The following is a 1,153,433-nucleotide window of genomic DNA, read 5'->3' as shown; positions in this document are numbered from 1 at the left end:
GCAAAACCGGAAAATTTCAGAATAAAATAGACGAGAGTCTAACGAGATTATCAAGGCTAAAAACGACTCAAATCATTAAATGAAACTATCTAGTAATCTCGTCATTTACAGCAACTTAATGCAACGCAAAATACAAAAAAATTAAATTTACTAATTAGTGTCAGTGGTCAACCACATGGCTACAAGGAACGAGCCAAATTTTAGGGATACAGTCTTCAAGAAACTCCGGCACATGAGCACTTTTACCGGTGTATGAGGACTGCCTTTACCACCAGGTGGAATTCTTCTTGGAAAACGTACAAGGTGAGGCAAAAGATGCATTCATCAATATTCCGGATCCAAATGATTGGACCATGTTGAAAAACAAGTTAAAGCTACGGTATAAACCTGATGTTGAACATACGGAAATATATCGACGCATCACGTCATCAAAAGTGCATACGGAAAGCGAATTGGCTATTGAACTTAAAAAACTAAAATATAAAACGGACGAGCTTCTAGAATTATATAGATTTAAATAACGTTGATTCCCTTCTCAAGAACACAGCGAAAGAAATGACACGAAGCTTCATATTAGACAAAAACTATCACGTAAATACTATTGGTAGAATATTCAACGTTATGCAAGAGATACGTTTTGAAGATTCGTACATTAGAAAACAAAGTGAATCCCTAGCAAATACAGTGAAAATTCCAAAAAAAATTTTTTTTTTTTGGTAATTTTGATGATGGCGAACATTTTTTGAGGTTTTGTGTAAAACAAACCCTTAATAAAATCGATCACTGAATGTCTGTCGGTATGTCACATGTACTTTTCTCGAAAACGGCTAAACCGATCTGAACGAAATTTGACGGACAGATGGGAACTATGAAATCCTCGCATATAGCGAGTAACATAAACTTAGGTGGAGTTTAAAGAAGAGGTTCCATTGCATGGAAAGGGTGGATTTGAACTATTTTTTCACCGGAAGCCGGTCTTAGTTTTGACATTTGTTGCAAAGGTGGGGAGTGCGGGGGGTTGAAAGTGATAATTCCTTTAAAGGGGGCATTCTCAGAAACTACTCAACCGAAAAATCAGAAAAAAATCAGGAGGCTGCCACTACATGGTGCCTGGGCTCCGAAATACCTTCCATACTGATATCTGTACAAATAAAGTTAATAATAGTATATTACTATAATTTTTAGTAATTCGCTGCAAACAATCGCAACAATATAGGGTATAACATAGAGCATGATCTTACCAAGTTTGGCGGAAATCGCACTATTACTAACAAAGTTATTATACGTCAAAGTTGACGCTTCTTTGCAAATTCAAGACTATTAATGTCAATATCATCCGAAAGTGGATATTTTCACATAATATATGCATATATTACATGCTGCGTACTAAGAAATACACAAAACCTTTCGTACCTGAAGTGTGCAGCTTCCGGTTTCCTGACTTGTTTATATCTGATGTTGGTTAAATTTTTCGCATTTGCTAATAATATTAAACTCAGAGTGTAAAGCGTATGAGGTCGACTACTATCATTATTATTATTCTGTTAAGGGAAAATCGCACCGCGTCCTTGAAGAACTATTGTGCCCCTTTTACTGGTTATAGTGTACCTATTGATCATAGTATCTCAAGCAGGCCTGTAAACGTTAGGAACTTTAGTATGTTCTCCACTTCCAGATGTTTCAGCTTTGCATCTGGTATTAAGTGTTCTCAACCAAATTCAAGCACACTGGAAAGCCCGCGCTATGTTGTGCGATGTCCCAACATAAGCCAAGGAACTTCAATAGCCCGGCAACAATTTTCGAAAAACAACAATTTTTATTAAACCTATAAGATTACATGTCTAAATTAACCTAACTTATGTACTACCTTAACAGCCTAGCTTAATCTAAGGTACAATCTATGGCTTAAACTAACTTATCACTAAAGAATAAATGGAAAAATACATAAAATGATATCTGGGGGAAAAGTGGAAAAAAAACCTCCACTCGTTGATGTTTTTATAAAAGCGGGCGGGCGGGGAAGGAACTAGGATGTGGGTTGGGATGCGGAAGGGGTTTGGGAAAGGAAGCTAGGAGTGGTGCTAAGGATGGGTAGGTTTTGAAAACTGGGATGAGGAGTAGATGATGCCGTTGTAGAAGATTACTCTACCGCTGGGGTCGAAAAGGAGGTTACGGGACTGGAGAGATAAGACGATTTGAGGGAACAGATGAGTTCGTAGAAGATTCTCTTCGACGATCTCGATCTGCATGGCCTGGGAGATAAGTGGATTTAGGTGGGATATGGATTTTTCTAGGAATTTGGGGGTATGACGGGCTAGGACGGCGTCAATGCGGGCAGTTTGAGACGATTCGTAGAGGATCTGGTTGGATATGTATTTGGAGCCGTCTTCGTTCTTGTAGACATTCGTACAGTGGCGGAGGATTCTGCGCTCTTTGCAGCGGAGTCGTTCGATTTGGTGGGGGGAAGCGTCGGACCAGAAGATGAAGCTGAAAACGAGGAGGGGAAAAGCTGTTTGTAGCAAAACAGCTTGACTTTCTGAGGTGTTGGGCTAGTGTATTTTAGGATTGGATAGAGGGATTTGAAGGTACCTGTTGCACGGTTCAGTGCCTTCGTGATATGTGGGACGTGGGATAGGCGGGAATTGATTGTCACCCCAAGGTAGATGACTCCTTTGACGGTTGGGATGGTGTCGTTGCGGATCTTCAAGGATACGGTTGAAATGTCGTTTCTCATTTTCGGCGTCATCTTAGGGGTACCACGGAATACGATGGTTTCGCATTTTTGTGGATTTAGGGACAGTTTCCAGCGGGTGAAATGCCGTTAGAACTCGTCCAAATAGGAATTCAGGCGGGCTTCACCGGCGGGGATGTTTCTGGTGGAGGTGCAGAGGATGAGATTATCTGCGTATTGAAGGATTCGGATTGGATTTGGGTGTGGAGTTGGTTTAGGAAGGTCTGCGGTGAACAGGGAAAAGAGGGTAGCGGAGAGGACTGACCCCTGAGTGATGCCAGCCGGGCTAGAATATGGGGAGGAGAGGTGTTCACGGAGTTGGACTTGGGATTTCCGCCCATCAAGAAAGCTAAGGATTAGCTTGCAGAGGTGCGGATGGAACTGGAGGACTTCAGAAAGCTTGTATGCGAGTCCGTATTGCCATACGGAGTCGAAAGCTTCCTTTATGTCGAGGAAACAGGCTATGGTCGGTGCGTTCCGGTTGAGGCCAAGGAGGACGTCCGATTTGAGCACGAGTAGTGCATGCTCGACTGAGTGTTTGGGGCGGTTGGCGAATTGGAATTGTGGGATTGAATGGTTGGAGTCATCGACGAGATAATGAATTTGATGATCCGCTCGAAAATCTTGGCGGAGCATGAGAGGATTGAGATAGGCCTGTAGCTATCGGGATTTACTGGGTTTTGTTTTTTTTTTGGGGGGATAGGAGCAATTCGAGCACTCTTTCAATCTGTTGGGAAGTGGGCGTTGATAAGGCAGTGGTTGATGATGGAGAACATAATGGGGGCAATACTTGGGGCGCATTTCTTAAGGACGATGGAGGGGATTTTGTCAAGGCCAACCGATTTCTTGTTTTTGGAGGCGGCGATGGCGGCCCTAACGAAGTCTGGACTGACAAAGTGGATGGGGAGGATACTCTCTCGCTGACTTGGGTCGGCGAGGGCATGGGTGAAGGGATTTTGTGCGGGTTGGGGAATGAGGTAGGAAGGGTGGGTTAGAAGTTGGGAGATCTTTCCGTTTACCTCGTTATCGAAACTTGGTTCACGGAAGTGGAGGGTGCAGTGATGAGCTTGCAGGAAGTGGTCTGCGAGGACTTTCACTTTTTCTGTGGGTGGGATATTTTGGGGAAGGATCGCGTTTTGTTGGACTGATTTGCCCAAACGCTGGCAGGTCTTTCTGAGTTCCCTGTATGTACCAGGGTTCAGTTCGGTGTTGGAGAGGCGGTTGTGGAGATATTGGGAATATAGGGTGAGGATTCTTTCGCGGATGGACTTGTCAAGCTCGCGGATTTCGGTGAGGAGGTGAGAGGATTGAGGAGAGTATCTATTCCTAAATAATCTCCGCCTGAGGGTCATTTTGTATTGGATGTCGGATAGGATATCGTCGGGAAGGGTGATTAGGTTGCGGTAATTTAAGGGACGGGAAGAGATCAATTCGTCGCATACTTGCCGAACTGCTTCGGTGTATTGACGAACTGTCAGGTCGATGGACTCACTAGGAACTGTACGGTTGGATGGGAGTAGGAGAGGTTGAAGTTTGGTTTTGAGGGCGCGGTTGATATGTTTCCAGTTTGCACGCTGGAAGTCAGGAACTGAGGGTGGGGTGGGCCGAACGACTCTGTCCGGGAGTTTTTGTGCATCGTGATCGCTGATGCCGGAGACCGTTTCGAGGAAGGGGAAGGTGTTAGGGTTGGGAATGACAGTCAGGTTGCTGCTAATCAGGAAGTGGTCCAGATAGGAACGGTAGTGTGGTTTGTTGAAGGTCGGGAGTGCCGGACTGAAATGGGCTAGTTGATGTTGGTATTTGAGGTTATGAGGACCAGGTGGAGCTGATCTCCGTTGTGGTTCGACCGTGCATCGAACCAGAACGGGTGTTTGGCGTTGAGATCTCCGCCTATAATTAGGGACAATTGTTCGCCGGGAGAGCAGTGTAGGGACGCGCAAAGGAACTTGACACGGAGAAAGTCGTGAGTGTCGAGGGATTGGTTGGGACAGTATACAGGGGCGACGAAGACCGAGGTTGATTGGGATTCGAAGGAGATTAGTGAGATTTCGATGGATTTGAAGGTGTTGGGAGGTGGGTGTATTTGGGTGACTAGGAATTTGTCAGAGATGAGGACGGCCGTTCCGCCACAGTTGTCCCGGCTTTGAGGATTGGACTGAGGTCGGTCAGTCCGGAAGAGGTTGAAGTTGGGAAAGGAAGGATTATATATTCAGGATTGTACAGTTCAACCTAGATTCACATAGGAGAACTATATCGGGTTTGTGCTCGCCAAGGAACAGCTCAAACTCATGTCTGCGGGCACGGCCGATAATTGAGTTGATGTTCAACTCAATTATCTTAACGTCCATTAATGGATGCCAAGATACCGACCATTGAGTTGAACATCTGCAAGAATTCTTGGGATTTTCTGGCGAGCTCAAGGAAGTCTGGATTCGAAATGGTGGTGGGTTGGATTACGTTGTTGGGTGTCCGGGGAGAGGTTCCGTTTCGCGCGGCGTCGGCAAAGGACACGGACTTACGGGTGAAGGCTGGGTTCGTGATAGGACGACCAGCGGGGCGGGAGGTAGTTGAGGGGAGAGGGCGGGACGGAGAGGCACGTTTTTGTGCGTTCCTCCTTGTCACCACCTGGATGAACCGTGGGGACTTCCGGTAGTTGGCGGGATGGTCGTTGCCCCCACAGTTGACGCACTTCGGTGACTCCTCGACTGTTTTGGCGCATTCGCCAGGGCCGTGGAGCTGGTCACATTTGACACACCTGTAGGTGAGGTGGCAGGTGGTTGCCGCGGGGTCTGATGCGCTGGCAGTTCTTGCACTGTAGCACTTGTTTATTATGGGTTTGTTCCAAGCGAACAACCATGTGCTGAACGGCTTTCACCTCGCGCAGCTGCTCCTCGTTAAAGGTTGCATCAAAGGTGACCAACCACAAGTCGAGGTTAACATTGTTGTTCTTTGTCCAAGTCGTGGCAAAGGATTTCGCGCTCGGGGTACTTGAGACTCCCTGAGCTTTCAATTCATCGACGATCTCTTGAGGGGATATATTATCTTTCATATTTTTAAAGGTAGCCGAGTTTTCGACTACCACAAGTGGAGGAATTTTTTGACTTACCTCCTTCTTTCCTGGGGCTGCAGCAGCTGGCCTCGATTGCTGTTGATGTTGTTGCTTAGGTGGTGGCTGTTTGATTGCGATGGCTGGCTGCCGCTTCTTCGCCTCGCCGAGGGTCGGGAAAGTTGCCGGGTGTGATCCGGATGGTAGGGCGAGTGGTGCTGGTGATGTTTCCTCGGTGTGGACGGTGGTGTCCATCACCTCGGTAGGCGCTGTTGGTGCAGTAAGTGCCGGAGGGGGGCTGGGTGTCCCGAAGGTTCGGGCGATGGTCGCTTCGAGCGACTTGATGACGGTCAAGAGATGCCGGTTGTCTTCGCACTTTAATTGTTTTTTTTTCCGCACTTGAATTGTCCGCAAAAAATGTTCGCACTTGAATTCTGTTTTTGTTCTCATTCAAAATGTCACATACACTTGTCGCGGGTTTAGGTTCACTGACGATTTTAACTTCACACACTGAAGACACGACCGTCTCGGCCGAGCGATGGAAGTGAGTCTTAATGAGTGACTGCAATAGCCCGGCAACCGGCAGTTACTCATAAAAATATAAAACTGTCAAAATTATTTCTGCGCGAAATGCCAAGGAGGACGGTGAAATATTGTTTCGTGCCTTGCTCCACAAAAACTCTGCAGAAAGCTTTTTTAGCTCAAGCGATGACGGCTTTACGGTTTCTTACCAGGGCAGAAGCAAATCGTCAGATGCTGCCTCACCTCTGCCCTAGGAGCGTGACCAGCGTGACCGTACCGACTCGCAGATGTTGAGTGCTCCTTTATATAATTCGTAGAACACGACATAACTACGAATTATATTGAGCGCAAATCCACCTTATTGACCAGAGCTTGGCCAGAGCTGAAATGTTCGTTTTGAGAATGATGGGATCCTAAGTCCGTATCAACTTAATGCTGGACCGGACCAAATGGGGAGCAACTTAATCCCTCTTTCCTGGTCCAAGGACCCCTCGCTTAGGGCTTGCACCCAAACTTTTCAAAAAAGTCAAGCGATGATGGCTTTACGGTTTCTTACCAGGGCAGAGGCAAATCGTAAAGCCGTCATCGCTTAGCTGTTCCGAAAGGAGATATTCGGAAGAAGTGAATCACCATCGTCCGAGAGAATTCAGTTTCTGTAGAATCGGGTTTAAATTATGAGGATCATTTCAATGTGAGCTAACATTTTTTAAACTTTAATTCCAATCATAACTCATATTATACGACTCCGTTATAATTTTATGTCACTATTATTCAAATTCAAATCAAGTCACAAGAGATACCGTAGAATATTCAACCATTCCAAGGCTAGAATCCCGCCCAGTGCAAATATATTTTTTTGCGGCATGTGGACCTTTCAGAAACGTACGTTTTATCGCCGCCCAGGTAAAAATACAAGAGAAGTTTCTTGTGCACCTGCGTTCCGGCACGCCAAAGCCGTGCAAACATCGTTTTTATACATTAACTGCACCGATGGGGAACTTCTCGACCATATTCCTATTAAGGAAGATATCATTAACAATTATAAAATGCAAATCATCCTCACTAATAATAAAGACCATGAATTAAAAATTATACACGGTAGAAGGAAAATTTTCATAGCAGAATATGATTTTAATAACTTAACGGATTTACTGAAAAGGTATATCAAGAAAGGGAAAATAGGCGCCTTTACGGAATTGGAAGATCATCATCAACGGCGCAACAACCGGTATCCGATCCAGGCCTGCCTCAATAAGGAACTCCAGACATCCCAGTTTTGCGCCGAGGTCCACCATTTCGATATCCCTAAAAGCTGTCTGGCGTCCTGACTAACGCCATCGCTCCATCTTAGACAGGGTCTTCTTTTCTACCATAGATATTACGCTTATAGACTTTCCGGGTGGGATCATCTTCATCCATACGGATTAAGTGACCCGCCCACCGTAACCTATTGTGCCGGATTTTATCCACAACTTGACGGTTATGATGTCGCTCATAGATTTCGTCGTTATGTAGGCTAAGGAATCGTCGATCCTCATGTAGGGGGCCAAAAATTCTTCAGAGAATTCTCCTCTCGAACGCGGCCAAAAGTTCGCCATTCTTCTTGCTAAGAACCCAAGTCTCCGAGAAATACATAAGAACTGGCAAGATTATTGTCTTGTACAGTAACAGCTTTGTTCCTACAGAGACCCCTTTCGACATTAATTAAATCCTGTGTATATATTAAATATATATAAAATAATATTCAAATATAAGTTTTCCACAGTCGTCCATAAATTTTCAAAGTTTTCAAAGGGTATGACTTAAGGGGGGGTGGGGGTACCTAGGCCGTTTTTTAAAAAAAATTTTTTGTGAACTGGATAAAGGTATAAATACGAATTTTTTTTTCAAGGCTTCTTTAATGAATAAAAAAATAACTACCAAAAGAATCGTAATTATTCTAGTTTGCGAACCCTAGAAATATGTTGTGAATAAGTCGCGAAAATTTCAAATAATTTCGTCGGGTAGATTTTGGGCTATGGTGGCAGCTAATTTTCAACATGCAGTTTCCAGAAAAACACATTTAAAAAGTATACTTCGATTTTTAACCATAAAATCTTAACTGGTCATTAATCTACTATACCTAGTCCATAAACCTTAAGTTTCTCGAAGAAACACCTGCAAAGCTTTGCCAGGTGTTTTATGATTTTACCAAAGCCATTCGAACGTCATTCGGACCGATAAATACGCGCTTTATTACGGTGATCCACTTAAGCCTGGCATGTGACATTTTACCTGTTTAATACTGTAATTCTCGAACGACTCCGAATATAAAAAAATTACCATGCCCATATATTCTACACTATATTTAGTTATAATTGGTGCCAAAAAATCGATTCCTCGGATGCGACACAAGGGATGACCCCCTTAACAGACAGAAATCTTGTTACTATAGTTGAACGATTCGAGCAACATTGCAAAATTTAGAAAGCCAAGTAAAACCGTTGCAGGAAGTGAATTCGGTGGTATATGAGTGAAGGAGTTTTTGTAAGAAAAAGGTATCAGCCTACATCTTACAAAAGCTCACAGTTATACAGAACTGGCCGATATAGAACAAAGTTTATTGCTATAAAGTAAACAATATTCTCTGCTGGACGAATCCTTCAATTAGTTGGGAATTATAATCAACGCTTTCACTCCACTATAAAATGCCCCGCTGCTGGCGTACAATTTCATATAGTACATTTTGACCGTGTTGGAAGGAACATCGAAAAGTCTGCAGGAAAATGTTCAGAAAATCGGGTCGGAGATGGACACAGGAAATAAATATGATATATTTGAGTAAGATATTATTATGGCTTCTGTACATATCAATGGTGTACCCCGGCCTGTAGCAGTTATTAATTTCGGAGATAATGAAGTTCCAAACGCTCGGGAAAGTTACTCAAAGGATGAACAGAAAGCCAAACAAAATAAGGAATTAGACATATGTTCACTAAAGAAAATATAGCTGAGGTTCCACAATAAACCGGCGAAAACGATTCTGGTGTTTCCTGACGCGCAAGACCCTATTATATTTCACCCAAAACGATTTCAGAGAAAATATGATAATAGAAATTATAAAGGCTAAACTATAATTTCTTTTTTCATTTTATTCAGTAATACTATAATATATCTAACAACCCTCCTTACAAAGCCCGATGAAAGATGGTTAAATACTCGCTAATGGAAATAGTATTGAAATTAAGTATCATTGTTCATTTGATATGGATCTTCGTATGGACGAATGAAATTTGAAACATTATTGAGGATTTTAATATCAATACAGACAAATTATACAGCCAACATAATGCCGCGTGCAGACACTTTATTACCTGCAAAATTTATATTTACCTTGATTTTGGGTATCAACATCGTCATCGTGTGCAAGCGCATTACACTTGCCACAGACGTGCGACCAAGTTGTCAAGCGGTTTTGCGCAGGGCTTTGTTAAGATTCATTAGGATTAATGGCATCTTAATGGAATCTGTGGGCGAATGATGTTTCAAAATTTCTCTGTAGGAAGGTTGATGGAAGTACACGCCCATGTAGATTTTTGTTCTTTTATTTCTGTTTTCACGCGTCAACTTTTTGGAAAATTATTTATTGATCCATAAGCCACTTGCTCAATGGCAGTGAAACGAATAAAATTTTAAGAACAACAGTGCCGTGTTACAAATATAAACTTGTTGAGTAAGTGGAAATATTATATTTTTTGCAAATATATTACAGAAAAAAATAAGTTCCACATTTAAAGCAAGTAACCCTGCCCAGTAAAAATATTTTTTGGTGCATCGGTTCCTGCAATATTCAATGAACATTCGATGTTGGCGAAGTTCGCTCCAAGTCGGAAAGGTTCGTTTACACTGCATTTTGCACCGTGCATTCATCTCGCACATACCCTTTGATTTTCGCCAAAAAACCGACACTCCATCGGATCAGCAGCAAACGCTGGCGCTGGCTACACTTTAAACAATCTCTCCCCACATTTGCGTTATGACTGTTTGTTGAGGCTTGGCAAGTGAGTGGACGCGCCTGGTTGCCAACAAGCGCTAGCAACCAAGCGGAACACTTTATCAACACGCTTGTTTTTGAACCTTTTTGTTAAGGCTTTGCAAATATGTAGACGCCGTTTTAGAAAACAAGGTAAGTAGATATCTCATAGCGAAAAACATATATATAAATAAGTGCCCAGAACCACTCAAAAGTGTTCTCTTAGCAAGAAATCCTGCTACTTTGGAAGATATTAGAGTAATCCTGCCTGTTTCAGGCTATCTCCATTTTGGACAGAATAAATTTAGAGGGAAGACTTCAATAGAAATTTAAATCACAATTCAGGTATGCCTGTTAATTATACTATGAATCCCCAGTGGTTAAACCAACAGCCACAGCACCAAATGGGAAACAATAATTCGCGTTTTAGTAACAATTCGCAAATTAATAATAATCCTTCAAGAAATAGAGGTTCAAGTTCGAGAAACTATCATAACCAACCTGTAAACCATTCATTACCAACTGATAGGTCTATGAATACGGTTAACTCAAATAATACATCACAACATATACATGATGATAATCAGGATTTTCATTTACCTGCCTCAGATTGTCAAAAACAATTTTACCTATTCTTAAATTAACTATCAATGGTCATTTATTTCGTTGCTTGATTGATACTGGATCATCAACAAATATTATGTCAGCCGCAAAAGTACAATAGTCTAGTAGGGAAAAATTGAGAGAACCAGCTTACCTCCATACACTTTATGGAAAAATCGAATGCACTGAGTTAATCAGGACATTTGCACCAGAAGAGTTTGGTGTTAAAGCTATTATGAATTGGAAAATGGCCAATATTTCTTTTCAAAATTTTAATGCTATAATCGGAATGGATATTTTAGTAGCATTAGGAGCCAGTATTGATATATCTCGTTCCGAACTTAAGATCAATGGTAATGTAATACCATTTGGGACTGATATTCCAACTCAAATCATTCAGGAATTCTCAACCGCTATTGATAACATTCAGACCCAAATAGATCAACAACCAGATCCTAATACTCACTCTATTGAAGAGGTAGAATTAATAGAGAGAATTAAAAATGAATTTCATGATTTGGAATACGATTCAAATAAGAAGTTAACATTCACGCTTGAAATAAAACATACTTTGAAATTGAAAACTGGTGAGCCAATTTACCAGAGAAACTATAGATTGCCTTTTCATATCAAAGACTTTATTAAAAAACAAATTAAAGAAGATTTGGCTTCAAGTCCATATAATTCACTCGTATTAGTGGTACCCAAAAAGGGAGATACATATCGATTAGTTATCGATTTTTGAAAAATCAATTTGGTGACTGTCGAAGACAGATACCCAATTCCACAAATTGATGAGATTCTAGGAAAATTGGGTAATGCTAACTATTTTACAACAATTGATCTGATTTCATCAGATCGAAATAGACCCCAAGGATCGACATAAGACGGCCTTTTCGACTGATGAAGGGCATTTCGAATTCCCCCGAATGTCATTTGGATTAAAAAATTCGCCAGCAACTTTCCAAAGATTGATGAACACAATCTTACAGGAATACGTTAATTCAACATGTATTGTGTATATGGACGATATTTTAGTGTTTAACACTTCACTGCAAGAACACGAAGTCGCTCTGCGTAACGTACTATCTACTCTGCGTTCTGCTAATTTAAAGATTCAAATGTCCAAAACTCAATTTTTAAAAAAATCTGCCGAATTTTTAGGGAATATTATTACTAAAGATGGTATCAAACCAAACCCGAAGAAAGTTGAAGCGGTTCGCAATTTTCCGATACCAAGCACCACGAAAGAAGTAAAGTCATTTCTAGGACTAACTGGTTTTTATCGAAAATTTGTAAAAGACTACGCATTAATAGCTAAACCTTTGACGTTCACTTTGAAGAAAAGCAAACTCAGTGAATCCGACAAACCCGGAATATATGAAATCATTCGAGAAATTAAAGAACTACATTCTGAATGAACCCATTTTAACACATTTTAATAAAATGTTCACTGTGACAACAGATGCTTCAAATTTTGCATTAGGAGCCGTTTTATCACAAGGAGATGAAGCCATCTGCTATGCATCACGAACACTTAACGATACTGAGACGCGACTTGCAACTATCGAGAAAGAACTTTTAGCCAAATATTTCCGACCTTATTTATATGGACGAAGATTCGTACTCGAAACAGATCATAAACCACTTACATTTCAACAAAGTATAAAGGAAGATACCCCTAAACTTTTCAGGTGGAAATTGAAATTGGCTGAGTACGATTATGAAATCAGATACGTAAAAGGAAAATATAATTTCGTAGCTGATGCTCTGTCAAGAATCCAAATAAATACAATAGACGTTGAACATAAAAAATCAGATTCCATGGCTACACAACATACAGCTCAGGAAGATACTACAAATTTCATAAGCATTTCAGAAAAACCGTTAAACTGTTTTAAATTACAGATTATTATAAAAAGTGGAAAACGTATCCATAGCAGTACCAAAACCTTGTTAAGTGGCAAAAGGATAGTATTTTACAACAAACGTTTCACTGCGAAAGAAGCTCAGCACATACTAGAAAACCACATTCCAGATGTAGGAAGAGTAGGACTTAAAGTTCCCAGTAAAACTATATTATCGACTTTTCAGAATGAATATAAGAAATGGAAACTAAATCATCCTCAACTCACTATTGAGAATTGTAGTTGTGTTTTGAAAGATTGTCCACATTCAGATATGTTAGAGATCATTGCTAACGAACATCAAGAAACAAACCATTTAGGGATTAACAAACTATATGATAAACTACGCAAAATGTATTTTCATCCCAAAATGAAACAAAGAATTTCCAATTATATTAACAAGTGAACTATCTGTGCGACTGCTAAATACGACAGACATCTTCCAAAGGAACCATTTAAGATGATTTTAACTCCATCAGATATTAGAGAAATCTATCACCCAAACATTTGGTTTCGGGACAATAAACACCCATATCTCACGTGTATAGATAAATTTAGTAGGTTTCTTACAGTACAACAGCTAGAAAACAAACAATGGGACACTATTATCAACGCGTTACAGTCAATATTTAACAGAATAGGCTCTCCTAAACACTTAGTTTTTGACAACGAGGGTGCTATCACTAGTATAAAAACTAAAGAATGGTTAGAAAAACAAGGAATTTCTTATCATTTATCTTCCCCGTACCATAAAACAGGAAACTCCGACATAGAAGTAGCTCATAGAACACTTAACGAACAACTGCGTGTATTCTTGCAAAGGCAAAAGCACGATGATTCTGACTTAAAACTTTTGGATCCAATAGAGCAATGCTTGTATTACTATAATAATAATAAGCACTCTGTAACTAACGAAACACCTTTCAAAGAATTCTTTGGAAAAACTGAGCTAAGCAAAACTGAGATACTAAAAAACCTCCAAAACAAGAAGGAAAAATGGATTGCTAGGTCCAATCAGAACAGGAAACACGTTCCTCTTGACATCAAATACCAAAAGAATACTCCAAAGAATAAGTTAGATTTGAGATATGTAGTTGATAAACATAATTCCAAGACACACCCTCAACGACAGAAAAAGCTAAGAAAACATCACAATATTTAGAGGGATACTGGAGGTGATGCTAACAATATTCCCAGTTCTGGTTAAATGTATTCTTAGCATAATCACTGGAAAACCAAACAATTGTACTTTGGTTAAAAACACCCAAGAATCAATCACCCAAATTTCAAATACGATGTTTTTGTTAATAAATATTAATAATATTAATAATAATAACTCCGCCGAAGCCGGTCCCAAGCCCGGTTGTGAAAGAAGGAGGGATGGATAGTTTCAGTCTGAATGGCTGTACGCCACCGCAGCGTCTCAGGGGGTAGGTGAGGAAAGTGCAGGAACTTTGCAGTCTTGCAGATTACTCACTAAGGAAGCTAACCCAACACCTGGCAGCTAGGGATAAAATGCACCACCCACAATGAGAAGAAGGAGAAATTTGAGGACCGGTACGGATAACCGGCGGGAGTCGTCTGACTTGGTGACTGGGTCGGGCTCTCGTAATGGACAGCACGGCGTCGAAACCGCTAGTCGTGGGGCGGTTCGACGTCTAGGCGCCACGACGACCAGGAGCACAGCTCCGCCTGCTGCAGCTGTTTCGCCACAATCTGTGGCGACCACTTCAGCAGGTTCGCGTAGGAAGCGGATGAAATGGACTGAAGAAATGAATCTCTTCATCATCCGCTCCTACTACGTAATAACGGCGGGGGCGGGTACAACATCTTACCGCCCCTTGTTGCAGCAGAGATTCGTCGAGCGTTTCCCGCAATTCGCGCACGTGACTGTGCAGCGAGTCGCAGACCAGTACCGCTTCATCACTCGCAGTGACACAATCCCGGCCACCATCAGGGAACGTGTTCGACTTGAAGTCATCGGGGAAACTGGTGACCGAGAGTCGATGGGGGCAGAGGCGGCGGCATCAACAACACCACGCCGCACTGCAGGCAACAGGTTCAGTACTCGCCGAAGCACTCTTCTCCACCGTCCAGCTGAGGTTTCCTCTGAGGTTCGGGACGAATTCCAAAGAGCGTGTATAGAATTCTCGGATATGGATCCTTTGAATAGACCAGGTATTCCCAGGCCCTATGCATCTCCAGCAACTCCGGAAATTCTATCTCAAATCAATGATGAGATTGCGTCTCGACTGTGTGCTGATATGTTGCTGCTGCAACTACAATCACTTGTGTATTGTGGTGCAGTTGCGGCTATCAGGTTGCACGTCAGAAGATTCGCTTTCGTGTTATTGGTTTGAGTGACAAAAGAGATCCACCATGAAAAATTCGTCTGGAACGTCGGCGGGACTCACTAAGGCAGGACATTGCTAGACTGATTCAGATCAGCACTGGCAATGCCAGCCGACGGGTGAGAAATAAAGTGCAGAGGGTTTACCGGAACTATGCCATCCCCTGTGAGACACCCGTAGTTGAAATTCTGGACACACTAAAACAGAAACTTTCTGTCATATGCAGTCGGTTACGACGGTATGGCGAAAGTTATTCCAGACGTGTCCAGAATGCAACATACGCGAGGAACCAGCGGAGCTTTTTCAGATCTCTCAACGAATCCCAACAGAGCGCCCAGACAATACAGTTCTCGGTGACGGAAGCGAAAGAGTATTAGGGTGGACTTTGGGGGTTACCTGCCCAGCATGCTGAGCATGCTGAGTGGATCATCGCCGAAGGCACCGGCCATGCCAATACACCTGGCATGAATTTCGCGGATGTTACCGAAGAGGAAGTTCGACGAGCCATAAACAGCTCGAAGAACTGGAGGGACGCAGGTCTGGATCGGGTGCAGAATTTCTGGTATAAGAAATTTACCAGCGTACACAGTCGGTTGGCACGCAGTATAAATGAGGTCATGAGTCGGCCGGAGGAATTTCCACCTTTCCTCACTGCGGGGATTACCTACCTTATCCCTAAGAAGGACACGGCGCAGGACCCCGCAAACACAAGACCGATCTCTTGCTTACCAACCCTCTACAAATTCATCACGTCCATTATTAGTGGAAGGATCAATGCGCACCTCGAGACCAACAACATTCTGTCCGAGGAGCAGAAGGGCTTCCGAGTTGGGTCAAGGGGTTGCAAAGAGCAACTCATTATCGACTCGGTAGTTGTAGGACAAGCAACTAGAGGTAAAAAAAACCTCTTCAGTTGCTATATCGATTATGCCAAGGCTTTTGATAGCGTTCCGCATACCTGGCTAATTGATATTCTAGATCTGTATCGCATTGATCCGAAACTAATAAAGTTTTTGGCGACAGTCATGGAAGGGTGGCATACCACCTTATCAGTCCGTACATCTGAGGGTGCTAATACCTCAGAGCCCATCAGGGGCATCTTCCAGGGGGATTCGTTGAGTCCCCTCTGGTTTTGTATGGCACTGAACCCCCTTTCATGGCTACTGAGTGATGCTAGAGGGCATGGTTTTGCAATAAAATATGGCCTACGTGCTAAGTGCGAACTGACACACTTGATGTACTTAGATGACATCAAGCTGTATGCTGGTACTGACAACCATCTTAGAAGTCTGTTGCGAATAATAGACATGTTCAGCCGTGATATTCGGATGGAGTTTGGATTAGACAAGTGTCGAATCCAAGCCATCCGCAAAGGTCATCACGAGCCGCATGCCGGACATAGCATTGGTGACCTTCACATCGAAGCTATGACCGAGACAGACTTCTACAAGTACCTAGGAATTCTGCAAGGAACCCATGCTCGAGTTGGTGATCTGAAGGAAGCTCTGCTGTCCGAATTCCTGCGACGTGTAAAGCTGGTGCTGAAATCGCATCTCTCGGGGAAGAATAAAATAAGCGCGTTGAATGTATTCGCTATCCCTTCACTGGCTTATGCATTCGGAATATTGCCGTTTACGAAGACCGATCTGGAAAACGTCCAGCGGTGGATACGGACAACTATGTCCAAATTCCGAGTGCACAACATCATCGCCAAGTCGACTCGCTGCGCGCTTATTTTTACAGCAAAGAACAGGCGAGTCCCTTGCATGCGGCTGTCTGTAAGGCAGACAGTGGGCTGACTCCACTTAACTTGAAGGATCGATCTTTCAATCCTCTGAGTGGGGTGAAGTCGGATCAAGAGCGGATCGAGGAATGGAAGTCGAAGGCAATGCACGGTAAACATGTGAATTGTCTTTGGCAGCCATTTGTCGATTTGCATCTGTCGAACAGATGACTGTGTGCTGGGGAGCTCTTTACTGAGACGGAGGGGTTCATGTGTGCCATTCAGGATGGCGTGGTCGCCACCCGAGCTTGTGTTATGTATTAGATAGTTTCATAGAAGATAAGGAACATATGTATATTATGTAAATAATTTTAAGGAAATATAAATACGAGGTGACCGAGAAGGAACCTCAGTCTTGTTTCGATATTACAATAGTCTTGTTTCTATATCGCAGTACGGAAGTACTAAAAGAAACAAATGTGTAACAAATACACACTAAGTGTTGTTGTTTAACTATTTGAACCTACTCATTATGTAAATATCAAGGGTTTTTTAGAATTGGGACTATTTTTATGTTTTTGAAGATAATTCGTAAATATTATTTTGAACTAACCGGAGTGTGGTATCATCTAACTAGAACTAATTACATTGCAGTTCAGGGGTCATCTTGCTTCTGTAATTAGTGCGGCCAGCCATTAATTGATGGTGGGCTCAAGCAATTGGAATACAATGAATTCCTGCGGAATACGGCTTTGATCTTCTATAATTTTATCAGTTGAAATTTGCTTCAAACTTTCCAGAATTGTGTCCTATATTACTTATACTGATTCTACATTGATTTTATACTTCTAGCGTAAACGGAAGGGGGACGTATTTGTGCGTATATCGTAACGGAATGTATTTTGAGACCTCGATTTTGTAGAGATGCATTGCCGTGATTTTTTCCAGATTCTTTGGATGGATAGGTTCTGAGTACACGACCTGTTTCACTTCTTGGGGCACACATTTTGATCCCTCATCCCCCTGTTTTTTATCCAATACAAAAAAGAAGAACATTGTCGAAAAGTACTAGCTAAATCCATTCGTTTGAAATCCTACATGACCATATTCTGTGAAAAAATTACATATGCTCCCCTCTTTCGCACATATTGGAAGCCTCCTTAAACTCAACACAAGAGCTACTCGTTGCAGTCGTGTAGCTAGGATGAACCTAAGCGGGTTTTGCAGTCAATTACTAAAAATTATAGTAATATACAATTATTAACTTTATTTGAAAGGATATCGGTATGGAGGGTATTTCGGAGCCTAGGCAACATATAGTGTCCGCCTCTTGATTTTTTTCAGGTTTTTCGGTTGAGTAGTTTCTGAGAATCGGTCCGTCAAAGAGATTATCATTTTCAACCCCCCGTACTCCCCACCTTTCAACATATATCAAAACTAAGACCGGCATCGGAAAGCACTAATTGAGGTCTTTTATTTGATACCCAACCTGATTATATTTGGTGAACAAATGTACACCCCCCTATTGCATGTATGTGGCCGCCCCTCAAATTCGACATAAAAGGATATAACTCACTGTATGCGTGAGCGTTCATAGTTTCCACCAAATTTGGTGTGAATTGTTACAACCGTTTCCGCGAAAAACGCGAGTGACAGACAGATAGACAGACAGTGGGTGAACCCCGCAGGTTGTTGTATAATCGTAATAAAGCTAAAGCTAAAGCCGCAATTATATTGCTCCATGTTCACGTGGAGATTAACTACAGCGCAAGATTTATTGGCCTCCATTGCTTTTTCCGCAATTTATGTCACCGTGCTGATCGCATAGAAAGACCACTCTCCTTTTCTGGGATTGGTGCAAGTCTTTGAAGATGACCCGTTCGAAGAGTTTGCCGATGCCGTTTAGCAGGCATGTAGGTCTATAAGACGAAGTATCATCCAAAGGGTTATTTGGCTTCGGGATTAGCACAAGCTTCTGTTTCCTCCACTCTTCCGGGAGAAGCCCGTCTATCAAGCATGTCGTAAATGGTTCAGCGAACCACCTTGGAACTGTTTTGACGGCCACTGTCAGTGTTTTATTCGGAATGCCGTCTAAGCCTGGGGGTTTATTTTCGGCAATCTTCTTCGCGGCTTCAAGGACTTCTTCAGTGGTTACCACGGGAATTTCATCGGGAACTATCTGGACAGTGGGTAAGTTTGATTCACTCGAAACTAGAAAGGAAGAGAGTGCTAATGATATCTCGCAGCAAATCAGGGCCCTTGTGACCGTCTGAGTACCACCATATGCATTACGAAACCTTATCGCATTGGGCTCATGGATCGAATCTAGCCCGAGTTGAGTCTTCGCAGATCTCCACTTTTGTAGTGATCCTCTGAAACATTTTGGGGGGCGGTGGAAAAACTAATGAGGATGGTCCACAATCTGCTGAGAAAAGATTAGTTTCGGAGGAAAGTTACAAATAATGACAGGAGCTGCAGTTCGTAACTGATCCTGCCCGGAGGGTACCGTGCATTCTTTTATCGCTTGAGGAGTAACGACTCCCCGTATTGCCCGACATGCGTGATGATTCCGGAGGATGCGGAGCATGTTGTTTTTAAGTGCCCGCGGTTCGCCGCACACAAAGCGGAGGCGGAAATTGACGCCAGGTTGCGGTTGACACCCAACAATATCGTGGACCACATGCTAGCCTATGAAACATTTTGGAGGGCGGTGGAAAAATTAATGAAGGCGATCCACAATCTGCTGAAGAAGGAGGAGTTTCGGAGGAAAGTTACAAATAATGACAGGAGCTGCAGTTCGTAACTGATCCTGCCCGGTGACGTAATACTGAAATGGCAGTCGCGCTGGGTAAGCGAAGGAGAAGAAGAAGGTTTTAGTGAGTAAAACCTTTCCGCCTTCCAACGTATAAAAAAAAGACAGAGGGAGAGATCCATAAGTACATAGCAAGAGCGGTGGGGACGCTCGGGAAAGGGTTGGTGGAGTCATAGGCTCATTCCTGCCATCAAAGAGTGGTTGCAGAGACCACATGGTGAGATTAATTATAATCTCACCCGATTAATTATAAACTTACCCGATTAATTATAATCTCACCCAGTTTCTCACGGGGCACGGAGGATATCGCCAATACCTGCATAGATTAAAATTGGAGACCTCACCCGACTGTCCAAATTGCGATGGAGGCCCAGAGTACCCAAACCATGTATTCTTCCACTGTCCAAGATTTGTGGAAGAAAGGAGGAATCTAGAAGAGAAAGTGCGGTGCCGGAAATGGTAATGGCACATCAAGAGAGTTAGGATGCTGTCAACTCCATGATCGCAGCTATGTAAAACAAACTGCGGAAAGCAAAGGAGAGAAGAAAAGCGCGGTCAGATGCGAAGTGCATAGAAGAAGAGTGACTAAGCTAGAGTGAGCTGACTCCGCTCCATGATGTAATACCTTATGGTAGTTCCGCGGGTCAGGGAGGGAATCGGGGTGATTTTAGTGAGTAAAAATCTCACACGCTAGTGTGTCCAAACCAGTGTCTTTTGAAGATTTCCACCTCCTCAAAAAAGAATAAGCGCTTCAGGTATAAAAGGTTTTGTGTTTCCCTATGTGAGGAGCACAACGTAGTTCTCCATTGGCTTATAGCATTGACCCGAGATATTGAAATCGATCAGTTCTGGGCAGGTTACTGCCATTGCCAGAACTCAGCGAGTTAAATATCTCGAGTCAATGCTATCAGCCAATGGAGCTGGGTAATGAAATTGTTTCACGCATTAATGCAACCTGTTTGAAGTGGCATTCCGCAACTGATGTTCTTTGTGATCGACGTATCAGCGCACGTTCCAAATCTAAAATTTACTGCAATGTCGTCCGTCTGCCGCTCTCTATAGTTTGATAATTCACGCTAACGAGAATTCAACAACCGGTATTGGTCAGAACATCGAAGTAAATAGTAAGCAACCAAAAAGCCGGCCAAAACAATGGTCGCATGATACACAGGATGGGGATTTAAATGACGAAACCGATCACCACAAAACGACCCCGCTTGTGAACTGAAGGCTGAAGAAAAAGAAAACGATGTGAGGAGCAACGAGTGCACGACAGCTCCGTGTAATATAGCCAAAAATTCCATTGCCCTCCATTTTCTAGAAAGCGATTTAAATAAATCATTTGATGGAAAGCCCTGTGTTGATAATGGTCAAACGCTTCACACTCTGAGTTTAACATTATTAGCAAATGCCAACAATTTAAGCAACATCAAATATAAAAAAGGGCTAGGAAGAATTAGATTCTTCTTGAATGGAATTTTAATATTTCACTGGAATTTCAATTATTCTCGTTAATTATGACGTCAGCATCTTATTTGTATGGCTTAGAATGCTGTTAATTAGCACGAAATTGATAAGTTTGAACTGCTATAACTTTCCCATTAATAGTTGGATTTTCATGAAACTTGGCATGTGTATACACGAGGCTGTCCTTTATGTCGGTGCACACACTTAGGATGAACTTAAGGGGAGTTTTTTAGTCAATTTTTAAAAGTTGATAATATACTATTAGTAAATTTTTTGAGCAGATACCGGAATGGGACATCTCAAGAAGATTAGATAAGTGTTTTATACAAAATCTTGAAAAGGGCTGCAGATAAGTAGATTCTTCATAAATGCGACTTTAACATTTCACGCCAATGTCAATTATTCCGGGTAATTATGACGTCAGCATCTGATTTGCATGGCTTTGGAAGCAGTAAATTCGCGCGAAATTGCTAAATTTTAACTGCTATAACTTTGGCGTTAATTGCCAGATTTTCACAAAATTTAGCATGTATGTACGAAATATTGTCCTTTATTCTGGTACAAAATTCGGAAGTCCTCAGATGAACTTAAAGTGGGTTTTTCAGTAAATTTCTAAAAAGTAGTAATATACTATTAGTAAGTTTATTTGAGCAGACATCGGAATGGGACATATTTTGAGGCCTAGATTTCATCTAGGCGCACCACCTTGATTTTTTTCGGATTTTTAGGTTGGGTTGTTTCCGAAAATGAGTCCTGTCTCACTTCAAATGCGTACATTTTGACTCCTTACTCACGCAATTTGCAATCTATGCCAAAACTAATGTCAGTTTCGAAAAGTACCAATCGAGACCTTTCATTTGATACCCTACACAACTATATCCGGTGAAAAAAAAATTTTGAATCCCCCCTTTGCATGTATGGGGAGCCCACCTTTAAACTCCACCTAAATTTTTGTTTTACACAAAACCTTAAAAAAGAAAGACAGACAGGCACAGTAAACCAATTGTTTTGCACAAAACCTTAAAAAAAGATAGAGTAACAATTTTAAGTGTCCGGATAGCTGAGTGGTTAGAGCACTAGGCTGTCGTACGGAAGGTCGCGGTTCAAATCTCATTGATAGCAGTGGGATTCGTGATTTGACGTCGGATACCAGTCGACTCAGCTGTGAATGAGTACCTGAGTCAAATCGGGGTAATAATCTCGGGCGAGCGCAATGCTGACCACATTGTCTCCTACAGTCTACTGTAGTGTACCGTTACGGCCTTGAATGAAGTGCTCTAACACACTTCAGGGCCCTGATCCAATATGGATTGTTGTGCCAACGATTATTATTAACAATTTTAAGTCAAGTAAACAGCCTTTCTAGCAAAACGTTTATGGGAAATACCGATAAAATTTATAATTTTCAAATATTGATGGACAAACTCGAGTCTATTCAAGACAATATTGTATCTGATATATACAGAATTTTGTATCCAAGTTTTTTAAATGATTAAGGAATGATAAAGTATGATATTAGTCTAGAAAAACAAAAGTGTATGAAAATCTGTCTAGCAAAGTCGACAATGATCTGCTAATATTTGTGCTAGCAATTCCTAAGAATACATAAATGAACAATTAAAGTCAATTTTACCAACACCTAATTCTCAACAAAAAGGAATAGATTACCCCGAACAAACTGCATTTGAAATAAATGGAACAATGCACAAATTTGAAAAATATACGCGGAGCGACCTATCTTGACAACTAATAGCACGTCAGGCTTGTTATATGGTATATGACGATCAGTTAGAACTTGCCGTTCCCAATACATGCTGTAAGCAGAACTATGAAGTACTGCTTGCGGCTCATATCGGTAAACTGGACATGTTCCCATGATCATCCCATGCTTGTATGCAGGGGTTTAGTGAATCACTTTACATATAGTATTATGCCTGTTTGTGTATCACGCCGGTGCCATTAAAGTGTACCCGGAAATGAGATGGTCCAACGTCTCTAACGCCGAACCACACATTCTGCACTGGTCGTTCTTTACCCGCTCTTTCATGATGAGCTTTTTATAAACTCGGGTAGCAGCCACACGGTCCTTAATAGCACACATAAATCCGTCCGTCTTAGCAAAGAACTGCCCAACAAACAGACACCTGTTCGACAAACGCAAATTGATAAATGGCTGCCAAAGACAAACGTGTTTACCGTACATTACCTTCGATTTATATTCATCGATCCGCTTTTGCTCTGACTTCACCCCACTCAGAAGATTGAAAGATCGATCTTTCAAGTTAAGTGGAGTCAGCCCACAGTGCGCCTTGCAAACAACCGGATGCAAGGGGCTCGCCTGTTCTTTCCTTTGAAAGTAAGCGCGTAGCGAGTTGACTTGGCGGTGATGGTGGGCCGCCACGTCAACACACCCCTACTTCCGATAACACGAGGCAGGGTTTGGATGAAGCATTCGAAATTTAGACATAGTAGCGCCTATCCGCCGATGGGCGTTTTCCAAACCGTCTACGGCAATATTCCAAATGCATAAGGCAGTGAAGGCAGGTCCGGCATGCGGCTCGTGATGACCTTTGCTGAATGGCTTGTATTCGGCACTTGTCCAATCCAAATTCCATCCGAATATCACAGATAAATATGTCCACTATTCGCAGCCGGCTTCTAAGGTCTTCTGTACTAGTGTGCTAGCTCACACTCAGTACGTAGGCCATACTTGATTGCGAAACCATGCTCTCTAGCATCATTCAGTAGCCAGTGCGATGCAAAACAAAGGGGACTCAACGAATCCCTCCGGTATATGGATAGACTCCGGGGAAATGGCACCATCTGATCGAAACACTGATAAGATGGTATGCCGCCCTTCTATGACTGTCGCCAAAAACTTTATTAGTTTCGGAACAATGCGATACAGATGTAGGATATCGACTAGCAAGGTATGGGGTACGCTACCGAAAATCTTGACATAATGAATATAGCAAATAAATAGATTTCTTTGGCCTCTAATTACTTGTCCCACAACTGTGGAGTCGATAATGAATTACTCTTTGCAACCCCTTGAACCAATTCGGCAGCCCTTCTGTTCCTCGGAAAGAATGTTGTAGCCTCGACGTGCACATTAACCCTTTCATTAATAATGGCTGATGAATTTTTAAAAGGTTGGTAAGCAGATAATCGGTCTTGTGTGTGCGGGGTCAAACACTGTGTCCTTTTCAGAGGTAAGGTAGATAAAATAGTAGTAGTAGATAAAATAGGAAATCAACATGAGATCTTCTCAGGCAAGTTCACCGACCAAAAGGATACCACATAGATGCAGAAGAATTGACTGGGGAAACTGACTGAATTTTGCAAAGAAGAAGAGCGTCTAAGAAAAGAATAGCAGACTCCACACCAGAAATCATTGGACAAAGTCCGGCGAACAGCGCTAAAGCAAACTTCTTCCGCCCATTAATATTAGTGACATCGATAAGAACCACAGAATTACAAGCCTACCAATGGAAGCGAGAGTAAAGGAGCATTCAATAATTGCTCTGAAGAACTATGTTGGGAAAGTACACACTATAAACGCACATAACTACATGGCCCTCTCGAAAAAGCTAAACATTGAAAAAAATCCAACGGCACATGAACGAAGACAAAAACAACAGACCTCTCAAGGGAGGAGACTCCACCCAACGTTAAAAAAAATGACATTGTAGAAGGCCTAAAGGAAAATGGTTTTAAAATCCTAGACGCCCTCAATATATTGAAACAAGTCGGGATACCGAAAGTTAGTCACTTCCGGTAGAAAGGTTTTGTATTCATCTTATGAAATGCTAAACTATGACCTTCTATAACTTTGTTACTAAGGGTTGGATATGATTCCAGAATTGCATCCTATATTATCACCCATGCTCATGTCAAATTTTGTACTTCTGAGATGAACTTAAGGGGTGTTTTCTGGTAAATTTCTAAATCATGGTAATAAACTATTATTAACTTTATGTATGGAGATATGGGAATTGGATATATGTTGGGGCCTAGATTTCATATAGATGCATGATTGTGATTGTTTTCAGATTTGTCGGTTGAATAAGTTCTGAGAACGAGACGTGTTTCACTTTCTGGGCACATATTTTGAGCCCTATCTCCTCTATTTTAGACCCAATTTCAGAAATAAGATCAGTTTCGAAAAGTACTAATCAAGCCTTTTCTTTTTATACTCCACATGACCATATTCTGTGGAGAAAAATGTACATCCCCTTTCGCACGTATGGGGAGTCCCCCTCATTCTGTGGAGAAAAATGTACATCCCCTTTCGCACGTATGGGGAGCCCCCCTCAAACGCAACACCATATCGCAACATGTAAAGCGACAAACAGACCACATGTTCTCAAAAAAATTCCTTACAACCGGTTCAATCGTTCCCGAGTAAATCGGGTGTGACAGACAGACAAACAAACATTGAATGGATTTTAATAAGGTTTTTTTTCCATTTTTCTATTCCTATATAGTTACAAATCCAACATATTCCATCATCATTCATTCATTCATTCATTCTCTTCCAAACTACAAGATATACGCACATATTACAGCCATAGATATTATCCTCACCATAAACAAACTGCCTATTTCCGAATACTGTACATATATATGTGTACAAAAGCATACATATGTACACATATAGTACGTATCTTAGATACGGCTGGTTTAATGTACAAATATATCTATCTGAATTAGACACTACCCGCAACCTTCATTAGCACGCATATATAATACTATATACGAGTACTTACATACTGTTACATACTGTGTGGAGTTGCCAAATCTCCCATCAGGCGCGTCCCTTCGTGCGGATAAGGGAATGCTCGGCGAATGTGTCATGGCCATGCACATGCACGCATCCGGAGATGTGCGTGTATGGGCATGTTTATGCGCAGGCCGGGTAGGTGGGAAGTAAACGCCCACCCGTGGATAAAAATTGGCTATGGGAAGGATACCCAGAAATAAAACCAAACATGGAGGAGCAGAAGAAGAATGAAGTTACGGTGCAGGGCTTCGGAAACCCAGTGCCGGCGGTTTTTGGGAGTGAGCAAGCGGGCTCCCGGCCGTCGATATCCAACGACCGCAGTGCCTCAGTAGTGGGAACCTTGGCTACTCTGCCATCTAATGTTATCATACAAGCGTACGGGAGGAACTTGAACTGGCTCCAGTGATGGATCCGTTCAGAAGGAGCTCGATTTTTCGCAGATCCCCTCCCACACGGGCACAAGCCCCCACGATCGCTACCCCCAGTGGGAAGCGTATAGCGGGAGTCTTCGATGAGGAAGAATCGCTGACGCTGATTCACCCGAGCGATGTTTTGGGCAATGATCAGTCTGGAGCTGCCTTTACTGCCCTCGGTAAAAAGATCATGGAGCTGTGTGAGTTCATAAAGGAGCGCAGGAACATTCACCAAAATATAAGGGCCATGATAAGAGGCATCCGTTTGACGTACGGCAAGGCCCAGGATGAACGAGTAGGGAAGTCGCCGATTGGAAAAGTGAACCAGGCAACTCAAGTAACGCCGGTTCAAAACACAAAAGGGGAGAAACCGGGGAAGAGGCTGCGCGAGAAGCTGAATGACTCAACAGGCCAGCAAACCCCGAAAAGAAGAAAGGACTCAACTCCCAAAAAGGCGGAGTTAATGAAAATTATGTCTGAAGCTACCAAGGAAAATACTGCAGTGGCTACCTCGAGAAAAGGGATCGAACCTCCAAAGGCGGATGCGGAAGCTTGGAGGAAGGTAGAACCGCGGAAAAGAAACTATCGGAGGAAGATTAGACCGGAGGTGATTTTCATTTCCAAACGGGGCGAAGGGTCATACGCCGACATACTCAGGAAAGTGAAGGCAGACCCCGAACTCACCAATTTGGGAGACAACGTCAGCCGTATTAGACGGTCGCAGAAGGGAGATCTTATGTTGGAACTTAAGAAATCCAAGGATGTAACCGCGGACAAATTCTTAAGCCAAATCGGGAAGACTTTAGGGCAGGAAGCCGACATAAGAGCTAGCAGGCCGGAGATCACTATAATCTGCAAAGATATAGATGAAATCACGACGAAGGAGGAGGTTCGCGAAGCGTTGGAGAAACAGTTCGATCTTGCCGGACTACAAGAGTCAGCGGTAAAAACTCTAAGGAAAGCCTATGAGGAACACAAACCGCCATCATCAGCCTACCAGTGGAGAACGCACTCAAACTGTTAGCAGCAGGGAGAGTGAGAATAGGCTGGGTTATGTGTCGCCTTAGGGAACAGGTGGCGTTAAAACGGTGCTTTAGATGCCTTGGCTTTGGTCACATTGCGAAGTCATGCACTAACCCAAATGACAGGTCAAAGCAATGCAGGAGATGCGGAGTGGAGGGCCACATCAGCAAGGACTGCGGAGCTGACCCAAATTGTCTACTGTGCAAAGGAAAGGAGGGTGTGGACCATCGGCACATTGCAGGCAGCAGCAGGTGCCCGGAATACAGGAGAGCCCTTAGCACAAATCGCAGATGAGGTTGATACAAATCAACCTCAACCACTGCGAGGCGGCGCAGGATCTACTCGCGCAAACCATCCGCGAGAAAAACGTCGATATGGCCATACTAAGTGAACCATACCGAAACCGCGGTGGTAGCGTTTGGGTCAAAGACCAAACGGGCCAAGCAGCGCTGTGGACTTGTGGAGAACAAGCCTTCCAGGAAATAATGGAGCACCCGGAGGAGGGCTTCATCAGAGCGAAGGTGAAGGGCATCCACATCTACAGCTGCTATGCTCCACCCAGCGCTACACTCTTCGAGTATGAGCGGATGCTTGCTGCTCTTGTTTTGGATGCAAGAGGACGTTGGCCGATCATAATAGGAGGCGATTTCAATGCGTGGGCTCTTGAATGGGGCAGCCGGATAACTAATGTGAGGGGACGTGTTCTCCTCGAAGCATTCGCGGAGCTGGACGTGGTACTGGCGAATGTTGGGTCTTCGTACACTTTCCGGGGAAGGGGCCTGGGGTCTATAGTGGACCTGACATACGTGAGTGCCACTTTAGCCAGTAGAATCGCTTGGCATGTCAGTGAGGACTATACTCACAGCGACCACGAGGCAATCTGCATAGAGATCAAGGGCGGATCGAGCTCGAAAAAGAGTTTTCGCAAAATGCCGGGTGGTATGCTTGGCTGGACAGGGAAAGCTTTCGAGGGGGCACGTTTTCCGCGGTGCTCAAATCCGACATATCCCTGAATGGTACGGCTGGAGAGAAAGCCACCCAGATCACTCGATGGGTGACGGAAGCATGCGATGCTACTATGCCCAGAAGGCGATTGCTCCCCAGTAGGCACCCCAACTACTGGTGGAACAATGAAATCGCAAGTTTGCGAGCCGCATGTTTTCGGGCAAAGAGGCTTTGCCAGAGGCTCAGGGGAAAACCCGGTGGCGACGGTCGAGAGGAGGCACACAAGCAATTGCGTGGCCACCTAAAGGAAGCCATTCGGAGGAGCAAAAAGAACTGCTTCAAACAGCTGTGCGACCATGCCGACATAAACCCTTGGGGCGAGGCTTACAGAGTGGTGATGAAAAGGCTGCGGAAATCACCCCAGGTGACCTGTCCGCGCCTCCTGAAACAGATTGTTACCACTCTGTTCCCTCACCACGAAAATAGGGGAAGGCAAGTTTTTGTCCAGCCAAATGATGGCATAATACCGCCTGTAACTGTGGAGGAGCTGCGGGAAATATGTGGTAGGTTCGGTGACAACAAGGCCCCAGGTTTGGATGGCATCCCCAACCGAGCTTTGAAACTGGCAGTGAAGACTAGGCCCGAACTTTTCGCCAACACCTTCGAGGCGTGCCTAAAAGAAGGAATATTCCCTGCCCAGTGGAAAAAGCAAAAGTTGGTGTTGCTTCCGAAGCCTGGCAAGCAACCTGGAAACCCAGCGTCGTATCGTCCTATCTGCCTGTTGGATACAATGAGGAAGATGATGGAGAGAGTCATCTACAACAGACTCCTGCCCATCGTCGAAGCCAACAAGGGTTTGTCGGAACGCCAGTTTCCGACGCGCCCACTCTACGGTGGACGCAATTGGCATGGTGGTAAACCTGGCAAAAGGTGCACTGATTTCTGGCGGCTGCTGTGCCGTGGTGGCGTTGGATGTCAAAAACGCATTCAACTCGGCCAACTGGAATAGAATTAAAGGGGCGTTGGCTGACATAGGTGTCCCCGGATACTTAGCGAATTTGGTGGAAAACTACCTCTCAGAGAGGACTCTCTGGTACGGGACGGATGAGGGCCCCAAAGAATACATTGTCACAGCCGGGGTACCACAGGGATCGGTACTTGGTCCCCTGTTGTGGAATATCATGTATAATGGGGTGCTTGCTCTTCCCGTCCCAGAGGGGACTACGATTGTCGGCTTTGCTGATGACCTAGCTGTGGTTGTTGCAGCAAAACACCCAGAAGATGTGGAGGTTTACGCAACGGAAACAGTGAGAGCGGTAAAGTCCTGGCTAGAAAAGGTCGGGCTGACCTTGGCGGACGCGAAAACGGAAGCGGTCTTGATAACGAAACGCAGGAAAAATAATACTGTAAAAGTGGAGGTCGGTGGACATACGGTCGTATCAAAGCCGGCTATCAAATACCTGGGGGTAATAATTGACACCAAATTGAGTTTTAGGGAGCACCTAGAGTATGCATGCCAAAAGGCAGCCAGTGCCACCACGGCACTTGCAAAAATGTTGCCAAATATTGGTGGGCCGAAACATTGCCGGAGGTTGGTGCTAGCCGGAGTGGTGCGCTCCATCCTGCTCTACTCGTCGCCTGTGTGGGCGGAGGCGCTTGCAAACTCTCAGAGACGGAAGCAGGTGAACTCGGTTTACCGGCGGATGGCTTTGAGGGTTTGCAGTGCTTTTAGAACCACATCAGATGAGGCAGTATTGGTGGTGGCAGGCATGATCCCGGTTGACATTCTGGCCAAAGAAATGAGTGTCCTGTACAATGCAAGACATATGGAGGGGCATGCACAGCGTAGAAATGCGGCAAGGTCAGAGTCGCTTGATCTCTGGCAACGCAGATGGGACGAGTCTGCGAAAGGTCGGTGGACGCACAGGCTCATTCCCAACATTAGGGTGTGGCTTGAGCGAAAACATGGGGATACCAACTACCACATTACCCAGTTCCTCACGGGACACGGTGGTTGCTACAGGCAGTATCTGCACCGCTTTGGGTTGGATGATTCTCCGAACTGTCCCAGATGCGATGGCATACCGGAGGATCCAGAGCATGTGATGTTTCACTGCCCACGATTTGCGATGGAGAGAAGGAGCTTAAACCAGGTGCTGGGCAGGAGCGGGACCCCGGAGAGCTTAGTTACTGAGATGCTGGAGTCTGAGGAGAAGTAGCTTGCGGTTAGCTCCGCAATCATCCAAATGCAGGAGGAGGTGCTGAAAGAACAAAGAAGGAGGAAAGCTGCAAATAGGAGAAGGATGAGTGCCTAAGAGCAAACCTACCCCGCGAAGTAATACCTCAATGGTGGTCCCGCGGGGCTGGGGCTGGAGAGACCGGGGGTGGTTTTTAGTGGGTGTGAATCCCACACGCGCCCGCTGTTGTTCCGCCGTTCGGGCGGCGGAGCTGCGGCGGACGTGTCTTTCTAAGATTTTCCACCTCCGTGTACGCACAAAAAAAAAAAAAAAATACTTACATACATGCACGTCTGTTTGGGGTAATTGATATTCATATACAAATGACTAAAAAACAGAAACAAAATTATTCTTTGCGACCCCATTCATAAGAACTCATTTCGTTATGCTATTGATGAATTGAAATGTGATGATGACGTCATACAGGTTTTAAAATGTAGGAAATGCACAAAAAATGGTAAAGTTTTACCCCTTGTAACTTTGGCAATAATAGTTGGATTTTCTTCAAACTTGACCAACTTGTGCATTATATTCTTCCTTACATCTTTGCCAAATTTTATACTTCTGGGATGAAAATAAGGGGGGTTGTCGGGTAAATTTCTAAAATGTGAAAATATACTATTATTAACTTTAACTTTATTTGTGTAGATATTGGAACCGGATGTATTTTGAGGCCTAGATTTAGATGCACCACTGTGATTTTTTTCAGATTTTTCGGTTGGACATGCTCTGAGAACGAGACCTGTTACACTTTTTGGGGGTCATGTTTTGAACACTGACTCCCCTACGTTTCACCCAATATCAAATATTGAACCAGTTTCAAAAAGTACTAATTGAGCCCTTTCGTTTGATATCGCATATGGCCATATTCTGTGAAAAAAAAATTTGCAGCCTCCTTTCACATATATGGGGAGCCCCCCTGAAACTTAACACACTTTTAATGTTTTGTTTCACACAAAACATTAAAAGTTTCAATCACACAAAGGGATTGCCATCGAAATCCAAGTTTCCTCGCAAAAGATTAACTATGCTTAGAGGTTTAGCGCCGCTGCAGCCAAAGCTAGCGGCTCTCTAGAAACGACAATCTGAGCCTTGCAAAAATAATCCAACCATAACCTGTTGTTAGATTCGAGAAAATGGAGTACTCGCAGGTGGCAAGGCCAAAAATAATGACGATGGTAATCAGATATAGATAGATGGACTTGTCATTTTATATTTGACGAACAACAGATAGTAAACAAACAAAATCATAAAGTGGAATGCAAATGGACTGCAATAAAATATGCCTTTTAATAAAGCACTTGGCTATAAACTTATTACAGGCAGAATACTGAAAGAATTGCCAGAAAAGGGTTTAATCACATTATTGTAATTAATGCAGCTTTTAAATCAAAGCACGTCCATCGATAATGCAAAGTGGCCAACGTTATACTAATCCCCAAACCAGGGAAGAAGCCAAGTAGAATCAAATCGCATCGACCAACATCGCTACTCCCTACTACAGCTAAGCTATTTAAAAGCCTTCTCCTTTAGAGAGTGAAACAAATAATTATAAATCGCAACCTAATGTCATCTCACCAACTCAGTTTCCATGAAAAACATTCCACAACCCAACAGCTGCACAGGATCACGAATCCGATAGAAAATCATCAAGATCATCATCAACGGCGCAACAGCCGGTATGCGGTCTAGGCCCGCCTTAATAAGGAACTCCAGACATCCCGGTTTCGCGCCGAGGTCCACCAATTCGATATCCCTAAAAGCTGTCTGGCGTCCTGACCTACGCCATCGCTCCATCTTAGGCAGGGTCTGCCTTCTTTTTTTACCATAGATATTGTCCTTATAGACTTTACGGGTGAGATGGGGGGGGGGGGATGAGGATGATCATCCATACGGATTAAGTGACCCGCCCACCATAACCTATTAAGCCAGATTTCATCCAGAAATGGACGGTCGTGGTATCGCTCATAGATTTCGTCATTGTGTAGGCTACGGAATCGTCCATCCTCATATAGGGGGCAAAAAATTCTTCGGAGGATTCTTCTCTCCAACGCGGGAAAGAGTTTCGCAAATCTTCTTGCTAAGAACCCAAATCTCCGAGGAATAGATGAGGACTGGCAAGATCATAGTCTTGTACTGTAAGAGCTTTTACCCTATGGTGAGATGTTTAGAGTGGAACAGTTTTTATAAGCTGAAATAGGCTCTGTTGGCTGACACCAACCGTGCGCGGATTTCATCATCGTAGCTGTTATCGGTTGTGATTTTCGACCCTAGATAGGAGAAATTATTAACGGTCTGAAAGTTGCATTTTCCTATCTTTATTCTTCCCGTTTGACCAGGGCGGTTTGATGTTATTGGTTGGTTCGTTTTCGGTGTTGACGTTGCCACCATATATTTTGTCTTGCCTTCATTGATGTCCAGCCCAAGATCTCCCGCAAGTTACCGCCTGCTCGATCTGGATGAAGGCAGTTTGTATGTCTCGGGTGGTTCTTCCCATGATGTCGATATAGTCAGCATAGGCCAGTAGTTACGTGGACTTAAAGAGAATCGTACCTCTTACATTTACATCAGCATCACGAATCACTTTCTCGAGGGTCAGGTTAAAGAGGACGAATCATAAGACATCCCCTTGTCGTAGACCGCTGTTGATGTCGAATGGTCTTGAGAGTGATCCCGCTGCTTTTATCTGGCCTCGCACATTGGTCAGGGTCAGCCTAGTCAGTCAAGCTTATTAATTTCGTCGGGATACCGAATTCTCTCATGGCCGTGTACAGTTTTACCCTGTCTATGCTATCACAGGCGGCTTTAAAGTCGATGAATAGATGGTGCAACTGTTATCCATATTCCAATAGTTTTTCCATCGTTTGCCGCAGGGAGAAAATCTGATCTGTTGCTGATTTGCCTGGAGTGAAGCCTCTTTGGTATGGGCCAATGATGTTCTGGGCGTATGGGGCTATCCGGCCCAGCAAGATAGTGGAGAATATCTTATAGATGATACTCAGCAACGTGATACTTCTATAATTGCTGCACTGTGTTATACCTCCCTTTTTATGTATGAGACAGATAATGCCTCATTGCCAATCGTCAGGCATTGATTCGCTGTCCCATACCTTGAGCACAAGTTGATGAACCACTTGATGTGGCTGGTCGCCTCCATATTTAACCAATTCGGCCGTAATTCCATGGGCTCCTAGCGACTTATGATTTTTTAGCCGCTGAATTGCTCGGACTGTTTCTACTAAACTTAGTGGTGGCAGTATTTGCCCGTCGTATTCAGTTGGCGGAATCTCCAACTCGCCGATGTTCTGGTTGTTCAGTAGCTCATCAAAGTATTCAGCCCATCGCTCCAATATGCCCATTCTGACGGAAATCAGATTTCCCTCTTTATCTCGGCAGGATGAGCATCGAGGTGTATAAGGCTTCATCCTGCTGACTTGTTGGTAAAACTTCCACGCCTGGTCCAGTTGCTCCCTACACTTTTCTAGTTCACAGACTTGTTGGTTCTCCCAGGCTTCCTTTTTCTGTCTGTGAAGTCGCTTCTCCGCTCAACGGAGTTCGTGATAAGTCTCTGCGCGTGCCCGCGTTCTTTGAGAATGCAACATTACTCGGTATGCGGCATTCTTCCGTTCCGTTGCTAGCTTGCATTCATCGTCAAAGCAGCCGTTCCAACTCCTTTTGCGGCTGGGGCCAAATATCTTTGTGGCCGTATCAATGATAACGTTCTTCAGGTGGTTGTGAACATCATTTTTTGATGCTTCATCTCCAGGTCCTCTGTTGACTGCGGTTATTGCGGCATCCATTTCCCTCTTACAGGTGTCGCGGAGGGTTGTGTTGTGGATGGCTTCAGTGCTAGCTCCCACCTGGTTGTCAGAGTGGGTTCTAGGTGGTGTTGTTATTCGAGCTCAGAGCACCATGCCAACGACATAGTGCTCCGAGTCTACATTGGCCCCCCTATATATTTTGACATTGAGTAAGGCTGAGAGGTGGCGGCGTTCGATCAACACGTGGTCAATTTAGTTGAAAGTGGTCCCGTCTGGAGAGGCCCATGTATGTTTGTGGACCGCTTTCCGCGCAAATCAGGTACTTCCAACAACCATTTCGTGTGACCCTGCTAAGTGAATAATCCGCAGTCCGTTATCATTTGTATTTTCGTGTAAGCTATGGGAGCCAATGTATCGCCTGAATACGGGCTCCTTCCCTACTTGGCTGTTAAAATCCCCAAGTATGATTTTGATATCATATCTGGGACAGGCTTCGAGGGTTCGTTCTACTGCCTCGTAGAAGGTATCCTTCTCCGGCTCTGCAGTCTTCTCTGTAGGGGCGTGAACGTTAATGAGGCTTATATTTCTAAACTTGCTTTCCAAGCGCAGAGTGCACAGCCGTTCGCTTCTGCTTTCAAAGCCGATAACAGCAAGTTTCATTTTTTGGTTGACTTCGAAACCTACTCCGAGCACATGGTTTACTGGATGGCCATTATAATATATGGTGTAGCGGCTCTTCTCCAGGAAACCGGTTTCTGTCCAACGCATTTCCTGTAACGCTGTTACATCAGCACTATATTGGGACAGGGTATCGGCTAGCTGCTCATCAGCTTCATCTCTGTGCAGGGAGCGCACGTTCCATGAGAAAATGCGCAAATCGTTATTCCGTGTTCGTTGTCGGGTTCGTCGTTGTATAATCCGTCCAGTCCGAGGCTGCTGTTGTGGCTTCGTAACAAGTTGTTTTCCGTGTAGAGTTGTCAGCCCTACCCAACCCCCAACCTGGAGGACCAGTTGGTACAATTTGTCTCGTTTTTAGGCGTGACAGAAAATGCAATGGAAAAACGCAAATGTCATTTTTCCGGATGTAGCCTCCGCGTTTGATTAGTTATGGCACCAAGACCTGTTGTATAAATTGGATTCAGAGCTCCCAGGACAAATTTCCAAGATTTTGAAATCATAAGTATCCGAGCGGCTATTCACAGTGATATCTGAAGGAACGTACTCCGAATGGAAAAAATTGCAGCTGGTATACCGCGGGGCAGTGTCTTGTCAAACACTGATTCTTTTATATACCAATGATTCACCCTGCTATGCATCAGCTACACAAATAACAAGTTCCCGGAAGCTGGACGTTTCGGGCATACATGTTTTGTACATAGCTAGGAATACAAAATATTTCGTCATGTTTTGCCAAACTCCAAGAACATATGTTTATACATATCAACGACATAAATACTGAGTTCATCCTAAATAAACAATATTAGCGCACGTATATTCGTACACATGTCTACCGCGAATAATTGACCCCGATATGCAAATAATTAAAAAAAACCAACAAGGGGAAACTAAAACGTCCCCCATGGACCCCGCCGTTCATATAAGCTCGCTTTTGATGACTTCACACGTCCTAGGGTGCCAAGAATTTACTTGAAATTTTGACCTTCTATAACTTTGTTAATAATAGTGGGATTGCTCTCAAACTTTTCAGAATTATGTCTAGGATGAACCGGTAAATTTGTAAAACATGGGTAATATACTATTATTTACTTTGTTTGTACAGATGTCGGATGTATTTTGCGGCCTAGATTTCGTATAGTTGAGTCACTGCGTTTTTTCAGATTTTTCGGTTGGATAGGTTCTGAGAATGAGACCTGTTTGACTTTCTGAGGCATATATTTTGAGCCCTATCTCGCCTATGTTCAACCCAATATCAGAAATATGATCAATTTCGAAAAGTACTAATCGAGCCCTTTCATTTGATGTTCTACATGACCATATTCGGTGAAAAAAAATATACACCCCCCTTTCGCAAGTATGTGGAGCCTCCTTCAAACTCAATTCTGCTACTTGCTTCATGAAAGGGGACACACAGACCAAATTTCTTGGAAATCAGTTCAGCCGTTTCCGAGTAAATCAGGTGTGACGGACAGATAAACACACAGACATTGAACCGATTTTAAAACGTTTTGTTTCATACGAAACCTTAGAAAAGAGAATCCAGCTAAAGTTATCATAAACGAAGCCGTGCCATTGGTGAGTGAGGTGAAATATAATATTTCGGTATAACACGTGATGCTATGTTCAGTTGGAAAAGAAACATCATAAGAAAGCAGGACGAGTTAAATACCAGATACGGGCAAATGTACTGGCTGTAGAGAAATTCCCAGCTGACCGTTAACAATTAGTTGCTAATTTACTCGCAGATCCTAAGTTTCATATGGGCGTGCGGCATTCAGCTTTGGAGCTGTGCCAAAGTATCAAACCTGAAGGTGATTCAAACGTTCCAAAATAAAGTGCTTAGAAGCATAGTAGACGCTGCCTGATTTACTCCTAATGAGGATCTGCATGGGGACCTGAAAATATAATTGCTTAGTGAAGTCGTCAGGGACCAAGCAATTAAGCACAGCCACCGACAACGCTCACATGAAACTAAGGAACTTCGAAAATTGACTGATATCTCTTATATAGTGAGACAACCGAAAACAGTGAAGGCAAATGACTTGCCAACATAAAGGATGCCTAATTATTTATGCTATTGAGGAACAGCTAGTTCCTTAGAGAAGCCAACGAAAGTGTTGGGGTTGACTACAGAGTCTTCTCTTAATAAAAGCAATAAAAGCGAAACTTAAATATGCAAAGAAAGCGGCTGGTTAGGGAAACCTCAGTAACAGCTTGGCGAGCGGCGGTTTTAGTGGTTAAAAGTCTCACAATTTCAGGGATCGTTAATCCAGGGGTTAGTTTTTTGAAGATCCGCGATCTTTATAAAAGCATAAAAAAAAATTAACTATTACAGGAATTTTGAAAGGGTGAGAAGGCACTGTGACGAAAGAAGTCGGGCAGCTGGCCGCTTCAAGTATGAACGGTTTTGTGTATGTCTTTTATAAAAATATTTGAGGGACATTTTTCCCGTTAGCACCTAGCACGGAACATATACATATATCATGTGGGAATATGTACTTTCGACTTTGCAAGAATATCAACTTTTGTTAGCAAAAGCGCTTGCGTGTATGGGAGCCCCCCTTAAATTCGACGTAGAATAATATAACTTACTATATCCGGGAGAGTCCACAGTTCTCACCAAATTTGGTGTCAATTCCTATAATCGTTTCCGAGAAAAATGCGTGTGATAGACAGACAGACGGGCAGACAGACAGTAAACCGATTTTAGTAAGGTTCTGTTTTAGACAAAACCTTAAAAGCGAGTGGATTTAGGTAAAGATATTGGGACAAGCAGGTATTGAAAGCTGCCGGACAATGAGTTAATATAATTAATTTTCATTGTTAATAATGAACAAGTTAGGGAAGAGAGAAATTGTTCAAGGTCTCAGAGAAGATATGGGCTTCGTACACTTAAACAATATATAAAAACTAAAATACAAACTTACCTTTAGTGACACGGGCTATCTAGTAATTCCCATGACCTGTTTGGTGTTGCTGATGATACCTCTACAAAGGAAATAATTCTTATTTCCAACATAATCCTATCGAAAACAGGGAGCCTTAATAGAAAATTTAAACAGCTACTTCAATAATAGATTCAGGTCCACACATGTATTATAATAATGGCAATGGCAACATTGACATTACTTCCTTTCTCGGACGTGGTCTTCGGGAATTTTTGAAGGAAATGGGCAAGTCATAGTCGTTTATCGACCCCGAATATGTACATTCCCATGATATGAGCTCAATTAAACTCATTTCAATTATCCTTAATGAGCGCGAAGTCAAAGAGAGTCGCGCTGTCATACTTCATCGAATTTAATTATGCTGTCAGTTTAATGTTTTTAGCATTTAGATTTCATGGTTACTTTGATAACCTGTTTAGCGTAAACATTGTGGGCGCTTTGGAATCGAGGAAAACAAAGTAATTTAGATACTGTAGTGGAGAGGCTGTCACCAGAAATGGATTATAACTTCAAAATTTAGATGGAATTTTATATAGTATCAATATATCATGCAACTGACAACAAAGTTCACCGTAAAATTTTCATTTGACACATTAGGGGGTGATATTTCATTCAAGGTCGTTCAGCAAAGCAGACATTGATAGAGACTTTGCTCTGTTAAGGCTCATTTGAACAAAAGTTAGTATGCCCTTTTCGGAGGAATGAATCCATTACATGAGGTTAATGCGATTATGTGTTCTGAGAACACATTTACATTTCGGTAAAAGTAGATTGTTAAAGTGATACACTGCCAGCTGAACAATAAGTTTATGAATCGAAGGAACGATTGAAAATGACCTGGAAGACATAGATAGCCGCATGCTTGATATAATATCCTGGTCGCCAGCTGTCTTTCTCCAAAAGGGGTTGGCAAATCCTCGCTAGAGTCAGGTGGTTTAATGGCTTTCTGAGATTACCTGTCATAACTTTGGCACACATCTTTTGGTCTTTTTGCCCCAAAACGCTATACTACCTGAATTCACCATTAATATTTAACGTACATTGTTTTCAATGTTAGATTTCGAAAATATTTCTAAAATTTTCTGATTTTCTGTGGCAATTTCCGTCCGAAAGTAAAGTATTTTGTAATGTATTCTAAATGAGAAGTTCGACTTTTGTGTAGAAAATATTGTCTAATTCTGACTCCTTCTTCAATTAATTGATTGAATGTTGAAGTTGATTGAATTTCAACATCAGCCGAAAAGCTAAAGAAGGAAAAGCTAAAGTTTGGAAGAGAGTTGGCAACCACAGATAACATGTGACCTAGAAATATTCCAAGTAAGGGCGATGGTTCGGACAGTAAGCGGTGCGTAAAGAAAATTGTTTCGAAATAAAAAGAAAAGCACGTAAGTTGTTAATACTGCTGCTCCCCTAAATTAACTATAGGAGGCAAAATATTTCTAATCGACAACTGGACGTAACCCCCGTCTAGCCAGGTGAACCTTAGACAAGTATGTTTTTTTTTAAAAGGTGGAAACCCTCAAAAGACTAGTCCCTCTCGCCGCCTGTTGTAGTCAACCCCAACACTTTAGGTGGAGTCTGTGAGGAACTGGCTGTTCCTCAGTAGCATATATTATAAGGCATCCTTTATGTTAGCGAGTCATTTAGCTTCTCTGTTTTCATTCGTCTCATATCAGTCAATTTTCGGATTTCCTTATTTTCATCTGAGCGTAGTCGGTGGCTATACTTAATTGCTTGGCCTTTGATGACTTCGCCAACTAATCTTACTTTCAAGTCCCTATGCAGATCTTCATTATGGTCAGCTGCGAATACCTCCCCAGGTAGTACACCTTTTTGTGTCTGGCATTTAATTTGTCCTTCTTTCTGAGTATGCGTGTTTTCCAGCTGAATATAGTATCAAATGTCCCACCGAAATATTATAATTAACCCCACTCGCCTGTGGCACTTCTCCTTCTCTGTATGATGACTTTAGCTGAATTCTCTTTTTTGGTTGTGAAGTTGATGCACATCAGGGTACAAAAGAAACAACGTTGGGCAAGACATTCCCCCGCGGTACACCAGCTCCAATTGTGTTCAGTTCAAAGTACGTTCCGTCATATTTCACTCTGAATAGACCTCGGATACGTATTCTTTTAAGATATAGGAATATTGTCCTGCGCGGTCCCCAATTTATATAACGGGTCTTCGTGCCAGACATTATCAACCGCCTGGGCAACATCGAGAAAAATGACTTATTACATTTGCTTTTTTTCCATTGCATTTTCCATCGGATCCATGATCCAGTACAGTTGTTGTGTTGTGGAATGTTTTTCACAGAAACCGAATTGGTGAGGTGGCATTAGGTTCCGATCTAAAATTATTTGTTTCACTCTCTAAAGGACAAAAATAGCTTGGCTGTAGTAGGGAGTAGCGATATTGGTCGATGGGATTGGACTCAACGTGGCTCCTTCTGTGGTTTGGGGATCATTATAACTTCTGCCACTTTCTATTGTCGAGGGACGTGTGATCTGAAAGCTGACTATACTCTTTTCTGGCAATTCTTTCAGTATTAGGAGGCAGATTTGTTTAAATTTCTGTTCTCAGCGCATTTAGTTTTATACATCTTATTCGGTAATGGTCTATATTTTAGACTGGGGTTAACATGTAGACGCTTGTGTATTTCAGATAGGCATGTCTGTCGCATTCTATTTACTCGGAAATGGCAAAACATATTGTCACGAAGTTGGGAGAGAAAATGTGGTCTATGTATACCTTTCTGTTTCTGTTTTCTGTTTGTCACACCCGATTTATTCGGAAACGGCTAGACCGATTATCACGAAAATTGATAAGAGCATGTGATCTATTGTTCCCTTCACATGTAGCAAGTGACGCCATTTTGTATTAAGTTTAAGGAGGGCTCCCCATACATGTGGATGGATGGTGCAAAATTGTCTTTCATAAAATGTGGCCATATGGAGTACCAAATGAAAGGGCTCATATTTGATATCGGGTGAAGCATGGGGGAGTTAGGGCTCGAAATATGACCATCAAAAAGTGTAACAGGTCTCGTTCTCAGAATCTAACCAACTGAAAAAGCCTAAAAAAAATTACAGTAGTGCATCTATACGAAATCTAGGCCTCAAAATACATCCGGTTCCGATATCTGCACAAATTAAGTTAATAACAGTATATTTCTACAGTTCCCCAGTCCAATAGACAGATCAATTCAGAGGGCAACGTTTGTTTATTTAGAATTAGCAAAATATCTTGGATATGTATGTACATATGTATATCTGTAGTTTAACAATTATTGAAGGAATATTTGGAATTTTTAGCTATGTACGAATGGAAAACTGTGCATAGAGAGTTCCTCACATAAGATGAACACAAAACCTTTATACAAGAAACGCCCTGCTTCCCCTATCCCGACTTGTTATATTTGTTAAGGCCTTTAGCTTGCTTGTCAAAGAGTTTATGGTTTTTCCTTTCCATTGTGCGATTTCTTTGCGAACGTCAGTTTACGAACGCTACGTTTCCCTGCAATTAGTTTGTTAAGCTCAGCTGGGTGGTCAGTATATTTTTTTTCATCCAGTCCATGATGGACAGGAGTTCTTTTCCAAGGCGCATTTTGTATCATCATCGTTAGCAGATTGATATCCTCCTCAAATTGATAAGTAGTATTGATTTGGTTATTTATCCAAACGTTTACTTGAATGTACTTTTGAATACTGCCCACTTTGCTTGACTGTTAGTCAGCCTGGAAGGAAAGTCTTTTCTCCTCAATTCTTCGCTGAACAGCAACATAACAGGGGAGTGATCGGACGTTATGTTTTCATGATTGAGAACATGGACGTATTCGTCTAAGATCCCTTTAGTTACGGAGAAATCAATGACAACGGGTGTTTTTGTTACGTCAGTCTTGGAAAGTGGTCATTTCTTGTATATACCTATTCTCAGAATCTACCCAACCGAAAAATCTAGGCTCCAAAATGCCCTCTATACCAAAATCCATTCAAATAAAGTTAATAATATTTTATCATAATAATTTTTAGTAATTAAATGTAAAACCCCCTTAAATTCAATCTAGAATAAGGAAATTTTGTGGTAATATAATCTGTGATATACGGCATGCTCCTACCAAGTTTTTTGGAAATCGCGCAATCAATAACAGTTGCAGTAGGTCAAATTTGTCGGTTCAGTGCAAATTCTAAGACTGATGCTAAAATATTTTCGTATGAGGAGTATACAAAAATTTTCATACCTGAAGCTTCCGTTTATTATTCTATAATGGAGTCCTAGCTGCGATTTGTTACTAATTCCAATGCTCTAGTTATCATAGTTTTAAAGTTATTATGATTTCAGTGGTGCAAAGGCGACGATTTTTTATTATAAATTAAAATGCCTGTGGAAGTTAAAGGGATATGGAAAAAAATTTGCTGAATATTTTTTTCTTAAAATTGCATAAGGCATACAGTTTGGCATACAGTTTGTCCGGTAATTTTTAAAAACCCTTTATAAATGACGGATATTCAAATCTCACGCAACTTGCACGTTTAAGCCTTCTGACAGTCCATTATCTTCCACCTAGCCTTCCGACAATATTTGTCCTGTATTTGTGAGATATTACTGGATATCTATGCAAAGTCAATCGTGCATTAGTTACTTGGAAAAAGATGTAGTTATCCATGTGGATAGTTTTTACAGTACAATTAGTTCTGGTGAAAAGGGAAATAACACGTGCAGTTGGTGTAGGACTTTTTGAGTCCAGAATCGATGCAAATGGTTACTTTTGTAAAAAGCTTCTAATTTAGAAAAGTTTATGAAATGGAATCAATATATCAATATTGATATATACATAGATTTATTGACACCATTTATTCACGACAAACACCAAATGCTCAGTAATGTTTCACTGATTTCAAAAAGCGAATAGAAAGCTTTTTAGAGCACACGAAACATGTCGAAATCTCTACAGCAGTGAAAATTGACGTGTTTGCGTCATGGAAAAATCTGAGCGCAAAAGAGGGCATTACTATCTATATAACCGAAAAACAGACCGAAAACAATCACAACAATGTTCAAAATGTTGCAAATATATTTGTAAAATAATTTACTAAAGACGCTACGTCAGATATAAGCAGTTTTGAAAATATTCTAAGGAACTCGCTTTGTTTTCGCTAATGTTTTCAATTCACGTCTAGTTTGTCATTTTTAAGGTTTTGTGTGAAACAAAACCTTATTAGAATCGATTCGATGTCTGTCTGTCCGTCTGTCTGTCTGTCTGCCTGTCTGCCTTTTTTTTTTTTTGAGGAGATGGAAATCTTCAAAAAGACACTGGTCTGGACACACCAACGTGTGGGATTTTTACCCACTAAAACCACCCCCGACTCCCTCCCTGCCCCGCGGAACCACCATAAGGTATTACATCACGGGGCGGAGTCAGCTCACTCTAGCTTTGTCACCTTTCTTCTATACGCGGCGCACGTGACAGCGTTTTTCTCCTCTCCTCTGCTTTTCGCAGTTTATTTTGGATGGATGCGATCATGCAGTTGACCGCATCCCAATTCTCTTGATGTGCTAGCATTTTCGGCACCAGATTTTCTGGTACCAGCACCTCCCCTAGAGTCTCCTCTAGATTCCTCCTTTCTTCCACAAATCTCGGACTGTGGAAGAATACATGCTCTGAGTCCTCTGGGACTCCATTGCAATTTGGACAATCGGGTGAAGTCTCCAATTTAAACCTGTGAAGGTATTGGAGATATCCTCCGTGCCCCGTGAGAAACTGGGTGAGATTATAATTAATCTCACCGTGTCGTCTCTCCAACCACTCCTTGATGGCAGGAATGAGCCTGTGCGTCCACCGGCCCTTTCCCGAGCGTTCCCACCGCTCTTGCCATCTATTTATGGATCTCTCCCTTTCGGTTTTCCTCGTCCGCGATGAGGAAGAGGTTGGCTTTGCATTGTATATATTCGCCATCTCATCTGCCAAGATGTCAATCGGCATCATTCCAGAGATGACGAATGCTGCATCATCTGAGACAGTCCTGAAGGCAGACCATACCCTCAAGGCTGTCCTCCTGTAGACTGAACTCAGTTTGGTAGCGTTCCCTGAAATCCACAACGCCTCCCTCCAAACTGGGGTTGCATAGAGCATGATCGAGGTCACCACTCTGGCTATAAGCAACCTAGAGGTATGCCGTGGTCCTCCAATGTTCGGCATCATCCTCGCCAGGGCCATACTTGCAGTGGATGATTTGTCGCAAACATACCGCACATGTTGCTTATAGCTGAGCTTCCTGTCTATCACCACTCCCAAGTATTTGATGGTCGGCTTGGAAGTGATGATATGATTCCCGATTCTAATACAGGCGTAATTTCTCTTCCGGCGCTTAGTGATGAGGACCGCTTCCGTTTTTTCCTCCGCAAGTGTCAGACCAGAGCTCTTTAGCCAACTTTTAACAGCATCGTTTGCCTCACTTGAGTATAACTCAGAATCTTCGAGATGCTTTGCGACAACAACCAGCGCTATGTCGTCAGCGTAACCCACCACTGTGGCTTCCCCCGGAAGGGGAAGATTAAATACATCGTTGTACATGATGTTCCACAGTAGTGGGTCCAATACGGAGCCCTGCGGAACACCCGCGGAAACAACGTACTCCTGGGGTCCGTCATCGGTGTCATACCAGAGCCTCCTTTCAGTTAAATAACTATCGACGATAGCAGCGAGATAGGCGGGAATACCAACCTTCGCTAAAGATTTCCTTATTAGATTCCAATTGGCCGAATTGAATGCATTTTTCACGTCCAGGGTTACTACCACGCAATATTTGCTGGTACTACCCTTTCCGTGAATTGCATCTTCGGCGAAGCCAGTAACCAATTTGATGGCATCAATGGTTGATCTGGCTTTACGGAACCCATACTGCCGATCCGAAAGGCCGCCTTGGCTTTCAACAATCGGGAGTAATCTATTATAGATTACCCGCTCTAGCAGTTTCCCCACCGTGTCCAGGAGACATATGGGTCGATATGAGGATGGTTCACCTGGAGGTTTACCTGGTTTAGGCAGAAGTACCAACTTCTGCCGCTTCCATGCCACTGGAAATATCCCCTCGGACATGCACGCTTCGAACAACTCAGCGAACATGTCCGGTCTGGATTTCACAGCAAGCTTAAGGGCCTTATTCGGTACTCCGTCCAGGCCCGGCGCTTTGTTGTCTCCTATTCTACCGCAGATATCCAACAGCTCGTCTCTGGTGACTGGCGGAATTGCCGCCACATTCAGAGGTGGTTGGAATGTGTCGGTGCTCTCCTCTTGCTGGGGGAATAACCCCTGGATGATTTTCAGCAAGGGGGTGGGACACGTGATCTGCGGAGATGAACGGCCTCTGAATCGTCCCATCACGATTCTGTAGGCATTCCCCCACGGGTTTATGTTCGCTTCTGAGCAGAGCTCCTTAAAGCACTCCCGCTGGAGGTTTTTCCGGGCTGCCTTATAGGCGCGCTCTTTTTGTCCCTGTTCGGCTCTACCTACCGCCCTCTGAGCCACTCTTCTGGCTCAGTGGCAGGCTGATCGAAGGTCAGTCAGTTCATCATTCCACCAGTAGTTTGGTCTTCTGCTGGGGAATGAACACCTTCTAGGCATGGACGCGTAACACGCTTTGGCAATGCATTGAGCCAGATGGACGGCTCTTTCCGTAGAGGTGCCTGCTTTATCAGGTTGATCTAACCACACCTCTATGAAGGTCTCCTCATCCAAAGATTTTGCACACCAGCCTGAAATCTTTCTCGGTTTCGGGCATGATAGCTCTTTCGCCTGTGGCTCGACACATGTCTCAAAGAATATTGCCTGGTGATCGCTGTGGGTGTAGCGTTCACTGACGTACCAGGACATACCACGCGCCAGCGAAGGGCTGACAAAGGTCAGGTCTACAACCGAGCCTGACCCCCCTTTCTGGAAGGTGTTTACAGCCCCTTCGTTGGCCAAAACTATGTCCATCTGCGCAAAAGCTTCTAATAAACTGCGCCCCCTAGCATTTGATTCCCTACTACCCCACTCTAGGGCCCTAGCATTGAAATCACCAGCAATCACCTTTGGACTACGTCCCCTCGCGTCGAGAACAAGATTATCAAGCATTTGCTCGAATTCAGACAGTGTCATACTTGGCGGGGCGTAGCAGCTGTATACATATACACCACTTATTTTCACCCACACGAAGCCACTGGCTGCTTGACTTGCAGTACATTGTATGGCCTGTCGACCGCAAGCCCATATCGCCGCTCCACCAGTCGAATCTTTGACCCATATGCCACCGTGACGGTGTCTATACGGTTCGCTTATGATGGCGATTTCCATCCTGAGCGACCCTGCAATGATTGAGGTTTATTTGGATAAACCTCATTTTCTCATTGCAGTGAGCGCCTTCCTAAATTCAGGACATTTACCACTTCCGGCAATATGCCGGTTATCCTGTCCCTCTTTTACTTCGCACAATAGGCATTTGGGGTCCCTATTGCACTCTCTGGCAATATGACCTTTCTCCCCACACATTCTGCATCGATCGGATCGATCAATGCTGCTGGTGCATGCCTTCGCTAAGTGCCCAAACATAAGGCATTTAAAGCACCTCTTCAGTGAAATTTGTTCCCTTAAACGGCAGACAACCCATCCAATCCGAACCCTTCCAGCAGCCAACAACATCTGTGCTGCCTCCGCTGGTACTCGTATTGTGGCCGTTTGAGTACCACCATAGGCTTTTCGCAAGCCCACAACTGACTCCTCGGTGAGTTCTTTCAACTTGAATTGCTCCTTCAGAGCAATACAAATTTCTTCTTTCGATGTTACTTCATCGAGATCCTTACATTGTATATAGATCTCATGTTTTTGGGCACGCACTGCGGCATTCTCCCCAAGTGAGTTTTTCACTTGAGTGCGGAAGTCATCAGTTTTGCCACCGCTGGATCTTTTCAGCTCGAACATGAGATCCCCTTTCTGGGTTCTTCGGATTCGGTTTACATTTCCGCTCAGATCTTTTAGGTCGGGATCCGCTTTGACCTTTTTGAGTATCTCCGCGTAGGACAGATTGCCCTTACTGGAGATAACAATTACATCTGGACGAGTTCGCACTTTTGCTTTTCGTTTCGCTTTTTTGTTGGTAACTTTAGTCCATCCATCGTTTTCGCTGATCTTGGGCTTCGCAACGCTGGTCGAGTTTCCTAGATTCGCTGTGCGGTTTCCTCCTTCTGGCCTGTTGGTGTTGGTTTTCAGGATGTCCTGTCCGCCTTTTTTTCTCTTAGGTGCCTGCTGATTATTTACAGGGTCCGCCTCTTCTTCACGTACTCGCTTATTTCGCTGGAATTCGATGGTAGTACGGTTTGGCGTCACTTGGGTCGCTTGTGATACTGTTGGCACAGCGGGGTTCGACGTGTCCTTATTATTCTTTTCCTCCGTCTGTGATCTATTGTAGAGCACTCTAATAGCCCTCACCATGTTCTTTATGGCTTGGTGCACGTTGTGCTTGTCCTTGATAAACTCGGACAGCTCAACTATTTTTGCCTCAAGCTGGGTGAAGGGTAATTCCTCCAGATCGGGACTCTGTTGCCTATAAGTCCCGGCAAGGTTACTCCTTTTACATGGTCCTTCACTTTTGGCCTGTATTTTATCTTTCATCGTCTTTGGCATTGGTGGAGATCTCAAAGTTGATGAGCTTCTTTTGAACGGATCTCTTCCTTTTTCCTGGAGCACCTCCTGCTGTCGAGCATCTTGAACATGTGCGGTGGGTGTTGTCACGGGTTTTGTTGTCCAAAAAGTTGCTTTTAGTTCATCTTTGTTTGCTCTTGTTATTGGTGTTCTCGGTAAGGTTGTACTTCGCTTGAAAACCTCCTTCTCCAGATCCAAATCACTTGTAACATTATATGCCAAGGTGGCCAAGTTGTCCACCACCGAGGCACTGCGGTCGAGGGATATCGACGGCCGGGAGCCCGCTTGCTCACTCCCAAAAGCCGCCGGTACTGGGGTTCCGAGCCCCTGCACCGTAAGTTTCCTCCTTCTCTCGTCTTCCATGCTGGTTTTATGTTCTGGGTATCCTTCCCATAGCCATTTTGGTCCGCGCACCAAAGATGAGCAAACACTAGCCCATGCACAGTCAGAAAAGAAAAGTGCATGAACACATATTTACACATCAATAGGTATGCCCCTATCTGCCAACTATTATTAACAAAGTTATAGGGGGTAAAACTTTACAATTTTTTGTGAATTTCGTGCACTCTACAACCTGTATGACGTCATCATCACATATCAATTCGTCAATACCACAACGAAGTAAGTTCATATGAATGGGGTGGAAAAGAATTATTTTGTTTTAGTTCTTTAATCGTTTGTATATGAATATCAATTACTCCAACGAGACATGTGTGTATGTAGGTATATATGATAGTATATGCGTGCTAATGAACTTTGCGGGTAGTGCCTAATTCAGATAGATAAAAGAAGTAAATCGGAAATATGGGTACGATCAATTTATAAACGTGCCTATATGTGTACAGTATTCGAAAATAGGCAGTTTATTTGTTTAGGGTGAGCGTAACATCTACGGCTGTAATATGTACGTATGTCTCGTAGTTTTGTAGCTGTATACGGGTAGAAAAATGTGTGTTGAAATTTCTTAGATAAGATGAACACAAAACCTTTATACCCGAAGCACGAGCTTCCGGTATTCCGACTTGTTTGTATATTCCAGTGACCTCAGAAATAGATTCGGTTTTGTTTAAGTTCAGACTAATTAAACCTGAAAGTCCCACTTAAAAAAATCGAAGACTGTAAGTAATAGGTAAAAATGTGATGAACGATATACGATAAAGTTAACAAAAAAAGAAAGGTTTACTTAAAATATGCAGCTTTCAACACATTTTTTATATATATTTTTATTTATTTGCTTTTTTCAGTTGTTTTCAGTCCCCGACACCAATTACGGTGCTAAAGATATCGATATCAGTTAAGGGCTAAGTTTATCCTAAAGGTACAAACATTCCTGTGCGGAGTTGCCAAATCTCCCATCAGGCGCATCCCTTCGTGCGGATAAGGGAATGCTCGGCGAATGTGTCATGGGCATGCACATGCACGCATCCGGAGATGTGCGTGTATGGGCATGCTTATGCGCAGGCCGGGTAGGTGGGAAGTAAACGCCCACCCGTGGATAAAAATTGGCTATGGGAAGGACACCCAGAAATTAAACCAAATATGGAAGAGGAGAAAAGTAGTTTTTTTTACGATGCAGGGCTTCGGAAACCCAGTGCCGGCGGTTTTTGGGAGTGAGCAAGCGGGCTCCCGGCCGTCGATATCCAACGACCGCAGTGCCTCAGTAGTGGGAAACTTGGCTACTGTGGCATCGAATGCTACAAGAGGTGGAGGTGGAGTGGAAATTAGGTCCACACCGGATCCCTTTAGGAGGAGTTCGAAGCTTGGGTGATCACCACCGAGAACAATGGTTCTTTTTGGTGGTCGAGATTCGTCGCGGGACTCTGAAAGAAATACGAATAGTCCCTTAATCGAGATCATTCCTTGTGGCGCAAGGCGCGAAAGCAAACGGGAACATACCGGAATGGCGTTCGTTACACTCGGGGAATGAATAAATGAACTGTGCGAGTTCATCAAGGAGAGGCGGAATATCCACCAAAATATTCGAGCCTTGATAAGAGGCATTAAATTGTCTTATATCAGGGCACTCGAAGAAAAGAATTCCCAAGTCCTATGCCGACATCCTCCGAAAGGTGAAGTCAGACCCGGAATTGAAGGATTTGGGGGATAGTGTGAGCCGTATCAGGCGAACACAGAGAGGGGATCTGATGCTGGAGTTAAGTAAATCCGCCGACAAGTCGGTCGATAACTTCCGCGGGAAGGTGGAAAGTGTACTTGGAGAGGAAGCTGAGGTAAGAGCTCGGAAACAGGAGATAGTGGTTGAATGTAAGGACCTAGATGAAGTCACCTCACGGGAGGACATCTGTGCTGCGCTAAAGCAGCAGTTCAACCTTGGCGATATAGACCAGAGTGCCATAAAAAGGATGAAGAAGGCATATGGTGGCACACAGACCGCTATTATTAGTTTGCCGGCGGTTGGGTCGTGTGCAGGCTCAGGGAGCAAATATCTCTGAAGAGATGCTTCAGATGCCTCGATTTCGGCCATTTTGCGGCGGCATGCACTAGCCAGCATGATAGGTCGAGGAGTTGCAGGAAGTGTGGGGAAGAGGGCCACCTCATCAAAGATTGCACCGGAGATCCACAGTGTATGTTATGTAGTGGGAAAGAGGGCGTGGACGGCCGGCATATTGCGGGAAGCAGCAGATGTCCGGTATCTAGGAGGGAGCTGAACCGCACAGGCAAACGAGATTGATACAAATCAATCTCAATCACTGTGAGGCAGCTCAGGACCTGCTCTCGCAAACCATTCGAGAGTCGAATGTCGATGTCGCGGTTATTTGCGAGCCGTACAGAAACTACGGCGGTGCGACTTGGGCGGTGGATGCATCTGGCAACGCAGCAATCTGGGCGTGCGGAAGACAGGCCATTCAGGAAGTCATGGCCCCCCCGGCAGCTGGTTTTATAAGGACGAAGGTCAACGGTGTCCATATTTACAGCTGCTACGCTCCTCCTAGTGCAACCTTGGCACAATATGAGGAGATGTTAGACAGTCTGGTGTTGAATGCTAGAGACCGCAGCCCTAAAATCATTGCGGGCGATTTCAACGCGTGGGCCCTGGAGTGGGGAAGCCGATCGACGAACACCAGAGGTCAAATTCTGTTGGAGTCATTTGCGGAGCTGGACATCGTGCTGGCCAACGTTGGATGCGTGCCCACCTTTCGAGGAAGAGGGTCGGGTTCGATCGTTGACCTGACATTTGTTAGCACTTCACTGGTGAGGGGGATGGATTGGCAAGTAAGTGAGCACTACACCCACAATGACCACCAGGCCATCTTCCTCCGCATTGGGAACCGGGGAAGCAGTCACCGACGCTCTGGAGGTGGAAAGGCTAAGGCGGTTGGCTGGTCTATCGGAGCTTTCGACGAGGAGACATTCCTGGCCGCATTGGAGGGAGCCCATGATCCGGATGGAACAGCGGTGGAAAGGGTCACACAGCTGTCTCAGCGTGTAACCGAAGCATGCGACGCTACGATGCCACGACGACGTTTGCACCACGGCAAGAGGCCAAACTACTGGTGGAACACGGAGATCGCTGCCTTGAGATCCTCTTGTCTCCGAGCGAGGAGACTTTCCCACAGGACAAGGGGAAGGCCGGAGCACCAGGAGTGTGAGGAGGAATACAGGGATCTGCGAAGCAACCTTAAGAAGGCCATTCGGAGAAGCAAGCGGAAATGCTACCAGATGCTCTGCATGGAGGCGAATCCGTGGGGTACAGCCTACCAAGTTTTAATGAAGAAGATCCGCGGGCGGAAATCACCTCAGGTGACATGCCCACGGCTGTTGTTGCAAATAATTGCAACTCTTTTCCCGCACCAGGAGCAGGACGAAAGAGAACCCCAACAGGCAGCTCAGCAGGACGTCTTCTCGATCCCTGATGTTACCGAAGAGGAACTTTGTGAAATCTGCAGGCGTATTGGGGACAGCAAGGCTCCGGGATTGGACGGAATTCCGAACAGGGCTCTGAAGGTGGCGGTCAAGGCCAAACCAAGGTGGTTCGCAAGCACATTCGAATCGTGCATGGCGGAAGGAGTGTTTTCCGCCCAGTGGAAGAGGCAGAAGCTGGTCTTGCTACCGAAGCCTCGAAAACCACCCGGCGTGCCCTCTTCATATCGCCCTATTTGTCTCTTAGACACCATGGGGAAGATGTTGGAGAGGGTGATATACAACAGGTTGCTCCCGTTCATCGAGCTTGCGGGTGGTCTTTCAGAGCGGCAATATGGGTTTCGACGAGCCCGTTCTACGGTCGATGCAGTAGCAAAGGTCGTGGAATTGGCTCGAAATGCAATGGCCATGGGCAAACGCTGTGCTCTGGTGACGCTGGACGTCAAAAATGCTTTTAACTCAGCCAACTGGGGCTGGATTAAGGGCGCTTTGGCCAAACTGGGTGTTCCTAGCTACTTGGCTCGGCTCATTGAGAGTTACCTTTCGGACAGGCTTCTCTGGTACGAGACGGACGACGGGCCGAAGGAGTACATTGTGACAGCAGGTATGCCTCAAGGTTTTGTATTGGGACCGCTGCTGTGGAACATAATGTACGACGGAGTGCTTGGCCTTCGTGTGCCGGAGGAGACAACGCTGATTGGTTTTGCGGACGACTTGGCGGTAGTTGAAATAGTTGAAATGAAGCCATTCATACCATCAAGTCATGGTTACGAATGGCCAAGCTGGACCTGGCGGACGAAAAGACGGAGGCGGTCCTCATTACCAACCGTAGGAAGAACAACACGGTTACCATCCGGGTTGGTAATCGTGAGGTCGTCTCAAAATCGGTTGTCAAATTCCTGGGGGTGATGATCGATACCAAGCTGAGTTTCAAGGGACACTTGGATTATGCGCGAGAGAAGGCAGCAAATGCCAGCTCATCCCTTGCAAGGATGATGCCTAACGTGGGAGGGCCGAAGTATAGTCGCAGGCTACTCATCGCGAGAGTGGTGAGGTCGATCCTGCTATACGCGGCCCCTGTCTGGGCGGGAGCGTTGAACCACGCTGTCAGCCGGAGGAAGATATGTTCGGCATACCGGCCAATTGCGCTAAGGGTGTTCAGCGCATTTAGGACGGCGTCGACGGCAGTGTGTGTTATCGCAGGAATGATCCCTATAGATCTTCTAGCGAGCGAGGTACACTGGCTCTACGAAAAACAGAAGGCAAATCCAGCCGAGGTGAATGCGGATTTCCGAAAAGCCATCAGGAGAGAGTTGTGTGGCAAGTGGCAACAACGATGGGATAACTCCGACAAGGGCAGGTGGACCCATACATTGATCCCGTGAATCGAGAAATGGGTCAACCGAAAGCACGGAGAATTGAATTACCACCTGACACAGTTCCTTACGGGACATGGTGGCTATAGGAAGTACTTGCATCGCATCGAGTTGGACGAGTCTCCCAACTGTCCTGAATGCGGTGCTACACTCGAGGACCCGGAGCACGTTATGCTCCATTGTCCCAGATTTCTGCAGCAGAAAAGGAGGTTGAACAGCATCTTAGGGGCGGACATCGAGCCCTCCAACCTGGTGGAAGAGATGCTGAAGTCGGAGGAAAACTGGATGGCGGTAAATGAGGCAGTAGCCGTGGTGCAGACAAAACTCCTGGAGTTGGATCGAGCTCGGAAGGCGGCGCGACGGAGACGTGATATGGACGAGCTGGTTTAGCGAGCCTCCCCCGCGAAGTAATACTTCACGGTGTTCCCGCGGGGAGGGGCGGGAGAGTGGGGGTGGTTTTAGTGGGTGTGAATCCCACACACTGCTGCACCCTGGCGCAGCAGCGTCTTTCTAAGATTTCCACCTCCATCCATAAAAAAGTATACATAGTATACATAGACTATAGTATGAAGCATAACATCTCGAAATCGTACTAATATTAATCAAGTTACAGTACCCAAAAAGTTGCTTTCCCGTGTAAATTTACTCTACCTCAAAATACTAAACATCAATATTACACTAAAGTAAGTAGTTTGACATACTGAATATACATATACATTCTGGGGTACCTACATATGGGATATTTCTGCACTCAAATACACTTATAGAAAAAACAAACGAAACCTTTCATTCCTGAAGCGTCTAGCTTCCGGTTTCCCGACTTGTTTGTTATTTGGGTTACGTTTTGGTAGTGATCTTGTACCCCTCGAATTCCTACTAAAAGGTTCGATCAAATGCAATCAACAGTCCTCTCCCAGAGTTCGTACCACTGACCTCCTGAGAAGGGAGACTTTCCTGTACAACTGATCTGCCACCTGCGGTATATATTCCATTGTATTGTTCCATTGCAGTTAAGTTTTATAAGTTTTTTATTTTAGATAGTGTCTTACTTCTAATACATGATTAATTGCATTCTAGCTTAAATATTTAGCTTAACTAACTTAACTTTATTCAATGGGTGGCTATTACAATTGTTTGGCCTACCCGACCTTCTGTGTAATTCTTACGTTAATTGTATTGATTTAATACATGAATCTTCACATTTATTTTCAACTGATCTGAATTATTTCAAAACTGCGCTTGTACTAAAAGCGCCAGAAGGCATTACTTACTTACTTAAACTAACTAAGCCTAAACTTAATCTTACTTAATCTAACTTACTCTAACAAAAAATACTTAACCTACTATATACAATAGCACATTACATGTCTTGTGCTTAGCCTCGATGTACCCCTACCAGGCAGGGAGAATCATATAGGGAAAGGATGGCGGGTTTAAGAGCTTCGCTCACTATTTGGCAGGGCCTTAGGAAGTTGGCCAATGGGAAGGTGCTACCCTGTTGGTAGAGTTGCCCGATTAGTGGATTTGGATGATTCTCCGTTCTTTCGAAGAACCGTTCCACCAAGTTGAGAACGAATTCTCGAAGAGGTTGTACCTTGGCGCGCCGATATACTTCGGCGTTTCTTCCAACCTTCTTGGTTTTCCAATTATAGGAAAGACCAGTGCAGTACCTTAATATCCGGCGTTCGAATGCCTCACATTTGGACATGGTTCGGGTGGAGCAAGTGATCCACGTGGGCGCTCCATAGCAGATAATTGGTCTGATCAGGGTCTTGTAGAGAGTCAGTTTCGCCTTGGTGCTGAGTCCTACCTTCTTTCGAAGAGGAAAGTAGATCCCACTGAGTGCACCGCGTGCCTTACCGATAGCGAGCTCAAGATGTGGCTTGAACTTAAGGAGTTCGTGAAGTTTAACTCCTAAGTACTTAATGGTCTGGGAATTGCTCACTATAGTGTTTCCGATCTTCATTTTCAAGCGTTTAGCTTTTCTATGGATTCCTCTAGAACCTAGGTATTTAGCTTTCCTCCGGAAGGTGCAGAATTGCGTTTTGGCCTCATTAATCTGTGACTAACTCTATTGAATGTCTAGAAACAAAGTCGGCGATAGTTGTTTCAACCAACGACACTATTGCCGGGTTACTTTGAGGCGGAGGGGTATTGAGCTGAGACTCAAATGATTCCGCAAGGACTTGCGCCTTTCTGGCGTCTCCGCAGATTGGTTCCTTCTCCCTGGTAAGAGAAATCACGGGACTTATTCTTCCCCGCTAGCCTATTTATATGTTGAAACATATCTGGCCCGGGCTTAATATCTGCGAGATTACGGGTTAATTCTTTATTGCGGAATTGCGCCACCATTTCCCGGATAATTGTACTCAGGCAATTAATCCGGGAGATCAATGCTTTGTATTCAGCATTAACTTTATTTCCATGGAAGTTGCGCTTGAAAACTTTGCTTGGTTTCATCAGACAGCAGGAAAAAGTCAATGATGGATTGACTAACGGGTCTTGTCGGCGAATCTGGCGAGAACACCTCAAGGTTGGCTGGCGTGAAAGGGTCGTGGATCCAGTTATACAGGGTTTTCCCATTTAAATGTTCTGCCTTATCGCCCCAGGATTTGTGCCGTGAGTTAAAGTCGCCACCGAAGATAAGATATTTTGATTTTAACTGGAGATCGCCCAAGACTTTTAAATCATGGCCCAGTTGCTCACTTGAGGAATTGTATTTGAAATAAACGGAAACTACCAAAATCCGTTTATTATCGATAGTTTTAACTATTGCCGCTGCAGCGGAACAGACTAGTAAACCCTCGATGACGACTTCCTCAAAATGGTAGTCTTTTTTGACTAGAAGGGCAGCGTCCGTGTTGCTATTATGTCGAATAGTAGTATATCCGGTGAAATTGACATTATGTCTGTGGTTTAGGTGGGTCTCCGAAACGCAAAATATGTCTGTTTTCAGAGTATCAACCAACGCTTGGGCAGTGGCACGTTAGGCGTGTGAGACCAGGGACGCGAAGTTAAATGTGACTATATTTAACTCCATAAATCAGTAATTGGATTGCAGCAATCTACCGCTGCTCATTCGTTTGGGCGGAAGCGAGGCTTTCGACCAAGTTCTTGAAGGCCAGTTTGTTGCCTTGTGGAGCTTGAGGTGCAGCTCTAAGAAGAGTACGATACACCTGGCCGGGACAAGCTTTGTGACATCTGTGTCACCGTTTGCTTGATCCTCGCTGTTTCCGCATTTTTGCTCGCCCAGCCAGCTTCGCTTCTGTCAACGATATCTTTGTATGCCGGGCATCCGCGGTAGTTGGTCCGTTCCGGCCGCAATTGCAGCAATGCGGCGCCTCCGCCGATGGTGTGGGGCATTCCCCGCGGACGTGTTTTTTGCGCACTTCACGCACCTGTGTACAATCGAACAGTTAGGGGCGATGTGGCCGAAATTCTGGCAGTTGTAGCACTGCACTTCTTGAACTGGCTTGACTTTCTCAAGCGAAATCTTCTGTTGAAGTATATATTTAATTTTCACTACTTCACTGAGCTCTTGAGAGGGCTCGAAGGTGGCTATGAATAGTCCCGATTGTGATCTCATCGGGAGCGCCGGGTTCTGGCTGTGCGGAAGCTTGTCTGCTCGCGTGACTAAGTTGGCCACGGTTTTCAATTTTAATTGCGAGTAATCCTCGTTGAGCTCTTAGAGTCGGTGGGGTGCTGGTGGTGGCGTGAAGCCCTTTCTCTCTTATGAGAGCGAAAATCGCGGCATGGTTTTCAACCGTCTCGGCGAAGATGAGGGTCTTGTCAGCCCCCGTGTTCTTCAGGGTTGCTTTCAACCCTTTCTCGTAAAAACTGCGGTACATTTAGTCTGTACCCAGTTATCGGGAGAATTCTAGGTTTCTTAGGGGTGGCTGCTTGGGGAGAGGATTTTGGGGTGGTTGGTGGGGCACTTATAGTGATAGCACTAACCTTAGTCCTATTCGATGCCTTTTTTTTTCGGACGATGAAGTTGAAGGGGTCTCCTTCCTCCTCCTCGATGATGACCTCCGGGCACATGCCGTCATCTTCTTCGCTTTGCTGCTGCTGCTGTTGCTCTTGTTGCTGATAGATCGGCTACCTGCCCGCCATGTTGGCTGCTTTCATCTCAGCCATCTGCTGCTGTAGCTCCTTGATGAGCGCCAACTGGCACTCCAACTGCTGAGCCATGTCGGCCTTCTCTTGTTCGAGCTCCGCAATCCTGATGAGCAGGCTCGAAACTGCGTCCATCTTGATTGTAGGGCCCGTTTCTCCCTCTTCCTCCGACGAAATCTCTTCTGGGAGAATCAATTGTGTTCTCTTGGCGGACATCCTGTCCCCAAGCCCGTCCTTGGTTCACTGTGAAAATAAAAGAATTTTTTCCTTTATTTGCTTCTTTATTTTTGTTGACAGTGTCCAATTAATATTGGTGCCACTGTTAGAGGAACAATACTTCCTTTGGGTTTGTTTCCACTGCACTGTTTTCCCTTCTTCTTTCCACTGTGTTTTTTTTTTTTAACTTCCGAACTCAACTTTTCGATTTAATATGCCCGAAGGCGTTTTTTTACCACGCACTGTAATTTTTCACTTTCCGCACAACGTCTGTTCGCCACGAAGTCTCGGAGCGAACTTTCCATTGCAAAAAACAACAATTTCCGCAAAACAACAATTTTTATTAACCCTATAAAATTACAATACTAAATTAACCTAACTTATGTACTACCTTAACAGCTGAGCTTAATCTAAGGTACAAACTATGGCTTAAACTAACTTAGCACTAAAGAATACATTGAGAATCCTATAACAAGGTATTTGGAGGAAAATCGGAAAAAACCTCCACTCATTGAGCATATGTAAAAACGGGATGGGACTAGGAGGGAACAGGACTGGGGTAGGATGGGATGCGTGCGGGAGAGGGATGGGAATTAAAAGCTAGGAGGGGTGCTAATGATGGGAAGGTTTAAAAAATTGGGAGTCGGAGAAATTGCCTGTGTAGAAGACTACTCTACCTAGGGAATCGAACAGACGGTTCTGGGACTGGAGAGATAGAAGGATCTGAGGGAACAGATGAGTTCGGAGAAGGTTATCTTCAACGATCTCGATCTGCATGGCATTGGCTACAAAAGGATTGGGATGGGCTTGGCACTTGGCAAGGAAATTGAGGGCAAGACGAGCAAGGAAGGCGTCGATGCGTGGGGTTTGGCAGGATTCATAGAGGATCTGATTGGAAATGTACTTGGAGCGGTCCTCGTTCTTGAAGATGTTGGCGCAGTGGTGAAAGATCCTGCGCTCTCTGAGGCGGAGTCGCTCCATTTGGGATGGGGAGCAATCGGACCAGAAAATGAAGCCGAAGATGAGGAGTGGGCGGATAGGCTGTTTATAGCAAAACAGCTTAACCTTTCTTGGAGTCGGGATGTTGTATTTGAGGATAGGGACCGAAAGGCACCAGTTGCACGGCCTAGTGCCTTCGTTATGTGAGGTACGTGGGAGAGGCGGGAGTTCATTGTCACCCCGAGGTAGGTGACTTCTTTAACAGTGGGAATGGGCTGGTCATGGATTGTGAGTGATAGTGATCTTGTGTCACTCCACATCTTCGGAGTCATCCTCATGTCTCCATGGAAGACGATGGTCTCACATTTGTCGGGATTTAGGGAAAGTTTCCAACGGGTGAAATAGTGGTAAAGTTCGTCTAAATAAGCATTCAGACGCGCTTCACCACGGGAGATGTCTTTGGTGGCTGTGTAGATGATTAGGTCATCCGCGTATTGGAGGATCTGGATGGGACATGGGTGTGGAGGTGGTTTGGGGATGTCTGCGGTGAACAGCGAGAAAAGGGTTGCAGACAAGACTGAACCCTGGGGAATGCCGGCTGGGCAAGTATGTGACGAGGAAAGGTGCTGTTGGATGCTCACTAAGGCTTTCCGCCCATCTAGAAAGCTAAGTATTAGCTTACAGAGGTGCGGATGGAAGTTGAGGATTTCGGAAAGTTTGTACGTGAGTCCGTATTGCCATACGGAGTCGAAAGCTTTCCTTAGGTCAAGGAGACAGGCTATGGTGGGTGTCCTCCGATTGATACTCAGGAGGATATCAGTCTTGAGGACAAGTAGCGCGTGCTCAACCGAGAGTTTAGTTCGGTTGGCGAATTGGAACTCCGGTAGAGTGTTGTTGAAGGTGCAATGCTCGTCTATGAGGGATTTGATAATCCGCTCGAAGATTTTGGTGGAAGAAGAAAGGATAGAGATAGGCCTGTAGCTATCGGGATTGAGTGGATTGAGGTTCTTTTTTGGGACGGGAACTATGCGAGCATTTTTCCATTCGGTGGGGAAGTGAGCGTTGAGGATACAGTGGTTGATGATCGAGGAGAGGGTGGTGGAAATATTGGGGGCGCACTTTTTTAGGACTATGGAGGGGATTTTGTCGAGACCCACTGATTTTTTGTTCTTGGAGGCTGCAATTGCAGCTTCCACTGAACTTGGGCTGACAAAGTGGATGGGAGAAACATTATCATGTTCATCGGGATGGATAAGGGGTTGAGTGAATAGGGTTAGGTTGGGACTGGGTTGGTAGAAAGTTGGAGTGGATTCTAGTTTTCCTATGGATTCGCTCACAACACTTTCGAAGTGTTGATCGCGAATGTGGAGGGTGCAATGGTGCGCTTGAAGGAAGTGATCGGCTAGGATGTTCACCTTTTCAGGGGTTGAAATGTTCTGTGGGAGGATGGTGGTTTGCTGGGAGGGCTTGCCTAGATGGGGGCAAGTTTTTCTGATTTCCCTGAAGGTCTCAGGGTTCAGTTCGATATTGGAGAGGCGTTTGTGTAGGTGGTTGGTGTAGAGGGTTAAAATTCTGTTGCGGATTGACCTGTCAAGGGAAAGGATTTCGTTACGGAGAGGAGAGGATTGCGGAGAGTATCTATTCCTAAATAGCCTCCGCCTTAGGGTACGCTTATATTTGATATCCGCGAGGATATCGTCTGGGAGAGAAATGAGGTTACGGTAGTTGAGGGACCTAGAAGGTATCAGTTCGTCGCATACTTGCTGAATTGCTTCAGTGTACTGACGAACTGTCCAATCTATGGTGTCGTTGGAAACTGTTTCGTTGGTAGGGAGGAGGAGGGGTTTCCAGTTCGCCTTCTGGAAGTCAGGGACTAAAGTGGGTGAGGGCCTGGTGGCTCTGTCGGGGAGTGAAACTTCTAAGACCACGGCATCATGGTCACTGATACCGGGGGCTGTTTCTAGGAAGGGATAGGTATTGGGATTGGGTTTGATGGTGAGGTTGCTGCTGATTAGGAAGTGGTCAAGGTAGGAATGGTAGTACCCTTTATTAAATGAAGGGAGGGCAGGGCTGAAGTGGGAGAGGTTAATATTGGGATTAGAGGTGGTTAGGAAACGGTGGAGCTTTTCCCCGTTCTGGTTCGACCGTACATCGAACCAAGACGGGTGCCTGGCGTTGAGGTCTCCCCCTATAATTATGTACCAGGACTTGTTTGCTCTCGGTTGAGCGGCACAGTAGGCTAGGATCGAACGGATGTCTTGGATATCAAAGGATTGATCGGGACAGTAGACAGCAGCTACGAAGACCAGGGATGATTGTGTTTCGTAGGAAATAAGGGTAACCTCAATAGATTTGAAGCTATTGGGCGGTGGGAACAGTTGTTTGGAAAGGAACTTATCGGAAATAAGGATGGCCGTTCCACCACAGGTGTCTCGGCCTAGTGGATTGAACTGTGGACGGTCGGTTCTGTACAGGTTGAAATTTGGGAAAATGGGTCTATGTCTATAGTTCAGCCTGGTTTCACACAGGAGAACTATGTTGGGCTTATGCTCGCCAAGAAATAGCTCGAGTTCGTGCCTGCGGGCACGGCCGATGATCGAGTTAATGTTCAACTCGATGATCTTAACATCCATTATTGGACGTTAAAATACCGACCATCGCGTTGAACATTTGCAGGAATTCCTGCGATTTCCTGGCGAACTCTAGGAAATCGGGGTTGGAAATGTTTGCGGGCTTTGGGTGTTGGGATGGTGGGGCGGACGGGTGTCTGCTCCGTACGGTGTCTGCGAAGGACACAGATGGCCGTGTGAAGGCAGGGTTTTCAATTTTCCTAGGAGTAGGAATAGGACGGGTGGGTGGTGCTCGTTTTTGAGCATTCCTCCTCGCCACAACTCGGACGAACATTGGGCAGTTTCTGTAGTTGGCGGGGTGGTCATTGTCCCCGCAGTTCACACATTTTGGTGCCTGCTCAGGTGTTTTTGAGCACTCGCCCGGACCATGAACTACGTCACATTTCACGCAGCGGTACGTGAGGTGGCAGTTTGTTGCTGCGTGACCCACTCGTTGGCAGTTCTTGCGTTGCAAGACCTGCCTGTTATTAATTTGCTCGAAGCGCACCAGGGTATGTTGTATCGCCCTGATGCTGGAGATCTGTTGCTCCGAGAACGAGGAGTTGAATGTGACCAGCCACAGATCTAGCTGCACATTCATGGTTTTCGCCCAAGTTGTGACGAAAGGCTTGACACTCATGGCACTGGAGGCGTTTTCTTGCTTCATTGAGTGAAGGGAAGGCCTCAGGTTGCGTCCCGGATGGTAGGGCGAGTGGCGCCGGCGATGCTTGCTCGGTGTGGACAGTGGTGTCCATCACCTCAGCTGTTGTTGTTGGTGTCGTTGGCGTGGTTGTTGGCTGCGTAGCGGCTGACGGCCCGAAAGTCCGGGTGATGGTGGCTTCCAGCGACTTGATGACGGCCGCCAGATGCCGGTTCTCCGCGCGGGCTTCCTTGAGCTCCTTTAGTAGCAGCTTGTTCTGCTTGCGCAGAGCAACAGACTCTCGGATCTCGCCGACGGATACGGAACTTCGTATCATCCCGCTTGAGCTCGACTGCGAGTCGGACTCGCAGTCACTGGAGAGCGTGACTTCCGACGCGGTCTCCATTCCGTCGTCGGAGTTGGTATTTTTTGGCGCGCCCGTCGGGCTGTCCGTCGCCTTGCGCCGCTTTTTGCGGGTCACCTTAGTGAACCCATCGGTTTCCGGCGCGCTCATTTTTCACTATTTGTCTCTTTGGGTTTTTTTAAAATTCCTCGCACTGTATTGTCTAATTATTTTTCGCACTTATTGTCTCATTTGGTATTCTCTTTGTAATTATCTTTGTCCGAATCTAGCTTTCCCAGTTCACTTTGATCACTCCGTTTACTTGGTGATTTAAAAAGATCACCTCGCACTGTACACTTTTTCCACAATGTCCGTGACGCGTCCGTTCGCTTCGACGTCTCGGAGCGAACTTGAACTTTCCATTGCATATGGGTGGTTGCAATTTATACCTCTTGCCAGATTCACCGGCCTCTGCATTAGAGTGTATTAATAATCGTTGGCGCAATAATCCAATCAGGGCGTTAAAGTGTGTTAGAGCACTTCATTCAAGACCATAACGGTACACTACAGGGTTACAGTATGTGGTCAGCATTGCGCTCGCCCGAGATTATTACCCTGATTTAACTCAGGTACTTATTCACAGCTGAGTCGACTGGTATCCGACGTCAAATCATGATAAAAGTCCGATTGCCACCAGTGAGATTTGAACCGCGACCTTCCGTATGACAGCCTAACCACTCGGCTATTCGGACAGTGTAAGACAAAATTAATGAATGCGGGGTCGCCCCAGGATCGCTTGCTGTAGTACAGTATCGGCGGGGTCTAGGGTTCCCGGAAAGTTTTGTTGGGAACTGTACCGAATGCTGCCGCAATGTATACCAGATGGGTTTTTGCGGCTCGCGGCCAAAAGCATTCTCAATATGCGGCAAGCCAATGAAATGCTATACTCCTCTCTGTGGCCCCATAAAAAGCACGCATAACGTATATCGTGTCGTAAGCTCCGAAGTTCTTTACAAACCCAGCTTGGTGCTAAGAGGTGCTAAGGTTAAGAATACGTTACAAAGTCTGCATGAAATGTAATAGCAAACAAATCAGACTGTGATTTCAACATTTTCCGGACGTTCTATATTAGAACGCTTGTCTTGCATGGTGTTCTACCTTTCTCAACGTGATTGAAGACCTCATTGACCGAGAGCGCTAGCTACCAGCTCTTTGCTTGCCAGAGATTAGCCGTGATGCGGTCAGGTGCTGTTGATGTTCTTGTTTATTTATTTGATCCATTTTCTAACCTCTTTGGTGCCACTAGGTTGAATTTTTCTAAATATCGGCATCACATGCGGAAGTGGTGGATAAGTAAGTTCTTCCGTTAAAATTTGCCTGCCATCTATCAATAGCTGCTTATCGACCAATAACATTTAATGTCTTGTTACTTACCATCACTCTTATGCCACTCGATACAAATCCTTTTCTCCGTTCCGATGATCAAGTTTATCGTAAAAATCGTCGTAATGGGATGCAAAGGTAAAGGCAATCACTTTCTTTGATTCCCGCTACCCATTCCTGTGAATTTTTGAATTAGTGAACATTTTATCGACGAGAAGAGGGGTTTCTTCTCACGAATCTTCACATATTTTTAGTTTGATTCAAGAAGATTACATACAGAAGGATCAAATCAAGTGTCTTGGATGCACGAAATATCATTGCATATTGCGGAGGTTGCTAACTGGCTCGTAGCCTTAGTGATTAACGTATTGGGGTATCGATGGCGCCTAGATGGTTTTCTTGCATGCCTTTAGCGTATGCACCGAAGGCAGTCGAAGATGCATAATGATTTCTTTTCTCCATACAATTTCTGCCAATATGTTGGGAGAAGGGCCTCTTGCGTTTAGGCATCATGGTTATATTCCACGTCCTTCTTCATTTAGATGTAGATTCTCCCTATTTCGCTGCTCTCAACGTTACATCATAGAATTTCTACAGAGTGCAAATATTGATTCAACTCCTCCGAAGGGCTTTTACAAACTCCTGCGCTTTAAACAACAACAGTGAGGGTCAGTATTTACCATGCAGGCGTGGAATTGTGGTGCTCGGGCTAGTTTGCTTATGTCCTAGCCTCGCCCGTCCTGACAGTGACGTGGGTGCTTCAACAAATATAGTTTTGTGGGGTATCAAATGAAAGAGTTTGATTAGTACTTTTCGAAACTGTTTTTTAAGAGGTGGAAATCTTCGAAATACTAACCGCGGGGTTTATGGGATTTTTACCCACTAAAACCACTTCTCGCCAGACTACGACTGAGTTTTCTCCATCCTGCATATTCCCTATGCATCCTCATTGCGAAAGAACTAGGAAGCGTCTACTATGCTTCTAAGTACTTAATTTTGGAACGTTTGTATGAGCTTTAAGTGATTCTTTAACATAGCCTCAAAGCTGGATGCCGTACGTCCACATGGGCCTTAAGATCTGCTTATAAATTAGCAGCATCTGCTTGTATCAGGCATTTAACTCGTTCTTCTTTCTTAGGATGGGCCTTTTCCAGCTGAGTTTAGCATTTGTCCTCACTCGCCTGTTGCACATCTTATCCGTTTATAACGGCTTTAGCTGGATTGTCTTTTTTGTTACGAGGCTCAGTTTGTCGTTTTTCGGGAGCAGCCAATTTTGGCGTCAGTTGCCTATTATGTCTTAGCTTCTGTAATTCTTTCGGTACTTCGCAGCCTCTGTAATTATCCTTTACAGTTTAAACATTTTGGACAATTTGAAGATTCATGGTCACCAGCACATTTCACATAGCTCGGATTTGGATTACAATTCCTTTGTGTGCGATTGAAACCTTGGCATCTCTTGCACTGGGGTATTAGGTCGCTGAATTTTCTCAGCGCTTCTATTGTGACATTCATATTAAGGATAGGTCTTAAGTTGTTAACTTTGCTTTGGCCTTCCCTATTGTCGAACGTAAGCATGAAGAGTACGAATCCTCGCTTATTAATTATTGTTTCTCCCCTTTGTTGTTTTTTTTCTTTTTTCAATATATTCACAACGTGTTTTTACACACTTATTAGCAATTATGGAGGGAACAAGTGCAAGCTCTATAAATATTGCTAGCGGATAGAAAAGACATTATTTCATTTGTAAGTAGTTTGTAATATACGAGTACATGTACTTAATATGACTGACTGTTTATTATATTGTGATATTAAGGGGGTCATCATCGATGACATTACTCTTTAGCATTATTCAGTAGTTATGAAAGTTCAGTGGCATAAAAAGCCAAATGGTACTCAAAATACGGAAGAGCCCTCGGTTGCATATGTTTTTATCGTAGAGACGTCGAACTTCGTTTGCTAGGATGTCTATGAGGAGGATTCCTGCTAATACGCAAGCTGCTTCTTCTGATGTTGTTCAGTAAGCACTGTATATCCGAAGTGCACTTAACCGATACGCCATTTCTAGTTAACCACAGTTAAACGTATTTTCCAGCGTAGTTACCCATAAGAGAACCAGAGAATTAACTACCTCTGAAAGAAAAAGACGTCGATTTCATTTTGTCAAACTAATGTTCGGTATTATTCTCGAGATCGTTGCAGCGATGGGGACGCCTTAGTTACTGCACACTCAATATGTTCCTTGATACTAAGTCAAACTAAGCCAATCATCACTCTCAAGTATTTGAACCATTGTTTCATTCCTTCTCTTGCTGATTAGAATCAGTTCTGTTCTATTTTTAGAAAGTAGGAGGCCGGGATTTGTTAATCGGGCATTTATCTCCCATATCGTTTCTTTTGCATGAATCGCGATTTCGTTTAGAAAAAGCCAGCGGTTGTCACGCTGCAAAAGACAACAACATTGCATCACCCATGCAGAATCCCGTAGCCCACTTCTAATTGCCGGGAATGCATTTTTTTACCCCCATATCTACGAGCAATTCGAGCAAATTCAACAGATGTTCATCCAGGTTAAGATATACCCATTGGGAAGGCATATGGAGTCGGCGTAGAACATTATACAATAACCACTCTCTTGCTGAGGGGGAAGTGTATTTGGTGTTGCTATTCCGCTGGAAGTGAAACGGTTGTTCTCTGTCTGTCTCTCTGTCTGTCTGTCTGTCTCACGCATTTTTCACCAAGACGGTTTGACCAAGCGATTGACACCAAATTTGAAAGGTGGAAACGCTCACGGATACAGTGAGTTATATCCTTTTACGTTGAATTTAAGAGGGGTTCCCTATACATGCAAAAGGGGGTGTACATCTTTTTTTCACCAAATATAGTCATATGGGGTATCAACTGGAAGGTCTCGGTTAGTACTTTCCGAAGTCGGTCTAAGTTTTTACATTTATTGACATTCTCAGAAACTACTCAACCCCCTCAAGAGGCTGCCGCTAAATGGTACCTAAGCTCCGAAATACCCGACATGACGATATCCTTTCAAATAAAGTTAATAATAGTATGTTACTATAATTTTTAGTAATTCAATGCAGAACCCCCTTAAGCTCTTCCTAGCACCAGTACACAGTGACATAGACTATGACATAGAGCATGATCCTACGAAGTTTTGTGGAAATCGCACTATCACTAACAAAGTTGCAATAGGACAAATTTGTCGCTTGTTTGCAAATTCAAGACTATGAATGTTAATATCACCCGAAAGTGGATACTCCCACATAATATCTGCTTATATTACGTACTATGTACTAATGAGGCAAATACACACTCCAATGTTTTTATGTAAGAAATACACAAAACCTTTCATACGTGAAGCGTCCAGCTTCCGGTTTCCCGACTTGTTCATGTTCTAATCAATAAATACCACTGTTTACTCTAGTCGCTTTGAAGCCTCAACAGATTCCCATACCTGTGGATTGCATGAATGTCGTAGCTCTAAACACCGTATTGGCTTACCAACAAACTCTTGATTTTACTTTTGCCAGGCCACCGAAATGAATACCAAAAGTCAAAGTTTTTAATAGCACCCTCTTTTAAAAGGCTGGCTGGCTTCTTGGTTATGTTCAGTTTTCTTTTACTGGCAACTACGAAGCTTCGCTACACACAATATTGTTCGTATGCTCCAATAGCTAGTTTCTCCTTGCAATTGTACGGAAATTTTGACCTTCTTACAGCTATGCCTTTGAGGACAAAACCTCAATCTGGTAGCAAGAAGAGCAGTAACTGGCAGAAAGCAGTGAGGCAAAATGAATAGAAACGCTGTTTTATCTAACTGGCGCGCAAAGTTTGTATTGAACTCTTCATTGCAATATGATTTCGGGAAAATGGGTACCGCTTGCTGTGATGACGGTAGTTACCTCACCTTTAATGAAAAACATCCCCCTTTATCTTCACTCTCACCCATTATGTAACTTGCAGTCTTAATATGATTTTTCTTCAGAAAAGAGCGTTCATAATGCGTGGGTATGTTGTTGTACAAATATGTCATCAACAAAAGCTTTTGCTATATTTTGTATAAACTCCCTCAGCATTTATTTTGCAACCACACTCCCCACATTTTCTGCCCTAATGCGTGTTCTAAAAATTGTGTACATCTATGCAGTAAAAGAGTCGTCTAATCTAGGATCTTTTTGAAGAAAATACTTAACTTTTATCGTTAAAAAACTTCTGGTGTGTATTTCAATACTGGCACACAAATGCCTGTCCTTCAAATGCCATCTATTGATCGAGAAGCAATGTCGAAGCAACATTAATCATAGCTCCAGGAGAGCTCGTAATATACCGCAGCGCCAGTAGAACACAAAAAGACCGAAAAGTAGAACAAGTGAGACGAGAAAGTCGAAAACAAAGTTCTTGAAAAGTTTGGGGAAAGAAATTTAAGGGAAGAATAAAGTTAAATGCTTGTTGGCAGAAGAAAACATCGTAAATCATGAGCCTCTCAAAATGCCACTGTTTCAGTTAAGTGAATATGGAAAGTCTATGCAGGAAAGAAACCATTTTCCGGGCCAGCCGTCTCATCAATGATGCACGTTAATAACACGAGGCTCCAGAGTTCTGAAGGAAGGGGACGACTTTCAATGGGACTAGTATTCCGGCCATTGAAAATTACCATAAATTGAGCAGCCATTACATCACAATCCAATAAAAATGTCAACATTGGATCTAGTTACCATTATTAGATATTACCTTCAACCAATCATTCATCCATTCTGGAAAAAGGTGCCCCCCCTCTTCAAGTTTCTTTTAGCTTTCATCTCCCACAGCAGATCCTTACTGAGTTCTTTGAAGGGATTTTCGTTTTCGTTTGATTTTTTGTTTGCTTCGCGGTTACCACTCATTATGCGCTTTGTATTTAGATGTTGGTTTGAGTGATGACAGATGATCGAAAAAACAAAACAGGTCACAGGAATATTCGCAAATGAAAACAAATAAATATACATATGTATCTATTATAGAAGATGCTGACAAATGTTATGTCTAGATAGATAAAGGAAAGGTTGGATCAAGGAACTTTTTAAAGTGTTGACATTTGAACAGATTTTGTGAAAACTCCTTACTGAACCTAGTTGACATTTAAAAGATAGAAAGAGGGTCTACTTATCAAATAGCTGAAAGTTCTCAAAATCATTTCACACATACTTTTCCTGACAAGAGTAACCACATACTAATCATTTGTTTCACTAACACGATGTGGCAACTGATTCCTGTTTTGTCAATTAACAATTTGCTTAGACTGAAACACGGAGGATTCAGAATAGGGCATCGGTAGGTTTAATATATATGCATACATATTAAATCCATTTAAATTCAAGCTCGCGGAACATCCGGTATTTTCAGAATTTGAATTTTGACGAATGCCCTACATTCTTGTTAAAGAATAAACGTTTATGTGGTACCTTCGAAACTGGAAGACGTCACGAGCGAGTTGAATAAATCTGGACTTACTTTAAATAAATTGACGCTTACACTCTCAACTTCGAACTTATTCTACATTTATAATTAGTTTTTGTATTGTAAGCAAAGCACTTTTGGGGATTATGTGTTGCAGATTATCCAGTTATGGAAGGGACTTTTTATTTGAAAATTGTAATATTCGTTGTTGTGCAGAATGTAAAACATTTCGCTTAGTTTTGGTCCTGTACCGAGAAGATTAGAAAGAAGGTACCCAAAAAAGTTAACGTATTTTGAATAATAACTTACACAAATTTTCAAACATCAAAATGATGATGAACTTCTTTAGCTTCCTCAGGCGCGACAATTTCCGTCTTCGTGCTGCATTCTCGGCATAGTGTGTCGGTTCAAATATTCATAGATTTATGCATCCTTGCAAAACCGTTAATGGTAGTCTTCTGCCCTTAATGCACTTCCGTCGTGTAAAAGTTACGTGCTGAATGTGTGAATAGAACAAGGGACCTTGGATATTTCTTGAAATTCAAGTGACGGCCTTCGAATTTAAGGAAGTGATTAAACCACCCAAAAAGCAGAGTTAGAAAACATTGAAATTGTTCATTACACGTGGAACGAATTGCATCATTTCGTGTTGCCATCCCATTTGGTGTCATTTGTCAGTTTTCACCAACTTGCTTCTAGATTCTGTCTACACCCCAGCCGCGAAACGTTTGATATCAATGCAATTTAGTTGTCAGTAATGGTTATCAACTTTTCTATTTCGAAGGGAGGATTTTAGATTAATTTTTCCAGATAACAAAAACCTATACAGTAAAAAATTTACATATAACAGTGTCATTCATAAATTAGTTCAAAAAAGTAACTAAGTAATGAATAAATAGATAATTATCACGGCGTAAAAATCACAACACTTGATTAAAATCAATCCAAATAATCTCACAATCAGTGTAGAACACGTGCATGTCCAAACGACTATTATATCACAAAATAGCAGTGCTCACCACACAGAGCATTGAAAAAATATATAACAATGTGTAACAAGAACACATATCTTTCAAAAACAATAATAATAGCAACTAAATACAAGTCGGGAAACCAGTAGTTTGACGCATCAGGTATGAAAGGTTTTGTGTTTCCCTATGTGAGAAGCATAATCCAGTTCTCCATTGGCTGACAGCATTAACTCGAAATATTTAGATTACTCAGTGCTGTCAGCTTCAATAACCTGCTCAGAACTGAGCGAATTAAATATCTCGGGTCAATGTTATCAGTGGTTTTGAAATTGCTTCATGCATTAATGCGACCTGGATGAAGTCGCGTTCCACAACTGGTGTTTTCGTGATCGAAGTATCAGCGCACGTCCGCCCGTCTGCCGCTCTCTATAGGTTTGAGTATTGGCCGACTATAAGAGACTATGAAAGGCATCTTGCGGTAATGGAGAAGATGTTGCATTGCACTGGTGGCTTGACATGTTTGGATCACGTCCGAAATGAGGATATTCTCGATCGATATGGGGTTGCATCGATCGTGGAAAAAACTACAAGTGAGGCGGTTTCGATGGCAAGGTCACGTAATTCGCGCTCGAAAATTAACGAAACGAAAATTAAATTGCCAATATTGGTCTGTACATCGAAGTCAACGGTAAGTGACCAAAAGGCCAGCCGAAATGATGGTGACTCGATATGCTGGATGGGCATTTAAAAGCCTCGCGATTACACCCAGATCAGGCGTTTGATAAAATAAAATGGCGAAACCGATCAGGAGCTGAAATAAAAGAAGAAGATGTGAGGAGCGACGTGTGCATTACAGCTCTGTGTCACATAGTTAAAAATGCCATTGCCCTCTAGTTTTTAGAAAACCCGAATGTCAATTATTCTTGTTAATTATGATGTCAGCATTTCATTTGTATGGCTTAGGATGGTGTTACTTCGCACGAAGTTGATAAACTTGAACTGGTATAACTTTGACACTAATAGTTGGATTTTAATGAAACTTGGCATGTGTACGAGGCTTTCCTCTATGTCTGGTGAAAATTTAGTACACCTAGGATGAACTTAAGGGGAGTTTTCCAGTCAATTTCTAAAATTTGGTAATATATTACTAGTAAATTTATTTGAGCTTGGAAATGGGACATCTCTCGAGGATTAGATTTCACATAACCTCAAAAAGGGCTGCAGAGAAGTAGATTCTTCATAAATGCAACTTTAATATTTCACGCAAATATCAATTATTCCCGTTAATTATGATGTCAGGATCCTATTTGCGTGACTTTGGAAACAGTTAATTCGCGCGAAATTGAACTGCTATAACTTTGGCGCTAATGGCCAGATTTCCATGAAATTTAGCACATATATACGAAATATTGTCCTCTATGCGAGTATGAAATTCGGAAATCCTGAGATGAATTTGAGGGTAGTTTTTCAGTAAATTTCTAAAAGTTGGTAATATACTATTGGTAAGTTTATTTGAGTAGATATCGGAATCGGACATATTTTGAGGCCTAGATTTCATCTAGGTGCACCACCCTGATTTTTTTTGGATTTTTAGGTTGGGCACATTCCGAAAATGAGTCCTGTCTCACTTTAAGTGCGTACATTTTGACTCCTTACTCACGTACTTTGCAATTCAAGCCAAAACTAATGTCAGCTTCGGAAAGCACAAATCGAGACCTATATTGTGAATATCGTCCTCTATCATCATCATCATCGCCAACGGCGCAACAACCGGTATCCGGTCTAGGCCAGCCTTGATAACGAACTCCAGACATACTGGTTTTGCGCCGCGGTCCACCAATTCGATATCCCTAAAAGCTGCAGGGTCTGCACGTCTTCTCTTTCTACCATAGATATTGCCCTTATAGACTTTCCGGATGGGATCATCCTTATCCATACGGATTAAGTGACCCGCCGGATTTTATCCACAAACGGACGGTCATGGTATCGCTCATAAATTTCGTCGTTATATAGGTTACGGAATCCTCCATCCTCATGTAAGGGGCCAAAAATTCTTCGGAGGATTCTTCTCTCGAACGCGGTCAAGAGTTCGCCATTCTTCTTGCTAAGAACCCATGTCTCCGAGGAATACATGAGGACTGGCAAGGTTATTGTCTTGTACAGTAAGAGCTTTGGCCCTATGGTGAGACGTTTCGAGCGGAACCGTTTTTGTAAGGTGAAATAGGCTCTGTTGGCTGACAACAACCGTGCGCGGATTTCATCACCGTAGCTGTTATCGGTTGTGATTTTCGACCCTAGATAGGACGGATATCAACGGTCTCAAAGTTTTATTCGCCTATCTTTATTCCTCCTATGTGACCAGTTCGGTTTGATGTTGTTGGTTGGTTGGTTTTCGGTGCTGACGTTACCACCATATATTTTGTCTTGCCTTCATTGATGTGCAGACCAAGATCTCACGTCAAGCACTGTCTGCTCGATCTGGATGAAGGCAGTTTGTACGTCTCGGGTGGTTCTTCCCATGGTGTAGTCATCGTCAGCATAGGCCAGTAGTTGGGTGGACTTGAAGAGGATCGTACCTCTTGAATTTACATCAGCATTACGGATCACTTTCTCGAGGGCCAGGTTAAAGAGGACGCATGATAGGGCATCCCCTTGTCGTAGACCGTTGCCGATCTCGAATGATCTTGAGAATGATCCTGCTGCTTTTATCTGGCCTCGCACATTGGTCAGCGTGAGCCTAGTCAGTGTTATCAATTTCGTCGGGATACCGAATTCTCTCATGGCCGTGCACAGTTTTATCCTGGCTATGCTATCATAGATGGCTTTAAAGTCGATGAATAAATGGGGCAACTGTTGTCAATATTCCAATAGTTTTTCCATCGCTTGCTGCAGAGAGAAAATCTGATCTGTTGCTGATTTGCCTGGAGTGAAGCCTCTTTGGTGTATGGGGCTATTCGGCCTAGCAAGATAGTGGAAAATATCTTATAGATGGTACTCAGCAACATGATACCTCTATAATTGCTGCACTGTGTGATATCTCCCTTTTTATGTATGAGACAGATAATGAATCGTTACCTCTATAATTGCTGCACTTTGTGATATCTCCCGTTTTATGAATGAAACAGATAGTGAATCGTTGCCAATCGTCAGGCATTGATTCGCTGTCCCATGCCTTGAGCACAAGTTGGTGAACCACTTGGTGTAACTGGTCGCCTCCATATTTAACCAATTCAACTGTCCTCTTTGCTGATACAAAATTGGCAAGTCCTAGGATGAATCTAAGGGGGGCTGGATTTCAGTAAAAGAAACAGCTCGATTGCGCGCGTGGAGCCGTAAAACTTTGGACCCGAGTGCCGTGATCAAAAGAACGGATCAACGATGGATTGCATCCTCGATCGATGTTTCCCCGTGTTCATAGGTTTTGTGAAGTTCCCGCCCTTCTTGAATACCCTCAAGCCATGATTTTGGAGGATGTGCATTGCATTTATGAGTCTTGCGGTGCTAGCAAGGAGTAGTGAAAAAAGAAATCCTCTGATCAGAAGTATCTAGTGGTACTTCATTTCAAAGTAAATTTACATGATAATGAGGTGAAAATTACTCCATTCAACAAAGGAAAGAAATAAACAAAGAAAAAGAAAAAATAATAAACAAACAAGAAACCAAAATTCAATGATCTAGAATTTGATCCAGAATGTTTATTAAAATCCGGCGCCCTCCACTCTTTCACAAAGGAATACGTTCAAAGGCGAGGAGAGAGAAATGATTGCAGTTGAATCTTTTTTCAATAACCGCGTTTGAGTAGTCAACGAAATCCAACAGCTGACCAGTTACCAGAGATATAATACAAATACTATTCACTGCAGATTCCAATCCTTGTATATGTTGCGACAGTTATCATTCTTACCTATTTGTTTATTTTCTTTCCTCTTTCTTCACAAAGTATCTTTTAATTATCTTTTTGTCTAAATAAAGTTTTTTACTGTTCTTCCCTAAAACTTATTATGACCTACGCACCTAAATGCCGACATCAATATGTATCCATCATTGTCTCAATAATTCAATGAGGAAATCTTGATCACCCAATAAGATTCTCCGTTAATAAATTCATACCCAGCAGCGACGACAAGAGGGTCTAAATCACTAATTCATAGTAACGTTTTAATTGGAAAAACTGAACGTATTCTGAGATGTGTCTATTGCAGCCGCATTAATCAATAAACCACTTTAACACAGCACAATAAAGCGTGTACGGAACCAGCGTTGAGTTACAAGTTTTTCAGAAATTAACGATGCCGGTCATCCTCCAAAATTCCAACCTTTGAAAAATCTGACTGTAATTGCTTGCACTGCACTCTCCTTTCAGCACGTTCTTTTGGACCCTCTTTATCCGAGGCCACTCCGAACGCTCAAGTTCCTGTCCCGTCTATCACTTCCGGTACAGCGCTCCCAATGTCGCGGATATCGGAGGAATCACACTATCTATGATGAAAAGGAGAGGAGAGATGACCAGCTTCCCGTCTTCCCAATTTTCCTAATTCCCCCTTCCCCCGCACTTTTCAAATGGGGCGCTTTTCTTTTTATTAATTCCATTTTCTTTTCTTCTACTATACTGAAAATTTCACAATCCACACTCCAACATCAAAATCTCGACTTACTCAACTCTCCAGTTTGCTCCACTATCAAACAATCAGCCGCATTTTCGTTCGCCTTAACCAGATCAACCGTTAGGCTTGCATTTCCAAATATAGAAACCGGTCACCTTAGATGCAAAGTCAACGTTCCCTTTTGATCGATCTTAATATTTGAACGTCCTTATTGTGTACAAATTGGCCATTTGTATAGAAATATATAAAAGAGTTGTAGAAATTTTTGGAAAAGGATAAAGGTGGTAGGTTTTGGAAAAATGAAATGAATGATTGTTTTCTTTTTTTTAAGTTTAAATGGTTGCTGTAAATGAATGTTGAGGAAGGGAAAAAGGAAATGAGGAGAAGTATGTTGAGAAAGGTAAGGGGTGTTAAAACAAAAGTTTCCGGAAAAGGCATCTGCCGCAAAGGCGCGTACACTACCGCATTTATATGTTTCCCCGCTGTTCAAATTGCATTATCTACTATTTTTTCTAAATAAGTTTAGGGAGGTTCGCGTGTGTGTAATTACGATATTTCTATTAAATTTTTGGTTTTGATAGCGACCTCTCAATTATGATATTGCTTCTATTTGAACGCATTAAAAGGTAAAGCTTGTATACACATCAATACATGGCAGCCGTCACGCCATTATTACTTGATGGATCTCCTCATCTCCGCTCTATGTTTACACTCAATTTAACATTTCTTTCAATCGAGCAGCAATACATGCCGCCGAACGTCGATATTTCTGTCAATTGGTACAACAAATTCATAACACATGTTGAACCGAATACTCTTTCTCGGTATGTCGACCGTGCAGGCTACATGTTGTTGACGTCGTTATGAAAAAGCTAAACAGCCGCAACATTCGGGAGCAGCTCAAACTAATTCCATATATCGCCTTTTAATGGTTGTTATTTTAGGTCATGCGGAAAGGCTTCTATAGAGATCACAAAGCGTTCACTTCGGCTGAATAAAATCGAGAAATTTATTTCTCGGACATGTTTCCCTCAGTTTGAAATTGATATACTGAATCCTAGTGAATCAACTGACTATATACTATCCATTTGATTTAGGTCTACACCCCTTAGGCATTTTCGTCCCTACACTTGGCTTTTATTGTTCCACAAAGGAAGAAGAAGCCGCGTTACAATGGCCTAACTAGGGTGTTAGCCTGAATCAACCCAAAGTGCTCACTTCCATTCACCACTCGCCTTCCTGCTGAGCATCTTTTGCAACGGTTCACTTGCCAACACCTTTCAAACTACTACACGCACTATAGAATACATTATGCTCGTATCCGGACGGGTCCTTTTAGAAGAGTGAATCTCTTAGAGATTCAGGCGAGATGTGGGTCTTGACAAGGATACTGTACCTTTGCAGAGTTTCTGTGGATTAGTTTAAACAATTTGGATCAGTTCTGTAATACTTGGCGCAAGTCGTCGGAGGATCTCTGAAAATGAAATATTATGTGATTGATATGCACAACAATGGAGTTAATGTCCTATTTCTTCACCGGAACATTGTTAAAATCTTCCTCATTTTCAAGTGGAACAATTCAGTTGTGAATGCGAAGAGCAATCTGACAGGAATTAATTAGAATCAATGTTTATTATTCAACAAATCCTGTTCCTATATTTACGTACACACATTCATTTGCATGAGTCGAAGCAGTTTCAAAATTATTATAAATTGCTGGAAAAAGCGTGGAATAAGGTAATAATTGACTTTTTGAGTTTAAGACAGTAAGATATTTGTCATTTCAAGCCTGATCTTCTGAGAGAAAACATGCCAAAGCATAAATAATAGTAAACATACTTCCGTGAAGCAATAAAACAGAAATAGTTTCGTGAGTTACTTCTATTTCGACCCCACTTTTTGATTTGTCCACTGCATTCGTATAATTACTTGTGCAGACGCTGGCAGGTAAAGTGGATACCTGGTGATTGTCATTATATGAAGTCTTTCTATCATGAACTTAAGAGGGGTTTCCGGTAAATTTTTGAAACTTTATTTGAGCAGATATCGGTGGGGAGGATATTTTAAAGTTTAGATGGCACATAGTCTTGTTTGCGGAGTACTTCGCAAACAAGATATGGAATCATTCAGGAGGGTTCGATAGATAATGACATTGTTCTCGATAGATAATGAACTAGTTGCTCACCATTAAAGGTCAGGGGATTTGAGAGAAAATGAGCTAGCGGAGTACAGAAAATAAAAGGGTATCTTCTAGTGATAAAGTTACTTCCAGAAGAGAAATTTGCATTGCTTCGGTGGAACAATTCGAGTTGCATGAATTTCTTCCGATTCACTGAAAGAGATTTTGTCCTTCCTTTTTAATAATTTTCGTACCACCTATCCCCAGTCGTGCTTGCAAGAAATCATAGCGAAACATTTTACGTTTAAAATCCAAGAAATAGGCATATCGCTATCGTTGGCAAATGGTATGTTCAGAATTGAAGCATTTAAAAATCTTGGATCAATGTTATCAGTTAGCGGTGAACTGAGCCTTGCGATCTAAAATCTAACACAACATTGTTCGGTATGTGGCCCTCTAAGTGCTAGTCAACTGCTAAAGACAATAAACGGTGCCTCGCGGTAATGAATAGGAAGATGCTGTGTTGAATCATTTGTATAAAGCGCAACGGTCGCGTCCAAAATTGAGACGCGATTTATATGGGGTTGCACCCATTGTGTCTGAATTGCAAGAAAGGTGTCTCGAATGGTATGATCATGTAATTCCCTGTGCCGAAAAGTCATTAAGTAAGATTGTTTGTTGATTTAACAGAATTCCTAACCACAGGTAGATACAATACGTCGGAAACTAGACACTTAGGCCTTTAGGTAAAACAGGTTTTGCGGATTTTTGTTATTTGGATGGTTTCATTTGCAATTAGCTCGTAGTGTATATACCTTATATCCGGCTATTCAGAAGGCGCCGAGATTATATTAACGTCATTGAATACAAAGCCGTTGTCATCTCACTTCAGCATTGGCAATTTATTGTTGCCTTGCGAATCAAGCCGCCGATAAAAAAGTATGAGGAACGCAGAGAAGAAATGATCTCAGTTACGGAATTGCCAATCACTACAAATGTCGGTGAATCGTAAAATCAAGCCAAAAACATGATCCAGAAATCGCTATATGCAATCCTCGATGTCACCAAGCTTGATAAACGGCTCATCAACCGAGATATTTGGTTTTGGAATGACCACGTTCGAATGAATATCCATTCGGGCAATCGTTGCAATAACATTGAACCAAGCCGGATTTGATGGCGCTATGGATAAGGAGTTAGAATGATAGCCTGGTTTCAAATCCCAGTCATCATGGGTGTCAGTGTTCGTTTAGTTTTTGTCTCGCTATTGTGAGCTTATCTCTTACACCGTGTTAATTGTGATGATAGTGAAGCTGGAACACAGTTATTGGTTACTCATGGACAAACACCGTGCGAAGCACGGAGAATTCTACATTGCTGCCCCAAACTCGTCTGTTATGCTCAATGGTAACAAATTGCTCCACCACGATCCAAAAAGTAAAGTTCTAATTGTGACGGGTATAGCAACATTACTTCGTGTTACTTTTAGTGTTCATCCAGGAAGCAAAATTGTCTTACCCTTTTTTTCTTGATATTAGCACTGGAACACCGAACGTCAAATGCCTAACGTTCTTAAGACTGCTTTACGCGGGTGATGTTTTTATAGAGCCTCATAATAAAGCTGATCTTGAGCAGCTTGTTTAAAAATGGAATGATTGCCCCATGAGACACAGTCTCAGATTGAATCTGAATAAAACAGATATTTTTAATACCAATCCCAATGAAACAGGCACTGGCTGCGACCTGGTCAAACTTGAGCGATTTATCTCGTGTCACTGGTATCAGCCAATGGTGATCAGCGCTATGAAATTGCTTCACGATCCTGTATGCCTGCATGTAGGGTTCAACAACTGGTGTTCTTTGCGACCGAAGCTTCAATGGGCATCTCCAATTCAAAATTTGCAGCAGTGTTATTCGCCTTGTTACCTTCTATGGATCTTACTGTTGGCCGACTATCAAAGACAAGGAACGGTGTCACGCGGTAATGGAGATGTAGCGTTGGACCAGCGGTAACACGCCTTGATCACATCCAAAATGAGGATCGGCATCGATACAAGTCTGCACCGATCGTGGAAAAATTTCGACGGAGTTGTATTTGATGGTATGAATATTTAATTCATGATGACGAGAGCGAAGCCATATTTATAGATCTAATGTTGAATTCTGAAGAAAGGTAATGTTAGTTTTGTGTCCGTTACGTTAGGTGCTTCGGGCGACATCCCTATGTGTACTTCGGGGTTTGGTGCGGTTTCAATATACAGGATCCAGGACACGCAATTTGTTTTTAAAACGTGAGAGTGTCCAATAGGATCTTTCATATTCCCAAATCAGGCTAATACAGAGGCGTGTAAGCGAGTGTTGACAGGGCACTCCAGTAAAGTTACGTTATTTGCAGGCGGATCTTTACCATCAACTACGGATTTATTAAGATTTTGGGATAGCTCCGCTCCCTTTTTCGATTGCAGCTTACTTGAATGGTCTTAGACCATCTCGAAATCTCATAAGCCATTATGATTCCTCATGTAAAAGTATTTGAGTACAGAGTTGCCTCATTTAGTTCATAAAGCTCGCTTAGGTCTAACATTGATATTCTGTGATATCTTAGTTTGCGATATGTTTACATGCAAGATGCAACTAAGATCTATTCTAATTTTGACAATAGTCTTTAGAAATAAAAATTGAAAATAATATAGAAATCACGAATATGATGTCTGGAAGCAGGTCCAAACAAAAAAGCTGCATTATGAGTCTGTAACACTTGAGATGTCAAGGAAGTACTGCTACACCGCAAACTAAATTCCGTGAAGATTAGGATTTAGGGACTCTGAAATGAGGAAGGCAGACAAAGGAGAAAAGGTCTTTCTCTACGTTTTTCCTGATTTCAATATGATCGAGGCATAGAGGCAGGCAAAAGTGGTGCATACATTTTTGTAAAAGTATAGGCGTAAGCTGGTCTTAAAATATAATTGATGTTTGATATTTGAGATCATCTTATGTCCACAACATAACCTTCACTCAGAAAAAGTTGCATGTAAGGTACTATACCTAATCGCGTAATCCAAACACGCAGGAATGCGTATTAAACAAAGTACTGAACCCATAGTAACCAAGACAAAAGTGTACGATCATTTTATACTTACTTTTTAAGGTTTCATGTAAAACAAAACCTTATTAAAATGGGTTTACTGTCTGTCTGCCTGTCTATCCTATTTTTTTTTTAAGGAGGTGGAAATCCTTCAAAGACACTGGTCTAGATACTGGATTTTTACCCACTAAAACTACCACCGACTCTCTCCCTGCCCCGCGGAACCACCAAAAGGTATTACATCACGAGGCAGAGTCAGCCCGCTCTAGCTTGGTCACCTTTCCTCCCGGCGTACGTGACCGCGCTTTTCTCCTCTCCTCTGCCTTTTGCAGTTTGTTCTGGTAGATGCAATCATAGAGTTGACCACATCCCAATTCTCGTGACGTGCTACCATTTTCGGCACCAGATTTTATGGTACCTGCACCTTACCTAGAGTCTCATCTAGGTTACTCCTTTCTTCCGAAAATCTCGGACAGTGGAAGAATACTTGCTCTGGGTCCTCTGGGACGCCATGAGGTCTCCAGTTGAAACCTGTGCAGGTATTGGCGGAATCCTCTGTACCCTGTGAGAAACTAGGTGAGATTATAATTAATTTTACCGTGTCGCCTCTCCAACCGCTCGTTGGTAGGGATGGTAGGGATGAGCCTGTGAGTCTACCGGCCCTTTACCGAACCTTCCCACCGATAAGATGTTAATCGGTATCATTCCAGAGATGATGAATGTTGAAACATCTAAGACAATCTTGAAGGCAGAGCATACCAGGCAGGGCAGCGCTGAACCCTCCTGTAGACTGCATTCAGTTTGTTAACGTTAACTGACATCCGCAAAGCCTTCCTCCAAATTAGGGTCGCATAGAGCATGATTGAGGTCACCGCCTTGGCAATAACGTATTAAGGTATAACGTGGCTCCCATGTTCGGCATCATTCTTGCCAGGGCCATACTTGCGGTGAATGGTTTTTCGCAAACATGCTACACATGTTGCCTATAACTCAGTTTCTTGTCTTTCACCATGCCCAAGTATTTGATGGTCGGCTTGGAAGTGATGATATAGTTTGCTATTCTAATACAGACGTAATTTCTCTTCCTGGGTTTAGTGATGAGGACCACTTCCATTTTTTCCTCCCCAAGTGTCAGACCAGCGCTCTCTAGCCAACTTTTAACAACACCAATTGCATCGCTTGAGTATAACCCAGCATCTTCGAGATGTTCTGCGACAATAACCAGCGCTATATCATCAGGGTAACCCACCATCCTGTCTTCTTCCGGAAGGAGAAGATTAAGTACATCGTTGTACATGATGTTCCACAAGACCCAGCCCAATACGGAACCCTGCATGACACCCGCGAAAACAACGTACTCCTGGGTCCGTTACGGGTTTCATACCAGAGACTCCTTTCAGCTAAATAACTAGCGACGATAGCAGCGAGATAGGCAGCAATACTAACTATAGCTAGGGATTTCCGTATTCGATTCTATTTGGACGAATTGAATGCATTTCTCACGTCCAGAGTTACAACCACGCAGTATTTGGTGGTACTTTCCTTTCCGTGAATTGCATCTTCGTTCAAGCCAGTAACCAATATGATGATCAATGGTTGACCTGACTTTACGAAACCCATACTGCCGATCTGAAAAGCCGCCTTAGCTCTCAAAAATCTGTCTATTAAAGATTACCCGCTCTAATATTTTCCCCACAGGTCTGTATGAGGATGGTTCACCTGGAGGTTTACCAGGCTTAGGTAGAAGTACCAATTTCTGCCACTTCCATGCCAATGGAAATATCCCCACGGACCTGCATACTTCGAACAACTCAGGGAACATGTCCGCCTAAATTACACGGCAAGCTTAAGGGTACTCCGACCAGGCCCGGCGCTTTATTTTCTTCTATTCTATCGCAGATCTCCAGCAGTTCGTCACTGGTGACTGACAAAATTACCGTCACATTCAAAGGTAGCTGGAATGTTGTCGGTGCCCTCCTCTTGCTGAGGGAAACCTCTGGACGGTTTTCAGCAAGAGCTTAGGATACGTAGTCTGCAGAGATGAACGGGTTCAGAATCGTCCGATCACGATTCTATAAGCATTCCCCCAAGGGTTCACGTGCGCTTCTGATTAGAGCTTCTTAAAGCATCTCCTCTGGCTTCGCTTTATGAGAAGCTTGGGGTTTTTGCAGGCTGCCTTATAGGGGCACCCTTTCTACCCATGATCGAGTCTACCTACCGCCCATTCCACCAGTAGTTTGATCTTCTACTGGGGAATCAGTCTGGTCATCCAAAGCTTTTGTAGACCAGCCTGAAATCTTTCTTGGTCTTGCGGATGATGGGTCTTTGCCCTGGGGGTCGATCGATCGATCGGATCGATCAATGCCGCAAATGCTTGCCCAAACATGACGCATTTAAAGCACATCTTTAGTGAAGTTTGTTCTTTTAGATGGCAGACAACACATCCAATCCGAACTTTTCCGGCCGCCAACAACTTCTGCGCTGTCTCCGCTGGTACTCGTATTGTGACCGTTTGAGTATGGTCATAGGCTTTTCATAAGCCCACAAAAGACTCATTTTCCTATCGATGTCACTTCATCGAGATCTCCCCAAGTGAATTTTTTACTTGTGGGCGAAAGTCATCAGTTTTGCCAGCTGGATCTTTTCAGCTCGAAAATGAGATCCCCTTTCTGGGGTTTTCTAATTCTGATCACATTTCCGCTCCGATCGTTTTGCTTTGACCCTTTTGAGTATCTCCGCTTAGGACAGATTAACCTTACTGGAGATAACAACCAGCTCAAGATGAATTCGCAATTTTGTTTTGCCTTTCGCTTTTTTGCTGGGCTTTCGTTCGTCTTGGACTTCGCAACGCTGGTCGACTTTTTGACATTCGCTGTACGCTTTCCTCCATCCGAACTATTGGTGTTAGTTTTAAGAATGTCCTGTCCGTCTTTTTTCTCTTTTACGCGTACTCGTTTATTTCATCGTGATTCGATGGCAGTACGGCTAAGCGGCACTTGGGGCGCTTCTGACATTGTTCGCAAAGGAGGGTTGGGCGTATCTTTAGTATTCTTTTCTTCCATCTGTGATTTATTATGACTCTAATAACCTTCACCATATTCTCTGCGGTTTGGTGCATGTTGTGCCTGTCCCTTATAAGCTCGCACAGCCCAACTATTTTCGCCGCAAGCTGGGTGAAGGGTAATTCCCACGGATCGGGACTCCGCTCTCTATGAGCCCTGGCATAGTTACTCCTTTCATACGCTCCTTCATTTTTGACGTTTATTTTTACCTTGCCTGTACCTTATCCTTTAACGCATTTGACATTGGTGGAGATCTCGTAGTTTGAATGGTTCTCCTTTTTGGTCCTCGTGTTGCCCTTGCTGTCGCTCATCTGGAACATATGCGGTGGGTGTTATCACGGCTTTCGTTGTCCAACGCTCTGCTTTAAGTTCATCTGTGGCCACTGTGGTCGGGATATCGATGACCAGGGGCGCGCTTGCTCGCTCCCTAAAGTGGTACCGGGGTACTGAGCCCCTGCACCGTAAGATTCCTCCTTTTCTGGTCTTCCATTGGGGTTTTATGTTCCAGGTATCCTTCCCAAAGCCATTTGAGTTCGCCCACCAGAGATGAGCAAACAGTTAGAAAAGAATGTGCATGAACACATATTTGCACATCAATAAGTATGCCCATATCCGTCAGCTAGGACCACATCTAATGGGAGATCTAGAAATCCTATGTCTGTTTGTCTTTCCATCTATCCGTTTGTCTGTCATACGCATTTTTCTTGGAAACGATTGTGGCAATTGAAACCAAATTTGGTGGAAAGGTGGAACTGCGAGCGCTCACAGTGAATTATATCATACACTGAATTTAAGGGGGTCCGCATACATTCAAAAGGGGGTGTATTTTTTTTTTCACCAAATATGGTGATGTAGAGTTTCAAATGAAAGCTCTCAGTTAGTACTTTCCGAAATCGGTCTGAGTGTTGACATTTTTGGAAGGGCGAAAGCTATCATTTCTTTAACGAACCCATTTTCAGATTAACCGAAAAATCTGAAAAAAAATCAGCAGGATGTCACTATGTTGTGCCTAGGCACCGAAATAACCTCCATACCGATATCTGTTCAAATAAAGTTAATAATAGTAAATAGCTATAATTATTAGCAATTGACTGCAAAACCCTAAGTTAAGGGGGTCATTCCGTGTACCGGATCCGCGAAATCGATTCTTTTTTTTGGCATCAATTGTATCTAGATATAGTGTCGAATAAACAGGCATAGTGATTGTTTTGATATTCGAAGTCAATCGGAAATTATAGTGTCAAACACCGTAATAAAGCGCGTATTTATCGGTCGGAATGACTTCACTAAGAATTGAAGCCAAGGCTATACATGTGTATGTATGTGTATGAGAAATGAAGGTTTATAGACTACGTATAGCAGATTAATGATCAGTTAAGATTTTATGGCTAAAAATCGCATTCTACTTTTTAAATGCGGTTTTCTCGAAACTGCATATTGAAAATCGGCTGCCACCATAGCCCAAAATCTATCCAACGAAATTCTTCGAAATTTTCACGACTTATCCAGAATATTCATTCATTCAGTAGTTTCTTTTTATTCATTAAAGAAGCCTTAAAAAAACACCAAAATTCCCAAAAAAAAGTTTAACACGGTGCCAAAAATTTAGCTTTTAATATTTTTTAATAATCCTAGTTTGCGGACCGGATTCAAAGAACCGCGTGTGCAGGTGCTATGGGGGCTCTGCAGTCCTGCCCGCCAGATGCTCTCAATGTACTCCTGCATCTCCTCCCCCTAGACCTCCACATCAAATATGTTGCAGCGTGCAGTGCCGTCAGACTACATGAGTCCGGATGCTGGACAGCGAAGTCCTACGGCCACAGCAACACCCTAGATGAAATATCATACCTCGAGAAATCTGGGCATCCCCCACGGACTATGTCACACTCAAGCTGAACTTCACGAGAAATTTTGCTGTGGACCTTCCAACCAGGGCAAAGTGGAAGACCGGCGCCGTGTTGCAAGACTATGACAAGGTATTCTTTACGGATGTATCAAAGATGGCCTATGGAGTCGGCACGGGGGTTTTCTCGAATACACACGTTGTATCCAAGTAGTATGGTCTCCCAGGTTTCGCCAGTATATTCCAGGCGGAAGTACTGGCGATATTAGAAATCTGTCGATGGCTGCAGCGTGATTCGAGCCGTTGTTGTTGTACTTTGCGGCATGATGACGCAAACAGTAGTTGCGCTTTGAGCAAATTCCTTCACGTGAAACCTTTCCCATATCGCTGAATGAGAGACACTCTTTCAAGAATGAATAGTCTGGATCTATCTTGTGATATAGAATCGTATGGACTAGAAACTCGGCTGTTGCATCCATGACCAGTTTGATCCTGTATCAGCTTTGCAATGGGCACAGTTTGGAATTTCCGAAAGAAATTCCAAGTGATAGTTCTCTTATTCTCAAAGCGTTCCCTTGATGATTGCCACACTGCTAGATAGTTATCATTGCTGACCTCCAGATATTGTATTATTCAACTTGGAACTATTGCTAACAAATTTTTATTGTTCAGAAAAAAGTTGAACAGTAAACACTATTACGGACCAATAGTTCTATACCATTCATGTTCACAATTCCAAGCATATGTTACATATTTTGTAATTGGATACAATAGACATTGGAGTGGAAATTTATTCCATGTCAGAATATTCACTTCGATACTGACATCCATTTACACTGAAGCGACAAATTTGACTTACTACGCCTTTAGTGCGATTTTAGTGCGATTTCCACCAAACTTGCTAGAACTATGCTTTACATCATATAAGGGGGTCATCCCGTGTGAAGGCCGTTTTTTTTGACTTTCTTTATAAATTTTTTGTAAAGAACTGGATAAAGATACAAATACGAATTTTTCACCATAGATTTACTAATATCTTGAGCGTGCATGGTAATTTTCCCAGCCCGACCACATAGTTCGTTATTGAAATACAGAGCAATTTATACACCCATCTCCTAAAGAAGGTGTTTTGCTGCTGTCACGCTAAAGAGCGCTGTGATCATCCTAAAGAAAAGAAGTGAAGGGCATTTTAATGTCCAGACTTAACTACAAACTAGGATTATTAAAAAATATTAAAAGCTAAATTTCTAGTGCCGTGTTAAACTCTTTTTCGTGAATTGATCGGTGTTTGTTCACGGCTTTTTCAATGAATAAAAAAACCACTGAATGAATCGCAATTATTCTAGTTTGCGGACCGTAGAAATATGTTCTAAATAAGTCGTGAAAATTTCGGAGAATTTTGTTCGATAGATTTTGAGCTCTTTTAGCGGCCGATCTTCAACGTGCAGTTTCGAGAAAAAGATATTTAAAAAGTGGAATGCGATTTTTAACCTTAAAACCTAAAATGACCGTTAATCCGCTATACCTAATCAATAAATTTTTGGCCTTTTCAAGAAACACATGTACAGCCTTAGCTTCAATTCTTGTCCTTTTAGCGAAGTCATTCGAACGTCATTTGGACTGATAAATACGTGCTTTATTACGGCGATCGACATAAATCTGGCATGTGACTTATCACGTGCTTAACACTATAATTTCTGAACGACTCCGAATATCAAAAAATCACTTTACCCGTATATTCTACACTATATCTAGATATAACTGATTCCGCGGATCCGACACACGGGATGAACCCCATAATTAATATTATTCTTCCGATTCTTTCCTTTTTTTAAACAAATATCAGCATGCAAGGTATATACACCTTCGTCCTCGGTCCTATTGCATTTAATTCAAAAATTGAGGCCAACATTGCGGAATACTGATCGAGAAATTTCATTTAATACCTCTGCAGGGCCATATTTAGCGTACAAAGAAATCGACATCCCGCTTTTGCATGTATGAGCGTTCGCAGTTTCCACCGTCCCACCAAATTTCATCTAAATCAGTACTGTCCTTTCTGAGCACTGTGTGTGACAAACAGACAGATAGTAAATCCACTCTAATAAGGTTTTATTTTGTACAATAATAGTAAGATTGCAACCAAACTTTTCAGAATGCTCCTCCACATCACAACTTATTTTACTACAAAACCTACAATATATGTAAGGTTTTGAACTTGAGGGAGTATGCAGCAAATTTTCAAAATTTAATAACATACTACAGGGTGCGGCAGCATAACTTCCTTTTTTAAAATGCGCGCCACTGAGTTAGTTGATGTCATAGCGGAGCGCTAGTGGTCTCGTTCAAGAGGGGATACTGTGAAGTTTTGTCCCGACACGGTTCAGTCGCCATCATGCGTTGGAATAGTGAGGAGCGTGCCTTTGCCGTTGAGGTTTACTTTTCAAGCGGATGTTTGGTTATTGCAACACAGCGTGCATTTCGGAATCGCTTTAATTTAGCCCCGTTGGCTCCCGCCCCAGACCGCAAATCAATTGTCACATGGGTCACTACATTCAGACAAACTGCAAGTGCGACAAAAGGAAGAACTGGAATCCCTCGGCCCGTTAGATCACCTGAGAACATTGAAGCAGTGAGAGCGTCAATGTTGCGATCGCCACGGCGTTCTGCGCGAAAAACACGCATCTGCCCTTGGACTATCCAATCGTTCTGTGAGAAGAATTCTTCGTGATGATCTTCATTTTCATCCCTATAAGATGGCGATAGTGCAGGAACTTTCAGAACGTGACTTCAATTCTCGGATGAACGCGTGTGAGCTTCTTCTTGATGTCGTTCCCGAGGGTGCTATTGTTTTTTTTAGCGATGAAGCCCATTTTCATTTGTGTGGGTCGGTTAACAAACAAAACATGCGCTACTGGGCTAACACCAACCCTCGAGAATTGCATCAAAAGCCTTTGCATTCACCCAAAGTCACAGTGTGGTGTGCAATTTCCTCAGCTGGAATTATTGGTCCCTGGTTTTTTGAGGAAAATGAGGTTACAATTACAGTGAATTCGGACCGGTATGTAAACATGCTACAGAATTTTTTTTCCCCGCGGCTAGAAAATTTGGATTTGGGGGACACTTGGTTCCAACAAGACGGTGCAACAGCACACACTTTAAGAGCATCGATGGCTGTTTTGAGGGAACACTTTCCAGAGCGCCTTATCTCAATTAGAGGCGATTTGGAATGGCCGGCACGCTCTCCCGATCTGTCCTCTTGTTATTTTTTTCTATGGAGTTTTTTGAAATCCCGTGTTTATGTGAACCGTCCAAGAACCCTACAAGATTTGAAGACCAACATCCAAGAAGAAATTGGCAACATAGCACCTGCTATGCTAACAAGAGTCATGACAAACGCCAGCAATCGGTTTACGCAATGTATGGAGAATGGGGGACGTCACCTAACAGATTTGATCTTCAAAACAATGTAAATAAAACCTTTAGACATGTACCTACATTATAAAAAATAAATAAATATTTTCTGATGCATACAATAGTTTTTATTGAGTTTTGAAAAAAGGAAGTTATGCTGCCGCACCCTGTATTTATGACTTTATTTGAGGAGATATTATAACACTATTTCGAAGTTTAAATACCATGGACCGCCATGTTTTTTCCAATTTTTTGGTTGCATAGTTTCTGAGAATATATCTTTCAAGTAACTGACTTATCTCGGATCGCCGCGTTCCTTCCGTTTGCAACGAATGTCAAAAATAATAACTGCCCCGAAAAGAAACCTTCAACAGGTGTAACCGTTTTTTCGAAAAGTGTGTGTGACAGTGGGGCAGACAGACAGTAAACTGATTTTAATAAGGTAAACAACAATAGTAGACCTAATTGACATATATACTTAATGATACAATACTGTCGCTACTGGCCTACATGATTCTCCCTTATGGATAAAAAGTCAAAGGAAGGGAGACAAACAGAATGAAGAGAGGGGTCGGATGGTCCGCACAATTTGAGAAAGCGAGCAGATTACTTGCATTCATTGATATGCACCTATTTGCACCTCTCTTCTTGCCCTTATATTTATAATAATAGATGTCGCAATATAGGAACAGAGCTCATCAAGACTGTTACCACTTTTGCACATGAATTATTCGGACAACCGGAGCGTTATTTGAATATTTCCATATTCAGAAGCACTCGAAAAGGGAAGCCCAGCAAACTGCTGGTTGGTAAGTGCATACTGCAATTTAATACGGTCAACCAACACTGGAAAGTATGTCTTTGCAAGGTGCATTGTGTTTAGGTGCGTGTGTAGTTTGCATCCAAAAAATGATCCTGCTTTGAATGATTTTAAGAACATTAGTTGGATCGTATTAGTGCATAGACAGTTTGTTTCATATGTAAAGTGAAAGTTAGATTTTTACCTCCCTCCAATATTATAAACAATATTATATCAAACAATATACACGAATGGTTTCACTCTTACTTAGCTTGGCTTCCTTGTTGCGTGCTCTGTTCCATGACTAGTAAACCCATGAGAAGCAGTTTCCTGCAGAACAAACTGTGAAGCCCATCAGGATCTGATGTTTATTGTTAAGCTGTTCTGTTGGGGGCATAAAATCAAAATATTTGTCGATGTAAGGTGCATTTTGGGTCCGCAGGAAAACCTTTGGCGATAATTAGAAATTTACATATCAAATTGCAACGGTACTTCTGCTCCAAACAACAAGCATATGTCCTCATACGGCAGAAGTCCTTCCATTCGCATAACATTTCACTTTACGCTGCACGTGGGGAGTTGTCTAGGAAACATGCGGCTTGTCCCAGTAAGTGCCAAAGACTAAATTTGCATTTGAATTGAAGCACGAAACGGAACGACATCGAGTCCTTTTAAACAAATAAATTTCGTCAAGTACTAGATTGAAAATTACAGTCAGGTTTGCTTAAGTTTTGTAACACGCCCTGGTATCGGAGCCCCTTTCGCCATAGAGGTGGGGGTTGGTGGGCATTGTAGTCGCACGATCACATAAAGTCTAGATTATAGAGTTAAACTACATGAGAAAGGTCTGCTATGACGACCACTCTATAATCGTGAGCTCCGGGCGGACAAAACTTTGATTGCGGTTTACAATTGGTAAAGTTGTCCAGTTGGGTTGTGTGTGCACAAGGAATATTTTACTATTTTACTATTCTAAAGAAAATATAATCTTTGGTTGACAAAAACTTTCACTACTTTATGAAAAGCGGTTGATAGACCTATGCTGAGCCCAAATGCACACATATCAATTTACAAAATTTGTGACCTTATTATGATTTTTTTCAGAAGCTGTACCAAGCTATGTAATTTAATTTCAGATATATGTAGTTATTTAAATCAACATATTTCATAATCGAACTCCTAAATGCAGGTTGAGGTATCAATTGCTACATTCCACCTTTCTTATCTTTCTTAAGTATCCATAATTTACCAAATAGGCATCTCCACGTTTATAAATCCTTAATCGAGCATGAGAGAGTACGATATGACGAGCCTGACCCTCGTCGGTCTAGAACAACAGCGAATGAATATGGTAGGTTAATGAGGGTCTCCAGTTTACGGAACATTTGAATTACCGAGATTACCTTTTGCATTTGAGAGATTCCTTTGCAGGACCCATCCGAGTCTGGCGGCATATACCATAAGGATTGGCGGCTTGGTCTGATTATTCTTCAGGTTAAGGTTGTATAATTGGAGAAGTCCTCACAACCTCCCCACGATTGCCACTGGAAACGACCTTCAGGTGAACCAAAATTGTTCAGGCCGGGCAGTAGGTTTATCTTACCTCTCGACGGGGACTGACGATCCCCTTACTTAAGCAGATAATGCTGAGGGTAGTATAGATAATTCTAACACAAGGGCACTGATCGGGACAGACATAGATCATGCATTCCCGCTAGGAGGAGCATGCATACCCTTTCTCTATTCGGATTTGAGTTCCTGCGACTTCCTGTGGCAGAAATAAAGCAGGCCGAGAACGATCACGAGATGAGCTATGTCACAACGGTAGTACACCGCCCTACTCTTCTCCAGTTAGAAAAGCTATGATGAGGATGTCTTTATTGTCACTCATTAACCGATAATGGGAAACTCTAAGAGGAGCACTGAAGAGAGTGTGATCAGAGGTGCTTCTCAGAGAGAAATTCTTTTAGAAACCTCATGAGGATTAAACTCTGTCTTTCATATGGTAACGTTTGCATTACGGTTCGCGCGACTAAATGTTTGGCACTTTCCTCCAATGTAAAGTATTCATAAAGCTGAGGGTTAAGAAGACGTATATAATCTTCTATGCTTGCAAAAGGATCTTTGTATAGAAATGAGATAGTTGGCCGAGGATGGTCCTCTGTGTCCGGATAGCTAAGTCGTTAGAACTCAAGGCTGTCGGAAGGTCACGGTTCAAATCTCATTGGTGATAGTGGAATTTGTATCGTGATTTGACGTCGGATACAAGTCGACCCAGCAGTGAATAAGGATAACCAGGATAATAAGCTCGGGCGAGCGCAATCCTGACCACATTGCCTCCTATGTAAGCTCATATATAAGCAGTACATGGAAAGTGACCACCATTGTTACTTACCAGCTTTCGTTAGCACCTGTTTCCGCCATATCATCTGGGTCGTCTGGCCAGAGACAATGTCAATAGAAGAACTCCGTCTGTATTCGGGCCACATATCCCTCATTGACATTTTCCATATTACAAAACGATGACGGGGGCTGCTCCATGCGATATAGTCACCTTAGAATTACCAGGCAACGTGCTATGGCCCACATAGGAGTTTATGGCAACTATTTATATTTTCCGAAGAGAATAATCCGTTCAGTTACACTGAACGTAGGGCGAAGGTGAAAAATAAAGGAACTCACCTCTCGTGGGATAACGCCGAAGCGTAAAAGAATCTCTGCAATTCATACACTAGTATTATACTGCCTTAAGTTTCAAATTAAATCGGGATCAGCTTTTGATCTCCCTCCCTACTTTTGCTATCTCATATGGAATATAAAATTGTAGTCTGAAAAATTCCGCTCGGAGCTAAAAGAAGATGGAAGGAAGGGTAAAATCTTTAATGAATCAATACTGAAAAACATCAAATTAAGTGCATTTTTTTCAAGTGCATATTACATACATATATTGAAGAAAATCAAATACTGGAAAAAATTAAGGTGTTACCAACCTAAGGTTGAAGTGAAGGATACTCATAGCGATGATTCGCTTCATCAGAAAGTGCGGGGGTTGTCCGGAAAGTACCCTACCGGACATAGCGATGGCGGTGGTTGTTTGAAAAATAACACTGTATTAGAAAGTGCATAATCTCCCACGCATTTGTTTCAATATTGGAAATGCCACATTGTTTAGTATTTGTTTGGTAGCCATCAATTTTTAGTAAATTTGTGGAAATGGTGAAATTGTGTGAAATGGTCAAAATACAACAATACTTTTATTTAAAAGACCTCAGCACAACCAATATAAAAGCTAAACTAGATTCTACTCTGGGTGAGTCTTCTCCTTCATTTACAACAATAAAACATCGGGTAGCAGAGTTAAAACGAGGCCGTACGAGCTGCCGAGGTGGGCCTCACAGTAGTTGGGCAAATGAGGTGACGCCTCCAGAAATGGTGAAGAAAATCCACAAAGCGGTACTAAATGAGAGTCGGTTGAAAGTGCGCGAGTTAGCAGACATAGTAGGGATTTTAAAAAGTGCGGTACATTGCATATTAACTGAAAATTTTAACATGAGAAAGCTGTGCGCAAGATGTTTGCGGTGTTTGTTCTCACTCGAGGCAATACAGAGAGGCGCCGCCGTTTCGTAACTATCGATGAAACACGGCCGCACTTTTTCACACCCGAGACAAAAAGCAAACAAAACTTTGGGCTCAAAAAGGAGAACCGGCTCCAAGAAGGCGAAGATCGCTCCATCTGCATGCAAGGTGGCGTCGGTTTTTTGGGATGCGCCTAGGATAATTTTCATTGAATATCATGAGGAAGTAAAAATAAACAAAGGCGAGTATTATAGCCGCATTTAGCTAACAAGAAAGTGTTTTTTTTTTTAAATTGTGGGGTCCTAAGTCCACATCAACTTAATGCTGGACCGGACCAAATGGGGAGCAACTTTTTTTGGTCCACGGACCCCTCATTTAGGCCTCCGCTTCTTACCAGAGCAGAGGCAAGTCGTCAGACGCTACCTCACCTCTGTCCTGGCAGGCAGCGTCTGACGATTTGCTTCTGCTCTGGTAAGAAACCGTAAAGCCGTCATCGCCTGACATTTTTTTAAAGTTTGGGTGCTAAGCCCTAAACGAGGGGTCCGTGGACCAAAAAAATTTGGTCCGGTCCAGCATTATTTTGATGCGGACTTAGGAGCCCGCATTTCTCAAAAAAGAAATATTTTCAGCTCTAGGTTGCGGACTATGGTTAAGCCCGCACGTTTAAATGCCGTTTACTTTTTTTTCTTTAAAATGATCGCAGCGCCATCTAGCGTAGCAGCAGAAAAACACCTTTTTTGGAGATTGGTGTATAAGTTGCTCTGTATTTCAATAATGAACCGACAGTTGGACACAGCTGGAAAAATTACTACTGATGCTCAAGATATTAATAAACATATGGCGAAAAATTCGTATTTGGTTTTTTAGATTTTTTTGCTGAGCAGTTTCTGAGGACGAGTCCATGAAAGAGATTATCAATTTCCAGTTGCCGCCTTCGTTCCTCTTGCAACATATGTCAGAATTTAGCAGCTTTAAAAGTATGACCCTTTCATTTGATACTACAACTGACTAAATTCGGTGGAAAAAAAATATATCCCTAGCCGCTAACTCGACACCTTCAACAAATGTTAACCTTGATTTTGCTTATCAACGTTGTCCTCGTGTCCGAGTCCGTTACGCTAGCCACAAACGATCAACTCCAATTTGCCACCTAACGCGCAATCTCCTTGCACCCAACAACCTACCTGACAACTTGTTTGCACATATGTGGCTAATGTTAAGCCGACGCAGCACGTTTTCCCCTTGGCGCAATCCAGTGGGTACCAATGGCAGAGTTTCCTTAATTAGGATTAATGGCAAATTATCTTTACAAAATCTGTGAGCGAATTATCCTTCGAAATTCATCTACAAGTAGCTTGGAGGAAGGACACGCGCATATACATTTTTAAGGTTTTGTGTGAAACTAAACCTTATTAGAATCGAGTCAGTGTCTGTCTGTCACACCCGATTTATTCGGAAACGGCTAGACCGATTGTCATGAAAATCGGTGAGAGTATGTAATCTGGTGTTCCCTTTACATGCAGTAAGTGGCGCCATTTTGAATTAAGTTTAAAGGGGGCTCCCCATACATGTCAACGGAGGGAGCAAATTTTTTTTCGCAGAATGTAGCCATGTGGGGTATCAAATGAAAGGTCTCAATTAGTACTTTTTGAAATTGGGTGAAACATAGGGGAGTGAGGGCTCAAATTGTGACCCCGAAAAAGTGTAACATTTGGCATGCGTATAATAAAGAACATAATGCACAATTTGGCCACGTTTGAAGAAAACCTAACTATTATGAACAAAGTTATAGGAGTAAAACTTTACTAGTTTTTGTGAATTTCGTGCACTCTACAACCTGCATGACGTCATTATCACATATCAATTCGTCAATGCCACAACGAAATGAGTTCTTATGAATGGGGTGCCAAAGAATTATTTTGTTTTAGTTTTTTAGTCATTTGTATGTGAATAGCAATTATTCCAACCAGACATGTGTGCACGTAGGTATATAGTATATGCGTGCTAATGAACTTTGCGGGTAGTGTCTAATTCAGATAGATATATTTTTACACTAAACCAACCATGTTTAATATACGTACTATATATGTACATACTGTCTTGTATATACAGGGTGCGGCAGCATAACTTCCTTTTTTAAAATGCGCGCCACTCAGTTAGTTGATATCATAGCGGAGCGTTAGTGGTCTCGTTCAAGAGGGGATACTGTAAAATTTTGTCCCGACACGGTTCAGTCGCCATCATGCGTTGGAATAGTGCGGAGCGTGCCTTTGCCGTTGAGGTTTACTTTTCAAGCGGATGTTCGGTTATTGCAACACAGCGTGCATTTCGGAATCGCTTTAATTTAGCCCCGTTGGCTCCCGTCCCAGACCGCAAATCCATTGTTACATGGGTCACTACATTCAGACTAACTGCAAGTGCGACAAAAGGAAGAACTGGAGTCCCTCGGCCCGTTAGATCACCTGAGAACATTGAAGCAGTGAGAGCGTCAATGTTGCGATCGCCACGGCGTTCTGCGCGCAAACACGCATCTACCCTTGGTCTATCCGATCGTTCTGTGAGAAGAATTCTTCGTGATGATCTTCATTTTCATCCCTATAAGATGGCGATAGTGCAGGAACTTTCAGAACGTGACTTCAATTCTCGGATGAACGCGTGTGAGCTTCTTCTTGATGTCGTTCCCGAGGGCGCTATTGTTTTTTTAGCTATGAAGCCCATTTTCATTTGTGTGGGTCGGTTAACAAACAAAACATGCCCTACTGGGCTGACACTAACCCTCGAGAATTGCATCAAAAGCCTTTGCATTCACCCAAAGTCACAGTGTGGTGTGCAATTTCCTCAGCTGGAATTATTGGTCCCTGGTTTTTTGAGGAAAATGAGGTTACAGTGACAGTGAATTCGGACCGGTATGTAAACATGCTACAGAATTTTTTTTTCCCACGGCTAGAAAATTTGGATTTGGGGGACACTTGGTTCCAACAAGACGGTGCAACAGCACACACTTCAAGAGCATGGCTGTTTTGAGGGAACACTTTCCAGAGCGCCTTATCTCAATTAGAGGCGATTTGGAATGGCCGGCACGATCTTCCGATCTGTCCCCTTGTGATTTTTTTCTATGGGTTTTTTTGAAATCCCGTGTTTATGTGAACCGTCCAAGAACCCTACAAGATTTGAAGACCAACATCCAAGAAGAAATTGCCAACATAACACCTGCTATGCTAACAAGGGTCATGACAAACGCCAGAAATCGGTTTACGCAATGTATGGAGAATGGGGGACGTCACCTAACAGATTTGATCTTCAAAATAATGTAAATAAAACCTTTAGGCATGTACCTACATTATAATAAATAAATAAATATTTTCCGGTGCATACAATAGTTTTTATTGAGTTTTGAAAAAAGGAAGTTATGCTGCCGCACCCTGTACGATACGATCAATTTATATACGCGCATGTGAATGTACAGTATTTGGAGATAGGCAGTTTGTTTGTTTAAGGTGAGCGTCATATCTATGGCTGTAATATATACGTATCTCTCGTTATTTTGAAAAATATGAAGGAATATGTTGGATTTGTAGCTATATACGGATGGAAAAATGCTTGTTGTAATTTCTTACATAAGATGAACACAAACCTTTATACCCGAAGCGCGAGCTTTCGGTATTCCGACATGTTTCATGTTTCATTCAGTGCTATAAATATCGACTTCATTTGGTAAGTGGAAATATTATATTTTACAAGTATATTATAGAAAAAACATAAGTTTCATTTTTAAAGTAAGTACCTCCGCGCAGTGAAAATACTTTTGATTCGTTTTCTGCTGGCAGACCCCAAACTCCCAGAAACATACAATGCGGGTTGCAACTCGCTTGCAATTGCAATGTACAATAAACAGCCGACGTCGCCGAAGTTCGTTCCAAGCCGGCAAGGTTCATTCACAAACTACATTTCACATCGCTCCTTCATCTCGCACACACCCTTTGATTTTCGCGAAAAACGATAGTTTGTTGAGGCTTAGCAAGTGTGTGGTCGCGCCATATCGCCAACAAGCGCTAGGAACCAAGCCAAACACCCTATCCGTACGCTTGCGCTTGCACTTTTTGTTAAGGCTTGGCAAATATGTGTACGCGACATTACACTCCTTTGCGTGCAAAGGGATTCACAGTTCCTCCTTTCTACAAAATTTCGTATCAACAGTTTCTAAGAAACCGGGTATGGTAGACAGACAGACAAACAGGAGGCGATCGCATACTGGCGTTTAACACCGGAGAGTTTGAGATCAAGTTGTAAATGAGCTCAAAAAGATTCATCAACAGCTAAGGCGAGAAGAAGGCAAAAAGTAGTAGGTTTTGAACTTTTCCACCTTCTAACGAAAGACAGAAAAGCAGTAAACCGATGTTCATAAGGTTTGCTTGATGCAAAACCTTAACAAGATTGGGAGGTAGTCGTTAGTGCATCAATGGGTTTTAGCACCATATATTATATATATATGTATGCTACGATTCGAAAATCATATTATCACGTCGAAAAAAACGTGACTTGATCACACGCGCTTTAAAATTTTTTGTCTACGTTCAATTTTTCGCAGACTTTGGAATTCATTACTTTCCCAAATTCCATAATGCTGAGTAATCGGTTTTTTCTTTTAAATGCAACTTGCGGGCTAGACATGTTCCCAGTTTTGTTAACTAGAAGTGTGGAAGCTCTGTCGGCCGTAGTAAGAAACTTTAAATAAACTTCTTAAACAATTTAGATCTGCGTCTATTTTACTATTTACTAGAAAGTTCACTGCATCATCGCGAACAGCGAACAGATCGAATAGATCATTTTCTGGAAGCAACCATTGTTGGGAAGCCCTGACCTTGGATTCCCTTCATAATAAATTTATGGTGGCAGCGGTGGGAACCGCACAGTATCGAATTGGACCTGATTCAACTTCTACGGAAAGCTGATGGATTCCGGCAAAATAATCATCTGACTTCAACGCAGAGCTCTCCAGCATCACTCCAGCAGGACTCTATCGAGCTACATTCAATTACGTACACAACTGGGACAGCGATAGGAGAATCCAGCTACACAGGATCATCTACGGATTAAAAATGTGAGTACAACATTCTTCATCATCCCCAAATCAGTAGTACTAGATATTATAAAAAGTGTTAGTTAATTAAGTACTAGCTAAATCAGTGTGAAGTGAAATAGTCCATAATATTGTGTGCAGAAGATAATCGCAACTTTCTCCTGTTTGTTTGTTCTCTTCTTTCCAAAGTGCACTCGAGAAGAAATTAAATCCCTTTTTTTCGTATCGAAGGTTTCTTGTGGTTGAAATTTTAGCTTTTTCTTTCATTCAAAGAACATATCATTAGAGATTTTAATGAGTGATCTTTTCACTGTAAATTCTTAGCATTGAGTCGAAAAGTGACGTAAAAGTTCAAATTATTATTGGAAATTCTGAACACCTTTTGAATTATAGGGAATTTCTCGGATTTTACGGGTAGATCCACATTTAGTGAAATCGGGAACCGTTGTGTTAATAGTCTGAGTTCCGATTCGGATACACGAGGTGAAACAACGATTACTGAAAACAGTATGTGCTCTTTATGGGATTTGTTCAAGTTTGTTCAGCCCTTCTCAGGGAAATCTGACGATGTGTTCAACTTTTTAAACAGTTGTACGCAGGCCATGGAATTGGCCACAGAGGAGCAAAAGTCTGTGTTGTTTCGGCACATCCAAACACAAATCAAAGGCGATGCTCAACTTATTCTGATGAATAAGGAATTGTGTGGGTGGGAAGATTTAAAATCTGAGTTAAAAGCAGTGTATCAGGAACCGCACAGTGCACTCCAATTACATCGAGAACTCGTTAGTATCAAACAAGGACACGACGAGACTGTTGTTTCATACACCCAGCGTGTGCAAACCTTACAACGCCGCATCTTATAGCTAAGAAGTGGCAGAGTTACAAAAGAATTTCAGCCTGGTGAAATTAATTATTTGACAGAGGAAACCCTTACAGTCTTTATTAATGGACTGCGGCAAACCTTTTCTACCTACGTCATAACGTAGCGACCGAAAACCGTAGAAGAGGCGAGTAGGCTTGCTGAGGAAGAAGAGCAACGGCTTACATTTTTAAAACTAATACCAGTAGGGATTTTTCTAAGAAAAATCGGTTACCTAATGTTAGTCATGTAAAATGGTCTGTAAAATGTTACAGCTGTTGCAAACTTGGCCACATAGCGCGGAATTGTAAATCAAGTAGAGACCTTAATAAAAATAAGTCAAATTCCAACAAACAATCAAAGTAGAACAGGGTGGGCACAGGGTCAAAGGGTAGTATAGGTCCCAGGGCGTAACGTGGATTGGTACCCACGATGGAGCATAAAACCTGGGAAATGCCTGCTGAACCAACACCAATAGCTCTACTACCAAACCCTACCTTCATCTCCACGTTGTGACCGCTGGTAGCTCTTTCTTAACGAAAAGCTGCAGACGGAGAAGGATGAAGGCGAGTCTCCCGCGCCTAAAAACGGGACAAACTGTACCAACTGGTACTCCAGGTTGGGGGTTGGGTAGGGCTGACGACCCTACATGAAAACCGATGTTACAAAGCCACGAAAGGAGCCTCGCACAGGATGGACTTTAAAACAACGAACCCGGCAACGACAACGGATCAACGATTTGCGCATTTTCTCATGAAACGTGCGCTCCCTGTACAGAGATCAAGCTGATGACCAGCTAGCCGATACTCTGTCCCAATATAGGGCTGATATAACAGCGTTACAAGAGATGCGATGGACAATGACCGGTTTCCTGGAGAAGAGCCACTACACCATATATTATAGTGGTCACCCAGTAAACCATATGCCCGGAGTAGGTTTATTAGTCAGCTAAAAAATGAAACCTGCCGTTATCGGCTTTCAAAACATAAGCGAACGACTATGCACTCTGCGCTTCCGAGGCAAGTTTAGAAATATAAGCCTCATTAACGTTCACGCCCCTACAGAGGAGACTGCCGAGTCGAAGAAGAATACCTTCTACGAGGCAGTGGTAAACTCATACTTGGCTATTTCAACAGCCAAGTAGGGAAGAAGCCGGTATTCAGGCGATACGTTGGCTCCCATAGCTTACACGAAAATACAAATGATAGCGGACTGCGGATTATTCAACTAGCAGGGTTACACGGAATGGTTGTTGCAGTCAACAGAGGACCTGGAGATGAAGCATCAATAAATGCTCTTCACAATCATCTGAAGAACGTTATCATGGACACGGCCAGAAACATACTTGGCCCCAGTCGCAAAAGGAGTCGGAACGGCTGGTTTGACGATAAATGTAAGCTATCATCGGAGCGGCAAAATGCCGCATACCGAGTAATGTTGCATTCTCAAAGAACGCGGGCACGCGCAGAGACTTATCACGAACTCCGTCGAGCGTAGAAGCGACTTTACAGACGGAAAAAGGAAGCCTGGGAGAACCAACAAGTCTGTGAACTAGAAAAGTACAGGGAGCAACCGCACCAGGCGCAGGATTCGGAAGTTTTACCAACAAGTCAGCAGGATGAAGCTGAAGAGGGAAATCTGATTTCCGACAGAATGGGCATATTGGAGCGATGGGTTGAGTATTTTGATGAGCTACTGAACAACCAGAACCTCGGCGAGTTGAAGGTCCCACCAACTGAATACGCCGGACAAATACTGCCACCACCAAGTTTAGGAGAAAGAGTCCGTGCAATTCATTGGCTAAAAAATTATAAGTCGCCAGGAGCCGATGGAATTACGGCCCAATTAGTTAAATAAGGAGGCGACCAGCTACACCACGTGGTTCATCAACTTGTGCTCAAGGTATAGGGCAGCGAATCAATGCCTGACGATTGGCAACGAGGCATTATCTGTCTCATACATAAAAAGGGAGATATCACACAGTGCAGCAATTATAGAGGTATCACGTTGCTGAGTACCATCTATAAGATAGATCTTGCTAGGCCGGATAGCCTCATACGCCCAGAACATCATTGGCTCATACCAAAGAGGCTTCACTCCAGGCAAATCAGCAACAGATCAGATTTTCTCTGTGCGGCAAGCGATGGAAGAACTGTTGGAATATGGACAACATGGACATCATCTGTTCATCGACTTTAAAGCCGCCTGAGCCAGGGTAAAACTGTACATGGCCATGAGAGTATCTCGCAAAATTAATAAGACTGACTAGGCTGACCCTGACCAATGTACGAGGCCAGTTAAAAGCAGCAGGATCACTCTCAAGACAATTCTACATCAACAACGGTCTACGACAAGGGGATACCCTATCTTGCGTCCTCTTTAATCTGGCCCTAGAGAAAGTGATCCATGATGCTGATATAAATGTCAGAAGTACGATCCTCTTTAAGTCCACTCAACTACTGCCCTATGCTGACGATATCGACATAATGGGAAGAACCACCCGAGACGTACAAACTGCCTGCATCCAGATCGAGCAGGCGGCGCGCGATCTTGGGCTGCACATCAATGAAGGCAAGACAAAATATATGGTGGCAACATCAGCACCGAAAATCAACCAACCAACAACATCAAACCACACTGGTCAAACGGGAGGAATAAGGATAGGAGAATACAACTTGAAGACCGTTGACAATTTCTCCTATCTAGGATCGAAAATCACAACCGATAATCGCTGCGATGATGAAATCCGCGCACGGTTGTTGTCAGCCAACAGAGCCTATTTCAGCTTACAGAGACTCTTGCACTCGAAACGTCTCACCATAGGGTCAAAGCTCTTACTGTACAAGACTATGATCTTGCCAGTCCGCATGTATTCCTCGGAAACTTGGGTTCTTAGCAAGAAAAATTGCAAACTCTTGGCCGCGTTGGAGAGAGGAATCCTCCGAAGAACTTTTGGCCCCCTAAATGAAGATCGACGATTCCATAGCCTACACAATAACGAAATCTATGAGCGATGCCATGACCGTCCGGTTGTGAATAAAATCCGGCTCAATAGGTTACGGTGGGTGGGTCACTTAATCCGTATGGATGAGGATGATCCCACCCTGAAAGTCTATAAGGGCAATATCTATGGTAGAAAAAGAAGACGAGGCAGACCCTGCCTAAGGTGGAGCGAAGGCGTAGGTCAGGACGCCAGACAGCTTTTAGGGATATCGAATTGGTGGACCTCGGCGCAAAACCGGGATGTCTGGATTTCCTTATTAAGGCAGGCCTAGACCGTATACCGGTTGTTGCGCCGTTGATGATGATGATAAAATTATTGTTGTAGACAAAACAGATAGACTGCAACTTATAAAGAAGCATCATAATGGATACGTTGGCGGGCACCGAGGCATAAAGGCGCTGGAAACAGCCATAAAGGAAAATTATTATTGGTCAGGCATGCATAAAGGTATTTCAGAATATATAAGAAATTGTGAACATGGCCAGAAATTTAAAATCATACGTCAAAATAAGAGCTTATCAATAGTAATTGGTGAACTGAAATGTCAACCTTACGAGCGTATATCAATCGATACCGCGGGACCGTGCTGCTACTCGGGAGCAAATAGTAGCGCTATCAATGGCCTTACCATACAGAATAATATTTTTAAGTATATTCGCTTCGCACCACTGCAGGATAAAACTGGTGAGACATTAATGGAAACAATCTTGAAATATTGGATCTTAAACTTTGGAGCTCCAGTTGAAATACTGTCAGATAATGCACCAAACCTGACACCTGGTTGCTTGAAAACATTTTATAGGAAGTTGGGAATAAATATGATATCGACTAGCTCCTATCATCCACAAACAAATGGAGCAGTAGAACGCTCACACGCCAGATTAGCCGAATATTTAGGAACAACAATGGATGAATTAAAAGAGGACATGGATTGGGAGACTAGGTTGAGTCTTGTTTGTCTTTGTTACAACCAGACAATACACAGCACGACCTGCTGCTCTCCTCATGAATTACTATTTGGTATTAAGCCTAACGTATTTAAAGTTCCACATACCAGCGACATAGCAGAGGACAGAATCGATGTCATATCAAACCACTTACGAAACATAAGAAAAAATGCTTCCAAAAATGACTTAAATAAGGAAAATGAATCCAAGGAAAGATATGACAAGAAAACAACTAGTAAAACCATTAACTATTAACTAGGTCAATTAGTGTTAGCAAAAAACTTTCATTTCAAATGATAAACTTAAACAGAAATGGGTCGGACCTTATAGGATAGTTAAGTAAGCCCCACATAGTGTAGTTATAAAAGATTCAAGAGATACTCGCAATAAAAAATATTAAACCATATATGAAACGTGACGATGAACATATTACAGAATCGCCGCAAACTGGACCATCGAGGCCTTGAATATTAGAAAGTTGGACTTTCCTGGCGCTAATTTTAAACATATGGGGGAAACTCATTTCTTAAATAGTGAAGTAAGTTTAATCAGAACATTAGACATAACGGAAATAGAAATAGAAATAGCGAATATAAGACAATTAGCTGAGTATTAATAATCTATGTATCGAGGAGCTTAAACAATGAAAAACACTCCAATTAAAAAATGCACTTCATATTCGAAGAATAAATAATAACTTAAATAGCATCTATGGTGTTTTGGGAAACAACCCAAACATTCGACTCAAACGTGGACTCGTTAATTTGGTGGGCTCAGGCTTGAAATTTTTATTTGGTTCTATGGATGTAACTGATTCTGAAAAAATTAAAGCAGTTTTAGACACAGTTGAAAAGAATGAGCTCAATGTTAAAATCGGCATGGAGAAAAATTTACTTTTGATAAGAGAAATCAATAAACAGTCTAAAATGATGAATATGGAACAGGACACAATTAAATCACGTATAAATGAAATCATCAATGAAATAGAGGAAGCTAATAATCATACAAATGAACATGAAAAACTGATCAGATTGGAATTATACAACGAAGAACTTTTCTCATAAATAAATCATAAAATCGAGGTTACTGATATGAAAATTGAAACTTTTCGAGACTCTCTATTATTTTTACAAATGGGAATTCTACACCCGTTTATTTTAGAATCGGAGCAACTTTTGGAACAATTGAACAAATTGCGGGAGAAAGATAATTTAGCCATTGATCCTTTAATAAATAACTACCAACAGTTAATGGAAGATCTAAAATTGAAAGCTTTTATAAAAGAAAAGAAAGTATATGTTTTGATAAGCATTGATACAGTCACGAAAGAAAATTTTTGATTTATACTAAGTTCTTATCTTCCCGTATATAAAGGAAAATAATGTAATAACTGTAGAAAATCTTCGAAGATATTTAATAATCAGCAAAGATCATGAACATTATGCAACGTCAAATGATATTGATTGTAAAGTTTTCGTAAATAAAAATATTTGTAGATCAATATCTGTAAAATCTATTTATTCAAAAACTTGTATGACAGAACTGTATTTCAGGCATCATGATACATTTTGTCAATTTCGAACACTAAACCTTAAATTAGATATGATGCACAAAATAAACAATTTACAATTCATTATCTCTAACTCAGTTGAAACTATCATAATTACGAACATCGATGTCATAAAACTGAGAATTCAAAACTGACTAGTAGAACTAGAAGATTGTTGTTTCAGTTTGAATCTTGATGATATAAAGCAAAGTAACGTTACAATGAATAAAGTAGCATCTAATAATATTCCGGAGTTGAAATACTTAACGGCTGAAGTAGCATAACAATCCAATTTTTGGGAAAATAATATCAAACCTTTGCCTAAATTGATGTGTGAAAATAAATGGTATAGTACAACCTTTGGAACTATAATTGCAATTGGAATCATCTATTTTATAGAAAAGTGCTGTTTTCGCGAAAATGCTAAATTCACCTTGTTCAAGAAGTGCTTTTGTATAAACAGAAAGAGAAAACTTACCATTCATCCAACGGTAGAATATTTGAAAGAAAACACATCTAGAGAAACAACTATTGAGAATCTACCACGTCTAAGGATCTGTAAAAATTTATGTGAACTAAAAAATGATTAACTATAATAAAATACTGTAAAATCCTAGAAAATAAGAAAGTAAATATTTTTTGTAAAGAATAATGTAAAACGAAAAAGGAAAAAGCGATTACAAAAGGATACAAAATTTCATTAAGTTGAGGGACCAACTTCCGTGTAACAAAGGGGAGTTGTAACGATTCGAAAATCATATTATCACGCTGAAGAAAAACGTGACTTGATTACACGCGCTTTAAAATTTTTCGTCTACGTACAATTTTCGCAGACTTTGGAATTCATTACTTTCCCAAATTCCATAATGCTGAGTAATCGGTTTTTTCTTTTAAATGTAGCTTGCGGGCTAAACATGTCGCCCAGTTTTATTAAGGGGGTCATCCCGTGAAAAAGGCCGTTTTTTTAGCTTTGTTTAGAAATTTTTTGTGAAGAACTGGATAAAGATACAAATACGAATTTTTCATCATAGATTTACTAATATCTTGAGCATGCATAGCAATTTCCATCCCGATCGCATGGTTCGTTATCGAAATACAGGGCAGTTTATGTATCCATCTCCAAAAAAAAGTGTTTTTCTGCTGCCACGCTAGAGGGGGCTGTAATAATCTTAAAGAAAAAAAGGTAACGGTATTTGAACACACAGACTTAACTACATTCTGTAAACTAGGATTATTAAAAATATTAAAAGCTAAATTTTTGGTGCCGTGTTAAACTTTTTTTGCGAATTTTGGTATTTTTTCACGGTTTTTCAATGAATAAAAAAAAAACTACTGAATGAATCGCAATTATTCCAGTTTGCCGATCATATAAATATGTTCTGAATAAGTCGTGAAAATTTCAAAGAATTTGGTTGGATAGATTTTGGGCTACGGTGGCAGCCGATTTTCAATATGCAGTTTCGAGAAAAACGCATTTAAAAAGTAGAATGCGATTTTTAGCCATAAAACTTTAACTGATCATTAATCTGCTATAGCTAATCCATAAACGTTAGGTTTCTTGAAGAAACACATGTATAGCCTTGGCTTCAATTTTTGTCCTTTTAGCGAAGTCATTCAAAGGTCATTCGGATCGATAAATACGAGCTTTCTTACAGCGAACGTGTTTAACACTATAATTTCCGAACAACTCCGAATATGAAAAAATCACTTTGCCCATATATTCTACACTATATCTACATACAATTGATGCCGAAAAAAGAATTCGATTCCGCAAATCCAATACACGGGATGACCCCCTTAACAAGAAACGAGCGGAAGGTCTGTCGATCGGAGTAAGAAACTTTAAATAAACTTCTTAAACAATTTAGATCTGAGTCTGTTTTACTATTTACTAAAAAGTTCACTTCATCATCGCGAACAGCGAAGAGATCGGGTACCTTTCATAACATATATATCATATAATCTCACCAACTCAAGTCGGGAAAGTAACCTAGATCTGGATCAGGTAGAAGACTTCTAGAGAAGTATTTGAAGCTAACCTAGCCATTGCAATTGAGAAGCAGCGTGGCTCCCACACCTTATGCGTTCATGCGAGGCCCTCCCCGAAATGACCATGCCTGACATTACTGAAGCTGACGTAGGAGCAGCCCTTGAAAAGATAGGTAATTGGAAAGCGCCAGGAGTTGATAAGATTCACAACTTCTGGCTGAAGCGATTCAAGAGCATTCAAAGGGTATTGGCAAATAATTTTAATCAGATGATTGTCGATCCGAAATTAGTTCCGCAATTTTTCACAAAGGGGATAACTTTTCTCATCCCCAAGGAACAGGATGCCTCTTGCCCTTCAAAATGTTGACCAATTATTTGTCTTCCTACCATCTACAAGGTCTTCACTTCAGTTTTGTGCGCGAACACCTCAAAACATCTTGATGTTCATAAATTGATAGCTAGGAGCAAAAAGGATGCGCAAAAGGCTCCCGAGGCTGTCCACCAAAAACGAAATATCTCGACAGCCTACATCGATTATAAATCAGCCTTTGACTCCATATCACACTCGTGGCGACTTTAAGTGTTACGCTTGTATAAAATCAACCCGAATGTCGTTCTTCTTCCGAGAACAATAATGAAGAATTGGAGCACGAAGCTATCGGTATCCTCACAAACATCAGCAGAGATACCAATCAGGCGTGGCATTTTCCAAGGCGACTCTCTAAGCCCACTGTGGTTTTGTTTGGCTTTGAATCCGCTATCCCATCTGTTGAATGAAAGCAAATACGGGTTCCAAGTCAAGCATGGCATATTGTCGACATGTACATTAAGCCATTTAATGTACATTGACGACATCAAATTGTATGCCAAAGACGAGAACCAACTTCCCTCCTTGCTGGACATCACCATCCAGTTTAGCAGGGATTTAGTTTTTGTTTTTAAAATCGTTTTTATTTTTAAGAAATAGGTAACAATAGTATATAGATTGGAAAAATGAACAGTAAAGAAAAACGTCTTTTAAAATAACAAAAATAAGTTAAATCTAATGGCCACTGTGGGTTCTCAAAGTTTTCGAATAACAATTTACAGGCAGAGAAGAGGAACAGTAACAAATAAAAATCTAATTTTACAGTAAGTTGTCGGGAAATGGTCAAAAACCCGACAGAATTCACTTGGCCTTAGTGGCAAATAAAGAAATATAAAAGTAATAATAGTAATAAATGTTTTATCGCTTCAAAAGATACTTTTAACTTAAACTATTGCGCTTAAAAAAACCACAATTTTATATTTTATTTTATATGTTTTTTTTTTATGTTTTTACAATAACATTCATAGTTAGAAAAGGTAATAATAAGAGTTGTAATATTTACAAAGAAACAAAGAATAATAACATATGTATGTACAGGGTGCGGCAGCATAACTTCCTTTTTTAAAATGCGCGTCACTCAGTTAGTTGATGTTTTAGCGGAGCGCTAGTGGTCTCGTTCAAGAGGAGATACTGTAAAGTTTTGTCCCGACACGGTTCAGTCGCCATCATGCGTTGGAATAGTGAAGAGCGTGTCTTTGCCGTTGAGGTTTACTTTTCAAGCGGATGTTCGGTTATTGCAACACAGCGTGCATTTCGGAATCGCTTTAATTTAGCCCCGTTGGCTCCCGTTCCATACCGCAAATCAATTGTTACATGGGTCACTACATTCAGACTAACTGCAAGTGCGACAAAAGGAAGTACTGGAGTCCCTCGGCCCTTTAGATCACCTGGGAACATTGAAGCAGTGAGAGCGTCAATGTTGCGATCGCCACGGCGTTCTGCGCGCAAACACGCATCTGGCCTTGGACTATCCAATCGTTCTGTGCGAAGAATTCTTCGTCATGATCTTCACTTTCATCCCTATAAGATGGCGATAATGCAGGAACTTTCAGAACGTGACTTCAATTCTCGGATGAACGCCTGAAAGCTTCTTCTTGATGTCGTTCCCGAGGGTGCTGTTGTTTTTTTAGCGATGAAACCCATTTTCATTTGTGTGGGTCGGTTAACAAACAAAACATGCGTTACTGGGCTGACACCAACCCTCGAGAATTGCATCAAAAGCCTTTGCATTCACCCAAAGTCACAGTGTGGTGTGCAATTTCCTCAGCTGGAATTATTGGTCCCTGGGTTTTTGAGAAAAATGAGGTTACAGTGACAGTGAATTCCGACCGGTATGTAAACATGCTACAGAATTTTTTTTCCCCACGGCTAGAAAATTTGGATTTGGGGGACACTTGGTTTCAACAAGACGGTGCAACAGCACACACTTCAAGAGCATCGATGGCTGTTTTGAGGGAACACTTTCCAGAGCGCCTTATCTCAATTAGAGGCGATTTGGAATGGCCGGCACGCTCTCCCGATCTGTCCCCTTGTGATTTTTGTCTATGGAGTTTTTTGAAATCCCGTGTTTATGTGAACCGTCCAAGAAGCCTACAAGATTTGAAGACCAACATCCAAGAAGAAATTGCCAACATAACACCTGCTATGCTAACAAGAGTCATGACAAACGCCAGAAATCGGTTTACGCAATGTATGGAGAATGGGGGACGTCACCTAACAGATTTGATCTTCAAAACAATGTAAATAAAACCTTTAGACATGTACCTACACTATAAAAAATAAATAAATATTTTCCGATGCATACAATAGTTTCTATTGAGATTTGAAAAAAGGAAGTTATGCTGCGCACCCTGTATAAGTTACAACTGGAGGCAAAATCAGCACCGGCAGAATCAAGAATTAGACCATTCCTGTCAAGATACACGAACGGTTCGGGAGGAATGAAGCCTGTCGTGAGAGTTTTCTCGAAATGGGTAGAACGGCTGGGAAACCCAAGGGTTCTCACCATGCGAACCAGATCGCAATATATGATTCCGAATAAATCTGACGATAACTGTGTCGATTCTTGGCACAGCAGCATACATCACTTCATTAGTTACATAGTGCTCATAGTTTGACGAAGCAGTCCTATTAAGCCCCGTGCAAGCACGCAGACATTTCCTTTCAAAGATCCTTATTTTCTCCATTTGGCTAGCACTCAAATTAAACCAGATGGCACACCCATAGGTGAGCACCGGTCTAACCAAAGTAAGATAGCAAATAATCTTAACCTTCCGGCTAAGATGTGGATCATAAAAGAGTCTTTGAAGAGACATGAATGCCTTGCGAGCCCTCTCTAGCGCGACTTTAACGTGCTCGTTAAATTGGAGACGCTCGTCAAGACGCACACCCAGGTATCTAACGCACTTCTTATGAGGAATGCGCTCAGAAGTATCCTCGTTCCCGACAATGTGGAAATCTCTCCAATTCCTTTTCAAGTTCCTACTGGCATACGCCAAGGAATTTCGAAACAGAATCGTTTCACACTTTTGCGCATTGATTTTCATCCGCCAACTATTCGTGAAGAACTTAATATTATTGAACATCTTCTGAAGTTCAACTTACACCTCAGTTACCTTCTTGTGTGCCGTGTAAGCTATCAGAACCAACGACCTTTTAGGAGATTTATTAAAATCGTGTGGCAGGATTCGTTTTTCCAAAACGGATCTCCTCGTACTAAACCGTGACACTGAGAGGAATTTGACCTCAGTTCCCGTCTCCGGGAGCATTTTGAGCACCTCATCGGGCTCTTCCTCCGCATCCAAGCCTTTCAGGAGGAAGGTTTGCACTTTCTCTTCCTTTGGAGTGTAGGTGAAGTGAGGAGCCTTCACTCGCTCGAGAACCTCCCGTGCTTTTTTGTAATCTGCAATTTTGTCGCATTTGACTTGGACTCTCTCGGCCTCCGTCTTTTTAATAGCAAAATTCGAGAACCCCGCGCTCCCATTAAATAGAGTGGCAAAATCTCTACCACCTAATTTATGAACATTAATGGGGGGTACCCTTTCCCCCTTTTCTTTATTTCGGGTGCTAATTGTATCCCCAGTCGGGCCATTTTTTAAATTTTCACTAGTACTTGCATTATTTTTTACATTATTTAACGTTTTTTCTTGAATTTCGTTTTTTTTCTTGAATTTTTTGGAAACATAGAGCAAAAACTCACCCAATTTTCCATCTTCAGTACTACAACTTGCCTGGTTAGCACCTTCTTCTGGGACATTTCCATCGCCACCGTTGTCACTGACTCTCGTATCGTCAGCTTTACTGTTCTCTATGTCCTCCATACGGACCGATTCGCCGCTGAAAACTTGTTCGCCCTCAAGGCAGCCCGGTTCCTCCATGACTGCAAAAGTAGTCGAAGAAAGCTTCACTTATTTTCTAGCTACCTTTGGACACGGCGAGCCCGCCTCCCCAGCCATTAGCTGCTCCGTAAGCTTTCCATTTTTTTTTATCAATATTGTCATTTGATTTTTCGAATCTTCGAGTGTCTTCGCTAGCTCGCCATTTCTTCTTTCCAGATTGACTATCCTCACTTTGGCTATTTTCAAGTCTGGATTCTCCTCGTTGCGGACTCCACGACCGATCCAAGTGCCCCTAGGCCTTATGGTGGGGGGCCGGTCTGGTCCGCCACCCGCCGGCGGCTCGCCGCTCATTCCCGCCAAGCCAGAAAAACGAATTTTTTCTCAAAACTTTTTAAGGAAAAGGTAACTTAGATAACAAATCAAAAGTATATTAGTTTCAATTAAGTTTTAAATTATATATTATTAATTAAGTAATATAAATATCCTTTTATATTCTCGATAAAAGTTAATTTAATTTCAATTTTAAATTATTTTTATTAATAATGTTCAGCAGGGATATCGGCATGCAGTTGGGTTTGGAAAAATGTATAAATACAATTGTTCGGAGAAAACACACCGACAACGAAGGATACAGCCAAAATAACATCCGAATTGGGGGTATGGATTCGGACGACGTCTACAAATACCTCGGCATATTGCAAGCAACAACACCTGCTGTGGCAATAATCAAATCTAAGTTGCTGGGGGAATTTGAACGGCCTCTGGATCTTGTCCTTAAAACTGAGCTGTACGGGAAAAATAAAATCATGGCTATCATCACCTTCGCCATTCCCGTCCTTCTATACACTTTCGGTGTGATACAGTGGAGTAATACTGATTTAGAATCTGTCGCGGGTAAGGGTAGTTCTTGCAAACAACAACATGCACAATAGAGCTGCCGAAAAATTGAGGATCACTATCCCACGTCATCAGGGAGGAAGGGGGGTACTTGATTTAAAAACGTTGCACTACAATCAAGTGCATTCTCTTCGTGAGTTTTTCTATGAGAAACAATCCTCTAGCCAAATACATCAGGCTACCGTCATGGCAGATAATAAATTATCTCCTTTAAACTTGAGAAGCAGAGAATGGGATCCCATGTCGAATGTTACTTCAGTCCAACAGAAGATCGACATGTGGAAAGAGGAACCCATTCACGGAGGTCATATGAAAAATTTGTTGTTGCCAGGCATTGACATCGAAGCCTCCAACAAATGGTTGACAAATGGTGTACTTTTCTATGAGACCGAAGCATTCCTAACTTCAATTCAGGATGCTTCGCTCCCAACAAAAAAATATAAACGGTGCATTCTTAACGACTCCTCAATCACCAACTCCAGTTGTAGGTTATGCAGCTGTGAAGAGGAGACCATCCAGCACATAACATCTGCGTGCGGGATGTTGAGTAGTACCGAGTACACCAATCGTCATAACTCCCTCTGTAAGATTCTCCATCAAAACCTTGCGTTGAAGTGTAACTTAGTGGCAACCTACCATCCTTACTATAAGTATACTCCGTAGAGAATCTTGGAAAATGATCGGGTCAAACTACTGTGGGATCACACTATTGCCACTGACCACAGTGTTAATCATAACAGACCCGATCTAGTTCTGCTTCTGAAGGAAGAACGAGCATGCTTTATAATCGATGTAGCCGTACCGTTGGCCCGGAACACTGTTGAAAAGCAGCACGAAAAAATCCGGAACTACGGCCCCTTGGCAGACGATATGAAGCAGACTTGGAGACTACAAGATCGAAGTAGTCCCAGTAGTAATTTCAGCGACGGGATTAGTCCCGCAGAACTTACATAAGGCGCTGAAAACGCTCGATCTTAGGACTGGACTATACATGGAGATGCAAAAAGCGCTATAGTCTGAAGAGTCCTGTTCGGTAACAATCTGACCTAATGGGTTTCAGTCTTGATCCGCACTGTCTTCGAGATAAGATCCATGTCTCTGTAGTGTAGAATCTTCGCGTCATTGGCTGAAGTGTTTGCGACAATCGGGATGTGGTAATACATTTTCGCATGGTCGCACACACTTTGTGTTAAAGCGCATTATCGCTGTGATGCAGGCCTTTGGATGTTGCCTTCTGCCCATCCTTAGGTTGGTCGCCCCTCGGTCTGGTTGGATGGGAAGAGGGTCCGCGGGCTTTTTTAACTATATATATATATTAACTAGCTTAGAATGTAGTAAATTTACACGAAATTGGCAGTTTTGACCTATTATAACTTTGTGAATAAAAGTAGGATATCCACAAAACTTCTGTGTCATGTGCTATCCGATTTGTTAGATGGAGTTTTTGGAAAGTTTCAACAATTTGATATATTAATTGAATCAAGTAAATACTGAAGGCCATTTCAGGAAATGAGTCCTATTTCAATTTAAGTTTGTACTTTTTCAACCCTTATCTTCTATTTGACAATCAGGATCAAAATCACCAATGATTTGGAACAGTATTAATTAATTTGACAATCTACATGGATAAATTTGGCGAAAATGATTTACACTCTCTCTTGCCATGTATGGAAATTTCGTCATAAAATCCGCAAAATTAGATAGTTAGATTCCCGCCTGCGTATCCTAACCTTATTTTGATTTAATCGACGCATCCAAGCAAACTGTATGTGACAGATAGGCAGACAAATAAACAAAATTTGGACGAATCAATGGATACAATGTGTTTCCAAAATATTAAGAAAAAGTCAAGTGCCCCATTGGAATATACAATATTCGTCGATTACCTCGATAGAATAAGATGGTTCAGGAAAACCGGGTTGTAGCCTAAAGCTGCAATCAGGTTACGACATCCTTGATGATAATTGCTGTCCTTCTAATTCTACAGCATAGCAGTATTAAAGTCCTGCTTTTTCAAAAAATGAACTGATTACTTTTCGATGTAACTTGCCTTCTTATTTTGTTTGACCAGAATTTTGGTGATAATTGATCAAAGGTTTACTCCACCCAGAATCTTAATCTGATGTGTCGAATAACAGAGAAAAAATCCTCCGCAAATGTTAATTATTTATGACAGCTTTGCTTCGTTTCTGTCAATGTGACTAAAAAAAGTTTCGGAAGTTCTGAAAAGAAGTATTAACAGTGTCATAGCAAATAAGACAAAGTTCGATCCTGACTGCTATTTGATATGCCTCAAATTTACCACGAACTGCCACAAAGTCCGTCCGCAAGTTTAAGTCCTGTCTACTCCCATACAGCCGTCCTAATCAGAATTCGCAGAGTTTATCACTTTTGTCACTTGTGGTAATTCACCGGACCATCTGTCTGGCACTCGAGCGATTGTTGGCAGGAAATATGATTAATGTGAATAGATAGAAGTTGGCTTGGCCTTGTTTCCGCTTTATTAAATTTGCAAACTGCAAAATTGCATGGCACTCCAAGTTAAACTCACTTATTCTTTGCAGGATATCGCCTTCTCGATTTATGTGGTGAGTATCTGAGTAGTGCACGGCAAGGAATGTCCTTTGTGAGACGGAGAATGAATCGAATTTATGCAGCGTAATTGTCTGTGAACCTCAAGCACTCGAAAAGTTTGTGGCCGTTTCCTGGGCTCTTGGAAACTTTCCGGCTGGGATTGTTCTCTAATTGATTTCTCTGAATTATGGAATTGATATAGATATAGCTACGTTTGTTTGAATATAAAATACACCAGCACGCATTCGTATATATCAAGGCAAGTATCATTTTACAAGTCAACTGAGCTCTTCAGCAAGAGGACGGCTGGGCTGGATTTTGCAGTCTAAATAATTGGTTATCTAAGGTGAATTATCTCCTTTGTAGCTCAAACCAAAGTTGGAAGAACAGTTTTTATTGCATAAAATCTTCTGATTTCTGAAAATATTCTGTTGTTTGGGGAAAGGTGCTTCGAGACTTAACGGTTGATAAACATTTCAATTCCACTTCACATGGCTAGCAGAGGTACTTTGTCATGGCAAATAAATTATATATACAATAATAAAACAAATACATAATGGATATATATATACAACAGAGATTACTCAAAGAGAGGAGTTGTCAACTACAACCGCCATACAAGGTGTTTATACACATACATCATTAGATGGGAAAATAATTAAAATATTAAATGAGGTAAACTCCCTATAAAATAATGAAATGAAATAGTCTGTTAAAGTTCTACAAATGAAAGGGATTGACGTGTAAATTCTCTATTTAATGATCGAAATCCGATACGTCTTCAAAGTCGAGGCAAAGTGTGAAATCTTCTTTCCACGAGGACCAGGAATAAAATTACACCTCTGTATTTTGTCCCCACAAAACATATGAATCCAGTAAATATAACATTCGACCAAAGGAGTTCGCTTAAGTTAGAACCTTTGCCCGATTGGGAAGATTAAATTGTTAATGAATTAGTTTTATCGTAATAATTGTCACGTAGAATTCTGTAATTTATTCCTAATTTCCCATTTCCTAAAAGTATGACCTATCCACTACCACTTCCGCCTCCTCATCAATACGACAATGTGTAACTTGCTTCGAACGTCGAAGTATCAGGTCAGGGTAACCCGATAGAACAACTAAGACAAGTGTTGACGAAATTGGGGCTCTTGAGTAACAGTGCTGGGTCACTTTCACACAACAACTCAACTCGACCTTGCTGTTGAGATAACGTGGTTTCTAGATTTTAGATTTTACGGCAAAGGCGAATCTAGAGCTACTAATTCGTCGGATGATGCCTATTAATTCAGATAGGAAAAGTCTGAAGAATGTCCTATCAAATTGAAAACCCCCACGTAGAATCTCCATTTATCCTACTCGTTTACGCTGTGGAAAGCTTTCTCGAAATCAATCAAGGTAAAATGCTGATATCAACTACCCAAACTGCTGCACAGTGGTCGAATGTTTGCTAATGTGGTTGCGACAGGATGATTCAGAGCAAAATCTAGACTGTTTTATGTCGTTGAAGCTTTTGAGATATTTCCTGGTCGGTTCCTGAATGACAAGAGGCATGAAAATAGTAGGTTTCTTAGTCAGCCAAAAAATGAAACCTGCTGTTATCGGCTTTGAAAATATAAGCGAAATAATGCACTCCGCGTTTGCGAGGCAAGTATAGAAATACAAGCCTCATAAACGTTCACGCCCCTATAGAGGAGACTGCAGAGTCGGAGAAGGATACTTTCTACGAGGCAGTTGAGGGGACCCTCGAAGCCTGTCCCAAGTATGATATCAAAATCATACTTGAAGATTTCAACAGTCAAGTAGGGACGAAGCTCGTATTCAGGCGATATGTCGGCTCCCGTACCTTACATAGGGATACCAATGATAACGGATTGCGCATTATCCAGTAAGCAGTATCACACGAAGTGGTGGTTGGAAGTACCTGGTTTGCGCGGAAAGCGGTTCACAAAATAACGTGGCCCAATCCAGACGGGACCACTTTCATCCAAATTGACCACGTGCTGATTGAACGCCGCCACCTCTCAGCCTTGATGAGTGTCAGGCCAATATAGGCTCGGACCACTATCTCGTTGGCATGGTGCTCCGAGCTCGAATTACGACATCACCTAGAATCCCCTTTGACAATCGGGTGAGAGTGAATACTGAAGGCATCTACAACACAGCCCTCCGCGACACCTATAAGTGGGACATGGATGCCGCAATAACCGCAGTCAACAGAGGTCCTGGAGATGAAGCATCAACCAATGATCTTCACAACCACCTGAAGAACGTTATCATTGATACGGCCACAAGCATACTTGGCCCCAGCCGCAAAAAAGTAGGAACGGCTGGTTTGACGATGAATGTAAGCTAGCTATGGAACGGAAGAATTCTACATATCGAGTAATGTTGCATTCTCAAAGAACGCGGGCACGCCCAGAGACTTATCACGAACCCCGTCGAGCGGAGAAGCGACTTTACAGACGGAAAAAGGAAGCCTGGAAGAATCAACAAGTCTGTGAACTAGAAAAGTACAGGGAGCAACCGCACCAGGCATAGAAGGCGGAAGTTTTACCAACAAATCAGCAGGATGAAGCCTTATACATCTCGGTGATCATCCTGCAGAGACAAAGAGGGAAATCTGATTTCCGCCAGAATAGGCATATTAGAGTGATTGGTTGAGTACTTTGATGAACTACTGTCGCCAGGAGCCGATGGAATTACAGCCGAACTAGTTAAATATGGAGGTGACCAGTTACACCAAGTGGTTCATCAACTTGTTCTCAAGATATGGGACACCGAATCAATGTCTGACGATTGGCAACGAGGCATCATCTGTCCAATACATAAATAAATTCACAAATAAATACATAAAAACGGAGATATCACACAGTGCAGCATTTATAGAGGTATCACGTTGCTGAGTACCATCTATAAGATATTCGCCGCTATCTTGCTAGGCCGCATAGCCCCATACGCCATTGGCATACCAAAGGGCCTTCACTCCAGGCAAATCAGCATTATCCCTGCGGCAAGCAATGGTAAAACTGTTGGAATATGGACAACAGTTGCACCATCTATTCATCGACTTTAAAGCCGCCTATGATAGCATAGCCAGGGTAGAACTGTACACGGCCATGAGAGAATTCGGTAATCCGACGAAATTGATAAGACTGACTAGACTGTCCCTGACCAATGTGCGAGGCCAGATAAAAGCAGCAGGATCACTCCCAAGACGATTCGACATCAACAACGGTCTACGACAAAGGGATACCGTATAATGCGTCCTCTCTAACCTGGCCCTCGAGAAGGTGATCCTTGATGCTGATGTAAATGCAAGAGGTACGATCCTCTTTAAGTCCACCCAACTACTGGCCTGTGCTGACGATATCGACATCATGGGAAGAACGACCCGGGACGTACAAACTCTTTTCATCCAGATCGAGCAGGCGGCGTGAGATGCACATCAATGAAGGCAAAACAAAATATATGATGGCAACGTCAGCACAGAAAACCAACCAACCAACTACATCAAATCGCACTGGTCAAACGGGAATAATAAGGATAAGAGCATACGACTTTGAGACCGTTGATAATTTCTCCAATCTAGGGTCGAAAATCAAAACCGATAACAATTACGATGATGAAATCTGCGCAAGGTTGTTGTCAGCCAACAGAGCCTATTTCAGCTTACAAAAACTGTTCCGCTCGAAACGTCTCACCATAGTATTAAAGCTCTTACTGTACAAGACAATGATCTTGCCAGTCCTCATGTATTCCTCGGAGGCTTGGGTTCTTAGCAAAAAGAATTGCGAACTGTTGACTGCGTTCGAGAGAAGAATGCTCCGAAGAATTTTGGCCCCCTACATGAGGATGGACGATTCCGTAGACTACATAACGACGAAATCTATGAGGGATACCATGACCGTCCGGTGTGGATAAAATCCGGTTCAATAAGTTACGGTGGGTGGGTCATTTAATCCGTATGGATGAGGATGATCCCACCCGAAAAGTCTATAAGGGCAATATCTATGGTTGAAAAAAGTGCGAGGCAGACCCTGCCTAAGATGAAGCGATGGCGTAGGTCAAGACGTCAGACAGCTTTTAGGGATATCGAATTGGTGGACCTCGGCGCAAAACCGGGGTGTCTGGAGTTCCTTATTCTGGCAGGCCTAGACCAGATACCGGTTGTTGCGCCGTTGATGATGATGCCCCTTAACTTCGAAGGGAATATTCCAACAAACCGGTCTGAATACTCCAGGTTTAATGCTTCCTTATGTAAGGAACTTCACGTGTAGCTACCCCCTTGTAAAATAATTTAATAATATTTCGAAATTCCTAAACAAACGAAGATTGGACATTGCCTCTAACTGAATTGAAAAACATCACAGCGATCTCAGAGGGCTCAAATATATGCATCAGAACATTGCCGCTTTACTTTTCAAGCAAAAACATATATACAGGGTGCGGCAGCATAACTTCCTTTTTGAAAACTCAATAAAAACTATTCTATGTATCGGAAAATATTTATTTATTATTATTATTTTTATAATGTAGGTACATGTCTAAAGTTTTTATTTACATTGTTTTGAAGATCAAATCGTTTAGGTGACGTCGACGTTCGACTTCTGTAATGGCATCACTGAAACCCTCTGGGATGGCAATGCCAACACTATATTGAATGTGTGGGCTATCAAATTAGAGAAGTTTATAACCAGGCACCATACCATTGGATTTCGTGTAGAGCGCAGATATCAATGCGCCTTTTCCGAAGGGCTCTTGCAAGTTCCTCGGTTTTCACTGTTAGGGTTCCAACATTTAGGGTACAGACTCGTGTTTGTTTTGTTCGGACGAATTTACCTACGTCCTGACGGCATCCATGCGTCAAGAACCCTTGCCCACTTCTCGACAAGACCGGCCCCATCCTGCTGCGTCGACTGAGGTGGACCCACTAGCATTTTTCCGAGGCTTCTTACATTGGATGCATTTTCTTGGTCGGCCTGCCACGGGACCTGTCACCAAGAGAGATCATGTAAGATTTAGCATAGTGGAATAACTCCAACTATACTTTATTTACCTCTTTCCGTGATCTCAGCATTTTATTTTTGTTTTACTGAGGATAGTACAATGTACGTTGCCTCACACCCTCCTCCTTTACTTGGGCTTCGGACCAGCATACTACGTTAATAGGATGGCGGAGTTACGGACAGATGGAGATTGATTATTTATTTTTTGCTGCGTGTTCATCAGAAACCTGTCTTGCTTGGTTTGCATGTTGTCTCGGGGATGATTGACAGCAGAAACCTGCACTGCAATTGGTTTGTCCACCTATCATTCTATCGTTAGGATTGTTGGTTGATTTTGCATAAGCTACTGCGTGATCTTCAATCATCAGTATCGCTGGCTCACTCCGCGAGCTGGATGTAATTACAAAGTTCTAACTTGGCACATTAAATAGTAACGTCATATATGGGGACAAGACGAAGTTTCAGATTGATCAGTCCACGCCCACCACAACAGCCCATATAACCCACTATTGAGAATGGCTACATATTGTGAAAAAACGTTGACTTACAGTTGCGTATAAGTAGAGCCATGCACGAATATACGGTGTTTGATAATAACAGCATAAACATTAACAAATAGATCAATTTGGGAAATGACCATTCGTTAAAAATTAATATAATTTTACTTTTTTTATGCATCAAGCGAAAATTCGAAAAGTTCGCGGCAGTTGTCCATACTGGCTGTGGAAGTGGACTCTTCTGAAAGCGCAAAACCTCTATCGGTAATTTCAATTTACTTTGCTTCGACAGTTGTTTTAGAAAAACTAGTTTAAATCTTGTAACCCATCTATTACATTTTGGTAAGTACGTGTAATACCACTTAGGTCAACTTAGAAACTTTTTTCTTTACCTGTTGTTTTCAAGGTTGTGTATAAAAGAAAACCTTATTAAAATTGATTCACCGTCTGTCTGTGTATCACACGCATGCTCCAAAACGGCTAAATTGATCCGAACGAAATTTGGTGATGGTGGAAAATAGGATATCCCACGCATACGGTGAGTGACATAAATTTACGAGGAGTTTAAAGGTTGTCCCCATACATGCAAAAGCGGAATCTAAATTTTTTTTTCATCGAATATAGTCATGTGGGATATAAAATGAAAGGTATTTTGCGAATTTCATATTAGGTTTGACATAGATTGTAAAGTACGTGAATATGGAAGCTAAATGTGCACACTTAAAGTGAAACAGGACTCATTTCCGGAAACTACCCAACCCAAAAATCTGAAAAAAAACCACAGTGGTGCGCTTATATGAAATCTAGGCTTCAAAACTTGGCCCATTCCGATATCTGCTCAAATAAACTTACTAATAGAATATTACCAACTTTTTCAATTTGACTGAAAAACCCCCTTGGGTTCATCTTAGGAGCACGGAACGAAAGTGCGTGGACATAGAAGTCAGTATCGCGCATATGCGTGTGAAGTTTAATGGAAATTCGGCCATTAGCTTCAAGGTAATTGCAGTCCAAACTTCAATTCATCGATTTTGTGCGATTTTGCTGTATCCTAAGCCATGCAAATAATATAATAATAATTATAACTCCGCCGAAGCCGGTCCCAAGACCGACTGTGAAAGGAGGAGGGATGGATAGCTTCAGTCTGAATGGCTGTATGCAGGAACTTTGCAGTCTTGCAGATTACTCACTAAGGAAGCTAACCGAACACCTGGCAGCTAGGGATCGCACCGCAACCGCTAGTCGTGGGGCGGTTCGACGTCTAGGCGCCACGACGACCAGGAGCGCAGCTCCGCCTGCTGCAGCTGTTTTGCCACAATCTGTGGCGACCACTTCAGCAGGTTCGCGTAGGAAGCGGATGAAATGGATTGAAGAAATGAACCTCTTCATCATCCGCTCCTGCTACGAAATAACGGCTGGGGCGGGTACAACATCTTACCGCCCCTTATTGCACCTGAGATTCGTCGAGTGTTTCCCACAATTTGCGCACGTGACTCTGCAACGAGTCGCAGACCAGCACCGCTTTATTACTCTCAGCGACACAATCCCGGCCACCATCAGGGAGTGTGTTCGACTTGAAGTCATCGGGGAAACTAGTGACCGAGAGTCGATGCGGGCAGAGGCGTCGGCATCAACAACACCATGCCGCACTGCAGGTAACAGTTTCAGTACTCGCCGAAGCACTCTTCTCCACCGTGCAGCTGAGGTTTCCGCTGAGGTTCGGGACGAATTACAAAGAGCGTGTATTGAATTCTCGGATATGGATCCTTTGCATAGACCAGGTATTCCCAGGCTCTATGCATCTCCAGCAACTCCGGGAATTCTATCTCAAATCAATGATGAGATTGCATCTCGACTGTGTGCTGATATGTCGCTGCTGCAACTACAATCGCTTGTGTATTGTGGTGCAGTTGCGGCTATCAGATTGCACGGTCAGAAGATTCGCTTTCACGTTATTGGTTTGAGTGACAAAAGAGATCCACCATGGAAAATTCGTCTGGAACGTCGGCGGGACTCACTAAGGCAGGACATTGCTAGACTGATTCAGATCAGCACTGGCAGTGCCAGCCGACGGGTGAGAAATAAAGTGCAGAGGGTTTACCGGAACTATGCCATCCCCTGTGAGACACCCGTAGTTGAAATTCTGGACACACTAAAACAGAAACTTTCTGTCATATGCAGTCGGTTACGACGGTATGGCGAAAGTGATTCCAGACGTGTCCAGAATGCAACATACGCGAGGAACCAGCGGAGCTTTTCCAGATCTCTCAACGAATCCCAACAGAGCGCCCAGACAATACAGTTCTCGGTGACGGAAGCGAAAGAGTATTGGGGTGGACTTTGGGGGTTACCTGCCTAGCATGCTGAGTGGATCACCGCCGAAGGCACCGGCCATGCCAATACACCTGGCATGAATTTCGCGGATATTACCGAAGAGGAAGTTCGACGAGCCATAAACAGCTCGAAGAACTGGAGGGGCCCAGGTCTGGATCGGGTGAAGAATTTCTGGTATAAGAAATTTACCAGCGTACACAGTCGGTTGGCATGCAGTATAAATGAGGTCATGAGTCGGCCGGAGGAATTTCCACCTTTCCTCACTGCGGGGATTACCTACCTTATCTCTAAGGAGGACACGGTGCAGGACCCTGCAGACACATGACCGATCACTTCCTTACCAACCCTCTACAAATTCATCACGTCCATTATTAGTGCAAGAATCAATGCGCACCTCGAGACCAACAACATTCTGTCCGAGGAGCAGAAGGGCTGCCGAGTTGGGTCAAGGGGTTGCAAAGAGCAACTCATTATCGACTCGGTAGTTGTAGGACAAGCAACTCGAGGCCAAAGAAACCTCTTCAGTTGCTATATCGATTATGCCAAGACTTTTGATAGCGTTTCGCATACCTGGCTAATCGACATCCTACATCTGTATCGCATTGATCTGAAACTAATAAAGTTTTTGGCGACAGTCATGGAAGGGTGGTATACCACCTTATCGGTGTGTACATCTGGGGGTGCTAATACCTCAGAGCCCATCTGTATACGGAGGGGCATCTTCCAGGGGGGTTCGTTGAGTCCCCTTTGGTTTTGTATGGCACTGAACCCCCTTTCATGGCTACTGAATGATGCTAGAGGGCATCGTTTTGCAATAAAGTATGACATACGTGCTAAGTGCGAACTGATACACTTAATGTACCTAGATGACATCAAGCTGTATGCTGGTACTGACGACCATCTTAGAAGTCTCTTGCGAATAATAGACATGTTCAGCCGTGATATTCGGATAGAGTTTGGATTAGACAAGTGTCGAATCTAAGCCATCCGCAAAGGTCATCACGAGCCACATGCCGGACATTGGTGACCTCCACATCGAAGCTATGACCGAGACAGATTTCTACAAGTACCTAGGAATTCTGCAAGGAACCCATGCTCGAGTTGGTGACTTGAAGGATGCTCTGCTGTCCGAATTCCTGCGACGTGTAAAGCTGGGAAATCGTATCTCTCGGGGAAGAATAAAATAAGCGCGTTGAATGTATTCGCTATCCCTTCGATGGCTTATGCATTGGGAATATTGCCGTGGACGTAGGCCGATCTGGAAAAGTCCAGCGGCGGATACGGACAACTATGTGCAAATTCCGAATGCATCACCCAAAGTCTGCCGTGGAGCGGATGAACCTGCCTCGTGACATCGGAGGTAGAGGCGTGGTTGACGTGGCGGCACAACATCATCGCCAAGTTGACTCGCTGCGCGCTTATTTTTACAGCAAAGAACAGGCGAGTCCCTTGCATGCGGCTGTCTGTAAGGCAGACAGTGGGCTGACTCCACTTAACTTAAAGGATCGATCTTTCAATCCTCTGAGTGGGGTGAAGTCGGACCAAGAGCGGATCGATGAATGGAAGTCGAAGGCAATGCACGGTAAACACGTATATTGTCTTTGGCAGCCATTTGTCGTGTGCTGTGGTGTTGTGCTGGGGAGCTCTTTGCTGAGACGGAGGGATTTATGTGTGCCATTCAAGATGGCGTGGTCGCCACCAGAGCTTATAAAAAGCTCATCATGAAAGAATGACCAGTTCAGAATGTGTGGTTCAGCGTTAGAGACGTTGGACCATCTCATTTCTGGCTGTACTGTTATGGCACCGGTGCAATACATCACCAGGCATAATGTTTTATGTAAGGTTATCCATCAAAACCTTGCATACAAGCATGGGCTGATCAAGGGAACATACCCGGTTTACCGATATGAGTCGCAACCAGTACTTGATAGTTCTGCTTACAGCATGTATTGGGACCGACAAGTTCTGACTGATCGCCACACTCTACATAACAAGCTTGATGTACTGTTAGTTGACAAGACAGGTAGCTCCGCGTATATTAATTATGTTGCGATCCCCCATAATAGCAACATTGAACGGAAATACGTGGAGAAGAAGGTGCTCGGGAAATCAAAGAAATTTGGCGTCTCGAGCGGGTGGTTGTAGTTCCCATAATATTTTCACCTACAGGTATTGTACCCAAATTCCTGACGGCTTCCCTTGATGTCCTGGGACTTTCGCACAGTCTGGTTCAAACCATGCAGAAGTACACCATTCTGCATACGTGCTCGATGTTGCGGGGCCACCACCACCAGTGCCCCTTTAGTTTTTAAGTAGGTAGGATCGTCCGAGCCTAAATGCTTGGCACTTAGTGCTAGTATTAGGTAAAATCCGGTATCTGCCGAGAGTGTAATAACTCGGAAATAATAATAGTCGTTGGCGCAATAATCCAATTGGATCAGGGCCTTGAAGTGTGTTAGGGCAATTCATTCAAGATCGTAACGCTACCATCCAGGATTAGAGTACCCTATAGGAGGCAATGTAGTCTGAATTGCGCTCGACCGATCAGCGCTTTTTGAAATTGATGCTGATTGATATTTCTGATACTGGGTTAAACATAGAGATGTATGGGCTCCAAATGTGTGACCCAAAAAGTGTAGCAGATCTCGTTTTCAAGACCCAACCGAAAAATCTGAAAAAAATCACAATGGTGCATGCATACGAAATCTAAGCCTCAAAATACGCTCCGAAATCTCTAATTAATGATAGCAAATAACCATATTTTGAAATTTATCCGGAAAACCCGCTTCAGTTCATCCCAGAATTACAAAATTTATTATCTTTCAAGTAATAACATAAAGCATAATTCTGGAAAGGTTAGCAAAAATCGAACTATTATTAACAAAGTTGTAGAAGGTCAAAATTCTGTATCTGCCGTAAATTCGCACTCTACCTCCTTCGGACTCTAAGACGTGACAACATGAATAGGAAATTTCTCACTCAAGAGGATCCCTTTATACTCGAAGTGTCCAGTTTCCGGTATTCCGACTTATTTAATTGGATTCGGGAAGCAATTATCGAGAACTTTCATTTGATACCCCACATGACTATATTTGATGAAAAAAAATATACACCCCCCTGTATGGGACCTTCCCTCAGATTCGACGTAAAATGATGTAACCCATTGTATGCGTGATTGTTCACAGTTCCCACCTTTCCACCAAATTTGTGACAGGTAGAAAGACAGAGTGTGAACCGATTTTAATATGGTTTTGTTTTACACAAAACCTTAATAAGGGTTTGTTTTAACACAAAGCTTTAGTGAAAATGAAGTTAAATAATATTCACAATACATGAATGTATAATAATACCGATCAATACATGAAAATATCCAAGCAAAACTAGTGGTAACTGCGGGGCTTTTATATCTTTCTTCTTCGAGTAAACGATACGTACTAAACTAAAAGGCCTGTTCCAGAATGTTTCTCAGATATCAAAGAATATAGAAACCCTTCCCTCGTCCTTTAAATTCAAGAAACCTGGTCTTTCCTGGACAAAGAAGGTACACCTGTGTGTTAAACCTGGTTTAGGGGTACAAGTATCACCATATATAATCAATAATATATTATAGTGCAAAAGTCACTATATATTGTTTTATTCAGCTTTCACCTTGCACCTTCTTGAACCATAACTTCCACCTTAGTGAACTATTAATTTAGCTAATATCCGTCTAATACATTAACTTATTACTGTAACTCAGTACAGTATCACTCCCGCGAGAAAAACGTCGATGTGGCCATAGTAAGTGAACCATACCGAAACCGCGGTGGTAGCGTTTGGGTCAAAGACCAAACGGGCCAAGCAGCGCTGTGGACTTGTGGAGAACAAACCTTCCAGGAAAGAATGGAGCACCCGGAGGAGGGCTTCATCAGAGGGAAGGTGAAGGGCATCCACATCTACAGCTGCTATGCTCCACCCAGCGCTACACTCTTCGAGTATGAGCGGATGCTTGCTGCTCTTGTTTTGGATGCAAGAGGACGTTGGCCGATCATAATAGGAGGCGATTTCAATGCGTGGGCTCTTGAATGGGGCAGCCGGATAACTAATGTTAGGGGACGTGTTCTCCTCGAAGCATTCGCGGAGCTGGACGTGGTACTGGCGAATGTTGGGTCTTCGTACACTTTCCGGGGAAGGGGCCTGGGGTCTATAGTGGACCTGACATACGTGAGTGCCACTTTAGCCAGTAGAATCGCTTGGCATGTCAGTGAGGACTATACTCACAGCCACCACCAGGCAATCTGCATAGAGATCAAGGGCGGATCGAGCTCGAAAAAGAGTTTTCGCAAAATGCCGGGTGGTATGCTTGGCTGGACAGTGAAAGCGTTTGAGGGGGACACGTTTTCCGCGGTGCTCAAATCCGACATATCCCTAAATGGTACGGCTGGAGAGAAAGCCACCCAGATCACTCGATGGGTGACGGAAGCATGCGATGCTACTATGCCCAGAAGGCGATTGCTCCCCAGTAGGCAACCCAACTACTGGTGTAACAACGAAATCGCAAGTTTGCGAGCCGCATGTTTTCGGGCAAGGAGGCTTTGCCAGAGGCTCAGGGGAAAACCCGGTGGCGATGGACGAGAGGAGGCACACAAGCAATTGCGTGGCCGCCTAAAGGAAGCAAGCAACCTGGAAACCCAGCGTTGTATTGTCCTATCTGCCTGTTGGATACAATGGGGAAGATGATGGAGAGAGTCATCTACAACAGACTCCTGCCCATCGTCGAAGCCAGCAATGGTTTGTCGGAACGCCAGTTTGGTTTCCGACATGCCCACTCTACGGTGGACGTAATTGGCATGGTGGTAAACCTGGCAAAAGATGCACTGATTTCTGGCGGCTGCTGTGCCGTGGTGGCGTTGGATGTCAAAAACGCATTCAACTCGGCCAACTGGAATAGAATTAAAGGGGCGTTGGCTGACATAGGTGTCCCCGGATACTTAGCGAATTTGGTGGAAAACTACCTCTCAGAGAGGACTCTCTGGTACGGGACGGATGAGGGCCCCAAAGAGTACATTGTCACAACCGGGGTACCACAGGGATCGGCACTTGGTCCCCTGTTGTGGAATATCATGTATAATGGGGTGCTTGCTCTTCCCGTCCCAGAGGGGACTACGATTGTCGGCTTTGCTGATGACCTAGCTGTGGTTGTTGCAGCAAAACACCCAGAAGATGTGGAGGTTTACGCAACGGAAACAGTGAGAGCGGTAAAGTCCTGGCTAGAAAAGGCCGGGCTGACCTTGGCGGACGCGAAAACGGAAGCGGTCCTGATAACGAAACGCAGAAAAAATAATACTGTAAAAGTGGAGGTCGGTGGACATACGGTCGTATCAAAGCCGGCTATCAAATACCTGGGGGTAATAATTGATACCAAATTGAGTTTTAGGGAGCACCTAGAGTATGCATGCCAAAAGGCAGCCAGTGCCACCACGCCACTTGCAAAAATGTTGCCAAATATTGGTGGGCCGAAACATTGCCGGAGGTTGGTGCTAGCCGGAGTGGTGCGCTCCATCCTGCTCTACTCGTCGCCTGTGTGGGCGGAGGCGCTTGCAAACTCTCAGAGACGGAAGCAGGTGAACTCGGTTTACCGGCGGATGACTTTGAGGGTTTGCAGTGCTTTTAGAACCACATCAGATGAGGCAGTATTGGTGGTGGCAGGCATGATCCCGGTTGACATTCTGGCCAAAGAAATGAGTGTCCTGTACAATGCAAGACATATGGAAGGGCATGCACAGCGTAGAAATGCGGCAAGGTCAGAGTCGCTTGATCTCTGGCAACGCAGATGGGACGAGTCTGCGAAAGGTCGGTGGACGCACAGGCTCATTCCCAACATTAGGGTGTGGCTTGAGCGAAAACATGGGGATACCAACTACCACATTACCCAGTTCCTCACGGGACACGGTGGTTGCTACAGGCAGTATCTGCACCGCTTTGGGTTGAATGATTTTCCGAACTGTCCCAGATGCGATGGCATACCGGAGGATCCAGAGCATGTGATGTTTCACTGCCCACGATTTGCGATGGAGAGAAGGAGCTTAAACCAGGTGCTGGGCAGGAGCGGGACCCCGGAGAGCTTGGTTACTGAGATGCTGGAGTCCGAGGAGAAGTGGCTTGCGGTTAGCTCCGCAATCATCCAAATGCAGGAGGAGTTGCTGAAAGAACAAAGAAGGAGGAAAGCTGCAAATAGGAGAAGGATGAGTGCGGGGCTGGGGCTGGAGAGACGGGGGGTGGTTTTTAGTGGGTGTGAATCCCACACGCGCCCGCTGTTGTTCCACCGTTCGGGCGGCGGACGTGTCTTTCTAAGATTTTCCACCTCCGTGTACGCACAAAAAAAAAAAAAAAAAAGTACAGTATCACTCATAAATATGCGCAAGGGTATCCTTGAGTTCACCAAAGTAGATTTTAGAGTGGTAATACAATGATTGAAGCAAGTATTCTGGAGGGCCCCTATTTTGTTGACGTTCTGGTATCAAGATATTCTCTAAACACGCAGGTTGTTAGCCTGCGAACTTTAATCCTTCTTAATCAATTATTGAGTGTCCGGATAGCTGAGTGGTTAGAGCACAAGGCTGTCGTACGGAAGGTCGCGGTTCAATTCTCACTGGTTGCAGTGGGATTTGTATCGTGATTTGACGTCGGATACCAGTCGACTCAGCTGTGAATGAGTACCTGAGTCAAATCAGGGTAATAATCTCGGACGAGTGTAATGCTGACCACATTGCCTCCTACAGGATACTGTAGTGTACCGTTACGATCTTGAATGAAGTGCTCTAACACACTTAAGGCCCTGATCCAATATGGATTGTTGCGCCAACGATTATTATTATTATTAATCAACTATTAAGTAGCAAGCAAGCAAGGAGAAGGCCTGCTAAAAGCGTAAAGCTAATGGAATGTTTGAAATTCTTACTGACAACCGTATCAATCGGGAAGTGATCCCCGCTGTCCCGACAAACCAGCCTAGCTAAAAGTAAATCGAACCGTAGGGTCACTTCTATAATGGCCTCTGGTGATGAAAGTAGACGAATCCCCGTGAAGTTTGCACGGAACTCCACAAGCAGCATGTTTAAAGTTTTAATAAATGTGTTAATTCTGAAGATGATCGTGTAGCAAGCTATAGACGCTCAAGTGTTGTGAAGTATCTCAGATCTGAAAATAGTCAACGTGATGCACACCGAACAAAGTAAAGTTATCACACTAACTTAAAACAATTGGTCAATCCTAACCCAGCCAAATCCACAACAATGACTAGTGCTAAGCCAAGAAAACTCGGAAAAATGGAACTCATCTTATGTATGTAGATCGAATTCTCGAGAAACAATGGTGAAAGAATTGGGACACCGGGTTACGTAGCTAAGGAAAAAAAAGGAGAATGTAAAAGAGTATTCACATCAGAAGAAAAAAACATTACCTGGTATTTAGTTTATGAAACGTACATGACCAAACTATCGCACATAAATTTTCCCAATTCCGTGTACTATCGCATCCCAACACCCGACACACGACCTATAAAAATAGTAAAATAGTTTGTAGCAAAATCTTCAAACTGTGGAGGCTGACAACGACGAAAGGCAAAGATTTGCACCACGATGGACGCCGCTACAAATGGCAATTCTTCTCTCCTGCTTCACTTACTATTAACTCATTCAAAACGCCAGACCTAATTGACCTTTTTATAGCAATCGGAGTGAATAATTGCCTTGCGATCGGGAGACAGAGTTGGCAGAAGATAGATCGCCCATTAATAAGGGGCGACAATTGCCTTGCGGGCACGCCGTGTAGTGTAATCCACTGTTCCAAAATGCCGACGAGGGGATCGCCCCAAGGACACTTGGCGCAGACTAATAAAGGACCAATGCGAACGTTTCGAAAAGAAGTGTGGTTCAGGTAACCAGAACGATGGCGCGTAAGTGTGGCTCACGCGCTGTAGCCTACCAAGGTGTGAATGGCAACTATAGGTATACTTCTCCGGAGATCATATCCTAGTAATAATTATCCTTCATTAAAAAGTAATTTTGACGATTGGCAGGCCTAAATTCAGCAATATTAGCACTGACAGGGATAAATTAACAGTAAGAGTGATTAAGTTCATTAATAATGGAATCCGACGTCCAAAGAAAATCAATTGCGAGCGTAATTTTATTCTCAATTGTCAAGAGAAAGATTTTTGAACGCATTCGGGGTACCCGTCCGTCCGTCTACCCGTCTGTCGGGCCGTTGGTCTGCCCGTCTTTAGCTTGGTCTCCTTTCGTCTCAACGCGGCGTAAGTAACTGCTCTGCTCTGGATAGATACGACCATGGAGTTGATCGCATCCCAGCCTTCCTGACATGCTAACATTCTTCGCACCAGATTCTCTGGTACGAGCACCTCTCCTAGAGCCCCTTCTAGGTTTTTCCTTTCCTCCACAAACCTTGGGCAGTGAGAGAATACATGCTTTGGGTCCTCTGGGACTCTATCGCAGTTTGGACAATTGGGTGGGGTATCTAATTTAAACCAGAAGAGATACTGTCGATATCCTCCATGCCCCGTGAGAAACTGAGTAAGATTATAATTAATCTCATCGTGTCATCTCTCTAACCACTCCTTGATGGCAGGGATGAGCCTGTGTATCCACCTTCCCTTTCCCAAGCGTTCTCGATGGTTTTGCCATCTATTTAAAGATCTCTCCCTTTCGGCGTTCTCCGTTTGTGATAAAGGAGAGATAAACTTCGTATTATATATATTCGTCATGTCATCTGCCAAGATGTCAATGGGCATCATTCCAGGGATGACGAAAGCTGCAGCATCTGAGACCGTCCTGAATGCTGAGCGCACCCTTAGATTTGTTCTTCTGTAGACTGAACTCATTTTGTTACCGTTAAATGTAACCTGCAATGCCTTTCAACAAACTGGAGTTGGAGCAGGATCGAACTCACTACCCTAGCTATAAGCAACCTGGAAGCATGCCGTGGCCGCCCCCACGGTCGACATCATCCTTGCCAGGGCTATACTTGCATTGGATGCTTTTTCATAAACATACTGCACGTGTTGCTTATAGCTAAGCCTCCCGTCTATCATCACTCCCAAGTATTTGATGGCATGCTTAGAAGTGATGATATGATTCCCGATTTTAATACAGGCAAAAATTCTTTCAAGGCGTTTGGTGACAAGGACCGCTTCCGTTTTTTCCTCCGCAAGTGTCAGACCAGAACTCTTTAGCCAATCCTTAACAGCACTGATCGCTTCGCATGAGTATAACTCGGAATGTTCGAGGTGCTTTGCGACCACAACCAGCGCTATATCGTCGGCGTAGCCCACCCCCGTGACTTTCGTGGGGAAGATTAAGCACATCGTTGTATATGATGTTCCACAGCAGTAGGCCCAGAGATAACCTACTCCTGGGGTCCGTCATTAGTATCTCACCGTTCTTGTAAATAGCTGTTGACAATAGCTGCAAGATAAGCGGGAATACCAATCTTCGCCAGAGATTCCCGTATTAGGTTCAAATTGGTCGAATTGAATGCATTTTTCACATCCAGGATCACTACCTCCCAATATTTGCTAGGGCTACTCTTTCGATGGATTGCATCTTCGGCCAAGCCAGTAACCATTTTGATGGGCATCAATGGCTGATCTGGCTTTACGGAACTCATACTGTCGATCTGAGAGACCTCCCTGGCTCTCAACAACCGGGAGTAATTTATTATAGATTACTCGATCTAGCATTTTGCCGATAGTGTCCAAAAGGCAAATAGATCTGTAGAAGATTGGCTCATCTGGAGGTTTGCGAGCTTTAGGCAGTAGCACTAATTTCTGCCGTTTCCATAATGCAGGAATTATTCCCTCGGACATGCACACTTCGAACAACTGAGCGAACATGTACGGTCTCGATTTCACGGCAAGCTGAAGAGCCCTATTCAGCACGGCATCCAGAGCCGGAGTTTTGTTTGTCCAGCAGCTCATCACTGGTGACTTGTGGTATTGCCGTCACGTTCTGAGGTCGCTGGAAGTTGTATGATATATGTCCTCCTCTTGCTGAGGGAATAATCCCTAGATAATTTTGAACAAGAGTGAATCGGCACATGATCTGCGGAGATGATCGGCCTCTGAATCGCCCCATCACGATTCTATAAGCACTCCCCCACGTGTTTACGTCCGCTTCCGAACAGAGCTCCTTAAAACTATCCCTCTTGCTCCCTTGAATGGTGAGCTTGCAGGTTTTGCGGGTTTCCTTATATGGCTGACCCCCAATGCTCCACCAGTCGAATCTGCAACCCATACGCCACCGTGACGGTTTCTATAGGGTTCGCTAATGATGGCAATTACCACCTCGGATTCGAAGATAGTCTGCTCGAGTAAATCTTGAGCAACCCTACAATGATTGAGGTTTATTTGAATGAAATTCATTTTTTCATTGAGGTCAGCGCCTTCCTAAATTCCGCGCATTTAGCACTTCCAGCAATATGCCGGTAATCTCGTAACTCACTTTCATCCCACCATAAGCATTTGGGATCCCTATTGCCTGCTTTGGCAATATGACCTTTCTCCCCACACCTTCTGCATCGACCGGATCGGTCAATGCGTCTGGTGCATGCCTTTGCGAAATTACCAAATGTGAGGCACTTCAAGCACCTCTTTAGAGACATCGGCTCTCTCAGACGGCAAACAACCCATCCTATTCAAACCTTCCGGGCGGCCAATAAGTTCTGCGCTGCATGCACTGGCAATCGCAATGTGGCCGTTTGAGCATTGCCATAGGCTTTCCGCAAACTCACAATGGACTCTTCGGCAAGTTCCTCCAACTTGAACTGTTCCATCAGGGCAGTGCAAATTTCTTCTGTGGATCACTTCATCGAGATCCTTGTACTGTATATAGACCTCATGTTTTTGGGTCCGTACTGTGACATTCTCACCCAAGTGAGTTCTTAACCTGAGTTCGGTAGCCATCAGTTTTCCCCAAGCTGTTTTTTTTCAGCTCAAAGATGAGGTCACCCATTTGGGTCCTTGGAATTTTGCTGACATTTCCGCCTAGATCTTTTAGATCGGGGTCAGCTTTGACCTTTTTCAGTATCTCCGTGTAGGACAATCGCCTCTGGGCAAATTCACACTTTTGTCTTTTTCTTAACTATCTTGTTCCATACACCGTTTTCATTTCCCTTGGATTTCGTCGATTCGATTGCGGGGCTCGCACTTGGGAGATCTGCTTTCTCTCTTCGGTGCCTTTAGTTCGGTTTCTTGGAACCATTTGTATGACGTTTTTCCTCTTAGGTGCCAGCTGATTTGCCAGAGGATCCGCATCTTTTTCCCGCACTCTCTTGTTTGGTGGCAGGTTGATTGCAATGCGATTAGGTGCCACTTGGGTCGCCTGTGACACCGTTGGGGCAACAGATTTCGCTTGGCCCTTGGAACTTCGTTCCTCCTGATGCGACTTGTTGCAGAGCAGTCTAATAGCTCTCACCATATTTTTTATGGTTTGGTGCACATTGTCCTTGATAAACTCACATAGTTCCACTATTTCTGCACCAAGCTTTAGGGGCTGAAGCTGAAGGGTAATTCCTCTGATTATTACTTTTAAATAGTCCTTCACATTTGGCATTCATTGATTTTGCCTCCGTTTTATCTTTTTTGATGTTAGGCATTGACGGAGATCTCAAAGTTGATGAACTTCTTCTGAATGAGTCCTTTTCCTGGTCCTTCCTGCGAATATTTCCTGCGGCTGCTCCTCTTGAATATGTGCGGTCGGTGTTGTTGCAATTTTTGTCGTCCAGCAATCTGCTTTCAATTCGTCCTTCTTCAATTTTGTTACTGGTGTTCTTGGTAGAGTGGTACTTCATTTTCAGCTAAGCCAGTGACCAGTTTGATGGCGTCAACGTTTGACCTGGCAGTAGGGAAGCCGAATTGTTGGTCTGATTATCATCCCGGGCTCTCTGAATTCAGAAGCAATCTCCTATGGACTCCGTTCAGACTCGCTTCAGCATTTTCCCGGCGGAACTGCCTGACTTCTCCATTACAACCCTGTAAGCACTTCCCCATGGGTGCATATTCATGTTCATGTTCAGAACGAAAAGCACAAATGCCTGGAAATTTCAGCCAGTCTTAGAGCCAACAATTTTCTCTTGATGAATTATCGTAAATACGTTACGTGTAAATACGTAGAGCGGAAGCAGATTCATCATGTTCACTTTTGAATAAACGCTAGCTATGAGAAGTCAGTACACTAGCTCTTTCATCAAAGTATGCTTACAAGTTGAAAAAATTGTTCAACTTTCTTTCCACTTAACAATTTTTCTGGGACCAAAATTGGTTAAGCTCCCTTTCGTCAGTGAAAACTCATTCAGGCCTCCATTTTCCCCATTTGCATTCGGAAATGCAAGTTATTTTCTTTCTGAAAAGTAGGAAAACTTTATGAAACCTTTTCATCAATCCAATATCAGATCACACAAAGAGAAGGAATTGCTGAAAATTGCGACAGAAAGGAGCAATGAAATGCAAATAGGACAAAGATTTTAATTAACCCTTACCCTCAAGCTTTTCATGCTTTCCACTCAGGGAAACAAAGTGCAATTTAAATTGGAAATACACTGGGCCGGAGAACAAAAGCATAACGACTGCAATCAAACTTACCCTCATTCATAATTCGTTCGTTTCGGTTAGCACAAAGCTGATGTTCCGCCTCCACAAAGCACCGAAAGGCAAACTGCCTCACAATTTCCTCATATTATCCTTGTAATAGGAGAAATTATTGAATCGAAAGTAATAATTCTCCTTCGACAGTGGTTTCATGTCAACATTGATTAGGTTTAGTCGTTCGCGAGCGACATGCCAATGTTCGTTGCAAAGACTTGCCAAATGGTTTTATTAAAAGATAAGGTTTATCCATTAATGGAAGTCCTGGTTTTGGGGGGTGGGTAATATGCGATGGAAACAAAAGGGCGCATTATAACAGCTTCGAACAGTAGTACTCAACATTTCGAGAAAATTTACAGGGACTAGATGCGTAAATGTATTGAGTTTTCTTTTGGGATAGTGGAGTTTTGAATACAATAATGGATTGAAATCGAAGCTAGTTAGGTTAGGTTAAGAGACTAGAAGGAAGCAGCTCCAATTATTCAAGACTTTTATTAGGTTCTTTATACTATCCCATGAAATAACCAAATCAGCACTCTCTTGCCTGCAACTTTCGCAGGGTCTAGCTGCGGCTGCCCCCGTAATGTTCCAAGTGAACATATGTGATGACCTTGAGATTGTTCGATGGCGAAAAATCATCCTGTGTGGACGGAGTTGATCGAGAGGGGAGCTATCCCAAAAACCTAACAAGTTGACGAAGTTGACAGTGAAGGTCCGGCCGCAAATGTTAAAGTTCCACCGAAGTGCCTTTTGCTAGGCAGGCTCGATAATGGGGAGTTCCCAGCCAGTCTTGGCATCCGGAAGGCATAAGATAAGGGGATGGAAAGAGATCTCAAATAAGAAAGAATTAGCTCTGATTCATTCCAATAGAATTCAACATAAATCATGCAAGCACAACCAACGCAAAACAGTAAATATGTCGAAAACCGACGCTTCAGGTATGAAAGGTTTTTTTATTTCTTATGTAAGTGTATTTGAGATCACAACCATACCATTTGTACGTAGCCCGTTAGACTGCCAATTTTAGTGTCATATTAATATTTAGTAGTTTGAGTTGCGGTAGAGTTACACGGAGAAGACAAATTTGAGAGTTGTGGGGTCCTAAGTCTGCATCAACTTAATGCTGGCTCGGACCAAATGGGGAGCAACTTGGTCCCACTTTTTTGGTCCACGCACCCCTCGCTGGTTCCAAAGCAGAGGTGAGGCAGCGTCTGACGATTTATCTCTGCTCTGGTAAGAAACTGTAAAGCCGTCATCGCCTAATATTTAGAAACTTTGGGTGCTAAACCGATCGCCTAATATTTACAAATTTGAGGTAAGGTAACTTTATCGGTAGTAGTAAAATTTTGTTCAAACCTTCAAACCTTCAATTATTATAATTCATATTACTGAAAACTTTCATGATTCCACAATAAACTTAAGGTAGTTTCTAGTCAATTTCCTAAGAACATAACAAGATACTATTATTGATTTGAGTATATATCGATATGGAGAGTATTTTCAGGGCTCGATACCGTACAGAAGCAGCTCTTCACAAATTTTGGTTTCAGATTTTTCGGTTGAGAGAAATGGTGTTAGAGAAATGTTTGCTTTGCAGCCCACATTTTTCGTTTTTCCAGCAAATGTAAAAACTTAGCTGGAAAGTACTAATAAAGATCTGCTGGAAAGTGGTCATGGATCCAATCCCAGAACCAACCAACCGAAAATCTGAAAAAAATACAATCACCGCGCCTGGGTTTAGAAATACCCTGCATACCGATACCTGTTCATATAAAGAAAATAATAGTATATTACTATGACTTTTAATATTAGTTAGCTAGTTTAGTTTAGTGGGGGGAGCCGCAGCTCCAAGCACTCTGACCTTTGCTAGGCTCTTTGTAGTATCAACGGGGATCATCGGCCTCCCGCCGATGACGGTCGCAGGTTTTCGCTAATCTGAGAACAATCTCCAAAGACAGAGAATGCGCAGACTCTTCATTGAAGAAAACTTTACCAATCTATATTCGTTTGAGGTCTCAGGAGGTCGGGACAAGTGTGGTCATATGCATTGATGACTTCTGTCCGACTAACATGTGGATCTTTCTTCACTCCAGGATTAACCGCCATTACAGATCGCCGCGAATGAGGCATAATTTAAGGCACCTTCGATGTACATGAATGCCCCTAAGGCGTATTCTATATCAGACATTGCCTTCTCAATTTTTGCCATTAGCTCATGGAGTGCTGTCTCCATGAATTTGCCTTTCTGGTAGGCATATTGCCTACAGTGAAGTGGCTACCTAGGGATATATGTACGTAATATCTACTAGTCTTTTTAGTCCGTTTTACAGAAAGGAAGTTAGACTGATCGGTCGGAAGCTTTTTGCGTCTGTGCGGTTGGGTTTCCCTGATTTAGGAATTAATATTATATTACCTTGACATCACGCTAGCTGGTTGGAGTATAAGTATTTGCTAGGCAAGCGCGATATATATTCTGAATACGTAGACCAAGGGCATCCATTCTCTCTATTACTAGAGAGCAGAAATAATGCCATCCGGACCTGCAAACTTGTATCTATGAAAAGCGATATTGTGGCACTAGGCTGAACTTAAGGGGGGTTTTCCGGCCAATTACTGAAAATTATAGTAATATGCTATTATTAACTTTATTTGAACGGATATCTGTCGGTTGGGTAGTTTCTAAGAATGGGTCCGTTAAAGAGATGATCAATTTCAACCCACCGCACCCCCCATATTTCCACCAAATGCTAAAACTAAGAACGAATTCGAAAAGTACTACCCAAAACCTTTCATTTAATATCCCACATGACTATATTTGATGAAGAAAAGTTTACACCCTCCTGCTGCATGTATGGGGACCCCCCATTAAACTCGACGTCGCTACGACCGTCTCCGGTAAAAATGCGTGTGACAGATAGACAGACAGATAAACAGTAAACCGATTTTAAAGGGGCCATCCCGTATGCCATCAATCAATCACATTACATCAATTGTATCTAGATATAGTGTAAAATATATGAACAAAGTGATTTTTTAATATTCGGAGTCGTTTGGAAATTACAGTGTTAAACACGTAAAACGTCATATGCTAGGTTTATGTCGACCGTCGTAATAAAGCGCGTATTTACCGGTCCGAATGACGTCCGCATGACTTCGCTAAAATGATAAGAATTGAAGCTAAGGCTTTACATGTGTTACTTCAAGAAACCTAAGGTTTATTGATTAGGTATAGCAGATAAATGGTCAGATTTTATGGTTAAAAATTGCACTTACTTTTTAAATGCGTTTTTCTCGAAACTGCATGTTGAAAATCTGCTGCCACCATTCTATGAAATTTTCACTACTTATTCGGAACATATTTCTACGGTTCGCAAACTTGAATAATTGCAATTTATTAGGTAGTTTTTTTCTTTCTATTCATTAAAGAAGCCTTGAAAAAACGCCAAAATTGACAAAAAAAAGTTTAGCAAGACACCAAAAATTTACCTTTCAATATTTTTTAATAATCCTGTTTTGCGAACTGTGGTTAAGTCCGCACGTTAAAATGCCGTTTACATTTTTCTTTAAGATTATCACAGCGCCCTCTAGCGTGGCAGTGGAAAAACACTTTTTTTGGAGATGGGTGTATACGTTGCTCTGTAATTCAATAGTGACCTTTGCTATTGGGCTGAATTACTACGCAAGCTCAAGATATTAATAAATATATAGTGAAAAATTGGAATTTGCACCTTTATCCAGTTCGTCATAAAAATTTCTAAAAAAAAGCGAAAAAGTCGCCTTCACGCCCCCTTAATAAGGTTTTGTTTAATACAAAACCTTTAAAAGCACACGAAAGAACGTGAAGAAGGAATAGTGTCGATCAGCCAACGAAAAGCGATGCTTGCACTAGCAACGCAAACTATACTGACGTCTCTTGCCAAAAAGCTCTTTAGTAAAGAAGACTTTCAAAATGGTAAGGATACTTCGGGAATTCGAAATAAACGAAAATAAGATCCATATGAACAGCAAGGAGGAAAAAGGAGAAATCGAAGCCACTTCAATCTAGGGGGCGGAATTACTGGCCATGCGAAAGAGGCCACTAACGGTATCGACGAGTCCACTTGGGCGATGGCCGAACCTAAGGAAAGGTTGCTGATCATAGTGAAAACTAGAGAGCTTATGTACGCGAAAATCTTACGAAAGGTCAAAGCAAATGCTTCCGAGAAAGAGACGTACACAGAAAGGTGACCTTCTGCTAGAACTTAAAGCTAAGGAAGATAGAAGTGAAGATCCACGAAAAAAATTGAAGTGACACTAGGATGCTGCTGCGACCAAAACGAGTAAGGATTCGGTAGTGATCGTGTGCAAGGACCTGGATGAAGTCACCACAAAGTCCTAAATCTGTGAAGCCTTGAAGACTCCATTAAGACTATAACCAGTGAGTGAGGATAATGCGCTACGACTTAGGAAGACATATGGTGATATACAGAGAGTTTCGATAAGTCTTCCAATTGAAGCAGCAGAAAAGGCTATCGCAATAAGCAAAGTACGAATTAGGGGTATGATCAGCCGGATACGTGAATAGAGTCCAGTGCATAAATGCCTTAAGTGCTGGCAGTTTTGCCCATTGTGAAAGCTTGCATTAGCTCGCAAGACAAATCCAATCTACGCTGCAAATGTAGAGAACAAGGCCATTTCACAAAAGATTATAACGAAATGCGTGTTCGGCGTGGAAAAGAAAAATAGCGACAGCATCCTCATTATGGGAAGCAGTAAATGCCCAGTGTTCAGAAAGGGGTACATAAATAAGTTCAAATGGAGCTTATGGAACTAAATCCGAATCACTGTCGAGCGGCTCGAGACCTATTTTCCCAAAGCATGTTCGAAAGCATTGCCAATGTAGCTGTCGAATAATACGATAGTCGGTAGAACGCAGTATGTAAGCACACAAAAATAGTAAGGCCGCGATATAAAGCCAATGAAGTCGAACTACAGAAGGGTTAAAAAAGCATCCAAAGGACGAGTTCTCACGTGCCAGTGTAAGAGCGATATATATCCACCTTATTACGTGATACGGTTGATGCCGTCGCCTTTAAATCCCGCGATGGCCTCTAGTCGAACAGTCCCTGATGATGGCCGGGATTGTGTCAGTGCGAATAATAAAGCGTTACTGGTCTTCAACCCGCTATACAGTCACACGTGCCTATTCCGGGAAACGCTCGACGAACCTCCAAGCGGATTGAGAAATGCTGTACCTAATCCCACCACGTTGATGCCTAGTAAGAACGGATGATAAAGAGGCTCATTTCCTCAATATACTTCATCCACTGCCTACGCAAACTTGGTCAAGTGGTCGCCACACGCTCCTAGCATCATAGCGCCTAGATATCGCACTGCCCCAACACTCGGTTTCGACGAACCAGTCACCAAGTCAGACGATTCCCGTCAGTGATCTGCATTGGACTTCAAATTTTAACTTCTCCTTCTTTTTTAACGTATTTTACTAAAATCTGTTTACTGTTTGTCTATCTATCTACCCTACCCATTTTCTCTGAAGCGCGGGAGCTGTAAATCTCCTCGAATGTAATGAGTGGCATTGTTCGTATTGAGTTTAAGGGAAGCCCTCATAGTGCATAGTGTATACAAGCTATGTATGTATAAATAAAACAAGCTATGTATGTATAAATGAAATATTAACAAAACCTTTCATACCTGAAATGCCGAGCTTTCGACTTGTTTGAATTTGTTTGAGGTGAACTTCTTCTTTTATACCTGAAGCATCTAGCTTCCAGTTTCCCGACTTGTTAAATTCTAACGTCGATTTCAGCCGAATATGCTATGCACCTAATTCAGAAATTTCAAATTATATATACATGTATATATGTGTATGTAGCATATTTTTCTTTTCTCCTTTCACCTAAAAAGCTCTCCTTATTGTATTTTTTACAATAATAATTCAAAATACTATAACAAATCATAATTTTAGCACTGCACAGTTCACAATCATAACTTATGCCATATTACCCCTTTCCAACAGATAATGGAAATTAATTTTCGTTCTGAACCCAACTTAATGAATTTATTTTACGCCAGTTACCAGTCACAAGTCACTGGCTTGCACAGAGGAAGCTTAAACTGAGCTGAACACCAATTTCGGGCGTACCCTAACAAATTGAACAACAAATTTTCTCGTTATGGACTTTTCTCTGCCAAATAATGCAAATAGTAGTTTCAAATCCATCTGCGTGTTCGTTGAATAGCTTAGTATCCACAGCCTGTATCTGTGCAACAGCAAACTAATTTGAATTTACATGAAAGAGCGCAATTGAGGTAATTTGTTATTTGTTTTGCAGTTGTTTCGATTCCCAGAGCAGCTACATATTATTTCAATGCAACACTTTATTACGCCATGAACATGTGTATAGAAACGGATATTTTGTCCTTTTACTGATTTGTTGTTAACAATTATTTAGTATTGCATCATTTATGAAAATAAACTGGCGTAATTCAAGGCCGGTCCTACAAATAGATGGATATTGAAGAAAGTATAAAATTATTGCACTTATGTAACGGGCTATTGAGCCCTTCATTTCTTCATCATTCTGTGTAGTTCTTCTGTCTTGGGAGTTAAGGCTTCGGTAATCTACCAGAAATTAAATCCATCTGAATGTAATTATGCGGTGTTTCCAACGATTAATTATCTGAAATAATAAAAAACTTGTTGTTTCCTTTTCGTTGGTGTGGATATTTATTCCTGCAAATACCGATATTTCGGGAACCACTTGTTCAAGTGTTGCAAGAATAAATATCCACACCAATGAAAAAGAAACAAGTTTTTTATTATTTCAACTAAATCCAGTTTTACACACTGCATCCCGTCCGTCTGCACGAATACGTGGGTCATTTTAGAGACTTCGGGCGGTATACATAGTTGATAATTCAATTAGGCACTATTTTTCAGAACGCTTTTACCCAAATAATTCGTTCTGAAAAGTATTTCATTATTAATCTATTTGCGGTAATATCTGCTTCAGAGTAAGACTTAAGGGAGGTACGTCCGTACGATGGAAAAAAGAAACTAGGCAGATATGACCAATGCATATTAAATGATAATATTACAATATTATAGAATAACATGTTAAGAATATTTGGTGAAAATTTCAGCGGAAATATTAAAACTAAACCGTTGCGGCAAATCTCCCGGGACGTATCCAAAAAAGTAATTCACGACTCGCTCATCTGAAACAAAAAGATCAATTTTTGGAAAAATAAAACATATTTGCTTTTGTAAAAAAAAGTAACAAACTTAGAAACTACCTCCTGAATTATACATGGAGAGTGTGTACCAAATTTCAAAACGATCAGTGCAATAAATTTCAGACTATAGCCGTCACCGACTTTGAAAACGTGAAGTGTGAGAAAATCACTTTAAAGCTTTTCACATCAAAAAAGTTTCATAGAATCATCGACACCAGACCTGTTCGAAGACCAGCCAGTTCACAATTCCACCAGTAGTTTGGTCTCCTACTGGCGAATGAGCACCTCCTAGGCATAGACACATTATATGCTTTGGCGATGCATTGGGCTCTTTCCGTAAAGGCGCCTGCTTTAGCAGGTTGATCTAACCACACCTCTATGAAGGTCTTTTCATCCAAAGTTTTTGCAGACCAGCCTGAAATCTTTCTCGGTTTCGGGCATGATAGGTGTTTGCACTGTGGCTGGATACATGTCTCAAAGAAAATCGCCTGGTGACCGCTGTAAGTTAAGCGTTCGCTGATGCACCAAGACGTACCACGCGCCAGTACAGGCCTGAGAAAGGTCAGGTCTACAACTGAACCTGACCCCCCTTTCTGAAATATGTTCACAGCACCTTCGTTGGCCAAAACCATGTCCATCTGCGCTAAAGCTTCTAATAAACTGCGCCCTCTGGTATTTGATTCTCTCCTACCCCACTCAAGGGCAAGCGTCGAAATCACCAGAAATCACCTTTGGACTTCGCCTCCTTGCGTCGAGAACAAGATTATCAAGCAATTCCTCGAATTCAGACAGTGTCAGACTTGCTGGGGCGTAGCAGCTGTATATATATACACCACTTATTTTTGCCCACACAAGACCACTGACTGCCTGACTTGCAGTACATTGTATGGCCTGTCGACCGCAAGCCCATATCGCCACCCCGCCAGTCGAATCTATGACCCATATGCCACCGTGACTGTCTATCTGTCTGTCTGTCTGTCACACGCACTTTTCTCAGCAACGGCTATACCGATTAACACAATTTGGTGAGATACTGGGAACTGTGAACGTCTAGACATGCAGTGGGTGATATTCTTCTACGTTGAGATTTAGGAGGGGGGTCCCCATACATGTAAAAGGGGAGTGTAAATCTTTTTCACCAAATATAGTCATGTGGGGTATCAAATGAAAGGCCTCGACTAGTACTTTTCGATCTCGGTCTTAGTTTTGAGATTTGTTGAAAAGGTGGGAGTGGGAGGGGTGGAAAGTGATGATTTCTTTAACGGACCCATTCTCAGAAACTATCATACTTAACCGCAAAATCTCAAAAGAATTTATGGAGCTGCCTCTATATGATGCCCGGGCCTCAAAATACTCTCCATATCGATATCTGTTCAAATTAAGTTAATAATAGTATATTACCATATTTTTGGGGAAATTGAGTAAAACCCCCTTAAGTTTATCCCAGAGTTATAAAAGTTGGTAGTGGTATAAAATATAATATGAAGAATATTATTATCCCAAGTTTGATCAAAATCATACTATTAGTAACAAAGTTACAGTTGCTCAAAATTGAGAATACCGTGTAAATTTACTGCAACTATGTAAATATCAATATCACACTAAAGTGAGTAGTCATACATGCTAAATGCATTTACATAACGGGCTACGTACAAATAGGATAGTTCTACACTCAAATATACTCAAAGAAGAAGCAAACAAAACCCTTCATACCTGAAGCGCCGAACTTCCGGTTTCTCGACTTGTTTGTATTCGCTTAAGTAAAACCATTTCTTCTGTTTTATCATGAAATCGCTATTATGCATGCGCCGCGGGGCAGTGCGTTTCTTAAACTATTTTATCAGTGGGTTGATTTGCAAGACGGCGATCAACCGCCCATGTTGAGGTGTTTGTTTATAGAAGTTGCCAGAAGGCATCTTTCTGGGCATGGGATCGACTTACGCATGCTGTGAAAAAGCGAATCGTGTGATTGGCTGATATAATAGTGAGCTTCATCATCCGATCGTCAAATCATTCGCCTTCGTGAATGGTATCACGGAAATCTTCAGAGATGGCAATGCCGAAACCATATTGAGTCTGTAGGCCACCAAAATAGAAAAATTTATAGACATTTTTACCATGTTCGTGTACTATGTCGCAGCTCGCGACACCACATCTTATGGTTTCTTATAAAACGCAGATACAAATGCACCTTTTTTCGCGTAACTCTTGCGAGTTCCTCGGTCTTTCTAGTGAGGGTAAGAATTTAGCATGTAGGCATGTATTTGGTTTGCTTGGACCAATTTACTTGCGTACTGACGTGTCCATGTTTTTTTGACAGGACGAGGGCCCAGCCTGCCCCGTTGACTGGGGTGTACCGCCTATCTCCGAGGCTTCAGATATATCAACACGATCATCATTGCTTTTAACGACATTTAGTAGTTTCTTGGTTGGCCTGTCAGGGGACCTGTCACTAAGAGAGATCATGTAGGATTTAGCATAGTGGAGCGACTTCGACTAAGAATTTTGTTTTTGTTTTACTGAGTATAGTGCAAATGTATTTTGCTTGAAACCCTCCTTTACCCGGGTTTGTGACCGGTGTGCTATGTGGATAACATAGCTGAGTTTCAGTAATAATATGATTAGCTGCGTCAGATTTGTCTATATGTTGCTTTATACGTAAAACGGTTTCCGGCAATTTTACAAAATATTGTAATGTACTATCATTAACTTATTTCAGCAGAAATCTGTGTGGGGAATTTTGAGGCATAGCGTCATATTGGTGCATCATAATTATTTTTTTTTCAAAATTTTCGGATGGGCCGATTTTGTAAATGGCTTCTTAATGTGATGATTTACTGCGGTCTGTTTTCAGATTTAGTGTGTGAGAATTTCCGAAAATGAGCCCCGCCCAAGTTTAACTTTGCATTTTCTGGCGAACGAATGTCACCACTAAGACCAGCTCTATTAATTGAAATGTTTCATTTAGTACTGTACGGATGCATTTGGAGAAAAATAATTTTGCATTTCTCATTTGTATGTTCATGCGGCTCCTCTTAAACACAAAATCCTGCCAGCTACTGTATGCGTAAGATTCCACTGTTTCTATATGTCCACAAAATTGCATTTCAATCGCTCTCGATGATTTTCCAAGAGGCTTGTACTCTTCTTCCACTATTCTACGCTACGTAGGGAGACACTCGTTGGCCAAGGTTTCCAAGTATTCCTTGATTGTCGTGCTGAAGACGGTTGTTCTGCTGCGAAACCTAATCGATCATCACCCATTGGAATAGATTTAAGATTTTCTGCATTTACAACATCTTTCTTTTCTTCAGCCTTTGTCCCGTTCACAAGCGGGGCCGGCTCGTCGTGATCGGCTTCGCCATTTGGCTCTATCGAATGCCTGATCTGGGTGCAATCTCGAGGCTTTCAAATCCAAATCCAGCGTATGAAGCCACCGTTGTTTAGGTCTGCCTTTTGGTCGTTTAGCATCGACTTCGATGCTCAGACCAATCTTGGCAAGTGAATTCTCGTTGGCGCGAACTGCGTGACCATACCATCGAAGACGCCTCTCTCGCAACTTTTCCACGATAGGTGCAGCCCCATAACGATCGCGGATATCCTCATTTCGGATGTGATCTAAACGTGTGACGCCACTAGTCCAACGTAGTATTTCGTTTCCATTACCGCAAGACGCCGTTCATTGTCTTTTATAGTCGGCCAACACTCAGCGACGAAGAGAGCGACTGGACGGACGACATTGCGGTAAATTTTAGATTTGAGATGTTCGTCAATACGTCGATCACAAAGAACACCAGTTGTGGAGCGCCACTTAATCCAGGTTGCGTTAATATGTGAAGCAATTTCATAACGCAGTTTTCCATTGGCTGACAGCGTTGATGCGAGGTATTTAAATCGCTCAGTTCTGGGCAGATCACTGCCACTGACAGTGATTGTGTCTGTTCCATGGGGATCGGTCGTCAAAAATTCAGTTTTGTTTCAATCTGAGACCGTGTTGCATGCGAGGATGCTAGATGCTAGATGCTAGGAAAACATCATTTGCATAAAGCAGTGCATAAGGCGCTGGACGTTGGATGTCCCGTCTGACGGTGTCCATAACTAGCACAAAGAAGAGTGGCGAGAAGGCGCTTCCTTGATGAACACCATCAGAGACACGAAGCGGCTTTGATACACCCGCCATACTTCGAACTTTACTTTTCGGATCGTGGTAGAGCAATTTAACCCATCGAACGAGTTCTTCTGGCACGAAGTGTTGTCGTAAAGCATACTAGATGAGTTCGTGTGGCACATGGTCAAATGCTTTCTCTAGATCCAAAAAGGCAATGTAAAGAGGGCGGTGCTACTCACGGTGTTTCTCCATGAGTAACCGCGCAGCGTGTATTGCGTCAGTAGTTCCGCAGTTTTTGACAAACCCGGCTTAATACATGGTTGTTTCAATGATTTCGCGAATACGGTTATCAAGAATGCGTTCAAAAGTCTTCATGGTATGGGAAAATAACCGGATCGGACGGTAATTTGAACATTCTGCTGGACTACCTTTCTTTTTCCATATTGGAACAGTGGTACTTTCTTGCCAGTCAAATGGTGTTCTTCCATCCTGAATAACCCGGTAAAAAAATTCACTGAGCCACAGTGCTGGGTCTCAGCTCTTCGCTTTCTAGAGCTCAGATGCGATGTCGTCAGGTCCTGTGGCTTTCCCCGATTTTATTTGTTTTATTGCCTCCTCGACTTCAGGTGCGCTGACTGGTGGAACTGCTCCAAATGTCGGCAATGGTTGTGGAAGTGGAGGATGAGCAAATTCTTCAGTTGAAATCTGCTCGAAGTATTTTCGCCATATATCCGTTGCGGCTCGACGGTTGGTAAGCAAAATACCGTTTTTACAGATACAGATCTCTCTCACCATCCCGAGAGTCCAGTTTATCGTAAAAATTTTTGAAATGGTTCGCTTGGATGACAGCGACCTCTTTTTTTGCTTCAGGGTTGTCATTCTTATAAATTTGGCGTTTTATCGTCGAGAAATTTGTGGTAGAAGCGTTTCTTTTCACAAACCTTCATTTCAACAACATCATTCCAAAGCCAAGTATCTCGGTTGATGTATCGCTTACCCGGCTTGGTAACCACGGGGGTTGCAGAGGCCACTTTGTGGATCGTGTCTTTCATTTGGACCACATTCGTAATGGTCGGCAATCGTATGAGTGAGATCGTTTCTTCTTTCTTCTCACCAAATCGCCACCATTTAATGCGTCGCGGGCCAGTGCGCTCCTCACGCTGTTTTATCGGTGACTTTATTCGCAGGACGGCAATCAACGGCCGATGTTGAGGTGCGATGGTCTCATAGGGAACGACTTTGCAATCAGTGACAGTGGTAAAATGTTGGCGTCTTATGAGAATATAGTCGATTTGCGTTTTACTGCTCGCACTATAAAATGTGGGAAGATGAGCCAATCGTTTGATGAACCATGTATTCACAAGTACAAGGCCATGGTTGTCCGCAAAATCAATTTTACGCTCGCCACCCTCATTGCGCGCTCCGAACCCCTTTCCCCCATGGCACCTATTACCGTCCACCTTTTCACCCACATGACCATTAAGGTCGTCGGCAATGATTATATAATCGTCAGCAGGTACGTGACAAGTCTTTTCATCGAGAAGTTGCCAAAAGGCATCTTTCTCCGCATCAGGTCGACCTGTCTGTGGTGCGTACGCGGTGAAGAAGTGAATAGTGCGATCAGCTGGTATAATGGTGAGCTTCATCAGCCGATCATCAAATCGTTCGACTTCTTTAATGGCATCACGGAAACTCTCCGAGATGGCGATGCCAGCACCATATTGAATGTGTGGGTTACCCAAATAGAGAAGTTTGTAGCCGTTTTTACCGCGTTCGCGTTGAATGTCGCAACTTTTGGCACCAGACCATCGGGTTTCTTGCAGAGCGCAGATATCAATGCGCCTTTTCCGAAGGGCTCTTGCGAGTTCCTCGGTCTTTCCAGTTAGGGTACCAACATTTAGCGTGCAGACACGTATTTGTTTTATTCGTTGTGTTCGGACTAACTTGCTTACGTCCTGACACCGTCCATGCGATGAGGACCCTTGCCCATTTCTCAACAGGAGCGGGGCCCGTCCTGCCGCGTCGACTGAGGTGGACGCCCTAGCATTTCTCCTAGGCTTGTGACTCAATCCGATCATTATGTTTGTAACGACATTGTATGCATTTTCTTGGTCGACGTGTCGCGGGGCCTGTCACCAACCTAGTTAAAGCAAATATGAAGAGGGTTGAAGGAGTAGAGAATCACCCTCTCCTGAGCCGAATTTAGCTTTGTGGGATATCAAATTAATAATAATAATAATAATAAGAAGGTGAACTATGAGCCATTGGCTCGTGAAATCAAAGAAATTTGGCGTCTCGAGCGGGTGGTTGTAGTTCCCATAATATTGTCAGCTACAGGTATTGTACCTAAATCCCTGACGGCTTCCCTTGATGTCCTGGGACTTTCGCACAGTCTGGTTCAAACCATGCAGAAGTACACCATTCTGCATACGTGCTCGATGTTGCGGGGAGTACTCGACGGATTCTCCCACTGACCTACCACCGGCCACCACCACCAGTGCCCCTTTAGTTTTTAAATAGGTAGGATCGTCCGAGCCTAAATGCTTGGCACTTAGTGCTAGTATTAGGTAAAATCCGGCATCTGCCGAGATTGTGATAACTCGGAAATAATAATCGTTGGCGCAACAATCCATATTGGATCAGGGCCTTGAAGTGTGTTAGAGCACTTCATTCAAGACCGTAACGGTACACTAGGAGGCAATGTGGTCAGCATTGCGCTCGTCCGAGATTATTACCCTGATTTGACTCAGGTACTCATTCACAGCTGAGTCGACTGGTATCCGACGTCAAATCACGATACAAATTCCACTGCCACCAGTGAGATTTGAACCGCGACCTTCCGTATGACAGCCTTGCGCTCTAACCACTCAGCTATCCGGACACATCAAATTAATGATATCGACTAGTGCTCCTGCTCCTACGCAGTTTTTTTAGTTTTGACCTCAAAAGAAAAGTAAAACTGTTCAACGTGTACAGTTGAATCAAGGATCTGGTCTCAGCAGCCGAAAAAATTAAACAGGTTATTATGATACCTTTATTCGACATGAAGGGCTGAAAATACTGGTTGCCCTGATATGTGGTCTAATGAAGATATATTATAGGGCCTACAAATAAGTTCTGTCGGTTTTTTTGTTAAATTTGAAGCTTTGTTGTGAAAAATTGGTTATACATTCATTGTTCAAAGTATTGCCCATCGCTAGCCACAACTTTCTTCCATCTTTCAGGCAATTCATAGATACCATCGCACCACAAATTGGCCGGCTTGGCCGCTATCCACTCATCGAGCCATTTTTTGAGTTCCTCGTAATTGGAGAAGTGCTGGTCAGCCAGACCATGCTGCAGCGACCGGAACAAATATGATAGTAATCAGAAGGAGCAATGTCTGGGGAGTACGGCGGGTGGGGTAGGGTTTCCCATTTCAACGTTTCTAGATATGTTTTAACGGGCTGTGCAACATGTGGACGAGCATTGTCATGTTGCAAAATAACTTTATCATGCCTTTGCTGGTATTGCGGCCATTTTTTCTTGAGTTTGCGGCTCAAACGCATCATTTGACGTCGATAGAGGTTGCCCGTGACCGTTTCGTTCGGTTTTAGCAGCTCATAGTCTACCACACCCAGCTGGTCCCACCATATACACAGCATGATCTTCTCACCATGAATATTCGCTTTGACCGTCGATGATGAGGCATGGCCGGGGTATCCCCACGTTGCCCGACGCTTGGGATTATCGTAATGGATCCACTTTTCATCGCCAGTAACTATTCGATGCAGAAAACCCTTCCTTTCTTGTCGCTAGAGCAGTTGTTCGCACGTGAAAAAACGGCGTTCGACGTCTCTTGGCTTCAGTTCATACGGAACCCAATTTCTGACCTTTCGGATCATTCCCATTGCTTTTAAACGGTGGGAAATGGCTTGTTGAGTGACTCCAAGTGATTTTCCAAGTTCTTCTTGCATTTGCGATGGATCTTGGTCGAACAATGCCTCTAATTCTTCATCTTCAAAAATTGTTGGCCGTCCGGCGCGCTCTTCGTCTTCCAAGTCAAAATTGCCACTTTTAAACCGTCCAAACCACTTCTGACACGTTCACTCAGATAGAGCATGGTCTCCATAAACTTCCACCAAAATGCGATGACTTTCGGTTGCTTTTTTCTTCAGAATGAAATAATGAAGTAGAAATCCCCGCAAAACCACACTATTTGGTACAAAATTGGCCATTTTCGTTGATGAAAAAAGTATTGTTGTTTACACTTCAATTAAATAATTTATACTGACGTTTGTGCCTATTGACAGTAGCTTTCCGATGAATGTTTGGAAATGTGGTTCAATGGAATAAAAAACAAGCTACGCCACCTATTGTGAAAACCGACAGAACTTATTTGTAGACCCTATAGTATATTCTGAATATTACTGGAAACCCCTCAGACATTTCGGTGGGAAAGGAACAGTACTTAATATGCTATACAATTTGAATTACATACAAATGGAACGATGTGCACTGGTGTATTTTATTTTATAAGTCAGAGGTTATAAAATTTCCAACTTGCTTTTCTTGAAGCAAAAACTTTATTTAACTATTTCATTCAATGTTTTGGCAGTTTACCGAAAATAGTAAAGAACAATTTTTAATTTAAGAACTAACTTAACGAATTTTTGCAATTTTCCAATCTGTCACTGTAACAGAAACCCATCTTTCTTTTTATATTTTGGCTACAAAATGCTATTGTTGATCAAAAAGCAACTGTAACAAGTTGGGAAACCGGAAGCTTGACGCTTCAGGTATAAAAGGTTTTGTGCTTCCCTATGTGAGGAGCATAACGTAGTTCTCCATTGGCTTATAGCATTGACCCGAGATATTGAAATCGTTCAGTTCTGGGCAGGATACTGCCATTGCCAGAATTGAGCGATTTAAGTATCTCGAAGGGCAGGTTATTGCCATTGCCAGAACTCTCGATTTAAATATCTCGAGTCAACGCTATCATCCAATGGAAAACTGCGTAATGAAATTGTTTCACGCATTAATGCAACCTGGATGAAGTGTCATTCCCCAGCTGGTGTTCTTTGTGATCGACGTATCAGCGCACGTCCCCAATCTAAAATCTACTGTAATGTCGTCCGTCTGCCACTCTCTATAGTTCTGAGTATTGGCCGACTATAAAGGACAATGAACGGCGTCTTGCGGTAATGGGGACGAAGATGTTGCATTGCACTGGTGGCGGAACACGTTTTGATTACGTCTGAAATGAGAATATTCGCGATCGATATGGGTTTGCATCGATCGTGGAAAAACTTCAAGAGAGGCGTTTTCGATGGTGTGGTCACGTAATTCACACTAACGAGAATTCAACAACCAGTATTGATCAGAGCATCGAAAGCAATGGTAAGCAACCAAAAAGCCGGGCAAAGCAATGGTGGCTTGATACGCTGGATGGGGATTTAAAGGTCTCGAGATTACATCCTGATCAGGCATTTGATAAAATAAAATGACGAAAACGATCACGACGAGGTGACCCCACTTGTGAACTGAAGGCTGAAGAGAAAGAAAAAGATGTGAGGAGCGACGAGTGCACGACAGCTCCGTGTAATATAGCTAAAAATTCCATTGCCCTCTGTTTTCTAGAAAGCGACTTAAACAAATCATTTGATGGAAAGCCCTGTGTTGATAATGGTCAACCTCATACGCTTCACGCTCTCAGTTTAATATTATTAGCGAATGAAAACAATTTAACCAACATCAAATATAAACTATGATATATAGCTATAGCATGGACCCGAGATATTGAAATCGATCAGTTCTGGGCAGGTTGCTGCCATTGCCAGAACTGAGCGATTTAAATATCTCGAAGGGCAGGTTACTGCCATTGCCAGAACTCAGCGAGTTAAATATCTCGAGTCAATGCTATCAGCCAATGGAGCTGGGTAATGAAATTGTTTCAAGCATTAATGCAACCTGGATGACGTCAGCATCTTATTTGTATGGCTTAGAATGCTGTTAATTAGCACGAAATTGATAAGTTTGAACTGCTATAACTTTCCCATTAATAGTTGGATTTTCATGAAACTTGTGCATGTGTATGCACGAGGCTGTCCTCTATGTCGGCGCAAAATTTAGTACACTTAGCATGAACTTAAGGGGAGTTTTTTAGTCAATTTTTAAAAGTTGATAATATACTATTAGTAAATTTTTTGAGCAGATACCGGAATGGGACATCTCAAGAAGATTAGATTTCACATAAGTGTTTTACACAAAATCTTGAAAAGGGCTGCAGATAGGTAGATTCTTCATAAATGCGACTTTAATATTTCAGGCGAATGTCAATTATTCAGGGTAATTATAACGTCTGCATCAGATTTGCATGGCTTTGGAAGCAGTAAATTCGCGCGAAATTGCTAAGTTTTAACTGCTATAACTTTGGCGTTAATTGTCAGATTTCCACGAAATTTACAACGTGTGTACAAAATATTGTCCTCTATGCTGGTACGTGCTGGTAATTCGGAAGTCCTATGATGAACTTAAGGGGGGGTTTTCAGTAAATTTCTAAAAAGTAGTAATATACTATTAGCAAGTTTATCTGAGCAGATATCGGAATGGGACATATTTTGAGGCCTAGATTTCATCTAGGCGCACCACCCTGATTTTTCTCGGATTTTTAGGTTGGGTAGTTTCCGAAAATGAGTCCTGTCTCACTTCAAGTGCGTACATTTTGATTCCTTACTCACGCACTTTGCAATTTATGCCGAAACTAATGTCAGTTTCGGAAAGTACAAATCGGGACCTTTCATTTGATACCTTTTTTTTTTGGGGTAGGGTAGGTGAATGCATTTACGCACACAGTGTTGGACTCCCGATTCGGTACGTCGTCGGACTACCAACTAAACACCTCCCCATCGTCAGAGAGCTAGCCTGGAACCGTTTGTCACATTACTTCGGGCCAGCCCCCGAACTCTCCCGCCTTGCGGAGCCTTCAAATCAGGGAATTCCTTTCACCAACGGGAGGGGAGAGGAGGAAGGGAACTGTCAGTTCAAGAAGCCCCCTGCCATCCGGCTCCTCCACCGGTCGAGTTCTATCTTCTTAGCAACGAAAAGGGCCCGAACGTAATGGGCAACACAGTTCCAGCTGTCAGCAGTCCTCAGCATCTCTTCCACAATGTTGTCTGGAGAGAGATCCCCTTTGTTTAAATAGAGCTGCTGGCGAACCCCATCCCACCTTCCACAAGAAAACAAAGTGTGGGGGGCATCGTCGACAACTCCATTGCAAAACATACAATGCGGAGAACGCGCCTTTCCAATCTTGTGCAAGTAAGACTGAAAATTTCATGCCCACTTAAAAATTGGGTAAAGAAATAGTCAGTCTCGCCATGCTTCCGATTCAGCCACGCACCTAAGTTGCCGATGAGCCGCGCAGTCCATCTGCCTCTAGTTTAATTTTGCCAAGAGAGCTGCCACTGGTCTAGAGTGTGTTGCCGTTCTTCGCGAGCAACCACCTCCCTTGGCGCATCTCCCTTGCGCTTGTATATGGCCTGACGCTCCCTAGCAAGAAGGGCAACGGGGATAACTTCCGCGATTACCATCACGGCCGGTTCAGAGACTGTGCGGTACGCAGACGAAACCCGTAAAGCTCCCCGTCTCTACACTTGCGCGAGGCGTCTACGAGATACCTCCTTGTTAAGAGCGCCAGCCCATACCTCTGCACCGTAGAGCAGGGCAGACTGCGTTGAGCTCATCAGGAGACGTCGCCTACTAGACGTAGGACCCCCAATGTTTGCCATTAGCCTACTTAACGCCGAAACGCCAGCCGCAGTCTTGTTTGCTGCTGCTTGGATTTGCTCAGAAAAGCTCATCTTTGAGTCAAGCGTCAACCCGAGGTACTTTACCGCTGATTTTGACTCGATTATCGACTCGCCGAACGATATGGGACGCAGGGTCGGAATTCTCTTCTTAGTCAGGATGACTACTCCGGTTTTTTCCAGTGCAAGGTTGAAACCATGAGTAGTCATCCATCCGCTTACCCGTCGCAATTTGATACCTTACACAATTATATCCGGTGAAAAATTTTTTTTTTGAATCCCCCCTTTGCATGTATGGGGAGCCCCCCTTTAAACTCCACCTAAATTTATGCCACTCGCTGTATGCGTGAGATTTCATAGCTCCCATCTGTCCACCAAATTTCGTTCGGATCGGTTTAGCCGTTTTGGAGAAAAGTGCGTGTGACAGACAGGCAGACAGACATTGAATCGATTTTAATAAGGTTTTGTTTTACACAAAACCTTAAAAACGGATATGTTCAGGGTTAGTTACAAACACGAAAATCATCATCATAAATGTAACTCATACACATTCATGTAAGAAGAAATGCTCAAAATGGGAACTGAAATGTATAAGATCTAATAATATCTAATAAAGAAATACACGTCGACCTTGTAGAAGAACACCAAAACAATTGGTTAAGTTGGGTAGAATACCGACGTAAGTGTATACTGACGGTTTCGTCGTGAGAGTAGAGGCAAACTTGTCAGATACTGCTCACATATCCACCATTGTAATGAGAAAAATACGATCGTCGCGCTTGCTTGTCTCTTTCCCAACCAGGCTCAGGACTTTAGAGGTTCTTTGAGCATTTCCATCCTTCACGTGCGATTTTACAAAACTTCGGGTGCTTTGACCGATGCATGGGTCCGCAACGAACTGAAAAACCACAAACCTATATCGGATGTCTCGTGCACCTATCGAATAATCAATACGCAAATTAAATTTAAATTGAAACAACAAAATAGAAGCTCGACCGCCTGCGTGGATCTGTAATACTCAGGAACCGAGTGTCGCGATCGAGGGAAATGATCCAGGACTGATCACATTCTCAATCGATGTTTCTCCTACTTGAGATATGCTTTGAGGTTCTCGCCCTTACCTTGGCATCCTGATGCCATCATATCGAAGGATGTCTTGATTTAGTGTGAGAATTGCGGGGTTAAAGAGAAGGAGGAGTAAAGGAAGTCCACTACACAAAAAGATTTAACTGGAATCCAGATTAACTATAATTTCCAAAAAGGAATCGAAATAAAAAAAACTAAATATTTAAAAAGTATTACCATAGCATAAATTAGGAAAACAAAAGAACAAAAGAATAAACTTAAAGCAACTAAAAAACAAGTGGGGAAACCGGAAGTTGGACGCTTCAGTTAAGTTTTATGTTTCCCTATGCGAAGAACTTTGCGTCCGTCGCAGTTGGACTTAAATAATGATTTAAAATTTAATTGATTACCATTTTCCAGCAGCCATTTACATCAATAATTTTCTTTGCAAAGTACGGTACCGATTATAGCTAATTATATATACACTTCACACCAGGAATTCAACATTATCATTTGCTAATGAAGTTCACCTAAAACAGAAACAAACAAGTCGGAATAGCGGAAGCTGAACACCTGAATTTGATCTTCCATCACTTTGTTAATAATAGTTGTATTTTTTTTAAACTTTCCAGAATTGTGCATTACATTATTACTTATGATGGTGATTTGGTATTTTGGATGAATTTAGGCTGAATTTGCGGGTACATTTCGAAAATATGGTAACATGCTATTATTTACTTTATTTGAGCAGGTATCGGAATGGATACTAAAGTACTAATCATTTCATATGATACACATGACCATGTATGGGGAGCCCCCTTAAACTCAACATCAAATGGTACCACTTGCTGTATGTAAAGGGATTGACGGGCCATATATTCTTACCAAATTTCGCAACAGTAGTCTCGGCCATTTACGAACAAATCAGATGTGACAGATAGACGGACAGATGGACAGGTACAATATGTAAGGTCCTCGAGCAGAAATCTATAACCGGTTATTTATCAAATAGGCAGTTTAGCTTACGGAACGTCGGTTAGTGCTTGATGCCACCAAACTGGTTTTTGAGCTAGCCAGAAGAACAGACGAAGGGGAATACTCTGCACTGGTTTTACTCAGCATAAAGAACCGGTTCAATTCTGCGAGATGGAACCATATCATCGAAGCGCTCATGACGGCACAAACGGCAAAATATATATTTATTATAATCTTCGACTACTTCTGACAGCGGAAGCTACTTTATCATTCGGACGCGGGGTGGAAAATGCATATAGTAACGGCAGGAGTTTCGCAGGGCCTGCTCTGGGTTCTCTGCTATGAAATTTAATGTATAATGGAGTTTTTCGGATCCCAGTAGCTAAGCAAGTCGTTGTCGTCGGATTCGCGGATAACGTTGGAGTGGTCATAACATCGAATCACCCCGACGAAGTAGAGATATATGGGAACGAGACTATACGGACGATCAAACAGCTTAAAGACCAAGGGCTGGAGCTTGCCGAACACAAGACGGAGTTCGTGCTCTTTACAAAGCAGTGGAAACCGAAAACTATTGAAATTTGCATCAGAGCACATGTTGTTAGCTCTCAACTACCGCTGAAATACCTGGGAGTAACATTTGACTCCAAGCTGAGCTTTAAACCCCACTTAAAAATTATTGGGCAGAAAACGGGCAGCATGCGTGATTGCGGGGATGACCCCAGTGGATATTCTATCCAATGAGGCAAGTGAAGTGAGCGTACGACTTCTTCGTCTGCATGGCACTAAGCGGAAAATGGTCGGTGGACACATAGGCTTATCCCAGACATAGGTGCGTGGACTGTGCAGAACCATGGTGGGACGAGCTACTATCTGACTCAGTTCTTAATGGACATGGGGGGTACAGGAAGTATTTCTCTGGGTTTGGGTTCGGGTGCAACCGAAGATGCAGAACTCGTTTTCTTCATCCACCTTAGATTTAAAAACTCAAGGCGGCAGACAAATATTGAACCGTTTCTAATAAAGTTTTGTTTTACACAAAAGGCTGGCTTAATAATGGTAAAGAGCTCAGGGGCTGGAGAGGGGTAGTTTCTTCATATATGGGGCTTTAATATTTTATAATAATATACTATTATTAAGTTTCTTGGAACAGATATAGCGGTCTTCAGTTAATGAGAGGAAGATGTTGCGTTTGAAAGCCTCGCGATTGCATCCAAATCTGGCATTTGATACAATCAAATGGCGAAACCGAATACGACGAGCCCACCCCAGTTGTGACCGGGACAAAGACTAAAGAAAAAGGAGGAGAAAGAAAAGGGAAATATAGGAATACGACATATTTTGAGGGTTGGAGTTCATATAAGCGCACGGTCCTAAATTTTGTCAGATTTTTGCGTTGGGTAGTTTCCAAAAATTACTCCTGTCTTAGTTTCAGTTTGCACAGTTTGCAGAAAAATATAAAAATAGGAAAATAAAAATGAAAAACATATAACAAAATGAAAATACGAAAAGAAATAGTAAAAAACTATGAAAAATGGTGATATGTATTCGCATTCGTAAAGTTTCATGTAAACGTAATTTCCAAACATGCGTCTAATTTCCAGTTGTCTTTCCATTACAGAAACCTATTCGCAGCTGAACTGAATACTGAGAATAATCGAGAATGAATTGATATACAATTGTGGATGCCGCATCTGGTGACAGTTTCATATCAGCACTTTATAACAGGACAATCCTTTCCATTATTTGAAATTGGTTGGCCAAATGTTAGAACGACCTGAGATTCTTATATTTAATTCATGTCCTCTCCACTCTCACACACAATTTCCCTTTCATCGGAGTCACGTTGAGCGAATGTTATCCGTAGAATTATCATCTAAATCCTCAAATTAACTTGAAAATTTACATTAATTGCACTAAAAAGATAGAAGCGCAGCAAGTACACACTCAGCAAAATGAAGAACTCCTAACCGATAGCTTCTTCGATTTTACTCAACGGTCAATACTAAATTATCGCAATTATCTATACTCAAGAAGAAGCAATATTTAAAGTTTTTATAAGGAAAATTGACGAAGTTGGCTGAAGTGTTTCATTGATATTTACTTTAGTTCCAAGAACTCTCCCAGAACTCCCAAAGACAAAAACGATCTTCTCTGCCAGTCCGGCTAATTAACATCCAAGTTCATCAGTCTGTCCGGATCCCATTAATTCTTGATTTTGCTAACCCCGACCTTCAGCTTCAAATTCCAAATGGCCGCATTGCATTGCTAAATGCATGTGCAGTCACCCCAGCTAGAGGCACACCGTTACACTTGCATTCAATAATAGCAACAATATTTCCTTTGTCTGTGATGCAGAGGTAAATGCAAGAGGTACAATCCTCTTTAAGTCCACCCAACTACTGACCTATGCTGACGATATCGACATCATGGGAAGAGCCACCCGAGACGTACAAACAACATCAAACCGCACTGGTCAAATAGGAAGAATAAGGGTAGGAGAATATTGGCCCGTTACATGAGGATGGACGATTCGGTAGCCTACATAACGACGAAATCTATGAGCGATACCATAACCGTCCGGTTGTGGATAATATCCGGTTCAATAGGTTACGGTGAGCGGGTCACTTAATCCGTATGGATGAGGATGATCCAGCCCGGAAAGTCTATAAGGGCAATATCTATGGTAGAAAAAGAAGACCAAGCAGACCCTGCCTAAGATGGAGCGATGGCATAGGCCAGGACGCCAGACAGGATATCGAATTGGTGGACCTCGGCGCAAAACGGGGATGTCTGGAGTTTCTTATTAAGGCAGGCCTAGACCGTTGATGATGATGATCGCATTCAGCCTGCAATATACATTAGGGCATTATTATTATGTAAAAATTGGATTTTTTTGAATGGAAATTGATTTTAGGATTAATGAGATAGGTACCAGGTTCTTTTAAATCAAATAAAGTATAAAAATAAGTAAATGTTGCTCTTAGGAGCGCTAAAACGTGAGAATGTGAAGAAATGTTGCGTATTATTAAATGCATTCTCTCTTCAAATTGCCCCCTGGACAAAGCGGCTCATTGCCACGGAGGCTACACCTTTCAGAAGAGGCTACATACGCAATTGGCTGCGTATATATTAATTTATGAAACGATCTGCCATCAAGGACCGCGATAGTTTTGAAGAGCAACATATTCTTCCCTACTAGTGAACAAACCTCTCATTTCGGGTTGTGTAAATGTTCAAAATGTCCCCTTCCAACTCCTCGACTCCCCCGTTTGTAAATGATGTCAAAATTAAAAACCTAGAACCATACTAATAGCTATATAAGTCGATAAAAATATATTGATACCCCCTATCACTGTATGGGAACTTGCCATAAGCTTAACACGACCACTGTCCTTTACTGCACGCATGTGTTTTCACAATTTCAGCCTCTCCATTAAATTTCTTATTAGCATGTAATATCGTTTCTGAGAAAAGTGCATGTAAACAACAAACAAACAGATAGTGAACCAATTTTCATAAAATTTTATGAAAAACTAAGTTTCACTATTTGTATTTTCCAGGAGCATGTATAGCAACAAATAATTTTAGGCAAAGCCAAACAGAGCAATGTTGTCTCGAAGGAAAAAGAAGAACGAGTTCATATACGTTGACAAAGGGCAAATCCGAGAAAGGGTAAGGATCTTCTATAAACTGGCAGACGCTACAATGGATCACTAGTAGATATCATTCTACTTCCAATTGGACGATGCAAATTCCGTTTTCTCATTCAGGAGGCATTAATTTGCCATTTGCCAGTGACGCACTACATACATGTGGTGGGCTAATCTTGAAATCCTTCGCGAGAGCATTTGTAGTTCACGAACAGGTTGTTAAACAAATGACTTTGGGGGTAGGGTATTCGATCAATCTAGCCGATAAAAAATCAAGTACATAGCGTAAGTGAAATCTGGTTATTAATACCTCGTTTGGCTGCAGTCGGGCTCTAGTGCCAGAGCGAATAAATCCTTATTCGAATCGGCTCAATGTCCTGAAATGGCTGGAACCGCTTCACAGATAAGGGAAGGCTCTCCGTATAAGTGAAATGAGGGTGTTTGAGAAGTCTCCTGATAGAGCGCACATCGCACCCAAGTCCAGCCAAGTATTTTACTTGGCGCGCTTATCCCTTGAGAGCGATGGAGTCCTGGCCCTTTTATATAGTTATTGCTCCGGCGAATACTGCTGTGGAGATAATTAATTGTAGAGACAAAGTTAAAATAGACTTCTCCGTTAAAAATACAACACACCTGGCTTATCCGATAAAAAACACGACTCCAATACGTTTCCGCATTGCTGCAGTTTAAATACGGAAAGTCCATTAGCAGCAACCCGGAACTTAAGTTTGTTTGAAAAAGTCCAATCAAACAAAAACTGCACACACAACAGTCAACCGTTGGCCGAGGTCGTCAGAATATTCCCATATGTTATCGTGCTGGTGACGACATCACCCAGTAGCAAGCCGGAACACGGAATCGCTTGCATTTTGCACATTAGCACATGTGCATGTTGTACGTTAGCAAATGGGCAAGGTTGCTGTTGTTCATTATGATATGGGATCAGTCAGCAACGTACGCTGACCTTGCAGCAATCACTACCGATGATTGCTGACGCTGTTGATGTGAACTTACGCGATCGATTGCTTGTGGGAAATCGCTTAAACATTCTCCCACCCGAGAAAGCTTCCTGCTGAGGCGGAGCATTTTGATGACGGTCATAATAACTTCGGTTGGTCCTGATGATCTGCTTGTGCCAGATGAGTAATCTGTGGTCGTTGAACTTATTACCTATTATTGCAAAAGATTTTCTTCTTACGAATTACATAACGAATTACAAGACGTGTACACTTTGCACTTATTTTCTAATGTTACAAAGTTATTTCTTACGGAATATAGTTTTATCTAGTTTACAAAAAATCTTTACATGATGCTTATTAGTTACGGTAATGATTGCTTTAAAAATTTTTTGTTCATTAATAGCTTCCTTACAATTTTTTTTTTTTTAATGGAAGCTACTTTACAGCGTAACAACAGTTTCTATTTAACTTTCTGTTGATTAGTAACTTCCTTACAAGATTTAGATGGAAGTAACTTTACAAAATATAATTGAACTTACTAGTAACTTCCTTACAATTTTTTTTTTAAATGGAAGTTACTTTACATTTTTTTCGTAATTTTTCTTGATGTAAACATCTATGATACATATAGAAAGAAGTTATACGTTTGTATTGAAAAGAGACTTTCATACTTGACAATGTTAGTTTAGTAATCTATTACTACTGTATTTTTTGTTAATCACCCAACAACAATACTAAAATCATGCATGCATTAAATTAAACACAGTAAGGATCATGAATCTTAGGACGCGGCATGGGTTTTATTTACATTGCCGTGAAAGCTAATTCATGAACCTTAATTCGTAACATGGAATATATTTACATTGCCGTGAAAAAAACTAGATACTCACTTCAACTACTATATTTACAAATCCAATACATATATACAGTGCACCTTCTTGATAAATTTTCTTATACAGTTGAAATGGTGATTCCTTTACCCCTGGTTTGTTCCCCTGACTCTCGCCAACTCCCTGGCCTAAAGGAAGCCCGACTTCCTGTCTCTCCACCTCAAGCTCCACGCAACGGTGTTGATCAGTCTAGTCAACGACGAGAACCGGGTACTAAAATCGGTAAAGCCCTTCGACTCCCCATAATCTAAAGAGACGCAACTTATTATTGAATTTTTTATCACAAAGGGAGTGACAGGTAGATCCCCTTGCAAAAAAGGAGGACCCTCAAACCATAGCTTATGGTTTACAAATTTCCGGGGGAGCATTCCTCTTGATGCACAATCAGCCGGGTTTAACTTTGACTGTACATAATGAATTTCGGAAGGAGCGAGAACCTTTCTAATTGATGCGACCCTACGCTTTACAGCCTTATTTTCAATTTCCTTCTGACTTCGGATCCAAGCGAGGGCTACCTCAGAATCAGTGTAGGCTGAGCACTTTAGTGGAATTGCCCCTAAGCTTTTTTTGACATCCCTTAGTAATTCGACTAATAATACCACGCTTTCCAGCTTGGGAATGGTACAAAGCCCTTCGGCTTGACCAACCCGGGCCTTCAGAGGGGTAACTCGCCCTCTTGATGCAATAAGACGGACAACGTACCCCCGATGTGTATTGACTTTGCTATAAATAACGGCAGCGTATCCATCCGCCGAAGCATCACTGAAACCAACTAACTCAGTTACGTGGCTCTCATTACCGTACCCAATCCATCTAGGGATTTGGACCTGATTCAAATCTCCTAATGAAGCAAACACTTTTTCTATTTGTTCTTGGGCAACTCCTGAAATCTCTTCATCCCAGCCATAACCTTCTTGCCACAACTTCTGAATTTCGATTCGTAGCTTCATAATAACGGGCAATAGCCAGCCAATGGGATCAAACAGAGATGTACTCACACTCAGGATGTTTCTTTTAGTGAACATAGTAATTTTTCTTATCTTGATACTATACTGAAAGCAATCCTTTTGAGGATTGTAGTGCAACCCCAGGATCTTTAAGTCACTCTCGGCCTTTTGCAATTCTACAAAGGAATCAATTTGCCGCGATCTATCTATGTTTTCCAAAACTTCGCTATGGTTACTGGCCCACTTCGTTAGAGACATCTTCCCCTTCTCCAATGTTACCGAAATTTTTTTAATAATTTCCTTGGCAGCACCAATGCTTCTTGCCCCATACAACAAGTCATCCATGTAGCAGGCGTTTTTTACTACCCATTTTGTCTCCTCATCGGGTGCGTTGTCCTCGGCTACCTGATGAAGTGTCCTAATCGCCTGCCAAGGAGCGCAATCAATCCCATAGGTCACTGTTTTCAGAAAATACTCCTGAATAGGTTCCTTCGGGTTAGATCTCCATAAGATTCTCAGTCTTAACTGGTCCTCTGGTTTCAGCAAAATCTGGCGATACATTTTAGTAATATCACTGGAGAAAACAAACTCAAATTTCCGACTACGGGTAACAATATCAAAGATGTGGGTTTGTAACTTTGGCCCAGGAAGCATTGCTTGATTAAGACTAACGCCATTCGACGTCGGACTGGAGGCGTTAAAAACATTCCTGAGCTTCGATGTGGTAGCATCCTTGCGAATCACACTCAGGTATGGTATGTAATAAACGTCTCCACTAGTATCACCTCGGAGTTCAGTAGGGACCTCTTCCATATGACCCAAGTCCCGATATTTTGACATGAACTCGTCCGATTTCGTTTTGAGTTCGGCGTTCTTTAACCACCGTTTCTCCTGGCCGAGAAAATACTGAACTGCCTTGTTAAATGAGTTTCCCAACTGAATATCCTCCTGACGCCACGGGGTTGGTACAACATACCGACCGTCTTCAGTTCGATAGTGCTGTGATTGGAATAGATGTTCACATCGCTCTTCATCCAATTCAACCCTCTCATTTTTGTCAATGGGCATGTCCCAAAAAGACCTTAGGTTTTGCTCAAGTTCCTCCAAGGAAACATATGAGGCCGTAACTTTAGAAGCAGGCAATGCTGCAGAACCAGATACTACCCACCCAAATCGAGTATTTTGAGCTAAAAATCCTTCCACAACTTCCACTCCTTCCAAAAATAATTGAGGAAGGACATTGGAACCTAGAAGAACCGGAACATGCAAAGCGTGATCTGCAACCGGATCTGCCAGCCTCTTGCCTGGGAACAATGAATTTATTCCCCTAGGTGGACGAGGAAGACCCCCTTTGGTAACTCGCTTGACTACTAGCGCCTTCGTTTCCACGTTTTAGCCATCCTCTAAACTAAGAGTCAACCCGACAATTGAAGACACTCTTCCTGCGGATACTCCTTCCACTCCGGATACTTCCACATTGGTTCTCTTCTTAGTTAGTCGCAGCCTTTGAACTAACTCCTCAGTGATATAACTGCGCTGGCTACCCTGGTCGACCAAGCACCGAACTGAAATTACACTTCCATCCTTTGCCTTTATTTTTATTACAGCTGTGGGCAATATAGTTTCGGAATGGGCAAGTTTTGTAGAGTTTTCTGCGTGATGAGAAATACTCCCTTGCATGTATGACCCGCTCGATCGATCTTTGCCGGGATGCAATACTGTTTCATGCTGCCCATGACAAAGCTCGCATTTCAAAAACTTACGCCTTTGACATTCCGTACCATTTTTGTACTTATGGGAGGCACAGAAGACACATATACCATAATGCCGGAGCAGATCCCCTTTGTCCTTGCTGTTTATTAACCGTGGACATTTTAATACCAGATGATCTTCCATACAAATGTAGCATGGAAACCGCTTTATTTTTCCCCCTTGTGCTTTTGCGGCAAGGGAAATTTCCCTATGCGGTTTTTTTCGACCACCTAAGGTCTCTGCCTTCTTAGCAATGGAATGTTCTTCTGCTTGAACCTTCGCGAGTCCGCCCAACCCCTCCCAATTGGGAGACATAACTATGTATCTATTTTCCAGGAATAGATCAATATCATCAATTGTTACGGGAAGTTTTGGCTGTTTAAGCAATGAGTCCAATTCCGGTCGGGTGGAGACATCCATTTTACGGGTAAGGATAAAAGGTATGAAAGGTACACCTTGATCACAATTGAACCCAGCCTTCCTCAGGTTTTGAACCACTGAGCGCATTGTATCAAGTGCCCTTCCAATGGTACTGGGGTCTTGTAATACTATCTGGGGAAGATCTATGAGGGCCTGGATCTCCTTTTCAACCAGCGCCCGAGGATTACTGTAGCGTCGTTCCAGAAGTTTCCAGGCCTTATCGTAGTTTTCCCCATGCACTCCTAAGTGCTCTACGACTCTCCTCGCATCACCTTTTAATTTGCTCTGCAGCATCATTAGCCTTTCAGCTCGCCCAATATCAGATCCTTTATAAACTGATTGAAAAATACTACGGAAAGACTCAAAGTGACGAAGATCCCCATCAAACGAAGGAATATCAGGGACTGGTGGACAAGGACGAGGTCTATGACCGCGATTCCAATAAGGAATGCCTTCGGTCTCGGAGCTTCTTAGCCCGAAGCCTCTTGACGGCAACGGTATGTCACCAAAAGGTGGTCCGGTCCTGCATTAAGTTGATGCGGACTTAGGACCCCCCTTCATTCTCAAAACGAACCAAAAGGTATGTTCAAGTCATCGCGAACCCTGGGAAACCATTCTCTAGAGAACAAGTTTTCCGGCTGTTTTGTCGCGTCCTCCGACTCCCCTTGAGCTTCATTAAGCTCGACTGAAGGTCCGGGGCGTGGACTTGATGTTACCCTTCCACCTGTGATTTCTATATCGACGGGAGAGCTTTCGGGAATGAGATCGCGATGAACACGCCCAATCAGCTCCTTAGTAGCATTGTAAATACCGATCATAACGGATAGTTTATTTTCTCGGAAATAGACTATGTCCTTAGAAGCGTTTTGGCGAAGAAGTTGGCTGTGGCCGGCGAGGAAATCCCAGTAAAGCTGTTGCACTTCTTCCCATGTCGCAGCAAAACGCTCTCGCGTCCTTTTTTCTTGCCGGAGTTTGACTAGGGACTCCCGCACACTTTCAAGTTTTGCGACCCTTTCTTGCTGGGCATCAATAATTGCCTGAATCTCCATTCTGGCTAAATTTAAATATCGCGATAATACCGAGCTCCGCGGCGATAGTATAACTTTGCGCCTTTAATTTGGGCGCCGCAACGACAATAATTTTGCGCTCTTGATTTGAGCGCCGTTACAACAAGAATTTTGCGCTCCTAATTTGAGCGCCGCAGCAACAATAATTCTGCGCTCTTAATTTGAGCGCCGCAACAACAATAATTTTGCGCTCTTGATTTGAGCGCCGCAACGATAATAATTTTGCGCTCTTAATTTGAGCGCTGCAACAACAATAATTTTGCGCCCTTAATTTAGGCGCCGCAACGACAATAATTTTTGCGCCCTTAGTTTAGGCGCCGCAACAACAATAATTTTGCGCCCTTAATTTAGGCACCGAATCAATAATTTTGCGCTCTTAAATTTGAGCGCTGCAACGATAATAATTTTGGGCCCTAAGATTTAGGCGCCGCAACAACAATAATTTTGCGCTCTAAATTTGAGCGCCGCAACAACAACAACTTTGCGCCCTAAATTTGAGCGCCGCTACAACAATAATTTTGCGCGGTAAATTTGAGCGCCGCAACAACAATAATTAGTGATTTCCACTCCGCAATGGCAACACTCTGAACGGGGCACTGAATACGTGGGAAGCGCAACACTGTAAGGATCTATCCTTTGGTCTGAACGCGCCCACGTAACAACAAAATAGTGCACTGAAAACGTAGGAGACGCAACACTACAAGGATCTTTCCTTTGGTCTGAACGTTCCTATGTTGTTCCAGCACAAACAAAGCACCGATAACTTGGAACTGTGATGAATCTGGAGCTGGTGTTCGACACCTTTGCTCCCCTTTTCGCTGTGGACATTGTTGTCCATCTTTTCTCATGTTAGGATATCGTTCCTCTTTTTTTTTTTTTTTTTTTTTTTTTTTTTTTCAACAACGTTATAAAACTTATATCTTATACTAGTTATAAATTACTTACAATACTAACAATGATTTTATCTTAACTAACTTTTACTTAACTAATTTTATCTTAACTAGAAAAAATTAACAATATCATTTTATAATACTACTAATACTATGCATTCTTATAATACTAATGCCCTTAGGCTAGGATAAGTTTCTTTTTTCAGTTCTTTTGTTTTTAAGTTATTTAAAGTTTTATTTTTGTGTGAATCAATTTTTTGGAATAGTTTCAGGGCTTTATCTTTAATGTACTTATCTATGGTTTCTAATCTTAAATCGCTATGTATATCTAGGTTTCTTATATAATGCGGGACATTGAAAATTTTTCTTATAGCTATATTCTGACATATTTGCAGTTGCTTTTTATATGTCTTACAAGTTTGGTAGAAAATACTGCTCCCGTATAGCAGAGATGGGCGAATTAATTGTTTATAAATTAAAAGACGATTCTTAATGTTTAGTTTCTTAGATCTAATTAAAGGGTAAAGGGATTTCAGGGTACCTGTGCATGCGTCTCTTTTCAACTTTATGTGTTTTCTCCAATTTAGTCTGCTGTCGAAAGTCAGTCCTAAATATTTCGCGGTTGGTTTCCAATCGATGGGCTGATTTTCGATTTGGATTTTTCCCGGTTTCTGTTCTCTCTTTCTTGTGATGAAGATTGCCTGGGTCTTCTCCGGGTTTATTTTTATCTTCCACTTTTTGAAGTATTCCAACATTGTGTTGGTTGCCTTCTGGAGATTGCTAGTGATGAGGCGTGCCTGTTTCGATGTGTGGAAGAGGCATGTGTCGTCCGCGAATAAGGAGATCCCTGTGAAGCGGTTAAATTTTCTTGGAATGTCCGCCGTGTATACTGTGTATAACAGCGGGGAAAGCGGCGATCCTTGGGGTACTCCTGCCTCAATTCTTTTTTCCGTTGATTGGTGCCCCTCCAGTGCCACCCTAAAACTTCGATCTGCAATAAAGGATTGGATCAGTCTTATCATAGAATCAGAAATTTTAAATTTCTTTAGTTTGGCTACGAGCCCTGCGTGCCAGACTTTATCGAAAGCTTTCGATGTATCGAACATCAATAGTCCGGTCGATTTCCGCTTATTCAAACCATTGCGAATGTGCTGGACTACTCTGGCCAGTTGAAGTTCGCATGAATGATCTCGTTGGAATCCGTATTGTTCCTCTGGGATGATGTTGAGCTCGTTGAGTTGATCCTGCAGTCTGCTCCGTATTACCCTTTCTGCAATTTTTCCAATTGTTGGAAGCAGGCTGATGGGTCTCCAGTTCTGTGGGAAGGTTGGGTTCTTTCCCGGTTTCGGCAGAAGGATGATGATGGATTTTTTCCATGCTTTTGGATATGTTCTGAGACGGAGTACTGCATTTATTACTGCAGTGATTGATTCGGCGATGTTATTCGGTGCATTCTTGATGCATTCGTTTGTAAGCATATCCCATCCTGGGGCTTTTTTGCTGCTTAGTCCATGAATGATGGTTTGGACTTCCACCTGATCTGTTTGCAGTTCCCAGTCTTCTCTTTGTGTTGAGTCATCTTCTGTCTCTGTTTCTGACTCGTACTCTTCTTCAGATTCGTCGTCCGATGCGGTGTTCTCCCTGAACTGTAGTTCGAGTGAGTCCGCGAACGCTTCGGCCTTTCCCTCTTTATAAAATTCAAGGCCATTGGGGCCATGAATTGTAGGCATTTGCCTTCTCGAGCCTCTTTTAAAATATTTGCTGAGCCGCCAGAAGTTGTTGCTTCCCGGCTCAAGATTTTGGATAAAGTATTCCCACTGTTCGTTTCTGAATCGGTCAATGTCATCTCTGATAACATTAGTGAGCCGATTCGCTTCTCTTTTCAGGTTGGGATCTCCTGTCATTCTTCCTCTTTTTCTGATGCGGTTTCTCTCCCTTATTCTATCTTTAATATTTCTTGGGAGCCGGAAGTATTGTTGGTCGTTTACTTCTCTCTCCGTTGAGCTCTCCTGCTTGGCTGAAGTTATTTGGGCGGTTAGGTTTTCAATCTCTATCTCTACCTGCTCCGAAGTTTCTAGTTTTGAGGTTGTGGTGTATTGTCTTAGAATATGGCGGTAGGTGTCCCAGTTGGTGGTTTTTATCATTTTCGGTGGATTTTCAATATATAAGTTGTATATTGAAAATAACACCGGTTTGTGGTCCGACGAGAGGTCGTCCAACACGTTGATTGTGATGTGGTTGCTGTAATTCTTTGTAATAGCCACATCGATTATGGTGCCGGTTGTGCTGCGTCCATAATGTGTTGGTTCCTCTGGTGCGTGAATAGTTGCTTCGTTTCCGTTTAGGAAAGCGAGCAGTTCTCTCCCCGCTTTGTTGTTTCGGGTTGCTCCCCAGTCTCGATGACGCGCATTCAGATCCCCGGCGAGAAAAGTCGGTCTGTCCCCGTTGAGTAGCAGTTGAAGGTCCTCTGAAAAATTATCTGCTGATGGAGGACGGTAGGCTGATATGATTTTTATATCAGCTGGTCCTGTCCTTGCCTCGATGACTGTAGCTTCCATTCCAGTGATGAGTGGTGTTTCCAGGCGGTGATGCTCGATGCTTCTCTTAATGAGGATTGCGGTTCCTCCTCCACGGCCAGTAAGTCGGTCGTTTCTATATATGTTGTAGTTGGGTACTTTAAGTGGGTCTGTTGGTTTGAGGAACGTTTCCTGTATGAGTAGTATATCTACTTCTGCCTCGTAAAGGAATTCTTTCAATTCTCCCATTTTTCCTTTTACGGAATTTGCGTTCCATGTGATAATGTTAAGCTTAATGCTTACCATGGTGGATCTTAGTTGGGTTGCCTAAAGGGATCTGAGAGCTAAACAGGTTTTGGATCATTTTAGTCATCATTGACTCCATCATGTTTTGTATCTGTGCTTGCATGCTGCTCAGCACTTGATCCATTTGCACAGGCTTCGGGTTCGCTGAGGAAGAGGGAGTTTTCGGTGCTGTTGGAGTTTTTCCTGCCGGCTTATTGATTGGTTGTGATACCTGTGGAGAAGAATTCGATTTCGCCATCTGGGCGAAGGTTTTTTTAATGTTTTTAGGGTTTTTGGGACATCCGCCGTAGCTGGCTGGATGATCTCCTTTGCAGTTGGTGCAGGTTGCCTTCTGCTCCTGCTTCCTCTCGCATTTGGAAAAGTGGTGCGATCCCTCGCATTTAACGCAACGTGCGCCAGCGAAACAGTTATTCGCAGAGTGTCCAAACTGCTGACAGTTATGGCACTGCGATTGGGAAGTCCTCGGCTTTTGGGACTCGATTTTCACGATCAGGTGGCAGATCGATTTTACATTGTATATGCCGGTTTCGTTTTTCGGCATTAACACCTTCAGTAGTCTGGAGGGCCCGTTCTTCATTTTTATGAAGAAGCACTCTATGGGATGGAAGCCCTGATCCTCAAGGTCTTCCTTTACATCTTCGGGCGCTATACCCTCGAGCCCCCGGATTATAATATTTATGTTCTTCTCTTCTGGGAGAAGATATGTGTGGAATTGAATTCCACTTTCCCTAAAGAATTTAGTAATCTTCCGATGGTCGCTCGGCTGCTCTGGAGTTATTCTCACTCCCAAGTGAATCCTCCTCGCGTGAAGGATATTAATTTTCCTTTTCCGCAATTCCTTCTCGATGGCTGGCCATTTTGATGGCTGCCTTAGGATCACGGGTACCGTGCCCTTTTCGGCTTCTTTAGCCTTAGGACTTTCTTGTCCTGAAGGCTTTGCCTTTTCCGGCGACTTCTCTACGGTTTTTTTTTTAAAAAAAATGGGCGGAAGAGTTGGCACTGGTTTCGGTGGCGGCAGAGGTGGAAAGTCTACATCTTCCTCCTCCTCGGTGGCGGTGTTGTCCGTGTTGTCGGTGGACATTTCCTCTTCCGATGACGAGTTGCTTTCCGAGTCCGACACTTGTGGACTCTCAATGCGTAAACGCTTGCCGTTTTCTTTTTTTTCCCTGTTTTGCAGGTCTATCGACTCCTGCAAGCTTTTAATGAGGGCTGTCAGACCCTCGTTCTGCTTCCGCTGCTCCTCTATCTCTATTTTCGCCGCGGCTAGCTGTTTATTGATTTCGTCCAGACTGCGTTGCAGACTGGCGATTAGTTTCTCTTGCGATTGGTCCGATATTAATCGGACCTCTGGGGCTTTCTGGGCCCTCGTCTCCATGGTTTTTCTGCTGAAAATTTTTTCAAAAAAAAACTAAAACTGTTTTCTACCCACTAAAAACTTAACACTATCCACGCTTATCACTAAAGGGTACCTAAAAGATAATCACTGCTGAAAAAAGAAAAAATCTTGTAATTTACAAATTCTCAAAAAACTTTTACCTCTGCTGCTGTCCAAGGACGTCTGCTGCGTTCGGCTGAACTCTCAAGAATGCACCGATAACTTTACCGATGTACTATATGAACCGTTCAGTATTGTCGCGGCGGAACACTAACACGTTTGTAAACTACGCACTCATTAACAACAATTTGCACAAGAAACTTTATTAAAATTCACTATTTTATAAATTTTAATTTACAGATACTTACTTGAAGGATCCTAATTTGGTATCCTATCCGGCTCGACGGACCAATTGTTAGAGAAATCTCCTGATAGAGCGCAGATCGCTCTCAAGGAATAAGCGCGCCAAGTTAAATACTTGGCTGGACTTGGGTGCGATCTGCGCTCTATCAGAAGATTTCTCTAACAGAGGGTGTCCTTTTTTCACAAAATATGGTTGTGTGGGGTACTAAAGGGATCAGTTAGCACTTTAGAAAATGATCCTATTTTCAAAATTTAGTGAAATTCAGGGGCTGAGGAGTCAAAATGTGATCCCCAAATCTACATGGAATCGAAGCCTCAAAATACACTTCATTCCCATATCTGTTCGAACAAAATTAATAATAGCTTATCAACATATTTTAGAAATTTACACAAAAACCTCCCTTCAATCTAGAAGTAAAAACTTGGCACTAGTATAACTGATAACTTAAGGCGTAATTTTGATTGAAGGCATTCCAGCTTATGATAACAAAGGTATAGAGGACAAAGTTTTGTATTTCTAATTGACTACACTCTAAGGCGTGCATAAAGGCATCCTAATATAAGGTAAATACATATAAACGGCGGAGACAATGAACAAAATTTTTAATTACCTTTTTTAGCTTTTTTTAGTTGTCTATGTATCAGTATCAATCATTCCAAATTTACATACATATGTTTAAGGTATACATGATTGCCGAAAGCGGATCTAGCGCTGTCGGTATCACGGTCGGCAGAAAACACGTTTCCCAGATATATCATACAAATTGATTGACGCCTTCGATAGTCTACTTTTTAATACAGATAGGGAGAGTAGAGATTGCGGAGTTATTTGGCTAAGGTCCACGAGCCGGTGAGAGAGCGAACAAATGGCGTAGCCGAGGTATTTAAAGCCGAATTATCCAGATGCGTTGCATTTATTTAGATGTGTACATGTTTATTTGTTTAGGATGAACACAATATTTTATCTTTATATTGTGATATTGATATTAAGCTACCATAACTTTTTTAGTAACGGTATCATTTGGATCAAAATTGAAGATAAGATACTTCATACTATTATAGAATCTACATTACTAAAAATTTGTATAACTCTAGAATGAACTAAGGGGAGGTGGTTTACTCAATTTCCCCAAAAATATAGTAATGCACTATTATTAACTTAATTTGAGCAACTATCGGGGAAGAGAGTATTTTGAGGTCTGTGTACCATACAGAGGCAGCTTCATGATTTTTTCCACGTTTTTGTTGGGTAATTTCCGAGAATGGGTCCGTGAAAGAAATCATCACTTTCGACCAAAAAACCAAACAAAATTTTAAAAAGAAACTATCAAAGCGATTGACTCATGATTTTACATTTTCGTTACGACCTCGACCGTTAACCAATTCAACAAAAATAAAAAAAAAAATACTTACTAACGGTTTCGTCGAAAAAAAATCACTTCGGCCTGGTAGGTGAACTTGGGACGGATTTCACTTCAATATAATTCGCACTCATGTATTGTTTGCCATTATATATAAATGGAGCGATTACGAGCTGTCGCCACTTTCGGTCACGCTGCTCCGAAGGCAGAGGTAAGGCAGCGTCTGATGAGTTGCCTCTGCCCTGAACGCAATGGTCAGTCAAGATTTTCTCTTCTTTTTGAACTTTTGTGAAACCCAAAATGAGGAGTCCGTGGACAACAAGAGAGGAAGTAAGTTGCTTGCCAAGTGGTCCGGTTCCCCCCATCAACCAAAATGTTTCTTTAGTTTTGATAGAAATTTACTGCACCCATCTAAATTTGACCATAAATTTTCAAATTTCGGCAATCTTTTGGATATAACATGCTTACTTTTTGCTGTTTTCATATTGGAACATTCTGGCTAATTTTAGTGGGTGTAGTTCGTTAATCATGCCAAAATTTTGTAAAAAGAAAATTCAATTCATTCAATTTTTCTCTGTGCTACATCTTGCACCATAAAACCGTGTTTTCATGGAAAAACTCTTATTACTGATTTCCATACTATCGGAACCATTCGACGACGTGATTTGCATGTTGCTTACAGATTTAAAACGAAAATATATAATATTTTACGCATTTATTCTTGAACGTATTATCAATTACAATATGTAACACGGAGAAGATCGAAAAAAAATGTTAGCTATTGAATAATCTTTTTAGTGTGCTGCTGATCACATTGCCTTCTGCAGGCTATTCTGTAGTGTACAGGCCCTGATCTAATATGGATTGTTGTGCCAACGATTATTATTATTATTATGACTCTTTAGGAGTTATTTGTCAATGAAATATTGTTTCATATGATTTTCTGTAAAACAAACCGGTTTTCTATCTGCCTATACATAGATATATCCTTTCTTTCCATGGTAGGTGGAAAGGTTCTGAAGCAACCACTGGCTTCTGTCTGACAGCTATGTAGGACTCTTAAGCCCGACATCCACGTAAAGTTCGGTCTGCCGGTTACGCCGGAAGAGCCCGCAACGCACCCTCTCACTAGTTGAACGGAATGTACCATCCATACGCCGCAAGCCGCAACATCATTAGTTCAATTCTAGAAGTGGAAGGACTTGAGACGAGAATTTGAGGTATTTCTGTGTGTGAGCATTTATCAAAATTGTTCATTAGCGATAAACATACACATCAAATTCTTGCTCACAGCCTAGACAAATATATCTCGCCAGTTGGGCCAATCATTTTTCATCTGATCAACAGCGGCGAGAACAGTCAAAATTGACAGACAATTGCATCCCATACACGTTACGGCTGCCGGCCAAATACGGACTATTGAGACATAACTGAGAGGCAAAACTGTAAGTGGATGGCGGGCTTAAGGCACTAAATCCACCTCCTCCTCTTCCATTCTCCCCGCGGGACTCCCATATGGTATTATGTCGTGGGATTGGAGCAGAATTTATCCCGCATATAAGTTCATGTTTATGTTCCTCTCTTTTTCCTTTTCCGGCTGACTTCAACCTGCCTAAGTTTTTGAGGTTTTGTCTAAAACAAAACCTTATTAAAATCGGTTTACTGTCTGTCTGTCTGTCCGTCACACTCATTTTTCTCAGAGACGGTTGTATCGATTTAGTGTCAAATTTGGTGGAAAGGATGGAACTGTGAACGCTCACGCATACCGTCAGTTACATCATTCCAGGTTAAATTTAGGGGGGGGGGGGGTCCCCATACAAGCAAAAGGGGAATGTAAATTTTTTTTCACCAAATATTATCATGTGGGGTATCAAATGGAAGGTCTCTTTTTTCGAATTCGGTCCAACCCCCTTCGATTTTACATAATATATTCGTATCCACCCAGAACTCGTTTTGGGTCGCTCGATTTATCTCTGAGTATCCCATGGACCCACAGATGTATAGGGTACATCGGCCTTTTTCTGCTTCGTTTGTCCTCTTCTGCCACTCGGCAATAGTTTCATTTGCGCGAACTGTTGCCAATCGACAGAAGATATTCCGTTCAGATACGCTCGATCTCAAAGGCGTTGTCCTTCTTTGGGAATATTAGTTGGGATCATCCCTGCTATCTCGAAATTTTGAAATAAGTTCAACATGTTATTTGAAATTTAGCCTCTGGTCGATCATTAAATCGAAATACTTGGGCGCAGGCTAAGAAAGTATTGTTTGTGCTCCAACTTTGAACTTTACTACGGGCACTTCCGCTGCTTAAGTACTACTTCCGTGTTATGCTGGTAGGCCGGCAGTTTATGTGTGATTCATGTAAATCTCATCCTCATCAAGGAAACGTACAGCAACCGTCCGCACAGTGTCTTCAGCGAAGCCGATGGTGGCCACACTCGTAGAGAAACCCAAAGTCAATACTTTGTTATACATGTCACCCGTACTTTCTTTAGAAACCGCGGCATCTATTGCCACGAAATTTGGTAGGATGGTGGGAACTGTGCATCCCTGTCCTCTCGTTGAGTTCCTATTGTTCTCCTCGGGATCCTCCTCTCGCAGGTATTGACCGGTTTTTCAAAACTTTGTGAAGCACTGTATGATTTTATTATCCTTTTTTGTAATTGGAGTTTTATTTTCCCGAGTATGCAGCTGGCTTTCAAAATCCCCAAGACCGATTAGAAGGCTCTGTTTGCGAGCTGAGTTGGGCGTTTTAGTTCGCTGGTTTAATTTATTTTCATTTTGAAAGTTCTCCTCGTCTACCGTTAAATTTTGTCTGGTAGGCGTCATTTTTAAGGTTTTATTGAAAACAAAGCCTTTTAGAATCGGTTCACTATTTGTCTGGCTGTTAGTCTACCACAATTACTTTTCTCAGAAGCAGCAACACCTATTGACACAAAATTTGGTAGAAGTTTGAGAACTGTTAACCTCCCGCCTTTTATATTATTCCACGTGGAACTTACATGCTAAAGAGGGGTGAGGAGCCGAATATAGCCATAAGGGATATTAAATGGTATTTTAGTAGTAAAGAGGAGGATTGGCCGGGTTAGAAAGGGGTCACTTATTTCAAAAAATCATTCTCAGAAGCTACCCTGCCGAAAAATCTGGAAAAATTTCTGGTGATCCACGTTAATGACACCTAAGCCTAAAAGTACTTTTCCATACGTTGTATACTCAAATAATGTTAATAATAGTATATTATTCGATTTTTTAAATTTACTTCGAACCCCTTGTGTTCACCTTAGATTCGCCGCGAAATTTTGCTGTAATATATCTTTAGTATTAGGATTAGCGCACTCGAAATTTTGGTTAACATTTTACCATTAGTAACAAATTTATAGTAGTTCGAATTTCCCCCTTTTGCATCACATATGAAATGGCAGTATTATATCGAATTGAGTGTCGAGCACATTCAACACATACAAATTACAAGCTATACCTATAAATTGAACCCCAATTTTCGCTTGTTTTCCTTAATTAATATGCTAACTTCATGTGCTGTTTTGTCGCGGTTAATAAAAATCTCATTTGCTAATGTCAAAAATCATGAGATTTATATCGTCCGTATACGCGACAATTTGCACGACTGATTGAGCAGCGCGCCTTTTGTAACAACAAGCAACTTTAGTATAACTAGCCCCAGTGCTTGATTGAACAGTTAGTCTTCTAGTCCGAAGACCTCCTTGGTATTAACTAATCGTCTTATCGGCGTACAGTCTAATTTTTTTCTCTAGTATTTTAGTGTAGATTTTTTAGGACGTACAAAGTAGTGAGATGTCTCTGTACTTTCCGCCTGTCAATTTGGTACCGTTTTTGTGGATAGGAATTTGTTCTTTAAAATAGTCATATTGTAGTAGCAGCAAGCTACCTAGTTTTATTATTATTAATATGTTCTTTGTTTCAGATAGATTGCCCCAAATTATGGCATAGTCCATGATTTGTCAAGTTCTGTGGGGATGCCCGACATCTTTAGACATTTGATGGCACTATTTATTCCAACTTTTGGGTTCAATGTTTCCATTATGCTCGACAATACTTCTCGTATAAATGTGCCTCTTAGTTTCCAACCTTTGTGTTCAAATCACCATGCAATATCTTGACGTCATTCGGAGGCAATAAATCGTATACTCTTTTCAAGCTATCGCCGTCTTTAGTTGGGGCGTACATGTTGACAAGCCATATATTAAAATGCTTCGTGTGTATAGGTTTGAAGTCGCTATCAACGATAAAAACAACTCCAAATTCACGTTCCCCCGATAGCTTGACACTTTTGAAGATTGTGTGCTACCTCATGTCGGTTGTTACTTAACCAGACAAGTTGGTTTTCTGGATTGCTAGAGCTCTGAGTTTGTACCTGGTGGTCTGTTGGACTAGTTATTTGTCACCACTAGAATTGTTTGGTGATCTAACATTCCAGGGATCTACATAAGAATGTAGCTATTTATTCCTTTGCGTGGTTGTTTCTGTGGTATCAATCCTACCCGAGGCTCTTCATCCTGTCTCTGTACATGATTTTGATTTGAACTTGGAGGCTCAGGTCAATTAGTGCAGATCCCCTTGACGAATGGTGCGATAAGGTAGGATGCAGTATGGTGGAGTTATTCCAAGTAAGCTGGAGGTCCACTTCGATTTTTGCTCACTTTGCCGATCACAGGTTTTTTTTTACTGTGGATAGTACTAAGTATGTTGCCTCGAACATTCGTCATTCCCATCCGTTTCCATGGATATCTGGATCGAAAGTCAAAAATGTAAAACTTACATGATACAATAGGTGATTATTTACAATACTATTCTCAGGAACCATTTCCATATATGATTCCGAACTAGTAAATAAATAGTATGGTCTGCAGCAAACGTTTACGTCAGATATTACTTGCCAGGATATTCATACAACAGGAATGAGAATTCGTATTCTGTTCAGTTGGAACGGTTGAATGACATACGCAGAAACAAGCACTGATTAATACATTTTTGACCTTACTGAAATTGTAGTAGATGACATATAATCTTATTAAGAATATTTATCCTTTTTACATACATTACGAATAGGCAAATCCTATGTGCGCTCTTTCTGTGACTTTCATGTGAACCTATCTAAGTATGTATAATGTAATGGCATTACATTCCGGTAATAGTAAATTACTCATTGCGATAATTCCCTCATAAATAATGCTCAAACAGGACCTAAACACTCGAACCTAAAGCGGATCTACGCAAAATGATTCCTGAATTTCCGGCGAGATGCAATAAATCAACGTTTTAATGTCCGCTGGAAAATGCATGCTACAGTCATCGTTCAAAGCAGATAATTCTGGAGACACTTCAGAAACGTTGTTAATCCACAGGGACGATTGGAAATGTGGTAGGCATACGTTTTTTGGTAGCCCAGAATCGTGTTCATCCCATGCAACCCCTCGTTTATACCTATGTGTGTTGGCTTTAGGTTGAATAATTGACCTATTTCCGCTAACTGCTATCTGATTCAATGATTCTCGCGAACACATCCCTGGAGAAGCAACTCAGCCGCAACATTCAGCGTTAGATTTGCTCCCATGTATTTGAGACTGCGAAGAAGGATAAAAGGATCAAATAAAATCACTACATCTATGAAGCGTGATGAACCTGTACGAACTTTACGGTTCGATGGAAACTGTAGGCATGTGTTTCATATGTTACTATGCACTTCGGCTCATAGAATGATAGTTTTTAGAGAGATAAAAACATGGAATATGTTGCCTATTGCCAATTTCAACCAACATGAAGTGATGATATTAAATAATTTTGAAAGTTTGAACCAAAGCCTTACTAAAAACGATTTACCGGATATTTTTCGCTCTGACTGTAATGGACATTTTATTTTGAATCGGTTGTACCTGTAGGAATAAAATTTGGTAGAAATTTGCAAACTAAGAAATCCTATAATTTGGCAGAATGTCATGATATTGAATCTAAGGGATTACGAAAGAAGGTATGATTTTTTCTTCTCCGATTATAACCGGGTAGCTAATGAAACGTGGTTTGACGTCGGATACCAGTCGATTTAGCTGTGAATGAGCACCCGAGTCAAATCAAGGTAATAATCTCCGCGAGCGCAATACTGACCACATTCCCTCCTGTACTGTACTATAATCCTATATCCTAAGACTGTATACTCTTCAATGAAGTGCTCTAACACACTTCAAGGCTCTGATCCAATTGGATTGTTGCACCAACGATTATTATTATTATCTAATTTTTATTATCTAGACCCCTTATTTCATTTTCTTTTTCATATCGCGTGACTCCCCAAAGTATGTATTCCGTATCTACCCCAACTCTGATGATCTCTTTCAGTCGTAGTAGTTCGCAGTTGTGGGTGGGTTACACCTCATTTCTTAATAAGGCTTACTTTTACTCACAATTCAGTTTATATCAGTTTATTTAAAATTTAATTTGAATTCGTGCATGGAAAATCACTTCTTAGAGGAAAAAGTGGCACATATATACACTAAAACGTAATTCTACCTTGTTAAGGTTTTGCGAAAAATAAAACCTTATTAAAATCGATTCAACGTCTGCCTCTATACCCCCGTCTGTCTTCCCGGCACAGTCAACTTGAGTTGATGTGTCGTCTGCTAAGCCTCATTTATGCAATGAGTAAGACGGCTCTATGTTGAGTTTAAGGGGAGCTACCCACACAGGCAAATGAATAGCGAATGTTTTCATTCTTATGATCATGTGGGGGAAATGGCTCGTTTTTTAAGGTTTTGTGTGAAACAAAACCTTATTAGAATCGAGACGGTGTCTGTCTGTCCGTCTGTCCGTCTGTCTGTCTGTCTGTCTGTCTGTCTGTCACACCCGATTTATTCGGAAACGACTAGACCGATTATCACGAAAATTGGTGAGAGTATGTAATCTGGTGTTCCCTTTACATGCAGTAAGTGGCACCATCTTGTGTTAAGTTTAAGGGGGGCTCCCCATACATGTGAATGGAGGGTGCAAATTTTTTTTTCACAGAATGTAGCCATGTAGGGTATCAAATGAAAGGTCTCAATTAGTACTTTTCGAATCTGGTTCAATATTGGATATTAGATGAAACATAGGGGAGTGAGGGTTCAAAATATGACCCCCAAAAAGTGTAACAGGTCTCGTTCTCAGAACCTATCCAACCGAAAAATCTGAAAAAAATCACAGTGGTGCATCTCTACGAAATCTAGGTCTCAAAATATATCCGGTTCCGATAACTGCACAAATAAAGTTAATAATAGTATATTTCCACATTTTAGAAATTTACCCGGCACCCCCCTTATGTTCATCCCTGAACTACAAAATTTGGCATGCGTGTAATGAAGAACATAATGCACAGTTTGGTCAAGTTTGAAGAAAATCCAACTATTATTAACAAAGTTATAGGGGGTGAAACTTTACAATTTTTTGTGAATTTCGTGCACTCTACAACCTGCATGACGTCATCATCACATATGAATTCGTCAATACCACAACGAAATGAGTTCTTATGAATTGGGTCGCAGAGAATTATTTTGTTTTAGTTTTTTAGTTATTTGCTAACCAGACATGTGTGTATATAGGTATATAATATATGCGTGCTAATGAACTTTGCGGGTAGTACCTAATTCAGATAGATTAAGAAGTAAATCGGAAATATGGGTACGATCAATTTATATACGTGCATATGTCTACAGTATTCGGTAATAGGCAGTTTGTTTGTTTAGGGTGAGCGTGATATCCATGTCTGTAATTTGTATGTCTGTCTCGTAGTTTGGAAAAATATGAAAGATTATGTTGGATTTGTAGCTATATACGGAAAGAAAAATGTGCGTTGAAGTTTCTCACATAAGATGAACACAAAACCTTTATACCCGAAGCGCGAGCTTCCGGTATTCCGACTTGTTTTAATGTTGGTTGAAGAATGGGGAAGTTGAACTCAAAATGTGAAACAAGTCTCTTTTCAAAGTCTATCGCACCAAACAATTTAAAAAACATTTTTTGAGAATCGCGGGGTCCTAAGTCTGCATCAGCGTCTGACGATTTGCCTCTGTCCTCGTAAGAAACCGTAAAGCCGTCATCGCCTAATCTCAAAAATTGTTGTTTTGATAATGATGCACATAAATAGGATTTAGATTTTAAAGTATATTCCAATTATAATAGATATCTGCTCAAATAAAACTGGAAATTGTATATCACTCCATTTCAAAAGTTTATTGGAAAAGCTCCCTTAAGCACAATTCAAAAATAGCATAAGTATAAACAATTTCGCTTCGTCATGAATGTTGGTGTTTGCCTTGCCTTGACTTGGTGCTGGAGAATTATCGCTTGTAGTGTGACGATAACGAAATTTAAACATAATTTCCTTAAAATCACCCAGGAAAGAAAAAATGATACAGAAAAAAACAAGTCGGGAAACCGGAAGCTGGGCGGTTTTGTTTGTTTCTTGTGTAGAACTATGCGATTTGTAGGTAACCCTTTAAGAATACGCATTTATCATGTCAGATTGAGTACATCGGGTTGTAAATTTACACGGCAAAGACAACTTCGAGCTACTGTAATTTTGTTACTAATAGTATGATTTTGATCAAACTGAGATAGATAGATAGATAGAGATAATATGCCTCATATTATATTTTATACTACTACCGACTTTTATAACTCTGAGATAAACTTAAGGCGGGTTTTACTCAGTTTTCCCAAAAATATGGTATCATACTATTTATTAACTTAATTTGAACAGGTATAGATATGGAGAGTCTTTTGAGGCCTGGGCACCGTATAGAGGCAGCTTCAAGATTTTTTTCAGCTTTTTCGGTTTGGTAGTTTCTGAAAATGGGTCCGTTAAAGAAATCACCTCTTTGCACCCCTCCCACTCCCCGCCATCTTAACAAATCCCGAAACTAAGACCGGCTTCGAAAAGTACTAATCGAGACCTTTCACTGCATGTCTGGGGGTCCACAGGTCCCACCTTCTCATCAAATTGCATGTCCAGAAACGTAGCCGTTTCTGAGAAAAGTGCCTGTGACAGACAGACAGAAAGACTCGCATTCTACAAGAAACAGGAGATATATACATATAAGTAATAATGTAATGCACAATACAGGGAAGTTTGTATAAAATGCTACTTTTACTAATAAAATTATAGCAGATTTTTCATTTTCATGTAAATTTGCTGCACATAGAGATATTATGTGACATCAGAATCCAATTAAGGTGGAAGTGGAAAATATTAAAGACCCACATATTTATACACATATATACATGGTAAAAGTATTCTAACTAGCGGGGAATTACTGGTACATTCTTCACAACCGTATGCGTGAAATCGTTTAGATGACCGTGAACCAAGCCAGATTTGTCAAAAACTGCGGATCTGCCAACGCAATACAGGATGCGTAGTTACTCATTGAAAACGCCATGAGAAGCATCACCCTCATTACATGGCATTTCTGATGAACTCGTCTAGTGTGCTCTACGACAAGACCTACCGCCAGAGGAACTGATTCGCTGAGTTAAATTGCACTACCATGATCCGAAAAGTGAAGTTGAAAGTATGGCGGGTGTATGAAAACTACTTCGTGTCTCTGTTGGTATTCATCAAAGAAGCGTCCTTTCAACACTTCTCTATGTTCCGATTATGGACACTGCCACACCAGGCATCCACCGTCCAACGCCCGATACACTGATTTCTGCAGATATTAGCAAAAATGATCTCATGCAACACCGTCTCAGATTGAATCTGAATAAAATTAAATTTTTTTGGATTGATTCCCATGAAACATGCACTATCATTGTTAATGGCAGTGGCCTATCAGAACTGAGAGATGTAAATATCTCGTATTAATGTTATCCGCCAATGGAAAACTACAAACGTTTCAAAGAATGTCTCAAATCTAAAATTTACCGCAATGCCGTTGTATGGTTCTGAGTGTTGACCGACTATCAAAGACAAAGAACGGCGTCCTGCGGTAATGGAAGCGGAGATGTTGCGTTGGACTAATGGCGTGACACATTTTGATCACATCCGAAATAAGGATATCCGCGATCGTTATGAGGTCTTTGATGTTATGGTTACGTAATTCGCGCTAACGAGAATTTGCCAACCAAGATTGGTCTGAACATCAAAGTTGATGGTAAGCGTCCAAGAGGCCAGCCGAAGCAACATTGGCTTAATACACTGGATGGGGATTTAAAAACCTCGCGATTGCATTCAAATCAGGCAGTTGTTAGAACCAAATGGCGAAACCGATCACAACGAACCGACCCTGCTTGCGAAAGATGCGGTATGCACTTTTGAAATTACTGTATTCTGCGGTGTCCTCCTATTTCCAAACCAGCGCAATAGCAATTTCACTTTTTTCATGGGCAAAATACGCTGAAGTTCCCGAGATCGAGATTCCGAACGCGTCACGTTAACAATCACTCGCAGCAGAGCTTTCAATCCCTTCCATTTTTCGATCCATTTGCATGATCCTGTAGTCCGCCAGATTTTATGACGCTCTTTTCAAAAGTGACCGATCACCCTGCGCAGCACCCGTGAAAAGAGGATTCTTGATGGCAACACACATCGATACTGTCAGGTGGGTTATTCAGTATATCTGCCGTCCGATCAGCAAGACAGCTCCCTACTGTCGAGCGATAGCTGGATCGTGCAAGCGGTCGATACTGGATTCGGCCGATGGCAATTCTTCAGCCCTGCGAGAAGTGGCAGAAACAATACGCAAACAAATATAAGGGGCCATTAACTGTTGATACCTTTTGTGAAAAAGTCTATTATATAATTCTTTGCAACTTTATTATTTTTTATGACTACAAAATAACTTTTTGGGGATCTGTTCATATAATACTGGTATTATTTTACTCAAGTACGTATCTTGGCAATGTGCTACTGGTGTTGAATGTTTTCTTTCAAGAACGCAATATCGATTAAAGCTTTACATCTACTATCACTCCTGCATATTTGATCGTTTCTCTCGAAGTGTTTTGCAAAAACAGCTGCTTCTGTTTTCCCCACGTGAAAGTCCAGGTCTCACAAGTTTATTCTCCTCCATGTAATCAGATCTAGAGCATCAATATGTGTGGCTATGGCCGCCAGGGACACATCAGCGCAAATTCTTACCGAAATTGCACATAAAGCGCTTAATCGGAGCTAACAGCTCGTAGTTTCTACTGCTAAAAAATTGAGTGTGCTAAGAATAGGGGGGAAAGTTGACTGGCGGTTTCGTCCAGGGCAGAGGCAACTCATCAAACGCTCCCTCACCTCTGCCCAGCAGCGTGACCGAAAATGCCAACAAGTGGTAATCACCCAGTTATAAATAATTGGAAACACTATATGAGTGCAAATTATATTGAAGTGAAATCCGTCGTATGTTCAGACCTAATCAAGACCGAAGTGAATTTTTTGTTGAGAATACAGGCATTACTGAGTCCGCATCCACTTGATGTAGTTCTGGACCACTGAGGAAGCAACTTACCTCCTCTCTTGTTGTCCACGGACCCTTCTTTTTTGTGGTAAATACCTTTATCAGAAAAATTGACAGGCAGTTTTGTCAGTGATTAGATGTTTCGATCGAAACAGCTTTTGCAAGCTAAAACAGCTTCTCAGGTTACGGTACGATCCCACGTATCGATTGAAAGGAAAAGTGTGCTTTTTGTAAAATCGCACGAGAGGGACTCAAGTATCCAAAAGGGACCCCGCACTTTCTCGAGTCTGGCTAGCACAAAGTGTGTAAGCGCGTCGCTGGGACACACAGGGGGCTTTCCCCAACTCTTCAGGTTTTTGGGATACGTATCCCTTCTAGGTTGTCTCTGGGTCAACTAGGATGGTATTTTGACCATCCGGAATCCATTAGGGGGGAAGACCACTTTTGGAGGTTTTCAGAATCGTTTTTTTTTTCATTGGATAAATCGTTAGCTCAGCTATCCCGAAATACGATTGCAAAATTTTCAAAGCAGAACTCACGTTCCATTAACTTTAGTGAGGGTAGAACCGAACGCTTGACGGGTTCAGGCTCAGGCTCGAACGCTCAGGAGGTAATCACTTTAAGCTCTTAGTAAATAACTTTCCAACGAATACATTTGTATTTTTCGTAACCGTATTTTGTTTTTAATTAGGAACGGTTCGTCGCATTTGCGGGAATCTACTAACTTAAAACGGAAACAAACCGATCATTCCGAAATTTGGAGTAGGTAGGTAGGTAGGTTAAGAACATACATAAATATACGATAGTTCCTTCTATATGTAATTCCTTGTTGAATATACCCAATATTCAATTCAATTCCGTATTGACATTTCATCTCTTAGAGAGTGGTAATTTAAAGTGAAAGAGGCTAGTTTGACCTAGTACAACTTTGTAAATAATAGCAAAATTTCCACCAAACTTTTCCAAATGAGGCTTCCTATCGAAACCTATAAACTTCAGGAGGTGTCCAGTATATTTTCGAAATATAATAATACCCTATTTATTTAAGCAGGAATCGTGATGGGAAGCATTTCATAGCCAATATACCGTGTGCATGGACCACCATATTTTTTTTCAGATTTTTCGGTTGGACAGTTTGAATAAGAGCGTACCTGAAGTAATTGATATTTTCAGACCCCGCACTCCTCCCCTTTATCAACATAACAAAACTAATACCTTTTTCGGGAACTACTAGTATGGATAAAGATGATCCAGCCCGGAAAGTCTATAAGGGCAATATTTATGGTAGAAAAAGAAAACGAGGCAGACCCTGCCTAAAATAGAGCGAGCGTCAGGACGCCAGACAGCTTTTAAGGATATCGAAATGGTGGACTTCGGCGGAAAACCGCGATGTCAGGAGTTTCTTATTAAGGCAGGCCTAGACCGGATACTGGTTGTTGCGCCGTTGATGATGATGACTTATTGAGATCTTTAATTTAGTATGCCATATAACTATAATCGGCGGAAAAAATGTGCACCCTTCTTTTAGGTGTATGAGGCCCCTCTTAAATTTAACTTATAGCAATGCGTCACATGTGTGGAGGTTCACAGTTCGAAACTTTCTATCAAATTTTGTGTTAATTTGTATAACCGTTTCTGAGAAAAGTGCGTATAGCCGACAACAGGTAGACAGTAAACCAGTTTTGTTGAAAACAGAACTTTAAAAAGTCGGGAAAGCAAAAGGTGAATGCTTCAAGTATGAAAGGTTTTGTGTATTTGTTCCACGCAATATATATGCATATATTATGTCAGAATATTCCCTTTAGTGATATTCAAAGACTTAGAATTTGCACTGAAGCGGCAATCTCGACCTATTATAACTTTTTAAGCAATACTGCGATTTCCACCAAACTAAATATTATAGCCTATATTACCGCATTCATGATTAGGATGAACCCGCTCATATACCGTTATTAACTTTATTTGAACAGATCCAGGTATGAACGGACTTTCGTAGCCTAAGCACCGTATAGTGGCAGCTTCAGTTGGTCCGTTTAAAAAATAACCACTTTGTAAACCGCAACTTATTGAGCCAGATTTTATCCGCAAGCTGACGGTCACGATATGGCTAATAGATTTCGTCGTAATTTAGCCTATGGAATCGTCCATTATCATGCAGGGGGCCAAAAACTCTTCGGAGGATTCTTCTCTCAAACGCGACCAAGAGTTCGCAGTTATTTTTGCTAAGAACCCAATTATTTGACGAATAAGTGAGGACTGGCAAGACCATCATTGTTTTGTATAGTAAGAGCTTTAAAAGCTATGGTGAGACTGTTCGAGTGGAACAGTTTTTGTAAGCTGAAATAGAGCCTGTTGATTGCCAACATCCGTGCGCAGACTTCATCGTCGTAGCTGTTGTGAGTTGTGATTTTTGACCCTAGATAGGAGAAATTATCAACGGTCTCAAAGTTGTAGTCTCCTATCTTTATTGTTTTCGTTTGACTAATGCGATTTGATGTTATTGGCTAGGTGACCTTTTGTGCTGATTTCTTCTTTTGTGCGTGCCGTTTTTCCGGCTTATTTTATAATGAAAAAAAGAGAAAAATGTTATCTTTTAATGCCGAATAGTGAGTTTTTTAAACCTCATATACCGGTATTTCGAGAACCTGTCGTCCTCTTCCTCAGTGCGTTTTTGTCTGAACTGCTTATAGTCCAGCTTGTCCTTAAATATCTAAACCAGACCTTAACTGCTAGTTAATTTTTTACCAAATTAAACCAAAAAGCCAACTGTTGATGTTGCCTAAATCACTGTTATTTCTTTTTTCTTCCGTATCTTGTGGATGATGAAACGCGTTCAATTCGCGGAAGTCTTTAACCTCCTTAATTACCCTTAGATTATCCCCCATTTTTGCATGTTTCTCCTCGATGTTGTGTCTAGCTACCAATGATTTGAGGGTATGTGTTAATAGATTTGCTTCCCTTATATGTTCGTTGAACCTCGTTATTAATCTTCTAGTTTGCGTTCTGGATGATTTTTCACAATCACTATCTTCCTTGGGATCCTTGACGCTTCCTAATCGTGTCTTCAGTTGATGTGGTCTGCTGGTAAATATCACCTCGATGCCAGGTTTTCTTAGGATTTTTTCACCTAGTAGCTAACTTGGGAATGGATGGTAGGAAGTCAACGTTTTTTATTATAGATTGTGGTGCTGCCAACATATATTTCGTCTCGCCTTCACTGATGTCCAGCCCAAGATATTGCGCCGACTGCTCGATCTAAATGAAGGCAGTTTGTACGTCCTAGGCCGTTCTTCCATGATATCGATATCGGCAGGATAGGCCGATAGTTAGGTGGACTTCAAGAAGATCGTGCCCCTTTCATTCGTTTCTGTTGGTTCTTCCAGGCTTCCTTTCTCCGTCTATGAATTCGCTTCTCCGCTCGCCGGAGTGCGTGATAAGTCTCTGCGCTTGCCCGGTTCCTTTGAGAATGCAACATTACTCGGCATGCAGCATGCTTCCGTTGCTAGCGGACATTCATCGTTGAACCAGCCGTTCCGACTCTTGTTGCGGCCATATTTATGATAACGTTCTGCAGGTGATTCTGAAGATCATTTTTTGACGCTTAATCTTTAGGATTGCGGCATCCATTTCCCCCTTGTAGTTGTTACGGAGGGTTATATTGTGGATGGCTTCAGTGTTAGCTCTCATCTAATTGTCAGAGAGGATTTTCAATGGTGTTGTTATTCGAGCCCCGAACATCATGCCAACGAGATAATGATCCGAGCCTATATTGGTCCCTTGACATTCATCACGGCGGGGAGGTGGTGGCGTTCCAACAGCACGTGGTATATGGTTTAAAGTGGTCACGTCTGGAGGGATCCATGTTTGTTTGTGGACCGTTTTCCGCGCAAAATGGGTATTTCCAACAACCATTTCGTACGATACTACTAGTTGAATAATCCGTCCCTGCCTAAAGAATCTCCTACCACGCTATTACATCAGTTATATATTGGGGCAAAGTGTCGGCTAGTTGCTTGGCAGCTCCATCTCTGTACTGGGAGGGCACGTTCCATGAAAAATGCGCAAATTGTTATTCCGTTCACGTTGCCGGGTTCGTCGTTGTGTTATCCGTCCAGTCCAAGGCTCCTGTTTTTGCTTCATATCAAGTTATTTTCCTTGTAGGGTTGGCAGCCCTACCAAATCCCCAACCTGGAGGGCCAGTTGGTACAATTTGTCCCCTTTTTAGACGCGGGAATATCGCGTTGAGTTGCGATGGGACTCCCCATACATACCAAAAGTGGGTGTACATGTTTTGTCCACGAAATATAGTAGTCATATGGGGCGATTACTTTTCGAAATTCTCTTTCCGATAGTGAGTCAAACATAGCGTAGGGAGGGCTGAAAATCTGTTCCCAAAAAGCGAAATAGATATCGTTCTCGGAACTTATCCATCGGAAAAATCTAAAAATTGTTGCCTTAAAATACACCCCATTCCGATATCTGCTCAAATAAAGTTAATATTACCATGTTGCTATATTTCAGAAATTCACCCAAAAACCCCCTTAAGTTGATGTTACAAATACAAAATTTGCATTGGTATAAAGGATAATATCAGGCATAACCTTACTTTGAGTGAAATCCGGCTGTTATTAAGGTGATCAAAGTTTCGCATTTCACGTGAATTTATTTCACTCTAAGACGTCATCATCTCATGAACGGGGGGCCCATGGGGACATTTTAGTTTTCGTTTTGTTTTTTTAGTTATTTGTATATCAGTATGAATTTCTCGAGACGGATATGCGTGTATATGGATGCGCTAATAAAGTTTACGGGTAGCGTCCAATAGAATAGATATCTGTGTTCGTTAGAACTAGTAGAATTTTCTTTATGTTTTTGTGCACGGACTAAAGTGGAAATCCGTGAAGAAGCGATAGATTAATTTGAAGGGGCAACGTTTGTTTATTTAGGATTAAAGCAATATTTTCCATTTTTGACTATGTACGAATGGAAAACCGTGTACAGAGAGTTTCTCACATAGGATCAACACAAAATTTTTTATGCAAAGCGCCCAGCATCCGGTATCCCGTCTTAAGTTCCGATGAATTACCAAACCCATCAAAAGCTTTTGTTTGGTTTTTTTCTAGAAATTTGTGTTTTTTTTTTGTTGGCGTTGTAACATGGAGCAGGGCCGTGCACATATACTTTGAGTAACATTCTGGTTTCCAGGAGCTTTATGTATTGGTCCTGCCTCATTGTGTTTTGAACAATTAACAGGCCCCTGTGCTGCTGCTAACTATTGACCCAACAATAATGCTGAATGGCTATTTCACCATTTTTACCTTGCAATCTTCTTTAAAATTCACCAAATCGGGTTTGTCAGCCCATGCACGCCCCGACGATTTGTCAGCAAAATAAACTTCGAAAATATTATTAAGTTTGGTTTTTGCCAAACTGAGACTATATGGAAGCGAAATGGCGACCTATTTTTATTACAAAGAAATCTATTTACGTTTTTCCAATCATCAACCAAATGTTATTTACATCAATTGAATCACTTTTCCATCAAGTAAGAAGAAGTGGTTCCCTAGTTGAGAGTCATGATGGAAAATCTAATTCTTTTATGCGGCATTGAGCTGACTTTGTGGAATGATTGCATCTTAGATCTGACCATTAAAGATCTGATCTGATCTGATCATTAAAGAAGCCTTGCTATTTTGAACACATCCCTGGTTTTTGGTCATCTTTAGACGAAGTTAACCATTTACGCTTACTCCGTGTTATTGCGATTAGCAACTTTTTGTTTGAGTCTGTCTATACCAAGGTTGATATAAATGCAATCTATCTATTTAAATTGTTACTATCTGTTATCAATGTTTTTATTTCAGAAATTTTCCCCGAGATATGTCTTAATTCTTCTTGATAATAAAAACCTATAAAAAAATATATATTATATATAAGTGTATTATATACAAGTCATTTCACAGAAATAACTATTTATTCAAATAGGTGCTTATCACGTGATGTGATTTTCAAAGACAGTAAGAATGGCAAGTAAATAATAATTACCTTCTACGAAAAAATGTCATACTCATAAAATTTTGATAAAAAATGTGAGTGGTTTTAATAATTCAGCCACCATCAGTAAGGTCAAATGGAAATTTTGCTCCCTGATTTTAAGGTCCCAAAGCAAACCTTTCTTCAAAAGAAAGAATGTCGACTCCTTCCTTTCCGACGTACAATTAATATACAATTCAAACAAGTCAGATGGAAACCACATAAGAAGGTCTACTTTCAAATCAACCAAATTTGGATATTATCTTAGTCATATTCCGAAAAAAAAATTGAGGCCTTCCAGCGAAGTTCGTAATAACTAAGTGTAGCCCCTCCAATTTTTATCTCAAATTCTAATTTAACACTATTAACTTATTTTACAAGAATGCAGTCCAGAATAATGAAAATCAAAAATTCTGCAGTTGTCGAAAAAATAAAATTTTCTATTTTCACCACTTTTTCTTAAAAATAATGCAAGAAAGCACCCTTAAAAATATGACATTGCGCCGGCTTTCGGTATTCCGACTTATCGATCGCGGATATCCTCATTTCTGATGCAATCAAAACCTGTTGCGCCACTAGTCCAACGCAACATCTTCGTTTCCATTATCGCAAGACGTCGTTCATTGTCTTTTATAGTCGGCCAACACTCACTTGTTCGGTACTCATTCATCAAAAATAGCCAGATTTGCTACGTACCAGGACAGAACATTACAATCCCACCAAAAGCGAGATGCAAATTCACTCAATACATGCCAAACAAAACCGATAAGTTTGGAATATAATTTTGGTTGGCTTTTGATCTCAACCGTAAATATGTTGCTAATGGATTCCCTTATTTGAAAAAGAACGAAACAAAACCATTGTCAATTTCTTTAAGTAAAATTGCCGTCCTCAAATTGAAACGAAAGGGAATTTCCGAAATTTGTTAAACAAAAAAGGATACATTAGCTCTATATTCATCTGTAATTTATATAACAAATAATGCTACATTATCAGCATATAAAAGTAAGCCAACGAAAAGGTCCTGGTGTTGAGTCACAATTGAAGGAGACAAAAATAACCTTCGCACTTATATTTTATAACAAAAATTAAATTCGATCAGATGGCCTGGTACACTGTGAAGTCTGGTTCTAGATGGCCTATCCCAATATATATAATCAAGAAAAAATTTCCTGTTTCAATTGGCAGAAGAACTTCCAACAAAATATGATGATTCATCTGAACCAGAAAACTCTATCGATCTCTTGAGAAGCCCTGAAAGTTATAATATACGAAAAACTAGTCAGTCAATACCGTAAAAACCTAAGTAAACTAAGTAACCTAAAAAATATATATTTCTTCTGTTTTTATAAATATATATACCATGCAAGTTTTAAATGAAATGTATTTTAATTTTCATAAAAAGAAACGAATCTTACAAATTTTTTTTTTCAAAATTTGAAGATTTTTCTGACTAAACTTCAAAGCGGTTGACCGGTTGGTAGTAATAGGTATAGAACAAATCCTGATAGTTCTAGTGTTAAATAGCATATTTATAACCTTAAACGAGTTAACCATAAGCAGACACTGCGTATTACGGCACAATTGTAAACTTATTAAAAACTAAAATACTGAAATTATGCGAATTGGCGAAGAAGCGATTGTTGTGAAAAACTCTAAGGGATTTACAATCAAACCAAAGTTGTGACAATAGAAATTTAACAATTGACAAAAATATACTCATTTTCAAATACCGAAAAGAAAATGGAAAACGTTTTTTTTTATCTTGTGAATCAAAACTTTCAAAAGTTGACTGACAAATTTTCATTAGAAGAATTTATCCTCCAAAATGGTATCAGTGCTATTTTATTAATATTAATATTGATTGATTGGTTGATTTTCTATAAAGAAATTAAAACTGGAAATAAGCTGAAAGTCGATGCAATTAATAGAATTCAGGAGAATTCTAAACGTAGGGGACGAAGATGTATGTACGAGCCAAATAAAATATTTCCAAAACATGAAGACGTGACACTGTCTGCGTTCCAAGAACATTTTCCGGGAAAAAGTGACTTAGATATCAAAAGTAAGCTTGTTTAAATAAAGTTTTTAATTATATTGTATTAATTAAGTATCTGAAGTATCTTTTTTAAGGTTTTGTGTAAACACAAAACCTTATTACCGTCGTTTACCGTCTGTCTGTCTGTCTGTCTGTCCGTCACACGCATTTTTCTCCGAGACGGTTACAGCGATTGACACCAAATTTGGTAGAAAGATGGAAACTGTGAACGCTCACATATACAGTGAGTTACATCCTTTTACGTTGAATTTAAGGGGGGGTCCCCATACATGCAAAAGGGGGGTGTAGATTTTTTTTTCATCAAATATAGTCATGTGGGGTATCAAATTAAAGGTCTCGATTAGTACTTTTCGAAGCCGGTCTTAGTTTTGACATTTGTTGGAAACGTGGGGAGTGCGGGGGGTTGAAAGTGATCATTTTTTAAGGGGGCCATTCTCAGAAACTACCAAACCGAAAAATCTGAAAAAAATCAGGAGACTGCCACTATATGGTGCCTTGGCTCCGAAATACCTTTCATACCGATATCTGTTCAAATAAAGTTAATAATAGTATATTACTATAATTTTTCGTAATTGGCTGGAAACCCCCCTTAAATTCATCCTAGCGGCACGAAATTCTGCAGTGATGTAGGCTATAATGTAGAGCATGATCGTGCCAAGTTTGATGGAAATCCCACTATTACTAACAAATTTATAATACGTTGAAGTTGTTGCTTCGTTGAAAATTGAAGACTATGTACGCCAATATCACCCGAAAGTGGATACTCTCACATAATATATGGATATATTACGTGCTACGTACTAAGAAATACACAAAACCTTTCGTACCTGAGCGTCCAGCTTCCGGTTTCCCGACTTGTTATATTATTCATTTAATTTAAATTTCAAATTCTTTTTGTCAATAATATTAATTGTAGACACGTCCGTTCTGTACAAATGTCAGCCTACTTATCCTTACGATCCATCATTATCCTAAACAATAATTTAGCTTTGGCCTAGCTTAGGTTCAAATTATAGCGTTTTCCATCTGTTGCCACTTACGGTCACGCTGCTCCCACGGCGTCTTCCCTGGACGAAAACGTTAGCCGCTATTTTCAAATGCTTGGGTGCCATGCCCCAAACGAGGGATCCGTGGAGCAGAAAACGTGAGAGTAAGTTGCTCTGCATTTGGTCCGGTCCAACATCAAGTAGATGTGGACTTAGGATCCCTCACAATCCCAAGCAATGACTACTTATCCTGCTTCATTAGATAAACATGATCCTTTGATCAACATAAGAAAATATGTTTGTTGTCAGCAAATTAACTTTAATAAATATACCTGTACATAACTTTTTAACCGGAGTTGTACTTAGATCGCCGTATTATTCATATTGTGACACGATTCACAATAATAAATTGTTTGTTAATCTGAAAGCCCGGTGTTTTTATTTAAAATATCCAGAACGCGGAAGTTCTGTCTTTGTTTGTTCCTCCCATTCTGCCCTGTACATATTTCGCTCTGCTCATAGCAAATTAAGTGGTAAAATGTTTCGAAATGGAGCGGCCTAAGAGCGAATGTCAAACTTAGATCATATGCAATTACAGTTCAGAAACCCAGCTTCAGCAAGTTCAAAGATTTGGCCGCAGGAAAATCCTATTTATCGCCGCTATACATCCTATTTACCACTGCAAGCCAAACATGTGACGCATATTATACGTCATTCGTAATGACGTCAACTGTGTAAACAGGAGTCAAGTGGTGTTTTTGATCATGAAATGAACCATATATTTCAGCAGTTATAAGATACGTGCCATTGGCATCTATAATTAAGGGTGACTACTAATTAATCTGATTGTGTACTCCAACAACCCAGCACCATTAACTACTCTTCCATATGAAAACATCCAAATCCTATGCATACCGGATTGCTTATAGGATTTCGAGGTAATTCAAGCGAATACCAAAAGTTATATACGTGCTTGTGTCCAGTGTGAGGTTGTTGACAATCCCAATGAGCCTAGACCGGACAGAGATTTTGCTTGATATACTACAGCGCCGTGGGCGAAATATCTTCATTAAACGCACGAAATCGTCACGTACTATTCGCATGAAATGAACATGCACAGGAGGCGTTAATTCCATTGTTCTGGGAACTGCAAAGCTATGTCGACTAAATAGACCCGCAGGCGACTAGGTTGTTACAAATTGTAAACTGAAAGCAGGAGGAAAGAGCGATGTTACTACATCGAGGTGCACAAACATAACTAATTAGGGAAAATGAAACTTCATTAGATAAGGGAGCAAGAAATGCGGCATGTGCTATCTTCCGTTTATTATATGCAATAGTCCTTCAAGCGATGTTTTCTTAAAAATCTACGCCACATATAAAAATTAATCCTTTCTCGGTCGATATGTTTCATCACTTTCCACTTTTGGACTACGTGGCAGCAAACCTCCGATATGATAAGCATTTGTGTGAAAAGTGTGCACAACATAACAATAGAACATTTTTTGAAGTTCTCGCACTGGTACGTCTCTAGGATGAGTTCGATAAAATTTATGACGGCTACAAACCAGTAACGGATCGCGTGGACAATCCACGGAATCAGCGTCATCCAGCAACACTTCTGGCGGCTCAAATATCCAAACATTCCGATAAGGCTGAAAAAAGCTGCTTCCCAGAAAATAAAACTGTTCGCTGCAAAGTTCACAAGCGCCCTCACTTGTTTTTGGAAGCTAAAAATCGAAACTGGTACCCAATTGTCATCTAAGCTGACACCCAGCTTTATAAGTAGTGAAAATAGCGTGATGTCAAGCACTAGAAACTGGACCGCCGATTTCCATATTCGGAGCACGCTAAACGACTTTACATTAACTCGCTGTGGCATATTAATAAAAATATATATAAAGGAGTGTTCGAAAGTGAAGTTTACGGGCGCACTGACAATTACGTCTACGGAAGTTGACCAAGTCACTACGATCTATTGCTACACACAAAAAAGGCAAAGTACTGACATGGGACTTCGGTTCGCAGTTTTAAAAATCAGTTTTAATGAACAGAACAAATAATGAACAGTAAGTAGATTGAACACATCAATAAAAAACAATTTTTTAATCTGAAAACAGGACTAAACATTTAGCTCACTGTTAGCACTCAAAGTTTTTTGTTAACAAATACACTAGCCAACGCTATAACAAATGTACTATCCTCACAAAATGCTGAGATCAGGGAAAGATATAAATAGAGTATATAGTTGGAATTATTCCACTATCTAAATCCTACCTGACCTCTCTTAGTGACACGTTCCGTGACAGGCCGACCAAGAAAATGCATACAAAGTCATTAGAAATAAGATGATCGGATTGAGTCACAAGCCTCGGAAAAATGCTAGGACGTCCACCTCAGTCGATGCGGCAGGACAGGCCCCGGTCCTGTCGAGAAATGGGCAAGTGCTCTTGACGCATGGAGGGCGTGAGGACGTAAGCAAGTTAGTCCGAACAAAACCAGTACGTGTCTGCACACTAAATGTTGGCACCCTAACTGGAAAGATCGAGGAATTTGCAAGAGCCCCTCGAAAAAGGCGCATTGATATCTGCGCTCTGGAAGAAACCCGTACCAAAAGCCGCGACATTGAACGCGAATGCGGTAAAAATGGCTATAAAGTTCTCTATTTTGGTAGCTCACACACTCAATATGGTGTTGGCATTGCCATCTCGGAGGTTTTCCGTGATGCTATTAAAGAAGTCGAACAATTTGATGATCGGCTGATAAATTTCACCATTATATCAGCTGATCGTACTATTTACTTCGTTACCATGTACGCACCACAAACAGGTCGACCTGATGCCGAGAACGATTCTGGCAACTTCTATATGAAAAGACTTGTCACGTCCCTGCTGACGACTATATCATCATTGCCGGCGACCTTAATGGTCATGTGGGTGAAAAGGCGGACATTAACAGCCGCCATGGGGAAAGGGGTTCGGAGCGAACAATGAGGGTAGCGAGCGTATAATCGATTTTGCGAACACCCATGACCTTCTACTTATGAATTCATGGTTCATCAAACAATTGTCTCTTCCTACATTTTATAGTGGGTACAGTAAAACGCAAATCGATTATATTTACATAAGACGCGACATTTTACCAATGTCACTGATTGCAAAGCCGTTACGAGACCATCGCACCTCAACATTGGCCGTTGATTGCCGTCCTGCGAATTAAGCCACCGATAAAACAGCGTGGGGAATGCATTGGCCCGCGGCACATTAAATGGTGGCAATTTTGTGAGAAGAAAGAAGAAATTACCTCATTTACGCGATTACCAACAATCACGAATGAAGAATCGTGAACCAATTGAAAGACACGATCCACATAGCGGCCTCTGCAACCCTCGGGGTCACCAAGCCAGGTAAGCGGTATGTCAACCGAGATCATCATCATCATCAACGGCGCAACAACCGGTATCCGGTCTAGGCCTGCCTTAATAAGGAACTCCAGACATCCCGGTTTTGCGCCGAGGTCCACCAATTCGATATCCCTAAAAGCTGTCTGGCGTCCTGGCCCACGCCATCGCTCCACCTTAGGCAGGGTCTGCCTCGTCTTCTTTTCCTACCATAGATATTGCCCTTATAGACTTTCCGGGTGGGATCATCCGCATCCATACGGATTAAGTGACCCGCCCACCGTAACCTATTGAGCCGGATTTTATCCACAACCGGACGGTCATGGTATCGCTCATAGATTTCGTCATTGTGTAGGCTACGGAATCGTCCATCCTCATGTAGGGGGCCAAAAATTCTTCGGAGGATTCTTCTCTCGAAAGCGGCCAAGAGTTCGCAAATTTTTCTTGCTAAGAACCCAAGTTTCCGAGGAATACATGAGGACTGGCAAGATCATAGTCTTGTACAGTAAGAGCTTTGACCCTATGGTGAGACGTTTCGAGCGGAACAGTCTTTGTAAGCTGAAGTAGGCTCTGTTGGCTGACAACAACCGTGCGCGGATTTCATCATCGTAGTTGTTATCGGTTGTGATTTTCGACCCTAGATTGGAGAAATTTTCAACGGTCTCAAAGTTGTATTCCCCTATCCTTATTCTTGTTCGTGCTTGTGTTTGACCAGTGCGGTTTGATGATGTTGGTTGATTCGTCTTCGGTGCTGACGTTGCCACCATGTATTTTGTCTTGCCTTCATTGATGTGCAGCCCAAGATCTCGCGCCAAGCATCGCCTGCTCGATCTGGATGAAGGCAGTTTGCACGTCTCGGGTGGTTCCTCCCATGATGTCGATATCGTCAGCATAGGCCAGTAGTTGGGTGGACTTGAAGAGGATCGTACCTCTTGTATTCACCTCAGCATCACGGATCACCTCCTCGAGGGCCAGGTTAAAGAGGACGCATGATAGCGCATCCCCTTGTCGTAGACCGTTGTTGATGTCGAATGGTCTTGAGAGTGATCCTGCTGCTTTTATCTGGCCTCGCACATTGGTCAGGGTCAGCCTAGTCAGTCTTATTAATTTCGTCGGGATACCGAATTCTCTCATGGCCGTGTACAGTTTTACCCTGGCTATGCTATCATAGGCGGCTTTAAAGTCGATGAACAAATGGTGCAACTGTTGTCCATATTCCAACAGTTTTTCCATCGCCTGCCGCAGAGAGAAAATCTGATCTGTTGCTGATTTGCCTGGAGTGAAGCCTCTTTGGTATGGGCCAATGATGTTCTGGGCGTATGGGGCTATCCGGCCTAGCAAGATAGTGGAGAATATCTTATAGATGGTACTCAGCAACGTGATACCTCTATAATTGCTGCACTGTGTGATATCTCACTTTTTATGTATGAGACAGATTACGCCTCGCTGCCAATCGTCAGGCATTGATTCGCTGTCCCATACCTTGAGCACAAGTTGATGAACCACTTGGTGTAACTGGTCGCCTCCATATTTAACCAATTCGGCTGTAATTCCATCGGCTCCTGGCGACTTATGATTTTTTAGCCGATGAATTGCACGGACTGTTTCTCCTAAACTTGGTGGTGGCAGTATTTGTCCGTCGTCTTCAGTTGGCGGGACCTCCAACTCGCCGATGTTCTGGTCGTTCAGTAGCTCATCAAAGTACTCAACCCATCGCTCTAATATGCCCATTCTGTCGGAAATCAGATTTCCCTCTTTGTCTCGGCAGGATGAGCATCGAGGTGTATAAGGCTTCATCCTGCTGACTTGTTGGTAAAACTTGCGCGCCTGGTGCGGTTGCTCCCTGTACTTTTCTAGTTCACAGACTTGTTGGTTCTCCCAGGCTTCCTTTTTCCGTCTGTGAAGTCGCTTCTCCGCTCGACGGAGTTCGTGATAAGTCTCTGCGCGTGCCCGCGTTCTTTGAGAATGCAACATTACTCGGTATGCGGCATTCTTCCGTTGTTGCTTGTCTCAGCGGGGCTCTGATTGTGGTCACAAAATTAATCCGTGTCTTATGAAGACCATTGGATTAAGTCTCCACGACAGGTACCTACGTTAAGCACTCGAGGGCTCGAGGTCAGCGCAACTGAAATCGAAGAGGCAATAAAACGAACGACACCGGGGAAAGCCACAGACACAGACCTGACGACATCGCATCTGAGCTCTGGAAAGCGAGGAGCTGGAACCCAACACTGTGGCTCAGTGAATTCTTTAACCGGGTTCGTAGAACACAATCTTCATGAACACAATCTGACTGGCAAGAAAGTACCACTGTTCCAATATAGAAAAGGAAAGGTGGTTCAACAGAATGTTCAAATGACCGTCCGATCCGGTTATTTCCCCATACCATGAAGATTTTTGAACGCATTCTTGATAACCATATTCGCAAAATCGTTGATACAACCGTGAGTTAAGCCGGATTTGTCAAAAACTGCGGAACTGCTAACACACGCTGCGCGGTTACTCATGAAGAAACACTGAGAGAAGCACCGCCCTCTTTACATTGACTTTCTGGATCTAGAGAAAGCATTTGACCATGTGCCACACGAACTCATCTAGTATGCTTTACGACAACACTTAGTGCCAGAAGAACTCGTGTGGTGGGTTCAATGGCTCTACCAAGATCCGAAAAGTAAAGTTCGAAGTATGGCGGGGGCATCAAAGCCGCTTCGTGTCTCTGTTGGTGTCCATCAAGGAAGCGCCTTCTCGCCACTCCTCTTTGTGCTAGTTATGAACACCGTCAGACGGGACATCCAACGTCCAGCGCCTTATACAGTGCTCTATGCAGTTGATGTTTTCTTAGCATCTAATAACAAAAATTGTCTCGAGCAACTTGTCCAAAAGTGGAATAATCGCCTGATGCAACACGGTCTCAGATTGAATCGAAAGCACTCAAGTTGGTATTCAGGTTCCGACAAATACTAAGAGTCGTCTTGCACCTATTGAGATCTCAGAAAGCCCGGTATTATTAGCTAAAGCGCAGATTCAAATCATTAAACCAGATAGTTGTGCCATAACATTACGAGCACTGTTATAACAACAAATCAACCTACTACGAGAAAAATAATGACAATGACGGCAATTCTAAAAAATCAAAGTGGATCCTATAATATGTTCTCTGTCTGTTACAACAACATTTCCGTCGGTCTACACTCCGATGAAAATACCAAATGGACTTACTAAAGCAGATCTACCAGGTCCTACATATGATATACCGTCTGAAGTAGACATTTTAATCAGAGCAGATGTATAGTGGGAAATACTACAACCTGGACTTCTACCTGGAAACCCATAGGCACGAGTTTCCAAACTTGACTGGTCGCTATTCGGGCCAACTCAATAATCAACTCATGGGCAGGCCATACAGGCAGTAGTGTCATACCTAGAGTTAGAAGAGACGGAAATTCTGGGGGAATGAAGAATCACCGTCAACTTGCCCATGGACAGTTCAGGAGGAGGAAGCTGAAACTTCTTATATTTAGACAAAAAATTGATTTCCAACAGACAAACACTCGGTGAAACTGCCATTTTCAGTTTTCAGCGCATCGAAAAGGGGTTGTAATGGAAAATCATTGAATTATCTACTCCTCATTGGGCCAACCATTTAACAAAACATGCTACGTTGACTTATTCACAGCAGTATCACTATGTTGTACAGAGTGCGGCAGCATAACTTCCTTTTTTAAAATGCACGCCACTCAGTTAGTTGATGTCATAGCGGAGCGCTAGTAGTCTCGTTCAAGAGGGGATACTGTAAAGTTTTGTCCCGACACGGTTCAGTCGTCATCATGGACTGGAATAGTGAGGAGCGTGCCTTTGCCGTTGAGGTTTACTTTTCAAGCGGATGTTCGGCTATTGGAACACAGCGTGCATTTCGGAATCGCTTCAATTTAGCCCCGTCGGCTCCCGTCCCAGACCGCAAATCAACTGTTACATGGGCCACTACATTCAGATAAACTGCAAGTGCGACAAAAGGAAGAACTGGAGTCCCTCGGCCCGTTAGATCACCTGAGAACATTGAAGCAATGAAAGCGTCAATGTTGCGATCGCCACGGCGTTCTGCGCGCAAACACGCATCTGCCCTTGGACTATCCGATCGTTCTGCGAGAAGAATTCTTCGTGATGATCTTCATTTTCATCCCTATAAGATGGCGATAGTGCAGGAACTTTCAGAACGTGACTTCAATTCTCGGATGAACGCGTGTGAGCTTCTTCTTGATGTCGTTCCCGAGGGTGCTATTGTTTTTTTTAGCGATGAAGCCCATTTTCATTTGTGTGGGTCGGTTAACAAACAAAACATGCGCTACTGGGCTGACACCAACCCTCGAGAATTGCATGAAAAGCCTTTGCATTCACCCAAAGTCACAGTGTGGTGTGCAATTCCCTCAGCTGGAATTATTGGTCCCTGGTTTTTTGAGGAAAATGAGGTTACAGTGACAGTGAATTCGGACCGGTATGTAAACATACTACAGAATTTTTTTTTCCCACGGCTAGAAAATTTGGATTTGGGGGACACTTGGTTCCAACAAGACGGTGCAATAGCAAACACTTCAAGAGCATCGATGGTTGTTTTGAGGGAACACTTTCCAGAGCGCCTTATCTCAATTAGAGGCGATTTGGAATGGCCGGCACGGTCTCCCGATCTGTCCCCTTGTGATTTTTTTATATGGGATTTTTTGAAATCCCGTGTTTATGTGAACCGTCCAAGAAGCCTACAAGATTTGAAGACCAACATCCAAGAAGAAATTGCCAACATAACACCTGCTATGCTAACAAGAGTCATGACAAACGCCAGAAATCGGTTTACGCAATGTATGAAGAATGGGGGACGTCACCTAACAGATTTGATCTTCAAAACACTGTAAATAAAAACTTTAGACATGCTCCAGGTAAAAAACGTTCGGGCAAAGCAATGACTCTGGGCAAACCGCCTCCGGGCAGACCACCTTCGGGCAAAACACAACCCCCGGGTTCTGCCAATGTTGAAAGGAGGAGAGGAGAATCGGTTGGGGCCTCTGTGGTTAAAGGCAAACTAAAGCGGCAGCGGTTATCTGACGATCCCAACTCTTCAGCTCGCCAACGATCCAGACGAATTTTCCATGGTGGATCTCATAGGTCACCTGCAATCTGATGGATGGAGCCGTAACTGCACCACAATACACAAGTGATTGTAGTTACAGGAGCGACATATCATCACACAGTCGGGATGCAATCTCATCATTGATTTGAGATGGAATTCTCGGAGTTGCTGGAGATGTATGTGGTGTTGTTGATGCCACGCCTCTGCCCCATCGACTCTCCGTCACTAGTCTCTCACTAGTCTGCGAGGCAATAGCTGCAAATGGTGCGAGCCTTGAAAAGAGCCAATGATGTCGAGATGGATTGCGTGGAAACCTTTGATAGGCCAAGAGAACACTCCTACCTCGTTCATCACATGCTTTGTACTTTTGCACTTCTGCCATGCGATGTACTGTGCGGCTAAAAATTAATATCCTTGTTCATGAACGGCCAGAAATACTTTCCGGTGACTAACCGATTCGTTGTTCAGATGCCTGGGTGTGCCAGATTGTGAACGTTGCGGAATACTTCCTTTCGGAAGTCGACCGGAATATATGGACTTGGACCCTTATCTGAGATCTCGCAGTATATATTGGATATTGAACCAAGGATAGGAAACTCCCTAAATGTGTGGGGTTGGAGCTCTGAATAACTGTGGGCGGGGGGGGGGGGGATCTTGACACAGCACGTGACAAAACGTCAAAAGTTGGCGAAGGGCGCTTTATCGGGCTTTTATTTCAAAACAAAACTGAGTAGCTTATGGTCTGTGAACAATGTGAACGGCTTGCTTTGAAGAGAATGCCAGAAATATTTATTTGCCTGGTACGTGGCGAGTAATTCATAATTATAGGTGCTGTAGTTCTGTCGGCCGGCATTGATCTGATTGCAGAAGAAGCTCAACGGCTGCGAGATTTCAATCACACGTTGTTGAAGAGCAGCAGTTACGGCAATGTCTGAGGCATCGACGAATACGACTAAGGGTGCATCTTGCTGAAGGCCAGAAGTGTAGCATCCATCAGCAATTGTTTGGAGGTCCCAAAGGTATGGACAGCCTATAGGAACCACACAATCCGACGGGAGTCTTTGGTTTTCAGCCCAGACAAGAGACGACGGTAGAGGTTTAACATGCCCAAGAACCTTTTGAGATTCTTAACAGATTTTAGAAATCGCTTACACTTTGACTGGGTCCATTTGGATTTCTCCCAGGGTAATCAAGTGGCAGAGGAATCTCACCTGCAATTACAATAATTTGCATTTCTCTAAAAACTAAGTCGCCTCAAAGAGTCACTGAAAAATGCACTTGAGGTGTTCGGACTCAGAGGAAGTTGCAACCAGAACATCATCCAAATATACGAAACAGAAGTTGGGGTTTCGTAGCATAGAAAACCCGCTCCTAAGATGGGTATACTGATGTCGGCTATTATGAAGACTCAAGCCTACCTGCATATAATCATACGTGTGGATCAACGAAGAATTTTCTGCCATGAGTTTTAACAATTGGGGTGTTAAATTATGATGCTGGGATACGGCAAAAACCGAAACTATAGCGCCTGTATCGACCAGATAATTGGGCCGGTTCAAGGGGTCCTAGATTATGAGGCGACGCGGAGCTGAATTTCGGGTTGCAGTCGCCGGCAAGTCTGATTTGTTTTGTGAAAAATTGCAGGGGCTGCTACATTTTCTAGTCTTTTCGTCAAACCTACGAGGCTAGTAGCGAAAATTGTTTTTCGACGCCATTGCTAACGCGATTCGCACTTGCGTGCATGTGACACGCAAGTTGCTCACTCCGCCACAATACAATGTGACACTGTCAACTTTGGTGGAAATTGAGGCCAATTGTTGCTTTTGTGCCAATTTTTTTGCAGTCAATAACTTTGAATATCAATGTCACATGTAAATAGTCTGACATAAAATATTCGACATTCGTTTAGTATGTGTTGTTACCTCCTTTGGGTCTTCTTCCTTGCGATTAATACAGAAGCAAATGAACATGAGGCAGAAATTGATCATTAATTTCTAATTCTTGTATTTAAGCAATTACTTTTCTTTTTTTATTTTCCTTTTTTTTATTTTTCTTTTTTTTATTATTTTCCTTCTTTGAATTTTACATATTGTTTATTTTTATTTTCATATTTTTTGTTATAATTAATGATATGAAGTTTGCTGGAACAATGAAGAATGATGCGTGAATAGTCTAATCGTATTTTGAGGACTTCCTCCCTTTCGTATCCTCCTTCCTCCCGCGGAATTTCTGTAAAGGGACATCCTCAAAATGAATAACTGACCTGAGGATGTCGAGGAAGGGTGGGAACCTCAGAGGCCGCGCCTCATACAAGATCTGATGCGGAAGAGACAATAATTGAGACGGTGATCCGTCGTGGATCTTCCCCTCCTTGATCGCGGCACTCGGGTCCGGAGACTTACGGCTCCACGCGCGCGGTCGAGCCGTTTTTTTTTCCTTTTCTAATTTCCAATTTTAGTTCGCGTTCTGTTTATCATTCGATAGGCCGTCGCGAAATCCTAATTAACGTCTATTTTAGAATCCGGTGCGGACCCACGCATCGGAATAGACACGTTGTTTTGTAGTAATGAAGTGTGAGGAATCAACGCGCTCAAAGAACCCCCCCCCCCACATTCCCGAGCCTGGCTAGCACAGAGGCGTGCAAGAACGTGTCGACCGATGGAGCTTTGATGGAGCTTCAATCTTTGTGGGCGGACCTTCACGGTCAATTTAGCCAATTTGTTTAGATTTTTGGGATAGCTCTGCCCTCTAGGTCGTTATCGGCCACTCAAGATGATCGATCTGATCTCCTATTTCCACACCAATCATTACACTTAACTTTTATTTTTTTTAATCTTCAAGCACTGTCAAAACCCGACTTACCTAGTAATTCCTGGTGACCCCCGATTTTATTGTTGAACATTATTCCAGTGGGAATATTAAAGGGGGGATAGTATGTTCACGAGACCTTGTGAAAGAACTGTTTTGAATAATCTATTCAGGAAATCGAGGTTATCGACAAAAACTAACAACTTGGCAAAAGGTTAAAAAAGCCAATTCAGCATGCAAGAACTGAATGGGAGAAACTTGACACCAAGTCCAGAATTACTTGGGAGATTTGCTCGAAAGTACAAATTTGCGCAATTTACACTTTTTTCATGAAATTCGTTGGATTGAATTAATGCAAAGAATATGAAAGTTTTTTTGTTGGGAAATGAGATATGAATATTTGTTCAAATAAGCAATTTAGGTTAAACAAACATTGTATATAAAGACTATCTGAACCCTGAACTCATATCATTATTCCTAGTTACATTGCTGGTATCAGGTATCCCAATTGAATAAAACAAATAAATAGTCTTTGATGCAAAAATTGTGGATGAAAACTGTATGTGTTAAAATAGTAAAAATCAAGTTTCTGTTAACTTTTATCATAAACCATATATCCACGCACTTCCGTGAGGTCCATTTGGGTTATGTCGAGTTTGCGATTATATACAAATGGAGCGGTTAGCACCTGTCGCGACTTTCGGTTACGCTGCGGTTTGCTAGAAAAACAGGAGGAAAAGAGATTACGTAGATGCCTGGTACTCAGTCGATTAGAGATCAAATATATTCGAGTATAATAAGAAAACTTATTGCAAATTTCTATACAGTTTGATACCTTCTCTTGCATTTAGTGTTTTCTATCCCCAAAGGTCCTTCAAGTCAACACCAAAGGTGATACATACTCGTTGAAATTAGTTCATCAAGTTAAGCGGAAGAAACATGGATTCTTCTGAGCTCAATTCGCTGTGTAAAAGCATATGAGAGGATTATTAGCCTCATAAATAATCTTGATCCACAAGAAGGCGCATCGCCGACAACAACAATGCTTCCAAGCAATTAATAAATTGGGAGAGTTTCATCCTTAGTGGCCACATTCGATCAATTCTTGGCTTTAGAATACAAGTTCGTACGCTAGCGTACACGTTCGTTCTATGGTAGAAATTAAATGTAAGCGCACATATAATTACGACTGCACATCTGTTAGTCCCGTTCTAAGCAGACGATTGCCAAATTGCCTTATTCTACCAGAGGAGTTTTCCTCCTCCGCACTTTGTAATTTTTGTGGTTTTACAATACGAAGAATTGCCAGCACTCTTTTAACTTTGCATATCAAGGAAACAACTCAAAACAAAGTTTCATCCACATATCCAACGGTAAAAAGGACAAGATCCCTCCAAATATATTTTGAGGCAATTTCCAACTCTTCTTGCAGGAATTCTGTTTTTTCGCAATATAAGTATATTCTTTCTGTCACTGTGTGTGTAAGAATAGAATACGCGCAGGTTATTCTTCGCCAAGTCGGGAAACCGCAAGCTAGACGCTTCAGGTATGAAAGGTTTTGTGTATTTCTTTTATAAAGAGATTTGAGTGTGCATTTGTCCCATTAGCATCTAGCTAGTAATATATGCACATATTATATGAAAATATCTACTTTCAGGTGATATTGACATTCATAACCTTGAATTTGCACAGAAGCGACAGCTTTGACTTAGTACAACTTTGTTATTGATAGTACGATTTTCACCACATTTGGCAAGATCATGCTCTATGCTGTAGTCTATATTGCTGCAATTTGGTGATTCTAGGGTGAACTTAAGGAGGGTTTTCCTGTCAATTATTTAAAATTATAGTAATGTACTATTACTAACCTTATTTTTTACAGGTAGCGGTATGGAGGGTATTCCGGAGCCTAGGCACCATATAGTGGCAGCCCCTGCCATATTTTTTCGGTTAAGTAGTTTCTGAGAATGGGTCCTTTAAAAAATGATCACTTTCAACCCCCCGCACTCCCCACCTTTCCAACAAATGTCAAAACTAAGGCCGGCCTCGGAAACTACTAACCGATACCTTTAATTTGATACCCCACATGACTATATTTGATGAAAAAAAATTTGCACCTCACTTTTGCATGTATGGGGACCCCTCTTAAATTCGACGTAAAAGGATGTAACTCACTATATGCGTACTGTTCACAGTTCCCACCTATCTACCAAATTCGGTGCCAATCGCTATAACCATCTCCGAAAAAATGCGTGTGACGGACAGACAGACAGACAGACAAACAGACAGACACATACATGTTGGCTTACAGAACAATTTCCAATAAAGCGGCTTGCGTGATAGCAGGAATGGTCCCAATTGAGATTCTGGCGAAAGAAATACAACGACTTTACGATCGAACGTATCTCACCGGAGAATCTCCTGCCCGTCGGCGACAATTCGCACGAGCTGAAACTGTCGCGGAATGGCAAGAGAAGCGGGACGAGTCAGAAAAAGGCCGTTGGACTCACAAAATCATATGGGATATCCGGAAATGGATCGAGCGACCTCACGGCGAAGTAGGTTTCGACCTAACTCAATTCTTGAGCGGACACGGAGGCTATCGAGCATATCTGTATCGATTTGGGCGTGATGATTCGCCATATTGCCCACAGTGTGCAAACATTCCGGAGGACGCAGTACACGTCTTTTTTCACTGCCCCAGATTCGAAACCCAAAGGGCTGCATTAGAAGCCACAACCGGGGAGCACTTTACACCCGAAAATATCATGGAGCTTATGGTGAAAGCCAAGGGGATATGGACCGAAGTTGAAAAAGTGAGTACAGCTATCGGAAAGAAGCTTAGACAGGAGGAAGTTATCCGAAAGAATGAACGCGAGAGGAACACGAATGTTGACATTAGCGCAGAATAAATTCTGATCCAGCCCCGTGACGCAATACCAAATGGGGGTCCCGCGGGGAGAGTGGAAGGAGAAAGAGATGGTTTTAGTTGGTAAGAGTCCCACATAAATATGTGGCAGGAGCCTGCGGTAGCTTTTGAAGATTTCCACGTTCCATCGGGGGAGAAAAAAGACCGGCAGACAGACCGATTTTAATAAGGTTTTGTGTTTACACAAAACCTTAAAAAAGTGAAATACACGGACATTTGCAAGCGTATTTTTGTTACATGAGGGCACCAAGATGCAATGAATGAAATGTCCATAATTGGCATCAGTTAAGTAACTATATCAGATTATATATGGAAATACTAAGCCTTCCTTATCAATGACCACTCAAGCCAAGTTAGCTCTATGGTGCACCGTTTCCATGTCATCAACTTTCAAGACTATGACTGCTGTGGAAAGGGCAGGGCAAGCAGAATCAAGCCGGCTCAGATTTTCAGAAGTGTTTACGAAGGACCTCATCGTACAACCAGAAATCTCTTTGAACCTAAGCCTATCTAGAGCGGAGCAATCGTAAAGAAGAAATAATCTGAGGGATTCTCTCCCCTCTCTGCAATTTTGGTAATGCGATTTGCAGGGTATGTATGGTCCCCCGTAGATCAGTACCTCGTACAAATTGCTGCCATCCTATAGGCGTTTGCGCGCATCTGACCCAAAAACTGATGCGATCGAATGTTGTTAGTGGACGACCAGGCCTTGACTTTGACCACCATGGTGAACCTTCGCCACCTGAAGCAGTGCGAGTAGATTTGACCCTGACAATAACTAACGGAACGCCGAGTGCACGCGCTTGGAGAATATCAAGAACGGATTTCAGGCAGGTCAATTCGTCGGAGGCGATGAGCGTCTAGACTATTCAGCGCGTTTCTGCACTCCTTCAATGACCTAGAGGATGTCACTATGCCGCCATGCGCACAAGGCCTTAATAGCAGCTTCACTGTCGTCTATCGGCTAATGTCAAATAATGACTAGGTTACGTTTGGGCTCGAATCATCTTTCAGCCATCGCCTGGCCTTTACCTTAGTTTAGATTATACTGGCGAATCCCGGGAGAGAATACTCTCCTGGTAAAGAATACTGTAGCCCAACCTCGTAAAACATTGCCCGTTTTCCATTCCCTCTGCATTCGCTTCCCGAAATCTGGACTCACAGAGCCTAATAGTACTGCATGTTACGGCACATTTAATATGGATTTTGAAGGGAATGAGGTATAGGATTATATTAACTGATCTCTCATCTATGTTCAAATACCGATGTTTTGCGTATGCATCTAGATATTTCGACTTTACTTCATACCCCAAAATGAAGTCCTGTAAAGTGAATAGCGGCGACACTAAAAACGAACGTATGTAACAATCTGGATTGGACACTGCTTGAAAATTTTGTAGGGATATAGAAATACAATATATATGTGTCTTGAGTAACTGAGGCTAATATACAAGCAGCTACATGAAGCTAAAAACATAGAAATGAATGTGTCGTTTCTTAATGGAAGTGCTATTAGTAGTAATCACATAGATGTCATGTTATATCAACAATCGGTATCTGGTATAGGGCAGCTTAATGAGGAACTACAGACATCCCGGTTTTGCGCCAAGGTCCACCAACTCGATATCCCTAAAAGCCGTCTAGCATCCTGGCCTATGCCATCGTGCAGACTGAGGCAGAGTTTGCCTCGTCTTCCTTTCCTACCAAAGATATTCCTCTTATGGACTTCTCGGGCTGGACCATCCTCATCCATACAGATTAAGTGACCATACTTCCATCGCAAACCACTGAGCTGGATTTTATTCACAACCTTACGGTCATGGTATCGTCCATAGATTTAGTTGTTATGTACACTACGGAATCGTCCATTCCCAGGTAGGGGGCCAAAAATTCTTCGGAGGATTCTTCTCTCGAACGCGGCCAAGAGCTCGCAACTTTTCTTGCTAAGAACCCAAGTCTCCGAGGCATACATAAGGACTGGCAAGATCATAGTCTTGTAGAGTAAGAGCTTTGACTCTATGGTGAGACGTTTCGAGCGGAAAAGTATTTGTAAGCTGAAATAGGCTCTGTTGGCAGTCTTAGCCATCTTAGATTTTGTCTTGCCTTCATTGATGGCAGCTTAAGATCTCGCGTCAGTCACCGCCTGCACAATCTGGATGAAGGTAGTTTGTACGTCTCGGATCGTTCTTCCCATGATGCCGATAGCGTCAGCATAGGTCAGTAGTTGGGTGGACTTAAAGAGGATCATGCCTCCCGCATTTACATCTGTATCATGGATCACTTTTTCCAGGGCCAGGTTAAAAGGGACACATAACACGGCATAACCTTATCTGAGACCGCTGTGGAATGCTCTAAAGTGATTTGATTGCTTCTATCTAGCCTCGTACATTGGTCAGTGTCAGCCCAGTCAGTCCCATCAATTTCGTCGGGATACCGAATTTTTTCATCGCCGTGTACAGTTTTACCCTGGTTATGCTATCATAGAGTCGATAAAAAGATGGCATAACTGATGTCCATGTTCCAACTGGTGATCTGTTGCTGACTTGTTTGGGGTGAAGCCTCTTTGGTATGGACCAATGATGTCCTAGGCGTGTTAGGCTATCCGACCTATTAATATAGCGGATTATATCTTTGAGGCGGTACCCAGCAACGTGACACCTTTATAATTTCAGCACTGTGTGATACTCCCTTTTGATGTATGAGACACATAATGCCTCTTTGCTAGTTTTCAGGCATCGATTCGCTGTCCCACACCTTGAGCACAAGCTGATGAACCACATGATGTATTTGCTTGCCTCCATATTTAACCAATGGGGTATGGTGTAATTCCATCGGCTCCTGGCGACTTATGGTTTTTAGGCCGATGAATTGCACGGACTGTTTCTTCTATGCTTGATGTTGGCAGCATTTGCCCGTCGTCTTCAGTTGGCGGGATAGACAACTCGCCGATGTTTAGCTTGTTGACCAGTTCATTAAACTGATCAACCCACCGCTCCAATATGCTCATTCCGTCGGAAATCAGATTTGCTTCTTTGTCTCGGCGGGAGCAACATCGAGGTGTACATGGCTTCATCCTGGCGACTTGTTGGTAAAACTTCCGGCTTCTGTGCCTGGTGCGGTTGCTCCCTGTACTTTTCTAGTTCATAGACTTGTTGGTTCTCCCAGACTTTCTTTTTCCGTCTGTGAATTCACTTCTCCGGTCGCCGGAGTTCGTGATAATTCTCCGCGCGTATCCGCGTACCTTGAGAAGATTACTCTGTGTGTGTAGCTGTTCCGTTCTGTTGCTAGCTTATATTCATCGTCAAACCAGCCGCTCCAGTTTCTGACCATATCAATGATAACGTTCTTCAGGTGGTTGCAAAGATCATTTATTATTAATCTCCAGGATCTCTGTTGACTGCGGTTATTGTGGCATCCATATCCCCCTGTAGGTGTTGCGGAGGGTCGTGTTGTGGATGGCTTCAGTGTTAACTTTTAACTGATTGGTAGAGGGGATTCTGGGTGGTAATGTTATTCGAGCTCGGTGCACCATGTGAACGAGATAGTGATCTGAGTCTATATTGACCTCCCTATATGTTCTGACATTCATGAAGCCTGAGAGGGGGCGGCGTTCGATCGACACATGGTCAATTTGTTTGAAACTGGTCCCGTCTGGAGAGGCCTACGTTTGTTTGTGGACGGGTTTCCGCGCAAACCAGGTACTTCCCACAACTATTTCTTGTGACACTGCTAATTGAGTTATCGGCAGTGCAGTATCATTTGTATTTTGATGTAAGCTATGGGAGTCAACGTATCACCTGAATAGAGGCTCCGTCCCTACTTGGCTGTTAAAATCCCCATGATGATGATTTTGATATTATACCTGGAACAGGCTTCGGAGGTTTGTTCTACTGCCCCATAGGATGTATTATTCCCCGACTCTGCACTCTCCTCTGTAGGGGCGTGAATGTTAATGAGGTTTATATTTCTAAATTTACTTCTAAATTTAAGTCCAGAGTTCATAGTCGTTCTCTGTTTTCAATGCGGATAAGAGCAGGTTTCATTTTTTGGCTCCGAACACATAGTTTACTGGATAGCCACTATAATATCATATATGATGTAGTTACTTTTCTCCAGGAAACCGTTGGACAGAACTTATCTCCTACAACGCTGTTACATCATCCTACGCACGTTCCATGAGAAAATGCGCAATTCGTTATTCCGTTGTCGTAAGTGGGTTCGTCGTTGTAAAATCCATCCTGTCCGAGGCTCCTTTCGGGGCTTCGTAAATATACTATCGATATGTTGATGATATATTATGTATGTGAGGTATTAAATGTATGCAGTAAATTGATACGAAATACTTTGACCTTTTATTATTTTGTTAATGATGCTGAGATTTCCTTCAAACTTTTCCGTATTATCCCCCATGTTACCACTTATATTCATTGTATACTTCCGAAATTAATTTAAGTTCTCGCTTAAATTTATAAAATATGAGGTGAATTTCCAGACCTAGGTTTCATATATATAGGTGAGTCTTTGTGTTTTTTTTTAAGATTTTTTAGTTGGATAGTTTCATGTTAAAGTTGCCCTGTGACCGCACCATGATGGCAGCAGATTTGTTGCTGTAGAGAACAATGGAAAATTGTGTGTACAGTCATAAACTAAAGACCTTGAGTGGAAAAGTGATGATACCTGCAAGCTCATAGCCGCTTTGATAAGCTTCCATCCAAAATGTCAGTGCTCGTTTAGAAGAATGATAAATATGTGATCACCATTTAGGTGGTATCACCGCCAATTACCTATGTATGTGTGTGTATGAGTTGGAGGAGGGGGATTTTGACCCTAGTGGTCAATTACATTCGATTCCCCGTCTAACGCAATATCCGTTAGTCTATGTGGATGCTGCCCGCTGCAACTGAAGAACAGTCCCAACGAATCTGATGCCTGATGCGCCCATAGGCGGGGCACTCACATAGAAAATGTTTCATATTGGAAAATCCTTATTTTTAACATATATCCAGCTAGTGAATTATGGCCAAACGGAAGGCCCACAGTATTTCGGCAAGTCTGCTTGATTTTCAACAAAATAAATTTTGCTCTATACTTGCCTGGTTCTGACAGCAAGAATTTGGTGTGTCCAGCAGCATTAGCGTTATGCCACCTATCAAATTGGAAAATTTGTTCTCCATTTTTTGATAGGAGCATTAACCAATTCTACTGATACCCCAATTGCTGTATTTCGCCTCGGCATGGAGAAAATTGAACCCTCTTTGGTTAAGTCATCCGTGGGGGACTTAGAACTCCCCAATCCTTAAAAAACTGTACAGTATGTTTGTTTCTTTGCTTTATCACAGCATCACTTAATTAAAGTTTCATCAACACCATGCTCTCTGGCGATATCATAGAGCCTTTGGAAGGGCACACTGTCACAGGCCAATTCAATGTCGATGAACACCTCCATCGCGTCCTTGCCTTTCAGAGCCCTGTATCTTTGAAATCAAAGAGACAGACTCACAGGACTTTTCACGTTGGTAAGTATGTTGGTTTTCATGTAGCCTGTAAGACTCTAGCACTTCTCGCGAATGTGACGCTCAACTAGCCTCTAGAAGTATTTTAACGAAAATTATGTTAAGCTGATTTGCTTGAAGCTGATGTTATAGTTCTTTCAATACAATACCAGAAATAAGGACAATCCTGCAACTGTGCCTGAAGACAAATGTGAACTGGTTTTGACAAACTGATGATTTTACTAACCCTTATGTTTGAAGACGTTTTGCCCAATGTGAAACTCGCCGCTAAGTGAAGAAGGTCTCACCGCGGTTACCAACTTTTTCCCATGTTCCGCCGAAAGTTCTGTTCCATTGCAGCTGAAGTTCCTTTCTGCGAGCCTTCCTCTCCCGCGTTCTGGAAGAATTAGCCAACAGTGCCACTGACAGACAGACCGTAGTCAGGTTTCCAGTTTTTCTTATTAAGTAATTAAGTTTCAGAAGCGAAATCACGAAGAATTTGAACTAACATTTGGTATGATATCTCATTTTTGAGAGTACTTTTTGCATAATTACTGGGAAGAATGGTAAAAACTGAATACTTTTTTAACACCTGCGAAACTTTTAATTTTTACCATTTTCACCCACTTTGAAGTTCATACTAACAAATTAAAACGATTTTGCTTTCAGATAAAAAAAGAAGTTACTACACCTCCCTCAATTGTGACTTTCAGCGGACTAATGCCACGTAACTTTGCTTTTCTGTAAAAAAAATAAGCCTTTTGCTGTGATTAACATCGTCAAGGGGGTGCGATACTTCCATCTCTGGCTGACTGCGCCGCAGACACTGCGCAAGCTCTCCATTGAATTGACGAGCACGTCTTGCACAAACTTCTCCATGGAGGAACAGGAATCTGGTGACGCCTGCAAAATCCGTGCCTCCGTCACGCCTTGATTTCTGAAGTCTGGAATTCCTTGACTATGTAATAAATAAGTAATCATATGGTTCGTTTATAACTTGTTTAAATGTTGACATATACAGACATCAAAATGGTTAACTTCAGAATAATAGAAAGGAAACGGATCAAAATGAGAGATCAGTATAAAACCACATCATCAATAATAAGGCATTCCTAAAAAATCCGCCTATGAGAGAAACTTTATAATAACATTTTTCCATTATTGTATGGCTGGGTTTCTATAATATTCCTTTCCCCTTTTCAGGAAATAAGCAAACGAAATGTGCGAACCCCTGTTCATATGAGTTTACTTTATTGACGACTTGATATGGTATGGTGACATCATACACGTTTTAGAATCCACGAAGTTGACACAAAATGTAAAAGTTTCTCCTTATATAACTTTGTTAATGATAGTTTGATTTCATTCACACTTCCCAGAGTTATGCCTTATATTATTCCTAACATCACTGCCAAATTTTGTGTTCTGGCATGAACTTTAGGAAGAGATGATTTCCGATATCGGAACGGGATGTATTTTGGAGTCTAGATTTCGTTTAGATCCACCACTGTGATTTTTTTCAGATTTTTCGGATGGACAGGTTCTGAGAACGAGACCTGTTACACATTTTTGGCGAGTAATATTTTGGGCCCTCACTACTTTACGTTTCACTCGATTTAAAATATCAGTTTCGAAACGTAATAATTGAAACCACACATGCCCATATTCTGTATGAGGTAGAGCCCTGCTGTATTTAAAGGTATTCACAGACCACATGTTCTCACCAAATTTTGTGACAATCGGTTTAGTCGTTTTCGTATAAATCGGGTGCGACACACAGTAGACAGACAGACAACTCGATTCCAATAAGGTTTCGTTTCACACAAAACCTTAAAAATGCAAATAAACTTGAAAATTCATCAAAAATAGTTTTCGTTGGATACAGACAAATTCAGCTGATACGATACGCAGAATAGGGAATATCTTTGATTCGACCATCCATTCATCCAAGCTCCTATTTTTCAGTGGACGCTGTTAAACACTCATATTTGCGCCATTTTGCTGAGGTTAATCTATTGAGTTGGGACTGAGTGTTTAAAGTGTTACCCGATTGCTGGAATAAAAGGGCGAAAAATTTGCACAGCAACCTGTAAATTTCAAAACTGTATTATTACGAGAACATCAACAGTACGACGGATAAGCACTTGCTTTATGGCTATGACCTCTCGTTTTTAAAAGCGGGTTATGTTTAGTGCCCGAACTGTGCGATCGTAATTCAACAACGGTATTGAGATCCACCCCCGCAATATAAGCTCGATATTATGAAGATAATCAACTGCATTCTGGGGCGTATTCTGCGAATTATGTCTCAAGGTAGCAAACGCGAATCCGGCTTGGGGAGCATTACAGTTGCAACATTTGCGCACTTTAACAGATCATCATCATCTTCAACGATGCAACAACTGATTTATCCGGTCTAGGCCTGCCTTAATATGGAATTCCAGACATCCCGGTTTTGCGCCGAGCTCCACCAATTCGATATCCCTAAAAGCTGTCCGGCGTTCTGACCTACGCCATTGCTCCATCCCAGGCAGAGTCTGCCTCGTCTTCTTTTCCTACTATAGATATTGCTCTTATAGACTTTCCGGGCTGGATCATCCTCAACCACACGGATTAAGTGATCCGCCCACCGCAATCCGTTGAACCGAAGCTTCGGAATCGTCCATCCTCATGTAGGGGACCAAAAATTCTTCGGAGGATTCTTCTCTCGAACGCGGCCAAGAGTTTGCAATTTTTCTTGCTAAGAACCCAAGTCTCTGAGGAATACATAAGGACTAGCAAGATCATAATCTAGCTTTGATCCTATGGTGAGACGTTTCCAGCGAAACAGTTTTTGTAAGCTGAAATAGGCTCTGTTGGCCGACAACAACCGTGCGCGGATTTCATCATCATAGCTGTTATTGGTTGTGATTTTGAATGATGAGAAATTATCAATGTTCTCAAAGTTGTATTCTCTTATTTTTATTCTTCCCGTTTGATCAGTGCGGTTTGATGTTGTTGCTTGGTTGGTTTTTGGTGCTGACGTTGCCACCTTATATTTTGTCTTGCCTTCATTATGTGCAGCACAAGATCTTGCGTCAGTCACGCCCTGCTCGATCTGCATGAAGGCAGTTTGTACGTCTCGGGTCTTTCTTCTATGATGTCAATATCGTCAGCATAGGCCAGCAGTTGGGTGGATTTAAAGAGGATCGTACCCCTCGCATTTATCTCAGCATCACGGATCACTTTCTCCAGGGCGAGGTTAAAGAGGTCGCTTGATAGGGCATCCCCTTGTTAATGTCGAATGGTCTTGAACACCCAGCTACTTCTCTGGCCTCGCACATTGGACGTGTACAGTTGTACAGGCTATGCTATCATATGCAGCTTTAAAGTCGATAAAAAGATGGTGCAACTGATGTGCATATTCCAACAGTTTTTCCATCGCTTGCCGCAGGGAGTAATTCTGATCTGTTGCTGATTTGCCTGGAGTGAAGCCTCTTTGGTATGGGCCAATGATGTTCTGAGTGTATGAGCCTATGCGGCCTAGTAAGATAGCGGAAAATATCTTATAGATGGTACTCAGCAATTTGATACCTCTATAATTGCTGCACTGTGTGATATCTTCCTTTTTATGTATAAGACACATAATGCCTCTTTGCCAGTCATCAGGCATTGATTCGCTGTCCCACACCTTGAGCACAAGTTGATGAACCACTTGGTGTAATTGATTAGCTCCATATTTAACCAATTCGGCTTTAATTCCATCGGCTCCTGGCGACTTATGATTCTTAAGCCGATGAAATCCTTGGACTTTTTCTTCCATACTTGGTGGCAGTATTTGTCCGTCGTCTTCAGTTGGCGGGACCTCCAACTCGCCGATGTTCTGGTTGTTCAGTAATTCATCATAGTACTCAACCCATCGCTCCAACATGCTCATTCTGTCGGAAATCAGATTTCCCTCTTTGTCTCGCCAGGATGAACATCGAGGTTGGTAAGGCTACATCCCGCTGACTTGTTGGTAAAACTTCCACCTTTTGTGACTGGTGCGGTTGCTACCTGTATTTTTCGAGTTGACGGCCCTGTTCTCCCAAGCTGAAGTCGCTTCTCCGCTCGCCGGAGTTCGTGATAACTCTCCACGCGTACCCGCGTTCTTTGAGAATGCAACATTACTAGGAATGCAGCATTTTTCTGTTCCATTGCTAGCTTACATTCATCGTCAAACCAGCCGTTCTGACTCTTTCTGCGGCTGGGGCCAAGTATGTTTGTTTGTGGCCGTATTTATGATAACGTTCTTCAGGTGATTGTGAAGATCATTTGTTGGTGCTTGATCTTTACTTTAACGGATATTTCCTGCAAATATAGTGATAAGAAACTATTATAAAATAATACTTAAATGCAACGCGAATTGACTCCCGCACAAGAACCCCTGTACCAACCACACTATTACCTTCGTCGACGAGTCTAAAAAGGGGTCAGCTAAGGTTGCATATTGTCATCGTTTCTTTCGGTAATATCCTTCGTGCAGTCTTGGCTTTAGGTGTGTAGAGGTTCCACGGTCACTGTCGTCTTTCCTTGTTCTCCTTAGCTATGGTGATATAATATGCTTGCTTTCACAGAGAATGCATTGACCTTGGCCAAATGAGAAAGGGGCAATCAGGGTCGAATCGAAGATAAACACCAGCAAGACAAAAGTTCTAAATCTGATGAATTATTGCTCTCCCTCTGTTAGCATTAATGGGCAATATCGAGGGTATCGATTAATTATTTTGTGCCCGGGTAACTCAGGCTACCGTAACAAAAGTTCGCAGTTAAAATCTCACTGGTGGCAGAGTGATTTGTGTTGTAACTGAATGTCGGATACCAGTCGATTCGGCTGTGAATGGGTCAAATCAGGGTAATAATCACGGGTGACGGCAATGCTGACCTTATAGCCTCGTGCAATCCACCTTAATTTCGTACCGGTGCGGACTTGAATGAAGTGCTCTTACACGACTTAAAGCCCAGATCCAATCGGATTATCACGCAAGCTATTTTTATTATTGATTAATTTGTATGTATTTATATATATACAATATATACATTCTTGCCATTTGCTCGTTGGTAGTTGGTAGTACCAACGACTTCCCGGGGCACTCGCACTCCTCCTTTACTGCTCCACACCAAGTTACCTTCGGGCGACCTACACTTCAGCCATCTTGTGCCGACCAAGTTCATCGTCACAAACAGTGTCAGACTAGCGCACTCCGATGAGACTACCTAGACAGGTATTGATAAAAGCTTGGAGCTTTCCAAGTTGTACTTCCATATATCAATACAGAAAGAACACTAGCACAGAACAATCTCAACTTGGTGGCTGAGATACCTGCATTTCTAGATTTTAGATTGGGTACTAAAAATGAATCTAGCGCTCTTAATGCATCGGGCAACATCCAGTTCGGTGATTTGGAGACCACGCTTCCTAGATATACAAATTGATTGACGCCTTCTATGTTCTGCAGGTAGAGAAAGTATGATGACCCGTCAAACTGAGAACCTTGACTTTGTTGATTTTTATCTCCAGTTCAACTCTACTTGCCACTCTTTGCAAACCCAGAGCCATTTGGCCAAGGTCCATGATCCGATGGGAATGGTGCAATCGGATGTCATCATCGTAGCCGAAGTGTTTGAGGAAAGATGTCATTTTCCATTGAACTTCTCCACATCCTCCGGACAAAGTAGCATGAAGAACGTCAATATCGGTGACAAAATGCAACCCTAGCGGATTCCACCCACGACCTCAAAGGTTCCTCTGAGGTTTGACCTCGGTATAGCACGTGACATTTTACGGCATCATATGTCGTTCTAATAGTAGCTGTTAGTTTCTCTGGAATGCCTTTCTGCGTAGAGTATCCCAGATACACTCCCTGAAGGGATGAAAAGCAGGTGCTGCTAAGATCTATATTTTACACACTGATGATCTGCAGGATCAGCGGAAACCAGCTCTTTGTCAATCAAGTTTTCGAGATGTTCTTTGATGCGTTCCAAAATTATTTTAACTATTACCTTTGTAACGATAGGGAGCGCGCAGATACCTTTCCAATTGTCATACTCAAAATGTGTCCCCTTCTTCCCACTCTCTGGGAAAGGTTTCGGATTCCCAGACTTTTCTTGTGAGTGGAAGCAGCAGGTGCGGCGACAATTAACTCCACGGGGAGAAAGGCAGACCCAGCGGCTTTTCTCCGCTTGGATGCATTGATGACGGAAATTTGTCTTCTGCTTGAAGGAACTGTCCGTATCGGCATGTTACCGTGGCTGGCCACTTCATCAGGTGTGATGCTGTTAGGAACGGTGGTGAAGTGAGTCGTTCGTCATCGTGGATGAGAAGCTGATCATCCTTCACAGGACCGTGGACAAATTTGCGACCAGCTGCAAGCGCCCTCATGATGCAACATACATTCCTGAAATCATTGTGATTTCCAGCATTTTCCGCTGCACTGATCAGCGCAATAGCAAATTCCCTCCTGTCATGGCATACACTATGTTTAGCGTCTGAGGATTTTTCTCGATATCAGAGTCCGAGCGTGTCACGTCCATCACTCCCAACAGTCAGTAGAGCCTTCAATCCCCTCCGTTCATTGATGCTCTTCCACGATTCCGCAATCAGCCAGATCTTTTGCTGCCCTTTCAGGACTTGGCCGACGACCTATGTAGCACCCAAGACATGCTTATCGATATCCTCAGACGCGTTACTCAGCATATCTGCCGTTCGATCAACAAGATAGCTCTCCGATGAGCGTCAGCTGAATCACACAAGCGGTCGATGTCGAACTTAGGATGTCGTAACTATCCAGCTCAGCGAGAAGTGGCGAACGCAATACCCAAGCGAACGTAAGAGATCTTTCCTTTCCAGGCCAATGCCGGCACCTCTCTTGTTACGCACATCCAACAGATAACTCCTAAATCTACTACTAATCGCGAAGTTGTCGATCTGATTGCTCGTACGGTGTCGTTCAGTCGAAAACCAGCTGACATTATAGCAGGCTCTGCGCTCGAACAATGTGCCACCAATGACAAGGTGTGCAAGGTGCAGAAATCAAGGAACCTCATATCATTACAGTGGCCATCACCGTGCTTCTCTACCACATGGCCGAGCACGGTGTTGTCAGGGTCTACCTTAGTATTCAAATCATCTATCACGATCACAATGTTAACTTTACGAAGCCTTCCCTAAACTGCGTTTATTTGCTCGTAAAAGGGATCCTTCTCTACTATATCGGAAGTTTCTTTGGTACATAGAATTGCACAATGGTGATGCTCCTTAACTTGGACCCGAATCTTGTAGTCAGAAGTCTATCAGAAACCGGCTCCGAGGTCAAAACAGGGCGCCTTCTGATAGAAATCAGAAGTAACCTGACAGCAGATTCACCTCTGTCAACTCTGGACTGTCCAGAGTAGAAAGATACATTGTCACAAGAGAGAGAGTGAAGTACTTTCCGAGTTCCACCATCTTACCTCCCTTAGGCGCCGAATATCAAGCTCATATCTTTGGAATTTCGGCTTAAGTTGGAAAAAGTTAACATTCTGACGGCTCCCGTTATTATTACGAAGAAGCGGGTTGTAGGGAGGTGAAATTGACATCGTGAAAATTATCCAGATAATGAAATAAGAAGAGCTATATAAGTTACTTTTGAAATATAAATTTGATTATAAATTTAAAACCTTTTTCGAGGATTCCTAACTCCGCAACAATCTGCGGAAGCTACAATCAGCAGCAGTCTGCCGTTGGTCTAATCGACACAGGAAGAGCTTAGGATAGATATCACTGTATAGCAATTATCCATCCTTATTGAAAGCAACTAATCAAGTGTCCTCCAGCCTTGGGGCTCTAGTTCTTTAAATACAATTCTTACTTACATTCTAACATATGTAAATTCCTTATTTTCTATGCGCTTACATTTTCTAACCAATCAAATTCCTTTAATTTCTTACTTGCAATTTTCTTGACCAAAAATTGTTCTGTACATAACAATATTTCTCTACTATGATTGTGACGTCATAACTTTCTCTTTCTTTCAATCTACAAATCTAGAAGCATACGGGTCGTGCTGGTGATATGCCTGTATGCATTTCTTATGCATAGTCATGTAGCTATGTAGATGGGTGATGTATGCACGGCATGTTGTGACTCAAGTGGGTCTTATTTCATGTGTTTTGTTCGGCGGTAGATACAAAGTGAACTCTAGTGACTTATGAGGAAATATGGGTCGGCTAATGACTGATTGCTATTGTTTGCGTAACTTTAATTGAAAATTTGTGTGAGGTCGGCTAAGTAGTCTTTTGGGTTTCGTATTATTAATGAATTAAAGTTATCGTTTGGAATGATATCACTACAGGGTGCACCTTTTAGAAACCAATCAAAGTCGGTTTTCGATCGCCAAAGGTCGTAGCCGTGAGGTCAGTCCCTCCGTCCCGAGGCGTTGTTAACGTTTCGGTAGCACTAAAGTTTCAAAATTTGCACCCCTCAAATTTCAATGCCTCTTACAGAAAGCAGGGAAGACTCTGATTGTATTCTTAAGCTGCCAAGCTACGAGGCACCAATTTGTGTATCTAGGTGCCAAATATTCACTGTTTTATTCAAAATCTAGAAAAGTAACTACGTGACCACAACTCTCACTCAAAATTTCCAACAACTCATTTCTACGTCATGTCAACAGAATACTTTTACCGCTCGCCAGATGTTGTTCTTCTTTTCCAGCCTTTGTCCCTTCCACAAGCGGGGTCGGGTCGTCGTGATCAGTTTCGCCATTTGGCTCTATCAAATTCCTGATCTGGATGGAATCTTGAGGCTTTTAAATCCCCATCCAGCGTATCAAGCCACCGTTGTTTTTGGTCGTTTACCATCGACTTCGATGTTAAGACCACCACTATATCGATCGCGGATATCCTCATTTCGGATCTGATCAAAACGTGTCACGCCACTAGTCCAATGCAACATCTTCATTACCGCAAGACGCCGGTCATTGTCTTTTATATTCCAACCATGTATACCAGTGCTGATTACTGTCAACTGTGGTTAAGTCTTGCTTATCTCTTAGTCTTAAGTGTGCAACATCAATGACACATGACGATACTACAATTCCGTTTACCTTCATAATGATGATAGCCAGAACGCTAATGGGAAAGTTCGAAGAAACTTCTAACAATAAAGGGCCTTTTCCATATGTAGATATGTTATGTGACTCTGTTCGGAAGTACTTCGTCCAAATTCCATGTAAATCAGACTTCATCACTCATAATTTGAATTATTCTGCGCTTACAGCACACAATACTTTAATTTAAGTCGATGAGTGGAGTGTTATACCGTATTGCCATGGCGCACTGCCTTCATAATGGCAGTTATCCTCATAATGATGGTATGGACGTCTAACGCCTAAAACTGTATTTGCAAGATTTGTCCACAATTGGCATTGAGTATTCATGAATATCCTATCATACATTGGATTCGAGTCTTTTGCTAACATTTCTACGTTAAACTTTACAGATTCCAACCCAATAATTGACACCTACAGGACATACCACAATAACCTGAATGAATTATGAAATTTATGGCAATGCCAAAAGGCATTGTCGTCATTTCATATGCATATGTAAATTATAATGCATTCAAATTAACATCGATAACCCACTCCCACCCACCCAAATCCTGGCAAGCATAAACAAATACCTAATATTTGATCTCTCAGGAGCCGCAAGCTCTAGTGGCTACGCAGTCATACTACCCTGTTACAGCCTGCAAAGTGGTATGTCCATTGTATGTACGTCGTGGCACCTTTGTTGACATGTTTCGTCCAGGTTAGACATCTTGTTACATTGTTTTCCGTACTTCCACATTTTGATTTGGTTGTCTTTCGAGTGTGAATCTATCTCCGAATTGCAGTCCATTTAAAGAGATTGAGAGCCTTGATGCAGAATATAGTATTCCGTTCCGACCATCGAATGACAACTTACTCTTCTCGTCCTCACTTTATGGCAAATCGGTCAGTTGGTAGTACGCGATGAGAAACTCGATATAGGAATTACTTCCTCTGATGCATTCAGGAATTACTTTCCCAGTCGCAGGATGCTCTGTTGCAAGCAGTTCAGCAGTCGTTTAGGTTGCTTCAAACCGCTCGAGGCAAACGCATAATGAAATCAGAAATCGGAAGAACAAACTTTTTGTTACTACCGCTTCTGTGTTGCTATATATTCATATTTTGAATAGGATAATGGTCTTGCTCACTGTATTTACTGTATGGACTTGACGGAAAGGATGTGGATGGTGGTGAGACCAGAGTGCTGGGGCAATTCTGTGACAGAAACGAACTAATGGCCTCTTCAGAAAGATACATACATAAATCCCTGAGTAGCAGCTGGAACTTTTCACATCATTCACTGCGCCAGCAATGTCAACTGTATAAGCTTCAATGGAATTTAGCAGAATTTGAACCCATTATTCATCGTTTGTATTCCATATTTTTGCATTTTCCATTGTGAAGCAGAATAGCCACTTTGAGATGCAGAGATTTGTGTACTTAAGTTTTCTTGTTTAACTTGTAGAGAGCGATTTGCGCCTCCGCAATAGTCGGTCTGGTGTCAAAGTCCGTAAGCCTCTTATGATTTGGCAAATCTGAAAATTGTGTCCTTAAAGCGAAATTTCCAAATTATTTGAAATCATGTAATATACTTTCTTCACCCATGTTGTGTAATCCCGTGATTACCTAAATTTGAAATTGGTAAAGAGAGAGAGGTATGACAACGAACAATTTAAAGAGACTCAATGAAAGCATCCTTTTCAAGAATGAGTTTACTCTGAATCCCATTGTTCAAGGCTAGTGAGGCAATACTCAATCAGCTATGTTACAAGCAGAATATGAAATAATAATAGGTGTATGGTTACCGCAACAAAAATCGCTAATTTCTCAAACATTTCTCTTATTTAAGGGTTAGTTTACTGTCAGAGAATTTTTTCGATGCTTTTAAGGTTGAAATCGGTTCAATGTTTGTCTGTCCGTCTGTCCTTTTTTTGAGGAGGTGGAAATCTGGCCTGGACTCGCCAGAGTGTAGGATTTTCGTCCACTAAAACCACCCCGACTCCCCGCTACCCTGTGGAACCACCTTTAGGTATTACATCGTGAAGCGAAGTTACTTTACTTTAGCTAGATCTCCTTCCATCTACCAATGCGGTTCGCAGCCGCGCCTTCCTCATTTCTTCTACTTTTCTTAGTTTATCCTGGAGTCCTGCGATCATGGAGCTGATCGCATCTCAATCCTCCTGGCAAGCCCTCTCTCTTCTCCGGGCAAAATTTTCTGGTGATAGCAGTTCACCTAGAGTTTCCTCCAGATCCTAGGTGAACCTAGGACATAGGAAGAATACGTACGCTGGGTATTCTCTGACCTCATCGCAGCTTGGACAACCAGGTGTGGTGTCCAAATTGAACCTATATTGACGATATCCTCCATGGTCGGTGAGAAACTGAGTGAGATTATGATTGATCTCCACAGTCACTCCCCAATGCAAGGGACTCCAACAACCGTTTTGTGACTGTTCCCAGTGCTGTTGCCATCTGCTTATAGATCTCTCCCATTCGTTTTTTTTCACCTGCGATAAAGGAGGTATGCGCCTGATGTTATATTTGTTCATCATCTCGACTGTCAGGACGTCAATTGGCATCATTCCCGAGATGACGAACGCTGCATCATCTGAGATGGTGCTAACGGCTGTTCCTCTGTAGGACGCACTCAGTTTATGTGCATCACCTAAACATGCAGCGCCTTCCCCCAAACTGGGACTGTATATAGGAAGAAAAAACTTATCACTACCTTGGTTGTGAGCAGCCTGCAAGTATGCCGCGGTCCTCCTACATTCGGCATCATCCTTACCTGATCCACACTCATGTTGGATGCTTTTTTGCAAGTATGCTCTATACACTGTTTGAAATCGAGTTTTCAGTCTATCATCACTCCCAAGTATTCAATGGCCGTCTTGGAAGTGATGATATGATTCCCAATTCTAATACAGGCGTAATTTCTCTTGGGGCGCTTAATGGTGAGGGCCGCTTTCGTCTTTCGCTCCGCGAATGTCAGTCCAGCAGCCTCTAACCAAGCCACCACAGCACTGATTGCTCCGCCTGAACGCAATTCAGCAACTTCAAGATGTTTCCCTAGCGCATCTAGTCCTATGTCGTCGGCGTAGCCCACCATCTTGTCCTCCTCCTGAAGCGGCAGATTAAGTACATCATTTTACATTGTACATGGTGTTCAAAGGGTAGTATAGATCCCAGGGCGAAACGTGGATTGGTACCCACGATGGAGCCTAAAACCTGGGAAACGCCTGCTGAACCAACACCAACAGCTCTACTAACAAACCCTATCTCCACCTCCACGTGGTGACCGCTGGGAGCTCTTTCTTAACGAAAAGCTGCAGACGGAGAAGGATGAAGGCGAGTCTCCCGCGCCTAAAAAAGCGACAACTTGTACCAACTGGTACTCCAGCTTGGGGGTTGGGTAGGGCTGACAACCCTACACTGAAAACAACTTGTTACGAAGTCACAACAGCAGTCTCGGACTGGAGGGATTATACAATGACGAACCCGGAAACGATGACAGAATAACGATTTGCCCATTTTCTCATGGAACGTGCGCTCCCTGTACAGAAATCAAGCTGATAAGCAGCTAGCCGATACCCTGTCCCAATATAAAGCTGATGTAACAGCGTTACAGGGGATGCGTTGGACAGGGACTGATTTCCTGGAGAAGAGTCGCTATACCGTATATTATGGTGGCCATCCAGTAAACCATGTGCTCGGAGTAGGTTTCTTAGTTAGCCAAAAAATCAAACCTGCTGTTATCGACTTTGAAAATATGAGCGAAGAACTATGCACTCTGTGCTTGAGAGGCAAATTTAGAAATATAAGCCTCATTAACGTTCACGCCCCTACAGAGGAGACTGCAGAGTCGGAGAAGGATAACTTCTACGAGGCAGTAGAATGAACCCTTGATGCCTGTCCCAGATATGAGCAGCAGCAGCAGGATCACTTCCAAGACCTGGCCCTCGAGAAAGTGATCCGTGATGCTGAAATAAATGCAGGGGTACGACCCTCTTTAAGTCCACCCAACTACTGGCCTATGCTGACAATGTTGACATCATGAGATGGCCTTCATCCAGATCGAGCGGGCGGTACGAGATCCTGGGCTGCACATCAATGAATGCAAGACAAAATATAAGGTGGCAACGTCAGCATGAAAAGCCAACCAACCAACAATATCAAACCGCACTGGTCAAACGGGAAGAATAAAGATAGGAGACTACAACCATTGATAATTTCTCCTATCTAGGGTCGAAAATCACCACCGATAACAGCTATGACGATGAAATCCGCGCACGGCTGGTGGTTGCGAACAGAGTCTATTTCAGCTCGAAAAGTCTCACCATAGGATCAAAGCTCTTACTGCAGAAGACAATGATCTTGCCAGCCCTCATGTATTCCTCGGAAATTTGGGTTCTTAGCAAGAAGAATTGCGAGCTCTTGCCCGCGTTTGAGAGAAGAATCCTCAGAAGGATTTTTGGCCACCTGCCTGGGATGGACGATTTGGTATCCTATATAACAACGAAATCTATGAGCGATACCATGACCGTCAAGTTGTGGATAAAATCTGGCTCAATACGTTACGGGGGGCGGGTCACTTAATCCGGATGGATGAGGATGATCCCACCCGGAAAGTCTATAAGGGTGAAATTTATGGTAGAAAAACGAGGCGGGGCAGACCCTGTCCGAGGTGAAGCGATGGCGTAGGTCGGCGCAAAACCGGAATGTCTGGACTTCATTAAGGCAGGCCGGTTGTTGAGCCGTTGTTGATGATGATGACGATTGTACATAATGTTTCACAGTGGTGGACCGAGTAGAGCCCTGTGCTACACCCGCGAAGACAGCGTACTCCTTGGGACCATTGTCGGTATTATACTGGAGCGTTCGTTTTCGGAAGAAACTATTGACAATAGCAGCGAGATAGTAATGATATCTATGGTTGATCTCGCTTTACGGAAATCATACGGCCGGTCGGTAAGGTCTCCTCGGCTTTCAACCCCCGCGAGTAATCTATTTAAATTATCCGATGGGAGGACAGCAGGTTTAGCAGCCTTACGCAGCATCACCTGCTTCTGCCGCAGGAAAGATCGGACATGGACGCTTCGAACAACTCCACGACCGTATCCGGCCTTCCTTCCATGGCAAGCTTGAAGACCTTATTCGGTATGCCGTTCAAACCTTGGGCTTCGCTGCCGCCAATTCGACCACAAATGGTGACTGGCGGAATCGCGTCACATTCAGGAGCCCTGGAAGGTATCAGTATCCCCATCTTACTGGGGAAGTAACCCCTGAATGAAGTCTAACTAGAAGGCCGGCGTGATCTGCGGAAATGAACGGCTTAGAAATGATCCCGTCACGATTTTATAGACGTTACTCCTCGGGTTTATGTCCGGCTGCGAACAGAGCTACTGAAAAGATTGCCCTTTGCTCCACAGGACGGCGAGTTTGAAGTCCCTATGGGCAGCTCATTTTGCTCTTTATTTATCCTACCTGTTGCCCTCTGAGCCGTTCATCTAGCCCGATGGCAAATCGGTCGGAGACTGGTCAGTTCACTATTCCACCAATAATTGGGGTTTCGAGTGAGAAATGAGCATCTCCTAGGCGCCAATGCATCACATGCTTTACGATGGATTGTGTGGCTTACAAAGCCTACTTGACTAGGCTGGTCTAGGTGAACATTTGGTTGTCCGTTGCTTCTGCAGGCCACCCTGCCATTCTTTTAAATTTTGGTTCCGCGGTGCGTGTCTCCTACCCTGTGACACGCCCTTAGTTCAAAGATGATTAACTGGTGGTGGCTATACGTGAAATCGTCGCTAACTTGTCTGGACACATTATTATTGTCAATGCAGGCTTGACAAAAGTCAGATCTACAATTGAACCGGATCCCCTTTCCGGTAGATGTTTACATCTCCTTCGTTGGCTTGAACTGTGTCAATGCTTCCAATAAGCAGCGTGCCCTTGCGTTAGTCTCTTTGCTGCGCCACTCGATGGCCCACACATTAAAGTCACCGACTCTCACATTTTGATCTCGTCGTCTTGCGTCACAGAAAAAATGATCTAACAGGTCTTCAAATACAGACAATGTGATGCTTGGCGGGGCGTAGCAGCTATACATAAATATCCCGCATATTTTTGCTCACATTAAGCCACTAGCTACTTGATCAATGCTATGTTGTATGGTTTGATGACCGCATGCCCATATCGCCGATTTACCAGACGAATCCGTGATCCATACACCGCCGTTAAGGTCCACGAAAGATTCTTCCCCGAATTCCTCCTTAACTTTAATTGATATTTTAAGGCAGTGTTGATCTCTTCCTTAGATGTTGCCTTCTCAAAATATAAATCTGGAAATCATATGTAGGTGCTGGGTGTTTAACGTGAGTATTTGCCGTGTAGGAATAACCTCGCGGATTGATTTGGAGACCATAATTAGAGCTCCGCTATGAGTAGCAAAGCGATACTGGTTTATATTGACCAAGGCCTGCCTAACATCTCAGCTGCAATTAAAGAGTACGGCGCTTGTTGTAAAGCGGGTAGAGAACACATTCTCCTAGAGCATATGTTCTCAAAGGACCATTCCGGTTTCCACAATACGAAACGGGTAGATTGCGTGTGGTTAGTCACTACAAATGATTAACCGGCGGCCCCCAACCAACTCAACTATCGCGCCATCAACCAGATCCTCCCACTGTAGAGCTCATGTATTTGGGAACGTACCGCGACATTGCCCCCAAGCGAGTTTATAACTTGGTTACAAAAGCCGTCAGTTTTCCGCATGATGGATTTCTTCAGCTCAAGCATGAGATCACTTTTCTGAGTCGGATTTTGCTGATATTTACGCCTAGATCTCAAAGGTCGGGGTCAGCTTACATCTTTCTTAGTACCTCCGCATATGATAGATCCTTTGTTGCAAATTGCAAATTCGCCTGCACCTGTAGTTTTTTGTTCTTTGTTTTTGTTTACGGTCTTGGTAGATCCACCGTTTCTTTGAGTTTTCCTTCACTAGCAGAACTTTTACATCCGTTTGTTGGACTGGTCAAGATGCCATTTTTTCCTTTTCGGCGTCTGTTGATTCCCCAAAGCTCTCCTGTCTTTGTCTCGCGTTCTCTTACTTGGTCGGAGGTTAATAATCTTGGGCATTGGTGTCACTTGCTGCTGTATGCAGTCCTAGTTTGGGGATCTGCGCTGCACATCTTATCTAGGCGACATAAACTCATAAACTCTGGAATGATGCCGCCTGACATCTTGGCGGACGAGATGATGAACGGTATGTAAGTAAAAACCCCGCACACTGGCTTATCCAGGTCAATATCTTTTGAAGATTCGCAATTCCTGAAAAAAGTCTAAATAATAGTCTAAATAAAAATAAAATATATACGTTTAAAAAAAAATAAAAAAGATAGATAGACAGAGGGACAGAGAGGCAAACGGACATTGAGCCGGTTTTAATAAGGTTTTGTTTTACACAGAATCATGAATAAGGGCCAAAATAGACCGTGATTATGAGAAAAGCCGGAAATGCTGCATAGCGATTTCAAAACGTATACAGCTTGGATGACTTCCATCATTGGTTGAAACTTCAATAATGATTTTTTTATGTCGATTTTTTAATCCCCATCTCCAGTCTTCAGCTGAAATGAAGTTATATTCGACCTTGGATCCCAGCAAAGTACTTCAACTTTGCCGATCTGTTGAAATGTATTCCACAAACAAAGATGATTGTACTTTTCGGTTTCGAGGTCACTTCCAGTCTTGCTGTGTACACCCAGAGGATAGCTCTCACAACTACTGCCGAAAGCACTGTGCTCGGACTGATTTCCCGTTCTTTGCCGGTCAGTTGATATCCAGTTCATCGTATGACAATCTCTATGAACAATGTGCCATCAATAACGAGGCGATGAAAATTGCAGAAATTCACGAATTTCCCATATTTAGCTCGAAGAGCACTTTCCTTAACACATGTCCGAGCAAAGTGTTGCCAGAGGCCAACGTAGCATGCAGATCATCCATCATGAAAAGGTACCATTGGGAAGCCCTTACTGGATCGCGGGACGCCTTCTTCTTCTCTGTACCAGAAGTCTTCATTAGTTCGCGCGTTTCTAATTCTGGATTGGAGTTTTCCTGTCAACACCCTGTCCAAAACTCGTCGTTTCGCAGCACCCTAGCGCCTTCCAAGGAATGTGATACTCAACCACCTTTCCAGACATTTTAGCAAGAATGATGTTAAGTTGAACTGTCTGAAGTTCTTTGGGTTTCCAGAGTGACTTTTTGCCAAGAGGTGGTCGCGCAGACCAGAGCAAAGCATGCTAGAAAAACATTTCGTAGGGGTCGCTCTAGGTGCTCCTTTTTAGGCATCACTGGGTTTATCCTGGCCAGGTTCTTTGAAGGGTTCTCAGGATAGTAGTTCCGCGTTTACTTTTTCATTGGTGAATACTGCTCTTACAGTGTTTCAATTCCTCCTCAAATATTTTCGTGTCTTCCTCCCATTTCTGTCTTCTGATTCTCCGGATGGCGCGGTCCGTAGAAAGTCTACAAGATTGCATTTGCTATAACAAATATGTTGGGCGTTCGCATCATATAACATGTTAAGAGTTCAAGGCAACTTAATCCTGCATACGCTGCCAGATTCATTAGTTCTTACGTAGGCGGAGAACACCAAGAATCATATGGTAGGTAAGGATTTTTCCTCTCAACAGTAATTTGGTCTTGAGAACAGTATTGTCTCGGCGTAGTTTCCTCTAACAATTTAACAACAGGACACAGACTTTCCGCCTTGTGGATTTTTCATCGTAGAAAATCTTTGCTTTCTTAACTGATCCAACACCATAGATTTTGTTAAATCGAATCAATGGCTCTTGCACCAAAGGGACGTCCTGCAACTTTGCAAACCTGCTTAACAGCAGAAAGGAAGAGGCTTTGGCATGCTATAGGTTAACTTAACCAACCTTTAGGTTTTCGACATAAGCGTAGTCTTATATGTCACGGTCGGTCCTGGCACTACGCCAAGAAAGACTCCATTCCCTCATGATCAATCGCTCTAATAATAACCGCATTTAATGGTGCAGCAATGTCCACACCCTCTTCTGTACAGGGTCTCAGGATTAGTTATCGGATGGAGTGGTTAATAAGACTCAATTACTAACCCAGTTCGTAAGCCGGGAAAGAAAAATAGACATAATTCGAATTCGAGCGCAAGTTGAACTATGGATATTGGCCAAGAATTGAATATTTGTAGTAAAGCAAAACGGAAGAGATTCAAATTTTAAATTTTAATCTCTAGCTTCATTCCACAAGCCTGACTTCCGATTGGTTGCAACATCACTTATGCAATAACAGTTTGTTCGGAACATATTCTATAATCATTAGCAAATTAGCAAAAGATTGAAGTCATATCTTTAACTTGGAATTGATTAATGACCTACCGTTATTTAATTCTTATTGTCCAAATGACGCAATTGAACGACACGGTAACAAGGCCACTGGAATTGCTCGAAGTCGACTAAGACAGTAAAGCTTCCCAAAAACCTAAAACAAGTGGGGAAAATTTTGTGTATTTCTTATATAAGCGAATTGAAGTGGGCTTTTGTCCCACTTTTATCTAGCTCGTAATGTTCATGTATTTAGTTTATGAAACCATTCACTTTAGTATGATACTGACATTCAAAGTCTTAGAATGCAAGAAATTTTTACAAAAGTGACGAATTTGACTTATTACGATTTCTACCAAACTTGGCAATATCACGTTCTATAGTATAGCCTATATTACAGCAATTCGATGACTCTAGGATAAATGTTAGGAGGTTCCCAATCAATTTCTTGAAAAATGTTTGTAATAAATATGGTAATACACTATTGATATAGTATACTATTATGATTAACTTTATTTAAACAGGTAACGGTATAGACTCTTTTAAGGGCTAGATACCATGCGCATGGACCACCATATTTCTCTTTAGATTTTTGGGTTGAGAAGTTTCTGAGAAGGTGTCCGTGAAAAAACTGGCGTTTTTCGAGGGTTTTTGAAAGTACTAATCAAGACTATTCTTGGTGAAAAAACTTTACACCCACCTTTTACACCTCTTGCACGCAACGTGGAACTATACTACTCACTGCATGCACGGGCTTCACAGGCCCCACCTTTCTACCAGACTTCGTATTAATAGCAGTAACCACTTCTGAGATAACAGATAGACAGACAGACTGAGAGGCTGAGGTTTTACACAAAACCTTTTAAATGGTGAGACTGTCCGAGCAAGTCCACCTGTTGTACTGCAGCTCCACTAAACTGCCCAGCCGACCCGCGTTTGTATGCTCCGGCACTAGCCAGGCTTGGAAAAATGGGGTCAGGGTTTCTTTCGAAAACTCCTCTGTCCCTTATGTCATTAATAAAATTTCGCGCTCCTTAGCCGATGCTTAAAACTCCGCTGGAAGTTGAAATACAAAACTTTTTACGATCCTCTGGTTGTATCAAAGATTCTTCGAGCGTTTTCTGTAATACGCGCACGTGAATATTTACACGTTGCAGACGAAAACCGTTCTATTATCCTCAGCGACACGAACCTACCCTTCTTAGAAAGCGTGTTCACTATGAGATAACTGCTGAAACCGGTGACCAAGAGTCAATGAGGTCAGAGGTGGCGGCAGGCAACATTTTCAGCACTCCCCAAAGCTTACTTTTTTGTCCGCTTGAATTCTCCGTTGAGATTCAGACCGAATTGCAAAGAGCGTGTATTGAATTGGACCCTTTGTATAGACCAGTTTTGCCCCGATTACTTGCAGCAAGTTTTATCTCCAATTGATTAGTTGTTGGATCGATTACACCAAGGCTTTCGACAGCATCCCGCAAAAATGGTTATTCAATTTCTTATATCTATATCGCATTGAACCGAAACTAATGACCTTGTCACTATGTTCATATCAGGCCCATCCACATACTGAGAGGCATTTTTCAAACGGATTCATTGAGTTCTTTTTGGTTTTGTATGGCACTGAACTCCTTTAAACCGCTACTGAATAATGCTAGATGGTATCTTCTTTTAATTATAAACGAGCCACTTACTGGGTCCAAGATGATACACTTGATGCGTTTAAATGATATCGAATTATATGCTTCTACTGTTCTCCGAATACCGTTGGTCCAAATTGCACCGTGTGGTGTTGAAATCAATACTTTCGTGGAATATTAAAATAAGCGCCCTGAATGTATTCACTGACATATGTATTGGCGTAGACGGCGGCTCGAAAACGTCTAACGGCGGATACCAACTGATATGCCCAAATTCCAAATGCATCGCCTAAATATTCTCGTGGAGTAGATGAAGCTGCCTCGTGACAAGGGAAGAAGGGCCCTAGTAGACATTATAGCACAACATTGCCGCTAAGTTGGCTGACCATGCGTTTATTTTTTTCAGTAGAGAGCATGCGAACCCTGACATACGGCCGTACGGTAGATAGCGGACTGACTGTATTTAATTTGAAGGATCAATCTTTAATCCTCTGATTAGTGTGAAGCGTAAACATGTGAATTATCTCTCGTAATGATTGTTGATCTCCCTCTACCGAAGAGATGGCTATATGCTAGGGAATCTTTGTTAAGACATAGGTATTCTTGTGCACCATTCAAGGCGACGTGATCAAATAAAAGAGCGGGTGAAGAGTAACCAATGCTGAATGCGTCGTTCGGCGTTGAAAATGTGGAACCATCTCATTTCTAGCTGCACTCCTAAAGTATCGATGCGATACATGGACAGGCTTAATACTGTTTCTAAGGTGATTCATCAAAACCTTGCATACAAACATGGGCTGATCACGGGAACATGTCCGGTTTACCAATATCGGTGGCAAACAATACTCGATAGTTCCGCTTATGACATGTATAGCGAGCAGCAAGTTTCAACTGATCGCCAGATTCCACACAACAAGCCTGGCATGACAAGAAGGTGAACTATGACTCGGAAAATAAAAAAAAAATTATGTCTCAAGAGGATGGTGATCATCTCCAATCTGTTTCAAATAATGCAGAAATATAGCATTCTGCTAATATACGCATGTTGCGGGTGATTCTTGACGTAATTTTACAATCAGCTTTCACACCAGCCACACCGAGAAATTCGTCCAAGCCCCCGTCGTCTACGCGCTTCTGATGACAATTAAAAGAAATAATTATAATTTGAATTGAAATGAAAAATGGATTGGTTTTTGGATACCAGACAGATAGTCCTGAAACTTATTTTTTTCAAAAGTCACTTAAAATTGTTGTCATACATACAAGCATATTTTGTATATTTCAAGTCAATCTTGACGATATCAAAGCAATTTTTGATATATATATATATTAATGTGTTGATCCAAAGTCCTCAAAATTTGCACTCGATTTTTATCGCAAAGTATTCGACAAGCAATCTCAATTAATGCAATGTAGTGTAGTGAATCATGCACTGCATATTATGAACATACATAACAACATAATATGTCATATAAAACAAGACCACATTATAGAAACATTAATTGTATAAAGAAGAGAATCTATCTGTCGGTCCGTCTGTGTGTCACACCCGATTTATTTGGACACGGCTACTGTCACGACATTTAGTGAGAACCTGTCCGCTATGAATTTCTTTACATATAGTTAGCGGCGCCACTTTGTATTGAGTTTAGGGGCGCTTCCCATACATGTGAAAGTAGGGTATACAATTGTTTTTTCTCAGAATATGCATGTCCCATGCATCTATGAAAAATTTCCTCCTCAAAATACATCCCATTTCAAAACCTGCTCAGATAAAGTAAATGATAGCACATAACCATATTCTAAAAATTTACCGGGTAAATTGTTAGAATCCTAGTTCATCCTAGAAGTACGATAATATAGGCCTTAATTCTGGAAAGTTTGAAAATAATGCAACTCAGCAAGGAATATTTTGAATTTTTAACTATGTCTGGTACGAATTCGAAAAAAGTGCATAAAAAATAGGAAAGCCTTTATACCCGAAACGTCGAGCTTCCGGCATTTCAATTTCTTTTAATTGCAAATGATTATGTTTTAGAAATTTACTCAAAAACCCCACAGTTGTAACGACTGCCGAAATGGAAAATTTGTTGTACCGTCGAATTTCATTTCGGCTGAACACTTACCGAGTTATCGTGTCCACCGCAACCCAAAACAAGTCGGGAAAGCGGAAGCTAGACGCTTCAGGTACGAAAGGTTCTGTGTATTTCTTAGTACGTAGCACGTAATACATATATGTGAGAATATATCTTTTCGGATGATATTGACATTCATAGTCTTGAATTTGCAAAGAAGCGACAACTTTGAAGTATTATAACTTTATTAGTAATAATGCGATTTCCACCAAACTTGGTAAGGTTATGCTGTATGTTGTACCCTATATTGTTGCAAAATTGCTAGCATGAACTTAACGGAGGTTTTGCAGCTAATTACTAAAAATTATAGTAATATATTATTATTAACTTTATTTGTACAGATATCAGTATGGAAGGTGTTTCGAAGCCTAGTAGCAGCCTGCTGATTTTTTTCAGATTTTTTGGTTAGGTAGTTTCTGAGAATGGCCCCCTTAAAGAAATGATCACTATCAACCCCTCCTTTCCCCCTCCCTACCTTTCTAACAAATGTTAAAACTAAGACCAACTTTGAAAAGTACTAACCGAGGCCTTTAATTTGATCACATTACTATATTTGCTGCAAAAAAAAATTTACACCCCCTTTTGCATGTATGGGGACCACCTCTTAATTCGTTGTAAAAGAATGAAACTCACTATATGCGTGAGCATTCACAGTTCCCAGCTTTCTACAAAATTTGGTAACAATCGTCATAACCATCTTCGAGAAAAATGCGTGTGACAGACAGTCAGCTAGAGAGGCAGACGTCCGTTTGTCTGCCAGACAGACAGACAGACAGACAGTAAACCGATTTTGATAAGATTTCGTGTTTACACAAAACCTTAAAAAACACTCTTGAAAAACAACTGTAGACCAGCCATTTTTAATTTTTTCTACCTTTTACGAAAAAAAATTCACAGGTACCTGATAAAATGTATTAATTGATGCTGCTAACCCCTTTTTAAGGTTTCGTGTAAAACAAAACCTTTTTAAAATCAGTTTATTGTCTGTCTGTATGTCTGTCTGTCTTTCCGTCACACGCATTTTTCTCGGAGACGGTTATAGCGATTGACACCAAATTTGGTCGAAAGGTGGGGACTGTGAACACTCACGCATACAGTGAATTACATCCTTTACGTAGCATTTAAGGGGTCCCCATACATACAAAACGGGGTTATAATTTTTTTTTCATCACATATAGTCATGTGAGATATCAAATGAAAGATCTCGGTTAGTACTTTTCAACGTCGATCTTAATTTTGCCATTTATTGCAAATGTGGGGAGTGCGGGGGGTTGAAAGTGCTCATTTCTTTAACTGCTCTTTCTTCTTCTCAAAAACTACCCAACCAAGAAATCTGAAAAAAAAATCAGGAGTGCGCCATTATATGGTGCCTAGGCTCCGAAATACCCTCCATACCGACATCTGTTCAAAGAAAGTTAATAATAGTGTATTACTGTAATTTTTAGTAATTGGCAGGAAAACCCTCCTTAAGTTCATCCTGGAATTACGAAACGCAGTAATGCAGGCTACGCCATAGAGCATAATCCTACAAAATTTGGTGAAAATCGTACTATTACTAACAAAGTTATAAAAGGTCAGAGCTGTCGCTTCTGTGCAAATTCAAGACTTTGAATGTCAATATCACTTGAAAGTGGATATTTACACATAATATTATATATGCATATATTTCGTGCTACATACTAATGGAACAAATGCACATTCAAATCTCCTTATAAAATAAATACACACAACCTTTCCATTTCATACCTCAAAAATTGAATAAATTGTCAAAAAAAATCGAGAAAATGTCACAAGTCACATCACTCACAGGAACTGTATATGATACCTGAAGTTCATAGTACAGAATTAGTATAAAGCACAATATAAGGCATAGTTTTGAGAAGTTAGAAGGAAATCTGGTTACAAAATTGAACAGGGCCAAAGTTTTGCATTTCATGTGAATTTATTGCACTTTAAGACGTCTGTGGCGTCATCACATACATGAACGGCGTAGTTAGAGTTTAGAGGCCTATAAACGAATATTTTGAATGTTTAGCTGTGTGTCAGTGGGAAAATCTGCATATAAAGTTTGTCACCCAAGGTGAACACAAAACAAAAGGGACTTGCTGTGAATGTAATACGTAAGCTAATTTTACGTATAATAGAAAATAAGAATAACAAAGCGGTTTGCTTCTCAAAACTAAGGTATCCAGACACTTTACTATAATTGCTGTCGATGAGTCTGCCACAGCGCTTTGGTTTAAAGATTATAGTAATTTGGCACTTCGCCAGTTTTGTGGCTAAGTTAACGCTCTACTGGGAGCCGACGTATATGGCTTGTTTGTGTGCCCTGAGGTGGGTACTACTTGGACCCACTTATAGATAATCTACAGTCCGCAAACTAGGATAATTGCGATTCATGCAGTAGTTTTTTTTATTCATTGAAGAAGCCCTGAAAAAAACACCAAAATTCACAAAAAAAAATTATTTTTTAATAATCCTATTTTGCGGACTGTAGTTAAGCCCACACGTTAAAACGCTGTTTACATTTTTTCTTTAAAATGATCACAGCGCCATCTAGCGTGGCAGCAGAAAAATACTTTTTTTGGAGATGGGTGTACTATGCTATCGGGCTGGAAAAATTACTATGCATGCTTACGATATTAATAAATATATGGCGAAAAATTCATATTTGTAGCTTTATCCAGTTTTTCACAAAAAAATCCTAAAAAATGTGCAAAAAAAGGGCCTTCACACGGGATGACTCCTTAAACCCAAAGAAACCCCATTCAGCTTACAATTACTACATGTACCATGCCGTATGTGAAAAAGATTGCTCAGTAGTGAAACTCACAGTTGTATTTAAAGCATCGCAAGCCATTCCAAGCAGGACATCTTTCAAGGATGTCTTGCTAATAGGTCGAAAAAATGTATGTTACATGCAAATCTTGACCCACTAGTATGGTCGAAACTATCAGCGAATGCTCTGCAGAAACCATCTTATCCCATAAAGCACTATAAACTAAATATCGTCAATTACAGGACAGCCAGTGGTACATTTTTGCCTAAACCTTTCATTCGCCTTTTTCGGGATTAATTTGATCAAAGAATGCATTTTATAGTATGTAATTACTTTAAATTTCGCCGCATATTCCACATTATTGAAAGCATTCGGGCGAATTGATCCTGATAAAAGGGAATAATCTCCGGCATCTGTCAACGCTACTGCGCATGTTGCTGGCAACATGAACTTTAGAAGTTGAAGGCCCAGTTTAGCGGGATCGGCTGATCGAGAGATAGCTGATGGGGAGAAGAGATTATTATTGGCTGTTGATGAAGAAGGTTCAGATTTTGAACTTGCTAGATGTGAATGTGATTTGACAGTTGTGTTGTTCTTTGTACCGAAAAAACGAGGAGCAGGGTTTTGACCGCGAGAAATCACATTTGGAAGAAAAAGAGTTGGAACGAAACAGTGAGATTTGATTGAGAGGTTGTTATTTCTGGGCACATTTTCTTTTTGTAGTCATCTCGTATTTTTTTTAGATAATTTCTCGAAAAGGTGAAACATTGGTGGGGTTCGATGAACATTTTCTGGACGAATCGCAACCGCTAAATTTCTGTAAAAGCTGTATGTGCTTTCATCCCTCACGTGTTATTTGTACACAATTAAAGTGTCTATACTGATGCGTAGGTCCGCACCGGATTAGACAACGAACAAAGGAATTCGGGCCTAACGAAATAAATCAGAACGAGAGCTAAACCTGGAAAATAAGTCGGACCCCAGTGCCGCGATCGAGAGGGAAAATCCACGACGGATCACAGTCCCAATCATTATTTATTCTGCCTCAGATAGTTATTGAGGCGCGGTCCCTGAGGTTTCCTCCCATCCTTGACATCATCAGGCCATTATATGGACGATGTCTCTATTACGGTTTTGCGGAGTCAAGAAGCAGGAAAAAGGGAGGAACTTCTGAAATTAAAAAAAACAAAGATTAACTGGAATATTATCAAAAAAATCTGGAGAAAAGTAGTTGGGAACTAGAAGCTAAACTCCAAATATCAAAAATAAATCAGAAAATAAAATACTTAAGAATAAGAATAAATATAAACAAAAAAAAATAAAAAAATGAATGGAAAAAACAACTTACACCTTCTACACTCCCAGCTCGTCGCGGCGTGTATCTGTTGTTTTTTATGAAGGAAATTACTTGTCTTAAAAAATTAAGAAAACATATGTATATCGAAATATAATAAAGTACTGGACTTAGGTGAAAATATATAGGAATATTTTTTTTCGCTTCCTTGCTCCCGAGTCTTCCCGGCCACGCGCACGGGAACAGGAAAATGTCTCGCATACATTCCGACCAAAAATTCTTGAAATTCTGCATGTCGCATACTCCATGGGGAAGCTGTCCCCGCGGCTCCATGAAACTAAAACTTCACCACAAAATCACTACCAGATTTTTCCAGCGAAAAACTGAGGAAATTAATATCAGTCGCAGCCAAGCACGCTCCTCTTTGGCAAACGTTTTGCCATTTGTCACGTCTTCATATCAAAAAATTTCACTGGGAACACCCTAGTAACAAACAAATGCACAAAGCGGAAATTTGGGAGACAAAGAAACTACTTTAAACGTAAGCGATTAGACGAATTCTACGGTAAACGACTCTAGTAAAAACGACGAAATTTTGAATTGCCGGTATTCACCTTTTTCTATCCAAAATTCATTCGGGTTGAAATATTTATGTATTATGATATCTTTGGGACAAAACTTAAATTTATTTGAAAAAAAATATGCTTAAACCACTACAATTCACTGTGCTCACTGTATTTTTGAGCCACTAGTTCTTGGAAGACTCCTGTCATCAACCGCCTCGCTCGCGAAGTTCCTTGCAGAGTTATTAACCTGTCGATAACTCTTCAAATGGATGCCTTAAGAAGCACTTTGAGCACGCAAACAATACTTCGGTACTCATACTTTATTAATATTTGTTATTAAACTAAATACACGGAAAATAAATTGAAAATTTTGGTCGGGAAAGAAAGTTTTCTGAGACGTGCAATCTCTTGACAATCTAGCGTACCCCTCTCTCCATTTCGAAATGAAATCAAATTCTCTCCCAGAATCCGCACGTTTTTCAACTGTCATCCATCACCCATCCCGCTATAGTCGCCTTGAACTCTGATTGAACTCCCCCTGATTGAACTGCGCCCTGTGTCAAGATCAATTCGCCCGAATGCCTTCAATAATGTGCAATCTGCGGCGATAGTTAAGGTAATTGCACCCTATAGACTGTATTATTTGAGCAAATTAATTCAGAAAAAGACGCATCTGGGATGTCCAAAGCTGAGGTCGGTTCAAAAGCTTTCAAATAAATTTTTGGGTTTATTTCGTGTATCTGATTATAAACACAAATGGAACACCGAGTGTATCTCAGGACCTGAAAAGACATAAACTTAAGATATTGAGCCTCGCCTCCATTTATTGAATTAATCGTGCAGACCCAGCGTGTCGGCTGATTGTAGTATTTATTATAACAACAATGAATTTTAAACATTCATTTCTAGGAACACAAAAACGGTAACACGCGCTTGAATTCCTCTTGGACACTTTGCTGAATTATTTTATTTTGTTACTTTCCAATTAGCGTTTTTGAATAGGAAATATACTTGTGTGACATGAAGTATATTAGTATTATTTTTTTTATGATTTGAGGACTCCTTCATTCCTCCTCTTCCTTAATCCCGCAAAACTCCCACATTTTAGGGACATCCTCCAGAATAACGGCTGGGGGGTGTCAAGGAAAGGAGGGAACCTCATAGGCGCGCCTCAGTAAATATTTAAGGCAGAAGAAAAAGGGATCGAGACTGTGATCCGTCGTGATCTTCCCCCTCAGTTATCAGAAACCTCGCAACTGTTTGATCTAATCAGTTGAGTCCAACCCCGCATGATAATAAGGAAATTCATCATATATTAACCATGGTTAAGGCAAATCAACTCAATTTATTGCAACAACTTTCGATTTTACGTTGGTTACATTACAGTTAGGATAACCTTATTGAAGTGCACGGCTTTTGCGATGCACCAGAATCTATATATGCCGTTCTCATATATATACACTGGCATACAACATTCGAATGTTAACATAACTGTACGACTATGACAATAAAAAAGTAAAAGTGACTCCTTTAATGATATTGTCCACTCCGCATCTGGAAGTCTATGGAGCAGTCTTATTAACAAAGTAAATGAAAGCAACTTTTCAAAATTTCGGCCTGCGGGCGCTCCTAAGTTTGACGACTATCGCTGAGAAATGTTCCTTAATGGCATAAGAACACAAAAACTGCTTCCTTACGAAAAATAATTGCACACTCGCAGGTGGAAACAGAGAAATGCCAATCGATATTTACAGTCTTTTCCTCACAATGCTGATCCGTATCATCAGCTATTTTCGGAGCAATCTTGACTTACATAATTTTTTCGCAACTGCCGGAGAAATACCAATAAAAAACTTATTTCCTAGCACACCATCATCATTTTTCAAATTCGATTAGAATTGCATAACACACTTATGGGCACAATTAACTGCCTGGTTTGTTTACGTTTATTATAGTCTATCAACTGTTTTGGTTTTTGTCATCAATCATTAGTTCGTTTCTTAAATCCGAGTTATCGATCGATTTTTGGAGTATAGTGGTTGTTTGACATTGTTTTAGTTGTGTTACTTTATTACCCTTTCCTGTTCTTTCCTAGTATAGTACGCAAATATCGTTTAATTTGAGTTTGTAGTATTCGCTATTTGTTTATGACTGTGAAAAAATGTCACTCGATGCAAGTGGTACAGCTAGGGCGTTGGCTTTAGCTGACGCTGAGTATAGGCAACGTCGTATCGCTCATACGCTCGGTGCACCTCGTACTAAGGCACGGAATGTCATCAGACGATTTTTGAAGACAGTCTCATACACCCACAGGTCAAATCAACGCTGACAACGTACCTGCCTTTTTGAGGTGAGAAATGTCAGCGTCAGTGAACGTACCATTAAAAAAAGAATAGTGCAAAGAAATCAAAGGGCTTTTGCCCAGTTAGCGCCCTACAACACCGTAGAATTGCTTTTGCGCAAGAATATGCTGACTGGACTGGTGGGGGAATGAAAAGACGTCCAGCCCTCGGATGAAAGCAGAATAGGCTTGAGATGTCCATGGCGCGAAAATGACAAGTCTGGTTTATGCGCTATATCCGAAACAATAGGTTATCCCTCAAAGATATGTAGAAGATGTTCTTGAAGACCATGTCATACCTTTCGCACAATTCATTGGTGACAACTTTAGATTCATGCATGACAACGCAAGCTGTCATACCGCAAGATCCATTACGTCAGTACCTTAATGACGTCCGCACGCGGTCCTAACCTTAACCCAATTGAACACATTTGGGGCAACCTCAAAAGACGTGTACGTGCAAGAGTGCCAATTTCTACTACCCTAGCAGAGATCAAAACTGCTATGATAGAGTAGTGGCATAATATCCCTCAATTGGATATCCAAGATATAATGGAAGGTTTGCCAAACTGGCGTAGCAATACCCGTTATTAATTTTAATTTTTTTTTAACTGGAGCACTTTTGCAATTTTTTTTTTTTAATTTTTATCAAAGATATCCACAAAACTGATTTTTGATAAGCATCATTGAATAAATGACTTTTTTTGTGATTTTATTTTTTACCTCAAAGGTAGTTCTCAACTAATCTCTCATATTTTATCCTCTATATTTGACTATTTCCGCAAATGAAAAAGATTGTGCCTATGAGTGTATTTATACATATTTCTATACAATTTATATTCAAAATTCGTTCGGTGTGATACAGTGGACTAACACTGATTTAGAATTTGTCAATTGACAGACTGTCGAACAAAAACGTGCACAATAGAGCCGCTGAAAAATTGAGGGTCACTATCCCTATCAGGGCGGAATTATAAACTTTGTAGTTTGCATGGATTTAAAAACGTTTCACTGCAGTCAAGTATGTTCTCTTCTCTTCACGAGTTTTTCTTTGAGAAACAACCTTTTAGCCAATAACATCAGGCTATCGTCATGGCAGATAATGGATTGTCTCTTCTGAACTTTGAAAGCCGAGAATTGGATTCCATGTCAAATGTTACTTCAGTCCAACGAAAGATCGACATGTGGAAAGAGGAACCCATTCACGGAGGTCATATAAAGAATTTGTTGTTGCCAGGCATTGGCCATTTCGAACGAATGGTTGACTAACGGTGTAATATTTTACGAGACTGAAGCGTTCCTCCCTTCAAAACATCCTTCATAACTCCTCAATCTCCAATTCCAGTTGTAAGTTATGCAATTGTGAGGAGGAGACCTTTCAGCATATAATATCTGCGTTAAGGATGTTGAATGACCATCAAACCCCTGCGTTGAAATATATGTAACTCAGTGGCTAATCGGGTAAAACTACTGTGAGATCACACTATTTCCACCGACCACATTGTTTATCACAATAGGCACGATCTAGTTCTGCTTCTCAAGGATAGACCAGTGTGCGTCATAATCGATGTAGAGGTACAATTGGACCAGAACACGGTTGAAAACATCAAGAAAAAATCCGGGACTAGGACCCCTTGGCGGACAATATTAACAGACTTGGAGACTACAAAAGATCGAAGTAGTCCCTGGCGTACATTCAGCGACGGGATTAGTCCCGAAAAATTTACATAAAGCATTGTAAACGCTGGATCTCAGGGCCAAACTATACAAGGAGATGCAAAAAGCGGGCATTCTTGCAACATGTGTTATAGTCCAAAGAGTCCTCTCCGGTGACAGTCTAGCTTAATGAGTTCTACTCCAGATTCGCACTGCTTTCGATTTAATAACTGTATATATTTCTGTAGCGAGAAACCATCGCGTTACTATTTGAAGTGTTTGTGATAATCAGGGGTATGACGATACATTTTCGCATGGTCGCACACACTTTCCGTTGAAATGCATTATCGGGCCTTTAGATGTTACTTTGAGCCCATTCTTAGGTTGGTCGTTCCTCTTTCTGGTCAGGCGAGAGGAGGGTTCATGGTCTGTTTTAGACTATATATACATACATAATGCTAGGGTTTCGGGAAATTTGAAAATGAGAGGGATATTTCGAAAGGGAATTGAAATCGAGATTTAAAATATTTTAATTCTTTGTGTAATATGAATGGAGGATGAGGATTAAATATTTGAGAGGAGGCTAATGGAGATGCGAAAGGGTGGTTAATAGTAGGAAAAAGAAAAATACAGATACAAGCAAATGAATCTTCCAGAACGAAATGATCTGTATTCATATTACACTTCAACCCAGAATAAACCACTGACCTTAGTTAACTCTAAATTCATAAAGTGTTTCTGTGTAAGGAAGGGGAATGTCTAGACAATTTAAATTACCAATAAAACAAAGCTGATTTTTATTCACTGTAAAGTAATATCAATATATATTTTATTATAGTTATTTACATTCAACAATATATCGTCCTTTGTTCTCCCGTGCTCTTACATTTCCATATTTTCTGCCATTTATTAATTTATTTTATTTTACACTTAGCTTACACCTAGAGCTAGTTTTAATGCAAATTCTACGAACTAATTGTTGCATTTCACTTCGCCATCTTATCTCGTCGGATTGGTAGTGATGACAAAAAATAGAAAAGTCTTTCCCTTATTCATTTGCCTTTCAATATGTTACTCTGTGGTATTCCTCTACAGCGGGCTGCACTAGTGCAAGCGCACAGCATACGTTTCTGGAACAAAATGCTCTTTCACGAGAAGAAATAAAGGTATTGCATCAAAATAATAAAAATGCAAATTGAACAATTCATGCTTAAATCCAGGGATGCAGCAAGCGGACTGAGATCGCAGGCTGCCGCTTCACAATGTTAGGGATGGGGTAAATGAGATGAGCCCGGCTATCTGACAGCTGCAGCCATCTAGTCCACGTTCCTGCTGCATTAGTCCCCCGAGTAATTCCTCTCATTTTTCATTAACTTTTCATATTTTCAGCGTTCCATTTTTATAGCGCAATTTGTTGTGGAAATTTGCAAGGACTGCACTAGCGTCTGCATTGGCAAGCATCATTCATTCTTTATTGAGCTGTAATAAAAATAGGCAAGCACAGCGAGCAAGTCTGGCTTTTGTAAATGGCCTCCGGGCGGGTATCTCACACAAGTGTGGGTGTTGGGGTAAGGTAGAATGTGATTTTACATTGGGTGTGACTTTTACTGAGAGTTCTTCGCGTTGTTGTGCGATATAATTAGTTTGCTATTGAAGTGCAGAAAAGCTGTCAGAGAATTAATATAATACAAATTTCACACTTAAAGATGAACTTATGTTCGCATCCTGCGGCTAAGAATCCACCAAAATTGAACGGACAACCAACCTACCCAAAATTAATTAGGATAATATTTTTTTATGGCGCTAATTCAAGTGCTAAAAGTCGCGAATACCCCAAATATGTTAATCCTGAACCCCACGGCTCCAGTCAGCCCTGCTCCAGTCAGCCCTGCTCCATTCATTTCTGGCAAATACAGAAGTCAAGTTCCATAGGAAATTGCACCCTTCGCAAACTTGTATCGTTCTGGTACTTTATTCGTCGACGCCGGTCTATGATTATGCGAGTGGCATAAATTTCGCATGTCGAAGACCATTTGTGCTACTTCTGTTTATGGATTTTAAATTAATGGGTTTCTTCGTGCTGTAACTTAAAGAAATGAAATAGGCTCCTACCAAACGTCGGCTTCCACCTTGTGCTCAACCTAACGAGGCAGGAAACATTGCATGTTCCCGAAATTGAGGAAAAATGTCCATTGTGTAACCGTACTTGAGGCGAGGGACAAGCTTGACAAATGTCGAAGCTGAAAGTTTCGTAATAACGTGATATTTTTACTTTCTCGTGCTGTCGCTGCTGAAAGTAGGGAGTTGACAAACTGGTGATATTATAACAACAATGCGGAAAAGATGGATCCTTTCGAGTGATTAGTGGCCGCAAATATAACAAGTTGCCAAACGTGAATCATTACCATCAACGACGTTTCTAAGCCATCCTACAATGGCTTCCTATCGACGGGCATCAATCTACGTCTTACCGGAAATTTTCGTCATTATCAAAGTGGCAGCCAAACATTTATTTTTAGTGTTGTAATTGGCTTTTCGATTTGGTGGTGATTTGGGTGGAATCAAGCCTGCAAAATGTATTGGTCATTGTAGACTATTAAGTTGCCAGGTTGACGTCGTATTACACAACTTGTTCCATTTTCAATGATATTTTCATTGCCTTGAAATTGGCAACGACAGTGGTTAGTAGCTTATTCAAGGCGTGAATGTAATTTTATTTCCCCGAAATTGACATGCCAGTTCCAAATCGAACTTTGTTAAATATTCACACATCCGATAAATATTGAGAAAAAATGGGAATTAACCGGAGGGACGAAAGATTATAGTGGAAATCGTGCTTCAGACAAGAGGAACTGCTTGGACATATTTCCAAAAGGCCATGCAAATTATCAACTAGCAAATATTATCTGCACAAAAAAAAACAACGGCGGTACCTGTACTAATCAGTCATCGAACAATACCTGGAAGAAACTTAAATACTTCATGCAAAAACCATGGCTTGTTGGAGAGAAAATCAGAGCCTTAAACTTCCGATATGCTGACCGCCGCGTTGATACATGGTTATTCCAAGGATCAGCCTGACTTAACTAACGGCTTGTATGATGGCGATACTACAACAGTTAACTATAAACAGTTAACATGGAGGTAAGAAGATTCATTCAGTTATCTAATATGCCAAGAATAGAGGCAGGCGGAGAAAAGCAGGATGTAATGTTAAAGCCCACCATATTTATCCAGGAAGTTCTTAATTCAACATGAGAAGATTGAGACAATTAGAATATCTGGTAGCTACCAAACTGTAGAACCTCAGCTAAGGTACTGAATCTACTTTCTTCAAGGTGATCAGGGGAGACGCCATTGACATTACGATGGTATCCACAAATATGGTAACTCTTGCCGGAAAGTAGTACTATCGACCGATATCACGCCCTCAGAGCACAGCCGCATTGATTTCAATATGGATCCACGTCTAAACGCTTCTTTCCGAAATTCGCAAAAAACATATAGGACGTACAAAATTGAACTGAGCTCCCGAGTTTCGATCCCTAGGAGGCATCAATTGCATTTCTGAAATTCAGAAAACAACCCAGATGATTACAACTTATATGGGAGAAATGTTTGAATGGAGTTGTCCACGGAACAGTGCTCCTTCCTTCAGCTGTTGATTGGAATCAATGCAAAGAGGTTGGGAAAGGTGTAACGAAAAGCTTATGGTCAGCTAAAATATCGCCATGAGACGCTTTTGGGAAGAAAGTAATTACCTTGTAGCGACCTTAAAGTTGAAGCAGGTACACAGAAAGCGATGAAGAAACCATAGTTGAAGTGCACTTCCCAAGCAGTATAAAGAATCTCAGCTCAGGGGCGACAGCCGCGTATAACCCCCAACCGACCCCAATTAGCGTGTAAAATTGGCATAACTCGTTGCATAGATGTGAATATGCAGGCCCGGATGCCATCACTCCCGCTCTAGTGATATAGTGAATGGATACTTTATGTCCACATATTCGGAATATAGCGCATGCCCAACACGCGCTTATATTCCAAATAGATGGCATGATGTGAAGATGATATTTATTCTTCAACTAGGAAAGCCCAACTATACGGACGTAAAATCTTCGGACCTTATCAGTGTAATTTCTTTATTACTAAAATGATTGAAACGACTAGTAGATCGGTTTATAAAGGATACATACGTTTCTAGGTAATTGCTTAACTGTAAGCAACATCCACCGAGAGTGGACTCCACGGACTCACTCACGGGGCAACCACGGGGCAATATGGATTCAGTTCACAATCAATGTCTTCACTTGCTGGTGTGGAGAAAAATCGGATACTTTGCCCACAGGAAGTGGTGCTCAATTCTTTGGTAACGCGTCTGGTAATGAACACCTTTCTTGGCCTCTGAGGAACATAATTGCCTTTCCGGAAATATTTGCAGACGATCTGCTGCAACAATTACGGGCAAGTTTGCGCACACAATGTTTGGTCGCTTCAATGCAACTCTGCAGATAATCAATAATTGGTGGCTCCGAAAAAAATCATAGAGAGTGCTAGGAAGACAGGAATAGTTACGTTCACTAAAAATGTTAGCTGCCTTTCAAGGGAGGAAACACAGTCAAGTATTTAGGAACATATCTCGACTCCAAGTTAACGTGTAAGCATCATATTCTTCAATTGCTCCAATGTTGTATCATTGCGATAGGTAACGCGTGAGGACTTTCACCGTAATTGATTCATTGGTTGCACACTCCTTTTGGGGCATATTCAAAGGTTCGGTTGCCTAAATATTACTGGAGCAGTGAATAACTAAACTCACCATGACATTTGAAACTAGTAAAGCATCTTCAATCCAGTTAGAGGTGAAACGGAGAAGATCTGACGATGCATATAGGCTTATTTCCATTGGCGCGTGGAAATGCTAACATATGAAACCATCGTGTGTGGAAGAATTTTCGACATATGGCTACGAGTCTTTTCTTTCATCGTGGCCTCGGCAATACGCAACTCATATGAGGAAGAGTACAGACTTGAGACGAAGATAGCTAGGGGAGGGTTTCATTAATGAAAAATATGTGCACTCTTTGCCTCTACAAGATTCTCCCAGGTTCGCAATGGATTAACGATAGGATAGCCCAATGGGTCTGTCGAACCTTGAACGATTACCCCATCGGTACAGCCCTGTATAAATGCCAGATGTCCTCGTTTCAGATGTCATCATGGCGTGTGACGCCACTCGTTTCCATTACCACGCGCCACCGTTCCCCAGGACGAACACTACAGCGGAACATTGTGGATTTGAATCGTTCGCTGAAACTTCGATCAAAGAGAACACTAGTTATGGAGCGCCACTTCATCCAAGTTGATCTGTGAAAAAACTTCATATCGCATTTCAGCGTTGATCGATTGCATTGATCTGAGAAATTTGAATAGCTCAACTCTCGGCAGGTTACTTCCACTGACAGTGATAGTGTCTGTTTCATTGGGGTCGGTCGTCAGAAATTCTGTTTTATTCAGCTTCGATCTTTGAGATTGTGTTGCTTGAGGCTTTCACTTTTGGACAAGTCGCTTGAGACAAACTTTATTATAAACTAGGAAGACATCACATGCATAGAGCAGTCTATAGGGCGCATAACGCTGGATAACCTGCGCGCCAGTGTCCATAATAAGAACAAAGAGGAATCGCGAGAGGCAGTTTGGATATATATGTCACACTTCCACTTAGTCTTCGGATCCCGTTAGAGTGACTTAAAGTAGCGCTCGAATTCCTCTGGAACTATGTTTTGCCCCAAAGAATATCGGATGGAGACAATTTCATCTATCCAAACGCCTTTTTGATATCTGGGAATGCAGTGTAGCGGATGCTTCTCACGGTGTTCCTCCATGAGCTCCGCAGTTCTTGATAAACCCTCCAACTAAATCAGGCGGTAATTTGAACAACAGTGGACTGCAGGAGCATGGTTCATTAGATGCTATAAATTTAAAGCATAATAGCACAAAAATATGTGGGAGAATCAGGAAGACTTCTAACTAGCAACCTAGCATTACAATCGTATAATGCTATGCACTAACGGAGACTTCCGAAATAGGAAAGGAGAATGATTCTTTCTACAAGCAATTATACGGGGTTCAGGGGAGGCATCCTAAAGGTGACATTGAGATTGATGGGTGATTTGAATGCTAACGTAAGCTCTGGCAGCACCTTGCGTGGACATGTGATAGGAAAACACGGTCTTGACGACCGTAACGATAATGATGGCAAGTTTCATGATTTCCGAAAGTTTCACCGCCTCGTCATTGGTGGCACATTGTTCAAACACAAAACCTTCTTTAAGATCAGTTGGGTTTAAACTGACCGACTTCGTACGATCAATCAAATTTACCACTTCTCGGCTAACAGTAGATTTGGGAGTTGTCTTCTGGATGTGCGTAAAAAGAGAGGTGCTGACATCGGCCTCGAAAGGAATCACCATCTGATAGTTGCTTACGTTAGTTTGTGTGTTGCGTTCATCAATTCTCGCAGGTTTGGAGAACTGTGGCCCGCCATGATCAACATCGACCGCTTGTATAACCAAGCTGATATTCATAAAAGAGTTATTTTGCTGATTAGAAAGTAAATATACTGAGTTACCCGCCAAAAGAATATCGATGAGCATTGGGATGCCACCAAAAATACTATTCTTTCAGGTGCTCCACAAGTCGTCGAACACGTTCCGAAGGTCATAATATTAGCCTGACAGCGGAATCGTGAAAGCGAATAGATGAACAAAAGTGGGTTGAAGTTTTTATTGATCGCTTCAAGTGATGGCGGGCGTAACGCACTCGAACTAACTCCGATACGCGAAATGCAGCGTAGTGTACGCTGTGACAAGAGAGGATTTGTTATCGCGCTGATCAGGGAGGATAAAGACGCCGCAGAATGCAATGATTTCTGAAGTCACAGACAGTTGAAGACACGGTCGAGTCACGGTCAGACGTGATTCCCGGACAAAGAAGCTACAAGTCAATCTTGGTTTTCGACACAGCTACGCCGGCCGGTCATTTCGGTCGGCGTCCAAACTGCCAAAATTTGTGTCTCCGCGGCCTGGAGACATTCCACCTTGCGAGCCATTTAGGTATCTACCGTTTCAATATTACTAATTTTTCTTACAATTCCACAGGTTAACTTTCACCATGGCCGAATGGGTGAAAGTCAAACGCCAGAAGCGCGGCGCAGCACCCGCCCCAGTCCCGGACGAGGAGCTGTCCGAAGCGTCACTGGACTCTGCGGCAGAAGAAGAGGGAGCCGCCTCAGAACCCCGCCGGATCACGCCGGCCGAGAAGATTGCTGGACTGAATAAAATCATCTTCCAGCAAAACCGAACAATCGCCGAGCTAAGAAGCCAGATCGCAGCTGGCGAGCAACCAAGCCGGAGCCCATCAACCGTCCGTCGCCCCAGCACCAGCGACGCACCCTACAACCACCCAAGGAGCGTCAATCGACGCAAAGAAACGAGTAAGTGAAAAGGTCCCTCCAATAATTATTATGGAGGAGGATTCGGCAATCCCACATATAATCTCGGCACACCTCGACAAACTGCCGAACAAATTCACGTTAAAGAAGGGTGCAAAATGCACCAAAGTACTCGTCAACTCTATCAAAGAGTTCGACGACACTAAACGCTTCTTGTCGACGAACGACAAGAAGTTTTTCTCCTATACACCCAAGTGCGAGAAGCCTGTGAACATGATCCTTCGTGGTCTGCACAGCTTCCATCCGAGGACGGATGTGATGACCGCACTAGCTCAAGCTGGCCTCTCAGAAGCCACCGATGTCCGCCAGTACGAGACCCAACGCTCCATACAGGAGAAGAGGGATCTCAACCTCTGGCTAGTGTCTTTCAAACCCGGGTTCAATACCGCGAAACTCGCGAGAACCAAAACGCTACTACACACAGTAGTACGCTTCGAAGCGGTACGCAACAAGCGTACAATGCAATGCAAGAACTGCCAGCGCCTCGGCCACGCTGCAGCCAACTGCTTTATGCCTTACCGGTGTGTAAAATGTGTTGACTCACATGCACCCGGCAAATGCACGAAAAGCTCAGAAGAGAAGCCGAGCTGCATTAACTGCGGATCTAAGGAACATCCTGCAAACTATCGGAATTGCAGGTCTTTTCATAATTTCAGGAAACCTGCGCAGGACCAGTCTCGTCCTAGCCTAAATTCAGCAAGGGTCAACGCGGGCGTATCGTACGCCCAAGCCGCACGTGGAATGCACACCAAACCGTCGGTAACCACCGCCGCCTCATCGACGACATCTCCAACCTTAGACAGCAAAGCCCAGGAGCTTTTTAACTGCAGCCTTCCAGACCTCGGGCGCCAGCTCAACTCGTTCATGCCAGCACTGTCTGCCTCCAAAGACATTTGGGAGCAACGGATGCAGCTCTTATCATTCATTATGTCATTTGGCAAATAACTTTTTCTTTCAGATCTCTCCCCGCGTCTAGACGCACGGATCATTAGTTTTAAGCCCTAGTTTTAAGTCTACTTTAGGTCATTAGGGGTTTTTATGTCTTTCCCCTATTTGTCTTTTAAGCTTTTAAATTGTTTCTATTTTCAGCCTAATTTAATTTATACATCATATAATCCATGACTTAGATTAAGAAATAACTGTTAAGTCTTAAGCTACTTTTAGTTAGTAAGCACCCTCAGTGTATTTTCCATGTTTAGGTTAAGTTTGAGTTCAATAAAAAATTGTGTTTTCAAATTGTGTTTTCATGATTTCTGAAGTGTTTACCGCATCATGAAAGAGGTTGCATGTGTTCTGTGAAGGACGTCAACGGTCGACTTCGATGGTGAACAACTGAATAGGTGGAAAGAACGCTTCACTACGCTTCTTAACTATATCACATCCGGTGAGGTTCCACCTCTTGTAGACGAAATGCCTAGTCATTGTAGCATGCGGATACGGAATGTTCTTCCAGGCAGAAAACAAATCATTTTGGCTATCAGTGCACTAAAGCGGAGTAAGGCCGCTGGGCACTGTCTCCCGGCAGAGTTGTCCGCACCTGCAGTTACTGCAGATCGTCCACTTGCATGGAAATCTTGGGAATTCGAAACCTTTTCCAGAGTGTGCCACAGACCTTGAAACATCCCGAAGTTCTGACGTCGTAAGGTTTATGTAGGAATGGACGGGCTCAAAGGCTAACCACTTCAGTTATACTTATAGCATCCGGGGTGTCACATGACGTCAAAAAATGTATGTGTTCTGAATAGTTTTGTTTCTGACCACCAATGACCGCAATTATTATTTTTGACATTTGGCTACCGAAAAGATTTCTGTTCCTCGGTATAGAGGGCCCCCATAATGCTCGCGCGTTCTGAGCTTAAGCGAAATGAAATGAATTTGGTGTGTATTCGTCCATACGGTACGGCGCTTTTGAGCTTGGAAACCCTGCTGGCAGCAGACACTAATCCGGTGTTCGGAGATACTTTCATTCAAGATAATGAATAGCTGAAGTGAGGAAGAAACATTTTACCGCATTTCTCCGTTTTATAAAAGCCGGTAAAAGCATGGATGATGTGGCAAACGACTAACATGCGCATTAAAATTATGTTGGTCATCAAGTGGCGTAAAGGCGCCCCTACAGTTTCTACAGAATTGATAATTCCATTTATTCTTGAATCCGAGATCCGAGCAGAAAAAATAGGTTTCGAAGAAAGGTGCTCAGCTTGACTGCGACAGTTGGAGAGGTACTTCTGCGTTCCTTGTTATTGCAAAGTCTGTAACTAAGAGAATTATTAAAAGCATCCGAGAGCACCATGAAAATCTAATAGCCGGATAGTAATCTAGTCTCCCCTCAGGATTCACCTGTATAAGCACTTGTACACTTCCCACCAATAGTTTTCCCTTCTCGTTACTTGGTAGTGACTTCCTTCATGCTGCCTTGTTCTCGTTACTTCGTAGTGACTTCCTTCATGCTGCCTTGTTTAGGCGGATGAGGAGAAGGTCAATGGGCATCTGCTTCTTCTTTCGCCGTGTCAGCCTGGATTAACTCTGAATTTCAAGAAAGACTCATGCAGTGGCAGACATAATGAATACCAACAACACGGAGGGTTTCACTCTTGCCGATTATTGCACTCTTATTATTCTTTATTTGCATTAATTGGAATAACCTCGAAGGCTTCGAAAAATTAGTTTATCTAGGAAGAAAATCTCCGAACCTAATGCCGTTTGACTTCTTAACAGTGTTAAACCCCCCCCGTCTTTCTCTGTTCTAACCAAAATCTGGAAATGCTGTCTCCACTTCAACATACGAGTATATGTAGTTGAATCTGTTTTACGGCAAAGTTCTCTTTATGCTGCTGTTTCGGAGCAGCACATGACTTTTGAGCTTCCAGCTTACATCTCATGTTATCAGAACACTCTGGCAGGAGATAATATAAAACGAATAATTTTATCGGCGTTTAAGCCAGCTTCCCGTAGACGTGTTAATCAGAGAAATGCAATGGATACGAGCCGAAAAAGAGCAAAAATTCCATCAAGGCGTTTGCCATGAAGTAATGTAAGCTCCCACTGCAGAATGGCCTGCGGTTGCATAATCCGATACTGTATATTCTTAGAGGAAGAGCGCAGGCTTTTTACATAAGGGTTTAAGGTTGCTTCTTGCCAGCTATTCTTTATTACATTTCGATAATTTACAATATTTGTCTTAATTTAAGGTGACCATCATCTATTCGATATTTTTAGTTTATATTTTTCCGGGTCAGGTTTACAACCAATGGTCATGATAACCCTGCCCCGATCATTTCTAGGCATAAAGAATTAATATTTGATAGCAGGAAAAAAATTTTAATAAGTGTTCTGAAGTGATACTCACCATTTTTGAAAAGTAGTCTTCATTATAAACTATTAAAACAAAATATGAGTACATTTGTTGGCAGCAAAAGAGCCTTTTCTGTCAAACCTCCTCTTGTACAAAACAGTAATCTTGCCAGTGTTTATGTTTTCCCCGGAGACTTGGGTTCGTAGCGAGAAAAACTGCGAAGTTTTAGGCTCCGAAGGATATTTGGTACCCACCAGGAGGCTGAAAGATGAAATTTATGAGCGAAACTACAACCAGCTGGCTGCGGTTAAAATCCAGATCAATTACAGTGGGGCACGTAATCCGTAGGGATGTAATCATCTAGCTCGGAAAGTCCATAAGGGCAATATTTATCGCAGAAAAAAATATGTGGCATACCCTACCTCACACGAGTGAGGTCCCCATGTTCGCGAGGAAGACGAATAGAATTTAGTTTGCAACGGAGCTCATCTGAACAGGCTTTTACCAGAAATACTGCAGGTTATCTGGTACCATGGGCGCGATGATTGCCCTCTGAGAGCATATACTCCAGGAGAATTCCTGGTCAATATATTCTCGGCTCAGTTATTTTCAGTTGAACCCCTTATGGGAATTTCATCGAGGTTGTGTTTGTGCCCATATCTCGTGCAAGGCTCTTTATGGGTTTAAGCGTGGTGTTGCATTGATCAACCTAGGTCCCACACACCTTAGTTGCGACTGAGGTGTTTGGTAGCCCTCGCATGCACTGATATGAACTTTGTGTCTGCACTTAATATAAAGCAGTACCACTCTGCCAGTCGCGGCGGGACCCTGATTGTGGTCTCCAAATTAATCGTGTCCCAATAGGACCGTAGGATTATGCCTATACGGCAGGTACTTACGTTGAACTCCAGGACCTTCAGACCCTACCTTAAATGGAGCGTTGGAATATGCTAAAAAGCCAGAGGGCTGCCAATGATGTCGATTTAGCGGTCCCCGGCATAAAAACAGGATATCTTGAACTCCTTACTAAGACAGGGCTAGACTGAACCACGGTTATTGCGCTGTTCTTCATAAGTTTTTTTATTTTGGAATGTTGTGTGGTCTTGGAAGTCCAAATACTGCTTTTTGTTTGGTTTAGCCATTTTGATTAGCATATCCGTCTAGTTTTCTTTTATACTCAACCCTAAGAGTCACAACTGAGATGTTGATATTGTGCCATCTTACTGTAATTTTTTAAAGATTTAATATATACGGGCTTATCACATTTATTCGTCGACTTATTCCAGCATATATGGTTTTCAGTATTGCAATCTAGATAAGAACTTCGTAAATGAAGAGAGGGGAGGGGGAAAAGTATAAAGTAGAAAATGTGTAAAATATAAAAAATGTGTTAAAACTTAGTGGAATCACCCTGAAGCTGATCGTATGAGTAAAACTTGTTAATTTCACTATCAAGTTACCGCACATCCACATTTTCTAGTAACGAAATACATAAAAGTGACTAAGATTCCCTTAGGGTAACTTTTATGATAAACGTACATATCAACTTCTGACAGCTATCTACGCCTTTACATACTTTAAGTTGGGTCGAAGATTATTTTTCACGCCCATTGATCATATAAATTACGCTGGTTTAGATCCGAATGAAAATGGCCTTTAACCACTTTGGAACGAACGATTTGGTGGATTTGCAAGGAGCTTTGAAGTCTCAATGATAAACACGATAATATACTCAATCCGCCAGGCTCTTGCGAAACAAGATGTTAGCTACCTAGGAATCAAATGCTTGCCATGCCGTATCACTCTCCTTGCGCAACAAATAGCACTTGAATCCAAATATCCTTCATCCTACAATTATTTTAAATTTTCTATTGAATAACGCATGTGAGGCCCCTTTATATGTTTCCAGTCTGACTGAAGCGAAGCTAATTATTTTACAAATCATTCTAGCTGTACACAATCTTTTATAAAATCTATAAACGCTAAAGGAGAGAGCCAGATATTTGCTAAACAATCATAAATTGTCCAAAATCTTACCAACAGCTTACTTCAGGCGCACACCGCAATGCTCCTACAATCGGGTTTATAGTACATGTTACAATTACAATGACTGATATAAATATTATGCTAAGGAGAATGCTGTTGCTAACTTCACTAGAAATAAAATTAAAACTAACTAAATTCACAGTTTGGCATATCAAGTTTCTTATCGTATATACAGTTGTATTGTGCTCGGCTTTTGTCCTGGGTTGCATCAATTTGTCTATATTTGTGTGCGACGATAGTAGCGATGCCGTTTGCATCTCCTCCCGGAAGGTTGCTTGCGTCCTTGATGCTTCAAACACCGGTGCGATGGCTCCCAGCTCGAAGCTACTTTCTGAGCGATTTGCTCTGTTGCATACGGGACTAGAGCTGCTCACTAATTTAATCGGTGTGTTTACACGATTTGGCGACGTTTTTGTTGCTAGCGAGAACACCAGCCGATCCTGCAGATGCGGTAGCGAGGTCCTTCGCAGCAGATCGAATATCTGACGAGAGATGGTCCGCGAAGCCAGTCGGAGCGAAACAGCTATGCCTGCAATGGGGACTATAAGCGCGTTACTTTTGAATGCACTGAGTGCCAGGAATAATGGAACGAAAAGCAGGATTATCGACGGTGAGTATGTGAGCAGAGTAGGGGAGCGAGAAGCGAGGGCACTTGCTGCGGATTCCAGACACTGTCGAAATTCCACGTAATCCACCCGGGTTATAGCACAGTAGTGATTCAACGCACAAACACCTTCGCATGGCTGAGTGGGATAGCGTACGGAGTTTGCACGATAGTATCTGAAAAGAAAAGAATAGATGTTAAGCGACTCACAATAGAATTACGTATGTAAGTAGTTGAAAGGCGACTCGAGGAAGGATTCTGTGGAGAATGGATTATTCACAACTAGTCGTTCCATGTTTTATTGACGAAAGTCGCGTATATTTCTGTGGGTGAGCTATATAATTAAAACATCTTCTTTAGCCATTGTCCCGTTCGCAAGTGTGTTAATAAATTTGTTACTCAAGATTTATTTGAACGAACAATCGCTTTGGATGTTAGTTGTTGCAAAAATTCTCAAACTTGATTAATTGGGCTCTACTGAAATGGTATATAGTAGGCAGCAACAATCAACCAGTGTAGTCTCAGTCTTTTCAAGTTGAACAATCAAGAATTCACAATAACAAAAAACAAGTCGGGGAAATCGGAAGCTGGGCGCTTGAGGTATGAAAGGTTTTGTTTACTTCTTCTGTGAGTATATTTGAGTGTAGAATTATCCCATTGGTACGTAGCCCGTTATGTATATGCATTTAGCATATCAGAATTAAAACTTCGGGTTGTAAATTTACACGGTAAAGTCAACTTTCAGCTACTGTAACTTTGCTACTAATAGTGTGATTTTGATCAAACTTGGGGATAATATGCTTCATATTATATTTTATACTACTACCAGTTTCTATAATTCTGGGATAAACTTAGGGGGGCGGGGGTTTTACTCAATTTCCCCAAAAATATGATAATATACTATTATTAACTTAATTTGAACAGATATCGATATGGAGAGTATTTTGAGGCCTGGGCACCATATAGAGGCAGCTTCATGAATGTTTTCAGATTTTTCGGTTGGGTAGTTTCTGAGAATGGCTCCGTTAATGAAATCATCAATTTCCACCCCTCCCACTCCCCGCCTTTTTAACAAATCTAAAAACTAAGACCGACTTCGGAAAGTATTAATCGAGACCTTTCATTTGATACCCACATGACTATGTTCGGTGAAAAAACATTTTACACCCCCCTTTTACATGTATGGGACCCCCCCCCCTAAATATCAACGTAGAAGGATATCACTCACTGCATATCTGGAGGTCCACAGTTCCCACCTTCTTACCAAATTTCGTGCTAATCGTTATAGCCGTTTCTGAGAAAGGTGCTTGTGACAGACAGACAGACGGCGAAAGAAATACAACGATTTTACGATCGAACGTACCTCACCGGAGAATCTCCCGCCCGTCGGCGACAGTTCGCACGAGCTGAAACTGTCGCGGAATGGCAAGAGAAGTGGGACGAGTCAGAAAAAGGCCGTTGGACTCACAAAATCATATGGGATATCCGGAAATGGATCGAGCCACCTCACGGCGAAGTAGGTTTCGACCTAACTCAATTCTTGAGCGGACACGGAGGCTATCGAGCATATCTGTATCGATTTGGGCGTGATGATTCGCCATATTGCCCACAGTGTGCAAACATTCCAGAGGACGCAGAATACGTCTTTTTTCACTGCCCCCGATTCGAAACCCAAAGGGCTACATTAGAAACTACAACCGGGGAGCACTTTACACCCGAAGATATCATGGAACTTATGGTGAAAGCCAAGGAGATATGGACCGAAGTTGAAAAAAGTGATTACAGCCATCGGAAAGAAGCTTAGGCAGGAGGAAGTCATCCGAAAGAATGAACGCGAGAGGAACACAATGTTGACATGAGCGCAGAATAAATTCTGATCCAGCCCCGCGACGTAATACCAAATTGGGGTCCCGCGGGGAGAGTGGAAGGAGAAGGAGGTGGTTTTAGTAGGTAAGAGTCCCACATAACCGTGTGGCAGGAGCTTGCGGTAGCTTTTGAAGCTTTCCACCTTCCATCGGGAAAAAAAAAGACAGACGGACAGACAGACAGACATTGAACCGATTTTAATAAAGGTTTGTTTTACAAACAAAACCTTAAAAAACAATTCGCAATATCGGGGGTTGGCGTTTCGGGTATAAAGGTTTTGTGTTCATCTTGTGTGAAATACTTTCTACGCATATTTCTAGATTCGTATATGGTTAAAAACCCAAAATATTCCTTCATATTTTTTTCAAAAATCAATCAAATATTACTCTTACGTTAAACAAACAAATGTTACCTATTACTAAATATTATATTTATAAATGCATGCATGTAAAGTGTTCGTACATATAATTCCGGTTTACTTCGTACTAAAAAGTACTAATAATGAAAACCGCTGGTTCAATGTACAAATAGTTGAAAGGTTGATTAGCGTATACATACGTACATTTATCTCGAGTGATTGATATTGATACATACATGATTAAAAAATAAAACGAAATGTTTCGCTCCGAACCCCGATTCATATGAGCTCATTTTATTCTGGTATTGACGAATTGGTCAGTGTCCGGATAGCTGAGTGGTTAGAGCACAAGGCTGTCGTACGAAAGGTCGCGGTTCAAATCTCGCTGGCGACAGTGGGATTTGTAACGTGATTTGACGTCGGATACCAGTCGACTCAGCTGTGAATGAGTACCTGAGTCAAATCAGGGTAATAATCTCGGGCGAGCGTAATGCTGACCACATTGCCTCCTACAGTGTTCTGTAGTGTACCGTTACGGTCTTGAATGAAGTGCTCTAACACACTTCAAGGCCCTGATACAATATGGATTGTTGTGCCAAAGATTATTATTATTATTATTGACGAATTGGTATGTCATGATGACGTCCTGCACGTTTAAAATGCACGAATTTCACATAAAATGTAAAAGTCTGGCCTTCTATAGCAGCTGCTAAATTTTGTAGTTCTGATTTCCGGCTAAATTTCTAGAGTATGCTAACATACTATTATAAACTTTATTTGTGCAGATGCCGGAACGGGAAGTATTTTGAGGCCTAGATTTCGCTTCTACTTCTACTTCTTCTTGAGGACCATATTTTGAGCCCCCACTCCCCTACGTTTCACCCGAGATCAAATATAAAATTTCGGAAAGTACTAATTGAGCCCTTTTATTTGATACCCCACATGGTCAGATTCTGTGAAAAAACTAGCGCCATATGTAAAAGGATCCACAGGCCATGCGTTGTCACTACATTTTGTGACAATTGGTCCAGTCGTTTCCGAATAAATCGGGTGTGAGAGACAGGCAGACGGACAGACAGATATCGACTCGATCCTAATAGGATTTTGTTTCCAGATGGCGGTGACAGTATCCAGATGAGCGTGAACATGCACAGAGGGCGAATCACGCAGGGTAGTACGCAAGTTTCTCAATGTTGCGGGTAACCTGTCACTGTTTCTGTTCTCAGACAGTGATCAACACCCACCTCAGCACACATCAATCTCTGGCTAATATAGCATAGATCAACTTAATTTAAGTTTCATGAACTTCAATATAATATGTACATAGTATGCTGGTCCCCAGCCAAGGTGAAGGAGGAGCGTTTGAGGTAACGCACCTTGTACTATCCTCAGTAAAACAAAAATAAAAGGCTGATATCAGAGAATGAGATAAATAGAGTATAGTCGAAGTTGCTCCACTGTGGCAAATCCTACCTGATCTCTCTTGGTCACACGTCCCGCGGCAGGCCGACCAAGAAAATGCATCCAATATCGTTAGAAACAAGAAAATCGAATAGAGATGCCTTCTGGCAACTTCTCGACCAAAAGACTCGTTACGTGCTTGTTGATGACCATATCATAATTACCGGCGTTCTTAATGATCATGTGGGTGAAAAGGTAGACGGTAACAGGTGCTTTGGAGGAAAGGGGCGCGTATTAAATAGTGGCAATTTCGTATGAAAAGAGATGATTTCACTTACGCGATTACCAACCATTACGAATGTGGAAGAATCGTGGAACCAAATGACAGACATGACCCACAAAGCGGCCTCTGCAACCCTCGGGGTCACCAAGCCAGGTACCATTGCAAAAATCTTTATGATAAATTGGGAACTCGGGATGGCGAGGGAGATCTGTATCGAGCTCCCCGGCAACACTTAGTGGCAGAAGAACTCGTGGGCTGGGTCTAACTGTTCTACCACGATCCGAAAAGTAAAGTTCGAAGTGTGGCGGGTATATCAAAACCGTTTCGTACCTCTGTTGGTGTTCATCGAGGAAGCCCCTCTCACCACTCCTCAACGGCCTATACACATAGCAAAATGATGTCGAGCAACTTATTCATAAATGGAATGATCGCCTCATGAAGCAGGTCTGAGATTGAACGTGAATAAAACTGAATTTTTGACTGCCGATCCCATGAAACAGGAACAATCACTGTCAGAGGCAGTGTCCTGTCCAGAACTGAGCGATTTAAATACCTCGGGTCAACGCTATCAGTCAACGGAGAACTACATTATGAAATTGCTTCACGCATTAACGCAACCTGGATGAAATGGCGTTCCACAACTGGTGTTCTTTGTGATCGACGTATCAACGAACGTCTCAAATTTAAAATTTACCTCAATGATGTCCATCCTGTCGCTCTCTACGGTTCTGAGTGTTGGTCGAAGACAATGAACGGTAATGGAGACGAAGATGGAGGATACAAGATATGAGGAAAAGGAGGGTAATGAGGATATCTGCGATCGATATGGGATTGGAATGGCCGTGAAAAAATTGCGAAAGGGGCGCCTTCGATACCATCGGTCACGTAATTCGCGCTAGCGAAAATTCATTTGACAAGATTTGTTTGAACCAAAGGCCGGCGAGAACAATGGTGGCTTGATACGCTGGACAGGGATTTAAAAGCCTCGAGATTGCATCCAGATCAGGCATTTCATAGAGTCGACCACGACGAGCTGACCCCGCTTGAGAACGGGACAAAGGCTGAAGAAAAAGAAGAAGAACTTAATTTAAATTTCACTGATACCATGGGCGCTGGCAGTATGGCAGATTTTTTGGAAACGCACACAATCAAAAGCCACTTTAATTTACATGAACATCTCCCATTTTCGTCTTTCATGGTTGCGTCCTATATTCTTGAAACTAAAAAGCAGGAAATTTTAAGCTGGTAAGAATCTTGATTTTTGTTTAGTGGAGTCACCATCTCAAGACATTTCAACAAGACTGATGATAAGCTGATCCTCCTAGAGTTCTTTGGATAGGAATAGTCACTTTTCCCAGGCTTAGGTATTAGAATTATCTTAATCGTTTTGGACGTGGATCGTGCATCGCAGGATAGACGCCAGATGCTTTGATGTGTTCAAAGGGCAGTATAGCAGCTCTCGCAATTGCATTGACAATCACCTCTCTTGCAGTGTTCCAATTCCTATTGAGACACTTCATGTTGGAAGATTTGTAGAGACCATCGATTCTCTCCATCCTACTTCCGTCATCCGTTCTCCAGAATGGTGTACTCAATTCTCGCAGTCGTGAAAGTTGCACCCGTTTTTCCTAGAGATTCCAATTCAACCGACTCATTCCTTTTAAAGTCCCAGTTGGCTGCATTTGCTACTCCCCTGACAAATATATTGACCATTCGTATCGGAACCTACTAGGAGTTAAACACCACTTGACTCTGCATACCCTACCACATCCCTCACTTCTTGAGTAAGCAGAATAAGTAAACAAAGGCAAATATGTTTTAATCCCTTCTCTACAATACCTACTATAATACAATTGAACTTTCCTTTTGCCGAGCCCTCCACTCTCGTTTCCTGGAAGAATGAGCCAACAGTGCCACTGACAGACCGGTCATAGTCGCGCCTTCAGTTCCTGTAAAGCAACTACTGTATTCTCCTTTCTAGTTGACCGCGCCGTGAACATTCAGTACACGCTTTCCAATCAAGGGAAGAACATGTCTTGCACAGATTTCTACAAAATCAGCGCTTTAGCCGCGACTTGTTCAAAGTCGTTGTGGGTTCAGAGTCTGTGACTCTTCACTATTACGAAAGTTAAAATCCGTTGCTTTTATTTTCAAGTGTTTTCAACACTCTGGGTGTAGTAACGAACTATAGGTTATCCAACCACGACAAAGTGGTCCGAGGGAGCCACCATATATATCATATATTTTATGTTAGGGATTGACGAATATATAATAATAATAATGGTTGGCGCAACAATCCAATTGGATCAGGACCTTGAAGGGTGTTAGAGCACTTCATTCAAGACCGCAACAGTACACTATAGGATTACAGTACCCTATAGGAAGCAATGTGGTTTGGATTGCAGTTGCCCGAGATGATTACCCTGATTTAGCTCAGGGGCTCATTCACGGCTGAGTCGACTGGTATCTGACGTCAAATCACTATACAAATTCCACTGCCACCAGTAAGATTTGAATCGCGACCTTCCGTACGACAGCCTTGTGTCAGCTATCCGGACACTACGGATGGAGGAAGCATCCCCTTTATCGGTAATCCGATACCACATTACATTTCGGAAAGTGGCGTTACAAAGTAATATCCCTAAGCCTACATGTGATGTTATACAACAATATATATTATACCCGGTAGTCAATATTTTCAAATAATGATTCTCACTGGAATGTGTTGGCCCAGCAATTATCACCGCTATAATGTGAAATATACGGCAGTGTCAAGTAAGCATGAATGAAGAATGAATCATTCATGCAAGAGAAGAAAAAGAGTAAAAGATCTCGAACTCTATAGTGTAGTGTTTTTGCATAAAAAGTACAGAGAAATATGATTTTCTTGAGGGAGCATTACTTATCACTTAGATGTATGTGTATTTCTTATCATATCCTATTGCTCTCCTCGTGATAACATTACAAATCAATAAAGTAAAGAATCAGCATCTCCATGTTCGCATGTACCCGAAATAATTTTTTTGAACCAAAACCAGCCAAATGATTAGGGACTCAGAATACTAAAATTGATAGACCAGTAGTTTACTCCAAACTACAATTTTTATTTTACAGTGTAATATATATATGATATTTCGCGAGCAAATTACCTCCTCCAGCAGTAGAAAGCTACTGAAAACAATTGCGAAAATACGGTTCTCTTTATATTTAAACACTAATTACTTAAATTACTTTAAAAACAAGTCGGGAAACCGGAAGCTTGACGCTTCAGGTATAAAAGGTTTTGTGTTTCCCTATGTGAGCAGCATAACGTAGTTCTCCCTGGGCTTATAGCATTGACCCGAGATATTTAAATCGCTCAGTTCTGGGCAGGTTACCACCATTGCCAGAACTCAGCGATTTCTGGAGGGGCAGATTACTGCCATTGAAAGAACTGAGCGATTTAAATATCCCGAGTCAATGATACCAGCCAATGGAGAACGGCGTAATGAAATGTTTCAAGCATTAACGCCACCTGGATGAAGTGAGATTACGCAATTGGTGTTCTTTGTGATCGACATATCAGCGCACGTCCCAAATCTAAAATTTACTGCAATGTCGTCCGTCTGTCGCTCTCTATAGTTTGAGTGTTGACTATAAAGGACAATGAACGGCGTCTTGCGGTAATGGGGACGAAAATGTTGCATTGCACTGGTGGCGTGACACGTTTTGATCACGTCTGAAATGAGAATATCCGCGATCGGTATGGGTTTGCACCGATCGTGGAAAGACTGCAAGAGAGGCGTTTTCGACGGTGTGGTTACGTAATTCACGCTAACGAGAATTCAACAACCAGTATTGGTCAGAACATCGAAGTCAATGGTAAGCAACCAAAAAGCCGGCCAAAACAATGGTCGCATGATACACTGGATGGGGATTTGAAGGTCTCGCGATTACATCCTGATCAGGCATTTGATAAAATAAAATGACGACCGCTTGTGAACTGAAGGCTGAAGAAAAAGAAGAACATGTGAGGAGCGATGAGCCTGACAGTTCCGTGTCAGATAGTTAAAAATTCTATTGGTATCTATTTTTTAGAAAGTAATTTAAATAAATCATTTGATGGAAAGCCCTGTATTGAAATAGTCAACCTAATACGCTTCACACTCTGAGTTTAATATTATTAGCGAATGCCAACAATTTAACCAACATCAAATATAAACAAGTCGGAATACCGGAAGCTCGCGCTTCGGATATAAAGATTTTGTGTTCATCTTATGTAAGAAATTTCAACGCACATTTTTCTATCCGTATATAGCTACACATCCAACAAAATCCTTCATATTTTTCCAAACCTACGAGACATACGGACATATTACAGCCATAGATATTACGCTCACCCTAAACAAACAAACTGCCTATTTCCGAATACTGTACACATACTCGTACATGCACGTATATAAATTGATCGTACCCATATTTCCGATTTACTTCTTATATCTATTTGAATTAGGCACTACCCGCAATGTTCATTAGCACGCATACATTATATACCTACATGCACACATGTCTGGCTGGCAAATAACTAAAAAAACTAAAACAAAATAATTCTCTGCGACCCAATTCGTAAGAACTCATTTTGTTGTGGTATTGACGAATTGATATGTGATGATGACGTCATCCAGGTTGTAGAGTGCACGAAATTCACAAAAAATTGTAAAGTTTCACCTCCTATAACTTTGTTAATAATTGTTGGATTTTCTTCAAACTTGACCAAATTGTGCATTATGTTCTTCATTACGCGCATGCCAAATTTTGTACTTCTCGGATGAACATAAGGAGGGTGCCGGGTAAATTTCTAAAATGTGGAAATATACTATTATTAACTTTATTTGTGCAGATGTCGGAACGGGATATATTTTGAGGCCTAGATTTCGTAGATTTCCCCCACGTTTCACTCAATATCAAATATTGCACGAGTTTCGAAAAGTACTAATTGAGACCTTTCATTTGATACCACACATGGCTATATTCCGTGAAAAAAAAAATTTGCACCCTCCATTCACATGTATGGGGAGCCCCCCCTTAAACTTAACAGAAGATGGCGCCACTCACTGCATGTAAAGGGAACACCAGATTACATACTCTCACCAATTGTCGTGACAATCGGTCTAGCCGTTTCCGAATAAATCGGGTGTGACAGGCAGACAGACAGACGGACAGACAGACACCGTCTCGATTCTAATAAGGTTTTGTTTCACACAAAACCTTAAAAAGGGCTAGGGAGAATTAGATTCTTCTGGAATGGAATTTTAATATTTCACTCGAATTTCAATTATTCTCGTTAATTATGACGTCAGCATCTTATTTGTATGGCTTAGAATGCTGCTAATTAGCACGAAATTGATAGGTTTGAACTGCTATAACTTTCCCACTAATAGTTGGATTTTCATGAAACCTGGCATGTGTATCCATGAGGCTGTCCTCTCTGTCGGTGCAAAATTTAGTACACTTAGGATGAACTTAAGGGGAGTTTTTTAGTCAATTTCTAAAAGTTGATAATATACTATTAGTAAATTTATTTGAGCAGATACCGGAATGGGACATCTCTCGAAGATTAGATTTCACATAAGTGTTTTACACAAAATCTTAAAAAGTGCTGCAGATAAGTAGATTCTTCATAAATGCGACTTTAATATTTCACGCGAATATCAATTATTCCGGGTAATTAGCAGCGTCAGCATCTGATTTGCATGGCTTTGGAAGCGGTAAATTCGCGCGAAATTGCTAAGTTTGAACTGCTATAACTTTGGCGTTAATTGCCAGATTTCTACGAAACTTTGCATGTATATATGAAATATTGTCCTCTATGCTGATATAAAATTCAGAAGTCCTAGGATGAATTTCAGGGGGGTTTTTCAGTAAATTTCTAAAAAGTAGTAATATACTATTAGTAAGTTTATTTGAGCAGATATCGAAATGGAACATATTTTGAGGCCTAGATTTTTTCCGGATTTTTAGGTTGGGTAGTTTCCGAAAATGAGTCCTGTCTCAGGTGCGTACATTTTGACTCATTACTCACGCACTTTGCAATTTATGCCAAAACTAATATCAGTTTCGGAAAGTACAAATCGAGACCTTTCATTTGATACCCCACACAACTATATCCGGTGTGCAAAATTTTTGAATCCCCCTTTTGCATGTATGGGGAGCCCTCCTTTAAATTCCACCTAAATTTATGCCACTCACTGTATACGTGGGATTTCATAGTTCCCATCTGTCCACCGAATTTCGTTCGGATCGGTTTAGCCGTTTTGGAGAAAAATGCGTGTGACAGACAGACAGGCAGACATTGAATCGATTTTAATAAGGTTTTGTTTTACACAAAACCTTAAAAACATTAAATTATTAACCTAATTACCTGTTAATTACCGCAGAGAGTCTTATTAATTTTGAGGGGTGATTACCGGAACCTGTGTCCCAAGGGTCCAACGACAACCTTGGACACAGATCAGATCAGTTATATTGCCGTCATCAGGAGTTGCCCTTTGAATGGTGGTCACTTACTTTAACATGTTATTTCTACGCTTGCTCACAGATGAACAGAACTTCGGGCCCAAATTTGATACGGTGCGTGCCCACGCTTGTCGTCAAGCCGTCAGAAAATTCTTTTATTCACTATTAGCTTTTAACATATCAAGAGGCTCTCCGGACACCCCAGAGAATGTGTTGTGATATGTGCTAAGGATGCAGGTGCAACAATTTTTATTATTTTTGTTGAATTTATATTTAGTTTGACATTATAGTTTAATGTTATAGTAGTAATTAAGGAAATATAGCCTTACTCCGTACAGTAGAACTTGTACTAAATTAGAAATGTTTATCAGGCTATTAAATAGGTAATTAAAGAGGTAAGTTCTACCCATTATAACTTTGTTAATATTAATAGGACTTTCCAACATGCTGCTTCAGACGGATCTAGGATGAACCTAAAAGGGATTCGTAGTAAATTCTCAAAATCTAATAATATATCATTATTTACTTTACTTAAGCAGACATTGGTACGAAGAGTATTTCGCGCGTTGATACCTGTTCTGGACCGCCGCTCTCCTCCCCTTTCCAACCAATGGTAAAACCAATACCTACTTTGGAAAGTCATGTGAAGTACCAAATGAAAGCTCTCCTTTGAACTTTTTATTTGAAACTCCACATGACTACATATAGTGAAAAAAAATTGCACCCCTCTTTTAGGTACTTATATTTAGCGTGTATCAATGTAATTCATTCCATGCGAGGGGGTCCCAACTTTTCTAACGAATTTGGTGTTAGTGAGTGTCCATGTGACAGATAGACAGACAGATAGATGAAACCTAAGCACTTTTCAGATAGATCCCGACGAAATTCCCGAGGTAACCACAGAAGAAGTTCAAGGAGCCACCAAGAAATCCCCAGGCTTATAGGACATTCCAAATAAAACCCTGGTAGTGGACGTCAAGACAGCTCCAAAATGGTTCGCTAAAACATTTACAACTTACTTACAAATAATAATCCTCCTCTTATAGGCCTATATGCCTATTAACCGGCATCGGAGAACTTTTCATACGGGTCGTCTACAACAGGCTTGTATTGAAGGACGGTGGAAAATATAATGAAGGTAATCCACAATCTGCTGAGGAAGGAGGAGCTTCGGTATGGTAGGAGCTTCAGTATGGTAGGAGCTTTGATATGGTAGGAGCTTTGATATGGTAGGAGCTAAAGGTAGGTTTTCAAATGTTTACCCTCTAACAACGAAAAAAGATAGACTGACAGACAGGAAGATAGTGAACCGACTTGGAGGTTATGTTGAAAATAATTATTGTCAGATTTGAATAATCCTCCCAGGCAACAACTGAGAAAAATTAGGAAAAGCATACGTTCTTCATAGGACCGCCGTCATAATCCCTTATTCGAGTTAGATTTCCAGTTAAATTTTCAAAGGAAATTGCAAGGCCAGAAACGTGATGGCGGCTCTATAAGCGTAATGAGCGTAACGTACGCCAAAATAAAATGAATTTCATGATTAGTGAAACGGAAACTGCCCCAGATAATACAACTTGTCTTCGGTATGTAACATCACGCAAAAGTCTGTAAATGTTCACAAGACCTCGACGGTACGTTTATCACTCACTATGATGAGCAGGTGAAGAGATCGAGACGTTGAGACCACTGCTTCACCTGCTCTTTATCGATTTCGCGAGTGCTTTCGATATCGTCAACAGGATACCCTCCCTATCCAGAAAGAATATTAGAGAGAAACTAAGAGCTGTTTTTAGAGCGACACAACACTGCGCAGAAGATTACGTTTTGAGGTAAAATATAAGAATTTCAGAATTCAAGGTCAAAGCATAGTAAACCGGGGCTGCATTCTGTTTTCTTACTATCGGCGACGTCCCTTGCGATCATCCTCGTCAGACACATCTCCAACGCTGACGTCATCAGCTTATTCCTGCAGAAGCAGGAGGGATCGGACTGAATATAACTGTCAACAGAACCAAAGCTCCCAATCTGGCTGGTCGTTGAGCTCTTCCTACTGGTTGAAGTTATCTTGAATATCTAAGCGGTGTTACTGACGACACGGTGGTACTTAACTTGTTGTTGCCCGCCGCACTAACAGCGCTAAATTAGCTTTCGCTATTGCCTTTAAAATCTGAAAATGAAGTTATCTCAACACTAAAATCCAGTTGAGACTTTATGTGGTGGCATTCTTTCTGGGTTGCTATATGGGAGTAGCATCTGGAAATTGACCAGCACTGATACTCGAAAGCTCCCCACAAAGAACATACATGCTTATATCTATGTATATTTACCTATGCCTCAAGAAATTGAGGTTGATAAACAAATAAAGGAACAAGTTCTTATAACCTCAAACTGTTCACTGGCACTGATATACATTCATACAGTGGAATTCCGATAATTCGTACGTCGATTTTTCATATTTCCGGCTAATTTGTGCAAATTTGGGGGTCCCTAAATTACATTTTTTTTATTTTGCATTCCCGATAATTGGTAATACCAATATTTCGCACCAAATCGTCACTGCTTTAATCATGCGAACTATTCTATGGACTCTGCTGTATAATATATTCTATGTGGGGGGGGGGGGGGGGGGGGGGGGGGGGGAGCCAGTAGGGACAGTAAATAGAAAACTTCGGCCTACTGTGACTTCCAACTTAGTAAAAGTAGTACCTTCTTTAAACTTTCCAGTATTATGCCTGATGATGAATGGAGGAGCATCTTAAAAAGAAGATGATGTTGCGCCAGACTACAGCAATCTGTGGATCCCCACCAAGTAAGCCCAGCCCCCACTTATCCACCCATTCCTCCGCGTCTATTGCGTTTTTCGGATTCAACCCAGTTCCTGGAGCTTTTCTTGTATCGCCGCTATTCTTTCATCTTCTTCGCTCACATATGCCTCCAACCTCAGCGTTTCTTTCATAACATTCAAGGTAGGGAAAATACTTTGAGGCGGATCTCGGAGAATGGAACCTTGGCTTTTTTCAGAAGTATCCCCCAATGCAGTCATCTCCCCTCTGTTTTCTTCCTAGTAGCTTCTCGAAAGTTCATAGTCACATCGGACAGATTCGCCCTCCTTCTCTGACACCCCTCTTTCATATACATATATATGGGGAACCACCCCTAACCCTTAACACAAAATAATGCCACTCATTCAGCCGATTTCCAGTAAAACTTTAAAAACAGATTGGAATGATTTTCTGGAAATATTATATAGTTTTATTAGAAACAAAACAACTGACAGCCACCGATAACACATTCCGCTTTTGCTTATAAAGCTTTGAAATGAAATAAGTCCCCAGAAATTCATTTCATTCATTTGCGATGGCAGTTAGATTTCTTCTAAGGAAATCTTCGTGTAGTATCTCTGTTGAACGTGGTAAAAGTTTCAACAGGTGCGGCTTTCGATGGTCGATTCACCGTAAACTTCCTGAGAAAATATGTAAGAGTGGCCATCAAACTGTAAAATAAATTGTTGTTTGATTTGCTTTGACGGTTTTAATGTTTTGGAATAGAATGAGTATATACATGTTTGTATACACATATATGTTTTTGAGCAAGAAATTTTTCTCAGCCCAATATAGGTGACGAGATTATATCATACTTTAAACGTCAGCCACAAAGTAAAAAAATATGTCTGGGGTAAAGTTTCGCGAATAGCATCTCACGGGTGGAGATAAGAACCAAAGAAGTTCCATTAAACTTTTCCAAAATAACTTTCTTATACCAGCACAGGTAGTCCGTGCTTCTTCTTTCTCAACAAGCCAAATTATAGTTACCTTGCTATCTAAATACATAGTACATGACTTTATATGTACTCCGTTTCCTTCCGCTTTTCACCACACGCACCATATTCTATAGTTGGTGCATACTCAGAGACTTAGTACAAGTCTCAGGCCATGCGAAGTTTAAGATACTTTGCAAGTAATGTGGTAGTCAAAACGGCTTCAGTGTAACGACGAACAAAGCACCCACCCAGAGGATTAAACATTCCGCGTTACTTGTTATTTATGATATGTTAAATTGTTTACTCGAGCGGACATGCAAGCAATTACGGCAAACTTCCCCGTGAGTAGTTCCCAACTCAAGGAACCCCGAGATTTGAAGATGTGACTGAACAATATAATTTGTCTATGTGGTTATAAATGGTTCTAAACTTTTTCCATTCAATGAAATTAATGGATCCAACTAACTAGAATGAAAAGCTTTGGAACGTTGTCCGGAACTTGCAATCTACATATGTACTCAATGAATTTTTCAAGAACCCGAAAAACAATTTACTCCCCGACAGAAGGAAACGTTCGAAGGTAAAACAACCATTTCACCCATAATGTCATATCTACCTTTAGAACTGCTCAGATTAGATAAGTTCCACTATGAGTGGAAAGTAAATATATTACAGATCCAATCCCATAGATCAGCAGGGATCAATATCAGCTTCCTACTTTGAATTGGAGGTGTCGTCAGAGAAGAAAATACATCTTTCGCGATTTCAACCAGATAAAATAAACAATTATGTTAACTCTATATTTTATGAAGAAGCTCAAATATTATGAATTTCGCCTCAACATAAGGTATTGATACAACCAATCACTTTCACGTTCCGTACTTCATTCACATTTATAACTGGGTTGAGATTATAAGATGACGGGGCAGCCGGCCTGTTCACCGTCAGCAAAATGCAAAGTTTTATATACTTGTAATGAATAAATCAGGGAGATCTAAAATTCCTTTCCAGGCAGACAACTGGAAACTTTAATTCACTGCTCTTTCCAGTCAAATGCGAGGCAGGATTTAGTTAAGGACTAGAACAAGCGTGGAGAGTAAAGTTATAAATTTTGAATGAAGATTACGGAATGAAACATGCCATGTGTAAGAAGGATCGATAACGGGTTGATTTAAGTCGAAGGTCACAACTCACCAGGAAAAGACCGAGCGGAAACTATTAAAAATTTGAATGCGTACTAAATATAAACATATTGAATATAGAGATGTACATAAATACGTTGCAAAGAAAAGATTCCAAGCATTACAAATAATTTGAATGAACTTTTTTATGTTTTTTATAATTGATTTGACAACGAAATAACAGGGTTATTTCATAAATAGTTAACTTTTTTAGTAATGAAGTGCTATACTGGACGTCATTGGTTTGAATTTCCTCTAGTGCAATTATTGGCATTTCTAAAAATTTCCTGTAATTTCTATTTTGTAAAATAACAAAAAGTCGCACGGTAATCTAATCGGATTTCTGCAAACCATTTACTCATTCTATTTCTATAAAAATATATAAGTGTGGAAAATTAAAATTTTTTGTTTCTTACTGAAATTTCTATTATGGAGCTAAAATTACTTCCATTGAGTTGCCCTACACATTAAAAATTCATTAACCAACATGAATTGGTTTTACCCAGTAATCAAGTCATTATACATAATAAGTACATTTTCTTTTTAAGGTTTTGTTTGCAAAACAAGCAAGGTAGACTGATTAGAATATAGTTTTCTGGGCTTCTTCTTTTTTTCAGCTTTTGCCCCGTTGAGAGGCGTTAACCAATTTCTCTCTGGAGATGATATGCGGCTCTCCATGAGCCAACTCTCTTGTCTATCAAGACGCGCCCATTGGATAGAGGTAACTGACTGTATTCGAACGGAACATAAGGTTCCGTAGATAACTGCCTCCCAAATGAGTAAACTTGATCTTACGGCACGGCGGACCTCCTAACTCTTATACTCGTTAGATCCCAATTGGGAACTAACTAACCAAAAAAATGAACAAATCGGGAAAGCGTTTCAGATATGAAATGTTTGGTGTATTTCTTATATAAAGGTATTTTAGTTGACCTTTGTCCGATTAGTACCTTGCGCGTAATGTATATGCATAAATTATGTCAGCATATCCACTTTCGTGTGCAACTGACATTCAAAGTCTCTCTCTGAACTGAACAGGAAAATTAGATCTATTATAACTTTATTAATAATAGTGCGATTTCCACCAAACTCAGTAAGTAATATAATAACCCATATTATTACTTTCATGATTCTAGGATAAAGTTGGTCTTGTAATCAATTATTAAAAATTATAGTATTATGCTATTATTAACTTTATTTGAAAAGAGGGGGAAGGGAAAAGGGGCCTTTCATTTCATACTTCACATAACTATATTTAGTGAAAAAGAACATTTACATCCCCTTTCACATGCATGGAGCCCAGTATATCATAGGTCAGGAAAAAGAAAGGCCACTAAATGCTAAATGGTATCCACACTATCCGAAGGAATGGGTGGAACTTAAGGACACCCTTAAGAAGGCATAGGTTATACCTAATCCAACAACAGCGGAGCCAAGGAGGAGGAGTGCAACATAGATCTACCCGCAAGAGGGAGAAATCCAGGGTAAGGGGCATTTGATTGCCAAAGTTTTTTGTGGAGTAAATGGAATCATCGCCGAGCTCGTTATGACGCAGATATGACCAGGGATTTATCGATGGACTGGACGGCAAAGAATACCGGCTTACCACCGTAGTTGGTAATTTGGTAAATGGAGTAGAACGGTTGGCATATACTGCTAGGGATGCTATACTAGGGGCAAACATATATACTATATCAAAGCCGCAGTGATGGGGCCGGAGGAGTTTCTGAACCTATAGATCGCACGGTTGTGTAGAGTATTCAGAAGTAAAGCAGCCAATAACGGGAAACTCTCACGATCGGTGTAAATGACCGACCCCTGGAGGTAATTGAAAGGATTAAGCAGTCTTCCCGCTCTATCACTTTTTAAGAATCGTTTATTTTCCATTTTGCATATTTCGAAAATGTTCAGAACAACAAGTACTGTGTTGAAATTTCATAACGATCCGTAACTAATTTTTAAACTTGTTTTTCCAAAATAATATTTTTGAACGTTATATTCAAAATTTTTCTGAAACTAACCTATCGATTCACTTCAAATGTTATCTACATATTCTAAACATGTGTGGCGACGATGCTAAAATATAAATCATAAAAAATGTCATAAAATGCGTAAAAAAACCAGCCGAATCATTTTGTTTTTTCTTCCTGCATAACAAAAAAAAATTTATTAAGATAGGGGCGATATCCAGTTGTTTACTGATCATAAATCTTTTTGATTTGGTTTTAAAGCATTTTCTTTATAACATTGTCATTAATTATTGACATTGTAAAATTAACATAAAGAAAAGAAAAATGTTGTATTCCGAGAGTGTATCAATGTAACTAAAAATGATTGTGTATTCAGGGAGAAACCGAGAAGTGCTATTCCGGAAAACACATCGAGTGGGAATTTTACCGAGATACCCGAAGTAATTGCGAAGGGAAAGGAGACCCAAGGGGCCGAACCGAACAGTGTTCCTAAGGAAGAGAAGCTAGATGAGCTTTGCCTGAATTTTATAGCGCTCAAGGCAGACAGCAATACGCAGCCAAACGCAATATCGACGGGGCAAAATGATACCTTGCCTTTGGAGAGCCAGCACCAAGATCATAATCATCAACGGCGCAACAACCAGCATCCAGTCTCGGCCTGTCTTAATAAAGAACTCCAAACACCCCGGTTTTTCGCCGAAGTCTACCAATTCGATAACCCTAAAAACTGTCCGTTCTGATCTACGCTATCGCTCCATCTCAGGCAGGGTCTGCCTAGTCTTCTTTTCCTACCTTAAATATTGCCCTTATAGACTTTCCGGGCTGAATCATCCCTATCCATACGGATTAGCTGATCCGTCCACCGAAACTGGTTGAGTCGGATTTTATCCACAACCAGACGGTCTTTGTATCGCTTATAGATTTCGTCGTTATGTAAGCTAAGGAATCGTCCGTCCTCATGTAAGGGGCCAAAAATTCCTCAGATATCCGAAGAACATACAAATGGCAAGATAATTCTCCTGTACAGTAAGAGCTGTGACCCTATGGTGAGAGGTTTCGAGCGAAACCGTTTTTGTAAGCTGCTCTTTGGCTGCCAACAACCTTGCGCCGCTTTCGTCGTCGTAGCTGTTATCGGTTGTGATCTTCGATCTTAAATGGGAGACATTTTCAACAGTCTTAAAATTTTTGGTCTCCTATCTTTATTCTTCCCGTTTGACCACAGTGATTTGATATTGTTGGTTCTTCGTCTTGCCTTCATTAATGTGCAGCCCGAGATCTCGCGTCGCCTAATCGATCTAGATGAAGGTAGATTGTAAACCTCGGGTTTTTCTTGCCATAATGTCAATGTCGTCAGCGCACGTCGGTAGTTGGGTAGACTTGAAGAACATCATACCGCTCGCATTTACATCGGCATTGCGAATCACTTTCTCCAGGGTCAGGGTAGATCGTTGTTGATGTTGAGTGGTCTCGACAGTGATCTTGCTGCTGTTATCTGGTCTTGCAAGTTGGCCAGGGTCAGTCAGCCTAGTAAGATTTATCAATTTCGGCGGGATATCGAATTCTCTCATGGCCGTGTACAGTTTTACTCTGCCTACGCTATCATAGGCGGCCTTCAAGTCATTTTCCAAAGGTTTTTCCATCGGTTGCCGCAAAGAGAAAATCTGATCTGTTGCTGATTTTCTTGGAGTGAAGCCTCTTTGGCATGAACCAATGATGTTCTAGGCATATGGGAATATCTGGTCGAATGCGACAGCGCCGGCCTAATGCACCACGCGCAAGCTTTACCAACAAGTCAGCAGGATAAGGCCAGCAGCACACCACGATGTTCACCCTGGATTTGATTTCCGACAGAATGAGCATATTGGAGCGATGGGCGGAGTACTTTCATAGTATGACCAGAGCATCGGCGAGTTGGAGGTTCCGCCAACTTAAGATGATGGCAAATACTGCCACCACCAAGTATAGAAGAAACAGTCTGTGCAATTCATCGGCTTAAAAATCATAAGCCGCCAGGAGCAGATGGAATTACAGCCGAATTGGTAAAATATGGAGGCGACCAATTTTACCAAGTGGTTCATCAACTTATGCTCAAGCTGTGCGACAGCCAATAATACCTGACGACTAGCAAGGAGGCATTATCTGTCTCATATATAATAAGGGAGATATCACACAGTGCACAATTATAGAGGTATCATATTGTTGAGTACCATCTATAAGATATTATCCGCTATCTTGCTAAGCAGGATAGCCCCATACGCCCAGAACATCATTGGCCCATACCAAAGTGGCTCCGCTCCAGACAAATCAGCAACAGATCAGATTTTCTCTCTGCAGCAAGCGATGGGAAAACTGTTAGAATATGGACATCAGTTGCACCATCCCTTCATCGACTTGAAAGCCGCCTATGATAGCATAGCCAGGGTAAAACTGTACACGGCCATGAGAGAATTCGGTATTCCGACGACAATTGATAAAACTGACTAGGCTGACCCTGACCAATGTGCGAGGTCAGATAAAAGCAGCAGGATCACTCTCAAGACCATTCGACATCAACAGCGGTCTACGACAAGGGGATGCCCAATCATGTGTCCTCTTTGGCCTGGCCCTCGACAAGGTAATCCGTGATGCTGAGGTAAATGCAAGAGGTACGATCCTCTTCAAGTCTACCCAACTACTGGCCTATGTTGACGATATCGACAACATGGGAGAATGACCCGAGGCGTACAAACGATCGAGCAGGCGGCGCAAGATCTTGGGCTGCACATTAGTGAAGGCAAAGCATATGGCGGCAATGTCATCACCACAAACCAGCCAACCAACAACATCAAATCACACTGGGCAAATGGGAAGGATAAAGATGGGAGACTACAACTTTGAGACCGTTATAATTTCTCCTATCTAGGGTCGAAAATCACAATCGGTAACACCAACGATGGTGATTGTTGGCAGCCAACAGGGCCTATTTCAGCTTACAAAAACTATTCCGCTCGAAACGTCTCACCATAGGGTCAAAGCTCTTACTGTACAAGACAATTATCTTGCCAGTCCTCATGTATTCCTCAGAAACTTGGGTGTTTTAGCAAGAAAAATTGCGAACGTTCGATAGAAGAATCCTCCGAAGAATGTTTGACCCCCTACATGAGGATGGTAGAAAAAGAAGACGAGGCAGACCCTGCCTGAGATGGAGCAATGGCGTAGGTCAGGACGCTAGACAGCTTTCAGAAATATCTAATTGGAGGACCTCGGGCCAAAACCAGGATGTCTGGGGTTCCTTATTAAAGCACGCCTTGACCGGATACCGGTTGTTGACCCGTTAATGATGATGATGACATATTATACATTATGGTACCTGCATTTTGGGTTCAAGCTCCTTTATCTTGCCTCTGATGCAAAAACTTTAACAAGTCCCCGAAAGTACTAATTGAGCCCTTCCATTTGATAGCGCAATAATCGAATTGGATCAGAGCCTTGAAGAGTGATAGAACACTTCATTCAAGACCGTAACGGTACGCTAGACGATGAGAGAACCCTGGCAACGTAGTCAGCATTGCGCTCGCCTGAGATTATTGCCGCGATCTGACTCAGGTACTCATTCACATGAATCGGTTGGTATCCGACGTCAAACCACGACAGAAATTCCACTGCAACTAGTGCTCTAACCCCCCGCCCCCATTTAAACCCAATACAAAATCTCATAGAGTCACAGACCGGATACTTTCACTAGATTTCCTGACAACCTTCAGAGCAAATTCCGACAGACAGACAGACGAAACCTTAGACAAGATTCATATATGTAATCCTATATAAACATTCAGGGTGGTTACTTTCACAGTATAAATAAGTCTTTAAAGTCTGAATAATTACCGCAGGTTTTATTTTCAACGCTGAAAATAGAAACTCTTTTACCTTCATATCGCCTCCATCTGAATAAAGTTCCAGTTACTATCCCCACCATCGACTACTCCCGCAAGCTCACTTCCCAATATCTGAGCACATATAGTATGTATTTATGTCTGTGCATAAATACTTGTGTGTTTGCCAGTATCAAACAGTTTTATTAATGCCTCCTTAAACTTGATGGCAATGCGCTTTTTCGTTGTATCTCCTCAAACAGGATCCAGTGGAGTCGAAGCCTCCAGGGCATATCCTAAAGAAAACAAAATGAACGAACAATCTTAATCTGACTGGTATCTTCAACAAAGGAGCGAAATATCCTTTCATTTTCATCATCTTCATATACGGTGACGCGTAGAGATACAGATACGGCGAGCCGGATGTCTGAATCCTCTTCAATCCCTCGTCGTTTTAATTAAAAATGTGATTACGTGTTCGTGGTGGGGGTTATTCTCGTATTGTCTTGCGCGTGTATGTAAGCGAAAGTAGTATTTCAGCTTGGTTCCTGCTGTCAAAGCGCCACGTGGAAGGGAACGGAAGAACGTAGGAGATCATAATTAAATTGTATTTACTGTTTAATACAAAGCCTAATTCAATAAGGCGCCTCACGCAGTCAATATCAAAGCTGAACTAATGCAGCTTCTCGGAATGTTATACTCCCGGCTTCCAGTGGAAGAGTTTGTTGGCAAATGGGATTTCCATAGATTTTTACTGCACAAGAGAGTTACGCTGTTGTAGGTTATTCACCTTGAAGGTAAACTAATAATAAGGTTGAGTCTAGATCCCAAATTAGAAACTTTTCCTACTTTTCAAACGCGTCTTATATTTCATCATCCGATGAAGTAACATAACAAAATATGAAAACTGTCACCTCCCTTATGTAATTCAAGTTGGGTTGCTCTGAACGTGGCTGAACAATTTATCCAAACAGTAAAAAAGAATTTGCCGAAATAACAACGAAGAACTCAAACTTTTCCAGAAAAGTTCTATCCTCGGATGAACTATAACAAAAGATTGGAAAGAAAACGCGGGTCACACCATAATAGTGGGATCTCCTCATACAACACTCGCCGAATTGAGGCCATGCAAGGCCATAGTCAGACTGGCCTAAAAGATAAGCTCCTTTCAAACGAAAAAACACCTAACAGTCATGAGTCGACAACTTTCGCAATTTCCGTAAAAGGTTCTTTCCTTCACTTGATCCTTTGCCGGGTCCCCATTCAGCCCCCACGCCAGCTCTCCCCGGGGATGTTTTAATAGTACCAAAGGCGATTATTTTTCTTGTTGCTGTGCTGAAAATTAGATACAAAACACAACACAAAACGACACCGGTGCTGATAGCGATAACAGCCAGCGTCGTCGGATATTTTTGTGTCCAAACAACATTTCCCGTCGGCTCGCTCGTCGTCAACATCTTCATAAAGACATAATCCCTGAAGGACTCGTCCAAGAAGCAGCATATTCAAGTAGTGGGAACTTTGCATGCAGCTTGGTTGCTTGTTTTCTTTTCCTTTATTTCCAGACTAAAAATGGACGAGATATCTTGTGGAAAATTAAGGCCATTTGAATCTTCTTAGAAATGAATATTTTAAGAAAACTAACGGCCGGCCGTGTATTTTCTTGTCGTAATTCATAAGATTAGGGCAGAATCTAATTTGATGAGGGCGGACGTGAGGTTTGAGTAAGGTAATTTTCTCGTGACTTTGCTCCTGTTGTTGTGACGGTGATCCAAATAAGTTGCTCATGCATTCGTAATGTCTACGTGTAAACTATATCAAAATTTTGAATGATACAACATTTCGCCATTACGAATGCCAAGCATGAGATTCCTTTATAAACATTCATCACGGTTTCAAATCCAAACAGAAACTGGAAAATGATGCGAGTTCAGGATCTGAACCTCTGATGGTGGAATTCAAAAGATTGACACCATAACACCATTTTATGGCAAATTCAAACTAATTTATTTTCGTTGTTTAAGGCTACCCAGAGCGGTCTAAATTATATAAATGGTAGCCTGACTAGATCGAGCCTATTGTTGCAAAACATTTTATACGCTGTATTTCACCTCTTTGAATTATGATTAAATTTTTCAACATTGTGAATCGAGAAATTAGAGGAAACGTGGGTGCCAATCAGCAAACAGGGTTACAATACAAGGGCATCTTCCGCTTACAGTATGGGGCCGTATTAGCTAGTGAAAAAGTTCAATTAGTACTTTCTAAAACTGATCCCATATTTGGTCTCCAGTAAAACATCGGGGAGTGAGGGGTCAAAATGTGACCCTCAAAAAGTGGAAAAGTGGGGTGTAACAGGTCTCGTTCTCAGAACCTATCCAACCGAAAAATCTGAAAAAAATCACACTGGTGTATCCAAAGCAAATCTACGTCTCAAAATACATCCCGTACCGATATCTACACAAATAAAGTTAATGATAGTATGATAGTATATTTTAGAAATTTTGCTGGAAACTTCCTTTAGGTTCATGCTAGAACGACAAAGAGGCACAGTCATAAGAGATAACATAAAGCATAACTTTGGGAAGTTTGAAGGAAATCCAACAACTATTAACAAGTTATAGAAGGTGAAATTTCTACATTTTGTGTGAATTTCGTGCGTTCTTTAACGTCATCATAACACATCAACTGGTCAATACCACAACAAAGAGAGCTCACCTGAATGGGGGTCACAGGGAAACATTTCGTTTTAGTTTGTTAATCATTTATATATCAATATCAGTTATTCCAGACAGACATATGTATGTATTTATATGTATATATATGCAAATAAAACCTTGGGGAAGTTCCTAATTCAGATAGATACGTACTTTAGATGTACATATGTATACTTTTATGCACGAAGTAAATCGGAAAAACGTGTACTATCAATTTATATACTTGCATATATAAGTATAATATTCGGTAATAAGCAATGCTTCTTTTTTTTGGATGTGCATTATATCTACGTCTGTAATATGTATAAATAGAATACGAATAGGAAGTATGAAGGAATTTTGGGTTTTTAGCCATATATGAATGGATGTGTGCGTGATGAACACAAAACATTTATATCCGAAGCGCCAGCTTGCGGCATTCCAACTTTTTTTCTTGGGTAACTTGATATGCCCAGCAAAGGTAGAAAATTGTCCTGGGCAAATTAGCAAAATTGCCCTATGGTAAATGACGGCAGAAAGAATCTGTAGGCTGTTTCGCACAAACTCTGAAATTTTGTTGCCTAGGCTACACGTCAAGAAAAAACGATTTTCAACTTTTAACCCCAATAAGGATTCTTTTATTGTCTGTGTACCTTGACCGGTAAAAATCGAATATGTCAATATAAATTAGTAAGTTTTGTGTAATCCACCGCCAAGTGATAAATTCCGATAATTGGAAGTTTTAAATACATCAAATTACTTTACTCTTTTAGAAATTCATTATTAGAGTACAGTAGTGGGGTACATGTGTATATACAATTGCAGTTTTATATAAACATAAGTGATAACACCTTTGGATATAGGGACGCTATGTTGTTGTATTTTTCGTAGACCTACGGAGATCTCTCTACAATTTTGTGATTTACCAGAGATTAATCTAAGGTGCAAGCGACGTAGTATATGTATAAATAAATTACGTATGTTGAATACCGCTTGTTCAATGTACAAATATATCTATCTGAATTAGCCACTACCCCAAAGATTCATTAGGATAAATACATACATATGTCTGTCTGGAGTAATTGATATTGATATATAAATGATTAAAAACACTAAAAGGAAATGTTTCCCTGTGACGTCCTATTCAAGTGAGCTGATGACGTCATACACGTTTTAGAACGCACGAACTTCACACAAAATAGTTGGAATTCCTTCAAACTTCCCGAAGTTATGCTTTATGTTATCCCTTATGTAAGTATCTCTTATACCACTGCTGAATTTTGTACTTCTAACATCAACTTTAGGGGGTTCCCGGCTAAATTTCTGACTTTATTTGGGCAGATATCGGTACAGGATATTTTTTGAGGCCTAGGTTTCGTTTAGATACACCACCGTTGTTTTTCTCAGATTTTTCGGTCAGACAGGTTCTGAGAAAGAGACCTGTTATACTTTTTGGGGTCATGTTTTGAGCCCTCACTCCCCTACGTTTCACCCGATATCAAATAAAGGACCAGTTTCGAAAAGTACTAATTGAGCTTTTTCATTATCCAATATGGCCGCATTCGGTGAAAAAAAAATGCACTCTTCATTCACATGTATGGCGAGCCGTTTTGTTTCGCACAAAACCTTATTAGAATCTAAAATGTATTTGGAGTTCTAGAGTTCAGTTCAGTCTTAGTTTCCGATTTATAACGTAGTAACGTAATCAATTAATTTCCAAAGAATTTAATTTAATTAAAACGAATTTTTTACTCAAACAAGTTTTGTGTTTCACTTTTTGGAGGAAGAATGCAGTCGCAATGAATAAGATTTTGAAAAGGTTTTGCGTTAAGGTCCTGGTATCGCAGACTAAACTTGAGTAACTACTGCTGTCCGGATAGCTGGGTGGTTAGAGCACAAAACTGTCGTACGGAAGGTCGCGGTTTAAATGGCAGTGGGATTTGTATTAGGATTTAACGTCGAATGCCAATCAACTCAGCTGTGAATAGTAATAGGTCCTGAGGCAAATCAGGGTAATAATCTCGGAAGAGCGCGATGCTGGCCACATTCCTACAGGGTACTGTAATCCTGTAGTGTGCCGTTACGGTCTTGAATAAAGTGCTCTAATACACTTCAAGGCCCTGATCCAATATGGATTGTTGTGTCAACGATTATTATTATTATTAACTATAAATTGCGTTAACTCTACTTTACAAAAACGAAGACTTTACTTAAGCTATCACCTTATATTTTGAACAGATATACGTTATAGTACAGACTTTTGCATGTAGCTAAAAGTTTGTTTTAATTGTTCCTAAACATATTATTTTTGGTAATTTTTTAAAATTTTATTTGCAACACAAAACCTTAATAAAATCGGTTCAATGTCTCTCTGTTGTGCCGTTGTGCCGATTCGTAAGAAATTTGGTGAAAAGGTGGGAACTATGTGGTAAGTAACATCTCGAAAATGATGAACCCATTCTCAGAAAATACCCAGCCGAAAGATCTGAAAAAAAGATCAATAAGCCGCCTCTCTACGGTGTCCAGGCCTCAAAATACTCCCATATCTCTCATGCTAAAATTAAGTTAATAATAGTATATTACCATGTTTTTGGAAAATTTACTAGAAATCCACCTTAAGTTAATACTAGGGTTATAAAAGCTTACAGTCATATAGACTATAGTATAAAGTTTGATATCCTCAAGTTTGATTAAAATGTCAACGTTACTGATAAAGTTGGAGTAGCAAAAAATTGTCTTTTCCGTCTGAATTTATTTCAATCCAAAATACGAAATATAAATATCACACTAAAGCGAATAGTTTGGCATGATAAATATATATATACATTTCGGGCTACATACAAATTGGATAGTTCGTACTCAAATATACTAACATAAAAATAAAACCCGTTTATAAAAGCAAGTCCGAAACCAGAAACTCGGCGCTTCAGATATAAAAGGGTTTCATTAATCTTTTATGTAAGAATATTTGAGTATGCCATGGTTCTATTTGTATATGCATAATTCGTAGTGTATATATGCTGAATATACTCGATATTCAATTCAATGTGATATTGACATTTTGTCTCGCGGAAGTTGTAATTTGAAACGAAAGAGGCAACTTAGATCTAACGTAACTTTGTTAATAATAGCAGGATTGACGAGAAATTTTCCAGAATGTCGTTTAATACAATATTAAAGCCTATATAACGAATCTAGAATAAACTTAGGGGGATTTCTAGTAAATTTTTGAAACATAATAATTAATATCTCCTGCGAAAAGTACTCGAGACCTTTCATTTGATACCCCATTCAGGTATACTCGGTAAAAACAAATTTTCCACTGCTCGCTTAAGTTCAACATGTAGCACCGTATGTGTGGGGGTCATAGTTCGATCCTTTCTACGGAATTTCGTGTCAACAGAAGTAACCGTTTCTATGAAAAGTGCGTGTCACGGACAGACAGACCGACATTTCATTTCATTCATTCGAAAATAGGTACATACAAAGCGAAATAATTTATTTTTATGAAAACTGTTGATGGGTTGGTTTCAGTTTCAGCATTCAACAGGGCGAACTAAAAAAAGCAAGTTTGAGTAGCTGTAATGCAACCGTGTTTTTAAAAAAAAAAAAAAATTTCAAAAATTTCATTTTTTCAATGTATGCAATAAATACCTGTTACCTGGAGGGGTTTTTCCTTTAACATATTGACGATATGGATTTTCAAAGTTACTTTATTCAGGCGATCAAATAAAATGAACCTAGGGTGGACGATTTGACTGAAGTTGCGATTCTCCGAGAAAACTACAATCACAAAAGTAAGATACCAATCAACAAAGGATAAGGAGCCTACTTACTTACTAACGGCCTGCGGTAAAGCACATTCACATTTTTGCATTCTCATTTTCTCGTTTTTTGAAAGTGAAATGGTATACGGAAAGTGTTGTGCTTTTATTACAAAACATTTACCACAAAGGCGGACTGCTACCGGCCAAAACCTCTCTCTCTCCCCAAAAAACCAAAAGACGAACAGCCGACAAGGGTTTTTTTTACACGAAACCTGACAAAGCTCCATTAAATCCGCTATTCACTTTCAGTTCGACCTGAAGAGTTCGCATTTAACTGGTAACCGTAACATGGATGGGATGCAGTTAGTTTGTCAGGTTTGATTGTTCAGGCGACCGGTGATCGAATCAAAAATGAATCGGCCAACGGGTCAGACATGTTTGTTTAGGTTGTAAGGGAAGACTTCATGTTTCTTTAAGTTGTGAGCGAGAATTTTATGGGTATCTTTATCATTGCTGAATATTTTTTATAAATGCCCACAAACGAAAATATCTCAAATTCTCGTCTCAGGAACTTCGACATCTAGAGTTGAACTAATCATATTGCGGCTTTCTGGTACGCTTTCAGTTGAAGTGTGGGCCATTGCGGAGTCTTCCGGCGTAATCGGCAGACCTAACCGAACCTAGATCGTGGGCTTTACACACCAGGTTTATTGCTCATTACCACTTTTTCAAGCAACACGTGAAATTTGAAACTACGTCGATGCACTAGGAAATGCGCTCAACGACATTTTAGGTAACTAGAACGTGCAAAATTGATAATGATTTTTACTTTGACTAATAAATTTTTATTTGAGTTAAAACATGTACATATGTATGTTCCTGTGAAATCAACCATCTTTTCAAGGCGAAGGGTGTTGTAACATTTTCAAAAAATCCGCAATATTTATTAGTTTAAAGAGCACTTTAAGCCACCTAGAATAAAGGGAAAAGTTTCGATATATCTTTGAAATTTGAATTTCCGAGCTGCGCCTAAACACACTTGCTCGAAAAGTACCACCTAAAAAGCATTTTTGGATATTTGAATTAATAAACTTCCAGTTTAATATTTTTGTGCATTTTCAGTGTGGGTATTTGCACTCAGAGAAAGTTTGAGCAGTGTGTAACAACAAACAGTTTCGATAACTAGTTTAAGAAAAGCTCTCTATGAGGGAGTTCATATTGATAGACGCACACTTCATTTGTGCCCTACGGGTGTACTCTCAGAGACGCTAATAATAGACCAATAAAATTAACAAGTCGGGAGCTGAAAGTTTGTCGCTTCAGGTATGAAAGGTTCTGTGTACATACTCCCTATGTAAAGATATTTAGTTACACGGCGATTCAATCGACACGTAGTTGGTAAGTCATAGTGTATGAGTTTGTTAGGATACCGCCATTCTAATCAGCTTTGGATCACAGTAAATTCCCACAAAGTAGACAACTATGATCAACTATAACATTGTTCATAATAATATGATTCCCTTCCAACTCCTTCAAGCATTAAAATTGTATGCCTTGTAATATTCTTTACGTTTCTGCGAGTACTCTGAGGACCAAATTCAATATTGGCACAGATTCATTGGCTGGATATTTTCTGAAAATTACCCTTCGCCTCACTTTAAGGTCGTACTTTCTAACTTATCGCCGCCCACCTCCCTACTTTGTAACCGATGTCAAATTTGAGGCATATTTCGTAAAGTACTAATGGGGACCTTTCATACCCCAACTTTGTTAAATTCAGCAGAATATGCACACCAAATTTCGACCCAATAGTACAAATGAAAGCCAAACCGACTGATAGTGAACCGATTGTATTAAGGTTCTGTGTCTACATAAAACCTTAAAAAAACATTGGATTAGCGTTCTTCAGAAAGAGGTGAATTATACTACTAGGAATTATTTACTTATACAAAGGGGAAGAATACTGACCTCTCAGACGAAGTCCCAAAAGGATGAGTTAAACCAAATCAATACAATCGGGTTATATCCGCTGAAATTATACTCGCATCGCAACGCGTAGATATTGCCTTCGTGCCAAAAAAGAGACGGGTTGCTGGACGGATTTGTAGTGACCGCGGCTGCGCGATGGGAGCGGAATCTCATTCGGCTCTTTCTTAATTAATTTGCTTAAATAATGCATTTAATAATGTGCAATTACCCTAATGTTCGCCGCAGATTGCACATTATTGAGTGCATTTGGGCGAATTAATCTTGACAGAGGCGAATGATTTGCCGCATCCGCAGGAGCATGTGCATGTTGCCGCAACATTGACTAGACAGAGTTCAAGGCAATGTAGCGGCAAGTGAAGCGGTGCTGGGCTGAAAGAAGAGTGAAAAAGGAGAAGCTGAACTAGAGGATTGAATTGAAAGGCGATCCTCATCCTGGTTATCAAATATAGCAGCCCATTAATCGAAAAGTCCTCGTTTTTTTTCGACTAATATAGTGTTGGTTTTAGTTTTGACGTTTATTTTGGATGAAGAGAATTTGTCACTTTTAAATGAGGGGAATTTGTCACTTTTAAATCAATGACTTATTCTCATAACAACTGAATTGAAAAGGTGAAAAGTGAATGGAACGGTTGAAGTGAACGGCGCGAACCCTTTGTCTTTTGGGGTTCGAGACGAAAGAACTTTCAGGACTACCTCGAAATAGTGAGGTTTTCATTTTTATTATAGAAAAGAAAAAGAGAACTATATCAAACATTGTAATTTTGTTTCGAAATTCCAAATGTGCCTAATTTCTTTCCACACAGAAGCAGCTACTACGCCGAGCTCGGAGTGTTTACTTGCAACAGTAAGTTTAGAGTTTTGTTTTCTTCAAATTTCTTCTTTTTTCTTTAATGATTTTTAATTTTGATTTAATTTTTGTTTTAATTTTTTTTTCTCTCTCTCTGATTTTTGATTATTTTTTTATATTGGAATTGTTGTTTTTTTTTTGGAATAATTACATTATGATTTCGAATTAAGTTTTGCGTAATTTGAGGACTTCCTCCCTATGCTTTCCTCTTTGATCCTGCAGAACCTGTGAAGGGACATCCTCAAAAGACAAACTGGCCTGAGGATATCAAGGAAGGGTGGGGGCCTCAGGGGACGCGCCTCATTCAAGATCTGAGGCGGAAGAGGCAATAAACGGGACTGTGATCCGTCGTGTATCTTCCCGTCCTTGATCGCGGCACTCGGGTCCGGAGACTTACGGCTCCACGCGCGCGATCGAGCCGTTTTTTTTTATTTTTCAATTTTAGTTCCGTTCTGGTTGTTATTCGATAGGTCGAATTCCCTAATATTGTCTATTTTGGTATCCGGTGCGGACCCACACATCGGAATAGACACGATGATTTTGTAGTAATGAAGCGTGAGGGATCAAAGCGCCCAAAGGACCCCCCCCCCCCCAACTTTCCCGAGCCTGGCTAGCACAGAGGCGTGCAAGAACGTGTCGACCGAGCATTTTGATGGAGCTTCAATCTTTGCGGGCGGACCTTCACGGTCAACTTCGCCAATTTTTTTAGGTGTTTTCATCCTAACCATATCCACTTTAAATTCATTACAGATTGCGGCTCCCATACCAAAGCTACAAATTTCCATTGATTCCTGTCTATGAGGTATGTTGGATTTTGACCGGACAGGATTTCAAATCACAAAGGACGGAAGTGGCGAGTTTTATATCACTGACTGTGCTGGGCTTTGGAATACACATCGTCAACTACATTAATGGATTACCAACATTCAGAGAACTGAGTATATGGCGCAAAAGAGTAAAAATGGAACTTAAGAATCAAGGCATGTATCACCGACACGCTATATGCAATGAAATAACTAATAGTAACGATGAGGATAAGGAAGCGGCGTCGGTTTAATTTAGCAATATGAGTACATAGGAAAGCGAACACAAATAAGTGTGCCACTTATAAATTGGATGCTGAAAATGACAAGCAGAATTTGAATAAATGTACATATACGACAATATTGGCTACGGTCAAAAATGACTTCGACAACATTTAGTTCAAGAAAATTTATACGATTCGAAAAGCTCGAATATGCTGCCAAATTCACTGTAAATAATAAGTGTGTCGTGCCTCTAGATATTCAATATTTACGGAAGTAATAACTCCAAGAATGTTATCTATCCATTCGGGGACGCGAACAAGTGTGTTGCCTTCCACAAAAAGAAGCAACATGTCATAACTTACATCATGTCAACGATTAACACGTCATGTTTCGCACCTTGTTCATACCATGCAGGCTCTGAGACCGTGGGCATTCAGACAAAGTTTTGAACACCAATTCCCAGCCCCAGGTCTGAAAAACCAATCGACAGTCTTTTGATAGCGCAACGCCGTGTAAATTTATTTCACGACTTGGTCGAAACAAAAAGCACACAACATGTTTGCATTTACTTAATGTCCTGTTTTTCGTGGGACTTCCTTCCTTCGTTGCAATCCGGAACACTGAATTTATTGCCGCGTAGCTAGCCGCTTCCATTGCATGGACACAATCCCAAATGTAGCCTCATTTCGCGAAAGCAACAGCAGCAGAAAAGTAAATGCCGCAATGTCCCTTTCCGCACAGGGACAAAATGTCGACGGGATTAACGTCTCTACTCGTATTCAGGTACCTGCGACTATGTAGTTCCGTCCGCTGACACTTTTTGCTCAGCTTCACCTCAAAACCCAGCAAATTGCGAAAAGTTTTCGTCGCCGTTCTATTTACCGAATTGGATAGTTATGAATGTTAATACAAGTTAATACAAGCTTCCCTAGTAGGACTCAGTCAGGACTTCTAGCCGAAGTCAGAGTTTGCACCGAACGATTTCACTATAGATGCCAGGGACATGTAACATCGTAACACGGAAGATTGATTTGTCGATTATTTGTATGCAAATTTACGAGAAATTTATGTAGATTTCAATCCCAACGATCCGGAGCCCCAGAAAGAGGAGATGATAAATGACGGTCTGGTAATCAAGATTCGAAATGGAACCCTGCGCCATTTTCAGTACAATAAGAACAGCGACAAACACACAGGGAAACAGATTTAAAGACAGCCTGGGATTTCCACCTAAGTTTTATCGCGAGTATTGCCAAATTTGACTTATTCAATGGAAATACTGTTGATGATTCTATGACATTTGAAAAGTAATAATCATACGTATTGAACTCCTTAGGGCAGGATAACCTTTCCCACATATTTTTGCTCGTGGCAGCTCTGCAAATCTTAACGGGTGACAATTCTGGGTAAATTTTGTAGCAAGGGAGCTACAGCCAGGCATGCGAGAATATTCCTAGCTCTAACTGATTTTATGCAGGATCAGTGGAATGTATACGCGTCTTTTTCAATGAGACAAACCAAATTTCGTTACGGCATTAAATCACTAGTGATATATGTTTGGGATATACCCCAAACTATCAGAAGTACCTGTCGCTAATAGTCTCGACGATATTACTCACTTTGCTATCGATTTCTAGGTCGATTAGGATCTGAAGCGATAACAACATTTCCCTATTAGTCGTCGATTTTCTACGGTGAAGCTGTCACATACTCATTGATAAAATATACTACTTCGGTCAAGAAGTGTGGCCCAATGTTTTCTTCAAAAGTAACGTCAATTTTTCAAATTGTTTAAGGAAATGAGTTTGAAAGTTTTTATCCTATATTGGAAATTATCTTTAAACGAGGGAGTAATTGAAAATGACAATTGTAAATTGTATTGTAAGAAATCCTTGAAAGAAAAACTTAAATGCCAGCATGCAGGGAATGTACCATTGATATAATTAGCTATGTAATAATCCACTTATTTTTATGTTATTTGTCGGGATCACACCAAACCATTCCTATTGCATTATTATTATTTTATATTCCTTGAAGAATTTCATTCATGCCGAGGTGAATTAAACGAAAAAATACAAAAGTTCGGCAACGCAGCTTTCTGCAATCCGCATAATAAACAGTAAGGAGTCAGGTGCATTGAAGTCGTTAAGAAGCACTCCGAGTTTGTTGTCAACAACCACCTCAAATATTGGCGAAGTAGGAATTGGACGCATTTTCTGCAATATGATTGTTTTTTCCACTTTCTATCATTTAGATTTGGATATGTCTGATGCAAGGACCAAAATGACCATTGGTCCCACCATATAAAACTAAGGTAAGAAACAACGGGAAGTGGAAAACTCACTGTGCTTGGAATCGCGCGCCGCACCCATGTTTCTTATTTACATTTTCCACCACACTCCCTCGACGATGTATAACTTGGTTACGACTGCATTCTATGACGCCAGTAGTTTTGGAAATGAGGTATTTAAATTGAGTATGACCTAACTGAAAACATTCGGACAGAAAAAAAGACGCTGAAAGAGAGTCAAGAAGGCAGAGGTCGACCAAAACTGAACTTTTTTAGCTCCCTGTTTACATAAAGAGGGACTAGTAAAAAGAAGCAACCTAACCAACTGCAGTAAATTGAAGGAAACTCTTTAGAGAAGTGACTAGCATCTAAAAGACAAAAGGGGTATTTTATAAACAATGAGAATAGCTCAAAAGGGTTTACACAGTGTAAAACGGCTGCTCGAAGTGCGAAGATCGGTAAAACTATGAAGGAGGAAAACATTTAAAATTTCGGATTCACTCGGAGGCAACTAGATAAGTGGCATAATACTGACATTGTCAAACGCTTTCAGTTTTGAAAAGCCTTAACTGCGATGAGCAAATGAAATAAATTAACTAAGTTTCCTTAAGCTAGAATTGAGGATATGCTTAGTAACTTCGTTTTCGCCGCAAAAGGACGACGCGCGTGAACCTTCGTGTGAAGAAATACAGAGAGGCAGTATCTCGCATACGATACTGGGTAAAGAAGGTGCTTAACATGAAAACCCCACTTGTTCCCTTCATCAGCGCTAACAAGTCTATTTGCAAGCTTAATAAATATTACTAGCGAATAGAAAAGTCAAATCTTAATTATTTTAGATAATTTAATTGCTAGAAACACCCCGAGATTACATTTTGATTTATGGAGATGTAGCTAGAACACATCTAGGAAGAGAACAGAACACAATATATAATAAAAACATCCCATGTGTCTATGTCAAAGAACAAATCTACACAGAAGCTTCAAGATAGACATCAAGTCATCGTAAGTAAGTAGAGAATATACAAAGTTGTGATAGGATGACCCGGAGGGCGGTCATTTCCGTATTTCCGCTATAATTTTAGTCTAAAAATTATTCAGCCTGACAGAGGAGAGAGAGTTTTGGGCTATTCACTGTTACTATTGCCTGCTTCTAACGATAGCAGGCAATAGTAATTCCGCAGTAATCTTCTACAGAATTGGGAGAAATAAAACTCCGGGCTTAATACTCCCCATTGTGATGCCCGATGTCGGGGTAGAGGAGCCAGTGGTAATTTACTACTGCACTAAAGTTGTCCGACAACACATAAAGATGGAAACAATGGATTGTAACTCTCCAGGTGATAAGAATTCACAAACTTTCAATCCGCCCGCGACTTTGAGAAATCAAGAAGTGGCCGAGGGATTTTGGAGGCCTCATCAGGTTCATGTTCTCCCACACAGAAATTTGCGGTTGGCTGGCTACCACTTGAATGGAAAACCCGCACCCAATGTCCATTGCGCGATCAGTCAGAATGGATAGTACAGCAATTCCCTTAACGAGAGGATCTCGATACCTGACTGCAGGCGGCTTGTCGGTGACACTGTTGCCTAACTCTTCCAAAAAACGGGAGAGGAAGGCTCGGCAGAAGGAAACTTCAGCCACATAGGGAAAGAGACAACAGGCTTGCCTGTCAGAACTTTCTCCTTCGCTTCTACCAGGAGAAACGGAAGAAAAGGAAGCTGGTAATATGAAAGTAACAGGCCTAATTCCGGTATGTGGAAACCGATTCATGCAGCCCGGATATCGTGGACCTGGGGGGATCCCAACCAACGACAACAGAACGTACGTGAGAATAAGTACATGGGCCTTGCTAATTGACCTAACGATCTGCACTTTCAAGTTCCTACAGTTGATAAAATACTGGCGAGTACTGAGTCTAACTATTCCAGAGGAACAGCCTGTAATACAAACACAGAATCATAGGAAAACGGTTTAGATAAAGTTCAATGAATTTTTTGGAAATGGAGCACTTTGAAGAAGCTTATCCTATTTCTCGAGGTCAACGCAGTAAAACAGTTCCATGGTGGAACCAAGAACAGGACAGACTCCAGAACTCACAGCATGAATAACGAGACTCCGAGCATACTGTGAGAAACCGTAAGATGAAGGAGAGACTTACAGACGATGCAGAGTCCTAAATAAGGATGCGTCGGCCAAGTTGGACTCTCTTAGAAAACCGGTAGGTACTTTCACGAACTCCAGAGTTGTGTCTATATAGACTTTCTTGGAAGTACACCACCCAAGAGAACGGATCTCAAAAGTGGAAAGAAAAGAATTGGTGGTTTCTGCCAAGCTTTCAACATGAAGGTGTTGCAACAGGAATCGGGCGAAACCTGCTATACTATCCTTTGAACACTTCAAAATACCTGGCATTGATGGCATCTATGCAGCGTTCCTAAAGGGGGGTATAGAGCACTTATAACAACTTCTGAAAAATATTTTTCAAAGATGTCAGGTCTGGGCTACGTGCTCTCCTCTTGGCAGGAGGTTAATGTAGTCTTCACACCTAACCCTGGGAAAGATGACTATTCAAATCCTATGCACTTCAAACTGAGCTTAACATCACGTTCTTTGAAATATCTGGAGAGACTGATTGAGCCTCACATTCGTGAGAAGGTGCTAAGGTCGCACCCACGAAATAAAAACCACTATGTTTACCAACTTGGAACGTCCTCAGAATCTTTGGTTGCAAAAGGAGTGAACGAAACTCTGAAAGGCGAGTACGCGAGGGGGGTGTTTGTGGACATTGACATTGGCGTTTAACTGTGCGCCCTTCCAAAGGTTCTGTCATGCCGCTAGAAAGCACGGTGTTCATAAAACTTTGTCTAAGCGGATCGAAGCTATGCTAACGCAGAGATTGCTGTGGGATGAAGCGTTGATCGCAACCTAGCAACAGAAGCGACCTGTGCCACAACATGGACTTAAGCCTTAGATAGTAATATAGATATACGTTACTATCATTAAGCCGATGTTCACTTATGCATCGCAGTGTGATGGGTTAAGTTAAAACAAAAGAGTTTTCACTGTAAACTAGCCACACCACAAGGAACTGGATTTGTTTATTCAGAGCACCACAGTGAAAGCAGCTACTAGACTAATTCGATTAGATTTTTGGGGAAACAATGGACGTGGGGGTACAGAGAATTGGACGATGAAGAGAAAACTGGGACGAACCAGATGGATGCGTGTCAAGATATATTGACTTCTTCTACACGAATCTCTACACGGCTCTAAAACAGAACAGGGTTCTGGTGCAGCAGTCTAACGATCGAATAAAAATGAGAAGTGGACTTTTTCCTTGGAACAATATGCAACGGTTTTTCAGGCTGCAATGTGTGCGATCCTAAGGGTGGCGACTTGGATGATTGACTAACGTTTAATGGGCGGGCGCATCGTAATCTGTAGCGGTAGCGAAACTGTATTGCGGACGTTGTGCAGTTCTTCAATCACTTCAAAAACCGTCTAGGAATGTAGAAACCGTTTGAATGGTATTTCTTAAGGTTTTGTGTGAAACAAAACCTTATTAGAATCGAGACGGTGTCTGTCTGTCCGTCTGTCCGTCTGTCCGTCTGTCCGTCTGTCCGTCTGTCCGTCTGTCCGTCTGTCTGTCTGTCTGTCTGTCACAACCGATTTATTCGGAAACGGCTACACCGATTGTCACGAAAATTGGTGAGAGTATGTAATCTGGTGATCTTTTTACATGTAGTAAGTGGCGCCATCTTGCGTTAAGTTTAAGGGGGAGCTCCCTGTACATGTGAATGGAGGGTGCACATTTTTTTTTCACAGAATGTAGCCATGTGGGGTATCAAATGAAAGGTCTCAATTAGTACTTTTCGAATCTGGTTCAATATTTGATATTGGGTGAAACATAGGGGAGTGAGGGTTCAAAATATGACCCACAAAAAGTGTAACAGGTCTCGTTCTCAGAACCTATCCAACCGAAAAATCTAAAAATCACAATGGTGCATCTCTACGAAATCTAGACCTCAAAATATATCCGGTTCCGATATCTGCACAAATAAAGTTAATAATAGTATATTTCCACATTTTAGAAATTTACCCGGTACCCACCCTTATGTTCATCCCAGAAGTACAAAATTTGGCATGCCTGTAACGAAGAATATAATGCACAGTTTGGTCAAGTTTGAAGAAAATCCAATTATTATTAACAAAGTTATAGGGGGTGAAACTTTACAATCTTTTGTGAATTTCGTGGACTCTACAACCTGCATGACGTCATCATCACATGTCAATTCGTCAATACCACAACGAAATCAGTTCTTATGAATTGGGTCGCAGAGAATTATTTTGTTTTATTTTTTTAGTTATTTGTCAGCCAGACATGTGTGTATGTAGGTATATAATATATGCGTGCTAATGAACTTTGCGGGTAGTGCCTAATTCAAATAGATATAAGAAGTAAATCGGAAATATGGGTGCGATCAATTTATATACGTGCATATATGTGTACAGTATTCGGAAATAGGCAGTTTGTTTGTTTAGGGTGAGCGTAATATCTATGGCTGTAATATGTACGTATGTCTCGTAGTTTGGAAAAATATGAAGGATTATGTTGGATTTGTAGCTATATATGTACGTGCGTTGTGCGTTGAAGTTTCTTCCATAAGATGAACACAAAACCTTTATACCCGAAGCACGAGCTTCCGGTATTGCGACTTGTTTAACAATTGCTTTAACAATTTCCCGGGCCAGAACTGGAACCCGCAATTGGAGTGTCGTTAGCATTGGTTAATGGTGCTATCGAAAACTGGGAATAAGTTTCTCATAATGACAAGTGGCAGATCCTTAATGCTTCTAAACACACCAAACTTACCTTTCCAGAAACAAACACACATAGTTCAAAGTTTATCTTGTCGAAAAGCAGGAAGACTTCCAGGAGTATTGTAGATGTTCTAACTGGCCACAATTCATTAGCTGAGCCTTGATTTGGAAGGATAGCCTGCTGTAGTGAACTAGAGTCTCCAAAATAAAGCCAATTATGTGTAGTCTGTAAGTTCTTAAGAAGATGCAGACTTCAGATTGACCCGTAAATTTGAATCATCAAGTTGCAGAAAAAGCGCATATTTTCGAGGTCACTCCTAATTTATTATATAGCGGAACAAATAAACAAGAAGGAATCAAAAAATTGTTAGAATGCTAGGCTTTCGCAGCAGAAAGTCACGGTCCAAATCTCACTGATGGATTCAGGTAGCAATTCACTCAGTTGTGAGTAAGCACCTGAGTCAAATCACATTACCTAGAGCGTAATGTACCATTACGGTTTTGAATGACGTGCACAATTCAAGGAGCAAATTGTTATTATAGGGGGCTAGGATCTTCTTTCAGGAAAAATCCACAAGGCGAATTGCCTGTGTCCTGATTTAAAATTTGCTGGAAGCAACCATGCTCAGGTACTTCATTGCAACCGGGTTACAATTGCGGGTTACCAGGTTAATGATAGGAGGGGGAAAGTTATAATCGTCTCTCTATCCCTACCCTGTGGTTCACTGTGTCTTCTGATGACGCAAGAACTAAAAGATCAGGTGTGCTGCTGAGTACATATTCAAGCATAACCGAATGATATGATTGTACTAGCTGTTGATCGAAACTTCGAAACGATTATCAGAAAAACGCCACTTTCTGATTGACAGTTGGCGCCTGACGCATGGGCTTTCGCAGCACAATTGTATTGTTTACAAAACTGATTAAACTGGAAGATCTCTGCTTGTTAAGGAGAACAATCCTGCAATTTTGCAAAAAAAAATAAAATATCTGGGAGCCATTTTAGATAAGAAACTTTTTTAGAACCAACATAACAAAAATGGAAGGAGCCCTCACGGCCTACAGGCTATGCAGGCGGACCTTTGAATCGACATGGTGACTTAGGCCTTACGTGGTAATACCGATAAATGTTCCAAGCATTAGACGAATGTTTGCATAAGCATGTTTAGTACAACAGGTGTAGGTCGGACACACTGCAAGCTTGCATCACTTCAAAAACTGCATGTATAACATGAGCACGACATCCGACGTAGCTCATATATAGGTATATTCAGATCACTGCAATAAAAGCAGCTCACAGACCATTGCAAGAGATATTAGAAGAACTAAATCTTGTTCTTGTAATGCCTTCAGATTATCGAATTCCCATACAACTGTTTGGTAGAAAATATAAAATTAGACTCAAGCGCAAAGAAATTGGAATAGACCAAAAGGATATGTGCCTACATTTTCATCCGAAATTTTTAGTGCCCCGTTGAACTCACTAAATTTCTTTAGCTTGAATCTATTGTGGACAGTCAGACGTTTTGACAAGTACTTACTATTTGTTGGTATGAGTGTGTCTACTTACCGTAAGGATGAATGACTCTGCGAGTCTCTGATACAAAATACGAGCATATGCCACTTTAGGAACAATTTGATAACTTTCAAAAATTTCACTGTAAATGTTCCATTGGCTATGCAATCGCAGGCTTTTTATGGTAGGTGGTATTACTTAAGCGTAGTTGTTTCGAAATAAATTCGAAATCAGATACAAGAGGTTTCGATTAATTTAAAATATGTTTGCGATGTTTCAACGACATCAATCTATTTTGATTACCTATAAGTGGTTCCGGTCACTTTTGTAGTTCGGTAGTTTTGAAAGGATTAGATACCGAAATAGAATCAAACGTAGGTGGTAATTACAACTGGTAACTGCAATATGAGCAGTGAAAACTACTTTTCGCCTAGAAAGTATAGATCATCCAAATCATACAATATTTCTTTCAAATCCGGGTATCGACCTGCAAACGGCTTTATTTTTATATCAGGCCAAGAGCAATTTTAATGGATTTGGCTTTAATTCCGTTGCCTTAATCTCCCCCTAGTGAACTTTCTATAAATGCATGAGTTCCCGAATGGCCTCTATTGTACCGGAAAAGCCACTTACTTTCCAAATGGAACGTTTTCCGTATTCGTAAATCGATCTGCGAGATTATGTAGCGATACAGACGACACTTCGGCTAATCCATAGTAATGCGTTAAATTGTACTCGGGCTGCCAGTTGGCTTCCCCCGCGTTCGCCAAGCCCAAATCCAAATAGTACTGAGTGTAATCCAACACCTGTAGGAGAAATTAAAACGAAAATTGCCTTTTAAAACTTTCCATTTTATGTGCAATCAAAACAAATGACACTGCAGAAAAGCGGAAAAGCTACAATATTAAATGAAAATCGGGCAAAAATGCAATGTAACGAAAAGAAGAAATGGAATCTCAACCAACCTGTCCTGTGTCCGTGTCGAACTTATACAATCGCATCGCCGGATTATTGGATCCCACGCTCAGCTTCCGAGGAGTAACAGATGGCGAAATCATAATCCACGAAACGGGTTTTCCTGCTTTTCACAATATCCCCCAACAAGCACGGCATCCACAGTCCCGGCGATAAGATGGGACGCCACGAACAATTTCCCAATGAAATTCATATCGATCGTGATGAACAGCCAGGATGACGAGTCCGTCGATGGCAGCCAAGCAAATACGAAAAGGAAAGCGAAAAATAAGTTTAGAGATGTAATTGGAATTTTTTCTTTTTATATTGCAATAAAATGTTTAATGTCCTGTGAAAGATCTAAAAGTCATTACTAGACAATAAAATCAGATTTCCAAGGCATTCGCAACACTTTTCCGGGCGAAGCATTGTTGCAGACAGACAGATACCTCCTTCGCCCGGTTGGCGTCTAATGGCCCCTTCCAGTAAACCGCATGAAAAGTTGTTAATCTATCGTTTTCGCCATTAGGGTTGGTGGGGGTGCGTTTCTGCCATGTAACCATCTTTCAGAGAAAGCAGAGCTCATTCTTAACAAAAAAGTGATTTATGTTCCCAATGATGTAAATGAACGGTATTCGTCTTATCAGCCAACATCGATACTGGTAGGAAACACTTGATGTACAGCATACTCCTTGCTATGACACTTTCACTGTCAATATGAGAACGTTCAAACTCCCTTAGAGTATGTTTTATAAGTTATTTAGAAGAAGCAAACAAAATTACATGAGTTATGGAATTCGATTTTTCCACATCAGAAGAATTTTTGAACTTATTAAAAAATATATGCCGTCCAATCAAGGTCTCAGATGCGTTCTAAGCATCTTTACGAACAAGTATTCGTTTCCATTTGCGTGATAGATAGATGGTGCGAGTGCCCATGGTTGGATCTGTCATAACAAATCTCTTTTAAAGCAGGGTGTTAAGGGTTTACTGCAGAGGGGGGGGGGGGCAGGCAATTTTCACCCTAAATTCTTCAGACCAATCTTCCTGACATCGTTTGTACTTAAAACGGCGGAGAAGCTAAAAGACCACTATTTTAGAACTTACGTTCTAATGCATAATCCCCAACATCTATGTAAACACGCTTACCGGGCAGGACATTCAATTGAAACTACCCTGTATCATTTGGCGGATGTAGTCCGACATGCCATAAAAGCAAAACAATTAGCACTGTGTGCGTGTTTGGACTTCGAAGGAGCGTTCAATAACACATTGCACACAAAGATACAAAAGATGGTCCACAAAAGGTGACCAACACCTTAGCAATAATCCTGAAGAAATTGCGATAATCCACGATGACTTCATGATCCGCAATTCACAGTATGCGAAATAGTTGAGGTCACTGGCTTATTGCGTAGTGTTTTTGATTTTGAACGCAAACGTGTAGTCGATTCCGAGACTTTTTTTGGGGCTTCTGGCCTCAATCCTAATGAGTTTCTGCCGACAAAATATGGATACACTATTGCACTCCAGGGACAATGGATCAGCCGAAATAGTGGGCACTTGCAGACAAAATGGCCTCGAACAGGGAAAGGACGGTCAATCAGGTTTGAAGATTATGACCAAATTCTTGGATGCACATGAAATCTTCTAAATCGGTTTCTTGAAAACGGAAAAACTATATTGGGACAGTATTATGCATTATTATTGCACTGGTTACAGGAAGTAGTTAACAATAAAGCCTTCATTTGAACAAGTTAAAGGTCCTTTTTCATCAAGGCAATGCACGGGTAAAATTCCAATGGACAAAATCATGGAATTGAAGCTCGAATCGTTAAAAAATTCACCGTTTTCACGAGATTTGCTTCCAGTGATTTTTTGATTGGGAAAATAAAACTTGTCGTTTGAGGTATAAAAGGTTTGTGTGTACTTCTTCTGCAAATGTATGTGAGCGCAGAATTACTTCTAAATGTATATGCATTTAGCATGTCGGATTACTTACTTTGGCCTAACTTGAGGGGGCCTCTTGCGAGTTTCCCAAAAACGTATTATTATTAGTTTCAGTAGATATCAAGATAGAGGCTATTTTGAGGCCTGGACACTGTATACAAGCAATTCCGTGATTTTTTTCAGATTTTTGAGTTTTTGTGTATTTTTTGGGTCCGCGCAAGAAATAGTCACTTTATAACCCCTGGACTCCCCACCTTTTCAATAAATGTCAAAACTTAAACAGGCTTCGTAAAGTACTAATCGAGGCCTTTCATCTAATACCCCAAATAACTATATTTGGTAAAAAAAATGTTACACCCCCCCCTTTGAATACATGAAGAAGGATGTAATTTACAGTTGCCAGCTCTCCACCAAATTTCGTATCAATTGGTAAAGTCGTTTCGGAGAAGAGTGTGTGCTACAGCCAGACAGACTGAATTGAACCTACCTACTGTTGAAATAAATCCCAATGAAATTTTCGAGGTAACCACTGAAGAAGTCCTGGAAGCAGCAAAGAAGATTTTCGAAAATAAAACCTTAGGCTTAGACGGCATTCCGAATAAAGCTATAGTAGTGGCCATCAAAACAATTCCAAAGCGATTTGATGAAACATCTACGACGTGCTTAAAAGAAGGGATTTTCCGAGAAAGTAAAGGCAACAAAACCTTGTGTTAATTCCGAAGCGAATAATACTTCGGGCGATTCTTCGTCTTACAGGTCCATATGCCAATTGAACGACAATGGCAACTTTTCAATTGGGTTATTTAAAATAGGCCTGTCCCGATCACAGAAAGGAAAGATGGTCTCTTAAATTGGCAATTTGGATTCCGAAAGGAAAGACTTACTAATGCGATCAGTATGGTAACGAAAATTGCGTGCCATAAGAGATTAAGAAGAACAAGGTTCTCACAAGCGAGGAAACTTTTGAAATCAGATCTTGGCTGGAAGATGTTTGGGCTGCCAAGCCAAAACAAACAAGCTAGTTCTGGTCACCAAGCAAAGAAAGCAAACGTTGATAAACATCAGGATTGGTGAACACATAATTCGTTCGCAACCAACGCTTAAGTACCGAGGAGTAATGATTGACCAAACACTGAATGAATCCTGAGAGTTTAGTAACAAAGGCTTGCGGAGTTGCTACATTACTAGTAAAAATGTTACCGATTTTAGGGGGTCCTAGGAAAAGTCTCCTTATCTCGTGAGTTGAGCGAACAAGAGAAAAAACGCAGCCACATACCGATTGAGTCCATATCGAAGGTCATGCGCTTGCTATGCCTCATCAGATGAAGCAGCATGTGTGATAGCAGCTCCCACCGAAATAATCTTGGCGAACGAGGATCGACGCTTCTATGTTTTTCTGTCAAGGTAGAAAGGATGTAATGCTAATGAGAAAATGTAGTGCTTCCAATTTGTAGTTTTGTGGAAACAAGGTTTCGAGAGAGAAGTGTCTCGTTTTCCAAGATCTGCGGCATCATATCTAGCATTGACGCTGACAACTGGCTCCTGCCCGGCATAAGCCGCACATAATGGATTTAATGTTTATACCTGAGAGGGTATCTCCGTATAACGAGGGCGGTTATATATTCCATGCAGCTGTGCACCACATATTTTTTTAATAAAATGAACCTTCATTTCTCAAAAATAGTTGAAAATAGTATTGTAAACGACTCGCTACTACTTTTTTCCTAAACAGGCTTCGTTCTTGGACGTTATCCTTGAAAATCATGCGCCATCCATCGAATGGAATAAGACTTCAAATTTCAATATCTCCAAACATATAATTAATTTGTGTCTTTGTTTGAGTTATGGTAATTTTTTAATCAACGCTTGCTTTAGTCTTATCAATTGCAATGCTGACCACATCGCCTCCTACAGTGTACTGTCATTACGGTAAATGAAACGCTCTTACACATTTCAATACCCTGATCCAATTGGATTCTTGTGCCAACGATTATTATTATTAATATTATTACAAGTCGGCAAACCGGAAGCTGGATGATTCAGGTATGAAAGGTTTTGCGTTTCTTTAAGTGGCTTCATTGCATTCATGTTAAAAATGCAGTTTCACACTATATTTTAAGGACCATTCACCCAAATAATTTGATAAAGAAAGTACTAAATTGATAATAGTCACTTTCATACTCTTCGCACTAGAAATTAAATATAATTAGCGAGTATGAAGAAGGTCTAGATATGAACAAGCTGGGATACTGAACGCTGAACGCTTCGGATATAGAGGAAATAAGTAGAGAAAGTTTGACATTTCAGGTGTGAAAGGTTTTGTTTATTTCTTTTATAAAAACATTTGAGGGGACATTTTTCCCATTACTACCTACTACCTACATTACTAATATATGCATATATTATGTGAGAATATCAACTTTCGCGTGACACTGACATTCAAAGTCTTGAATTTACACAGAAGCGACAATTTTGGTTTACTATAACTGTATTAGTAATGATCGGATTTCACCCAAACTCGGTAGGTAGGTGCTATAGCCTATATTGCTGAAAATTCTCCGATGAACTTGAAGCGAGTTTTGCAGTCAATTACTACAACTTATAGTGATATACTATTATTAACTTTATTTGAACAGATATCGGCATGGAGAGTATTTCGGAGACTAGGTACGATATAGTGGATGATTTTGCTGAAATTTTTCGGTTGGGTAGTCTTTGCGAATGGGTCCGTGAAAGAAATGATCGCTTTCGAACCCCGCACTCCCCATCTTTTCAACAAATGTGTCCGGTTTCGGAAGGTATTAACCGAGGCTTTTCATTTGGTGAAAACAGATTACAGCCCGCAATCATTCCAAATGGAGATTATATCATCACTTCCAAGTCGGCCGTTAAATATTTGGGAGTGATGATAGACGCGAAGTGGTCAAAAGGTAGTACAGGCCCCAGGGCCAAACGTGCGTTGGTACATAAGATGAAACCTGGAAAAAACCTCCACGTGACGACCGCTGGGAGCTCTTTCTTAACAAAAAAATGCAGAGGGAGAAGGATGCAGGCGAGTCTCCCGCGCCTACAAACAGGACAAATTGTACCAACTGGTCCTCCAGGTGGAAGGTTGGGTAGGGCCGACAACCCTACATGGAAAACAACTTGTTACGAAGCCACAACAGGAGCCTCGGACTGGACAGATTACACAACGACGAACTCGGCAACGACAACGGAATAACGATTTGCGCATTTTCTCATGCCAAGCAGCTGGCCGATACCCTGTTCCAATATAGAGCTGACCTAACAGCGTCGCAGGAGATGCGTGGGACACGGACCGATTTCCTGGAGAAGAGTCACTACACCATATATTATGGCGACCATCCAGCAAACCATGTGCTCGGAGTAGATTTCTTAGTCAGCCAAAAAATGAAATCTGCTGTTATCGGTTTTGAAAACATAAGCGAACGGCTATGCACTCTATGCTTGCGAGGCAAATTTAGAAATATAAGCCTAACTAACGTACACGCTCCTGCAGAGTTGGAGAAACATACCTTCTATGAGGCAGTTGAGCGGGCGCTGGAAGCCTGTGCCAAGTATGATATCAAAATCATACTTGGAAATTTCAACAGCCAAGTAAGGAAGGAGCCCTTATTCAGTCGCTCCCATAGCTTACAGTAGAGACGGAAGCCGCATTCAGGCGATATGTTGGCTTCCATAGCTTACATCAAATGATAACGGACTGCGGATTATTCAATTAGCAGTGTCACACGAAATAGTTGTTGGAAGTACCTGGTTTGCCCGGGAAGCGATCCACAAACATACGTGGGCCGCTCCAGACCCTGTTTTGAGCCTTGACGAATCACCATCATCATCAACGGCGCAACAACCGGTATTCTGTCTAGGCCTGCCTTAATAAGGAAACTCCAGACATCCCGGTTTTGCGCCTAGGTCCACCAATTCGATATACCGAAAATCTGTCTGGCGTCCTGGCCTACACCATCGCTCCATCTTAGGCAGGGTCTGCCTCGTCTTCTTCTTCTACCATAGATATAGATATAGATATTGCCCTTATAGACTTTCCGCGTGGGATCATCCTTATCCATACGGATTAAGTGACCCGTCGACCGTAACCTATTGAGCCGTATTTGATCCACAACCGGACGGTCATGGTATCGCTCATAGATTTCGTCATTGTGTATGCTATAGAATCGTCCATCCTCATGTAAGGGACCAAACATTCTTCGGAGGATTCTTCTCTCGAACGCGGCCAAGAGTTCACAATTTTTCTTGCTAAGAACCCAAGTTTCCGAGGAATACATTAGGCAAGATCATAGTCTTGTACAGTAAGAGCTTCGACCTTATGGTGAGACGCTAGCCTTGATGAATGTCAGACTTTTATCTGGCGTCGCACATTGGTCAGCGTGAGCCTAGTCAGTCTTATCAATTTCGTCGGGATACCGAATTCTCTAATGGCCGTGTACAGTTTTACCCTGGCTATGCTATTATATGCGGCGTCAAAGTCGACGAATAGATGGTGCAACTGTTGTCCATATTCCAACAGTCTTTCCATCGCTTGCCGCACAGAGAAAATCTGGTCTGTTGCTGATTTGCTTGGAGTGAAGCCTCTTTGGTATGGGCCACTGATGTTCTGGGCGTATGAGGCTATCCGTCCTAGCAAGATAGCGGAGAATATCTTATAGATGGTACTCAGCAACGTGATACCTCTATAATTGTGCACTGTGTGATATCTCCCTTTTTATAATTTTTAGATTTTTTTAGATAATGCCTCGCTGCCAATCGTCAGGCATTGATTCGCTATCGCTAATTGGTCGCCTCCATATTTAAACAATTCGGCCGTAATTCCATCGGCTCCTGGCGACTTATGATTTTTTAGCCGATGAATTGCACGGACTGTTTCTCCTAAACTTGGTGGTGGCAGTATTTGTCCGTCGTCTTCAGTTGGCGGGACCTCCAGTAGCCCATGAAAGTACTCAACCCATCGCTCCAATATGCCCATTCTGTCGGAATTCAGATTTCCCTCTTTGTCTCGGCAGGATGAACATCGAGGTGTATAAGGTTTCATCCTGCTGATTAGTTGGTAAAATTTCCGCGCCTGGTGCGGTTGCTCCCTGTACTTTTTTCGTTCACAGACATGCTGGTTCTCCCAAGCTCCCTTTCTAAGTCTGTGAAGTCGCTTCTCTGCTCGACGGAGTTCGTGATAAGTCTCTGCGCGTGCCCGCGTTCTTTGAGCTTTGCTAGCTTCCAGCGTTGCTAGCTTCCATTCATCGTCAAACCAGCCGTTCCGACTCCTTTTGCGGCTGGGGCCAAGTATGTTTGTGGCCGTGTCCATGATAACGTTCTTCAGGTGATTGTGAAGAGCATTTATTGATGCTTCATCTTCACGTCCTCTGTTGACTGCGGTTATTGCGGTATCCATTTCCCTCTTGTAGGTGTCGCGGAGGGTTGTGTTGTGGATGGCTTCAGCGTTCACTCTCATCTGATTGTCAGAGGGGATTCTAGGTGGTATTGTTATTCGAGCTCGGAGCTCCATGCCAACGAGATAGTGGTCCGAGTTTAGATTGATCCCCCTATATATTCTGACATTCATCAAGGCTGAGAGGTGGCGGCGTTCGATCAACACGTGGTCAATTTGGTTGAAAGTGTCCCGTATGGAGAGGCCCATGTATGTTTGTGGACCGCTTTCCGCGCAAACCAGGTACTTCCAACAACCATTTCGTGTAGCCCTACTAATTGAATAATCCGCAGCCCGTTGTCATTTGTATTTTGGTGTAAGCTGTCGGAGCCAACGTATCGCCTGAATACTGGCTCCTTCCCTACTTGGCTGTTCAAATCCCCAAGTATCATTTTGATATCATATCTGGGAAAAGCTTCGAGGGTTGGTTCTACTGCCTCGTGCAAGGTATCCTTCTCCGACTCTGCAGTCTCCTCTGTAGAGGCGTGAACGTTGATGAGGGTTATATTTCTAAGTTTGCCTCGGAAGCGCAGAGTGGATAGCCGTTTTGTGGCTGACTAAGAAACCTACTCCGAGCACATGGTTTACTCGATGACCGCTATAATATATGGTGTAGTGGCTCTTCTCCAGGAAACCGGTCCCTGTCCCACGCATCTCTTGTAACGCTACTACATCAGCCCTATATTGGAACAGGGTATCGGCTAGCTGCTCATCAGCTTCATCTCTGTACAGGGAGCGCACGTTCCATGAGAAAATGCGTGAATCGTTTTTTCCGTTGTTGTTGCCGGGTTCGTCGTTGTGTAATCCGTCCAGTCCGAGGCTCCTGTTGTAGCTTCGTAACAAGCTGTTTTCCATGTGGGGTTGTCAGCCCTACTCAACCCCCAACCAGTAGGACCAGTTGGTACGATTTGGCCCGTTTTTAGGCCCGGGAGACTCACCTTCATCCTTCTCCGTCTGCAGCTTTCCGTTAAGGAAGAGCTCCCAGCGGTCACCACGTAGAGGTGGAGATAGGGTTTGGTAGTGTAGAGCTGTTGGTGTTGGTTCAGCAAGCATTTCCCAGGTTTTATGCTCCATCGTGGGTACCAATCCACGTTTCGCCCTGGGACCTATACTACCCTTTGATACTGATATACAAAAAGCTGAGAAAGTTTAAACAAGTCGAAATACTTGGAGCTTGACACTTCGAGTATTATGGTTTTGTGTGTAACTTTTGTAAGAAACTTTCTATCCACATCTTTTCATTCGTACAGAGGTAAAAATTTAACATATTCATTGAGATGTCTCCAAACTCCCACATCGCCCTTTATATGAGTTCACTTTCTACGATGATGAGATCACACATGGCTTAAGTTCTATTCATACGATCAGCACCTGTCGTACACAAAAGAACTGTTGCATATATTTACTATGAGAGTATTCACAATACTCAGCAGGATGCAATAAATATTTTTTCCCCGTAAAATCGAGAAGCCATTCCACTCGAAGCGAGGAAGCGTATACGTTTATTTTGAGGACTAGATTTCATATAGATGCACCAATGGTTTTATGAATATTTATATGATTATATGAATCTCAATGACAGGCGGGGAGACGGACAAATGGACAGGCAGACATTGAATCGATTTCAATACGGTTTTGTTTCATACAAAAGTATAAAATGGCGGATTTTCGACCGGCCGTCGTCATTAAATTGGTTGTAATGCCCCAACAAGGCTGTTTTGGGAACGTTGGAGTAAAGGAGTCCTTACAAATGGTACTGAGTATGTTATAATTAGATTGCAAGTTGGAGGCATTCGCGAAGAAGATGCTTAGTACCCACTCAATATCTGAGCTGCTAAATATATTCACATTCCCTATGGTTGGTTAATTACGACAGTCCATAAACCAAACATGTTTATTTGCTGGGAACAAACATCGAACGATTTGATTTTGATGGAACAGAAAATCTGTTGCGAGGACTGCTGATGAAATTCATCAGGCAGATATAATTGGATAGGGCGAATATGTTCTAATCGTAGAACATACTGAGATAAACGAGAGAGTCCACCATATGTTAGCGGAACCTACATGCTTTGAAACCATTACTTGAAGTATATTGTACAGAGGAAGTTGGGAAGTTTAGTTCTCGTATTTATTAGGTTTCTAGAGAACCTATCGTGAACTGTATGTATTTGCTCATAGAAAGCATCTCTCTCCACTATATCGGAAATCTCCGTTGGTGCATTGTATTGTACAGTTGTGCTGCTTCTTAACCTGGATCGACATCCAGCTGCTAGAATCCTATCAGAAAGCAGTTTCCAGGTCAAGAGAGCGCACCTTGCTGTAACTGTCAGTAACAGCCCCAAACCGGGTTCGTATCGGCTACCATTTGGATTTCCTTATGTTTAAAGTACATCGCCACAAGTGGGAGAGGAGGAATCTCCACAGTCCCATCATCTTATCTTGCTCAGAAAGCAGGTTCGTTTCGATAGTCAAAGGTCGTAGCCGCGAAATCAGTCCTTATCCGATGCGTTGTTGACGTTTCGGTAGCATGATAGTTGCGAAATTGGCACAGATTTCCTTCCCTTTTAGCAGCAGGAAAGATTTTGAGTGTATTCTGAAGGGAAGGGGGCAAATCGAAAAAATGTTTATGGCATTCTTTTGCATATTTTTTAATTACAGGAATATTCTCATTGAATTTGATAGCCATGGGAACAGTAGGCTCGAAATTATAGCTATTTACAACAGATTACCTCGCCTATACTTTCGAACCTTCATTCTCGTACATACGGTTTGCAGCTGCAAGATAAGCTATTAACATTTCAAATTTTTTTCTCCCTTTCATTAAATATGGTTTTAGCCGACAAGTATGCTAAAAAATTAGATTCCAATTGGCTCAGGGGCTGGAAGTGTGTTGGAGTCTTTTATTCAATACCGTAAAGCTGTATTACAAGATTACATTGCCCTATAAGAAGCAATAGATGGTTTTTCACCAACAATCTATCACCTTTTCTTAAAAAATCAATAAAATATAAACAATTCGGGAAACAGACAGCTAAACATGTCAGCTAGAAAAGGTTTTGTGTTTCCCTATGTGAGGAAGTATTACCGTTCCGTGTGTACTCAGTTAAAAATCTAATTGCCCTCTACTTTTTAGAAAAACCGTTTACTCAAATAATTTGATGTATTGATAACAGTCAACCTCATGGGCTTCAGACTAGGAGCTCAATATTATTAGCAAATGTGAAGAAGACAACTTACAATAGATACAAAAATTTCGTACTCCTGGGATGAACTTACTACTATTAGGAAGTTGATTTCAACATATATCGGAATGCTATTTGAGGATTAAATTTCGTATAAGCGCACCATCCTGATTATTTTCAGATTTTCGCTTTGGGCAGTTTCCGGAAAAGAGTCCTGTCTCACTTTAAGTACACAATCACACAATCACACAATCAATTGATATCAGTTTTGGAAAGTATTAATCTAGACCTTTCACATAACTACATTGGTTGAAAAAAAATTGTACATCCCCTTTTTGCATGTATCGGCCCACTTTTAAACCCCCACTCACTGTATACGTGGGATTTCATAGGTCCTATCTGTCCACCAAGTTTCGTTTGGATCGGTTTAGCCGTTTTTGGAGAAGAGTGCCTATGATAGACAGACAGACAAATTTGTTTCACACATAACCTTAAAAAGGGCCCATCTAATGTGTAAAGGGTAAAAGTGCCAAAGAGAAGTAACTTTTTCATAGATGGGTCTTTAATATTTCACTTAACTGTCAATTATTCCCGCTTATTTTGACGACAGCATCTTATTTGTATGGCGTAGGCTGCAGTAAATGGGTTTGAATTGCAATAACTTTGATAATAGCAACCGGATTTCTATGAAACCTGGCAGTATTATACGCTGTTTGGTACTTCTCCATCTGTCCACCAAAAAGTGCCTGCGACAGACAGACAGACAGACAGTGAACCAACTTTAATAAGGTTTTGTTTTATACAAAACCTCAAAAATGAAGACTGTTTGAAAAAAAGTCGAAAAAATCGACAATTTTGGACTTTTTTCTTTGTAAGATTTTCATTTTCTCGTTCTTTTTGTGATATTGTGAAACATTATCACGTCCGACACGCTAGTAAAGTCGGTCTAGTGAATCCTGGGGGGGATAAGACTTCGAGTAAAACGTTTTTCACTATTAATTAGGTACCTTTTTACAAAAAATAAGTTTTAACATCTTGAATTGATATACTCCTGCTCTTCTTTCTCTATACGCTACTTTTTTTAACGAACGCGCTTCCTTCGCCGTAGCTTTTCCGCTCACTGCGATCCTCCCTTCATCTTTTTGTACCGCGTATTGGTAGGATTTAAAGGCAATTTGGCAGTCATTCTTCATTCAATCCGACCTGTAAAATATGCATGACCAACTCACGATTTTCTCACCCCCGCCCAAAACGTTTTGTTATAACACCCGCTATTTTGGGTGTTGTTTCTCAAACAAAAATACCGGTGCAGTAGGCGCCTGTATATAACCCCTTAGGCCCCAATTCGCAGGGCTGTGTTATGTTGATATCTGTTTTCCTGTTAATTCCGTAGGCATATTTCGGAGCGCGCATGGAATGGATCCCATTTTTGGTTCGCGCGATAGTATAAGGAAAAATCCACTGAACCAGTTTAAAGTATGCCATAGTTAACGAACTTAGAATTGTGAATTTTAGAAGACTTTTTCCTTTAGAAACAACAAGTCGGGAAACCGGAAGCTAAACGCTTCAGGTATGAAAGGTTTTGTTTATTTCTTTTATAAAGAGATTTGGGTGTGCATTTGTCTCATTAGCATGTAGTACGTAAAATATGCATATATTATGTGAAAATAGCCACTTTCAAGTGATATTGACATTCATAGTCTTGAATTTGCAGAGGAGCGACAGTTTTGACTTAGTATTACTTTGTTAGTAATGGTGCGATTTTCACCAAATTTGGCAAGATCATGCTCTATGCTGTAGCCTATATTCTTGCAAAATTTTGTGATTCTAGGGTGAACTTAAGGGGGGTTTTCCTGTCAATTACTAAAAATTATAGTAATGTACTATTATTAACTTTATTTGAACAGGTATCGGTATGGAGGGTATTTCGGAGCCTAGGCACCATATAGTGACAGCCCCCTGATTTTTTTCAGATTTTTCTGTTGGGTAGTTTCTGAGAATGGGTTCCTTAAAAAAATGACCACTTTCAACCCTCCGCACTCCCCACCTTTTCAACAAATGTCAAAACTAAGACCAGCTTCGAAAAGTACTAATCGAGACCTTTAATTTGATACCCCACATGACTATATTTGATGAAAAAAAAATTTACACCCTCCCTTTGCATGTATGGGGACCCCCCCTTAAATTCGATGTAAAAGGATGTAACTCACTATATGCATGAGCGTTCACAGTTCCCACCTTTCTACCAAATTTGGTGCCAATCGCTACAACCGCCTCCGAGAAAAGTGCGTGTGACGGACAGACAGACAGACAGACAGACAGACAGACAGACGGACAGACAGACAGACAGTAAACCGATTTTAATAAGGTTTTGTTTCACAAACAAAACCTTAAAAAGCTTGCCAACTTATTAAAATTCAAAATTGTGCAGTGGATTTTGATCAAAACTGGAGAAGTGTATGGGTTGAATTGATTATAAGTCACTTGAAAAGCCTGTATACTACCCCGCGCAATTCGCTCTTGTTGTGCTCTCTCACTGCAACATCTGCATGCTGCGGCCGCCATTTGTTTTTTTTAATTGACAGTAAAATAACCCCTGCAATCCTTGTTTTCAATGAGCATTCTAAATTTAATTTACAAGATTATAAATTCGCTCGACATCTAAATCGAACTCGGTTTTAAAAACTCCAATTAATTAAAAACAAGTCGGGAAACCGGAAGCTGGACGCTTCAGTTACGAAAGGTTTTGTGCATTTCTTAGTACGTAGCATGTAATATATGCATATACAATATTATGTGAGAATATCCACTTTCGGATGATATTGACATTTATAGTCTTCAATTTGCAAAGAAGCGACAACTTTGACGTATTATAACTTTGTTAGCAATAGTGCGATTTCCACCAAACTTGGTAACATCATGCTCTATGTTACACCCTATATTGTTGCGAAATTTCGTCGTCCTAGTATGAACTTCAGGGGGGTTTTGCAGCGAATTACTAAAAATTATAGTAATATACTATTATTAACTTTATTTGTGCAGATATCAATGTGGAAGGTATTTCGGAGCCCAGGCACCATATAGTGGCAGCCTCTTGATTTTTTTCAGATTTTTCGGTTGTGTAGTTTCTGAGAATGGCCCCCGTAAAGGAATGGTCACTTTCAACCCCCCGCACTCCCCACCTTTCCAACAAATGTCAAAACTAAGCCTGTTTTCGAAAAGTACTAACCGAGACCTTTAATTTGATACCCCACATGACTATATTTAATAAAAAAAAAAAATTACACCCCCCTTCTGCATGTATGTGGACCCCCCTTAAATTCAACGTAAAAGGATGTAACTCACTGTATGCATGAGCGTTCACAGTTCCCACCGTTCTATCAAATTTGGTGTCAATCGCTGTAACCGTTTCCGAGAAAAATGCGTGTGACGGACAGACAGACAGACAGACAGACAGACGGACAGACAGACAGACAGACAGACAGACAGACGGTAAACCGATTTTAATAAGGTTTGTGTTTACACAAAACCTTAAAAAACTAACGAAAATGCATTACCCATAGTACTAAGCATCTAGTTCCAAATATTAGAGTTTTTATCACATTCCGGCTCGCAGAAACCTCTTTTGGGACTATAAACCAAACTTCTGCTTTTTATGGGACACTTCCAAAGGCTGAGAAAGCCCAAAGAACAAGATTATCCTAACATCAACGAGATGTGCACATGAAATAGGGAAATAAAATAAACCCTGGATCACACATGTCATATAAATGTATTTAGATTTCATCATTCATGTCACTTACGGCCCTAGAGTGGGGTAGTAGGGAATCAAATGCTAGGGGGCGCAGTTTATTAGAAGCTTTTGCGCAGATGGACATGGTTTTGGCTAACGAAGGTGCTGTAAACACCTTCCAGAAAGGGGGGTCAGGCTCAGTTGTAGACCTGACCTTTGTCAGCCCTTCGCTGGCGCTTGGTATGTCCTGGTGCGTCAGTGAACGCTACACCCACAGCGATCACCAGGCAATCTTCTTTGAGACATGTGTCGAGCCACAGGGCAAAGAGCTATCATGCCCGAAACCGAAAAAGTTTTCAGGCTGGTCTGCAAAATCTTTGGATGAGCAGAGCTTTTTAGAGGTGTGGTTAGATCAACCTGATATAGCAGGCGCCTCTACGGAAAGATCCGTCCATCTGGCTCAATGCATCGCCAAAGCATGTGACGCGTCTATGCCTAGGAGGTGCTCATTCCCCAGTAGAAGACCAAACTACTGGTGGAATGATGAACTGGCCGGTCTTCGATCAGCCTGCCACCGAGCCAGAAGAGCGGCTCAGAGGGCGGTAGGTAGAGTCGATCAGGGGCAGAAAGAGTGCGCCTATAAGGCAGCCCGCAAAACCCTCAAGCTCGCCATCCAGCGAAGCAAGACAAAATGCTTTAAGGAGCTCTGCTCAGAAGCGGACATCAACCCGTGGGGGAGTGCTTATAGAATAGTGATGGGACGATTTAGAGGCCGCTCCTCTCCGCAGATCACGTGTCCCACCCTCTTGCTGAAAATCATCCAGGGGTTATTCCCCCAGCAAGAGGAGAGCACCGACATATTCCAACCACCTCTGAATATGACGGCAATTCCTCCAGTCACCAGAGTCGAGCTGCTGGAGATCTGCAGCAGAATAGGAGACAATAAAGCGCCGGGCCTAGACGGAGTACCGAATAAGGCCCTTAAGCTTGCCGTGAAATCCAGGCCGGACATGTTCGCTGAGCTGTTTGAAGCGTGCATGTCCGAAGGAATATTTCCGGCGGCTTGGAAGCGACAGAAGTTGGTACTTCTGCCTAAGCCTGGTAAACCTCCAGGTGAACCATCGTCATACCGACCCATATGTCTTTTGGACACGGTGGGGAAAATGTTAGAGCGGGTAATCTATAATAGATTACTCCCGGTTGTTGAGGGCCAAGGCGGCCTTTCAGATAGGCAGTATGGGTTCCGAAAAGCCAGATCAACCATTGATGCCATCAAATTGGTTACTGGCTTGGCCGAAGATGCAATTCACGGAAAGGGTAGTACCAGCAAATATTGCGTGGTAGTAACCCTGGACGTGAAAAATGCATTCAATTCGGCCAATTGGAATCTAATACGCAAATCCCTAGCGAAGATTGGTATTCCGGCCTATCTCGCTGCTATCGTCGATAGTTACTTAACTGAAAGGAGGCTATGGTATGACACTGATGACGGACCGCAGGAGTACGTTGTTTCCGCCGGTGTCCCACAGGGCTCCGTATTGGGCCCACTACTGTGGAACATCATGTATAACGATGTACTTAACCTTCCCCTTCCGGAAGAAGCCACAGTTGTGGGTTACGCTGACGACATAGCACTAGTTGTTGTCGCAAAGCATCTTGAAGATGCTGAGTTATACTCAAGTGAGGCAATCAGTGCTGTCAAGTGCTGGTTGGAGAGCTCTGGTTTGACGCTTGCGGAGGAAAAAACAGAAGCGGTCCTCATCACGAAGCGCCGGAAGAGAAATTACGCCTGTGTTAGAATCGGGAATCATATCATCACTTCCAAGCCGACCATCAAATACTTGGGGGTGGTGATAGACAGGAAGCTCAGCTATAAGCAACACTTACAGTATGTTTGTGATAAATCATCCACTGCTAGTATGGCCCTGGCGAGGATGATGCCGAACGTGGGAGGGCCACGGCATACCTCTAGGTTGCTTATAGCCAGGGTGGTGACCTCGATCATGCTCTATGCGACCCCAGTTTGGAGGGAGGCGTTGTGGATGTCAGGGAATGCTACCAAACTGAGTTCAGTCTACAGGAGGACAGCCCTGAGGGTATGCTCTGCCTTCAGGACTGTCTCAGATGATGCAGCATTCGTCATCTCTGGAATGATGCCGATTGACATCTTGGCAGATGAGATGGCGAATATATACAATGCAAAGCCAACCTCTTCCTCATCGCGGACGAAGAACGCTGAAAGGGAGAGATCCATCAATAGATGGCAAGAGCGGTGGGAACGCTCGGGAAAGGGCCGGTGGACGCGCAGGCTCATTCCTGCCATCAAGGAGTGGTTGGAGAGACGACACGGTGAGATTAATTATAATCTCACCCAGTTTCTCACGGGACACGGAGGATATCTCCAATACCTTCACAGGTTTAAATTGGAGACCTCACCCGATTGTCCAAATTGCAATGGAGTCCCAGAGGACCCAGAGCATGTATTCTTCCACTGTCCGAGATTTGTGGAAGAAAGGAGGAATCTAGAGGAGACTCTAGGAGAGGTGCTGGTACCAGAAAATCTGGTACCGAAAATGCTAGCACATCAAGAGAATTGGGATGCGGTCAACTCCATGATCGCATCTATTCAAGATAAATTGCGAAAGGCAGAGGAACGGAGAAAAGCGCGGTCACGTGCGCCGCGTATAGAAGAAAGGTGACAAAGCTAGAGTGAGCTGACTCCGCCCCGTGATGTAATACCTTATGGTGGTTCGGCGGGGCAGGGAGGGAGTCGGGGGTGGTTTTAGTGGGTAAAAATCCCACACGCTGGTGTGTCCAGACCAGTGTCTTTTTGAAGATTTCCACCTCCTCAACAAAAAAAAAAAAAAAAAAAAAGACGGTAAACCGATTTTAATAAGGTTTTGTGTTTACACAAAACCTTAAAAAACTAACGAAAATGCATTACCCATAGTACTAAGCATCTAGTTCCAAATATTAGAGTTTTTATCACATTCCGGCTCGCAGAAACCTCTTTTGGGACTATAAACCAAACTTCTGCTTTTTTATGGGACACTTCCAAAGGCTGAGAAAGCCCAAAGAACAAGATTATCCTAACATCAACGAGATGTGCACATGAAGTAGGGAAATAAAATAAACCCTGGATCACACATGTCATATAAATGTATTTAGATTTCATCATTCATGTCACTTACGGCATCCCAGAAAACATAAAAACAACATCTATGTTTGTTCATATTTTTCAATTATAGTTCACATTTTCTTCAGTATTCCCACGTCCTCATATGGTTGTCACATTTTTCAATTTTATGCCGGGAAGTGTTCTCTTAGCCTCGCATCATCTATCAAATTCAACTCAGGATTCCCATCCTCCATTCCGCTAGTCCCCCATCTTTGTTTGCTTTTCCCATTTATATTGCGCCTGAGAAGCCTTAGCGTTATCGTTGTCGTTGATGTCATCGTCACCGAAAAATTTAAAAGTCCTTGTGACATAATATTTCCATTTCGTAGGTGCTACAAAATAAATTGGGGGTTGCTTTTAACCTAATCCTGAGAGAAATAAAAACGAGGCCTCCGAAATTGAACACATCATCGATTTACAGTCAATTCCCCGGGAGCAATTTCTATCGATTCGAAAGATGACTCTAGCACGAAGGATCCATCCAGGGAGGAGTATGCTAACAAGGAACCCAAATTGAGATTGGGATAGAGAGGGTTGTTTCACACCATTTGCAAAAATAGTAAGGTATCGGCCAAACTTCAGACGATATTGTTTGATATGATTTTTTCATTCTACTAAAAATACAATGTTTGTTTCCAAGTTGGCAATATCCGAAAGTATACGGATATGTGCATGTATGTAAGCTCGCAGGTACGAATCTATAGCTGACTTGATTGAATCTAAGTGATGCAGAAAAAAATGTTAAGGTAATGAAGGCAAATCGATAATCAACTTCATCTAGCACCTTAGGAGCTGATCAAATGCTGTCTTGCAGTACAGTAAATAGACTAATACTAACGTCGGTTCTTTTGACAAAATTTTGGAACACATTTGCGGTTTGTAATACTCAGCTGCGTAGCTAGCGCGGTAAAATTGGTTATAAACTTCTATATTTTAGGATCCCACACACACAATCCAGTGCCATCTTTGAAGGTTTCCGTGACGTCATTAAAGAAGTCAAGCGATTTGATGACGGGCCCATGAAGCTCATTATTATACCAGCTGATTGCGCTATTCATTTCTTCACCGCAGACACACCACAGGCAAGTTGACCAAAAAGAAATGCCTTTACCATGAGCTTATCGACGGAACCCTGGCCAATTAGCAAATTAACAGCGATCCATTATAAAGATCTTTACGATAAACTGGACACTCGAGATGTCGAAAGAGATTTGTATCGACTTGTCACAAACCGACACCAACGCACACAGGATATCGAGCACAATGGTAACAATAAGAACGCTACTTTCGAGCAAATTTCAACGGAACAATTTGTTCATCCCCCACTTCCGCAAGCATTGTCGACATTTGGACCAATTCCATCTGTCAGTGCCACTGTAATCAAGAAAATAATAAAACGAATGAAATCGAGGAAAGAACCAGGACTTTATATTCCCTTGAAAATGAAGAATTGGAGCCCAACACTGTCGCTCAGTGAGTTCTCCAATGGAGTTATAAAGATAGAACAAAACCAGACTAGCAAGAAAGCACCAACAGTCCAATATGCCAAAGGAAATGCTAGTTCCGTGGAATGTTCAAATTACCGTCCATTTCAATTGCTCCCCCTTATGATGAAGACTTTTGAACTCATCCTTGACAACCGTATTAGCGAAATCGTTCAAATAACCGCTGGGTTTGTCAAGAATTGGAACTACTCCCGCAGCACACGCTGCGCGGTTGCTCATGGAGAAACATCGCAAGAAACATCGTCCTCTTTACATTGCATTTCTGAATCAAGAAAAAGTGTCTGACCGTGCGCCACACGGACTCATCCGGTGTGGTCTAACAAACAGTACCCGACGAACTCTTGCTCTGGGTTTACGTGCTTTACCACGATCCGAAAAGTAAAGTTGGAAGTGTTGGATGTATAAAAATCGCTTCGTGTCTCCATCGGTGTTCATCAAAAAAGCATCCTCTCACCACATATCTTTGCTTTTGTTATGGACACTGTCCCACGGGACATCCAGCCTCCAGCACCTTATACGCTGCTTTAAGCAGATGATGTTTCTTAGTGCCTCATAGCAACTTGTTCAAAAATGAAATGATCGTCTCATTGAACACGGTAATAGATTGAATCTGAATAAAACTGAATTTTTGAGGAATAGTCCCAATTAAACAGACATAAATACTACTAGCGGTTTTGATCTAGCCTGAACTGAGCGATTTAAATATCTCGGGTCAATACAATCAGCCAATAGTGAACCGCGTTATGAAGTTACTGCACCCATTAGCGTAGTTTGGATGAAATAACGTTCCACAATTATCACGGAACGGGTCAAATAAAAAATTTAACGCAGTGTTGTTCTCCCTATCGCCGTCTATTGTTCTAATTGTGGGCCGACTATAAAAGAAAATGAATGGTGTTTCACGGTCATGGAGACGAAAATGTTACGTTGGACCAGGGACGAAATGAAGATATCGTGATCGATATAGTGTACCGATGGGGGAAAATTGTAAGAGAGGTGCCTTCGATGGTGTGGTCGCGTAACTCGCGCCAACGGGAATTCACTCGTAAAGATTGATCTGAACATCGAAGCCGATGAAAAAAGACCAAAAGGTTTGCCGAAGCATCGGTGATTTGAAAGCTTCGCGACTGCATCCAAATCAGGCCTTTGGCTAAGCAAAATGGCACTACCGACATTTCTAAAAAGGACAAAGTCTAAAGAAGGGAAAGAACGCCATGAAAAGCTTCATTTTCTCCACACTGTACAATTGCTTCCATTGTATATACAGTGGCAACACTTACAGTCAGAGGAGCCTGTACACCGAGAGAAATTCCTCTAACGCGATCCGAAAAATAAAGTTCGCAGGATGGAATACATATCAAACCTGCTTCGTATCTCTATCAGTATTTATCAAAGAAGCAACCATTCGTCAAGATCTTTGCTCTTGCCGTACATACAATCACATGGTACACTCAACTGCTCTCAGTGTATGATGTCTCATAATAAGATTGATCTAGGGCATGAAGATTTCTGAACGCATTCTTGACAACCGTATTCGCGAAATCGTTGAAATAACCGTGAATCAAGCCAGATTTGTCAAGAACTGCGGAACTACTGATGCAATACACGCTGCGCGGTTACTCATGGAGAAACACCGTGAGAAGCATCGCCCTCTTTACATTGCCTTTCTGGATCTAGAGAAAGTGTTTGACCGTGTGCCACACCAACTCATCTGGCATGCTTCACGACAACACTTCGTGCCAGAAGAACTCGTGCGCTGGGTTCAATTGCTCTACCACGATCCGAAAAGTAAAGTTCGAAGTATGGCGGGTGTATCAAAACCGCTTCGTGTGTCTGTTGGTGTTCATCAAAGAAGCGCCCTCTCACCACTCCTCTTTGTTCTTGTTATGGACACCGTCACACGGGATATCCAACGTCCAGCGCCCTACACACTGCTTTATGCAGATGATGCTTCCTTAGCGTCTGATTGCAAAAATTATCTCGAGACACTTGTCCAAATATGAAATGATCGCCTCATGCAACACGGTCTCAGATTGAATTTAAACAAAACTGAATTTTTGACGACCGATCCCCATGAAACAGGCACAATCACTGTCAGTGGCAGTGATCTGCCCAGAACTGAGCGATTTAAGTACCTCGCATCAATGTTATCAGCCAATGGAGAACGGCGTTATGAAATTGCTTAACGCATTAACGCAACCTGGATAAAGTTGCGTTCCACAACTGGTTTTCTATCTGATCGACGTATCAATGAACGTCTGAAATCTAAAATTTACCGCAATGTCGTCCATCCTGTCGTCCTCTATGGTTCAGAATGTTGTCCGACTATAAAAGGCAATCAACGGCGCTGCCGTAATGGAGTCGAAGCCCTGGACTAGTGACGTGACACGTTTTGATCACATCCGAAATGAGGATATCCGCGATCGTTATGGGGTTGCACCGATCGTGGAAAAGTTGCGAGAGACATGTCTTCGATGGTATGGTCACGCAATTCGTGCAAACGAGAATTCACTTGCCAAGATTGGTCTGAACATCGAAGTCGATGGTAAACGACCAAAAAGCAGACCTAAACAACGGTGGCTTGATACGCTAGATGGCGATTTGAAAGCCTTGAGATTGCACCCGGATCAGGCATTCGATAGAGCAAATGGCGAAGCCGATCACGACGAGCCGACTCCGCATGTGAACGAGACAAAGGCTGAAGAAAAAGAAGAAGAAGGCTGATCTCGGGCAACTTGTCCATGTAGTGCGGCCAATGATGAAGTGTTTTATGAAATTGCTTCATGCATCAGGACAACTTGGATAAAGTGGGACCTCATGACTGACATCTTCTGCGCGAATCGAAAATCTTCCGCAATATCGTTCGCCCTGTTGTCATCTGTAGTTCTGAGTGCTGATCGATTATAAGGGACAATGCACGGCATCTCGAGGAATTGGTAATAAAGTGTTGCATTGGATCAGAAGCGTAGCACGTTATGTTTACATCCGAAATGAGGGCATCCACGATCGATATGAGGAGGAGATGGACATGTAATTCGCGCTAAACTCACTGCCTAATGTTGATGTAGACATAAAAGTCGAAAGTGTTGAGAGTCGTTATGAGTAAACGAAGTTAAGATTCGATGAGATTCGATTGAAGATTAAGGAAATTGTATGATAATGAGGGAGAATTTCTATCGTTTTTATTATAAATCACGAAGAGACCCTAGTGCCCTCGTCCCCCATAGTAACTGATGCAGAAAAAAGTATATTTGCGGTAACTATCACACTTACTTTTGAGGCTATTTTTTTGTATTTGTACCAAATTTTGTGTGCAGATGGAATTAAGTGCTCCAAACCAATTGAAATGTGGAGATTGGCATACGGTACTCTAAGTAAAAAAAAGTTTTGAAGTAATATAAATTCCAAGAACGCCGGGAAGATGTTAAAGGTGAGGCACACTCTACATGCTGCAGTACAAAAAGTCGAATAAATAGTGTTGAAGGATCGCGAAATTAGGAATAGAGAAGTTGCTTATGATGTTGGCATTTCGATATCTTCGTGCTTCATTTAGACTTGGAGCTCGAACAGCAAAGAAATAGGAAAATATAGAATTGAGAGAACCCCTTTACAAATAGACCATGATGATGATAATAACGTTGGAGCTGAGGAGAAGATGTTAAGGGGGTCATCCCGTGTGAACGCCGTTTTTTGACATTTTTTGTGAAGAACTGAATGCAGGTGCAAATACGAATTTTTCACCATATGTTTATTAATATCTTGAACATGGCAACACTAGCATAGTACATTGTTGAAAACAGAGCAACTTATACACCCATCACCAAAAAAATGTATTTTTCTGCTGTCACATTAGAGAGCGCTATGATCATTTTAAAGAAAAAAATTTAAACGGCATTTTAACGTGCAGACTTAACGACAGTCTGCAAACTATGATTATTAAAAAATATTGAAAGCTAAATTTTTGGTGCCTTACTAAGCTTGTTTTTTATAAATTTTGATGTTTTTCCAAGGCTTCTTTAATGAATAAACAAAAAAACTACCGGATGAATCGCAATTACCCTAGAATGGGGACCGTAGAATTATGTTCTAAATAAATCGTGAAAATTTCAAAGCATTTCGTTGGATAAATTTTGATCTATGATGGCAGCAGATTTTCAACATGCAGTTTCGAGAAAAACGCATTTAAAGAATAGAATGCGAATTTCAACCATAAAATCTGAAATCTGTCATTTCCGAACGACTCCGAATATCAAAAAAATCACTTTGTCCATACATTCTATACTAGATACAATTTATGCCAAAAAAATCGATTCCTTAAATCCCACACACGGGATGACCCCCTTAAAGGCCGCTATACTGATGCAAATTTGGAGTATCGATTGCAGACAGGTTGGTTTTAAAATGTCTCGACAACAATCCCACGGTTGGATACTAGACTAAAAATTATAAGGACATGCATCAGGTCCTCCCTCGGGTAGCTTCCTAATAGTGACATGATGGTTAAAACCTGAATAGCGAGGCGGGCTTTGATAGCACTTTGTTACTCGTAGGAAAAGTGATGAGGACGTATGGCTGAACCTAGAGTTTGAACCGATTAATAACGAATGCTGAATCTCATTTACCGTAACGCGATCGGTAGATATTAATGCACTATTATGAGAGAAAAAAATTAAATATACTCTCTCAGTTCCATGTATCCATATGAAAAGAAAGCAGATTTCTGTACCTAAAGTATTTATCAAATATTAGAGTGAAGAGTTCAGGAACACCATCATCCTCACGGCACTGATTACGCATATTCGGTGATGGCAGTCATTTCGAAACCGATATTTTCTCTCAAGTGCAGAAGTGAAATCGGATTATTAGCATGCACTTTAGATTTGAGATATCCACATAAAAAGCGGTTCATAGGGCTCAACTGCAAGAGATCATTTAACGCCACATTACGTCATAGGCTAATTTTAAGAGACAATCTAGCGAACCCTACGCAGATACAACGTATTGCGCGGCTGTTACGTAGCTCCGTCCTGCTGAAATCATGTTCATTGGTTATAACAAGGAAGGCTGTAACAAGTTCAAATACCAAAAAGTCATCTGATACCTTCGAATAAACTTCTGTATTTACAGTAATTACGTGCTGTCATTTTTCGTCCAGCCCGAGTTTCCCGTAAGGAAGGCTTGCTACAACATTTCTAAACCGTTTGATTACTACATGGACTAAGTAGCGGGTGTAGCCAAGATTCGACTGTATGGGTTTTCCAAATACTTGCAAATTACCACACCGCCGCATAATCCTTGCTATATTGGTCATTGGGTACTTTTTTAAGAACAACAATGTTCACTGTTACAACACTTCATTTTATTTTATTAAAAACAATGGAACTGCAATGCTTCAACAAAGGGTGAATTTCATAAAAACTTTTTATAGAATCCTTTCACTATATCCAACGACACAACTGGGGCTCGTTATTTTTATTAATTTTATCACGTCTTGTCTCTTTCCGATTTCACTTTTTTCTCTATGACATCTGACATTTCTCGTCACCTACTCTGCTCTTCACTCTTGTAGCGAGGTCTGAACTGAGTGGAGAGCGCCGGTGACGTCATCTGTCCGCTGGTATTCGAAATAAATTTCGAATGCCGCGAATCCTGCCACGCCACACTTTCTCAAACTTTCTCTTAGATGAACAAGATTTGTATGTAACATGAACATAAAAGATGTTTGCAACTTCAAGGACTAGAAGTTTACGGTTTTCTCATTCATTCTCGTTTATCAAGGAAACGCTCTTTCGCCAACCCTCATTGTTCTAACTACGGACACTACCACATGGGGCATCCAGCGTTCAGTATCCTACACACCGCTCTATGGAGCGTTTTGTTGCGAAACTGATCTCTAGCAACTTGTCCAAAAATGGAGCGATCGCTGCAGCAACACGGTCTGAGATTGAATTTGAATAAACCAGGATTTTTAATGACCGACCTCAATGAAACGGACACTACCACTGTCAGTGGCAGTGACCTGTCCAGAACTGAGCAACCAATAACAGACTGCGTTACGAAACTGTTCCGCGCATCAGCCCAGCCGACGTATCAACGAACGTCTTCTATCCAAAATTTACCGTAGTGTCATCCGCCCTGTCGCCGTGATCACATCCGAAATAAAGACATCTGCGATTGACATAGCGGTGCACCCATGGTGATAAAATTGCGAGAGCCTCGCGAGTCCTTCCAATTCAGGTTTGATCAAGGCGCGTTGACTACGCCTGTGAGTGGGACAAACGTGGAGAAAAGAAGATGGTTAAGCGAACAAAGTACTTCTAGTGTACCCATACTGTGCAATGAAATAGCATAGCGTAAGATAATTGGGAGGAATCATGAGCTTTCGGAAATCCTTAGCTAACGAATAGCCAAAGACGTACTGTCCCGAATTGACATTAATTCATATAAACATAGCTTTTTGAATTAATTGATAAATTGGAGCCTTCTTAAAGTAAAGCATTCTCTTTCAGATACAAATTTTACAGAAGGAGCTTATTGAATAGGTAACTCTTTAATATGGACACACATAGATCTGAATTTCATTCAGGTGCATTGAATACGGGCATAGTATTAAAAGTTAAAGTAAACTCGATCATAGGAAAGTATTAAGGTAGCAAGTACCTAATGCCTTTGCCTATCTCAGTGTAAATTCAAATTTTAAAAAAATCGATATTTTCAAAGGGAAAGATTCATTGTACTAAATTAAATTAGATCCAGAAGCTTAAAACGGAAATCAAGCTTTCCCTGCCATTCGGAGGTTCATGTAAATTTGCAGCCTATATGAATGATTCAGGGACTTGCTACTTTTATATGCGGCACATTACAAATAGTGAACTTTTATTCTTTGAAGCAAACAACAAACGAATGTGGTATGCATCTTTTATCGAAGCCTATATCAACAAAACTACTGATATCATATCAGAGATGGATACGATTACAGGAATGGATCCCAGCCCTTAAATCTCATAAATAGTCAAGGAACTTCTCTTACCCAAATCATTGTAGATGATCCTGAAGGAGTCCGAATGTAAATGTCCAAAAAACTGACCCTGAATAATTGATGAGTATTTGCGCACCAATCTCAGATATCGCAAATTGTTTTTCTCTGAAAACGTTGTATGTCCGTTCTGCTGGCTGCCGAACAGGCGCTCGTCTGATCCTGGTGGTATGTGGCCGACAATGTACACCTGAAATATTTAGAGAGAAATCAGTTTGGGATTAAATTCAATTATTGGTGTTAGCTGTAGCCCTGTGTAGGGGCAGCTGGATGAAAATAGAAGAGAATCAACCAAGTGTAACGAAGGACAAAACGAGAAGCAGGGAAATGTTTAAATGAAAAGAAGGAGGAGATTTGGTTCAAGCCTTGTGAAGTTAATACTTTAATATGATTAGGATTTATGTATCAAAATCTTCAGACTAGCTTATCTTGCCGGTCGCTGGAAGCTTAGTTGTTTTCGTGGGATAATTGAAAGGAGCTCTAGGAGTACATTCGTTCGAGTTCTTTTACTCTAATATATTTCTCTGGAATGCTTAAAAATTCCCATTAATTATTGTTCAATGCAACTGAACATCCCTTGCTGCAAATATATAATTTTTGAGGTTTTATAGAAAACAAAACCTTGTTAAATTCAGTTTCGTATCTGTCTGTCTGTCTGTGAGTGAAATAGGTTTGTTGTCGATATATCTTCCATGGCTCTCAAGCAAATACCTTAGCAAGGGCCGTAAGGCCAAAGAATTCTGACAACACAAGAATGGAGAATATAAATAAAGATTCTAAGACGACTGCTAATGGAATTGTGTGTCTTAGACCCTTATACATTACCTCAACAAAAAAACATGCATGTGATGAGCTTGCAACTTTACGCATTATATGGGACTGAGGAAAATCGGTGCTTGAAGTTCTTATGTTGTTGTCGGGCCTTCTCAGATTTAAGACAGATACATTATAGCATTTGCTTCAATGAGTAATTTACTCGTCAGATGTCCTTGGGAGACAAATTCAATAAGCTGCAAAATGCGCACGAAGGAGACTGCTTAAATAGATGCATAAAGGGGGTGGGGTCGGTAAAAAAGGCCTACTGTATTCCGAATGCAAGAAGACCAAATGCAAGATTAGAAAATCAAAATAGGAGGCACGGGTTATAATTATGTATTCGTGCTGTGACCACTACCGCTTACTGGGCCGCGGCCCTTGTAAGTAATGGGTGTCGTTATGACATTGGGGCCAATATGGTTTCCTTGTGTGTGTTTCCATTCCATGTGGCAACCCATAAACAGCTGTGCAATGCTACATGCTTACAGCCATGTGGTCGCAGACCAATAATACAATGCATCACATACATTACGCTAATACCAGACTTAATGCGCGGAATTGTTCTCGCGCATTTACCGTGGAAGGTCGAGCATACGCAATGACTTTTTCCTTTCATACAATCTCGAACAATGCGCTGAGAGATGAATCTCCTGTGTTTAGTCTTCCTGTCCGAATGCTTGGGATTATGGTTCCGTCAACCCGTGGCAGGCGATCAGAGGACAGTTCTTATGGCGGCATCCCAAGAACTAAGTGACAGTTTTGCTATACAATACGCTAGACAGCGCTAGTTGACGGAAGCCGTATCGCATAAACCATCACCAAGAAACTTATTTCATTTTCGGGAAATACATTACGCACTTTGACATTATACTCCCCATAATTCTAGACATTTCTGGAGTGGAAATATTAATGGTGGAACTACAGATTAATTCTCTCGCATCAGCCGCTTTGGAAGTAGTCCTTACACAATATATAGTTTTGTCCAGATTTAGGGCTTGTCTTAATTCGACCAACTTCTGGGTCGCAAATGGGGAGTGTCGTCTTGATTTTGTTCATTAGTCGATGAGTTACGGGATGTGAGTTATGTTAACCCACGTAGGTATCTTCTGCAGATAGTCTGGTTATTGAGGTGTTGTGAACATCAATTTCAATCTTGCCGCTTTTATCCACGCTTTCTACTAGAATCAAAAAGGGTGAATTTCTTCCTATATTTGTTGTTTTTGTTTTTATACGTATTTCGGACACAAGTTGTGTCCTTTTTCATTACCTGATCAACTAAGATATTTTGGTCTTTAAATATTCAAATTTAACTTAGGAATCTTTATATTATACTTAAAAGCCGGAAGAGAAGAAAACGCTTTCAGACAGTACATAGCAAGCAAGCCAGGACGCATAAAAACTGATAAGCCAGGACGCATAAAAACTGATAATTTAGTCATACTCGAACTTGGTATACACTTAAGAGGGAGATATAGAGAGATGGGAACTTGAAATTTCCGAGAAGGAATTTCATCTGGCAAATCGATCTTCGTTCAACCAATATAAAGTATTCAACATCTGCAATGTAAATAATTAGATGATTTTTCTTTTTCGCGCATATGCATAAAAAAATAAATAAACACTAGCGAGAACACCGCAAGAATACTCTTAATTGGATACCAGTGACAGATTGGTCTGTGGGATTCAGTGTGTACAGCGAGTGGACTTGCTGTTGGTATGCTATAAAAGTTTAACACAAGTCGGGAAACCGGAAGTTTGACGCTTCAGATATTTTTATATATATATATATTTTTATAACCTTTTGGTTTTGTGTGTGTGGAGCATATCGTAGTTCTCCATTGGCTGATAGCATTGACTCGAGATAATTAAATCGCTCAGTTCTGTTAACGGCAGTGGACTGCCCAGAACTGAACGATTTAAATACTTAGAATGAATGCAAACAGCCAATGAAGAAATGCGTAATAAAATTGCTTCACGCATTTACGCAACTTGGATAAAGTGGCGTTCCACAACTGGTGTTCTTTGTAATCGACGTATCAACGATCAAATCTAAAATTTACCGCATTGTCGGTCGTCCTGCCGCTCTCTATGGAGACGAAGATGATGCGTTAGAGTAGTGGCGTGACACGCTTTCATCATCCGTGATCAATATGGGGTTGCGCCTATCGTGGAAAAACTACGAGAGAGGTGTCTTCGATGGTACGGTCACGTAATTCACGCAAACGGGAATCCACTTGCCAAGATTGGTCTGAAGATCGACGTCGATGGTAAGCGACCAAAAGACCGGCCGAAACAAGGGTTCCGTGCCTGATAGTTAAAAATTCCATTGCCCTCGATTTTTTAGAAAGCGATTTAAATAAATCACTTGATGTAAAAGAACTGTATTGATAATAGTCAACCTCATACGCTTCACACTCTGAGTTTAATTTTATTAGCAAATGCCAACAATTTAATCTACAACAAATCCAAAAGGGCGCACGAAATTTATAAGTTTGAACTGCTATAACTTTGACACTGATAGTTGGATTTGCATGAAACTTGGGATGTCTATGCACCATACTGTCCCCTATGCCCGTGCTACAATACTCCTTGCATGACATTAAGGGGGGCTTTCAGTCAATGACCAAAACTTTGTGATATACTATTAGTAAGTTTATTTGAGCAGATATCGGAATGGGACATATTTCAAGGCCTAGATTTCATCTAAGCGCATTTTCCTGATTTTTTTCGGGTTTTTGGGTTGAGTAGCTTCCGAAAATGGGTCCTGTTTCACTTTGAGTGTGTACATTTTGACTCCGTAATCGCTTGCAATTCACGCCAAAACTAATATCAGTTTCAGAAAGTACTAACCAAGATCTTTCATTTGATAGCCTACATGACTACAACCAGTGAAAAAAAAAACTTAAATGCCCCTTTTCATGTATGGGGAGTCCCCCTTTAAATTTCACCTAAATTTATGTCGCTCGCTATATGCATGGGATTTCATAGTTCCCATATGCCTACCGAATTTGGTTTGGATCGGTTTAGCCGTTTTGAAGAAGTTCCGTGTGACAGACAGACAGACAGTGAATCGATTTTAATAAGGTTTTGTTTTACACAAAACCTTAAAAGAGAAGTCGGGAAACCGGAAGCTTGGCGCTTCAGATATGAGCGGTTTTTCTTATTTCTTCTGTGAATGTATTTAAGTGCAGAACTAACCCATTTGTATGTAGCCCGTTATGTACATGCCATTAGCATGTTAAACTACTCACTTTAGTTTGAGATTGATATTTAGTACTCGGGGTTGCAGTAAATTTACACGGTAAGGACAACTTTGAGCTACTGTAACTTTCTTAGTAATGGTACAATTTTGATCAAATTTAGGAACAATATATTACCACAAATTTTCATAACTAGGATGAACTTAAGCGGGGTTTTTACGCATCCTCCATGGATGGTACGGGCAGCCATGATCTTTGGGGCGTCTAAATGACACACCACTGAGCCAATTGGTCTCCAAGGATCAGCCAGCCGATCTAAAACTACTACAACTTAGAGTGATTCGTTTTTCTTTCCAAACGGACACATTCTTGCGATAGAAATTGTATTGGAGGAGGTTTCCTTATTTCACTTGGTAATAATAATAATAACGCAACGGTGCAATAGCTGTCAATGTAATCAGTATTGCATCAACAATGAATTATTGCTCTGACTTGGTCCCCTAGAACGCCACTTGGTCCTGACGGAATTACCTGTAGTAACTCACTACTTCCCTCTTAGACAGTGTCCAAACACGAAGATGAAATTTAAAGATGATAACTCCCAAAGTGGGGGGAGGGCCTGATTTTGAAGGCCTCGCCAGATTCACGCTTCACTATGGAAAAACCTGTCAAAAGTAAGTTCTCCACTGCAATGGAAAGCCTGGAGAGCCGAGAGCTGCTTCCAAGAATGGCAAAATACCAGGGACAATTTATTATCCTGCGGAAATGCCTGTGGAATAACCGTTGTCGCCTGGAAATCGGAATGGATAAAGTTCAATAAATTTTATAGCTATATAGCGATTTCAAAATGATTGTCTTATTATGCAAGGAAAAGGCAAGGTCCTGCGGCGAAACCAGGAATAGCAAAAATTGAGGAAATTAACCAAACGACTTCTGAATCGTGCTTAGCTTTGCAGAGATTATAGTGGCCCTAGCTCTGAACAGAGCTAAAGGGTTCTATCCGAGAACACTTTACGCGCGGGAATTACTTTAAAATCGCTTTTGAGATTAATTAAGTAAACATTATTAATAAGAGTGAAGTAGAATATTGTGATTAGAAAATAAAGGTATGTTGAAGTGGAGTCGCGAGTGTTCTCATTTACTTAAGCCATACAAATCAAGTAAGTATTATTTCTAACCCCTTTAGTGTTTTCTGTTTCAGTGGTGTTAGATTACCCCATCGTTCCGAAGTTAGGTTTCGGCAACCCGGAACGAGAGCAACCACGGTCCTCTAGTTAAACATCCAGGAGCTAGTGCGCGAGCTTGGCCAACGCCAAGCAGGGTAGTTCACTGGAAGAGGCCGTTTAGGAGAATGCTGAAACAGCTGGTCCGTCGAGCCGGATTACGATCCAAAGTAAGTTTTTAAATAAAATTACTATTATAAAAATAATTTCTCTTGTGAAAAAATATATATATAAAGTGCGGGAAATTATAGTGATTGTGTTTCGTTTACACAACATAAAACACTACTTGAACGTCAACGTTGGTGTGCATTGTTTTTTGTGGTGTTGTTGATCCGTGGGCGCGTTCAAACCCAAGGCAAAGTCCTTTTAGTGTTGCGCCTCCCACGTTTCTCTAACGACACTCTATCATCGTTGGTGTGAATTTTTGTGGTGTTGTTGATCCGTGGGCGCGTTCAAACCCAAGGCAAAGTCCTTATAGTGTTGCGCCTCCCACGTTTCTCTAACGACACTCTAACAACGTTGGTGTGATTTTTTGTAGTGTTGTTGATTCGTGGGCGCGTTCAACCCAAGGCAAAGTCCTTATAGTGTTGCGCCTCCCACGTTTCTCGAACGACACTCTATCATCGTTAGTGTGAATTTTTGTGGTGTTGTTGATCCGTGGGCGCGTTCAAACCCAAAGCAAAGTCCTTTTAGTGTTGCGCCTCCCACGTTTCTCTAACGACACTCTAACAACGTTGGTGTGATTCTTTGTAGTGTTGTTGATTCGTGGGCGCGTTCAACCCAAGGCAAAGTCCTTATAGTGTTGCGCCTCCCACGTTTCTCGAACGACACTCTATCATCGTTAGTGTGAACTTTTGTGGTGTTGTTGATCCGTGGGCGCGTTCAAACCCAAGGCAAAGTCCTTATAGTGTTGCGCCTGCCACGTTTCTCTAACGACACTCTAACAACGTTGGTGTGATTCTTTGTAGTGTTGTTGATTCGTGGGCGCGTTCAACCCAAGGCAAAGTCCTTATAGTGTTGCGCCTCCCACGTTTCTCGAACGACACTCTATCATCGTTAGTGTGAACTTTTGTGGTGTTGTTGATTCGTGGGCGCGTTCAACCCAAGGCAAAGTCCTTATAGTGTTGCGCCTCCCACGTTTCTCGAACGACACTCTATCATCGTTAGTGTGAAGTTTTGTGGTGTTGTTGATCCGTGGGCGCGTTCAAACCCAAGGCAAAGTCCTTATAGTGTTGCGCCTCCCACGTTTCTCTAACGACACTCTAACATCGTTGGTGTGAATTTTTGTGGTGTTGTCGATCCGTGGGCGCGTTCAGACCCAAGGCAAAGTCCTTATCGTGTTGCGCCTCCCACGTTTCTCAAACGACACTCTAACATCGTTGGTGTGTATTTTTATTATTGTTGTTGTTACGTGGGCGCGTTCAGACCCAAGGCAAAGTCCTTATAGTGTTGCGCCTCCCACGTTTCTCGAACGACACTCTAACATCGTTGGTGTGAATTTTTGTGGTGTTGTTGATCCGTGGGCGCGTTCAAACCCAAGGCAAAGTCCTTATAGTGTTGCGCCTCCCACGTTTCTCAAACGACACTCTAACATCGTTGGTGTGTATTTTTATTATTGTTGTTGTTACGTGGGCGCGTTCAGACCAAAGGAAAGATCCTTATAGTGTTGCGCCTCCCACGTATTTTGTGTGTCGTTCATATACACTGTCCGTACCAAACGGAAATATTTAATTCAATTAAGTGACAACCAGTTGAAATAGAACCAAAAATGGAGATCCAGGAGATCATTGAAGCTCAGCAAAAGCGGGTTTTGAAAGTTGAAGAGGTTCGCGAGACGCTATGCAAACTGCGGCAGGAAAAGCGAACTAAGGAACGCTTTGAAACCGCGTGGAGTGAGGTCCGGCAGATCTATTTAGAGTTCATTGCAGAACATAAACGGCTTCTATTATTGAATCCCTCGGCAGATTTAATATATTTTCGAGAGAATAAGCTGGGACTCATGCAATCAGTTTATTTGAAAACAAAGGAGTTCGTTGAGAGAGTTCATCCCTCTCTTATCCCTGAGGAGAGACAAACAGAGGTCGACCCGTTAACTTTGGGACCAGTTAGGGAGCAAGTCCCTAAACTCCCGCCAGTGACTCAAAATTATGTAGATCCCGGTGAAGGAAGTTCGAGTAGGGGGGCCGTCCCAAGACAAGTTGAAACAGGGTTATTAGAACGAGACTTGGGCATAGACCTCAACGACAGACTCCAAGGTGAAGCGACAGCTAGGGATCTGCCCAGGAGTTCAAGCAGATGTGAAGTTGCATTTGGAGGGGCATGGGGGGCTTGTGATAAGGATAGACAAAATTATCCAACGTGGAGAGACGAACCGCGTACATCTAATCTTGGGCCCTTCCCCACCCATCTACGACCGGACTATTTATTAGATCCTAGTCAGCCCCGCCCAGAATATTTGCGGACTCCTGGACCAAACCGCTCAGAATTCTTCTTGGATCCCAGCCAGACCCGGCCAAACCATTTTGGTCCTTCGAGCCATTTTTCCCCTTGGAACTCAGGATATCGTTTTAGACCCGCCCCACCCATCCCAGATATTCCAATATTCAGTGGGGACATCAGTCAATACGAACCATTCAAAAGCCTCTTTAACTCTGTATACGATGGTTCTGAAATCGGTTTTGCGGAGCGCTTAATGATGCTTCAGAGCAAGTTAAGAGGCGATGCAAAACGTGTAATCGACCATTTAGGGATATACGGAGAGAATTACCAACAAGCATGGGTTCTTCTTGACCGAAGGTACAGTAATCGTCGGGCCTTAATAGAAAAGGAAATTCAGGCGTTAGTTGACTTACCTCAGATAAACCAAAGGGAGGCTAGAACGCTGGGAAGAGCATTGGATACCATGCGTTCCGCAGTTCAGAACCTACGGAAAGCAGGATTCAATGCAGATGAAGGTATTCCATTCATTCCGTTCGTCCTGACGAGGAAAATGGATATGACAACTCGGAGGGAGTTCGACTTAACGTTACGAGATCCAAAAATGCCCGTTACGATAAACGACATAGACCAATTTCTAGAAAATAGATATGTGGTCATGTCCCCCGGTTGGGATGGTCTAAGTGGGATATCCAAGGCGGAGGATCTTGGGAATAAGAGAAAAACCCAGAAGGAGATAGCCTTGGTCTCCAAGTCGGATGGTGAAAAGAGAAACTGGATTAAATGCTTCTTATGTATGGGGAAGCACTTCACAGCCCAGTGTCCTCAATTCATTGAAAGTACCGACAAGGAGAAACTGCTCCGCCGTTATCATGTTTGCATTTACTGTCTCTCCCACAAATATATCAGGGGGGAAGCGTGCAATAAACGCAAGAATCTCCAATGCGAAATATGCAAAGGGCAACATCTTACTGCCATGCATCCGTGCAAAGGGGATAACCCGTCTTCTGCTGTTCATCATGCCAAAAATTCGACAGCATTGTCATGGTCCGGAACCGTTCTTCCAACAGCTGTCGTTAAGCTAGAGGCAAGAGAAGGACATGCCGTTCCAGTTCGGTGCTTGATCGATCAAGGCAGTCAAAGCAGCTATATAACCGAAGATCTAGTACAGAAACTTCGGTTAAAAAAGAAAAAGACCAACATCGAAATTTCAGGGGTAGGTGGTGTGTCAGCAGGGAAAGTGTCAGCGGTTGTGTGTCTCACCCTTAAATTGGACGATGGTTCCGAGGTCAGCACTAAAGCGTTAGTAGTCAGACGGGTAACTAAAGGTTCCCTTCCACAGGTACCGCCGCAAGTAAAGGCATTGTTTCAAGGGAAGAAGTTGGCGGATCCCGTAACGGAACATGCATCTCACGTTCCAGTTTTATTAGGGTCTAGTATCCTTCCACAACTTTTCGTGAATGGAGTAGAAACCGTAGATAGTTTCCTGCTCCAAAACACGAAATTGGGATGGATTGTGTCTGGTCCGGCGGAATCCTCGGTATCGAAGTTCACCTCAACACATGTCACTATCAAGGAATGGGAACAGGACTTAAGGGCTTTTTGGGATATGCCCCTAAGTAGAGATGAATCTAGTCGCATAGATGACGAAATTTGTGAGGACCTATTCATAAAGGGTCATTACCGAAAGAACGATGGCCGATACGTGGTACCGACCCCGTGGCGACAAGAGAATATTAAACTAGGAAACTCGTACCACAAGGCTGTGCAGCACTATCTCGGTCAGGAGAAAAGGTGGTTGAAAAACAAAGACCACAAGCTCAAATCGGATGAGTTCATGGAAGAATATTTTAATTTGGACCACATGGCTGAAGTTCCAAAGGGTCATCAATCTGACACTAGCGGCGAAGTATATTATATCCCGTATTTAAGCGTGGTTCGCCAAGAGGCCACGTCGACGAAATTGCGGAATGTCTTCAATGCTTCCAGTCCGACATCAAATGGTGTGAGCCTTAACGAGATGATCCATCCCGGTCCAAAGTTGCAAAACCATATTTTCGACATTGTCACTAGAATACGCAGGTTTGCGTATGTATACTCTAGTGACATTACTAAGATGTATCGGCAGATACTTTTGAGACCGGAGGATCAGATCAAGCTTAGGATTCTCTGGCGGGCGAAGCCTCAAGAACCGATAAGAGAGTTTTACTTGAAAACGGTGACCTACGGGTTAGACTGTGCACCCTGGCAAGCAATTCGAACGCTTCACCAGGTGGCAGACGACAATGCTCCTGATGAGGAGATCAACTGGATCATCAAGAACGCGTTCTATATGGATGATCTGTTATACGGGGCGTCCAGTATAAAAGAAGCTCAAGACGTCATTCGAAAAATCACAGAAACTCTAGGGAAAGGCAAACTTCCGCTAACGGAGTGGGCAGTCGTCAGGTATCAACAAAAACTACTCTTCGGGAGGCAAATTTTCAGAATTCAGAAGGGATTGAATATCGAGAAAAACCATTGGCTGTCCACGCTAAACCCCTTTGTCGATCAGGTATCTGGGGTTCTCCGAGTGGGAGGAAGATTAGAGCAGGCGCTCATCCCGTTTGAGCAGAAACACCCTATAATTCTCGGGAAGTGTCACCTAGCTGACCTCATAATTCAGCATGTTCATAAGTTTCACCAACATTGTGGAACAGGACTCACAATGGCTATCATCCGAGAAAGATATTACATTCCAGCGTTGCATCAGAGGGTGAAGAAGTGGATTAGGGGATGCGTTAGGTGCGTTCGAACGCGAGGAGCCACTATAATCTGATAGGGCGCGGCATTGGTCCTATTGAAAATGGGCAAAGATTCTTAGCACATGGACGGCATGAAAACGTAAGTAAATTGGCCCGAGCAAAGCAAATACGTGTCTGCAAAGCTAAATATTGGCACCCTAACTAGAAAGACCGAGGAACTCACAACAGTCCTTCGGAAAAGGCACGATTATACTTGCACTCGGCACGAAACGCGATGATCTGGTGCCAAAAGCAGCAACTTAGAACGTGAGCCCGGTAAACATGGTTGTAAATTTCTCCATTTTGGTAGCCCACACACTCAATACAGTGCTGGCATTGCTAGTTTTGATATTTATGAATACTTGGTTCATCAAACGATTGTCTCACCTTCCATCATTTTATAGTGGGAATAGTAAAACGTAAATCGACTATATTCTAATAAGACGCCGGCATTTTGCAAAGCTGTTTCCTATAAGACCATCGCACCTCCGCATCGGCTTGTTGATTGCCGTCCTGCGAATCAAGCCACCGACAAAAATAGAGCGAGGAACGCACGCCGCGCATTAAATGGTGACGATTTCGTTAGAACAAAGAAGAAATGATCTCACTTACTAACTATTATGAATGTGAAAAAATCGTGGAAACAAATTAAAGACTTGATTCACAAAGCCGTAAGTCAGGTAAGCGGTACATTAACTGAAATACTTAGCTTTGAATGACGATGTTTAAATGAAGGTCCGTGAAGAGAAACATCTCTGTTACTAATTTTTGGACGATATAGCGCGAGCCAATTGGCAAATTTATAACAATACCAACCGGGCAGCAAAGAAAGTGAACGCTGTCACTTCAGGGGTCCATTACAAAGATCTTTACGATAAGCTGCAAATCGGGATGGTGAGGCAGATCAGTATCAACTTGCCAAAAGCCGAAACATCTGCGCTCTGGAAAGCGAAAAGCTTGGACCCAACACTATGGCTCAGTGAATTCTTTAATCCGGTTATTCGGGTTCTCTTTACATTGCATTTCTGGAACTAGAGAAAGTGTTTGACCCTGTGCCACACGAACTAATCTCGTATGTTCTACGACAACACTTAGTGCCAGAATAACTCGTGCGTTGGGTTTAATTACTCTACCACGATCCGAAAAGTAAAGTTCGAAGTTTGGCGGGTGTATCAAATCCTCTTTGTGTCTACTTCGATGATCACTGCCAGCGGCAGTGACCTACCCTGAACTGATTTAAATATGTCCATCAGGTATCAACCAATGGAAAACTGCGTTCTAAAATTTCTTCACGCATTAACACAACCTAAAGTTGCGAGAGGAGCGTCTTCGATGGTATGGTCATTTAATTCGCGCTAGCGAGAATTCACTCGTCAAGATTGGTCCGAGCATCGAAGTCGATAATAAGCAACCACAAGGCCCGCCGAAATAATGGTGGCTTGATACGCTAGATGGGGATTCGAATGCTTCCCGATTGCATCTAGATGAGGCTTCGATAGAACCAAATGGCGAAACCGATCACGATAAGCAGACCTCCCTTGTGAACGGAATAAAGGCTGGAGAAGCAGAAGAACAACGGGACTTTTGACTGTGCACCTTTCCAACCTCATTGCATGTCTGGGTATTATCGGTGCCATCAGCGCGACTTTCGGTGCAACTTTAGATGTGTCCGGAAGGCTTAAGTGGTTAGAGCGCTGGGCTGCCGTAGCGGAAGGTCGCTATTCAAATCTCACTAGTGGCAAAAAGATTTGTTATCGTCACTGCATGTCAGATACCAGTCGACTCAGCTGTGAATTAGTATCTGATGCCTGATCCAATATGGATTGTTGCGTCAACGATTATTATTATTTAGAGGCACTACTCAATTTCCAAAAGCACTTTCAGAGCAATGCAATTAGAGCAGGTCATAGACTACTTGGTTTAGGTCTACGGAGAAGCAGCCGACATGAAAGGAGCAGAGCAGTGGAAGTGATATTGAGAGAGCTCAATCCGGTTCTCGCAATACGTTCCAATTCTCGGATTTCTATACTCTGTTTGATAAAATATATAAAGTTATCTTCAAACCTAGAGGAAATTGACAGGAATCAGAATAACAAGTGATAAGATATCCTGAAGTCTTCCTCACTGTTTCCTTAAGGACAGAACAGGATTGCGGGGCAGGAGTGAGCTTTTTTCCTTGGGCCATGCAATGATCTTTCGGGCTCGGGTGTAAGCGATATCAAGAGCTGCTACCTAGGTGACAGCAAGCGATTGAAGGACGTGAGATGGGCGTCGGGTGCAATTGATGACTACGGTCTAAGTGCTCAGAGCTGATTTGACTCAAGTTCTCATTCACAGCAAAGTCTACTGGTATCGCGCTTCTAGTCAAGATACAAATCTCTCTGCCACCAGTGAAATTTGAAACAGGATCTTCTATTGTTACTAAATAATAAGCCACAATGCTCTTGGTGGTTAACACAAAATCACATCCTTGAAAAGCCTGCTACCCCTAGTTTCAATTATTTGTGACAATCATGCATCCCGAAGACATTTGAACTGATAGACAGATAAATAGTAAATTCCTTTTTATAAGATAAAGCGAAACCATAGAGAAGCTTTTGTTTTGTTTTCCCGAAAGTTCCATGAAGCAACGGAGGGATAAGATATTAACAAGTGCTGTAAAGAGTTCAATTTTTCTCGCGATTTGCGAACGGATTATTAGTCAAGATGGTTCCTCTTAATTATTATCGCCTTCAATATCTGAAATTTCGTCAAAGTTTTATCGCATGTAATTCTCTAAATTGTAGTTTTTCAAACGACCACGTAACCAATGAGCACGCACGTACTCCTCCACTAGGATAATTGAATCAATTTACATACCTGTGACTACATCCATACTTAATCGTTCTACTACATCGATTCATCCAATAGATACGGTTGATTCTATGGGAAGTCTCCCATACCTCCCGAGGCTCTTCATGCCTATAAATATCCTTATATGTCTGCACGGTAACCCAAGGCGAACTTTTTACCGATTCGTCCTATGTACAAGTCAAATCAAGAAAATATATGGACCCTCCGACCATTCAATATATCCTCAGATTTTCCAGATATCATCAGAAAGTGGGGAGTGTTATTACACGATACCCTAACGACCGTATCCCCATCGGTGGGAATATGCTTTTTAGAAAATTTACTCGATTCCAAGTGCGTCTGAATGGCTCTTAATTTCTTTTCACATCGCCATTATTCCACCTCATAGCGCCGCCATTACGAGCAGAGAACGCTACGCCGTATCACCTGCAGTACACACGTATCTGAACTCTTCTCATCTCTAATAACATCATGTCAACTCATCTGTTTCACAATACAATAAGCGATCTGATGTCGAGACTCACATTACGGGATACGGTATCCTTTTGTCGCTACTTCCACAGACTCGTCCTTCTGACAAGGACGTGAAGTGTTAAATTTTCACGGAATACAGCTTTATGAAACAACCGCCACCTCAATGCGATTTCAAAGCTAGCATGTGTGTACATAAAGACTCTGCAGAACCTTGGGGATGCCCGATGAGATAATCGAGCTGCCATCGACGTAACAAATCAATTGAGTTACAAAAACGTGACAAACTTTTCTTTAACACGAAAAGACTCCTTTTTTGTGTTGATTTCCATTACAGAAAGTGCGCCATGAATTCCAATTTCAGAATTCTCCTCGTATAGCTCCATATCGGGGCTTTCACCGTTCATCGACTTTGTGTCGGGTAGCTTTCTTCAAAAAACTCCCCGCCGCCCAACGATTTCCCCGAGTCCTTTTAATGGTTTTCGGAATAGTTTCCATGAAGTAGCTTCACATGTGCGCACAAAGCAGTTGAACCCAATACAGAGGTCGATACTTTGAATCTGACTCCGGTAAAAGTTTAAATTGAAATTTCCAGAGAAGGGGAGTGTTTTGCTCCTGCAGTGATTGCAGGTTTCTTATCCATATTGCCCGACGTGAATCACCTGAACTCCTCGACAAAGGATAGTTACTTCGCATTTCCAAGTTCGATACTAGGAAATGCTCTTCGAGCCCTACTCTCTCCAATGAAGCTTATTTACTGCTAAATACTTGCTTCGAATTGAGCCTGAAATGTGTATTGCTCTACGTGTTGCCATATTGCCCTAGCCGCCAGGCCTGAGACACTGGCAGGTTCCATCAACGTGATAGCGTTTGCGTCCGCTCCTCCAATAGTGAAATTGAATGTTCGTCAATGTTTAACGCTCATTCTCGGGTTGCTGGATAATAGCTTGTGGTAAATATTCGATTAACTCGACAAACGACCGTAATTCCACCGACAAAATTCTATCCATCATCTGAGAACCAATTTCTTTAATAGATACCTAGCCATATTTGAAGTTGGTAATTACAGTTTCGAAAATGGAAGCAAAATTTGGTGTGACGACGTTTAATCTTGGAAGGATGTGGAGTATTTCTTCAATTTAAATAAATATTTTTGGAAATGCGCCCACTTGGAAAATTGGAAAAACAATTTGACTTTCCAGTTTGAACTAGACCATGCGTCACACTCGCTAACATTCGAGCCGAAATATATTTGAGGAACTGTTTCAAAACGCTACTATTAATTATTAATATATCTTTATTTAACTTCAATGTATTTGAAAAGGAAAATTACTTAGATATAGGATAAATGTGGAATCGTTTCAAATGAAAAATTAGGGCTTGTTCTGCTCGATTTCCTGACATAAAAATATATGTTCGTCCACTGCCCTTAACATGCTGGATAAATCAAGCATGACTCAAGTTGGGCTTTATTAAATTCAATTTTCAGAAAATCGATTTTTTTCTTTTGCATTTTTTGAAAGTTTACGCCTTTAAAAATAACCAGAAAATTGTGAAGATTGTGTCTGACGTAATGTTTAAGTTACAACCACAGAAATTCTGCGCCTTTCCAAGTCCCATTGGAAGCCGGGGGCAGCACTCGAAAGGCAGTCGTGGCAACGGGCATTTCCCAGGAGACGACATCCGGGGCCCACCGAAACTATTCGCTAAGTGAAGTGTTAGGCGAGGAGGGCGTTACCACTTCTATTCGGTTGCTATGTCAACGCCCACCACGAAGTCTGGTGGAGCAGCGACACCAATTGAAGAAGCCAGTACCTTCTTGAGTTTATGCCTAGCAATCAGTAATAGAAATAGAAAAACATAAGGAACACTCCAACATTCGTGACCAGTAATAGACAAGAGGCACTAGACATAACACTAGGGAATATTCTGGCTGGCTGTTTGGGAATTGGAGAGTGTGTTCACCTCCGAAATGAAAAGAAGAAGAAGGAATCCCGGAAGAATGAATTGGGATTCCTATGCAACACACCTGAGCAAGAATAAGGCTCACCTTCAAAGGGGCGGTGACAACAGGAGCGAAATGGAACAACAATGGTGGAAAACCTTAACACAGTCGTCATTGACGATTATGAGACTGTCCGGCTAAGACAGTTAAACTATCTAGGGATGTACCTTTATGAAATTGGAGCCTAGTTAGAATAAGAACAGAGGCACGAAAACCATTCAACCGGGCAAAACAAACCGGAAATTGGCCGAAGTACAAAAATGCATTAACCGTGTATCATCATAATCAACGGCGCAGCAACCGGTATCCGGTCTAGGCCTACCTTAACAAGGAACTCCAGATATCCCGGTTTTGCGCCGAGGTCCACCAATTCGATATCCCCAAAAGCTGCCTGGCGTCCTGACCTACGCCATCGCTCCATCTTAGGCAGGGTATGTCTCGTCTTCCTTTTCTACCGTACATATTGCCGGGCTAAATCATCCTCATCCATACGGATTAAATGATCCTCCCACCGCAATCTATTGAGCCGAATTTTATTCACAACCTGACGGTCAGAGTATCGCTCATGGATTTCGTCGTTATGTAGGCTACAAAATCGTTAATCCTCACGTAAGGGGCCAAAAATTCTTCGAAGGATTCTTTTCTCGAACGTGCCCAAGGGTTCGCAATTCTCATTGCTAAGAACCCAAGTCTCCGAGGAATACATGAGGAATGGTAATATCATTGTCTTGTACAGTAAAAGCTTTGCCCCTATGGTGAAACGTTTCGAGCGGAACAGTTTTTTAAGCTGAAATAGGCTCTATTGGCTGACAACAACCGTGCACACATTTCATCATCGTAGCTGTTACCGGTTGTGATTTTCGACCCTAGATAGGAGAAATTATAAACAGTCTCAAAGTTGTAGTCTGCTATCTTTATTCTCAACTGACGCCCATATTCCAACAGTTTTTCCATCCTTGCCGCAGAGAGAAAATTTGATCTGTTGCTGATTTGCTTGGAGTGAAGCCTCTTTTGTATGGGCCAATGATGTTCTGGGTGTGCGGCTATCCGGCCTAGCAAGATAGCCGAGAATATCTTATAGATGGTACTCAGCAACGTGATACCTCTATAACTGCTGCACTGTATGAATTCACCCTTTTTATATATGAGACAGATAATGCGTCGCTGCCAGTCGTCAGGCATTGATTCGCAGTCCCACACTTTGACCACAAGTTGATGAACCACCTGATGTAATTGGTCGCCTTCATATTTAACCAATTCGGCTACTGACGACTTATGATTTTTAAGCCGATGAGTTTCTTTTACACTTGGTGGTTCTCCTAGGCTTCTTTTTCTGTCTGTGAAGCCGCCTGTGTCCTTTGATGATGCAACATTACACGGTATGCAGCATTCTTCCGTTCCGTTGCTAGCTTACATTCATCGTCAAACCAGCCGTTCTGACTCTTTTTGCAGCTGGGGCTAAACATGTTTGTGGCCGTATTTATGATAACGTTCATCAGGTGATTGTGAAAATCATTTGTTGATGCCAAATACATTGCCAAATAAGTAAAAAAGCAAAAAAAGAACACTAACATGTCCTCATGTGCCCCGGAGTTCATATTGGTTCAATTTATACGTTTTGAACCCTCACTCCTCTACGTTTCACTGATTGTCACAAATAAGATCAATTTCAAAAAGGACTAATTGAACCCTTCCATTTGGTACCCTACATGACTATATTGAGTGAAAAAAATGTACACCTCCTTTTCATATGTACGTAACTCACCACAAAACGGCGCCAGTTGCTATATGTAAAGGGATTCACAGAACACAAGAACACGGCAATATCCCATCGACCACTAGAAGAATGTATATTGGCTACACCGTTAACAGACTCTAATTCTGCCTGATTCTACATTCGTTAAGCAGGTAAGACCAGAGACCTTATCTTTATGTAGCAGTCGAGTTGCTCAGTCGTGGTCAGTTATGCTGCAATTTTGATGTGAAGTTCACTCGGGTGAATCTCTGACAAACCACTCACCCATTGCGGCGCCTCAAAGTCAGCTTCCGAATCTCAACATACCAAAACCTGCTATGGAATTTACTTTTTCCCCTGACATTGTCTACATTTTTTTTTAATTAGTACTGGAGAACCAATATTTCTATTATCCTTGCAGTATCACCGCTGGTAAAGTAAAGCCCGGAGGATATGGGCTCTCCAAACTGAGGAAACGAAAGTAATTTCCATGCTCCATTCCATTCTACAAACGAAAGTCCTCTTCCACCTCGTTTATTATCATATATTTACAGGTCAATTTTTGCATTTTTAAAAACGCTGGGTATCTAAATTAGCACTGGAAGCTTGTTTGCTAAAAAATACATTATGCACTCTACTTCGGAAAACGATAAGCTAAATGAATGCAGCTACGGAAGAGGCAAACAATTTTCCAACTCATCGGACTCAATTCCTTCATAACCTAAGTGCAAGGAAACATGGAGAGCATCTAGAAATTACGTAACAATAATACTCAAACTTTCGCTCTGTTAACCACGTAGGACAATTATCCTTCCATCCTACCCACAAATTGTAGGATAATTTTACATTTAGGTCAACAGACACATCTGGAACCTACCCAGAATAATATCAGGGACACAGTCATTTACCCGAAGGACCCAACATCCAGAAATGTGTAAGCAGACAACAGGGCGAGTATGATGTGGTGGCTTTTCCTAATCTGCATTCACATATCTGTGTTATGGTGCATGGAAGCCTTGGATAATTCCAAAAGGTTGTACCAATGTAGGAATACTAGAGCAACGTCAATACCACCACAAGTGCTCTACATATGTATGTACATATATGTATGGATATGAATCGTTAGAATAAAAATGTGAACAGTCGCACTATAAACCTGCATAGTGAAAACTAACCATTATGTACAAATATGACTAGAAAGCTGAGAAAGTATATTTTTAGCGAGTGGCCGTCGCAAAACATAAACATGGACAGGAATTAGAGATATCTTTCAGCTTATTGATGCCTCAGATAGGAGAGGTTTCGTGGGTTTCCTTTATAAATTCGGGTAATGTAATACCTCTTCATAAGCGTTCACATGACAAGAATATATTCCCGAAACGACCTTGCTACAGTAGCCGTCATTACCGCTGGAGCTCAGCTAATCAGTTAGCGGTAATGATTCACCAAATTTTCATTCTAGATTAGTTTCACCAAAATTGGGAGATTTGTATCAGAGGAATTCATTACTGGATAGTCTATTCTCGACTCTTTAGCAGGTAACGCCGTTACTGGCCATATCTATAGCTGCTACGCTTCTTGCATAAGCCTTGGAGTAAGGGAACCGCTCCTAATTTGTAATCGTGGTAGAGCTGGAAACCGTATTGGCTGACATTGGCCCGCAAGTGGTACGCTCATGACACTTGTTGGAAATATATATGACCCTTTTTCTATATTAGGAGAAGAGTGAACCTAAACCAATAATATAGCCGGACGGATTAATAAGGCTTCGCAATTGGAAGTTCTGAAGTCGAATGTTAAAACGTGGCGCTAGTAGTCCTAAGCACATTTGAATCGTGCATTATGGAAGGAGTTTTTTCAGGTCAGTAAAAATGCGTACACTGGTCGCGCTATCTATTTATATTGCCTTATTTGTCACCTAAACACTATTGCAAGATGGTGGTGAGGATGGTATACAGGCAACTGTGTGTGTGTGTGTTTGAGGTGGGGGAGAGGCAAAGCCTCTGAGCACTCAGACCTTAGTGGTCCATTGTACTCGATCCACACCCCCCCCCCCGCCCCCCGATTCGTTTATGAATCCCAGGCTTCCCGTTAGTGGATGTGACGCTATTCGCTGCAGTTGGAGCACATCAGCACCAAAAAGCAGATGTCTGATGCGTCCATAAGCGGGGCACTTACATAGAAAATGTTCCGTGGATTCCGCTTCCACATTACAGGATGGACGCGCATCATCTTGGATAATTCCTATTCTGAACATATGCCCAGCTAGTGACCAGTCATAATGCCCACAATACTTCTGCACGTCCTTCTGCTTTCCGACAGGATAAACTTTGCAGTATGTTGGTCTTTGGTGGTGTTTTTGTTTTTTTTTTGTGCGTACACGGAGGTGGAAAATCTTAGAAAGACACGTCCGCCGCAGCTCCGCCGCCCGAACGGCGGAACTACAGCGGGCGCGTGTGGGATTCACACCCACTAAAAACCACCCCCGGTCTCTCCAGCCCCAGCCCCGCGGGACCACCATTCAGGTATTACTTCGCGGGGTAGGTTTGCTCTTAGGCACTCATCCTTCTCCTATTTGCAGCTTTCCTCCTGCTTTGTTCCTTCAGCAACTCCTCCTGCATTTGGATGATTGCGGAGCCAACCACAAGCCACTTCTCCTCGGACTCCAGCATCTCAGTAACCAAGCTCTCCGGGGTCCCCCTCCTGCCAAGCATCTGGTTTAAGCTCCTTCTTTCAATCGCAAATCGTGGGCAGTGAAACATCACATGCTCTGGATCCTCTGGTATGCCATCGCATCTGGGACAGTTCGGAGAATCATGCAACCCAAAGCGGTGCAGATACTGCCTGTAGCAACCACCGTGCCCCGTGAGGAACTGGGTAATGTGGTAGTTGGTCTCCCCATGTTTTCGCTCAAGCCACACCCCAATGTTGGGAATGAGCCTGTGCGTCCACCGACCTTTCGCAGACTCGTCCCATCTGCGTTGCCAGAGATCAAGCGACTCCGACCTTGCCGCATTTCTACGCTGTGCATGCCCCTCCATATGTCTTGCATTGTACAGAACACTCATTTCTTTGGCCAGAATGTCAACCGGGATCATGCCTGCCACCACCAACACTGCCTCATCTGATGTGGTTCTAAAAGCACTGCAAACCCTCAAAGCCATCCGCCGGTAAACCGAGCTCACCTGCTTCCGTCTCTGAGAGTTTGCAAGGGCCTCTGCCCACACAGGCGACGAGTAGAGCAGGATGGAGCGCACCACTCCGGCTAGCATCAACCTCCGGCAATGTTTCGGCCCACCAATATTTGGCAACATTTTTGCAAGTACCGTGGTGGCACTAGCTGCCTTTTGAAATTCATACTCTAGGTGTTCCCTAAAACTCAATTTGGTGTCAATTATTACCCCCAGGTATTTGATAGCCGGCTTTGATACGACCGTATGTCCACCGACCTCCACTTTTACAGTGTTATTTTTTCTGCGTTTCGTTATTAACACCGCTTCCGTTTTCGCGTCCGCCAAGGTCAGCCCGGCCTTTTCTAACCAGGACTTTACCGCTCTCACTGTTTCCGTTGCGTAAACCTCCACATCTTCTGGGTGTTTTGCTGCAACAACCACAGCTAGGTCATCAGCAAAGCCGACAATCGTAGTCCCCTCTGGGACGGGAAGAGCAAACACCCCATTATACATGATATTCCACAACAGGGGACCAAGTACCGATCCCTGTGGTACCCCGGCTGTGACAATGTACTCTTTGGGGCCCTCATGTCCCGTACCAGAGAGTCCTCTCTGAGAGGTAGTTTTCCACCAAATTCGCTAAGTATCCGGGGACACCTATGTCAGCCAACGCCCGTTTAATTCTATTCCAGTTGGCTGAGTTGAATGCGTTTTTGACATCCAACGCCACCACGGCACAGCAGCCGCTAGAAGTCAGTGCACCTTTTTTCAGGTTTACCACCATGCCAATTGCGTCCACCGTAGAGTGGGCGCGTCGGAAACCAAACTGGCATTCCGACAAACCATTGCTGGCTTCGACGATGGGCAGGAGTCTGTTGTAGATGACTCTCTCCATCATCTTCCCCATTGTATCCAACAGGCAGATAGGACGATAAGACACTGGGTTTCCAGGTGGCTTGCCAGGCTTCGGAAGCAACACCAACTTTTGCTTTTTCCACTGGGCAGGGAATATTCCTTCTTTTAGGCACGCCTCGAAGGTGTTGGCGAAAAGGTCGGGCCTAGTCTTCACTGCCAGTTTCAAAGCTCGGTTGGGGATGCCATCCAAACCTGGGGCCTTGTTGTCACCGAACCTACCACATATTTCCCGCAGCTCCTCCACAGTTACGGGCGGTATTATGCCGTCATTTAGCTGGACAAAAATTTGCCTTCCCCTATTTTCGTGGTGAGGGAACAGAGTGGTAACAATGTGTTTCAGGAGGCGCGGACAGGTCACCTGGGGTGATTTCCGCAGCCTTTTCATCACCACTCTGTAAGCCTCGCCCCAAGGGTTTATGTCGGCATGGTCGCACAGCTGTTTGAAGCAGTTCTTTTTGCTCCTCCGAATGGCTTCCTTTAGGCGGCCACGCAATTGCTTGTGTGCCTCCTCTCGTCCATCGCCACCGGGTTTTCCCCTGAGCCTCTGGCAAAGCCTCCTTGCCCGAAAACATGCGGCTCGCAAACTTGCGATTTCGTTGTTCCACCAGTAGTTGGGTTGCCTACTGGGGAGCAATCGCCTTCTGGGCATAGTAGCACCGCATGCTTCCGTCACCCATCGAGTGATCTGGGTGGCTTTCTCTCCAGCCGTACCATTCAGGGATATGTCAGATTTGAGCACCACGGAAAACGTGTCCCCCTCGAACGCTTTCACTGTCCAGCCAAGCATACCACCCGGCATTCTGCGAAAACTCTTTTTCGAGCTCGATCCGCCCTTGATCTCTATGCAGATTGCCAGGTGGTCGCTGTGAGTATAGTCCTCACTGACATGCCAAGCGATTCTACTGGCTAAAGTGGCACTCACGTATGTCAGGTCCACTATAGACCCCAGGCCCCTTCCCCGGAAAGTGTACGAAGACCCAACATTCGCCAGTACCACATCCAGCTCCGCGAATGCTTCGAGGAGAACACGTCCCCTGAGATTAGTTATCCGGCTGCCCCATTCAAGAGCCCATGCATTGAAATCGCCTCCTATTATGATCGGGCAACATCCTCTTGCATCCAAAACAAGAGCAGTAAACATCCGCTCATACTCGGCGAGTGTAGCACTGGGTGGAGCATAGCAGCTGTAGATGTGGATGCCCTTCACCTTCGCTCTGATGAATCCCTCGTCCGGGTGCTCCATTATTTCCTGGAAGGCTTGTTCTCCACAAGTCCACAGCGCTGCTTGGCCCGTTTGGTCTTTGACCCAAACGCTACCACCGCGGTTTCGGTATGGTTTACTTCGTATGTCCACATCGATGTTTTTCTCGCGGATGGTTTGCGCGAGTAGATCCTGCGTCGCCTCGCAGTGGTTGAGGTTGATTTGTATCAACCTCATCTGCGATTCGTGCTAAGGGCTCTCCTGTATTCCGGGCACCTGCTGTTGCCCGCAATGTGCCGATGGTCCACACCCTCCTTTCCTTTGCACAGTAGACAATTTCAGCTCCGCAGTCCTTGCTGATATGGCCTTCCACTCCGCATCTCTTGCATTGCTTTGACCTGTCATTGGGGTTAGTGCATGACTTCGCAATGTGACCAAAGCCAAGGCATCTAAGTATTCCCTAAGGCGACACATAACCCAGCCTATTCTCACTCTCCCTGCTGCTAACAGTTTGAGTGCGTTCTCCACTGGTAGGCTGATGATGGCGGTTTGTGTTCCCCCATAGGCTTTCCTTAGCGTTTTCACCACTGACTCTTGTAGTCCGGCAAGATCGAACTGTTTCTCCAACGTTTCGCGAACCTCCTCCTTCGTCGTGATTTCATCAATATCTTTGCAGATTATAGTGATCTCCGGCCTGCTGGCTCTTATGTCGGCTTCCTGCCCTAAAGTCTTTCCGATTTGACTTAAGAACTTGTCCGCGGTTACATCCTTGGATTTCTTAAGTTCCAACGTAAGATCTCCCTTCTACGACCGTCTAATGCGGCTGACGTTGTCTCCCAAATTGGTGAGTTCAGGGTCTGCCTTCACTTTCCTGAAAATGTCGGCGTATAACCCTTCGCCCCGTTTGGAAATGAAAATCACCTCCGGTCTAATCTTCCTCCGATAATTTCTTTTCCGCGGTTCTACCTTCCTCCAAGCTTCCGCCTTTGAAGGTTCGATCCCTTTTCTCGAGGTAGCCACTGCAGTATTTTCACTGCCAGCTTCAGACGTACTTTTCATGAACTCCGCCTTTTTGGGAGTTGAGTCCTTTTTTCTTTTCGGGGTTTGCTGGCCTGTTGGGTCATTCAACTTCTCGCGCAGCCTCTTCCCCGGTTTCTCCCCTTTTGTGTTTTGAATCGGCCTTGCCGTACGTCAAACGGATGCCTCTTATCATGGCCCTTATATTTTGGTGAATGTTCCTGCGCTCCTTTATAAACTCACACAGCTCCATGATCTTTTTACCGAGGGCAGTAAAGGCAGCTCCAGACTGATCATTGCCCGAAACATCGCTCGGGTGAATCGGCATCAGTGATTCTTCCTCATCGAAGACTCCCGCTATATGCTTCCCACTGGGGATAGCGATCGTGGGGGCTTGTGCCCATGTGGGAGGCGATCTGCGAAAAATCGAGCTCCTTCTGAACGGATCCATCACTGGAGCCAGTTCCTCTCGTACGCATGTAACATTAGATGCCACATTAGCCAAGGTTCCCACTACTGAGGCACTGCGGTCGTTGGATATCGACGGCCGGGAGCCCGCTTGCTCACTCCCAAAAACCGCCGGTACTGGGTTTCCGAAGCCCTGCACCGTAACTTCATTCTTCTTCTGCTCCTCCATGTTTGGTTTTATTTCTGGGTATCCTTCCCATAGCCAATTTTTATCCATGGGTGGGCGTTTACTTCCCACCTACCCGGCCTGCGCATAAACATGCCCATACACGCACATCTCCGGATGCGTGCATGTGCATGGCCATGACACATTCGCCGAGCATTCCCTTATCCGCACGAAGGGACGCGCCTGATGGGAGGTTTGGCAACTCCACAGGGTCTTTGGTGGTGTTGTTTGTTTCTGACAGGAAGAGTTTGGTCTGTCTAGTAGCATTAAGGCTTCTCCACCTGTCATTATGGGAAGCTTGTTCCCAGTTTTTGATAGCAGCATCAGCCAATGCTACCGACACCCCAATTACTGGTTTCAGTTAGGGCATGGGGAAAGTTAAAGCCTCTTTTGCTAAGGCATTCGAGATTTCATTTCCCTCTACACCACAATGACCCAGGTACCCAGAGTAGATCCACCGTATTGAATCTGGAAACATTATTCAATCGGTTTCTACATTCCTGAACGGTTTTTCAAGTGACCAAAGTACTACTCAACGCCCTCAATGCAGCTTGACTATCGCTAAAGATTGCGATGCGCCTGCCCTTCAACCGCTCGTCAATCATCCAGATGGCAGCGTTTAAGATCGCATACACTTCAGCCTGAAAGACCGTTGTGTATTGTCCCAAAGGAAAAGCCCATTTCTCGTTTTTATTCGAGAGGTAGACGCCTGCTCCAGGACTGTTTTCTGCCTTTGAGCCATCGGTGTAGAAGACGTCAGTATATCTTGACACGCATTTTTCTGGTTCGTTCCAGTTTCTCTCCGTTTTAAGATAACATAGTATCTCCTATCAAACAGATTTATGGGCATCTGAGAATCGAACGGCATGGCGAAAATTAAATTCAGTTCTCCCAATGACTCTTCCAATGCTTTGTGCCCCCCACGCTCATTGTTTTCCATTGATTTAATCGAATTAGTCAATGAGCCGCTCTCATTGCAGTGCTCTGAATAAACGAATTCAAGGGCTGCAAATTGAGTAATGCATTCAGAACTGCGCCGGATGTGGTGCTCATGGCACCGGTGATACCCCAAAATACAGTTTTTTGCAGTGTGACTAGTTTACAGCGAAAACTCTTCTCTTCTTCTTCTAATGATAGCAATATATATCCACATTACTACCTGAGGCGTAAGTCCCCATGTCGAGACAAAGGTCCGCCTACACAGCCCATAAGCTGTGAGAACTCATTTCATCTTTACCTCTACATGTTTGTTCCAAAGAAGCTTCTTGTCTAAAATAACTCCTAGATATTTCAATTCTTCGGAGAGTTGAAGGATTGTACCCTTCATCTCTGGAAGGCAAAGCCCATTCAGTTTCCTCCTTTTTGTAAATAATATCATTATGGTTTTATTTGGATTTAATGATAGTCCATGCCTGAGACACCACCTTTCAATCAAATCAACGGCGCGTTGAGTATTTTTACACAACATTCACGCATAAACTTGAACGTGTATTGGCAGATTTTGTAGTCCGCATAGTAGTGAGTTGATCAACATACTCCACAGAAGTGGCGATAGCACGCCTCCTTGCGGGCAACCTTTCGTCGCTTCCGTTGTTAAATAGCGATCAAGATCCACTTCAGCACAGAACAATCTCCGCGTAAGCATAGCATGGATCCACTTTATTAGAGTGTCGTTAACACCATGCTCTCTGGCGGCATCACAGAGCTTTTGGAAGGGCGCACAGTCAAAAATCCTTTCAATGTTCCCGAACACCTCCATCGCATACTCACCCTTCAGAGTTGCATCCTCTATCTTTGAAACCAAACAATGAACAGCAGACTCACAGGACTTTCCACGTTGGTAAGTATATTGGTTTTCATTTATGGGGTGCGACTTTAGCGCTTTCTCGCGAATATGACGCTCAACAAGTCTATCCAGACATTTCAGCGAAAATGATGTTAGGCTGATTTGTCTGAAATTCTTTGGATTAGAATAGTCATCTTTCCCAGGCTTTGGTATGAAGACTACCTTCACCTTCTGCCAAGAGGAATGCACGTAGCCCAGAGCAAGACGTCCTCGAAAAATATTTCTTGGAACTTGCTCTAAGTGCTCTATATCCTCCTTTATCATCGCTGGGTAGATGCCATCCATACAAGGTGCTTTGAAGTGTTCAAATGATAGTATAGCAGCTCTCGCTTTTTCATTGATAATAACCGCTCTCGCAGTGTCCCAATTCCCCTTGCAACACCTTCGTGTTGAAGGGTTTGCAGAAACCGCCAATTCTCTCTTCTTCCCACTTCTGAGACCTGTTCTCCCGGGTGGTGTACTTTCAAGAGAGTCTGTATAGACTCAACTCTGGAGTTCGTGAAAGTACCATCCGGTTTTCTAAGAGAGTCCAACTTGGCCGACTCATCCTTATTAAGGACTCTGCACAATCTGGAAGTCTCCCTTTCACCTTCCAGTTCCTCACAGTATGCTCTAAAAGAGTCCCGTTTCGAACGTTTTACGACCCTTTAATATTCACGCTGTGAGTTCCGGAAGTTTAGCCAGTCTTCATCTTTATTGCTATTGCAAGCACGATTTAGGAGTCGTCTGGTAAATTTCCTGAGTCTCTGCAGTTCTCGGTTCCACCATGGAACCGTTTTACCACTTTGGCCTCGGGAAATAGTACAAGTCTCTTCAAAGCATTTTAAAAGTGTGCGATTCAGAGTTTTCAATTGATCTTCTATCGTCAAAGGGGTCCTTAGTTGCCTAGGTAGCTCAACTTTGTAGCCAAGAAGTTCATTGAACTTTGTTCAATCCGTTCTCCTAGAATTCCATCTATGTATTACAGGCTGTTGGTCGGCAATAGTTAGATATTGTTTCTTGTCAGTTTCTAATCAACTCTAACAACTTCGAAGTGCTTTCTTGGCCCCACGAACGTAGGGGCGCACCCTAGGTTCGCGGTCTCGGTTCGACCAGCTGAAATGATAAAATCAAACAGCTTCTCTCCTCCTTGCATTTGCTACTGTCCCAATAAATATGCTGAGCGTTCGCATCACAACCTATTAAAAGTTCAAGGCCACTAGATTGGCTCTTAAACCAAAAATATATAAGGACAGTCCTGAAACTTTGCTAGCTTTGCAGCCAGTAGATAGGAAGAAGCTTTGGCATACTGCAGGTTGATTTGACTAACTCGTATATTTGTAGCCATAAGTGCAGTCTAATATGAAAACCGCCGCTAATTAAAAAGTCTACTGCGTTCAGTGTGGATCTCACCGGAGTTAACAGCTTGTCCTCATCTTCCACCGAAAGTTCCGCTTTCTTGCGTCCGATTTCTCTAGATATCGCCACACTTGCTGGTGAAGCAACGTCCATGTCCTCATTCGCAAGAAACTTCGCCTTCTTTCGCAATGCCTTCCATTGTCGTCGGCTAGAAGCCCTCCTAGGTTCACGGAGTTTGGGCTGCATGGATATATTTTCACTTAGCGGCGTTAGACCAGTTGCGTCTAAATTACCAGCTTCCCTTTCTTCAGTTTTTCCGGGTACAGGTTCTGACAAGCAAGCCTGTAGTCCCTTCTCCTTTGCGGCCGAAGTTTCCTTCTGCCGAGCCTTCCTACCCCGTACTTTGCAAGAGTTAGGTAACAGTGTCACCGACCGACCGGGCGTAGTCAGATTTCCAGTTACTCTCATTAAAAGAGTTACTGTATTATACTTTTTGGCTGACCGCGTCGTAGACACCGGGTGTATGTTTTCCACTGAAGTGGAGAGCTTGTATTCCACAGATTTCTCCGCGAAGGAACATGAATTAGGTGAGGCCTCCAAAATCCGTGCCTCGGCTACAACAGCAACAGGCCACTACTGCTCACCTAGTTATCGTGTGGTCAGTCAAAGGAATATTGTGGAAATGGGCCAGCTCGTTCTTTGCTCGATCCTATAGCAATGTTCGTTGGTAAGTGCAGCATGCTCCCGACGCAAGATGTCAGCAAGATTGATAAAGTCGTCAATGGAGGTTTCTTGAGGCTCCTTAGTTCGGTTAATCTGGAGTTAACTCTTGAGGTGGAGACTAGCCATTTTGCCACAATTCGTGCCCTCCAAAGTTCGCATTGCGACCGTACGCACGATATTGATTGACCATTGATTGGTTTTACAGACGACTTGACGCTATATATTACGAAGTAACCCGATGAGGTAAAGCCACATGGCAGTAGAACCACTCGGGCCATCAAACCATGGTTACTAATGGTCCAACTAGATATAGTAAATATGAATTTCCATAATTTTGGCCAGGTACGCTACGTTTCAACTCCTCTAAAGATATTTAATTGGATTGGTAGTCAGTCATTTTGAAAATTAAATTTCGTTTGACACCAACTACTTCGAGTGACATCTAAAAGAGATGGGCTTAATTGCGGAAAATTAATTGAATTTTAAAAAGTTTTTATGAAATGTATTGATTTATGAATAGAACTTTGTTTTTTAAAATAAAATTAAGTTGAAATAAAATATAATTTATTAAATACTAAAACACTATATTACAATTTACTAGCTAATATAACCTCATTTTCTCCCTTTTGGTAAATTTTCCGTAATTAAGTTCATCTTTTTTAGATGTAATTTGAAAGTTACTTGATACTATTCCTATCTAGGCAGGCAAGTTACCATTACAATATTGCCTTTTAAAATTTAAAAGCAAAATCGGTTTTGAAATTTCTTTAAAGGTTAAACAGTTATATCTTCGAAGTGGCGGTTACCTTCGCCATTGAAATTTTATGGACTATCCGAAAATGGTGTTAAATCTGAGATGTAATGATTGGAGGAGTGGAAAATTGTTATTTTGCTGGGCAGGTCAATTTTTTTGATACTATTGATGAAAAACACCACACGCCAGAGTGGCCATTCTATTCCATCTAATTCTTCTCAAACGATTGGTGCTTTCGAGGATTAAGATCTTTATCAGAGTCAATTGGATTTAGTACTCTGGAGATTAATCACCACATGGCACACCCTTTGCTCTTGTTCCCTTGGATTCGCTGTTGCTCTTTGGGCGATAAATTTACACTTTCAGTTTCAACTTTCAATTTATTTTAATTTTAAGTTTATTGAGTTAACAATATTTCACATTATTTAACTTTATAATTCAATTCATAATTCAACAGTAATGTCCGAAAGAATGGGCGACCGACGGGGCAAACGGTTGTGAACGCAGTCAATTTTCAAAAGCTGAAAACGGATTTTTTTACCGTTGGTTTTCCACTCTCGTGGCGAGTTCGAATATGCCACGGAGAGCACCGGTGGTGGCATCGAATGTTGCTAACCCTGCTGCGCCACAGTGATACCCTGTATACACTGTAAAATAAAAGGATTTACCGAAAAAAATTTCGTAATCTTTAAATATAAAGAGAAAATGCTGCCTAAAATTCTACAATTTTCATTTTGCTAAAGCCCAAACTGCATCTTCGGCAAGGCGACTACAAATTCAATTGCAAAAGTTGCTTAAAAGCATGTCAACACCAAAAATAAATTTGTATCCTTGTTGGTAGACTTCGATTAGCAGTTTTTGGGATCTTTCTGTTGTGATTATTAAGCGACGTATTAAATTGCAAGTATGGTTACCTCTGCTCTTCGACATTGAGTTTCAGCAAAATAAATAGTCAAGCTCGCACCTTTCCCTAGTGCTATCGCTACCTTATACTGAGACAACCGTGGAAAGAGGGTTTTTCATTTATTTAGCGCGGTTATCGCACCAACTGATCCGAAGAATATTGGCTGGGTCAGGTTTCGTAATTTAAGATATTTCGGTGCAAAAACCTGGAGCAATTGAATAGTTCATCGTCGTTCCCAAATTTTTGTTCGTCGTTACCATTTGTATTGTTCTGTTAATTTTTAAGGTTTTGTTTGCAAAACAATAATAATAATAATCGTTGGCGCAACAATCCATATTGGATCAGGGCCCTGAAGTGTGTTAGAGCACTTCATTCAAGACCTTAACGGTACACTACAACACACTGTAGGAGGCAATGTGGTCAGCATTGCGCTCGCCCGAGATTATTACCCTGATTTGACTCAGGAGTCGACTGGTATCTGACGTCAAATCACGATAAAAATCCCACTGCCACCAGTGAGATTTGAACCGCGATCTTCCGTACAACAGCCTTGTGCTCTAACCACTCAGCTATCCGGACAAAACAATACCTTATTAAAATCGGTTCTGTCTGTCTGTCTGTCTGTCACACGCACTTTTCTCAGAAACAGCTACACCGATTGATACGAAATTTTGTAAGAAGGTGGGAACTGTAGACGCCCATATATGCAGTGAGTGAGATCCTTCTACGTTGAGATTTAGGGGAGGTCCCCATATATGTAAAAGGGGATGTACATTTTTTTTCACCAAATATAGTCATGTGGGGCATCAGATGAAAGGTTTCGATTAGTACTTTTCGAAGCCGGTCTTAGTTTTGAGATTTGTTAGAAAGGCAGGGAGTGGGAGGGGTGGAAAGTGATGATTTCTTTAACGGACCCATTCTCAGAAACTATCCAACTGAAAAATCTGGAAAAAGAAGCTGCCTCTATATGGTGCCCAGGCCTCAAAATACTCTCCATATCAATATCTGTCCAAATTAAGTTAATAATAGTATATTACCATATTTTTGGGGAAATTGAGTAAAACCCCCTTAAGTTTATCGCAGAGTTATGAAAGTTGGTAATAGTACCAAATATAATATGAAGTATATTATCCCCACGCTTGATCAAAATCATACCATTACTGACAAAGTTACAGTAGCGCAAAGTTGACTTTACCGTGTAAATTTACTGCAACTAAATATCAATATCACACTGAAGTCAAGCATGCTAAATGCATATACATAACGGGCTACGTTCAAATGGGATAGTTCTGCACCCAAATATACTCACAGAAGAAACAAACAAAACCTTTCATACCTGAAGGGCGGAGCTTCCGTTTTCCCAACTTGTTTTCCTTCCTTACTGCTTGAAAACAATATTCTATTCTCTCAACTGTTTGTGTGTTCATGTCCACCTATCAATAATATGTATGTAGGCCTAAAATAACAGATCAGAATTTGTACAGACATTCTGCTGTTGCAGCAGACCGCGATGGAAGCGTATGGTTGCTATATGCGTGCAAGCCCAGGTCAGTAATAAATTTAATAAGTGATTTCTGTGACCTTCGCGATTGAATTTGACAATGAAAGTAATGAATTACTTAGTATGTTCTTTGTGTAAAAATAACCGGATTCATAAGACGTCACTCAAATTAAGCCGTAAAACTTTTTTCACTTCGATTTGTGATGGATAAGGAATATAAAAGACAGATAACATATTTTGGGGTAGATAGGAATTTCGAAAATTGGATAAGAACAATCGACTTTTCCGGCATCTCGTGCACTTGTTGAATGGCCTGCTATTGCCATTTTCTAGATATATGTAATTCGAGAAGCGACGAAAAACATTCCTTAACAAGGTGATGTATCGCCACGGGATGTGCAAAGGAAACTTCTGGACAAGATGCCAATAAAGGGAACTATAGAGTATTATAGGTCGATACCCCTAGAGAGAGGTTGTCTTCTTTGTGGCAGTTTATCGATAATTGTGATTTCGTTCTTCTCCCCATCCACATCTGGTTAGTTAAGTCTTTAGAGTTAGGCTAGGCGCTTATTTTTACAGTAAAGATGAGGCGAGGCGCTTGCATGGGACTGTTTATAAGGCAGACTGTGGGCTGACTCTATTTAACTTGAAGAATCGATCTTTCAATCGTCGTCGGCAAACATCTGAATTACCTTTGGAAACCATTGGTTGATTTACATTTGACGAACAGATGGCTGTGTGCTTAGGAGCTATATGGTGAGAGGGAGGAATTCATCTTTGCCATTCATTCATTCAAGTTCTAACTGATCGTCACATACCGCACAGCAAGCCTGACGTACTGTCAGTTGATAAGACGGGCCGCTCCCCGTGTACATGTTAATTGATACTGCTATCCCCCATAATAGCAACATTGAGCGGAAATACGCGGTTTGGGAAATAAAAAAAGGAAATGGCATCTCTACCAGGTCGGTATAGTTCCTGTAATATTCGTACCTACAAGTTCCGTTGATTTCCTGAGACTTTCGCACAATCTAGTTCAAACTGTGCAAGAATAACTGTGCATTCTACACATATGTTCGATGTTGTAAAGATTTCTCGACGGATTCTCTCATTAGCCTACCAACAGCCGCCATCATCAGCACGCCTTTAAAAAGGTGCAATCGTCCGAGCCTAAACGCTTGGCAAATAATGCTAGTATAAGATAAAATCCGGCATCTGGCAAGATATAGCAACTCGGAAAATAAAGTTATAGAAGAATTCTGACGGAGTCTTCCAACCGACGAAGGATAATCTACTTTTAGTCAATCTCCAGTTCACAGCAATAAAAAACAATATTAGGACGAAACACACTAAAAATTAAATTTAATAAACTAAAGCGAGCTATCGGTCACCAGTGGCAAATGCCTTTGTAAAATATTGGAAATAGGTAACAGATCAGACTTTTTCTCGGCGGCTTTCGGTTATTATCAACATCTTTTTATCGACTTCAAACTACCTGTGGTAGCATACTTGGGGGAAAACCGTGGGAGAATTCGGTATCCCAATACGCGAAACTCGATAATCGCGATAGGTACCGTCTTCAGATCTATTACCATCAACAACAGTCTAAGGTAAGAAGGTGGTCAAGACGTTGGAAAGTGTCGTCTTCATGCATTCAAGGAGAACGATCAGACCCGAGTTTATAATGGGACTCATCTGAATTGACTCTTGCCGCGAAGCTACACTGAAAGCTATCTGGTACCATAGGAGCCGTGATGGCCTTCTGGGAATATATGCTCCAGGAAAACTTCCGGAGAATGTGTTCTCGTCCGGTAATTTGCGGTTGGTCCCCTTGGGAGGGTTTCGTGTTGGTTGTGTCCACATCGCGGGCAGAGCTCCTTTTCTAGTTAAGCGTGGCTTTTTATTCAGCATGAACTAGAGAGGTTTTTTTAGACGCTGATAAGCAAGAGGGCACCCTTGTGAAGAAAACAGCTGTAATTGTATGTGGATCGAAAGCAGATAAAGAATTTTTTGAAGTGAGTGAAGGTTTCGACCCGAGGATAGTCTGCGGATATTCTGGGTAAGGGTATAAGTTGTTTTTATGACTTACAAAGGATTCCCACCATTCCACCGGTTTGTTCCGAGATCGCCTGAGATATTCATCCAGTTCATTTCATACCAAGTTCCTCTCTTCTTCCTCCTAAAATACTTTAACGTGACGAGAAGGCAAATAAAGCAGTAACTTTTTCGACCGTATGAACGCTAAGTGGCCAAGGAGAACTTCCACATGGTGGCAGCGGTAAACGATGCTTTCACCTTGATGATGAAAGATGACCATGGGAACCGGGATAGCCCTCCGAGCTCATATATGCCTGCAGAATTCCTTGGGCATGTGTTCTCGGCTCGGTTATTTGCGGCTGGCCTCCTACGGTTAGTTTCAAGGTAATTGTGGTTACATGGTGGTCAAAGGGTAGTATACGTCCCAGGGCAAAACGTGGATTGATACCCACAATCGAGCATAAAACCTGGGAAATGCCTGCTGAACCACCTCCACGTGGTGACCGCTGGGAGCTCTTTCATAATGAAAAGCCGCAGACTGAGAAGGATGAAGGCGAGTCTCCCGCGCCTAAAAACGGGACAAACTGTACCAACTGGTCCTCCAGGTTGGGGGTCGGGTAGGGCTGACAACCCTACACGGAAAAACGATGTTACGGAGCCACGAAAGGAGCCTCGAGAACGATGGACTTTACAACGACGAACCCGGCAACGACAACGGATTGATGATTTGCGCATTTTCTCATGGAACGTGCGCTCCCTGTACAGAGATAAAGCTGATGAGCAGCTAGCCGATACCGGCCGGACAATGACCAGTTTCCTGGAGAAGAGCCGCTACACCATATATTATAGCGGTCATCCAGTAAACCATGTGCTCGGAGTAGGTTTCTTAGTTAGCCAAAAAATGAAATCTGCTGTTATCGGCTTTGAAAACATAAGCGAATGGCTATGCACTCTGCGCTTGCGAGGCAAGTTTAGAAATATAAGCCTCATTAACGTTCACGCCACTAAAGAGGAGACTGCAGAGTCGGAGAAGGATACCTTCTACGCGGCAGTAGAACGAACCCTCGAAGCCTGTCCCAGGTATAATATTAAAATCATACTTGGGGATTTTAACAGCCAAGTAGGAAAGGAGTATTCAGGCGATACGTTGGCTGCCATAGCTTACATCAAAATATAAATGATAACGGACTGCGGATTATTCAATTAGCAGCGTCACACGAAATAGTTGTTGGAAGTACCTGGTTTGCGCGACGGACCACTTTCAACCAAATTGACCACGTGTTGATCGAACGCCGCCACCTCTCAGCCTTGATGAATATCGGAACATAAAGGAGGGCCAATGTAGACTCGGATCACTATCTCGTTGGCATGGTGCTCCGAGTTTGAATAACAATACCACCTAGAATCCCCTCTGACAATCAGGTGAGAGTGAACACTGAAGCCAGCCACAACACAGCCCTCCGCGATACCTATAAGAGGGAAATGGATGCCGCAATAACAGAAGTAAACAGAGGACCTGGAGATGAAGCATCAACAAATGATCTTCACAACCACCTGAAGAACATTATCATGGATACGGCCACAAACATACTTGGCCCCCGCTGCAAAAGGAGTCGGAACGGCTGGTTTGACGATGAATGTAAGCTAGCAACGGAACGGAAGAATACCGCATACAGAGTAATGTTGCATTCTCAAAGAACGCGGGCACGCGCAGAGACTTATCACGAACTCCGTCGAGCAGAGAAGCGACTTCACAGACGGAGAAAGGAAGCCAGGATGAAGCCTTATACAACTCGATGCTCATCCTGCCGAGACAAAGAGGGAAATCTGATTTCACACGGAATGGGCACATTGCAGCGATGGGTTGAGTACTTTCATGAGCTACTGGAGGTCCCGCCAACTGAAGACGACGGACAAATACTGCCACCGCCAAGTTTAGGAGAAACAGTCTGTGCAATTCATCGGCCAAGTTGCCAGGAGTCGATGGAATTATAGCCGAATTCGTTAAATATGGAGGCGACCAGTTACACCAAGTGGTTCATCAACTTGTGCTCAAGGTATGGGACAGCAAATCAATGCCTGACGATTGGCAGCGATGCATTGTCTATCTCATACATAAAAAGGGAGATATTACAGTGCAGCAATTATAGAGGTATCACGTTGCTGAGTACCATCTATAAGATATTCTCCGCTATCTTGCTAGGCCGGTTAGCCCCATACGCCCAGAACATCATTGGCCCATACCAAAGAGGCTTCACTCCAGGCAAATCAGCAACCGATCGGATTTTCTCTCTGCGGCACGCGATGGAAAAACTGTTGGAATATGGACAACAGTTGCACTATCTATTTATCGACTTTAAAGCCGCCTATGATAGCGTAACCACGGTAAAACTGTACACCGCCATGAGAGAATCCGGCATCCCGACGAAATTAATAAGATTGACTAGGCTGACCCTGACCAATGTGCGAGACCAGATGAAAGCAGCAGGATCACTCTCAAGAGCATTCGACATCAACAACTATCTATGACAACGGGATGCCCTATCATGTGTCCTCTTCGAGAAAGTGATGCATGATGTTGAGGTAAATGCAAGACGTACGATCCTCTTTAAGTCCACCCAACTACTGGCCTATGCTGACGATATCGGGAACGGGAAGAATAAGGATAGGAGAATACAACTTTGTGACCGTTGACAATTTCTCCTATCTAGGGTTCGACCCTAGATCATCACAACCGGTAACAGCTACGATGATGAAATCCGCGTACGGTTGTTGTCAGCCAACAGAGCCTATTTCAGCTTATAAAAACTGTTCCGCTCGAAACGTCTCAACGTAGGGTCACAGCTCTTACTGTATAGGACTATGATCTTGCCAGTCCTCATGTTTTCCTCGGAGACTTGGGTTCTTAGCAAGAAAATTTGCGAACTCTTTGCCGCGTTCGAGAGAAGAATCCTCCGAAGAATTTTTGGCCCCCTACATGAGACCATGTGTGGATAAAATACGGCTCAATAGGTTACGGTGGGCGGGTCACTTAATCCGTATGGATGAGGATGATCCAGCCCGGAAAGTCTATATGGGCAATATCTATAGCAGAAAAAGAAGACGAGGCAGATTCTGCCTAAAATGGAGCGATGGCGTAGGCCAGGACGCCAGAGAACTTCTAGGCTTATCGAATTGGTGGACCTCGGCGCAAAACCGGGATGTCTGGAGTTCCTTATTATGGCAGGCCTAGACCGGATACCGGTTGTTGCGCCGTTGATGATGATGATGATCAAATCTAACCAAATGTTTGTTGTTGTTTATTTGTTGTTTAGTTCTGCCAGGCAATTTGATGTGTATTTACGCTCCGTCAGTTGTTCTTAGAAGAGGGATCGCTTGAGTATATGGGAAACGTACACCCAGATTTTGATAGGAGTAGTAGGCAATTCTGTGGTCACTCCAATTGCTAGTGCGGGTCACAAGATAAACTGAATCTTCTTTTCTTAAGACATAGGAGAATCCAAGAGCTGCAAATTGAGTAATGCATTCAAAGCTGCTGTATATTCAGCTCATTAGGTCGACAATACCCAAACGTACAATATTTGCATTGAGGCTAACTTACAGTGGAAATTCTTTCATCTGACTATCATCTCCGACACCAAGAATTCATAGGCAAACATCAGCCTAAAGATACCATTACATATCCACATTCCCACATGAGGTCTCAATTCGCATGTCGAGGCAGAAGTTTTTCTGCACAGACCACGAGCTGTCTACAAATGGGATCCAAAACCTTTCATGTTTACAGCGTTGCGCTTCCGGTTTTCGACTTAAAAATAGATCACGCAAAATCAGACTAAGAACAACGATTCTTGTTTCGTATTTTTATTGAGTCTGAAAAGCTATAGATTCTCAAAGGATTCGATTTTTAGATAGTATAAACAAGTCGGGAAACCGGAAGCTGGGCGCTTCAGATATGAAAGGTTTTGTTTGTTTCTTCTGTGAGTATACTTGAGTGTAGAGCTATACCATTTGTACGCACTCCATTACGTATATGCATTTAGGATGTCAGTATTCACTTTAGTGTGATATTGATATTTAGTTGCAGGACATTTACACGGCAAAGTCAACTTTGAGCTACTGTAACTTTGTTACTAATAGTATGATTTTGACCAAACTATTACCAACTGTTATAACACTGGGATAAATTTAGGGGGGGTTTTACTCGATTTCCCTAAAAATATAATATGATAATATACTATTATTAACTTAATTTGAACAGATATCGATACAGAGAATATTTTGAGGCCTGGGCACTATATGGAGCCAGTTTCCCATTTTTTCAGATTCTTCAGTTGGGTAGTTTCTGAGAATGGGTCCGTTAAAGAAATCATCACTTTCCACCCCTCTCACTCCCCGCATTTTTAACAAATCTCAAAACGCGAATGCTCACCTACACTTACCAACCCAGTGCTTTAATGAATTTCAAAAAACTTAGAGAAAAGATTTGCATCTGTTCTATTTCCAGGTGAATCTTTTTTAAAATTGATTTGAATTCTTAAATTACCGCGGCAACTCATAGACTCTCATCTCCACTGCCCACAAGCGAGAGAATGTTACCAAGGAATGGTTTGTGAGAACCTGCAATCACAAAAACAGTTCTAGAAACCACCGACTTAATTTTCCCACAATGCTTTGCATCTGCAGTGATTGCACTTGAAACCTACTGTCACTTCAAGGAACCCGTTCCCGCATCTCTTGCAATTTGCACCAACTCTCATTGGAAAATGGTGGCAGGTGTTTCCCATTCTTCTGAATTTCTTCACTTTTATTTTGTATAATTTCCTTACTTTCATTTCGTATCACTACCGCTTATTCTCGGTAAAGTTTAAACTTCTGCATGTGGGAGTTCATTGCAGGGCGCCCTCCTCGTGACAATAAACGTCGCCATCTTAGCATGATCCTTCACATCCTTCACATCCTCTGCACTGAAATGTTTGAATGAAAATAGTTGCTGCTTTTGCTACGTACAGTATCTATGTATATATACCTGCGTACATATGACAATGCGGCACACATTCAGTGATTTATTATGGGTAGAAATAATTAGTCTCGGTACTTTTCCAGAATTCTCAAGAAATTACAAGGAATCACAGAGAATCAGAGCTGAGCTCTGGAAGGTATTCTATTTCCTTTGGAACTCAATTTCCACGGAGATATTTTGATCTTAAGCTGGAATATATAAAAATCAATCACTTTGGCTATCAAACTGCTTTAAGTTTCTATTTGCTTCAACAAAGAGCTGCTCTCATCGCCCGCCTCAGTAGCCTGGACACCACCCATCCTGCCAGGAGACCATTTGCCGCAAGTCTTTCCAACGGAAAAACTCTCAGCTTGTTAGCTGCAAATGAATCATGTAATATGTTGCCTTTTGAGGAAAATTGCTTTGCTAAGCAGAAAGAAAAAAGCAAAGTTATTATTTTTAATTAAAGTTAATAAAGAAACCCAATATTATGAAGTTTGCTCGGTCGAATGGCGCCATGCCAGTGGATGGCTTGCAGAAACTTTTCCAGGCACTTAATAACAATTGCTTTTTATTACTTTCAGTGCTTGAGTTCTCGATCTGATTCTCGATATTAATTTTTTATCAAACCCGAAAAACTTATAACGTTGTACGCTAGAGCCGTGCACAAATTAGAAGTTTATAAGTTGGCGGGCTAAAGTTAAGACGTTCTGGTCTAAAGTTGGTTCTAAGTGTTCTGTGAAAGTTGATCTCCTCGCCAAACATCCTCATTAATAATTTCTGAACATTCCATTTCTTGATAAATGACATGATTTTCCTTAGGCAAGCATCTTCTGCAGAATAAGATACTTTTTCAGAATTTTATGGCAACTTGAGCACTTTGAGACAGGCGAAATTAAAAATTGTTTGATATTAATAAAATATGATCATTGTATGTATATTACTTTGCTAAACGTTTCATCAACGGGTAATGTGAGAGTGTCCATGCACTATTAGTATAAAAATAAAACAATTCATCAGAATAATTCAAAGGAGGATAACGAAAGCAAGCAAAACCACCAGTTCCTTCTCGTTCACAAGCGGGGTCGGCTCGTTGTGACCAGTTGCGCATTTTGACCTTTGAAACGCCTGATCGGAATGCAGTCCATCGAATGCAGACCATCGAAGACGCCTCTCTCGCGATTTCTCCATGATTGGTGCAGCACCGTTTAGGGATATCGTCATTTCAGATGTAATCAATTCGTGTTATGCAACTAGTCCATTGCAACATTTTTGTCCCATTATCGAAAGGCGACATTTATTGTCTTTTATATTCGGCCAACACTCAGAACCATAGAGTGCAACTGGGCGGTCGACATTGGGGTAAATTTTAGATTTGAGGCGTTCGTTGATACGTCGATCACAGAGAACACCAGTTGTGGAACGTTAGTTCATCCAAGTTGCTCCAATGCGTTGAGCAATTTCGTACCGTAGTTCCTCATTGCAAATAGCACTGACCCGCGATATTTGAATCGCTCAGTTCTAGATAGCAGGAATACCTGTTTGATGGGGATTGGTTGGTGTTACATGACACAATCATTCCATTTTTGGACAAATCCACTCGTGCAGTTTTTACGTAAATATTAAACAGAGACATCTCTCTTCAGGAAAGTGTCTATCAACCGGCTACGAAAGCGCAGACAATAATATGGACAAATTTTCTTTTGTTTAGTATTTCAGAAAATCCTAATCTAATATTTAAGAATTACAGAAAACTAAAAACTACCCTGGAAGACGTAATAGAAAAAAACTGGAACACATGTCGGAAAGCTACAAGCACTTTAATGGTTTGCATATCCATAATAGTTGTGTCCGGATAGCTGCGTAGTTAGGGCACAAGGCTGTCGTACGGAAGGTCGCGGTTCGAATCTCATTCGTTATTTGACGTCGGATACCAGTCGACTCAGCTGTGAATGAGTACCTGAGTCAAATTAGGGTAATAATCTCGGGCGCGCGCAGTGCTGATGGGGCGTTAATCTGGGCAGATAGAAACGTAATCAGCACAACACCCGGAAACTTATATAAAATTCGCTGACTGGCTTGTGTGTGTGTATCAGTGGAGTATGGAGGACCTGCTCAACGGCACCCCTGGAGATCCTTCTGGGATTGACCCGTCTTCATCTTCACATTCAGATGCGGACAAGTAGGGCAATCTTTAGAATGCTCAGGGGTATCAACCAGGCGGTAAACTATCTTAGTTAAAAGAATATTCACATTTTTTCTAAGCTGTATCCCGAATCAATGACACGAAGGGATAACCTAACAATGAGGTTTTATTTCGACGAGAGATTTAAAACATTATAAGGTGACAGGGCAAATTGGGACAGCGTGGCAGTGGCCTATGGACCAAACCACCAATTGATTACCTAGGACACTGGCAAGTTCCTCACAACAAACGGAGCCGGCACAGCGGTCACTGGTGCAAGGAAAATGCACCAATGGGACAGTGAAGCCCATAGTGTTTTACGTAGGCACCTGTCGTGAGACTTAATCCTACGGTCCTCTTCAGACACGGATTGACTTTGTGACCACAATCAGAGCCCCGCTGAGACAAGCAACAACCAAGTGCATGGCTTAGCATTCATACTTGTGGATGCAAGAATTACCTAAATCTCTACCGAACTATGGAGTACGGCACCCGTGTTGATACGCAACACCACGTCGAGGTCCGAAGGTCTCTTCTCGCTTGGGCACAACCACAACCACCATGAAACTCCCACTAGGGGGGCCAACCGCAAATAACCGAGCTGTCCTCACATACAACAGGAGTTCACCCGAAGTATGTGAGTCCAGGGGCTTTCCCGGTTCCCATGGTACCAGTATACCCCTGGTAAGGTTTCGTGACCAATTTGCCACTTCAGATGAGTCCCCGTGCAGAGTCGGGTCTGATCGCCCTGATTAGGTCTTTGGAGCATTCGCCTACTGAATCACGGCCGGCAAACCTAAGTGATTACAGCGTACAGGTGCCACCACTATGGAGGTTCTCCTCGATCACTTAGTTTTGGTTTGGCCGATAGGATTGCCGCCCCATCTTCCTCGCCGCCACCTCTGAGCACCGCACCAATGGGACAGCACACTAGTATGTTTCATACGGAAGCATACCTTCAATTTTTCAAGGAACAGTAGGAGATAGAACATTACGATTCTGACCGACAGCCAAGTGACTGTTAGCTATGTAAACTGTAAACTAGTATGCCATATTAAACTAAATACCCACAATTAAGTCTGGATACTCTGACTTCCAGGTGATATTTAGACAATGGAGATGGACCAGAAACATTTTATACAATCAGAAAGGAGTTCATGGCTATATGCTATAGAATGAAGAAAAATGGTTGAGGAAACTATCCTCGCTGAACTAACTTACAAACCCAAGCGCTCACAGCATTGTTTAAAGCTCACCAAGAAGAGTCTCCGAATAATAGGTAAAAATACAGGCTAAATTATCACCTAAGGAAGCTAGTGATATTTGTGGACACTACCTGCCGATTCTGTGAGGAGACCTCCATGTTCTGGGACATGGTCCGGAACTTGTGCAAATTAGAAGAAGACACTTGAAAGAATACTTAATATCAGATGTCAAGTTGAAACACCTGAAAGTAGGGAGCAAAATTCTTGCCAGTTATAGACGTGATCGACATACTACAGATAGTTAACATGTACACCATACATATTAAAACAAAGGACAGGTAATTTTATTCCAGAGAAAGAAGGAGCCTGTAAATCTGTATAGCTAAAAAGGATAACCTGGGGAGCTAGCTAGCGAAAACAAGAGCTCACCAAATCTTTTGGTTGAAACAGGACCCCACACCATAATCAAAACAGATTGTAGGTTAATATCGAGGTAATGACCATTCTCCAGCAGAAAATCCAACATCTGTTGGAATAATGAAGTGCATAACCTCTGCTCTGGTCCCCGTGGAGCCAAATAATTTTCTTGAGCGCGATAGATAAGACTCATTAAGAAAGAAAGCCTACAAACTAGGGGAAGACCGGAAGGACGACGCTTCAGGTTTGAAAGATTTTATGTATTTCTTGTGTAAGAATATTTCACTTCAAAACTGTTCTATTTATACCTACTTCAAAATGTATATGCATTTAGCAGGTCAGTGTAATTACTTTAGTGGGATATTAACATTCAGTATTTTGGGCTGCAATAAATTTACATAATTTTCCAACTTTGAGTTGCTGTTATGAAATCAATATTAATACTATGCATAGGGTCAGTTTCATGATTTTTTCAGATATTCCGGTTCGGGCCCATGAAAGAAGTAATTTGTCTATAAACCGTCTTTTCAACAAATGCCAAAATTAACACCGGCTTCGAAAAATAGTAATCGAGACCCCTCATTTAATAGCTGAAATATTCGGTAAAAAAATGTACACCACCATGCTCTATGCAAGTCGAGAGAGTGGTAATTTTGACAGCTGCAACTAAGAACGTGGCAAACCGGCAAAAAATTTAAGACTCAGAAGTGGAGCGAAGATGACACTCCTAGTGAACAGATAATAGCGGATATATTGAACGTCAATCGACCAACAATTTCATGATGTTTGGCCCTCAATGGGAAAGTAATGAAAACGGGTACGACATACAACTAACTGAGAAACAGAGTAGGACACATAAGAAATTCTGATGCAACGATACAATAGAAAGTGTTTCCTCCATCGAATCGTAATGAGCGGCGAGAAGAAGAAGAAACCGAAGCCAGAAAAATCATCATCAATCAGAAAAACCAACAACATTGTCAGCGAAACCAGATTCGTTCGAGAGAAGTAAGTAAGAAAAGTAATACTATGTGTTTGGCCAGGTCAAACAGGTGTGGCAATGAAGGAAATCCTGGTTTTGGGATCAGGTCTACCAATTTGATATCCCTAAAAGTTTTCTTGCGTCGAGGGAGAAACTCTCATCTTCTTTTTCTACCATAGATTTTGCCCTTGTAAACTTTCCGCCCTGGATTATCCTCATCGGATTAAGGGACTCGCCCACTCAATTTTGAATTTTGTCCAGAACTTCGGTCATGATATCATCGATCATCGATATCGATTTCGTCGTTATATAGGCTACAAAATCGTCCATTCTCTTGTAGGGGGCCAACAGTTCTTAGGAGGATTCTTCTCTAGAACGCGGCAGAATTTTCCTAAAACCAAGTCTCCGAGGAATACATGAGGAGAGGCAAGAACATTGTCTTGTACCGTAAGAGCTTTGCCCCAATGGTAAAACCTTGTGAAGGGAACAGTTCTTGTAAGCGAAAATATCCTCGCCAGAACCAACAACCGTGTGCGGATTTCATTATCACAGCTGATATCAGGGGTCAGTTTCACGGTAGCCGCATAGAGAAAATCTGATCTGTTGCTGATTTGCCCGGAGTGAAGCCTCTTGGTGTAGGACGATGATATTCTGGGCGTACGCCTCTTTGAATACAAAGATGAACTCAAGAAATACAGACAGGAATTTAATCATAGCAAAAGCAACCTCTTCTAGCACTTCTACAAAAAGCAAATTCCCATGGTGAGGCATGCACTCATTTCATTGAAAACTGACTAAAATACGAAATGGGGTAATTTTTATTCAATAAATTTTGTGATAAGATCAGTGCATTATTTAACATGGTCAATTACCCAGAACTTATCATGCCAATTACGCAAGAAACCCATCGTTACGGAAAATGAGTTCAATTATTCCTATTACTTCAACCATTAATTGAATATTGAACATAATAATGGAGCAGGTACGAAATATTTTACGCTGCTTCGGCTGATTTACATATAAAAGTCAATTCGGCTCTCTGGAGCACGCGTGCACATTTACACATTTATCGATATCTACATCTCCATTCAAATCGTAATCAACGCCAAAATTACCTATCTAAGCTCAATCAAAAATCGAATATTCACATCAATCTACAATGCAACACTCAGTTAGCGTGGCTCCAATGCTCCCCAATTAATACGCTTGCTTAATTCCGAGAAGCAGACCAACTTTCTCGATATTTTCAACGCGATTAAGGCGTAAGAAGATTGACGAGAAAATACGTTAAGTACTCGTCAATACTTCACCCGGCCGCAATCGACCTGTCGATATCTTTGAATTCAAGATCCGAAGTCCTAAGAGCCCGAAATAGATGTCATTCATATAGCAAGGAGCCGAACATCCTGGCACGGTGGAGACTTCCAGCAACGTCTGGCAAATCAACGGAATGTATAGCAGATGTCATTCGAATGGTAATGGAGGAGTCGTTGAGAATTTCATTTTCTGGCGAATGATTCAACCAATATTGCGACGCTCCTTCGATCCATAGATCTGTCTGTGACGCTCGATACCGTCCTCAAGGAATTTATTTTTCTTAGGTACGGTACGGAAGGGACACTTGTTGGGCTGTGTATAGACGTGGGACGAAGACGCCATAAAAAGGAATCTTATCTAATTTCTTACAAGAAACGAAATATGAAATGAGTTTTCCGCTTCGTTTCTAACCCAGCTAGTGGCGTACTAAACGAAGACGTCTTCTCGGTCGCAATCAAAATGGACTAAACGAGGGGTGGCTCCATTTCCACTTCCTTTCCTCAATATTTCCACTTTGAACCTATACATCGATGACGAACACAATTTTGAATAAAATGATAGCACCGAGAGAACGTAGAATGCAAAGAGTTGTGTGGCTGATTTTTTGCATTGCCAACTACGCAAATTTCTTCTATCGCGTCATAGTCAAGGTAAAATTTCCTTTCGATTATAGTGAAAAGAAAATAACGAGGTTTCACAGTCTAGAGAACTAATAAATTGGTCCGTTAACCGAGCAGCTCCCGATTACATAGTTTATAATTGGAAACATTGCTGCAGGACTTGTAGCACTGATGAGGAAAAGCTGGCTCCCGAAACATCGATATTTCCAAGGTTAATAAAAAATACTAGGGGAAAGCAAAAGCAAGGCCCAATTATTTCAAATATATCATGCTAGTTGACAGTAATTAGAGTACATGTTATTTTTTCTGCCCTCAGAATGTCTTTTAAAGGACTCACAAAAAAATTAATGAAAGAGTTATACCATATTAATTAAAGCGGCTCAGTTATATCCAAAATGTTTAATTTACCGAGAACAATGATTTACTATACCGTGAATTATGATCCAATTCAATAGACAGTCCAAAGGCCTTCAGCAATCACCGGTGGAGAGAGAAATCTTATTAAACGAAGTATTAGAAAAATTCGGCAGAGGAGAGCATGAAAACGAGTAACAAGTACAAAAATACATGGAAATTTAAGCAGAAAAAGTATCAATTCGGAAGATATATTTTGCGTTTAAGGGTGTTATCCCGTGTGAGAGTCGCTTTTTAACTTTCTTTAGAAATTTTTTGTGACGGAGTGAATAAAGGTAGAAATACGAATTCACCACGTATTTATTAATGTCTTAAGCATGCGTAGTAATTTTTTCAGCACGATAGCATCGTGCGTTATTGAAATAAAGAGCAATTTATACACCCACCTCCGAAAAAAGGTGTTTTCCGCTGCCACGCTAGAGGGCGCTGTGATCATCAGCCGATTTTCAACATGCAGTTTCAAGAAAAACGCATTTAAAAAGTAGAATGCGATTTTCAACCATAAAATCTTAACTGACCGTTAATCTGCTGTACGTAGTACATAAACCTTAGATTTCTTGAAGAAACACATGTAAAGCCTTGGCTTTGTGTTCTTGTGACATTTTACCTGTTTAACACTGTAAGTTCCGAACGACTCCGAATATCAAAAAATCACATTATTCTATATCTAGATACAATTAATGAAAAAAAAAATCTATTCCTCGGATCCAACACAGGGGATGTCCCCCGCAAAAAGTTACAAAAGAGCAGATAATCATGTCTTCGTGTCGGAATATTATTATTATTAAAACGAACAGAGGAAGCGCAAAGTCCAGAGAAAAGTATTTACTTTAAAACACTGTTTTTGAAATCAGAAAAAAATACATGGACGAACGACAACAGAATCGAGATCTCCGTCACATCAGCGGAGAATTAGTTACTGTTTGATTATACCTGCTATCAGAGGGGAAAATCATGGTCCACCGTATATATATATTTGAAGATTGAATTAAGCTGTAATGAAGGAAAGTCACGGGTCCCAAGAATGTTAGAATTTGTGTCCTCAAGTTTATTTGATCTAAGGAAAATTTTAAAATATTAGTCCTCATACAGGTCAAGGTGATCTGGCCAACTAGAAGTCAAGACTTGGATTCAGTCGAAAATGTCTAGAAATCAATTTCCGATATTGTTGATGATGAAAATCATTTTAAAGATACAGAAACAGAAATTGAAAGCCACTCGAAAAGCATAAAAACAATAATTGTCGAAAATCAGGAAAATCTCAAAAATTGTCTGATAAATATATCCGACTAATTGAAACGGGCATCGTTCTTCTCAAATAGAAAAAACAATAAATATTAAGTTTTAATTTTGAATCCTTTATCGAAAATTTTTGCACCACCAAAATTGAAAAAAAATCCATTCCTTATGATATTTTCGCCTTTTTTTTCTCCTTTTTGTTTAAAATTACTACTCAATATTTATTATATTAATATGTACATCTATCTGGTCAACAAAGCTAAATACTTTATTATTTCAACCGAAAAAAGTGGGCCGTCTAAAAATTTTGCACAATGTGTAAGTTGAAAAATATTTTGAAGATCGGGAGATAATTTAACTATATAAGCCAGTGGCACTCGGGAGAGGATTCGTCTCCCTCTTGCGGCAATGTGTTTTCGCACTCTGAGAAGCAAACGCCAATTGTGTGTTGGATTGTAACTGGCAAATACCGCAAGGCGTGCTCTCTTGACCTGGGAACCGGTTTCTGACAGGATTCTGCGGCAAGATTCCGGTCCAGGTTAAAGAGTATCACATCCTCAGACATGTCATGGTAATGGTAACGGTAAGGGTTGCGTAATGATAACAACGCCGATTTCAACATCTTGCTTCGCGCATTATTGGTGGCACATTGTTCCAGTACAGAGCCTGCCATAAAGTCAGCTAGGTCTAATTGATCATAACTGATCAACACTATAGGGACAATCAGATTGACCACTTTGCGATCAACTTTTAGGAGTGGCCTTTTGAACTTGTGCACCAAGAGAGGCCTCCAAAGGCCTCGAAAGGAATCACTAGCTGACCATCGCCCACGTCCACTTGTGTGTAGCCTTCGTCAGTTCCTGCAGAGTCGATGAGTGCAGGGCCGCCATTGAAAATGCTCTTTTCTCTTAAGGTCTCGCTGTCTGCGGAATCATGGAAGCGGATCAATCAATGGAAGGGATTCAACACTTTATTGGCCGCTTGCATTGATGACGAGCGTGACACGCTGAAGCTTCGATAGCGATTAAAATCCAGGGAGGATTGGCCTAGTATGCATCGTGACAAGAGGGCATTGGCTATTGCGCTTGGCAAGCGAAAATGTCGTATATACCATATCACAAATGTACTTGAATGAGGTCGGAAACCAGTCGATTGTCCTGTGAGGGTCGTTAGCAGTCGATTTCTCGTTCCTGATGACATACAACTGAAGAGGTGGAAGAAGCACATAACAAAAGTTCTTTATTGTATCACATCTGTTGAAGTTTCGCCTCTTATGGATGGGACCGCCAATCATCGTAACATGCAGGTTCTGACTGTCCCACCAGCGAGAAGGCAAACCATCTAACCCGTTAATGCACTCACACACTCCTAGAGTGTGGAAGAATTTTGACCGTTACGATACTTAGGAAGGTCATCCGTCTTGTGTCGTCGACAATTGGAGAAGTATGTGCGTCTCCTTCTGTCGCAAAGATAATAAATAAAATAATCCTGGAAAGCATCAAACAACACCTCGATAGCTTAATCAACAGAAAACAAGCTAGTTTCCGCCCCGAAGAAACTAACATCTGTTACCTAAGCGGCATAATTTCTCGTGCTTCATCGAGGTAAAATCACATGGGTGTGGGACGTCTAAAACGGAGTCCTTCAGGGTTACATCTTGTTACCGATATTATTTCTTCTTATTATCGGTGGCGTTCCTTATGCTGCCCTCTCGGGAGAAGAACTTAGGGGGAAACGAAGTATGTCATCGAATATTATACCGAGGTCTTGGAAGAAGGTCAGTACTGAAGGGGGTTGCCCACTAAGCGAATAGGAAGGAGATGTGGGGGAAGGTTTAAGCGAATAGCACATCCAGTGGCATTGCTGACATTCACAGCTTTTTAACTGAACACCAACGGACCACAGTATCACAGCTGAAATACAGGAGAGCACAGTCCAAGATCAAGTTGAGACTGTTCTACGCTAACGTTTTTCCTATGTTGCTATATGGCAGTAACATGAAGAAAGTTCCTAACACTCTTACACATGTAATCGGGTTATGCTGTCCTCATACAGTTTCCAACGAACAATTTCGTCGACGCGTAGACCAGTTACCTGTGGATATGTTGATAAAAAGGCGGAAGTCGAAGTCGATCGGTCGGACATAATAATAATAATTGAATGAAGTGCTCTAACACACTTCAAGGCCCTGATCCAATATGAATTGTTGCGCCAACGATTATCATTGTTATAAGACCATAACATCTCAACTACAGCAATTTGCTTGCTGTTCTGTGAATCAAGCCGACTAGGAACAGCACTGGATGGACATAACCTGGTAAACCACGAAAAGAATCAGAACAAGAACGGAAAGCTCTCCATCCGAGCAAAACAAACCGGGTATGGGTCGCGGTACAAAAACGCACTAGAGATTAAAAAGACTACAAAAGCATCCAGTTTACATAAGACTGTAGCCAAGGTTAGGACAATATCCCCTGCCGGTTTGAAAAAAGAAGATGGGACATTTACCAAGAATGAGGAGCACAGGGTACATCTATTTCTCCAAACTCATCTCTCGGCGTCCTATCCCACGGTGGACAACAGCACTCTGTCTGATACTCCAATAACAGACTGAAGGACGGAAAAGAGAAATTGGAGAATAGCAAAACAGATAAGTTCGGAACCTAGAGTATAATGGGCAAGGGAAAGTATATATCTTTTTAGAATTGAATCCTCTTCAACTTTACATAAATGTCCAGGGGTGTCAGCGAGGTGGAGTAGGAGCATCGACATTCTTTTTAGTACCCCGAATTACTGATATAGAGATTGTATGGCAATGAAGTTTCATTTCAGCTTTTGATACACCATGTAGCTAGGAAAGTGTGGCAGTAATCTACTGTTTACAGGAGCAACTAATTTCTTGGTACACTGACGGAACCCTCGCTGCATAGGAGGGGGAAAGGAGCACAAAAGCTACTATACGATGCAGAACCCTTTTACTAAATCGTGATAAGGTTTACGGCAATGACACTAAAGAAGGAAAAGGAACGGTTAAGGGTACTAAACTGAGGGAGCTTTCTAGAGAAGGAATAGTCCAAGGTACCATAGTTTTCGCAGGATTCTTTAAACCTCACCAAGAGGGCCTTTAATTCATAGTAATAATGCTTACCAGTCACTACAGCCTCAATCGCCTTGGGAAGCTAGTGTTAGTTGAGGACACTGTCTGCAGGTTCTGGGGGAATACGGATGAAACCTTGCAAAAATCTCGCCCTTGCTTCACAGCAAATCAATGCACCTGGAAGAATACTGTCAGTCATGGGATTAATCGATATACTCTACTTAGAGGTACACTATACCCACAAAATGCGCAAAAATAGTTCTTTTATAGCGCAGTGTAATTTATCTTAATGCCATCATTATTACTATTAAAAGAGGCATCCAAAAAATAACATTGCGGTCATGATAGATGATCTGGTAACACTTTACTCGGGCATACATATGACGGGGAAATATAGTCTTCATGACCGCGGGAACAATAGTAAAAATTTTGCTCATTCCTATGGCTTTTACCGCCTCGTCATTGGTGGCATATTATTTGAATATAGAACGCGCCACCAAATCAATTTAGTTCGACCGACAGCCGGCATACGAACAATCAGATTGAATACTTTGCGACGAAGGAGATCATCTCCTGATGGTTTCTTACATTCACATATGTATTGCTTCTGCAGCTTCTGGTAAGGTTGGAGAGTTTTAACCCCGGAAATTCGTCCGGCAATGGGGGAAGGATCAGGCCGATTGGAGGGCAGATGCAGTCGTTCCGAAACGACAGCCCAGCCGACACATGAATGTTATGCCACCATTAAACAATGCTCTTTTCTCCGGGGTTAAACAGGTCATCAGCCACGACCCGAAGGGGCTTCGCAAAAAACTGGTTAACTGCTGAATCCCGGAAACGGATCGTTCAACCTAATTTACTATTGGGTCGTTCAGGGAAGCACCAGCTCCGCAAATAACGATGATATCAGGACCGTATAGCACCATACCAATGAAACCAAAAGGTTCTTGCTGAGCTACTACTTCTATTTATCCAGAAATTAGAAGAATTTGAGGTCGCTTCCATTGAATGGAAGAAGGAGATGATCGTTAGGATTCCGAACGAGGATGCAGATCGTTCTGGAACAGTGAGCGGAGTTTAGATCGCTGCTACACTAGCCTTTCATCAAGGATTTCACCAGGGTGAACAGAGAGTGCATTAGCAATAATTTAAGAAGGAAGGAAGGTGGCGCAAAATATCAAGTGCGGCACCGAGGCCAACCGACAGTTTCTCTCCTTGTTATTAAAGACGCTCGCCATGCTGCGTTGATAAGAGGACGGGACTGTGTCACTCTTCCTCAAAAACCTGCACTAAGCTGATCAACTGACGAACATAATGTCCTGTGGGCCATATCATCCTTATTAATGTACGCTTAATTCGAAACTACTAAAACAAATTGTCATTGAAGGGGAAAAATGGATGGTGTCTAATAATGTCGAGGAAAACCGATTGTGGAATGAACCATCTTAACCTCCAGTCGGGATTGATGAGCAAAAAAGTAATGCACGTAATTCCGCTATGAGTTGCATCTGAAACTGGTAGATTAATCGTATGTTATTTCTGGGGTTGTACAAATATTAAGTGGTTTTCCAAAAATTGAACTTCGATGCATCAACTGTTCAACAGTTCTGACACTGTACCGTTCTTTTAGTTCCCTTTCAGGGAAGAAAGCTGAATTTGAAATATGATTATGAAAAGTACTTTTAGGAAATTTTTGGTTTATAACAACAGAATTGCTATGAGAACACAGTGGCCGCGCTGCCGATGGCTAGACAATGCAATAAATCGTATAGCATCAATTACATTTAATTTCAAAACATGTCAAATTTATCGATGAAGTCAGAAGGTACTTTTTTTTTTTTTTATGGATGGAGGTGGAAATCTTAGAAAGACGCTGCTGCGCCAGGTTGCAGCAGTGTGTGGGATTCGCTCCCACTAAAGCCACCCCCACTCTCCCGCCCCTCCCCCCGGGACAGGCGTGAAGTATTACTTCGCGGGAGAGGCTCTGGTTCGCTATACCAGCTCGTCCATGTCACGTCTCCGTCGCGCCGCCTTCCGAGCTGGATCCAACTCCAGGAGTTTTGTCTGCACCACGGCTACTGCCTCATTTACCGCCACCCAGTTTTCCTCCGACTTCAGCATCTCTTCCACCAGGTTCGAGGGCTCGATGTCCGCCCCTAAGATGCTGTTCAACCTCCTATTCTGCTGCAGAAATCTGGGACAATGGAACATAACGTGCTCCGGGTCCTCGGGTGTAGCACCGCATTCATGACAGTTGGGAGACTCGTCCAACCCGAAGCGATGCAAGTACTCCCTATAGCCACCGTGTCCCGTAAGGAACTGTGTCAGGTGGTAATTCAATTCTCCGTGCTTTCGGTTGACCCATTTCTCGATACACGGGATCAATGTATGGGTCCACCGGCCCTTGTCGGAGTTATCCCATCGTTGTTGGCATTTGCCACACAACTCTCTCCTGATGCCAGTGTGCCTCGCCCGCAAGAGGATCTATAGGGATCATTCCTGCGATGACACACAGTGCCTCCGTCGACGCCGTCCGAAATGCGCTGCACACCCTTAGCGCAATTGGCCGGTATGCCGAACTTATCTTCCTCCGGTTGACAGCGTGGTTCAACGCTCCCGCCCAGACACCACTCCCGCGATGAGTAGCCTGCGACTATCCTTCGGCCCTCCCACGTTAGGCATCATCCTTGCAAGGGATGAGCTGGCATTTGCTGCCTTCTCTCGCGCATAATCCAAGTGTCCCTTGAAACTCAGCTTGGCATCGATCATCACCCCCAGGTATTTGACAACCGATTTTGAGACGAGCTCACGATTACCAACCTGGATGGTAACCGTGTTGTTCTTCCTACGGTTGGTAATGAGGATCGCCTCCGTCTTTTCGTCCGCCAAGTCCAGCTTGGCCATTCATAGCCATGACTTGATGGTATGAATGGCTTCATTTGCATAAAGCTCCACGTCCTCGGGATGCTTTGCAATTGCAACTACCGCCAGGTCATCTGCAAAACCAATCAGCGTTGTCTCCTCCGGCACGCGAACGCCAAGCACTCCATCGTACATTATGTTCCACAGCAGCGGTCCCAATACAGAACCTTGAGGCACACTTGCTGTCACATTGTACTCCTTCGGCCCGTCGTCCGTCTCGTACCAGAGAAGTCTGGCCGAAAAGTAACTCTCGATGAGCTGAGCCAAGTAGCTAGGAACACCCAGATTGGCCAAAGCGCCCTTAATCCAGCCCCAGTTGGCTGAGTTAAAAGCATTTTTGACGTCCAGCGACCTTTGTTACTGCATCGACCGTAGAACGGGCTCGCCGAAACCCATATTGCCGCTCTGAAAGACCACCCGCAAGCTCGACGAACGGGAGCAGCCTGTTGCATATCACCCTCTCCAACATCTTCCCCACGGTGTCTAAGAGACAAATAGGGCGATATGAAGAGGGCAGCCGATTGGTTTTCGGGGCTTCGGTAGCAACACCAGCTTCTGCCTCTTCCACTGGGCGGGAAACACTCCTTCCGCCATGGACGATTCGAAGGTGCTTGCGAACCACTTTGGTCTGGCCTTGATCGCCACCTTCAGAGCCCTGTTCGGAATTCCGTCCAATCCCGGAGCCTTGCTGTCCCCAATACGTCTGCAGATTTCCCAAAGTTCCTCTTCGGTAACATCAGGGATCGAGAAGACGTCCTGCTGAGCTGCCAGTTGGAGTTCTCTTTCGTCCTGCTCCTGCTGCGGGAAAAGAGTTGTAATTATTTGCAACAAGAGCCGTGGTGATAGGTGGATAGGAGGTGATAGTCAGAAGGTACTAGATCCGTTGAATATCGAAAATACTTCTGTTAATTTGAAAAAAAATCCAGAAAGGTGAACCTAATTTCTAACTCACACTGACAGGTAATTTCAATGGATTTTCCTAAATTTATTCAGACAACATTAAGTTTTGAGCATAAATAAGCTAAAAAATGAAAATGGATACAATGATTTTCAAAAACAAAGCTTCTCATTTATTGACATGATCAACCACCAGCAACTTAACTGATGTGCGTACAAGGACCAGCGGCTTCTTCTTGCTTGTTGGTATTAGTTTATCATAAAATTCATGAAATTCCCCTAAGGACTGCGACCTTTTGCAAGTTATTGAATTGCGTAATTGGATATTATTTATTGATTGGCTTTTTATTACTACGCTACCCGGGAAAGGCCACAAACTCCTGACAACAACGGGAGATTGTTCTTCCCCATCAAATTCATGCTAACATTTTCGTTCTAAAAATGTAAGAAAAGCGTTCGACAGTCGATGCTGACAATCGTAAACATTTCATCTATTTTCCGCATTTCAGCCATTTTCATCCCCTCGCCGAGTGTTTGGAAAGGAAATTCGGTCCCAAAAGTAATTTAGCGCCCAATTCACTCCCTCCGACACAAAGATAAGCCTCCCATTGTGCTTCTTTTGTAATGTAACGATGTTCTTCGAGTTACCTGATGCGCTATGTAGCCTAATTGACGTACGTAAGAAAATGTACTCGAAGGCGTAATAAAGGACTTCAAGTCGATGTAAGATAAGTTCCAGCAAGAAATTTTGGGGGCGAAGAGTATCGATTTTCTCTGGGAGTTCTCCTTAATGATACTATCAGTAGGTCATTGTATTGCCCGATATGACAACATAATTTCAATTCTTTTACCCTGTTTACTTTTTTGTTCGTATATTGTGGGAAACTCAGCAGTCATTGGGGACGTTTCTTGTATATTTGATATGGGAACTTCTTGAGTTGACTGAATTTTCCTTCTGTCATCGAACAGTGAAGCAGGAATTTCCAAGTAAACATGCTAGTACACAGTACGAATAACAGAATTTATGACTATTGACTCTGTATCTATATGTAGAATTAAACCTTCATATGGATATACATACATACGTGTATAATCGACGAAAATGTTTGGAAAAGAATTAGTGTATATGACCCTCTTCTATATGAATTAGATTAAAGGAACTAGCGGGAATATGTAGATATCTTGCCGCCTTTAAACGTTTATTTACCTTTTCCTTAAATCTGTTGAAAATGAATTGAAAATATTTTCCAAAATTTCTTATCTCCGCTTCGCAGACCCTCTTCCAACTCAGAAACGCTCGAACACTTTTCTGGCTCCCAGCCAGTAGTATCCGCTCGAAAACGTTTCCATCAACAAGAACTACGGTTTCCAATGAACAGATGTAAACTCAATAGTCCTATTTAGATTGGTAAATTAACATCTTTAAGAGAAATTTTAACTTTGATTGCCACCACCTTCGAGAAATCAGCGAACCATTAAGCACATTGGCAATTTACCATCAATTTGCGCGTTACCTATTGATAAAATGAAGGCCCGTTGAATTAACAGTCAAGAGCGAGTAGGTTTAGAGGAAAATTTTCAAGGTTATCTCAAGAAATATTATAAAAGTCACTGATTAGAAGAATCTGCTTGAGAATAATCAACGACCAATAACTATTCTTGTTAGCTTTCAACTGCAAGTAAGTGAGTGAGGTTGCATACATACATACCAAGGGCATGGAGACAGGCAAAAGTGGTATTTATTCCGAAAGCGGGTAAAAAGGATCCTTTTCACCATAAATCTTTCAGACCAACTTACCTAACATCGTTCGTACTCAAAACGGTGGGGAAGGTCATAGACAACTATATTAGGACTAACGCTCTAAAGGGTAATCCCCTACATCACTGTCAACACGCTTACCTGGCAGGGCGGTCAACTGAAACTGCTCGGTATCAGCTGAGAGAGGTACTACGGATGCCATAGAAACAAAAGAAATTGCACTATGCGCGTTTTTGGATTTCGAAGGAAATTCCACAAAACATCGCGAATATAGATACAAGATGCCCTGAGCCGCAAAGGAGTGGGAAACACCCTGGCTTTCTGGATGGGCAAAATGCTAGAAAACAGGCAAATAGAGGTACCGACAGGTACAAATTCTACTGTCATGAACACTTCTCAAGGCTGCCCACAGGACGGGATACTATCGCCGCTGATGTGGAGTATGGTAGTGGATGAATTCCTGGACGTGTTAACAAATGCTGGAATACAAGTCCAGGGTAACGCGGACGACATTGTTTTAATCTGTAGGGCCAAATATGAGGATACCCTATGTAACCAAACTGGACTAAGGGTTACTAGTGCCTGGTGCAGGAAGGTGGGACTGCGGATCAACCCAGCCAAAACCACCATAGTACCATTCACTAGGAGGCGTAAGCTTGATCACCTGAGAGCCATAACATTAGACGATATGGAAGTGAAACGAGAAACAGAGGTCAAATATTTAGGAATTATGCTAGACCAAAAATTACTCTGGAAGACACATGTCGGAAACACTTGTCGGAAAGCCACGAGGGTTCTGATGACTCGCAGATCCATAGCAGGAAAAAAACGACAACGACAACAAGGTTTCACTTCGATAAGAAGTTTGAAACACGTTGGAGTAACAAGGCAAACTGGGAGAGTGTATCTGCGACATACGGCTTAAACCATCAACTACTTGGTACACTGATGGATCCCTCACAGCAGAGGGAGCGGGTGCCGGTGTCATTGGTCCAAGGAAAATGTACTTTGAGCCAATGGGCAGGTACACTAGCATATTCCAGGAGGAAATAGACAAATGTGACTCCTTTAATCTGCAAAGGAACTACAGGGGGCAGAACATTGCTATTCTCACCGATAGCCAAGCAGCGATCAAGGCACTTAGGTCCAAGCAGATGAAATCTAAACTGGTGTGGGAATGCCTTGGGAGACTAAATACACTCGGCTCGTGCAACAACGTCTGGATACGTTGGGTTCCAGGTCATGCTGGGTTGGAAGTCAACGAGGCAGCGGACGAACTAGCCAAAAAGGCGGCAGGGACGCCTTTACACGGGCCAGAACCCTTCCGGAAACGGTTTCATGGCTATGAATCTAAGAAATGAAGAGGAGCGGTTGAGAAAACTATACTGGGCGGGCCAACCAGGGATGGAGCAGTCCAGGATGCTTATTGGGGGATACGAACCCATACGCACAAAAGATTGTTTAAATCTCACCAAAAGAACCTACGAATCATAGTGGGAATTCTCACTGGTCATTGTCAGCTGAACTATCAACTAGGGAAGCTAGGGATATCTACGGACACTACTTGCAGGTTTTGTGAGGAGTATGACGAAACCTCTATATATGTCCTGGGACAGTGTCCGGCACTTGTGCAGAGTAGGTCGAGGCATCTGGGAACACTCAATACCAGATGCAAAGCTCAAAGATCTGGAAGTATTGAACATACTAAAGTTCCAAACCGTTATAGGCCAGCTTGAGATACTATGATCTGTAATATGAGTTGACTGGTTATAGGGTCGCTGTGTAATATACGCTGAGAGACGATTAGATCCCTAGATATGATGTCGCGAATGTCTGGATCGTAGCCTGCTATGTTCGGGTAGATAGGCCTGCCCGAACTATCTCTAGGTGCTTGCAGGGAGCTAAAGACAGAGTTCAAGTTTAGAGAAAGAGAACTCAAGGAATCAAAATTCCTTACCTGACGAAGCGGCGGGACCGCAGATAGGATGGCAATATGTCCACTTTACTGAACACTTGCCGGTACACTATAACCAATAAAACGGACACAATAGTTCTTTAAGGACGCGGTGCGACTTTCCCTTAATAGAATAATAATAATGAATTAAAAACTGTTGGCAACAAGGTACACACAAGTTACTATCTGCAAGCTTACTACCCGCAAGCTTTATTAGCATATACATATGTCTACCTTGAGTTATTCACAAAAAAAGCCAAAAAAGGAAAATTAAAATGTCCCGTACACCGCGCCGTTCATATAAGTTCATTTGATATGATGACGATAAACGTCTCAGAGTCCAATAAATTATCTTGAAATATAAAGTTTAACCTTCTATAACTTTGGTAATAATAGTTGGGTTGTGTTTAAGCTTTTCAGAATTATGCCCTATATTTTCCCCTATGCAGATGCAAATCTTTAGTACTTCTGCGATGAACTTAAGGGGGGTTTCCGGTAAATATCTAAAACATGGGAATGTATTATTATTAACTTTAATTGGGCAAATATTGGAACGGGATGTGTTTTGAGGTCTAAATTTCATATAGATGCATCACTGTGATTGTTCTCAGATTTTGTGGTTGAATAGATACTGAGAACGAGACCTGTTTCACTTTTTGGAGCACACATTTCGAGACCTCATTGCAATATGTTACACGCAATATCAGAAATGGGATTATTTTCATTTGATACCCCACTTGACAACATTTAGTGAACAAAAATTGTACACCCTCTTTCGCATGTATGGGGAGCCCCCTTTCAAACTCAACACAAAATTGCGCTAGTCGCTGTAAAGGGACGCACAGACCACATGTTTTCGCCAAATTTTGCGACTATCGGTTCAGCCCTTTCCGAATAAATTGGGTGTGACAAACACTCATACCGACAGATGGACAGACGGGCAGATATACATTGAATTGATTTAAAAAAGGTTTTATTTGACACAAAACCTTAAAAATGGGTGTCTCATATCTGACCCCATCCCCACAATCTTTAGTTGAGTAACATAAGCAATGCTTACTTCTCATTATTGGTGTCCATTGACCTCAAAACCCTCTGTGAGTTGAGGTTGAAGAATACACACAAAGTATTTATTGCTTGTCGTGAAAAACAACTAAAACGGATTGAAATTTGAACTTGCTTATTTCGAAACTACACTTCGTTTCAAGTTCACCTACGGTTCGCAGTTGTCCGTAATGCTTATAATCTTTAACACTTTCGAATCAATAGTTTCTTTAAAAGTACACGTTCGTTTCAATAAATTTAATGATAAATGCTATTAATCAGCGCTAAAAGCCGCATTTTCGTCCCATTTGTAGAATTTTAGAGTACTTTGCGTATGGCACAACCATCAGCAAATAGATGGGTGTGATGATACCCCAAAATGAATTTAGAAAGTTGGGAAATATTAAAAATAGCATAGAAAGTTACAAAAATCACCAAACTGAAAATATCGAAGAGAAATTGTTTCTATGGCCCGTCCCGTCACTTTATGTGGCTCCTTGATTTTGGTATCGGCAAAATTTTGAAAGCCTTTCGAAATCGGAGCAAAGCCTTTGGTACTTGGGCTCGTTTGGTTTATTATCTCAGTAAGAAGCATCAATCTTACACGTTATAGTCCCTTATTCGTATCCATGAAAATCACAATACTGCCGGGGATTAATTAGGATGAAAGTTTCCCGTTTCTTTTCATAACAATCCCGAACAACACCAACATCAAGTCAAAGATTTTAAATCCAAAGAGGGAAAGAGAGAAATTACCCTAATTGAGACTTATCAAGCGTAGCAGAAACTTTTCGGCTTGCAAATTTATCGTACACGACATGATTTCCATACGCAGTTAAACCAAAACAAAGCCTTTTCTCTTCTCCATCGCCCTAAACAGCCCCTCAAAATCAGGTAAACCGCATCCTTAATGAGGGTGGCTATGGAACAATCGCAACAACAGCAAAACAATGCTAGAGGATGATGATTAAAAAGAACCCGGGGTAGATTTCCATATTATCAGGCGGGAAATCCTTTTAATTTGAATAGGTCGAAGTAAGCGCGATTCCGGGTCGAAAATGAAAACAGCCCTTGATGTGAATCCCAGTAGAAACTAGTCTTCCAGGCTTATTACGAAATAATGACCTAAAATTTACCCTAGAGGTAGGCTTTTAATCGACTCTATCAAAGGATTACCCCAGCAGGCCTAATTAAATGCAACTCCACCTAGAATTTGCTTACTTTTCGGATAGAATTTAGGAGGAAATTAGGGATCCGGCGCGATATGCTGCATTATAATCAATCAACATCCTTCTGTCATTCATCTAAATGACTGATGACTGACCCTTTCGAATGGAAATTATCGAGGTAGATAATGGAAGCAGGAAGAATTTGTTAATAATTTAGGAACATAATGACAGGTAATATTTTTCTCAGTATCAGTGGAAAGAATATCTACTATATGTATCTTATTCTAAAATTAAGCGACATTGTGCTGCACTTTCCATGAAAGATGATTCTTTCGGTCGGAAATACACATGCTAATTTTCCCAAGCTTGATAGAAAACGCAAAGCGTAACCATTATGCAAATATCGAAGCAGCATAAAATGGAAAAGATACCTAGCGAAGGTATTATTTCTTTTAGTTCACTTTTATGGAAGTACTTTGATTATCAACTTGACTTGGCTTCTGTTAAGTGGTGAAATCGGAATGTGTAAAAAGCTAAAACTGAGACAAAATATAAGCTCTTTGTCTCTCACTTATTTCGTATTCGGAATGTGCAATGAGAGTGTCTCCGACTCATTGATTATCAATGCGCAATCGGATGAAAACTATGTAATTACATAATTGTCGTGGAAGAGGTTTAGTTAAACGTGTAGGACGAGCATGGTAACAGGCAATTAGTAGACGTACTAACTTGTTGCCATAGCTTGCAATTCTACACAAATGAGAAAATTGGGAATAGATCTTGACGGAGATCTTCCAATAATACATGTGTGTGGTGAATATGTGTGTGTGAAAACAGGTTTAGCTTGAAACCCTTCCACTTGTCCAGTTTTACGCTTTAAGATAAGAAAGGATCTCAATCAGAGATACGCGGTGAAACAATAAAGTAGAAGATTTTAGAAGATAAAAGATCTCGGTCGAATATCGAGCACGAAACATTTGAAATAAAGACAAATTGACGGACTTTTTTGTGTTTTAATATTTGAGCGTTTTAAGTACTTTACAGCTTCTTTCCTCAAAAGTTCAAGTCCATTTACTCTTCAGATGAAAAATAATTACCAGAGAGATCCATTACTCATTACTGTAAGAAGCAAGAAAAACTAATAGAAACGAATGAAATGAGACCTTCCACAAGGAGACATAGTACATAGCATCTGAACAATGTGACGCTAATACTTTGGTTGTTGCAAAATTTGTTGTTGATTAAGTATAATTTCGCAGCTCTTAGCCTTATTAAAAAGAGTTAATTTTTGGATGGTGTCCTATCATAACAGCTGGGTTGGTAAACTAGTTTTGTGACCATTTTGGTTTGGATTGGTTTTTGGTTTATTTCCACAGGCTGTCAACATTGGGAAACTGAAAATGGAGCGTGGTCACGAAGATCTCGAACAAAAGCATCCCATTTGAGTCGTATTTGCATGTTTCCTGTAATAACCTCCCACCAACCTTTTTTTCAAGCTGCATCCACAACAATCTTCAAAGATCCGTAATAACGGATTACCATATTCCATTTAATTCAAAATTAGTGTAATTGACCTAGTTCCAGCTAAAGCTGGCATTAAATTAACATTATGAAAGAAGAAAAATAGCCCTTGGAGGAGCATAGGATGTCAATCACACCTACTCGCCATTATCCATGTTTTGCTGAAATACGCTTCAGCTGCCATCAAGGCTTCCCGAGACGACTGCACTCCTGCTATCTGCTCTGCGCTAAGCGCTCTTGGGGTGACTTACAGCAACAGAATGGTTAATGTCGTCCACCACGACCTTCGCCTTGCGATTACATCACCCAGGTTTGGTAGGCCTGTGCGCCTATGTACCACGCTGATACATCGAAGTCAGGTCTTCACAAAGACTTGGAGCTTTCGAGTGGCAAAGGTGGTTACTTTCTATGTGACACTCGCATATTGCACTATAGAAAGAACATCAGCACAGAACATTCACCACCTGACCTAGCGCTTTAAATGCGTCAAGTGACATCTAGTTCGATGCCAGCGTCGGCAGAAACCATGCTTCCCAGATATATAAATTCATCGACGTCTTCAATGTTCTGTCCATTAATGCAGATAGGGAGAGTGCGATAACCCGTTGGGCTGAGAACCTTAACGTTGTTGAGATCTACCTTCAGTTCAATAATGCTTTTGGCCAAGGTCTTTGACTCAGTGAGAGACGAAACAGATATCATCATCGTAGGCGAGATATTTTAGGGAAAATATCGTAGCCCCTGCACGTTCTGCGAATATATGCCGTTCTAATAATAGCTATTAGTTTCGCCAGAATATCTCTCCTGCCTAAAGCACGTCAGATACACCCCCCCCCCCCGCCCGCTCCCCGTTCGCGCTGATGAGAACAATCTCGAAATCGATTTAAACTCCGCGCATTGTTCCAAAATGATCTGCAGGTTGTTGACATTGTCAATGCAGAAGAAACCGGAGCGGAAAAAATGATTTTTGATGTATTCCAGGATTATTATCTTTGTGACGACGATATCACCGTGACGTAGATATCACCGCAACTATCACTCTCAAAACAGAATTGAAATCTTAACAATAATACCCTTCTTCCACTCTCTTGGAAAGATCTTGGATTCGAGGATTCTCTTACGAGAGGGAAATAGCATATCTGTCTAAACTGAAGGCGGAATGATGAATAACGATGCAGGGATATCATCATGACACGTTCGCCATCGTTGGGAGTAGTAAATACAGCCTTCAATTCTTTCCGTTTATTGATCCATTTCCACGGCCCCGTTATCAGGCAGATCATGTGACTTCCCTTTGGAACATTTGTCTGCCATCTAGTTAGCAACACTGTTGAACGATGGCTAAAACATATAAGCTCCTCTATATACTGCTGATGCAAAGTAGTCGATCTGATTGGTCGTACAGTATTTGTCAGTTCCGATCCAACTGGCGTAATTGCCCAGTCTGCGCTCGAACAATGTATTAGCAAAGACGAAACAGGAACTTGTAGAAATCCACAAACCTCCCACCATTATCACCACGATCATCAAGACCCTGTTTCAATATCATATTGCCGAACAACGTTTTGCTAGGACTCCTCTCGGTATTCAAGTTGTTCATTACTATAACAATGTCACCTTTGGGAAACCTTTCTCGGAAGTTTCCATGGGTGTATAGCACTGCAAAATTGAGATGCTCCTTAACATTGACCGATTGCAGTTAGAAGTCTGTCAGAAACCGGCTCCCAAGTCGACAGAGCGCGCCTTATGATAACTGTCAAAAACACAGGCAAAGTAAGGGAAATCCTACTATTATTAAGAAAGTAGTAATCCTCCCTCGAACCTCAGATATAAACCATCAATATTACAAGGAAGTGGATAGGCAAACATAGATACGGCATATTTTCATATTGTTACTTTTTTCGTATTTGGTTTTCAATAACTGATTTTCAACGATTGCATTACTGTTATCAAAGCGATAACCGCATACACTCCTTTTCAAAATTATAACCGCATGATTACTGAGTAAATTTTTTTATTATGAAAAGATGTGAAAATAACCAAACTTAAATTAAATTCGAAAATGTATAAAAACAAACATAATGTAACAAAAATTAAACCTAAAAATAGCAATTAAGCTTAAAAAATGTGTAAAAACATAACAAATTGAGAAAAAAAGTAAAATTGTCCTTTTTCATAATTATAACCGCATTAATTACCTCGTTACATAAAAAATAAATAAAACAATAATAACAATATAACCGCATTAATTACCTCGTTACATAAAAAATAAATAAAACAATAATGGGCAGACCTAACTCATGGCTTAATAATCGATAGTGTTTCCTCCCTTTTTAATCCGAAGATTCGATTAGGCATCGAATGAATGTATTTTGAGAGCATTTGTGGTGTCAACTCATGCCATGCTCTTTCAATGGCCTCTTTCAGCTCATTTCTGGAAGAATATTCTTTATCCTGGGAGTAAATCTGTCGGACTAGCCATCCCCAGACATTCTCTATAGGATTCAAGTCTGGTGAGCAGGCTGGCCATTCAAGTGTGGCTATGGAATTCGCTTGCAACCAGGCTTTAGTGGACCTACTTACGTGTACGCTGGCATTATCTTGCTGGAAAATTACTTCATTGCCCTCAAAAGAGTTTATAAAAGGAAGGAGATTATCCTGCAGAACATTCTGGTACTCCTGGCTATTCATTCTCGCCGATGTAAATGCTAGACGCACTGTACCTTTACTACAAATGGCTCCCCAGACCATAACTGTTCCACCTCCGAAATTCCTTCTGGACAGATATCGTGGTTCCTTACGCAAATCTCGCCAGTAGCCATCAAAACCATCCGGACCATCTAAGTTAAATTTTTTCTCATCAGAGAAAATTACCTAATCAAAAATAAAAGATAATTTTGCTGAAAACATCCGCCAACAAAAAGGTTATACCTGATCCCAATGTCGTGACATGTTATTTCGGGCGAATTCCAATCGAGCATCCTTATGATGCTGCTGTAATCGTGGTGCTTTCCTCATTTTTTCCCGTACGAGATTAGGATTTCGATTTATTTCCCGCCATATGGTCGGAATCGATACAGAAAGCTTACATTCGTTCCTTATGCCTCTTAAACTGTTCGTGGAATTTGAAGTCGCTTTGCTTATGGAACGTCGATCTCTATCGGAAAGCACTCTAGGTCTTCCTTTTCGCTTTTTAGTACCGTAATTGTCCACATTATTTAAATAATTACGAACTACTCGATCCGATCTGCCTATTCTTGACGCTATTTCGCGTTTTGATATACCTTCTTTAAATAAGGCACTAATTTGCCCTTTTTCATAATCGGTAAGCTTAACCCCTCGTGGCATATTTAAAAAAAATTAATCAATGAGCAGAATCGATCAAAAGAAACTAACAATTTTACAAAAATATGTTTTTTCAGCAGCCTACAAACAGTATCAGTCGCGCGCGGTTATACTTTTGAAATAGCACAAAACCGGTTTTCTGTGAAATATTTCTGAACGGTTGCGACTAACACCGTTAGTCGGTATATTTCGAACAACAGACTATTACACTAACTACTGAAAAAATGAGACAGCTGCATCTATATCGAGAACTATAGAACTTAGAATTTTGCCGTGCGGTTATAATTTTGAAAAGGAGTGTAGTAGCGGAGTAGCACGACAAGAGGAACCCAAACGAGATGAACCGGGAATTCAACCCAGGGGTACGAGGTCGTCAGGGGTGTCAGAACTAACGTGTTAAAATATAAGGGCAGAAATATCAAGAAGCGTGCGTGTCAATTGTCTATCATTCATCTATCTGTGTAATATGAAAGAGGGTTAAATCCAATTTTGAAAAACATGTTAAGGAGTATTTGAAATAATTAGAACGGTTTTGCTTTTTCGCTAGTGTTATTTATTTCATACACGTGTAGCACTGAAGAAGGGAAAAAGTGGTTCCCGAAATATCGGTGTATACGAATAAAATAAGTAACACAAGCGAGAAAGCAAATCTGGACCAATTATTTCAAATAATTTTATCGCTAGAAACATTTCAACATTACACTTCTCTGAGCGAACGGATGAATATATTCCACATATTCAGAAAAAATGAAATTGAATTTATAAGCGACCAAGTAATTGTGCCCCTCGGACTTGCTCTCCTGAAGATAAATAATTCAAATAGAGTCTACTAAATTCAATGAAGAATGATTTGTGCTATGAATATTTAATAAAGTATAAACGTACATATATTTTTTTAAAGGTCCCGTTGGTATCTATTCACAGAATATAACCTAATTCTATTCAATCCGAGATGGAAACCCGTGGGAGGAAAAGTAAGGCAATAGTTTGCTCCACCCGAGGAGCAACTTTCTTTTCAACCGCAGAATAACTTTTCCACAACTAAAGCTCCCTTAGCGCCTAAGGGAAATTTTTCATCCAACTACAAAAAGAAGCAAGTTGACAAAAAAATTATGAATAACCAACGGGAAAAAAGAAAAAAAGATTTTCTTTTATACTTACCGTTTCCTTGTTCAGTTTTGATTTTTCCAGAACTTCTTCAAACCACCTCCACTGCTTCTCGGTGTCCTGGTTATTGTAACCCGAAAGCGCACTTACTTGTCCCCCGCCGCCATTGTTATTGTGATGAGGAATGGGAACTCGACCGTAGCTGTTGGAGTCACCTTGATAGTGGTGTCCTTCGCCGTGATGGTAATAGAAGTGTTTGTACTCGGGCAAGTCAAGGCCGCTCGTTCCTCCGATTCCCATTGAATTCGGTCTCTGTCGAACGGCCGCCAATTGACTATGTGAATATTTTGGGTCATGTCGCATAAAATTTGTATTGAGGGCAATTATCCTCAATCGGCTTTTTGTCTGTTCAATTGTGTAGTAGCCTCCTGCAAAATGGAACAAAGAAACAAGGATTTTAATTTAATATGCTGGAAGGTATTCTACAAAAAAGTCTCTGAATAAGTCAGCCGTGGCAGAGAAATTTTTCGGTATTATTCCAACGTCGGCGGTATTGAATTTCTGTGCATAAATTGAAGGTAACCAGTATCTCTTAGCTGAAGTCTACAATAGGTTTTCTATTTATTTTCATTCTATACTTGAATTAAATAATTAAATTAACCATATCAAACGATTGACTAATGCATCATCTGAACCTATGAGGAACGACCACTTTCCCCTAGTTTAATGATAAACAATTATAATACTGATTCTTATGCGACTCACATTGAATAGTACAGTGAACCGTAAAAATGAAACAATTCCTTGAAAATGTTACTGTTGAAGAGTCAGTTGCTTTCCGTCACGCATCCTTCCGCATGAAATTATATACATATATCTATATATATATTTCAATTCGAAGATAAGCCTTCATATGGCACAAAGGCCTATCTTTCTACTTTAAGTAGTAAGTTGGATGTCCAAGATGATTATTTTGGAAGCAGGTGGACATGACTTGTGTGAGGCGACAAAACAGCACGTACGATACTATCTCTAGAACATTTTAGAAAACGATATAATTCAAAGCAGTACTAGCAATGTCTACAACAGCCTCAGCGTCCAGTAAGGAACACCATAAGGTTGTTGCTGTTTTCCTGCGGTTCTATTCAATGCACTCCGTAATATCATGCCTCGGTTTGTGCGCATAGAAATCCTTTCGGAGTTCACTCTGTCTGCACTTTCAATGGTTGTGGAACACCATCCGCTTATGTTCTGATGAGTCTATCTTTGTGCTGTGCAACAGATGCACTTCCAATGCAAATATGTCGATTTTGATCATTCTATAAGAATAGATAGCAAAGATACCGTTCTGAATGGCACACATAAATCCCTCCGTCTCAGCAAAGTACGCCTTGCACAACATTGCTCCCAATTCGATTCGCTATTTTATCTTTATAGCAACGGGCTGGCGAGTCCCTTGTATGCGACTAATTGTAAGACAGATTGAGGGTCCACTTAACTTCAAGGATCGATTCGAATCAACTACATGAGATGAAGTCCAATTAGAATCGGTTCTATAAGTGAAAGCTGGAGGCAACGTGGTATGACCTAGTGAATTGTCTTATCAATCTCCATTTGCCTTACACCTACCCATATGTAAGGGACTCGCCTACTCCTTGCTGTAAAAATAAGGGCGTAGCGTGTCGACTTGATGGTAATGCTGTGCCACAATGCCAACACACCCCTGGCTCTGATGGCCCAATGGAGTTTCATATCCTCCACGCTACAAATTGGGTGATGCATTCGGAATTTGAACCAAGTAGTCCATATCCCGCCGATGGACGTTTTTCAGATCTTTTTCCACGGTAATATTCGTACGACAGTGAAGGAATAGTGAATACATCCAGTGCGCTAATTTTGTTATTCCACAAGAGATTCGATTTCAGCACCATCTTCATATATCGCAGGAATTCGGACAGTAGAACATTCTTCAAATCTACACCCCGGGCATGATTTCCTTACACAATTCTTAGGTATTTGTAGAAGTCACTTTGTCTTGAATGTGAAGGCCACCAATGCTATGTCTGGCATGCGGCTCGCGATGGCGTTTGCGGATGATTTTGATTCGACACATGTTTAATCCAAATTTCATCCGAATATCACGACTAAACGTATCTACTATTAGCAACATACTTCTTGGTTGGTCATCATTACCAGCTGAGGAATTGTTAATAAAATTTACAATTTATTGCGCGGGGTGGTGGAGCAACCCGATAAGATGACAAAGTTTCAGGTAATGTCAATTTACGTATTTGCAGCTCACACAGATACATCGCTCACTGATAACTGGCCTATGCATCGCCAAATTCTTTATCCAAAACAGTATCAAGCGTAACCTGACGATACGCGACGGACATGTCTTCACTTTTCATGCGTCACCCCCACATAGCAACACAGAAATGACATTTGCGCAGAGCAATTTCAACTTGATCTTGGTGTTAAGATAACTATATTTCCAGATGCTAGACAAGATAGCGAAAGCGAATCTACTGCTGTTAATGCATCGAGCGACATCCAGTTCGGTGTCGTCGGCAAAAACCACCAAAAAAGGGAGCATGAAAAACCTCACTAATAAAAAAATATATAATATCGGTGATAAGATACAAGCTTGGCGGATTTCGCTTTTGACTCTAAGATATTGCCTCGACGCAGCATATGTTGTTCTGATAATAGCTATTAGCCTCTCCCGAACGTCCCTCCTGCGTTGAGCACACCAGATTTATTACACTCCCTGTTCACGTTGTCGAAAGCCTTCTCAAAATCGATGAAAGCAGTTATTATCTTTGCGATGGCAAGAATACCCTCCAATTGTTGCACTCAAAACGGGTGCCCTTCTTTGAAATCTTGACAATTATCCCCTTTTTCCTCTCTCTAGGAAAGTTCAAGTATTACTATACGAGCGGAAAGATCTGCTATTCTTTAGAAGCTGCAAGTGCAACGATAAATGGCTCTATGCTATCAAGCTAAACGGTTTTACTTCGTTTGAGTAAATTGATAACCCAAATGATTTCTATCTATTTGCAGAAACAGTGCGTATCCGTCATTTCATACACAAGAAGGGTAACTTCACCGGATGCGGTACCTCTAAGAACTATAGTGAAGTATTCTTTCTACATCTTCAGCTGCGCGTCATCGTTGATGAGGGTTGACCGTTAACTCCCTTCACAGGGCCATCAAAATGTTTGCGACCACATCCAAGATCCGCGGACGAAAGTAGTATGGGATAGATCGCACATAACGTAGAAGCGGCAATCTCATTGCTGGAAGGAATTTCAGGATAATTCCAACCATATTTATTTGTAAACCCCACCATGACCGCTAGAACGATTAGATGACCGGCTAAAGCAGCTCACCATTATATCATACTCTTCACCGCATACGCATCACAAACCAAAATCTGCTGCTGAGGAAGATACCTTCGGAAAACTTCTCAATACGAAGACCTGTACCGTGTCTGCTGATGACTATTTCGACACTGCGTGCCACCGTATATATATATACTTTATAGTGGGAACAGTAAAACGCAAATCGACTATATTCTCATAGGATGCTAATAATAATAATCGTTGGCGCAACAATCCATATTGGATCAGGGCCTTGAAGTGTGTTAAAGCACTTCAATCAAGACCGTAGCGGTACACTACAGTACACTGCAGGGGGTAATCTGGTCAGCATTGCGCTCCCCCGAGATTATTACCCTGATTTGACTCAGGTACTCATTCACAGCTGAGTCGACTGGTATTCGACGTCAAATCATGATACAAATCTCATTGCCCCCTGTGAGATTCGAACCGCGACCTTCCGTATGATAGCCTTGTGCTCTAACCACGCAACTATCCGGAGTCCGGAACTCATAAGATGCCGACATTTTATCACCTTCACTGACTGCAAAGCCGTCTGATATGAAACTATCGCAACTCAATTATCGGCCGTTGAATGCCGTCTTGCCAATGAGGCTACCGATAAAAGAACATGAGGAACGCACGGACCCGTCGCACATTAAATAGTGACGATTTTAAGAAAAAAAAAAGAAATAGTCTTACACCATTACCCCCCAAACGGGACAGTGAGAGAGATCTGTATCGACTTGACAAAAGCCGACACCAACGCACACAGGATATCGGACACTTCCGTTGCGTTAGTGATAAGAACAGTACTTTGCTTATCGGCCGATGGGTCGCGAAAAATAAATGGCGGGAATTTGGAAATAGAGTTCATTCTACAAACACTATCGACGTTTGGAATTGCTCCTACCAGCGCCACTACACAAGCAACAGGACCTGACGACATCGCATCTCAGCTCTGGAAAACTAAGAGCTGTAGCCCAATATTTTGGTTCAGTGAATTCTTCTATCGAGTTATTGAAGAAGGTAGAACACCATCTGACTGGTAAGAAATCACAGTTCCAATATGGAAAGAGGAAGATAATCCAGCAGAATGTTCAAATTGTTCGATCCGGTTACTGTTCCATAATATGTAAATTTTGGAAGGCGTTCTTCACAGCCGTATTCGCGACATTCTTCAAATAACCGCGAATCAAGCCGGGTTTGTCAAGAACTGCGGAACTAAGACGCAATGAACCCTTCGCGGTTACTTATGGAGAAACACTGAGAGAAGCATTGCCTTCTTTGCATTGTATTTGTGGAGAGAAGCGTTTGACCATGTGTCACACAAACCATCTAGTACGATCTGCGGCAACAAGTATCAGAAGATCTGATGTGCTGGGTTAAATTGCTCTGCCACTATCCAAAAAGTAAAGTTCGAGATGTGAAGGATATATCAAAACAGTTTTGTGAGTCCGTCGGGGTTCATCAAGAAAGCGTCCTTCCACCACTTCTCTTTGTTATTGTTATGGGTATTGCCATACGCAATCCATCGTGTAGCGCTCTATACGCTGCTTTATATTGTATTTTATGATGTTTTCGTATCGCCTCACAGCAAAGCTGATTTCAAGTAATTTGTTCAAAAATGGAATAATTGCGTCATTCAACATCATCTCAAGTTGATTCTGAATAAAAAAGAATTTTTGACGACCAACCCTCATGAAACGTGTCCAAAACTGACAAATTTAAATATCTCGTCTCAATACTCTCAGCCAATGGTGAACTACGTTATGAAATCGCTTGATGCGTTAACGCAACCTGGATGACGTGGTGTTCTTTCTGATCGACGTATCAACGAACATTTCAAGTCAAAAATTTCCCGCAGTGTCGCCCGCCCTGTCAATCTCTACGTTTCTGAATGTTGGCCGACTATAAAAGACAATGAACGGTGTATCGCGGTAATTTGGACGAGTGGCGTAACACGCCTTCATCACATCCGAAATAAGGACATCCGCCATCGATAGGGGGTTGCGCCTATCATGAAAAAATTTCGAGAGAGGCGTCTTCGGTGGCATGCTCACATAATTCGCGCTAACGGGAATTAACTTGCTAAGATTGGTCTGAACGTTGAAGTCGACGGAGAGCGATCAAAAGGGAGGGCAATATCTGAAAATTTAAATTTGTTGAAAGGAATGGAAACAGATTTCCATTTAGACATGAGGTGATGTTGCTTTCACTACGATGCACTAAGATTATATTAAATGTTCACTAACTTGCTGTAGAACAATTTGACCGAACTTGTAGTTAGTTTAACACCACTTACCCTTTTCAAATGTTTGAACTGCTTCTGATGGCAGCCAATGTCTCCAAAGTTCTCCTAGTAGTCGAAAGTCACTAATTGAGCCATCTTCGTGCCCTAGTACGGGAAATACGAATTGAGACGGAAATGTTCGACCCAGAAGTTCAGTTATATTCCTAAGGATGTCTAATCTGGTTGACTCCAGAAGGCGATGTGCAGAGTGCGAGAGGCCGTCTCTGAAAATAAATAAAAGCAAACGTTAATTCGAATTGTCTAAGCACATTGCATCAGGTCCAAAAAAGTTGCTCAGTTTTCAATAAAATTTTACGAAATTCATCATGAAATATTTGAAAAATGATATTTAATCTTCTACTAGGCGCAACCAATATCATAATTGCCTACCCAAATAAAATTCCTTCCACCAACGATAGTATTCTGTCTAATATAATTAGGAATTTTAGAGAATACGTCTGTATTCCGTGGGCCCAGCAATGCATGCTTTCGCCTGAAATACACACAATTCTGGTTTTCCATTGAAACAAAGTATAAAAATCCATCAAAGAACCCTTTCCTGCCGAATACCCGTAGAGAGAATTTTAATTAAAATGTGCTACATTGAGTCTCTGAATACGTGCATGCCTACACTTTTTGTGTATTAATGCTACCTATTCCCCATGGACATTTTCACAATCATCGCGAATTTTTAGCAGACTAAAAATATGTACCAGGACGCCACATTTGCCTATTGAGGATTGTCGCCGTCAACGAGGCTCGCGTTAACCAGCAAAATTTTTGTTTGGACTGGATTTGTTTTTAATCCTATTAGCAGCTTCCTTTGCCCACCAATTATATGCGCTATATGAATCTAATATAATTTTCCACGAATGTATGGGAAAAGCCTTTTACCATTGGTTTCATTTGGACAAAACATTTAAATTTATAAGAGTCGATGACCGATTCGGAGTTCAACGTCCTAATACGTACCTATATGCTCAAATGGAGGTGAGAACTCTGATGCATTCTCGCTTTTTTTCAACAAAGTGATACCAAATATTTAGACATGGATTCAGATGCCGCGATAATATCTAGCATCTAAATTCATCTATCTCAAAAGAACTTTGTGGAAAGACATATCAGAGCAAATGAGCTGATTTAATCAAGAGACTTTTTGTCGTCCGGATAGCTGAGTGGTTAGAGCACAAGGCTGTCGTATGGAAAGTCGCGGTTCAAATCTCACTGCTGGCAGTGCAATTTGTATCGTGATTTGACGTCGGATACCAGTCGACTCAGCTGTGAATGAGTACCTGTGTCAAATCAGGGTAATAATCTCGGGCGAGCGTAATGCTGACCACATCGTCTCCTACAAATATACTGTAGTGTACCGTTACGGTCTTCAATGAAGTGCTTTAACACACTTCAAGGCCCTGATCCAATATGGATTGTTGCGCCAACGATTATTATTATTATTTCTTGTAAGACAGCTAAAGCTCGCAGCGGAAGAAGACAAACTACTTCTTCGCACGTTACCAATGAACTTCATTCAGACATCAAGAATTGTTTGTGAACACCTATCACTATTAAAGGATGGGAAGTACTCCACTAATATTGAATTTCGCCAGATATTTAAAGTCATTACTTCAAAACATTGTTTATCATATGATCCGCAATAATGGGCAGGGATTGTAAACTAAAAACCTAAAAACGGGACAAATTGTATCAACTAGTCCTCCAGGTTGGGGGTTGAGTAGGGCTGAAAACCCTACACGGAAAATAACATGTTACGAAGCCTTGGACTGGATTGACTACAAAACAACGAATCCGGCAACAGCAACGGAATAACTCATTTTCTCAAGGTTCGTGTGCTCCCTGCACAGAGATGGAGCTGCCAAGCAGCTAGCCGATACCCTGCCCCAATATAGGCTTGCTGTAACAGCCAGCGTTGCAGGAGGTGTGTTGGATATGCACCGATTTCCTGTGAAGAGCCACTAAACCATACCGTTATCCAGTAAACCATGAGCTCGGAGTAGGTTGCTCACTTAGCCAAATGAAACCTACTGTTATCCGCTTTGAAAACATAAGCGAACGGCTATGCACTCTGCGCTTGCAAGAAAAATGTAGAAATATAAGCCTCATTAACGTTCACGCCCCTACAGAGGAGGCTACAGAGCCGGAGAAGGATACCTTCTACGAGGCACTAGAACAAATCTTTGAACCCTGTCCCAGATATGATATAAGTCATATTTGAGATTTTAACAGCCAAGTAGTGACCCAGCCCGTATTCAGGCGATACGTTGGCTCCCATAGCTTACATCAAAATATAAACGATAACGGACTGCGGATTATTCAATTAGTAATGTCACACGAAATGGTTGTTGGGAGTACCTGGTTTGCGCACAAACATACGTGAGCCTCTCCAGACAGGATCACTTTCAAACAAATTGACCACGTGCTGATTGAACGCCAGCACCTCTCGGGCTAGATGAATGTCAAAATATATAGGGGGGGGGGGGGGGGACAATATAGACTCTGATCACTTTCTCGTAGGCATGGTACTCCGAGAAACCCCAGAATCCCATCTGACAATCAGGTGAGAGCAAACACTGAGGCCATGCACAACACAGCCCCCCGCAATACCTATAAGAAGGAAATGTATTCCGCAATAACCGCAGTCAACAGATCAATCCTGCGGGGATCCCCCGAAAACAAACATACTTGGCCCCAGCCACAAAAACAGTCCGAATGGCTGATTCGACGATGAATGTAAGGTATCAACGAAGAATGTTGCATACCAAGTAATGTTGAATTCTCAAAGGACGCGCGCAGACTTATCACGAACTCCGTCGAGCGGAGAAGCGACTTGACAGACGGAAAAGGAAGCCTTGGAAAACCAACAGGTCTGTGAACTTGAAAAGTACAAGGAGCAACCGCGCCAGGCGCGCAAGTTGTATCAACAAGTCAGCAGAGTGAAGCCTTACACACCTCGATGTTCATCCTTCCGAGACAAAGAGGGAAATCTGATTTCCGACAGAATGGGCACATTGGAGTAATGGTCTGAACACTTTAATGGACTGCTGAATAACAAGAACATCGGCGAGTTGCAGGTCCCGTTAACTGAAGACGACGTACAAATACTTATATCACTAAGTATAGAAAAACAGTCCTTCCAGTCAACCGGCTTAGAAACCGTAAATCGTCAAGAGCTGATGGAATAATAGCCGAATTGGTTAAATATGGAGACGACCAATTATACCAAGTGGTTAATCAACTTATCCTCAAGGTATGGGACAGCCAATTGGCGGATTTGCGCTCAATATAATTCTTAGTCATGCTGTGTTCTCCGAATTACAAAAGGAGTACTTAAGATCTGCGAGCCGCTTCGGTCACGCTCCTCCCAGAGCAGAGGTGAGGCAGAGCGTGACGTTTTGCCTTTGCCCTGATAAGAAACCGTAAAGCCGTCATCGTCTGACATTTTTTTTATGAATGTACATATTCGCATCCATGTTCCCCTCCATGAGTACCACATTATCCACGCCGTCCGCCCCATAATAACCGCCCTGCAATAGCGCAAGTTGAAACTTGTTTGCACTGATGAAGGGAACAAGTGGTTCCCGAAATATCGGTATTTGCAAGAATAAATACCCACACCAACGAAAAAGAAACAACAAGTTTTTATTATTTCAATTAATTAATCGTTGGAAACACCGCATAATTTCACTCTGATATACATTCCCACCGAATTTCTTGACGATAAAACACAAAATCTTACTTCCTATATCGACCTTTATTCTACACAGAAACTATTCCCGGTAAGTATGTTATGGCTTAATATGAAATAAATCCGCACGAAAAAGATAATGTAATAGTACAATTTACAATCTTATGCACCATGCTGCTGCTGCCACAATTGCTAATTTGGCACTCCTAGGATGCACTTAAGAGGGAGAGAGGCGTTGCCAATCAATTTAAAAAATCTGATAATTTAATATTATTAAGTTTACTTCAGTATATATCGGAGTGGGATATATTTTGAGACCTGGGTTTCCTACAAAAGCATCAGCAAGTAGTTCATCAACTTGTGCTCAAGGTATGGGATAGCGAATCAATGCCTGACGATTGGCAACGAAACATTATCTGTCTCATACATAAAAAGGGAGATATCACACAGTGCAGCAATTATAGAGGTATCACGTTGCTGAGTACCATCTATAAGATATTCTCCTCTATCTTGCTAGGCCGGATAGCCCCGTGCGCCCAAGACATCATTGGCCCATACCAAAGAGGCTTCACTCCAGGCAAATCAGTAACAGACCAGATCTTCTCTCTACGGCAAGCGATGGAAAAACTGTTGGAATATGAACGACAGTTGAACCATCTATTCATCGACTTTAAAGCCGCCTATGATAACATAGCTATCATGCGTTCTCTTTAACCTGGCCCTCGAGAAAGTGATCCGTGAAGCTGATGTAAATGCAAGAGGTAAGATCCTCTTTAAGTCCACCCAACTACTTGCTTGTGCTGACGACATCGACATCATGGGAAGAACCACCCGAGACATACAAACTGCCTTCAGCCAGATCGAGCAGGCGGCGCGAGATCTTGGGCTGCACATCAATGAAGGCAAGACAAAATATATGGTGGCAACATCAGCACCGAAGACGAACCAACCAACAACATCAAACCGCACTGGTCAAACAGGAAGAATAAGGATAGGAGAATACAACTACAAACTCTCCTATCTAGGGTCGAGAATCGCAACCGATAACAGCTACGATGATGAAATCCGCGCACGGTTGTTGTCAACCAACAGAGCCTATTTCAGCTTACAAAAACTATTCCGCCCGAAACACCATAGGGTCAAGGCTCTTACTGTACAAGACTATGATCTTGCCAGTCCTCATGTATTCCTCGGAAACTTGGGTTCTTAGTAAGAAAAATTGCGAACTCTTGGCCCCGTTCGAGGGAGGATGGATGGACATGAGGATGGACGATTCAGTAGCCTACACAATGACGAAAGCTATGAGCGATACCATGACGTTCCGGTTGTGGATAAGATCCGGCTCAATAGGTTACGGTGGGCGGGTCACTTAATCCGTATGGATAAGGATGATCCCACGCGGAAAGTTTGTAAGGGCATCTATGGTAGAAAAAGAAGACGAGGCAGACCCTGCCTAAGATGGAGCGATGGCGTAGGTCAGGACGCCAGACAGGTCTTAGGGATATCGAATTGGTGGACCTCGGCGCCAAACCGGGATGTCTGGAGTTCCTTATTAAGGCAAGCCTAGACCGGATACCGGTTGTTGCGCCGTTGATGATGATGATGACTTTTTTTCAGATTTTTAGATAAATTCCGGAAATGAATCCTGTTTCACTTCAAGTTGATGATTTACTCCGCGCTCTTGTTCGAAGGTCACGTGGCCGAACCAATTTTACGTACAATTTTTAATTTACATTGGACAAGGAAATTTTTTCAACTTACATACGGAGTGAAATTATAAGTATGCAACTGAACTTCCAAGTCAATCAGCCAAGATTCGTTCGAGTTCTGTCCACATAAAAACGTAGTTTCGAGAAAAGCGCCTTTCAAATTTTCGGTATGTTCGCATCGGTCTGTCAGGAGTTGCGCCAAAGTTCAAAGAGAAGTATTTAGATATTTTCCCGCCCTTAGCCAAAAAATCGACTTTTTTAAAAGATTGGTTTGTCAAAATTTCAACAGTTGCTTTAGCCCTTAAACTCCGCAAATGCTCATGTCACTGACTGCAAGTGCGGGATTTTATTTCTATTCTAATTTCGAGAAAAGTGCGTACGACAGACAGACAGACATTGAACCGATTTGAATGATATTTGGCTGAACACAAAATTCTAAAAAAGAGAAAATCTAGTCTAAAGGGTCTATCTTGCAATATGGGCAGGAAAATGAAAGCAAAATTGTCCTTTCTGAGTTGAATCTCACATAATGGTTCAACATATTTTCCTTTCATACTTTCAGCGAATAGTAATTAATTTTTATTATATAAATAAATGTACTATAGGTCTCACGTTTGACGCAATCGAAAGTAATCACGTAAGCATGTTGTCCATCTAAAAGGCAAAGTGTGGACTATACTTATAACAAGAAAAAGTTTTTTACAGAAAGAAACATTTTTAATGATTTCTTTCATTTCATAATTTCATTGCTCAACGACACAAAGTTGGGATGTATTTCATTTTCTACTCACGTAACTGCGCTTGTTGCACTTATACTTTTTCCATCTAGAGTACTTAGTACACGTTGTTCCAAATGCTACGCTAAATTAATCCAAAGTTTTGATTACTTTCATTTTTTTAATGAATGCACTGAGGTTTCTGCCGGTATTTCTAATTAAAGTTTCTCAAGGAAAAATAAGTGAATTCTAAGATGCTACTTTTCGTCCTTGCGTTCCGTACTACAAGTTGTACATACATATTAGTACATTTCGTAATCGGGGTAGGTGTAAAATATCTCCCATCTGTATCCGTCTTCAGTCTGCAAATAAATTCAACTTTGGTTGCATGTGGCGCAGTGCACATCCAATGCAGGCCGCTTCGTATGAAAAAGTTAATCCACAGAAAAAAGACAATATCGAAAATGCAAGTGGATGTAGAGGAACGGACGGAATGGAACAGACACGCAATAAGTCAGATTACCGGGAGGTGGATGCTTTGTGTATAAAGGCTTTGTGTTTATCTTATTTGAGTAACCTTCTAAGCACGTTTTTAAGGTTTTGTGGAAAACAAAACCTTATTAAAATCGATTTATTGTCTGTCCGTCTCTCTGTGTGTCCGTGACACGCATCTTTCTCGGAGACGGTTATAGCGATTGACAGGTGGTGGGAAGGTGGGAACTGTGAACGCTCACGCATACAGTGATTTACATCCTTTTACGTCGAATTTAAGGGGGGTCCCCATAGATGCAAAAGTAGGATTTACATTCTTCAAATATAGTCATGTGGGGTATCAAATTAAAGGTATCGGTTAGTACTTTTCAAAGTTTTGACATTTGTTTGAAAGGAAGGGGGTGCGGGGGGTTTACAGTGATCATTTCTCTAACAGGACCATTCTCAGAAACTACCTAACTGAAAAATCTGAAAAAAATCAGTATGCTGCCACTATATAATGCCTGGGCTCCGAAATACCTTCCATACCCATATCTGTTTAAATAAAATTAATATGGTACATTACTATAATTTTTGGGAATTGGCTGCAAACTCCCCTTAAGCTCATCCTAGCACCACGAATTTTTGCAGTGATGTAAGCTACTGCATGATCTTACTAAGTTTGATGGAGATCGCACTATTACTAACAAATTTATAATACGTCAAATTTGTTGCTTCTTTGCAAATTCAACACTATGAATGTCAATATCACCCGAAAGTGGATACTCTCTATGCATATATTACGTGCTACATACTAAGAAATACACGAAATCTTTTGTACCTGAAGCGTCCAGCTTCCAGTTCCCCGACTTGTTATATATATATATATTCCAAAAAATTCAAAATATCCTTTTATATATTTCTATATTATATACGTACACACTAAAACCACAAATCTAATATTATGTTAATCTTAAAAAAACAAACATTGTCTATTACTGCACACAGTTGCATACATATATATGTAGCCATTTAAATTGTTCTCACTCATCTGAATATTTCCGAGTTACTCCATGCACAAAAGTACACACACATACATATGTATATGTAGGCAAATTGAATGCCGCTGATACTACATATTCTATATATGTATGTCTAAATTCTTTATTTGTATGTATTCATTCTATATATGGAATTGTTAATCCTTTTCAATTCCAGTAATTGATAGCGACACACAAAACCCTAAAAATGCTGAAAAGGGAAAACTAAGATGTTCGCATGCGTTCGCCGCTCATATGAGTTAATTTTATATGATGATGACGATGAATAGTGTATGAATATGTTTTAGAGGGCAATAAATTCATATCAATAAAAAAACTTTTTGACCTTTCATCAATTCCTAATAATGGTTGTCTTTCCTATAAAATCTCACAGTACTTCTAGACTGAACTTAAGGGTAGTTTTCGATAAAATTTCCAAAATATTTATTTAAGCAAAAACCGGAATGAGATATATTTTGACACCTAGATTTCTTCTTATACATACTCGAATATGTACTATTGTGACTTTTTTAGATTGCTCAGTTAGATAAGTTCTGAGAACAAGACCTAATTACCCTTTCCCGGTCACTTATTTTGAACTCCCACTGCCTTGTGTTTCACCCAGTATCAGAAAATGGTCAGTTTCAACAGGTATTAATTAAGCCCTTTTATTTGATGCTGGGACGACTTCCACTTTCGCATGTATGGGGACTCCTAGGATGAACTTAAGGAGCCTTTTCAGTCGATTTCAAAAAGCTAGTATATTGAATGATGATAGTAGCAGGCTTATTTGAACAGATATAGGAATGAGATATACTTTACCGCCTTGAATTTCTATAAACGCATCACCCTGATTTCTTTCTAATGTTGAGAGTTTGGTAACTTCAGAAAATGAATCCTGTATCATTTCACGTGTGCACATTTTGAGCCCTTACTTGCGTATTTTGCTATCTACGTGAAAACTAATATACGAAAATATTAATCGAGACTTTCATAAGATACTTTAAATTAAATTTAAATTTATTTCGAATGTTGTTAACCATACTGCGCCACAAACCTATTTATTCCGTATTTTAGCCCAAAACGATTACAAATTACTATTTTAATTTCACTTCAAATACTAGTCGAATTTATTTTAAAAGGCCACGTAAAAATGAAAATGTGACCAGCACGGCCAATCGTTGTGAACGCAGTAAATTTTCAAGAGCCGGTTGCTCCAAAAACGGATTTTTTACCGTTTGTTTTCCACCCTTGTGGTGAGTTAGAATACGCCACGGGGAGCACCGGTGGGGGCATCTGTCCGTCGCATTAACAACATTCGAAATAAATTTAAATTTATTTCGAATGTTGTTAACCCTACTGCGCCACAATACCCCACATGACTATATTCGGCGAAAAGAATTCACTTTCGCTCTTTGCATAACATAAACGTGACGTAAATTTATGTCACTGTTTTACACACCTAAAAAGGAAGCACTGGAAATTACTAATGAAAGGACAGCGAAAATAACGGTATCCAGATCAAAAATGAGCTAGTGGTGTTGTTTTACATAACTTGAAATTCATAAGAAATGGAACCTTCCAAAATACATCCTGAGAATAGTGGTACTTGCCGCTTGCTTGACATCTCCAGATATTGACAATATGGTAGGCTGGTGTAAAAACCTGTCTCCCTACATGGGAAGAGAAACAATGTCAGCGGTGGTAATCCTACAAAAAGCAAATAAAAGAAATTTTTTTCCAAATGTTCTCGACCCTAGTGAGGAGAGAGAATTTGAACATACGAAACTGCGGTAACAGGCGTATTGCCAATTACAAGGGATGCCCTGTGTATATTGAAGTGACTCGGCGATACCAATTCTTTCAGAGAATGAACCAATTCAGGGCATCGATGTGAAATTAGATGCAAGAATACAAGCAAAACCAGACGTTAATTCTTTAAATATTATATTTTCTCGCAAATTCCAGAACATTAGCCAACATAAAATCGAATTACAGATATTCCTCGTCAACAGTAGGTTTGAAATGGCAAACAAATATTATTTTGAAATACTGGGCAACAGACTCTACTATACGAACCACCTTAATGATAACGGGGTTGGACATTCCAGCATTCTCATTGAAAATCATGATGTGAAGGGAATTTCGCTAAGGACTATAAGCAAGCTTCCCCCAGAGATTCACTGTCTCAACGGGAAACTCAAAAACTTGCTTACTGAGTGGGGTATACCCCCAACAAAAGGCGAACCGTCAAATGATCTATTATACATGAACTGTAAAGTATCAAAGTAGTAGAGAGCCAACTCTCTATTGATAAGTTGAATTTCTCAAATACAAAACTAGGGCTTTGGTTGGAAGAAGCTGGTTAAAGGCTATCTAAGGAAACAAGCATTTTTCCGTTATTCTAGTTATATGGCTGTCCCAGATTGAGTTGAGCATTGTAATGGAAGATCTACCTCCTACAAAAACACCCACAGGTTTATTTGATATACTCCACTGTATAAAACTGTAAACTTCGATAATTGCAAGAATGTGCTAACGCAAATCATAAAGCTTGATTGCTAATGGATTTTTAAAGTTATCAGAACTCCATGCATAGTACTAGGAGGGAAGAATATACCGCGTTACCGTTTGAACGTGGAGGCAACTAACGATGAACACCGTTGCGGTTTGGAGTGGCCATCCAAATAGCATAAACGTGGTAAAATTTAACGGCTCAGCTTTGGCAAATATACTTGGTGGTTGTAAACGAGAAACAACAGTGGTGGTCAAACGGTTAATTATATTTTACCAAAAGACAGCATAATAACCTTCACTAATAAATCAGTTTTGAGTGGGGGAGGTTGTTGATAACATAGCGTCCGTTGTTAAGATTCTTCCAAACGTTAAAAGTGCTAAAAACCTAAAACAATAAGACCAACATTGTTACTTTCCCTGGAGCATGTCTATCTGACGCACCCCCAAGGCCGAATCACCTAGACCTAGTAGCAGGGGACAGAATAGGCGGAGTTTAAGTAGACTTTTTCGAAAGTTTCTTCCCATGCCTTTTATTTGGGGTCGGCACCTTTGTGGAAGTTTCAAGTTGAATGGATTTGATAACGCATATCACAGAAGAAAACTCTTGAAGGCTGCGCTTTCTTTCAACTGTGTGTCGGCACCCGAAGACATCGAGGATATCATACATATGTACTTGGATCCACTAATCTAAATGCACTTAATGTGGTGAGAAAAAGATAGTGCTCGGGCCCTTTCGTATAAATCTGTCAGAATCTCCTTCTCTATCAATTGCTTAAGGAAAGAGGCAAGAAGATCCTAACAGGTCTTCCAAGGGAAAGTTGCTTCTTAAATCATCGATAAAATTGGATTATTGTTTTCAGTTATCTGCAAAAAAAGGTGAAATAAAGTTGGAGTCGGCCCTGCGCTTTTCATGCGGTTGTCCACGACAAACTAAGAACAAAGAATCCTTCAAAGGGTTCGTTTTAGTGAAGATGTGCCCCTCTATTCTCAGAAACTGTCATCAGATTGGTAGATGCCCATCTAAATAGGCACCTAAGGACACAGGGCCGTTGCACCGATTCAAAGTGCTCCCCTGTAAGTTCGAGTTTCAAAGCATCATCCATCACGATGTAATTGCCTTGCGCATCAGCAGTTACACTATTGGTGTCTATACCTGAGTCAATAAGGTGTTGTATCTCGCTGCCACCGATTTTAATTCTCGGCACAGTTACTCGAGTGATAATCTGCTTGATTACTTTGTCTCATGTGTAGAGTTAACTTCCATATTCAGAAGAGTAAACAATAAGAGATCATCCGGTATGGATGGCATTCCCAACGTGGTCCTCAGGCATTTACCAGGCATTGCCATTCGTAATTATTGCATTTTGTTGAATAATTTATTGAACAATTTCTTCTTTCCAAGACAATGGAAGAAAGCCCGAGTATTCCCGATTTTAGAGAGAGGGAAGGATTCATCCAGCCCTCAAAGCTACTGCCCAATCAGTTTGCTGCCTAACATCAGCAAGATGTTTGAGGTTTTGGTATTGAAAGCCTTGAACGGGCACATCAAGAAGAAGGAATTATTGCCGAACGCCCAATTCGGATTTCGATCTGGACACTCGACAATACATGCAATAACAAAGGTAACGTCTGATATTTGCTGGCGGATTAACAATGGTGAGTGCGTAGGCGCTTGCCTTAAAGACATGGAGAAAGCCTTTGATACTGTCTGGTTGGATGGACTGATTTTCAGGCTCCTGAAGAATGAGTTTCCCAGCCACCTCGTAGCGATGATGTGTAGTATGCTGTATGGCAAGTGCTTTGTCATTACGAACGGAAATCTCACTACTAGCAGAGAATTTCATGTTCTAAATGGATTACAGCAAGGGACAGTTACTGCGCCTACACTTTTTGCAGTATTTGCCGGCGAATTACTCAACTCTTTCGATTTTAATAAATCTCCTAAAAGGTCGTTGGTTGCTTTTGCTGACGATCTGATAGCCTACACGGCACACAAGAAGGTAACTGAGGTGCAAGTTGAACTTCAGAAGATGTTCAATGATATTAAGTTCTTCACGAACAGTTGGCGGATGAAAATCAATGCGCAAAAGTGTGAAACGATTCTGTTTCGAAATTCCTTGGCATATGCCAGTAGGAACCTGAAAAGGAGAGATTTCCACATTGTCGCGAACGAGGATAGTTCTGAGCGCATTCCTCATAAGATGTGCGTTAGATACCTGGGTGTGCGTCTTGACTAGCGTCTCCAATTTAATGAGCACGTTAAAGTCGCACTCGAAAGCGCTCGCAGGGCATTCATGTCTCTTCGAAGACACTTTTATGCTCCACATCTTAGCCGGAAGGTCAAGATTATTTGCTATCTTACTTTGGTTAGACCGGGGCTCACCTACGGGTGTGCTATCTGGTTTAATTTGAGTGCTAGCCAAATGAAGAAAATAAGGATCTTTGAAAGGACGCGTGCGTGCTTGCACGGGGCTTAATAGGACTGCTTCTGCTGATCTTTTGAAGCGATCAAACATTTATTACTATTATCACTTTTATATTTCTTTATTTGCCACTAAGCCCAGTGGATGCTGTCGGGTTTTTGACCATTTCCCGACAACTTACTGTAAAATTAGATTTTTATTTCTTAATGTTTCTCTTCTCTGCCTGTAAATTGTTATTCGAAAACTTTGAGAGCCCACAGTGGCCATTAGATTTAAGTTATTTTTGTTATTTTAAAAGATTGTTTTTTATTGTTCATTTTTCCAATCTATATACTATTGTTACCTATCTCTTAAAAATAAAAATGATTTTAAAAACTAAAACTAAAAAACTAAGGACACAGGGTACACTGATCCACTATGATATGAGTACTTGAGATTATGATCTATTGCCACGCCATGTAATAGCCAAACATCGTTATTTTACGAACGAAATGGAAAACAATATGTACATGTAGTTTCTTACACTCTTGTAATGTAACCAAAAAGAAATTGGAAAGCAGATAAGAAACATTTTGTGGATTTTTCGGTAAGAATATATACGATCGTTTCACCCTTACATGGCACGTAGTGTATATGCAAGAAATATGTAGGTTGATTGCTAATTTAAAGTGAGTACTTGGCGTGCCCACCATGCTCTTCGAAAATGGGTTGATTTGGCAATCATAATCAGAGACCCGCCGTGGTGAGGACCGCCGTTATTTATTTTGAGGGCAAGCTTACCATTCACACCAGTGGATGTGAGGCTTACCTAGTACCCTGTATGATGGTCTTTATTATTGCAATTTATGACTGCAGGATGGAGGTGTTTTTAGTGAATCTATTATCATCATCGACGGCTCAAGAACCGGTATCCGGTCTAGGCCTGCCTTAATAAGGAACTTCAGACATCCCGGCTTTGCGCAGAGGTCCACCAATTCAATATCCCTAAAAGCTGTCTGGCGTCCTGGCCTACACCATCGTTTCATCTCAGGCAGGGTATGCCTCGTCTTCTTTTTCTACCATAGATATTACCCTGACGGTCATGGTATTGTGGCTACGGAATCGTCCATCCTCATGTAGGGGACTAAAAATTCTTCGGAGGATTCTTCTCTCGGCCAAGAGTTTGCAAGATCATTGTCTTATACTATAAGAGCTTTGGCCCTATAGTAAGACGTTTCGAGCGGAACAGTTTTTGTAAGCTGAAATAGGACCTGTTGGCTGACAACAACCGTGCCCGGATTTCATCATCGTAGCTGTTATCGGTTGTGATTTTCGACCCTAGAAAGGAGAAATTATCAACAGTCTCAAAGTTGTAGTCTCCTATTTTTATTCTTCCCGTTTGACCAGTACGGTTTGATGTTGGTTGGTTGGTTTTTGGTGCTGACGTTGTCACCATATACTTCGTCTTGCCTTCATTGATGTGCAGCCCAAGATTTCTCGCCGCATGATCGATCTGAGTGATCCTGCTGCTTTTATCTGGCCTCGCACATTAGCCTAGTCAGTCTTATCAATTTCGTCGGGATACCGAATTCTCTCATGGCTGTGTACGGTTTTACCCTGGCTATTCAATCATAGGCGGCTTTAAAGTCAATGAAAAGATGGTGCAACTGATGTCGAGATTCCAACAGTTTTCCATCACTTGCGACAGAGAAAAAAACTAATCTGTCGCTGATTTGCCTGAAGTGGAGCCTCTTTCGTACGAGCCAATGATGTTCTGGGGGTATGGGGCTATCCAGCCTAGCTAGATAGCAGGGAATATCTTATAGATGGTACTCAGCAACGTGATATCTGTATAAATACTGCATTGTGTGATATCTTCCTTCTGTATGAGACATGTAATGCCTCTTTGCTAGCCATCAGGCATTGATTCGCTGTCCCCCCCCCCCCCCCACCAATTCGGCTGTAATTCGATCGGCTCCTGTCGACTTATGTTTTTTAACCGGTGGATTGTACGGACTGTTTCTTCTATACTTGGTCAGGGCAGCATCTGTCCATCGTCTTTAGTTGGCGGGACCAACTCGCCGATATTTTGGTTGTTGAGCAGTTTATCAAAATTCTCAACCCATTAGTCCAATATGCCCATTCTGTCGGAAATCAGGTTCCCCCCTTTGTTTCGGCAGGATGAGCATCGTGGTATGTAAAGCTTCATCCTGTTGACTTGTTGGTAAAGCTTTTACGCCTGGTGCGGTTGCTCCCTATACTCCCTATAATAATATCTTTTTTTAGCAGAATCTAAATTATGCAGAAAAATACGAAACTACCAAAAGAAAGAAATGGGAATTGAAATACCTGCTATGCATGGAAAATAGCTCAAAACCTGTATTACCGAAGTGTACTCAAAAATAAAGTTTTAATTTTCCATCATATGCAAGGAACAATGAGATCTCAATACACCACGTTTGAGTATCAAAGTTCAATATAGCCTACGGAAACCGAGCCATCGAAAAGACAATAACCCAGAAGCCGAATTCAAATTAGCTACGGTATATAGCATCCACATATTCAGCTGCTGTGCTGCGCCAAGCTTCACGCTACATGAATTCGTACCGACGATTGCAAGATTTGCAAGTCGCCACAATCCAGTAATAACAATTGGCTTGGAGATGAGGGGGAAAATCGTGAAGTAAACGCAATAGACAGAATGAGAGTGACTAAGCCGACCCTGATGAATGTGCGAGACCCAATAAAGGTCATTCTGAATATATTTCATCAACAACGGTTTAAGAGAAAGAGATGCTGTGCTGTACATCCTTTATAATTTGACCCTGGATATAGTGATTGGCGAAGCTTAGGTAAATTCTTGAGGCACTGCCCCCTGAAACTCCACCCGGCTACTGACCCACGGTGACGATATTCACATAATGGAAAGAACAACACGATGAACGCAGATCGAGCAGGCGGCGGAAGTTCTTGGGATGCACTTTAACGAAAGCAAGACGAAATACATTGTCGTAACGTTAGCACCAAATGCAAAGATAATAGCAGTCTCAAATAGCATTGATTAACTGAAAACAATAAAGACAGGGGAGTATAATTTTGAAAACTTTGATAATGTCTCCTGACTAGTGTTAAAAATCACAACTGGCAACCAACAGATTGTATTTCAGTTTACAAATACTGTTCCACTCGAAATGTCTCATCATAGAGTCAGAGCTTTTGCTGTAGAAAACAATGATCCTGCCAATCATCATATATTTATGGGAGGACTGAACTCTTAAAAAGAGAAATTGTGAACTCTTCGCCGTGTTTGAGAGGAGAATCACGAATTTTAGCCCCCAGCAAGGATAGATAAGCCATAGCCTGTATAGTGAGGAAATGTATGCACAATTCATCTTAATAGACTGCAGTGGGTGGATCACTTAACCCGTAGGGGGTATATCTATGGTAGATCGGGATGCGCAAAAAAATCAAATATTCGTAAGTAGCGTTTAAATACCTGGAATTCATGGGCGACCAGAAACTAAACTTTAACCCACATCTTCCGAGCTCGCATGAAGAGGTACAACAATTGGCTGAAATGCATTTAGCAATTGTTAGCTCGACCTTGCTTCACTCAACTCCTGTCTGAGCCTTCGCATTGGAGAAACAATTAAAAATGTGGAAAAAAATTGCAAACCCACATCGATATAGCAGCATGGCAACCATCGGCAACTTGGTAAACGAGGGTCAACGTAACCTATACAATTGGCTAGTACTATACCTACCATCAACAATTAAAACATCCTGAATTTACTCTGGAGTGAAGAAATGAGGCAATTAATTGAAAGGATGCTAGAGGATTATCCCAAATGTTTCAAAATGGACGTGAATAAGTGCAGGGAGAGCATCGCACGTCGCTTTAACGCTTCGGATATGACGATTTACCATATTGCTCATACGTAATACCGTGATGATCCTAACCGAGACCTTTAATTTGATACCCCACATGACTATATTTGATGAAAAAAAATGTACACCCCCCTTTTGCATGTATGGGGACCCTCCCTCCTTAAATTCAACGGATTTAACTCACTCTATCCCTGAGCGTTCACAGTTCCCACCTTTCTTCCAAATTTGGTGTCAATCGTTATAACCGTTTCCGAGAAAAATGCGTGTGACGGACAGACAGACAGACAATAAACCGATTTTAATAAGGTTTTGATAGATTTTTGTTTTCCACGAAACTTTAACAAGTCGGGAAACCGGAAGCTTCAAGTATGAAAGGTTTTGTTTGCTTCTTGTGTGAGTATATTTGAGTGTAGAACTATCCCATTTGTACGTAACCCGTAATGTATATGCATTTAGCATGTCAGATTCAGTACTTCGGGTTGTAAATTTACACGGTAAAGACAACTTCGAGCTACTGTAACTTTGTTACTAATATTATGATTTTGATCAAACTTGGAGATAATATGCCTCATATTATATTTTATACTACTACCAACTTTTATAACTCTGAGATAAACTTAAGGGGGGTTTACTCAATTTTCCCAAAAATATGGTAATATACTATTATTAACTTAATTTGAATAGATATCGATATGGAGAGTATTTTGAGGCCTGGGCACCGTATAGAGGCAGCTTCACGATTTTTTTCAGATTTTTGGGTTGGGTAGTTTCTGAGAATGGGTCCGGTAAATAAATCATCACTTTGCACCCTTCCCACTCTTCGCCATCTTAACAAACTCAAAACTAAGTCCGGATTCGAAAAGTACTAATCAAGACCTTTCATTTGATACCCCACATGACTATATTTGGTGAAAAAAAATTTACACCCCCCTTTTACACCCATACCCTAAATCTCAACGTAGAAGGATATCACTCACTGCATGTCTGGAGGTCCACAGGTCCCATCTTCTCACCAAATTTCGTGTCAATCGGTATAGCCGTTTCAGAGAAAAATGCCTGTGACAGACAGACAGACAGACATATACCATACGAAGCCAATCTCTCCCTTATTGCAGACGAAGAACGCTGAGAGGGAGAGATCCATAAATAGATCGCAAGAGCGGTGGGAACGCTCGAGAAAGGGTCGGTGGACTCACAGGCTGATTCCTGCCATCAAGGAGTGGTTGGAGGGACGACACGGGGAGGTTAATTATAATCTCACCCAGTTTTTCACGGGACATGGAGGATATCTCCAATACCTTCACTGGTTTAAATTGGAGACGTCACTCACTGTCCAAATTATGATGGAGTCCCAGAGGACCCAGAGCATGTATTCTTCACCTGTCCGAGATTTGTGGAAGAAAGGAGGAAACTAGAGGGGACTGCAGGAGAGGCGCTGGTACCAGAAAATCTGGTGCCGAAAATGCTAGCACATCAAGAGAATTGGGATGCGGTCAACTCCATGATCGCATCTATTCAAGATAAATTGCGAAAGGCAGAGGAAAGGAGAAAAGCGCGGTCAGCTGGTATATCCAGACCAGTGTCTTTTGAAGATTTCAACCTCATCAAAAAAAAAGACAGGCAGACAGACATTGAACCGATTTTAATAAGGTTTCGTTTTACAAACAAAACCTTAAAAATCAAGGTAACAGTCGACCTTTTATTGAGACAACTAACGCAATTAATTTTGTCTTTCATGAAGTTCAGTTTTCAATCGAAAACTTAATATTCCTTACCAGCTTTTATGGTAATCCATTCATCTTTTTGACGCCGGTGGATATTGGATGTATTCGTGCATACATATATCGATATGCATATTCAAATTCATTCATATACTTCGTCCGGTATAATAGAGTGCGGTATCTATGTATCAATAGTGTGCCTGTAGATTGACACACGGCACTGCCTACTTGTGTAATTAATTCCTTAATCCCGAGTACTACAGGATTTCACACGTAAATGCGATTACATGGGAAGCGCATTGTTCTCAATGAATAGTTCATAAAATTTACAATTTGCTTTGGTCTTGCGGAACGTTCCCTATGCATTACATAGCACCCCCAATAGTTGGATGGCTTGCACCCTATCGTCGTCGGCAGGTGCTTAAAGCAAATGATTTGATCTGCAAATAGGCAAAGTTTCCTGATGTGCGTGGCATTCGCTTACTCCATCAAAACGCTTCGCCATCCCAGCAATGATATCATTATTAGAAATTTTCGATGCATGCTCAACAGATTTTCCGGCCTTTGTCCCAGAATGGTCGTAATTGGATTTCGCTGGCCGGTAAATCTATGTAGTGTTATCTAGGAGTTGGCAGTTCGCTCGTTACCGTCAAGCGTGGGCTAGCGTCAACGCAATATTGAAAATTTTGCAAGTATTAAGGATCACGAATGGAACTGCACATAAATCAGCCTCTTTGTTTCAAATTTTCGCAAACCCTTCGTACGGATTTGAAAATCACTTTGGATTATTTCGAAAGCTGCAATGGAGCTCGTCGAGGGTGATTCGCGTGGTATAATTTTAAATGAAATTCGGAACGAAGCATACTTTGCACTTTCATATTGATATGAAGGGTTGTGGGAAGAGGTAATTTTGAAATCATCTGGAAAATCGATTTTAGCATTTAAATGTCCTAACATTATCTGTGAAAGGGTGTGCACGGTAGTCAACATCACTTGCAATGAAAGTGCATCTATTCTCCCATAATTGCCAAAGGTTCTGGATTGCTTTCAGTGCATTGATATACATATCCACATTTTGTATGAGCGTGAGTTGGTGAATAATTTAGTTCGTTATGAAGGGTCAAATGCTACCCTGCGTGTCTGGCATGATCCTTCAGCTCAGAATATAGGATATAGGGAATTAGTTGTCCTAGAAAAATCAAACCAGTAAGCAAACTAAATGTCACAGAAGCTCGAATTTTGCCAATTTTTACTTTGTGATTGCAGTTTCTTTCGTCATCCAAACTTCAGGAGTGCTCACTAGAGTCCCTACATTCACTTGGCGCCAGCACCTCTTCTATAATCGATCAAATTTACAGTATAGACAGTCAATATTCGGAAAGCACCAGTAAAAACTATCAAATTAGCTAAATGAAAATTAAAATGAAATTATATTAGAAACCTAAGCCAACAAGAGCAATGTTATACCTAAGCCCATAAGTATGTACCTGCAAACGTTGTTATTGCACTTCGACATGCACTGAAATTCACTTTGTTTCCAAACTCGTAAAAACAGTGTTCTTTTAGGGTTCTGTGTGAAACAAAATGTTATTAAAATCGATTCAACGTTTGAAATGAAAGGACTTTTTCGAAAACTGATCTTATCTCCGATATTGCGTGAAATATAGGGGAGTGAGAAGTCAAAATATGTGCTCCAAAAACTGAAAGAGTGTCTCGCTCTCAGAACGAAAAATCTGGTAAAAAAGACAGTGGTCCATCTACATGAAATCTAGATCACAAAACACAAATGTTTTAGAAATTTACCAGAAACCCCTCTTAGTTTCATCCCAGAAGTACACAGAACTCAGCATAGGCGATAATATAGCATATGTTTCAAACAAGGTTGAACGCAATTCAACTATTATTAACAAAGTTATAGAAGGTAAAATTTTCATAGTTTAGGTAAATTTATTAGACCCTCAAAAGTGTATGAGGTCATCATCATATAAAGTCAACTTATATGAACGGCGGAGTTAATGGGGACGTATTCATCATACCAGTGTCAATTACTCGAGGTTGACATGTGTATGATAATAAAGCTTTCAGGTGGTAACCAATATGAATAATAGATACGTGTATACCTGGTTACCAGTGGTTTTTAATCCACGTACGCCATCATTTACAGTTCGGCCTGTTGGTCACGCCGGAAGAGCCCGCAATATATCCGTCAAGGGAATTCATTGCATCGTCCACGTACCAGCCGCAACATCGTTAGTTCTACTCTGGACGTGGAATAACTTGAGACGGAAATTTGAGATATTTATTTAAATTCTTCACCGGCAATAAAAATGCCCATTAAGATCGCGTTCACATCATAAACCATCAAGAAATCAAATATGTCAAACATTTTTCAACGGATCACAGATCATTTGAAACTCCAAACTGACAGGCCAAAGCCTCCCATCCACTTTAGAGCGCTAGACAAATTCAGGCGTGTACGTGGATGGCAGGCTTTAGAGCAGCGACTGAGCAACAATCTCGATTTTTCACATATTCTAGACTAGGGATCGCATATAGTTTTGGATTTCACCTAAAATATTTGTGGAAGTTCCATTACTGGCTGCGTCACCGATCCAAAAGATTTCGTACACGCCCAAATGATTCGTTCCGCGTCGCCTTTCAGCTTACTTTGAAACATCATTAGATGCTCCGCATAGCTGATTTCAGAGCCACCATACATCGAGTTAAATAAGCTCGATTCATACAAATAGTGTCCAGCAACACAGCAGTATCCGGAATGAACGGCGGAAAGCATGGAAACATTTTTAGATTTTTTTAGTTATTTGTATATCAGTATCAATTATCCGAGATATACAGGCTCCAACCACCAGGGGTATTCAATTTATGTACATATATATGTATATTCAAACCGGTTCGTGTCAATGGCGGTGTTTATGTTCTCTTTCACAACTGCTCTTTGTTCGTGTTATGGACACTGTCGCACGAGACATCCCACGTCCAGTGATTCATGCACTGCTTTATGCAGATGATGTTCTCTTGGCGTCTCATAGAAAAGCTGATCTCATGCAACTTACTCAAAAATGGAATGATTGCCTCTTGCAACACGGTCTCAGATTGAATTTGAATGAAACAGAATTTACAACCGATCCTAAGGAAACAGATACTATAAATGGGAGTAACCTGACCAGACTACATATCAATGATGAACTGCGTTATGACCGTTCTTACCAGAGTTCCACCATCTTACTTCGCTTACGCCCATCTAGTTGACACCATGGTTCTCGGACTACTTACCTACTTCGTCCCTATCCGAAAGGTGCACAATGAAATTCGGTGCGCTCTGCCGCTAGATTTGCTTCTCCTGAATATAGCCCTCTTGGTCAAACCAAAAGCCTAGTCAGTCAGTCAAGCGTAGCTAGCAAAATGGGGAAGCAAAAAAAACAACAATTCTGTCGTAGCACGGCACATTGTTAAACATGACCACAAAATGGAAAAGGAAATGGTGGGAACAAACATCAGAAACACCATTTGAATGAGATACGGGTAATGCGCATTCATATCTGTTTTCATTGATAACATAGAGAGGATATGTAAATTAGGATATACAAGTCCTTAAGATTCAGCTACTAAGATAATTAGACTAAAATAATTAGTACCTATTTAGGTTAATACCAAGTGGCTGTCGAAATATATATTTATATATATACATAGTCCGTTTGTAATAAAAAGCTCAGTGATAAGGCAATTGAAATTTATTTATCTTTGAGATAAATGCAAATTGGTATCTATACGAGAATTTACAACTGAAGAAGTAGAATTGACATAACCTTGGTATATTGCACTTATTGCTTACAAGTCACTTAAAGCGTTTTTCGGAATAGTTTTGAGAAAAGGTTTCGCACCCACGGATTTGCCGCGAGATCTTTTGGCATAATATTTGGTTAGAACAGCTCCATTAGTTCCAGGAAACCACTTGTACCTAATTACAAATTCATTACTGCACTATTTTTCAAGAGCCCTTTACACAAATAGCTTCTTTTGTTCGCAGTTCCCACTTTTCCGTCAGATTTCGTGTCAATTGATGCAACCAATTTTGAGAAAGATGCGTGTTACAGACAAACAGACGGTTTTGTTTTAGACAAAAGCTAGGACTAGGGAAAAGTAGCTTTCTAATATGTCGGACTTCAGAATTTCACTCGTCTGTCAATTATTTTCATTAATTGTGACGTCAGCATTTTGTTGGCTGATTTAAGATGTAGTAAATTGTGATAGATTTACTACTGATAGCCGATTTTTTTTGAGCCCTACCTGATTTCAAGTTTGACAAAATACTGCACGGACAAATCCACGAACGTTTCAGCTTGGAAAACATAAAGTCTGGTAAAATTAACCTGCAGTAAGCCATTGCCGGAACATCGAAGTCGATGGTAAACGACCAAAGGACTCTCTGGAAAGTATACCACCCCGGGGAACAGGTGACAGATTTGGCAAAGAGGGAAGTGTCAGCTACGACGAACCTTTCAACACGAAAATGTTACGAGGAGAATTAACATACCAAAAGAGTAGTACTTTGGATTGCAGTGAATTAACGCGGTAAAGATATCTTTGAGCTTTGTTGGGGGATAATATCCTTCATTCTATAATCTATATCAATCTTTATAACTCTAGAATAAAGATATGGGGAGTTTCTAATCAATTTTTCCAAAAAATAGTAACATAGTAGTATTATTAAATTAATTTGACCAGATAACGACACGAAGAGTAAAGTAAACCGGATATCGCATAGATGCAGCTTCATGATTTTTCCCGATTTTTCTGTTGGGTAGTTTCCGAGGATGGGTCCGATAAATAAATCATCACTTTCGAACCCTGCACTCCCCGCCCTTCCAAGGGATATCAAAACTAAGACTGACATCGAAAAGTACTAATTTACTTTATTCGGTGAAAAAGGAAATTACACACCCCTTTTGCATGTAGATGACCCCTCCCCCTCTTAACCCCAACGTAGAAAGATGTAACTCAAAACCACTGCAAACCATGAGTAGCTAATGTGTGTACATGAGCACTCTAAAATACCTAGCATGAACGGTGTCTATCGACTTCTAACAAATATTTGCCTCCAAGTTATCCTAAACGCATTTTAAAATCCGTATTGAGATGTTAACATTTTGGCTCAATACGTTGACATAATAACAAGACCCAAGACCGCGTTGTAACACCTATGCAAATCATGAGTAATTAAAAGTTGGCGTATCAGCTGAAGTTTGTTATTCACCGAGAATGAGAAAAAATACCGCGGTCCACTCAAAATAAAATCGTATTAAAAATGATTTGTTCTAAAAAAAACAATAAAATAATCCAAGTTAGAAAATTTGTGGGTTTTTTGTAGTTTCCAATTCAGCTGTAATATAACACGGAAACCAAGAAGCACTCAACGGACCGCCCAATACGCTCCAAATCACGATTTTCGCAAGAAAATGGCGTCACACAAAAATTAAATTTGGCATTTAATGTAAAAATACTTCAACGCACTTCAGAAAAAGTTCAATCCCAGAGCACTTGGCAATTTCAATTATAATGCAAATGTCTTTGATTGGCGTACATACATATATGTATGTACAGATACTTTCCAATTATCATTCTTGGAAAGAGCGTTTTGAATGTTTACTCTTACTTTCCATATTAAAATAGCATAGTCCTGTTTTCACTGCCCTTTCCACATCGCTTGCTTTTGTGCACGTAACTGACTGTTACTCAGAAATTTGTACGTGTTTTTCACAAAATCCATTTATTCTGTTGAGAGAGTTCCATTTTTTTAAGGTTTTGTGTGAAACAAAACCTTATTAGAATCGAGACGGTGTCTGTCTGTCCGTCTGTCTGTCTGTCTGTCTGTCTGTCTGTCTGTCTGTCTGTCTGTCTGTCTGTCTGTCACACCCGATTTATTCGGAAACGGCTGTACCGATTGCCACGAAAATTGGTGAGAGTATGTAATCTGGTGATCCCTTTACATGCAGTAAGTGGCGCCATCTTGTGTTAAGTTTAAGGGGGGGCTCCCCATACATGTGAATGGAGGGTGCAATTTTTTTTTTCACAGAATGTAGCCATGTAGGGTATCAAATGAAAGGTCTCAATTAGTACTTTTCGAATCTGGTTCAATATTTGATATTAGATGAAACGTAGGGGAGTGAGGGTTCAAAATATGACCCACAAAAAGTGTAACAGGTCTCGTTCTCAGAACCTATCCAACCGAAAAATCTGAAAAAAATCACACTGGGGCATCTCTACGAAATCTAGGCCTCAAAATATATCCGGTTCCGATGTCTGCACAAATAAAGTTAATAATACTATATTTCCACATTTTAGAAATTTACCCGGCACCCCCCCTTATGTTCATCCCAGAAGTACAAAATTTGGCATGCGGGTAATGAAGAACATAATGCACAGTTTGGTCAAGTTTGAAGAAAATCCAACTATTATTAACAAAGTTATAGGAGGTGAAACTTTACAATTTTTTGTGAATTTCGTGCACTCTACAACCTGCATGACGTCATCATCACATATCAATTCGTCAATACCACAACGAAATGAGTTCTTATGAATTGGGTCGCAGAGAATTATTTTGTTTTAGTTTTTTAGTTATTTGTCAGCCAGACATGTGTGTATGTAGGTATATAATAGATGCGTGCTAATGAACTTTGCGGGTAGTGCCTAATTCAAATAGATATAAGAAGTAAATCGGAAATATGGGTACGATCAATTTATATACGTGCATATATGTGTACAGTATTCGGTAATAGGCAGTTTGTTTGTTTAGGGTGAGCGTGATATCTATGGCTGTAATATGTACGTATGTCTCGTAGTTTGGAAAAACATGAAGGATTATGTTGGATTTGTAGCTATATACGGACAGAAAAATGTGCGTTGAAGTTTCTCACATAAGATGAACACAAAACCTTTATACCCGAAGCACGAGCTTCCGGTATTCCGACTTGTTTTGCTTTGATTTCCGCAAATCAAATCATGTGCCCAATTCAAATATAATGTTTTTAACATCATACATTAGATGTCATGGCTGATTCCAATGTACATAAGGAGATACACGTTTGCGTCATTTTTATCAGATGCGAAATTTTGAAACTTTTTCCACGAACGCAAGAGAAAAATTTGGATTAACAAAAAAACAAAAAGTGAATTACGCTTTCTCGACCAAGACCGTGCAGACCGTGGGAAAACTGCACTTGCCACCAACGCGTACTGCAACCTATTTTCACTGTCGCAACTGCAAAAACGTTTTTGCAACAAATTTTGCAATTATAATTCCCACTCACCATTAATAAATTCAGAGACTAGATTACTCCTGAGATTTCATTTTGGCATCCGCAACAATCCTTTCTTTTGGGTGATGGTGCTACACTGGTCGATTGTCCGATCGAAACTTTAAGATTTAATTTGTAAAACTTTAATTGTACGGAAGAGGAAGCAGAACAGCTTGGAACACTCACCCATCGATTTCCTGCAGTACATTGATTGCTAGTGGCAGGATTCAAAGCCTTCCTTGCAGTGGCTCATTGCGAAAGAAGGCCTGGCAGTGGGAAGAACTCAAGTGAGATAAAATGAATAGCTCCAGCACTCGAAGCCCTTGCCGCATTAAGGGCAACCTGATCCTGCAGAGGACTCCTAGTTGGTGTTATTTCATTGGCAATATGTGAGGGGGATTTTCCGTAAATAAATTCCAGGATAATATCTGACATTCATAAATTTTAGTTCAATAGTGTCTGCTTTTGCTATTTTGCGGTGTTGCTTACATTTTCCTAACTGAGAGGACTAGAGTTGCCATTTCCTTTGAATTCACTATAATGGAAGAGTAAATAAGAATTCCGAACTACTTTGTTTGAATAAACCTCCCAAATGCTCAAAGGGTATTTAATGTCTCTGAGCAAATCTCTTCTCCTGTGGCAGCGTAACTATGGTAGAAAAGCGTAGTCTAACGGGGCAACTGCACTCCGTTGCACCGCCCTTTTTGTCAATATTTTCTGCATGTGAATGAATCTACACCAAACCCTATGTTTTCCCACATCCTCTTCGGACTTAGTACTAGGAATCATACTCGTTAAAAAATTGGTAGAGTGCCTGCATATTCGCGCGATGAGTATTCACTTTGCGTATAGAGGCATAAGGAATTCATCATGAATCACATACATATCTGCAAGGTTTGGCAAAAACGGGAAATGCTGTTGGTTTTAGTTTTTGGGATACGTTAAAAGTATTTACATATGCACATGGGTGCATTGGGGATTTGGAAAATTGCATTAGAGTTTCACAGCTGAAATACACCATTGTTATGCATCTCATCCAAAGGAAGGGAAAAAATTTCCAGTAAAATGAAGGGAATGCTGTTTATATAATTTGAGGCAATGTAGTATGCTCTCCGCCTATCTAAATAAACTTAATAAAGAGAGATAAATGGGAAATATTTTCTTTTTTACTCCTAGAATACTTTATATCTAAATTTTTATTTACGGACCGATGTGCTCGATGAGTTACCTCATCGTTGGACGAAACCGTCATCCTTTTAGAGTAAGTCATCCATTTGTACAAAAATTAGTTGTTTTCAAAGCAAAGGATGCCGTGGACCAAAAACTGTAGGAGAAAATTTATTTTCAATCGATGCAGTCCGCTACTAAGAGGACTCAGAGCTCGCACAGTTCCTAAAAAAATAATAGCCTGTAAAAGATAATCGATCTGAGAGGCGGCTTAGGTCTGCATTTACTGGGCTGTTTCGTTCTGAATATAATTCATACTGACGGTCCTTCTACTCTCAGATCAGAGGTGGAAGGCTGTATCATGACCTACCTTTACCCCAGAGGAAGCCCCAAGTCATCTATCCTATATCAATAGCGAACCAGCTGTTCACTTCTTTGCAAAGAATGGAATTTTCGCTCAGTTTCTTTCGTCTTATTGTTTTGTCATTTCTTTTTCAAGGAGATTGTGCTTCAGTTACATTATCAATTTACCTCAAGCTATGCAAACAGAAAGTCTCACAACAGTCAAACAAGCGCAAAGACGAACACGAACATCCATGACGATTGGAATTCAAACTTGAGGCAATGAAATTGGGAGTCTGACGCTCACCTCCCAATTCAAGAGGAAACCTGAAGCACGACGTTTGAAAAGTGAAAGGCTTCCTGTATTTCATATTTGAGAGAATTTCATCATAAGTAGCTATACTCGCTAATAGTGGCTAGAAGTATATATAAATTTCATATCTCAAGTAATTTACTTTAATTTGGCATGTTATGCAGCCTCAGAATGCAGTGAATTCACACGAAATAAGCAACGTTGAGCTACTATAACTTTGCTAATAATAGTACGATTTCTATAAAACTGTATTTTATGCCTCATACTGTCCTTTAAGCTCTCGCATAATTCCATAATGCCAGAACCTATGCCATATGAGTTAGGACTTGAAAACACAGTCAAAGTTTTCCCTGTATGATCATGTTTTCAGCTTATGTTCCTTACCAAATCCCAGGTAAGGTATCGAACGAAAATATAAATAATGTACCGAAGCATCCGCTGACTTCGTGCCAAGATCTTTGGCTATCGAAAACGGACTGTGATTGGTTTCTGGAAAGTGCACACGATCCTCGACAATGACAACGAGGGCCCTCAATATGATCACTTCTCCAACTTGATCGTGCTCCTAGGCCTAAGCTAAGTAAGATTTTGGGACGCTTTCTTCATCCGAGACCCCGCTTCTGACAGGATTCTGATTCAATGATTTCGGTCCAGGTTAAGGAACATCACATATATACCAATGGATACCTCGAATATAAAGGGGAAAGATACTTTCTACGAGCAACTTCACGCAGTTCAGGTGCCAAGATGAACCCTGACATTGGTCGAAAACGTAGCCTACCATTATCTGAATTTGTTTTTAGCTTACCGACACCGTCCGAACAGTCAGTATGATCAGTTTAGGATCAACAGTAGATTTAGCAATTTCTTCTGAATATGTACCTCTCTTCCGCTGACATCGGCCTCAAAGAAATCACCATCTGCGTCTTAATTCGATCACTTTTCCCAGGGTTAGCACGCTCCGACCCCCAATTCTAATATCGACCGCTTGTATGAACCAGCTTTCGCTCGACATTGGGAGAACGATCTTGCTGATCAGTCGGCAAATGCACTGAGTACCCCGTCTGAGAATATCGATTAATATTCGGCTTTCATCCAAACCACTCTTTCCCAGGTGTTACGCAGGTCGTTGGCTATGTCCCGAAGGGGCGTCATAAGATCTGGTTTATTGCGAAATCGTGTAAGTGAACGATAACCGGAAGCGATTGAAGGTTCTGATGGCGCTGCGAATGATGGTGAGCGTAATGTGCATGCAAAATCCTGGTAAATTCAACCTAGTTTGCGTCGCGACAAAAGGGAGTTTGTTACGGCGCTGGTCAGGGAAGCAGAGGATGCCGAAGAACAGAATGATTTCAGATATGCATATCGCATCACTTGAATGTGGTCGCAAATCTTTCGATGTTTCTAGGAGGGATACTAATGGTCCACACCTCACACAAGATAACGAGCACCTGAAAAGGCGGAAAGAACACTTCACCATGTTTCTTAACCGTATCACACCCGATGAAGTCCCTCTTCTTGCGGATGAAATGACTTGTCACCGTAACATGCGGATACTGACTGTGCCTCCAAGCAAAAGACAAATTATCTCAGCCATCAATGCACTGAAACGAAGTAAAACCGCTGGCCTCGACAGTCTCTCCGCAGAGTTACTTATCACTACACCTGCGGAAATAGCAATTTCCATTCGTGTGGAAATCCTTGGAATTCACGACCTTTCCCACAGAGCAGCAATTAAAGGGGTATCTACATCCTTCCTGCATTTGCAAAAATAATAGTTCAAATAATGTTAGATCTCATCAAATAAAATCTGGAAAGCTTGATCAACAGAGCAGGCGCTCCGGATCCTCCTGCATTCCCCACATCAACACCCTACGGATCATTTAGGACAATGCGCAGAGTTCAGATCTTCATTTCTCTTATTATTCATCGATTTCGAGAAAGCTTTCCATAGCGTGGACAGGGAGTGTAACTGGCGTACTCTACGCAGGAGAAGTATTCGGGAGGAACAGATAGTTGCTTTCTCGTTGCCTTCTTCAAATGGCGTGGGGTAGTTCAACGGACTATAACATTTTCCTCAAATTCCTCGACTACGTTGTAGACAACTGTTTGCTCTTTGACCTGGTCACGAACCTTAGCCTAATGGCTCGGGATTTGGAAAGGGAGGTGGGTATAGCTGAACTGAAGATAAATACAAAAAACAACACATTAAGAACAAGGATAATTTTTGACAATGGATTCCCCTACTTTTCAACAAAATCTGAGGTTCCATAGAACAATACCCAAGCAATTTTATTTGATGCCTTACACGGCTATATTCGAAGGAAAAGAATGTACACCCTCTCTTTACCTGTGTAAGGACTATCACTTAAACTGCGCGTTTTTATCTCTGTGCATATGACATTTTCCGAGAAAAGTGCTTCAGACAAACAGAGAGGAGTGTAAACCGATTTTAACAAGATTTTATTTTTATGCAAAAAACAATGATTAAAGCACGAACGCAGGTACAATATCGAACACGGGACAGCATTTCTTATCACTCGCGCCCAAATGCTGCCAAGAACATCGTAAACTTTATACTGCACTATGCTATTGGCTTAAACCCCAGAGATGTTATACTAGAAAATATATGTTAATTGTTATTGTTACCTAAGTCGCGGGTGGAAACCGCATCTAAGCATTTTATTAGATGTATGACACTGCCCTCGGAGACTTGAGTTCTTAGCAAGAAAAATTGCAAACTTTTGGCCGCATTCGAGAGAAGAATCCTCCGAAGAATTTTTGGTCCCCTATTTGAGGATGAACGATTTCGTAGCCTACATAACGACCAAATCTAAGAGCGATACCATGACCGTCAGGTTGGGGATAAAATCCAGTTCAATAGGTTACTGTGGGCGGGTCGCTCAATCTGTATGGATGAGGATTATCCAGCCCGCAAAGTCTATAAGAGCAACATCTGTGGTAGAAAAAGAAAACGAGGCACACCCTACCTGAGATGGAGCGATGGCATAGGCCTTTAGGGATGTCAAATTGGTGGACTTCGGTGCAAAGCCGAGATGTCTGCAGTTCCTTATTAATTCAGGATTAGACCGAATACCGGTTGTTGCGCCGTTGATGATGATGATTGCACTGTCCCGCCAAATCCCCTGTTCAACAACTTCTCGCTTCAAGCACCCGCAGCTTTTCCGAGGCTAGAAAGACGCGCTGTTCATATGGGCTCACTTTATGTGATGATGCATACACGCCTTAGATTGCGCTAAGGCCGCGTGAAATATAAAATTTCGTCCTTCTATAGCCTTCAAATTTTTCAAAATTCTGTATTATATATTATTACTATATATATTAGTTTAGTTTAGTTAAGTGGGGGGAGCCGCAGCTCCGAGCACTCAGGCCATTATTAGGCCCATTGTACTATCCCCGTAAGTTGCCTATTCAATGGCTTCCCGCCTACGGTGTTCGCAGGCTTTAGCGAATCTGAGAACATTCTCAAGAGGCAGAGAGTGTGCAGATTCTTCATTGAAGAAAACCTTGCCAAGGTGTCTTCGTCTGAGATCTGAGGATGCCGGGCAGCTGCATAAAAAGTGCAGGGCAGTTTCCTCCACCTCCTCACATTGGCTGCACACAGCCGAAACCACTACCCCAATCTTTTCCATATGGTAGTTTAAGGGGCAGTGTCCCGTCAAAAGCCCTACTAGGGTTTTCATGTCCCACTTCTTAAGGGACAACAAAAATGCCGCTCTAGTGGCCCTAGGCTCCTTCACAAGGATTTTCGCTTGCCGGCAAGAGTCCAAATTTCTCCACTCGGTTGCGTGAATCCTTGCAATTTCACCTTTCAGAGTAGACTTGACAGTAGATGGTCGGATTCCAAGAGCTGGTTTTGGGCCCACCATTGTGGATCCAGACCCTCGGCGAGCCAGTCTATCAGCCCCCTCATTACCGGCGATGTTAGAGTGCCCCGGCACATGTTTCGTTCAGTCGGCCAAGTTTCAGCAGCACCTGATGACAACTCCACACCAACTGGCTTGATATGTTGTTGCCATCCGGTGCCGATAATGCCGCCCGACTGTCGGAACAGATTCGAATGGTGCGACCCCTCCATTTTTGTCGCAGACATTCTTCTGCTGCCAATGAAATGGCATATATCTCCGCCTGGAATATGGTCGTCATTTTTCCGAGGGGTCGGGCCAGTTCTATAATCGGATTCTCCGAGAACACGCCTGCACCCGATCCATCCTCCGTGACTGACCCGTCGGTGAAGATTATTAGGTCTGTAATCTGAAAAGACTCATGGCCACTTGTCGACCATTCTTCTCTTTCGGTGATTACGACAGTGTATGTCTTTTCAAAGACGAATCTGGAAACCATATGATCGGTCGGCATCAGGGCTACTGGATGTTTTTCAAGGAATTTCCATATAGACGCATGCCCGTTGGATTGGCAGCCTTTCCACGCCCCAATGGTATCGAGCCTATATGCGTCGTTGGCTGCTTTCCGTTTCACCTCCAAGTGGATGGGGGGTAAATTTAGGATGGCTTCAAGTGCCGCAGTCGGCGTAGTACTCATTGCTCCAGTAATACTTAGGCAACCAAGTCTCTGAATCTGCGTTAGCAGCTTCCTGCTGTTAGCAAAGTTCAGTCTTGGCCACCAGACGATGCATGCATACATCAAAATGGGTTTTATTATGGATGTATACATCCAATATATCCGTTTAGGTGAAAGTCCCCAGGTCTTACCTATCGCATTCCTACAGCACCAGTCTGCAGGATTTCTGGTATTGTTCCTGGATATGATACTTCCACGTTAACTTGGAGTCGAAATGTACTCCTAAGTACTTGACTGTTTGTGCCAGCTGGATTTCCGCCCCTGCTAAGGTGGGTAGCGTATAGCTGCCCCACCTGACGTTCCTAGTGAACATAACTAGTCCAGTCTTTCTAGCGTTCACCGTGAGTCCATTGCGGAGGCACCAGCTGTGGATTACATGCAGAGTTGCACTCAAGCGGTCACATACTGTGTCCGCAAACTTGCCGGTGATTATTACGGCTAGGTCATCCGCAAATGCTTGCGCGAAGACTTTTTTGTCCTCCAGGAGCCACAGCAGGATATCCATCACCAAGAGCCATAACAGTGGAGAGAGAACCCCTCCCTATGGGCAGCCCCTGAGACATCCTGCTTCAATAGACTTCTGGCCGACCGATATGTGGATTTTTCTCCACTCTAGCATGTGAAGGATCCAACTGATTAGCAGTGGTTCGATTCCATGCTGTCTTGCCGCATCACAAATTGCCGCAAATGAGGCATAATTGAAGGCACCTTCGATGTCCATGAATGCGCCTAAAGCGTATTCTTTATCGGACATCGCCTTTTCAATTTTTGCCGTAAGTTCATCGAGTGCTGTCTCCGTGGATTTGCCTTTCTGGTAGGCGTGTTGCCTATGGTGAAGTGGCCATTTAGGAATGTGTGTATCCCTTATGAACAGATCTACTAACCTTTCTAGCCCTTTTAGCAGAAAGGACGTTAGGCTGATCGGTCGAAAGCTTTCTGCGTCTGTGTAGGTGGGTTTTCCTGGTTTGAGAATGAACAACACCTTCACATCCCGCCATCTAATTGGAATATAGACGTGTGCTAGGCATGCCCGATATATATTCCGAATGTGTAGACCCAGGGCATCCATTCCTTCTATTACTAGCGCAGGAATGATGCCATCCGGACCTGCAGACTTATATCTGTGGAACGAGTTAAATGCCCATTTCACTCGCTCCAGTGATACTACTTTGCATGCCAGATTCCAATCTCTCGGTTGAGGGCTGTATGCACCTGTTGGCCCCGAGATTAGATTTTGGATGCTGCCTGGGAAGTATACTTCAAGCAAATGATTTGCCGTTTCTTCATCGCTTTCTGTGTACTTCCCATTCTGTAAACGTAAGTAACCCAGTTTCTGGCTACGTTCTTTGACCAGAATCCGCTTCAGCTTTGAGGTTGCCTCAAGAGAGTTAGTCTCTTCGCAAAAGCGTCTCCAAGATGACCGTTTGGCCGATCTTATGCTCTTCTTTAGAGCCTTCTGTGCCTCTTTATAGCGATTCCAGCTAGTGCTTGGTTCGCCCTTCAGAGCACGATTAAGGAGCATCCTTGTCGTTGGCCTCTGTTTTACCAAATCCGAGTTCCACCATGGTGTTTTACCCTTCTTTGGCATCTTGAGTGGACAGCTTTCTTCGAAAGCTTCTCTCATGCTAGTTGTGATCATCTGGGTTGTCTTCTCGATTCCAGCAATGGATTTGATGCGCCTCCCAGGGATCGTGACTCGGGCGTTCAATTCTGTTTGATACATTACCCAATCTGTCTTCCTCGGATTCCGAAATGGAGTGGGTGGAGGTAGATCCATGCCCATAACGAAATCAATGCGTCTGTGATCCGAGAGTGTGACATCGTTTGATACTCTCCACTCTCCCATCAGAGCCGCGATGTCAGGAGATGCCACCGTGATGTCGATGACCTCTCGCCTGACCACGATGAAGAAAGTGGGTTCATTACTCACATTTAGGATCTGCAAATCGGTTCCTACTAGATACTCCAGTAGTCTCGATACTCTTGCATTGATGTTCGAACTTCCCCAGCATATGTGGTGAGCGTTGACATCACATCCTGCTATTACCCCCATGCCTCTACTTTTGGCATATTGGATAGCTCTGATGAATGTTCCACTGGGAACGTCTTCTGCGTCGTAGGGGAAGTATGCAGAGCACCATAGTATCTCTTTATCTCCCTGTTGACTTTTTATGGTTAGCTTAGCCGATGTGGTATCGCCATCACATAGATCGTTAACCAGGTTAGCCTGGAAGTCTTTGGAGACTACCATGCAGGTGCGGGGTCGATCGCTTCCATTGGCATACAATAGGTCAGCATGTTGGAAGTTTAGGCCCCTGACTGCCCCACCAACAACCCACGGTTCTTGTATGAGGTATATAAATGTCTTGCAGCTATTGATCCGACGACTGATAAGTGCAGTCGCCGCTTTACAATGCTGCAAGTTTACTTGGGAGATATGGCACCTCATTTATGTTTCAGATGTAGATGCCGGGGGCTGCATGTCTCCTCCAATGGTTTTAGGAGCCGACACTTGTAACGTGACGGTCCCCAGCCCATAGTAGAGCCGGCAACCCGATTTTTCCCGAACTTTCTTAACATCAGGTTCGGGAACGCCGATAGTGAGAAAAGTTCCCGGCCTATCGGTTCTCTCTCCTGTTTTGCTGCCTAGCAGCAACCAGGTGGAAGTGTTAAGGTTGTTCTGTACACCAAGTTGTTCCAGAACCCCGACACCATTTCGCTCTTCTTCTGAGAAAGCACTTTTTGATCGATGGCAGCTCAGAGACCCTTTTCAAGGTTAGTCACGCACCCTTCCACACATCGTTAAGGGAGGAGCAGTACTGCCTGAGCCACTCGTTCGTGTCTTCGTCGGCAAAGTTCAGCCGCAACATTTTACGGTATACACCTATCGACTCAAAGCAAAGCTTAATGCCTTGCGCGGACGCAGTCCTTACATCATACATACGGATGGATTAGAGTCGTCATACAGGACCCATCCATCGGCTTCGATAGCCTTGGCTGCAAATGAAGGCCTAGCCGTTGCCGGCCGAGCCCTCTTTGCCGCCTTTTGTGTCGAAGAGTTAGGATCGTCCGAGGACCGCTGCCGCTTCGGTTTCCCCTTAGCCGCAGGTGCCCCGAACGCTCCTTTCCCCTCAACCTTGGCACAGCTCTTTGGTTGTGCGTTGCCCGGAGGCGGTTTGCCAGAAAGTGGTTTGCCCGAAGGCGGTTTGCCCGGAGGCGGTTTGCCCGAAGGCGGTTTGCCCGCAGGCAGTTTGCCCGAAGGCGGTTTGCCCGGAGGCTGTTTGCCCGAAGGCGGTTTGCCCGAAGGCGGTTTGCCCGAAGGCAGTTTGCTGTCCGTGGACAGGTGCTTACCCATGGGCAAGACTTTAGCCTCAGCAGGTGGTGCCGATTGGAGCCTGGGGTCAGGAGTACTGACAGAAGGGGCCTGCATCGGCTCATCCGTTAAGGACTGGGTCCCAATTGAATTGGTTCCCACTTGAATAAGTGGGGAATCTGAGTCTAGACTCAGGTTCTCCATCGATGAGCTCAGGGTTGCCCCTTCACTCGGGGTTGGATCGTCACGATCGAAGTTTAATTGTGTTTGCTTAGTAGGTTTGTGTTTTTGTTTTTTTATTTTTTCATAGTTGGCTGCCATGCCCTCAATTTTTCCGGGGAAAGTAAGTCGATCTCGGCAGAGCCCCTTTTTGCCGAGACAAGGCTAGTTGAAACTGGGGGTCGCCTGGTACCCAGAGTTCACCGTTTACGACTACATCTTAACCCCTGTGACCATTCAGCCCTCGGCACGGTAGTCACACCTTGGCTTGGGGTTTTGATTACCGCTTGGCTTCAGGTGTCACCTCCCGTTTCCTGGAGGATCTTCCCTACTGAGCTCCCTCACCACGTCAAGGTAGGTAATCGTCGAGGGAGCTATATATATTACTTATAATAGTACAAAATTTTGTACTTCTAGGTTGAACGTAAGAGGAGTTTTTGGGTAAAATTCTAAAATGTAGTAATATCCTGTTATTAACTTTATTCGCGATTTTTCAGATTTTTTGATTGGGTACTGCATTGAAAGTGTTTTTGGAAAAGAGAGTCCTCACTCTCCTATGTTTCACCCAATATTAGAAATAAGATCACTTTCGTAAAATACCAATCAAGTCCTTCGATTTGATAGCCTACAGAACCGCACTCTGGGAAAAGAGTTCACACCCCCTTTGGAATGTAATGGAAGCCCCCTTAAATTCAACAGAAAATGGCGCCAAGTAAAGGATTTACAGACCGTATATTCTCACCAAACTTTGTGACAATCATCTTAGCCATTTCCGAATAAATTGAATCGATTGTAATAAGGGTTTGATTAACAGCAAGCCTTGAAAAGGAAGGAGGAAAGACTTCATTCAACTCTTTAAACATATTGGGAGCTTCTTCATTTTAGGAGGTGCTTTTGGAGTGAAAAATGGATTCTAGCGATACAGGCTAACAACATCCGGAGGGAGAGCATCATTTGAACTTAAAAATGTAATTTCCACTCCCGAAATTTTAAATAAATGCGTTTCCTAATAAAGATCTTGGACATGAGCTTATTACAGGGAGAATACTGAACGAATTACCAGAAAAGGAGCTAACCATGCATGTAATGCTACAAATAAACAATGCTGCGTGTAGGTTTAAATACGTTCTTCGGAAAAGGAAAATGACTGAAGTCATAATAGTCCTTAAGCCAGCGAAGGAGCCAAGTAGACTCAAATCGTATCGGCCTACTCCCAACTATAGCCAAGTTATTTGAAAGGTTACTCCTTAAGAGACTTAAGCAAATCATTCTAGGTCGAAATTTTGCATAAGCTCAGCAATTCGGTTTCCGTGAAGATCATCCCACCATTCATGAGAATCACGAATCTGACTGAAAATGCAGCGGAAAAACGCAATTATGTTGAGTCCCTTACGGATGAGACTCTTATTTTTACGATATATAAAAATATTGAGGAAGCAACAATAAGCCTATAAAAATCTATTGGGCGCATCCTAAAACGGACGAGGAAATGGAAAAGTAAACTAAACCAAACTAAATGCACTTAATTGCATTGGCAAGAAAAGCGATTCTACCGAAAGTCACCATCAACAAACACAACGTGCCATAGTCAAGTGAGGTTAAATATTACGGCTTGACACTCTATGACTATTTCCAGATATTTCATGATAGCTTCAAGTTGAGATGTACTTTTATATACTCAACTGTTGCTAACTTCTATCGCCCAAGTTCATTATTTCGAGGCGGTCTTCCGATTTTCGGAAAACCAAATTTTACTTTCGCTTTTAATGCAAATTTGCAACTCGGTCCACTTAATATTTAAGGTCCTCGCGATCCAACTGTGTACGGACTACCCCTCTAAAAATTGACGTTGAGTATAGCAAATTTTTGAGCGATTGTTTGAAACAAAGAAGACTGTCTCCTGTCTAGGGCGTGATCAAAAATTTCAACTCCTGTACCCAAAAACGAAAACCCTGCGTTACACTCGATACGAGCAGTATATCGTGCATTAGACGGTTTCTCAATAATACATAAATTAATGTTTCTCTACTGCTTCCATCGATCTGTTAGGCAAAAACGCCGAGGTTTACACGCTAGCCTGCAACAGTACATAGTATTCAAACGTCAATTACAGAAAAAGAAAAGGTCAACAATGCGTTCAGCTTCGGAAACCATATAATGGGACAATTACTAATTTGGGTTGATGCTATGGTTCCGGGCAATTCTTAATGGGGTCGTGTGATAATTTTTTAAGGTTTTGTATGAAACAAAACCTTAACAAAACCGTATTACGTCTGTGAGTATGTCCATTTGTCTGTCACATGCATTTTTCTCAGAAACGATTTAATCTGATTGACACCAAATTTAGTGCAAGAGCATATATCGTTCTACGTGAAATCTAAGAAGGCATCTCCATGCAAAAGCATGCAAATGGGACGTGTGAATTTTTTTTTTGCCCAAACATAGTTACGTGGAGTACCAAATGAAAGCTCACGATTAGTACTTTTCAAAGCTCAGAATATCTTCTTTATTAATGTTTTTCTTATTTTGTGGACATTATCATTGATGAGCTGAGTGGCCTCAAAAAAATTCTCCCTACGGTATGCAGTATAACCCACGATTGCGTCGTTCCAAATTTAAAAACCAAAAATGTTCTCCTTTTAGATTTTTAGCGTGGGTACAAACAGAAAACTCTGATTTTTGCCAAAAACATGCTTCTTTTTGATTAAAAAATTAAATTGCAATTGGGAAAGAAATAAATTCTTCGTTCAGAATCGAGCATTTAGTATGTAAAATAAGTGTGTAAAGTTTAAGCGAAATCGGTCCAGAAGTTTTCGAGAAATTTTAACTACCTACGCGATTGAAGTTTGAACATGAGTAGAATGGAACAACTTTTTTTTTACTTTACATAGAATCGTCGATTCCTGCCCCATGGAGTATCATTTATCCTACAACAAATTCTCTCCTTATAAGTAGCAACGTGGATTTTCAATATGTATCTTAATTCTCGTCTTCTTAATGGCGGAGGCTTGGAGATTCAATTGTCTATACACTCCACAGGATAGGCGGCGTAATTGCATATTTCACAGAATGTAGGCGTGTGGGGTATCAAATGAAAAGAGGCTCGATTAGTACTTTTTGGAACTGGCGCTAATTTTGATACTGGGTTAAAGATAGAGGAGTTAGTACTGCACCTATGCAAAATCCAGGCATATTTTAGAAATTAATCCGAAAATTCCCCTTATGTTCACCGTAGAAGTACTATACCGTTATAGGTTATAATATAATAATTCTGAATTTGAAGCATATCAAACTATTATTGACAAAGTTATAGAAGATAAAAATTATATGTTTCACGTGAATTTATCGCAATCTAAAGGGTATATGACGTCATCATCGTTTGTCTATTTGTTAGGCAGACCCATTTTTTTCAGAAATGGCTCCCCCTACGTTCCAACGAGTGTACATTTTTTCACAGAGTATAGTGATGAGGCATCAAACGAAAGGGTTCGATCGATCGATAAGGTAGGAGGATGAAAATGTGTGCCCCTAAATGCACGAAGGTTTCATTTATACAGAACTCGTAGTAGATATCCGTTGAATATAGCCGATATTCAATTAGATGTGGTACTGACATTTTATCTCCTAAGGAGTACCAACTCGACCGCCTTTAGTTTACCGTAGAACGATGTAACTCATTGCATGCGTGGGCATTCACAGCTATCACTTTTTCACCAAATTTCAGCAACCAATCAATCAATCAACAAAACCTTGAAAAGATCGAAAATTTATCAAAAGCGCTTGAAGAAAATGTGATGTGCAAATTCACTGAAGACGAAGACGAACTAGGCTTAAGAAGACAACCAACCCGATAAAGATCTGTAGCCTGAACAATCGTAGGAAAGATGAGAAAGATGACTCATAACGTAGAGTTATCTATTTCATAGTGTTTCCTTGTTTAGTACGATGTTGTATACTTATAAAAAATGCCATTTGAAGTAATCATGTTTCGCGCATTGCCAGCTGACTGCGGTCGTCATAATTATTCTAATTAGTGGACAATTTGAAATACTATTATTATGAAACCTAAATACAGCTCCTACAAATTTTTAAGAATAATTTCTTTGAAAACATCGCTGCAGTCAAAGTGCGCACGAAGTACCAAATTAATCAATTCCACTGCGCCGACCAGAGTTATTTTTATGGCATATTCTACATTTGGGCTTAATTTCGACCCACACAAGAATTGAAGCAGTTATGAAATTCGTAGAATATTACTACAATCCAACGCAAACAAATATCTATCTTTCGGAAGAAAGCAGTTTACAAACTAATAAATATATCTATTTGAAAATTTTCTGCTGACGGGAATATTGTCGTTTGTATCTGAAAGCAACATCATTTCGTACCATCAAGATACTATTAACCAAATCTACAAAATCCCTGGAATCAGATCTGTTTGATATTGCGCAGGCATGCGCAATGCATAGTGCATAAATTAAGAAGTTCCCTTCTGGAGAAAAGGATCGTAATTGGAATCTTTCCTAGTAAGAATACAAATGCGTAATAAAGTACAAAACTTCTGCGTCTCGGGACTATCATATAGAGCAAGAAGCATCCAAGGCTGCGCATTAGGCCCTTTGTTGCACTCTAGTCTCATACCATGGCTCCCGCGAGAACAAAAGACAGACATTTTCTTAAAGATTTATTTCGGATTAAAGGAAATAGATCTTAATGGAATCAGGGAGCGAATGATACATCCAAATTCCTTCATGGAAATGGTGGAAGCGAACACACCCAACATTCTTAGCAATTGATCCATGTTTGCTCTCCCAAGAAATGAGAAGGAAATAAGTAGATGCATCCAAGGTCAATCTTTCGGATACATTCGTTTCCTGCTAGGATAAGATGAAGAAATGCACATAAGAAAACCATCTGGACGACACCGACACGCCGACATACCGAACCAGTTACCTCGACCCTATCCGAAAAGTGCACAACGAAATTTCGTGCTCCTTTGCCGCTGGAGTTGCTCTTCCACTATATAGTCTTCTGGGTCCATCCGTTACATTACAACAGGGGCCTCATGGTCGGCGAGGAACTCGAAAATCCACAGTAGCCTGTAAACTCCGAACGCCCGCGTTGAAATTACTCAGTTAACAGCTCCATCGTCATAAAATAAAGCTCATCAATTTCCCTAGTATACCAGCTAAAGTATGCTGGGTGACGTGCCACTGACGCGAATCAAATTTGAGACTTTATCTACATTAAATTAAGCCTTAAAAATTAGAACTATCGTTCCTTGAGGAAATCTGCATTTCATTGTATTGGTAAGGAAGACATTTTACATTTTTAAGATGTGATAATTTATAGGAAGTTTTTTAGGTAATTGATGACATACATAATAATAAGAAGGCTTGCAACGAAAAAGAATCTGTTGATCAAGCAAAACTGTAGTATCCTTTATAGAGAAAGGCAGGGTTTGAAAGTCACAAGTGACTGTCGACCGTCGGTCACTAAATTTGCGTGATTTGACATCGTCACACTTTTTCTTGCGGGGAAACGTTGGTCTACTCAAACTCTACAGCAATTAAAAGGAAAAGGCATCAACCCGCCTAGAAACGACTGGCTTATTTCATGCATAATGCCAAAGTCCAAGCTATAAAATAAAAACAAAATCCCTTTTTCATGTTTTTCATTTACTTTCCAAAGTAGAATTAGGATAAACTAACAATTGCGTGATATGGATGGGCAAGCTTTGATCAAATTCCTGTGTAATGGTTGGCAGGAGCACAATTGGAATATTTGGGGTAAATGTGCACTCTCTACAATATTGCACGTAAATTGGCTGTGGTAAAATCATAGGCTGGTGCCTTGCCTCTCCAAACAAGTCTTCATAAATCGTTTTGATTGCAATCAGATTCAGGTCTGCTAATCGGGGCAAATTGGACATAGGAGGACATTAATTGATTAGTTGCTCCAGCTTAGCATCGTTAAAGAAATGTTGAAGTTTAGGGGGGAGTGACTTTTCGTCTGTTTCCTATTTTGGAGCAATGGAGTTCTTCTAGCATTTTCCATAATTTCTATTGACGCATTTAATTTCATGGCCAGTCCATATCACAGCCTTCGACGATTTCGGTTGTTTGAATTTTCATTCTTTTGCTGACCCTCTTGACCTACTGAATTTCTCCCACATCCTTTAATCGTGATCGATGCCGTTTTTTCACAGGCTCCTTATTCCCTTGAGCAAATCATGGTCGAAATTTCCAGTGAGTAAAGTAATTAAATGAAATATGTATCAGCATTTTTTATCTAAAGCTATCGCATAGGTATAACTTGCAAGAGCATTGAGTCTGCATTTTATTCATATTTCTTAAATAACAAAAGGAAGTCATTTAAGGGATAATTCTCTGCCTGAACGGAAAGATTAAAATAATACAGAATTGCCCCTAAATGTAATCCTCCCTTCAGGGTTATTTTGTGATAGGTTAATATAACAAATGCTGAGTCCGCTCAATCGGTTGCATGTTAACAATAAATTGCTTTCGCTTTTGTATTGTATAATTATGAGAGAATATCAAAGGTCAATGGGCCATTATACGGGTTAGGGGCTTCAATAAATTACCAGAGAACATATTTTCTTCTATACAAAGCAAAGTGGATTTGTAGATTACATGGTACAAATTGCAGTAATGACGTCATGCTATTTATCATAAATCGTCATGTAGTGTCATGTACATCTGTATATAGTAAAAGCCATATCTTCTCAGGAAATCTTATGGCGAACTGAAGCATCTTGTCTAAAATCAGCAACAATGCGGCGTGAGTGTATGTAGTTGCGTGGCGATGCATCAGATACGCGTTAGCCACTACTTGCGTTGTGTAAAATAAAATATATATTGGGCAATAGTGTACCGTGAAAGAAATAAAACGGTATCAGACCGAGTATTGTATCTAAACCCAATATAGGGGAGGGCGAAACGTGGATTGGTACCCACGATGGAGCATAAAACCTGGGAAATGCCTGCTGTACCAACACCAACAGCTCTACTGCCAAACACTATCTCCACCTCCACGTGGTGACCGCTCGGAGCTCTTTCTTAACGAAAAGCTGCAGACGGAGAAGGATGAAGCCGAGTCTCCCGCGCCTAGAAACGGGACAAATTGTACCAACTGCTCCTCCAGGTTAGGGATTGGGGAGGGTTGACAAGCCTACACGGAAAACATCTTGTTACGAAACCACAACAGCAGCCTCGGACTGGACAGATTATACAACGACAAACCTAGCAACGACAACGGAATAACGATTTGCGCATTTTCTCATGGAACGTCCACTCACTGTACAGAGATGAAGCTGCTGAGCAGCTAGTCGATATCCTGCCCCAACATAGGCCTGATGCAACAGCGTTACAGGCGAATACGAATAGGTTTCTTAGTCAGCCAAAAAATGAAACCTGCTGTTATCGGCTTTGAAAACATAAGCGAACGGCTATGCACTCTGCGCTTGCGAGGCAAGTTCAAAAGTATAAGCCTCATCAACGTTCACGCCCCTATAGAGGAGACTGCAGAGTCAGAGAAGGATACCTTCTACGAGGCAGTAGAACGCACCCTCGAAGCCTGTCTCAGATATGATATCAAAATCAAAAACGGTCCACAGACATACATGAGCCTCTCCAGACGGGACCACTTTCAACCGAATTGACCACGTGTTGATCAAACGCCGCTACCAATCAGCCTTGATGAATGTCAGAATATATAGGGGGCCAATGTAGACTCGGATCATTATCTTGTTGGCATAGTGCTCCGAGCTCGAATAGCAACACCACCCATAATCCCCTCTGACAATCAGGTGAGAGTTAACACTGAAGCCCTCCGTGACACCTATAAGAGGGAAATGGATGCCGCAATAACCGCAGTCAACAGATGTCTTGGAGATGATGATGAACAAATAATCTTCACAATCACCTGAAGAACGTTATTAGGGATACGGCTACAAATATACTTGGCCCCAGCCGCAAAAGGAGTCGGAACGACTGGTTTCACGACGAATGTAAGCTAGCAACGGAACGGAAGAATGCCGCATACCGAGTTATATTGTATTCTTAAAGAACGCGGGCACGCATAGAGACTTATCACAAACTCCGGCGAGCGGAGAAGCGACTTCACAGACGGAAAAAGGAAGCCTGAAAGAACCAATAAGTCTATGAACTAGAAAAGTACAAGCAGCAACCGTACCAGGCGCGGAAGTTTTACCAACAAGTCAGCAGGATGAAGCCTGATACAACTCGATGCTCATCCTGCCGAGACAAAGAGGGAAATCTGATTTCCCACACAATGTTCACATTGGAGCGATGGGTTAAGTACTTTGATGAGCTACTGAATAACCAGAACATCGGCGAGTTGGAGGTCCCGTCAACTAAAGACGACGGACAAATACTACCACCACCAAGTTTAGGAAAAACAGTCCGCGCAATTCATCGGCTAAAAAATCATAAGTCGCCAGGAGCCGATGGAATTACAGCCGGATTGGTTAAATATGAAGGCGACCAGTTACACCAAGTGGTTCATCAACTTGTGATCAACGTATGGGACGGCAAATCAATGCCTGACAATTGGCAGCGAGGCATTATCTGTCTCATACATAAAAAGGGAGATATCACCCAGTGCAGCAATTATAGAGGTATCACGTTGCTGAGTACCATCTATAAGATATTCTCCTCTATCTTGCTAGGCCGGATAGTCCCATACGCCCAGAACATCATTGGCCCATACCAAAGAGGCTTCACTCCAGGCAAATCAGCAACAGATCATATTTTCTCTCTACGGCAGGCGATGAAAAAACTGTTGGAAAGCAGCAGGATCACTGTCAAGACTATTTGACATCAACAACGGTCTACAACAAGGGGTTGCTCTATCATGCTTCCTCTTTAACCTGGCCCTTGAGAAAGTGACCCGTGATCCTGAGGTAAATGCGAGGGGTACGATCCTCTTTAAGTCCACTCAACTACTGGCCTATGCTGACGATATCGACATCATGGGAAAAACCACCCGAGACGTACAAACTGCCTTCATCCAGATCGAGCAGGCGGCGCGAGATTTTGGGCTGCACAAAATATAGGGTGGCAATATCAGCACCAGAAACCAACCAACCAACAACATCAAACCGCACTGGCCAAACCGAAAGAGTAAAAATAGGAGACTAAAACTTTGAGGCCGTTGATAATTTCTCCTATCTAGGGTCGAAAATCACAACAGCTACGACGATGAAATCCATGCACGGTTGTTGTCAGCCAACAGAGTCTATTTCAGATTGGAAAAGACAATGACCTTGCCAGTCCGCATGTATTCCTTGGAGACTTGGGTTCTTAGCCAGAAGAATTGCGAACTCTTGGCCGCGTTCGAGAGGATAATCCTCCGAAGAATTTTTGGCCCCTACATGAGGATGGACGATTCCGTAGCGTACATAATGACGAAGCGATACCATGATCGTCAAGTTGTGGATAAAATCCGGTTTAATAGGTTACGGTGGGCGGGTCACTTAATCTGTATAGATGAGGATGATCCAGCCGGAAAAGTCTATAAGGGCAATATCTATGATAGAAAAAGAAGTCGAGGCAGACCCTGCCTACGATGGAGCGATGGCATAGGTCAGGACGCCAGACAGCTTTTAGGAATATCGAATTGGTGGAGTTTGGCGCATGTTCGAAGTTCTTTATTAAGGCAGGCCTAGATCGGATACCGGTTGTTGCGCCGTTGATGATGATGATATTGTAGTTTGCTGAATATTTATTTCTGGAAAAAAATGGTCTTTACAACATAGACCTGCTTGTTCTCCGGTCTTGACAAACCTATTTGTATTTTTGATGTCATTTTTAAAGACTGTATATTTTTGAACTCATTTAAATACGATGTTATTTAACAGAAAATCGTTGAGTACCATCATATATAGGATATTCTCCGCTATCTTGCTAGACACGCGATGGAAAATCTGTTGGAATATCAGTTGCACCTTCTTTTCATCGGCTTTGAGGCCGCTCATGGTAGCGCGACAATCAATCAGGACCTTGAAACGTGTTATTTAAAACAATAACGGTAAACTACAGGATGACAATGTACTGTAGGAAACAATGTGGACGTGCGCCCGTAATTATTGCCTGATTTGACTCATGTCTTCATGCACAACTGAGTCGACCGCGATTTTCTGTAGCAGTAGCTCAGCGCTCCAATTACTGTGCCACCCGAACATTTTTTAAATATTGTCATCAATTATTACTACCTTTGATCGAGAAGTTATAAGAGTGGTGTGTATATTGAGGGTATGTCTTCTTGGTATGTAGGGATACCTAACTGGTTAGAGTATTAACCTATCAAAACGCAAGTACGCAAATAAAATTACTTTCAACTCCGACCCCCCTCCCTGAAGTAGAAATCAATGCCGGAATCGGAATCAATGCCTGACCCTAATACCATTTAAAGTGTTTCCTGACAGCTTAAGTGGTTAGAGCGCTGGGCCGTCATAGCGAAAGATTGCGGTTCAAATTTCACTGGTGTCAGAGGGATTTGTTAATGTGACTGGATGTCGGATACCAGACGACTCAGCTGTAAATGAGTAACTGAGTCAAATCATGGTAATAACCTCGGGCGAGCGTAATGCTCATCACATTGCCTCCTACAGGGTACTTTAGTCAACCATTGCGGTTTTGAAGTAATCTAATACACTTCGGGACCTTGATCCAGTATGGACTGTTGCGCCAATAAATATTATTACTATAAAACCCTTTAAAACCAAAACTTAAATTGGAGTGTTTCGCCATCTTCGTCAATTTTTCCAGACTTTTAGTTCTGAGACTGAGGAGAGTTATACTATAATCCGTATAGGTCCGGATGATTCAACCCGAAAAGTCTGTAAGGAAAATATTTATGGTAAAAAAATAAAGCACTAGCTGCTATGTAGCAATGACGTTGGTCAGGAATCGAAATAACTGCCTGGGATTTCGAATTAATGGACTTCGGCGAAAAACCGGAATATCTGGAGTTCAATTAAGACAGAGCGAGAGGATAGTCATTGTTGCGCCGTTGATGAGATTAAATTTATATAAATGCTATATAGAACGGGTTTCTTTTAGTACACTATGCAATCTAGTGATACAGATCCATGTGTGATAAATTCGTACTAGTGAGAAAAACAACAAGAGAAAAGAATAAATGAAGTAACAAAACGGGTAAACGAAAGGGGAAAACGGCCGGAGAAATCAACAAAACAGCAAAAATCATCAGTTAAGTCGCAAGGTGACAGGGAGATTTCATCGACGAGAATAAGAGGCGAACATCCTGAAACGTCAAGAAACGCTACAACATTGGTTATTTCGATAATATCTTACACCGATCTGACAAGAGATTTTGCTTGTATGAGGGTTCTTTCCTTTTCTTCTTAACTAAAATCCTTCAGCACCTCCATTATCTAATTTCAAATTCCCAAATCGAAATTATTTACGTTTTTTAAAAATGCATTTTTGTATAAATAATCATTTTCATTGCCTTTGAAAATGAAGCCAATCACCATTAAATTGCCCTAAATGCTGAACCGATTTAACTGTTATCCCAACACATTTGTTGCCAAGCACTAACATGATCACTAACCTTTTTTCCATATATTCTTCCCCGTAGCCATATATGTATACAGTGTGTCAGAAAAGTATTCGTCTGCGTACCTTTTCCGTGATTAACTTAGGATTTTCATAACTATTATAAACAAGTCGGGAAACCGGAAGCTGGACGCTTCAGTTACGAAAGGTTTTGTGCATTTCTTAGTACGTAGCACGTAATATATGCATATACAATATTATGTGAGAATATCCACTTTCGGATGATATTGACATTTATAGGCTTGAATTTGCAAAGAAGCGACAACTTTGACGTATTATAACTTTGTTAGCAATAGTGCGATTTCCACCAAACTTGGTAACATCATGCTCTATGTTACACCCTATATTGTTGCGAAATTTTGTCGTCCTAGCGTGAACTTAAGGGGGGTTTTGCAGCGAATTACTAAAAATTATAGTAATATACTATTATTAACTTTATTTGTGCAGATATCAGTGTGGAAGGTATTTTGGAGCCCAGGCACCATATAGTGGCAGCCTCCTGATTTTTTTCAGATTTTTCGGTTTGGTAGTTTCTGAGAATGGCCGCCGTAAAGGAATGGTTACTTTCAACCCCCCGCACTCCCCTCCTTTCCAACAAATGTCAAAACTAAGACCGTTTTCGAAAAGTACTAACCGAGACCTTTAATTTGATACCCCACATGACTATATTTGATGAAAAAAAAAATTACACCCCCCTTTTGCATGTATGGGGACCCCCCCCTTAAATTCGACGTAAGAGGATGTAACTCACTGTATGCGTGAGCGTTCACAGTTCCCACCTTTCTACCACATTTGGTGTTAATCGCTGTAACCGTTTCCGAGAAAAATGCGTGTGACGGACAGACAGACAGACAGACAGACAGACAGACGGACAGACAGACAGACAGACAGACAGACAGACAGACAGACGGTAAACCGATTTTAATAAGGTTTTGTGTTTACACAAAACCTTAATAAAAACGACAAAGTTCAGTTCACGTCTTCAATTTTCTCTATTATCTATTCTTTCGTATACTGACATTGGATATCAGTCGACTCAGTTTTGAATGAGTACCTGAATCAAATTAGGGCAACAATCTCGGGCGAGCGCAATGCTAACCACAGTGTTTCCTAAAGCGCACTGTAATCCTGCAGTGTACCGCCACGGTCTTAAATGAAGTGCTCTAACACACTTCAAGGCCCTGATTCAGTGGATTGTTACACCAACGATTATTAATATTATCTATTTCTTGGAAATAAAATAAAAAAATTGGCACTCCATTGTTATAAAGAAAAAACAAAAACACAAAATAAAGGTCATCATTACATACTAAACAAGTCGGAATACCGGAAGCTCGCGCTTCGGGTATAAAGGTTTTGTGTTCATCTTATGTGAGAAACTTCAACGCACATTTTTCTGTCCGTATATAGCTACAAATCCAACATAATCCTTTATATTTTTCCAAACTACGAGACATACGTACATATTACAGCCATAGATATCATGCTCACCCTAAACAAACAAACTGCCTATTACCGAATACTGTACACATATATGCACGTATATAAACTGATCGTACCCATATTTCCGATTTACTTCTTATATCTATTTGAATTAGGCACTACCCGTAAAGCTCATTAGCACGCATATATTATATACCTACATACACACATGTCTGGCTGACAAATAACTAAAAAACTAAAACAAAATAATTCTCTGCGACCCAATTCATAAGAACTCATTTCGTTGTGGTATTGACGAATTGATATGTTATGATGACGTCATGCAGGTTGTAGAGTGCACGAAATTCACAAAAAATTGTAAAGTTTCAGCCCCTATAACTTTGTTAATAATAGTTGGATTTTCTTCAAACTTGACCCAACTGTGCATTATATTCTTCATTACACGCATGCCATTTTGTACTCCTGGGATGAACATAAGGGGGGGTGCCGGGTAAATTTCTAAAATGTGGAAATATACTATTATTAACTTTATTTGTGCAGATATCGGAACCGGATATATTTTGACGCCTAGATTTCGTAGAGATGCACCACTGTGATTTTTTTCAGATTTTTCGGTTGGATAGGTTCTGAGAACGAGACCTATTACACTTTTTGTGGGTCATATTTTGAACCCTCACTCCCCTATATTTCATCTAATATCAAATATTGAACCAGATTCGAAAAGTACTAATTGAGACCTTTCATTTGATACCCTACATGGCTACATTCTGTGAAAAAAAAATTTGCACCCTCCATTTACCTGTATGGGGAGCCCCCCTTAAACTTAACACAAGATAGCGCCACTCACTGCATGTAAAGGGATCACCAGATTACATACTCTCACCAATTTTCGTGACAATCGGTTCAGTCGTTTCCGAATAAATCGGGTGTGACAGACAGACAGACAGACAGACAGACGGACAGACGGACAGACAGACACCGTCTCGATTCTAATAAGGTTTTGTTTCACACAAAACCTTAAAAAGTATTCATCTCTTCTTGAAGAGTAATTCGTAAGTCATCTCTGTTTGAAATATATCTGCCCCGGATTTTATTTTCCAATCTGGAGAGAGAGGTAGAGTACCACAGTTTTGTATTTAGTGCTATGTGTTTCAGATTATTATCTTAAATAAAAATGTGATTTGGAGATAGACCGATGCTTTTCACATTTCTTTGAAGATGACATTTGGAAATATTAATAGAGGCTTTATGGTGGTCCATATTTACATCGAAAAAGTGCAAGTCACCCACTCCATTGGCACTCATACAAATCCACACCAACAGTGATTGCACTCCGTGTTTTACTGAAGGAATTAGATTTTTTTCGTCCATTTTTCAGTTTTGCTTCCTTTATATTTTTATTTTACCATCCTATTTAAATATATTGAATTTGCTTTCATCAGTGAAGACGACAACCATAGTTCTGGGGATAATCTTATACATTTCGAGAACTCCCCCCAGGGGTCGTCAACGATCTTAACGGGGCGCTTACGATACGGGGAGTGGCATTGTACCTGGGTACTGTACCAGGTAGTAGCCTAGAGAAAGTCTCTCGGTAAAGAGCGTACTGCTAATGACCAATACACGCCGGACACACTGGGACAACTCAAGTCGTTTTTAAGGTTTTGTTTGGAAAACACACACACCGATTAGCACGAAATTTGGTGAGAAAGTGGGAACTGTGGACCCCCAGACATGCAGTGAGTGATATCCTTCTACGTTGAGATTTAGGAGGAGTCCCCATACATGCAAAAGGGAGGTGTAAAAATTTTTTTCATCGAATGTAGTCATGTGGGATATCAAATGAAAGGTATCGATTAGTACTTTTCGAAGCCAGTCTTAGTTTTGAGATTTGTTAGAAAGGTGGAGAGTGGGAGGGGTCGAAAGTGATGATTTCTTTAACGGACCCATTCTCAGAAACTACTCAACCGAAAAATCTCAAAAAAATCATGAAGCTGCCTATATATTGGGTCCCAGGCCTCAAAACTCTCCATATTGATATCCGTTCAAATTAAGTTAATAATAGTATATTATCATATTTTTGGGGAAATTGAGTAAAACCCCCCTTAAATACATCCCAGAATTATAAAAGTTGGTAGTAGTATAAAATGTATCATGAAGCATATTATCCCCAAAGTTTGATCAAAATCACACTATTGGTAACAAGGTTACAGTAACTCAAAGTTGACTTTACCGTGTAAATTTACTGCAACTGAATATCAATATCATACTAAAGTGAGTAGTCAGACATGCTAAATGCATATACATAACGGGCTACGTACAAATGGGATAGTTCTACACTTAAATATACCCACAGAAGAATCAAACAAAACCTTTCCTACCTGAAGCGCCCAGCTTCCGGTTTCTCGACATGTTTATATTTGATGCTGGTTAAATTGTTGGCATTTGCTAATAATATTAAACTCAGACCGTGAAGCGTATGAGGTTGACCATTTTCAACACAGGGCTTTCCATCAAATGATTTATTTAAATCGCTTTCTAGAAAAAAGAGGGCAATGGAATTTTTAGCTATATTACACGGAGCTGTCGTGCACTCGTCGCTCCTCTCATCTTTTTCTTTTTCTTCAGCCTCCAGTTTACAAGCGGGGTCGGCTCGTGGTGATCGGTTTCGTCATTTTATTTTATCAAATAAATCCCCATCCAGCGTATCAAGTCATCATTGTTTTGGCCGGCTTTTTGGTTGCTTACCATTGCTTTCGATGCTCTGGCCAATACTGGTTGTTGAATTCTCGTTAGAGTGAGTTACGTGACCACACCATCTAAAACGTGGTGCTCTGAGGTGGCGGGGAGGAAGACGGGGCGGCAACCCTGTCGGCTGAACCAAAACCAAGTGGCCGAGGAGAACCTCCACGTGGTGGCACCGGAAAACGCTATATCGCATTGGCTTGCCGGCCGTGATACAGTAGGCAAGGGCGATCAGACCCGAGTCTGCACGGGGACTCATCTGAACCTTACCAGGGGTATACTGGTACCATGGGAACCGAGGTAGCCCCTGGACTCTTATACTTCAGGAGAATTCCTGTCGTATCTGAGTACAGCTCGGTTATTTGCGGTTGGCCCCCCTTGTGGGAGTTTCATGGGGGCTGTCGTTGTGCTCGAGCGAGAAGAGACCTTCGGGCCTCGACGTGGTGTTACGTATCAACACGGGTGCCGTACTCCATAGTTCGGTAGAGATTTAGGTAATTCTTGCATCCACCAGTATGAATGCTAAGCCATGCACTTGGTATAGACTGGTACCGTTCTGCTTGTCTAACGGAGCTCTGATTGTGGTCACAAAATCAATCCGTGCCTGAAGAGGGCCTTTGGATTAAGTCTCAAGACAGGTACCTACGTTAAACACCGAGGACTTCACCATCGAAAACGCCTCTCTTGCAGTTTTTCCACGATCGATGCAAACCCATATCGATCACGGATATTCTCGTTTCAGACGTAATCAAAACGTGTGACGCCACCAGTGCAGTGCAACTTTTTCGTCCCCATTACCGCAAGACGCCGTTCATTGTCTTTTATAGTTGGCCAAGACTCAGAACTATAGAGAGCGGTAAACGGACGACATTGCAGTAAATTTTAGACTTGGGACGTGCGCTGATACGTCGATCACAAAGAACACCAGTTGGGGAATGCCACTTCATCCAGGTTGCATTAATGCGTGAAACAATTTCATTACGCAGTTCTCTATTGGCTGATAGCATTGACTCGAGATATTTAAATCGCTGAGCTCTGGCAATAGCAGTAACCTGCCCCTCGAGATATTTAAATCGCTCAGTTCTGGCAATGGCAGTAACCTGCCCAGAACTGAGTGATTTCAATATCTCGAGTCAATGCTATAAGCCAATGTAGAACTACGTTATGCTCCTCACATAGGGAAACACAAAACCTTTTATACCTGAAGCGTCAAGCTTCCGGTTTCCCGACTTGTTTCTGTTGTTAATGAATAGTTTCCTGCGAGCTTTACGCCCGACATAACCAGGCTCACGAAGAATATTCCGTATAATTTCAAACGATAGGATTTCTTCACCGCATCAGCTATTTGCCGTTTTTCACTTCCGATTAATTTTTATGGTCGATCAGATTTTCAGGGGTTTTTGCACTTTCCTGCTGGCTAACTGGCCTGTTAGCAATTTCACGCATTTATTTGTGTGTACGACCTTGTTTAAGTAAATTTTGAAATATATCGCTTTAATATGTTACACTACAGATCACAACACGATAACGGCTCACTACGCACCAAAATGTTTTGGTAAGTACCGTTATCTGGTAACATCTTGGTGTGTAATACTTGCGTTTATTTTGGGTTTTAGTTTTTTCTTTGTGACAATGGAGTGAAGTGCCTATTTTTCATTTTATTTCTAAAGAATAGATAATAGAGAAAAATTGAGGACATGAACTGAACATTATCTTTTTTATGTAGTTATTAAAATCCTAAGTTAATCACGAAAAAGATAAGCAGACGAATACTTATTTGACACATTGTACGTGTTATACTAATAACTGCATTTTTTTGTTAGCGGATTCGCGGTCATTTATTTAATTATTGCTGTGAAAATTATCGTTATCCAGTGTTGATCGTACTGGGTTATATCTGTCCTGTGCATTGACGAATATAACATCAAATTTTAGTACAATTTAATACAATCTTCTCGAAAATTTGCAAAATCTACCTCGGTACGTGTTCTGAACGCAGTATTAATTCGTTGATAGGCTTTTCGACAGCAATAGGTTAAAGCATTAGACTCAGGAACAAATGTAAAAAATCTGGCATGAGAGGGCAGAGAGTCCAAAAATTGTCAAGCGATATTATTAACAAAATTTATGTTTTACATATTTTTCAACAATTAAATGAAGCATGAAAAAAATGTTGGATGAAATTATCAAAAAAAAAAATGCTTCGTTTTAGGAATGATGGGGTCCTAAGTCCGCATCAACTTAATGCAGGACCGGACCAAATGGGAAGCAACTTACTCCCTCTTTCCTGGTCCACAGACCCCTCGCTTAGGGCTTGCACCCAAACTTCTCAAAAAAAGTGAAGCGATGGCGGCTTTACGGTTTCTTACCAGGGCAGAGGCAAATCGTCAGACGCTGCCTCACCTCTGCCTCGGGAGCAGCGGGAACGTAGTGGCTCGCAGATGTTGCGTGCTCCTTATCGTATCGTACACGCTTGCATCGGAACTCCTGCTGTCATCTTCTTCGAGAGAATAAAATATAGATGGTCCAAGGCCAAGCCGCCGACTTCTTATTTTAAGGGTGACCAGCTCGATTCTACTAAATACGCCCCTAATATGGGCGAATGCAGTAAAAAATAAAGCGAATAAAAGAAAAATTGGAGCTGTATATCGCTTGCCGAACAATATCTAACAAAGCAGTTTGCATGATAGCAGCCCCATAAGCTAATGCCTTATGGGAGCCCCAGGGGGAAAGTGAAAGGAGACGGAGATGGTTTTAAGGAGTAAGTGTCTCACAGAAGCGAACGGTAACTTTTAAAACTTTTCACCTTAAAAAAAAAACAAGTCGGAATATCGGAAGCTGGACGCTTCGGTTATAAACGTTGTGTCCATCTTGTGTGGGAAATATCCTATTAATATTTTCCCATTCGTATATACCTTAATACAAAATATTCTTGGATCATATTTCCAAACGCTAACACCACCGTTCATATGGGCTATCCGTACCAAATTTGGTGCTTCTAGGATGAACTTAAGTGGGTTTTCGAAAATATTAAAATATACTATTATTAACTTTATTCCTACAGATATCCAAACGGGATGTATTTTGAGACCTCGACTTCGTATACATGCATCACAGTGATTTTTTAAAGGTTTTTCGGTTGGATAGGTTCTGAGAACGACACTTGTTTCATTTTTGAGGCGCATAGCCCTAACTCCCCTATGTTTCACGCACTATCGCAAGTAAGATCAGTTTCGAAAAGTACTAACTGAACACTTATTTGATACCCCACATGAGCATACCCTGTGAAAAAATAATTTACCCACCCCCTTCGAATATATCGGCAGTCCCGGCAGTTTGGTGATGACGATTCGTCTTATTGCCTAAAATATCGGAATATTGCAGAGGACGCAGAACAAATTTTATTTCACTTTCTTAGATTCGCAACTGATAAGGCTGCATTTTTTTTTTTTTTTGGGTAGGGTAGGTGAATGCATTTACGCACACAGTATTGGACGGTACGTCGTCGGACTACCAACTAAACACCTCCCCATCATCAGAGAGCTAGCCTGGAACCGTTTGTCACATTACTTCGGGCTAGTCCCCGAACTCTCCCGCTTTGCGGAGCCTTCAAATCAGGGAATTCCTTTCACCAACGGGAAGGGAGAGGAGGAAGGGAACTGCCAGTTCAAGGAACCCCTTGCCATCCGCCTCCTCCACCGGTCGAGTTCTATCTTCTTAGCAACGGGAAGGACCCGAACGTAATGGGCAACACGGTTCCAGCTGTCAGCAGTCCTCAGCATCTCTTCCACAATGTTGTCTGGAGAGAGATCCCCTGTGTTTAAATAGAGTTGTTGACGAAACCCATCTCACCTTCCACAAGAAAAAAAAGTGTGGTGAGCGTCGTCCACAACTCCATTGCAAAACACACAATCCGGAGAACGCGCCTTTCCAACCTTGTGCAGGTAAGACTAAAAACCTCCATGCCCACTTAAAAATTGGGTAAGGAAATAGTCAGTCTCACCATGCTTCCGATTCAGCCACACACCTAAGTTGCCGATGAGCCGCGCAGTCTATCTGCCTCTAGTTTCATTTTGCCAAGAGGGCTTCCACTCGTCCAAAGTGTGTTGCCGTTCTTCGCGAGCAACCACCTCCCTTGGCTCATCTCCCTTGGCCTGATGCTCCCTAGCAAGAAGGTCAACAGGGATAACTCCCGCGATCAGCATCACGGCCGGTTCTGAGATAGTGCGGTACGCAGACGCCACCCGTAGAGCTCCCCGTCTCTGTACTTGCGGGAGGCGTTTACAATATACCTCTTTTTAAGAGCGCCAGCCCATACCTCTGCGCCGTAGAGCAGGACAGACTGCGTTGAGCTCATCAGGAGACGTCGCCTACTAGACGTAGGACCCCCAATGTTTGCCATTAGAATACTTAACGCCGAAACTCTAGCCGCAGCCTTGTTCGCTGCTGCTTGGATTTGCTCAGAAAAGCTCATCTTTGGGTCAAGAGTCAACCCGAGGTACTTTACTGCTGATTTTGACTCGACGATCGACTCGCCGAACGATATGGGACGCAGAGTCGGAATTCTCTTTTTAGTCAGGATGACTACTTCGGTTTTTTCCAGTGCAAGGTTGAAACCATGAGTAGTCATCCATCCGCCCCCCCGTCGCATCAATATGCCCAGTATGTTTTGCGCCTGTTCGACAGTGCGTTCAGCAACAAGCGCCGCGACATCATCTGCGTAGCCGACCAGGCACGTTGAAGGTATTGTCTAGTGTGCCTAGAATGTCTTTCCATCTTACGGAATTGAAGGCATTTCTGACGTCAAGTGTTACGAGGAGCGCCACCCGTCGAGTTCGGCGGCTATGTGCCTCTGCTCGTCGAACGGCGTCCATGACTTGCATGACAGCATCAATTGTCGATCTCCCTGCCCTAAAACCTAAACTGCCGGGGAGATAAATCTCCGGCAGCGCGTATCGCTTCAGCGAGTTTACTTCTGATGAGCTTTTCGAGCACTTTCCCAGCAGTGTCAAGCATACATAGTGGATCAGGGATCAGCGCAAGCCTCGCAACTTTCCAACGAGCAAGGAAAATGCCCTCTTTCAGGCAAGCGTTGAATGCGCCGAGCAGTAGGTCTGACTGATGTTGGAATACCAGTCTGTATACCTCGGCTGGAATACCATCGGGTCCTGGCGCCTTCTGCTGCATTGGAAACTGCATTTGCGGAGGACTTAACAACCGAAAACATCATGCAACATGCGACATGAACTGCTATCGAAAAGGTGATAAAAGGCATCTATAAGAATTTCAGGCAGAAATAAGTTAGTCAGAAAAAGGAATAAGAGAGGAACACAACTGTCAGCATGGGTGCAGTATAAATTCTGACCTAGTCTGGCGGGGAGAGTAGAGGAGAAGAAGGTGGCTTTAGTGCGTAAAAGGACCTCATAATTGGCTAGCAGGCGCCGACGGTAGCTTTTTAAGCTTTCCACCCTAAACCAAAAAAAACAGACAATAATTGACTTTGATAAGATTTGTTTTAGCATAAAACTATAGATTTCCCTATTAAACTCATAAAGCACGTGTCAACTAATTATGGTTTGTCGATACAACAAAAAAAAGCTGAAAAAGAGTCGATTCAAAAAGAGTCCAAACTAAGGAACCTTGCCTTATAAAACGCTTCCTGGATTTTCTATTTCAATGTTCCCAATTCTATTCAGCCGACCTAGCTTCTGAACTTAGTCCCTGCTAAAGAAGTCTCAGTCCTCAGATTCCGCCAAGCGAGAAAGGTTTTTCGAGGATGCAATTTCATAAAATAGGAGGATTAGAGGATTTGAATCAAAAAAACAATTCTTCTTCGGGGTCGGCTTGTCGTGATAGGTTTCGCCATTTGATTCATTTTATACTCAAGAAGTTGCATACTTCGTAACGTTTTGAAAAAGTCGCATATTAACATTTAATAAAGGAACTAAGGAAAGGAAAAAATTCTTGAAAATTTGTTTTTTTGCCCACTAAAGGGTCATGGTACCTGCATGTATTCTTACAAGAACGTCAATTTGAATAATTTACTCAATGGACCAACCAACATTTAATAAACATTAAAGCGTGGTTTTTTATCGTAAGGAAATTCAGGTACAAGTATGGGCCATGATCCAAATAATTGCTGAAGTTCACAGAAAGTAATAGAATATTTAAAGCAGAGCTCAGTATCGCCTCCACAAACTGCCATCGTATGCCAATTTTCCTCTTTTCGGATATGTGAAAAATAAATAATATACAGAAGCACATTCCTAAATTTTATATATTCTGAGAAATTACAGCTTTCGGAAATTACGTTGTCTATTCGCTTCACCACATTAAATTTTTACGAAGACAATATGTTCCTTACGGACACACGAAGGACGCTTGATTGTAATCACTCAACATTCTGAGTTATTGCCTCCACTAAGCTAACGTCGTATTCATTCCAAACAACTTATTCCCGTGGAAAAGCTTTTTTGGTAATTAACAAATTCTCCGTCATTATGGATCTGTTCAAGTCATTCCACCCTCTCATTCATCTGGTGGTGATACGTAGCACGAAGTGCCCATATCTGCGTCCATAAATACAAAATGAATGGAAATAGCATGACTGTATAAGCTGCGATGATAATGTTTCATTAAATATGACTTGAAGCTCATAAACGCATAAAATTTATTTCGCAAGTACTGCCATTATGAAGCGAGGCCATTGTTTCTTACCAGGCGCTGCATCTAGTCAGCAGAGAGCTGTGTCCTTAAGCATAATAAATTGAACATAAAACATTGATGAGATTTCGGAGCGAGCAGCATGAAAACGAGAAACTTATTAATAATGGCCTTTGTCCACTTAATGGCGTGAAACACAAACCCTGGAAACTCTTACGCATGGTATTTACGGGACATTTTAGTATGAGAGCATAGAACCGGAACGCTGTCAACTTCAACCCCTTGGGAAAGTAGGAACTGATGCCATCCGTATTGTGATACTATGCTCGGAGCGCTGGTAGTTGTAGTTAGATGTAAGATAACAACGCAATATTTCAAAGCGCTAATGTTTCTCAATTCTATGAAACATACGAGGAAGCGGAAAAAGATTCAGCTAAAGTGACGGGTGCCTGGCGTGATATGTACCGTCGTCCCTCCAATAATTTCATGTTACCTCACTTTACACGTTGTTCAGGTACCTTACATAAGAGCGGTGTTCAAATAAAAAGCCGCTACTAACCAAATTTCTCCAATAATACTCGTATATAACATGCAGGGGGCAAACATAGTAGTAGACAGTATTCAAACATTCTAAAGTGTGTAAACGCCTTGTTAGATATCGAACATTGTCGAAACTGGGCCATTTACAAAGTCATTTGCTAATTTATCAGGGATGTCTCGTAGAACTTTAATTCCTCATATACGCGAAAGGGGGCAGCCCGAAGCAGCAGCTTGTGGTATTTCGACTTGTTTTAACAGAATATGGTCACGCGGGGCCTCAAAATACATCAAATTACGATATCTTCTCAAATAAAGCTAATAGTAGCATATGTATTAAGATATTTTGAAATTAACCCGAAATTTAGTCTAATTTCATCAACATCTCTGGCATCTTTAACTTGAGAGTTGTATCTGCTAAGAGAGTTTTCCTTATATTTGCCAGAAAATAGCATTTTTTATTATTGTTCCTATAATAATACATATTTTCCACATTGGGCTTAATTTTTGACGTGTGCGCTACGTCGCAAATATGACAGGCAATTTCCTAGGATTTCCAGATCGAATATAATGGGTCACTCGGCGTTTCTGTCATATAACTGTACAGTTTGAGCACTGAGAAGCTACCAGATACACTGTTTTGAAGTTATTAATACTTGTTTTCGCGCGAGACGACTTGGTATATCACGTAACAGACTCTTTTCACCCATAAGTTGCTCATTCAGAGAAAGTCCTTCGCTTAGATGAGATTCGCAATGTTCTCCTTTGTTGCTTTATAAATTTCGAATGTCGCGAATCCTGCCGCGCCACAACTGCAACAACAGTCGCACGCTTATTATGATCCCGTCTTTGTAGTGAAAAATATATTATTTATTTAAGTTGATTCCGTCTGTTTGTCTGAGGATTTACTTAAAAATCGATAAACCAGTCGTCAAGAATTTTGTCGAGAATATGTGACCTGTGAAATGTAATGAGTGTCAGAATGTACGAAAGGGAGATGCATATTTCTTCTAGGTTTTGCAAGTCTGGTTCAGAATTTTCCAAACCAAATTTCGAACTTTCCAAACAATTTCCCATTTTTCAGAACTGACTTCAGACTTTTCTAAGCCGGTTTCAGAATTTTCCACTTCAATTTCAGACTTTTCCATTTCAAATTCAGAATTTTTCATTTCAGTATTTTCAGTGTTATACTGTAAGGTTTTATACTAACATTTGGATAATGATGGAGTTTATGGTCATTTTCTTCCTTATTTTCGTGGTCTAGGAAAACATATAATCTCCTCAAGCTTCGCTGCTATTTAGGACCCCTAGATATAAAATCGTGTACTTTTGATTAATCGATTAATGCCGCCATCTTATTTAGAACCTGATTAATGTCCACTGACAATCGAAAGAACTTCCGAAGTATTAAAAAGTTTAAATTATGCTGTTGCTAATTACTTTCACTTACCCGGAGTAAGCGGGGAGTCGTCAGCCATCTGAACTGCTAAAGGATGAAATTCTATGAAAGGTCCGGGTATGCAGTGCTTATCAGACAAAATCAGAAGAAACCGCTGGCACGGCGAAAACCTGTTGCAGAATAGCAAAAGAATTAGGAAGAATCACAAGCTGATCGATGGACGTACCGCATCACGGAGAATTGACAATCGTGCTTATCTACATTGATTTCATCGCGCACCGAACTACATTAGAGACGGTTGTAGACAGGCGCTGAACACCCGAAAATATTATGGAGCTCATGTTGGAGTCAATAGGGACTTGAACCGAAGTTTTAGAAGTGCTAAAATTTGTTATTAATCGCTTAGCCAGGAAAAATTGTGAAAAAAGAATAAGAAAGGGAGGCAACCATAGTGAGTTGCAGTTAAGAGCTGATCCAGCCCCGCGACGAAACGTTTTATAGCAGTCTCGCGGGGGAGTGGAAGGAGATGGAGATGGTTTGGTGAGTCCGAGTCTCACATAACTGCAATAGATTTCGAACTTTCCCACCTCCCAACGACACACAACAACATCTTTTGTTTGTATATTATTTTATAAGTTACTAGAAAACATCCCTTAACTTTATGCAAGAATCATAAAGTAGTATAGTCATGTTGGGTATCAAATGATTAGTTGGGTATCAAATGATTAGTGCTTTTCGAAGCCGGTCTTAGTTTTGGCATTTGTTAGAAAGGCGGGGAGAGGGAGGGAAGGAAAATTGATGATATCTTTAACGGACCCATTCTCAGAAACTACCCAACCAAAAAATATGAAAAAAGTCATGAAGCTGCTTCTATATACTCTCCATATCGATATCTGCTCAAATTAAATTAATAATAGTATATTACTATATTTTTGGGGAAATTGAGTAAAAACCCTCCTTACATTTATGCTAAAGTTACAAAAGTTTGTAATAGTATGTAATATCAAGCATGTTATTTCCAAGTTTGATCAAAATCATACTATTTCTAACAAACTTACAGTAATTCAAAATTGTCTTTACCGTGTAAATTTACAACCCGAAGTACTAACTCTGACATGCTAGATGCATATACATAACAGGCTACGCACAAGTGGGATAGTTCTACACTCAAATATACTCACCCAAGAAGCAAACAAAACCTTTCATACCTAAAGCGCCGAGCTTCCGGTTTACCGACTTGTAATTAATTACATTTATCACATCACATTTTAACTGTCCCCAAAACGCTAAAATTCAATTCAATTCCAAAGTCGATTACAAACGCTTTTGTTGTTGTTTTCACATGCTCATGCTGCATTCCATTATTAGTGTCTTCTGTTCCTGATAAAACTGTGCTTCAGTTTCGCTGTCATCACACTTAATGTGTGATAAGCTCAAAGTATTGAGACAAACACCGACATCCAGGACGACTGAAATTCGAACCCAGAGCAAGGAGGTTCGAAGCAGGATAGCTCGATACATAAATTACAGAAATCGAGATAAATTTTGTTGTTGTTCAAGCTGATGAGAAATTTTGAGTTAAATGCCTGGACCGAAAAATTAGCGGATCATTGAAGCTGCTGGTCAAGAAGCGGTCCTGGAATTCATCTAGCTAGATTAGAGGACAGCTTTGAGGCGAAAAAACAAGATGGCCAGCAACGTAGATGAGGTTCGTTTTGGATTTCTCGGGCCTAAGGAGGAGCAGGCTTAGAAATGGAAAATAGTCAAAAAAGAAGTGTGGATTCATTTCAAGTTAATCATAAAATCATTAAAACATTGAGACTCCCTCGAAGATTCTCCGCGCGATGGAATTGCTGGGGAAAAGTGCGCGTTTTCCTGCCCTTTACTGGTCGCAACATTTTTCCAGAGAGATGAAAATTGAAGTGAATAACCACAGATAGGAATCAATTAGAAAATGCGGAGCGAAATCACAGAATGATAGCGGCAAGTTATGGAGTAACTGAATGATTGGAAAGGAATAAACCATCAATTCCGTAAGAAAATTGTATTTATTTGATTTGCGTCTAAATGAATTCCTGGAAGGATGTACTGTCTGATGAGCAAGGTTAAGTAGCGAACAATCCCTACAAGTCGATGGCCCCCTAATCGCGCATTAGGAAGATAGCACCAAACCTACATACATACATGCATTCTTTCCAACCCATATCACTAGTCGAGACTTCAGGTCATATTTTGCAGAAAATAATACATTCCGCTATTGTAAAGGCATGAATTAGTCTATAAAGGGTCAACACTACCGAGTCTTGTACATAATTAAGTATTAACTAGCAATAAAGCTAAATCAGATGTTGATTGAGAAAAACTAGAATTTCAGTGAAGTAGTAGATACGTTTGGAATAACGATTGCTCCATTGAAATCAAAAATGAAAGGAGCATCCTTAATTTTTATAGCCTGACGATGCCAGGGTAAAGTAGGAACCAAAAAAGCCACGTCTCATGAATATTTGCGGTAGAAGTGGTCTCGAGTGAGGATGTTATTTGTCGGGGTCTTCCCTCTCAATCGTTCAGGTCTGGAGTTTTAGGAAAGTTTTTTTTTGTTTCAGAAATAGTTTTATCTCGATAGGTTCGCGCGACATCCCGATATAAATATATTTTTTGCATCCAGGAACCCCGACCCACGTGTCGATTTAAGGATATAGGAACATACAATGACACGTGAGTAACTAAAGTGTTCAAGGGAATCCCCACGTTCCCAGCCAGTAATGAGGCTTGTGAGCGTGTACCCACGGAACACTTTAGTGGAACTTCAATAATTGCGGACGGATCGTCTAGGTCGACCCCAGCCACTCAGGATCGACCCATCTGCATTAATTATTGCAGCATTCTGAAAAGTGTTGTATGGTAATGTAATTCGCTCTGATGGGAACTTATTAGCCAAAATTGACTTTAACATGCTAATCAACAGAAAACGTCCCCAAAAACCGACCGAAACAGTGATGTCCCGGTAGGCGTAATAATTATTACAGAATCTCTTGAATCGACACGCACCAATCAAATAATCAATCATTCAAATGGCGAACCCGATTAAGATGGAACGTTGTTAGTATAAATACCAAGAGCTTTGCAGCCCTTTTCAACCTTAGCATCGCTATTAAATGTCAAATTGGTGCCGCCAATATCATTTGTTCGCTAGTATCTGTTAGTATGAATATTGGAATTACGTTTTTTCCCCAGTTATTGGTGTCGAAATCAAAACGAACATGATTTATTTAAAGACTACAAGAATCTCAGTTAGTCGAAACTAATGTGAGTTAGTGCAAATTATTATGGACATAATTGTCAATAATAACATCTATATAGGGGGTGAATCGTTATGGAACCCAGCAATTTCACGCGATGGAAGTGGGAATATCCATGGAAAGTTGAAAACCAAATGCCATTTGTAATGTTACTCGATGCAGTTATGATCAGCCTTGCAGACAATTCAAAATTTATGGCTACTATTCACCCCTTAATAGGGTATAGGGCCTCAACACCATCTACGCGTCATCATTTGCGGACCGCCGAAATGCGGTTCAGCTCCTTCAGGATTTCTCGCAGTGGCAAACTCTATCTCTGCTCTTCCGCGGCAAGTACTCTTGGCGCGAACTACTCGTAGGCAATCTTAGGAGAGTGGATTCCACTGCATGGCGCAGACAGCATGTGCCACTTCCGTCTTACAATTACATTGCGTAAGGGCGACAGGCGAGTGCCCCAACTAAGTTCTTCATCTGAAATAGAATTAGGCCGACGTCGCAGAAAAATGCTCATAAAGGCTTGAAGCTTTCGAGCGACAGTGGTGCCCACTTGCCATATGCTACCTCCAAATAGCAATACAGAACGAATACTCACACAAAACAGTATCAACTTGATCTTGGTGTTAAAGTTACTACATTTAGAAATTTTAGGCAAGGATGCAAAAGCGGATCTGGCGACACCTAGTTCAGCCCCATCTTCAGCGGAAATCACGCTTCCTAAACCTATAAATTGATCGACGCCTTCGATGCTGTGCCGATTAATACAGAGAGAGAGAGTGCCACGTCTCATGAATATTTGACCCATTAGACTGTTAACCTTCGTTTCATTGGTGTTTATCTTCAATCTAACTCACCTCATTTTTCAAATCCAGAACCATTTGGCCAAGGTCCATAACCACGTTAGGGACCAGGTCGTAGGTATCGTAGTCGAAGTTCTTGAGAAAGGATGCTATTGTCCATTCGACTACACCACTTCCTCCAGACGAGGCAGCGTGAAGAATGCCACCGATAAAAGGAAAAGATAATATCGGTGACAGGATGCAACCCTGGCGGACTTCACTTTCAACCTCAAATTCCTCTGAGATTTTACTTCGATGCAGAATGTGACATTTCGCACCATCATATGCTTTGATAATAGCTATTTTTTCTTTCCAAATGCTCCTCCTGCGTAGAGCACGGAATCGTTGAAGAGCAGAAGCAAAGATCTAAACTCTGCGTACTGCTCCCAAATGATCCGTAAGGTATTGCTGTGGTCAACGCAGGAGCGGAAGCCAACCTTCGCAATGTCGATCAACCTTTCGTTTTGATGGGTTTTAGAATTACTTTGCGATCCAAAATGTCACATGTTTTTCTATAAATACGGAAATCCAACAACCAACCAACTGCTAATTCGAGGGCAGTCTCATTCACTACATGATAAAGTCACATCGAATTAAATGTTTCAAATGTACCACCCTCATTTATTAAGAAAAATCCTGTGCTAACGATTGTAAGTCCATTACCCATAAAAATTGAACTGCGAAAGTACCCAGACGGATATAAACAGATTTTTAAGGTAACCGATGTTCGAATTATCTGGAGTTGTCACAAGCGTACTTGGTATGATCGATTATAGGTCCTAGGTATAAGACCTTTAATTCCAGAGCCTGAGAAAATTCATTTCAGCCCGGAGGGTACGTATCTACTATTACTTCTTATCAAACGCCTGTCTTTCCAACTGTACCTAGCAGCAGGTCACGATTTAAGCACAACCCAGCCGATTTACTCCATACAGGGCTGAATGGTTTATTCCAAATTTGAAGCAGTATACTCAAATGGGACATTTAATGAGTAATGCATCACATCTATGGTTTTTTGTTGGGAAGATGTATATTTCCGTTTAAAAGCACGATTAAATTAGAATGTAGAATGTATCAAAAAGAACCTCCGAATCATAGTGGGAATTCTCACTGTTGGCTAAAATATCACCTAAGGAAGCTAGGGATATCTACTGACACGGAGTGTGATGAAACCTCTTTACACGTTCTGGGACGGTCTCGAGCACTTGTGAAAAGTAGGTCAACGCATCTGGAAGAACACTCAATAATAATAATAATACTAAAACTCCTAAGGGTTATAGGCTTGCTTGAGATACTATGATTAACAGGTACACTAGAACCAGCAAAAGGATGCGGTGCGACTTCTCCTTAACAGAATAATAATAATTACAAAATCTGCAAGACTTAATAACCACGTTCACATATGGAATACATCATCATCGCCCACGCCGCAATACCCTTGCATTCAGTCTAGCCGCTTTTTAAAAGGAGCTCCAAGCATCCGGTCTTGTCACCAAGTCCAAAAATTCAATATTTCTAAAAGAAGTCGTTTCAGAAGTAAAACGACCACATTAAAAATCAAGGATTACATTTCCGCGTGAGGTATTTCAACAAAATGAACTCGTGAAAACCCCTTCAAGATGGCAGCTAACCTTACAACTAGCCGGGATACCAGAAGCTGGACATTTCAGGTATGAAAGGTTTTATGTATTTCTTATATAAAAAGATTGGGTTGACATTTGTCCCATTAGTGCCTAGAACGTAATGTGTATGTATATATTATGTGAGAATATTCACTTTCACGTACTACTGACATTAAACATCTTACAATTTGCACTGAAGTGACAAGTTTGATTTATTATGACTTTACTAGTAATAGTGTGATTTCCACCAAACTTCCAGCCGATATTACTACATTTGATGATCCTAGGATAAACATATGAGGAGTTTTGCAGTCAATTACTAAAAATTATAGTAATATAATTATTAAGCTTATTTAAGCAGATATCGGCAGGGAAGGTAGTCCGGAGCTAAGGTATCGTATAGTGGCAGCTTCGTGATTTTTTTCAGATTGTTTGGTTGTGTAGGTTCCGAAAATGAGTCCCCTCTTTATGCTTTCGATTTCAGAACAGAGACTAGCATTGACCCCACATGATTATATTCGATAGAAAAAAATTACATCTCCCTTAAATTTCATGTACAATAATGTAACTCAATACATGCGTGGGCATTCACACCGTCCTGCCAAACTTGGTACCAATTGGTATAATCGTTGCTGAGAAAAATGCGTGTGACAGACAGACAGAGAGAAAAACAGTAAACTGATTTTAATAAGCTTTTGTTTTACACAAAATGGCATATACAAATTGATGATGTTGTAAAACTAAAACGTAAGCGAAAAATAATTCAATTGTGGCTTCTCAGATAAAAGGGGTGGTGTCGGTACCATTGTACAGGAATAGCTTCAAGTATTGTCATATAACAGAAAGCAGAAACCTATCGCACCTTCAGATAGTATCATTGGGATATAAACCCCTCATGAATATAGCATACGTAAGTATGTTATAAACATCAGAAACTTAGTGTTCGCAATACTCCGAAAGTTTCGTAGCATTATCCTTATCAACATAGCAGCTGATGGTCTTTGTTGGTATTTTGACGGGTGGACCCTTCAGCTGAATAAATGTGGACAACATTTGGGAATTATGCGAACGCTTTAACACCCAGCTATTCTATCTCTTCAAATGCATCATGAACTGGAAGAGAAAGGTATCCTCTGCCATATAAACCACGCAAAGTGAGTCTCACAAGCAACTTACTTTTATCTTCCATTTATTCAATAGGAAATGTTGAAAATGTCAACAACCAACAGCAATTGACGAAAAACGGCACCTGGCAAAGCTCGTTGCCACTGGGAATTACCTGATGTTTGCATTCGAAGACCAATTAGGCAAAAACACTTTCACATCTATTTCGCCATTTAAAAACTCCTCTATTCGCTAATTGATCAGCTCCAAGTTTCCATAAACCCTTACCTGGGGTACTGCGCATCCACCACGGTTACACTCCTCCGTCGGACACAAGCCCCTCGGTGGTCCAATCAGAGACGTTAAATTTGTCTCCTTACCCACGATGATCAGCAGCTCAACAGGTGAAGGCAAACGGGGATGATCGATAATATTTAGGAAAGGGCATTTGTCTTAAGCCCTGGCAGGGTATTAGCATCTTCATTATTGTTAAGAAGTTAGTCGTTAAAATAATTTTGAAATGCCACAGAAAACCCCTCGAAAGATCAAAAGGCAGAAAGCAGGCTGGTTTCCGCTCTGGATCCTCCTACACTGACCAAATAAACACCTTTCTAATCATGTTGAAGAAAAGTTCAGATTTCCACTTCACCTGCTCTTCGACGATTTCGAGAAAGTTTCGTCAACTTCCAACTTGGAGTGTATTTGAAGTTCTCTATGCAAGGCAGATATTCCGGAGAAATCAATAGCAATTATCAGGACAACAAATGCGCAATATACCGTGTGCTGCATTAAGATGATATTTCAGATGAATAAGAGGTCCAAAGCAAAGTCAGGCTCAACTGAATTCTGTGGCTGAAGCTATTCCCTGTCATCATCGCTGCCATCTCTCATGCCGCCTTGTCCGGGGAACGTAGAAGCTTTCCTCAAATACCTCGACTGCGGTGATGATATCTACTTGTCTTCACATTGAGTTATGCACCTTGGTCAAATGGTTCTGGTTTTGCAGAAGGAGGCAAGCGGAGTCCCACTGAAGATAAACACCAACAAAACCAAGATTCTCAGTCCGACTGTTCATTGTGCTCTTCCTGTTTGCATTAATGGGGAAAACATCCAAGGCGTTGATAAATTTGTGACGATTGTACTGGGGTTGATTTTACCATAAACAGCGCTAGATCGAATTTTGTCGTTTTGTTTCAAATTTGGGAATGCTATCGATGTATTTCGGGCCGACACAATCTCAACATAAGTGGCAGTGTAACAATTTAAGTTGCTATGGCAATGCATGGAATGCAATGGAATCCACAATCACAAAGTGGCCGACGAGTAGATACATATAACATATAACGGAGAACTTTTAAAGAGTAGTGTAAGCTTCTCGAGAATACCTGGGAACGACTGAAGCATATGTCAACGAACCGACCACGATGTCACGTAGGTGTGGTGGACACGCTATGCTTCATTGAAAAGGCAACGGCTATCATGTATATATTTTCTAACAGAAATCAAGAAGAAAAAATTACAAAATTCTGAGAATGGACTTTGATAGTCCATCAAGCGAACGACCTGCAAAATTACTCTTTATTATCGTTTTTCCTTCATTTATAGCCAAAAAGGTTTGCAATTAAAATTCCGCATCTATGAGCAAAAGATTTCTTTGAGTGGTAATGAAAGATCTGGTTTCATGGAATTACAATTAAGGGAAGAAGCACTGAGCTCAAATACAACCTTGAAACGATTTTTGACTTTATGAACAAGCTGGAATATTATTGTTTAATTCGAGTATGATAAACATTATGTAGGCGCGTCAAATGGTTATTTTAATAACAATGCGAAATTGAACTCAAGGTCCAAATTAAATTTAGAAATTGTTTACCCATGAGTTGTTCAAAATTCGCTACTCCCTCTCTTAAATTCAGAATACGACTTCATTGGTCGTGCGTCATGACGCAGTTTATAACTTCAAACTAAAGTGCCAACCGTTCTTTACATTAATAGACCTAATGATGTCACCATGTAGTGGGACCATATATGTGGGGGCTGTGCCGTGAGCGCCGTTTGCTGTCCTCAAAATCGACGACCCTAAGGAGCTGAATAGGTTGCCTCGCAGGTAAATTCAGTACTGGCTAAGGTAATACGTTATTTGGATTCAAATGTCAAATTTAGTTTCTTATAAGCATCGCTACCCAGGAAAGCCTTACTTACATAATTCTGGTGCCCACAGAAAAGTATCACTTCACGATTTATTGCAATCCTTCCTCTCAAGTAGAATGAGAATTGAAACTAAAAAAATTGTCCAGATTGCCTTTCAAATGAATTTCCAAGAAGGTTGTGGGATTCCAATCGAATTGTTATTCGGAAGACGTTTATTGCATAATTTTATGATAAAAGCAACGGCGTTGCCACCCACTCAAAATGCTTCTCGAGCCATGGACACTTATCCTTTTTCCTTTGTCACGTGATCTGTCCCTTTATGAGTGTCTGCTTTGGCCCCATATACAATACAAAATATAATGGGCTTATATGCCATACTAAAAATACATGGAAAATTGCTTGGCAAGTAAAAAAGGATTTTCTAATGCCATTTGGCTTTGTTTGTCGAAAACATCTCTGTCTGTTCTATTTCAGCACTAGCCTAACAGGGCTTATAGCATGGAAAATAAAATAGGGTAAATGGAGCTTGTGAGTGAAAAACAAAAGCTGGTCAAATATAGTGGACGTGGGCGGTGTTGAAAATAACAAGGAAAACTCCAAGATGTCCAGGAATAAAGTTGGTATCTCTTCGTGTTAGTGCGAACCAGATGCTGATTTTACCTTCCGGGTTCCCGTACATGTGTGCATGCATGTGTGTCGCCAGGGGATGCTGAACAATTAACTGCACGCTGGCTCCTAAACACCACCTCAACAAACGGATGACAATTTCTGTTCCTGTTCTGAAAATACTGCGAAGATGTCTCTACTCTAGGCGGCAACTAAGCAACAGAAGTCATTGCTTAACTAGGTTTACCAAACGCATATTCAAATGGGCAACCTACTTGTCCATCAATATTTTATCCAAATGCTTCTAAACGAACATATGCGGTTTAACCCAAAGTAAGCAATTTGTCTTGAATGCTTTTCATTGTAATGGAATGTTTTCAACCTGTCTTTTATGACTAGTTTTATGTCCTGAATTGATGGCCCCCTTCTAGGATTTATGAGTGTTTGTTGCCCTACAAACGGGTCTATAAAATCGCTTTCGAATGTGTTTCACATACTTAAGATGCTCCGTTGTTACTTCCCTACCACATTACATAAATATTATGCACACATAACTTGAATTTGCTTTCCTTCCAATCCAATAATCTCTTTAATAGCCCTGCTTCCTGGCCAGTTATGTTGTTCTCGTTGCCTCGCTTCCTTCCCATCTGCAGACGGATAAATGTATAAATTTTCCCATTCACATTTCCCAGTGTTTCGGGGTGAGTCTTCCGTTTTGCTTGCCACCTTTTTTCGTAATCAATGGTTTAATGTGTTTCAAGATTAATGAATTCTTTCCATGAATATCGTGAATTATGGTTTGCAGCTGGAGCGTGAATAGCTAACGATTTATGATGTCGAATCGGGAATGCTATTTTTAAAGAAAATGGAAAGCACAATAGGTTTCAACAACTACTAAAAGCACTATAGATCTCGAGGAGGACGCCATGATATCGATAAATGGGGAATTTGGCGCTACAGCGAAGGCATCGAAACTCTGGGTTTAGGATTTCAGTTTCTGATAGTGACTTACATAATGATTTATTGTGGTTTAATTTTAGCTCAAGTAGCTTAACTATCTTAATTCTGTTTTAATCGTACCTTCTCTTACATCCCTATTTACAATTCCTGTAAGTAAGACGCGCGAACAATTTTTCCAAAATGCATATGCCAGAGTGGAGGAAAAGAATATATGTATGCTGACACCAAGGCAAATCGGGGAACGACCCCTATCTCATCAGAGTCCAATATCCATATCGAAAAACAAACTGTGAATACTGAAGGTAGTCCACTATTGGTTTTGATCTATAAGCTTTGATAGTAAAAAGCTCCAGAATTTTGGAAAATCGACAGAGTACGTCAAAGCATTGAAACATCAAAACTGGCTGACTAAGGAATCAACAACATTGAAGAGAAGTCAGGTCAGTTCACTACCATATTAAACGAGCCGCATGGGAAACATTCGATCATGAGCAATGTCGACTTCCAGCATACGGTTGATTAGTAGATGGACATATAAGCAATACCCGGAGTCGGTTATTAAGACTAAAAGACTGACTGACAAATTGAATGAGAAGAAAATGCCAGTAGACTCTAAACGTCTCACTATATAATATAAATCAACCCAGACAACGAAATATGTGGACGATGTAGGATGTGTTCACACGATGTGGGAAGTAAGAGACGGGTTATGCTTGCAAGCAGAACCCCTTTACTTCAGGGTGAAGGGTGAAGAAATATAAAACAACTTGAAGCTTAGAGCATCTGGTATTCTGGAGGTTTAACATAAGTAAGCATAAACCCTTCTAAACCTGCTCTTCGGACGGGAATTCATTTGAAGCCGAATCCCGTGGATACTAGGGCAGCGACGTTGCTTTACACTGAGGGTACACCCAGTAATAATACCAGTACATGCGACGCTTATCTAACAATAATAATAATAATTGTTGGCGCAACAATCCATATTGGATCAGAGCCTTGAAGTGTGTTAGAGCACTTCATTCAAGACTGTAACGGTACAATACAGTATACTGTAGGAGGCATGTGGTTAGCATTGCGCTCGCCCAAGATTATTACCCTGATTTGACTCAGTTGCTCATTCGCAGCTGAGTCGACTGGTATTCGATGTCAAATCACAATAAAAATTCCACTGCCAGTAGTGAAAGTTGAACCGCGACCTTTCGTGCAACGTACAACGTTGTGCTGTAAACACTAGGCTATCCGGACAACACCTAACAATAATTAAAGGTTACGGCTCTAAGCTGTAAAGCGCAACTGCATGTATCCTACCTACAACCAGCATGAAATTCTAAGAAAGCAGTCAACTGCTAATAACCGAATCGCAAGAATATTTAGAAAGAATTCTGCTAGCGCATATGCTCGCGGAAAGTCATCCCGGTTCTATGGTACCAAATAACCTCCGGTCACGCTTCGTGTCATACTCGTCTAATCGTCCTCCTCCAGTAAGTCAGAATGTCGTTCCCCTATGGCTTTACTGGTATCAAATCGCTTCAAGCATGAAAGCTTTTGCGACTTTTTTATATAAAATATAAAGGCCTAATTCAGTATGTTGCTTCACAAAGAATTTTTCGACCAAACCTAAGTCCTCTACAAAATTTTGACCTAGCAGCAATCTAATCCTTTTATGATAGTTACATGGTTTGCACGAATATGTAATTATCTTTGCTACTCAACCAGTCAAACCGACAACTCAAACTCATTCACTAAACTGCAGTCTCAGATGCATAGCAAAGCTATCACAAATTTTACAAAAGGTAGTTTTCACGGATCGATCATTTCCTTAAAAATAAAGACATTGCTCATTAAGTGAACTAGCAATGAATGAATGAGTTTACCAAAACCATGCCCATATCGATGGAAACTTCCGTGTTTGAAATTCTGGACACACCAACCAACAGTTGCGAAAGTATGACAAAAACGAATTCTGACGTGTTCACGTACGCGAGGAACCGGCGAAGGTTTTCAGATCACTCAACGAATCCCAACAGAGCGTCAAGACAATACAGTTTTTCTATTAGGTAGACTTTGGGGGTTATTACCAATGGCACCCATCATGCTACCTGCCTGAGCCCGAATTCTGTATTCTCAATATACACGGTGACATAGCACATAGTATAGTATAGTCATTAGTCGGTCGGAGGAGTGTCTACAATGCCTTTTAGAAGGACATTGTGCAGCAACCCGCAGACACAGCATCAATTAATTTTTGTGAATTAAGAGGTAGTTAGTTAGCCGAAATTCGAAAGATTTCCCTTTGAAGATATTTTCCTTTTTATTGGCTAAAAGTATTTGGTAATGTATACGAATACATATTTTGGGGGGACCAACCGTCAACCTGTGTGGTCTCCGAAATACGTGTACATTACCAGATACTTTTAGCCAAGAAGAAGAAAAATATCTTCAAAGGCAAATCTTTCACTCATCGATTACTTACTAGCCAATCCCCTTTTCTCCGCCCCGCCCTCCCCCCCACCTTATTATCAACACGCTAGTTGTAGGACAGCCAAATAGAGACCACGAAATCTAGTTAGTGCAATATCGATTACGCCAAGACTTTTAACAGCATTTCGTGTTTCCAAACAAAAAAAGTTTCGTACACTTAGCCAGTTAACATATTAGGTGACAGCCATGGAAGGGTACTCAGTGGTAACTACATATCAGAACCTATCGGCATAGTGAGAAGTATTTTCTATGGGGATCCATTCTCTTTGGCTTTGAATGGCATTGAACCCCCTTTCATGTTTACTGATTGACATGGCACGTGTTAAGTGCAACCTGATAAGTTGTCAAGTTGTATACTGATACACGACATGTTCAGCCGAAATTCAATCCGAATTCTGGTTGAGATAAATTTCGAGCCGCATGCCGGACATATCAGTGGTTACCTTCACATCCAAGCTATGAATGAGACATCATACAATAATCCTGATGATCTGTTAGTTGACATGACGGATCACTCCGTGTACATTGTTGGTGTCGCTATACCTCGTAATAGTAGCACTGAGAGTAATACTTGAAGATGAAAGTGAGCTCTGAGACACTGGCTGGAAAATTAAAGAAATTTGGCATCTTAAGGCAATGGCTATAGCACCTATATTATTTTCAGCTGCAGGAAATGTCCCTAAATGTCCTGGGACTGTCATACACTCTGGTTCAAACCGTTCAGAAGTATAAAATTCCGCAAGCGTGTTCAATATGTCCGAGGGTGCTCGCCGGATCTTCCCAATAACATATCACCGGCCACCACGACCCCACTTAGCTCCTAGTGCAGTTCTGTATTAAAGTCTAAAAGCGTGTTGGAGCACTTAATTTTTAAACCATAAGGATACACCCGATTCGATCGACATATCAGGGGATTCCCGTGATTATTAAACCAATTTGCCACAGGTAATTGTTCATGACTAATATCTAACTTACAGTCCATAATAGTAGCTTTCAATACGAACAATGGCAAAGTAATGCACCGAAACACTAGAACTCCCATATTTAAGTGAATTGGCTACATATGAAGATCACGTTTCGTCCCATTTAATGCCTAATATTCCGAAGTTTCCCACAATTAAACACATTATTTTTATATGTCATTTGACAGCTAACATCATGATATAACTTTTATGACCTTTGCGAGTTTGTAAGTTTAAGGTCCAGTAACAATAATCCATATTGAAGTTTGGAAAAAAAAATCAATTTTGAAATTTGAAAGTTTAAGCAGTTATACTTTCGAAAGGATGATGACTTGAACTCCATTACGGTAAAAGATCATTTCAAGGACCAATTTTCCTCAAATAAGTGGTACTATCCACCATTAAAATGTGTACCACTATAAACGGGAAACCCTGTATAAAGGATTTTAAAATTTCTTAATTTTTCCCTTTTCCTCCTCCTTGTTACTTGTTACTTCTACTAATAGGACTTTTTCTTGCAGTTTGGAACACCTTGCATGTTAGACCAAGGCATAGCAAAGTAGAATAGAAGTCCCAAGGCTCCTGCCATGTCACGGGTATCACATGAACCGCTACATTTTTCTTAACTACCTTATTGAAAACTTCAAAAAAAAAGGGAAAAGACTTGCCATTTTTTAACAAAAGACAATTTAGAATAGGTTTCTCACGGTTCCTATGCATGCTGGCCTGAATATGTAAATGAAATAAAGGAAGTCATACTATACTTTCTGCAACGGATGGTGGTGAACACCGAGATTATAAGGATAGGCCTAAAATAAGTGCTATCCAATGGCAACTTATGAAAGTTGGCAACTTATGAAAGTTATGCACAGGTACGGTCACAGGAATAGTCAAAAAATTGTAGGCCCATACTAAGTTTGGGCAAATGATAAGAGTTCATTGCGGGAAAAAAGATATATAAAAAAATTCTAGGATGCAGTTCTGGAAAGCGCCATTATGGAAGACATGAACGCTAAGGGCGGATATGATCCGGATGAATGCGAATAAGAGAAAATAAACTTTGAGGAATGATTCACTACTCAATAGGTTCCAAAATTCGTCACGATTATGATGAGATAACAGAGGTCATGGTTGAAGAAGTATTGACAATATTTTGTAGGATTTGGTAGTAGTAATAGAGAATGAAGGTAAAATCTGGATCACAGAAGAATTTGTGCAAAAAAAAAATCGTTCAAGAATCGTGAGTGAAGATTGCTTTCGAAAGAAAAATCTGTGTTTTAATATAGGCATAGGATGCCGTTTGAATGGCAAATGCGTAACGCAATGCTGGTTCCAGCAGAAAACAGAGCTGCCTTCATGGTACGTGGAGTTTGTGTTTCAATTCTTTAATCTGCAATCAGGTGTCTGTTATGTGAATGATGTCTAATTGAAAAGTATGAAAGTTAGCTTGATTCGAAGGCAGGCCCATTGTGTGGGAGGGGCAAGGCGGAGGATGGTGGCAAGGAGTGGAGTGAGGGCTGCTCCGGCATCGAAGTGCCCGGAATGAAGAATAAAATCAATCAATTTTCATCCTGGGCCCTGGTTTTTCTCTCTACGACCCTGTTCGTAGTGCTTTTATATTTTAATATTATTATTATTTGATAATAATTAATAGTTCAAGAGAGTTTTATGTGAATTTTTCATCACTTTCATTATACTGGTACGGTTTGATGAAAGCCGCACCAGAATAACGAATGATTGATAATATCCAAAGGATATACATTTTGTATCCGGATAGCTCAAGTGGTTAGAGCACTTGGCTGTCATAGCGCAAGGTCGTGGTTCAAATGTCACCGGTGGCAGAGGGATTTGTTATCGTGACTCGATTGCGCATAAATCCGGACAAGGTACCATATTACCATTTACTAGGAAGCGTAAGTCTGATCACTTGAGAGGTTACAAAGCATGTAAGCAAAACAACAAACAAACAGAACTCAAGTATTTGGGTATCACACTAGACCGGAAGCAGAACAGGGTTCTGGAGCCGCGAAGTCGGCTTTTGCTTTGGGACAATATGCAACGATTTTTCAAGCCGAAGTATATGCGATCCTAAAGCCAGCAAACTGGGTGATTAACCAACGATTGAAGGGCAGGCACATCGTAGTCTGCAGTGATAATCAGGCCGCACTGAGGGCATTGAGTAGTCTTTCGATCACCTCAAAAATCGTTCAGAAACTGTTTGAACTCTATCTCTAGATTCAATTCGTTGGACATACTCCGGGTAATTGGTCACTGTGACACAGAGGGAAATGAAATTCCGGATGCTTTAGCAAAAAAGGCTTTAATCTCCAACATTTCAGGGCCGCAACCAGCAATTGGAGTACCAGTAGCATTAGCTAAGGCTGTTTTCAAAAACTGGGAAGTTTCCCACAATGACAAGTGGTAGAGCCTAGATGCTGCTAGATACACCATACTTGTCTTGTCAGTACCGAACATGCGTACTGTAAAGTCTATCCTGTCGAAAAGCAGGCGGACTTGTAGGAGTATTGTGGGCATTCTCCCTCACCAAACACACATGCCAAAAATAACTTAGGAAAACGGATATTGGAAGCATCTGTTGGAAAGCTACGAAGGCTCTGATGACTTACAAGGTCCATATCAAAAAAGAAATCTAGATGTACTCTATAGATACTACCGGAGACTGGATGTACACTGCAATAATAAAGCTAATGATTACATATTGGATGGTAATCTGAGCAGATAGAATTGAACTCAGTACAACAATCAGGGAGTTGTACAAACTACAAAGTCTGGCTTGCATTAGTATCAGTGAAACAGTGAAAACACCCCCAATGGCATTTCCAGAGGTCCTTCTGGGATCAACTCTTCTCCATCTTCACTTGTAGATTTAGGCCAGGTAGGAATGACCAAGAGCATGAGTGAGGCGGAAAGCTGCATAAATAGGAAAATTGTCTAATAAGAAAATTGATATTCTTTCTAGGTGGTATTCCGAAACGCTGATTTCGTGGGAGTTTTCATTTTGATGAGTTCGAAAGACATTCGGGCAATAGGACAAAATGAGAGAGTGTAGCACTAACATATGACTTAAACCAACAATTGATCACCTGGGATACTGACGGATTTCTCAGGGCAAAGGGAACGTACGCCAGAATCATTGGTTCGAGGAAAACGTACCTTGCTAATGGGTAAGCAGACTAACATATTCCAGGCAGAATACGGCATAAACAGATATGCCTACTTCAACCTTCAAAGGAACTATAGGGGCAGAACATTACTATTATAACCGACAGCCTAACAGCTATCATAGCACTTAAGTCCAACATGTGAACTTCAATCTGGTATGGAAATGCTTTGTGACACTAAACACTCTCGCTCAGTAAGGTCTGGATATTCTGGGTTTCAGGCCATGTATGCTAGCAAAGGAATACTGACGCCTCTATTGGACCAGAACTTTTCTGGAGGGTCGGAAACGGGTTCATGGCTATGACGTTAAAAAAAGGAGGGGAACGGCTGAGGGAATAGACCAAGAATGGAGCAGTTGCGATTGCTCAAGAGGGAATAAGAACCTAAACACTCAAAGAATTGCTTAACCTGGCAATGAAGAGCCTTTAACTTTAAAATGAGGAAACTAGGGATATCTAGAGACACTGTCTGCGGATTCTGTGCGGAGAGTGACGAAACTTCCATGCATGTTCTGCCATAGTAACAAAGTAGGTTGAGGCACCTGGGAGAATACATAATACTTACTGAATAGATACCAAGTTGATTTACTTGGAAGAAGAGATTATACAAAAATTCCTATCCGTTATAGGCTTGCTTGACGTAATATAGTTAATGAGTATACTGCACCAGTAAAAGGACACAATAATTCTTCTAGGACGCAGCGCAACTTTCCTTAGCAGAATTCATTATAAGACCATACAATGCAACAAGAGTTCATATCTTATAACTGGCAAAGTCTCCTCCTTCTAATCATGATCACAGCTTCTGCACATTACTCCACTGACAGCTCTAGCTCAAATTACTATCACCTAGCAACTCGAAGGCCCTCCGTTAGATTGTTTTCATATATCTGGAATATTCTTGACGCTCTCCGTTTTACACTATTGCTTAAACTTGTAAAGTCCCTCTCCAATATGAACGTCTGTTTAAAATCTTTGATATTAAATCAAGTCAAACAATTTTACCAGATTACTATTACATTTAGATAAAGGTAAGTTAGCAGTTTGCCGCAAATCAAGAATAAAAGGAATCTATTGAAGCAACTATATACGTGATATAGGGTATCACAATAGGTTATATCCGAAATGCGCACTATGGTTTCGAATGCTGGCCACTAAATACAATGAACGCCATCTCATTGGGGAAAATTGAAAATAACGAAAACAGCTTAATGGTGATTTGTGAGCTCTATAGCTCCACCTGTACCGAGTCGATGTTCAGCAAGGGTGGCAAATACGATCTAGACGGCCGACTCCACTATTTTACTCCCCGAAAGATAAAAAAATACCATATCCTACATATAGATTAGACAAAGTTAGGACAAATAAGCTCAAACCGAACAAATTTGTAGTTCTGATATTAGTCCAGGAAGACGACAGAAAATCTGCTTCGAATGGTAACAATACATTTCGGAACCGAGAAGTACAGCGATGACGTTCGATGTTGTAAGAAGATTACATATCAGTTCTTAACTCCCTGGGGTCTGGATTAAATTGTAAATAAATGATGATTCCTAATCTAATCACTCCTAATCTCTGCCACTACAATTCCTTCATCTTGTACGTCTCCGGTCCACACCTTTATGGAGTACCAGTTTTTACCGCGACAGTGCTTCTGTTTAATTGTCACCACACTGAGTGCCGTGCAGCAGAAAGTCGAATACAAACATCCGGGATTCAGATCATAAGAAAAAATGCTGGAAAATTTGGTTGAAGTCCTGCATATATTAATAACATTTACTTTTTCGGTCAAATTCGCTGCGGTATCAAATTATGGCCTTGTCATGTTAAAGTCTGACTTATAAAAACACCATAAATATGAAGAGAGTATTCTTAATAACAATAATTGTTGACGGAGCAGTCGAATTAGATCAGGGTCTGGAAGGGCATTTCAGCACTTCATTCAAGGCCCAAACGATACAATCTAAGAGGCAATGTGGTCAGTATTGTACACGCCCGTGATTATTACATCTCCAGTTGAGGGGAGTGGTATTTGACATCCCGTCACGATACAAGTTCCCCTGCCACCAGTGAGCTTTTAACTGCGAGTTTAGGCAGCAACAATCTAGCACTCTAACTTTAAGCCCTTCGGAAACTGTTCTTCCCAGCCATAAACTACTCGACAATCATTCTAGAAAACCTCTCACAGACAATTCATGCATGAGAAACGGGGAAAAAATCCTGTCTACAACGCCGAGCTTTCCGTTTCTGATTTCCTTTAAAGTTAATTTTACTCTCTATATGAAAAAAATTCATCACTTTTCATTGAACTCATTTAAATCGATTAAAATTCATTTGAATAACCTCAATTGCTTTCGATTTTCATTCAAACAGAAAAAAGACCTGACCAATATCCGAAAGTGTAGCATTATCCTATTATATTTTCACATTGCCTTCGTAGAGCGGCTCACTGGCAATCCACTCCAGTAGAATTGTTACCTAATAATGATGAAATAATAATGGTCGGACACATGCAGTCGCAGCCTAGATCTTCTGACTGTATCAATTCAGAATTCGTTTTGAAAACATTCAGACCAGGGTTCTGAAATCAGAATTTATACGTTACACCAGCCACTTTATTATATTCAATTAAAATTTAGGATACTCCAATACGAGTAGGAGTAGGTATTTGTGGGAAAACGATTCCTAATATACAGCCCTTTCTAACTTTTATGCAATGTCGGTGCAAATGTTTCAATAGCGACGCAAAAAGGAGTGAAAGTAATCTACAAAGTCACCGAAATCCGGAAAAGTTGAATCATAAATCCGCCATCCGCAGCTTTGTGGTCACGTAACACTGATATTAACACATAAAACCAAAGCACTTACCCCGTCCAAAGGACAAACTCCACGTTGTCGCCCTGTCGGGATTTCATGGCCAGAGTTGCTGACTCAAGTAGACTCCACGGGCTATCACAGAGGTAATCTCCAAAACGTCCTGGCGCACGGTTGGATGACGTTGAATGGTGTTCCGAGTGCCAACAACCTGAAATGAGATACAATCAAATATTAAAATTGAATTCAATAATTTCCCATTAGGGTCCTTTGGGAAAAACTAGGTTTCCGGAAGAAGAATTTCCGTTTGTTAGGAGGATCAGAATTATTTAATAGCAACCGAAAAGGTGTTTAATGACTCTATGCTTGCATGTGTATATACATAAGTTCACTTATTAAAGAAAAGGTTCCCTAATTAAAGAAAAACTAATTACTCCGCACTGTAATTTCAGAAACTTGAAACGTTTTGTGGAGATCTTCTCCGGAAAGCTTTCAGCAAATGAGAGATACTGTACAGGATACTGGTGGAAGAGTGATTTTATAAGGGGCTTCTTAGTGCATGGTGTAAAGGATCCAGAACATTGAGTACATGTATTGTATAATTTCTTGTGTTTGCATCTAAGAAAAGTACTTATGGAGTAACTCTGCATGGAGATACAGCGATATTATTAACAAAGAACAACGTTATAAATATCTCCGTAAAAAAGATACATATATGGTAAGTATGTACAATGCATTTACCGCGAGAAATCAAAATGCTGTACAAGTAGGCACTATAAACTCAAGGTTTCCAAAAGAACAAATAAAAGCAAAAAGGCAACCGAGTTAAGCAAGTTCGTGATGTTTCGTCAAACTTAGCATGCTGGTTTGTTGATAAACATTATTTCAAGGTTTTCGACATGATATACCACCTTTATCAAAAAGTCGGAATAACTATCGTGTAGCGCTTGTTCTGATCTGATCTAAGTTGGTTTTTAGGATTTTGTGCAAAACTAAACATTATCAAAATCACCATCACCATCATTCGTCATCCACACAGATAAACGTGTGTCTGACTCTCAGTGACAGTCCTTTCTCAAAAAAGATGGCACCTAATGATGTGAAATTTAGTGGAACTATAAACCCGAAATTGAATGAAATTTAGTGGAACTATAAACTTAACGGGTTAATGGTTCCCCTACAAATTTAAAAAGTGGTTTAAATCTGGTAATGTCATAGCCTAATAGATGGGAAAACCAACTCCGGTTTGTCAAGAACTGCAAAAACCCTTTGCGCAACACACGCTGCGCGTTTACTCAATGATAAACTTCGTGAGAAGCATCGCGCTCTCCACATTAGATTCCTCTATAAGCGTTTGATGTGGCACACTCATCTGATATGCTTTGCGGTAACACCTATTGCCAGAAGAACTCGTGCACTGTCAAGTAAACATTGAAGTATGGCAGGTATATGAAAACTGCTTGGTATCGATGCTAGTGTTCCACTACGAAGCGCTTTCTCGCCACTCCCCTTTATTCTGGTTACGGACGCCGACACACGGGGTACCCACCCTCCAGCGCCTTATTCACTGATTTATACAGATGATGTTTTCCTAGGATCTCATAATAAAGCTGATCTCGTGAAACTTATTCAAGCGTGCAATGATCGCTTCGTGCATTACGGTCTGAAGTTAAATCTAAACAACACATAACTTTTTATGGCCGACCACAGTGAAACAGGCAATATCCAGGCAGTGGTAACAACCTGTCCAGAACTGAGTGACTTAATATATCGAATCAATGGTTTAAACCAATGGTGAACTGCTTTATTAAATTTTTTTTAGCTGAAAAAAATTGCATATGGAGTGGCGTCTCCTCCTCCTCCATATTGGATTGGCTGTATTTAGCCGAAGCTACCATCTCAATTTTTCCCATCTGATAGTTTATGGAGCAGTGTCTCATTAAAAGCACTGCCCATGTCCCACTTCTTAAGGCCAGAAGGCTTCGGAATCTTTTCCAATGATTTTCGGCTGACGGCGAAATACCTAAATAATTCGAGTGAATACTATCAGCCAATGGAGAACTGCGTTATGAAATTGCTTCACGCATTAACGCAACCTGGATGAAGTGGCGTTCCACAACTGGTGTTCTTTGTGATTCATTTATCAACGAACGTATCAAATCGAATATTTACCCCAATGTCGTCCGTCCTGTCGCTCTCTATGATTCTGAGTGTTGGCCAACTATCGAAAACAATGAACGGCGTCTCGCGGTAATAGAGACGAAGATGTTGCGTTGGACTAGTGGCATGACACGTTTTGATCACATCCGAAATGAGGATATTCGCTATCGATATGGGGCACCGATTGTTGGAAAACTGCGAGAGAGGCGTTTTCGGTGGTGTGGTCACGTATTTGTACCAGCGAGAATTCACTTCCCAAGATTATTCTGAATATCGAAGTCGATGGTAAGCGACCAAAAGGCCAGCCGAAGCAGATGGCGACATCGATCACAACGAGGCGACCCCGCCTGTGAACGGAACAAAGGCTGAAGAAAAAGAAACGGTACACTAGGAGTCAATGTTGCCAACATTGCGCTCGTCAGTATTGCGGGCCTAATGGGATTCAGGTTCTCATTCACGGTTGAGTCGACGGGTTGGCTTCTTTACCACGAGTGAGATTAACGCTCTATCTATTATGCACTATCTGATGCACTATAAGTTTGTTTTTAATCGTAAGATGGAGCTCTTATATTTTTCTATTTTTTATTATGAACACCTTTTACAAAAGACAAGGAGAAAAGAAAGCCAAGCACAGTATTTCCTTCTTCCCCATCTAAGAACTAACCGTTACTTTAGTGCAATTAACGCTGAAACTCATGAAACATAGCTAGAGTTGAAAGTTCAGTCTTTCAGATTCCATCTGTTAATATAACTCGACCAACTACTTAGAATTCGTCAGTAATAATTCATGCAATGTAATGCCATGAACTTATGTACTTGCTGTACTGTGATTTAATACTGAACAAAGTTGCACGTATCGTACAATAGTTTACAGACAGCAAAAATACTCTTGTCGCTATAATCAATTTAGATTTTTCACTTCAATTTGATAGTGAAGTGATAATGTTTTAACGTGAAAGTAAGTTCAGGTAACTTTGATTTGCTATACTTTTCTGAATAATACCAAGATTTCCGTCGAAATATTCTTTATTATGCTTCTATGGTGCTGGTCATTTTTGAGGTTTTGTGTAAAAAAAACATTAATAAATTCGATATACATTCTGTATGTCTGTCACATGCATTTTTCTTCAAAACGGCTAAGCCGTCTGTTTGCCACGCCCGATTTATTCAGAGACGGCTGGACCGATCGGTGAGAACGTATGATCTGTGAGTCCCTTTACATATAGCAAGTCCTCCCATTTTGCGTTGAGTTTAAGGAGGAGTTCCGCATACAAGCGAAAGGGAATGCAAATGAAATGTAGAGGAGTGAGAGCCCAAAATATGATCCTCAAAAAATGTAACAAGTCTCGTCCTCAGAACCTATGCAACCGAAAAATCTCAAAAAAAATCATACTGGTGTATCTAAATGAAATCTAGGCCTCAATATACATCCCGTTACGATATATGCACAAATAAAGTCAATAATAGTATATTACTATATTTTAGAAATTTTTCTGAAAACCCCCTCCATTTCATGATAGAAGTATAAAAGTTGGCAGTGGTATAAGGGATAACATGAGGTAGAACTTTGGGAAGTTTGAAGGAAGTCCAACTATTATAACAAAGTTATAGAAAGTGAAACTTTTACATGTTATGTGAATTTCTTGCATTCTAAGACTTGCATGGCGTCACGCTCACATATCAATTCGTCAGCATTACAACAAAGTGAGCTCATATGAATGGCGTATAACAGAGAAAATAGGGAACATAAGGCCTTTTATTCCTGAAGCGTTTGCGGTTCCCCTGACTTATTACGATTTTTTTTTCTTGATAAAATTTTGAAATATCTGTTAGTTTAGTAGTTTCGCTAATTTTTGAGAATAGGTCCTAGAAAAGGGAAATGAATGATATATAATTTTTAATCCTTCACTTTCCGCATTGACTTTAAATGTCAAAATTGAGACTGGTTTCGAAAAGTACTAATCGAAACCTTTTAGAAGAAACGGCACGTGCCGTTATCGCCTTGGTAAAAAAAATCTATCTAATAAAAGATCTGCTTTGAATAAACCCGTCTAACGAGAATTGTAAAAGGCTACTTATCCGGTAGAGAGCTATGATATATAACTAGGTAAATGAAGTACCGCTGTAGCAGCAGCATAATGACTAGAAGCCACAAGCTTCAGTGGTAGCGTATGTATGGTTGGATATGCGGACGACATATCAATTATGATTTCAGGAAGACACAAGGAAGCTCTAAAGTGAACAGCTTGTAAATCTGCCCGAACTTTTAAAAAACGCCCGAAGGTGAGAGACTTCAAATTAACGGGCCACAAGGCGGAGGCTGTGCCTCTCGGTGGACGGAGCGAGGAACATATCCTCGAAATCAAAGTAGAGGATTATCTAATCTCATCAAAACCTTCAATATAATATAGTTAAGTAATAAATAACGAAGGGCTGACCTTTAAAGTCATCTCTTAGCCGTAAACGGAAATGCAGGGGAGACAATCAGTTCACTATCGTGCAGTATGCCAAATATTGGCAGGCCAAAGCAACCATGGCACTTACAGGACTGCACCGGACGAGACAGCGTGTACGGTTGGAGGGATCCCCGCGGTCAATTGTTTTGCATGAATGTCGCCTTCTGATGTGGAGATGAAATACGTCACAAGAAAGAATATGGACCTGCTGGCTGATCCCAAAAATCGTCTACAACGTCCACAAGAATTATTTACATTGTTTCGGACGTGCCAACCATACTTCTTGTGAAAAACGTGCGGATGCTTGAAGAAATCTAGAGCACATCTTGTCCAATTGGCCGGCATTTATAAGAGGAAACATACTATATACCTACATACACACATGTCTCTTTAGAGGAATTGATATTTACATACAAATGACTAAAAAACTAAAACAAAATAATTCTTTGAGATCCCATTCATAAGAACTCATTTCGTTATGATATTGACGAATTGATATGTGATAATGACGTCGTACAGGTTGTAGAGTGCACGAAATTCACAAAAAATGGCGCTTCCTATAACTTTGTTAATGATGGTTGGGTTTTCCTCAAACTTGGCCAAATTGTGCATTATGTTATCCCTTACGTCCATGCCAAATTTTGTACTTTTGGGATGGACATAAAGGGGATTGCCGGGTAAATTTCTAAAATGTGGAAATATGTTATTATTAACTTTATTTGTGTAGATATCGGAACCGGATGTAGTTTGAGGCCTAGATTTCGTAGAGATGCACCACTGTGATTTTTTTTAGGTTTTTGGATAGATTCTGAGAACGAGACCTGTTACTCTTTTTGAGGGGCATATTTTGATCCCTTGCTCCTCTTTGTTTCGAAAAGTACTAATTGAGCCATTTCGTTTGATACTCCACATGGCCACATTTTGTGAAAAAAAATTTGCTACCTCCATTCACATGTATGGGACCCCCCCTCCCCTTAAACTTAATATAAAATGTTGCCACTTGCTGCATGTAAAGCGAACAATAGATCACATACTCCCAACAACAACAATTTTCGTTACAATCGGTTTAGCCGTTTCCGAATAAATCGAGTGTGACAGACGGACAGACATCGACTCGATTCCAATAAGGTTTTGTTTTACACACACTCAGCGCAGAGTAGAGCATTGGAAGCCCCAATTCCAGAAATATAGTCAGGAAATATGAAATGCAGTTAAGCAAGAACGGTGTGCACTGAGGAGGGAGGTAATGGCATAGACGAAATGACACTTGCACAGAAAATAATATCCGATGACGAGCAATATTGAGGGGAGTGGTACTTTAAGCGTTCTGTGGAGTATATTTGATAGCTCCGCTGAAGACAGGCTATTTTGACTGGTGAAAATTCAACAATGTTCGTTTCGAAGACAGGCATGCAGTCAACCGATTTTAATAAATTTCTACATTACATTTTAAAAAGTTTCTCAATTTAGCTTGTGTCAACTAGTTCAATCGTACGTTTTCATATTCATTTCGCTGAGAACATGGAACCTTTAGTCTCACGATAATAATTGTTTTTTTCTCCCGTTTTCTTTAGTATTCTATGTGGATCATAAAAAATTGAGTTTCCTAAGAGAAATAAATTCGAAAAGAAATGCTCCCATCACTTTAACTGCAAATATGACTCAAACATTCTATTGAGTTCCACTGAACTATCGGGAGAGTTACTTTCCAATCGAGGAAGGGGAGAATAAATCAGAGAAAATAACAGCTCAGACTCCCACGCATAGTCTTGAAGTTCAGAAAAAAACATGTAGGACTTTAAGGTTGGTGGAGCAATATAAACATTTTTGCAAATCTATTCCTGCGAGTTTTCCATAACAACCAGTTGTACGTCCATCGTGATATCAGTATTCTGCCCACTAAAGCCAGGAAAATTGGAGTAATCCCTTATTTATAGTACCTGAAAGCGTTATCACTGCTGCGGTACAATGAAGGCAGGAACATTGCCTTCCTTGATCTATTTTTAATTGAGAGTGCAAATTATCTATCTAAATATATACGCGGAAATATCCATTGAAAATAATTCCAAAACATACACAAATATATATTATATAAAAGGTGGAAGGAGGGAAATTTCCCTATCCACCTTTGTAATTAATGTGAGGAAGCAATTTGAGGTGATTATTTTCGACACCAGACACAGTACGTTAGATCAGTAAATACACATATTTATGTACGTACAAAGCATCACGAAAGCCTTAACACTTCAGTGTAAGGTTAGGGGAGACAAATGTATGTATGTGCATAGATACGTACTATTAGGTCGCGCTATACTACACTTCGACTTGGATCTGAAGAGCATCTCACCATCGGCGGTAGTGTGTATTGATGTAGGTAACTATATATGAGTTCGTCTGCGCACACGTTCGCGCCAAAACAAACGAAATTCACCAATATGACGCCCAACCACAACCTCTCCATTCCCACAGAATCATTACAATTGCAGCTGCATGAAGGCCAACTTGTGCCTCATGATGCAACCTGTGGGTAAGTAGTCATGATCCCTTGCTGTTGATTTTATTTACTTTCTTGTTCGTCCTTAGGAGAGAATCGAAGGCATTTCCACCAGTGCATGATAGAGTTTATCACGGCTAATTTTCGCTTATCCAAATGGCATTGGATATCAACTTGGAATGATTTCCACATAGAATTTCGCTGCCCCTCATTCGAACTTCTATCCCCAAAGGAACTCAAGGAAGAATTCGAGACCAGGCTGCTCCCTAAAATCTTCACATATGAATTATCCCACGAACAGCGTAGTAAGCTGGAGTCCCTGAACACATACCAAGTGTGCGGACCTAAATTGATCCGCATGCCAGACGGGTATTCTGCGCCTCCAGTTACCACAGGCGTCAAGCAAGTTATTGGATCGAAATTGCAAGAGAATGTTGACTTCACAACGCCAGATTCTGAAATGGTAAGCATTACCCCTTATGCGCATACATACATATACAATCATTTGTCCGCAGTTATAATAATTTCAAATCAAATATTTTCGGGGTCAGATACTTAGTGTTGTCCAAACTTCAAGAGTAGTTTCCAGATATCATTAGAATGTTTGCTTGTATATTTAAGTGGTTAATTGTTTGCCTAACTTACGTTTCTAATGACACATTGGCTTCGGCTGTTAATTGCTGGCTTCATGTTTCTAGACAACCACTCTTGCTCTAAGTTGCCTTCATCAAACGCAGTATAACATATACATAAATGTTAGATACCATTCTCCTTTTCCACAAAAAAATTCACAAGCGTCATCAACCAAACCAAATCTTATGCAGATAACATAAAGCAAGTCGAAAAACCAGAAGCCGGACGTGTCAGGTGTGAGAGGATCTGTATATTTCTTATATCCTGTCCACTCAAGCGAGCATTAATACCTAGCACGTAATGTGTGTATGTATTATGTCAGAATACAAATTGATGATTATAGTCTACATTATATTATAATTCTCGGATAAACTTTATTTGAACAAATATCGGTATGAAGGGTATTTCGGGACCTAGGCACCGTATAGTGGCAACTTTATGATTTTTTCAGATTTGTCGGTTATGTAGGCTCTAAGTCTGTGAAAACAATAAGGGCTGAAAATTGCCCTCGCATTCCTCGCTTGAAAGCTTTGAAACGTACCAATCGACACCTTTCCGTGAGCGTTCACAGTTCCCACCTTTCCACCGAATTTGGTACCAATCGATATAACCGTTTCTGAGCAGAATGCGTGAGACGGACAGTAAACCGACTTTAATAAAAAACGCCTAAACTCAAGGAGGAGCTAGCTTAGTGGTAGGTAATGACATCCAGACTCCTCTATTACCTCTATTACCAATGTTTCAGTCCCCTGGTACCCAAAATCAGGACTCTTCTGTTCAGTGGGCCACTTTTCACCAGCAACTGGTTGCATCTCCACATTAACTGGCTTAATCTTTTTTTTCAGGCCTTGCCCCGTTCAGAAGCGGGGTCGACTCGTCTTGGTCGGTTGCGTCATTTGGTTCTGTCAAAGGCCTGATCTATTAGGTTGTTGCACATGAAATGGCCGATTTGGTACTAAAATTTGAAACAATTGTAAAGCTTACAAAAATTTATTTAATTAATCAAAATAGGTGTCACTCGATTCAAAACACTTCTCCCAGCGAGAATGAAGTGCATGTATGCCAGTTTCCTAGAAGTCCAATTTTCGGGTGTTGATAAACTCGTCGAAGGAAATTTTGATTACCTCTTCATTCCTAAATTATTTTTCCGTCAAAAAATGATCCAAATGCTTAAAAAAGTGGTAGTCGATTGGCGAAGGTCCGGTGAATATGGTGGTGAGTCTCATACTGCAATTCGTTCAACTTTTGAGCCGTTGTTCTGGATACATAGGGTCATGCATTGTCGTGAAGGAGTATCACCCCATCTCTATTGACTAATCTCGGCCATTGAATACTGTGCAGTTATCGTTTCTCTAGGTGGCAAAAAATAATAGTGGATAACTCCAGCTGTAGACCACCAACCAGGCACCATTACCTTCTTCGGATGGAGGCTTGGTTTCGGCATATGCTTCGGTGGCTCATCAGCATCTAGCCATTGTGCTAATCGGTGACGATTGTCGTATAATATATATGTGCAAAAAGGGATCGCTTATGTTGCGGGAGAGTAAAGAATTGCAAAGTTCCATTCGAAGCACCATGTTTTGCTCCGTAAGGGCATGCGGAACCCATTTGTCGAGCAAGTTGTTGCAAATGCCGGGAAACTGTCGAATAGTGTACGCCCAGCTTCTCTGTAATATCTCTCACAGACTGACGTGTGTCGGATTCGACTAGCAAACGCAGCTCGTCGTTGTCAATCGATGGTCCTGGATGTCCACGTGGCTCACTGTGAAGGTTTAGGTCGCCTGATCGGAATTCTTCAAACCACCGCCGTGTGGTTCGTTCGCTTACCGTATCAGCTCCAAATGCGCTGTTCCTGGTCACCTCCGCTGCTTTATGACCGAATTTAAACTCGTACAGAAAAGATACATTCTTGGCTCTTTTGCATCCTTTTTTCTTTTTATTCACTGTTATCACAACGATGGTCAAAACTGAAATGACTCCTTGATTAAACGTAGGAGTATTTATACTTCATTATCCGACACCAACAGCGCCAACTAGTGGTGGTTTGATACAACAAAGTCGCAAATAACTTCACTTGATTGCCAAATCGGCCATTTCATGTGCAACAACCTAATAGATGCAGTCGCGAGGCTTTCAAATCACTATCCATCGTTGTTTCGGCCGGCCTTTTGGCCATTTCCAATCGATTTCGAAACTCAGGGCAATCTTGGCTAGTGAATTCTCGGTACTGCGAATTATGTGATATCTCTGTTGCAATCTTTCCACAATTCTTGCAACCCCATATCGATTCCAGATATCCTCATTTCGGATGTGTTCATGGCGTATTACAGCTCTGGTCCAACGCCACATTTTCGTCTCCGTTACCGCTAGATCCTGTCCATGATTTTTTATAGTTATAACGAACGACACAATTCAGTTCATTAATACGCAGATCAGAATACCATCACATCATTTCCATAAAGTAGTGTATAGTGCGTTGAACCTTGGGTGTCTCGTATGACAGTGACAAGGGGAATGGTAAGAAGGCGTTGACAGAGACACGAAGCGGTTTTGATATACGTGCCACACTTGGAACTTACTTTGGAACCCGGTCAAACGCCTTGTCTAGATCTAGAACTGCGATGTAAAGAGGGTGATGCTGCTCAGAGTTTTTCCCCAATAGTAACGTCGCAGCGAGCATTGCACCAGTAAACCTGCAGTTCTTGACAAACCCGGCATAAAATGCTGCTGCTATTTAATACTGAGGACGCTAGTTCATGGTGCGACTCCACCATCTATATCGCAAGCAGCTGTTGGCAATGATCATTCTGGGCCACCAGTTGATGCATGCATACATCGAGTTGAACTTTATTATGGATGTGTACATCCAGTGAATTCTTGTTGGTGGAAAGTGTTACCTATCGCAATCATATAGCACCAAAGCAATTTGCAGAATTTCTGATATTGTTCCTAGATATGATGCTTCTACGTTAGTTTGAAATTGAGTGCTTGACTGATTGTACCAGTTAGATTTCCACACTTTTAATCTGGGTAGTATGTGACATTCCTGGTGAACACTTACTTCTGTCTTCGTAGCGTTCACCATGATTCCGTTACGGAGGCATCAATTGGAGATTGTCGCGAAAATATATTCAAGCGGGCACGTACTATGTTCGTAAACTTACAGATAATTATTATAGCCAGCTCGTCCCCAAAAGCTGGCACAAACACTTTCGTAACGTCTAGAAACTATAGCAAGGTGCCCATTACCAGGAACCATAACAGAGGAGAGAGACCAGTCCTGTGACCAGTCCCAGGTCATCCTACCTCAATTAATCATATGTGGATCTGTCTCTACTCCAGCATGTGAACAATCCAACTATTTAAGGGCGGATCGATTCCGTGCTGTGCTGCGATACAGACTGTCTCAATTGAGGCGTTCCATTTCGCAAATCGCTTTCTCAATTTTCACCGTGAGTTAATGGACAATCGTGACCATAAATTTGCTTTCCTGATGTACATGTTGTCTATCGTGAAGTCGCCACCTACGAATGTATGTATCCCTTATGGGTCGATCTGCTAGGCTTTTCAGCCATTTTAGTAGAAAGAGTGCTTGACTAACTGCATCCACGTAACTGGGTGTCCATGGTTTGGGAATAAAGATCTCTTTCTTATCACGACAGGTTATTGGAATAGATTCTACTATTAGGTTGTTGCAAATGAAATGGCCGTTTTTATACTAAAATTTGAAACAACTGTAAAACTTACAACAATTTTTTCATTTAATCAAAAAAGGTGCCAGTCGATTCAAAACACTTCTCCCAGCGAGATTCAAGAGCATTTATGCCAGTTTCGTAGAAGTCCAATTTTCAGGGGTTGACAAACTCATTGAAGGAAATTTTGATGACCTCTTCTTTCCTCAATTGTTATTGCGCCAAAAAATTATCGAAATACTTAAAAAGTGGCAGTCGGTTGGCAAAAAGTCCGGTGAATATGGTGGATAAGGCAGAGTCTCATACTGCAATTCGTTCAACTTTTGAACCGTTGTTCTAGAAACATGACGTCGTGCATTGTCGTGAAGGAGTATCACACCATTTCTGTTGACGAATCTCGGCCGTTGAATACTCAATTTTTGGTGCATTTTCTCGAGTTGGGCACAGTATTTCTGTGCATTTATCGTTTCTCCAAGTGCCAAAAAATAATTGTGGATAACCCCAGCTGTAGACCACCAAACAGGCACCAATACCTTCTTCGGATGGAGGCTCGGTTTCGCCATATGCTTCGGTGGCTCATCAGCATCTAGCCATTGTGCTGATCGGAAACGATGATCGTATAATATCCACTTTTCATCACATGTCACTATTCTGTGCCAGAAGGCATCGCTTCTGTTGGGGGAGAGTAAAGAACTGAAAATTTCCATTCGAAGCGCCATGTTTTGGTCCGTAAGGGCATACGGTGCCCATTTGTCGAGCTTTTCACCTTTCCAAGTTGTTGCAAATGCCGGGAAACTGTCGAATAGTGTACACCCAGTTTCTCAGGAATGTCTCTCACAGACTGCCGTGTGCTGGATTCGACTAGCAAACGCAGCTCGTCCTTGTCAATCCTTGGTCCTGGATGTCCACGTGGCCCATTTTGAAGCTTTACGTCCTGTGACCGAAATGGAACCACCGCCGTGGGGATCGTTCGCTTACCGTATCAGCTCCAAATGCGCTGTTAATGTTTTTGGTCGCTTCCGCTGCTTTATGACCGAGTTTGAACTCATACAGAAAAATTATACGTTCTTGGCTCTTTTCCATCCTTATTTTCCTTTCTATTCCCTGTTATCCCAGCAATGGTCAAAACTGAAATGACTCCTTGATTAAGTGGAGGAGTATTGATACTCCAATATTCAACACCAACAGTGCCAATTGGTGGTGGATAGATACACCAAAATCGCAATTAACTTCAGTTGATTGCCAAAACGGTCATTTCATATGCAACAACCTAATGTTTAAAAGTAGGGAATCCATTCCTTGGAGCTGGAATGTAGCCATCGAATCCCAAAAGCTTATCTCTACTGAAATACTTAAGTTCTCTTTTTACTCGCTCAAGTGATATTATTTTACATGCCAAAGTTCAGTCTCTCGGTTGAGAGCTGTATGTGTAGATCGATCCTGAGCTGAGATTTTGGATGCTGCCTGGGAAGTGTACTTCAAGCTAATAGCTGGCCATTTCTTCGACGCTTTCTGTGTACCTCTCGTCCTATAAGCGTAGGCTATCCAACCGCTGGCTATGTTTTTTAATAAGTATACCCTTCAACTGTTTTTGTTTAGTTAATCTTTTCTGAAAACGCTAATTTCGCTTCCAGGCTCCTTACTTCCGCAGCAAATTACATTTTGCGCCGCCCTTGGCCGGCAACTTCCCATTCACTAGAGTTAACGATACTTTTGATGACCGTCCAGGGTTCATTAATGTTGGGGTTGTTGGGTATCAAATGAAAGGTCTCGATTAGTAGGTGTTAGTTTTGAGATCTGTTAGAGAGACGGTGTATGGGAGGGGTGGAAAGTGATGATTTCTTTAGCGGACCCATTCTCAGAAACTATCCAACCGAAAAAATCAGAAAAAATTCATGAAGCTGCTTCTATATAATGTCTAGGCCTCAAAATACTCTCCACATCAATATCTGCCCGAATTAGGTTAATAATAGTATATTACCATATTTTTGGGGAACTTGAGTAAAAACCCTCCTTAAGTTTATCTCCAAGTTATAAAAGTTGGTAGTAGTATAAAATATAATATGAAGCACATTATCCCCAAGTTTGATCAAAATCATACTATTACTTACAAAGTTACAGTAGCTCAAAGTTGACTTTCCCGTGTAAATTTACTGCAACTAAATAGCAATATTACACTAAAGTGACTAGGCTGACGTGCTAAATGCATATACATAACCAGCTACGTACAAATGGGATAGTTCCGCACTAAAATATATTCACAGAAGAAGCAACTAAAGCATTTCATACCTGAAGCCCCGAGCTTCCGATTTCCCGACTTGTTTTACTTTAACAAATCTTAAAAACCACAATGACATTCATTACTTTAATTTAATTATAGTGCGTTATATTAATCTAGTCTGGAATTTAAACTTACATTCTAAACCAAAATTTTTCACCAGTAAGAGCAATTAGAACGCAACTTTATAATATTGAGAGTATTTTTTGCTTAAATTAAAACAAGCCATTTAAACGCCCTCCATTTTTTCCTGGACTCCTTGCCGATCCCTCCGGACCTGCAGCTCCCACAAGAGGTCGTTATCGCCCACTTTGACAAATACTTCTTAATATGATGATGGCACCCGTGCAATGAATTTACGGGGATGCAGAACTTTGACCTTCTATAACTTTGTTAGTAACATTTGGATTTGGAATTTTATTTTAGCAAATATCGGAATGGGATATATTTTGAGGCCTAGATTTTGAAAAAATCCATCATTTTGATTTTTTCAGATTCTTCGGTTGGATAGGTTCTGAGAACGAGGTCTGTTTCATTTCTTTGGCACACATTTTGAGTTCTCACCCCCTTCGTCAGAATTATTTCAGAATTAAAATCATTTTCGAAAAGTACTAATTTATACCTTTCGTTTGATACCCCACATGACCCTGTTCAGTGGAAAAAATCTTGCTCCCCTTTTCGCATATATGGAGAGACCCCTTAATAATAATAATAATCGTTGGCACAACAATCCATATTGGATCAGGGCCTTGAAGTGTGTTAGAGCACTTCATTCAAGAGCGTAACGGTACACTACATTACACTGTAGGAGGCAATGTGGTCAGCATTGCCCTCGCCCGAGATTATTACCTTGATTTAACTCAGATACTCATTCACAGCTGAGTCGACTGGTATCCGACGTCAAATCAGGATACAAATCTCACTGCCGCCAGCGAGATTTGAACCGCGACCTTCCGTACAACAGCCTTGTGCTCTAACCACTCAGCTATTCGGACACCCCTTAAACCCATCAGAAAAAGATACAACTCGTTCCACATGCAGCGATTTACAGACCACATCTTCTGAACCAGTATCGTATTGAGCATTTTTATAGCGGGTTATAATACCTTCAGGCAAATATTTTGGAAAAAGTGAACAGATTGTTGGGTCGGCAAATATCGGTCCTAATCGGTCCATCAAATACTTAGAGGTGGTAATAGACAGGAAGCTCAGCTATAGGCAACACGTACAGTATGTTTACGATAAATCATCCACTGCTAGTATGGCCCTGGCGAGGATGATGCCGAACGTGGGAGGGCCACGGCAGACCTCGAGGTTGCTGATAGCCAGGGTCGTGACCTCAATCATGCTCTATGCGATACCAGTTTGGAGGGGGGCGTTGCAGATGTCAGTTAACACTAACAAACTGAGTGCAGTCTACAGGAAGACAGCCCTGAGGGTATGCTCTGCCTTCAGGACTGTTTCAGATGATGCAGCATTCGTCATCTCTGGAATGATGCCGATTGACATCTTGGCAGATGAGATGGCGAATATATACAATACGAAGCCAATCTTTCCCTTATCGCAGGCGAAAATCACTGAGAGGGAGAGATCCATAAATAGATGGCAAGAGCGGTGAGATCGCCCGGGAAAGGGTCGGTGGACTCACAAGCTCATTCCTGCCATCAAGGAGTGGTTAGAGGGACGACACGGTGAGATTAATTATAATCTCACCCAGTTTCTCACGGGGCATGGAGGATATCGCCAATACCTGCACAGGTTTAAATTGGACACCTCAGACGATTGTCCAAATTGCGATGGAGTCCCAGAGGACCCAGAACATGTATTCTTCCACTGTCTGAAATTTGTGGAAGAAAGGAGGAATTTAGAGGAGACTCTAGAAGAAGTGCTGGTAGCAGAAACTCTGGTGCCGAAAATGGTCGCACATTATGGAAATTGGGATGCGCTCAACTCCATGATCGCATCTATCCAAACCAAACTGCGAAAAGCAGAGGAGAGGAGAAAAGCGCGGTCACATGTGCCGCGTATAGAAGAAAGGTGACTTAGCTAGAATGAGCTGATTCCACCCCGTGATGTAATACCTTATGGTGATTCGGTGGGGCAGGGAGGGAGTCGGGGGTGGTTTTAGTGGGTAAAAATCCCTTTTGAAGATTTCCACCTCCTGAAAAAAAGACGGACAGACAGACACCGACTGGATTCTAATAAGGTTTTGTTTCGAGCATTTTAAGCGCCAATTCCAAAAAATATAGTCGGGGAATATGAAATGCAGTTAAGCAAGAAGGGTGTGCACTGAGGAGGGAGGTAATGGCATAGACGGAATGACACTTGCCCACTTGCCCAGAAAATAACATCCGATGACGAGCAATATTGGGAGGATTGGCACTTAAAGCGTTCTTGCCTGCCCTGTGGGGTATATTTTATGGCTCCGCTGAAGACAGGCTGTTTTGACAGGTTAAAACCCAACAATGTTCGTTTCGATGCTTTCCTCTTTTACAGAGCATGAATCGATTTTAATAAATTTGTACACAAAATTTTAAAAAGTTTCTCAATTTAGCTTGTGTCAACTAGTTCAATCGTGCGTTTTCATATTCATTTCGCTGAGAACATGGAACCTTTAGTCTCACGATAATAATTGTTTTTTTCTCCCGTTTTCTTTAGTATTCTATGTGGATCATAAAAAATTGAGTTTCCCAAGAGAAATAAATTCGAAAAGAAATGCTCCCATCACTTTAACTGCAAATATAACTCAAACATTCTATTGAGTTCCACTGAACTATCGGGAGAGTTACTTTCCAATCGAGGAAGGGGAGAATAAATCAGAGAAAATAACAGCTCAGACTCCCACGCATAGTCTTGAAGTTCAGAAAAAAACATGTAGGACTTTAAGGTTGGTGGAGCAATATAAACATTTTCGCAAATCTATTCCTGCGAGTTTTCCATAACAACCAGTTGTACGTTCATCGCGATATCAGTGTTCTGCCCACTAAAGCCAGGAAAATTGGAGTAATCCCTTATTTATAATACCTGAAAGCGTTATCACTGCTGCGGTACAATGAAGACAGGAACATTGCCTACCTTGTCTTATCTCCTTTGGCAGTACCTACGACCTATTTTGATCGCTGGACTTTTTGCATGTGGCGGGCTTGTTCGTTTGTTCTCAAGATGAGTTTACTATATTCAGAGCATTGGCGTATTTTGCAGCCAATATCCTAATGCCGGGAATATCAGACCGGAGATATCGTGCATAAACGGTTCTTTGATCTAAGCACTGCAGATAGGCCAAATTTGACGGGAAGTTCGTTAAAGCAATAATTATCAGAAGAGTTGGAACGTACCATTATAAATCTTACGCCGAAGACTTTTGGCTACCGAAAACGGACTTTGATTGGTTCCTGAAATGCCTATTTCGAATGAACGGTGAAGTAAGATTATGAGACTCTCGAAAGTACTCCTCCCCCTTTTGCGACTTTATTTTTTGTACTCTTGACCAAGTAGTAGTAGTCGTGAATCCGGTCACGGATTGTGAGGCGCACTATCTTGATCTATGAGTCGATTTCTAATAGGATTCTGACTGGGAGATTCCGCCCAGGCTAAGCAGCATTACAATCGTACACTGCTTTGCCCCAAAGGTTTGTGGATTTCTACAGCTTCCACTGCTTCATCATTAGTGGCACATCATTCGAGCACAGAACTTGTCATAAGGTTAATTGTACGAGCAATAACACTCAGCACTCTGCGATCGGCAGTAAACCTTCCGAATGTGCGTAACAAGGGCAGCGCCGTCATTGGTAGGGTTCGACATTTGTGACTCCCCAAGTTCCACATCTACTACTTATATGATTCGTGGAAGTGGATCGATGAACGGAAGGGATTGATCACTGTGAACAATAGCGAGCGTGACGTGCTCGAGCCCCGATACTGTGAGAAACCCCGAGATACTCAGTGTTGTATGCGTCATGATAAAAGGGATGTTATTGCACTGGCCTGAGAAGCAGAAGTTGCCGCAGATCGTAATGATTTCAGAACCGTGTTCTGCATCACGGAAAAACTTGCACGTGGGCCTATGAAGTAACTAATGGTCGACTCCTCGTTCACTACGATGAGCAGCTGAAGACGCAGTAGGAACACTTTACACGGTTCTCAGATGCATGATATGAATGAAGTTCTGGCATTTTTGGATGAACTGGTAAGCCACTGTAACAAGTGTATACGGGCTGCTCCTTCGAATAGAAAATAAATCAACTCGAAGGGGTGATATTTAAGATTCCGGAAAAGTGCATCTTTGTTGAGCGCGACTATTGGAGGAGTATCTGTGTAGCCCCGGCCTTCGCAAAGATATTAGCTAAAATAACCCCGAAGGCTATTAAGACACACCTCCAAGGATTGTTTGACAGAAAACAGGTTGATTTCCGTTTTAGATCCACCAGCATTGACCAAATCAACATCCTCGGGACTATTTTGTAACAGTCCGCGGAGTTTAAATTTTCGCTTCAGTTGAAATGAAAATTCTGAACAAGGACTCGAGTACCGAAAGAAGTTGGTAAACAATACTTCTTTATGTAACCCTTATGATCTTAAGCTTAGTTGGAAATTTTAAAACTTATTTTTAGTTTTTACTTGAGGTACCATGAAGTAAATATGTAACACACTTTAAATTAATTCAAGTGTTAGAAATTAACTAATTTATGCCGCCTTGACGTAACTGTTTTCCCGGTTTTGTTTTGAAATTTCAGTATAAAAGCAGTCGAGTAGCGATGGCTCTTTTAGGGGCAACTGACTGGGATACGAAAAGAATGCATGTATCTGGAAACATGCCCATCCGAAGATGTCTTTCTTTCATGTTGCAGGACGAGGATGAAAGGCTTCAGGAGTCACTACTTTCCTGGGGTGAAGCCAGCAAGCGATGGAAAGGCGGATACAATATTGCAACACATGCACAGGTCACAGAGGACGTTACCTTCATGGAAAAGGTGCAGAAGAGAGTCCGCAATTACTTCGAAGAACAAATTCAGCGAGCATCAGGAAGAGGTCATAGAGGTTTTGATACATCGTCGCCTGTCTCAACGAATCATCAGAGGTACACTAGACGTTTGGATTTCTCTAATCTGGAATCAACTCCTTTATCATCCGTACGACGCAGTGCCAATTAGAGGCAGATGGAACACAACATTCCAGCAGTTATGTGTCTAAAAGTGATCCAAATTTTAACGTTGCCTGGTATGGATTGTCTATGGCGGTATGAGGCCACTGTTGGATAAAAGTAAAATTTAAAGAAAAACAAAACGTTCCCTTTTTTATTAACTGAAAGATTTTGATTTCAGGAATGGAATTCTTTGATGAAAAAAGTCAAGTTTTGAAAATTGCAATTAAAGCATGAAGCGTAAATTGAATATAAAGGCAAGTTGATTTAGTTCAAAACCTTAAAAGGTTTATTAGAGGATTTAACACAAATGCAACAAGAAAGACACCGACTCGAAACTTTATTTATTATACAAACATAACTTAAAGACGTGGCCAAAAGTAGAAACATCCAAAGGTGAAATCTAGATATTTGGCTATTATTCGACCAATATTTGTTTCACATTAATTTTACTTTTAATAAATATTATTTCTTAAATATAAAACAGATAGTTAAGTCGCGGCGTATGGATTCTTTACGTCTGCATGTTGACACCAAGAGTCAGCGGCAAAAACTCTGCGTGGGACACAAACCGAAATCATTAGCCTAACAGGAGAGACTTGACTGTCGGACAGTAAGAATAGACTGGGTAATGTGTCATCTTAAGGAGCAGTTGGCACTGGGATGGTTCTTTAGATGCCTTGGTTTCAGTAACATCGGGAATGCATGTGCTTGTGCAGATGGCAGGACGAAGTAATGCGGGAGATAAGGAGGGGATACTGTCCACCACGGAGGAGGGTATTAATTATCGGAACATTGTAGGCAGCATATTGCTGCTATGTTCCACCCAACGCTACACTTGCAGAGTATAGTATGAGCATATGCTGAGCGATCTACTTCTGGACGTAAGAAGAGACGACGTCGAAAGTCATAGCTCTTGAATGAGGAAATCAGACAACTAATGTAAGAAGATGTGTTTTGCTCGAAGCGATCACGGAGCTATGTGCACTCTCAGGAGAAGATACACTCACAATCGCAATCTGTATTGCGATCAGAGGCAAAGCGAGCTCGAAAGGGAGGTCTTGCAGAGTGTCGGATGAGTTGCCGAATTGGACGGTGAAAGCGCTCATGAGGCGCATATCCTCTGCGGTGTTCCAGGTTAATATGAATTGGAATAGTATGGCCATAGAAAAATGACCTAGACCTCCAATTGGTTGTAGAAGCATGAGATGCAATTATGTACAAAAGGTGACTGTTCCACGGTAGGTATTCCAACTACTGGTGAAGCATCGAAAGTGCAGGTTTGCGCGCCGCATGTTTCCGGGCAAGGAGGCTTTACGAGAGGCCACTTAGTAGGGAAAAAGGGAGCTGCTTCAAACAATTCTACGAAGATGCCGATATATACCCTTAGGGTGGAGCTTACACATTGGTAATGAAAATACTGCAAGGATCGCCCCTGATGACTTGTCCACCCGTTTTGATAGGGTTTGTTGGCACGTAATATCTTCTCCACCACTAAAACAGCGGAAGGGAAATGGTGGTCCAAATAAATGTGTGCGTGGTACCTCTGGTTACCGACCTTTTCGTCAACACCTTCCGGTGCGCCTAAAAGAAGGAAGTTCTGTTGTCGCAGGAAAAGGCAAAACTCTGCTGGTTTGCAGTGCTCTTTGAAACACATCCGATGAGACAGTGCTCCTGGTAACAGGCATGAACCCAGTCGACATTGGAACGAAAGAAATGAGTGTCCTGCACCATGCCAGAGAGGAACACAGAACGCAACAATGCGGCAAGGTTAGAATCGCATAATCTCTGGCAGGTGGCCCAAGCTTTCGAAGGGCCGGTGAATGCATAGGCGCATTCCCAAGCCTGAAGTGTGGTTTGAGCAGAAACACGGAGAGGCTAAATAAAACGTTACCCAGCTCCTCACGGGACACGGTAGTCACTACAGGCGGTATCTGCACTACTTAGGGATGAATGATTCCCTGAATTATCCTGGAAGAGGTATGCTTGAGGATGCATAGCATGTGATGTTCCACTGCCCGTGGTTCGCGATACAGAGAAGAAACCTTGCCCAAGCACTGGGAAGGAGTGTGAACCCGAAGAGTATAGTTGTGGAGATGGAAAGTCGAAAGTTAACTAGCTTCAAGTTTGTATAACCATCGTTTAAACACAGAAAGTATTGCTGAAAGAAGTGAAATACGATATATAACCACTTTTCCATTTTTCATTCCATATGTTCTTTTGCAAATCGATACTTTTTGCAATATTTGTTGCTTTCAAAAATGACACATTTCATGGACTTCAGTCGTTCAGATTATGATTCCCCAATCTGATCCGGCCTTTTGTTGGAAAATTTGACGCTACATTTTACTTTCGAAGGGTATAAAACTACTTTTTGAACCACGAGTTTCAGTTGTTTTTATTAAATAATTAAAAGTGCTTTACTGTCTCTGTCACAAGCACTGTTCTTAAAAACGGTTGCATCGATTGATACCAAATTCGGTGAGAAGGCGGGAAGTGTGAACGTTCACATATACAGTGAGTCACGGCGTTTTATGTCGAACTTGAGAGAGGGTCTCCATACATGCAAAGGAGGGTTCAATTTTGTTTCACAAAAAATTTAGGGATCAAATTAAAGGTCTCGGTTAGTATTTCTTAATCTTACATTTAATGCAAAGGGGAAGTATTAATTCATTTCATGGACCCATTCCCAGAACCTACTCAACCGGAAAATGTGAAAAAAATCACGAAGCTACCCCTATATGGTGTTCAGGCTCCGAAATTCCCTCCATATCGATATCTGCTCAAACAAAATTAATAATGCTATATTTCTCTAATTTTTAGTAATTGACTGTAAAACCCCGTTAAGTTCATTCTAGAATCATTTGCAGCAACATAGGCTTTAGTTTAAAGCATGATCCTACCAAATTTGGAAGACAGGCCAAAGTTATCGCTTTAGTGCAAATTCTAAGACTTTGAATCAGTCAGTATCACGCTAAAGTGATTATTTTGACATAACATAACGAAACAAAAACACACTCAGATATTTTCCGTTTCCTAACTTGTTTATATTTGATTGCATTTGTCATCATTTTAGCTGAAGAGAAAAGAAGACCTTCAATATTTTTTAAGGTTTTGTGTGAAACTCTCACACCCGATTTACTTGGAAACGGCCGGAGCAATTGTCATGAAATTTGTGAGGTGTGGTCTGTAAATTTCTTTACATATTCTAAGTAGCGCCAATTCATGTTGAGTTTAAGGGGGCTCCCTATACATGTGAAAGGGGCGTATACAATTTTTTTTTCACCAAATATGGTCATGTGGGGTATCAAATGAAAGGACTCAATTAGAACTTTTTGAAACTTATTTTCTTATTTTCGATTTTGGGTGAAACATAGGCGAGTCACGGCTCAAAATATGTGGCCCTAATATCTGTTGAAATAAAGTTAATAATGGCATATTCATACATTTTTGAAATTTACCCGAAAACTTCCTTAAGATTACCCTAGAAGTCAAGATTTGGCATTGGCATAAGGGATAACATAAGGCTTAACTTTGGGAAGTTTGAATGAAATCCAACTACTATTAACAAAGTTACAGAAGATCAAAATTTGGCATTTCACATAAATTTATTCCACTCCATGGCGTGTTTGACGTCGTCATTATTTCAAATGAATTTATTTGAACGGCGGTGTCCATGGCTAGCTTTTTAAGCTTTTTTTACTAAAATCGGTTCAATGTAGGTATGTGTGCCTGTCCGTCTGATTTATTCGGAAACGGCTGGTGCTATGGTCACGAAATTTGATTAGAATATGTGGGCTGTGAACCGCTACACATGCAAGCAGTGACATAATCTTTTGTTGTCTTTGAGGGGTGCCTATATATGAGGACTATCTTCAATTTTCAGCTATGTACGAATGGAAATACGTGCATAGAAAGTTTCTTACATACAAATGAATAAAAACCTTTCTACCCGAAGCGAAGCGCTATTATTAAAACTCTATTATAAGGAAAAATAATTATATAAAAATGTGAAGAAATCCCTCACTACTATTATTTTTACCGCGCTGAATAAGCATTGCAGAGCAGAAATAAACTTTGACAAGTTATGGTGAGCTGAGATTCGAAAATTGAATTAAGTAAAAAGACGATGCTATGTTTTGGATTGTTAGCTATGCAAACGTGCTTCAAAATTTCTCCAATAAGTCCAGTTTTGCAACTTATTATTACTTCACAGAACCGATATATCAATCTTCGACTTGGCTTCCTATGTTTGAATTGGAAGTTCAACTCACTGCCCATAACAAACTTATCGAGCAGGGAAATCAACTATTCCTTAGAGCATGGAAACCCCATTATAGCCTTAATAAGTAGATATTTTGCCAGAGAATGCTCCAGTTCTCTTTGAATATTCATTAGACGACCTGCTCTAATCTTAACATCAGTTTTGTCTCTGTTCTGCAAAACTCTCCAAGGAATACCAAATGTAGGTGTCCACTGCGGCTCTGTAAGTTTTGCTCTCGTTCAGGTCTTCACTGGTATATTCTCATAGTGGCTTCTATTGAAGGTTTTGTTCAGTGTAAAACAAAACCTTATTAAAATTGGTTTACTGTCTATCTACATGTCCGTCTCTTATATGCAATTTTCTCAGAAATGGTTGATACCAAATCTGGTGGAAGGTGGAAACTGTGTACCCCATGCATGCAGTGAGTGAGATTGCTCTACGTTGAGTTCAAGGGGAGTGAGTAAACATTTTTCCAACGTAACAAATAAAAGATCTCGATTGGTTTCAGTAGCCTCTGTTCTGACATTTGATGCAAAAGTGGGGATTTCGGGAGCTGGAAAGTGGTCTTTTCTTTTATGGACCCATTTTCAAAAGTGCTGTCTGTTTGAATAAGGTTAGTAATGGTATATTACTATATTTTTCAGGAACTGACAGAAAACCCTCCTTAAATTCACCCTGCAATCATAGAATTTTCCTATAGCATAGGCTATGATACTACTAATTTTGCGACAGTCGCACTATTACTAGCAACGTTGCAGTAGGTCAAAGTTGTCCCCTTCGAGCAAATTTACTGCAATCTAAGACTTTGGATGTCAATATCACAATAAAGTTAATAATCTCACATAATATATGCATATGCATGACGGGCCAGGCACAAATGGGACAAATGCCCTAAAAGTTTTCGACTTGTTCTAATTTTTTTTTCGATATGGAATAATTCGTGCGTTGGTGAACATAAGATGGATTGAAATTTCGGTGAAAACACCGTAGGGAATTAAAAATTAACTTCAAATTGGATGAGAACTCTAAACTAGCACGATTTTCTGTATCAAACATCCAACAATCGCGTGAACTAATCCCACCTTTCCAAGATAAGCAGTTTGTTAAACCCAATAAAAGCAACAACCTTTACTTGTCAAAGTGCGTCTTCAATTTCTGCTAACGTCAATAGCGTTTGTTTTAAGTTACTCCCCATTTATTTATGTATATCCCAGTACACTTATTGTTGTTGACTTTAAGATATCGAGCTCTAGGGAAACATCATATTTATGAATGATTAATATCTGCATATACATGTCTAGAATATCTAGGAATAATTAATATAATACAACGAACTCATATTCCACTGGTATCAAATGGAGCTGAATATTATATAATGGTTGAAGAATGTGGACATTTTTCCCAACCTAGACTGAGTTACGCATGTATAGAAGAACTGCTCAATGACATTTCTTTCATTAAAAAGGCCATCTGTATTGATTACACGCCCACTCCTATAAATTCCTTCATTTGCAGGAGATAGTCCAGCATTTTCTGCTTATCAGAAAATGTCAGAGTGTGTTGCATTGATCTCTTTTATTTTGGAGCTTCTATTAAGAAATTTATTAATTACTGACTCGGGGCTGAAATAAACATCTCAATTACATGGAAGAGCAAGTTGAAAGCTCACTTCGCCACAAAGTATCACTAATTACTAGGAGATTGCCATTACCCACACCCTGCGTGGGTTACGTGTGGGGACATGATGGAAACATTTTATTTCAAGTCAGGCCTCTTGATAAATGGCCTAACATGTCAAACGAGTCTGGTTTACGAATATTGTGTTCAATTGCTGTGGTGGAATTGTGGGTGATTGTGGTGAAGGAGTTCGTAGGAGAGACTTTTCTGCTCGTCTTTTGAAACCCCCTATATATGTACGAATAAGGACACGTCCCGTCGTTCTATTACATACATATGTTTATTATTAGAATGTCTGTGGGCGACGGGTAAGATACTATTTCATGATAGGTTTGTTTTTGTAGTTTTTGCACGGTAAAGGCGGTACTTACTTCTTAACGGCTCTCCTTTCGGTGAATAAAAGTAATCCAAATGAATGTCTGTTATATGCCAAAAGTAACCTGGAAAGAAAAAGAATAGATGAATGGCTTTCAAACATTCGTTGTAAAATATATGATAGTGACACAAATAATATTCGTCCGCGGATATGTAGGACTCGCCCTGTTTCAAAGGACCCATTGTGTCTCTTATCTGATATCGCTTCAAATGAAGTTGCGTTTGCTAATTTTTTCTTGTAGTTATTTTTTTTTTATAAACAAGTCGACATCCGTTTAGTTTCTCGTTTTAGGTATAAAACAGTTCTAGGGATTATACATCAAATGGGGGCCGTCAAACTAGTAATGCAATTATTGCAGTGAGCCTTTCATTCTATTAAAACAAACGCCTACAGTGGCCAGCGCCAAATAATAGTGTGTCCGGGTGGCTCAGCAGTTAGAGCAGCGCAGGGTGGTTTGTACGGTGACAGTCGACTCCGCTGCGAATTAAGTGAAATAAGGTAATAACCACCGGCGAACGCAATGCTAAACATATTACATCCCTTTTGAATTGTACGTTACGGTTTTGAATGAAGTGTTTTAACATGCTTCAAGCCCTGATCCATTTGGAGTTTCGCAGTGTTTTCCAGCGAATTCCGGCAATATAGTAATGTTCTACCACTACCTTAGTGGGAGTTGCTATCTAAGGAAACGCTGCCCCCAAAGAAGCGTGCTTTTGAAACTTTTGTGAAATATGTTGATCGACAACCCAAGCCTATGCGGGTGCAGTGATTGCGATAGCTTCTAAAAGCAACTCGGAACGTCATGTAGAAATATACAAAGCGCCGCAGATTTCATTGACGGTTTGTGCCTCAAGAACGGGTGTTGCGTGGATCCGGATAAAACCAAAATAGAATAGCATTTGTTCCAAAAAGAAGAAACTGCGTGGCCTTTGCCTGCTAAGGATGAAAGGAATAATACTTAAACTTTCCGAAGAAGAGAAGTATCTTGGAGTTATTCTAAATAAGAACCATGATTTGACACTCAAGTTTTATGTGGTATGGTGTATTTTATGTTCAAAAAGTACTGGGAATTGCTAAGTACTTTTTTTGAAAGTTTTGATAATAAACGGTGATGAGAGTCAGAGCCAACAAGTCTGACATAGAGGCAAGTCAACAATCGGCCGAGTAGCGCTTCGAATATGGCATGAAAACAAAAAACAGAACGCACAAGACCTTAAGTATCTGCACGCTAAATATTAGCACTCTCACTGGAGACAATCACACACTGGAGCCTATCGAAAAAGGCATGTTGATATCTGCGCCCTATAAGAAACTCGATGGTCTGGTGCCAAAAGCTGCGGTATACAACGCAAACGTGGGAAAAATGGCTGTAAACTTCTCTATTTTGATAGCTACCCTTAATACGCTGTTAGCATTTCCATTTCAAAGGGTTTCTCTGACGCCATTGAAGAAGGCGAACGATTTAATGATCAGCCGATGAAGCTCAATATTATATTAGCTGATCGTACTGATCGCTTCCTCACCGTGTAACCACCACAGACAGGTCGACCTGTTGACTAGAAAGATGTCTTCTGGCAACTTCTTGATGCCTGCTGATGACTATATCATCATTGTAGGCGACCTTCATGGTCACTGTTTGGAATATGCAATTAAGGTGGCGAATGCAAAGTCTACTTTGCAGACACTCATGCCTTTGTACTTATGAATTCATGGTTCATCAAACGATTTTCCTCACTTCCTCCCTTTTATAATGGGAACAGTAAAACAAAAATCGCCTATATTCTCATAAGACGCTGACATTTAACCACCGTCACTGATTGCAAAACCGTTCCCTACGAAATTGCACCTCAACATCGACTGTTGATTGACGTCTTTTGAATAAAGCCAAAGATAAAACAGTGTGCATTGACCCTCGGCTTATTAAATGATTTCACTTACGCGATTACGGACCATTACAAATATGGAAGAATCGTGAACCAAATTAAAGACACGATCTATAAAACGGCCTATGCAGCAGGTACCAAGCCAGGTAAACGGTTTATCAACTGAATTACTTGGATTTGGAATGAAGTCGGATTTGTCAAGAATTGCGGAACTACTGACGCAATAAACGCTACGCGGTTACTCATAGAAAAACACCGTGAGAAGCATCGTCCTCTTTATATTGTATTTCTGGATATAGAGAAAGCGTCTGCTCTACGGCAACACCTAATACCAGAAGAGTTCACGCACTGTTCAATTGCTCTACCACGATCCGAAAAATAAGGTTCGAAGTGTGGCGGGGGGTGTATCAAAACTGACACAATCACTGTCAGTGGCAGTGATATGCCCAGCACTGACCAATTTGAATATCTCGGGTCAATGCTATCAGCCAATAAAGAACTGCCTTATGAAATTGCTTTACGCATTAACCCAACCTGGATAAAGTGACGTTCCACAACTGATGTTCTTTTTAGTCGACGTATCAAAGCTAAAATATACCGCAGTGTCGTCCGCCCTGTCGCCCTCTATGGCTCTGAGTGTTGGCCGATTATAAAAGAAATTGAAAGGCGTCGTGCGGCTTTGGCTGTTATTTTTTTAGGTTTTATTGAAAAGTGATCCGTGATGCTGAGGTGAATGCGAGAGGCGGCAGGTCTACCCAAATGCTGCTATGCTGACGATATTGACATCATGGGAAAAACGACCCAAGACGTACATAACATCACAACCGATAACAGCAATATCGATGAAATCCGTGCACGATTCTTGGCAGCCAATAGAGCCCATTTCAACTTACAAAACCTGCTCCGCTCGAAACGTCTCACCATTGGGTCAAAGCTTTGACTGTACACGGAAATGTTCTTGCTAGTCGTCATTTATTCTCCGGAGAGTTGGTTTCTTAACAAGAAAAATTACGAACGCTTGGCCGGGTTCGAGAGAAGAACTCTCCAACGAAATTGAGGATGGACGATTCCGTAGCCTTCCTACATACATTCCAATAACCTATGACTAGGATTTACAAGGGTGGTTTACAGTATTAATGGCTGGAGTTTACTTTCGCTTTGCTCCTGTTTTTCCATATCGACTAAACCCCCAACATAAACATTCACTCGCTAAGACACCTATTTTACCTATGTATGAATAAACCATACTTCATAAAGGATAAAAAGGTAAAGAATTTATTTAAATGGTCGATTTTAAATGAAATATATTATACTTATACAAAATATTGATAACTTATAGATAAAATCTAGAAGTTACTAATATTTTGTCCATCCACCTTTGCTTTAAATTATGCTATCAATTCGGCGCGGCCTACTCTGAGTATAGATTCAATGCTTTACGAGGTCAGTGGGTTATTTTGTGTTAAAATTTTCTTCCTGAGGTTTTGGCTTTGGTAAACCTTTTGTTTTAAAGCACACCGACCACCATTTTCAATTGAGTTGATACCAGGAGACGTGGGTGGCCAAAGAAGAGCAGCGATGTTTCGATTGAACTAAAATCCCTTGACAGATTTCGCCGCATGGCAGGGAGCATTGCCTTGCATAAAGATTGCAGAATTACGATTTGCTTCCATTGTTACATTTGTTTAAATGGCAAACATCCACCGTGTAAGACTTTTATCATAAATAGTGTTGTTGGCTTTTGCTACCTTCGAGAAAGTGCAGTTGTTCACTACCACTCCCCAAACATCACTCAATGTAGATGTTTGACAGTTATTTGAATGCATCGTCATTTGATCGTCATTTAGTGGAAACAAACTGGTCATTCAATGCCTGAATTCATCACTAAACAGGACTAAAAAACCAAACTTAGCCGCAGCTACTTTCTGCAATAGCAAATACTTTGAAATTGCTTTTCATTCAATTCCAGTCAGCAGCTTTTTCATGGAGAATATTCAGAAACTTATAAAAAAAAACGACGAAACAACAGACAAGGAGGAAGAGCTGAGTGCGTTTGGGCGGAGCACAAAAATGCGTCGTTCACCGCAGCGATCAGTGAAAGAGGCAACGAGGGCTGACATACCCGATGAGACACCGGGGCGCTCAAATAAAGAGGAAGCCTCATCAAGTGGCGCGACTGGCCGTGCGGAGATGGCAACTCCATTACCTTGCAGTGCCCCTGTTCTGGAAGTAAGCTCAGTGAGAAACGCTAGTCCCGAGTAGATGGATTTGGACACAAATCGAGTGGAAGCATTCGACCGTCCCCGTTAGAGCCGAGGAGGAAAGTGCGCAGCAGTGGTGGAACGTATGCGGTCGGCAACGTTCCTTCAGAGGAACATCAGCAAAGGCGTCAAAAACGGGCTGATGGAACTGGAGGAACTACTGGACTGCATTTCCTTTTATAGACGAACGTGGAGAGCAGCGGAAGACGAATGTAGAGCACAAACAGTCGCACTCCCCGCTGAGAATGCCGCTTGCGTCAAACGGACCGCAGATAGCCCTCTGCAAAGTGAACTGAGGAAAAAAGCGGAAAGAGGACGACGTGCCTGTTGGCGATTTTATCAAAATAGTCTCCAAGGCCCAAAAAAAGAAGGCGAAATGGGAGAAAAAGAAACAACGGACTCCGTCGCCAAAGACACGTCTGCCCAGAAACAAGGAGGCTGCCAACCAAAAGCCAGTAGCGGAAAAAACGCGGAAACGAAGAAGGACTAGACCGTCGGCTCTGCTCATTAAGCAGACGGAAGGCAAGACATTTGCGGAAGTCCTTAGTGAAATCCGCTACAGGATGAAACCCGAGGAGAACGGAGCAGAGGTGTCTTCCATACGGAAAACGAGGAGTGGTGGAGTTCTCGTCGAACTGGGCCCAAAGACGACCAACAAGAGCACGTTCTGCGAAGCGGTCAAGGGGCTATTGAGGGAGAAGGCTCTTGTTTCCAGCCTAGAACCCATCTGCTCTCTAGAAATACGGGACCCTGACTGCCTCACAGAAAAGGTCGAAGTATAGGAGGCGCTAAAACGTGAATGTCCAGAGGTAACCAATGCCCGGATAGGTATTACCTCTGTAAATGCTCGAGGCCAAAAACTCGACGTGGTGGAAGTCCCCGAGCAATATGCGAGGAAACTCCTTAACAGCGGGAGAATCAAAATCGGATGGGTAGTATGCAGGGTAGGAATGCGGATAGTCCCCACCAAGTGCTTCAGGTGTCTCGACTATGGACACACGTCAGCAGCTTGCAAGGGTCCGGACAGGAGGACAGCATGCCGGAGATGCGGCCAAGTGGGTCATCAAGCGAAGACTTGCAAGGAAAGCGAGAGTTTTGTTCTCTGCAGGGACCGTGGCGCGTCTGGTGAAAACGTCGCACACACTGCGGGCTCGGGATGGTGTCCGATCTTCAGGGCGGAATTGGAGAGGGCTAGGGTGCGAACGCCATGATCCGCATTTTGCAAATTAACATGCACCGGAGTGCAACCGCTCACCAGTTGCTAGAACAGTTCGCTGCGGAAGTAAATGCTGATCTAGTGCAGGTAGGGCCGCGCTGGGGGGCACCCCGGGGTGGTGGTGTCGCAGCTGACACTGTCGTAAATTCAGTGATGAATCTGATAACGACGGCGTGTGAGGCTTCCATGCCCCGGAGAGGCCCCAGGCGCGACAAGCCTTCTATGTACTGGTGGACGGCAGAAATTGCCGACCTACGGAAGCAGTGCCATAAGCTCCGCCGTTTAGCACAACGTTTGTACGCCAACGAGGAGGCATGTGCCATAGAGGCACAATATAGATCAACAAAAAGGAGACTCCGCAGCGCTATAAATAAAAGCAAAGCTCGCGACTGGCAAAATCTTGTTAATGAGGTGAATGAGGACCCGTGGGGACTTAGCTATAAGCTTGTCACTCGGACAATCGGGGCTCTGCGGAAGCCCTGCATACTGAGCACCGACCAGATGGACCGCATTGTGCGGGCATTCTTCCCCAGACACCCTGTACGGGTTGATGTAAATAGCGCGGAAAGCGTCGTGGATTGCCCCCTTTTCACAGTGAGAGAGCTTGAAGAAGCGGTTCCCACTATGAAAAACAGGAAGGCGCCAGGTCCTGATGGCATCCTGGCGGAAGTTTACAAACTGGTGTTCCACCAACGGCCAGAATTGTTGCTTGAAGTGTTCAATGCGTGCTTGAAGGAGGGCATTTTGCCTAGTCGCTGGAAAGTGACCAGACTCGCGTTGATCAGTAAAGGTAAAGGAGACCCGGAGCTCTCGTCTGCATACCGACCACTGTGTATGCTTGACATACCCGGAAAAGTGCTCGAGAAGCCCATCAGGGGTAGACTCGCTGAAGCGATCCGTGCTGACGGGGACTTATCCGCAAGGTAGTTCAGGTTTAGAACAGGGAAATCTACAGTGGATGCTGTTATGGAGGTCGTAGATGCGTTTAATCGAGCCGGGGCACACAGCCGCCGATCTCGACGGATAGTGCTCCTCATAGCGCTTGATGTCAGAATTGCCTTCAATTCCATAAGATGGACAGATATGCTAGGTACACTAGAGAACTCCTTTCACGTGCCAATCTATCTCATGCGGATATTGAGGGATTATCTGAAAGACCGCTCCCTGCTCTATGAGGCGCTAGAGGGCCAGAGGAGGATGGAAATCACGTCGGGGGTAGCACAGCAATAGTCTGCTGAGACTCGATATGCCCGAAGAGTCGCGCCTGGTCGGTTATGCAGACGACGTTGCGGCACTTGTTGAACAGGCGCAAAGCAGACTTGGCATATTGATCCGACGGGTAAGCGGATGGATGACTGCTCACGGTTTCAACCTTGCGCTGGAAAAAACCGAAGTAGTCATCCTGACCAGAAGGAGAATCCCGACCCTGCGTCCCATATCGATCGGCGAGTTGATTATAGAGTCAAAACCAGCGATTAAATACCTTGGTTTAATGCTCGACTCGAAGGTGAGCTTCTTCGAGCAAATCAAAGCAGCGACGGACAGGGCTGCAGCTGGAGTCGTGGCCTTGAGTCGGCTAATGGCGAATGTCGGGGGCCCTATATCACCTAGGAGACGTCTCCTCATCGGAGCAACGTAGTCCGTCCTTCTCTATGGTGCGGAGGTATGGGCTGATGCCCTTGACAAGGAGGTGCATCGTAAACGCCTCGCTCAAGTGCAGAGGCGGGGAGCCTTGCGAGTGGCGTCTGCTTATCGCACCGTCTCCGAACCGGCTGTGATGGTGATTGCGGGAGTGATCCCCGTTGCCCTCCTTTCCAAGGAGCGCAAAGCTACCTATCTCCGTAAGGGCGAAAACTTAAGAGAAGTGGTTGCCCGTGAAGAACGTCAACGCACTCTTAACGAGTGGCGACTTTCTTGGCAAAATGAGCCAAGGGGCAAGTGGACTGCGCGGCTCATCGACAAATTAGACCCATGGTTGAACAGAACGCACGGTGAGATTGATTACTTCCTTACCCAACTTCTAAGTGGGCATGGAGGTTTTCAGTCTTACCTGCACAGGATTGGGAAGGCGCGACCTCCTGATTGTGTGTTCTGCAATAGAGTGGCGGACGACGCTGAACACACCTTTTTCTCTTGCGAGACGTGGGATCGCCTCCGCCAGCAGCTTTATGCAGACACAGAGGAGCTCTCTCCAGACAACATTGTGCGAGGGATGCTGAAGAGCGCTGGCAGCTGGAATCGTATTGCGCATTATGTTCGGGCTCTTCTTACTACGAAGAAGATTGAACTCGACCGGCAGAGGGATCGGACGGTAAGGGGTTCCCTGAACTAACAACAACTCTCTTCCTCCCTTCCCCTCCCGTTGATGAAAGGAATTCCCTGACTTGAAGGCTCCCAAAGCCGGGAGAGCGGAAGGGCTAGCCCGAAGTAATGTGTCAAACGGTTCCAGGCTAGTTCTCTGATGACAGGGAGGTGTTTAGTTGGTAGTCCGCCAGCGTGCGGTTGCGTAAACGCATCGCATTCACCTACCCTACTCAAAAAAAAAAAAAGTCAGCTGCAGAGGAAGTTTTCCACTGCTTGGCGAAATTCAAACAGATCTTTCTTATTTCAGCTTTTTTATGCGGCGATCTAAAGTCATACCAGTTTCAGAACATCGACGCTTCAATGTTCGAATGGACTGGTGCTAAATTTGCTTTAAATTTATTAAAAGTTGTTTTGCGATTCTCCAACTATTTTCCAATCACAGTCCGGTTTATTCTCTGCGAAAATTTGTCAGTTTCACCCTTAGCAAAAGTTTTATGTTATCCTTTTACGATGGTTCTTTCTGCATTGTATTAAACAGGCTTTACATAACGTTCTTGTAAAAAACCAGATACATACAACCCCTTTTACCCCCTTCCTGAGCCCTTATATATTTCGTACAACGGTATCCGGATTTCACTTTTGCACACTGTATGCACAAAGGTATATAAGTGGCCAGGGCGATGAACTTCACCAGTTATGTATATATATAAAACCATCAAATTCGGAGGGTCCGTTTGTACGAAATTAGCAACCTACCCCATGAAACAACCAACGATAACTTCCCACATTATTTGAATAATAATTACCTTAACCATTAATTCTGCAAAATTAATGGTTGGCCATGAACTTTTTCGCAGTTCAATATAACCGTGGACAGATTCCCCAGAACCTAAATTTCCCTTGGTATTGACTGGGACATCAGAGGGAGAATCAAAACAAACAACAAACCCGTGAAATATTCGCAATAGAACGAATGCCTTTCCGCTGACATAGATGAATTGATTTCCTTCCCACCAATTTTTCTTTAGCGTTGCTCACTTTTCTTTCAAACGAACTGAAGAACCGAAAGGACAAATTAATTGTTAAGACAAAACGAAATGTAATTGTAACCACGCAACGATGAGAAGCAAACATATAAACACAACCCCAGCAATTGTATGGTAATTGATTAATGAGTGGATTTTGTACACGAAACTTTCAAAAAACGCACTCCCCCACTAAGAGTTAGCAAGGGAGGGTAACTATACAATTCGCTTAGGTATTTTATATGTACATATGTTTGTGTATAAATTGGGTCCTCAAGCTTTTTGTTTTGTAAAAAAACGCATGGAAATTCCCTACTTCTGGGAAAGTGACACAGTTTCATCCCGAAGGCTCCTGTTATCCTGAGAGACGATTTTTCACTGCTTCGTTTCATGGTTAAAACTTCCCGCGGGAAGGTAATTTGAATGTAAATGTGAAGCGTTGAACCGTGGATGACCTTGCCTGGGAACATAGTAAATAATCGAATAAGGTTTCCAATGCTAATTCGCCGTATAATTAATAGCGCCATTGGTGGAATTGAATTAATTAGGTCATGTTTATTCAAATTATGTTTGTTCTGAAGGAAACCTTTTGGTGTTTTCGGAAATCAATACTTTAGATTGCAATCTTAGGAAAGGGAAATTTTTTAACAACAAAGGTAATCGTTTGTTATTGTCTGCATTGAAAATATGGATACAACCAGCAATCTACGAATTGAAACTACTTTTTTATGTGCATTTACAACTATTATATGATTCAAGTGGGCAACCTTATATGGTTTAAATTCATAATTCTACTGAATGTTGTATATATAAATAAAGCAAGAATTTTCGGCTATTTGTAAAATTTTGTGTAAAAAAAAAAAATAAAAATCGTTAGCGCAACAATCCATATTGGATCAGGACCTTGAAATGTGTTAGAGCACTTCATTCAAGACCTTAACGGTACACTACAGTAGACTGTAGGAGGCAATGTGGTCAGCATTGCGCTCGCCCCAAATTATTACCCTGATTTGACTGAGGTAATCATTCACAGCTGAGTCTACTGGTATCCGACGTCAAACGACCTTCCGTACGACAGATTGATAACCACTCAGCTATCGGGACACTGTGTAAAACAAAACCTTATTAAAATCGGTTTCCAGACGGTTATGTGGGAGTCTTACCCACAAAAACCGCCTTCTTTTACTTCCGTTCTTCACGCGGGAGTTCCATAGAGCATTATGTCACGGGTCTCAAGCAGAATATATTCTGCTCTCATTCGTGCTCCTCAGTCGTTCCTTCTTCTGCCAGATTTCTTCGTACCTAAGCTCCTAATAGTTGGCTGCGACCACTTCTTCGATTTCAACCCATATCCGCTTCGATTTCAGTAAATGCTTCATAATGTTTTAGGTGTGAAGTTCTCCCCGGTTGTAGCTTCTAATGCGGCTCTTTGAAGCGCGAACCTCGGGCATTGAACTCAAGCGTGTTCTGCATTGTTTGGAATGTTCGGACACTTCGACTATATGGCGAATTGTCATACCCAAATACATAACCTCTATCTCCGCTCATAACACGATCCATCTCCGAATATGCCATATAATTGTGGGGGTTCATCGACCTTTTCCTGATTCGTTCAACCTCTCCTACCATTGTCTGTCGTTCCGTTTGTCAGTTTACTTGTGTGCCACAGGCAGTTTTCTCCAGAGGGGAGAGGTGGGAGGTTTTTAAAGTTTTTTCTATGCATTTGTTTTCTTTTAATGAGTGCATAACATCTCAAGACTATTGTGTAAAAATTTCAAGACGATCGAAACAAAATTGACGAAGCTATGAGTATTTGAACGTTCGTATCATGGTATCATTAAGGGCTTTTAAGTGTCTTTTAAGAAATTTTAAATTTGTATTTCGAAAGCAAGATATGGTGTACACCACAAAAAAACTATTTCTCGAAGTGCCTCCGGAAATTCGCTATCACTCACTCATTTTTAATTAAGGTTTTGTTTGCAGCGCAATGCTGACCACATTGCCTCCTAGTGTACCGTTACGGTCTTGAATGAAGTGCTCTAACACACTTCAAGGCCCTGATCCAACATGGATTGTTGCGCCAACGATTATTATTATTACTTGTTTGCAAAAAGTCGGTTCAATGTCTGTCTGTATGTCTATCTGTCTTTTTTTGAGGAGGTGGAAATCTTCAAAAGACACTGGCCTTGACACGCCAGAGTGTGGGATTCTTACCCACTAAAACCACCCCCGACTCGCACCCCCCAAGCCCCGTGAAACCACCCTGTAGTATTACATCACGGGGCGGCGTCAGCTCAGTTTTGTTTGGTACTTTTTCGTCTCGACGCGAACTATGTAACCGCGGTTTTCGAGTCTCCTCTGCCTTTCGCAGTTTGCTCTGGATAGATATGACCGTGGAGTTGATCGCATCCTAGTCTCTCACTCCTTGATGGCAGGGATGAGCCTGTGTGTCCACCGACCGTTTCCCGAGCGTTCCCAATGCTCTTGTCATCTATTTTGAAATCTCTCCCTTTCGATGTTCTTCGTCTGTGATAAAGGAGAGATAGAGATCTGCCAAGATATCAATGGGCATCATTCCAGAGATGACGAATGCTGCATATTCTGGGACAGTCTTGAATACTAAGCAGGCCCTTAAGGCTGTTCTTCTGTAGACTGAACTCAGTTTGTTAACGTAATGTGTAACCTGCAATGCCTTTCCCCAAACTGCAGCTGCATAGAGCAGGATCGAACTCACTATCCTAGCTATAAGCAATCTGGAAGCATGTCGTAGCCTTCCTACGTCCGACGTGATCCTTGCTAGGGCCACACTTGCAGTGGATGCTTTGTCATAAACATACTGCACGTGTTGTTTATAGCTGAGCTTCCCGTCTATCATTACTACCAAGTATTTGATGGCAGGCTTAGAAGTGATGATATGATTCCCAATTTGAATACAAAATTTCTTTTACGGCGCTTGGTGATGAGCACCGCTTCCGTTTTTTCCCCCGCAAGTGTTAGACCAGAACTCTCTAGCCAACCCTTAACAGCACTGATCGCTTCGCATGAGTATAACTCAGCATCTTCGAGGTGCCTGGCGACCACAACCAGGCTATATCGTCGGCGTAGCCCACCACCGTGGTTTCCTCCAGAAGGGGAAGATTAAGTACATCGTTGTACATTATGTTCCATAGCAGTGGGCTTAGTAAGGAGCGCTGCGTTACACCCGTGGAGACAACGTATTCCTGGGGTCCGTTATCAGTGTCACACTAAAGCCTCCGTTCTTGTAAATAGCTGTTGAGAAAAGCTGCAAGATAAGCGGGAACACCAATCTCCAATTGACCGAATTAAATGCATTTCTCACATCCAAGGTCACTACCACACAATATTTGCTAGTAGCTGCCTTTTCGGTGGATTGCATCTTCGGCCAAGCCAGTAACAAATTTGATGACATCAATGGTTGATCTGGCTTTACGGAACCCATACCCATGCCGATCTGAGAGGCCTCCTTGGCTCTCAACAACCGGGAGTAATCTATTATAGATTACTCGCTCTAGCATTTTGTCCACAGTGCCCAAAAGACAAATAGGTCTGTAGGAGGTTGGCTCACCTGGAAGTGTGCCAGCCTTATGCAGTAGCACCAGCTTATGTCGTTTCCATGATGCAGGAAATATCCCCTCGGACATGCACGCTTCGAACAACTTAGCGAACATATCCGGTCTGGATTTTACGGCAAGTTTAACGGCCCTATTCGGAACGCCATCCAGACCCTGCAAGCTGTCTATGCCCTCCTCTTCCTGGGTGAATGACCCCTGGATAATTTTTAACAAGAGTGAAGGGCACGTGATCTGCGGAGATGAATGGCCTCTGAATCGCCCCATCACGATTCTATAAGCGCTCCCCCACGGGTTTAGGTCCACTTTCGAATAGAGCTCCTTAAAGCTTTCCCTTTTGCTCCGTTGGAAGGCGAGCTTGAGGATTTTGTGGGCTTCCTTATAGGCACGCTCTTTTTGCCCTTGGTCGATTCTGCCTACGGCTCTTTGAGCCGCTCTTCTGGCTCGGTGACAGGCTGATCGAAGGCTGGCCAGTTCAGCATTCCACCAGTAGTTTGGTCTTCTACTGGGGAATGAGCACCTCCTCGGCATGGACGCGTCACACGCTTGGGCGATGCATTCGGCCACATGGACAGCTCGTTCCGTAGAGGCGCCTGCTTTATTAGGTTGGTGTAACCACAGTCTAGTAAGGTCTGCTCATCCAGAGGTTTAGCGGACCTGCCTGACATCTTTTCCGGTTTCGGCCATGATGGTCTTCTGCCCGGTGGCTCTACCCATAGCCCAAAGAAGATTGCCTAGTGATCGCTGTGGGTGTAGTCCTTGCTGACGCACCATGACATGGCACGTGCTAGTGCAGGACTGACGAAAATTAGGCCTACGATTGAGGAAGATCCCGCTTCACACTTTTCTCAGAAACGGCTATACCGATTGACACAAAATTTGATGGGAAGGTGTAAACTGTGAACGCCCAGACATGCAGTGAGTGATATCCTCCTGCCTTGAGATTTAGGGAGTCCCCATACATGCAAAAGAGGGGTGTAAAATTTTTTTTCACTCAATATAGTCATGTTGGGTATCAAATGAAAAGGCCTCGATTAGTACTTTTCAAAGCTGCTCTTAGTTTTGAGATTTGTTTGAAAGGCGGGGAGTGAGAAGGGCGGAAAGTGATGATTTCTTTAACGGATCCATTCTCAGAAACTACCCAACCGAAAAATCTGAAAAAAGATCATGAGGCTGCCCCTATATGGTGTCTAGGCCTCAAAATACTCTCCATGTCGATATCTGCTCAAATTAAGTTAATAATAGTATATTATCATGTTTCCAGGGAAATTGAGGAAAAACCCCCCTTAGGTTTATCCTAGAGTTATAAAGGTTTTGTAGTAGTATATATTATAATATAATGTGAGACATGTTATTCCCAAGTTCGATCGAAATCCTACTATTACTAACAAAGTTACAGTAGCTCAGAGTTGAGTTTACCGTATAAATTTACTGCAACTAAATATCAATATCACACTAAAATGAGCAGTGTGACAAGCTAAATGCATATACATAACATAAGAAGTCTGGAAAGGAAGCTAGACGCTTCATGTATGAAAGGTTTTGTGTATTTCTTTTATTTTGTGTATTTCTTTTTATGTATTATTCTTTTTGTGTATTTTAATTTATTTATTCTTTTGTGTATTTTCTTTTATTTATAAATTTGAGTGTGCATTTGCCGTATTAGTATGTAGCACGTAATATATGCATATGCAATCATCATCATCATCATCAACGGCGCAACAACCGGTATCCGGTCTAGGCCTGCCTTAATAAGGAACTCCAGACATCCCGGTTTTGCGCCGAGGTCCACCAATTCGATATCCCTAAAAGCTGTCTGGCGTCCTGGCCCACGCCATCGCTCCATCTTAGGCAGGGTCTGCCTCGTCTTCTTTTTCTACCATAGATATTGCCCTTATAGACTCTCCGGGTGGGATTATCCTCATCCATACGGATTAAGTGACCCGCCCACCGTAACCTATTGAGCCGGATTTTATCCACAACCGGGCGGTCATGGTATCGCTCATAGATTTCGTCATTGTGTAGGCTACGGAATCGTCCATCCTCATGTAGGGGGCCAAAAATTCTTCGGAGGATTCTTCTATCGAACGCGGCCAAGAGTTCGCAATTTTTCTTGCTAAGAACCCAAGTTTCCGAGGAATACATGAGGACTGGCAAGATCATAGTCTTGTACAGTAAGAGCTTTGACCCTATGGTGAGACGTTTCGAGCGGAACAGTCTTTGTAAGCTGAAATAGGCTCTGTTCGCTGACAACCACCGTGCGCGGATTTCATCATCGTAGTTATCGGTTGTGATTTTCGACCCTAGATAGGAGAAATTATCAACGGTCTCAAAGTTGTATTCTCCTATCCTTATTCTTCTTCGTGTTTGTGTTTGACCAGTGCGGTTTGATGTTGTTGGTTGATTCGTCTTCGGTGCTGATGTTGCCACCATATATTTTGTCTTGCCTTCATTGATGTGCAGCCCAAGATCTCGCGCCGCCTGCTCGATCTGGATGAAGGCAGTTTGTACGCCTCGGGTGGTTCTTCCCATGATGTCGATATCGTCAGCATAGGCCAGTAGTTGGGTGGACTTGAAGAGGATCGTACCTCTTGCATTCACCTCAGCGTCACGGATCACTTTCTCGAGGGCCAGGTTAAAGAGGACGCATGATAGCGCATCCCCTTGTTGTAGACCGTTGTTGATGTTGAATGGTCTTGAGAGTGATCCTGCTGCTTTTATCTGGCCTCGCACATTGGTCAGGGTCAGCCTAGTCAGTCTTATTAATTTCGTCGGGGTACCGAATTCTCTCATGGCCGTGTACAGTTTTACCCTGGCTATGCTATCATAGGCGGCTTTAAAGTCGATGAACAGATGGTGCAACTGTTGTCCATATTCCAACAGTTTTTCCATCGCCTGCCGCAGAGAGAAAATACAATACAATATTATGTGAAAATATCTCAATATTGACATTCATAGTCTTGAATTTGCAAGGAAGCGACAGTTTTCACCTAGTAGAACTTTGTTAGTAATAGTGCGATTTTCACCAAATTTAGTAGGATCATGCTCTATGCTGTAGCCTATATTGCTGCAATTTCGTGATTCTAGGGTGAACTTGAGAGCAGTTTTCCTGTCAACTACTAAAAATGATAGTAATGTACTATTATTAACTTTATTTGAACTGATATCGGTATGGAAGATATTTCGGAGCCTAGGCACCATATAGCGGAAACCCCTTGATTTTTTGTCAGATTTTTCGGTTAGGTAGTTTCTAAGAATGGGTTCGCAAAAAATGATCACTTTCAACCCCCGCACTCCCCGCCTTTCAAACAAATGTCAAAAAATACCCCACTCACTACAACCGTCTCCGAGAAAAAACGCCGTATAACAGACAGACAGTAAACCGATTTAATAAGGTTTTGTGTTTACACAAAACCTTAAAAATGGGATAGTTCTTCACTCAAATATATTCACAGAAGAAGCAAACACAACCTTTTATACCTGAAGCGCCGAGCTTTCGGTTTCCCGACTTATTTATTTTGCAATAGAAATTTTGTGCAAATATTATTTAAATGTGCCATTATTATATCGAAATTGACTAAATAAATCGGTACTATCAGCATCCGCAAAGAAAATCTTAAAAACCTGCGATTTTTTCACCGAATTAACCACCTCCTGCCACAATTAAGGTAAATATTAGTATATTACTGAATTTTTGGGAATTAATTGAAGAATTATAAATGCTTATAGTAATATAGAATATGTTAAAGCGTTTGAGTATTTCTAACAAAGTTGTCATTTTTGGTCAAATTTTCTGCAATTTCAGACTATTAGTATCACACCACCAATTGAATAGCCTGACATAATATATGCGTGCATATTATGAGGGAAAATATCCCCTCGAATATTCTTACATACGGAATATACAAAACCGTTCATACGTGAAGCATCCCGCACCAGTTTTCCCCACTTATATTAATCCGTATAGTATGTATAAGTTTGCACCAACTAATAACTGTTCTACAGATGTTTTGAAAACGTCTATTGGGATTTCTGAAACAGATTGATCTTGCGAGGTTGCACATATGAAGATAAGCATAGGATTGGGGAATTTTTTTTAATAACCAATTAAAACTACCATCTGGTGGCACTACACTTTTTTTTGAAAACTCTAAAGGTTGAATAAAAATGGGTAGTGTCGCCTAGGCCAACTGATAAATTTTTCAGGAGGCCTCTAGTCTGTGATCGCAGAGATAATTAAAATCAGTCACATCCTTTTCATTTCTAAAAATATGGCTCGAAATCGAGTGCGAATCGAAAAATTTTGCTCAAAATCTCTTTAAAACAAGGATATCAATTGCAATTCGTTGCTGGAGTTTTGCTTTTTTTCGAAAATATTTATTGAAAATAGACTACAAATTCCTTAAATTTCAATTTCTCAACCGAACGGTACGATATAAACTACAAAAGCTAGCCGTTCGCTCAACTCAGAAATGGTTTCAAAAGTTAGAAGCTCCTGATGTCTCATAACTAACTTTCTAAATGAAAATTATTATAGCAGATATTTATACATATGTATGTATCCCTCCACTTATCATCGAAATAATAATAATGGTGTGATAATCCAGTTAGATTTGCGCCTTAAAGCGTGTCAGCACATTTTCTCCAAGGCCGTAACGGTACACTACGGGATTATGTGATTAGGTGAATTTGTCTGACTTTATTAATTAATCCGATCATGGAGAAAAACCTCTCTACATTGCATTTCTGGATCTAGAGAAAGTGTTTGACCCTCTGCCACACGAACTCATTTGGTATGCTCTACAACAATACTCAGTACCAGCAGAACTCGTGCGATGGGTTCAATTGCTCTGACACGATCCGAAAAGTAAAGTTCGAAGTGTGGTGGGTGTATTAAAACCGCTTCGTGTGTCTGTTGCCCCTTCTCACCTCTCCACTTTGTTCTTGTTATGGACACCTTCACACGAGACATCCAACGCCCAGTGCCCTATACACTGCCTTATGCAGATGATGTTTTCCTAGCGTCTAATGGCAAAAGTGGTCTGGAGCAACTTGTCCGAAAATGGAATGATCACCTCATGCAATATGGTTTCAAATTGAATCTGAGTAAAACTGACGACCGATCCTCATAAACCAGACGCAATCACTATCAGCAGCAGTGACCTGCCCAGAACTGGGCGATTTAAATATCTCGATTCAATGCTGCGTTTTGAAATTGCTTCACGCATTAACGCAATTTGGATGAAGCGGCGGTCTATAACTGTTCTTTGTGGTCGACGTATCAACGAACGTTTCAAATCTAACATCTACCGCAGTGTCTGTATGGTTCTGAGTGTTGGCTGACTATAAAAGGTAATAAACGTGGACGTGGAGAAATTGCGAGAGAGGCGTCTTTGATTGTATCCGGCACTTGCCAAGATTGGTCCAAACATCGAAGTCGGTCGAAAGCGATCAAAACAACGGTGGCTTGATACGCCGGATGCAGATTTGCAATTACATCCAGATCAGGTTCTTGATAGAATCAAATGGCACAACCGATCACGTCGAGCCGACTCCGCTTTTGAACGAGACAAAGGCCCATTGTTAGATAAGCGGTATATTCTTAATCACTCGGTTTCCGGTCATGGCCACGCGGTTTAGGGAGTTCAGTGGCCACCCGCTGTGGAGAGCTCTAGTGGTGGTATATATTGTGCGGTAGCTGCACTGCCGCACCGGAAATTGAAATTCAGGCTGTCTCGCCACAGTGTTAGTTGTTGGTCGAGGTTTCGGAACAGTGTGTAGAAATACACAACGCGCCATTGGTTTAATTGCTAGTTGTGGTCTCTGGCATGGACTTTCAATGAATCCAAACAAAACCAAAATTGGATTATTTACAAAAAGGAGGAAACTGTCTTTGTCTTCCAGGGATGTGAATACAATCCTCCAACTCGTCGAAGAAGTAAAATATCTTGGAGTTATTTTAGACAAGAAGCTTCTTTGGGACAATCAAGCAGATTAAATGGGCAAACCAGTTTCCACAGCTTATAGGCTGTGTAGGTAGACCTTTACCTCGACATGGGGACCTAGTCCTCAGGTAGAATGTGGATATGCACATGTTGCTATCATTAGGCCGATGTTAAGTGATGCATCCGTAGTGTGATGGGCTAAGGTGAAAAAAAAGAGTTTTTGCTGTAAGTTAGCCGCATTACAAAGAACTGTATGGTATTACCGGTACCATGGCATCCTGCGCAGTTCTAAATAGATGCCTTACTCAATTTGCAGCGTTTGGATTTGTTTGTTCAGAGCACTCCGATGGAATCAGCTCATAGACTAAGTCGCTTAGATCTATCGGGAAACATTTGAGGTGGGGGACACAGACCACTGGAAAAGTTATTGGGAGAACTTAATTCAGTTCTCGCAATGCCTCCTGATTCTCAGATCCCCATACATCTGTTTGGTAGATAATATAAATTTACCTTGAAACGTAGCGAAAATTGGGATGTGGCATTATATGCAGATGTTTTCCACATCATCATCAACGGCGCAACAACCGGTATCCGGTCTAGGCCTGCCTTAATAAGGAACTCCAGACATACCGGTTTTGGGCCGAGGTCGATATCCCTAAAAGCTGTCTGGCGTCCTGACCTACGCTATCGCTCCATCTTAGGCAGGGTCTGCCTCGTCTTCTTTTTCTACCATAGATATTGCCCTTATAGACTTTGCGGGTGGGATCATCCTCATCCATACGGGCTAAGTGACCCGCCCACCGTAACCTATTGAGCCGGATTTTATCCACAACCGGACGGTCATGGTATTGCTCATAGATTTCGTCGTTTTGTAGGCTACGCAATCGTCCATCCTCATATAGGGGATAAAAACTTCTTCGGAAGATTCTTCTCTCGAACGCGGCCAAGGGTTCGCAATTTTCCTTGCTAAGAACCCAAGTGTCCGAGGAATACATGAGCACTGGCAAGATCATTGTCTGTACAGTAAGAGCTTTGACCCTATGAATTGAAAAAATCAAAAATTTTGACTGACGGTTTCGTCCAGGGCAGAGGCAACTCATCAGACGCTGCCTCACCTCTGCCCTGGGAGCAGCGTGACCGAAAGTGCCAACAGGTGGAAAGACGCTCCCTTTTATCATCGCAAAAACACGACAAGGTTGCGAATTATATTGGACTTAAAACCCCAGTCGTTCTAGTCTAAGCTAGACTAGAGCTAGGTTGTTGTTTAGGATCTGCGGGATCCTAAGTCCCCATCCACTTGATGGTGTCGTGTTTTTGCGATGATAAAAGGGAGCGTCTTTCCACCTGTTGGCACTTTCGGTCACGCTGCTCCCAGGGCAGAGGTGAGGCAGCGTCTGATGAGTTGCCTCTGCCCTGGACGAAACCGTCAGTCAAAATGTTTGATTTTTTCAATTCTTAATGCTTGGGGTGCTACGCTCCAATACTAGGGATCCATGGATTAAAAAACGAGGGAGTAAGTTGCTCCTCATTTAGTCCGGTCCACCATCAAGTGGATGGGGACTTAGGATCCCGCAGATCCTAAACAACAACCTTTGACCCTATGGTAAGACGTTTCGAGCGGAACAGTCTTTGTAAGCTGAAATAGACTTGGTTGGCTGCCAACCCGTGCGCGGATTTCATCATCTTAGCTTTTATCGGTTGCGATTTTTGACCCTAGATAGGAGAAATTATCAACGGTCTCAAAGTTGTATTCTCCTATCCATTTCCTTCCCGTTTGACCAGTGCGGTTTGATATTGTTGGTTGGTTGGTTTTTGGGGCTGATGTTTCCACCATATATTTTGTCTTGCCTTTATTGATGTGCAGACTAAAATCTCGCGCCGCCTGCTCGATCTGGATGAAGGCAGTTTGTACGCCCCGGGTCATTCTTCCCATGATGCGGATATCGTCAGCATAGACGAGTAGTTGGGTGGACTTAAAGAGGATTGTACCCCTTGCATTTATCTCACCATCACAGATCACTTTCTCGAGGGCAAGGTTAAAAAGGACACATGGTAGGGCATCCCCTTGTCGTAAACCGTTGTTGATGTCGAATGGTCTTGAGAGTGATCCTGCTGCTTTTATCTGGCCTCGCATACTGCTCAGAGTCAGCCGAGTCTGCCTTATCAATTTCATTGGGATACCGAATTCTCTCATGGCCGTGTACAGTTTTACCCTGGCTTTCCTATCATAAGTGGCTTTAAAGTCGATGAAAAGATGGTGCAACTGTTGAGCATATTCCAACAGTTTTTCCATCACTCGCCGCAGAGGGAAAATCTGATCTGTTGCTGATTTGGATGGGGTGAAGCCCCTTTGGTATGAGCCAATGATGTTGTGGGTGTATGGTGCTATCCGACTGCTGGTGCTGAAGATAGCGGAGAATATCTTATAGATATTCAACGTGATATCTCTGTAATTTCACCACTGTGTGATATCTCCCTTTTTATGTATGAGATGAATTACACGGATTGTTTTTCCACACTTGATGGTGGTAGTATTAGCCTGTCGTTTTCAGTTGGCGGGACCTCGAACTCGCCGATATTTTAGTTGTTTAGTAGTGCATCAAAGTACTCAAGCCATTGCTCCAATATGCCCAATCTGTCGGAAACCAGATTTCCCTCTTCACCTCGGCAGAATGAGCATCGGGGTGTAAGGCTTCATGCTGCTGACTTGTTGGTGCGGTTGCTCCCTATACTTTTTGAGTTCGCAAACCTGTTGGTTCTCCCAGACTTCCTTTTTTCGTCTGTGAAGTCGCTTCTCCGCTCGCCAGAGTTCGTGCCTGCGCTCTTTGAGAATGCAACATTACTCGGTATGCAGCATTCTTCCGTTCCGCTGCTAGCTTACATTCATCGTCAAACCAGCCCTTGCGACTCTTTTTGTAGGGCCAAGTATGTTTGTGGCCGTATTTATGATAACGTTCACCACCTGAAGATTGTGAAGATCATTTTTTGATGTTTCATCTCCGGGATCTCTTTTGACTGCGGTTATTGCAGCATCCAGTTCCCTTTCACAGGTGTTACGGTGGGCTGCCTTGTGAATGGCCGCAGTGTTAACTCTCACCTGATTGTCAGGGGGAATTCTGGGTAGTGTTGTCATTCGAGCTCGGAGGACCATGCCAACGAGATAGTGATCCGAGTCTATATTGAACCCCCTATATATTCTGACATTTATGAAGGCTGAGAGGTGGCGGCGTTCGATGAGCACGTGGTCAATTTGGTTGAAAGTGATCCCGTCTGGAGAAGCCCACGTTTGTTTGTGGACCGCTTTCCGCGCAAATCAGTTACTTCCAACAACTATTTCGTGCGATGCTGCTAAATGAATAATCGGAAGTCCGTTATCATTTTTATTTTGTTGTAAGATATGGGAGCGAACGTGTGGCCTGAATACGGGCTGTGTCCCTACTTGGCGTTAAAATCTCCAAATATAATTTTGATATCATATCTGGGATACGCTTCGAGGGTTCGTTCTACTACCTCGTAGAAGGTATCCTTCTCCGACTGAGAGACTGCAGTCTCTTCTGTTGGGGCGTGAACGCTAATCAGGCTTATGTTTCTTCTTGGCAAGTTCGTCCGCTGCCTCATCGCCTCCAACCCAGCATGGCCTGGAACCCAGAGTATCCAGACCTTGTTGGATGAGCTGAGTGTATTCAGTCTCTGAAGGCCATCCCATACCAGTTTAGGGTTCGCCGGGTTGGATCTAAGTGCCTTGATGGCTGCTGGCTGTCGGTGAGAATAGCAATGTTTTGCCCCCTGTAGTTCCTTTGCAGATTAAAGGAGGCACATCTGACTATGGAGTATATTTCCGCCAGCAATATGTTAGTGTACTTGCCCATTGGCTCCAAGCACTTTTTCCTTGGACCAATGACACCGGCACCTGTTCCTTCTGCTGTGCACCAAGTAATCAGTTGCTGGTTTAAACCGTGTGTCCCAGCCACGCTCTCCCAGTTTACCTTGTTACTTCAACGTGTTTCAAACTTCTTATCAAGGTGAAACCTCGTTGTCATGCTATCCCTTGGTATCAGTAACCCGGGATACCGCCAAGAAATAATATCAATCTTCCTTGGGCTTAGGCAGCATCCCGCCTCACTGATTCTCACGGCCATCCTGAATATTGCCCTCCTCGCTTGCATCTGTATGTGCAGATAGAGAGTGGTTAATGCCAGAAGGACCTCCATGGATGTCGTTGGGCATGTCCTCATTACCACAGTGATATACACGCAAGCCAGTCTTTGGAGATTGTGTAATTCCCTGGCTTGTGTGCTGAGTTCGATTCTTTCTCGCCAGATTACCGCTCCATAGGTAATCATTGGTCTTACTATTGCAGTATATATTCAAAGTTGTATCTTCGGGCCGCAACCCCAGCGTAATTCTCAAATATTTGACCTCTGTTTCTCGTTTCACCTTCATGTCATGTAACCTTATCGCTCTCAGTTGATCAAGCTTACGTTTCCTAGTGAATGGTACTATGGTGGTTATGGATGTTATGGATCTGCAAGTCATCAGAGCCCTCGTAGCTTTCGGACAAGTTTTTCAGACATGTGTCTTCCAGGGTAATTTTTGGTCTAGCGTAATTCCCAAATATTTGACCTCTGTTTCTCATTTCACTTCCATATCACGTAATGTTATGGCTCTCAGGTGATCAAGCTTACGTCTCCTGGTTTTTAGCTGTGTTGATCCGCAGTCCCACTTTCCTGCACCAGACACTAGCAACCCTTAGTCCAGTTTGAATTGTATCACATAAGATATCCTCATATTTGCCCCTACAGATTAAAACAATGTCGTCCGCGTAATCCTGGACCTGTATTTCAGTTTTTATTAGCACTGCTATCCATCCATCCACTGCTTTACTTTACATAAGCGGCGATAGCACCCCGCCCTGTGAAACCTCGAGTAGTATTCATGACAATAGAATTTTACCTGCGGTACTTCTATTTTCCTACTTTCTAGCATTTTGCCCATGCAGAAAACCAGGGTGTTTCCCACTTCTTTGCGGCTCAGGGCATCTTGTATTTCTGTGTGCATTGTGTTGTCGAATGTTCTTTGGGTAGCCAAAAATCCACATAGTGCTATTTCTTTTGTTTCTATGGCATCCCGTAGTACATCCGTCAGCTGATACAGAGCAGTTTCAGTTGACCGTCCTGCCCGGGAAGCGTGTTGACAATGATGTAGGGGATTACGCTTTAGAATGCTAATTCCCATATAGTCGTCTATGATCTTCTCCTCCGTTTTCAGTACCAACGATGTTAGGCTTCAGCTGGTCGGGACCCGCAAGTCGCCGATATTTTGGTTGATAAGCGGATCATCATTTTAAAACGACGGACCCGGCAACGACAACGGAACAACGATTTGCGCATTTTCTCATGGAACGTGCGCTCCCTGTACAGAGATGAAGCTGATGAGCAGCTAGCCGATACCCTGTCCCAATATAGGGTTGATATAACAGCGTTGCAAGAGATGCGATGGACTGGGACCGGTTTCCTGGAGAAGAGCCCCTACACCATATATTATAGCGGTCATCCAGTAAACCATGTGCTCGGAGTAGGTTTCTTAGTCAGTCAAAAAATGAAACCTGCTGTTATCGGCTTTAAAAACATAAGCGAACGGCTACCTACTCTGCGCTTGCGAGGCAAGTTTAGAAATATAAGCCTCATTTACGTTCACGCCCCTACAGAGGAGACTGCAGAGTCGGAGAAGGATACCTTCTACGAGGCAGTAGAACGAACCCTCGAAGCCTGTCCCAGATATGATATCAAAATCATACTTGGGGATTTTAACAGCCAACTAGGGCAGGAGCCAGTATTCAGGCGATACGTTGGCTCCCATAGCTTACACGAAAAAACAAATGATAACGGTTGTTGTTTAGGATCTGCGGGATCCTAAGTCCCCATCCACTTGATGGTGGACCGGACTAAATGAGGAGCAACTTACTCGCTCGTTTTTTAGTCCATGGATCCCTAGTATTGGAGCGTAGCACCCCAAGCATTAAGAATTGAAAAAATCAGAGGCAACTCATCAGATCGCATGCGATGATTAAAGGGAGCGTCTTTCCACCTGTTGGCACTTTCGGTCACGCTGCTCCCAGGGCAGACGTGAGGCAGCGTCTGATGAGTTGCCTCTGCCCTGGACGAAACCGTCAGTCAAATTTTTGATTTTTTCAATTCCAAATGATAGCAGGGTCACACGAAATGGTTGTTGGAAGTACTTGGTTTGCGCGGAAAGCGGTTCACAAACATATGTGGGCCTCTCCAGACGGGACCACTTTCAACCAAATTGACCACGTGTTTTGGACGAACGCCGCCACCTCTCAGCCTTGATGAATGTCAGAACATATGGGGGGGCCAATATAGACTCGGATCACTATCTCGATGGCATGGTGCTCCGAGCTCGAATAACAATACCACCTAGAATCCCCTCTGACAATCAGGTGAGAGTGAACACTGAAGCCATCCACAACACAACCCTCCGCGACACCTATAAGAGTGAAATGGATGCTGCAATAACCGCAGTCAACAGAGGACCTGGAGATGAAGCATCAACAAATGATCTTCACGATCACCTGAAGAACGTTATCATAAATACGGCCACAAACATACTTGGCCCCAGCCGCAAAAGGAGTCGCAGCGGCTGGTTTGACGATGAATGTAAGCTAGCAACGGAACGAAAAAATGCCGCATACGAGTAATGTTACATTCTCAAAGAACGCGGGCACGCGCAGAGACTTATCACGAACTCCGTCGAGCGGAGAAGCGACTTCACAGACGGAAAAACGAAGCCTGGGAGAACCAACAAATCTGTGAACTAGAAAAGTACAGGGAGCAACCGCACCAGGCGCGGAAGTTTTACCAACAAGTCAGGAGGATGAAGCCTTATACATCTCGATGCTCATACTGCCGAGACAAAGAGGGAAATCTGATTTCCGACAGAATGGGCATATTAGAGCGATGGGTTGAGTACTTTAATGAGCTACTGAACAACCAGAACATCGGCAAGTTGGAGGTCCCGCCAACTGAAGACGACGGACAAATACTGCCACCACCAAGTTTAGGAGAAACAGTCCGTGCAATTCATCGGCTAAAAAATCATAAGTCGCCAGGAGCCGATGGAATTACAGCCGAATTGGTTAAATATGGAGGCGACCAGTTACACCAAGTGGTCCATCAACTTGTGCTCAAGGTATGGGACAGCGAATCAATACCTGACGATTGGCAACCAGGCATTGTCTGTCTCATACATAAAAAGGGAGATATCACACAGTGCAGCAATCATAGAGGTATCACGTTGCTGAGTACCATCTATAAGATATTCTCCACTATCTTGCTAGGCCGGATAGCCCCATACGCCCAGAACATCATTGGCCCATACCAAAGAGGCTTCACTCCAGGCAAATCAGCAACAGATCCGATTTTCTCTCTACGGCAAGCGATGGGAAAACTGTTGGAATATGGACAACAGTTGCACCACCTTTTCATCGACTTGAAAGCCGCCTATGATAGCATAGCCAGGGTAAAACTGTACACGGCCATGAGAGAATTCGGTATCCCGTCGAAATTAATAAGACTGACCCTGACCAATGTGCGAGGCCAGATAAAAGCAGCAGGATCACTCTCAAGACCATTCAACATCAACAACGGTCTACGACAAGGGGATGCGCTATCATGCGTCCTCTTTAACCTGGCCCTCGAGAAAGTGATCCGTGATGCTGAGGTAAATGCAAGATGCACAATCCTCTTCAAGTCCACCCAACTACTGGCCTATGCTGACGATATCGGCATCATGGGAAGAACCACCCGAGACGTACAAACTGCCTTCATCCAGAACGAGCAGGCGGCGCGAGATCTTGGGCTGCACATCAATGAAGGCAGGACAAAGTATATGGTGGCAACATCAGCACCGAAAAGCAACCAACCAACAACATCAAACCACACTGGTCAAACGGGAAGAATAAAGATAGGAGAATACAACTTTAAGACCGCTGTCAATTTGTCCTATCTTGGGTCGAAAATCACAACCGATAACAGCTACGATGATGAAATCCGCGCACGGTTGTTGTCAGCCAACACAGCCTATTTCAGCTTAGAAAAACTGTTCCGCTCGAAACGTCTCACCATAGGGTCAAAGCTGTTATTGTACAAGACTATGATCTTGCCAGTCCCTCATGTATTCCTCGGAAACTTGGGTTCTTGGCAAGAAAAATTGCGAACTCTTGGCCGCGTTGGAGAGAAGAATCCTCAGAAGAATTTTTGGCCCCCTACATGAGGATGGACGATTCCGTAGCCTACATAACGACGAAATCTATGAGCGATACCATAACCTTTCGGTTGTGGATAAAATCCGGCTCAATAGGTTACGGTGGGCGGGTCACTTAATCCGTATGGATGAGGATGATCCCACCCGGAAAGTCTATAAGGGCAATATCTATGGTAGAAAAAGAAGACGAGGCAGACCCTGCCTAAGATGGAGCGATAGCGTAGGTCAGGACGCCAGAGAGCTTTTAGGGATATCGAATTGGTGGACCTCGGCGCAAAATCGGGATATCTGGAGTTCCTTATTGAGGTAGGCCTATACCGGATACCGGTTGTTGCGCCGTTGTTGATGATGAAGCGGATCATCAAAACACTCAATCCATCGTTCCAACATGCATATTCTGTCGGAAATCAGATTTCCCTCTTTGTCTCGGCAGAATGAGCATCGAAGTGTGTTAGGTTTGATTCTGCTGACTTGTAGGTGAAAATTCCACCTTCTGCGACTGGTGCAGTTGCTCCTTGCGCTTTTCGAGTTCACAGAACTATTGGTTCTCTCAGGTTTCCTTCTTCCGTCTGTGAAGTCGCTTCTCCGCTCGACAGAGTTCGTGATAAGTCTCTGCCCGTACCTACGTTCAACAACATTACTCGGTATGCAGCATTCCTCCGTTCTATTGCTAGCTTACACTCACCGTGGAACCAGCCAGTCCGACTTTTCATGCAGCTGGGGCAAGTATGTTTGTGGCCTTATCAATGATAACGTTCTTCAGGTGGTTATGAAGATCATTTGTTGATGCTTCATCTCCAGGGCATCTGTTAGCTGCGGTTATAACGGCATCCATTTCCCTCTTATAGATTTTACCGAGGGCAGTGTTGTGAATGGCTTCAGTATTCACACTCACCTGGTTGTCATAGGGGATTGTAGGTGGTATTGTAATTTGAGCTCATAGCACTATGCCAACGGGATCTGGGGAGGCCCACGTTTGTCTGTGGACCGCTTTCTACGCAAACCAGGTACGTCCAACAACCATTTCGTGCGATACTGCTAACTGAATAATCCGCAATCCGTTATCATTGGTATCCTTGTGCAAGCTATAGTAGCCGACGTATCCCCGGCTCCGTCCCTACTTGACTGTTGAAATCTTCAAGTATGATTTTGATATCATACTTGCGACAGCTTCGAAGGTCGGCTCAACCTGCGTAGAAGATATCTTTCTCCAACTCTGCAGTCTCCTCTGTAGGGGCGTGGACATTTATGAGGCTTATATTTGTAAATTTGCCTCACAAGCGCAGAGTGCGTTGCTGGCTCACTAAGATACCTACTACGAGCGCATGTTTCACTGAATGGCCATTGTAATATATGGTGTAGTGGCTCTTCTCCAGGAAACCGGTCCCTGTCCAGCGCATCGCTTGTGACGCTGCTACATCAGCTTTGTATTGGGGTAGGGTATTAGCTAGCCTTTCAGCAGCATTCGGTCTGTACAGCGCATGAGAAAACGTGCAAATCGTTATTCTATTGTAGTTGCCGTCGTCCGATTCAAAATTACCTCTTTCTGTATTTCGAAGCCGGAAAGACACAATGAATCGTACGAGTACTAACCGTTTCTTGCTGAGATTCTACTATTATGGTTGAGCATTTCTAACAATGTCGCCTGCAGTCGATTAGTTTAAAAGCTTTACCTGCTGATTTTTGTTCTTCACTCGGAGTTTCGAGCGTTTCCCCTTGCAGTGAGGCAGCAGCTCCTGTATTTTCAATAAGATCTAGTTTCCTCTTTTTATTGAGCCTCTGGCTTTCATTAATGATAGGTAGCTGATGATAGGAACTTCGTTTGTGATGTTGAACTTGGGTTTTGAGCATGATGAAAAATAGGGCAAACTTTTCAAATCCACTGATAAAGGTAGGCATGCCGCCTCCTTTATTGTATCAATGATTAGCCAAATTTCGAAATTTTTCGAGTATTCTTCCATTCGATATGAAACGATGCTGTAATTAGACCATTGAGTCAGTTTAGTTCAACACACCGAGAAAGAAAGAGGTCGGAACCTCTGTTCTGTGCACGAATGCCAAAGTATATTTTCTGCAACTATGTTAGAGTCGACTTTATGGATTTTGGTAATAATTGGATTTTTATAGATTGATAATCGAGCAGTAACAAAGTCGTCTACGTGCAGCTGATGGCTTTTGAACTTAGTGAAAAACGTGTGTTACATGACTCAAATGCTAGGTGCTTCTGCTACATTACCTGTGAGACATTCATGAAACTTTAAGAAGGAGATACCTGTAATCGGTTCAGAAAAGTCGAAGAATTTTTTTTTGTCATCCAAATACGTGGGTAATCTGCCCCATGAAGAATAACCTGACAATATTTAATCGAAATTCGAAATAACTTTGAATTTATAGTCTATACTCGTGCGGTTATTGTAAAGAATACGATTAACGGTTATAGTTTGGCATTTAAATTTCAGGACTGGTCTATTAAAACAACCTAAAAAAATTCCAAAACTTTTTTTTTATTGAAATTATTTTGTATACACACCATTTACATCAATCCAAAGTGTTCTGCCTTTATTTTTTTTCCAATGCTGGTAGTGTCCTCAAAATGACGACACTTTAACTTAAATTGTAGCTCCGGAAATAAATAATAGTGGCCGGAATCAAGGGAACAGGGGTGTGGTGAAGCATGGTCAATTTTTTTGCCCAAAAACTGCCGAACTGACGGTGCTTGAAGGTCGCCTTTCACGCTGTTGCCTCCATTGTAAAATTCACCAAACCATTCAAACACATTCGTGGGCGATAAACACGCATCTTTATATGATTTTTTCAACATTTTAAGAATCTTCATAGTCGTCAAACCAATTTCAAAACAAAGCTTAATTGCCACTCGTTGCACGCGATACGTTTCTATGACAACAGTTTTAAACAAAAGAGGAGCGAAGCACTATAACTGTACGATGCGTAAAGCTATACTGACATGCCCTTAAGAGAAAACTAACGGATTTGAAAATGGGATGGAATCGCTTGGTTATCGAAACTTTAGATGCGTTTTTCTCAAAGTAGTGTCCTTCTAGGTGGTGTGCAAAATAACTGACCTTGCTAAAACTGCACACACCTTTTACACATTAGGTGCAGGAACTTTGCAGTCTTGCAGATGGGTCACTGAGGAAGCTATTACCAGACCTTGCAATTAGGGATAAAGCACAAATCCCTTAAATGAGGCGAGAAATAAATCTTAGATCCCGTACGGATAACCGGCGGGAGTCATCTGACTTGGTGACTGGGTCGGGTTCTCGTAATGGATGCATGGCCTCGAAACTGCCAATCGTGGGGCGGATCGACATCTAGGCGTCACGATGGCGAGGAGTAATGCTCCACCCGCTGTAGCTGTTTCGTCACAATCGGTGGCGACCAATTCAGCAGGTTCACGTAGGCAGGGAATGAAGTGGACTGAGGAAATGAACCTCTTCATCATCCGCCCCTACTATGAAATAATGGCAGGGCGGATACAACATCTTACCGCCACTTATTGCACCTGTAATTCGTCTAGTGTTTCCTGTAATTCGCACACGTGGCTGTGCAGCGAGTTGCAGGCCAATATCGTTTTGTTACTCCCAGCGACACAATCCCGGCCATCATCAGGGAACGGAAATTTTTTACATTTTCCGGTAAAAATCAAGGACGCTAGGTTGCATATCGAATTAGAATTAAACATTGTCGTCATTTCGATTTTTTTTAGAATAAAACAAAAATGAAATATTTCAATTAAATATCTAATTAAAACCACGTTATTTAAAATATTGAAAGCATAACTAGCTTGCTTTTAGTTTACAGGTATCCTTCCCTTAAATTAATTTTGAGAGAAATTGGAGTTGATAAATTGATATTGTTGTTTGATTTGAAATAGCTGTTATTGATTATTTCAGTTGAGAGAAAATAAACGCTATGCATAAAAAATTATTAGATCTCCATTTATAAAACAACAGCACGTATGCTACTACAAAAATTAAATTTCAATGAAAATAATTATTTGCAGCAGCCATCCTGGTCAGTAATTTCGTTTTTAAGTCGTTATGTTTTAACATTGGAACAGTGAGAGGCGTCACACCGTCCAATAACGTAGACGATAAAGCATAGCATTTAGTTCTTTAATATTGGCTTTTAAGCTTAATCTTTACTCTGTAAATTGGAGAATTTCACATTTAATACAAGCACAGGAAGGGATTTATAAATTTGTAAATAATACGTTGTACGAATATGGCGAATCGAACTGACCGAGAATTATCGGGTTTATTACAATGTAATCCATTTTTAACGAATCAAAAAGCTGATTACTGAAATTATCGAATGATTCGTAAACATCATAAGCGAAACGGGTTTGAGATACAAAAATTAAAAATTAAAGAAAATTAATTACTAAAAGTGGAACCTGCCCTTACGATACAATGGCGTTCACAGACAGAAGCCAGTTTGGCCAATTTGACTTTGCAAACTATTAGCGAAGTCATCTCTAACAGGGAAACTCGGAAAATTTGAATTCTTTTCCTCCACTGTACAAGAGCTAACCAGATAATTCGTATACAATATAGCTGATCTGATTTGTTATTGCAGTCACAAGCAACAGTATCGATATTAGCGATATCGAATCAAGCAGACTACACACAGGAGATTCGTCTCTGGGTGCATTGCTTGAATTTGTATGGTGAAAAAAAAGCATCGCACGTGTTCGACATTCTTCAATCACTTGCGCGTTTTGATGATGTTCGTGTCGTATGTGGGATGGGTAACGATACACAAGAAAACCATCTAGACGTCATCGACTTATCGACATACCAATCCATTTACCAAATACGCCACGCGTCAACTACCTTGTATCTAACCCTCGTTTACTCGATCACATTTCATGCAACCTGCTCCTCTTGTGTATAGTAGTAGTGGCACGAAAGGAAATTGCTTCGTAATTAATCGAAAATGGAGTTACGGAATCGATAAGCATTTTAAATCCGTATGTTGAATGCGATTACTTTGTACGTGATTTGAAAAACAATAACACTGATATCAATTTACTTGCAAAGATATTGTTGGAATGGTTATCTCAATCATGCTTCTCGATCATATGCTCGGTAAATCATCTCCCGAACCAATTACTGCCTCGTTTCAGGGAAGCTCTGTGACACTCCATTGTGCTTTCTTCTCGACATCGGATGCCACTTTTGACACCAAACACTATTTACTTTAATGTTCCTCAGTATAACCAAAATTCTTAAATCTTGTTATGTTTTTAAACCTTTTTTTTTGCATTTTCTTTTTATCTGATTTTCTGAATGGAGAACCTTCAAAAAAATTGTGTGAAAGTTTGAGATAAATAGAAGCAAAACTAAGGAAAATACAGCGCTTTAAACTACCATGCCTCATACAAGACTCACCGCGGACTCGTGGTTCGAGTGGCAAAAAGCTGCATTGGGTTCGTCCAAACACACGTATAGTGTTCTTCCCAAAGATGTTTCGGATTCCATTAAGCTTATTTATGAAGATTTGAGCAAAGATGCCCTCCTGGAACGATGAGTCGGAGGTTTTATGCAAAGCAACAATGAGAGTTCGAACCAACTTATTCGGAAAATGTCACCAAAGCACTTAAGTGGAACCTCCTTCATCGTTGAAATTGAAGATTATGTGGTGTCTTCAATGAAGGTTCTTTGCTTGCATGAGAATCGGGATTCGTCGCAGACAGGAACAAAAAGGTGCCTTAGACATCATGGATGACAGCAGCATCCTTTTCTGGATCTAACGTCGATGATTCAGTATGAGCTGAGCCGAAAAAACTCGCTCATGAACGTTTCATTTCAAATTTTTTAGTGTTTAAAACTTCAAAGCAATTTTCCGACAGCTCACGATGCACTCAAAACTCCAACATGACTGCTTTTGAAATTTTGAACACTATTTCTTTATATACCATAGTTTACGAAGTAACGCTTGAACGTTTTCTTTCATATTTTGAAGGTTTTGTGTCGGTTCATTGTCTTTCTGTCGGTCTGTCGCACTTGTTTTACTCATATAATGGCAGAACCGATTGTCATGAAATTTTGTCAGAACATGCGCTCTGTGTGTCCTTTTACATGCAATGCACCATTTTTAGTAGGGATTATGGGGGGATGTCCGGAAAGCTGAGTGGTTAGAGCACAAGGTTATCGCACCGATGGTCGAGGTTCAAATCTCATTGGTGGCAGTGGGATTTGTATCGAGATTTGACGTCGGATACCAGTCGACTCAACTGTGAATGAGTACCTGAGTCAAATCAGCGCAATGCTGACCACATTGCCTTCTATAGGGTACTGTAATTCTGTAGTATACCGGTACGGTCTCGAATGAAGTGCTCTAACACACTTCAAGGCCCTGATCCAATATGGACTGTTGCGCCAACGATTATTATTATTATTACGGGGGGCTCCCCATATATGCGAAAGGGGAAGCAACATTTTTTTTCACAGAATATGGTCAGGTGGGGTGTCGAACGAAAAGGCTCAATTAGTACTTTTCGGAAATGATGCCATTTCTGAGATTGGGTGAAACACAGGGAAATGAGGACTCAAAATATAGTATGTGCCCCAAAAAGTGAAACAGGTCTCGTTCTATCTCAGATCTAACCGAAAAATCTGAAAACAATCACAGTGATGCATCTATACTAAATCTAGACCTCAAAAGACATCTCATTCCGATGTTTGCTCAAATAAAATTAATAATAGCATGTTATTATATTTTATTATAGTAATTTTCTCAAAAGTCCAAATTCGGTATCAGTAATATAAGGCACAAAACTGCAAAGTTTGAAGGCAATTTATGTATTCTACGTGTAATGTATATCCATACAGAATACTCACTTTAGCGTCCTATTAAAACTCGAAGTCTTAGAATTTACACTGAAGCGACAGTTTTGATATACTATGACTTTGTTAATAATAGTGCGATTTCCACCAAAGATCATGCTTTATGTTATAGTCTATGCTAGCCTTCACGATTCTGGGATGAACTTAAGGGGGCTTTACCGTCAATTACTAAAAAATATAGTAACTTACTATTATTAGCCTTATTTGAACAGATATCTCTTTTCAGCAAATGCCCCCTCTATTACATTAAATGTCAGAACTGAGGTCAACATTGAAAAGTATTAATCGGCACCCTTCATTGGAGACCCTACATGACAATATTCGGTGATTTACATTGAGTGTTGTTTTATATATTCTAATCTTTGTTTGATGTTTGGATACGATATTTCAGAACGAGGCATTCTTTTGTCCTTGATGGAGTAAGTATATGTGGTTTTAAATTTTGTCGTCTCATTTGAGCTTTGGTCAAAAATTTTTGCTGCTCAGTTTACCTGGGTGAACTTCAAATAACTAATTAATTAATTTTATTGACTTTCACTGCTTCTTTTCATTTTTCTTTCTTGAGGAAGCTACAGATATTGAATGAAAAATCAGCAAATACAACGCCTCTCATGACACAGACTACACTTCAAAATATGTGAGAAAAATTCAATATTCGATCCTTAGCGAATTTGGACTAATAAAATTGGGATGAGGTTTTGTCTTAGCATATCTTAATGAAAGACTTGGGTGCTGGGTTCAGATGAGTCGGTTGAACGTGAGGATTTGTGAAAGGCTCGATGCATGGTACACCATCATCCTCATCAAACAGGAAATTCTGTCATATTTTTCTTTTGAATATCCTAGGTACCATGGTGTTCTATGTTATTCGATTAGACACCCCACAAATAAGATTCACTTGAACTACTAGAAACGTTATGGCTTTATATAGTTACTTTTTAACCAGTTGGTTGGTGACTGAAGTCACAATATCAAAACTTGAACCTCGCACACAAAAAACTTTTATTTTTATTTTTCAAAACAAATTTATAATCTTGCATTCTTTCCCTAAATATGTAATCAGATGCATGAATACGATTCTCTTATATTTAAAGGCAGCACGTACAGACGACGAAAGTTCCGGATTAATTTCATACTTGTGTTGTGCAGATATGGAAGCAGCCTTTGGTTATGACACTTTTCTTGCTAAACTTTGAATATTGTATGCATTCTGCATGAGATTTTCAATTATTCCGGCTGAGTGAGGTAAACAACTTAAAAAGCTCAAAATAATGACTTTTTCGGAAGTTAGATGAATTACTCCCAGTAGTGGCTTGCACGTGGAGGAAGTTTTGAATAATCTGCTTTTCTCAGCGGATTACAGCAATATTTCCGGCAGAAAATCTGAAACAAGCGCTCAACATGTTTTTTTTTGTTTCTGTCTTGTATTAAGATTATACTACTTAGATGAAATAGTCAAAGTCGTCTATCCACAGATAAAGTTTAAGTTGCCTCAAAAAACGCCTGGTAAAGCTGCGAATGAAAAGTAACTTAATAAACAACAGAAAAGGAAGAAGATTGGATTTTTAGAGCTTGAAGATGATGTTTCAAAGTGCAGTAAGAAGCCAACAACGAAAATGACAAGGTATAAAGCCCAAAGTTACGATAGATCGAGATTAAGTTTCTCCATAACTATAGAAGTTAATTATGTAAATATATCGATTGAAACTGATATCCAAATGCTCTATCACACTAGATGCTAGATGTATCCCACTGATCAGGAAAAGTGTAAACCAACTTGACTAACTGGGTATTGTAATTACAAAACGGATTTGTAGATGGTCAAACGACCATCCTGAGTGGCCGCAGACGCCTAGGAGGGGAAAGCTATCCCAAAAACCTTAAAGATGGCGGAATTGATCGCAAATATTGAAGCTCCGTCGACACGTGCTTGCACGCCTGTGTATTAGCCAAGCTCGCGAATGTGGAAGGTTACTTCGAACACTTCGGCCCTTCACGTGTCATTTAAATCAAACACGGGGGTTCGGCGCACCTAGCGAAATAAACAACACCGCGGCGCTTGAGGTTCCCGCCTTATAATAATAATAATCGTTGGCCCATCAATCCATATTGGATCAGGGCCTTGAAGTGTGTTAGAGCACTTCATTCAAGACCGTAACGGTACACTGCAAGATTACAGTACCCTGTAGGAGGCAATGTGGTCAGCATTGGGCTCACCCGAGATTATTACCCCTGATTTGACTCAGGCACTCATTCACAGCTGAGTCGACTGGTATCCGACCACAAATCACGATACAGATCCCACTGGTACCAGTGAAATTTGAACCGCGACCTTTCGTACGATAGCCTTGCGCTCTAACCAGTTATCCACCCCCCCCCCCCCATCCCCCCACCTTGCCTTGTTTAAAAAGAGTTGCGGCAGATAGGAGAAGGGGAAAAAGGAAGACCTCAAATTAGAAAGAATTAATTAAAATTCATATGCCTTTAAGATAAGATAATAGATAAATAAATTAATAAATAATTGAATAAAATATTAAAAGTTAAAATGAAAAGAGAAAATATCAGATAACATAGCGGAAAAACAAAAAAATAAAATATCCCTTACTCAAAGCATCTGGTTCGGTGAACACTCATTCGGCACACTTTTAGTGTCTCTTCCGTGGCAGCAGAAGGTCGTGGTTCAAATTTGACTGATGGCAGAGGCATCTCCATCGCAACTGAATGTTGAATACCAGTCGACTCAGCTGTCAATGGGTACCTAAGTCAAATTAGGGTAATAATTAGGGACAAGTGCAACAGAACATTGCCTCCTACTACGGTTCTGTGTTGTACCGTTACGATCTTGAATGGCGTGATCCAATTATAAAAAACATGGAGTTTTCCCAGCTGCATGTACGCAAACCGCTTTTAAAAGTTGTGTGTCCGAAAAGGGTCAGTTACGTCAGTTACCCGTTCTCAGAAACTACCCAGCTCAACGATCTGAAAATATATGGTGGTCCGTAAATATATACCATAGGCCTCAAAATACTCTCCATATCGATGCTAAAGTTAATAATAGTATATTACGATATTCATTCTAAATATATTTTTAGAAATTGATTCGTAACCACCCTTAACATTATCCTAGAATCATTAACTTTCACAGAAATATAGGCTATATTATAAAACATGATGCTGGCTATTACTAACAAAGTTATAATAGATCAAAGTTGTTACTTTTGTTTAAATTTCTGGCATTCTAAGACTTTTAAGGTCAGTGTCATAATAAAGTTAATAGTTTGACATAATATATGCATATTCATTGCGCGCTATGAGAGAGTTCGAAGAAGCGGTTCTCACAATGAAAAACAGCAAGGCGTCAGGTTCTGATGGCATCCCGGCGGAAGTTTACAAACTGGTGTTCCACCAACGGCCAGAATTGCTGCTTGAAGTGTTCAACGTCTGCTTGAAGGAGGACATTTTTCCTTGTCGCTGGAAAGTGGCCAGACTCGCGTTGATCAGTAAGGGTAAAGGAGACCCGGAGCTCCAGTCTGCATACCGACCGTTGTGTATGCTTGACACGGCCGGAAAAGTGCTCGGGAGGCCCATCAGGGGTAGACTCGCTGAAGCGTTCCGTGCTGCCGGGGACTTATCTGCAAGGCAGTTCGGGTTTAGAACAGGGAAATCTACAGTGGATGCTGTTATGGAGGTCGTAGATGCGTTTAATCGAGCTGGGGCACACAGCCGCCGATCTTGGCGGATAGTGCTCCTCATAACGCTTGATGTCAGAAATGCCTTCAAATCCGTAAGATGGACAGATATGCTAGGCACACTAGAGAACTCCTTTCACGTGACAAGCTATCTCTTGCGGATATTGAGGGATTATCTGAAAGACCGCTCCTTGCTCTATGAGACGCTACAGGGCCAGAGGAGGATGGAAATCACGTCGGGAGTAGTATAGGGATCCATCCTAGGGCCGGACCTCTGTAACGCTTCCTTCGATGGTCTGCTGAGACTCAATATGCCCGAAGAGTCGCACCTGGTCGGTTATGCAGACGACGTTTTGGCACTTGTTTTCGGACACACTGTTGAATAGACGCAAAGCAGACTTGGCATATTGGTTCGACGGGTAAGCGGATGGATGACTGCTCACGGCTTCAACCTTGCGCTGGAAAAAACCGAAGTAGTCATCCTGACCAGAAGGAGAATCCCGGCCTTGCGTCCCATATCGATGGGCGAGTTGACTATAGAGTCAAAACCAGCGATTAAATACCTTGGTTTAATGCTCGACTCGAAGATGAGCTTCTTCGAGCAAATCAAAGCAGCAGCGGAGTCGCGGCCTTGAGTCGGCTAATGGCGAATGTCGAGGGCCCTATATCAACTAGGAGACGTCTCCTCATGGGAGCAACGTAGTCGGTTCTTCTCTGGGTGCGGAGATGTGGGCTGATGCCCTTGACAAGGAGGTGCACCGGAAACGCCTCGCTCAAGTGCAAAGGCGGGAAGCCTTGCGAGTGGCGTCTGCTTATTGCACTGTCTCCGAACCGGCTGTATTGGTGATTGCGGGAGTGATCTCCGTTGCCCTCCATGCCAAGGAGCGCAAAGCTATCTACCGCCGTAAGGGCGAAAACTTAAGAGAGGTGGTTGTCCGTGAAGAACGTCAACGCACCCTTACCGAGTGGCAACTTTCTTACAAAATGAGCCAAGGGGCAGGTGGACTGCGCGGCTCATTGACAAATTAGACCCATGATTGAACAGAAAGCACGGTGAGATTGATTACTTCCTTACCCAACTTCTAAGTGGGCATGGAGGTTTTCAGTCTTACCTGCATAGAATTGGCGTGATCTCCTGATTGTGTGTTCTGCAATGGAGTGGCGGACGACGCTGAACACACCTTTTTCTCTTGCCAGAGGTGGAACGGCCTCCGCCAGCAGCTTTATGCAGACGCAGGGGAGCTCTCTCCAGACAACATTGCCAGAGACATGTTGAAGAGCACTGGCAGCTGGAATGGTATTGCGCATTATGTTCGGGCTCTTCTTATTACGAAAAAGATTGAACTCGACCGGCAGAGGGATCGGACGGCAAGGGGTTCCCTGAACTAACAACAGCTCCCTTCCTCCCCCCCTCCCGTTGGTAAGAGGAATTCCCTGACTTGAAGGCTGCCATAGCCGGAGAACGGGAGGGCTAACCCGAAGTAATGTGTCAAACGGTTCCAGGCTAGTTCTCTGATGACAGGGAGGTGTTTACCTGGGCAGTGTGCTATGGCGGGGTCTAACACTCTGTGCGTAAACGCATTCACCTACCCTACTCCCAAAAAAAAAGAAAGTATTTCAGCACCTTCTTCTTCGAGCCTTTTGCCGATAAACCTGGTGCTGTGGTTTACTTCAATACTCCGCGCAAATGAAACAACTAATTTTTGGGCTTCTTGTATACCTTAATTTTTCTTTCCCAGACTATTATAATTTTGTTCCCGCAATAATATTTTCAATCCAACTTTGTATTTACTGTTCCCTGGACGATTACCCTAAAGTGTTATTAAGTGCAACCACGACGCTAAATTCCTGTTCCGCTGTAGTCGAATACATCGTAAGTCTACGTCGTTTTGGGACATCACACCATTGTGTATTAGGTGCTGAGTCATATTCCGCGGCACATCGGTTTCCACATTTTTCCGCCTAGAACCGACACTATTGCCGAATTTATACTGAGCGCCCGCAATTTCAGTTTTCTTTCATCCTGCCAACCATTGACTATAGTGACTACATGGTATACAATTTAGCATCATTAGCCGCCCGTGGCTAAGCGTATTCAACCCGTCTTCATATTTAGTATGGCAACTTCCTTGCCCGTTTATGGCATTTTGTACTACGTGGAATGAGCCTGAATCTATTCGCTTCAAGTTTTTGGACTGCGATGGGAACTGTGGAATGACCTTCCACGCTAAATGTTTGGTGATTCCCTCTGCGTTCATAGACATTTGTGCAAAGTTACCTGTCATTCTAACGCTTACTGCGATACCATGCGGTACTATCCTATCTGATGTGATTTAACTGCTGCATCAACACGGTGACTTTAGCGTCGATTCAACCATTGATTCTGTTCCTTCAAGCTGCTGCTTCATCGAGCGCCAGCGCAGCTTCAGCTCCTGAGACACCGCTGACTGGCTCTGCTTATACTCTGCCGGCGATTATGGCTAACAATACTGGCGCCCCGGCCGACTAATCCCCCGCGTTTGTCTGCGACGCACTGTTCCGATGCGCCGAACTTAAATAATCTTCATAACTTTAGACTTTCGACTTCCCCCCTCCTGATCCAAAATTCTAGAAAGATATGTCTGTGACTTATTGCCAGCACGGTTTTGTTAAGCGTAGGTCCTCTACCTCCAACTTGTCCGACTTTACTAACTTTGTCGGTAAATGTCTAAATTCACGGCAAGAAGTGCGTACTGTCTACTGCTAAAGCCTTCGACACTGTACATCATAAGATACTTCAGTTCAAACTCTCGTCTCTAAGTGTTCCCATACACTTGCTTACTCTTACCTTTCTATCCGATTCTACCGCATCTCTTTTGATGGCTGCACATACCGCTCCTTCATCCCCCCACTGCCATTTCACAGGGATCTATTCTGGGGACTTTATTATTTTTATTCTTTATCAACGACCTCCCCCCTTACTTGCCTCTTTTGTACTATGCCGACCACCCTAACTTGTTTTCCGCTTTATCGCCGCTTATGTACTGTGTTTCCCTTCAATTTAACGTAGACACTCTGGTTCGCTACTCCTCTGCTAATGGTTTAGCCCTAAATGACAATAAATGTCATTCTATGTGCTACTTGTTTAAATGCTCACCCACTTTCTTTTCCTACTTACTCTCTTCCTTACATTCCTTATTATACCTAAATTCAGCTCAAGAGCTCGGAATCATTTTCGACAATAAGCTCTGCTTTGACACCCATTGCCTCGAAGAAAATTGTGAGGACGTATACTTCGCACCTCCTCTGATTTTGACTCCATCCAACCCTCCTTAGCTCTCTTCAATATCCTCGTGAGGAATGCCCTCGAGTACTGCTTGGCGACCTGGTCACCTTTCCATAACTGTGATTGTCGTGCCCTTGAAAATGTGTAGTGTAAATACACAAGCTCCCTCTTCTTTAATAAAAACTCCCCTAATGTGAAATATCTTTCCCACCTCCACTTTCTGAACTTCCCCTTTCTACAACAGCGTCGATCCCATCTGGATTTATGCATATTTTTAAACTTTCCTCGGGTCTGATGGACTGCTCCACCTCTAACGACATCACCTGCCGGCCTGCGTCTTAAAATACACTTAACGGATCAAAATACCGGCCGAAACAATGGTGGCTTGATATGCTGGATGAGGATTCAAACGCCCCGGGATTGCATCCAGATCAGACATTTGATAAAATAAAATAGCGAAACCAATCACGACGAGCCGACCTCGCTTGTGAACTAGACAAAAGTTGAAGAAACAGCAGAACGCAGATATTTTCGACGTGCCCTTTACTGAGCTCGAAGTCTACTTCCATTCCCCGATTTCTAGATTTTATCAAAGTTACAATGCACAACACCTTGGTCCTTTAAACTTCCCGCCTTTAAGTAGCTTTAAGCATATTTATCGCTTTCTCCTGCGGGCAATAAGTAATTGGAGTTTACTCTGATTATTGTCCGTTAAGTAAATAAATAAATAACTCAAAATACGCAGTGAAAACAATCAAAGAGTGCCTGTTGTGCAACCACATTTTGAACCGAGAAACAAAAAGTTTCGAGAAAGGACTCAATCTTATACGCGCAGTGCCTAAGAGATCCATGCTATAATAAATACGAGGGCTTCTACCAATAGCTGTACTAAACAAATGTGTACTTCTAAGTGAGAATATTTGATTACACGACAATTCCATTTGCATGTAATTAATAAGTCGTAATGTATATGAATTTAATACGTTAGACTATGTACTTATTGTGTCACTGGCAATCTATGTTGCCTTACTGTGAATGGAAACCATTGTAACTTTTTGATAATAAAATTCCATTTCTTTCTTTTCAGAGTCATGACTTATGATTAGTTTTAGATTGTTGCAATTTTCAGTGATAGGCCCGTTAGGTTTCGTAGTTCGTAGTATACTAAACACAACTTTGAGGAATGGATGTTTGACTTGGTTGACGATGGTGTTACATGGTCCGGCTTACCCTACCATTTTCTTTGTTTCCGATTATCATAATGTATCCATTTTTCGCGGTCAGTAACAATACCATGTAAAAGCTTTTCCTATTTGTAATGGCAACACAAGTTCTTATTTTAGTTCAAGACTTCATCAAGTAACGCACCAAGTCCTCATCTTGGAAATTTTCAATTTTCCATTCAACTGCCACTATTAAATTACGAAAAGTGCCCTAAACATGTTCTAATTGTCGGAGCACTTTTACCATAAGCTCCAGGATAAACGACCGCTTTCGGTTCCATTTTTCCCTACCTTAAAAAGATGTTACTTCCCACACAAAGTTGCTTGGATGGTTGGTATTAGAGAATTAGATCGTGAACAATAATTTGACATGTGATAGATGTCACTGTCAAAAAAAATGTCAAATGTTAAACCTAATGCAATTACCAACCTTATTGAACAGAAATCCATACGGAATGTTTTGTAATGTAATCGAGACTTTTGTTTGAAACCCAGCATGAAAATTTTGCACACCTTCTGAGTTTACATGGGGGCCCCGCCTTTCATCGTTCCATTGCATACACGACATTACAAAAACTCCGTATGCCCAAAGATAATGTGACAGACTGGTAGATACTAAACCGTTTTCAATAGGGTTTTGTTTCTATGTCAAAGCTTTTCGGAGCTAAAAAAAAAATTTGTAAAAACAAGATGTTCTTATGAAGCCTTTGTACACATATATGGGCTCTTCCTTCTCAAGCGTTTCACTTTATTGTATATATGGCTATTCATATACATAGAATTTATTCCATGTATAATCTGTATAATGTAAAAAATAAAAAAAAATTTATAACTTTTTCTTAATAATTTCTATCGAATTTCTCATTCTCAGTCCTGCAATTTTATGCTAAGCTAAACTTTCTAATCCTAAAATGAAAATTAGGACAACTTTTTGATAAATTTCTCAAATATAGCATTTACTGTTTACTGTTACCTTTATTTGAGCAAATGTCGTAATATCCTATTCCTCTAGATTTTATATACATAAGTGCATCATTAAGAGATGGACGAAGACGGTTTATGGTTTCGTACCAGGGCAAAGACAACTCAAAAGACGCTACCTCACCTCAGCCTGGGAGCAGCTTGACCGAAGTGATTCGCAAGTATTACACGCTCCTTTTTATAATTCGCAAAACATAACATGGATGCGAATTGTATTGAACGTACAGCTGCGAACCAGTTCGTTCACGCTGCTCCCAGGCTGAAGTGAGGCAGCGTCTGATATGTTGCCTTTACTCTGGTACGAAACCGTAAGCTGTCTTCATTCCTGTTTCAATTTTGGAACATTGGGTGTTAAACCCAAAAAAGAGGAGTCCGTAGACTAAACAAAGTGGACGAAGTTGCTCTCCATTTGGTGCCGTCCGACATCAACTGGATGGGGACTAAGGGCTCCTCAATTCCTGAGCAAAACTAACTGCATCTTTCTTTTTCTTTTCAGATTATTCAGTTGGATAGGTTCTGAGAACGAGAGCTGTTACATATTATGGTTCTTACATTTTGATTTCTAACTCCCTTGTCTCCTAACTGGACTGGAAAGTTAATTCTGAATAATAGTAAGTCCCTCCATATGATACCCTGATCATGACCATGTTCCGTCAAAAAAATGTTACATTTACAAATACAATTTATAGGGATGTTCCGCACGATCTCACCAAATTTCATGCGAATAGGTTCAGCTGTTTCGAAGTTAATTGCGAACAGAAAATTTCACTTTTGATTGAATAAAATTGGAATGCCTCGTTATCGTGGTGAGGTATTAAGATAAATGCAAGTTACCACCTGATTCCCCAAGGAAAAATACGTGGACATTGAGGACCAGAAAAGGACCAGAGATGTAGCACAACATAATAATATTCGTTGGCGCAACAATCCATATTGGATCAGGGCCTTGAAGTGTGTTAGAACACTTCATTCAAGACCGCAATGGTACACTACAGTACACAGTAGGAGGCAATGTCATCAGCATTGCGCTCGCTCGAAATTATTACCCTGATTTGACTCAGGTACTCATTCACCGCTGAGTTGACTGGTATTCGACGTCAAATCACGATACAAATCCCACTGCTACCAGTGAGATTTGAACCGCGACCTTCCGCATAATAGCCTTGTGCTCTAACCACTCAGCTATCCGGACACGTAGCACATGTTTGAAGAATTTACGAAAATAATCTAATATATAAACAAGATCACTATTTCAAGCGACTATAAATAGGAAATGATAGCCAACGTGATCTCCAAGGCCCAAAACGGATATGGAACCATAAGAAGAAAGCCACTCTAACTAGCTGAATAATATAACTAAACGAGAGTTATCGCTATCATTAATTAAGGTATAACAGGTCAATACTGTAATTTTCATGTAAATTTCCGCAAGCACAGTACAACAATTTTCGGCACTGTATTCTGCAGAGCAAAGTCGTCGGAGGAATGGTTTTTGATAGAACGTTTAAATCTTTGACTATGTATGTCCAGATAAAGCAGTTCTTAAAAAATTAAAAACTTTTCTTATGTGACTTGTTCTAAAATTTGAAAAGCAAGTCAACTTGGCATACAGTAGTTATGATACTGATAGGTTAAAAAAACCCACTTACTACTAGTTGCATAATAAGAAAACAAGGAGAAAATATACATATTTTACTCGACTTTGCTATTTTCACAAGGAGAGGAGATATATTTATATGTGAGCACTTGACAACCGAACCTGATGTAAGGCGACGAGTAGATTATTTTTGGGAATAGCTCATATCCCTTTTGTCCCTTGATTCAATTCAATATATTTCTCTTCAGTTGAACATACTACATACGCAACTAAATCTACGTTGCGTAGCTACTATTATATTTTACTACCAGGTTGATTTCCATTTTCTTTCGCTCCATTGACATAGATAATTTCAGGTTGCGAGCCCGAATTATGAACGTATCTTCAAAAATAGATTACCTGGAAATCAAATGAATATTTGTTGGTGATAACTTGAGTTTGGAACGCAAGATTGCCAATTAGTGTTTATTAGTAGATGGTAAAACTATTGGGACTAGTTCCTGCATTCCATCAGAAAAAGTGTGTACATCTTTTAAAGATATTTAGTGTTTAGTGTTTAGAATTGTAAATACTTCTGCTTGTGAAACCTCAAAACGTTCCGCCAACCCATACAAAACAGTGTTTATAGAAGAACTAGAACATGGTGGTTAATACTGATTCACGACGCTAACTTAGTTAACTTTCATCTCTCTCATCTATTGACGAATTTTGATAAATTAAGAAATTGATAATTGACAAATTTTAAGAGAACTAAACGTTGCTGTAGAAGTGCAATTAGGACAATACCGGTGAACATGCTTTATGATGTCATGAGGGTTTCAGAGGAAGACTCCAACAATGTGGGAATCAAAAAGGGAGATGTAGGGGACATATTGATCCTTTAGGAGGCTTACAACTTCAAGAATTTATTATTATTTTATATCATAATATTGATCAATCCGAAATAATATTGAAAAATGTATTATTGTATATATAATACTATTTTAGATTAACGAACTAGGGAATAAAAATCACATTTTCGAAAATATTATCGCAGATGGATATATTATATATGTAGTATCTTTTAGAAAAGAAAGCCTTATTAAAATCGATTCAATGTCTGTTTTTTCCTCTGGCTGTCTGTCTGTCTGTCTGTCCGAAATTTGGTCGTGTTCGGTGAACCGCTACACGTGCAACATTTTGGATTGGGTTTATCTTGCCATATATGCGAAAGAAGAGAGCAACATTTTTTGCACAGAATATGGTCCAGGTAGGGAGAGTACCAAAGAAAAGGGCTCAATTAGTACTTTCGAAAACCCCCTTAAATTCACCCCTAGAAGAAGTTGGTATTTTATTTTTGGCAAAGTTATATAAAATCAAAGTTGTGTATTTGACGTGAATTTATTGCACTCTAGTACGTGCATGACGTCACTATTATATAAAGTATATTAATATGAACAGTGGAGCTGAAGCTTTGACACATATCAGGGAATTTTTGTAACTAAGTAACTATGTAACTATGTAACTATGTAACTAAGACTGCAAAATGTTCCTTCGCATAGTACCAAGTTGCAAAGATACACTTATGCACATACATATCAAAGCTTTAAATTTTGTGCCCATCCTAAATAAACAATTGTTTTCTATTACCGCATACTGATGCATACATATATATGTACACAAATTGATGTAACGCATCTTCACGCATTTCCACTTCGAGCATCGTTGTCAATATTTCCTGAATTTTCGGTTGGATAGGTTCTGAGAACGAGCCCTATTTCTCCTTATGTGGTTAAAATTTTCAGCCCCCACTTCACTGCATTTCACGCATTATCAAAAATAATATCAGTTCATTTGATACCCCCTATGATCATATCCTATGAAAAATATATATGAATGTTACACCCCCTTTCGCACGCATGGGATGTCCCCATCAAACTCAACGCAAAATGGTGCCACTTGCTGTATGTAAAGGGATTCCTTTTCTGCCTTCTCCTGATCCTCACCATCATCGAATTTCGTGACAACAGTTTCCGCCCTTTTCGAGTAAATTGGGTGTGGAACAGTGACAGAAAGATACACAGTCAAACAGACAGATTGGACGTTGCAACCGTTATGTCCGTCTGTAATTGGTAAACTCCAAAATCTTTCATCCGATCGCCATAGAAATCAGCATATATAGGTATATATAGTGAAAAAAAAAACCATCACTTGAGCAGGATATTGATATTCTTCGAATTTACACAGAATTGACATCTTTGACATACAGTAATTTTGTAAATAATACTGCAATTGGGTTGTGAGAGTGGATGTTTTAAGGAAATCATCATATTCCATCTATTATTTTACACAAAACCTTAAAATGTTTCATCTTTTTTCTGCATCTTTTCATATTTTATACTGTAACATATGAAGTAATTATTAAAACGTTTTTTACTGGAAAATATTTACTATCCTTATCAATTCGGTGAACCAGCCGTGAGAGGTGATTATCGAGGTTTTGAAGGGTAGAAATATTCAAAAAAAAGTTGATTAATGTTCTAGAGTAAGAAACAATCTTTACCATACTCCAATTAATTAAATAATTAAACACATGACTTTCTACTTTTTTCCAAGAGGGAGGTGGAGGAGGGTTAAAACAAAAAGCGCACATTGAGCACATATAACATTTGAAATAGAGGGTAATAGAAATTTAATCCCAAATTTTGACGGAAATGTAGACCGGACAATTTTGGAGGTCATATACGATTTTCACCTTGAGTGACTGCACTACAGGGAGAAGTTCGTCAGCTCTCTCTCATTTCAATTTTGAGGGTTTTTAGTGCTATTTATTGGGCCAGATGCAATAAAAATCATAACGGGCCCGTCGCATTCACGAAGAAAACCAGCTTTCCCATCCTGCAGCTAGAGATCTCCTTGAGACCCTCAAAAACTGGCGCACCTAATGTCCGCAGCCGGGCTGTACCTAGAACTGGACAATCGCAATGGAAGTGGCTGAGTGTTTCTCACACACGCGGTTTTTCGAACCCATCGGACTCCGCCTTGCGAATCAAACCGCCGATAAAACAGCATGAGGAACGTGCTGCATGGCGATTGCTGTGAAAAGAAAAAAGAAATGATCTCAAGTACAAGACTATCAACCATTACAAATGTGGAAGAGTCGTAGAACCAGGTTGAAAACACGATCCACAAAGCGGCCTATTCAACCCTCGGCCAACCAAGCCAGGTAAATGATTCACTAGCCGAGATGCTTGGTTGTAGAATGGTGGTGTCCAGAAGCAGGTTTGTAAACAGAAAGTAGAGGCCTTTCTTGACGATAAAATGGTGCCCAATTTGCTAATTTACACGAATGCCAACCGGGAAGGAAAGAAAGCGATTGCTGTTATCCGAGTGGTCCATTAGGAAGGTCTTTGCGGAAAACTAGACTCCTAGAGAGACAAGAGAGGCCTGCATCGACTTGTCAAAAACCGATACCAACACACAGGATATCGAACACTGGGTTAATGACCAGAACGGCAATTTACTTACCGGCCGACGAGTCAAGACGGATAGATGACGAGCATTTTTCGAACAGATTTCAACTGAAGAATTTGTTCGTTTTTCAATTCTCCAAGCACGATGAAGCAACCAAACCTATAAAGTCGGGGAAAATAAGAGGACCTGATAATATCAATTTAACCCGTGGTTAAATTGCTCTACCACGATCCGAAAAGTAAAGTTTCGGTGTTCATCAAGAAAACGCCCTCTCACCACTCTCCTGTTCTAGTTATGGACACTGTCACATGGAACATCCAACGTCCGGCGCTCTATATATTGGTGTATTCAGATAATGTTCGCCTAGCGTCTAATAGCAAAAATTGTCTCGAGTAATTGAAGGAATTCACCAAATTTTTTTTCAACCGTTCTTCATGAATGAGTGGCAGCGTGCTGCCAAAAACAAATAATAATAATAATCGTTGGCGCAACAATCCATATTGAATCAGGGCCTTGAAGTGTGTTAGAGCACTTCTTCAAGACCGTAACAGTACAGTACTGTACAGGCAGGCACTGCAGGAGGCAGTGTGGTCAGCATTGCGCTCGTTCGAGATTATTACCCTGATTTGTTTCAAGTACTCATTCACGGCTGAGTCGACTGGTATTCTACATCTAGGCATGATAACAAATCCCTCTGCCACCAGTAAGATTTGAACCGCTACCTTCCACTACAACAATCCAGCGCTCTAACCACTTTAACCATCCTGCCAAGAACTGAGCGACTTAGATTTCCTGGGTCAATGCTATCAGCCAATGGAAAACTGCGCTATGAAATTGCTCCACGTGTTAGCGCAACCTGGATGAAGCGGCGTTCCATAACTGGCATCCTTTGCGACCGATGTATCAACGAGGGTGTCAAATGTAAAATTTTTCGCCACGTCCTCCCCCTGATTCGGGGTAATGGAAGGAAAGATGTTGCGTTGGATTAGTAGCGTAATACACCTTGATCATATCCAAAATGAGGATGTCCATGATCGGTATGGGCTTGCATCGAGCGTTGCAAAATTACAAAAGAAGGCGTCTTCGCTGGTATGGTGGCTTAATTTGCGCTAAGGAGAATTCACTTGCTAAGATTGGTCCAAACATCGAAGTCGGTATGTATCAAATCACGTCACGTCGGATACCAGCTGTGAATGAGTACCTGAGTCAAATCAGGTTAATAATCTCGGGCAAGTACAATTCTGATCACATGGCCTCGTATATGGTACTGCAACTCTGTTGTATGGGAACCATTTAGATTTACTAACATGACTTCTCATTTGCAATAATACAGTAGAATCCCGATAATTCGTATCGTCAAGGGACTGCCGATTCGGTACGAAATATCGGGATTACCAATTTTCGAAAGTACAAAATAAAGAAAATAACTCTCGGGACCGGCAAATTAGTACGAATTAACAGGTAATATGAATTATCGATATAAGCATTATCGGGATTCCACTCTAGTACCATATATGGATCATTCGCCCCTTTAAGTAATTATATACATTTCTGACCCGAAAGTTATCTGCTACATTAATTTCAGTTGTGTAAACACTATTTACCAGTCTGCACACGATTACTAGATTGGGATGAACATACCTGAAACGAAAAATTAACTATTAATAAGCTGGAAACTAAGCATTAATTTATAAATTATAACAGCTAAACTAAATTTGATCTTAACTCCCAGTTCTGATGCCATTGTAGTTATCTTATGCCCAGTTTTCTTTTTCAAAAAATTGTGTATTTCGAGGGAAGCAGAAATATGCAATTATTGAAATTATGTATATACGAGTATTTGTGTAGCTAATGGTCGGAAGAAGGAAGAAGTACCCCAATGCTTCATTTTTAAAGGTGTCAAAGTACGCCAAGTCATGAGTACTGGAGTCTTTACAACCTATAAAGATGAAAATCGCTTTTCCGAAAAGTGAAAATGGAACTTACTACTAATATTAGAATGCGATTGGGTTTAAATGAAGCAGTATGCAAACTAGATAAAGCTTACACAGGACGTATATCATATCCGACATAATAGTAGTATTTTCTGTTCACTTCTTAGTAGAATATAAGTCATTCTCAGCGTCAGACTGTGCTTCAGTTACACTATCATCATCCGACTGGGATTCAAACCGAGAGTATCAAGATTGAGAGGCTAACGCTTTACCCGCTCAACCATCGTTCCGACATATAAGGGAGCAAAATGTCACATGCCACATCGAGGTGAAATCTTGGCGAAATTTAGTCAAGAGGACAATCCGCATTCAAATTTCAATGGGAAATGATTGTTTACCAGGACGGTGATTTTTAAATAGAATTGAACGTGCTAATTCTCAATTCTGGGGCAAACTACAACTCTTCAATTTGGCGACAAGTATCAAGAGGAACGGTCAAAAATCTTGGAAAATTTTGACTCAAATAGCTTCTTCTTTAGCATTGCCAGAACGTTTAATACAAGGCATCGATGTAATTCGATTTATGGCTGGATTGTCTCTATTAGCTATCCCCAGTACTATTTTAACCTTTGACTGAGTTAGACATCACCATGGAATTCGAAAAGCTTCGCCACTTATCGCCATGAAGAACGGAATAACAGAGTCGAGAAACCGGAAGCTGGACGCTTCAGGTCCGAAAGGGTTTGTGTTTTGGTTATGTGAAGAATGTACGATGTGCGTTTATCCAATTGTATGTGGCTAAAATTTCATAATATTCCTATTTCCAAGTATTTCCAAATCGCAAAATATATGTATGTACATATTGATGACATAAATATTATACTTATCCTAAACAAATAAGCATTGTCCATTACCGCTTATTGATGCCTACATAGATAAACAGCTGAATACGCATTCAAATTGATGGTACGCATCTAAATATTTCCCGCAAAATTATAGATTGTCGTTACTGGTTTCTCAAGGAAATATCACACTTTACTTTGATCGATTAAGTTACTGTCTGTTATAAGATATTCATCCAGCTTTCTTATAAACGTTTTCACATATCCTGATATGAGCAGCGGTTCTCTAACTACATCACCGCTTGACGTCTATCATATCATTTTGATGCTCTCTTCGCTTTGTTTACTTTTTTCTCTTGTAACGTGTTTTCTTTCCTCTCATCGTGTTTTGCGCGGGCAATAAAATTAATTAACACTAATCTTTCGTTTTTCTTTATCATCTCCTTATCTCCTAACCGCGAGTTTGGCTTGAAAGTTTTAAGAAACTCGGTCCCAGTATTCTTCTGAGAACGCGTTTTTCGGACATTGTTTTTGAAGCGTTACTCGAACAGAGGCCGAACCAATTGCACCTATATCTTTTAATTTACGGCGAACACGGATTTTTTTCCGATTATACAGTCCACTTGAAAAACATAGTTTTGAGGAAAACGTGTTTCAAATTTTCGGTATGTTTGCATCGGAATGAGAAGGGGCGCGCCAAAATCCAAAATAAAAGTATTTAGTTATTTTCCGTACCTCAGTTCTTCAAGTACATCATTCTTAATGTGTCAGAGCATTTTTTCAAAGAAAACCACTAGTTTGGTTTTTAAGGTTTTATTTGCAAAACAAAGCCTTATTAAAATCAGTTCAATCAGACACACATTGAACTGATTTTAATAAGTCTGTCTGTCTTTTTTTTTTTAGGAGGTGGAAATCTTCAAAAGAGTCGGACCTGGGCACGCCAGAGTGTTTTTTTTACTTTTTACCCACTAAAACCACCCGCGACTCCCCCTTACTCCGTGGAACCACCTTTAGGTATTATATCGCGGGGTGGATTTAGCTTACTTTAGCTAGGTTTCCTTCTGTCTACCCGCGGGGTTTGTAACCACGCCTTCGTCACTTCTTCTGGTTTTCGCAGTTTATCCTGGATTACAGCGATCATGGAATTGGTCGCATCCCAGTCTTCCTGACAGGCTACCATTCTCCGGACAAAATTTTCCGGTGATAGCACTTTACCTAGAGTTTCCTCTAGGTTCCTCCTTTCTTCCACGAACCTAGGACATTGGAAGAATACATGGGCTGGGTCCTCTGTGACCCCGTCGCAGTTTGGACAATTAGGCGAGGTGTCCAATTTAAACACCATGGCCGGTGAGAAACTGGGCGAGATTATAATTGATCTCCCCATGCTTTCTCTCCAGCCACTCCCCGATGGAAGGGATCAACCTGTAAGTCCAACGACCCTTTTCTGACTGATCCTATCGCTGTTCACATCTGTTTATGGACCTCTCCCTTTCGGCTTTTTTTCACCTGAGATAAGGGTGAGATGAACCTGGTGTTATAAATGTTCATAATTTCGGTTGCTAGGATGTCAATCGGCATCATTCCGGAGATGACGAACGCTGCATTGCCTGAGACGGTCCTGAAGGCAGAACACACCCTTAAGGCTGTTCCTCTGTAGACAGTTTATGTGTATTGCCTAAAACCTGCAGTGCTTTTCCCCAAACTGGGACTGCATACAGTATGATAGAGCTCACCACCCTGGCTATGAGCAGCCTGCAAGTATGCCGCAGGTCTCCTACGTTCGGTATCATCCTTGCGAGAGCCATACTCTTGGTGGATGTTCTCTTACAAGTATGCTCTATGTGCTGTTAAAAATTAAGTCCTCCGTCTATCATCACCCCAAAGTATTTGATGGCCGGCTTGGAAGTGAAGAAAGTCCTGGGGGTTTAACGTGAGCACCTGCCGTGTAGGCATAATCCCACGGTCCTCTTCGGACACGGATTGATTTTGGGACCACAATCAGAGCCCCGGCATGCAAGCACAGCGGTCCTGTTTTAGACTGAGTGTAGGCTCAGCATTCATACCAGTGGATGCGAAGCCTATCTGACACCTTTGCCGCAACTAAGGAGTACGGCACCCGAGTTGTGTAGCCAACCGCAAATAACCGGGCCGAGACCACATCCTCCAGGAGTTCTCCTGGAGCATATGCTCTCAGAGGGCCGTCGCGGTTCCCATGGTACCAGATAACCTTCGGTGAGGCTTCGTGGCAGAGCCACTTCAGATGACTCCCTTGCAGACTCGGGTCTGATCGCCCTCCTCGAGTACGTGGGGACGGAACTCCCCAACGGGTTAACTGGAGGGTTGGAAGTGATGATACGATTCCCTATTCTAATGCAGGCGTAATTTATTTTGCCGCGCTTAGTGATGAGGACCGTTTCCATCTTTTCCTCCGCAAGTGCCAGTCCAGCACTCTCCAAGCAAGCCTTAACAACGCTGATTGCTTCGCTTGAGTACAACTCAGCATCCTCGAGGTGCTTCGCAACCACAACCAGTGCTATATCATCGTCGTAACCCACCACCGTGGCCTCCTCCGGAACCGGAAGGTTAAGTACATCATTATGCATGATATTCCACAATAGTGGACCCAGTACAGAGCCCTGTGAAACACCCGCGGAGGGAACGTACTCTTTGGGTCCATCATCGGTATTATACCAGAGTGTCCGCTCTTTCAAGTAGCTATCGATAGTAGCGGCGAGGTAGGTGGGAACATCAATCGTCGCCAGAGACTTTCGTATTAGGTTCCGATTGGCCGAGTTAAATACATTCCTCACATCCAGGGTCACTACCATACAATATTTGTCTGTCTGTCTGTCTGTCACACGCACTTTTCTCAGAAACGGTTATACCGATTGACACGAAATTTGCTGAGAAGGTTGGAACTGTGAGCGGCCAGACATGCAATGAGTGACATCCGCCTAGGTTGAGATTTAGGGGGTCCCCCGAATGAATCCCTCGATTAGTACTTTTCGACGTTGGTCTTATTTTTGAGATTTATTAGAAAGGCGGGGAGTGGGAGGAGTGCAAAGTGATGATTTCTTTAACGGACCCATTCTCAGAAACTACGCAACCGAAAAATCCGAAAAAATTCACGAAGCTGCCCTTAAGTTTATCCCAAAGTTAGAAAAGTTGCTAGTGTGATAAAATATAATATCAAGCATATTATCCTCAAGTTTCATCAAAATCATACTATTAGTAACACAGTTACAGTAGCTCGAAGTTGTCTTTACCGTGTAAATTTACAACCCGAAGTACTAAATCTGACATGCTAAATACATATACATAACGAGTTACGTACAAATGGGATAGTTCTACACTCAAAAAACTCACAGAAGAACAAAACAAAACCTTTCATAACTGAAGCGCCCAGCTTCCGGTTTTCCGACTTGTTTGAATTTTCTACAGCTACCTTGAGGTTTTGGATTTAAATCTGCTTCATCGTGTGATAGGGGCAACTCACTGCCACTCCACGTTCAGCTTAAGATTCTAATGAAAATTTCATGTTTGAAAGCATTGATTTTTTTGTTCTGAGAACACAGGACTGGCCAAATCAAAGTTTTATATTTTAGAACTAGCCGTGCAAGGTAAAGTGTTTTATTGGGAAGCATGACCAGATTCTTGATTTTATCTATTTCATTGTAGCCCCTTGTGAGTACTGCGTCCAAGATTTCGGCTTTTTGAGTTGAGTTTGAAAGGGGGCTTCCCATACAGGCGAAGGGAGGTGAACAAATTTTTCCACAGAGTATGGCCAAGTGGGGTATCAAGTCAAAGGGTTCGATTAGTACTATTGAAAATGATTTTAGTTCTGATGTTAAATGAAACATAGGGGATTGAGAACTTCAAATGAGTACCCCAAAAAATTAAACAGGTCTCGTTCTCACGACTTAACAGCGGAAGATTTTGAAAAAAAAAAAAACAGAATGATGCATCTATTTGAAATCTAGGCCTCAAAGTATATCCAATTCCTATATCTGGATATATGAAGTTGATAATAGTATATTACTTTTAGAAATTTACCACAAAATCCCTATGTACAGATGAAAAAACGTGCAAAGAGAGTTTCTCATATAAGATGAACACAAAACCTTTATACTCGAAGCGGTCAGCTTTTTTTTGATTGTCATCCTTCTTATGGTTTAAATAAAGACTATTTTTATATATTCCCTTCATTACCTTTGCTGTCACCAGGACCTCTAGCTGTCTTCCGATCATGCCAGACTGTTTATATGATCCGCATGGACCAGTATTTGTACTGTAATCTATTATCTAGATCCAACGATGTCATTCCTGAGTTAAATGTTTACTACCGAGGCATTATGATTGCCTTTTTCGGGTGAAGTTTCAGCGTTTGCGTTCCGGCATAAGTATCTCGATGCCATCCCCTGTTCTGCAGCTTTTCATTTTTCCATTTTCTTCAATCTGCCATTCATATCTTAGTCTCAAGTGTATATACTGATCAATGTTACATTCCCTCGCGGTATAGTTCTTAGCATGCGCGAGGGAGCTTGTTTCTCAATGAGAACGTCGGCAATCCCGTTGAATGTCGTCTCATCTTGCTGGGCCTATTTTCTGTTCTGGATCCTGCAATGAGAGAAACCTTTTGATGAGGTTGCCCTGATTGTGCTGCAACCGAATTCCATAACCTTCCTCCAATATCCCGTTAATTGTATCGTGGGGATTATGGTCCCCAGTAGTTCCACGATGAGTTAGGTCATTTACGACGTTTTTGTTGAAGTTGCTAACACAACCCAACAAAATAAGGTATCGGCATTGCTGATGCAGCTTACTATTATATCAGTCAATCACACGACTCATTTTTCTATAGCATACACGGGCAGATCGGCCTGATGTCGGGGAAGATGCCTTTCAGTAATTACATGGTACGATGACCTGGAACGTACATGCCGATGATTATATCGTCATTATGCATCCTCGTATCCGTTTTTTTTCACCATCACTAACTGCGGGGCTGTTTCTTATAAAACCATCGTACTTCAACATTGATGCTGATTGCAATCTTGAAAATGAAGCTACGCAAAAAAACGTGTAATCATGATAAAAATTTAAGCCACAAAGCAGCCTGCATAGGCAACCATGCCTGATAGGTGGTTCATCGACCGACATACTTGGCTTTGGAATGACGATGCCGCAAATTTACAAGGGAACAACCGCAAAGCAAAGAAACAGGAACTGCAGGCGAAGAGCTACCACCCAACACTGTGATTCAGTAAGTTTTTCAATCGAATTATTAAGGAAGATAGAATACCATCGGACTGACAAGAAAGCTGGATCTTTTCAGGTACTTTAGCAGAATGCTCACATTGCCTTCCATCCCGGTTGCAGTTCAATACTATGACAAATTTTGAACAGATTCTTCACACAATACAACACTCACCGTTGCACAGCTAGCATCCATTTTGATCTGTAAATCAACGAACGTCACTAATTCGAAATTTACCGCAATGTCGTTGTCATAATCACCATTTAAAATGTGGAAAGCTGCGATCACAGGGTCTCACTTCAAGAAATCTGTAACTAAGTGATGTCTTTTACAGCAGAATGAATTAGTAAGGGGGCGCAAGATGTATTCGTAAGGGGAAAACCTGATATTTCCCTACCCATTGCTATTCCAGCCGATATTGGTGAGTTAGAATACCACTTCTTCTAGAGCTCGCAATCATCACGACTACTGTTGAAAAAAATTTAGTACTCGATGAAGCAACAGATATATCAGGACCTTAGCATCTCATCGTAGTTAACATTAATAATAATAATAATAATCGTTGGCGCAACAATCCATATTAGATCAGGGCCTTGAAGTGTGTTAGAGCACTTCATTCAAGACCGTAACGGTACACTACAGAATAGCCTGCAGGAGGCAATGTGGTCAGCATTGCGCTCGCCCGAGATTATTAACCTGATTTGACTAAGTACTCATTCACAGCTGAGTGGACTGGTATCCGACGTCAAATCACGATACAAATTCCTCTGCCACCAGCGAAATTTGAACTGCGATCTTCCGTACGACAACCTTGTGCTCTAACCACTCAGCTATCCGGACACGTAAATTATTGCATTTTGCATTTCAAGAAAGGACAACCGGAAGTACTAAAATTCATGATTTTTTCTATTTCAACGTTAAAAAAAGGTTTGAATAGATTTCCAGTTTTTTGGTGTGAAATTACTGAGGTATTTTCTGAGAACAAAATGATGGAAAATAAAAGCAATTAGTAAGCTACAACCACAGCAGAATATCTCATTTGATAGGAATTATACACAAAGCTGAAACTACAAACCAATTGGAAATCTCGCTGAATACAATATCGGGAAATTCAGAGTGAATTACGATTTAAATCGTTTGTATAATCACAACAAGCCCATCCAACAAGCCCCAAGGATCCTCTCAACCTCGTTACCGTGTGGTGTGCTACACTGAAAAGCAGAGTTATAATGGGCCCTGAACACCCGTTCACTACTTTCGGCAGCTGTCCTGTGTTCACGAGTGTATTAAAAACGGTAGTCTCCCCGTAAATGATGTTAACCGTTTAACATAACGATTACAATACACCAAATGGGGGGAACCTCGATAATTCACCTGAGTACCGCAACCCGACTTTATCTGAGGTGACATAGCCCCATTTCGCGTGTGCACTGGGAGCCAATGAATATAATACGCTGCAGTTTAGGGCTCACCTCAAATAATATAGGGATGTAGGGTACATTTTTGGGGGCATAGCCTTTCAATTCAATTATTCAACATGAGCCAACAAAGGTAAATTAATTTGTAAAATTTAATTATACGGCCGACTGCACAGGGCAATCAGCCTCACCGTAAATGACTGTATAATTAACAAGGGTGCAAGCGGGCGTCCGTAGCCGAATCCTGTTCCGTATAATTTTCCATTATGCGTTCTCTATTATATATCGTTCGGAAGAGTGCTTGGAATTCGCAACAGGCCGGAAGAGAAAAACAACTCTTCCAAGACCGCACAAGGATTGGAGCTGCCTCGATTAGGATGGCTGGTATTTGTGCCTGATTTCCAACGCAGATGTTACTGTTAGAACGTTTCAGATAAGGAGAAATATGGCGCGCTAATTCCATGAGTCAGGCTCATTTGCCACCCCAACTGCGCCGCGGGAGGAAGAAATCGAAGAGTTGGAGGCAGACTGTATAAAAGTACTGCAGCTGGTTCTTCTAATTAAAATTGATAATAGGAGGATAACGGTGGGGAATAAATGAGTAAACGAGAAATTATTACGGTTGGAGTTCATATTGCTACGCAGACGAATGCGTAATCTTGTATTTAGGATAAAAGCCTGTTTGCATGTTGGCCTAGATTAAGGAAACTAAATGTCTCCCGTCAATTAAAACATAATTACGTTATGCTTTTCCTGGGAGAATTAATGACTCCTTTGAATTTATTTCGCGGAAAAATCGAAATAGAAACGAATTCACATCTTTTGCAAGGTTATAGTGTAACGAGGCACTAGGTTGATTAGTGGTGAGCAATCAAAAAGTGTATTGTGTCACTTCTTCCCATATTTATAAGCAGAGTTTAGGTAATCAGATTTTAGACCTTCTGGTAGAAAAGTAGGATCGCAACTGCACTTCAGTTCGCGTGTATTTAGTATTCAAAGAGAATGAGTGCAAGAAATGATACCAACCGTTATTTATAATATATCATAAGGAGGATCTAACAAGCTGGAAACCGGAAGCTTGGCGCTTCAGGTTTTATACTGGCTGGCTTTGTTCACGAAATGCTCAGCTGCATCTTTGCATCAATACAATTACAGAAAAGGCTTACAGCATCCAATATTTTTCACAAGAGTTCGACCTGCACTGCCATTGAAGCATACCGAAAAACGCCTACTTAATTCAGTTTAGTGGGGGAGTCATAGCTCATAGCACTCAAGTCTTTGGTCGGCCCATGATATTATCTCCGCAGATCGCCTATTCAATGTCTACGGCGTTTACAGGCTTTCTAAGAATATTCTCCAGAGAGAGTATGCCCAGACACTCCATTGAAGAAACGCTTACCAAGGTATTACCAAGGTATATTTGTCTGAATTCTGAGCAGGTCGAGCAGCTCCATACGAAGTGCAGGGCCCTCTCTTCTTCCTACTCGCATTGAGCAGCCGAGACCACCACTCCAATCTTTTCTATGCCTTATTTTAAGGCATAAAAGCCCTACTAGGAGTTTCATAGCTTACCTTTTAGGGGACAACAAAAATGCCGGTTTAGCAGACTAGGGTTCTTTCATAAATATTATATGTTCGTCTGCCGGCTGACAGTGGATAGCCTAATGCCAAAAAATAATTCTAGCCTGACCATTGGGCCCTGGCCCACACATCAGAAATGTTTCGTTCTGTCGGCCAAGTTTTAGCAACACCTGATGATGATTGCACACCAACTCACTTGACATGTGATACGTGATAATGCTACCCAACTGTCGGAACAGATTCGAATGGTGCCAATGAAATGGCACATATCTCCGCCTGGAATATGGTCGTTCTTCCTCCGAGCGGCCGGGCGGGTGCCATATTCGGATTTCCCAAGAATACCCCTGCGCCCGATCCGTCTACTATGCCCGAGTCGACCGGTGAAGATTATAAAGTCTGTAATCCGAAAAGATTCGGGGTCATTTATCGCCATTCTTCTGTTTCGGTGATTATGCAGGAGTATACCTTTTCGAAGACGAATCTGGAAAACATATGATCGCCGGGCATCAGAGCCGCCTGATGTTTGCCAAGAAATGTTCATGATTAATTGGCTGCTTTTCCCGCACCCTGGTATCCGGGATGAGATTTTGGACACTGCATGTGAAGTGCACTTTAGGCAAATGGTTTGCAGTTTCTTCATCGCTTTCTGCTTTAGGGTTGCCTCAAGAGTCTTAGTTTCTCCGCAAAAGCGTCTCCATGATCATCATTTGGCCAACCTTATTACGCTCGTGTGACCAGAACATTTTTGCGCACCTTTTTCTTGGTAAGCCAAAAATATATCGATAATACCATGGCTTCAACCGAAATGGTGAGCAATTTCACAGTTGGGCAAGCCTCTTTTATGAAGCACAGCAATTTGATCTCTCCCACAATCATTTAATACACTTTTCCTTCCCATTGTTTTGCAAAAGCCTACTGATATTTTTATCAACGTTAAAGCGAAGATTTTGCAATTAAAACATTCGCTTTAACATCAGATAAACGACCATAAACAACTAACTTTTCCTTTTTAAACTTTTGTGCAAAACAAAACCTTATTAAAATCGATTCATTATCTGTTTGTTTGTCCATCTATCCGTCTATCGCAGCACATATCTCCAAAACGGCTGCCAACTTAAAAATCTGAAAAAAATCATAGTGATGCATCTAAACAAAATGTAGCCCCGAAAGCACATTCTGTTCCGAAATCTACATAAATAAAGTCAATAATAGTATACTAGCGGTGGCACAAGGGATAACATAAGGCATAACTTTTGGGAAGTTTGAAAGAAATCCAACTATTATTAACAAAGTTATAGAAGGTGAAACTTTTACATTTTATGTGAATTTCGTGCATTCTAACACGTGTATGACGTGATCATAACATATCATTTCGTCAATACCACACCAAAGTGAGCTCATATGAATGGAAGTTCACAGGGAAACATTTCGTTTTAGTTTTATGTATATATTTATATGTATATGCTAATGAAGTTTTTGGTAGTACCTAATTGAGCGGTATTCAATACGTACTTTATATGTAGCTATGTATGCTTTTGTGCGCGAAATAAATTGGAAATATGCGTACGATTAATTTATAATATATATATGTGCAGTATTCGGTAATAGGCAATGTTTGTTTAGGGTGAGCTTAATATCTATGACCGTAATTTTTTTTTTTTATTTTATTTTATTTATTTAACGGACAACAAACAGAGTAAACTCCAATTACTTATTGACCTCAGGATGAGGAAAAAGCAATAATCTTATCCTATGCTTAAAACTACTTAAAGTAGAGAAGTTAAAAGGACCAAGCTGTTGTGCGTTATAATTTTGTCAACACCTAGGAATCGGGGAATGGAAGTAGACTTCGGGCTCTGCGAAGGGCACGTTGAAAATGTCTGTGTTACGTGTATTATAAGACGCAGGACGGCAGTCCATCAGACCCAAGGAAAGTTTAAAAATATGCATAAATCCAGATAGGATCTACGCTGTTGTAGGAAGGGAAGGTTCAGAAGCGGTAGCGGGAGGAGTTGTCCACACGAAGGAAGCTTTTCTTAAACATTTTCAAGGGCAAGACAACCACAGATATGGGAAGGTGACCAGATTACGGAGCAGTACTCGTAGGTATTCTTCACGAGTGAATTGATGAGAGCTAAGCGGGGTTGGATGGAGTCAAAATCAGAGGGGGAACGAATTATAAAGCATGACAATTTTGCTGCTTGGTTGGTGACTTCGAGGCAATGGGTGTCAAAGCGGAGCTTATTGTCGAAAGTGACTCTGAGGTCTTGAGTGGAATTTGAGCAGGATAAGGAATGTCTGTTAAGAGGGTAGGAGAAAAAAGTGAGTGGGGATTTTAGGGAGTAGGACATAGAGTGACACTTTGTGACGGTTAACGTTAAAACCATTAGTCGAGCACCAATGAGCCAGAGTGTCTACATTAGATTGAAGGGAAACACAGTCCATAAGCGACGATATAGCAGAAAGCAGCTAAAGGTCGTCGGCATAGAGCAAACAGGGACAAGTAAGGAAGGGGGGGGGGGGGGGAGGAGGTCGTTAATAAAAAATAAAAAACCAAAGGGCCCAGAATAGATCCCTGTGGGACGTCAGAGGAGGGGGAGAAGGAGCGGTAAGTGCAGTCGTCAAAATAGGCGCGGCAGGATCGGTTGGAAAGGTAAGAGGCAAGCTATAAAACAAGTGGTGTGGGAACGCTTAGAGACGGGAATTTGAATAGAAGTATCCGATGATTTATAATTGTCTAAGGCTTCAGCGAAATCAGTGTAAATGGTATATACTTCTTGCCGGGAGTTTAGACATTTAGTGACAAAGTTGGTAAAGTCAAGCAAGTTGGAGGCAGTGAAACTACGCTTAACAAAGCTTAACAAACCTTAGCAAAGAGAAATAGGACGGCAATTCTCAGCAACCGTTGCATCGCCACTTTTGTGAATGGGGATGATGAGAGCTTCTTTTAACAAGCTAGGAAAATGATTCTCTTCGAAGTTTTTGTTGAAAATAGGCGATAGGGGAGGGAGATGGACTTACCAGTTTTGAGCAAAACGATGTTTGGATGATCATCATAGCCAGGACGGATATTGGCATCAAGTTTGCCACTGAGGTACTCGACAAGACAAACCAATGTGGTACTCGACAAGGCAAGTAAGAAGGGGAATGGTAGGTGATACGGAGCAGGCTATATCCGCAAGCGGGAGGGATTCAGAGGACTGAGAAAAAGTAGCAGCAGAGTAAATCACAAGATAGTTGGGGGGAGTTAGCTGAGAAGCCAGAGAATTTAACGGACGAAGGAGATAGCTGGGCAAGACAGCGGGAGTTGCGGATGTGGGACGAGAAAAGTTTGAGGTTTCACTTGTCGTTTGCAGACTAACGTATTATTACGATGTGACTGTGATCGGCGATTTGACTTGTGATCGGCAAACAGGCAGGCAGACGGATAGTAGACCAATTTCGATTTTTATTTCACACAAAAGCTTAAAATCGAAAGCGAAAGAAACGAAACTAAAAGTAAGAAGGAGCTGCTGCTGCTCAGATGGCTCAATGGTTAAAACGTTTGGTTGTCGTCGGAATGGCAGTGGGGTTTGTATCCTGATTGGATGTCGGACACAAGTCGACCCAGCTTTGAACGAATACCTGAATCAAATCAGGGTAGCAATCACGGTCGACTACAATGCTTGACCACACTGCCTCCTATAAGTTACTATAATCCTGTAGTGCACCCTTACGATCTTGAATGAAGCATTCTTACACACTTCAAAGCCTAGATCCAACTGAATTGTCGCGCAAGCGATGATTATTACCTACTGGCTTATGAACCATGTTTTTAGCTTATCGCTAGACAACGAAGTACTTTTGCGAAAGTCATTAGTTAAACCCATTTGGGCCTACTTTATTCAGGTATTAGGTGGAAAAAATCATCATCAAACTGTATAGCAAACGCAGTCAACGATCCTAATAAGCAAACGCATATGGAAAACATTATATTATATTTATCTGCTTGTTTTTAGTTCGTGAAATTTGATCACTTATTGTCAGTTCTGTAAAAACTTTGTTAATGTTATCCCAAACGATTTTTTAGCCTAAACCTAGAAAAGTCAGGTTTAAATTTTTATTAATAATAAAATTATGTTTGGCACATTTTTCAAAAACAATTTTGATATAATTTATATTTTGAATTTCTTTGTTAAGGTCTCCGAGTCCGTTAGTCTTAATTAAGGTTTCTATTCAAAATTCAGAAAATTTATACGTTGATCTTACTTGCAATACCCCAGTAATGTACTATTCAGTCTTTCGAAATTATTGAAACCGTATGAAAAGGTTTTGGAGTTACTATCATAGAATGAGGGGTGATCTGACAGAAGCTGTGAGTACCGACATAAGGATCAAACAAGAAATTGATTTCAGTATAACCAACAATATGAATAAAATCTCATACGGCAAAAGTAGTCTTTTCGAGTAATTCACGGTTCTTTCCATATTTATTAATTTTTGGGCTAGGTCAGATAATTTTTTCGTTGATTTGATTTCCGAAAATCACAATGCCAGAAAGCCAAAAGTTCAAACAAACCTCGATCAGATCAAGGAGGTCAAAAGTCGGCAGACCCTTGAAACCCCTTGAAATTCCAACGTTTAATTGAAAAGCTCAAATAAGCTTGTTTAAATAAAATAGTTGCCGGATATTCCCAAATAATTAAAACGTTCGTTATATCTATAGATGAATCTTCCCTCATATATGACTGAATTTGCCTGATGTGCCGGAAAAATGTTTATAGGGAAAGAGTAAACATATCATTCCAGGACGAGTATTCAGACTGATATCTCTGATATGCTTTCCAAAAAATTTCCACTCTTTTTCGGGAATATTTTGTCCAGCCCGTACAAGTCCGTACTTGAATTCCTACCTTTCGAGCATGCCCTCATTCTGGCTTTCTGTTATGCAAATCGAATTTTCGTTCCCGCCTAATTAAGCATTTTCTGGCTGAAAAGCGAAAATTGATTTTTTTAAAAGGGAAAGGTACCATGGGTAGCGAAATTGAACACGCAAAGAGCATGACCTGAATTCAATATACAGGACCCTCTCACCTTCGCCTCCTAAATACGAAGTAATGGGTAAAATAAAAGAGTACGACAAAAAAGAGAGAGGAGCAGGCTGCAAACCAGAGGAAAGCATCGAAAATAGGCTACGTAATGAAGCCAAAATTCACTACGTCAATTTTAAATGCAAATTTCACGTTCCTCGTGGAAGGGTTAAAAAATTGCGGTCCGTGCAAAATCCTCGAATATGTTAATTTAAGGAACAAGGAAAAATGTTAAGAGGAATGGCCGTAAAAAATGTATTGCCTAATGGAATGGCTTTTAGTATTATTAATGTGACATGAGATTATTTCACCCGAATATTTTCCCTTGATGACGGGCCTTCAAAATAATACCAGAAAAAGCTGATTATGTTTATTTGTTGGGCGAAGTTTTAATTTTGTTGACGCAAAATGAGCAGAATTCGAATGAGGACTTTTTCCATTTTATTTTTGGAACCCGCGGAAAACTTTTCTAATGTATAATGTGAGTTTGCTTTGTTTTGCTGGTTCGGAAAACTTTGCAGGGATTATTGCTAAGGATATATAATAGATTCGTTGTCGAATATCTGACATGAGAATAATCTGAATAAACTGAACGGATGACATGTGCGAACTTGTCTCTGAATCGTTCAACAATTTTACTTAATGCATTTTGGAAATACAGAATCATTCGTTGCTGATCAGGCTTCACTTCTTAAAACCGTTAACCCCGAATGCCTGCATCTTGTCATAGCGCAAAGATTGGAGCTCGAATTTTCTATTGACAAGAGAAATTTAAGGAGAGGTTTAAAGTGAATCTCTAAAATATAATCATTTGTTTAAAAAAATCTGTGGCTGGTCGGTTTCGATCGCAGGGTAGAACCGACTTCATTAGACTATGCTTCGAGCGTCTATCCTGCGGAGCAGCGAGACCGAAATCAGTTATAGGTGGCATTATGCTCCGCGAACAAGGGTATAAACCAAATTAATTAAATATTGTTCAAAACCGCCAGCTTCGCAGCTAGACTGGTTTCAGCCAACACAACTAATTTTGTTTAGGAATGAGTACTCCTAAGCCCACCATCTACTTAATGGCGGGCCGCAGTAATTTGAGAAGTAACTCGCTCCTTCGCATTTGTCCAATATTTTCAAAAAAAATATACACTTAACATTGGCCAGAAGTAAGACATCTGTGAATCCGCTGACTGAACTCCCCTACGGCCTAGGAGCCCCAAACAGATCAACTCATTGCCGAGAAAGATTCCTTCTAGTAACTATTTGACGCAAAATCTTGGGTCATTTCTGAACGATTAAATAATATCCGAATTATGTCGCCATTTCACTCATAGATTTCCTGGTTTTGTAGGCTACGAATTTTCTGATCTTCTGTGGAACCCGAGGCCCGAGGAATTTATGGAAATCGCCAACACAATTTTGTACAGTAGGAATTGTGACTGCAGGTGAGTTGTAATTTTTTGCCCTAGTTAGAATAAGCTGGGAACTCCGTCATGCTACTAACACTGCTCCGAATCCCAGGTAAAGGAGGAGGGTTTGAGGTTACTTACTTTGTACTATCCTCAGTAGAACAAAAATAAAATGCTGAGATCAGGGAACGAGATAAATAAAATATAATTCAAGTCATTCCACAATGCTGAATTCTACCTGATCTCTCTTGGTGACAGGCCCCGCGACAGGCCGGTTAAGAAAATGCATTAAATGTCGTTAGAACCAAGATGATCGGGTCGAGCAATCAGCATCGGAAAAATGCTAGAGCGTTCACTTCAGGCAGCGCGGCAGGACGGACAAAGGTTCTTGGCTCTCGGGAGGCAAGTAAGTTAGTCCGAACACAACAAAATGTTAGCATCTTAACTGGAAAGACCGAGGAACTCGCAAGAGCCCTTCAGAAAAGGCGTATTGATATCTGCTCTCTGCAAGAAACCCGATGGTTTGGTGCCAAAAGCTGCGACATAGAACGCGAACAAGGAAAAATTGGAATAAACTTCTCTATTTCGGTAGCATACACATTCAACACGGTGTTGGCATTGCCGTCTCAGAGGGTTTCCGAGATTCCATTAAAGAAATCGAATCGTTTGACGTTCGGCTGATGAATAATAATAATAACCGTTGGCGCACCAATCCAATTATATCAGGGCCTTGAAATGTGTTAGAGCACTTCATTCAAGACCTTAACGGTACACTGCAGGATTACAGTACCCTGTAGGAGGCAATGTGGTCAGCATTGCGCTCACCCGAGATTATTACCCTGATTTGACTCAGGTACTCATTCACAGCTGAGTCGTCTGGTATCCGACGTCAAATCACGATACAAATTCCACTAGCACCAGTGAGATTTGAACCACGACCTTTCGTTCGACAGCCTTGTGTTCTAACCGCAATGCTGACCATATTGCTTTCTATGGGGTACTGTAATCCTGCAGTGTACCGTTGAGTCTTGAATGAAGTGCTCTAATACACTTCAACCCCCTGATCTAATATGGATTGTTGCACCAACGAATATTATTATTGAAGTCGATCGTAAACGACCAATTCCCGCTTATCGCTTGTTGAACATTAAACGGAAGTAGTTCCTATCAGCAAGGGAAGAAGGGACACAATCGTTAAATTAAAGCTAGTGAACCAACAATTTATCCCCAACAATCTCTTAAATACTTGGGAGTTATTATTGGTAGACAAAAAAGACATTTAGCGGGCTTCAAGGGGTCTTCCACTGCTTTCAGTAGCAGTTAGCTCCGTACTACTCTACGCAGCTCCAGTTCCGGTAACTGTTCTGGAAAACAAATTAAACTGGAAAAATCGAGGAATGGCGTATCGGCTAAATGCACGCCCGGTATGTAGTACGTATCAGACAATATCAGTGGAAGCAGCTCATGTACTAGCAGGAATGTGCTCGATACATATCTTGGCAAATGAAGGCCGGCATCTCTACGACAAAATATATGCAGCTGTGGAGTTTAGTGTATTTTGGTGGCCGCTGGCACGACGGGAATCTATAGCGGGTAGCTGGTCGTTGGACATTCCGCATCATTCCGGACATTTGACGGTGGATTCAACGAACCCACGGGAGTAAAACTATGAGCTAAAGCAGTTCTTAAGTGCACATGGAGGAGTTTCGATAAAAGCCAGCAGCAGGCTTTGAAACTTCCCACTTCCAGGACAGTAAACCGATTTTAATAAGAATTATGATTGATTGATTGAATGATTCTCTAAGTTTCGGTATTATTACCGAGTTAATAAAATAGTAAATAAGTCGTCAAACTATGTTTCGATTTTCAATAATTGTCCACTGGGTGATGCATTGTGCGCGCGCCTGGAAAGTTTCCTGGTAGAATTACTCTTTACAGCCTCTGCAGTTTCTGCAGAATTAGCACTCAGCCTTGCTTACAAACTTTCGGAATCTGAGATTTTCCACAGCGAGGTAGATAGGCGCACGGCCGGCCACACATGTTCAATTATGATATAACTGAAGAGTCTAATTTACAGTGAAACTCTACGTGCGTAGGTATTTCAGTTCATTTCAATTGTACATTTATACTGAACTCACTCACAGGACATGTGAGCAAGGATTTTCGGCACCGAACCGGTTTTCTTAAACCCCGTAGGATAAAATATAGGACGGGCACACCTTCCATGTAGACTTCCCTTCTGGGTCTATTTTTTTTTAGATCCAGCTGCAGGAGTAGATGGAGCGGTTATGTCTGAAAGTAGTATCTAGGCGAACTGATTGTGAAATTTTTAGTATTGAACGTGTTGACAACTAATCATTTTTCGGTTTGACGGCAATCGGGTGTTTAGGTCAGTTGAGTGAGTGAAATGTTGCAAAGAACATTCAGAGAATCTATTATTAAACTAGGGGTTTAGCGCATTTCGGGCTACAATCCTTAATAAATACCTCGGTAATGTACGCTTGTATAACATACCATACACCATATTACATTTTCCTTCACACATTGGTAACCCCTGGACAATGTTAACTGGCACACCACCTGTTCAAAGTCAAAGAGGATTTCGTCCGGCTATAGCAAAATCCAATCACAAAAGCTCTTGTTCCAGACTCGGCATAATCAGCAATTTACATTACCGAAGCTTTGAAGAATAGGGCGGAAATCCCCAGCCACCTTCTTTCCGATTGGCTAGCCGTAGTTAGATCCAGTCTATGTAGACTAGGTGCATTAGTCTTTGAGGATCTCAGAGAGATCTTCAGCTGAAAGATGGGAGAGCTGCTTTCCTTCATGAATACTACGAGCTGGCTCTGAAAATCTGAGCCGACCTTATTATAGCAGCATTACAGCAGTCCTGGTATTCGGATTTTTGTATCATCAAAGCGGCACAACACAGCGCGTCACTGTTACCTACCTACCTGCCCAAATATCGTCGCTGGAATGAATGGTTTGACGAGTAGGGCACATAAATAATATTAGTACCGACTTACCAGAACCAAACGAAGAAAGAAGTGAATTAGCCCAATAAGCTGGGGTCTTATCCAATGGCAGAAGAAAACTTCTTTACAAAAACCAGCCAAGGTCATGCAGACCCTTGTTCAATAAGTTTTACTGCAAAATGTCAAGGGTGCTTGAAAAACTCTGAGAAACTAGAAAGCGACAAGTGTGAATGGAACACTTGCGTGAACTATTAAAAGCAAGAAGTCTCGGAACAAGCTTCATACTTTTCGATCATAAACACAATTTGGTCTGATGAAACTACGTCGGGAGATTGGCGCAAAATAGCGATTTTCCCTATTTATAAAAGGCGACAAACTCTGCTACGAAAATCCTAGAGGGAAATCGTTGTTGCGCGTATGTTCCAATTGCTGTCGAAAATCAATGGGACAAGGATCGAACTCCATTCAAAAAATATCATTAGCTAATACCAGGGACGATTTCAAGGTGGAAAGTTAACGTTTGATCAGATATTCTCCTTGAAGCATATACTGAGAAGTGTTGGAAATACAGGTCTACGACATACCTTGGGAAGTCAAGGGCGGATATTGGACTGTAGGACTACAGAAGAAAAGAAAGGGAGAATTACGAGAGCGGACAAAGGATAAGGAACATGTGTAGGAGCCTATGTCATAATTTGGAAAATGAGCATTCGAAACTTATTGAGCTCCTAATAAGCACTCTTTGATAATATTGGGTCGGGGAAAAAGAAATGTCGTATTTTGTCAATAGATGGCGACACTTAAACATATCTTGTGTTGTACTTATCGCATCGGATCATACTATACGGCGATTTGAAGACGACAATCTGTGCTACAAGTCTCTCTTTGAGAGTTTTGTGATCTTACGTTTCAGTCTCAAGTTATAGCGCTTCAAAAATGGAGTCCACCAAGCAAGAAATTCGTCATATTTTACGTTTTTACTATCTGAGAGTTAAAAATGCAACGAAGGCGGCCGAAAACATTTGTGAAGTTTATGGGCCCGATACTGTAACGATTCGCACAGCGCAACGTTGGTTTGATCGATTTCGTTCTGGTGTAGTGGGTGTCGAAGATACACCCCGTACTGGTAGGCCAAATGTCGTAGAAATAGATAAAATCATTTAAATCATCAAAGTAAACCGGCATGTTAGCATTCGCTCGATTGTCCAGGAACTGGTTATAGACCATAAAACCGTTTAGAACCATTTACATTTGGGGGCCAGGAAGGTTTTGCTGTGTATTTGGTGGGACCGGAAGGAAATCAGCCACAATGAGCTGCTCAACTATGGCCAGACCCTCAATTCGGTCCTCTACTGTGAGCAACTCGACCGTTTGAAACAGGCGATTGACCAGAAGCGGCCAGAATTGGTCAATAGGAATGGTGTTGTATTCCACCAGATCAACGCTCGGCCTCACACATCTTTGATGACCCGCCAGAAGCTACGGGAGCTCGAATGGGATGTCGTATCGCACCCACCGTATAGTCCGGACCTGGCACCAAGTGATTACCGCCCCTTCTGGTCCATGTAAAACGCTCTTGGTGCTACTAAGTTCGCCTCAAAAGAGGGTTGCCAAAACTGGCTGTCCGAGTTTTTTTGCAAATAAGGAGGGGGGTGGGGGAATGAAGTTGCTTTCTAAATGACAACAAGTTTGCCAACAAAACGGTGCATAGTTGACCTAAATCGAATAATCCTAAGTATGTTAAATAAAGCGTCGAATTTCGGTCACAAATACGACATTACTTTTCCCCAACCCAATACTTTACTTTTACGCGTTTTTCAACCATTCCTTAATACATATTATCAACTGGTGACTCAGAGAATTAATCAATCTTTCAACCATCAAACACAATATAAAGGTCGAGTTTCGAAAATTTCGTGTGGGAGAAAGGACATTGTTTAACTAACATAATAATCGACCGACACTATAAGAATACATAATTTTCTGCGTTGATTTAGGGATATTGCCGGATATCGACAGTTTCTGCAGTGGGCTCCCGTAAGTTATCTATGTCGCTTTGATATGTAATATTCTATGACATTTTTCATTACTGGAAATAGACTTGATGGAATTTTAAACACGTGCGAGAATGTTCAAATTTTCCGGCTTGAAAGTCGAATATCATTTTCATGTATGTATTGCCGAAATATTTCAGCGCGTGTACCCGTTTGTCTGTTTTAACAGTTCACTTGCCCTTCTTGAAAAATGTTGACTTCTGCTTTTTTCTTATGTGACTCCCACAATTTTTATCTGGGGAATAACTTGAATTCGTGGAGATTTAATCAATACTTGCGCTTGATAGATATGAAAAGTTTCCCGGCCAAAGTTTTGACAGTTTGCAAAGGTTAACTTTCTTCTGCGGCTAAGAGGAAATTCGAAATGTTTTTATCTTTTCGCTTTGGGCGGTCTCCTGTCCTGCAGGAAGTTTGTGATCCTTCCTTTGCAATGAGTTCTTCTTCACGATGAGTTCTTATTAAGAGAATGAAAGAATACTCCCACATTAAACTGCGCGTAATTTTCCAAAGAAAAGGCTACTTGCAGGCCTTCTTATTTATCCGTTCACTCATTGCCGAAATTTTTTTCCGTAAAATGAATGAACCAGAATTGAAATGAACCGGAACAAATTTTGTTAGGCAAGAAAAATTATCGAAAGGTTCACCGTAAAAACAAACCTCGCCACCGCGTGACTATCTTTAAAGCAGATTGATAAAAACGAAGAAGAAAGGAAATTTCAGAATATCACAGAATAAATGTTTTTCCTGAGAAGCGTGTAATGCGACCCAGTGTGGAACAATGCGGAAATAATACCATATTCTTTCACTTATTCAATAGCTAAGACCTGCGAGTCTCTAATCATGGAGGCTCAAATTTCCCTTGAGATATATTAACTATTCTCTATGACAGATGCTACTGGAAAACCAATTTCTGCTTCTAGATATGAATATTCTAAATTATTTCGGCTTATGCAACACTCGTATTGCACAGAAAGGACACAGCTCCTGTGGCTGTAAGTATGACAGTTTGGAAGCGAAGAAATGACATTATTTCATGAATTGATTGATTATAGACGAATTTCCCTATGCCGCGAAGTTTAGTTGCTAAAAGCATTTGAAAATTATTATGACAGATACGGAATTCCCAACAGAAAGATAAATCATGGCAGCAACAATCCGTAAAAGGTATGACAGTTATATGCGGAAAAGGATCATTTTGCTTTCTACTAATTAGCATTTACATTTCACATAACTGGAGTAGAATAGGAAGCTCTTTGTTCCGGAGCAACACACTAAAGAGTTTATTTCATAAAACGTATACAGAAACCATTATTATATAAGTTTTTGTTTAGATCTGATATGATGTTGTTTGGTTTGGAGAAGGATGCAGTCCATGAAATAATATGACATGATGTTGTATCTCATGAAGAATGCTCCGTGTTCTTTCCAAATGAACTTTTCTCAATTTCATGGACGAAAAACATTTAACGAGAAAAGTTTCCAGTGTTATTCATGCATTGTTCGTGGGACCCCGTTGTATAATGTAGTTTGAGTACATTTTCAAATATACTTTCACAAGTTCAGGGGGAATTTAATCAACTGAGAATGCTACTGTCTGCGTTTCATATTTTCAACGTATGGTGAAAAGTTGCATTTTATCAAGCACAATGATCGACCTAGTTGCCGTAATTGGTTAGATTGTTTCATTTTTGATTTTCCACTAAATTTCATGTAATAGATGTTTGAAAACTGGAATTAGAGTAATGTTTTGAAGGATTAGTTCAGCTAAATTTTGGTTTGACTCGGTGAAATTGAGAAGCTTAGTTGCTTCAGAAAAATTAAATGGAATTGTCACTAAAAGTCTTCAAATATTTATCGATTTGTCGAATCGAAAGATTCGACGCCATGGTGTCATAACCATATATGTAGTGTGTCAATCATACCTATACGCCATTGTTCACGGTTCACTGAAATGCGTTTCAGCTTGCCGCAAAACAGTAGGCAAGGAGTGTACCCTCTTGGAAAGACCATTCAAAGAGGGCGCACTCCTTGTATACTGTTTGGCGGCAAGCGTTCTTGGTGTGGCTCACTGGTTGGCCACCTTTGGAGAATGGGTTCCATTGCATGGGATAGCTGGCAACGGAATTGTCGCCTCAATGCTTCTGCGAGAGCATCAACTGATATTAGGGCAAATTTCTAAAACAAAGTAATATGCTATTATTAACTTTATTTGTGCAGATATCAGACTGGGATGTATTTTGAGGCCTGGATTTCGTATACATGCACCATTGTGAATTTTTTCAAATTTTTCGGCTGGACAGGTTCTAAGAACGAGACCTGTCTTTGGGGCACACATTTTAAGCCCCCACACCCTTACGTGTCACCCAATATAAGACAGAGACCAGTTTCCAAAAGTACTAATCATACTTTCATTTGGTACCCCCCATGGTCATGTTCGGTGAAAAAAAAAATGTACGCCCTCCTTTCGCATTTATGGGGAGCCCCTCTCAAACTCAACCCAAAGTGGCGCCACTAGTTATGTGTAAAAAACTTCCGCGAAAATTGGTTCAGCCCTTTCCGAGTAAATCGAGGGTGATAGGCAGACAGACAGACCCGTGAAAAGTGGCCAGATCTCCCATCACGCGCAACCCCAGCTCGCAGATTGGGGCGTACCTATTGATGTGTAAATATGTATTCATCCACTTTTCTTTTCTGACTGTGCATGGGCTAGTGTTTGCTCATCTCTGGTGCGCGGACCAAAATGGCTGTGGGAAGGATACCCAGAACATAGAACCATCATGGAAAATGCGAGAAGCAGGGAACTTACGGTGCAGGGGCTCGGAACCCTAGGCTCTTGGGAGTGAGCAAGCGGGCTCCCGGTCGTCGATATCCCTCGACCGACGTACCTCGGTGGTGGAAAACTTGGCCACCGTGGCATCTAATGCTGGAAGGATTTTAGATTTGGAAAAGGAAGTGTTCAAGCCAAGTACCACTCTACCAAGAACACCAGCAACAAAATCGAAGACGGATGAATTGAAAGCAGATCGCTGGACAACAAAAACAGCAACAACACAGACCACACATATTCAAGAGAAGCAGCAGCAGGAGCTACTCTAGGACCAGGAAAAGGACCCATTCAGAAGAAGTTCGTCAACTTTAAGATCTCCTCCAGTGCCAAAGACAAAACGGGGGGAAGGTCGACGAAAGCAAATGTGAAGGACTATTTAAAAGTAGTAATCCGGTTAGGATTCATGGAGAGCAGAGCCCTGAAGCAGAAGAATTATCCTTCACACAGCTTGGTGCAAAAATAACGGAGCTGTCTGAGTTCATCAAGGACGAGCACAACATACACCAAGCCATAAAAAATATGGTGAGAGAGAGAGAAGAGTGCTCTACAACAAATCGCAGCAGGAGGAACGAAATTACAAGGGCAAGTCGAAATGTGTTGCCCCAATGGAGTCATAGTCGACCCAAGTGACACCTAATCGTATTGCAATCAACCTGCCACCAAATAAGAGAGTGCGAAAAAGAGATGTAGATTCTTTGGGAAATCAGCAGGTTCCTAAGAGAAAAAAACGAATGCAAATAGTTCCGAAAAACGGAACTAAAAGCACCGAAAAGAGAAAGCAAGTCCCCCAAGTGCGAGCTCCGACAATTGACTCGACAAAATCCAAGGGGAATTAAAACGGTGGATGGGCCAAGATAGTTAAGAAAAATATAATATAATAATAATCGTTGGCACAACAATCCATATTGGATCAGGGCCTTGACATGTGTTAGAGCACTTCATTCAAGACCGTAACGGTACCCTACAGAACACTGTAGGAGGCAATGTGGTGAGCATTACGCTCGTCCGACTGCTATCCGACGTCAAATCACGATACAAACCCCACTGCCGCCAGCGAGATTTGAACCGCGACCTTCCGTACGACAGCCTTGTGCTCTAACCACTCAGCTATCCGGAGTTAAGAAAAAGGCGAAGAAAAATTCAAAAGTGAATTCGCACTTTTGCCTTTTTCTTCGCCCAGAAGCGATTGTAACCTCCAGCAATGGAAGTTTGTCCTACGCGGAGATACCGAAAAAGGTCAAAGCTGACCCCGACCTAAAAGGTCTAGGTAGAAATGCCAGCAAGATTCGAAGGACCCAAAAGAGTGACCTCATGTTTGAGCTGAAAAAAACCAGCTCGGAGAAAACTGATGGCTTCCGGACTTAAATTAAGAGCTCACTTGGGGAGAATGTCACAGTACGGACCCAAAAACATGAGGTTTGTATACAGTGGAAGAATCTCGATGAAGTGACATCCAAAGGAGAAATTTGCACTGCCCTGACGGAACAGTTCAAGTTTGAGGAACTTGCCGAAGAGTCCATTATTAGTTTGTGGAAAACCTATGGCAGCACTCAAACGGCCGCATTGCGGTTACAAGTGGACGCAGCGCAGAAGTTATTGACGGCCGGGAAGGTTCGAATCGGATTGGTTGTTTGCCGTCTGATGGGCAGATTTCTCTAAAGAGGTGCTTCAAGTGCCTCGCGTTTGGTCATTTCGCGAAGGCATGCACCAGCGGCATCGATCGGTCCGATCGATGCAGAAGGTGTGGGGAGAAAAGCCATATTACCAAAGCGTGCAATTGGGACCCAAATGCCTATTATGTGAAGGAAGTGAGGGACGGGATTACCGGCATATTTCCGGAAGTGATAAATGCCCGGAATTTAAGAAGACATGCTTTCGCGGAGTTGGATATTATTCTGGCCAACGAAGGATATGTAAACATCTTTCAGAAAGGAGGGTCTGTCCTAATCGTAGACCTAACTTTTGTCAGCCCTGCACTGGCACGAGGAGTGTCCTGGTGCGTCAGCAAGGACTACGCCCACAGCCATCCCCAGACAATCTTCTTTGGGCTATGGGCAAAGTCACCGGGCAGAAGACCATCATGCTCGACACCGAGAAAGATGTCAGGCTGGCCCGCTAAAGCTCTGGATGAGCAGACTTTCATAGAGGTGTGGTTAGACCAACCTAATAAAGCAGGTGCCTCTACGGAAAGAGCTGTCCATGTGGCGCAATGCATCGCCAAAGCCTGTGACGCGCCCATGCCTAGGAGGTGCTCATCCCCCAGTAGCAGACCAAACTACTGGTGCAATACTGAACTGGACAGCCTTCGATCAGCCTGTCACCGAGCCAGAAGAGCGGCTCAGAGAGCATAGGTAGAATCGCCCGCAAATCCCTCAAGCTCGCCATCGAACGGAGCAAGAGGGAAAGCTTTAAGGAGCTCGGTTCGGAAGCGGACGTAAGCCCGTGGGGGAGCGCCTATAGAATCGTGATGGGGCGATTCAGAGGGCGATCATCTCCGCAGATCATGCGTCCTTCACTCTTGCTAAAAATTATCCAGGGGTTATTCCCTCAGCAAGAGGAGGGCATAGACAGCTTCCAGCGACCTCTGAATGATACGGCAATACCGCCAATCACCAGTGACGACCTGCTGGAAATCTGTGCTAGGAAAAGAGATAATAAAGCTCCGGGTCTGGATGGCGTTCCGAATAGGGCGCTTAAGCTCGCCGTGAAATCTGGACCGGATATGTTCGCTGAGTTGTTCGAAGCGTGCATCTCCGAGGGGATATATTCCTGCATCATAGAAACGACAGAAGCTGGTGCTTCTGCCTAAGGCTGGCAAACCTCCAGGTGAGCCAACCTTCTACAGACCTATTTGTCTTTTGGACACTTTGGGCAAATGCTAGAGCGAGTAATCTATAATAGATTACTTCCGGTTGTTGAGAGTCAGGGAGGTCTCTCAGATCGGCAATATGGGTTCAAACCATCAAAATGGTTACTGGCTTGCATTTAACGCTAACAAACTATGTTCAGTTTACAGAAGAACAGCACTAAGGGTGTGCTTGGCATTCAGGACTGTCTCAGATGATGCAGTATATTTTTTTTGCGGCTGGGGCTATGTTTGTATGCGGCGATATTTATGATAACGTTCTTCAGGTGATTGTGAAAATCATTTATTGATGCTTCATCTCCAGGATCTCTGTTGACTGCAATTATTGTGGCATCCATTTCCCTCTTATACGTGTTGGGGAGGGCTGTGCTGTGGATGACTTCAGTATCAACTCTCATCTAATTGTCAGAGGGGATTCTGAGTGATGTTGTTATTCGAGCTCGAAGCACCATGCCAACGAGATAGTGAAAATTATGAGAATGGGTTCGTTAAAGAAATGTTCACTTTCGACCCCCCGCACTCCCCACTTTCCAACAAATGACAAAACTAAAACCAGCTTCGGGAAGTACTAAACGAGACCTTCCATTCTATATCCCACATGACCATATTTGATGAAAAAAAATGTACACTCCCTTTTGCATCTATGGGGAAGCCTCTTAAATTCGATGTAGAATCATATGATTCACTGTATGCGTGAGCGTTCGCAGCTTCCACATTTTCACCAAATTTTGTGTTAATCCCTACAACCGTCTCCGAGAAAAATGCGTGTGACTGCTTGGCTATCAACAACCGCCTTAAATCTGATGTCGTCAACCCTGTTCCCATCTATGTTGCGTGAATGTTGGCTGACTATCAAAGAAAATGAATGGCACCTCGCGGTAATGAAGATGAAGTTGTTGCGTTGGATCAACGACGTAACAAGGCATAATTATATCCAAAATGGGGACAACGCACTGATTGTGGAAAAATTGCGGGAGAGGCGCTGTTAAGCACTTGCTTGGTGGTTTCATTATCGAGGTCGAGGGGAACCAATGAAGTGCCGATCGGGACCACAACAGCTTGATATGCTAGATGATGATTTGAGAGCCTATCTACTCCAACTAGATCAGACATGCGACCGAACAAAATGGCGTTAGTAATTACTTTGGAAGATAATTTCCTTTACTGGTTAACCATTCTATAAAAAATACTGACCAAATGCCCTCTTCCTCAGTGTTTTTATCATTTGAAAAACGTAGTTCTGCAGTCCTTGACAAACCTAGTTTGAATCACGGTTATTTAAACTATGTCGAGAATACAGTTGTTAAGACTGCATTGAAAAATTTTCATGGTACCCATAGCAATCGGATCGGACGGTAATTTATATACGTTGCTTGACTATCTTTCTTTTCCTATGTTGGAACGGTGGTGCTTTTTTGCCAGTCATATGCTATTCTACCCTCGATAATAACTCGATTGAAGAACTCACCAAACTACAATGTTGGGTCCCAGCTCCTCGATTTCAAGGTTTCCGATGCGATGTCGCTTTCCCTGATTTCATTCGTTTGATTGCTTGATCAAGCAAGAGCACAGAAGTTAGTAAGTAAATGGTAAGCACTGCAAATACTAATTTGGAGCTAACAGGAAAATAAAACTTTCAGCCTTGATGATTTCTATCAGAAGTCCTTTCGCGTGCAACCCAATCTTATTGTCGATTCAACAATAAAGGCGACCAAAAGTTGCTTGTAAAATGTTTATGGCATTCAATTTTAACTAGAATGAAATAGTTGAAAACTTTTGCCTTTTTACTTTCCCCACTACAATTTGGAAGTGTGGTAAAGTAAAATTCACTGGAAGTTGAAAATAATCGTTGAGAACTTCCAGTACAATAATAAGCGGCTCAAATCAATTTAGCTTCATTAAAACAAAAATTTTCGACATTGAAGAGTAAATATGGAGGCCAATTTTTCATACTTTTGATAACAAGAAAATTATATGGTTCACAATTCAGTAATTATTCGGAAGACATATTTCATAAAATCAAAACAAAATACCAACATACCATCATTCATAGAAAGTGAGATATGTAATCCTCACAATTTGGAAATACGACATGCAATGTACGTTTGTCAGTATCTTTCCTCCGAACGTACCCTTGAATTGTCCTTTCTGGATATATCAACTATGAGAGTATTTATGAACTTCGCTTCTTCCACCTCGTTTTGGATGTATCTCTTTACTGCAGGAAATCGTAATTGCCGAACTAAAGATATATGAAGCGTTCAGTGATATTCATATTTTGTTTTTTTTATGCAGAAAGTATGGAAGAGAGGTGCCCTAATTGGGAGTGGTAAGTGAAGTACTCAGTAAGTTAGACTTCAAAATGATTACGGTTATAAAAAAAACATACATTCCTTTATTGCCTATGAAGCAGCAACGGGAATATGCCAGAAACCAATATTGGGTTAAGAAACGTTAATAACTAAGAGTAATATGGAAAGCTATGATTTAACCACAGTTTTCGAGGGCAACGTGGTCTTAAATTTCTACAAAAAAAGTGGCTTGTCAAAAAATCAGTCGCTTGCCAGAGAAAACGCTGTACTAAATGCAAATTTTGTTGGCAACTCTCAGTCTTGAATATCTGTTATCTGACAAGAAATATTCCGAGTTCAAGCGAAATACATGGCCAATGTTTGAGATGACTACATATAATGGTGCAGACAACGCATCACGGATAATCAAGGAAAGGGCCCATGGTTAAGGATTCGTGCTCAATCGAAAGTGAGGGACGTCAGCTATCAGGCAAAATTAATTTTGCTTTTGAAATTCAGATGATAATCTCAAGGAGTCAGACAGTTTAATGCATCCCTTGCTCTAATAGGCCCACTTTACTACATATTTGTGCTGTTAACTTTGAGTGGCATAACAGCAATATGTCGGATGACTAGACATAAAACTGTCCTTAATTGGAAGTCCTTTGGTTAAGAGATTTTACAATGTTCTGGAACCGTAAAGAGAATGTAGATTCAAGGATAGTATCACTTTATCTACTAAGCTTTGCCACTCCGGCTAATTTTCCGAAGGATGCTACTCTTCATGTCATTTATATTGCCAAATTTGAGGGTACCTAATGTTGAGTATCTGCCAGCAGACTATCCTCAAATTAAGTAAAACCAGTATACTTTGAATGAGATTTGAGATGTACAAGGAAAATTTCGCTTTCTTAACATGGAGTGCTATTGGACTCCGATTCTGATGGGAATATAACACAAGTAGTAGTGTCCAGAGGTTGGTGAAAAAATTAAACGAAATACAGGTTGACTATTACAAAATATGTATATATATAAATAGAAGTAACTTGCAATGGGAACAACGGAAGCTATGTCGTGGCCCTCTCAGTTTTGTACATTTTTTTGTTCACCAGGCGAGTAACAATCTTTAAGGTCTTGTGTGAAATGTCTGTCTGTTTGTTTGTCACAACCGATTTACTCGGAAACGAAAGAACCTATTGTCACGAAATTTGGTGAGAAGGCGTGGTACGTGAATCCCTTTACATATAGAAAGTGGCGCCATTTTTTTAAATTTTTGTCTAAAGCAAAACCTCATTGAAATCGGTTTACTGGCTATCTGTCTGTCCGTCTGTCACACACAAAGGGTTTCTCGCAAACGGTTAAAGCGATTGACACCAAATTTTGTGAGAACGTAAAATTTTGCTTGTTTTTCTTTTGAAAATATAGGCATCCTGGGTATCAAATGAATAGTCTCGATTAGCAATTTTCAATTTGGCTTCAGTATTCATATTTAATTCACAAGGGACTGAAAAGTGGTAATTTCTTCATGGACCCATTATCAAAACTTACTCAATCCAAAAATCTGAAAAAATTAGGAAGCTAATATTATATTTGGCCTAGACTTTGATCAAGTAAAGTTAATAATAGTAAACTACTATAATTTTTAAAATTTTAAAATTGCAGCAATACAGGCTATAATACAGAGCATAGTCCTACCAGGTTTCGTGGAAATCTCAGTACTACTAAAATTGTAATAGGTGGAAATCGTCCTTTCTGTACAAATTCTAAGGCTTTGAATGTCAATAGCACGCGAAAGTGGATATTTTGACAGAATATATACATTTGGTATACATTGTGGGCTAGGTATTAATGGGACAAATGTACACTCAAATGGTTTTATAAAAGAAATACACACAACTTTTCATACCTGACGCGTCCAGCTTTTGGTTGTTGAGTTTAAGGGGGGCTCTCTGTACATGCGAAAGGAGGTGCAAAATCTTTTAGTCTCAGAATATGGCGTAGGGCATCAAATTCCTATTTTTGATATTGGGTGAAACAAAAGGAAGTAACGGCTTAAAATATCAACTCCAAAAAGTGAAACAGGTCTTGTTCTAAGAACCTTGTAATGAAAAAACGTAAAAAAATCACAATACTCGATTCCCTGGAATACATACAAAGTACACGTTGTAGTTTTCAGTTGCACAAAGGACAGTTTCGAATTAACTTTATACAAACATAACATAAACATTTGAAAATGTTTAGAATTCCTGCTAAACGGAATTCTATAATGGTTCCATGTATAAATACTAACCTACATTAAAAGAAATTACTTCCACGCCAGATTTGCATAACGTCGAGGAAGAAGCTTGCCTAGCATTCGTGACGCTGATATTCAGGATAAGCCAATATCTACATGCTTTTTGATACTTCTTAGTACCGCACTACGGAAGGCGGCGCGATGGAGACGTGACATGGACGAGCTGGTATAGCGAACCAGAGCCTCCCCCGCGAAGTAATACTTCACGGTGGCCCCGCGGGGAGGGGCGGAAGAGTGGGGGTGGTTTTAGTGGTTGCGAATCCTACACACTGCTGCAACTTGGCGCAGCAGCGTCTTTCTAAGATTTCCACCTCCATCCATAAAAAAAAGGCTATATAACTTGGTGGTCAAAGGGTAGTATAGGTCCCAGAGCGAAACGTGGATTGGTACCCACGATGGAGCATAAAACCTGGAAAATGCCTGCTGAACCAACACCAACAGCTCTACTACCAAACCCTATCTCCACCTCCACGTGGTGACCGCTGGGAGCTCTTTCTTAACGAAAAGCTGCAGACGGAGAAGGATGAAGGCGAGTCTCCCGCGCCTAAAAATGGCACAAATTGTACCAACTGGTCCTCCAGGTCAGGGGTTGGGTAGGGCTGACAACCCTACACTGAAAACAACTTGTTACGAAGCCACAACAGGAGTCTCGGACTGGACGGATTATACAACGACGAACCCGGCAACGACGACGGATCAACGATTTGCTCATTTTCTCATGGAACGTGCGCTCCCTGTACAGAGGTGAAGCTGATAAGCAGCTAGCCGATACCCTGTCCCAATATAGGGCTGATATAACAGCGTTACAAGAGATGCGTTGGACAGGGACCGGTTTCCTGGAGATGAGCCACTACACCATATATTACAGTGGCCATCCAGTAAATCATGTGCTCGGGGTAAGTTTCTTAGTCAGCCAAAAAATGAAATCTACTGTTATCGGCTTTGAAAACATAAGCGAATGGCTATGCACTCTGCGCTTGCGAGGCAAGTTTAGAAATATAAGCCTCATTAACGTTCACGCCTCTACAAAGGAGACTGCAGAGTCGAAGCAGGATACCTTCTACGAGGCAGTAGAACGAACTCTCGAAGCCTGTCCCAGATATGATATTAAAATCATCCTCGGGGTTTTAACAGCCAAGTAGGGAAGGAGCACATATTCAGGCGATACGTTGGCTCCCATAGCTTACACGAAAATACAAATGATAACGGACTGCGGATTATTCAATTAGCAGGGTCACACGAAATGGTTGTTGGAAGTACCTGGTTTCCGCGGAAAGCGGTCCATACGTGAGCCTCTCAAGATGGGACCACTTCCAACCAAATTGACCACGTGTTGATCGAACGCCGCCACCTCTCAGTCTTGATTAATGTCAGAACATATAGGGGGGCCAATATAGACTCGGATCACTATCTCGTTGGCATGGTGCTCCGAGCTCGAATAACAACACCATCTAGAATCCCCTCTGACAATCAGGTAGGAGTTAACACTGATGCCATCCATAACATAGCCCTTCGCGACACCTATAAGGGTGAAATGGATGCCGCAATAACCTCAGTCAACAGAGGACCTGGAGATCAAGCTTCAACAAATAAACTTCACAATCACCTGAAGAACGTTATCATGGATTCGGCCACAAACATACTTGTCCCCAGCCGGAAAAGGAGTCGGAACGGCTGGTTTGACGATAAATGTAAGCTAGCAACGGAACGGAAGAATGCCGTATACCGAGTAAAGCTGCAAGAACGGGGGCACGCGTTGAGACTTATCACAAACTCTGTCGAGCGGAGAAGAGAGAAAAACGAAGCATGGGAGAACCAATAAGTCTGTGAACTAGAAAAGTACAGGGAGCAACCGCACCATGTGCGGAAGTTTTACCAACAAGTCAGCAGGATGAGGCCTTATATACCTCGATGCTCATCCTGCCAAGACAAAGAGGCAAATCTGATTTCCGCCAGAATGGGCATATTGGAGCGATGGGTTGAGTACTTTGATGAACTACTGAACAAATACGGCCAGCACCAAGTTTAGGAGAAACAGTCCGTGCAATTCATCGGTTAAAAAATCATAAGTCGCCAGGAGTCGATGGAATTACAGCCGAATTGGTTAAATATGGAGGCGACCGGTTACACCAAGTGGTTCATCAACTTGTGCTCAAGGTGTGGGACAGCGAATCAATGCCTGACGATTGGCAACGAGGCATTATCTGTCTCATACATAAAAAGGGAGATGTCACACAGTGCAGCAATTATAGAGGTATAGAGGTTGCTGAGCACCATACATAAGACATTCTCCACTATCTTGCTAGGTTGGATAGCCCCATACTCCCAGAACATCATTGGCTCATACCAAAGAGGCTTCACTCCAGGCAAATCAACAGCAGATCAGATTTTCTCTCTGCGGCAAGCGATGGAAAAACTGTTGGAATACGGACAACAGTTGCATTATTATTCATCGACTTTAAAGCCGCCTATGATAGCATAGCCAGGGTAAAACTGTGGATGGCCATGAGAGAATGCGATATCCCGACGAAATTAATAAGACTAGGCTAACCCTGACCAATGTGATCCGTAATGCTGATGTAAATGCAAGAGGTACGATCCTCTTTAAGTCCACTCAACTACTGGCCTATGCTAACAATATCGACATCATGGGAAGAGCCACCCGAGAAGTACAAACTGCCTTCATCCAGATCGAGCAGGCGGCGCGAAATCTTAGGCTGCACATCAATGAAGGCAAGACAAAATATATTGTGGTAAGGTCAGCACCGAAGACGAACCAACCAACAACATCGCACTGATCAAACGGGAAGAAAAAGGATAGGAGAATACAACTTTGAGACGGTTGATAATTTCTCTTATCTAGGGTCGAAAATCACAACCGATAACAGTTACGATGATGAAATCCGCGCACGGTGGTTGTCAGCCAACACAGCCTATTTCAGCTTAGAAAAACTGTTCCGCTCGAAACGTCTCACCATAGGGTTCGAGAGAGGAATCCTCCAAAGAATTTTTGGCCCCCAACATGAGGCCTAGACCTGATACCGGTTGTTGCGCCGTTGATGATGATGATATAACTCCAAAATTGTATGATTCCAAGACGAAACTGAGGGATGTCAATTCCAAAAAATTGAGTAATGTGCGAGTCGACACAATCTCCGAAGATGTCGGATTTTATCTAATCCTAGCACAATACTAGCAAGTGCCAAGCTCGCGCGATCTTACCCACTTAAAAGATAAAGGGGCGTTGGTGGTGGTGGCCTGTGGTATAGGTTAGTACGAGAATCCGTCAAAAACTGGCCGAAACATCGAGCACGTATACAGAATGGTGTATTTCTGCATCCTTTGAACCAGACTGTGTGAGAGTTTTAGCGCATCAAAGCAACGGATTTAGGTACAATACCTGTAACTGACAATATTGTGAGAACTACAACCACCCGCGCGATATGTTAAATTTTTGTCTTGTTAACTGATAGCACGTCTGGCTTGTTGTGTGGCAATCAGTTAGAACTTGCCCAATACCTGCTTTAAGCAGAACTATCAAGTATTGCCTGCGGCTCATATCGGTTAACCGGACATGTTCCCGTGATCAGCCATACTTGCAAAGCCACCAATGTCCGGCATGCGGCTCGTGAGGACCTTTGCGAATTTCATGGCTGAACATGTCTATAACTTGGAACATACTTCTAAGGTGGACGTCAGTGCCAGCATACAACTTGATGTCATCTATGTACATCAAGTGTGTCAGTTCGCACTCAGCACGTAGGCCCTGGAATATGTTTCTCCATATATGGATAGGCTCTGAGGTATTAGCACCCTCAGATGAACGCACTAACAAGGTGGTGTGCCTTCATTCCATGACTGTCGTCAAAAACTTTATTAGTTTGGGATTAATGCAATAGAGACGTAGGACATTGATTAGCCAGGTATGCGGTACGATGTTGATAATCAATCTAGCAACTATAAAGTTTTCTTTGACCTCTATTTGCTTGTCTTACAATTACCGAGTCAATAATGAATTGCTCTTTGCAACCCCTTGTCCTCACTCGGCAGCCCTTCTGCTCTTCGGATAGAATGTTGTTGGTCTCGAGGTGCGCATTGACCCTTCGACAGTAGTGTGTTATTATTCATTTTGTTTGAGCAGTCATCGGTATGGGGGTGTTTTGAGGACTCAATACCAGGAAGAGGCTTCATAACTTTTGCAAATTTTTCAAAAATCGATTTTTCGCATTTCGACTACAAGATTCTGATCCATGATCATGATAATGAGTACTCGGCCACCAGCTTTGATGCAAGTCCACAGGATGAAGCTGACAATTTTGGCTATATCTCAAACGGGTACTATAAGACCCGACTGACTGCGGAAACGTGAAGTTTGAACCTTCTTAATTTAAGAACAGTGTCATATATTTAAACAAGTCCGAATACTTTGTTAATAATAGTTGAATTTGCTTCAAACTTCCAATTTTGTTTTGTTTCGCACAAAACCTTAATACAAAATCAAAAAAGGAAAGAAAGGCTTGCTACCATCTAAGTACGCGAAAAACGTTTAAACGTTTTGATCTCACGATCCCAACTATCAATCAGATGCTGAGCGCGTTAATCGGTTTGAATATTTGATAATCTTAAGCGAGGTGTCTATGTAATTGGTAACTACTTTTCCTTCTTTTAAAATAGTTTGCAGGTAGCAAGAAAACTTTCGTGCTATAAATGTATTGGAGTCTATTTCAGACTACTTGCTTGAATGTGGTGCAGATATTTTCCGATGTTTTAGAATGCAGTAAATTCATACCAAGAAGACAAATTTAACGCTATAACCTTCACAATATTAGGGGATGTGGTCAAAGGGTAGTAAAGGTCTATCACTATCTCTTTGGAATGGTGCTCCGAGCTCGAATAATAACACTAAAGCCATAACACAGCCTTCCGAAACACCTATAAGGAGGAAATGGAGGCCGCAATAACCGTAGTCAACAGGGATCCTGGAGATGAAGGATCAACAAAAGAACTTCACAACCTCCTGAAGAAAGTTATTACTGATACGACCACAAACATACTTGGTCCCATTCGACGATAAATGCAAGCTAGCAACGGAACGGAAGAATGTTGCATTCTCAAGGAATGTGTGCACGCGCGCAAAATTATCACAAGCTCCGTCGAGCGGGACAGCGATTTCACAGACGGAAAAGGAAGCCTGGGAGAACCAACCGCACGAGGCACAGAAGGCGGAAGCCCTATACACCTCGACGCTCATCCTGCCGAGACAAAGAGAGAACATTCGGAGTGGGCATGTTGGAACGATGGGTTGAGTATTTTGATGTCAGAATGTCGGCGAGTTGGAAGTCCGCCAACTGAAGACGACGGACAAATGCTGCCACAACCAAGTATAGAAGAAACAGTCCCTGCAATCTATCGGCTTAAAAACCATAAGTCGCCAGGAGCCGATGGAATTACAGCCCTACTGATTAGATATGGAGGCGACCAATTACACTATGCGATTCATCAACTTATACTCAAGGTATGGGACAGCGAATCAAGGCCTGACCACTGGCAACAAGGTATTCTTTATTCCATATATAAAAAGGTAGATATTACGCAGTGCAGAGGGATCACGTTGCTGAGTACCATCTATAAAATGTTCCCCGTTATATTGTAACGCTGGTTAGCCCTATACGTCAAGAAAATCATTGGCCTATACCGGAGAGGCTTCACTTCAGAGAATTCGGTATCCCGACGAAATTGGTAAGACTGACTAGGCTGATACTGACACTGAGGCCAGATAAAAGCAGCAGGATTACTTTCGAGACCATTCAACGTCAACAACGGTCTAAGAAAAGGAGATGCGCTATCGTGCACGCTTTTTAACCTGGCCCTTGAAAAAGTGGTCCGTGATGCTGACATAAATGCAAGATTCATCATCATCTTTAAGTCTATCCTCCAAAGCCGTAAACTACTGGCCTATGCTGACGATATCATGCGAAGAGCGAGCCGACGTATAAACTGCCTTCATCCACATCGAACAGGGGACGCGTGATCCCTGGCTGCACATTTTATCTTAGAAAAACAGTTCCACTCGAAAAGTTTCACCATAGGGTTAAAGCTATCACTGTACAATACAATGATCTTGCCAGTCCTCATGTATTCCCCGGAAACTTGAGCTCTTTGCAAAAAAAAAATTGCGAACTCTTGGCCGTATTGGAGAGATGAATCCTCCAAAGAATTTTTGGCCTCCTACATGAGGATGGATAATTCCGTTGCCTACACAACATTCAAATCTATGTCTTGAACGTCTGGTTGTGGACAAAATCCCGCTCAACTGGATCCGGTTAGCGGGTCACCTAATCCGTGTGGATAAAGGTGATCCAGCCCAGAAAGTCTATAAGGGCAATGGCGGAACCTGCCTGAAATGGAGCGATGGCGTAGATCAGGACGCCAGACAGTTTTTAGGGATATAGAAATGCTGAACCTCGGCGCAAAACCGCCGTTCATTATAAATATGTTAGCAATAGGATAGTACGATTTCTCATGGATTCATTTTACAATTGAGGGGAAACAACAAAGCAAAAGTGCATTTGTATCTGCTATAGCTATACTTTGTTTGTAATTAAGAGTGATAAATGTTTTCATATCCACATGCGTTTTTAAGGTGTTGTGTTATTAGAATCGAGACGGTGTCTGTCTGTCCGTCTGTCTGTCTTTTTTTTTAAGGGGGTGGAAATCTTCAAAAGACACTGGTCTGGACACACCAGCATGTGGGATTTTTACCCACTAAAACCACCCCCGACTCCCTCTCTGCCCCGCGGAACCACCATAAGGTATTACATCACGGGGCAGAGTCAGCTCACTCTAGCTTAATCCCATTTCTTCTATACGCGGCGCACGTGACCGCGCTTTTCTCCTTTCCTCTGCCTTTCGCAATTTATCTTGAATAGATGCGACCATGGAGTTGACCGCATCCCAATTCTCTTGATGTGCTAGCATTTTCGGCACCAGATTTTCCGGTACCAGCACCTCTCCTAGAGTCTCCTCTAGATTCCTCCTTTCTTACACAAACCTCGGACAGTGGGAGAATACATGCTCTGGGTCCTCTGGGACTCCATCACAATTTGGACAATCGGGTGAGGTCTCCAATTTAAACCTGTGAAGGTATTGGAGATATCCTCCATGTCCCGTGAGAAACTGGCTGAGATTATAATTAATCTCACCGTGTAGTCTCTCCAACCACTCCTTGATGGCAGGAATCAGCTTGTGAGTCCACCGACCCTTTCCCGAGCGTTCCCACCGCTCTTTCCATCTATTTATGGATCTCTCCCTCTCAGCGTTCTTCGTCTGTGATAAGGGAGAGATTGGCGTCGCATGGTATATATTCGCCATCTCATCTGCCAAGATGTCAATCGGCATCATTCCAGAGATGACGAATGCTGCATCATCTGAGACAGTCCTGAAGGCAGAGCATACCCTCAGAGCTGTCCTCCTGTAGACTGCATTCAGTTTGCTAGTGTTAACTAACATCCGCAATGCCTCGTTCCAAATTGGGGTCGCATAGAGCATGATTGAGGTCACCATCCTGGCTATAAGCAACCTAGAGGTATGCCGTGGCCCTCCCACATTCGGCATCATCCTCGACAGGGCCATACTAGCAGTGGATGATTTACCACAAACATACTGTACGTGTTGCTTATAGCTGAGCTTCCTGTCACCACCCCCAAGTATTTGATGGTCGGCTTGGAAGTGATGATATGATTCCCGATTCTAACACAGGCGTAATTTCTCTTCCGGCGCTTCGTGATGAGGACCGCTTCAGTTTTTTCCTCCGCAAGCGTCACACCAGAGCTCTCCAACCAGCATTTGACAGCACTGATTGCCTCACTTGAGTATAACTCAGCATCTTCAAGATGCTTTGCGACAACAACCAGTGCTATGTCGTCAGCGTAACTCATCACTGTGGCTTCCTCCGGAAGGGGAAGATTAAGTACATCGTTGTACATGATGTTCCACAGTAGTGGGCTCAATACGGAGCCCTGTGGGACACCCGCGGAAACAACATACTCCTGGGGTCCATCATCGGTGTCATACCAGAGCCTCCTTTCAGTTAAGTAACTATCGACGATAGCAGCGAGATAGGCGGGAATACCAACCTTCGCTAGGGATTTGCGTATTAGATTCCAATTGGCTGAATTGAATGCATTTTTCACGTCCAGGGTTACTACTACGCAATATTTGCTGGTACTAACCTTTCCGTGAATTGCATCTTCGGCCAAGGCAGTAACCAATTTGATGGCATCAATGGTTGATCTGGCTTTTCGGAACCCATACTGCCGATCTGAAAGGCCGCCTTGACTCTTAACAACTGAGAATAATCTATTATAGATTACCCGCTCCAACATTTTCCCCACCGTGTCCAAAAGACATATGGGTCGGTATGACAATGGTTCACCTGGAGGTTTACCAGGCTTACGCAGAAGTACCAACTTCTGTCGTTTCCAAGCCGCCGGAAATATTCCTTCGGACATGCACGCTTCGAACAACTCAGCGAACATGTCCGGCCTGGATTTCACCGCAAGCTTAAGGGCCTTATTCGGTACTCCGTCCAGGCCCGGCGCTTTATTGTGTCCTATTCTACCGCAGATCTCCAGCAGTTCGTCTCTGGTGACAGGAGGAATTGCCGTCACATTCATAGGTGGTTGGAATATGTCGGTGCTCTCCTCTTGCTGGGGGAATAACCCCTGGATGATTTTCAGCAAAAGGGTGGGGTACGTGATCTGCGGAGAGGAGCGGCCTCTGAATCGTCCCATCACTATTCTATAAGCACTCCCCACAGGTTTATGTCCACTTCTGAGCAGAGCTCCCTAAAGCATTTCCTCTTGCTTCGCTGGATGGCGAGCTTGAGGGTTTTGCGGGCTGCCTTATAGGCGCACTCTTTCTGCCCCTGATCGACTCTATCTACCGCTCTCTGAGCCGCTCTTCTGGCTCGGTGGCAGGCTGATCGAAGGCCGTTCAGTTCATCATTCCACCAGTAGTTTGGTCTTCTACTGGGGAATGAGCACCCCCTAGGCATGGACGCGTCACATGCTTTGGCGATGCATTGAGCCAGATGGACGGCTCTTTCCGTAGAGGCGCCTGCTTTATCAGGTTGATCTAACCACACGTCTATGAAGGTCTGCTCATCCAATAAATTTGCAGACCAGCCTGAAACCTTTTTCAGTTTCGGACATGATAGCTCTTTGCCCTGTCTCAAAGAAGATTGCCTGGTGATCGCTGTGGGTGTAGCGTTCGCTGACGCACCAGGACATAACACGCGCCAGGGAAGGGCTGATAAACGTCAGGTCTACAACCGAGCCTGACCCCCCTTTCTGAAAGCTGTTTACGGCACCTTCGTTAGCCAAAACCATGTCCATCTGAGCAAAAGCCTCTAATAGACTGCGCCCCTTAGCATTTGATTCTCTGCTACCCCACTCTAGGACCCAAGCATTGGAATCACCAGCAATCACCTTTGGACTTCGTCCCCTTGCGTCGAGAACAAGATTATCAAGCATTTGCTCGAATTCAGACAGTGTCAAACTTGGTGGGGCGTAGCAGCTGTATACATATACACCACTTATTTTCGCCCACACAAAGCCACTAGCTGCCTGACTTGCTGTACATTGTATGGCCTGTCGACTGTGACCCATACGCCACCGTGACGGTTTCTATACCGTTCACTTATGATAGCAACTTCATTCTTAGATTCGAACGTGGTCTGCTCAGGTAAATCCTGAGCGACCCTGCAATGATTCAGGTTTATTTGAATAAACCTCATTTTCTCATTGCAGTGAGCGCCTTCCTAAATTCCGGACATTTGCCACTTCCGGCAATGTGCCGGTTATCCTGTCCCTCTTTTGCTTCGCACAAAAGGCATTTGGGGTCCCTATTGCACTCTCTGGCAATATGGCCTTTCTCCCCACACCTTCTGCATCGATCGTACCGATCAATGCTGCTGGTGCATGCCTTCGCGAAGTGCCCAAACATGAGGCATTTAAAGCACCTTTTTAGTGAAGTTTGCTCCCTTAAACGGCAAACAACCCATCCAATCCGAACCCTTCCGGCAGCTAACAACATCTGCGCTGCCTCCGCTGCACTCGTATGGTGGCCGTTTGAGTGCCACCATAGGCTTTCCGTAGACCGACAACAGACTCTTCTGTAAGTTCTTTCAACTTGAATTGCTCTTTCAGAGCAGTGCAAATTTCACCTTTCGATGTAACTTCATCGAGATCCTTACATTGTATATAGATATCATGTTTTTGGGCACGCACGGCGGCATTCTCCCCAAGTGAGTTCTTCACTTGAGTTCGAAAGTCATCAGCCTTGGCCACGCTGGATCTTTTCAGCTCGAACATGAGATCCCCTTTCTGGGTTCTTCGGATTCGATTCACATTTCCGCTCAGATCTTTTAGGTCGGGATCCGCTTTGACCTTTCTGAGTATCTCCGCGTAGGACAGATTTCCCTTACTAGAGATAACAATCGCATCTGGACGGGTTCGCAATTTTCGCTTTTTTGTTGGTAACTTTAGTCCATCCATCGTTTTCGTTCGTTTTGGGCTTCGCAACGCTGGTCGAGTTTCCTAGATTCGCTGTATGCTTTCCTCCTTCTGAACTGTTGGTGTTGATTTTCAGGATGTCCTGTCCGCCTTTTTTTCTCTTAGGCGCCTGCTGATTATTTAAAGGATCCCCTCTTTCTCAGGTACTCGATTATTTCGCTGAGATTCGATGGTAGTACGGTTAGGCGTCACTTGGGTCGCTTGTGATACTGTTGGCACAGTGGGGTTCGGTGTTCTTATTATTGTTTTCCTGCATCTGTGATCTATTATAGAGGACTCTAATAGCCCTCACCATATTCTTTATGGCTTGGTGCACGTTGTGCTTGTCCTTGATAAACTCGGACAGCTCAACTATTTTTACCCCAAGCTGGGTGAAGGATAATTCCTCCGGATCGGGACTCTGCTCCCTATAAGTCCCGGCAGGGTTACTCCTTTTACATGGTCCTTCACTTTTGGCCTGTACTTCATCCTTCATCGTCTTTGGCATTGGTGGAGATCTCAAAGTTGATGAGCTTCTTTTGAATGGATCCCTTCCTTGTTCTTGGAGCACCTCCTGCTGTCGAGCATCTTGAGTATCTGTCTGTCTGTCTGTCACACCCGATTTATTCGGAAACGGCTAGACCGATTATCACGAAAATTGGTGAGAGTATGTAATCTGGTGTTCCCTTTACATGCAGTAAGTGGCGCCATCTTGTGTTACGTTTAAGGAGGGGCTCCCCATAGATGTGAATGGAGGGTGCAAATTTTTTTTTCATAGAATGTAGCCATGTGGGATATCAAATGAAAGACCTCAATTAGTACTTTTCGAAACTGGTTCCATATTTGATGTTGTGTGAAACATAGGGGAGTGAGGGCTCAAAAAATTACCCCCAAAAAGTGTAATAGGTCTCGTTCTCAGAACCTATCCAACCAAAAAATCTGAAAAAAATCACAGTGATGCATCTCTACGAAATCTAGGCCTCAGAATGTATCCGGTTCCGATATCTGCACAACAAAGTTAATAATAGCATATTTCCACATTTTAGACATTTACCCGGCAACCCCCCCTTATGTTTATCCCAGAAGTACAAAATTTGGCATGCGTATAATGAAGAACATAGTCCACAAGCTAGTCAAGTTTGAAGAAAATGCAGCCATTATTAACAAAGTTATAGGGGGTAAAACTTTACCATTTTTTGTGAATTTCGTGGACTCTTCAACCTGCATGACGTCATCATCACATATCAATTCGTCAATACCACAACCAAATGAGTTCTCATGAATGGGGTCCCAAAGAATTATTTTGTTTTAGTTTTTTAGTCATGATCTTGCCAGTCCTCATGTATTCCTCGGAAACTTGGGTTCTTAGCAAGAAAAATTGCGAACTCTTGGCCGCGTTCGAGAGAAGAATCCTCCGAAGAATTTTTGGCCCCCTACATGAGGATGGACAATTCCGTAGCCTACACAATTACGAAATCTATGAGCGATACCATGACCGTCCGGTGGTGGATAAAATCCGGCTCAATAGGTTACGGTGGGCGGGTCACTTAATCCGTATGGATGAAGATGATCCCACCCGGAAAGTCTATAAGGGCAATATCTATGGTAGGAAAAGAAGACGAGGCAGACCCTGCCTAAGATGGAGCGATGGCGTGGGCTAGGACGCCAGACAGCTTTTAGGGATATCGAATTGGTGGACCTCGGCGCAAAACCGGGATGTCTGGAGTTCCTTATTAAGGCAGGCCTAGACCGGATACCAGTTGTTGCGCCGTTGATGATGATGATTTTTAGTCATTTGTATATGAATATCAATTGTGTATGCCGGTATATAGTATATGCGTGCTAATGAACTTTGCGGGTAGGGAGGGTCTGTTCAGATAGATATAAGAAGTAAATCGGAAATACGGGTACGATCAATGTATATACGTGCATATATGTGTACAGTATTCGGAAATAGGCAGTTTGTTTGTTTAGGGTGAGCGTAATATCGATGGCTGTATTATGTACGTATGTCTCGTAGTTTGGAAAAATATGAAGAAGTATGTTGGATTTGTAGCTATATACGGATAGAAAAATGTGCGTTGAAATTTCTTACATAAGATGAACACAAAATCTTTATACCCGAAGCGCGAGCTTCCGGTATTCCGACTTGTTTTTAAATTACGTTCGTCACATTTGGGGGAAGTCTAACTGAAAAAGTAATGAATTGATCATTATGAAATTTAAAGTTATGATTCTTTACAAAATTAGGAAGAATACAAACATTTGGGATGGTATCCAGTTTTTAAGTGTGCTTTTTAACGAATAATTAATGACAAAATGGTGAAAATTGAAATATTTTATTTTGATTATTTTCACCTGCATTCAAGTTCAGATTCTTAGAAAATAAGTAAACAATATAAAATTGAAAGCTTACGACCTTCAACGAAATATTATCGCGTTTTTGTTTAGATTTTTCAAAAAATTCTCAAGAGTTGTTCGAAATATGTTCGAATTTGACTGTATTCTGTATAATTCTTCCCAGTTAAAAAAACTCATAAAAGTACTGAAAAGAGGCCTGCCAAAGTGGTTTCCCCCCATAAAGAAGTTTTTTAGATAAATTTCTAAAATATGATACCTGCTACTACAAACTTTATTTGAACAGATATCTGAATGGGAGTATTCGGAAGCCTAGATTTTGTATAAGTGCATCTCTGTGATTTCTCAAATTTTTCGGTTGGATAAGTTCCGAGAACTCGACCTGTTTCACTTTTTGGGGCATATATTGCCTCACTCCCCTGCGTTTTACCCTATATCAGAATAATTATCATTTAGGAAAATTGAGACCTTTCATTTGATACCCCACGGGATCGTATTCTGTAAAAAAATCACGCCCCTTCTTGCGTGATTGCGTGACGGCAGCTCCAGCCATTTCGGAGTAAATCTCGTGTGACAAAAAGACAGACAGACGGATAAACATTGGATCAATTTTAATAAGGTTTTGTTTCACAGAAAACCTTGAAAACGATTTGTCTGTCAATCTACACCACAACATAAGTTTTCCTACTTTCGTCGTCTTTTCGTCTTATTAAGAACACATTTCATTTTACATTAACCAATGACTAGGTGGTTAGTTTTATTCATTCCGTTTTTATTAAGGTTTTGTGTAAAACAAAACCTTATTAAAATCGATTCAATGTCTGTCTGTCTGTCTGTCTGTCACACGCATTTTTCTCCAAAACGGCTAAACCGATCCGAACAAAATTTGGTGGACAAATGGGAACTATGAAATCCCACGCATACAGCGAGTGGCATAAATTTAGGTGGAGTTTAAAGGGGGGCTCTCCATACATGCAAAGGGGGGATCCAAAAATTTTTTTCACCGGATATAGTTGTGTAGGGTATCAAATGAAAGGTCTCGATTTGTACTTTCCGAAACTGACATTAGTTTTGGCATAAATTGCAAAGTCCGTGAGTAAGGAGTGAAAATGTACGCATTTGAAGTGAGACAGGACTCATTTTCGGAAACTACCCAACCTAAAAATCCGAAAAAATCAGGGTGGTGCGCCTAGATGAAATCTAGGCCTCAAAATATGTCCCATTCCGATATCTGCTCAAATAAACTTACTAATAGTATATTACTACTTTTAAGAAATTTACTGAAAAACCCCCCTTAAATTCATCCTAGGACTTCCGGATTTTGTACCAGCATAGAGGACAATATTTCGTGTATATGCCCCAAATTTCATAGAAATCAGGCAATTAAGGCCAAAGTTATAGCAGTTCAAACTTAGCAATTTCGCGCAAGTTTACTGCTTAGAAAGCCATGCAAATCGGATGCTGACGTCATAATTACCCGGAATAATTGACATTCGCGTGGAATATTAAAGTCACATTTATGAAGAATCTATTTATCTGCAGCCCTTTTTAAGGTTTTGTGTAAAACACTTATGTGAAATCTAATCTTCGAGAGATGTCCCATTCCGGTATCTGCTCAAAAAATTTACTAACAGTATATTATCAACTTTTAGAAATAGACTAAAAAACTCTCCTTAAGTTCATCCTAAGTGTACTAAATTGTACCGACATAGAGGACAGCCTCGTGCATACACATGCCAGGTTTCATAAAAATCCAACTATTAGTGGGAAAGTTATAGCAGTTCAAAGTTATCAATTTCGTGTTAATTAACAGCATCCTAAGCCATACAAACAAGGTGCTGACGTCATAATTAACGGGAATAATTGAAATTCCAGTGAAATATTTAAATTCCATTCAAGAAGAATCCAATTCTCCCTAGCCCTTTTTTATATTTGATTTGTCGTCGCTCCTCACATCTTTTTCCTTTTCTTCAGCCTTCAGTTCACAAGCGGGGTCGGCTCGTGATGATCGGTTTCGTCATTTTATTTTATCCAATGCCTGATCAGGATGTAATCGCGAGACCTTTAAATCCCCATCCAGCGTATCAAGCCACCATTGTTTTGGCCGGCTTTTTGGTTGCTTACCATTGCTTTCGATGTTCTGATCAATACTGGTTGTTGAATTCTCGTTAGCGTGAATTGCGTGACCACACCATCGAAAACGTCTCTCTTGCAGTTTTTCCACGATCGATGCAAACCCATATCGATCCCAGATATTCTCATTTCAGACGTAATCAAAACGTGTCACGCCACCAGTGCAATGCAACATCTTCGTCCCCATTACCGCAAGACGCCGTTCATTACCCTTTATAGTCGGCCAACACTCAGAACTATAGAGAGTGGCAGACGGACGACATTGCAGTAAATTTTAGATTTGGGACGTGCGCTGATACGTCCATCACAAAGAACACCAGTTGGGGAATGCCACTTCATCCAGGTTGCATTAATGCGTGAAACAATTTCATTAAGCAGTTCTCCATTTGCTGATAGCGTTGACTCGAGATTTTTAAATCGCTGAGTTCTGGCAATGGCAGTAACCTGCCCTTCGAGATACTTAAATCGCTCATTTCTGGCAATGGCAGTAACCTGCCCAGAACTGAACGATTTCAATATCTCGGGTCAATGCTATAAGCCAATGGAGAACTACGTTATGCTCCTCACATAGGGAAACACAAAACCATTTATACCTGAAGCGTCAAGCTTCCAGTTTCCCGACTTGTTTAGTAAGCCACACACTCAATTTTAAAATATTCTTTATGAAAAAGTTGGGAATGATGCTCGACCATGTATCATCATATTCAAATCCTTTTATCGTTTCCGAAAGGTAATACTCTCGAAACCAAATTCATGTTTTCGTCAGGAAAGGTGAGGAAAATCTACCCCAATGCCATCCTCTACCCGTTTTATTCATCCAGTTAGATGTACGTCCTTTCTAGCCTACGCAAACAGCAAATCAATCAGGCTCAACTTCTTTTTATACTTTCCGAACAAAATAGAAATCCATTACGAGGACCTTTCCGAATAAATCCTCTCTTCAAATCTCAAATTTCATTTGACCAATTTAGGATTTATTACAAGGTTTTTACGCCCAGCGCAAATACTGCCTTTCTATTCTTCCTTAAAACTATCACAGATGAGACAAAGGAAATTCAATTTCGACCATCGTATGTAAATTCCAAATGGCGAAATTGCGACTCTCTTATGGTAATGGCCTTAAAGACTGAATGCTTAACTAGGATTTGGACTGGAGGCTGGTGATCGAGCTATGTCTCAATCCTTCCCTCAATTGGATCCGTTACCCTAGTTATCCATTTAATACCACAGCACCAGTTCAGCTCATGCCTTTTATGAGGGAGGCATTAAGGGGGACGGGAGGCTGAGTCTTGAAACAGTCAATGAAAGAATACTGTAAGTTGCATCCCTAGGAGTATACCTGAAAAAATCTGCAAAGCCAGGAAGAATGTCCACTAAAAGTTTATGGGCCTCACTCGAAGGAATTTACTATTAATCTGGTTGGGAACGTCCCATGTTGGAATTTCCATTTCAGTTTTTACTTCTCTACAATAAAGCGTGAGAAATTTTAATCTGATGTAATTAGGAATGCTCCGTTAGCAAAAAGTAGTTTTTCGACAATTGAGCTTTATTGCTGTGGTCTTTATTGCATTGGCGAAAAGAAATACCTGAGCTTACTATTTTATTCAGATTCATTTGGCTTGCAATTTTAACGAGTTTGGCGCTATTGATGAATGCAAAGACGGCGCACGCAATTTTTAAGCAACTTAAATATGCTTTACATGGTATTGACAGTGTCGATTTTCGTATTCGAATGTCTTCATTCCTTCGTTCACCTACAGCAAGTCAAGGAAGTTGGATGCTTGGCGTAGAAAGGTTTTGTGTTCCGAATCCGAAATTTCAAGTAGTTTTTCTTGAAAAATAACCCTTTTTCCCAGTTGCTAGGTGAGATCTCTTCTTTAATGTGATGATAAAGAAACTGACGCGAAACAGTCTTACACAAATTCGTACCTGCTCGTTTAATATTGGTATCTTTACTGGTAAGATTATTTGACCGTTTTTGCTTTTTCGCAAGTGGTATTTATTATTTTTAAATATACCGATATTTCGAAAACCACAACCAACAAAATGGTCGAATTATTTCAAATGATCTAGCGTTGGAACAATGCCATTATACGCTACGAATACGTCCGTTCCGATGGGTATAATTTAGACAATAAAAATGCATAGCTTGCTACCTTCTAAGTCGGAAACATCCCAAGGGTGCAAATTTTCAATGATTTTATTTCAATTTCAATATCAAATTATTTTTCTGACCCTCCTCAATTACTTTCCTAGCGTGCTATTATCTGACTTTTATATTGGCCATATTCTGGGACAACGCACATGACGTCGGCCACTGTCTCTAACGTCTCCTGATACTACCTTGTCGTAGTGCGGTAACCTCAAGTAGTACAATGCTATATTAAGGGGTAAATAGTCACTGACTTTCAATCCACCTGCGGCTTTGAGCAATCAAGCCGTGGATGAGCCAGGGATTTTGAAAGCCTCAACAGATTTATATCCCCCTGTGGAAGACGTGCTCGCCACTTCAGTGGTTATCGCACGGTCAACCAGAAACGAGAGTAGAGGAACTCCCAAAATGAGAGAAATTGGAAATCCTACTATGGTCAGTCTGTCGGTGGTACTGTCGCCTAATTCCCCCAGAAAATTAGAGAGCACGGGATGGCAGAAGAAAACTTGACCCGGAAGGGGAAGAGAACTACTCGGAGGAAGTTGGGGACAATTTGATAACTGAGGTAAAACTTAGCCTGGATGGAGCAGTCTCACAGTTAACGTCGGTTTCCACATTAGATTAGAAAGAATAGTCAAATTAATTTGCAGCTTGACAACGCATTTTCCCTTCCACAAGCAACAAGTATGGTAAAGTTGCAGCACCGCCCTTATATATTTTTGATATAAAAGCCCTGGATTCGCTTAAATAAAATCAGTGGTATTGAATGAATAAAGGGGGCTTAGATCTTCTTCGACGAGAGTCCACGAGACCGAAAACCTGCGTTCTGATATGAAAATTGATAGACCGAACTATGTGGAGACCATTACGTTCCCCGAATTTAGTTACGGCCATCTTACAAGACCAGGTTAATGGCAAGAGGAGAAGTTTCACAGTTGGCTACACTTACTTATTCTATGATTCTTTGCGTCCTCGATCTACACAAGAACTAAGGAGCCTGATAGTGTATACAGGATTAATTCCTCTTAATTTTTTAATAAGTTGTGATATGAGCACTCTACATATTTGTTAGAGGTGTACCAAATGCAATCCTAGAGGAGAGGAGCTATTTGATTTCATCACTTAAGCTGGTATCAAAATATTCGCGGTGCCAAGAAGAAGTAAAATGATTTTAGCTAAATAAAGTCTCAGAGTCAAATCACCGTTACTTAGAATTTAACCTGAGTATTGCAGGCGAACAGACAGTAATACAAAAACAGAATTTTAGGAAAATGGATTGACTAGGGTTCATTGAACGCCTCGACAACATAACGTAACTCCATAAGGACTCCTTTGGCGATAGAAGATGAATTGGAAACTCTTTATTAAACACTTTTAGTTTAGTCCCCTGACATGGATTGCATATATCCAGCGATGCCAGAAGGGTGTCTAGAGTGACTTTTACTTTTAAATATTTTTCAGGCATGTCTTCTTTTGGGCTACGTGCCGACTTTTTTTTTAAATATTTTTCTGGCATGTTTTCTCTTGGGCTACGTGCCGACTTTTTGGCAGAACGTTAAGGTATTTTTCAATCCTAAGCATGGCTAAGATAACTATTCAAAGCCGAAAAATATCAGACAGGCAAGCTTAACATCATTCTCGCTTAAATGTCCGAAGAGACCTATTGAGCGCCACATCGGCGAGAAGGCACTAAGGTCGTAACCAACATGCCTACTAGACTAGAAAGTTCTGTAAGTCTTCCCTATTTGATTTCAAAGATAGAGGACGGGAGCAGGGGCTGGGTGCCGATCAAGCTTTAATTGAGTGGATCTATGTTATGCTTCATTTATGCCGGGGACAGAACCACCAATCGGAGTGTCAATGGCATTGGTTAATGTTGTTATCAAAAGCCTGGAAGAAGCTTCTCAGAATGGCAGGCGACAGGGCATTCATGTTGTTAAATCTACTAAACTTTTTCTTGCGGAGTCAAATAAACACATTGAAAAGTTTATAATGCAGAAGAGCGGGAAGACTTGTGAAAGTAGTGTGGGCATTCTAACGAGCGGAACTAGCGGAACATGTGTTCAAAATAGAGGCTGATCAAGATGATATGTGTCCATCCTAAAAAAAGCCGCCTATAGAAGCGTCGGACATTAAATTTTTGGTGCTGATGCACCCCAGCTACACAGCGGAAATTCCGCGATGTATAGACGAATCTCAGATATTTTGTTAGATGGGGGAGGTACAGTGGACAACTACGGTGAGTGCTCAACGGCTTTGCTTCAACCTTATATATACACCTCTAACATTCTCTACTGGCCGCCACGCGGACATTACCTAGAATGTATTACTATAATGCTTCCCACTAAACTGCCAAATGCTCGAATTGAGATCCTGGAACAAAGCAGCAGATCCAAAGTGCGCCATCCACGGCCAGGCCAGCCTCTCAATTACATCTGAACAGTCCACAATTAATCAGCCCTCGGAACGTGATGCAATCCATCTGGCCTGTAAGTATGGACTACTCAGGCAGCCGGTGATCGACTGAGAAACAGTGCGACCATCCGGTCGGCCGCAAAGGGGATAAGGTGGTTTAACTGACAGGTCTGCCAGAAAGTAAATGGCCAGCTTAAGGAAGGACGGATAAGTATGTGTCATGGAAGAAGCGGACATAATAGAATTCTGGGCTAATATATCACTAGTTGCAGCAATGTGAATTCCGACGGAAATAGCATTCCTGAAATGAATCCTTCCAAGGCCCCTGCCAGAACGTAATTGGAATGCATCAACTGCGCATATTGCTTTTCCTCTTGGTGGTCGGAACAGCCACTTACACAGGCGGAAAACACAGTAGAGAATAGTTTGTATTACTGTATGCTATTTTTGCAAGAGCATTTGTCAATTATATGCCCTGTGATAACGTAATGGAAATCCTAGGATAGTGTAGGTTCACGTTGTTACCCACGATGGAGTACAAAATCAGGGAAAGAAATAGTAGCCACCTCTACCTCCATATAATGATCGCTGGGAATTCTCTTGTAATAAAAAAAACTGCAAACGGGAAAAATGGAGTTGAATCTTCGTACCTAAAAACGAGACAAGATATGCCAACTGAATACACGGAGAAATGTTTGCCCCCTTAAAGTAGAATTCAAGATTTCGTAGAATTAGCGAGTGTCATCAAAATTTGGTTATGGATAAACTCCAGCTCAAAGGTGGTCAAAGGGTAGTATAGGTCGGAGACAAAAAGTGGATCGGTACGACGGAGCATGAAACCTGGGAAACGCCAGCTGACTCAACACCAACAGCTCTACTACCAAATCCTATCTCCACCTCAACGTGGGGATTTCAGGGAGTCCTTTCTTCAGGAAAAACTGCAGACGGGGAAGGATGAGGACGAGTCTCCCGCACCTAAAAACGGAACAAATTATACCAATTGGTCCTCCAGGTTGGAAGTTGGGAGGGGCTGATAAACCTACACTGAAAACAACTTATTACGAAGCCACAACAGGAGCCTCGGACTGGACTGATAATACAACAACGAACCTGACAACGACGACGGAATAACGATTTGCACATTTTATCACGGAACGTGCGCTCCCTGTGCAGAGATGGAGCTGCCAAGCAGTTAGCCGATACCCTGTCCCAATACAAGGCTGATATAACAGCGTTGCACAAGATGCATTGGACAGAAGCCGGTTTTCTGGGGAAGAGTCGCTACACCATAGACTATAGCGGCCATCCAGTAAACCACGTACTCGGAGTAAGTTTCTTAGTCAGCCACAACATTATTGCTGTTTCCGGGTTTGACAACATAAGCAAATGGCTATGCAATATAAGCCTCGTTAACGTTCACGCCCCTACAGAGGAACAGAGTCGGAGACGGATACCTTCTACGAGGTAGTAGAACGAACCCTCGAAGCCTGTCCCAGATATGATATCAAAATCATACTTTGGGATTTCAACAGCTAAGAAGTGACGGAGCCCGTATTCAGGCAATACGTTGGCTCCCATAGCATACATAAAAAAACAAATGATAAAGGACTGGGGATTATTCAATTAGCACTGTCACACGAAATGGTTCTTGGAAGTACCTGGTTTGCACCGAAAGCGGTCGACAAAGCCTCTCCAGACGGGACCACTTTCAACCAAATTGATCACGTGCTGATACTATGTCGCCACGTTTCAGCTTTGATGAACGTCAGAACATATAGGGGGGCCAATATAGACTTGTATCACTATCTCGTTGACATGGTGCTCCCAGCCCCAGCCGCAAAAGGAGTCAGACAGCCCGGTTCGACCAAGAATGTAAGCTGACAACGGAACGAAAGAATGCCGCATACCGAGTAAAGCTGCATGCTCAAAGAACGCGGGCACGCGCTGAGACTTATCACGAGCTCCAGCGAGCGGAGAAGCGATTTTACAGACGGAAAAAGGAAGCCTGGTGAACCAATCTGTAAACTCGAAAAATACAGGGAGCAAGATGAAGCCTTACATACCTCGATGTTCATCCTGCCGAGACAAAGAGGGAAATCTGACTTCTGACAAAATGGGCATATTGGAGCGATGGGTTGAGTTTTTCAAAGAATTACAGAACAACCAGCCGATGGTTGGAGGTCCCGTCAACTGAAGACGACGGACAAATACTGCCACCAACAAGAATAGGAGAAACAATCCGTGCATTTCATCGACTTAAAGACCATAAGTCGCCAGGAGCCGATGGAATTACAGCCGAGTTTGTTAATTATGGAGGCGACTAATTACACCAAGCGGTTCTTCAACTTGTACTCCAGGTATGTGATAGCGAATCAATACCTGACGACTGGCAACGAGGCATTATCTGTTACATACATAAAAAGGGAGATATCTCAGAGTGTAGAAATTATAGAGGTATCACGGTGCTGCATACCATCCGGTTGTTGCGCCGTTGACGATAATGCTGGTAAACTCCCGCTTAGCATGTCATCCAGTCCATAAGAGTGAAGATGATCCAAGCTGCTAAGCTTGTCGCAGAAAAAGAAGACACGTGAGATCAAGCATCAGATGGAGCGATGGTGTATGTTCGCCTGCCAAGGTATCGAATTAGTGGACCTCGGCGAAAAGCTGAGATGTATGGAGCGGCGGGCCTAGACTGGGCACCGGTTGTTGCGCTTTTGATGCGGTGCTTCGATGATAATAGTATATTCGACTGTGCTAAGTTTCCAGAAGTTTGAAATAATAATAATAATCGTTGGCGCAACAATCCATGTTGGATCAGGGCCTTGAAGTGTGTTAGAGCACTTCATTCAAGACCGTAACGGTACACTAGGAGGCAATGTGGTCAGTATTGCGCTCGCCCGAGATTATTACCCTGACTTGACTCAGCTACTCATTCACAGCTGAGTCGACTGGTGTCCGACGTCAAATTACGATACAAATTCCACTGCCACCAGTGAGATTTGAACCGCGACCTTCCGTACGACCGCCTTGTGCTCTAATCACTCAGCTATCCGAACTACTTTGAAATAGAACGGCATTAACATCACAATGACGCTGATTCACCCGGGTATATACTTTGGAATAGCAAATTAAGACTCGTTAGACTTTCGAACCAAGTCCTGTATTGGAAGTGACCAAATGTCCAATGCTGAGCAAGAAATTAATAGATAGAATACATGCAGTCTAGCTTGCTCCATATCCGTCTAGAAAATGTTGTTAGTAGAACACTTCTCTTTGATCAAAGCCTCTTTTCATAAAAGCTCAATAATATACATATCTCAGATTTCACGCTTCGGTGCATATTGCCATGATCCGAGAGGATATATCTTGGCAAACATTTGCATATCTCAAAGAATCAAAGGAGTTCCTTGTTTGCTCCACGGCAAACGTGCTGCCTTCCTCTCTCTGAGTGGGTGATGGAAGTACACACGAGTATCGTAGGCAAACTTTCCCAGGACTTGCTCTTCACATAAAATCGCAAATGTGTTCTACTGCATTCCGTGCTGAAAATATCCCAGAAAGGGAATTTTCTATGTGTATAAAGTGTCTCGTCGTTTGTTCAAGTCGCTCGTTTTACTGCGTTTTAAGGTCATATCCACTCACCGTGATAATTTCACCCCAGACAAAAAACATCTTAACCCGTTCAATTAGGGGAAAGAGGTAAAACCACTTGTTACCATCATAAGCACTTTAGAGAACAATCGTAAAAAAGTTGGGAGAAAGGAAGAAAGAAACTCTACTTAAGAGGCAAACCACTTTTTCACGTAAATACTCCAGGTCCTGGATGGGTGGGTACGTATGGTTGAGCAGGCAAAACTTTTTCAAGTATTTCATATCAAAGGTAGACAATGGGCCATACAGTAATCAGAATTAGTATTTGTTGTGAAAGTTTTGTTCATTGCATGAAATCCGGAAAACTCCACGGCAACGATTTGCCTCTGCCCCGGTTCTGTGCTACGAGAACGTTTAAAAATTCTTTAGTCAATGATTTATTCAGAATAGCAGAATATATTTTTCACCAACCAGAATGGAATACTCGAATTTTCCAAATAAAAGAATTTACTCTGTGCATCAGCAAGCTTTTCGAGGAAGCAACTTTGGAACGACTGGAAAACAGATATGGCCTTCCCAGGTTCTGTATCGTTTAATAATTCGTGTCATTATTAATACAGATTGCATTGAACTGTCTGAGTACTTTTTAAATCATTACTTCTCAGGAATGTTTCATACATATGTGAGTGAATTTACAAGAATGTATTCATAAAATGCTCCATTTTCCTCGGTCTTAATGGCTCGCAGAGTCAAAATAAAAATATATGTCCAATTTGTGATGAATGCATCTCTTTACCAAATATCAATTCAAATAGATGCAAATAAAATAGAACCCGAAAACTCTACGTTTCAATTGCGAAAGGTTTTGCGAATTTCCTATATAAAAATATGTGAGTGCTCGAGCTCTTAGTCTGCATTTATTAATTTTGTCAGATTATTCAATTTATTTTTTTTTTCTTTAAAGAATTTCTTTTATTAATGAATCTTTCATTTTCAGAAAATGAAACTCACACTGAGCAATCAAATCTTAAAACTAGCGTACTTAAGATGCCTCTTTCCAAAGATCGAGGTTTGTATGATTGTTAGAAGCTCGTAGAATATCACAAAATATTAATATTGTTGGACTCATCTTTCAAATATTGGAAGTTTTTTGAGCCGTCGAGTTTTAGATTTTCGCGGCAACGTTGCAATATCTCAATATTAAATATTCCCGCAGCACCCTATAAACGGATCCCACATGTGCTCGAATTTAAGCATAGAGCGTTTGTTTAAAAACCAGTGAAGACTGCTTTAATGGTCGTCTGTTGCTTCTTGGCTTCAATATGCCTTTTCCCCCTAAGTCGTCTGCCCAAATGCAATCCCAGGTACTTGGCACCACTAGGTTGGGGAACTTGGGTTCCACTTAAGTTAATTAATGGACAGCTTCCCCGACAAAGGAGCTTGAATGTTAGAGCGTGAATTCCAAATTTCCGCCCTTAGTTAGGATTCAACAATCCTGTGAACATTAGCGGAAACTCAAATATAGGGACACCACAAAACAATACTTCCTCTCCTCTAATGTGCGGCTAATTTCCGCCTTCCTCTTTGCCCCTTTGCTTTTCCTGCAAGTCAAATTGATATTGGGGAATTACTTTTTCGTCCGCAAGAAAGGTGAGAGTTTTGCCAGGAGGAAGTTATCGAAAAGCTTTGACACTACGGACAGCGCATTGACTGGCCGATATGAGTTTCATCATCATCATCGGCAGTACAACCAGTATCCGTTCTAGGCTAGGGACATCCCAATTTCGTACCGAGGTCCACCAATTCGACATCCCTAAAAGCTGTCTGGCGTCCTGTCCTACGTCATTGTTCCATCTCAGGGAGGGTCTGCCTCGTCTTCTTTGTCTACCATAGATATTGCCCTTACAGAATTTTCGGGCTGGATCATCCTCATCCATACGGATTGGGTGACCCGCGCACGGTAACCTGTTGAGCACGATTTTATCCACAACCTGACGGTCATAGTATCACTCACAAATTTCGTCGTTATGTATTCTATGTAATCATCTATCCTCATGTAGGGGGCCAACAATTCTTCGGAGAATTCTTCTCTCTGGTCTACCAGGTCTCGGAGAAATACATAAGGACTGGCAAGACCATAGTCTTGTAAACTAACAGCTTTAGCCCTATGGTGAGACGTTTCGAGCGGAACAATTTTTGTTATTTGAAATAGGCTCTGTTGGCAACCAACAACAGTGTGATTTTCGACCCTAGATAACAGAAATTTTCAACTGTCTCGAAGTAATACATGAGCTTGGTAGCGTTAAATCCTTGAACTCTTTGATCATTTTGCCGGTAATGTGGTCAAGGCCAGGAGCCTTCTTCGCATTGATTTTCTGCATTACGCAATTGCGGTTGCTTTTGGTGCTTATGAAAAGCCCACTTACTGACGCGGTAGAGGGATTCTGGGTAAAAGTGGATCACTAATAATAATAATCGTTGGGCAACAATACAAATAGGTCAGGGCCTTAAAGTGTGTTAGAGCAGTTTATTCAAGACCGTAACGGTACACTACTCCCTATAGGAGGCAATGTGGTCAGCATTACGCTCGCCCGAGTTTAACTCAGGTACTCATTCATACGCCACTAGTGAGATTCGAACCGCGACCTTCCGTACGGCAGCCTTATACTCTAACCACTCAGCTATCTGGACACTGGCCGACGAATTTAGCTGAACAACAGCCTGCAAATAAGTTGCAAACACTCCTGCTTTATTTGCAACGCTCCTCATCCAGTTTACATTAGCAATCCTTAATGGTGGCTCAGGCTGTACCGGTCGCATCAGCTTTTTAGTTGGCCTCCTCACTTAAATGTAATGTGTAAATGAGGTAGTTGAAACGCAAACATCAAAGACCGTGTTCTTATTGGGGCTTCCTCAGAGTTAACTGCTGCTTGCAAAACCGGATGTGCATGTATTTTCTGAGAGCAGACACGGGTTCAATAGTCGACCTGAAATATGTGAGGACCCAATTAGCGGAGAGAATGGTATGATTTGTTAGAAAAACCAAAATAGGGACAAAGACGGCTACGGTTTCTTACCAGATCAGAGGCAACTTTTCAGACGCTACCTCACCTCTGCCCTGGGAGCAGCGTGATCCACCCCCCACCCGTACCAAAACACGATAAAGGTGCGAATTATGTCCAACATAAATCCACCCACAGTTCGGACCAAGCTTGGCCGGAACTAGACAATTTTTCTTTAAAGATTGAGGACTCCTAAGTCCGCATCTACTTGATGTTGGACCAGACCAAATGGATAGTGACTTACTCTCACTCTTTATGGTCCATGACTGCTCTTTTTGGGTTTAACACTCAAAGTTCAAAAATCAAGAGAGGGACGAAGACAGTTGCGGTTTCTTACCAGGTTGGAGACAACTCATCAAAAGCTGGCTCGAACTGCTCGAATACCACCTCACACCAGCAAGTGTGAATTAAAGCATTTTGTGCGGAAAGCCGAAGTCAGAGGAAGGTTATCAATAAGGAAGATTCAGGCAAAACTTGGCAAGACGCAGTGCTTTGCAGCGATTCCTTGAGAAAAGAGGGAAGAGAAAGTGGGAAGGTTTCGGTGCATCCTAAGGGTAGTTTGCACCTCATTTCTTGAAAATTTTGTGTCCGGTTATACCGTTTCTGAGAAAATTACGTGGGACAAAAAAACCCGACAGATGGAGACACCGACGAACATACAATGAATCGATTCTAAGAGGACTTTGTTATATACCAAACTTTAAAAATTGGTAAGATTAACATCTGGTGAAAATACTAACTGACCCCTGAACCCTTGATTTGATACCCTGCATGGATACGTTTGAACAAAAAATTGTATACCCCATTTTGCGTGAATTAACTTAAACTACTTCCTTTTGATAGATAGGCGGGCAGTAAACCGATTTTAATAAGGTATTGTGTCACACAGAACTTCGAAAAGACGGAACAGTATATACTCGATTTTCTTTGAATTAAGAAATCCATTTTCAGAATCAATTAAGCGTGTAGAAAAGGTGTTGAAAGAGTGTAAACCTATTACTCCGGATCTTGCGAAATTTAATATAGCCAGCATGTCAATTCCGCGAATTCGATGCCAACCGAGAATTCTTAAACCTGGCAATGAAATGAGGGATATTATTACCGATTCCACTCGTCTACATACAACGTCGCAAAATGGGTAATTGAGAAAATTAACAACATTAAACATTTATAGGGAAATATTGGTGAAAAATTCCAACGGAGCAATCAAGAAACATAAGAATTTACAACTGTAGGACGACCTGGCGGCACTAACCCATAATATCTCTATGAAAGAAGCTATTTCGAACATGGAAAATTAGTTAGGTTCACTGGACATACCACATGAAGGGTTAAACCAGCAAAACTACTGAATGAACTTGCATCTATATGCATAACAGAAGAAACTGCTTTACCTTCAGGGGCCGCTTTTTCAAAACAAATCAAGTTCGGAAACCTGAGGCGTTCGGCTATGAAAGATTTTGTTGATTTTTTGTGAAAGAATGTTTGTTGCACTATGGTTCTGTTTATTCAAAGCTTGTAATGTAGATACATTGAATATGTCTCACATTTTATCTCTGGGGAGTAGTAATTTGATGCGAAAAGGGCAATTTTGACCTGTTAACAATAGTAGGTTTTTCACCAAACTTTCCAATATGTTGCTTTCTATTAAAGTATATCTCAGAGCGAACGTAACGGGGCTTCGTAGTAAATTTTGAAAATATAATAATTTTACTTGAGCAGATATCGTAACGGGAAATATTTTGAGATATCATGTGCGTGGACCACCATAACGGATGAAAAATTCAGCAAAGAATGAAGAATCAAGATGAATAAAAACAGTTGATTTATTCCTAAAACGGGATGTGTTATTTTCGTCGAATCAAATGTTTCCCAAAGAAAAGTGTTGATTTCGCCAAGGATCAGAAAAGGAAGAATATATTGGGAATGTCAAAATGAACGACTTTGGCACGAAAACAGAGCTTCAGATTTGTCGTATACTAATAGTGTTATTACGCATGCTTAATGAACGTGTAAAATCGAAAAGAAATTGCTACTTCCTACCTGCGAATAATACTTAAATAGTAAGCGGTCAGTTTACTTTACACGATAATTAACGTATATTCTGTGTTAAGTTTTGTATTAAAAGGTATAAGACATTTCTTTGATTTGAGCACCAACCCTTAAACTGTTGTCACTACCTTTTACTAAGAAATTCGTAGGAATCAGAGGAATGGGGGGGACTTTCTGATTCAATGTCTGTCTGTCCGTCTGTCCGTTTGTCCGTCTGTCCGTTTGTCCATCAGTCCGTCTCAATATGTGCCCCAAAAAGTGAAAAAAGTCTCGTTGTCAGAAACTATCCAACCGAAGAACTTAAAAAAATTACAGTAATGCATTGATACAAGATATAGACCTTAAAATACACCCCATTACAATATCTTAGAAATTTGTCCGAAATCCGATGTATTTGTTGTATTAGTTGAAATTAGTCTAGGCGCAAACTTGGCGCTTCCGTACAGTAATTCACACATTTGCCGGGTTTCGGCCGCGCTACTCCTCAGGGTGGAACGGACAGAAGTGGAATGAATTAACAAAACTAATAACATTTTATATGGTTTTGTTTTCCAAGACTATGTTTTCCAAACTGGTGCGAATCCACCCGACATCCCCGAATCCCCCTACATTCCGGTCCTTCCACCGCTTGATCTCAATCTTCTTCCCGCAATTAACACATATGGAATGTGCAGTACGGCTCCATCTGCCGGCACTCCTCAACACCTCCCTTACAATGTTATCTCGAGAGAGTCCCTCCTCCTTGCATCTGCATAAAGTTACTGGTCCTAATCTTATCCAAATAACATGGAAAAACATTATGTTCGATCGTATTCCTAAGCGAGTTGCCATTCATATATTTTCTTGAGTTCTCCGTTTGAGAATAGTTTTGGGTTCTTTAACAAAGAGTGCAACGGGGATCATTCCCGCGACCATCATCACAGTGCTACAAGCAAATACCACCTGCAAAGCTCCCTATCTCTGCACCTGCGTAAGGCGCTTTCGATATGATATGATAATTGAAGGACTTGAGCCGAAACCTAGATCGGACTGTATTGGTCCTGCGCGACTGTTCGGGCGCATTGAATCCTTCCAGGTCAGATGCCTTTCAGCGGTGCAGCCCTAGGATGGGTCCTGTCGCTAGCCCCGATGTAATCTCTATTCACCTCTAGCCGTTCAGCGTTTCATAGGGCAAGGCCGTCAGATAATCCCATCCTCAAAAGTAACCCACCGCATCGAATTAACTTTGAAGGTTGCCTAGAGTGGCAATATGGGTTTCGGCGTGCCCGTTCTACGGTCGATGCAGTAGCAAAGTTCGTGGAATTGGCTCGAAATGCAATGGCCATGGGCAAATGCTGTGCTCTGGTGACGCTGGACGTCAAAAATGCTGTTAACTCAGCCAACTGGGGCTGGATTAAGGGCGCTTTGGCCAAACTGGGTGTTCCTAGCTACTTGGTTCGGCTCATCGAGAGTTACTTTTCGGACAGACTTCTCTGGTACGAGACGGACGACGGGCCGAAGGAGTACATTGTGACAGCAGGTGCGCCTCAAGGTTCTGTGTTGGGACCGCTGCTGTGGAACATAATGTACGACGGAGTGCTTGGCCTTCGCGTGCTGGAGGAGACAATGCTGATTGGTTTTGCGGACGACTTCGCGGTAGTTGCAATTGCAAAGCATCCCGAGGACTTGGAGCTTTATGCAAATGAAGCCATTCATACCATCAAGTCATGGTTACGAATGGAAACGGAGGCGGTCCTCATTACCAACCGTAGGAAGAACAACACGGTTACCATCCAGGTTGGTAATCGTGAGGTCGTCTCAAAATCGGTTGTCAAATACCTGGGGGTGATGATCGATGTCAAGCTGAGTTTCAAGGGACACTTATATTATGCGCGAGAGAAGCCAGTAAATGCCAGCTCATCCCTTGCAAGGATGATGCCTAACGTGGGAGGGCCGAGTATAGTCGCAGGCTAATCATCGCGGGAGTGGTGAGTCGATCCTGCTATACGCGGCCCCTGTCTGGGCGGGAGCGTTGAACCACGCTGTCAACCGGAGGAAGATATGTTCGGCATACCGGCCAATTGCGCTAAGGGTGTGTAGCGCATTTAGGACGGCGTCGACGGAGGCAGTGTGTGTTATCGCAGGAATGATCCCTATAGATCTTCTAGCGAGCGAGGCACACTGGCTCTACGAAAAACGGAAGGCAAATCCAGCCGAGTTGAATGCGGATTTCCGAAAAGCCATCAGGAGAGAGTTGTGTGGCAAATGGCAACAACGATGGGATAACTCCGACAAGGGCAGGTGGACCCCTACATTGATCCCGTGTATCGAGAAATGGGTCAACCGAAAGCACGGAGAATTGAATTACCACCTGACACAGTTCCTTACGGGACACGGTGGCTATAGGAAGTACTTGCATCGCTTCGAGTTGGACGAGTCTCCCAACTGTCCTGAATGCGGTGCTACACTCGAGGACCCGGAGCACGTTATGTTCCATTGTCCCAGATTTCTGCAGCAGAAAAGGAGGTTGAACAGCATCTTAGGGGCGGACATCGAGCCCTCCAACCTGGTGGGAGAGATGTTGAAGTCGGAGGAAACCTGGATGGCGGTAAATGAGGCAGTAGCCGTGGTGCAGACAAAACTCCTGGAGTTGGATCGAGCTCGGAAGGCGGCGCGACGGAGCCGTGACATGGACGAGCTGGTATAACGAACCAGAGCCTCCCCGCGAAGTAATACTTCACAGTGGCCCCGCGGGGAGGGGCGGAAGAGTGGGGGTGGTTTTAGTGGTTGCGAATCCCACACACTGCTTCAACCTGGCGCAGCAGCGTCTTTCTAAGATTTCCACCTCCATCCAAAAAAAAAAAAGGGTGCCCAGCTTATTCGCAATCCCATGGAATTGTAGGTATTTCTACTCGTCAAAATTAACGATGGATGCCCCACCTCGAAGAACAGCTTCAACAACCTCCATGACCCCTGTGGATTTCCCTTCTCTTACTTTAAACTATCCATCCAACTTTCGGCTGCAAGAAAAACTAGCTTCCTTCAGTTAAACGCTGTATGCACTGAGCAGTAAATAGGTCTGATGGCAAAACACTTTTATTAAAACGTGCTGGCACTTTATTATTTTTCATAGAAAGGACTGCTTCTTCCAGGTGTCTTGTAGTGAAAGGTGACAATCCTCGCGCCTTCCACGCTTTTGTCATAAGGATCCGGCAGGAATAATATCCGCACAATTCGCTGCATCTGTTCGGTATGTAATGACAAGGGTTTCCGCAGGGCCTCGACTTTCCCGGTGATGAGTTTATTCCCAAGTCCCCACGGATCCCCATCATCTTGAGAAGCTCCCGCCCGAAGGGAGCTATGGAGTAGCTGACCAGTACCCTGTCATTGTGGTACAAACATCTTCTCGGTCATTTGAACGTTGTGCCAAACGGTGGAGTTTATGGCACTACCTCTGCAGATCGGCATTTACCGTCGTCCACCAATACACAGAAGGCTTACCACAGCTGGGTGCTCCGGAGTATGGTAAGTTTACGAAAATGCCAGCTGCAAAGCCTCCACGCTCCGAAATGTCCTAAAGTGCGGCTTCGACTGCTCTAATATTTTTGATGAACCTCGTGATGTTCACCTTCGCGATGTCGCACGCCTATGAAAAGCGCCGAATTGGTGCATGCCGAGTGGTTGCCTCCACCATTTCGAACGCGATGTATTCATGGTTACTCGAAGGGAAATCCTCTGGAACTCGCTACCGGTTCATCGGCTACACTACTGATTCCGACGCAAAGGTTCCGTCGGAAATGCTTCCTTTGCAGACTGAGCGCCGGAACGTTGGCGTATATCCAATGTTTATAACTGACAGTCCCGTTTTCGCTACTATTATTACACATTTCCTTGGATTTTCCGTGACTTCAGTCAGGTTCAGCCGAGTTCCCCGTCCTTGCTAAGACAGAACTGTTAAAAATTCTGGATCTGGTAAATCAATTCATCGACTAACTGTGTTTCCGAGGACAAGGAATTGAACATACGGGTTTCCCATATAGAAGCAATTATTTTTGTTAATGGATTGCTTAGATCGCCAAACGTAATCTAAAATGTACGATCTCCTCACGTTCTAGTCCTTGTGATTCGCCTTAGTCCCAACGCAAAATAATGCTAATTGCTGCATGTAAAGGGACTCACAGGCCACATTTTCTCACCAAATTTGGTGACAATAGGTTTAACCGTTTTCTTTGATGATGATTTTTCTAGAGGTCTTTTGTCTACGTTCGTGTGCCATGAATAGAATCATGAAATTTTAAAAAAGCACATATTTATCAAATTTTGAAACAAAAAGTCCCTTCAATAAGGTGAATAGATGTCAAAGTAGGAGGAGCCCCGCACATAGTAGCTAAGGATGAAATCCATTACGAATTCTCCTTTTCTTGATTGTGGCAACCGCGTGTCAGCCATTGCGTCGTGATTAAGGAAGTAAATTTTTGACAGTGATATGGCAAGAGCTGCTGTTAAAAGGACCGGAACCACTTTCTCAAACTGATTGAGGACATACGGCCGAATGCTACTGGAATTCGCCACTTCAGTTTAGCGGTTAACAGCAGTCAACGTGGTTGGTCTCCTAACCAGGTTCGCACATACAAGTCATTTGAATATTGAATTTTATCCAATAAAATGAATAATTGTCTTTTCTTTAAGGGGGTTATCCCGCGTGTCGGATCCGAGGAATCGAATTTTTTTTTTTTTTATCAAGTGCATTTAGATATAGTGTAGAATATATGGGTAAAGTGATTTTTTGATATTCGGAGTCGTTCGCAAATTATAGTGTTAAACACGTGATAAGTCACATGCCAGATTTATGTCGATCACCGCAATAAAGCTCATGTTTATCGGTCCGAATGACTTCGCTAAAAGAACAAGAATTGAGGCCAAGGTGTGTTTCTTCAAGAAACCTAAGGTTTATGGACTAGGTTAGGTTAATGGTCAGTTAAGGTTTTATGGCTAAAAATCGCATTCTACTTTTCAAATGCGGTTTTCTCGAAACTGCATGTTGAAAATCGGCTGCCACCATAGCGCAAAATCTATCCAATGAAACTCTTTGCAATTTTCAGGGCTTATTCAGAATATGTTTTTCATGGTCGGCAAACTAGGATAATTGCGATAGTAGTGGTTTTAATTAAAAAAAAAGTTTAACAAACAATTTAGTTTTTCATATTTTTTAATAATCCTAGTTTGCGGACTGTAGTTAAGTCTGTACGTTAAAATGTCGTTTACTTTTTTTTTTCTTTAAGATGATCGCGGCAGCCTTTAGCGTGGGAGCAGAAAAACACCTTGTTTGTATTTCAATAACGAACTTTGCGATCGGACTGGAAAAATTATTATGCACGCTCAAGATATTATGAAATCTATGGTGAAAAATTCATGTCTATATCTTTCTCCAGTTCTTCACAAAAAGAAATTCTAAAAAAAGCTAAACAAGTCGGAATACCGGAAGCTCGCGCTTCGGGTGTAATGGTTTTGTGTTCATCTTATCTAAGAAATTTCAACGCACATTTGTCTCCCCGTATACAGCTACAAAACTACGAGACATACGTACATATTACAGCCGTAGATGTTACGCTCACCCTAAACAAACAAACTGCCTATTTTCGAATACTGTACACATATAGGCACGTATATAAATTGATTGTACCCATATTTCCGATTTACTTCTTATCTCTATCTGAATAGGCACTACCCGCAAAGTTCATTAGCAGCATATACTATATACCCACATACACAATTGATATTCACATACAAATGACTAAAAAACTGAAACAAAATAATTCTTTGGGACCCCATTCATAAGAACTCATTTGGTTGTGGTAGTTTGTAGAGTGCACGAAATTCACAAAAAATTGTAAACTTTTACCCCCTATAACTTTGTTAATAACAGTTGGATTTTCTTCAAACTTGACCAAACTGTGCATTATATTCTTCGTTGTACGCATGCCATATTTTTACTTCTGGGATGAACATAAGGGGGGTGCCAGGTAAATTTCTAAAATGTGGAAATATACTATTATTAACTTTATTTGTGCAGATATCGGAACCGGATATATTTTGAGGCCTAGATTTAGAAGAGATGCACTATTGACGTTTTTTTCAGATGTTTCGGTTGGATAGGTTCTGAGAACGAGACCTGTTACACTTTTTGGGGGTCATATTTTGAGCCCTCACTCCCCTATGTTTCACCCAGTATCAAATATTGAACCAGTTTCGAAAAGTACTAATTGAGACCTTTTATATGATACCCCACATGGCCACATTTTATGAAAAAAAATTTTGCACCCTCCATTCACTTGTATGGAGAGCCCTCCCTTAGATTTAACACAAAATGGCGTCAGTTGCTGCATGTAAAGGAAACGGCAGGTCACATACTCCTACCAATTTTCATGACAATCGGTTCAGCCGTTTCCGAATAAATCGGCTGTGACAGACAGACAGACAGACGAACAGACAGACATCGAATCGATTCTATGATAATAAGGTTTTGTTTCACACAAAACCTTAAAAAACGGTCTTCACACGGGATGACCCCCTTAATTTATAAATTTAAGAAACCTCACTTCACACGAATAAAACTTTACGTGGAAAGCTGAATAAAAAAATTGGGTTTCTGCAGGAATTGCTTTTGAAAATGCAGTTCAAATTAAGATAAGATAGAAGTATTACTCTTCGATGGACAAAATGATAAAACACAGTTTTATAACATAAAATATGTTAGCAAGGCTGGTTACGTTCCGCAAAACTTTCGATATCTTTTGATATCTTTTGAATCACTTGCTTAGGACTAATGTATCTTAAAATTGTTTACAAAAATAGGAACCTTCCTATTCATATAAATCTTTAGTATTTTTTTTTGGTAATTTTAAATGAAACTTTACCTGTGTAAATGTCGATTCGACTCGAAGTAGTTAAGTGAGCTTACCTGGAAGAAACAAAGAAGGCTTTGAGTATTATGCAAACTAATTATTTCTATGAGTATTTAGGATGAAATATTAGGTTGAAATAAATTTGTACAAGAGTGACGACTTTGACTTGTTATAACTTTACTAGTAATAGCGCGGTTTTCATTAGCAGTAGATTTCTTTATATCACGGCTTATATTACTGCAATTTTGATTTTGATTCTAGGATGAACTTAAGAGGGATTTCGACTCAATTCACATTATTTAAAGAGATATCAGTATGGAGGGTAGGTTGGGCCCTAGGTACCGCATAGCGGTATTTTTTTAAAGAATTCTTCGTTGCTAGTTTCTGAGAATGGTGCCTTTAAATAAGCGTACAATTTCCAACGTCGCACTCTGCAAAGTACTAATCCATACCATTCATCTAGTACCCAAATTAATATATTCTATTAAAAAAATGTATACCCCCTGCGGGCATGCAGTCTATGTAAAACAATGTTACTGCTACTGTCAAATATCGTGCAATTCGGTGCAGCCATTTGTGAGAAAAGTGCAGGTGGCAGACAAGCAATGAACCGATTTTAAAAAGATTTTGTTTTACACAAAGTTTTAAAATTTTTCCAGTATCAGAATCCGAGCTAAATTCAACTTTTGAAATGTACGCATCCTGCATCTTTGAAGGCACAATATGAACGGTGAAGATAGATTGTTTATTCTCAATGAAGAATTTATTAACTGCCTTCATAACGGACTGCCTAAAAAATAAAATTACAATATATTTCCCCAGGACATTTCCATATTCTCATACTAATGCAATACTTTGTATTCTCGATTCTCAAACAAAAGTGTTGTATTTAATCTATATTTGACTATACCTACATACTGGGTAGGGGAAAAAGAAATGCCGTATTTGTGATCGAAATTTGACGCTTTATTTAACATACTTAGAATTATCCGATTTAAGTCAAATATGCGCCATTTTGTTTCTAAACTTGTTGCCATTTAGAAGGCAACTTAATTATCGCCCCCTTATAAAACGACCCTCCTTATTTGCAAAAAACTCAGACAGCTAGTTTTCACAAGCCCCTTTTGAGGCCAACTTAGTACCACCAAGAGCGTTTTGCATGGACCGGAAGAGATGGTAATCACTTGGTGCGACGTCCAGACTGTACGGTGGGTGCGATAGGACATCCCATCCGAGCTCCTGTAGCTTCTGGCCGGTCATCAAAGATGTGTGAGGCCAAGCATTGTCCTAGTGGAACACAACGCCAATTCTGGCCGCTTCTGGTCAGTCGCCTGTTTCAAACGGTCAAGTTGCTCATAGTAGAGCACCAAATTGAGGGTCTAGCCATAGCTGAGCAGCTCATGGTGGATGATTCCCTTCCAATCTCACCAAACATACAGCAAAACCTTCCTGGCCGTCAATCTGGGCTTCGCGATGGTTTGGTCCGGCTCGCCGTGCTTCGACCACGATCTTTTTCGCTTGAGGTTGTCATACGTTATCCACTTTTCATTACCAGTCACCATTCGCTTCAAAAATCGGTCAAATTCCTTCCGTTTCAGCAGTGCATCGCAGGCGATGATTCGGTTCAAGAGATTTCTTTGCGTCAACTCGTATGGGTCCCAAACATCTTTGGAATCCAATCTTCTGCAAATGGTTCGAGCGAATGCACACATGCCGGTCTACTTGGATCATTTCGACGATTTTGTTGGTTTCTACAACGATTGGCCTACCAGTACGGGGTGTATCTTCGACATCCACTGCACCAAAACAAAGTCGATCGAACCAACGCTGTGTTCTGCGAATCGCTACAGTATCGGACCCGTAAACTTCACAAATTTTTTTGGACTGCCTTCGTTGCATTTTTACTTCTCAGGTAGTAAAAACGTAAAATATGACGAATTTCTTGCTTGGTGGACTCCATCTTTGACACGGTATAACTTGAGACTGAAACGTACGATCACAACACTGTCAAAGAGACACTTGTAGCACAGATTATTGTCTTCAAATCGCCGTATAGTATGACCCGATCCGATAAGTACAACACAAGATATGTTTAAGTGTCGCCATCTATTGACAATATACGGCATTTCTTTTCCCCCAACCCAATATATGTACACTCCCCATACATAATTTTCTTGACATTTAGTTTGCCAACCGGTGGTGGAAAGCATCCCAAAAACCCGAATGGATAAGCAGACCGACAAATAAGCAAGCACTTCAGTAGTTGCAATTGGTTTTGTAATATATTCCCTACAAACCTGAACCTCATCTTGTCCGCTTGTCGAATGCGAAGTGAGCACAAATGAAATAACTTTGAAAAACCACCCTCCTGTACATGTAAACTTGAAATTAATTCAGTCCGGAGGATTTTGTAAAATGTATCTAACTGTCGGCGTTCTCCCATCCTCTAACATGTTTCTAGTCGTTCATCGGAAGCTTTTCCTATGAAAGTATATCTACGCACGCTGTTGGAAAAAAAAGATAAAAATTTTGCAGAAGTAATGTTCGAGGAAAACGATCGATTTCTAAAATTGATCCCACAAAAATGATGAATAGACGTCCGTTGGGCAGAAATCTATAATAATTTTCCTAGAAAGGTTGATGAAATTTCTTGCTCTTTCGGTCATTTTCTTAATGAATGGAAATTGTTTTCCGCATAATCCTAATGAAGGTAAGCAGAAACTTACTAAAATACTTCAGGAACGAACAATGGTTATGATGGGCAGGTATTCATTTTACATCACAATCGAGACCCACAAAGAATAGTATGATATTTCATGCTTTTCGGATAACATATATAATTAAAAAAGTTTTCCTGAAGACTTGGGAAAAACCTATCATCCTGGTCGGTGAAAGTGGGATAGATGAAACTCTCCCCATTGGCTTGGGGGATTCTAATGAATTTGATTATCGGGTACACTTCCTCTAGGTTTCGTTTGTTATTTGCAACAACAAACTTTTGCTATTTTCTTTTCCTTATTGACTGCCTTTTTCCAAATTGTTTTATATGCACACCAATATAGGGGTATGCTTATACATATTTATGTGAACTTAGTACTTCCTGCTATTGAAATCATTCAGGTAATTGTGCGCCCTTAAGTTTATCAAATTTCCAAATTGGTGGATAACACGAATTGTGTCAGTAACTTATCTACTCATTTCTGCAGTCGCCACAAGAAAACAGAAACAGATATGGTAAGATCGCGTGTTATTTATAGCATACATAGCTGAACTGAAGTAAAACATACGAATAAAGATTAGGGGAAACAACAAAATATCTTTACTGACAATAATAGCTGTCATGAAGCTAGTTTTTGTTTGATGAAAATGGTGAAAGAAAGGAGGGACGTTGTTGACGGCCCCTGTTTGCATCAAATCTACTAACAGGCAAGAACACTACTAGTCAAAAGGAAAGAAGTATTCAGTATGTTGATGAAAATTTTGTCGAGCTGTACCCCTTCACTGAATATATATGGTTGATCAAAACACCTATAGATTCGAAATCTTTTTTGAGATTCGATAAATAGAAGGACACAATGAACACTTGTTGGAGACTGATTTAAAATTCTCCCTCCGAAAAGTCATTGCGCTCTTCCTACGTGAATCAGGCAACATCGACGACAGCGAGCAGTTAGTACTGGGTAGCGCTGTTTCCACAAACTGAAACCGCGAGCAGTTGGTGCTGGGTAGCGCTGTTTCCACAGACAGTAGCACGATGCCTCACAAAGTATTGCTGAATTCATCCTCTCTATTTTGCCCAAAAGTTAGAAATGTAAGTACCTTAACACTAGCATTAAGTTAAAGCTTCCCCGCCAAAATATTCTATCTTGTCATCGTATGGAAGCAGGATTAGAAAGTGCGCGGAACTATTACTGAGAACTTCGTTTTCGTCGCCTTTATTGTGTCGCCGTAATATTTTGGTCGAATACCATTTTAGGGAATACCTACCAAAGGAATGTAGGCTTTTCAAGAAGAGTTAGAGGACAACACCGTACATGACGTTTGAAGCATCATATCTTATAAAGGATCTCCGGCACCCATAAGAAGCTCATCTTCGAGTCGAGCATTAAACCAAACCACTCGTCGATCGATATGGGACGCAGGGTCGGGATTCTCCTTCTGGTCAAGATGATTGCTTCGGCTTTTTAAAGAGAATTAAAGACATTTCCGACATCAAGCGTTATGATGAGCACTATCCTTCGAGATCGGCGGCTGTGTGCCTCGGCTCGATATACCGCATGTACCACCTCCATAATAGCATCCACTGTAGATCCCCTGTTCTGAACCCCAACTGCCTTGGGGATAAGTCCCCGGCAGCGCGAATCGCTTCAGCGGATCTTCTCCTGATGAGCTTATCGAGCACTTTCCCGGCAATGTCAAGCCAACACAGCGGTCCGCATGCAAACGGGAGACCCGGATCTCCTTTACCCTTTCCCATCAGCGCGAGTCTGGCCACTTTTCAGCGACAAGGAAAAACACCAGTTTGCAAACTTCCGCCGGGATGCCATCAGGACCTGGCGACTTCTTGTTTTTCATAGTGAGAACCGCTTCTTCGAACTCCCTCATTGTGAAAAGGGAACAATCCTCGACGCTTTCCACGCTATTGACATCAACCCGTACAGGATGTCAGGGAACAATGCCCGTTCAATGCGGTCCATCTGGTTGGTACTTAGTATGCAGGGCGTCCGAAGAGCCCCGATTTTTCGGGTCACAAGCTGATAACAAAGTCCCCACGAGGCCACATCCACCTCGTCGACAAGGTTCTGCCAGCCGCTCTGCTTTTATTTATAGAGTCGCGGAGTGTCCTTTTTGATGATCTATACCGGGCCTTTATGGCTCCACGTTGGTGTGCAAAGGTTTTGTCAAACGGCGGAGCTTATGACATTCCCTCTACGGTCTACCAGTACATAGAAGGTTTATCGCAGCTGGGGCTCTTCCCGGGCATGGAAGCCTCACACGCCGTCGTTGTCAGGTTCATCACTGAATTTACGACGGTGTCAGCTGCTACACTACCACCCCCGGACTGCCCTCCAGCTTCGACGAACTCTCCAATGTTCACCCGCGCGACATTCCGCAGACAGAGGGAGCGTCGCGTTGGTGCTTATCGGCAAATAGCATCAACCGCTTCGAACGCGATATACTGGTGATCACTTGTCGAGATGTCTTCACTCTGCACTTCTGCACTCGCCACCCATCCACCGATGATGCCAGAGATTCCGACGCAAAAGTGAGATCAGGAATACTTCCTTGGTTTCGTTGTCGTGGATCTGGTGTTCAAAACTACGAGCCCGGTTCCCGCGCCATTTCCAGAATCCGCTTCCCTCTAGAGTCTGGCTGACCCATGCCGCATTCAAGAGCCGTGGCATTAAAATCACCACCACCAGGATTCCACCACCAACTCCGTGCTCGAATAGGCGTCCTCCAGAGCATCAAGCCGGCGCCGAAAGTCCGGCATCGTCTCCTTCGGCGTCAAGTAAACGCTAAGAAGAAGAAGAACACGAAGTCGAACGTCGTCCCGAACCTAGATGGCAGCGGTGCCCGATAAGTCGAGATGCCATGAGACCGGGTCCTTGTTTCGGTATTGCTCGCTAATTAGCACTAGATCAGCATTTATTTCCGCAGTGAACTGTGCTAGCAACTGGCGAGCGGTTGCACTCTGGTGCATCTTAATTTGTAAAGTGCGGATCATGCCATTCGTACCCTAGTGATACGCAGACCGATATGTCTATTGAATGAAAAAGGAAAACATATTTAATAATGTTTATTAACACTATTATTATGATTATAAATGTAATGTAATATATATGTAGTCCTTTGCAATTCCGCCCTGAAGGCTGGACACCGGTCTCGAACCGGCAATGTGTGCGACGCTCTCACCAGATGCGCCACGATCTCTGCAGAGAACGCAACTTTCGCTTTCATTGCAGGTCTTCGCTTGATGACCTACTTAGCCCGTCTCCGGCATGCTGGTCTCCTGTCCGATCCCTTGCAAGCTGCTGACGTGTGTCCTTAGTTCAGACACATGTAGCACTTCGTGGGGGCTATCCGCATTCGTACACTGCATAGCAACCATACAATTCTCCCGCTCTTAAGGAGTTTCTTCGCATATTGCTCGGGGACCTACACGATGGTGAGTTTTTGCCTCGAACATTTACAGGCATTGGTTACCTCTCTCCAGTTCCACTGGACTGCATTTGCACTCGGTTTGTGTCCGAATCCATCTGCTCAGGACTAGCGACTCTGACTGGGTTTTTTTTTAGGACAGGGGCATTACAAGTTATTGATAAGGCTCCCTCTTTATTTGGGCGCCACGGTGTCACATCGAGTATGTCGGCCCTCACTGCCTCTTTCGCTGATCGCTGCTATGAACGAGACATTTTTGTGCTGTGCTCAAATGCACTCAGCTAGGCTGACCCTGTGTGAGGCCAAATAAAAGCAGCAGGGTCACTCTCGAGACCATTCGACGTCAACAGCGTTTTACGACAAGACTGCCTTCATTCAGATCGAGCAGGTGGCGATCGGTGCGGGATCTTGGGCTGGGCATTGATGAAGAGCAAGACGAAGTGCATGGTGGCAACGTCAGAACTACTACAATGTTGACATCGTTGATAATTTCTCCTATCTAAAACCGAAAATGACAACCGATAACAGCTACGAAAATGAAATCCGCGCACGATTGTTGGCGATGAAATGTCACAGCATAGGGTCAAAGCTCTTACTGTACAAGACAATTATCTTGCCAGTAATCTTGTATTCCTCGGAGACTTGGATACTTAGCGAGAAAAATGATGCTCTGTTGTCCGTTTTCCTTTTCCGAAAAATGTTGACGATTCCGTAGCCTACATAACGACGAAATCAATGAGCGATACCATTATCGTCTGCATTTCTCTGCTAACATACGTTACCAGTTCCGATGTAATTCCAACATTCTGCACGTAGGATTCGATAGCACCCCAGAAGACCATCGAGCATGGCATAATAGAGGAATAGGCCATTACATCCAAGCCAGTACATACAATGGAGCTCCGGGGGAGCAAATAGTGGAGCTGATTAGAGCGGTCAGCCTACTAAGAGATTTAGTGAAATTGCTATAAATCAAACTTTAGATAGTGATATTTTCAAGGTACGGCCAGCTATCAGCACGGCAAGAGTCTACATTCGAGACAGACGCACTAACACGAGCAGTATCAACATGGAATTTGCAAAGGAAATATGGAAGCAAGGAAACGGTGTGAGGTGTCCTGACAAAAACCTATTCAATTTTGTCATGCGGCGAAAAAAATAAAAACAAAAAGATTATTACTAAAGTTGTAAATGGAGAACAAATTAAAAAGGTGAAAATTCCGTTAACCGCCCGATACAATCTAAATCTTCTGTCATTTCCGAAAACCATTCAAGAATACCAAGGCAGATGGGATCCTTATTTTTACCCAATTCTTTAAGGACCATATATGTTATATATTTTGTAAAGATGTACCTGGTTTAATGGCTGCAATGCGACTACAATGGGACATCAGGACGTAATAAATCTACTTTTAGTATCAAGCGATCGTATAATTTTTCCCCTGTTACATATAAAACTAGGACATATAGAACAAGTTGTAAAATGTCTTGCCAAAAATGTAAATTTTTCTATTAAACAAGTTTGCAGGACTCAGTGCTGACAATAAAACCCTGGAATATTTTCCCGCCAGTCTTGGCGATCTGATCCTCGTACGATAAAGGAACGCCATGAAGGCTACTGGAACCCACTCATGATGGCTGACTATTGTTTGAGCATTTATTACAGCCCTCTGCCTTCACCTTTAAAAAGGAAGTCAAATAAAAGAAAGTTTTTGTTTCACCTTATGAACTAAATAAATTAGGAGTATCATAAAAAACCCATCTGTCATATTTTAAGCAAAACCTTATTAAAATCGATTTAATGGATGCCTCCCCGTTTCTCTGTCGATCAATCTGTGTATCTATCACACCCGGTTTACTCGAAAAGGGCTGAACCGATTGTCACGAAATTTGGTTAGCACGTGTAGTCTGTGTGTTCTTTTACAAGTAGCGAGTGACACCATTTTGCGTTGGGATTAAGGGGGGCTCCTCATATATGCGAAAGGGGGGTGTAAATTCATTTGACAATATATAAAGAAATATTTTGCAACCTTGATACCCGAAGCGCCGAGCTTTCCGTATTTCGACTAGTCAACTTTGAAAATCGTCATCAAAATTGGAGCAATCTCATGTGACACAATCCAATCATGACAGATGCTGTTGTGCAATGTTACAGTTAGTTTGAAAAATGATGGTAAAATTCCGTTACAAATAATTTGCCCGTGAACTTGGAAATTGTATTATCTGTGGCTTTGCAGTATGCACATCATTCCGTTCGCTTTGTTCTGAGACGAGTTGACGAGAAGGGGAGGATACGAAGTATCGGGAGTCCACTGTTTCGAATATCCCAAAATGATTATAAACTTTTTCTTATTGTTTTTGTTTTCATTTAGACCTAATCATGCTATGTATTGGAAATGCATTTTTCGCGCATGTCTATGGAAATTGAAGGAGGAGGAAGCAGTCAACCTAGCGCCAGTTGTATAATTTTGATTTTGGGAAAGAAAGGCATTGTATAGCTTCGCAGTCAGAGTTGGGCAAATCATAATCATGACTACGTAATAATGGTTACGAATTTCATAATTAATAATAATAATCGTTGCCACAATAATCCATGTTGGACCAGGGCCTTGAAGTGTGTCACAGTATGACAGCTGAGTCAAATCACGATGCAACTGCCGCCAGTATGATTTGAACCGCGACTTTCCGTACGACAGCCTTGGGCTCTAACCACTCAGCTATCCGGACACGATTACAATTATGTTAAGGCTGTCATGATGGCCTGATGCATAGAAAGGGTGGGAATCCTAAGGGTCGCGCTTCTTGAAGATCTGAGGTAGGAGAGGCATCTTCCCCCTCGTGCTTTTAAGCGCTCGTAACGTGAAATTTTGGTAAATGATACTTGAGATACTGAAGTGTCCAAAAGGATGTCCACACTGCCCACATTTTCCAACCTGGCTTGCATAGAGGCTTGTAAGCGCGTGTCGATGTAACGCTTCAGTGGATCTTCAGTGTTTACGGGCGGAACTTTCCTCTCTTGGTTGACTTCCGCAAACTTTAATGCATTTTGGCTATCGCCCTAAACCATTACAAGATGCTAAACCAGGACCAGACATGTTTCAATACATAAATTGACTAATGGTGAAACATAAATGGCGCAGCTTCGTTCTAATATCAGAAGTGAAATCGGAAAAGCAAGCCTTTGCGAAATATTTTGAGCAGCACCTGAACGCACTTCCTCATCAAAACAGCCTGTCTGTGAAGTTTAAGTTCAAAGTCTGGAATACCACAGTGAGAAGATGAAAATCGATAAAATACTTATCAATTAAACTAAATGAATTTCCAAAATCGAGTCCTACCCACTCGATGAGGTGGCGCCCCAGAGGTTTTAACACCAAAATTAAATCGTTTCTCCACTTCCTGTCAGATGGAGGTCCTTAGAGTCTAAGACTATCAAGTCAAATTGTACCTCAATGCGGCAGCATAATTTTTTGTCCGAATTTTAATTTCATTTCATCTGTCATATGCTTATAGTCTTCTTAACTTTACCTTACTGTAGAGCAATGAACATTTAGGATCACTTATTCTTCTGACTCTAGTTTTTAAGGTTTTATTTGCAAAACAAAACCTTATTAAAATCGATTCAATGTCAGTCTGTCTGTCTGTCTATCTGTCAGAAGCATTTTTTTCAGAAACGGCTATACCGATTGAAATAAAATTTGGAGAAAAGGTGGGAACTGTGAACGCCCAGACATGCAGTGAGTGATATCCTTCTACGTTGCGATTTAGCGGGTAGTCCCCATACGTGTAAAACTGGGGGTGTACAAATTTTTTTCACTAAATATACCCATGTGGGGTATTAAATCAAAGGTCCCAATTAGTACCGGTCTTAGTTTTGAGATTTGTTAGAAAGGCGGAGAGCGGGAGGGGTGGAAAGTGATGATTTCTTTAACGGACCCATTCTCAGAAACTACCCAACCGAAAAATTTGAGAAAATTCATGAAGCTGCCTCTATATGGTGCCCAGGCCTCAAAATACTCTCCATATCAACATCTGCTCAAATTAAGTAATAATAGCATATTACCTATATTTTGGGGAAATTGAGTAAAACCCCCCTTAAGTTTATCCCAGTGTTATAAAAGCTGGTAGTAGTATAAAATATATGATAATATGAAACATATTATTGTCAAGTTTGATCAAAATCGTTCTATTAGTAACAAAGTTACAATAGCTCAAATTTGACTTTACCGTGTAAATTTACTGCAACTAAATATCAATATCACTAAAGTGGGTAGTCAGACAACGGTACAAATGGGATAGTTCTGCACTCAAATATACTCACAAAAGAAGCAAACAAAACCTTTCATACCTGCAGCGCCCAGCTTCTGGTTTCCCGACTTGTTTATAGAAACTTTTACACATGTTCTGGGAAAATACTTAATACCAAATGCCAGGTTGAAACAATTGGATCTAGGAAGCACAATAAAGTTCCTGGCTGTTATAGGGTTGAACGACATACTACGGCTAATATGAATCTTACAACCAGTAAAAAGACACAATAGTTGTGCTAGGACGCAGTGCGACTTGAGAGTATTATTATAGATAGCAGCATTAGCCTAGGCGGTTGACACTCCAATTGATGGTCCAGATCCTGGCAGGAGAGAATTTGATTCCTTTTTTAAAGGTTTATTTGCAAAACCGTATTGAAATCGGTTCAATGTCTGTCTGTCGCACGTATTTTTTTTCAGAAAGGGCAATGCCAATTAATACGAAATTTGGTGAGAGGGTGAGAACTGTAAACGCCCTCACATGCAATAAGTTAAATCTTTCTATGTTGAGTTTAAGGGGGGTCCTCATACATGCAAATGGAGGGAGGGTGTAAAATTTTTTTCACCGAATATAGCCATGTTGGGTATTAGTACTGCATCTATATGGTGTCCACAGTTGAAAATACTCTCCACATCGATGTCTACTCAAATTAAGTTAACAATAGTATATCACTGTGTTGGAAAATGCATTAAAACTCCCTGTAAGTTTATTCCGGATCTGTAAACATATACAGTAATGTAGGCTACGGGATCTATAATGGTATCCCCAAGTTTGTAAAATTGCTACAAACCAAAATCCTAATCATCAATATCACATCAAAGTGAATAGTTTAACATGCTAAATGTACATATACATTACGGCCTACGCACAAATGGGATGTCTTTACACTCAAAGATACTTACATAAGAAACAAACAAAACCTTTCATATCTGAAGTGCCGAATCTTCGGTTTCCGATTTGTTTGTTAAGGTATCCGAGATTTCATTCTCTTCGCAAGCACAATTAGTACCCAGAGTAGTTCATCGTTTTGAATCTAGATATAGAGTTCAAATGATTTTGTTATCATAAATGCGGTCACAAACATACTTGGCCCCAACTGCAAAAAGAATCGGAACTGCTGGTTTCACGATGAATGTAAGCTAGCAACGGAACGGAAGAATGCTGCATGCCGAGTAATGCTGCATTCTCAAAAAACGGGGGCACGCGCGGAGACTTAGCACGAACTTTGGCGAGCGGAGAAATAACTTCACAGACGGAAAAAGGAAGCCTGGGAGAACCAACAGGTCTGTGAACTCAGGGAGCAAACGCACCAGGCGCGGAAGTTTTACCAACAAGTCAGCAGGATGAAGCCTTACACACCTCGATGCTCATCCTGCCGAGACAAAGAGGGAAATCTGATTTCCGATAGAATGGGTATATTGGAGCGATGGGTTGAGCACTTTGATGAACTACTAAACAACCAGAACATCGACGAGTTGGATGTCCCGCCAACTGAAGACGACGGACAAATACTGCCACCACCAAGTATAGAAGAAACAGTCCGTGCAAATCATCGGCTTAAAAATCATAAGTCGCCAGGAGCCGATGGAATTACTGCCGAATTGGTTAAATATGGAGGCGCCGCATTCAAGCATTGTTGGGTGCAACAGAGGGAGGTTGATAGGAAGCCAAGGGGTGTGTGCTCCCACACTGAATAGGCCTGTTTTCAGGTAATGTGTCAAATAATTGAAGGTTATTATGCTAGACGCAATGAAGAGGTTTTTAAACCGATAGTGTGCCTGAGACGGGAGTCTGGCATTCTGTATCATCATATAGTATGATAATCGTCATATAGTACCATCATATAGTACCAAATATTTGTTACGTGTACGAGTTATACAATTTTGGCCCTATTATTTAAAGGAACTAATACTCTGCTCACTCTGCTAGCACTTTCCGATCATTTTTATTGGCAGCCGGTTCTTTGGAATTTTGGAAATGGCAGTGGGCTACTTTCGGGTGCTAAATATCACGCCTACGGCACAGATAGAAGGATTTTCTGCAATATTGTCCTCCGAAGAATATAACTTACATACACTCTAGATTACAGTTATATACCGTCTATTTTGAATTTGAAAGAAGAAAAACGTTTCGAACCCTGTTTTCAAGAAAACTTTATTAAAAACGCTTTACTGGCTGTCTGCCCATTTCCTCAGGAACAGTTACTCCTATTGATCGGAAATTTGCTGGAAAGTCCCATGTTTCCACCAAATTTCGTATCATGCATCTTGTATGCGGTGAGGAACAGTGTTCCACGTTAAGTTGAGGGGTGAAATTTTTTTTTCATCGGATATAGTCACGTGGGATCTCAAATGAACGGTCTCCATTATTACTTTTCGAAGCAGATATTAGTTTTGACATTGAGTGCAAACGGGAGTAATGCGGGGGTCCAAAATGGGTTAATTATTTCAAAGATCCGTTTTCAGAAACTACTTAATCGAAAAATTTGAAAGCATTGTTAGTAGCCCGTGCTCATGGTATCCAGTCTTCAAAATACTCCACGTTACAATATATGCGCGAAATAAGTAAATGTATATTATTATATTTTGAAAATTTACTGAGAATACCCTTTAAGTTCGCCCGACATCCGTAAATTTGTACTGAAATAGAGTTTAACAGAAGGCAACATATTGGAAAGTTCGGTGGAAATCATAGCATTATAAACAAAGTTATTGTAGGTCAAAAGTACCCCGTTTGCGGCAAATGACTACTCCCCACGAGATAAAATGTCAGTAAAATATCGAATTGAATTTCGGGTATATCCAACGGAAATACATTACAAGCTATATATTGGGTTGGGAAAAAAGTAAGCTCGTATTTGTGATCGAATTTTAACGCTTTATTTAACATACTGAGAATTATCCGATTTAAGTCAAATATGCGCCGTTTTGCTCGCAAACTTTTTTTATTTGCAAAAAACTCAGACAGCCAGTTTTCGCAAGCCTCTTTTGAGGCCAACTTAGTAGCACCAAAAGCGTTTTGCATGGACCGGAAGAGATGGTAATCACTTGGTGCCAGGTCCGGACTATACGGTGGGTGCGATAGGACATCCCATCCAAGCTCCCGTAGCTTCGGGCAGGTCATCAAAGGTGAGTGAGGCCGAGCGTTGTCCTGGTGGAACAGAACACCATTCCTATTGACCAATCCTGGCCGCTTCTGGTCAATCGCCTGCTTCAAACGGTCAAGTTGCTCACAGTAGAAGACCGAATTGAGGGTATGGCCATAGTTAAGCAGCTCATAGTGGATGACTCCCTTCTAATCCTACCAAACACACAGCAAAACCTTCCTGGCCGTCAATGCGGGCTTGGCGATTGTTTGGGCCGGCTCGCCGCGCTTCGACCACGATCTTTTTCGATTGAGATTTTCGTACATGATCCACTTTTCATCACCAGTCACCATCCGCTTCAAAAATGGCTCGAATTCGTTCCGTTTCAACAATGCATCGAAGGCGTTGATTCTGTCCAAGAGATTTTTTTGCGTCAACTCGTGTGGCACCCAAACACCCAGCTTTTTTTGGAATCCAATCTTTTGCAAATGGTTCCAAACGGTTTTATGGTCCTTACCCAGTTCCTGTCCAATCGAGCGAATGCACACATGCCGATCTACTTGGATGATTTCGACGATTTTGTTGGTTTCTACGACGATTGGCCTACCAGTACGGGGTGCATCTTCAACATCCACTACACCAAAACAAAATCGATCGAACCAGCGCTGTGCTGTACGAATCGTTACAGTATCGGACCCGTAAACTTCACAAATTTTTTGGCCGCCTTCGTTGCATTTTTGCCTCTCTGGTAGTAAAAACGTAAAATATGACGAATTTCTTGCTTGGTGGATCTTTGACGCGTTATAACTTCAGACTGAAACGTACGATCATAAAACTGTCAAAGAGACACGTGTAGTCCAGATTGTCGTCTTCAAATTGCCGTATAGTATGACCCGATGCGATAAGTACAACATAAGATATGTTTAAGTGTCGCCATCTATTGCCAAAATACGACATTACTTTTCCCCAACCTAATACAAATGAAACCATCGTATAGCCAGACATTCTTACATAAAAAATCAACAAGAAATCCGGCTAGTTTTTATTTCATAGTTTGTGGGAAGGTACTAAGTTCAAGTTCCTCAAGGTAACCCTGATGAAAGCGAAATGTGATTTTTTGTCTAACGGTTTTAAAAAAATATTAAATAATTATTTACAATTTCACGTGTTTAAATGTTTTTAAATGAATGAAGTTGAATATTTTTGCTCCGTTGGTATATTTTGAGAATTTTGGAACCAAATGTATTTTAGCGTTTGTATCCTGTTTACAGTCCGGTCGCTACTCATTGTAATATCACCTGTCAGAAATCAACTATTTTTCCATTTTTGCTAAAAGTTTCAAATTAAATTTTAATTAGCTTTCGTTTTGGGGATACGTTGATCATCCCTTGTCGTGTTCTAAAATATGTCCCCGCAACATACAACTAATATTTACATCTGAAAAATTTCCAAGCCAAAGCGGAGTCTTACTATACACAGAGTACATTTTCGTAATCCTTTTGTCACGCTGTGTTCACATATCTAGCTCCTTGACTGCAGGGAGCTGCAAAAAAGAACTCTCTAGCTTTAATGTTTAAATCACTATTCATGGACTTCAAGGCAAACACAGTCAGGGTTATAGCGTAGCAAAATTTCCATCTGCAATACAAAACGCGTAAAAGTATATGGCGTTGAGAGGAAACCTGGATTTACAGGGAAAAGCTAAACAATGCATTCATAACAATAACAAAAATAAACACTCTACGTGTTCCGTTCCTGTAACTTTCTGTTGAAGTAAAAACAATGCGAACTTTCAACCTACGAGAGTAAAACCTGGTTCAACGTCACGTCTTCAAATATTTGCTTTCCGCCGGAACGTAAACCTCCCTTCGTTTCCATTGGCGTTGTGGCTCCTGGCATGAATGAAAGTGGGTTTTTATTCCAATCTCAGTAATTTGTTGCGAAGGACAATGAAACCATAACGATTATATAAAGTTGATTTAGCAGGTCAACAGCATTCTAATTTGAAAAGGGTGAAGTTCCGGCCGGCAACAAAGTTTTCAAATGACATAGAGGCAGGCGGCACATTTTCTATATTTCTTTTACTTCAATTTGTTTAATAGATGCATGGGGAGCAGACGTGAGGGCAGCTAAAAATATGAAAGTGTTATCACAACTAATACTCAGCAGAATTTACATGCTTCGATAAGCGGAAATTGGCACCTGTCATAGCCTACCTAGCCTTAGATACTCAATAAAACAAATTAAAATCAACAAACACAACTAACACTTCGATGGGGTGGACTACTAATTTGATGATAATATCGAAATTTTAAACGCACTGCTTGCAACTTTAGAAAGATATACCCAACGATTATGTAGGAACCGAATCATACTCGCCCACGCTCGTGGTACGTCAAATTAATTACCGCTAGAAAAGTGAACCTCAATTAGATTTAATAAGTGCACAAAACAACAACACAAAAGGAAATGCTATTGGTTGCTTATTCAACTAATTAAATGGAAACAAGCATAAAGCCAACGCTATCATTTATTCTATTCATCCTGTTTCGCAACTTATCAAACTAATGGATTACCGCGTGATAATTGGATTTTCATTCTCGCTGAGTAGCAGCTTTTCTTCTTGGGTTTCCTTGAAGTAGTCTATATAGAACTGCATTAATAAGCTTACCCATGAAACCGTTCCCTCACAGGAAATCTTACAGGAATTGGGTTCTGTTTAACGTTACGTAGCAAAGGTAACGAAGATATGGACCATGGAAAAACCTTGTAATGTCCTCCTCCCTTCCTTCCAGTCAATCGATAGAAAGGAGAAAGACTCTCCAAAAGTCACTACGATGGGTGTATGCTCATATGTGTAAACGTACTCGTATATATTATATTTATTATTATACATACATTTGTTTCTGTGTATACCATAGATTCAAATACGCTGCTTCATTCCTTCTACCTTCAGTTCATTCAGGGCATAACACTCCTTGGTTTAAATCAATTAAATCACTCTACAGAAAAGTTTTAAATCGAACATGGCAAGATCTCTGCAAGGGAAGAAAGAAAATCTAAAGATAAGGAAATACTTCCTCACCTTTAATGATTTTGAAATCGTTCATCGCACAGCACGAATAACAGTAAAGATTACCATTATTGATTTTATTCACAAAGTCTTTGGAAGAGAAAATCCGCTAAATTAAGTAGAATTTAATTAAACTTTAAAAGCTATTTAACGCGGGCGCCTTGATTGAATAAAGAAACAGTAGTTGAGTGCATCCCAAGATGATGACTCAAGATACTGCATCCAAAGGCGAAGATATACTGTATTTCTAGAAGCACTTCAAGGTTTATCAGCTTATCGTACTATTTCTGAGTTTGAAACGATTGGAAGTTAACTAATTTTTAAATTTGGGATTGATTCTACATGTTGCTACCTTTAACTTTCGAACATCCTCGAATTTTGCTGCAGATTTCCAGCCTCGTCTAGGAAATATTTATTATAAACGACTAAAAACCAAAAACTGTCCAAATGGATGCAGTATATATATATACCTGGTGTACCAGGTTTATCCTCACCTGAGTTGCAAACGCAGAGCTGCATGCGACCAGGCGCGAAAATATTTCAAATTCTTTTAATGGGACCCCAGGGACAGTACCCAACACGGTTAAGGGTCGTTCAACAACATCAGAGCGGCTCTTCGCCCTTGGATGTTTTGGCGGTTATGCCGTCAACCACCAGGGACGGGAGACCTAGGCGTCGTATTGTTTGGACGAACCAACTTAACGAATTTATTGTCCGCGCCTATTACCGTGTCACGGATTTGGAACTTAATCCATCAGAGTACAGACATCGACTCCATGACGCGTTCATAACCCGATTCCCGGAACTAAGTCATGTTCCGGAGCAGAACGTTGTCAATCAATAGCGGGTGCTAGTGAATAACAACCGAGTTGCCTTACCAACTAGGCAACAAATCTTCCAAGAGGTTTCACTTGAGCTCGGGCTGGAGTCATCAAATTACCGGACTAGTCAAAGGAGTAACACACTCCATGAATCCAGTAGTCAGGAGAAGCTTAGTAATTGGGGATGTCGACCCAATTTATAATGAGGCTTTGACCGCATTCCAGGTCGCATTCACAGAGTATGCTGAGATTCTCCCAGACGCTAGGCCATAGATCCCAAAACTGAAGTTTATTTCGGCAACTACTAACATCATTGCTGCCATTGACAGAATTTTGGTTCATCGTTTGGCTAGCGAGATTACTGCTACAGAGGTTCACAGCCTGATCTACGTTGCAGCTGCCACGGTTATTCGTCTCCATAATCAACATCTTAGAGCGAATAACAGAGGTATGCGCAGAAGGACTTTACCATTCTGGGTGTTTCGACTCAACAAAAGAGTCGAAAAGTTGAGAAAGGAGATTGGTCGTGTGACGCAAGCACTCCTTGGAAATCCATCACCAAGAGTGCACAGATGCGTTGCGAACATCATTGGAAACTACCATCTGTCCAATGATATGCCAATCGAAGAAATCCTCGAGGTGATGAAGCAGAAACTTGCGATATGCTCCAATCGCATCCGTAGGTATCAGCAAAGCTTTCAGCGAAGGACAGACAACACCTTGTTCTTCCAGAACCAACGGGGATTCTACAAAAATCTCACCAACTCAGATAGGGAAAGTAACTTCGATCTGGATCAGCCAGAAGACTTCTGAAGAAGTGTTTGGAGCGAATCCAGCCGTTGCAATTTAGAAGCAGCGTGGCTCCCACACCTTATGCGTTCATGCGAGGCCCTCCCCGAAATGACCATGCCTGACGTAACTGAAGTCGACGTTGAAGCAGCCCTTGACAAGGCAGGTAACTGGAAGGCGCCAGGACTTGATAAGATTCACAACTTCTGGCTGAAGCGGTTCAAGAGCACTCACAGGATATTGGCAAATCAATTTAATCGGATGATTGCCGATCCTGACTTAGTTCTATCATTTTTCACCAAGGGGATAACTTTCCTCATCCCCAAGGAGCAGGGTGCCCTTTGCCCTTCAAAATGTCGACCTACCATCTACAAGGTCTTCACTTCAGTTCTGATAGCTGAGGAGCAAAAAGGATGCGCAAAAGGCTCCCGAGGCTGCAAAGAACAGCTTATAATCGATACGGTAGCTGTAAAGCAGGCTGTCCATCAGAAACGAAATATCTCGACAGCCTACATCGATTATAAATCAGCCTTTGACTCCATATCACATTCGTGGTTACTACAAGTGTTACGCTTGTATAAAATCAACCCGAATGTCGTTCTTCTTCTGAGAACAGTAATGAAGAATTAGGGCACGAAGCTATCGGTATCCTCACAAACATCAGGAGAGATACCAATCAGGCGTGGCATTTTCCAAGGTGACTCTCTAAGCCCATGTGGTTTTGTTTGGCTTTGAATCCGCTATCCCATCTTTTGCATGAAAGCAAATACGGGTTCCAAGTCAAGCATGGCATATTGTCGAAATGTACATTAAGCCATTTAATGTACATTGACGACATCAAATTGTATGCCAAAGACGAGAACCAACTTCGCTCCTTGCTGGACATCACCATCCAGTTCAGCAGGGATATCGGCATGCAGTTGGGTTTGGAGAAATGTCGCATAAAAACAATTGTTCGGGGAAAACACACCGACAACGAAGGATACAGCCAAAATAACATCCGAATTGAGGGCATGGATTCGGACGACGTCTACAAATACCTCGGCATATTGCAAGCAACAACACCTGCTGTGGCAATAATCAAATCTAAGTTGCTGGGGGAATTTGAACGGCGTCTGAATCTTGTCCTTAAAACTGAGCTGTTCGGGAAAAATAAAATCATGGCAAGCAACACCTTCGCTATTCCCGTCCTTCGATACACTTTCGGTGTGATACAGTGGAGTAATACTGATTTAGAATCTGTCAATAGACGGGTAAGGGTAGTTCTTGCAAACAACAACATGCACAATAGAGCTCCCGAAAAATTGATTATCACTATCCCACGTCATCAGGGAGGAAGGGAGGTACTTCATTTAAAAACGTTGCACTACAATCAAGTGCGTTCTCTTCGTGAGTTTTTCTTTGAGAAACAATCCTCTAGCCAAATACATCAGGCTGCCGTCATGGCATTATCCCTTTGAACTTGAGAAGCAGAGAATGGGATCCCATGTCGAATGTTATTTCAGTCCAACAGAAGATCGACATGTGGAAAGAGAAACCCATTCACGGAGGTCATATAAAAAATTTGTTGTTGTCAGGCATCGAAGCCTCCAACAAATGGTTGACAAATGGTGTACTTTTCTATGAGACCGAAGCATTCCTAACTTCAATTCAGGATGCTTCGCTACCAACAAAAAATTATAAACGGTACATTCTTCACTCCTCAATCACCAACTCCAGTTGTAGGTTATGCAACTGTGAATAGGAGACCATTCAGCACATAACATCTGCGTGCAGGATGTTGAGCAGTACCGAGTACACCAATCGTCATAACCCCGTCTGCAAGATTCTCCATTAAAACCTTGCGTTGAAGTATAACTTAGTGGCAACCTACTTCTTGGAATCTTGGAAAATGATCGGGTCAAACTACTGTGGGATCACACTATTGCCACTGACCACAGTGTTAATCATAACAGACCCGATCTAGTTCTGTTTCTGAAGGAAGAACGAGCGTGCTTTATAATCGATGTAGCCGTACCGTTGGACCGGAACACTATTGAAAAACAGCACGAAAAAATCCGGAACTACGGCGCCTTGGCAGACGATATAAAGCAGACTTGGAGACTACGAAAGATTGAAGTAGTCCCAGTAGTAATTTCAGCGACGGGATTAGTCCCGCAGAACTTACATAAAACGCTGAAAACGCTCGATCTTAGGGCTGGACTATATATGGAGATGCAAAAAGCGGATATCCTTGCAACCTGTGTTATAGTCCGAAGAGTTCCGTCCGGTAACAATCTGACCTAATGGGTTTCAGTCTTGATCCGCACTGTCTTCGATATAAGATCCATGTCTCTGTAGTGTAGAACCTCCGCGTCATTGGTTGAAGTGTTTGCGACAATCGGGATGTAGTAATACATTTTCACATGGTCACACACACTTTGCGCTAAAACGCATCATCGCTGTGATGCGGGCCTTTGGATGTTGCCTTCAGCCCATCCTTAGGTTGGTCGCCCCTCGGTCCGGTTGGGCGGGAAGAGAGTTCGTCGGCTTTTTTAAATATAGACATATATATCCATTGGTTCCATGAAAATCGATTAATATTTTTCTTAGCTCAGGGGCTGGAATAGTTTCTTATGCAGGAGGCTTCCACCTAAATATTTCGAGTGCACAGTAATTTTTTGGGGATGCCTCGTTTCTAATGAATTTAATTCGTAAGAATGTCGATGTTCGCTAAGTAGGCAGAATTTGCGATTTATGGTTTTATGGTTTGGAATATTTAGTAAACAGAATAATACCTGCGTCCTAGGTAGTAGCCTCGAGAAAGTTTCTCGGCGGAAGCAAACTGCGAAAGACTAATACACGCTGAGACATGTTGGGGGAGTCCGGAGTCGTGGACAACTTGTCGATGGGGTGATGTGATCCTAGCTCTGCCAAGTTGGTAGTTGTGGTGAATATCAAGAGGTAGCCGCTTCGGGACCCTGAACGGATAATGTAAACTGAACCGGTATTAGTAGACCGCATTGCCAGAAGTGAGCGCTGTCCCTTGCGCGAGTTTCGGGACTATTGCGGCCCGCTCACTTGCACACCAAGTGCTGGTAAAAACTTAAATGGCGAATAAAGAAAATATGAATGAGGAGACAGTGAGAATGGAGAGTGAGTTAGCTGCATTTGAACACAGCACGCCGAGAGATTGGGATGCACAAACAGAGAAGAAGGCTCGCAGATTGATATCGCACTTTTAACGGAGACGGCAACCCAGAATGTACCATGCAACGCTGTTGTCGCGGAAAGAAGCACAGTAGAAACTACTGAAACTGACCAGATGTCTTCGAATATAAACCGAGTGGGTGCGCTGTCGACTATTCTTGCGAAATTCGAAGAGGAAATCGCTATCAAAATATGCGAAAAATGGCAGATGGAGCTGGACAGAATTTTATGTTACAGGCGGATACAGAGTCTTAGGAAGATGCGCCCAAAGCAGAGCTGACAACACCGCAAATGCCAAACGTTTTGCAGACAGCCCGTTTGCAGTGCGAACTGAAGAATAAACGAATGGAGGGGGGAGCATCTCAGGGACACTTCACTCAGATACTCTCCAGGGCTCAAAAGAAGAAGGTGAAGAAATTGAAGAGGGGACAACACGCCGCTCCATCAGAATGTTTGGATTATGGATACACGTTGGCAACCTGTTGGGGGCCTGACAGAAGAACAATATGCCGCATATGCGGTCAGCCAGCCCATAAGGCGACTACCTGCACCGAAAAAGAGAGTTGCGTTATATGCTGGGATTGTGGCGCATCTGATGAGAGCGTTGCACACACTGCGGGCTCGGGGCGGTATCCAGTCTCCAAAGCAGAACTGGAAAGAACTGGGACGCGTTTAACATGATCCCCATCATCATCATCAACGGCGCAACAACCGGTATCCGGTCTAGGCCTGCCTTAATAAGGAACTCCAGACATCCCGGTTTTGCGCCGAGGTCCACTAATTCGATATCCCTAAAAGCTGTCTGGCGTCCTGACCTACGCCATTGCTCCATCTTAGGCAGGGTCTGCTTCGTCTTCTTTTTCTACCATAGATATTGCCCTTAGAGACTTTCCGGGTGGGATCATCCTCATCCATACGGATTAAGTGACCCGCCCACCGTAACCTATTGAGTCGGATTTTATCCACAACCGAGCGGTCATGGTACCGCTCATAGATTTCGTTATTGTGTAGGCTACGAAAACGGAAATGATCTCCATCCTACAGATAAATATGCACCGGAGTGCAACAGTTTACGGTTCGAGGCGGCACCCACCTTAGGGTTCTTGCGCAGGATCGGGGGGACGGTTTTGTCTGGGTTCGGTGTTTGGAAGTAACGTTTTTCAGTGTCTAGCTAACGTCGAACGACACGATGTCAGACTTTTGACGCAGACTTGATGCACTGGAGGACGCTATCTCGGGCACAGAGTGGCTGATCCTGGTCGGGGTAACTTCAATGCCAGGAAACTTGAATGGCGCATGGCTCACCCAGACTCCAGACGCAAACGAATTCTCAAAACGACGGCGAAAACAGAACTGACACGACGGCCTACTGAGCTTCTATGCCCAGGATGGCATCAAGACGTGGCAAACCAATTTTGGATAGGGGGACGACAGGAATTACAGAGCTCCCAAAGATGTGCCACAAATTCCGCTTGAAAGAACGTCTAAACAAGCGGGAAGAGGCAAGCACCTTAATCACCGAATAAATTCTGCCAAAAGGAGACTCCGCAGCACAATAAACAGGCGCAAAACTCGATGCTGGCAGGAATTGGTCGACGAGGTGAGTGGGTACCCTCAACGCGACAAATATGGGCCTTACGAAAACCTTGTTTACTTAAGGCCGAACATATGGACCGCATTGTACGGGCACTATTATGTGCACACCCGTGCGGGATGATGACGGCAGTGCGGAGAGCGCTGAGGACTGCCCACTTTTCTCTGGAAGAGGCAGTCCTCTATAAGAAAAACAAGAAAGCGTCAGGACCCAATGGTATCCCAGCAGAGGTATATAAATTGGTGCTGCAACATCGTCAGACCCACTGCTCGGCGCATTTAACGCTTGCCTGGAAGAGGACACTTTCCCTCCTCGTTTGAAGGTGGCGAAAGGGGACCCTTGCCATCTTCATACCGACCACTTTGTATACTTGACACTGCTGGGGAAGTGCTCGAAAAGCTCATTAGAAGTGGACTCACTAAAGCGATATGCACTGCCGAAGACGTATCCCCACGACAGTTTCACTTTAGAGTGCAATTGATGCTGTCATGCAAGTCATGGATGCCGTTGATCGAGCGGAGGCACTCACCCGCCATACTCGACGGGTGGTACTCCTCGTAATGCTTGACGTCAGATGGAAAGACATTCTATCTATCTCTTACGGGTACCCCTTCCTGAGTTCCATGATTGCGGACTCTTGCAAACTGAGTCGTTGGAAAAGTTTTCCTTGAACCTCGCGGATATCCTCCTTGGTCCTAACATGATCAATGTCTTTACTTTGTATCACAGTCTCTGGTTTTCGGGCCTGTATTTATGTCTCTCCCCTTAAGGACGTCTCCACCTTTGCGAATGTGGTTCGGCCAACGCTTTCTCCAACGATCATCAGTTCGGTCTGTCTGCCTATGTGGTAGTTTTAATAGTGAACAACGAAAATTAATTCACCCGAAAATTATAACTACCTTATCTAAGTGAATTTGCTTCATAACAAGACTACGTTTTCTTCCATTTAATGCGTAACATTCGTAAATGTCCCATAATTAAGCCTATAATTTTTAATATTATTTCAAAGTTAACATCACCAATTTCTCAAAGTTCTAACCGAGACCTTTTATTTGATACTCTATATGGCTATATTTGATAAAAAAGATTACATCACTTTTTTGAATGTAATGGGGACCCCCACCCCCTTAAATTAGACGTAACATTATGTAACTCACAATATACGTGAGCGTTCGCAATTCCCACCTTTCACCAAATTTGGTGTGAATCGCTAGAACCATCTCCGAGAAAAATGTATGTTGCAGGCAGACAGAGAGTAAACCAATTTTAATAAGGTTCTGTTTTGTTTTGGTTTCTTTTTAAATAAATAATAATGTTCTAAAAACTCATGAAAAACAACTTGTGAAATTAATCACAATTGTTGCCGCCCTGCTACATGTGTGCCATCAGTTTTATTATGTTTCGAGAGATTGGTGGCAGCTTTATTATATCGGTGCGACGAGGCCGTAGAATATATACTATGGACGTCAAGCAGTTTTCCCTTAGTGTATACACTTGTTCCTGTCATCAAATCACGGCAAGTGAAAAAGTAAAATTTGTTTTGTTAATACTAAAGCTCGCGTGTTGCTTGCAACATACCCAATTATGAAGAATATTTTTCGAGCATATTAAAACGGAAACAAAGTATGAAAACTGAAGAAACAGATTAAAAGATGATAAACATGAAGCTAACGATAGCGGCAGTTACCTGGGAATATTTTGATAATCTGTAGTGGACGATTTCTTGTGCATGGCGTACCCCTGTTGACGAGGGGAGGGGAGGGGGGCTGTCTCGGTACTCGTTAGAGTACACGCGTCTATTTTAATTCCCGGCAAACATTTTTTTGCTATGTCTAAGCTAGCATAAGTGTAATTATGTCTGTCATTACATCTCGGGTTTAGATTGGATTTCAAAAGGGATGATAACAATTTAAATTTCTAAGCAGTTAAATTTAATTTCTTCTGGAAAAAAGTGAGTTCAAAATTCTTAGGGACCCTTTGTGTTTATCATGATAAATCTTAATGATTATTGAACAAATACTTATATCGTTTAATATAACAAACCGCCTATTTATTCTACTTTACAAAATTACCATATTTAGGGATAAGGGTCAAAACTTATTATCTATAATATAACCTAAAATTTAGTAGGTTTTTCTACAAAATTAAGACTATTCAAATATTATTGGATGATCGCTATCAAAATTTCATGTCACATATTCATGGTAGTCCCGAAACTAACTTTAAGGAATAACATTAAATATGTCTTAATTACTTTGAATAAGTATAGGCTTACTTCACCTTTTGGATTTCTCCCATTTCAGACATTGCAGTAATTACTCTCCACCATTTTATAATAACTCCGCACATGTGATTATAGCCATGGAGTCATCATTGATGCAATTAATATAGTGGTTGTTAAAATTGTCAGTTCCTCGCGGATAATTCCTACTTTAAATTACTTTAATCAGAGTGTACACATTCGTATGCATGAATTTAAATATGCACTAAGGAAAGTTGATAACGGTACCATCGAAATAACTCACTTTTTCCAACTAGAGATAAACTCAATCTTGGAAGACCGTGAATTATTTCAGTAAATTGGTGGTTTTCTTAATTGAAGCATTCGCATTTCAACATACAAACCAATTATGTAGATTGGGTATAAAATTTGACCAAATTTGTTAAATTTTCTCTTTAAAAAAATTTGTGAATAGTGCAGTGCCCAGTAGCAATTTATAGTAAGAAAAAAACACTAAGAAAAGACTAAATTTTTCTTTAAATGCCGAAAAAGAATTTTCATTTCCCATATACGGTATTTCAGGGACCAGTTATCCTCTTCCACAGTGAGTAGTCTAAGGCGTACAACACTAAGTTTTTTCCTCAATGTGGAATCAGCATAAAAAAAAATATCGCAAGCACATCAGAAGTTTAGCCTCTGTAGATGCATGATGAGAGCACCCTAACAAAAATCACTCTTTTCCAACCAAAGTGGAATCCGTATAAGAATATTGCAAAAACTGTTACCAGAGAAGACCTTCCGCAGGTTCGATTGTTGGCATAAGTCAAAAAACCGAAAAGGGGCAGAAACGAGAAGGAAGATTACAATTTATAAGTTTTATAAAAGAAGGTGTAAAATATAAATTACAGAATTTAAGGAGTCTCTCCACTTTCGGTGTTTGTTTCTCGCTTTTTGTTTTACATATTATCAGAAATGTACCAAACGAAGAACTTCTTCAAACACATTTTTCTTCATACGTAGATAGGTACATAGAACCCGATATATAAGCAAATGGGCGCCCAGTCCTTTCAAGTCCTGTTTCAAGTATAAATCCCATTCCAAAAGAAGTGACTTTCCAACTGTTCACGACAGACAGAACCAATATCCAGACGAAGAAGTACGTCCCTATGGCAGCGGTGTTGCAGATTAAATCCTAAGTTTCTCCAATCACGTTTCACACCACCATTTTCCTTTAAACGCGACTTTCTAAAAGTTGGTTTTAACAAAACATTGTATTTCAGGATCTCAGTTAGCACAAAATCTTAAATGTTCGTATATATATACAAACATGGTTGCAATTAACTCCCATGTTGAGTATAACCTGTCCACTAGGCCAATCCGCCATCGCTGTTAGTTCCTGGGAAAGGACTTCAATTTATCCCCGGAATTTTCTGAGAAGCTTGCACTCCTCTTTTGCTGTTCAACGCCACGTCCTATGCCGGCTCACTTATCGCCTTGGATAGTGGATCTAATTAATAGCGGAACCCACAATGAGATTATCAGGCTAGAATAGCCTACTGATACGATGCACACATTGTCACCATCATTGAGTGACATTGATTGTCACAATCTTAATTTTCCTTATAAACACAAATAGGAAGAATCGGTGACGAGTCAGATTAAAAACCTTGCTTTTGTTATTCTTTACCCACGTCCTTCTCCAAATTCAGAGCGATTGCCAATGTTGATGACACTCCAGTCAAGACAAAATGAAAATCATTACAAATAATGGAAAGGAAAAGTATCGGCCATAGAATGCAACGCTGGTGGACTTCCATTTGCACCCTTAATTCCTCTAATATTTTACGTTGGTGTATCATGAGACATTGAGCACTATCATATTTCGCCTTGGTAATAGTTATTAGTTGTTATTAGTAGTTGAAAAAGGAGCTATCGTCCCTAAAACAATCATTTTTTTATGGAAGCTGACCAAAATGTCTGACGACGAAGAATCAGCTCTATTTAAGGTTGTTTGCAAAACAAAACCTTATTCAAATCGGTTCAATGTCTGTCTGCTGGTGAGAAAGTGGGAACTGTGAACGCCCAGACATGCAGTGTGTGATATCCTCCTAGGTTGACATTTAGGGAGGGGGTCTCACTATACATAAAACAAGTCGGGAAACCGGAAGCTGGGCGCTTCAGGTATGAAAGGTTTTGTTTGCTTCTTCTGTGAGTATATTTGAATCCAGAACTATGCCAATTGTACGTAGCCCATTATGTATATCCATTCAGCATGTCTGACTACCCACTTAAGTGTGATAATGATATTCAGTTGCAGTAAATTTACACGGTGAAGTCAACTTTGAGCTACTGTAACTTTGTTACTAATAGTATGATTTTAATCAAATTTGAGGATAATATGCTTCATATTATATTTTACATTACTACCATTACATTTATTATTCTGTGATAAACTTAAGGGGGGTTTTACTCAATTTCCCCAAAACTATGGTAATATACTATTATTAACTTAATTTGGATAGATATCGATATGGAGAGTATTTTGAGGTCTGGGCACCATACATAGGCAGCTTCATGATTTTTTTCAGATTTTTCGGTTGGGTAGTTTCAGAGAATGGGTCCGTTAAAGAAATCGTCACTTTCCACCCCTCTCACTCCAAACACAACAAATCTCAAAACTAAGACCGGCTTCGAAAAGTACTAATAAAGACCTTTCGTTTGATATCCCACATATTCGGTGAAAAAAAATTTGTACACCTCCTTCTTTTACATGTATGGGGACCCCCCCTAAATCTCAACGTAGAAGGATATCATTCACTACATGTCTGGGGGTCCACAGTTCCCACCTTCTCACCAAATTTCGTGTCAATCGGTATAGCCGTTTCTGAGAAAACTACTTGTGACAGACAGACAGACAGACATTGAACCGATTTTAATAAGGTTTTGTTTTGCAAACAAAACCTTAAAAAGGGCTAGGGAGAATTAGATCCTTCTTGAAAGGAATTTCAATATTTCACTCGAATGTCAATTACTCCGGTTAATTATGACGTCAGCATCTTATTTGCATGGCTTTGGAAGCAGTAAATTCACGCGAAATCGCTAAGTTTGAACTGCTATAACCTTGGTCTTAATTGCCAGAATTCTACGAAATTTAGCATGTACATATATACGAAATATTGTCCTCTATGCGGGTACAAGTCCTAGGACAAATTTAAGGGGGTTTTTCAGTAAGTTTCTAAAAAGTAGTAATATACTATTAGTAAGTTTATTTGAGCAGATATCGGAATGGGATATATTTTGTGGCCTAGATTTCATCTAGGCGCACCACCCTGAGTTTTTTCGGATTTTTAGTTTCCGAAAATGAGTCCTGTCTCACTTCAAGTGCGTACATTTTAACTCCTTACACACGCACTTTGGAATTTATGCCAAAACTAATGTCCGTTTTGGAAAGTACAAATCGAGACCTTTCATTTGATGCCCTACACAACTATATCCGGTGAAAAAAAAATGTTGAATCCCCCCTTTGCGTGTATGGGGAGGCCCCCTTTAAACTCCACATAAATTTATGCCACTCACTATATGCGTGGGATTTCATAGCTCCCATCTGTCTACCAAATTTCGTTCGGATGGGTTTAGCCGTTTTGGACAAAAATGCGTGTGCCAGACAGACAGACAGACATTGAATCGATTTGAATAAGGTTTTGTTTTACACAAAACCTTAAAAAAGAGGGGTATACACATTTTTTTCACCGAATATATTGTAGTCATGTGGGGTATCAAATGAAAAGTCTTGACTAGTACTCTCCGAAGTCGGTCTTAGTTTTGAGATTTGTTAGAAAAGCGTGGGAGGGGTGGACAGTGATGGTTTCTTCAACGGACCCATTCTCAGAAACTAACCAACCCAAAAAGCTGAAAAAATTCATGAAGCTGCCTTTATATGGTGTCCAGGCCTCAAAATACTCTCCATATCGATATCTGTTCAAATTAAGTTAATAATAGTGATTCCCATATTTTTGGGAAAATTGAGTAAAACCCGCCTCAATTTTATCACAGAGCTATAAAAGCTGGTAGTAGTGTAAAATATAATATGAAGCTTATTATTCCCAAGTTTGATCAAAATCATACCATTAGTAACAAAGTTACAGTAGCTGAAAGTTATCTTTACCGTGTAAATTTACAACCCGAATTAGTAAATCTGACATGCTAAATGCATATACATAACGGGCTACGTACAGATGAGATAGTTCTACACTCAAATATACTCACAGGAGAAGCAAACAAAGCCTTTCGTACGTGAAGCGCCCAGTTTTCGTTTTCCCGACTTGTTTGCACATCTTATTGCACAGACGTTAAATTTTGACTTGATTGTGGTATTTAATTTAATTTAATTATTTCTCGGAAACTATTATAGTGATTGAAATCAAATTTGGTGGGAAAAAGGCCACTGCAAACGCTCACGTATACAGTGAGTTACATCGTTCTATGTCGAATTTAAGGGGGTTCCGATACATACAAAACGGGGGTGCAAATTTTTTTTTTCACCAAATGTATTCATGTGGGGTATCATATGAAAGGTCTCGTTAGTACCCTTCGAAATCAGTCCTAGTTTGACATTCGTGTGCGGGGGTGGGGGGTCGAAACTGGTCGGCTGCCGCTATATGTTGCCTACGCTCCTAAATACCCTCCATACCGATATCTGTTCAAATAAAATGAATAATAGCATATTCTTATAATTTTTAGCTATTACTTGGAAAGCGTCCCCTAAGTTCATCCTGGAATCACAAAAATAGGCCAAATTTGTCGCTTCGGTGCAAATTCAAGACTTTGAATGTCAGTATCACGTGAAAGTGGATATTCTCACATGATCTATGCATATATTACGTGCTAGGTACTAATGGGGCAAATAGTCACTTAAATGTTTTTATAAAAGAAATATACAAAACCTGAAGCGTCCAGCTTCCGGTTTTCCGACTTGTTTGACCTGCAACATTTGCTGTCGTTGAGTTGCTACAGCGAGAAAGAGCCCCGTTGGCCCATCGGCCAGAGCTGGAGAAAAACTTGTTTAAGTTTCATACTCCTCGAAGATTGGAAAACCAATCGAAGTAGCGCATCCAAACGCACTCTCCCTCCATGTAATATTATATTATGTATATTTCGAAAAGTATCTGGTGTAATATGAATAATAGTGTTTCATTGTTTTGAAACGATAGAAAAAAATTTAGTTAGTGAGCAGAAATTTGGTTTTTGTTGTGAAGAAAAATAATTGTACCTGTATTTGCTTTTTAGGAATAGGGGAAGAAATTAGAGAATATTAGGTAGACACCAACCTACCCTCAATCAGACTGTGACTGGTAGTTCTAGAATCTCATACGAAACGATTGCTTTGCTTCTAAAGAACATACAGTCATGTTCGAATTAGAGATTTCTTTGAATCTGGGAATTATTGCTGAAGCACCGAGTACCGGTGTCGAACGACGACAGTGAACTTGAACGTGAAATGTGTAGACATTTAGTAATATAATTCGCGATCAAGAAGAAACGATCGAGATATTTCCTCCATCAGTTAGTAGCGACACCAATGACGTAGTGAGACAAGCATTTGCCAGTTTGGATCCGGGATTGTGGATGTTTCCCATGATGGATGCTCACCGTCATAATAAAGTTCGAACCTGGCTGAGGACCAGCAGCCAAATAACTGTGATGAAAATTATCCAAAAGATATCTTATAATTTTGTAATACATCAACTGGAACAATAGAGGAAGACTTTATCGGATTTCTGGCTGTTACTGGGACGGGGAATAGTTAACTAATACAATATTGGTAGAGCTAGACAAAAATAGTTTAAATATTAAGGACTGTCATAGCCAAGGATATGACAATGGAGCAAATATGATAAGCGTAAATAGTGAAGTAAAAACCTGTATAGTAAATTTATGCAAGTCCCAGTGTGTTTTTTACACCTTGCGGTTGTCACAGCTAGAAAACAGCAGATTCTTCGATTACATTTAAAACCAAAAATTCTAGTTTGGAAGAAGCTACCCCTTGTTTGTTAATTTTAGGCTAGACTACAAATAGCAGACGAAAATCTAATTTCTAAGTTCTCAAATCAAAAGATTCAGCTAGAAACCATGGCGGTATGTATATTAAAAACTGAAGAAAAAATAATTAAATCAAAAATAATATAATCCAAGTCATAATCAGGAAATTCATAACATAAAAACAATATAGTAGAAATAAAAATAATAAATAATAAATCAAAACAAATAATAAATCAAAGTAAAAAAAAGAAGCAAAGTAAAGAAAGCAATCGACAATCAAAGTAAAGAAAAGATCATATAGGAATGTAAAATTCCACCCCCAGAGCTCTGTTTAAGTAAATGCTTTACGAGAGACATTTAGTCAGTTGTTTTTTCATTTTTTGGTTAGGAATTCCAAGCAAATGTTAAAAATTAAACAAAAAAAAATAATAATTAAAATGATATAGTTCGTAGTGAACCGTCATGGTGCAATTTATCGGAAACCAACCTTTGATGTGCTCCTCATGTTAACGTCGTCTCGCATTCTTTTTAACTCAACACAACTTCTTCGAACAGCTAATACCTCCTAGCTCTTCAAAACCAAAATCCCTCTTGTCATCGTCTTTTATTAGATTTTTATCTATCGTTACATATTAAAACTTTACGCACTCTTCCACGATAATTCCATCGCGCTGATAATCAATCCTCAAGCCAATTTCAATGTTTTTCAATTCTCTTTGTGGACGTTTGATTAAGTCAATTAATTAACTTAGAACACTGACCCTTGAATCCTCAGAAGTTTATCGCATCTCATTTCCACGACGAAAACGAAAACTCCCGGCGCCCTCAACTAAAGATGAAATCGATCTCGCTTTTTAGTTTAAATTTTGGTCCGGTCCAACAACAAGTGGTTATGGACTTAGGATCCCTCATTTATCCTAAACAATTATTAAATTTCATATTTTTCGAATTTAAATCTTCGAAATTTAAGCCCCGTATTTTATTTGATTCAAATTAACAATGGTCCTTTAGCAAAGACTCGCAACACAATTTGTACAGGTCCCGAGATTGTTCACAAGTTTTCTACCAACAACATCTAACTTCCTTTAAAACATGAAATGAAGAATCCCTACGAAAAGTAGAAACGCTCTTCCCTGACTTAGCAGTTCGCGGATACATTACTGCACCTTCGAAAGAGCAGTCTTTCTTCCGAGACGTTTGTCGTTACCTGCAAATTCCACACGAAATTATTTCAGAATCTGCGACAACAAAAAGAACTACTTTTTGCCGGTTCTCCTTCGCGGTACTCCCTTTTAAACCTTGGAACAGCCGGCCATCAAGAGTAACTTCCACTTCCAAATGTTGATCCAATTCGATTGAATAGTAAACAGCGGTACTGCGGGCTGCGAACTGCACTGATCTCCCATCCTTGGTCCAGCTGATCAGCTGTCTATCCATCAGCCGGTCTCGGTCCCGCTAATCCTCCATGCAAAAACATTTTCAGTCGCCTTAACCAGAAGCAAGACGTTAGGGCTGCATCCAGTGTTTATGGGCGAAGTCAATATTCCTTTTTTACCGGTGATGTATTATTCGAGAATTATCATTACTTACAAATTGACAAATTTTGAAAATAAAATTTCAGAATTTTATGCAAAAGTAACAGGTGGCAGGTTTTGATGAATAAAATGAAATTATCAATTTTGAAAGTTTAAATGGTTGATGTCAGTGAATGTCGGGAAATTGGGAAAGCTGAGGGGTATTAACACGAAAGGAAAGGGGAGAATATTACATATTATTACATGCCTTCTCTTGTAAAATTGTTTTTGGAAAAGGCGAATGAAATACTGCCCATGTAGCAAAGCCGCGACCACGGCAAGCTGAAAAGCAGAACTCGGCCAGTAATTGCATTTAATGATGTTGTTGAATGCATAGAAAGGCCAGAAAACCAAACGGAACAATTGGACACATTTAGTGATTGTGAGTCCATTTTCAACGAAATGCTCAGTTTAGAATTTATCAATCATACATGTACAGTATGAGATAATAACGCGTGCTAATATCGTATGTAAAAGTTCATTTAAGAATTGCTCTTGAACATTTAACGTAGATTTTGCGACAAAATTGATTCTGAAAATGCTTCTCTGACGCTTTTCTGTTCATTGAAAAACCGGAAAGGAGGCCCAAAAAGAAAAGAATGTTCGATTATGAAGGCAGTGACTGACTTATACAGTCCACAAAAGCCGGTTTGAACTAAACTTTCATTTTTGAATTCTTTCTTCGTCATTTGTGCTAGAGAAGTATTAGTACTTACTTTGTTACTTTATGAATAAAAATTTGTCTATTTCAAATATTTTTAAAGTTTCGTGTAAAACAACGCATAGAGTCAGTGACATCAATTTACGTGGGGCTCCCCATACATGCGAAGGAACGATGTAAACATTTTAGTCATGTGGGGTATCAAATGAAAGGCCACGATGAGTACTTTGGGAAGCTGATGTTTTGACATCAATCGCAAAATGCACGAATAAGGAACCAAAACATGCACACTTAAAGTGAGACAGGACTCATTTTTGGAAACTACCCAACCCAAAACTCAAAAAATCAGTATGAGCAATTATACGAAATCTAGGCCTCAAAATATATTCCATTTCGATAGCTGCTCAAATAAACTTACTAATAATATGTTACCGACTTGCCTTGAAAACACCCGTTAAGTTCATTTTAGGAGTATCAAGGACATACAGGACAGCATCATAGATAATACTGCCATGGAAGGCCGGCTATTATTAACACAGTTATAGCAATTCAAATTTATCAATTTCACTCGAATTTACTGCATCTTAAGCCATACAAATAAGATGCTGACGTCATAATTAACGAGAATATTTTACATTCACATGAAATATCAAAGTCCCATTTATGAATAGTCTACTTCTCCCCATTCCTTTTTAAGGCTTTATATAAAACACTTATGTGAAATCTAAGCGTCAATAGATGTCCCATTCCGATATCTGCTCACATAAAGTCACTAATAGTATATGACTAACTTTTAGAAATTGACTGAAAACCCCTTCTTTAATTCATCCTAAGAGTACTAAATTGGACCGGCCTGGAGAACAGCATCGTGCATACGCATGGCAAGCTTCATGAAAATCCGGCTATTAGTGTGTATCATTGTGGAAAAAAGTATTATTATGAGTATTATCAATTTCGTACAAATTTACCGCAAAGGTTGCTGACGTCATAATTAACGAGAATAGACATTCGAGTGAAATATTAAAATTCTATTCATGAAGAATCTACTTCTCTCCAGCTCCTTTTAAGGTTTTGTCTGAAACAAAACCTTTTTAAACTCCCTGTCCGTTTGTCCGTCTGTCCATTTGTCCGTCTGTCTGTTTGTGTGGCTGGTTATCACAACCAATTTACTCAGAAATGACTGAACCGATTGTCACGAAATCTGGTGAGAACATGTAGTCTTTTTATATGCAGCGAGTGGCGCCATTTTGTCTTGAGTTTGAAGGTGGGCTTCTCATACATGCCAAAGAGGGGTGTAACTTTTTTTTCATAGAATATAGTCATGTGAGGCAAATGCACTTTTCGAAACTGCTCTTATTTCTGATATGGTGAAAGGGGTGAAACGTAGGGGAGATATGGCTCAAAATGTGTGCCCCAAAAAGGCAAACAAGTCACGTTCTCAGAACCTATCTAACTGAAAAATCTAAAAAAGCACTATGATGCATTTATATGAAATCTAGGCCCCAAAAGTTATCCCGTTCCAATATCTGCACAAATTAATCCAATTTGCTATTATTAACAAAGCTACAGAAGGTCAAAATTTCGCATTTCAGGTAACTTTATTGCACCCTAAAAGGTGTCTGATGTGATGTGAACAGTGAGGTCCATCGAGACATTTTAGTTTTCGTTTCTTAGCTTCTTTTGGTTATTTGCATAGCAATTACTAGAGATCGACATGTGTATGTTTGTGCTAGGAAAGCTTGCTGGTAGTAACCAATATAATAGACAAGTGTGTACCTGGTCACCAGTTTACGTACAGCATATATATGCTTTTGTACGGAGTAAAGTGGAAATGCGTGGAGATGCGTTAGATCAGTTTAAGCGCGCGTATGCATGGTAATGCGGTAGTAGCCTGTTGTCGCATAACCACAAAACCTTTGTACCCGAAGCGCTCAGCTGTAGGTTAACTTCTTCACATTTGCTATTAATATTTAAGTGTGAAGCGTATGAGATTGACTATTATCAATGCAGTCCTTTCCATCAAATTATTTGTGTGAATGGCTTTCTAGAAAATAGTGGGCAATGGAATTTTTAACTATAGATACATGGAACTGTTATGCACTCGCTAATCACAAAGGGAAACACAAAACCTTTAATACTTGAAGTGTCAAGTTTCCGGTTTCCCGACTTGTTTTTATTTTATAAAAAAATAAGAGGGCCTCGCGGAATCTACCTTGCTCCCATTAAGTTTAGGTGTTGCCCCACCACTGCCTTCCGATTTGACAAAATTTGACTTCTGTCTAATATAGAGTTGAATTTTGCTTCTCCGAATCAGCACTAAATAATACAAATAAAAACAAAACGATTTTTAAAAACGCTAGGGGGCAACAGTCTTAAGAGACTCGAGGTTGGACGAGTGGTTCTTCCTGGATTCTGTGTTTAAGGCTGTGGTTGGTCAGCATCTATTTAACACCGAACTTTCGACCCAGGTTTGATGCTTTGCAGGCTTTTGGTTCGAGATGACTTAAATGACCTCATGCATCGGAATCACTGGTATCGTTGGTGGAGCGGAAGATTTGCCGGCAAGTGGCCATCAATACATGGCATTCGAGGCGATTGGCGAAATTTCTCGGAGTGTACCAGCACGGCTCTCTTCGGAGCTAACCCGTAGTAATGTATCAAACAGTTTCAGACTAGTTTCCTGATGGCAGAAAGGTGTTGCTTGGTTGACCGACGTTTACTAGTGCAGAGTACCACATAGTGCGTAAACGTGTTCACCCCCATACTCTGAAAGGAGGGGAAATTATAAACAAATCAGCGCCTCATCAAGAATTCTTTCCAAAAATGTATATTTGATAGTTAGATAGTAGTAGTAGTAGATTTCACTATAAAACCGTCGAAATAATTTCTGATAATTATTGGACCTTTTTTAGCATAGGGTTCTTTTGACAAGTCACGTGTGACTTGTGCCAAATTCAAGTGATTGCCAAAGTCAAGTGATTTTAATTCAGTATTTCTGAGCAAATCTACGGAAAGACTGATGCTGAAAAAATTTCTGCAATTCTTTAGCTTTGTTACGAAAGTCAGCTTTCAATTAAAAGTGTTCGTGTATTTAGAAGTATTTATAGTGCTCACCATCGTCCCATTTTTGGCTCAGTAGATACAACAACGGGATGAATTTCAAGTTTGAGTATATTAAAAGAAAGAAAGAGCGGTTTGGTATGATTTATGGGTCGGTTGATCTTTGTTCGTCCATGTTAACAGAATAAAACGTAATTGTCAATGTTGATCGCTATCAAGCTAGTTTCAAAAGGTATTTAGTGGCTTCATTCTTTCATACGTCATTAACGCAATCTAGGTACTTCAGACCTATTGCATGTGAAACTTTCACCAGGATAGGCTTCGCATTTATGAATATCCAATCACGTAACAAAAATGACAATAAGGATAAAAACTTATACGGCTTGGCTGCGAACATGGTTCTCTAGATCTGGCGAATCTTGATACCAAAATCGACGCATGGAATATCCACGATGAACCATATCCTCATTTAATACTTCTCTTCTGGGTTAGCCGGCCCGGCCAGTGGATTTTTCGCGTTCCAGATAGCCTCTATTTTAGTGTAACCCTAGACTAAAACGAAATCGGATTTCATACCTCATCACAATAAATAGATACCGGATTGATCCTGATATTTTTCTTAAGAATTCTTGGCTGGTTGGCAATGATATTTAGCCTTCGCTTCGACCAATTATTGTTCTGATAGCCATTGATTAATAACGCAAATGAGACTGTATAAAAAATTAAAAACTTATCTGGAGTGATTTGGATTTTTCCAAAACACTTATATATTCTGTGCAAAATTATGTTTAAATATATTACCCTGTCACAATGCACCACACGTGGGAAAATTGCTATGAGATATGAGGCTTTTCAGATGAATACTATCAAGCCAAGTTCTTCTAATTTAATATATGTTAATGTACGTACATTGGATAAATATATATGCATACATAATCAAGCATGTGATTCCCGAACTTCCGACTCTAACCTATCGTCATTTACTCTCTTATTTGAGGTGTTCGAAGTCCCCCGACAACTCATTCGACGTAGCTGTTTGATTATCTCTTCATTGAATTTTTATACTGCTCAAATGTGCTAGTAATTTTCATTACGGCTGTGACCTTCTAAATATTGCATGAGCTGCAGGTATAGTATCGGTAACCCTTATCAGAAACGTGTCACTTTCTGCAATCAACTTCGAGGGTCCACTGAACCGTCTCTGAGTATCAACAGCTATAAAACATTATTTTTCCCCTTGCGCTTCTGCTGGGCTACAGCGTTCAATTTCACTCAGCTTTTTACTGGTACCCATTGTATCGTCGCCATTCCAGTCGTGGCTCTCTGCCCTTTCCTGCTCCTGTTTGTTCATCCGCAACCTCTGTTGGTTTAATACCAGTATGTATGTATGTATAAGCAAGTTCTGTTGACCATTTCGATATAAATCACAAGAATCGATTTTTGCCCTTTTTTACAGCCAGAGGAAGGAATATCCTTTGCCATATAACAGAGCTTGCTTCTTGCACTGTAACTAGTAAGCGGTCAGTTTATACGCAGAAATGCTGTACAAACAGTATATAGTATATATAGATGTGTGCTTGAGATGCCGTGATTTAATGGCATTAATTTAGTAAGAAGGACTTAATTGTCGTCACTACCTTTAAAGGAGCGAGTACCGCATCAATTGCAAAGGAGTGCATGTTGGGTAAACAAGACGTTGGCATTGAAGCATTCATTTGAATGTACATATTTGTTCAGGCAATCTGCATGGCTCCAGGATGATTATTAAATACCAGCGGCTTAATTGCGGCCGAATGTGAATCCCTCATCCAAGAAAAATCTCTTTGTGCTGGGAAGTTCTTACTGTAGCACGCAAAGCCTCAAGGCCTGCGCTTCTGGTTGCTATTCAACCATGATTTGATCGCCAGTGATTTATTATGCAATTACTTTGTTCCAAAGGCGTGTCTTGTCACTATCATTTTATATATGGCTTCCGATAATTGAGTCGCCAATGTCCTTTCATAAGACAAATCCAATAGCTTTCGTCTTTTGACCGGAGGCTCAATAATATCTTGAAACACCACCAGAATCGTCAAATGTATCTATGTGTGTTGTATCGTATTTACGGTAGGACCTGTCTAAAAAATGTTCGCATATCACTCTTACATGGCCAGCAAATATTTCTATGGACATATTGAAATTCCCTAGAGAGGTGGTATTAGTCGAGGATTAGAAGCTTATATAAGAATGGAGAAATGCTGCATAGGGGGAACCTCATTGTATGTTTCCATTAGAGAATATTAACTTTTACTCTGGGAATTTATGAAAGTGTTGGAGGAAGAGAGGAGACAATATGCAAGGCTATGATTAGCAGTATTTGGCAATTTTATTCAGTTCCACAAAGGACTTTCAAAACGAGCATGTTTCTGAAGATTTCAGATTGGAGGAGAATATCGGGTCTTGGGTAACAACTTAGATGGTCTTTTATGTTCAAAATTATCACATCATTATCATATTCATTTTTCCATAAAAATCATTTTTCCATCAATGTAGGATTTTAGGGCTTATTGTTGAATAAATTTTTCGACGTGCAATATATTAAGACAAAAATTACGGCTCTAGTCTGTCATGATAGTGTTAAAAGTACGATCCCTGATAAACTTCACAGTATCATATCCTTGATTTAAGAGCCTACTTTTTAACACACTCACTTACTGTCGTTTGCTATGTGAAAACCAAGACCTGCCTCACCATTTGCTTGATACCACACATGCCTGAATTCGACGGAAAGAAAGAAGAGAACTTCGTGTTGCATATTCAAGAAGTCTCTGAAACTAAACGCAGAAAGTTACTCGCTCCAAACGCGGGGTTCATAATTCCAATATTTCGAGGACATTTTGTTTTACACAAAACTACAGCACAAGCACAGGTACGAATTTATTTCAAACCCCAGCTTAAGCCTCGAAAAAATAGAAACCTGCAATACTATGCATTCTCCTGCAATTTACGTTCAGTATGTAATTAAACCCAGCCTTAAGGGGCAATCTTAGTGAAAACAGAACTCCAATTCCCAAAATTTACGAATGCGTGCAGAGATAGCAGGGGCTGCACGGAAAAGTTGAGGCCGATAAGACCTCCGGCTTTACTTCGCTTGTGTGCGTCGATGGGAAAGATAATTTTGTTTCTGTTTGCAGGACCATTGTGAAGTACTTTTTTAAGATTTTGAGTGAAACAAAACCGATGTCTGTCTGTCTGTCACACCCGATTTATTCGGAAACGGCTAAACCGATTGTCACGAAATTTGATGAGAACGTGTGGTCCGTGAATCCCTTTACATGTAGCATGTGACTCCATTTGTGTTGAGTTTAAGGGGGCTCGCCATACCAGTTTGTATACGTCTGCTGGAATACCATCGGGCCCTGGTGCCTTCTTGTTTTTCATAGAGAGGACTGCCTGTTCAAACTTTTTTATAGAGAAAAGTGGACAGTCCTCCGCGCTGACATCATCATCCCATAGGGGGTGCGCAGGGAATAGTGCCCGTACAATAGGGTCCATCTGCTTGGCCTCAAATGAACAGGGTTTCCTCAAAGGTCCGATTTTTCCGGTTATCAATTTATAACATAGTCTTCACGGTCGTCGACCAGGTCCTACCAGCAGCGGACTTTGCTCCTGTTTATTATCCTGCAGAGTCTCCCTTTTGGCTGATCTGCACCCTGTGATTATGGAACATGCATCCTCCCGATCGTTTAGACGTTCCTTCAAGAGGTGGTGTAACACTCTTTCCGGAGTTCTACAATTTCCGCCGTCCATCAATACATAGATGGCTTGCCACGTCTCGATGTTCTCCTCGGCATGGAGGCTCCGCAGGCCATCGTTATCAAGTTCGTAACTGAATTTACGACAGTGTCGGCTGCAGCGCCATTGCCCCAAGGAGTACCCTCCAGCGCGCCCCTTCATGTTCCAAGAGTTTCGGCAAACCTCCCGGAGTTCACTTTCGCAACGGTCCATGCACAGAAAGAGCACCGAGGTGGCGCACACCGAGAATACCCCGCATGACTATATTCGATGAAAAAAAACTTTACACCCCCCTTTTGTACCTATGGGTACCCCCCTTAAACTCAACGCAGAAGGATGTTACTCATTCCATGCGAAGGGCTCACCTTTGCACTAAATCTAGTAAAAATAGGAGCCCCTGTTTCTATGGAATTGGGTGTGACAGAGAGACACACAGACAGACAGACAAACAAACGGACAGACAGTAAGCCGATGTTATGTAATGAGGTTTTTTTTATACATAATCGTATTGCTCTGCAGTGAACTGAGGAATGTGGCATCAGAGTTTTTCTTTGAAATTACAGCAAAAGAAAGTTGCAAGATGATGCATGAAGTAAAAATAGTGGAAAAGATACATTCCAGTGTAATAAATTTCTTTTCGGGTATACTCAGATGTGTGTGTTCGTTTCCTAGAATTTTACAGTACAATTTCTTTTGAGATCAGTAGCTAACGCATGTGTTCGGATAGCTCAGTGGTTAGATTACAAGACTGTGGTATGGAAGGTCGCGATTCAAATCTAACATAAGGAGCAACATCGTGATTGGATGTCGGATACTAGTCGATTCAGGTGTGAGTCAAATCAGGGTAATAATCACAGGCGATGCTGACCACATTACCTCCTACAGGATATTGGAATAGTGTAGTATAATGCTACGGTTTTGAAGGAAAAGCTCTAACACACTTCAACGCCCTGATCTAATTGAACTATTGCGCCGACTATTATTATTATTATATTATTATTGATGTTAACGTACAATGAGAGCGTCGAAATGTGAATACCTAAAACGGGGGAGAGGGAAGAGAGGGAAGCAGAGTTTAAAGTTTTGCTCAAAACAAAACCTTACTAAAATCTGTTCATTATCCGTCTGTCTGCATCTTAATGAAAAGTTTGGTGGAAATCCTTCCAATAGAACAAATTGCCTTCTTCGCGTCAAATCACTACTCCCTAAGGAATAACATGTCGATACCATATCGAATTGAATGTTGGGTAAAGTTAACGTATACGTATACATACGAGCCATGTTTACATTAAAGTGCCGAAAAAGACGTGCTCAAAGTTTTCAAATTTGCTTTTCGTTCAAGAACGAATATATTTTTAATATTTAGGCAATATTATATGTTTATATATGATCTCGTAGCATATTTTTTCTATAGAATCAGATGTGTAATTTCAATTCCCAAAAAGTTGTCATAAAGTAACCAGTTGCATTCTTTCCGTTTCCGTCTATATTTTTGACGGAATTAAAAACATGCTCACTCGTTTATAATACGATTTTTTACCAAAAACTTAAATAAACATGAAAACAAGTCGGGATCCCGCAAGCTGGTCGTTTCGGATACAAAGGTTTTGTGTTCATCTCATATGAAAAACTCTCTATGCAGGATATTCCATTCGTACATAGCTAAGAATACAAAATACTACGTCATATTTTGCCAAACGCTAAGATACACATATGAACATACATCTCAACGACATAAATGCTGTGTTCATTCAAAATACACAGACATTGTCTATTACACCATTGATAAATAAATCTAACGCATCCTCACGCATTTCCATCTTACTCCGTGCACAAAAGCACATACGTAAGTTAAAATCCGCTGGTAACCAAGTATACCAGGTATTATATTGTTTACCACCCGGAAATACATTACAGATACACATCAATACATATGTTCGAGTAATTAATTCACAATGATATGCAAATAACTAACAAGTCGGGAAACCGGAAGCTTGACGCTTCAGGTATAAAAGGTTTTGTATTTCCCTATGAGAGGAGCATAACGTAGTTCTCCATTGGCTTATAGCATTGACCCGAGATATTGAAATCTCTCAGTTCTGGGCAAGTTACTGCCATTGCCAGAACTCAGCGATTTAAATATCTCGAGTCAATGCTATCAGCCAATGGAGAACTACGTAATGAAACTGTTTTTCCGCATTAACGCAACTTGGATAAAGTGGCATTCCCCAACTGGAGTTCACGTATGTATCAGCGCACGGCCCAAATCTAAAATTTACTGCAATGTCGTCCGTCTGCCGCTTTCTACAGTTCTGAGCGTTAGCGACTATAAAGGACAATGAACGGCGACTTGCGGTAATGGGGACGAAGATGTTGCATTACACTGGTAGCGCGAAACGTTTTGAACGTCTGAAAAGAGAATATCCGTGATCGATATGGGTTTGCACCGATCGTGGAAAAACTGCGAGAGAGGCGTTTTCGAAGGTGTGGTCACGTAATTCTCGCTAACGAGAATTCAATAACCAGTATTGGTTAGAACATCGAAGTCAATGGTAAGCAACCAAAAAGCCGGCCAAAACATGGGATGGGCATTTAAAGGTCTCGCGATTACATCCTGGCGCTTGTGAACGGAAGGCTGAAGAAAAAGAAAAAGTTGTGAGGAGCGGCGAGTGCACGACAGCTCCGTGTCACATAGCTAAAAATTCCATTTCCCTCTATTTTCTAGAAAGCGATTTAAATAAATCATTTGATGGAAAGCCCTGTAATGATAGTAGTCAACCTCATACGTTTCAGACTCTGAGTTTAATATTATTAATAAATGCCAAGAATTTAACCAACATCAAATATAAACAAGTCCGAATACCGGAAGCTCCTGCTTCGAGTATAAAGGTTTTGTGTTCACCTTATGTAAGAAATTTCAACGGACATTTTTCTATCCGTATATAGCTACAAATCCAAAATAGTCCTTCATATTTTTCCAAACTATGAGACATACGTACATATTACAGCTATAAACAAACCTCAACCCTAAACAAACAAACTGCCTATTTCTGAATACTGTACACATATATGCACGTTTATAAACTGATCGTACCCGTATTTCCGATTTACTTCTTATATCTATCTGAATAGGCACTACTCGCAAAGTGCATTAGCACGCATATACTATATACCTACATACACAATTGATATTCATATACAAATAACTAAAAAACTAAACCAAAATAATTCTTTCCAACCACATTCATAACAAATAATTTCGTTGTGTTATTGACGAATTGATATGTGATGATGATGTGGCGCGGCAGGATTCGCGGCATTCGAAATTTATTTCGAATGTTGCGAGTGCCAACGAGTAGATGGCGCGGATCTATCCACTTTGCGGATCACGACACGGGAGTGGAGGACCGGCGAGTGTGCCATGAGTTGGGGGCAGAAAAGAAACAAATGAAGGGAGACGTCTTTTCTGCCTCTAACGTTTTAGAAGCAAGAAGGAAGTCAGTTCTCAACCAGCAACCGGAATGGTCGTTTTGGTTTTGTATTTCATCTTAAATTAAAGAATAATTGTAAATAATATAAAAGACAATTTAGTGACAATAATGCAATAGCTTTAATAAAACTGAATAAATACTTAAATGACGTCATGCAGATTGCAGAGTGCACGAAATTCACAAGTTTTGTTTTACACAAAACCTTAAAAAAGCAAAAAAAGGAAAACTGAAACGTTCCTCATGATGTCATGCACTTCTTAGAATCCAAGAAATCTACCTGAAATGCGAAATTTTGTTAATAATAAATGGATTGCGTCGAACCTTTCCAGAATTATGTCCCATATTATCGCTTATGACCAATTTTCTATTTCTGGGAGGAATCGAAGGAAGGTTTTCCGGTCAATTTCTAAAACATCGTAATATAATATGATTCGCTTTATTTGTGCAGGTATATGAACTGGCTGTATTTTGAGGCCAAGCTTTCATGTAGATGCATCACTGTGATTTTTTCCAGATTTTTCGGTTGGAGAGGTTCATTCTTTTACAATTTCATGCATTCAGCCACCAACAAGTGCAATCACCACGTAGGCACTTCAGGTTCTAACACGATTGAAGAATGTACCGTTCTCTTAAGATTGTCTGTTGTCTAACATTAAAGGAGGAGGATTTGTAAAAATTCTTAGAAAATTTAAGTGGGCATTTCGTATTTAGCAGTTTGAATTTTTATTCCAAAAATATGGTTTGTGTATATCTTCCATGTGAGAAATAAGATAATTAAATACTAAGCCTTGTAGGACTACACACTCTTTAAAAAGCATATTATCATGTTTGTCTAAAACAAAACTGTAAAATATAAAAGCCACAGTATTCGCTGGGAACAATCCAATTTAGACTGTGCATGGTGTTAACATGATAGAGGACGAAGTAATGCAATGGTTAGAAACTTGCAGTAAGAATTATTTCCGCTTGGTATTCAACGTGCAGCATCGTTTGCTAACCACACCGCTCTGTGGAGAGGTTTCTCTCATTTTCTTGGTCCGCCAAACGTTGGTCCTTTAGCATATATTACAGTCCACTGAGTCGAAGCAATATCTGGCGAAATTTTTCAGAGAGACACAATCTGAAAGCAACCACTGGCAATAAATTGTAATTGAAAGATATTAAAAATGGAGAGAAGTCCACGGACAGAACTGGTTGGCACTTAAGGGCCCGGGCAGTGTGTGGATTTAAATCGTATGCATATCCTTTTGTTTTTTTTCTCTTTGAACTGTTTGGCAAACCTTTACAGAGACATTATGAATTACCAAACATTATGGTTGCAAAACCTAAGTCAACTATCCTATTAAGATCCGAAAACAAGAATATTTTCATTTTAGACTGCTGAGAAGCTACAACAGCACTTTCAAGCCATAACATAATACTGAAATTCTGAAATTTGTTTTTCAAAACTTGTGATTCCTACGACCGCCCATTAAACGAGGCCGTCCTAGTTGCTTTTCTCTCCGTTCGACCACAAAAGCCTGTCAGACTGATCATCACTTTAATGAAAAGTTGTGGAGAGAATTCAACGAAATTGCAAACAGGATTTGCAAAAATTGTTGGTTGGCCCAGAATTATGCTTTCACCATTGACTTCATACATTCCCTGTTCTGATTTGTTTGCGAAAAGTATTTTAACCCTTTTGGTATTCAATAACAAAAGCTCTACGTTCGCGTTGGAAACGCTATTTTCTAAGAAGCTTCCTTTATATCTAGTAACTACTCGTGCCCGCTGCTTATCGAGACAGCCGGGTAGATGAATATTTTTCCAGTACTATATTAAATGAAAGTAAGAGGAGATGAAAACAGTTTCGATAAATTTAGAACGTTTACTTCATAACAGGGAACAACTTGATTGCCTGATTTCTGAATTAGTTGATTTGTCCCCGGAAATTACAATATCAATATTGACTTGGCTATAAATTAGTGCACCCCCTATATATTGGCCGCAGCCATTATCCGAGTGGACTAGCCAGGATTTCAAGCCTACGACTAGTAGAGAGGAAGGAACATTTGCAAAAAGATAACGAAGTAGACACTACTTGGACGTTGTACATTTCTTCAAAGGATAGCACAAAGTAATAGAGTTATGTTCAACAATATTACTCCAAACTTTCAGAATTATTTACAGAGAAATAATGAAAACTTAACAAATAGTTTGTTTCAGGTTTTGTTCAATCTTTTATTAGAAAAAGATCGTCTGGCTTCTCTGTTGAGTTTAGACTTCACCAAGGAACGGTTTGCCGACTATTAAGGTTTTGTATAAATCAAAATATTATTAAAATCAGTTTATTGTCTGCCTGTCACATGCAATTTTCTCCGAAACGCTACCCCGATTCAAAGGAAGTTTGTTAGACATATGGGAAACATGAAATCCCACGCATATAATGAATAACACAAAACCCCACACATGCAAAAGGGCATGTCAATTTTTAAGGTTTTGTTTGTAAAACAAAACCTTATTAAAATCGGTTCAATGTCTGTCTGTCCGTCTGTCTGTCTGTCACAGGCACTTTTCTCAGAAGCGGCTATACCGATTGACACGAAATTTGGTAAGAAGATAGGAACTGTGGACCCCCAGACATGCAGTGAGTAATATCCTCCTACGTTGAGATTTAGGGGGGTCCCCATACAGGTAAAAGGGGGTGTAACAATTTGTTTCACCAAATATAGTCATGTGGGGTATCAAATGAAAGGCCTCGATTAGTACTTTTCGAAGCCGGTCTTAGTTTTGAGATTTGTTGAAAAGGCAGGGAGTGGGAGGGGTGCAAAGTGATGATTTCTTTAATGGAGCAATTCTCAGAATCTACCCAACCGAAAAATCTGAAAAAAATCATGAAGCTGCCTCTATACGGTACCCAGGCCTCAAAATACTCTCCATATCGATATCTGTTCAAATTAAGTTAATAATAGTATATTACTATATTTTTGGGAAAATTGAGTAAGACCCCCCTTAAGTTTATGTCAGAATTATAAGAGCTGGTAGTAGTATAAAATATAATATGAAGCATATTATCTCCAAGCTTCATCAAAATCATACTATTAGTAACAAAGTTGCAGCAGCTCAAAGTTGCCTTACCGTGTAAATTTGCAACCGGAAGTACTAAATCTGACATGCTAAATGCATATTCTTAACGGGCTACGTACAAATGGAATAGTTCTACACTCAAATATACTCACACAAGAAACAAACAAAACCTTTCATACCTAAAGCGCCCAGCTTCCGGTTTCCCGACTTGTTTTTCTCCTAATGTATGGGGAATCAAATGAAAGTCCCAATTAGTATTTTCAGAAGCGGTGCAAAATGGGTGGATCATAATGTACAAACTTGAAGAGAGACAGCACTCATTTTCGGATACTACCCAACCCTCAAATTCGAAAAAATTCAGGGTGATGCGCGTATATGAATTTTATTCCTCAAAATATATCCCATTCATCTATCTTTGCAAATAAGCTTACTAACAGTACATGTATCACAAACTTTTTGAAATATAACTAGAAAACAGCCCCTAAGTTCATCCTAGAAGTAACAAACCACTGTAGTATAGAGGACAGTACCACCCACAATACTGCAAAGCTTCACTGGAAATCCAGCTATTATATAAGTGTCGAAGTTAAAGCAGTTCAAACTTATCCTTTTTTGGCCGAATAATGGAAGGCGAAGGCAATGCACGGTAAACACGTAAATTGTCTTTGGCAGCTATTTGTCGAACAGATGGCTGTGTGTTGGGGATCTCTTTACTGAGAGGGATGTGTGCCATACAGGATGGCGTGGTCGTCATCCGAGCTTATAAAGAGCTTATCATGAAAGAGCGGGTGGAGAACGACCAGTGCAGAAAGTATGATTCGACGTATAAGACTTTGGACAATCTCATTTCTGGCCGCACTCTATTGCAGCCAGTGCAATACGCCGCCAGGCATAATGCTGTATGCAAGGTGATCCATCAAAACCTTGCATACAAGCATGGGTTGATCACGGGAACATGTCCAGTTTACCGATGCAAGCCTGACGTGCTGTTAGTTAAAAAGACGGGTTTCTCCGTGTATGTTATTCATGTTGCTATTCCCCATAATATTGGATCAAGGCCGTGAAGTGTACTAGAGGTCAGCATTGCTCTAGCCCGAGATTATTACCCTGATTTGGCTCAGGTACTTATCCACAGCTGAGTCGAATGGTATCCGACATCCAGTCACAGTAACAAATAAAATTACATACTGATACACAATATAAAGAGTCCACTTCTCCCCAACTTTCCTAGGTTTTGTTGAAAACTAAACCTCATTGAAATTGGATTCTGTCTGTGCATCTATTTGTCCGCCTGTCTATCACACGCACTTTTCTAAGAAATAGTTATACTTATTGACACAAAATTTGGTAGAAAACTTAGAATTGTGGACCCCATTCAGGCGGTGAATTTATATTACTGCTCGTTCAAATTAAGGTGGTATCCCCATACACCTAATGGAGGGTTGCAATTTTTTTTTCGCTAAGAATAGTCAAAAGTCTCACTCTCGGATACCACCTTGTCGTTGTGGGGGAACCTGTCGTAGGTTAGTACTATACTAAGGGTGCCCGAAAATACATGAAGATGAAAGAAATGGATTGTAACTCCTGAAGTGATAAAGAGTTGCATACTTCCAGCACCGGCTTTGAGAAATCCGGTCGTGGCCGAGGCATGGATTTTGGAGGCGTCACCAGATTCAGTAGAAAACCTGCACCTGGATCTGTTTATGACGCGGATAGCCAGAAAGGATAGTGTAGCAACTTCTTTAATGAGAGAAACTGGCAACGTGACTACGGCTAGCCTGTGATGTGAACGCAGCTGGCTCAATTCCGGTATATGGAAATAGATCCATATAGCGCTGACACCTTGAATTTAGGAGGGCTCCGAGCCGACGACAATTGAAGGCACTGCGAAAGAAGGCAAAGTTTCTTGAGAATAAGGCATTGTTACACCAACGAGGATTCTCATATTAGAATATACTTATGTCTACAAACAACCTGCTGTATGCCAAAGCCTCGTCCTATCTACTGGCCGCAGGATTATATTTCTGGTCGAAGAACCATGGGTTTTAACAAAATTTGTTGTATTGGATCAGTAAAGAAAACTAGGATCTTCTTCAATGAAAAATCCTTGCCGCCTGCGTCTTGATGTCATAATTGTTAGAAGCAACCATTCTGAGACAATTCTGTTTCCAGGACTTTGTTGTGGTCAACTTACAATACCAGGTTAACGGAAAAAGGAGAAACGTCATAATGTCTCTGCTTACTTACGCTATGATTATTGTGTCCACCACCGACGCAAGAACTAAGGGATCTGGTAGTGTATGCTGAATCAAGTGCCTTGGAACTTTTAAAATGTTCTAATGCAAACTCTCAGCATATCGTTAAAGTTGATGAGAGGCTGACGAGTGCTAGATGAAATCTCAGATCACCGTTACTTAGAATTTAGTCTGACTAGTTTAGGCAAACCGTCTGTAATGTAAAGACGGAATCCTAGGAAAACTGATTGGACAATGAACTTCTTAGCAACAAAGTGGAGTTCCCTAGGTGACTAGAGACTCCTTTGGCGAGAGAAGATCGAAAACTCTGAATCGCACACTTTTAAGCTGGGCTCTCTTAGGAAACCGTAGTCTGTACAGATTCTCTTCGAGGTACACCACTGGGGAGAACAGGTCTTAGAAGTAGGAGGGAGAGAATTGACCGTTTCTGCAAACCTTTCAACATGAACGTTTCGCAAGGAAAATTGGGACAAGAGCGGTTGTGACCAAAGCGAGTTCTGCTAAAGTTCTGGTAGTCTTAATAACTAAGCCCGGGAGAAATAACTGATCTTCCAAACACGCAATGCGCCGTTGCTTGATTGACAGTTATTGTTTCAGGAATGGCATTATTATATTAGAAAAATGAGAAAACTGTATGATCTTTGCCTTCCAGAAATGAGAATGAGAACTCACCGGAGAAGTAAAGTATCTCTGAGTTATTCTAGACAAGTAGTTTCTTTGGAACAAGCCTGTAGAGGTAAAGATCAAACGAGCTCTCGCCGCTTACAAGCTGTTTAGGAGGACCATTGCCTCGACATGGAGACTTAGGCATGAGGTAGCAATGTGAATATATGGTGTTATCATTGGGCCGATGTTCTATGTTGCATCCGTAGTGTGGTGGGTTTAGATGAAACAAACGATTTTTCGCTGTAAATTAACCACAGTGCAAAGAACTGTGTGTCGGAATATTACCGGTTAGCACGATATCCCGCGCAGTTCTAAATGCATTTCTCAATTTGCAACCCTTGATTTGATTGATCTACAAGGACAAAATGGACATAGGGGACACACAGCATTGGAATAGTTGTTTGAAAAATTGAATCCAGTTTTCAAAAGGCCTTCTGGTTCTAGTCTTCGTACACCTGTTTGGTAGAAGATATTAAGTAATCTTGCAAGGAAGAGAGAACGGGACGAAGAATGCATATCAGGATGCACTGATGTCTTCTACACCGATGGTTCTAAAACAGAACAGAGTCCTGAAGCAGCAGTCTGCAGGCTTTCAGGCTGAAATGTATGCGAGCCTAAGGGCGGCAACCTGGATGATTGACGAGCGGTTAAAGGACAGGCGTATCGAGATCTGTAGCGATAGTCAAACTGCATTGAGGTCATTGAGCAGCCCTTTGATCCTTTCAAAAATTGGGACATGTTCAGAGTAAGAATTAACCCAAGGTAATACGTGTCCATCCTGTAATGAAGAAGCGGAATCCACGGACGCTTAACTAACGCCTAACTACAGTAAACATCAGATTTTTGGCTAATGTGCTCCAACTGCAACGGATGCCATCACATCTACTAACGGAAATCCTGCGATATATAAATGAATCCGGGATATTCCTTTAGACGGGGGAGTCGAGTATAATGGACCAATAAGGTCTGAGTGCTTAGGGGCTTTACCTATTTGAATCTGAAAAAAAGTTATAGTCGTGTATGTTTTAAGTGAACTTCACCACATTTGCTAATAACGTTGCACTCCTTTTATGAAGTCTCTGGAATTAACTATAGTCGATTGAGTCCTTTACATGGCGAATTCTTTATGTAATTAGTTTTGGAAAATAGTACGCAATTGAATTTTAAAACATTACATACTCATAAGTACCATGCACTCAATGTTCCTCACATAGGGAAACACAGAACTATTCACACGTCCAGCTTCTGGTTTCCCAGCTTGTGTATATGTTATCCTAATCTCATTTCACACAATGGTTAGCTGGAAATGGTCGCCAACGTCTCACAACAGAAAGAAATAACTGTCATCCAGATTGTAAATTAACAGTAGGTGTTTGTAGATTTGCTTGAGATGTGAATTAGACGGCCCAATTAGCCAAATTTGTAGAAAGAATACCTTGCAGAAACTCGCGAAACAATATAAGGAACCACCATATTATAGTGGTCATCCAGTGAATCATGTGCTCCCAAAATTTTATGTAAGTACGAGTGGTAACGGACTGTGGATTATTCAACTAATGGTGTCGGAAGAAACTGCAGTTGGAAGTATCTGGTTTGTGTGGAAAATGGGCTACAAAAAAACATTTGCTCTCCAGATCAGGCCACTTTGAACCCAACTGACCATGTATTAATCGAGCCTCTAACCTCGGATTACTATCTCCCTGGCATGGTGCTCTGGGCTTGACTAACAGCATCACCTCGAATTCCCTTTAACAATCAAGTGAAAGTGAACACTGAAACCATCAACGAGAAAGTCCTCCGCAGCACCAATAGCAGTTAACAGAGTTCCTGAGGATGCAGCATAAACAAATGATCTTCACATCCAAAGGACGTTGTCATTGAACCCGCCACAATCATATTTGACCCCAGTTTCAAAAAGAGTCAAAACGACTAGTTTAAAGATGAACGTAAGCTAGGAACGGATGAAATCTTCCATATCCGCCGATGCAACAATTTCACAAAATGCAGGCATATGCAGAGACCAGCAACAGCAACGGAATTCTCAACGGCATTGCCTGTTCCATACATAAGAAGGGTGATGTCATCATCATCAGTGAAGCAATTATAGAGGTGTGACTGCCGAGTGCTCCCAAAATGATATTGTCCGCTATCTTGCTAAACCGCATAGACCTATACGGATGGGACATAATCGACCTATACCAAAGAGGCCTCACTCCATGTAAATGAAAAGCAGATCGGATTTTCCCTGTGCGCAAGCGATAGAAAAACTGTTCGGAGATGGCTCTTATTTGCACCATCTCTTCATCCACCTAGCATAGCCAGGATAAAACTATACACGGTCATGTGAGAGTTCAGTATCCCGACTAAAGTGATAATAACAGGCTGATTATGAACAACCTTCGAAACGTGTCACCATAGGGTCGAAGCTCTTACTACACCGCGCGCAATTCCTACACACGCATTATAAAATTTTATTTTAAATCGCTTTAATTCCAAGAATCCTAAACGGATCTTAATGCCGCTTTCACAGTATCTTCTTACTACTGCATTTCATTTTTTACCATATCAGTTGAGCAGTTTACCTTCGTTAGGCACTCTAGCGAGAAGTCTGTTCAAGAAAAGTGGTAAATTGAGTGCGCCTTTCCTATAGACGCAGTTGTGGGAAACACACGTGGTGGGTGAATTTTATTGTTTTCTCTGTGTCCCATCGTACAACCGGCGTGTTTTTTAAGGTTTTGTCTGTCTGTCTGTCTGTCACAGGCACTTTTCTCAGAAACGCCTATAACGATCGACACGAAATTTGGTAAGAAGGTGGGAACCCCAGACATGCAGTGAGTGATATCCTTCTACGTTGAGATTTAGGGGGGGTCCCCATACATGTAAAAGGGGGGTGTAAAATTTTTTTTCACCAAATATAGTCATGTGGGCTATCAAATTAAAGGCCTTAATTAGTACTTTTCGAAGCGGGTCTTAGTTTTGAGATTTGTTAAAAAGGCGGGGAGTGGGAGGGGTGGAAAATGATGATTTCTTTAACGAACCCATTCTCAGAAACTACTCAACCGAAAAATCTGAAAAAAAACCATGTAGCTGCCTCTGTATGGTGCCCAGGACTCAAAATACTCTCCTTATCGGTATCTGTGCAAATTAAGTTAGTAAAACTATATTACATTATTTTCGGGAAAATTGAGTAAAACCCCCCTTAAGTTTACAGACAGAGTTATAAAAGTTGGTAGTAGTATAAAATATAACATGAAGCATATTATCCTCAAGTTTGATCAAAATCATACTATTAGTGACAAAGTTACAGTAGCTCAGACTTGTCTTTACCGTGTAAATTTATAACCCGAAGTACTAAATCGGATATGCTAAATGCAGCGCCCAGCTTCCGGTTTCCCGACTTGTTTTATCTTCTTCAGAACGGGTTTTTCGAGGATGCCAAGTAAAATTTCCTAATAATAAAGAATGGGTAAATGTGCATATATACAACTATATGGATTGGTCCAACCGCCGTATAGCGGTCGCGCTTTCAAGATCTGAAAAGGCCGTCGGGATTTTCTTGAAAATTGACCAGCGGCACGGCGTAAGAAGGCATACAAAAAAGCCCAAATAAAAACGAAAGCAACAATAGGTCAGCAAAGCGCTGCCCAAGTTGTAGCAAAAATGAATCTTCCAATTAAAAAATGTCAAGCGGAGAAAATTTTAAGTAAGGATGCTTTCATCGCGTATAAGGAACCGAAGAAATGCTCGACCTTGCAAGAGCAGCATGAGGATGCTCGTCGTGCATTCGCGAGAAAAGAAAACAGCATGGCATGACTTACGGAAGAAAAATACAACTATAATAGAACAAAACGGAATTTTGAAGCGGAAATGTGATGATGTGGGGATCATTTTCCGGCTTTGACAAGGTAAAACTCTGCATTGTACCCACAGGAATGAACTCCGAAAAATACGCCGAATTGTTTGGTACCCTATTTGGAAGAGCACGATTTTGAAGAATTATTGATATCCTAAAGGAGGGTGGACGCTTCCGTAGCTTGTACAACCACGAAATTTATGACCGATACAATGAGTTCCTGCTTGTATATAAGTCCGGGTCAATAGGTTGAGGCGTGTCACTATGTCTGCATTGGCGGTAGAAATAGCAAAAGAAATTATGGACGCCAGATAGCTTTTAGGTATAAATAATTGCTGGTTTGGTGATGTGTGGCGTCTGGAGTTCCTTGCTCGAAGGCATCGAAGAGATCGTAGTTCATGAATTTCTCCTTGTTGTTTTAAGAAGATACTGCGGTTCAGCGTACGACAATATTTATTATGAACGATGCTGATTCTTCCATGAAAACTAGAACTGAATCAGTTTGAAGGATCTGTTTCTCTCCTTGTTTGACCCGATCATTACCTAAAATGTATATGATTGCGGAGTCTTCCGTTCACTACTGCAGATAGCAGAAATACGATAAACTGCATGATAGAAAACTTAAGTTTTGCTGTTGTTAAGCTTCGTCCCAATTTTCTTTGCCCCTTCTCAAGATCCTTAACCAGGTGCATGACTCGATGCCAGGGAAGCAAATATTTGACAACAACAAATACAACAAATACAACAATACAATCATTAGCTTTCCAAGACAGAACACTTCAGTTGAATTTAATGCACACGGAAGAGTTATCTAATTTCCACAATGGATAATATAATATAAAGAGAAAAACTAATTTGCCTGTTGATTATACCAAATTTGAAAGGAGCACATTAGTTTGAATTGAATTTCAAATTCATGATGGATGTCAGCTCCTCGGATTTGACTGTGTCAGCACGAATATTTAGAAAATATATTGGGAAGTTGATATTTTCTGTACTTCCAAAGTATTGAAACATTGAAAGTTGTTTAATCTTCAAGTTTGAACACACTTTGGAAATGTTGTTTCTCCACTTCATGAACTTACAAAATTGAGTGTTTCAACTCCGTTCATCATTTCCATTATATCAGAAAGCGGAGCTGGCTAAATAGCATTCTCACCGTTAATCGAAATCTTCAAACTGCTTTCCTCGACATTACCCTGGGACTGAATTACATGTCATGTTGCATGAATATATGATAATAAAAGTAATTTAGTTCTGCAGACGACGTGCTGTTAACTTCTATTGAAGGCGAACGTATTTGTGTGCTATTTTATGCATTTTCGTTAAGGCAATTGTCGATGAATGCACTCTGTCGCAGTTGACTGACTGTCCTGTGGTTATGAATTTATGGTTCAGTGATTGCCTTTGTATATGTATATTCAGATATATAAAACTACTTTGTGAACACTCAAAAATCAGTCAAATGTGGGATCGTTATCGAAATAGCATCCCAAAATATTTCTCTTGATTGTTCACTTTTAAAAGGCAAAACTTAGTGACCACTATTATGTGATATTAACTGGAGTAATTCATGAAACAACAACCAGGAGATACGTAGTTCGTCAATTTGAAGAAAAGCGGTTGGTTTGTGTTTGAAGCACAATAAAACTTTTTCTTAGCACTCTTTTAAGGTATTGTGGAGAACAAAACGCTGTTACTTGAACAAAATTACTTTCTTACTTGATATCTGTAAAAGTTAATCATAGTAAATTCTTATATTTCTGAAATTCATTCCGAATCCGCCCTTAAATCGTTTTAGAATCAAATAATTTCAGTTATACTAGAGAATACGGTGGAAATCTAACCATAATTGTTGGACTTATAGGAGGCCAAAACTAGGGTATAAGTAACTTAGCACTTGCCAAGATAATCAAATCAAATCTGATCTGTAAAGCATAGATATGTAGAAAGTAGCGAATATTATAAAGTGGCAATCCGTAAATTGATAACGTAACGATTTTTGTGAAGTTGTTTGTGTGGGGATTCCAGGATACATTCGTGAACTTATTGATTTGACCAAAAACCGGGTCTAACCCTTTTATTAAAAAATTGAAGCAATAATTCTTCCAGATTTGTCGTATTGGTCTCATAATAATTGATATGATCATCATCAATGGCGCAACAACCGGTATCCGGTCTAGGCCTATCATAATAAGGAACTCCAGACATCCCGGTTTTGCGCCGAGGTCCACCAATTCGATACACCTAAAAGCTGTCTGGCGTCCTGACCCACGCCATCGCTCCATCTTAGGCAGGGTCTGCCTCGTCTTCCTTTTCTACTATAGATATTGCCCTTATAGACTTTCCGAGCGGGATCATCCTCATCCATACGGATTAAGTGACCCGGCCATCGTAACCTACTGACCCGGATTTTATCCACAACCGGACGGTCATGGTATCGCTCATAGATTTCGACATTGTGTAGGTTGCGGAATCGTCCATCCTCATGTAGGGGGTCAAAAATTCTTCGGAGGATTCTTCTCTCGAACGCGGCCAAGAGTTCGCAATTTTTCTTGCTAAGAACCCAAGTTTCCGAGGAATACATGAGGACTGGCAAGATCATAGTCTTGTACAGTAAGAGCTTTGACCCTATGGTGAGACGTTCCGAGCGGAACAGTCTTTGTAAGCTGAAATAGGCTCTGTTGGCAGCCAACAACCGTGCGCGGATTTCATCATCGTAGCTGTTATCGGTTGTGATTTTCGACCCTACATAGGAGAAATTGTCAACGGTCTCAAAGTTGTATTCTCCTATCCTTATTCTTCTTCACGTTTGTGTTTCAACAGTGTGGTTTGATGTTGTTGGTCGACTCGTCTTTAGTGGTGACGTTGCCACCATATATTTTGTCTTGCTTTCATTGATGTGCAACCCAAGATCTTCCGCCGCCTGCTCGATCTGGATGACGGTAGTTTGTACGTCTCGGGTGGTTCCTCCCATGATGTCGATATCGTCAGCATAGGCCAGTAGTTGGGTGGACTTGAAGAGGATCGTACCTATTGCATTCACCTCAGCATCACGGATCACTTTCTCGAGGGCCAGGTTAAAGAGGACGCATGATAGCGCATCCCCTTGTCGTAGACCGTTGTTGATGTCGAATGGTCTTGAGAGTGATCCTGCTGCTTTTATCTGGCCTCGCACATTGGTCAGGGTCAGCCTAGTCAGTGTTATTAATTTCGTCGGGATACCGAATTCTCTCATGGCCGTGTACAGTTTTACCCTGGCTATGCTATCATAGGCGGCTTTAAAGTCGATGAACAGATGGTGCAACTGTTGTCCATATTCCAACAGTTTTTCCGTCGCTTGAAGCAGAGAGAAAATCTGATCTGTTGCTGATTTGCCTGGAATGAAGCCTCTTTGGTATGGGCCAATGATGTTCTGGGCGTATGGGGCTATCCGGCCTAGCAAGATAGTGGAGAATATCTTGTAGATGGTACTCAGCAACGTGATACCTCTATAATTGCTGCACTGTGTGATATCTCCCTTCTTATGTATGAGACAGATAATGGCTCGTTGCCAATCGTCAGGCATTGATTCGCTGTCCCATACCTTGAGCACAAGTTGATGAACCACTTGGTGTAACTGGTCGCCTCCATATTTAACCAATTCGGCTGTAATTCCATTGGCTCCTGACGACTTATGATTTTTTAGCCGATGAATTGCACGGACTGTTTCTCCTAAACTTGGTGGTGGCAGTATTTGTCCGTCGTCTTCAGTTGGCGGGACCTCAAATTCGCCGATGTTCTGGTTGTTCAGTAGCTCATCAAAGTACTCAACCCATCGCTCTAATATGCCCATTCTGTCGGAAACCAGATTTCCCTCTTTGTCTCGGCAGAATGAGCATCGAGGTGTATAAGGCTTCATCGTGCTGACTTGTTGGTAAAACTTCCGTGCCTGGTGCGGTTGCTCCCTGTACTTTTCTAGTTCATAAACTTGTTGGTTCTCCCAGGCTTCCTTTTTCCGTCTGTGAAGTCGCTTCTCCGCTCGACAGGGTTCGTGATAAGTCTCTGCGCGTGCCCGCGTTCTTTGAAAATACATGGTAGAAATTTGCAATATTCAAGTAGTAATCCCAAATAAAGTGCATTTCATGACTTTAACCTCACTATAAAATTAATGATTTTATGATGCAATTTACATCGTACTTCGAAGTCAATACTACTACTGCAATCTGTTACTAAAGCAAGAAAAGCTAGTCAAGCATGTTCTAAATAAAATTGACAAAAACGTAATTTTAGCCGTTTCATAATTATAACCTCACTATTAAACGGCGCGATAGTAGGGGGAATCGAGCATCAACCTCCCAATTTCGCAGCTCTGGGTTCCAATCCCAGTCGTCATAGGTATCTGTGTTCTTCTTGCATTTGTCTCGCTGCCGTGAGCTCATCACTTACATAGCGTTAAGTGTGATGATAGTACAACTAAAGCATAAAACAAAACCTTATTAAAATCGGTGTACTGCCTGTTTGTCTGTCACTCGCAATTTTCTTGAAAACGGTTAAAACAATTGACATCAAATTTGGTGAAAGTGTGGGAACCGTGAACGCTCACCAATACAGTAATTCACACCATTCTTCGTTGAATTTAAAGAGGGGGGAGGGGACCGGGATTCCCATCAATGTAAAGAGGAGGGTTTAAATTTTCTTTTCACTAAACACAATAATGTGCGGTATCAAATGATAGGCTAATACTTTCCGAAGCCGGTCTTAGTTTCAACATATGTCCAAAAGGTGGGTCGAAAGTGAGCATTTCTTCCCCGGACCCATTCTCGGTAGCTACCTAATTGAAAAATCTGAAATCAAGAAGGTGCCACTTTATGGTGTCTAGGCTCCAAAATACCCTTCATATCGATAAAGTTAATAATAGTATATTATTATAATTGTTAGTAGTTGGAAAACACCCCTTAAGTTCATCTTAGGATCATGACATTTTGCACCAAAGTAGGCTGGAGCATAATAATCCATAGTGGAAATCACAATATTACTAACAAAGTTATCATAGGTCAAAATTGTCACTTCTATGGAAATGGAAGATTTTGAATGTCATATCACGCAAAAGTAGATATTCTCATACAATATATGCATATATTTCGTGCTAGGAACTAATGGGACAAATCTCCACTCAAATGTTTTTATATAAGGAATACACAAAACCGTGTGCTATAATCGACAGAGTACTTCGCAGGCAATTTATTTTTGTAAATAGCTGCTAACGAAGTTGAATTTTAAATTATTATGCAAGTGCAACTGCCACGTGCTCAAAGTTCGTAGGGAAACAAAAACGTTTTATACCTGAAGAATCCAGCTCCCGTTTTCCCGACTTGCTGTTCGTTGATCCAGTTGGATTCATCTCAATTGCAGCAAATTGCCTATAATTACCGTAAATCCTTCTGTGGGTCATGGCGCGTCAACCACGTCTACGCACCATCATTGATGGTTTCTGGAAATGTGCTGTGTGTGTGATTCATATCCACCGACAAATAATGCGAGTTTAGACAGAATCCAAAGATCATTTTCCCCTTGGCATGGAACTGGCATAAAAGACCGCAACTGGAAAATACGACCATACCATAAAGCGTCCTAATTTATTTATACGAGTATAGTCGACAAACCCCAGAAATAAAGAAACAAGATTCCTTATTTTGAGACCACAATAAAAGCAGTTGCAAAACCTTTGGCAGAAATCCTGGAACGCTTTCAGTGAGAGCACCTTTTCAATACTTAAGAACATTATCTACAAATTGTTAATTGCAGTTTACCTGTTTCGATAATGGATACCAAAATAACCTGAAGGCGACCTTACCTGAAAGAAAGAAAGAAATACACTGTTAATAAGAAGAATAATTCCTATAATACTCAAATGAAAAAATCGTAATAACCCAGTGTGTCAGCAAGTTTTCACAGTAAGGATGCAGATGAAGCTATGATTTATTGATGGCGCTAATTGATAACTCACCACTCTTCGACTAGTAAGTAAAAGTAATAATAATTATCTCCCTCGACGATTACCTACCTTGACGTGGTGAGGGAGCTCAGTAAGGAGGATCCTCCAGGAAACGGGAGGCGACACCTGAAGCCAAGCGGTAATCAAAACCCCAAGCCAAGGTGTGACTACCGTGCCGAGGGCTGAATGGTCACAGGGGTTAAGATGTGGCCGTAAACGGTGAACTCTGGGTACCAGGGTAAGACACGAACGAGTGGCTTAGGCAGTACTGCTCCTCCCTTAACGATGTGTGGGAGGGTGCGCGACTAACCTTGAAAAGGGTCTCTGAGCTTCCATCGATCAAAAAGTGCTTTCTCTGGCTTCCAGAAGAATAGCGAAATGGTGTTGGGGTTCTGGAACAACTTGGTGTACAGAACAACCTTAACACTTCCACCTGGTTGCTGCTAGGCAGCAAAACAGGATAGAAAACCGATAGGCCGGGAACTTTTCTCACTATTGGCGTTCCCGAACCTGATGTTAAGAAAGTTAGGGAAAAATCGGGTTGCCGGCTCTACTATGGGCTGGGGACCGTCACGTTACAAGTGTCGGCTCCTAGAACCATTGAAGGGAACATGCAGGCCCCGGCATCTACATCTGAAACGTAAATGAGGTGCCACATTTCCCAAGTAAATTTGCACCATTGTAAATCGGCGACTGCACTTTCAGTCGTCGGATCAATAGCTGCAAGACATTTATATACCTCATACAAGAACCGTGGGTTGTTGGTGGGGCAGTCAGGGGCCTAAACTTCCAACATGCTGACCTATTGTATGCCAATGGAAGCAATCGACCCCGCACCTGCATGGTAGTCTCCAAAGACTTCCAGGCTAACCTGGTTAACGACCTATGTGATGGCGACACCACATCGGCTAAGCTAACTATAAAAAGTCAACAGGGAGATAAAGAGATACTATGGTGCTCTGCATATTTCCCCTACGACGCAGAAGACGTTCCCAGTGGGACACTCATCAGAGCTATCCAATATGCCAAAAGTAGAGGCATGGGGGTAATAGCAGGATGTGATGTCAACGCTCACCACATATGCTGGGGAAGTTCGAACATCAATGCAAGAGGATCGCAACTACTGGAGTATCTAGTAGGAACAGATTTGCAGATCCTAAATGTGGGTAATGAACCCACTTTCTTCAACGTGGTCAGGCGAGAGGTCATCGACATCACGGTGGCATCTCCTGACATCGCGGCTCTGATCGGAGAGTGGAGAGTATCAAACGATATCACACTCTCGGATCACAGACGCATTGATTTCGTTATGGGCATGGATCTACCTCCACCCACTCCATTTCGGAATCCGAGGAAGACAGATTGGGTAATGTATCAAACAGAATTGAACGCCCGAGTCACGATCCCTGGGAGGCGCATCAAATCCATTGCTGGAATTGAGAAGACAACCCAGATGATCACAACTAGCATGAGAGAAGCTTTCGAAGAAAGCTGTCTACTCGAGATGCCAAAGAAGGGTAAAACACCATGGTGGAACTCGGATTTGGCAAAATAGAGGAGAACGACAAGGATGCTCCTTAATCGTGCTCTGAAGGGTGAATCAAGCACTAGCTGGAATCGCTATAAAGAGGCACAGAAGGCTCTAAAGAAGAGCATAAGATCGGCTAAACGATCATCTTGGAGACGCTTTTGTAAAGAGACTAACTATCTTGAGGTAACCTCAAAGCTGAAGCGGATTCTGGTCAAAGAACGTAGCCAGAAACTGGGTTATTTACGTTTACAGAATGGGAAGTACACAGAAAGCGATGAAGAAACGGCAAATCATTTGCTTGAAGTACACTTCCCAGGCAGCATCCAAAATCTAATCTCGGGGCCAACAGGTGCATACAGCCCTCAACCGAGAGATTGGAATCTGGCATGCAAAGTAGTATCACTGGAGCGAGTGAAATGGGCATTTAACTCGTTCCATAAATATAAGTCTGCAGGTCCGGATGGCATCATCCCTGCGCTAGTAATAGAAGGAATGGATGCCCTGGGTCTACACATTCGCAATATATATCGGGCATGCCTAGCACACGCTTATATTTCAATTAAATGGCGGGATGTGAAGGTGTTGTTCATTCCCAAACCAGGAAAACCCACCTACACAGACGCAAAAAGCTTTCGACCGATCAGCCTAACATCCTTTCTGCTAAAAGGACTAGAAAGATTAGTAGATCTGCTCATAAGGGATACACACATTCCTAAATGGCCACTTCACCATAGGCACCACGCCTACCAGAATGGCAAATCCACGGAGACAGCACTCCATGAACTTACGGCAAAAATTGAAAAGGCGATGTCCGATAAAGGATACGCTTTAGGCGCATTCATGGACATCGAAGGTGCCTTCAATTATGCCTCATTTGCGGCAATTTGTGATGCGGCAAGACAGCATGGAATCGAACCGCTGCTAATCAGTTGGATCCTTCACATGCTAGAGTGGAGAAAAATCCACATATCGGTCGGCCAGAAGTCTATTGAAGCAGGATGTCTCAGGGGCTGCCCACAGGGAGGGGTTCTCTCTCCACTGTTATGGCTCTTGGTGATGGATACCCTGCTGTGGCTCCTGGAGGACAAAAAAATCTTCGCGCAAGCATTTGCGGACGACCTAGCCGTAATAATTGCCGGCAAGTTTGCGGACACAGTGTGTGACCGCTTGAATGCAACTCTGCATGTAATCCACAGCTGGTGCCTCCGCAATGGACTCACGGTGAACGCTAGGATGACTGGACTAGTTATGTTCACTAGGAACGTCAGGTGGGGCAGCTATACGCTACCCACCTTAGCAGGGGCGGAAATCCAGCTGGCACAAACAGTCAAGTACTTAGGAGTACATTTCGACTCCAAGTTAACGTGGGAGCATCATATCCGGGAACAATACCAGAAATCCTGCAGATTGCTCTGGTGCTGTAGGAATGCGATAGGTAAGACCTGGGGACTTTCACCTAAATGGATATATTGGATGTATGCATCCATAATAAAACCCATTTTGATGTATGCATGCATCGTCTGGTGGTCAAGACTGAACTTTGCTAACAGCAGGAAGCTGCTAACGATTCAGAGACTTGGTTGCCTAAGTACTACTGGAACAATGAGTACTACGCCGACTGCAGCACTTGAAGCCATCCTAAATTTACCCCTCATCCACTTGGAGGTGAAACGGAAAGCAGCCAACGACGCATATAGGCTGGATACCATTGGGGCGTGGAAAGGCTGCCAATCCAACGGGCATGCGTCTATATGGAAATTCCTTGAAAAACATCCAGTAGCACTGATGCCGACCGATCATATGGTTTCCAGATTCGTCTTTGAAAAGACATACACTGTCGTAATCACCGAAAGAGAAGAATGGTCGACAAGTGGCCATGAGTCTTTTCAGATTGCAGACCTAATAATCTTCACCGACGGGACAGTCACGGAGGATGGATCGGGTGCAGGCGTGTTCTCGGAGAATCCGATTATTATTATCGGAAAAATGACGACCATATTCCAGGCGGAGATATATGCCATTTCATTGGCAGCAGAAGAATGTCTGCGACAAAAATGGAGGGGTCGCACCATTCGAATCTGTTCCGACAGTCGGGCGGCATTATCGGCACCGGATGGCAACAACATATCAAGCCAGTTGGTGTGGAGTTGTCATCAGGTGCTGCTGAAACTTGGCCGACTGAACGAAACATGTGCCGGGGCACTCTAACATCGCCGGTAATGAGGAGGCTGATAGACTGGCTCGCCGAGAGTCTGGATCCACAATGGTGGGCCCAGAACCAGCTCTTGGAATCCGACCATCTACTGTCAAGTCTACTCAGAAGGGTGAAATTGCAAGGATTCACGCAACCGAGTGGAGAAATTTGGACTCTTGCCGGCAAGCGAAAATCCTTAAGAAGTGGGACATGAAAACCCTAGTAGGGCTTTTGACGGGACACTGCCCCTTAAACTACCATATGGAAAAGATTGGGGTAGTGGTTTCGGCTGTGTGCAGCCAATGTGAGGAGGAGACAGCCCTGCACTTTTTATGCAGCTGCCCGGCATCCTCAGATCTCAGACGAAGACACCTTGGCAAGGTTTTCTTCAATGAAGAATCTGCACACTCTTTGCCTCTTGAGAATGTTCTCAGATTCGCTAAAGCCTGCGAACACCGTAGGCGGGAAGCCATTGAATAGGCAACTTACGGGGATAGTACAATGGGCCTAATAATGGCCTGAGTGCTCGGAGCTGCGGCTCCCCCCATTTAACTAAACTAAAACTAACTAATAATAATTATTGTATTTAAATTGGTAGTTTGTGTCAAACCAGTATCGGAAGAGAGAAAAATATATAATTGAAGCACATCAATTTTTCAGCATTGTCAAGGTACCCTGTCATTTCCGCCTTCTCAGCAAGAGGGATGGAAATCTCCAGTAGCAACGGTGGCCACTTTCCAAATGTTACTCGTATATATCAGCACAAAAAGAACATTGGCCAGAAACAGCCTCAGTTTGATGTTGGTGTTTGCATTTGCACTTTCAGGACCAAACCAAAACCAAGTGGCCGAGGAGAACCTCCATAGTGGTGGCACCGGGAGACGTTGTACTCACTTTGGCTTGTCGGCCGTGATGCAGTAGGTGAATGCTCCAAAGGACCCGAGTCTGCACGGGGACTCATCTGGAGTGGCAATTTGGTCACGCAACTTTACCAAGGGTATACTGTTACCATGGGAACTGGGATAACTCCTGGACTCTCATACTTCGGGTGAACCCCCGTTGTATGTGAGTACAGCTCGCTTGTTTGCGGTTGGCCCCCTAGTGGGAGTTTCATGGGGCTTGTGGTTATGCTCAAGCGAGAAGAGACCTTCGGGCCTCGGCGTGGTGTTGCGTTTTAACACGGGTGCTGTACTTCTTAGTTCGGTAGAGATTTATGTATGTCTTGCATCCACCAGTATGAATGCTAAGCCATGCACTTGATATAGACTGGTACCGTTGTTGCTTGTCTCAGCGGGGCTTTTATTGTGGTCACAAAATCAATCCGTGTCCTAAGAAGACCGCGGGATTAGACTCACGTAAAACCTTCAAAGACTTAACTCCACTTTCAGGATAAGCCAGTGGAGGCAGACCTAGCGGTATTAATGCGGCATCAAGTTCGGTCGCTTTCTAGCTGTCCAAATAGATCGCTTAAATGTTCCGCTAATCATGAAAAGATTGGAAACTTCAGTTTTGTTGTTGTTGTTTATCTTTAGTCTGACTCTGTACCTCTAAATCCAGAACCATTTACCTACAGTCTATAACTCGATGAGAAAGAAGGCAGACATCACCGACAACAAGAACAAATAATATTGATTGTGCACCATTTTTATGAAATACTTCTCATGCAAAGACCAATATCGATACGCTCCCTACAGATGCCGCGGGAAGTCTTTTCTAAATTGATGGAAGGCAGATGAAACGACAATCTTAATTCAGCTAAAGTAGAGCCGTGTAAATATCCCTTGAATTTTCGCCTTGAAGACAAGGACTTGTCTTCGAAATTCTTATCTTTTGGGGGAAGCGCCAAAATACCCGGATTTGCTCAGCTTTGAAGGGGTACCCCATATCTGAATATTATGGTGGTTTGCCCTTTATATTTTTTTGTTTCTGTCAGCGCAGCAAAAAAGTTTTTCAACAATGTATTGGATCACGGAAGTGGTTGATATTTTATTTTAGGGGTTGACGCTCTGGCTCACAGGGACGCAGACGGAGCTACGACACGCACGCGATGCTAAGAGACCAAATGATAGCCCGCTTTCGAAACCGACGGTAATACGCGATCGGCAAAACCCTCCTGAACTTATAACAGGCTCAATGTTTTTGCCATCAATTAAGAGACAATTTATAAATCCGCAAACCAATCATTATTATTGCTATGGTCGCCAAGAAAATGACAATCTGCTCTTCCTTCCAGGCAAGCCTCTCCTAAGCTAAGTGCAGATGCTCCTAGAAAATATTATGTATTTTCCTCTGCATCGGAAATCGTAAGTACGTGGGGTTTACTAAAATACAATAGCACAATCTCACTGGAGGGAGGGAGATGCTGTTCAGAGTCCGACCATCTCCTTCGCTGATGATCAGAATGCCCGCTGATATCGCCAGTTGGAGAAAGCGAGTATTCTTGGTCGTTCGATACCGATACTGTTGCAGAAACTAATCGAAATGCGTTTTCGGATGTCAATTTGTCATTTGTCATTTGACGTTTCGATAGCAAAATAATTTCCAAATTTGTTAGGTTTCTAGTCCACCTATTTTTATCATTTCTGGTCGCCTTTTACGGCAACAGGAGAATGATCATTCTTCACGTCAATAGACATCAATCTCACAGGATTTGTTAGCAAAAGTAAGTTCTTATGTAGATATTCATTACCTATTTGAGGCAGGTGAGTTAATAGTAGGCTAAATTTGAACCCGTGGCTCCAAACTCTGGCACCAACTTTTTAATCCTTTGAGCACGATCTCTTTTCTGCTTGAACTTTTGTTTAGCTTTAGAGTTGAAAGTTTTATTTCCGCACTAATCATGTATGCATCCGTTTTCATGGTCGGTAACTTCCAACTTTAATATCTCATCCACTGTGACGACACAAACATTACCAGATGTTCAGACTCCTTGTAAATAATGTATATTAATATTAATTTAATACCCAGTTGAGTAAACAATATCTCGAGTGAAATTCACTCATTTCCTCTCGATTGTCCAAGAGTAGAAGCATGAATAAATGAGGCTATACCCTCAGATACCAGTGGAGCTGCACGCTTTCTTGCCAATACGAGTACTTCATAAATCAATAAATCAATTTATGCAGCAAACCAACAAAATTGAGAAATCAGAGACATAGTAATCAATGTCGCAAGCAATCCCTGACGCTGATTGTTTTAGATAAGAAATGGTTTTAGTGGTTTTCCAATGAATAACCCTGGCATTTTCTGTTAACATTCAAGAATCTATTATGTTCTAACATGTATGATCACCTTACAGGTCATTTGCCTATTGCAGCTGGAACATGTTCCTGAAGGCGACGATGAGCGCTACTAACATACATATATGTAGTACTGCTGGGGAAAATGATGTAGGTTCCGCAATGTTGCTGTTACAATCGGAGACTATTTAAACTTCAACCTGCCCACATTTCTTCCTTTGAACGCCGAACAGAGTCCTCCTAACGAAGCCAAGCTAAGTTGCTATAACATATGAAAGGTAAAGTTGCTGCTTACTCTACCAAGTATTTACACTGATCTATATTATCGAGGGTGATGCTCCGCCTTTAGGGAAGTTGGCATGCTAGGAATTAGCCAAAAGTAGGAAATTTATAAGTTTAACGTAGCGGCTCAGGTAAGGGGACTAAATATAATGATAAGCATCAGCTGTATCTGAATTCTTGGAAATAAATAAAATTATAAGCTTTGTGATTTCAGCACTACGCATAGCAAAATGTGGTATTCTCCAATAAAATCAGTTGTTCTATGAAGGACTTGTGTTTCGAAAATTTCATAAGCTTACCATATATAGGTTTTGCTAGTTCAAGGCAGAATATTCTAAACTAACTTCATAAATTTCCAAGCCAATTTTGGAATTTTCTGATCAGAATTCAGATTTTTCCGTTTCCAATTCAGTTTTTTTTCAATATTTTACTATAAACTTGTATACCAACTTTTTGGGATTCTTTGAAAACAATCTGGGTTACCCATTAACTTCCTATTATTATTTGCTTTAGTGAACGAGTCTGCGAATATAATGGTCCAACAACGCCCTCTAGAACAGGTAAGTCGCTGAAACTAATAGCAACGCCGCAACTTCTTAATGCTTGGAAGCACAACGTTGGCTCGATTGGTTTCGTTCTAGCATAGTGGATGTCGAAGGTACACCCCATACTAGTAGGCCAATCGTCATAGAAACCGATAAAATCCTCGAAATCATCCAAGTAGCCCGGCATGTGAGCATTCGCTCTATTAGCCAGGAACTGAGTATAGACCATAAAACCGTTTGGAACCATTTGCAGAAGATTGGATTCCAAAAAACTGGATGTTTGGGTGCCGCACGAGTAGACGAAAAAAAATTTCTTGAACCGAATCAACCCCTGCGATGCTTTGATGAAATGGAACGAATTCAACCAATTTTTGAAGCGCATGGTGACTGGTGATGAAAAGTGGATCAGTACGTCAACCTCCAGCGAAAAACATCGTAGTCGAAGCGCGGCGAACCGGCCCAAACCATCTTCAAGCCCGGATTGATGGCCAGGAAGGTTTTGCTGTGTGTTTGGTGGGATTGGAAGGGAATCATTCACTATGAGCCGCTCAACTATGGCCAGACCCTCAATTCGGTCCTCCACTGTGAGCAACTCGACCGTTTGAAACAGGCGATTGACCAGAGGCGGCCAGAATTGGTCAAAAGGAATGGTGTTGTGTTCCACCAGGACAACGCTCGGCCTCACACATTTTTGATGACCCGCCAAAAGCTACGGGATGTCCTATCGCACCCACTGTATAGTCCGGACTTGCCACCAAGTGACTACCATCTCCTCCGGTCCATGCAAAACGCTCTTGGCGCTACTAAGTTCGCCTTAAAAGAGGCTTACGAAAACTCGCTGGCTGAGTTTTTTGCAAATAGGGAGGAGGGGTTTTATAAGGGGGGATAATGAAGTTGGCTTCTAAATGGCAACAAGTTCCCGAACAAAATGGCGCATATTTGCCTTAAATCGGATAATTCTAAGTATGTTAAATAAAGCGTCAAATTTCGATCGCAAATACGACATTTCTCCAACCGGCTCGAGTATCAACAGCACCAGATCTGGCTCGACTGCTGTACCTACAATTTGGAAATGCCTTTATTTGAAGTGCCGGACGAATCTGAAGTGCATTTCAGTGAACTGCTATGCCCCATTCATAAGACTGCATTGTGAAGATCCGCTAACAGTTGGAGTCAAGGAAGGTCCGCCTTAGAATCTCTCACTTGTTACACTTTGGGTAATCAACGCCTCGCTATGCCTTTTTGAAGACGAATGAATCTTTGCGCGAACATTAGTGGATGATCTAAATATATCGGCAAGTTAACCGTCATAAAAAATGACGGATAGGTGTAATTCCGCAAATGATTCACAGTTGGTAGTCAAAAAGACTCATGGAGAAACGTCAGGAAAATTGGTTGATATTATATTCACTAAAAATATTTAATGGATTATTTACACGCTAGGTACCCTTTATCGCGAATGATTCCCTGATTAACGTGGAAACACCACATCCAGTAACCATACGAGAAGTTTTGCAGATTGTCCTGGCGCTGTAAGACTATAATAGGTAATACCTTTCGCTGCAACAGATTCATTTCGTCTATACCACAATAATAGAACTTATTTTGACGCATTCATACACCGCATCGCGGCCGTGGTTAATCTTTGATAACAGCAAAGCCTCGGTTCCCTAAGCATTACTGGAGCAACTCATCCCAGTTCTTTTCAACGTATCCAAAACGTATCCTTCTTTCTAACGTATCCAAAACATGTTCAATTAACTATTGCCGGGAACAATACCAATGTCTATTGTGACGATTTTTAATGATGTTTTCTCAACAAATTTTGCGTTTGCTTTTTTGATATAAATATGTATCTAACCTAATTCTTAGGCTCACTCATTGTCTGAATATATTGTAGTATTTCATTCAGATGACACAGTTACGTTCACAGTAATGCGCAGAAATGCTTGCCATGAATACCTACATAGGTGTTTCGAATTTAGCCAACCCGCACGCGTTGCACTTTGCCCCGGAAGAGAATCAGCATATCAATACCGACATGGGATATGAATATTTGATTACATACAATTTCCGTCAAATCATCATATAGATATGAATATAAGCATCTGTAACCATTTCATGGCGGATGTAACCCTTGTCCTTCGAAGCGTTAAACATCTAGAAAAATGTATGGACATATCCAACAGAATGCATTCAGGACTAATGAAATGTATGTTCCCGGGACGCACACTGGCGTCAGTGTAAAATGCAAATTGTGTATGTATGGATTCAGTCGAATATTGAATAGAAAGCTGAACTCATAGAGTGGAAACAAAGGACTAGCATGAAAGTGATTCCCCTTCCATTGTCAAATTATTTCGAGCAAATAAAGGCAGTCGGTACAGAGGTGCTAAATTCTTATTTTGCACATATATTTAGGTAAAACCAGATTAATCTGAAGCGTTTTAATAATAATAATAATCGTTGGCGCAACAATCCATGTTGGATCAGGGCCTTGAAGTGTGTTAGAGCACTTTATTCAAGACCGTAACGGTACACTAGGAGGCAATGTCGTCAGCATTGCGCTCGCCCGAGATTATTACCCTGATTTGACGCAGGTACTCATTCACAGCTGAGTCGACTGGTGTCCGACGTCAAATCACGATATAAATTCCACTGCCACCAGTGAGATTTGAACCGCGACCTTCCATACGACAGCCTTGCGCTCTAACCACTCAGCTATCCGGACACAAGCGTTTTACATAGCATTAATTACGATTACATAAGTATGTATAGGCGAGAGGTTTTCTTAGAAAGGAGTTTCTTGGCTACTGGTTGCAGCTTCTTGGTATGACGCTGAGAATTTAATTGCGTATTTCATACATATATCAAGTCATTTACATAAAGGAGGCATTACCTTAATCGTTGTACCATATCTCACAAGTCAAACTAAATTTTTCTCTGCTAGAAAATGCCGCCCAACTCATGTTGACAAAGTTAAGTTCAAACAGCTTAAAAGCGAATTCTTTCCGTCAAGACAGATTGATATGAAATTTGGGGTGGGAGTAGAGGGTGGCATAAGAAACAAAAGCTATATAGCATCGATGTGTGCATCGTGTGGCCGCCCCCTCCGGGTGGAAATTTTTTTCGAAATAACTACGGAAATCGATTAAATGGTTGATTATAAGCAAAAAATGTTTAGTTCTCGAGTTTCTCACGTTCAAACATGTCGTTTTTTCATAGAAAAAATGCATGGCTTTTCGCAAATAACTTGAGCACCATACATCTTATGTAGAAATTATATTAAGCGGAAACAAAGCATATTAGATATCAAAAAATGTATATTTTTATTTCGTTGTGAGTACCATGTGGACAGTTAAGTAAAGTTTATTATTAACTTATACTATACTATAATTTTTAAGTAATTGGCTACAAAGCCCCCTTAAGTTGATCCATGTTCCACAGCAGCAATGTAGGCTATAATATAGACCACGATCCTGCCAAGTGTGGTAGGAATCGCACTATTTCTAACAAAAAATTCAAGACTTTGAATGTCAATATCACTGGGATGTTGACATTTTCACATAATATATGTATATATTACGTGCTATGTGCTAATGGAACAAATCCACATTCAAATGTCTTTATAAAATAAATATACAAAACCTTTCATATCTGAAGCGTTCAGCAAGTCCGGCCTGGAATTGTTTAAAACTAAATCTAGAATATGAAAGAAATATTTCGATCGACCATGCACCATGCTCTACATGCATTACCCTATTAATCAGTAAAATTGATAAACCGACTAGTTCTTTGACCTCAAAGACACGCTAACAATACAATTAATTTTCAATTTTCGTCCAACATAGTGCAAACTGGTGGTCAAAGGGTAGTATAGGTCCCGGGGCGAAACGTGGATTGGTACCCACGATGGAGCATAAAACCTGGGAAATGCCTGCTGAACCAACACCAACAGCTCTACTACCAAACCCTATCTCCACCTCCACGTGGTGACCGCTGGGAGCTCTTTCTTGACGAAAAGCTGCAGACGGAGAAGGATGAAGGCGAGTCTCCCGCGCCTAAAAACGGGACAAATTGTACCGACTGGTCCTCCAGGTTGGGGGTTGGGTAGGGCTGACAACCCTACACGGAAAACAACCGTTACGAAGCCACAACAGGAGCCTCGGATAGGACGGATATTAAAACGACGGACCCGGCAACGACAAAGGAACAACGATTTGCGCATTTTCTCATGGAACGTGCGCTCCCTGTACAGAGATGAAGCTGATAAGCAGCTAGTTGATACCCTGTCCCAATATAGGGCTGATGTAACAGCGTTGCAAGAGATGCGATGGACAGGGACCGGTTTCCTGGAGAAGAGCCACTACACCATATATTATAGCGGCCATCCAGTAAACCATGTGCTCGGAGTAGGTTTCTTAGTCAGCCAAAAAATGAAACCTGCTGTTATCGGCTTTGAAAGTATAAGCGAACGGCTATGCACTCTGCGCTTGCGAGGCAAGTTTAGAAATATAAGCCTCATAAACGTTCACGCCCCTACAGAGGAGACTGCAGAGTCGGAGAAGGATACCTTCTACGAGGCAGTAGAAAGAACCCTCGAAGCCTGTCCCAGATATGATATCAAAATCATACTTGGGGATTTTAACAGCCAAGTAGGGAAGGAGCCCGTATTCAGGCGATACGTTGGCTCCCATAGCTTACACGAAAAAACAAATGATAACGGACTGCGGACTATTCAATTAGCAGGGTCACACGAAATGGTTGTTGGAAGTACCTGCTTTGCGCGGAAAGCGGTCCACAAACATACGTGGGCCTCTCCAGACGGGACCACTTTCAACCAAATTGACCACGTGTTGATCGAACGCCGCCACCTCTCAGCCTTGATGAATGTCAGAACATATAGGGGGCCAATATAGACTCGGATCACTATCTCGTTGGCATGGTGCTCCGAGCTCGAATAACAATACCACCTAGAATCCCCTCTGACAATCAGGTGAGAGTGAACACTGAAGCCATCCACAACACAACCCTCCGCGACACCTATAAGAGGGAAATGGATGCCGCAATAACCGCAGTCAATAGAGGACCTGGAGATGAAGCATCAACTAATGATCTTCACAACCACCTGAAGAACGTTATCATGGATACGGCCACAAATATACTTGGCCCCAGCCGCAAAAGGAGTCGGAACGGCTGGTTTGACGATGAATGTAAGCTAGCAACGGAACGGAAGAATGCCGCATACCGAGTAATGTTGCATTCTCAAAGAACGCGGGCACGCGCAGAGACTTATCACGAACTCCGTCGAGCGGAGAAGCGACTTCACAGACGGGAAAAGGAAGCCTGGGAGAACCAACAAGTCTGTGAACTAGAAAAGTACAGGGAGCAACCGCACCAGGCGCGGAAGTTTTACCAACAAGTCAGCAGGATGAAGCCTTATACACCTCGATGCTCATCCTGCCGAGACAATGAGGGAAATCTGATTTCCGACAGAATGGGCATATTAGAGCGATGGGTTCAGTACTTTGATGAGCTACTGAACAACCAGAACATCGGCGAGTTGGAGGTCCCGCCAACTGAAGACGACGGACAAATACTGCCACCACCAAGTTTAGGAGAAACAGTCCGTGCAATTCATCGGCTAAAAAATCATAAGTCGCCAGGAGCCGATGGAATTACAGCCGAATTGGTTAAATATGGAGGCGACCAGTTACACCAAGTGGTTCATCAACTTGTGCTCAAGGTATGGGACAGCGAATCAATGCCTGACGATTGGCAGCGAGGCATAATCTGTCTCATATATAAAAAGGGAGATATCACACAGTGCAGCAATTATAGAGGTATCACGTTGCTGAGTACCATCTATAAGATATTCTCCACTATCTTGCTAGGCCGGATAGCCCCATACGCCCAGAACATCATTGGCCCATACCAAAGAGGCTTTACTCCAGGCAAATCAGCAACAGATCAGATTTTCTCTCTGCGGCAGGCGATGGAAAAACTGTTGGAATATGGACAACAGTTGCACCATCTGTTCATCGACTTTAAAGCCGCCTATGATAGCATAGCCAGGGTAAAACTGTACACGGCCATGAGAGAATTCGGTATCCCGACGAAATTAATAAGACTGACTAGGCTGACCCTGACCAATGTGCGAGGCCAGATAAAAGCAGCAGGATCACTCTCAAGACCATTCGACATCAACAACGGTCTACGACAAGGGGATGCGCTATCATGCGTCCTCTTTAACCTGGCCCTCGAGAAAGTGATCCGTGATGCTGAGGTGAATGCAAGAGGTACGATCCTCTATAAGTCCACCCAACTACTGGCCTATGCTGACGATATCGACATCATGGGAAGAACCACCCGAGACGTTCAAACTGCCTTCATCCAGATCGAGCAGGCGGCGCGAGATCTTGGGCTGCACATCAATGAAGGCAAGACAAAATACATGGTGGCAACGTCAGCACCGAAGACGAATCAACCAACAACATCAAACCGCACTGGTCAAACACAAACACGAACAAGAATAAGGATAGGGGAATACAACTTTGAGACCGTTGACAATTTCTCTTATCTAGGGTCGAAAATCACAACCGATAACAACTACGATGATGAAATCCGCGCACGGTTGTTGTCAGCCAACAGAGCCTACTTCAGCTTACAAAGACTGTTCCGCTCGAAACGTCTCACCATAGGGTCAAAGCTCTTACTGTACAAGACTATGATCTTGCCAGTCCTCATGTATTCCTCGGAAACTTGGGTTCTTAGCAAGAAAAATTGCGAACTCTTGGCCGCGTTCGAGAGAAGAATCCTTCGAAGAATTTTTTGGCCCCTAAAAGTGGATGGACGATTCCGTAGCCTACACAATGACGAAATCTATGAGCGATACCATGACCGTCCGGTTGTGGATAAAATCCGGCTCAATAGGTTACGGTGGGCGGGTCACTTAATCCGTATGGATGAAGATGATCCCACCCGGAAAGTCTATAAGGGCAATATCTATGGCAGGAAAAGAAGACGAGGCAGACCCTGCCTAAGATGGAGCGATGGCGTGGGCCAGGACGGCAGACAGCTTTTAAGGATATCGAATTGGTGGACCTCGGCGCAAAACCGGGATGTCTGGAGTTCCTTATTAAGGTAGGCCTAGACCGGATACCGGTTGTTGCGCCGTTGATGATGATGATAGTGCAAACTATCAAGCGGCTTTTAATACCACTACTTGTATGGGGGCACACGTGTACATAATACATAAAAGTCATGTGTATCCTTAAACAGCAACTAAACAAGTCGAAAATCGGAAGCTCACGGTAAGGTGTACGATTCAATTCGATCTGGTACTGACATTTTATCTCCTAAGGAGTAGCAATTTTATGGGAAAGAAGCAAACTTTGAATTACTACAACTTTGATAATGATAGTAGGATTTCGCCGTAACTTTCCAGTATGATGCTCCATATTAAAGCCTATACAACTGCAGCATCTGCCCATTGAATTATGAACGCTATGAAAATATGCAAAGTTGCCACTTTAGGTAGCGACAAAAACCAAAGTTGCCAATTTAGATTAACAAAACATGACTTTATTGTTTGAGTGATATATGTGTCTAATATTGTTGGAGCCCAACGTTTCCATACGTTAAATACTTTTTAATCCCACCCCAACTTTTAGTTGCGTCTCTCATGAAATTTCAGCCACTAATGACATATTTAAGGTAATCGAAAAACCATAAGAAGCACAATATTGAAAAATCAACCAGCTTGAAATAAGACTTTCGACAAAACGAAGCAGCTGTCAGGCAAATAACTATTGTAATCCTATTCTAACATCCCATTCTAGGTAGTGGAAAAGTAAATGAGGGTGGCAGCGTATTTGGATTTTTCCTCAGAAACAAAAAACCAAGGAGATAGTAAATTCGTATGATAGACAGACAGGCGGGTAGTCAGACAGATGGACAGACAGAAATCCCAAATGGTGGCAGCATGCAATGCACCCACGTGCTGCTCTCTCTCTCTAGGGCAACTGCCTTGTATATTACATGCAATGCTCAAAAGATGAACGTGGTTTATAGAAAGATCGTCTTAAGAGTGTGCTGTGGTATTATAACTATGTCAGATGGCGCGGTCTAGGTGGTAGTTTTGGCCGACAAAGTGACGCGCGTCTATGATCGAATTGATACTTCCTCTGATCGGCACGTGAAAAATGCGGCAAAGGAGGAATCGTTAAGTAGATGGCAACAACGGTGAAGTCGAGTGAAAAAGAGTCGATGGACCAACAGATTGATTTCCGCAGAGCGCGTTGTGTGATAAACTATGACCTCACGCAATTTCTCACGGGACATCGTGGATACCGTAAATACCTCTTTACGTTTAAATTGGACAACTCATCTAACTATCCCTAGTCTAATTCGGAAAATGCTGTGGCAGGAGAACTGGAATGCAGTTGATGGTGGGGCAGACTCAGTGCAGGTGGGGAGAGGCAGAGGAGACGAGCAAAGTGCGGTTGTGAATGTAATCGATGAGCGAAGGAGATGCTGAAGTTATGTCCACCCCGGAAGGTAATATTATCCGGTGGTTCCGTGGGGAAAAGAGCACGGGTTAGGAAGTGGTTTTAGTGAGTAAAAATCCCACACGCTGGAACAAATTTACCAGTGTCTTTGGAAGATTTCCAACTCCGCAAAAAAAGACAGACAAACAGTGAACCGATTTCATTAAGGTTAAAAAAGTGTCATAGGACTCGAAAACTAATTACGGGTTTTATTCAAAGTGAGATCGCATATGAAGTATTGTTCTAAATTATTCATACTTTGAGGATGATGATCCTATGATTAGTGGACGTACTTTTATAATGCTTAATTTTTGAATTTTGAACATAGTCTACTATGTTGATAATTACCATTCACTGCTGATATGTATTTACGCAAATATTCCCACTTTTATGTGCAGATTTTAAAAGCAATCAAATCTGGCCGTATTCAAACTCTTAACACCATATTTCTAACCCTCGAAAACACTAAATTACTAAAAACTCCCAAACTCCGGGGGTATATTGAACTTTCTAGCTGCGGCCATAAACTTCCCCAGAAAGTACAAAAACACGATTAGAATAAATTCAAATTGACGTTACATTCATTAAAATCGATAATTGGCTTTATAAAAAGTTTCGCAATTTTTGTCTTGATTAATCTGATAATAGGAAATATGCTAATCACGTCGCTCTTCGCCTCGGCAAAAGAGGAAAAAAAGATTTTCTTGAGAAAACTTGATTTGCTCGGTCCAGAAATTTACATCCCCCGTCAGCGTTGGTATTCCTGAAGAGCAATGAAAAAAATGAAAATGACGAGTGCTGGACATTGAGAAAAACAGGGGGATTTCTCTACCTACGCACGGGTGAAAGTCTTCAATCCCGATCCAATTGGAAACGCTACTTCGTTAGAGCACTTGAGCGGAGAAATAAATTTCTTAATTACTAAATGCTAAGTACTCGGTGATTTTGAAGAGCTAAATTGGAGTTAAATGGGTGCATCTGAGAAGAAATTTTGAAATCAAGCAAAAAAGATTAAGATTGTTTCTGATTGCAATATTAAGGGGGATGGAAGGGGATGAAAGAAGATAGTGAATATTGGCTTATTAGTTATTGATGCTAATGTTGTGTGTAAGGCAAAAAAATTAAAAACAAATTATTTTTTTTTCGGTTTATGTGTTACATGAAAACTGTGAGCATAAATTTGTATGCAGTGATGATTACGATTCAATGGCCTGGTTGGCTGCGCTTGGCCATAGAATTTATAACCGCCATATAATTTATAAAGTGTGGGGTTATAACTTGGGCAGCATAAAGTACGATCATAACGAAACCGAAGCACAGTCTTTTGTGTAAAAACAAAACCTTATTAATATCGGTTTACTGTTTATCTTTTTGCCTTTCTGTCACCCGATTCTAGTCAAGCCTTCGGAAAGTGTCAAAAAGTACCAGCCAAAAAAATATGAGAAAAAGTCTGGTAGGTACAAATGTAGACCTCAAAACAAATCTTCTTTTGATATCTGTTCAAATGCTATTTTGCCGAATTTCATCGCAAACTTTCGTTAAATTCACCTCGGGAGACCCCCAAATAAAATATAAGGCACAATATTGGAAAATTTAAAGAGAATCATGCTGCTATTAACAAAGTATAGTAAGTAAAAACTGTCTACTTGATGCCAATTTACTCTACCTCATGCCAAAGCAGAAAAGTAAATAGGCGGACCTATTAAATTCACAAGAACGATCACCTGCTAGTTATGTACAAACGAATGCTCGTGTAACGCAATGTCCCTGTGCGTCAAAAGTTCCTCACATAGGGGGTCACAAAATCTTTCATACTTGAAAATTCCTGCTTTTGACTTCCCGATTTTGTTTATATGGTACCCAGGATACGAAGTTAATTTCTACAAATAAATCCAGCTTCTACCTCAAGGAAAGCACATTTGACATTCAGAGAGCAAATATTTTCATTTCTTCTAGAAGATAGCCGAGCACGGTTTACGTGCATGACACAGAAACAAGAATAATTGCAATGAAATAATTTGCTTCAGCATGTAAAATACGTACATACATCACTAGACAGAACAACGTCACTCTGATGCCAAAGCTGAAATATACATTATTTGTTGCCTGAATTCTATGTCACTCTCTGGTCTTCATAAAAGTCGAAGTGAAAAACGAACGAAGCTGTTTTTGTTGACTTCAATATAACGAGCAGGAAGTCAGTTGTACCTGCCTTTACCGGGGAAATCCAGCATTTTCCGGTAATCGCTCAAAAACACAAATGAGGGAGTGATTGTGGGAAGGGAAATAAAGTCAGACAGGAGAATAAAATATAATGAGTCTACACATGTGCTCATATGTGCCTTATGTGGGGCGAAGAAATCACGTTAATCATGCGTCGGAGAAAAATGTTATTTTGTATTTTACAGTAGTTGCGGAACTTTTGTACGAATATTAGCCTAATCAAGTTTCACAGAGATTTCTCGAAAAGTCAGTGATGTTTGGTTTTGAAAATCTAAAAAGGAATGGCAACTAAAGCGAATAGGGACGGGTTTTTATTTAAAATACGCTGCCTAATTTCAATAAATCTTCAAATGGTGAAAATTGCTGTACCCGTTAGCGATGTTGATGAGCCTCAAATATACAATGATTACTTTCAATTTATCAAGAAGATAAGAGAAGATAAGATAAATTGGAATTGATAGACAAAACAGAAATAGCTTTCATTCACGAGAATCTAAGATTGTATGAAAGAAATGATAAGATTTTCATTTATTTACGAGTAGGTGTAAAAAACAATCAAGCATCTTGGGAAAATCTTGCGGGAATTTTATGTATGCGTACTTGATGAAAGAGTTAAAGGATTACAGAAGGGAATTAAAGGTCAAATGAATCTGAAAAAAGGTTCAAAATAATTTAAACTATTTATAATCTTATTGGCTGAAATTTTGGCCTATTTTGATCCTTCCATTGATACGAAATCAAGGTCTATTGAAAATAACGAAAGGAAGTGATTTAATTGTGTAGCCTGGATGATAATCTGTGTATATAAAAATGAAACCTTACTTCCGTTGTCATGCCGTATCCTGAGAACCGCTTTAACGATTTCATTCACATATTCTTTAAAAGTTTCCTCATACTTTGAAGAAGGTTCTAACGGAAAGAAAAATTAAGAAAATTGCGCGGACAATTGGAAAATTCCAGGAAACTTTCGCGCTTGACGTTTAGAACATTCACGTCGTGTTTTGGAACTTGAGGTAAAAGTCACTCCACTCAAAAGGAAAAATTCTATAGATCTTGGCTAAATCGCCACACGCCGCCAATGCTTCCCCCGCCCGCTCAGGGCTGTTGGCGGGGGGTTTCCATAAAATTTCGTTTTTGAATATCAGTCAAAAAATATCACTAAGTAGAAGTGTTGACCAATTTGTTTTTCTCAATAAACTTGAACTTAAAGTGTAATTCATATCCTTATCGAGTTTTGAATTTATAGATGGAATAGTGAGATCCGTAGCCGGTTTAAGTCAGGCTGATCTGCAGGACAGAGGTAGAAAGCAGTGTATAATAAGATCGCCTCTGCCCTGCGATCGAAATTGATCAGCAAAAACATTTTTGGAAGTATTGGGCTTTCGTAAAAGAGTGGTTCGTCCACTAGACCGAAAGTTCTATTCACTCGACCTAGCAACGATGCAGCAGCTAGTGTATCCAGCACTTCACAGTTCTGGCACAAACAAATCGTTCCATACATTCACTATGAGAATATTCATACGATCGAAGCAGGCATTTATCGACACTAATTTTAGTTAGTAGTCGCTAATTTGTATTGATGCAATCCTTGGTGCAACAACGAAATAGTTGCACAAAGTTCCACTGGGATGTGCGGAAAAGCGTATATATATTGACAGTCATTTTCTCACTCAAGGCGAGATATGAGCATTCCTTTTCCACGATACCTTGTCTGACACGCTCCGTGCTGGATACGGAACGCCTACTGCTGGTTTCTAGAATAATGTCCATTATCAACTCTACCAAATTTTGCACTTCTAGGGTGAACTTGAGGGGGATTTCGGGAAAATTTCTAAAACATGCTAATATACTATTGGCGGTCAAAGGGTAGTATAGGACCCAGGGTGAAACGTGGATTGCTGCTCACGATGGAGCACAAAACCTGGGAAACTTATCACGAACTCGAGCGGAGAAGCGACTTCACAGACGGAAAAACGAGGCCTGGGAGAACCAACAAGTCTGTGAACTAGAAAAGTACAGGGGAGCAACCGCACCAAGCACAGAAGGTGGAAGTTTTACCAACAAATCAGTAGGATGAAGCCTTATACACCTCGATACTCATCCTGCCGAGACAAAGAAGGAAATCTGATTTCCGACAGAATGGGCATATTGGAGCGATGGGTTGAGCACTTTGATGAGCTACTGAACAACCAGAACATCGGCGAGTTGGAAGTCCCGCCAACTGAAGACGACGGACAAATACTGCTACCACCAAGTATAGGAGAAACAGTCCGTCCAACTCATCACTTAAAAATCATAAGTCGTCAGGAGCCGATGGAATTACAGACGAATTGGTTAAATAAGCAGGCGACCAGTTACAGCAAATGGTTCATCAACTTGCGCTCAAGGTATGGGACAGCGAATCAATGCCTGACGATTGGCAACGAGGCATTATCTGTCTCATAAATAAAAATTATCACGTTGCTGAGTACCATCTATAAGATATTCTCCGCTATCTTACTAGGCCGGATAGCTAGGCAACGTCAGCACCAAAACCAACCAACAACATCAAACTGTACTGATCAAACGGGAAGAATAAAGATCGGAGATTACAACTTTGAGACCGTTGACAATTTCTCCTACCTAAGGTCGAAAATCACAACCGATAACAGCTACGATGATGAAATCCGCGCACGGTTGTTGTCAGCCAACAGAGCCTATTTCAGGTTACAAAAACTGTTCCGCTCGAAACGTCTCACCATAGGGTCAAAGCTCCTACAAGACAATGATCTTGACAGTCGTCATGTATTCTTCGGAGGCTTGGGTTCTTAGCAAAAAGAATTGGAAACTCTTGGCCGCATTCGAGAGAAGAATCCTACGAAGAATTTTTGATCCCCTACATGAAGATGGACGATTCCGTAACCTACATATCGACCAAATCTATGAGCGATACCATGATCGTTAGGTTGTGGATAAAATCCGGCTCAATAGTTTACGATGGGCGGGTCACTTAATGCGTATGGATGAGGATGATCCCACCCGGAAAGTCTATAAGGGCAATATCTATGGTAGAAAAAGAAAACGAGGCAGACCCTGCCTAAGATGGAGCGATGGCGTAGGTCAGGACGCCATACAGCTTTTAGGTGGACCTCGGCGCAAAACCGGGATGTCTGGAGTTCGTTATTAAGGCGGGCCTAGACCGGATACCGCTTGTTGCGCCGTTGATGATGATGAATATAATATTACTAACTTTATTTGAGCAGATATCGGAACGAGATGTATTTCGAGGAATAGATTTCATGTAGATGCACCATTGTGAATTTTTCAGATTTTTCGGTTGGATAGGTTCTGAGAACGAGATCTATTTCACTTTTCGGGGCACATATTTTGAGTCCGCACTCCCCTGTGTTTCATCCAATATTAAAAGTAAGTTTGAAAAGGTAATAGTCGAACCCTTGCATTTGACACCATATGACTATATTTTGAGGAAATATAAAATTAACCTTCTTTGGCTTTTATTGGGAGCTTAATCCCAACACAAGATGATGCCACTCGATGCGTGTAAAGCGATCCACAGATCACATACTTTACGAGTAAATCGGGAGTGACAGTCAGCCAGATAAACAAACGGACAGCGGACAGTAGACAGCGGGCAGACGGATAGATGAACGGACGGACCTGTGAGAAGTGGTCAGATTTCCCATCGCGGTTGGCGAATTGGAGCGCACCTATTTATGTGCAAATATGTGTTCATGTATATTTCTTTTCTGATTGTGCATGGGCTAGTGTTTGCTCATTTTTGGTGCTTGAACCAAAATGGCTATGGGAAGTATTCGGAGAAAATAAAACCATCATGGAAAAAGAGAGAAGGAGGAAATTTACGCTGCAAGGGCTCGGCACACCAGTACTTTCTGCTTTTGGGCGTGGAGGTACTCCGAGACCAAAAAATTGACCCATTCAGGAGAAGCTCCTCAATTCTTCGATCTTTCCCAATGCCAAAAACAGCAAAATATAAAACACGGGAAAGCACGTTAAATGCTACGGGGGAAGGTGCGTTAAAAAGGAGTAATCTGGCCAAGACTTATAGAGAACAAAACCCTGACCCGGAAGAACTGCCTTTCCTGTCCGAGTTTAGTAACGGCAATCACAATGTCTACTAAGGTATTAAAAACATAGCGATCGCCATTAGGGTCCTCTATAATGGAAAAGCCGAAACCTGCCATTCAAACAGCGTCATAGGCGACCCAACTGACACCCAACTGTAGTGTTACAGACCTGCCCGCAGGAGAAAGACAGTGATCTTCTAGGGACTCAGCAGGCGCCTAAGAGGAAGAAAAACACACTAACAGTTCCACAGAACGGAACTAGAAGCACGGAAGGTAAAAAGCCTGTGCACCAAATGCAAGCGTCAGCAATCAAGGGGGAAAAATAAAGGGAACGCAAAAAGTGGGTGGACGAAGGTCGTCAGTAAAAGGGAACAAAGCAAAAGTGCGCACCCGCCCAGAGATAATCATTACCTTCAGTAAGGGCAACTTGTCGAACGTAGAGATTCTGAAATTTGACCCCGACTTAAAAGATCTGGGTGGAAATGTCGGCAAGACCCGAAGGATCCAGAGTAGCCATCTCATGTTGGCGCTGAAAAAATCTAGCTTGGGAAGAACCGACGGCTTTCGTACCCAAGTGAAGAACCCGCTTGGAGAGCATGTCACAAATCAGGCCCATGAGCATGAGATCTACAGACAGTGTAAGGATCTTGACGAGGTGTTATCGGGAAAAGAAATACGCACTGCGTTGCAAGAACAATTTATGTTGGAAGAATTCATCGTCAGCTTGAGAAAAACCTATGGTAATACTTAAACGGCCACAATGCGACTACCAGTCGAGGCAGCGCAGAATTTGTTGTCGGATGGAAAAAACGCATTGATCGATCCGGGATGGAAGGAATAACCGGCATACATGCGGAAGTGGTAAATGCCTGAAATTCAGAAAGGCGTTGACTGCAATGAAAAATTGACGTTTATTCAAATAAATCTCAATCATTGCTGGGTCGCTCCGAACTTACTTCAACAGACCACTTATGAATCTCAGATGGGAACTGCCATCATAAGTGAACTCTACACAACCGGGACGGTGGTGTATGGCTGGTTCGACTGGTGGAGTGGTCGTCAAGCTATAAAATATCGATTCAGTCAGCCAGTGATTTCGTGTGGCCGAAAATATGCGGTGTGTACACATTGTCTGAATTTGAAGACCTCACCTTGTTTCCGAAACAAAGGACGAAGTCCAAAGGTGATTGCTGGTGACTTTAGTGTCTGGGCACTCGAGTGGGGAAGCAAGGAGAGTAGCGCAAGGGACCGAAATCTATTATAGGCTTTTGTCCAGTACGATTTAGTTTTAGCCAATGAGGGTGATGCAAGCATCTTTACAAACTGGTGTCTTCGTCAATCGTATACTTGACTTTTGTCAGCCTTGCACTAGTACGTGGTATGTCCTGGCACATTGACAGCCATTACCAGGGAATTATTTTTGAACTAAGGAGGGAGCCATGGGCCAGGAAAACAGGATACCTAAAGCCGAAGAAGGCATCAAGCTGGTCTGCAGAAGCATTGAATGAGGAAAGCTTCGACCTGCTAGCATGATAACAGGCGGTTAATCGGACATTGAGTTTTCGTTGTTAACAACATGGAATTATTCTTCTGAAATTCCCTTGAATCTGTAAAAGCTATTGTTGTGTTAAGTCGTTTTGTCAGGTCAGTCGGCCAATATATAGACTTGCCGCTGACGTGTGAATTGAAATGCTGCACTTGTGCCGCTTGAAAGAATGCCATAACTATACGTGCTGTTAGTATGGATTCCCACAATCCCTTTCTTGAATTAAAGTCGCGTCCATGAATGGTAGAGTAATCATAACCTGGATTTTATTGTCCTCAATTTTCTGTTTCTACGGTGGCTATCTTTTTGACAAATATTGTGAATCCCTATCAAATTTGCTCCCTTGGTCTTGTTGTGTTGGAGTGTTATGTCCTTTTGGACAAAGCATCTATTCTAAAAAAGGCGACTGATGACCAGATATTTAAACAAAATACCTTCCGTCTAATTTTTTCCGGGGGAAAGGTGGGGCAATATTGTAATTCCTCAGCTATGGACGTACCCTTCGCGTAGGTTATTTTTTTACAGTGACAAAATGTAATGAAATATTTTTTACATTTGACATTACCGCTGTCATTTACTGTTTAGAACCTAATTTTTGTCCCACCGTACGATTACAACTAAAGTACAAAGTCTTATTCAAAAATGTAATTGAGAAAAGGAGTAGTAGAGACTTTATGGATACCTTATATTCCAAAAAGAAATACACAGAATCCAGAAGTTTTTTATTCACCAAGAATTCAAAGATCTCTTGAGTTTCGAAAACACAATCTTCTGAAGGCTTCATACATAGCCTAAAACTTTTCAAAGTTAATCCTGGGCAGCTGTTACAGGCTGGTAATGGTTGAGCCGAATGCCCCCAAAATTGAAAATATTATGAAATGGAATTCCCTGACTGTACTGAATTCGCATAGAAACAACGATGAATACTTACAGTGATGAATATTATCGGGTGTTCGCTCCCGCGCATAATCTGCACTTCCTTTTTACGACCCCTAAATACGAACCCCTCGAGTTAGTGTCAACAATTATTGGCGCTGTAACTGCGTTGATTCAATTAAGTGGATTACAGCACGTATTGCCAATAAAAAAACTGCTATTAAGCTTTGATTCGCAGCCAGTCATAAATGTATTCCAGTCCAATCGATTTAATGAATATCGCCACCATGCAGTTGATGACTGGTATTTCCAGCGAAACAATTTGCAGTTCATAAATGCACGGCGAAACGTATCCACTTATTGTGATACATGCAATGTTCACATATTTTCAGGATTTTCCAATTACAGAGAAAATAACCCTGAAATAAAATATTTCATAGTTGCAACGTAATTTTACGAATTTTTTTTATATTGTATAATGCACAGAACCGTTGCACTGTTAACTTATTGGAAGTTTTAAGCAGCTCCATGGTTTTGTCAGGTTTTGAAGGTACTTTACTAATTGTATGGTGCGGCTGGTGCAATTGATGATCATGAATCAAAATTAATGAATGAATGAGCGGGAAGATTTTAAGTTTAGGTAACAAACCACAAAAATCACAACCGATAACAGCTACGATGACGAAATCAGCGCACGGTTGTTGGCAGCCAACAGAGCCTATTTCAGGTTACAAAAGCTGTTCCGATCGAAATGTCTCACCATAGGGTCAAAGCTCTAACTGTACAAGACTATGATCTGCCAGTTCTCATGTATTCCTCCGAGACTTGAGTTCTTAGCAAGAAGAATTGCGAACTCTTGGCCGCATTCGAGAGAAGAATCCTCCGAAAAATGTTTGGTCCCCTACATGAGGATGGACGGTTCCGTAGCCTACATAACGTCCAAATCCATGAGCGATACTATGACCGTCAGGTTGTGAATAAAATCCGGCTCAATAGGTTACGGTGGGCGGGTCACTTAATCCGTATGGATGAGGATGATCCTACCCGGAAAGTCTATAAGGGCAATATCTATGGTAGAAAAAGAAGACGAGGCAGACCCTGCCTAAGATGGAGCGATGGCGTAGGCCAGGACGCCAGGCAGCTTTTAGGGATAACGAATTGGTGGACCTCGGCGCAAAACCAGGATGTCTGGAGTTCCTTATTATGGTAGGCCTAGACCGGATACCGGTTGTTGCGCCGTTGATGATGATGATACAACTTTTAGACGTGTTCACTTGGAAACAAGCCGAAAAGCAAAAGCTTTGCGCTCCAGGCACGGAAGGTTTTATGTATTTCTTGTGCAAAAGCATTTGAGCTCAGAACTGTTCCATTTCCACGTAGCTCGTAATGTATAGGTATGTAGCCACCTTATTTTGATTTTGAAGGTTATAATATAATAAAATATAATAAGACTAATATTATGTTAATTCTTTATGGGGTTATTTTAGGGCCTAGATGTCCTATAGAGGATTTTTTTCAGATTTTTGTCTTAAATAAATTATAAATTTTGATCCCCCGCATTTCCCAATAGTTAATATAAACAGTAAGACCAGTTTCGGAAATTACTAATCGAGGCCTTTCATTTGACACCCCACGTATGGTAAAAAAAATTTTACATCCCTACACAAAAGCTTAAAAAATTAGGAAACTTCTTCTGCGAATTTCCATATGCATAACTATGCTATTAGGTGAATGCATAGAATTCCATAGTACTCAAAATTTCACTAAATTTTAGAGCTTCCGATCAAATTTTATGTAGCAGCGGCTGATTCGCTGAACAAAACGCTTACTGATGTGGCTTTACACTATTTGATTATCATCAAAGAGAATTTAAAGAAATCAATTTTGAAAAAAAATCGGGTTGCTGTAAATAGGGTGAAAGCTATCAATTCCAATTGTTATGTAATATTTCTGAAACTCAGTCCAGTATGGTATATAGCTTCGTGCACCGTTAAACAAGAGAAGTCAATGTGCTCTGCCACAGTGACAATTTCGAAATTCGTCAGTGATGATTCCTGACCAAGAAATAATATGATAACTTGGGTTCGGCCATAAAATATAAAGCCCATTTCTGTTTTATTCTGGAACATATAACCCCCATTAAAGAGAGTGTGTATTTCATCACCAAAATGGAATTGCACTAAGCCGCAAACGATTCCTCACCATAAAAGGTTTTGCTTTTCTCAAGATTTGACCTGGTCCCGACGACAATTTCTCTTCAATCTGTTCAAATCCATTTGAGGAAAGCATACAAGGCGACGCAGAAGACAGCGTCGCATTTATGATGGCGACAAGGCATAGAAACAAATCCTATCAAGTCATCAAATTGTAAAAGGAGGTCCTTTTTCAGTTCCGCTCCATGCAACGACCACTGGCTTTGAATAAATAAACGTAAAAGTAGCAGCCTTCGGAATTGACGCGTTTGATTCTTTCCTCTGGTCTGCTGTATTGTTGTACAGAGAAGAACAGCAACAGAGAAAAATCCATCGTTTCAAAATGACGATGATGGTAACGCATCGTTTGTGTTCAATCGACTACGACATTCGATTTTCACCTGGAAAAGTTCTTCTCCAGAATTGTGTATACTTGGGGCATGGAAAACTTCAATTGCATTAGCGAGCGATCAAGAGAATTTGCTTCCATTTATATACAGAATCCTCATTGCGGCCGGGAAAGATTCGCTGGCTGGTTTTCAACCGTGTGTGCAAGGACACCTTTAATTAAGTTAATTGCTAATAAGCTCTCCGGAGAAATCGAAATTAATTTTCCGAATGAATAGAGTATTAGAACGCGCCCGTTAAACGCGAGAAATTATGTCGTAAAAACAGCAACAAAAGGGCGTAGCTCCGCTTGAGTTGATGGCCTGAAGATATGACCTGGAGAATTTTCTCGTAGGACATGCTCCTATTCCACGAACGTGTTAATGGTTAGTCATCCGTGTATTTTTTATGGTTATTGGCTTTCGTTTTTACTACACAGAATGCGGATACATGACCGGTTCACGTAGTGTATAATTGCTCCGTGGGAATTTTCGTGTGGTGTGGGCAGGATAAAAATTTCAAAGGACAACAGAAATAGAATACATACGATGGTGTGTCGCCTACATTATGTTTAAGATTGTATTTCCAAGATACCACATAAGGAGATGCCAAAGATGTTTAGTATTATGAAATACAGGTCAACGCGGGCATAAGGGGAATCAGGCCCCGTTCTTAGAACTTAGGAAGGGAGCTATTTTATTTATTTTTCAAAAGGATTTCAAATTTTTGTCGTTCAAAGAAGATTTCATCTAGAAGTTTTGTGTAGAACAAAACTTTACTAAAATCGTTTCAATTTAAATCTCTTTATCTGTTTGTCTGTGTCTTACAAAACTTAAGTCAAGAACGGCTGAAGCGGTTGTCACAAAATCTGGCGGAAGTATGTAGAATTTTTTTTTATTTATTTTAAGGAGACTTTACTTTTAAAAATAAATTCATTCGCTGTATAAAAGTAATACTTTGCGAAAAGAATCCAACTTCCAATATTAGTTGAAAAATAAAGGAGTTATGATTCAAAGTGAAACAGATCTCGTTCTCCACTAAAAAACCCGGAATACCGGATTTTGTGCGTGCTTCGGGGGTAAAGGTTTTGTTCTCGCCTTTTGTAAGGAACTTTCTATGCATGCCTTTGAATTGCCACATTGCTAAGAATATATATCTCAAAAAGCCCACGGACCCTCTTCCCGCCCAACCGGACCGAGGGGCGACCAACCTAAGGATGGGCTGAAGGCAACATCCAAAGGCCCGCATCACAGCGATGATGCGTTTTAACGCAAAGTGTGTGCGACCATGCGAAAATGTATTGCTACATCCCGATTGTCGCAAACACTTCAGCCAATGACGCGGAGGTCCTACACTACAGAGACATGGATCTTATATTGAAGACAGTGCGGATCAAGACTGAAACCCATTAGGTCAGATTGTTACCGGACAGGACTCTTCGGACTATAGCACAGGTTGCAAGGATAACTGCTTTTTGCATCTCCATGTATAGTCCAGCCCTAAGATCGAGCGTTTTCAGCGCTTTATGTAAGTTCTGCGGGACTAATCCCGTCGCTGAAATTATTACTGGGACTACTTCGATCTTTTGTAGTCTCCAAGTCTGCTTCATATCATCTGCCAAGGGGCCGTAGTTCCGGATTTTTTCGTGCTGTTTTTCAACAGTGTTCCGGTCCAACGGTACGGCTACATCGATTATAAAGCACGCTCGTTCTTCCTTCAGAAGCAGAACTAGATCGGGTCTGTTATGATTAACACTGTGGTCGGTGGCAATAGTGTGGTTCCACAGTAGTTTGACCCGATCATTTTCCAAGATTCTCTGCGGAGTATACTTATAGTAAGGATGGTAGGTTGCCACTAAGTTATACTTCACCGCAAGGTTTTGATGGAGAATCTTGCAGACGGAGTTATGACGATTGGTGTACTCGGTACCGCTCAACATCCTGCACGCAGATGTTATGTGCTGGATGGTCTCCTCTTCACAGTTGCATAACCTACAACTGGAGTTGGTGATTGAGGAGTCGTGAAGAATGTACCGTTTATAATTTTTTGTTGGGAGCGAAGCATCCTGAATTGAAGTTAGGAATGCTTCGGTCTCATAGAACAGTACACCGTTTGTCAACCATTTGTTGGAGGCTTCGATGTCAATGCCTGACAACAACAAATTTTTTATATGACCTCCGTGAATGGGTTTCTCTTTCCACATGTCAATCTTCTGTTGGACTGAAGTAACATTCGACATGGGATCCCATTCTCTGCTTCTCAAGTTCAAAGGAGATAATTTATTATCTGCCATGACGGTAGCCTGATGTATTTGGCTGGAGGATTGTCTCTCATAGAAAAACTCACGAAGAGAATGCACTTGATTGTAGTGCAACGTTTTTAAATCAAGTACCCCCCTTCCTCCCTGATGACGTGGGATAGTGATCCTCAATTTTTCGGCAGCTCTATTGTGCATGTTGTTGTTTGCAAGAACTACCCTTACCCGTCTATTGACATATTCTAAATCAGTATTACTCCACTGTATCACACCGAAAGTGTATAGAAGGATGGGAATGGCAAAGGTGTTGATTGCCATGATTTTATTTTTCCCGTACAGCTCAGTTTTAAGGACAAGATCCAGACGCCGCTCAAATTCCCCCAGCAACTTAGATTTAATTATTGCCACAGCAGGTGTTGTTGCTTGCAATATGCCGAGGTATTTGTAGACGTCGTCCGAATCCATGCCCTCAATTCGGATGTTATTTTGGCTGTATCCTTCGTTGTCGGTGTGTTTTCCCCGAACAATTGTTTTTATGCGACATTTCTCCAAACCCAACTGCATGCCGATATCCCTGCTGAACTGGATGGTGATGTCCAGCAAGGAGCGAAGTTGGTTCTCGTCTTTGGCATACAATTTGATGTCGTCAATGTACATTAAATGGCTCAATGCACATTTCGACAATATGCCATGCTTGACTTGGAACCCGTATTTGCTTTCATGCAAAAGATGGGATAGCGGATTCAAAGCCAAACAAAACCACAGTGGGCTTAGAGAGTCGCCTTGGAAAATGCCACGCCTGATTGGTATCTCTCCTGATGTTTGCGAAGATACCGATAGCTTCGTGCTCCAATTCTTCATTACTGTTCTCAGTAGAAGAACAACATTCGGGTTGATTTTATACAAGCGTAACACTTGTAGTAACCACGAATGTGATATGGAGTCAAAGGCTGATTTATAATCGATGTAGGCTGTCGAGATGTTTCGTTTTTGGTGGACAGCCTGCTTTACAGCTACCGTATCGATTATAAGCTGTTCTTTGCAGCCTCGGGAGCCTTTTGCGCATCCTTTTTGCTCCTCAGCTATCAATTTATGAACATCAAGATGTTTTGAGATGTTCGCGCACAGAACTGAAGTGAAGACCTTGTAGATGGTAGGAAGACAAGTAATTGGTCGACATTTTGAAGGGCAAGAGACACCCTGTTCCTTGGGGATGAGGAAAGTTATCCCCTTGGTGAAAAATGGTGGAACCAAATCAGGATCGGCAATCATCTGATTAAATTGATTTGCCAATATCCTGTGAGTGCTCTTGAACCGCTTCAGCCAGAAGTTGTGAATCTTGTCAACTCCTGGCGCCTTCCAGTTACCTGCCTTGTCAAGGACTGCTTTAACGTCGACTTCAGTTACGTCAGGCATGGTCATTTCGGGGAGGGCCTCGCATGAACGCATAAGGTGTGGGAGCCACGCTGCTTCTAAATTGCAACGACTGGATTCGCTCCAAACACTTCTCCAGAAGTCTTCTGCCTGATCCAGATTGAGGTTACTTTCCCTACCTGAGTTGATGAGATTTTTGTAGAATCCTCGTTGGTTCTGGAAGAACAAGGTGTTGTCTGTCCTTCGCTGAAAGCTTTTCTGATACCTACGGATGCGATTGGAGCATACCGCAAGTTTCTGCTTCAGCACCTCGAGGATTTCTTCGATTGGCATATCATTGGACAGATGGTAGTTTCCAATGATGTTCGCAACGCATCTGTGCACTCTTGGTGATAGATTTCCAAGGAGTGCTTGCGTCACACGACCAATCTCCTTTCTCAACTTTTCGACTCTTTTGTTGAGTCGAAACACCCAGAACGGTAAAGTCCTTCTGCGCATACCTCTGTTATTCGCTCTAAGATGTTGGTTATGGAGACGAATAACCGTGGCAGCTGCAACGTAGATCAGGCTGTGAACCTCTGTAGCAGTAATCTCGCTAGCCAAACGATCAGCCAAAATTCTGTCAACGGCAGCAATGATGTTGTTAGTTGCCGAAGTAAACTTCAGTTTTGGGATCCTTGGCCTAGCGTCTGGGAGAATCTCAGCATACTCTGTGAATGCGACCTGGAATGCGGTCAAAGCCTCATTATAAATTGGGTCGACATCCCCAGTTACTAAGCTTCTCCTGACTACTGGATTCATGGAGTGCCTTACAGGTGGAGTACTTGTGTTATTCCTTTGAATAGTCCGGTAATTTGATGACTCCAGCCCGAGCTCAAGTGAAACCTCTTGGAAGATTTGTTGCCTAGTTGGTAAGGCAACTCGGTTGTTATTCACGATCACTCGGTACTGGTTGACGACGTTCTGTTCCGGAACATGACTTAGCTCCGGAAATCGGGTTATGAACGCGTCATGTAGTCGATGTCTGTACCCTGATGGATTCCGTTCCAAATCCGTGACACGGTAATAGGCGCGGACGATAAATTCGTTGAGTTGGTTCGTCCAAACCATACGACGCCTAGGTCTCCCGTCCCTGGTGGTTGACGGCATAACCGCCAAAACATCCAAGGGCGAAGAGTCGCTCTGATGTTGTTGAACGACCCTTAACCGTGTTGGGTACTGTCTTCGTGTCCCTGGGGTCCCATTTAAAGAATTTAAATCAAAGTCCCCAATTTTATTCCCACGAGTAATGGGGAACCAGTCAGCCCTGCAACAGAGCCCCAATGTTGCAATGCCCCATGGTTACCTCCAAAGGTAGGGAAGGTATTTGGAGGGGAGCCGCTGAAATACAGTGTAACGTCACTGCAATTCATCCGATAGGCGCGTCGATCCCTTCACCCCGGATTACGGATTTGTTAAGGAGGTTTACTCCCCCTGAACGGGAAGAATCGGTAAGGGAGGACGAACACAAAGGGAAACGTTCTGCTTGTCCGCGGCTACTTATTTACAAGATTAACTTGCGATATTCGTAGCTGACCCGGTGGGTCATGTCATTATCCGCAACCCATGACACGCGCCTGGTCGCATGCAGCTCTGCGTTTGCAACTCAGGTGAGGATAAACCTGGTACGCCAGGTTTATATATATATATATATATATAGATATATATATGTCGACCAATTACTTGTCTTCCTACCATCTACAAGGTCTTCACTTCAGTTCTGTGCGCGAACATCTCAAAACATCTTGATGTTCATAAATTGATAGCTGAGGAGCAAAAAGGATGCGCAAAAGGCTCCCGAGGCTGCAAAGAACAGCTTATAATCGATACGGTAGCTGTAAAGCAGGCTGTCCACCAAAAACGAAACATCTCGACAGCCTACATCGATTATAAATCAGCCTTTGACTCCATATCACATTCGTGGTTACTACAAGTGTTACGCTTGTATAAAATTAACCCGAATGTTGTTCTTCTACTGAGAACAGTAATGAAGAATTGGAGCACGAAGCTATCGGTATCTTCGCAAACATCAGGAGAGATACCAATCAGGCGTGGCATTTTCCAAGGCGACTCTCTAAGCCCACTGTGGTTTTGTTTGGCTTTGAATCCGCTATCCCATCTTTTGCATGAAAGCAAATACGGGTTCCAAGTCAAGCATGGCATATTCTCGAAATGTACATTAAGCCATTTAATGTACATTGACGACATCAAATTGTATGCCAAAGACGAGAACCAACTTCGCTCCTTGCTGGACATCACCATCCAGTTCAGCAGGGATATCGGCATGCAGTTGGGTTTGGAGAAATGTCGCATAAAAACAATTGTTCGGGGAAAACACACCGACAATGAAGGATACAGCCAAAATAACATCCGAATTGAGGGCATGGATTCGGACGACGTCTACAAATACCTCGGCATATTGCAAGCAACAACACCTGCTGTAGCAATAATTAAATCTAAGTTGCTGGGGGAATTTGAGCGGCGTCTGGATCTTGTCCTTAAAACTGAGCTGTACGGGAAAAATAAAGTCATGGCAATCAACACCTTTGCTATTCCCGTCCTTCTATACACTTTCGGTGTGATACAGTGGAGTAATACTGATTTAGAATCTGTCAATAGACGGGTAAGGGTAGTTCTTGCAAACAACAACATGCACAATAGAGCTGCCGAAAAATTGAGGATCACTATCCCACGTCATCAGGGAGGAAGGGGGGTACTTGATTTAAAAACGTTGCACTACAATCAAGTGCATTCTCTTCGTGAGTTTTTCTATGAGAAACAATCCTCTAGCCAAATACATCAGGCTACCGTCATGGCAGATAATAAATTATCTCCTTTGAACTTGAGAAGCAGAGAATGGGATCCCATGTCGAATGTTACTTCAGTCCAACAGAAGATCGACATGTGGAAAGAGAAACCCATTCACGGAGGTCATATAAAAAATTTGTTGTTGTCAGGCATTGACATCGAAGCCTCCAACAAATGGTTGACAAATGGTGTACTTTTCTTTGAGACCGAAGCATTCCTAACTTCAATTCAGGATGCTTCGCTCCCAACAAAAAATTATAAACGGTACATTCTTCACGACTCCTCAATCACCAACTCCAGTTGTAGGTTATGCAACTGTGAAGAGGAGACCATCCAGCACATAACATCTGCGTGCAGGATGTTGAGCGGTACCGAGTACACCAATCGTCATAACTCCGTCTGCAAGATTCTCCATCAAAACCTTGCGTTGAAGTATAACTTAGTGGCAACCTACCATCCTTACTATAAGTATACTCCGCAGAGAATCTTAGAAAATGATCGGGTCAAACTACTGTGGGATCACACTATTGCCACCGACCACAGTGTTAATCATAACAGACCCGATCTAGTTCTGCTTCTGAAGGAAGAACGAGCGTGCTTTATAATCGATGTAGCCGTACCGTTGGACCGGAACACTGTTGAAAAACAGCACGAAAAAATCCGGAACTACGGCCCCTTGGCAGACGATATGAAGCAGACTTGGAGACTACAAAAGATCCAAGTAGTCCCAGTAATAATTTCAGCGACGGGATTAGTCCCGCAGAACTTACATAAAGCGCTGAAAACGCTCGATCTTAGGGCTGGACTATACATGGAGATGCAAAAAGCAGTTATCCTTGCAACCTGTGCTATAGTCCGAAGAGTCCTGTCCGGTAACAATCTGACCTAATGGGTTTCAGTCTTGATCCGCACTGTCTTCAATATAAGATCCATGTCTCTGTAGTGTAGGACCTCCGCGTCATTGGCTGAAGTGTTTGCGACAATCGGGATGTAGCAATACATTTTCGCATGGTCGCACACACTTTGCGTTAAAACGCATCATCGCTGTGATGCGGGCCTTTGGATGTTGCCTTCAGCCCATCCTTAGGTTGGTCGCCCCTCGGTCCGGTTGGGCGGGAAGAGGGTCCGTGGGCTTTTTGAACTATATATAAAATACATATATGTCAAACCTCAAGATATATTTAAGTACATATTAAAGATGTAAATATTATACTCATCCTAAACAAACAAACGTTGGTTATTATCGCATAGTGATGCATACATACACTCGTATATGTACGCGTCTAAACTGATCGAATGAATCTAAATATGTATATCTGCTTTAATCCTTGCACAAAAGCACTTTTTCACCTTTCGTGGCTCAAATTTTGACTCATTGCCTTCCTGTTCCACCCAATACTCCTTTGAGATTTATTTTTAGTAGGAAGAAGTCGTGTGATGAATTCTATTGCTCTACCACAATTCAAAAAGTAAAGTTCGAAATGTGGCGGGTATATCAAAATGGTGTTCATCCAGGAAACGCATTTGCACCACTTCTCTTTTTCCTCGTTGTGGACGCTGTCACATGGGACATCCAACGGCCAGCCCCGTATACAGTGTTTTATGCTGTTATGATGTTTTCCTTTCGTCTCATAGCATAAATGATCTCGACCTGATGACCGGCTCCCACGAAAAAGGGAAGGATATAAATAAATCGTGTCAAGCTATCAACCAAAAGAGAACTACGCTATTAAATTGCTGCACGCATTGGCACAGCCTAGATGAAGTGGCGTTCCACAACTGGTCTTCTTTGTGATCGATGTATCAACGAACAACGAGCAAGATTGGTCTGAACTTGGAAGTGGATGTTAAGCGATCAAAAGGCGGGCCGAAACAATGGTGGATTGATACGCTGGATGGTGATTTGAAGGCCTCACGAGTATATTCAGATCAAGCCTTAGATAAAATAGGTTTGCGCAACCGATCACCATGAGCCGACACCGTTTCTGAACGGGACAAAGGTTGAAGAAGAAGAAGGAAGAATTATTTGGAATTCAGTCAAATTTAAACATTATATTAGCCATATTCCGGACAACTTTTCAATTTTTTTTTAATTAAGCCAAATTAAAATAGTTGCAAGATAATATTTTGCAGAACGTCGTAACTAGAATTCTCCAACTGCGGGACGTGTATTGACTTCAATTTCCATCCGAAACCAAAAATTTTTTAATTTTACATCACTAATTTAATTTCTAAGAATATAAACCCGAATACAGTTGAAAATAGTCAAAATATTTGAATTTTCGCCATTTTTTTAAAGAATTATGTAAGGGCCCTTAAAGATATTATATCATCGCAACTGTTGATTCAAATCCTTCGAAATTTTGTGAAGAATCATACGTCCATATTTCACAATGATCGATTAATTACATTTTAAGCTAGAATTCCCGCAAATGTGAAAAGCATTAATTTGGGAGGATATTTATCACTTTTAATTACGAACAAAATACAGTTACAATCAATACAAATGCACTCGTAGAAGAGACAGATGCCAAGTATTTATAAATGCTATTTACATAACCCTACAAGATTTCGTAAGGACATAAAGGGACTATTTCCTGGACCGTGGAACCTAAGCCTGAACCCGATAATAATGCCCATAAAATCTAAAGGACCACAAATTTCGCTTTGAAACTTCTGCAGGGTATTTTGGAAACTAACGATCAATGCAATAAAAAAAGTCGATACGAACTTACTAAAGTGATTTCCCCACTTGAACCCAATAAAAATTATATTATTCGTTGCATAAAGAGCGTTTCATAGATCACATATTCTCACCAAATTTCGTGACAATAGCTGTAGCCGTTTCATGAGTAAATCTCATGTGAACGACCGAAAGACAAACAGGCACCGAGATTGACCTGTGAGGATTTGCCATATCTCCATATATTAGGTGCGGATAAGGAAATATTCGGTTGATGCATATGACCATGCACTTATAAGCATTTGGAGGCGCGTTTGCATGTTTAGGTGCACGCCGTGTAGGTGGGAGAACAACACCCACCGTGGAGAAAAATGGCTACGGGAGGGGTACCCAGAATAAAAAACCAATACACAGCAAAATACGTCGAGAATCCGGAACTTGGTCGCTTCTGGTAGGAAAGGTTTTGTACATTTCTTATATTTGATTGTGCATTTGTTCCATTAGTACGTAGCACGTAGTATATGTATATATTATGTAAGAGTATCCAGTTTCGGGTGATATTGACATTCATAGTCTAGAATTTGCAAAGAAGCGATAACTTTGTTAGTATAGGTGCGATTTCCACCAAACTTGATAGGATCATACTCTATGTTGTAGCACAATTTCGTGGGGTTTTGCGGCCAATTATTGACAATTATAATAATATACTATTTTCAACTTTATTTGAACACATATCGGTATGGAAGGTATTTTGGAGCCCAGGCACCATATAGTGGCAGTATCCTGATTTTTTTTCAGATTTTTCGGTTGGGTAGTTTCGGACAATGGGTCCGTTAAAGAAATGATCACTTTCGACCCCCAGCACTCCCCAGCTTTCCAAAGAATGTGACCGGTTTGGTAAAATACTAATCGAGACCTTTGATTTGATACCCTACATGACTATATTTTGCATGCATGAGCACCTCCCCTTAAATTTGACGTAAAAGGATGTAACTCACTGTATGCGTGAGCGTTCACATTCACAGTCAATTGTTACTACAGTCTCCGAGAAAAATGCGTGTAACGGCCAGATAGACAGAGAGACACACTGTAAATGATTTTAATAAGGTTTTGTCTTAGACAAAACCTTAAAAAGGAAATTGAAACTTATTATGCAGGGGCTTGCATCCTCAGTTCGAGCGGGTTTTGAGAGTGAGCAAGCACCAAAGTCAACGTCGGTGGAAGATGAATATCAGGGACGCTCCCGAAAAGCGAATAAATATGAGGATACACAATAGTAAACCTGAACCGAAGAATAGCGCCCGAGTATTAAGGAATCATTACCCACCTACTTTGAGCGAAAATAATAGCGTTGTCCGAATTAATAAAGAGCAGGCAAAATGTGCGCCAGGCCAATAAATAGATGGTTGGGAACATTCAAGTTCTGTACAGGATGAAATTGCCTCGAGGAAAACAGTTTAGTGGTTGAAGTAGCGTTCCACCTTGTGGCAGCAGAATCGAGAAGGCAGATTCATAGGCCTTAGCGCTCTACGTCCTTCCTTGGCACCATACCACCCTATAAAAATATAAGAGGCCGTTAATTTCATTTGAATCCTGCCAGTGCTAGAGGAGGGGTAGGCTAGAGGAGAGTAGGTTAAACTTCAGTTAGCCGAGTTTATAATCATCGTTCAGTTATGTAATGTAAATAACGAGCTTCAACCATAGTGGAGATAATGATGATTAACGATAAGTAATAGTAAAGGTGGAACTTATAATTGTAACGATGAGAAATGAATGAAAAATAAGAGAAAGCAAATGGCAACCCGAAGAGGGAGACTCTCCTCCCCCAGAGCTCTAAGTTTGAGTTCACTTATTTAAATTTGTTCAAAATGAAATTGACACATCTTAATAATAATAATAATCGTTGGCGCAACAATCCATATTGGATCAGGGCCTTGAAGTGTGTTAGAGCACTTCATTCAAGACCGTAACGGTACACTACAGTACATTAGGAGAAAATGTGGTCAGTATTGCGCTCGCCCGAGATTATTACCCTGATTTGACTCAGGTACTCATTCACAGCTGAGTCGACTGGTACCCGACGTCAAGTCACGATACAAATCCCACTGCCGCCAGCGAGATTTGAACCGCGGCCTTCCGTATGACAATCCAGTGCTCTAACCACTGAGCCATTCAGACACATCTTAAGGTTATGCTATATTTGCCTTATTATTACCAAAAATGATTTTATTTCTTTTCTTTCTTCTTTCGTTTCAAAATAGCAAATTCAAAGTGAATTCCTAATTACGTTCTATTCTCAAAAGGAGGAGGAACTTAATTGGTTAACTTACGCTTAAAACTATAATAGATATCAGCCAATTATAAAATTTTAAAAAAGGCACTCATATCATGGAAGATTCAGCTTTGTTCCATAGAAGGCCAGGAAAGATAGTCTATATGGGGAAGATTTTTTTTAAAAAAGAAGGAAAAAGTGAATCTGCGTTGTACAGCTTTAAGAGCATGGCATACATATGACTTAAGATGATAGCATATATGTCCAAATAACGTCCTCTCTTAATTTCATCGAGGTTTCTTCTTTGATAACGCCTCAGAATTCTGTTGACGGACATTGAAACGAGAGGAGTTCGTGGGGTTTTCGTGAATGTATCAGTGAAAACTAGTTTCACGACTACTCTTTTGTCAAAAGCCTCTGGTAACATTTGTGTGTTGTTCTCGCGACATCAAACAATTAAATTCCAAATCTGGCAGAAAAAATTTTTCCGTTCGTTAAAAAACGGCATGTAACCGCTGTTACTTCAACTAACAGGTCTAAATTTTCATGTCTTTTCACACTGACCACTTCAAGTCATTCCGCGTGAAAAATAATTGAATTCCCTCTTCTGGATACCATTTCATCGCGTCGAGAAGTTGTTCCTTGAAAGGCATGGCGATTTTTCGATATATCGTCAAGTTGCGCACGAAAGCACAAGAAAAATGCGAAATACTATATTCCTGTCAACTCGTCACTATCAAAACTCCATTTACGTTCTTTCTCAATCAGCGAGCCTCGACTAATGGTGTGTTACTTTTATCACCCGAGGTTAGAAACGGAAAAGAAAATAAATATATATGATGATTGCCATGACAGAAATAATCGTTGGTAGTAAAGTAAGGCGGCGCCATCTATGTCGGTTTATGTGCTTCGATGATTTTCCGAGAAGCTTGCACTCCTCCTTCACCATTATACGCCACCTGGCTCTGACCAACTCGCTGGCCACCTTGGTATAGTGGATTCCTTGGTATGTCATGCATACAATGGAGTTGTCACAACTAGTAACAATGAGCGGCCACTTTCGCCTTCTCGTGAACAGCGCTTCTCAAATGTACAAATTAGTCGAGGCCTTCGACGTTCTACCCATTGATGCAAATATAAATTGCAATAAATGCAAATGTAAATTGTCCATCTTCACCGGATATTATATGGTCTTCAGCAGCCCATCATTGTGAAGGAGAAGCCTATCGTTGAGGTTTTGCATTTTGGCTACAAACAAAATTCATCATTTTAAGCCCACTAAACAGAACCTTTCAAATGATTGACTTTTCACTTTCCAAAAGCATCTAGAATTTAAAAGATAAATGATCCTTGAAAATTCATAAAAATGGCAGTAGCATATTAGTACTTCCGCAGAAGTACATTTTGAAATGGAAGGAAAGCGCAGCCGATTCGCCTCCAAGAGAAAAATTATTGAGAAACAGTGGACATATCTATGGTTCCCGAGGAATACTTTCAGATATGACTGGCAAGCACTCCCACTTCTCTTCCGAAGGAATAGCTGCCAAATTTTCCTGTTGGAAATCAACTCAGTTTAGGAACGAATTTGATATATTAACATTATCCTAATGTAGGCGAATAGTCTTCAGCATTAAAGTCTGGATTATTAATTAAGCTGAAGTTAAGGACAGTAATAGCGTGGGACAGTAAGCAAATGTTATTTACATATAAAGACCGACAGAATACAGTACAGATTGAATAAATCCTCTTGTAGTACGTATATTCTTCTTCCCCGGAATTGCGTTGGCTGTAAAGTTGGAAAATTAAACCCTCCTTTTCTGTAGAATAAATGATAAATTGTAATGAGGAAAAATTCACCTAAGCCATATGCATAAAAATTCCAAAGCTCACCATGTAGCTTTAATTAGCGCGCGTGTTCTAAGAATAAATATGTATTCAAAGCAGCTTCTGCGGAATATTCATCCATTTTCAATGCAAATTTCCTCTTTCATAGGTGGTCGCGCTCGGCAGAAATAATTACACCGAGTTCTTTGCTCATCATGCACGTTATGGGAGTGGGTTTTTGCAAAGAAAAAATATGAGGTTTATCCTCCTTTTAATTAAAATCAACTTCCTTCTTTCATATTTATGAAAATTACACACAACCCGTTACTAATTTCCATTATTTTCTGTTGGTCTACGTTCCGATCGCTTAAGTGGAAGTTACTAACTAATTGTTCGCAATTAAAATGCCGAAGCCAGTTCATAATTAGCGTTCATTCATTCAGTCCAGGATAGACAGAAGCGAATACAACCCCCTGCCGGAGCAGCTTGCGCTTTATTTGATCATTTCCACAGGAGCATACTCAACTTTGTCTGGGTGTATTATTTCCTCCATAAAAAATATTCAAAACAATCACAGTCAGCAGGGGCTGAAGAATGTAGCAGTTGATGCCGGGGTATGAAAATAGCGCACAGATCGTCACCACGGGCTCCACAGTTATTATAAAGAAATTGCATTCCTGCATGATGTATGGTCTTTCTTTCGGTGTCTTTCCGCACCAACGCTATGGAGACAAGTACAACGTATTGTGAATATTAAATTAGAAGCAAGGATGAAGTGTCTCCGATGCAATAGCAATGGCGTTTCGTTCCTCCAGCTTTGCTATGGTGAAAAAACCCATAAATTTGAACGGCGAAGAAGTGGGCTTCATGGAAATTAAAGATGTCTCCTCGGAAGACGAGCACTTGTCTGCAATGCTTGGGATCATAGACATTCCTGGTCTGAAGAACTTGATTAATTTCAGAATTTTCCTTTCATGGCGTGCAAAATATTGTATTGTAATTGGTTGTATGGTTTACAGCTCATAGGATTCTGAAACTCTTCAACTGTTGCAATAATATGACACTTTCTCATCAGCACGAATCCTTCGGGGAGCGAGTAATCCGATTATGATGTGGGAATTTGAATCTTTTGTTTGTATTCTGAATGAATTTACTCAGCTGCTCCCAAGTTTATTTGAAAGTCCCTTTCAAAATAATTTTCATGATGCTTTTCATGAGTCTTTTCTGCTAGACTTTGTCTTGACATTTCTGCGAAGGGGAATCGTTAATCATTTTTTGAAAGCTCAGCGATTTTGGAAAAGTTGAGATCACATTTAGTTACAAAAAGGAACAATGCACAAGAAAAGACTGCAATTACTTAACACCTCGGTGGGAGGAAAAGGTAGATAACTTAGACTTAAACGTAAGAAAAGAGGAAGAGCCAAATTAACTAAGCTGCAGAGTATTGCAACAATTCCGATAAAACTTCGGAAAATCCCGTGCTATTTGTATTATGTGTTTGCTTCTGGGAGATAACATTAACGTAAGTTAGAACAGAGCAAGTTTCAAAGTTTGTCTTACATAAGAGCGAAATGAATATCCAATATCACAAAAGTGATATCACATCATCATACGACCACCGAGCGCGATCCAAACGTAAGCAAACTTCACCACATCACATAACATTACGACATGACCGCATCAGAAGTGTTGATATTACTGTGATAAGTAATGCGACTCTTCTTTTTCTTCTTTGTCCCGTTCACAAGCGGGGTCGGCTCGTCGTGATCGGCTTCGCATTTGGCTCTATCGAATGCCTGATCTGGGTGTAATCTCGAGGCTTTCAAATGCCTATCTATCGTATCAATCCACCGTTGCTTAGATCTGCCGTTTGGTCGTTTACCATCGACTTCGATGATCTGACCAATCTTGGCAAGTGAATTCTCGTTGGCATGAATTGCGTGACCATACCATCGAAGGCGCCTCTCTCGCAATTTTTCCATGATCGGTGCAACCCCATAACGATCGCGGATATCCTCATTTCGGATGTGATCTAAATGTGTGACGCCACTAGTACAATGTAGCATTTTCGTTTCCATTACCGCAAGACGCCGTCCATTGTCTTCTATAGTCGGCCAACACTCAGAACCATAGAGAGCGACTGGATGGATGACATTGCGGTAAATTTTATATTTGAGACGTTCGTTGATACGTACATCACAAAGAACACCAGTTGTGGAACGCCACTTCATCCAGGTTGCGTTAATGCGTGAAGCAATTTCATAACGCAGTTCTCCATTGGCTGATAGCGTTGATCCGAGGTATTTAAATCGCTCAGTTCTGGCCAGATCACTGCCGCTGACAGTGATTGTGCCTGTTTCATGGGGGTCGGTCGTCAATAATTCATTTTTGTTTAAATTCAATCTGAGACCCTGTTGCATGAGGCGATCATTCCATTTTTGAACAAGTTGCTCGAGATCATTTTTGCTATCAGATGCTAGGTAAACATCAGCTGCATAAAGCAGTGCATAGGGCACTGGACGTTGGATATCCTGTGTGACGGTGTCCATAACAAGGACAAAGAGGAGTGGTGAGAGGGCACTTCCTTGATGAACTCCAACAGAGACACGAAGCCGTTTTGATACACCCGCCATACTTCGAACTTTACTTTTCGGATCGTGGTAGAGCAATTGAACCCAGCGCACGAGTTCTTCTGGCACGAAGTGTTGTCGTAAAGCATACCAGATGAGTTCGTGTGGTACACGGTCAAACGCTTTCTCTAGATCCAGAAAGGCAATGTAAAGAGGGCCATGCTTTTCACGGTGTTTCTCCATGAGTAACCGCGCAGGTGTATTGCGTCAGTAGTTCCGCAGTTCTTGACAAATCCGGCTTGATTCACGGTTATTTCAACCATTCCGCGAATACGGTTGTGAAGAATGCGTTCAGAAATCTTCATTGTATGGGAAAGTAACCGGATCGGATAGTAATTTGAACATTCTGCTGGACTACCTTTCATTTTTCCATATTGGAACAGTGGTACTTTCTTACCAGTCAGATGGTGTTCTACTTTCCTCAATAACCCGATTAAAGAATTCACTGAGCCATAGTGTTGGGTCCCAGCTCTTCGCTTTTCAGAGCTTAGATGTGATGTCGTCAGGTCCTGAGGCTTTCCTCGATTTCATTCGTTTTATTGCCTCCTCAACTTAAGTTGCACTGACAGTCAGTCCTAGGGGTTTTACGTGAGCACCTGTCATGGAGACTTAATCCCACGGCCTTCTTAAGAGACGGATTGATTTTGTGGCCACAATCAGAGCCCCGCTGTGAAAAGCCATAACAGTATACCGAACTAAGGAGTATGGCACCCGTGTTGAAACGCAACACCACGCTGAGGCCTGGAGGTCTCTGTTCACTTGAACACAACCACAACTCCCATGAAGGTCCCACTAGGGGGCCAACCGCAAACAACCGAGCTGTACGCACATACAACAGGAATTCTCCTGAAGTATGTGAGTCCAGGGGCTATCCCGGTGCTCATAGTACCAGTATACCCCCTCAAGCAGATTCGGGTCCGATCGCCCTGATCAGGCTTTTGGAGCATTCGCCTACTGCATCACGGCCGGCAAACCAATGCGATACAGCGTCTCCCGGTGCCACCACTATGGAGGTTCTCCTCGACCACTTGGTTTTGGTTTGGCCGATAGGGTTGCCGCCCCATCTTCTTCACCGCCACCTCTGAGCACCAACATTAATGGACAAGTCCACCGACGACGAAGCGCAACCTGGTTCAGTCAAAAAAAAGTCAGGGATGTGCTCATCAAGACTAAACACGGGAAAGTACATGTTGAATCTTTGCACTTCATTTCCTCCCCAGGCATGAACTAAGGCGCAAACGGAAGCTAAACTCATGACAACCCGACATAATTCCTAATGTTCATTTTCAGACATGCTTGTTTTATTGATAGGCCAGTCTCAGGAGAATATAAACGATTTAAAAAGTATGATATTTTCTATTAAGGAAAGAATTTATTCTACTGATCACATCTAGAGCACCAGACTTCCATCTCATGTTTCTGCCCTATAAACTAGCTGAACGCATATGTAATGAAATTTTCTCTTCTCTTCTCAAGGGCATGCATTAATATGATTGGAGATATTGTTATAGCAAAAACTAAAAATAATGCATATTATATAACATAAAGGTTACGTTATCAGGGAGGGAGCACGGAAACAAATCTAGAGGATTCAACGTGAGCCACTCCAACGTAAACGCCATAGACTCCTTCAAGTAGGGATTACATTTGTGACCACAATCAAAACTGATTGATTGGAAAAAATCTTCAATAAAAGTTTTTGAAAAATGAGTGCTTTGCCAAAACGAATCAGGCGGTCTTTGCGCGAAGTATACTTCACCCTCGTGTCCGGACAGCTCAGTGGTTAGAGCACTGCGTTGTCATACGGAAGGCCGCGGTTCGAATCTCGCTGGTGGCAGGGGGATTTTTACCGTGACTTGACGTCGGTGGTGGTCAAAGGGTAGTATAGGTCCCGGGGCGAAACGTGGATTGGTACCCACGATGGAGCATAAAACCTGGGAAATGCCTGCTGAACCAACACCAACAGCTCTACTACCAAACCCTATCTCCACCTCCACGTGGTGACCGCTGGGAGCTCTTTCTTGACGAAAAGCTGCAGACGGAGAAGGATGAGGGCGAGTCTCCCGCGCCTAAAAACGGGACAAATTGTACCAACTGGTCCTCCAGGTTGGGGGTTGGGTAGGGCTGACAACCCTACACGGAAAACAACCGTTACGAAGCCACAACAGGAGCCTCGGATAGGATGGATATTAAAACGACGGACCCGGCAACGACAAAGGAACAACGATTTGCGCATTTTCTCATGGAACGTGCGTTCCCTGTACAGAGATGAAGCTGATAAGCAGCTAGCCGATACCCTGTCCCAATATAGGGCTGATGTAACAGCGTTGCAAGAGATGCGATGGACAGGGACCGGTTTCCTGGAGAAGAGCCACTACACCATATATTATAGCGGCCATCCAGTAAACCATGTGCTCGGAGTAGGTTTCTTAGTCAGCCAAAAAATGAAACCTGCTGTTATCGGCTTTGAAAGTATAAGCGAACGGCTATGCACTCTGCGCTTGCGAGGCATGTTTAGAAATATAAGCCTCATAAACGTTCACGCCCCTACAGAGGAGACTGCAGAGTCGGAGAAGGATACCTTCTACGAGGCAGTAGAAAGAACCCTCGAAGCCTGTCCCAGATATGATATCAAAATCATACTTGGGGATTTTAACAGCCAAGTAGGGAAGGAGCCCGTATTCAGGCGATACGTTGGCTCCCATAGCTTACACGAAAAAACAAATGATAACGGACTGCGGACTATTCAATTAGCAGGGTCACACGAAATGGTTGTTGGAAGTACCTGGTTTGCGCGGAAAGCGGTCCACAAACATACGTGGGCCTCTCCAGACGGGACCACTTTCAACCAAATTGACCACGTGTTGATCGAACGCCGCCACCTCTCAGCCTTGATGAATGTCAGAACATATAGGGGGGCCAATATAGACTCGGATCACTATCTCGTTGGCATGGTGCTCCGAGCTCGAATAACAATACCACCTAGAATCCCCTCTGACAATCAGGTGAGAGTGAACACTGAAGCCATCCACAACACAACCCTCCGCGACACCTATAAGAGGGAAATGGATGCCGCAATAACCGCAGTCAATAGAGGACCTGGAGAGGAAGCATCAACTAATGATCTTCACAACCACCTGAAGAACGTTATCATGGATACGGCCACAAATATACTTGGCCCCAGCCGCAAAAGGAGTCGGAACGGCTGGTTTGACGATGAATGTAAGCTAGCAACGGAACGTAAGAATGCCGCATACCGAGTAATGTTGCATTCTCAAAGAACGCGGGCACGCGCAGAGACTTATCACGACCTCCGTCGAGCGGAGAAGCGACTTCACAGACGGAAAAAGGAGGCCTGGGAGAACCAACAAGTCTGTGAACTAGAAAAGTACAGGGAGCAACCGCACCAGGCGCGGAAGTTTTACCAACAAGTCAGCAGGATGAAGCCTTATACACCTCGATGCTCATCCTGCCGAGACAAAGAGGGAAATCTGATTTCCGACAGAATGGGCATATTAGAGCGATGGGTTGAGTACTTTGATGAGCTACTGAACAACCAGAACATCGGCGAGTTGGAGGTCCCGCCAACTGAAGACGACGGACAAATACTGCCACCACCAAAGTTTAGGAGAAACAGTCCGTGCAATTCATCGGCTAAAAAATCATAAGTCGCCAGGAGCCGATGGAATTACAGCCGAATTGGTTAAATATGGAGGCGACCAGTTACACCAAGTGGTTCATCAACTTGTGCTCAAGGTATGGGACAGCGAATCAATGCCTGACGATTGGCAGCGAGGCATAATCTGTCTCATACATAAAAAGGGAGATATCACACAGTGCAGCAATTATAGAGGTATCACGTTGCTGAGTACCATCTATAAGATATTCTCCACTATCTTGCTAGGCCGGATAGCCCCATACGCCCAGAACATCATTGGCCCATACCAAAGAGGCTTCACTCCAGGCAAATCAGCAACAGATCAGATTTTCTCTCTGCGGCAGGCGGTGGAAAAACTGTTGGAATATGGACAACAGTTGCACCATCTGTTCATCGACTTTAAAGCCGCCTATGATAGCATAGCCAGGGTAAAACTGTACACGGCCATGGGGGAATTCGGTATCCCGACGAAATTAATAAGACTGACTAGGCTGACCCTGACCAATGTGCGAGGCCAGATAAAAGCAGCAGGATCACTCTCAAGACCATTTGACATCAACAACGGTCTACGACAAGGGGATGCGCTATCATGCGTCCTCTTTAACCTGGCCCTCGAGAAGGTGATCCGTGATGCTGAGGTGAATGCAAGAGGTACGATCCTCTTCAAGTCCACCCAACTACTGGCCTATGCTGACGATATCGACATCATGGGAAGAACCACCCGAGACGTTCAAACTGCCTTCATCCAGATCGAGCAGGCGGCGCGAGATCTTGGGCTGCACATCAATGAAGGCAAGACAAAATACATGGTGGCAACGTCAGCACCGAAGACGAATCAACCAACAACATCAAACCGCACTGGTCAAACACAAGCACGAACAAGAATAAGGATAGGAGAATACAACTTTGAGACCGTTGACAATTTCTCCTATCTAGGGTCGAAAATCACAACCGATAACAACTACGATGATGAAATCCGCGCACGGTTGTTGTCAGCCAACAGAGCCTACTTCAGCTTACAAAGACTGTTCCGCTCGAAACGTCTCACCATAGGGTCAAAGCTCTTACTGTACAAGACTATGATCTTGCCAGTCCTCATGTATTCCTCGGAAACTTGGGTTCTTAGCAAGAAAAATTGCGAACTCTTGGCCGCGTTCGAGAGAAGAATCCTCCGAAGAATTTTTGGCCCCCTACATGAGGATGGACGATTCCGTAGCCTACACAATGACGAAATCTATGAGCGATACCATGACCGTCCGGTTGTGGATAAAATCCGGCTCAATAGGTTACGGTGGGCGGGTCACTTAATCCGTATGGATGAAGATGATCCCACCCGGAAAGTCTATAAGGGCAATATCTATGGTAGGAAAAGAAGACGAGGCAGACCCTGCCTAAGATGGAGCGATGGCGTGGGCCAGGACGCCAGACAGCTTTTAGGGATATCGAATTGGTGGACCTCGGCGCAAAACCGGGATGTCTGGAGTTCCTTATTAAGGCAGGCCTAGACCGGATACCGGTTGTTGCGCCGTTGATGATGATGATGACGTCGGATACCAGTCGACTCAGCTGTGAATGAGTACCTGAGTCAAATCAGGGTAATAATCTCGGGCGAGCGCAATGCTGACCACATTGCCTCCTGCAGTGTTCTGTAGTGTACCGTTACGGTCTTGAATGAAGTGCTCTAACACACTTCAAGGCCCTGATCCAATATGGATTGTTGTGCCAACGGTTATTATTATTATTAATAAAAAAGTTGCTTCCAAACTTCACGTTTCGCCATTACAATATTCAAGCTGGAGTCTCTCAAGACACTGTCCTCTGACTGACGCACTACTTCTTCTATACCTCGGATCTACCAACCGATCCTAACCTGATAACCTCGAGATTTGCAGACGATACTGCCATTTTTAGTATCCACACCAATTCTCAGGTGTTGCGCCAACGATTATTATGATTATTATACTTCATCCTCATGTCTTTTTTGTGAGTATATACAAGGGAGCAAACAACACCTGTCACTTTCGCTTTCTAATCTTCATTTGCTAGTAACGTACTTACAATTTAAACAATTAATGAAAAGAGTTGGTTCGCCTGGTATCCAACATCCAGTCACGATATAAGTCTCTCTGCTACCCCTTAATGGAGCATTAGCCACACCTACGGGCCACCGTTGACGGTTTGCTGAAGTGCGTTTCAGCACCACCCCTCCTACTGGGACGACCCACTCGTCAGCTGTATTGGGATGGAGTTGTCGTCCTTCTTTAATGTCTGACCTATCCATTGCCAATTCCGCTCTCTTTACAAATCTTCCACGGGCCTGTGCGCCGATGAAGATCTTTATTGGAAATTCTATCTGAGCAGCGTACTCCTATAATACGTTGGGGACAAGTGTTGGCCAAAGTTTAGAGCTTTTGAGTAACTATTATCACATAGCAACATGTTATTTCTGGATAGAACAGCCTCAACTCGATATTGGTGTTGAGATAATTGCATTTCAGAGCATGCAAATACCCTTCCAACTATCGCACGCAAAATGAGTATACCCTTTGCGTGATCTTAAAAGTCATCTTCTTCCACTCCAACAGTAACAATGTTGAAAAAATGATTGGTGCTCCCGAAACATATAACCCGTTAATACGTCGATCAATGTCGAACAAAGTCCTTTGTGGGCGACGAAAGCGAAGAATAGGTAGAAAAACTATTTAACCCTTAGAATAATAAAGGAGAAGACCACGAAGAGGGATGATTTCGATGCACCTTCAAGAAACTATTTTCCATTTATAGCAAACTAATACCTTAAAGATCTTCCTAAAGAATTTATCAGAGAGGGAATATTTTAAATTGCCAAATGGTTCCGAAAACGATCGGCTTTCCTAATCGTGTCATCCTCAGTCCATCATTTCTTAATCTAAGTCAAGGGGAGATTAGGATAGTCGCTTTAAAGCTAATGATTCAACAGATCCCGGCCATTTGTTGCCTGTGGACAAATTCTATAAGAGCCTCAAACTCTCGAATCATCAAACTTTCACGGTCATCTACTTTGGGGGCTTCAAGAAACGGATCTTTTCTTGGTTTGCATATTTCGAAACTTGGTGTTATCAGAAGTATACCATATGAAGTATTTCGCGAAATACAGTTTTCTTTGCAGGTGTACGGAACCTGAAACATAATAATAATGGAGGATGAGTAAATTGTTCAGCTGAAATCTGCGGTTGGCCTTCTTGTCATTAACGTAACAGAAGTGTTCGATATCCTGTGTACCTTCGTTACGGCTTTTAGCAAGTCGTTACAGATTTTTTCGCCAGCCCGAGTGTCCAGTTTATCATAAAGATTTTTGTAATGGTTCGATCGGGTGACAGCGATCGCTTTCTTTGCTTCCCGTTTGGCATTCTTATAAATTTGCCGATTAGGAGGCGTTTTATCGTCGAGAAATTTATAGTAGAGACCTTTTTTTTGAAGGACCTTCATTTCAACATCATAATTCCAAAGCCAAGTATCTCGGTTAATGTACCACTTACCCGGCTTGGTGACCCCGAGGGTTGCAGAGGCCGCTTTGAAAATCGTGTCTTTTATTTGGTTCCATGATTCTTCCACATTCGTAATGGTCGGCATTCGTATAAGCGAGATCGTTTCTTCTTTCTTCCCATCAAATCGCCACAATTTAACGCACGGCGGGCCAGTGTGTTCCTCACGCTGTTTTGAGCTGTTTTGTTGAGGTGCGATGGTCTCACAGGGAACGACTTTGCAATCAGTGACAGTGGTGAAATGTCGGCATCTTATGAGAATATAGTCGATTTGCGTTTTACTGCTCCCACTATAAAATGTAGGAAAATGAAACAATCATTTGATGAACCATGTATTCATAAGTACAGGGTCATGGGTGTCCGCAAAATCGGTTATACGCTCGCCACCCTCATTGCGTGCTCTGAACCCTTTTCACCCATGGCACCTGTTACCGTCTGCCTTTTCGTCCACATGAGCGTTAAGGTCGCCGGCAATAATAATATAGTCGTAATCAGGCACGTGACAAGTCTTTTCATCGAGAAGTTGCCAGAAGGCATCTTTCTCGGCATCAGGTCGACCTGTCTGTGGTGTGAACGCGGTGACGAAATGAATAGTGCGATCAGCTGATATAATCATGAGCTTCATCAGCCGATCATCAAATTGTTCGACTTCTTTAATGGCATCACGGAAACCCTCTGAGATGGCAATGCCAACATCATATTGAGTGTGTGGGTTACCAAAATAGAGAAGTTTATAGCCATTTTTACCGCGTTCGCGTCAATGTCGCAGCTTTTTGCACCAGACCATCGGGTTTCTGCAGAGCGCAGATATCAATGCGGCTTTTCCAGTCCAGTCCAGTCTTTCCAGTTAGACTGCCAACATTTAGCGTGCAGACACGTATTTGTTTTGCTTGTCTTGTTCGGACTAAGTTGCTTACGTCCTGACGCCGTCCAGACGTCAAAAACCCTTGCCCATTTCTCGACAGGTCCGTGGCCCGTTCTACCGCGCCGACTGAGGTGGATGCCCTAGCATTTTCCCGAGGCTTGTGACTCAATCCGGTCTTGTTGTTTCTAACGACATTGTATGCATTTTCTTGGTCGGCCTGTCACGGGACCTGCCAAGAGAGATCAGGTATAATTTAGCATAGTGGAATAACTTCAATTGTACTCTATTTATCGCTTTCGCTGTTCAGTTGTTCGACGTGGGAAGATAATTCTTTTGTTTTTGTGTAAACAAACGTAAAGGGCCATAGAGGTAATATTTGTTACCTTTTTTGACCGCACAGAGCACGCTAACATGGAAAAAACAAGTCGGGAAACCGGAAGCTGGACGCTTCAGGTACGATAGGTTTTGTGTATTTCTTAGTACGTAGCACGTAATATATCCATATATTATGTGAGAGTATCCACTTTCGGGTGATATTGACATTCATAGTCTTCAATTTTCAAAGAAGCAATAAATTTGAGGTGTTATAACTTTGTTGGTAATAGTGCAATTTCCACCAAACTTGGTTAGATCATGCTCTATATTATAGCCTATATCACTGCAAAATTTCATGGTACTAGGTTGAACTTTCTAACCAATTACAAAAAATTCTAGTAATATACTATTATTAACTTTATTTAAACAGATATCGGAATGGAAGGTATTTCGGAGCCCAGGCACCATATAGTGGCAGCCTCCTGATTTTTTTCAGATTTTTCGGTTTCGTAGTTTCTGAGAATGGCCCTCTTAAAGAAGTGATCACTTTCAACTCCCCGCGCTCCCCACCCTTCCAACGAATGTCAAACCTAAGATCGGCTTTGAAAAGTACTAATCGAGACCTTTAATTTGATACCCCACATGACTATATTTGATGAAAAAAAAATTTACACCCCCCTTTTGCATGTATGGGGACCCCCCCTTAAATTCGACGTAAAAGGATGTTATTCACTGTATGCGTGAGCGTGCACAGTTGCCACCTTTCTACCAAATTTGGTGTCAATCGCTATAACCGTCTCCGAGAAAAATGCGTGTGACGGACAGACAGACAGTAAACCGATTTTAATAAGGCTTTGTGTTTATACAAAACCTTAACAAGCCAGTACTGTAAAATGTTGTTACTACTGAGCTCCGCCATGCTATTAGCATAGTATACTCGTTCCAAGCCCAGGTAAAGGACAAGGGTTTGAGGCAACATACTTTTTTCTCAGTAAAACAAAGATAAAATGCTGAGATCAGGGAAAGAGATAAATACAGTTTAGTTGGAGTTATTCTACTATGCTAAATCCTACCTAATCTCTTTTGGTGACAGATACCGCGACAGGTCGATCAAGAAAATGCATCCACTGTCGTTAGAAATGATTGGATTAAATAACAAGCATCGGAAAAGCGCTAGGGGATCCACCTCAGTCTGGTCTGAAGATTGAGGTCGATGGGAAACGAAAAAAAAACCTTGACCAAAGCAACGATTGTTTGATACGCTAGATGACGTTTTGGAATCCTCGCGACTCCATACAGTTTAGACCTATGATCGGAAACAGCGGCACAATCGATGAAGACGATAAGAAGTTTTTGAAAACTCACCCGCGACTAAAAATTTCTCTAAATTAATGTAAAAATAAAATTGCATAATTAAGCACTGAAATTACATTCAAAATCTAATCACATCCTGTTGCACTCCTGCTTATAGCCTTTTAACGAATACACATATATAATACTATTTACTCTACTGCAAAATGGTAAAATCACTTTACACACTATATCGTAGCTGCCGAGTATATACGACTTTGCGGCATCGTATTGGAATACCACAGGCTCCATCATGTAACCTTTCGCAAGCACAGCAATCCGGATGAAAACTGCCATCAGCTTGGTATTACGGAAAAATAGAATCAGCTACTCTGCACTTTCAACTTGAAGTAGATTGCATTCAATTTTCTGTTCCCTTACATGCAATCACCAACATGCGGGGTGGGAACTTTCCTTAATGCTACGGATACTGAATTGTCGCCCCGTTTCAGCCATATGACTTACTCCGACAACAAGACCCAAATAAGCGCTTTCACCGAAAATCAAACAATTATCCCCGTATGTGATTTAAGACTGTCGGACTGGGTTACAAGAAATTCCGCTCTAGTTCTGGGATGGCCATAAACAAAAATTTATGTTTCGGAAGGCACCCACGTCTGTAACAATAGTTTCACAATAAAACAAAGAGTTAAAGTGTCCTTAGGGTAGCTACTTTATCCTAATATATGACCACTTGGTAACAGGAAAGCATAGTTCATTTCATTCCGCCTCTTGGTGATGGAGCTGGAATGCTATTGATCCTAACAGACCACCTCCTTCTAGGCAACACATGGCTAGATTCCCACGAGCATTTAATACTTCACAACATAAGTTTTAATGGAAATATTCTTGGATCTCAAACAGAGCCTTAAACTTGGGTACCAGAATAGAGGCCGGAATATAACTTCGGATTTCTGGGATTCCAGGACGGGATTTTATTTATTGTCGTAATTATTATTATAGGCAGCTCTTGTTATGGCAAGGCATGTTTCTGTAGCTTCATTTGGAATGTCAACCATCTCAGTTTCTATTCTTTAGCTGCTTGCGAGTAGGTACTTGATCCTTACGCATAAAGTTTTTCAGTCAATATATGGTGCAGGATACAGACAGCACTAAAATAGGCAGCAGAAACCAGCGAGAAAGAATTAGGAGTCTGGACTGAAGCCTTTCACAGAAAACTGGTTTCAGTATCTTCATAAATTATGGATGCTTTATTATCCGAACGCTTTTATTCAAAATCAGTCCTGAATGTGCATTCTCGCCAACCTGCTCTATACGCGTGCACCATATTCGTTCAATATAGTCCAAAATTTCTGATATTGATCTTTCTTACGCCGCAAGGCTGCCGCACTCAATCCCCAAACTGGAACTATGGAAAATACACAACGTGACTTCATGCTTTTTGGTAAAGATTGTTCCATCAAAAGTGAGTCATGGTTTGCTGTTCTTTATGGTGCTGTACATAATAGAATAGCAGAAACTTATTCTTCTGTACCTCTATGTGCCACTCTTGCGAATTATGGCAGGGAAGAATAATTGAAAGACGTGAAACTAATCACAAACAGATTTCGTAGCGAGTTTCTGCTGATGGAGGTTCGTAAGGAAGCCAGCAAGAGCGAGAAGAAACTTTCCCAATTTTAATTGTATGTTTCCGAACTTCCCGGTCCTTCTTCCCATGTCGCCATAATGTAATTCTTGTTGTTTTCACGACAGAATTATTCTGCAAGCTTTCACATATTTCCCAGCTCATAAAATGATATATTAGATGTGGCGAAGTGACAGAGTGCTGTGGGATCTGAACGTGCGGTAAATTATTCGGGGCGATGATATTCCCTGTTCTGGGTTTTTAATGAGAATAGTAATCGTACTTAATATTCCCCCTACATACATATATGTATGCATATTTGCCGACATCTTTGTTGCTTGGAAGAAGAGAGTGTTGTTCTTTGGGGAGTTTATCTATCGAAACCTTTAGTTCGTTACTCCTTGCATGCACCCCTAATAGTCTTAATAATTAGTGCGAAAAGGCGGTGTGCTACTAAGCTCTAAATTAGTTAGCGTGTCTCCTGCTTGTTGAAATTATCTTGGATAATATCTTAATCTTTCCAATAAATTTACAGAATTTTGGCCCACATGCAATCTAGATACATTACCAGCACGGCTAGCACTGGGTATATTTACTTATGATATGACGGAATTTTGGGAACTAATTTTCTACAATTTAAAATGGGAAGGAGTTTGGGTAAGTATGGGGAAATTGAAAAGCAAAAAAAGTTTTCTCCGATTTTCATCAAACTAAATTTAGTAATGAACAAATCAGCGACACATGTGAGTATCTTCTCTTTCTTCTCTTAGAAGTAAATAGATGGATAATGTAGGTTCTGTATGGAAATCTAGTTCAAATCAGGAACAACCTGAAAAGGTTTATTAAAATAACTCATCTTGTCATGTATTCAATAAAGAAAGGTGATGAAACTTTCTTATGTGTGGAAGATACTACGAAGATACTCGCGGGAAACATTTTTAAGAAAATGATAACATTTTCAGTGGTTTTTACAAAAGTTATAAATTGGAAGGAAAACTGTTCCGTCATTGGCTAAAGCTTCTTCTACTTCGAGAAATAAATAACCCGCCAGTAGATTTTTAACAAGTCGAGAAACCCGGGACCTCAGCGCTTCAGGTATGAAAGGTTTTGTTTGTTTCTTGTGTGAGTATATTTGAGGGCAGATCTGTCCCATTTGCATGTAGTCCGTTTGTTTTTGTTTTGTTTTTAAAATCATTTTTATTTTTAAGAAAGGTAACAATAGTATATAGATTGGAAAAATGAACAATAAAAAACAATCTTTTAAAATAACAAAAATAACTTAAATCTAATGGCCACTGTGGGCTCTCAAAATTTTTGAATAACGATTTACAGACAGAGAAGAGAAACAGTAAGAAATGAAAATCTAATTTTACAATAAATTGTCGGGAAATGGTCAAAAACCCGACAGAATTCACTTGGCCTTAGTGGCAAATAAAGAAATATAAAAGTAATAATAAATATTTGATCGCTTCAAAAAATACTTTTAACTTAAATTATTGTTCTTAAAACTATCATAATTATATATTTTATATTATACATTTTTTCTTTTTTTACAATAACATCCATACAAAAAAAAAACAAAGAATAATAACGTATGTATTTATAAGTTACAACTGGAGACAAAATCAGCACCCGTTCAATATGTACATATTTACAAAGCCCCACCAAGAAACAAATGGCGGAACTGAGCACAGCCACCGCTAACCGGCATCCCGCAGCCACCAGTACCAAGATTTCTCTTTTTCATCCCGCTTAATGTCAATTGCTCTCGCTCTGGAGTATCTCCAGTCGAATCCCGGAGCCCCCACTGTCAAATTCGGGGGGTATTCTATCCTTTTGTGCCTGGCCCGTCTATGCATATGATACATAACCGGATCACCGGCAGAATCAAGAATTAGACCATTCCTGTCAAGATACACGAACGCTTCGGGAGGAATGAAGCCTGTCGTGAGAGTTTTCTCGAAATACCCATCATTTGGGTAGAACGGCTGCGAAACCCAAGGGTTCTCACCATGCGAAGCAGATCGCACTATATGATTCCGAATCAATCTGACGATAACTGTGTCGATTCTTGGCACAGCAGCAGCTGCATACATCACTTCATTAGTTATATAGTGCTCATTTGTTTGACGAAGCAGTTCTATTAAGCCCCGTGCATTTCCTTTCAAAGATCCTTATTTTCTCCATTTGGCTAGCACTCAAATTAAACCAGATAGCACACCCGTAGGTGAGCACCGGTCTAACCAAAGTAAGATAGCAAATAATCTTAACCTTCCGGCTAAGATGTGGAGCATAAAAGAGTCTTCGAAGAGACATGAATGCCTTGCGAGCGCTTTCGAGCGCGACTTTAACGTGCTCGTTAAATTGGAGACGCTCGTCAAGGCGCACACCCAGGTATCTAACGCACTTCTTATGAGGAATGCGCTCAGAACTATCCTCGTTCGCGACAATGTGGAAATCTCTCCAATTCCTTTTCAAGTTCCTACTGGCATACGCCAAGGAATTCCGAAACAGAATCGTTTCACACTTTTGCGCATTGATTTTCATCCGCCAACTGTTCGTGAAGAACTTAATATCATTGAACATCTTCTGAAGTTCAACTTGCACCTCAGTTACCTTCTTGTGCGCCGTGTAGGCTATCAGATCGTCAGCAAAGGCAACCAACGACCTTTTAGGAGATTTATTAAAATCGAAAGAATTGAGCAATTCGCCGGCAAATACCGCAAAAAATGTAGGCGCAGTCACTGTCCCTTGCTGTAATCCATTCAGAACATGAAATTCTTTGCTAGTAGTGAGATTTCCGTCCGTAATGACAAAGCACTTGCCATACAGCATACTACACATCATCGCTACGAGGTGACTGGGAAACTCATTCTTCAGGAGCCTGAAAATCAGTCCATCCAACCAGACGGTATCAAAGGCTTTCTCCATGTCTATAAGGCAGGCGCCTACGCACTCACCATTGTTAATCCACCAGCAAATATCAGACGTTACCTTCGTTATTGCATGTATTGTCGAATGTCCAGATCGAAATCCGAATTGCGCGGCAATAATTCCTTCTTCTTTATATGCCCGTTCAAGGCTTTCAATACCAAAACCTCAAACACCTTGCTGATGTTAGGCAGCAAACTGATTGGGCGGTAGCTTTGAGGGCTGGATGAATCCTTCCCTCTCTTTAAAATCGGGAATACTCGGGCTTTCTTCCATTGTCCTGGAAAGAAGGAATTGTTCAATAAATTATTGAACAAAATGCAATAATTACGAATGGCAATGTCTGGTAAATACCTGAGGACCACGTTGGGAATGCCATCCATACCGGATGATCTCTTATTGTTTACTCTTCTGAATATGGAAGTTAACTCAACACAAGAGACAAATTAATCAAGCAGATTATCACTCGGTATGAGATCAGCCTGCAACGCAGAGCTAAATTGGAGAACTGTGGTGCCGTTCAGGCTATATTTGAAATTGTGGACATCTCGTTCTACAATTTCCGAAAGTCGCGTTGGCTCTAAGTCCGTTCTGAGCCGATGCACCGATTCAAAGTGCTCCCCTATAAGTTCGAGTTTTAGAGCATCATCCATCACGATGTAATTGCCTTGCGCATCAGCAGTTACACTATTCTTGTCTATGTATACCTAAGTCAATAAGGTGTTGTATCTCGCTGCCACCGACTTTAATTCTCGGCACAGTTATTCGTGACTTCTTCCGGAATAACGTATTTATCTTAGTAAACATGGAATCTGGATCGTTTGGTGAAATACCCTATAACTTCTCCCGCCACTGGGAGTTCACTTCATTTACGTAATGTTGACGGATAAGATCCCGCGTGATCTTTAGAAGTGATTTGAACTCAACCAATATGGGATGATGATAGTCCCCATATCTCCGATAGATTTTGTTGACAATTTGTTTGTTTAAAGTTCAGCCTGTGGACACCACTGTCCATCGGCAGAAGGCGAACTCTTCGTCCATCAAACAGAACTTCAATAAAAATAGCGTTATGATCGCTATCGTAAGGAAGAGTCTGTAGTTTCCGTTGAGGATTCCTAAAATTAAAGTTCAAGCGCGCGTCAGGAATGCACAAATCCAGATAGGAATTTGCCCTGGGCCAGGTTGGACTCTCTGACCCATATAATTCGCATTTATACTCTATTTGGTATTGCTCTATCCAAGATTTGAGGAATACCCCTCTGGGATTGTTTGTGGCGTTTAGCCACGGGGTATGCTTAGCATTCAAGTCGCCAGCTATAATATATAATAGTAATTATGCAGCCTATTCAGTTCCAGTATCGTAAACAGAGAATGGAATTCCTCCCTGAACTTGGCTCGGTTGTTTCCCACTGCATAGACTGACAGAATGTATAAATTCCCTCCTCTAGGCAGTGAAAAAAGAATACATGAGACTTCGATACACTCAAAGGTTTCAAATTCAGGCCTATTAATATGCCTGAAACGATAATGGCGACCCACAAGTATTCCGGTACCACCTCCCCCATCACAATTTCGTCTATCGTTCCTCACGAATTCAAAATCCTTGAATGTTATCGAATGCCTCGGATTGAGGTGGGTTTCTGAAATCAAGACTACTCGTATGTCAGGCTGTTGTCTGGCAGCGAAATCAAGGAGCTCCGCTCTTCGATGGATTCCTACGATGGAATTCACATTAATCGCGATGATCCGGAGACCATCCAGTGGTACCGCTGTGACTGCAGACCTAGCAGCGGGCATGCTGTTTGTGTAAATATTCTGTTATGCTATTTATTTTTGTATTGTGTACGTGTAACGTATGCTGCATGTTTTCACACATGGTTAGTATTTTATTGAGGATACTGTTCATCCCGCCACTTGCATCTTGTTGGGGCTTCTTAGCTCCCCCTTGTCGAACTACTTCTGCAAATGGGATCCCCGAGACGATTGGTGCCGAAGGGACGGTACCGTCCAACGCCGCTGACACCTTCGTTCTTTGGGCCGATTTCGGTGCTTGCTGCCTTGTGACCTTAACATTGCGGTATGCAGGACATCCACGGTACGAAGCCGGATGCCCTCCGCTTCCGCAGTTAACACAGAAAGTTTTTTCCTTGCCATCTGCTTCAGTCAGCGAACATTCAGCTGCGGTATGGTCTTTCCCGCACTTTACACATCGTAAGGTCATTTGACAGTTCACTGCCGAGTGACCATAGCGCTGGCATCTTCGACACTGGACTATTTCGCCCCTTAGCAGGCGCTCAAAACGAATGGCCTGGTAATTAAGCGACCTGATGCCGATCAGATCGCTTCCCCGGCTCTCCGGGCTTATTTGCACGAGGAAGTGCGGCAGGATTCGTTTTTCCAAAACGGACCTCCTCGTACTAAAGCGTGACACTGAGAGGAACTTAACCTCAGTTCTCGTCTCCCGGAGCATTTTGAGCACCTCATCGGGCTCTTCCTCCGCATCCAAGCCTTTCAGAAGGAAGGTTTGCACCTTCTCTTCCTTTGGAGTGTAGGTGAAGTGAGGAGCCTTCACTCGCTCGAGGACCTCCCGTGCTTTTTTGTAATCTGCAATTTTATTGCATTTGACTTGGGCTCTCTCGGCCCCCGTCTTTTTAATAACAAAATTTGAGAGCCCCGCGCTCCTATTAAGTAGAGTGGCTAAATCTCTACCACCTAATTTATAAACTTTAATGGGGGGCACCCTTTCCCCCTTTTCTTTATTTCGGGTGCTAATTGTATCCCCAGTCGGACCATTTTTTAAATTTTCACTCGTACTTGCATTATTTTTTAAATTTTCACTCGTACTTGCATTATTTTTAACATTATTTAACATTTTTTCTTGAGTTTTGTTTTTTTTCTTTAATTTTTTGGAAACATAGACCAAAAACTCACCCAATTTTCCATCTTCACTATTGCAACTTGCCTGGTTAGCATCCTCTTCTGGGACATTTCCATGGTCACAGTTGTCGCTGACTCTCGTATCGTCTGCTTTACTGCTCTCTATGTCCTCCATACGGACAGATTCGCTGTCGAGAACTTGTTCGCCGTCAAGGCAGCCCGGTTCCTCCATGACTGCAAAAGTAGTCGAAGATAGCTTAACCTTTTTTCTGGCTACCTTTGGAGACGGCGGGCCCGCCTCCCCAGCCATTAGCTGCTCTGTAAGTTTCCCATTTTTTTTATCAATGTTGTCATTTGCTTTTTCAAATCTTCGAGTGTCTTCGCCAGCTCGCCATTTCTTCTTTAAAGATTGGCTATCCTCACTTTGGCTATTTTCAAGTTGGATCCTCCTCGTTGCGGACTCCACGACCGATCCGAGTGCCCCTAGGCCTTATGGTGGGGGCCCGGTCTGATCCGCCACCCGCCGGCGGCTCGCCGCTCATTCCCGCCAAGCCAAAAAAACGAATTTTTTCTCAAAACTTTTTAAGGAAAAGTAACTTAGATAATAACTCAAAAGTAAATTAGTTTCAATTAAGTTTTAAATTATATATTATTAATTAAGTAATATAAATATCTTTTTATATTCTTGATAAAAGTTAATTTAATTTCAATTTTAAATTATTTTTATTAATAATATCAATTTGTAGACACGTCCGTACTTTACAAATGTCAGCCTACTACTCGCATGTAGTCCGTAATGTATATGTATATGCCTACTCACTTTAGTGTAACACTGATATTTATTAGCTTGGGTTGCAGTAAATTTACACAGTAAGGGCAATTTTGAGCTACTGTAACTTTGTTAGTAATTTCCAAAAAAATATAATAGCACACTATTATTACCCTAATTTAATTCAATATGGAGAGCTTCATGATTTTTTGCAGATTTTTCGGTTGGGTAGTTTCTAAGAATGGGTCCGTTAAAGAAATCATCACTTTCGACCTCCCCGCACTGCCCGCCTTTCTAAGGAATGTCAAAACTAAGATTGGCAAATTACTAAACGATACCTTTCATTTGATACCCAACATATATATTCGGTGAACAAAAATTTTACATCCCCCCATTTGCATGCAGGTAGAAAGATGTAACTCAGTGTATGCCTGGGCGTTTATACTTTCCACCTTTTCACCAAATTTCGTGTCAATCGGCATAACCGTCTCTGAGAAAAGTGCGCATGACGGACAGGTAGACATGGAACCAATTTTGTTTTGCAAAAAAACCTTAAAGATTGATGGGTTCAAAATAAATACAAAGGTGGTTACTTTTGTGTATATGAAAAAATGTTTGGTCCTCAGCTTTCTGGTGTGGGCGTAGATAGAATACAAGAGCTAATTAGATATTAGTTTGATAAAGAATTTACGCTAGTTCAGTAAGGCTGTCCCATGTTTTGTAAATGTTGAATTTTCATTAATTCGTCGAAACTTCTCGTATTCACAGATGAACTGGAGTCAAAGGTATGGCCCAGAAAAAGACAATCCAAACCGTCTTCAGAGTCGTGTCTCTTGCAAATACAGCAAAAAGATATGCCTACCGTGGTGGTATAAATCCCAGGAAGTTGACCAAAGTCTAACGTCTTCCACATCTGGTACAGGCTTAAATACTGACAACGACTACTTAAATAGGTACATGTCCTTCATCAAGACTACCAGGAAGCGGCCCTGGCTGGGCTATTGTCAAAACATTGAAAGCATCAGCGAGCCTACGAGACTCAGTAAGATAAGTAAGTGCTGTCTTTTCAGTACCAGAGGTACAAAATTTAGTACATTTTCAAGCTCATCAGAACCTTAGAAATTTTTCTCATTTTTCGTACTTATTTAATTAATTTTCAGTACTTTCCATCAGAACCCCCCACCAGCCGTCACTTCGAAATAGGCTAAAATTTCCGTAAAATCGCCAAAGCAAAGTAGAAACTTTGGTGAATGCAGTCCACTACATCATACAAAGTACAAAATAACCCACTAAATGGAAAGCCCCACTGCTAAGTCGAAAATTACGCGACGTCATCCGCAATTTACAGAAAAGTCCGTTCAAATGGTCCACGACATTGGAAGAGAATGCCGCGACATTTATGGGCGGACAGGTTCAGCTGAGCAGAGTATTGTGAGTAGCGAAGCCGATCAGAACGTTCATCTCCACAAATAACGGAGAAAACAACCTACCTTTCCGAAAGGGTATGAAATTGAAATTTCAGATCCTTTTTTATTCCGGTGTGGGGTCTGGCAGGAGTAAATAAGTAAAATCAAATTGTGAAGGGGGTTTAAAAGAAAACTAGTAACATATATGCAATCGTTAAGAATGGTGGCTGGAATCAGTTAACTTAGACCTTCAAAGTGACCCAAAATAGCTCAGTAATTAGAACGCTAGGCTCAAACCTTGGCAGTGGGATTTATATCGTAACTGGATGGGGTGTGCAATGCTGACCACATTGCCTAGGTATTATAGAAAAGTACCATTTAATACATTTATGTCACATCTTTCGATACCATTATTTTTCCACATCCGACAACACCAACTAATGAAGCTGATACTATTCATCACCAAGACGTCTGATCTTGGATCCTAAATTAAATTGTTAGCTGAAGGAGGCATATATAGCACATTTCTACTGATAATAATTTTTGAGTTACTCGCCTGAGCAACGACTGCGGAATCTGGGCGTGGCTGCGCTCAATATGAAGCGAGGAAAGACATCCCTCCGATGATGAGGTCGACCACGTAATCTAAGTCGAGGCGAGGATACACAAGCTGCCCTGGAAGATTCGAAAATACGGGGGCACAAGTGGTGGTGAGAAAAATCTTCGTATGTTGCGGTGCGATGCTCAAAATCTGCTTTGAAACAGGGGGTCTCGATAGGGGAGCGCTATCAACTAGCGAGGAATAAGTCACTTCGGAGTTGACTGGGCCAGTCAATGGGTGATTGAAGTATGTAACAGGGAGTGATGTCGTTCTTCCGAAATGCGAGAGGTCTTCCTGATCCATTAGGCGCTTACCATATGCCCACCCAAACAGGTGAAATACAATCGCGACGAGAGTGTCAACCGATTGCCTTTTGGAACCACAATTAACGAACTTTGGACAGGAAGCGATATGGTCCTCTTCCTCACAATTGGGTCACTTTACAGGAGCTCGAAGGGCATTGTGCGCGAGAAGGCGCACCCCAAAGTTGCGCTTCAAAATAATGTCCATCCATGGTCAGTTTCGGTCGCTCAATGAACTCCAATGGCTCGATCCGAGTCTTCAAAAACTTGTTCTGCGCCTGATATGTTGGAGGCGTCGTGATTGTGCTACGTGATGTTTTGCCAATCTCGACTTGTGCGCGCATACAACCGTTGCACTGTCATGTGGACAAGGAGAGAGAGAGTTTCGAATACTTCGTTTGTACTGTGGCGAAGACGGCGCAGCGCGATCGCCGACTCTTGCGCTGCGCTGGCGATCGAGTAAAGACCCGAAACAACAGCATCGGTGAGGGTATGTTGATTGTTGTAGTGCTCAACGAGCCAAACCTTATAGTTTTCGGTGGTGAACGGTATTTTTTTTATAGACGTGGCGACGTCACCACGAACGCCGATGCGAAGGTAGTGAAACCGTTCCACGGCGGAAAGCTCAGAGCCCGTAATCAACGACTTGAAAAGGTCCCAGAATAAATGCCAGTCTGCGTACTTTCCCGTCGGTAGCTTCATAGGCGGGACTCTGCAAGGATGTGGGCACGATGTACCGAAGAGTCGAGAGCACTTGTCACAGCCACTTCACCAGCAATTTGAAGCTCGGATTTAAGCGCGCAAACAGCATCAATGAATTTACCGAGCTTGTCGAGGTAGATCGCCTCGGCGGCATCAAAGCAATCATCGGGAATGCATTTCATCTTTGGCGACTCCGGGGTTTACAACGCCAGGGTGTTACGATGCCGCTGTTGAATTGCTGGTTATTGTGTGGCAAGATGTGAGCGGCGAGCCTCGATGGCTCCGATGGTCCGTACGCCATTTTGTGTGAAACAAAACCTTACTAGAATCGATTCATTGTCTGTCTGTGTGTTTGTCTATCTGTCACTCCCGATTTTTTCGGAAACTGGTAAATCAGTTGGTACGAAATTTGGGAGGCTGTGTGATCTATGAATCCCTTCATATACCATGGATGGCATTATTTCGCACAGGGTTTAAGAAGGAGCTCCCCATACATGCGAAAATGGGGTGTAAAGTTTCTTTTTCACCGAATACTGTCATCTGAGGCATCAAATAGAAGTAAGCGATTAGCATTTTTCGAAGCAGATCCTATTTTTTATACTAGGCGAAACAAAGGGAAGCAGGGGTTTAAAATGTAGGCCCCGAAAAATGTAGCAGGCCGCATTTTCTCATCATCTTTATCCAACCGAAAAATCTGGAAAAATTCACAAAGATGCATTTACATGTAATCTAGGCCTGAAAATACATCCCAAGCCGATATTTGCTCAAATAAAGTTGATAAAAGCGCCTTATCACATGTTCATCGTAGAAGTACAAAATTTTGTTAATTTTATAAGTAAAAGTTTGAGAAAAAAAAAGAAACTTGGGTATTTTACGTGAATTTACCGCATTCAAAAATGCGTATGATATTATCGTCAACTAAAGTGAACTCATATGAACGGCGGAGTTAGAGTTTGGAAATAGAGATACCAAGGAATATTTTGAATTTTTAGGTATGTACGAATGGGAAAACGTGGCTATAAGATGAACACAAAAGCTTTCTCATCGAAGTATCCACCTATTTCGACTGCGACGAGTGTGACGTGTGAGTGCTTCCCCAGCAATGTGGTTTCGAGTAAAACGCGTTAAACCTTTTGACAATAGATTTTTACTGATGAGATATTTCAGAGTTCTTTCTCGTTTACTGTGTCGAATTCCTATTTCCGGACAGTTATATTTTTACATGATACAGGTAGACCTGAGTTGCCTCAAGGACCAAATGGGGCAACTGGTGCCGGCTAATTGGTTGTTTTCATATCCACTGGGCACACCTTATCCTTTGCGCTTATTTCGAATTTCAATCTAAAACTTTGGCAGTGCATTTCCGATTTGCAATACTTTAGAAATATGTAGAGTAGCGACTCTTCAACCCATCACGCTGTACCACTACTTTAATAATGTTTTTTAATTATTCTATGTGAAAGGGATATGTTATATAGAAAAATTAATCAGCAAATCTTCCCGCATCAGGCGCTATCCTCTAAATATATCATAAATAATTAAAAATTTAATTCAATCCATGCCTTAAATAGCAGAAACAACTATCACAGCCCCACTCCTCGAAAATCTCTCTTTGTTAAACTGACGAACTTTCATTGACATTTCTTGTATCAAAACAATAGAAAGTATCTTTCCCCAAAGCCTCAATGATGTTAAAATAACTTTTCACAAGCCCCAGAATGAACGTTGATTGCATATTAAACAAATAGCGTCAAAAATCTGCCGGAGCGACGAAACATACCGTATCGAAACGAGCAGCGATGAGAAGACCCTTTTCGACCCGTGCACCCCCTCCCCTTTGATAATCACATTAAATACGCTGAAGCGTGCATGGCTGTCAGATTTTAAGTCAGGAATTCTGGATATTGTCAACGGACTGCCTACACGTACGCCGAGCTTGATTTGAGCGGCACGCTCAAAATCTTTCTCTGGATCCTCGGAGGTAGGAATAGGCAGGAGAATTGTTCAGATGAGGCACTATTCTAAGCAATCCCTCGGTGGTGCAGTCGGTATCCCGCTGACGGATGTCTAGGATGGAATATACCCGCGCTGCTTAGCAGACTTCAGATGAGGTTGCCTATAACAAAACCCGATAGTAGCCTATGCTGCCAGACTCGGTATGTTTTAAAATTCGCATTGTCGGAGCTGCGAAAAGGAGGGAAAAGCCCTCAGATACTTCCTTTGTGATTGGCCAGCTCTAGATAGGGCCACGCTACGGACACTAGATAAACCATTATTTGAGGACATTAAAGAGATCTCTAGCTGCAGGTTTGGAGAACTGCTTTCCATCCTAAATGCAACGGGTTGGCTCTGGAGATCTGAGCAGGCTGGATTTTGCTCGACACGCCCTTCCCACAGTATTCATGTTATTAAGAATTTGTGGCATGAGAACGGTGCAGGACTACCCTTATTCAGGCTACTCGGAGTGGCCACTGACACCTACCTTCCTGCCCTTCAAACTGTTAAAAATACGTAGAATGCATATGTCACAGCGAATGACGAAGCTCCATCAAGGACATAGTTTACCTTGATTTGCTACTTGAAAGCGTGGTGGTCCAGTGCTTGGGTACGTGACGATCTACATTTTCAGCATTATCCGTCCGTTTGGAGCTTAATATGATAAAACTCTTTACTGAATCAGCATTCAAATAACTCAGCAGCGCTGATTTTCAATTTTCCTGAAAGCCACAAACTGCAAAGTAAAGGGTGTATGCAGTTTCGTATATGGGCAGATATCTAATTTATCACGGAATGCCAATTATGTTCGGTGGGCACTGAAATCAATATTTTATGAGTATGAGTATTTCTATTGGATTAATACAGACAGTCCCAGTTTTAAATTATATACATATGCTATGTTTGAATTTAGGCCGCGCCCTTTACTTTTATGTATGGCATCACAAAAGTCGGGTTACGCCCCTCCTTTCTCCTTCTTTTCTAGTATTCATCCCATTCGGCGGCAATTTCGACTGATATAGGTTGGATTTGTAATTTTTCCCTCTGATTTGGGAAATTATTTCATAGTGCAGTTCACTGTTGGCTAAGAGCTTCAATTCAAGATTAATAGGAGACCGTGTTGCATATGGCATTCATTCCGCTTCCGGAGAAATTGCGCTGGGCAAACATCATCTGCATGAAACAGTGTGTGGGACGCTCGGTGTTGGATGTCTCGTGAGACAGTGTTCATGACAAGAACAAGAAGGAGTAACGAGAGGGTACGCTTTGATGAACACCCACATAAATACCAAGCGATTCGGACATACCTGCAACATTTACAACTTTATTTTTCGGATCCCCGTAGAGCAACTTACCCTTCCCAAAAAGTTCCTCTGGCACAAGGTCACGACGTATTGCAGATGAACTTTTGCGGTACTTCGGTTTTTGATAAACCTCACCTGGTTCACGGTAATTTGAACGGTGTCCTAAAACCCCATTGTAATTTTGACATTAGAGGCTAAATTTCCTTGTCCATATGGTTTTTGTTCAATCAGATGGTACTCTACTGTTGAGTCAGATGTGTCCAAGCTCATCGCCTTCCACAAGACCAATCAAAGATGAACCCACCGCATATTTTCAAGATGCGCGACAGCGTGAAGTGCACCAGGAACAAGAAAGGGATTCATTCAAAAGTGAAGCAGCGTATAAAAGGAGTAATCCTGTCAGCGCTTATGGGGAGCAGAGTCCCGATCCGGAAAAAATACCCTTTATCCAGATTGGGGCAAAAATAGTTTCGCTGTCCGAGTTCATCAAGGACAAGCACAACGTGCACCAAGCCATAAAGAATATGGTGAGGGCCATTAGAGTCCTCTATAATAGATCGCAGATGGAGGAAAAGAATACTAAGGATACGCCGGACCCCGCTACTCCAACAGTGTCACAAGCGACCCAAGTGACACCTAACCGTATTATCATCGAAACACGGCGAAATAAACGAGTACGTAAAAAAGAGGGGGATCCTTTAAATAATCAGCAAGCGCCTAAGAGAAAAAAAGGCGGACAGGAAACTCTGAAAACCTGCACTAATAGCTCTGAAGGAGGACAGCGTACAATGAATGTAAGAAAGTCGATCAGTGTTGCAAAGCCCAAGACAAACGGAAACGATGAATGGACTAAGGTTACGAGCGAAAAAGCGAAAGGAAAAGCAAAACTGTGAACCGGTCCAGATGCGATTGTTATCTCCAGTAAGGGCAATCTATCCTACGCGGAGATACTCAGAAAGGTCAAAGTAGATCCCGACCTAAAAGATCTGAGCGGAAATGTGAAACGAATCCGAAGAACCCAGAAAGGGAATCTCATGTTCGAGCTGAAAAGATCCAGCATGGCAAAACTGATGGCTTTCGCACTCAGGTGAAAAACTCACATGAGGTCTACATACAACGTAAGGATCTCGATAAAGTGACATCGAAAGGAGAAATTTGTACTGCTCTGAAGGAGCAATTCAAGTTGGAATAACTGGCTGAGGAGTCTGTTGTGAATTTACCAAAAGCCTATGGCGGTACTCAAACAGTCACAATACGAGTACCAGCGGAGGCAGCGCAGAAGTTGGTGGCGGCCGGAAGTGTTTGGATTGGATGGGTTGTCTGCCGTTTAAGAGAACAGACTTCACTAAAGAGTTGCATCAAATGCCTCATGTTTGGGCACTTTGCGAAGGTATGCACCAGCAGCATTGATCGATCTGATCGATGCAGAAGATGTGGGGAGAAGGGCCATATTGCAAAGGAGTGTAACAGGGACCTCAAATGCTTATTCTGCGAGGTGAAAGAGGGACAGGGTAACCGGCATATTGCCGGAAGTAGTAAATGTCTGGAATTTAGGCAGGCGCTCATTGCAATGAGAAAATGAGGTTTATTCAAATAAACCTCAATCATTGGCGGGTCGCTCAGGATTTATTTGAGCAGACCACGTTCGAATCTAAGATGGAAATCGCCATCATAAGTGAGTCGTACAAAAACCGTCAACCACCAAGTCTGACACTGTCTGAACTCGAGGAAATGTTTGATAATCTTGTTCTCGACGCAACGGGACGAAATCCGAAGGTGATTGCTGGTGATTTCAACGCTTGGGTCCTTGAGTGGGGTAGCAGAGAATCAACGAAGGTGCTGTGAACACCTTTCAGAAAGGGGGGTCAGGTTCGGTTGTAGAGTTGACCTTTGTCAGCCCTGCGTTGCCGCGTGGTATGTCCTAGTGCGTCAGCGAACGCTACACCCACAGCGATCACCAGGCGATTTTCTTTGAGACATGTATCCAGCCAACGGGCAAAGACCCATCATGCTCGAAACCGAAAAAGATTTCAGGCTGGTCTCCAAAAACTTTGGATGAACAGACTTTCAAAGAGGTTAGATTAACCTGCTAAAGCAGGCCCCTCTACGGAAAGAGCCGTCCATGTGGTCCAATGCATCGCCGAAACATGTGACGCGTCCATGCCTAGGAGGTGCTCATTCGCCAGTAGAAGACCAAACTACTGGTGGAATGGAGAACTGGCTGGTCTTCGATCAGCCTGCCACCGAGCCAGAAAAGCGGCTCAGAGGGCGGTAGGTAGAGTCGATCAGGGGCAAAAAGAGCGCACCTATAAGGCAGTCCACAAAACTCTCTAGCTCGCCATCCAGCGAAGCAAAAGGAAATGCTTTAAGGAGCTCTGCTCAGGAGCGAACGTAAACCCGGGCGGGGGGGGGGGGGGTGCCTACAGAATCGTGACAGGACGATTCAGAGGCCGTTCATCTCCGCAGATCACATGTCCCACCCTCTTACTGAAAATCATCCAGGGGTTATTCCTCCAGCAAGAAGAGAGCACCGATATATTTCAACCATCCCTGAATGTGACGGCAATTCCGCCAGTGACCAGAGATGGAAAATGTTAGAGCGGGTAATCTATAATAGATTACTCTCAGTTGTTGAGAGCCAATGCAGCCTTTCAGATCGGCAGTATGGCTTCCGTAAAGCCAGATCAACCGTTGATGCCATCAAATTGGTTACTGGCTTGGCCGAAGATGCAATTCACGGAAAGAGTAGTACCAGCAAATATTGCGTGGTAATAACTCTGGATGTGAATTGGAATTGCCAATTGGAATCTAATACGGAATTGGAATCTAATATTGGAATCTCTGGCGAAGGTTCCCGCCTCTCTCGCTGCTATCGTCGATAGTTATTTAACTGAAAGGAGGCTCTGGTATGACACCGATGCAGGGCTCCATATTGGACCCACTACTGCGGAACATCATGTACAACGATGTACTTAGTCTTCCCCTTCCGAGCGAAGCCACAGTTGTGGGTTATGCTGGCGACACAGCGCTGGTTGTTGTGGCAAAGCATCTCGAGATGATGAGATATACTAAAGTGAGGCAATCGGCGCTGTTAAAATTTGGCTAGAGAGCTCTGGTCTGACACTGGCGGAGGAAAAATAGAAGCGGTCCCACATCAGTAAGCGCCGGAAGAGAAATTACTGGGAGGTAGTGATAGACAGGAAGCTCAGCTACAAGCAACATGTGCAGTATGTTTGTGACAAATCATCAAGTGCAAGTATGGTTCTGGCAAAGGTAATGCCGAACGTCGGAGGGCCACGGCATACCTCTAGGTTGCTTATAGCCAGGCTGGTGACCTCGATCGTGCTCTATGCAACCCCAGTTTGGAGGGGAACGTTGCGGATATCAGGGAATGCTACCAAACTGAGTTCGGTCTACAGGAGGACAGCCCTGAGGGTATTCTCTGCCTTCATTACTGTTTCAGATGGTGCAGCATTCGTCATCTCTGGAATGACGCGGATTGACATCTTGCAGATGAGATGGCGAACATAAACAATGCGAAGCCAATCTCTTGCTCATCGCGGAAGAAAAAGAGGGAGAGATCCATAAATAGATGGCAAGAGCGGTGGGAACGCTAAGGAAAGGGTCGTTGGACTCACAGGCTCATTGCTGCCAAAAAGTATTGGTTGGAGAGACTACACGGTGAGATTAATTATAATCTCACGCAGTATCTCACGGGACATGGAGGATATCGCCAATCCAAATTGCGATGGAGTCCCAGAGGACCCAGAGCATGTTCTCTTCCACTGTCCGAGATTTGTGGAAGAAAGGAGGTGTCTAGATGAGGCTCTAAGATAGGTGTGGGTACCAGAAAATCTGGTGCCGAAAATGCTAGCACAACAAGATAATTGGGCTGCGATCAACTCCATGATCGCACTATCCAAACCAAACTGCGAAAGGTAGAGGAGAGGAGAAAAGTGCGGTCAGGTGCTCCGCGTAGAGATGAAAGACGGCTAAGTTAGAGTGAGCTGACTCTACTCCATGATGAAATACCTTACGCTGGTTCCACGGAGCAGGGAGGGAGTCGGGGGTGGTTTTATTGGGTAAAAATTCCATACGCTGGTCTGTCCAGACCAGTGTCTTTTGAAGGTTTCCACCTCCTCACAAAAAAAGGAAGACAAACAGACATTGAATCGATTTTAATAAGGTTTTGTTTTGCAAACAAAACCTTAAAAATTATATTAATATACCATTATTAACTTTATTTGAATCGGTATTGGTATGGAGTTTATTTTGGAGCCTAGGCACCATATAGTGAAAGCCTCTTGATTTTTTTCAGATTTTTCGGGTGGGTAGATTCTGAGAATAAGTCCGTTAAAAAAGTGATCGCTTTCAACCCATCGCACAGCCCACAGATGTCAATACTAAGACCAGTTTCAGAAAGTACCAGCCGAGTCCTTTCATTTGATATCCCACATGACTATATTGGTGAAAAAAATAATTACAACCGCTTTTTGCATACATGCAAAAGTCAATGTCTAATTATGTAACTCACTGTAGGCGTGAGCGTTCACAGGTCCCACCTTTCCACCAAATTTTGCTGTGAATCGCTACAACCTGCTTCGAGAAAAATGTGTATGACGGACAGACAGACAGTCAGTAAACCGATTTTAATAAGGTTCTGTTTTACATAAAACCTTAAAATGCAGTTGATTAAAATTAGCAGCTCCTTTAATTAGGGAAGACACCATTGCAAATACATTATGTATTAACATAAGGAACTATTTCTTAAACTGAAGGCATTTGAAAGTTGGATTAATCGCAAAAGTTCTGGCATCAATATCGTAAGGGCCGTAATTAGTGGAACGTTAGAAAACAGTCCGCAATCTCAAATTATCAAATTTTATTGTTCAATGCATTCTTAACTAAATAATCCTTTCGAAGAATATTAGTTAAACATTGGCTGCGTCTCCTTCCCATACTCAACTTTAACAAAAGTTTGAGTCTGAGCTGCAGCACATTCGACTGAAACGAAATTACATCCAAAGCATATAAGTTGATGAAAAGTGATACACCAACAGCATTAAAACACCTGAGTGATTACTTACCTATTTTCGCTTGTACTGGTCCGATGAGTGAGAGGACGAAAACGCTTGCATAAAATATACAAAGTGATGTCGCTGGAGTAGGGCCGGGGTTCCGCGGCTCTCTCAGCCAAGTCCTTTCTAAGCTCATTTCGGGAAATCCTGCCTGCAAGCAGGACTAGCACTACGATGGGGATGGAGGCAGCGATAAAAACAACGTATCCGATGTGTGTACGTGTCCCGAGTACGCAAAGTATCTAAGCAAATGTCTTCAACTTTACGCCGAAGCCCGGTCGTTTTGGAATGCAAACACGTTCCAGTGATTGTTGTTATCCTGGCGAAGGTTTAAGATTTGGGGGTGTTAGTTCTCCCAGTAGTACCCGTTGGCGTCTCTTTAACATATTTTGCGAGTCGTAGATCTTAAAACTTCAGTGTCTCCGCTTTTGGAGCCTGACAAATCTTATCGCCTTTCTCGAAAGTTTTTAGGAGTCAGGATCCAGCTACAAGAAGGCAACGAGAAGGATTCAAATGAAATATTTGGTATTTTTGTATATCGACCAAATGGCAAGCATGTGTTTTTGTGTGTGGGCCAAGGACTGGAGGTCTAATTTATTCAACGACCGACAAAGTAAAAGCTAAGGTTAAATGCTCCGGCGGGTAAGTGAAGGGCATAAGAAATGATAATCACTTATGGAAGGCAATGATTTTCATGACTCGCATAAAAACTCCTGAGAAGATTTGCATGTGTGTGGATCCGAGTTACCGCTTGTGTGTTTAGAAAGATGGCATGTGCATATATTTATATGTTGGGATAACACGTTGGCAAGAAAGTAAATATGTTCAAATTTATCTGAAATTTGCCAAAACATTTTTCGAAAAAAATTGACGCCTGTGTGGACCCTTTAATGTAATGTAATTTAGGCCAAAATTGAAATTCAAATGTGTGGCGTGAAATTGAACTCGAACTCTTTATTTGAACATGAAAGGGGAGGACTTTCATTAATTTCTATTATGCCATTGCCACTGTTATCCAATGTGTAGGGTTTTCTGTTATATGTTGGGAGTAATTAAAAGAAGTATTGTGCATATCGGTAACCCCTTGAAAGCACCTTCTAAACAATTTCTCCAAGTCCTTTGTACCTGACATGTCTTACTCGATGTCCTCATTAGAAGTGACCGGGCATTGGATTAGCGACCTTGGGATGAAAAGCTTTCTCTAAATGGTTGTCGTGTGGTTGGAAGGAGAAAAATAATATGAGGCCGAAGACGAATTTGCATGCACTTGACTTTGCATATATTCACATCATTATGAAACTGTTTCCTGAGAAACTTTTCCACATTTTTATTATTTTCACTCAGAATACTTGAAGCACTCAATTCGAGAAGTCACTTCCACACACGCCGCACAGTTTCGACCGAGCACACGCACGAACGCACAAATAACGCACAAACAATTCCGAAACTTTGATAATCCTTTGCCAGTTGTTCTTTTGGTTACATGCTTGCCCGTGCTTCCTCTTTAGCATAAACTCGAAATGGCCTCCGGCTTTTTAGAAGAATGGCGTAGTAAAAAGCCAAAGTTGCTCTTGCTCCATATTTCATTAAATATTCTCCGAGACGAAAGGAAATCAAGCGGTTTTGATGCTGCCCCTATTGTTTTTGCAGCCTTACTTCGTTGCTTTACTGTTGATGGTATTCAGGATGTCGTCCTGTGACATTCCTGCGGCTTTTTGTCTATTCATGAGGATTCAGCAAATGGGGAGTGAACCTGTGAATAGCCCAAGAATAAAAATGAAACAGTATTTTATTAAAGACATCAAAAGTTTCAAAGGTGAGTACATGTTTTTAGAAAATTGATTAATTCTGTCAGGAAGCCGGTAAGAATTTAAAAGAAAGGGGGAAGATTTCATACATTTCTAATTAAAGTATACTCGTGTGATTGTAACTTCATTGGACTTCGCTATCTGTGTGGATTTGATTGGTATGAGATTTTTCCGTATGTAACTTACTGCGTAGTTAGCTCTTTACACTCAGTGCTTTTTATAGATATATATGTATATAGTTATATAAATATATAATATATATATATATATATAATATATAAAGCCAACGCAACCTCTTCTCGTCTAATCGGACCGAGGGGCGGCCAACCCTAGGGTGAGCTGAAGTCAACATCCAAAAGCCCGAATCTGCATTGCTTCATTCCCGTTATCGCAAACATGTCGTCCAAATCTTATAAATTTTAAATGAAAGGGGGGGGGGCAGGATTTGGAAGACCCTACTCCAAACTGTCACCGGACAGGAGTCTTCAGACTATAGCACAAGTTGGAGGATGGCCGCTTTTTGTATCTTCATGTATAGTTTGCCACTCATATCGTTCAGCAGAAGGCAGTAATTTTGGATTTTTTCTTGCTGTTTTTAACGGTGTTGCGGCCCAACCGGGTGGCCACATCGATTATGAAGCACGTTCATTCTTCCGTGAGCAATTTTCATTAATACAGTGGTCGGTGACAACAGAATGATCCCACAATAGCTTAACCAGATCAGTTTCCAAGATCCTCTGTGGAGCATATTTATAACGAGGATGGTAATTTGCCACTAAGTTGTACCTCAAAGCAAGGTTTTGATGGAGAATATTGCAGACGAAGTCATGACGACTGGTTTTATCGGTACTGTTCAACATATTGCACGAAAATGTTATGTGCTGCATGGTTTTCTCTTCACAGTTGCATAAACTACAACTGGAATTTGCGATTGAGGAGTCATGAAGAATGTACGGTTTATAACTTTTTGTTGGGAGCAAAGCATCATCTATCATCAACGGCGCAACAACCGGTATCCGGTCTAGGCCTGCCTTAACAAGGAACTCCAAATATCCCGGTTTTGCGCCGAAGTCCACCAATTCAATATCCCTAAAAGCTGTCTGGCGTCCTCACCTACGCCATCGCTCCATCTCAGACAAGGTCTGCCTTGTCTTCTTTATCTACCATAGATGTTGCCCTTATAGACATTCCGGGCTAGATCATCTCCACCAATACGAATTAAGTGACCCGCCAACCGCAATCTATTGAGCCGGATTTTATTCACAACGTGACCGTCATGGTATCGCTCATAGATTTCATCGTTATGTAAGCTACGGAATCGTCCATCCTCATGTAGGGGATCAACAATTCTCCCGGGAATTCTTCTCTCGAATGCGACCAAGAGTTCGCAATTTTTCTTGCTAAGAACCCAGGTTTCCGAGGAATACATAGTCTTGGACGGTAAGAGCTTTGAGAGAAGTTTCGAGCGGAACAGTTTTTGTAAGCTGAAATAGGTTCTGTTGGCAGCCAAAAACCGTGTGCCAATTCTATCGTCATAGCTGTTATCGGTTGTGATTTTCGGCACTACATAGGAGAAATTATCAACGGTCTCAAAGTTGCAGTCTCCTATTTTTATTTTTCCCGTTCGACCAGTGTGGTTTGTTGTTGTCGGTTGGTTGGTTTTTGGTGCTGACGTTGCCACCATATATTTTGTCTTCCGTTCATTGGTGTGAAGGCCAAGATCTCACGACGCCTGCTCAATCTGGATGAGGGCAGTTGTACATCTCGAGTCCTTCTTTCCATGATGTCGATATCATTAAAATAGGTCAGTAGTTGGGTCGACTAGAAAAGGTTGGTCTCTCTCGTATTTATAATACATCGGCATCGCGAATCACTTTTTCAAGGGCCAGGTTAAAGAGGACACATGATAGAGCATTCTCTTGTCTTAGACCGTTGTTGATGTTGAATGATCTCGAGAGTGATCCTGCTGCTTTTATCTGGCCTGGTACACTGGCCAGAGTCAGCCTAGTGAGTCTTATTAATTTCATCGGGATACCGAATTCTCTCATGGCCGTGTACAGTTTTACCCTGGCTATGCTATCATAGGCGGCTTTTAAGTCGATGAAAAAATGGTGCAACTGATGTGTATATTTCGACAGTTTTTCCATCGCTTGCCGCATAGAGAAAATCTGATCTGTTGCTGATTTGCCTAGAGTGAAGCCTCTCTCGTATGGGGCAATGATATTCTGGGCATATGGGGCTATCCGGCCTAGCAAGATAGTTGAGAATATCTTATAGAAGGTACTCAGCAACGTGATACCTCTATAACTGCTGCACTGCGTAATATTCCCCTTCTTATGTTTGAGGCAGATAATGCCTCGTTGCCAGTCGTCAGACATTGATTCGCTACTCCCATACCTTGAGCTCAAGTTGATGAACCACTTGGTGTAATTGGTCGCCTCCATATTTAACCAATTCGGCTACAATTCCATCGGCTCCTGGCGACTTATGGTTTTTAAGCTGACTGTTTCTCCTATACTTTGTGGTGGCAGCATTTGTTCTTCGTCTTCAGTTGGCGGGACCTCTAATTCGCCGATATTTTGGTTGTTGAGCAGTTTATCAAAATATTAGGTTGTTGCATATGAAATGGCCGAATTGGCATCAAGTGAAGTTAGTTGCGATGTTGCTGTATTAAACCACCACCAGCTGGCGCTGTTGGCATCGGATAATGAAGTATATTTAATCAAGGAGTCCTTTCAGTTGTGACCATCGTTGTGATAGCAGTGAATGCAAAGAAAAGAAGGATGAAAAAGAGCCAAAAACGTATACTTTTTCTGTAAGAGTTCAAACTCGGTCATGAAGCAGCAGAGGCGACCAGGAATATTAGCAGCGCATTTAGAGCTGATACAGTAAGCGAACGAACCACATGGCGGTGGTTAGGCAAATTCCAGTCAGGCGACGTAAACCTTCAAAGAGAGCCATATGGACATCCAGGACCGTCGATTGATAATAACGAGCTGCGTGTGCTAGGCGAATTCGACACACGTCAGTCTGTGAGGGACATTGCAGAGAAACTGGGCGTACACCATTCGACAGTTTCCCGGCCCTTGCAACAACATGGAAAGGTGAAAAACTCGACAAACCGGTACCGCAAGCCTTTACGGAGCAAACATGGCGCTTCGAATAGACATTTGCAGTTGTTTACTTTCCCGCAACAGAAGCAACCCCTTTTTGCACAGAACAGTGACACGTGATGAAAAGTGGATATTATACGGCAATCGTCGCCTAGCAGCACACAGGTTAGATGCTGATGAGCCACCGAAGCGAATGCCGAAACCGAAACTCCATCCGAAAAAGGTAATGGTGACTGTTTGGTGGTCTACAGCTGGAGTTATCCACTACTCTTTTTTGTCACCTGGAGAAACGATAAATGCACAGAAATGCTATGGCCCACTCGAGGAAATGCATCAAAAATTGAGTATTCAACGGCCGAGATTGGTCAACAGAGATGGTGTGGTGCACGACCTCATGAATCCAGAACAACGGTTCAAAAGTTGAACGAATTGCAGTATGAGACTCTGCCTCATCCACCATATTCACCGGACTTTTCGCCAACCGACTACTACTTTTTTAACCATTTGCATCATTTTTTTGGCGGAAAAACAATTTAAGAACGAAGAGGCGGTCAAAATTGCCTTCGACGAATTTATCAACACCCGACAGTTGGACTTCTATGAAACTGGCATACATGCTCTTGAATCTCGTTGGGAGAAGTATTTTGAATCGACTGGCACCTACTTTGATTAAGTAAATAAATTTTTGTAAGCTTTACAGTCGTTTCAAATGTTTGTACCAAAACGGTCATTTCATTTGCAACAGCCTAATGCACAACCCGTCGCTCTAATATGCCCATTCTGTCGACAATCAGATTACCATCTGAATGAAGCCATATACACCTCGATGTTTATCCTGCGGACTTGTTGGTAAAACTTCAGCGCCTGGTGCGGTGCGTCCCTACTTGGCTGTTGAAACCTGCAAATGATTTTGACCTCATACTAGACACAGGCTACGAGGCTCCGCTCAACTGCCTCGTAAATGTATCATTCTCCGACTCTGCAGTCTTCTTTGAGGGTTGTGAACTTTTATGGGGCTTATATTTCTAAATTTGCCTAGCAAACGCTTATATTTTCAAAGTCGATAAGAGTAGTTTATTTTTATTTTTTGACTGACTAAAAAACCTACTCCAAGCACATGGTTTACTGGATGGTCACTATAATATATATAGTGTAGCGGCTCTTCTCTTGGAAACCGGTCCCTGCTCAGTACATCTCTTGCAACGCTGTTACATCAGCCTTATATTACAGGGTATCGGTTAGCTGCTCATCAGCATTCGGTGTGTACAAATCGTTATTCGGTCGTCGTTGCCGGGCTGTTCGTTTTGAAATCCATCCTGTCCGAGGCCCCTTCCATGGCTTCGTACCTTTGGCTTTCTGTATAGGGTTGTCAGCCCTACCCGACCCATAACCTAGACGACCAGTTGGTACATTTTGTCCCGTTTTTTGGGGCGGGAAACTCTCCTTCATCCTTCTCCGTCTGGAGTTTTTCATGAAGAAAGAAGGGAGCGAAGTATCAAAGAATGCTTCTGTCTCGTAAAATAGCCTATCATTAGACGAACATTTGTTGGATGCTTCGATGTCAATGCCAAACAAATCAATTTTTTATGTGACCTCCGTGAATGGATTCCTCTTTCCACATGTCGACCTTCTGTGGGACTGAAGTGACATTCGACATGGAATTCCATTCTCTGCTTCTCAAGTTCAAAGAAGACAATTTATTATCTGCCATGACGGTAGCCCGATGTAATTGGCTATAGGATTGTTTCTCAAAGAAAAACTCTCGAAGAACATGCGCTTGACTGTAGTGCAACATTTTTAAATCAAGCACCCACCTTCTCCCTGATTATGTCGGATAGTTATGTGTGGGTGATTGGGTTTTCAGCAACTCTATTGTGGATATTATTCTTTGGCAGAGCAACCCTTACCCACTGTGTCAAACTGAATGTGAACAGAAGGATGGAAACACGAAGGTTTTGATTGCCATGATTTTATGTTTCCCGAAGAACTCTGTTTTCAGGATAAGATGCAGCCGCGTTTCAAATTACCTCACCAACTTAGATTCAATTTGCTGTAACATCGAAATACATTATCTGAATCCACACCCTCAATTTTGATGTCATTTGGTTGTATCCTTCATTGTGTTTTTCCGAAACAGTTGTTTTCAACTCAACTACATGTCAATATACTTACTGAACTGACCGGTGATGTCCAGAAAGGAGCGTTTCTTCAACATATGTATATTAAATGACTTAATGTACCTTTCGGCAATATGCCATGTTTAACCAGGAACCCGTTTGTTTTCATGCAAAAGATGGGATAAGGGATTGATGTTTGTGACGATACAGATAACTTCGTGTTCTAGTGCATCATCACTACTATATGAAGTCAAAAGTTGGTTTGTAATCAGGATATTTCGTTTTGAAGGTGTATTATAATCGATTCGGTGTCTCTCTGTCTGTCACATCCGATTTAATCGGAAACGGCTAAAACAAATTGTCACGAAATTTGGTGAGAACGTACGGTCTGTGAATCCCTTTACACATAACGGGTAGCATCATTATGCACTGGGTTTAAGGGGTGGGAGATTTCCCATACATGTGCAGGGGGGTGTAATTTTTTTTCATAGACTATCGTTGTGTGGGCTATCAAAGGGCCCATTTAGTACTTTTCGAAACTGATGGTAGTTTTGATAGCGGGTGAAACATGGAGGAATGAGTGTTCAAAATGTGTGCTCCAAAAAATGGAATAGATTGCATTCTCTAAACCTATCCAACGGAGAAATATGAAAAGAAAATCATAATGATGCATCCATACATACATTCTATACCAATATCTGCCTAAGAAAATTTAATAATAGTATATTATCATATTTTACAGATTGTACCCCCTTCACTTCATTCTAGAAGCACAAAATTTAGTAAGGTTATAAGTAATAACATAATGCAGTTCGACAAAATCCGACTATTACTAACAAAGTCAAAGAAAGTCAAAATCGGGCATTTCAATTGAATTTATCGCACTTTGACACGTATATGACGTCATCATCATATAAAGTAAATTCATATGAACGGCAGAGTTGGAGTTTATACATGGCGTATATATTCTGCAAATGCGACTCGGAATGTGGTCAAAATTAGATTGAGATCCCCAGTTACTAAATTTCTCCTGACTATTGAATTCATGGAAAGCCTTATTTGAGGAGTATTTGAGTTGCCCCTTTAAATAGTTCGGTGAATTGACGACGAAACTTCTTGAAAAATTAGTTGCTTTGTGAGTAGAGGAACTCGATTCCTTTAGCCTTTGTCCCGTTCAAAAGCAGAGTCGGCTTGTCTGTCATTAGACGTGAACAAAAAATTCGTTGCATTTGTTCGTCCAAACCATACGATGGCTACGTATTTTGTACCTCGTGATTGACGGCATAACCTGACCGCATTATATCCTACGGTACACCTTTTGTAGTGTACCATTACGGTCTTGAATAAAGTACTCTAACTCATTTCAACGCCCAAATTCAATTATACTGTTCTATTCACCTACAGTAGCATGGAAAGTATACTGGCGCGGAACAACCTAAACCTGATGTTAGTTTTGGAATAGATACATTTCCAAATTGTTCTGCCCATTAGTGCAAATAGAGAGAGTGCAATGACCAGTCAGATTGAGAACTTTAGCTTTTTTGTTGATTATCTTCAGCCCAACTCTGCTTGCTTCCTTTTACAGATCCAGAGTCATCGGGCCAAGGTCTGTGACTCGGTGAGAGAGCAAGAAAATGTCATCACCGTAGTCGAGATACTTAAAGACGGATGACATAATCCACCCCTCCACGCATAGCGAAAATAAAATGTATCCGTGCGAAGATGCAACTCTGGTGGACTCAAATTCCTCTGAGATTTTCCCTCGATGAAGTACGTGACATATTACGGAATTGTATGTCGCTCTGCTAATAGCTATTAGCATCTCTGAAATCTCCATCTTGCGGAAAGGCGTTAAATATATTCTTTGCTCATAATGCCGAAACCTTTGTCGAAATCGATGAGCAGGTCCCCCGTACGATTCCTTTACCAACGCATTACTTCTCATGTAGGTCCCAGTAACGGAACATTCAACAAAGTCCTCCTTGCATTCATTTATACGCCATTTATACGGCCTCAAATTTGAGAGGAAGAAGTAAGAAGGATTTTTGGTTTTTGTGGTCGACAACTTGCATTCTACATTGCAAGCTGGCTTGACCCGACGACTATCGACCTATGACCATTTTGTGAACTATCAGTTCTCGTGAAGAGATATCCACGAACTCCAACTGCTGTTATTCTCTTACAAGGTCCTCCCACTCACAGTACAGGTCCTTGTCGTCTCCAAGCACGTTTCAGTTGCGTTCTGGCTACAGGCTCATTCTATCATTTGTTGCTATACTTATCTGCCGTAAGGCTGGTGTAGCAACCTTTAATGCGTATCTGGTTTTACATATTACTACCAGATATTCATATTATAGGGTGCAATTGCCAAGTAGGTGACTGAGACTACTCGTATGCATTTCACTAGAGGCAGCCCGAAAGTTAAGGGATTAAATAGAGTTTCCAAAAAACACAAACAACATAAGAAAGAAGCCTCAAAGAAGTACCTTGAAAACTTAACAAAGTGTTGAAGGAGACTCCAAGAGGATCCACAGACGTCATCTGAATAAATCTTAGAAAATCTTAAGAGTTCGGGAGCCCGACTGCTTTCAGACGGGTCACCTTACATAGTCTGTAAGGTCCACGACTCTAGATAAATTAGGGAGGAGGAGTAGACACCCCAGTAGGACATCAGCCTCTCTGCGCCTGATTATGATACTTCATGATTACGGTCTCAATGCTATGAGTGGAAAATATAATTGATATCCTTAAAGCTTGGGAATGTATGGTTTTCAGGTTGAAAGTAGATGTTTGTTAAGATGATAAAGAAATTGCAAAGCCTAAATGCAATCATTTTGGGATATTTGCATTCTTTTTGTCGGAGGAAAAGCAATAGCGACCATAGGACTGAAATCGCAGAATAGTTACCGTTAGTCTTTGCAATTGCCGATTTTTTGTTATGAAAGCTTTAAACGCGTTTTCTCAAATTAGTATTTTTCAAGTTAGTGTGCACGATAACTCAAAAAATACCGTTTTGATCTTGCTAAATTATTCCACACACACACTTTTTAGTATCTTCTAGTTGAACTTAAAATATGTGAAATATTATTAAAAGAAAATATTCGCACTTTTTTGAAGGTGAACATTTTTGATAAATTCTGAAATTTGAAATAATAAAAAACTTGTTTTTTTCGCTGGTGTAGATATTTATTCTTGCAAAGACCGATATTTCGGGAACCACTTGTTACCCTCATTAATGCTAACAAGTCTCAGACAGCGAAAAAGAAAGAACAAGTTTTTTATTATTTCAAATAATTAATCGTTGGAAACACCGCATAATTACACCAAAATTTTGAAAGTTTTTAATATTTTATAGGACTGACATGTTCATAATAAATTGTAATTTTTTCGCCGATTTTAGATACATTACTGTACACCGATTTGGCGTTATGATTGGGATGTCCTTGAAACAGGTTTAAATATTGAAACTATTTGGTTTTTTTTAACTTAATTTTCATTTGAAGATTAAGGCAACATTATTGAAAACATTCAAAATGTAAAGATTCTATAATAGCTATCTCAAAGAGTGGCTTATTTTTGGTAGATAAAACGTACGGAGGTACCATTTTTTTGGGAGGAAGAAGAAATCTCCAAACAGATTTTTACTTATTTAAAAAATTCAATCTTTAATTGCTTTTCTATCAAATTAAAACAGGTTAACTGCGAAAGTCCTCATATTCGATAATTTTTCATAATTTACGCGTAGTTTTACACCACCAGATCATGACATCAACAGATTCTAACCGACCCGGCCGACGAGGGGTGATATGATTGAAAAACCGTTCAATCTCCGAGTTTTCATAGTGAGCAGCAATCTTAGAAAAGAACGACACTTTGTGTAATGGCTTCCTTTCTTTGCGGGTACCAATAATTTGAGAATTTTTCAATGCTGCTTAATATTTAAGTTCTTTTCGCAAAAGTTTTTCAGCTCATTAGCCTATTGAAAATTATAGAAGGAATTTCAGCTTCATCTTTGTCAATCTGGAACCCCGAAAGGTATGATTTCCATATAGCCACCTAACCCAAAAGTTTGAAGATTTTTGGATAAAGTTTTTGACTGGAGCAACGCCTTCGGGGGCAATACAAAGCTGAAACTTTACTGCTCGAATGAATGGCAAAAGTTGTTCACTGTAACTTCTGGTATACTATTTTATCCTGTGGATATTATCCTGTAGTTTTCCTTACTAGTATAGCTGCACCTCTTTTCCCTGTCTCCGTCGATTGAGGGAGAATGTTAGTTCCTCTATACAAAGCAGCTTCTTGAAGAACTTGTTAAATCAATGTAAGGATGTGAGCGATTGGAGCACAAGGCTGTCGTACGAAAGGTGGCGGTTCAAATCTAACAATTTAACTATTTGTTGTTTTGGGTTTACTAATAAGAGAATTCTAGGAAAAAATCTTCAGTATAAAATCCAACAAATTTCAATTTGTCTGCATGGATAGTTTGATTGAAATCTATGTTCCGTATCCCTAATCAAACCGTTTAATATTTAAAAAATGTGAAGGTTTAATCAACAACGGTCTACGACAAGGGGATGCCCTATCATGCGTACTGTTTAACCTGGCCCTCGAGAAAGTGATCCGTGATGCTGACTTAAATGCAAGAGGTACGATCCTCTTTAAGTCCACCCAACTACTGGCCTATGCTGACGATATCAACATCATGGGAAGAACCACCCGAGACGTACAAACTACGTTCATCCAGAACGAGAAGACGGCACGAGATCTTGGGCTGCACATCAATGAAGGCAAAACAAAGAATATGGTGGCAACGTCAGCACCGAAGACGAACCAACCAACAACATCAAACGACACTGGTCAAACAGGAAGAATAAGGATAGGAGAATACAACTTTGAGACCGTTGACAATTTCTCCTATCTAGGGTCGAAAATCACAGCTACGATGATGAAATCCGCGGACGATTTTTGTCAGCCAACAGAGCCTATTTCAGCTTAGAAAAACTGTTTCGCTCGAAACGTCTCACCATAGGGTCAAAGCTCTTACTGTACAAGACTATGATCTTGCCAGTCCTCATGTATTCCTCGGAAACTTGGGTTCTTAGCAAGAAAAATTGCGAACTCTTGGCTGCGTTCAGGAGAAGAATCCTCCAAAGAATTTTTGGCCCCCTACATGAGGATGGACGATTCCGTAGCCTACACAATGACGAAATCTATGAGCAATACCATGACCGTCCGGTTGTGGATAAAATCCGGTTCAATAGGTTACGGTGGGCGGGTCACTTAATCCGTATGGATGAGGATGATCCAGCCCGGAAAGTTTATAAGGGCAATATCTATGGTAGAAAAAGAAGACGAGGCAGACCCTGCCTAAGATGGAGTGATTGTGTAGGTCAGGACGCCAGACAGCTTTTAGGGATATCAAATTGGTGGACCTCGGCACAAAACCGGGATCTCTGGAGTTCTTTATTAAGGCAGGTCTAGATCGGATACCGGTTGTTGCGCCGTTGATGATGATGATGAAGGTTTAATTATCAATTCCATTTCTGGAGTGGGGGGAAGGTGAGGAGTTTATTTATGGAGAGGAAAGAGGGAGGTTACCTTCTTAAACTTCCTATTAAAGTTTCAATTTTTAACCCTATCCCGTGGAAGAAAGAGGAAGGCCCCTCCTTCTAATTTAATCGCAGCACTCACCTCCTTCAACAGCTATGGCTTCCTAAAATTGGGGGGGGGGGGATTTGGATATTATGATGAGGAGAGGGAGAGGGAGGGAAAAGGAGAGTATGAAGGAGCAAGAAGATGGTCGTCCCTTTTTAACACGGCTGAAGAATTGTGCGATCATCCCGGATTGAAATGGATGTACGCATTTAATGACATCATTCTACGTTGAATCTTATAAGGGGGAGGAGGGGGGAGTTCCCACACATGCAGAAACGGGTGTAAATTATTTTTCCACTGAATATTGCCGTTTGGGGTATCAAATGAATTATTTTTAAGAATAATTTCGATAATTTTCCCGGAACAAAAGCAACCAGTTCTTGGCAACACATAATAAAACACTTTGTCGCTGCGATTACTAAGAATGAACTTTGAAGTTTAATAGTAATTACGGGAGTATTAAACATATTCTACTTTCTTCATTCTTGCCCCATTCAAATTTTCTTCAGGGATATTCTCGACTTGCCAACTAAAGGCAACAAATATCCCCGTGGCTACTAACAGTAGAATATTTCTCCATATGAACTTAAACATTTTTTTCTAATGATTGCCTACATGGCCTTCAGTTAACCATTTCTATTATGGAAGCTCTCGCCTGCTTAGTACTGTAGTTTTTTTTTCCATAAATTTTTATTGAAGTCTATCATTTGCATCCTTGCACCCTTTATTCAGCAATGAAAGTCCATTTGTTTTACCCAGAGTTTCCCATGAAAGTTTCCGTGAGTTTTCGTACCGTACCAGCCTTGAAGGAGGGGCTCAAAGGTGGTGCACGTAGATTACAAACGAGTGGATAGCCTTGGGCTTTATGAAAGACAACAAACATACATAGTAGGTGTTCGATCTTCTGAGCCAAAACTCGAATATTCTAAACAAGCATTTCATGAATGCATGCAATTACCCTGAAGTCATTGCAAATTTGGGTTTTGAACGCGTAGCATGATAAAACTTTATTGGAAACAAAAATAAAACTTTTCTCGCGCTAACGTGCAAGCTGATATAGTCGGATACAGTCATTGAATAGATAAATGCGTCTCAATTTTAGGATAGAAGTATTGAATAAACGACGCTTAAAACTGGCAAACTTGAACAAAGAGAAAATCGGTGGCCTATGATAAATGCCAAATACAGCAAAGTACAATAATGTAGTGGAAAATAGACATTCCTTCAGTTCAATGAACAAGCAATGACTTTCAATTAGTAGGTTAGAACCCACTTATCACACAGAATATTCTCGCGTTTGGTACCACGGCCCGTGGGCTTGTTTCTTATTTATAAAATTGATTTCTCAAGAGCAGCATCCCTATTGAAATAGTGTCTGAGTACGGGTTATAACAGGAGTCGCAGGTATTAAATTCGGCCTTGGTGTGCAAATTATGTGCCCCTTCCATCGACTTTGTACAATCAACATAAGTCTGTTAGCATTAATTTACCCCCCCGTGAGTAGTTTCAACACATAGTTAATTCCTTACTTCCTTATTTGTTATTGGAGTCGCCACATAAAACGTGAGTTCTTCTTGAAATAACTGACATAATGCCGGGACCGAACACTGAATCACTACGGTGTCAGCCCAAAAATCATAATATGTTACTAGTAAAAATGCCACTTTTCCAAATTGCCAAAATTCAACCGGAGTCTTGTATCCAACAAGGTTGAATGCATGGTTTATCCCCCATGTCCACAATTGCTTGGTTACGTCGTAGTCAACTGGTATACAGTTTATAGTCTAAAACGAATCAGAATGTGAGATATCCTGTCGAAACTCTTTCTCCAGTATTGTGGGGGATGTAACGTTTAGTCGACGCAAGGATATTAATGAACATTGGACTGCCAATAAAAAATACTCTTTCTTCACTTGGTCTCTACTCAGATCGTGTATTACAACTCGAACAAGTGTCACAGAACCTAGCTGACTGCAGAATTGTCGAGATGGATACTCAAAATCCCCAAACTTCGTTAACTCATGTTTGCGCCATGTCATTGGGGTATTCTGGACTGAAACAATAAATAATGAACTGCGTGAGCGTAAGAGCCAGATACCCGCCAGCATGTTGATGAAAAGTCAGAAGTGACAGTATATAGGTCGCACAGTGAAAATATCCGGTGAAAAATCCCAGGATGGCAGGAGTCAATAATATATACAAAATTAGGCAGACTAGGAAAAATTAGTTTCTAAACAAGTCGGGAAACCGGAAGTTGAATGCTTCAAGTATGAAAGGTTTTGTGTATTTCTTTTATAAAGACATTTGAGGGTGCATTTGTCCCATGAGTACGTAGCACGTAATATATGCATACATTATATAAGAATACCTACTTTCGGGTGATATTGACATTTATAATCTTGAATTTACAAAGAAACGACAAATTTGACCTATTATAACTGTGTTAGTAATAGTGCGATCTTCACCAAACTTCGCTGGATCATGCTTTATGCTATATCCTATAATAGTGTTGCTAGAATGAACCTAACGGGAATAGTGATATAATATTATTAACTTTATTTGAACAGATATCGATATGGCAGCCTCGTGATTTTTTTTCAGATATTTCGGTTGGGTAGTTTCCAAGAACCGATCCCTTAAAGAAATAATCACTTTCGACCCCCAAAAGTCTGGGGATCGCCTCTTAGATTCGATGTAGAATTATGTAACTCCCTGTATGCGTGAGTGTTTACAGTTCCCACTTTTCCACCAAATTTGGTGTCAATCGCTACAACCGTCACCAAGAAAAATGCGTGTGGCGGGCGGACAAACAGACATACAGTAAACCGATTTGAATAAGGTTTCGTTTTACACAAAACCTTAAAAAGGGAGACCTTATTCATTAGCTCCACAAACAACATAGGTAAGTAAGCATCCTTTCATGCGAAAAAAAAACATTTAACAATCAGTTGAAATACGAATCTCTTGCTCCAGTAACTGCTATGCAGATTGTACGCATTTTTCTAAACAATTTTTCTTATGTCAGTGATGCCAACACCTACACCTCCACCTTTCATACCTCGTTTTTAAGGTTTTGTGTAAAACAAAACCTTATTAAAATCGGTGTACTGTCTGTCTGTCGGTCCGTCCGTCTGTCTTTCACACCTATTATCCCAGAAACGGTTTCTCCTGCTGTTATGATTGTGGTAGAAAGGTGGCACCTATGACTAACATTGCGTGAGTGAAAAACATAGGTCCACGTTGAGTTTCAGGTTGGGTCCCTACACATGCAAAAGTGGAGTAGACATTTGTTTTTTTCACCTAGTATAATCGGTTTCAAACGAAAGGTATTGGTTAATACACCGATATTAGTTTCAATTACTTCAAGGATCAGTTATCTGAAACTACCAATCTCAAATATCTGAAAAGAAATATGGTGGTCCGTACACATGGTGCTTAGACTTCGAAATACTCTGCATACCGATACTGATAGGTAGAATCCATTTCAATTTTTTTTTTGCTACCACTGTTTGACATTAAGATCGATCCACTTTAGAGGTAGACAGTCGCTGTACCATATTATAATTCTATTGCTTATAGGGATCAACCCAAACTGCAACAAAATACAAAATACAAAACTTGCTAAAAGATTTTGATGGTTAGATGATCCCACCACAATACGAAACTGTCTCAAAATGGCAGGGTTTTTCAATCTGAAAAATGGAAACCTTCCAGAACCTTTGTCGATGAAGATGGCATAGATTTTCGAAAGATGAATTAGGAGAGTACCTTCTATGCGATGCAAATGTTGAGTACTATGGGGAGATTACACATGAGGAAATTGTAGCAGAAGTGACCGAAATAATTGAAGACCACAACGAACACGAAAAATCTCCTGAAATTGAAAGTATAATATCAACTCCTGAATATGATAAAGCATTATCCGCACTCTCTGAGCTAAATGCCCTATGTCCTCAATGAATAATTTTCCTGTGCATTCTTTTAAATAATGGCTGAATTTCATGTGTTTTTTTCTTTTCTAATAAAATAAATTCATTGATTCTTAAAGGACTTTTTTAAAATCAACATATTGTCGGATAAGCATAACAATTTTGCAATTATGAGGACAGTTATTTGCACAATATTGCATTTACCCCAGTCCTGGCTAAATGCACAACCCGGTTAAATGCTAAAGATTTTGAAGCCACAATTGATTGCATTTAAGCGGTGGGACCAGTTGAATTTGTGTAAAATCGAAATTACTCAAAAACTGTGATAGCTAAGGTACCGAAATAAACGGAGCCTCGTAGCTAAGACTCCAATTCAATTTGTGTAAATAAATGTAGCCATTTGAAAATAATAGATTTCCAAAAACATAAAAATTGTGTTCTCCTCTTCTAAAATTTCGCTATTTAACTTTGGTAGGTTTTTTTCTCCAATTTTCACACACACAATGTATTTTCTTTCAAAAAATGTTTTTTTTTTTGTTTTACAGTGATAAAATTTTATTAACAGTTTATCCAGACACTCAATTTGAAGTATTATAGTTATAACAGGTTAGATGAAAACCCACTCATTAAAAAAATACCTCAAACGCCTGAACCCAAAGACATAAAATTTGTAAAATAGCTGTTACATCCTAATGATTGCTTTTTATTAACCTTGATTCATTAGAACCGTTAATATTTCAGTGTAATTAGGTTTTAATTATGAGGTGTTTGTAAGAGCAGGTGAAAAAGTCAACTTAGTAGAAAACAAATCGGGAAACCGAAAGCTCGGCGCTTTAGGTATGAAAAATTTTGTTTGTTTCTTGCGTAAGTATGTTTGAGTGCAGAACTACCCTATTTGTACGTAGCCCGTAATTTTTGTGAATCTAACAATTCAGACTGCTCACTTTGATTTTCTTGGAAATGACAACTTCGACCTATTGTAACTTTATCTGTAATAGCTTCATACTACACTCCCGGTCCCGGTCCCAATTCCGGTTGTGCATGGAGAAGGGATGGATAGCTTCAGTCCGAATGGGTGTACGAAACCATAGTGCCTCAGGCGGTGGATGAGGAAACTGCAGGAACTTTGCTGTCTTGCAGATTACTCACTGAGGAAGCTATCCCCACACCTGTAGCTAAGGATGAAATGCACCACCAAAAATGAGAAGAAGAAGAAGTTTGAGGTCCGGTACGGATAACCGGCGGGTCTGACTTGGTGGCTAGGTCGGACTCCCGTAATGGACAGCACGGCGCTCAGTCGTGGGGCAGTTCGACGTCTAGGCGCCACGACGACCAGGAGCATTGCTCCGCCTGCTGCAGCTGCTTCCCCACAATCTGTGGCGACCACTTCAGCAGGTTCGCGTAGGCAGCGGATGAAGTGGACTGAAGAAATGAACCTCTTCATCATCTGCTGCTATCACGAAATAAACGCGGGAGCGGGTATAACGTCTTACTGCCCCTTGTTGCACTAGAGATTCATCGAGTGTTTCCCGCAATTCGTGCACGTGACTGCAGACCAGTACCGCTTTATTACTCGCAGTGACACAATCTCGGCCATCATCAGGGGGCGTTTCGACTTGAGGTCATCGGGGGAACTGGTAACCTTGAGTCGATGGGGGCAGAGGCAGCGGCATCAACAACACTACGCAGCAATGCAGGTAACAGTTTCGGTACTCGCCGAAGCACTCTTCTCCATCCAGCTGAGGTTTCCGCTGAGGTTCGGGGTGGATTCGAAAGAGCGTGTATAGAATTCTCGGATATGGAACCTTTGCGTAGACCAGGTATTCCCAGGCTCTAAACATCTCCAGCAACTCCGGGAATTCCATCTCAAATCAATGATGAGATTGCATCTCGGCTGTGCTGATATGTCGCTGCTGCAACTACAATCAGCGTATAGCGGCAGCTCCATTAAATTTTCTGAGAAAGAAATCATCACTTTCGCCCTCCCGCACTCTCGACCTTTCCCACAAAGATCGAAACTAAGGCCGACAAAGTATTAATCGAGACTTTTCATTTGATGATTGTATTGAGTAAAAAAAATGTACACCGCCTTTTGAGGACTCCACTGCATGTGTAGCCGTTCACAGTTCCCACATTCTCAACAAATTTTGTGTCAATTGGTAAAACCGATTCTGAGAAAAATGTGCGTGACAGAAAGACAGACAAACAGACATTGAACTGATATGAATAATTAATTAATTAAAAATTGCCAATAAATTCGGTCGCCAATAAATTCGGTCGCCAATCTAAGTGTTACTGCAATTTACTGAAATCATCGTTACGTGAAACAAGCATAATTCGGCACCAACTTCAACAATTGTTACTTATGCCATTTCCGCTTTTGCGATTGCAAGAGCAAATTAGGAAAAATCCTAACTTCACTAAAAGTGCTTTATTTATTGATCAACCTGTCTTTACCCAAAAATGGATGTTGTATTATCGCAGTAAATGGCGAGAATAATTTGAGCGGATATCAACTGAAGAATTTGCTCATCCTTCACTTCCACGATCATTGCCGACGTTTATAGCAGCTCCACCTGTCAGTGCAACTGTTCTCCGCCTCGGACTGATTCCAGTTAACCCGTTGGGGAGTTCTGTCCCCACGTACTCGAGGAGGGCGATCAGACCCGAGTCTGCAAGGGACTCATCTGAAGTGGCTCGGCCACGAAGCCTCACCGGAGGTTATCTGGTTCCATGGGAACCGGGATGGCCCTCTGAGAGCATATGCTCCAGGAGAATTCCTGGAAGATGTGTTCTCGGCCCGGTTATTTGCAGTTGGCCCTCTAGTGGGAGTTTCATGGTGTTGTGGTTTTGCCTACAATTAAAAGAGTGAAATCGGAGAAAGCCACAGAACCTGCCGACATCGCATCTGAGCTCTGGAAAGCGAAGAGCTGGCTCAGTGAATTTTTTAATCGGGTTATTCAGGAAGGTAGAACACCATCTGAAGATTTTTGAACGCATAAATATAATAACCGTGAATCAAGCCGGATTTGTCAGGAACTGTGGAACTACTGACGCAATACACGCTGCGCGGTTACTCATGGGGAAACACCGTGAGAAACATAAAGAGGGTGATGTTGCATTTCTGGATGTGGAGAAAGTGTTGGAACGTGTATCACGCGAACTCATTTCGTATGCTCTACGACAACAGTTAGTGCCAGAAGAGCTCGCGCGAGTTCAATTGTTCTATCACGATCCAAAAAGTAAAGTTCGAAATGTGGTGGGTGTATCAAAAGGAAGCGCCCTCTGGCCTCTCCTCTTTGTTCCTGTTATGGACAACGTCACACGGCACATCCAAGGTTCAGCGCCCTTTATGCTGCTTTATGCAGATGAAGTTTATCTAGCGTCTAATAGTAAAAATGATCTCGAGCAACTTCTTGTCCACATAAGGAATGATCGCCTCTTGTAACACGGTCTCAGATTCAATCTAAATAAAATCGAATTTTTGACGACCGATCCCCATGAAAAAAGCACAATCACTGCCAGCGGCAGTGACCCCCCTAGAAGTGATCGATTAAAATATCAGCCAATGGTGAACTGCGTTATGAAATTGCTTCACGTATTAATGCAACCTGAATAAAGTTGCGTTCCACAACTGGTTTTCTTTGTGATCTACGTACTAACGAACGTCTCAAATCTAAAATTTACCGCAATGTCGTGCGTGCTGTCGCCCTCTATGGTTCAAAGTTTTGCCCGACTATAAAAGGCAATCAGCGTCGTTACTCTAATGGAGACGAAGCCCTGGACTAGTGACGTGACACGTTTTGATCACATCCGAAATCAGGATATCCGCGATCGATATGGGGTTGCACTGATCGTTGAAAAATTGCGAGAGAGGCATCTTCGATGGTAAGTCATGTAATTCGAGCTAATGAGAATTCACTTACCAAGATTAGTCTGAACATTGAAGTCGGTGGTAAACGACCAAAAGGCCGGCCGAAACAACGGTGGTTTGATACACTGGATGGGGTTTGAAAAGCACCGGGATTACATCCAGATAGGTATTTTATACAGCCAAATGGCGAAACCAGCCGCGTTGAGCCGACCCCGATTGTGAACGGGACAAAGATTGAAAGAGAAGGTGGTGCTGGATTGAATCGGGAAGCACATTACCAAAACCCATAGAATTTGAAAGCTCGGGCAGAAATTATTGGAAACCAACTTACATCCAAACCGATTGACAGGTGACACGTCTAAATATTTTTATATAGAATCTGTCACTAGATTTGTTAAAAAATGTGTCACTTAACAGATGGAGCGGGATGTGTTTTCATCAAGAATTTCAGTAATGTTGCATCCTGTCTTTATGAGGAATATGATTAACGGTGGATAGGCCGCTTTGGCTAGTACGATGGGCTCCAAAATCGCCTAAATTAAACCCACTGGACTGCTTCTAATAGGGATATTTGAACGAAATGGTTTATAGGAAGCCTCAAATATATTAGAAGTTTCTTCTAAAATTAGTAATGTTACCAGAAGCAGTACGTACTTTCCGCTAAAGAATCTCCTGTTGTCTATTAATGGAGGGTGCTCACTTTTAGCATCTTTTATAAAAATTTTGGTAGAAATATTCAAAACACAATTATCTTGGAATTTTCATCCACCAAAATGTCGGCTATGTTCTGTTTTATCCGTTAAAAGCTAATTTCAGGGTTTCTCCTATTTATGGTTTACTTTTACAAGTGTTTCCACTGCTGTCAGTTGAGTACTTAGAATAAAGTGATGTTAACATGATTTGATAACCATAAAAGGAGAATTCATTTGTTGCAATTAATTTAGTACACTGGGTACGTTAAAATTCGAGAAAAATTAGGTTATACCATAACATAAAAATTTTCGGAGAGAAAAACATACTTTTTGTGTTTTAAAATTGAATACTCTCAAAAGGTTCCTCTTATTTACACAATACTTTAGATTGCAGTCTTAGCTACGATGCAGTGCTTCTTTTAAGACCCTAGCCATCACAGTTTTTGAGTTGTTGCGAATTTTTTAAGGTTTTGTATGAAACAAAACTTGTTGAGGATGGAGTCGATGTCTGTCTGTCCGTCCGTCTGTCTGTGACCCTCCATTATTCAGAAACTATTATTAACAAAGTTATTGAAGGTGAAACTTTCACATTTTGTGTGAATTTCGTGTATTTTAATACGCGTATGACGTCATCATAACACATAAATTCGTTAATACTACAATAAAACGAGCTCACGTGAATGGGAGGTCGCAGGGAAACATTTTGTTTTAGTTTTTTAATCATTTCTATATCAATATCAATTACTTAAGACAGACGCTTTGGGGTAGTGGCTAACTCAGATAGATTAATTTGTACATTGAACCAGCGGTATTCAATATACGTACTTTATATGTATATATGTATACTTTTAGGCACAAAGTAAATCGAAAATATTTTGGGTTTTTAGCCATATACGAATGGAAAAATAGGCGTAGAAAGTTTCTTACATAAGAAGAATACAAAATCTTTATTCCCGAAGCGCCAGCTTCCGGTATTCCGTCTTGTTTTCAAAATTAAAATTCCTGTGGCAGCTAAAGGATTGAGAAATCAAAAGAAGAACTTTATAATTTCTGCTTAGAATTACTTGAGGATTCACCTGGCACACCGTTTATCCCGTAGTTTTGATGAAGCCTGTATAATTTGGTGCAGGGAAAACGTGCATACATTGAAATGTGACAGAGTTTCGTTTGGAAATGTTTACGATAATCAATTTGAAAAATGAAACATTTACGAATATCCTATTTTATAAACATTCCACGCAAATACACTAACAATCGAAAATAGGAAACAAGAATAACACAACTAGTCCCTTCCGTGTGCAAACCGATGACAACTAGGCAGGTGATATATTTGTGGTGAGATGTTGTCAGTTGGGGATACACAATCAAACCTGTTTGTTTGTTTTAATCTGGACGCCGTACGTGTGAAACATGTCCGGGTTACACGGTAAATCGGGCCATGTGGGTGCTCCTTCAAGCAGTAATTGAGGCAAATCTGCACAAGCATTTGTACTGGGAAGCGCTTGTGGTCGAATACCTAATGATATTCTGCAGATTCCCAGTCAGATGAAAGTTCAGGTTCTATTTCGCTTCTACTGAGCGGCCGGGTCCCGAGTGGGCTCTACACTCTGCGAAATTATTGTTATCGTCCTAATTTTCCAGTATTTTCCTATCTTTTGCGAGAGTAAACCTATCCTAATTAGCACTTTGCCTGTTCGTAATGTCCTCACATTACGGCCCACATTATTTTAGGCGGCAGGTCGGAAAACGGACGCTAGTTGTGCTGCGTAATGTTTGCACGGAAGTGAATGAATTGATGGTTTTGGAATGTGTCAGCAAAATTAGCCTCATATTGACAGCAATTTGTTATATTGAATTTGAAGTGAATAGGATTGATCCGATGGGGGAAATGTAACCATGGTTCCAGGCGGTACCGGTGCCAAATAGTTTGCTAATGGCATGAATCAACTTGCTATGTCATGATGGATATGAAAGTGTTGTTAAGGATTAGATAAAATTCGAGCTATTCAGCCTTTGATATGCTCGAATGATGTAGTACCTGGAAAGGCTTGGAAAACAATAGCTACGGTTCACCCAACTTGAAAGTATAGAATATATTCGATACATAGATAGTATGCTACCGCTTACTATCAAATACACATACATATACAGCTCTGGAAACTAGGCAGCAAGCAAATTCCAGGACACACTTTCCAAAGTTATGATGAACTGAGGAAATTCTACTTTCAACAAATGAGAGCAATTAGGAAGATGAATTTTTCTGATAATATATGTATGTTATCCGTGATCTTGTTTCAGTTCTAATTCCTGCTTAGTATTTAAAGATGTTTCATCTGAGCAATAAAGTTGTAAGTCCGGATGGCTCAAGTGATTAGAGCGTTGGGCTGTCGTAGCGGAAGTTCGCGGCTTGAATCTCACTGGTGGCAGGGGGATTTGTAATGGTGACTGGATGTCGGATACCATTCGACTCCCCTGTGAACGAGGACCTGAATCAAATCAGGGCAATAACCTCGGGTAAGCGTAATTCTGACCACATTGCCTCCTACAGTGTACTGTAGTGTACCGGTACGGTCTTGAATCAAGTGCTCCAGCACACTTCAAGGCCTTAGAGAAAAATATGGATTGTTGCGCCGACGGTTATTATAATAAAGTTGTAAAATGAGATGAGCTTATAAAGTTAGTAATAACCAACAATTTAATATTTATTTGATGGAAGAGAAAGCAAAAACTAAAAAAATTGTATTATCTTTTAGTGAATTTTCAAAGAGTAATATGATAGAATTATTTTGAAAAATGTCAGAATGATTTGCACTTGGAAGATCAAAATTTTGATGAAAGCATTTCCGATGTTTTTTTGAGATTCATGTAAGGTCGTTAAATTCCTAATGGATTTTTGGCTATAGCACCAATACCTTGCAATGGAAGCTCGAGTGACGTCGGTAGAATGGATTTACCACGCCGAACATGGAGCAGATTTCCACCACGTTATCGTAGTATCTATTAGTATCAGTGGATACTTGTTTTCCGGTGAAATTCCTTTTCATGTATTTTGTCGAGCCTGTTTAACAAGGAGCGTAGTAATTTTTCTGGGGCACGCAAGGAAAGAAACTTAAGGGGGCGTTTTAAATACCAATTTCATGCCTTAAGTTTAAGCGTTTTAGAAAATTAACTGCGCATTTGATATGCGTATGAGCATATAATGTGAATTTTGATGATTATATGTAGTTTTCTGTGATAATATACATTATATTGTTTAAAATAAATCCCCTCTACCCCTTCGTTGACAAAAGTAGATCCAAAACAAGTCGGAAAACCGGAAGCTGGACGCTTCAGGTGCGAAAGGTTTTGTGTATTTCTTAGTACGTAGCACGTAATATATCCATATATTATGTGAGAGTATCCACTTTCGGGTGATATTGACATTCATAGTCTTCAATTTTCAAAGAAGCAACAAATTTGAGGTATTATAACTTTCTTAGTAATATTACGATTTCCACGAAACTTGGTTAGATCATGCCCTATATTATAGCCTATATCACTGCAATTACATGGTACTAGGATGAATTTAAGGGGGGTTTCTAACCAATTACAAAAAATTGTAGTAATATACCATTATTAACTTTATTTAAACAGATCTCGGCATGGAAGGTATTTCGGAGCCTAGGCACCATATAGTGGCAGCCTCCTGATTTTTTTCAAATTTTTCGGTTTCGTAGTTTCTGAGGATGGCCCCCTTAAAGAAGTGATCGCTTTCAACCTCCCGCGCTCCCCACCCTTTCAGCGAATGTCAAAACTAAGATCAGCTTTGGAAAGTACTAATCGAGACCTTTAATTTGATACCCCACATGACTATATTTGATGAAAAAAAATTTTACACCCCCCTTTTGCACATATGGGGACCCCCCTTATATTCGACGTAAAAGGATGTAATTCACTGTATGCGTGAGTATTCACAGTTCCCACCTTTCTACCAAATTTGGTGTCAATCGCTATAACCGTTTCCGAGAAAAATGCGTGTGACGGACAGACAGACAGACAGGCAGACGGACAGACAGACAGTAAACCGATTTCAATAAGGTGTTGTGTTTACACAAAACCTTAAAAAGGCTGAATGACGGTCAGTGTAATATTGATTTTCATTATCCAAGCATCGAACTTTTTATAACCACCTAGAATTTTTTTTGTGGTTGGGCTAATGAAAGGGTAAAAAAATTGGAAAGAAAGGCGTCCACTAGTGATCTGTTCCCTAAGGTGGAAGCACCAGTCTATATTAGCGTACACTTGACATTCTTCTCGGTGCACGCAGTACCTATCTAGCACGTCTCCCATCGTTGTCGACCGGCAGAAAACGCCAATCCAGTTTGACTTTAAGGAGGTCTCTCCGTCAACTTGGGGTCACGATCCCAGCCAGGACGACAGGTACCCGAGTGACTGGTTTATTTTGTACATAGAACCTTAATCCTCTTTAGTTTTAAAATAAGCGAAAAAAAATTACCTTCACACGGGATGATCCCCTTAAATGGGTACATATATTGGTGCATTTTTCCAACCAACAAAGCTTAACATTACGTGAGATAAAACGAAAAGCAATATTTTCACTTGGGTTCTTTATAAAAGTTAATAAGTGTCATGATGATCAGTTTACCACCAACCTATGGTGATTAGGATATATATATATTTATCCTATCTGGCCTAGAATCATGGATTTTGGCAGCATTGTAGCCTATAGCAGTCCCACAGCTCATTAATGTCCTTTGGTGATTATTTTGTTTTTTTTTAACATGCGCAATAATTCTCTATAGGACTTATCTTCAGGATCTGTCCATGTTATGATGCGAATTATTTCTTTTCAGTCAAAAAGCCGCTATCATGCTCTACCATTTCCTCAACTGCGTTTCTCGAGTGAGCCATTCTCAGTGCCATGCCTTACCATCTGATTGAAAAGATATATCTTGGTTTGATATGACAAATATTCTTTAAATAGTAACATAATGGTAATGGTTGAATTTCGCAACCTGTCGAGTTATGGGGAGAGAGGAGACGTTACCTCTAAAAAAAAGTGATGGCTCCTTAAAGTGTTGTTTTTAAATAATATTATGATTAATTTTGAATTTTCAATCCAAAGCTCAGAGGGCAAGAGAATGGGAAGAGAGTGTGGGTCCCTAATGTATGGTACCTCAAAGTGGGGCTATTTTGATATATTGACGGTAGGAATTTCTTTCTCTCTTTAATATTATTAAAAAAAAGCGCGAGCTTTTTCTTTTCAATATCTCTCTTTCAGCTAAATCTTATTTCAAGGACACCAGATGCTTCCTTAATATTTTCCATAGGCCGGGACGGGCGGTAAACGGGCTGATGGGCGACAGATAACGAGCTTTCCTGGGGTTGAGTTTGTTAGCTCTGCGAACTTTTTTGTGAGCTTCGATTTATTTGAGATACTTTCTCCAATTCTAGTGTCCTTAGCAGAAATGACATTTTAATTTCTCAAAATTGCTGCGATTTCGCAGGATTCATTAGGGCTTGGGCTGTCATTTTTTACGCATTGCTACAAGAATAGATGTTACCCACGAGGCGCTCAAATAGACACTGCTGGATTCCACAATATTACAATATTCTGAAATTTAGGTACCGTTATCACAATCAGGAAGTTTCGGTTCAAAACTGGCCCAATGGACCATTCACGTATTTCTTGGAAAATTCAATTGTCATAGATTCTAGAATACATTTATATAAAATGAACCCTAAAATGTAGAATAAATGGCTGCAATCCGTCCCGGTGTGGACTGCTTTTAGTCTTCCGATTTGATATTATACGCCATTAAAAATGGCTCTTAAATAATGCTCCTGAGTGCAACTAGTAGCATAGGGCCTGATCCGCACCGGCAGACGCCAGTCTAAATCAACCGATTATAGACCTTGCAGGAGTTACCACAATAATAGTATCCAAAGGATTCGCCTTCAAATTCTAGGAAGTAATCTTCGCCGCGATAGGAACAAGTAGTGCTTTGTCCACATCGCCTTCCTCTACTAACCAACTGATCCAAACGGCCCCTCCATCATCAGATCCTTGCGCCGATCCCGATCCCGCGCAGATAAATTGTGATCTCTGCGTTAAACATATGTATTTCCTGCTTTGACCTGGTTTGTTGGTTCATATTGAGTCCTACTGTGCTCAAGACCTCTATTTGAGTCCACGTTGTGTTATTTCCCATAAGATAAGGAGAAACTCAGAGTAAATGTTGTTGACATTCACACAGGATGCGTTGATGTATTTCCATCTACCGCATCATTTCCTCTTTCGCAGATTTTAGGTTAGGTTTTAATAACAACCACAAGTGTGCACCGGGCCTAAGGAACTGTGATCCCAAATTTAATTTCTCAAAACCATCGGGTATAGAATGATATCATTTATATCACGCTTCGATAGCACACTGGAGCAATTTAAGAAGCATGTAATAAGATTTTGCCAACGCGTACTCCCAATTATTGAAAAGTCACCCCTCCCTTAAAGAACAGTCTAAAACACATCCACTACCAACAAATAATATGGCGGAGATTAATAATAAATATGTAGACGCTCTCCGCGAAGTACTTTCTAAAGAACGAGATCCCCGACGTCGATATTTAGGTCCATATAATATATATAATCGGTATGCAGCCACGATCTCCATAGCCGTCTGTCTATTATGAAATTCAATCCAAATACATCCCCCCTGCAAATGTACAGTAATTAACTTCAGCAAGCTCAAATCCGTCGCAATATCGTTTAAGTAGAGTCAAAACAAAAAACCGTTTAATACTTTTCTGCCCTTTCGAATTATTCCTTGCCTGTTCCTCGTGAATCACTTCCTCGTGAATGGAAAGGACAGAGCTGAAAGTATAATCAAATCACTCCTGACTTTAAAAAGAATGAAAACCCGCTGCTTGCTGGTAGCTACAGGTCCTACATTCATTCTCTCAGCGTCCGGAAGTCATCGAGTCCGCTATCAATTTAGTTATCGAAGAAGATTGGTAGAATCAAGTTAAAACCACGATCCACAAAGCGGGCAATGCAATCCTCGGGGTCTGGTAAATAGTTCATCAACCGAGATATTTGGCTTTAGATTGACGGTGGCTAAATGAAGGTCGATGCGAAGAAATACCTCTTCCATACGTTTCTCGTTGATGAAACACTAGCCAATTTACAAGATAACCGGAAAGCTAAGAAAGCGATCGCTAATACCCAAGCTATCCATTAAAAAGGTCTTTATGATAAACTACGCAATCGGGTTGGCGAGGGAGATCTATATCAATTTACTTCACCCTTCAGCGCAACTGGGATGAAGTGGCGTTCCACAACTGGCTTTCGTTATGATCGATGGATCAACAAATATCTTCGATTGTAAGGACATGTAATTCGCGGTGACAAGAGCTTACTTCGCAAGATTGATCTGAACATGGAAGTCGATGGCGTGATATGCTAGATGCTGATTTCAGAGCCTCGCGATTCCATTCAGATAAGGCTTTAGGCGGATCAAGAGGCGCAACCGATCAAGACGAGCCGACCACTTCTGATCTAAATAAAGGCGGAAGCGGAAGGAGAAATAATAACCTTAAATTAAGTTAGCTGCTTAGGTTTCTTAGGTTAACTATAGTTCAAAATTGTGATATCCATTATTTATAAATAAAATTATCTTTCGGGAGACCTGAAATTGAACCAAGAACCTATTGTATAGCAGGAAGGATATCTCCTCGAATGATGGTACTTTTTATAATCTACTTCTTGAGCTACGAGTCTCATCACAAGTGATGCCCTTAATCTCTATCTAAGGTATGATTGAAATAGGGAAATGATTTAGTGATGATTTGGCATTGGAATACTTCTTCAGAAAATCAAGATGGTTGATAGAACTGACATGGTGTGAGTAAGGATAGCGTAATAATAGCGTGTGACGAAATGTCAGGAAAACCCCATCGATTCTTTCGAACGACGAGTTTTCTGGAAAATATTTGGTAAGAAGATACGAGGCGAATACGATATAAAGACCCCCAAATTCAAAAGGAGAAAATCCCGGGTAAGGAGTGAAAAAGATGTGGACCATTCTTTAAATTGCAAAAGCGATGTAATTTTGTTCAAATTTTTACCCTAAGCCCCCAAAGAAATTTCCACCCCGTAGGAATCCGATTTTCTCCTCTCCCGAGGTAAAAGTGATTCGAATCTCAAAAGGGTGATATTTGCCTTGTGTCAGAAAATAGACAAGAGTCGACGAAAAATGAAAATATCTGATCAAAATTTGAAAAGTGTCAGCAGCACTATTCATATTCTTACAATTCGTTCGTCATGAAGTAACGATTATTTTTTGCTCAAAAACTACGGGGAATGCGAGAACGTTTAATCTGTACAAACTTCCATCAAATTCATTTATTGAATTTGTTAGTCGTAATAGGATTCAGCTGGGTTATGTTTCATGTCTGCTTCGCCCGGAAAAATAACATTAGCTTTTGTACGATGATAAGAAACAGGACGAGAAATTGAATTATACGAAAGTTCACCCGGGGAGGGCTAATATCTTTTCAGGCACAAATGAACGGATCTTGTATAATCCAGTGTTATGAACATGAAAACCTCTTCATGACACAAATTACGCAGATACAAGGCGCTGCACAGTGCTGCGTTCGGCTTTGGTCGGTCTGATTAAAAGTGAATTCACTTACACAAGTTTCGAAAAGTTGTGGAACTCGATAGAACGGAGCTCTCTATAAAATCGTGTGCTGAATACTATTCAGAATTTGGAATCTGCTCTATTATCGACATGACCAGCACTTGGTCCAGCTGGACGCAGAACCCATATACGTAGGGACATAGAATAGTTGTAGGATTTTGGTGCAGGCAGGACGTCCCAACATACGTGTACATAAAATAAAGCCAGCGTACTTAGCCATATATGTGAACATCCACATCGCTTCTCGCAGATAAGACTAGACCATGTGGATCATATGGTAATTACCATGCACCCACAACCCTTACACTCAAAGCTAGCCACCACTTGGAGTTATTACCAAATTTGGTTCATAGGCAAATTTTTATAGGTACATATAAGTCCCATTCTCAGGGAATTGGTACCAAGAGAGATTCCAAATTTCCAACTTCGAACTTATGAGGGGATTCTCCATAGTGTACTCGGAGCGGCAATATTTGCAGTAGTAGATACAAGTATATTCTGACTCTTGCCAAACTTGGAAAACACTAGGAAAATGGCACTAATCCCTGTTAGTTTCGGTGGAATTTAATGTCTTAAAGGATGGAATATAATGGAGTTTTCCCACATCGGGGTTAGCTCTGTTTGTCTATATATAATTTCATACCTCATGGGAAAAGCTGAGCTAACAAGGATTATACGTATACGAGTTTACTTATTTATCTAGGTGTTCTGAATACATGCTCTATGACGCAGAGAAAGGTGTACTTCTTAGAGAATTACTATCCGTTTGGTTCAGAGTTGCCATTAAAGTTTCCGAAAACGCATCTTCGAAACAAACAAGGTGTTTTGTGGTAGCTTTTTGGTACGACCATCATAATAAACAAGTCGTAAATCGGAAACTGGGTACTTTAGGTATGAAAGGTTTTGCGATTTTCATAAATAATAAACTGACGCACAGCCAATATGTACATAGGTAGCCAGAAATAGAAATCCCAAGTACATACTTTCAAACTTTGTCGTTTGAATTTTTAGAATGCAATCTAAAAGGAGACTGAAATGTTCACTGATTATAACTTTTTTTAAAACTCCAGCATAGATGCTTCTAAGTTCACTTGTGAGAGAAGAAGAATGATTATTATGTATCCCATCTAGCAGCTAAAGGCAAGGTACACTGCCGTTCACATGGTTGAAAAGAAATTTAAGCTCCTGTATAGATACCTAATGGGCATAGTAACTAGCTCATGTTTTAATAAAGAACCGCTCGGCGTCAAAATCTATAATATTATGGGGTTTTATATATATGTGTTCCGGATAGCTGAGTGGTTAGAGCACAAGGCTATCGTACGGAAGGTCGCGGTTCAAATCTCACTGATGGCAGTGGGATTTGTATCGTGATTTGACGTCGGATACCAGTCGACTCAGCTGTGAATACCTGAGTCAAACCAGGGTAAAATTCTCGGGCGAGCGCAATGCTGACCACATTGCCTCCTACAGTATACTGTAGTGTACCGTTACCATCTTGGATGAAGTGCTCTAACACACTTCAAGGCCCTGATCCAATATGGATTGTTGCGCCAACGATTATTATTATTTATACATGTATATATGCACTAGAATGATCAGGAGAATTTGGCCTATGACCGCAGCAACTTGCCCTGAATCTATGACAGCGTACGAAATGGACTAGGGGAGTAAATTAACTTTTTTGTCATCTGCTGCAGGCCCATAGTCACAATGCACGGGTCTGAAAGGTCACGCTGTATAAGGTGAGTGACGTCCACGTAATCCCCACCATTAACAAAGATCATGTATTGGACTTGTCAGCACTAATGAACGGAACAAGTGGTTCCCGAAATATCGGTATTTACAAAATATAAATCAACACTAGTGAATAGGCAAAACAAGTTTTAATTATTTCAAATAATTAATCGCTAGAAATACCGCCTAATTACACTCAGAAAAAAATAATGTACAATGTAATGTAATTGCGTAAGTTTGTAACCAAGACTCGATGGCAAGCAAGGCATTGCTAGGCTGACTCAAAAGTATTAACTAAACAAGTCGGGAAACCGGAAGCTGGACACTTCAGGTACGAAAGGTTTTGTGTATTTCTTAGTACGTAGCACGTAATATATCCATATATTATGTGAGAGTATCCACTTTCGGGTGATATTGACATTCATAGTCTTCAATTTTCAAAAAAGCATCAAATTTGAGGCATTATAACTTTGTTAGTAATAGTGCGATTTGCACCAAACTTGGTAAGATCATGTTCTATATTATAGCCTATAGCACTAGGATGAACTTAAAGGGGGTTTCTAACCAATTACAAAAGATTGTAGTAATATACTATTATTAACTTTATTTAAACAGATATCGGCATGGAAGGTATTTCGGAGCCTAGGCACCATATAGTGGCAGCCTCCTGATTTTTTTCGGATTTTTCGGTTTCGTAATTTCTGAGAATGGCCCCCTTAAAGAAGTGATCACTTTCAACCCCCCGCGCTCCCCACTCTTCCAACGAATGTCAAAACTAAGATCGGCTTTGAAAAGTACTAATCGAGACCTTTAATTTGATACCCCACATGACTATATTTGACGAAAAAAAAATGTTCACCCCCTTTTTGCATGTATGGGGACCCCCCCCCCCCCCCCTTAAATTCGACGTAAAAGGATGTAATTGACTGTATGCGTGAGCGTTCAAAGTTCCCACCTTTCAACCAAATTTGGTGTCAATCGCTATAACTGTCTCCGAGAAAAATGCGTGTGACGGACAGACAGACAGACAGACAGACAGACAGACAGTAAACCGATTGTAAATTTGTGTAAACACAAAACCTTAAAAAGAGTATACCGGAAGTGTAAAGTTTCTCCGGACAAATTCTCCCAAGGTTCACCTAGTAAGGTGCAACCTAGTAACCAGGGGGTCAGCGAATGAAACAATGCAGACTTCCCCTCCATCTGCAATGTATCTTCCTCAGGATTATTGTGAGACAGTAAGCAGACCTGGAGCCCTCGCTCCCCTTACCTTACATGATTATGAGAAGGCTTTCAATAACGTCAACATTATATATATTCGTAGTGATATAGATAGGTTGTTCGGGAAAAGTTGGTAGATATTAACATATATTGTTCGGTGCATGCTGTATTGAGGTAAAATGTCGAAGGAAATTCAAGCATAGTTCAAATTTTTTTTTCTCCCCTATAAATGATGGTGAGTTGCGAAATCTTGGCCACGTTCGTGAGAAGAATCCTCTGAAGAATTTTCGGCCCCCTACATGAGGATGGACGATTCCGTAGTCTACATAACGACGAAATCTATGAGCGATACCCTGGCAGTCAGGTTGTGAGTAAAATCCCGCTCAACAGGTTACGGTGGGCGGGTCACTTAATCGGTATGGATGAGGACGATCCAACCCGGAAAGTCTATAAGGGCAATATCTATGGTAGATAAAGAAGACAAGGCAGACGCTGCCTCAGATGGAGCGATGGCAGAGGTCAGGACGCCAGACAGCTTTTAGGAATATCGAATTGGTGGAGCTTGGCGCAGAACCGGGATATCTGGAGTTCCTTATTAAGGCATGCCTAGACCGGATACCGGTTGTTGAGCCGTTGATGATGATGATAGATGATGGTCTCCATACCAGTTTTTTCGGAGAGCATAAACGGATATGACACTTTTTCTGACACATCTCGATGACGCAAGCTTCTTTTCTCACCGGATCGTTGACGTTGGCCAACTGTTCCTTTGCTTTGCTCTATGGGAAGCAACACTTGATAATTGACTGATGCTACTCCTTGAACACTATAGGCATTGAATAACGGCCTACCGCGTGTCATAGAGGTACTCTAATACAATTTGGAACGAAGATTTTTTTCGGCGTACGAGCCGCCTTAAAAGCGCAGACCAGGAGAAGAAGAACGCAGGCTTTGTAAAAAATTCTGAAAAGACTCATTTTCAGAAGCTGATAAGTATTGAGGAGGGTAAAACACTATTTGACTGTACCACCGTTCCAAAACGGAAAGGAAAGATAATGTAACAGAGTGTTCAAATTACCGTCGCATCCGACTGCTGTCCCATATTTTGTTCAAAAATGTAATCATCGCCCCATACAACACGGGCTAAGATTGAATCTGAATAAAATGGAATTTTTGACAAACGACACCAACGAAGCAGGCATCATCCCTGTCAGTAGCATCGACCTGCCAAGAACTGATCTTGCATCAATGCTATCAGCGTATAGTGAACTGTGTTATAAAATTGCTTTACCATGCAGCGCAACTTGAATGAAGTGGCACTCCTCAACTATCTTTTTTTATGATTGATGGATTAACGATGGTAAGGACATGTAATTCGCGCTGACAAGAACTCATGTCGCAAGATGATCTGAACAGCGAAACCATTGGGAAGCGATCAAAAAACCGGCCGGAAGAACGATGCCTTTGTACGCTAGATAGTGATTTGAGAGTTTCGCGACTCTATCAAGATTAAAATGGCACAACCGGTCATGATAAGCCAATTCCGCTTCTTAAAAAGACAAAAGCTGAAGAAGAAGATTAGATTCAATTTGACGGGAAGTGAAATGAAGTACGAATAGTAGTTTCGCTTTGTGTATGTAGTTAGGTAGCAGCCGCCGCTCCGAGGAACCCAGTTAGCAACGTGGTGTAACTTCTAAGAGCGTAATTGCTGTGGGAAGAGTAAGAGCACAGAATCTTGAGAGCCGACTCATATCTTCAATACCCGCCGTTTTGGGGGAAACCCAGGAGTTTTTAAGGTATTTCGTCTTGGATGCCACTATGGGTTGTAATGTTCACTGTTCACTGTTCAACAACCAGGCTCACGTTTTCTGGCAGCCCTACACGTCATTAAATATTTACTTTCAAGGCCCAGGGGTGGCGGTACAGAGGTGCTTTGAGGGCAGAGCCCCCGTGAAACCTACAGATACCTTTCATTTGATTTGATTAAGCTTGGTTCTATTGTATTGTGCGTTAGGATTGTACGAGCCACGGCGGTGTACATAAAAAGACAGTGCCATTATTAATGATTCGCTGGTAAAAGAGATTACGGTCCTCTAGAGCGTCATGATTCCCTTAGTTTTCGTTTTAAATTTTTGGTTTCTCAGTTTCGCTGGGTGCACCAATTACAACTGTATTAGACGAATTTAATTTAATTCAATTTAAATTAACAGGATTTTGGGTCCAGCTAAGAGCTACTTGCCAACAATAGACTCGTCGCCTTATTTTCAGTAATACTGAAAATTATTTCTCCAGAGAAATCTAATAAACAATTATATATATAGCTACAGTTTTCAAAAAATAACTGTTGTTTTTTAATTAAAGGAATTTTAAATTTAATTTAGATTTCAACACCCTTAGAACGCGGCTAAGGTATGTGACGTAAGCCAAGCACAGACATACCAATACGAATTGTCCTTTTTTAAGAATTGCGGAGTCCTAAGTCCGCATCCACTAGATGTCAAATTATATAAAGAAGCACTTACCATCTGCGAGCCGCTTTCATATAGAGTGCAGTCGCAGCAGCAGTCACGTGCAGACGGGGCCCTTCGAGACTAGGAGGAAAAATAACATCGACGGAGTCCTCCGTAACTGGAGCTGCCTTTGGTCGGCAGTAAGCCGCAACCATCAGTGGACTTCCACGTACAAAACCGAACTCAACGTTATCGACCGACGTTAGTCAGAAGGGTACTCTTTCATATATTATTTTTTATTTTTCCCCAGGATGTCGAACTGGGTGACAGTGAAGCGGCAGAAGCACGCAACCGCGCCGCTTGAAGATGACGCCACGGAGGACATCGACACCGTGGAAAAGGAAGAACAACCAACAACGAACGCTACGGACCGAAACGATCCGGAAGCGAAGATCCAATTCTTGATGGCGCACATCCAACGCCAGAACTTCACGATCCTGCAACTACGAAAGCATATGGAGCAAATGGAGAACGCACGGACTACTCCATCTACCCCTCAACCTGACCACAACGCACCGTCCACCTGTAAGTCTACGTCAGCGAACACCGCTGCCGCGAGTACCGCCGACAACAACACCACCCCGACAAATCCAGCATCCACAGCAATCAACAGGAAGGTTAGAATTCCGCCCATCATCCTGTGGGAGGATGAAACAGAACTTCCCACAATTATCTCTGAGCACCTCGAGTTGGTCCCAGATAAATATACCCTCAAGAAAAGTGGCGCCAAAATTTCAATGAGACCAGGGATTATCTGGCAAGAAAGGAGAAGAGATTTTTCTCCTACACCCCCAAGAGCCTAAAACCGGTTAATATGGATATCCGGGGTTTGCACAGGTTCCATCCAAGAACCGACGTGATGACTGCCATCGCGCAGGCCAGCTTATCCGAGCCCACAGACTTCAGAGAATACGCGACGAGACGATCTCTACGAGAAAATCGTTCGCTCAACCTCTGGTTAGTCACGTTGCAACCAGGCTTCAACACGGCGAAGGTCGCCCGTGTCGACACACTCCTGAACACGCTCGTTAAATTCGAGCCTGTTTGCAACAAGGAGGCGACGCAATGTAAGAACTGCTAATGAACCGGCCACGCTGTGGTTAATTGTGGTGTATGAAGTGCGGAACTTCACACGCGCCAGGCAAATTCCGTCAGCCACAGGGGGAGGAACCCGCCTGTATTATCTGTGGTTCCTCAGAACATCGGGCCAACTACAGGAAATGTTCTGCCTTCTCAGTTTTCAAGAAGGGCGAAACAACCAATCATCTAAAGTAAGCCCTGTCGTCTCCAATGCTCAGGCTGCTCACGGCATCCCGTTAAGGAAAAGCCAGCAGACTTCTGCTCACACACCACCCTCAAACGAACATGAGGTAATTAACACAAGGGCGCAGGAGCTCTTTAAGTGCTGCCTGCCGAAACTCAGTCGCCAACTTAAAACTTTTCTTCCAGCCCTGTCCAGTTCCAAGAACATCTGGGAACAAAGGCTGCAAATGATTGCTTTTGTGGCGTCAACCTGCAAAGATTGACCTCTCATTAGCAGTCCACTGACGACTCCTGATCGGGAATTAATTACCTGGCCTTACCCTGGTAAGTCCAGCAATTCGATTTCAAGGACCTTTAGCCATAAGAGGTTTTAGTAATCTATGCTCTTTTCTTCTTTTCCCTTTAGGTTATACATGTATTCTTAATTAGTCTAGTTTATCATCTTTTGGGGTCAAGCAGTGCATTGCAGGATAGAATGATGCGGAACATGGCTCCCTGAGGCCAACCTATCTCTCTCTAAGGATGAGCTGTCTCTCCTCTAAGACGGTGTGTGCCTTTTCAGGGGCCAAGCCTCTCGTCTACCAAGACCGTTAGTAAATGGTGATAGCCACACCCTGTACGAGGTGACCCTACTATTAACAAAATGCTACGGATCTAGACTGGGGAGTCGAAAAACACCTCCCCCAATCCAGGGTGTCATGCGAACCGTGCCCATTGGATAGTTTGCAGTCGGGGGTAACTGACTGTATTCGAACGGAGCTTCACTTATACCTGGTCGCTTCAGTGAGTAAGTTAGACCTTACCGTGCTACGGGGGGCTATGGCACGGCGGACCTCTTAACCCCCATACTCGTGGGAATTAAATGAGTACAAAACAAGAAAAGAAAACGAAAACCAAAAAAGCGGGGCCCCGTACCGCACCAAAACTGGTTAATCAGGCGGAGGCAGGTCTCCGAATTACTGAGAGCCAGGTGACTACACCCAAGAAGGGAGAAATTGGGACGTCAAGCAGTGGATCCAAGATGAGCATTGGTATACTGCATGGACTACAGCCAACGAACACCACTGCTCAAAGAGCAGGGACCAACAAAAGCACGTAGCACGTAGCAGACGTTAGGAAAGAAACAGGTCTCAGTGGCGCCGGTGTTAAATGGTACCTGCGCTATCTGAAGGAAGGCCTGAAACCAGAAGAGGCCCTTAAGAAAGCTCAGGGCAGACCTAAGCCATCTCTACCGAAGCCGAGAAAGCGGGGAGCAGCAGAGATCAGCCCGCATGAAGAGAATGCTCCCAAAAAATTCAGACCTGAACCCAAGGAAGGAGATAACCCGGGCAGGTCAGGAGTGAAAGCAGGACCCAGGAAGCCCGCCATTAGCTATGCTAGTGCGGTCAAGGGCATTCGGCTGGCCATACTGCCAAAAAGGTTTTCGAGCAAATACTCACTCGGGAGGAACAGGAAATCATTGAGGAAGTTGTCGTAAAGCAGATGATCAAGGGTTGGACGTCGAAACTGGTGTTCACCGGGATACGCTTTCGACCAGGCCTTATACTGGTGGACGGCGCGACGGAAGGAACCGCAGAATGGGTTAGAACCATAGTTCCTAGATAGCCAGGCTGGGAAGGGGTGGAGCTGTCAACATGTGCTGGGGATGATATACCAGGAGCACACATGGTGATAGTTTTTCTGCCAAAGGCCGCGGCAATAGAAACGGAAGACCTTATGAGACTCCTAATTGCTAAGAATGAAGATCTCCATACTCGACTCTGGAGAATCTTCAGAAGCAAGGTGGAGGCCAAGGGTGCACTCCTCACGATCGGGATAGATGACCGATCCCTGGAGGCAATTAAACGTCGGAGTTGTCATATCAACTAGCTATTTGGCAACATACCCGTGCATGTGCACAAGGAAAAGCCAAGGAAAGAGACCTCGGAGGAGGCATCGGGTGAAAACTTACCGAGGTCCCTGAAGAAGTCGCGGAAGCCATAGAGGCGGAAAGAACTGGATCAACCAGGGAAATAGACCTGCTGCCCAGTGAAGAGCAGAAGCTGGACAACTTAAACCTAGGACTCCTAGGGCTCAGGGTGGACAGCGACGCGCAGGAAAGCGCCATGTCAGAGGAGGAGGGTGACACTCCGACAGTGGAGAAGAGCTCCAAACAATAACGGAGCCAATGGCCAGCACTAAGATAGCCCAGATAAACCTCCACCATGCGAGAGCTGCATCTGCAGTGATTACAAGGGCATATTCCAAGGAGAACGTTGGAATAGTGCTGGCTCAGGAGCCCTGGGTGTACCGAGGGCAGATTCGCGGCCTGCAAGAAGGAGGCATGCAGGCAATTTGGGACTCCTCTTGTGAAAAACCAAGAGCTTGCATAATTCTCAAACGTAATTTAAAATACATTTGTCTTACAGAGTTCTTAACTGGGGACCTTGTGGCTATCCAAGTCTCATTGGAAGCCGGGAGGAGCACTCGAGAGGCAGTTGTAGCATCGGGATACTTCCCAGGAGACGAGAGCCGGACTCCACCGAGACAAGTCGCAAAGCTGACGAAGTATTGCGAGGAGAGGGCGTTACCACTTCTTCTCGGCTGCGATGCCAACGCCCACCACGAAGTCTGGGGAAGCAGAAACACTAATCGTAGAGGTGAGTACCTTTTCAAATTTATTCTTAGCAATAAGTTAGAAATATACAACGTGGGGAACACTCCAACATTTGTGACCAGCACCAGACAGGAGGTACTAGATATAACTCTAGGAAATACCCAAATGAACGCCATGTCGGAGGAGGAATTGGGGGGTGTCGGACGAACGCTCAATGTCTGATCACAGGATAATCAGATTCGACATTGAGGGAAACTCCAAAATAAAAAGAATAATAAGGAATCCCAAGAGAACGGATTGGGAATTTTACACAACGCACTTGAGCAACAACATTGCCCACCTTCAAGGGGGCGGTGACATCAGGAGCGAACTGGAATTAGAAACGGTGGTGGAAAGCCTCAACACAATCGTCATTGACGCATATGAGGCCAGCTGTCCGGCCAAGACAGTCAAGTCATTAAGGAATGTACCATGGTGGAACAAGAACCTAGCCAGAATGAGAACAGAGGTACGAAAACTCTTTAACCGGGCAAAACAAACCGGGGACTGCTGGAGGTATAAAAATACACTGACTGCGTATAGCAACGCGATCAAGGAAGTGAAACGGAACAGCTTTAGGGAATTCTGTGAAGGGATTGAACAGATCACAGAAGCAACCAGGCTGTACAAGGCTGTAGCCAAAGACGGGGGAATATCCTCTGTCTGCTTGAAAAAGGAAGATGGGACATTTACCGAGAATGAGGAGGACAGAGTACACCTGCTTCTCAGAACTCATTTGCCGGGGTTCTACCCCTCGGTGGCAGGCGACAACAATCTGCCTGACACCCCAACAACGAATAAAAGGGGAAGGAAAGAGAGCTGGAAACTAGCAAAAGAGGTATGCTCAGAGGCTAGGCTAAGATGGGAAGTGGGAAATTTTAAACCAATGAAATCTCCCGGAGTAGACGGCATTTTCCCAGCACTTATCCAGAGAGCCCTAGAAATTATCTTAGAGTCTCTTCTGAGGGTGGTAAGGGGGAGCATAGCACTGGGTTACATACCAAGGGCATTGAGACGGGCAAAAGTGGTCTTTATTCCGAAAGCGGGTAAAAAGAATCCTTTTCAGCCTGAATCTTTCATACCAATTTGCCTAGCATCGTTCGTACTCAAAACGGTGGAGAAGGTCATAGACATATTAGAACTAACATTCTAAAGCGTAATCCCCTACATCACTGTCAACACGCTTACCGGGCAGGACGGTCAACTAAAACTGCTCTGTATCAGCTGACAGAGGTACTACGGGACGCCATAGAAACAAAAGAAATTGCACTGTGCGCGTTTTTGGATATCGAAGGAGCATTCAACAACACATCGCACTCAGAGATACAGGATGCCCTGAGCCGCAAGGGAGTGGAAAACACCCTGGCACTCTGGATGGGCAAAATGCTAGAAAGCAGACAAATAGAGGTACAAACAGGTACAAATTCTATTATCATGAACACCACTCAAGGCTGTCCACAGGGTGGAGTACTATCGCCGCCGATGTGGAGTATGGTAGTGGATGAACTCCTGGACGTGTTAACAAATACTGGAATATAAGTCCAGGGCTACACGGACGACATTGTTTTAATCTGTAGGGGCAAATATGAAGATACCCTATGTGATAGAATCCAAACTGGATTAAGGGTTACTAGTGCCTGGTGCAGGAAGGTAGGACTGCGGATCAACCCAACCAAAACCACCATAGTACCATTCACTAGGAGGCGTAAGCTGGATCAACTGAAAGCCATAACATTACATGATATGGAGGTGAAACGAGAATCACGAATCGCAAATCACGCTAGACCAAAAATTACTCTGGAAGACACATGTTCCAGATCCATAGCAGGAAAAAAATGGGGTTGCAGCCCGAAGATACTACTTTGGATATATCCTGCAATGGAACCCAACTCAGCACACAAGCCAGGGAATTACATAAGCTCCAAAGGCTGGCTTGCGTGTGTATCAGTGGGGCAATAAGGACATGCCCACCGGCATCCCTGGAGCTCCTTCTGGGATTAACCCCTCTCCATCTGCACATACAGATGCAGGCAAGGAGATCAATATTCAGGATGGTCGGTAGTATGAGTGAGGTGGGGAGTTGCCTAAATCGAAGGAAGATTGATATCCTTTCTAGGCGGTATCCCGAATTACTGATACCGACGGACAACATGACAACGAGGTTTCACTTCGATAAGAAGTTTGAAACACGTTGGAGTAACAAGGTAAACTGGGAGAGCGTGGCTCCGACATACGGCTTAAATCAGCAACTGATTACTTGGTACACTGACGGATCCCTGACTGCAGAGGGAGCGGGTGCCGGTGTCATTGGTCCAAGGAAAATGTACTTTGAGCCAATGGGCAGGTACACTAGCATATTCCAGGCGGAAATATACGCCATAGACAAATGTGCCTCCTTTAATCTGCAAAGGAACTACAGGGGGCAGAACATAGCTATTCTCACTAATAGCCAAGCAGCGATCAAGGCACTTAGGTCCAACCAGGTGAACTCTAAACTGGTATGGGAATGCCTTGAGAGACTGAATACACTCGGCTCGTCCAACAAGGTCTGGAAACTTTGGGTTCCAGGCCATGCTGGGTTGGAAGGCAATGAGGCAGCGGATGAACTAGCCAAGAAGGGAGCAGGGATACCTTTACACGGGCCAGAACCCTTCTGTGGAATCGGAAGCGGTTTCATGGCTATGAATCTAAGAAACGAAGAGAAACGGTTGAGGGAACTATATTGGGCGGGCCTACCAGGGATGGAGCAGTCCAGGGTGCTTGTTGGGGGATACGAACCCATGCGTACAAAGGATTGCTTAAACCTCACCAAAAAGAACCTCCGAATCATAGTGGGAATACTCACTGGTCATTGTCGGCTGAACTATCACCTGGGGAAGCTAGGGATATCTACGGACACTGCCTGCAGGTTTTGTGAGGTGGAGGACGAAACCTCTATACACGTCCTGGGACAGTGTCCGGCACTTGTGCAAAGTAGGTCGAGACATCTGGGAGAACACTTAATACCAGATGCAAAGCTGAAACATCTGCAAGTGGGGAACATACTAAAGTTCCTAACGGTTACAGGCCTGCTTGAGATACTATGATCAATAGGTACACTATAACCAGCAAAAGGGGCACAACAGTTCTTCAACGACGCGGTGCGACTATCCCTTAACAGAATAATAATAATTATCATCTTTTTTCGTTAGTTTAGGACTCGTGTTTTTCCCTCTGTTAGTTTAAGTTTTGACAACATTAAATTCTGTTTTAATCGGAATTGTGTTTTACTCTGCGAGCCACTTCGGTCACGCTGCTCCCAGGGCAAAGGTGAGGCAGCGTCTGATAAGAAACCGTAAAGCCGTCATCGCCTAATATTTTGCAATGAATTGCCGCTAAGAAGCATCATTTGCATTCTCCTTAGCTTCCACGTTTCGATCTCCAAATTAATTAATGTACGAATATGATGAAGATACACTGGGCTTTTAAGTAAACTCCATATTTTTTCCCACTTTGTCCAAATTCAAATTTTGGAAAATTGTAATTACGAGATAAGCACTCTAGAGAAAGTTTTTATAATGGATATGTCAATAGAAAAGATGAATCTACCATTTCGACGCAGATAGCATGTACTTATTTTGCAAGTCCAATTTTACCTAAATAATATTTTTAGATAAAATTGTCAGACAGAGAAGTAAGTGAAAAATTTTATATAAACTCAATCCAAAATTTTCGCAAAACTTGCACAAAACATATGAAAAGGCTCCAATAGAAAAAAATGTAGGTATAATAATTAGAGAGGACGATTGCTCTCCATTAAATTTAACGATGCATATGTAAAATTTTCACAAACCAACTCCCGATTCAGTTAAGACGAAATTATCAAAATATTCATTCTAACAAAAGAGCAATCGAAGTAATCATAATAGTTTCCACAACGCTATCGTCGAAACTACTGTCATTCCAGTAATCCTTTTCACCAAAAGTATCAACCGAACAATAGATGTAAACAGTTTGAAAGTTTCTCACAAAAGGAGTATTCTAATAATATCCAAAATCAACGGATGTACATATGTGTGTATATGTTAAATCAATAATTTGAGTAATACAGTATATGGGCATTAAATGGGATTGCCTGAACATTTCTCAAAATTTTGCTCGGCCACCTCATCTGCTTTTTAAAAGAGATAAAAAGCAAACAATTTTGTTTTTGTATATGTTGTTTTTTTTTTTGTAATTATAAATGTTAAAAAATTTCTTACTTAATATGCTTGGTAAAGCCACCGCTTCCTTAGCCTTGCTAGGACATTTCAAAAATAGGTCACTATCATTTCTTTGATTACGTCATTATTTCCGGAGTTGGGTAAAATCATAATGATTACGTGATTATGATTTAAATTTCATGAACCATGCCCAGTTCTCGATGATAATCGTAATTGTAATCATAATCATGATTACGATTTTGCACAACTTTCATTATTTTCCCATACATTTAGGATATTTTCATTGGAACATTCAAGGTAAGATTTGGCACTCCTGGATACGAAAATTCCAGAATGCGCTACATCATAATCTCGTTATAATGTGGATTTCTACCCAGCACACTGATTTATGGGTTGTGCATGTTAAATTTACTTTTCACAACAAGCAATGAATCTTCGTTGAGGAATATCAAAATAACTAGGACGACTCCCACGTGAACCGAATTAAAGTTAAATATGGCATCAGAATTCCTTGGGAATCCATGAACGTGTCTGAATTCCCCCGAAATTGAAATGTAGCATCGAGTGAAAGTCACTATAATTTCACTTGGATATCCTTCCCAAAAATTGGAAGGAAACGAACGCAGGTACATACGAAGTGATAAGACCAGATTGATGCCTCCGATAGTCCTGCATAATATAAGGACTCCCGTATTTGCATGAAAAGCGAATTATATAGTTCGCAAACTACAAGAAAATGTAGCAGGGTTGAAGGATAAAAAATGTTCCGCCCTACGCAGGCATCTGATTTTCACCCGGAACTCGACAAAGCGAAATTGCTCCTTTCTTCTTCCTTTCAGCCAGCAGCGTTTGTTGAATAAGTGGAAATTGAAAGTAACCCTTTTTTCACTACAGTTTTTCGCCAGAATTCGATGCTTTGTGGTAGAAGACTTTTATATCCGATCGGGTCGGCAAGGAATAAATATATGTATATACTTTAAAGTCTGTACCAAAAGTTTATTTTGGGGAGATTTAAATCTGTATTCTTGTAAAAAACAATTGCGATTTGAATTCAATACGGTAGACAAGAGCAGCTCGGACCAATTTATGATGAAAAAGTCTTTGCAAATCCATTTCTGCATAGAATTGCATTCTGCCGATTTTGCTTCGATTAGAATTCCTAATTATGTTCCTTACTGTTCCGCAATTTTCAAGTCCATGGCCGGTTCCAGGGAAGAAAGTTCAAAAGACACTACTAACAAGTCGTGCACTTATGCCCTCCACAATTCTGAAATATTCCCATAAAAGGTAGAAATTCAGAACTCGACATCAACTTTGAAAAACTTCCACTTCCACTCGTACGTATAAGAGATGAACGCGTACAATTTTCATACGCCAAATGGTATGCGTATCATTTTCAGCAACTCGAAAGAGAAGAAGTTTGGAAGCCTTTGAGATTTCATATTTTTATCTCATTCCTGGCAAATTCTCATTTCCATATTAACTAAGTTTGAAAGTTTGAGATGAAAAGAGTTTTGAAACAATGGCTTTGCCAGACTTTGGACTCTCGCTGAGAAATGAGTATCTTTCACTCTGTATTGAGATTTCGAATAAGAAGGATCTCAAAGACATGTCTTTCGGATTTCTTCAAGTTCTTGGAATGTGAATTCACTTACTATTTCCCATAATGATGCTTACCGCCATTCATTTTGTCTAGTTTCAAACTTATATCTGGACAGAACGCACAATATAGGGTGCTAGGAAGTATCTGACATTCGCATGATTTCACTACACACTGTATCCTGGAACAAGGGCGTTCTCTAATAAGATTCAATTCTAAGGATAGGCTTTTTATGGTATGCACGTGATAAGCAGATATTTTGTTTAGAAATTGTTATTGCGACCGCAATGAACGATATCAAGGATAATAGGCGATCGGGCCCATAGAACCAAAATGGTTCCAAACAAAGAAGGATATCGTATATTTGGCTCCGAATGTTTTTCGAGCCAGAGGGAATGGGGTGAAAAATCATTTCAGCGGATGATGGCATGCTATGAATTGGCCAGCAGTGATTTTAAACCAAAGCTGAATATACGAGATACTTATGAAAATAGAAAATCCCCAAAGAAGATTGTAATGTGTTTGCGGCTGGTCCCGAAATATTTATCCTAAAAATACAAAAGATTACTTTGTCAAGATCTATTGTGTGCCCTGCTCTATATTGCTGTGTAATATTAAATAGAAGTAATCTGTAGTGTAGTTGGATAGAAGTTTTGAATGCCTGGTACGGACTCATAGAATAAATGATTTATTTGCACCTCCGCAACGAGAAGTTACAAAACCCTACGCAGGGAAATATGAATAAAATCAAATACTAATCTCGATGGCCCGGGTTCGAATGAGGAGAAAAAAGGAAACCTATTCAATTCCGTAAGCAAATCCGACTACGTTTATGCAGCTGATTCTCTCCAAATGACCGAGGAACAAAAATGTAACTGATATCTGAACTAGTGGCTCAGCAATATCTGGGCAAACCCATAGGTAAGGGCTAACGTTTCTGAATATGACCATGCTAGCAAGAAGAGCTAAGCGGCGAATAAAGAGAGACGGTGTCAAAGGTTTGCCTCTTTGAAATGAAGAGGTGTTAACTCCCCACTGAACTAAGTTCATGGATAACTATTCGTATAGCTAAGCGTGCTTAAGATAAAGTGTCTGTGAGTATGGTGGTGAAAACAAACAAAATATTAATTTAGATATCGAATACAGACATCTCGGATGTTGACGACCTAGAGAAACTGCTCACAAAGTTGGAGATTCAAAAAAGGCAGGAACAGCGGGAACATTTTTTTTTCCAAACGAAATAGGAATGATAAGAGCCTTGTGCTATGAATCGATGATGACAGTATAAAAATGCTGAAAGACAGGAAATGGAAAGGTTACCCTGACTTGTTTCAACTTACCTTGAAGCACATAAGCAATCGGCAGACAAATACTCATACTAAGTATATTTATGATGTGTTCTCTCACGAAATTTGAAATTCTGACACTACACTAACTCCAGTAACACACATCAAATTAACAATGGCAGATAGCTGAATTTATGGAACTCCTCAGTTTTGGTAGCCAATTTCGTGTATGATCCGCAGGTTGGATTATCCACGACAAAATCAAAATGCCTAGTTAATTACTGCGAGGCAGATAACCTCCAGGCAATCATACGTGAGAACGTAACTGCACATAACGAAGTTTGGGACGACATCAAGGTATATTTTGTTTGAGGATTGAGGGATCCTAAGTCCGCATCCACTTGATGTCGGACCGGACCAAATGGGGAACAACTTACTTTCTCTTTTTTGGTCCACGGTCCCCTCGTTTTGAGTTTAGTACCCGAGTTTCAAAAAATAATAAGCGGTTTCGTACCAGGGCAGAGGGACCTCGTCAGATGCTACCTAACCTCACTATTTGGTTTGGCTCGACATCAAGTGGATGCGAATTTAGTATCAAAGCACACAGCCGGGCAGTGGTAGGAGTATAACCAATATCTCATCCAATATAACACATGGAACCGGAGGATTAAAGAATGAAATTTTATGAGAGAATATTGACACTTGCAGGAGGCATGCGCATTCAAAGGACTCTAGCTGGAGACCCAGTTAAGACACTGAAAGCACCTGACAAAGCATTCACAAAAACTGAAGGCGAAATTCTGAAAATTCCTCCTAGAAACCCACTTTTCTTCAAGATTACGGCGGTCTGCACGGGGCACTGGCCCATAGGGGACCATGCCGCTAGGCTCGGCTTACCCTACAACTCGCATTGCCGAAGCTGCGGAGAAGGAAGGGAAACCCTCATGCACTTTCTCTGCAATTGCCCGGCTCTGGTTCGAGTCAGGCTGCGGACACTGGGTAAACCATTCTTTGGGGACCTCAGTGAGATTTCTAGTTACAGGGTCGGAGAGCTGCTTTCCTTCGTGAATGCTACGGGCTGGCTCTGAAGATCCGAGCCAGCTGGACGCCGCTTCCCTGTTCCTATAACAACAGTCACGGTCTTAGGAGTTTGTGGCATCAAAACGGCGCACCAAAGCGCTAATTGGGCTCCTCGGAGCGACCACTGATACCTACCTACCTAACCCACTCTTCAATACTGTTTAACAAAATCTGTAGTGAGCCTGAAGAAAGCAACGATTCACCCAAATATGGGTATTTGCTAGAAAATAAAAATTAGCGAAGGGAAAAATTGGAGTTCAGAAACTTGACTTGCCTTGCCTGCCTGCAAAATCACAACTTTCCCTACCCCAATCATTTAACCAGTTTCATATACTACGTAAAATAATCGACCGGGCCCATAGAAGCGAATTGGTTACAAACAAAGTAGTATATCGAATATTTGGTTCCGAATGTTTTTCGAGCGTGGGGGAATGGGGTGAAAAATTATTTCAGAAACTATATAAAATTTCATATAAATAGGCATTTTTCGGATTTAAAAAGTCACCGTCACTTCAAAAATATAGCTGTTAAAACTTTAAAAAAATTTCGAATTCATCTAAATTTCAAAGCGGGTAGTTAACAAGGAGTAGTTCTCGCCACTAAAAGAGTCATAGGAAAAAATGGGATTTAATACAATAATGTATTGAATATACCAAATCAAATCCAAAATTCACCTCAGTGTCGTCCGGCTTGAACTCCTTTCTCACTTCTCTGCATAGTCTCTTTTGCTGTAGGGCGGTTAGTGGACTCAATTACATAATAAACGAACAATGGAACTACGACAGTGTGTAAACCTAAGAGGAGGTTTCCACTGAGTTTCCGAGAGGTAGTAATATAATATTAACTTTATTTCAAGCAGATATCCGCATTTTGAGGCCATGATATCGCTGCAATATTTTTCGGATTCGAATTGGAAAAACTAAATTTCTGTTTAACCTGTGGAGCTCTACCTTCTCCTCTGCTTACCTCTTCCGGAAACTTCACAACTGCAAAGAGACAGAATTTAATTCGGTCAGATGGTACAGGGTAGAAGAAGCATCAGGGGCAGGTACAATTCATCGTCGATTCTCCTTTCTGCCCTCAGTTGTAAACGAGTACTCTGGAGCATTTGGGTTTCGGCTACTGGTTACAAGTCGCGGATAATCTCTGTTTGTTGGTTAACTTTGCTCCTTAGATGCAAATAGTCAACTTAGATATTGGTTTTGGGCGTCGTCACTTCACAATTCATTACAGGTTGCCACAGAAAAGCCTATTTAAACCACTACTGAGCGATGTGGTCCTGTTTTGGATTTTTTTGGATTTGCATGCGTTCTGCTAACGTGGTTCCCTGATATCCTGCAGGACAATTTACTGGACATGTTCGGAATTGGCCTGCGTCAGAATCTGATATTAGATACGAGTTGCTACCATGCTTCCCATTGTTGTCAAGATATGATGCTTTTAATTTTATCCATCAGAAGTAACCATCGTATTATTCAATAAATGTGTAAACAGGTTACTGATTTTTACCCAGGGGAAATGAGCTCAGACATAAGCCTAAGCTGCTCTGACACTCAAGCGAGGAAGTAAGTTATTTTTGATGATAAGCTCATACTCAAAATAGTTAATCTGGCTCGAAAAGATGTTAATATACATAGAGAGATACACTGCAAGATCTGTGCAAAATCTCTCACGGCAAGATTGAAGAATTACTATTCACATCCTTCCTCGCAAAATGCTATGCTACGAAAATAAAGCCTGGCCAAATCCTTCAACAAGTTAATAGCTCCATATCATAAATTTGTCAGCACAAAGCGGCGCTACGTATCTTGCCTTGTTTATTTGAATATCTCTAGGCTAAATTAGAGAATCAACAAATTCATGTGTACATGTAATATTGTGAGCAAATTCCGAGAATAACCTCAAAAGACTTTAATAATTTGATTTACGGGAATTTTTCCTGAGGAGGATAAAAGCACTAGCAAAATACACACATGTTGCCAAGCATTGCTTGACTAATTTCCCTCCCTCATGGCAAAACATTTTGGAGAAATATGAAAAATAAGAAAATAAAGGAACACCTTGGGGGACTGAATTTTTTATTTCCTCCTTTTTATAGGTACGTTTTCTTTGCATGAGAAATTTTCCTCTAATCGGATATGATTTTGTGGCTGAGAGGGAAACAAACGAACCAACTGCCTCTCGTGTTTTATTTATATCCGAAGTATTCGAGAATTGTGTTTGTTCTGATATATCCCTAAGGAGAGAATCCAAATTCAAGTTCAAAGCACTCGAAATTTATTGAAAGCCTCCTTGAGATGAAGGTGGGCAGGCGTTGTCTTCGACTTTTGATATTTGATTTTGTTTCAATTGCGTTAGATATACGTGGTGATATCTGTGTATTGTATTTCATAAATATTTTAATGACGATACCTGAAACACTAGAGGAAAATGTCATGGAGTACAACCAGACCTTCTTTACTTTCCTCGCTTAGTTTCCTTAGCCTAGCATGCATACATCAGGGAGTTTTGTGTCTCCTGAAAATACGCCCAATGTGATTAGTTCCGAATTTTTCTAAAGTGAGGTGAGAGTATGCTACTTCACGGCGCCCTAAATTGTGTACGTAAAAAAATGAATACCAAGAAAATAAAGGCCTTATTGTGAATAAATTCGACTTTTCTCGTAACCCAAAGTAGAGATCAAAGCGATAAATCAGGGAAAAATACTGATCATGGTTAGAGTAAACACACAGTATTTAGGCGAGAAGCCAGATGTTCCTAAGTTGTTGCCAGCACAAAATTTAGTCGTATGTACCTTCGAAACAGTAGCCGGGGACTAGAAGCCAAGCCAATCAATAAGAGCTCGAAAGGTTATTTTCATGTAGGCAAGCCTGTAATTTGTTATTTGCTTGAGTTCCCTACTTACCACGTATACACATACATACAGTCAAAGGTCGTGATCCACGATCTGCGCGAATCAATACCAGCAACTCTGCTACTAAACCCTGTCTCCACAATGACGTGGTGATTGCTGAGAGTTCCTTCACAAGAGGGAAAACCACATTAGCAGGTTATCAGAATCGACTTTCTTTATTAGATAGATCGTTGCTTAGCCATCCCAAAATATGCTGCGGAAATTTCAAAGACAAATTCGTCGTCCTTTAGATTTTATGGCCGCAAATTGTTCAACCAATTTTTTTTTGAAACGCGTTTTTCTCAAAATGACGATTTGCAGATTTGCGGGAATTCTAGCTCAAGAAGTAGTAAATCAATCATTATGAGATTTGGAGGTATGATTCTTTACAATATTACGAAGAATATGAACTAACATTTGGGATGATATCATATTTTTAAGGATGTTGCCTTTGCATAATTAATGAAAAAAGGTCGGCAAACCGGAAGCTTCAGGTATGAAAGGTTTGGTGTATTTCCCTTAAATTGACATTTGAGTGTGAATTTGTCCCATTAGTACGTAACACATAACATATGCATATATTATGTGAGAATATCCACTTTCGGGGGATATTGACATTCAAAATCTTGAATATCCAGAAGAAATGACAATTTTGACCTATTATAACTTCGCTAGTAATAATGCAATTTCCACCAAACTTAGTGGGATTCTACATTATAGCCTACATTTCGTGGTACTAGGACGAACTCAAGGGGGTTCTGTAACCAATTGCTGAAAGTTTTAGTAATATACTATTATCAACTGTATTTGAAGGGATATCGGTATGGAAGGTATTTCGAAGCCTAGCCACCATATAGTGGCAGTCTCAGATTTTTCGGTTGAGCAGCTTCTGAGAATGGCCCCGTTAAATAAATGATCACATTCGACTCACCGAACTCCGCGCCTTTTCGACAAATGTCAAAACTAAGACCAGCTTCAGAAAGTACTAACCAAGAGCTTTTATTTCATATTCCACATGACTATATTTGGTGAAAACAAAAATGTACACCCCGTTTTGCAAGTATGGGGAAATTTGAAGTAAACATTCTTAGTGTCAATCGCTGCTACACTCTCTGAGAAAAATGAGTGTGACGGACAGACAGACAGTAAGCCGATTTAAATAAGGTTTTGTTTTACCCAAAACCTTAACAAACTGGAATACTGGAAGCTGACGCTTCAAGTATAAAGGCTCATCTTATCTCTTGCCAAACTTTCTACGCGCATTTTGCCATTCATTCATGGCTAAAAACCCAAAACATTCCTTCATAGTTTTTTTTCAAACTACAAGAAATAGGCACATATTACAGACGTAGAAATTATGCTCACCCTGAAGAATTGTATTCCATACCTATGTATATAAATTGATTGTTCACATATTTCCGATTAATTCGTCCATAAAAGTATACATATCATCATCATCAACGGCGCAACAACGGGTATCTGGTCTAGGCCTGCCTTAATAAGGAACTCTAGACATCCCGGTTTTGCGCCGAAGTCCACCAATTCGATATCCCTAAAAGCTGTCTGGCGTCCTGACCTACGCCATGGCTCCATCTTAGGCAGGGTCTGCCTCGTCTTCTTTCTTTCTTTTTTTAAAAGTATACATATGTACATATACATTGGTTACCGCTCGTTCAATGTACAAATATATCTATCTAAATTAGGCACTACCCCAACGCTTCATGAGCGTATACATATAAATACATACATATGTCTATCTCATTTAATTGATATGATAATAATACAGTGTGCGGCAGCATAACTTCCTTTTTTAAAATGCGCGCCATTCAGTTAGTTGATGTCATAGCGGAGCGCTAGTGGTCTCGTTCAAGAGGGGATACTGTAAAGTTTTGTCCCGACACGTCAGTCGCCATCATGCGTTGGAATAGTGAGGGGCGTGCCTTTGCCGTTGAGGTTTACTTTTCAAGCGGATGTTCGGTTATTGCAACACAGCGTGCATTTCGGAATCGCTTTAATTTAGCCCCGTTGGCTCCCGTCCCAGACCGCAAATCAATTGTTACATGGGTCACTACATTCAGACAAACTGCAAGTGCGACAAAAGGAAGAACTGGAGTCCCTCGGCCCGTTAGATCACCTGAGAACATTGAAGCGGTGGGAGCGTCAATGTTGCGATCGCCACGGCGTTCTGCGCGCAAACACGCATCTGCCTTGGACTATCCGATCGTTCTGTGAGAAGAATTCTTCGTGATGATCTCCATTTTCATCCCTATAAGATGGCGATAGTGCAGGAACTTTCAGAACGTGACTTCAATTCTCGGATAAACGCGTGTGAGCTTCTTCTTGATGTCGTTCCCGAAGGAGCTATTGTTTTTTTTAGCGATGAAGCCCATTTTCATTTGTGTGGGTCGGTTAACAAACAAAACATGCGCTACTGGGCTGACACCAACCCTCGAGAATTGCATCAAAAGCCTTTGCATTCACCCAAAGTCACAGTGTGGTGTGCAATTTCCTCAGCTGGAATTATTGGTCCCTGTTTTTTTGAGAAAAATGAGGTTACAGTGACAGTGAATTCGGACCGGTATGTAAACGTGCTACAAAATTTTTTTTTCCCACGGCTAGAAAATTTGGATTTGGGGGACACTTGGTTCCAACAAGACGGTGCAACAGCACACACTTCAAGAGCATCGATGGCTGTTTTGAGGGAACACTTTCCAGAGCGCCTTATCTCAATTAGAGGTGATTTGGAATGGCCGGCACGCTCTCCCGATCTGTCCCCTTGTGATTTTTTTCTATGGGGTTTTTTGAAATCCCGTGTTTATGTGAACCGTCCAAGAACCCTACAAGATTTGAAGACCAACATCCAAGAAGAAGTAGCCAACATAACACCTGCTATGCTAACAAGAGTCATGACAAACGCCAGAAATCGGTTTACGCAATGTATGGAGAATGGGGGACGTCACCTAACAGATTTGATCTTCAAAACAATGTAGATAAAAACTTTAGACATGTACCTACATTATAAAAAATAAATAAATATTTTCCAATGCATACAATAGTTTTTATTGAGTTTTGAAAAAAGGAAGTTATGCTGCCGCACCCTGTATATAAATGATAAAAAAACTAAAACGACATGTTTCTCTGCGACCTCCCATTCACGTGAGCTAATTTTGTTACTCACTGTGGTCTTGATGATGATGTCATGCACTTTCTGGATTGCACGAAATTCACACAAAATGTAAAAGTTTCACCTTCTGTAACTTAGTTAACAATAATTGAATTTCCTTTAAACTTTCCAAAGTTATGTCTTATGTTATCCCTTAGGGAAGTAGATTTCATTTAGATATTCTGCTGTGATTTTCTCAGATTTTTCGATTGTGAGAGGACGAAACCTGTTACACTTTTCGATTCTTTCTGTGAACGAAAATGTTGCACGCTCCATTCACATGTATAGGGACCCCCACCCCCCCTCCTGCTTAAAGTTAACAAAAAATTTGCGAATAGAGCGGGTGTGACAGACAGACAGATAGGCAGACGGACGGACAGACAGACATTGACTCGATTCTCTAACCTTGAAAATGGTCAAAATTGAACCCGTTTTTTGGAACTTCTGGAAAATACCTTATATTGACTATTTTTAATCGGAGAAAATAAGTTAGTAATATAAAATGAAAAACTTTGTGGTTTCATTGGGGGCGCTACACGTCCTGCAGTTGGAGAACTCTAGTTATGATCTTCAAAGGAATATTGTGACATAACACTTTTACTTCTGGTTTAAATTTAAATAATTAAAAGTCGTTCGGAATATATCTAATATAATGCCCAAATTTGATAGAATTCCAGATAACTCTTCTCACTAAAAGAATTTCAGAAAAAGACATCGAAAAAGGCTTCAAATTTGGTTTCCGGCTTAATGGAAAACTTTAGACGGAGAAGGATGAAAGTGAATTTGTGTGAAAGTGTGCGTTCCTCTAAGTTGGATTTTGGTAAGGCAGACAACTTACCCAGTAAAAACAAATCCAAAATTGCGAAAAAAAGCATTGGAACAACACAACGACAGACTCGACAAGGAAAAGAACGAACGATTTACGACGGACACTGTACACGGCCAAGAGAGGATTCGGTGTCCCGACAAAATTGATAAGACTGACCAATGAGACCAGATAGAAGCAGCAGAACCCTTCACCATCAACGACGGTCCAAGACAAGGGGAAATCCTACAATGCATCTTTCATAAACTGGTGTTGGAAAAGTGATCCGCGATGATATCCTTCAAGTCAATTCAACCGCTGGCAAATGTCCATAATAACGACATAATAATAATGATCGGCAACGCAACAATCTACATTGGGTTAAGGCCTTGAAGTGTGTTAGAAACACTTCATTCAAGACCGTAACGGTACATTACAGAGCACACTAGGAGACAATGTGGTCAGCATTGCGCTCACCCGAGATTATTACCCTCATTTTGGCTCAGGTACTCATTTGCAGCTCATTCGACTGCTATTCGATATCGAGTCAACAATTCTCTCTAACCCCAGTGAGATTCGAACCGCGACCTTCCGCTACGACAGTCTAGCGCTCTACCCAGTTTCGCCATCCGGACACGATATCGACATACTTAGGAGAAAAATCCGAGATGTAAAAACCTGCCTTGTGATATCTGGTGGCAAAGTCGGCACCTAAAACAAATGCAACCAAACCATCAAAAAGAATTGGTCAGCAGAAAACTGAAGGCTTGAACGTCAAAACCGTTGAAAATTAGTCATATCTAGGAGCGAAAATAGCAACCGGTAAAAGCTATGATGAAGAAATCCGAATTGTTTTCAGCCCACAAGGAATTTTCTATTTTAGCAAGAAACAACTTTTTCTTTATTTTTTTAAATTTAAAGTAAGCTAAAGAACAAATTTTCAGAGAGTGTTCAATATTAATTTAATTGATTATAAAAGAAGCGCAGAATCTTCAAATTGATGCCAGTGCAAACATTTTTCCAAGACCAAGGGGTTAACTTTTTCAGCGGCTTGGGTTTTCGATGAGACAGAATTTTCTTAGTCATTGTGTTGGATTGCTTCCTCGGTCTATCTAAGTGTTCAGCAGCGAAACACAATTTCTTCCACTATTGTCGTGGTCTGTAGCTCTTTATAGCTACAGGTTAACGTTGCGGTAACACCAGGTAGGAGGGGAGAATTTCAAACTGAGACTGCTGAAGCAAATTCATTTTGGGTAGTTTGATAGAGCCCCATAGTTGGATCCTATAATCACCGATTTGTACATCGACAACTTCCAGGTTAGAGAGAGTGATAATTTTTCGTTAAGCATCCACAATAAAATTTAAACTTAAGTTTATGTTTTTGATTTTCGCCTCGATGTGCCACATTTTAAGTTAGTTCTCTACTTAGCTCTCTATACGCTCTGAGAGCCTGGGCCGACTCGATTCTACTTCTCTACAGCGCCGTCCACATATTTGCCAAGCCTTAATAAAAATTCTTAAGCGCAAACATGCGGACAGGGGGTTTAACGTGGTTGCAAGCGCTTTCTCGACGATCTGGCGCGTCCACACACTTGCCAGACATCAACAAACAGTCGTAACGCAAACGTGTGGAGAAGGCGTTTTGATTGGTATGTGTCCGTTCGCTAACACTTGCCGCCGATTCAATTAAGTGTCGGTTTTTTGACAAAAATCAAAAGGTGTGTGCAAGATGAAGGAGCGGTGTGAAATGCAGCTTGTGAACCAACCTTGCCGACCTGAAACGAACGTGAAATGTTCATTGAGTTGTAGCTGGCATGTACGTTTCTGGGAGTTTGGAGTTTGCCAGTAGCCAAAATTGTTCTTTATTGCGCTTATGTTTTTATTAGAATCGATTCTATGTCTGTCTGTCACACTCAATTTGTTTGGAAACTGTTACGAAATTTGGTGAGAACGTGTGGTCTGTGAATCACTTTATATGTAGCAAGTGGTGCCATTTTATTTTAAGTTCATATGCGAAGGGCAGGTGCAACATTTTTTTTACGGAGCCATGTAGAGTATCAAATCAAAGGGCTCAATTAGCAATTTTCGAAACTCCCATACTTAATATCGGGTGAAACGTAGAAGTATAATTTTTGGCAGTGGTATAAAGGCCAACATAAGATATAACTTTGGGAAGTTTAAAGGAATTCCAATTAAGAAATTCAAAGAAGGTGAAACTTTTACATTTTATGTGGATTTCATGCATTTTGAAACATATATGACGTGATCATAACATATCAGTTCGTCAATATCACAACAAAGTGAGCCTATATGAATTAGGGGGGGGGGGGGGGGCGCCGGGAAACATTTCGTTTTAGTATTTTAATCATTTGTATATCAATATCAGTTATTCGAGATAAACATATGTATGTATTTGTATGTATATGCTGATGAAGCTTTGGGGTTAATTCAGATAGATATATTTTTACGTTAAACCAGCAGTATGTATGTATGTATTCTTTTGTGCATGAAGTAAATCGGAAATATGTGTACGATCAATCTATATACGTGCATGTATTAGTCAAGTATACGTAATAGGCAATGTTTGTTTGTTTAGGTTGAGCATAATATCTACGTCTGAAATATGTACGTATATCTTACAGTTTGAAAAAAATATGAAGGAAAAATAGGAAGGAAGGCAAAATGGGCGTAGAAAATTTTTTGACATAAGATGAACACAAAACCCTTATACCCGAGCTACCAGCTTCCGATATTCTGATGTAATATATTTATTATACAGTCAGAAGTCTATATTTATAACACTGCACTGTTGTACTAAAAACTTTTATTTGTTTCACTTATAGAAGAACATCATTCGTTCACAGATTCCGTTTAGATCAATTGCCATTAATCCTAAATAAATCTTTAAAGAAGGTCTGCCTTTGGTTCCCGCTGGGTTGCGGTAAGTGGCAAACGTGTTGAGCCGGCATAAGGGGGTCATCTCGTGTGTCGGATACGAGAAATCGATTTCTTTTTTACATCAATTGTATCTAGATATAGTGTAGAATGAATGGGCAAAGTGATTTTTTGATGTTCGGAGCCATTCGGAAAATGCAGTGTTAAATAAGGAAAATATCACATGCCAGGTTTATATCGATCGCCGTAATAACGCGCTTATTTATCGGTCCAAACGACATTCGAATGATTTCGCTGAAGTTATAAGAATTGAAGCCAAGGCTTGACTTGTGTTTCTTCAAGAAACCTGAGGTTTATGGACTAGGTATATCAGATTAATGGTCAGTTAAGATTTTATGGTTGAAAATCGCATTCTAATTTGTGTTTTTCTCGAAACTGCATTTTGAAAATCTGCTGCCACCATAGCCGAAAATCTATCCAATCTATCTTATTATATATTTATTAAAAAAGCTTTGACAAAACTGAAAAAATCACAAAAAAAGTTTAACAAGGCACCAAAAATTTCTCTTTCAATATTTTTTACTAATCCTAGTTTGCGGACTGTGGTCAAGTCCGCATGTTAAAATGCCGTTTACATTTTTTCTTTAAGATGGTCACAGCGCCCTCTAGGGTGGCAGACGAAAAACACTTTTTTGGAGATGGGTGTGTGTGTGTTTGTTTCAATAACAAACGACGCTAAAAAAAGCAAAAAACGGCCTTCACACTGGATGACTCCTTAATACTTGCCCTATGTATCCAAGCCAGTTTTCAAGTAAGTTGTTGCTTGCAGGGAGATTGCATTCTTGCGGAAGTTGGGGAAACTAACGTATACAATCTCGTGCTAACCAATAACGTACACGATGACGATGTTGATACGCAAAATCAAGGTAAATATTTGTTGACGGATTGGAGTTTGCGGCAAGTGACAAGTGTCTGAACGGCGCTTAACAGTTTTAGTTTAAGCGTAAAAACCGCACACCATAGCGCTAATTGGGCTCCTGGGAGTGGGACAAGAAAATGTATTCCTCGGAGACTTGGGTTCTTAGCAAAAATACTTTTAACCGTATTTCGTTGTTGCTCTACTGACCCAAAATTTATTTGGGTATTTATAACAGCAAGAGGTTTAGCCCGGGGTTCAATAGCTGGTTGCAATGATTGGTGGTAGTCGAAATAAGTGGATCAGGAACATCATTAAATAAACCCTATATCTGTCGATGATATGGCATTTGAACATCAGTTGAGCTGTGTCCACATCATAAAGTTATTCTAAATTCAGCCACTTGCGTGAAGTTTTAATATTCTGCTTCGATAGGACGGAATCCACACCTGAAGCCCATCGAACGGCAATTTTGACGTTCAAGTCCTGCTTAGCGGTGGAACTGAAAAAGATGGAGAGTTCGCCGAACTGGTTGGTCAAAGGTCATGTCAAATGCAAGAAGCACTGATAATTATTAATGGTGTTTGGCAAACCAGCGCTCGTAGAGATGCTATTAGAAATCATGATCTTGGCAAAAGGTAGCACAAACAGCTAATGAAAGTATACAACGTTGTCATATCGTGGCCGTGAATTCTCACCAATTGGAAACGATAAATTCACTTAGTTGTGAGCTACATATTTTCGGAAAAGAAGATTCTGTCAACAAACCAGGGGAAGACTGAACTTTGGCGGGAAACGAGAAACACACAAGGATTTACTAAGTAGGTTTAACAAGGTCTTACGTACCAGTAGTAGGAATGTTTCAAAGAATTCTTTCTCGGAGACAGATCTCCAGGAAATAGCTTACAGGATTACTATGTACAAACTCAGTATACGAATTCTACAACTAACCTACTCACACTTTCCTCCCAATACAGTGACGGTGCTCTTTCCGTGTAAAGGAGACCGCTCAAGTATAAACTATCGGTGAATGTTTTCATGCCTAACTGAAAAGAGATGCGTAAATGCCATGAAAATAAAACCCCTGATTTGGAGGCTATTTCCAATTAAATACTGAAGTAGACCAGACCTGACTGGTTTATCAGCATGAAAGAAGAAAGGATTAAGCAAATACTAGTACTGTTACTACTTTCCACTGTAAACTAGTCTCACTGCAAGAAAGTATATGTTCGGGTATTGCCATGACCACGGCATCTGGTGTACCGCCACATCTATTAGTCAAGATATTTATACTCAGAGCACTGCAATGAGATAAGCTCATAGAGCAATTCCTTTAAACATATGGGATAAAACGTTTGTGAAGGGCACAGAGTATTGAATTATTGACAGAACTGAATTCAGTTTTTGTAATGCCTCCGATTTCTGGATCCGCATACATCGGTTTGATAGATATGAAGTTATCCTCGAACGTTGGGGAAACTGCAATGGACCAAAAGAATGGGTAGTAGGATATATTGACATCTTCTACACCATTGGTCAAAACCACAATTTAGCTCTGAAGCACGGACAAGAAATAGGATTTTCCGTGGAAAAATATACAAAGATCTTTTACCCTGAAATATATGCGATCCTAAGGGCTGATGACTGATGAGCGGTTAAAGGACATGCGCATCACAATCTGTAGTCGAATCAATAAGGACGTTGAGTGGTCCTTTATTCACTTCAAAACTCTTTCAGAAATGTGTGAGCTCAATTTTTGCATTCTATTTGAAACTACTCTGGCTTCGATGTGGAGAGAAATGAAATATCGGATGCCATTGTAAAGAAAGGTTCAACTTCTCCCTATCTTCAAAAAATTCATCCTGTAATGAGGAAGTGGAACATTTTTTATATGTGAAATAAACTAAAGATGTAGGAGCGTACGCACCACTATCAGTCCCAAAAATCTTGATTAGAGATTGTGGCTCTTCATGAATATGGTCTTGATCACTCACCATAGGAAAAGAAATTAAATCCGAGCTGGTGGCCCGACATCACTTCACACTCTACCTAGGGGTGACGACTGACTTAAAAGTTAGTTTCAAGGGATATATGGAGTACGTCAAGGAGAAAGCGGCAATTAATGACGTATCGCTAGCACGAATAACGCCCAACATTGAATGTCACCTTACTGATTGTACATATTGAGGAAGAGATTCATTCTTGATAGAGCATTGTTATTACAGAAAGTATATGCACAATTTCAAGTAAGCAGTAACGTATCGTTCTTTCATTTGGGTACGTAGCGTCCTAAATGTGGGTGCATATTAGAACACCCAGAGCATGCCATATTTCATTGTGTGCTTCTTTACTCGGCAAGGAAGAGTTTTGAAGATTTCCTGTAAGTCAGCATAGGTCCGCGAAACATTATCCGAAAAATGGACAAGTCCGAGGAATGCTGGTGTACAGTGAACTACGTAATAATGATTCAGGGAGAGTTTGGCAAGACGGAGCACGAAGAAAGGAAGGCATGGTCGCTTGAAGCGTAGTCTTTCTTGTGAAGTTCTACTTTATGGCAGTTTCACAGCAAAGGAAAAGGGAGGAAGTGCTGGTGGTGTTAGTGGCTGATAATTCCCCCCGTCGGGAATGAAACTGCTAAACTGAAAAACATGTTGAAAATTTACTAAATCAGATCAACCAATCAACTTACTAAATCAAGATCCAATAATAATTATCCATCCAAAAATAATAACTAATAATTAATTAATAAAACCACATTTATGTATGCATGTTTGTTAAAATATTGAAGTTCCATAGAATTTGCTATGGCTTAGGTGACTCTTCTTATTAATTTCTTGAGTGTATCCTGGATTGGCCACCATGGTGCTCGTAGTCCATGGCATAACTTCAATGTTGATTTATGAAGGTAATCGTTAATGATGCAATAAAGATAATAACAGAAAATTCGAATTCGAGAAATCCAAACACATACTGCATAAAATTTGGAATTTTAAATTTGTTCAATATTAAGATTGATCGTTCCTAAAAAGAAAGACGTTCAATTATTATTATGTACATGTGTAGTACTCAAATATGAGTATACACTAAACTTTCCATTTGTAGCACGTGTAAGTTCCTCCACATTCTGGAGTGAAGTTGGTAAACCATGAAACGTGACCAAAGTTCTAATAAGCACCTGATTTACTGGGGATCTTATAATTTCTACTACATACTATGTATGGAAATGTAAATGTTGCAAAGAAGAAATCTTCAGAACTCTGAAATTCGTGTTTCCAGTCTCACATATAAAACAATTTTAAATGGAGGTGGTTCGGGGGCAAATAGCGATGTTTACGAGTGCTACTTGCTCGTTGTTAAAGTATCTGCTCTCGGAGATTTTATCACTTCTACTAAATTCTATTATTATTTCATCTGCTCACGTCAGCTTCGCTGATTCCAATTTCAAAATATATTAAATGCGTTAGTGATGTACACACGTGCATGCGTACAGACATAATGACATGTAAGCAAAAGACGATTTTTCAACTCGCAAAGGTACATTTTTCCATTAGTGTTATTTGTGTAATATTGGCCGTCTAGACGTAGATATTAAGAGGAAAAAGTAGTCCGGAGAAGGGCATGTGTCATTCTTTCCCAGGTCTAGAATTTCCAATTACGGGAATTTCAGAGTGTTTACGAAATTGATAAAAAAATACAATATTGTCGATATCCTATAGTTATGTTATCATTGGCCAAATTGCCAATTTGCAATTTTATGCCATATAAGTATGTATAAGGTTTGTTTGAAACCACCAATTTAACCTTGAATTGGCGCCCAATGTGGGAAATACACATCGTATCCTTGCGGCAAAAGTGTCTTAACTCAAAAATTCATGTTTTTTAGTTAGTAACACCATTTATGGCAAAATGTAACGCTCCATCCGTTCATCCAAACTTCCTGAACTGCAGTACAAATATTTGTCGGTAGATGGCACTTAGTTTACAATAATATTTGCAAACGGTCTTCAAAAAAACATTCGTTACTGTATAAGCCTTCATATTTACATTATGAGCAAGTTCAAATATGTCGAAAGACGCATGGTCTACATTTCAAGGAATGAGAAGCAAACGCCTGCCTTTGCAGGAAGAGGAAGTTCGCTTATTTAGGAGCAAATTAATTTTTACGATTTCTGAAGAACTAGCTTTTTTGAGTTACCCCACTTTCCTCGCAAGGGTGCGACATAATGTAAAGTATATTTCATTTCTGCATAAATCCTCAAATCCATCCCACGTTTCGTGCAGGCAATGTCTATAATCTTCAGAATAGATCTTTTTCAGGTAGCATTTATTGGGATACCACCTGTCTGACGGCGATATTTACGATGTTCAATGCTACCTCTATTATTAAAATCTGCACTTAAATCTTATTGCTTCAAATTGAACTTCAATTAATTTGAACTTACAGTACTTACTACTAATAAATAAATATAAGCTATCTTTTGCAGCTCTTCAACCAAAATTTAGTTTTTGCCTAGTAAAAGGTACCTTCCATATTTTTAAAGAATAGTTCGAAATAATTCATTCACCTCAGTATCATATTTTTCAATTGATGACATATGTACGAGTGTCTTTTTCATTGATTCGAAACGGCATAATATTACAAAGAATTTTTAAACTGCTGACTAAACCTTACAAAAGGGTGCATGTATTTTGCATCCCCGTGCATATGTAATTTCAGTCTGTAAACAATTTTAATAATGTTTAAGATCTAGCCATGAATAAAGAATCTGTGTTTTGTCACAACTTAAAGAATTGAAACCTTTGTTTTCTCCAGTAAGGTTGTTGGAGACTGAAAAATACTACTCTCAGCCGTTCACGAAATTAAAAATTAAATGCATTCGGCGTTTCACTGAATAAAAATATATTAAAACAACATTATTGTTTATTTTCATGTTTCCCTAACTTTATTTCATTTCTCAATTTTCAGAAATTGAATTTTATTTCAAAGAAATGTAATTGATTATTAGTTTCATTCACTGCATACCAAAGAAAGCATTTTTTAATTGGGTAAAATGAAGTGCTTAATGAAAAGCAGAACTTAGATGTTAACAAAATTTTAGTTTTCGCTCGCTTTTGACGTATACACAAACTGTGTTCTTTTATTTACTCATTTTTAAGGGTTTGTGTGACTGTCTGTCTGTCACACCTGAGCTATTTGGAAACGGCTAAACTTATGGTATTTCGGGGAATACATTTTTCAGGAATTTTCAATGCGTCCATTAATTTGGACCAAATCCTGAACAAGATGAAAAGTTTGGCGGTTGCTTTTCTTTCCCTGTGAATTCTTTCCATTATAAAATGGATCCTGGAGGATATTGAATCAGATGATTAGGTCATTAGAGATTACTTTCTTATAATCTCACTCCAGTGATTGCATTTAAAAAGTAATACAAATTGAATTTTTTTCATGACATTGTGTACTCATATTGCTTCGACGAAGCAATTACCAAAGTTCAGTAATGAAATCTAGAAACAGCATTTTCGCTAATAAAAGTTCGCTTCGGAGCAAAATGTTTCATCACACAAAATCATGTTGCATGGTGCAAGGAGATCTCGACAATACGTCAGACAACCTACTAAACTTAGCTAAAACTCAACAATACAGAACCAACACTTTTAGTCATGAAGGATTCAGTATTATGATTTGGGCAAATGGAAAATATTTCAGGGGGTTGATATACTTGATAAAGGAAATCAATGTGCTCGCGGAGAAATGCCGCTGCTTTGGGTATTCTAGCAGGATAATGACGCAAAGCATATAAGCCAGTTTGTGTCCGGGTGGCTCAAGTGGTTTGAGCGTTGGGCTGTCGTAGTGGAATGTCACGGTTGGAATATCACCAGTGACTGAGCTGTGAATACCTGAGTTAAATCAGGGTAATAATCTCGGGCGAGCGCAACGATGACCACATTGACTCCTGCAGTGTCCGATGATTATTATTATTTAAACAAGTTTGCCCAGGAGTGGTTCCAGAAATATAGAGTCTGCAAACTTTAATCTAATGGAGAATTTTTGTTGCTAATATTAATCTAACAAATAATAATCAGCTTTGGAAAAAGTAGCGGGCTTGAAAATTAATACCAATTCAATGCATCGAATATTCTACAAAGTATTAATTATTAATTAGCAATTCTGTCAAATGAATAGTTATTTCAATTATCTTTTTATTTTAGGAAGTCACGCTACTATTATTTTGACCGCCCATATGGAAAAGTTCATTCCAAATCTGAGTTAGTTCAGGAAAGGAAAAGCTGTGCTCTGATTATACTATGCTCGGACATGTGATCAGGAGGCTCAGGAGGATCAGGAGGACATGTGACCCTCGGCGACCGTAACGACAATGACAGGAGTTTTGTGGATTTCTGTTTCCACTAACCGATACTGTACGAGCAATCAGATTAACCATTTCGCGGTCACTAGTAGATTTACGTTAACCGTGGACCTCTCATCCTCGGTGACGAGCAGTTGAATCAAGGTGGAAGGAACACTTCACCACTTGTGGATGAAAAGGCTAGTTTCCGTAACACGCTGCTCCTTCAAGCAGAAACAAATCATCTCAGCCATCAATGCACTTAACAGAGTAAAGCCGACACTCTCCCTTATTTATCACTGGACCTGCAGTTTCTGCAGATCTGCTGCTTCCACTCATATGCAACTCCTGGCAATCTGAGACTTTTCTCAGGAAGTGGGGGAAGGGGACGATCGTTAACATTCCAAAGAAAGGTTTTGAGTATGATAATTAAAGGGGTATCTGCCAACTCCCTGCCGCCATAAAGATAATAACTAAAATAATATTATACTAGAACTGAACGAAGAAAATCTGGAAAGCTTGATTGACAGAGAGCAGGCTGGTTGCCTCTGCGGGTCATTTTTCAGTCAGTCAGTGAGCAAACCAATGGTGACACTTAAGAATCATTGTAATTTTTCTCGGAAAGGTTCGGGAAAACATAGGGTACTTCTAATCGGAAGTTGCAGGCAATTTACGACAGTATCAGTTTTCTGAAGACCTTGTCGAAGCCAACAGGATAGTGATAAAATCATAAGATAAGCCGATCAGGTACACATATATGTTTAAACTTAAAAGGTCTTCACCGTCAGTGATGTGTATACACCAGTTCCCAAACGAGATTCACTTTATTACAAGGAAAACATAATAATGGTCCCCATCTTCTACATCCTCATCACTAATGTGCCCGTCGCTTTTACTACAGAGGAAACCACTCTTGCCCAGAAAGGAGGGGGGAGCTTAAACAGTAATTCGATGGACCTGCGGATGTTTGGCTTCGACAGTGAGGTTTTTAATTCAAACAGAGGCACCGAACAGGTGTGCCATATATTACAGCAAGTCTAAGGAAACTCGTTTTAAATATGGTGTACGGCCTTTCAGATGAGATGTAATAGTCGCGAGTTCAGCAATAAACAATTTAGTAGCACTACAAAACTCATAATGTGGCAAGCATTCCATGTAATAAGAAAGTAACTTTGTCATGATTCTAATTCTTATTACTACTGCTGCAGTATTTGCATGTGTTTCTAAAGCGAATACATGCGATGGAAGGTGTTGGATTATAATCAGATAATTCTTCCGTTACCGTGGAATATTGCAAAAGAGTTATTGTCATCACTAGGTCCAAGAATCATTACGCCAGCCGCCTGATTGCTCTAATATGTTTTATTATATAAGAGAATTATTACAGTTATACCAACGTTCTACTGAGTCAGCGATATTATCAATTAATTAATTGAAAATTCCGCACGCGCACTTTATGGTTTACTTGTATAAATTTTAAATGCACTGCTGTTCTCCCCTTTTCACTTTAAAGTGATATTTTATTATCATCATCATCAACGGCGCAACAACCGGTATCCGGTGTAGGCATGACTTAATAAGGAACTCCAGACATACCGGTTTTGGGCCGAGGTCCACCAATTCGATATCCCTAAAAGCTGTCTGGCGTCCTGACCTACGCCATCGCTCCATCTTAGGCAGGGTCTTCCTCGTCTTCTTTTTATACCATAAATATTGCCCTTATAAACTTTCCGGGTGGAATCATTCTCATCCATACGGATTAAGTGACCCGCCCACCGTAACCTATTAAGCCGAATTTTACCCACAACCGGACGGTCATGGTATCGCTCATAGATTTCATCATTGTGTAGGCTACGGAATCGTCCATCCTCATGTAAGGGGCCAAAAATTCTTCGAGAGAAGAATCTCTCTCGAACGCGGCCAAGAGTTCGCAATTCTTCTTGCTAAGAACCCAAGTCTCCCAGGAATACATGAGGACTGGCAAGATCATTGTCTTATACAGTAAGAGCTTTGACCCTCTGGTGAGACGTTTCGTGCGGAACAGTTTTTGTAACCTGAAATAGGCTCTGTTGGCAGACAACAACCGTGCGCCGATTTCATCATCGTAGATGTTATCGGTTGTCCCATGACGATTTTTGACCAAAGATAGGAAAAATTGTCAACGGTCTCAAAGTTGTATTCTCCTATCCTTATTCTTCCTGTTTGACCAGTGCGGTTTGATGTTGTTGGTTGGTTTGTCTTCAGTGCTGACGTTGCCACCATATATTTTGTCTTGCCTTCATTGATGTGCGCCCAAGATCTCGCCCCGAATGCCGCCTGCTCGATCTGGATGAAGGTAGTTTGTACGTCTCGGCTGGTTCTTCCCATGACGTTGATATCGTCACCATAGGCCAGTAGTTGGGTGGACTTCAAGAGGATCGTACCTCTTGATTTGTCAGCATCACGGATCACTTTCTCGAGGGCCAGGTTAAAGAGGACGCATGATAGGACATCCCCTTGTCGTAGACCGTTGTTGATGTCGAATGGTCTTGAGAGTGATCCTGCTGCTTTTATCTGGCCTCGCACATTGGTCAGGGTCAGCCTAGTCAGTCTTATTAGTTTCGTCGGGATACCGAATTCTCTCATGGCTATCTATGCTATCATAAGCGGCTTTAAAGTTGATGAATAGATGGTGCAACTGTTGTCCATATTCCAACAGTTTTTCCATCGCTTGCCGCAGAGAGAAAATCTAATCTGTTGCTCATTTGCTTGGAGTGAACCCTCTTTGGTATGGGCCAATGTTGTTCCGGGCGTATGGGGCTATCCGGCCTAGCAAGATAGTAGAGAATATCTTGTAGATGGTACTCAGCAACGTGATACCTCTATAATTGCTGCACTGTGTGATATCTCCCTTTTTATGTATGACACAGATAATGCCTCGTCGCCAATCGTCAGGCATTGATTCGCTGTCCCATACCTTGAGCGCAAGTTGATGAACTACTTGGCGCAACTGGTCGCTTCCATATTTAACTAATTCGGCTGCAATTTCATCGGCTCCAGGCGACTTATGATTTTTAAGCCGATGAATTGCACGGACTGTTTCTCCTAACTTTGGGAGAGGCAGTATTTGTCCGTCGTCTTCAGTTGGCGGGACCTCCAACTCGCCGATGTTCTGGTTGTTCAGTAGCTCATCAAACCATCATCAACCCATCGCTCTAATATGCCCATTCTGTCGGAAATCAGATTTCCCTCTTTGTCTCGGCAGTGTGAGCATCGAGGTGTAAGGCTTCATCCTGCTGAGTTGTTGGTAAAACTTCCGCCTCCTATGCCTGGTGCAGTTGTTCCCTGTCCTTTTCTAGTTCACAGTCTTGTTGGTTCTCCCAGGCTTCCTCTTTCCGTCAGTGAAGTCGCTTCTCCGCTCGACGGAGTTCGTGATAAGTCTCTGCACGTGCCCGCGTTCTTTGAGAATGCGGCATTACTCGATATGCGGCATTCTTCCGTTCCGTTGCTAGCTTACATTCATCGTCAAACCAGCCGTTCCGACTCCTTTTACGGCTGGGGCCAAGTATCTTTGTGACCGTATCCATGATAACGTTCTTCAGGTGGTTGTGAAGGTCATTTGTAGATGCTTAATCTCCAGGTCCTCTGTAGACTGCGGTTATTGCGGCATCCATTTCCCTCTTATAGGTGTCGCGGAGGGCTGTGTTGTGGATGGCTTCAGTATTCACTCTCACCTGATTATCAGAGGGAATTCTAGGTGATATTGTTATTCGAGCTCGGAGCACCATGCCAACGAAATAGTGATCCGAGTATATATTGGCCCCCTATATGTTCTGACATTCATCAAGGCTGACAGGTGGCAGCGTTCGATCAACACGTAGTCAACTTGGTTGAAAGTGGTCCCGCCTGGAGGACCGCTTTCCACGCAAATCAGGTACTTCCAACAACCATTTCGTGTGACACTGCTAATTGAATAATCCGCAGTCCGTTTTCATTTGTATTTTCGTGTAATCTATGGGAGCAACGTATCGCCTGAATACGGGCTCCTTCCCTACTTGGCTGTTAAAATCCCCAAGTATGATTTTAATATCATATCTGGAACAGGCTTCGAGGGTTCGTTCTACTGCCTTGTAGAAGGTATCCTTCTCCGACTCTGCAGTCTCCTCTGTAGGGACGTGAACGTTAATGAGGCTTATATTTCTAAACTTGCCTCGCAAGCGCAGAGTGCATAGTCGTTTGCTTATGTTTTCAAAGCCGATAACAGCAGGTCTCATTTTTTGGCTGACTAAGAAACCTACTCCGAGCGCATGGTTTACTGGATGGCCACTATAATATATGGTGTGGCTGCTCTTCTCCAGGAAACCGGTCCCTGTCCAACGCATCTCCTGTAACGCTGTTACATCAGCCCTATATTGGGACAGGGTATCGGTTAGCTTCTTATCAGCTTCGTCTCTGTACAGGCAGCGAACGATCCATGATAAAATGCGCAAATCGTTATTCCGTTGTCGGGTTCGTCGTTGTAAAGTCCGTCCAGTCCGAGGCTCCTGTTGTGGCTTCGTAAGAAGTTGTTTTCCGTGCCGAGTTGTCAGTCCTATCCAACCCCCAACCTGGAGGACCAGTTGGTACAATTTGTCCCGTTTTTAGACGCGGGAGACTCGCTTTCATCCTTCTCCGTCTGCAGATTTTCGTTAAAAAAGTGCTCCCAGCGGTCACCACGTGGAGGTGGAGATAGGGTTTGGTAGTAGAGCCGTTAGTGTTGGTTCAGCAGGCATTTCCCAGGTTTTATGCTCCATCGTGGGTACCAATCCACGTTTCGCCCTGGGACCTATACTACCCTTTGACCATGGTATTTTATAGTGTCTTAAAGTACACCTTACTGGTAGCAACGGTTCCGCCTGATCTAGAGGAGCATACCATAATTTTTTTTCATATCTTTTTGTCGCAGGATTTCTGAGAATGGATTGTGGGTTCAATAATGAAGTTTTGAAACTGTCCCTCACATCGGTTCTTAACAAATATTGAAGTTTCGTTTCGTACCCCATACATACATGTATTTAGCATAAATGAATATTTTATTCTTTCATGTTTGGGGACCCCACTTCAATTCAAAATCGTTCCAATGGGTGCAACTATTTCCTTTGGAAGGCCTGATCACCTGGTCCTTTTTTAGACGACCTTTAAACACATAAAGGCGAAATTTAAAAACAACATAAGAGGAAATTCGAGAACGTCAGTAACCATCAGCTTTTTACATAAAGTTAAAAATTTTCTTCACAAAGTAAAGTTTTCCACCCACATCTGATGTTGCGGCCACGCAAAGTTGTATTCGAGAATTTGATAACCCTAATATCACACATAACCACGGTTATACCACATGGAAGTGTGTTAGGGGAAAAATTGTCGAAAAGCTATCTGTATGAGCACTTACCGAATTTATGGTAAACAAATATTTTGTCCTTGCGTAGGATTTACCCAATGGCGAGATACATGCTTGTAGTTAACTTGAACTGAAATCAAATTCCACAAGCAATCAAGCAAAATGCAAAACCATCGACATGGGAGTGTATATAATATCATACATAACCCGCGAACTTTGCATTTTCTTCTAAAGGAGATGATGGAAACACTCTGGACGTACAGAATCTAGCTGTAAGAATCTAAAGATAAATCAAATGCTCTGCTGAGATGCTAAGATGTATGGAAGGCTTAGTTGAAAATTCACTAACTTATTTGCCTTAAGTATAAAGCAATGAATTTGGTTTGTTTGTTTCACTTATATTGATAGAAATTGGAATTCCGCTTACAATCTGCGGAATAAGTTGTTCATCTTGGTGTGTTTGTTTTGGATACGGATGTGCATTTGAAAGTTCTTTTTTACAAAAAAACTGCGGAGTGGTATGAAGGTGAGCATTTCGCATTTAAAAACGGAGTAAACTGTGCCAATTTGTTCTGTAGGCTGGGGGTCGAATAGGGCTAACAACTCTACATGAAAAATGACCTATCACGCAGCCACAGAAGGAGGCTAGGACTGGATTAACGAGACAATGAGGGACCCGCGCATGTTCTCATGGAACGTGCGCTCTCAGTAACTAGTCGATACCCTGTCCCGATATGGGACTGATATCATTGTCAGGAATCGATGGAATTACAACCGCACCCGCTAAATATGGAGGCGACCATCTATTAAAAGGATTCATCAATTTATGCTCAAAGTGTGGGACAGCCAATCGATGCCTGATGATTGACATTATCTGTTCCATACACAAGACCGGCTAAGCCGGATAGCCGCATACGCCCAGAATATCGTTAGCCATACCAAAGAGGCTTCACTTCAGGCAAATCAGCAGCAGATCAGATTTTCTCAGTGCGGCAAGCGAAAGCTACTAATGGAACGCTTCCATTTGATATCCAACATGATCAGATTCGATGAAAATAAATTTAAAGACCCCTTTCGCATATATGTGGCGCAACTCCCCCCGCTCCCACACCCAGCGCAAAAGGATACAATTGTTAGATGTACAGGGATTCACAAACGACATGTTCTCACCAAATTTCGTGATATTGGTTGACATTTCCAAGTAAATCAGGTGTGGCAGACAGGCAGACACATATTGAATCGATTTTGTTTCACTCAAAATCTTGGAAAAGTCGAGCGCACGTAATGAGAAACTATCATATAATTAATGTAGCAGTATCGATCCACGTATGATATTCGCGAAGCTGCACTACCACTGTTTTTTAAATGTGGAGTATCATTAAATGCAGATGGATAAGAGAACAATTTCATGTAAGGTAAGTTCGATCTGTGTATTCTTTGGAGATATATGCATAAGATAACAGCCCTTGCCTTTACTCTTCCCACAAAGCAAAATAAATAGTTAGACTATCATAAGAAAAAGCATGAAAGAACAGACGATTATGAAGAATAGTTGGTTCTGCTTACGACGGGATACAATTTTATCAATTGTAAATGCGTTACCTTTATTGGGTCTGCTGCTCGTGAAAATTTCCGAGATATGCATGACAGAGAGTTACCTGACTTTTACAGAAACATTTTCCAAAGGAGGGATGTGGCAATAGTTAACTTACTGTCACTCTTTTTGAGTGACCAATTTTTGATTGGAATTAAGAACGATCTACAATTCAAACGCCTGCTACATAAAATGTTGACAAGGTATGTAGATGGGACTTTTACGATTGTCCACAAAGATAAAGTGGAAGATATGTAGGAGGTTCTGAAAAAGGCGAATAGGAATTTACCGTTATGATGGAAATTGAAGACAGTGAAGAACTTCCATCTCTAAACTTGAAAATTTTTAGAGGAAGAAAAATGAATCTCTTTGACATTTATAGAATACCCTCCCGCATACAACGACCGCTTCGCGAACCACTCCTGCTAAAATAACATCCTACCATGAAATAATTCACATATTGTTCTCAGTATCCCTCAACCTAGGAATAAATATATCATCTACACCGGCTTCTAACAATAGGTCATTGTAAGTCGAAATCCCAATTTCTGGTGCAATTCAGAAATTGAGGAATGTCGGAAAAACTACCTCAGAGCTAGGAGATGCTCCCAGCGTAGAAGAAATCAACCTGAATTCGTTGAGCTACACCTGCAATACAAGAATGCGAGGAAAAAAATGCAAGCAGCTATCACGAAGAGCAAATCCGAACGAAATCAAGCGGATGTATACTGAAGCTGATTCTGATCCATGGGGTGGCGTCTACAGGTCTGTAATATCATCACTGAAAGGCAAGCGCTCCCCACTGGTTACCTGTCCGAAATTACTATAAAACATAGTGGACACTCTCTTCCCAGAGGATGTGAACTACACAAATCTGCCTAAAGTCCATATAAACCCCAACGAAATTCCTGTAGTGGTAGAAGAGGAAATTTTTTATGCAACAAGAAAATTCGCTGAAAATAAGACCTCAGGGTCAGATGGAATCCTGAATATCGCCCTGAAAGTGGCAGCCAGCTCAGCACCAGGCATGTTTGTCAAAGTTTTTACGGCATACTTTAGAGAAGGAGAATTCCCCGAGCAATGGAAACTGCAAAAGTTGATACTTATTCCGAAGCCAGGTAAACCATTGGGAGACACCTCCTCATATCGACCGATATGTTTGGTCAACACCATTGGTAAACTATTTGAACGAGTATTATACAACAGGCTGCTCGCTGTTGCGGAAAAGGAAGGAGGCCAATTCGACAAGCAATTCGGGTTTCGTAAAGGGAGATCAACCGCCGATGAAATCAACATGGTGACTGGCCTGGCTCGCGCTGCAATACATGATGACAAATGCTGCGCAGTGGTGACACTCGATGTAAAAACTGCAACACTGCCAAGTGGACGAAAATCATAGAGGCTCTAACCAAACTACAGGCTCCAAAGTACATTGTACGCATCGTTGATGAACAGAAATTATTCCCAATGACGTGCGGCGTACCACAGGGGTCAGTCTTAGGTCCCTTATTGTGGTTAATTATGTACAATGGAGTGCTGATGCTACGCCTTCCTAACGACGTGACAACTACTGGCTTTGCGGACGATATCGGGGTAACAATAGTGGCAAAACGCTTAGACGAGATCGAAATCTATGCAAAGGAAGCGATATGGGAGATCAATTCCTGGTTGAAAAAGTCCGGTCTATCACTTGCTGAACATAAAACGGAACTAGTGCGCTAATCAGCAAAAGAAGGAAAGACACGACCGTGAAAATCAAAGTTGGTGAAAAAGCAATTTACTCCCAAGAGTCGCTTAAATATTTGGGAGTAATGATTGACAAAAGACTCAACTTTAAAAAACACATTGAGTGCGCTACAACTAGAGCATCTTCCATCGCTATAACGATCTCGAGGATACTACCGAACATTGGTGGACCAAGACAAAGTCGATGTCGTCTTATTTCAAGGGTAGTTAGTTCCGTGCTACTCTACGCAGCTCCAGTTTGGGCAACCGTTCTGGAAAACAAATCAAACTGCGGAAAACTAGGAATGGCGTATCGACTAAGTGCACTCCGGGTATGCAGTGCTTATCGAACGACATCAGGAGAAGCAGCATATGTACGGGCAAGGAAAATCTCCATAGACATCTTGGCGGATGAAGGTCGGCGTCTCTACGACAAAATGCATGCAATCGGGGAGTCTATGGTACTTCGATGGCAACTAGCACGGCGGGAATCCATCGCAAAATGGCAAAAAAGATGGAACGAGGCACAAACTGGCCGTTGGATTTACCGTATCATTCCACGCATTCGAAGATGGACTGAAAGGAGTCATGGGGAACTAAGCTACGGGCTGACACAGTTTTTAAGTGGACATGGAGGTTATCGGACTCACCATGCTGCCCGAGATGTGGTAACGTGGCTGACAATGCGGAGCATGTTCTATTTGAGTGCCCAAGGTTTACAACACACCGCACTAGGCTAGAAGCGATCGCAGGCAGACTCTTAACACCTGGAAATATAGTGGAGTTTATGTTGCAATCAGCGGAGGCTTGGAATCAAGTGGTCAAAATGATTCATCAAAAGCTAAGGCATGAAGAACTGCGAAGAAAGCAAGAAAGGGAGCGAAGAATAATGCGCCGCAGTTAAGAACTGATCCAGCCCCACGATGCAATGCTTACGGCAGTCCCGTGGAGAGAGTGGAAGAAGAAGGAGGTGGTTTTAGTGAGTAGGAGTCTCACATAACTGCATGGCTGGAGCCAGCAGAAGGTTTTGAACCTTTCCACCTTCCAGCAATGAAAAAAAAGAACAAAAAAGAAAAGGTCATTGTAAGTGTTATGAACAAAAACGTAAAATACTAAACTGGCTTTGACATCACTAGTCAACAAAATTGAAATGAAAAGAAAAATGGGAGTGACGCGAGCAAGGCCTTTGTCGCATCTCGAAAGACTGATGAAAGGGTTAAAAATTGACATGCTACTATCTAAACCAGAGCAAGATCTCCCGTCCGGATAGCTGAGTGTTTAAAGCGCAAGGCTATCTTACGGAATATCACGGTTCAAATCTCACTGATGGCAGTGGAATTTATATCGTAATTTGACGTCTGGTTCCAGTCAACTCAGCTGTCGTGTCAGACGTGTTATATAGGAGAAAAAAGAAAGCTGGCTTCAGTGCGTTAAGGAGAGCAGACATGATAGACATTAGATGAAAATTTGAACCCCGCGCGCTAATTATGCAGGTCAACCAAAGTTAAACTAATTTTGTCAAAGGCAGACCGTGAGGAGTTACCTTCTTCTCATTCCGCGGCAACTGGTCTTCTCTTGGGAACTACCGTTAACGAATTGCCGTGAAACAAGTCGGAATACCAAAAGCTGGCGCTTCGGGTATAAAGGTTTTGCGTTCATATTATGTGAGACACTTTCTACGCAAACTACAAGAGATACGTACATATTACAGACGTAGATACTATGCTCACTCTAAACAAACAAACATTGACTATTACCATATTCTTCTTCTTTTTCTTCAGCCTTTGTCCCGTTCACAACCGGGGTCGGCTCGTCGTGATCGGTTTCGCCATTTGGCGAATGCCTGATCTCATCTGAATCATCATCTAACGTATCAAGCCATCATTGTTTGGGTCTGCCTTTTGGTCGTTTACCATCGACTTCGATGTTCAGACCAATCTTTGCAAGTGAATTCTCGTTGGCACGAATTGCGTGACCATACCATCGAAGACGCCTCTCTCGCAACTTTTCCACGATCAGTGCAACCCCATAACGGATATCCTCATTTCGGATGTAATCTAAACGTGTGACGCCACTATTTCAATGTAGCATCTTCGTCTCCATTACCGCAAGACGCCGTTCATTGCCTTTTATAGTCGGCCAACCCTCAGAACCATAGAGAGCGACTGGACGGACGGCATTGACTATAACCGAATACTGTATTTTATATGCATGTATATAAATTGACCATACACTTATTTTCGATTTACTTCATGCACAAAAGCATACATATGTACATATAAAGTACGTATATTGGATACTGCTTGTTCAATGCACAAATATATCTATCTGAATTAGGCACTACCACAAAGCTTCATTTACACATCCATACGTCTCTCTGGAGTAATTGCTATTGATATATAAATGATTAAGAAACTCAAACGAAATATTTTTCACTTTGTCGTGGTGTTGACGAATTGATATGTGATGATGACGTCATACACGTTTTAGAATGCAAGAAATTCACCCAGAATGTAAAAGTTTCTATAACTCTATTAGTAATAGTTTGATTACCCTCAAACTTCCCAAAGTTATGCCTCATGTTATCCCTTTTGTGCCTCTAGTATGAACTCAAGAGGGTTTCCGGCTAAATTTCTAAAATAGACTAACCTATTATTAACTTTATTTGTGCAGATATCGGAACGGGATTTATTTAGGAGCTTAGATTTCGTTTAAATACACGATTGTGATTTTTTCAAGAGTTTTCGGTTGGACAGGTTCTGAGAACGAGACCTGTTACACTTTTTTGAGGGTCATATTTTGAGACCTCACTCCCCTACGTTTCACTCGATATTAAATATGGAACCAGTTTCGAAAAGTACTAATCGAGCCCTTTCGTTTAATACCCTACATGGTCACATTCTATGGAAAATTGTGCACCGGCCATTCACATGTATGGCCCCTTAAACTTTACAGAAACAATACATTCTCATCAATTTTCGTGACAATTGGTTCAGTCGTTTCCGAATAAGTCGGGTGTGACGGACAGACAGACATCGACTAGGTTCTAAAAATCAAAAATCTAAACGTTAAGCCCCTCCAATCATCACCACCCCGTTTGAAATAATCGATGCACATATTATTAAATAAAATCATATTCTTGACATGATTACAAAAAAAAGAAGGAGGAATTATATTGGATTTCGACACATCCCACTATGTAATATTTAAGATTTATGATTAAAATAGATTTTCCCCATCCTTGAAACTTCCTGATCCCTTTCAACTGCTAAGTAGAGGAAGGAGGAGTAAATTTATGGATTTTTATCCTTTATAACAGTGTGAGCTGAGTTAACCTGATTTTCAATTTCCTCACATTCTTTCATTTCATATCAAATTAAAAATTCTTTTCAGACAAGTCTTTCCGCAACCCAATTCTTGATATATCAGTAACAAGCTCGTCGCTAGCAAGTGTCTGACCGATTCCTCCCGATGGCACTTTTTTGATTAAAGGTCTGCTGATTCAGCAGTGTCACATCCTTTGCACGATTCTGTTTGGCCCGTATTTCCATTTTTCTTCGAAACCAGTCTCGTCACTATCTTGCAGCGTTTACAGTTTACCGGATCTCGCCTGTGATTAGGAGGCAAACACGACGAGGACAACTTGAAATCTCGCCAACATCAAAGAAGCCCCTCTGAATAATATATACGATTTTCTTAGGTGAAAACGTTAATTCCCGGAAGAATCGCAGTACTACGTTATTGTCGCTCCAGAAAACAGGTGAGAAGGAAGGGGAGCATCCCAACATCGTTACTGGTGCATTTTTGCTATTGTGCATGGAAAAATCTGTTCAACGGATTCAAACGGAAAATGTAGCGCTGTGCATGGGACAGATAGAAGTTTTTTTCTTCCTGTGACCTCTTTCACCAGAAAGTCATCTCGTATCCACGATGACTGTGCTAGATGTCATGAAATACGTTTACAGTTTCGTCTGTTTTTCGAATATCTTTAATGCAGGTATTGCTTCCGTTTAGGTCAAAGTCTTGTTCAGGAAAGCGAAGCAGGTGGATTGCTGCTCGAAGTTCTGCAAAATGGGTGGGTGGCAAAGTTATTTGACTGCAGATTACAGGATATACGTAAGTGTGATTTCTAGATATGTATTTTCTTGGAGAATACATTCAATCGAAATTCGCATTCAACTTTTGGGGATGGCAATATAATTATAAAATGTGTGTTCCATAAAAGCATCTGTACTAAATACTACTTCTCAAATATCTCTGGTGGAAATTTCCAAGAGCAAAAATGATTCTCGTTTCATGGTATCCGTTCAATTTAGTTTGCTTCTTTAACATTAGCAATTCCAGTTCTAATTTCAAACATCGTTCCTTAGCATACAAAATTGTGGGTATTTATCGGCCTATTTTCGACCTAAAAACTGGGTTAACATTTGTGAAAGAATGTACTGGTACCCTACAAACCCGAGTTAATTATTTAGAGCAAGTCGACAAGATTATGCTCCATAACTAAATCAAAAAGGACCTTGTTGGAAAATAATGAAATCCATTCACCAATAATAATTAATGCAAGCTTTAAAAGGATTAGCAATTATATTAAATTCCAGTTTAAAAAGAAAAATATGAAGAAAGACGCAGAAACCTGCAGCAGCAGGCGTACGGAACTATAAATAGGAGCTTTGCGCTTGAGGTCAACCGTAAGAAAAAGCATAAAATAATTATCTGATTGAGGATATCGTGAAAGTCTGAACAAAGTTGTTATGAGTTGTTTCATACCCTGGAATACCATTGCAGAGATCAAAAATCTTGGAATTCTACAATAAAAAATTATCGGTTTTCTATTATTATGGCTATTTATGGCAACATACTTCATTAATAACAATAATAATGGCCGGTTCCAAGCCCGGTTATGAAAAGAAGAGCGATAGAAAGCTTCAGTCTGAATGGCTGTACGCCACCACAGCATCTTAGGGGCTAGTTGAGGATAGTGTAGGAGCTTGGCAGTCTTACAGGAAGCTGTCACCACAGCTGCCAGTTAGGGATAAAATCATCATGATCATCATTAACGACGCAACAACCGGTATCCGGTCTAGGCCTGCCTTAATAAGGGACTCCAGACATCCCGGTTTTGCGCCGTGGTCCACCAATTCGATATCCCTAAAAGCTGTCTGGCGTCCTGGCCTACGCCGTCGCTCCATCTTAGGCAGGGTCTGCCTCGTCTTCTTTTTCTAGATATTACCCTTATAGACTTTTCGGGCTGATCCTCCTCATCCATACGGATTAAGTGACCCACCCAGCGTAACCTATTAAGTCTGATTTTATCCACAGCCTGACGGTCATGGTATCACTCATAGATTTCGTCGCTATGTAGGCTACGGAATCGTATATCCTCATATAGGGGGCTAAAAATTCTTCGGAGGATTCTTCTCTCGAACGCGGCCAAGAGTTCGAAATTTTTCTTGCTAACAACCCAAGTCTCCGAGGAATACATCATACGTCTTAGGGATAAAATGCAAACCCAAAAATGAAGAGAGGAGGAATTTGAAGTCCGGTACAGATAACCGGTGGGAGTCGTCTGACTAGTTGACTGAGTCGGGCTCCCGCAAAGAACAGTACGGCGTAGAAGCCGCTAATCGAAGGGCGGTTCGACAGAGCATGACTGCACCTGCTACAGCTGTTTTGTCACTATCTTTGGCGACCCGTTCAGCAAGTTCGAAAAGGCAGCGGATGCAGTCGACTGAGGAAACGAACCTCTTCATTATCCGCTCTTATAACGAAATTACGGCGGGAGCAAGTACAACATCTTACTTTGTTGAACCAGAGACGCGTTAAGCATTTTTCGCAATACGCGCACGTGACTGTTCAGCATGTTGCAGACCAGTGCCGCTTCATTGTTCGCAGCAACACAATCCCGGCCGTCATCAGGGAATGTATTTGACTCGAGGTCATTGCGGAGGCTAGTGACCAAGAGTCGACGACGTCAATAACACGCCCTCCTTCGCAGCCCACTGAAGTCTCCGCGGGACGTGTTCTCGGAAATGGATCCATTGTGTAGTAATCCGAGAATTCATTGTGTATTGTGGTGCGGTTGTCAAATTGCGTGGTCAGAAGATTTGCTTTAGCGTTATTGGTCTGGAATGTCGGCGTGACTCACTAAGGCAGGACATCATTAGGCTGACTCAAATCATTTCAAGCAATACCAGCGGACGGGTGAAAAATAAAGTGCAGTGTTCACCAGAAATATACCAGCCCCAGTGAGACACCCCTAGTTGAACTTCTGGAGACACTAAAGCAGAAATTATCTGTCATACGCAGTCGGTTGTGATGTAATGGCGAAAGTGACACCAGAAGTATCTAGGATGCAAAATTTGCGAGGAACTAGCGGAGTATTTTCAATAGAGCATTCAGACAGTGCCATTCTCAGTAACGGAAGCAAAATAATGTTGGGGTGGACTTTGGGGATTACCACCGAAGGCACCGGCGCTGCCACTACCCCAGGCATGAATTTTATGGAGGTTACTGACGAGGGGGTTCGACCAGCCATAAACAGCTCGAAGAACTAGAGGACCCTAGGTCTGGATCGGGTGTAGAACTTCTGATACAAAAAGTTCACCAGCATACATGATCAGTTGGCACCCAGCCGAAATCAGTTCATGAATCGACCGGAGGAATTTCCCCCCTTCCTCACTGCGGGGATTACCTACCTTATCGCTAAGACAGACACATAAATTCATAACGGCCATTATTAGTGCAAGGGTCAATGCGCCTCGAGACCAATAACATTTTGTCCGAGAAGCACAACAGGGGTACCGAGTCGGATCAAGAGGTTTTCGATAGGGTCCCGCACACCTGGCTGATCGATGTTCGACGTCTATATCGAATTGATCTCAAACTAATAAAGTTTTTGGCGACAGTCAGGAAAGGGTGGCTTACCATCTTATCGGTACATGGCACTGAACCTTTCATGGCTACTGAACGCTAATAAAGTATGGTTTTCGTGCTTAGTGTGAGCTGACACACTTGATGTACTCAAATGACAACAGGCTGTATGCTGGTACTTACGACCACATCAGAAGTCTGTTGTGAATAGTAGACATGTGCAGCTGTGATATTCGGATGAAATTTGGATTAGACAAATGTTGAATCCAAGCCATCCGGAAAGGTCATCCCAAGCCGCATGCCAGCCATAGCGTTGGTGACCTACACAGCCAAGCTATGACCGAGGTAGACTTCCACAAGTACCTAGGAACCCATATTCAAGTTGGTGATATGGAGCATGCTCGCCGTCCGGATTCTTGCGATACGTAAAGCTGGCACTGAAATCGCATCTCTCGGGGAATAATAAGATAAGCGTATTGAATGTCTTTACTATCTCTTCACTGGGTTATGCATTCGGAATATTGCCGTAGAAGAAAACAGATCTGAAAAACGTTCAGTCGACGGATGTCCAAATTCTGAATGTATCATCCAACCCATGCAATAGAGTGAAAAAACCTGCTTCGTGACATCAGAGACAGGGGCGTGGTTGGCGTTGCAGTACAACGTCATCTCCAAATCTACGCGCTTATATTTACAGCAAAGAAGAGACTAGTCCCTTGAATGCGACTGTTTGTAAGGCAGACTGTGGGCTGGCTCCAGTTATATTGAAGGATCGATCTTTCAATCCTCTGAGTGGGGTGAAATCAGATTAGTAGCGGATCAATGAATAGACGTCAAAGGTATCGCAAACACGTAAATTTCCTTTGTCGTTTTGCATTTGTCGAACAGATGACTGTGTGCTGGGGAGCAATTTGCTAACAAGGAGGGATTCATGTGTGCCATTCGAGATGGCGTGGTCGCCACCCGAGCTTATAAGAAGCTCATAATGAAAGAGCAGGTGGAGTGCAGAATGTGTGGTTCGGCGTTAGAAACGTTGGGTGATCTCATTTCAGGCTGCAATACACGAACAGACACAATGCTGTATGTAAGATGATTCATCAAAACCTTGCATTCAAGCATGGGCTGGTCATGGGAACAAATCCATTCTGCAGATATGATCTCCAGGCGGTACATAATACTTCTGCTTACAGTATGTATTGAGACCGGTAAGTTCTAACTGATCGCTATATACCACATAACAAGTGTGTACTATTAGTTGACAAGACGCGTTGATCTGCGTATATTACTGATGTTTCCATCTCCCATAATAGCAACATTGAACGAAAATACGTAGAGAAGAAGGTGAACTATGAGCCGCTGGTTCGGGAAAACAAAGAAATTTGGCGTCTCGAGAAAATGGTTGTAGTTCCCATAATATTGTCGGCTGCAGGTATTGTATCTAAATTCCTCACGGCTTCCCTTGATGTCCTGGGCATCTCACAGAATCTGGTTCAAACCATTAATGCAGAAATATATTATTCTGCATACGTGTTCGATGATGCGTCGGATTTTCCCACTAATGAACTACTGGCCACCACCACCAGCGCCCCTTTAACTTTTAAGTGGGTAAGATCGTCTGAGCGTAAATACTCGGCACTTAGTGCTAGTATTAGGTAAAATCCGACGTCTGCCGAGATTGTGATAACTCAGAAAATAATAACAATAATTGTCCACAATAATTGACAATAGTTGATCGGGGCCTTAAAGTGTGCTCGAGCATTTAATTCAAGACCGAACGGTACACTACAATACGCTATCAGAGGCAGTGTGGTCAGCATTGCGTTCAGCTGTGATTGTAACCCTGATTTAGCTCAGGTAATAATTTGTCTAGTTCCATTCGAACAGAATCAATATACATATATAGGTGACCCCGAGTGCCGAGTGTTCCCAGGATTTGCGTACGTGATATTGAGACTCTTTGAAAAGCGTTAAGCGTTAAGTTATTTGAATAGTAGTTCTTTAGTTTGTTGAACTATTTACAAAATTTAAGACCTTCCTGACTGACGGCTAATTTTTCTTCACGTAAACCAGTTCTCTATTTGCACAGTATCAGTGTGCGGTAAACTTCAAGTTTCCAAATTACGTACTGCGACAAATAATCCAAATTTTCAAGCAAAATAAATAATATGTTCTTATTTGAAACACTATTTTAGATAACCGGTAAACCAGCTGGTACGGGAAATTTCTAGATCTCGTGTATTAGACAATTACATATTTCAATCTATATATTGATTCAAAACATAAAAGAATTGCTCTTCTAGCTTTCCGACAATTTACTAGTAATTGATTTGTGCAGCAGTGATGTCCACGAGTCCATCCTATCCTGTTATTTGTATATTCTGTAGAATATTTTAATATTTCTATACTGGCTGCATCTATTATACACCATTGGTATGAGGATAGTATTTCCTATCAACCTGTGTATTCTCTATTGAAAAACATTTGAAGAGCGGTCAATGATAACCAGCAAATTGGTTACAACTCTTTCAAAGGCGGGGGTAGGAAAGGAAGGCAATTCTTTCTTATTTCTCATAGATTTTAATATCACTAAAATTAGAAAAATTGAATTTCCTGATTTTATAAATAATACATTTTTGGGAATGGAATAGATTTGAACATGCATATGCAATCCAATTCAGTGGAATATTCACAAACAGATTGGGAAACCAGAAGCTAGACGTTTCAGGTATGAAAGGTTTTGTTTGTTTCTTACGTAAGTATAATATATTTAAGTGCAGAAATATTCCATTTGTACGTATTTCGTAACGTATATGTCTTATATATTTAGCGTGTCAAACTACTCACTTTGATGTGATATTGATATTTAATATTTTGGGTTACAGTAAATTTACATGGAAAACACCATTTTTAGGTACAGTAACTTTATTAGCGATGGTACGATTTTGATCAAACCTGGGGGATACCATGTTCTACTATAGTCTATATTATTCAAATTTTTGTGACTCTCTCTCTCTCTCTTTTGCATGTATGGGACCCCCCCCACCTAAACTCAACGTAAAAACATGTAACTTACTGCATGTGTGCGCGTATATAGTTTCCTCCTCCACCTCACCAAATTTCGTGTCAATCATTATAGTCATTTCTGAGAAAAGTGCGAGTGACAAACAGGCAGATACCCCAACTACGTGCATAACTTTCCGTGAAATTATTATGCAACTGAACATTTGCTATCGCAACAGATTCTGACCATGGATTTGAGATCTCACAAAGTATCTGATTGATTGCTTCCCCGTTATTGACTGGAGATCAATAGCAATTCTTTAATTGATACTAGGAACAAGTTGAACCGGGTTTGCATTGAATCGTAAGCTAAGATGAAATGTAATTTTGAAAGTAGGAACCTCATGCAGTGAACGCGGCCAGATTAAAATAAGAAATATAAGAACATCCTCCATATACTCCCGACAGAGCAAATCGTAATTTGATCTACCCGAGTATCTAAAAAATTCTTACAATTTAGGGATTAATGCCTGTCGAAATATATTTTTAAAGCAGAAGATTGTAAAATTACAGTAAAGAGAATCGGGAGAAAAGAAGCTGGACGCATCAATTTGTATCTAGTCCATAATAATTTATATAATATATATTTATATGATAATAAAATATTTACTTTTGCGTGATACTCTCATTTAAAGTCTTAGATTGCAGTCAATTTATACAAAAGCGACAACTTTGACTTATTATAAATATGTTAGTAGAAGTGCGACACAGGTTATGCTACTGCAAAATTTCATTATATTAGGATGAATTTAAGAGTAGTTTGTAGTCAGTTACTAAACAAGTCGGAAAGCTAGACGCTTCCGGTAAAAGGAGGTTTTGTGTATTTCTCTAAAAAAAGATTTGAGTGTGCATTTGTCCCATTAGTATGTAGCACGTAATATATGCATACATTATGTGAAAATATCCATTTTCAAGTATATTGACATTCATAGCCTTAAATTTGCAGAGAAGCGACAGCTTTGACCTATTATATCTTTGTTAATAATAGTGCGATTTTAACCAGATTTGGTAGGAACATGCTTTATGCTGTAGCCTTGCAGAATTGTATGGTTCTAGAGTGAACATAAGGGGCCAATTACTAAAGATTATAGTAATGTACTATTATTTACTTTATTTGAAAAGGTATCGGTATGGACGGTATTTCGGAGCCTAGGCACCATATAATAGAAGGCCCCTGATTTTTTTTAAGATTTTTCAGTATGGTAGTTTCTGAGAATGGGTTCGTTAAAAAAATGATCACTTTCAACTCCCCATCTTTCCAACATTCCGCATTGATTATATTTTGAGGTCTAGTAGCAGGTTTATGATTTTATTTCAGAAAATAAATCCCGTGAAAGAAATAACCACTTTCTAGTGCTCACATTCCCTCTTTTGCATCAAATACCAAAACCAATGTCAGTTTTGAAAAGCACTAATGGAGACCTTTCATTTGATATCTATGACTATCTTCGGCGGAAAAAAGCTTAGCCCCCCCTTTTGAACTTGGGGGCCTCTCTAAGCTCAATGTAGAAAGATGCTATCCACTGTATGCGTAGGGGTGCCCACTTCCCCCCTTTTCCCAAACTTCATGTCAATAGGAGCCAGACAGACAGTTTCACACAAAACCTTAAAAATTAAGCCGTGACAAAGGGGAATTATAACATTATAACGGGCTAGACGATCTAAAAGCATTGAAATTTCCAGGATTCCAGAACATAAAAATATAACCGCGGTGCCTGAAATGGTCCATTACGTTTTTCTAAACAGCCTAACCCATTAACAAATGCAACAGGAATTAATCTATCCATCCCGACTACTTTAGATATAAGAATCGTCTAAAAAGGTTTGTGCACAAATATATGCATTTGTCATCATCATATAATAAACAAAAATATAAAACAAATTGGAAATCGGAAGTGGGTGTTTCAGGTATGACATTTTTTGTCTACTATTTATGTAGGAATATGACGATTTCATTTCTACGTGGTTTATAGTTCGCAGTATAGGTGGACTATTATTAGCATCATACGAACATAAGCCACATATACCCTCAACGCTGAAATTTGTTCAAGTGATGTTACCAATAGTATACATTTTTAAATTTTTCATAAGCTCACTGAACATATCATCTACCAACGTCAACCTCTTTTTTCATACTTTCTGAGTATGAGTCCTTGATATAAGTACGTAAATCCTAACTCCTCCGCTCCGCCTGTTTTGCAATTGATATGGAAAACACTAATCGAAACCTCTCATTTGACATCCCACGCAACTATAATAATAATCGTTGGCGTAACAATCCATATTGGATCAGGCCTTGAAGTGTGCTAGAGCACTTCATTCAAGGCCGTAACGGTACACCACAATGCACTGTAGGAGGCAATGTAGTCAGCATTGCGCTCGCCCAAGATTATTACCCAGTTTTGACTCAGGTACAGCTGAGTCGACTGGTATCCGACGTCAAATCACGATACAAACCTTTCTGCCACCAGGGAGATTTGAACCGCGGCCTTGCGTACGACAGCCTTGTGCTCTAACTACTCAGCTATCCGGACACACAAATACCTAAGCATATTAGAAGCAGCAACACCTGCTGTAGCAATATTGCTGGAGGAGTTTTCCAGAGTTGTAAAATAGGGAAAATAAAATCATGGCAATCAACTCCTTCGTCATTCTCGGCCTTTTATGTTCGCTGGGTATGAAACAGTGGGAGTAATACTGATTTAGAATCTGTCGACACACAATAATATAGAAACAATCACATGAATAATAGATTTGATGAAAGATTGTGGATCATTGCCCACGTGATCAGGTAGGAAGAGGTGGTGGTAGGATTTGAAAACTTGGCACTACCGGAGAATGCATTCTTTTCGTGAGTTTTTCTTCGAGACACTCTTTCGCGGAAGACACATAACAATTTTTTTGTTACCAGTCATTGACATCTAAGCTTCGAACAAATTTTTGACTAACGGTGTGCTATTCTATAAGACGTAAGCATTCTTTACTACAATTCAGGGCGCTTCGCTCCTAAAAACAGCTATAAACGATACATTCTTGATGGTTCCTAAATCGCCAGCTCCAGTTGTAGGTTATGCGGTTGTAAAGTGGAGATCATCCTGCAAACAACATCAACTTTCTTCATGAAACCTTGCGTAAAAGTATAACGTAGTGACAAACTACCATATATACCGCAGAGAATCTTGGGAAATGAGCGGGTCACACTACTTACAACCTATGCTATAGTCCGCAGAGACTTGACCACAATGCCTCCTATAAGGAATCATGCTCCTGCAGTGTACCGTTACAGTCTTGAATGAAATGCTCTAACATTCGTCAAGGCCCTATCCAATTGGAATATGGCGCGAAAACGATTATTCTTTCTGTTATATATATCGCATGTTCTACATAAGCTGTCCAAAGGTGAAGTAAGTTTATCCCAATACGAAAACTTTAAGTTATCAAAACTTTGGTAATAAACGCAGAATTTACATGAAACTTTTCAGTATTGTTTTATATTATTATGCTAAACTTTGTACTACTAGGGGGTTTCAAAATGATGAAAATTAAGGGTGATTTTCCTATAAATATCTAAAATGCGGTTATATGGCATATTTCATTTATTTGATATATTTTGGAAACCAGAATTTATATACTTCGATGCACATTTTTTGATTAATGTTGTTGTATTTGGAGAATTAACACTGAACCCATCATGAGTACAGCCCTCCGGAACACCCCAAAGGGGGAAATAGATGCCGCAATAACCGCAGTCAACAGAGATCCTCGAAATTAAATATGAACTAATGATCTTTACAATCACCTGAAGAAAGTTACCATTCATACGGCCACAAACATACTTAGCCCCAGTCACAAGAGAAGTCTGAACCGCTCGACGATGAATGTAAGCTAGCAACAAAACGAATGAATGCCGCATACGGCGGAAACTTATCATGAACTCCGTCGAGCGGAGAAGCGACTTTACAGGCGGAAAAAGGAAGGCTGGGAAAAACAACAGGTCTGCGAAGGCGAAGTATAGGAAGCACCCACGCCAGGCACAGAAGGCGCAAGTTTTACCAACAAGTCAGCAGGATGCCGCGACAAAGAGGGAAACCTGATTTCCGACAGAATGGGCATATTGGAGCGATCGGTTGAGTATGATGATGAACTGCTCAACAACCAGAACATCGGTCCCGCCAACTGAAGACGAAAGACAAATACTGGCAACGAGGCATTATCTGCCTCATACATAAAAAGGAAGATATCATGCAGTGCAGCAATTATAGGGATATCACGTTGCTTGGGTATATGAGAGGGAGGGCACGATCCTCTTTAAGTCCATCCAATTACTGGTTTATGCTAACGGTATTGACATCATGGGAAGAACAACCCGAAACCTACAGACTGCCTTCATCCAGATCGAGCAGGTGGCGCTGCATATCACTGAAAACGTCAGCGCCAAAGAAAAAAGAAGCGGCAACAACAAATCGCACTGGTCAAACGAGAAGAATAAAGACAGGAGACTTCAAATATGAGACCGTTGATAATTACTCCTATCTAGGGTCAAAAACCACAATCGATAACAGCTACAACGATGAGATGCGCTCAGGGTTGTTGGCAGCCAACAGAGCCTATTTCAGGTTGCGAAAACTGTTCCGCTCGAAGCGTCTCACCAGAGGGTCGAAGCTCTTACTGAACAAGACTATGATCTTACCAGTCCTCTTGTACTCCCTGGAGACTAGGTTCTTATCAAAAAAAAAAATTGCCAACTCTTAATCGCGTTCGGGAGAAGAATCCTGTGAAGAATTTTTGGTCCCCGACATGAGGATGGACGATTTCGTAGCCATCATAGCGACGAGGTCTATTAGCGATACCATGACCGTTAGGTTGTGGATAAAATTCGGCCCAATAGATTACGGTAGGCGAGCCACTTAATATGTATTGATGAAGATGATGCAAACCGAAAATTCTATACGGTAGAAAAAAAAGACGAGGCAGGGCCTGCCTGAGATGGACTGATGACGTAGGCCAGGACTCTAGATAGCTTTTAGGGATATCGAATTGGTAAACTTCGGCGCAAAACCGGGATGCCTTGAGTTCCTTATTAAGGCAGACCTAGACCAGATACCGGTTGTTGCGCTGTTGGTAATGATGATGTTGTGTTTGTTTTTTTTTTTTGGTGTATACATTTTGATCATTAGATCAGCCCCTGAAAGTACTAATTGCGCGCTTCCATTTGGTACCCTAGATGATTACAATGTAGGAAACAAAGTTTAGTCTCCATTTTGCATGAATTAGGAGCCCGCCTCCCTCTTTAAATCAGTGAAAATAGTTGCTTATAACGGGCTACATAGTTCCACCAATTATGGTGACAGTAACTCTAGCCATTCTCTAGTAAATTTGGTGTGAAACACAAACAACGCATGGATGTACAAACAAATTACACAAAACCTTAAAACCGATGTATTCTTGTGCATCATGCGGAGCGCTGATTTTCGGTGGCTATCGAACGCTTTTTATCGCAGTTGTGCACCGTGAAGTTTCTTTTTGTCACCAGTCAGTATCAGCCATTGTTAACTTTTAGCAGTAATAACTTATTTTGTATTGAAAAATGGCTTGTTAATTTGCAATCCCTAAATCCGTAAAATAATACTCATTCAAAGACACCATATTTTTCCGGTCTAAGCCAAAAATTAGCAAAGATTTTTAAGTTTCGTTTTTGGAAATTTCCAGGCAATATAATAGATAATTCAATAAGTAATTTTTGGAAATTTATTTGTAAGCCTAGAAACAAAAACTAATATAAAAATTGGGTCTGCAAATACTGACGAGGAACAGATCGAGTTCAGTCATTTGATCGAAACATGCAATGGCGAAAATTCCACTCAACCCCAACTATTCGACTCAGTTGGGACTACATACATATATTGAAAGGAAGCGTTATATATGTTTGGTTATTTACAAGAAAAAAGTCTTTCATATGAATAAATGGTATTTTGTTGTTGTCAGCACGCGCTTGTCAATCCCAATATAAATCGAGCTCCATTCTTCAACTCACGTAAGTAGGGTCAAGTGTATTCATTCGTTCCTGCGTTTTGCTGCCCATGTACATACACATATAGTATTTATCCATGTAACAGATCGCTGATATCCTAGCAGCTTGGTTGCAGCCTTAGGTGGAAACTGTTCAAGCAAGTAGAGCCAGAATGCAAGAATATGGAATAATACTAAATGGCACGAGCAGGCCAAATTAAATATGGAAACAATCCCAGAAACAATCACTTAGAGCGAGTCAAAGTTAATTTGACACACACAAGCCACCCTCCTACGCGAATTCCACATGGATTTGGCATACGGTAATATTGAGCGATATTTCATTTCCTTCAAGTGAAATTGATATTGAGATCCAGATTTTACGGTTTCATCTGCTTCAGTAGACATATAAATTCCCTGTAGAAAGTCACTGAGTGGTATGGAAAATTGGAAGTTCTATCGTGTTTATCAACATTACTCCTTGTATTCAATACCAGAGGCACCGTACCAACAAAGCACAAGGTTGCTTACATCTCTAACAGATCAATGACAATCAATGTCATTAAGGTGACGAAAACAACTTGGATTACTCAATTGCTTTGGTTCGTTGCTGATACCGATGGATGTGAAAGTCCTTCAATCTTAAAGATCAGGAAAAATTTAAACTTTTCCAACCTTTCATGTTGCGATATAGAAGCAGGGGGAGAAGGAGTGTAATTGTGTTTTTACAGTCATTTATTCACAAGGACACGGATTCCAAATACCCACCTTCAATTGTGGGTTGTTACGAGGCCCGACTCCGTTACAGTCTTATCGCACCGCCAAGTCCTTTTCAAAGTTTTTCCACTTTGCAAAACGAGACGCTGAAATCCTAGTAATCTAGATAGCAGATAACGAGTTTTTGAATGCACGGAACTATGCGGGACACACTTTACACCAAGGATTATCAACACAAGCTCACAGCACTGTCTTCAGTAGAATTTCCTTTGCACCCTAGTAGCACTTCACTATCGCACAAGGATTTGCAGGACCGCGGACAAATTCAGCGCACAGGAGTGTACACAGATCGCCACCGATAATAATCATCCGCACAAGAGATTCACGCACGCAAGTTCCGTACGAACTCCAGTATTCATTCAACCACACGCCCGAATTTTAAAGGTTCTTCGACGAAGGACGTCCGCGAGAAAAAATGCGACCCACACTGTACACCGTTTCGCATGGAACTGAGCGCTTTACCATACACTATCGTGTGACAGCAGCTCGTAAACAGAATCCGTTCGGCGCAATATGGGTGCAGTTACGGCGAAATCATATTCATGCTTGAACGAGGCGAATTCGAGATACTAGCAGGTGCGCAGGACTCGGAACTGTGCGTCGCCTCTACGAAGCTTAATGGAAGCTTGCAGGATTCCCTAGCCCAACCGTCAAACCAAAACCAGTTGTCCTACGACATTTCTACGGAATGAGGCGCCGGTCTAGGCAAGCGTCTGTAGGTTTTTAGAATTTCAGTGGAATCTCGGGATGGTGGTAAAGGAACTTTCCTTTTGCCAAGAATCCACGGCGCACCAGTGCAGTGGGTGACATCAAGGAAGCCAAAGATACCGCGAAGCATATCTAGTTCTTTCGAGTCTTTGAAAGCTACATGGTTTCCAGGAAATTAGAATGTGCCAATGTTTAGAGCAAAGTAGAATTGAAACGAACGGGAACCGCTGTTTACACCTGTGTTCTCTGACATCATTCCAACGACCCATTACTAATGCGAGGGTATCTTCAGACATATTAATGAGCATAAGGATACCACAAGGATTCGTGGGGATTTGTTTGAAAGCAGGGAATAGATTATTCTTGGAGTCAGCGAAAACGTTACAGACTATGAAATTCCAATAGTGACTTTACAACAGAGACATTCTCTGTAGGGGGGTTGAGGTACGGGTAGTTGATACATTGGATAATAAGCTGAGCACCTAAGGGTGAATATGAGGAAATGGGGAATTATCCTATCACCCATCGTCTCTGCCGAGGAGGAAGAGAACAAATTAAATTTATAATTGTTTCGCAGATTAGGTTTATAGTTGTACTTAATGCAGTGATTAATGAGGGGATGAATGTTAAGAGAAAAGGACTAGAAAACTCTCCACATACTACGCCTCTCAGACGGCTTATATCATCTAACGGTTTCCTTTCCTTCAAGAATAATCGCTGCTACCTAGCTAGAACTTTGAGAACTTTGAGTCTCAATAGGCGGCTATTCATATATGTTCCCGCATTCAAACCCTAAAAAACAATGATTTTTGAAACGAAAATGTTTGCTATTTTTCTGCGCTTAATAGTTTAAAAGTTTTGTCTCTCTTACCGTCAAACGCAGAAACGGCTGTACCGATTGACACGAAACTGTGGGAAGAAGGTCGGAACTATGAACCTCCAAATATGCAGTAAATTACATCCCTCACATCCCGCGGGGGCGGTCCTCACACATGAAAAACGGGGGTGTAAAATATTTTTTCGCCGAATATAGTCATATTGGGTATCACATTAAAAGTCTTGATTAGCACCTTTTGAAGCCATTCTTAGTTTTGACACCTTTTGGAAAAGCGGTGTGGGCGTAGTGTAGTGAGTAGTCTGACATGCTAAATATACACATATACCACGAATTACGTACAAATGGGATAGCTCTGCAACCAAATATACTTATGTAAGTAACAACCAAAACCTTCCATACCTGAAACGCCGAATTACCGATTTCTAACTTTTTTAAGGTTTTGTATAAAACAAAACCTTATTAGAATCGAGTCGATGTCTGTCTGTCCGTCCGTCTGTTGGTCATTTTTTAAGGTTTCGTGTAAAGCAAAACCTTATTAAAATGGGTATACTGTCTGTCTGTATGTCCGTCACACGCATTATTCTCGCGGACACCAAATTTGGTGAAAAGGTGATATATCCTTTTACGTTGAATTTAAGGGGGCGGTCTCCATATATGCAAAAGGGGGGTGTACATTTTTTGCACCAAACATAATCATATGGGGTATCAACTGAAATGTCTCGGTTAGTATTTTCCGAAGTTGGTATTAGTTTTGACATTTGTTGGATAGCTGAGTGGTTAGAGCGCAAGGCTGTCGTACGGAAGGTCGCGGTTTAAATCTCACTGGTGGCAGTGGAATTTGTATCGTGATTTCACGTCGGATATCAGTCGACTCAGCTGTGAATGAGTACCTGAGTCAAATCAGGGTAATAATCTCGGGCGAGCGCAACGCTGACCACATTGCCTCCTAGTGTACCGTTACGGTCTTGAATGAAGTGCTCTAACACACTTCAAGGCCAATATGGATTGTTGCGCCAACGATTATTATTATTTCCGAGTTATCACAATCTCGGCAGATGCCGGATTTTACCTAATACTAGCACTAAGTGCCAAGCATTTAGGCTCGGACGATCCTACCTACTTAAAAACTAAAGGGGCACTGGTGGTGGTGGCCGGTGGTAGGTCAGTGGGAGAATCCGTCGAATACTCCCCGCAACATCGAGCACGTATGCAGAATGGTGTACTTCTGCATGGTTTGGACCAGACTGTGCGAAAGTCCCAGGACATCAAGGGAAGCCGTCAGGGATTTAGGTACAATACCTGTAGCTGACAATATTATGGGAACTACGACCACCCGCTCGAGACGCCAAATTTCTTTGATTTCACGAGCCAATGGCTCATAGTTCACCTTCTTCTCCACGTATTTCCGTTCAATGTTGCTATTATGGGGGATAGCAACATCAATAATATACGCGGAGCGACCCGTCTTGTCAACTAGCAGTACGTCAGGCTTGTTGTGTGCGGTATGGCGATCAGTCAGAACTTGCCGGTCCTAATACATGCTGTAAGCAGAACTATCAAGTACTGCTTCCGGCTCATATCGGTAAACCGGACATGTTCCCATGATCAGCCCATGCTTATATGCAAGATTTTGATGGATAACCTTACATACAGCATTATGCCTGGTGATGTATTGCACCGGTGCCATAACAGTACAGCCAGAAATGAGATGGTCCAACGTCTCTAACGCCGAACCACACATTCTGCACTGGTCGTTCTCCACCCGTTCTTTCATGATGAGCTTTTTATAAGCTCGGGTGGCGACCACGCCATCCTGAATGGCACACATAAACCCCTCCGTCTCAGCAAAGAGCTCCCCAGCACACAGCCATCTGTTCGACAGATGCAAATCGACAAATGGCTGCCAAAGACAATTCACATGTTTACCGTGCATTGCTTTCGACTTCCATTCATCGATCCGCTCTTGGTCCGACTTCACCCCACTCAGAGGATTGAAAGATCGATCCTTCAAGTTAAGTGGAGTCAGTCCACAGTCTGCCTTACAGACAGCCGCATGCAAGGGACTCGCCTGCTCTTTGCTGAAAAAATAAGCGCATAGCGAGTCGACTTGGCGATGATGTTGTGCCGCCACGTCAACCACGCCTCTACCTCCGATGTCACGAGGCAGGTTCATCCGCTCCACGGCAGACTTTGGGTGATGCATTCGGAATTTGGACATAGTTGTCCGTATCCGCCGCTGGACGTTTTCCAGATCGGTCTTCGTCCACGGCAATATTCCGAATGCATAAGCCAGTGAAGGGATGGCGAATACATTCAACGTGCTTATTTTATTCTTCCCCGAGAGATGCGATTTCAGCACCAGCTTTACACGTCGTAGGAATTCGGACAGCAGAGCTTCTTTCAGATCACCAACTCGAGCATGGGTTCCTTGCAGAATTCCTAGGTATTTGTAGAAGTCTGTCTCGGTCGTAGCTTCGATGTGGAGGTCACCAATGCTATGTCCGGCATGTGGCTCGTGATGACCTTTGCGGATGGCTTGGATTCGACATTTGTCTAATCCAAACTCCATCTGAATATCACGGCTGAACATGTCTATTATTCGCAACAGACTTCTAAGATGGTCGTCAGTACCAGCATACAGCTTGATGTCATCTAAGTACATCAAGTGTGTCAGTTCGCACTTAGCACGTAGGCCATACTTTATTGCAAAACCATGCCCTCTAGCATCATTCAGTAGCCATGAAAGGGGATTCAGTGCCATACAAAACCAAAGGGGACTCAATGAATCCCCCTGGAAGATGCCCCTCCGTATACGGATGGGCTCTGAGGTATTAGCACCCTCAGATGTACGGACTGATAAGGTGGTATGCCACCCTTCCATGACTGTCGCCAAAAACTTTATTAGTTTCGGATCAATGCGATACAGATGTAGGATATCGATTAGCCAGGTATGCGGAACGCTGTCAAAAGCCTTGGCATAATCGATATAGCAACTGGAGAGGTTTCTCTGTCCTCTAGTTGCTTATCCTACAACTACCGAGTCGATAATGAGTTGCTCTTTGCAACCCCTTGACCCAACTCGGCAGCCCTCCTGCTCCTCGGACAGAATGTTGTTGGTCTCGAGGTGCACATTGATCCTTCCACCAATAATGGACATGATGAATTTGTAGAGGGTTGGTAAGCAAGTGATCGGTCTTGTGTCTGCGGGGTCCTGCACCGTGTCCTTCTTAGAAATAAGGTAGGTAATCCCCGCAGTGAGGAAAGGTGGAAATTCCTCCGGCCGACTCATGACCTCATTTATACTGCGTGCCAACCGACTGTGTACGCTGGTAAATTTCTTATACCAGAAATTCTGCACCCGATCCAGACCTGGGCCCCTCCAGTTCTTCGAGCTGTTTATGGCTGGTCGAACTTCCTTTTCGATAACATCCGCAAAATTTATGCCAGGTGTATTGGCATGGCGGGTGCCTTCGGCGGTGATCCACTCAGCATGCTCAGCATGCTGGGCAGGTAACCCCCAAAGTCCACCCCAATACTCTTTCGCTTCCGTCACCGAGAACTGTATTGTCTGGGCGCTCTGTTGGGATTCGTCGAGAGATCTGAAAAGGCTCCGCTGGTTCCTCGCGTATGTTGCATTCTGGACACGTCTGGAATAACTTTCGCCATACCGTCGTAACCGACTGCATATGACAGAAAGTTTTTGTTTTAGTGTGTCCAGAATTTCAACAACGGGTGTCTCACAGGGGATGGCGTAGTTCCGGTAAACCCTCTGCACTTTATTTCTCACCCGTCGGCTGGCACTGCCAGTGCTGATCTGAATCAGTCTAGCAATGTCCTGCCTTAGTGAGTCCCGCCGACGTTCCAGACGAATTTTCCATGGTGGATCTCTTTTGTCACTCAAACCAATAACGCGAAAGCGAATCTTCTGACCGTGCAATCTAATAGCCGCAACTGCACCACAATACACAAGTGATTGTAGTTGCAGCAGCGACATATCAGCACACAGTCGAGATGCAATCTCATCATTGATTTGAGATAGAATTCCCGGAGTTGCTGGAGATGCATAGAGCCTGGGAATACCTGGTCTATGCAAAGGATCAATATCCGAGAATTCTATACACGCTCTTTGGAATTCGTCTCGAACCTCAGGTCACCAGTCTCCCCGATGACTTCAAGTCGAACACGCTCCCTGATGGTGGCTGGGATTGTGTCGCTGCGAGTAATAAAGCGGTACTGGTCTGCGACTCGCTGCACAGTCACGTGCGCGAATTGCGGGAAACGCTCGACGAATCTCTGGTGCAACCAGGGGCGGTAAGATGTTGTACCCGCCCCCGCCGTTATTTCGTAGTAGGAGCGGATGATGAAGAGGTTCATTTCTTCAGTCCATTTCATCCGCTTCCTACGCGAACCTGCTGAAGTGGTCGCCACAGATTGTGGCGAAACAGCTGCAGCAGGCGGAGCTGTGCTCCTGGTCGTCGTGGCGCCTAGACGTCGAACCGCCCCACGACTAGCGGTTTCGACGCCGTACTGTCCATTACGAGAGCTCGACCCAGTCACCAAGTCAGACGACTCCCGCCGGTTATCCGTACCGGACCTCAAATTTCTCCTTCTTCTCATTGTTGGTGGTGCATTTTATCCCTAGCTGCCAGGTGTTGAGATAGCTTCCTTAGTGAGTAATCTGCAAGACTGCAAAGTTCCTGCACTTTCCTCACCTACCCCCTGAGACGCTGCGGTGGCGTACAGCCATTCAGACTGAAGCTATCTATCCCTCCTCCTTTCACAACCGGGCTTGGGACCGGCTTTGGCGGAGTTATTATTATTATTATTACTTGTTGGAAAGGAGATAAAGAGCCGACCACTTTGCCTAGGTCCATCTATATATGGTAACATTCTTGCCAACAATGTAGCAGCCCCGGAAGCTTTGGTTGCTGCATTTTCAAAATTGGACTTGAATTTCAGTCTTTGGTCAACGAATGGTATTTAAGCGTTGGCTGCGGCTGTATGATAGGTTCACCAATCCTGACCTTTATCGACTTTTGCTACCTTCGCTTGTTGATCCAAGCTACCTCGGTTTTATACTTTGCGAGCGTCAGACGAACTTTCTCTAGCCAAGACCTGATTTCAAAAATTACCTCGTTTGCGAGTACCACGATCTCATCTATATCTTGTGCCGCGATAGTCACTCCGATGTTGTATGCGGAGCCAATGATTGTCACTCCTTTGGGCAGTTGCAACTCTAAAATTCTTCATACATTATTATCCACAGGAGAGGACTGAGGACTGATCCTTGTGGAACGCCGCGGGTTGATTGCATCTATGAGACACGCTGTAAATGTTTCAGCGAACTACCTTGGAATTGATTCGACGGCCACTGTCAGTGCTTTATTCGGAACGCCGCCTAACCCTGGGTCTTTATTTTCGGCAATCTTCTTCGCGGCTTCCAGGACTTCTTTCGTGGGTACCTCGGGAATTTCACTGGGACCTATATGGACAGTGGGTAGGTTCGATTCACTTGAAACTTGTGGGAAGAGAGTGCTAATGATATCCTGCAGCAAATCAGGGTTGGTGATCGGCGGTGAGCGCCTTCCCTTGATTGTTGCCATAACTGCCTTGTATGCACCTTCCCATGGGTCGAAGTCGACTTTCGTGCATAAGCTCTTGAAGTGTTCAGTTTTACTTCTTATATTCAGACTCAGACCGGTTTCTGTTACGTTAGCTATGTCTTCTGGCTTTAAGACAAACTTTACGAAGTTCTTCGATTTCGGCATTCCACCAGAAATTGAGAATTCGTTTTTTGAGTACTGTGCGGCGAAGCATGGAAGCGTCACAGGCTTTTTGTAACTTTTCAAGGACCAGCACCACCTTTTCTCGTGCATTTCCCCCTGGCACCGTTTCCTGTAGAAGTATTTCCTTGAACATTTCTTTATAAAGTCTTTTGGATGTCGCTTTGCTCCTGTCGTGTACTCCATCTGGAAGATGATAGCCTTATGGTCACTGTGCGTATATTCCTAGCTCACCTCCCATTGGAGATCATTAGATAATGTATCGCTAACAACCGTAAGGTCTATCACCGATCCCATATCCCGTCTCCGAAAAGTATTGACGCCGCCAGTATTTGCCAGAACGACGTTCAGACGTGAAAATACTTCGAGCAATATGTGGCCTGTAGCATTTGTTTCGCGACTAGACCAATCTTCGGCCCAAGCGTTAAAATCGCCAGGCATTATTATTGGGTTGTGGCGGCTTGCTTCAGAAGCTAATTTTTTTACCATCAGTACGAATTCATCTAGTGTGAGGCTCGGCGCAGTGTAGCACCTGAATATGTGAAAGTTCGCGTGAATCCGTCTTCTGGCCTATTGTTCGTATTTTCGATTGCTCTGTTTCCGCAAGTCCAGATTGCCACTTTGCCGTTTCTCCTTGATACAAAGACACCACTGTAGAAAAGTTTGTAATATTCGCATATAAAGTCAAGTCAATTTCATTTTCAAGCATGCTTTGAAAGAAAGCTGTAGGAACTTCATTTATGAAAAGTTGAAATCGCCTTCTTAAACGCCGGTCATCTGTAACCGCCTATGATATGGTCGATGTTACCCTCCTGTGTTTCTCTGCATAGCAACCACTGCAGTCTATAGTACTTGCTTGAACAGTTTCTCGAGATGTGTCCAAATTCCAGGCATTTGGGAATATCTGTCCTCACAGTCGGCAGCTGACCAAACCGATGCGGATTTTGCCAATAGTCTTTATCGCTGCTTCGAATGGTAAAGCTACTATGGCCATCTGAGTACCACCATATGCCTTATCACATTTAATTCAAGGATCGAATCTAGCCTGAGTTGAGTCGTTGAGGCCTCGCAGATCTCCGCTATTGTGGTGATCTCATCAAGCTCTATCTGTCTGTCTGTCTCTCACACCCGATTGATTCGGAAACGACTGAACCGGCTGTAGCGGAAATTGATGAGAGCGTGTGGTCTGTCGTTCCCTTTACATTTTGTGCTAAATTTAAGGGAGGACTACCAATACATGTGAGGGTGCATTATCTTTTAAAAGACTGTGGATACATGGGTTGATACCCCATGAAAGGGCTCAATTAGTCTTGGTCTCATATTTGATATCGACTGAAGCGTAGGAGAGTAAGGGCTTAAATATAACCCTCAAAAAATGTAACAAGTCTCGTTCTCAGAACCTATCCAACCGAAAAATCACAGTAGTGTATCTAAACGAAATCTAGGTCTCAAAATATATTCCGTTCCAATTTCTGCACAAGTTAATAATAGTACATTAGTATATTCTAGAAACTTAACCGGACACCTCCATTAAGGGGGTCATCCCGTTTGTCGGATTCGCGGAATCAAATTTTTTTTTGCATAAATTGCATCTAGATATAGTGTAGAATATATGGGTAACGTGATTTTTCGATGTTCGGAGCCGTTCGGAAATTATAGTGTTAAATACGTAATAAGTCACATGCCAGATTTATGTCGATCGTGGTAATAAAGCGCGTATTTATCGGTCCGAATGACGTTCGAATGATTTCATTAAAAGGACAAGAATTGAAGCCAATTCTTTACATGTGTTTCTTCAAGAAACCTAAGGTTTATGGACTAGGTATAGCAGATTAATGGTCAATTAAAGTTGTATGGCTAAAAATCGCATTCTGCTTTTTAAATGCGTTTTTCTTGAAACTGCATATTGCCACCATAGCTCAAAGTCTATCCAACGCAATTCTTTGAAATTTTCACGACTTATTCAGAACATATTTCTACGGTTCGGAAATTAGGATAATTGCGATTCATTCAGTAGTTTTTTTTAATAATTAAAGAAGCCTTAAAACAAAACCAAAATTCGCAAGAAAAAAGTTTAAAACGCTGCCAAAAATTTAGCTTTTAATATTTTTTAATAATTCTAGTTTGGGGAATGTAGTTAGATCTGCACATTAAAGTGCCGTTTACTTTTTTTCGTTAAAACGATCGAAGCGCCCTCGAGCGTTACAGCAGAGAACACCTTTTTTTGGAGATGGGTGTATAAATTGCTCTGTATTTCAATAATGAAATATGCCATCGTACTGGGAAAATTTCTACGCATGCTCAATATATTAATAAATATTTGGTGAAAAATTCGTATTTGTGTCTTTCTCCAGTTCGTCATAAAAAATTTCTAAAAAGGCGAAAAAAACGGCTTTCACGTGGGATGACCCCCGTAAGTACATGCTAGAACAACACTACTACTTTGGCACTTGCATAGAGGAAAGCATAAGGCATAGCTTTGAGGAGTTTGAAGGAAATCCAATCATTATTAACAAAGTTATAGAAGGCGAAACTATTACATTTTGTGTGAATTTCGTGCATTCTAAAACTTGTATATTGGTCGATACGGCTCGACTTTACTTGACTTCTTCCCTGGTTTGGGGACTTCGGCCATTTTCCATTACCGAGGGACGTATTGTAATCTGAAAGTTGCACTAATTTGGAATTATTTGATCAGATCCAGTTTTGGAAATTCTTTCTCTATGCTCGCTGTAAGAAGTTCATAGCCAGGAACTTTATTAGGAAGCATATCTATTGTAATTTCTGTCCTTAGCACAATCAGTCTAACGGCGTATTGGATAATGGGCCACATTTCTTACTGGGATTAAGTATGTAGATACTTCTATACCTAGTGGCTGGAAGGATTTTTCTAGATGCTTCGCATGATCTGTCTTATCCTGTGCAGAATCGACCCATTTACCGTTTTACTTTTCTTTCCCGGAAGGGAGAGGGATTTGTCGTCTATGTCTTCTTTCTCAGCCTTCCACAGTAAGTAACCTGTGTCTTTTTGTGCTGTCAGATGTGAGATATATCTACTGAAGGATTCGTTTTTATATTTGTTGATTAAAGCCTTCGGTTTGTTTATCAGTAAGTTAAGAGTTCTATTTTGCAATTAGTACGTTAACTTCAACAGGACAATCACTAGATCGGGGAGGACAGTATATCGAGGAGATGTTCACAGCTTTGTAAAATAAATGTACACCAATAATGACAACCTGCATTTTTTCATCTTCAATTTTCCCTTCTGGCTTGCTGACTGGGATGTGTTGCAAAGTATGAATAAAAGCCACGGATTTTACCGTTCATGGACCCTGTCAGGTGGTTTTCTGAGAAAAGTCATGTAACTATCTTCTCAGTCTGCTAGTTCTTTTAGGTTCTATAGCTGTCTATTTTTCTTTTCGCGTTATAATTTCCAGCTCATTTCTCATTTGGTTTTCTTGTTACATTTTTGTCTCCTTATGTTATATCCTTTTAGTTCGCTAAAAATTTATAGATAGTAATGTTGACCGTCAAGTCTTTTATCTAAATTGATGGACTTCAGTATTTGGTTAGCATCGTCATTTTTTTGGTTAGTGCGAAAGGCAAGGCGCACCAGGGGGTACTCCCTTTTCTCGAATATAACAACAGGCGTTAGGTTATTTTTGTGTGGCCCAGGTCCTCTACGTCATATCTCCTGTAATTCTTTCGCTACTTCATAGCCGCTGTAATTGCCTGGGTGTTGGCCTTTACAATTTACAGAGCTTGTCAGGGAAGCTTTTTTTTTTGGACATTGTGATCATTCATGAACACCAATAAATTTTACACAGTTTGGGTTTCGATTATAAAACCTTTGAGTGTTATTGAAACCTTGACATCTTTTGTACTGGGATATTAAGGTCACTAACCGTTCTCAGTGCTTTTATTTTGATCTTCATATTAAGGATAGTTTTTATAATAAGTTGTGACTTTTTTTATGTCTTCACTATTGTTGGACGTAAGCATGAACAGCGGGAGTCCGTGCTTACTGATTATTTTTTCTCCACTTTAATTGGAATTTTTTTCTTTTAAGGTTTTGCGTTTCATGAGGGGTATCAAATTAAGGTTTCGTTTAGTAATTTCCGAAGCCGGTCTTAATTTTGACATTTGCTGGAAAGGTGTGGTAGGTCGAAAGTGATCATTTCTTTTACTGACTACCCAACCCAAAAATCTGAAAAAGTCATGTTGCTGCCACTATATAGTGCCTAGGCGCCGAAATATAAATAAATAAACTAATAGTATATTACTATAACTTTTGGTAATTGACAGTAAGACCCTAGAATCACGAGCGATGCAGCAATGTAGGCCATAGCCATAGAGCATGATTCCACCAAGTTTGGGAAAAATCGCACTATTCCTAACAAACGATTATCTCAATGGATACTGGTTCCGCTCGTTTGGTTTCCTATTCTGGTGGACACGCCGTGCGGCTAGCTTACTTTTTTCAGCGCCGTTCCCTTCGTGTCGTTACCTCCTTCTGCAGCCGCCAGAAATGTTTCCTTCTTGAAAACTCCAACAGACCAGCCAGTTACGGGGGCTTTCCCATTGTTTGCGCATTCGACTGTCCTCCGTTTATAATGTAGAGAAGGATGGTATTTTGGTCAACGCTGGTGTAATGTTCATAACCTAAAATTCTGCCTCAGACTGGCGGTCAAAGAGTAGTATAGGTCCCAGGGCGAAACGTGGATTGGTACCTACGATGGAGCATAAAACCTGGGAAATGCCTGCTGAATCAACACCAACAGCTCTACTACCAAACCCTATCTCCACCTACACGTGGTGACCGCTGCGAACTCTTTCTTAACGAAAAGCTGCAGACGGAGAAGGATGAAGGCGGGTCTCCCGCGCCTAAAAACGGGACAAATTGTAACTGGTCCTCCAGGTTGGGGGTTGGGTAGGGCTGACAACCCTACACGGAAAACCACTTGTTACGAAGCCACAACAGGACCCTCGGACAGGACGGACTTTAAAACGACGGGCCCGGCAACGACAACGGATCAACGATTTGCTCATTTTCTCATGGAACGTGCGCTCCCTGTACAGAGATGAAGCTGATGAGCAGCTAGCCGATACCCTGTCCCAATATAGGGCTGATATAACAGCGTTACAAGAGATGCGATGGATAGGGACCGGTTTCCTGCGGAAGAGCCACTACACCATATATTATAGCGGTCATCCAGTAAACAATGTGCTCGGAGTAGGTTTCTTAGTCAGCCAAAAAATGAAACCTACTGTTATCGGCTTTGAAAACATAAGCAAACGGGTATGCACTCTGCACTTGCGAGGCAAGTTTAGAAATATAAGCCTCATAAACGTTCACGCCCCTACAGACCAGACTGCAGAGTTCGAGAAGGATACCTTCTACGAGGCAGCAGAACGAACCCTCGAAGCCTGTCCCAGATATGATATCAAAATCATACTTGTGGCTTTTAACAGCCAAGTAGGGAAGGAGCCCGTATTCAGGCGATACGTTGGCTCCCATAGCTTACACGAAAAAACAAATGATAACGGATTGCGGATTATTCAATTAGCAGTGTCACACGAAATGGTTGTTGGAAGTACCTGGTTTGCGCGGAAAGCGGTCCACAAACATATGTGGGCCTCTCCAGCCGGGACCACTTTCAACCAAATCGACCACGTGTTGATCGAACGCCACCACCTCTCAGCCTTGATGTATGTCAGAACATATAGGGAGCCAATGTAGACTCGGATCACTATCTCGTTGGCATGGTGCTCCGAGCTCGAATAACAACGCCACCTCGAATCCCCTCTGACAATCAGGTGGGAGTTAACACTGAAGCCATCCACGACACAGCCCTCCGCGACACCTATAAGAGGGAAATGGATGCCGCAATAACTGCAGCCAACAGAGGACCTGGAGATGAAGCATCAGCAAATGATCTTCACAATCACCTGAAAAACGTTATCGTCGATACGGCCACAAACATACTTGGCCTCAGCCGCAAAAAAAGTCGGAACGGCTGGTTTGACGATGAATGTAAGCTAGCAACGGAACGGAAGAATGCCGCATACCGAGTAGTGTTGCATTCTCAAAGAACGCGGGCACGCGCAGAGACTTATCACGAACTCCGCCGAGCGGAGAAGCGACTTCACAGACGGAAAAAGGAAGCCTGGGAGAACCAACAAGTCTGTGCACTGTACTATACAGGGAGCAACCGCACCAGGCATAGGGGGAGGAAGTTTTACCAACAAGTCAGCAGGATGAAGCCTTATACACCTCGATGCTCATCCTGCCGAGACAAAGAGGGAAATCTGATTTCCGACAGAATGGGCATATTAGAGCGATGGGTTGAGTACTTTGATGAGCTACTGAACAACCAGAACATCGGCGAGTTGGAGGTCCCGCCAACTGAAGACGACGGACAAATACTGCCACCACCAAGTTTAGGAGAAAGGCCAAAAAAATCATAAGTCGCCAGGAGCCGATGGAATTACAAGCGAATTGGTTAAATATGGAGGCGACCAGTTACATCAAGTGGTTCGTCAACTTGTGCTCAAGGTATGGGACAGCGAATCGATGCCTGACGATTGGCAACGAGATATTATCTGTGTCATACATAAAAAGGGAGATATCGCACAGTGCAGCAATTATAGAGGTATCACGTTGCTGAGTATCATCTATAAGATATTCTCCAGTATCTTGCTATGCCGGAGCGCCCCATACGCCCAGAACCTTATTGGCCCATACCAAAGAAGCTTCACTCCAGGCAAATCAGCAACAGATCAGATTTTCTCTGTGCGGCACGCGATGGAAAAACTGTTGGAATATGGACAACAGTTGCACCATCTGTTCATGGACTTTAAAGCCGCCTATAATAGCATAGCCAGGGTAAAATTGTACACGGCCATGGGGGAATTCGGTATCCCGACGAAATTATTATAATAAGACTGACTAGGCTGACCCTGACCAATGTGCGAGGCCAGATAAAAGCAGCAGGATCACTCTCAAGACCATTCGACATCAACAACGGTCTACGACAAGGGGGTGCGCTATCATGCGTCCGCGTTAACCTAGCCCTCGAGAAAGTGATCCGTGATGCTGAGGTGAATGCAAGAGGTACGATCCTCTTTAAGTCCACCCAACTACTGGCCTGTGCTGACGATATCGACATCATGGGAAGAACCACCCGAGACGTACAAACTGCCTTCATCCAGATCGAGCAGGAGGCGCGAGATCTTGGGCTGCACATCAATGAAGGCAAGACAAAATATATGGTGTCAACGTCAGCACCGAAGACGAATCAACCAACAACGTCAAACTCAATAGGTTATGGTGGGCGGGTCACTTAATCCGTATTGATGAGGATGATCCCACCCGGAAAGTCTATAAAGGCAATATCTATGGTAGAAAAAGAAGACTTGGCAGACGCTGCCTAAGATGGAGCAATGGCGTAGTTCAGAACGCCAGACAGCTCTTAGGGGTATGGAATTGGTGGATCTCGGCGCAAAACCGGGATGTCTTATAGTTGCTTATTAAGGCAGGCCGAGACCGGATACCGGTTGTTGCGCCGTTGATGATGATGATGATGTCCATATCACGACGTTTCCAGACGAATCGTTAACTCACGTAGCACAACCATATTTTTGACCAGGTCCGCAGATTGTCAATGGTTGGCGGTTTCTTTTATATCAACCTCATTTCGCCCAATGGTTAAGCTTCTTCCTATATGGTGATCATTTGTCATCACTTGCAACGTGCCGGTCATCCGCTCTCTCTTTGCGTTACCACATAACGCATCATGGATCTATAGTACAAACTTTGATGAGATCTCTCTCTTCTCCACACTTCCTGGACCTTTTCATCATGCTCATTTGTGCAAGCTACTGCAAAGTGACCAAATTCGAGGGACCTGAAGAATTTCTCATTACTTGCTCACTAGGTCGGAACAACCAAACCTACTCTTATCTTGCACGCGATACTCAGTTTAACCACTAATTCCACCGACAAGCTAATAATAGCGGTCTGTGCAACCATATATGCCTTCTTCAACCAATTTATCGAATTGCCTTGTATTTCGCTAAGGTTAAATTATTCCTTTAGCACAACAAAGATATCCTCCCGGGATCTAACCTAGGTCTTGCTTCTTCGCTCCACCTTTTTAGCTTTCGCTTTTGCTTGCTCGTCTAGCAATTTGCCCACCTGGCCGTAAAAGCTAACCGCTTACTTTTCGCTGCCAACTTTCCTTGAAATATTCCTATTCCTCTTCCTGGCCGCATGCTGGGCACCAATCCGTACGTTAATTCCGCGTTTTCACCGACTTTATGGTGAAAGAGTATCCCTTGCGCTCCTCGGGTGAGTGTGCCAAATCATGCTTGAGCATTCTTCTCCTCTACTGTCCTTAATGTAATAGCGCCGCTTAATGCCCTACATCAGGGCCCTGATGTTTCTAGGTATATTCCCCCTCTCCTTAATGAACTCATTGAATTTATTTATTCATTTTCCCAGTGAAGTAAACTTTGCTCCAAGTTGCTGGCTTCTACGTTCGTTTTTTATAACAGCAGTATTAATATCAATCTGGGGACTATTGGTATTTTTTTCGGAGTTGACTTTCGAAGTCTCGAGCTCTTACCAAAAGGATCCGGTGTGGACCTTATTTCTACTCCACTATTATCTCTTGTACCGTTAGAATCCACATTAGCCAGGTTTTTCACAGCGATCACTGGATAGCGAAGGCCGGGATTTCCTGCCCATTCCTAAAAACTGCCGGTACTGGATTATCCGAACCCTGCACCGTAACGCACTTCCTTTCAACGACACCGCGACCGGATACGCGGAGTAGTTCCACCATATGGAATTTGGATATGGCGGTCAAACTATTTCTACATTCATGGACGATTTTTGATGTGATCAGAAGACTGCCCGATGTCTTTAATGCAACTTGACCATTGCAATGCGTGCGCTCTTGATACCTGGAAGTCTCCATGCCGATAGAAAGTTTCGCCTGTACCTGTACCTGCCTGTGTTACATCCTTCCAGCTATACTTGACTTGTAGCACTGATGAAGGGAACAAGTGGTTTCCGAAATATCGTCATTTGCAAGATTAATAAATATTACTTTCTAACCCAATGCAGAACACAGGATATTCAGAACTTATTGTGAAAACCAGGCTATTTATTAAGGGATTACCATTCAGTTTGGAGTTCACCTGCTTGGACCTAGATGCGCCCATAGTCATAGGCTGCGATCAATATCGCTATATTCTGCCTCCATTAGTTCCTTTAGAGGTTAAAGTATGCACAGATATCTATGGCGTATATTTCCGCTTGAAATATACTACGATTCTTGGTCATTGATTTGAAGTACCATTTCCTTGAAGCGATGACCCTTGCGGCCGCTGTCTCTGTCATGGCAGACCCATTAGTATAATCGGTAGATAATATAAGCGGTAGATCAGTGCCAAACTCTCTTAATTAGTCCTGAGACTCCAGTGAATTTCAAATTGATTGTTGAAATGGAACTTCATTGCCGTGCTATCAAATGGTTCAATTTATGCCTAGACATCAACTATAGCTTCTCCATAGTGAAGGTCTGCCTGTACTATTTCCCTATTGGTTCTACTAACGCTAAGAGCTCTTTTCGAGTGTTCGATTGTCGTTCTTCACCTTTGACATAGCGCTTTTGTATGACGCTGCCTGCCTTGGGCCTTAGAGAAAAGCAGGTCTAGACTGTCGAGCTGCTTTTCAATGATTTACACGAGTTTTTCAGAACTCTCTCCAGGCTTTCCACAGGATATGTACTTTGAAGCATCTTTCTTCAACTTTTTCTTGTGCACATGCACTGGGTTGCTACCGAATCCTCAACTGATACGGCACTTATGACTTTGGATTGCTTACTGGGATCGATCATGTACCACGAGGGAGTTTTCCTTTACCCTAAAATTTGCTTATTCTGCGCAATCTGACCAATCAATCTTATGTCGCTGAATACAAGCTTGACACTCTGTGCCTTATACATCCGATGATGATAATACCAATCATTTTGTGCTCCTGACGCGTGGGTACTTGCTCGAGAAATTTTTTCGACAGCCGCTCACCATTGACCAACGCGAGTTGTTCTTCTCTTTTCTTCTCCTCATCTTTGGTTCTCCAGTTAAAGGCTCAGGTCGACCCAACGTCTACTTTGACGTCTGCGCCACTGAGGCTCGCTTCTTTCTTGACGTCTGATATGCTGACTTCAGACGTCCTTTGGTTGCTTTTGATCAAGGATTGGTTGTAGTCTTCGCAGCATTCCAATGTTGAGTATAGTTTCACTGCGTGACTTCGCCATTTCGCTTGTTGATTTTTGTAGTTTTTCATTTTTACATTTTTAAATTGTATACTTATTTGATTCCCACAGGTATGGAGTTCAGCATGGTAGCGTGGTCTGGTCAAGTTTAAGTATCAGTTGGTTCTGCTTGAATACAGTCAGTTACCCCCGACGGTAAAGTATCCAATCAGCACAATTCGCATAATATCCCAGAGGAGGTGATTTTCGACGCCCAGTCAGTCACATAGTCCCCCGTCTTTCTGTGTTACCATTGATATTTTTACTTATTACTTACTTATTAAGTATTAAATTAAATTCAATTAGAGCAAGTCGAGAGACCGAAAGGACGTTCCACCAGTTGAAAATTTAAATGTGAAATATTTACGCAATAAATTATCAAAATATAGTAGTAGAGGTATTTCAATTTAATTTCGATTCAATTTTTCTATCAAATTTCATGCCAATAGGTTTCCTGAGAAAAATTCTCAGTGACAGACCTGTGAGGCGTTATCAGATCTTCCATCAGGTGCGACCCCAGGAAGCGGATAAGGACACATCTATTAATATGTAAATATGTGTACATGAATTTTATTTCAGACTATGCAGGGCAAGTGTTTGCTCATCTATGGTGCGGGGACCAATATGGCTATACCCAGATACTCAGACAAAAAATGATGGGCTGGAAAAAGTTCGCTGGCCAAAGAAGTCAATTTCGATACTCAGCCCACCTCCTCAAGAGGTAATTCAGATCCGGCTGAATTGCCTTTTATGCAGCTTGGAGCTAAAACAGTTGAGCTGTCAGAATTTTCGAAGGACAAGCCAATAAAAACATGGTGAGAGCCGCCACGGTGCTTAAATAGGTCGCACGAGTAAGAAAGGAGATCTAAGGAAAAGCCCGCTGTCCCAATGGTGTCACAGGTGACCCAAGTGACACCAAAGGGGAACATTTAGGGAGTCAGCAGCAAAAAGGAAAAACAGCATTGCGACCAGCCGAACAAACAAAACAAAAAGTTCTCGGCAACAAAGCGAAACATAAGAGAAATAAAAATCTTAGGATGGTCAAAGCTGACCCAGACCTAGGCTGAAATGCCAGCAAAATCTGAAGAACCCAGATTGGAGATCTAATGTTTGAGCTGAAAAATCCATCATCGGAAAAACTGATGGGTTTAGTATCTAATCTAAACTCGCTTGAGGAGATTATCGCGGTTCAAAGCCTTAAAATGAGGGAAATTAGCTGCCACATGTACTGGACTTTGGTATTTTACTTGTATGTCAATTATTCTCGTCAATTGTAACGCCAGGATCTTACTGCTATAACTTTGATCCTGACAGCTGGTTTGATACGAAACATCGTCTATGCTGCTGCAAAACTTGGTACTCCCAAGATAAACTTAAGAGGTGGTTTTCCCTCAGGGATCGTCAACGATCCTTCACGGGTCGTTTACGATACGGGGAGTGGCGTCCCCGAAGTGCCCGAGCAAGTAGTTCTGACCCCCTAGCTGGCATAATACTTGCGTCCTAGGTAGTAGCCTCGAGAAAGCTTCTCGGTGAAGAGCGAACTGCTAATGACCGATACACGCCAGGACACACTGGGAGTCCCCGGAGCCGTCGACAACTCCCTGTCGACGTTGATGGGGTGATGTGAGCTTAGCTCTGCCAAGGTGGTAGTTGTGGCGTGTATCAAGAGCCAGCCCCTTCGGGACCCTGGTCGGGTAGTGTGCATTGAACCGATTTTAGTAGACCGCGTTGCCCCGAGCGAGCGCTGATCCGTCCGTGAATTCCGGGATCAGCTAAGCGTAGGTCAGGCCTCAGGGAACTGGGGTAGGGGCTGTGTCCCCGAGGGTATACCCGTTCGAGACTATTGCTGCCCGCTCCTTTGCACACGATGCGCTGGTAAACAAATCAAATGGAGAATAAAAACGGACGAAACGAGGAGATAGTGGAAATGGAGAGTGAGCTGGCTGCGTTTAATCGCAGCACGAAAATGCCCCGTTCGCCCCAGCGCCCAGCGAAGGACGCAACAAGGGTTGAAATACCCACGAGACATCGGGACGCGCAGACGGAGAGAAAGACTCGGAAAATGGTGCGGCACCTGCAACACAGATAGGAACCCAGACCATACCGAACAGTGCTATAATTGAGGAAAGAGGCGCAGTGGAAACTGCCGAAACTAATCAAATGGTTTCGAATATAAGCCGAGTGGGAGGACTGTCGATTACTCTGGCGCAAGCTGAAGAGGAAAGACTTATTAAGAAATGCACGGCAGTTGTGAAGCACATGCGATCTGCGACGTTCCTCCAGGAAAACATCGGCAAGGGGGTGAAAAACGGGCTAATGGAACTGAAAGAGCTCCTGGACAGGGTGTCATACTATAGGCGAGCATGGAAAGTAAGACAAAATCCGCAGGAAGCAGAAACAACCGCGCTTCCCGAGGAGAACACCACGAGTACCAAGCGGATCGCTTACAGCCCATTGCAGAGCGAACTTGGTAAAAAACGAAAGGAGGAAGGGACATCTGAAGGAGACTTCAGGTACTCTCCAGGGCTAAAAAGAAGAAGGCGAAGAGGATCAAAAGACAACAACACGTCGCAAAATTAGAAAAACCTCTGCCTAAAACTAAGGCGGACACGAAGGACGGAGTAGAGGAGAAAAGGTGGGAGACGAAGGAGGAGTAGACCGCCAGCTTTGCTTATTAAGCCGGCGGAAGGCAAGACTTTTGCGGAAGTCCTCAGCGAAATCCGTTACCAAATCAAACCCGAAGACAATGGAGCGGAAGTGTCTTCCATACGTAAAACGAAGGGTGGTGGAGTATTAGTCGAACTAGGCCCGAAGACTTTAAATAAAGTCACGTTCTGTGAAGCAGTCAAGGGGCTTCTGGAAGAAAAGCTTCGGTTTCCAGCCTGGATCCCACGTGTGCTTTGGAAATCCGAGACCTTGACTGTCTGACGGAAAAGAACGAGGTAGAAGAGGCGATCAAACGCGAATGCCCGGAGGTAACCAATGTCCGGATTGGTATCACCTCCGCGAACTCACGAGGTCAAAAACTCGCTGTGGTGGAAGTTGCCGAGCAATACGCGAGGAAACTTCTAAACAGCGGGAAAATAAGAATTGGTTGGATAGTGTGTAGGATACGAACTCGGGCGGCCCCAACCAAATGTTACAGATGTTTGGATTATGGGCACACATCTGCAAATTGTCGGGGACCTGACAGAAGGGCAACATGCCGTAAATGCGGTCAGGCAGGCCATAAAGCGAATACCTGCAATGAAAAGGAAAACTGCGTCCTATGCAGGGACCGTGGCGCGACTGATGAGAGCATTTCGCACACTGCGGGATCGAGGCGGTGTCCAGTTTTCAGAGCAGAACTGGAAAGAGCTAGGATACGGTTAACATGATTCGCATCCTACAAATCAATATGCACCGGAGTGCAACCGCTCACGAGTTGCTAGCGCAGTTCGCTGCGGAGACCAAAGCTGATTTAGTACTCATCACAAGAAGGGCCGCTGCCATCTGGGTTCGGGACGGCACCCTCCTGGGGGTTCTTGCCCAAGGCCGAGGGGACGGCTTTGTCTGAATTCGGTGTTCAGAAATAACGTTTTTTAGTGTCTGTCTTACGCCGAATGAGACGATGCCGGACTTTTGTCGGAGGCTTGGTGCTTTGGAGGACGCTATCTTAAGCACGGATGGGCGGATCCTGGTCAGGGGTGACTTCAATGCTAGGGCACTTGAATGGGGCATGCCTCACACAGATTCCAGAGGGAAACGAATTCTGGAAATGGCGGCGAGAACAGGACTGGTAGTTCTAAACACCGGATCTACCCAACGTTCCGGCGCCCGGGCTGCGAAGGAAGCTTTCCAGACGTAACCTTCGCGTCGGAATCGCTGGTGTCGCTGGTGGACGGGTGGCGAGTTCTGGAAGACCACCAATACATTGCTTTCGAAGTGGTGGACACAAACTCTCAGTGTGCGCCACCCCAGCGATCTACATGTACATGCAACGTCGCGAAGGTGAACACCGGGAAGTTTGTCGAAACTCTGGGAACGGGTGGGGCCACGCTGGAGGGTACTCCAGGGGGCGGTGGCGCCGCAGCTGACACTGTCGTAAATTCAGTTATGAACCTGATAACGACGGTCTGCGGAGCCTCCATGCCCAGGAAGACATCGAGGCGCGGAAAACCTTCCATGTATTGGTGGACGGTGGAAATCGCAGAGCTCCGGAAGGAGTGTGACAGGCTCCGCCGCTTAACACAACGTCTAGGCGACCGGGAGAAGGCATGTACCATAATGATGGAGTACAAATCAGCCAAAACGAGACTCCGCAGCGCAATAAACAAGAGCAAAGCTCGCTGCTGGCAAGATCTGGTCGACGGGGTGAATGGGGATCCGTGGGAACTCGGTTACAAACTGGTAACCCGAAAAATCGGGGCTCTGCGGAAACCCTGTTCACTTAAGGCCGAGCAGATGGACCGCATTGTAGCGGCACTCTTCCCTGCCCACCCCGTATGGGATGGTGACGTCGGCGCGGAGAGCGCAGAGACTGTCCACTTTTCTCTATAAAAGAGTTAGAACAGGCAGTCCTCTCTATGAAAAATAAGAAGGCGCCAGGACCCGATGGTATTCCAGCAGAGGTATACAAACTGGTATTCCAACACCGACCAGACCTACTGTTCGGCGCATTCAACGCTTGCCTGAAGGAGGGCATTTTCCCTGCTCGTTGGAAAGTTGTGAGGCTTGCGCTGATCCCTAAAGGGAAAGGCGACCCCGAATTGCCGTCTTCATACAGCCCACTATGTATGCTTGACACTGCTGGGAAAGTGCTCGAAAAGCTCGTCAGAAGTAGACTCGCTGAAGCGATACGCGCTGCCGGAGATTTATCTCCCCGGCAGTTTGGTTTTAGGGCAGGGAGATCGACAGTTGATGCTCTCATGCAAGTCGTGGACGTCGTTCGACGAGCAGAAGCACATAGCCGCCGAACTTGCCGGGTGGTGCACCTCGTAGCGCTTGACGTCAAAAACGCCTTCAATTCCGTAAGATGGAAAGATATTCTAGGCACACTAGACAATACCTTCAACGTGCCGAACTATCTCTTACGGATTTTGAGGGACTATCTGAGGAACTGCTCCCTGCTCTATGAAAGGTCAAAGGTGGATGGAGGTCAGGCCGGGTGTAGCACAGGGATCCATCCTAGGGCCGGACCTCTGGAACGCTACCTATGACAGTCTGCTTAAACTCGACATGCCAGAGGAGTTGCGTCTGGTCGGCTACGCAGATGATGTCGCAGCGCTTGTTGCTGGACACACTGTCGAACAAGCGCAAAGCAGACTCGGCATATTGATGCAACGAGTAAGCGGATGGATGACTACTCATGGTTTCAACCTTGCACTGGAAAAAACCGAAGTAGTCATCCTGCCTAAAAAGAGAATTCCGACCCTGCGTGCCATATCGTTCGACGAGTCGATCATCGGGTTGACTCCTGACTCAAAGATGAGCTTTTCTGAGCAAATCCAAGCAGCAGCGAACAAGGCTGCGGCTGGAGTTTCGGTGTTAACTAGGCTAATGGCAAACATTGGGGGTATTACGTCTAGTAGGCGATGTCTCCTGATGAGCTCAACGCAGTCTGTCCTGCTCTACGCGCAGAGGTATAGGCTGGTGCTCTGAAAAAGGAGGTATGTCGTAAACGCCTCGCGCAAGTACAGAGACGGGGAGCTTTACGGGTGGCGTCTGCATACCGTACTGTCTCTGAACCGGCCGTGATGGTGATCGCGGGAGTTATCCCCGTTGCCCTTCTTGCTAGGGAACGTCAGGCCATATACAAGCGCAAGGGAGATGAGTCAAGGGAGGTGGTTGCTCGCGAAGAACCGCAACACACTCTAAACGAGTGGCAGCTCTCTTGGCAAAACGAAACTAGAGGCAGATAGACTGCGCGGCTCATCGGCAACTTAGGTGCGTGGCTGAATCGGAAGCATGGTGAGACTGACTATTTCCTTACCCAATTTTGAAGTGAGCATGGAAGTTTTCAGTCTTACCTGCACAAGATTGGAAAGGCGCGTTCTCCGGATTATGTGTTTTGCAATGGACGACGCCCACCACACTTTTTTTTCTTGTGGAAGGTGGGATGGGGTTCGTCAGCAGCTCTATTTAAACATAGGGGATCTCTCTCCAGACAACATTGTCGAAGAGATGCTGAAGGCTGGTGACAGGTGGAATCGTGTTGCCCATTACGTTCGGGCCCTTCTCGTTGCTAAGAAGATAGAACTCGACCGGATGGCAGGAGGTTCCTTGAACTGACAGTTCCCTTCCTCCGCTCCCCTCCCGTTGGCGAAAGGAATTCCCTGATTTGAAGGCTCCGCAAAGCGGGAGAGTTCAGGGACTAGCCCGAAGTAATGTGACAGACGGTTCCAGGCTAGCTCTCTGACAATGGGGAGGTGTTTAGTTGGTAGTCCGACGACGTATCGAATCCGGAGTCCAACACTGTGTGCGTAAATGCATTCACCTACCCTACCCCAAAAAAAAGGTGGTTTTTCGGTCAATTTAAAAAAATCGGTAATATGGTATTAATAACTTACTTGAGCAGACATCAAAATAAAATTTATTTCGTAGTCATGATTTGTTTTAAGATTGCGTTGAAAACAAAACCTTCTTAGAATCGATTCAATGTCCGTCTGTCCGTCTGTCCGTCTGTCCATCTGTCCGCTTTTTTGAACTTTGAAAACTTGTGTGGGCGAAGAAGACGTATTTTACGTTTTCGGCTCCACCTTCAACGTAGGACAATCGGCCGATTCATCTAGACCGAACCTATAGAGGTAATTCCTGTATCCACCCTATCCGGTTAAGAACTGAGGCACCGTGGTTCCGAATAGTCCACTACTTATGTCCGGGATAATCCTGTGTGTCCACCGGCTATTCTCGGCCTGGTCTGTTGCTGTTTGAAATGCAGCCAATGACCGCATACGCTCACTTTGCTTGTTTAGGTTCGCTTCCTAATTCTCGTACAGACGATTTGCCTCATCAGTTACAAAATCCACCAGGATTATCCCCTCAATCAAGCATGCTACCTCATAAGATGTTGATCTCCGATTTTTATCGCCGACGCCCACACTGGTGCCTCGTATAAAAGTACAGAGGTGACGACTCGCGATAAGAGTAATCGTCGGCTGTGTTTCGGGCTGCCTACATTTGGAAGCATCCTTGCCAATGCTCAGCTGATAGCCGCCGCTTTCTGCCCATTAAGCTTTAAGTGGGGTTTAAAGCTCAGTTTGGAATCGAATGCAACTCCCAGGTATTTTAGCGATGGCTGAGAGCGGACAACATGCACCTTGATGCAAATTTCAACAGTTTTCCGTTTGCGCCGCTTTGTAAAGAGCACCAACCCTGTCTTGTGTTCGGCAAGCTCAAGCCCGTGATTTTTAAGCCAAGGCTTGATCGTCCGTATAGTTCTATATTTCGCATATACCAAAGGGCCCAGAACAGATCCCTGCGGAACTTCTGCCGTTATTACATACATCTTCGACCCTTGGTCCGTATAATAAAGTAGTTTCCGCTGTCGGAAGTAATCGAAGATTATATTGAATATATATTTTGGTATTTGTGCCGCTGTCAGCGCTTCGGTAATATGGTTCCATCTTGCAGAATTGAACGCGGTATTGGTGTCAAGAGTCACCAGTGCGCAGTACTTACCTTCGTCGTAACGCTGATCGAGCCTTATGAAAACCAAACTGCCTATTTGTAAAATAACCGCCACTATCAATTAATGGATATAGCCGGTTATAGATTATCCGCTCGAGGGCCTTGCCTATTGTATTCAGAAGACATACAGGTCTTGGCATTGTAGCGTCACATGCTGGGATATCTGTTGAGACAGCTGCAATGCTTTTTCTACGGCCGTTCCAGTGAACTCGGTGCGACACCTCCAGAAATGAATCCCCATCAAGTGCTCTTGATGACCAACCTGTGTCTGGTTTCTTCAGGTGTTTACGCTTTCGATTTTAGTTACTTGAGGCAGGAGAAAACCTCGAGTAGAATTCCTCCCCTTTCATTTGTTTTCTGGCTTTCCCACTCCGTTGCCTAAGCGTTGAAATCGGCAGCAATAATTTTGGAGTCGCGATCTTTGGCGTCTCTCACCAGGCTATCTAGCATGTTGCAATACTTTACTTCTCTTTATTGTCATACTTGAGGCGGCATAACAACTGAATATGTAGAGGTCATCGATCTAAATCCTTACACAATCGTGTTCGGGATGCTTCATTGCTTGCTGTGAGACTCGATTAGCGCAAGCCCACATTGCAGCCTTTTCACTAATGTCGGTTTCCCAAACGCCGCGAAGGAGGCTTTTGTATTGTTCGCAGACAATAGCAACATCGATATCCTCTTCATACACTTTCTATGATTTAGATTCAGCTGGATGGCTCACATTTACATACATAGAGTACTTGAAGCGATTCTGCAGGCTGGACACCTGGTACTACCCGTTGTCTGATTGCAATCGCGATCTTTGGTTTCCCTGCATAGAACGCAGTGAGGATTTTTACTGCAGTCGTTCGTCAAATGATTTTCCTCTCAACATCTTTGGCACAGTTTATATTTATCAATGGTGTTAGTGTAATCCTTCCTGTCCGAATCTGAGGCATTTACAACGGTTTTTTAATGGAATTTGCCCGCGCAGCCTGCACACGATTCAGCCGATGCGGATTTTACCTGCAGATGGTGCTTTTGTGGCTGAGGATATAGGCATAGTTAGGGTCGCTGTCTGCGTTCCACCGTATGTTCTTCTTAGGTCCTTCATGTCCATTTCCTGAACGTCCTCCTGTTTTAATTAATGTTTGTGCGCTGCACAAATTTGATCGTTGGTAGTGACCTCGTCAAGATCTTTACACTCTATCGTAACCACCGTCTGTCCGTCTTTTTAAGGTTTTGTGTGAAACAAACCCTTATTGGAATCGAGACGGTGCCTGTCTGTCCGTCTGTCCGTCTGTCTGTTTGTCGGTCTGTTTGTCTGTCTGTCTGTCTGTCACACTCGACTGTCACCCGCTTGTCACGAAAATTGGTGAGAGTATGTAATCTGGTGTTCCCTTTACATGCCGTAAGTGGCGCTATCTTGTGTTGAGTTTAAGGGGGGCTCCCCATACATATGAATGAAGGGTGAAAATTTTTTTTACAGAATGTAGCCATGTGGGATATCAAATGAAAGGTCTCAATTAGTACTTTTCGAAACTGATTCAATATTTGATATTTGACGTTGGGTGAAACATAGGGGAGTGAGGGCTCAAAATATGACCCCCAAAAAGTGTAACAGGTCTCGTTCGCAGAACTTATCCAACCGAAAAATTTGAAAAAAATCAGTGGTGCATCTCTACGAAATCTATGCCTTAAAATATATCCGGTTCCGATATCTGCACAAATAAAGTTAATAATAGTATATTTCTATACTTTAGAAATTTACCCGACACCCCCTTATGTTCATCTTAGAAGTACCAAATTTTGCATGCGTGTAACGAAGAACATAATGCACAGTTTGGTCAAGTTTGAAGAAAATCCAATTATTATTAACAAAGTTATAGGGGGTGAAACTTCACAATTTTTTGTGAATTTCGTGTACTCTATAACCTGCATGATGTCATCATCACATATCAATTCGTCAATACCACAAAGAAATGAGTTCTTATGAATTGGGTCGCAGAGAATTATTTTGTTTTAGTTTTTTAGTTATTTGTCAACCAGACATATATGCGTGCCAATGAACTTTGCGGGTAGTGCCTAATTCAGATAGATATAAGAAGTAAATCGGAAATATGGGTACGATAAATTTATGTACTTGCATATATGTGTACAGTGTTCGGAAATAGGCAGTTTGTTTATTTAGGGTGAGCGTAATATCTATGGCTGTAATATGTACGTATGTCTCGTAGTTTGGAAAAATATGAAGGATTACGTTGGATTTGTAGCTATATACGGATAGAAAAATGTGCGTTGAAATTTCTTACATAAGATGAACACAAAATCTTTATACCCGAAGCTAGAGCTTCCGGTATTCCGACTTGTTTTTATTTATGGATGGAGGTAGAAATCTTGCAAAGATGCTGCCGCGCCAGGTTGCAGCAGTGTGTGGGATTGTAACCCATTAAACTTAAACTTTCTCCTTCTTTTTTCCCCGCAGAACCGTCGCAAAGTGTTACTTTGCAGGAACGACTACGCTTTAAGCGACCAATACTTCCACTCTTCGCATCCTCCTTGCGCGCTCCGCTTTTTTAAATTCCTCCTGTATACTTTGATTGCGGAGTTCACCGCAGACCAATTTACCCCCCCCCCCCCCCCCCCCCCCGGACTTCAGTACACCGTCGCCGCTGGAGTACCACAGGGTTCAGCGTTGGGTTCTCTCCTGTGGTCCGTGATGTCCTTGTCCTTCCCATGCAGAAGGGAGCCACGATAATCAGTTTCGCAGATGATTTAGCATTTCCCCGACGATGTACTGCGGACTTATGTCATCCAGGATCCTGCTCTGGGAGTCGTGGACAGTGGAGCATAAGATGCTCCAGGTGTCCCACATTCAGGACAAAAGGGAGAATTATCCAGCCTGAATTGGTGCAGATAATTCCAGTAACCATCATGTCCTGACAGGAATTGCGTCAGATGGTAGTTAATCTGGCTGTGTCGTCGCTGGATCCACTAGTCAATACGGGGAATTAAAGTGTGGGTCCAGCGACCCCTCTGCGAGTCGTCAACCGTTCCTGTCACTTTTCCAGCGGCTCTCAGCTTACCGCCTTTTGGTATTCTGTATCCTTTTCAGGTGGATCCGTTCTCCATTTATCGTACATGGAGAGTGCTCACTTGCCAGAATATCTATCGGAATCATTCCCGAAATAACACACGCTGCGTTGCCTGATATTGTTCTTAAGGTGCTGCACACTCTTAGCGTCACTAAGCCGTAAGTCGTGTTTACCCTCCACCGATTAATCTCACACACTAGTGCTTCCTACCAAACTGGTGCGTGTATAATAGTGTGGAACCAACGACTCCGGCCAGAAGTAATCTGCGACTGTATCTTGAGTCTGGAATGTTAGGCGTCATCTGCCCTAGCGATACGCTGGTATTTGCTGCTTTCTTACAGGGATAGTCCTGGTGTCCTTTGGAATTGATTTTAGCGTCAATCACCACCCCCAGGTATTTGATAACCGGCTTCGAAGTGATGATGTGACCACCAACACGAATATTAACCGCATTCCTCTTCCTACGGTTGAAAATCAAGACCACCTCCGCCCTTTAATCCACAAGATCAAGCTGAATCATCTCCAGCCACGCTTTTATGGTGTTAATGGTTTTTGCAACGATAACCACAGCTAGATCATCTGCGAAACTGATTATCGTGGCTCCCTTCAGCATGGGAAGGACAAGCACATCACGGACCACAGGAGAGAGCCCAACGCTGAGCCCTGTGGTACTCCAGCGGTGACGGTGTACTGCTTGGCTCCCTCATCGGTATCGTACTAAAGTGACCTCTCCGAAAGGTAACTTTCGAAGATCTTAGTCAAATAACTAGGGACATCCGTTTTAACTAGTGAGCTTTTTATCCACCCTCAGCTAGCGGAATTGAACGCATTTTGACGTCCCACGTCACCATGGCACAATATTTATTAGACGACTTTGCATCCCGAGCAAGCTTCAAAACAACGTCGACGGTGTGGATCGTTGAGTGGGCTTGTCGAAATTCAAACTGTCGTTTCGATGGTCCATCCTTAGATTCAATGATACGGAGCAGTTTATTGTAGATGACTCTGTCGAACATCTTTCCTACCTTGTCGGTGAGGCAAATCAGTTGGTATGATGATGGATGTCCTGGTTGCTTATTCGCCTTCGGGAGCAAAGCAGAATCCATACCGGGAGCTTCCTTATCACCGATCCTCTGGCAAATTTGCGCAAGTTCCTCCTTCGTTACCGCAGGTATGGTGTAGATGTCCGATGATTGCTTGTAGTTTTTTCGCCGCGCTTTGTCCGGGGGAAGACAGCCATCACGATATTGAACAGAAAATGCGGGCAGGTCAGTTGTGATGTTCGCCATCTCATCTTCTTCATACCACCCTGTACGCTGTTCCCCGTGGGCTTTGGCCTGCCTCTGCAGAAAGTTCTTTCAAGCATTTGCGTTTACTAGTCCGCGCAGCCTGCTTAAGCCTGCCTCAAAGGTTCACATATACTTGGCGTTTCTCGTCGAAGTCTGGTCTTCCTTCAGCTCGTTGGCAGGTCCTTCTAGCTCGAAAACATGCAATTCCGCGATCTTTTCATCCACCAATAGTTTGACCGCCTTTTTGTGAGGACTCACCGCCTCGGTTTAGCAGCGTCGCATGCTCTCGTTATGCGTCCCATCATTTGCTCTACCTTTTCTGAAGCCGTACCACCGGCACCGAAACTAGCATTTCCTCGACTTCTACTATCATCGCGCTTGGTGGAGCACAGCAACTACATATATAGATGCCAGCTATTTTTGCCCTGATGGATCCACCTCCTGGAAAATCCATCACCTCCTGAATGATTGATTTCCGCAGACCCATATTGTCGCTTGCCAGTTATGTCTGCAGTCCAGGCACCGCTCTTATTATTGCGCTAAGGCTCGCTGATTATGGCAGCTTCGATTCCTTTTTCATAGATGGTCTACCTCGCAGTGGTTGAGGTTGACTTGTATCAACCTAGTCTCTTTACTGCAACGAAGGCCCCCCCAAACACTAGGCAACTGCTGCTGCCTGCAACGTGCCCACGGTCGACGTCTCGGCTCGGCCTTGCACCCCTGAACATATGACCTCCACCCCCACATTTTCTGCATCTTTTTGAACTGTCATAGTCCCCCGTGCATTTCGCGCTATATGGCCAAATTCAAGGCATCTAAAGCAGCGCTTGAGGGACACCTGCTCCCTGAGTCGCCAAATGACCCAACCTATTTTTCCTTTACCAGCCGCCAACAGTTTGAACGCTGCCGCAGTTGATAAGTTTATAGTTGCGGTTTTCGTGCGTCCGTATGCCTTCCTCAGTTCTCTGATTGCGGAATCTTGCAAACCTGCCGGGTCCGAACTGCTTTTCTAAGGCGTTCTCCTTGGTCGTGATCTCATCAATGTCCTTACATTATATAACAATCTCCTGCTTTCCGGCCCGTGCTTGTGTCTCTAAAAAGGTCCTAAAGGTTTCTCCACCTTGCCGAGGAAATTTTCAACGGTTTTGCCCCGAGACTTCTTCAACTCCAGCATCAAATCTCGTTTTTGCGAGCGTCATATCCGGCTGACGTTTTCTCCAAGGTCCATCAGATGGGGATATAGCCTTCCTGAGGATATCCTCATAAGTCCAATCACCTTTTTTCAAGATCATAATCAATTCAAGCCGTAATCTTCTTTTATGTGTCGTATTTTTCTTTTCGTCAACTTTGGTCCATGCTTCCGTGGTCTCTTTTTGGGGATTTACCTACCTTGGGTCGATTGGAGCCGGCGCTCCTGTTTCCACAATTTTTGGTAACTTTGTTCGCCTTCCCCTTTGCCAGTGAGGGATCCTTTTGCTTTTTCGCATCATGCAAGGATCCAAAAGAATCGTTTACGCCCTCTCTACTCCTCTTTTCAAGCTTACCGTCCTTTGAATTTTGGAGGGGTCTCACTTGTGCTGCCTTGTTCTTGGCACTATTGTGCAGTAAACGAATGGCTCGGTCCACGTTTTTGATGGCCTGGTGCGCATTGTGTTTCTCCTGTATGAATTCAAACAACTCTATTATGTTTCCTCCTACTTTTCCCACTGGGCACTTTACCACTTTACTACTTTTAAATGTCTCTTTCCCCAGACTACTTATAGTATTTGATGCAATAATGGCCAAGTAATCCACCATCGAGGCACTGTAGTGGGAGCATATCGACGGCCGGGAGCGTGATTGCCCACTCCCAAAAGCCGCCGATACTGGGATTAGGCCTTCCTGCACCGTACATTTTTCTCCACTTTCTTTTTCATATTGGTTTCTTGCTCTGGATATCCTCCCAAAGCAAATTTTGTCTATGGGTGGGTGTTTTCCTCACACCTGCCTGACCTTCGCATAAACATTCCCATGTTGGCCCACCTCCAAATGCGTACAAGTGCATATCCCTACACATCTTCTTCTTTTTCTTCAGCCTTTGTTTGTCCGCTCGTCGTGATCGGTTTCATCATTTAGCTCTATCGAATGCCTGATCTGGGTGCAATCTTGAGGCTTTTAAATCCCTAACCAGCGTGTCAAGCCACCGTTGTTTCAGCCTGCCTTTTGGCCGTTTACCATCAACTTCAATATTCACACCAATCTTGGCAAGCGAATTCTCGTTAGCACGAATTGCGTGACCATACCATCGAAGACGCCTCTCGTGCAATTTTTCCGCGATCGATGCAACCCCATAACGATCGCGGATATCCTCTATGTGATCTAACCATGTCACGCCACTATTACAATGAAACATCTTCGTCTCCATTACAGCAAGAAGCCGTTCATTGTCTTTTATAGTCGGCCAACCCTCAGAACCATAGAGAGCGACAACACGGATGACATTGCGGTAAATTGTAGATTTGAGACGATTGTTAATATGTGGATCATAGAGAATACCAGTTGTGGAACGCCACTTCATCCAGGTTGCGTTAGTGCGTAAAGCAATTTCATAACGCAGTTCTCTATTGGCTGATAGCGTTGACCCGGGGTATTTAAAATCACTCAGTTCTGGGCAGATCACTGCCGCTGACAGTGATTGTGCCTGTGTCATGGGCATCCGTCGAGCATTCCCTTATTCGCACGAAAGGACGCGCCTGACGGGAGATCTGATAACTCCATCTGCCCGTCTGTATATCCCTCTGTCTGTCCGGTTGTTATCCGTCTATCTATCTGTCTATCACACGCACTTTCCTCAGACACGACTACATCGATTTACACGGAATTTTGTGGGCAGGTAGGAACTGTGAACATTCGCACAAGCGATGAATTACGTTGCGTACGTTGAACTTAAGATGGGAGCAACATTTTTTTACACCGTATATTGGGATTCAAATGTAAAATTTCCATCAGTACTTTTTGTAGCAGATTCCGCCACAAATTACAACTCTTGACAAGGTGAAATGTCAGGACCTCACCGAGTTGAATATCGGGTATATTCAACGCACATTTATACACTGCAAGCTATATATAAGTGCAACCATCTTGTAGCCAAATGTTCTTACATAAAAAAAAAGTTGGGAAAGCCGAAGCTAGACGCTTCAGGTATGAAAGGTTTTGTGTATTCCTCTTATAAATACATCTTTCCCATTAGTACGTAGCATGTATGCATATATTAAGTGAAAATATCCACTTTCAAGTCTTCATCTGAGATCTGAAGAGGCCGGGCAGCTGCATAAAAAGTGCAGGGCAGTCTCGTCCTCCTCCTCACATTGATCCTAGAAGAAACCACCACCCCAATCTTTTCCATATGGTAATTTAAGGGGCAGTGTCCCGTTAAAAGCCCTACTGGGGTTTTCATGGTGGGACAACAAAAATGCCGCTCTAGTGCTAGGTGGTCAAAGGGTAGTATAGGTCCCAGCGCTAAACGTGGATTAGTACGCACGATGGAGCATAAAACCTGGGAAACGCCTGCTGAACCAACACCAACAGCTCTACTACCAAACCTTATCTCCACCTCCACGTGGTGACCGCTGCGAGCTCTATCTTAATGAAAAGCTGCAGACGGAGAAGGATGAAGGCGAGTTTCCCGTGCCTAAAAACGGGACAAAATGCACCAACTGGTCCTCCAGGATGGGGGTTGGGTAGGGCTGACAACCCCACATGGAAAACAACTTCTTACGAAGCCACAACAGGACCCTCGGACTGGAAGGATTATAAAACGACGAGCCCAGCAACGACAACGGAATAACGATTTGCGCATTTTATCATGGAACGTGCGCTCCCTGTACAGAGATGAAGCTGATGAGCAGCTAGCCGAATACCCTGTCCCAATATAGGGCTGATGAAACAGCGTTACATGAGATGCGTTGGACAGCGACCGGTTTTCTGCAAAGAGCCGCTACACCATATATTATAGTGGCCACCCAGCAAACCATGTGCTCGGAGTAGATTTCTTAGTCAGCCAAAAAATGAAACCTGTTGTTAGCGGCTCTGAAAACGTAAGCGAACGGCTATACACTCTGCACTTGCGAGGCAAGTTTAGAAATATAAGTCTCATCAGTCGGTAGAAGGATACCTTCTACGAGGCAGTAGAATGAACCCTCGAAGCCTGTCCCAGACATGATATCAAAATCATACTTGGGGATTTTAACAGCCAAGTAGGGAAGGAGCCCGTATTCAGGCGATATGCTGGCTACCATAGCTTACACCAAAATACAAATGATAACGGATTGCGGAATATTCAATTAGCAAGGTCACACGAAATGGTTGTTGGAAGTACCTGGTTTGCGCGGAAAGCGGTCCACAAACATACGTGGGTTCCTCCAGACGGGACCACTTTCAACCAAATCGACCACGTGTTGATCGAACGCCACCACCTGTCAGCCTTGATGAATGTCAGAACATATAGGGGGCCAATATAGACTCGGATCACTATCTCGTTTGCATGGTGCTCCGAGCTCGAATACCAACGCCACCTAGAATCCCCTCTGACAATCAGGTGGGAGTTAACACTGAAGCTATCCACAACACAGCCCTCCGCGACACCTATAAGATGGAAATGGATGCCGCAATAACCGCAGTCAACAGAAGACCTGGAGATGAAGCATCTACAAATAATCTTCACAATCACCTGAAGAACGTTATCATGGATACGGCCACAAACATACTTGGCCTCAGCCGCAAAAAGAGTCGGAACGGCTGGTTTGACGATGAATGTAAGCTAGCAACGGAACGGAAGAATGCCGCATACCGAGTAATGTTGCATTCTCAAAGAACGCGGGCACGCGCAGAGACTTATCACGAACTCCGCCGAGCGGAGAAGCGACTTCACAGACGGAAAAAGGAAGCCTGGGAGAACCAACAAGTCTGTGAACTAGAAAAGTACAGGGAGCAACCGCACCAGGCGCGGAAGTTTTACCAACAAGTCAGCAGGATGAAGCCTTATACACCTCTACAGGGAAATCTGATTTCCGACAGAATGGGCATATTGGAGCGATGGGTTGAGTACTTTGATGAGCTACTGAATAACCAGAACATCGGCGAGTTGGAGGTCCCGCCAACTGAAGACGACGGACAGTCCGTGCAATTCATCGGCTAAAAAATCATAAGTCGCCAGGAGCCGATGGAATTACAGCCGAATTGGATAAATATGTAGACGACCAATTACACCAAGTGGTTCATCAACTTGTGCTCAAGATGTGGACAGCGAATCAATACCTGACGATTGGCAACGAGGCATTATCTGTCTCATACATTAAAAGGGAGATATCACACAGTGCAGCAATCATAGAGGTATCACGTTGCTGACTACCATCTATAAGATATTCTCCACTATCTTGCTAGGCCGGATAGCGGCATCATTGGCCCACACCAAAGAGGCTTCACTCCAGGCTACTCAGCAACAGATCAGATTTTCTCTGTGCGGCAAGCGATGGAAAACTGTTGGAATATGGACAACAGTTGCACCATCTATTCATCGACTTTAAAGCCGCCTATAATAGCATAGCCAGGGTAAAACTGTACACGGCCATGAGAGAATTCGGTATCCCAACGAAATTAATAAGACTGACTAGGCTGACCCTGATCAATGTGCGTGTCCAGATAAAAGCAGCAGGATCACTCACTTCGACATCAGCAACAGTCTACGACAAGGAGATGCGCTATCATGCGTCCTCTTTAACCTGGCCCTCGAGAAAGTGATCCGTGATGCTGAAGTAAACGGAAGAGGTACGATCCTCTTCAAGTCCACCCAACTACTGTCCTATGCTGACGATATCGACATCATAGGAAGAACTACCCGAGACGTACAAACTGCCTTCATCCAGATCGAGCAGGCGGTGCTTGGCCCGAGATCTTGGGCTGCACATCAATGAAGGTAAGGCAAAATATATGGTGGCAACGTCAGCACCGAAAACCAACCAACCAACAACATCAAACCGCTGCTGGTCAAACGAGAAGAATAAAGATAGGAGAATACAACTTTGAGACCTTGATGAGGATGATCCCACCTGGAAAGTCTATAAGGGCAATATCTATGGTAGAAAAATAAGACGAGGTAGACCCTGGCTAAGATGTCGCGATGACGTAGGCCAGGACGCCAGACAGCTTTTGGGGATTTCGAATTGGTGAACCTCGGCGCAAAACCGGGATGTCTGGAGTTCCTTATTAAGGCCGGCCTAAACTGGATACCGGTTGTTGTGCCGTTGATGATGATAATAGTGCTAGGCTGCGTGAATTTTTGCAATTTCACCCTTCAAAGTTGATTTGACAGTAGATGATTGCAATAACTGGTTCTTGCCCCGCCATTATGGATCTAGACCCTCGGCGAGCCAGCCTGTCATGTTAGAGTGCCCCGGCACCCACATCAGGAATGTTTCGTTCAGTCGGCCTCCACACCAGCTGGCTTGATATGTCGTTGCTATTTAGTGCTGATAATATGCCGTCCGACTGACGGAACAGATGCCACTTCTCCATTTTTGTAGTAGACATTCTTTTGCTGGCAATGAAATGGCATATATCTCCGACTGGAATATGATCGTCATTTTCCCGAGGGGTCGAGCCAGTTCTATAATCGGATTCCCCGAGAACACCCCTGCGTCCGATCCGCCCTCCATGACTGACTCGTGGGTGAAGATTTTTAAGTCTGTAATCTGATAAGACTTATGGCCATTTGCTGGCCATTCTTCTCTTTTAGTGATTACGACCGTGTATGTCTTTTCAAAGGCGAACTGTATGATCGGTCTGCATCAGGGCTACTGGATGTTTGTCAAGGAATTACCAGATAGACGCATGACCATGTGATTGGCCGCCTTTCCACACCCCAATAGCATCGAGTCTATATTCGTCATTAGCTGCTTTCCCTTTCACCCCCAAGTGAATGGGTGGTAAATTTAGGATAGCTTCAAGTGTCGCAGTCGCCGTAGTATTCATTGCTCCAGTGATACTAAGTCAACCAAGCCTCTGAATCTGCGTTAGCAGCTTCCTGCTGTTAGGAAAGTTCAGTCTTGGCCACCAAACGATGCATGCATACATCAAAATGGGTTTTATTATGGATGTATACATCCAGTATATCCGTTTAGGTGAAAGTCCCCAGGTCTTACCTATCGCATTCCTACAGCACCAGAGCAATCTGCAAGATTTCTGATATTGTTCCTGGATACAGTGCTTCCACGTTAACTTTGAGTCAAAATGTACTCTTAAATACTTGACTGTTTGTGCCAGCTGGATTTCCGCCCCTGCTAAAGTGGGTAGCGTATAGCTGTGCCACGTGGCGTTCCTAGTCCAGTCTTCCTAGCGTTCACCGTGAGTGCATCCATACTGTGTCCGCAAACTTGCCAGTGATTATTATGGCTAGGTCGTCCGCAAATGCTAGCGCGAAGACCTTTTTGTCCTCCAGGAGTCACAGCAGGGTATCCACTACAAGAGCCACAACAGTGGAGAGAGAACCCCTCCCTGTGGGCAGCCCCTAAGACATATTGCTTCAATAGACTTCTGGCGACCGATATGTGAATTTTGCCCCACTCTAGCATGTGAAGGATCCAACTGATTAGCAGCGGTTGGATTCCATGCTGTCTTGTCGCATCACAAATTGCCGTGAATGAGGCATAACTGAAGGCGTGTCTCACTTAGTACTTTGCATATTTTAACCCCTCACTCCCCTATTTTGCAATTAGTCGAAATTAAAATATGCATATGTATTAGTCCTGTTCACTGTTTTGTGGAACTAGATCATTCATACAATCTCAGAGTTTTAATGAGACTGTGCTTCAGTTTCATTAGCATCAAACCTAATGCTATGTAAGCGATAAGCCTATTGTAGTTAGACAACACAATCATCCAAGACGACTGAAATTCGAACCAGGGGTAACGAGATCGGCAGGCTTCATTTGATACTCCCCCGGGGACATTTGGAGAAAGAAAAATTTGCTTATATGAATGAATGGGAAGCCCCCCTTCAAACTCCACGCAAAACTTACATCATTCACTCTGTGCATGGGGTTTAGCGGTTTCTATGTGTCCACCAAATTCGTTTCAATCGGTACAGCCGTTTTGGATAAAAGTGAGGGTGGCACACAGGCAGACACACAATAAACCGATTTTAAGACCGTTTCATTCGTCACACAACCTTGCTTTACTTAAAATTTTGATAGAGAATTTTTACAAGATACCAAATCATGATAATTATAAATTTATTTGCAGAAAACAGCGGTCATCTCTTGAATTTCCTGCAGGACAAAATTCAAAACACATTGTGTTGGGACTTTTCAGTTTGGCTAAGCTTTGACTGGTGGAACGACCAATATTTGTCCTAACTATGCTGGCCTTAAGTGATCCTAAAATTTCTGTCTCTGTAGAAATATACCGAGTGAACTATGAATGAACTAGGTCCCAGATGGTAGAATCTTAATGAAAGTGCGGTTATGTTGATCTGAAGTTTTGAATTGTGCAGTCATCGTGTCTTACTCAATATTAATAATGGAATATTTAGGAATTTTGAGTAAGCTTGCCATGTTGGTGGAACTAGTGGGTGAAGTGGACAAACTGAAAAAAAGATCGTTAAGGCTATTGTTCTAGTTTCCAAATCTTTCTGTACAACGGTACACAAATACTAGCGATGATCAAAAATACATCTCAAAATTTTGGGCTGAGATCACTGTAGCAGATCAAAGGTGAATAATTTACAAAGCCCCATACTTGAATCCTGATGTATAGGCTGACGCACTGATTTGTGATCAACAAGTTCAGAGGCAATTTAAGTTTGAGATGTCAACAGGTCTTGGTTCAAATCTCACTGGTAGCACAGGGATTTTTAATCGCAATTCGATGTCAGATACCAGTCGACTCAGGTGTGAATGAGTACCTGAGTCAAATCAGGCTAATAATCTCGGGCGAGCGCAATGCTGACCACAACAGCTCCTACAATGTACTGTAGTGTACCGTTACGGTCTGGAAGAAGTGCTCTAACACGCTTCAAGGCCCAGATCCAATATGGATATTTGCGCGTTCTGGTTTGCTAGCCTTTATGCACCTTTTACAGATGAGTCTTCTATTGCGGGTATTCTCAGGTATTTAACGCCGTCTGATTGGGATGTAGGGATGTTATTGATTTTCACTTGAGGAATATTTTCATTCCTCAAATCGAAAGTTATTTGAACACCCTCCAGCTCGTTTGCCATCGTCCTCCAGGACTGAAATCAGTTCTTCAATCTCCCCAAATGCCATTCCAGTAATAATGAAGCCAGTTGCATTGTTAACACTACTTCGCAATTACTAGCATTTTGGAAACAACTTGTTCAGAGCAAGGTGCCTGATAATAATTGTTGTCTTATGTTAGGAACGAAATAACGAACTTTACTAGCGACAGAAACAATTGTTTTCTTCACAAGAAGTTCCGGAAGTACACATTAGTTGTATCTTCATATTTAGATGGTAATGTGCATATTGCCGAAGGTCAACCAGCAAAGTTTTCCATCGATTTGGGAACTCGTAAAATACTTTAGTATGTATAGATTCGTAATAAAGAACTACATGCAAACACTTTACCCTCTTTCTGTAAATCATTTTTGTTTATTTCCCGGCACGATTTCCATGAACCCTGAAGCGAAACATGAACGTCCTGCTAGTTACTGTGCAATAGACATTTTATGCCGAAGTTTTATGGAAATTTTGGTAAACAAACCACTCCCAATCTACCCTAGCTTCCTACGGTGCCGTCTCCGCTGCACATGAAGAATATTCCATATTGGATACGAAAGCAAAACAAAATGTCCCAATCAAAATCGATTTCGACTTAGTCTGTGAATTATGGAACTCTTTAGTCCTGGATTATCGATTCCATCCGCTGAATTTGCTACTACCGTAATTATACGGGGCAATGAAGTGCTGTTTACTCCCAAGGCATTCAACAATTTCTGCTTTGTTTCGTATCCATTCCCCTGAGCTTTTGCCGCAGTTAATTAATACACTCGAAAGTTGTAATGGATGATCGGGATGAGAAAACAGACAAGTGGGAGCGGCTTAAGTCAACAGTAGGATCAGGAATCCCCAAGTAGATTCTTATAACAACAAAACCTTAAAAAAGCTGTAGTCCCGGAGGATTCGAGGGATTTTAGTTCCCAAGAGAGGAAATAAGAAGAACGTAGTCGAATCTGATTCAAAGTGAGGAATTAATCCAAGAGCTGATACACATATGGATGAACCATAGGATTCCTATTCCTTCCTGTTTGTCTTTATTGAAAAAGAGGGTTTACTTAAATAGGAGGAGTATTCCTGCTCAGGCATAAATTTGCTTAATAATACATCTTTCATCAGTTCTTGCTTAAATTTTCGTTTCGATAAGATTGATAATTGAAATTTGGCTCCAATACCATTAGAACATTTCAGAAACTGTCAGTGGAAGCATGCAGTCCAGGTAAGTGCTTACTCTTGCATAAATTAAATAAGCCAACATTAACACCAGACAATGTATTTTTATGGTAGTTCCTGTCGCAGATTGAAAGGTAATCGAATTCTGTAGTGGAAAGGTATATAGTGTGTACAGTATCGTTAATTCACCGGTGAAGAGTACTGTGGAAACTCCACAGCAAAATTCCTGTTCAAGCTCGTCTGCTATACGGCGTAGTCCGTTGGCAATGTCCAGAGTTCGCGCGATGCTTCATTTAGCATGGATTTATGGCTGTAAGGCTTCCCTGTCCAGCATCCGGGCCCACGTCTGATAGCACAGCACGCTACAGTGTTCTTAATGTGGAGGTGTAGGGGGAAAAGGTGCAGGAGCACCTAAAAACATCTGCTAGAGAGGACTGCAGAGTTTCAGTAGCACTTGTACATGCTGTTCTTTGAATTCTATTAAGATTGATTCTATTGTACTTCATGCTCAGCCCCAGCCACCACATAATAAAACCGTACGTGAAAATGAGACGAACCAAGACTGCGCACATCCAGAGAACCATCTTGAGCCGAAGACTCAGTTTCCATACAGAGGTCTTCTTGCAGGCGTAGAAAGCTGTGCAGGCCTTCAGTTCTATAATTAGTTTTCAATTAGTTTTACGTTTAAGAATCGTACTTGGATACTTCACATTGGAAGAAAGGACCAACCTTTGTTTATTAAGCCGCTGAGGTGGAATACATGTCCCTTTGGATTAGTGGTAAATAGCATCGGCTACGTTTTGATTAAGTTTACAACAAATCCGCAACATGCCGCCCACACCATTCCTAACGTGCCCACCATGATTTCGCCCATAAAGGAAGGAAATGTCCCCGACGCCAATATCACCAAGTCGTCCGCACACACCACCATCTGCACCACGCTCCTGCCCCCTATGCGTAAAATTTCATTTATCCCTATCAACTAAAGTACCGGAGGGATTGTTCCACTCTGAGAGAGCCCGCAGACCTGGTCATGGTATAGAGGAAGACAGCTTGGGTATATTGCTTGTAATATAGCGACCACTCAGCGGTGCTAATTGTGAAAAGCGATTCCCGTGGATTTGCCTCCGAGGTAGGCGTGCTGAGATTTGGAGACAGGCGCCCTCTCCATAATCTCCCTTAACTGGATTAGCAGAAGGCGCTCTGGATTCTCCTCTACAAGGAAAATCTGAAGTTACTATAAGTGCAGCGATGTACATATAACTCGGCGGAGAACCCGTCAAGCCCAACAGCTTCACTCCGTTTGAACGTACTCATGGCCAAAATGGTTTCTCTTCTGCTTGGAGGAACAGTCCATTTTCACATGCTACGGTAACTAAAGGCGGATTTTCACCGGATTTGATACGATTCTTTCAATGACAAGTTCACTATCAATGTCCTTAACAGGACCAACGAAAAGGTTGCGACCGGATTCAAGTTCTTTCACGATGCCATATACATTTTTGAATTCATTGCGTCTGCGGCATCTTCCGGTTCTCGGAGCAACGCAATTTCCGATTTGTTGCGTGGACACTATTTGGGACATTTCACCCCCGGCATCACTCGCAGCAGTCAATATAGCCTCAAATCTATAATCCACTTCCGCGATTCTGCAGTCAATCAGATTTTACGACGCCACACGCCAGGTTTCGGGCGACCTGCGTAGCAACCGAGAGAAGCGCATTTTTGATGGCGGCCCAATGCTCATCGATACTTCCAGGCGAGTTACACAGTCTACCTGCCGTATAATTTGTTGGATAGACCACTGTCGAGAGACAGCGGGATCATGCAAATGACCGATGTTTAACGGTCGCAGCTCTCCAACCCTACAAGAAGAAGCGAACGCAACACGCGAGCGAATGTGGGCGACCATCAGATAGTAATACCTTCGAGGCCAATGTCAGCACCTACTTTGTTACGCACATCCAGAAGACAACTGGCTGCTGAACTGCATGTATTTTCACGTAATTGAGGCGCATTTCGAGTGCTGTAGATTCATCTGCGCTATTCTCAGCACGATCTGCTTGCCTGGAAGGTTTGTCCCCGCCTGACCGTCGAGCTTCATCTCCTCCAACACGTCGATGGTGTCAGCGCTAAAATAAGTATAATTCTGAATTCCTGACAAAATGGCAACGGCACAAGCCTCGCATTATCGAATCGGGAGCAAAGTCTGTCAAGTTAGCGCCAGTTATCCTTATATGGATAGAAAGTTATATCATCTCCATGTACACGATTGCTGTATGGATTTTATTACTTCTGGACATCTAGTTGTCTCTTCTTCCACAACATTTGTGTTCTTTCAGCGGAGGTGCAGGGAAGGATTTATAACCCCTATCTTTTATTTTGAATAACCCAACTCTTAAACAGAAAGTTACTTTCTGAAGTTGTTATTATTATCTTATTAATAGGCTTTCATGTACAAGGATGAACCGAAAACTTCTTAGCGCTGGTTGTTGATGAATTTTTTGATTAAGTGATGTTTGTAGATATACTTATATCAAATAACGAAAATACCCGCAATCTGGTTAGGATTATTATGTTAGTTGGGTTTTGGAGGCTTTGACGTCCACAGGGTTATCAACTCGACCCATTTCAGTTCCTCTCATTGTTCCTCTTGGACGCCGATCACAGCACACGTGTTTACCTAAAATATCATTTATAGTACATTTATTTTTTCTCAAAACAACTTTATTGAACAAGAGATAAATAACCAGCAACAAATTGAAGTTTTTAGTGGATCAATTTTATAAACTACCGAAAATTCAACTTGACATTATGGCAACTTTGGCCAAGTCACGTAACGGTGGTTCCTTTTATTATCTTAATAATAATAATAATCGTTGGCGCAACAATCCGTATTGAATCAGGGCCTTGAAGTGTGCTAGAACACTTCATTCAAGACCGCAACGGTACACTCGGTACATGCGCTCGCCCGAGATTATTACCCTGGTTTGACTCAGGTACTCATTCACAGCGGAGTCGACTGGAATCCGACGTCAAATCACGATACAAATCCCACTGCCACCAGTGAGGTTTGAACCGGGACCTTCTGTACGATAGCCTTGCGCTCTAACCACTCAGCTATCCGGACACTTGATATTTTAGGTAGCGACAAATTCACCGTTGGGGTAACCCACTCTTTGGATCGATGAACGTAAGGAGCTAAAAGCTTTTTTGTTGGCTGCGGGCGGGGTGAGCCCGACACGCTGGAGGGGAAAAGTACTAGAAGACAACGTAGTATGCGCCACGGGAAAAGGAATTCCACCATTACGCTGGTGAGAGAAGCGAAACCTTCAGCAGATAGCAACGATATCCCCACCATATATCACATCAAGAAACAGCTTGCAAGTGGCCGTAAGGCTTTCGATCATCTTGAGATAGAAGAGAGTTTAGGGGATGGAAGGGGCGCTTTACCCCGATTGTAAATTTTACTACACGTACGTAGGTAACATGCGGGAACAGAACTCGTCAAGTATGTAATTATTACTGCCATCAGCGCACTCAAACAGGATAAAATCGTCGGTCTTAACGGTTTTTTTTTGCAGTTCCTTGAGTTTTTGAAGAGTTGCTATAAATCCTGGGGGTTTGAAACTTTTCTCGGAGAGTGAACGAAAAGAGTAATCCTTAAAATCTCGAAGAAGCGCTGTCATCTTGAGTGCGTTAACTGGAAGGATATTTGCGCGCAATGATCGACAGAAAGCAGGTTGCTTTCAGTTCTGGACCTACTCTTCATCCATTTCGAGAAAGCTTTCTACAGCGTGAACAATGAATGTGTGGAAATATCTGGAATGCCCTAGGCCGGAGAATAATTCAAGAGAAACTTATAGCTATTATCGGAGCGATATATGACGGTGCAAAATATTTTGTACGTTTTCGAAAGAAAATTCGTGAGGAGTTTTAAACTAGAAGCGAAGTCCACCAGGGTTGCATCTTCTCATCCATACTTTGTCAAGAGGTTTTGTAAGAGATTGAGGGAGTTCTGTACTCACAAGTGGGCGCGAGTGGTACTCGAAAGCGCCAAACTTTCACCAATTCAAGTCTGCGTTGAGTCGAGGTAATTCGAAGACAATAAGTAAGGAAGAACTTGGCCGAAGTACATGCCAGAACCCGGGGAAGTATTGGACAAGAAGTTAAAGTGGCAGTAAATAGGGTGCATATTAAGGAATAGCGTCAACTTCACCGCTACCCATTATACGCACTGGACCTCACTATCCCAGGACAGCCGAAGCGGGGGTCACCCTATATCTACATGGCACATAGCAGTGCAAGAGGGTGCAGGCTTTTCAGAAAGTCGTAGAGCGAGTTGAAGCGCAATGCCCTAGATAGGAGACTATAATAATAATTGTTGGTGCGACAATCCAATTGGATGTGGGCCTTAAAACATGCTAAAGCACTTCATTCAAGACCGTAACGCTGCATTATATGACTACGGAACTCTTGGAGGAAATGTGGTTAGTATTGCGCTCCCTCGTCGTTATTATCCTGATAGAGGTATTTATTAGCAGCTGAGTCGAAAGATACATGACTCCAGCCACTATGCGCCCGGTGAGTTGAGGCTTAAGAATACGATTAAAATCTTCCCTGCTTGTTGTAAGAGGCGACTTAAAGAGATAGAAATTTATGGGCTAGCAACTTCCGAATTTCGAAACTTCACTGCAACCGAAACGTAAACAACGCCTCGAGCAGGAACAAACCTCACGCCGAAAATCTTTGGCTACCGAAAAGGGACTAAGATTGAGTGAGTACACGTATTTCAACAACGGTAGCTAAGGTCCTCAGAGTGCTGACTTTCTGCAACTTGAGCGAGAATTCCATCGATATAAGCTGAACATTCGCGGTCTAAGCGCAGTAAAATGGTAAAACTTTGGAAAATACTCCTCATCATCTTGCGGCAACGTGCTTTTGTACTCTGGAGAGCCAAGTAGTAGCAGACGTGAATCCGTTGTCAGGTTATTTCTGACGGCTACTACAAGGCGGACTCTCTTGACCTGGGAACCGAATTCTGACAGACTTCTAACTGCAAGATTCCGGTGTAGGTTAAGGAGTAGCACAATTGTACAATAATATGCGCCAGGGGAGGCTTCCAATACTCACTGTATGTTTCCTACGAGCAATCAAACGCGGTTCAGAGGATGCTTCCTAAGGGTGAAATTGTGATCGTGATGGATGATCTGAATGCCAAAGTAGACTCTGACAACACCTTGCCCGGACACGTAATAGGGAAACGCGGTCTTAGCGGTGGTGAGCACAAGTTCATAATCGGCCAATTATGTGATCCAGCTGCCAATGACACTATCTTTTTAATCGGGCCACTCGACAGTGGCAAAGCTGTCTTGTTAACGAACGGCAGATGATAACAACCCGCCTGAGAATGTCAGCATTGGACTTCCATCAAAAATGCTCTTTTCTCGGGTGCTACACAGGTCGTCTGATACTTCACGACAATACGCTACAAAATTTGGCTGACTGCAGAAACGTTGAAGCGGATCGATGAACGGAAGGGATTGAAAGCTCTATTGGTCGCTCCGAGTGATGGAGAGCGTCACGCGGTCGAACTCCGATACCGAGCGAAATACGACATACTGTGTGCTATGAAAAGTGAGAATTTGCTACTGTGCTGATCAGGGCAGCGGAAGATGCCGTAGAACGCAATGATTTCAGAAATGTGTACCCCATCACGATTGCATATCTTTCGGTGGTATTGTGAAGGACGTCAACAGTCCAATTCTCGTCCATGATGATGATCAACTGAACAGGTGGCATCACGGTTCTTTACAGTATCACATCCGGTGAGGTTCCCCCTCTTGTGGATGAAACTACTGGTCACCATACCGTGCGAAAACGAACTGTTCCTCCAAGCAGAAGAGAAATCATTTCGCACTTCAATGCACTCAAACAGATAAAAGTTGCTAAACTCGACGGTCTCTCCGCAGGATTATTTATCGCTGCACCTGCAGTTAATGCAGATCTACTACTTCTACTCGTACGGAAATTTTGGAAATATTTGCCAGAGAGTGGAAAAAGGTGGTGATCATGAAGATTCCATACAAGGGAACACACTTTTAGTGTGAGATGTGAGAATTGAAAGGGTATCCACGTGCTCCTTGCCCTCGCAAAAACCATAGCTTTGATAGCCCTGGAACGAATCAAAGAACATCTCGAAAACATGTTCGAGAAACAACAGGCTCTTTTCCGCTCCGGATCTTCCTATAAAACATTGACCTCATCAACACCTTCCGGATTATTTTAAAATAGTGCGCGGGGTGTAAATCTTCACTGCACCTTTTCTACACCGATTTCGGGAAAGCGTACAATAGCATAAACAGGGAGTGTATGTGGAGTATTCTACGCAGAAAAGCATTCCGGAGAAACTAGTAGCTATTATCAGAACGACGTATGATAGTGCAAAATGGGGCAAGCGGGCTGCACTTAGGTAAAATTTCAGGAAAATTGGGTTGCATATAGTCACCGCAAGTATATCTTCTTGTGATATGTTACGTTCTTCATGTTGCCTTGACCACGGGGCGTGGGGGAGTTTAATGGACTATGACATATTTTCTCAAACACCTCGGCTATGGTGATGACATCTGTTTGCACTCTCTCCGGGTCATGGAGCTTGGCCAAATGGCTCTGGATTTGGAAAGAGAGGCAAGTAGAGTTGGGCTGAACATAAATACCAATCAAACTAAGGTTCTCAGTCTGACGGGTCCATGCACTCTCCCTATCTGCATTAATGAGTAGAGCATCAAAGCCGTCCCTCCTGCTAACGGTAGCACCAAGCCGGATATTGTCTGATGCATTAATAGCGCTAGATTCGCTTTCGCTGCCTTGTCTAAAATCTGGAAATGCACTTATCTCAACACCAAGATCAAGTTGAGACTGGGCTAGTGTTCTTTCTGTGTTCCTATATGAGAGTAGCACATGGAAAGTGATCTCCACTGTTGCTCAAGAGCTCTAAGCTTTCGTCAATACCTGTCGGCGTCGTATCATCGGAGTACGCTGGCTTGACGCTATATCAAACAAACAACTTGGTCGGCGCACAGGCGGGGCGACAATTGCATTGCTGGCTACGCGATAGAATCTACTCTCCTTGGATGGCCGGTGAATGGGTCGCAATAAGGACACTTGGCGTATAAACTGAAGAGGGGGAGTGCGAACGTCTTGAGAGGGCGTGCTGAAGTTTATTTAAGGTAACTGTGACCGATGGCAAGTAGGTGTGGTTGACGCGCTAAGCCATTATTAATGTTATTAGCGGAAGGTAATGCGTTATAGAATCGCGTCACACATGATTGCAAGTTTCCACAACTGACGGTCTTAGTGATCGACGTATGAACGAACGTCTCAAAACCAAAATCAACCTCATTTTCGACCCTAATGGGACCAGCGGCGTAACCCGCCGTGATTACATTCAAAATAAAGATATCCGCGATCAACATGGGGTTACGCCGCTCGTGGGAGGATTGTGATGGGGGCCCCTTCAATACCGCTCACGAGAATTCACTAGTTTAAATTGGTGTGAACATTGAAATCGGCGTGAGTCAACCGAGAAAATGTTGGTTTGGTGAATGTGAGAGCCTTCTAGATCAGACTCCTTCTAGATCAAATGTGTGATCGGACCAAACGACGTAGTCGTTTAGGACGAGCCGCTTCTGGACGGGACACTACTCCAAAAGTAACTACGCAGTTCAAATCTTACTGGTGGCAGAGGGATTTGTAATCGTGTCTGGATGTCGGATACCAGTAGCCTCAGCTATGAACGTGCTCCTGAGTCAAATCAGGGTAATAATGCTGACCACATAGCCTCGTACAGTGAATTGTAGTGTACCGTTGCGATCTTAAATGACACACTTCAAGACCCTGATCCAATATGGATTGTTGCGCCAACGATTATCATTACAACTTGCTATTATTAACTTTGAATAGATATCAGGATGGAGAGTATTTTGGACCCGAGCTATACAGGTAGCTACAAAGTTTTTTGTTGGTTAGTGTTGGTTAGAGACGTTTGGGTCAGACAGTTTCTGGGAATGCCCTTGGAATTAGTGGCTTATTTCCAACGGCCGCATTCCCTTCTTGACCGGTGATATCGAAATTTCAGTGGAGATCTTTTGCTCCACATACATATATTTTTCCCAGAAAACATTTACACCATGATATGCCGGTTGGTGTGTTACTTGGAGACTTTGAAAGACAGAAAAAGGAGTTCAAAAAAGGAGTGGGACAAACACCAAACCTTATAGACTTTCTGGTCTGGATCATCTACACCCATGCATATTAAGTGACCCACTCATTTCAACCTATTAAGCCGGATTTTATCCTTCACCAGATTGTCAGGGTATCGCTCAAAAATTACGTGCAGGGGACCAACAATTTTTCGAAAGACTGTTCTCACGAAGGCGGCTAAGAGTTTGCAATTTTTCTTGTTTCATCGTCCCGGTCGTTCCGATTTTTAGCAACTGGGGACAAATATGTCTTCAGGTGATTGTGAAAATCACTTGTCGGTGCTTCATTTTCATGGCTGCGGTTAGCTGCTCCATTACCTCCTTACAGGTGTTATGGAGGACTTCGTTATGGCTGGTTTCAGTGTTCACGCTCACCTGATTGTCAAAAGGGATTCAAGGTGGTGTTGTTTATCGAGCTCGGAGACAGTGACCCGAGCCTATATTAGCATCCTACATACAAACATTCATCGAGGCTGAGAGATGGCGACGTTCGATTAGCAGATTATCAATTTGGTTGAAAATGATCCCATCTGAAGAGGCCCACATTTATCTGTCTGTCGCTTTTCTGCAAACCAGATTCTTCCCACAACCATTGCGGGCGACACTGCTGTGAGGATAATCCCTAGTCCGTTGCAATTGGTAGTTTTATCCATGCTATGGGATCTGAAATATCGCCGGGAAACTGGCTCCGTATGACTTTACGATTTGAATATCATACCCGGGGCAGGGTTCGACGGTTCGAGTGCCTCATAGAAGGTATCCTTCTCGACTCTATGGGGGTATGAACTTCAAACGCAGAGTGCGTACCCTTTGACTTATATTTTCAAAGCTGCTAACAGCCAGCAGTGACTGTTCTCTGGGAGACCGGTCCTTGTCCAGCATATCCCTTGTGACGCTGTGGTATTAACCTTATATTGGGATAGGGTATCGACTAACTGCTTGGTAGCTCCTTTTCTGCACAGGGGGCGCACGTTTGAGAAGAAAATGCACAAATCGTTAGTCCGTATTCGTTGCCAGGTCCATCCTGTCCGAGACTTCGTGGCAATTATTGTTCATGTAGAATTGCAAGTTCTACTCAGCCCTCAACTTGGAAGACCGTCTCAACAGCTTGTCCCGTTTTTAGGCGGAATAGACTTGTCTTCATTTTCTCCCACACTCCGTTTTTATTGAGAAATGGCTCCTAGTGATGACGATCGTGGTACTAATCCCCATTTCGCCCTGGGACCTGTACTACTCTTTCATCGTCGGTGCTTTTTTACACTGCCCTTTGCTAACCTCACTTAATTCTATCTATAAACCAAGAGGTTTGCACTACTTTTGGTTGTTTTGATGTCCTTTTATAGTTGTTGGATTGGAGAAAAGTCTGATTTATAATTGACATTTTATTTCTTGCTTTTGTCCCAACGGGTTTAAGGGGTAGAGCATCTGTCTCTCAATCTCCCTGCCCTGGGTTCGAATCCCAGTCGTCATGCGTCTGTGTTCATCTTTTGTTTGTCCCGATGCTATGAGTCTATCACCTGCACAGCGTTAAGTGTCATGATAATGGAACTGAAACACAGTCTCACTCCACTATGGAGTGAACAGAAAGCACTACTTCTACTTCCCGCTGCTTCAGTAATTTGGTCTGCATTTAACAATATCTAGATCTAATACTTTTTGACACCCGCTTTTTAGATAGAAACCTCTCTTGAAGTTTTATCTGCATACGCACAATAAATGTAGTTTCCCCGTAAACTGCCAACAACAAACCTAGACAAAGGAAGCGTGGGTTATTATCCATAAGATGTTAAAAGACAACCGGTCCCTCGACTAAATTCTAGACGACACAGTGCGAAAATGGCTATTTTTTGCTTTAATCTATTAATCCAATCGCATTGGAGAAAATCGAACTAAAATTGATGTCACTTAGCATTTATATTTATGTAAATGGCCATGTAATATAGTTCGTATTTATTCACTGCTGGAGACTATTTCCGTCCTCAGAATGGTTCTATGAAAGCGAAAGAATTTACTTTTATTAGTATTATCAGCACAAATAGTAGCACCGCAACATTACCCTCAAAACGATTTAGCCAGCTCCGTCGGCATGGGTGGAATTTACTTTCCATTCATTTGAAAGGTATACGCCATTTGCTTTGTGTGTTCGGCTGGGTAATCACCCAAATGGAGACTACTTAAACCTTATCGCCAGGATCACATCCATAGCCATCACCCTTTAGTTACTGTTTTTGTAGCGGCTAAATGAAAACCTCCAGAAAAAATGTACAATGAAATGCCTTAAAATCTATAATTTGGGCTACTGAACTGTTCATCTTGTCTAGTGAGGATTTTGCTCACCATTTTCACATATAAGTACATATCGCTGGGATCCCTTCCACATTTATGGCCTTTATATGAACACTTAGGGTTGATTGGGTACCCGCAGGTTATTGATATTTTCGTTGGTTATTAGGTTTCATGGTAGAAGGAATCAATACTCATTGGCATGTAATGAAGTGCAACATTAACCATACTAGATAGTATCTAACATCTGACTTTGAAAGCCAACTTCTCCCTTGCAAAATTTTATTATTCAGTTTTCGAAGCGAAGTTAAATACATTACACTGTTAAAGTCGGATATAAAATAAAATTCGTCCAAAAGTGGATTGCCATTACTAAAAGCACAAGAAGATAACCATGGGGTTCGGGTTCTCGATACCAAGGATTTTAGAGGTAAAAATCTGAAAGAACATTTTTACACAATCTTTAAAACAAAGATATTTACACCCCTCGGCTGCTTCAATAACGCTCGGATTCGAAATTCAGAACGCAGTACGGGTAGGAACATAACTTTAAGGTGTGTTAAATATACCTAAAACATATAGTGACATTTCTATCCCTCTTAGTGAAAAATAATAAACTAACTGAATTTCCGATATGAAGTTGAAATCTGAAATGCCCGGAATTGTATCGAATAGAACAGGAAGGTGAGAATTTGACCTTGAATCCTTTTGACATTTTTAACGCAACGGAAAATCGGGGGGATCTCTATTTAACTAGCCTTAGTTAGTTAACGGCGAATACGAGAAAATCACAAAAGGTGTCATAATGGATAGCCCACTAACCTCACTACTTTTGCGACTGTTTGTGGCGTCAAAGCAAACCTTTCATTAAAACAAGTTCGAATATCGGAAGATGGCCCTTCACATATAAAGGTTTCGTGTTCATCTTATGTGAGAAACTTTCTACGTACATTTTTCCATTCGTACATGGCTAAAAACCCAAAATATTCCTTCATATTTTTTTCAAACTACAAGATACATATGTCTATCTGGAGTAATTGATATTGATATATCATTGATTAAAAAACTAAAACCAGATGTTTCCCTGCGACATCCCATCCACGTGAGCTTTGATTTGGTATTGACGAATTGATATGTTATGATGATGTCACACTCGTTTAAGAATGCACGAAATTTACACAAAATGTAAAAGTTTCCACTTCTATAACTTTGTTAGTAATAGTTGGCCTTGCTGTATTTTGAAGCCTAGATTTCGTGTAGATACACCACTGTGATTTTTTTCAGATTTTTCGTTTGGATAGTTTCTGAGAACGAGACCTGTTACACTTTTTTTGGGTCATATTTTGAGCCTTCATTCCCCTACCTTTCACCCGATATCAAATATGAGACCAGCTTCGAAAAGTGTCAACTGAACTCTCTGACTGGTGCACGCCCACAGATAGCGTGCACCACTTCGAACGTAATGTATTCGTGGTCTCTGAGAAATCCACTGACAGTGCCAGTGATTTTGACGCAAAGATTAATTTAGGTATGTTTCCTTCGCAGCCTGGGTGCTGGAATGTTGGCGTGGACGAGCCTGATTCCCAGCTTTTACCTCCGCTCTGAACTGCGCTAGCAACTCTTGACACCCCACCATGCATCATCCATGGTACTGATATAAATGCCAGGTACACCATCCTCTTCAAGTCCAGCCAATCGCTGGTCAATATCGTTATAAGAGGAAAAAAAACTGTGGCTGCACATTAATGAAACTGGGACGAAATATATTGTGACGACGTTAGCACAAAAAAGGAAAGCAACAACTACATCAAATATCATTGGTAAACTGAAAATGCAAAATTTACGAAAAGACAACTTCCAAACTATTGATCATTTCTCCTACCTAGAGTTGAAAATCGCAACCGATAATAGCTATGACGAAGAAATTCGCTCATGGTTGTTTGTAGCCGGCAACCCTACTTCAGGTTACAAAAAATATTTCGCTTCAGACTATACGACCAAAACTCCAACCCTTCTTCTTCTTCAGACTCTCTCCCATTTAAAGTGGGGACCAAGGCGAGCTGACGAGACTATGCCATGTTGCTTAGTCATACTCCTCACCTCGATTAAGTCGAAAGGCTCTCAAATCACCAACTAGCGTATCAAGCATACGTGAAATAATTTCATAACGCAGTACACCATTGGCTGACAGCATTGATCCGAGATATATAAATCACTCAGTTGTGGGCAGGTCATTGATCTGGCGCTTTTAGTGCAAGCGCAGTTTTGAAATAATTCAGATCAGTTGAAAATAAAGGTGAAGATTCATGTATTAAATCAATACAATTAACGTGAGAATTACACAGAAGGTCGGGTAGGCCAAACAATTGTAATAGCCATCCATTGAAATAAAGTTAAGTTAGTTAAGCTAAATATTTAAGCTAGAATGTAATTAATCATGTATTAGAAAGTAAGACACTATTGAAAATAGAAATAAATAAAAAAAGCATGTCGTTGACAGAGATAATGCGTATTTCATTGGGACGGTTGTCAAAAATTCTGTTTTATTCAAATTCAGTCCCAGGCGTTGGGTTCAGATAGTTGAGTGGTTAGTGGGATAGGAAGTCGCAGAAGAAAGTGCGATTCACATTCCACCGGTGCAAGAGGAGTTTGTACCGTGACTAGATGTCGGATACCAGCCGTGTGTTGCATGAGATGATCATTCCACTTCTGGAGTACAAACATCAATCTTCTTATCCATTTCGTCTTCTAATTCCGTGTAAGAAGGATTAAATGTTGGCTGTAATCCCTTTTCATTTTTATTTATTTATCTAATGATCCACCACGGGAAGTATAGTATAGTTGCTTTGTATCCAACATTTAAGGGGGTCATCCCGTGTGAAGGCCGTTTTTTTTTGGCTTTCTTTAGAAATTTTTCGTGACGAACCGGATGAAGATACAAATACGAATTTTCCAATATCTTGAGCGTGCATAGTATTTTTTCTACCACGATCACAAAGTTGGTTATTGAAATATAGGGCAATTTATACACCCATCTCCAGAAAAACGTATTTTTCTGCTGCCACGCTAGAGGACGCTGTGATCATCCTAAAGAAAAAAAATAAACGGCATTTTAACGTACAAGCTTAACTACAGTCCACAATTTAGGATTATTAATACATAGTAAAAGCTAAATTTTTGGTGCCGTGTTAAAGTTTTTTTTGTGAATTTTTTTTTTTCACGTCTTCTTCAATGAATAAAAAAAAACTACAGAACAAATCGCAATTATCCTAGTTTGCGGACCGTAGAAATATGTTCTGAATAAGTCCTGAAAATTTCAAAGAATTTCGTTTGATAGATTTTGGGCTATGGTGGCAGCCGATTTTCAACATGCAGTTTCGAGAAAAATGCACTTAAAAAGTTGAATGTGATTTTTAGCCATAAAACCTTAACTGGCCATTAATCTGCTATACCTAATCTATAAACCTTAGGTTTCTTGAAGAAACACATGTACAGCTTTGGCTTCAATTTTTGACATTTTAGCGAAATCATTCAAACCCCATTCGGAGCGATAAATACGAGCTTTATTACGGCGATCAACATAAATATGGCATATGACTTATCACGGGTATAACACTATAATTTCCGAACTACTCCGAATATAAAACAAGTCGGAATACCGGAAGCTCGCGCTTCAGGTATAAGGGTTTTGTGTTTATCTTATCTAAGAAATTTCAACTAACATTTTTCTATCCGTATACAGCTACAAAACTACGAGACATACGTACATATTACAGCTGTAGATGTTACGTTCACCCTAAACAAACAAACTGCCTATTTTCGAATACTGTACACATATAGGCACGTATATAGATTGATCGTACCCCAATTTCCGGTTCACTTCTTATATCTATCTGAATTAGGCACTACCCGCAAAGTCCATTAGCACGCATATACTATATACCTACATACACACATGTCTCGTTGGAATAATTGATATTTATATACAAATGATTAAAAAACTAAAACAAAATAATCCTTTTCCACCCAATTCATACGAACTTACTTCGTTGTGGTATTGACGAATTGATATGTGATGATGACGTCATGCAGGTTGTAGAGTGCACGAAATTCACAAAAAATGGTAAAGTTTTACCCCCTATAACTTTGTCAATAATAGTTGAATTTTCTTCAAACTTTACCAAATTGTGCACTATGTTCTTCTTTATACGCGCGCCAAATTATGTACTTGTGAGATGAATATAAGGGGGGTGCCGGGTAAATTTCCAAAATGTGGAAATATACTATTATTAACTTTATTTGTGCATATATCGAAACCGGATATATTTTGAGGCCTAGATTTCATAGAGATGCGCTACTGCGATTTTTTTCAGATTTTTCGGTTGGATAGGTTCTGAGAACGAGACCTGCTACACTTTTTGGGGGTCATATTTTGAGCCCTCACTGCCCTATGTTTCACCCAATACCAAATATTGAACCAGTTTCGAAAAACACTGATTGAGAACTTTTATTTGATACCTCACATGGCTACATTCTGTTAAAAAAAAAATGTGCACCCTCCATTCACCTGTATGAGGAGCCCCCCTTAAACTTAATACAAAATGGGGTCCAAATAAATCGGGTGTGACAGACAGACAGACATCGAATCGATTCTAATAAGGTTTTGTTTCACACAAACCCTTAAAAATCACTTTGCCCATATATTCTACACTATATCTAGATACAATTGATGCCAAAAAGAAATTGGATTCCGCGGATCCGACACACGGGATGACCCCCTTAAAGTTGAGTTTCTCAATTTTTGGTGTTTGTGGCAACAATAGGCGGTCGGATAGTTTTAGACGACTTGGAGCTCATTAGTAATTCTGTGGTAACAGCTTTTCAAGGTTTTGTATGAAACAAAACCTTATTAGAATCGATTCGATGTCTCTCTGTCCGTCTGTCTGTCTGTCTGCCTGTCTGCCTGTCTGTCTGTCTGTCTGTCTGTCCGTCTGTCTGTCTGTCACACCCGATTTATTCGGATACGGCTGGACCGATCGTCACGATAATTGGTAAGAGTATGTGATCTGCCGTTCCCTTTACATGCAGTAAGTGTCGCCATCTTCTGTCAAGTCTGAGGGGGGTTCCCCATACATGTGAATGGAGGGTTGTAATGATAATTGTGGAGATAAGAGAAAATAAAAAAAAAAAAAAAATGAATAATGACAAAAAAAAAAAAAAACTGAATTTAACTGACAGACAATCCAAAAAAAAAAATCCCAGCAAAATAGAAGAAAGGAAAACAACAACCAAGTAGTACCAAAAAATGCAGTAAAATGTACTTTGAGGACTCCTCCCTCTCTCAAATTTTCAACTCCATATTCAACTCCCGCAGAACTCTCGGATGACTAAAATGTCATCCCAACCTCATAAAATTTTCTCATCTGTGTGCAGAACTTCCACACACAGTGTTTTTCGAGAAGAGACAACAATCGAGTTGCTCCCCGTCGCAGAATATTAAATAAAAGAACCCAAGCAAAAAGGAATCGCGAGAATTCAATCTTCCTCGTCTGGAGTCAGAGAACAAAGTGAAGATGAATCATTGAGGACGGAATGGCACAGCATATAGCCGACTACCTCCGTATTCCATCAAGGATCCATCTCACCCGTCACTTCATCCCTACAAAGAAGAAAGAATATTTAATTTTCTTTAAAATTCTGAAACGAAGAGATAGTCGTTTCACATAAAGGTAGGGAAGGACACTCCTCAGAAGCTCGGACGGCAATACCTTTCAGCTTATAGCCGCAAAGGCCCGTAGATCCAGAGGCTCTGGGAGGCAATCACCTACGAGACGTTAAGTCTCAAGACAAACACAACAAACGACTAGCTCTTTTGGTATTCTACCAAGGATAGGGCAGGAAACTCTACGTTACAAGGTGGGAAAGGAAATTGAGGCTTAGGAACACTTGCTTCCGGGGAAAAAGGCGTGAAACCTAAAACTAGAAATCTGAAGACAAGTGTACGTGGAGCCTAGCCGGGAACAATATTGAGAATCTATTGATTCTCTATCCGACACCACCAAACGAAGTTGTGAGCCGGAATAGGCTATCTTCCACATGATTCAGGAAACCTGTAAATAATTAATTAGGCTTGAATCCAGGATATGTTGGGCCCCACGTTGGGCGCCATTTGTAATGATAATAGTGGGGATAAGAGATCCGGTCGATCCCTTGAGTGGCCGATAACGACCTAGAGGGCAGAGCTATCCCAAAAAAACTAAACAGTTTGGCAAAATTTGACCGTGAAGGTCCGCCCACGAAGATTGCAGCTCTATCAAAGCTCTCGGTCGACACGTTCTTGCACGCCTCTGTGCTAGCCAGGCTCGGGAATGTGGGGGGGTCCTTTGAGCGCTTTGATCCCCCACTATTATCATTACAAATGGGGCCCCACGTTGGGCGCCATTTGTAATGATAATTGTGGAGATAAGAGAAAATAAAAAAAAAAAAAAATGAATAATGACAAAAAAAAAAAAAAACTGAATTTAACTGACAGACAATCCAAAAAAAAAAATCCCAGCAAAATAGAAGAAAGGAAAACAACAACCAAGTAGTACCAAAAAATGCAGTAAAATGTACTTTGAGGACTCCTCCCTCTCTCAAATTTTCAACTCCATATTCAACTCCCGCAGAACTCTCGGATGACTAAAATGTCATCCCAACCTCATAAAATTTTCTCATCTGTGTGCAGAACTTCCACACACAGTGTTTTTCGAGAAGAGACAACAATCGAGTTGCTCCCCGTCGCAGAATATTAAATAAAAGAACCCAAGCAAAAAGGAATCGCGAGAATTCAATCTTCCTCGTCTGGAGTCAGAGAACAAAGTGAAGATGAATCATTGAGGACGGAATGGCACAGCATATAGCCGACTACCTCCGTATTCCATCAAGGATCCATCTCACCCGTCACTTCATCCCTACAAAGAAGAAAGAATATTTAATTTTCTTTAAAATTCTGAAACGAAGAGATAGTCGTTTCACATAAAGGTAGGGAAGGACACTCCTCAGAAGCTCGGACGGCAATACCTTTCAGCTTATAGCCGCAAAGGCCCGTAGATCCAGAGGCTCTGGGAGGCAATCACCTACGAGACGTTAAGTCTCAAGACAAACACAACAAACGACTAGCTCTTTTGGTATTCTACCAAGGATAGGGCAGGAAACTCTACGTTACAAGGTGGGAAAGGAAATTGAGGCTTAGGAACACTTGCTTCCGGGGAAAAAGGCGTGAAACCTAAAACTAGAAATCTGAAGACAAGTGTACGTGGAGCCTAGCCGGGAACAATATTGAGAATCTATTGATTCTCTATCCGACACCACCAAACGAAGTTGTGAGCCGGAATAGGCTATCTTCCACATGATTCAGGAAACCTGTAAATAATTAATTAGGCTTGAATCCAGGATATGTTGGGCCCCACGTTGGGCGCCATTTGTAATGATAATAGTGGGGATAAGAGATCCGGTCGATCCCTTGAGTGGCCGATAACGACCTAGAGGGCAGAGCTATCCCAAAAAAACTAAACAGTTTGGCAAAATTTGACCGTGAAGGTCCGCCCACGAAGATTGCAGCTCTATCAAAGCTCTCGGTCGACACGTTCTTGCACGCCTCTGTGCTAGCCAGGCTCGGGAATGTGGGGGGGTCCTTTGAGCGCTTTGATCCCCCACTATTATCATTACAGGGTGCAAATTTTTTTTTCACAGAATGTAGTCATGTGGGGTATTAAATGAAAGGTCTCAATTAGTACTTTTCGAAACTGGTCCAATATTTGACATTGGGTGAAACATAGGGCAGTGAGGGTTCAAAATATGACCATCAAAAAGTGTAACAGGTCTCGTTCTCAGAACCTATCCAACCGAAAAATCTGAAAAAAAATCGCAGTAGCGCATCTCTATGAAATCTAGGCCTCAAAATATATCCGGTTTCGATATATGCACAAATAAAGTTAATAATAGTATATTTCCACATTTTGGAAATTTACCCGGCACCCCCCTTATATTCATCTCACAAGTACAAAATTTGGCGCGCGTATAAAGAAGAACATAGTGCACAATTTGGTAAAGTTTGAAGAAAATTCAACTATTATTGACAAAGTTATAGGGGGTAAAACTTTACCATTTTTTGTGAATTTCGTGCACTCTACAACCTGCATGACGTCATCATCACATATCAATTCGTCAATACCACAACGAAGTAAGTTCGTATGAATTGGGTGGAAAAGGATTATTTTGTTTTAGTTTTTTAATCATTTGTATATAAATATCAATTATTCCAACGAGACATGTGTGTATGTAGGTATATAGTATATGCGTGCTAATGGACTTTGCGGGTAGTGCCTAATTCAGATAGATATAAGAAGTAAACCGGAAATATGGGTACGATCAATCTATATACGTGCCTATATGTGTACAGTATTCGAAAATAGGCAGTTTGTTTGTTTAGGGCGAATGTAACATCTACAGCTGTAATATGTACGTATGTCTCGTAGTTTTGTAGCTGTATACGGATAGAAAAATGTTAGTTGAAATTTCTTAGATAAGATAAACACAAAACCCTTATACCCGAAGCGCGAGCTTCCGGTATTCCGACTTGTTTATAATTTAGGTACGCCTGTTGTGCAATATAAGATACTCAAAACCACCATAATTGTTTCTTCGCGTCCACCGAGAATCTCGATCTTCTTTTCGGATGGAAGGGATAACTGGTGTTTTTTTTACATTTGCGTCTACGGTTACTGCTCCAGGGCTGATAGAATCTTTTGAGATAGCAACAAAAGAATCCAGCACAAGAGTTAAGGAAGATTGTTCCTACAAGACAATTAGTCATGATTACCGACTGTGCGAGATAGTATGTGGTGCCGGACGGCACATACTGGAGCTAACTCGAATGCTGGCAGTTCGACCCGAACTAAACCCATCCGTGGTAAACTACTCTAATAGAGACGAAAAATCTGCAGGCGGGATGATACCATCGACAATTTCTTCACCAAGGCAGCTAAACTACCTAAAGGTTTAATAAGGGAGAGGACAAAATAACAAAAAACTTAATGAGTGCGGGATTGAGGGGGAAAGACTAGCCCTGAACCAATTCTGGTACCTACGCGGCGGATGGCCTCCTTCTTGCTTTTTTCATCATGGAGGCCAGATGACATGGTGGCCTTGCGGCGACTCAACCCAACCGAAATGTGCCGCTTCAAACGTAATGGGAGAGGGCTTCCCTAAATTCAACTTCTATTCAATGCATGATCTTTTACCCTAGTAAACATATCCCATAATTATTTTCTTCTCATCGCCATTTAATACATAATAATTATCGTTGTATAGTTATTAGCTCTACATAATTTTCCGTTTCTTTACATAAAAATTTGAGTTTACTTGTTTTTAAGAAAATGAATTCGTAGGCAAACTTTTTAATCGGGGAATGCCATCTATCATTAGATGGAGGGGAAGGAAAATTAACGTGTATTTAATATCATCATAATTTCAACTGCATATTGCCATTTTTTCTCCACTTTCTCGCCTCATTATCTATTCTACCACATTATTCGTGTCAGGTACAATTTTCAATCATCATTTTAGATAGATAAATTTTACGTTGGACCAGTAAAATAAGATGTTAAATGATGGTGATAAATGTGTCATTATATGTTACATTTGGGTAAAAAAAATGCATTTAAGGCTTAAAAGTTGAAAAGTATATTTTTAAGGTTCTGTTTGCAAAAAAGACCTTATTAAAATCGGTACAATGTCTGTCTGTCTGTCCGTCTGTCTGTCTTTTTTTTTCCGCCGATAGAAGGTGGAAAGCTTCGAAAGCTACCGCAGGCTCCTGCAACACGGTTATGTGGGACTCTTACCCACTAAAACCACCTCCTTCTCCTTCCACTCTCCACGCGGGACTCCCTTTTGGTATTACGTCGCGGGGCTGGATCAGAATTTATTCTGCGCTCATGTTCTCGTTGCTCGTGTTCCTCTCGCGTTCATTCTTTGGGATGACTTCTTCCTGCCTAAGCTTCTTTCCGATGGCTCTAATCACTTTTCGACTTCGGTCCATATCCCCTTGGCTCATTACACCTAAGTACTTAAGTACAGGCCTGGAATGAATTGTTTGCGTTCCAACTTTGATCTTCATGGAAGTGCACTTTCTCCGCTTGGTAATAAGTACTACTTCCTTCTTATGCTCTGCGAGCTGTAGACCAGCATTCTCTAACCAGGATTTAATCTCATAGACTGCTTCATTTTCATAAAGCTCGCCTTCTTCGAGAAGGCGTGCAACAACCGTCACACCAATATCGTCTGCGAAACCAATGGAGGCCACACCAGTAGGAAGGTCTAACGTCAGTACCCGGTTATACATAATAATCCACAAGAGTGGCCCTAGGACAGACCCTTGTGGAACTCTGCATGTCGTTCGGTATGATTGCCTTCCTTAATCTGATTCGCAGCAAAGAATCCTATCGATCAGGAAGTCGGCAACGATACCAATTGACACGAAATTTTGTGAGAAGATAAGAACTGTGGACCCCCAGACATGCTTCACCAAATATAGTCGTGTGGGTTATCAAATGAAAGGTATCGATTAGTACTTTTCGAAAGCCGGTCTTAGTTTTGAAATTTATTAGATAGGCGGGGAGTGGGAGGGGTGGAACCCATTCTAAGAAACTACTCAACCGAAAATCTGAAAAAATTCACGAAGTTGCCTCTATATGGTGCCCAGGCCTCAAAATACTCTCCATATCGATATCTGTTCAAATTAAGTTAGTAATAGTATATTACCATATTTTTGGGGAAATTGAGTAAAACCCCCCTTAAGTTTATCTCAGAGTTATAAAAGTCACTAGTAATATAAAATATAATATGGAGCATATTATCCCCAAGTTTGATCAAAATCATACTATTACTTACAAAGTTACAGTAGCTGACTTGACCGTGTAAATTTACTGCAACTGAATATCATTATCACACTAAAGTGGGTAGTTAGACATCCTAAATGCATATACATAACGGGCTACGTATAAATGGGATAGTTCTTCACTCAAATATACTCACAGAAGAAGCAAACAAAACCTTTCATACCTGAAGCGCCAGCTTCCGGTTTCCCGACTTGTTTTAGTTTTAGTGTCTATAATCCTTCATCATTTCTTCATTCTCACTATCTCCCCAAGGATAGAAAATATTCCAGAATAATCATAAGGAATTTCCGTTTTGAACTGACCCGAAATCCGTTTGGAGATACTAAACGTAAGCAGAGAAAATAAAGCACGAACTCTTGTTGAATTCAAAGTTCTTTTCATCAATTGGGAAAATAAAAGCATAACAAATACATTTGTTAATATATATGTGTTTTCATATTACCTATTGAAGTTATTGGTTTCGTTTGTTTTAAAACTAACCTGTACCGCTAGATTTCTTTCACTGAATATAGATGCAGCCGTAGGTTCTAAATTGCCCAATTGATGCACGTCGATCCGGGCTGATGGAGCACAATGGAGTCGACATAACCAAATTTTTCTCTATTGTTGAAACAAGGTAAAAAAGAATGAACATACGGCCATTTGACAGCCCCATGGGCCAAACGTTTCCAGACAAAGTTCATATTCGTCTTTTTGGGAAGTCAGGCAAGCGTTGCCGGAAGTCCTTCCTTCCACGGGACCAGACTTACGACTCGATAATAGGAAGCAATGAGACAGTCGATTTGACACACACAAGCCAAAAAGCTACAAAATTTGAAGCTGATTCTTTTACACATTTTAAACCGCAATGGACGATCAAGAATGAAATCCAACGCATGAAGTGAGTGACAGGGATTTACATGTAGTTCTATAACGGGTGCCCCATACATGCTAAGAAGAAATCTAAATGTTTTTTTCCACTAAATGTAGCCCTGTGCGGTATCAGACGAAAGGTATCAATTAGTGCTTTTACAAGCAAATTTAGTTTCGCCGTAACGACAACGGAAGAAAGATTTGCGCATTTTTTCATGGGAATTGAGCTCCTTGTACAGACCGAATGCTGCTCAGTAGCTAGCCAATAAGCTGTCCCAATATAAGTCTGATGCAACAGCGTTGTAAGAGATGCACTGGACAGGAACCGGCTCCCTGGAGACCACGCGTTGTTCGGACGCCGCCACCTTTCAGCCTTGATGAATGTCAGAACATATAGGGGGCAAATATAGACTCCGATCACTATCTCGTCGCAATAACAGAGGCCCAGAAGATGAAACACCAACAAACGATCTGTACAACCACCTGAAGAAGGTCATCATTGACACGGCCACAAACATACTTGACCCCAGCCGCAAAAAAAGTCGGAACGGCTGGTTTTATGATGAATGTAAGCTAGCAACGGAACAGAAGAATGCTGCAGGCCGAGTAATATTGCATTCTCAGAAAACGCGAGCACGCGCCTAGATTTATCGCGAACGCCGTCGAGCGAAGAAACGATTTCACAGATGGAAAATGGAAGGAGGCAACCGCACCAGCACGGAAATTTTACAAACAAGTCAGCAGGATGAAGCCTTATGCTCATGCAGTCGAGACAAAGAGAGAAATCTGATTTCCAACAGAATGGGCATATTGGAGCGATGGGATCTAATTTCTGACAGAATGGACACATTGAAGCGATCGGTTGAGTATTTTGGTGAATCGCGCATCAACCGAAATATCGGCAAGTCGTAGGTCCCGCCAACTGAAGAAGACGAACGAATGTTCGAACCACCAAGCATAGAAGAAACAATTCTCCGGCTTAAAAACTATAGGTCGCCAGAACCGAAGGAATTTCAGTCATATTGGTTAAATATGAAGGTGAGCAATTACATCAAGCGGTTCATCAACAGTATGGGACAGCGAATCAATGCCTGACGATTGGGAAAGAGGCATTATCTCTCCCATACATAAAAAGGGAGATATCACGTAGTGCAGTAATTATAGAGGCATCACGTTGCTGTGTACCATCTATAAGATATTCTCCTCTATCTTGCTAAGTCGGATAGCCCCATACGCCCAGAACATCATTGGGCCATACCAAAAAGAGTTCACATCTGGCAAATTAGCAACAGATCAGATTTTCGCGGTGCGGAAAACGATGGACAACTTTTGAAATATAGTCATGAGTTGCACCATCTTTTCATCGCCTTTAAAGCTTTCTATGACATTATAGCCAGGATAAAGTTGTACACGACCATGAGAGAATTCGGTGTCTCGTAGAAATTAATAAGACTGACTAGGCTAACCTTGACCAATGTGTAAGGCCAGATAAAAGAAGCGGGATCACTCTCGAGACCATTCAACATCAACAACGATCTACGACAAGGGGACGCCTTGTCATACGTCCTCTTTACACTGGTTCTGAAGAAAATGGCTAGCGATGTGGATATTAATGCAAGAGGCACCATCCTCTCCAGTCCGCAATAACTATTCCACGCTGACGATATTGACACTATAGGAAAAACAACCCTAGATGCGCTATCGAATTTGTAACCCTGTACGAGGAACTGCCACCAAAGTTCTTCACATAAGGAAACAGAAAACCTTTCAAACCTGGAGCATCCAGCTTCCGGTTTCCTGACTTGTTATATGCATTATATTTTGTATTTAGTGATGGAGGGATCCCAAGTCCGCATCCAGTTGATGTCGGCCCGAACCAAATGTATTCCGAATTTGGATCCAGTAGTCCGCATTTACCAGTAGACGGATTTCAAATTGGTTGGTTGAACAGTAGAATCGCTACCACCGATTCTATTTCCGTATGAGTTTTGCGGATGGCTTGGTTTCCACACTCCCATTGGAATAGCATTGGACATCTTCTAAGATGCCCCTTAGTACCGAAAGGGCGCTTAGCTTCTAGTTGCCTTTACTATCATTATCAAGTCGATAATAAGTTCCTCTTTGCAAATCCTCTATTCCACACAGCAGTCCTTCTACTCCATAGACGGAATGTTGTTAGTATCAAAGTTTATTTTGGTCGTTCGACTAACAACGGACGTTCTGGATTTGTTAATGAGCAAGTAATTGACCTTGTGACAACCGCAACTGCACCATAATACATAAGCGACTGTAATTCCAGTTACAGATCAGCATATGGTCAAGAGGCAATCTGAACATTGATTTGAGGTAGAATTTTGGGAGCTGCAGTATACGCACTTCATTCTATTCACACAATTTAAGATCGGACATTGGTTTCGTAAAATATCTTTGGAATAATTTTTCTTGCATCCTATTCAATATCAAAAGAGTCACCATCAACCCTTAAAATGAAGCACTGGTAATCTTTATTCGAACACATTCCAACCGGAAACCTGTCGTAGAGAAAGTAATGTTACTTTGTTTGATGCCCATCCTAGAATGACGTTGACCGATGGACTTGCAATTTTAACTGTATATTGATGATTACATCCCGCATGAAAAAACACTGAATCTTTGCGATACATTACATAGCATTTTTATCAGTAAATTTCACGCGATTTTTGTCAAAAAATTTGAAGTTTTCGTATGTATAATCGAAAACACCTGATCGCCCTATATCGAAAATTACAGGTACAATTGGTTCGTCCCGCTGAAAAAAAATTCCAAAACGACGATTTGCATAACACCCGGGAAACGAGCACATTTGATTGCGACTTCAGTGTATTTGCTGCCATATTAGGAGAATAGTTTCCTCACTGTCGACCGGCAACGGGTTCATACAAGCGTTCAATGATAAACTTTGGGGTGGCAGCTTTCCAACCCTGCGATAAGTGGTGGACCAACATATAGGCCAAGATAAGCAGCCAAAAGATGGTGATCCATTTTGAGGCCGATGCCAGCACCTCCCGTGCTACTCACATCTAGAAAATAAATGACCGTAATGGACAATCTAATTGCTGGTACTGTACCGGTCAATTAAAACCCAACTGATTTTATGGGAAACTCTGTGCTCGAATGATGTGCCACCAATGACGAGGCGATGAAAGCTGTACAAATCCACAAACCTTTCACCATTATCATTACGTGCCCGTATAGGTGAGTAGTTACAGAACAAGGCTGTTGTACGGAAGGTCGCGGGTCAAATCTCTCTGGCGGCGGGTTTGTATCGTGATTTGACGTCGGATACCAGTTGACTCAGTTGTGAATGAGTACCTGAGTGAAATCAGGGTAATAATCTCGGGCGAGCACAATGCTGACCACATTGCCTATACACATGCCTATACTGTAGTGTACCGTTAAGTGAAGTGCTCTAACACACTTCAAGGCCCTGCTCCAATATGGATTGTTGCGCCAACGATTATTATTACTATTTTTTTTCCGAGTTATCACAATCTCGTCAGATGCCGGATTTTACCTAATACTAGCACTAAGTGCCAAGCATTTAGGCTCGGACGATCCTACCTACTTAAAAACTAAAAGGGGCACTGGTGGTGGTGGCCGGTGGTAAGTCAGTGGGAGAATCCGTCGAGTACTCCCCGCAACATCGAGCACGTATGCAGAATGGTGTACTTCTGCATGGTTTGAACCAGACTGTGCGAAAGTCCCAGGACATCAAGGGAAGCCGTCAGGGATTTAGGTACAATACCTGTAGCTGACAATATTATGAGAACTACAACCACCCGCTCGAGACGCCAAATTTCTTTGATTTCCCGAGCCAATGGCTCATAGTTCACCTTCTTCTCCACGTATTTCCGTTCAATGTTGCTATTATGGGGGATAGCAACATCAATAATATACGCGGAGCGACCCGTCTTGTCAACTAACAGTACGTCAGGCTTATTGTGTGCGGTATGGCGATCAGTCAGAACTTGCCGGTCCCAATACATGCTGTAAGCAGAACTATCAAGTACTGCTTGCGGCTCATATCGGTAAACCGGAAATGCTCCCGTGATCAGCCCATGCTTGTATGCAAGGTTTTGATGGATAACCTTACATATAGCATTATGCCTGGTGATGTATTGAACCGGTGCCATAACAGTACAGCCAGAAATGAGATGGTCCAACGTCTCTAACGCCGAACCACACATTCTGCACTGGTCGTTCTCCACCCGTTCTTTCATGATGAGTTTTTTATAAGCTCGGGTGACGACCACGCCATCCTGAATGGCACACATAAACCCCTCCGTCTCAGCAAAGAGCTCCCCAGCACACAGCCATCTGTTCGACAGATGCAAATCGACAAATGGCTGCCAAAGACAATTCACGTGTTTACCGTGCATTGCCTTCGACTTCCATTCATCGATCCGCTCTTGGTCCGACTTCACCCCACTCAGAGGATCGAAGGATCGATCCTTCAAGTTAAGTGGAGTCAGTCCACAGTCTGCCTTACATACAGCCGCATGCAAGAGACTCGCCTGCTCTTTGCTGTAAAAATAAGCGCGCAGCGAGTCGACTTGGCGATGATGTTGTGCCGCCACGTCAACCACGCCTCTACCTCCGATGTCACGAGGCAGGTTCATCCGCTCCACGGCAGACTTTGGGTGATGCATTCGGAATTTGGACATAGTTATCCGTATCCGCCGCTGGACGTTTTCCAGTTCGGTCTTCGTCCACGGCAATATTCCGAATGCATAAGCCAGTGAAGGGATGGCGAATACATTCAACGCGCTTATTTTATTCTTCCCCGAGAGATGCGATTTCAGCACCAGCTTTACACGTCGCAGGAATTCGGACAGCAGAGCATCCTTCAGATCACCAACTCGAGCATGGGTTCCTCGCAGAATTCCTAGGTACTTGTAGAAGTCTGTCTCGGTCATAGCTTCGATGTGGAGGTCACCAATGCTATGTCCGGCATGTGGCTCGTGATGACCTTTGCAGATGACTTGGATTCGACATTTGTCTAATCTAAACTCCATCCGAATATCACGGCTGAACATGTCTATTATTCGCAACAGACTTCTAAGATGGTCGTCAGTATCAGCATACAGCTTGATGTCATCTAAGTACATCAAGTGTGTCAGTTCGCACTTAGCACGTAGGCCATACTTTATTGCAAAACCATGCCCTCTAGCATCATTCAGTAGCCATGAAAGGGGGTTCAGTGCCATACAAAACCAAAGGGGACTCAACGAATCCCCCTGGAAGATGCCCCCCGTATAGGATCGGCTCTGAGGTACTAGCACCCTCAGATGTACGGACTGATAAGGTGGTATGCCACCCTTCCATGACTGTCGCCAAAAACTTTATTAGTTTCGGATCAATGCGATACAGATGTAGGATATCGATTAGCCAGGTATGCGGAACGCTGTCGAAAGCCTTGGCATAATCAATATAGCAACTGAAGAGGTTTCTCTGGCCTCTAGTTGCTTGTCCTACAACTACCGAGTCGATAATGAGTTGCTCTTTGCAACCCCTTGACCCAACTCGGCAGCCCTTCTGCTCCTCGTACAGAATGTTGTTGGTCTCGAGGTGCGCATTGATCCTTCCATTAATAATGGACGTGATGAATTTGTAGAGGGTTGGTAAGTGATCGGTCTTGTGTCTGCGGGGTCCTGCACCGTGTCCTTCTTAGGGATAAGGTAGGTAATCCCCGCAGTGAGGAAAGGTGGAAATTCCTCCGGCGGACTCATGACCTCATTTATACTGCGTGCCAACCGACTGTGTACGCTGGTAAATTTCTTATACCAGAAATTCTGCACCCGATCCAGACCTGGGCCCCTCCAGTTCTTCGAGCTGTTTATAGCTCGTCGAACTTCCTCTTCGGTAACATCCGCGAAATTCATGCCAGGTGTATTGGCATGGCGGTGATCCACTCAGCATGCTCAGCATGCTGGGCCGGTAACCCCCAAAGTCCACCCCAATACTCTTTCGCTTCCGTCACCGAGAACTGTATTGTCTGGGCGCTCTGTTGGGATTCGTTGAGAGATCTGAAAAAGCTCCGCTGGTTCCTCGCGTATGTTGCATTCTGGACACGTCTGGAATAACTTTCGCCATACCGTCGTAACCGACTGCATATGACAGAAAATTTCTGTTTTAGTGTGTCCAGAATTTCAACAACGGGTGTCTCACAGGGGATGGGCTAGTTCCGGTAAACCCTCTGCACTTTATTTCTCACCCGTCGGCTGGCACTGCCAGTGCTGATCTGAATCAGTCTAGCAATGTCCTGCCTTAGTGAGTCCCGCCGACGTTCCAGACGAATTTTCCATGGTGGATCTCTTTTGTCACTCAAACCAATAACGCGAAAGCGAATCTTCTGACCGTGCAATCTAATAGCCGCAACTGCACCACAATACACAAGTGATTGTAGTTGCAGCAGCGACATATCAGCACACAATCGAGATGCAATCTCATCATTGATTTGAGATAGAATTCCCTGGAGATGCATAGAGCCTGGGAATACCTGGTCTATGCAAAGGATCCATATCCGAGAATTCCATACACGCTCTTTGGAATTCGTCCCGAACCTCAGCGGAAACCTCAGCTGGACGGTGGAGAAGAGTGTTTCGGCGAGTACTGAACCTGTTGACTGCAGTGCAGCGTGGTGTTGTTGATGCCGCCGCCTCTGCCTCCATCGACTCTCCGTCACCAGTTTCCCCGATGACTTCAAGTCGAACACGCTCCCTGATGGTCGCCGGGATTGTGTTGCTGCGAATAATAAAGCGGTACTGGTCTGCGACTCGCTGCACAGTCACGTGCGCGAATTGCGGGAAACGCTCGACGAATCTCTGGTGCAACAAGAGGCGGTAAGATGTTGTACCCGCCCCGCCGTTATTTCGTAGTAGGAGCGGATGATGAAGAGGCTCATTTCTTCAGTCCATTTCATCCGCTTCCTACGCGAACCTGCTGAAGTGGTCGCCACAGATTGTGGCGAAACAGCTGCAGCAGGCGGAGCTGTGCTCCTGGTCGTCGTGGCACCTAGACGTCGAACCGCCCCACGACTAGCGGTTTCGACGCCGTGCTGTCCATTACGAGAGCCCGACCCAGTCACCAAGTCAGACGACTCCCGCCGGTTATCCGTACCGGACCTCAAATTTCTCCTTCTTCTCATTGTTGGTGGTGCATTTTATCCCTAGCTGCCAGGTATTAAGATAGCTTCCTTACTTACTATTATTATCATTGCAGTCGCCAAGGCCGTCCTCTTACAATACATGCCCGAGATAGGTGTTATCTCAGCCCCCTGTCAATCGCCCATCACGACTCTAGAATAAATTTAAGCGGGGTTTCCAGTCAATTTCCCAAAAACATAGTGTTATGCTCTTATTAACTTAATTTAAGTAGATATCGAAATATTATAGAAAGTAATTTGAGGCTTGGACGCTTTTTCAAATTTTTGGGCTCAGAAAGTGAGAGAGAGTGCGTCCCTAAAAGAAATGATCACCTTCCACTGTATGTTCAAATTCACTTATTGTGCGAAGGAAAGGATGGACCGGATAACGGGCATATTTCCGAAAGTTCTAAAAATGCGGAATTTAGGAAGGCGTTCACTTCAATGAGAAAATGGGGTTTATTCAAATAAGCCCTAAGGATGTGTTCTGTCTTCAAGACTATCTCAAGCGATGCTGCTTTCGTCATCTCGATAATGATGCCTATTGATATGATCAGCTCCATCTCCCCTTTATCGCAAATGAAGAAGGCAGAAAGGGACAAATCTGTAAATTGATAACAAGAGCGTTGGGAACACTCGGTGGTCGGTGGGCACACAGATTCATCCCCTCATAAAGAAGAGGTTGAAACATTAATTATAAGCGTATCCAGTTTCTCACGATGTATGCAGGATATTAGCAGGAACTATACAGGGTTAAACTGGATACCTTACCCGATTGTCCAAACTGCGATGGAGTCCCAAAAGACTCAGAGCACGCATTCCACTGTTCTAGAGGAGATTCTAAGGGAGGTGCTGACACCAGAAAATCTGGTATGAAAAGTGCTAGCGTGTCAGAAGGACTGGGATACGATCAACTCGATAATCGCAACTATTCAGAGGAAACTGCGCCCTGTATAAACAAATGGTGACCGAGCTAGAGTGAGCTGACTCTGCCCCATCACGTGATACCTAATGGTTGTCCACCCGGTTTGGTTCGATTCGGGGCTGGTTTTTGTAAGTAAAAATCTCTCACACTGGCGTGTCAAGGCCTGTGACATTTAAAGATTAATAAATAAACAAAACCTTAAAAAACGACTTCTGTACTAATCATAAATCTTTGTGGTTTTAGGATTCATACCATCCAAACGGAAATGGGCTACATTTGCTTTCAAAGCCCTTCATTGAAGTTTTGGTTGTTTTTTTTTCGCTGAAAATCATTTTTTTACTTGATGAAATTCAATGTTTCTTCTTCATCTTTATTGATCACATTTCCAGGTCTGTAACTGCCACTGATTGTGCAATTAGGATGGAATGTTTTTAACGTCATTTGATCACAGATAAATACGTTTTTTTTTGGGAGAAAATTTAAATTTTCAGACGTAGTGTATCTTAAAATTCAAAAAAAACTTTGTTAAACACAACATTTTGGGCAAGAAACTCACAACTTCTCATCTGAAGGGCTGCTAGTTTACTCTTTTTCACAGTTAAGGTTTAATATTTTAGATGAAGCTAGGATTCTACGTTATTTTCAATGTTCCAGCTACGGTACTAGATCACTTCAGAAATTAGAATGACTCTGGCAGCCAAAATGTCAAGTAATCGGAAAAAAAAATATTTTTTACTTGCAAGTGCACAAGGAAGTATGCCTACAATTTGTCCACTAGATTTGAAACACCCTAAATAATATTGATTAAACAATTTTCTTGAATGTGAGGCTTTACTTCAATTGATAATTTTATTAACTTTTAATTCATCTCCGCAACTAAATTTCAGTCAATTCAATTTGAAATGAGAATGTCTGTCCTTTATAAAGGCTTTAGACTAAGTACTACACTGCTGAATCACAGCCGTCCTGAAGGCAATTAGCCTTAGCCGTATTACTGCAATTTGTGTACATACATACATGGTTGCGTAGCAAACTCAATTTGACTTGTTTCCACAGTCCTGAAATCGCTCCAACCCCTTTATGGGGCAACTTGAATTGAAAGTATTACTAATTGCCAGACAGAACATTAAGAATGTTCTCTGTAAAAGGAAGTGCTTCAAATGTGCTGCTGGATACGTAAGGCAAGGATAAAACAGGCAAGACCAAGTGCTCACCTTTTAATGTGTAGACCTTGCAACAATAATGACGGTGGCTTGAATGGGATATGTGTACGAAATCACTCTTACGCCCCCCTTTCAGGATATATTATGAGCAGCGTTGCAGGCCGTAAGCTTTTAGGGTGAACAATGAGTTGTCAAGTGGAGTAACACCGTTACAGATTCAACTCGTTTTCAGGGTCTGCAACATTTTCGTAGTCAATTATTTCTACTGTTGATGTAATTAAACTCTATGGTCGTTTCTGTTTACTTCTATTGAGAAAAAGGAGTTCAAACAAAAGCTGTTCTAATTGCAGAAAAATGAGGACACTGTGGATATGTTGTTGAAAAGCTTGAGCTGCTATTATGTAAGGTATTTGTTAGCAAAGCTGTATGCACTCCCTTTGAACAAAAAGAAGGTTCCAAGTGATATTACAGCCTCAAATTCTAACATTCTGGTTAACGTTACTCAATTAACATGTAAACCAAATAGTGAAAATTCAGTTAATTTACTGCCTGTGATTTCATAGTACCCATTTCAATGTACGTAAGATTAATAATCCGGAAATTCGCGCTCTGCTAAGAAATTTTTTCTTCTCTGGTAGAAAAAGTATACTGAAAAGACCCCATGTGCGCTTTACATGGGAAATATTTCGAAAGTAATATTTTTTTGATGGGGTGTGCAAATGTATTTATACGCAGAGTATTCCACTCCTATAAAGCTTAGACGTCAGACTGCCAAGAGAACAGCTCGTGTCATCAGAAAACTAGTCTGGAATCGTTTGACATATCATTTTCATCTAGCCCTTCCATTCTTCCGACTTGGAGAGCAACAACGTTAGCGAATTCCTCTCACCAAAAGGAAGAGAAGAGGAAGAGAATTGTTAGTTCAAAAATTACCTGCCTTCCGAGCTCTCCATCGGTCGAGCTGCATCTTTTCGCAAGGAAAAGAATAAATGCTCATCACGGCTCCATCTGCCAGCACTTCTCAGCAGCTGGCAATGTTCTCCGCGGAGAGTTTCTCTGTGTCTGCACAAAGTTCCTAACGAATCCCATCCCACTTTTCACAAGAAAAAAAGATATGATCGGTGTGCGCCATTATAGAGCACATAGTCAGGCATCGTACTTTTACAATCTCGTCCAGTCAAATAGTCAATCTCATGATATTTTGAGTTCAACCTCGAACCTAAGCTTTGTCAAGGAAGTTGACAATCATTCAGTGCATGTTGCCGTTATTTGCAAGAAACTACCTCCCTCGAGTCCTCTGTTGCCACTTTTTTAGAAAAGTAGTCAATGGGGATCACTTTTGCGATCACTATCACGGTCGGCTTTGAGACAGTGCCATTCGCTCACTTGCTACATCAACATGTCAAGTCTGCTTTGCGCATATTCAACATGAATGTCCTGGTGGTTTAACGTGAGTACCTACCGTGTAGGCATAATCCCACGGTCCTCTTCGGGCACGGATTGATTTTGGGACCACAATCAGAGCGCCACCATTACTGGCACAGCGGTACTGGTTTATACCGAGTGCAGGCTCAGCATTCATACCAGTGGATGCAAGGCCTATTTAACACCTCTGCCGCAACTAAGGGGTGCGGTGCCCGAGTTGTACAGCGCAACTCTACGCTTGAGCTCCAAGGAGCTCTGCCCCTGATGTAGGCATAAACACAACCACCATGAAACTCCCACTAGGGGGCCAACCGCAAATAACCGGGCCGAGAACACATCCTCCAGGAATTCTCCTGGAGCATATGCTCTCAGAGGACCATTATATGCTTCGTTACGGATGGTCTGATCTGTTGTCGATTCTGGCGATTGTCTAGCTCTGCCCCGTTTAGGTGCTCCCTTACCCGAACCTGAACCATCCTTTTCGTTTGGCCTAGATATGCCACCTCCTGTGGTATATCCCCATCTTTTTATTGTGTAGTTTCCTGTCTATTTCAGTTGTCTATCGGTATAGCGATATGCTCCTTACTGAAACCAACAACCTCGATGTTACGTTTTGCCGAACTCTTCGATGAAATGCAGGCAAATTTGATGAAACTTTGACGAGGCTTGAGACTATTCAGCAGCTTCGAGCAACACCCAGGTCGGTGCCACCGCCAGTAGAAACCCAGCTTGTTAAATGCGTTAAATGCGCGTTAAATGCTGTTCATAATGCAGATATCAGAGAGCTGAGAGTTTTACTTATGTTTATCTTCAGTTCAAATCTACTTTCCTCTTTTTCCTAATCCAGAACCACTATCTAACTTCGCTTAGGCCCAGAACGTCCACTTCGTATCGTTGTAACTCGCGCTAGACTTGAAGTAAGCTAGCATTCTGGGACCCACGACATAGCAGTCGAGGAGCATTTGTACACATCGGAAATCAACCGTAATTCAACAACAACAATTCAACCGTAATTCATTTTCAATCGCCCAAGGTCGTAGCAGTGAGGTCAGTCCTTACCTGAGGCGTTTCGATAGCACAGATTTCCACGTTTTGATATTGCTATCCTATATCTCTGCCTCTTTTAGTTGCCTTCCTCAACAAGCAGGGAAGGTTTTGAGTGTATTCTTCGACCAAAACTCACAAGGAGGCATAAGAAGCTTAACGAAGGGCGTTCCTAACCGAGATCGACGATTGCGCACCTCACCTAAATGGACGCGATGCTCTGATTCCACTTTTTCTCGGCAAGAGGCAGAAGCACTTTCCCGACTGTATAAAGCATACAGAGTGGTCGGTATGCAGATAGCAGCTCAGGATCTCATATCCCTTTGCGACAGCGGAAAACTTCGCCGTTTCGGGCATAGAAGCTCCTTATTAATAACCCGTACTCCGGTACCGTGCCGCCAAGCCCCCGAATTGCCTTCCAGCGCACTCAGTCTGTTCCAAGACATTCAGTAAGTCTCTCGATGTTCTCCTTCGTCCCGTTCCATTCGCAGGGAGAGAGACGTCCTTGCTTAGAGATAGCGTCAACTATTTCGAACGCGATGTATTGATGTTCGCTTGCTGAAAAATATTCCACAGCACGCCACCCGTATACCAAAAACACCAGTGATTTCGACTCAGAGGTTGCCATTTTCTCATCCGAAGTGCCGGGCGTCTGATGCGTAGCCTGGTAGTATTCATGGCCTTAATGGATGCCGACGACGATACCGAGCGGCTTTGATATATCTACTATACTTCAAATTGGGCCATTTAGCCCACAATAAAACATTTTTCGCACCGGGCGAGTATCTATGGCATTCGAGTTTATCACGCTGTATATTAGTTAAACTTGTGTGTTCTCAAAAAATTAAAAACCTAAGAGACCAATATGGCGAAGGCAATGTTCCACACGGTATAACAACTGCATGGTGAGTATCATGTAGGTAATGCCTCACTTCTTAACATATCCAGCTTAATTGACGATAACCTCAATTACGTGTTGGACTTGTAAAAAATACACTCCAAGTTATTGAAAAAATTGCCGGACCATTTTTCAAAAGTTGTGCCACCTTACAATAATATAGTCTTCTATCTTCTTGATTAATCGATTGAAAACAGCAAAAACAACAACAACAACAACAGAAATTCTGGAAGGCATGAAAAGGTCGAGATAGTGTCAGAATGGCCTCTGAAAGAAGAGATTTTATGGAGAAAACTACATGCATACCTTTTCGTGAAATTATTATGCAACTGAACATTTGCTATCGCAACAAATTCTGACCATGGATTTGAGATCTCACAAAGTATCTGGTAGATGGCTTCCCCGTTATTGACTGGAGATCAGTAGCGGCATCAATTCCCGATTTCATAGCAATTCTTCAATTGATACTAGGAACAAGTTGAATCGGTTTTGCATTGAATCGTGAGCTAAGATGAAATGTAATTTTGAAAGTAAGGAAGAAATCCCATTGTTCTGTGTGACACCGAAAGACCTCATGCAGTGAATGCGGCTAGTTGGACAGATTAAAATGATAAATATACGAACATCCTCCATATACTCTCGACGGAGCAAATCGTAATTTTATCCTTTAGGCTCCTAAATGAAACGCATCGAGTCCAACATTTTGACAACAACCAAGCTATAAAGTGAGTCGTGCTCCAATAGCTATGATATCTTACAGTTTACGGATTAAAGTCTCTCAACATATATTTTTAAAGCAGAAGATTGTAGAATTACAGTATCACTTTACTATGGGAGACAAGAAACTGGACGCATCAGGTATGAGGGTCTATTTCATATAAAGAAAGATAATATTTATATAATAATAAAATATTCTCTTTTGGGTGATACTTTCATTTGAAATCTTAGATCGCAGTCAATTTTCACAAAAGCGATAACTTTGAACTATTATAAATTTGTTGGTAGAAGTGCGATATGGGCTATGCTATTGAAAAATTTCATTATACTAGTCATTATACAAGTCGGGAAACCGGAAACTTGCTGCTTCAGGTATAGAATGTTTTGTGTTTCCGTATATGAGCGATTTAAATATCTCGAGTTAATGCTATCAGCCAACGGAGAACTGCGCCATGAAATTCTTTCACGCATTAATGCAACCTGGATGAAGTGGCATTCCACAACTGATGTTCTTTGTGATCGCCGTATCAGCGAACGTCTCAAATTTAAAATTTACCGGAATGTCGTCCGTCTTGTCGCTCCCAACAGTTCTGAGTGTTGGCCGACTATGGGAGACAATGAATGCCGTCTGGTTGTGGTAATGGAGACGAAGATGTTGCGTTGCACTACTAGCGTGACACATTTTGTTCATATTCGAAATGAGGATATATGCGATCGATATGAGGTTGCACCGACCATGCAAAAACTGCGAGTGAGGCGTTTTCGATGGTATGGTCACGTAATTCGCGCTAATGAGAATTCACTTGACAATATTGGTCTGAACATCGGAGCTAAGGCCGGCCGAAAAGACGGTGGCTTAATACGCTGGATGGGCATTTAAAAGTCTCGTAATTACATCCAGATCAGGCATTTGATAGATTAAAATGACGAAACCGATCACGACGCGACCCCGCGGCTGAAGAAAGAAAAGAAGATGTCAGGAGCGACATGACAGTTCCGGGTCACATAGTTGAAAATTCCATTAATCCCTACTTTTTAGGAAGCGATTTAAATAAATCATTTGGATGGAAAGCTCTGCATTGATAATAGTCAACTTCATACGATACGCTCTGAGTTTGATATTATTAACAAATGCGAATAATTTAACCTACAACAGATATAAACAAGTCGGAATACCGGAAGCTCGCGCTTCGGGTATAAAGGTTTTGTGTTCATCTTATGTAAGAAACTTCAACGAACATTTTTCTGTCCGTATATAGCTACAAATCCAACATAATCCTTCATATTTTTCCAAACTACGAGACATACGTACATATTACAGCCATAGATATCACGCTCACCCTAAACAAACAAACTGCCTATTACCGAATACTGTACACACATAGGCACGTATATAAATTGATCGTACCCATATTTCCGATTTACTTCTTATATCTATTTGAATAAGGCACTACCCGCAAAGTTCTTTAGCACGCATATATTATATACCTACATACACACATATCTGGCTGACAAATAACTAAAAAACTAAAACAAAATAATTCTCTCCGATCCAATTCATAAAAACTCATTTCGTTGTGGTATGGACGAATTGATATGTGATGATGACGTCATGCAGGTTGTAAAGTGCACGAAATTCACAAAAAATTGTTAAAAAAAAAGGTGTTTTTTTCTTCAAACTTGACCAAACTGTGCATTATGTTTTTCATTACACGCATGCCAAATTTTGTACTTCTGGGATGAACATAAGGGGGGTGCCGGGTAAATTTCTAAAATATGGAAATATACTATTATTAACTTTACTTATGCAGATATCGGAACCGGATATATTTTGAGGCCTAGATTTCGTAGAGATGTACCACTGTGGTTTTTTTCAGATTTTTCGGTTGGGTAGGTTCTGAGAATGAGACCTGTTACACTTTTTGTGGGTCATATTTCGAACCCTCACTCCCCTATGTTTCATCTAATATCAAATCTTGAACCAGATTCGAAAAGTACTAATTGAGACCTTTCATCTGATATCCTACATGGCTACATTCTTTGAAAAAAAAATTTTGCACCCTCCATTCACATGTACGGGGAGCCCCTCTTAAACTTAACACAAGATGACACCACTTACTGCATGTAAAGGGATCACCAGATTACATACTCTCACCAATTTTCGTGACAATCGGTATAGCCGTTTCCGAATAAATCGGGTGTGACAGACAGACAGACAGACGGACAGACGGCCCTGGCAAGGATGATGTCGAACGTTGGAGGGCCACGGCATACCTCTAGGTTGCTTATAGCCAGGGTGGTGACCTCGATCATGCTCTATGCAACCCCAGTTTGGAGGGAGGCGTTGTGGATGTCAGGGAACGCTACCAAACTGAGTTCAGTCTACAGGAGGACAGCTCTGAGGGTATGCTCTGCCTTCAGGACTGTCTCAGATGATGCAGCATTCGTCATCTCTGGAATGATGCCGATTGACATCTTGGCAGATGAGATGGCGAACATATACAATGCAAAGCCAACCTCTTCCTCATCGCGGACGAAGAAGACTGAAAGGGAGAGATCCATAAATAGATGGCAAGAGCGGTGGGAACGCTCGGGAATGGGCCGGTGGACTCACAGGCTCATTCCTGCCACCAAGGAGTGGTTGGAGAGACGACACGGTGAGATTAATTATAATCTCACCCAGTTTCTCACGGGGCACGGAGGAAATCTCCAATACCTTCACAGGTTTAAATTGGAGACCTCACCCGACTGTCCAGATTGCAATGGAGTCCCAGAGGACCCAGAGCATGTATTCTTCCACTGTCCGAGATTTGTGGAAGAAAGGAGGAATCTAGAGGAGACTCTAGGGGAGGTGCTGGTACCAGAAAATCTAGTGCCGAAAATGCTAGCACATCAAGAGAATTGGGATGCGGTAAACTTCATGATCGCATCTATCCAAAATAAACTGCGAAAAGCAGAGGAGAGGAGAAAAACGCGGTCACGTGCGCCGCGTATAGAAGAAAGGTGACAAAGCTAGAGTGAGCTGACTCCGCCCCGTGATGTAATACCTTATGGTGGTTCCGCGGCGCAGGGAGGGAGTCGGGGGTGGTTTTAGTGGGTAAAAATCCCACACGCTGGTGTGTCAAAACCAGTGTCTTTTTGAAGATTTCCACCTCCTCAACAAAAAAAAAAAAAAATAAAAAGACGAACAGACGGACAGACAGACACTGTCTCGATTCTAATAAGGTTTTGTTTCACACAAAACCTTAAAAAGGGCTGGTGAGCAGATTCTTCATGAATGGGATTTTAATATTTGATTCGAATATCAATTATTCTCGTTAATTATGACGTCAGCGTCTTATTTGTATGGCTTAGGATGTGGTAAATTCGTACGCAATGGATAAGTTTGAACTGCTATAACTTTGACACTAATACTAGGATTTCCATAAAACTTGGCATGTGTATGCACGAGACTGTCCTCTATGCCGGTACTCCTAAGATGAACTTAAGGGAAGTTTTTCAGTAAATTTCGCAAAGCTGGTAATATACTACTAGTAAGTTTATTTGAGCAGATATCGGAATGGCACATATTTTGAGTCCTAGATTTCATGTAAGCACACTTTGTGGATTTTTTCGGATTTTTGGCTTGGGTAGTTTCTGGAAGTGAGTCCTGTCTCCCTTTAAGTCAGCATATTTTGACTCCTTACTCGCGCACTTTACAATTTACGCCAAGTTTCGGAAAGTACCAATCGAGCCCTTTCATTTGTTACCCTACACGACTATATCCAGTGAAAAATTTTTTTAAACCCTCTCTTTGCATAGTGAATTATGCCTCACTCGCTGTATGCGTGGGATTTCATAGTTCCCATCTGTCCACGAACTTTCGTCCGAATCGATGCATCGGTGCATGTGACAGAGGCAGTGAATCGATATTAATCAGGTTTTGTTTTACACAAAACCTTAAAAAGTTCTGGATCAATTAGTGATAGTACTCACCAAGGAAAACGATTTAACCATCAACCCAAAAAGGAGGTGTGGCTCGGATGTAAATGTAATCTTCATCAGGGCAAAGTCGAGGGAGCGTACTCCAGTACGTTATTGAAGACTACGCCCACCTCCACACGTGATGGAGAGTGCCAAATCCCAGGATCCCTGCATTCAAAAAGGATTTTAAAATGGTCGGCAAAAGATGCTGTCCGGATAGAGCGCAAGGTACGGAAGGTCGCGGTTCAAATCTCACTGGTGGCAGTGGAATTTGTATCGTGATTTCACGTCGGATACCAGTCGACTCAGCTGTGAATGAGTACCTGAGTCAAATCAGGGTAATAATCTCGGGCGAGCGCAATGCTGACCACATTGCCTCCTAGTGTACCGTTACGGTCTTGAATGAAGTGCTCTAACACACTTCAAGGCCCTGATCCAACATGGATTGTTGCGCCAACGATTATTATTAAAAGATACTTTTGATGCGCTAACCTTCATGTAGGTGCGACTACTAAATTGGCCAAATAAGGAAAGGGCTTCCAAGAAAAAGCTTAGCGTACATCTCCAAAACATGTGACGCATCACGCCCAGGAGATACACATTACCCAGTAGAAGATCCAACTTCTGATGGAATAGTGAATTGTTGGATGAGCAGTTCAGGCGATGGTAGATAGGGTCAATCATGTTGACGAAGCAGCAGGCTTTTCAGAGAACCCGTAGAAACCTCAAGCTGTTTATCCAGTAGAGCCAGAGAGTTGGCTTTACGGAACCCTGATTACAGGCGGATGTAAACTCATAGAAAGGAGCCTATAAAACTCCGACGAAATTGAAAGGCCATTTTTCTCCTCAGGTGAACCATTTCCGAATAAAGTGCATATAGTAGCTAGACTGATAGCTAGCCAGATATGCAAATTGACAAAAGAACTAATATATAGGCGAATAAGCAGTTAAATTTACAGACGACTGAATATACTGGCATACGGGCTTGAAAGCTTCTTTATTTTTAACAAATTTAATATTATTATTAGTTGCAGTTATTTATTTTAGTAACGTTCACTAATTCTCACAGCTAGGACTAGTTAGTTAGTTTAGTTAAATGGGGGGAGCCGCAGCTCCGAGCACTCAGGCCATTATTAGGCCCATTGTACTATCCCCGTAAGTTGCCTATTCAATGGCTTCCTGCCTCCGGTGTTCGCAGGCTTTAGCGAATCTGAGAACATTCTCAAGAGGCAGAGAGTGTGCAGATTCTTCATTGAAGAAAACCTTGCCAAGGTGTCTTCGTCTGAGATCTGAGGATGCCGGGCAGCTGCATAAAAAGTGCAGGGCAGTTTCCTCCTCCTCCTCACATTGGCTGCACACAGCCGAAACCACTACCCCAATCTTTTCCATATGGTAGTTTAAGGGGCAGTGTCCCGTCAAAAGCCCTACTAGGGTTTTCATGTCCCACTTCTTAAGGGACAACAAAAATGCCGCTCTAGTGGCCCTAGGTTCCTTTACAAGGATTTTCGCTTGCCGGCAAGAGTCCAAATTTCTCCACTCGGTTGCGTGAATCCTTGCAATTTCACCCTTCAGAGTAGACCTGACAGTAGATGGTCGGATTCCAAGAGCTGGTTCTGGGCCCACCATTGTGGATCCAGACCCTCGGCGAGCCAGTCTATCAGCCCCCTCATTACCGGCGATGTTAGAGTGCCCCGGCACCCACATTAGGAATGTTTCGTTCAGTCGGCCAAGTTTCAGCAGCACCTGACGACAACTCCACACCAACTGGCTTGATATGTTGTTGCTATCTAGTACTGATAATGCCGCCCGACTGTCGGAACAGATTCGAATGGTGCGACCCCTCCATTTTTGTCGCAGACATTCTTCTGCTGCCAATGAAATGGCATATATCTCCGCCTGGAATATGGTCGTCATTTTTCCGAGGGGTCGGGCCAGTTCTATAATCGGATTCTCCGAGAACACGCCTGCACCCGATCCATCCTCCGTGACTGACCCGTCGGTGAAGATTATTAGGTCTGTAATCTGAAAAGACTCATGGCCACTTGTCGACCATTCTTCTCTTTCGGTGATTACGACAGTGTATGTCTTTTCAAAGACGAATCTGGAAACCATATGATCGGTCGGCATCAGGGCTACCGGATGTTTTTCAAGGAATTTCCATATAGACGCATGCCCGTTGGATTGGCCGCCTTTCCACGCCCCAATGGTATCGAGCCTATATGCGTCGTTTGCTGCTTTCCCTTTCACCTCCAAGTGGATGGGGGGTAAATTTAGGATGGCTTCAAGTGCCGCAGTCGGCGTAGTACTCATTGCTCCAGTAATACTTAGGCAACCAAGTCTCTGAATCTGTGATAGCAGCTTCCTGCTGTTAGCAAAGTTCAGTCTTGGCCACCAGACGAAGCATGCATACATCAAAATGGGTTTTATTATGGATGTATACATCCAATATATCCGTTTAGGTGAAAGTCCCCAGGTCTTACCTATCGCATTCCTACAGCACCAGAGCAATCTGCAGGATTTCTGGTATTGTTCCTGGATATGATGCTTCCACGTTAACTTGGAGTCGAAATGTACTCCTAAGTACTTGACTGTTTGTGCCAGCTGGATTTCCGCCCCTGCTAAGGTGGGTAGCGTATAGCTACAGCTAGGACTAACTTTAAGCAGCCTTTCTTGGCAATTCCAAGCAAATTCGCTGGATATGATGTTATCGTCCAATTTGCTAATACTGTGTAGTCGCTTAGCGAGGATTCACCCAGCTCCACACCAAAGTAGCGCAACTCACCACGACTTGAAACGCACCTGCCTGAGTAGCTCAACTACCTGTTGGCAGCCACCAGTACAAAGTAAATGTATGTGCCATAGAATGTTATAAGAAATCGGTAATTTTCGTCCCACAAAATTTGATTTTAATTACGTAATAAATTGTTGATCCTGAATAAAAAAGCAAAATTAATAATTGTGAGTTGTCTTTCCATTTGATTGGGTTCAAACAATTTCGATTTGTTTTCATCTACTCCAATCTGTACCATACAACTAGTCGACATCTTAGGGGAAAAGGGCGGGAAACGGTAAACCGCGTTTCCAAAATCACCTGCGGCTCTCTCAATTCGAGACATTGGCATTCGCGACAGAAAGAGTGGGACACAGGTACACTTCGAAGAAGTTCTCGCAACTGCAGCAACAACCTACATTTTTTTATGATTATTTCCCGAGTTGTCACACTCTCGCCAAATGCCGGATTTTACCTAATACTAGCACTAAGTTCCGCGATCCTACCTACTGAAAAGATAAAGGGGCGCTGGTGGAGGTGGTCGGTGGTAGGTTAACGAGAAAATCCGCCGAGAACTCTCCGCAACATCGAGCACGTATGCAGAAACCGTGAAGGATTTTGGTACAATACCTACAGCTGACAATATTATGGGAGCTACAACCACTTTCTTGAGACCCCAAATTTCTTGAATTTCCCGAGCTAGTGTCTCATAATTCACCTTCTTCTCCACGTAATCCTGTTCAATGTTGTCATGGATAGCAACATCATTTCTCCGGGCGACTAGTGACCCAATTTATGCCAACCGACTGTGCATACTTTTAAATTTTTTTTTCAGAAATTCTGCATCCGATCCAGGCCAGGACGCCTCCAGTTCTTTTAGCTGTTTACGGCTCGTCTCACCTCCTCTTCGGTAACATCCGTAAAGTTCATGCCAGACGCAGTGGTATATCGGGTGCCTTAATTCACTCAGCATGCTCAGCGCGAAAGCGAATCTTCTGACCGTGTAATCGAACAGCCATAACTGCACCACAATACACAAATGGTTGAAGTTGCAGTAGCAACATATCAGCACACAGCCGAGATGCAATTACATCATTGATGTGAGATTGAAATCTCGGAGTTGCTGAAGATGCATATAGGCTGATAATACCTAGTCTATGCAAAGGATCTGTTTCTGAGAATTCTATAAACTATAAAAAAGAGTGCTTCGGCGAATACTCCAGTTTGGGTGGCGCTGTTGATGCTGCCGCCTCTACTCCCATCGGCTTTTATTCACCAGTTTCCGCGATGCCCTCGCGTCGAAGATGCTCCCTGATGATAGCCGGAATTAGGTCGCTGCGAGTAACAAAGCCGTGTTGGTCTGCAACTCGCTTCACAGTGACATGCGCGAATGGCGGGGAACGCTCCACAAATCTCTGGCGCAACAAAGGTCGGTCAGATGTTGTACCCGCTCCCGCCGTTCTTTCGTGGTAGGCGCGGATGATCAAGAGGTTCATTTCATCATTCCACTTCATCGGCTGCCTATTTATATGTTATTATCCAATTGGTTAAATTCAAATTATTATTAGTATTCTTTGTGAGAAATAAAACGCCGCAGAAGACCGCGCAAAGTTTTTTGGAAACAAAAGACAAAGTTGGACAGACTGTGGCCTCTGGTACTCCGTTGGTTCTCCTGGTTCCTCATCCTGCTATCGAGATTGGGGCTCGAGTGACACCACTTCGGGGGTGAGTTCCACTTTGGTCGTGGTGTTGTTATATTTTCTGCTCTGGTCACGTTTTCTACACGTTGTGGGACTTCGAGAATTTTTCGTTTTTTCTATGTAAATTCAGCTGATTTGCAATCTGAGTGAAATTATGCGGTGTTTCCAACGATTAATTATCTAAAATAATAAAAAACTTGTTGTTTCTTTTTCATTGGTGTGGATATTTATTCTTGCTGAGGCTGAACTTGTTAGCACTGATGAAGGGAACAAGTGGTTCCCGAAATATCGGAATTTGCAAGAATAAATAGCAACACCAACGAAAAAGAAACAGCAAGTATATTATTTCAGATGATTTGCAATGTCGTATAACAACAGCGCTGCAGGTGCTTCAAGCATTGGCCGCAGTGGCGGTTCCGCTAACTGGACGCTCATGGGCTAATGTCACGCAATTTAGTCAAGCGCTCGTCCGCTTAGATGAAGAGTTGATTGGGTTCATCGACGACGTGCTCCAGGAGTGTTCCTATAATTAAAGGGTACTCTTGTCAAGCGGCTGTCGGTAAGTAAGCCAGCAAAGGTGAATCAATTGCTGACGGAATTCACCTTTGGCCACCTCTCCCCGAGCAAATTTCTGCGCGGTATGAAATGGTTGGGCGGGGATAAGGTCGGGGTTGAGCTTCTGGAGTCACTGTGATTACAGCAACTCCCGCAGAGCACCCAAATTTATCTTGGCCTGTGCGGACTCCGGATTTTTAGAGGCGTTAGTGAATACGGCTGACAAAATCCACGAGGAATATGCGCACCCCGTCGTCAATGAAATAGCGCGGGAGACCAGGAGCCAAATTTCCGAGCTTCAGCAGACAATGGCAATCCTCGCACCTACCATCTCTAAGCTGGTGGTAACAGTAGAACCTTTGTGTTCAGGAGGTAGGTCCCGAACTCGTTCGCGATACGCCAACCGAAATGAGCCATCGGATAGTTGCGCTTCGGGGAACTCAACGACTCTTACAATTTGCTGGTACCACCGCATTTTGCCGACAAGGCAAAGAAGTGTACCAGCCCGTGGAATTTGACCCCTTCTGAAATTGAACTCGGTGAGAGCTCCGGTTGGTGCTACCCAGAACGCAGCTCAACGGCGCCTAGCAATACATGATGAGACAGGCGCATACGTCCTAGTTTGCGCGGAATCATAAACTGATTCGCCAATACCTCAAAATGCGGCGGCAAACTGCTCAATTATACACACTCACGATCACAGGTAGGTAGGCGCCTAGGATTTCCAGGAACGTTTTCAATCCCTCGGCTTACGAGCGTTGTGCAGACTAGAGCCTTTTGTCCTCGGGGCTGAAGTCTCAGGGAAGAAAGCTGCAAGCGCGTGAAATTCCCTTTGTGCCCCTAAAATTGGTGGGTCGGGAGTCGGGTTTTGTCGCTGAAACCCAGTATTAACTTGAGTTGGGGTAGATTGGAGGCACTGCAGTGTGGTTCCACACCCGAGCTCCACACCAAAGTAGCAGAGAATGTTATAAGATAATATACTATAATAATACTATCGGAGAAAATTCGAATTGTACGACGTTGTTGGGTCTGGCGCATACATTCCGCATACACTTCTTCTTGTGACGATAGAATGGCGCACCTCCCTATCTGGAATATGACCGTCATTTGCTCAAATGACGGATCAGTTCCATTTGCAGACTGTCTGAACACAAACTCCCCTTCATTAACTAAAATTATTATGCATGTAATATCAAAAGGTGTGCAGCTGTCCAGGGACTAATGCGACTAATTGCGTTGAAAAATCATAATGTGAGCAAAAATTAAAGCTAAGGAAGAATTTTCAAATAGCATTGACGTAGACTTGGTCAGCTTTTTAGGTTGCCAATTTAACTTAAGTATTGTGAATCCTTATTTATCGTGCCGTTGAATTGTTCAGATTGAGGAACGTATTCGTTTTGTTAATATGCTCATTCTCAAAGGGAACAATTTTGTTTTATTTGGAACCTGATGAGCAGGAGTTCTCTAGCCTTCCTGAATACTGCCTACCCTTTTCGAAGCTGTTCTGATCAAATTTTCTAAACTGTTAACCAATTGAAATCCAGGGTGGTAACTGCTACTGCTGGCTACTTTGATACAAGCTCCGCATAGTGTTAGGTTGTTGCAATAAAGACATAGTCGAGGATATGCAATATTTCGTAGTCGTTATCAACTTGAACTTTACGTCCACCTGCGCTTCACCTTTCAAGATTTTAGAGTCAGATATTATTGAAGTTCAGATTGCATAATGATTGGATCTGATTGAAGCTACAGGATATCAGGAGTTGTAACGTTAATTGTTCAACTGTTACTGCCTGCTCAAAGCGTTACAAACTCTAATCTTTAACTCAGTGAATTAATTTCACATTGACGACATACTCGTATTTGGCCAATTCAAACTGGACTTCACTTTCTGCACTCGCGTATCTTAAATATTTACTTTATATGATATAATCTGCCGAAATGAATAGATCACCATTTGATTTTTTACAAAATAATTATTAAGGGTTTGTTTATCGCACTTTAAATCGTATCTTGATAGTCTTCAGATAAGTACTTATATTTTTCACCTTAGCTGGTGCATCTTTATCCCCACAAGCCTCAATATCCTTACAATGTACACTTAGTAAAACTTTCGCAGTACATGACCTTGCTGAACACTGCAATCGTTTGCTTGTAAAATTGGCACATTAAACTTAACAACTTAATCTTCCATTTAAAGCTTGCGAAGGGGAGGAATTGCAGCTTCCACGCTGCTACACAAATTCGACAACCATTACGGCTCCGACATAACTCCTAGTGTTTGCGGAATGATTTCCTTGCATAGCAACTTAACTACTTTGTAGCTCCTAGTGTGGAAAATATAGTCTAGGAATAACGATACTCATTGCCATAAAACGTCTTACGCCTTTATACCGCAACTGGACTCTTCGGGCTGCACTGAAACTGTTAAGGAATTTAAAGAGGTTCCATATATTCTTGTTGTGCTATTTTTTGGTTATGTTCGATATGTGTTTTATAGTATGTTAGCGCGAGGATAATCTCCATATTTATTGCGCTATTAAAGGAGGTTGTCTGTTTTCCTATATGCAGTATGGAATATTTTGAGAGCAATCTTGTACTTTGTAGAGTGCCATCTGGGGCCAATGTTCACGATGAAAATCTATTCGATATCTCTGTACTAACGATTCATACATTCGGAATGAAATCTGGCTAGAATTTTCACATAATATACACATTTATACGTTGCTTGCTGCAAATATGCCTACAATGTGCTCATACATAACAGGCACTTCGCCGAAATTTTGATCTTATCTTCACATTTCAAACGTTCGGTTGTATATTTATTTTTCAAAAAGGAGTCACTATTCATCATTCATGGTCACTTTTAAGAAGTAGTGCAAAACAAAGCCTTGTTATAAGCGATTTAATGCCTGACTGTCTGTTTCTCTGCCTATGTATCACACCCAATTTATTCAGAAACGTATGACAAAATTTATATAACGAGTGCAGCTAGCGACTCCGTAGGCCAGCATCACTTTGTGTTAAGTTTAAGGGGTGACTGTCCATACACGTGACAAAGGGGTATAAGATTTCTTTTATCACAAAATTGTCATTGGTATAAGCATTGTTTTAAATTGGCCTAAATTTCATTATCAGCTGCAGACTGAGGGAGTTGGTAGCGAGGGTCTCCAACTTGAGCAGGAGTTCCAGTGTTATAAGTTGGACAAGTTGGACGAAGTAAGATGGTGGGGCTCTGAAGAGTACTACTCTCCTTTTTGCGGCAGTGCGCTTTTGTACTCTAGAAAGTCAAATGCGAATCCGGTGTCGGGTTGCTCCTGACGACTACCGCAGAGCGCACTCTCTTCACCTGCGAGCCGGTTTCTGACAGACTTCTAAGTACAAGATTCCGATCCAGGTTAAGGAGCATCACAATTATACAATCCTACTAACCAAGGGAGACTTCCAATACCGCGGATTACGATGCTTTCTACGAGCAATTGAACGCGGCCCAGGGAGGCTTTCGAAAGGAGACATTGTTATTTTGATGGGTGATTTGAATGTCAAGGTGGGATCTACCAACACCCTGCTCGGACATTTGATGGAGAAGCACGGTCTTAGCGATCATAACGTTAATAGTAGGAGGTTCGCGATCACAGAGCCATAAATTGAGTTTCAATTGACCAATGCCGCATGAGCAATCAGATCGTCCAGTCTCCTGGATGAGTGAAATAAAAGCGTAAAGGATCCTCATCTGATGGTCGGTTACATTCGCTTGCGTATTGAGTTCACCACTTCTCGCAAGGTTGGGGAGCTGCGACCCCTTAAGCTCAATATTAATCGCTTGTATGGCTCAAATGTCACTCGACAGTGGGAGAGCTCTCTTGCTGATCGGAGGGCAGATATACTCAGTAGCTCGGCTGAAAATGTCGATAAACGTTTGGCCGCCATCAAAAATCTTCCTTTCTCGGATGTTGCACAGGTCGTCCGCTACGTCTCAAATGGGCATCATAAAATCTGGCTGACGATACTACAGTCGATAGCGGATCGATGAGGGGAAGCGCGTTCAAACTCCGGATACTGAGCGAAATCCCGCGAAGTTCAGAATAGTGTATACCGTGGCAAGTGGGAATTTGCTATTGCGCTATGCCAGGGAAGCGGAAGATGCCACAGATCGTAATGATTTCAGGAAGGTATACGGCATCTTGAAAAGGGTTGCATGTTGTCGCAAAACTTTCGACAGTCCTGTGAAGAACGTCAATGGTCGACTTCTCATCCACGACGATAAATAAATAAAGAGGTGGAAAGAACACATACGGATCTTAACCGGTCAGATTTCTCCTATTCTGAATGAAATGACTAGTCTCCGTAACATGCGAAAACGAACTGTCTTCTCCAAGCAGAAGAAAAATCATTTCGGTCTTCAATGCACTCAAACAGAGTAAAGCCGCTGGGTTCGATGGTCTCCCTGCAGAGTTACTTATTGCTACACTTGTAGTTACTGCAATTCTACTACTTCCACTCGTACGGTAATCTTAGAAATCCAAGACCTTTCCCACAGAGCGAAAGAAGGAGATGTTTGTGAAGAGAACCCGTTTTGAATATGACAACTGGAGAGGTATCCGCAACCTCCTTTCCGTCGCAAAGAGAGAGAGCAGGCTAGTTTCCGCTGCGAATCCTCCTGCATTGACCACACTGGCACCGTACGGATCATTTTAAAACAGTGCACGGAGATTAGATCTTCGCTACACTTGCTCCCTATCGATTTCGAGAAAGTTTTTGATAGTGTGAACAAGGAGTCTATCTGGAGTGCCGTACGCAGGAGGGGCATTCAGTAGAAACTCACAGCTAATATCAGAGCCACATACTATAGCGTAAAATGTCACGTGCTGCACTAAGGTCAATTCTCGGAGGAGTTTCAGGTCCAAAGCGGAGTTTGCAAGGATTGCACTTTGTAATCCATATTATTTCTTTTCCTTATCTACGACACTCTTCATGCTCTCTTTTCCACCGGACGTCGGGGATTTCAACGAACTATGACATATTTCCTCAAACATCCTCACTACCCTGATGACATCTGTTTACTCTCTCACAGGGTCATGAACCTCGGGCAAATGATTCTTGCTTTACAAAGAAAGGCAAGTAGAATTAGACTGAAGACAACACCAAAGTCCTCAGTCTGATGAGTCGTCGCACTCTCCCGATCTGCATCACCGGCCATAGCATCGAAGGCGCCGCTTAATTTCTATATCTAGAAAGTATGGTTTCTGTCAACGGTACCGAACTGGATGTTGCCCGACGCATTAGCGGCGCTAGATCCGCTTTCGCTACCCTGTCTAAAATCTGGAAATGCAATTGTCTGTACATTTAAATGAAGTTGAAACTGTTCTGCGCTAGTTTTCTGTGTTGAGAGAGTAACACATGAGAAGTGAACTCCACTGTTGTCAAAAAAGTCAAATGTTTCAAGCTTTCGTGAATACCTGTCTGCGTCGTATTATGGTGGTGAGCTGGCTTGGCACTATCTGTATAGAAAAACTTAGTCGGCGCACAGAATTGGCACTCATACGTCATGTGATTGGAAGACGGAGGTGGCAGTGCATACTCCAAACATTAAGGAGAAGAATCGGGCCGAAATGACCGCGGGCTTCCGTACAAAGGAGCTGTACAAGGGATGGCAACAGCGATGGGATAATTCCGAAAAAGCCGTTGGAGTCATACACTGATCCCGTACATTAAGAAATGGGCCGAACGAAAGCCTGGATAATTGAATTACTACTTTATAAAATTCACGGTGGATGCAGGAAGTACTTGCATTGCTTCTACATGAATGAGTCGCCAGACTGTCCCGAATTCGCCGCTTCCCCGAGGACCCGGAGCATGTTATGTTCTATTGTTGGAGATTCGTGATTGAAAAAGGAAAGGAGTTAAATGACGCCATCAACGCGGTTATCGGATCCCATAAATTTGTTGGGGATATACTGAGGTGGAAAGCAAATTAATAATAATATAATAATAATCGTTGGCGCAATAATCCATATTGGACCAGGGCCTTGAAGTTTGTTAGAGCACTACACTAACACTGTAGGCGGCAATGTTGTCAGCATTGCGCTCGCCCGAGATTATTACCCTGATTTGACTCAGGTACTCATTCACAGCTGAGTCGACTGGTATTCGACGTCAAATCACGATACATATTCCGCTGCCACCAGTGAGAGACCTTCCTTATGACGGCCTTGTGCTTTAACGCAAGCAAATTGGGGTGCGATACATGCAACAGTAACAGGAATATATGAAGATCTGCAGGAAATGGATCGAACCCAAAAAGCGTGACGGACGCATGACTACGTCCTGCTGGTGTAAATCAGAACCCTCCTCTCGAAGTAACACTTGACGGTGGTCCCTCGGGGATATGGGTGCAGAAGTGGGGGTGATTTAAGTGGGAGAGGATATCACACGTTGCTGTAACCTGGCACAGCAGCCTCTTTTTCAAAGTTCCCGCCTCCACCAATAAAAAAAACAAGTCGGGAAACCGGAAACAAGACGCTTCAGGTGTAAAAGGTTTTGTGTTTCCCTATGTGAGAAACGATGATGGATGACAGTTTCGTGTGTACATAGTTAAAAATTCAATGTATTGATAATACTCTTCATGCACTTCACACTAGGGGTGTGTGTGTATGGTGGGGAGCACTCAGGCCGTGTTGGCCCATTGTACTCGCCACCCCTGTCTAACAGAATATTCCGGATTTTTGTTAACGTATCGCAGGATTTCCGTTAGTGGATGTGATGCTACCCGTCGCAATTAGAGTTCATCCGCACCAAAGATCTGATACCTGATGCGTCCATAGGCGCGACATTCACATAGGAAATGCTCCGTAGATTCCGCTTCCTCATTGCAGGAGGGACACGTATCATCTTGAGTAATTCCTATTCTGAACATATGCCCAGCTAGTGAATGATGGACGGTCAAAATGCCCACAATACAGCATTGAGGCTCTTCCACCTGTCATTATGGGAAGCTTGTTCCCAGTTTTTGAAAACAAACCATGCTACTGATACTCCAATTGCTGGCTCCGGTCCCGGCATAGAGGAGATTTACCACTCTTTCGCTAAAGCATCCGAGATTTCATTTCCCTCTACACTACAGTAACCCGGTACCCTGAGTAGTTCCACCGCATTTAATCCAGAGATGGAGTTCAAACGGTTTCTGAATTCCTGAACGATTTTCGAGGTCCAATGTCCTCAAAGCAGCTTGGCTATTAATGCAGATTGCGATGCGCCTGCACTTCAATCGCTCGTCAATCACCCACTTTCCCGCCTTTGGGATCGCATAAATTTCGGCTTGAAAAACCATTGCATATTGTCCCGAAGGAAAAGCCCGCTTCTTGTTTTTATTCGAGAGGTAGACTCCGGCTCCAGAACCCTCTTCTGTTTTTGAACCATCGGTGTAGAAGACTTTCGTATATGCCGCCACACGTTCCTCTGGCACTTCCCAGTTCTTTCTACGCTTCAGGGTAACTTCATATCTTCTACCAAATAGATGTATGGGGACACGAGAATCGGAAGGCATTGTAAGAAGTGGATTTAGTCCTCCCAGTAGCTCTTCCAATGCTCTATGCCCCCACATCCGTTGTTTCCCCATAGATCTAATCGAATTAGTCTATGAGCTGCTCTCATCGTAGTACTTTGAATAAATATATCCAGGGTATGCCAATTGAGTAGTGCATTTAGAGCTGCGCCGGATGTCGTGTTCATGGCACCAGTGATACCCAGACACAGAGTTCTTTGCAGTACGGCTAATTAACGGTGAAAACCTTTTTGTCTCACCTTAACTCACCACACTACGGATGCATATACGAACATCGGCCTAATGATGGCAACGTATATCCACATTACCACATGAGGCCTGAATCCCCATGTCGAGGCAAAGGTCCTTCTGCACAGCCCATATGCTGTGAGAGCTCGTTTCATCTTTACCTCTACATGTTTGTTCCAAACAAGTTTTTTATCTAGAGTGATTCCTAGATATTTCATTTCTTCGGAGAGTTGAAGGGTAGTACCCTTCATATCAAGGAGGCAAAGTCCATCCAAGATACCAAATGAGATTTTTCGGTTAGATAATTTCTGAGAATGACTCCCTTAAGTAATCGGTCCTTTCGGGTCCGCGCACTCTTTTCCGCCGTAATTAATGTTTAAACTAATATATGCTTTGAAAATAAAAAGAAAGAAAAAACTTTCATGTCACCCCACATGGCCATATTCGGTGACAAATCTTTTAGGTATACCTTTTAAGTCCAACATGCAACAATGTAACTCACCCCATCTGTGGGGGTTTATAATTTACGCCTTCTCATCAAATTTCGTGTCAATCGGTAGTGCTGTTTCTAAGAAAAGTGAATATGACAGACTGACAGGCTGACGGACAGACAGACAGTGGATCGATTTTAATAAGGTTTTATTTTCAAGAGTACTTTAAAAAGCACCGTGGTCTCCTTTTGAACGGGGAGATTATGTACTTAACTGTACGTTATGTTTGACAGTAGTGGGTAAAAACTAATTAATGTGGGTCACCCGTACTGTGACATTCACTTGAGTGCGAAAGGGATCAGTTTTATCCAAGCTTGAATTTTCAGCTCAGCATGAGTCAATCATTCTGGGCCTTTCAAATCTTGCTGATAGTTTCGCCCAGATCTATTAGGTCGGGGATAGCTTTGACTATTTTGAGTGTCTCCGAGTCAAAAAAATTGATCTTACTGGAAATAAGAACAGCCTCTGAGCTAATTCACACTTTTGCTTTTTTCTTCGCCTTTTTGTGACCGATCTTGGTGCATCTACCATCTACCGTCGGTCTGCTTAGGTTTGAATTTAATAGCCGACGCTCGCACAGGCTTTCTGCCTTCCTGATTCCATTTTTCGAAACCACTAATGTGCTTTTTAAGGTTTTGTGTAAAACAAAACCTTATTAAAATCGATTCAATGTCTGTGTGTCTGTCTGTCACACGCATTTTTCTCCAAAACGGCTAAACCGACTCAAACAAAATTTGGTGGACAGTTGGGAACTATGAAATCCCACGCATACAGCGAGTGGCATAAATTTAAGTGAAGTCTAAAGGGGGGTTCCTCATATATGCAAAGGGGGGATTCAAACATTTGTTTCACCAGATATAATTGTGTAGGATATCAAATGAAAGGCCTCAATTTATACTTTTCGAAAGTGACATTAGTTTTGGCATAAATTGCAAAGTGCGTGAGTAAGGAGTCAAAATGTACGCACTTGAAGTGAGACAGGACTCATTTTCGGAAAATACCTAACCTAAAAATCCGAAAAAAATCAGGGTGGTGCGCCTAGATGAAATCTAGGCCTCAAAATATGTCCCATTCCGATATCTGCTCAAATAAACTTACTAATAGTATATTACTACTTTTTAGAAATTTACTGAAAAAACCCCCTTAAATTCATCCTAGGACTTGTACCAGCATAGAGGACAATATTTCGTATATACCTGCTGAATTTCGTAAAAATCTGTCAATCAACGCCAAAGTTATAGCAGTTCAAACTTAGCAATTTCGCGCGAATTTACCGCTTCCAAAGCCATGCAAATCAGATGCTGACGTCATAATTACCCGGAATAATTGACATTCGCGTGAAATATTAAAGTCGCACTACTTATCTGCAGCACTTTTTAAGATTTTGTGTAAAACACTTATGTGAAATCTAATCTACGAGATATGTCCCCTTGCGGTATCTGCTCAAAAAATTTACTAATAGTATATTATCAACCTTTAGAAAGTGACTAAAAAACTCGCCTTAAGTTCATCCTAAGTGTACTAAATTGCACCGACATAGAGGACAACCTCGTGCATACACATGAAAAGTTTCATGAAAATCCAACTATTAGTGGGAAAGTTATAGCAGTTCAAACTTATCAATTTCGTGCTAATTAACAGCATCGTAAGCCATACAAATAAGATGCTGACGTCATAATTAACGAGAATAATTGACATTCGAGTGAAATATTAAAATTCCATTCAAGAAGAATCTAACTCTCCCTAGCCCTTTTTAAGGTTTTGTGTGAAACAAAACCTTATTAGAATGGTGACGGTGTCTGTCTGTCCGTCTGTCCGTCTGTCTGTCTGTCTGTCTGTCTGTCTGTCTGTCTGTCTGTCTGTCACACCCGATTTATTCGGAAACGGCTAGACCGATTGTCACGAAAATTGGTGAGAGTATGTAATCTGGTGATCCCTTTACATGCAGTAAGTGGCGCCATCTTGCGTTAAGTTTAAGGGGGGGCTCTCCGTACATGTGAATGGAGGGTGCAAATTTTTTTTTCACAGAATGTAGCCAAGTAGGGTATCAAATGAAAGGTCTCAATTAGTACTTTTCGAATCTGGTTCAATATTTGATATTAGATGAAACATAGGGGAGTAAGGGTTGAAAATATGACCCACAAAAAGTGTAACAGGTCTCGTTCTCAGAACCTATCCAACCGAAAAATCTGGAAAAAATCACAGTGGTGCATCTCTACGAAATCTAGGCCTCAAAATATATCCGGTTCCGATATCTCCACAAATAAAGTTAATAATAGTATATTTCCACATTTTAGAAATTTACCCGGCACCCCCCCCTTATGTTCATCCCAGAAATACAAAATTTGGCATGAGTATAACGAAGAATATAATGCACAGTTTGGTCAAGTTTGAAGAAGATCCAGCTAATATTAACAAAGTTATTGGGGGTGAAACTTTACAATTTTTTGTGAATTTCGTGCACTCTACAACCCGCATGACGTCATCATCACATATCAATTCGTCAATACCACAACGAAATGAATTCTTATGAATTGGGTCGCAGACAATTATTTTGTTTTAGTTTTTTAGTTATTTGTCAACCAGACATGTGTATATGTAGGTATATAACATATGCGTGCTAATGAACTTTGCGGGTAGTGCCTAATTCAGATAGATATAAGACGTAAGTCGGAAATATGGGTACGATAAATTTAGATACGTGCATATATGTGTACAGCAGGTAATAGGCAGTTTGTTTGTTTAGGGTGAGCGTGATATCTATGGCTCTAATATGTACGTATGTCTCGTAGTTTGGAAAAATATGAAGGATTATGTTGGATTTGTAGCTATATACGGACAGAGAAATGTGCGTCTCTTACATAAGATGAACACAAAACCTTTATACCCGAAGCGCGAGCTTCCGGTATTCCGACTTGTTTATATTTGATGTTGATTAAATTGTTGGCATTTGCTATTAATATTAAACTCAGAGTGTGAAGCGTATGAGGTTGGCTATTTCAATACAGTGCTTTCCATCAAATGATTTATTTAAATTACTTTCTAACAAATAGAGGCCAATAGAATTTTTAACTATGTGACACGGAACTGTCAGGCTCCTCACATCTTCTTTTTTCTCTTCAGCCTTCAGTTGGCGGGGGCTCGGGGGTCGGCTCGTCGTGATCGGTTTCGTCATTTTATTTTATCAAATGCCTGATCAGGATGTAATCGCGAGACCTTCAAATCCCCATCCTGTGTATCACGCGACCATTGTTTTGGCCGGCTTACCATTTGCTTTGCTTACCATTGACTTCGATGTTCTGACCAATACTGGTTGTTGAATTCTCGTTAGCGTGAATTACGTGACCACACCATCGAAAACGCCTCTCTTGCAGTTTTTCCACGATCGGTGCAAACCCATATCGATCGCGGATATTCTCATTTCAGACGTGATCAAAACGTGTCACGCCACCAGTGCAATGCAACATCTTCGTCCCCATCACCGCAAGACGCCGTTCATTGTCCTTTATAGTCAACACTCAAATAATAGAGAGCGGCAGACGGACGACATTGCAGTAAATTTTAGATTTGGGACTTGCGCTGATACGTCGATCACAAAGAACACCAGTTGGGGAATGCCACTTCATCCAGGTGGCGTTAATGCTTGAAACAATTTCATTACGCAGTTCTCCCTTGGCTGGTAGCATTGACTCGAGATATTTAAATCGTTCAGTTCTTTCAATGGCAGTAATCTGCCCCTCCAGATATTTAAATCGCTGAGTTCTGGCAATGGCGGTAACCTGCCCAGAACTGAGCGATTTCAATATCTCGGGTCAATGCTATAAGCCCATGGAGAACTACGTTATGCTCCTCACATAGGGAAACACAAAACCTTTTATACCTGAAGCGTCAAGCTTCCGGTTTCCCGACTTGTTTGTAGTCTATGGGGTCTTTTTGTTCTTCAAATGTCGAGATGTTTTGTGATGGTCGCGCAGAAAATTGAAGCTAAAATGTTGTAAATGGTTGGCAAGGCGGTTTATTGGTGAGCGTTGTGAAGGCTAAAGGACACCCTGTTCCTTGAGGATAGGAAAAATTAACCCATTGCTTAGAAAATGGTGGTTCCAAGCTAGGGTCCACAATCAATGAGTCATCAATAAATGATTCGCAATACACTATGACCGCTCTCGAACCGCTTTGATCCGACGCTGTGAATCTTATCAACTTCTGATACCTTCCAATTCCTAATCTTTTCAAGGCCTTATCCAATACCTGCTTCAGTTATATCAGTCGTGATCATTTCAGGAAGGGCCACACATTAACACAAAAAGTGTGCGAGCCACGCTGCTTCTAAATTCCAACAACTATGCCGGCGCCAAACACTTCTTAAGAAGTCTTCGGCTTGAACTCTGATCAAAGTTGCCTTTTTGGCCTGAATTGATAAAATTTTTATAAAATTGTCTTTTGACGTCTGCGGATGCTATTGGAGCATAAAGCCAACGAGTTGGCTAATAGGCCAAATCGGGGACTGAATCTTTGAAGGTACTTCAGGTTTAATCGCATGGGAAAAATTGCTGGCTTCGATTGACTCTTGTGAAATTATGAAAAGGAAACTAGATATTTCAGCTCGAAAATCTGAAGGAGGAAGGGTAAATTACCTTGTTCGTGTAGGATGTTAAACGAAAGAGCTGTCGTTGCAGATATCACATGAAAGGACTGAATTAGTACGTGTCAAAATTAGCCTACATTCCAATATCAGCCAAAAGACGCAACTATATAAAACTTAACCCTCGAATTACATCTTACCTTTGTGTCTGCTCAAATAAAGTTAATAATGGTAAACGATATTTCCGAAATATGTTAAAAACACTTCTTTAAATTCATTCTAAATGTACGAGCAAGGGTAGGAGCTCAAAGGATGATAGAACATAATAATAGAAATAATAATCATTTACACGACAATTCAGGAAGTTCGTTAGGGCACTTTATTCAAGGTCGTAACGATACACGACAGGACTACACTGTACACTGTAGGAGACAACCACTTTGCGCTCACCCCTGATTATTACGACTGATTTGACTCAGGTACTCGCTGACAGCTGAATCAACTGGTACCCAACATCCAGTCATGATACAAATCCCTGTTCCCGTGACATTTTAACCGCTAGGACAGCCTAGTGCTCTCAGCACTGAGCTATCCGAATATAATAATAAAAATATTGAGGAAAGTCTACTATTACTAACAAAGTTATAATGGATCAAAGTTTCCAATTTCTTGTAAACTTACTGAACGGAAGACATCATGCATAGTCTATGTTCTACATGTATAGCGATGTATGTACATCAGTGCCACAATAAAGTGAACCGCTTGAGATAAGAAGAGTTCATACATTTATAGGAAGGCCGTATGTTAAGTTAGTTTCTTGAGACGAGACATACATATACGAGTATATTCTTCGTCATGTTATGTGGTTATTTTTGACGATAAGCATACTTCAATTCATACAATAATTGCTAAAAATAATTGCCGGTCCAAAGGCACGAGCAGCGTTAATACAATAATTTTCATCGACAGGTGAATCAAGAAAAGAAGATCAGACTAAGTGGTAACTTCATAAAACTTTATTATGGAATTTGCACAGCTTCTCCAAATAATCACTACACATTTTTGGGAAAGATATGTAATTGCCACTTTCTTGCAACAGTGCAGTGTTCGCGCACAGCTGACACAATCAAATAAATCCAACCTGCCCCAAGAGTGGATCAACACATCTATCTAATCCTTCCCCACCCCATTCAAATGAAGGTGGAAGGGGGCAGTTCATGACCAATATAGACGTTGGCACATGGAAAGGCGACCAATCGTACGATCCTCGGACAAACATCAAATTCGTCTTTGGAAAGTCGTTACACCCAAGTCTACTTTAAAGGGTCCTTTCAAGCAAATGGAAATATTTCAATTTCTATGATAAAAGCCGAAACGTCTGAAATGGCTTTTGGCTGCTTTAAGGTTTTGTGTGAAACAAAACCTTATTAGAATTGATTCAATCCTTGTCTGCCTTTTTCTTATGGATTCAGCTGGAAATCCTAGAAAGACACTGCCGCGACAGGCAGCAAAAGTGTGTGGGATTCTCACCCACTAAAACTGCGCCTATTTTCTGCTTCTTCCTTCCCTGCGGAACCGCCGCAAATACTACTTCGCGGCAAGGTCTGCACTTTAAGCAACCGAGCGCTTCCGTTCCGCTTTTCTAAATTCCATCTGAATCCTTTTCATTGCCGAGTTCATCGCACACCAATTTCCCTCCGACTTCAGTATTTCCCCGACTATGTTCTGAGCGATGCTTCCTTTAACCACCGTGTCCTGACAGGAAGTGGGTCAGGTGATAATTAATCTCGCCGTGCCATGGGAAATCAAAATGTAGGTCCATCGACCCCTCTTCAAGTCATCCCACCGTTGTTGCCACTTGTCCAACGACACTCGCCTTACCACCTTTCGGTATTCTGTATCCTTTTTAGGTAGATTCATTCTCTTTTTCTCGTACAGACAGCGTGCCTCACTTGCCAGGATGTCTATGTAGTGTAGAGCGAACCACTCCGACTACAAGTAATCTGCGACTGTATCGTGGGCCTCAAATGTTAAGCATCATCCTTACACCACGTCCACAGGACTGGACAGGACTCCACACTGGGCTCTGTGGTACTTCTGCTACGATCCGTGATCATCCGTATCGTACCAAAGTGCCCTTTGACAGATTGGCTAACGTTCACTGGGAACAACACAAATGACACTGTGGCGCAGCAAGGTTAGAAACATTCGAAATTTATTTCGAATGTTGTTAATTCGACTGACAGATGCCACCATCGACGCTCTACGTGGCATATTCGAACTCGCCACGAGGCCAATTAAAAATAGTAGTAGGTCTTTACCAACTATTTTGACATACAGAACAGCAGAGAGCATCTACCAATCCGCAGTTATTGCCTTTTTGCAACTGAATTTAATCAGACTATTTACGGGTTTTATATATTCTAAAAAGCAATTTTAAGATTATGCTAAATACAACATATTTCTCCAATAAAGAAGCATAAAATTATATTTGACAAGAAGCAGCTAAAACACGATAGAATGTTGCCTAGCGTTTGTCTGTGTCTATCTCACAGACATCAGACAGACAAATGTCTGTTTCAGGCAAAATCTTTTTCAGCATCAGGCAAATATCTCTGTCTGTCTCACACATCCAATAGACATTAGTCAGACAAATGAGTGTGGGTCAGACATCAGACAAAGAGATTTCTGTCTGTGTTAGACAAATGTGTGCCTCAGTTAAAGGTTTATTTCACACTGTCTTTTTCCAGGCAAATGTCTTCAGACCTAACATTTGGTTGGCAAATATCTATGTGATGTCTGAAACATGTACAGAAATTTACCTGTCCGTTGTCCAAGCTTGTCTTACACATTTACTTACGCCAAACTTAAGTGAATTGTAATTGACTGTTTTTCCAAAATGTTCCGTCGTATCGTGTCGTTACCAGTTGATGTTGGCCAAACAGTCGCGTTGTATCATGTCGTTCCCAGTTGGCGTTGGCCAAACAGTCGCGTCGTGTCATGTCGTTTTCAGTGAGCCCGTTCCTTAAGACGTGTATGACGTCATCATCATATAAAGTGAACTCATATAAACGGTAGAATTGGACGTTGAATAGATATATCTAGGACTATTTTAAATTTTTAGCTATGTGCGAATTGGAGAACTTGCATAGGAAATTTCTCACACAAGATGAACACAGAACCTCTATACCCCTCTAGCTTCCCTTAACATGGGGGATAGAAAAGCTTTAGCAGGGCTGTTAACCTGACATTGTTTTTTACCTGGCAAAAACTGAGGGTTTGAAATTGGCTATAAAACGTTCTTTTCAGAACTTTGGAGAAGATACTTAGGAAAGGTTGACTGAATCTTCATATTTTTCTTTTCATAGAAAATTATAGTAGCATTCTGTTTCCAAGGAGCTTGTTTTGCGATCCTTAAAAGCTGCTTCCCGGCAATTTATTATTGAGCACACTTGCTTTGCTTAGACTGACGTCCAAGCAGCTTCAACTACCCGTACTCCTATCGGGTAGATTTCGTTTGATAAGAGCAATTTGTTGCTTGAAATTCTATTTATTATTTATTTATTTATTTTAATATTAAAGCTCCAGATGAAATTAGCAACTGATAACGGATAGTGAACAGAACTGCGAACAGTCACTTGTATGCTGCTAACTCGTCTTTCTAACGAGTGATAATGGAACAGTGGCGGCTATTTTATGATTCCGCTACTTAATATTACCAAATGTGGTTCTCTTAATTAACTTCACTTTCTTCAAACGTTGTAGACAGTTATTAAAGACGGCAAACCCTGAAAGGCTTAAAGCACACAGTCGAAAGCATTATAATTTGTTTTGATATGATTAGCACGCGTTGGCTGAGTTGCTTTAGTGAAATTAGCTGTTGTTTCACGCTATTTAATGTAAAGAACGATTAGAATATTTGAAGAGGAACACGTATGATATTTTCTTCGAAAATGATTTCTATTGCGTATATCGTTCACTTAAATAAAGAGCGAAGTTCGTATTCCTTTAAATTTTATTATTTATCAGGTAATGCCTCAGGCTCGAGCGCCCAGGAGGTAGATGCTTTATGTCCTTGTGTAATCTTGCAGCGCTATGTAAATCTTCTTTTTCTTCAGCCTTTGTTCCGTTCACAAGCGGGGTCGGCTCGTCGTGATCCAGTGTGTCAAGCCACTGTTGTTTCGGTCGGCCATTTGGTCCCTTACCATCGACTTCGAAATTCAGACCAATCAAGTGTCACGCCACTAGTGCAACGAAATATCTTCCTCTCCATTACAGCAAGACGCCGTTCATTGTCTTTCATAGTCGGCAAATACTTAGAACCATAGAGAATGACAGGATGGACGACATCGCGGCAAATTTTAGATTTGAAACATTTGCTGATACGTCTATGACAAAGAACACCAGTTGTGGAATGCCATTTCAAGGTTAAACATCGCATTCTACATTTTAATTGTGTTTTTCTCGAAACCGTATGTTACAAATCTGCTGTCATCATAGCCATCCAACGGAATTCATTGAAATTTTCAAGACTTATTCAGAACATATTTCTATGGTCCGCAAATTAGGATTATTGCGATTCCTTGAAAAACGCCAAAATTTATAAAAAAAGTTTAAAACGGCACAATTTAGCTTTCAATATTTTTCAATAATCCTAGTTTGCGGATTGTGATTAAGTCCGCACTTTAAAATGCTGTTTACATTTTTTCTTTAAATTGATCACAGCGCCTTCTATGTGGCAGCAGAAAAACACCCTTTTTGGGGAGAGGTGTATAAGTTGCTCTGTATTTCAAAAATAAACCATGCTATCGGGCTAGAAAAATTACAACGCATGGTCGAGATATTAATAAATATATGGTGGAAAATTCGTATTTTTGCCTTTCTCCAGTTGATTACCAAAAATTTATAAAAAAAGCGAAAAAAACGGCCTTCATACAGGATGACCGCCTTAAGGGGTTATATACAGTTGCAATGAATGATATGACAACATTTTCTTGATTTTTTTCGACAACCTAGTAAATGTTGTTTACGGTATGCAGGATCCTAAGTCTACATCCACATGATGGTGGACCGGACCAAATGAGGACCAACTTACTCCCACGTTTTATAATCAATGGATCCCTAGTTTGGCGCATAGCACCCAAGTATTCAAAATTAAAAAAACCAAAAAATGACTGACAGTTTCGTCCAGGGCAAAAAAAATGTTTACAAGTACCTCACAATATGTATTAATTTATGCTGCTAACCTTTTTTAATAAACATTTACTAAATTAAAAAACCAAAAAATGACAGACGGTTTCGTCCAGGGCAGAAGCAACTCATCAGACGCTGCCTCCCCTCCCCCCCCCCCCCGGGGGGCAGCGTGACCATCATGTGGATGTGGACTTAGGATCCCGCATATCCTAAACAACTACCCAGCTTTAGTCTAGCTTCGCAACCTTGTCGTGTTTTTGCGATAATATAAGGGACCGTTTTTCCACCTGTTGGCTCTTTCGGTCACGCTGCTCTCAGGGCCGAGGTGAGGCAGCGTCTGATGAGTTGCCTCTGACCTGGAAGAAACCGTCTGTCATTTTTTGGTTTTTTAATAAAGAGTTTAGCAGCATAAATTAATACATATTGTGAGGTACTTGTAAACATTTTTTTACGAAGAAAAATGTAAAAATGGGTGATTTACAGTTGTTTTCCAAGAGTACTTATCCTTTGGAATGGTTTGCGGTGGACACGATAACACGATAATGGTTCAGCTGAAATTAGAGTTTTAAAAAATTTTTACTAGCGTATCGTATTATTTTGTCAATAAACGTAGGATTTGTTAAAATACGTACTATTTAAAAAATGAGGGCGATTTTAACAAAATGTTTACTTTTTTAGATGAAGTTTTACTTAAAAAAAAGTTTTCTTAAAATAATTTAAAATGCTTCAGCGACTAGCTATCATCAATTATTATGAATTAGTGGTAAACAATTTGCCAATTCATAAGAAAGGAACTTTGACAATAATAATATTCTGAGACAATCCCGTTTAAAACTTGAAGTTTGTGTTTTTCGTTTTGAAAATAGCCTTACTTATCTGCATCGAGTCGTCGATTACATGCCCATACAGTATTTCCTCTGCAAATTCCGAAACGTCGATCTGACGCTGGCTACAAGCCATTATACTAGCATCAGTCTCTTCTATTTGCTTTTACTGTATTTTACTCGTAATCCAGACTGGGAAATGCCTTCACATTTTTCTCAAACACGTTTTTCTCAAAATGAAATTTTTCACATTTGCGAGAATTCTAACCCAAAAGAAAATGGAGCGATCATTATGAAATTTGGAGGTTTGAATCGTTGTAAAATTACCAAAAATATGAACATTTGGGATGACATAATATTTTCAAAGATGCTTTTTTGCATAGTTAATGAAAAAGATGAAAGATCCCTTATCTAAACTCACTCGAATGCGACTGGACCTAGAGGAGTTTGGCTTTACCAAATACGTAAAAGGTAAAGGACATGCAGCACCTGTCGCCCTATCGAGAATTCAACTTTATGGGGAAGCATTGAAAGAAATGAACATTCTGCAAGTTGGAACACGAGCTATGACAAAACAAGACAAACAGGCAGATATTGAGACAAAAGTTGGGAAAACATCAGAAACATACCCAACACCATGACGACCAACGATGGTTTCATTTATAAATAGCTCCCAGTGTATATATGTTTAGTTTAAGTATTTTATTATATTATATTTTATTTATGTTAAACAAAGGGAAGTCGAAATTCAGTTTTTTTCTGTTAAATTGAAAATTAACAATCGAGATATTTCGGCGATCAAAGGCAACTAGGTGAACAAATTTTTCCATCGTTGGATTTCCCCCCTCGTAGTGGGTTCGAATACGCCACGGAAAGCACCGGTGGTGGCATCTGTCCGTCGCATTAACAACACGTTGTTAACCCTGCTGCGCCACATATGTATACCCAATATTCAATTCGATGTGATTGATCTCTTACGGAATACCAATTTCACGCAAAAGAGGCAACCCGGACCTATCGTAACTTTGTAATAGTAGGATTTCCATCAAACCTTCTAGTAGGCTACTCCATTTTGAAGCCTACATAGATGATGATTTTTAAGGGTCTAAAATAAACTCGCAGTAAATATTAAAAATATATTGATACGCTATTATTAACGTTATTTTAGCGGATATCGTTATGGAGGTTGTTTCGGAATCTGGATGCCATACAGAGGCAACATTATGATTTTCTGAGATTTTTCTAGAAGGTAGTTTCTGGGAATGACCCCTTAACTTAAGTTACCCTTTTATGAACCCCTCACTACTCCGTTTCGCAATCGGCTTCACAACTAAGACCTGCTTTGGGAAGTACTAATCGTGACCTTTCATTTGATACCCCACATCGTTATATTCGGTAAAACAAATTGTATCCCTAATTTGCATGCATGAGGACCCCCCCCCCCACCTTGAGGTCGACAAAGAATGATGTACCCCACTGTGTGGGCGTTTACAGTCACTACTTTCCCACCAAATTTAATGCCAATCGGTACAGCCGCTTCTGAGAAAAGTAGGCGGGGCAGCAAAACTTTGCAAACAAACATAGCAAAAAGTAGCAGGATAATATTATACCTACGCAGTTTGTAAATTCCAACACCGAAATCAATTCCTTGAACCAACACTAGAACAGGTGCTCAAAAAATTAGATATAAATGTTTATAATATGCTTCAGACAGACTCTGGAGCTTTCCGCTGCGAGTCAAATATTTCATTAGATGAACTAAACTGCATGCTAGCTAATAAAGTACTTAAACACAAAGAAATACGTGTATATAAACGCCAGAATTTAATTTAGACGTATACTGAAATCCAAAAAATATTAAAAAAATTAAATTAAAATTTTCACTCGACATCTACCGCGCTACGAAATCAAAAAAACAATACAGAATTCAAGGAAATAAAACCCCCCTCTAAGTATCGATTGCAAAAATCAATCGAGAAAGCAAAACAATTTTTAAAAATGGCGAAAAGAAGAAATGAATCAAGTAAAGATATAAAAGCTAACCCGACACATTTAAATACGGGGAATAAGGTATTACATTTAAAGGAAAAGGGACATAAAACTAAATGACAAAAACACTATAAAAGTACATAAAAATAGATTAAGAAAAACGAACTAAAATAAAAACATAGATGTGATAAAATAGAAATTTTTCTTCAGGCTTTGTCTCGTGCGGGGTTGGCCCGTCGTGATTTTTATTTTTTTTTTTCACCATCATCAGCTTATCAAGCCACCGATGTTTCGGCCCGCCTTTTGGTCGTTTACCATCGACTTTGATGTTCCGATCAATCTCGGGAAGTGAATTCTCGCTTGCGTGAATTACATGCCTCTCTCGCAATCTCACGTTCGGCGCAACCCCATATCCATCGCAGATATCCTCATTTCGGATGTAATTGAGGCGTGTCACGCTACTAGTCCAACGCAACATCTTCGTCTCCATTACCACAAGATGCCGTTCATTATCTTTTATAGTCTGCCAACACTCAGAACCATAGAAAGTGGCTGGGTGAACGAAGTACTTTTGATAATTTCGCCACATTAAGCAAGTAAACATAACATGTATTAGAATAAAATTAGTTAGTAACAACGTAATTATTATTTTTTTAGGGGGAAGGTGTCATGATTCATAATATAATATTCACTAAACAACAAACTTATTATATATATATAGATTGTTAAAAAGCCCACGGACCCTCTTCCCGCCCTACCGGACCGAGGGGCGACCAACCTTAGGGCAACATCCAAAGGCCCGCAACACAGCAATGATGCGTTTTAACGCAAAGTGTGTGCGGCCATACGAAAATGTATTGCTACATCTTAAATGGATGACAGTACGAATCAAGACTGAAGCCCACTAGGTCAGATTGTTACCGAACAGGACTCTTCGGACTATAGCACAGGTTGCAAGCATAACCGCTTTTTGCATCTCCATGTATAGTCCAGCCCTAAGCTTTTTTGCTACCTACGAGTGCGATTAGAACATACCGCTAGTTTCTGCTTCACCACCTCGAGGATTTTTTCGATTGACATATAATTGGACAGATAGTAGTTTCCAATGATGTTCACTACACATCTGTGCACTCTTGATGATGGATTGTCAAGAAGTGCTTGCGTGACACGGCAATCTCCTTTCTCAACTTTTCGACTCTTTTGTTGAGTCGAAATATCCAGAACGGTAAAGTCCTCGTGCGCATACCTCTGTTATTCACTCCAAAATGTTGATTATGGAGACGAATAACCGTGGCAGCTGCAACGTAGATCAGGCTGTGAACCTCTGTAGCAGTAATCTCGCTAACCAAACGATCAGCCAAAATTCTGTCAACGGCAGGAGTGAGGTTAGTAGTTGCCGAAGTAAACTTCAGTTTTGGGATCTTTAGCGTAGCATCTGGGAGAATCTCAGCATACTCTGTAAATGCGAGCTGGAATGCTGTCAAAGCCTCATTATAAATTGGGTCGACATCCCCAATCACTAAGCTTCTCCTGATTACTGGGTTCGTGGTTATAGGTGGAGTATTCGTGTTGCTCCTTTGTTCAGTCCGGTAAGTTGGTGACTCCAGACCGAGCTCAACTGAAACTTCGTGGAAAATTTTTTGCCTGATTGGTAGGGCTGCTGTTCTGCTCCGGAACATGACTTAGTTCTGTGAAGCAGGTTATAAACGCGTCATGGAGTCGGTGTCTGTATCCGTTCTAAATCCATGACACGATAATAGGCGCGGACGGTAAATTCGGTGAGTTGGTTGGTCCAAACCATACGACGCCTAGGTCTACCGTCCCTGGTGGTTGACGGCATAACCGCCAAAACATCCAAAAGTGAAGAGCCGCTCTGGTGTTGTTGAGCGACCCTTAACCGTGTTGGGTACTGTCTGCGCGCCCCTGGGATCCCATTGAAAGAATTTAAAAAAAGTCCCCAATTCTATTCCCTCGAGTAATGGGAAACCAGTCAGTCCTGGAACAGAGCCCCAATAATGCAATGCCCCATGATTACCTCCAAGGGTAGGGAAGGTATTTGGAGGGCAGCCGCTGAAATACAAGGTAACGTCACTGCAATTGATTCGATAGACGCGTCGATTTCTTCACCCCGGATTACGAGGTTTACTCCCCCAGAAAGATGAGAATATTTTAGGAAGGATGAACATAAATGGACACGTTCTGCTTGTCCGCGGCCACTTATTAATAAGATTAACTTGCGATATTCGTAGGTGGTCATATCATTATCCACAACCCATAACACGCGCCTGGTCACATGCAGCTATCTATATCATGACTAAAACCACTTCCTTCGCATTCCACTCCTGAACTTCTATAAAGTATTGCGCCTCGGGGCTGGATCAGGTTTTGACTGCAGCTCATTATGGTTCTCTCCCTTTCTTGTTTTCATTGTAGTTCTTTTTACCTAAGCTGTTGACAAATAGCTTTCAGTTCCTTTACAACCTGATTCCAAGCATCCGTTGATTATAGCATGATTTCCACAATATTTTCGGGTTTTAAGCACCTGTCTGCAACCGCCGCTATTCTTATTCGGTGCGTGGTAAACCTGGGGCAACCACATATGATATGCTCCGCATTCTCAGCCACGTTACCACATCTTAGGTAGCATGGTGGCTCGTTGTGACCAAATCAATGTAAATAAGCATAACCTTCATGTCCACTTAAGAATTGCGTTAACTCGTAGCTTAATTACTCGTGCTTCGTTCAAACCAGCGCCGAAAATCCGGAATGATGCGATATATTGAGCGACAGTTTGTGACTCGTCCCATCTTTTTGCCACTCTTCGATAGATTCCCAGCGCGCCAGCTGCATTCGGAATACGCTAGACTCTCCAACTGCATACGTTTTGTGCGTTCTGTCAATCATTACTGCCAAATATTTGATCGATGGTTGGAAGTAAATTGCTCTTTCGCCAACTTTGATTTTCACGATTATGTTCGCTCTTCTCTTGCTGATGAGAACTACTCCTGCTTCATCTTCAGCAAGTGAAAGGCCAGCATTTCTCAGCCAGGAATTGATCTCCCATATCGCTTCATTTACGTAGATCTCGACCTCGCCTTGATGCTTTGCAACAATTGTTATCCCAATATCATCGGCGAAGCCAATAGTTGTCCGGAAGGCGTAGCGTCAACCCCCATCAAACATAACTAGCCACAGTTCCTAGAGACCTAATGCAGAACCCTGTGGCAACTCGCAAATTGTCGAGAATATTTCAAGCTAATCGTCCGAATTGCAGTAAAGTGTTCTTCCAAGAAGAAACTCAACCACAATGCGTACAATGCATTTCGGGGTCTGTAGCTTGACGAGTGCGTCGATGATTTTTTTCCGTTTTACAGTATTGAACGCATTTTTACGTCGAGGGTTATTACTGCGCAGCATTTGCCTTATTGTTTTGCACCCTGAGCCAAGCCGATTACCATGTTGATTGCGTCGACAGTTAATTTCGCCTTACAAGATCCGAATTGCTTGCCGGAAAAGCCTCTTTCCTTTTCCGCAACAGCGATCAGTCTGTTGTATATTACTCGCTCGAATAGTTTGCCAATGGTATTGACCTACCTTCGGAATGAGTATGAACTTTTGTAGCTTCCATTCCTCGGAGAATTCTCCTTTCCTAAAGCATGCCATGAACGCTTGGGCAAACATACCTGGTGCTGTCCTGACGACTACTTTCAGGGCAATATTAGGGATTTCATCCGATCCTGGGATCCATTTTCGGGCAATCTTCTCGCTGCGTCTAGAACCTTCTCATATACCACTACTGTAACTTCATTAGGATTTACATGCACTATAGGAAGAAGCCTACAGTTCTCATCTACTGGGGACAGAGTGTTCACTACATTCTGCAACAACTCGCGACAAGTAGTTGGAGGGAGCACTTGTCTTTTAGGGAGGACATTATCACTGACTCTGTGGTACTCCATAGTTCAGAGTCAGCTTCACATCCACTTAAAATGTTCGGATTTGCTCTTCTTGATAGCTACTTGCAATTTTTCGAAGGTGATGATCTCTCTCACGAACCCAGTCTCAGAAACTCTCTCTCCACTCTATGGCACCTAGGCTCCGAAATATCCTCTATACCGGTATCCGTTCATATAAAGTTAATAATAGTATTGTATATTACTATAATATATACATATGCTACGTGCTAAGTACAAATGGGACAAATGTCCATTCAAATGGTTTTATAAAAAAAATATACAAAACCTTTCATATCTTGTTTCCTGACTTGTTTTTTCTAATTTTCTTCACAGGATAAATCCCATACTTATATACATATCCAAGAATACAAGCTTAAACTTTGCAATTTAATAATCAATTGCTTATTACTACTAACTCCGCCACCCTGAAAAATTCTTCAGTCACTCCTTGTTAATCTAAAGCAAAAACGTTATAATAACAGCGGAAGCTTGTCTACAAATTGCTACAGGCACAAACCCACATACATACATTCCAGAATTGATGGAAGAATGTCTCACTTTCCCATTTATGTAAAAGAAAAGCAAATTTAACCCGTATTTCATATCGTAGTCTGGTTATACTATTCTTATGGGTACCTGTCAGTTTTTGGTTTAAAAATACATTCTGGTCCAAAACTGACTTCAAACACAGATTCTCACTCTTTTCAATGTACGATTGTTTCTTCCTCTTTACCCTTACTATGAAAGCAGCGCAAAACGGCCCTCTAACAATTCATTGCGACCCCTTCAACATCATCTATTTATCTTCTAGAAAATGATTGGTAACATGACATAGGATTCCTTTTTATAGCAGCCAATTTATTGGATAGGCTCGCCAACTATTAAATTCGTTATCTGAAGCACGTATTAAATAAGGGGTGATACGGAAAAGCAACGGCTGTGATTGTCGCCAGTTATGCTAAGTAGTTCAGAATAGAAGTCCAACATGTGGCTGCTTTACGACAAGATAAAAATGACTCCCCATTATGATAACGCCTTGAATATCCTCCAATGTCACCATCGCCTATAATGGGGCAGAGTCACGCCATACAATTGTGACTGCTACTTTTTATTACCCTCGATGAAGAGACCCTCGAAGACAAACTGCCTGAAAGAATTCCTTAATAGTCGGGGTTTAATTGGACGGAATTATTTTATGTAGGCAAGAATGTGTTGTTTTGCTGGTTCGCTCCTTTGTGAATAAATTTGTTGGAACACGATGATTTGTTGGGTGTTCTATCTGTCGCTGTTATGTTTAATTAAAAATTATGGGATATTAACAAATTGTGATTTACTTGTGATACCATTAGATGTGGCATTATGAGGGAAGAGCGGGCAGCAACCTGGCTGAGGTAGTCTGGAATGTTATGCGTTAAAAAATATAAAAATATCCATTTTCGCGTGATACTGACATTCAAGGTCTTGAATTTGTACAGAAGCGACCACTTTGACCTATTATAATTATGATCATACTCCGTGTTATAGCCTACATTGTTACAAAATTTCTTCATTCCAGGATGAACTTAAGGGGGGTTTTGTTGATTGACATCATTCTTTTTCATAAAAAAAATCCCCGAAACCTATGTGAAAATAAGCCTTGTAATGTTAACCACATTCCTAGAAACATATCTTTTTGCAGTAATATTAGTTATTATATACAACATGATTCAACGAAGTCTGATGGAAATCCTACTATGGTAGAATCCCGAAAATGAGTATGGTCAGGGGACTGACGAGTTAGTACAAAATATCGAGATTACCATTTATCGGCAGTGTAAGATAAAGAAAATTAGCCCTGGGTAATTTGCACGGATTAACCTGAAATACGTATTATCGATATAAGAATGTGTGAATTATTGGAGCTCCATGTATAACCAGCAACGTTAAAATAGGTCAAAGTTGTCCCTTTTGTTAAAAATTCACTGTAACCTAAGACACCACACTAAAGTGAATGGTCTGACACGCCAAGTTTCCGGTTTCTGACTTGTTCTAAAAACCACGTAAGGTTTCCTTATTTCTATTGCCTCAGAGCCTTTCATATGCCTAATAAAATCCGATTGCCTTTTGGAAACCGTGGCCTGCACCGTTGCCATTCCCTTTTAAAACCTTGTCTCCAAACAGCAATCAGTAAAATATTTCTGAACTTTAGGGACTTATTTATTGACAATTTAACAAGTTAATGTACTTTGACATTAGTTCAACAGACTCAAACACATCAGTGTGAAAATTCGAGAGTGCTAGCAACATTGATGAATCATCGCAGCCTTTCTGATAATGCTAAACTTAATAAGATCTTGTATTTTCCGATGACCTGATCACCACTCAAGATGGTGTCAAATTATCTGAAAAAATTATATATCTCAGAAGACATCATCATCATCATCAACGGCGCAATAACCGGTATCCGGTCCAGGCCTGCCTTAATAAGGAACTCCTGACATCCCGGTTTTACGCCGGGGTCCACCAATTCGATATCCCTCAAAACCGGTCTGGCGTCCTGACCTACGCCATCGCTCCATCTTAGGCAGGGTATGCCTCGTCCTCTTTTCCTACGATAGATATTGCCCTTATAGACTTTCCGGGTGGGATCATCTTCATCCATACGGATTAAGTGACCCGCCCACCGTAACCTATTGAGCCTGATTTTTTCCACAACCGGACGATCATCGTATCGCTCATAGATTTCGTCGTTATGTAGGCTACGGAATCGTCCATCCTCATGTAGAGCGACAAAACTACTTCGTAGGATTCTTCTCTCGAACGCGACCAAGAGTTTGCAATTCTTCATGCTAAGAACCCAAGTCTCCGAGGAAAACATGAGGACTGGCAAGATCATTGTCTTGTACAGTAAGAGCTGTGACCCTATGGTGAGACGTTTCGAGCGGAACAGTTTTTCTAAGCTGAAATAGGCTCTGTTGGCTGATAACAACCGTGCGGGGAGCAACTTGGCATAATCTACTGTGTTTCAATTTTTTCGTTACTCACGATTTCACTCCCTGTCCCTACAAACCCTACTCCTGAGCATGACATGACTAGTTTAGCCCTCCTTTTGAACATTAGCTAATTGTAGTTCATAATCACGACATCGTTCAATATTTGATAATACAGGGTGCGGCAGCATAACTTCCTTTTTTAAAATGCGCGCCACTCAGTTAGTAGATGTCATGACTATCCGATCGTTCTGTGAGAAGAATTCTTCGTGATGATCTTCATTTTCATCCCTATAAGATGGCGATAGTGCAGGAACTTTCAGAACGTGACTTCAATTCTCGGATGAACGCGTGTGAGCTTCTTCTTGATGTCGTTCCCGAGGGTGCTATTATTTTTTTTTAGCGATGAACCCCATTTTCATTTGTGTGGGTCGGTTAACAAACAAAACATGCGCTACTGGGCTGACACCAACCCTCGAGAATTGCATCAAAAGCCTTTGCATTCACCCAAAGTCACAGTGCAATTTCCTCAGCTGGAATTATTGGTCCCTGGTTTTTTGAGGAAAATGAGGTTACAGTGACAGTGAATTCGGACCGGTATGTAAACATGCTACAGAATTTTTTTTTTCCACGGCTAGAAAATTTGGATTTGGGGGACACTTGGTTCCAACAAGACGGTGCAACAGCACACACTTCAAGAGCATCGATGGCTGTTTTGAGGGAACACTTTCCAGAGCGCCTTATCTCAATTAGAGGCGATTTGGAATGGCCGGCACGCTCTCCCGATCTGTCCCCTTGTGATTTTTTTCTATGGAGTTTTTTGAAATCCCGTGTTTATGTGAACCGTCCAAGAACTCTACAAGATTTGAAAACCAACATCCAACAAGAAATTGCCAACATAACACCTGCTATGCTAACAAGCAAAATGTAGATTTAAAGTAAGTCATAGAATCTAGCCGGCCACTACATCTGAAAACCATTCCCGTATGAGACGCACAGTGGAATATTCTAGTCCAGTAATATTTTATTTCGATGGATAGTTCTCGCCGAAAATAATTATTTTTCGCAACGTGTATCAAACATATGGGTATTGCATTGGATGCAAGCTTATTTTAAAGGGGTCATCCCGTGTGTCGGATTCGCGGAATAGAATTTTCTTTTGGTATCAATTATATCTAGATAAAGTATATATTCTACACTGGCAAAGTGATTTTTTAATATTGGAAGTCGTTCGCAAATTATAGTGCTAAATACGTGATAAGTAACATGCCAGATTTATGTCGATCGCCGACATAAAGCTCGCATTTATCGATCCGAATGACGTTCAATGACTTCGCTAAAAGGGCGAAAATTCTTAAATTTCTTCAAGAAACCTAAGGTTTATTGATTAGGTATAGCAGATTAATGGGCAGTTAAGGTTTTATTGGCTAAATTCGCATTATACTTTTTAAATGCGTTTTTCTCGAAACTGCATGTTGAAAATCTGTTGCAAACTAGGATAATTGCGATTCGTTCAGTAGTTCTTTTTATTCATTGAAAAAGCCGTGAAAAAACACCAAAATTCACAAAAAAAATTTAACACGGCACCAAAAATTTAGCTTTTAATAATTTTTAATAATCCTAGCTTGCGGACTGTAGTTAAGTCTGTACGTTAAAATGCCGTTTACTTTTTTCTTTAGGATGATCACAGCGCCCTCTAGTGTGGCAGCAGAAAAACACCTTTTTTTGGAGATGGGTGTATGAATTGTATTCCTATGAGAATTATTAAGCCAAACATTGTGAACATGAATCATTTTAATAGAATTTCTTTAAGTGAACTTTGATCATTTGCATGCGCGTAATATTTAGACTTTTGTATTTTAACTTTAATATTTTGTGTCACCGTATGCTCGTTAGAGGCAGAAGAGAGTCTCGCTTCATGTGTTTCTTTTCTGCCCCTAACTCATGGCACACTTTTCTCGCCGGTCCTCCACTCCCGTAGCGAGCTCCGCAAAGTGGATAGATCCGCGCCATCTATCCGTTCGCATTCGCAACATTCGAAATAAATTTCGAATGCTGCGAATCCTGCCGCGCCACATCACTCCGCCCCCAGATGAAACCTAGGAGTTTCGGTGACTGATCCCGGAACTTCGTTCGCCGTCAATCCACAAAACGGACACGACGCTGCTTCGGGGCGGACACGGGTTTCAGCCTGGACAGAGAGACCGCCTTCCTGCGTCCACCGATCTCGAGCTGGAAGAAATGTTCTCCCCGCTCGAGAACGCGGTACGGGCCCTCATATGGAGGCTGCAGCGGCTTCCGGACGGCATCCGTCCTGATCAGCACGTGCGTGCATGTGTCCAGTTCCTTGGGCGAACAAGCAGGTATGGACGAGTGTCGAGTGGGTGGTGGCGCTTTGATGCGTCGGAGATTGTCCCTCAGCAGACGCACCAACCCCGACTCCGTGAGACCCGATCTCTTGTCGAAGACCGGATCGCTTGGGAGTCTTGGGTTCTCCCCGTATACCAGCTCTGCGGGGCTGGCAGCAAATTCCTCTCGTCGGGTTGTACGCAGGCCGAGTAGGACGAGAGGCAAGACTTGGGACCAGGACGGATCGTCACGTGCCATAATGGCGGCTTTCAACGTCCGGTGCCAACGTTCTAGCATCCCATTGGATTGCGGGTGGTATGCAGTAGTCCGCTGGCGTTTAAAACCAAGGAGTTTGCCTAACTCGGAGAAAAGGGTGGACTCAAATTGCATTCCCTGGTCAGTGATGACCACTGCAGGGACGCCAAAGCGAGGTATCCACTCTCGACAGAGGGCTTCAGCACATGACTGCGCCGTAATGTCTTTCAGAGGTATTGCCTCAGGCCACCGCGTAAACCTGTCGATGATTGTGAGACAATACCTATAACCGTGCGAGTCTCGCAAAGGCCTTACTATGTCGAGGTGTATCGTGTGGAAACGCTTGGTAGTGCGGGGGAATGAGCCCACTTCTTTCCTTACATGCCTGGAGACTTTACACTTTTGGCATGCGATGCACTCTCTGGCGCAGGAATTGATATCCTTGTTCATGGAGGGCCAGAAGTATTTTCCGGTGACTAACCGGTTTGTTGTCCTGATGCCGGGATGCGCCAAGTCGTGAACTGCGTGGAACACTTCCTTGCGAAATGGGGCCGGAATGTATGGCCGAGGTCCCTTTTCCGAGTCTTCGCAGCAGAGAGAGAGGTTTGAGCCGAAGATGGGCAACTCCCGAAATTTGTATTTGGAGTTGGATTTGAGGCTCTGAAATGCTGCGTCATCCTCCTGCGCTTTGGCAATAGCCGAGAAATCGAGTGAGGCGGGGATGTTAACCTCGGAGACACGAGACAAAGCGTCAGCAACTATGTTGTCCTTGCCGGACACGTGCTGGATGTCTGACGTAAACTGGCTTATAAAGCTCAGATGACGAAGTTGACGAGGGGACGCTTTGTCGGGCTTCTGTTTCCAAGCATACGTGAGAGGCTTATGGTCCGTGAACACTGTGAACGGCCTGCCTTCTAGGGAGAAACGGAAGTATTTGATGCTCAAATACGCGGCGAGCAGTTCGCGATCGTAGGTACTGTAGTTCCGTTGAGCGGAATTCAACTGCTTCGAGAAGAAGCTCAACGGCTGCCAAACTTGATTCACCTTTTGGTGAAGGGCAGCACCTACTGCGATGTCAGAGGGATCAACAAAAACGGCTAGGGGTGCATCTTGCAGAGGGAATGCCAAGAGTGTAGCGTCGGCCAATTGTTGACGGGATTTGTCAAACGCGCGGATAGCCTCTTCAGACCACACGATCTCTCGTGTGTCCTTAGTTTTGGGGCCAGACAAGTACGCGTTCAAAATGGACTGGAGATGGGCGGCCTTGGGCAGGAAACGACGGTAGAAGTTCAGCATGCCCAAGAACCTCCTCAACTCCCTCACTGTCTTTGGACGCGGGAAGCTTGTTATCGCTTGCACCTTGTCTGGGTCGGGCTGTATTCCTTCAGGGGAAATGAAATGGCCGAGGAATCTCACCTGTTGTTGAAGGAATTTGCATTTCTCAACGTTTAGGACTAAACCGGCCTCAAGGAGACGTTGGAAAATGCACTCGAGATGGGCTAAGTGCTCAGACTCAGTGGAAGAAGCGACCAAAACATCATCCAAATAGACGAAACAGAAATCGAGGTTTCGCAGGACTGAGTGAATGAACCTTTGAAAGGTTTGCGCCGCATTGCACAATCCGAAAGTAATCCGGGTGAACTCGAAGAGTCCAAAGGGTGTGCATATTGCCGTCTTTGGAATGTCTTCAGGAGCTACTGGGATTTGGTGATAAGCCTTGGTTAAGTGCAAGGTCGAAAAGATGCGGCAATTCGTGAGGTGATGCGCAAAGTCGTGGATGAGTGGAATTGGATATCGGTCAGGAACAGTCTGTGCATTTAGCCTTCTGTAATCCCCACATGGGCACCATTCGCCGTTTGGCTTAGGGACCATATGCAGTGGGGAAGACCAACAGCTGTTTGAGGGCCTGCAGATACCCTGTTGAACGAGTTGTTCAAACTCTTTCCGTGCAATTGCCAGTTTCTGAGATGGTAGAGGACGCACCTTCGAGAAGATCGGGGAACCAGTAGTGATAATGTGGTGCTGCACATTGTGCTTCACTGGTTTGGAGAGACTACACTTGGTAGTAATCTGGCTGAACTTTTGGAGAAGTACCCGAACACGAGAGTCGGTAATGTCTTCCAAAAGAACGGAAAGATTATTGCCTGGGTGAGATACCATATGTCCCGACGAATTAAGGTTGGTCGTGGAATCTATAAGCGACTTGTTTTGCAAGTCCACCAGCAATCCATAGTAACACAGGAAGTCTGCGCCTAGTATGGGGAAGCTGACATCCGCCAGGATGAAACGCCACGAAAACGTCCTACGCAGGCCAAGACTCACGTCCACTTGCCTATACCCGTACGTGTTTATGCGGGAGGAATTTGCTGCCGCAAGTTTGAGCGGTTGTGGGAAAAGTTGATGTTGCCGAGGTACGGGAAGAACCGAAACCTCCGCACCAGTATCGATGAGGTAGCTGCGCCCGCTGAGGGGGTCGAAAATAGTTAGGCGACGTGGCGCTGCGTTCTGGGTGGCCGTCGCCAAGACCCCCCGCGGACCTAGTTTTTTGCGGTAGGAGAGAATCTACACGGTAGCGTACATCTTGTCGCTTTATCCCCGAATCTGTGGTGGTACCAGCAAATCCCTCGGTCCGCAGACTGTCCTGACGACCTGCTACCTGCTCGCCCTTTTCGGGTGGCAGACCGCGAGCGTGCTCGCGATCTGGCGCCCGAACGCTGAGCGTCCAACGTCGCCCGCATCTCGGCCACACTGGCTGTTAAAGCGGCTACCTCGCGCCTCAAATCACCCACCTCATCCGACGGTGGTTGAACGGCCGCCAAGGTTGGGCGTACGTACACCTCCTGCACCTGGTCGGCCGTCGCTGCCAGTTCCTCCAAGGAACCGGAGACGCAAGCGAGGATCGCCTGGGTGCCCTCCGGGAGCCGTCGCAGCCAGAGCGACTTGATCAGGTCATCGCCAATCTTGCTCCCAGCCAATTGCCTCATTTCGCGAAGCAATTGGCTGGGAGTTCGATCACCCAACGTTAAACCCGCCAGCAAGTGGTCTAATTTTGCCGACTCGCTTGCCGACAGGCGCCTGATCAACTCGCTCTTGAGCTGTGTGGACGATGCCGACTTCACTACGTCGGACACCAGAAGAATAGACTCCTCGTCCAGGCCGACCACCGCGTAGTTGAAGCGGATGGCGTCCGATGTGATGCCGGACATTTGGAACTGCGCTTCCAAATGCACGAACCACAGCTCCGGGTTCCGCCGCCAAAACGGAGGAACGCGTACGGCGAGGGCGGTCACTTGCGGGTCCGATGGGCCTGCCGCGTCTTTACTGTCAAACGACATCTCGAGTAACAACAATAAAAAAAAAAGTAATACAAAAGTAAGTAAAGTAATGAACACCCGGTGAGTTTATGATGAAACGCGGTGAATTTTGCTCCGACACGGCAGGCCGCACCCACAAATGCACGCACGAACAGAGAAATGACGACCGAAGCGGACGCTCTCCAGCGCAGACCAAAAACACCACCAAGGAAACGGAGAACCCGCGATGTGAAACACCTAACGCCGTCTCTTGCAGCGATTTTCGATTATTATTATCACAATTTTTAAATTTTAATACTATAATAAACAATTAGTGCACAAATTCAAAACTAATGATAATGTCGTCGGATCGTAGCGCTGATGGGTTGCGATGCGGCGTCTAGTTCATTTGGCACGAGCACTCAATTGCAGGGAACGATACGATGGCACCAAACTCAAACTAAACCTGCGAGTTGATTGAAGCGAACTGCTGATTTTGTGGTGGCTGTTGTTGCTGCTGTTGATTATGATGTTGTTGAGCTTGAGGCTGATATTGTTGTACCTCGATGGGATTTTGAATGCTTCCGCCGTTGCTCGTTGTCGATGTTGAAAGGTGGTCGCGCTCGTTGAATTGATGGTGGCTGCGGCAGTGATGCTAACGTCTAGCGCTGCGGTGCTGGCGTCTGGGGCTGCGGTGCTGATGTTTGGTTAACTTTGGCTGAACCAGTGCGTGCCCTGGCTCTGCTGGTAATCACATTTGGAGTTTGCGACGGAATAGCCAGTGGAACGATAGTCGCGGAGGAGACAATGTTCACGTTTTGTGCGATGATCTGCCCGCTTGATTGGTTCACGCTAACGATTGGCGTTATAGACTGCGGAGCTGGGCTGGACACGCTGGCTCCTTCCTGCGATGTTCGCTCCGGGGTCACCAATTTAACTTTCTTTACAGTTAATTCCTATGAGAATTATTAAGCCAAACATTGTGAACATGAATTATTTTAATAGAATTTCTTTAAGTGAACTTTGATCATTTGCATGCGCGTAATATTTAGACTTTTGTATTTTAACTTTAATATTTTGTGTCACCGTATGCTCGTTAGAGGCAGAAGAGAGTCTCGCTTCATGTGTTTCTTTTCTGCCCCTAACTCATGGCGCACTTTTCTCGCCGGTCCTCCACTCCCGTGGCGAGCTCCGCAAAGTGGATAGATCCCCGCCATCTATTCGTTCGCATTCGCAACATTCGAAATAAATTTCGAATGCTGCGAATCCTGCCGCGCCACAAATTTATGGTGAAAAATTCGTATTTGTATCTTTATCCAGTTCTTCACAAAAAATTCTAAAAAAAAGACAAAAAAAACGGCCTTCACACAGGATGACCCCCTTAAAAATCATTTCAAGTCGTTTATTTTTCTTGAAGGGATTCCTCTTAGGTGATATTTTGCAGTCATGTCGTCCTTGTCTTTCTAAGAAAGTTCAAGAAATATCTAGATATGTCAGACGATCTAGATATGTCTAGACGATATCCGTAGCGCCTATCCTTGGACCATATTTCCTTTTTGATATATAGCAAAGTTATTATGATGCCCGACTACTCCTACTTTTTGAGAAAGTAGGTGTTTTGATGGTGGACATTGAATGAGAGTTTTGAATCCTTGTAAGAATCGTTGTCATCGAGTACAAAATAAGCACAGAAGGACACATATTTTGTCCGAAACACGGGTTTGCTACCTCAACATAAATAAAATTCTATAGTTAAATTGGAAACTTTCCTTTTAATAGTTTTATTTTAAAAAGAACTATAGTAAACCAATGAACTATTTTTATAGAACTTATCGGGTACCTTTTTCTCAAAACATAACCTTATGAGAGGTAAAACTTTCAAAAAGAATATTCTCCAATTTTTGTGTACGTATTCGAAGCTTCTATACCAGAAGGGTTTGTATATTTCCTGTATTAGTATATCTAACTACAGAACTATTCCATTTCTACGTAGCCAATAATGTATATACATTTACCATGTCAGACTACTCTGGTTTGATATTGATATTTTATGTTTTGGGTTGCAGTAAATTTACACGGAAGAGACAAACTTGAGCTACTATAACTTTATCAGTAATAGTACGATTTTGACCATGCTGCATACCATGGTCCATATTATTTAAAAATTGTATGACTCTTGGATAAACATAATGGGGGTTTCCAGTCAACAGCTTCCAAAAAACAATATAATATACTACACTGACACATTCACGTAAAAACGAACTACAATATTTTTGTTATCTCTTCCATTACTCCGGAAAGAGATTTGAGAAAGCAGCGTATCATGGCTGGGAATAATCGCTTAGTTAACCAGAAATATTGTTTGTATTCAAATAATGACTTTCTTTTGTTTTACATAAGCGACGTGGCAATATGGGTGAATCGTCGTTAAATAGGAGATATACTCGTTTAAATGCATCATTAGTGCAATATTAGTGAATTCTAGACGGAAAAGTTTACATGCCTTCATTTATATATGACTAATGGGGAGTTTATAAAATTGACATTTTGTTAGGTTTATAACTCTTGTTGAGATCAATTTTTAAAAAACTTCCCCCATTTGAGTTATGCCTAAGGGAAAGGGCAGAAAACAAATTTTATTTTTATAGCGCCGAATACTTTTCTGAAGAAACATGATATGAAATTATTTGAAAACAAGTCGGAATACCGGAAGCTCGCGCTTCGGGTATAAAGGTTTTGTGTTCATCTTATGTAAGAGACGCACATTTTTCTGTCCGTATATAGCTACAAATCCAACATAATCCTTCATATTTTTCCAAACTACGAGACATACGTACATATTACAGCCATAGATATCACGCTCACCCTAAACAAACAAACTGCCTATTACCGAATACTGTACACATATATGCACGTATATAAATTGATCGTACCCATATTTCCGATTTACTTCTTATATCTATCTGAATTAGGCACTACCCGCAAAGTTCATTAGCACGCATATATTATATACCTACATACACACATGTCTGGCTGACAGATTACTAAAAAACTAAAACAAAATAATTCTCTGCGACCCAATTCATAAGAACTCATTTCGTTGTGGTATTGGCGAATTGATATGTGATGATGACGTCATGCAGGTTGTAGAGTGCACGAAATTCACAAAAAATTGTAAAGTTTCACCCCCTATAATTTTGTTAATAATAGTTGGATTTTCTTCAAACTCGACCAAATTGTGCATTATGTTCTTCATTACACGCATGCCAAATTTTGAACTTCTGGGATGGGCGTAAGGGGGGTGCCGGGTAAATTTCTAAAATGTGGAAATATACTATTATTAACTTTATTTGTACAGATATCGGAACCGGATATATTTTGAGGCCTAGATTTCGTAGAGATGCACCATTGTGATTTTGTTCAGATTTTTCGGTTGGATAGGTTCTGAGAACGAGACCTGTTACACTTTTTGTGGATCATATTTTGAACCCTCACTCCCCTATGTTTCATCTAATATCAAATATTGAACCAGATTCGAAAAGTACTAATTGAGACCTTTCATTTGATACCCTACATGGCTACATTCTGTGAAAAAAAAATTTGCACCCTCCATTCACATGTACGGGGAGCCCCCCCTTAGAGTTAACACAAGATGGCGCCACTTACTGCATGTAAAGGGATCACTAGATTACATACTCTCACCAATTTTCGTGACAATCGGTCTAGCCGTTTCCGAATAAATCGGGTGTGACAGACAGACAGACAGACAGACAGACAGACAGACAGACGGACAGACGGACAGACAGACACCGTCTCGATTCTAATAAGGTTTTGTTTCACACAAAACCTTAAAAAGCAGTAAACTACTGTATTTAAAATAAGCAAATGAATGTTACTAGATATGAAGTAATTTGAATGCAACTCAAATGCAACAAATATGGGAACACCCCGGCCCGAAACGTTGCAGACACCTTGAAATCAATTCCTTACATGAAATAGAAAAAAAAGTACAGACAGTCTTAAATAAGACCTTAACATACTGGAATTTGACAAGAAGAACATGTAGTGGAGTAACGAGTGGGAAGAAATGGTTTTCTCGAACGGAAAAAAATAATTTAGTCGTATCTGGCACTTTCCCCTGTTATTGATATAAGATAACAAAGGAAAATGTTTGTACGTCGATAAGCTGGAAGTGTTATGATTGGAACACTATTTCCAGTGTCTGGAAAGTGAACCATTGCATGATTTCTCCAAAAATTAATTCTCTGATGTGCAACGAAATGTTGAAAGCTCTTCTTGTCCCTTTGAAGGCTGCATATGTCAATACGGTAACACCTTCTGATGTGCCCACGAGATATCAATTTTTTGGTTGAAAGAAGATAAAATACCAATATTAGAGTTTTCAGTGTATAGCATTAAAGAGGTTTAGGAGCAAACAAACGGTATAGAGGATATTATGAGGCCTGGACACCGTGTAGAGGCAGCTCCACGTTCCTTTTTTTAATAGGTTTTGTCAGCTATTTATGTCACAATATTTGGGTGCACAATTTATACATAGTTGCCAGAGTATACACATTGAATATACCTAATATTCAATTCGATGCGGTTCTGATTTTACATCTCTTGGGAAGTATTATAGAACTTTACGCGAAAAAGTAAATTTCATCATCATTAATGGCGCAACAACCGGTATCCGATCTAGGCTTGTCTTAGTAAGGAACTCCAAATATCCCGGTTTTGCGCCGAGGTCCACCAATTCGATATCCCTAAAAGCTGTCTGGCGTCCTGAACTATGCCACCGTTCTATCTCAGGCAGGGTTTGCCTCGTTTTCTTATTCTGCCATTGATATTGCCCTTTTACACTTTTCGGGCTGGATCATCCTCACCTGTTTAGCTGGATTTTATTCACAACCAGACGGCCGTGGTATCGTTCATAGATTTCGTCGTTATGTAGACTACGGAATCGTTCATCCTCATGTAGGGGCCAACAATTTTTCGGCACATTCTTCCCGAACTCGACCAAGAGTTTGCAATTTTTCTTGCTAGAAACCCAAGTCTTCGAGGAAAGGCAAACGTTTGATTCGGGACCGATTTCCGGGTAAACCAGATACTTCCACCAACCATTTCGTGTGACACTGCTAATTGAATAATCCGGAGTCCGTTATCATTTGTATTTTGACGTAAGCTATGGGAGTCGACGTCACGCCTGAACACGGGCTCCGTTTCTACTTGGCTGTTAAGATCCTCAAGTATGATTTTGATATCATACCTGGGAGAGGCTTCGAGGGTTCGTTCTAATGCTTCGTAGAAGCATTCCTTCTCCGACTCTGCTGCCTCCTCCGTAGGGGCATGAACGTTACCTCGCAAACATAGAGTGCATAGCTTTTCGTTTATGATTTCAAAGCTGATAACAGCAGTTTCTTTTTGTCTGGCTAAGCAACCTATTCTGAGCACGCGGTTTACTGGAAGGCCACTATAATATATGGTGTAGTGGCTCTACTCCAGGAAATCGGTCCCTATCCAACGCATTTCCTGCAACGCTATTACATCAGCCTTATATTGAGATAGGGCAACAACTAACTGCTTGGCAGGCCCATCTCTGTACAGGAACCGCACGCTCCATGAGAAAAATGTGTTGTCAGCCCTGCCCAACCCCCAACCTGGAGGACCAGTTGGTACAATTTGTCCCGTTTTTAGGCGCGGGAAACTCGCCTTCATCCTTCTCCGTTTGCAGCTTTTCGTTAAGAAAGAGCTCCCAGCAATCACCAGGTGGAGGTGGAGGGTTTAGTAATAGAGCTGTTGGTGTTGGTTCAGCAGGCGTTTCCCGGGTTTTATGCTCCATCGTGGGTACCAATCCACGTTTCATGCTTCCGAACTCTCCTCACTCTTTATTTCGGAAAGTTCTGACTGAGCTTTTTCATTTAATAAACCACATGACCATACTGTGTAAAAAAATTCAATACAAAATGATGAAACACGTTGCACGTGAAGCGGTTCACATACTACATATTCTCACCAAATTTGGAGACAGTTGCTCTAGCCGTGTGCGAGTAAATGTCGTCTAACAGACAGACAGACAGACATCAAAACGGACATACATTGATGAAACAGCATTTAGCCTTTGGTGAAAAACCTATGAAAGCACATCGTTTAATCAATGCAGCGCCCAAAGCTTGATCTATATTAAACCTGATGACACGAAATGATTCAATATGTATGCACATATATACAGTGGTGGCCAAACAAATGTTACAATGGAGCCCTGTGGAAAACTCGAATCAAAAACACTCGAATATTGCAGCTTTGGTTCTTTTGACAATATGTTTAAAGTCACTACTGCGAACTGAATGTGTTTAGAAGGCCTGTTATTAAAACTGAACAAAATTTGGAAGAAAATGTGCAATGTGCGTGAAGTGTTTTCGGTAGTGACTGGAGTGTTAAACAGTGAAAACGCTGATTTTAACTAGTAAATAGGAATTTTCGATTTTGAAGGCGAGAATCTGTACCTGACCGCGATCGATAAGGAAGTAGGATGTAATCATGTGGCTGTTTTGAGGTTTTTGCGGAAATATAAAGTCAATAAATCTTAAGAGAGAGCTCCTGGAAGCGAACTGAATAACGATCGCGCGGAGGATGGTGTTTTAAACAAAATTTGCTTAAAAAATCGATTTCCCACATCCAACCAAACAAGCAGTGAACCAAATGAATACCAAGTCCAGAAGTGTACGTAGACGCTTACAAAAATAGGTCTTCTTAGAAGGCGACCACAAAAAAAAGCCCGCAAAAACGAGTAGAATGCGTACTGTTCGTGAACTATTTGCAAAATAATATCAATTTTGAACTCAGATGGATTAGATGAGAGTAATATTGGGTTGGGGGAAAAGAAATGTCGTATTTTAGCAATAGATGGCGACACTTACACATATCTTGTGTTGTACTTATCGCATCGGGTCATACTATACGGCAATTTGAAGACGACAATCTGTGCTACAAGTGTCTCTTGGGCGACCGAAAAATTTTGTGAAGTTTATAGGCCCGTTACTGTAACGATTCGCACAGCACAGCGTTGTTTCGATCGATTTCGTTCTGGTGCAGTGGATGTCGAAGATACATCCCCTATTAACTGTTTTATATTTACGTAGTTTTTAAGTTGTATTAAATCGTGCCTTAACATGGACAACGAAATTCGAAAAAAGTCTTTAAATAAAAGATTAAATAAGAAAAAAACATAAATTTTAATAATAAAAATACTAATTGGCGCAATAATCCAACTTCATTCATGGCCGTAACGGTAAACTACCGGATTACAGCACCCTATAGGAGGCAATGTGGTCAGCATTGCAACATAAACTTTACATAAATTTAATGCAAATACATTTTTGAAAAGAAATAATTATTCAGTTAAGCCCATAGACAGCAAAAAACACCAAAGTAGTCGGGAAATCGGAAGCTGGACGCTTTGACCTAGTATAACTTTGTTAGGTAATAGTGCGATTTGCGCGAAATTTGGCAGGATCATGCTTCATGATACATCCTATATTACTGCATTTGTGATTCAAGGGTGAAATTAAGGGGAGTTTTCCTGTGCATTACCAAAAATTATAGTAATGTACTATTATTAAGTGTCGTTACGGAGGGTATTTCAGAGCCTAGGCACCATATAGTGGCAACCCCCCGATTTTTTTTAGATTTTTCGGTTGGGTAGTTTCCGAGAATCGGTTCATTAAAGAAATGATCCCTTTCGAACCCCCGCACTCCGCACCTTTCCAACAAATGCCAAAACTAAGACTGGCTTCGAAAAGTACTGATCGAGGCCTTGAGTTTAATACCCTACATGACTATATTTGATGAAAAAAAAATGTACACCCCCTTTTACATGTATGTATTTACACAAAACCTCAAAAAGATGACGATTAAATAGTATAAGCTCCTGTGCAACATTTATCTGGCAATATACACATATTGTATATACCTTGTAGATACAATCCAGTGGGACAAAGGAATTGTAGCATCCTGAAGACAGATATTTTACATTGAGTTCGGAATGTTATCAATACACTAATAATTTGCCAAGTCTAAAGCATTTCGTATTGTTTCGTGCCATACAATATAAATTGAGCTTGGTACAGAAAAACTCTGGCCATGTGCATTACAAACAGATAACAGCAATTTCCTTAGCGACAGATGAATATTTTTCCCTTTTTTCCTGGGTCATGAATTCGAGACATAAGCATTTCTTCATATACCAAGCCACCCACGACAGCAAATTTTTCTCAAACTTCATAGATTCTAAGATGAACGAAAGTACGTCAGATAGTGAGGAGAAGCATAAAAACCCCAGAGAGTAGGGACGGAAAAGGGACAGGCAGTTGGTTTTGGAACACAAATGTAGACATACATGTAAGGAAATTTGCTTTTCTTCTGACGTAAATTTTTCCATTTTAACTGCATTTGATGGAAAATGGACCCTCTTTTCACACATATATGTATGTATGGAGTATGTCCAAAAACCAGCAAATATCGGCATTACACGGATTAGCTGGAAGTGCCTGTACTGACATCATTTACTACTTTTATTTTTGCTTTGGATTCTACTTATATTAAGTATTTTCAAATTTAAAACACCCAATAAAAACGAGGGATCAATTTAGATGAAATCAAATACTCGATAACATTCATATCTGAATAATTTACCCATCCCTGAAGCCTGATGCCATCCTAATGCACTTACCCAAAATAAATGGATGCCATTGCACTCATTTATCACGCTTTTTGCATTTTCGAGCTTTGAGGATGCATTTCTCCAGAAAGAGCGTACGGAAAATGTATCATTTGTGTTGAAAATCTTGAGCAATTGTTCAAGGATAACCGTGGCGAGAGTTTGCTTGTCCTTTTCCTCGAACGAATTTCTTCTCGCCTGCAAAGAATTGTAGCAGCAGAAATTACTTTGGAGCTCCGCTTGTCCCTGTTTTTCTTTCATTTTACTAGCAATTGCTTTCGTATTTGTCTTCGATGCTCGGCACTGACCAACGGCTATAAATTTTTCCAGCTTTTTTCACTTTCGACGAAGGATTCATTGTAAACTACCACCAAGGGATCGATTCAACTTGGTGATTAATTAGAGTGTTTTATTGTGGGCAAATTTTCCTGCACTGCGGCGTGCGTGGCAATAAAACGACAGATGAAGTGATTAAGCTTGGGCTTAATTTCAGGCCGCACATAGTACATACTGAAATAGATTTTACGGAATATGGCGGTCCGGTGCCTCTCAGAGGGGCTATCTTGTCTTGTCCTTTTGTGGACGTTACTATACCTTCGTAGTGACCCTTTATGAGCGTCACGGAAAGTAAGTGTTTGCAACGACGGAGACTTATGTATGTTGGCAATATTAGCATTGTAAATCAACCTCTGCATCTTCCTTACTTGGTTTGTCGAATCTGCCGTCCAATTAACATCATAGATCTTTTTGATAGTAAGAAATCCATTCAAAGTAAATGGCATAATTTACAAAATGACGTGCCAACAATAACTAAATTCAATTAGATGTATGTATTGTATGGTACTATTCAAAGTATCATATCGATAGTGATAAAATACTCAAATAGGTATTGATCCAAGAACAGCAAATTTGGATTGCAATTTATACCACAGGATGGACTTCATCAAAATTTGGCTAACCATCACCCCAAGGCAATATATTGTCGACATGTATGGTATTTGTATTCATTTTGGCAAACTAAACCAGTCGAAAGCAGCTCAAATTGTTTAACATTAATTGGTCTGATAGGAAGGAGCATTTTGACCTAAATTCTGCAATTAGGTAATAGTTACACAACGAGTTCCTTTTTAATGCAATTCACCGATCCAAACCAGGTCATTAGTGTGATATTCGTTAGAAGGTACAGATATTTTGGAATGAATGTTAAAATTACCCTTCATGGAAATGTCGGTGTTCTATGTTATAATAACCACTATGGATAAACAAAAGCAAGTACAGCTGAGTAATGACTACTTAACGTACTAAGGGCTGTGTATGCCCGTGCCTTGTGCTAAACAATTTGAATTTCCAAGTTAAAATGGCTAGAAAATAAATAAATACATGGATTTGTAAATTTTAGACGTTCTAAATGAGAAGAAGGAGAAACTTGAGGTCCGGTACGGATAACTGGCGAGAGTCGTCTGACTTGGTGACTGGGTCGGGCTCCCGTAATGGACAACACGGGGTCAAAACCGCTAGTCGTGGGGTGGATCGACGTGTGTTATTTGCACTAGACTGCTTAACGATTTCCAAGTGTAATTCCAATCTATTTGAAAGGAAAAACACGATGAGACCAGAGTACGGATTAATCATAAATTTCAAATGACGTCGTTGTGAATTGAACTTTTATTTAAACAATCAAACTTAATTTACGAAAGGAATAATAGAGACACTTTTAACAGTGCGAGAGATCCGTCGTTGTTCCAGACTGGAGGCAGAAGAGAACGATATTTGTCTTCATGTGTTTCTTTCTGCCCCCAACTCATGGCACACTATCTCCGCTAGTCCTCCACTCCCGTGGCGAGTTCTACAAAGTGGAAAGTTCCGCGCCATCTATTTGTTCGCATTCTCAACATTCGAAATTTATTTCGAATCCTGCCGCACCACATCGCTCCGCCCCCAGATGAAACCTAGGGGTTTCGGCGACTGATCCCGGAACTTCGTTCACCGTCAATCCACAAAGCGGACACGACGCTGCTTCGGGGCGGACACGGCTTTCAGCCTGGACAGAGAGACCGCCTTCTTGTGTCCACCGATCTCGAGCTGGAAGAAATGTTCTCCCCGCTCGAGAACGCGATACGGGCCCTCATATGGAGGCTGCAGCGGCTTCCAGACGGCATCCGTCCTGACCAGAACGTGGTGTGGCTTTTATGCGTCGGAGATTGTCCCTCAGCAGACGCACCAACCCCGATTCTGTGAAACCCGATCTCTTGTCGAAGACCGGATCGCTTGGGAGTCTTGGGTTCTCCCCGTATATCAGCTCCGTGGGGCTGGCAGCAAATTCCTCTCGGCGGGTTGTACATAGGCCGAGTAGGACGAGAGGCAAGACTTGGGTCCAGGGTGTGCCATAATGGCGGCTTTCAGCGTCCGGTGCCAACGTTCCAGCATCCCATTGGATTGCGGGTGGTATGCAGTAGTCCGCTGGCGTTTAAACCCTAGAAGTTTGCCTAACTCCGAGAAAAGGGTGGATTCAAATTGCATTCCCTGGTCAGTGATGACCACTGCAGGGCCGCAAAAGGGAGGTATCCACTCTCGACAGAGGGCTTCGGCACATGATTGCGCCGTAATATCTTTCAGAAGTATTGCCTCAGGCCACCGCGTAAACCTGTCGATGATTGTGAGACAATACCTATAACCGTGCGAGCCTCGCAAAGGCCCTACTATGTCGACGTGTATTGTGTGGAACCGCTTGGTAGTGCGGGGGAATGAGCCCACTTCTTTCCTTACATGCCTGGAGACTTTACACTTTTGGCACGCGATGCACTCTCTGGCGCAGGAATTGATATCCTTGTTCATGGAGGGCCAGAAGTATTTTCCGGTGACTAACCGGTTTGTTGTCCTGATGCCGGGATGCGCCAAATCGTGAACTGCGTGGAACACTTCCTTGCGAAATGTGGCCGGAATGTATGGCCGAGGTCCCTTTTCCGAGTCTTCGCAGCAGAGAGAGAGGTTTGAGCCGAAGATGGGCAACTCCCGAAATTTGTATTTGGGGTTGGATTTGAGGCTCTGAAATGCTGCGTCATCCTCCTGCGCTTTGGCAATAGCCGAGAAATCGAGTGAGGCGGGGATGTTAACCTCGGAGACACGAGACAAAGCGTCAGCAACTATGTTGTCCTTGCCGGACACGTGCTGGATGTCTGACGTAAACTGGCTTATAAAGCTCAGATGACGAAGTTGACGAGGGGACGCTTTGTCGGGCTTCTGTTTCAAAGCATAAGTGAGAGGCTTATGGTCCGTGAACACTGTGAACGGCCTGCCTTCTAGGGAGAAACGGAAGTATTTGATGCTCAAGTACGCGGCGAGCAGTTCGCGATCGTAGGTACTGTAGTTCCGTTGAGCGAAATTCAACTGCTTCGAGAAGAAGCTCAACGGCTGCCAAACTTGATCCACCTTTTGGTGAAGGGCAGCACCTACTGCGATGTCAGAGGCATCAACAAAAACGGCTAGGGGTGCATCTTGCAGAGGGAATGCCAAGAGTGTAGCGTCGGCCAGTTGTTGACGGGATTTGTCAAACGCGCGGATAGCCTCTTCAGACCACACGATCTCTCGTGTGTCCTTAGTTTTGGGGCCAGACAAGTACGCGTTCAAAACGGACTGGTGATGGGCGGCCTTGGGCAGGAAACGACGGTAGAAGTTTAGCATGCCCAAGAACCTCCTCAACTCCTTCACTGTCTTTGGACGCGGAAAGCTTGTTATCTCTTGCACCTTGTCTGAATCGGGCTGTATTCCTTCAGGGGAAATGAAGTGGCCGAGGAATCTCACCTGTTTTTTTAGAAATTTGCATTTCTCAACGTTTAGGACTAAACCGGCCTCAAGCAGACGTTGAAAAATGCACTCGAGATGGGTTAAGTGCTCAGACTCAGTGGAAGAAGCGAGCAAAACATCATCTAAATATACGAAACAGAAGTCGAGGTTTCGCAGGACCGATTGGATGAACCTTTGAAAGGTTTGCGCCGCATTGCACAATCCGAAAGTCATCTGGGTGAACTCGAAGAGTCCAAAGGGTGTGCATATTGCCGTCCTTGGAATGTCTTCAGGAGCTACTGGGATTTGGTGATAAGCCTTGGTTAAGTCCAAGGTCGAAAAGATGAGGCAATTCGCGAGGTGCTGCGCAAAGTCGTGGATGAGTGGAATTAGATATCGGTCAGAAACAGTCTGTGCATTTAGCCTTCTGTAATCCCCACATGGGCACCATTCGCCGTTTGGCTTAGGGACCATATGCAGTGGGGAAGACCAACAGCTGTTTGAGGGCCTGCAGATACCCTGTTGAACGAGTTGTTCAAACTCTTTCCGTGCAATAGCCAGTTTCTGGGATGGTAGAGGACGCTCCTTCGAGAAGATCGGGGAACCAGTAGTGATAATGTGGTGCTGCACATTGTGCTTCACTGGTTTGGAGAGACTACACTCGGTAGTAATCCGGCTGAACTTTTGGAGAAGTGCCCGAACACGAGAGTCGGTGATGTCTTCCAAAAAAACGGAAAGATTATTGCCTGGGTGAGATACCATTTGTCCCGACGAATTAAGGTTGGTCGTGGAATCTATAAGAGACTTGTTTTGCAAGTCTACCAGCAACCCATAGTGACACAGGAAGTCTGCGCCTAGAATGAGGAAGCTGACATCCGCCAGGATGAAACGCCACGAAAACGTCCTAGGCAAGCCAAGACTCATGTCCACTTGCCTATACCTGTATGTGTTGATGCGGGAGGAATTTGCTGCCGCCAGTTTGAGCGGTTGTGGAAAAAGTTGATGTTGCCGAGGTACGGGAAGAACCGAAACCTCCGCACCTGTATCGATGAGGTAGTTGCGTTGAGAGAGTCGTAAATTGTTAGAGAGCGGACAACCAACGATGTCGAGCACTTTAAAGACCTCCGCGCCGTCTCCTGCAGCGGGTGTAATATTTATTGCTGTTTTAGCTATTTTTTACTAATTTACATATAAAAAGAAAAAAAAATGTAAAATATCCTTAAATTCGCTTTTGCTGCGCTCGGTTGAGTTCCGGCTCGGGTTGACGTGAATGCGAGTGGCCGTCGCGGGTGATTCGATGCTGTTGCGACGATGGTGACGACGGCTGCGGCGTTGCTGGTGGAGGCGGCCGCGGCGTCGATGCTGGAGACGGCAAGCGTGGCTGCGGCGGCGACTCTGATGGCTGTGGCTGCTTCTTTGATGACTGCGGCGGCATCTCTGGTGGCTGCGGCCGCTTCTCTGGTGGCTGCGGTGGCGTCTCTGGTGGCTGCGACGGCGTCTGCGGTGGCTGCGGCTGCGGCGATGGTGGCGACGTTTGGCGCTGCGGTGGTGGCGTCTGCGGCTACGGTGCTGACGTCTGGCGCTGCGGTGCTGGTGTCTGGCGCTGCGGTGCTGATATCTGGCGTTGCGGCGCTCTTCGGGGTCACCACTTTGTGCTATTTGCACTAGACAGCTTAACGATTTCCAACTGTAATTCCAATCTTTTTGAAAAACACGATGAGACCAGAGCACGGATTAATCATAAATTTCAAATGACGTCGTTATGAATTGAACTTTTATTTAAACAATCAAACTTAATTTACGAAAGGAATAATAGAGACACTTTTAACAGCGCGAGAGATCCGTCGTTGTTCCAGGCTGAAGGCGGAAGAGAACGATTTGTCTTCATGCGTTTCTTTCTGCCTCCAACTCATGGCACACTATATCCGCTAGTCCTCCACTCCCGTAGCGAGTTCTACAAAGTGGATAGTTCCGCGCCATCTATTTGTTCGCATTCGCAACATTCGAAATAAATTTCGAATGCTGCGAATCCTGCCGCGCCACGAATACTGGGAGCATTACTCCACCTGCTGGAGCTGCTTCGCCACAATCTGAGGCGACCACTTCAGCCGGTTTGCGTAGACAACGGATGAAGTGAACTGAAAAAATGAACCTCTTCATCAACCGCTCCTGCTACGAAATAACGGCGGGGGCGGGTACAACATCAAACCGCCCCTTGTTACACCAGAGATTCGTCGAGCGTTTCCCGCAATTGGCGGACGTGACTGTGCCGCAGACAGTGGTTCGCAGACCAGTACTGTTTCATTACTCACAGCGACACAATCTCGACCACTATCTGGGAACGCGTTCGACATGAGGTCATCGCAGAAACTGGTGGCCAACAGTCGATGAGGGTAGAAACGGCGGCACAAACCACATCACGCCCCGCTGCAGGCAACAGTTTCAGTACTCGCGGAATCGCTCTTTTCCATCGTCCAGCTGAGGCCTCTACTGAGGTCCGCGATGGATTCCGAAGAACGTGTAAAGAGTGCCCGGAAGTGGACTCTTTGGAGAGACTAGGTATTCCCAGGCTCAATGCATCTGCAGCACCCCCAGGAGTTCTATCTCAAATTAACGATGAGATTGCATCTCGACTATGCGCTGCTACAATTACAATCTGTTGTGTATTGTGGTGCAGTTGCGGTGGTCAAATTGCACGGTCTGAAGGTTCGCTTTCCTGTTTTTGGTTTGAGTGACCAAGGAGGTCCACCATGGAAAATTCGTCTTTATCGTTAGTGTAGCTCAAAATGGCAGAACATTGCTAGACTGATTATGATCAGCACTGGCAATACCAGCAAACGGATGAGAAATAAAGTGCAGAGGGTTTACAGGAACTACGCCATCTCCAGTGAAACGCCCGTAGTTGAAATTCTGGACACACTAAAGCAGAAACTTTTTGTTATATGCAGTCAGTTACGATGGTATCGCGAAAGTCACTCTGGACGTGTCCAGAACGTATGCGAGGAACCAGCGGAGTTTTTTCAGATCTCTCAACGAATCCTAACAGAGTGTCGACCAGTTTTCAGTGACGGAAGCGAAAGAATATTGGGGTGGACTTTAGAAGTTACCGACCCACCATGCTGAGTGGATGACCGCCCAAGGCACCCACCAAGCCAATACGCCTGGCATGAATTTTGCGGATGTTACAGAAGAGGAAGTTCGACGAGCCATAAGCAGCTCGTAGAACTGGAGGGGCCCTGGTCTAGATCGGGTGCAGAATTTCTGGAAGAAGAAATGTATCAGTACACACAGTCGGTTGGCACGTAGCATAAATAAACTAATCGGCTGGAGAAATTTTCCACCCTTCCTCATTACCTCGTCCCTAAAAAGGACACGGTTCAAAACCCCGCAAAACAGAAGACCGATTACTTGCTTAACAACCCTCCACAAATTTATAACGCCCATTATTAGTGGAAAAGCCAATAAGCACCTCGAGACCAACAACATTCTGTCCGAGAAGTAGAAGGGCTGCCGAGTTGGGTCATGGTGTTGCAAAGAGTAACTCATTATCGACTCGGTAGTTGTAGCACAAGCAACTAGAGGCCAAAGAAACCTCTTTAATTGCTTCACCAATTATACCATGGCGATCCCAAACTAATAAAGTTTTTGGCGACAGTCATGGAAGGGTGGCATACCACCTCATCAATGCGTACATTATGAGGTTACTAATCCTTCAGAGCCTATCCATATATGGAGGGGCATTTTCCAGAGGGTTTTTTGAGTACCCTTTCGTTTTGAATGGCATTGAACCACCTTCCATGGCTACAAAATGGTGCAAGAGGGTATGGTTTTCAATCAAACATGGCCTACGTGCTAAGGGCGAATTGATACACTTAATGAACTAAAATGACATCAATTTGTATGCTGAACTGACTGCCACCTTAGAAGCCTGTTGCGGATTGTAGACATGTTCAGCCGTGATATTCGGATGGAATTTGGATTAGAAAAGTGTCGAATCCAATAAATACCTAGAAATCATCATCATCTTCAACGGCGCAATAACCGGTATCCGGTCTAAGCCTGCCTTAATAAGGAACTCCAGACAACCCGGCCTTACGCCGAGGTCCACCAATTCAATATCCCTAAAAGCTGTCTGGCGTCCTGACCTACGCCATCGCTCCATCTCAGGCAGGTCTTCTTTTCCTACCATAGATATTTCCCTTATATAGTTCCCGGGCTGGATCTTCACCCATACGGATTAAATTACCCGCCCACCGTAACCTATTGAGCCGGATTTTATCCACAACAGGACGGCCATGGTACCGCTCATAGATTTCGTCATTGTGTAGGCTACGGAATCGTCCATTCTCACGTAGGGCACCAAAAATTCTTCGGAGGATTCTTCTCTCGAACGCGGCCAATTTTTCTTGCTAAGAACCCAAGTTTCCGAGGAATACATGAGGACTGGCAAGGTCATAGTTTGTACAGTACAAGCTTTGACCCTACGGTAAGACGTTTCGAGCGAAACAGTTTTTAAGCTGAAATAGGCTCTGTTGGCTGCCAACAACCGTGCGCGGATTTCATCATCGTAGCTGTTATCAGTTGTGATTTTCGACCCTAGATAGGAGAAATTGTCAACGGTCTCAAAGCTGTATTCTCCTATCTTTATTCTTCCCGTTTGACCAGTGCGGTTTGATGTTATTGGGTGGTTGGCTTTTGGTGCTGACATTGCCACCATATATTTTGTCTTATTTTCATCGATGTGCAGCCCAAGATCTCGCGCCAAGCATCGCCTGCTCGATCTGGATGAAGGCAGTTTGTACGTCTCGCGTGGTTCTTCCCATGATGTCGATATCGTCAGCATAGGCCAGTAGTTGGGTGGACTTCAAGAGGATCCTACCTCTTGCATTTACCTCAGCATCACGGATCACTTTCTCGAGACCCAGGTAGAAAAGAACGCATGATAGGGCATCCCCTTGTCGTAGACCGTTGTTGATGTCGAATGGTCTTGAGAGTGATCCTACTGCTTTTATCTGGCCTCACACATTGGTCAGGGTGAGCCTAGTTAGTCTTATTAATTTCGTCAGGATACCGAATTCTCTCATGGTCGTGTACAGTTTTACCCTGGCTATGCTATCACAGGCGGCTTTAAAGTCGATGAAAAGATGGTGCAACTGATATACATATTCCAACAGGTTTTCCATCGCTTGCCGCAGAGAGAAAATCTGATGCGTTGCTGATTTGCCTGCAATGAAGCCTCTTTGGTAGGGCCCAATGATGTTCTGAGCGTATGGGGTTATCCGGCCTAGCGGCGAACATCTTGTAAATGGTACTAAGCAACGTCATATCTCTATAATTGCTGCATTGCGTGATATCTCCCTTTTTATGTATGAGAGAGATAATGCCTCGTTGCCATTTGTCAGGCATTGATTCGCTGTCCCACACTTTGAGCACAATTTGATGAATCACTTGGTGTAATTGGTCGCCTCCATATTTAACCAATTCGGCTGTAATTCGAGCGGGTCCTGGCGACTTATGATTTTTAAGCCGATGAATTGCACGGACTATTTCTTCTATACTGGGTGGTGGCAGTATTAATCCGTCCTCTTCAGTTGGCGGCTCATCAAAGTACTCAACACATCGCTCCAATATGCTCATTCTGTCGGAAATCAGATTTTTCTGTTTGTCTCCGCAGGATGAACATCGAGGTGTGTAAGGCTTCACCGTGCTGACTTCTTGGTAAAACTTCCGCCTTCTGTGCGTGGTGCGGTTGCTCCCTGTACTTTTCGAGTTCGCAGACCTGTTGGTTCTCGCAGGCTTCCTTTTTCTGTCTGTGAACTCACTTCTCCGTTCGCCGCGGGTGCGCGTCCTTGGAGAATGCAGCATTCTTCTGTTCCGTTACTAGCTTACAGTTATCGTCAAACTAACTGTTCCGACTCTTTTTGCGACTGGGGCCATGTATTTTTGAGGCAGTATTTACGATAACGTTCTTCAGGTGATTGTGGAGATTATTCGTTGATGCTTCATCTCCAAGATCTCTGTTGACTGCGATTATTGCGGAATCCATTACCCACTTACAGGTGTTGCGGAAAGCTGTTTTGTTGATGGCTTCAGTGTTAGCTCTCACCTGATTGTCAAAGGGGATTCTGGGTGGTGTTGTTATTCGAGCTCCGTGCACCATGCCAACGAGATAGTGATCCGAGTCTATATTGGCCCCCGTATATGTTCTGACATTCATCAAGGCTGAGAGGTGGCGACATTCGATCAACAGGTGGTCAATTCGGTTGAAAGTGATCCTGTCTGGAGAGGCCCATGTATGCTTGTGTACCGCTTTCCGCGCAAACCAGGTACTTTCAACAACCATTTCGTGTGACACTGCTACTCGAATAATTCGTATTTTGTATAGTATTTTGTATTTTGACATACACTATGGTAGTCGACGTATCGCCAGAATAAGGGCGTCCCTACTTCGCTGTTAAAATCCCCAAATATGATTTTAATATCATATCTGGGACAGGCTTCGAGGGTTCATTCTGCTGCCTCGTAGAAGGTATCCCTCTCTGACTCTGCAGTCTCCTCTGTAGGGGTATGAACGTTAATGAGGTTTATGTTTCTAAATTTGCCTCACAAGCGCATTGTGCATAGCCGTTTGCTTATCTTTTAAAAGCCGATAATAGCAAGTTTGATTCTTTGGCTGACTAAGAAACCTTTTCATGGGAAAATGCGCAAATCGTTATTCCATTGTCATTGCCGGGTTCGTCGTTTTTAAGTCCATCCTGGCCGAGGCTAATTCGATGTGGCTTCGTAGCACCGGCTTTCCGCGTAGGGTTGTCAGTCCTATCCAACCCCCAACCTGGAGAATCAGTTGTACAATTTGTGCCGTTTTTAGGTGCGAGAGACTGAAGGCAAGTCTTCTTCGTCTGCAGTTTTTCGTTAAGAAAGAGCTCGCAGTGGTGACCACGTGCCAGCTAGGATTTGTAGTAGAGCTGTTGCTGTTGGTTCAGTAGGCGTTTCTCAGGTATTATGCTCCATCGTGGGTACCAATCCACGTTTCGCCCTGGAACCTATACTACCCTTTGGCCACCGACTTAGTAATAGTGCAAGGAACCAGCCCCGTGACCCGATCAGTGTTCTGGCGAACTCTTTGCTGAGACGGAGGGATTCTTGTGTGTCATTCAGGGTGGCGTGGTCGCCACCCGACCTTATAACGAAAGAGCGGGTGGAAAACGACCAGTTGAGAATGTTTGGTTCGTCGTTAGAGATATAGAACCATCTCATTTCTAGCTGCACTATAATGCCACCGGTGCAATACACGAACAGGCACTTGATAGTTCTGCTTACAGCATGCACTGAGACAAGCACGCTCTTACTGATCGCCATATTCTGTATAACAAGCCTGACGTATTCTTAGTTGACAAGATGGGGCGCTCCGCGTATATTATTGATGTTGCTATCCCCCATAATAGCAACCTCGAACGGAATACGCGGAGAAGAAGTTGAACTATGAACCACAGGCTCGAGAAATCAGAGAAATTTTGAAGTTCCCATAATATTGTCAGCTACAGGTATTGTACCTAAATCCCTCACGGCTTCCCTTGATGTTGTGGGACTCTCACACAGTCAGGTTCTAACCATGCAGAAATATACCATTCTGCACACGTGCTCGATGCTGCGGGGAGTTCACGATGGATTCACTCATTGATGTACCACCGGCCACCACCACTAGCGCCGCTTTATAATTTAGTGCTAGTATTAGGTAAAATCCGGCATTTGCCGAGATTTTGACAACTCGGAAAGAAATGCATAACTAGAATGATCTAAATCATATGTTTTTTATTATAATTTAACACATCAAGCACCCGGATATTATGGGAAACAACAATGTTGATCTTTGTCCAGGCGGCAGCTATTAGTGTTTTCTTTACTATATGCAAGGTGTACAAGCTTAAATCCGCTGTTTTTTTTGAAGAAAAAGAGAAAAAGAAAAACACATTTTTTTAATCCGAACCAAAAAAAAATTTATTCAAAATACTGACTCTTGCTATTTACACATTTTTTCCATTTCTCGGTTAATTTAGGGATACCATCCCAATATAATTGTTGATCTTTCGAAGCAAACCACTCCATCAAGCCATTTTTGGACGTTTGCGTAGGAATCGGAGCGCTGCTCAGCGAGCGAGTCGCCCATCGATGAAAAAAGATGATAGTCGGATGGGGCCAGGTCTGATAAATAAGCGGGGTGGGGTAATATCTCCCAGTAGAGCGTTTCTAACTTTTTTCGATGTGTGCGACGGAGCATTATCATGGAGGAAAATCAGCTTTTCATGTCTTTGTTGATATTTCGGCCGTTTTTCATTCAGAGCACGATGCTGATGAGTTGTTGGTGATAACGGTAGGCATCGACAGTTTCACCAGGTTTCAATAATTCATAGTAAACAATACCCACTGATCCCACCACACGCACAGCATCGTCTTCTGTCCGAAGCGATTTGGGATTCCAGAAAATGTCGCTTGTTGGCCGACATCAACCCACGATTTTTTTCATTAAGGATTCTCAAAGTAAATCCATTTTTTGCCGTCAGTCACAATCCGATGCGTAAACATCTTTTTTTTGTGTCTGGCAAGCAAGATTTCTTATGTGTTTTGGCGCCGCTCCATCTGCCTATCGTTCAATTCATGCGGCACTCATTTTCCGATCTTTTGAACCTTACCCAATGCACGTAGAGGCATGGAAACGGCTTGTTGAGAGACACCTAATTACTTGGCGAGCATTTTCTGCGTTTGAGTATCGTCCTCGTCCAAAAGAGCTTCCTTCTTTCTCTCCTTCCTTTCCTTTCCTTTTCACTCTCCTTGTCGCTCAGATCGAAATCCTCGAATACCTTGAAACGACGAAACCAGTCTAGGCACGTTATTAGTAGAGCTTCCCGCAAGTGCTTCTTTCCGGGATGATTATTGAATAGAAAAAATATGTGGACTGACAATTATTGACAAATGACGTAGTAAAAAATATGGTTTGATACGCTCACTGACGCCACCTGCGAGCAAACAGCGGATTTAAGTTTGTACACCTGGTACATACTTATGTGTGTATACAGTATCACAATATGAACAAGCACAATTTAAATGGCTGAGGAACACCTGAGCGTCTTAATATTTTGTATTTTGTTGCTAATTTGGGTGCATTACCATACCTATACGCAGACTTTTAGCGATTTTCTATTATGGCATCTACTGTTGCAAGAGGTGTTGGTGAAACGAAAACTTGATTCACATCGGATCCCTGTCATATGCCCAATTTCATGATATGCAAATCATCCTATTCCTTTATTGTCTTGAGCCGGGCTGCTATAGACCTTCATTTAACTGTATACAGCACTATTCCTTTTTCAACTAACATATAATATATAGTATATTTTATTATTTCTAATTTGCTAAATTCAATTCGAACTCTACATTAAGCATCAATAATCAAATAACGTGTCTTAGATATTGATTTTAACTGATCATTTTTACTGTACTTCAAAAACTTAACCAAAACTTACTTAAAACCTCTCAAAACACAAATCCTTTAGTAATCGTGGAATTATGTATTTTACAGATCGAATTACTATGCTATGTACCATTCCATGCTAGCGTACAATTAAGTGTATTTTTTGTCAACGGATATAGACAATGTATGTATCGTTATGAAACGGTCGAGTGAACACTATACAATTCACTTGGCTGTCAGTACAGACTGGAATTGGTATTGTTGCGTGTGGGATTAGAAATTTCCGACCGTCGGAGATGCATTTTAGGGATTGAGGACCCACGAATGGAAGTAGCGACCTGGGCCCAGTAAGGTCGACAGATATTTCACTTTTTCGCACAGTTACCTACACAAGCAATTGTGGCGCTATGTTACTCACATTTCGATCATCTTTATCGAAATATTCACCTTATGATTGTGAGTCTACGGTTTATTTTGATACATTCATATATATATGACTAAATGCAAGAGCGTTTAGACCGGAGAATAAGAAGAATATTAAGATGTTTGAGTAGAACAAGTGGAGTTGATAGTTCGAAGGTGATAATTTCAAGCGTTGTTAAAAAGTTATTTTCCTTCCAAACGACAATGCAAGGAACGTGTAATGACTTAAAAAATTGACATTGGTCGAAAACCATCAAAATTGGCCGGTGCCAACATAGAGGGAGAGCTATCCAAAAAACTTAAAAAGTTGTCCAAATTGGCCGCGAAGGTCCCCCCGCAAATATTGAAGGTTTATTCAACTGTCCCATTGATACGCGCTTCGCGTCTCTGTGCTAATTAGGCTCAGGAATGTGGAAGGTTCCTTTTGAACACCTCAGTCCCTCACGAGTTACAATAAATTGCTTCAGGTGTGCTTTTAACATGTCACCGCACTGGAGCTTTTGGTTCTTCGTTCTGCATCATTTAATTTATCTTCCTCCTCCTCTTTCAAACTCATTTGGCCTTCGAAAATGCAACTAATCTCCGATTTATATTCTTACATCACGAAAATATCGGAGCCATTGCTGATATACATGTTCGACTCTTTGCGGTTTCTTTCAATAGGGATTTTGCCACCCCTACCGTGAAGAGACTAGCACGTAGTAACAGATCGCCTTTAAAGTGGTGAAAATAGGGAGCTTATGCAAACTTCATACCATTAATCACAACCTCGCATGTGTAACTGTAAGCTCTGTTGTAATGTTCAATGGGTAAATATTGCCGAATTTTAAATATCTGAATTCTTCCTCTTTAGCATTTATCCTGTTTAGTACCAGAATCGACTCGTCTTGATCGATTGCGCGGGTTTTTCTGTGTAAAACAAAACCTTAGTAAAATCGATTCAATGTCTGTCGGTCTGTTTGTCTGTCACACCCGACTTATTCGTACACGGTTGAACCGATTGCCACGAAATTTGATGGGAAGGTGCGGTGTATGAATCCATTTACATATAGCAAATCGCGCAATTTTCTTTTGAGTTTGAGGGTCCCCACGCATACGAAAAGTAGTAATAAAGTTGTTTTTCACAGAATATGGTCAAGTTGGATATTAAACGAAAGGCTCGATTAGTACTTTTCGAAAATGATCTTATCTCTTATATTAGGTGCAGCGGGAGTGAGTGCTTAAAATGTGAACCCCAAAAAATGAAACAGGTCTCGTTGAATTTTGCTTTGTACTTTTGAACTATGAATTTTACTTTGTACTTTTGTTTCGCCGTCGTTCTAAATGCCGTTATTTCCTTTAAGGTATGTAATTTCTTGAGTCCACTTTAGAATTACTGCTCATTACATCTGATAGTTCCGATTTTCCGTATCCGAATGACGTTCGAATTTTTTTTTTCCAATCCGAATGACGTTCGAATCACTCTAAAAGGACAACAATTGAAGCCAAGGCCGTATACGTGTTTCTTCAAGAAACCTAAGGTTTATGTACTAGGTGTAGCAGATTAATGGTCAGTTAAGGTTTTATGGCTAAAAATCGCATTCCACTTTTTAAATGCGGTTTTTCGCAAAACTGCATGTTGAAATTCGGCTGCCACCATAGCCTACTACTACTTATTCAAAACATATTTCTATCTCATTCTGTAGTTTTTTTTATATATTGAAGATGCCGTGAAAAAATGTCAAAATTCAAAAAAAAAGTTTAGCAAGGCACCAAAAATTTTGTTTTTAATATTTTTTAATAATCCTAGTTTGCGGACTGTAGTTAAGTCTGTACATGGAAATGCCGTCTATTTTTTTCTCTAAGATGATCGCAGCGCCCTATAGCAGTGGCAGCACCTTTTTTTGGAGATTTGTATTTGTATTTGCATCTTTCTCCAGTTCTTCACAAAAAATTTCTAAAGAAAGCCAAAAAAAACGGCCTTCACACGGAATGACCCCCTTAAATCTAAAATTTCTCCAATATTTTACCGGGATGTAGTGCGTGACATTTTACGCCATTTCGCTCCGATAAGAACTATTACTTTTTCCGGGATGCTCTTTCTACGTGGAGCACTCCAGATACACTCCCATATTCATGTGATCAATACAGGGGGACCTGGAGCGGTAACCAGCCTGCTCATTGTCAATCAATATTATTGTTAATGTTCTTTGATGATCGAAATCGATTCAATGTCTGTCTGTCAGTTCGTCTATCTGTTTGTCAGTCTGTCTTTCTGTCACACCCACTATTCTCAGAAACGGTTTTACCGCTTGATACAAAATTTGGTGAAAAGGTGGGAACTGTGGATGTAGTAAGTTACATCTTTCTACTTTAATTTAAAGAGAGGGGGGTTCTCATATATGTAAAAGGGGAGTGTACATTTTTCTTTGATAAAATATGTTCATGTTGAGTATCAAATGATATCGAAGGTAGTGATTTCTTTAACGGACCCATTCTCAGAAACTACCCAACCACAAAATCTGAGGAAAATCATCTACACGGGATCCAGGCCTCAAAGTACTCTCCATATCGATATCTATATCAAATTAAGTTGATAATAGTATATTACTATATTTTTGGGAAATTGGATAAAAACCCCCTTAAGTTTACCCTAAAGCTTAAAAACTTTGTAGTAATATCAACAATAGTAAGAAGCATGATATCCTCGAGTTTGATCCAAAGCGTACTATTACTAATAAAGTTACAATAGCAAAAATTGATCTTTTCCGTGTAAATTTACTTCAACCCAAAATACTAAATTTCGATATTACATTAAAATGAGTAGTTTGGCACGCTAAATATACATATACACTACGAGCTACGTACAAACGGGATAACTGTGCACTCAAATATAATTACGATACATAAGAAACAAACAATGCCTTTTATACCTGAGACGCCGAACTTCCGATTCTCGACTTGTTTTCCATTGCATTTTCTATCGGATTCGCGATCCTGTGTACCTGTTGGTTTGTGGAATGCTTTTCACGGAAGCCGAAGGTATTAGGTTTCGATCTACAATGTTTTGCTTCAGCCTCTTAAAGAGCAGCCTTTCAAGTAGCTTGGCTGGTTGGATATTGGTCGATACGATTCGACTCTACTTGCTCCTTCCTTGGTTTGGGGACCATCATAACTTTGGCATTTTCCATTGCCGAGGGACGTATCGTAATCTGAAAGCTGCATCAATTTGGAATAATTTGATCAGATTAATTTTCTCCCTGTAATAAGTTCATAGCCAGAACCTTTATTAGGAGGCATATTTATTGTAATTTCTGTCCTTAGCTCATTTAGTCTTACAGCGTATTGGGTAATAGTTCACGTTTTCGACTGGGATTAAATCTGTAAACCTTTGTGAACCTAGACGATGGATGGTACTTTCTAGATGCTTCGCAAGATCTGTCTTATCCTGTGCAGAATGAACTCATTTCCCGCTTTAGGTGAGGTGTCCAGTTTAAACCTATGCGAGATTGGCTTCGCATTGTATATATTCGTCATCTCATCTGCCAAGATGTCAATCGGCATCATTCCAGAGATGACGAATGCTGCATCATCTGAGACAGTCCTGGAGGCAGAGCATACCTTCAAGGCTCTCCTCCTGTAGATTGCACTCAATTTGTTGGTATTAACTGATATCTACAACGCCTCCCTCCAAACCTAGAGGTATGCCGTGACCCTCCCACGTTCGGCATCATCCTCGCCAAGGCCATACTAGCAGTGGATGATTTATCGCGAACATACTGTACATGTTGCTTATAGGTGAGCTTCCTGTCTATCACCACCCCCAAGTTTTTGATGGCCTGCTTGGAAGTGATGATGTGATTCCCGATTCTAATAAAGGCGTAATTTCTCTTCGTCTATCCGTCGTCCAAAAGAGCAAAAGGGGGTGTTAATTTTTGTTTCACCAATATAGTCATGTGGGGTATCCAATGAAAGGTCTCCATTAGTACTTTGCTGAAACCCCCCCCCCGCCCCTCTTAAGTTCATCCTTGCACCGCGAAATTTTACAAAAAGGGTGCGCGGGGGTCGAAAGTGATCATATCCTTCAGAGACCCATTCTCAGAAACTACTCAACCCACAAGTTTCCAAAAATCAGGAGGCTGCTACTATATAGTGCCTACCAATGTCTGTTCAAATAAAGCTAAAAATAGTATATTATTATAATTTTTAGTAATTGACTGTATAACCCTCCTTAAGTTAAACCTAAACCTGGAATCGCAGCAAGGTAGGCCACGACATTCACCATAATTCTACCAAGTTTGCTGAAAATTGCACTATAACTAAGAAAGTTATAATGGGTCAAAATTGCCGCTTCTGTTCAAATTCAAGACTTTGTATGCCAGTATCACGCGGAAGTGGATATTCTTACGTTACATATGCATATATTACGTGTTAGGTACTAATGGGACAAACGTCCATCTAAATATAAAAGATATTATAAAAGATATACACAAAACCTTTCATATCTGAAGCGTCCAGCTTCCGGTTTTCCGACTTGTTTTAATATATTTACGGCGTCTTAAAACATTTTTCCTTTAGGTATTCTGCAATGTCATCTTTTTGACACTTTGGGTGGAGCGCGCTAGCCATGGACTCTGGAGACCTATTGTTTTTGTCTTCATACGTGCACCATTGCACTTTTTCATGTTTAACTTTTCGAGAGTAGTGTAGTCATTTGCGTTTATAGTATATATTTTCCAAACGTTGTTTAGACCAATTATTGAGTATTGTTTTATCATGACTGACGAAAATAGGCTATCAACTTTCAAGTACTTATCGATTCCTAATATTAATAGGCGGAGAAAGTTCTTTTCAGTCAGTTTTTCTAGCCAATTGTTTCTCATCTATGTGGTATCTTTTTGATTCAACTAGGGCTGCAGCACTTCGCTGGGAGTGTATTTGCCCGAGATGTTCTCTCGAGGATTTGCTTTTCCTGTTGCGGTTCTGTAATGTAATGTATGTATGTAGCTTTTTGAGTAGTGCCTCATTTTCCATTTCCTGTGGTGTTTTTGCTACATTTCTATTATAGTTAGTTTTATAGTTTTAGGTTTTCCTTGCCGTTATTTGGGGTTGGTTTTTGATCGATAATGATAATGTTGCAACTCTTAAAATCCTAATAAAAAGGTCGTTAAAATGCAATGAAAAGTCCTCCCCCAAATCAGTAGGACTGACCTCTTGAGGAGGGCGAGGTTAGATATTCCATTATTTTGTTCCATTGCATATGGGTGGGGGCAATTTATACCTCGTGGCACGTTCAGCGGTCTCTGTATTAGAGTTTGCGCCGGGAGGCCGCTCACGTTTATTCACTACGTGACAGTTGTCTAATGGTTATCCGGTAGCCCTGGAAGGTGTGCGTCGACTTGATCCAAGTATAGACAGAGATCGTGACTGGCCTTTTTCGAGTTAAAGGCGATCAGGAACTTTACCTTATGTATCTAAACCCATTCAACACCAATATTCAAATCACAGGCAAAATCCGATTCAAGTGACACGCTTCCGACCAACAAACGTTTCTATCTTTTCGAAGAAATTTTCGCATACAGAATAATAAAGCAAAAGCTTTCTGATAATCTGGCCCAAAAATTTAGTGAACATCATAGAATTTTGGGAAATGTTTACTAAAGAAAGGATCTGAATTTTTTGTTTCCTTTTTTTGAAAAAATCAGTAAAAAATTGGCTATAAAATTTCCAGAAATCGGTGAAATCAATCAGACAGAAGTTGAGAGAGAGAGACTGACGATTCCCTTGATTGGAAAAGCCTAAATGGACGAGAAACGCGCTTAAAATTCCAGGTAGTAGAATTAGTTTCTGCACCATAAAATTGGCCATTTGGTGTTTGAAATTCGCACCTGAGAGAGAAGTGAAAACAAGTCTCTCACACCATAATCTGCAAGAATTTCTCGTTACTATGCATGATCCAAACAAGTCAGAAACCGGAAGTTCAGCTCTTCAGGAATGGAAGGTTTTGTGGTACTTTTATGTAACAATACTTAGGCACACGATGGTTCCATAGCATAGCTTAAGCGTGTATGTATTGAGTATGTCTGGCTATTCACGTCAATGTGATATTGACATTTTATGTCTTAGTCTGCAGTAATTTCATTCGAAAGAGGTCAATTATAACTATGTTAATGATAGTAGGATTTAGACAAAAGGTTCCATCATCTTCCTCCATATCATGGTGTATATTGCTGCAAATTTGATGGTTGAAGGATAAACTCAACGGGCACCTAGAGTGAATTTCAAAGTATAATATTATAACAAACTATTATCACCTTTATTGGCAATGATGTAGGTATACAGGGATTACCATGGACTTTCTCACATTTTTTTTGGTCATCTGAGAATGGGTTTTTGAAATAAGTGACCACTTTCTAGGCCATCTTCTCCGTCCCCCACTCAGTCCACCAGTTTCCAACAGATGTCAAAAACTAAGACTTTCATTAGAAAGTACTAATCCAGACTTATCGCTCTATATCGTATGGGTATAATTTGTCAATGGTTGTAACCAACGAGAGGTTTTGTCGATTTCTTATGTACGGATGTTTGGGTACACGATGGTTCCATTTATACATAGTTCGTGATGTATGCATATTGAATGTACCTAATATTCACTTCAATGTGACATTGACACCTTAATCTTAGGAAGCAGCAATGTGACGCGAAAGGGGCAAATTTGATATAATATAATTTTGTTAATAATAGAAGAGTTTCCATTAGACTTTCCAGTATGATGCTTCATAACAAAACGTAGAATGAAATTAAGGAGGGTTAACAGCAAATTTTCAAAACATAATTATATACTCCTATTTACTCTATTTGAGAAGATATCGTAACTTAGAATATTTTGTGGCCTAGATTCCATACGCATGCATCACCATATTTTTTTCAGATTTGTGTAGTGAGTAGTTTCTGAGAACGAACTTTGAAGTACCTGATCAATTTCAAACTTCTGGACTCCACCCCGTTGGAGCTAATACCCACCTCGCAAAGTAATACTTCATTTCATTCATATTTTGTTTTAAAAAAATGTGCACTCAGGTTTTACGTAGTTTGAACAAAACCTTAAAAAGGTTAACAGTCAGTTTTGAAATATTTGAGAATTTCTCTGTTTTTATGAGCAATATTTACATGAACTCTAGAGGGTCGGAAAGTTTAAAAGGAGAGGGGCTCTTATGAAAAAAATTGTAAAAAAAATTAAATAATCATCTGTAGGCATCTAGGCATAGGGGCGCTAATGAGTGGTAAACTAAAAATGTTGTTGATGCTGGGTCACAAGACAAAGTGAATGATGCACCGGCTTCGAAACCGTGGACACTATACATGTTTAAACAAATCGGAAATCAGAAGCTCAACGGATCAGAATGGTTCCATTTACATATATACGTAGATGTACGTTATATACACTCGATATTAAATTCAATGTGGTAGTGACATTTTATCTCTTATGGAGAAGTACCAGATGTTAGAAATAGTTTTCACGCATTTTAACTTTGTAAATAATAGTAGGATTCTCAGCAAACTTTTCAGTGTGATGCTGCATTTTAATACCTATATGACTAGATCTAGGATGAGCTTAAGGGGAGTCCGCAGTAAGTTTTCAAAATATAATAATACAATATTATTAGTTTTTTTTGAGCTGATATCCTAATAGAGAGTATTTCGGAGCATAGATTAACCCTCTTTCAGGTTTGGGCGGATGCGCAGCAATATAATTCATCGCACGCTTGGCGCTTCACAGTTCCAACCTTCCTACTAAATTTCATATCAACAGGTGTAACCATTTCTGAGAACATTGCCTGTGTCCGACAGACCGACAGTGGATCGATTTTAATAGGGTTTCGTTTTCAATAAAACCGGTTGTTGTTTTTGGTATTATAAGAAATCATTTATAAATTAATATTTTTAAATAAATGAATATCAAAATGGGCTCAAGAATCTAAGGAATGCTAAGCAATGAAAAATAAAATTGCTGCATACGCTGCATCATCACGATGTTTAAAAACGTCCCGTGGCCATACACATTAGTGGCCAAATTAAGGAACCACTGTCTTTCAGCAAAGTTTTAAAGTATTTCTTACTCCATCTGGTAGGATTGCTAACGTAAAGAAGGCATATCAGGAAAAAAGCATTGTAAAAGCTATATATGAAAGAGTGTATTAGCTTTTCAGTAAATGAGAACTCGGGTATGAATGTCTCCTTCACAAAGTCATTGTAATGCCAGGATTAAGCGCCGGGTTATAGCTAAATCAATAAAGGGAATTACAAATTACTTCCGGAGAGCCTTCCTGCATGACTAATATGATCTCCAAATTGGAATGATTTATTGCCATTCATGAATTATGAGAAGCTTAATTTCAGTGTCGGCTGACACAACTTCTTGGCAAGCAAATGAAAAATTGAAACTAATCGATTTTTAAATGCACGTTCATAATTACATACCTGATATACGCGCACTTGAATTCAATCACGAATATAATGTGGAAATGATACTAAAGGCAAGCAGAACACGATGACGTGTTAGCAGTCAATTCTGATTGAAATTCTGGTCCAGACGAAAGAATAGTACTATTATTATAATACATTTCAATCACTTCCAGGGCAAACAAATAGCAGACTTTCTGGAACTAGCTCAATGCAACCCGGAAGAGGTTATCTAAAGGCTACATTACAGTTTAAGTAGAAAATTTGATTACCAAGGTGGACTTTGAAACTATCTTTCCCAAGCATACGTACGTATTAAGGAAATGGAATAGTAGGGAGTGGACGCGAACATGGTATGCTAGAATTTTGATATAATAAGTCCCAAGTATTATAGCGTATTATACGCAAACGGATTTTGCCGCATTGATCAGGCAAATAGAAAGCCACAAAGTTAAAACTATTTCGCTTCCGAATGTTGCAGCACATATCTGTAAGTGGTTGCTCACAGGTCACGCACTGACGTGAAATCGCAGATCGGATAGCAGAAGATCGCGGTTCATATCCCACCGGTGGCAGTGTCTGCCTGTCTGTCCGTCTGTCTGTCACACCCGATTTATTCGGAAACGGCTAGACCGATTATCACGAAAATTGGTAAGAGTATGTAATCTGGTGTTCCCTTTACATGCAGTAACTGGCGCCATTTTGTGTTAAGTTTAAGGGGGGCTCCCCATACATGTGAAAGGAGGGTGCAAAATTTTTTTTCACAGAATGTAGCCATGTGGGGTATCAAATGAAAGGTCTCAATTAGTACTTTTCGAAACTGGTTGATGATGATATTTGATATTGGGTGAAACATAGGGGAGTGAGGGCTCAAAATATGACCATCAAAAAGTGCAACAGGTCTCGTTCTCAGAACCTATCCAGACGAAAAATCCGAAAAAAATCACAGCAGTGCATCTCTATGAAATCTGGGCCTCAAAATATATCCGGTTCCAAATCCAATTATTATTAACAAAGTTATAGGGGGTGAAACTTTACAATTTTTTGAGAATTTCGTGCACTCTACAACCTGATGACGTCATCATCACATATCAATTCGTCAATACCACAACGAAATGAGTTCCTGTGAATGGGGTCGCAAAGAATTATTTTGTTTTAGTTTTTTAGTCATTTGTATGTGAGTATCAATTACTCCAACCAGACAGGTGTGTATGTAGGTATATAGTATATGCTTGCTAATGAACTTTGCAGGTAGTGCCTAATTCAGATAGAAGAAGTAAATCGGATATATGGATACGATCAATTTATATACGTGCATATATGTGTACAGTATTCGAAAATAGGGAGTTTGTTTGTTTAGGGTGAGCGTAATATCTATGGCTGCAATATGTACGTATGTCTCGTAGTTTGGAAAAATATGAAGGACTATTTTGGATTTGTAGCTATATACGGATAGAAAAATGTCCGTTGAAATTTCTTAGATAAGATGAACACAAAATCTTTATACCCGAAGCGCGAGCTTCCGGTATTCCGACTTGTTTTCAATTCAATTCAATTTATTCAAATAGTGACTTACAACTAGACAATGGTTACTTAATGCTAGCTTAAGTAATGGCTAATTGATTTTAACTCTATCACACGGGTGACTATTACATTGTTTGGCCAACCCGACCTTCTCTGTAATTTACTGTACTTAGTATATTATTCTTTATATACATGGATCATGACAATTGTAGTATAAACTTGATTTTTCAAAACAGCGCCCCCACTAAAGGCGCGAGAAGCTTGAAATTTACTTACTTACCCTAATTTATTTTAACTTAACCTTAACCAATCTAACATAAATAATCCTTAACTAATATTTACAATAACCACATTACAATTTTCTGTGCTTAGCCTCTATCCACTCCTACCAGGCAGGGAGTTTCAAAAAAGGTGCGAATTTTGGGTCTGTGGGATGAACTCACGATTTGGCAGGGCCTTAAGAATGTGGCCAATGGGGAGGTTTTACCCTGTTGGTAGAGATGTCGAATTAATGGATTGGCGTGGTCCTCCGTTCCTTCGAAGAACCTTTCCATTAGTGTGTGAACGTATTCGCGAAGTGGTTTGACTTTCGCTCGCCTATACACTTCGGCGTTTTTGCCGATCTTTTTAGTTTTCCAGTTGTATGACAAGTCTGTGCAGTGTTTGAGGATTCGGCGTTCGAATGACTCGCATTTTGCCATGGCTTGGTTGGAGCATGAGACGCAAGTTGATGCTCCGTGAGAGATAACGGGTCAAATCAGGGTTTTATACAGTGTCAGTTTGGCTTTGGTGCTGAGACCTACTGTCTTGCGAAGAAGAGAGTAGATGCCACTGAATGCACTGCGTGCCTTGCTGATAGCGAACTGGAGGTGGTGTTCGAACTTCAGGAGTTCATGCAGGGTTACTCCCAAGTATTTGATCGAACTAGATCTGTTCACTGTGGTGTTCCCGATTCTCATTTTCAAGGGTTTAGCTTTCCTGTGGATGCCTCTAGAACCTAAGTATCTAGATTTTCTCCTAAAAGTGCAGATTTGCGTTTTTCGCTCATTTATCTTGATTCCCCAACTACGGTAGTACCTGCAGAGATCTACAATGTAGTTCTCAACCGCTTTGGCTGCCCTGTTGGGGTGGAGGTTCGAAGCGAAGATAAGCGTATCATCGGCGAATTGGATCAGGTCAACGCCATCATCGGGGATCGGAACGTCAGCCGTGAAGATGTTATAGAAGGTTGGTCCAGAAATGGATCCTTGCGGTACTCCCGACGTTACCGGCAAGAGATCGAAGATCGATTTATTCCCCACGCTGCCAAGAAAGTGCCTATCTTCGAAGAAACTTAACCCAATTCTAATTATTGGGACTGGGAACTCATTATCGAATAATTTATATATAAGTCTGTTTACCCACACGGAGCCGAAGACCTTTTCTAAATCTAACGCACATGCGTGTGGGTTTGTTATTGACGTTAAGTCTTGAGGCGACAGTGTCGTGTAGGTAGCTCAGTGCGTGCTGGGTTCCGTGTTTGGAGCGGAATCCGAACTGGTGGTCAAGGATAATTTTGTTGAGGTTGCAGTGCTGGACTAGCCCAATTGTCCATGCTTTCTCAAACAGTTTGCCAAGGTTAGATAATAGGGAAATAGGCCTGAAATTGCTTGACTCGCTGGAAATGCCTTTTTTCCGGATCGCAGTAATTTTTGCAACTTTCCACGTGGATGGAAAGTAGCCATTATTAATGCAGTTGTTGAAAACTGCTAATAATAATATCAATGAGGCTCTGGGGAGGTTCTTTATTACATAGTTCGGGATTTCATCAGGCCCGGCTGACCTTTTACCGTTGAGGTGTTGGGTTAAGTCGGTGAGTTGTGGTAAACACAGAAAATGTTGGGATTCCGATGGCTTGACTGAGGTGTTGGTTGTGGTGAATTTAGTTAGCTTCTGGGAATTCTTAGAGACGAAGGCCTTGATTGTTGAATCAACAATCGACGATATAGCCGGGTTGTTTTTAGGCGGAGGGGAATTGAGCTGAGTCTCATTCCGCGAGAACTTGCACTTTCTTAACGTCACAGCAGATGTGCTCCCCGTTCTTGGAATGAGCGATATTACGGGACTTGTGTTTGCCGGTTAGCCTGTTGATATGCTGAAGCATATCTGGCCCAGGCTTAATATCTGCTAGTTTCCTTGTTAAATCTTTATTGCGGAAAGTCGCCACTCTTTGCCGAATTATTGTACTCAGACAATTAATCCGGGAAAGTAATGCTTTATACTCAGCATTAACTTTATTTCCGTGTTTGTGGAAAATCCGTTTGAGTTTCCTCCATCATATTTTCCTAACTTTCATGTGGGGCATGATATCGTGAGGGACTGAGTTATATTGTAACTCGTCGATTTTGATAAGCCTTGTGTTTCTGCGTGTAGCAGTATTAATGGCATCTGTGGCCAAGGTGATGGCTTCGTCGATCTCAATGTCTGATAGATTGCGGTCAGTTGCGAGTTTTTTCAAGTTCAGCTTTGGTGCAAGGTCTGACTTGAATTTGTCCCAGTCAGTGTGGGCGAAGGACGGTCATCACTCGCTTTCGCAGTTGGGAGGACGAGGAAAGTTTAAGTAGTACTGCGAGGTGGTCAGACATGCCTGGTGGAGTAGTGCAAGATATCACTTGAAAGGTTTTCTATGACGACTTCCTCAAATTGATAGTCTTTTCTGACTAAAAGGGCAGCGCCAGTGTTGTTGTCATTCCGGATAATATTATACCCGGTGAATTACACGTTATGCCTGCTGTTTAGTTTCGTTTCTGAAACGCAATAGAAGTCTGCTTTCAGACTGTCAATCAACACTTGGGCAGTGGCACGTTGGGCGTGTGAGATCAGGGACGCGGAGTTAAACGTGATGATATTTAACTTCAGAGATTCATAATGAGTTTTATAGCGGCGAATTGCCGCTGCTCATTAGTCGAGGCTGACGCATGCGGGGATGAGAGCAGATTGTGCTGCCACTCTTGGTTGAGTGTTTCTGGCAGCTTGAGCGTAGGAAACGCTGGGATTGACCAAGCTTTGTAACAGTTGTGTCACTGCGCGCGTGGCTCGGGAGCTTTCATTGGCTCGCTTTTTTTTGTCAGCTTCCTTGCTGGCTACCATTTCTTTGTAGGTCGGAAACCCGCAATAGCTCGCTGGGTGACCAGCTTGGCCGCAGTTGCAGCATAGAGGCCCTTCAGTTGCTTGTCTTCCGCATTCCCCGCGAGGATGGGATTTTGCACACCTAACACATCTGTGGACAATTGAACAATTTTTGGTGATGTACCCAAAATTTTGGCAGTTAGCCCGGGCGAAGTTCCTTATGTTCCTTATCTTCTATCAAACTATCTAATACATAACACATATTAACATATGGTTCTTATCTACGTAAAATCCTATAAATTCGTAGATTATATTATCTTTTATTATTCTGAGCAGCGAAGATGCGCAAATGCATCTTCGTTTATTATTCAACAACAGGACATGTTGTGAAGGTAAACATTTAACCTGAGCCGGGTATGACAAAATATGGAAAATGATAAAGACCGAAATATTTATAAGGGTCATACGGAGGAAAGAAGATCGTCGTTTATTATTATTTAGAACCAGGATTTATGCTGGTCGTTATAAGATGCCGACGCTGCGGACGGTTCCATAACTCCCCTACAGTGTACTACGGTAGTGGACCGTTACGGTCTTGAATGAAGTGATCTATCACACCTCAAGGCCCTGATTCAACGTGGATTGTTCCACCAACGATTATTTATAAATTCAAAAGAACAGTGTAATCTTTTTTGTCACCGTATGTAGCCACGTGGGATATCAAACGAAATGAATTTTGTCCGAAGGCGGAAGAATATCAACACACCAATTTTCACTGTTTCCAGATATCACAGTGGTTAAAGCGCTAGTTCAAATAAAATCATCACAAATTAAAATGTCTTCACACCGATGACTGGCCAAATGAAGTTAATACCAAATTTATATATGGACTATCATCTTGTTATTATAAACAAAATTATTTATTGTTTGTTTTACGGAAATTTAATGATCCCTAAGACATCAACTCATTCTCAAGGTGTAGGACAGTGAATCAATGCCTAACGACTGGCAACTGTTCCATATATAACAAGTCGGGAAACCGAATGCTGGGCGTTTCAGGTATGACAGGTTTTGTCTGCTTCTTCTGTGAGTACATTTAAGTGTAGAACTATTCCATTTGTACGTAGGTCGTTATGTATTTGTATTTAGCATTTAGCATCACTTCAATGTGATATTGATATTTAGTTGCAGTAAATTTACAGGGTAGAGTCAACTTTGAGCTACTGTAAATTTGTAAGTAATAGTATGATTTTGATTAAACTTGGGGATAATATGCTTCATATTAACATATGTTGTATACTACTATACTTTTATAACTCTGGGATAAACTTAAGGGGGGTTTTACTCAATTTCGCCAAAAATATGGTACTATATGGTATACTATTATTAACTTAATTTGAAAATATATCGATATGGAGGCACCATGTAGAGGTAACTTCATGAATTTTTTTCAAATTTTTCGGTTGGGTAGTTTCTGAGTATGGGTCCGTTAAAGGTATCATCACTTTCCACCCCTCCCACTCCCCGCCTTTCTCCCTAATATCAAAACTAAGACCGGCTTCGAAAAGTACTAATCGAGACTTTTCATTTGATACCCCACATGACTACATTCGGTGAAAAAAAATTTTACACCCCCCTTTTACTTGTATGGGGACCCTATATGTAAAAGGGGGACCCCCTAAATTCAACCTAGAAGGATATCACTCACTGCATTGTCTGGGGGTCCACAGTTCCCACCTTCTCACCAAATTTCGTGTCAATCGCTGTAGCCGTTTCTGAGAGAAGTGCTTGTGACAGACAGACAGACAGACGGACAGACAGACGGACATTGAACCGATTTTAATAAGGTTCTGTTTTCCGATTCTGAGCATATGTCCAGCTAGCCAGTCATAATTCCCACAACACATCTACAAGTCTTCTTGCTTTTTAACAAAATAAACTCCTGAGCATGTTTATTTTTTACTGACAGGAAAATTTGGACGCATTTAACAACGTTATTGCTGTACCACCTGCCATTACAAGAAGCTTGCTCCCAGCCTTGACAGCAACATAAGCTCTCTTCGATTTCTGATTCTGATCCAGGTATGGAAGAAATTAAAACATCTTTTGCTTTCCGCCTAAGGCATTCGAGTTTTCATTTCCCTCTACACCATAGTGACCACTGTTTTGAATCTAGAAATAGAATTCAATCAGTTTCTGCCTCATGGAACGTTTTTTGTTGTGATCATATCGTTGCTTAACGCCGCCGTGCGGCTTGACTAACACTACAGATTGCGATGAACCTACTCTTTAATCGCTCGCCCATTAGCCCTATTGCATATTATCCCGAAGAAAAAGCCAACTTTTCGATTTTATCCAAAATTCGACCATTGCTACAGAACCCTCCTTTGTTTTTGATCCATCAATGTAGAAGACCTGTCACACTTTCTCCTGGTACGTCGCGATATCTCCATGTTTGACGGTAACTTTATATTTTCCACGAAACGCAGATATGGGCCACCCGAAATTAGAAACCATCGCAAAACTTGGATTCGTTTCCCCCTATACCTACCCTGCTTTCATAACCGTTGTTTCTCAATAGACCTAAACGAACTTCAGCGCAAAGCAATCCTTCCATTAGCATAGCGTAGATTCACTTAATTAAAGAGTCATGGACACCATGCTTTCTGACGGCATCACAAAGTCTCTGGAAAGACGCACAGTCAAAAACTCCCTCAATCCCCACGAAGACCCCCCATTAATTTTCCAATTCCTCAAATTATATTCTAAAAGCGATTCGCTAAGAATCTTTTAAAAGGCTGTTATATTCCCGTGGGTTCCTGAAGTTTAAACATTATTCAATCTTATTGCTTTTGAGGCACACCAGGGAAAGCAGAAGAAAGGGAAGCTGGTAATGTGGGCATAATTCTAGATGAATTATACTATTACCGAATTACGACGAATTATATTATTACCGATATGTAAGAACGGATCCATGCAGACCGACACCGTCAACCTGAGATGGCATGTAGACGACGGCAAAGGAAGGCATAACAAAAGAAGACGAAGCTTCATGACAATGAGGATAAAGGCATTGGTGCACCACCATGTGTGACAGTATCCAAGCAATTAGACCCAAGAAAACGTAACCGTCAGCCGAAAGCGTGGACAAACAGGAAACCTAGATGAGATCCACACTGAATGCAACCAACTTTTCAGTGAAGGGCGTGTTTTCATCATCATCATCAACGGCGCAACAACCGGTGTCTCGGATCTATGTAGGATTCCTCTGTCGAACGCGGCCAGGAGTTCGTAAAATTTTTTGCTAAGAACCCAGGTCTCCGAGGAATACATAAAGACTGGCAAAATCATAAGTCTTGTACAGTACGAGCTTTGAACCTATGATGAGACGTTTCGAGCGAAACGGTTGTTATCGGTTGTGATTTTCGACCCCTAAGTTGGAGAAATTATCAACGTTCTTGAAGTTGTAGTCTCCCATTTTTATTGTTCTCGTTTGACCAGGGCGATTCGATGTTTTTCGTTCCTTGATTTTTGTTGCTAACGTTGCCACCATATATTTCGTCTTACCTTCAATGATGTGCAGCCCAAGATCTCATGCAGCTTGCTCGATCAGGATGAAGGTAGACTCATCACATACACATCTCGGGTTGCCAGCAGTTGAGTGGAATTGAAGAGGATGGTACCTCTTGCATTAACGTCCACATAGCGGGCCACGATAAAGAGAATGGACGACAGAGCATCCCCTTTGTTTTAGACCATTGTTGATATTGAATGGTCTCGAGGCTGATCCTGCTCTTTTTTTCTGGCCTCGCACATTAGTCAGGGTCAACCTAGTCAGTCGATTTCGTGGGGATACCTAATTCGCACATGGTCCCGTACAATTTTACCTATGCTTTCATAGGCAACCTTGAAGTCGATGAAACGGTGGTGCAACTGATGGCGATATTCCAACAGTTTTTCAATGGCTTTCTGCACAGAGAAAATCTGATCTGTTGCTGATTTGCTTGGAGTGAAGCCTCTTTCTTATGGGCTAATAAAGGTGGCTATACGGCCATGCAAGATAACGGAGAATATCTTGTAGATAGCACTCAGCAACATGATGCCTCTCTGCGTGTTATCCCTCTTTTTATGTATGGAACAAATAATGCCTCGTTGCCAGTCATCAAACATTGATTCGGTGTCCCATACCTTAAGCATAGTTTGATGAACCGTTTAATGTAGTTGGTCACCTCCATATTTAATTCGGCTGTAATTTTATAGGCACCTGGCGACTTATGGTTTTCATGCCGATAGATTTCAAGGACGCATCCGTAATGTTCAGTTGGCGGAACCTCCAACTCGCTCATGTTTTGGTTGCTCTTCAGTTTCTTCACCTTCAGAACCTCTGTTTACTGCGGTTTTTGTGGCATGCATTTCCTCCTTATTAGCGTCTGGAGAGGCCTACGAAAGTTTGTGGACCGCTTTTCGCGCATCGGATACTTCAAACAACCATTTCGTGCAGCACTGCTAATTGAATTGCCCGTAGTAGTTTATCCCTATGTAGACTATGGGAGCCAAAGTATCGCCTGAATACGGGGTCCGTCGCTACTTGACTATTATAAATTCCAAATATGATTTTGATATCATGCCTGGAACATGCTTCAAGGGTCCGCTCAACTGCCTTACCTCGCAAACGCAAAGTGCATAGCCTTTCGCTTATGATTTCAAAGCCGATAATAGCCGGTTTGATTTTTGACTAAGAAACCTATTCCGAGCACATGGTGTACTGAATGGCGACGTAATATATGGTGTAGTGGCTCCTCTCAAGGAAACTATTCTCTGTGAATGCATCTAATGCTACGCTGTTACATGTGCCTTATATTGGGACAGGGCATCGGCTAGCTGCTGAGAAGCATCCAGTCTGTAGAAGCAGCGCACGTTCCATGAGAAAATGCACAAATGATTATTGCGTTTTCGTTGCCGGGTTCGTTGTTGTATTGTCAATCCAGTCCGAGGCTCCTTTCGTTGCTTCGTAATTTCGGTTTTCCGTGTTTTCTCAATTCTCAACCTGGTGCCATTTGTCCAGTTTTCAGGCGCCGGGACTCGCCTTCATCTTTATCTGTCTGCAGTTTTCTATTAGGGAAACTCCCCCCCTCCCAGGTTGTGATGATCTTGCCATACCAAGCTCACAGCACCACCACTGTGGCCTCGCTGGAATCGTGAGGTTTAGTACAGCATTCTACATAATATTCCACAGTAGTGGGCCCAGTTTGGAGCCCTGCGGGGCACCCAAAGAAACAACGTACTCCTTGGCTGGCTCCATCATCGGTGTCATACCAGAGCCTCCGTTATCACAAGTAATCGTCAACAATAGCAGCGAGATAGATCGGAACGCCAATCTTCGCCGGAGACTAATACGCCACCACCTTTCAGCTTTGAGGAATGTCAATATAGACTCTGATCACTATTTCATTGGCATGGTGCTGGTGAAAGGATGCTGCATACCGAGTAATTTGCATTCTCAAAGGTCGCAGGCATGCGCGGAGACTTATCACGAACTCCGGCGAGCGAAGAAGGACTTCACACGGTTAATCCGTATGGATGAGGACGATCCAGCCCGGAAAGTCTATAAGGGCAATATCTATGGTAGGAAAAGAAGACGAGCCAGATCCTGCCTGAGATGGAACGATGGCGTAGGCCAGGACGCCAGACTTAGGCATATCGAATTGGTGGACCTCGATGGAAAACTGGGATGTCTGCAGTTTTTAAGGTTTTGTGTGAAACAAAACCTTATTAGAATCGATTCGATGTCTGTCTGTCCGTCTGTCTGTCTGTCTGTCTGTCTGCCTGTCTTTTTTTTTTTTTTTGAGGAGGTGGAAATCTTCAAAAGACACTGGTCTGGACACACCAGCGTGTGGGATTTTTACCCACTAAAACCACCCCCGACTCCCTCCCTGCCCCGTGGAACCACCATAAGGTATTACATCACGGGGCGGAGTCAGCTCACTCTAGCTTAATCCTATTTCTTCTATACGCGGCGCACGTGACCGCGTTTTTCTCCTTTCCTTTGCCGTTCGCAATTTATCTTGAATTGATGCGATCATGGAGTTGACCGCATCCCAATTCTCTTGATGTGCTAGCATTTTCGGCACCAGATTTTCTGGTAGCAGCACCTCTCCTAGAGTCTCCTCTAGGTTCCTCCTTTCTTCCACAAATCTCAGACAGTGGAAGAATACATGCTCTGGGTCCTCTGGGACTCCATCGCAATTTGGACAGTCGGGTGAGGTCTCCAATTTAAACCTGTAAAGGTATTGGAGATATCCTCCATGTCCCGTGAGAAACTGGGTGAGATTATAATTAATCTCACCGTGTCGTCTCTCCAACCACTCCTTGATGGCAGGAATGAGCCTGTGAGTCCACCGACCCTTTCGCGAGCGTTCCCACCGCTCTTGCCATCTATTTGCGGATCTCTCCCTCTCAACCTTCTTCGTCTGCAATAAGGGAGAGATTGGCTTCGCATGGTATATATTCGCCATCTCATCTACCAAGATGTCAATCGGCATCATTCCAGAGATGACGAATGCTGCATCATCTGAGACAGTCCTGAAGGCAGAGCGTACCCTCAGAGCTGTCCTCCTGTAGACTGCATTCAGTTTGCTAGTGTTAACTGACATCCGCAACGCCTCCCTCCAAACTGGGGTCGCATAGAGCAGGATTGAGGCTATAAGCAACCTAGAGGTATGCCGTGGCCCTCCCACGTTCGGCATCATCCTGGCCAGGGCCATACTAGCTTTGGATGATTTATCACAAACATACTGTACGTGTTGCTTATAGCTGAGCTTCCTGTCTATCACCACACCCAAGTATTTGATGGCCGGCTTGGAAGTGATGATATGATTCCCGATTCTAACACAGGCGTAATTTCTCTTCCGGCGCTTCGTGATGAGGACCGCTTCGTTTTTTTCTCCGCAGGATTAGATTCCAATTGGCCGAATTGAATGCATTTTTCACGTCCAGGGTTACTACCACGCAATATTTGCTGGTTCTACCCTTTCCGTGGATTGCATCTTCGGCCAAGCCAGTAACCAATTTGATGGCATCAATGGTTGATCTGGCTTTACGGAACCCATACTGCCGATCTAAAAGGCCGCCTTGGCTCTCAACTACCGGGAGTAATCTATTATAGATTACCCGCTCTAGCATTTTCCCCACCGTGTCCAAAAGACATATGGGTCGGTATGAGGATGGTTCACCTGGAGGTTTACCAGGCTTACACAGAAGCACCAACTTCTGCCGCTTCCATACCGCTGGAAATATTCCCTCGGACATGCACACTTCGAACAACTTAGCGAACATGTCCGACCTGGATTTCACGACAAGCTTAAGGACCTTATTCGATACTCCGTCCAGACCCGGTGCTTTATTGTCTCCTATTCTGCCGCAGATCTCCAGGAGCTCGTCTCTGGTGACTGGCGGGATTGCCGTCACATTCAGAGGTGGTTGGAATGTGTCGCTGTTCTCCTCTTGCTGGTGGAATAATCCCTGGATGATTTTCAACAAGAGGGTGGGGCACGTGATCTGCGGAGACGAATGACCTCTAAATCGTCCCATCACGATTCCATAAGCTCTCCCCCACGGATTTACGTCCGCTTCTGAGCAGAGCTCCCTAAAGCATTTCCTCTTGCTTCGCTGGATGGCGAGCTTGAGGGTTTTGCGGGCTGCCTTGTATGCGCACTCTTTCTGCCCTTGATCGACTCTACCTACCGCCCTCTGAGCCGCTCTTCTGGCTCAGTGGCAGGCTGATCGAAGGCCGGTCAGTTCATCATTCCACCAGTAGTTTGGTCTTCTACGGGGGAATGAGCACCTCCTAGGCATGGACGCGTCACATGCTTTGGCGATGCATTGAGCCAGATGGACAGCTCTTTCCGTAGAGGCGCCTGCTATATCAGGTTGATCTAACCACATCTCTAAGAAGCTCTGCTCATCCAAAGATTTTGCAGACCAGCCTGAAATCTTTTTCGGTTTCGGGCATGATAGCTCTTTGCCCTGAGGTTCGACACATGTCTCAAAGAAAACTGCCTGGTGATCGCTGTGGGTGTAACGTTCGCTGAAGCACCAGGACATACCACGCGCCAGCGAAGAGCTGACAAAGGTCAGGTCTACAACTGAGCTTGACCCCCCTTTCTGGAAGGTGTTTACAGCATCTTCGTTAGCCAAAACCATGTCCATCTGCGCGAAAGCTTCTATTAAACTGCGCCCCCTAGCATTTGATTTCCATCTCTGATTCGAACGTGGTCTGCTCAAGTAAATCCTGAGCAACCCTGCAATGATTGAGGTTTATCTGAATAAACCTCATTTTCTTATTGCAGTGAGCGCCTTCCTAAATTCAGGACATTTACTACTTCCGGCAATATGCCGGTTATCTTGCCCCTCTTTCACCTCGCACAATGGGCATTTGGGGTCCCTATTGCACTCCCTGGCAATATGGCCCTTCTCCCCACACCTTCTGCATCGATCGGATCGATCAATGCTGCTGGTGCATACCTTGACGAAGTGCCCAAACATGAGGCATTTAAAGCACCTCTTTAGTGAAGTCTGTTCTCTTAAACGGCAGACAACCCATCCAATCCGAACTTTTCCGGCAGCCAACAACATCTGCGCTGCCTCCGCTGGTACTCCTATTGTGGCCGTTTGAGTACCGCCATAGGCTTTTCGTAAACTTACAACAGACTCCTCTGTAAGTTCTATCAACTTCAATTGCTCCTTCAGAGCTGTACAAATTTCTGCTTTTGATGTTATTTCATCGAGATCCTTACATTGTATGTAGATCTCAAGTTTTTCGGCACACACTGCGGCATTCTCCTCAAGTGAGTCCTTCACCCGAGTGCGAAAGTCATCAGCCTTGCCCACGCTGGATCTTTTCAGCTCGAACATGAGATCACCTTTCTGGGTTCTTCGGATTCGATTCACATTTCCGCTCAGATCTTTTAGGTCAGGATCCGCTTTGACCTTTCTGAGTATCTCCGCGTAGGACAGATTTCCCTTACTGGAGATAACAATCGCATCTGGACGGGTTCGCAATTTTGCTTGTCCTTTCGCTTTTTTGCTCGTAACCTTAGTCCATTCATCTTTTCCGTTCGTCTTGGGCTTCGCAACGCTGGTCGACTTTTCTACATTCGCTGTACGTTTTCCTCCTTCAGAGCTATTAGCGCTGGTTTTCAGAGTTTTCTGTCCGCCTTTTTTAAGGTTTTGTGTGAAACAAAACCTTATTAGAATCGAGACGGTGTCTGTCTGTCCGTCTGTCCGTCTGTCCGTCTGTCTGTCTGTCTGTCTGTCTGTCTGTCACACCCGATTTATTCGGAAACGGCTGGACCGATTGTTACGAAAATTGGTGAGAGTATGTAATCTGGTGATCCCTTTACATGCAGTAAGTGGCGCCATCTTGTGTTAAGTTTAAGGGGGGGCTCCCCATACATGTGAATGGAGGGTGCCAATTTTTTTTTCACAGAATGTAGCCATGTGGGGTATCAAATGAAAGACCTCAATTAGTACTTTTGGAAACTGGTGCAATATTTGATATTGGGTGAAACATGGAGGAGTGAGCGCTCAAAATATGACCCCCAAAAAGGGTAACAGGTCTCGTTCTCAGAATCTATCCAACGGAAAAATCTGAAAGAAATCACAGTGGTGCATCTCTATGAAATCTAGGCCTCAAAATATATCCGGTTCCGACATCTGCACAAATAAAGTTAATAATAGTATATTTCCACATTTTAGAAATTTACCCGGCACCCCCCTTATGTTCATCCCAGAACTACAAAATTTGGCATGCGTGTAATGAAGAATATAATACACAATTTGGTCAAGTTTGAAGAAAATCCAATTATTATTAACAAAGTTATAGGAGGTGAAACTTTACAATTTTTTGTGAATTTCGTGCACTCTACAACCTGCATGACGTCATCATCACATATCAATTCGTCAATACCACAAGGAAATAAGTTCTTATGAATTGGGTCTCAGAGAATTATTTTGTTTTAGTTTTTTTTGGTTATTTGCCAGCCAGACATGTGTGCATGTAGGTATATAATATATGCGTGCTAATGAACTTTGCGGGTAGTGCCTAATTCAAATAGATATAAGAAGTAAATCGGAAATATGGGTACGATCAATTTATATACGTGCCTATATGTGTACAGTATTCGGAAATAGGCAGTTTGTTTGTTTAGGGTGAGCGTAATATCTATGGCTGTAATATGTACGTATGTCTCGTAGTTTGGAAAAATATGAAGGAGTATGTTGGATTTGTAGCTATATACGGATAGAAAAATATGCGTTGAAATTTCTTACATAAGATGAACACAAAATCTTTATATCCGAAGCGCGAGCTTCCGGTATTCCGACTTGTTTCTCTTAGGTGCCGGCTGATTATTTGAAGGATCCCCCTCTTTTTCCCGTACTCGTTTATTTCGCCGTGTTTCGATGGTAGTACGGTTAGGTGTCACTTGGGTCGCTTGCGACACTGTTGGTGCAGCGGGGTTCGGCGTATCCTTAGTATTCTTTTCCTCCATCTGCGATCTATTATAGAGGACTCTAATAGCCCTCACCATATTCTTTATGGCTTGGTGCACGTTGTGCTTGTCCTTGATGAACTCGGACAGCTCAACTATTTTTGCCCCAAGCTGGATAAATGGTAATTCCTCCGGATCGGGACTCAGCTCCTTATAAGCCCCGACAGGGGTACTCCTTTTATACGCTGTTTCACTTTTGCCAGTTATTGATCTTGCCTGTACTTTATCCTTCATCGCCTTTAGCATTGATGGAGATCTCAAAGTTGATGAGCTTCTTTTGAATGAATCCTTATCTTGTTCCTGGACACCTCTTGCTGTCGCGCATCTTGAACATATGCTGTGGGTGTTGTTACAGTTTTTGTCGTCCAACGATCCATCTTCAGTTCATCCTTGGTTGTTCTTGCTACTGGTGTTCTCGGTAAGGTCGTACTTCGCTTGAACACTTCCTTCTCCAGATCCAAATCACTTGTAACATTATATGCCAAGGTGGCCAAGTTGTCCACCACCGAGGCACTGCGGTCGAGGGATGTCGACGACCGGGAGTCCGCTTGCTCACTCCCAAAAGCCGCCGGTACTGGGGTTCCGACCCCCTGCACCGTAAGTTTACTCCTTCTCTCGTCTTCCATGGTGGTTTTATGTTCTGGGTATCCTTCCCATAGCCATTTTGGTCCACGCACCAGAGATGAGCAAACACTAGCCCATACACAGTCAGAAAAGAAAAGTGCATGAACACATATTTACACATCAATAGGTATGCCCCTATCCGCCACCTGGGGTCGCGCCTGATGGGAGATCTGGCAACTCCTCACAGGTCTGTCTGTCTGTCTGTCTGTCTTTTTTTTTTTTTTGATGAGGTGGAAATCTTCAAAAGACACTGGTCTGGACACGCCAGCGTGTGGGATTTTTACCCACTAACACCACCCCCGACTCCCTCCCTGCCCCGCGGAACCACCATAAGGTATTACATCACGGGGCGGAGTCAGCTCACTCTAGCTTAATCCCATTTCTTCTATACGCGGCGCATGTGACCGCGCTTTTCTCCTTTCCTCTGCCTTTCGCAATTTATCTTGAATAGATGCGATCATGGAGGTAACCGCATCCCAATTCTCTTGATGTTTGTCTGTCTGTCTGTCCGAACCGATTGGCACGAAAATCGGTAGGAGTATGTGATCTGCCGTTCCCTTTACATGCAGCAACTGACGCCATTTTGTGTTAAGTTTAAGGGGGGCTCCCCATATATGTGAAAGGAGGGTGCAAAATTTTTTTTCATAAAATGTTGCCATGTGGGGTATCAAATGAAAGGTCTCAATTAGTACTTTTCGAAACTGGTTCAATATTTGATGTTGGGTGAAACATGGGGGAGTGAAGGCTCAAAATATGACCCCCAAAAAGTGTAACAGGTCTCGTTCTCAGAACTTATCCAACCGAAAAATCTGAAAAAAATCTCGATAGTGCATCTCTACGAAATCTAGGCCTCAAAATATATCCGGTTCCGATATCTGCACAAATAAAGTTAATAATAGTATATTTTCACATTTTATAAATTTACCCGGCACCCCCCTTATGTTCGTCCGAGAAGTACAAAAGTTGGCATGGGTATAATGAAGAATATAATGCACAATTTGGTCAAGTTTGAAGAAAATCCAACTATTATTAACAAAGTTATAGGGGGTAAAAGTTTACAATTTTTTGTGAATGTCGTGCACTCTACAACCTGATGACGTCATCATCACATATCAATTCGTCAATACCACACGAAGTAAGTTCGTATGAATTGGGTGGAAAAGAATTATTTTGTTTTAGTTCTTTAATCATTTGTATATGAATATCAATTATTCGAACCAGACATGTGTATATGTAGGTGTATAGTATATGCGTGCTAATGAACTTTGCGGGTAGTGCCTAATTCAGATAGATATAAGAGTAAATCGGAAATATGGGTACGATCAATTTATATACGTGCCAATATGTGTACAGTATTCGAAAATAGGCAGTCTGTTTGTTTAGGGTGAGCGTAACATCTACGGCTGTAATATGTACGTATATCTCGCAGTTTTGTAGCTATATACGGATAGAAAAATGTGCGTTGAAATTTCTTAGATAAGATGAACACAAAACCTTTATACCCGAAGCGCGAGCTTCCGGTATTCCGACTTGTTTATTAAGGCAGAAGATTAGGTCAAAGCTGTGTGTCTTCCGTGTCAATCTACTGCAATAAAAATAGTTGAAATTATATCACACTAAAGTGAATAGTCTAAAATTAAGTGTATGTAAATTACCAAGTATATACAAATGGACCCTATGTTATAGAATCCAAACTGGATTAAGGGTTACTAGTGCCTGGTGCAGGAAGGTGGGACTGCGGATCAACCCAACCAAAACCACTATAGTACCATTCACTAGGAGGCGTAAGCTAGATCACCTGAAAGCCATAACATTACATGATATGGAGGTGAAACGAGAAACAGAGGTCAAATACTTGGGAATCACGCTAGACCAAAAATTACTCTGGAAGACACATGTCGGAAACACTTGTCGGAAAGCCACGAGGGCTCTGATGACTTGCAGATCCATAGCAGGAAAAAGGTGGGGTTGTAGCCCGAAGATACTACTTTGGATATATACTGCAATAGTAAGACCAATGATTACCTATGGAGCGGTAATCTGGGCAGAAAGAACCCAACTCAGCACACAAGCCAGGGAATTACATAAGCTCCAAAGGCTGGCTTGCGTGTGTATCAGTGGGGCAATGAGGACATGCCCAACGGCATCCCTGGAGGTCCTTCTGGGATTAACCCCTCTCCATCTGCACATACAGATGCAGGCAAGGAGATCAATATTCAGGATGGCCGGTAGCATGAGTGAGGCGGGGAGCTGCCTAAATCGAAGGAAGATTGATATCCTTTCTAGGTGGTATCCCGAATTACTGATACCGAGGGACAACATGACAACGAGGTTTCGCTTCGATAAGAAGTTTGAAACACGTTGGAGTAACAAGACAAACTGGGAAAGCGTGGCTGCGACATACGGCTAAAACCAGCAACTGATTACTTGGTACACTAACGGATCCCTCACAGCAGAGGGAGCGGGTGCCGGTGTCATTGGTCCAAGGAAAATGTACTTTCAGCCAATGGGCAGGTACACTAGCATATTCCAGGCGGAAATTTACGCCATAGACAAATGTGCCTCCTTTAATCTGCAAAGGAACTACAGGGGGCAGAACATAGCTATTCACACCGATAGCCAAGCAGCGATCAAGGCACTTAGGTCCAACCAGGTGAACTCTAAACTGGTATGGGAATGCCTTGAGAGACTGAATACACTCGGCTCGTCCAACAAGGTCTGGATACTTTGGGTTCCAGGCCATGCTGGGCAGGAAGTCAATGAGGCAGCGGATGAACTAGCCAAGAAGGGAGCAGGGATGCCTTTATACGGGCCAGAACCCTTCTGTGGAATCGGAAGCGGTTTCATGGCTATGAATCTAAGAAACGAAGAAAAACGGTTGAGGGAACTATATTGGGCGGGCCTACCAGGGATGGAGCAGTCCAGGGTGCTTATTGGGGGATACGAACCCATGCGCACAAAGGATTGCTTAAACCTCACCAAAAAGAACCTCCGAATCATAGTGGGAATTCTCACTGGTCATTGTCGGCTGAACTACCACCTAGGGAAGCTAGGGATATCTACGGACACTGCCTGCAGGTTCTGTGAGGAGGAGGACGAAACCTCTATGCACGTCCTGGGACAGTGTCCAGCACTTGTGCAAAGTAGGTCGATACATCTGGGAGAACACTTAATACCAGATGCAAAGCTGAAACTTCTGGAAGTGGGGAACATACTAAAGTTCCTAACGGTTACTGGCCTGCTTGAGATACTATGATCAACAGGTACACTATAACCAGTAAAAGGGGCACAATAGTTCTTCAAGGACGCGGTGCGACTTTCCCTTAACAGAATAATAATAATAATAATAATATACAAATGGAACAGCGGCGCACTCCGTAAGAAATACACAATCCTTTCGTATCTGAAGCCCCAAGCTTCCTTGACTTGTCCCTGAAGCTCCAAGTTTCCTTGACTTGTTATATTTCTACGAAAGCCAGAAATTATTAAAACTTCATTGAGCCTTCCGTGGAAGTAATTGCATTCTGAAATCAAACTTATCTGCTACGAACTGGTAAATTTTTATCATTGAATCCGCCAAAATACTTCATTCTGCAATAAATCCAATAAAATTTTCAGTGTCAAACTTTTTATCACAAGCCTAACGTGCTATAAAATCGGAGTAATTAGTATCCAATTCCCAAAATACCAATTTGAGAATAAATTCCGGAAAAGCTTCCGTTGTAATCTATGCAGTACATCAAAGTAAATGCTTCACTTATTCCAATATAAAGTGAAATTAGTCGTATACAAACAAGTTTCCAATAAAAACGTCCAAAATTCCGGCAGAAAAAATCTTGAAGGTAAGAAATTACCTTTGTCTGGAGGCAAAAGCACATAAGGATATGAGCCACTTTCCTCTAAACTTCGTACCTACGTAAATTCACTCAATAAATTGATACCTGAACGCGCGAGGTAAACATAAGACATTACGTGTGCATATGGTAAAACGGTTACATACTTAGTATTTGCGATAAATTTTCACACTTTACTTGCATTGGGGTCGAAAGGAAATCAATCCACTTATTCCAGGAATGTAGCTGGCGTAAGGGAACGATTCCACATCGATACTTCGCTAGAATTCTTGAAAGCGTGTGCCGCGACACATATATTTACGTTTGCAGGCTGTGATTCAATCGAGATCTGAAAGGATTTCCCTTAATGTGAATTGGAATTCTTGGAACGATTTGTGAGCTTGCAGTGCTTTTACAAGTAACTATCGAAATGGAAAGGAATGGAATCTGGCACGGGGTCACATACCCCACTCAAACGTTTTCATAATTCTATAGCAATCATGAAGGGTACACATAGCATTAACTACTTCAGAAGGGATGGAATAGTTCCAGTTTTCTGCAATAACGAAAGACGAAATTGGAACTCTCTTACCGACTGTACTTCAAACGCATTCGAACTTTAATCTTGCAGCTCAGAAATTTACTTGACTAGGTTCACATATTCAGTTTACTTGGCAAACAGGAAATTAAGAAGATTCCGTAAAGTGCAAAATTAGCAACAACATGCTTTGCTCTTCAGATGTACAGAGTCTTAACTATTATACATTCCCTTTACGTAAAATTCTCACAACTAGGGTGCTTCAACATTTTGTAACCATAAAATATGTATCGCTGTAACAAACTTTCCTTTTCATTAGAAATTCATTTCATCCTCAAGCTCTAGCGAAGAACGAAAATTGATCCAATCGAATGGAATTTTTTTCCATTTATTTTACTCTGATTTACCTTTTAGGTTAGCTGCTAGGATATCGAAATTCTGCTTACCCATCAAGTTTCCAAAATAAAAAGGAAGAAAATAATTATGTTTTATATAATAGAAAAAGGAGAACACAATTTAAAAATAATTTCCCTCGGTATAGTAATCCCTTACCATTGCAAATAGTACCTAAAATCAGGGCCAAGAACCGCAAAATAGGATAGGTGAAATTATTCCAATAACGGTCTGAATCAGTTGGAAAGGATCTTCTTTTCCTTAAGCCTTTCTTTCGTTCCCAAGCAGGGTCGGCTTTTTGTGCATCGGTTGTGCCATTTTGTTCTATCAACGGCCTGATCTGGATTTGGATCGCAAAGCCTTCAAATCCCGATCCAACGATCAAGTCACCATTGTTTCGGTCTCTTAGTCGTTTACCATCGACGTCCAATCTTGGCAAGTGTTACGCCACTAGTCCAACATAACATCTTCAAAGCGGTTTTGGAACACCCACCACACTTCGAACCTTACTTTTCAGATCGTGGTAGAGCAACTCAATCCATCGAACGAGTTCTTCTAGTACTAGGTATTGTCGCAGAGCATACCAAATGAGCTCGTGTGGGACCCGGTTAAATGCTTTCTCTAAATCCAAAAATACAATATAAAGAGGGAACTGATTCTCACGGTATTTCTCCACGAGTAACCGCGCAGCGTGGACTGCGTCAATAGTTTCGTAGTTGTTGGCGGCTTGTTTCACTTTTATTTGAACGATTTCGCGAATGTGGTTGCCACAAATGTGGTCAAAAATCTTTATGGTGTAGGAGAACATGGGGAGGATCGGGCGGTAATTTGGATATTCTGCTGGAGTACCTTTCTTTTTCCATAATGCAAGGGTGGTACTTTCTTCCCAGTCAGATGGTGCTCTACCTTCCTAAATAACCTGATTGAAGAATTAATTGAGCCACAGTGTTGGATCCTAGGTCTTTGCTTTCTAGAGCTCAGAAGCGATGTCGTCAGGTCCCGTTGCTTTTCTCGACTTCATTGGTTTTATGGCTTCCTCGACTTCAGTGGCACTGGCAGATGGAATTACTCCAAATATCAGCGGCGCTTGTGGAAGGGGTAAGTGAACAAATTCTTCTCTTAAATTCTGTTCGAATGATTCTCGACACCTATTTGCCGTCGCTCCTCGGTCGGTAAGCAAAGTACCGTTCTTGTCATTAGCGTAACAGATGTTTTCGATATCCTGTGCGCATTAGTGTCGGGGACAAGTCGATACAGATCTCTCGCGCCGTCTAGAGTGGCCAGTTTATCGTAAAGATCTTTGCAATGGACCGCTCGGGTAGCAACGACCGCTTTCTTTGCTTGGAGGTTGGCAGTCTTGTAACATTTCAACATCGTCATTCCGATCATCTACCGCTCACCTCACTTGGTGACCTCGAGGATTGCATGGGCAGCATAGTGTTTAACTTTGTTCCATGATTCTTCTACATTCGTAATGGTCAGTAATCACGTAATTGAGATCATTTCTTCTTTCTTCTGACGAAACCAGCACCATTTGATGCGCGTCGGGCCAGTGCTGTGCTGTAGTCCTGGTCTTTCGGTGGTTTGATTTACAAGACGATGATTAACGGTTGATGTTGATGTGCGATGGTCTCATAGGGAATGGCTTTGCATTCAGTATCGGTGGTAAAATGTAAGAATCTTATGAGAATATATTCGACTTGTTTTCTACTGTTTACCCTATAAAATGTAGGTAGACGAGACAATCGTTTGATTAACGCTGGCCACCCTCACCGCGTATTCCAAACCCTGTCCCCCCTTGGCACCTGTTTCACCCACGGTCGTCTGCAATGATGACATAGTCATCAGCATCGAGAATTTGCCAGAAGGCCCCTTTCTCGGCACCAGGTCAATCTGTCTGTGGTGCGTACGTGGTGAGGAAGTGAATAGTGCGATCATCCGTCGATCATCAAATCGTTCAACTTCTTCAATGCCATGACTGAAACCTTATGAGATGGCAATGGCAGCACCGTGTTGATTGTATGGACTACCAAAATAGAGAGTTTCTAGCGATTTTTACCGAGGTCGCCGGTTTTGGCACCAGACCATTCGGTTTCTTGTAGAGCGCAGATATCCATGCGCCTGTTCTGAAGGCTCTTGCAAGTTGCTCTGTCTTTCCAGTGAGCCTGCCCATATTTACAGTGCAGACACGTATTTTTTTCTCGAACTAATTTCCTTGCGTCCTGACGCCGTCCATGTGTAAAGGACCATTGCCTATTTCTCCTCCTGCCGCATCGACTGAGTTAAACGCCCTGGCATCTTGCCGAGGTTTATGACTCAATATTGTTAATTGGTTTTTTAACGACATTAGATGCTTTTTCTTACTCCCTCATAGTTACTGCCATCATAGTTTTATCGGAAATAAACACAGGAGTCAAATGGGGGTAATCATGGGGAGCGTATTGCTTACCACATTGCTTGCCAATGTACTGTAAGGTATCGAATAAAGTTTTTTAACACGCTTGTAGGGCTAGGACCTATTTAATTTTTGCGCCAACATTATTATTATTGTTATGCTAATATTGTTGGCTTTTAAGTCGATGAAAAGATGGAGCTACTGATGGCCATATTCCAAGAGTTTTCCATCGGCTGCGCCAAAGATTGGAAGCTTGATCTGTTGCGGATTTGGCAGGAGTGAAACCTCTTTGATATGGGCCGGTGTTGATCCCGTCTGGTAAAATAATGGAAAATACATTTCTGAACTAAGTCGCTGTCCCACACCTTAAGCGTTAGTTGATGAACCGCTTGGTATACAATTGGTCGCATCAATATTCAACTAGTTCGACTGTATTTCCATCGGCTCCTTTCAACTTATGATTCTTAAGTTGACGATTTGCATGGATTGTTTTTTTCCATGATTGATGGTGGCAGCGTTTACCGATCGCCTTGGATTGACAAGAAATCCCACAGGCCGATATTCGGGTTGTTGAACTGCATTCGGCTGCAAATCAACTTTGTCTTAGCAGGATGAATATCATGAGCAATCGAGGAAATTGCGAGTCTCGTCCGCCCGTTCATACTCCGATAGATGGTATCCTACTTCGACTCTGCAGCCTACTTTGCAGGGAAATGAATGTTAACGAAACTTATGTTTTTAAAGCTTATAGAAATAAATTTTATTTTTAGGTTGATTAGCAAATTTCCTCCCAACATAAGACTGGCCTCTACAATATATTTTGTAGCGGTTCTTTTCCAGGTCGCTATCCAGCGCATGCCTTATGACTTGGAACAAATCCCAAATCATTTGCCCTTTTCTTTTGCCGCGCCGTTTGCTATCAGCCCTACACAGCTCCCGAACTTATGGAATGTTTGTTATGCGCGGGACTCTAGACATCTTTCTCCATCTGCAGCTTTTCATTAGGAAAGAACTACCTGCTATCACTACGCGGAGTAACAGATAGGATACGTAATGTTTCATTTTTCCTTCAGAGTCAGTCAGTATCAGAGATAACACATTATTGCAGGTGAGCTCCTCCTGCTCTTCCGGACTTGAAGTAAGTATTAAAAACATTAGGACTTTGGCAATTTATTAGCAGTAAAATAAAACCTTATTAGGTACTAATACTAATTGCAACCTGTTTGAAACCAGAAAAGAACAGAACTTGTGTCAGTCCAAAGTATGACTGAGGTCAGCCTCTCGGCCCTCTTGCCTATTTTGTATTATTTCCTAGAATGTCAGCAGGGAAGCAAAGAAAGCGATTGCAGCTCAGAAAGAACTTTCGCGATAAACCGAACCTGGGGCGAGAGGGATCTGAATCGATTTCCAAAAACCGACAATAATGCCCACAGGATACCGAATAGTTCTATGTTAATAGTAAGAACGGTAGTTTGCTTACTAACCGACGAACGAAAACAAATAGAAGACGGGAATACTTTTATATTTTTCTCATCTACAACTTCTGCAAGCACTGCAGACATTTGAAGCAATTCCACCCCTCAAACCCAGGAGTGCTCAGACGTGGCAAGGAATCAGACGAGGCAGCTACTATGTCGGCTGGGTCAACACTAAATAGCCAAAGGAGAACCTGGAAGTTGTGGCACCGGGAAACGCTGTATTCCCATCAACTTACTGGTTATGAATACAATAGGCAAATGCTCTGAGGCCAAAGGCAATCAGACCCGGTTCTGAACGCAACTCATTTTAAGTTGCCCTTACTACAAAGCCTCAACAGAAGTTAATTGGAACTGGGAAATCTCTTTGAGAGCGTATTTCTGAGGAAAATTCCAAGGGAGATGTGTTCTCGCCTGGTTATTTGCGGTCAGTCCCTTACGCGGAACATCCAAGGTCGACCCCCTATATGTCAAGAATGACATTATCGCAACACCATCTTAGATTAAAATATGAATAAAATTGAATTTTTATTAACCCGTCCCTATGAAACAGGCAATATCTCTGTCAGTTGCAGCGACCTGCCCAATATCCAGAATTCAAGTATCACGAATCACCGCTGCCAACCAATGGTGAACTGCGGTGCACAATCGCATCACACATCAGCGCAAGTTGCATGAAATAGCATTCCATTACTGTTCTGGCGTTCTTTGTGATCACTCCATCAATGAGTGTCTTAAATCTAAAATCTACAATGTGTAATGACCACATGGAATATTGATGGTCAAAACACCATCCTGAGTGGCCGGAGATGACTAAAAGGGGAGAGCTATCATAAAAATCTAAAAAGATGGCGAAATTAACCTCAAAAGGCGCGCCTCCCAATCCATCTGAGGAAGGAGGAACATTGATCGAGGATATGATTCATACGGTCCACGCGCGCGGTCGAGCAGTCCCTTTTTAAGGTTTTATGTAAACACAATCATCATCATTTATTTAGCGAGGCCATTTCTCGGAAACTGCCCAATGGAAAACTCTGAAAAAAATAAGAGGCTGTACTATATGGTGGTTAGGTTCCGAAATACCTTCCATACCGACATCCCTTCAAATAAAGATAATATTCTCTTACTATAATTTTCAGTAATTGACTACAGAACCGCCCTTAAGTTAATCCCAGCACCACAAAAATTGTAGCAATATAGACTATGATATAGAGCTCGATCCTACCTAATTTGATGGAAATCACACGTCATGATTAACGAGAATAACTGATAATCTAGTGAAATATTAAAATTACATTCAAGAAAAATCTAATTTTCCCCAGCCTTTTTTAAGGTTTTGTGTAAACACAAAACCTTATTAAATCGGTTTACTGTCTGTCTGACTGTCTATCCGTCCGTCACAAATTTTTCTCGGAGACTGTTGTAGCGATTGATACCAAATTTGGTAGAAAGATGGGAACTGTGAACCCTCATGGGTATAGTAAGTTACATCCTTTTACGTCGAATTTTCATCAAATATAGTCGTGTGTGGTATCAAATTAAAGGTCTCGATTAGTACTTTTCGAAGCCGCTCTTTTTTTGATATTTGTTAGAAAGGTGGGGAGTGCGGGGGGTCGAAAGTGATCATTTCTTTAACGAACCCATTCTCGGAAACCCAAAAATCTGAGGCAGGAGGCTGCCACTATATAGTGCCTAGGCTCCGAAATACCCTCCATATCGATACCTGTTCAAATAAAGTTAATAATAGTACATTACTATAATTTTTAATAATTGACAGGAAAACCCCCCTTAAGTTCACCGTAGAATTACAAAATTTTGCAGCAATGTAGGCTATAGTTCATGATCCTGTCAAATTTGGTGACAATTGCACTATTACTAACAAAGTTATACTGGGTCAAAGCTGTCGCTTCTGTGCAAATTCAAGACTATGAATGTCAATATCACTGGAAAGTGGACACTTTCACACAATATATGCATATATTACGTGCTACATACTAATGGGACAAATGCACAAAACCTTTCATACCTGAAACGTCAAGCTTCCGGTTTCCCGACTTGTTTTATTTCATTTTATTTTCGGGTTTAACCCGCGTATTGTTTATTTCGTTTGACTTGCGCGAATCATCGTGCTTGGTTTATTTTTCAGGATCCGGTACAGACCCACGTAACGTAAAGGAGACGTGAATTTTGGCATAATGACAGGCTCAAAGATGTGCAACGACGTGTCGACTGAAAACTTCGATGAAGCGAGCGGACGTTCAAAATCGATTCCCCCATCCTTTTGAGTTTTTGGGATTGCTATCCCCTCTTTGTCGTTACCGGCCACTCAGAATTGTCTTTTGACCATTAACAATCCTTATTGTCATCACAAGTGTTCACTTTGTTGTGCTCTGCGGTTCTCGGCAGTGGTCAACGACGCCTCGTAATAATAGAGTCAAAGATGTTGCGCAACATGCTATTATTGCACCCGGAAAAAGGATATTTGTGATTGATGCGGGGCTGCCAATAGTGAAAAAATTGCAGAAGAGGCGTCTTCGATAGTAACGGTTATGTAATTTGTGCTGACGAGAACTCATTGTCAATGTGCGAGGCCAGATAAAAGCAGCAGGATCACTCTCAAGACCATTCGACATCAACAGCCGTCTACGCCAAGGGGATGCACTATCACGCGTCCTCTTTAACCTGGTCCTCGAGAAAGTGATCCGCGATGCTGATATAAATGCGAGAGGTACGAACCTTTTTAAGTCCACCCATTTACTGGCCTATGCTGACGATATCAACATCATGGGAAGAACCACCCGGGACGTACAAACTGCCTTCATCCAGATCGAGTAGGCCGCGCGAGATCTTGGGCTGCACATCAATGAAGGCAAGACAAAATATATGGTGCAACGTCAACACCGAAAACCAACCAACCAACAACATCAAACCGCACTGGTCAAACACGAAGAAGAATAAGAATAGGAGAATACAACTTTGAGACCGTTGACAATTTCTCCTATCTAGGGTCAAAAATCACAACCGATAACAGCTACGATGATCAAATCCGCGCACGGTTGTTGTCAGCCAACAGAGCCTGTTTCAGCTTACAAAAACTGTTCCGCTCGAAACGTCTCACCATAGGGTCAAAGCTCTTACTGTACAAGACTATGATCTTGCCAATCCTCATGTATTCCTCGGAAACTTGGGTTCTTAGCAAGAAAAATTGCAAACTCTTGGCCGCGTTCGAGAAAATAATCCTCGGAAGAATTTTTGGCCCCCTGCCTGAGGATGGACGATTCCGTAGCCTACACAATGACGAAATCTATGAGCGATACCATGACCGTCCCGTTGTGGATAAAATCCGGCTCAATCAGTTACGGTGGGCGGTGCACTTAATCCTTATAGATGAGGATGATCCCACCCGGAAAGTCCATAAGGGCAATATCTATGGTAGAAAAAGAAGACGAGGCAGACCCTGCCTAAGATGGAGCGATCGCGTAGGCCAGGACGTCAGACAGCTTTTAGGGATATCGAATTGGTGGACCTCGGCGCAAAACCGGGATGTCTGGTGTTCCTGATTACTCTGTAAAGATACGACCAGGGCATTTCAGTGCCACTGTGGAAAAAAGTCGAACCCTTTAAACAAACTAAGAATAAATAACAGTGCTCTTTTGTTACCTACACGGTGTGTTTGTCATGAAATTGCTGCCATTAGCTGCTATTTCCATTACATAAATTGTGTTTAGAGTATAAATAGCAATGCTTTGCAATTTTTTGAAGGTGTCAAAATTGGTGCCGAAAAGATTGGGAGACTTTCTGAAGAAATACCCATGTCAAATGTTTGAAATGTCTACATCGCACAAAAGTAACTGGATCCGATATAAACTAAAGCCGAGGGATATTGCGAAGTGTGTCTTGAATTGAGAATTGCTACTTTAACGGGAGAAAGGGAAGGATTCTTGCATCGGATTGTTACTAGTGATGAAAGTTGGACCCAGTACAACAATCCAAAGCATAGAAAGTCATGAGTTAAGCCCGCCCAAAAATGAGCATCAGTATGAAGTAAAATCTCCCTATTCAGGAAGGATCGGAAGGTTGTTATTTATTATAAGCTCCCAAATCTAAAAGAAACCGAATTATTGAGGCAACTGGAGCCGTAAATTAAAGGAAAAATGGCCGAAATACTGCGAAAAATATGACAAAATAATTGTTCTCGCATGCAATGCTCGTCTGGCTACCGCAAAAATCGGTAAAGATATATTTGGAAACACTTAAATGGAAATCCTACCCACCTTATTTCCAGATACTACTCCTTCACATTACTCCTTTTTTAGATGGATAACTTAGGCCTGGTCTGATCAGAAATTCACCCCGAATAATTTGTATTTTCAAGAAAGTTAGTTTATATTTCGTGTCGTCGTGTTCACATTCCCTAAATCGCACATAGTACTACCTCAAAAACAATACAGCATCAACAGTCTTTTTGAGCGTTACAGTCCGAAATCGGTCTTTGGCCTTCCGAAGTCTCTGCTCTTTTCGATTGAGTGGATCCGTCCTTCAATTTCTGAAAGTCCCCATCTGGTTCGGATTTTTACCAGATGGACTTTTCCTCTCCGGGGGCGCCTAGGAATTCCTCTGCCGTTCATACGGTCTATATGGCCTGCCTACAGTAGCTTTCGAATCTTGATACGGATAGCGGCTTCTAAATCATCGCATATTAGCTACAACCCACTGTTACCTTTGCCCCTTAGGTTGTCCTGAGGACTCAGTGTTCGAAAGTACAGGGCGGGTTGGTTCATCGCCGACGTCTCGCTGCGCAGAACAAGACAGCCCGAATGAAAGTTGATAAATTGTGAACTTAGTTTTTCTGTATAGATTTGTAAGGTTTTGTGTGAAACATAACCTTATTAAAATTGATTCAATGTCTATCTGTCTGTCATACCCAATTTACTCGAAAACGGCTAAACCAATTGTCACGAAATTTAGTGAGAAGGTGTGCTCTGTGAATCCATTTGTAAATAGCCAAGGACGCCAGTTTGTGTCGAGTTTGGGGACGCTTCCTCCTCATGCAAAAGAGATTGCTTTTTTCTGCGCGGAAGAAAGTGGAAATGCGTGAAGATCTGTAAGATCAATATCGATGGGCAACGTCTGTTTATTAAGGATGAGTATAATATTTATGTCTTTGATATAAATGTAGATAAGTATATCTGGAGTTTAGCAATTAGTGAAGGAATATTTTGGATTTTTATGGTAGGTATGAAAAATCGTACAGAGAGAGTTACTCACATAAAATGGACACAAAACCTTCATGCCTGAAGCGTCCAGCTTCTTGCTTGTTGTTTTCGTGTATTTCTTTGTTGTACTTTGTGAGAGTTCTACTTATGTACACACATAGATTGTCGACTAGTTTGAAGTTCTACGTTATGTTGGTTCTGGCACTTGTGCGAAGGAAGTTCAGGCACCTGGGAGAATATTTAATAACAGATGTCAGGTTGCTACTACTCTTCGCCAAACCAGGCGTTTCTTTCCGCATGAATTATACCGCTGCATATGATCGGCACATAGATTATATATGGACAAGTCGAAAACCGGAGTCCTTTGCGTTTTTGATATGTCAGAATATTTCATTAACAACAGTTCGATTTGTGCCTAGGTAGTATTTCATAGTCATGTAAATTTAACATGTCGGACTTTTCACCTTAAGGGGGGAGATAGATCGAAACCTTAAATATCCCACAAGCCCCCCCGGAAGTAGGCATCCTTGCGCAATCTTGGAGTGCTAAATAAATAACGTATTTATAATTACTTTTCCTCTACCCCTTCTGCTAGTGTTGTAGCTGTAGACTAAGAAATGTCTTTTTGTCCGAAATACGACTTTTCAAATAATTCTTTTTCGAATAAGTTTTTCTCAAACTGACTCATATGCGGGAATTCTAAGTCACAAAATAATGAACTGATCATTGTAAGATTTACAGGTATGAGTCTCTATAAAATTACCAAGAATATGAACCATCTTCCCAATGATATTTCTAAAAGTGCATTTTTTAGCATAATAAGAGAAAGCAAGTTGGAAATCCGGAAGCTTGACGCTTCAGGAATAAAAGGTTTTGTGTTTCCCTTTGTGAGGACCATATCGCAGTTCTCCATTGGTTGATAGTATTAACCCGAGGTATTTAAATTGCTCAGTGCTATCAGCTGCAGTTATCTGCCCAAAACTGAGCAAATTAAATATATCGTGTCAATGCTATCAGCCAATGGAAAACTGCGAAATGAAATTTTTTCACGCATTAATGCGATCTGGATAAAGTGGCATTCCAAAACTGGTGTTCTTTGTGATAGACGTATCAACGAACGTCTCAAATTAAATTTACCGCAATGTCGTCCGTCTGCCGCTTTCTCTAGTTCTAAGTGTTGGCCGACTATAAAAGAAAATGAACAGCGCACGTTCCAAATTTAAAATTTACCGCAATGTCGTTCGTCGGCCACCCCCTATGGTTCTGAGTGTTGGCCGACTATAAAAGACAATTAACGCCATCTTGCGGTAATGGGGACGAAAATGTTGCATTGCACTGGGGACGTGACACGTTTTGATCTGAAATGAGAATATCCGCGATCGTTATGGGTTTCCACCCATCGTGGAAAAACTGTGAGAGAGGCCTTTTCGATGTTGTGGTCACGTAATTCACGCTAACGAGAATTCATTTACCAATATTGGTCAGAACATCGAAGTCAATGGTAAACGACCAGAAGACCAGCCGAAACAACGGTGGCTTGATACGTTGGATGGGGATTTAATGGCCTCGCGATTACATACTGATCAGGCGTTTGATAAAATAAAATGACGAAACCGATCACGACGAGTTGACCCCGGTTGTGAACGGGATAAAGGCTGGAGAAAAAGAAAAAGATGTGGGGAGCGACCAGTGCACGACAGCTCCGTGTCACATAGCTACAAATTCCATTGCCCTCTATTTTTTAGAAAACGATTTAAATAAAAAATTTGATGGAAACCCCTGTATTGATAATAGTCAACCTCATGCGCTTCACACTCTGAGTTTAATATTATTAGCAAATGCCAAGAATATAACCAACAACAAATATAAACAAGTCGGGAAACCGGAAGCTGGACGCTTCAGGTACGAAAGGTGTTGTGTATTTCTTAGTATGTAACACGTAATATATGCATATATTATGTGAGAATATCCACTTTTGGATGATATTGACATTCATAGCCTAGAATTTGCAAAGAAGCCACAACTTTGACGCATTATAACTTTATTATTAATACTCCGATTTCCACCAAACATGGCAAGATCATGCTCTATGTTATACACTATATTGTAGCGTGGTGCTAGCATGAACTTGAGGGGGGTTACAGTCAATTACTTAAAATTATAGCAATATACTATTATTAACTTTACTTGTACATATATTCTTATGGAAGGTATTTCGGAGCTCAGGTACCTTATAGTGGCAGTCTCCTGATTTTTTTTCAGATTTTTCGGTTTGGTAGTTTCTGAGAATGGCCCCCTTAAAGGAATGATCAATTTCAACCCCGCACTCGCCACATTTCCAGCAAATGTCAAAACTAAGACCGGCTTCGAAAAGTACTAACCGAGACCTTTGATACCCCACATGACTACATTTGATGAAAAAAACATGTACACCCCCCTTTTGCATGTATGGGCCCCCCCCCCTTAAATTCTTTGTAAAAGTATGAAATTCACTTCACCTTTCTATAAAATTTGGTGTCAATCGCTGTAACCGTCTCCCCGAAAAATGCGTGTGACGGACAGCCAGACAGACAGTAAACCGATTTAATAAGGTTTTGTGTTTACACAAAACCTTAAAAAAGGCTGGGGAAAATTAGATTCTTCTTGAATGTAATTTTAATATTTCACTAGATTGTCAGTTATTCTCGTTAATCATGACGTGTGATTTCCATCAAATTTGGTAGGGTCGAGCTCTATATCGTAGCCTATATTGCTACAAAATTTTGTGGTGCTAGGATGAACTTAAGGGCGGTTCTGTAGTCAATTACTGAAAATTATAGTAAGAGAATATTATTATCTTTATTTGAAAGGATGTCGGTATGGAAGGTATTTCGGAACCTAACCGTCATATAGTGCAGCCTCTTATTTTTTTCAGATTTTTCCATTGGCAGTTTCCGAGAATGGCCTCGCTAAATAAATGATCTATTTCGACCCCCTAGCTCCCCGCCTTTCCAACAAATGTCAAAACGAAGACCGTTGGAAAATACTAACTGAGACCTTTCATTTGATACCCCACATGACTATATTTGGTGAAAAAAATACACCCCCCTTTTGCATGTATGGGGACCTACCCTTAAATTCGACGTAACAGGGTGTAACTCACTGTATGCGTGAGCGTTCACAGTTTCCACCTTTGGTGTCAATCGCTGCTGCAGTCTCCGAGAAAAATGAGTGCGACGGACGGATAAACAGACATTAAACCGAATTTAATAAGGTTTTATTTTACACAAAACCTTATCAAAATGGTAGGCCTAAACATGAGAAACATCAATTTTATGGACAAATTCAAAACCAAGACGCAAGAGGTACACTACCATAGAAGATTTCATACTTCATACTTGCTGAACGAAATGATAATTTGGTTCAACAATGAGCAGAGATTGAAAGCACTTGTTCCTTATTAAAGAGAGAATCAGTAATTTTTTACCCAAATCTTCTACCAAATCTATAAAACAAGTATCCATCCAATTCAAATGTCATTAGGGAGCCAGCATCGTTGGTAAATACTTTAATTTTCTTCAAGATTTAAAATGAGCATTAAATTTTAATTTTTGTTTCGTCTTTGCCTCAAATATTGGAGCACCTCTTCGTCATTATAAAGAAATCTTAAAGAAAGGACCTCTCAACTTCGTTTAGGAATAATTTCACCAGACTGCTTCTGCAACGTTTTTCTTTAACTAGCAGATTGTATCTTGTATCGCATTAAAAATTAATAAATTAAATTTTTAAATTTGGTTTCAATACTTATTTGCTTCAAGCACTGAATAACTAGGCATCTGGTTTGTAGTTGTAGTTTTAACGTTACTCTACTAACTGCAATAATCGATTATTATGAACGTTATTTAAGCTAATCGAGATTATTTTTTTAATCCCAGTCAATTAAACAAGCGATTTTTGGCTAATCTTATACGGTGATCGAAGGGTGCTCAGGCCCCCAAGCATTGATTAGTGGCTGTGATGGAACACAAAAGCTGGAAAATTCCTACTGAACCAATAGCGCCTCGCGACTCTGTCCTCCTATAGGACTGCCACGTACCGGTTTTATGGATCAGAGTGATTATACTATACATTATAGCTGCCATCGTGGTTAATACATTTATGCCGCCATGGAACCTTCTTCTTGTTCTTCAGCCTTCACCCGTTCACAAGCGGGTTCGGCTCATCGTGATCGATTTCTCCATTTCGTTTTATCAATTTGATCTGGATTCAATCGCAAGGTTTTCGAATGACCGCCTGTGTATCCAGCCATCGTTATTTCGCCCGGTTACCATTGACTTTAATGTTCAAACCAATCGTGACAAGTGAATTCTTGTTAGCGCGAATTACGTGACCATTCCATCGAAGACGCCTTTCTCGTAATTTTTCCATGATCGGTTTAACTCCATATCGGTGGCGGATATCCTCATTTCGGATGTGATCCAACCATGTCACGTCACTAGTCCCACGCAACATCTTCGTCTCCTTACCATAAGACGTCGTTCATCGTCTTTTATAGTCGGCCAATACTCAGAACCATAGAGGGCGACAAATCGGACTACATTACGGAATATTTTATATTTTAGACGAAGCAATTTCACAACGTAGTTCCCCATTGGCTTATAGCATTGACCCGAGATATTAAAATCGCTCAGTGCTCAGTGGGTAGGTAGCTGCCATTGACAGTGATTATCCCTGTTTCATGGGGATCGGTCGTCAAAAATTCAATTTTATTCAGATTCAACCTCAGACCGTGTTGTATGAGGCGATCATTTCATTTTTGGAGAAGTTGCTCAAGATAATTTCTGTTATTGGACGCTAGTAAAACATAATTTACATAAAGCAGCATATAGGGTGGACGTTGGCTGTCTCGTACGCAGTGTCCATAACAAGGACAAAGAGGAGTGGTGAGAGGGCACTCCCTTGATGAACACCAACAGAGACACGAAGCGGCTTTGATACACCCGCCACACTTCGAAATTTACTTTTCGGATCATGGTCAAGTAGTTGGACCAAGCGCACGAGTTCTTCTGGCACTAAATATTGTCGTAGAGCATTCCAAATGAGTTCGTGTGGAACACGATCAAACGCTTTCTCTAGATCCAGAAATGCAATGTAAAGAGTGTGATGCTTCTCACGGTGTTTCTTCATGAATAACCTCGCCGCGTGTATTTCATCAGTAGTTCCGCAGTTCTTGACCAATCCGGGTTGGTTCACGGTTATTTGAAAGATTTTGCGAATACGGTTGTCAAGAATGCAATCTTCATGGTATGGGAAAGTAACGTTCGCGTCGGCTTTTAGCAAGTCGATACAGATCTCTCTCGCCATTCCGAGTGCCAGTTTGTCGTAAAGATCTTTGTAGTGGACGGATTGTCGCTCCAAATGGCTTTCCGCCATGGCACTTTTTACCATCTGCTTTTTCCCCCCACATGACCATTGAGGTGATGATATAATCATCAGCACACACGTTGCAAATCTTTGCATCGAGAAGTTTGCCAGAAATCTTCTTTCACGGCATCAGGTCACGGAAACCCTCTGAGATGGCAATGCCAACACCGTATTGAGTATGTGGGCTACCAAAATAGAGAAGTTTTTAGCCATTTTTATTACGTAGTTTTTAGCCATTTTGACTATGTAGTTTTTGTCACCAGACCATCAGGTTGCTTATAGACCGCAGATGTCAATGCGCTTCTTCCGAAGGGTTCTGCGAGTTCCTCGGCGTTTACAGTCAAGGTGCCAATATTCAGCGTGCAGACGCGTATTTCTTTTGCTCGGACTTACATTCTCACCATGTGCCAAAAACCCTTGTCCATTTCTCAACAGTACAGGGCCCCGTCCTGCTGCATCGACTAAGGTGAACGCCCTAGCATTTCTCTGAGGCTCATTGATGCTCAGTCCGATCATTTTGTTTTGAACAACATTGACCTGTTACCAAGGGAAATCAGGTACGATTTCGCATAATGGAGTAACTCACACTATACCTTCGTTATCTCTTTCCCTGATGTCACCATTTTAATTTGATTTTACTGAGGATAGCAGCCTCAAACCCTCCTCGTTTACGTAGACTTGGAATCAGCATGCTACGTAAATAACATGGTGGAGTTCCATCACTAGGAAACGCAGTTGAGATCCATTAGAATACATGGCAGAAAAGTTGTGTAGAAAATAGAGCTTAAATATTTGGGAATTACACTAAACCAAAAACTGCTCCTGAAGACCCACACGGGAACATATTTCGGAAAGCTAAAAGGACTTTGATAATTTGCAAGTCAGTGAAAAATGGGGATGCATCTCAAAAGTACTACCTCCTTCTCGGAATCGGGGGGGCTGCGATTCGTACTGACAGCTAGGAAACTGTCATAGCACTTAAGTCCGATTCTAAACTAATAACATGGTAAATTGAATACGCTTGCCTCATACAATAAACTCTATGTACCCTGGATCGGAGACTATACTGGGTTGTAAGAGAATGAGTCAACGGATAAGCTGCACATGGAAGAATTTGAAATCCGCCTTTTGGAGAAACGGAAAGGGGTACATGACCATGATGCTAAGGAATGGGAAGAAATGGTTGAGGGAACTATAATGTAGTCATGGTACACTATAATCATTAAAGGGTCACAATAGCTCTTTTAGTACGGCTTTCCTTAACCATGATTATTATTATTAACGTGTATCATACTTCACCGGGTAATCCAATGACGTTCCTAACTACCGGCAGAAACTGTAATTTCTTAAGACCTGCCCGCTTATCTATTACTGAAATCAATGTAAGAAGGTCGAGGGATAAAATCTCCATGATCGTATTTGCATATGAATTTCTGCCCAAGGAAGGTACCTGTCGGGAAAGAAAAATATCCTTGCCTGGATAAATTATTTTCAAAAAGGAAATATTCAAAATTGTTCATTGTTATTAGCATTATATTGGAATAAATTTGAACAACCCACAACCGTAATCTAAACACCAAAATCGCTCCTTTTATTTTTCGCAGAAGGTAATTATTTATCATAAAAACATCCCACACGTCAAGCGAATTGGAACCCGAGAGTTCCACCCAAATTTATTCGTTTACAAGAACTCACGGATTGAATAGTTTTTGGTGAAACATATTGTTCCCTTTCAAATCTATTTCGTACTACTTGAATAAATGCTTCTGATTGAAACATGAAATTAAGGCCTTTGAAATTTGTCCTTTCTATTTTCTTTTTCGATACTTACAGAAAAGAACCAAACCTCCATTCATCCCACATTCAATGCGCTGCTTTGCCTTTTCGTTCGGCAATCCCAAAAAGCGTGTCGAAGACGTAAAACCTTGTCACACCTGGCCTTAATTTACAATCCTGCGTATACACAACATAAGCTCTGGCATGGTTTTATTGAAACAACTTTCGAGACTTTCCATCAACTTGAGCTGTTTTCTTATTTACAAAGGAAAAGTTTGCCTCCTCGACAATCCTTATGATCCCCCGACGAAATTGTTTCGCGAATTTAACGCTATACAGCCTCCCGTGCTTATGTAGGCATCGTATAGTATCGCACCTTGTAGCAAGTGTTTATAATGAAATTAGAAAATTGAAACTCGCTGAAGTTATGAATTATAAGGAAGCTATGTAGGTGCCTGTTCGAAAAAAACTTAGGCAGTGCCCACTTCCTTCTCCTGCATGCGGAACTGAATGCCTCTTCTATTTCATATGGGACTTTCCAGTGGAGGTAATGAATGGATTATTAGGAGTATAAATATCAAAACGCGTTTCCGTTTTTAATAGTGAAGTCGCATTAGAATTATTCTGACAGCCAGACTCTAAAGTTACGAAAATAGTAAAAATAAGGATTTGAATTACGATTTTCAATAGCAAGAAGGAGGATTTCAAATATTTGTTGGGTGTCTGATGAATGTCCGGAAAATGAATCTAAAGAAGTGCAAAACCGGAAGCTTAGTGTATGAAATGTTTTGTGTATTTAGTATATAAGTATATAAGATTGCTAAAGTTATCGGGGTCGACCGAATACGACGAAAAGCTGGCCGAATGATGGCTTTGTTCGCTAGATGGTGATTTCTCGATCTCGACTCCATCCAGAGCACGCCTAAGAAAAAGAAGAATACTATTATCAAATTTATTCGGGCAGAGATCGAAGTGAGTTGTATTTTTACTCCTAGATTTTACATCGGGACATCATCATAATGGTGTATCAACGGCCGCTCTAAGGAACCGAATTAGCGTGCGCCGTTTTGGTGCCACAAACTATTAAGACCTAGTAACTGCTGTAGTAAGAGCAAGGAGGTAGAGTCCAGCCTAGTAAGACCTTCAGATCCAGCCCATAGCATTTACGATGGAAAGTAGCTCTTCCACCCTCCAACTAGAGATTTCTCTGAGGTCCTAAAAGAATGGTTTACCTGTGGCCTGCTTCTAGCTAGAGCCTGAAGTTCTCCTCCTTTTCTGCAGGTTCGGCAATGCGAATACCGCCAGACTCGGCGGTATGCTCCCCTATACGTCGGCGCCCCGTACATACCGCCGTAATCATGTATTCATTTGCTCGAATCTGACTTGACACAGGTGGTTAGCCTTCGTCATCTGAGGTCCGTGGCTGGTGACGGTCCTCACGTTACAGCGTATTCAATGTGGACACCTAGGGGAGGAAGGTGTGGGAATACATTGATAGCATCTCCCGGGCAAGACTGCAGAGCCCTGGTAACAACTGCACAAGCGGTTCTTTGAATCCTATTTGGCTTCATTCTGTTGTACTTTTTAGCCATTATCTGGCAGTACATAATAGAACTGTACGTCAGGATGGGACATATCACCACTGTGTACCGTGTATATCCAGACAACTATCCTCGGCCGGAGACGCCAATTCCTTGCAAAGGAAGTGGACACCTTCCAGATCAGACTGAATTATCCTAGCTTTTAGCATGAAAATTATCTAATGCTGTATTGAACAAAGGTTCCTTGATGGCGTTGGTACTAACGATGTAGAATGCTACCTCAACATCCGGCTGTTGCTGCTAACCTGTTTGCAGACATTGCTTCGCGTCCGCATAATCAACACGCGAGTTAAATTGAAACGAAAACCAGTTGGAATACTAGAATCTGGGCGCTTCGGGTATAAGGGTTCTGTGTCCTTCTTATATGAGGAACTCTCTAGGCACGGTTTTCCATTCGTACATAGTTGAAAATGCAAAATATTCCTTCATTAATTGCTAAACTGCAGATATATTACATATCTACATACATATCAAAGACATAAATATTGTGCTAATCCTAAATAAACAAACGTTGCCCAACCAAATTGATCTAATAACGGCCACAGACGCGCAAAGTTGGTAACCAGCTTCACGGTTCGTTTGCCACACATGCAGCAACCCAGTGGATACAGACTAGACAAAGTAATATTATCGGAACATCACGTCCGCCATATTTGAATTTGGTGATGTCACTTGGTTCGTGATTATCGAGTAGCTCTCGTTTCGGTTTGAAAATCGTTGATCTTCTTCAATGATGTGCCGTGCTATTTGCTGTTCCGAGACAATGCTTAAGGCAGCAGGGTAATGAAAGCGACCGATGCAAAAGAGTAAAGATCAGGAGATAAAAAAGGTGTTATATGATGCTGCATCATCTCTTGAGACGTAAGATGTTATTCAATTTAAAGATTTAAAAAAATAGAAAAAGGCTAGACGTTTTCATCCAAGATGGGAACATAATTCGTCAGCCGCTACCTCGCCTTTATCTTGTGAGCAGCGTGACCGGTAAGCAGTAGCAAGGTATTGTTTTCTGCTTATATTTATTTGTCTGCGCACAACAAGGTGTTGTGCATTTAATACAGTCCACAACGGGGAAACAAACTCTAAGCTCGCAATAAGCAAGTCGGGAAACCGGAAGCTAGACGCTTCAGGTATGAAAGGTTTTGTGTATGCATATCTTATGTGAACATATCCACTTTCAAGTGATATTGACATTCAAAGTCTTGAATTTGCAGAGAAGCGACTGCTTTGACCTATTGCTAGTAAAAGCGTGATTTTCACTAAATTTCGTAGGTTCATGGTCTATGCTGTAGCCTATATTGCTGCAAAATTTCGTGATTCCAGAATGAACTTAAGGGGCCTTTCCTGTCAATTACTAAAAATTATAGTAATGTACTATTATTAACTTTATTTTGTTTTATACAATGACTTAAAATCATTTAGACGTCTTCAAATAGCAGAACGTACTATCTCTTCGCCGAAAGGTATTTTCAGGAAAAGACAAGTTCGGAATGGAAAATGGAAAATTCGAATAAAAAGATGCGGTGGTGTAGTGAGGATATTTCTTTCGCTTTTTCTATTTATTTTGCTGGACCACGAGCAGGCTTCTATACAAGAGAAAAGTAGCACTACAAGCATAGCCGACACTGAAGAAATGGGCTGCAAAGATAAAACTAAATCCTGGAAGAATGGATTCTGTGCTACCACTACTATCAAAATCAAAGTATGGTATTAAGAAACGACTGTGTGTTTTATCTTTTGACGAGATGAAGCTCGGAAGTATTTATGAGTATGATAAGGCCACCACAACCGGCCACTGAAAAGAAGATAAATTATTAAGACTATTTATTAATTTTATGTGTTCATGTTACGTTTACGTGTGTGTGTGTGGTGGGGGAGAATCTACAGCTTCTGAGCACTCAGGCCGTGTTGGCCCATTGTACTTGCCACCCCCATCTAACGGAATATCCCGGATTCGTTAACGTATCGCAGAATTTCCGTTAGTAGATGTGATGCTACCCGTCGCAACTGGAGAACATCGGCACCAAAGATCTGATGCGTTCATAGGCGGGGCATTCGTATGGGAAATGCTCCGTAGATTCCGCTTCCTCATTACAGGAGGTCATGAGGTCATGAGTAATTCTTATTCTGGTCATATGCCCTGCTAGCGCATTATGATCTGTCAGAATGCCCACAATACACCTGCAAGTCCTCCTGCTTTTCGACAGGATAAACTTTGCGGTACGCATGTTTGGTTCTGGCAGGAAAAGTTTGATGTGTCGAGCAGCACTTAGGCTCTGCCACCTGTCATTTTGGGAAGCTTGCTCCCAGTTTTTGAAAACAGACTTAGCCAATGCTACTGATACTCCAATTGCTGGTTCCGGTCCCGGCATAAGGGAGATTAACACCTCTTTCGCTAAAGCATCCGAGATTTCATTTCCTTCTACGCTACAGTGACCAGGTACCCATCTAGAGATAGAGTTCAAACGGTTTCTGCTTTCTGAACGATTTTTGAGGCGATCAAAAGACGACTCAATGCCCTCAATGCAGCTTGGCTATTAATGCAGATTGCGATGCGCCTGCCCTTCAACCGCTCGTTAATCACCCACTTTGCCGCCCTAGGGATCGCATAAACTTCGGCTTGAAAAACCCTTGCATATTGTCCCAAAGGAAAAGCCCACTTCTCGTTTTCATTCGAGAGGTAGACTCCGGCTCCAGAACCCTCTTCTCTTTTTGAGCCATCGGTGTAGAAGACTTTCGTATATCCCTCCACGCATTCCTCTAGGACTTCCCAGTTCTCTCTAGGCTTCAGGATAATTTCATATCTTCTACCAAACAGATGTATAGGGACACGACAATCGGAAGGCATTGTAAGCACTGGATTCAGTTCTCTCAGTAACTCTTCCAATGCTCTGCCTTACATCCGTTATTTCCACATATATCTAATCGAATCAGTCTATGAGCTGCTCTCATCGCAGTACTTTGAATAAATATATCCAGGGTATGCCAATTGAGTAGTGCATTTAGAGCTGCGCCGGATGTCGTGTTCATGGCACCAGTAATATCCAGACACACAGTTCTTTGTAGTGCGGCTAGTTTACGGTAAAAACCTTTTTGTCTCACCTTAACTCACCATACTACGGATGCATATACGAATATCCGCCTAATGATGGCAACCTATATCCATATTACCACATGAGACCCCATTTCGAGGCAAAGGTCCGTTTGCACCGCCCATAAGCTGTGAGAGCTCGTTTCATCTTTACCTCTACATGTTTGTTCCAGAGAAGTTTTTTATCTAGAGTGACTCCCAGATATTTCACTTCTTCGGAGAGTTGAAGGGTAGTACCTCCCAACTCAGGGAGGCAAAGTTCAACCAGTTTTCACCGTTTTGTGAATAATACCATTGTGGTTTTATTTGGATTAACTGATAGACCATGTCTGAAGCAACAACTGACTATCAAATCAACGGCACGTTGTATATTCCTACACACCGTTCCAAGATCCCGCAAGCGCAGCCAGGTCATCAGCATCAGCTTGTATTGGCAAATTTTGAAATAGGCATAGTAGTGAGTCGATCAGCATGCTCCTCAGAAGTGGCGAAAGCACACCTCCTTGGAGGCAGCCCTTCATTGCTTCTGCAGTAAGATAGCGATCGACACCCACCTCAGCGCACAGCGATCTCTGCGTTAGCATAGCATGGATCCACTTACTTAAAGCATCATCAACACCATGCTCTCTGGCGTCATCACAAAGATTTTGAAAAGGCGCACAGTCAAAAAGGTAAATTATTAAGGCTGTTTATTAATTCTATGTTTTCATGTTACGTTTATGCTCTTTATTGAACATAAACGTGATTGATTGATTGATTCTATTATCAATGAATTTTGCGTTACGATACGACAGGGAACATCGTTGCGTCGTGAGCTGTGCGCTCTCTTTTAATATATCGTGGAATTACATACGTGTGTAGAGGGTTTTAGGGAGTAGCAATGATTTGGAATGACCCGATTTAAACTGAACTACTTCATTTCCAACGAAAAAGTTACAAGGTTAATGTGGGGGATTTAACTAGTCTAAGCTAATCTCCTGTAAATCTTACCAACAACGATCCTTGTTTGTTGTTCTTTAGTTCCGATAAGCGATGCATTCTTATTCGAATACGGCATTAGTTTATTGGAACTGATATTTAACATTATTTGTGCATTCTAACATCTTGCTTACTCTCCCAAATATTATTGAGTGATTGTGTTGATTTGCATAGTCCGATGTGTGCACTATGGCGTCGTGAGCACGTACATAAATGCAAGTTTTGTAAACAAACTTAATATTATATATTTGCTATTTGGAAGTTACTTACCAATTAATTACGCATTTCACTTCTCAATATCTTGCTACACTTGTACAAATTACCACACTTAATGCATTTTCTAGAAGTATGCTGAGGTAGGCAGTGGGAACCTTTAATACACTGAAATCTCCCGGAGTAGATGGCATTTTCCCAGCACTAATCCAGAGAGCACTAGGAATTATCTTAAAGTCTCTTCTGAAGGTGGTAAGGGGGAGCATAACACTGGGATACATGCCAAGGGCATGGAGACGGGCAAAAGTGGTCTTTATTCCGAAAGCGGGTAAAAGGATCCTTTTCACCATAAATCTTTCAGACCAATTTGCCTAACATCGTTCGTACCCAAAACGGTGGAGAAGGTCATAGATAACTATATTAAAACTAACGTTCTAAAGCGTAATCCCCTACATCAGTGTCAACACGCTTACCGGGCAGGACGGTCAACTGAAACTGCTCTGTATCAGCTGACAGAGGTACTACGGGATACCATAGAAACAAAAAAAAATTGCACTGTGCGCGTTTTTGGATATAGAAGGAGCATTCGACAACACATCGCACACCTAGATACAAGATGCCCTGAGCCGCAAGGGAATGGGAAACACCCTGACATTCTGGATGGGCAAAATGCTGGAAAGCAGACAAATATAAGTATCGACAGGTACAAATTCTATTGTCATGAACACTACTCAAGGCTGTCCACATGGGGTACTATCGTCGCTGATGTGGGGTATGGTAGTGATGAACTCCTGAACGTGCTAACAAATAATAGAATACGCGGACGACATTGTTTTAATCTGAAGGGGCAAATATGAACATACCGTATGTGATCAAATCCAAACTGGACTAAGGATAACTAGTGGCTGGTGCAGGAAAGTGGGACTGCGGATCAACCCAGCCAAAACCACCATAATACCATTCACTGGGAGGCGTAAACCAGGCCAAGCAGCGATCAAGGCACTTAGGTCCAGCCAGGTGAACTCTAAACTGGTGTGGGTATGCCTTGAGAGACTGAATACACTTGGCTCGCCCAACAAGGCCTGGATACTTTGGGTTCCAGGCCATGCTGGGTTGGAAGGCAACGAGGCAGCAGACGAACTAGCCAAGAAGGGAGCAGGGACGCCTTTACACGGGCCAGAACCCTTCTGTGGAAACGGAAACGGTTTTATGGCTATGACTCTAAGAAATGAAGAGGAACTGTTGAGGAAATTATACTGGGCGGGCCTAAAAGGGATGGAGCAGTCCAGCGTGCTTATTGGGGGATACGAACCCATGCGCACAAAGCATTGCTTAAACCTCACCAAAAGGAACCTCCGAATCATAGTGGAAATTCTCACTGGTCATTGTCGGCTGAACTATCACCTAGGAAAGCTGGGGATATCTACGAACATTGCCTGCAGGTTTTGCGAGGAGTTTGTGGAAACCACTACACACGTCCTGGAACAGTGTCCGGCACTTGTGTAAAATAGGTCGTGGCATCTTAATACCAGATACAAAGCTGAAAGATCTGGAAGTAGGGAACATACTAAAGTTCCTGACGGTTATAGGCCTGCTTGAGATACTATGATCAATAGGTACACTATAACCAGCAAAAGGGACACAACAGCTCTTTAAAGACGCGGTGCGACTTTCCCTTAACAGAATAATAATAATAATGCATTTTCTAGCTTAAGTGTAAATATGCCCCCGTTTTTAAGGTTTAGTGTAAAACAAAACCTTATTTCTAATTGCCGACATACCTCGGGCTATAATTAGCAATTATTGTGGTACCGTCGTTTTGGATACTTAATGCTTGTAATGCAATAAAACGGTATTTATGAAAGGATTCATGCAACTTAGGAAGGTAATCATGCAGATATTGGAAATGCAGATATAAACATATATATATACAAATATATTTGCGTCATCGTTCACCAATAGGGTAATTAGAATTTGGTGGATCAACTTCTTCTTTTTAGTTGCACGTAATTCAATGTTAATACACACAAAGGAGTTAACGGCATATTGATCCACTTGCTAATTAAATAACCATTAAATAACTACATAAAAGGATTAAGCTAGACTAGGAGGATCAAGGTTCTTTCAGGTAAAATTCCTTCATAATTAAGGAAGCATTAACGTAAACGTGTATTCACGTAAACATCCTTTCTTTAAGAGTTAATATAAACATATACAACTAATGAACGGCGGAAATCAGCTGTACAAAAGAACAACTCCGTCTCATTTATAAAAAAGTACACCCATTATAACTCGGGTACTGTTGCTCAACTTATAGAATCTAATTCTGGAACAAATAAACAAATAGTCACATACATCTCCGAAATCGAAAATAAACATTTTGAAATGTCCTAAGCTTTGAATAAACGATAAGGGATCCTACTGGGATACAAGCAATTCTCACATCTTAATTCAAATATATGTAGTTATGTCGCCATATTCCAATGTGGGCTTCACTACCCTAAACACTTCTTCAAACGAGAATTATGAGCCATTCAATTCAACAATAAGGAGTTCAAACTGCATCCAAAGCGTCATAGGCCAATAGAAAAAAGTATAAAATATCGAATGCACATCTGTTTGAATATTCAAGGATAAAGAAGATCATAAGATACCACAGTGCATGTACTTACATTCGAAATAAGATGAATGCATTTAAAAAAAAGTATATGAGCGAACAAGAAAGAAGAAAACTAACACATTATCGTAATGAACTTGTAGCGACCGCATAATTTAACGTTTTCCAATTTAATTTTAGATAGCGGCAAGGTCTAATAATCATATATCATATCAATGTAATCATATACCCCATAGTCCTCCACTTCCAATCCTACCCATATACCATCCAAACAGCACCCCATACCATCGAAACCGGCAAGATAATCAATATTTTAAATAAATATTGTATAATTCTCACCAAACTCCACTCATATCATATTCATATATGATAATTACTCAACTCAAGAGGTTCTCAAGATATGTTACTTATTATAGAATATAAGTTTTTATGAAATGTACATTGGGTTGAAGTCGGGTCGAACAGGACAAAATAAATGAATGAAACAAGAAAATAACGTTCTTTTTCCATTTAAAAATTATTCCAAACGCGAAATACGCATCTAAAACATTTACTATATACAATATATGTAGTTACATCCGCATCATACCCTCCTTACGAACATACGCTGGTGTCACAACAATGACTTTCTAGATAATGATAGCCGTAGGCAATAAGAACTGATATAGTATTAAGAATTTTTATTGCCAATAAAATTAAGAAATAACCGAAGACACTTAAGGGGTTAGGTGGGTTTCAAAGGCTCAAAACAGGTACACTTTTACGAATTTTTTTTTTATTTATTCAACAAAATATTTTAGTCCATCAATATACCATACAAAAGATATATACTTCATAGAAAAATATTGAAAATTAAGGCGTTGACACGTCATCTGCTGTGACCCCTCAAAAAAAAGTTCTCTCGGGGTAGTCAGGATAATTCATGACAGATTCATCTGAAATGCAAAAACCAAAAATTTTCTGTTAGCAGATGCTTCAAGCTCGTGCTTGGACGAAGGAAAAAAAAAACAAAAATTGCACTTTTGGCGGCGTTGAGAACAAAAAAGCTTTTTTTCGGGTAACATTTGCACCCTTCATGGCTTTGAAAAATTACTTAAAATAGAAAAAAAAAATCCTTCATTCAAGCACGAGTTAATGTTATTTTGAAGAAGTCTGCAAAATTTGAAGGAGATCGGTTGATATCCTTTGGAGAAATCGTGACTACCGATTTCAAAAATGTAGTTTCGAGAAAAACGCGATTAAAGATTTACTTTCAAATAACATGTGAAAAAAAATTTTTTTTTTACTTACATGAAGTCATCGATTCCAGCACCATATAATAAAGTGCCTGCTGCAGTGGCAATATCCAGAGCATCCTTTTGCTCTTGTCTGTGACGAACTCTGGCTTCTCGAGTCTTAGCGTCAGTTTTTTCTTCTGCTGCAAGTATGCGGCTCTCATCCTCTTTTCGTGCGTACTCGTGGCTATTTTGACCAAGTTTTAAATCCATACCGTTCATGAACAGTAATAATGCTGCAATTCCTTCATTGAATGTACCGGCAGTGACATATGCAGCAATGTCGACTATTTTTGATCTAGCAGGAAGAATTTTTGGCGTAATTTTTCAAGTTAATTGGTTTAGGCTTTCGTTGTTATTTTGCGTAAAACCACGAACGCATCGTTCCAAAAGCTCTTCCTTACTGAGTTCTTCATAAATCGACTTGATGGCTGATAAAATGTCACTTGGTAACGGGTCGTAATCGTGTTTAAATGATGATAGAGAATTCATAACCGAAGCACGTTGCCGAGGGCACCACTTGTCAGAGCCGCAGGGACATTTATTGTGCTGCGGATTTTCATCTGTGGGGTAATAATGGAAGTAAATTGCCCATATTGCGTCTTTCATCTTTTGTGCCGAATCACCATTTCTTCTTATAGCTAAACCGTAATAAACTATGAATTTATCAATCAATTTGCCGGTAAGTCTGCCTTTACCAGAAAGAATTTTTTTCTGGTTGTTTTACATTTACTCGTATATCATATCAAATCAACATATCAATATGATGTGAACGGCTCAAACGTTCGCATCACATTAAAGTCGCTCGGAAGCTTCTCAAATGATCAAGCACACACCGAACCGATTTGAAAGCGGTTCGCATTTAAGGACCACGCCCACAAAATATACAAACATTTTGATGTTCTTGCAACCGTTGACGTAACCTGAGTTTGTATGGAGAATTTCTCCACAGACGTGCAACCGCACTGAAACCGGGAACTTGATTCGTCGTCTGTGCTTACTATACGAGTACCATATCTTACTTCATTTCCTTTTTACCCCGTGCACACAAGCATACATATATATACTTAAAGTAAACACCACTGGTGCAAACGTACACACATGTCTATGCTCTTGGAATCCCCAAAAACTTTATAAACACATATATATATATATACATATCAGCTCCGCAGCAAACTTTTGACATTCCATAACTTGGATGTATTTTGAGGAATAGGTTTCATACAGGTGCACCATTGAGATTTCCAAATTTTTCGAGTTAATAGGTTCTGAGAACGAGACCTGCTTCACTTTTTGGAGAACATATTTCCAACCCGCATTCCCCTATGTTTCACCGACTATTATAAATCAAATCAGTTTCGAAAAGTACTAATTGAGCCCTTCCATTAAATAGCCCACATGACCATATTACCCTTACCTTTTTCGCATGTTAGCCCCGTTCAAACTCAACACAAAATAGCGACACTTTCTGTATGTAAAGGGTTTCACAGACCACACCTTCTTATCGAATTTCGTGACAATTGGTTAAGCTGTTTCCGAATAAATCAGGTGTTATAAACAGACAGATGGACGGACAGACATTGAATCGATTTTATGATAATAAGGTTTTAATAATAATAATAATCGTTGGCGCAACAATCCATATTGGATCAGGGCCTTGAAGTGTGTTAGAGCACTTCATTCAAGACCGTAACGGTACACTAGGAGGCAATGTGGTCAGCATTGCGCTCGCCCGAGATTATTACCCTGATTTGACTCAGGTACTCATTCACAGCTGAGTCGACTGGTATCCGACGTCAAATCACGATGCAAATTCCACTGCCACCAGTGAGATTTGAACCACGACCTTCCGTATGACAGCCTAGTAATAAGGTGTTGTCTCACACAAAACCTTAAAATGATGAAAATGAGTCCTACCCCACTGCACATTTTTACTCCTTACCACTCATTTTACAGTTTACGCGAAAACTAAATTCTGCTTTTGAAAGTACTCATTGAGACCTTTCATTTGATTTGTGTACACACACACACAAAACCTTATTAAAATCGTTTTACTGTCTGCCTCTCTGTCTGCTTTTTTTGTTTTAGGAGGTGGAAATCTTCAAAAATCTTTGGCCTGGGCACGCTAGAATGTGGGATTTTCACCCACTAAAACTACCCCGACTCCCCCCTACCCCGTGGAACCACCTTTAGGTATTACGTCACAGGGCGGAGTTAGCTTACTTTAGCTAGGTCTCCTTTCTCACTTCTTCTGCTTTTCGCAGTTTATCCTGGATTACAGCGATCATGGAATTGATTGCATCCCAGTTTTGCTGACAGGCTACCATTCTCCGGACAAAATTTTTCGGTGATAACACTTCACGTAGAGTTTCCTCTAGGTTCCTCCTTTCTTCCATGAACCTAGGACACTGGAAGAATACGTACACTGGGTCCTCTGGGACCCCGTCGCAGTTTGGACAATTTGGCGAGGTGTTGAATCTAAGCATGTACAGGTATCGACGGTATCCTCCTTGACCGGTGAAAAACCGAGTGAGATTATATTTGATCTCCCCATGCTTTTTCTTCAGCCACTCTCCGATGGAAGGGGTTAACCTATAAGTCCAACGACCCTTTTCTGACTGGTCCCATCGCTGTTGCCATCTGCTTATGGATCTCTCTCTTTCGGCTTTTTTCACCCGCAATAAGGGAAACATGGACCTAGTGTTATAAATGTTCATCACTTCTGTTGCCAGGATGTCAATCGGCATCATTCTCGAGATGACGAACGCTGCATCGTCTGAGACGGTCCTAAAGGCAGATCACACCCTTAAGGAAGCTATTCTGTAAGCCGTACTCAGTTTATGTGTATTGCTTAAAAACTGCAGTGCTTTTCCCAAAACTGGGACTGCATACAGCATGATAGAGCTCACCACCCTGGCTATGAGCAGCCTGCAAGTATGCCGCGGGCCTCCTACGTTCGGCATCATCCTTGCCAGAGAAATACTCGTGGTGGATGCTCGTTTACAAGTATGCTCTATGTGCTGCTTAAAATTAAGTCCTCCGTCTACCATCACCCCCAAGTATTTGATGGCCGGCTTGGAAGTGATGATACGATTCCCGATTCTAATGCAGGCGTAATTTCTTTTGCGGCGCTTAGTGATGAGGACCGCTTCCGTCTTTTCCTCCGCGAGTGCCAGTCCAGCACTCTCTAACCAAGCCTTAATAACACTGATTGCTTCGCTTGAGTACAACTCAGCATCCTCGAGATCCTTTGCAACCACAACCAGTGCTATATCATCGGCGTAACCCACCACCTTGGGCTCCTCCGGAACCGGAAGGTTAAGTACAACATTATACATTATGTTCCACAGTAGTGGGCCCAGTACAGAGCCCTGTGGCACACCCGCGGAGACAACGTACTCTTTGGTTCTGTCATCGGTATTATACCAGAGTGTCCGCTCTTTCAAGTAGCTATCGATAATAGCGGCGTGGTAGGTGGGAACACCAATCGTCGCCAGAGACTTTCGTATAAGTTTCCAATTGGCCGAGTTAAATGCATTCCTCACATCCAGGGTCACCATCACACAATATTTGCTGGCACAACCCCTTCCGTGAATTGCATTTTTGGCCAAACCAACAACCCTATTGGTAGCATCAATGGTTGATCTGGCTTTACGGAACCCATACTGCCTATCTGAAAGGCCCCCTTGGCTCTCGACGACTGGAAGTAATCTATTATGATGACCCGCTCCAACATTTTCCCCAGAGTGTCAACAAGACATATGGTTCTTTATGAGGATGGTTCCCCTGGAGGTTTGCCAGCATTAGGCAGCTTCTGCCGCTTCCATGGTGCAGGAAAGATACCCTACATTTGACGGTAAGTTTGAGCGCCTTATTGGGTATGCCATCAAAACCCGGGGCTCCACTGTCGCCTACTCGACTGCAGATCTCCAGCACCTTGTCCCTGGTGACTGGTGGAATCGGCGTCACATTCAGGGGGCGCTGGAAGGTGTCAGTACCCCTCTCTTGTTGGGGAAATAACCCCTGGATTATTTTCAACAAGAGCATAGGGCATTTCATTCATTTTTTCACTGAAGCTAACGCCTTCCTAAATTCCGGGCATTTACCACTTCCGGCAATATGCTGATTATCCCATCCCTCCTTTTCTTCGCACAAAATGCATTTGGGGTCTCTATTGCACTTCTTGGCAATATGTCCTTTTACTCCACACCTTCGACAGCATGCAGTCTTGAATTTACAAAGAAGCGACAACTTTGATCTATTATAACTTTGTTAATAATAGTGCGATTTCCACTAAACTTGGTAGGATCATGCTCTATGTTGTAGCCTACATTACTGCAATGGAATGGTGCTAGGATGAGGGGAGTTTTGCAACCAATTATTAAAAATTATAGTAATATACTATTATTAACTTTATTTGAATAGATATCGGTATGGAAGGTATTTCGGAGCCTAGGCACCATATGGTGGCAGCCTCATGATTTTTTTCAGATTTTTAGTTTGGGTAGTTTCTCAAAAAGTACTAACCAAGAGCTTTCATTGATGCCCAACGTGACTATATTTGATGAAAAAAATGTACACCCCCCTTTTGCATGTACATCTTTTCTGTCCTAATTTTTTTTATAATCAAAACTGGAGTAATTCTTGTCGGAGACATACAGCCGTTTGTGCATATCAACAGCTGGGAAAATCGTAAAGTCGGGCGGAAATTCAATTCAGGTACTCCTGAGTCGTGTCGTTAAATAAATAAATAAATAAATAATTAAATCCTATAGTGTACCGTTACGGTCTTGAATAAAGTGGTCTAATACACTTCAAGGCCCTAATCTAATTGGATTGTTGCGCCAACGACTATTATTATTTTCCAAAAAAATTTTAAAATTTATTTGGAATATGACTAATATAAAGTCCAAATTTGATTGAATTACAAATGATTCGCCCCAATACAAAAAAAGGAAACCCAAAAAAGTACGCGGAAAAAAGCCTTTTAATGTTTCCCACCCCTAATGGTACCCCATGGAAATACTACAATAATACGTACGTCAATTGCTCATTCTGAAGTCATCGCAAGGGGGAAGGAAGAACTTATTTTTAGGTCTCGAGAACTGCAAGACTTGTAAGTATCACAATCGAAGTAGTATTAAAGTATTCCTTGTATTTAGCCTCAAAAAAGAAAACGGCTATTTATTTCTCAACATAGTCTCCTGTTAGCTCGATTTCGTTAGCCCAGCGATGCTCTAACTTCTTTAACGCACCTGAAAAATACGTTTTTTCATGGTCTACAAAGGAAGCCTCTGTGGTGGCGATGACCTCCTCATTCGACTCTGCCCGGCGAGTGACATTTTTAAGTTCGGAACCAAAAAAAGTCACACGGTCCCACTGTTTCGACTGTTCCTTGGTCTCCGGTGCGCATCAGTGGAGCCGTGTTTCGACGACGGTCACGAAGTGATCTCACGGCTGCGCTTGTTGGCACCCACCGTGCCGGCAGCTTTCTAATGCCCAAAATTTCATGCAGGATATGACCCACGCATTCTTTTGAAATGCCTACTGTCTCAGCTATCTCGCGCAATCAGCGATCTGTCAATACGAGATGGATTTTTGTCACGTTATCGTCAGTGGAAGCAGTTTTCGGGGCACCTGAGCGTGGCTCATTAAAAACCGACGTGCGGCCACGTTGAAACTCGATAAATCATTTTTTTTTGTCGCCATCGCAGGAGCAGACTCTCCTGATTCAGCATCCAAGCGCTCCTTGATTTCACGCCGCGGTTTCCCTTCCAAAAACAGAAATCGAATCACAGACCGATATTGTTTTTTTCCATTTTTCTAAAACTCGCGAACACGCCCACTTCGACACGCGATCAAAACAAAAGTACGAGTCCGATTTGGCTGAAATTTTGGAAGTATCCGTTTAAGGAAATCGGACGGTGAAGCTAAGTACTTGTCAGAGTGCTCTCGTATGTAACGGTTGAAGTAATCCTAAAGAAATGTTCACATCAAAATCAGGTTAATTTCCGTTCCCGTATGTTAACGCTTTACGGATTACAATGGTTTGATATGCCGATTTTAGGCTCCCATCGCATTCTATTTCATAGCCACTAACGGACGAGTGTATGATTTAGCAAAATGTCACGTGCTTTCAGGAAAAAGCACTCACTAAAATATGTTATTAGAGAGGATTACGTATATTTTTAACCATCGGCAGCTTTCTGTCGTACCAACTGCATTATGATCTTATTACCTACCAGCATATTCCGATAATCCATAGCAGGAATTTATTTTAAAGTGAAAAGTATGGACATATTGGCACCAAGGATATATACAGACTTTTGATGTGTTGTGGATGGCTAACTTTTATGAACAAGGAAATTAAAACTTTTTAGTTTAGAAGATTTTCAAGTACGAAAGCAGAAATCAACTTCTAAGAGCGAAAGTTACTAACAACAATTTGAATGATCTCCATAAAATTGACACACAGAAATCAGAACTAGCGAAATACATATATCGCATGGAGGAACTGCTCTGGAGCTGAGGGTATTCATCATAGTAACAGCACAAAGTTGAACTTTAGAAAGATTTCCCAATCGTTAGGTCAGTTCGCCATCAAATTTAAAGTTGTCCGGATAAGAAACTGAGTTTTGATAGGCAGGACATAGCCAAACTCCAATGTTACCAGATTCCGATTCTTATTTGTATTCTGAGTACAAATTCAGAAAAGGCGGAACATTAACAATGATTTCCGCCACTGATACAACATAAGTTCAAATATTACTACAAGCAAAATCGTTCAGACAAAAGAAAAAATCGTTGGAAGAAACCAGGAAGTCATTCGGCAAAATTTCAAAATGAAAAGGACTTACAACACCATCCACAGGACAAATTAATTTTGAGAACCATTCAAAATATTCTAAAGTCAAGAATCAAAACTTTTTGAATGCGCTACACCGATAATATAATAGTAACCTCAACGGTTAGTTTAGCAACTTAGTTTGAATCCACAGAGCGTATAGTTGAAAACTTTGGCAACACTTCTGTTTTCAAGTGAATAAAAGTGTCCAAAGCTTCAAAAATGTTTATGGAAACACTATGGCGTCCAGTTCAGTCCAAAAAATAACAATAAAAAATTCAGATCATGAATACGCTCTGTGAACTTGTTTCGAATTTCGCTCCTCCAGGGAATTGAATTTAAATTACTTGACTGTCAGAAATCTTCTCCGTACTCATACGTTCCTCGAAAACACCCCCGAGAAATCAAAGTTTGCCACTTTTTCCTCTTACGGCTCGCCTTCGGCCAAGATTTCCGCTTCTTCTTGCTGCCTTCCTCAAGGATGTTGTCTTTTAAATATTTTGAAAAGAATTTTAGGTTTAGTGGTGGGCAAAGCGATATGAGAACGGAGGAGGACCCGGCATGCAACTGGGAGAAATATGAAGAAAAGTTCTTGTTTTTATTTCGGTTCTTTTCAAGCATTCTTTCAAATGGATGTTCCTAGAGTACAAATCTGCACGATATGGAATGTACTCGACTAGAAAACTTCGAAAACTTTGCAATTAGAAAAAAAATGTGTTTTTCTTCTTTTGAACGAATAAACTTATTTGAAAACATTGCCCAAAAATAATGAGAAATTGTGAATTAATCCTCCCGGCTTTGGTTTTCACATTCTTGCATCTTTTCCGTTATGCAGATGCGGGTAGGTTTCATATATGATATAAGGGTGTTGTTCTCAATGTACCGCAACTCCTGGTACAATTATGTTTATGAAATGATACTATATGGTCGCCATAGACCCTTATGTGGGACGTAGTGCGATAACCACGCCTATGTCCTACTGTTGTCAGTTCTTGACAACGTATTTCAACTCCCCGCTGCACCACTAGACAGTGGCGTAGCTAGGCGTGAGCGAAGTGGGCCCTCGGCCGCGTCCTCGCACTTAAAGGGCCTCGCAATGCCTCTTTAAATGCAATGCTGAAAAAAAATGAATTTGAAAAGAATGATGACAAAACGAGGTCAGAATCAGAAGAAGTCATACAGCAAAACTGTGAGTGGCAATGAGCTCTATGGTGGAGCTGAAACTTCTCTTGATCTTTGCGAAGGCATGTCGACAGTAAAGACAATAAAGAATCAGAATTTTGGAAATATAAACTAAATGATCCAGGAAAATGGAGCTTTCCGATAAACGATGCATACCATAATGATTTAGTCCAATTTAGATCTTTCCAATGAATATTATCCAAAAAATGAAAATGGAAGACACTTTTCGAATTATTATTATACGAGAAAATTGAGCAATGGCGAATGTCAACATCGCAGGTGGTTAGTAGATTCAACTTCACAAGACAATGAAAATTGTTTCAGTCGCAAACTTTTCTCTGGCTTGCAAACACAGGGATTCTAGGATGCAATGATTGGAAGCACCTAAATACTTGAATATAGAACAAGTCGGGAAACCGGAAGTTCGGCGCTTCAGGTATGAAAGGTTTTGTTTGCTTCTTCTGTGAGTATATTTGGGTATAGAACTATCCCATTTGAACGTGGCCCGTTATGTATATGCATTTAGCATGTCTGATTATCCACTTTAGTATGATATTGCACTTTAATGTGTATTAGTTGCAGTAAAGTCAACTTTGAGCTACTGTAATTTTGTTACTAATAGTATGATATTTTATTTTATACTACTACTAACTTTTATAACTCTGGGATAAACTCTTTACTCAATTTCCTCAAAAATATGGTAATATACTATTATCAACTTAATTTGAACGAATATCGATATGCATTTTGAGGCCTAGGCACCATAAATGAATTTTTTCAGATTTTTCGGTTGCGTAGTTTCTGAGAATGGGCCGTTAACGAAATCGTCGCTTTCCTCCCCTCCCACTCCCCGCCTTTCTAACAAATCTCAAAACTTCGAAAAGTACTGATCGAGACCTTTCATTTGATACCCCACATGACTGTGTGATCTTATTAGGTAAAGCCACACATCACTTTGAGCGTCTTTATTCGGAATACCGGACAGAACTAGATATTGTGGTTCAGCGAGTGGTGATGTTTAAATATCCGCAAATTTCTCGTCTAGTGAAAATTCTTCTTATTCACTAACTTCCGACATGTTAGCCACTCAATGACACTTGGAGAGCTTAATTAAATTGCAAATTACTTTAAATCCACTGAAGACAAAAATACACTCATTACATGGAGAATATTCATACAGTGAATACAATGAATACAATGAATACAAATGAATACAATGAATATTCATATTTTTTCAATTCAAACAATTAATTAATTATGGCCTGCTCCGCCACGGAGAACACCAATGGTGACCACTGTCAATCGAATTAACAGCATTCGAAATAAATTTCGAATGTTATTAACCCCGCTGCGCCACATGACCGCGCCATATTCGGTAAAAAAATTTTTTACAACCCCCTTTAATATGTATGGGGACCCCCCCTAAATCTAAATGAAGAAGGATATCACTCACTGCATGTCTGGGCGTTCACAGTTCCCACCTTTTTACCAAATTTCGTGTCAATCGGTAGAGCCGTTTCTGAGAAAAGTTCGTGTGTCAGACAGATAGACATACAGACAGTTTTAGATTCGGAAAAGGAAGTGTTCAAACGAAGTACCACTCTACCAAGAACACCAGTAACAAAATCGAAGAAGGATGAATTGAAAGCAGATTACTGGACGACAAAAACAGAAACAACACCGACCGTACATATTCAAGAGGAGCGGCAGCAGGAGGTGCTCCAGGACCAGGAAAAGGGCCCATTCAGAAAAAATTCGTCAACTTTGAGATCTCCGCCAATGCCAAACATCAAAAAATATAAAACGGAGGGAAGGTCAATGAATGCTAAATGTGAAGGACTATTTAAAAGTGGTAATCTGGTTAGGAATCATGGAGAGTAGAGCCCTGAAGCAGAGGAATTATTCACACAGCTTGGAAGGACAAGCACAACGTTCACCAAGCCATAAAAAATATGGTAAGAGCTATCAGAGTGCTCTACAACAAATCGCAGCAGGAGGAACGAAATTCCACAAGGACAAGTCGAAATCTGTTGCCCCAACGGTGTCACAAGCGACCCAAGTGACACCTAATCGTATTGCAATCAACCTGCCACCAAACAAGAAAGTGCGGGAAAGAGATGTGGAAAGGAAGTATAAATAGTTCCGAAAAATGGAACTAAAAGCACCGAAGAGAGGAAGCAGGTCCCCCAAGTGCAAGCTCCAACAATCGGCTCGACAAAATCCAAGGGAATGGAATGGAATGGGCAATGGAAGTTTTTCCTACGCGAAGATACAGAAAAAGGTCAAAGCTGACCCCGACCTAAAAGATAATAATAATAATAATAATAATCGTTGGCGCAACAATCCATGTTGGATCAGGGCCTTGAAGTGTGTTAGAGCATTTCATTCAAGACCGTAACGGTACACTAGGAGGCAATGTGGTCAGCATTGCGCTCGCCCGAGATTATTACCCTGATTTGACTCAGGTACTCATTCACAGCTGAGTCGACTGATATCCGACGTCAAATCACGATACAAATTCCACTGCCACCAGTGAGATTTGAACCGTGACCTTCCGTACGACAGCTTTGCGCTCTAACCACTCAGCTATCCGGACACTCCTAAAAGACCTAAAGATGTAGGCGGAAATGTCAGCAAGATTCGAACGACCCAAAAGGGTAACCTCATGTTTGAGCTGAAAAAAATCAGCTTTGGGAAAACTGATGGCTTCCTAACTCAAGTTAAGAACTCACTTGGGGAGAATGTGACAGTGCGGACCCAAAAACATGAGGTCTATGAAGTGACATCCAAAGGAGAAATTTACACTGCCTTGATGGAACAGTTCAAGTTGGAGGAACTTGCCGAAGAGTCCATTGTGAGTTTGCGGAAAGCCTATGACAGTACTCAATTTCACTCACATTGCAATTACCAGTTAACGCAGCGCAGAAGTTATTGGCAGCCGGGAATGTTCGAATCGGATGGGTTGTTTGTAGTCTGAGAGAGCAAATTTCTCTAAAGGGGTGCTTCAACTGCCTCGTGCTTGGTCATTTCGCAAAGGCATGCACCAGCAGCATGGATCGGTCCGATCGATGCAGAAGGTGTGGGGAGGAAGGTCATATTGCCAAAGCGTGCAATAGGGACCCCAAATGCTTATTGTGTGAAGGAAGTGAGGGACGGAATTACTGGCATATTGTCGGAAGTGCTAAATGCCCGGAATTTAAGAAAGCGCTAACTTCAATGAAAAAATGAGGTCTATTGAAATAAACCTCAATCATTGTAGGGTCGCTCAAGATTTACTCGAGCAGACCATCTACGAATCCCAGGTGGAAATTGCCATCATTAACGAACCCTATAGAAACCGTCACGGTGGCGTATGGGTTACAGACTCCATTGGTGGAGCGGCGATGTGGGCATGTGATTGAGAAGACATACAATGTACTGGGGGTCAGGCATACAGCGGCTTTGTGTGTGCGAAAATAAACTGGGTATATGTATGCAGCTGTTACGCCCCACCAAGCGTGACACGGCCCGAATTCGAGGAAATGCTTGACAGTCTTGTTCTCGACGCAATGGGTCGTAGTCCAAGGGTGATTGCTGGTGACTTTAATGCTTGAGCCCGTGAGTGGGGTAGCAAAGAGACAAATACAAGGGGCCTTAGTCTATTAGACGCTTTCGCACAGTTGGATGTTGTTCTGGCCAAAGAAGGATATGAAAACACCTTTCAGAAAGGGAGTCTACCTCAATCGTAAACCTAACTTTTGTCAGCTCCGCACTGGCACGTGGTATGCGTCAGCAACCCCTACACTCACAAAGATTACCAGGCAATCTTCTTTGGGCTATGGGTAGAGTCACCTGGCATAAGACCTTCATGCCCGAAACCGAGAAAGATGTCAGGCTGGTCTGCTAAAGCTCTGGATGAGCAGATCTTCATAGAGGTGTGGTTAGACCAACCTAATAAAGCAGGGGCCTCTACGGAAAGAGTCCATGCCGAAGAGGTGCTCATTCCCCAGTAGAAGACCAAACTACTGGTGGAACGCTGAACTGGCCAGCCTTCGATCAGCCTGCCACCGAGCCAGAAGAGCGGCTCAAAGAACGGTAGGCAGAATTCACCAAGGGCAAAAAGAGCGCCCCTATAAGGAATCCCTCAAGCTCGCCATCCAACGGAGCAAGAGAGATAGCTTTAAGGAGCTCTGTTTAGAAGCGGACATAAACCCGTGGGGGCCTATAGAATCGTGATGCGGCGATTCAGAGGCCGATCATCTCCGCAGATCACGTGCCCTTCACTCTTGTTAAAAATTATCCAAAGATTATTCCCTCGGCAAGAGGAGGGCATAGATAGCTTCCAGCGACCTCTGAACAACACGGCAATACCGCCAGTCACCAGTGACGAGCTGCTGGAGATCTGCGCTAGGATAGGAGATAACAAAACTCCCGGTCTGGATGGCGTGCCGAATAAGGCCCTTAAGCTTGCGTGAAATCCAGACCGGTCATGTTCGCTTAGTTGTTCGAAGCGTGCATGTCCGAGGGGATATTTCCTGCTTCATGGAAACGACAGAAGTTGGTGCTACTGCCTAAGGCTGGCAAACCTCCAGGTGAGCCAACCTCCTATAGCCCTATTTGTCTTTTGGACACTGTGGGCAAAATGCTAGAGCGAGTAATCTATAATAGATTACTCCCGATTGTTGAGAACCAGGGAGGCCTTTCAGATCGGCAGTATGGGTTCCGTAAAGCCGACCATTGATGAAATCAAAATGGTTACTGGCTTGGCCGAAGATGCAATCCACGGAAAGGGCAGTACTAGCAAATATTGCATAATAGTGAGCCTGGATGTGAAAAATGCATTCAATTCGGCCAATTGGAACCTAATACGGGAATCTCCGGCGAAGATTGATATTCCCGCTTATCTTGCAGCGATTGTCAACAGCTATTTACAAGAACGGAGGCTTTGGTATGACACCGATGACGGACCCCAGGAGTACGTTGTTTCCGCGGGTGTCCCACTGGGCTCCATACTAGGCCCACTGCTGTGGAACATCATGTACAACGATGTACTTAATCTTCCCCTTCCGGAGGAAGCCACGGTGGTGGGTTACGCCAACGATATAGCGCTGGTTGTGGTCGCAAAGCACCTCGAAGATGCTAAATTATACTCATGGGAAGCGATCAGTGCTGTTAAGGGTTGGCTAGAGAGTTCTGACACTTGCTGAGGAAAAAACGGAAGCGGTCCTTATCACCAAGCGCCGTAAAAGAAATTTTGCCCGTATTTAAATTGGAAATTCAATTCTAAGCCTGCGATCAAATACTTGGGAGTGATGATAGAAGGGAAGCTATAAGCAACACGTGCAGTATGTTTATGAAAAGCATCCACAGCAAGTGTGACCCTAGCAAGGATGATGCCAAACGTGGGAGGGCCACGACATGCTTCCAGGTTGCTTATAGCTAGGAAAGTGTGTTCGATCTTGCTCTATGCATCTCCAGTTCGGAGAAAGGCATTGCAAGTTGCATTTAACGATAACAAACTGAGTTCAGTCTACAGATGAACATCCCTAAGGGTGTGCTCGGCATTCAGGACTGTCTCAGATGATGCAGCATTCGTCATCTCTGGAATGATGCCCATTGACATCTTGGCAGATGAGATGACGAATATATATAATGGGAAATCCATCTCTCACACGTTGGCGTGTCCAAGCCAGTGTCTTTTGAAGATTTCCACCTCCTCAAAAAAAGACAGACAGATAGACAGACATTGAACCGATTTTAATAAGATTTTGTTTTGCAAACAAAACCTTAAAAAGCATGGTTCAACGGCTATCATTTTCAAAACGTATTAAGCATGGAAAGACCATTGATGAAGAAAATGAGAGATTGATTGAAGAAAGGCAGAAACAATGATATAATTTATTCGAAAGATTGGTTGATAAAATTAATTACTTAGCCTCCCATAACTGGGCGTTTTGAGGCCAAACAGAATCTCTTGATCCAAATCACACTGAAAATAGCGACAATTTTATTGATTTAACCACATGAGTCGTATCGATGAAAAACAGCTAAATAATCACTATTTAAGTATGTTACTTTGCTATAATGCTGGATTGCACAAGAGACATTAGTCGGGTCGACCAAATATCTGTTATTTCAAGGTTCGAGAATACGTCCACCGGTAGTTTAGAAAAACATTTTCTTGGTTTCCTAGCAGTATCAGAAACAACAGGAGAGTATTTAACAAACGTCATACTCAATGAACTTGAAAAACATCAATTAAATATTCAATATTATAGGGACCAAGGCTACGATAATGGCGTCAATATGGGCGACATTAACAAATTAGTAAAATCAAGAATATTAACTCTTAATCCAAGAGCATTCTTCACTCCTTGTGGTTTGCACAGTTGGAATCTCATTTTAGTAGATGCAGCCAACACATCCATTGCAAGTTTTCTTTGGTTTCATCCAAAAAATATGTATTCTTTTTTCCACATCCAGTAAGAGATGGGATTTAGTAAAAGATCAATTAAAGATAACTTTAAAATCCTTGTCCGTTACAAGATGGGAAAGCCAAGTTTCAGTGAAAGCTATATTATTTCAGTTTAATGATATTATCGATTATATAAATAATCTTCAAAATCAATCTGAAGATGCAGACACTCTCCGCGATTGTCAAGCAATTATAACTGAAATGCAAACTCTGGAATTTATTATATCGATACACGTGTGATACGAAATATTAAACCGCGTCAATAGCATAAGTTCTGTCGATATAACTTTAAAAGTCGGTATTGACAATTTGAGCAATTTTCGTGTCAGGATCCAGAAATTTCGGAAAACAGGCTTTAACGAATGTACGCCTACGGATTCATAGAAAAGAGCAGATGTGAGATTCCAACCACTTTTGAAGAGAAAGGGGTTCACAAGAATAAAATAATGTTTAATTATAAAGCTGTAAATGAGCCTATTGTTTTCACTGAAGGCAGAAGCAGAAATGATCTAAAGTTTTGTGCAAACACAAAACCTTATTAAAATCGGTTTACTGTCTGTCTGTCTGTCCGTCTGTCTGTCTGTCTGTCTATCGGTCACACGCATTTTTCTCGGAGACGGCTGTAGCGATTGACACAAAATTTGGTAGAAAGATGGGAACTGTGAACGCTCATGCATGTAGTGAGTTACATCCTTTTATGTCGAATTTAACGGGGGTCCCCATACATGCAAAGGGGGGTGTAAATTTTTTTTTCATCAAATATAGTCATGTGGGGTATCAAATTAAAGGTCTCGGTTAGTACTTTTCGAAGTCGGTGGGGAGTGCGGGGAGTTTAAAGTGATCATTTTTTTTAACGAACCCATTCTTAGAAACTACCCAACCGAAAAATCTGAAAAAAATCAGGGAGCTGCCACTATATGGTGTCTAGGCTCCGAAATACCCTGCATACCGATACCTGTTCAAATAAAGTTAATAATAGTACATTACTATAGTTTTTAGTAATTGGCAGTAAAACCCCCCTTAAGTTCACCCTAGAATCACGAAATTTTGCAATAATGTAGGCTACATCATAGAGCATGATCCTATCAAATTTTCGGAAATCGAACTATTACTAACAAAGCTATAATAGTTCAAAGCTGTCGCTTCAGTGCAAATTCAAGACTTTGAATGTCAATATCGCTTGAAAGTGGGTATATGCATATATTACGTGCTACATACTAATGGCACAAATGCACACTCACATCTCTATATGAAAGAAATGCACAAAACCTTTCATACCTGAAGCGTCTAGCTTCCGGTTTTCCGACTTGTTTTTATTGCAATGGTTGAAGGCGTGATACAAGTTATTAACACAAGATTTAATGCACTCACTGAATATTACAACAATTTTAGATTCTTGTACCGTATAAATGACTTAAAATCTTTTTGTGGAAAGAAGAACTGTTAAAACTCCAACAATCATCCAGGTGACTTCTTAATCGTGTTTGTGAAAGCCTGATAAAACCTCAGCAATTTAGATCATAAATGTAAGAAGTTCGTAAGGAGTGCGAAACAAGAGTGGAGTACTGTTAGGAGCTACAAGGACTATAAGGCTGTGCAGATTACTCACGTGGGTGAATCGTCCAAGCTGGGCTCTTTTAGAAAACTCGATGATACATTTACAAACTATAGAGCTGAGTCACTACAGATTCTCTTGGAAGTATAATTCACCATCCACAAGAACAGGAAAGGTGTGAATTAGTGCTTTCTGCAAACCTTTCAACGCGAAAATATTACAATAGGAATGGGAACAGTGCAAGAATGGTGGTTACCAATGAAAAAGAGAGTGGGAGTACTAGCTGTTGAGTACTTCAAAACACCTGATACGGATAGCGATGTTAAAGGAGAGCACCTAGCGTTAATTTGGGGTACGTAGTTACCTCTTTCCTGAAGGTTAAGGTAGCTTTCACACCTGAGAAAAATAACCATAGGCAAATCAACTGAACGTCATTTCCGCTGAAATGTCTAGAGAGACTGCTGCTAAAATCGTACCCGTTAAATGAAAACCAACATACTTACTAATGTGGAAAGCCCTTTAAGACTGCCCTCCATTATTTGGTTTCCAAGATAGAGGATGCAACTTTGAAAGAAGAGTACGGACATTAAAGAAGCTTTTGACTGTGTGCCTTTCCAATAACCCTGTGATGCCTCTGTGACTGACGTCGATGATAATTGAACTAAATGGGCCTATTTACTGATTTCTTTCGGGGTTATCCCTATTTCGGCAGATACTCGATTTTATCAAAAACTAGTGTTAAGTTCTCTTTACCAACAGACTCCCACATAAATGGATCTATTCAACACAAGACGGCCATTATGTCTTAATACCCTTTTTAACAACTTTTATGAAATAAAAACAATTGGCTAATAGTTTGTTAAAAATTAGAACTATATTTTAGTGCGTCTGAAGAATTAAAATTAATTCGAATATATGCCAAGGCTGCGGTAATCGTGAACAACTATATAGAAAACATAGAATATGTCATTCTATCATGGACAACTAGTCAAGCTTTTCACTGGCCTCGTGGCTATGGCTCTCTTTCTGGCCGTCGTCATTGTTCTTCCACACTAGCACTAAACCAAACATTTACGCTCAGACGATCCTACTGCCTTAAAAAAATACATAGGAGTTCTCTTGGTGGCGCCGGTGTTAGGTCAATGGAAAAATTCATCGAGAACTCACCATAACATCGAGCACGTTTGCCGAAGGGTGTATTTCTACATAGTTTGAGCCAGATTGTCAAAGATTCCAAGGACAACACCGGAAGCCATTAGGAATTTAGGTACAATACTTATAACTGACAATATTATGGCAACTGTAACACCCTTCTTCTTTGATTTCTCGAGCTAGTGCATCATATATAAACTTCTTCTCCACGTACTTCCGTCGAGCGTTGGATAGAAACGTTACATTGTTACATAGTTCTAATGGAGGATAGCCACATCGATAATATGCCCGGAGTGACCCATTTTGTCAACTAAGAGTACGTCGGGCTTATTGCCCGTCCGTATATTTCGTCGGCTCCCCAACGGTGCAGCCACCGTCTCTAACACCGAATCACACATTCTGCACTCGCCGTTCTCCACCCGCTCTTTCATTAAGAGCTTTTTATATACTCGGGTGGCGACCACCCCATCCTAAATGGCACCCATAAATCCCTCCTTCTAAACAAAGAGCTCCACAAAACACAGCCATCTGGCCGATAAATGAAAATCGACAAATGCCTGAAAGAGGAAATTCATGTGTTCACCGTGCATTGCCGTCAATTTCCAGTTATCGATTCCGTCTTGGTTTGACTTCAGCCCACTCCGAGGATTGAAAGATCGATCCTTCAAATTAAGAGCAGTGAGCTCGCAATAGACTCCTAATGTGGTCATACATCATCATTGTACATCAATACCAACATACAACCCGATGTCATCTAAGCGCATCAAACGTATCATCCCACACATAGCCTCCAGCCCTCTGAAAGTACTCAGTATGTAGTTGGGCTATGAGGTGATGGTACCCTCAGATGAGCGCACTGACAAGATGGTATGCTACCTTAAATGACAGTCTCCAAAAAAGTTCATTATTTTGCCATCAATGCGATACAAATGTAGGATTCGCCGGGTGTATGCGACACTGGCAAATGGCTCGACGTAATCGATATAATACTGAAGAGATTTCTTTTGTTCCTAGTTGCCTGCCCTACAATTACTGAGTCGATAAGGAGTTTCTCTTTGCAATTCCATGATCCAACTCAGCAGCCTTTTTGTTGGCAAGCAAGGAACCGTTCTTGTGTGAGTTAAGGTGGAAGTTTCTCTGGTGGACTAATGACTTGGTTTATGTTATGGGTCAATAGATTGTGTAAAGTGCTTAACTTTTAATACCAAAAATTCTGCACCCTCTCCCGGCCAAGGGCCCTCAAGTTCTTCGAGTTATTTATGGCTAATCGAACCTCCTCATGCCCGGCATAGTGGGATAGTAGGTGCCTTCGGTTACAATACACTCAGCATCCTGGGCAAGTAACCTTTATTGGGATTCGTTCAGTGATCTGAAAGCGCTCCGCTGATTCTTCATTTACGTTTCACCCTGAACATGTCTGGAGTAGTTTTCACCATATCGTCGCAGCTGAAAACATATGACAGAAAGACTTCTGCTTAAATGTGTCCAGGTATTTCACTGGGGATGGCATGGTTCCGGCAAACCTTTTGCACTTTATTCCTCACCGGTCTACTGGCATAATCAGGGCTGATTTAAGTAGGCTTACAACATTCCACATGAATTTTCCGTGGAAGATTTCTGTCAATTGCAACTGCACCAACAATATACAAGTAACTGTAGTTGCACTAGCGACATATACGAACATATCAGAGACGCAATCCTATCATAGGTTTTAAATAAATCTCTCGGAATTGCTGGAGATGCATGGAGCCTGGGAACACCTGGCCTATGCAAGGGATCCTTTTCCGAAAATACACACTCTTTAAAATTCGCCCCGAACCTCACCGGAGACTTCAGCCGGACGTGAAAAAGAGTGCTGAAACTGTTACTTGCCGTACGGTGTGGCGTTGTTGATACCGCCGCCTCTGTTGCCATCAAGGTCACCAACTTTTAGGATGACATCACTCTGCGCCGCTTTGAATTTTCCCTCTCACATTGTAATAGCCACTGACGACGGCCGGGATTTGGCCGTTTCAAGTAAATGGTAATGGTCTGCAACCTGCCATTACGGAACCCCGGGCCAATCATCAAACCACACAACCCCAGGCTAACTGTACTGGACCTTCAATTTCTCCTTTCCCTTTTTGATAGTGCATTTTATAGCTAACCGCTAGATGTGGGAATAACTTCTTCATTGAAAAATCTGCGGGACCGAAAAATTCCTGCACTTTCACCACCTACCACACGACACTACAGCCATTTAGACTGAAATTATTCATTCCTCCCACTTTCACAACTAGGCTTCGGACTGGTTACAGCGGAGTACTTATGCTGTTTCTAATCCAAACAAAATTTAGCGGGCCTCCGGTGGCTCAAACAATATTACCCATGTCGTGTTCATGAGTTTATAATACAGCTTGTAGTCACTTCAATCATGTTTTCCAAGGGCAGAGGTAAGAGAGCATCCGAAGAGTTTTCTTTGCCCTGGACAGAACTGCAAGTCATACACTATTTATTTAAAGCCCCATTTGCAAGCGATTGCACTCTGACTTCAGAGAAAGGTGAAAGGCACATTTTAAAAGGGAGATGGCGAGTAAGCTTCTTCTGAATCGATTCAGTTGCATGATCATCATCTTCATCACCAACGGCGCAATGACTGTTATTCGGTCTAGGCCTGTTTTAATAAGCAACTTCAGACATCATGGTTTTGCGCCGAAGACCACCACTTAGGTATCCCTAAAAGCGGCCTGGCGTCCCGGTCTACGCTATCGCTCCATCTCAAGCAGGTCTGCCTCGTCTTCTTTTTTCTACCATAAATATTACCCTTATAGACTTTTGGTGCTGGATCATACTCATCCATACGGATTAAGTTTATAGATTTGGACATTATGTATGGTGCGAAATCCTCATGTAGCCAGTCTCAGGGCCAAAAATGCCGTTCTTTGCTTCAGTTCACTTTTCATTGGTGGATGACAGGACCAAGTTGAAGTTATTTACGTATCTATTTCTTCATTTCAATGAATCGTACATTTGTCTATTTTAGTTAGGGTTCATACCCTACATTACTGTGCAATTTCGTGGTACTAGGATGAACTTAAGGGGGGTTTTGCAGCCAATTACTAAAAATTATAGTAATAGTTCAAAAAGCCCACGGACCCTCTTCCCGCCCAACCGGACCCAGGGGCGACCAACCTAAGGATGGGCTGAAGGCAACATCCAAAGGCCCGCATCACAGCGATGATGCGTTTTAACGCAAAGTGTGTACGACCATATATATATATATATATATATATACCTGGCGTACCAGGTTTACCCTCACCTGAGTTGCAAACGCAGAGCTGCATGCGATCAGGCGGGTGTCATGGGTTGCGGATAATGACATGACCCACCGGGTCAGCTACGAATATCGCAAGTTAATCTTGTAAATAAGTAGCCGCGGACAAGCAGAACGTTTCCCTTTGTGTTCGTCCTCCCTTACCGATTCTTCCCGTTCAGGGGGAGTAAACCTCCTTAACAAATCCGTAATCCGGGGTGAAGGGATCGACGCGCCTATCGGATGAATTGCAGTGACGTTACACTGTATTTCAGCGGCTCCCCTCCAAATACCTTCCCTACCTTTGGAGGTAACCATGGGGCATTGCAACATTGGGGCTCAGTTGCAGGGCTGACTGGTTCCCCATTACTCGTGGGAATAAAATTGGGGACTTTGGTTTAAATTCTTTAAATGGGACCCCAGGGACACGAAGACAGTACCCAACACGGTTAAGGGTCGTTCAACAACATCAGAGCGGCTCTTCGCCCTTGGATGTTTTGGCGGTTATGCCGTCAACCACCAGGGACGGGAGACCTAGGCGTCGTATGGTTTGGACGAACCAACTCAACGAATTTATCGTCCGCGCCTATTACCGTGTCACGGATTTGGAACGGAATCCATCAGGGTACAGACATCGACTACATGACGCGTTCATAACCCGATTTCCGGAGCTAAGTCATGTTCCGGAACAGAACGTCGTCAACCAGTACCGGGTGATCGTGAATAACAACCGAGTTGCCTTACCAACTAGGCAACAAATCTTCCAAGAGGTTTCACTTGAGCTCGGGCTGGAGTCGTCAAATTACCGGACTAGTCAAAGGAGTAACATAAGTACTCCACCTGTAAGGCACTCCATGAATCCAGTAGTCAGGAGAAGCTTAGTAACTGGGGATGTCGACCCAATTTATAATGAGGCTTTGACCGCATTCCAGGTCACATTCACAGAGTTTGCTGAGATTCTCCCAGACGCTAGGCCAAAGATCCCAAAACTGAAGTTTACTTCGGCAACTATTAACATCATTGCTGCCGTTGACAGAATTTTGACTGATCGTTTGGCTAGCGAGATTACTGCTACAGAGGTTCACAGCCTGATCTACGTTGCAGCTGCCACGGTTATTCGTCTCCATAACCAACATCTTAGAGCGAATAACAGAGGTATGCGCAGAAGGACTTTACCGTTCTGGGTGTTTCGATTCAACAAAAGAGTCGAAAAGTTGAGAAAGGAGATTGGTCGTGTGACGCAAGCACTCCTTGGAAATCCATCACCAAGAGTGCACAGATGCGTTGCGAACATCATTGGAAACTACCATCTGTCCAATGATATGCCAATCGAAGAAATCCTCGAGGTGATAAAGCAGAAACTTGCGGTATGCTCCAATCGCATCCGTAGGTATCAGCAAAGCTTTCAGCGAAGGACAGACAACACCTTGTTCTTCCAGAACCAACGGGGATTCTACAAAAATCTCACCAACTCAGATAGGGAAAGTAACCTCAATCTGGATCAGGCAGAAAACTTCTGGAGAAGTGTTTGGAGCGAATCCAGCCGTTGCAATTTAGAAGCAGCGTGGCTCCCACACTTTATGCGTTCATGCGAGGCCCTCCCCGAAATGACCATGCCTCATGTAACTGAAGTCGACGTTAAAGCAGCCCTTGACAAGGCAGGTAACTGGAAGGCGCCAGGAGTTGACAAGATTCACAACTTCTGGCTGAAGCGGTTCAAGAGCACTCACAGGATATTGGCAAATCAATTTAATCAGATGATTGCCGATCCTGATTTAGTTCCACCATTTTTCACCAAGGGGATAACTTTCCTCATCCCCAAGGAACAGGGTGCCTCTTGCCCTTCAAAATGTCGACCAATTACTTGTCTTCCTACCATCTACAAGGTCTTCACTTCAGTTCTGTGCGCGAACATCTCAAAACATCTTGATGTTCATAAATTGATAGCTGAGGAGCAAAAAGGATGCGCAAAGGCTCCCGAGGCTGCAAAAAACAGCTTATAATCGATACGGTAGCTGTAAAGCAGGCTGTCCACCAAAAACGAAACATCTCGACAGCCTAGATCGATTATAAATCAGCCTTTGACTCCATATCACATTCGTGGTTACTACAAGTGTTACGCTTGTATAAAATCAACCCGAATGTCGTTCTTCTTCTGAGAACAGTAATGAAGAATTGGAGCACGAAGCTATCGGTATCCTCACAAACATCAGGAGAGATACCAATCAGGCGTGGCATTTTCCAAGGCGACTCTCTAAGCCCACTGTGGTTTTGTTTGGCTTTGAATCCGCTATCCCATCTTTTGCATGAAAGCAAATACGGGTTCCAAGTCAAGCATGGCATATTGTCGAAATGTACATTGAGCCATTTAATGTACATTGACGACATCAAATTGTATGCCAAAGACGAGAACCAACTTCGCTCCTTGCTGGACATCACCATCCAGTTCAGCAGGGATATCGGCATGCAGTTTGGGTTTGGAGAAATGTCGCATAAAAACAACTGTTCGGGGAAAACACACCGACAATGAAGGATACAGCCAAAATAACATCCGAATTGAGGGCATGGATTCGGACGACGTTTACAAATACCTCGGCATATTGCAAGCAACGATACCTGCTGTGGCAATAATTAAATCTAAGTTGCTGGGGGAATTTGAGCGGCGTCTGGATCTTGTCCTTAAAACTGAGCTGTACGGGAAAAATAAAATCATGGCAATCAACACCTTTGCCATTCCCGTCCTTCTATACACTTTCGGTGTGATACAGTGGAGTAATACCGATTTAGAATCTGTCAATAGACGGGTAAGGGTAGTTCTTGCAAACAACAACATGCACAATAGAGCTGCCGAAAAATTGAGGATCACTATCCCACGTCATCAGGGAGGAAGGGGGGTACTTGATTTAAAAACGTTGCACTACAATCAAGTGCATTCTCTTCGTGAGTTTTTCTATGTGAAACAATCCTCTAGCCAAATACATCAGGCTACCGTCATGGCAGATAATAAATTATCTCCTTTAAACTTGAGAAGCAGGGAATGGGATCCCATGTCGAATGTTACTTCAGTCCAACAGAAGATCGACATGTGGAAAGAGAAACCCATTCACGGAGGTCCTATAAAAAATTGTTGTCAGGCATTGACATCGAAGCCTCCAACAAATGGTTGACAAATGGTGTACTTTTCTATGAGACCGAAGCATTCCTAACTTCAATTCAGGATGCTTCGCTCCCAACAAAAAATTATAAACGGTACATTCTTCACGACTCCTCAATCACCAACTCCAGTTGTAGGTTATGCAACTGTGAAGAGGAGACCATCCAGCACATAACATCTGCGTGCAGGATGTTGAGCAGTACCGAGTACACCAATCGTCATAACTCCGTCTGCAAGATTCTCCATCAAAACCTTGCGTTGAAGTATAACTTAGTGGCAACCTACCATCCTTACTATAAGTATACTCCGCAGAGAATCTTGGAAAATGATCGGGTCAAACTACTGTGGGATCACACTATTGCCACTGACCACAGTGTTAATCATAACAGACCCGATCTAGTTCTGCTTCTGAAGGAAGAACGAGCGTGCTTTATAATCGATGTAGCCGTACCGTTGGACCGGAACACTGTTGAAAAACAGCACGAAAAAATCCGGAACTACGGCCCCTTGGCAGACGATATGAAGCAGACTTGGAGACTACAAAAGATCGAAGTGGTCCCAGTAGTAATTTCAGCGACGGGATTAGTCCCGCAGAACTTACATAAAGCGCTGGAATCGCTCGATCTTAGGGCTGGACTATACATGGAGATGCAAAAAGCAGTTATCCTTGCAACCTGTGCTATAGTCCGAAGAGTCCTGTCCGGTAACAATCTGACCTAATGGGTTTCAGTCTTGATCCGCACTGTCTTCGATATAAGATCCATGTCTCTGTAGTGTAGGACCTCCGCGTCATTGGCTGAAGTGTTTGCGACAATCGGGATGTAGTAATACATTTTCGCATGGTCGCACACACTTTGCGTTAAAACGCATCATCGCTGTGATGCGGGCCTTTGGATGTTGCCTTCAGCCCATCCTTAGGTTGGTCACCCCTCGGTCCGGTTGGGCGGGAAGAGGGTCCGTGGGCTTTTTGTAATATATATCATTAACTCTATTTTAAGGGGTATTGGTATGGAAGGTATTTCGATACTTCGGCACCATATAGCAGTTTCTCAGAATGAGCCCGTCAAATAAATGATGACTTTCGAACCCCCGCACCTTCTCAACAAATTTCAAAACTAAGACCAGTAAAGTACTAACCGAGACCTTTAATTTGATACCCCACATGACTACATTTGATGAAAAAAAAATTTACACCCCCCTTTTGCATGTATGGGGACCCCCCTTAAATTCGACATAAAAGGATGTAACTCATGATATGCGTGAGTATTCACAGCTTCCACCTCTCCACCAAATTTGCTCTCAATCCCTATAACCGTCTACGAAAAAATGCGTATGACGAACAAACAGACAGAGAGACAGTAAACCGATTTTAATAAGGTTTTGTTTAACAAAAAACCTTAAAAAGAGAGCCCTGCGAAATTCCTGCTCTTATATATTGTACGTCTTTGACCCTTCGTCTGAATCGAAGTGTAACTTTCGGTGCTAGAAGTAGTCGAGAATTATACTTATTATATAGTTTGGCATGTATGCTGCCATGACCGCTTCGCTGATATGGTTCCATTTCGCAGAATTGAACGCATTCTTGGTGTCGGGAATCACCAGTGCGCAGTATTTCCTTTCGTCAAAAGTTTTCCTGGCTACCTCAATGTCTATTTCGTTATTGATTCTACGGCGTGTTTTTTACATTGATTCCGCTATCCAACTTGCTTCGGCTGTAGTTCACTTCTAAGAGTGTATACTTCTTGACGTGGAAGTTTCACCACATGTCGTGACCTCCACTTTCACTGTTCACTTCTTTTTAACACTCAAACTCTTTAGTTCCGTTTCTAATCAAATTTTATTAGTTATTATACTTAAATTTATTATTCATTCCACTTAATTTACACTTACACTTACGTTTACGTTACTTTACACTACTTAAACTTTCCCTACCTTTCGGGTTCGCTCGACTCCCTCTTATATTTCCTTATGCTTATTCTAGACCTACCTTAACCTACTTTCTTATTCTCATTTGCCAACCCACGATTACCTCAAAACATGATTAAGAGGTCAGTGCTGTTATGCAAACACTCAGCATTTTACAACACAATACTGACCGACAAGTATGTTCCGCATATTGTAATACAAAGCTTGAACTTTCTATCACAATATCGGTTACACACTTCTAGGTCGCGCCCAATGAGTCACCTCACACACACAATATGTTTGTTCTGACAATTCCACTGCAATACCTAAAGAAACGTATCCTCATCATGCCCAACTATTTTTTGTCCCTTTGGATTTCGATTTGCTGTCCTGCTTCGCTTATCAATCTTAATATATATTGCGTTGTGGTTACTATGCATATACTCTTCGGTAACATGCCAATGTTAACGTTTCCAACATTGGACAATGTCATGTTTAGGTAGAAAAGAACCTAAAACTCTTCCCTTTCATGTTTTTTCCCACTTTCCCACTCTTCTGACCAAGCATTGAAGTCGCATGCAAATAAACTTGAGGTTGTGCTCTTTGGCGTCTCTCATGCTCGGTGCGATATAACAGCTGTAAATGTAAGGCATCGATCTTAACGATTGCTCCCCATCCCAAATGGAGCGACTCCGCCTCAGAGAGCGCAGGATTTTTCGCCACTGCGCCAACATCTTCAAGAACGAGGACCACTCCAAGTACATTTCCAATCAGATCCTCTATGAATCCTGCCAAACCCCACGCATCGACGCCTTCCTTGCTCGTCTTGCCCTCAATTTCCTAGCCAAGTGCCAAGCCCATCCCAATCCTCTTGTAGCCAATGCCATGCAGATCGAGATCGTTGAAGATAACCTTCTCCGAACTCATCTGTTCCCTCAGATCCTTCTATCTCTCCAGTCCCAGAACCGTCTGTTCGATTCCCTAGGTAGAGTAGTCTTCTACACAGGCAATTTCTCCGACTCCCAATTTTTTAAACCTTCCCATCATTAGCACCCCTCCTAGCTTTTAATTCCCATCCCTCTCCCGCACACATCCCATCCTACCCCGGTCCTGTTCCCTCGTAGTCCCATCCCGTTTTTATATATGCTCAACGAGTGGAGGTTTTTTTCCGATTTTCCTTCAAAATAAAATATCAATGTATTTTCACATAACCTTGTTAATAATAAGTTAGTTTAAGCTTTATGTTATACCTTAGATTAAGTTTAACTGTTAAGGTAGTCCCTAAGTTAGCTATAAGTTTATATTCACCTATGATAGAAAATAAAAAATTGTTGTTTTGCGAAAATTGCTGTTTTGTCATCGATCTTAATTCTCGCAAAGTCGTCTTCGCGATGCTTCATTGCTTGCTGTAAAACTCGCCTTGTGAGTCACGTCCGTTTCCCACATTATGGAGATTCTTCTATTGTTGACTTACAACAGGAACATTGATTTCCATTTCCTAAACTTTCAGTGATAGCAGGTCCTTAATAGCTTGACAATGGTTTAAATTCAGCTGGATAACTCACATTTGGGTATAACATATTTAAACAAAGTCTGTAGGCTAGGCACCTGGTCCTACCCATTACATTGTTGCAATTACGATCCTAAGTTTCTTTACATCGAATGAATGAGCTTCGCTCTATCAGTGGTGGTAGTACAGCCCTTTGTGATGTTTGCGAACCCGAGGAATTATGATAAAATCATGTTAGTATTTGATGGCGTAGCTCCAAACACAGAATGCTTCCGTAGTGGTTGCAGCAGACATAGTTGAGATCGCTGTCTAGTTTTAGACGTAGGCTCTTTACATCCGTGTTTTGCACATTCTCCACCTTCAATTGATTTGTGAGGGCTATGAAAATGTTCTCCTTGGTGGTGTCAGGTTTTTGCACTTTTTGTTCACATAGCTTTCGTTACATTGTCGCTGAGCTCATTCAGCTTATGATCAGCCCTAAACCGACGTAGAGTATCAGTAGAGGACGTGCCCTGTTTTTTCGTTATTAACAGCACTTCTTCTGTCTGTTCGTGTACCCATCTGCTAGGCGCACTTTTCTCAGGAAAGGTTATGTCGATTGACATGATATTGAAGTTTGGAAATGGGGAAGTAAACATTCACGTCCTCATAAAAGAAGAATGCAACACTATTTTCGGAAGCATAGACATGAAGAGTATCAGACGAAAGGTTCCGATCAGTACTACCTGAAGCAGTTTTCAAATTAATAGCAAAGGGAGGAATTGGGAGAGCTATTTCCATTAATCATCATTTATTTTACGGTGCTGCTCTCGGAAATTACCGCCATTGTCCCTATAAGACATCTTGATATCTAAGTATATAATATAAAGCAAAATCTTCCAACTGTTTCAGTTCCACCAACGATGCAATTATTGGCGTCTACAACAACTTCCATGACTTGCATGCTTTGATTATTATCTATAAAGCAATCAAACTTGCAAAATGGTCATAGTAGGGCTTTAATGGTTTCACATCCTTTGTTGCTCCTAAATTCTAACAAATAATGGCAGTAGCCTTCTCATAACGTGATTCTACCATTACTTTTTTGGTTATTTTATCGTAATAAAACGTTTGATCACATTGTTACGTTCCGAGAAATGTTACTCCCAAAGAGGCACAAATTAAGTCACGGTTGGCCACCACTTAATACATCTTGTACTACGCAATCATCTTTAAATGCAATGAATGTACCCTAGACTAGCCCACAATTTAAGAAGTCAAGAGGCCTCTAAAAGTAAATTTCTTAATAGTCTAGGAAGTAGCATTAGTAAGCAGCGCAATTTAGAATTTCAGTTAAAATAGATAAATTTAAAGACGCTTATTTTATTTTCACTTGAATTTAACACTTTTTACACTTTTACGGGTATAACAACACATCAATACTCTACAACACACTCAAACCAGCAATTAAATTTCCAAAACGTAAATCTTCTTCCTCCATCTCATTACCATCATTATTCGCGTCAGCTTGGCACTGATATCTAATTTCACTGAATACCCGGAACCCAATTATGATAAACTTCTCCTAACTTTATCTTATTATGATTCAAATAGACTCGTAAAATATACAAGGATAATTCGTGCTGGAAATCAGTCAGAGATACTCTCGCAATTCGGACTAAAAAGTTATGATAAGTTTCACTTCTAAACACAATATAAATCCTCGTGTGCTTGCATACCCCGGCATTAACTCTTTCCTGTTTCAAAACACATAAATTTAATTTTTCACTTCCGTGCATATTTCGCTTGCACATCTTTCTTTTCCTGTCTATTTATGCACCTACATCCCAGATTAACATACATGCATACTCCGCCCGGCACGTCATATCTACTACCTTGGAAGCAAAACTATTGCACTAAATCATTCGCGTTGTATTGTTGGTTCATTGGTATTTATCCCTGCAGGAAACAACGTTATGGCAAAATTTATTATTCAACAAGTTACCTAAAACTTGCATTTTCATAGCGAGTCGGTGATATAGTTGGGCAAAAGAAAGATCGAAAGGCAAAGGATGTGCATTCGTCGTAAGGCAGCAGCAGGAAGGATGAACACCGGGCGCCGTTGGAACCAAGTCCTGCTGTAATATCCTTCGGTTTGTATCCCCGAATGAGGAAAGCGTTTATTTATTCTTTCTTGAAATGCAACTTCTTCCATGATCTCTATTTGTCTTTTGCTTGGAAACCCAATTTATCTCCCAGTAAATTCAATTTTCCTGGATTTATCACCTCCTCCGAAAATGACGACTGTATATAAATTGACATGCAGTGCTGGGTTGGCTGGGGCTGTGCAAGGTTCGGGATTACTCTATGACATATTCCTCTGTAGACCTAGGAAAGTTTGAATAGGATTCCAATAGTAATTTCAGCTTTGAGTGACTATCATGGAGATAAGAGGGCGAAACGATTTAATGATTCGAATTGAATCGGTAGCCTTCATTTCAGAGAATTACGTTCACTAGAAAGGAGGATTGAGGATTTTGGAAATGGTTTGAGTGGCTTCTTGGAATTATGATAGCTGTTCACTACTGATTGCTCATGACTATATACGCAGACATTTAATGAGGGTATACTATTATTAATATTAGACAGATATCTAGGAAAATGTTTGAACTTCAGAGGTAGAAGGTTTCGCTGTACACAGGACCTTGAAAATTTTATTAAAAAGAAGCCTGTTTGCTGAGTTGTTGAAGATATCTTCCCCCGAATCTTTACGCAGCGTTCCAAGGTCTTTAAAACTCGCAAAGAATTCACTCTAAATGAAATTCAAATTTTTTCGTTTGATTTCTTTATTTCATAAGCTTATAAACTGCATCACTAGAATTGCAATCCTTCTGCAAGGGATGTGAACTTTAAAAAGATATAAAGTTTTGAGGTATCAAAATAATTCTCCCTCTACGAAACACGATAAAGAACATTGTGAACTTGTTTACCAATCTCTGTAGATTGACAACATTTATTTTGAGCGGAAGGAGAAGCAGAAAAGCAGCGGAGTTGAAGAGAGGGATTACAGGAAGAAACTCTTTATCAACTAGGTCAGCAACCTACTTTAAGTTTTACTAATTGCTTGACAGAAACATTGTTTTAGAATTCTTTTTTGTCATGTTGATATCTTAGGCCTGTTAAACCTCCATGCAGTGCTGGCAGAGGTCAAATTTGCAATCTTTCTTGATAAGTGTATATATAACTTACCATAGCTTTCTAATAGACTGCGTATCCTTACGTTAGTTTCTTTACTTTCGAGGCGTCATTGGATTCTCTCACCTGCTATATATAATAATTATAATATAATCGTTGACACAACAATCCAATTGGATCGGGGCCCTGAAGTGTGTTATAGCACTTCATTCAAGATCTTAACCGTACGCAACAGGATTACAATGCCCTGTAGAAGGCTATGTGGTCGATATTGCGCTCGCTCGAGATTATTACCCTGATTTGACTCAGGTACTCATTTACAGTTCAGTCGACTGGTAACCGACGTCAAATCACGATACAAATCAGTAAAAGAATGATAGTCCAAAATGTTCAAATTACCGTCTGATCCGATCGTATCCCCTATCGTAAAGAGTTTTGAATGCATTCTCGACAATCGCCTTTGCGATATCGTTCAAATAACTGCGAACCAAGTAGAGTTCGTCAACAAATATGAAACTACTGACGCAAGACACACTGCATGGTTACTCATGGAGAAACATCGTGAAAGAGATCGCCCTCTCAATATTGCATTCGTACATTTATAGAAACCGTTCGACCGTAACCCACAAAAAGTCATCCAGTGTACTTTGCGGTAACACCTAGTGCCTGAGGAACCCATTTGTTTGGTTAGATTTCCCTGGAGCGTTCGTAACAAAAAAATTGGAAGCGTGTTTTATGTATCTCTCTACGATAGATGATTTTTCATTTGTTTCGAGAAGCAGCTTATGCTTCCCTAGCTAGTGGAATATCAATCTCCTTTTTATTATGGCGCACACTACATTGAACTTGAACAGGATTCCAGCCCTAGTAGAAGTGACGGACGCAGCACGGAACCGTAGGCAAGCGACCGTTAGATGGCGATCCATTTCGAGGAATTATTTATAGTGCATTACCTCACTGCTTCAGCTTTCAAGACTTGCAAACCTTCATCACCAAAGTTGAAATGCCATTATCCCAGAATTGTGCTTTGGAAAAGTGCCTTTATGACGAACACGTTCACTAAAAAACTACTAGTCCAATCAACGTCAAATTGTTATCACTTATTTAATATGAAAATAACTAGTCGCTAAACGAATGACTTTCAATTCTTTTAAAATATATTCTTTTTTTAAATAAAAAAAAATCGAAAATTTAACACTTTGAAGAAGTAAGCTTTTTGGCAAAACCGCCGCCATTTATTTAAAAGTTAGCATTTTGACAAACCCTTCTCTGGGCGACTAAATACTACGATATGGTATCAAAAATTTTTTTAAAATTGTGAGTTTGGATGAACCATTCCTCAAAAAGCACTTTTGAAAAAAAGAAAAACTTTTTAAGTACTTCACAATACGTATTAATTGATGCTGCTAATAGTTCTTTGAAAAAATGTCATCATATCACACACTGCAACTGTATACAACCCCTTGAAACGAGTGGTCGATGATCAGAAACCATGAGTTGACCTAGAAAATCTGTCCTAGAAACCTAAAATATCAGCAGAATTGACAGTGAAACACAGAAGCTTGACTGAAGCGTTCCGAGATATGCACTTACACGCCCCTGTCGTGAGACGCTAGCAAATCATCATCTACTTGGATGTCCATTATAAAAAGAAAGGGAGTGGTGAGCGGGCACTTCTTTGATGAACATCGACAGAGACACAAAGTCTTAAAATAAGCAAGCGATGGCGGCTTTACGGGCAGAGGCAAATCGTCAGACGCTGCCTCACCTCTGCCCTGGGAGCAGCATGACCGTAGTGGCTCGCAAATGTTGAGTGCTCCTTTATATAATTCGTAGAACACGACATGCCTGCGAATTATATTGAGCGCAAATCCGTCTTATTAACCAGAGCTTGGCCAGAGCTGAAATTCTCAAAACGAATATTTTCGACACAAAGTTGTTTTAATATACCCGCCACAATTCGAAATTTATTTGTCAAATCGTAGTAGAGCAATTGAACCAAAAATACAATGCAAAGATGCTTCTCACGGTGTTTCGCCATGAGTAATCGCGAAGCATGTACTGCGTCCGTATTTTCCGGTTCTTGATCACCCCGAATAGATTCACGGTTGTTTGAATGATAACACGAGTAAGGCTGTCAAGAATGCGACCAAAAATCTTCATGGTATGGAACAACAACCGGATCGGCCGGTAATAAGTGTTTCACTCTGCTGAACTACCTTCCCTTTTCCATATTGGAACTATGGTAGTATCTTTCCAATCAGATGGCGTTCTATCCTCCTCAGTAAATTCCCAATTGAAAAACTCAATGAGCCACAATGTTGGCTTCCGGGTCTTCATTTTCCTCTTCAGGTTCTGGTGCTTTCCCCGATTTCATTCGTCTAATTACTTCCTTGGTCGCGCTGACAGCTGGGATTGCTTCAAATGTTCGCAGTGCTTGTGAAAGTGGGGATGAATAAATTCCCATAGTAAAATCTGTTCGAAATATTCCCACTATCTATTCATCGCGGCTCGTCAAACAATAAGCAAAGTAACATTGTTGTCATTAACGCTACAGAAATGTTCGATATCTTGTGTGCGTTGGTGTCGGCCTTTGACAAGTCCAATTTATCGTAAAGATCTTTGTAATGAACCGCCCAGGAGACAGCAATCGCTTTGTTTGCTTCCGGGTGCCAGTTAATAATAATCGTTGGCGCAACAATCAATAATGGATCAGGGCCTTGAAGTGTGTTAGAGCACTTCATTCAAGACCGAAAACTTGCCAGTTAGCCAGCGTTATTATGATATAGGGGTTTTTGTTTTTTCATTAAGGATAGTACAAAGTACGTTGCCTCAAACCTTCCTCCTTTATCTGGGCTTGGAACCAGATCCATCCAGTTCGGTGCCACCGTTAATAGAAACCACGCTTATTAGATATATAAATTGATTGATGAATAATACATTGAAGGGGTTCAATGCTCTGCCCACTAACACTGATAAGGAGAGTACGACACGGCCCGTCAGACTGAGAACCTTTGTCTTGTTATTGTTTATCTCCAATCCAACTCTACTTACCTTTCCTTCCAAATCGAGAGCCATTAGAACCTTTTCATCCCTGGCGAACTCCCCCTTTGACTTCATAATTTAGGCAGATTTTCTCTCGGTACAGGATGTGACATTTTGTGCCATCATATGTTGCTCTGGTAATAGCTATAGTTTCTCCGGAACGCCCCTCTTGCTTAGAGCACTCCAAATAGATGAAAAGCAGGTGAAGCAAACATCAAAACACGGTTCCAAAAACAACCCGTAAGGAGTTGATGTGGTCGATGCAGGAGGATCTAGAACGGAAACGAGGCTCCTCTTTTTCGATCAAACTGTCGAAATGTTCTTTGATGCATTTCAGCATTATTTTAGCTATTAGGGGGTATCACGATCCCCCAATTTCCACATTTAAAACGGTGCCCTTCTTTGAAATCTTAACGATCGTCCCCTCTCCATCTCTCGGATTTCCTTACGAATTGAAGTAACAAATCTGCATTAACTGCATGCAAGACCGTTGAGCCTAGCGGCTTCATTTGCATTTGCATTGTTTGAGTGCATTGCTGGCCGAAATAATTTCTCTTCTGCTGCTTGGAGGAACATTTCGTACCGCATGTTATGATGACTGTCCAAAAACAAATAGTCAGATAATAATGCAGAAAAAAACTAAAAAAAACAACAGACATAAATACATACAAAGCTAAAATTTAGGTTAGGTTAGGTTAGGTTTACAAAGCTGGTGGAAATAGAATAGAGAACTCTTCTCAGCGTCGCACACCTGAAAGGGAAATGCACCTCGTACATTCCGACTAGAAATTAGCGAACACCAAGAAATGCGATATTCTCCGTACGACGCACAGCCAATGAAGAAAATTTCCGTACGTCTCTCTTAGACCAAAATTACACCACGAATCATTCTCGTATAACTGTTTCCTATTTTTCCCACAACTAGAGTGCAATCCGATTATTACCCAGCGCAATCAGGTCTATAGTGAAAATAGCAACAGAAGAGATTTACGATAATTTTTAAAATATTCGAAAATTTATTATTTATTATTGTAAATATTTTCGGTTTCGGGAAGTTAAAAAAGTCAAGGAATTTTGTGATAAGGTTAAACTGCTATAATTTTTACATGAATAATCAGATTTCCAGGAAACTGGCATGCGTATGCATGATACATCCGTCCATTCTGGTCTAAAATTTAGCACTCCTAGGATAAACTTAAGGGGAGCTTCTCAATCAATTTCTAAAAGCTGATAATAAGTTTATTTGAGGTAATATCGGAATTAGACATATTTTGAAGCCTAGATTTCATGTAAGTGTACCACCGTGAATCGTTTCAGATTTTTTTGGGGGAAGGAGGGGAGAGTTTCGGAAAATGAGTTCTGTCTCACTTTAAGTGTGTATATTTTCATTCCTAGCTCGCGCACTATACAATGCACACAAAAGCTAATAGGAGTTTCAAAGAGTACTAAGGCCTTTCGTTTAACATAACATATGACTACCCTCGATAAAAAGAATTTTCATCCTCTCTTTGCATGTATGGGGAGCCCCTCTTTAATAATAATAATAATCATTGGCGCATATCCATATTGGATCAGGGCCTTGAAGTGTGTTAGAGCATTTCATTCAAGACCGTAACGGTACACTACAGTAGTACACTGTAGGAGGCAATGTGGTCAGCATTGCGCTCGCCCGAGATTATTACCCTGATTTGACTCCGGTAATCATTCACAGCCAAGTCGGCTGGTGCGGACTGGACGTCAAATCAACATACAAATTCCACTGTCGCCAATGAGATTTGAACAGCGATCTCGCCTACGAGAGCCTTATGCTCTAACCACTCAGCTATCCGGACATTTTTTAACCTCCACTTAAATTTATGTCGATCACAATGCCCGGTATTTCATAGTTCCCATATGTCCACCAAATTTCGTACGGATCGGTTTAGCTGTTTTGAAGAAAAGTGCATGTGACTGACAGGCAGGCAAACTCGATTTTAATAAGGTTTTGTTTTACATAAAACTTTAAAAATTATCATTTGTCAATTAATATTGTAAAATAATTGAATGTCGTGGTGGAAAATTGAAAGGAGGACAAAGGAAGTGTTGAAGGAAACCAAGTAGGCAAAATGATCCATAGTAGCAAATGAATCTTGTCGTCCACTCGTCACAGGACATAGTGAACGAAGTGATGTGCATGCCGTGAAGCCGCGAACACTACAGGCTCAGTTGTTTCTACGTTTCAAGCTTTGCCCTCGTGACTAACTATGGTTAATCCTTTCGAGTACTGCCAACTGTCATAGTCATTAAAGGACTTTTACGCATACATATATTGTAGTATTCGCAAATTCCATCTATAGTTTTTCGAAGATTCATTATACTGCTATCTGGTAACATCCTTCTTTATTCATTCTTTGTCTAATGATTGTTGAGAACGCCAGAAGCACTGACGGGTAATATACTAAAACCACCTTACATTTCTTTGAACAGAATGCCAAAAATTTGACCATTTCTACTACAGAAACAATCACAGATTTCAATTTAGCCAAATATAGGGAACTTTCAGTTAGCTGCCAAGGACAACATCATAAATCTTCCATTAGGAACTTATCTGAAGCCATTGCAATGCAGAACATCAAACAGTAATATAACTTGCCATTATCTCATATGAATAAAGTTCGCTTTACTGTGCATCATACAATATTCATAAAGTCAATTAGCATGTGCTCATAAACGAAATACTGCAATAAGGTCCATTAAAATTTAATGCAAGCAGCTATTAAAATTGAATACAACAGTATCCTAGTTTGGAGCTGGTGTTCATTCCACCACTTGAGGAACAGGACGACTCACATTTATAATGGCCTCACCTTACACCTGCACTGTGGGTAAGTAAATGTCTTCTTGTTGACAATCCAATGCTGCGACTATAAAACTCCCCCTGCACTGTCGTAGCGGCGATTGGACGGTGGAAGTTCTTTGCTCTACCTTGCAAATAGGACGAGCGAAATGTGGCTAGACACACAAATAACCATTAAATAACACTTGGATACTCGGTTTCGATATACGATAGGGAAATTTCCACCTAACCATATTCAAGGCAGAAACTTGATTTTATTATGTCATCATAGTGGATTCTCAATTTACTTGACAAATGGTAGTTCCCGTTTCCTTGGGATAATAGAAAAATCCTCTTCTCCGTTTGGGATAGCAGATAATGATTGGTTTGAATTTTGAAGTTGGTGCTTTGAACTACTGCACTAGATTATGCAGTTGAGTTTCACCCTGTAATATTGCTTGAACCGTATCCTGGTAGACTTTCTATGAAAACAACCCATGAATTCTCATATTTTATGTTATGTTATTGTCGATCTGCCGCATTTCTAGCCAGTATCTTCAGGCAGCCTATCCTCTCGTTTTGCAATCCAATTCAATTTTCAGAAAATCAATCAACAAAATCAAAGTAAAACAAGTTGGAATACCGGAAGCTAGACACTTCAGGCATAAAGGTTTTGTGTTCATCTTATGTGAGCACGTTTTTCGTTTTGCCAAACAAAATATGCGTATGTACATACAAATTAAATACTTAAATATTGTGCACAAATTTAATCTAACGCATATTCACGCATTTCCATTTTACTTTGTGCACAAAAGCATATCGCATACACGTCCATTTATTGAACACTACCCGCAAATTTCATTAACATATGCGTACTTATTTACATACCTGTCTCCAGCAATTAATACTGGTATTCAAATGACTAAAAAAAGCTAATAAGGAAAGGCGAAAGTATCTCCAGGGACTCCACTGTTCATGCAAGTTCACTTTATACATATGATAATGACGTCATACACGTTCTAGAATACAATAAATTGAAATGTGAATACATTAATTTCGTTTGGGTAGGTTCTGAGAACGAGACCTATTTCACATTTTGGGGCACACATTTTGAGCTATATACTTAAAATAAAATAAGATCAGTCTCATTCGATACCCCAGATGACCGTATTCTGTGAAAAAGATGTCCACCCCCCTTTCGCATGTAAAGGGACACACAGATCACATGTTTCCACCAAATTTCGTAACAATCTGTTCAGCCGTTTCGGAGTATATCGGGTGTGACAGACAGACGAACAGACAGGCAGATGAACATACAGATATTGAATCGATTTTAATAAGGTTTTGTTTCGCATAAATCCTTAAAAATGGTGTACATGGCATACACTAGTGATCATAATAACTCCACAACCATAAATGCTGCTATCTTACGTTTCCAAATAGAAGGACTGGAGTAACCCCACAATAAAATAGATTTAAACTGCAAATAAAGAACACCTACCAGTCAAGCATTTCTTGTATTAAACATTTGTAAATCCATCTTGAGTTTAGGAAAAGCAGTGGAATAGTGAACACTAGATAATTTTGCCTTGCAAAACACTACAATTGGGTTTCAAAGAAAAAGCTGGCGTGCCCGCGTTATCTAACAAAAATGTGAGTCACTCGGATATTTCATGAAGGGTGCATTGTTCATCAACAGGAAGTACTAGACGCCAAAGCAGGTCGGGCTGACCCAGAATAACCTAGCCATCGACGAAGTGACGACGCGTGAAGTTGTCACTTCCCTGTCGTTTCAAAGCAGAGGCTAATTCAAAACAATACTATTATTAACTTTATTTGTACGAGTATCGAAATGGAATGTATTTCGGGGCCCAGATTTCGTTTAGATATACTACTGCGATTTTTTTCAGATTTTGGTTATCATAACGCATACGGGGTCTTGCTTCTAGAGTGGGAGCGCATGGCAATCTCCCTCCGGAATATCATTATACTATATATAATACTAATAAACTGACAATGATTTGATTTTTTCGATTCTGGTATAAAGGTTTTATATTCATCTTTATGAGGAACTCTCTATGCATATTTTTCCATTCGTACATAGCGAAAAAGCAAAATATTCCTTCATTCATTGCTAATCTCCAGATATACATACACATGTACATAAATTTCAAAAACATAAATATTGTCCAAATCCTAATAAATAAATGTTGCCCATCCTAATTGATCCAAGCGTTTTCAGCGTGGTTCCGCGCTCTGTACCCAAAATTATACATATATTTACTTAAGGGGTAACGTTAATTCGCGTAAAAACAGGCACAACTTTGCGATTTTTTTTGATAACGCAGTTAAAATCTATTTATAAAAACCAATGGTATATTGGGTGAAATGTTATGGAAGAAATATATAAAAAAAAATAAGGCAGCGGCAGAAATTATTCGGGAGCGTCCCCGAAAAAAGATAGAATTACGGTGCCGCTCATAACTGGGTGTGGATCATCTGAAATCCAAAAATCGTTATTTGAGACGCTAGGAGGGTTTCTCACAATTTCCACTTTTCACTTTTTAGGAACGCTTTGAAGAAAAGAACGAAATTTTAGCCGAAAAAAATCCACCAATTTATTATTGCAAAATAAACAATATTAACAAATTTAAAAAAAAAAAATATCCTTCAGCGTTACCTTGCTAGTTATGTAAAAAAATAATGTTGAAAATTTGACAAGGATCGGTAAAGTAATTTTTGAGTTTTAAGAGGCACCAACTTTGAAAACGTGAGTTGTGGGGAAAACGTTTTGAAGTATTGAACACTAAAATATTTGGAATAAAACCTTCATAAGCAAGTTTTATTGGCTTAGCTCGCACTAAATCATTGATGCTAGGACCATAAAGGATCATCCATGATGTATAAAGTACCTTTTTGCTCCTGTCTACGGCGAATCCTGCCTCCTTTAGTCTGTTTATCAGCCCCAGCTTTGTTCGGGTTATCACGCATATTCATTGGCGCTGGATCCACTACTAATTCTCACGCCTTGCATGGAGGTTAATAAAGCAAAGAGCCTTAATTGAAAATACAGACTGCCACATAAGCTGCAATCTCAATGAAGACAGAGCTTCCATTCAAGTGTTTTGGTGAGATTTTCCGAATGTTTGCTGGAACTCTCATTGTTGTTTTGCGTAAAACCTCCCACGCATAGTTCTCGGCGGATATCTTTGCTCAGATCTTTATAGATGGGTCTTGTCGAGAAATAGGCAAGGGTTCTTGACGCATGGACGGCGTCAGGACGTAAGCTGGCTACCAATGATTTGAAGGCATATGTTGGTCTGCTTTTTGAACCTCGTTGCTATTAACCCTCTAATTTGCCCTATATATGATTGAATGTGTTTACCGTGCATTGCCTTCGAGTTCCATTCATCGATCCGCTCTTAGTCCGACTTCACCCCACTCAGAGGACTGAAAGATCGATCCTTCAAGCTAAATGGAGTCAGTTGATAGTATGCGCGCAGCGAGTCGACTTGGCGATAATGTTGTCCTGCCACGTCAACCACGTCTGTACCTCCGATGTCACGAGGCAGGTTCATCCACTCCTCGCAGAGTTTGGAAGATGCATTTGGAATTTGGACATGTTTGTCCGTATCCGCCGGACTTTTTCAGATTGGTTTTCGTCCACGGCAATATTCCGGATGCATAAGCCAGTAAAGTGGCAAGGAATACATTCAATGCGTCTATTTTATTCTTCCTCGAGAGGTGGGGTTTCAGTACCAGCTTTAGACGTCGCAGGAATTCGGACAGCAGAGCATTCTTCAGATCACCCACTCGAACATGGGTTCCTTGCACAATTCCTAGGTATTTTTAGAAGTCTGTCTCCGTCATAGCTTCGATGTGGAGATCACCGATGCTATGTCCGGCATACGGCTCGGAATGACCTTTACGGATGGCTTGGATACGACGTTTATTATTTGTTATGATTACTTTTTGCCTGGAAACACAGGCTAATTTTAAAAAGCCAAATAATTCCGATTAAGAAATATTGTAATATCATGTAAATCGGCATATATATGTACGTCCTCGCTTGAATAGTCTCTCCCAATGTGTCCAAATTATTTTACTAACATTTGAAATACCTCTCAGATGAGATCTATTCTCACAGTCTATAGCCAACTCAATGTTGCCAGCAACAATAGCGCCACTACGATTGTATTATTGCCGCTGTCTGAATACCGATGCAGGGCATCCGTGTATGCGAGCTAGGTTTTTTTTTGGCATTTGATCCTGGCCTCTTTCCAAGCTTTCTTTTTTTCCCTATTTTCTTATTTCAAATGGGGTCGTTGGTGTGTTTCTCGGAATGATCAAGTTGACGTTCTTTGTGTAAATTCGTTGCCTGCATAGGTAGTGTTCTCTCCTCTTTATGCTTTGGCAGTTTACATAATTTCAGTCAGGTCACCTGTGGCGACTTAAACGACTACCCTATAAATGTTGTGGTATTTTCGTCTTACCAGCGCAAATTTCTATGGTAGAAAAGGAAAACGAGCAGACCTTGCCTGAGATGGAGCGATGGCGTAGGTCAGGAAGCCAGACAGCATTTAGGTATATCGAAATTGTGGACCTCGGCGCAAAACCGAGGTGTCTGGAGTTCCTTATTAAGGCAGGCTCAGACCGGATACAGATTGTTGCGCCGTTGATGATGATGGAATTATCGGTTACAAGATCCGACCTTGGTAGACTCTGATTTTTACTCTAAGTTAGCACAGCTCTGATAATAACTATTCGTTTCTTTAGAATTCTCTTTTTGCGTAGAGCAACCCCGATGCTCCCTATTCTGTCGTAGTTTTGTAGAAATTGATGAAGAACAGGTCAAATTGAATGCCAAACGTACACTGCTTCACAATGATCCTGATGAACGTTAATATGGTTGGTATAGAAAGGTCCGGATTGAAGCCATCCTGTTCTCTCTTAGATACTTTCCAGGATCATTATAGCTACTATTTTTGCAACAGCGAGAAAGCGGTACTGCTTTTGTTACACCCAAGATGGTGCCCTTCACTTCAGAGGCTGCAAATGGCAGCTCCGCGGGAAGAACATCGGAGCCAGTGATTTTGCTCCAGTTCTCTATCAGCTCTGCGGTTAGTTGCATCGTTCTGTGAAGTGTTTAAGGGGGGATCCCCATACATGCAAAAGGGGAGTATATAATTTTTTCTCACCGAATATAGTCATGTGGGATATCAATGAAAGATTTCGATTGATGCTTTTCACACTGGCCTCAGTTGTTATATTTGATGCCAAATGGTGGAACACGGTGGGTGGAAAGTGATCATTTCTTTCACGAGTTCATTCTTAGAAACTATCAAACCGAATAATCTGAAAAAATTATGAAACTGCAACAATACGGTGTCTAGGCTCAGAAAAATAACCATTGTCTTCTCAAATAAAGTTAATAATGATGAAGCATATTATTATAACTTTCAGTAATTGAATGCAAACTTCTCTCAAGTTCAGCTGAAAATCATGATATGTTGCAATAGTAGCATGCCTAGACATACGACAACATAACGTATGATAAATAGGTCAAAAGAAAAAAGACTCCTAATTTCCACGAACTGTCGCCCTAATCTGAGACATGAGGATGCCATTTTAAATAATAAATTATTAAAAAATTAAAAAAATTAAATTAGGAAATTTACTTTGAGCACTTTTTCCGAATAAATGAACCATAAACTGAAAAAAAATGCTTTGAGTACTTTTCTTTCGGCAAAAAAATTAGCGAAAATGGCAGTGAAAGTAGATACTTTATGATAACTTTTTCAAAAATTGAAATTGCGCATCTAATTCTACATAAGATATGCTAAAAATCATACATTATATATAACATAAAAATTAAAAATACATTCGTTTTTTAACGGAAAACATCTTTAAAAACTTTGAGCACGTTTTTTTCCGCCACTGTACATTAGCAGCTAGGTATAAATGGGTTAAATTCCCACTCAAATATATCTATATGAGAAATACACAAAACCTTTCATACCTGAAGCGTCCATCTTCTGATTCTGTATGGCGAATTGCCCTGCTTTGCCGTGATAGTAAGTGAATTACCCCAATTACTTGAATGACCCAAGCCTGCGACACTATCTTTGTCCATCTTATCGTCATAGAGCTACGAGAGATAAGTCCTATATTAGGAAATGACTTCAACCCAATTCCTGGCTTAGCCACAGATGGAAACGCACTATCCCCAAAACGCCGATTTTTGTCTTTGCACTTGTTCCGTGGTTCCTTGGCAGGTCTATCATTCGCACAAGTTTATATGCTTTGATACTGACCCTGAAAACCAGTTTGATTGAAAATCAAATAAAAGAATTCAACTATAATTTTGTTACTTATTTCGAAAAGTTTTTCCCAAATCAAAAGTTTTGCTTCGAATTAAATAAGTTCTTCGAATTCTATAGAAATCACACTTCCCTGCTACCAAACCCTACACTTATTTTAGCAACGCAGCATAACTTACTGCTAATCATCAATATTACTGCAAAAATCAATTCAAAAGATTCAGATTGGAATACGGTATACGGCAAGAGGAAACGCAGTAACAAACAATAATTTTCATTCAAGGAGTCATTATTATTGCCACCATTTATAACTATTCCAATAGATCCGTAGATGCTGCCCCAGCCATATTTAATTCGCCTAATTAGGGCGTTTAAAATTGTCTTTCGTAAGAATTACTTTCTTGTAAATCAGGTCCCGTTCTACATTTGATTTCAATATCGTTAATTAAATTCCCGGAGATTCTTCATCCTACAATGTAGCACTAATTGGAAAGTTTGACCGATTCTGAAATGTTACAAGCATTTTCCATGTTGAAAGAATTTGCTCAACTTTTGAGTTTGTCTCTTTGGGATCTGGTACGGAATGAATTCCTTGATTAGCCTTGAACGACAATTTATTTAAGGTTAAAGTTCTTCTGAAACGACTTACTTGACATTGAGCTCTTAAAATCAAATTTACTGGATTGAAAAGTTACATCAAGTGAAACATCTTTAATTACTAAAGTGATTCCTTGGGGCTTCCGTAAAGGGCAATGCTCTCAAGTCACTTTTGATTACTAACGTCAGCCATGTAAGCTCCTTTTAGGATCGTTTACTGAACATTTCTCAGTTGCAATCGAGTGACGTTCAGTTAACTTTCAGAGGAAATTTATCACAGAGAGAAACGAAATCATATTACAAGGAAAAATCCTGAAACCTAATCTGCTGTACTGAACATTATAAGGTAATAAAGCAATTAGCTGGAATTTATCCCTAAGTGCAGACGGCTAATCCGGAAACCTTAACTAACCAACTTATTGAATATTCCTACGAGGGAAGCCATGCAAACTGCTTTCGCAAAGTTACATCTAATTGACATTCTTCTCATACTTGGAAACTTCCAGCCAGATGAATAGTTAAGTACCAATTCGTGTCTTATTTTCTGGTCGAATTCAAGTGTAGCTTTGTGACAAAAGCAACCCAGAGGGATTGTTCCCAGTCCTTGACAAAAGATAGGGAAGTATGATTTCATGCAAGGAAGTATCCACTAATGGACCACTCCCATGGTTGGGTTTCCTTGTTGAATAGTAATTTCGCAAGAAATTGCCACTTGAACGATTTAAAATTGCCCACAATCGAGTTGATTAACAGCTGACTGGATACAAAAGACGCTAATGCCTCATACTTAATAAGTTTTCTTTTTGGCAGGAAACCTTATTGTTTTAAGTTTTGTCCAAATTTGTCTGGAGAGTGATACGCGTAATCATCAAAACTAATTAAAACCACCAGGAAGTAGTGGACAATAGTGCACACTGATCCGCTTTTAAAACTACGGGCTATTGGTAAGCTTCAAAATGTGGCCGTCGTGGACCTGCTGTAATCTAGTTTTCATTAGGAGTTATCTTTAGCCCAAACCTCTCGATAATGCATTGCAGATAAACAATTGATTTTGAATTCCTCTCGGTTCCAGTTTCTTGTTCCTAACAAATGACTTCTAATGCATAGGTGGCAAAGACAATACAGATTGAGTTCTAGCCTCAGTCGAGAGTGAGTTTTAGCGCCTGAGGAAGAACTGTTGGTTTCAAGTCAGCAGTGAACAATCATTCAAGCAAGTGCACGAAATACCGGCCAGAGCGCACCGTTACCACCAAAAAAAGACGGTTAATAGCTTCCAAGAAAAGAGGAATGCATTCAGTGCCAGCTATAGAACTATTACATTGCCGACGGGGTCTGGTAAGATAGGCGGATACGACGCCAGCCAATAGTGGAATGACTTCAATCGGCACCGCAGGTAAAAGGAGCATCGCTTACACGAAAGATCAGGCCAAGCTGATGATTGATATTAAGCAACCACAAACCCATTTAGTACGGTAGCCTCTAGGTGGATAACGCGAGACGATTAAACTAATTTCTTGTATATGGAAGTGAACCACCAGATAAATAGCGCCTCAGAAAAACCCCTTACCAAAGGATTGTACAAGCAACCAGATCTGACCACAAATGGCCAGTAATATTTGCTTTCTAGATATGAGTAACAAGATAGGCGCCGACGTCGGCATTGAAAAGAATCACTATCTACTAATCGCTTGCCTTCGCTTGCGCGTTTCGTCCACTGCTTCTCGCAGGGTTGGAATCCCCAGGTTTAACACACACGCACTATCTTACTAACCGAACGACAGGTATACTAAATATTCCTCTTGAGAATATTGAAAAACGTTAGGCGGCTATTGAAAATTCTCGCCACGACTTTAAGGTTACGTCTAACTTCTAAAACGTGAATGATCAGAACGACGAACTTAAGTGATTGATGGCAGCATTAATCGCTGCTGAATGCTAGTAAGTTTGACGTACTGAAACTGCAATTGAATGGCAAACTCGGAACATATAACTGATATGTGTGTGTATAAGATGGGGAGAAACATAGCCTCTAAGCAGTCAAATCTCAGTGCTACTTAGGATCCGATTGCTCCATTCGTATACCCACAGGATTTTCGTTAGCGTATGTGAATTACCCGCTGCAGCTGGAGCACATCAGTATCAAAAATCCAATGTCTTTCGCCCCAAAACAAGAGGCATTCACATAGAAAATGTTCCGTTGATCCCGCTCCCTCATCACCTCACGTATCACCTTGGAGACCTGAATGCCAATAATTCTTCTGCGAATCTTCTTGTTTTTCGACAAGATAAAATTTTCATTTTCACTGTTTGGTTCTGACAGGAAAAGTTTGGTCTATCTACGAGCATCTAGCCTATGCGAAGCTTTCTTAAAGTTTTCGACAGCGGCCGTAGCCAAAAAAAATTTAATCCTCAAGATTTCTCTACACGGTAGTGACCAGCTACCCAGAGTAATTCCACCATATTGAAGCTAGAAATAGAGTTCAATAGATTTCTCTAGTTCCGAACGATTTTTAAAGCGATTAAAGGAAAAGAAAGGAATGAAAAAATTCAACACCCTCAATGCAGCTTGACTATCGGTGGAGTTTGCGATGCGCCTGCCATTCAACGGGTCGTCAATTGCCTAGCTCAGTCTTCAGGATCGCCTACACTTCAGTCTGAAAGGCAGTCACATACTATTGAAAGGGAAAAACCCACTTCTCAATTTTATTCGAAAAATGGTGCTCTGAATAAGTAAATCAAAAGGCTGCAAATTCAGTCATGCATTTATAGATGTGCCCGATGTCATGTTCATGGCACTGGTAATAATCCAAACATACAATTCTTTGCAGTGAGATCAGATCACAGTGAAAACTTTTCTGTCTCACTTTAACGCACCACTCTATGGACGCATGATCGAACATCGGCCTAATGATAGCAACATCTCCTTTCTTCTTCGATTTCGCCATTTAGCTCCATTTAGCGCCATCCAGCGTATCAAGCCACCATTATTTCGACCTGCCTTTTGGTCGTTTACCATCGACTTCGATGTTCAGACCAATTTTGGCAAGTGACTTCTCGTTAGCACGAACTACATGACCATACCATCGAAGACGCCTTTCTCGCAATTTTTCCACGATCGATGCAACCCCATAACGATCGCGGATATCCTCATTTCAGATGTGATCAAACCGTGTCACGCAACTAATCCAACATTATTGAGCAATGTCGAGGCTAAGGTTCGCCTGTACAGTCGCCTGCGGGAGTCTGTTTCATCTTTACCTCTAGATGTTTGCTCCAAAGAAGTTTCTTATCTAGAAGGTCTCCCAGATATATCAAAGAGTTGAAGGGTTGTACCCCTCATCTCAGGCGAGCAAAGGAAAATGCGATAGGTACTATCCTCTTTAAGCCCACCCAATTACTAGCGTTTGCTGACGATATCTACATCATAGGAAGAACGACCCGAGACGTATAAACTACCTCCACCCAGGTCGAACAGGTGGTGCGAAATCTTAAGCTACACATTAATGAAAGCAAGAAGAAATATACGGTGGAAATGTCAGGACCAAAAACTAACCAACCAGCAACTTCAAATCGCACTAGCCAGTAAAGTAACAGTAAAGATAGGAGCATACATCGTTGATAACTTGTCCAATCTTGAATCGAAATTCACAACCGATAACAGCTACGATGTTATAATCCCCGCACGGTTGTTTTTTCAGCTTAGAAAACCGGTTCCGTTGGAAACGTCTCACCATAAGGTCAAAATTTTTACTGTACAAGACAATGATCTTGCCAGTCCTCACGTATTTCTCGGAGAGCTAGGTTCTTAGAAAGAAAAATTGCGAACTCTTGGCCGCGTTCGAGAGAAGAATCCTCCGAAGAATTTGTAGCCCCCTACATGAGGATGAACGATTCCGTAACCTCTACAGCGATGAAATGTATGAGCGAAACAATGGCCGTCAAATTGTGGATAAAATCTGGTTCAATAGGTTGCGGTGAGCGGGTCACTTAATCCGGATGGAAAAGGATGATCCAACCTCGAAAGTCTATAAAGGCAACATCTATGGTAAAAAAGAAGACGAGACAGATCCTGCCTGAGATGGAGCGATGGCATGGGCCAGGACGCCAGACAAATTTTAGAGATATCGAATTGGTGGCCCTCAACGCAAATCCAAGATGTCTGTCTTCTTTCCATTGGGACTTCTTCCTTGATAATGTTAACCAGCTAACGGTTCGAAATGTCAATAGTCGCCACCTTTTTGACAACCATGGCTGTTTTTCACTAGAAATTTCTTGAAAAGATGTAAACTTTACAAAACCTAGCTTTCAGATTGTAATATTTAAATGCTGAATTGCAGCTGAGCAACTTTTGTTAAAAGCTAGGAATGGCTGGATGCCCTACATTCAATAAATGTGTGCATCGGAGGCATACATACAAAATTATGTAGCAACTAATTGCGTCCACACATCCACACATTTCGTTTAATTCTATTAATGGGACCCCAACGAACGCGAAAAAAGTACGCAATTCGGTTGAGAGTCGCTCGTGGTTCATGGCCCTTGGATGTTTTGACGGTTATGCGGTCAACCACTTGGGACGCAAGAAATGAGAATGAATGAAATAATAAAATAAAAATGTTTTAATAAATTAAAAAACTTATTTTAATTACAATTGGGAACCTCGCAGTGTTTGTCTAGCCGTCCAAAAAGCGGAAACCGACCAAAATTCTTCAAGGAGCTAGTAAATAGTGCAAAGAATTACATCACAATCAAATGTACCGTACTCCGCATATGCTACCATATGGAAGAGATTGCGCTGTTCTACCTTGAGCTTCTGTTGCACCACAGTAGTAAGGGATGTACCCTCCCAATAGGTTCTGTGTGTTAGAGGGAGATAGCATGATAGAGCTTTCATGCTATCTCGCTCGCTCCGTCTCTTTCGCACTATGAGCTTTTGGGTGCGCGTCTTGGGTAAGGGTTGTACTTTTGCTGGGAAGCTTTGGGTGTGTGCTTTTGCTGGGGAGCTTTGGGTGTGTGCCTGTGCTGGGGGCTTTGGGATGTGTGCTTTTGGTGGGGCTATGGGTGTGTGCCTTGGGTGATAGTGCCTTTGGAGCCGTTGGGTTTGCGACTTGGGTACGGGGTGTTGCTGTGTGTGTGGGGGCCTGTGCTTTGTCGGGGGTCGTGTCTTGGGATGGGTGGTTTGTGTCTTAGGGATATTAAGCTGTATTGCTGTTTCTCTTGTTCTTGCTGTGTGTCTTGGATATGTTTTGGTGTGTTTCTGAGATAGCGATCTTTGGGGAGTGTAAAGTTTTATTTGGTGCCTTTATGGGGTATCGATCTTTTTGGTGTGCTTTTTGTGGGTTATTAAGCTGGTTTGGTGTATATATGAGATAGCGATGTTTTCCGAGTGCTTTTTGGGAGTGTCAAGTTGTTTGTGTGGCTTTGTAGGGGGTATCGATTTTTTGGTGTGCTTTTTGTGGTTTATTAGCTGTTTTGATGTATTTGCCTGGGTATCGGCCTTTACGGTAAGTGGCTTGGTTGAAGTGGGGTCTGTGGGGTTCACGGCGGGCGGCTATGGTGCAGGCTTTAGGTGGTAGACTTCGCCGCGGGCTTGAGGCGGTTGACTGGCCGATGCAGATTTTGCGGTTATCATTGCTGACTTAGGTAATGGGATTAAGTTTAAATGAAAAAGTTCGTTGATAAAGTTCAAATATTTATTTTATTATACTTATTTACACATACATCATTCAATATTCTTTAGAATTAACAATATGTGTACACTTATTTATATATATTTTCTATTGTGCATCTAAAATGTGTGCAATTCGCAATGTTTGATGAAGTCATTACAATTTTGGTGTATATAATAGGCAAAACCTAGGGCTATAACTACTGCCGCTATAGGCTTCATTAAGTTGAAAATATGGTTGTGACTCTTCGAAGACGATGATTTAACACTCGGTCGATTAAATGGTCCGCACACATCTTCTCCGTTAACATAAACACATGTTGGTGAAAGACGCAGATGTTCAGCTTCAATATCTGAGGGAGTGTTGAATGCGTTGACTTCTAACGCACAGAAATAGCACTTAACATAGTCTTTTAAATTTGTGTAAAAGAATCCACTTTTTGCAAATTTTTGCGCCTTTCTATCCTCAATGTTCAAATTGCTGAAAGTTTTCAGACGATCGTATTCACGTTTTAAGTTTAACATTTTGACTGCGAGTTTCCACTTTAAATGACGTCTTTTATATTAATCCAGGAGTTGTGGTCGGATGTGAAACCAAGCCACTTGACAAGAACACGATCCCCCCTCCTTTTTAAGATCTTTTCCACGAGATATACATCTGGTTGCTTTGTTTGTAGTAATTCCAGTTCATAGAACCCTCCTTTTATTAAATTTCCTTGGTAATCTTTAAGAGTATAAGTACGCGGTTCTGTATTTTTTATCTGAATATTTCTGTGGACCAATTTGGAGTGTAGCCCTTTTCAAAGACATGTTTGTGCTTGCTAATTCTTACATAATCGCCTTTTTTCAATTTCGGTTTCGAGGTTACGTTAACCTTTCTATACACGGTTGCTAATAACTTGATTTCGTTTGATGGGCCAACATCTACCGGCTTCATTTTAATGGTACGATGTTAGGTCATATTGTATTTCTTTATTTATCTGCCGAGCGAATTGATCCAATGGTAGTTCCCGTTCATACTGAATTCTATCCACATAAAATGTTTTAACGTACGGTTAAATCTTTCTTCAATTGACACTTTCAAGAAACTGTAGGTAGAGTAGTGATTGATCTCGAATTTCTTCATCAATTGTTTAAACGTTTTATTAAAAAATTCTTTGCCATCATCTGTCTGCAAATTTCTTGGTACACGTTTTTGGTTTACAATTGTCTCCATAGCTCTTGCCACTTCGCCCCCGCTTTTATTTTTGATTGGCGCTGCCCAGGCAAATTTCGAAAATGTGTCGATGACTGTAAGGAGAAATTTGAATCCTTGGTTGTCACTCAAAAATGCACTCATATCAACCAAATCTGCCTGCCATAAGTCATCTATACCTTTAATAACGACACCTCGACGTCTAAAATTTCTGCGAGCCGGTTTATGTAACTCGTTGATAACCTGTCTCCTACTCATTTTCATAATAAATGCGTATAAATATCGGCTCGGATTTTATTTTTATATTGGTTGTACGTACCAGTGGCTTTGTACACGAGATAAGAACTATGTTAAAGTTTATTCATCCATTTACAATGATGCTTGCCGGTCCTTCAGGATGCGGGAAGACAACATTTATAGAAAATCTTCTAAACAACACATCTCTAATACAACCTCAAATTAAGAAAATTATTTGGTGTAATGCGGAGAAACATGCCCTACCTTCAAACTTATCATTTGCAAACATTGAGTACTTGGATACTATTCCAGATGAATTTACCAACATCCAAAATGAGCCGACACTAATTGTATTAGACGACATGATGTTGAATGCTTTTTCAAGGCAGGTGTGTGAGCTTTTCACAAAAGGATCCCATCATCGTAACTTTTCAGTAGTTTTAGTCATACAAAATGTGTTTCACCAAGGCAAATTCTGTCGCGACATATCGCTTAATTGCAAATACCTAGTAGTTTTTAAAAACCCGCGGGACAAAAGTCAGTTTCTCCATCTTGCTAAACAGATTTATCCAGAGAATAGTAGAGAGCTAGTGAAAATATATAAAGATATCACACAGAGGCCGTATAGTTATTTACTGGTGGATTTAACCCAAGGTATAAACGAAATCCTTAGATTTCAGACCGATATTTTAAAAAAAAGTTTCCTTACATGCTATTGTTCACCAGACGGTATAAGGAATAATCATGGTGTCGAAAGTGAGACGATTAAAGGACAACAAACATATATTGTGCGTTCTCAAGAATGCTAAATCCTGTTTAAGAAATGCAATAATCAAGACGGCTGATCCAGAAGTGATAAAAGCGATATGTGAAATAACACTAAACACCCTCAATGGTAACCACCTTCCAAGCAAAAAAGTATTTAACCAACTCTGCAAGTATAAAAAGAATATGCGAAAGTTGGCTGAAGCAAAACGCTCTGTTCGAAAACAACGGAAAGTGCTTATACAGCGGGGTGGCTTTGTTCCTATATTATTAGATAGTCTACTTTCAAGTTCTATAGGAGCAGTTATTTAAAAGCAAATATGCAGAGAAACAATGTTCTTAACAAAATGCTTCTATTATCACCCGAGGTATACGAAAACCTCAAAGACGTTATTGAAGAATCGAACAATCAGACTTTGTTTGATAAGGCGATGAGTAAAATACTGAAGAATAAAAACCTTCCTGATATGAATAAGTGGTATAGCTATAGAAATGAACTAATAAAATTTTTAAACACCAAACGACGAGGTAGACATGTTCCAGAGCTAAAAGGCGATTTTCCAGCAGCTAGTAGAGGTTTGAGCAAACAGGAAAGTCTTCGAGACAATCAGACGCAGACAAGATTGATTTTTAAAGAAGATTTATCAACCCAGACATCACCAGAAAGGGAACCGTTCTTGACGGGAGAGAAATACTTTGAGGCAGAGACTGAAGAAATAACGCCACCCAGAAAATCCCTTTCACCTGCAGCTAAACGACGTTTATCAGCAAGTAGTATTGCCAAAAATCTTCAGCAACCGAAAATGCAAAAAACTAGTACAAGTAAATCAGGCACGGATGATTATAGGATAATAACAGCTGATGATGGTATAACTCAATACACAGTTCCTATAGACATGAGTCCCGGTGAAGTGCCAGAGCTATGGAGAAGTTAGAGGAGAGAGAAGAGGAAGGGTATAAAAGGAAGCGAAAAGGTGCTGTCAAAAAGACTACATTAAAACCTTCACGTCTAGATCCTGGTCAATATGAAATATCTTTTCCAGTGAAAAAAACTGCAAGGCAAAGTGAACGTTTGAAAGGTAGAAAGGAGCGAGCCGCTAGTGTAGCGGATTTTGATTGGGAAAGGATATAAAGTAATAAAGATGCCCGTCGATATCGAAAGCGATGACTTTTATATTTCCCTCCTAAGTAATAGTTCGTTGCTCTTTTACCCTGATAACACACACGCACGTTTTCGAAATATATTACCAAGATTGTGTAAACTAAACTATACCTGGTGTGTGGGAATCACAGAAGTAGCATTGCCAGTGCAAAAGGTGAGCACAAAAAGATTTCCCGGCGAGTCAATTGAGGAAAGTGGTAAGAAGAGAACAAAACGTGCTTTACCAGAAATAACTAATGCTGATCCCATAGCTTTGCGAATTGTACTGGACTTTGATGACTTTCATGGTTCACTTAACTGGACGCAAAAGCAGCTCAAAGAGATAAGCAATAAAGATGGATCAATTGATTTTACAGCGTTGCTTTATTCTTTTCTAATCAGAATAGATCCTCCTGATCCAAGTAATCCGGGGGGTCACCAGAGTAAAAGAGAAAATGTGGAAACGTGTAGAGGCTGATTTAACAGATCAGTCATAGCTGAAGCTTCTTACGAGGCTCTTCCGACTGAATTTACAGTAAACATAAAACAATCCGACACTGCTGTAGAGAAAGTTATTTTGAAAAGCTATACATATCCCTCTATTGAACACTTCATTGATGTGATTATAGGTCAAATCCCAAGGAAACGAAGAATGTATGACAATTTATAATCCATTATTGTTTTAGGTGCAACTTTGCCGCCACCATCCGCTGAATCTCTTAGCAAGATTCCAACTACTGACAGTGCAATACTATTAGAGAAGGTTAAAACAATGGAAAGCGATATTCATCGTATAATGGAAAGGCTCCCGGATGAAAAAAACCGCGTCATCTGAAAAGGTTCATGAAGAATACACCTCAATAATGAATAAAATTAGCAGTCTTAATGAATTAATTGGTGAAGTTAGTGGAAAGCTTGATAAGAAAACCTCTGATTCTGGTAGAGGCTTTAGCAAAGAACTTTCAATGATGCTAGATGAAATTCGATATTTGAATAAAAAAGTTGGGGGAATATCGAAGAGTACTTCAGAAAAGTCGCCTCCTGTATCTAGCAAATATGGCAATGGAGGAATGGCTTTTATCTCCAGTGACATTGTAAGACCGACAATGGTGGGTGATAGATTCGTACGATGCCTACGTGTAATACCACTGGAAGAGTGTGGGAAATTGTTAAGATTTGAACATATATGATAGAATATCATCCAATCGAAAAAACTTTTATTGAAAGTATTTCTGTGGAAGTAACTAAACAGCAAGGCGAATTGATTGAATTCCGTGCAAGCGAGGCTCCATCATACCTCATGCTGCATTTCAAACGTCGATAAAGTATAAATATACTGTCTGGATGTCAACCAGCTATACTCTGATTGGGAGACTTAAGGAGTTTGAATTGTCACAGACATGGATTCCTATTTCACACGTTATTGCCTAATCCAGAGCGGCGGGAATTCCTCAATTCAGAATTTATATCGATCGCCAGATATTAGTCAGCACGGTGTTGGGAGTTTCTTTAGAGGTTTAGTGCGACACGCAAGCCCGCTGGTCTCGGCAGGAGCTACAACCTTAAAACAACAAGCAGTAAAAACTGGTAAGGCAATACTATCAGAAGTAGGAAGTAAGCCGATTAAGACCATTCTAAAGAGGCAGGCTAAAACTGCTGCCCGGGAGCTAACCCAGAAAGGTATAAAGAAACTCTTCAGAGGTTTACATAATGTTCTTATCAATAATCATTCATCTCGAAAAAGACCCAATCCCTTTGAGACGAAAAAATCAAGATCGATTTCGAAGTTTAAACGCAGGAGGTATTCTAAAGGAAGAAAAGCTGTTAAAAAATCTCCGTCTTCAAAGCAAGGCAAACCACGCAAAAAGCAGATACGTAAACGTGTGATAGACATTTTTGATAAGTAGAAATGTCGTACAAAGAGTGCATGAAGTCTGAACTAGATCTTTTCTCAAGTTCGCCAATTCAAAGTAATATTTTAAAAACAGAGGAAGTAGCATACAAACCCATAGCTTCATTAGATAACGTTTTAGAACTTGTGTCGTTAGGTCATGGCGATACATACCGCGATCTGTCTAGCAAAGATATCTTCGACTAAATGTACAACTTATTAAAGCAAAAGATGGGAAAGAGGAATTGTACGATAAAGCTGCTCCACCAATTGGCGTTGTCAATAATGTTCTGCATTCGCTGTTCAGACAATACAGTTAAATGGTAGGCCAATAGCGCAAACTGACCACAATTACCAATACAGAGCGTATATTGAAAATTTGCTAAATTATGGCAAGAATACCGCCGAAACCCATTTGGAGTCTGTCGGATGGTATCTCGATGAGAATGAGATGGACATAGTTGAAAGTGGGAAGCCATCTGATTCAAACCAAGGATATAATATAGATTTGCATGTCATTTTTTCGCTAGAAAAACCCGAATTTTGCTTGCATTGTAAAGACGACGTTCAGCCATCACTAATCAAAATTATAGAGGCGACAATGTACATGAACCATGTAACTGTCAATCCGAACATCTTACTTGCGCATGAAAGTGTTCTGCAAAAATCTAATGCAATATATCCATATAAACGTGTAGAAGTGAAGACATATACTCTACCTGCAAACACATTTTCACTTTCACTCGATAATGTGGTCATTGGACAATTACCCAACTTGCTAGTGTTTGGTATGGTAGACAATGAAGCAAATACAGAAAACGGTCGAAAAATTCATACAAACTTAAACACAATAATCGGACAAGGTTCAATTTATCAGTCAATGGAGTACAACTACCGAACCAACCTCTAGAGTTTGACTTTTCAAATGAAACTCCCATTAGTACGCGAGGATATCTAAGCTTGTTCAAGGGTTATTTTTTTTTTTTTTAATGGATGGAGGTGGAAATCTTAGAAAGACGCTGCTGCGCCAGGTTGCAGCAGTGTGTGGGATTTACACCCACTAAAACCACCCCCACTCTTCCGCCCCTCCCCGCGGGACCACCGTGAAGTATTACTTCGCGGGGGAGGCTTTGGTTCGCTATACCAGCTCGTCCATGTCACGTCTCCGTCGCGCCGCCTTCAGAGCTCGATCCAACTTCAGGAGTTTTGTCTGCACCACGGCTACTGCCTCATTTACCGCCATCCAGTTTTCCTCCGTCTTCAGCATCTCTTCCACCAGGCTGGAGGGCTCGATGTCCGCCCCTAAGATGTTGTTCAACCTCCTTTTCTGCTGCAGAAATCTGGGACAATGGAACATAACGTGCTCCGGGTCCTCGAGTGTAGCACCGCATTCAGGACGGTTGGGAGACTCGTCCAACTCGAAGCAATGCAAGTACTTCCTATAGCCACCGTGTCCCGTAAGGAACTGTGTCAGGTGGTAATTCAATTCTTCGTGCTCTCGGTCGACCCATTTCTCGATACACGGGATCAATGTATGAGTTCACCGGCCCTTGTCGGAGTTATCCCATCGTTGTTGCCACCTGCCACACAACTCTCTCCTGATGGCTTTTCGGAAATCCGCATTTACCTCGGCTGGATTTGCCTTCCGTTTTTCGTAGAGCCAGTGTGCCTCGCCCGCAAGAAGATCTATAGGGATCATTCCTGCGATGACGCACACTGCCTCCGTCGAGGCCGTCGTAAATGCGCTGCACACCCTTAGCGCAATTGGCCGGTATGCCGAACTTATCTTTCTCCGGTTGACAGCGTGGTTCAACGCTCCCGCCCAGACAGGGGCCGCGTATAGCAGGATCGACCTCACCACTCCCGCGATGAGTAGCCTGCGACTATACTTCGGCCCTCCCACGTTATACATCATCCTTGCAAGGGATGAGCTGGCATTTGCTGCCTTTTCTCGCGCATAATCCAAGTGTCCCTTGAAACTCAACTTGGTATCGATCATCACCCCCAGGTATTTGACAACCGATTTTGAGACGACCTCACGATTACCAACCCGGATGGTAACCGTGTTGTTCTTCCTACGGTTGGTAATGAGGACCGCCTCCGTCTTTTCGTCCACCAGGTCCAGCTTGGCCATTCGTAACCATGACTTGATGGTATGAATGGCTTCATTTGCATAAAGCTCCACGTCCTCGGGATGCTTTGCAATTGCGACTACCGCCAAGTCGTCCGCAAAACCAATCAGCGTTGTCTCCTCCGGCACGCGAAGGCCAAGCACTCCGTCGTACATTATGTTCCACAGCAGCGGTCCCAATACACCTGCTGTCACAATGTACTCCTTCGGCCCGTCGTCCGTCTCGTACCAGAGAAGTCTGTCCGGAAAGTAACTCTCGATGAGCCGAGCCAAGTAGCTAGGAACACCCAGTTTGGCCAAAGCGCCCTTAACCCAGCCCCAGTTGGCTGAGTTAAAAGCATTTTTGACGTCCAGCGTCACCAGAGCACAGCATTTGCCCATGGCCATTGCATTTCGAGCCAATTCCACGACCTTTGCTACTGCATCGACCGTAGAACGGGCTCGCCGAAACCCATATTGCCGCTCTGAAAGCAAGCTCGATGAACGGGAGCAGCCTGTTGTATATCACCCTCTCCAACATCTTCCCCATGGTGTCTAAGAGACAAATAGGGCGATATGAAGAGAGCACGCCGGGTGGTTTTCGAGGCTTCGGTAGCAAGACCAGTTTCTGCCTCTTCCACTGGGCGGGAAACACTCCTTCCGCCATGCACGATTCGAATGTGCTTGCGAACCACCTTGGTCTGGCCTTGACTGCCACCTTCAGAGCCCTGTTCGGAATTCCGTCCAATCCCGGAGCCTTGCTGTCCCCAATACGTCTGCAGATTTCCCAAAGTTCCTCTTCGGTAACATCAGGGATCGAGAAGACGTCCTGCTGAGCTGCCAGTTGGGGTTCTCTTTCGTCCTGCTCCTGCTGCGGGAAAAGAGTTGCAATTATTTGCAACAAGAGCCGTGGGCATGTCACCTGAGGTGATTTTCGCCCGCGGATCTTCTTCATTACAACTTGGTAGGCTGTACCCCACGGATTCGAATGGCCTTCTTAAGGTTGCTTCGCATATCCCTGTATTCCTCCTCCCGCTCCTGGTGCTCCGGCCTTCCCCTTGTCCTGTGGGAAAGTCTCCTCGCCCGGAGACAAGAGGATCTCAAGGCAGCGATCTCCGTGTTCCACCAGTAGTTTGGCCTCTTGCCGTGGTGCAAACGTCGTCGTAGCATCGTAGCGTCGCATGCTTCGGTTACACGCTGAGACAGCTGTGTGACCCTTTCCACCGCTGTTCCATCCGTATCATGGGCTCCCTCCAATGCGGCCAGGAATATCTCTTCGTCGAAAGCTCCGATAGACCAGCCAACCGCCTTAGCCTTTCCACCTCCAGAGCGTCGTTGACTGCTTCCCCCGTTCCCAATGTGGAGGAAGATGGCCTGGTGGTCACTGTGGGTGTAGTGCTCACTCACCAGTGAAGTGCTAACAAATCTCAGGTCAACGATCGAACCCGACCCTCTTCCTCGAAAGGTGGGCACGCATCCAACGTTGGCCAGCACGATGTCCAGCTCCGCAAATGACTCCAACAGAATTTGACCTCTGGTGTTCGTCGATCGGCTTCCCCACTCCAGGGCCCACGCGTTGAAATCGCCCGCAATGATTTTAGGGCTGCGGTCTCTAGCATCCAACACCAGACTGTCTAACATCTCCTCATATTGTGCTAAGGTTGCACTAGGAGGAGCGTAGCAGCTGTAAATATGGACACCGTTGACCTTCGTCCTTATAAAACCGGCTGCCGGGGGGGCCATGACTTCCAGAATGGCCTGTCTTCCGCACGCCCAGATTGGCGCGTTGCCAGACGCATCCACCGCCCAAGTCGCACCGCCGTAGTTTCTGTACGGCTCGCAAATAACCGCGACATCGACATTCGACTCTCGAATGATTTGCGAGAGCAGGTCCTGAGCTGCCTCACAGTGATTGAGATTGATTTGTATCAATCTCATTTGCCTGTGCGGTTCAGCTCCCTCCTATATACCGGACATCTGCTGCTTCCCGCAATATGCCGGCCGTCCACGCCCTCTTTCCCACTACATAACATACACCGTGGATCTCCGGTGCAATCTTTGATGAGGTGGCCCTCTTCCCCACACTTCCTGCAACTCCTCGACCTATCATGCTGGCTAGTGCATGCCGCCGCAAAATGGCCGAAATCGAGGCATCTGAAGCATTTCTTTAGAGAGATTTGTTCCCTGAGCCTGCACACGACCCAACCTACTCTTACCTTGCCCGCGATAATTAACTTAATAGCTGATTCCGCCGGCAAACTAATAATAGCGGTCTGTGTGCCACCATATGCCTTCTTCATCCTTTTTATGGCACTCTGGTCTATATCGCCAAGGTTGAACTGCTGCTTTAGCGCAGCACAGATGTCCTCCCGTGAGGTGACTTCATCTAGGTCCTTGCATTCAACCACTATCTCCTGTTTCCGAGCTCTTACCTCAGCTTCCTCTCCAAGTACACTTTCCACCTTCCCGCGGAAGTTATCGGCCGACTTGTCGGCGGATTTACTTAACTCCAGCATCAGATCCCCTCTCTGTGTTCGCCTGATACGGCTCACACTATCCCCCAAATCCTTCAATTCCGGGTCTGACTTCACCTTTCGGAGGATGTCGGCATAGGACATATTTCCCTTCTTGGAAATAATTAGTATTTCCGGGCGGAGCTTCTTTTTGTCCTTTTTCCTCTTATTGCTCACCTTAGTCCATTGTTCGGGCCTCCGGGCGTTGGTTTTTTCCACTTTTGTAGGTGTTGTGGCTGCAATCGTGAGATTACCGACTTTCGCGGGTACTCTCGCCGGCTCCGCCTTCTTTGGTGAAGAGGCTTTTTTCTTCTTCGGGACTTGCTGTGGTCCAAGAGGCTTGCTGGTACCGTCTCTAGTCCGTTTTCCTGTCTTCCCGCCTGCTTTATCACGGGGAGGCGTCACCTGCGTTTCCCTTGTGACCTTGCCAACTGACGCTTGGGAATTCTTTTCTTCGAGTGCCCTGATATAAGACAATTTAATGCCTCTTATCAAGGCTCGAATATTTTGGTGGATATTCCGCCTCTCCTTGATGAACTCGCACAGTTCATTTATTCGTTCCCCGAGTGTAACGAACGCCATTCCGGTATGTTCCCGTTTGCTTTCGCGCCTTGCGCCACAAGGAATGATCTCGATTAGGGGACTATTCGTATTTCTTTCAGAGTTCCGCGACGAATCTCGACTACCAAAAAGAACCATTGTTCTCGGTGGTGATCTCCCAAGCTTCGAACTCCTCCTAAAGGGATCCGGTGTGGACCTAATTTCCACTCCACCATTATCTCTTGTAGCATTAGATGCCACAGTAGCCAAATTTCCCACCACTGAGGCACTGCGGTCGTTGGATATCGACGGCCGGGAGCCCGCTTGCTCACTCCCAAAAACCGCGGGCACTGGGTTTCCGAAGCCCTGCACCGTAAAAAAACTACTTTTCCCCTCTTCCATATTTGGTTTAATTTCTGGGTGTCCTTCCCATAGCCAATTTTTATCCACGGGTGGGCGTTTGCTTCCCACCTACCCGGCCTGCGCATAAGCATGCCCACACACGCACATCTCCGGATGCGTGCATGTGCATGCCCATGACACATTCGCCGAGCATTCCCTTATCCGCACGAAGGGACGCGCCTGATGGGAGATTTGGCAACTCCGCAACTACTCAACCAGGGCACGATTAGGATCGAGGGGCGATTCAAAGACGCTCTAAAGAAAAGCGTCACATGCGTTGTTTACGCAGAGTATGATAGCAGTATCGAGATAGACAAGGCTCGGAATGTTTTCACAAGCTATTAAAATCTATATATAGTGCCGGCATTCCGACATTCTTCCACATTTAATCAAAAGTCGAAATGAGCTGCTTAGTGAATGTTGACTATCTCCCTGGAGATGATTTAGCTTTCTTTAAAAAGGTGTCGTTCGCTGGTATTACTGCGGATAATAAGTTGTTCACCAGAGAGATCACCTTTAGATATCCTACTACAACAAGCAATCTAGCAGGTGTGGAACAATTGGGAAGATGCGGCAACTTGGAGCTGAGACGGTTGGATGAAGACGTTATAAAAACATTGGCGAAATTTACTACGGTATTTGTTCAAGATGATGGCGTAAAGGAATTTATAAAACACTATGCAACATCGCACTCGAAAATTATTAATATTGAAGCTTGCAACTTTTCTGAACAGGAATGAACACGATTGAACTAAACAGAACACTCAGAACGAACAAAATACCATCAAGATTCTTCAAAGGCGTTTTTCCATGTAATTATTTACCGAAGCGAGTTAAAAGACCGGCATGTGTGATAGCTAATACAGATCCTTCTTACAAAAGTAGAACTCATTGGGTTGCATTCTTCATTCCGAAAAAAGGACCTGCGGAGTACTTTGATTCATTTTTTTTCAAAAGTTTCTCATGACTAATTCGTCCGTATTTATAAATAATAAGAAACGATTACAAAGTGCGTTTGCATCCACTTGTGGGTATTACTGTTGTATGTATCTTTACTGGCGTTGTAAGGGACGAAGTCTTAGAAATTTTCTAAACCAATTTTCATCATATGATTTCACTTGAAATGACGCTAAAGTTGTTACTTTATACAGAAAAATGTATTTAAAGAATCATGTGCATATATAACAGTGCATCAGAGAGCGTGAAAGAATACTATAATGGATACGTCACAAAATGCCGAGAGAAAAACACCATCAAACTGCCAGACGAAGATTTGTTTATACCATCGAGAACATCTTACGTTCATGTTAATTATTCCAGACTTTTTTATGAAATTCCAATATTTTGTAGTGCTAATGTACTGTTTAATACTTTGTGTTTATAAAGAAATAAAAGAGCATATTAAATAAAAGGCAATATTTTCTGTTTTATTCAATGATTTTATTTTTCAGCAGATACATATACATATGCACAGTATTTTCTAAAGCACATCTAACATTTGGCGATTCCCCATGTAGCATACAATTTGTTTTACACTTCTTTAAGAGACCGAGTTTGGGGATATCTGCCTGAATAATTGCAACGTCTTTAAGGTATTTTTTCAAAACTTTTGCTTTTTTTTCTCCTTTTACATATATTACTGAACCTTCTAGGGTTGATAAAATTTCTGGTAAATGATTATAATCAATGACGCCATTCGACCACGTTAATCCATTTATGAATTTATAATTATAATCTGATTGCCATGCACTATTTGGGTTAAGTTCTTCCTTCGGGCACGGAGGTTTGAAATGATACAAAACTGGGTTAACGGAGTCAGTGTTCAATGTAACTAGTTCTTTTACAAACATTTGCTTATTGTTACCAACTACAAACTGGACATCAACAATAACCGACTTTTTGTTAGATTCCATAACGTATTGCACTATCTTTTCCGAATCTGCCATCAGAATACTGAAAAAATAAAAGAAGCATCCCTATTTATATTTATTATTTTTCTCTTTTCATTCTTGTAATTTAATTCTCTTAAAGCCGTATGCTCTTTCATCTTCACTTATGACTTTGGATTTATTCTTCCCTTCCCTAAATGGAAAATTGACGATGTTTGCATCAATCTCTATAATATCATCTTAAAGAAATGTTGAATTCGACTGATTAATACTTGATATTAATGACAGAATGTGTTCGCCATTTAGCTCACTTACAGGTCTTAAACTTGGCCATATAGGTTTCACATGCGGTGAGTTTGGCAATGAAATATACATTGAAATTTTACTACCCTCCATAGAGTTTTTCACGATTTCATTAACGACTTCGTTAAAGGTTCTAAGACATTGCAAAATATTTTCTTCAGGACCTTTAAACTCATTTAGACGAAAAACCATTTCACCCCTTTAACATTAAATTTCTTAAAGTTGGTCACTTTTTTGAAATTATTTCGATTTTTTCTATTAATCCTGATCCGACTTGATAATTTTGATTAGAAAACTTTAAGTCTGAGTTGCTTTTACTACGCGCATTCGTAACAGCAGTAGCAACACATATCGATGAAGTCGAAGCTGCCGACCCATTAGTCATATTGCGTATAGTTGAACAATCTGACAATTTTACACACTCATCTATAATTTTGAAAAATTTATGAAAAACTACGTCACCCTGATTTATTTTAAACTCCTTGGAACATTCAAGAAGAATCTTGAAAAATGAATTCTTTTCTTGCACTGTTATTGAAACTTTTTTTTCTCCAAGTAACTAATATCAGTGTTCATCACCTCAAAGCAAAACTCTTTACCCAAAGCAACAGAATTTTGTAACAGCTGAATTATCATAAATTAAAAGTGAAAGCCATTTTAGAACATTTTGTTTTACTGTATGCTTCTTTTATATTTTATTTTTTTTTTTATTTTGAAAGAGCTGAAAAGCTCATTATCATTCAAATACCTTAGCTAATAAGCCAACGGTACTGTTTCTCTAATTTATTATTGCTTGAATCTGAAAGTTAGAAAACCTGTTAATAATTGTTAAAAAAAATTTTACAAAAGACTCTTACCCCACTGCTACCTTCCTTCCTGATCGTTTCAAAATTTCTGCGGATTTTCCACTTGAAATTTGCACTATTTATACGTATTCTTTAGGGAGTCAAAAAAAAAAAATAAAAGATCAAACTATACTGGATAAATCAAATCATAATGTTCACAAGCAACAAATCTTCATTATCGCAATCTCTCGGTTCCGTTCATTTTTTTCATGGGAAATATTGCAATAAATCAACAGACAAATGAAATTGTAAGGAGTTTACATTCGCAGATGCTGGGTAATTAATTCCAGGGAACATAAAAATATCATAAAACTGCACCGGATAAATCAAGGCATATGCACGCGTATTTTTTCTTGTTCACAAGTAGCACATCATCATGATCGCAGTATCTTAATCCATTGCATTTTTTTTTTGCATCATTTCACATGGGATAAATCAAGGCGGAAGCATATGCAATTCCCTTTTTGTTGGTAAGCAACTTATGCGTATCTCCATGATCGCAATGGTTCCATACATTTTTTGTTTACGCAACATGCGAAATGTATAATATAAACCATAAGACAAGTATATTATTCCCAAGCATTTAGTTGCATATGAAATTGCAGATATCGGATAATTGGTTTCAGAGAATATAAAAATATCAAAAAAATTGCACTGAATAACTCAAAGAACCAAGGCATAAGCGTAAGCACCGTTTTTTTTTGACGGGCAACCTGTCTTCATGACCGTAATATCTTAGGCCCATGTATTTTGTTTTTGGTTTTATTCATTTTGAAAATCATACAAACTGTTGCAATAAATCATAAGACAAATATCTGCGAAATCTGGTTCGTACGCATATGGTTGCATATGTTAGTATTATGGATTTGTAGGAAGTTTACATATGCAGATGCTGTGTAATTAATTTCAGAGAACATAAAACATCACAAAACTGTCCTTGGTAAATTACAAGGCAAGTATCATGATGATGATGATTTTTTATGAGCTATGTAGATATCTTCATGATCGCTATATGATGTTCTCATGTAGCGAAGACATGTATAAAAGGAATTTCTTCTGGAGGTAAGTATCATTTGCAAGGCTGCATTATACAAACATGGTAAGTTTATTTTATTTGATTCAATTATTTTATTTTATTCAATGCGCTTTTAGCGCAAGAAAGCTGAGCGCCAACTTTATGTTTGGGTCGCTAATATTTCTTCCATTTCATTTGCAAATTGGTTTTAAAATAAAATTCGATGCGCCCAAGAGAACCGAGCGCCAACTTCAAGTTTGGGGTCGTACAATTTTCTTGATTTACTTAGGAAAATATTTTACAACAGTTTATTATTTGTTTCCTTAGAATACCATCGAAATCCTGAACAATGTCAGCGAAACATTACCCCAAACCTATGTGTCAATATCCAGTTTAGAGGTGGGTAAAAAATATCTCATCACCGAATTCAAGCTTGTTAAAACTAAATTTGGACAGCGTTTGACAGTCCATTTTAGTAATATCATAACAATTTTGTTTTCTTACCCCCTCGCTTCTCCAAAAAGATTCGTAGTCAGAAGCAGGTCGATGAGCTGAACGCTATACAGGAACACTATTTCGTTTTCGAAGGAGTGGATGTGCAGGAACACAAATATTTCAAAATAAAATTTGTTCAAAATAATAATTATTCTGCTTATGCACTGTAATTTAAAGTAATATTCAAAATGTCAAAATGTCGAATAGTTTTATAAGAATTTTAAATAACATCACCACCCGATTTGTAATGAATTTCATAATTTGTATATGAAATTTTTACGTTATACTGTGAAATAAATTTCTAGTCATTGTTTGATATCGAGAAAGATATATAAATAAGTGTACACATATTGTTAATTCTAAAGAATATTGAATGTTGTATGTGTAAATAAGTATAATAAAATAAATATTTGAACTTTATCAACAAACTTTTTCATGTAAACTTAATCCCATTACCTAAGCCAGCAATGATAACCGCAAAACCTGCATCGGCCAGTCAACCGCCTCAAGCCCGCGGCGAAGCCTACCACCTAAAGCCTGCACCATAGCCGCCCGCCGTGAACCCCACAGACCCCACTTCAACCAAGCCACTCACCGTAAAGGCCGATACCCAGGCAAATACATCAAAACAGCTTAATAAACCACAAATAGCACACCAAAAAGATCGATACCCCCTACAAAGCCACACAAACAACTTGACACTCCCCAAAAAGCACTCGGAAAACATCGCTATCTCATATACACACCAAACCAGCTTAATAACCCACAAAAAGCACACCAAAAAGATCGAGACCCCATAAAGTCACCAAATAAAACTTTACACTCCCCAAAGATCGCTATCTCAGAAACACACCAAAACATAACCAAGACACACAGCAAGAACAAGAGAAACAGCAATAGAGCTTAATATCCCCAAGACACGACCCCCGACAAAGCACAGGCCCCCACACACACAGCAAAACCCCGTACCCAAGTCGCAAAGCCAAAGGCTGCAAAGGCACCATCACCCAAGGCACACACCCAGAGCCGCCACCAAAAGCACACAGCCCAAAGCCCCCAGCACAGGCACACACCCAAAGCTCCCCAGCAAAAGCACACACCCAAAACTTCCCAGCAAAAGCGCACCCTTACCCAAGGCGCACACCCCTTACCCAAGGCGCGCACCCAAAAGCTCATAGTGCGAAAGAGGCGGGGCGAGCGAGATAGCATGAAAGCTTAAAAGCTCTATCATGCTATCTCCCTCTAACACACAGAACCCATTGGGAGGGTACATCCCTTACTACTCACCACGGCAAGAGGCAGCCAATTATGAAAAAAAAAAGAAAAACATAAACCAGTTAAACAAACACAATTAAACCTCGATCGTGACGACCCAACCCCGAGTGAAGGAGCAACCCTAAGCTTATCGATGGAGAACCTGGGTCTAGATTCAGATTCTCCATTTACTCAGGTGGGAACCAACCAGTACTTAACGGACGAGCTGAAGCAGTCCCCTGCTCTCAGCATTCCTGACCCCAGGCTCCAATCGGCGCCACGTGCTCAGGCTAAAGTCTTGCTCATGGGTAAGCACCTGTCCACGGACAGCAAATAGCCCGTGAAAGAGCCTAGGGTCACTAGACCGGCATTTTTGTTGTCCCTTAAGAAGTGGGGCATGAAAACCGTAGTAGGGCTTTTAACGGGACACTGCTCCTTAAACTACCATATGGAAAAGATTGGGGTAGTGGCTTCGGCTATTTGTAGCCAATGTGAGGAGGAGGAGGAGACGGCCCTGCACTTTTTATGCAGCTGCCCGGCCTCCTCAGATCTTAGACGAAGACACCTTGGCAAGATTTTCTTCAATGAAGAATCTGCACACTCTCTGCCTCTGAAGAATGTGCTCAGATTCGCTAAAGCCTGCGAACCCCTTAGCCGGGATGCCATTGAATAAGCGATTTACAGGGAGCCTAACAATAGCCTGAGTGCTTGGAGCTGCGGCTCCCCCCAGTAAACTAAACTCACTAACAACACCATCAGCAGCAACATAAACAACAAGCGCATCTTCAACAGCCATAAGCCATCCATCATTAAAAACAACATGAAAATCATAAATTTATATTATTAAATAAGCTTAGTCATTATTCTTTTTGTAAATTATTTTTGTAGTAAATAAAGCCGCAAGAGTGGGCACTGCCTCTTTTTGATAACATAAATATAAAGAGGAAGCCGCAAGAAACGGCGCAGGACGGTTTTTTTCTCCTCTTCTCTTTTGTTTCTTTCTGTCCCGATCTTTGTGCGTTCTTTCTCTTGGTCTGTTAGCTTCCGGGGAGCACACAAGCCATCCTCACGTGTGAGGATTCGGGATCTCTGGATGCGCTAGCCGTCATCACGGACAAAATCCATGAGGTCCACATCCAGCCCATGGTTGATGAAGTGTCCCGCGATAATTTGGGCCAGGTGGCTCAGCTGCGGCAGATGGTGGTAGCATTAAAAGCCACAGTCTCTGAGCTGGCATCTTCATTGATTGGCAGTTATGGCTACAAGCAAGTAGACTTGAGTTTGGGACTTCAATGAACGTTTTCTTGGCGCTTCATAATCACGGATATCAGTATACCCATCTTATGCCATTATGATCTACTAGTGGATATCCATAATAGGTCCCTCATTGATCCCACAACTTCTCTTGCGCCATCAGGAAAAAACTCATCCTGCTCACTCGATATACATATTGGCGCAATTTTTCAAAAATACCGCGACATCACTACCGAGCGCAGTCTATCTGAGCTCGTTAGGCATGACGTTCAGAACCACATCCGCACTACTGGCTCCGCATTTTTCTCTAAGGTGCGTCCATTACCTCCGTAGAAGCTCCGAATTGCCGGGAAAGAATTCAAAGAACTGCATACAGTTGTTGAACTTCGCCACTTCATATGCTCCCTAAATCCAATGGTGAAGAGACCCGATAGCATGCTGTTGCGGGAGTCCAACACTCCGTGCGTAAACGGATTCACCTACTCAACTCCCAAAAAAAGGAGGCCTTGTAGCGGCTACAGTCATCTGAATGCTTAAAATATTCCAGATCGCAATCCCATGCCACTCGTCCGCACACCTTATCGCAAACTGCCCTATTTTCTCGACCTTGGACTGAGTCAAGGCATAACGTAAAATCCGCGCAGCTCCAGACGACATTCCGAAAACGGCAATATGCACAACTGTAGCTAATGACGACTAAGGTGGGTAATCCCAAGGAGTTCACCATCATCATCATTAGTGGCGCAACAACCGGTATCTGGTCTAAGCTTACCTTAATACGAAACTTCAGACACCCTGGTTTTGCATCAAAGTCCACCAATTCAATATCCCTAAAAGCTGTCTGGTGTCCTGATCTACCCCATCGCTCCATCTCAGGCAGGGTTTGCTTCGTCTTCTTTTTCTACCATTGATATTGCTTTTATAGACTTTCCGGGCTGGATCATTCTCATCCACACGGATTAAGTGACCCGCCCACCGTAACCTATTGAGCCGGATTTTATGCACAACATGACGGTCATGGTATCGATCATAGATTTCGTCATTGTGTAGGCTACGGAATCGTCCATCCTCATGTAGGGGGCCAAAAATTCTTCAGAGGATTCTCCTCTCAAACGTGGTCAAGAGTTGGCAATTTTGTTTTTATAAGATCCCAGGTTTCCGAGGAATACTGACAAGATCATAGTCTTGGGCAGTAAGAGCTTTAATCTTATGGTAAGACATGCTGGATTTTTGTTTGTTCATCTCCAGGTCCTCTGTTCACTGCGGTTATTGCGGCATCCATTTCCCTCTTATACGTGTCGCGGAGGACTCTCACTCCGACTTTTTTTTACACTGAGGCCAAATAAGTTTGTGGTCGTACCAAGGTGGTTATGAAAATCGTTTGACGATGATTTAGACTTCTGATATTTTTCGCCTCAGCTTTTTTATTAGAAAGAACATTCAACGATGGGGGCGTTTGCATGGTTTTGTGCTCCATTGTGGATCCCAATCCAAACTCTGCATTCCCTAGCCGTTATAATACTCACCCCTAAAGGTAAAGTAGTTTTCACCAACGCAGTCTCCGAGCAGCTTCATGTGTTATTTCAATTTATCTTCCCATTTTGAATCATAACAGTCTTGGTGTAGCCAATCTTCTACCAGAATGGACATTTCTTCGACGGCATTTCTTCTCTTTCTTTCGTCTTGGTCCCGGTAACAAAGGGAGCCGACTTTAATTGCAAATTAAATGTTGTGTAAAAACAAACTATCTAAAGCCAGAGTTCAGTATGGGACTAAGGAGAAAAACAAAAGAGGTCACAAAAATGCTAGGCTGGGAAAGAGAATGTAAACAGTTAAATGAATTCTCGAAACAGCCAATGGAAAAGCGAAGGTCCTGCGTACCCTGTCTGATAGGGGACACTCAAATCTAAATTGAATGTACCTTCCGAATGCTCAGCCGATAAGAAGTAGTCAGTTTGCATTAGGTTCTCCTTATTTGACCATTGAAATACGCTAGTCATCCTAGTGGAACAAACAGAGTAGGTACCAGGAATATTCTACCAAGAAAGAAGCACTAAATTAACGAAACAGTTTCCAACAAATCTCGGTCAAGACTCTATTTCGTCCCTACTTCCAAGTTTTTTTACAATTGTTCGGAAGTTCGTTTTGATATAGAAACTAAGAACCATTTTACTGACCACTCTATCTGCATTGACAAACAGAATTTGGCTGCAAAGATTCATAAAGTGTAGCAAACATAAACTAACCGCGGAAACTAAGTGTCAGTCAGTTCCATGTTTTCATCTTCAACAGATTATTTCACCCCAGGAAAGTTTTGAGATTGCAATTTTAGATGTGAATCCATTTAATCCGTGGATTTCTTCCATCCGGAAACGTCTGCTTGACACTAAATCATATATTCTACTTTAGCACGTAGAATCTCAGAATTCGGGATATCCTTCAAGTAATGCAGTTGTTTATCGCAAAATTCCTAAAGAGCGACTGTTCAAACTTTGGCACCTACAATGGACTATTAAAGTTTCGATATTGCTGAAAAGTATGGTGACCAACTTTTTGCATCGCCGCTAGAACGCATCACCATAAAACAGAAATTTTCGAGCATGATCTCCGTGGAAGAGTGCACTCTACTCCAGCCTCCTCCTTGTTTTTTTTTCTCGATGGTGGTCACAACTTTATTATCTATCCAAAAACTTTTAAATTTTATCTTTTTTCTCTTCGTAGTTTTTTCTAGCATCCTGAAAAAGACAATTTACATATACAGTACATGTTGAAAAATTCTGCTCTATTTCTGTCGATTCATAATGAATTATTATACAATTTTCTTATTGGGCTCGGCGTTTCTACTCAGAATACACCAAGGCTTTGTGTTAATTATCAGTGCCATGTTTTGCAAGTTGTATACAAGTTTTACATGCACATATAGTCGTGTCGGGTATGAAATGAAAAGTTTCAATTAGTACTTTTCGAAGCCTGCCTAAGTTTTCACATTTGTTGGAAATATGGAGAGTACGGGGGCAATAAAGTGACCATTTCTTTCATAGACTCATTTTCAGAAACTACTCAACCGAGAAATCTAAAAAAAAGATATGGAGCTGTCTTTGTGCCCAGGTGTCGTAATTCCCTATGATATCCGAAATTTTAGTTAAAACTGTACTATTGCTAACAACTGTTGCATGTAAATTAACTGCAATTCGAAACACTAAATACATCACCCTGAAGTGAATAGCGTGACATACTGAATGCATGTACATTACGGACTACGTACAAAAGGAATAACTCTGCACACAAATCTATTTACAGAAGAATTACACAAAACCCTTTATACCTGAAGCGTCCAGCTTCCGGTTTCCCGAGCTCTTTACATCTTCCCTGTTTTTTAACCTTTACTTTACTTCAAGGAGGAACTCTATTGTTTTACCAGGACATCTTAAAAACCAGCTCCCAGGTGAAGACAGCCGGCCCTACGTCAGACACCGGAATCGCGCCTGCTACCACTTGATTTTGCAGAGTACAAAAGCGCAGTGCCGCAAAAAGGGAACTAATATTCCTCAGAGTCCAACTACGCTTAAACTCCGAATGTCCAGATTATATCGCCGGAACTCTCAGTTGAATTGAAGAAAGTGAAAATCTATGGGTCCCCAATGTCGGGGAGCGTGCTCTTCTTTCAGAAGCCAAAAGAGATCAGTTCGAACAGTAAAGTAGCTTCCAAATTTACAGGTTGTTAGCCCACAAATTGTTCTCCCAGCAGGGAGTACCTATGCTGGTATTCAAACTTTCTATTACTTTACGTAAGGTAGCCTCTGTAACGTATTTATTTTATTGTGACTGAGTGTTCAATCTGACTTCCCGAAAATCGTATTTAAAGCAGATCACAAGAGGTTGGCCGGTACCTTCGCAGGGATTTCAAACATCGTCAAACTGTATTGCTGGAATCACTCTTGTTGGAAAACGCAAGACATTTGGTGGCTCTAACATGATTACAGGCAATTTGTGCGAAACTCTATGCGTAAAAGTTAGTTGAAACCTATACCTGAATCAATTCCAACTAACGAAAATAAATTGGCTTCAGCTAAGCTTAGGCCTGAGCTATTTCGGTTTTAAGCCCATGCCATGTTTGCAATGTTCGCCTGTACCCACTTTCGGTTACGCTGCTCCCAGTTTTTTTCGTTTTTTTATATCAGAATATTTATACGCATCCAAATGAGACACAGAGCACCAATTAGATCCACCCACTCTCTTTCTCCTTTCATCGCAAGGCGCTTCGACTCTTTCCAGGTCTGTCTTTGCAGAATAAAAATCAACACTAGCGAATAGGAAAAACAAGTTTTATTATTTCAAATAATTAATCCCTAGAAACACGGCGTAATTACACTCAGATCTCTCCAGGTCTTTCAGAGATAGGTACACTCCTCCCCTATTGTTCTCTACTAAGTATTTCTAGGGCGACCCACTCATCGACTACACTGGGATAGTGTATTCCATTACATGTTGCGTCATCGGAAACCAACCCGCGCTCAAGTTCCAGGATAGTTTCAGCTATTATTTTTCGAAAGGAAGGAAGCTCATGGACATCCCTCCAATTGTTATTCTTAACGCGTCCGCATTCTATGACGCAACACACTATCGAGTTTTTTGTGGAGCGCCTCTTTCAAAGAGCTCTTACAAGTTCCTCCAGCGAGGGTGTCAATATTTAGCGTGCAAATTCGGATTCGTTTAATTTGAACTTATTTGTTTATGTGCTGAGGCCATCCATACATCAGAAACCCTTATATATTTCTTGACAGGACTGATTCTCTTCCAGCCGCGACGACTAAGACGGATGCTTAACATTTTTCGAAGCTTTTCAGTCGATGCCGTAATCATTTTTGTAAGGGCACTGGAGACGTTTTCTTCATCCGTTTGTCTCGGTACCATCATCAATCGACGTCAGTTAATCAGTCCTACTATATTTTATTTATCTTTTTCCATGCTACTAGTTTTCAGTAGTCAACCAGATCTCGAGACATGGACAACAACTTCACTTGCACCTTATTGTGTTAATATTACGGTCTCCATGGCCGTGTTTCCAAATCACTTATTGGGGTGAGGTAATATCGGAGTCTTCCTTGGCATTCACACCACCCGTGACGATCACTACGTTGAGTTGCTAATAGAAAGGTTTCTCTGCATCTTCGTTCGGGGAGAAGTTCGTTACTTTGGGCGAAATCTGGAAGTAAACATTGTGCCTGATATCACCTTGCAAGACATGGGTGAAAACCTTGGAGGAAAGCGGACATTAATTACAAACCCGAATTTGTCTGCCTACTTGGCATCGTTTCCAAAACATAGTAAGATTCTAGATTTGCAAGTTGCTATCCTGCAAATCTCTACCCTTTTGAATCACATTTTACGACAAGCAGGGAATACTTTGAGTGAATACTCACACCTAATCGTAGTTGACTATCGAATTTCCGAAATAATAATAGATAGTATTAGTCTGAATGGAATTCACCCCACCTACTCGAAATACTACTGAGATGCTTATCGAACTATAGTCACACTCCTCTTCCCCTTTCAAATAGATTTGGGACAGTCTATGGCTCTGCTGGTGGTATTTAGGTATTTTTCTCATATGCTCCAGAAAAAGGTCAGATATTCCCCCAGGTCAGAGCTGATTTTAGCAGCGTTTCGATCATTTCCCTACATGGCATCATTTTATGTTGGGGTTAGCGCCCTATATATGCGAAAGGCGGGAGCAAATTCTTTGTTCCCGGAATACGCTCATGTAAAGTATCAGTTTAGTACCTTTCGAAAAAGATCTTCCTTCTTATTTTATGTGAAACACAGGGGAGCGAGGACACAAAATGTGAAACAGGGCTCGTTCTCAGAACCTATCCAAAAGAAGAATCGGAAAAAAATCGATATAGAATCTAGGCTTCAAAATACAACTATTACTAACCTCCCTCGACGATTACCTGCCTTGTCCTGGTGAGGGAGATCAGTAAGGAAGATCCTCCAGGGATCGGGAGGTGACACCTGAAGCCAAGCGGTAATCAAAACCGCAAGCCAGGGCCGAGGGCTGAATGGTCACAGGGGTTAAGATGTAAACGGTGAACTCTGGGTACCAGGCGACCCCCAGTTTCAACTAGCCTTGTCTCTTCAAAAAGGGGCTCTGCCGAGATCAACTTACTTTCCCCGACCAAATTGAGGCCATAGCAGCTAATTATGAAAAAACAAAAAAACAAAAACATAAACCTGTTAAGCAAACGCAATTAAACCTCGATCGTAACGATCCAACCTCGAGTGAAGGGGCATCCCTAAGCTTATCGATAGAGAACCTGAGTCTAGACTCAGAGCCTCTGGGCAAACCGCCTTCGGGCAAACCGCCTCCGGGCAACGCACAACCCAAGAGCCGCACCAAGGTTGAGGGGAAAGGAAAGTTCGGGGCACCTGCGGCTAGGAGGAAACCGAAGCAGCAACGGTCCTCGGACGATTCTAACTCTTCAACACAAAAGGCAGCAAAGAAGAATCGGCCTTTATTCGCAGCCAAGGTTATCGAAGCCAATCGATGGCTCCCGTATGACGACTCTAATCCATCCGGCTACGATGCTGAGCAGTGCGAACAGCTTAGAAGGAAACTCCTCCTAGCTGTAGGGACTGCATCTGCGCAAGGCATTAAGCTTTGCTTTGAGTCGGTAGGTGTACACCGTAAAATGTTACGGCTGAACTTTGCCGACGAAGATATGAACGAGTGGCTCAGGCAGTACTGCTCCTCCCTCAACGATGGGTGGGAGGGTGCGCGACTAACCTTGAAAAGGGTCTTTGAGCTTCCATCGATCAAAAAGTGATTCCTCTGGAACAACTTGGTGTGCAGAACAACCTCAACACTTCCACCTGGTTGCTGCTAGGCAGCAAACCAAGGGAGCGAGCCAATAAGCCGCCAACTTTTCTCATTATCGACGTTCCCGAACCCGATGTTAAGAAGATTCGGGCCGGATCTACTATGTGCTCGGGACTGTTACGTTACAAGTGTCGGCTCCTAAAACCATTGAAGGGGACGTGCAGCCTTCGGCATCTTCATCTACAACGTAGATGAGGTGCCATATTTCCCAAATAAATTTCCAGCGTTGTAAAGCGGCGACTGCACTTATCAGTCATCGGATCAATAGCTGCAAGACATTGATATACCTCATACAAGAACCGTGGTGGTTGGTGTGGTAGTCAGGGGCCTAAACTTCCAACATGCTGACCTATTGTATGGCAATGGAAGTGATAGAGCCCGCTCTTGCATGGTAGTCTAAACAGACTTCCAGGCTAATTTAGTTAACGACCTATGTGATGGCGACACCACATTAGCTAAGTTAACCGTAAAAAGTCAACAGGGAGATAAAGAGATACTATGGTGCTCTGCATATTTTCCCTATGACGCAGAAGACGTTCCCAGTTGGACATTCATCAGAGCTATCCAATATGCCAAGTAGAGGCATGGGGGTAATAGCAGGATGTGATGTCAACGCTCACCACATATGCTGGGGAAGTTCGAACATCAATGCAAGAGGATTGAGACTACTTTAGTATCTAGTAGGAACCGATTTTCAGATCCTTAATTTAGGTAATAAACCCACTTGTTTCAACGTGGTCAGGCGAGAGGTCATCGACATCACGGTGGCATCTCCTGACATCGCGGCTCTGATCGGAGAGTGGAGAGTATCAAACGATCTCACACTCTCGGATCACAGACGCATTGATTTCGTAATGGGCATGGATCCACCTCCACTCATTCCATTTCTGAATCCACGGAAGACAGATTGGGTGATGAATAAAATAGAATTGAGCGCCTGAGTCACGATCCCTGGGAAGCGCATCAAATCCATTGCTGAAATTGAGAAGACAACGGATTTGGCAAAACAGAGGAGATCGCCAAGTATGCTCCTCAATCGTACTCTGAAGGGTGATTTAGGCGCTAGCAGGAATCGCTATAAAGAGGCACAGAAGGCTCTAAAGAAGAGCATAAGATCGGCTAAACGATCATCATGGAGACGCTTTTGCGAAGAGACTAACTCTCTTGAGGCAACCTCAAAGCTGAAGCGGATTCTGGTCAAAGAACCTAGCCAGAAACTGACTTATCTACGTTTACAGAACGGGAGGTACACAGAAAGCGATGAAGAAACGGCGAAGCATCCAAAATCTAATCTCGGGCCAACAGGTGCGTACAGCCCTCAACCGATAGACTGAAATCTTGCATGCATAGTAATATCACTGAAGCGAGTAAAATGGACATTTAACTCGTTCCATAGATACAAGTCTGCAGGTGCAGATGGCATCATTCCTGCGCTAGTAATAGAGGGAATGGATGCCCTGGGTCTACATATTCGAAATATATATATCGCACATGCTTAGCACATGCTTATATTCCAATTAAATGGCGTGATGTGTATGTGTTATTCATTCCCAAACCAAGAAAACCCGCCTACACAGACGCAAAAAGCTTTCTGCTAAAAGGACTAGGAAGACTAGTAGATCGGTTCATAAGTGATACACACATTCCTAAGTGGCCACTTCACCATAGGCAACATGCCTACCAAAAATCCACGGAGACAGCACTCCGGCAAAAATTGAATAGGCGATGTTCGAAAAAGAATACGTCTTAGGCGTACTCATAGACATCGAAGGTGCCTTCAATTATGCCTCATTCGCGGCAATTTGCGATGCGGCAAGACAGCATGGAATCGAACGGCTGCTAATCAGTTGGATCCTTCACATGCTAGAGTGGAGAAAAATCCACATATCGGTCGGCCAGAAGTCTATTGAAGCAGGATGTCTTAGGGGCCCCCACAGAGAGGGGTTCTCTCTCCACTGTTATGGCTCTTGGTAATGAATGCCCTGCTGTGGCTCCTGGAGGACAAAAACGTCTTCGTGCAAGCATTTGCGAACGACCTAACCGTAATAATTACCAGCAAGTTTTCGGACACAGTATGTGACCGCTTGAATGCAACTCTGCATGAAATCCACAACTGGTGCCTCCGCAATGGACTCATGGTGAACGCTAGGAAGATTGGACTAGTTATCTTCACTAGGAACGTCAGGTGGTGCAGCTATACGGGTGGGTAACCTTAGCAGGGGCGGAAATCCAGCCGGTACAAACAGTCAAGTACTTAGGAGTATATTTCGACTCCAAGTTAACGTGGAAGCATCATATCCAGGAACAATATCAGAAATCCTACAGGCTGCTCCGGTGCTGTAGGAATGCGATAGGTAAGACCTGGGGACTTTCACCCAAACGGATATACTGGATGTATACATCCATAATAAAACCCATTTTGATGTATGCATGCATCGTCTGGGGGCCAAGATTGAACTTTTCTAACAGCAGGAAGCTGCTAACGCAGATTCACAGACTTGGTTGCATTACTGAAGCAATGGGTACTAAGCCGACTGCGGCACTTGAAGCTATCCTAAGTTTACCCCCCATTCACTTGGAGGCGAAACAGAAAGCAGCCAACGACGCATATAGGGTCGACACCATTGGGGCGTGGAAAGGCGGCCATTCACACGGGCATGCGTCTATCTGGAAATTCCTTGAAGAACATCCAATAGCCCTGATGCCGACCAATCATATGGTTTTCAGATTCGTCTTCGAAAAGACATACATTGCCGTAATCACCGATAGAGAATAATGGTCGACAAATGGCCATGAATCTTTTCAGATTACAGACCTAATAATCTTCACCGAGGGGCCAGTCATGGAGGATGCAAATATTTCAATTTTTACCACTTTTTCACTAATAATGTAAAAAACACCGTTGTAAATATCATATTATGTAGAGAATTATACCTCCAAATTTCATAGTGGCCGGTTCATTACTTTTGGCGCTAGGATTTCCGCAAATGTGAAAAAAACTATTTTGAGAAAAACGCGTTTGAAAAAAAATTGCTTGAAAGCTCCCCTGAAAGCATTTCTCCCCTTGAACTGCAAGCAAAATGCCAATGCTCTCCTATAAGGAACTGACGCCAAGTTATTATGAATATGCTATTTACAAAGCGATAGAAGATTTCGTAAGGACATAAAGCGACTACCGCCAAGGCGCTGAACCCTGATAATCGCTCGGTTGTACACCGGTTAAGTTAAGGAATACGATTTTCGCTCCATATGTCCGCAACATATTCTGGGATAGCTAAGCTATATATGCAATAAAAACATTCTGAAAAAAAAGTGGTTTCCCCTTAAACGGATTTTCAAATGTCTATCATAATTCTCAATTATGTTTCAAAGCATAATTTCGGAGACAACATTTTATTTTAGCTCCCGAAAGGCTCTAGTTCCGCAACAAAAAAAAAATGCTTTGAACTTATGATTCATGTTGCCGATTTAATCTGTTACCTTTTTGAGCTCATACTGTATAATCTCCCCACTACACTCCACTATGAAATCCCCAGGGAATACAGAACGGAGATAGCAAGAACGCTAGAGCGCTTGAATGACATGAAAAATAGTCACAAAGTTTTGACAACTTCAGTGGTAGTGGTTGAATATGACCGAACATTTTCTGGAGGGTTGCTGCTGAAGGAACTCCGGCATATTCGGTTGTGGTGTTTAAAATTTTTATAGACGATTGGGGACATTCAATGTGCCAAAGTCCCTTGGGTGGAAGAATACGTGCGAAAAGTGCTTTTCAGTTTACGGAAAATATTATTTCGAATCGATAGGATGCATGATATATTGCTGCCTTTCGCTGAACGCAAGTTTATTTTTCAGCTCCTTTAGCGATTTTCAGTCAGAAAAATTTTGGAAAGTGATATATACGCACTGTGCGAAAATGACAATTTATGAAAATATCAGTATGCACAAATTTAATAATAAAACCACGTGCAGTCAAGTAAAGTTGTTGCTTTGAAGAACAGAACAATATTCTTCGAAAAGGTGAATATTAAAAGTCAGCGCGGTCGTTATACTACAAAATATCTCAATTTCGAATTTGAGCGAATTCCTGAAAGTAACGCATTGCATACCTGCTACGCCTGCGAAGCATTGATACCACAGATCTTACTACCTACAGTAATCATACCTTTTCATAATCCTTCATTCATAACTTTTAAAATTACATCGGCTTTTCCCTAGAAGCAAGTTGGCTAGAAAAGGACATATTACCGCGCCAATAGCCAAGGAGTCACAGGCGTAAAAATGAAATTGTAGTCATGACGGCAAAAGAGGTTCTGTCGAGATAAGCTTCATCATCATCATCATCAACGGTGCAACAAAAGGTATCCGGTCTAAGCCTGCCTTAATAAGGAACTCCAGACATCCCGGTTTTGCACCGAGGTCCACCAATTCGATATCCCTAAAAGCTGTCTGGCATCCTGACCTACGCCATCGCTCCATCTTAGGCAGGGTCTGCCCCGTCTTCCTTTTCTACCATAGATATTGCCCTTATAGACTTTCCGGGATGGATCATCCTCATCGATACGGATTAAGTGACTCGCCCACCGTAACCTATTGAGCCGGATTTTATCCACAACCGGACAGTCATGGTATCGCTCATAGATTTTGTCATTGTGTAGGCTACGAAATCGTCCATCCTCATGAAGAGGGCCGAAAATTCTTTGCAGGATCCTTCTCTCGAACGCGGCCAAGAGTTCGCAATTTTTCTTCCTAAGAACCCAAGTCTCTGGCAAGATCATTGTCTTGTACAGTAAAAGCTTAGATCCTATAGTGAGACGTTTCGAGCGGAACAGTTTTTGTAAGCTGAGATAGGCTCTGTTGGCTGCCAATAATCGTGTGCGGATTTCATTATCGTAGCTGTTATCGGTTGTGATTTTCGACCCTAGATAGGAGAAATTGTCAACGGTCTCAAAGTTGTAGTCTCCTATTTTTATTCTTCCCATTTGACCAGTGCGGTTTGATATTCTCGGTTGGTTGGTTTTTGGTGCTGACGTTGCCACCATATACTTTGTCTTGCCTCCTTTGATGTGCAACCCAAGATTTCACGCCGCCTGCTCGATCTGGATGAAGGCAGTTTGTACGTCTCGGGTCGTTCTTCCCATGATGTCGATATCTTCAGCATAGGCCAGTAGTTGGGTGGACTTAAAGAGGATCGTACCTTTTTCCAGGGCCAGGTTAAAGAGGACGCATGATAGGGCATCCCCTTGTCATAGATCGTTGTTGATGTCGAATGGTCTTGAGAGTGATGCTGCTGCTTTTATCTGGCCTCGCACATTGGTGAGGGTCAGCCTAGTCAGTCTTATCAATTTCGTTGGGATACCGAACTCTCTCATGCGTGTACAGTTTTACCCTGGCTACGCTATCATAGGTGGCTTTAAAGTCGATGAAGAGATGGTATAACTGATCTCCATATTCCACCAGTTTTTCCATGGCTCAGCAATGTGATACCTCATTAGTTGTTGCACTGTGTGATATCTCCCTTTTTATGTATGAGACAGATAATGCCTCTTTGCCAGTCGTCAGGCATTGATTCCCTGCTCCACACCGCGAGCACAAGTTGATGAACCACTTGGTGTAATTGGTCGCTTCCATATTTAATCAATTCGGCTGTAATTCCATCAGCTCCTGGCAACTTGTAGTTTTTAAGCCGGTGGATTTCACGGACTGTTTTTTCTATACTTGATGGTAGTGGGTTGAGTACTTCATCAAAGTACTCAACCCATCGCTCCAATATGCCCATTCTGTCGGAAATCAGATTGCCCTCTTCGCCTCGGCCGGATGAACATCGATAAAGCCGGTATGTAAGGCTTCATCCTGTTGACTTGTTGGTAAAACTTTCGCCTTCTGTGCCTGGTGCGGTTGCTCCCTGTACTTTTCGAATTCACAGACCTGTTGATTCTCCCAGGCTTCCTTTTCCGCCTGAGAAGTCGCTTTTCCGCTCGCCGGTGTTCGTGGTAAGTCTCCGCGTGTGCCCGCGACCTTTGAGAATGCAACATTACTCGGTATGCGGCATTCTTCCGTTCTGTTGCTAGCGTACATTCATCGTCAAACCAGCCGTTCCGACTATTTTTGCGGCTGGGGCCAAGTATGTTTTTGGCCGTATTTATGATCACGTTCTTCAGGTTGTTGTGAAGATCATTTGTTGATGCTCCATCTCCAGGATCTCTGCTGACTGCGGTTATTGCAGCATCCATTTCCCTCTTATAGATGTTGCGAAGGGCTGTGTTGTGGATGGGTGCAGTGTTAGCTCTCACCTGATTGTCAGAGGAGATTGTGGTGTTGTTATTCAAGCTCGGAGCACCATGCCAACAAGATAGTGATCCGAGTCTATATTGGCCCCCTATATGTTCTGGCATTCATCAAGGGCGGCGTTCGATCAACACGTGGCCAATTTGGTTGAAAGTGGTCCCGTTTGAAGAGGCCCACGTATGTTTGTGAACCGCTTTCGCGCAAACCAGGTACTTCCAACAACCGTTTCGTGTGACGCTGCTAATTGAATAATCCGTAAGCTATGAGAGCCAACATATCGATTAAAACCGGACTCCATCCCTACTTGGCTGTTAAAATCCCCAAGTATGATTTAGATATCATATCTGGGACAGGTTTCGAGGGTTCGTTATACTGCCTCGTAGAAGGTATCCTTCTCTGACTCTGTAGTTTCCTTTATAGGGGCGTCAACGTTAATGAGGCTTATATTTCTAAATTTGCCTCGCAAGCGCAGTGTACATAACCATTCGCTTATGTTTTCAAAGCCGATAACAGCAGGTTTCATTTTTTGGCTGACTAAGAAACCTACTCCGAGCACATGGTTTAGTGGATGGTCACTATAATATATGGTGTGGTGACTCTTCTCCAGGAAACCGGTCCCTGTCCGACGCATCTCCTGCAACGCTGTTACATTAGTCCTATATTGAAACAGGATTTAAGCTAGATGCTTGGCAGCTTCATCTCTGTACAGGGAGCGTACATTCCATGAGAAAATGCGCAAACCGTTATTCCTTTGTCGTTGTCGGGTTCGTCGTTGTGTAATCCGTCCAGTCCGAGGCTCCTGTTGTGGCTTCGTAACATCGGTTTTCCGTATAGGGTTGTCATCCCTACCCAACCCCCAACCTGGATGGCCAATTCGTACAATTTGTCCCGTTTTTAGACGCAGGAGACTCGCCTTCATCCTTCTCCGTCTGCAGTTTTTCGTTAAGAAAGAGCTCTCAGCGGTCACCACGCGGAGGTGGAGGATTTGGTGGTAGGTGTAGGTGTTGGTTCAGCAGGCGTTTCGCAGGTTTTTTCTCCATCGTGGGTACCACGTTTCGCCCTGGGACCTAAACTACCCTTACAAAGCCATAATTGGCCGCACCGGCCTCCAAACAAAAAACTGCTTTCAACCAAATTGCTATCGGGCAAATGTTTTGTGTACGGCCCTCATGTGAAACCACAACGGAGATGTTGTAAGAAGGCTACATTCTCGGTTAAAAGCAAGCCGAAACGACAAAGGTATTCGGACATTTCAAATGCTTGAACTCGAAATGGCTAGCAGGGGCCAAAGGATGCTACAAAGCCAAAATTATTAAAGCAGATGAGTACGGATGACACCCGTGACGACGTTATTTGATCAGATATACAATATGAACGGTGCCCGGAGCGAAAACAAAACTACTAAAACTGCATGAACTTCATAATCGAGAGGTCAAGAAGACTGTATACAGGGGAAAAGGGCATGGAATGTCATTCTATATCTTTGAACAATGTAGTTGCTTTGGTTTTGTGCATGGCTCCTGGAAAAATGTCGAAAGCTGTTGTCTTCGGGTCTGGCGTAATTTCTTTTGAATCCAATTAACGATGATGTTTCTGTTGCACCAGTTTTTCTTGACAGTGACCATGATGAAGTCCGTTTCCTTTTTTTCTCTTCTCATTGAGAAGGTTTGTGACCATCCTGTGGACCATAAAGTCGTATGTCACCATCTTGCGATGGAAATCGTGGTTTGAGGTTTATACGATAGTTCGTTGCGTTTGTGTGTTGTGTGTGTGTGTTGTCGAATTCAAAGTCCCCTCTTTCCCCAATTACAATGTCGAATTCCATGTCCCCTCTTTCCCGGATTATTTGTCAATCCAGAAAAGGTATCTCCGTGTCGATGTTTCTGTGCACCCGGTTGAGTTTCTCGAGGATCGTTCCTGTTTCTTCCTTTCTGATGATTGCTAATACATCGTCCACATATCTGATCTGATCCAGAATCTCGATACCTCACCTCGTGTTCATTCTCCAGATTCTCCATAAATGGAGTGTGTTATGCTCCAGCTTCGTGTAAGGTGTCTCAATGCTTTGTGGTTTTCTATCTTTCAAAATATATGCAGAACAAAAAATCAATTTTTGGAAACCGTCACATAGGAAAGCCGCCAAGGTCGATTAGCGTACACTGCAACATGAAACGTTTAAACTTTGCTAACGAAAACACGAACGAGTGATTCAGGTAATACTGCTCCTATCTTAAGGAGGCAAATCACATTGGGAAGTTCTCAGAATCGATTTTTTTACATAGATCGTTAGCTTAGTCGTCCTAGAATATGATGTAAAAATTTCAAAGCGCAGTTCGTGTTCCTTTAGATTTTAGGAGGAGAGAACAGGGCGATTATCGGGTACAGGCTGGGGAATGATTTATGATTTATGGGAGGACATACGACTATTCAAAATAAAGGCGTTTAAACTAGTTAATATTGTCTTTCGCTTCTAGACGAGGAGCGATCCTCAATATGGAATCCTGGATTCTGTTATGTAGTAGACCGAGCAATGAAGCTGATAAGCCAACAATTTTCTGAACTATTGACACTCTTGAAACTGACAATTTGAAAATAAGGGAACTGTCAATTTTTCTACAAACCATTGGAGGGGATTTACCAATCCTTTAAAGTAGCTATTACCCATGTAAATGCTCGTATTAATTACTGCAAAGCATTCAAATACTTCGTTTATGAGCCAAAGGTTGCTCATTATGGATTTAAGTGTCTAAACCACTGACATGAAAACTTGCACTACATGTCGTTATTGCGTAGTATTCCTGTAGCATCCCCATTTTACTTTAATTAATTTTGATTAATCAATAGTATAAAACGAGATTTCAAAGCAGGGCCCCCTTCAATACGACAATGAAAAGAGACGTATCCAAAGATGGAAATCTGAATAAAGAAGATCAAAATCAACATAAGGCTTGTCAAAAGACATTCTGGAAACACTTTAAGATAAATTGAACTCACTCGATGCAACCTTTAAAATTGAAAGATCGTAAAAAGCATCCTGGCAACTTTCTCCCACAGAACGGGAAATCTTAATTATGAAGGAACGACAAGTCATTCACGTGAGATCCTCTCGCAGTCCCAGATGTGCGAGGGATACTCGAGCGCGACTAGATATATGTTTCCTTGAAAATGAAAACACACGATTTACTTATTAATATAATTTTATTTGTTTCAACAAACTCAACTCTAACACTCAACTCTAACAACTCAACTACTCGTTCCATGTCTTTTTGGTGTCCTTATATGTGGACAACATTATCTTAAGATCAACCTTTGAACTATTGACTAGATAAGAAAAATGAAACGCTTATTAGAATTATCTGAAATACATTATCGCGTCGACTCATTAAAATGCATCTTTCTGCTCATACGCATTTTAAGCCTAATCAGAAAATTGATTCTCGCGTCTCAAATTTATCTCTATTTGTCGTTGTCGTTTCATTTTTCTTATCTGGAGTGGTCTGGTTTATGACTCCTCCATCCCTAAGATGCGTGTCCTCGCGCATTGAATTTATATTTACTTTGATGCTAGTTTTCTTTTTATGAACTTTAAAATAGATAAATATTACAACAACTATAAGAATGATAAAGATTATTATGACATCTGTAATTAAGCTTGTCCATGAAGTTTTATTATGTTCCAATGATAACAGTTTTATGTGATTCAAATTCTCAATATTTTGAACATGAATAGATTTTAAGGTCAAATTATGAATTTCGTTGTACGATATATTTTTTAGTATGTTTGGTAGAATAATGTTATTTTGAACAAAATTTTCTTTATTAGTGAATATTTTATCCCCTAAGGTTATTTTACAATTTAAAAATTTTATTATATTATGCCTTTTAATTACAATATTTTGATCATTACAGTTTTGATATACTTTAGTAGTATTTAAATTTTTCGTTATTATTATGTTTTTTGTAATTTGTTCTATGCCTGGTCGATCATTCATTTTCATAGTGCAATTTTGAGGTTCGTTTAAAATATCTGTTATACATTCCTCTTGAATAGGTATTAATTTATTTTCTACATTTTCATTACTATATACGAACACATTATCTTTATAAAAGAGAACTTTTTTATATGGTGTTACTAGTTCAAGATTTTTCATGTTCGGTATCGGTACAATAGATAACTGAAAATATTTTCTGCTTGTAAAATTCGGGATTTGTAATACGATTAATATAGTCTTTTCTTTTTGTGCAACTGAGACTCGAATATTTGTAAGTTTTTGTTCATCTATTTGGTATTGTTGTATCTCTTCAATTGTAAGAATATTTCTACCCAATATTTCCAATCTAGATAATAAAACAATGTTTTCAATTTCCTCTATTGAATCTGAAATCATCTGCAAGTTTTCCTTTATGACTCGAAAAGTTTCTAGTTCTACTAAACGTTTGTTTAAACTGTTACTTAAAATATTGAATTTGGAGATTACTATTTCTTGCTGTTCGTTTATATGACTTGCTAATTTCTGGATACTTTCATCAATCCGACTATTTATTGCAATTTGTTTTTCATTATTGGCTACAAAAGATTTCATATTCAATTCAATTTTATCAAAATTTCTATCAATGAATTGTCTATCATTATCATCCATAACACCACCAAACCATTTCAAAAAGGAACCATACGCGCTAAATATTGTTCTTTTGATTCTATGGGGCTCTAAAGTAAAAAGTTTTGCTTTGATTTTTTCAATTAACAATGGTATAATTGAAAACTTTTCGGTGATTTGTGCTGAAGTAGTGTTTTCGATACTGGCAATGATGTCATCGTACCTCTGTAGATTTATTACATGTATCACCTTGGAGAAATTCTGAATAATAGGAACTTGGTCTCCTCGTATCAAGGTGAATCCATTACCTTGAGGGATCTCGGTAATTTCTATGTGTTGCCCTAATGTGACATAGAGCAAGCATATTACGATGAAGATACCTGAGGGATAGATTTTTGAAATTTCTTTAATTTCATGAAGAGCCTCTTATTTTTTATGTTATGATTGGGTTTCGTGACAAAGGGCATATCCTGTTTTTTGCGTCTGAATTTATTTTTAATGTATTTTGAATTTATTTCCTCATTCTTTCTATTCCTGTTTGTATTTTCGATACTTTTATCCTGTTTCCTTACCAGCCTACTTCTTATTTGGTTGTATTCGGAAGCTTGTATAATTCCATTATGTATCTCGATTGGTCTATGATTAGTTGAAGAATTAATAGTTGTATTGTAAAATTTCATAATCTCTTGAACATCGATAGCTGATGGTGCGAGTTTAGTTTCAATTATTTTAATACGCACATGTTCATTTAATGTATTATGAAGTCTTTCTACATCTGAATTACCAGTTTTCAATCCAGGTGTAGTAAAGTGCAAGGCAACATTCTCATTTTGTAAAAAATTTTCTAAATTACTTTTGAAACTACTTTCATTGTCTGTTATTATGAGTTTAGGTTTACCAGAAGTTGCGAAATACTGATTGAGTGCTGACTTAATATCTACCCAATTTCTAGACTTTAAAGCGATGGCTTGAGCAAATTTCGAAAATTTGTCTATTAAAGTTAAAAAGAAATGATTTTTGTCTAGAAACCATATGTCCATGTGAGCTGTTTCATGAGGTTTTTCTGGAATAGGAGGTTTGTTGAAAGGAATTTTTGCTGGTCTTCTTTCGTATTTACCAATTTGACATGTGTGGCAATTATTTATCACTTTGGCAATTTCAGTTTTCAAATTAGGGTGATAGTATTTAGTTTTTATCTCTTTAAAAACTTCCTCAATACCTCTATGATTATTTCTTTTATGTTCCCTTAATATTTCTTCTTGAATTTGTCCTTTGTCGGTACAGTCAAAAAGTAGATAACTACATTTTATAAATTTAATTCTAGTATGAGGGCTTTTCCATTTTAAATACTCATCTTGAAACCTACTGTAAATTGTTAGGTTTGGAATATAGACTGCAACTAATCCTTTGCTAGGGGTGTGGTTATTTAAAATATATTGGAAATATTTTTCATTTATTTCTCGAGATATACAAGTTATGCGGAGTTTCCCAAAGAATCTATCTTTTTTAATTCTGTTTTCTTTTCCTTCTTTAATTATTATTTGTGTTTTATACAAGTTTAGAGGTGCTTCTGAAATAGGTATATACTCTAAACTATCTTCATTTGCACTATGACATGTTGCGTTTGATGCATTTTCAATATTATTGTCTTCGTTCACTTCATTTACGTTCACTAAGTTTACAACTTGTGAAGGACGAGACAATGCATCTGCTACATAATTTTCTTTGCCCTGAATATATTCTATGTCATAATTGAACTCCTCCAACTTAAGCTTCCATCTTTGCAATTTCAAATTTGGTTCTTTTAAGTTTGCTAACCATGTTAACGGTTTATGATCAGTCTTAATGATGAATTTCCTTCCGTATAAATATGGCCTGAAATATTTAGTAGCCCACACAATAGCTAAAAGTTCTTTCTCTATTGTGGAATATCTACCTTCATGTTCATTAAGAGTACGTGAGGCATAGCAAATCGGGTGACTATCCTGAGAAAGTATAGCACCTACAGCATAATTTGAGGCATCCGTAGTAAGTGTAAATTTCTTATCGAAATCCGGATATTTCAAAATAGGCTCTGTTGTTATTAGTTGCTTGAGTTTTTCAAAAGCATCAACATAATCAATATCTCGAGGATTTATTTTATAATTCTTCTTTAGTCGAAGAGTTAAGGGTTTAGCTACTTTGGAAAAATCCTTAATAAATTTCCTATAATATCCAACCATTCCTAAAAACGATTTTATTTGTTTAGTTGTTCCAGGAATTGTAAAATTACGAATTGCTTCTACTTTCTTAGGGTTAGGTTTGATTCCTTCAGTGGTTACAATGTGACCAAGGAATTCTGTTTCCTTTTTGAAGAATTCACTTTTATCAATTTGTATTTTTAAATTTGCCTCTTTTAAGACATTAAAGATTTTCCTAAGAGAAAGCATATGTTCGTCTAGAGATGTGCTGAAAACTATAATATCATCCATATAAACAAAACATATTTTTCCAATATGTTCGCGGAGAATTTCATTCATTAGTCTTTGGAATATTGCGGGAGCATTCTTTAGACCAAAAGGCATTCTGGTGAACTCATAATGACCTTTATCAGTTGAAAATGCAGTTTTCTGAATATCTCTTTCATCAATTTCAATTTGGTGAAATCCTTTAGCCAAATCTAAAGTAGTGAAATACATGCATCTTCCCAATTTATCCAAAATATCATCAATATTTGGTATTGGAAATTTATCATCAATAGTTATACTGTTTAACTTCCTATAGTCCACTACAATACGCCACTTCATCTTCCCTGAAGCATCGGCTTTCTTTGGAACTACCCAAATTGGTGAAGAATATGGAGATTTACTTGGTCGTATAATCCCTTGTTCAAGCATTTCCATTATTTGTTTGTCTACCTCTTTTCGATGAATTTGAGGATATCTATATGATTTAGAGTAGACTGCCATACTATTTGTTGTTTTTATCTCATGTTTTATCTCATGAGTAAAAGTCAGATTATCACCTTCTTGAAAGAAAAGATTTCTATAAGTCTTTAATAAGTTTGTTAAGGATTTATTTTCCTCATTATTTAAATGATCTATTCTTAATAAAGATAATGGATCATTTTCTCTGTATACATCAGTCATATAAATATGATTAATGTATCCATCTAGTTCTTCTTCTTCCTTAGAAAAATATATTGGTAATTGTTTGTCATTGAAATTAATGATTCTGTTAAATAAATCAATTTTTACCTCATAATTTTGAAAAATGTTATTCCCTATTAATCCATTGAAAAAATCATTAAATTTAAATTCAATAAAATTAATTTTCTCTACTCCTCCAATTTCTTCGAAGGGTTTAATTTGGACGGTATGTGAATAAGAAATATTTGAATTTAGTGTATGGATGACAGAATTACTTTGTGATATTCTTAAACTTGGGTGACAAATATTTGGGTCGATAATGCTTACTGCAGCACCTGTATCTATTAAAAATCTAAGAGGAATACCTTTCGAATCTATTCTAATATATGGAAGATTGAAGTTTGTGAATTTTCCGAGGCAGGTTTTCGAAAATTTCCCTGCTGGTTAGTGTTAATCACTTGTCGCGATCCATCAACTTCCATAGGTTGTGGTGGTCCAAATCTACGAATTCGACTTTGGACTGAATTTTGATTAAAACGATGTTGATCATAATTTGGGAAAAATGGATTAAAGTTTTGGTTTTTCCAACTTTGATTATGGTAATGTTGACTACCATATTGATTTTGGTGAAATGGATAATTATTTTGAGTGTGTACATTATGGTGTTGATAGTTTCCACTTTGGTAACTTTGATTTGGAAGATTCTGAAAAGCCTGTTTAAAATTTCTATTGGTGCTCCTGTTTTTAGGAATATTACTTTCTTTCTTTTGGTAAAGATGTCCCGTCTCAGATAATATGAAAATGACATTTTCAATAGAAGTTGGATTTCTACAGAACAAAATGGCTGACTGGCTCAGGCATATTGTTTTTAAGTACTTCTAAAGCAATAGTATGATTATCTTGAATGATTCTTACAAAATTGAATTTTTGCTCCTGTTCTACCTTCAAGTTTAAATTAGTTAATCTTTTTTGAATTACATTTATATAATCAATAATAGAACCTCTGAACTCTGTAGATCTAAGTTCATTTAGAAGTTGGCTACTATTTCTTTGATCCGAAAAATTGGCATATAAAATTTTTTTTATTTCTTCCCATTTAGTTATATGGGGACTGGAATCTAAAATTTGTTTCGCCTTTCCAACTATTCTACTTTTAATTATATTAGAAACTATAATTTGCGATGATGTATCGTAGTCCTGAAGTATGGGTACCATAACGTCCACCATGTCGGTAAAACTCTTAAGCTGATCCCGGCATCCGTCAAATATAGGCAAATGTGAAGCGTGTTTGATTGGATCCAAAGTTATACTCAATTTTGAGTTGAGGACTGAGGGTGATACAATTACTTTGCTCATACCTGTGGTTTTTTCTTCCGTCATTTCTATAACGCTTGGAGATTCTTCAACACAATTAATTGCTGTGGTCTCTCACGTTTCGTGTATTGTTAAAATGTCTTCACAACTTTTTCACTGTGTGTCACATAAAACTGATGCGTTAATTCACTTTCTTCTCGAAATCTTATCGATTAAGTCTTCACTGCGTCTAAGGAGTTAAAACTCGCGTATAAATTAAAATGTTTATTCACTTTCAATTTGTCACTCCGAATATAAACTTATCGTTTTTAATTTAATTTACACGAGACGCATCCTACCGACTGCGCCAGATATATGTTTCCTTGAAAATGAAAACACACGATTTACTTATTAATATAATTTTATTTGTTTCAACAAACTCAACTCTAACACTCAACTCTAACAACTCAACTACTCGTTCCATGTCTTTTTGGTGTCCTTATATGTGGACAACATTATCTTAAGATCAACCTTTGAACTATTGACTAGATAAGAAAAATGAAACGCTTATTAGAATTATCTGAAATACATTATCGCGTCGACTCATTAAAATGCATCTTTCTGCTCATACGCATTTTAAGCCTAATCAGAAAATTGATTCTCGCGTCTCAAATTTATCTCTATTTGTCGTTGTCGTTTCATTTTTCTTATCTGGAGTGGTCTGGTTTATGACTGACTGCAAATAAAAAACTTGCCTCGCTTGTCAGAATGTTGGCACCAGAGTCGAAATTCACCAACAAATCATTCGCCTTCGAAACTTTTATAAAAATCGCAGTTACGAAGTTTCATTATTCATCGTTTATTGTTAAAGTTTTGTCCAAAAAGAAAACCTTATTAGAATCGATTTAATGTCTGTCTGTCCGTTTGTCCGTCTGCCTACCCACCTACTTGTGTGTCCGTCACACCCGATTTACTCGGAAACGGCTAAAATTATTGTCACAAAATTTAATAAGAACTGACTACATCAGTACTTTAGATCCAACGAATAGCCGAAATGCGCTGGGTTTAAAAGAGGCGAAAATGGTGTAATGTACGAAATCTAGGCCTCATACATCGGTGTCAAGCGTCCGAGACGATCGGACGTGTGCTCACGAAAGTGCCGAGTGATACATCCAAAGTGCGGAGTGAAAAACAAAACGAAATCGCGACCATAGTGTTTTCGATGAAACATTCAGCGGCGAGGCGCTATGTCAAAGCGCCCGGTTGAGGACAGGTCACTGTCGCCCCAGGGGATGGATCCTGAGCCCAGGAGGATTCGCCCCCTTGGGGACAGCGAAGGCGAGGCTCCATCAAGTCCCGAAGCCAGTCGGGGACCCGCCCGAGAAGATAGCGAGTCGGACATGGCTCGCGAGGCGTCGGACGACGATCGGGACGATGTCGCCGCCCTGCGGAGACGGGTCCTGGAACTGAGGAGGATGACAAGCCGGTGCGACCGGCTCTCTGCGCTGTTCGGCTATTCATTGGTGGAATCTACCATCGCCCTCAACAAGTCAGCTCAGCAACCCAACACAGCAACTACATCAAATCATGAGAACCAAGAAGAACGGTCGATGGCAGAAATGGAAATTCCCACACCGAAGCCACAACAAAAAATAGCCCCAGCAATAGCATCTACACCCTCACCCCATCTAACTACAACAACAACGAATGTCACCGAACATCCAGCCCGACAGCTACAACAACCAACCACACACACCCCGATAACAACCACCACAACCACGCAGCAAGCCGCTCAACCAGCCAAATCCACCCCACCAAGGGTAAGTCAGGAAAAATTCCCGCCACTAATTATCCGCGCTGACCCCACAACCACTAAAGATATCACTAACAAAATTCTGTCCACAATCCCCAACAATATATCCCTTAAAAAAACATCAGTACGCTCAACCCACGTCCTCGCCACCTCCCAGGCAGATTACGATTCTGCAAAAAACCTACTTAAAAAAGGAAACCACCCCTTCTTCACGTATACTCCGTCACACCTCAAACCAATCAACCTAGTCCTCCGAGGGCTAGATTTTACAGACTCTCCCGATGAAATCCTCAAGGAGCTACACCGCCTCAGCATCTCCGAAGCCATCAGCGTTCGTCAATACGAGACTAGCTCCTCCCGACGAAACGCGAAACCCCTCCACCTCTTCCTTGTAACGTTTTCCCCCAAATTCCAGCAGGCCACTCTCATGAAAGCCAGGGCGATGTTTCACTGCATCGTGAAGTTCGAAGCCGTCCAGCTACACGAAATCACCCAATGCCGGAACTGCCAGCGCATTGGGCATGCAGCGTCAAATTGCAATCTGGCTTACCGTTGCGTTAAATGCAACACCCCTCACAGGCCACGACAATGCCCAAAGAAGCAGGAAGAAAATCCATCCTGCATCAACTGCGGAGCCAACACTCATCCGGCTAGTTATCGCAACTGCCCGATGTTCGTGCAAGCCCGCGCCCGCCAAACACAACAATCACCCCCCACAAAGCATAACCCTGCTCCACCAACCAAACCCGGTCCCCAACCAAAACCCATTCAGGTCTCCGCCCCGTACAACCCTACGTCCCCACCACTCTCTTACGCTGCGATGGCCAGGAACGCCTCGCGCCCAGTCCCCACCTTTGACCTCGACTCCGAGATCCACTCCCTCTTCAACACCTCCACCACCCAACTAGCCTCCCAACTCACCTCATTCCTCCCCACATACAACTCCCTTTCCTCGCCGATGGAGAAGAGACTCGCTCTCCTCTCCCTCCTCTGCCAAGTGTCCCCCAGTAATGTCCACTAAAGTGGTATTACTGAACATAAATTCGGTGGTCAGTCGACAAAAACGTCACGATCTAACTAATTTCTTGTCCGTCCACAAACCTAACCTGCTCCTCCTCACTGAATCCAAACTGCACCCAAGGCATAAGCTGCACATCCCCAACTATACCACCTTCCGCTCCGACCGTGTTGACCGCCCAGGCGGAGGCACAGCCATACTAGTGGCAAATCCCCTAGACGCTCAACGGGTCTACATCCCAAACACTATTGCCCCATCCATGGAGCTAACCATTGTCTCCATCGCCACACCTTCCTCCATCACATTCCTAGGTAGCCTCTACTGCCCTGACCAAACCCTCAATCCCGCTGACATCTCCAACCTTACACAACACCTCAAAGCCCTCCCAGTCAGCCGAAACAAGCGTTTCTCCCTTGTACTAGGGGGCGACCTAAATGCCAAACATAACACCTGGTATAACACCACTATAAATGCCAATGGCAATAGGTTAGCCAACTGGTACTCACAACACTCCCACCCTCTACAGCTCACCCTCCTCCCCACCAACCAACCCACCTACCACAGGCAAAATACCCACTCCTTCATCGACCTCTTCCTGGTAAGCAACCACCTTCTTGTACACCCCAGCATGCCTACCTCCCCCCAAGACCTCCCCACCATCCCCGGCTTGAGCGACCATGACGGAGTGGTTCTCCACTTCAATATCACCGACCGCCTCCCCAAATCCCAGCCTAAATTCCTTCCCAACTACGCTGCCACTAACTGGCAACTACAACCTAGCCGACAAACTCTCGACCATCCGCCTCCCGTCCAATCCGTCTCCTACCGAAATCGATTCAGCCGTGGAAAAACTCACGGAATCCACACAAAAGGCTTGCAACGAAACCATCCCTCTCAGACCACTAAACTACCAGGGCCTAATCACCCTGCCACCACACATCCTAGACCTCATCAAACAAAAATCAACCCTACGACGCCAACTCCACAGACACAGGTACGCTCCTCAATTTAACTTCCTCAACTCATAAATCCACTCCCTCACACAGCGCATCCAATCCCAGATCCAGACGCTATACGCTGATCACTACGCGGTAAAGCATGCGAACATCTCGCTTAATCAGCAAACATGCAATAAACTCCGGGGTACCTGCCCCCGACTAGCCAAACCCCGCTCAGCCAGCGTCCTCCCACACAACACCTCACCCAAAGCCCACGCCGACCTGATTGCTAACAGCTTTCTAGCCGCCCACCACAGCACCCAACATTTGTCCGACCCACCCACAGAAACAGCGGTGCGCCAACACATATACAACCTCACTACCACGCCAGCCATCCACACCCGATTCCCGATCCCACCATCCGAACCTACAACACCCTACTGCTTACCAATACAAGCCGTCACACCCCAAACAGTTGAATCTATCATCCTCTCCCGAAATAATAAAAAATCTACCGGACCCGACCACATCCCCATCATCATCCTCAAAAAATGCGCCAAAATCCTAAGCCCCTTTCTCGCCCAACTCTTCAATCAATGCCTCCTCTCTGCACACTTTCCCACCCCATGGAAACGAGCCCACATCGTCCCAATCCTAAAAAAGGACCAGCCTTCAGCTTCCCCGGGCAGCTACCGCCCCATCTCCCTCCTCAATGTGGCATCGAACATTTTCGAACACGTCATCCACGATATCATGCTCCAACACATCACCGACCACGCCATTATCCCCCCCCCCTTCCAGTTTGCTAACAGGCGCGGCCAACGCACCTCACATGCCCTCCTAGTCCTCAAAACCGACATCCTATCCCAACTAAACAACAACATCCCCACCACAGCTTGCCTCCTCGATATCCAGAAAGCCTTCGACGCGGTCTGGCACGACGGCATCACCTACAAACTCTCCCACACTTTCAAATTCCACCCAAAATTATGCAAACTCATCCTTAACTACCTGTCTGATCGCCAATCCTTAGTCCGTATCCACGATACCCTATCCGACCCCTACAGTCCACCCGCAGGCATCCCCCAAGGCTCAGTTCTGTCAGCAACCCTCTTCTCCCTATACACCGCCGATATCCCACTCCAGCACCCTACCAACTCCCCCCAAGCAGTCAAAACCATCCAATACGCTGACGACTTGATCCTCTACACCTCTTCCCGCAAAATAAAATCCGCCCAAAACCGCATCAATACCTCAATCCAAACCCTCAACAAATTCCTCCAATCCTGGAAACTCCTACTCAACCCCTGCAAATGCGAAGCCATCGTCTTCCGCGGTAGAGCCACCTTTACCCGCAAGATGCTGGCCGACACCCGCAACCTCACTATCAAGATCGGACCTTCTACCATTCCCTCCGTCAAATCCACTAAATACCTGGGAATAACCCTCAATACCCGCCTATCACCCATACCCCAGGTAAATTCCATCATTTCAAAGACCCTAACAGGACTAAAAACCCTATGGCCCATCCTTAAGAAAGACTCCGCCATCCTCCCCAAAGTGAAACTCTACTGCTATAAGCAGCTAATCCGTCCCTTAATTACATATGGATTCGTCGCATGGTGTGACGTATCCTCAGCTCAAATGGAGCGCCTTCGGGTACGCGAAAGGAGGTTCTTCCGCCTCTCCCTTTCCCAGTCCAATATCCACTCCAACCAAGCTGTCTACGACGAGATAAAGTGCTCCCGCATAGACCAGATCCTCCTTACCTCACTAACCAAATTCCTCATCAAATGTCAAGCACATGAAAACAACCTCATCCAGTTTTACTCCCACATACGCAACCATAACACTAACCCCACATACCGCCACCATCCCCTCCCTTCAGACCTCCTAACCCTTTCCTCCCAAAACAGCAGTTATCGCGGCGGAAAGATGATCATATTCAACCGCCCATACGATCGACATCGACCTGGCCTCGTCTACTCCACCGCCCAATAACACCACCTTCCCCTATATGTATCCTTCCTCCATCCATTCATGCAACACAATTATCCAACGAACAAACAACAACATAAGAGGGGTTTTTCCTGACTTTCCCCTCTATAGCATTAGCCATAGGATAAATTAATACCACCGTAAATGAAGTCTAGTATTAAGCAAAATGTTAATTTATAGGTAAAGTTAAGCTGTTAGAGATAAGTCTAGTATTAATTTTAGTCATAAACTACCTGTAACAAAATCAAACAAAATAAATTGAATGTGTTAAAAAAAAAAGGCCTCATACATCGGAATGGAGATATCGATCTGCTTAAATAGAGTTAATAGCGGCATATTACCGTATTTTAAAAATTTACCTGAAACGCCTTCCCCCTTAAATCTAACCTAAAAGTATAGTACCAGAAAAAATAATAATATAACACACAATTTTCGAAAGTGTGGATGAAAACCAGCTCCTATTCCCGTTCCGTGGGCCACAACTCTGAAAGCATGTTGCTTCACAACTTGGTTCGATTCGCCATTAAGTGGATGGCGGACTTAGGAATCCCTCGATTCTTGAACAAAAATTTCAACAAAATGTCATAAGTCAACTTTTTGATCATTTAGAAGAACGTGATATTGCCAAATATTTACTTCGTTTTGGTTTATATCGAAAAGTACTGAAAAGTACCGATTTTATGAAAAGAGGACTAAAAAATGAGAAAAAGTACTGATGAGCTTCAAAAAGGGAGGAGCCCGGAGGTTCCACCGATCAGGGAAAAATGCAAAGACCCGATTTACTCTACTACTTAGGTAAGACCTCAACCAGGAGAGAATAGTTTATTAAAATCCATGCCATCGGAGTATGATGAGAAGCAAAGAGTAGGCGACAAAATATTTTGGGAATCGACGGAATTAGTGAATTCCGTGTGTCATTACATCGTCATAACTAGACCACCGATTACTTACATCAGACAAACTGGCCGCTGCGAAAGCGTTCCCAAGAAAGATGGATCATGGTGTCCCTGCGGCGATTTCGACGCCTTAACAACGTCACTCGTCCTGACCGATCGTAATCTCATGAGGCACATCGAGGATATATTTTGTAGACTTGTTGGTAAACGAGTTTTCAGCAAAGTCGACTTGCTGCATTTGATCAAATTCCAGTAGGAGAGAAAACAAATGTCTGCAATTCTTCCCGTTTCTTTGAATTTATCGTGATGACCTTCGACATACGAAACGCAGAACAAACCTTTCAGCGCTCCGTGGATAAAGTTCTGAATGGACTGGATGTTTACGAGGTTGATATGATGATGATGTGCTGGTGGCATCTGAGAATGCTGTACAACACGCGGAGCATTTACGTTTGTAGTTCAAGCTTTGTTGGCATCTCAGCTATTAGCCTTAGTGGCAGATGCTTCCAGCGTGGCTGTTGGTGTAATGCCTGAGCAAAAGCATGGGAATCGCTAGTTACCGCGTTCCTACTTCCAACGTAAACTGTCGGAGGCCGAGAAGAATTAAGGCACGTATGATCAAGTGTTACTTGCCGTGTATAGTAGCTTCAAGACTCGAGCACATCTTGGACTCAGTTTACTACAAACGGACCAAGAGCCAATCGTTGGCGCTGTTTCTCGGAAGTTAGATAAAGCCACTTCTCAGCAAGTTCGAGAGTTGAGCCACATTTCTCAGTTTTGTACCGAGATTGAGCACGTAGCAAGTACGGCGAACGAGTAGCTGACGTATTATCACAACAGGAGGATTTTTTTACTATCCGGTTTCGATTCGAAGAAACTTACAACGGAAGAATCTTATGTTCCACAAAGTCAAAAGTCAATTGCGGACAATAATACGTCTCTTCTGCTCAAATCTACATTCGTTGGAAACAAAACCACTATCCTGTGAGATAGGTCACTATCCGTGCCAAGATCCGTGCTACCCAAGTCTCTTTGCGGACGGGTTTTCTGGATATATCACGGCTGTTCACATACTGGGGCTCGTGAAGAGCAAAAGGTTTGTATGGCGTAATATGTGCAGCGACATTTCAACCATTTCCCGTACCCGAGCAACGTTTTCATCAAGTTCACCTGAATATTGTGAGTCCGTCCGCATCGTCGCATGGTTACCATGCTTGATAGTTTTTCTTGATGACCAGACCAGACCAGTCTACCGCCACTGTAGCGAGAACGTTCTTCACAAATTGGATTTCCCGCAGTGCGCACCAGCCATCGTGATGGCGGATCAAAGCACACAATTTGAGTTGCCGCTCTGGAGGTCACTTGCTGGGCTACTGGGCTAGAACCTTACCACCCGGCATCCAACGGGGTATAGAACGTTGGCATCGTACGTTAAAAGTTAAAATAATGTGCATCAGTCCGGCCGCAGTTGGGCCGATGCAATTCCAACTGTTTTATCGGGATTACTCAACAGCATTAAGGAAGATATCGGGTTTTCGCCAGCGGAAATGGTTTTTGGAACAACACTGTGGCTACCAGAAGAATGATTCCTTGATGACGGAAACGCCAGCAATCCTGTCCAGTTTCTCAGAACAAACACGTCAATAGATGAAGCAAGTACTACTGAAGGCCATCGTTCATCGTAATCGAAGAACAAGTTTCGTTTTCAAGGATTTGTACATCCACGTGTTCTTGCGTTGATTCAGCCAAAAAATCACTGTGGCAACTACATTGGTCCACATCGTATAAGCGGATCTCGTCGCTTTGGTTCGCTTTAGTTATCAACGAAATACACGTAAATCCTCATTCCTATCTCCGGGCTATGTTTCACCGTCACGAAAGCGAGTGACATTCAATATCGCAAGCGACGAGTACTTGATGTCTTTTCACCACCTTAGGGTATTATCGTCACTTGCGGTATCGTGATAATCTTCGAACTTACTTGTGAACAAGACTTTATTCACAAGCAAATATAACTTACATTTAAATGTAAGACTGATGTTTTATGATGTCTGTAAAGCTGCTGGGGAGCAGTCGTCTCTGTAAGATGATTGCTTGCGAATATCCCTCTCTTCTCGTTTGCATCTCGCCTCAATCCTGCCACAGTCACTCGCTTGTCAGTGATTTACTCCTTTGGAGGAAAGGAACCACACGTTTTTCTTCGCCACGTAGGTTTTCACCGCTTTGTCCAAATTAACGACCAATGATGCGTTTGTACAACCGTCGGAGTTTCATCGTGCCTGACTTCGGAATCGTCAGCTTTTAACATATAACCTTCGTTCGTTTGATAACCTTATAAGGAACTCGGTACAGAGCCTTTAAGGATTGTTTTACGCCGTCGCATCTAACAAAGAAGATCTTGTATTTGATGTGGTGAGCTGTTTGAGATGGTTATACTCCTCATATGCTCCCTAAATTTCTCAACAAAAATCCGCGGATCACCAACTAATTCTTGGTTAACAAAAAATTCTCCCAGTATTCGGATAGTGCTACCGAATACAAGCTCTGAAGGTGTCACCTTCAAATCCTGAATGCCGCTCTCATTCCTAATGATACTTTGGTTACAATTCCGGCCATGGTACATAGGCTGCGCACAACAAAGCAGCCTTTAGCGTACAATGCATTCTTTCTACCAATCCGTAGAATGTCGGGTGATACGGGTCGTCCTAATGCGGTCAACACCTACTAGTTTGGTTAACGTTGTGAACAGGGCTAATTCAAATGGTCATCCTTGATCTAACGTGATTGTTACTGGGCCACCGGAAAAATATATCCAATACGTGTAAAATGCTGAAGCGACCGTATCTTCTGTCATGTCCATGAGAAAACTACTAAAAGCTCTCTATCGTATGTACTGCTGTTTGTGCTAATACGAATTTTCTTAAAAAAAATCCAATAGGTTTTGGTATATTTTAAACCAATTTAGCAATAAATTGAAATTTGTATATTTAACACAACAAATTAACTTTATTTAACTTTATCACAAGATGCGCGTACAGTACTTGCTCACTTATTGAAATTCGTGTGTACGCCGCCGCGATTGGAAACAGAAGAGACCGGCTTATTTCCATGCGGTCCTTACCACAGTAGATCTACTATAGGCAGTACCCTTACAAAAATGACCCCACTTGCAAATGTGCTTGCAGAAGCTTATCTGTACACATCAGAGACGCTAAACAAGGAAAAGGCATAATCTTCGTCAAATCGTATTGGTAAGAGAGAGATCGGTGAGCTTTTGCTATTCTGGTACTACGGCGTGCTCACCCATATAGCAAAAAGTTGTTTCACGTATTCACTTATACATAAGCAAAAACTTGCCAATCTCACCAATACATTGGCAAGTCCGGGCGGTATGTCAAACACAGCTGATCGGGTTTTCAGTACATCTCGCTCATGCTCAAGGGCAAAACAATTTGAAATCGTGTGTACTCGCACTGATTTCCCCCCTTGAGGGGTAAGGGGGAGTGAGGTAGCTGTCTAGTATCTAACTGTGGTCCTTACTGTCCCAACCAACGGCATTTTTCCACCGCTAATTCTCCACTCCCCTGGTGCGTTCCGAAAATGAGCGAGTGGAGAGTTCCGCGCCATCTACCCGTCCGCATCCGCAACATTCGAAATAAGTTTCGAATGCTGCAGATCCTGCCACGCCACAAGGTTTCCATAATCCATCAATGAGCTGCTCCAATGATACGCCCGTGGCAGTATAGGATGCATCTACCGTTAATCGTAAAGGTGCATCTTGTGCCACGAAAGCCATAGCCGCTGCAGCTCATCATTTTTAACAGCGCAACAACCGGTCTAGGTTGGTTTAATAAGGAACTCCAGGCATCCCAGTTTTAAGCCGAGGTCCACCAATTCGATATGCCTAAAAGCTATCTGGCGTATCTACGCCATCACTCCATCTCAGGCAGGGTCTGCCTCGTCTTCTTTTTCTACTACAACTTGACGGTCATGGTGTCGCTCATAGATTTCGTCGTTATGTAGAATACGGAATCGTCCATCTTCATGTAGGGGTCCTAAAATTCTTCGGAGGATTCTTCTCGCGAATGCGGCCAAGGGTTCGCAATTTTTCTTGCTAAGAACCCAAGTCTCCGAGGAATAGATGAGGACTGGCAAGATCATTGTCTTGTACAGTAGAAGCTTTCACCCTATGGTGAGAGGTTTCCAGCGGAACAGTTCTTGTAAACTGAAATAGGCTCTGTTGGCTGACAACAACCGTGCGCGAATTTCATCATTATAGCTGTTATCGGTTGTGATTTTCGACGCTAGATAGGAGAAATTATCAACCGTCTCAAAGTTGTAGTCTCCTATCTTTATTCTTCCCGTTTGAGCTGTGCGGTTTGTTGTTGTTGGTTGATGATGATGATGAATAAATGGTGCAATTGTTGTCCATATTCCAACAGTTTTTCCATCGCTTGCCGAAGAGAGAAAATCTGATCTGTTGGATTTACCAGAAGTGAAGCCTCTTTGGTATGGGCCAATGTTGTTCTGGGCATATGGGGCTATCCGGCCCAGCAAGATAGTGGAGAATATCTTATAGATGGTACTCAGCAACGTGATACCTCGATAATTGCTGCACTGTATGATATCTCCCTTTTTATATCATATATGAGACAGATAATGTCTCGTTGCCAATCGTCATGCATTGATTCGCTGTCCCATACCTTGCGCACGAGTTGATGAACTACTTGGAGGACCTGGTACATATTTCATCAATTCGGCTGTAATTCCATCAGCTCCTGGCGACTTATGAGTTTTTAGCCGATAAATTGCACGAAATGTTTCTTCAATACTTGGTGATGGCAGTATTTGTCTATCGTCTTCAATTGGCGGGACCTCCAACTCGCCGATGTTCTGGTTATTCAGTAGTTCATCAACCCATCGCTCCAATATGTCCATTCTGTCGGAAATCAGATTGCCCTCTTTGTCTCGGCAAGATGAACATCGAAGTGTGTACGGCTTCATCATGTTGACTTGTTGGTAAAACTTCCGCCTTCTGTGCGTAGTGCGGTTGCTCCCTGTACTTTTCGAGAGACAGACCTGTCGGCTTCCTTCTTCCGTCTGTGAAGTCGCTTCTCCACTTGCCGGAGTTCGTGATAAGTCTCTGCGCGTGGCCGCCTTCTTTGAGAATGCAACATTACTTCCGTTACTAGCTTACATTCATCGTCAAACCAGCCGTTCCGACTCTCTTTGCGGCTGGGGCCAAGTATGTTTGTGGTCGTATTTATGATAACGTTTTTCAGGTGATTGTAAGGATCATTTGTTGATGCTTCATCTCCAAGATCTCTGTTGACTGCGGTTATTGCGGCATCCATTTCCCTCTTATAGGTGATGCGGAAGGGATGGGATTGTCAAATGGGATTCTGGGTGGTGTTGTTATTCGAGCTCGGAGCACCATGCCAACAAGATACTGATCCAAGTCTATATTGGACCCCCTATATGTTCTAATATTCATCAAGGCTGAAATGTGGCGGCATTTGATCAGCACGTGGTCAATTTGGTTGAAAGTCGTTCCATCTGGAGAGGCCCATGTATGTCTATGGACCGCTTTCCGCGCAAACCAGGTACTTCCAACAACCAGTTCGTGTGACACTGCATATTGAATGATCCACTGTCCGTTATCATTTGTATTTTGATTTAAGCTATGAGAGCCAACGTATCGTCTAAATATGGGCTCCGTCCCTACTTGGCTGTCAAAATCCCCAAGTATTTTGATATCATATCTGGGACAGGTTTCGAGGGTTCGTTATACTGCCTCGTAGAAGGTATCCTTCTCTGACTCTGTAGTTTCCTTTATAAGGGCGTCAACGTTAATGAGGCTTATATTTCTAAACTTGCCTCGCAAGCGCAGAGCGCATAGCCCTTCGCTTATGTTTTCAAAGCCGATAACAACAGGTTTCATTTTTTGGCTGACTAAGAAACTTACTCCGAGCACATGGTTTAGTGGATGGTCACTATAATATATGGTGTGGTGAGTCTTCTCCAGGAAACCGGTCCCTGTCCAATACACCTTCTGCAACGCTGTTACATTAGCCCTATATTGGAACAGGATATCGACTAGCTGCTTGGCAGCTTCATCTCTGTACAGAGAGCGCACGTTACATTAGAAAATGCGCAAAACGTTATTCCTTTGTCGTTGCCGGGTTCATCGTTGTGTAATCCGTTCAGTCCGAGGCTCCTGTAGTGGCTTCGTAACATCGATTGTCCGTGTAGGGTTGTCAGCCCTACCCAACCCCTAACCTGGATTCGTACAATTTGTCCTGTTTTTAGGCGCGGAGGACTTGCCTTCATCTTTCTCCGTCTGCAGCTTTTCGTTAAGAAAGAGCTTCCAACGGTAACCACGAGGAGGTGGAGATAGGGTTTGGTAGTAAAACTGTTGGTGTTGGTTCAGCGGGCATTTCCCAGGTTTTATGCTCCATCGTGGGTATCAATCCACGTTTCGCCCTGGGACCTATACTACCCTTTGACCGCTGCAACTACATACATATTAAAAACGACGGACGATGGACGTAGGATCCCCCGTTCCAAAAGAATCTCTATCTCTGCACGCGCTGTTTGACGTTTTTCTCCCGCCGAGTTTCTGCAACGTTCGGCCATAGGTATGCCTGTTGTTTCAATGTAGTGAGCTGCAGCACAACTCTTATCAGTGCGTGGGTGCGATGGTGAGACTGTGATATCGATAAACTCTTGCAGCAGGAGTTTACCGCATACTTTCCCTCACTCTTTATCGCAGAGATACAGAATATCGAGGTTTCTCGAAGACTTCCATTTATTAGGAGCTTCGTGAAAGTATCCCCTAAATATAATATGTTCTGTTTAAATCGATTTGGCGCAAAAAAGGATCATGGTACTATCGGCATTCTGCGTTGCACCTTTTACTATTGACCGAGGAAGTACACTCTGCACCGATCCTGAATCAATCAGGAACTTTGTGTTTGTTGACTTGTGGACGTCTAGATGGACTTCGCGCTTATCAATGTCATTGTCCATCTGTGGCAATGACAGTGGCTTTAGTTTCCCATTTTTTTGATGGGATTTATAATTACGTGATTTACAACATGGTTTCGCTTTATTTTGCAACAATTTGTAGTAAAACCGTATGTCTTCTGACCATGATTTATAGCGCGAATGAGACCAGGATCGTTTCTTAACCTCGTCAATATTGACGAGCCGCTCCTCTTAACTGATCGATGGTCGACAAACTGACGCCGCCATTTGTTTAGTCTGATGAGAAGAACTATTCGTTTCCATCACGGACCGGAACTGGCTCGTTTCCATAATTTGGTTGGCTAATTTTGCTACCTCGGCGAGATTCGCCTTAGATACCAGCAGAATGGTTGGAAGCTGCTTCGTAAACATTAAACGTAATAGCTCGTCTGTACCTTTGTCTTACGCTAATGTTTGCTTCTCAGATTGGTTAACAACTCGTCCAGCTTGCTCTGCATAAATCTGCCCAACATCTCAACGATTTTTTGTTTGATACCGACGTATTTTCGACCCACTTCTACGTCCATTAACGGACAGCGTATGCGTATCAATAAATGTTACCACTATTCCATACTTGGACTGATCGCTGCTGATTCTGATGAATTAACTATACTTGGAACTATAAAAACAATGTTTTTGCCAACTCTTTCTTCAATTCAGGCAAGTTACTTGATTGATTCCGCCGATTTTTACTTTCTGCTCATTATCGTTCGGCATTTTGTCTATCTTTCGTTGTTTTGATCGCTTATGAATGTCCTTCTCCTTTCGTCTATCCCTCTCGTCAACAGAGGTCTTGGCGACTTTCCCCAACATTCTATGACAATGCAAGATCAATGTATTTGCTGACCCAAGCTGATGGAATAAAAAACTTCGTGAATCATTTTCAATCTGTAATTCAACAATGTTGGCGCTGAAATTGTTCAGATCAATAAATTCGGCCGATACTCCGCTAGAAAGTTTTCTCCCAATAACGCGCAAACCTGGAATCCCACGAAAATCAATTTCAAGTTACAGATTCATCAGGCATACATATGTTGTATGCCATTAATAAACAACATGACCACGGGATATTATTCGCCTGAACTGCTGGATGATTTTATATTTCCTAAATATGATAGAAAGGTTTACACATTATATTAGAATATGGCCGTCTGCCGTCAATTTGCTTTGCTCCGCTGGGGTTGGTTTCATGCTCGCTGCCTCTAATATCATTTAGCAAAGGGAAATTTTAGCACAGGTCAGCTTCCAGCACAAAGTGGTTTACATATAAATTTTCCTATAAATCAATGATAACCACACGAAGTCATGCTCTAACAACGTTATTTTTGTTGCATAATCAATGAAGGCTCATATATGCACGAGTATTAGCTCTACTCTCTCCCAAAAATCTGCATTGTATGTAGTTTAGTTTAAAGCAAGAGTCGATGATTTTATCTTATGGGCAAACGAGTCGGTGAATTTTAGAGAAATATATGGACACATTTGCGTATGCAAGGGCATAATCAAAATATTTTGAAGGAATCGGAAATATGATGTCAGGTAAGACTGATTAAAAGCTCTGGAAAAATGCGGATAAAAGACTGTCAACTTTGAGCCGATAAATTGGGAAATTGGCTTTCCATCTTTGGCAACAGTAGCGTTTGTACGTCATTTTCAATTAGCAGGAACTCAAAATCGCCGGTATTTCCTCCGTCCCTCCCTCATCCTTTGTCTTCCCAAGATGGCATGGAAATGTTTATGGCTTCGCCCTACTGACTTCATAACCAATCTTCCGCTTGGTGCGATTCTCAAATTCACAGGCTAGTTGGTTTTTCCGGGTTTCCTTTTTAAGTTTTTGTACTGTAATATAGACTATGATATGGAGCATAATACTATCAAATTTGGTGGAAAACGCATTATTCCTAACAAAGTTATAATACATCAAAGTTGTTTCTTTTGTGAAAATTTACGGCAATCTAAAACAGAATGTCAATATCACACTAAAGGAAATTGTTTAACATATTGAATACATAAACCTTACGATCTAGGTACAAATCAAGTAAATGTGCCCTCAAATATTCTTACATAAAAATACCAACCATTCATACCTGAAGCGTCTGGCTTCTGGCCTTCGACTTCTTTGTCTATGAAGTGACTCCTTCGCTCGACAGTCAATGGGCCTTCCTATATTTTCTGACATTCTCATGCAATCAATTTCATTAGGGAGATTTCATCTGGAGATAGCCACGTTTGTTTATGTAATTCTTTCCCCAGAAACCAGTTACTTCCAATGACCAATTTAAGTGGCACTGGTGGCTGGATGGTTGCAATCTGTTATCACGAGTATACTCGTGCAAACTCTGGCTGTCTGCCTATCACTTGAATGCGATCTTTCTTCCTACTTTGTTGTTGAAATCTCCTAGTATGATTTTGATATCATACCTTCATACGGCTTCGGGGGTTTGTTCCACTGCTTCGTGCCTCGTCTTTCTCAGACTCTTAAGTCTTCTCTGAACGACTTTGATGCCGATATGTCGAAATTTGCCTCGCAATAATGTTGATAATCGATGGCGTAATAATCCAATTGAAATCTAGGTTCCGGACTGTGCTAAAACAGTAAGCGCTCCTCCCTCTTCCTGGTTTGACGAACCAATTATACAAATTTGCCACCAGATGTCAGCGGACGCACCACCGACCATGATTCGACTTTAAGCTGTGAATTTTCATCGAAAAGCACTCTTTCCAGCGAAGTCGATAGGGCTGACAAGAAAATGCAAAACACAACTATATTAAAGGCGTCACCAATTTTTCAACAATGACGAGAATATTCTCCTTCTTTTTGCCTTAAGAATGCCTTGAGTGTAATGTGCTACTCGACTCCCCGTGTCCTCGCTCTACAGCATGACCTCAATTAAGGTGTCCGGGGACGCAAGGCACCATTCCATCAAAAGGTGATGGCGATCTCTGCTTCTGCAGAAGAAAAAGGTGCGCAGACTTGTCTGCTCGAAGAAGCCCATCTTTGTGACAATCATCATGCTGATTTCATCGCCAGCTCCGCCACGACCATGGTTTCACCAAGCTGAATAGGGAGGACTGTGGGAACCCTCACCTTTGTCAGAACAACGACTTTGGTTTTCAAATCTCACTGGTGACAGTGAGATTTTATCGTGATTTGGCTGTGAATGAATACCTGAGTCAAATCAAGGCAATAATCTCGGGCGAGCGCAATTTTGACCACTCCTACAGTGTACTGCTCTGCTCTTATATACTTAAGGACCCTGATCCAATTGAATTGGTGTGCCAACGAGTATTATTAGGGAGAATCCATGTTCAACCATGCTTAGCCGCCGCGTATCCATTCCCAGTGTGCGCTGAGCTTGCTCAGCCGTGCATACTGTAACCAATATAGCATCATCATCCACGTATCCGACTAGATACGATTCATCAAGCATCTCGAATCGTAAAAGACTATCATATTAACCGTTACAACCGGACCAAGGATAGATCTCTGAGCCACCCCCAATGTTACTTTCATTCGGCGCTGTCCTTCCCAGGTCTCGTAGAGTAGGGCACCGTCCTTCAAATAGTCCCTCAACATCCGCAATACATAGCCTGGAGTATGAAAACGATTTTCCAGTGCCTCAAGCATAGGGCAGTATCACACAGAATCGAAGGCGTTCCTTACGTCGAGTGTCACAAGGAGAACTACTCGTCGACAGGGGTGATTGTGTGCGTCAGCCAGTTTAACTGCTCGGATCACCTCCTCAATAGCATAAATTCTAGGTCACCCCGCTTTAAAACCATATTGTGTTGGTGAGTAGTTTCCGGCAGCACATATTACGTCAGTCAGTCGTAACTTGATGAGCTTTTCAAGCAGCTTACCCGCTGCGTGCAACATACTGAGCGAACGATAAGTTGACGGCGCCTAGGGGTCGCTTTTGCATTTGCTGATCTACATAAGTCGGGCAAACTTCCAGCAAAACACCTTCTGTCAAATATACATTGAGTGCGCCGCGTAGCAAGTTCGGCCTGTATTTACACATCAGTTTCAACACTTCTCTGGACAGGACTTTCCTAGTACTCACTCCCTCATCGGTAGTGGTAGTTCGGATGGGGTGGACAGGCAAAAGAGCCTGTACGATTTCTTCCATCTTCGCTGCTTCCATAAAACAGCATGACCGATAGACGTCAAGTTTTTTGGCAACAAGCTTGAGCCCCCATGGCGCTTTGTTTACGTCGTTGATTAGCTGCTGCCAGCATAGTGCATTCCCAATAACGTTACTTTTGCTATGGAGTCCTTAGTGTCAGTGATCCAACGATGGAAGGTACTGAAAGATTTCACAGGCTGAGATCATCAGTATATTTCCTGTGAAGTAACAAACTGCTCTTCCCAATGTTCCGCCATTCGGGAAACACCAACCAGGTGGAACATCGGGAAAATCGATGTTGCAAAATTTTTCGAAGCTCTCTCAAGAGTCGAAGCTCACTCAACAATCAACGATTAGTACAAGTCCAAAATTCGGCTATTAGCAAATGTGAATGCAGACGCGCTATCACTGTCTGTGCTAACTAGCGATTATATGATTATTGGGGGTGACCTCAGTGCTCATGACGACAATTGGCTACAATCAATTAGCACAGTCCCCCTTGCCCTCACAGCAATGAAGTTAATGCGAGTACCCACGACTTCAAATTCCTCTGAACTCGAGCACGAGTGGAATATGCGGAAAATGTCACCAGTTGTGATTGACAAGCCAGCATGAACTCGTCAATAGATTGATGTCATATCGACACCTTCTTTACCTACGTTTTAGTGTATACGTGAGAGCTTTTGTAACTACTTTTGATTAAATGCGTGAACACTGGATTTCCATTAATAGGATCTGACGAAAATTATGCCTTGTCCATTATTGATGATATATACATCAAGCCTGAAAAATACATGTCACAGGCCCGTACCTATAGTCATGTCCGCGTGAAGCTAGCTGGCAGCCGGTCCTTTCGGTTTCTACATTGTATAATGGCGATAGTAAAACTCAGTTCGTCTATAATAAGATCCTACCATTGTCCACCGTCATTAACAAAACTGACGCCTCTATAGCGACGGAAAATTTGTGACATATCGCGATTTGACGGTCATGGATAAAATAAGCTACCTTGGACGATGTTCAGACGGATATCCTTCTACTGCACATATTTATCGTAAAAGACACAAGGTTGATCCTGGCTTGGATAGAGCAATAGTGTATGTTAAGTTATCAGGGGTTTGTCAATAGTGATAAACTGGACAAGAAACCTGGAATTTTGAGCGGTGAGAAGCTCAGACCACTGGTTGTAATGACGTTAATATTCCTCTGTCTGTTTCCAACTGCTCGCCATTATTTACATGAGCCATTAAATCTTTTTTGTCCGGATAGTTAGGTGGTGGTTGTGGTCACTGTTCAAATCTCACTGGGGGCAGTGGAATTTGTTTCGGGCGAGCGCAATGCTGACCATATTGCCTCCTACAGTGTTCTGTAGTGTACCGTTACTGTCTTGAATGAAGTGCTCTAACACACTTCAAGGCCCTCATCCAATTGGATTATTGCGCAAACGATTATTATTATTTTCCGAGGTATCACAATCTCGGTGGATGCCGGATTTTACATAATACTAGCACTAAGTGCAAAGCATTTAGGCTCGGACGATCCTACCCACTTAACTGGTGGGCGCTGGTGGTGGTGGCCGGTGGTAGGTCAGTGGGAGAATCCGTCGAGTACTCCCCGCAACATCGAGCACGTATGCAGAATGGTGTACTTCTGCATGGTTTGAACCAGACTGTGCGAAAGTCCCAGAACATCAAGGGAAGCTGTCAGGGATTCAGGTACAATACCTCTAGCCGACAATATTATGCGAACTACAACAACCCGCTCGAGACGCCAAATTTCTTTGATTTCCCGAGCCAATGGCTCATAGTTCACCTTCTTCTCCACGTATTTCCGTTCAATGTTGCTATTATAGGGGATAGCAACATCAATAATATACGCGGAGCGACCTGTCTTGTCAACTAACAGTACGTCAGGCTTGTTGTGTGGAGTATGGCGATCAGTCAGAACTTGCCGGTCCCAATACATGCTGTAAGCAGAACTATCAAGTACTGCTTGCGGCTCATATCGGTAAACCGGACATGTTCCCGTGATCAGCCCATGCTTATATGCAAGGTTTTGATGGATAACCTTACATACAGCATTATGCCTGGAGATGTATTGCACCGGTGCCATAACAGTACAGCCAGAAATGAGATGGTCCAACGTCTCTAACGCCGATCCACACATTCTGCACTGGTTCTTCGTTCTCCACCCGTTCTTTCATGATGAGCTTTCTATAAGCTCGGGTGGCGACCACGCCGTTCTGAATGGCACACATGAACCCCTCCGTCTCAACAAAGAGCTCCCCACAGCCATCTGTTCGACAAATGCAAATCGACAAATGGCTGCCAAAGACAATTCACGTGTTTACCGTGAATTGCCTTCGAGTTCGATTCATCGATCCACTCTTAGTCCGACTTCACCCCACTCAGAGGATTGAAGGATCGATCCTTCAAGTTAAGTGGAGTCAGTCCACAGTCTGCCTTGCAGATAGCCGCATGCAAGGGACTCCCCCTTTGCTGTCAAAATAAGCGCGCAGCGAGTAGAATTGGCGATGATGTTGTGCCGCCACATCAACCACGCCCCTACCTCCGATGTCACGAGGCAGGGTCATCCTCTCCATGGCAGACTTTGGATGATGCATTCGGAATTTGGACATAGTGGTCCGTATCCGCTGCTGGACGTTTTCCAGATCGGACTTCGTTCACGGCAATATTCCATGCATAAGCCAGTGAAGAGATAGCGAATATATTCAATGCACTTATTTTATTCTTCCCCGGGAGATGCGATTTCAGCACCAGCTGTACACGTTGCAGGAACTCGCACAGCAGAGCATCCTTCAGATCACCAACTCGAGCATGGGTTCCTTGCAGAATTCCTAGGTACTTGTAGAAGTCTGTCTCGGTCATGGCTGCGATGTGGAGGTCACCAATGCTATGTCCGGCATGCGGCGCGTGATAGCCTTTGCAGATGGCTTGGATTCGAGCCGTGTTTAATCTAAACTCCATCCGAATATCACGGCTGAACATGTCTATTATTCGCAGCAGACTTGTCCCAGTCGTCAGTCCCATACCCCCATAGAGCTTGACGTCATCTAAGTACATCAAGTGTGTCAGTTCGCACTTAGCACTTTATTGCAAAGCCATGCGCTCTAACATCATTCAGTAACCATGAAAGGGGATTCAGTGCTATAGAAAACCAATGGGAACTCAACGAATCCCCCTGGAAGATGCCCCTCCGTATACGGATGGGCTCTGAGGTATTAGCACCCCCAGACGTACGGACTGATAAGGTGGTATGCCACCCTTCCATGACTGTCGCCAAAAACTTTATTAGTTTCGGATCAATGCGATACAGATGTAGGACATCGATTAGCCAGGTATGCGGAACGCTATCAAAAGCCTTTTTTTTTTGGAGTAGGGTAGGTGAATGCGTTTACGCACAGAGTGTTGGACTCCCGCAAAAGCACGCTGGCGGACTACCAACTAAACACCTCCCTGTCATCAGAGAACTAGCCTGGAACCGTTTGACACATTACTTCGGGCTAGCCCTCCCGCTCTCCCGGCTTTGGGAGCCTTCAAGTCAGGGAATTCCTTTCACCAACGGGAGGGGAGGGGAGGAAGGGAGTTGTTAGTTCAGGGAACCCCTTACCGTCCGATCCCTCTGCCGGTCGAGTTCAATCTTCTTCGTAGTAAGAAGAGCCCGAACATAATGCGCAATACGATTCCAGCTGCCAGCGCTCTTCAGCATCTCTCTGACAATGTTGTCTGGAAAGAGCTCCCCTGTGTCTGCATAAAGCTGCTGGCGGAGGCCATCCCACCTCTCGCAAGAGAAAAAGGTGTGTTCAGCGTCATCCGGCACTCTATTGCAGAACACACAATCAGGAGATCGCGCCTTCCCAACCCTGTGCAGGTAAGACTGAAAACCTCCATGCCCACTTAGAAGTTGGGTAAGGAAGTAATCAATCTCACCGTGCTTTCTGTTCAACCATGGGTCTAATTTGTCGATGAGCCGCGCAGTCCACTTGCCCCTTGGCTCATTTTGCCAAGAAACTTGCCACTCGTTAAGGGTGCGTTGACGTTCTTCACGGGCAACCACTTCTCTTAAGTTTTCGCCCTTACGGCGATAGATAGCTTTGCGCTCCTTGGCAAGGAGGGCAACGGGGATCACTCCCGCAATCACCATCACAGCCGGTTCGGAGACAGTGCGATAAGCAGACGCCACTCGCAAAGCTCCCCGCCTCTGCACTTGAGCTAGGCGTTTACGATGCACCTCCTTGTCAAGGGCATCAGCCCATACCTCCGCACCATAGAGAAGGACGGACTGCGTTGCTCCCATGAGGAGACGTCTCCTAGTTGATATAGGGCCGCCCACATTCGCCATTAGCCGACTCAAGGCCGCGACTCCTGCTGCAGCCCTGTCCGCGGCTGCTTTGATTTGCTCGAAGAAGCTCATCTTCGAGTCGAGCATTAAACCAAGGTATTTAACCGCTGGTTGTGACTCTATAGTCAACTCGCCGATCGATATGGGACGCAAGGTCGGGATTCTCCTTCTGGTCAGGATGACTACTTCGGTTTTCTCCAGCGCAAGGTTGAAACCGTGAGCAGTCATCCATCCGCTTACCCGTCGCATCAATATGCCAAGTCTGCTTTGCGCCTGTTCAACAGTGCGTCCGGCAACAAGTGCCGCAACGTCGTCTGCATAACCGACCAGGCGCGACTCTTCAGGCATATCGAGTCTCAGCAGACTATCGTAGGAAGCGTTCCAGAGGTCCGGCCCTAGGATGGATCCCTGCGCTACTCCCGACGTGATTTCCATCCTCCTCTGGCCCTCTAGCGTCTCATAGAACAGGGAGCGGTCTTTCAGATAATCCCTCAATATCTGCAAGAGATAGCTTGGCACGTGAAAGGAGTTCTCTAGTGTGCCCAGCATATCTGTCCATCTTACGGAATTGAAGGCATTTCTGACGTCAAGCGTTATGAGGAGCACTATCCGTCGAGATCGGCGGCTGTGCGCCCCGGCTCGATTAAACGCATCTACGACCTCCATAACAGCATCCACTGTAGATTTCCCTGTTCTAAACCCGAACTGCCTTGCGGATAAGTCCCCGGCAGCACGGATCGCTTCAGCGAGTCTACCCCTGATGAGCTTCTCGAGCACTTTTCCGGCCGTGTCAAGCATACACAGCGGTCGGTATGCAGACGGGAGCTCCGGATCTCCTTTACCCTTACGGATCAACGCGAGTCTGGCCACTTTCCAGCGAGAAGGAAAAATGCCCTACTTCAAGCACGCGTTGAACGCTTCGAGCAGCAATCGCTTCGGGATAATCGATATAGCAACTAAAGAGGTTTCTTTGGCCTCTAGTTGCTTGTCCTACAACTACCGAGTCGATAATGAGTTGCTCTTTGCAACCCCTTGACACAACTCGGCAGCCCTTCTGCTCCTCGGACAGAATGTTCTTGGTTTCGAGGTGCGCATTGATCCTTCCACTAATAATGGACGTGATGAATTTGTATATGGTTGGTAAACAAGTAATCGGTCTTGTGTCTGCGGGGTTCTGCACCGTGTCCTTCTTAAGGATAAGGTAAGCAATCCCCGCAATGAGGAAGGGTGGAAATTCCTCCGGCCGACTCATGACCTCATTTGTACTAGGTGCCAACCGACTGTGTATGCTCGTAAATTTCTTATACCAGAAATTCTGCACCAGAGCCAGACCTGCGCCCCTCCAGTTCTTCGAGCTGTTTATGGCTCGTCAAACTTCCTCTTCGGTTATATCCGCAAAATTCAGGCCAGACGTTGATCCACTCAGCATGCTGGGCGGGTAACCCCCAAAATCCACCCCAATACTCTTTCGCTTCCGTCACCGAAAACTGCAGTGTCTGGATGCTCTGTTGGGATTCGTTGAGAGATCTGGAAAAGCTCCACTGATTCCTCGCGTATGTTGCATTCTGGACACGTCTGCAGTAACTTTCACCATACCGTCGTAACCGACTGCATATGACAAAAAATTTCTGTTTTAGTGTGTCCAGAATTTCAACAACGGGTGTCTCACAGGGGATGGCATAGTTCCGGTAAACCCTCTGCATTTTATTTCTCACCCGTCGGCTGGCATTGCCAGTGCTGATCTGAATAAGTCTAGCAATGTCCTGCCTTAGTGAGTCCCGCCGACGTTCCAGACGAATTTTCCATGGTGGATCTCTTTTGTCACTCAAACCAATAACACGAAAGCGAATCTTCTGACCGTGCAATCTGATAGCTGCAACTGCACCACAATACACAAGTGATTGTAGTTGCAGCAGCGGCATATCAGCACACAGTCGAGATGTAATCTCATCATTGATTTGAGATAGAATTCCCGGAGTTGCTGGAGATGCATAGAGCCTCGGAATACCTGGTCTATGCAAAGGATCCATATCCGAGAATTCTATAGACGCTCTTTGGAATTCGTCCCGAACCTCAGCGGAAACCTCAGCTGGACGGTGGAGAATAGTGCTTCGGCGAGTACTGAAACTGTTACCTACAGTGCGGCGTCGTGTTGTTGATACCGCCGCCTCTGCCCCCATCGACTCTAAATCACCAGTTTCCCCAATGACTTCAAGTCGAACACGCTCCCTGATGGTGGCCAGGATTGTGTCGCTGCGAGTAATAAAGCGGTACTGGTCTGCGACTCGCTGCACAGTCACGTGCGCGAATTGCGGGAAACGCTCTCTGGTGCAACAAGTTATTATTATTTTTATTAAATCAAAAAGAAGCGCAGTGGCTCGTGCAACCAAATAATTTTCTGTGGCTCCTAGAATATGTGCAAGAGAAGCAAAAAATCAGGCTAAGAGCATAATCCTTAAATTCATCTATGCAACCCTCGAAACGATTCGTTGACCATAATACTTGGCTTTGGAAAGACGATATTCATGTGAAGGTCCATGAAAAGAAAACAATCTATCCGAAGCTCTTTACCGATAAAATACTTACAAATGGCAAATTTTGAATCTGTTAAAAGTCAATACCAGCGCACTCAAAACTTTTACTAACATTAACAAGGTCGACAAGCCCCGACGAATTGATGCCAAAAGAAGAATTTGCTCATCCAACGTCTCCCTAAGCCACAGCTAGAGAAATTTTACTTACCACCGTAAGCGTTGACAAGGCGATAAAGCAAATGAAACCATGAACAAACAGGACATAGCGAGATTGTGGTAAAATACTGGAAAAGAAAAATTTAGGACCTAGCTTTCCAATCAACTTGGAAATAATAAGAACAATACCATGAATGCTAATTACACTGGGTCCTAAGGAAATATTGTACCTCATTGATAACTATAGTATATATTATATATATTATAGCCGATCGATCAGTTAAACAGAAATTGTAGAATACCTCCTTTTCTCGCAGGTGAAATTTTCTACTTTGTTTCTAATATATTTGGAGGTTTCATCGTTCTCACCACAGAATCTGCAGCCAATGACGGCAAATACCCCTACTTCCTTAGATATTAAGCTGCTTGCACCGACCTACGAGTGTTCCCATTACGATCCTAGAGCATACTTCTATGATCGTTTTCGTTTACAACCCTTTCTTTGGTGTCATTAACAGAAATCCCTTCCTGATTCTACAGAAAAGTTCTGGTCCGTGTTGCGACATTTCTGTTTCTTTCCCTAATTACCCTCAAACCCAATCCAGATTTTATTGTACCCAGCCAGTCTCTCGTCATATCAATCTAGAATTCATTTCGTTTTGCCTAAGTGCCTTAATAGCCGGCTGTCTGTCAGTTAGGAGATTGAAACTAACTATCTGTGTGTATTTCTACCTAAAATATTCTGATATTATTATCTACTGGTTCAAAGAACTTTTTCTTGAGGGACCCGGTGGTATGCCATGTAACCAGTTGCCAGTTTAATCAGTAAATCATTGCTACGCTTTTCCTGTCTGCCCTTTTGATCAGCTGTGTTTCAAATTTCTTATTGAAATGTAACTTTATTGTTCTGATAACATTCGGTGTCAGTATTCGGTCTGGGGAGCCCGTCTATATCCTCGGATATTTTGAGAATTATCCTCCTTGCCTGTATAGTGTATGTGAAGAGCAGTTATTTTTAGACGAACTTTCAAGAATACGGTTCAGGATGTCTTCATAGCACAAGCCAGTCTTTGCGGCTGATCTGAAGTAATTTTCAAACCCGCTTAACTCCTAAACTACTTATGCCACCACCATAACGTTGGTGTGTATATCAAAACTATACTACACCTTCTCATCCTCGAAAGGGAGTTTAAAAAGATTCCTATGCCCACCGAAGTAGTACTGGGAGGATACCATTCGCTTCAAGTTTTGCCAATGGTTGAAAACATCCTACTGCAAATTTTACTCCAACTCCCGAGCATACCTCTTTTGCTATTCTTCCGTTTCCCCTTTTACTGCCTCGCCCTTCCAATCAAGTTATTCAGAAGGATAAAATATGATCTATAATACTTGCCACAAACTTGTCAGTACTGCAAAAAATATGAAACAAAGTCCGACCGAATATTTAAAGTAGCGTAAAATTGATTGCTGTCTCATTCGAGAATGCTTTTGTAGCGCATGCTTTAGATACTGATACTGATGCTGATGCAAAATATCCTGCACATTTTCTCAAGAAAAAATTTACTACCCAGGGAAGAATCCAGAGGAGAAATGAGACCGATTACTGAATGGTGCAAAGATTAGAGAGGAAGAAGATTTGAGCATTTTTTATGGAAACTACACTGCCTGCGTAGCTCGGTAGCTAGCCGTTGCCCTGTGTATAAGGCTGATATAACTGCATACAAAGAAATGCATTAGACTGGGGAAGGGCGGTCGTACCATATTTTATAAATAAACAATGTCTCAACACATTCTCTATTTTTCTTAGTCAGCTAAAGAATGAAATCGCTGAAATGATAAAGAAATGACTGTGCACTCTATAAAGACCTCATAAACGTTCACGACCCTTCAAAGACTGCAAACGTCCAGAGTCGGAGAAAGACACCATCTACGAAGAAGTAGTGGCACAAACCGTCAAAGCTTACCCAAATTATACTTGCGGATACCAGTAGCAGACTAACAATCTCATCAAAGAGCAGTCTTACTTAACCTAAGTAATCCAGTCTTCCTAGTTTTCCGTTTCGAGAATTCGTTCGCAGGCACCAAGCATATGTCATTTGGAAAATTGGACACATTAGGTCGCATACTGTAGACTGTAGTTTACTGATAGTACAAATGGTTAGATGGTCTTTAGAATCATAGGTAAAGAAACCATAAAAAAATTGAGGAAGCTACCATTTTTTAGACAGTCCCTTGTAGCGAGTTTATCGAGTTGTCAGCATACTGACAACAGCAACGCAGCCATTCGCAGAAGAATATATCTTTTATGAACCGATATACCAATTTGTACAGTCCTTCCAGAGACTAGGATATTAAGCTTATCGCCCAGTCCTTTTCCGATCCGTATAGGTGATGCTAATGTTTTTGTTTCTGAGGTACGTTGGTCGAATTAGTCTCGCTGTAAAAATGTCTAGGCGGTAGTTTGGCTGATCTCAATTTCTTCTTCAGAGTTTCTGAGGGTTTTGTCGATTTCAGCTTCAAAATACGGTTGGAAAATCTTCCAATTGTTCCACTCTGCTTATTTTTTTTGCTGACAGTAATGCTTTGGGAAACGAGTTGATCAATTTTATTGACGAATTCAAGACATTCTCCTGGGGTCGTCAGTTCAGTGCTCAGTTCTAAAATAGAAGAGCTGGAGACTCTACGCCAAATTCAGCATTTATCACGCACCATCAGAAAATCTATGATTTGCCACCCGGTGCCATTGGCCAAGTTTTGGTTCTACTGTTCTGTTTTTTCCAAATATTTCAATAACTAGATCAGTGTTGGAGCATCAAGTTGATGAAGAGTTGATCACCCGTTTGTTCCGAAATCTGATGTTACATCAGTATGGAGAACGACGATAAACTAGAATACTTCCAATCTGTCAACCCCATCGATAGGTCTGCTGCATAACAGCATTCAAGTAATGATGTTGGGATTGGTCTGAATGCCCAGCTATTCCTGCATCTGAAAACTAACCTACTTCCTATTGAAAAGACAATGGAGTGACGCAATGTCATCTGAGTTACTGGTTCGTATTTTCAATGGTGAAGGAAAGCTATGACAGTTTACGGTACACACGTACCGATTTAAAGAAAAACATCAGCTGTTGGGTTGAAACTATTCTCATAGTTAAGTGTGATTACATTGCTCACTCGCGTTATCTACTCACTTAGATGCAATCTACCTTAACTCAGATTTGCCCGTGATTCCTCAGGAAATTTCGTTTAATAAACACCATTAAAACTGATCTTAAACAAAAATTTAAAATGCTCTTCGTTCTGAATGGGCATGCATCTTGCTTTATGGATGTAATAGATAAATCACTTTCCGTTAAAGCAGCCGTATTACGTATGCCGCTTGAAAATACAGACATCTTCGAAAAAGCGTATGGTATTGAAAAAGTCTATGGATATAATATTGCCATTATTTGAATTCCGAATATTTTTTCGTTTTGTTCCCTCCAGGAATCACATTTCAATAATATTTGCAACAATAAATTTAAAAGGAAAAACGTAATGCGAACTGCTTTAACTGTTTTCAAGAAATCATGGAAGCGGAAGAAAAATATCAGCGACTTGAAAGCAAAATTCCTCACATATCCTGCAGAAATCTTGTCCTCATTTCCGTTATAATGGCCATATCATATCAAACGACAATGTCCTTATAAAAGTCATAATTTCCAATAGCAGAGCACGAAATTGGAAATGCATCTCACGTTATGAGCGACACGATGATTTCCTGGAGGATAGATAGCAAATTGATTCCTAGACGGGCAAGTTTTGCTGACCACTCGAGAAATTGTCCACAAGGACCCTCGACTCTCAGCAAAATGACTTGGAAGTAGCAACCATCAGCTCGAACACAAGCAGCGCCGAGAGCATACGAAAAGAAGAAAGCAAGGAGCACGTTGTAAGGAATCATAAAAGTATGAGATTCAATAAATGTCAACAGTTCGTTTATAAAAATCAAATTATGATGTGAGGTATGAAGTTGTAAGGATACGCTGTGATTTCTGTTTGGAGAAGGCAATGAAGCTGTTTATGGGGCAACACAAGTTTGGACGTGGTCTGCGGTAATGATATGATCAATCCCTACCGGCAATAATAACCCTCATGAATGGATTGAATGTTTCATCAATGATATCCAGTGGGTAGAAATAGCTGTCAGTTATAGTTTCCAATATCGGGTTTACCCTCTCCTCCATTTGAACCGAAGGGCGTTCACACAGTCCTTTTTCAAGGCCTTGTGTGAAAATCTTATTAAAATCGATTTAAAGTCTGCCTGTCTGTTTGCCTATCGGAAACGGATGAACCAATTGTCACAAAACGAGAAGGAATCTCTTTACATATACATACCAAATTACGCCAGTTTGTAAATGAAAGTGATAATTTTGGAATTAATTTAATTGTTACTACCAAAGTTATTGAAGTCCAAATTCTTTCCCCTTTAAATACGAGACTATCTGGAGCTGACTTTTGCAAGAACTTCGAAGTAGAAGTTTGGAATGCAGAATTCACCCGAACAGTTTCCGTTTCGCTTTTTTGTTCGTAATCTTGGTCCAGTCATCGTTTTCGTTCCCCTTGGGTTTAACATAGCATTTCGACCATATGGTTTCCGCTTCTAACATTTTCTTTTTTTTCTGAACGCCGTTTTTTCTAATAGGCGACTGTTGATTTCCTACAGGACCGCGTGTTTTCCGATCATTACCATCATGGTTGGGACAGCAAGTTTCGTCTTCTCCTTGGAATCCTGCAACCTCTTATAGAAAACTGTGATAGCTCTCACCTTATTTATTATGATTTGGTGAATGATGTACTTGTCTTCCATAAAATCAGGCAGTCGGCCCAAGTTTACCATTTTGAATATCGAGCGGTGCAGAACAGAAGTCAGATATTCGGTATAGGGCCCTCGAAGCAAAGCAAGTGAAGTAATTTGCATGTTTGGTGAACAGAACCAAACTTTGATCCCCGACATTGGAGAGTAAATTTCGTGAACGTCAAAAAAGATAAATCCACAAAAGTGGAGGGTTTCAGCTTGGTTTTCGAACTGGATCAAAAGGGTATATTGTGCTCAGGGAAAGATTGAAATTCTACCATATCAGGAAACTGTAAAACTTAATTTTTATTTACGGAATAACGAACATGGCCTTTAACTTAGGCAAAATGATGCAAATTGCGCCATCAATAGGTTTCTTCGATCCCTCACGTGTCACTATATTAAAATCACGTGTCATTGCCGGTGCGTGGGTCCGCACCGAATCCTGAAAAATATTCAAACAGAGGGATTCGCGTGAGTCTAACGACATAAAAAAGCATGCGAGCTAAATCTGGAAATAAAAAAGATGACGGGTCGACCATGCACGTGGGATCGCGAAACTCTGCACCCGAGTGCAGCGATCGAAAAGGGGGATCTACGATGTATTACATCTTGAATCATTGTTCTTCCTGCCTTAGATACTTAGCTGGGGGCGACCTCTGAGGTTCCCACCCTTCCCTGACATCCTCAGGCCATTTTTGCGGGGCTAAAGGGGAGGAGAGAAGAAGGGAGTCCTCAAATCAAAGAGATTTGGTTAGAATGCATGACGCAAAATATATTCCAACTCAAAAACAACACAAAAAACTAATCAGGAATAATAAGAATGAAAATAATAAAATAAAGATAAATCATCAAATAATAAACCATCAATAAATAAATCCCCAGTGAAACACAAATAGTTGAAATTCTGGACGCGCTATAGCAGAAACTTTCTGTAATATGCAGTCGGTTACGACGGTATGGCGAAAGTCTCTCCAGGCTTGTCCAACATACGAGAGGAACCACCGAAGTTTTTTCAGGTCACTCAACGAATCCCAACACAGTATCCAGACAGTACAGTTTTCGGCGGCGGAAGCAAAAGGATGCTGGGGTGAACTTTGGGGTTACCCGTCCAACATGCTGAGCATGCAGAGTAGATCACCGCCTAAGGTACCAGCCATGCGAATATGCCTGGCATGAATTTTGCGGATGATACCGAAGAGGAAGTTTGACGAGCCATAACTGGAGAGGCGCTGGTGTAGAATTTCTGGTATAAGAAATTTACCAATATTCACAGGTGCCATGGGGGAAAGGGGTTCGGAGCGCGCAACGAAGGTGGCGAGCGTATAATCGATTTTGCGGACACCCATGACCTTGTACTTATGAATACATGGTTCATCAAACGATTGTCTCATCTTCCCACATTTTATAGTGGGAACAATAAAACGCAAATCGACTATATTCTCATAAGACGTCAACATTTTACCACTGTCACTGATTGCAAAGTCGTTCCCTATGAGACCATCGCACCTCAACATCGGCCGTTGATTGATGTCCTGCGAATTAAGCCACCGATAAAACTGCGTGAGGAACGCACTGGCCCGCCGCGCATTAAATGGTGGCGATTTGGTGAGAAGAACGAAGAAACGGTCTCACTCATACGATTGCCAACCATTACGAATGTGGAAGAATCATGGAACCA

General features: G+C 41.8%; 3 protein-coding genes across 8 annotated transcripts; 1 reads left to right on the top strand and 2 right to left on the bottom strand.

Annotated features, from left to right (window-relative positions):
* Positions 1–243,268: 243,268 nt before the first annotated feature.
* Positions 243,269–837,827, bottom strand: LOC119648666 (acid sphingomyelinase-like phosphodiesterase 3b). 6 transcript variants are annotated; one of them, XM_038050452.1, is made up of 11 exons: positions 837,392–837,827; positions 747,573–749,316; positions 499,500–499,568; positions 474,389–474,545; positions 394,480–394,691; positions 388,849–389,222; positions 323,028–323,223; positions 297,000–297,115; positions 296,668–296,840; positions 255,296–256,084; positions 243,269–243,583 (listed from the first exon to the last, which is right to left on the bottom strand). In XM_038050452.1, coding segments are annotated over exons 2-11 (2,214 nt in total). In that variant the 5' UTR covers positions 747,700–749,316; positions 837,392–837,827; the 3' UTR covers positions 243,269–243,582. The 6 variants fall into 6 exon arrangements, with proteins under 6 accessions (XP_037906380.1, XP_037906376.1, XP_037906377.1 ...); XM_038050448.1 differs by lacking the exon at positions 243,269–243,583 and having other exon boundaries at positions 252,714–256,084; positions 747,573–748,048; positions 748,689–749,316; XM_038050449.1 differs by lacking the exon at positions 243,269–243,583 and having other exon boundaries at positions 252,714–256,084; positions 747,573–748,048; positions 748,703–749,316.
* Positions 481,405–493,505, top strand: LOC119648667. The gene is made up of 4 exons (XM_038050455.1): positions 481,405–481,477; positions 481,534–481,907; positions 492,781–493,307; positions 493,369–493,505. The coding sequence occupies exons 1-3, from the start codon at positions 481,441–481,443 to the stop codon at positions 493,195–493,197; spliced, it is 828 nt and encodes a 275-aa protein (XP_037906383.1). The 5' UTR covers positions 481,405–481,440; the 3' UTR covers positions 493,198–493,307; positions 493,369–493,505.
* A 248,653-nt stretch (positions 837,828–1,086,480) lies between the features above and the next one.
* On the bottom strand, positions 1,086,481–1,122,484 carry LOC119648491. Its single transcript, XM_038050257.1, has 5 exons — positions 1,122,111–1,122,484; positions 1,116,917–1,118,004; positions 1,106,028–1,106,056; positions 1,094,444–1,094,756; positions 1,086,481–1,086,495 (listed from the first exon to the last, which is right to left on the bottom strand). Exons 1-5 carry the CDS (start codon positions 1,122,130–1,122,132, stop codon positions 1,086,481–1,086,483), a joined length of 1,467 nt encoding a protein of 488 aa, XP_037906185.1. The 5' UTR covers positions 1,122,133–1,122,484.
* Between the last annotated feature and the right edge of the window lie 30,949 nt (positions 1,122,485–1,153,433).

This window comes from Hermetia illucens, chromosome 2 (assembly GCF_905115235.1).
Source record: "Hermetia illucens chromosome 2, iHerIll2.2.curated.20191125, whole genome shotgun sequence".
Lineage (NCBI taxonomy): Eukaryota > Metazoa > Arthropoda > Insecta > Diptera > Stratiomyidae > Hermetia > Hermetia illucens.
The sequence above is the reverse complement of the archived record's forward strand: the minus strand, read 5'-3'. Positions and strand labels throughout refer to the sequence as shown.

Bases quoted from the DNA above. Each gene is read 5' to 3' on its own strand.
- LOC119648667 (XM_038050455.1), top strand. From the start codon at position 481,441: ATGAAGGCCAACTTGTGCCTCATGATGCAACCTGTGG. The intron at 481,478-481,533 runs GTAAGTAGTCAT...GTTCGTCCTTAG, and splicing joins CCTCATGATGCAACCTGTGG to GAGAGAATCGAAGGCATTTC. The intron at 481,908-492,780 runs GTAAGCATTACC...TTGAAATTTCAG, and splicing joins CAACGCCAGATTCTGAAATG to TATAAAAGCAGTCGAGTAGC.
- LOC119648666 (XM_038050448.1), bottom strand. From the start codon at position 747,699: ATGAGCTTAGAAAGGACTTGGCTGAGAGAGCCGCGGAACCCCGGCCCT. The intron at 474,546-499,499 runs GTAAGTACCGCC...ATCTCATTTCAG, and splicing joins GAAAGGAGAGCCGTTAAGAA to GTTGTTGGCACTCGGAACAC. The intron at 256,085-296,667 runs GTAAGTGGCTTT...TTTTCTTTTCAG, and splicing joins GAAAACGTTCCATTTGGAAA to ATACTATCGTGCAAACTCCG.
- LOC119648491 (XM_038050257.1), bottom strand. From the start codon at position 1,122,132: ATGACGGAAGAAAAAACCACAG. The intron at 1,106,057-1,116,916 runs GTAATTAAAAGG...TTTCATAATTAG, and splicing joins ACTGTAATGATCAAAATATT to CTGCTATGGCCTCAATTTGG. The intron at 1,094,757-1,106,027 runs GTAAGTTGATCT...TTATTTTTTCAG, and splicing joins CCTCAATTTGGTCGGGGAAA to TATTCTGATGGCAGATTCGG.